This window comes from Gopherus flavomarginatus, chromosome 4, assembly GCF_025201925.1.
Source record: "Gopherus flavomarginatus isolate rGopFla2 chromosome 4, rGopFla2.mat.asm, whole genome shotgun sequence".
In the NCBI taxonomy this organism is placed as follows: domain Eukaryota; kingdom Metazoa; phylum Chordata; order Testudines; family Testudinidae; genus Gopherus; species Gopherus flavomarginatus.
The window spans coordinates 147314876-148135304 of NC_066620.1; the positions used below are offsets into that span (position 1 = coordinate 147314876).

At 42.5% G+C, this 820429-nt stretch overlaps 6 protein-coding genes across 28 annotated transcripts; 3 read left to right on the plus strand and 3 right to left on the minus strand.

The window, feature by feature from the left end:
* The first annotated feature begins 92312 nt into the window (after positions 1–92312).
* Positions 92313–350962, plus strand: BACH2 (BTB domain and CNC homolog 2). Of its 6 annotated transcripts, XM_050949246.1 has the most exons (8): positions 92313–92837; positions 216046–216168; positions 226679–226754; positions 244066–244215; positions 289288–289542; positions 328172–329716; positions 345639–345845; positions 349373–350962. In XM_050949246.1, exons 5-8 carry the CDS (start codon positions 289300–289302, stop codon positions 349850–349852), a joined length of 2475 nt encoding a protein of 824 aa, XP_050805203.1. In that variant the 5' UTR covers positions 92313–92837; positions 216046–216168; positions 226679–226754; positions 244066–244215; positions 289288–289299; the 3' UTR covers positions 349853–350962. The 6 variants fall into 6 exon arrangements, with proteins under 6 accessions (XP_050805203.1, XP_050805204.1, XP_050805205.1 ...); XM_050949247.1 differs by lacking the exon at positions 226679–226754; XM_050949248.1 differs by lacking the exon at positions 216046–216168.
* A 21152-nt stretch (positions 350963–372114) lies between these two features.
* GJA10 (gap junction protein alpha 10) lies at positions 372115–373653 on the minus strand. The gene has a single exon (XM_050951625.1). The coding sequence runs from the start codon at positions 373651–373653 to the stop codon at positions 372115–372117; it is 1539 nt and encodes a 512-aa protein (XP_050807582.1).
* Positions 373654–391121: 17468 nt separating this feature from the next.
* On the minus strand, positions 391122–422107 carry CASP8AP2 (caspase 8 associated protein 2). Of its 6 annotated transcripts, none has more exons than XM_050949228.1 (12): positions 421297–421866; positions 420920–421105; positions 419443–419541; positions 418650–418725; positions 416781–416855; positions 415551–415651; positions 414235–414309; positions 413121–413236; positions 404327–406542; positions 397964–400958; positions 394566–394665; positions 391122–394005 (listed from the first exon to the last, which is right to left on the minus strand). In XM_050949228.1, the coding sequence occupies exons 4-12, from the start codon at positions 418696–418698 to the stop codon at positions 393949–393951; spliced, it is 5784 nt and encodes a 1927-aa protein (XP_050805185.1). In that variant the 5' UTR covers positions 418699–418725; positions 419443–419541; positions 420920–421105; positions 421297–421866; the 3' UTR covers positions 391122–393948. The 6 variants fall into 6 exon arrangements, with proteins under 6 accessions (XP_050805185.1, XP_050805183.1, XP_050805184.1 ...); XM_050949226.1 differs by having other exon boundaries at positions 419433–419541; XM_050949227.1 differs by having other exon boundaries at positions 419433–419566.
* A 212-nt stretch (positions 422108–422319) lies between these two features.
* MDN1 (midasin AAA ATPase 1) lies at positions 422320–593872 on the plus strand. Its single transcript, XM_050949353.1, has 102 exons — positions 422320–422538; positions 434900–435126; positions 437547–437771; positions 440931–441038; positions 441137–441329; positions 443254–443466; positions 447192–447323; positions 450127–450230; positions 452471–452585; positions 455916–456109; positions 459788–459869; positions 461366–461461; positions 463220–463332; positions 464017–464165; positions 464248–464308; positions 464856–465067; positions 466650–466753; positions 468594–468738; positions 471293–471389; positions 473104–473217; positions 474999–475146; positions 475324–475434; positions 476490–476641; positions 477748–477926; positions 478319–478527; positions 480131–480277; positions 480825–480966; positions 484986–485120; positions 485198–485336; positions 489122–489260; positions 489369–489499; positions 491863–492007; positions 493153–493282; positions 495636–495851; positions 498845–499042; positions 505630–505838; positions 506662–506784; positions 507609–507806; positions 507919–508026; positions 510007–510195; positions 511682–511771; positions 511888–512148; positions 512274–512544; positions 513675–513834; positions 514102–514218; positions 516407–516615; positions 517894–518039; positions 518996–519198; positions 520758–520978; positions 522504–522617; positions 524145–524277; positions 525108–525217; positions 526631–526764; positions 527907–528067; positions 528479–528599; positions 531382–531592; positions 531801–532032; positions 534598–534724; positions 535807–535977; positions 537382–537596; positions 537702–538089; positions 538325–538434; positions 540530–541229; positions 542952–543113; positions 544151–544424; positions 545328–545563; positions 546323–546418; positions 546684–546778; positions 547292–547416; positions 550247–550396; positions 550662–550771; positions 551202–551275; positions 551508–551703; positions 554389–554543; positions 554687–554838; positions 557995–558121; positions 559755–559860; positions 560583–560698; positions 564014–564499; positions 565293–565522; positions 572518–572664; positions 572860–573032; positions 573717–573878; positions 574382–574519; positions 575061–575202; positions 576021–576199; positions 577394–577537; positions 578617–578752; positions 579421–579734; positions 580040–580201; positions 580740–580841; positions 581002–581203; positions 582144–582320; positions 583006–583166; positions 584686–584775; positions 586559–586674; positions 587359–587533; positions 588440–588513; positions 588620–588734; positions 589787–589850; positions 591044–591186; positions 592960–593872. Exons 1-102 carry the CDS (start codon positions 422440–422442, stop codon positions 593146–593148), a joined length of 16731 nt encoding a protein of 5576 aa, XP_050805310.1. The 5' UTR covers positions 422320–422439; the 3' UTR covers positions 593149–593872.
* A 2927-nt stretch (positions 593873–596799) lies between these two features.
* On the plus strand, positions 596800–630253 carry LYRM2 (LYR motif containing 2). Of its 5 annotated transcripts, XR_007773865.1 has the most exons (5): positions 596800–596891; positions 599975–600115; positions 601907–602079; positions 629159–629410; positions 629877–630253. XR_007773865.1 is itself a non-coding variant. In XM_050949352.1 (3 exons), the coding sequence occupies exons 1-3, from the start codon at positions 596847–596849 to the stop codon at positions 601985–601987; spliced, it is 267 nt and encodes an 88-aa protein (XP_050805309.1). In that variant the 5' UTR covers positions 596800–596846; the 3' UTR covers positions 601988–605278. The 5 variants fall into 5 exon arrangements, 1 of the variants encoding a protein (XP_050805309.1); XR_007773864.1 differs by lacking the exon at positions 629877–630253 and having other exon boundaries at positions 629159–629631; XR_007773863.1 differs by lacking the exons at positions 629159–629410; positions 629877–630253 and adding an exon at positions 605107–605278 and having other exon boundaries at positions 601907–602092.
* Positions 615137–791806, minus strand: ANKRD6 (ankyrin repeat domain 6). Of its 9 annotated transcripts, XM_050949260.1 has the most exons (17): positions 675525–675549; positions 674866–674922; positions 668981–669252; positions 649316–649414; positions 639481–639579; positions 635066–635164; positions 629662–629760; positions 628660–628758; positions 626803–626901; positions 626491–626568; positions 626092–626196; positions 625398–625535; positions 625001–625180; positions 622512–622664; positions 621867–621980; positions 619615–619942; positions 615137–616602 (listed from the first exon to the last, which is right to left on the minus strand). In XM_050949260.1, exons 3-17 carry the CDS (start codon positions 669098–669100, stop codon positions 616034–616036), a joined length of 2379 nt encoding a protein of 792 aa, XP_050805217.1. In that variant the 5' UTR covers positions 669101–669252; positions 674866–674922; positions 675525–675549; the 3' UTR covers positions 615137–616033. The 9 variants fall into 9 exon arrangements, with proteins under 9 accessions (XP_050805217.1, XP_050805215.1, XP_050805219.1 ...); XM_050949258.1 differs by lacking the exons at positions 674866–674922; positions 675525–675549 and adding an exon at positions 791625–791806; XM_050949262.1 differs by lacking the exons at positions 674866–674922; positions 675525–675549 and adding an exon at positions 775454–775515.
* Between the last annotated feature and the right edge of the window lie 28623 nt (positions 791807–820429).

An 820429-nucleotide genomic window follows, 5' to 3' on the forward strand; every position in this document is an offset into this window, starting at 1 on the left:
CTGCTCAGATAGGGTATATGTTCTTCACAAAGTTGTTATTGGGGTGATGAGGCTCTGTATGCAACAGCAAGGTACTGTAGGTCTAACAAAGAGAAGGTTTGTAATGGACTTCACAATGTGTTAGGAGCAAGAATGCCATAGACCTAACATTTCAAAATTGATTTTGGATGCCTCAGTTCTTAGATGTCTGTTATGGAGCCTCTTCCCCACACAGGTGAACAAAGATTTAACATGACTCTGACACCACTGGTAGCACACCTTGCCAATCAAAAGGGTGTGTCAGGCTTGATTTTTTTTTATTAGACTCAGCTAGGCAGGAGCTGGGTCTTTTTCAGTAAAGGAAGTGAAAGCTATAGGGGAGATCCACGAGATGGACAGATAAACACAGGAGGGAGGATGTGGTCAGTAGTAAGAAGGCCAAAGGGATGGAATTAATCTCTGTGGTGGCCCTGGAAAGGAAGCCAAGCATAGAGAGGAAGTCTTGCGGGGTTGACATTCCCGCAGAGAAAGATGCTGGGAGGACCTAGAAGCCAGATGCCTGAGAACCAGAGGACAGCCTGTGTTATGCACGTGGGAAACACCACAAGGAGGGAAAGTAGGAATTGGCACTGAAAAACAGCAGCACATCTGAAGGAGCAGATCTAGCTGCTTAATATAGGGTTCCTAGGCCAGAATGCAGACAAGAGGGTGAGACTGGGTTCCCCTACCAGCCCTGAGAAATGGGCATAGAAGCTCACCATAAGGACTACTGAACCCAGGATGGGGCTGAAGACAGAGCCTTAAGGACAGACTGAGGAATTGCTTAAGAGAGGGCAGGAGCATCTTTTGTGTTGGGAGGTTTTGGGATTTTTTGTTGTATTTTTGTTACACTGGAAGGTATGGAACTAAATTGTGACCTGGTCAGAAGGCACAGTCACGAGAAGAGACAAACCACCCCAGGGCCAAAACAGCTGTCAGCAGGGGATGATAGATGAAGAATGAGCCTGCTATGCCACTCCCAGCCATGAGGGGTACCCATGCAGTGAGCTGAGCCTTCTGAAGGTGGTGCTCATCAAAAATAAAGGCACCGAAAATCACTAGTCACTTCATAATTAAAAGAGAATTGTATAAGACTATTTGCTGTGTTATAGACTTTACTAATGGAGCTAGCTGTCAGATGGATATGTAGTGCAACTGTTAGCAATGGGTGAGTTCTAATGTCATTTATCATACTAAATTCATAAAATGTTAGTGGTTGAGGGCAATGGGACAGGTAAGAGCATTTGCTTTGTTCTATTTTCTTGCCCCTGTATTGCCTATCTCAGTAGCATCCAAGCTGGGGTCTATCCACTCTAAATTATGGCCTTCTCGGACGAGGGTATTAAGAAGAAAAATTGTATTTGATTGTGAATTGAAAATGCTTTCCCAGAGCCGTTCTCTTGGTGCATGGCTTTTTTGTCTTTTTTCTTTTTTAAAAAAAGGCTGAAGTGTTTTGAATCAACCCCATCACTAGAGGGAGGAATCGGAAGGCACAATCTATAGGCTGCCTCCTCTGAAGCCCCAGTGAGAGCTCTGGTGTGAGTTGGGAGTGCTCTCAAGTGCATTTTTCTCGCTGCAACTGCTCAGCAGCTCCCCTGCTGGCCACTAGGATCAGAGAAGAAATTGGCTCCGTGAGCTTATGGCATCCCTGGCAAGTGTGGCTCTATTCCACACAGCCACCCAAGGCAACCCAGGAGAGAGGAAAAAGATGAGAAAGTGAGAACCAACAACCAATTACTGCTTCCTGATTCTCTGTCACAACTCAGGGTAAAACATCCTGGAGGCTGCCCTAAACTTATACCTGCCAGCTGTGGTCCCGAAAGGACCGTATACCAGCTGGGGATAGCTGGAGTGCACCACCCTCCAGCCACCCCCATTCCTCAGTGTGCCCCCTTTGCCAGGGGTAGTAGGAAGAGAGGACTAGGAGCCTGGAACATCTGCCCTGTTGTTGATGGGAACACCCTCAAACTAGGGCAGTTCCCAGCAGGCGGACTTGTAGGTGTCTTCCACACCCTTTGTGCTACCTGCGTGACATAAAGGGAGTGGAATTAGGGAAAGAATTGTATTGATTGTGGCCTTTTGACCCTTTTGAAGTAATATGTTTGGCATTCTGGCTGAAAAGGTTGGACGCCCCTAGTCTCTGTGGGAACATTAGCTCCTTGTAACATGGGCCTCACAGGTTAAATTGGAGATGCTATTGGAATCTAAGGAAACTTACCCCTCAAATGAGACATGGCATGGCCTAAAATTCCTTGTTTTTTAAATGGGATCTTTACATGGAATATAGACAAAATATCTGGCCATATACTGTAATCTTTATTCTGGAAATGCTCCCCTTGAATTCAGAGAGAAACTTTATTGGCAGAACTCATTCACTTCATTAATCACAATAGCCATTTTGCCTGAGTAAAGACAGAGTAAGGATTTCAGAGTTGGCCCACATCCTAGAGAATATAAATAGATTTCTATGAATCAGTCACATTATGTAAGGCATAAAAATAACAAATGAGAGGGAAATAGGTTTAAGTTCAGAATCTTCACTGAGGCGTCAGCTGAATATTTTGGGCATGGATCCAAGACATACTTTTCTTTTTTTTAAGTTTGCCTGCTTTGCTTTAAAAGTAGCTCACTCACCCATTGTCTCCACTACCACTTTCCATGTTGCTTCAGACATGTTTGTTCATTTAACAAGCTAAATAGAACCATCAAAGCTTCCTGCTTATTTGCTGTTCATCTACTTATCTCTTCAGAATCAGAAGGGGAAAAAAATAAGCAAAAAGTGCACCAAACCTGTAGTAAGGTTCAAATAATTCTGGTAAGATGCTTGCTGCAGTTTGCAATGAATTGAAATGTGACAGCATGTGACAGCTTTCTATATTTAGCAGTGACTTTCCGTACACTGTCAAAAAAGCATCTATGTTTGTGCACGTTAGCAGAAGAATGAGACCCTGAAGGTGTAGGAAATCTCAAATAATGGCTTTGTATACATTCCAATTGTCATTCTGACATGTGTTTATACATGTTATAGACCAGCCTCACTCCTCACCTCTGGTACATTCTCATATATACTTTCTGGATTGACCACAGATTATTTTTAGCTGGTGTAGCACAGCCATCTAGCAGTTGGAGCTTATTGTCACACATCCTGCACCAAAGATGGGGAACAATATTTGAGATCAAATCACAAAATCCCTGGTAAAGAGGTGACATCTATTAACTCCTTAAGAGATTAGCTATGTATTATATTTTTAAAAAAAAATTATTTCTGCTAGACATGCATAGGGAAATAGAGTGAGAATCTTGTATTTTTGTGAAAGGATGTGAGATAAATTTATTTTGAGTATAACTTATTCATTTAAACTTTTTATTTGCTTAGGACAAACTATGCAGCTCCTGGTAAGAGCAAGATAGGAAAGAATTATTTGCAAAAAAGTCACTCTGGAGTTCTTTCATTTACACCTTGTCTCTGGTATTTACTAGATAATAAGTAACCTTCCTCTGTACACTTGTATTGCATATATTCTTTTACAGAAAATGATGTTTTCTCCCACAGTTCCCTTGATAGACAGTTAAAGCCACTGCTGGCTTCTTTTAAAGACAGTACATAGGCATTCGTGTTGATGTGTGCAGTATACAGATTTGAATAGAACAGAATAATAGAGATAGGATCAGAGTTAGAGCATTTTTAGAATTCCAGGTTTCTATGTGAGTGCCTGAAGTTTAAAATAACCACCAACTGTGCAGATGCTACATCAAATAAAATTGCTGGAATGAAGAAGTAACATTCTCCTTCCATTTTTATTCCTTTTCATTTCCCATTTGCAAAAATAAATAGTCTGTGTTCCTAGGATGACATCAGTTTTTACCTCAAGCTGCACAATTTAAGAACACAGATAAGCATACCGGACTTTACATTCATACTGCAACTATTTTGTTTCATCAGGTTAGGGCTGTTGGCAGTAAGATGTTTTACCAAACTACTTCTCATCTACCAAAGATTTCATTTACAGGTAGTTTTTTTTTAGATCTTATAGGACAGTGGTTTTCAATCTTTTTTCATTTGCAGATCCCTAAATAATTTTGAATGGAGATGCAGACCCCTTTGGAAATCTTAGACATAGTCTGCGGACCCCCAGGTAAAACCACTGTTCTCTGGTAAAGACAACCTTTCATGGACCCCTTAAACAGTCTGCGGACCCTCAGGGGTCCATGGACTACAGGTTGAAAACCGCTGTTATAGGGTCATATCATTCCCCCATCTTGTCTTCTGCAGCCATTGTAGGCCCTGATCAATCTGGTGCCATTCCACTGTGCAACGGGGAAGGTCAGGATTTGGAGAGTCACACAGGCGATCTGCATGTCTTGCACACTGTCATATTCTATTTCATGGGAGCCATCTGAGCTGCTCCATGGGGATTGTTAGGTAGAGCTAGTGGTTCTGCATCTATGCAGATGCACACATTGTTCTCCCAACAGAGAGATTTGTCTTGGGGTCTGTAGCCACTCTTCCATGGCCCAGAAAGGGGAAGAAATTATGCTCCCTTAGTCCCTGCATGGATCCCCAGTGCACAGCTCAGTGACTGGGCTTACATACCAGTGTTCCAAGGTTTAGTCACAGTATTTTGCATGCTAGTTACCACAGCAACCAACACTAATATATCTACTAGCAGATGGTAATCTCAGGAAGTCCTGAAAACTCTCTTGTAGTCAAGGAGGACAGCAATTTGTAGGACACCAGAAATACAGTACCTCCCAGGCTTAATTGGCTGTTACTAGTTCTACAGGGCCATTAATGTGAATCTTTCTTTGTAAATCAATAAAGACAGGAACTTGGACTTTGCCCTAAGGAGCCTACAATCTAATTTCTTGGATCAGTCTGTTCATGCCAGAGTGGTTCAGAACACTGAATGACAAAGGCAAAATTCTATTTAAAAATAATCTGTAAACCACATCTACATCTTCCTGCTTTTATTATGATCATTTTGGGCCAGATTATGCCCCTTTTTACTGATGTTAAGTATTCCCTTATGCCTCAAGTAAAAATGGGGCTACTCTCAGAATAAGGAACTACTCAACATAAGCAAGGAAGGCAGAATATGGGCCTAGGAGTCATAAAATCATAGAATATCAGGGTTGGAAGGGACTTCAGGAGGTCATCTAGTCCAACCCCCTGCTCCGAACAGGACCAATTCCCAACTAAATCATCCCAGCCAGGGCTTTGTCACACCTGACTTTAAAAACCTCTAAGGAAGGAGATTCCACCACCTCCCTAGGTAACCATTCCAGTGCTTCACCACCCTTCTAGTGAAAAAGTTTTTCCTAATATCCAACCTAAACCTTCCCGACTGCAACTTGAGACCATTACTCCTTGTTCTGTCATCTGGTACCACTGAGAATAGTCAGAATAGTGGAACTCATGTTTTTCATGAGCTCAGCTCTATTTAGTGCTATTTCTGCTTTTACACTCTTCTCTATCCTTACTTAAATAACCTTCAGCAGTTCTTCACTTACATGAGAAATGAATGTTCGCTGATATGACAATCGCCACAGTCCACCAGATATTCTGTGGTAAGAAATAACTGCCACCTGACTAACACTTTTTCATTGGAATAAGATTCTGATAACTTTACTCACCTTGAGTGTAGTACCTTACTCGACTAGTAGTCACATTGAAATCAGTGAGGCTGCTCATGGCATTAAAAGCTACTAGCATTAGTAAGAGGATCAAAATCTGATCCTAGTGCATCAGTCTCTTCAACAACAACAGAAAAGAGTCACACATTCTCTTCGCCTTACTCCAGCTACCATCCTACTGACGCCTTAAAGAGGGTGCGTAAATGTAAAAATATGCCCAAAAGTGTGGAACAAAATCCTGCCCTGCATAATTGCCAGGTATTCTAAGACCTTAGACTTCCTTCTCCCTAGCCTCAACAGCATTTCAAGGATCAAAGCATGAAGGTGTCATAACCTATTCCCAGATTTGGACCTTAGCGTCCAAAATATGGGGGTTAGCATGAAAATCTCCAAGCTTAGTTACCAGCTTGGACCTGGTAAAGCTGCCACCACCCAAAAAATTAGAGTGTTTTGGGGCACTCTGGTCCCCCCAAAAACCTTCCCTGGGGACCCCAAGACCCAAATTCCTTGAGTCTCACAACAAAGGGGAATAAACCATTTCCCTTCCCCCCTCCAGGTGTTCCCTCCCTGGGTTCCTGGAGAGATACACAGAAGCAAGCTCCGTGAATCTAAACAGAGGAATTCCACCCTCCCTATTTCCAGTCCTGGAAACAGAAGTACTTCCCTCTTCACCCAGAGGGAATGCAAAGTCAGGCTAGTAAATCTAACATACACAAATTTCCCCCTGACTTCTTCCTCCCACCAATTCCCTGGTGAGCACAGACTCAATTCCCTGGAGTTCCCCACTAAAGAAAAACTTCAACAGGTCTTAAAAAGAAAGCTTTATGTAAAAAGAAAGAAAAATACATAAAAATGGTCTCTCTGTATTAAGGTGACAAATACAGGGTCAATTGCTTAAAAGAAATATGAATAAACAGCCTTATTCAAAAGAATACAATTTAACACATTCCATCAACTACACACATGTAAATACAAAAGAAAACAATATAAACCTTACTGCCTTACTATATTTGTACTTACAACTTAGAAACAGAAGATTAGAAAGCAAGAGACAGAAATCCTCTCATAGCCGAGAGAGAGACAGGCACAAGACCAGAACAAAGGACTCACACACAAACTTCCCTCCACCCAGATTTGAAAAAGTCTTGTTTCCTGATTGGTCCTCTGGTCAGGTGTTTCAGGTTACTCCTTTCCAGGTGAAAGAGACATTAACCCTTAGCTATCTGTTTATGACAGAAAGTGATGACACACGCTTCATATTTAGGCTTGAAAGGGTTAGATGGCTATCAGTAAATGTCGAGTTCACCATACCCACACAAACTGATGGAAAAAAATTACATCAGTAACGATCAAAATTTACAGGTAGGCAAAAGTAAGAAATATGCTGCATAAGAACTGTTAGAGTTTGATTTAAGGATATTCACTTTGTATATTTTGACAATTTGTTTTAGCCATTTTAAAGCTTTAACTTTTTTGAATCTCAGTGTCTCCTGTCATTAAAAATGGCCAGACTGGCCCCACACCATCCCAATTTCCCACAACTGCTTAAATATAAATCAATAAACCCCCCCAAAAAATGTTCAAAAATAAGCACTGGTATTATACAACAAAATTTTAAAATTATCAAAATCAAATTCTGCCAAGCCTATATGTGTTGTGGGGGGGAGGGTGGTCAGAGAAAGAAGCCTGTTTGCAGTTAATACGTGGGGGGAATATGTCCAAAAAGGGCTTATCACTGTGGAAATAAAAATCTCTGTGCCTTTGCCAAGGTCAGTTAAACCTACTGTGACTTGCTGTGCAAGCGCCAGTCTCACAAGTTAAAGTTGCCTCAAGGCAACTTCCACTTCTGTACCCAAATACAAAAAGACACCATGTTTCTGAAATCTGAGCAAAATGTTCCTCTGACAGAGTTTAAGATTTTGTGGCCCAACACTTGTTTATGAGTATCTCTATATTCAAACAAGTCAGTCTACTTTATCCTTTCCAAATATTCAACATAAGAATGGCCATACTGGGTCACATCTATGGTCCATTTAGCCCAGCATCCTGTCTTCTGACAGTGGCTCATGCCAAATGCTTCAGAGGGAATGAACAGATCAGGTCAACTATTGAGTGATCAGTTCCCTGACATCCAATCTCAGCTCCTGGCAGTTGGAGATTTAGAGATATCCACAGCATGGGGTTGCGCCCCTTCCCTTTTTGGCCAGTAGACCACAGAACATCAACCCAAAAAGTCATTGCTGTAAATATAATATCAGGCAGTCACCTTAATATCAATATCCTAGCATGCTCTTTCCTAGGCTAGATATCTGCTTTCCCATTGGTCTCAGTGGGACTAGGTTTCTCATACCAGATAGGCCCGCTTGGGTGCCATTTGCTGAGAGAATCTGTTGTAGGCTTGGGTTTCATGCAGGAATTTGTTTTATGTTTCTGTGGTTAATACTGATGAGGAGAGGCGATGACTCTTGCATTCTGCCCTTAATGCCTTGATATGGCAACTCAGATGCAGCAGCTACATCTCTACAATAACCACTTTAAGAGACAAATAGTGGAGAGAAAAGTAGCGCTGATCATTAGGCCATTTCATCAAATATTCCTGATTCTCAGCTTCATAAAATAGAGCTCCCAGCTGAAGTTTAGTCAACACTCAGCACAGGTTCACTGCACTCACATTTACATGGGATTTCTTTATTGTATTAATAATATGGGAATTTCCATACAAGATCAAAACAGTGGTTCCTCTAGCCCAGTATCTCATCTGAAAAGAATATAAACATTTCTACATACTCCTGACAAAGATGCAAGACTCTGTGGTATGCAGTTATGGAATAACCTGCCCACAAAGAAAGTTTCTTCCTTACCTCCATCAGTGAAAAGGGTGGCTTATGCCTTTAAGCATAAAAGTTTATATTGCTTAGGATTATTTTTCTCCTGTATACCCTAACAGTAGATGTTCTCATCAGCATAAATGGATAATGCTTTCTGAATCCTACTAAGGTCTTGACCTCGCTTATATCTTGTGGCAATAAGTTCCACAGATTGTATAAAAAAAGTATTTCCCTTTATTGCTATTAAATTGTTAACTTTCAGTTTCATTGAATGTACCTGTTTTTTATTAAGAGAAAGGATAAACAGGAGGGCTGGATTTACCTTCTGTGTGCCATAAAACACTTTGTTATATCTTTATCATGTCCCCTCTCACATATCTCATTTCTAAACTAAGCAGTCCCAATCTTTTCTTTCTGTCTTCATATGAAAGTCTCTCCATGCCTCTAGTCATTTTTGTCACCAGATAGTTCTGTCATCTCTCTCCTGAAATAGTAGCCAGAACTGCACACTGTTGATATGCCCTCATCTGGAATACTATTTCTATAATGACATTAATTTTTCAGTAATATTTCCTGTTCTGTTTTTAATACACCTTCATATTTTCTTTGCTGTTTTTAAACTGACATGGACCATGGAGCATACGATGTTTGTAATGATGCTCAAGGGTTCAGTTCCTTCAGATAGGAGTACAAATCAGGGAGCTACACAGAGCCACCTGACTCCAGCACAAGTTAGAGTTTCACTGGATCTCAGGGAACCTTGTGCCAGTGGAGGATCAGGCATGGTGGGGTTCGGTTCTGCCATAACTCTGCTCTATTGTGTCTCAGAACGCCCTGACACACTCCTCCTCTCCCCTTTTACTGCAGGGCAGGGACACTGTTGGTGCATGGCGTGGCTATGCTGGCAGAGAGTTCCCCTACACAAGAGGAATTCTTTGCTGGCCCTCTCCAACCACTTTAGCATACAATGGGGCCTGAGTGGATTGGAGAATCTGGAGTTTTTCCTGAGTAGTTTCTCAATTAATTTAGAACCCAGCAATATGTATGAGTTGTTCAAATGATTGTGTCCAATACATATCATCTTATATTTGTCAGTGTATAAAACCATGCTGTTCTCTTTCTTAACTTTAAGTCTCTCTGGAGTGCCTCACAGTCCTCGCTTGACTCCACTAAACAATTTTGTGTCATCTACAGTTGTGAAGTCTTATTCTTCACCCTCGTTTCTAGATCATCGACTTATTAAAAACACCATTCCCACCACAAATGCTTGGACTCCTCCACTGTTAACATTTTGCCATGTTGAAAATTGCCCACTTATCCCAATTCTCTGTTTCTGACCCATGATATACTTTACCTCTCCACCCAAGACAGTTTAGTTTCTTTAGCAATCTTATGCGAGGGACTTTATCAAAGGCTTTTTGAAAATCCAAGTATTCCTAATTGTTTGGGTCTATTGATAGCAAAAGAATTTGATCATACCTCTGGCACTTCATGAAATCATTCTGTTTCTATTTCATTTTTAGACTCCAGCTTTTTCATTTGATTTTTCGGAACTCTCTGTACATTTAGATACAAAAACAATGACACTGCAGTAAAAGTACACTGTATAGAGATAAGATGTTGAATATTATGATATAGGAATCTTGTACAACTTGATTGTGGGAGAGGAAAGATATCTTGTCTCCAACTCCTGAACGTCTTGTGATGTTGGGTGTAACCCTTTCCCAGTCACTGTGAAAATCTTGCTAAAGAAAGTGATGAGGCTCTCGCTACAGCTATAATTCGAAGACTTGGGTTTGCCCTCCCACATACTTTGGGTGGGCAGACAAACCGCAGACTGTCATCTGTGAAGTCAGAAAGCACTGGGTACATCTAATTACTGTGCTAGCACTTGCTAACACTTTTTATGCCAAGTACTGGCTGTAGAGACTTTCTTGGTTGTTTTTCATGCTTTCCTTTTTGCTATGACATAACTAGATAAGCTTGCAAGAATATCCAGGAACAGGACTGTACAAATGAATGCGCACGTCAAGCCCCTGAAAGCCATTGACTGTAATAAATAGGTTATGAAATAACTGTGGCAGAGCAAAGGTCTGAATGGATTTTGTTTGCTCACATTTTTTTCTTGTTGCTTATTCCTTCTTTTCCACTCACAGGGATTCCTCTATGTGCAGGCTTGGAAGGATGAGATTTTTATCGGCAAATGTCAGTAAATGTCAATATCACTATACACACAGAAAATGATGAAAGTATTTCCATCAATGACAATCCAAATTTACAGCAATATAAAGAAAGGAAAGTGTTACTTAAGAACTTCTTAGAGTTCACTTTAAGCATATTTATTTTGTATACTCTGACAATTTCTGTTTTAACGTCTGTAAAGATTTCACATCTTGAATCTCAAAGTCTACTATCATTACATTATTTTCGGACCTCCCTCTAATTTTCTGCAATTTTGAACATTAAAACTGATAAAAATGCTTAAAAATGAACATTGATATTGTATGTCCAAATTATAAAAAAATAAAATTTGGATTCTGACAAGCATGTGTGGCAATTTTCTGTAGTCAAAGATCGTGCATATTCTAAAGTAAATGGAGTAAATAATGGATGCCAATAAGCTAACACCTCTGAGTGTTTATTAAATGTGGCTTGGGAATTCCTCAGTACACATCCGGTATATTACAAGGGGGTATTACAAATAGACTTGGAAGCCCCTACTTGATCAGAGGAACTGTACTGAGCAATCCCTGAGGGACATGTAATAAAACTGTCTGCCAGTAATTCTAGAGAGGAATGATGGGTGAGGTACTATCTTTTATTAAACCAACTTCTGTTGGTTAGAGAGACAAGCTTTCAAGCTTACACAGAGCTCTTCTTCAGGTGCGGGAAACATACTCAGAATGTCACAGCTAAATACAAGGTGGAACAGATTGTTTAACATAAGTTGTTAACACATATTTCATGGACCACTTCACTCTGAATGGTCCCTTGACACCCCGCCAGCCACATAGGAGGAAGAAAGAGTGAAGGAGAGGCAGTTGATGGGGGTTCTTAGTCGTGTCATACTGTTTGGAGTGGTTCACAACTGTGAGTGCAACCTCAAGACTATCAAGAAGTGGGGCAGACATCCCCAACTGGTTGTGTGTTCTATAACTGGATTTCACCAACCCAGTAACAAGTGTGAACATCTAAAGCACTATAGCAGTCTTACCATGGAATCACAGATAGTCCCCTTTGAGTATTCCAGTCTATCTTGCCATCCAGGCAAGCTGGACTTATAGATAAATGGCCGCTATATACAAAAGATCAAGAAAGATCAAGTCTCAAGAAACCAGTCACTTACTCCAAGTCAATTTGTACCTTAGACCTCTCACCAAAAACAACGCTTGTAGTTTGTAGCTTTAATTAGCTAACTAAAGATTTATTAACTAGGAAAAAGAAATGAGAGCATTATTACAAGGTTAAAGCAATCAGATATACACAAATGAGGATAAGTCTACACTATAAAATTGTCGACCTAAGTTACATTGGCATACAGCCACCACAGTAATTGAATCTGTTTTACACGACCACCACACTACACTCTTGTGCTGCTGGAGCACATCCATACCGGGAGCACTTACACCAATTTAGCCGCCAGTGTGGGGCACTGTGGGATGGTTTCTGAAAGAGCAAAAGTCGATGTAAGTAATGCAGTGTCAGTGTAGACTGACTGACACAGTGTAGTCTACACTGACTCTGCATTGACCTAACTACATCGACTTAAGCACTACTCCTCTTGCAGAGGTAGAGTCATTAAGTCAGTGTACTGAGCAAGTTATATCGGTGGGAGCTACATCTTAGTGTAGATGCTTACAGAGATAGGATGATGTAAGCTATTTCAGGTTCCCAAAAAGAGGACACTGCTGGAGTTGGGGGGAGCTAGAAAGGGGGAGGGAATATAGTTGTGGGTGCCGGAGGGGTTACCTGTGGGGGGGTGCAGTGTCACTCCTAGTCATGGTGGCAGGTCAGCTGACACAAGCCCAGATGCAGTGACCACCATCAGTCACCACCTCCCTGCAGAACCCCTTCCCCTGGGCTGGGAGTTGGGATTAGTGTGCAGGATCCAGCAGCTGTGACTGCAAGGGAATGGATAAATCAGCTGTGGTTGCAGGGGAGGAACCAGTTGGGGCTCTTTCTGAGCAGCAGTGTCTGCTCTGCAAAAATCCTGGACATTTACTGTTATTTGAAAAATCCACCCAGAAAAAGGATGAAGCCTCAAAAAAGAGGCAATGTCCGGGAAAACCAGGACGTATGGTAACTCTAATGTAAGCTGCCTTATGTCGACTAATTCTGTAATGTAAACCAGGCCTTAGTTACAGTCTATGATTTTAAAAGGTGACAGAGTTGTAGTAATCCATCAGCTCTGAATGTCTTTTAGGATTAATCTGGGTTGACCCTGGCGATCTCTGCTTCTCTTTGGTAGCTCTGCTCCTGTGAGAGTCCAAACAGCAAAAGAGATTAAAAGTTTTCTTGTCAGCTATTTTTCTTTCCTTCTTCCAGAATTCAGTCTGAGGGGATGAGCCTTTTGGAACATAGTCTCCTCATGAGGGGGCAATTAGCAAAGTCTTAGCATTCTGATGTTCCACAATGGCCCATTTAGTTTTGCAAAAAGAACAGGAGTACTTGTGGCACCTTAGAGACTAACAAATTTATTTGAGCATAAGCTTTTGTGGGCTACAGACTTCTTCAGATGCACAGAATGGAAAATATATTGAAGAGATATATATACACATTCAGAGAGCATGAAAAGGTGGGAGATGTCTTAACAACTCTGAGAAGCCAATTAAGTAAGAGAAAATAACTTTTGAAATGATAATCAAGATAGCCCAGTACAAACAGTTTGATAAGAAGTGTGAGAATACTTACAAGGGGAGATAGATTCAATGTTTGTAATGGCTCAGCCATTCCCAGTCCCTATTTAAGCCTAAACTGATTGTATCTAGTTTGCATATCAATTCCGGCTCAGCTGTTTCTCTTTGGAGTCTGTTTTTGAAGCTTTTCTGTTGCAAAATTGCCACCCGCAAGTCTGCCACTGAATGACCAGACAGGTTAAAGTGTTCTCCTACAGGTTTTTGAGTGTTATGATTCCTGATGTCAGATTTGTGTCCATTAATTCTTTCACGCAGAGACTGTCCAGTTTGGCCAACGTACATGGCAGAGGGGCATTGCTGGCACATGATGGCATATATCACATTGGTAGATGTGCAAGTGAATGAGCCCCTGATGGGCAGGAGACGATCTCTCCTGACTATGAGTTCACAGTTTCAGAGCAAACATTTTTATAGTTACAAACCAAAAACTTAAATATTACTTTACAACATATGATAAAGAAATTATGTGAGATTAATGCCTGCAACAACTTATAAGCATTTCATAAAATCTAAACACGAAATACATTGTTATAAATCCAATATCCATCTTAACCACACTAACACACAGGTGAAACAGACTGGTTTCCAGCAATTAATTTGTCAGTGCTCAGCTGAGGCCTAAAGTCAGTGGGGTTATAAATTGTTGTGAAAAGCCATAAGTCAGTGTCTCTATTAAGTCCGTGATTTTTAGTGTGTAACAAAGTTATGACTTTAAGCTCCCAGGCTTGTCTTTTGAAGATGTAGTGCTGGTTTCCTTTGAGAATGAGAACTGAGAGGTCAGATACAGAGTGATCATTTTGTGAAAAGTGTTCACCCACAGGTGACAAGGCGTTTTTGTCATTTATCATTCTCCTGTGTGAGTTCATTTGAGAGTGTAGTGATTGACTGTCTGGTTTCACCTACATAGTTGTTACTGGGGCATTTAGTGCACTGGATAAGGTATACCACATGTTGTGATAGGCACGTATAGGACCCATGGCTTTTGAAAAGTATGTTATGAGTGTGGGGAGTGTTGATCATCATAGCAATGGAGATATGACTACAGGTTTTAAATCTGTTGCTCTGGCAGCATCTGGTGCTACTTTGGGTTGGTGTGTCCTGGTCTGTGGGGAGCTTGCTTTTGATGATGAGCTTGGAGAAACTGGGTGGCTGTTTGGAGGGTTGTAAGTGTTTACTGATACTCTATATGGGTGCCTGTGTAGGGGTGGTAGGTGACAATTAGAAATGCTCAGTTGGAGGAGATTGTATTTCTGTTTTGAAGCAGATTCTCTCATGGTATTCAGGTGGTCTATTCCAAGACGCAATCTACTTCTGTGGTGGAGTATCCTTGGGCTGTTTTAAGTGTGTTAACATATATATCCCAGACTTTCTCCTTAGAGCATATTCTGTGGTTTCTGAGTACTTGGCTGTAGATAACAGATTTCTTGATATGTTTGGAGTGCTTACTGGATCTATGAAGGTAGGTGTGGTGATTTGTGGATTTCTTTTATATAGTTGTCTGTAGGTTTCCATTGTTGAAGCTGATCATAGTGTCCAGGAAGTTGATGCTAGCGTGGAGTGTTCTACAGAGAGTTTTATGGATAGGTGCTCCTGCTTGAAGTTGTGGTAGAAATCTGTGAGTGAGCTTAGGTCATCTGTCCAGAGGATGAAAATATCATTGATGTATATCTGGTATATTATTGATTTTGTAGTGCATTCATCCAGAAATTCTTCCTCAAGGTGGCCCATGAAGAGGTTGGCATAATGAGGTGTCATCCCCATACCTATAGCAGTTCCCATGGTTTGGACAAAGTGTTTGTTGTTGAATGTAAAATTGTTATGGATGAGGATTAAATGGATGAGTTTGGAAATGTGTTTGGAGTGGAAATCTGAATGTTGTCCAATGTCTTGTAGATATTTGAGGCAGGCACTTATGCTGTAATTGTGAGGGATGTTGGTATATAGGGAGGTGACATCCATGGTGGCAAGGATGATGTTCTGAGGTAAGTTGTTAATGTTGTGAAGTTTCTGGAGGAAGTCAGTTATGTCCTGGAGGAAGCTGGCCCTTAGTATGGTGAGTGGTTTGGCAATGGATTCTATGAGTCTTGTTATTCCTGCAGTAAAAGTGACATGGCCAGATATGATGGGTCTGCCTAGTTTCCTTCATTTGTGTATCTTGAGAAGCATGCAGAAGGTCTCTGGGGTGGGTTTATGGATCATGAGTTTGTAGAATTTCTCCTGGAGTTTTTTTGAGGAAGGATTTGCTGATATCCTTAAGTTCTTGGGTAAACTGTGGTGTAGAGTCTTCTTTGAGTTAGTTTTGGAGAGATATTGGTTGGGCCTCATTAAAATCATCATCACAACTGAGGACTACAGTGGCACCACTTTTGTCTGGTTTGATCACTATCTGGTTGGATTTCAGGAACTGTACAGCTGTCTTCTCAGCAGTGGAGAGATTGTAGTGCATATGATTTTAAGGATTTCATAGTCCATGTTTTTCCTGAAGCAATCAATGTAGTGATCAAGAGTGTGGTTTCATCCACTGGAGGGTATCCAGTCAGATGATTCTTTTTTCTTATGACTGTTGGTGGGGATGTGGTTATTGTGGGTGATATGGTAATTGTTATGAAAGAATTCTTTGAGGCAGAGTCAGCGAAAGAATTCTTCTATTTCTCCACATGGTTCTGTGGTAGGGAAGAAGTTCAGTCCCTTGGAGAGTAGAGATAATTCTGCCTTGGTCACGGATAGTCTTGAAAAATTGATGATGTTGGAGTGTTTTGTACTAGCCATGGTTTCTCCCAGAGACGATGTTCTATGGGTTGTGGAGTTGTAGTTGGGTCCACTTTTTGTTTTTCTGTTTTTTGAAATTTTGGCTGTAATTTTGCTCATTATTTGAGTAGGCAATATTATGCAGATCAATAACAAGCTTGACCTCAGATTTTTGGAAGCGTTTGTTGTTTCTGCTTTCCTTGGATATTTCAAATGTGCAAATGCAAGTCATTAGGACCTGACCTTAGGTCAGGATCAAAAATGCAGTTCAGAGGCACAGTTTAGTCAGCACTTCCTCTGTGACTGCTTTATAGGAGCATGTGTGTGTGTGAGAGAGAGAGAGCGAGAGAGCTCATACATATATTCAGGCCTATTTGCTTACTCTCTACCTTCCATTCACCAGAAAAATATAGAAAAGGATACATACATGGTATGGGTTGCATAGGCTGTACACTCACCATCATCTGCCCCTTGGCCGTGGAATTTGCATGCCACTATATATCTTCTCAGAACGAACTTAAGTTTTTCAGGGTATAAGTTGGCTTTTGTACTTCGGCTTTAAACTATATACTGTATAGATTTAGAGGCACAAGGACTAAGAACACCCCCAGTAGCAGGAGTCAAACATTAAATAGTTAACAAAGGGATGGTCCCTTCACTTTTCTCTTCAATTCTCTCCCCAAGCTGCATTTATTAAACTAATTGCTTTGTTCAAGAGCAATCTTTTCCCTTTCATTTCACCTTCAATCTTTGCCCATTAAACCATTCTCAGGCAGAATCATGACTGAATTAATACTATATAATACCATGTTTTGCTCCCTAGCCAAGTTCTTAGGTCTGATCTACACACAAAGTTGCACTGGGATAACTAAAGGTGTGATTTTTTTTAACTGATTTAGTTAAACAAGTGTTATGTTATATGTGTACGCTTCTGAATTGACTTAAACCTGATTTATTAAACATACAGCAAGCTAAACCAATGTAGCCTGTTTTAATCTGAAGGGGTTTGCACTGGTATAATTGAATTAGTGAAAGTTTGGGTATAGAGAGCAACAAAGAGTCCTGTGGCACCTAATAGACTAACAGATGTATTGGAGCATGAGCTTTCGTGGATGACCCATGTCATGCGTCTGACAAAATGGGAATTCACCCACAAAAGCTTATGCTCCAATATATCTGTTAGTCTGTAAGGTGTTACAGGACTCTTTGTCGCTTTTTACAGATCCCAGACTAACACAGCTACTCATCTGGTACTTAGGTATAGACAGACTCTTAGATGTCTAGCTCCACCAAAGGCAGTTGAAATGCCGATAAGCTTTTCCACATAGGATCAGGGCTCTATACTCCTAGATATCCAATGTTTTGATGTAAAAACATAGTAACTGGAGATAGAAAAGTCCTACCGTATTAGATGAAGTCCATCCCTGGACAGGATGTGGAACCCACCACTACTATGTCATGTAGTCTTAGCCTCTTAAGTGGAGTATAAGTGGTGTAAACTACACCTTTACCTAAAGTCTTATTTTGATATATAGTATTTCTACAACTACCTTTGGTTGTAAAGTCCAGTAATTTCCTTCTAACTCCCTCTCTCTTTCATTTTTTCCTTTTGCCTTCATTTCTCTGTGTTTAGGGCATTCAAAGAACACACTCGTCCTTGGAGAATGGAGCATCCTCAAGCCAAACTGTAGAATTGCTTCATCAGCTACCCAGCAGAGGTGTAGTACAATTACCATCATTCTGCCACAACCCTGTGAACACAGTGCACTAGTTTGCAGACTGGGTTTCAGCATCCCAAGAGGTTGCTCCAGAAATCACCTCTCCCTCCTGACAGCATAAGGGCTTTGGAACTGCTACTGCAGTTCACCACTGGAATAAGAGGAGCTTTCCTTTACAGTGTCATTGGGGATGGAACAGAGGAGGGAACACAAAAACAAACAAACAAACAAACCATGTACAATATCTTCAATTTGACCCCTTGGCCTCACCTAAAATAATATTACTGACCTAGTGTTTACCACTGTCCCTGTTGTTTTGATAGATAACTTTCGGTTGTAGGCATGTTCTCGTACTTTATCCACTAACCTATAACAAATACACAGTTCATCATTTGGTAGTGCTAGAAGGCGCTCTGACTTGGGATTTGAGGTCCTGGAGACACCATCAAATGCATTCATCTTTGAAGCATAAGGATTCGAACACCTGGGATATGAATCCAAGCTCCAGTACCTGGAAGGTGTACTCATATTGGTCAAAACCAAAATGCTTTAGGCTCCAAATTCTATGCACTTCATCCAAGGATGGTAAGAAAAAGTAGATGATCAATACAAAACTGCAAAATATTCACTGAAAACATTTTTCTTGTGTGTAGTGTTAAGGTATTCAAAAAGTGGATGAGCCCCTGACACTGTACAGTATTTATACGAATGCTGCTCTTGCTTACACCACCCTCATGTTGTATCAGGCTGTCAAAAGCAGTTCAATGAAATTATTCTATCAACAAGACAACAAGAGCAATCTAGACTGTTCCTCAATGTGTTGAAGCACCTCTGCTTTCTCTGCTTATTATAAACTCATTTCAGGACTACATCTCTTCTTTTTATATTTAACCTCCCTGTCTCTCACTTTAGTTTTACCATTACAGGTCTGAATTTCATTCATTCCTGAGCCAACCGCTGAATGGCTGTTGTGTAATGTTCCTCAATTCTGCTATTTAATCTTCTTTCCATCTCATCCATGGAGAGCATCTGAGGCTATATACATTCGGCATTGGTATAGAATATCAGAGCCCTCCCTTCCATTTGGGAGGGGGAAGAGATTTCATCTCTATCCCTTGGTATCATGCTCTGAATGTCAGTCACCATTCTAATAACTGTATCAGCATGATTATAAGCTGATGTGCTTTTAACTGTGTCTCTCACCCCCTCATACACATGGAGTAAGTACTCTAATGGGCTCTGTACCTTTCATCCTTTATTTTTATTACTAATGGTCTCTTCAGTAATATAAAATGACTGATGAGTGCAGTCTGCAAGAAGCAGAAAAATCAATATATGTCCAGACTCCATATTAGTTAAGAGCTGGCAAGAAACTGGGGTTGCCAGACAGCAGAATTCTTCCTGCGTTCCACACCATGTGGAAAATGAGAGGAAAGAAATAGCTAGAGAGGAAGGGAACACAGACAAAATGGTTCTACTTTCAAATGCAGGGGAGCATTGAGGGTGTGAGGCAGGTGGGATGTGTTAGTGCTTGTGCAGTCTTTAAACTCAAAGCCCCATTGGGCCCATATTCAGAGTTTTATTGTACTATAAAGAAGTTGACTCCACATGCCCACATATACAACCCATGGTTTCTATACATGTGGGTGTACCATGTTTCCACCCTGCTTATGAGCAGAGTTTTAACACAATAGTCAAGCCACAGTCAGGTTCAAACACCAATCTTGTATTGTATAGGTGGAGCCACCTATGCGCGGTGGGACCAGGTTAACCAGCTCCCCAGCCTTGCAGGCTTTTGTGGGAGAGGATATCCAAAAGGGAGTTGCACAGTGTGAGAAAAAAATACAGTCCTCTTCCACTGGCACCAGCAGCTGAGGGAGCATGGGAAACACAGGTGCCAAGATGTTCCCAGATTGTACTGATACAAACATGCTTGTGCAGAGGAGCAGCTCAATGACAGACAAATATGGTTGATACATAATTGTGCCAGAAGAATGACGTCTGGGGGGGAATCATGACCACAGAGGTGGCACAGAGGGAAGCCTCTCTTGCATGAATATCTCAGTCATCTGTACCAGTGCCTTATATCTGTGGATTCCCCTGGAGCTTTGGGATACCCCAACTATTGGACGACCACAGCCCCTGCAGCCACTATAGATGCAGAATCCCTGTACCCAAGACCACATTGGGCCATTATCAAGAAACTCACTTAGTGAAGTTGCGGTGGTTTCTAATTCACTTTTTCTTGCCCTCTAGGTGGTTCTATTTCTCTCTTTCCCCCACCCTTTTCCCACCCCCCTCCCCAAGATATGGTTTGAGCCTTGGATATACAAAATTTCAGTTGACAAAATAGGGCACTTTTTTTAAAGCACTAGATGCTCAAATATGTCAGAAAATGAAAACGTTTTTTAAACTCTTCTAATGAAAAGAGCCCATAGATAATTTAAAAAAAAAATTTCAGGCTTTAGCCTGGAGTAAATTTTTACTGCCAACTTATAGAAAGAGTCTGTATTGGAAATGCTGACAAAGAGGAGCACCACTATAGTTAGAATGTACTCTATAAATAGTCTTTTGCAAGTGTCTGGCATATGAGATTGTCAAGTAGCTACTTGAACCAAACTCTGGTAATTTAACTGGTGATAACTGCAGAAAATAATTATAGATAAAATGTGTGTCGGGGGATGAAGGGGCAGTGTTAAAGGAACCCTGCAAATCCTCAAGCACTAAATTTGAAGTACTGTACTGAGGGCACTGTTCTGGCAGGTATAATACTACTATCAGAACAAAGCTGTAAAATGATCTACTTTGCTCAATCTAGTGCTATTCAATAATAAGCAACCTCTGTAGGGTTTCTACATGTAGACAACATCAGGCACATTTCACTGACCCATTTGTATATTGATTTTACTCAGTCTGGGAATTTAAAAGGTTCTCTCCGTGTTGTGTTGGATACCATCCTCTTGGGCGAGTTGTCATAGATTCTCTGAGAATGTGCAATCATTGGAAACACGTGACACCTTCAGCTACTATTTGTTCCTAAATCAAGGGCAGTCTTCCCAGCCCTTCTTCTCCAATTACGATAACTTTTTGTGTTCTTGATCCTAGACTCTGATACTGTCTCCTTGGTTTCATTACTGTCTCCCAGCAGTGCCTACAAAAAATTTTTAAAATCCACTGTTGTAATGGAAGATGAAGTGTTGGTCCCACACAGTGGTACCAGAGTAATCAGGGGCTTTTTTAAAATTCGGTGACCCTATTTCTAAAATCAGTACATTTTTAAAAACAATTGTCACGACACATTTGTACACTGCTGCTCACATGCTAAGTCTCTGACTCAATCTGATGGCACTATGGAGATTATTTGTTTCCTACCTATCAGGGTTTTTTATTTTTTTCAATCAGAAAGAGATTAGAATCTACCAGAGAAATTCTGTTAAGAGAAAAGAAATCAGAGACTGAACAGGAAGTTAAATATGCTTTCAATATCAGGTTTTAACCTCTGAGACTGAGCCAGATTTCAATTGAGGTAATTATACTCTGCCTTCCTAGAATTCCCCCTGCAGTTTCAAATGGATGCAGTATTATTCACATCCTGTCATAATCAGTTGTGTAGTGTTTCTGTACGCTATGAAACTGTTGGCATACTTTACTTCTAAGTCAGCCGCATTTCAGTGTGGACAATGTGATTCGAGATTGCCAATTTTGAAATGTAGATGTCCAAAACCTGCATTTGGATACTGACATGCAGTAGAAAAGGTCCTTATTAACTTCAGTTGGAGCTGGATCAAATCCCTAGAAACATAGGCTTTTCCAGGCTTTAGACCACAATCCTGCAATGAGTTTTGTGCAAAGGGGACCCTGTGCACACACAGAATTCCACTGAAGTCAATGGACTCTGCTCAGGTGCAGGGCTCTGCCTGTGAGTAGCTCATTGAAGGATCAGTGCCTTAGTTGTCCAAATGCCTCTTACTTTTTACATGCCAGTTTAAATGCCAAAATATGGGATTTGAATGTCCTGTTCAGGCAGCCACCTTTTGAATCCATAGTATATAGTTGGTAAAATCTGTCAGAAGAGTTTTTATAAAGGCCTGTGGGATCCGTTTGGGTATAAACTAGGGTTGTTGATTAATCGCAGTTAACTCACGCGATTAACTCAAAAAAATTAATCATGATTAAAAACATTAATCGCAGTTTTACTCACACTGTTAAACAAGAGACTACCAATTGAAATGTATTCAATATTTTGGATGTTTTTCTACATTTTCATATATATCTTGTATTCTGTGTTGTAGTTGAAATCAAAGTGTATATTTTGATTACAAATATTTGCACTGTAAAAATCATAAACAGAAGAAATAGCATTTTTCAATTCATCTCATACAAGTACAGTAGTGCAATCTCTTTGTCCTGAAAGTGCAACTTACAAAAGCAGATTTTTTTTTGTTACATAACTGCAGTCAAAAACAAAACAGTGTAAAACTTCAGAGGCTACAAGTCCACTCAGTCCTACTTCTTGTGCTCAGACAAACAAGCCCTCTTCTTCTGTACAGTGTCACCAGAAAGTGAGAAAAGGCATTTGAATGGCACTTTTGTAGCCATCAATGCAAGGTATTTACATGCCAGAGATGTTAAACATTTGCATGCCCCTTCATGCTTTGGCTGCTATTCCAGAGGAAATGCTTCCATGCTGATAATGCTCATTAAAAAAATAATACATTAGTTAAATTTGTGACTGAACTCCTTGGGGGAAGAATTGTATGTCCCCACATTCTGCCATATATTTCACGTTATAGCAGTCTCGGATGATGACCCAGAACATGTTCATTTTAAGAACACATTCACTGCAGATTTCACAAAATGTAAAGAAGGCACCAGTATGAGATTTCTAAAGATAGCTACAGCACTTGACCCAAGATTTAAGAATCTGAAGTGCCTTCCAAAATCTGAGAGAGATGAAGTAGGGAGCATGCTTTCATAGAATGATAGATGATCAGGGCTGGAAGGGGGCTCAGGCAGTCATCTAGTCCAACCTGCTGCTCAAAACAGGACCAATCCTCAGATAGATTTTTGCCTCAGATGGCCCTGCTGCTCAAGGATTGAACTCACAACCCTGGGTTGAGCAGCCAATGCTTGAACCACTGGGCTAGCCTTCTCCCCCCTAGTCTTAAAAGAGCAACACTCTGAGTGGAAACTACAGAACCCAAACCACCATAAAAGAAAATCAACCTTCTGCTGGCGACATCTGACTCAGATAATGAAAATGAACATGCGTCGGTCCGCACTGCTTTGGATGGTTTTCGAGTAGAACCCGTCATCAATATGAATGCATGTTCCCTGGAATGGTGGTTGAAGCATGAACATCTGGCACATAAATATCTTGCAACGCCAGCTACAACAGTGCCATGAGAACACCTGTTTTCACTTTCAGGTGACATTTTAAACAAGAAGCGGGCAATATTACCTCTTGCAAATGTAAACAAACTTTTTTTGCCTGAGGGACTGGCTGAACAAGAATTAAGACTGACTAGACTTGCAATCTCTAAAATTTTACATTGTTTGATTTTTGATGCGGTATTTTTGTACATAATTCTATATCTGTAAGTTCAACTTTCATGATAATTCATGTGATTGCACTACAGTACTTGTATTAGGTGAATTGAAAAAATTATTTATTTTGTCTTTTTACAGTGCAATATATAAAGTGAGCATTGTACACTTTGTATTCTGTGTTGTAATTGAAATCAATATATTTTAAAATGTAGAAAATGTCCAAAAATATTTAAATAAATAGCATTCTATTATTGTTTAACTGTAATTAATTGCATGATTAATTTTTTTAATTGCTTGACAGCCCTAGTATAAACTGAAAGATCATCATTATTATTAGATAAGATAACATGAAGATATATCTATCTCATAGAACTGGAAGGGACCTTGAAAGATTATTGAATTCAGTCTCCTGCCTTCACTAGCAAGACCAAATACTATCTCTGACAGATTCGCCAACTGCAATCCCTAAATGACCCCCTCAAGGGCTGAACTCACAATGTGGGGTTTAAGCAGGTCAATGCTCAAACCACTGAACTATCCCTCCCTCTACTTATTAGGTTAGCACCATTATTTGTTGAATAGCAATTATTTTGGCATAGTAACCAAAAAACTAAAAAGTCTGAAATCAAGAAAGCAGCAAGCGGACGAACCATGACATCAAATGAGAGAGCATGCCTGAGTTGTAGAAAATGAGCTCTCTTTCAAAAGGAAGAATTTTTGCATTACCGTTTGCATAGCACATATTTTTGACCAAGTAGCCTTGCCTGATTGCTCAGGAATTTTTCCCTCCCTAAAATTTCAGGGCAAATAGTATATCACCAAAATTCATAGCAATTCTTTTTAAATACAGAGTACAAAACTGGATGCTATATTACCATGGTAGATGAAGATTTCCGAACAAAAAAGAATGAGCGAAACATTTAATTTTCTGAAGCATCATTTAGTCTTTTTATGGTAGTGACTACCGGTTTTTCAGTACTTGCAACTGGAGGACTCTTTGATCATGACCTTTTGAATGTCTGCCGAACACCAAGCATTGCATTAGTATTTTTGTAGTGCTTGTTTTTTAAATTCCTGTATTCTGGTAAAACTAAATCCAGTCTGTCTGGTCAGCACTGCGGGCCTCAGAATTCTTCACTAAGATTTTGAAGGATTTACTCCAGCAGATGTTTAATTATCAAATTTTATATTTATTGCCTTTGGCAAAATTATTGATTTAAGTAGACTTCTTAAGGTGATGTGGGATAAGAGCATAAAAACGGCCATACAGGGTCAGACCAAAGGTCCAACTAGCCCAGTATCCTGTTTTCCAACGATGGCCAATGCCAGGTGCTTCAGAAAGAATGAACAGAACAGGTAATCATCAAGTGATATTAAAACACTCAGAGTATATTGCCAAGAAACCTGGATTGTGGATAAATCAGCACAATTTGATCCTGTCAAAGTAAAATGTTTTAGCTATTACATTTCTTTATCCAGTTATCAAGTGCATATTTCTTTCAAGAAATCCTATTGGATCCTCTGTGACTAGAAGAAGAAAAAAGCAGCTATAATAAAGAATAATGATTAGATAGAAAATATCTATTTGGCACTGGAAAAATTTTTTCCTCTGGGTCAGATTAGCATGTCCAGTCCCAGCTTCTGGCAGTCAGAGGTTTAGGGACACCCAGAGAGTGGGGTTGCATCCCTGACCATATTGGCTAATAGCTATTGATGAACCTATCCTCCATGAACATCAGGGAAAAAACTTCAAATTGGGAAAAGCTTGACAGCAAAGAAATAAAGTGCCAAAAAGTGATCTATTCCAACAGAAAGCTCGACTTGTGCTTCAAAACACGATAATATTATTCTGTTGTTTTCCTTTGGCGTCCCTAATGAAGGGAAACTCCAGCACATGACAATGCAAAGAGAATTTTTGATGAAAAAAACAGAAGACAGTTAAGAAGGACTCAGTGGAACTTGAGACTTCCAGCTGGATGAGCAGTAAAAATAAAACAGAGAGCAAGGCCTTTCTTTTCTTTTACATCTTCCAGAAATTCTCTGGTTTTGTTTTTTATAGGCTGAGACGTTCATTTAATCACAAGCATGCTTTTAGGAAAAAAAATGTGTGGAAGACTTTTAAGGCCCAAATTTATAGCAATGGGTCCAATTTTTATTACCAGAAATAGCAAGAGGAAATGAAAAGCAGGTGTGGGAAGGTTTCTCTAAATGATGCCAGGGCTCTGTTTTAACCTTGGCTGGAGGGAATTAAGTGTCTGTGTATGCCAGGCTATTGCCTTGTTACATAGTTCCTTGCAGCTAGAGAAGTCTATCAGATAAAAGCAACCAAATATGCTCAAATTAATTAAAAAAAAAACCCTGCTTGATAACAGCCCTTGCCAGTGGCCTTTGATAAGGACAATGAATACAGTTTGTTAGCTACTGGATTCAGGACATCAGCAATGGTGATCTCAAAATGAATCAAAGAAATGGGTCACATGAAAACTTACTTTTGGTAGGCAGTGGGAACATAAAAGAAGCTCAGTATTTTCCCATTGATGGCACAACGTCCTTTCTGTGGTATATTAGTGACACCCAATTTGGGGAACAATGAAGGCAGTTTAGAGGCTACCTTTTCAAAAGGTCATTTGCAATAACTATGGGGCTGATCCTGTCAGGTGCTGAGTGATCTCCACTTTCAGAGAAGTGGAGGCGAGGGAACCCTACACCATGCAGAATAAGAGCCTCTAGTAGTTACACAGCACTCCAAGCAACAGTCTGTCTAGACTGAAAAAAGTCTGTAGTTTCTGCAGCAAAACTGCAAGATAGTAGAATTTGTTCTTCCTCCTCTATACCATACAATGAGTCCAAAATAAATGCCCCGCAGCTATCTGTACACTGCCAGCTCTAACCTTTAAAACATAAAATCACACATCCGAGCCCGAACAAGGAACTATAAGTCTGAACCTGGCCCCATTCAGTGTGGTGATTGGAAATGCCCCTTGAGGCTAGCAGAACACTGTAATAATCTATGTAAACAGGGAGGCTGTGGGGTTTTTTAGCCTTGCTTCAGTAAAAGAGGCAGAAAAATAATTCTCTTGCATACACACTAGTTTAGGCCCAGTCATGATTCCTTTAAAGCTTCTGCCAATAGATTTCAGTCTCTCTCTGGCAAGGGTTTCTCTTTTAACCACAAATGCTGAATAGTTATTGGATGAGTCACCCATCTTGAGTAATCTAATTCCTTGACCAGTATGTGCTTGCTTCCTGCACTTCAGAGTGCCTTTAGTTATTCAGATATTTTAGTTTATTCCATTCACTCTGTGGGTCATTTCCCCTCCCCCCCTGCTTGGAGCACCCAAGACAGTGAAGTTGAACCTTCCCACCATCCTCATTTAGGGATCCTGGCAACTACAGGGACTGGAATGGCGTTCTCTTTCATTAAGCTCTCTCGCCTTGAACTCAGCATGGGCTGTTCTTGGGAAAGCAGTGAATTCAGGGCCAGAGAGTAATTTTTCAGACAGCAAATCTTTACTCAGCAGATCAGGTGGTAACTCAGGGCAAATTACAGCCTTACCACACAACACATTGCAAAACCATCAAATTTGCAGCACTTGCCATGTCGCCGAGCAGCTCAGTGAATCCTTTGGATGTCAGCATCCACATCCCAACGTTGCCAAAGAGATTCTCTAACAGCCTTTGGAAAGGAAACATTAACAACCGCAAAAGCATTGGTTGTTATCAACACAAACCACACCAAAACCTGACTGTGCTTCACTATTAGAAGTGTTCACATGGCGGCTGTCTGAGGAAATGTATTTCTAAAAAGTTATGGGTTTAGAGTGTACTAGAGCCTTTGAATATGTAATTTTCAGGAGCCCTTCTGGCCGGAGGATTAAATCATCATGAGTGTTCTCAAGCCATGTTCTGAAGAATTTTATTAACGTCCTCCAAATCCCCCTCCTATGTGATTATGGCATTTCTGTTTCATTTCCTATTTATGAGGGACTTGCTTTCTGCAGGCATTGTAGGCAACTACATACAGCATGATCCTTTTCTTAAGGGGTGGAAGAGAACAGAGAGGCAGGGTGTGGGAGGATTCAACTATAGGTTAATTCTTTCAAGTCATCTCATATAAACATACAGTCTGAGCAAGGAAATTACTAGAGTAAGGTGTGTGCATTAACGTGTGGTATTTGAACACAGCTGACCGTAGGAGAAAAGCTCCAGTCTTAGGGTCGCTAGCAAGGCAACGGAAGAGGAATCACTTTCCTCTATATCTCTTGGGCTGTGCATGATGAGATCCCTGATTCTGAGGATCTACAGAGTTTCATAGCACTGGGACTGCTTTTTTTGCAGACCTTATTAGCACTGCAGTATCAGGATTTTCATGAGTGAAGTCTCTGATTAGCAAGAGACTTCATGAGCAGTAGTCCCAGGGACATTCTGCCCTAAAGACCCTTAGTATTCTAGTCTGTTGGAGTTTGCACAAACAGGGCTCCTCTCCAGTGGAACTTGGGACCTTTACAAAAATAAATAGTCTCTCAAGCAAAAAATGTTTAGGTGAAGTTAAGGTTGCAGGCATATGTCAGTGCTATGAATGCATATTACCTTTGAAGAACATCAGTGTAAAAAAAAATCATGTTAATTCAAAAGTTGTCCTTTCCACAACAAGCCACAGACTAATGCTTGGAAAGCCACAATGATCTTAACTCTGCCCCAGTAGAGACAACAAAAACCAGCATTCCATTACTTTAAACAGACATTAAGAAGAGCATATAAACCAGCTGCAGTACTACAGTAGAAATTGTGCTCCTTGCAAATTAGCTGCAATAAAGTTACTTCAAAATACACCCCTTTGCAGATTCACTTTCCATGCACCTATCCAAAATGCACATCAGGAAAACCACTTTCGAACTCAAAGCAGAGACCAGCTTTGCTGCTTTTTAAAAAGTCATTCAAATGAAAGAAGGCGTTTTCTTAATGACAAATGCATATTTGCTTGATGTCTTTATATTATCAGAGCCAATTTAGAAACACAGGGTTTGTCTTGCTGATCTGCTTAAGGCCACTTTGTGTGATATAGCAGCTGGAACTAGTTGAGGGGGGGTGAAATAGGTGTAGAATTGGCTTTGTGTAGGGGATCTTTCCACCAGCCACTCCCACGCCTGGCATAAAAGGTGTGAGAGCCAGGATGGGATGCCAGGGACATTTGGGGTTGGAGCAGAAACAAGAGAGAGTGGTAGAGCAGAGCTCCACTATGCCTGATCCTGCACTGGACCTTATGGTTACACATTCTCCTCTGTGCCCAACCCATAGAGGATGAGAGTCTGTTACCGCCCCAGCTAGGAAACCTTGGCTCTTTAGCTTAAACTTAGCAACTCATGCTTGTAGCGCTGAAGCTTTGGTGTTGTTGGCCAAGATGACAGCCATCATATTTATACTTGTGACATAAATTAGAGTAGGCCCCATGCTGCTCTAACTTCTTGCAGGAACAATCAGCCAAGGATTGAAGAGCTATAAGTTATTTGCCACCACCATTGTCTATGTCTAAGCACGGCATGGTGAATCATACAGAAACACATGGCGAAAACAGCAAGAGATGATGGTGCCATTGTTCTGACCATTAGATGTCAAAAAGTACAGATGTCCCCAGTGGTAGGCTGTAGACTTTATTGTGTTGGTATTTACCACCAAAAAGACACTGCAAATAACTTTCCTAACCTGACACTTGGGCTCAGCTCCTCACAGGCGATATGAGATATTTTGGAGAATCTAGGCCTTGGTCAACAATTTCATCGTCATTCTCTTTACTAACTTCTCTTCACTCCCAGCGTCCTCTTCCATCTCTGTCTCAGCAGCCAATTTATGAATGGAGACACTCCCAATAAATGGACCCTTATGAGCAGTTCTCCTGCTGGGCCCATAAAGGAACAATTCCCTGGCTTCTGGACTAGGAGGGCTTTGCTGGAGAAAGGGGCTCTTCTCTCTCCCACTCACTTCACTGTCTATTCATGGGTCCTCCTATTCTTGTCGCTCTGCTTCATTTCTTCCTTCTCCCACCTCAGCTAAGATAAAAATAATTATTGCATTTACAAATGAGCCCCTTCCCCTGAGCCTAGCTGCAGTGTCCATCTCACACTGCCTAATCTGCTCCTGATCAATATCACAGCACTAGCTGCTTCAGTAGAGTGCCAGTCAGAAGCAGCATTGCAGGAGGACATCAGGCTGTGAAATGGTAGCATATACAAAGTTCCCAGTGTCACAGGTAGGACCACTTAGAGGTCAGGAGTGGCAAAATCTACACTCTTAGAAAATAGGTTAATTGGAGATTTTGAAGGTGTTTGGTTTTTTAAACAAAATTTAATAATATTAATTGGATTTTTTTTTTTTTAACCAAAGATTCAGTTGTAACACACCGGGTTGCTGGGAACTGACTGATTTTTAGTTCATGGCTCCAGGCACCTGACACGAGATAGGGCTATAAAAAGTTCATGCTCTGTCATGTGATAGGTGTCAGCATCCTTGCATCCAGTATTCAGTGACTCCTATTACACAGACTAAGGCCTGGATCCTTCAATGAGCTGCATGTGGGTAGACTCCTCCATCTGCACAGACCTCCACTGAAATTAATGGATATGTCTTCACTGCAGAGGTGACTCTGACTTTTACCCAGGTGTTGCCCTAACCCACCTCCCATCCACATACAAAACCCTCTGACCCAGGTTTAAATCTGGGCTAGCTTGTCTTGCTTGGACTAGAGCCTAGAGTTCAGGTGCTGTATTCATGCAAGGGCTGGTAACCTGTCCACTTTGTAGTGAGGACGAAGGGGAATTCACCTGAGTGCTGATAGTCCTTCAGTGCCTTCGCACAATTCCCCCACATGCCCACAAGGATAGATAAGTTCTCCCACAGCTCACTGGGAAGGAATCAGAGACCAGCTCAGTTTACTGCAGCACAAGGAACCCGTGGATATACCCCTAGAAGTCCTAGTGACACACACAAAGGGATGCAGCATCAGTGAAGATGCAGTAAATTGGTTATGACTTTACAGTGGGTTGCTCACACCTGAGCTAGGCTAAGTGCTCAGACCCAAGTGCTAATCATCTGGACTAACTCCACAGTGAAGATATACCCAGTGGGCTACATGAGGGAAGAAGCATCTGCCTTAATGAAGCTTGCTCCAGGAACAGGGCTTAAATTCTCATTAGCTTGTATGAGAATCAAAATAGAAGTCCCTCTGTGCCATGTAAAACATCATGCCATTGTTATACGGAAGTGTATATCATTTTGTTTTCACTTTGTTAATGTTAAAGTCTTCTCAAATGCAAGCACTTCTTTAAAAAGAATTTCTTAATGGTAATGTAGATAATAAGTACATCCAGAGAGTTGATTTTTCTTGGGTCAAACTCCAAAAAAAAAAAAAAAGGATTAAGAGATAAATATGAGGATTATTGAAGAAGATAAAGTGACAGCTTTTCTTCTTCTTTTTTTGTAATTTTCAATTCTCTAGAAAAAAAATCAGACAAGGGGTATTCTTATATATAAGCTTAACTATGACAAATATGTGCATCATATTTTCTGGTACTTCTTTTGTTCTATGGCTTTCAGGTTATTTTCTTTTAAATCAGGGGCCTGAATTCCATTGTTGTTTAGATCACGGCAGATGAGGTTAAGATTGGAAATATACTTTATATTTAGTTAATTTCACAAACTCCAAAGTGGAAAAACATTAGAGACTTCTCAAAATTTGGATCTCTGACAAGAGTATTTTATTGTTCAATAATTAGAAACTGTTGTATGAGTTACAGAGTATTGTTCTGTTATTATAGTTTCCTCAGAGCAATAATAGAACTCAATCTTGTTCCCACTGAAGTGATGGGAATTTTGCCATTCACTTGGATGAGAACAGCAGCAGGATTGCATAGTATATTATATGAAATACAAGACAGTTTTTTTTAAAGAACTAATTCTATACACATACAAAACCTTGGTGCTGCCACAGATTAAAATACAAGATTGAGCTACTTCATCTTTTCAGGGGGTGCATTTTTCTGTTCTGACTTTAAGAGGGGATTGGAAAGGACCACTGAATGTGAATGGACATGCTCCGTACCCCTCTTGATTTCTGTGGATCTTTTGGTTCTCTGTAGAGTTAGATGACCCAGTTCTGGTTTCATTTACACTAGTGTATGGCAACAGCATTACACTGTGTGGGAGGGGAGCTGGGCATGTTGCGCATTGAGAATGAATAATAGATTTACAGCAAATGGCCAGGGCCCCGCATTGGTAATTGCATTATGCCCACCCATGCATAGAAGAAGCAGTATAGGAAGAGTGGAATTTGGATGTGCTGAAACTTAGGGCCAGATCCTCAGCTGGTGTAAATTGGCATTTCTCTATTGACTTCAATGGAGTTACCATCATTTACGCCAGGTGAGGATCTAGCCCTTAGCGGCATGCCGTCAGGAAGTATTATCATGAATGCATTACACTATGCAGCAAGAGTAAAAGGGAAACAACAAAGCACTAAGCCAGGAAAAATAGTGAGAGATCTATACCAAGTTCTTCAATCATTGTCCCTGCTGCCGGCCTCATCACCTGCCTGCTTCAGGCAGTCTCTTCTCTTGCCTGCCTCAACCACCTGGTAAGAGTATGAACAGAACAAAGCAGCAGAGGAAGAGGAGAGGGCCCGGGGGGAAAGCATAAACCTACCTGCCACCCCCCGGGTTCTGCAAATACTGGTTGTGGCCCTGCTCCCAGCAACTGTGTGTTTAGATGTAGCCAAGGCAGTTTGACTCAGATCTATTGGAAATCTGATTGCTAGTTGGCCTTACACAAAGGATTTTAATTAGGGCTGAGAGAGCTTAGAAAAAATCCGCTTGGCTAGCAAGCTCTCTCTCCCTCTCTTTTCTTAGAACTTGCCAAGATCACAAAAATAGAGTGAGCTTAATTACAGTCAATGGATAAATCTCCAAGAAAAAAAATTGTAATTAGTGCTTTTAAATGTGCCACTTATTTTTCTGGGCTCCCACAGTTTCTCTCTGTCTGACTGTCTGTCTCCCTGCTATTACAAATATAATTCTGCACAGCTTTTAGGCTTGCTTTTCATCCCAGGCCAGGTGGGCAAATGGCAGTGACTTCACAAGCATTTCAAAGTGATCTCAGCGAGCCTACCGTTTCCCAGATTTCTTTCTTGACTCCGCGTTGAATATTTCTTGCAGGACTCTCTTCTTGGGCTGCTGTCTTAGTGGTTACGAGGCTGAGGCTCTTGGGGTACTGCTGTGTCAGTTTAGGCTTGTACAAACAGCACTGCCCCACTTTAAAGAAAGGAGAAAGTAAAATTAATTTGCTTTCTTCCCAGCACCATGTGCCATTTAGAGGTGTGCATGTAATGGCATAATGGTTCTTCCCATACTTTGCGGGTAAGAGATCCACGCAGGGGAGGCATTCAAGTGCCACAGCTTGTCTAGAGCACATTCACATTCAAGTAGGGTCTGGGAAAGAAAGTCCAAAGTAGCAGCAAGACATTCAGGGAGGTCTAAGTGAACAGCCCATTTACCAATACAGGAATGAGGGACAATTTCAAGTCACCTACTTCAATAAGAATGTGCTCAGCAAAGGAGGATGATGGTGCTCCACTTAAAACTTTGATTTAGAACAACCACTGCATTCTATTGCACATACACAGCATCTATTGCCATTTATCTGGCAAAATCAGCTACTGAGCTTGTGTATGTCAGCTGATTTCCCAGAGATGTATGGTGATGCACACCACAGAGATCAGAGGGCAAGATCAAGCCCTGTATGTGTATGTACAGCAGCAGTGTGAATCAAGAAGAATAAAAGGAGGAAACAAGAGTCTGCAAGAGAGCGAGGGGGGAAACCTGCAAGATGTATACCCCTTACTCCTTTAGTATATCATCATTTCTCAGTACTGCAGTAATGCCAACCCCTCATTAAGTCTTGCAGCCCTGAGAAAGGTGACCCAAACTCCCCTTCCATCCATTTGAATCCTGCTCTGATAGCCAGCGACTTGTTAATTATTAATACGAAATATTTGATGGAACATAGAGCAGCTGAACCCAGTTTAATGTACGCTCAGGAAGACTGACTCTGTGAAGCTGAAATCAGCCATTCCAGTGCTTGAGATTTTTCTGCTGAAGTTTTCTCTTTTTGCTTCCTCTTCTTACTCTCTGCCTTTCTCTTTTAGTGCTTTGTGCCTCCATGCTGAGCTTTTTCCTTTCATCTCAATGCCTAAGCCTACAGGGCTGCATTTGGATTACATTCCTTCGCTTACTAGTCATGTTCTATTTAGAAAGAAAGAAAGATAGATAGATAGATCCTGGTTCTTTCTTTCCTTCTTTCTTTCTTTCTTCTGACTGGAACGTTTAGTCTGCCCTGTGTTACACACTTATTAAACATTGCCCGTCTATGCAGAGCCTTGGAGCTGGAGCTGTGGTATTAGCTTTAACTGTAAGTGAAATCACATCACCCAGAGTTAAACGTGTGTTGGACATGGTAAATACTGGCTTTGAAAGACTTATCTTCTGGCTTAGGGCACACTTTTAGGAAGCAAATCTCTGCTTAAAAATTATTCCCACCGTGTGAGATTATGATTGGCTACCTGTGTACTTTTTCGATACAAACATACATTATTGAGGTCAGCATCCCATAATCAGCTACACACAATCAATTGATTTATCATCTGACATAATTCCTTAATTCCTATGCAAGTGCTCTACCTCTGCCTTTAAGAGCAGGACAGCTAACTGAAACCAGGGAAGGCTCTGTTATACTTAACTTGCTTTTTCACTGCTTCATTCATATGGCCTATCCCATGTGCGGAAAAAAGAAAATTAGATGTTAGTTAATATGAAAACTTATGTTGGGGGGGGGGTTGTCCATCTTGTTCTCATTTTGTGCCTTTGAGACTAGTGAGCTATGATAATACACAAGAGCTGTGCCAACAAGGCTCCAGAATCCAAGCTTAGCCCTGGACAAAATCTGCCTTCTGATTGGCTGAAGAGGGCTCCAAAGAGCTCATGTAATTATTTCCCAGTGAACATAAGTATCAGCTTGGTAAAGCTTCTTTGAGAACTTGATCACCAGGCCATTCAGCAAAATATGTAACCCAACATGGCTATTTCATAATAGTGTCCCATCCATATCAAATGTGAGCCCTTTTTGCACTGCTTCTTTGGGCAAAACTCCCTTCTTCGAGAGCTATGTCTCGGAACAGAATGCAGGATTGGGCTCTACGATTCTAAATTAAAAACAAAAAATTAAAGAATTTAGCTGTTTTTCTGCTTCCTGATTGGCTGATCCCTCCACTTCATGTGAGGGTGGACTTTGGCAAGTCTTGATGATTTGGAGCTAGATTATGCCTGGAACTTGCGTAGGTGCATGGGGAGGGGGAGGGGAAGAGAGGGGGAAGAAAGGGAGGGTTGCAAGAAACTTCCCTGTTTTGTGACCGTCTCACAAAGGCCACACACACACTCAGAACTTAGGGGAGGGCAGCGACTGCTTCTCCTCCTCCAAAAGGAGAGGGGAAGGTGGGGGGAATATGCTGCATTCTTGTAAGGAGTCATGTCAGAAGTGCAGTCCCTTTGTGTGCATGGGAGCTTCCTGAGCAGCTCCAGTCCCTCCTAGAGTTTTCCCTTGGGTGGTGCAATTCAACTCTTATCCCAGTATGTGGATGCAAATTTTGGCCCTAAGTGTGGGAGCTATTGACCCAGAAAAAGCTCCCTTTCCATGTCTGATGCTCTTCTCTTCATCCTCCCTCCCCTGCTGACATTCATACAGAGACATCTTGTTTTCAGTGGCAATGTTAGCAGCTGCAGAGATATGTAACCTATGGGCTGGGGTTGTTTAAGAAATACAGCTGGGTAGAGACATGTGAGACGGAGAGGAGAAAAGCAGGCTAAGTGAGAAGATAAGGGAGACCAGAGGGAGGTTTGGGCAGCCATGGAAAAAGAAGGTAGGCCACAGGTATTAAAAACTATAATATTGATAAGCATTTTATAAGTTCACAGCTCTGTACAACATTAATTGATCCTCAACTGTGAGGTAGCTGGGTGAGTATTGTCAGCACCATTTTACAGATGAGAAGACTGAGGCAGGGTGAAGTGACTGGCCATGGCCACACATTGAGTCAGCAGCAGTGCCAGCATTAAAACTCAAGACCACCTTATTCTCCATCTTGTGCACATTCCTCCAGACCACATAGCTTTTACCTAGTCTCTGTTTCAAAAATATGTTAACCATTTTACAAACACAATAATATATGACATGGCAGTTCACTCCTCAGTTCATATATACACACACCCCTGAGGTGAGGTGAGGTGAGGTGAGGTGAGGTGAGGCATTCCACATGAGCAAATATTGACTGACGACCACATCTCTTGTGGTACATTATATTTCTTAGTAGCACACTGATTATAGGAACACAGAAAGCTGCAGACAACAGAAGCAACAAGCACAGCTAGCTGTCTCTCCTCTTAACAGTTCGTAGTTGTACTCCATACTGATTTCCTAAAGAATATAGCTAGGCAGCTCCATAAAACAGCGGCATTTACAGTGTAAATGCAGCCTTTGTTCCCGTACCACAAAGTAATGCTAAATATCTGTGTACACAAAGAATGACAGGTGATTTGAAAGTATTTTTAAAGCTTTTGGAAAAGCAGGACTTTTTGTCAAAATTTGAACATTTTCCATCACATTAGCTGACTTTATGCAATTTATTTTGTTGCTATGATAAAAAGGAGGTAATGAACCATGAAGTAGCTTCGGGAAATTGTCAGCCTCAGCCTGGAAATAACATTCAGCCACATGTGAGCCATGAAAAAAAACACAATAATGATTCAGGGGAAACTGTTTGTCTTCAGTCTAATGGAAAACCAGTCAGCTACATTTGTATTATCTGATGTTTTTCTGTTTTTAAGTGTGTGACAATGGGACATTTAAGTGCATGATAGTCATTGCACCGATAAAGTTAATTTTTCTCTTTAAGCAAGCATATGCATCCACGAACCAATAATGGTAGTGAAAGGATAATCAATTTAAAAAAGAAAGGAAATTCAACAACCTGTTTTTTATTCTCCTATGCAGATTGCACTTCTTAAACAACTCTGCTATCTCTGATACCTCCTTTGTGCCTCAAATCAGGCACTTAATACTAAATGAAAACTGAAACCCATATCTAATCAAAGATAATAAGCAGTGAAATGATTTTCTAATTGACTCCAAATACACACAGATTTAGAATCTGATAATAGTTATTTAGGATTAGTTAGTTTTCTGAAATGTTGATTGCATGTGTGTATTTCTGTGACAGCAGCTATAACAATCTACCCCACTTGAATAAATCCCGTCTGAAGCTTTGTTGACAAATAAGCTATGAAAGGATCAGTCAGCATCACTAAGTTGAACTATGGTGGAAAAATATATATGGATGGTTTCTCCAGTGTCTTGTTCCTTGTATATCATTTATCCCAGAGCAAAGTGAGGGTACTATGCAACCATTCTGATTTATATCTATTTTACACTCACTTTCCATGGATGTAATTGACTAATTAGGTACAAGGCAGTGGAAAATCAAGCTCAGACTCTACAAGCCTTCAAAACTGTTTCCTACTGCTGGAGAGGATTTATGTTTTTTTTAGCCACACCTTCACTATCTTCAGTTAGGATATCTATCATCCTTCTCTTGCATCTTCTCTTCCTTGTCCTAGCTGGCAAAATGGATTTTTTTTTCATTTTCTCTCTTGCTATTGGAAGTATCTCATGCCATTATGTGACTTAAAACACTCTGTAAACACCATTAGTCATTGAGTTTTCTTTCCCTGGAAGGAGACTAGCATTTTTCTTGATACTAAATTGGTCAACAAATGCTCACCATGCAAAACTCTGTACGAAGGAAGGGTTAGGCGGTATCTATTTTTTATTGGCTTTTCTACAGCACTTATCACTTTAATATCTGAGCAGCTCACAAACCCTTAATGGATATATCTTCACAACATCTTCGTCAGGTAGGGAAGTACTAATACTTCCATTTTCCAGATGAAGAACTGAGACACTGAGAGATAAGTGGTTAGTACAGGGTCACAAAGGAATCCTGTAGTAGAGCTAGGAATAAAACTCGGATCTCTTGAGTCCCAGTCCAATGCCTGAGCCACAAGAACATTCTTCTTCTCTGCTAATAGCTTTTAATTCATTTCCTATCTGTAGCCTATACCCTCCAGCAGCTTGTGTGTTTATTTGTGTCTTCTCTATGTTTACAATAATCCCAGCACAGACTCCATTCTTATGTTGCTGTTTTTACTTTATATTCTTCTCTCATATGAATACAAAGAAACAGATACAGTATTTTTAAACTAGCATCATAGCAAAGCAGACATGAAACAGATGGAACAAATAAGCTAGGTGATAATATGTCACCATAATAATAGTGAAAACACAATATAGTGTCAGCATCACACTCAATCTGCTTCCTCTCCCAAAACATAAGAAAAGCTTTGTTAACTATTTACCAGTATTATGATTAAAGTTTTATTTCTTGCAGCATTCAGTTGGGAAGCAGGCATGCAGCAATTAATTTCAGAATACGTATCTGCAATACTAAAATAGCAGAATTACATGTTGTTCCAATAGCTTTTCAGTTATGTAGTCTAGTAAGATTCTTCTGAAATGTAGATGAAGTATTGTGTGTTGTTGGATTTTTTTAAAGAGAAGAAATAAATGCTATTCATTATCAAATGTATTTGGATTTTTTCTTTGTGCTTATCCAATTCACTAGGCTCATTACAAAAATTAAAAGAGAACAGGGCTCGTTTCAGATGTGATAAGTAAGGCGGTCTAAATCAGACACCCTGGGCACAATTATATTCTCAGTTACTGCGATGTAACTTTCTTTGAAGTCAATGGACCTGATTCTCCATTGCTCTGCACCTAGCATAGTCACTGAGGTTTATACAAGTTGGGTGCAAATCTATACCATTCTGATTTAATAATGGTTTACACCCATTATCCACTAGTGTCAATGACTACACAAGGGGCAGGGTAATAAAAAGTCTGCCTCAAAGAAGGCTATACTTGTGTAACTAAGGGCAGAATTTTTCTCCATTGCACCAAATGTAGACTCCCTTATACACTGGTAGGTCTAAGGGCTTGGCTACACTTGTGAGTTAGTGTGCAATAAAGAAGCCCCATGCACACTAGCTCACTCCCCGTCCACACTGACAAGGCACATAGAGAGCTCTGACTCCGCACCTACAGTGCTCCTGGTACTCCACCTCGGCGAGAGGAATAACGTTTGCTGCGCATTGGCTACAACACACAGGAGTCAGTGTGAACAAGGTGTTGCATTACTGTGCTCTGATCGGCCTCCGGAAACATCCCATAATCCCCTTAAGTCAAGTGGCCACTCTTGTCATTGATTTGAACTCCTGTAGGAATGTGGAAATGCCCTTTCAAAGCTCTGTTTCTGAGAGCCAGCATGCAAGCCATTATTGTGGTATGCTGTGTGTGTGAGAGAGAGAGGCGGGGGGGAGAGGGAGGTCTGCTGCTGTCTGAACTTAGAAGACAGCATGCTGACATGCTCTCAGCCCACCCAAACACTCACTCTCTCTCCCCTCACATACACACAACACACTCCCTGTCATACTCCACCCCACCCAACCATTTGAAAAGCACATTGCAGCTGCTTGCATGCTGGGATACCTACCACAATGCACTGCTCTCTGTAGCCGTTGCAAGAGCTGCTAATGTGGCCATGCCAGTGCGCTGTCAGCTGTCAATGTGGACAGACTATAGTGCTTTCCCTACTGCACTCTACGAAGGCTGGTTTAACTCAAAACGCTCTACATCAGCAAATGTAGCCATGCCGTAAGAGAGTCTGATGGAATAAGGAGGTATTACTTATCTGACCTTAGATCTAAGAAATGTTTAGGGAGATTAGAGAGGCTACAAAAATAAAAACCTCAGTAATAATGGGAGATTTCAACTATTCCCAAATTGACTGTGTACATGTCGCCTCAGGACAGGATGCAGACAAAGTTTCTTGACATCTTAAATGACTGCTGCTTGGAGCAGCTAGTCCTGGAACCCACAAGAGGAGATGCGATTCTTGATTTAGTCCTAAGTGGAGCATAGATCTGATTCAAGAGGTGAATATAGCTGAACTGATTGGAAATAGTGACTATAACATAATAAAATGTAACATCATTGGTCGGGGGGAGGGAACACCAAAGCAGCCCACCACGGCAGCATTTAATTTCAGAAAGGGGAACTACACAAAAATTAAACAGAAATTGAAAAGTACAATGCCAACAGTGAAATCCTTGCAAGCTGCATGGAAACTTTTTAAAGACACCATAACAGAGGTTCGATTTAAATATATACCCCAAATTAAAAAACATAGTAAGAGGATCAAGAAAGTGCCACCGTGGCTTAACAATGAAGTAAAAGAAGCAGTAAAAGGCAGAAAGACATCCTTTAAAAAGTGGAAGTTAAATCCTAGTGAGGAAAATAGAAAGATGCATAAACTCTGGCAAGTGAAGTATAAAAATATAAGTAGGAAGGCCCAAAAAGAATTTGGAGAACTGGTAGCCAAAGGCTTAAAAAGTAATAGCAAAAAAAATTTTAAGTACATCAGAAACAGGAAGCCTGCTGAACAACCAGTGAGGGCACTGGATGATCAAGATGCTAAAGGAGCACTCAAGAAGATAAGGCCATTGTGGAGAAACTAAATCAATTCTTTGTATTGGTCTTCACAGCTGAGGATGTGAGAGAGATTCCAAAATCTGAGCCATTCTCTTTAGGTGACAAACCTGAGGAACTGTCCCACATTGAGGTGTCATTAGAGGAAGTTTGGGAACAAACTGATAAAATAAACAGTTATAAGTTATGAGGACCAGATGTTATTCACCCAAGAGTTCTGAAGGACCTCAAATGTGAAATTGCAGAACTACTAACTACGGTATGTAACCTATCATTTAAATCAGTTTCTGTACCAGATGACTGAAGGATAGCTAATGTGATGCCAATTTTTAAAAAGGCTCCAGAGGCAATCCCGTCAATTATAGGCTGGTAAACCTAACTTCAGTACAAGACAAATTGGTTGAAACTATAGTAAAGAACAGAATTGTCAGACACATAGATGAACACAATTTGTTGGGAAGAGTCAACATGGTTTTTGTAAAGGGAATCATCAATCTACTAGAATTCTTTGAGGGGGTTAAGAAGCATGTGGACAAGGGGGAATCCAGTGGATATAATGTACTTAGATTTTCAAAAAGCCTTTATAAAGGTACCTCACCAAAGGCTCTTAAGCTAAGTAAGCTGTCATGGGATAAGAGGGAAGGTCCTCTCAGGGATTAGTAACTGGTTAAAAGATAGGAAATGAAGGGTAGGTATATACGGTCAGTTTTCAGAATGGAGAGAGGTCAACAGTGGTGTCTCCCAGGGATCTTTATTGGGACCAGTACTGTTCAACATATTCATAAGTGGTCTGGAAAAAGGGGTAAACAGTGAGGTGGCAAAATTTGCAGATGATAAAAAACTACTCAGGATAATTAAGTCCAAAGCAGACTGTGAAGAGTTACAAAGGAATCTCACAAAACTAGGTGACTGGGCACTAAAATGGCAGATGAAATTCAGTGTTGATAGATGCAAAGAAATGCATATTGGAAAACATAATCCCAAACTGTACATACAAAATGATGGGGTCTAAATTAGCTGCTACCCATCAAGAAAGAGATCTTGGAGTCATTGTGGATAGTTCTCTGAAAACATCCACTCAGTGCACAGTGACAGTCAAAAAACCTAACAGAATGTTGGGAAACATTAGGAAAGGTATATATAACAAGACAGAAAATATCATATTGCCTCCATATAAATCCATGGTACTCCACATCTTGAATACTATGTGCAGATCTGGTCGCCTCATCTCAAAAAATATATATTGGAATTGGAAAAGGTTCAGAAAAGGGCAACAAAAATGATTACGGGTGTGGAACAGCTTCTATATGAAGAGAGGCTAATGAGACTGGGACTTTTCAGCTTGGAAAGGGATGACTAAGGAGAGATAGAGTAAATAACACTTCCTTATTTACTTTCTCCACACCAGTCATGATTTTATAGATCTTCATCTTTCTCATAACACAAGAACTACGGGTCACCAAATGAAATTAATAGGCAGCAGGTTTAAAACAAGCAAAAGGAAGTATTTCTTCATACAATGCACAGTCAACCAGTGGAACTCTTTTTCAGAATATGTTGTGAAGGACAAAACTATAACAGGGTTCAAAAAAGATAAGTTTATGGCGTATAGGTCCCTCAATGGCTATTACCCAGGATGGGGAGGGATGCAAAACTATAATCCGAAGTATCCCTAGCCCAGTGATTCTCAACCAGGACTACATATACCCCTGGGGGTACACAGAGGTCTTCCAGGGGGTACATCAATTCATCCAGATATTTGCCTTGTTTTACAACAGGCTACATAAAAAGCACTAGCAAAGTCAGTGCAAACTAAAATTTCATAAAGACTAAATGAGAAAGTTAGCAATTTTTCAGTAATAGTGTGCTATGATGCTTTTGTATTTTTGTGTGATTTTGTAAGCAAGTAGTTTTTAAGTGAGGTGAAACTTGGGGGTACGCAAGACAAGTCAGACTCCTAAAAGGGATACTGAATTCTGGAAAGGTTGAGACCTGCTGCCCTAGACTCTGTTTGCCAGAAGCTGGGAATGGGAGATGATTACTTGTTCTGTTCATTTCCTCTAAAGCGCTTAGCATTGGCCACTGTCAGAAGACAAGATATTCGGCTAGATGGGCCTTTGGTCTGACCCAGTATGGCTGTTCTTATGTCTATATACAAAATTGCGCCACTTTAACTAAAGGTGTGATATTAAACCAATTTAATTAAATCAGTCCAACTTTGTGCTGACATTATTAAACTAGTTTAAATCTGTTTTACACCAGTTGAGTTTGCACCTGTAATTTACAGCTCAGTGAAATACATTTTGGGATTCCCCCTAAAGAAACCTTTAGGACCAGATTCATTTCCCCATTCTGCTCCCTTTGCCTTGCTCAAGCAGTGGAAGGGGAGAGGAAGCAGGTCTTCCAATTTGAGAAATCAGCAGTAGAAGGGACCGGAGTCCCTGGTGGGTGGAGAGGTGATGTAGTTGGCATCCATGTCAACAACCCTCCTACACACCTGACATTCAGTGAGGGCCGGGGCGGTGAGTGGAAAGAAAAGAAGAATGGCTAGAACATACTGTACTCCAGCTATCCCCAGCTGGCAGAAAATGCCCCGGGGACCATCATCAGCTGATGGATTTTAGAGCATCCAAGTTGTTCTAAAATTCCCCAGGCTGGGGCTAGCATAAAACCAGCCAGAGAATCATGGAGCAGTAACTATTCGCTGACATCTACTATGTCCAGCAGAAATTTACAATAGAAAAACTGGGTCTTAGATTTTAATATAGGCATTCCTGGAAAATATGTATACCCTCATTTGTTAATCAAAGCAATGAGAAATGGACAAGAACTGCTAGGTCATCCTATTCCTCCTCCCAGTGCTCGATTGTCCATGACAATATATTTACAGTATGTCTCAGATTTTAAAAGGGTACAGTGAAGGCAAAACCCACCCACCCCCAAATCTCAATATTATAATAAAGGCAGTCTGAAAATCTTTTTCACTATGCTATAAAACAAGAAAACTTGCCTTTACAGGAATTCCCACAATTAAATCCTCTCTGTTTTTCTTATGCTTTTATTCATGCTGTCCTCATAATATTTTTATAGGATGTAGCAAAAGAGATTATTTCAATAAAGCTTTTCTTTCTTCATGTAGAGGAACCATAATTTTTCATTTAGTCTTTTAAGAAGTAACACATAATCTGACACCTGACTTTTGATACCAGGCAAATGCAACTTCTCTGTTTGTTGTTCTGGTTTTCCTCCTCTTTGTTGATCAATTTAGCTGTGTCCTGGTATGTTCAGAGAGCATTATTAATTCATTCATTTCTAGATACTTCAAAGATTTTGTTCTCAGTATTGCCAACCCCAGGTTTTCAAAAACCATGCGTCAGACCCCAAAAGTCAAGAGATTGGGCTAAAAATAATGAGATTCTTTTTAAAAATAAGAATCTGGGTGGGTTCTGCATATTTTTCCCTCTGGGTTTTGAGTGTTAGCTCATGTTCTCCTGCTTTTTTCCTGAAATCAAAGCACATGAAATATACTTTTTTTTTAATGAAAGCTGAGGTTCTCATGTAAACACATGACTTCATAAAAGAAACACCAAACTTGTTGAGAGTTGACAATGCTGCATTTGGTGATTTGAATTTACCTAAAATAGACAATATGTGATGCTCACGTTATTACACTCTATAACAAGAATACTATTTAGGACCTACCCATGCAAGCAAAACTCCTGTGCTGGACAAATTCTTCAACCTCTTCTGTATATGAAGAGCACAATGCATGCAGCTGTGCTAGTCTGCTTCTACTATGCATGGACTTGGCAGGGGGGTTGTGCATGTAGAAGAGAGGTTCTGAAACCATGGTCTACTAAGCCCTACCTGGTGGCCTACAGAATTACGTGTTGTGAGAAGCGATGCTGTGACAGACTTCAGGGACCGAACATCTATTGAGTTCCAGGGGGTGGGACTAGTAGGGCAGAAGCTACTGAATTCAGGGCTCAAACAAGGTCGAGGGACAACAAATGACAAAAAGGGAACAGATATGAGGGTTACAGGGACATAAGCAGGGAACCAGAAGAGGGCACTGAGCAGAGAACAGCATCCACTGCTCCTTGAAGGTGTCTAAGGAGCCAGTGGGCATGGCCCAGAGGTACTCTGTCCTGATATGTGAACCAAGAGAGGAACGGAAATAGGCCCCACAGTCGCAGAGCACCTTCCCATCCAGCATCCTCCTCTGCAGGGAGCGAACAGGTGAGCCTGCACTCTGATCACTCAGATGTTAATTACCAGTAGTTCCCCCTGGAGAAAGCTGATGGGGGAAATTAGACAATCAGGTTGGCCTCTGGGTGGGATAAGGAGCCAATTAACCCATTAATTGGAGGCAGGAAGGAAGTCCCAAGGGAGAAAGAGAGGCGACTAGGGCAAGCTGAGCTCAGCTACCCAGAGGCCTCAAGGAAGGAAAACCTCTGTTCCCTGCAGGCCCTGGGAAGAGGGCCAAAAAGCACTGTTGGTGCTGTAAATAGACTGTTGCACAGGGTTGTTGTGGAAATGGTGGAGAGAACTTAAAAGGGTATGATGAAGGCAAAACCATGGGAGTCCATGGAGTTTCTGTGGGGAAGAAGGCAGGACAGAGGCATGTTGGGAGGCGAGCTGGACCCATCTGTATCAGACAGAGTTGCCTACAGAATGGCAAGTTCAGGGAATCCCTAGTGTTGGGTACTGGTAACCCTCACCAAGGAACTTCAATCCACAAAGATTTGTTCTTTGGGATGGAATTGGAAGGGAGTTGGTGTATCCAGGACTACGCAGATCCTCTGGCCATTCCCCCACACAGAGGGAGTGCAGGCAGAGCTGAGGCTACCATAGCCCTGAAGCCTCAAGAGCAACTGCAGAGCAGCTCACCAAAGCCAGATCAGTGTACTCAGGCTCAAGACTAGGTTCTGTCTGCTCCCCCTTGTCCTCCCTCTGGCCACTCTACAAAGTTTCATCTTTTACCAGATACTGTTTCTTTCTCTCTAGCTAGCTAAGATTTTTCTACAGCCCCCATCACTGTACTGCCTAAACATTTCTCTGATAGTTTGGCCCACTGTACACAACTTTATTATTTATATTATGGTAGTGCCTATAGGCAGGGCCATATAAATAACTTTGGGGACCCCTGGGAACAGTGTAAATTTAGGGCCCCTACCACATTACGGTAACAAATAAATAGTAATTCTTTACAATATTATTGCAAACTAAAACATGACAGAGTGGTAATAGAAAAGTTGTACATATATTTGAAAACATTCAAAAACATCACTTCTTGGATTTGCAGGTGGTAAGTCACAGACGATACACCACTGCTGAGGTCCCCTTTCAGGAGGGGGCCCTGGGCATGTGCCCAGTTTGCCCAGGCCTTAAGCCATCTCTGCCTATGGGCCCCAACCACAATCAGGGTGCCCTTGTGCTAGTCACTGTGCAAACACACAGGCCCCACCCCAAAGAGCTTACTGTCTAAGCATATAAATATACATGTGTTGTTCCCTTCTTCCTTTGATGCTGATTCTCCAGTATCTCCTAGTGATATTTTTTAAACAATAAAACCCCAGATTTATATTTCTAATTTTCTTTGTCATTTGCTAACATATAATTCTGACCCTTAGAGGTGCTTGAAATTGAAAGGTTCATGTACAATCGACATCGTTTTCATCTAAATATGTTCATGTTACTTGCGGAGGTTAATAAGGAGTAGACTAGTCCATACACTCCGAATCCTAAGATTTATGTTCATACGAAGTAATCTAATTTATTTATGTGCGTATGCAATAATGCAGGTCATATTTTTTTGCAATGAAATTTGATTTTTGCCAGCTTCATTTTCCTTAATGTTAACAGTGAGACAACATTTTGCCTCGCCACACCCAAATTCATTTATGGAATTTAGCTGCAAGCCAATTCAGATATAATTATTATTTCTTCCTTCTCTACCATAGGCATATTTTGCTTTGAAGTGAGTTAAGCCAATTTTTTTCCCATGAAGTAGTACATAAAATAACCCACTACATTACAAACTTTATTTCTTGTTACTTTTAATTTTCATAGAGTACATTAGGTTCTTATGGAGAGAGACATGATTTCTTTTTCCTTTTTTAATTAATCCATTTTAAAATGAAGCAATAATACGAAGGCAAAGATAACCGAGTTGAAAGTGTTTTTTTTTTTCCATGACATTTTCTGTGACAAGTTAAAATGAAAATTACATGGAACTAGGTGGTCAGGTGAGTTAGTGCACTGGCCCTTTACCTCTGAGTATTTGTTCAAATCACAATTTAAAATTAAGTTAGGAGTTTTATCCTGATCCCCATTGATACAAATGACAAACTACCCTATAACGTGACATGTCACCACAGCTGGCAGATGAGATATGGTAGGGATTGAAGTAGTAGGGGTGTTGTAGGTCAGAATTAAAGTATCCTGCATGGAGTGTAGTTGGACCTGATTCAGTGAGGTACTTATGCATATGCTTAACTGTAAGCCTGTGAAAAGTCCCCTGTCCATATGCATTATTTACATGATCACATACTATTTTTGCCACAGGACCCCTGCCTCAGTCAGTGCACAGGATGGATGTTACTACCATCATTAGCAGTAGGTTGTCATCCTGTATGTGGACCAGTCACTAGAGGGCGGATGACATATAGTTTGCCCATGGTTTTCACAGATACTTGCTGACAACAAAGGAATGGTGAGACTGAGAAATCTTTGATTCTATTCCAGGTTTTGGAGGGGAGTGTGCTCAAGTGAATGCAGACGCTTCTGCCCCTGTTCCTGACAAGTCTAACCCCTTTGTCCTGTGTCCCCTCCAGCCTGTGGCAACTCCTGTCCCTACTTCTGCCCCAGATCCTCATCGCTGTCTCCCCTTTCCTCCAAGCTCCTTGTCCCAGTCCCAGTCTCCTCTCCTAACCAGTCCCAGAATCCTTCCAAAGGGCCCCTCATCCCAGTCCCAGTCTCCTTTCCAGGTTCTTAGTTGGAGTGACACTCTTTCTACCAGTCCCAGGCTCCATGCTCAACCAGTCAGTCTTTCCCATCCTCTCTCCCATATCTCTTCATCTGATCCCAGGCTCTTCCCACACCTCCTAGTCCCAGTCTTACCCACAACCCCATCTCTTGTCCTCTCTGCATGTCAGTCAGGAAGTTCTCCCTTCTTCGTACTGTCTGAGCCAGAGTGGACGGGACAATGAGAGCACAGGATAAACAGTTTCCTTACTCTCCATTCCTGTGCTCATCCCCGCAGAGTTGGGAAGCTCAGCTGGGATAAGCAATTACAGGGAAAGTCATATTCAACCTTTGCAACCTTGGGCTCAGCCACTCTTTGGTCAGCAAGTATGAGCTATGAGGAGCTGCAGCTTACTCAATGTAGATGAAATCTTTGGAGAATTTAGCTGCCAAACTCTAACAAGTCTTTACTGAGCATGTGCAAACTGTGATTTTTTCAATGGTCATGTTTTCTCAGAGACAGCAAAAAGTGTCCCTGACACCAGAATAATCCTCCCTGCCAAATTTCAAGTCTCCCATAATGAACACCAGACTGGAGAATTCAGGAAGCACAGGTGTCCTACAATCTGGATTGTAACCTGTGGGATGTCACAGGGTCTTATGGTGAGAAGTGCTGGGCACCTTAATTATGATTCATACTGCCCATTCTGCCTGTAATGAAGTGTGTTGCTGAACTGGAGCATATATGATTACCTTGAATTCAGGCAAATTAAATCACAGCAAGAAACTTGAGAGACGTAGGCGTTCTTTACGGTAGGTCCATACTGCACCCTAAACCCAGGCTCTCACTCAGGTTTGAGCCAAAGCCCACCTTCCATCCACATGCAAATCAGCCTGACTTGGTCAGCATGCACTCAGGACCCAGGTCCTATGACCCTGCTAGTGGGGTGGGTCAGAGCCAGAGTTCTGCTGTGACTAGGGTCTAAGCCTTGTCATTTTGCAGTGTGGATGCAGATCAAACCACAGACCCAAGTCAGAAGATTTGGGTCATGCAGTGTGGACATATTAGCGTGTTTATAAGACACAGACCCAGATTCACAATGCAATGTGGATGCTCAAGCATGGACATGGATTTGGAAACTCTGAGTCCATAATCCTGGGTCCCACAGACCCGGGCTTAGCATGCAATGTAGACATACCCTTAAAGGCTAGAATTTCTGAACTGATGGAATGGTGTAGTGAAGTAAACTTCAGAGACAATACTTCTGGGACAACACCAGAGGAGCTCTTGTGCAGAAAAAAGGAAAATCTGCCTAAATCAGCTCAACAGAATGGATCATAAATTTATATCAAGCAAATGGTAAATAAGGATGGCAAATCAGAGAGAGAAAGCAAAGATGCTAAGATAAAAAATGCATAATTATTCAAATAGACTAAACGTAAATAAAGCTACATGTGCGTATAAGGGCCCTCCAGGTCACTAAGAAATTAAGAAGGCAATTAAAAAGGATTAAGAAATTGTGGAATTTGCATCTGTCATCACAGCACAGGATGATGTGGAAATTCCTATCCTAATCACACTTCCTGTGGGAGAAAGAGTGTGATATTATGAAGATAAATATTTTAAAGACAAGATAGTTAAGAGAAAAACAAGTTAAGTAAGCCACAAGGTCCCAGTAGTATTGATCTGAGAGTCTGGAAGCAACTAAAATGCAGAGGAACAGAGCTGCTGATCAACATGCCCAATACAACTGAAAAAAGAGACTGTTCCTCAAGAGTGAAGTTATAAACAACTTCTCAGTTCCAAAATAGGAGACAAAAGTGAACCAGTGTATTTTCACCACAGTGTTGAGGATACTGCTTGAGTCTGCTGGAGGGCAAGGAAATAGAATAGCTGGCTATATATAACCAGATAGCAGGGCTAGATTCTAATCTCAATTATGATGATGTAAATCCAGATTAACTTCAAAGTAAATGTAACCAATTTGAAAGACCCACCAAAACATGGATTTTGTAGATATAATTTACTTGAGGTTTTAAAATACTTTTGATGAAGTCCCTCAGAAAAGACTGCTGGTGAAAATCATTAACCATGAGGTAAAATGATACACTACAAACTGGTTGAGCAATGGAAAACAAACTGTCATAATAAATGTCTGCATGACAGCATACTAGGGTGCTAACTGGTCCCAGGTGAACAAGAGGTTGTCCCAGACTCAGCTTCCCACACCCATTCACAAGTATTCAAGGGAAGCTTTTATGGAAGAGACCGTATGAGCAAAAAAAGGAACAGATAACTCCCCACCCAGGATTATAGAAGTGGGTCAAACCCTCTCATTGACAAGAGTTATTACTGCAAGGAACAACCTTGCCGATTGTGCCTGGTTTTCTGATGAATCACTCCACCATCTTACTAGACTGCTTGCTCAGAAGTATAGAAAGTTAATAGTGGAGTACTCCAGAATCAGTGTGACACTGTGGTATTTCATGATGATCTAGCTAAAGGGCTAATGAGCAGCTGATGTTTATGCATGATACTGAAGTTTTTAGGTTAGTATAAATTATGGAAAACTGAGAAACTCCATCCAGCCAGATAAAAATGTAACTCTGATGAACACCATTTAATGTGGGAATAATAGACTTGTTATATGAACAGGTATGCTCTTAATTAACTTGATTGTCTCAAAAAATATATAGGAATCATACATAGCTCAATGAAGACACCTGCTCAATGCACAGTTAATGTTATTCAAGCAAACAACATGCTTAAATTAATCTAAAAGTTACAAGATAATGTGAAGAACTCTATAGTGATAAGGTGTAAAAACAATCCCATATCAACAGACTAGTACTGAGTTCAGTTTTAGCTGCAGACCTGTGGTGTGTGTGGTGCTCTCTTTGTGAAGCTCATGGTAGGTTCTGGGGTTTGAGTTATTATTACACAGCGAGAGCAGCTGTTGAGGAGACCTTGAGTAAGGAAAGGGAAATAGTCAGAGGCATGGATGGCCTTATGTAGAGTGAGACCATGAACTCCTAGAGGCAGAGATTGTCCTTATTGTTACGTTCCGTATGCATCGCTGGTATGATATAAATAACAATTGTGGGGCAAAAAAACAAGCTGGCTTTTTTATTAAAAACTCTCGTAACATCACAAAGGGGCACTCAAAACTGAAATTGGAGCTAGTAAATTGACAATGAGGGTTTGAAAATGTCATTTTTCTGCTCACCTAGGGCAAATAATAACTTGGAGTGGGCTGCAGGAGGAGGAGAAATCTAAATGGAGCCCCACTGCTCTTTTCCTCAGAGGGAAATAGAGTAAGCTAGTTGGAGCAGAGAGCCCAGGTGCTGCTGTTTCATCTGGAGGTGATGTGAGAGCCAAGGAAGAACTGGGATCATTGCTGCTCCAAGTACACCTCCTCTCCACTGATTTCCCCTCTTCGTTTTCTGCCCATCACTGGCATCTATTTTACCAGTCGCTGGTGGTAGGCAGGGTGGTCAGGCAGGCTGCATAGGGGGCCTGCAGGTAGGGTGACCAGATGTCCTGATTTTATAGGAACAGTCCCGATTTTGGGGGCTTTTTCTTATATAGGCTCCTATTACTCCCCCACCTCTGTCCTGATTTTTCACACTTGCTGTCTGGTCACCCTACCTGCAGGCTGCACAGGGGGTTCACAGTTCCTCTCCTTCCTTCCCCTGTTTTCTACTCTGTTAAGGAGCTGGGTTTGCTTAAGAGGAACTTGGGCAGGCCCATTAGAAGGTGGGGAAGCAGCAAAAGCTGCTTCTCTGTGGCAGTGAAGGGAGCCTTGTAAGAGAGAATTGTTTGAGGGGAGGGTATTTATGTATGTATTTATTTCAGGAGGACTTGAGGAAAGGACATGGTAGGTCATGTTTCTTTCACCCATGCTAATAGGCTTAATCCTCAGGGCAGTAGTTTCTTAGGAAAACTTTTCAAGACCTGAGCTCTAAGTAACCAAAATGTAACAATTCCATTTAGAGTATGCTCAGCCCATTAATCTTCCTGATAACTGACATTATTGAGGCAGATTCTTGATTAGGATCCAACAAATAGATTAGAGAATCTTTTAAGCAGAAATAGCATTTCCAGCTACATGAGCAAAGGGATACATGGGAAATTAAGCCTCTTCATGTTTTGGGGCATAATCTGATCTCATATGAGAGTCAGGATCAACCTCCTCCCATCCTCCATACATAGCATCTCACAATTAGCTAGGTATCCTCCGGGGATTTGATCTTCCTCTGAATAATCAGTTACTGGATGCAACCAGAAACAGGATACTGGATTTTTGCTCCTGTATTGGCAGAGCCACTTGGAGAAGCTTGTATAGTTCTTGTCTTCAGCTATACGTGGTCCTAGCCAACGTTAGACTCATTTTCATACTCACTAAATTTTCTCTCAAATGCTAAAGAAATAAACTGAAAAAATTGCCGAAAAATGTACTTATCAAAAAGGTACAGATGGCATTTATTTGAAGTCAATGTACAGATGCTTTTAGGACCCATACAGGTCATTTATGTTGGTGAGAAGTGAATTAACTTTTATTTCATTTTCAGCTACAAAGAAATCACATGGCTTCCAGAAGGTTTTGTATTATGATATATATGTTGGTCCCAAGAAAAGTTTTGAATTACTAGCATTTCCTAACAAATTAAAGGCAAGCAAGGACCAGTAATGCAGGTGACAGAGCATGCACTAACAAAGCCTGCCTCTCCATACTGCCTCTTTGATGTAGCTCATCTTTGCCCTAAAGGAATTTGATTATCCTATGGTGAGCCAGTGATGAAATCTGTACTCAAAATCAAGCCTGCACAGAAAATGATATCTTGACTCTTTGTTCTGCATAGAGTAGCTGTGTGTGGTAGGAATGTGTTTCTATTTGTGTGTGATCTGAGGGTAGTTTGAAGAGTGATCCCAAGAGATAAAAAAGGTAATGCTTTAATTTGACAAAATGTTAAATTCCTCTATCTTGCCTTATCTAACAAAATTCTGATGCTTATTAGGATGATGAACATTTTGAGTAATACTTTGCGTTAACATCTTGTGAGGAAATCTCTCCATAAAAAGTTCAATAGAATGTCAAAGACCCTGATTTACAAAGAGTGCAGTGGGCTCTTAAGTATTATTTTTAGAACAATGCTTGATGAGATTTACACACAGGGAAAAAAAACCCCTAATCTACAGTTACTTTGGAGCAAAGTAGTATTTCACTGCATAATAATGAAGTGCTAATTGTTCTTTGTCATCACTTTTTATGCAAATTGCTGTGGAGCATTTGCCCAATGTGCATTTTACCTTTTAACAAAGAAAGTAGTATTGACAAACTAGACCAAAATTTGTAAGCTAAAAACAAAAAGAGACTATATTAAGTATAAATTACAGAGAGCAAGTCCATTCCTCAAAGGGACACTGTTAACTTAAAAATCATATGCTATAAATAAAAACAAGTTGCATGGCCTATGCCACAGGTTAAATTATTGGAGATGGAGAATTTTTGGAACAGAATTTTCTTTGTCTCTTTATATGTGTTACATATATATTTGTTTACATTTTTAATTTCTCTCAGGCTGATGAAAATCACTAAAATCAATTTCAATTCTCTTTATAATCTATTTTGCGTTCAGGCTCTCACTGCTGCAGTTCTTAGGTTTCAAACACTTCAGGTTTCTCACAATTTGTTTTAATATTGCTTTCGTGGATTTTTATTTAAATGTAGGAATATTTCTGTTGATCTTCGATTTCATAAATGTTTTTACAAAATTGAAGTTTAGACCAAACTAACAATCCCTGTAGAGATATCAGAACTTTATTAGCTATGGAGTATTGTTTTCCTGTTGCTGCAACTAGCCAAAAGCTTTAGTGTAAGGAAGAGAACTGAATAATACATTATCTTTATTCCACATGAGGCCTTAATGTTTTAGTAACTGACACTGAAAATTTGATGTGAAAATTACTTACTTGGCAGACCAGGTCAAAATGCAGACTTCTTAATGGATTGCATTGTGTTAAAACATTTTCCAAAAAGAAAAAAAACATCTCAACATGTCTTTTTCTGAGAAATCTGAGAATAATATCAATGTATCAGGAGTTTATATCCTGCATTTACAGTGAATAGATCAGATTATCTACTGGATCTTTTCCAGTTCTAGCTTCTATGAACCTAAAACGTAGATAGATAGTTCCAGCAAAGACCCATTTCTATTCATATGCAATTCATGGTAGCACTTTATCATTTGCAGCTTCAAGTTAACATAGCACAGATAGTTATTACTCCAGCAAACGGGAGTCACAATTATTTGCTGCAGCTGCAGAAGCATCAAACACCCACAAGTTTAAAGCCACTGCAGTCCAGCTCTACCTCTAACCCAAGAATATAGTAAAGGCTCTGACCTCTGTACTTAAGGACCAACACTTCAGCTACATCACATCTTGATACATTAATCAGAAAATGGATTTTCTTATAAAAATACAGTCCATTTCACACAACAGTTCACAAACACAGAAGGATGCTATGCTATATATAGTAAAAGGGGAACTGTGCTTTTTTGAAAGGAGCAAACCTGAGCCAAGACACTTGATTGTGAAATGTAATAAATTTTTTTAGAAAATGCTTAGTAAGGTTTATATTGAATTATTTGCATCAGGTAGTATATATTATATATCATACACTATGAAAGCATGGCACTTTGCATATAATAATACTTGGTGCTTGCCATTCGAGGACCTCATTGCACTTTACAAACTTTTATTAATATTGCCTCAAAATATCTACTAGCTATAGTTAAGCATTATCTCCATTTTACAGAAAAGGCATAGAGACTTAGTATCTAATTCTGCAAAGTACTGAATACCCTCACCTCCCATTGAAGTTAATGGAACCTCATCAGAAGCGGATTCTAGTTTTGTGAGGCCCTGGACCAGAGCAAGTAGGGGCCGCTCCCCACCCCTTCAGCCTGCAGTCCCCCCTTTCCCCAGTACCCCATTGGCCCAGCCCCAGTGGCCAATCTTGTAGGACTGGGCAATAACAACACAGTTTGGGGCTCAGGACTTCTGAAAATCAGGCCGTTATGGCCTTGCCCAGGGTTATGCAAGAAGATTAAGGCAGAGCCCAAAGGATCCAGCCTTCTGTCTTCTGCTTTAGTCACAAGAACATCCTGGTATATTCTGTTCTGGGAATTAATAGCAGAAGCAGCTAATGAGATAAGCAAGTTAATGTAATGCTCTTTATAATAAACTGAGTAAAAAACCACAAATATGTTGTGGTACCCTGTAATTGGCTTACTGTAAATGAATCTGAGACAAAAGGCAGCTCACCTGTATAAAGACAAATATAATATTTATGAATTTTAGGCATGGCTCTAAACTACAATAAAATACACTCAGACAGACACTGTTTGAACCACACTAAGACACATTCAGAATGATATTGTGTTTAAAAATTTAAATGATGCACAGTTCAGTCTGGAGGAATGACTCCAAATTAATAAAAAACCATCATTCATTAATTTCTAGAGGAAATGCAAATTATTATTCTATCGCAAATACATGTCATCTCTACTGAGTTAGTTCTTGTGTTTCTGTGTGATCTCTATTGTTTGCTGCCACTTCCTTTATGGCCTTCTCTGGCTTTTGTTTAAAGTGCAAAACCACTTGTGACTTCACTAAGCACAAGTATGTTTCAGCTGCATAAATCATATACTAACTTCCCTCAGTATTTAGCTTCATTGGCCTCTTTCCTCACAGCTTCCCGTGTGTGTGTGTGTGTGTGTGTATGTGCAACTGGAGAACCTTCTGTCTCCAATAATTTGCATTTCATTCTTCTCTGCTGGCCTCTATCAATTCTAATGGCTTTTCACGCAGCCCCCTCCTCTATGTTCTAATCTTCTATCTCAATCCCACTGGTCTCTGAATATTCTTGTGGCTTCACTTTTTCTACCATCTGTTACATCCTGCATGACTCATCACTGGAACACAACAGAAATTCCTCCTCATGCTGAAGCAACAGTGCACTCAGCAAAGTACTTGTTCCCTTTCATAATCAAAGGCAGCACACAGCTGTCACAAAAGCAGCGCTGCATTAAGGACGGAGGGGGAGATTTTTCAAAAACACAAATCGCAATTCTCTCAAATGCTAAAGAAATAAACTGAAAAAATTGCAGAAAAAATTTATCAAAAAGGTGCAGATGGCATTTATTTAGAGTCAATGTACAGACGCTTTTAGGACTCATACAGTTCGCCGCTCCAGGCCAATGGGGGCTGTGGGAAGCAGCATGGGCTGAGAGATGTGCTGGCTGTCCTTCCTGCAGCCCCCATTGGCGTGGAGCAGCGAACCGCAGCCAGTGGGAGCCGTGATCGGCCGAACCTGTGGACACAGCAGGTAAACAAACTGGCCCGGACCGCCAGAGGCTTTCCCTGAGTAAGCGGTGACCCAACTTTGAGAAGCACTGATCTAAGCTATCCAATGGGAGATGCTGCCCAACTAGGCTCCTCCCTCACTCCATCTCAAAGTTTGGGCCGCAAAGTCTGGACTGATGAGAGGCATCTGTCCCTGATTGTGATTCATGAACCGGGGAAGGGCGGGGAGCAGGAAGATAGGCATTTGGGACCTAGAACAAAACATTTGGGGTGAGTAGCTCCCTTATAACTTTTAGCCTAGTGGTTAGGGTACTTGCCTAGAATGTGCAAGACCCTTGCTTAAAGTTCCCCCTCCACCTGAGCAGGAGATGTGATTTGAACAGTGATCTACACCACAGGTGAGCACTCTGACTACTAGGCTATAGTAATTCTAACTCTTTCATTGCCCCAGTTAATATTTATTGAGTATTATTTAATTCAAGTAGAACAACTTCAACAGGAGAACCTGAGGGAGTTCTACATTGCACTATTCCATAGTCTAGTAGTTAGAGCACTCCTGAAAGTTTGCCAAGCACTGTTCAAATCCTTGCTCCCCTTCAGGAAGCGAGGGGATTTGGAGCAGGGGGTCTCCTACAGCCTAGATGAGTACCCTATCCACTAGGCTAGGCTATAATGGAAGTCTGTGTCCTTCTCCACCCTGGTTTTTGGTGGACTAGCCTGAGGTGGTCTGATCCAATAAGCAGCCTCTGAGCATGCCTAGCAGATCGGGCCCCTGCACATGAGACAGACTGTTAAATGCTTCTCTTCTCTGGTTTGTGAATAGCTCTAGGATTTAGGCAGAAGAAAGTCAGCCCAGGCACCTACAGTGATGCTGCAGTGCACATGCCCAGAGGAAGAAATTTAGATGCCCAGTGAGTGTAGGTACCTACAGGGATAGGTGGTAGCTGAGGAGTTTTATAGATCGCAGTGGTGCCTAAAAATGGCATGTAAGTACCTTAATGGGTGGTGCTCTTATTTTCCACTGACTTCCAATGGGAGTTGCACCTAAATTCCATTTGTGCCTTTGAAAATCAACCCCCCGAATCTCCTACAATGATAGCAACATGTCCTGTGCTTTTGCTGCAGCCTTAAATCTGGAGGAAAATACAAATGAATCTTTCCATAAAGCCTTCGATTTAGTGTTCTAAAGACAGAAGTATCATACCTGCTAAATATTCAGAGCTTTTTCCAATACAATACCTTTTTATGCTTAATAATTACCTCCAGGATTTTACTCTAATTAATCATTTGGGTCTAGTCATCCGCTGATGAATGTGCATAAACTCCCATTGATGCTAAAGACTATGTAAAGTAAAAGAGTCCTTAAAATAATAATTTTTTTGGTGATAAGTAGATTTTCCCCCACACCAAAAAACAAAGATTTGTTTTATTTTTACTTACAATCCAGAATTTAATCTTACTGGGTTAATAGTGTTTGTAGCAGGTCAGATTTGTTCAACAGTATGTCACTTAAGTATCAGACAGACGTATATAGCACAAGAAAGTTTCCTATCTGAATCTAAATCCTTCCCACACTGGAAGATGTCGCATAGGACACAAACAAGTTTCCAACACCCCTGTCTATTCTAGGCCACTCTTTCCATGTCCTCTATGTCAGTGGTTCTCAAACTAGGGCCGCTGCTTACTCAGGGAAAGACTCTGGCAGGCTAGGCCGGTTTGTTTACCTGCCGCGTCCACAGGTTCAGCCGATTGCGGCTCCCACTGGCCGCGGTTCGCCACTCCAAGCCAATGGGGGCTGCAGGAAGGGCAGCCAGCATGGCGGCTCTAGTTTGAGAACTACTGGTCTATGTTGTAAAATCCCATAAGTTTTCCTTCTCTGAATAGTATTCAAACACAGGGATTCTTTTGGTTGGCCCCTTTTGTGTTCCACCAGGAGCCCAATGACATGTTGGCCATGGCAAATACTCTGGCTTCCTTCTCAAACCCATGTCCCAGATATTTCTATTTTCTTTTCTGAATAACTTTAGAGATAAGCGGTTCTTGAACTCTCTGATGAATCTTGGTATTTGTTAGAAATAAGTCCCATTTAACAACTGGTATTTTAAGATGTTTTCTTTTGAGGGTATTTACACATCTCACTGTACTTTTCCTGAAAAGGAAAATAAAAAACTAAGAAAGATTCAAAAGCAAGCTATACTAAATACGTTTGTGATGTAGCAACAAAAGAAAATGGTTTCTAGTATCTTTGAGCCAGGTTTCCTGACACAATGCTGGAAATGGTTTAACCCAGTCCAAATAGCACTTATACCATTTTCAATGCTGGTTTATCTGCGCTGGTTTGTCAGCAACAGGAATGGATATATTGATGTTTGAATATGTATTTGTTCATGGCCCTATAGTTTGGATAGGCTCTAAATTTCCATCCTTAAATTTCAGAGTTGATACCCCTCTGAGTTGATGGGGACCAAAGACTATGTTTGCGGTCAAATAGCCTAAAGATGTAAATTTAAAAAGGAGAGATTCTACAGCAAGAAATAGAGTCTGCAGCTAATTCTGCAGTTGCAGAAACAGGGCCTGGCCTACAGGATACATCTTATTAAAACTTATTCCACTGAGGTGTCCATAGTTCTCTGTCATCTTATAAAATAAAAAACATATTAGTCAAAAAAGCCCACTCTAGACATTCTGAGACCTGGCTAAAACTACGAAAGAAAGCAGTAGGTCAAGGATGAAATGGAAGGGGTAAAATCTCAGACGTTCAGCACCTACAATCATCATTTGCATTCATAAGATTTAAAAGGTTCTCAGAACATCTCCAGAAGTTTTGACATTGTAAGTCATATCCTCCTTTTTATTCTAAATGCATTTGATATTACATTGCCACTCTCTTTTTTCAAAAAAGGTCAGTGATTAAATTTTTGTTTTTTCTGTTTCACTTCCTGACACCACCATTTTAATCCTTGCAGTGGTGCTTTTTGAACACTTCAAGATATTTGCCCAAATCCTGCAGTTCTTAACTAAGTAGAACTTCCCTGAAGTAAACAGGGGTTTTGCTCAATTGAGGACTGTCTTCTTCCATTATCACTTTGACGTCTCAGAATGTGACAATGGGGGATCTGTGTAAGATTTTTAACCCACTACTAATTTGCCTAATCCTATGATCTTTAAGTCAGTTTGGTTTCATACACAGAGGAGTTGCAACAGGAGTACCTCTGAACAATGTTTACCTCTGTTCTTGTAATCTGTTAAATTAGGAATTCTGGTTCATTTGCCAAGAGAATGCTTGCTACCCAAAATCTAGCACTGCATGGCACTTCAGATCAGCTGTATGTGCCAAACAATGGAAACGTCTTTAAAACCGTGGTGCTGTGTCATAGTATAATTCCCAAATCTGAACCTTAGCGTCCAAAATATGAGTACTAGCATGAATTCCCCTAAGCTTAATTACCAGCTTAGATCCTGTAGTGCTGCCACCAATCAGGACTTAGAGTAGAGCGCCTGATAGACTCTGGTCTCCCCCAAAACCTTCCCTGGGGATCCCAAGACCCAAATTCCTTGAGTCTCACAACAAAGGGGAATAAACCATTTCCCTTCCCTCTCCTTTCTTCCTCCCAGCTCCTACCCGCCCTGGATACACTAGGAGATCACCGTGATTCAACTACTTGAATCACCACACCGAGAGGAATGATACCTTCCCCCAGAGGCAATCCAGATTCAAGTTCCATGAATCTAAAACAAAGGGATTTCCCCTTCTCCCCTCCCTCCCTGTTAAGTACAGACTCAATTCCCTTGAGCCTCAACAAGGAGAAAAAATCAGACAGGTCTTAAAAACAAAACTTTTAATAAAAAGAAAGAAAAAAGTAAAAGGTCTATCTCTGCAATTTAGATGGTATAAAGTTACAGGGTCTGTCAGCTTATAGAAACTAAAAAGAAGCCTCCCCCCAGCAAATACAATTTAAAATACTTCCAGCAAACTACACAATTGCAAATAAAGGGAAAGAAATAAAAAGACTATACCGCCTTTCTACCTTTTTACTCAAACTGGGAATAGAAGATTAGAGAGCCTGTAGGTACGTGTGGTCATTCTCAGAGTCCAGAGAGAACAAAGCAAAACCCAAAAAACACAAACAAAAGCTTCCCTCCACCAAGATTTGAAAGTATCTTGTCTCCTGATTGGTCCTCTGGTCAGGTGTTGCAGGTCACTGTTTTTAACCCTTTACAGGTGAAAGAGACATTAACCCTTAGCTATCTGTTTATGACAAGCTGATGGCTGAGTTTGATGCTGTACTCCTGGAGCATCTAAGAAAAGTTACCACCCAAGAAATGTACACACACTACTACTTTGGAAAAACAATTCAAAATGAGATCATAGAGTTACTGGCAACAAAAGTCAAACAGAAGATTGTGGCAGTGTTACACTAATAAAATAATACCAACAGCACCTTATAAGAGGGATGAGGCAAAATTCCAGGTTTATTGGAAATACAGAGAAAGAACAAGAAATCAGGATATGCAATTCAATATTATTTCACTACCATTCCTTATTCATTCACACACTCATTCATACAAGTGCTGCAGTTGTTTTAGTTACCAGCCTAGAGGTTGCTCGTGGCAGAGTACTGGCCAAGTAGCCTGCACACAAGGGTAGAGCCGAGTCCTTGTCAGATGTGCATCTAATACTCCTGGAGGGCGCTGGCAGAACCAGACTCAAAGTTTTCAGTGTTTAGAGTCTGTTCGAATTGCTTCATCCTGCTGGTGTTTGTTTGAGGTGATTATTAATCAGCAGGTGGCGCATCCCTGATGTCTGAATGTTATCTTGTCCTTCGGAGTCTTCAGCCCTCCATGGGGGGGCGGGGCACTTGGGTGGATTCCAGCCTGCCCTCCAGGGATCATCCGGTTATCTCTAGTCTGCGCATTCTTCGGCCAATGGAGACTGAAGTTGTAATTCTTAGGCTTTATCTAAATCAAGCATCCATTCACAGACATCCTCTATTTTAACATACATTATCACTTATTACTTTACTATTTTTTACCTTTTAGCAACTCTCAGGATGTTGCAAATCTACTTAAACTTTAACACACATAGCAAACAAGTTAAAAGCTACTAAACTGTGTTCTGTTTGGAAGAACAATTACAGTTGTTCTTGAGAACAGACTTTCTGTCTTAGGATGTGTTAACACAATTAGCAGTTTGGCCTTGCATGTTTCTCACAGAGAGGGAGAGATACAGAAATGGGAAAAGCAAGAGGCCTAAGATGTGGGCAATTCAACTGAATTCAATCTTACCCCTTGTCTCTCTTGGCCTCAGACTTGTTATACACATACACTTTATGGTTCTACATATACTTTATGGTTATAATACAGAAATTCCCTGATATGGTCCAACAGCAGATCTGAAGTCAGTAAGATATTGCTCTAGTATTCTGGACTGCACACCTGACATCAGCCATATGGAACAAATGACTTTAATGGTGCATTTTGAAACAACAACAGAACCTAGTGAAAATGTCCCTGCAATGGTGGCTATCAGAGAGCATTTTCTAGAATGTATTGACTTTTATGATACTACAGGATCTGGTATGACAAATGTGCTTCTTAAAAAGCTGGGAATTGTGATAGCTGACATGAAAAGTCAGGGCTACGATAATGGTGCCAACATGAGAGTAAAGAACAGAGAAGTGCAGACACTGATTCGAGAGTTAAACCCTCGACCTTTTTTTGTCCCATGCAGTTCTCATTCATTGAACTTGGTGGTCAGTGATACAGCATCAGCTTCTAGTGAGGATACTGAATTTTTTAATGTAATTCAAAGCATCAATATATTTTTATCTGCATCAACTCACTGATGGCAAATTTTGACGCAACATCTGGGAACATCCTCTTTGACACTGAAACCACAGAGTGCCACATGATGGGAAAGTCAAGTGGAAGCGATAAAGCCTATCAAACACCAAATTGGAAAGATAGATGATGCCATAGTTGCCATTATGGAGGATAATGCTATGTGACAAAGTTCCTCCTCTACCTTGGTGGGTCCTGCACTTACTGGCAGATTTGCTCACATCAGTGATCTTCCCCACAGTCTGGATCAAGTCCTCCTGTGTCTGATCAGGAGTTGGGACGTTTGGGGGGAACCCAGACCTGCCCTCTACTCTGGGTTCCAGCCCAGGGCCCTGTGGATTGCAGCTTTCTATAGTGCCTCTTGTAACAGCTGCATGACAGCTACAACTCCCTGGGCTACTTCCCCATGGCCTCCTCCAAACACCTTCTTTATCCTCACCACAGGACCTTCCTCCTGGTGTCTGATAATGCTTGTACTCCTCAATCCTCCAGCAGCATACCCTCTCAGCTCCTTGTGCCTCTTGCTGCCAGCTCCTCACACACACTTCCTTTCCTCTGGCTTCTTTTCACCTGACTGGAGTGAGCTCCTTTTTAAACCCAGGTGCCCTGATTAGCCTGCCTTGATTGGCTGCAGGTGATCTAATCAGCTTGTCTGCCTGAATTGGTTCTAGCAGGTTCCTCATTACTCTAGTGCAGCCCCTGCTCTGGTCACTCAGGGAGCAGAAGCCTGCTTCTCCTGGGGCCAGTAACAGCTCTTCCCTCTACCACTCTGCTGTAGAGGAAGGAGGGAGAGGGCTGCTGCTGCTGCTGCTGTTCCTGTTCCTGTTCCTGCTCCTGCTGGGCACTGGGCCCTTGCTGCTGCTGTTCCTGCTGCTGTTCCTGCTCCTGCTGCTCCCCTGGCTGGGCTAGACCCCACCACTGGCCCCTCTCTCTGCTGTCTGTTTGCTGGCTGGCTAGTGGTTCCCCCCCACCTCAGTTACTGCTGTTATTCCACCTACAGCCCCTTGGAAGGGGGCTGCTGGCCTGCTTCCCAGAGAGGAGGGGAATGCGGGACCCCAGCTCTTGTTGCTGAGGACACCACCCTCTGAGCAGGGTCCCTCCTGCCTGGATGCCAGACCACCACCACCTGGAGCTGCTGGGGCTACTGTGGCTGTTGCTGGGGAGCTGTTGGTGCCCGGAGGAGGAGAGGAAGGAGAAGAGGACCACCCGCTGCTGGAGACAGTATGAAGACCACTGTGGAGGGGGCTTTTCAGGACTGAGTCTTTTTCAAACTGTGCTCTTGTGGTGGGGGTTTGGACTGTGTCTGCTGGGGCACCGGGGGTGTGGCGTGGAGCCTGCCCCCAGTCCATCCGTGTCCCCCTTCACCCCCACCACCATCGTTGCCCCCTCCACCACCCCTGCTGGCTGTCTTCCTTCTGCTTTGGACTCCTGCCTCTGGGTCTGAGCTGCTCGCCTGGCTCACCACGCCCACTTCCACCATTTGGGCCTGCAGCAGCAGCAGCCAACCATTGACTTTTTGGCACAAGTGCCTGTGGGTGCACCACTTCCCCCCTCCTCCTGGACTGACCCCCTCCCCTTTGCCACATTTGTCCACCCCACCTATTTCCCTCTGCTGCCTGATAGTTCTACCCCGGCCCTGTAGCAGTCCCCGTGGTCCCTCTACCCCAATCTCAGCTTGCCCTTTCCCCCCACCCTGTGCTCCCCCAGCCCTGATCGGTCCCCCCCATGCGCCCACGCCCCCTCTCAGGCGCTTGTGCCCTTCCCCATTTGGTTTCCCCTTGTTTACTGCACTCCCCCCTCTGCCGTTGCCCCCCCCGCTCCCCTAGTGCGACTGGCGGAGCCGGAACCCCCCTCTGCGTTGGTGCCCTGCAACAATCCCACCCTTAGTCCTTGGTTGCTCCCTATGCCCCTTTAGCCTTCCCCTTCTGGCACCCTCCTCCCCTGCCTGCAGCATAGCGGGGAAGGGTGGCCGCCTCCTCTCCTTCCCCTCCCCTCGCTGTTTGTCCCCCTCCCTGCTCTCGTTATGGCGGGGGATGCGGCGGGGGAGACCCCTTGCGATGCTCCCACTGCCCCTCCTCCACCTGCCCCCGTGTCCACTGCCCAAGCCTCTACCTCGACCGCCGCTGCTGATCCACCTACCACCGCCCCTGCTGGGGCACTGGCAGCAGCGAGTACTGGGGAGACCTCCATTGCTGCCACGTCTCTCGCCCCTTCTGATTCGGGGGGAGCCCCCCCAGCCGGTGGGAAGGGTCGGGGTGGGAAGAAGGGTAAGGGCCCCGCTAGAAAGGCCAGGCCCTCCATGGCGGAGACTGCCCCCGCTGCCGCAGCCCCGCTACCGGCTGCGGCGTCCCTCCCCGCTATTCCGTCCACCAGCTCTGCAGGTGTCCCTCCCCCGGCCCCCAGGGCGTACGCCCAGGTGGCGGCGGCCCCCCCGCCTGCCGCTGCTCCTCCGCCCACCGCTTCCGCCAACATCTACAGCGGCCGGGGCCCCTTTCCCACTTTGACCAGGAAGCACGGCGTCCGTTGCCTCCTGGTGCCCGCCTCGCCCCACGTAGAGACCTACGTGCGGGCGTTGGCCAGGGTAGTGGGGCCCACAGCCATCGTGGTGGCCTCCAAAATGTACGGGAAGGTGGTCTTCTTCCTGGCATCGGAGGCTGCCGCCCAGGAGGCGGTAGAGACGGGCCTGGCGGTGGGGGGCGTGTTCGTCCCCCTGGAGCCGTTAGAAGACCTGGGGGTCCGCTTGATCTTGACCTCCGTCCCTCCCTTCCTGCCCAATGCCGCCCTGCTGCCCACCCTTTCTGCCCTGGGACGTCCCATCTCTGTCATCAGCCCTCTCCCCTTGGGCTGCAAGGACCCCGCCCTCCGTCATGTTCTCTCGTTCCGCCGGCAAGTGCAGCTTCAACTGCCGCCGGCGGCGCGTTGCGGAGAGGCGCTCGAGGGGTCCTTTCTGGTCCCTTACCAGAGAGCCCACTACCGGGTGCATTACTCAACGGGGGAGGCCCGGTGCTACCTCTGCCGGGCGATGGGGCACGTCCGGAGGGACTGTCCCTTGGCCCAGCACGGAGGAGCGTCCGGGACCCCTGAGCCCCGGCAAGGCGCCGGCCCTGTCATCGCCGGTCCCCCTAGCTGCCCGGCACCTGAAGCTGCCCCTCCTCCTCCTTCTCGGTCCACCTCTGTGGAGGAGGGTGTGGCGGGGCTACCACCGGCCATGGGAGAGGGCTCGTCCCAGGGGGACTCCTCCCCGGTTTCTGCTGTCCCACCACTGCCTCCTCGAGTCCCTGAGCCATTGCCCTTGCCCCCCGAGCCGACCCCTGTTAGCCAGCCCCCGGATGATGCCATGGAGGGCTGGTCCTTAGTGCAGGGGAAGCGGGGCAAGCGGAAGGCTCGAGTTTCTTTACATCCTTCGGATTCGGAGGCCCCCCGGAAGAGCAGGAAGGGGGGCGCCGATGTCGAGTCTTCCGCCTTGTCCCCTGATGACTCCCAGTTTGTGGTGCCGGTTGGGGATGCCGTGGCAGCACCGGAAGGTGACACCACCCCTCCTCCGGGGTCCCTTCCCGTGGATGCCCCCGAGGGAGCCTCTCTCGCCCCCTTCCCACTTGGCGCCTCTGTGAGCGCCGCGGTGGGTATCACCTCGGGTGCTGGCGGGGAGGGCCCTGGGGTGGTGGACTGTGATCTCCCTCCCATCTACGCAGAAATCGAGGCCCTGGGTTTGACCCCGGTCACGCAGGGGGAGGACGACCCTCTGCCGGCGGGCCTCGATCTGGGCGCCCTCACTACATCCCCCCTGTCCCCAGGTTCCCTTCCCCTACCCGCTGTTTCTGCTCCCACCTCTGAGGGTCCCCTGGAATCTTCCCTCGACTCGGCTGCGGGTGGCACTCTGTTGGCAGCTGCCGAGCCCCTTGGGGCGACGGCCAGTGCCCCGCTGCCGAGACCCGCTTCCCAGGGGGTGTCCCTCTTGGGTGTGGAGGACCCGCCCTCCTTCCTCAGCGGGGACCCCATTGACCACCATCTCTCTCTGTATGCCGAGGCTGCCGCACGTGCCACAGTGGCTGCGCCCGGCATCGTTAGGGGTCCCCTGCCCACTTCCCAGATCCTTGAGCCTGGCCAGGAGGAGCCACCTTCTGGCGTCTCACCTATGGAGGCTCCGGATCCTGCCTCTACCTCCTTCCCGGATTCTCGCCCTACTCCTGTTGGCTCTGTCCTTGTGCCCCCCACTTCCTGTGATGCCAGTGCCGCCCCTGGCAATACCTCCCAGGGAGCGGGTTCACTAGTTCTTTCCTGTCCTGACCCCCCAGGGGCTGCTGTTCTCCTTCCACCGCCCCTTCTTGAATCTGAGAGCAGGGCGGGTCGTGTGGCGTCGGTCCATCTGCTGCCACGTTGGGGATCTGCCCCCTGCCTACCCGCCTTGGTGGGCCACGGGGCTGTGATGGGGGCCCCACTGGGGGCCAGTCATCGATCAGTGACCCCATCCCCCCATGCGCTGAGGGAGGAGCTGCGGGAGTTCCTTGAGGACGTCCGTGGCTCCCGGAACAAAGTCCATCTTGCGCTCCAGCGGTGGGGGGATTTCCATCAGGTCCTCCGGGCCGCGAGGGCCCTCATGGGGGAGGGTAAGAGGACTGGGAAGCAGGCTGCCACGGCCTACTGGTGGGTCCGTGTCTTCCGTGACTCCTTACTCACCTTCGGGGTTGGTCACGGATTGCTGCGCGTCCTGCCGGAGGCCGTGGGCATGTCTGCCAGCGAGGATCCCCCCCAGCCCTCCTCATGGCGCCGATCATCCTTGCCACCTTAAACACTCGAGGCTGTAGGATGGGTCTCCGCAGGAGCCAGGTGCTCTCCTTCCTCCGGGAGGGGGGGTACTCTGTGGTTTTCCTGCAGGAGACCCATACGGATCCGGCCGCTGAAGCTAGCTGGCGGCTGGAGTGGGGGGACGAGGCCTACTTTAGCCACTTCTCTGTCTGCGCGGCTGGAGTGGCGACCCTGTTCTCCCCCGACCTACAGCCCGAGGTGCTAGGGGTCGCCGAGGCTGTGCCGGGTCGCCTGCTGCACCTCCGGGTCCGCATGGAGGGGCTTGTAGTTAATCTCGTCAACGTTTACACCCCAACATCGGCCCCGGAGAGGCTACGTTTTTATCAGCAGGCATCCGCCTTCCTCGGCTCCCTGGATACTCGTGAGTGCCTGGTCCTGGGAGGGGATTTTAACACCACCCTCGAGGAACGGGACCGCTCAGGGACCGAGCAGTGCCCGGCAGCTGTGGACGTCCTCTGGGAGATTGTTGACCGCCACTCCCTGGTGGACGTCTGGCGCGACCACCACCCAGACGACGTCTCGACGTTCACCTTCGTCCGGGTGGAGGCCCATCGGTCGTGCCACTCCCGGCTGGACCGTATTTACCTGTCACGTTTCCACCTTTCACGGGCCCACTCCTCCAGCGTTCGGCCGGCCCCCTTTTCGGATCACCACCTTGCCACCGTGACGGCCTCTCTCTGCGCGGAGAGGCCGGGGCCGGCCTATTGGCACTTTAATAATAGTTTGCTGGAGGATGCGGGCTTCGTGGCGTCCTTCCGGGAGTTCTGGCTGGCCTGGCGAGGGCAGAGGCGCGCCTTTTCCTCGGCGCGGCGGTGGTGGGATCTGGGGAAGGTGCGCGCCCGGCTCTTCTGCCGTGACTACACTCGGGGTGCCAGCCGACGGAGGGATGCGGCGATAGGGCAGTTGGAGCGGGAGGTCTTGGAGCTGGAGAGGCGTCTGGCCGTCAACCCCGAGGATCCATCCCTCTGCGGAGCGTGCCGGGAGAAGCAGGAGGAGCTCCGGGCCCTCGAAGACCATCGGGCCCGGGGTGCTTTTGTTCGATCCCGCATCCACCTCCTTCGGGAGATGGATCGCGGCTCCCGCTTCTTCTACGCCCTGGAGAAAAGGAGGGGGGCCAAGAAGCACGTCACCTGCCTCCTGGCGGAGGACGGCACCCTCCTCACGGATCCGGCGGAGATGTGCCAGAGGGCCAGGGCCTTCTACGCCACTCTTTTCTCCCCGGATCCGACCGATCCTAACGCTTGCAGAGTGCTCTGGGACGGGCTCCCGACGGTCAGCACGGGCGACCGGGACTGGATAGAGCTGCCTCTCACTCTGGCCGAGTTCTCGGAGGCCCTCCGTCACATGCCCACCAATAAATCTCCGGGCTTGGACGGGCTGACCGTGGAGTTCTACCGCGTGCTCTGGGACGTCCTCGGCCCAGACCTGGTCACCGTCTGGGCCGAGGCTTTGCAGAGCGGGGTCCTCCCTCTCTCATGCAGGCGAGCCGTGCTGGCCTTATTGCCGAAGAGGGGGGACCTCCGCGACTTACGGAATTGGCGTCCCGTCTCGCTCCTCAGCACGGACTACAAACTTGTTGTGAAGGCCATCTCGATGCGGCTAGGGTCCGTGCTGGCGGACGTGGTCCATCCAGACCAGACCTACACCGTCCCGGGCCGCACCATCTTTGATAACTTGTATCTGGTCCGGGACCTTCTGGAATTGGGGGGTAGGGATGGTCTGTCGTTCGCCCTCCTGTCCCTGGATCAGGAGAAGGCGTTCGACCGGATGGATCACGGGTATCTCCTGGGCACTCTGCGAGCGTTCGGCTTCGGACCCCTGTTTGTGGGTTTTCTCCAGGTGCTGTACGCTTCTGCAGAGTGTCTGGTCAGGCTCAACTGGACCCTGACCGAGCCGGTCAGCTTCAGGCGGGGAGTGCGGCAGGGGTGCCCCCTCTCGGGCCAGCTGTACGCTCTGGCGATCGAGCCCTTCCTCTGTCTCCTCCGCAAGAGGTTGACGGGGTTGGTGCTTCGGGAGCTGGGGCTGCGGCTGGTCCTGTCGGCGTACGCTGACGATGTGCTCCTCGTGGTCCAGGACCCGGGCGACTTGGCGTGGGTGGAGGCTTGCCAGGCTGTGTACTCGGCGGCCTCCTCCGCCCGGGTCAACTGGGTCAAGAGCTCTGGCCTGGTGGTCGGGGATGGGTGGCAGGCGAGCTCCCTCCCACCTGCGCTTCAGGCCATCCGGTGGAGCGCGGGTCCGCTGCTCTATCTCGGCGTTTACCTTTCTGCCACGCATCCGTCTCCGCCGGAGAACTGGCAGGATTTGCAGGGCAGGGTGACGGAGCGGCTCCGGAAATGGACAGGACTACTCCGGTGCCTCTCCCTTCGGGGGAGGGCACTGGTGCTTAATCAACTGGTCCTGTCCATGCTCTGGTACCGACTCAACACCTTGGTCCCGGCCCCGGGTTTCCTGGCCAACCTCCGGACGGTGATTCTGGAGTTCTTTTCGCCAGGGACGCACTGGGTCTCTGCAGGGGTCCTCCACCTGCCCCTGGAGGAGGGGAGGCAGGGCCTTAAGTGCTTACGCGCTCAGGTCCATGTCTTCCGCCTCCAGGCCCTGCAGAGGCTCCTATTTGGTGCGGGTAGTCCGGCGTGGAGCGTATTGGCGCACGCCTTCCTCCGCCGCTTCCGAGGGCTCCGATACGACCGGCAGCTCTTTTACCTCCATCCGAGAGGTGTTCCGCGAGACCTCTCCGGGCTGCCGGTCTTCTACCAAGACCTCCTCCGGACCTGGAAGCTCTTTTCAATGACCAGGTCCGTGGCGGCCACCGTGGGGGTTGACCTCCTTGCGGAGCCCCTGCTACACAATCCCCAGCTTCGTGTGCAGGTGGCGGAGTCCCCCACGGTGTGCCAGAGGTTGGTCTCGGCGGGAGTCACCAGGGTCGGAGACCTCCTGGACTATGACCGAGGAGACTGGCTGGATCCCCTGACGCTCGCTCAGCGCATGGGGCTCTCCAGACCTCGTACTCCCCAGCGCGTACTTCAGGAGGTGAGGGCCGCTTTACTGCCCGCTGCTCGGGCTTACCTCGACCAGGTCCTGCGAGAGGGCACGCCCCGCCCACCCTCCACCCCAGGCCCCGTGGACATTTTTATCGGGCCCCTGCCCCGTGGACCCAATCGGCCCCCTCACCCTTTCACTGCCAGCCGGCTGCATGATCTGCAGCCGGTTTTGTTCCAGACCGCGCCACGGAAACATCTGTACTCGCTCGTGCTCCATACCCTTCAATACCTCACCCTCGCGTCCCGCCCCGATACCAAATGGCGGGACCTCCTGCCGCCTCTCGAGGGTGAGGAGCCCTGGTGGGCCAGCTTGTACTCTGCCCTGGTCCCGAGGCCCACCGGGGATATCAGTTGGCGGCTCCTTCACGGGGCTGTGAGCACGGGCATGTACTTGGCGCGGTTCACCTCTGTCCCTAGCACCTGCCCTTTCTGTGGTGAGAAGGAGACCTTGGCGCACGTTTATTTGGAGTGCGCCAGGTTGCAGCCCCTGTTCCGGCTCCTCCTGAATATTTTCTTGCGTTTTTGGTTGCACTTTTCCCCTCACCTTTTTATCTACACGCTCCCCATCTGTGGCTCCACAAAGTCGCGGGATCTCCTTCTCAACCTCCTTTTGGCCCTGGCCAAACTGGCCATCTACAACAGCAGGGAGAGGAGGTTGGCCGACGGGATTTCCTGCGACTGTAGGGCCTATTTCCGGTCCTCCGTCTGTTCACGCATCCGGGCAGAGTTCCTCTGGGCGGCGTCCACTGGCTCCCTTGACGCCTTTGAGGGGCAGTGGGCCTTGTCCAGGGTTCTCTGGTCAGTGTCCCCATCCGATTCCCCTTGTTTAGCCCTATGACCTCACTCCCGATTCTGTTTTTTCATTAGTTGTCCCCCGTAATTGCTTGGTGTCCCAGACCTGTGGGTCCTCCCCTTAGGCTGGGGGGAGGCCCTTTAGAAGTGGGCGGGCTTTGCCCGCCCACCCCCGCTGGATGCCAGTAGGACCGCTCTGCTGTAGAGAAAGCAGGGAGAGGGCTGCTGCTGCTGCTGTTTCCTGCTGGGCACTGTGCCCTCGCTGCTGCTGCTGCTCTTGTTGTTCCTGCTCCTGCTGCTCCCCTGGCTGGGCTAGACACCACCACCCACCCCTCTCTCTGCTGTCTGTTTGCTGGCTGGCTAGTGGTTCCCCCCGACCTCAGTTACTGATGTTCCTCCACCTACAGCCCCTTGGGTGGGGGGGCTGCTGGCCTGCTTCTCAGAGAGGAGGGGAATGCGGGACCCCAGCTCTTGTTGCTGAGGACATCATCTGAGCGGGGTCCCTCCTGCCTGGACACCAGACCAACACCACCTGGAGCTGCTGGGGCAACTGTGGCTGTTGCTGGGGAGCTGTTGGTGCCCAGAGGAGGAGAAGAGGACCACCCGCTGATGGAGACCGTGTGAAGACCACTGTGGAGGGGGCATTCCTGGACTGAGTGTTTTTCAAACTGTGCTCTTGTGGTGGGGGTTGGACTGTGTCTGCTGGGGCACCGGGGGTGTGGCGTGGAGCCTGCCCCCGCTCCATCTGTGTCCCCATTCGCCCCCACCACCATCCTTGCCCCCTCCACCACCCCCACTGGCTGTTTTCCTTCTGCTTTGGACTCCTGCCTCTGGGTCTGAGCTGCTCGCCTGGCTCACCACGCCCACTTCCACCATTTGGGCCTGCAGCAGCCAACCATTGACTTTTTGGCACAAGTGCCTGTGAGCGCACCCTCCCATCCCCTGGGCTGACCCCCTCCCCTTTGCCACATTTGTCTGCCCCACCCATTTCCCGCTGCAGCCCTGATAGTCCTGCCCCAGCCCTGTAGCTGTCCCCGTGGTCCCTCTACCGCATTCCCAGCTCGCCCTTCCCCCCCCATGCTCCCCCAGCCCTGATCGGTCCCCCCCCCTCGTGCACCCACACCCATTCCCAGGCATTTGTGCCCTTCCCCATTTGGTTTCCCCTTGTTCACTGCACCCCCCCCCCGCCGTTGTCCCCCTGATCCCCTAGTGCAACTAGAGGAGCCGGAACTCCCTCTGCATCGGTGCCCTGAAGCCCTCCCACCCTTAGGTCCTTGGTTGCTCCCCACGCCCCTTTAGCCTTCCCTTTCTGACGCCCTCCTCCCCTGCCTGCAGCCTAGCGAGGCGGGGTGGCTGCCTCCTCTCCTTCCCCTCCCCTCGCTGTTTGTCCCCCTCCCCGCTCTCGTTATGGCGGGGGATGCGGCGGAGGAGACCCCTCGCGATGCTCCCACCGCCCCTCCTCCACCTGACCCGTGTCCCCTGCCCAAGCCTCTACCTCGTCCGCCCCTGCCGATCCACCTACCACCGCCCCTGCTGGGGCACTGGTGGCGGCGAGTACTGGGGAGACCTCCGTTGCTGCCACGTCTTTCGCTCCTTCTGATTTGGGGGGAGCCCCTCCAGCCGGTGGGAAGGGTCGGGGTGGGAAGAAGGGTAAGGGCCCCGCTAAAAAGGCCAGGCCCTCCATGGCGGAGACTGCCCCCGCTGCCGCAGCCCCTCTACCGGCTGCGGCATCCCTTCCTGCTGTTCCCTCCACTAGCTCTGCAGGTGTCCCTCCCCCGCCCCCCAGGGCGTACGCCCAGGTGGCGGCGGCGCCCCCGCCTGCTGCTGCTCCTCCGACCGCCGCTTCCGCCAACGTCTACAGTGGCCGGGGCCCCTTTCCCACTTTGACCAGGAAGTACAGCCTCCGTTGCCTCCTGGTGCCCGCCTCGCCCAACGTGGAGACCTAAGTGCGGGTGTTGGCGAGGGTGGTGGGGCCCATGGTCATCGTGGCGGCCTCCAAAATGTCTTCTTCCTGGCATCGGAGGCCGCCGCCCAGGAGGCGGTAGAGACGGGCCTGGCAGTGCGGGGCGTGTTCGTCCCCCTGGAGCCGTTGGAAGACCTGGGGATCCGCTTAATCCTGACCTCCACCCCTCCCTTCCTGCCCAATGCCGCCCTGCTGCCCACCCTTTTTGCCCTGGGGCGCCCCATCTCCATCATCAGCCCTCTCCCCTTGGGCTGCAAGGACCCCGCCCTCCATCATGTTCTCTCGTTCTGCCGGCAAGTGCAGCTTCAACTGCTGCCGGCGGTGCGTGGCGGAGAGGTGCTCGAGGGGTCCTTTCTGGGAGCCCACTACCGGGTGCATTACTCAACAGGGGAGGCCTGGTGCTACCTCTGCCGGGCGATGGGGCACGTAAGGAGGGACTGCCCCTTGGCCCAGCACGGAAGAGCATCCGGGACCCCCGAGCCCCAGCAAGGCACTGGCCCTATCATCGCCGGTCCCCCTGGCTGCCCGGCCCCCGAAGCTGCCCGTCCTCCTCCTTCTCAGTCCACCTCTGTTGAGGAGGCTGTGGCGGAGATACCGCCGGACGTGGGAGAGGGCTCATCCCAAGGGGTATCCTCCCCGGTTTCTGCTGTTCCGCCACTGCCTCCCCGAGTCCCTGAGCCATTGCCCTTGCCCCCTGACCCGACCCCTGTTAGCCAGCCCCCGGATGATGCCATGGAGGGCTGGTCCTTAGTGCAGGGGAAGTGGGGCAAGCGGAAGGCTCGAGTTTCCTTACTTCCTTCGGATTCGGAGACCCCCCGGAAGAGCAGGAAGGGGGGCAACTATGACGAGTCTTCTGCCTTGCCCCGTGATGACTCCCGTTTTGTGGTGCTGGCTGGGGACGCCCTGGCAGCACCGGAAGGTGACACCGCCCCTCCTCTGGGGTCCCTTCCCATGGAAGCCCCCGAGGGAGCCTCTCTCACCCCCTTCCCACTCAACGCCTCTGTGAGAGCTGCGGTGGGTATTGCCTTGGGTGCTGGCGGGGAGGGCCCTGGGGTGGTAGAGGGTGATCTCCCTCCCATCTAAGAGGAGATCGAGGCCCTGGGTCTGACCCTGGTCACACAGGGGGAGGACGACCCTCTGCCGGCGGGCCTCGATCTGGGCGACCTCACCATGGCCCCCCTGTCCCCGGGTTCCCTTCCCATAACCGCTGCTTCTGCTCCCACCTCTAAGGGTCCCCTGGAATCTTCCATCGATCTGGCTGCGGGTGGCACTCTGTTGACGGTCGCCGAGCCCCTTGGGGCGACGGCCAGTGCCCCGCTACCGAGACCCGCTTCCCAGGGGGTGTCCCTCTTGGGTGTGGAGGACCCGCCCTCCTTCCTCCGCAGGGACCCCATTGACCAACATCTACCTCTGGATGCCGAGGCTGCCGCACGTGCCACAGTGGCTGAGCCCGGCATCGTTAGGGGTCCCCTTCTCACTTTCTGGATCCCTGAGCCTGGCTAGGAGGAGCCACCGTCCAGCGGCTCAACTATAGAGGCTCCGGATCCTGCCTCTACCTCCTTCCCGACTTCTCTCCCTGATCCCCGCCCTACTCCCGTTAGCCCTGTCCTTGTCCCTCCCACCTCCTGTGATGCCAGTGCCACCCCTGGCACTAACCCCCAGGGAGCGGCTTCACTAGTTTTTTCCTGTTCTGACCCCCCAGGGGCTGCTGTTCTCCTTCCGCCACCCCTTCTTGAATCTGGGAGCGGGGCGGGTCACGTGGCGTCGGCCCATCTGCTGCCACATTGGGGGTCTTCCCCCTGCCTGCCCACCTCGGTGGGCCACGGGGCTGTGACGGGGGACCCACTGGGGGACAGTCATCGATCAGTGGCCCCGCCCCCCCATGCGCTGAGGGGGGAGCTGCAGGAGTTCCCTGAGGACATCCGTGGCTCCTGGAACAAAGTCCATCTTGCGCTCCAGCAGTAGGGGGATTTCCACAGGTCCTCTGGGCCGCGAGGGCCCTCATGGGGGAGGGTAAGAGGACGGGAAGCAGGCCGCTGCGGCCTACCGGCGGGTCCATCTCTTCCGTGACTCTTTACTCACCTTAGGGGTTAGTCACGGATTGTTGCACGGCCTGCCGGAGGCCGTGGGCGTGTCTGCTGGCGAGGATACCCCCCAGCCCTCCTCATGGCTCCGATCGTCCTTGCCACCTTAAACACCTGGGGCTGTAGGATAGGTCTCCGCAGGAGCCAGGTGCTCTCCTTCCTCCGGGAGGGGCGTACTCTGGGGTTTTCTTGCAGGAGACCCATACGGATCCGGCCGCTGAAGCTAGCTGGCGGCTGGAGTGGGGGGACGGGGCCTACTTTAGCCACTTCTCGGTCTGCGCGGCTGGAGTGGCGATCCTGTTCTCCCCCAACCTACGGCCTGAGGTGCTGGGGGTCGCCGAGGCTGTGCCGGGTCGCCTGCTGCACCTCCGGGTCCGCATGGATGGGCTTGTGGTTAATCTCATCAACGTTTACGCCCCGACATTGCGCCCGGATAGGCTACGTTTTTATCAGCAGGCATCCGCCTTCCTCGGCTCCCTGGATCCTCGTGAGTGCCTGGTCCTGGGAGGGGATTTTAACACCACCCTCGAGGAATGGGACCGCTCGGAGACCAAGCAGTGCCCGGCCGCCCCGGACGTCCTCCGGGAGATCGTCGAACGCCACTCCCTGGTGGATGTCTGGCGCGACCACCACCCAGACGACGTCTCGACGTTCACCTTCGTCCGGGTGGAGGCCCATCGGTCGCACCACTCCCGGCTGGACCGCATTTACCTGTCACGTTTCCGCCTTTCATGGGCCCACTCCTCCAGCGTTCGGCCGGCCCCCTTTTCGGAACACCACCTTGCCACCGTGACGGCCTCTCTCTGCACGGAGAGGCCGGGGCCGGCCTATTGGCACTTTAATAATAGTTTGCTGGAGGATGCGGGCTTCGTGGCGTCCTTCCGGGAGCTCTCTCTGGCCTGGCGAGGGCAGAGGCGTGCCTTTTTCTCGGCGCGGCGGTGGTGGGATGTGGGGAAGGTGCGCGTCCGGCTCTTCTGCCGTGACTACACTCGGGGTGCCAGCCGACGGAGGGATGCGGCGATAGGGCAGTTGGAGCGGGAGGTCTTGGAGCTGGAGAGGCGTCTGGCCGCCAGCCCCGAGGATCCATCCCTCTGTGGAGCGTGCTGGGAGAAGCGGGAGGAGCTCCGGGCCCTCGAAGACCATCGGGCCCGGGGTGCTTTTCTTCAATCCCGCATCCACCTCCTTCGGGAGATGGATCGCGGCTCCCGCTTCTTCTACGCCCTGGAGAAAAGGAGGGGGGCCAAGAAGCACGTCACCTGCCTCCTGGAGGAGGACGGCACCCCCCTCACGGATCCGGCAGAGATGTGCCAGAAGGCCAGGGCCTTCTACGCCACTCTTTTCTCCCCGGATCCGACCGATCCTAACGCTTGCAGAGTGCTCTGGGACAGACTCCTGACGGTCAGCACGGGCGCCCGGGACCGGCTAGAGCTGCCTCTCACTCTGGCCGAGTTCTCGGAAGCCCTCCGTCGCATGCCCACCAATAAATCTGCGGGCATGGACGGGCTGACCGTGGAATTCTACCACATGTTCTGGGACATACTCGGCCCAGACCTGGTCACCGTCTGGGCCGAGTCTTTGCAGAGCGGAGTCCTCCCTCTCTTGTGCAGGCGAGCCATTCTTGCTTTATTGCCAAAGAGGGGGGACCTCCGCGACTTAAGGAGTTGGCGTCCCGTCTCGCTCCTCAGCACGGACTACAAAATCGTTGCGAAGGCCATTTCGATGCGGCTAGGGTCCGTGTTGGCGGACGTGGTCCATCCAGACCAGACCTACACTGTCCCAGGCTGCACCATCTTTGATAACTTGTATCAGGTCGGGAACTTCTGGAATTAGGGTATAGGGATTGTCTGTCATTCGCTCTCTTGTCCCTGGATCAGGAGAAGGCGTTCGACAGGGTGAATCACAGGTATCTCTTGAGCACTCTGCGAGCGTTCAGCTTCGGACTCCAGTTTGTGGGTTTTCTCCGGGTGCTGTACACTTCTGCGGAGTGTCTGGTCAGGCTCAACTGGACCCTGACCGAGCTGGTCAGCTTCAGGCAGGGAGTGTGGCAGGGGTGCCCCCTCTCGGGCCAGCTGTACGCTCTGGCGATTGAGCCCTTCCTCTGTCTCCTCCGCAAGAGATTGATGGGGTTGGTGCTTTGGGACCTGGAGCTGCGGCTGGTCCTGTTGGCATGCGCTGATGATGTACTCCTCGTGGTCCAGGACCCGGGCGACTTGGCGTGGGTGGAGGCTTGCCAGGCTGTGTACTCAGCGGCCTCCTCCGCACGGGTCAGCTGGGTCAAGAGCTCTGGCCTGGTAGTCGGGGACGGGTGGCAGGCGGGCTCCCTCCCACCCACACTTCAGGCCATCCGGTGGAGCGCGGATCCGCTGCTCTATCTCGGCGTTTACCTTTCTGCCACGTATCTGTCTCCGCTGGAGAACTGGCACAGTTGGGGGGAGCAGGGTGACAGAGCGGCTCCGGAAATGGACAGGACTACTCCGGTGCCTCTCCCTTCGAGGGAGGGCACTGGTGCTTAATCAACTGTCCATGCTCTGGTACCAGCTCAACACCCTGGTCACGGCCCCGGATTTCCTGGCCAACCTCCGGACGGCAATTCTGGAGTTCTTTTGGACAGGAATGCACCGGGTCCCTGCAGGGGTCCTCCACCTGCCCGTGGAGGAGGAGGGGCAGTGTCTGAAGTGCACTCAAGTTCATGTCTTCCGCCTCCAGGCCCTGCAGAGGCTCCTGTATGGTGCAGGTAGTCCAGCGTGGAGGGTATTGGCGCACGCCTTTCTCCGCCGCTTGCAAGGGCTCCAATACGACCGGCAGCTCTTTTACCTCCATCCGAGAGGTCTTCCGAGAGACCTCTCTGGGCTGCTGGTCTTCTACCAAGACCTCCTCCGGACCTGGAAGCTCTTTTCAATGACCAGGGGTTGCATCTCCTCGCAGAGGCCCTGCTACACAACCTCCAGCTTCATGTGCAGGTGGTGGAGTCCCCTGCGGTGCGCCAGAGGCTGGTCTTAGCGGGAGTCACCAGGGTCAAAGACCTCCTGTACTACGACCGGGGAGACTGGCTGGATCCCCTGACGCTCACTCAGCACCTGAGGCTGTCCAGCCCTCATACTCCCCAGCGCGTACTTCAGGAGGTGAAGGCCGCTTTACAGCCCGCTGCAAGGGCCTACCTCGACAGGGTCCTGCGAGAGGGCACGCCCTGCCCACCCTCCACCCCTGGCCCCGTGGACATTTTTATCGGGCCCCTGCACCGTGGACCCAATCAGCCCCCTCATCCTTTCACTGTGAGCCGGCTGCACGATCTGCAGCCAGTTCTGCTCCAGACCGCGCCAAGGAAACATCTGTACACGCTCGTACTCCACACTCTTCACTACCTCATCCTCGCGTCCTGCCCCGATACCAAATGGCGGGACCTCCTGCCACCTCTCGAGAGTGAGAAGCCCCGGTGGGCCAGCTTATACTCTGCCCTGGTCCCGAGGCCTGCCGGGGATATAAGTTGGCGGCTCCTTCACAGGGCCGTGAGCACGGGCGTGTATTTGGCGCGGTTGACCCGTCCCCAACACCTGCCCCTTTTGCGGCATGATGGAGACCCTGGCGCACATTTATTTAGAGTGCGCCAGATTGCAGCCCCTTTTCCGGCTCCTCTTGAATATCTTATTGCATTTTTGGTTGCACTTTTCCCCTCACCTTTTTATCTATGCACTCCCCATCCGTGGCCCCACAAAGTCGCGGGATCTCCTTATCAACCTCCTCTTGGCCCTGGCCAAACTAGCCATCTATAAAACCAGGGAGAGGAGGTTGGCCGACGGGATTTCCTGCGACTGTAGGGCCTATTTTTGCTCCTCCGTCTGTTCCTCTGGGCAGCATCCACTGGCTCCCTTGACGTCTTTGAGGAGCAGTGGGTGTTGTCCAGGGTTCTCTGCTCGGTGTCTCCATCAGGTTCCCTTCGTTTAGCCCTATGACCTCACTCCCGATCCTGTTTTTTCACTAGTTGTCCCACGAAATCATTTGGTGATCCAGACCTATGGCTCCTTTCCTTAGGGTGGGGGGAGGTCCTTTAGAAGTGAGTCGGCTTTGCCCGCCCACCTCCTGGATGTCAAGAGGACCTGACTCCTGTACCCTACTGGCCTGGGTCTGTCACAGCTATGACAGGAACTGTTCGTGGGAGAACACTGGCAGAGGGAAATGGAATCACCAGAAACATACATAACTTCAAATTTCTGTGTGGCTCAGTGTTGTGGCATGACATACTGTTTGAAATAAATGTAAGCAGGAGACTCCAAGGTGTTGATCTTAATATATCTAGAGCAATGGAACAACAGGACAAAGCAAAGTAATACCTACAATCTTACTGGTCAGATAAGGGATTTCAAAACGTTCTGAAGAGTGCACAGAAGTTGGAAGAGGAACTTCACACTGAAGCTATTTTCCCACCCATTCAAGAATACAAGAGTCACCAAAGAAGAAGACATTTTCATTACGAGGCACAGGATAATCTCATAAGCGACCCCAAACAACAATTCAAAGTTGAATTCTTTTTAACCAGGTTCTAGATTGTGCAGTAAAGTCAGTTGAAGAATGTTTCATGCAGCTCAAGGAACACAGCAGTATATTTGGGATGTTCTATGATATTCCAAAACTTCTCACTATACCTGAAGAAGACCTATACCAGCAGTGCAGGGCACTAGAGACAATGTTGACACATGATGATGTGCGCGATGTTGATGAGAGTGATTTAAGGTGCTGAACTGAAAGCCCTTTCAAGATACATTTCAGCAGGATCAACTCCAAAGGCTGTTCTGGAATATATGTGCACAAATAAGATGATCACCCTCTTTCCAAATGCTTTTGCTACTCTGTGCATACTTCTAACACTTCCTGTAACAGTTGCCAATGGAAAAATCACCACTTTGTTTATTCAAACAGACAAAAATGCCAGTGTTTACTCTGCAGACAAGAAAAGTTACATTTGAAACGGTGTTTGAAAGTTAAGTGTTACTTAAAATTTTTGAACAAGGCATTTTAAGTTGTTAGTTTTCCTTTATTGAGGTAGGTAGAAGAGCAGTACTATGAGAGGAGTAGAACAGAAAGAAGGCAGAATTGAGAACTTTCAAAGTTTTGGCCCAAGTGAGGGGGTATGGGTCAAAACCCCGCCTCAGGTGCCAAAATGTTGTGGGCCAGCCCTGCAGTCTCATTACTGGCATTATGTAGACTGAAAGCTAAATCACAAAATAATCAAAATACAATATAGGCATTGTGAGAAATAACATAGTATTTGTGCAAAAACTTATACCATGGTGGGCAACCTGCGGCCCGCAGGCTGCATGCAGCCCATCAGGGTAAGCTGATGGTAGGCCGCGAGACATTTTGCGGATGTTGACTGTCTGCAGGCACAGCCCCCTGCAGCCCGCAGTGGCCGCGGTGGCCAATGGCTGGGAATGGAGACCCACGTTCACAGGGAGCTGCAGGGGGCCGTGCCTGCGAACAGTCAACATCTGCAAAATGTCTGATGGTTTGCAATCAGCTTACCCTGATGGGCCACATGCAGCCTGTGGGCTGCAGGTTGCCCACCACTGAATTATACTTTCCTATTTACCTCACTGTTTCATAATCATCACTGGCAGATGACCCTGCCAGCAGGTAGGGGATCTTGGGGGACAACTACTGCACTGGTGGAGTGCAAAATAAACTTTATTAAGAAAATGCAAAAACAGGGAAAATTCAATAGTGAGGGGTATGGGGTTTGTTAAGGTAGACAATTGGGGAGGGGTTTCTTTTAGTAAATAGTATAGGAGGTTTCAATAGTGGGGTACAATACAGTGCGGTACAATACAGTTGATAACCAATTAACACTGAAGTATAAATGTAACAGGTAGCTAACAATTTCTATGTAAAGGGTGTGTCACAGCAGCATATAACCAACTAACAGTTATGGGTAAAATGTGTTAAATAACCAACAACTCTAGGTAAAAATGTGTCACAGTGGTGTAAATGTAAAATGTGAGGTGTGTCAGAGAGAAAAAAGGTAACCAATGGGGTTTTATGCTAGACTTCAGTAATACAATTGAGGTTTGGCAGCAGTAGGAGCGGGGTGAACACGTGGGGGAAGGGATTAAAAGAGAGAGAGAGAAAGGCAGTGGTAGAGGAATGAGGTTGGGGGATGGGGGAAGAGGAGCACGTGGTGGAGCAGAGACCAAAGGCAGAGGCGCTGCGGAGGGAGATTTAAACTCAGGGAGACACAGAGAGCAGACAGGCTGCAATTTGAAACAGCAGAGAGACTGCAACGAGTGACTGGGGAGCTCGGGGAGAGACACGGGCAAGCTTGGGGGGGGGTTAGGGCAGCGGGAAGATAGACTTAACCACAATTATACAGAACACAGCAAAATCTTATTTATGATCTAACTTAACCAAGACTACACAAATTAGCAAGTAACAGAACACGATGCAACAATTCTTTTTTAAACCTAACTTACAGAGCACAATACAAACAATTCTTTAAACCTAACTTAACCACAGCTATGCAAAATGAAATTATAACTTATCTTGGCTAAGAACCTGATTCTAATAGGTGCACCTTACACTATGCTGATTCTTTGATTGGGAGGGGGAGCAGTTCCAGAGGGCAGAGTGGTGTGTGCCCAGGGTACAGCCCCGGGGCGGGTGGCTGCAGCAGTGGGGTGGCTGCAAGCCAGCGGCCCAGGATACAGTCCAGGAAGGCACAGCTTAGCAGCGGCACAGGCTTATTTTTAGCAGCAAAGGTGCTGCGGAGCAAGAAACAGATTATAGATACAGACCAAGGAGTTAGCTTGGGTCTGTCTGCTGGGGAAACAAGGCCAGCAGCTAGGACAGGGGGAGTCTGCAAGAGGGAGTTCTTACCAATTCCCAGGACAGCAGCAAGCACAGAGGCAGGAACAGCAGTAGCATCGGAGGATGGAGAAAGGACTCGATTCGCTTACAATAATCAGGAGATCTCCAGGCACAAATTCGTTGTTCGTGGGAGGGGTGTTTAAAAATGGGGGTACGCTCAAAAACAAACGAGACCTCTAGCTGATCAGGCCAGGTGGCAAAGCAAGGACCTTCTCCGAGGTCTGATCAGAAAATGTCCGGCTTTAAAGGCAAACTCAGGCAGTTTGCCACCAGTACTTTTGATTGGCTCCTCTTGATACAGGGGAGGAGAGAAGGCAGGGAAAGGCTGCAGGTAAGCATAGGCATGCCTGGGCATGTTCTGAGCCACAGGTATGACTCATATGCTTAATTAGTTGGCCACTTCAGGTCTTGCATTTCTGGGCAGCGCCTCCCACACCGAGCCCGAGTCTGAACAAAGGAGCCAAACAAAGAAGCAAGAAGCCCCCTCCCTAGGCAGAGCAATGGCTCCAGTTAGTCTGTACAAGCCATTCCTATGAATAGGGCTGTGACTTTAGTTAGCACAATGGCCGGGAGGGGCGGCCACATAGGACAAACAGAAAGGAGAGGGGAAAAAGGAATGCAGCAGGGGGACAGCTGTAACAGACAGCAGACTGTCCAGATTTTTAAATGGTAGATTTTACTGTAAGACCTGAGTATTTTTTGGCTTTCAAATACAACTTGCCCTAATATAAACACTTCCTGAATGGTACACAAGGAATCCAAAACCCACCTTCCTTTAAAACTAGTTGTGTCTCATTTTTAAAGGTATTTAGGTGCCTAGTAGGATTTTTAAAAGCACTTAGGTGCCTAACTCCCATTGGGCTCCTAGTTCCCTTCATTTTGCACTGAATATTCACTCCAGTAGGCACAATCCTATTCTCACTGAAGTCAATGAAAGTTTTGCCAGAGACTAAAATGGAATGAAATATCAGGAACCCAAATTCCAAAAGTCACTTAATTGGAGCTGACAGCTTTCAGTTTTATGTTTACTTTAAGTTACATTAGTATAGTCATCTTAAAATACCAACTGGTAAGCTAAATAGCAAATATTGTTCCTTTCAGAAACTTAACATATGGGCATAACTTCACAGGACAGTATACCTCTACCCCGATATAATGCGACCCGATATAACATGAATTCGGATATAACGCGGTAAAGCAGTGCTCCAGGGAGGGGGGGCTGCGCACTCCGGTGGATCAAAGAAAATTCGATATAACGCGGTTTTACCTGTAACATGGTAAGATTTTTTTGGCTCCCAAGGACAGCGTTATATCGAGGTAGAGGTATATTACAGATGGCTTTAGTCTGGTGGTTTTAACCAGACCAGAAAGTGACTAAATTTCCCTTTTTCTAGATTTACTTTTCTTAAGTTACCACACTCAATTCAGCTTTGATTCACTCTGTGGCTGTATCTCTGAAAGTGCATGGTGTACTATGGAATATATCAAATTTCAAATTGGTGACACTGGAGACATGTTGAGCCCTGTCTGAAGCTCTCTGCAATGATGCTGAATGGCTAGTAACTTGGTAGCTTTATTTTTGTTTCTCATTCCTTTCAAATTATTTTTGTAGCTCTATGATAAATAAAACAATAAAGACAAACAAGGTCCCAATCTTGTAAACATTTAAACACAGGAATAGTCTCGCTGAATACAACAGGATTTGTCATGTGCTTAAAGCTAAGCATGTGCATGTTTATATGCTTAAATAACATTTATGAACAAGATTTTACTTGAATAACACTCAAAAAGGAAATTTACAGTTGTGTGGCTTGATTCTCCATTTTCTTGCAGCTGATGTAGTCACTTATACCGATGCAAAGTGGGTGTAAAATGCTACTAAATTAGAATGTTTGACACTCATTTTGCACAGCTGTTTATGATTATATAAAGTGCAAGTCAGTGGAGAATCAATCGCAAAGCGATGACACTTTGTACTCTATCCTGTGTAAAATGCTTGCAGTGGCAGTTACCTTGCATTAACTTGGTGTATTTGGAATGTATTTTGCGATTAATGAAGCATTGAAAATATAGCAGATATAATCATGGAAGGGAGCATCAGAAGTTCCTCTTCACTGAGAGCAGTTGGAAGAGGGTGAAACTGTTCTTTTGCATTTTTTTCCATTAAGTAAAAACTAGATACGTGAGACAATGAAAACATCCAACAATCTGACAGAAAACAAAACATTCACAAATACTGAAATATTAATAATTACTAACTGTAGTTTTGTCGACTGAGGGTATGTCTACATCTACAATTTTGCAGCGCTGGTTGTTACAGCTGTGTTAGTACAGCTGTATAGGCCCAGCGCTGCAGAGTGGCCACACTTACAGCAACCAGCGCGGCAAGTGGTGTTAAATGTGGCCACACTGCAGCGCTGTTGGGAGTGGTGCATTGTGGGCGGCTATCTCACAGAGCACCTCGTCCCATATCGGTGCTGTGGCTTGTGGGAAGGGGAAGGAAGTGTGATTGTCTTTCCGCTTCCTGTTCCTGTTCCAATGCCCCGTGGTGCTTTGGTACACATTCGGAGCAGTGTGGCAGCATTGTGATTGTATAGCGCTTTTTCTGCGATTTTTTTTATAAATGGATCCTGAGCAGCTGACGACCTTATTGATGAATGTTCCCAGCACATCGCGCTTGGCAGTGGAGCTATTCCTTCAGCTGCAAAATGAGAGCGACAGTGAGAGCGACAGTGAGAGTGAGGAGTCAGACGATGATATTGAATCGCCTCACTGTGAAGACAGTACATTGCTTGTGGCAGTAACAGACGTGCTCAGCTCCGTGGACCGGCGCGTTTGGGCTCGGGAAACCAGCACTCAGTGGTGGGATCAAATCGTCCTGCAATCCTGGGATGACGAGCAGTGGCTGCAGAACTTTTGGATGAGAAAAGCCACTTTCATGGCACTGTGTGCTGAGCTCGCCCCTACCCTGCGGCGCAGGGACATGAGATTTAGAGCTGCCCTGCCTGTGGAGAAGCGGGTGGCTATTGCAATCTGGAAGCTGGCAACTCCAGACTGCTTCAGATCGGTGGCGAACCAGTTTGGAGTGGGAAAGTCTACCGTTGGAATGGTGCTGATGCAAGTTTGCAGGGCCATTAATCGCACCCTGCTAAGAAGAACCGTGACTCTTGGGAACGTGCAGAACATTGTAGATGGCTTTGCAGAAATGGGGTTCCCTAACTGTGGAGGGGCAATAGATGGGACTCATATTCCTATTCTGTCACCACCCCACCTGGCATCAGAGTATGTTAATCGCAAGGGGTATTTCTCCGTGGTTCTGCAAGCGCTTGTGGATCACTGTGGGCATTTCACTGACATTTACTCAGGATGGCCTGGAAAGGTGTACGATGCACGCATATTTTGGAACAGTGCCCTGTTCAGGAGGCTGAGGGCTGGGACTTTTTTCCCAGACCGCAAGATCACAGTAGGGGACGTGGAAATGCCCACTGTGATCCTTGGAGACCCTGCTTACCCCTTAATGCCATGGCTCATGAAACCATATACAGGGAAGCTTGACAGGAGCAAGGACCGGTTCAACTACAGACTGAGCCGGTGCAGAATGACTGTGGAGTGTGCTTTTGGCCGTTTGAAAGCTCGCTGGCGCTGTCTTTATGGGAAGCTAGATTTGATGGAAAGCAGCATCACCGCAGTTATATCCGCGTGCTGCACCCTCCATAATATTTGTGAAGGGAAGGGTGAAAGATTCAGTGAGGAATGGACCTCCGAGGTTCAACGCCTGGAGGATGAGTTTGCTCAGCCAGAGAGCAGGGCTAATAGGGAGGCCCAGGAAAGGGCTTCAAGGATTAGGGATGCTTTAAGGGAGCAATTTGATGCTGAGAGCCAACAGTAATGTTTGATGCATTTGATGTGCTTTGCTTTACCTTGCTGTGTAATATTTCCCACTTCCAGCAACAATAAAACGTAGTGAAAGAAATAGAAAGAAAAACCTTTATTCAACAAACAGTACATAACAGGCAAGGAGGTAGGGGTGGTGGACTGTACATTTACAGGTTTTAATATGTCCTATTTTGATCAATATTCCCTGTCTGCTGCACTTCAGCATTACTATGCTGCAGAACAGTGGGGGTGGAGTGAACAGGGTAAGAATTATAGTTATCAGGGCTGGTAGGTGATCTTATAGGTGTTGGGGGCAGCTGGGGATAATATGGAAGTGGCTGCTGGAGAAAGCTGTTTTGTGGAAAGACTGGGGAACAAGGAAGAGGTCTTTGGGAGGGCTGTGGGTTACCACGGTACATATTTGTCTGCATGGTTACAAGAGACTCGAAAGACTCAGTTTGGCGAGACAGGAGGCTTATCATCTGCTTTGTGGTTTTTTTGGCAGACAATTCCTTTCTCCTGCTTTCTGTTTGCCTCCATTCATGTACACTCTTTCTCCAGTCCTGTGCACTGCTTCTCCATTCATACGTCTTCTCTCTCCATTCCTCTGTATTCCTACTTTCTCTGTTGTAGTGGCTCATAACAGACTTGATCAATTCCTCTTTTGATTTTCTAGGATTCCGTCTCAAGTTCTGCAACCTACGTGAGGCCGGTGATACAGCTGCAGTAGTCAAGGTCCCTAGAAAACAGAGATAGAACCATGTAATACACAGAGGCATCATTGTTTATTATCACAGTTTGAAGGACTTTTGAGACTTTTGGTAGCATCCTTCTCACATACCTCACATAACACAGAGAGGGCAGGCAAGCTAAGTCATGGCGAGAAATGGAGTGAGTGGTTTTGCCCCGATTTCCCCTTGGGAGTGGGAATTGACCACTGGGTCACTGGGGTTTATCAGCAATGGGTACAGGGGCTAGCTGGTGTCCTGAAGAAGGGACAGTAGTGAACAGGAAGGCGGTGAGCTAGCTGCTTGGGGGGGGGGGGTTCCTTTGGTCCGCGTTCACGCCGTCCTGACAGTGGGGGGGGTGGGGTGGAAACGTGGTGCTGGATGCCTGCTTGGATGGGGGTCGGGGAACACCAGAGCACACTGCGTGGCTGCCTACGTGCTGGGAGGGGGGGTGGGAAACACGGGAGCACACCGCGGGGCTGGATGCCTGCTTGGAGGGGGGTCGGGGAACACCAGAGCACAACGCGGGGACGGATACCTTCTTGGAGGGGGGGGGTCGGGGAACACCAGAGCACACCGCGGGGCTGGGTGCCTGCTTGGATGGGGGTCGGGGAACACCAGAGCACACCGCGTGGCTGGGTGCCTGCTTGGATGGGGGTTGGGGAACACCAGAGCACAACGCGGGGAAGGATAGCTGCTTGGAGGGGGGGTCGGGGAACACCAGAGCACAACGCGGGGAAGGATACCTGCTTGGAGGGGGGGTCGGGGAACACCGGAGCACACCGCGGGGCTGGGTGCCTGCTTGGATGAGGGTCGGGGAACACCAGAGCACACCGCATGGCTGCCTACGTGCTGGGAGGGGGGGTGTGAAACACGGAAGCACACCGCGGGGCTGCCTACGTGCGGGGCTGCCCACGTGCTACGTGGGGGAAAAACAGAGCGCCATGGGCTGAGGAACCGTGAATCTGGCGCCCTGCACTCAATTACCCCTAAACTCTCCACAGGGTTTCCTACTGCCAGACATATCACTGCTGCGTGTTACCTGGGAAGAGAGGGAGGGTCTTCTACAGGAATGTGGATACCGCCCTGGCCCCTATGCAGCTTGCCTGTGTGCAGCCATGGTCCCCCCAGTCCTCGCTGCACAGTGGATCGGACAAGTTAGCCTGACCGGGACAGGGACCACGGTGGCTCTCCCGATCAATTTGAGAAAGCAAATTGCAAACGCTCTTGCAGAAACATTTCAAGAGATTACCGAGGCAGATTACAGAGACGTGATAGATCAAATCAATGGGCTATTCCACGTTTAGGCATGCATGCAGGCAGCCATAACCAAAATCCTCCTCTCCCAAAACATAGAAATCTACTTACCCCGAGCACGATCCTCAGCTTCCTCCTCAACTTCAGCTTCCAGCTGCTGCGACTGGCTAGCCTCCTCCGGGCTTGAGAAGAGATCCTGGCTGCATGTGTCCTGGGACTCCAGAGTGTCTCCCTCTACGCCAGTAGCCTCACTGTCTCCGTCCTCTACAACATCCCCCACTGCTCCCTGCTCTGAACTCTCCATCGTGCTCCTAGGATTCGCAGTGGGGTCACACCCAAGTATGGCATCCAGCTCCTTGTAAAAGCGGCAGGTTGTGGGGGCAGCTCCTGAGCGGCGATTTCCCTCACGGGCTTTGCAGTACGCACTCCTCAGCTCTTTAATTTTTACCCTGCACTGCAAGGCGTCCCGTTCATGGCCCCTTCTCATCAAGGACTGCGATATCTGCCCATACGTATCATAATTTCTCCTTCTGGAGCGCAGCTGTGTTTGCACAGCCTCCTCTCCCCAAACACTAATGAGGTCCTGCAGCTCTGCATTGGTCCATGTTGGGGCTCATTTGGTGTGTGGAGGCATGGTCGCTGAGTGATTGATAGATTAATTGCACTCCACACCTGGTTGAGCAAACAGGAAGGGGATTTTTAAATTTCCGGGGCATTTAAAGGAGGGGTCAGGTGAGCACAGGGCAGTGGAGTTTGCTTGATTACCAGAGAGGCTTCTTCAGGTATGCTGGGATACCTGCTTATGCCACGGAGGTCAACAAAAACGCTGGTGAGTGTCTACACCTGATGACCCGCGCTGGTGATCCAGCGCTGGATCCTCTACACCCGAGGCTCGCTGCAACTCTGTAGTGTAGACAAGCCCTAAGTCAATATCACAATTCACTGCGAATTTTCTTAGGATCATCTTCTTTTCGAAGACCACTAATCCAATAAAACGTAAAAAACCATAGTTATTCAAATCCCTGTGTTTAGAAAGATCCCCTTATGTGGTCTCATTCTTAGCCTGTTGTGACACATTTACCAGGTCACCTTTCTCTCTCAGAATACCTTTTTCTCAGGCTCATATCCTAGGCGTACCAAAGTCTATTGACCTGTACTCATGATAGTGGTGCTAGCTCTCATGATTTTAGATCTCATGATATTTGGCATTTTCCTTAATGTTCCAGGTGCTGGAATTAAGGAAAGGCATAACAATCTTTTTTTTTTTTAAGGAAGGTGCAAGACTCATAGTTTCACTTAACTTGCAAAAATAAATCAAGTGCACCCCAAAGACTCTAAAACCAGAAAGCAAAGAGAACCCCCACCATGTACTGTTTGTTTTTTAATCTCAGGATGTGTTTGCTATTCTTATCATTTGGAGGGGCTGGTGCATGAACACAGCGCGCTGTTGCATTGGGGACATGGTTTTCTTGGGGGGGGTGGGGAGTTGTCGGTCAAGTGAAATATCGCTGGAATCAAAATTTAGGATGCTGTCATTGTAGTCATCGGGATGGCGGCGACGGCGATGGATTTCGTGCCAGGCCTACCAATTCTGAGGACAGTTTTTGCAAAGCTGATGTGCCCCTGGTCATTCCCATCGCTTAATGCAAAACTCCGGCAGCCTCGTGGGCCTGAATCACTGCTCTCATTGCGTTTCCCCCAGTAGTTTCCTCAGGAATTGAAATTGGGGGGGTGTTTGAATTTACAGGGGGGGTGTCAGGACCAATGAGATAAATAAAAGAGATATGAATAAAGTAAATGTTTTGTTAGGATTATGCGAATTTAACATAAGAATAATGCAAGTTACACCAAAACACATAACAGATCTAGATTTCTAAAAAATATATAATTAAAAAAATGTGTTTAATTTAAATTGACTTTTGAAAAGTAAGCCATCATGAGATAAGAGGGCAGTCCTCTCATGGATCAATAACTGGTTAAAAGATGTATAAAATGTATGGTTAAAAGATGGGAAACAAAGGGTAGGAATAAATTAGCAGTTTTCAGAATGGAGAGAGATAAATAGGGGTCAGTACTGGGACTAGTACTATTCAACATATTCATCTGGAAAAATGGGTAAACAGTGAGGTGGCAAAATTTGCAGGTGATACAAAACTATTCAAGATAGTTAAGTCCCAGGCAGACTGCAAAGAGTTACAAAGGGATCTCACAAAACTGGGTGACAAAATGGCAAATGAAATTCAATGTTGATAAATGCAAAGTAATGCACATTGGAAAACAATCTCAACTATACATACAAAACGATGGCATCTGAATTAGCTGTTAACATTCAAGAAAGAGATCTTGGAGTCGTTGTGGATAGTTCTCTGAAAACATCCACTCAGTTTGCAGCAGCAGTCACAAAAGCAAACAGAATGTTGGGAATCATTAAGAAAGGGATAGCTAATAAGACAGAAAATGTCATATTGTCTCTATATAAATCTATGGTACGTGCACACCTTGAATAGTGTGTGCAGATCTGGTCACGCATCCTAAAAAGATATATATTGGAATTGGAAAAGGTACAGAGATGGGCAACTAAAATGATACGGGGTATGAAACAGGAGGAGAGATTAAAATGACTGGGAATTTTCATCTTAGAAAAGAGATGACTATGGGGGATATGACAGAGGTCTATAAAATCTTGACTGGTGCGAAGAAAGTGAGTAAGGAAATGTTATCAAATCCTTCACATAACATAAGAACTAGCAGTCACTCAATGAAATTAATAGGCAGCAGGTTTTAAAAAAAGAAAAGGAAGTACTTCTTCACACAATATAAAGTCAGCCCAGGGAACTCTTTGCCAGGGGATGGTGTGAAGACCAAAACTATAACAGGATTATAAAAAGAACTAGATAAATTCCTGGAGAACAGGTCCATCTGTGGCTATTAGCCAGGATGGGGAGGGATGCAATACCATGCTCTGAGTGTCCCTAGCCTGTTTGCCAGAAGCTGGGAATGGGCAACAGGGGATGGTCACTTGATGATTACCTGTTCTGTTCATTCCCTCTGAAGCACCACTGTTGTAAGACAGGGTACTGGGCTATATGGACCATTGGTCTGACCCAGTGTGATGAATTGGGAATGTTCTTGATGTTTGCTCTGATACTGTGTTGGTGCCTCAGTGTCGCCTATGCAGTTCTTAAGTAGCTAGGTGGTGGAATAAGGGTGTGTGATTGCTGCAGAGCAAGGTGCCAGTGCACCTAAATGCCTGACACTCTGTCTCCAAGCAACTGATGGCCTGGGCCCCTTCTCTGCAAAGGTGCCAGCTGAAGGTGTTGGAGACAAAGAGATCAGGTGACCTCCTGGCCCAGGAAAGGAGCTGAGCAGAGAGGAGGGGCTGGAGGGGATTGTTAGGCTGCAGCTGGCTGAGGGCAGACGTGAGGGTCTGGCTCACTGCCCCCGGAATGGACCCGGCCGAGGGGTCCGGTTCGCTGTATCTACAAGCTCTGTTTTAGACCCTGTTCCTGTCATCGAATAAACCTCTGTTTTACTGGCTGGCTGAGAGTCACATCGGACTGCAAAGTGGGGGTGCCGGACCCTGTGGCTTCCCCGGGACCCCGCCTGTGTGGGCTCGCTGTGGGAAGCGCACAGAGGGGCAGAGGATGCTGAATGCTCCAAGGAGAGACCCAGGAGGTGAAGACGTGTGAGCTTCTTGCCCTGAACAAGTCTGCTCCAAAGGAGAGGAGGCTCCCCAAAGTCCTGACTGGCTTGGTGGGGAGCAGTTCCAGAGCATCGCCCGGTGACTCCGTGACACCCAGTATGACCATTCTTATGTAAAAATTAATTAGAATAATAAAAATGTTTAGTACAGAAACTCCCCAACATAAGGACCTCTCAAGATAGCAAAAATGTGAGATAACAACCTTGGCAAATAATGCATTTTTAAAATCTTGGCCTACTAGGAAACATATTTATATAAGTTTCCATTCCTAGTCACAAATCTAGCATTCTGGAGCAAAGTGACTAAAATATAGTCCAACAAACAAATGTTTATTTAACTTTTCCCTCCCCTGCACCCAACTCACCGATGTTGTCCTTGGTCAGTGGAGAGTACACTCAGAGTTCAGAGGTGCTTTCACGTGAGTACACCTTCCAGGTGGGGGATAAGAAGGCACCTTGCTCGTTCCTCCAGCTGCTCACTGTTTGCTCTGGCCACGGCTGTTCGTTGTGCCACCGTTCACTCCACCGCTCTGTTGCCAATGGCCCTGCACAGTCACCTTCTGCTGCCACCTGCCCCTGTGACCTCTGCAAGTTGGTCTCTTGAGGTTCCATCAGCTCTCACTGATTTCAGCTGAGCCCTCATTGGGGGAACCTCGCTGCTAGTGCAATCTGAGCTGTCTCTTACACAAAAACGCTGCCCCACAGGAACACCGTCCGCACAACAGGACTAAGCACTTAGACCTGATTGTCAGTGATTTCAGCTGCAGTGGTCACTTAACAGAACAAAAGACTATCCATGGAGCCTAATCAGCTCTGTCTTTAAACAGTGGAGAGGGACAGATCCCCACCCTCTCTCTTGATGCCTTCAAATCATCACAGGCTAAGTACAGTTCTGCTGCCCTTTACTCATACAATAAGAACAACATTTCATCCCCACCACCCCCACATTCAAGTGGTTTGTAACCCAACCCCAGCCAAAATCTATCACTTGGACAACACAGCTCTGTTTGTTGGATACCTAGGTAGATTAGGTGTGAATGTAAATATCTGGTCCCACAGCCCCAGCTCATCACTAGCTGTCAGGGAGAGCTCATTTAGACTTTGCTTACAAATCATCATTTGATATTATTAGGTTGGCCAACATCATGAATGCACTGACATAAAAAAAAACAACAGCTGTATAAGGAAGCAAGGAAGCTAGTCTATGTTCATACTTTTCAAATCTAGTATACTTTTTCAGATACACATTTTATCATACACTGTGTAAGCTTTTAAGTGTGTATTAATGTTTCAGTTTAAATTCAGATTTCCGAACAGTTACTAAATTAGTATGTAACTAGCTCACAAAACTGGGGGAGGGGTTTGGGGAAATTCGGGGAGATGTACACCCCCTCGGGGTGGGGTCTAGGGAAATTCCTGGCTCCCCCAGCCCCGGGATCCTGCAGCGCCTGGGTCGTGTGTGTGTGTGTGTGTGTGTGTGTGTGTTCCTTTAAGAGAGCAGAGCCCAGCCACACAACCGTGAGAGCAGCACCTCCCCGCCGCTGGACCGGCTGCCCTCGCCTCCTCCCCGCGGGGCTCTGCATCAGCAGCGAGCCCCCAACGCGGAGAGCGAGGACTACAACTCCCAGCCTGCCCCTCGGCCGGGCGCGAGCACAACAGGGAGGCCTCCGGGAGAAAAGGCTGGAGAGAGCGAGCGAGAAAGAGACACAGACTGGCTCGCTGAGAACGCTGGGGAGGGAGGTGCGCGTGCGCCTTGGCGCGCGGATGCCGGCGAAGTCGCTATTCGTGGAGCGGCGCTATGCCTGTTTCTGCGCGAAGCCGTCCCCGCCGCCGAGGGAGAGGGTACTACGCGGTTTACGTAGCGTTATTGTGAATGGGAAAGGCGGGCGGTGGAGGAGGAGGAGGAGGCGGGGGGGGGGGATGATGTCAGCCTGCGAATGTCAACAATGTAGCGATTGAGGGGAGTAGGCGGCGTTCCACTGGGGAGAGCGCGAGCCACGGGGAGAGTGTAACCAACAGAACGGGGCCAGCCGCCGCAGCAGCAGCAGCGACACGCCTCCGGGCTGCGAAGGCACCGAGCTGCCATCGCCTTGTGCAGCCGCCGCCGCCAGTCCCGAGTGCAGCAGCAGCAGCGTAGCGATTCCTGTGCGACTCCCCCTCCCCACGCCCCCCTCCCCTGCTGCAGCCTTCCCCCCTCCTCCTGCTGCTCCCCGTCCCCTCCCTCTATTTTTCTCTGCAAAGACTTTGGAGGCAGCTGGGTTTTAAGCCATCGCCATGTGAGGTGCGTCTCCGCGGGTGCACATTCCTAACCGCAGAAAATAACCCTCCCCCTCCATCATCAGCAAATCCAGACCCCACCCCCCTCCACGTCCCACTCTGCCCCCGAGCCCCAGCGGGCTGGGGAGGCTGCAGCGAGAGGGGAAGGATCGAAAGTTGCAGGCGAAGAAGGTGAGCCCCCATTTCGCGGCTCTTTTCCCCGGGGAATGATGGAGATGAAGTTTGGTGTGTGTGCAGCTGGTGGGGGGGAGGGCGGAGAAGGGGCGGATTTTCTCCGAGCCAGCTGCTGCGGGGGCATATTTAAAAACAAGGCCGGTTCGCAGGAGGGCGAACAGTAATTTCTAAAAGTGGGAACCAACCACAGAAACGTTGCGTAACTGAAAGTGTGTAAAAGGATCTGAAGTGTGTGTGTATGCGCGTGAGAGAGTAAGCGAGTGAGTCCAGCTCGGCTGTTTGTTGCTGGCCGATACTAGCTTAGCTTGACGTTTAGGGACCACCGCAAAGGGTGCCTTTTATGGGCGTTATGGTGGGATGAAGGAGGAGCAGAGATGATGGTCAGCCCGCAATTGCTTTAGTGTGCGCGCCAGAGGAAAGTGTAAATGGTATATTGCATGCATGGTGATGGGTGTTTTGAGTAAGCAGGAGGAGGAGCACAAGAGTAATAAGTCAGGCACGGGGGCTCTTGTTTTGTACGAGCGGAGGAAAGCAGCTGTCAGATTTCGAAGCCTTTTTAACGAGCAGTGAGAGGAGGAGGGGGGGTGAGGCGAAGACACCTTGTCTACCCGCTCCTCCTTATTTCCCCTTCGCATTGTTTATTTGGGCATTTTAGCTCTTTTGTGCTACGGCGACTGGCTCGATCTTTCTTAAAAAAGGCAAACCCACCCACAGGGTTTGCTATGCATTTGTTGGATCCAAGCCCCCCGGCGAGCAAAGAATGCCTAGGTTAACATAAAAGCGAGAAGGGTGCTGCTAAAAAGCAAAGCAATCGGGGTTGCATTGCCCTTTGGGTTCCTTGCACACTTCCCTCAAGCAGTGTGACAGAGTGTGAATTTTTGTCCTCGCTGGGTGGCTAAATACTTCCTGCCAGACCCCTCTTTACAGCCACTCTGTATGTGAAGCTCTTCTCATCAACTCGACTCCACCTCCCCCTGTCCTTTGATGGGGTTTTGTGTTCGGGATCTTATGTGTATCGTGACAGTGAAACTGTTCAGTTCCCGGATTTCTCCCACTTTCCCCTTCGGGTGAGTGGTCACGTTGCTGTGTTCTGCAGTGGAGGGATGTTGTGGGGTGGGTGCAGTTTCAAAGTCACTGCCCCATGAAAGAGGGTCCTTTCTGTAGCTTGCTTGCTTCTATGGCTTTTCTTTAAGAGTGGCTCAGCTGTTTCATTAGACACCTGCGTGGGGTTATTGGTCACACTCACTTGTAAAACGCCTGCCTTTGCTTGGGGTTCCAACCCGACTTCAGGCTAGTTTGTAACTTACTGCAAGTTGTTGCCAAACAGTTTAGTTGGTAAGTGTGTGTAACAGCCTGCAAAATAATTTTATTATTGGCAGTGTGCTTGTGGTAAAGGAGAACCAATTTTAATGGTTTCTGGCAAGCATCAGATCATTTCTTCATTTCTCAGATGACATCTTTTTGCTCCAGAGTGGTTTTTCTGTTAATTTCATCTGTTGAATGTATTAAACAAAAAGAGCTAATTTCTTTCCTGCCTAATGGGGTCTGCAAAGAAGATAGTGCTTATTGAGAGATGATGCTTCCCCCCTCCCCCTCTTTTTGGAGTAAAATTAGAGAGCAAGGGTAACTCTGATAACAGTTTTCTCAGATCATTAAAATATAACATGTAGGCAAGGCCATTAGCTGCAAAAGCTCTGGCTGTCATGAAAGAAGCTAAGTGTGAAATCATGCCTCTCCTTTTGTGGAACAGGCTATTTTTATAATACAGCGGGTGTCTTGCTTAAAATGCTTCAGTTATTGTGAGATCATCATACCCTTATTACTGAAGCCCTGGCCGCTCTGGAGTAAACTGCATTTTTCATTCTTTATGGTAATAATGAACGTGAGACAGAAATGGCACCCATCAGACTTTAGTATCTAAAAAGATTGCGAAATTATAGTGTTGCTGTTTGCTCTGCTATAGTTGAACATTTGTCAGTGTTTTAATGATAAAAATCCATTTTTGAGACTTCATCATTGTCATAAAATTTGTATGTGTTATAGTGTGGTATTTTAGGTCTTGAGTGGAGAGTATGTATTTTTATACCTTTTTTCTTCTTTGGAGTAGGTAGATTTGTATGAGATTTTTGTTTTAGCTACATGTAAGTGTGTAATTTCAAGGTGGTCGATTATTTGGTGTAGTTTACTTGTATTATTTGACAATTGTTTGGATAAGGGGAAAATGAAATTTTGGGTAGGAAATGGAATAATTGCTTTTCATACATTTGAATAGAATAAAATGGCTAAGGAAGTATGTTAAGTATTTAACTACAGGGCTTGTGTAGTAACATTTTATTAATAACATTTCGGAAGGCACTTCAGTGTGTAAGTGAAAAGCTAAATTCTGCTTCAGATGAGTGCATATTCTTCTGAAATTCAAGATTGACTTGCGTGGGCCCTTCACTGTAGTTAGTATCTCAGTACTCATGTAGCAGGTAGACTGGCATAGTACTTCATTGTAGTATCATGGATACGTGCTTTTAAATATTGGTGTTCTCTTCACACTTAACCATCGAACTCCAAAGATTGATTTGAAGGTGTTGGACATTATGCATCAAAATCAGCTGCACAAAGTGGAAGGAAATCTTGTCTAATAGTAAGAGCAGATGATAAAGAATCAGAATTTCAAGTTTCTATTTCTAGCTTTTTCACTTTCCAGCTTTGAGGTATTGGGCAAACCACTTACCCAAGGTGTGCCTCAGTTGACCAAATTGTAAAATGAGCAGGATAGCAACATTACTAATGAAAAGTCCTGTAGAAGCACAAGTAGTGTTAAGATGTAAAATTAGACAACATTGCATTTTTTATAATATGTACTAACATACGTTTTTAAATGGCAGACAGCAATGAGTACTAGGAGGAGGGTGTACACAACAGACTATTGGGTGATATATTCCAAAATATGCGTTTAATAAAATCCTGATTAGTCAATTGTTAACAATTATTTATATCTCATATAACTTTAAAAAGCAGGAAATTCAGTGGTAGGGCTAATGTTTCTGGTTGCATCCTAGCACAGAAGCACATGGGAGTTCCGTTAGAATTAATGGAATTTATATGTGTAAACGGAATAGACTCCAGATACCATGATGATAACCCTTTCTCCCCCCCACCCCTTTGCTTTCAGCCACAGTACCTTAGCACTGAGGAGAAAATTTGCGAACTATAGTGTGCGGTACACTAGGAATAACGTATATTGCTGACTGAGAGTAATGGCCCAAATCCAGATAAATAGGAGTATCATGTTGATGCCTAAATATTCTTAATATGAAAATGTTTTGACATTGTAGGCAGCCTTGGAGACTCATTGACATTAATGAGGTTTAGTACAATCTCCATGCTGCACAGGGGTCTGTGCATCTCTTCATGTACGCACATAATTAACGACAGTGGGAGAGATGAAACCGAACACCTGTGTATGTGATATGTAGTATGGAATGTGTAATAGTAATTGCCCATATTTAGTTATTTAAAAACCTCAATAGCTTGGCTGTTAAGTAAAATAGCTAGTCTTCTTTACAGGTTGCAGTATTTGTTGGACTAGCTTTTCATAAGAATAGACCATTGGTATGACCCAGTATGGCTATCTAGTCCAGTATCCTGTCTTCCAACATTGGCTGATGCATGATGCTTCTGAGGGAATGAACAGAGCTAGGTATTTTATCGAGTGATCTATCTCCTGTTGTCTAGTCTCAGCTTCTGGGAGTCAGAGGCTTGGGGACATCCAGGGCATGGGGTTACATCCTTGACCATCTTGGCTAATATCTGTTGAGGCTTACTCTACAAATATCTGAAACCATGAAAAACAGTCATAATGACCTCCTCATTATTTTTTAAATCCCATTCCCCAAAAGAATGAAGAGGAATACTTTCTCCTTACATGTCCATGATATTCATTCATTTCAACAGGACTTTACTCATGCACAGGGTGAGACAAGACCTCTAAAAGTGCATCTGGGATGAAAAATTGTCCAGTTTCAGCTTGATGGATGTTTAAAACATCTAAAAATGAGTTGTATAGTAGTATATGACAGGTCCTAACTAGGCTCTTCAGTAGTGATTACATTTTTTATGCAAGAGTGTGAATAGATGATTTCTTAGAACTGCATATACTACAGGTGTGTTTGTGAGGAATCTCTTTTTCTTTTCTAATTCAGATGGTCCAAATGTATTTTACACTGTCCTCTAATTGTATGCAAAGCCCTGCTCTCCTTGTAAGAGTGTCCACTCTTATTCAAAAATGCAGTCAAAAATAACTTTTCTTCATTTACAAGCCTGACTTCTGTATCTTTTGGATGTTGCACATGTGAATTGCATTCTAACAAGCACATTATCACATCCTCAAGTATAGATTTATGTTCACTTCGGGTGTGGTGTATAATGTAGGGCTTGTGTATAACTTATTTCTGAGTTGGAATCAGGGGCACATACAATACATTTTGTTGATGTAGTAAAGAAAAATTGGACTCATTTCTAATGAGAAATACCAGCTTTCTTTAAAAATCTAAGTGATTTTGTTTCTCCATTACAATCAGTTTAGGAGAATGTGGCAGATTCTTTGAAGATACTGCAATTCTCCACTAAGATTTGAATAGGTTTTTAATTGAATATATTATTGCAGTTGAGTGAACAATGACTCCCTACCTCTAAGTCTACCAGTGAATTGGCAGGATAGTGTTCAAAATGCTTACTCAGTTTTTTACAAAAAGTGGTCACCATTGCTTCAGCCAAAAGATATTAACCTTGGCAGGTGTCTGAATAGTAAATACACATTTGAAGCTTGCATCAGGAAATATGACTCTGAAGCCAGCTGAGTTGCAGTGTACTCATTCTGCTTTTTAGTTAGGCCGAAACATCTTTGTAGTGTGTTGAAAAGCGCGATACTTACTCTGCCATTATTGGACTTTAAATTATAAATTAAGCAAAATCAAGCAGTGAAATGCATGCAAATTTGTGTGACCAGTAATAAGCTTAAATTGAGCTACTGGTCTTAGTACAAAAACTACCAGCACTAACTGAAGATCTACTAATGTTCAAAATATGGTAACAAAAAAGAATGGCAGAATGGGTTTTGGAAACCCTACTAAATAGTTATAAATATCAAATCTTTGATCAGCCAAAAAAGGGATGCTGCTGGGGAATTTTCCTCTAGTTCCATTGAAGGTTGTATGCAAAGGCCGACCAAAACAGTTTGGAGATCATAAACTGTACTGGCATAGTAGCTAGAATATTACATATGGGCAGGGGAGTGGGGGCGGGAGAGTGACGGCTTTCCATATTACAATAAACAGAATGCCTGACTTATCCCAAGTTCCTCCCAAAGAGATTCTTTACAATAAATATACATAGCAAGCCAGTGTTTTATTTTACATTTAAACTAGAGCCTCATGGAGAAGTCACTACAGTCTACACTTTCTTGTCACTCTTGATATATGGAAGATGACCTGAAATTCTCTCATTCTCTGAGACTTACTTCTTAAAAACTTTTATTTCATGGAAGTTTGAATATCACTTTTACATGACTTCAGAATATATCATCAACAAAAAAGTGGTGTTTGAAGAATTCTTAGAATCAGGAAAACCTGGGAATTTCCAGTTGTTTAAATCTGATGGGTGTTGAAATTGAAGCTATTACTTATTTTTGGCATTCTGACTTCAAAATATTCACCCAAATTGTAATAGATATCTGTTCCATTTGATTTTAATGTATAGGTTCAAGAGGAGTCCCCCATTCATAAAACTAGGAGCTGTATGTAGGTGTCTGTTACCATGCAATTCTTGTCATCTGTAGAGCAACAATTTTGCTTTTTGCAGAGAGAAATGAGGTAAACCTATTTGAATAAAACAGAGTGACCCTTGAGACTTGAACACAGCTGCTTGTTATAGCTGACATTGAAAGTGTTTATTATTAGTGATTGTTTTATAATTTAGATTTGAACTAGGAAAACAAGAACTGTAAGTGTGTAGGTGTTCCTGTGCATTAATTTGCATACACCCTGTTTTTGTTTAGTGGGTAGGTGTGCACAGTGTATGCAGAGCAATTTAACATGTCAGCAGTTTCCTACAGGCAGCTCTTGCTGACTCACATGTCTGCTGCAGCTCAGAGCTATCCTCACTATAAACTGTCCACAGTAAGAGACAGACTTGGAGAATGTGAGTGTTGGTACGTATTTTCAGTTCTCTGGCCACTGCTTTGCTGTAGTTTCTTCCCCACTACTATCAAAATCTTTCATTTGTTTGGGCCAGCATTTTGGCATGCATGGCAAAAAGTTGCAGTTTGCTCCACCTCTGTTCAAACTATGGCTGAACTACATCTGAGTCCAGCAAATGTTTAACAGGACATGTGTGTGTTTGTGTTGGTTTTTGTGTGTGGTTTGTGTGTTGGTTGGCCTTTTTTTTTAATGGGGAGGGTGGCTTTATAAAAAAGGAACTATTGTTCCTGCATTAGATATGGAGTTTAACATTAGAATGGCATTTTTCCTTGGTAATTGTGGATTGTTCAGTTTTTTAAAAAGCAGAATTACTCATTCCGTTCAATGGAGAATTCCGCTTAAAACCCAAAAACTTGATGTAGTGTTCTATTATTTTCAAAGTTCTGTTACCTCTTGGATTCGGTTTATTTTTTGTTTGGTTTTGTTTTGTTTTTTAATCCTATGTACCGAAATAACTCCTGTTATTAACATGAGAGGGCTCCTTCATTTGTATGAGGATGAAGATTTATATTTGAGTGCAACTGGTCCTTTTTGTATTTACAGACTCTGTTCTGATGATTCAGAAGGTTCCTCAAGGTGACAGTTTCTGCTGATTCCATATATTTGTAATTGGTTTGTGTTTTGTTTGAATCTGTCACAGAGGTCATTGCAGAAATGGAGTATATTACCCATTTTCAGTGCTAGATTTAATCTTATTTTAAAGTTTAAAGGCACTCACGTTTTTTTCTGAAAGGGACTCCCCTTCTTTATGTAACCAAAAGCAGTCAATGTAAGCAATCTCTAGAAGGATGATAAACTAATCAGCTGGCATTAAACAGGCATCGAGAGCGAAGGTGAGTTCTTGTCTCTTGTTTTGTTTTCAGTCAACTACTTTGACCGGTAATGAATAGAAAACCACACTGAGTGCTGTGTAACCCGCGAAGAAGATGGATGTTCTTGGTTTCCGCCAATACAAATGACTCATCAGTATCAGTAGAGGTTCTACTTCTAATAATAAAACTGTGCAAGACCTTTAAAACGTGGTTTTCACCCCTACTCTTAGTGAAAGGTTGGAAAATATTACTTTGTGCTCTCTTTAAACTTATGGAAGGTTTCATGATTTGCTTTACAGTGGTGAAAGGTCTTCCCTCTCCTTCCGCCCACCCAATAAAAATTAGTTGCACCATTAGTTGTGATACTGCTGCTTTTATTTGCACTAAGTATAGTAGATATTTAGTTACACTGTTAGAGGAAATATAAGTGGAAAATCTAACCTCCTTTATCTCAGGAAGAAAAAAAGGGCACACACTGCCTCATACTACCAAGCTGTTGTTCTGCCATTTAATTCAATTCAATTAAACTGCTGTGGAGGATGGTAGTATTGTTGACCAACCTATATTGCTATTTGATTTGGTTTCAAAGGATCCCAAGAAGGTTAATAGAAAATAAGAGTTGGAGAGTACATGGCAATATGCAAAGCTGATTGCTCATTGCCTATGAGGACATTTGTCTTCTAGTAGTAAAAATGCAAAAAAGAAACTGATTTCTACTAAACGTTTGTCCTTCTTGGATGCTCCACCCCTCTCTTTATGTTGCATGGAGAAATTCAAACCTGATAAGAATTGTTAGAGGTGAAGAAGCTGTATACTCTGTGCTTTGGGTCCATTGGTTTGTGCAAGTTAATGCATTTTTTAAAATTAATATAGAACAGACTACTCTCCATTCTGTAATATAGGTCAAATATAATGATCATGCTAATATTACAGCTGAAATAACTAGTATATTGGCTTTGAAATACTAGGTATTTCAGCTGTAATACTAGCCATTATATTTTTTGCAAACGCTTCTGATTTGCTCCCTTAATTTATTTAGAGAGTGGTGCTGTTTTGCTTTCAGGATGTTATGCGTAAAGAAGAAGAAGACAAAACAAATCTTTGCTGTTGTATTACTTAGCATATCAACATTTGTACAACTAGCTTCCAGATATATACTGGTTCTACTGTTGCAGTGCTTGTGCCAACAAATCACTTTTTATAAGGATTTGGTGTTTCTGATCCTCTTATTGGGCCTCTTTAAAACTGTGGATTAAAAAAAAAATCATTTTGGGGTAGATCATCAGCTAGTGAAAATTTCTATAGGCTCTAGTGAATTCAATAGACAATTCACATCAGCTGAGCATCTGCCCTTTTATGTTTAGAAGTCGTGCGTGGAATAGTATTTTAAAATATCTATATTCTGTAAACTATTTTTGGTTTCTGATTTTACTGAATAACTTCAGATACAAGATATAGGCAGGTGTATAACCCAAACTAGGATTGAGGTTTTCTTTCTGGTACCTTTTACTGTGAAAAGCACACTGAATAATATAGTTGTACAAGTCTACGGAAACCTTACTGTGAGAAACATAAAACTTCTAGTTATTCAGTACATGCAAAAATATGATGATCCTGGTTTTATAAGAACAGGAGGGAATAGATGGCCAACTCCTGTAATCTTTATTTAAGGAGAACTCCTAGTGAAGTATATGGAGTAATTTTGTATGGGTAAGGACTAAAGATGGGCTGGATCAGATGTTGTCCAAAGTTGAAAGGTATCTAGATTCGTTTTTCTGATTTCAGCCTGTCTGTAGAAAAGACTCAGGACCACAGATGCAATGGTAGTAGGTGCATTATAAATATAAAGGATAAAACTTTCAAAAACATGTAAGTCGCATAGGTACGTAAATTCCATTTTCAAAAGCACCTCAGTCAAGTTGATGAAACTTAAGTTCCTAAGTACTTTTGACAATTTTACCCAGAATGTTTAACTTGCCAAACACTTCAGATTAAACCCAATAGCTTAGAGTTTATTTTCAAACTCTTTATGCATTCTTGTGTAAATACTTTAAAATGTGTGGTGAGAAAAAATGTGCAGAATTTTTGTGATAGAAGTCCAAATCAATCAAGAGTATTCAAGAAACTGCAGTATTTCATTGAACAAGTAAATAAAACTCATACACACAGTAGTTTTATATAATGATGTCTCCATTTGTCGTAGTTGGAAGTTCAAAGGCTATGCAACCATAAACACTTCTGCAAAGAATTCTTATGTTTATGCCCTTTTCCTTTTCCTTTGCTTTCCTTTCTTGATCTTTTTCTTTCTTTATTTTACTGTTAGACTAAAAGTGGAGTGAATGATTCATTCACTAGTCAGTTTCTTGGACAGTTACTTCTCTACCAATTTATGTTTACCTTCCGCTTAATTCATAATGTGAGTAATGCTTAATGTGGTAACCACTAAATTCCAAACTGAAAAGCTGTAAGCATTACTGAAACCAAGTATCCAGACTTTCCCTTAAAAATACTACCATTCTGTGTGTTTTGAAGCTAGTATGATTTGGCATGCTGAATGATAGTCACGGCATAATAGTTTTGTCTAGCCTTGATTGTTCATTCAGAATTCAAGGTTGCAAATTAAAACACAAGTTCATTTGGGCACTGACCTGTCTGTTTTGGTTTTAATCAGTATAACATTTCCTGTTCTTCCTTTCAGCTGCCCACCATCCAAAGCCACAGGCTCATATGCTCCACTAGTTGGTTTCCACTATTTTATTAAGCTTTGTCATTCTCTGTGTCACTAAATTGGGAGTACATTGAGGCACTCACTTAGTGAAAGCTGCCTGGTGTTGTCATGAAAGACAAGTTGATGTTAGCTAGCCGTTACATACAAATAGTTGCATTGCTTTTCAGCTTCCTTTTGGTGAAACAATCCTTGTGCTGCTGAAGTGTGTTATCTCTACAGAACTTGAAATTATAAAACTTTCCTATAAAGATTGTGTAGATATTTGGTTGAGGTGATGCCTATCATTTCTGAAGATGAGTACAGTAGTTAAAATACTAAAAGTGATTCAAATAACTTGTTCTTTCTCATGGGAACTAGAGTACTGTAAAGAGTAATAAGGTCAGAAATGTCCTCGCAGAGCTTTATAGAACCCAAAGCCTTTTCAGAGCGTTCTAAAATAACATCTGATTAAAACCGTCAAAAGCAAAGGAATTCAAAGTTAAGGAAAAACTTCAAAACTGTGTGTATGGGGGGGTGGGGGGAGAACAGTGATAACAAAAGTGATTCACTTGGCCAGCCACTTTCTTTATCACTTCATAAGTATTTCAGATATTTCTTTCCTTTCTCTTTCTCAACCCCACTTCTCCATCTGGTTGATCCTGCAGTGAGGTCATTACCTCCATGTTTGATGTTGGCGTGTTGCCATAGATATTCATGTTATCACCAATTCAGGATTATGATTTACTGTAAACTGAAGCAGCAAGAAAATGGTAGGTTGGGAAAGAAACATGTTCTTGTTAATATCCTCACTAATCAGAAAACAGCCTTAATCGGTTCCAAAATAATAATGCTGTGGTATAGATTTATCACTTGCTGGAGCAGTCACCTTAATGGGAAAAAAAAATCTCTGTGCAGGTTGATATTTTTGGGGAAAAGACTTGCAAAACTTTTACCCTCTTCAAAATCTGATCTTAAATCTCAAGTTTCTGAAGCCTTCAAATGCCTTTGTTCAGTTCTGGTTCTGAAATATGAGAAATCTTGCACTTAGGAAATTTTCAGCCCCACTTTGCAAACTGGAGGCACTTTGGATGGTTCATCTAAGCTTTGGGTAAATGTGTAGTTTGGATGCTTACCTGAACATGTAACCTTTGAGTTTTGCATATCCTGGTAACTTACAGACTTTGTAATATAAATGTTTTGTTTAAAATGCATTTACTTCTCAATACATTGTTTGTATTTATTTAGTTACAAAAGCAATGTGCTGTGGTTGGATTTTGGGTGAGGGGTTTTCAGTTATATTTTCAGGGTGGACATTAGCTGAAAACTCCATCAAGCACTTTACTTTTTTAAAAAAGAGTGATTTATAGATTATTTGTTGTTGTTAGATCTGCTCTTGAGCCGACAGCTATAAGCTGTGTTCTAACCTGGCACTGTTAGAAAGGAGCAAAGAATTAACCAGTACTACTGCTTTTACTGCCCCTGTCATGCCTCAATCAAAACAAAATTAATCCCTTAGGACCGCATTTCACCCTGGACTTTTTTCATAAATTCTCCTTTATTTCAGCAACAGCTCCTGATATGATACAAAATTGAAGTGAGCCAGAGATCATAATGAAACACCTGAGAAATCCCTGCGTCTTACTGTAGTGTTACCAAAATACCCTTTCACTTTCAACAAGCAAAATTTACATTTTAATAAATGATCTGGAATCTACCCAGTTAAGACATGTGGCTTCTCTCCCCATGCAATACTGCACAGCTGTGATCAGTGTAGACAGTTATATGGGTGGCTTCTCGGTATTGAAGAGAGGATGCTGCGGGCCAGGTGTTCTCTGAGAGGGGCCATCAATCAGCTTTTGAAGCTACTACTTCCGTCCTCTCGCCACCCAGCTACCCACATCTCTATGGCCCAGTACAACACAAATTTAAACTTTCAGGGCATGTTACAAGACCTGCATATTTTCCTGGGCCCGGGGGAGGAAGGAGCTCAGTAAGGGGCTGGTGTCTGCAGTAGTGTTGGACTTCTTGTCTTGATACTACGTTTGTGTGTGAGCATGGAGTAGCTGCTACTTTTAATGTGATAATAATAATTTAAAATTTTGATAGGCACCTAGAGATGAGGATTGGTGCTTTTTTTATATTTGTTATAAATCTAAGTAGATATGTTGCAAGGAATTTCTTGATTACTTCTAGCTGTTCGTCTTCAGTTCTTTTAACATTATAAGACCAATCTTCCAAGCTAATCTTTTACTATCAGAAATGGACAATTTGTATTTTGCGAGTGTTTTTTTCAATTCAATAATATGGCATAGTTACCACTCTTGGAATTTCATACATTGCATTTCCGTGTCAGAAGGTCAGACTAGATGATCACAGTGGTCCTTTCTGGTGTGATAATCGATGAATAATCTATACTTCTATAGGTAGGTGACTTACACTTCATTTTAGCACCTCATTTTTTATTGTGGGATGTTTAGGGATTTGGGTGATTTTTTGGTCAAAGAAAAATTGATCAAAAAGTCCAAGTATTGTAGATTAATCTGGAATGCAGTGTGGACCGTTTTGTTAATAATGTAATGCTAAAGTCATCTTGAATGCTTTTCCTTTTGTGAAAGTTTTTTTTTTTATTCCTTGTCTTCAGTTTGCTTTAAAATAAAATTTTGGGAGATTTAAGAAATTTCTTTAAGTATAATAGTGTCCTTCCACAAAATTGAAATAAAAAACGTAGTTGAGAATGTGTAAACATATAACCTGGAAAGGATTCTCTCTTCTATATTTATAGAGCAGTGATTCATTTTGCAGGTGCAGATTTATTCAGTTAAAGAAACCACTATTTTAAATAATTGTTCAAGTGAAACACAGAGTTTACACATGACTTTTAACTATTAGCTTTTATTTTTAACTCTTCCCCGCCCCCCCCGCCCCCCCCAAATATTAGCAAGTTTAAGACAACTCACGGAGGGAAAATCACTGTTGCAGTATATGCAAATTTTGTCAGTTTCCAGAAGACACTTCTTTAAAAAATAAAATTAAAAGTTGGCTGACATCCTGTAGGCATGAGGATTCTTGGGCTTTTTCTACCTAAGCTCCAGGTAATGGGAATCCCCTTTTTTATTTAGGGCTCATCTAAAAACCCCTTACACTGATGTATAAGGGATAAAAGACTTCTTAAAGGGTGCACATCTTCTTTTGCAGGGGTATTAAAACCAGCTGAAACCCAGCTGCCCTGTAGTTTCCACAAAGAAAGCCCCTTTAGATGGGTTTTGCTGTTGGGCTCAGGTTTCAGGTTCACAAGGCCCTGTCGTGCTATTAGTTGGTTTTTTGTTTTGTTTTTTAATGCAGTACACCTTAGTGATCTACCCGAGAAGTCTTGCTGCAGAACCGGTGGCATGATCTGTGCCATAATTCTAGTTTATCAAAGAAAAAATTGTCTGAACCACATTGGTTAATGGTACCTAAAGGCCAAAAGGAAATGAAGATACTTTTGTCCCCACTCCTACTCACCCCTTTTCTCCCCACTCCAACCCCATTCAATCATTAGTGGAAAATGCTGGTCAGAAGGGCAAACGTTTTCTGCTGAGTGCTAATCTCAACCACAGCTCCCAGTAGTCAACGGAGGTTATGTCCTGCTTACCATAATTTTCCAGTCTTGTGTGGGTTTGAGGGGGATCAGTTGCCCCTTGTGTTTTTTTTTTTTTGTGGTAGTTTTTTATGTAGAGTAGATTAATCATCACAAAGATTTCTGACACTGATGCTCCACGTATATATTTTTACACATGTGCTGATAGCTGCATGTGTACTTTGTCGTTGTTGCAGTGTAGCTGGAAAGTATGTGGGAGATTGTCTGCTTCCTCTGAGACTGTTACAGGTGGTCAGATGAGTTTGGGGGAAGGAGGAGAAGCAATGAGAGAGGTATTACACCCACTTCCTTTGGCGTACATTGTGATGAACTGTAACCCACTGGTTCAAACTATATTTGCACTGCATCAGGTTTTGCTTGCGGTAGTTTTTCTTTCACTGTTACTGATTTGCTTCTTGTAGGCTTATGACTAAGGCTGCGGTTTTAATTTGTCCATTTTAGGTACATGAAATCTTTAAAATTATCTAGGGTTGCGTTTCTTCCTTTTTTTGCCATGGCCTTTTCTGTCTTTAAAAGTTTCCACAAGTTTTAGAGACCCAGAAGCTTAAAAAAACACCCCAACCATGTCTAATAATCAAAGGTCAAAAAAGAAACTCTATCATACAAAAACTATACCTATTTTGGGGGCGTTGAAAACATTTTTTTAAATGCAAAATGATCCTTGAAGTAAAGTTAGCTTTTGATATTTGGAATATTACATGAGTATCATTCAGATTAGGTGTCTTTTCCCCTAACCCAAACCACCCACAGGGAGCTTAATGTTAGCATTTGCAAATATAGATTTATTTTAAAGTTCCAGTATATCTTCCCCTTATATTTTGCAGGGTCTGTAACTCGGTTACACTTGCCTGCTGTTTAATACTCTAGCTAGAATGTACCTGCAGTGCTGTTGAATATACTAAGTCTGTGTTCATATTCCATTATTTCTGATGGCATGTTAATTGAGTGTGACAATACAGTAAGTGTGGTGGCAGACTAGTAGTGAAAGAGTTAATATCAAAAGGCATTGCATATTCTCGCTGAGAAAAAAGTGGATGTGTAAGGAGATAAGAATAATACAGTGCCCTTCTTCCTTCAGTAAGAATGTGCAGCTCTCTTTATCATTAAGTCTCCTCATTGATATGGTCTGTCAACATGCCATTGAAATTTAGTGGAATGAGAGAATGTACCTACTACTGTTTTTAGCAGCAAAACAGGTATGTTCCACTTGGATGTGCCTGGAATGCCTGGTGTCAGTTAGTGGTTGATAGAAGTTACAAGTGTTCCATTTCAGGGAGATTTGTGCACACAACTGAAGAGAGTCATTGAGTTATTGAATTTAATTATTAAATTAATTACAGCTGAGCTATAAGATATACTGGCTGTCTAATAATAATTATGTCTCCTATCGTTGTTGATTCTGACTGAAAGAAATATGTCAATCTATTTGATAATATGGGAAAAGTTGAGACTTCAGATTATGGTTTGAAAATATTAATTTATGCGTGGTGTCACAGTTATGAATTAGCCATGGTTGATGCATGCTTTGAAAAAATGGAAAGTAAAATAAAATGGAAAAATTAAAAAGTAAAAGAAAACCAAACTCAAAGGCTCCCACACAAATGTAGACAGAGAGCTGAACAATTAGCAAAGTGGAACAACGTTTTAGTTAGCTTAATTTTGAGGATGCTGCTGCTCATTTCTTAGCACACTAGCCTAAGAGTTCATGTCTCATGGCAGGACTGTTCATTCTTCACTCTTTCTAGTTGTATACCGTGGTTCAGACGGTGCTTGGGAAAAGGTGTATTGAAAGGGGCTTTCAATTGAAAACTCCTGTAAGTGTGCTCAGCTGCCAGGCTGAAACTTTTTTTTGTACTGCAGTATTTATATATACAAAGTTTATATAGATCAATGGCTCTCAACCTATTTACCATTGTGGGTTGCTTATGCAGCTCTCTATATGTTATGTGGGCGGCATCCCCACCCACCCACACACACCACCCGTATGGCCCTGATGATGATACATGGGTTGTAGCTGTATACTGATTGGGCTGCGGGTTGAGAACCACTAGTATGGATGATGCAAAGCCACAAAGTTGCTGAACCCATAATTCAGAAATTACACAAGAAATGCAAAAATTAGACTAAAAAAGCTGGTAGGTACCTCTGTTATATGCCAGAAGTGAATGTATGATTACATGGCCCCTGTTCATTTGGGAACTAGAGTAGATGGTGACAATAAAAAAAAATGCATCTGGGCTAATTAAATCTTTTCCTTACTGCATCACTTCAAAAATACCAAATTAAAATGCAGCTTGTTTGCTTACAGGAAGCCATTTCTTTAAACTAGAACATACAGTAAAAGGCTGGGTGGGGCATGTTTGTCTCAGTGTGAAATCAAAAGAAGATGAGTGCACTATATGGAGAACCCCTTAAATGAATCCAAAGTACTTCTCTCTCTGCTTCTCAAAATCAGTTGGGCGTACGTAGCAGTCCTATTGTAAAACACTGATATAGTGAGTCAAATTACATGGGAAAGAAACTTTGCCACTGAAACAACTAAAAGGCCAGAAAGGGATGTGTGATAAGAGAACTTTGAAGCGTGAGTGTGAGAGAGAGATTCTTAGGCCTGGTCTACATGGCGGGGGGGGGGGGGGGGGGGGAGAGGATCGACCTAAGGTATGCAACTTAAGCTACGAGAATAGTGTAGCTGAAGTCAACGTATCTTAGTTCGATGTACCTCGCGTCCTCATGGCACGAAGTCAATTGCCGCAGCTCCCCTGTTGACTTTGCTTCCGCCTCTCGCCAAGCTGGAGTTCACCAGTCAACGGGAGAGCGATCGGGGATTGATTTAGCGTGTCTACACTATACGCGATAAATTGAACCCTGATAGATTAGTCGCTAACTGCCAATCTAGCGGGTAGTGTAGACGTACACAGACATACACAACGTATCTGTCTCTCTCTCACTCACACACACCTATTCAGTTCATGCAGAGATTTAACTAAAGACTTTACATTCTGCTCACAGACACATGGGGAGGGGGGGAATTTATTTCAAAGGACATAATAGGTAACACAAATAAAACATAAATATATTGTACAGTGATATCCATATAAATACAAGCTAGGACAGAAAAACTTGACCACAGTTCAGTGGAAGGAGAACAAAAGTTAAATTGAATTGGAAACAGCTCTTAATTTCCGCCTCTTTCCCCAAAGAACGAATGACTTACTCTTCTTGATGGAACATTGTGTAATGAATAGAGGTTTTATATGGATCAAGATAAAGATGTAGGTGAGGGAGATGTTGATAGGTGACACGCTATATATAATGTTCAAAAGAAGTATTCTAGAACACTGGCAGTCACTGAGTAAAACAGCACTCGCTCTAGATCTTACTAGTTTAAAACAATTGTAAACCTGGAATGTGACTCTTTGCTGCTTTTGTAAAGTATCTGTGTTAGCTTGATTTGTATCTGCTAAATAACAGTCCGGTCACCAATACACAAACATTTGACTACAATAAAACTATAGCAACCCTCCTCCCACACTGTATTAGTACAAAACACCGCAAACAAAATATATTCATATTTAGAAATTAGCAGAAGAGTATATCACCATTCCTGAGGTTGGAGCCTATGAAATGAGACGTTCTGTGACATGACTGTCACCAGTACAGGTATTAACCCACATGTCAGTCAGTCCAATCAGTCTTAGAATGCTAGTGCCCATGTTTTTTTTCTCCTTTGTCTCCCAGTAGGCTCTCCACTTGTTGTTTGCCTTGCTGGCAGTCAGAAGGAGCTGGGTCCTGTAAGCTGAGATGCTGTTTTTATTTATCCTGCCATGCTGGTTACCCCATTGGGGTGTGTGTGTGGCAGTGTTACCTCATTCTTGTACTACCAGAAGAAACAGATAATTAGGGAGAAGTGCAACGCTTATTAATTTGTGTTGTAAGGGCCCCTAGAAGCCTGAATAGGGCAGCACTCTCCAAGGCTCCAGCCAACGATTTGTTCTTGATTCTTCAACCATCTATGACCTGCTCCCTATTTCCATTTTCTCCCATAACTGACTGACTCCAGGGTCAAACTGGGTGCCTGCACCATATTTTCACACCCCAACCTAGTAGAGGCTTCAGTAAATATCTCTTATGTTGCTAGCATGATGGCAGATAATGTCTGTTACTAGCTCTAAGGGTCATTATGTAGCTTATCAACATTTAGGTTGCTTCCCTTTTTCTCTGCATTCATTTGCTCCCCGATAATGGAGTCTAGTGCTGGGTCTCTCTCAGATTCAAGCTTTGTATGTGTGTTTCTTTTCAGTACTCTCTAAGGGACACTTTGTTTCCTCTATGTAAAAGACACTCACTCACCCACACCATGGATACGTCTACACTACCCGCCGGATCGGTGGGTAGCAATCAATCTATTGGGGGTCGATTTATTGTGGGTAGTGTTGACAGGATAAATCGATCCCTGATTGCTCTCCTGTTGAACTCCAGCAGTGCGAGAGGGGGAAGCAAAGTCGACAGGGGACCTGCAGCCATCGATCCAGCCCTGCGAGGACGCAAAGTAAGTTATTTTAATTTGATCTAAGATGCGTCGACTTCAGTTAAGCTATTCTTGTAGCTGAAGTTGCATATTGGAGAAGAGGACACTGATTCTTGTGTGGAATTAGAAAAAGAAGCTGCTGCGCGGAGAGGAACCCAAACAACCCAGTCTCCTTAAAGAAAATGTCCTGAAGAAGTAGAATTATTTGGTAATACACGTGTCTCAGACTGTGCAGCATCATTCTCAGATACCAAGGAGGCCAGCTTTCCATTCTAAAGTTGGTGGCAACACTGAATTCTGTGTGAGAGACAAAAGTCTTGTTGGCTAGAAACTTGAATGTAACTAAATCAGGACTTCCATGTCCTCTGGTTTAATTCTCCCAAAATAGATTCAAATGTTGACTCCAGTTTTTCTGTGGGGTCCCCTAGTCAGGAGCTGGAGGGAGCAATGAGAAGGACTTTTGATCAATAAGCATCTCTATCTGTGTCACCTGTATGATCTGAGAAGTAATAGCATGGCTAGCAGAAATTTAAACTGACAAAAACATGCTAATAAACAGTCCTAACTGTTCTGTCATCATCTCTCCAAATGCTTCTTGATGTTTAATAGTATTAGCAACCTGGTGCTCTAATTTGCTTGCTTTTAACATATTGGATTTCTCATTAGTTGTCCACTGGAACTTAAGAATCCATCCTTGAATTGTGGATAACTCTTCCAAGTTAAGGATGTTGACTGTTGACAGACTCCAGTGTTAGACAGATTTGAGGAAAATAAGCTTTCCCTTCCGCTACTAGCTTCAAATCTCAGAGACACACAGAGTCATTTGCCATCTCTGGGCACACATTGTTTCAATTCCCAGCCTCCCCCCCGTCATAAATCAGAACTAACCCAAGTTCCAACAGACATAGCGGCAGTGTTAAATTTTCCTTTTTTGGGGGGGAGAAAAAGCCCAAGTTCATAACACATATCCCCAAAATTTACTGGAAACATTTAAGGCAGAGCATAAGTGCATGCCCCAATTCTGAAATTATCCTCTTTGCTTTCAAAAATGGTATAGGATCAGCCCAGGCAGTTGGGATCAATCTTTTTGGGGAGTCCACTTGAATTCTTCTGTAGTCTCAATAATTTTGTGCGTGGATAGGAGTTAAGTATAGGGCATAAGACCTGTCCTAGGTCTAAAACAGTCAGGGGACCATCTTGATACTGTAAGTATTTCTTCCTATAAGTAAAAAAAACAAAAAAAAAAATGGTGAGTCAACAAAGATATGGTGAGTCAACATATTTACCTCCCTTGAATTTCATCCACCACAGCTGCAAGCCATGAGTATATGGGGGGAGTCCCCACCAGCTGAAAATAATAATTTCCCCTGGACTTTCCACTGGGCAAAGAAACTCTGTAGTAGAACCGAGGACAAGCTCACCTGGATCTCTTGTCAATTTAAAGAGCACTGAAAAAACACATTCCTATCAGTTCAGATTACGCAGTGGTATCTTACTTGAATTGGAAGGGCGGGATAGCCTAATGCCAGACTTTGTTAAAGAAATCCAAGCTGCTTTGCAGTGGATTGTGTAAAATTTAAATCCTATAACACCCTTTTCTTCCCCTGCCATTTCAACACACATGGACTGGCTGAGCAAGACACCAGAGCATGTGAGTGGAGCGTAAACTAGATAATTTGTAATGCAAGAACAATATGCACTGAAAATAAGTAAGTCTCAGATACTGTAGCAGATATCCAGGAACTGGAGCATGAGTAGAGGGATGCTTTTGCTGTCATCTGGCAATAGACTCCATCCCTTCCATCCTTTCCTCTCTCATTTCCTTTCTCCTAACATGGAAAACAGTCAAAACTGTGGAGAAAAAGCAAAGCCATCTAATCATTCTGACCACAGGAGGCCCTGCTTCCAAGTTTGCATTCCAGAAGAGGCACCAGGAAAGTATTCTCTTTATCATTGCCTACTCTTCCCTTTTGGTTATTGAGAACGTAGTACACTTAAATCTACAATACTCCGTTTTTATGTAGGTAGAGTTCCCTCTATTGACTAAATGTATATTTGCCTTAGTCTAATTTGTGTACAGTGTATCTAGATATTAGTGATATTTAGTTAGGTATTTAAATAAGTGGATGGAGGGAGCAGCTATTCTGTTCTGTATAGGTTCTTATACTGCCCCATCACTGTAGTATCTGAGCACCTTCCAACAGTACATTAAGCAGTGTGATGAACATCTGTCACGTGTAATTCATTCTCTCTCTTCTCCTCTCCCCTGGGGCAGGCGAGTTCTCTGTATGTGTAGTATATGGTTTTTGGTTTGGTTTAAAAAAAATATATGCTGCTGTTTGTTTAGATCAGAGAAGGCAGATGGCAAGTTCCATTGTGCTTGAAGGGAGGAGTAGTTCTGACTCCTTATTGTGAGGTACTCAGGGCTGAGGCATCTTGGCTTCCTCATGCTAAAGGCAGGTAGTACCTTGTCTGTGTCTGCCAGGCATTGGCTCTCAGCTCCACTGGCCATGAGCAACACAAGCTCTCTCTTTAGGCCTGCAGAGGTTAGTGATAGGCACACTCCAGCTCTCTGATCATCCCCTTGGAGTGTCCAGCCCCTGCTCTGCTGGCCAGTCCCAGTACTCTCACATCCTCTGCTTCCAAACAACCAGTAGACCGTTCTCTCCCCCCCCACCCCCTGCCACCAGTTCCATCTCAGATCACCGTTTCAGTTAACACAACACTTAGGTTTATAGCAAAACAAAGAATAGGTTTATGTAACAAAGCATAGAGATTCCAAGTAATAACAATAGTTACATATGAAAGAAATGTATAACATGCATTCTAGAGCCTAGCCTTAATTAACAAAATACCTTGATGTGTAATGAAGTGTTGCTCACCTGCACTTTACAGCCAGGGTAGCTGTGACACTCTTTTCAGGAGACAAATCGCTTGCCTCCTCAATGAAGGATCCTGTGTGGGTTTTTTTTGTATGCCCTAATATACCAGACTAATCCTTTGATCCTAGACACAAACAAGACACACCCTGCTGATTTTTCCCCCCCTCCCTGTGGATTTTCTCTCTTGTAGATTTCCCAGTCTTTTAACTCTTTGACTCAGTATGCGATTAGGCATCCATTGTAAGACAAGCAATACTGTCCTGGCCGGACAGAGAGATAAGTGTCTGTTACCTCAGGCATGTTCCTTTCACATAGAAGTATGTTACCTCCTGGTGAACTGCCTTAACTCTCAGGATATGTCTACACTACGAAATTAGGTTGAATTTTTAGAAGTTGGTTTTTTAGAAATAATTTTTATATGGTTGATTGTGTGTGTCCCCACACAAAATGCTCTAAGGGCATTAAGTCAGTGAACTGCGTCCACAGTACCGAGGCTAGCGTCAACTTCTGGAGTGTTGCACTGTGGGTAGCTGTGAGTAGCTATCCCACAGTTCCCGCAGTCTCCGCTGCCCATTGGGATTCTGAGTTGAGATCCTAGTGCCTGATGGGGCAAAAACAGTGTCTTGGGTGGTTCTGGGTACATGTTGTCAGGCCCCCTTCTCCCTACCTCTGTGAAAGCAATGATAGACAATTGTTTCGTGCCTTTTTTCCTTGGTTACCTGAGCAAACGCCATACCATGGCAAGCATGGAGCCCGCTCAGCTCACCATCACCATATGTCTCCTGGGTGCTGGCAGACGTGGGACTACATTGCTACACAGCAGCAGCTCATTACCTTTTGGCAGCAGACAGTGCATTACAATTGGTAGTCATCGTCATCATATTCCTCGGTGCTCTTTTAGCCAACCTTGGTGAGATTGGTCAGTGCTTGGGCAGACATAGGAATGACCTGGCTGAGTCATTCCCATCTTCTGCCGAGCACTGAGGAGATGACAATGGCTAGCACTTGTACTGCACTGTCTTCTGGCAAGCAGCCAGGAGATGGTGATGGCTAGCATTTGTAATGCAGCATCTTCTGCTAAGCACCCAGGAGATGATGATAGCTTGCAGTCATAGTGCACTGTCTGCTGCCAGCCTAAGATGTAAAAGATAGATGGATCAGAACAAGAAATTGACCCGATTTTGTTTTGTGAAATCAATGGCCTGCTAAACCCAGGGTTTTTAGTACAATCCTTGAAGGGACCGTTCTGTATGCCAGTTGTTTGTGTTTCTCCTTGATGCAAAGCCACCTCTTTTGTTGATTTTTTTTAATTCCCTGTAAGCCACGTCGTCAGTCGCCTCTCCCTCCATCAGAGCAACGGCAGACAATTGTTTCGTGCAAAACCAGGCGAGGAAGCGACGGCAGCACAGTGATGAGAGGGACATGGTCATAGACTTCTCACAAAGTACGGGCTGGGCAATGTGCACATCATGCTGATGAGCTCTGCAAGCACGCTGGCCAAACAGGAAATGAAATTCAAAAGTTCGCAGGCCTTTTCCTGTCTAGCTGGCCAGTGCATCTTAGTTGAGAGCGCTGTCCAGAGCGGTCACAATGGAGCACTCTGGGATAGCTCCTGGAGGCCAATACCATCGAATTGCATCCACGCTATCCAGATTCGACCTGGCAAGTCCAATTTCAGCGATAATCCTCTTGGCAGAGGTGGAGTAAAGAAATTGATTTAAAGAGACCTTTAAGTTGGAAAAAAAGGGCTTTGTCGTGTGGACGGGTCCAGGCTTAAATCGAGGTAACGCTGCTAAATTCGACCGAAAGTCGTAGTGCAGACCAGGCCTCAGGCTTTAAGAATATAAATTTTTGTTTGATACATAATTCCTTAAACATTTTCCAAACATATATTTCACGATGATTATGATGACCAGTGGGCTCTTGGCTTTCGATAGAGACCTCCCATGCCACCCTTTCATGAACTATTATGCATATATCTGGCCTAGTGAATCCTTGTAAAAACCTATGCACTCTGCTTGTTGGCACAAAAGGGCCCGGAGTCACAGTAGTTAACCACAGTCTTCATCCTGGAGCTTCAGGCAATCTTCTAGATATCCTGCACCCAGGCCACTGAGCAAGCGCCTTGAAGATAAGGACCGAGACCCTGAACTTGAGTCATTATTCTGTGGGAAGCCAGTCTGCAGAGCAGAAAACTTGGCAACCTCATGCATTAGTGTGTAAGCCAGTTTTGAACTGTGAAGGATTAGGAGGACACTGAAGGTGAGGGAGCATATTATCCCTCATCTGCATAATGCAAAGCTTCTTGTATCTTCCTTTGAAGCATCTGGTGCTGGTTATTGTTGGAGGTAAGGACTAGCTTGACAACAGCTATGAACCAATATGGCAGTTTCTTGTGTACAGTATAAAGCACCACTATACACTAGCCATAGGTAATAGTAATGTTTATTTGATGGAAAGAATTGGGAGTTTTCTAAAAAAACATTTTAGTGACAAGTACTATGTGTAGGAAACAGCTTCAAAAGAAATTGAAATAAACAAAATAAGAGAAGTAATCTACATGGCCCTAGGCCAGGGATGGGTAAACATTTTGGCCTGACAGCCACATCTAGGAATAGAAATTGTATGGTGGGCCATGAATGGTCACAAAATTGGGGTTGGGGTGCGGGATGGGATGAGGGCTCTGGCTGGGGGTATGGGCTTTGGGGTGGGACCAGAAATGAGGAGTTCAGAGTGGGGGAGTAGGGTGCAGGGCACAGGGTCTGGGCTCTGGCCAGGGGTGCGGGCTCTGGGGTGAGGCTGGGGATGAGGAGTTTGGGATGTAGGAGGGTGCTCAGGCTGGGATTGAGGGGTTCGGAGGGGGATCAGGGCCAGGGCAGGGGGTTGGGGCATGGGGAGTGGCTCGGGTGCAGGATCCGGGTGGCTCTTAACTGAACTGGCTTCCGGAAGCAGCAGCATGTCCTTTCTCCGGCTCCTAAGCGGAAGCACGGCCAGGCGGCTCTGTACACCAACCCGTCTGCAGGCACTGCCCCATCTGCAGGCGCCACTCCTGCAGCTCCCATTGGAACGCCAGAGGGGGCCATTTGAGCGGTGTCATTGGAGTGCATAGGAGCCGGAGGGAGGCCATGCCATGGCTTCTGGGAGCTGTGTGGAGCAGTTCCCAGCTGGAGAGGGGTTATGCTGCTGCTTCCGGGAGCCGTGTGGAGTGGCCCTCGACCCTGCTCCCCGGTTGGAGCTCGAGGGCCAACTTAAAATGGCTGGCGGGCTGTACTCTGACCATGTCTGCCCTAAGCTATATCTCACAATGTGGGATAATGATCTCATTTATTTATTATAAAACCCATGGTCACAGAAACTTGTAATCTTTCATGAGATTACCAGTTTGGTTGATAAGCTAATAGAGTTGATATAATATACTTGACTTTTATAAGGCATTTGGCTTGATACCACACAGCATTTTGATTAAAAAAAAAACTTAGAACAGTATAAAGGTAGGGTGCCATACATTAAATGGGTTAAAAAAGCTCTGTGTAGGCTTGAAGCTTGTCTCTTTCTTCAACAGAAGTTGGTCCACTGAAAGATATTACCTCACCCACCTTGTCTCTCTAATATCCTGAGACTAATACGGCTGCCACAGCATTGCAAACAGGTCTCAAAATGTAATTATAGACTGGGAATCATCATGAAGCAGGTGTGTTTCCAGTGGGGTTCCATGGGGATTGGTTTTTGGTACTACACCATAACATTTTTTGTCAATGAAAACACAGAATTGTCACGGATAAAGTTTTCAGATAACCCCAAAATTGGGGGAGTGGTAAATAATGAAGAGGACAGGTCACTGATAAACTTGGGTGCAAGCAAACAATATGTGTTTTAATATAACTAAATGTATACATCTAGGAACAATTTAAACCATACTTACACAGTGGGGGACTCTTCCCTGGGAAGCCGCAATTCTGAAAAAGATTTGGGGGTTGTGGTGAATAATCAGTTGAACGTGAACTCCCAGTGTTGCATTGTGGCCAAAAGATAATGTGATCCTGGGCTCCATAAATGGGAATATCGAGTAAGTGTAGAGAGGTTAGTTTGCTTCTGAATTTTACACTGGTGCTGCTGAAATACTATGTCTGGTTCTGATGCCTACCATTAAGAAGGATGTTGATAAATTGGAGACGATTCAAAGAAGAGTCACAGGAATGATTACAGGATTCAAAATCATGTGTTATAACGATAGACTGAAGGAGCTCAATCTAATTAGCTTGCTAAAGAAATGGTTAAGGGGTGACTTGATTACCATCTGTAAGTACCTGCATAGGGAACAAATATTTGATGATATGCTCTTCAATCTAGCAGAAAAAGGGTACAACCCAATCCAATGGCTGGAAGCTGAATCTAGACAAATTCAGACTGGAAATAAGGCATAAGCCTTTCAAAGTGAGGATAATTAACCATTTAGAACAATTTACCAAAGGTCATGGTGGATTCTCCATCCCTAGCAATTTTTTTAATGTTTCTAAAAATTATGCTCTAGGAATTATTTTGAGAGAGTTCTATGGCCTGTCTTATATAAGAGTTCAAACTTAATGCTTATTATGGGGAGGGGAAGGCAAACAAATAACAAGGATGAATGTTAATACTTGATGAGGGTGTCCAAAAGATGTCAGATGTGGCAAGGCGGATTTCTAGCTTGTGTAAGTTGTCCTAGCTCCACGGGAGTTGTAACCCTTCACACTAGCTGAGGTTCTGCCTGGGGATTGTAAATGTATCTCCACCAGTCTGAGTATAGGTATTACCACATTCCCATGGAATGGACAATGTTTTAACTGCTTTAGAGGCAAGATCTATTTGTGGACAAATGGAAAGTGATTTTGAGCAGCATGAAAAAGAGCAAAATGAAGTATTACTTCTCATCTGGCTCTTTGACCCTGTAAAAACTGTAGTGACAAGATAGGTTGATATATTTCATATTTATCAGTTGGAGAACCATTTGTAATGTTTTGTTGTCTTACGTTCTAATACTCTAAACAAGTTACTTAAAAAAATCCATCATGCTCACAAAAAGAGCTTTCAGCTATTTTGTATGAGCCCCTGTTTTTCCAGCCAATTAATCCTGTTACTGAATAAAACACTTCAAATAACTTAACAAGATTAATGTCAGTAAATATTTGTAAAACCTGTGCATTACACAGACTCTTTAAATAAGATTATGTAATGTTTATAACACTTACTCATATTTTGTCGCAAGTATGGTCTAATGTTGAATCATTTTCATTAATTTCTCCTGTTTGTTTGATTTCATGCTTAAACCATTAAGTTACAAATTCGCATGACTGCCCACTTATCATTACTTTCAGAATAATTGCATTAAGTTACTGTTCATAGCTGCAGATAGCCATAGTGGGTTGACACTTGATATTTAAGAAAAAGCAGGCATAATTGTTATCTAAAATATGAATTGATAGAAGATATATAACACAATATTTACTATGTGAAGTTATGCTTAGGAAAAGTGACACTCAGTAATTTTGTCAATAGACCTTAACTGCCAAAATAATTTCTGATTTCTTTCCCATTGCATGCCATTTTCAGAGACTGCAGAGAAATTCCCTATTGGATTGATTTGTTATTAAAAACAAACGTACAGTGAAGAGCACGGTAGGACACAAATTGGTTCATAATACATTGAAAAACTATTGGCATTTTAAAAAACATTTCATATAAAAGACTCATATTCGTGGTGATTTAGCACTGGAGAAACATGGTGTGGTTTTTTCATGTGATCTTATAAAGAATTCTCCTTTTTCCAGTCTGTTTGTCCCAGCTAACATCGGTTTTCCATCTGTTCTATGTTGGATAGCTCATTGTAACCAATTGGAGGAAGAGGAGTTGACACCATTTTGTGTTGTACTCTGGAAGATTCAGTTTATCTAACTGTTTCAGCATCAACAAACACAAGGAAAAGTGGGGGGCTATATGGGGTGTATACCCCAAATGTTATATTTTTGCATATATTAAAGTTACTTTATGGCAAGTAAAAAAGATATGAGAGGATCCGGCATGTTGTATTACCACTGGTGCCTACTATGCAGATATGCTTTCATGCAGTTGGAATTGCTGGGCTACTGAGCAACATGGGAGGTAATATCACCAGCTGGAGTGAATTTTAGTTCTGGAAAGCAGTTAGTGACAAGGGAAGGTGTATGTTGGGTATATTTAAAACTTCTGGATGTATTAATGCGTATCACTCTCATGGAAGTGTTGCATGTGCCATAAATTCTCTGCAGTCAGATGAGAGAAAGGAACCTTTTTAATAAATAGATTTTTTTTTTGTGTGTGCTTACTATACCAATTTTGTTAAGAGAAGCTGATTCTAATAACTTTAAAAGTATACACTAGACAAAATCTGTCAATCTGTATGCAGTGTTGTAACTGTGTCGGTCCCAGGATATTAGAGAGGCATGATGGATTAGGTAATATCTTTTATTGGATCAATTTCTGTTGGTATGAGAGACAAATTTTCAAGCTTACATGGAGCTCTTCTCTAAAGTTATCCTAGTTTACAGAGAAACACCTTCGTTATAACTTTGCAATGTGAAAACTGATATTGCAGGAAACATTAACTTTCAAAACTTAAAAAGGGTGTTCAACTTTTGCTTTTGTGATTATTCTCAATTTTAATAGCAAGCTATATTTCACTTTTTCATAAGAGAAGTATATGTAGGGTTTTGTTTTGCAGATTGTACTTGGAGCTGTAGACTGGAAATCAGCTTAGTTTGTCAATCTGAGTAACTGGACTATTCATTGGTATTTCAGCAGTAAAAAAACAGTGTTTCTTTATAATCTCCCCAGGGGCCTTTGCACCTGTATTTTGTTTCCTTTGAGCATTGTTACTTTTTAATCAAGGTGATTGAGTGCTACTTATTTCCTGCATCTGTAGTGTGGCTGAGTGTGCCTGAAGAAGTTGCCACCATTAGAAATCATTGCTGTGTTTAGTAATTTATGGCTTATTATCCTGTATCTGCATATTAACTATACTTTAACTATTTTCTCTTTTTTGATGTGGCTGTACTCTCGTGTATGGGAAAAGAGTTTCATACCATGTTACCTCCTTACACAATATATTTATAAACTCTCATCGGTCTGCATTGTCATATTAGGTAATCTTTTGTTATCTGCCTAAAGAATATTAAGGTATGTTGAATATACAGGGATCCAATTCTGTATGTGTGTTGGAGAGGATGACGTATTATGTGTGTGTGTGCGCGTCAGAGCATCTGCATAAGGTATTTAGGTTTTTATTTTTAATGCTGAGTACTTAACAGGGATAATACACTGAGCATACTGAGATACATTGTGAGTGCCCATGTATGCACATACACTCACATATGTATCATTTGTTCTTGGGCCCCAGTATAGTGCGTGTGGGTGGTGACTGCATCTGACAATGGTTTTTAACCAATTTATGATAGTTTTGTTCTGAGGAAAAGCTTAAATATGCTAGAACTAAGATTACCACCCACCTTAAGTAGTATTATTATTATTATTATTGCTAGCAGATTGCATTTGTATTATAGTCATTTTAAGACATAACATTATTAAATGGTTTAAAGATTTTTTTTAAACAACTCTCATATCCCATCTGGATAAAGTGTCATAATTTCTAGCTACATTTAGTTCATTGTAGCGTATATTAATCTCTGAGGACATGTAGACACAAGTGCATAAACCTCCTTCTTTGAAAAGCATGAAATGACTATTGAATCAGCTAACAGGTATGACCTAAGTATTGTAAGCATTCAAACAGGATGGAGAGAGACCGCCAGAGAAACTGCTGTGTTCTGTGGAAACTTTTCTGGATTAAATTCAGAGAGCCCTTTAATTCTAGGAATACACCTGCTGGACCTTATGAACTTACATCATCATGCATGTTAAAAGTTCAAAGGACAATAACCCATGAGGAGCTCAGCAATAATGCCAGCAACAAACTGGAGACCTCGTGCAAAGCAGAGGCTTTAGTGAGTAGACTTCTTGTGACTGGCTGCCTGATGCTTTGCAAACAAATGAAAATGTCATCACTACTTCTCTTCCACCTCTTTGGATGATAGTATTGGATCCCTGTATATTCAACATATCTTCCAGTATTAGACTGGAAGAGGTTTGAATACCTGGATGATCCATACCAAAATTCAGGCTGTAGATTCAGCAACCCAATCTCAGTGATTCTTCCTGGATCTGGAATTACAGAGATTATCAGCCTAAATTGCAGCAGATCAGGCATTGCCATATCAAAATAAAACACAGGAAGAATCTGATGCGTTCTACTTTGGTCATATATTTCCCAAGGACACCAGAGAGGTAGCATTGTCTAGTGCAACAGTTATCAAACTGTGGGTTGCAACCCTATTTTAATGGGGTTGCCAGGGATGGCTTAGATTTGCTGAGGCCCAGGGCCGAAGCCTGAGCCCCAGGCTAAAGCCCAAGGACCTCTGCCCTGAGTGGTGGGGCTCAAGTTACAGGCCCCCTGCCTGGGGCTGAAGCCCTTGGGTTTTGGCTTTGGTCCCCTGCCCAGGCCAGTGGGGCTCAGGCTTTGGCTTTGATTTCCCCTCCCCATGTGGGCAGGCTCAGGCTTTGGTCCCCCCTTCTGGGTTCATGTTGTAATTTTTGTTGTCAGAAGGGGGTCACGGTGCAATGAAATTTGAGAACCTCTGGTCTAGTGGAAATGGACTTTCCTGGCTCCTGATGTTGAACTGCAGTGATCTTGGGCACTTAACCTCTCTGTTTCTCCTCCCATCCTTGTCTGTTTAGGCCATGCCTACACTTACAAGCTTACAGCAGCACAACTGTATAGGTGAAGCAGTGCCTCTGTAAGAGCGCTTATATGGCTGCGTTATGCTCTTGTGTCGACATAATAAAACCAACTCAACAAGCATCGGTAGCTATGTCGGCGGAAGAATGTCTCCCACTGATAGAGTGCTGTGCACATGAGTGTTTATGCCGGCAAAACTTATTTCTCTCAGGGTGGCTTTTTTTTTTTTTTATACCCTTGAGTGACAAAAGTTTTACTGACACAAGTGCTAATGTAGACATGGTCTTAGACTGTAAATTCTTCAGGATAAGAACTATCTCTTACTATGTGTTTGTAAAGCACCTAGTTCAATGGAGCCACAATCTCGCATGAGGTATTTTGGTGTTATATAGATATAGATATAGATAGATATACTTTTGTTAAGAACCTAAAATGCAGCATCTTCTGCCATACTCCTCTCCCTATTTTATACATTTATTTAATCTATCATACAACATCATCTTTCCTGACCCAAACAAAACAACAATAACAAAAGAAACACTTAGACCTGATCTACCTTTAAAATTTAGATTGACCTAGCTACGTTGCTCTGGGTTGTGAAAAAATTCTCACCTTTGAGCACTGTACTTCAACCAACCCATCCCCCAGTATAGAAGTGGGTAGATTGATGGCACAGTTCTTCAGTTGATCTAGCTGCTTGGGTAGGTGGATTAACTACATCAATGAAAACCCTCCTTCTGTTGATTTTGAAACTGCAGCACCCATAGTGTCGACATGGCCGCAGGAAATTCTCTTCCCTTACCCTCACATCCTATAATTCACCAAAATGAACTTGAAGAGAAGAGAATTCTCCCACCCACTCCAATGAGCTCAGAGAGGGAAATACTAATAAGATGCAAGGACTAATGTGTGGGAAACTGCGTGCAGTAAGTTCTTGCATCCCATAGACCAGTACTAAATTATTGCTGTGTATGGGTTTATTTGGTTTATTAATGTATTATATATCTGTATCACCCAGGTATCCGTGTGAAAGGATTACTAATGCTATACTTGATCTTCAGGACCTACTAATACAAATGTAAACAAGTTAGAAACCTGGTGTAATGAAGTACTGATGGAGAGACAGAAGTCTGACAGTACCGAGAGCCAGGAAGTCCTGAATTCTAGTCCCAGCTCGACATGTATTCCTTCTGTGGCCTTTGCAAAGTCCTTTCCTCTCCGCTTTCTCAATTTCCCCATTTACAAAATGGAGAATACTACTTTGGATTAATCACTGTTTGCAAATAGCTTTAGAGATGAAAAGTGTTAAATCAGATGGGTTTATGATGAGTGAAGTGCTTCTACCATTATGAAAGGGGACAGGGAAAGTAGTCGTAGTGCTTTCGGAGGTAGACCTACATTATGTAGTAAGAAAATTGTTGTAAGCGGTGAGGGGAAATAACATTTCAGCAGAGTATGATGAGAAGCAAAAGCTGAAGTCAGGCTAGACCATCTCTCCTTTTAATAAAATGCTTGCAGTTTTCTCTTTAAAGACAAATGGAACAGTAATGATACCATACAAACAGAGCTAAACTATCCAGGGCATTTCAAAAAATAGTACAGGCCTGTTGATTGTAACCAGCTTTGTTTAATTTCTTAAACACTTAGTAGAAATGAATTTGATTAATTATGCATAGGTGTCACGATGATAGGGCAAGATGTGGTTTGGTTCCCTTGGCATCCCTCTTAAGGGCACCTCTGGGGCAGGTTTCACTTCCTTCATCCCTTTCTTGGTGAAACCCTGCAATTCAACCAGTCTTGGACTTGATCCCTCAGCTTACCAAACATAACACGACAGGTCTGACTATGTGTGGCCTAGACCCACCAGCTGATTTAAAGAGATTCAAAAATAGCTTATGCAAAACGAAGTGCATTTATTCATCCAAAGGTATATAACATTTAGAGACAAGAACTCAAAACAATAAAGGCTTGTATATTATTAATAATAGTAATAACTAGTTGTTATGTATAGCTTTTTATCTGTAGCACCCAAAACACTTTGCAAAGGAGATCAGTGTCATTATCTCCATTTTTCACATGGCAAAACCTATATATTTTGTCTTTCTTAAACCTTAATTTTTCCTTGCAAGCTTTGGTAAGTACCACACAGCCCAGTTATCTGCATCTCTTTGGAGAGACGGGCAGCTCCTGCAGCATTCTCAGTCATTCTCACAGACTCCTCTCCAGCTGCTGCTGTTGCCAGTTCACCCTCAACTTTCTTCTCCGGGCCAGGGTTCTTAATAGTTTATGGTCCCTTTTGATCCTAGGCTTGGGCCGTGGGGGTGGGGGGGTGGGTGGGGCGGAAATCCTGCTAACCTGGTTGGAGCCAGGCAGGTGGGCATTTCCCAATTTATAGTTTCCTCCTTGGTATTCTGTGGCAGCACCCTGTATTTGTCATTGTTTCATTTCTTGTTTTCCTGTCCCTCCTAACCAGATGCCTTTGATTTAATTCTATGCAATCAGGCTAGATAATAGCAGGCAGGTAAACTGAGGTGTATATGATATTCTTAAAAAAGAACAAAGTTTACAGATAGACACCACAAAAGTGTACATTCAGTATTTTTGGTAAGCATTCTCATTTTCTTGCTTAAAAAGAAGCAGGTTCTTCATATTAACTCAGATTCTTGGCTTTTTCTGCCTTAACAGTTTTTTTTTCTTTTTAATGATACCTCTCCAGAGGAAGACAGGAAATGGTAACATTAAAAGACAATTCCATAAGGTCAGGGAGAACACTCGTAATTTCCTCAGACTAACTTAAATCACCAATTTTATAATAATTAATGTATGATATTCTTTTACTAATTCACCATTTTATGAGTCAATAACAAAGCTTTCCATGTTGTGTGCAATCTTCACTACTTCAGACAGGTAGTTAGGCCTGTGATAGAAACATACTTTAGCATGCAGGAATAATGAGCACGTTCCAACATTTTCAGTTTCAAACCATGAATGAACATCAAACATAAGAACAAAAATATTTCAAACTCATAAGCCATTCTCAGCTGAGTCTGATTCTACCAGACCCGTGCTGTAAGTGTTGAAGCACTTCAAAGCCCCTGCCAGTAATTTGGTTATATGTAATACACTCTGTGTGTAAATATTTTTTCTTTCTCCTGAAACTTTCATATGAAAATGCAAAAGAAAATGATCTTCTGGCATCTCTGTAGTTTTTGACAAGGATGGATGATTCCTTTGTTACTTTTTGACTGTAGGCAGTTGGGAAACACAAAAATGTTGGCATTTTGTTCAATAAAGCAGGGCTGTTTAGTGTCTTCTAGAGCAGTGGTTCTCAAAGCCGGTCCACTGCTTGTTCAGGGAAAGCCGGGCCAGCATATCCTTCGGCCCACGCCACTTCCCATGGCCCCCATTGGCCTCGAGCGGTGAACCGCGGCCAGTGGGAGCCGCAATCGGCTGAACCTGCGGATGCGGCAGGTAAACAAACTAGCCTGGCCCGCCAGGGGCTTTCCCTGAACAAGCAGCAGGCCTGCTTTGAGAACCACTGTGCTAGAGTATGGTTGGCAAAATTTTTATTATAATAAGGCTTCTCAAAGTCAAGGGAGCAAAAAAGTCAAGAGCTTCCCCTGATTATTGGGGAGGACTGGTCAGACTGCTGGGTTGTGAACTTGACAACATTTCAGTTCCAGAATACAGGATACATTTATTTAGGGCGGGATTTGATATCCTTACTCAAGTATGAAGAGAACTTTACACCAGAAGATGCTATTGGCTTATCTGATGTTCAGTTATTGCTTAGTGTAAAGATATTAGAACTTGTCACTTAGTGATGAAATGCCCTCCCCCATTATTATTTCCTTCCCTCTGGGGGCCAGGTTCCACAATGTGAACATTAGGTCCCTCTGTGTAGCTTTTGCTGTCTCTTAGGGTATACTGCAATAAAAGACCCACAGCATAGCCACAATTAGCCTAGGTCAGTGGCTTGCAGGGCTCGGGCTGCAGGGCTAAAAATGGTAGTGGTGCCATTCAGGCTTGGGTTGGAACCTAGGCTCTAAGACCCGCCCCTCTCTTGGGGTTTCAGAGCTTGGGCTCCAGCTGAGCCTGGACATCTACACTGCAGTTTTTAGCCCTGCCTCCTGAGCCCCGAAAGCCTGTGTTGTCTGTCCCGGGCTCTGAAACTCTGTGCTGCAGGTGTTTTATTGCAGTGTAGACAGGGCTGGCTTAAGGCACCAGCGTAGGAAACAGGTGCTTGGGACGGCAAATTTCAAAGGGGCGGCACTCCAGTATCGGGGTGGCACGTCTGGGTCTTCAGCGGCAATTCGGTGGCGGGTCCCTCATTCCCTCTCTTCGTTTTTGAGCTGCCGCCAAATTGCCACCAAAGAGGAAGAGAGGGAGGACCCACGCAGAAAAGCTGGAGCTGGCCCTGAGTGTAGATGTACCCTTAGAACCTTTCTTCTGGCTTCTACCTTCCCTGCCTTTCCCCATGAAGCCCCCTCCACTCTTCCTTTCTTTTTCTTTTCTTTTTTTTCCCGGGCAACCACCTTCATCTCTTACAATTCTCATGTATTGATTGCTCCTTTCTTCTTGGTTTTTCTTCTGAGACTGCCATAAGGCAAGGAGTAATAATAGTGGTTTATGATGGACATTTCCTCACTGGGAAGGAGACGGAACTCCAAACTTACTTCATTCAAATAATCAAATATCCATCAGATAGTCGCAACTTTTGGTCACTTCCAATCTAAGCTGAATTTAAGGTTCAGATCTGATTTGTTACTCTTCTGACATCCTAGGTAATGCATAGGCACTTGTCTGATCTTTTCCTCCTCTTGTGCTCCCAAAATGAACATTTTACAAGCAATTCAAAAAAAAAATGATGTAGCTGTCTCTTTTGTTATGATTTTGAAAGGCTATGGGTATGCAAAACTGACATAACCTTGTTATGGATTATGAGAGTATTTAGTTTTCTTAACCTGTGTTTCTGTGCATGAGTGCTGCGTAGAATCTTCAACATTGAATAAATCTTGATATTATCTGCTAATTGTCGATTTCAGTTTTCCATAGCTTCATAATTTTGCCACCTTCAACTTGATTTCCATTCCAGATGCCCTTTTCTAAAATCCATTATGCCATTTTTTAAATTAGTTTAATTTTAAAGCTTTTTGCTGTATAGGTAAACCTTATTATACAAAGATCTGTTCATATACTTTTTTCTTAAAATTAAAAAACTTCCATTGAACGAAATGTAAAAGCTTGAACAAGTTATTGTAATGGGTACAGTATATAGTAACGCACACACAATGAAAGTAAACTACACAATAGCGTGCAAAATTGCACAGTGCAAAGCTACTTTGTAAGTACGACTTCTGTAGTTTTAGGTGCTTCTTGTATGATCAGAGCTTTGTGTATGATTTTTGCTTGTTTTTAGCAGCTTTGTAAGGAGTCCTGTTGTTTTAATACAAAATTCCATTGCAGTGAATAGGTTGTTTGCACCATTGATCTCTCTCAACCTTAGCATTTGTAAATAATAATAATAGTCGAGTATATTAGGTGAAAGGTGTTGCTTTATAAGGCTAACAGGTAAAATCCATCCTCTTGCGAAGAGCCCACAAAAGTGTGGTTGCACCACTTAGTCCCTCAACCTGGGGTTTACGTGGAGCTTAAATGGTACAGGAGGAGCTTGTGTAGACCATCTGCAATGGAATGCCCAGGGTGCTGGTGTTCCAAATAACATCATTCTGGAGAACGGTGACAGAGGGAAGTCCCTATGCAAAACCTACAGAATTTGTATGGCACTTGGACACTGTGGTGACAAGCACAGGAAAAGGATATGGATATTGGTGGATTTCATTTGGCTGCAGTCTACGTGGAGAACTTGGACACCGCAACAGTGTGCATTAATGATACAGTGGCAGATTTTTTCTGATGGTGCATTCTTCTCCTGTCTGTCAGTATCATATCAGAAACTATTGCTCTGCCACAGTGGTTCTCAACCAGAAGTTCTCAGAGGTCTTCCAGGTTGTACATCAACTCATCTAGATATTTGCCTAGTTTTACAGCAGCTACATAAAGAGCACTAGGGAAGTCAGTACAAACTAAAATTTCATACAGACACTGACTTTGTTCATACTGCTCTATATAGTATACACTGAAATGTAAGTACAATATTTATATTCCAATCTATTTGTTTTATAGTGATATGGTAAAATGAGAAAGTAAGCAATTTCTCAGTAAGTGCTGTGACACTTTTTTGTATTTTTATGTCTGTTTTTCTTTTTTATGGAAGAATAGTGTCAGAACAGAAGTTACCACTGTGAATTTACTTAGCCTGTGTCCAGGCATTTCCTGGTGTGAATCTATTTGAATTCAGATTCTGATATGCTGCTTTTGTGGAGCAGGATTGTGCTGGAAGAAAGAATCATTCAGATCTAATTGGGATGAGCCCATAAATCAAAAGACTGATGTGTGAGAGGACTTAAAACCTGTCAAAGGTAGCAAAATATTTTCTTAAAATAAGTTTTATGTGATAGTGAAACTAATTGATATTTAGACAAGTGTTTCTCCTCAGCATCCTGATATTTTACTTTCAATTATTTATTTTTCTTAAACCTTAAGGTCTGTGGTGCAGGGAGTGTCTCTTTGGTACATATTTGTACAGTGCCTAGCAATGAGATGGAGTCTCTTTACTATACTATAGTACTATAACAAAAATAATCCCTTTTTACTGTGTATTAATATCTCATAAAAAGGTAGCTGGGGAATATTTTTGTACAGTACGATTTTGCCATTAAAACTTTTGTTAAGCTGATTCTAAGACTGTGCACATGCTGAGATTTGCCAATGCCTCTTTTGTAAGTTAAAGTTCTGAGGGGAAATTAACAGCTTCATTGGATGCCCATGAATTGATCCAGGTGCTAGTTTCTCAGTAAGGCAGACAAAGCTCAGTCAAGAGCATAACACGAAGAGGATGTAGTCAGTTAATTTTTTTTCTAAAACTGAAAAAAAAGTATTTTTATAAATGATTAGATATAACTTTGAATAAGAAAAATAAAGCCGCTGTTAATGTGGATACACAAAAATGTGAAGTGCTTCTAGAATACTGGATTGTAATTTTTTTTTATTGCTGCTTTATCATTCCTTGCCAAAGCAAATGGATTGAAGGCACTGAAGGGAGCACTGATTACAATGTTTTAGAAGATGCTGGCTTGTAACGTGAGATGTTGCGTTAAAAAAGCTGTTGGTAAGATGTTGTCATTGGAAGGCAGTTTGCCTGTGTTAATGAGCATAGGGCAAAGAATCAAAGAATAACTGGACCGAAAGGACAGATCACTGCTGAGATTTAGCACATCAAAAGAATAAAGGTAACCGAATGTACAAGCCTTGCACCTGCCTCCCCATGTTATCCCTCATAAAAGCCCACATGAATAAATGGATACTTGATCGTACTGTCTTTAGAAATTCAGATGAAGCCTGGGTATGCATGGATTTTGAGCTATATAAGCGCTCCCAGGCCAATAAATTTATACCTTCTCGATTTGTATCTTCTAAAATATGGCAACATCACAGGGAAACTGAGGACTGGAATTTTTTTTACAGTGTAATTTAAACAAACATTACAGCCTGCTCATTGTGTCCAGTCAGTTGATTTCACGTAACAATTTCTAACTGAGCAATCTATTGAGATGATAAACTCTTGGGGTCAAGGTCTTACTGTATGTACTTATATCCCTTCTTACATACTCTATCACATGCATTGTACAACTGTTTCTTATACATGCCAAATCATCCCGCTCCTTTGTTCAATAACCATTTATTCTCTCTTTCTTAGTTTCCCACCATTAATTAATTTTCTTCCCCACAATTCATTAACTTTCTTACCAATTAATAAATTTTCTTTATTTCTCCTCCCTTGACTCATGCCTGTTCATCAGCTCTTTCATATAATAATCCTCCAGTAACAATAGAAAAGGTATACATAGGAATTGCTGTATTCTCCAATATCCTGGACTATGTCAACGTTAGAAAGGCATACACAAAACATTTTTTTTTTAAACCACTTACTAAAAATCTGTTTCTTTAAAACATGCAGAAATAATTAATCTTACAGAGAATGTAGATGAGGAGATTGTGTTCCAACAGATGCTTCAGAGGACCTCTGACTGGGCAGAATATTCCACATCTGCCTACTCATGAAGATAGAGTTTGGTTTTCAGACTGAAGCATGACATTTTAAATCTTCTTTCGAAATATTTATCATTTAACTATTATAACCCTAGATAGTTTTGTTCATATAAATTTCCAGTCCCTCTTTAAATCTTGCTGAGTTCTCAGCCTCAAGGATAGAGTGTGGAATTCATTGCTACAGGATAATTACGCATGACGTGAAAAAGCATCTCCTTTTATATGTTTTTTTTTAATTTTCCACCTTTTAGTGTCATTGAATTTTGCCTCCTTCTGTTACGAAACAGGAGGAACGCAGTCTCCTCATCTACATTCTCTGTACCATTAATTATTACTGTATGCTTTAAAGAAACAGATTTTTATTAAGTGGTTTAAAAGCTGTTCTGCATATGCATTTCTAATTCTTTGACACAGCATCAGAGCTTCTCTGACACAAGATTTAACAATTTCATTGAATGGCAGTGGACTTTTTCTTTCAAGTTGTAAGAATATATTATATTATAATATTATATATTACAAAATACAATTAGATTTTTTGTGAAGTCTGCAGTATAGTGCAGAGAAGGGCAATGTTATGTTTAAAATAGATGAGGCTTTATTTGGAGCTTTATATGCATAATGATATTAATAAATAATATTCAGGATGCAAATTGTGGTAGCACCTTGAGACAGAGTTAGGACCCCATTGTGCTAGACACTGTACAAGCATAGTGCATGACAGTCCTTGGCCCAAAAGAGCACACAAGACTCATAGACTCATAGACTCTAGGACTGGAAGGGACCTCGAGAGGTCATCGAGTCCAGTCCCCTGCCCTCATGGCAGGACCAAATACTGTCTAGACCATCCCTAAAAGACATTTATCTAACCTACTGTTAAATATCTCCAGAGATGGAGATTCCACAACTTCCCTAGGCAATCTATTCCAGTGTTTAACTACCCTGACAGTTAGGACCTTTTTCCTAATGTCCAACCTAAATCTCCCTTGCTGCAGTTTAAGCCCATTGCTTCTTGTTCTATCATTGGAGGCTAAGGTGAACAAGTTTTCTCCCTCCTCCTGATGACACCCTTTTAGATACCTGAAAACTGCTATCATGTCCCCTCTCAGTCTTCTCTTTTCCAAACTAAACAAACCCAATTCCTTCAGCCTTCATAGGTCATGTTCTCAAGACCTTTAATCATTCTTGTTGCTCTTCTCTGGACCCTCTCCAATTTCTCCACATCTTTCTTGAAATGCGGTGCCCAGAACTGGACACAATACTCCAGTTGAGGCCTAACCAGCGCAGAGTAAAGCGGAAGAATGACTTCTCGTGTCTTGTTTACAACACACCTGTTAATGCATCCCAGAATCATGTTTGCTTTTTTTGCAACAGTATCACACTGTTGACTCATATTAAGCTTGTGGTCTACAAGTCATAGCAGGTGTGTTAAGACAAAAAAAAGTGCATGGAGGAGGAGAGGTAATATGTAAAACATCTTATTTTTGTTCTAAAGCTATATGGTGCCGTGCACTTATCCAATTAGTAATCTCAACTCGCCACCTTCCTAGTCCTGTATTCACTGGATGAGTGATTAAATATCACCCTGTCAATACTTGGCAGCTTTATCAGTTGTACATCTCTACCTCGATACAACGCTGTCCTTGGGAGCCAAAAAATCTTACCGCCTTATAGGTGAAACCACGTTATATCGAAATTGATTTGATCCACCGGAGTGCACCTCCCCCCCCCGAGTGCTGCTTTACTGCGTTATATCTGAATTTGTGTTATATCGGGTGGCGTTACATCGGGGTAGAGGTGTATTAGGTATCAGTGGGAAACTGCTAGTGCTCAGTCATGGAGACTGCCCTTCCCCACCCCAACCATTAATTGTTATCCTAGTTAAGTACATATGTGATTTGTCAAGTTTTTTGTAATGCTTTTTTGGCTTATGTGTGTATTAAATACCAGTGCAATACATTATATGCGTATGAACGCGTTATCTGCTCGCATAGCCGTTACTCTGGGACTTATCCAAATACCATAGTAACTTCAAACATTTTTGCTTCTTATGAGTAACAAAGCCCATCTCAAACTTAAGTTGATAAAATCTTTACAGCACACAACACTATTATATAGTCACACAGAATACACTTAGCTGCATGCTACTACTCAGTTTGTATAATAAGCCAACTAATTGTATTTCCTTGAATAGTCAGTGAAATTAAATTGTGTCTTCCTCTTCTGCATTGGAATTTATTTCTAACCTTATCTTCAAAAGCTTTATGGGGCATGATACTTCTAGATCTTTCTATTTCTTTACAGTGGAAAAACTCACTTTCTGTTGCTGTTCTTGTATTTAGAGTTATGTAGAACAGAAAGTTGCAGAGAGCATAAACAGTCAGTCAGAAATACATGTCACAGATATACATTCTAAAAAGATTCCACTGTTTAACCACACCAAAGAAAACAAAAATGCAAGTTTTTTTTTTCAAATCAATGTATTACACAGGAAATGGCATATAAAATCTTATTCTGTTTTAAATTAAAATTTAGACTGCTTACCATTTTCCTCTTTAAAGTATAAAATATTTTTTCCATTTGTTGTAATGTTGTCTTGGAACCCTTTTAAGAACAAGTTTTTGTTTTTAGAGGGTTTAAGTAGTTTTATTAAGATGGTAGTTGAGTTTGCAAATATTTGTACCACAAGATACTAGATTTATTTGCTTTTTGAGAGTCTGTGTCATAGGAGGTTTAGAAAAGCGGTAGAACTATCATTTTCTAACTATACCCACACTTGGTATATAAAAATGCTTTGTTTAATTCTTGAAAGAAGAGAGTGTTTCAGTTTTTTGCTTTGCTTTTGTGGCCAACTTTTTTAGTTCTCAACACATTGGGATCTTGAGGGGAAACATACCTCTTAGTTGCTTCAGCATTGTACCTTAAAGCTTTTACATTCAAGATTTCCATTTGTCCCTCATGTGGAAGCGTCATTATTTCGAGCTTCCAGTAAGTAATGATTTTTTTGTACCCCACTTACAAGTAAGAGCTGCAACACTAAACCACCTATGAAAACTTTATGCTCCAATACTTCTGTTAATCTGTAAGGTGCCACAGGACTCTGTCGCTTTTTACAGATCCAGACTAACACGGCTACCCCTCTGATACTTAACACTAAACCAGTTTTGGCTGAGAGATCAGGATCGATGCTGTTACTGACATCCAGCCCTAGGAGCTGTGAAATTCAGGTTGTACTAGCATTGGCTTGTCCCATATTCACAGCTGGATCAAAGTCCCTACCGCAAATCAAATCCAAGGGTATGTCTACAGTACAGAAGCTATGCCAGCATAACCCTGTAGTGTAGATGCAACCTATGCTGATGGAGGGGTGTGTGTGTGTGTGTGTGTGTGTGTGTGTGTGTGTGTGTGTGTGTGTGTGTCTGTCAGTGTAGGAAAACCACGTTCCCAAACGATGGTAGGTAGGTTGATGGAAGCATTCTTCCATTGACATATCTGCATTAATGCTGGGGGTTAGGTTGGCATAGCTACGTTGATGAGGGGAGGTGTGTGTGTGTGTGTGTGTGTGTGTGTGTGTGTATGTGTGTGGTTTTGTTTTTTTTTTTTGCACCCTGACTGACCTTTGTCAACCTAACATTTACTTGTAAACTGGGCCCAAGACACACTCTTGCTTGATGGCACATTGAGTCGCTAATCCACATCACTTTCCCAGTAATCTGAACAAGCCTTACTTTTCATCTTGGTTATTAAGGATGGTAGTGCAATAAATATATTTCCTCTCTTAGTTTGAATTGCTGAGCTTTTGCATGTTGATTACCACTGCAAATTTACAAAAGCTTTTGTTGCTTGTCTTGTTTGAAGGCTGAAAGTGCAACACATCTGTTTCTCAAATGCCTGCATGAAATATTAAAGAAAAGTGAGTGAGGAGTCAAGACATTACCTCACCCTGCTTAAGTTCAATACTTAGTCTATTACATTGCTATGGTTTACAAAAAACATCCTGAAAATAAGTCTTCTTTCAAAAGAAGTATAAAAATTGATACACTTTTAATTAGCAAATGATCAGAACTGTTAGTTGGTAACATTTTTATCATTACCATTGCATCTTTAAGTAATTTACAGTTGTTTTATCTTTGTTACATTTCTTCCTCATGGAGAGATTGTAGGTATCTTAATCACAAATCTCCCTTATCCCCTCTTTTCAACCAAAAGTGTCACTTTGGTATTTTGTAAGTACTAAATTTTAAGAAGTGATCTTTTAAAATAGATTTTTCTTCAAAAGACTTAGAAAAAAATTCAAATCCTGTTTCGTTAAACACAAGATTTTTTAGGCTTTATCTGGATTGACAGTGTTCTTGCTGCAATATACATATGCAGAGACTGTAAGAATTTAATATTGTATAGAAATGGATAACTCCAAAAACCTAAATCTACTGTCTTGTTTCTATGGTAACAAATATTGAAATATGTCTAGCCAACACTGATTTTCCTTTAATTTCTGTCTAAGGATTCTACAGTTTTAATGAATTCCTGGAATCCTTAGACAGAAATTAAACTGGTATGTTCTGTTGTAAAATTCCCCAGATTAATGTTAAACATAACTTCACATTTTAATATAACTATTTCTTTGTGTAACAGAGACTTTCTAGCAAGTAAGGAATTAGATGAGTTATCATATTTCCAGAAGATCTGGTATTTTCTGTTCCTCTCTGGCAGCTTGGCTTTTTTGCATGACTGACTAGAAAATGGGATTTCAGCATGTGGATTCTGCTGAAAATATTGAAGTCTTCTTCACTAGAAAGGCCTATTCAGCAAATGTGAGTGGCTTGTGTTCTTCCCATGGAAAATAAAAATCTGTTGATCAGAAGATGCTGTTTTCTGTCATGTTAGTTATGCATCCTTCAGACAACTACTGGCAATTAGGAATTCATTCTCTTTTTTTAAAGGAGTTTTCTACAGTTTAAAATAGTGACTTACTTGGACTTTATGCTTCAATTTCTGTTAACCTCAAGACTAATCAGGAATATTTTCAGCACCTGACTAAAGGAGTTTTGTACGTACCTTCACTCAACAAGGCAGTAGCCAAGTCAGCAGAAAGAAAAATCATCCCCTTACGTCATTACAGGACTGATAAGGAAGAAAATAAAAAATGTAATAAATGGAGATTGTAGGAATGACTGTTTCCTTTACAGGTCATGTTGACTTAGATTAGGTGGTCTACAACAGATCACTGTAAATGTCTGCTGCAACAAGAACTCAACAGGTAGTGATCAATGGCTCCATATCTAGCTGGCAGCCGGTATCAAGAGAAGTGCCCCAAGAATCGGTTCTGGGGCCAGTTTTGTTGAATATCTTCATTAATGAGCTGGAGGATGGCCTGGACTGCACCCTCAGCAAGTTCGCAGATTACACTCAACGGGAAGGAGTGGTAGATACGCTGGAGGGTAGGGCTAGGATACAGAGGGACCTAGACAAATTAAAGGATTGGACCAAAAGAAATCTGACAAGGTTCAACAAGGACAAGTGCAGAGTCCTGCACTTGGGACGGAAGAATCCCATGCACTGATGCAGACTAGGGACCAAATGGCTAGGCAGCAGTTCGGCAGAAAAGGACCTAGGGGTTAGAGTGGACGAGAAGCTGCACATGAGTCGACAGTGTGCCCTTGTTGCCAAGAAGGCTAACGGCATTTTGGGCTGTATAAGTAGGGGCATTGCCAGCAGATTGAAGGACGTGATCATTCCCCTCTATTTGGCATTGGTGAGGCCTCATCTGGAGTACAGTGTCCAGTTTTGGGCTCCACGCTATAAGAAAGATGTGGAAAAATTGGAAAGAGTCCAGCGGAGGGCAACAGAAATGAGTAGGGAGCTGGAGCACATGACTTATGAGGAGAGGCTGAGGGAACTGGGATTGTTTAGTCTGTAGAAGAGAAGAATGAGGGGGGATTTGGTAGCTGCTTTCAGCTACTTGAAAGGGAGTTCCAAAGAGGATAGATATAGACTGTTATCAGTGGTACCAGATGATGACAGAACAAGGAGTAATGGTCTCAAGTTGCAGTGGGGGAGGTGTAGGTTGGATATTAGGAAACACTTTTTCATTAGGAAAGTGGTGAAGCACAGGAATGGGTTACCCAGGGAGGTGGTAGAATCTCCTTCCTTAGAGATTTTTAAGGTCAGGCTCGACAAAGCCCTGGTTGGGATGATTTAGTGGAGGATTGATCCAGCTTTGAGCAGGGGGTTGGACTAGATGACCTCCTGAGGTCCCTTCCAACCCTGACATTCTATGATCTGGGATCCTTCCCTTCAGCCTCAGTCTCTGCAGGATTTGGGCAAGGTTGAAATTTGTTTCTGGAGGAAAAGAATAGTATATTGGACAAGTGGGTATATAAAATAAGGGCTATTAAAAATGTTTTGCACACCTTCCATCTGTATATGTCCAAGTGCTTTACAAACATTAGTTAACCCTCTGAAACGTCCTTGTGTGCAGGGTGATACTTTTATAGACATGTAGTTAGGACAAAGACCAGTGAAATAATTGCTCAAGGTTATGTGATTAAGTTGGTTGTAGAACCTAGGAGTGCTGACTCTCACTTGCCTGCACACTTGAGAATTTATCTTCAGTCCTTGCCTGAGATTTTCTCCATCATTTGCATATAACACATTCTAGTCAAACAAGTGTGGGAATGAAAAAGACAAGCAATAGAATCTGGTACAGCAGAACTGGCAGAACCTAAAGAATGTGAAGTTTCTGTCTGACCAATGTAGATACTTACATGGTCCTGTTACTTGCAAATGCCAATCATTACATCATGGTGAAATGAGAGAGCCTCAGGAAGTTCTTAAGCTTCTGCTACCAGCAAAGACATGACAAGTTTTAGGACTTTTCCATTCAAACTCTCCAGTGCATCAAGAATGTTGATGTAAATCCATTGGAATAGTGTTAGTTCTTAGGGCCCGATCCAGAGCCCATGGATGTCCATGGTAACACTCCCATTGTCTTTGATAGGCTTTGGTTCAGGCTGTTATGTAGGACATGTCCTGTGTTCCTATTCTTCAACAACATCCCTAGCTTGGGCGTTTTGTGGTTTGGGTGGTAATTTTTCTTATTTTAAAATTATTCTGATGTAGCGTAGCTACAAGCTAAAGCTGTAGGCTCTTCAGGACAGGGGCCATGTCTCCGTGTGTGTTTGTATAGCATGTAGCACCACTGTTAGGGCTCTGATCCTGATTTAGGGCTCTGCAAATTATGGTAATATATTTATATCAGTTTTTTCAATCTGCACATGGCTGCAGTCTTAAAACCTGAAAATGAAACTGAGTTGAGACTGACTATAAACAAAAGTGAAATAGTTTACTCTTTCATTTCTCATCTTGGGCAATAATTGTAGTCAGATTGCATGAATGCCCCTTCCTCCAATTTTTATATAATCTGTTTTTATAATAGAGGTAAAGGAATTTCTTTAAAACATGAATTTTTTAATCTGACAGTGTCTAATTTACTATAGTAATACAATTAACCTGTGGCACTTCTTGCCACAAGAACGCCGTAGGTTTAAAAATGTGATTAGATACTCCTGTAGATGATACAGCATCCACAGTTGCATAATAGAGGATAAAAGTCTGGGGATATAAACACTTACATTTCAGGACATAACTAACCAGAAGCTGCCTGGAAACTTCCATAGTGGGCAGATTTTTCATATTTGTCCACTACAAAGTTTCTTTTCTTTGCTTTTCGTTTCTAAAGCATCTAGTACTGGTGTGAGTCCTAAACGGTCATTTGACTTTGCTTCTCATTTCACAGCTCCAGTTGTTATTAGTAACATTGCATAATCAATTCTAGCATTTCCATTTGGTATGTGCAATCTGACATACCAAATCATACTGATACATTACAAAAATACTACACAGCTGGTTCTTAATGAATTACGAACTAAAATCCTAGAGAATGAGTAGGTCCAGAAAAGTGTACGTAAGAGTTATGAACACAGGGGTGTTTATATTAGAAGCTAAAACTAGAGTTAGAGCCGCAGTTGCTACACTTACCTTGATTTTATATTTCTTAACAGGAGCTACCCTTAAAAGAAAAAAACACAGTATGAACCCAGGACTGAATGTCTGGAAAAGCCACTTTTGATAAGGAAATGTATTTCAGTTTCCTAAAGGAGATACAAACTTTTTTTTGACGGGGGGCTGAGAGAGAGGAGCACCGGGTCTATGAAAAAAATCAGTATTGTTTCCAGCCTTGTGATTGCTTGGTGCTGCTTTTGAATTATATAACTGAAAAATGTTACTGATCTAATGACAAAAGAACAGCCATGCTGTGTTAGACCAGTGGTCCATGTAGTCTAGCATCCTGTCTTCTGGTAGTGGCCAGCACCAGATTCTTCAATGGGAACGAATAAAACAGGGCAGTTAGAGTGATCCATTACAGTATGAGTATGTTGTAAACTAGAGTTTGGAATGTGTTTTTGTATTACACCAGATCCTTGCTAGAACACGGGTTTTGGGATCCATGCATGGTACCGCGTTAATGCGGAGACTGCGTTAAAATGAATTGCAATTAAAGTCATTAAATTTGGGATCCACGTTATATGCCAATTCGTGCTATATAGATGCACGTTCTAGCTAGGGTCTGGTGTATAATGCAGTGACTCCCAACCATAATGTCAGTCAAAATGTCTTTTCCCACCCCCTCCACCAAATAAAAATGATCCTGCTTGGTATTTAGAACCCTGAGGGGTAGAGGTCAGAAAGATCGCTCCTTTCTCCTGCTGCTAACAACCTGCCCTGTTGCAGCTGCTTGCCTGCTCTCAGTACACTCAGCTGCATGTCAGGGAGCTGCTTAAGGATGATGTGGACTCAGAAGTTTGGACCTTAAAGTTACTCACAGCACTTAGCTGGCTTTATGTTATCTTCTCTCAATAGTAGCAGTGTGTGGGCGGGAATGAATGGAGAGGGAAGTGAATGATGTTAGCATCCACACTCATCCTGCAACACCCTTCCCCGGAACCCATTTGGTAGCACCCATAAGAATCCAGCAGCATTTTATTAGATTTCTTTTTTATAAATCTAAAGAAAACACAAAATATGTGAAATAGAAATAGAAATTTTCAGCCACAAAGGATTGTGAGGGAGGGGTTATGGCAAAAACCCGTAGTTGGTTTTTGGGTTGTGGGTGAAGAGTCATTGTGAAACTCTAGGTTAAGTATAAGTTTCAGAGACAATAGGCCACAGTGTATCTTCTGAGCTGCCCAGTGGATCTCAACTGTAATATTTTGCTCTCTTTCCATGCAAGAGTAATTGAGTCAGTTGGAGATCTGCACATGTAAGGAGAACAAAATGTCAGACTCGAGATCTGCTATGCAGCTCTTAGAGCTGAATGTGCCTTAAGCTTTCTATTTTAAGGGAGCCATTCCATCTCTTGAGCATTTTATTTTCTAATGCAACATCAACCTCTTTTTCATTTTGAACACTCAGGAAAAAGAAGCCTCTTTCTTTTGAAGTAGAAGGGCTAGCAACAAGGCTATTAGTTTCTCTTCTTCTGGGTTGTATTGAACATTTCCACTCTTCTTCTTGTGAACTGTTTTCTGCAGATATTTCCTAATTTTTCCCATGATGTTTTAGCCTATTTCTTCAGACGAATGTATGGACTGAAAGAGACTATTGTTTCTGCAAGAGTACAAGCATGTGCACATTTGCTAATCTGGCTGGTACAGGATTTCAAGAGTGGGTGTTGTTCAGTTGAGGAACAGAGTTTGGATGTGTGTAAAAATGGGTTCATGTTAACAGCATGCACTTTTATTTTGTAAACAATAGCATTTCACTCTTTCTAGACAGATTCTATACACATTTTTTGCACCAAACTTTGAACTGTATCATCATGAGACATAAACAAGGAAATGTAGTCAACCCGCTGACATATAAAAACTGCATATAGTGTAGCCTTGAGGTGTTTGAATCCCAGTTCTGGATAGATTTAAGCTACTTGTCTCATGTCTGGAGACTTATCCAGCTCTGTTCTTCACAAATAACTGCAAGGTTTTAAAACAGGCACGTCCATTTAGTAAGCACTTTTTTGCCTCTGCTAGATTGGTATTTAACTAGAAGATGAGCTAAACAAGTTAATATTTTGTACATCATTGAGGAGAAATACATTATATATTCAGAGGTACTTGCTAATTCCTGAGGAATTGGAATCTGAGTACTGTTTACAATACAGTTTTTTACGAAGTATTTACATACAAAGATCACACTACACTTTATAATCAGATAGTATTGTCAAGCAGCAGAGAAATCATCAACATCATTGGTAAAAGCCAGCAGAAAGGGGATTGGTCCTGTTGTAGGTAGGGATTTTTTAATGCCTCCTCCTGGCAGGGCAAGATGCCAACCACCCTCAAACAAATTGTGGTAAGTCATTGCTTTGGAAGCCGCTGTTTAATGTTAATGACCTTTCCAATTACAGCCTGCCTGAGATTTTTCCGTTTGAGGAACGTTACCTAGATCATCTCAGGGCACTTCCAGCTTCATCTACATTCCTCTGACTGCCTAGAGCCAATTGTTTTTGTTTTTTGGTGGAATGAAAAGTGTAATAGCATCATTGACATCTGCAAGCATGTGTCCGTAATGGCGCTTAAATATGTCAGCAGCCTTTTAATATGTTGCCCACCAATGGTTGCTGACATGTCTGTGGTATTTGGCAGGGTAAAGTAGGGGGCTGTTCAGTACCTTCTTTCTGTGTGATCTCATACAGTGGTGTACAGCAACTCTTCACCCAGCTTCAGGGGCCTCATTTATATGATGTTGCTGCTTCTCATCTATGTGAGACCTCTAAAGGAGACACAGGAATTTTAGGCTGCAGTGACATCAGTATGCTAATGACAGTCAGCTTGCTCATCTTTTTAATGCTGTTTCCTTGCTTGGTCAAGATAGGGACTTGGTTGAGAGTCATCTCCTGTAGCTGACAACATAGTTAAGGAAGATTGAGGGGATGCCTGTTGGCAGGGAGATGCCATTTAATTTAATGGGGATTCTGACAGTGCTTTTTATTGATCATTTATGTCCGCCCATTGCCAAAGAGGTTTGTATTCCAGGGATACTTCTGAGACCTTACCAGATAATAATAACTACACATTCAGTTGACTTTTATTTTTAATATATATGCCTGGCTAAGAATTTGCAGTCTTTGTGATGCAAAGCTGTGCCACATTAACTCGTGCCTCTGGCACGTCCAGGTTGGGCTCCAGAAGTAGCTCCGAGTACAGCAGATTACAGATGACCTTGAGGAAGCTTCAACTAGTGAAGAGCCGTGGTAGCATCCCTGATTCTTCAGATGGTTGAGCAAAACCGTGCTCCCTGAACTGCACTGGATTCCCATCTTCACCCAGATGCAATTCAGGGTGTTGGTACTAATTGTAAAGCCCTATTATATGATTTGGGACTTTTGTGCTCAGGGACAAAGATGGTCCCTGTCACAATACCATAGATTATCTGAGGAGCTTTTTGCTGACAGACGTTGGGTCTGCACTCTTGAGGACTGGAAATAGGGCACATAGAAAAACTACATTAAAATAACATTATTAAGGTTCCAAAGCCAAGCACTCAAAAGTTAGGAAATACTAGAATTGAGGTTGCCTCTGTAGCCTTAATTGGACCCCTTGTGTGTATGCATTATGATGCAGACTTTAATTTTGTTGATGGCAAACTATTTTTTTGCCTAATGCCTCGCCTCATTCGGTGCTCAAGGGCTCAATTTAATGAAAAGCTATTCAATGATTTTGTTTTATCCTTATTGTTCAGTGTATGACCATTCCTTATTTACTGCATGCTATTCAAATTATTCTCTAAAGACATTTCCTCATGGGCTTTTTATGGCATTCACCACTGTAGTATCTGAGTGCTTCATAAATATTAATTTACCTGTACAACAATTCTGTGAGGTGAAGTGGTGCCCTATTGGGGAGCTGAGGCAGAGAAATTAAGGCCAAAAGGACCCCCCACACACACAGTTTTGGGAGCCCAATTTGAGATGACTTGGACCTGATTGATTTTTTCAGAGTACTTTGCATAAGATATGACTTTATATTTTCAGAGCTCAGGTCCCATTGACTGCATTTGCAGCTGGGAGTGCTCAGCACTTCTGTAAATCACATCTCAGAGTTTCAAGTCAGGCACCGAGAAAATGAGGAACACATAGTGACCACATCTGAAAAGTTTCATACGAGACTTGCCCATCATCAGATATATGAGCTCTGTGGCAGAAGCCTGGATAGAATCCAGTTCTCCAGGTGTGGCACTCAACTGCCTTAACCATGAGATCCTGCTTACTGCCTCATTCACTACATCCAACTTCTGCAACAAATGAGGAAGAGATCATACAGACAGCGGCCTCCTTTAATATGCCTTCTGGATTCATCTCCAAAGCAGGTCCAATATGTGCACTGAATAAGACAAGGGACCTATGGAAAAAATAGCATGTGATCCTGTAATTAAAGACTGTATCATAATGCATCTGCACAGGGGACTGAATTAAGGCTATACAAGCAACCTTAATTCTGGAATTTCCTAACTTTTGAGTGCTTGCCTTTGCAACCTTAATGTTCTTTTAACCTACTTCTTTTAGTATGTAATTTCCTAGGCTTTTAAAAAGGCAAACAGGAAAATCGGAGATTCTATCATGTGACATCATGACCTCCACCAGGGTGATCTGTTCTTGGATTTCTTAGATTTCCCTCACAGACTTATGCCTCTTGAGCTAATGGAGTAACTGATAGCAGTAGTGGATGATTATCCGCTGTGAGCTAGCATTAGAGAAAGAGAGACACACCTAGCAAATGGGTTTCACTGGTATTTGCTGACAGCAGAGGGACAGTGAAACTTGGGTTCCATTATAGGCTCTGGAGGGGAGTGTTCTCTAGGGGACACAAGCCTTTTTCTCCTTTTTCCCCCCCCTGTGCTTGATCCCTTCTTTTCCCATTCCCTCCTCCATCCCTGTCCTGACTGTCTTGCCCCTGTCTCCTTGCTTATCTAGTACCAGTCTCCACTTCTCATCTCAGTCTCCTTGCTCAGCCAGTCCTAGTTCCTACCCTTCCCTCACCAATTCCTTGTCCCCGGTCTCCTTGTCTAGCTAGTCCCTGTTCTCTCCCTACACCCCAACTCCTTGTCAGATGTTAGTTAGGTTTAGTAAGGCTTTTGACACAATCCCACATGGCATTCTCCCAAACAAACTAGGGAAATGTGGCCTAGATGAAATTACTTTAAGATGGGTGCACAAGTGGTTGAAAGACTGTGGAGTGTGGAAAGACAACCTGATAAGTCTTCCAGTATGTTAAAGAAGACAGTGACCAGTTGTACCCCAGGCCCACTGAAGGTAGGACAATAAGTAATGGGCTTAATCTGCAGATAGGGAGATTTAGGTTAGATATTAGGAAAAACTTACCTACTATAAGGGTAATTATGTACTATAATAGGTTACCAAGGAAGGTTTTGGAATACCCATCATTGGAGGTTTTTAGCACAAATTGGATGAACACCTGCCAGGGATGGTCTAGGTTTACATGGTCCTGATTCAGTGCAGGGTCTAGACTTAATAACTTTTCGAGGTCCCTTCCAGCCCTACATTTTTGATTTTGTCTTCCCTCCCTCTTTCCCCCTCCTCCCATGCTTCTTCTTCTTCAGCTTGTCCCAGTTTCTTTCTGTCCCCACAGCTCCACATCTGATCTCAGTACCCCTCAACCAAATGGCTCCCAGTCTTTCTCTCCACTGCCATTTCCCTCATTGACTTCCAGTCCCAATCTCTCCTACCCTTTGCTAGCTCCCAGTCCAGTTTGTCTCCTAGCCTAGCCAATCACAGTTTCTCTCTCTGACCCTCTTCCTCCCCTCCAGTCTGGGTCTCAACATACTTCCTTATCTCAACACACTCTTTTGTTTCGTCTTCATTCAGATTGTATGGATTTCTCCTCCACGCTTCCTGAGCACTGGCAGAGGGGAATCAATGAGAGCACAGAGAGAGGTTCCTTGCACTCATTTCTAGTACTTGACCCCCAGTAGTGCTGGAACATGTTTTATAGTGGAAGTGCTGAAAGCCAGCAAAACTATCCCCAGACTTTTAACCTCACCCTTCCCTCCCCCCCCCCCCCCGGCGCGGAGCAGGGCTGTGTCTCCAGGAAGGGGAAAGGGGACAGGGATAAGGGGGCTGAGGCTGGGGGCAGGTGCGTGGCCAGTAGCGGAGCCTCGTGTGTGGGAGTAGCAGCTGGGACCCCGCATGTGCAGCCGGATGCAGGGCCAGCAGCTGGGACCCCCGGGTGTGGGGCTGTGATACGGGGCCCACGTGCATGGCCAGCAGCTGGGACCCCGCATGCGTGGCCGGCAGCTGGGACCCCACATAAAACCTGGGGTGCGGAAGCACCCCCCTCACCCCTATTTTCCATGACTATGCTTGACCCCCATCCCAGTCTGAGGCAGCTCGGGGCAGCCATTATGGGGAAAGGCCAGCTTTGCCTCTGCAGTCCAGGGCTGGAGTATGCACAGTTGCTCTGAGTATAGCACGTGTGCAGTCTGGTCAGCACTAAGAGCTATGAGAGGCTCATGCAGGCTCCAAGAGAAAAGAAACTTTGGAGACTTTAGCTGCTAAACTCTAGCTTTGTGTGTGTGTGAATTGTGATTCTCTCCCCTCCCCCTGCCCCGCATGCTTATAATTTGGCTAAATATGGACTGATTTTCATGGGCACAGCAAAAGGTACATCTGTAATAGAAAGGCAACCCTTGCCCATTTTTAAGTCTTCAAGTCCCCACATACTTTTGAGCACTGTTCAAACAAAAAGTCACTAAAATTTAACATGGACAAAATGCATTTTTCCCTAACCTTGTTCTCAGAAATAACTGAACCATTTTGTCTGAAATTTTCAACAAAATTCAGTGTGAAGCAGACACCCAGGATGGAAAATTTCACCCCAAATGATTAAAGTTTCAGTCATAGACAACTAAAAATACGGTCTTTTAATGAGAAGTGTTGGGCAATCTTAACTCCAGGTGGCATTATCATCTCCACTGTTAATGTCCTGATGTGTTTTAACTCATGTTCCCCAGTGGTATCATGACCATGGATTCACACAAATCATTGGGTAATATTGCTTGATTAAGGGTGTGTTTTGTGTCTTTTTTAGAAAGCAACCAGAATAGCGAGGCTAATGGCATTTCCAGGGTTTAAACCAGGCGTCTCAAACTCAAATGACTGCAAGGGCCACATGAGGACTAGTGCATTGACCCGAGGGCCGCATCACTGACACACACCCCTCGCTGCCTCTGGCCCTGCCCCCACTCCACCCCTTCCATTAGGCCCTGCCTCTTCCCACCCCCCCCCGCCCCATTCCAACCCCTTCCCCGAAGTCCCCACCCCAACGCTGCCCCAGGAGGTGTGCAGGGTACAGCAAGTGGCTCAGGGCAGGGAGTGCAGGAGAGGTGCGGGATGCGGTAGGGGGCTTAGGGCAGGGAGTTGGGGTGCAGGAGGGGTTCAGGGTGCGAGCTCCAGCCCAGCGCCGCTTACCTAGAGCAGCTCTGGGGTGGCAGCAGCGCACACCAGGGCCAGGAAAGGCTCCCTGCATGCCCTGGCCCGCGGCCCGTGTCGCTTTGCTCCAGGAAGCAGCTGGAACTGTGTCCCTGCAGCCCCTGGGGGAGGGGATCAGGGTTCCGTGCATCTGCTGCTCCTCCAAGGACCTCCCATGAAGCTCCCGTTGGCCACGGTTCCTGGCCAGTGGGAGCTACGGGGGGCGGTGCCTGGAAGGAGGCAATGCAGGAGCCCTCTGCCTCCTTCCTTCTCCCCGCCCGGACCGAAGAGGTGTGCTGCCAGCTGCTTCAGAGAGCGGCGTGGGGCTCGCAGCGCCACGGGGGCAATCCTGTGGGTAGGCGGGGGGGCGCGGGGAGCTTGGCGGGCCACACGCAAGAGCCCCATGGGCCGCGTGTTTGAGACCCCTGATTTAAACCATGAAATGGCTTTTTCTTCACTTATGATTCTTGCAGCCTGGCATGACTTTTATTTGATAATATAACATCTTCAGTTGGGTATTTATCCTACAGGTTGGCTTTCCCACAGAAATCAGGATGATTTATGTGGATTATATATTGTTGTTTTTTGGCCTATCGGTGGCAGAGTTTGATTCCTAAAGGTAGAGCTAATAAATTCTAGGATGGTGAGCAATCACAAGGGCTGTGAGCTGCTTTACTGAATTTCATGCCAAAACTCGCTGTTTAAACATTCTTTGAAATATGCTCATGATATTTTTAGTTGTAAGGACACAGTCAATTTAAAAATATCATCTGTGTAATTAAATAACAGCTATTGTGAAATTATTTATCTGTTATAGTTACAAGTAGCACCTATTTTTTCTGGTGAAACTGAAATGAATTGGAGAGAATTTTTCTTCCAGTTTTGCTTAGTGCTTTTGAGAGTATTTTGCATCTAGTTCAGTTTCACTCTTAATTGCGGGAAGAAAGGAGTGGTCTAGTGGAGAAGGGAGTAGTCTAGTGGAGAAGGGAGTAGGTTGGGACTTGCCAGACACAACTGACCTTGCACAAATCAGTGTCCCAAGTCACTTTTGTTTCTCCTTCCACCACTTCGGATCTTGTCTCTTTGGTTTGTAATCTGTTTATGGCAGGCCTTCACAACATGCGGCCCATGTGGGCTCACTGTGTGGCCCGCGGGCAAGCGGTGGGGCGGGGCTGTCAGGTTCGCCCAGGGCCAGTGCAACCAGCAGGGATTTTTCCTCCCTCTCCTCTCTTCCCCTCACTCAGAGTGCGGTGCGGCTGAGTGCGCACCTGGGCCTGATTTAGCTGCTCCCATCGGCCTCCAGCAGGCAGAATCCCTCCCCCGCTACTCCCTTCCCCCTGCCTCAGCATTGCGTTGCAGCACTCTGCGGGGGAGGGGTTGTGTGCTTGGCAGTTTGGTTGGCTCCACGTGGAGCCAGCCGCTGGAGCAGCGTGGTGGTAAGGGGAGTCCCGGGGGCAAGTCAGGGAACAGGAGGAGGGTTGGATGGGTCGGGAGTTCTGGGGGGGCTGTCAGGGGGCGGAGGGAGGGTTGGATGGGTCAGGAGTGCTGGGGGGGCTGTCAAGGGGTGGGGGAGTGGAGAGGAATCAGAGCCGTCGGGACAGGGAGCAGGGGGAGGGTTGGATGGGTCAGGAGTTCGGGGTGTGTGTGGAGAGGGATCAGAGCAGTCAGGGAGCAGGGGGAGGGTTGGATGGATCAGGAGTTCGGGGGGGTGGAGAGGGATTAGAGCAGTCAGGGAACAGGGAGCAGGGGGAGGGTTGCATGGGTCAGGAGTTCGGGGTGTGTGTGGAGAGGGATCAGAGCAGTCAGGGAGCAGGGGGAGGGTTGGATGGATCAGGAGTTCGGGGTGTGTGTGGAGAGGGATCAGAGCAGTCAGGGAGCAGGGGGAGGGTTGGATGGATCAGGAGTTCGGGGGGGTGTGGAGAGGGATCAGAGCAGTCAGGGAGCAGGGGGAGGGTTGCATGGGTCGGGAGTTCGGGGGGGTGGAGAGGGATTAGAGCAGTCAGGGAACAGGGAGCAGGGGGAGGGTTGCATGGGTCGGGAGTTCTGGGGGGAGGGCTTTTGTCAGGGGGCAGGGAGTGGTTGGATGGGGCGTGGGAGTTCCAGGGATCTGTCTGGGTGTGGGGGTGTGGATAAGGGTTGGGGCAACCAGAGGACAGGTAGGGAATAGGGTCCTAAGGGAGCGGTTAGGGTGTGGAGGGGGCCTCAGGACGGGCAGTCGGGGGGGTTTGGGGATTCTGAGGGGGCTGAGAAGTGGGAGGGAGTGGATGGGGCGGGGCTCGGATGGGGCTCTCCCCCATCCTCTTTTTTTGATTGTAGAAATATGATAACCCTAAAAAAGCGGTGTCCTGGCTCGGCAGGGAGGAGCCACCTTCCGGAGGCACCGGAGAGCCAAAGTGTCGGTTTGCAGGGGTGGTGAGCCCCAGCCATGGAGGAGCTGGCGTGGCACAGGGTGGGCAGCAGCCTTACGAAGGCAGCAGTACTGCTAGCAGGGAGCAGCTGCACCCCCCGGCCCCTCCTGCCCAGGGTGCAGCCTGGCGTGCCCCCCTCCCCCTCCCCATGGGGGTTCCTGCAGGCTGCAGCAGATGCATGCGGTTGGCTCCCCCCTCGTGCTCCCCGGCTCCCCCCTCATACTCCCCAGCTCCCCCCTGCCATGCTCGGCTTTGTGGCTCCCAGACATGCGAGCTGCCAGGGCGCGGGGCCCTAAGCCTGCTCCGGGAGGGGCAGCGGCGGTGGCGGCTCACACTCCAAGGAGCCGCAGAGCCTAAGTATGGCGAGGGGGCAGCCAGGGGCACATGGGGGCTCAGCGCCTGCATGCATCCCCTGCAGCTTGTAGGAGCCTTTGGGGGGAATGCCGGGCCACACCCTGGACAGGAGGGGCAGGGGGCATGGCTGCTCCCTGTTAGCAGTGCCGCTGCCTTTGCAATGCTGCTGCCCCCCTGCACGTGTTGGCTCCTCCCATGACTAGGGCTCACCACCGCCGAAAGCGAGACGCTGTGGCTCTCTGGTGCCTCCGAAAGGCAGCTCCTTCCTGCCGAGCTGCTGCAGCGGCCCAAGCCCAGCAAAACCAATGAGTGCACTCAGGGCGGGGGCTGCCAGGATGGGGTGGGGAGGGCTTGCAGGGGGGCTGTGCTCCCTCCAGGGGATTTTTGGTGGGGGGGTGGACCTGGTCTGGGGAGCAGCCCAGGGTACGGCTGGCCCCTGGGGTCTATAAAGGCTCATTGGGATTTGCCCCTCAATGTGTGGGGTGGGAGTGGTGCAAGGTGGAATTTTGTCTAGGGCACAAAATATCCTTGCACCGGCCTCACAGACCCGCATGCTTGTGCCACACTCCAACCGCCCTAATGGCCAGGGCTCTGTGCGGCCCCTGTGTTTGTGTGTTGGACAGTCACATCCAATTCCTTCACACTGCCCCCCCTTTCCCCTCCCCAGCGTAGTTCATAGCCCCAGAAAATCCCATCAAACTGTCCCCCTTTTCCCCTCCCCTTATTTCATGGGGGGATGACAAATGAAGCAGGCAGGCAGTGGTGGTGAGGCTTTATACTGGGGGGGTGAGGAGGCGAGCGTCGAGTCTGTGGCTGGAGGGAGGCATTCATTTTCAGTATTTTAATTTTTGGTACTGCTGTGTGCAGTAATATAGTGACCCTTGGGGGTTGAAGAGGGGTATGATGGTGGGGCCGAGCAGGGAGGGGGCGGGTCCTATTTTACTTCTGTGATCTGGTCACCCTGTGTGCGCCGTTTCTTTCCCCCTCTACAGGCTTCCACACACTGTCAGTGCCTTGCTAGTATGCCACACGCCGTGAGATGTCTCTTCTCTTTGTGTGTGACTCTGAGTGTTTCCCTTGTGTGTGAATTTATTCAACAAAATCTTGGGCTTCATAATGCCTACCATGAGTGAAAAGAGAGAGAGAAAAATAGAATCAAAGCACAGAGTTTTTCAACACTGAATGGACGAATAAATACTTATGTACTGTTTCCAGAGACAAAATACTGTGCCTCGTGTGTTGTGAAACGTTAGCTGTTCCGAAATAATACCTTTGGCAGTACTTCAAAACTAAACATCCCAATCTCGCGAAAATTGAATCCAAATGAAAAAATAATTAAAGCAGCCAGTTTAGCGAAAAACCTTAGTGGAGAAGAGCAAATTTTCAAGAAAGTGAGCACTGAGAATGATACGGTTACTAAAGTAAGCTTTCAAATTTCTAAGGAAATTTGCTGCTGCTGGGAAATACTTCACAGAAGGCGAGTTTTTAAAAAAGTGTATGTTGATTGCTGTATCTGAGTTATGTCCAGAAAAGAGGGGAATATTTGAGAATGTCAGTCTATTGTGCATGACTGTACAGAGGAGAATAGCTGAATTTCTACCAATCTAAGTGATTAGTTAAAGCAGAGAGTCAGTGAATTCTGCTTTTACTCCCTAGCTATGGATGAAAGCACCGATTTAAAAGACACCGCCCAACTTCTTTTTATTAGAGGTATTAATAAAAACTTTGAAATTACTGAAGAACTTGTTCGCATGTGCTCCATGATGAGTCACACAACTGGAAAAGAAATCTCCAATGAAATGATAAAGTGCATGAATGATAAGTCAGGATTAGATTTCACGAACTTGGTGGCCATTTGTAATGATGGTGCTCCAGCTATGTGCGGGAAAAAATGTTGGAGTAGTTACTCCTGCTGAAGAATTTATTGGGAGACAAATAACCAAACATCACTGCATTATGCATCAGCAGGTTTTGTGTAGCAAAGTCTTAAAATTTGAGCATGTGTCAGTAGTCGTTTCCATTGTAAACTACATCTGTTCTAGAGGACTAAAACATAGGCTCAAAATGCCCTTTCTTGAAGGGATAGACGCCGAGTGCAGCGACTTAATCTACCATACGGAAGTGAGGTGGTTGAGTCGAGGAAGAGTGTGCCAACGTTTCATTGCTTTGAAAGAGGAAGTAGCAAAATTCCTAGAAAATGGGTCAATAAAATTCCTAGAGCTTGAAAATGAGTCCTGGAATCAAGATCTCTTTTTTTTCTTTTGTGATATTACAGCACACCTGAATGATCTCAACATTCAACTTCAGGGAAAAAATCAACTTATATTTCAAAAGTGTGCAAACGTGAAAGCTTTCAAAATGAAATTGAATCTTTTCAGAAGTCACTGTCATGGTATATTTCCCCAATCTGAACCTTAGAGTCTGAAAGTTGGGGTACCAGCATGAATTCCCCTAAGCTTAGTTACCAGCTTAGATCTGATAAGCTGCCACCAACCAGGACTTGAAGTGCCTGGTAAACTCTGGGCCCCCCCCAAAACCTTGCCCGGGGACCTCCAAGACCCAGACCCTCTGGCTCTGAATACAAGGAAAGTAAACCCCTTCCCTCACTGTTGCCTCTCCCAGATTTCCCCTCCCTTGGTTACCCTGGAAGATTACTGTAATTCATACTCCTTGAATCACAACACAGAGAAATCAGGTTTGTTTCCCCCCCCCCCACACACACTTCTCTTCCCCTCCAGGTGTTCCCTCCCTGGGCTCCTGGAGAGAGAGACAGATTCAAGCTCCGTGAATCTAAAACAAAGGGATTCCACCCTTCTCCCCTCCCTTCTCCTTCCCTGTTAAGTACAGACTCAATTCCCTTGAGCCTCAACAAGGGGAAAAAATCAAACAGGTCTTAAAAAGCAAAACTTTTAATAAAAAGAAAAAAAGTAAGTTATCTCTGTAATTTAGATGGTAAAAGTTACAGGGTCTTACAGCTTATAGACACTAGAAAGAAGCCTCCCCCACAGCAAAAATACAATTTAAAATACTTCCAGCAAACTACACATTTGCAAATACAGAAAACAATCAAAAGACTATAACCGCCGTTTCTACTAAATACTCACTATTCTGAATATATGAGAGACTGTAGCAGGGAGATTGGCAAGAAACCTGGTTGCACATCTAGTCGCTTCCAGGACCCAGAGAGAACAAAGCCAAACCGAAAAACACAAACAAAGGCTTCCCTCCACTGAGATTTGAAAGTATCTTGTTTCCTGATTGGTCCTCTGGTCAGGTGTCCGGTTCACTGTTTGTTAACCCTTTACAGGTAAAAGAGACATTAACCCTTAACTATCTGTTTATAACAAGCTGTCAAAAGGTGAAATGTGTCACTTTCCCACTTGTGCACAGCGTATCCCTCAGCACAAACACAGCAAGGAAGGAGAAAAAAATGCACAAAGCACATCAATCTTTTGATTGGAGAATTTGACAGAAGACTTACTTTGTCTAAAGAAGAAGACATCCAGTTGAAGCTGATTGAAGATCCCTTTTCTATGGATTCAGAGGAAGTGCCACTAGATTTGCAATTGGAGGTTATTGAACTTTAATGTTCAGCAGTTTACCAAAATAAGCTCAGAGAAAGTAGCCTGCGGGACTTCTACAAAAGTCTGGATGATGAAAAATACAAAAATCTGATTGAAGTTGCACTGAAAACATTCAGCATTTTTGGAAGCACTTACATATGTGAACAAACATTTTCCATCATGAACATGAATAAAAAGAAGCAGCGTTCTTCTGGAATTGACGACCATTTGGAAGACATTATGAAAATATCCACTTCAAATATGACCCGCAAATGTGACAAGCTTGTTGCCAAAATGAGATGTAATATCTCTCAATAAATTTCTAAGGTAATTATGAAAAGTACAAATGTTTTCTTTCAACGGAACAGGTGTTTTTAATTTTTCCATGATTCATAAAAAACTAAAATAATTTTAAAAATTGTTTGCTTTAATTGAAAAATTCTTAATAAAGTATCCCCCCAACCTTCCTTTTTGGCCCACAGCTGTTGTTTTGGCGAGACAGCGCTGGGGAAGGAGGGTTTGTTTCCGCAGTGCAGGCGGTGCTGGAGTGTGTGCGTTGTGTTTTGGGGGAGATTGTGGGGTGGTGTTTCAGTGGCCTTCAGCTGTTTTCTTTGGAGTAATATGGCCCTCACCCCTTTACAAGTTGTGCAGGCTTGATTTATGGAAAAGACTGTCTTGGCTATTCGTTTGTGTCATACCTAGCAAAAAGGAGCCACAGTTTCATTTGGGGCTTCTGCACCCTACTGTAATTCAAATAATAAATAAACCTGTATAGGCAATCAGTTTTCTATTTTGTTTGTGTTTGGTTTTTACCCAGAGCAATAGGGGAAGAAAAATATATTTTTGAAAAATAGGAAAATGTGATTGCAGAACCAGCAATATTGGGAATGCAGTTCAGTGGATTTAAGTAATATCTGACATTATGTTTAATTCACATTTAAGTATTTGACTTGACATAAGTTGACAGGGTGTCCATTGTCAGGGATTGAACAGTAAATGAAGGTGACATGGAAAAACAAGATAGATAGATTCAGACTAGAAATAAGGTGCAAACTTTTACTAGTTAAGGTAATTAACCATTGGAACAGCTTACTAAGGGATGTGATGAGTTCTCCATCCCTGGGAATTTTTAAATCAAGACCAGTTGTTTTTCTGAAAGATATGCTCTACTTCTGCCACAGCTACTGTACTTAATTCTTTCGTCAGTTCAGGGAAGTACTGTGTTATGTGGGAGATCAGTCTAGACGAACACAGTGGGTTGTTCTGGCCTCAAAAATCTGTAACCTTACATTACATTACCATTACATCCTTCCTCCCTCCCTGCCAGTATTGGTGGTCAGGGAAGAAACTAGTCTTTTTTTTCCATTCCTCTTTATTATTTGACATTATTCATTTTGTAACTTCTGATATTATTATTAATTATTCTGGTTCAGATCAGAGGCAAGACTATCCTTCCTGGATATTTGTTGTTCATGAATGCTATATGAGGGTGGGGGTTTTGTTGATCTTATTCTGTGAGCATACAGTCTTGATTTTTTTGTGCTTAAATAATGTTAAGAACCTTAAAAGAAACTAAAAACATTTAAATATACCAGAAGAGTTTTTGTTACATTGTGTCCTAAATGATGTATGCTAACCAATTTAGATCCTCTTTTGTAAGAAGGGCTTTTCTACATGGTGCGGTAATGTGCAATATAGGGGTGTAATTTCTAAAGTGCACTAATGTGTTGCATATGAATTGGTCCATGTAGACTCCACTGGAGTGCACTTAATGTTCTCTGGCAGTGCACAGCCCTACATTAAAGTGCACTATGGAATATCTAGTGCGCAGAGGCAGGATCTGCAGAGACCAATTAATGTGCAACACGGTGTGCTTTAGCAGTCACATCCCCATAGTGTGCATTACCCTACTGTGTAGACAAGCCGGAATAGTTAGGCCTACAACTTGCATGTCTTGTGCTTTCACCCTACAAGTTTTAGAATGACTGAGGATATTATATTCCCACAGTAGGAGTTTGCAATGCTAATTGTGAAGGAGCTCATAACTAGGGCCCCGATTATGCAACTGGGTCTTCATGGGCAAACACTTATGCTTGCAGGCAGCCCCAGTGAAGTCGCTAGGGCTCCTCCTGGGTGTAAGGGTTTCCCATGAGAATCTCATTGCAGGATTGGGGCCTGCAGTAACCCTTTTGCAGTCTTTTAATTTTAGAGGACACTTTTTTGGAAAAGTTGTCTCTCTCTTTCACTACAGGCATTCAGTGCAAGTTGAAGATGATCAGTAATGCGTAGCAGTAAACTAATATGCAGAGCAAGGCAGTTTAAATCAAGCTGTTCTGAACTAGTTATTCCTATGCATTTCCTTTCTATTAGATTCTGTCCATTCTGTCTTGGGTGGTGAGGCGGGAGTGCAATCACAGCTTTGAACTTTCAGATTCACGATAGAGCATGTCATTTGAAAACACAAGAGTTGGTGTGAACTGTTTTACTATCTTGAGACTCCTGAGAGCATTGCCCTTCTTTAATATGAAACTGCTTATTCCAGCAATATAGTTGCTCAATCTACATTGGTAGAAAAGCTCATTATGTTAAAAATATCAGTGTCCAGACACAGAAATGGGAATGCGTGGTATGCTTATTGTCACTATTAATGCACATTTGTAGTGGTTCCCTGTCTTTTTTTTTTTTTTTTGTAGCACTGGTAACTTGAATAAACATTGTACATGTGATTCACTGCAGTGTGTAAACTTTCTTTTAAAGTAGCAAGGATGGCATTTACTGAATTTCCTGTTGCTTGCATCAGTGAATATTTTACATTAGGTCATGATTAATCCTAAACAAGCCAATCGGGGGGGGGGGGGGATTTATTGCTGATCTCCCATAGGCCACTTTAGAAACAAAGAGCAGGATACAAAAACTGCTTTAAAATGTAAATGCTTGTTAAAGTTCACAAGATCATAAAACAGACATATGGTACAAATCTTTTTTAAAAATGTAATGAAATACAGTAGAAGTTTTTTTTGTCGGTTTAAAAAGAAGCTTATTTAGTAATCACCAGAGGGGAGATGTTTCCATCTCCTTTTCCCAAAATCTTTCCCCTCCCCTAATTTTTTAAAAGTTTCTCTGTGTTCTGAAAAATAGATGGGCCTATGAAGCTGTCTTTGGGGACAGTGCATATATTATTTACCATATTTCTGCTGCTGAATTCGTTATTGAAAATTTACTGCCATGTAGTAATGAAGCTGATGTAATCTGGATTGAATGCAGATCGGCTGGAGGTATAGGCGGGGCAGTAAAGCACAGTTCCCAGAAAGTGGAACGGGTGTGAAGGGTGCCACAGCTACTTCTGGATCTGTGAAGAATGCTCCTATTTTTAACATGATATATCAAGTGATGCTATTGCCAGTTTTAGTGTGTGTGTGTGTGTGTGTGCGCGCGCACACACGTGAGCCATCATTGTATACAACTGGAATGCCACTCCTTGCCTTGTTTGCAGTATAGCAGTATGTTCCTGAGTAATTAAAGTAAAGGCCTTGGTGGCACAATATGAGGTAAAGTTTGCTTTGAAGGTGGTGAATGAGAAGGAATGCTTGCTGGGAGGAAGCTGAGAGAGACAGAGATAAACATGCAGCTCCAGAGGGAAATACTCTATCCTTTACAGTTGCTTGTGTGGATAGTAACCAGATGGTAAGCTGGAACACCCGGTTGGATAGCTGAGGAGCCAAACATATGGTTAATGGTTAGGAGAAATAGCTTTCAGAGCCAGGGCTTTGCTGACTGCTTCACATTACAGATTGTTACAGTGTGTCATTACATTGCCAAGCTAAGTGCTTAATACCCACTGCGGGCTCTGGGCATACATTTATACAAACGACTTTTAGCTATTTGTTGGCATAGACTGAGAAGTTGACATCATATGTAGCTTTAAAATGTCTCCCCCCGCCTCCTCCCGCAGTGGAAATGCAGTATCACATTTTACAAGCTAAGAACCTACATCAGTCAGCTTTCTTATTCTCGCTTGCTCTCTCTCTTTTAATCTGTTTTCAACAGCAATTTTTTTTTAACAACCAAGTTTGCTTGGACTGCAGCATTGCACTTACATGCCCAGCATTTGAAGTTTCTGTTGTGGGAGCTTTGGGCAACACCAGGCCTATGTTATCTAAGGAACTCTGAGCTCATTCATCTGCTTTTCATGGCCTGCTTCCTTTTATTTTTAGCCAAATCCGTCAGGCCTGACAGGCGGGTAATTTGATCCAGAGAAAGGGCAAAGCTCCAGGTCCTTTCCACAAAGCAATTCTTTTCCTCCCTCCTGGGAAGGCTCCAAACTTGGCCTGCTGCAGGCAGATGGATTTGTTGAGTCATGTGAGATCATTTACACAAAAACACAGTGAGGCAGTGAAAAAAAAAAGGGGGGGGAGAGAGAGAGAGAGAGAGAGAGAGGGAGGGAGGGAGAGAGGAGGAGGAGAAAGGGGTGGGAGAAAGTGTTGCTGTTGATTCTGATGGGGAGTGTAGGAAATCAGCTTTGAGGCAGCTAGACAGAGGAATGCGGCAGATTCATTCTTGTATAAGGTAACGTCTAGTTTACAGTACAGGGTGGAGTCACTGTAGCGAATCACTTGAAAACAGATTCATTAAAAAAAATCTTCTTAAAATAAAACACACACACACACACAAAATGAAGGGTGCACTGCAGCCTGTGGACAGCACAGGATTACAGTAGCAGTAAACTACTAACTGGAAGGTTTATAGAAAATGTGTTGGCTCTGTGATGCAAGATGAGTTTGCTTTGTCTTGATGCCAGCATGACCAGGGTTGCTGGGGATGAGGAACAGGGAGAATTGGAATATTACTCATGGTTAATTCTTTCCAGAGATTATTTAACAGGACAGTGGAGGGAGGAGGATATACACAATTCTAAGCATACTGTACTATAACTCTGTTAGCTATAGCAAAGTGTTTGTATCATTTTGAAATCAGTTACAGCATGATCTTCATTACATCAGAAAATAGACTGTACTCATTCAGTTGAGTTTTGTTTGCTACTCAGAGCAACCAAAATGCTCTCTAGTGCTATTTTTTAAAGGAGGATTTGGAAATATGTGAAATTTATGGCATTTTATGTCCTTAGTGATAAGTAATGGAAAATTAGTTGGATTAATATATATCGTTTTCTAGCATGAACAAACTTGTATAAGGTTTTAAATAATCTTGTAAAGGTAGTCTATTTATCTTGCACTTCCTAAAAAAACCCAAAGTAATAACTTTTGCCATTACTCCAGACTTTCTTAATATTCGGATAATGCAGGAATGATATTTTTGGTCAGATAATTGAAAATTCAAAGAGGAGTGGAAGCTGGAATTGGGACTTATTTGAATGCATATGCAAAAAAGCAAGTTCAATGAAAAACGAATCTTAAACTCTTAAAGCTCGTTAAGAAACTTACCCTGGGATTGTTAAACTTGCCTCTCTAACTGCTCCTATCCCTTTTTTCATGTAGAGTTGCCTGTTTTACAGAGAGTGCTAAGCTATAACTAAGGTGCTTTCAGGTTGGAACGAATATTTGGTTTGGCTCATTGGTGTTTCTCTTCTCCTTGCTGTATCTGAGCTTTTCCACTCATTTTTTCTGTTCTTTCCCTCCTTATGCTCATCCTAAAGTGCTTCAGAATTCCGGGGGGGGGGGGGGGCGGGGGAGCTGGCTATGGTATATGATGTAAATATTCGGTTGGAGCAGGGAGACTGGAGGTTTGGGTTCCTGAGTCCTATTCTCAGCCTTGACACAGAGAGAGTTTTTTGATGTACAAGAAGTGTTCTGTCTGCTCTAGGAGGCCTCTTTACCCCTTTGTAAAATAGAGATAATATGTCCCCTCCCATCAGACTTTGCTTTTGTTGTGGGGTTATTATATATTTGTATTATGTGTTGGATTCCTAGTTATGGAGCCGGGTGCCATTGTGCCATAACCAATTGAAATTTGAATAAGATTTTGCCACCTTCCTCCCTTAAGCTCTGTTGGAAATAGCATAATTCCTGGTATGGGAAGTTAACCATGTAAATCCACTATATATTGACAGGAGAAAAATCTCAGTAGAGTGATTCCTATCCCCCTAAAAAGTAACCCAGTTTTTTAAAAATAAAAATGGTCATTTCTCTGCTTTGAAAATGCGGAACTGATATTCTCTCACTATTTGCTCCTTTGCTTTGGACAACCAGCTAGCCTAGACATGTCTCAGGAACTGCTCATTCCTTTGTTGTTGGGAACTGCTCATTCCTTTGTTGTTGTTTCCTTTTGATCTGCTCTCCTTTTTTCTTCTCCCTTTCTTTCACTGCTGCTTGCCTTCCTCTGCCCCTTCTTGAAATTTCTCTGTGAGGTGTGCCCATGAGCAGGCTAATTCTCATCTCACATCAGTCTTTCAGACCCACTACATCTTATGGAATCGTAGGACTGGAAGGTATCTCAAGGGGTCATCTAGTCCAGTCCGTTGCACTTGTGGCAGGACGAAGTATTATCTAGACCATTCCTGACAGGTATTTGTCTACCCAGCTCTTAAAAATCTCCAGTGATGGAGATTCCACAACCACTCTGGGCAATTTATTCCAGTGCTTAATCACCTTGACAAGAAGTTTTTCCTCATGTCCCACCTAAACCTCCCTTGCTGCAATTTAAGCCTACTGCTTCTTGTCCTATCCTCAGAGGTTAAGAACAACAATTTTTCTCCCTCCTCCTTGTAACAACCTTTTATGTACTTGAAAACTGTTATCATGTCCCCTCTCAGTCTTCCCTTTCCCAGACTGAACAAACCCAGTTTTTTCAATCTTCCCTCATAGGTCATGTTTTCTAGACCTTTAATCATTTTTCTGGCTCTTCTCTGGACTTTCTCCAGTTTGTCCACATCTTTCCTGAAATGTGGTGCCCTGAACTGGGCACAATACTCCAGTGTGCCTAATGCATGCGGAATAGAGCGGAAGAATTACTTCTCATGTCTAATACATCCCAGAAAGATGTTTGCCCTGTTTGCAACAGTGTTACACTGTTGACTCATATTTAGCTTGTGGTCCACTATGACTCCCAGATCTGCATTTGCAGTAGTCCGTCCGAGGCAGTCATTTCCCATTTTGTGCGTGTGCAACTGATTGTTCCTTCCTAAATGGAGTACTTTGCATTTGTCCTTATTGAATTTCATCCTGTTTACTTCAGACCATTTTTCCAGTTTGTCCAGATTATTTTGAATTTTAATCCTATCCTCCAAAGCACTTAAACCTCTCTCAGCTTGGTATCCTCTGCAAACTTTATAAGTATACTCTCTATACCATTATCTTAATCATTGATGAAGATATTGAACCGAACTGGACCCAGAGCAGATCTCTGCAGGACTCCACTTGTTATGCCCTTCCAGCATGACTGTGAACCACTGATAACTACTCTCTGGGAATGGTTTTTCAACTAGTTATGCACCCACCTTCTAGTAGCTCCATCTAGGTTGCATTTCCCTTGTTCCATGGTCTTGTTCCATACTCTTGATTTAGACCAGCAATTTTTGACTTTGGCTTCTTCCATACTTGTATTCACACTGGTGCTGCCTCCTTCTGGAATTGAGGATCTGGAAGGAAAATATTCAAGTGCTTACATGTTTTGTGATGTCTCACTCTTCACTTCAGTCTATGCAACTTGCACAAGGTAGAAGCTGTCTTTTTTGAAGTAATTTTTCTTCCTTGCAGCCTTGAGCACTTTTATCTTCTGTCTGTTGGGTTACTAACAGACTGTAAAAGTATTTTCTTTGACAGATGTATTTCAGGTTTTAAAGAATGCCATGATATAGTGGCTGCCCTGCCTCTCTGTTTGCCACCAGTGCAGTGAGCAATATTTAATTCTTACCTGTGACATCAGCAGGCTGGTGGTTGCCAGTCACAGCATATATCACTTCCTTTCCTCATGTTGCTTCTACATAATGGTTCTATATTGTTTTCTTGCTTCTGTCTCTGGTGATCCAGCAGTTTGCTTCTTTTGTCACTCAGTTAGTTGACGAACTTTACCTCCAAGGCTAAGAACTGATTGTTAGAACTCTGTAGGCATACATGGGCATGCCACTGTACTACAAAAGGAGTCTGTACCATGTATAACTGGCAAACAAGATGTCATCCTCATGGCCAACAGCCAGGTCAAAAGAAGTAGCGTAGGATCCATGAGGCACTGCACCCAGATGTGGTTAATTTGGTCAATAAGGCTATGGAATTTAGGTTCAAGTTTTGATCCTGGCCTGTCTCTATCTCTTCATAACGGAGTGCAATCCTGAAAGGGATTTCTAGAGCTCACACTTCCTACATGCAATAAGGCTATTGTGTTCACTTTTACTGAGGCTTCAGAAGAGGAGGAACTTCCTTGTTGCTGTGCTTCAGGTTGAGAGGTCTTCAGTTCTTCCCAAAGATCTAGGAGACCTTTTCTGGTGCCTCAGTTGCAGATCCAGAGCATGTTCTCTTATGAACCAGATAATCTGGCTCATTTACTTGAAGCTCATCATTTGTGAAGTCATGTTGGAAGAGCCCAGATAGATGCCCAGTTCTCTCCAGCAGAAAACTTTAACAAATGTTATAAACTTCTCTTGGGGAGCTCAGAAGCTGGCAGGTAATTCCCAAAGTGGGCTTGGCAGCGACTCCATTTTACAATGCTCATTTATATTATTAACAAGCACACTTTCCCTTAGAAATTTCCAAGACAAAAAGACAGAGGGAGCCCTTATGAAGATATATGAACTGGCTGGAAGTGTGGGATGTGGCATTTTCCTCCGTGTATATATCTTCAGGGCAGCTAAGCAACGGATATTAGGGATTTACTCTGAGTGGAGGCTTTAATTTAAATTCTCTAGAAATATCTCTAGGGGGCTAAATACAAGCAAAGCCCTCCCCTCCAGGGGTCTAAAATGACACAGTGTCAAAATGCAAGATTATTTTTAAATGACAGTAAAATTATTCTGATTTTTCCTTCTAGTTAAGGGGGTTTGGTTATGTCTTCCCCCCTTCTCCCTCTTCATGTAGAGAGAGCCTCCTGGTTAGCCACCCTGTTAACCACTTGAAGTAGTTTGGAATCCACTCTGAAATAAATCCATGGACAGCACAATTCTCTTCTCTCGGAACAAGCAAAACTCTGGAACCAGCTTATCCTCCAGGAGTCAGCAAGCTTGATTGATCAGAAAGCAAGCAAGTTCAGAAGGAAACTTCTGTTAGAAAGTCCCTGTTCATCTGGAGACCAAACAAGCTTAGATTTCTTTCCCATCCTTTCCACAGAACATAGAGAATCCCTTTCAGAGATTAATCTTTGCTTATCGGTATAGCCAGGCATTGATCCAAATGAACAACACAGCACAAACAGGACTGTCTTTTTCTGAATTCCCACAAAAGACCTGGTAAAGGCTTTCTAAAGGAATGCTTGTGAGAGTTTTCTGATGATGATCAAGCATCTTCTGATACTGCTACAGTGGCAGATTTTTCAGTCCGTATGTTAGTAATGGACCAGGTTCTTCAAACTTTCCAATCATTTGTCTGAGCAGTCCATTAGCTTCTCGCTTGTGGTTTGCCTGTGGTGTTACCAACTGCTAAAATTATCACTTGGCTTTGGCTTGTGTTTTTTTTTTTTTTTTTTTTTCTTAAATGAAGTTAGCTCTAACCAAGACTCTTTTCTTCAACTGTGCACTAAAAAGGCCTGTTTTCAGCAGTGCTCGCTCATTTCCTACCTTTCTATTTAGTGGCACACTGTGTGCTGTTCCCCTCACATCATGGCTCATTCCTCAGTCTCCTGGTATCTAAATAAACTTCCTGTCTGCTTAAATTTTTTTATTTTAATTTTTTTTATCCAAATAGTGAATCTTTACCTTTAGAATGGTCCAGAAAGTGGGTCTTTCTTGCTTGCCAGTGAACAAAATAGCGTCTCTCAGGTTGCTTTTAGAGCCTTCATAACATAATCTTTCTCAAACTTTGGTACACAAAAAGCTTTCTGAACTCTCATAGCTGATATTCTGCAGATGGATTTTTAGCATTCTATACTGCAGACAGTTTTGAACTATTTTCACCTTTACACAGCAGATCAGTGTCACCACATAAAAGTCAAAACTGAAATCTGACTACTTCTGCCTTCTTTCAGTGACTTTCTTAACTATTTGTGGGACAAAGTGGGTGAGGTAATATCTTTTATTGGACTAACTTCTGTTGGTGAGACAGACAAACTGGTCCAATAAAAGATATTGTCCACCCACATTGTCTCTCTAATATCTTGAGACCAACGTTGGAACAACAAAGCTGCATTAACTATTTGTCTCATTCACAAAAAATGCTGAAAGAAATGATGAATGGATGGATTTGTTCTATGCATTAAATTTATTCTAGACAGTTATGAGCAAAAGTTGAACTGAATCTAAAATAACAATAATAATATATTAATATTTAAATAATTTAAAGCATAAAGTAAAGGTTAAACATAAACAAAACATCAAAATTAGAAAAGAATTGAAGACTACACATATCCAAATGGATACTTTTAATACTGAATCCTTAATCCATTCATTTCAGGTCTGAGAACACCTCATTTTGGCCTTTTATGACTTTTTTAAATTTATCTAGTGTTCTGATGCCACAACGACAGGTCAGAATTATTGCTACAAATTATTGCTATAAATCTTAAGAATTTCTTGCCTTTGCAGAAGACCTCAGCATGTCTTCGGTATCTCCTTTTTCCATTTGCATTCTTCAGAACATTGCCAGTAAAGGTTATTTTCACTCCTCTCTATCAACGAGAAATCCAGATTCAAAATGCACTGTGTGCCTTTTTAACTGGTGCTCAATTCCACATTTAATGGCTCTTGATTGTTGTGGTCGCATCATAAATAAATAAATCTGATAACTTATGTGCTCATGCAAATGTTGAAGATCTGTTTTCATCAGTGTTAGCAGCAGCCCTCATATAGCTCCAATCTGTTGCATGGTAGGTAAAAGGAAGTGCCATATATGAGAGAAATAAGCAGCTGAGTCTCATATGTGCTGGCTTAAACAAAAATCAAATGCTCAGAATATTTTAGAAAATTTCATGTTGTAGTTTTCAATTTGAATGTAATGCCAGTGTTTAAAAAGGGCTCTAGAGGTGATCCCAGCAATTACAGACTGGTAAGTCTAACATCAGTACCAGGCAAATTTGTTGAAACAATAGTAAATAATAAAATTGTTAGACGCATAGAAGAACATAAATTGTTGGGCAAAAGTCAACATGGTTTCCATAAAGGGAAGTCATGTCTTACTAATCTATTAGAGTTCTTTGAAGGGGTGAACAAACATATGGACAAGGGGGATCCAGTGGACATAGTGTACTTAGATTTCCAGAAAGCCTTTGGCAAGGTCCTTCACCAGAAATTAAGTTGTCATGGGATAAGAGGGAAGGTCCTTTCATGGATTGAGAACTGGTTAAAAGACAGGAAACAAAGGGTAGGAATAAATGGTAAATTCTCAGAATGGAGAGGGGTAACAAGTGGTGTCCCCCAATGGTCAGTCCTAGGACCAATCCTATTCAACTTATTCATAAATGATCTGGAGAAAGGGGTAAAAATTGAGGTGGCAAAGTTTGCAGACGATACTAAATTGCTCAAGATAGTTAAGACCAAAGCAGACTGTGAAGAACTTCAAAAAGATCTCCCAAAACTAAGTGATTGGGCAACAAAATGGCAAATGAAATTTAATGTGGATAAATGTAAAGTAATGCACATTGGAAGAAATAACCCCAACTCTATACATGCAATATGATGGAGGCTAATTTCGCTTCAACAAATGAGGGAAAAGATCTTGGAGTCATCGTGGATAGTTTGCTGAAGACGTCCATGCAGCGTGCAGTGGCGGTCAAAAAAGCAAACAGGATGTTAGGAATCATTAAAAAAGGGATAGAAAATAAGATGGAGAGTATCTTATTGCCCTTATATAAATCCATGGTACGCCCACATCTCGAATACTGCGTACAGGTGTGGTCTCCTCATCTCAAAGAAGATATATTGCCATTAGAAAAGGTTCAGAGAAGGGTAACTAAAATGATTAGAGGTTTGGAATGGGTCCTATATGAGGAGAGAGAGATTAAAGAGGCTAGGATTTTTCAGCCTGGAAAAGAGAAGACTAAGGGGAGATATGATAGAGGTAAATAAAATCATGAGTGATGTGGAGAAAGTAAATAAGGAAAAGTTATTTACTTGTTCCCATAATACAAGAACTCGGGGCCACCAAATGAAATTAATGGGCAGCAGGTTTAAAACAAATACAAGGAAGTTCTTTTTCATGCAGCGCGCAGTCAACTTGTGGAACTCCTTACCTGAGGAGGTTGTGAAGACTAGGACCATAACAGCGTTTAAAAGAGAACTGGATAAATTCATGGTGGTTAAGTCCATAGATGGCTATTAGCCAGGATGGGTTAGGAATAGTGTCCCTAGCCTCTGTTTGTCAGAGGGTGGAGATGGATGGCAGGAGAGAGATCACTTGATAATTGCCTGTTGGATTCACTCCCTCTGGGGCAACTGGCATTGGCCACTGTCGGTAGACAAGATACTGGGCTAGATGGACCTTTGGTATGACACTATACGGCAATTCTTATGTTCTTACGAATGTAATTAAAATTAAGAAACTACAGTTTGTCACGATAATAGAAAACATTCCATATCATGATACGCAAGGAGCTTGATTTATTTCGCTTAACAAAGAAAAGGTTAAGGAGTGACTTGGTCAGTCTGTAAATACTTACATGGGAAACAAATATATTTGATTTGCTCTTCAATTTAGCAGATAAAGGTACAATACTGTCCAATGGCTGGAAGTTGAAGCTAAACAAATTCAGACTGTAAATAAGGTAGTTTTTAACAATGAGGGTAATTAACCATTTACAAAGGTCATGATGGAGTTTCCATCACTGGCAGTGTTTAAATTCGAGATTGGACGGTTTTTTTCTAAAAGATATGCTGTGGGAATTATTGAGGGTGGGGGTGTTCTCTGGCCTGTGTTATAGAAGAGGTCAGATTGGGTGATCCAGTGGTCCCTTCTGGCCTTGGAATCTGTGAATGGTGTCACTTTATGACACCTTTGCTGTGTTACATGATTTTAGAGCTCTGAGTATATAAATGCCATCCCTTTGAAGAAAGTTTTGCTGGTCAGGCACTATGCACTAGGTGAACATGGCTCTTTCATTACTTGCTAAAATGTGTTTGAACATGAAAGGATAAGATGACAAAATTAAGCATGGCTTAAAGTTGTCTTCTACTGCTGCCAGGACTGCTGTTGCTTGACATTAGTTAACTTGCTTGGTTAGCTAGTTTTAAAAATAGTTAATGTCTCCCCTGCTCACAAATTGACCATATACCAGTTGTGGGCAACCTGTGACCTATTAGAGTAATCCGCTGGTGGGCCATGAGACACTGTTGACATTGACTATCAGCAGGCATGGCCGCCTGCAGCTCACAGTGCCTGCGGCTCACCATAGGATCACTCTGACGGGCAGTGTGCAGCCCGTGGGCGGCAGGTTACCCGCCACTGCCTTAGACGTACCTCAAATCTCTCTTCCTATTTCTTTTAATTTTAATCTCTGGAATTAACTGTAAACAAGGAAGTAGGTACTCGAATGCTCTGGTGAGGAGTACACTACTTACGACAAGTTGCGTTTGATGGAAGTAAGGGGATGCCAGTAAGTTAAAATTTCTTAGGAGAAATTTTAGTATTTAACCCTAATGTTAGCAGAGAATAAAATTAGTTAGCTAAGCATAGCTACAGAGATGCCACATTTAGCCTTGATCAGGAAATGTTTGGTGATGCAACTGGCATGACTGCAATATAGAAAAGTCCCTTGTTCCCAGCCGAGAACACTGATTCTACTAAAAGAAGTAGAGAATGGTATTTTCAGTAGATATGGAGACGCATTGCAGTTGGTGACACACTTGTGAATTTCAGAACTGTAGATAGTAGGACAGATGAAGTGACTGGCAGAAGTAGCTGCTTTCTCTGCCAATACTAAGGCTACATCACAACTTTCACACCAGGTAAATGTTAATACCATTTGTCAGGCTACAGCTGGATGCTGATATGTCTGTCATGTGCTATGACTAATGCCAGGACACTTTTGTGTAAGAGATGAGGAGAGGGATATTTTAGAGAGGCACATGATAATGCCTTCTTTAATATAGTACCACTGCACATTAGATTATGGATCTTTACACTGTACTTCTACCTAGTTAGAGTGTCTGTACTTCAGTTTCATGATAGTGACAAGACTCTAATTTAAAATTTTGTACCTTCTTCTAGTCCTGTGTGTGATATTCCTTGGGATTATACCTAAATGCTGGCTGAATTTTTGTTCTGCAGTGGGATGTTAAGATAAGTTGAAAAATCGTGATAAAACAATTAATCAAACCCTTTCCAAAAGTCTTATTGCCCTTTCTGAGCAGGGACTTTGGTATCATAATTTTCCTGGTCTACAGTGGAAACAAACAAATAGATAATAGATTTAACTTTTAAGTTATGATCCTACCCCCATCCTCTTATCAAGAAATATATCTGATTTCTGAAGGATGAAAGGAATGCTTCACTTGCTTTAGTTTAGCTAAACAAATTGGTTTCTTTACTGTAATTTATGGAAATGTTGGCCTTCTATAAATAACCAACTGAGGATAAATTCTGCTCTGTTATACATGTAAATCCTGTCAAGGTAATGTGGTTGCATTTGTGTAACTGATTACAATGGTTTATAATTTGAGAAAGGAGTGTGTTCTGGACATTGATTTATAGGGAATTAGTGTATAGCTCAAAAATATCCACTCAGTTGCGTTAGTTTTTTGAGGATCTCTCTGATCTATTACAGACTACCTCTGGTCTGTATATGAAAATATCATAACTGCACAGACCTGCCTGAGGGCTTGAACTTATCTCAGAACCTGTACAAGTGGGCAAAATTTGGTTCATTCTTGCCAGGGATGAACTCGCACTGTATATACAAGATAATTTTCAAGATTAAATTATGGCTTGATCCCTCCTTTTCATGAGTATTTTCACAATCATTTGGGTGCCAGAGTCGTTTTATATATTTTGTCTAAATTCTTCATATTCCTGTGTTTGAGGAAGGATAGATAAGCAACAGTACTGAGCAGCATCACATTCCTACTTACTGCTTTATGTGTTAGGATGGCTTACTGATACCTTATTTCCATGTGTATTTAGCTTCACACCTTTTTATCTTCTGCTTACTGGGTGTAGTAATTGTTCCTCTTTATAACTGTAGTTTAATTGAATTTTAAATTGGTGTTGAGATTATGCTGGTGGCTTGATGGGAAGTTAAGCTATCTATTCATCTGCTTAAGTACTTTCATAATCCTCCATCACTGTAGTGTCTGAGAGCCTCACTGGCGTAAATAAATTTACCCTGTCAGTATCTCTGTGAGGTAAGAAAGTAGTACCCCTCATTGTACTTGTGGGCGACTGAGGGGTAGAGAAAGGGCAGAATTTTCCAGTCTAACGGATCTGAACCCACATATCTTGAGTCCCAACCCAGTAACTTAACCAAACACAATTCTTCTCTTTTTATAATACAATTTTATTATTTCTGTTAAAAAACAAACAAACAAACAAAAAAAAACCCCCAAACCTTCCCAATAGGACTGGTGCTGCTCTTACACATTTAAATAGATCAAACTAACTGTAAAATTTAAAATGAATTGCAATGAAATCTAACACATTTCAGAAGAAGATTAATAACTATAAGTTGCAGTGTTTGGAAAGGGAATGGTAAAAGGGATTTTAAAATGTTTATCACACACTCCTTTTAATACTCTACAAATAACCTACATTTGTTCCCCAAGGGTACATCTACACAGTAAGCAGCAGCCTACGGCATCAAGGCTCTCTGCCCAGTTCTACAGACCAGGTCTTGTGCTATGGCAGTAAAAATAGCTGTTCAGACATTTGGTCTCAAGCTGGAGCTCAGGCTCTGAAGCTTAGGGAGGTGGCGCATTTGGTGGCTGGTTGTGGTCAGACCCTAATCAAATTCAGTGGACTCTGCGCAAGTTCATTGTTCTTCCCTCACTGAGTCATATGCAGTAATGGGGCCTAAAGTTAGTTAGAGCTCAGTGCTTCCCAGACATAACTGAAACAAGACTAGTTTTGATAGATACGGCTACTAGTGGTTACTTACTGCTGAATCTATCCCTAGCAACAAAGTACTGTGATATGTCCAGATAATCAGGGAGGGGTGTATAAACCTAGAACAGTAGCAACCTATAACTTTAATTATGAAAGACATGTTAGGTTAAAATACTAATTTTTACTTTGTTTAGCAACTAAATGACCATAAGCAATTCTTATTACAACAGTAGGAAAGGATACGGATGATGCCATTCTGGAAGTAGTTTGGCTTCATCTTAAAATAGATATCTGGATTGATTATTAGGAGAGCATATTAAATAACTGGAATTTAAATACTGGTGCTGCTTCATTGTAATAATTTCCCCATAGGCACATTAGTAATACTCCTAAATAGAGAATTTAATAGACTTTAATAATGTGTATTTAGAGACCCTATACACAAAGGAATTATGTATCAAACATTCATTATGGTAAATTGCTACCTTTTTATTTAACTAGAAATCTGTTGAAACAAAACCATTGCAGTGCACATGGCAACATGTTGCTTGGTGTTAACAAACTGAATAATTAATACTACTTTCTATTTTATTTTACCTATTCTGACAAAAGTTGCAACCATATAGTTATTTTGTGCAAAGATTAATTGTAATGTTGAGAAATTGCAAATTACATCTTTCTTTGTTTGAAAACTTCTCTAACTGGTGTTCAGCTGCTGCTCCCTCAAACTTAATTGATTACAAGCAAAATTTGTTTTTTCAGTGATACGCCCACCCAGTATCTAAACCAGAAGTACCATTTAAGAAAAGTAGAAAAACCTAATTAAAAAGAAGACTTAGTAAGCAATTCTGTAAGCAAGTTTTGCATTGGATTTCAATTTGATTTCAGTGTGCTTGCTGCTGAGAGCCCTGCTGGAGTGTGTGTGAGAAAAATAAGAAGCAGATGCTTTTGGTAGAACAGTAGGGCATTTATCTCTCTTAATGAGATAACATCATTAGTGCTGACAAAGTGCTGCAAATCAATACATGTAATGGACTGCTGCTATCTTTCAATAGTACACAGATTGTCATCCTACTTCAGAACATTAGAATCTGCTGAATCACAGGTTCAAGCTTTATCTGTAACTCCAGTCCTTGGCTTTAATCTCACAGAAATAGGAACATACCTCAGGGATATATGCGGTGGAGGCAGAGATGCATCGATTTTATGAATCTGGCAATATGGAGATTGCTTAGAAGCAGCACAAAGCTGCGGTGGTTTAAGAACCTTATTTTAATTGGGAAGTGGGGAGTTTTTACTCAGTTTGCTGATAGGTGTTTTAGCCTGATTCCTTCTTCCTAAAATGGCTGCAATCTTTTTTTCGGCCCTCTGCCTGCTTCCTTAGAACACTGGTGTAATGTCAGCAACACTAATCATGTCAGACTGTGACACTGATGACCCTGACATTCTGCAACAAAGAGCTGTAGAAGAAAGGAGAGTGAAGTGGCTGGTATGAGGGGCAAAGAAAAGCAGCAGGAGGAAAAAAAAAATCTGTGGGTCAAAGCATTTTTTGAATACAAAATCTATAGGTGTAGAGTCATAGATATTTCAGACACCAATGTATACAAGGTGAATTCTGATACAGATTTAAAGTGGGATGGACATATTTTCTTTTATTCCTCCCTTTTCAAATGGTAAATAGCAGGTGGAAAAATAATTAGTTTTTTTCTGAAGGCTTAAAAAAATCTCAGGTGCTCAGATACTATGATGATGAGCATGGTATAAGAACCTATACAGAATAGAGTAGTTAAAAAACCCTAACCTCTCCTGCCCCATCATGAAAATGCTCACCTAAAAAGTCTAAATCACCTAAATCTTGTGAGGTTTGTTCTCTACTTGTCAGAGAGCGCCATAGTCACATTTGAGCATCAGTATTCATTCCAGGAAAGAAATTGCCTTCAACAGCTTAATCTGAACTGGTCAAATAAAACCTTCCATGGTTCCTTCCCCTCCACCCCCCAATCCCAGGCCCTTTGTACCTTCCCAGCACATGTTTATGGTGACAGGATGTAAACAGTGTTGCAAGATTCCTCAGTGTTAACTATTGCTTGACAATTTAGCTAATTGGTTCAAGATCATGCAGTTTCTCCTCTCCTCTCCTCTCTTTCCCCTCCCTCCAACCCCCCATCATGTGCAGTCTTCACATTAGTTATTTCCATTGGTGAGTGACCTCCCAGATTTGCTATGTCATGACCTGGAAGCTCAACATTTGCTGTATTTCAGATGCTTTGAATTCAGATTCTCTCCTTTCAGACTGAATTTACTGCTCAAATTAATCATCCAAACACTTCTACAACACATGGTCTTGATTGCAGGCTCAGCTGTTTTATCTATCCTACTGTACCATGCCCATCATTGTGGTTTCTGTGCAGTTCCTCAATTAGAAATCTGTTACTCTAAAACATGAGTAATCAATAGGCAGACCGCAGGCCAAATCTGGACCGCCAGATACTTTTGAATGGACCACAAAATCTTTTTATTTACTTATTATCATCATTATTGTTGTTGTGGTGTGAAAAAAATGTTTCTTTGGAGTCTGAATCTTAACTGTCCCTTGACCAAGCAATTTGGACCTTGACAAAAAAAACCAAAACAATTTTACTATCCCTGCTCTGAGATATCCCTCCTCTCCCCTCCCACAAAGGATGGAAATGGAAGCAGGGATTAAGGGCCAAGGAATGGAATTTATTTTTTAACATTATATAATAAGGTTCCCTTGGTCTGATTTCCTATTTTTTTCCTGAGCGTGGTGTCAATATTTACGTATCTTTGAAGTTGTATCTGAGCTTTGAGTATCTTGCTGCTTCACTGTAAGTGTTAGAAAAAAATGCCTTATCTACTGTTGCTCATTAGTACCGTTACACAGTATATGCAGTTTAGCAGGTTTAGGGATGGTCCTTCAAATGCTACTGATTTTAGGGCTGGTGAAGTGTTATTGACTAGAGAATACGCACAGTAGTAAGTGTTAATGGGATAGGGCCTTTAGTATATGATCACTGCATTGGTGGGCCAAACTTGCTCATCTTATTTTCATGAGTAGTCCCACTGGCTTCATGCAGCACATGGTAATTGATCTTTCAGAGTGTGAAACCATGTTTTGTGAGATATATGTGCAAGTGTTTGTATTTTTGGCTGGCATGCATTAAGGAAATGGGGAGTAACAAGAGAAAAGATTACATAACTCTTCTGCTGTGCTTATTTCATATGGCTAGACTCTTGCATTTAATTAAAAAAAAAAAAAACAACCTCAGTCTCTTTATCACATTAGTCATCCTTTCTAAAATTGAACCACGGGTTTTTGGTAAGCGACTGAACGTGTCATCTCTCTGTAAATTCATCTTCAATTAAGATAGCAAAATAAGTCATGATTTTTCCACAATCAGAGAAGCTAAATTTATTATCTGTTGGATAATCTGATTCTCCAGCCTATAAAGCTCCCACATTCCACATTCCAGTCTGCAGCAGTGATAGTCATGAGAGTGGGTTTTTTTAATATTGGTATCGTAATCTTTTTAAACAGCTTTAGGACATAGTACCTATCATTCAAACATACAAATTGCATAATTTTCTGTCAGGTAAGGAAGGATTCATATAAGGGAGTCATGGCCAGGGGGCCTGTTAATCTTTCCTTTTTTCTGTTCCTGCTCCCCTGCACCCACTATCTCCACACCACCTCTATCCTCTGTTCTCTTCCACCATGCCTTGGCTGTTCTGCTTGGTACAAGGTATCAGCAGCAAACCTTGCTAGTGCATTGCATGCATTGAAAAGGCCGGCAGGGGAGAGGAGCAGGAAACGGTGTCAGTTGTTGCTGATGTAGCAGCCCTGGGAGGCTGCGGGAAGCAGTGCAGGTGCCACATCAGTATGATTCCTCCTCTTTCAGATTGAACCACAAAACTTGGAGACTTATGCGTTAAAAGAGGTAATCTCAGGTTAAAATGGGGAGTTCTTAATTCAAGAACATACCAATATTCTAAACACCATCAGAAGAGCTGTGGCCTCATGTTGTAGAACTTTTAAACAAGAAGAGGCCTGAGAAGAAACAGAATATTGGGAGATGCAGTTAAAGTGAAGGGGAATGTAAGTGTGTGAGAGAAGCTTGGTTTATTTTTTTTAGTGTGATATAGGGATGTGGTTGCAAGTCAGGAGATCTGGGTTCTAATCCAAGTTCCACAAGAGGGTTCTGCTGTACCTCTGCTCAAGTTAGTTAATTTTTATGCCTTAATTTCCCCAACTGCAAAGTCAGGAATAATACTTAATAAGTCACTAATGTTTGTAGAGTGCTTTGAGATCCTTTATGAAGAGCACCTTAAAGTGCAAGGTATTACTATCTCTGAAATGTCTTTCAAATTAAACATCTTTGTGTCTCAGTAGTTAATATACATCGCTACCTCAATATAATGCTATCTTCTGGAGCCAAAAAATATTACCGTGTTATAGGTCAAACCATGTTATATCAAAATTGCTTTGATCTGCCAGAATGCGCAGCCCCACCAACCCCGGAGCGCTGCTTTACCGCGTTATATCCGAATTCATGTTATATCCGGTCCCATTATATTGGGGTAGAGGTGTATTTACAAACGCTCCCTTGCCTGGCTTTTTAGCAACTCAATGAGATACTTCCTGATGGCTCACACTATTTGGTTTTATCTAAACATCTTGTGAAAGCATTTCATAATTCCAAAAGTGTATAGGTCGGGCAGTCCTACCTAAGCTGGTTAAAGACACCTTTCTCTTGATAGCTACAGAAAGTGAATATTTTATAAGATGTTTTTCATTGTTGTAACATTCAGATGAAAAATGCATTACATTTATCCTTTCAGTGAAATAAGATACTTCACCATTTCCTCCAAGAGACCAAGAGGTATACACTTAATTGCTCTGTGAATGATGTAAAGTCTTGGAATGCAATCTAGCCATTGCTCATTAACTAGCTGAAGCTATTAAACCTGGACAGCGAGCAGAACTGAGCCAGCAGCCCTTGATTGTAGGCAGCTGATGAAGCTCTGGGAACAAGCTGTGACTGTAAAGTGGAATTGGCAGTGGACTCCCATCAACTTCCTCTGTTTGAACTCCATTTAGACTTCTGGAGTTAAGAAATATGATATCAGGGTGGGGAGAAGGAGAAGAAAGGGAAGAAAATATGATAAGAAAGGCAACAGCTGAAAAGACAAAGTTTTAAAATGACACACAATTCTAGAGGTACTGGTAATTTGACATATAAACCACAAAAGGAGAGAAGTTCTGAGATTGTCATTCTGGCTATAGCTCACTCTGCTTATTGATTAGGTTTCATACAAATGATTCCAGGCTGCTTTTCTGAAACTAAGGAAAATGTCAAAATAATGGTACTTTACGTCTCCACAGTGGTTTTAACTCTGAGGAAACAAAAACCATTTTACAGATTGTGTGTAATGGGATTTACTTACCACTGAAAAATGGCTAATGTTGGGGAGGAACATAGCGATCGTTCTTCATTTCCTAGCATTACACTAATGGTGATAGAAAGGAAAAAATAATTCATTTAAACTACAGGGAGACTTTTTTGGTAGCTTGAGTGAAATTACTAAAGTTTGAATTTGTCAAGGAAACAAGGGTTAATACCCCTAATATTTCAAGAAGTGTCATAGGATCTTTATTCATCACAAATAGTGAAGGCCTTGGTTGTATGTAGGGTGACCAGGTGTCCTGTTTTGCACTGGAACACCCAGTTGAAAAGAGATCGTGGCAGCTCCAGTCAGCAGTGGGCTGTTAACTGTCTGGTTGGCAGTGCCAGCCATTGTGCTGTGTGGCTCCCGGTTGGGAAGCAGCCAGCATGTCTGGCTCCTAGGGGTGGCCAGGGCAGGGGAGTGTGCGTGCTGCTCTGCCCGCAGGCACAGCTCCCATTGACTGGGTCAGGGTAGGGGAGGAACTAGCCTGACTCGCACTCAGCAGGTGGCTGTTGAGCGGTTGCATGGCATGTGCCTCTCCCGCTGCTGCTGGCCCTCTTCTCCTCGCACTCCTTGTGTGGCGGGCTCCAGCTGCGGCGCCTACCTGGTGGCAAACTGAGGCCTATTGCCCCATCAGCAGCACCCAGGAGTTGGAGGTATGGGTATCCCTGTTTCTGAGTGCGGGGAATAGGGCTGCACCCCCATCCCCCTCACTGCATCCCTCTCTCTTCCAACCCCCCACGCATAATCCCTGTCACTGCATCCCTCCCCTATCCCATCCTGTCTTGCCCCTCATACTTACCCATCCCAGCCCTGTACCCCTTACAGTGCTTTCCCACTCATCCTCTCCACCTCCCAGAGCCAGCACCCTCATGTGTTTCATCCCCCACAGCCCACATCCCATTCACCTCCATACACTGCTGCAATCCCATTATGTCCCTATACACCCCTGTGCCCCCTACATCCTCATGCAACTGTAGCCTTCTGCCTCCCCCTGCATCCCCATCTACCCCACATACCCCCACACCCTCCTCTCTTCTTCACTGCCCCCCTCTCACCACCACCCTGCTCTCGTCCTTGGTCTCTTTCCTTCCCCATCCTCTCTCCTCCACCCACCGCCCCATCTTTTCCCCTCTAGGCCACCTTCCTCCCTTCCTGGCTGGGTGATTTAGGCAGTCGCTGAAAAGTGTATGAAAAAGCGTCTCTGTGTAGGCAAGTGTGTGCATGCATGCATTTTATGTGTGTAAGAGACTGTGTCTTTGTGTAGGGAGGTGCATGTATTGCCGCATGTGTGTATATCCTATGTGAATAAAACTTGCAGCCTAACTCATTGACTGATATCTGATTTTGAGCAGCCAGACACCAAGGTGATTAGAAGAGCACAGCACAGTTTCATGACTGGCCAGGCTTCAGTGTGACAGTTGTGTCTCTCCTTGATGCAAACCTGTCCCCTTTGTTGATTTTAATTCCCTGTACGCCAACCACTCTCCCCTCTTCGAAATAAAGTACAGTAACTCCTCATTTAACATTGTCCCACTTAACATTGTTTCAGTGTTACGTCCCTGCCAAATTAGGGAACATGCTCGTTTAAAGTTGTGCAGTTATCCCTTATAATGTCGTTTGGCTGCCTGCTTGTAAGATTCTGTGGAAGAGCAGCGACTTTACAAGGGAGCGTTGCACAAGTTCCGCTTCTCCGCCTCCTCCCCCTCCCTCCCAGCACTTAGGACTTTCTGGGAGGGAGGGGCAGGAGCGGGGAAGCTCTGCATCTCTGCGTCTCCCTCTCCCTCCCAGAAAGTCCTATGGTGGGCAGTGCTTAGGACTTTGGGGGTGGGGGGAGGATGTGGCATGCTCTGGAGAGGAGGTGGAGTGGGCTGGGAAGAGGTGGGCCTGGAGTGGACCGGTCACAGGCCTGGAGGTGGGCCTGGAGCATTACACGTCACCGGGACCAGATGGCATTCACCCAAGAGCCTGTTCTTCTCCGGGGAAACTGCCGCTACTGCAAAGATGCTTCCTATCGTCCTTGCCTGGAGTGGGCTGTTCCTGTGTGGGGTAAGCCGGGGCACTTCCCAACCACAGTACAGTATATAATGCCTTTTATCTGCCCCCCAAAAATTTCCTTGGAACCTAACCCCCCACTTTTATATTAAATCTTATGGGAAAACTGAATTCGTTTAACATTGTTTCACTTAAAGTTGCATTTTTCAGGAACATAATTACAATGTTAAGAGAGGAGTTACTGTAACTATTGTTTTGAAATCATGCATTCTTTCTTTATTAATTAAAAAAAAATGAGATAATGGACAAGGTAGCCTGGTGAGGTGGAGTAGGGGAGGAGGGAAGGACAAGGCCATATTGCTTTTTGTAGCCACACTAAAAATCAGACTGTCTGAATGACAGCCTTCTGTTGCTTGGGCCATCCTCTGGAGTGGAGTGTCTGGGTCCCCGGAGCCTCCCTGCCCCCCTCGCTCCCCCTGCATACTTGGGCATCTGGGTGAGGAGGCTATGGAACATGGGAAGGAGAGTAGGCAGTTATACAGGGGATGCAGCGGTGGTCTGTGCTCTCGTTGGCTTTCCTGGAGCCCCAACAGACGCTTCATCATGTCAGTTTGCTCTCCCATTAGCCTCAGCATCATGTCCTGCCTTTGCTCTTCGCGCTCACTTAATTCTTTCCTGGCCTCTGCCATTGAATGCCTCCATGCATTAAGCTGTGCCCTGTCAGTGTGGAAGGGCTGCCTGAGCTCAGAAAACATGTCATTGTGAGTGCATTTTTTTTGCCTTCTAATCTGCAATAACCTAAGGGATTGGGATGATAGTGGGACCGTAGAAACATTTTACGCTCTACGATTCTAGAGGGACTGCATGGTCACCTATGCTGCTGAGTTCACCACGCTGATCAAACAGGAAATTAAATTCAAAAGTTCCCGGGGCTTTCCCCATGTACCTGGCTAGTGCATCGGAATTCAAAGTGCTGTTCAGAGTGGTCACAGTGGAGCACTCTGGGATAGCTCCCGGAAGCCAATATCATCGATTTGCATCCGCACTACCCCAAATTCAACATAGCAGGGTCAATTTTAGTGCTACTCCCCTTGCCAGGGAGGAGTACAGAAACTGATTTTAAGAGCCCTTTAAGTTGACAGAATGGGGTTGGTTGTGTGGACACATTCATTTTAAAATCGACCTAACGCAGCTAAATTCGACTTTAACCTCGTAATGTAAACCAGGGCCTGGAAGATATACTTTAGCGAAACATAAGCTATTTAACAAGTTTTGGACTCGATACATGCATGATGGGGTGAAATTTAATGGCCTACAATTAACAGGAGATTACACTAGAATTAGTGCCTTTTGGTTTAATCTATTAATGTTATTGCTGGGATTGAAATGTAGCAGAGAGAGGACTATTGCTCTGATCCCACATGTGAATAACTCTACACATGTGACTAGTCCCATTCAATTCAATGGAACTACATACATTCTACATTCTGTAGCATTCACATCTTCCATCCAGTTACTCTGTGTGCCCAACCCTGCTTACCTTATGATGTCTGCCAGGATCACAGCCTCGAGGTGGTAAGGCTGCAGGCCTTGTTTTGATTGATGAGAAGGGGAACATTTTGGTCCTATCTCCTGATGAATGAAATGACAGAAATGCTATAAAGCTCATGCTCTATTTATTTGTGTAATTATTTAATCTGCTATTTTATCGTTTCTCCTGACTTAATTGTACTAACCTGTAGAGAGATCATTTTAAATCTGGATCCTTACATTTTGTATTTGTGCCTCTGGCAGATCCTTCTTTCCTGGGACAGTCAATCTTTTTGGGAGAAAAAGCTATTTGATGGAGTCATAGAACAGTGACTGGCTTGTAAAATGTTTCATATACAGAGGGTGCTATATAAAAAAATATTACCCAATATGTTGTAGGTCTCTGGTAATATGTTACATTTATATAGCATCTTTCCCTAGGAGGAGTCTCAAAATGCTTCATAAACTTGTGTGTGTGTATATATATGAGAGAGAAGGGTTCTTCCTCTGGGATTGAGGGTGATAGCCAGATGTGACAATCAGTATGAGCATACTATCCAACAAATGAGGAAGGGAGCAGGCAACTTTTTCCAAAGATGCCAGCGCAAACTGTATTATGACAGAAAACTGCTATAGAGATCTTTAATGTTCTTTCGAAGCAGCCAGAGCTTTGTTTAAGGTCTCATCTGGAATTGAGTAATGGTAACCCTCAAGACATTCATACCTGTTCAAGATCTCATGTAATTTCCAGTATGATAGCCTACATTAGCACAAATTACTGTAGTGGTGACTTTGTCAGAAAGTTTTCAAGTATCCGTGGGAATTTGTCAGTCTTCCACTGAAAGTGAAACAGAGAATCAGTTCTTATAAAGCTAAATGTGCTTTCTAACTGCCGCTTCTGTAACTTCCAGCCAAAGCAAATGAAAAACAACCAAATTATAAACTACTCAGAACCCAGCAATGCATCCAAGAATCATGACTGTAGTACTGCTGGTCACCACTCGCAGTCTAATGGGTCCGAATTTAAGGCATGCTGCAACAATTTTGTGCTGCACCACACTCAGAATCTGGCCATTTAGGTGGCATAGCCAGCCACACCATGATCATTTCATTCTAAGGGGATCCTCCAGTGGCACAAAACCAGTGTAACACACTCACACCAGCATTTTTCTTTAAAAGAGGTGTGGCTGGGACTTCCCTGCACCTCATTAAACCCTCATTGACTGCTGGGGCAATTGGCAGCAAGCAGAAGCTATAGCAGGCTAATGAGCACTTTAACTTAGGCCAGGAGCTGGCCCATCAGGTGAGCATTATGCCACCTTCACACATGCATCACTCCCTATTCAGCCTATGCTGTTTCTTTCACAGGTTTTCTGCAGTGCAAGCATGGGGGGTGATTGCTGCATGTGTAGACATACCCACGCTAACTTTAATCTAGCAAGCTCAGGTACGGGAGCAGTGAAGCCTCAGCAGCATGGGCTGTACAGGCCTGCCCAGAATCTTGGCTAATTCCTCATGTGGCTGATCTGCGCTGAAGTGCACTCTGCTGTAGCTTCAATACTACCAGTACCGACGGTAGCTAGCTAGAAGCTAGCTCAGATATGTCTACATAAACTGCAGTCACACCCCATGAGTTGAGTATAGACATACTGTCAGCCTTAGTCAAGGATCTGGATCAATACAAATAGAGAAGCCAGAATTATTTATTTTTACACAACAGAGTATTGTAAAATAAATATTTGTATGAACTGTATGATAATATCTTACTCCTCTTACAAACTAAAGCTTCACCATATAAAGAAGCCATCTATATTTATCAGTTGCTTAAAATGTATAAAGTAAATGTGCTTTGTGTGCCGAATAGAGATGCAAAATAAGTTTCTTCTTCATAGGCTCAGGTATCTGTGAGCAAACATAACCTTTATGCCTTTGAAAACCATTCATATTTGTGTTACTTTTAAAAATAACTTTGTATTTAGATTTCTGCTGTTGTGTGCATGGGGATGTGTGTCTCTCTGTTCAGCTTCTGTGTGAGTATCAAGGAAACAGTTTTAAAATTGACATGCTAGATGAAGTTCAAACTTATAGACTTTAATCTAAGGTAGAACTAAAATTTAGCCTTTTTATAACGTTTGACAAAGCTAGTGCTATTGAAAATATTTTCTGGTCATTATTTCAAAATGCCACTGAAAATTTTATTTAACTGTTCCCAGGCAATGTTAAAAACATCACAGAATTACGTTGGTGCAGAAGAACCTGCAAGCGCATTGCCCATGCTGAGTGTAAAATACAAAAAATATAAATTAAAGAGAATAATTCGTTAATTAAACTACATTTTTGATCTTCTTTCATTTTTGAAATCTGAAGTGGTGTTGGTAACATGGCTGGGGGAAATAGCTTTTTCAAAAGCTATAATTTTCAATCTGTCACTATCTCTTTAAGGCAGATATAATGTTTGTGTATGTTCGAACAAAAGATGTTATTAACTTTGAATATTCTTGGGATTGCAAAATGGGGCAAGATATTAACATAACCTTAACCATTATTTTAATAAACACAGACCAGTTTTGCCCTCAGTTACAGCCTTGAGACCCCATTGATTTAACAGCATTACATGGGTGTAAAATGAGGACAAGTTGATCCAGTTCTCAGTGTTTTATCTGTAAAAGAAGGTTGTAGAACAAATCTTATTTAATCTGGAATTGGGGATATTTTATATGCTATAACATCACTGATGATATCTGCACAATCTGTGAATAGTGTTTAGGTGCTGCTGTAGAGCCAACAGATGGATAACAAAACATTTTGATTTTTTGTAAGTCTGTGGAGTATGTGGCGCTGGTTTGTTTTAATTTCCTGTCAATGAAGTTGTAGATTCAAAAGCAAACAGAATGCAGTGTACCTTGGGTTATTTTAATCTAGAGGTTTCCCCTCATCACATTATACTAGTTTTTAAGGTGGATCAAATCTGGGGGCTTTTGAAGCTTTGTGCGGGATTTTGAAAAGTGCAAAGCATTGGCCTAACTCTGCTCCCATCCAAGTCAAAGGCAAAACTCCCATTGACTTGAATGAGAGCAGAGTGAGATCAATGATGAGCACTTTTCGGAATTGACCCTACATGTCCTTTTTAAGAATTTATTATTTTGATTTTTTAAAATTATAAACTAGATGGGGGGTGTATGGGGGAGAAGTACTTCCCCTCTGAGAGCATGTGTGTCAGGTTTCCGCTTGGAGTATATTTTTATGGAAGATAGGCTTATGGTAGAATTCAGATACCTTCTGTATATTGGCCACTGAAATAAAAGCAGGTACTATTGCATCCAGGTACTAACCCTTTGAATGATTTCCACACAGATATCTCTAAAATTAAAACATTAATTTTCAAAAAGCATTCAAGACGTTATTTAAACAACCATTTTAGAAAACACCGAAGCAATTTCTGACCATCTAGATTAGTACTGCTTTGTTGCTGTACCTCAATGCAGATTCAGAGTGGTAGTGTCAGATGAGCTTTATGATGCTGGTATTTTTGCATTTATCAAACCAGTGGGGCAGAGGAATTTTTCCTGACTATATGTAGTGGGGAATGTCAAAGCTATTGGAACTCTTGATGTGACTGACACATTCTTGATGCAAAGATACATTTTCTTAGATCCCAGCTTCTGAAGCTAGCACCAAAGATAACTAGCTTTTATGCAGTGTTCAAACTATGATTCCATGCAGGGTGAAGGAGCTATAATTTTTAATCAGAGCTGTATATTTAGACAATTTTCTATACAAAGTTCATCTTTATCAAATGCAATCTTTACATTCTCCTTGCATGCCAGCCTGATGGTGCAGCTGACCATGCAGGTCCCTTCTACTGTAAATAAAACCTGGAAAAAAAAAATTGAGATAATGTGGAATTAGGTTGGAATTTAGCCCTGTGCTAGCTAAAGCATATTTAAACAGTATCACACCAACTGAGTCTCAAACAAAATTGTAGCTCACACAGTTGTGATTCCAGTGTGAGCGTGGGTGTCACATCAGTGAGACTGAGTCTCCAGGGAGAATGAACATTGGCATTCTGTCTTTCATGAAACCCACGTATGCTCCCCCACATCAGTATGCGCTGCTGTCACCCATCCATTAGCGAAAGAGTAAAATCAAAAGATGTTCTAAGAACCAGTCTTTGTCTGCATTAATCTCCCAAGTGTTTTGCATTCTGTCTGCTTAGTTTGAGAGCTCTTTCGCTAGGGAGTGTATCTTTTGTGTCTGTCTTGTATAGGTATAGGCACACTGTCTGCTCTTAACAAATAATTAATAATTGCAACCATCCTGAAGGAAGCTTTCATTCCTCTGGGCTGCAGTGCAGGTGCTGAAATAAAGGATAGTAGAATTACACGAATGGCAAAACAAATTGAGAGGTAAATAATCCTGCAAGCCCACTGGACTTTCTGTGTATCCCAAGTCCGTTGCTTTTGGAGATGGCAAAGCATTTGGGAAAATCTGATCAGGGTGAGGGGGGAAGAACCTACAATGTGCTTTCCTGATTTCCCTCCTATGCTTCCACACCCTTTCACTGTAAGAAAATTAAACTTGTAAATGAACCTGATCTTTAATTTATGCAGCATCTCAGGAGCAAGCTTGCTTATCTGTAATTTTGTGTTCTCTGAGATTGCAGGTACAGGAAATATTAAAACATAGTATGCAAAACTAATTGTCTGGGTGCATGCATGAGTATGCACTCAGTGTCATGCATTTGTTGCCTGGCTATTGTTGATGATTCAGAACAAATGAAGATATTGCAGAATCCAAACATGTGAGGTAAATCAGTGATGTAGTGATTAAGACCGCAAGATCACTTTTTTGCAGCCCAAAGGCTAAATCTTTCAAATCTGAAATAATTGTTTTTTTCCTCCTCTTTATACATCATCCTACACATTTCTGCTCCTGCCTTTGGATTCTGTTAAGCTGCAGATATTTTAGAACCTGTATTTGCTTGGATGCCTGCTCTTGTCAAGAGGCGTTATGATACCATGGCCTCTTCACTAGAAAACTGCATTGGCAATCCTCCTCTGGGGACTGATATAGAATTAATACAGGCAGGCAACAGCTATGTTGGCTGTTTTTTCCTCTAGTCCCCTTTTCTCAAAGGAGAACAACTCCAAAAAGTAATGGCCTTGTCCCAGAGAACTGGGCTTTTTTTTATTTGCTACATTTTAAATTCTTGACCTGAGCAGTTGATCAAAGAGTCATGTTTCAGTTGCAGAAACAAAAGAGTACATTTGTGCTTCTTGTAAATTAAACTAAGCTCTAGTTTACTGGGGGAAAATTATATATTTCTAATGGCAACACACACACATGTAAACTGAGGTATGAGATCTGTTGACTCACTTGCCTCACCTTCTCTGATAATGTAATTTTCAACTGTAGATTGATTGAAGAGAGGTTATGGAAAATTATTTTATGGGAGGTTATACATTAGTTTGAATGCTATACTTTTGTGAGTTCCTGCATTTTTGTCTATAAAACTTCAGTGGTCACTGACAGAAGTTGTTTGGCATTCTTACACCATAATAACTTGATACACATTTAAACCATTGATTTTTAGTGGAGCGTTGATTCTGACAGCGAGGACAGCGGAAAACAATCTCTTAGCGTATCACCAGAAGTGAGCTATGTGAATACTCCTCTTTTGCTTTGGTGTATTTGACTTCAAGAGAAGACTTACATTGAACTCAGAACATTGGCTGTAGTATTTTTGCCACACTTAGTTTAATTACAATAAGATCGTCTTGACCACGAACTTTTTTTATCTTCCTGTCTTCAGATCTAGCTGTTGACAGGCATTGTCCATGTAACCACTGTCTCTGCTTGAAATCCTTGTTCCATCTCCTCTCACCCTGGCTATTGGGGAGGTGGAGAAGGGAGTAAATGTTCGGTTGCCCTCCAGCCCTTCTCCTCCCCTCCAGTCAGGAGTCCATAACCCAACAGAGGGGACAGGTGCTACTTCTGCTGGCTCAACAGACGCACTTCCAGCAGCAATCAGGTGGACTGGATAGGGCTGAAAGGGACTGGTCCATTTGTACACCCAGATTTTCACTTGGCCTATGTGAGTAGGTTTTTCAAGCACTGCCTTAATCTTATAGTGGTCCAGCAGACTTATGGAATTATTCTGGCCACTCTGTTCACATCTATTGACAATCTCAGGTGTGGCTCATATTTAGCTTTTTCTCTTTCATATTCTCTCTCTCAAAAAATAAATTCATCAGGCAAAGTCTAAGATGTAGATTGCTTCAGCATGTGGACATAATTTGGGCTGGATTTCCACGTTGTAGAGGCCAATGTCGTAGTGGTGATGAGCTACTGTTCTTTTCTGTTCAACCGTGCTAGCTTTATTTCCTTTTGTTTTGGTTGTGGATATGCTATCATCATTTGACTCTGGCAGTATTTGAGAAGCGTTTCTGAGCTGGTTCTTTAGATTTTAAGGTATTTAACTTAAGGCTATTGCTGACTTTCTTATGCTTTTAAACTGTGCCTTTGATGGTTAGTATAATGGTACTACCCCTTGGGCCCCTAGGATGTTAAAAATTTGTCTTTGTCGCCTAATAGTTTAACTACTGTTTAGCTCTGGAACAATTCCTATCTATTGCACAGGACCAAGTTGAGCGGAATCTCCTACCTTGCGTGATCTGGGATGAACTGTTCAAAAAGAAGTGGTAAAAGGGATTTTCCTCTTGCTTATCCTCAGCTCACCAAAGTCCCATTAGCCTTGGAGAATGTGAACTGGGCTGGTCCCCAGGAGGTCCTGAGTTTCCATCTCTTTCACTGGCAGTTCTTAATTTTCTGCACCCCATCTTTGGTGAATCCTCACTCCATGTCTTGCAAGAGTTAAGCCAATACAATTACTGGTATTTTAGAGGGATGGAATGGGATAAGTGATGCACAAATAAATTAAGTTTTATTTCCTCATGGCTACATAGGAAGTTTGTGGAAGAGCTGGGATTAAACCCAGCTCTTTGGTGTAATAGACCTGTGTCTCATACCATCAGTCTGTCTTAGGGCTGGTCTACAGTAGGGGGTGGAATCGATCTAAGATACGCAACTTCAGCTACGTGAATAACGTAGCTGAAGTCGAAGTATCTTAGATTGAGTTACCTACCATCCTCACGGCGCAGGATCGACGTCCATGGCTCCCCCTGTTGACTCCGCTACCGCCGTTTGCATTGGTGGAGTTCTGGAGTTGATGAGCGCTTTCAGAGATCGATATATCGCTCCCTGAGAAATCGATTGCTACCCACCGATACGGCCGGTAGTGAAGACATACCCCCAGGTACTTATCTGGTACTTAGGGTCATTGTAGTACTTGAAAGAAAAGAAATGCACCCTTTGGCCGATGCCTTGAGAGCTAGGGGTTACCAGGTTCAGACACGCTGATCGTCAGAGCCTTGGGCACATGGGACCCCAGTATAGAGCAAGTGCTGAGAGAATGCGGAAACGGTCAACTTTACACTCGGCTGATGTGGCAATTCATGGTGTCAGATGTCATCAGATGGTCGAGGGACATCTACATAGAACACGTCACTGGACATCGGCAATATCAGGAAGGATGAGGTGGAGTGCCAATGAGAAGCACAGTCAGGAAAGTATTTGAAATACTTCCCTGATAGGTTGTATTAGAAAATATAATCTACTCTAATTCTCAATTACTGAGAGATAATCTTCAATCATTGATATATTTTGCTTTCCACAACCAAATCTTTGTATAACTTTTCATGAGCGATGTACCCAAATATTTGGAAGCTAATATCTAAACTATATTCTTAAATTTATTCACCTAAATTTGGGTTATTGCTGATTATGTACAATATGTATCATGTGACTTTTAAAAACAAACTTCGTATTTGTGGATAATCTTTCTAGCCTATATCCAGATGTATAGACACTGTTTTCTCAACCTGTGTATTATATAATTTTAAAATTAGCTTTAATAAATGTTTAAAATCTCAGCACGTCACAATCTTAATGTATTTTATCCTTGCAACACTCCAGTAGTGTAAGGAATCATAGAATATCGGGTTTGGAAGGGACCTCAGGAGGTCATCTAATCCAACCCCTTGCTCAAAGCAGGACCAATCCCCAACTAAATCATCCCAGTTAGGGCTTTGTCAAGCCTGACCTTAAAAACCTCTAAGGAAGGAGATTCCACCACCTCACTAGGTAACCCATTCCAGTGCTTCATCACCCTCCTAGTGAAATTTTTTTTCCTAATAGCCAACCTAAACCTCTCCCACTGCAACTTGAGACCATTACTCATTGTTCTGTCATCCGCTACTACTGAGAACAGTCTAGATCCATCCTCTTTGGAACCCCCTTTCAGGTAGTTGAAAGCAGCTATCAAATCCCTCCTCACTCTTCTCTTCTGCAGACTAAACAATCCCAGTTCCCTCACCCTCTCCTCATAAGTCATGTGCTCCAGCCCCCTAATCATTTGTGTTGCCCTCTGCTGGATTCTTTCCAATTTTTCCAGATCTTTCTTGTAGTGTGGGGCCCAAAACTGGACACCCTCACCAATGCCGAATAGAGGGGAATCATCACATCCCTCGATCGCTGGCAATGCCCCTACTTACACAGCCCAAAATGTAACGTTGGCATTTACTGACACTTGCATATTTAACATTGTCTTGATAGATAAAATTCCATACAAAAAGCCATTATGGGTTGTTACAGCAGTTATCATTTTAAGAAGCTTTTGCAATCTTTGACGGTGTGCACATGGCTTTAGATAACAAAAAAATGTTAATAAATCTCTCACTGTTTTGTCAGTATTTTTATTACAAACTATACCTGGGTTTTCCTCACCCTGAATTGCACTTTGCTTTAGAATTCATGGCATCCTTTCTGTTGAGTGTTGCTACTTCCCTTTTATTCTCTGGTTTGTACTGTGTAGCCAGGAGGTGTTATGTCCCATTGATAATCACTCACCCCACCACTTCCTGAATGTATATGTAATCTAATTAAAATAGTTGAGTTCTCCTCTCCAGACCAATCATTCTAGCTCACCCATTTCAGTTTTTCTGCTTCTGGTATTGGTGTACAGACTGCCATAATGTTTATTTCTAGGGGCAGTGTCATTATTATTAGCCTGTTGGTTGGCAGATTATTTTTTCATAAGCATAGAAATTAAAGATGGAAAAGACCTATCATGTCATCTACTCCAGTGTTTCTCAACAACTGGTCCGTGAGCTGGGTCCCTGAGATCTCCCTGGCACAGTTTAGGAAGGGAGCAAGCCAGTCCCTGGTATCAAAAAGGTTGAAAAGCGCTGATCTACTCCATCTCCCTGCCGGTCTAGTAGTATATACTTTAGATGTACAGACACTCTTTTCTTAACCTATGTATTATATAATTTTAACATTAGCTTTAATAGTTTTTTTTTAATCTGTTGCTTGACTAGCCTAATTTTAAATGACTCAGGGGAGAAAGCTTCAGCCACTAGCTCTGGGAAGAGTATTCCACAGTGTAAGCAAACTTTCTGTCATGGAGTTAGTCCGAATAGTGATCATAACTTTCTCCTGCTCTGAATTCAGTTCTCTTCATCTTAATTATAGTCTCCACTTTCACATAGCTAAATGATGCTTGCCCCTTTGGTGTTTACTTGTTTTGTATTTGTGGACTGTTACCATGCCCTGCCCTTGTCCTTATTTAGCCAAGCTATACATACTTAGCCCTTTTAATCTTTCCCCCAGAATCAGTCTCCGTAGCCTTCTAATCATAATTATGGCTCCTCTTTGAGTAGCCCTCCATTTGTCACAGCATCTTTCTGATAATGAGATGCCCATGACTGAATGCTGTTTTTCCATGTGCTACATTCTGCCCTGATTTGCACTCTGTATAACTTTGGGGGGCAGGGCACATTATGGTGTTAGCTATATGGCTCTGACTGTATCTATGTGTACTTCAAGCTCAATCAGCCTTGCGTTTAAAGTTATTTGATGCTGAAGCTTGTTCTTTTATTTGCTTGCCAAGATCTACATTGAGGGTCATGTGTTTTCCCTGCAAGAGCTGATAACATCACAAGTGGCTAAAGTAGTGCATTTTGCTGCGTTGCCCTAGGTGTGAGTTACGTCATCCTCTCTTTCAGGGAAGCTCAGAATACCAAAGTCTTGGCCTGAGAGCAGAGTTTTTCAAATATAGTAAAACTAGTCTATCTGAAATGATTTTGATGTCCTTGAAATGTGTTGCTAAATGGGGCTTTGGGTAATTGGGGCAGTTACTGAGCACATAGGTCCCATGGCATGAATCATCTGACTTGTGTTTAAGAGGGAGTTTTGAATGAAGATAAATTAAATACAGCAAAACCACATTTATCTGAAACTTTGAGGTCTACATATAGATATTCTCTTGGCCCCAAATCCTGCATATAGGTACGCTGAGCGGCTGGGCCCCAAACTCACCAGGCCTATTGAACTTCCATTCTGAGCACTGGGGCCAAAGGAGAAGCGAGCTTGCCCAAGTGGGTGCTGCACCTGCTGCAAGTTGCAGAGCAGAACTCCCACGGCACGAATCTGTGCCAGAGGGCAGAAGAAAGCCAGTCTTGAAAGCGTACCCATTATGTCTGCTGTTCGTCTCCATATCTTCCACATATTCACAATACCCGTGCTCCAGAATCTGCCAGGGCTGCCTGTGAGGTTCTAGGGGGAGTTAACATATTGATCCTCCTCACCTATAAAGCCTTAAATAGCTTGGGACCTCTGGCCCACCTGAGAGATTGCTTCTCTCTCCATGCAGTGCTGCCATGGTTGCATTGTGCAGAGATGTTTAAGCCAACCTTGCTTAATGTTTAAGCTTTCCTTGCTCTAGCAGAAAGGGAGATTCTAGCCGAGTGTCTGCTAGAATGACACCTAGACTTGGGAATTCACTCCCATTCCCTTTTTGAAATATTCCAAATTTGTTTACCTTCTGGGCATACTGCAAGCCCCATCTGTTGGGAGAGTGGGAAGGAGTCAGTTGGAGGTGTGGATTTTTATTGGAGGTGTTGAGGTAGGGAATTTCAGTTCTGTGGCTTGGCAGTTTCTGTGGAGAGAAGCACAGAAGACTCTGGCATAGTGTCTGTGACATGACTGCAAAGAAACACGGGCCAGTTTAGGGCTGAGCTCCATCCTTCAGCTCTGTGACCTGCTTGTGTGCGGCAAAGGCTTTCTAGGTAAACTTTGTTTCATTGATAGAGTTGAGCTGTGCTGATACGGGATTTTAAAACACTTATGACAAGTATTTACAAAAATCCAGTCAGCACCTAAAAATGTGCATGTTGGATCCAATCCAGCAAACATACATGGGAGTAACTCTGCTCTCATAAGTAGCCCTATTAAAGTCAGTTGAGCTACTCTCAGATGTAAAGTTACACGTGTGTCTGTAGGACCAGGCCCTGGATTAGGTTAATTGTGGCAGCAGGGAGAGATCTTAGGAGGAGATGAAGTTAAACTTTAAAAAAATGCATAAATTGTGGGTATAGCAGAGTTAAGGGCAAACTCACAGTCCATGTTATGGAGTGATGCTAAGTGGCCATATCTCAGTCTGCAAATGCCTAGCAGAAAATTTCCCTATCAGATGGGAGCTCATCTGTATTAAGCCAGGGGCTGTGACACTGACTTCCAGGGCTTTGCTGTAGCAATGCTATGCAAGTTCAGGGTCCACTAAAGACCCCAACCAGTTGTGAGATTCAAGTTGCTGACATCAAGGCTGGGGTGAACCTGAGAATCAGGAAGCCTGGTCTGGCTCCCTGACTTACTCCTCCCACTCCTCAGTAGTTTTGTTTCCACTTAGCCAAGCCTCTAACTCCCACACATCTACGACAGTGAGAGGGCCTCTTAAGTACACAGATAAATAAGAGTTGGCTAAGTTGGATAAAAATCTGGTGTTTTTGATTAGCTCATATGCTATGCTCCATATGTGGGTATGTTTGTAAGTAGGAAGAGGAGATGTTGAAACAGTTGTAGATGAAATAAAGAGATCAGATCCTCAGCCAGTGTATATCTGCATAGCCTCATTAACTTCAGTGGAGCTACGTTGATTTACACCAGTGGCTCTCAAACTTCTGTACTGGTGACCCCTTTCACATAGCAAGCCTGAGTACAATCCCCTCCCTTATAAATTAAAAACACTTTTTAATATATTTAACACCAATATAAATGTTGGAGGCAAAGTGGGGTTTGGGGTGGATGTTGATAGTTCGCGGCCCCTCATGTAATAATCTTGTGACCCCCTGAGGGGTCCCGATCCCCAGTTTGAGAACCCCTGATTTACAGCATTGTTTAGTAACTGACAGATTAATATCTTGTAAGGTCCCTTTAAAGCGTCTGTAAAAAGATTTTTCTATGAAGAATATACTGTAAGTCATATAAAAATTGGCTAAAAATTACTTTCATATCAGCCTTGTCAGCATCTTTTTGTGGCCTGCACACTTTGTGTCTTGAGACTCCCAAAAGTTTGTAAAGGGATACTGTCAAGTCAAATGTGGCCCAAAATTTAGGCTATGTTAAACAAGCTGTTACAAAACCTAAGGCCAGTAAAAATGTTCCCATTTAAAAAATAGAAAGCAATATCCCACCTTCAGAGTTTGCTACATTAGTGTTCCAGTACTTGAGAATCTGAAATCAAAATGTACTGTAATTGATGAAATTCCATTAATTTCCATTGTCATAGCTAAGAGAAATGCAAGAAACAAGTAAGCCAAATTAAAAACATAATGCCAGCTTTTGCAGCTTTTACTTCTGTGGGTTTATATTTACTCCTCAAGTAGTCCCACTGATTTCAGTGTGTTTAGTCACTGAGTATGGTGTTAGGCCTCCTGCAGACACTGCCACATAGGCTTAACTTTACTGTTGTGAGGAGCACCATTGAGTAGTAAGGTTAAGCATGTGAGTAATTGTTTGTAGGATCAGTGACATACTTAGTGGATAAAGGGTAGCAAAATCTGGCCATAAGATCAGGATGGAATTGATTTAAATCACTAATCAGTAAGACTCAATTTAATCATGGTTTTCTACATAAAAATGCATTCTTGTTGGTTGTTATAACCTTAATACATATTCTTCACAACTCAGAGATAGATGTAGGTTTCATTTTTAGACGATACACACTATACATTTTTAAACAGTGATTTATTTAGAAAACTTTTCAGATTAGTTTTATAGCTGTATCAGAAAATGAATGGTGGTTTGGTTATTTCATTTACCAAAGGTAATTGAAGCAGATATTTATGAAGTCATTGAGAGGTGAACTATCTCCAGTTCGACAGGTTAATCATTAATATTTGGACAACTTTCTTGCCATGCTGTATTAGGAGGAGAACATCACCAGACAGACATTTAAATTGTTTTATTTAACTAAAACAACAATATTAAGTATTCAGGATTTTTTTTCAACAGCAAACATATAATATTTTAACAAAACAAGCATATGTCCCTCGCTTCTCACATTTATCTCCAGACTTCTCCTCCTTGTCCAGATCTGTTCCGCCCCCAATAATTTTCTATTAATTGAATTTATTGAAACTTTGTACTTTTAGAGAGAGGTAAGGGATTGACTCTGTGTATGCAAATTTTCAGAGAAACAATAGGGTTGAGGTCTGTTATTTCTCACCTCTCTCTATTATTTATTTATTTATTTATTTATTTATTTAAAAACATTTTTGCTGTTAACAAACATGTTACCTCTGGAGACACAAATCCACAGTTTGAGATCTGCAAAACTAAGCATCTCTGATGGTATCTTCTAGATTGAGATTGAGATAGAAAGATTAACCTAAATAATCTATATAGAAACCACTGGAACCCCATAAGATTGGGTCCCTAATCCATGAACTACTGGAACTCATTTACAAAACTTTTCTTAAACATTACATGAATATATTGTCTCATACTATAGAATTAAAATTTATAATTTTATTCCATGATGAGATATCTTTGAGCTATAATGTATCTTAATTAAAACTATCTTTAGATGGGTTTTTTGCTCAAAAAGCATTTTATGAAAAAAATCAGATTTAAATTAAAAAAAATCCAATTTTTAATATTTTATTTAAATCATTGATTTTTATCCACCTTGCCTCAGATACTAACAAATAAGGTCGATTTTTATTTTTCTAATTTTTAATAATCTATGACAGCGTTGGGCAACCTGATGCCCATCAGGGTAATCCGTTGGCGGGCCACGAGACAGTGTTTACATTAACCATCTGCAGGCACGGCCACCTGCAGCTCCCAGTAGCTGCGGTTCACCGTTCCATGCCAATAGGAGGTGTGGGAATCAGCGGCCAGCACGTCCCTGCATCCCGCACCTCTTCCCCCAGCTCCCATTGGCTGGGAACAGCTAACCGCAGCCGCTGAGAGCTGCGGGCGGCTGTGCCAGTGGACGGTCAATGTAAACACTGTCTTGTGACCCACCAGTGGATTGCCCTGACAGGCTGCAGGTTGCCCATCACTGATCTAAGATGACGTGAATGGTGTAGGTAAAGAAATGTTATCTTACTCTATATCAGGGGTTCTCAAACTGGGGGTTGGGATCCCTTGGGGGTCGCGAGGTTATTACATGGGGAGTCGCGAGTTGTCAGCCTCCTCCCCAAACCCCGCTTTGCATCCAGGATTTATTATGGTGTTAAAGATGTACAAACTTTTTTATATTTATGGGGGTGGGGAAACGCACTCAGAGACTTGTTGTGTGAAAGGGGTTACCAGTAGAAAAGTTTGAGAACCACTGCACTATATGATTCTTAAATTGACAGTGTTCCTTTAGGCATTTGTATAGATTAGATGCAAACTGAAAGGCTTAATTTAAAATGATAAAGAATTATGTGAATGTACTATGTCCAAAGGCTGACTTGCTTGCCAGAGTCTGAGGGTGGGGCAGAATAAAAACATGTCTTAATTATAGAGTGTCTCTGTCTATTTTCACAGCTGCACCATTTGTGAAATATGCAATAGACATCAAAATTCCACTGTGCATGGTTTGTATGTGCTGCACCTGCCATTCCCACAATCTTAGTGCTAATTGGGGATAGGTGCATGCATGGGGCCAGGGTGTGCACTCAGACACACAAGCAATGTAGGAGGACTACATGAGGTTTATCCTGTTGGAAATAAATTAGTATAGAGTACCAAGAAAATTTTGTGTCAGTGTATACAGAACACAGGATTACCTTCTGTCTCCTTTCTTTATCAAAGATAATTGTAGCAGCGTGGGGAAGAGATTTATACTGTGCTCATTTGAAGCTGACCAAGCAATTTATAAGAGATGAAATATGGATTTATTTCTGGAGAGAAGAATGTGCTCCTGCTAAAATGCCATTAATTGCTTTATTATTTAAGGCACAAATTATAGTCAGCAATTATTTAATCTTTTTAAAAAAAAATTTCCCAGCTGATGTAATTTACCATAGAAAGATTTTTCTGTCAGAAAGAGAATGATATACCTGCTAAGGAAATAAATTAACTGAAACCAGATGATCTTTTGATTCTGTCTATATTGACAAATATAAAAAAATTAAACAGGATTTGCTTAAATAAAAGAAAGCCAAAGGGACTAGGTTGGAGCATTGCTTAGAAACTATTGCTATGTTCTTCTGTGTTACTCAGTAAATAGCATCTGTCACTTTTATATTGCAGTAGCACCCAAATGCCCCAATCATGATCAGGGCCCCATTGTGTTGAGTCCTGTAAAACCCAAGTGAAGACAAGTCCTTAACTGGAAGAGCTTACAATTTAATGATGACAGACAGTTCCACTGGCTGGGGAGCCAGTAATTTCAGGATCCAGTTCAAAATTCTGCTTCTCAATCCTGCTTTTATTTTTAAAACCCTTTATAGGCTTGATGTAAGCTCCTTCTTGAGCATGGTCTCTGTCTTCTGGGCTCTTCTCCTTCCACTTGTCTTATATCAGTCTCTTTACTGTATCTTCTCAATCTCATCATCTTCTCTTCTGCAGTTTCCATTGTTCCATGTAACATTCCTGTATGTTTCTGCCCCAGGGGTTCTCTGTCACATTCAAATGTCATCTTAAACTATATCTTTTCTCTCTCACCTGGGAGTTTTTATTTTTCTGTGTTATTAGCCTAACAACTGCCTGCTTTAATTTGTTCACCTGAAAGGGCCAAACTTAAATTGATGCCTGAAAAATATGCCCTTGCACATACCACACTTGATAATGCAAGAATAATTATTCATTTTGTGTGTACCAAAACATCAGGTATGTGGGTGCAGCTTTGCTGTTAACTCAGAGCTGAATTAAGAAAATTTGGGGCCCCTTGTAGCCCAACCCCCCCTACTGATTGTCTTGCCCCTCCTTGAGGTGGTGGCACATTTCAGGGTTAAGATAAATAAGATATCACATGCCTCTTGGAATTATTTCTGACATTGATTATGTTCACCTCACATTTCCAAGAATTTTTTTGTCCACAAGGGCTAGAAAAATATATTTGTAAATGGAAGCTAAGATTCAGATCTCATCACGTTACTCCAAGAGCCTATGTTGCGTATGCTTTAATCCAGCCCTTTGAAATTGCCCTTACACTACTCTGACTATACCAGGGATCAGCAACCTTTGGCCAGGGTCGGCTCTAGCAATTTGCCACCCCAAGCACGGCGGCACGCCGCGGGGGGCGCTCTGCCGCTTGCCGTCCCGTGGCTCCGGTGGACCTCCCACAGGCGTTTCTGTGGACGGTCAGCTGGTCCCACAGCTCTGGTGGACCTGCCGCAGGCGTTTCTGTGGACGGTCAGCTGGTCCCGCGGCTCCGATATACCTGCCGCAGGCATTTCTGCGGGAGGTCCACCGGAGCCGCGGGACCAGCGGACCGTCCGCAGCCACACCTGTGGCAGCTCCACCGGAGCCGCCTGCCACCCTTCCAGCAACCGGCAGAGTGCCCCCCACGGCATGCCGCCCCAAGCACACGCTTGGTGCGCTGTGGCCTGGAGCCGGCCCTGCCTTTGGCACACGGTCTGTCAGCAGATTTTCCTTGACAGGCCACATGCCAAAGGTCCCTCGGACCGTGCTGCTTCCCGCAGCCCCCATTGGCCTGGAACGGTGAACCGCAGCCAGTGGGAGCTGTGATCAGCTGAACCTGCGGACGCTGCAGATAAACAAACTGTCCTGACCCACCAGCGGATTTCCCTGACGGGCCGTATGCCAAAGGTTGCCGATCCCAGGGCTATACTATAAACATATACAGATCATTAACTTGAATTCAATCCTGAAAAGCATTTTGGGCAATAGTTTGTATTAGGGACACTCCTTGTATGTTAGGTATATTACAATAGAGGCCTATATATGCATACTGTTTGGCCATCACCCATTTGTTGGTAACAGTGTATGAACTGAGGTAAACTAGTTGTTCTGGATTCTAGTTGCATTCCAAGGGATAGAGTTAAGAATGCAACATCTTACTTTATTTTTAGTTTTCTATAGGTGTATTTCATTCCGATTTGAAAGAGCTGTATTTCTTGTATTTTTCTGAATACACACAGATAGAAATGGTCTTGAGAATAGGAACTTGACAATTGGGCCATTGTTCCTTGCTCATTCTTAGGTCTGCATGATGATGATGTCAGTTGGTATCCATAGCCCTAGTAAGATTGTTGAATAACCGGTGACCTCGTGTCAGTTATGTTTCCATTGTTGGGGAAAAGAAGAGCTTTTAGTAGACTGTTTGTTGTATATTTATGTGGGTGGTTTCTGGTAGGGGTCAAGCTTTGAAGAGAAAATCTGTAAAAATGAGATTGTTCGGAAGCAGTGAGAGAGTAGATGGGGTAAGCTGCACATGAAATGAGGGAGATGTCTGTGAAGGAAACTGCATGAAAATGAGGAACATCTGAAAAAGACATGGGAGGCTGAAAGAAATAGTTTCAAAGATCATCAAACTTTTAAAAAGAAAATCCATGCAACACCATGGGTTTCTTGCGTGCCCTGTTTTACTTCATTCATTGTTGTCTGGGTTGTTTTTTCTCCTTCCCTCTCCTTATTTCAGAACATGACCTTCTAAAATGAGTCCTTGTAGCTTGAGAGTACTTTTCCAAAAATCTACTCTCTGTATGTGTCTTGCAACACACATGCACTCTTTCTTTTGGCTGAACTCCCAGTCCAAAAATACGCCCCCTCCATGCAGTTTTAGGCTGTGTTGGCAAGTGAAGAGTTTATTTTGATGTGGTATCATTTCTATCATTTTGTATATTTCAGTTATTGCAGTTTATCTATTTTTAACCTGTTAGGGATCTAACTTCCTCAGTCTCTTGTGATAACCTAAATCTTTGGAATCTAGTTTGCTGGCATTGCTCTGTTCCTGTGCACTGCACCCTTTCAGGAAGGATTATTATTCTTGTTTGATATGATAATTCAGTCAGCCTACCTAGGAATGACATGACCTCCTTTGACTTGTATTACTTCAGAAATACCATTTAAACAGCACCATATTTTTGATGCGACCACCACACTTACACACTGGTGTGGAGAGTTTACTGTGTTTGTGCAATAAAGCCCATATCTGTTTCCCTGCAGCACCTTCTCTATTTAAAAGAAATTCCTCATTTTATTCTGTTCTCCAAGTTCCATTATTTGCCTCTTTCTCCCCACAATATAGACTAAGATCTGTTCTAATCCTGTGTGATGATTATATACATCCCTGTGTTGTGTGTTGGAAAAGTGAAGCTTGGTTCTGGCAGACCTTTTATATTTTTGTCATGATGCACTCTAGACAGCAGCGCTCACGCCAGTATTGAAGTACATGCTATCTTGTCACTATTCTTGATTTCAGTCTCCTGTCTTGCATCTGTGTCTGGGAAAGCTGGGGCCCTGCTTGTCTGGGGCACCAAGAAAGGAAACCCTTCTAAATTGTAGATTGTGTGCTCCAATCTACAACTGTATACATAAAGAAAGAGAGTGTGCACATGTTGGGAGGGGGGATGGCTCAGAGGAAGAGAAAACAAAGGAACATGGGAATTGCTATACTGGGTCAGATGCATGGTCCATCTAGTCACAGTATACTAGTGGTCCCCAAACTATGGGGCAGGCCCCCCTAAGGGGGTGTATGGGAACATTCAGGAGAAGGGGGTACACAGTAGGGCCTGGGCCAGCCACCATGTGGGGCATAGACAGAATGCCACACTTCTAGCCCTTCTCTGGCACCAGACCAGCTCCTCTCCCATCCTGGTTCAGTCCTCAGTCCTGTTCTGCCTCCAGGCCCAGCTCCACTCTGCCTCCAGCTCCACCCCCAGACCAGCTCCACTGCCAGTCCCCATAGAGTGTAGGTAGGGAATGGAATGCTTCCAACTCCACTCCACCCTGTCCTCAGACCAGCTCCTCGCCCAGTCCCGTTCAACCCCCAGGCCAGCCCAGCTCCACTCTACCCGCTGCTCTACCCTCATTCCCTCGCCACCCACAGACCGGCTTTGCTTCTAGCCCCAATTTCTCCCCCATCCCAAGTTCTGCTCCAGCTCCACCTTCAGCCCAAGCGCCAATGCTGAGGAAGCCTTGGTTGTGCCGTAATGGAGGGTGGGGTATGGAAAGGTTCCAGCAATGGTAAGGGGTGGGTGACTGGAAAAGTTTGTGCACCACTGTAGTATGCTATCTATTCAAGGCCAGCTCTAGATGCTTCAGTGAAAGGTGCAAGAACCCCACAGTTGGCAAGTGTGGTATAGTCAAATCTAGCTAGTAACTGTTAGCTATTTCTAAAATTTACTTAAAATAGCTTTTCCACACACTGCAGTGTTGCAGATTTAAATTCAGTATATCTAGATCTTCCAGGGCTAGAAACTGATGCTGTTAGAAAGAAGACTTCCTGGCTTTCTACTATATAAAGCTCTACGGTAGTTAGTTTCCATAGTATAAAACTCCTTTTTTTCAAGCTTCAAAGGGCCATAAAACATTGAACCTAAAGCCTGTCATTGTCCCTGGACTGAATGTTGCCCCTCTTGAGTTTTAGAACACGTGTAGATTTTGGAGAAGAGAGGAACATATCTCTTAGTTAATTTATTATCATTAGGATCCTAGAAATTTGTTTCCCACAGAAAAATGCGGAATTTGTGTTTTTACAGAGAAACTTTAGTTTTTACATTTTGTGAAAAAATAATCATATTAACTACATTTTACTGGAAGTACCAGTGTCACTTACATAATGTGCGCAACCTCCCACTCTTGTGGTTGACTTTTGAATGTGCTTTACATTTATAGCTTATCTGATCTGGCTGGGGCCAGATTGGGTAATCAGGAGGATTGACAAAAAGCTTTCTATCCCTTTTTTTAGAATAGGAGTAGGGGGCTCGGGTGGACAGCCTCTCTGCTGTCAGCCCCGGGCAGCTGGTGGTTCAGTTAATATGGAGAGCTGGATAATGGAGGCTCGGTTAAATGGGGTTATACTGTACATCAATAAAACATTGTGTTCCACTGATACCTATATGTTTTGGGGCTAGGGAAACTAAAGTTCAGCGTTTCATTTTAATTGTGGAAAAACCTAATACAGGGGTCAGCAACCTCCGGCACGCAGCTTGCCAGGGTAAGCACTCTGGTGGGTTGGGCCAGTTTTTTTACCTGCCGCATCGTCAGGTTCAGCTGATCGCGGCTCCCACTAGCTGCGGTTTGCTGTTCCAGGCCAATGGGGGCGACGGGAAGCTGCGACCAGCACATCCCTCAGCCTGCGCTGCTTCCCACAGCCCCATTGACCTGGAGTGGCGAACCGCAGCCAGTGGGAGCCGCAATTGGCTGAACCTGCCGACGCAGCAGGTAAACAAACTGGCCCAGCCCACCAGGTACTTACCCTGGCAAGCCGCGTGCCAGAGGTTGCCGACCCCTGCTGTAGTGCATAGAAGCCAGCCAGGTTAAGTTCCCATTGTGCAGTGTTCGATATGAAACAATGATGACTGCCATAAGGAGCTTACAGGCCAATTTATGTGTTTCAAATGGCAATTGTCAGGAGCTACTCAGAATTTTAGGATGTTGGACTAAAGAGTGGGAGATGGACTGATGAGAAGAGTGCACGCAAGGCAGCAAAGTGTGCAGTTATATAAATACCACCACCACTGCTGCCGCCTGTGGGGGGTGAATCAGTAGATACAAATGCACACCTCCTATGATGTTGACATTCATCTACTATATTGCAAAGCTAAACAAAAAATTACATTTTTCAGGCATGACTGACCACCTCACCTGCACTCTGCTCACTAATCAGTCTCTGCCAATACTACTCCTGATAGCTATCATTCTGACAACAAATTAATTGAAAACCTTTTAGAGAAATGTCCTCTCTTCTCAAAATATGGAATCCCTCTGCTCCAACCTTCCCACAAGCCTGTGGACACACTCTCCTACCAGCATCTTATAGCTAAGGAAAGATAATATTCAGCCTTGGATCAGGATTTAAGCTCTGATAATTAAGTACTGCAATCAGGAGCCTTGTGCAATTAGAAGGGAAAGTATCTTAGCTTTTAAGTGAGACATAAGCAGAGTCAACACTTGGTCCTAGCCCTTGAGGGTATTAAGGAAGTGGACTTCGAAATTGAGATACGATTTACAGAAAAGCTGTTTTAAGTAACTTTTAGAGATTGTACCATTTTTACAACTTATCATTTTTATGTTGCTTTGAGGCATGTGTGCAGTTGGACCTCCTGCATTATAGATGGAAGGTCAGGAAAAGAGTAATAATTAAATTATGGAAAATGCTCTAAAATATTCTTTAAAAAAGAAGTCTGAAATGTTGCATATGCATAATATGTGTTGGTATGATATGGTGTCACGGTTTTATTGGCATTCTTTCAAATGACTTGCATACTTCATTTATGAATTTGCTGCTTATGAGTGATATGGTCACCTAAAACTCATACCATTAAAGTCTTTATATACCACAGTACATCATCAGATGATATCCGAGTAAGAATATGTACTATCTAAATCTGAATTCTTCCCATGTCATCAGATGTTGCTTAGGGCATGAACAAGGCTCTGCCATCCCTGTCTATCCTGCACTGCTTTTTCTATGTCTTTTAAATCCCATAAACTTTCCTTCTCTGAGTAGAGTTTCGCACAGGGACTCTTTCAGTTGGCCCTTTTTGAATATTCCTCTAGGTGCCCAATGGCACAACTGCCATGGCAGATGCTCTGGCATCATTCTGGACACATGTCCCAGATACTTATATTTTCTTTTCTGGGTAAGCGGAGGTAAAGGGTTGTTGAAGTCTGACAAATCACAGCATTTTTTATAAATCCAAAATTTGGGTGCAACATGCAGGGAAACTTGATTGGTGTTAGAGTGCCCCTTCAGCTGAAGAATACTGCTGGGATTTGTTGAGATTTCACAGTAGTGAATCCCAAAAATGTTTGGTTGTTGAGAGACTTAGAAATGATTAAGACAGGAATGAAGGTAAGAGGATTAAATGGCTTGTTCAATAGTTTTGAGCCTCTGATTTAAGTGCATAAATATTTTCCTTTTCCCCCTACATCTTTCTATTATTTTTTTGTTTGTGACATATGTTTTATGGGAAAAGTGTATAAAAATTGTTAAAGAAATTTACAGGAGGAAATTTTCCATCTGTGGCATAATGGGCTCTTCAGAAATAAGAAACTAATTATTACCAATAATTACAGGTTGTTTGGTCAACTTCTTCTGTATTATAGCAGTGGCATTTGCACACTTTTAATAAGTTTTTTCTCTTGAGGCAACCCTGAGGGTTTGACATGGACCTATGATAATCACACCCTTACCTCCTAATGTGGGGGTGCAGCAACCCTTTGGAATTGAAACTGCTGAATTTACATAGTATAGCTCCTTCAGGTCCAGGAACAAGCAAATGGCGTACACAGTGATAATGTGATCTTCTGCTTGGTTGTACTATACATTTGTTTTGGGGTAGTGCCTGGAGACCTCAAGTGTGACTGGGGCCTTGGAGTGCTAGGCACTGTACAAATACATAGAAACAGTCCCTGCCTCCAAGATCTTGCAATCAAAAGAGTGGAAGAAAAGGAATATGATCTCCATTTTAGAGATGGGGAACTGAGATACAGCGTTTAGGTGCTTTGCCCAAGGTCGCAGCGGGAGTCCCTAGCATGGCTAGGAATTGGACCCTGATCTCTTGAGTCCCAGGCCAGAGCCTTACCCACAGAATAGTTGTGCCTCACTCCATCATTAGGCTGACTTTGTCTGACATATTGTCTCTTTTCAGTTACACCTGAGAAGATTTGGGAGCTTTGTCCAACGAGCAGTAAAGCTTTGATTATATACTGCTTTTGATTTCCTTTTCAGTGTACCTGGAAGTGATGTCAAAAAGCTACATCTGACCCAGGTTTTATTTCAAGGGGAGAGGTATCTCAGTAATAGTAGTAGATTGTCAGTCTACCTATACATAGCCATTTAGTGAGTAGAGCAATATATGGAACTTTCTTTCAGTGAATAGAGCAATATGTGGAACTTTCTTCGATGTATATGTATGCAAGAAGAGTTCTGTTGTTCTTTAGTTTCATCTCTCTCCACTGCTGTCCTTTCTCAACATGTACAAGCTTTTGCTGTAAGCATTTCCCAACATGTGATCAGATCGGTAGTTACTTGAATGATTTAAGCAGGTGTATGTTTCACCTGCACGTTTTTGTTTTCTATTAATAGCTGTGTCTTGATCCCATAACACTCTCACTTTATATATCTGGCTATTTGGTGTTAAAGTTAGAATCAGGACTCACAATTTGTCAGACCACTCTGTTTTATTAGCGCAGCGCTCCGCCATTAACACCTAGATAATGTGAGTGGCCATGCAAGACCCAAACAGTCTTATACAGATAAAAGAGCAGGAATTAGACAAAGGGACAAAGAAAGCAAAACAGTAAAATTCACCAGGGGCATAGCATGCATATCCTATTTTCTTACTAACTCTTATTGATTTAAGGCTAATACTTCACCAATTGCCCTTAAATGGTGCAACTGTTCTATGTGAATGTCTGTATTCCTGACACCTGGATTGCAGCATTCCAACAGTTCTACTTAAAGGTACAGACAGCATTTCTTTAATCCTTTCTGTTTTCACAATATAATTCATTCTACTTTTACAATCCCTCCTTTTGGTTAAGCGCACGCCATGACCAACAATTACAGGGTTCCACAAATTAACCGTTCCTTATCTCTTTGTTCATCAGTGATATTCAAAATCATTATATTAACACTCTGTTTTGGGGCAGTCATTTGGGTGACACAATTCTGGATACAACAGGAGATTAACTGAAAGCATACAAAAATCACTAAGATTCTAAACAGGATAGTTAGGGCTCCCTGAAACAACCAGTTTTCTGTGCCAGAGAAATTGAACAGGTTACTTAGCCACTTCCAAAAAGAACTTGACTTTTTATGGGGAAGATATGCGATTTGTTCTAAGTGGCTAGCACGATCTCTTACCTCATTGGTATTGTCAGGTATAAACACACAACATTTTTTTCCAATGAGAGCACAGGTCCCTCCTTTGGCTGCCAGCACTATGTCCAATGCCTGACGGTTTTGGAGGGCCACCTGTCGGATCGCCCATGTTTCTTTGGCCAGGGTTTTTAAACTTTTTTTTGGTTTCATTTGCCATTATTTTAACTACTGCTTGTAACCTCAGGAGCCTTTTTGCATGGTGTATTACTCCCCCAAGTGGGATAAAGGAACTGCCAATAGCCTCTGCCCAGGTGTCATTACTGTTCCATATTGTGTTAAACGGACAAGGTCCTCCAGTGAGGTCTGGGGAATTGAATGGGTAGCCAGGACAGGAACACCAGTTTGAAAGTGGGCTGGGATGTGGCTGCAGACCTAGCATTTAGAAATAATAAGGGTCTCAGCTATCCACACTTGCTGCTGGATAAAAGAATTTGTCATTGTGGACTCCCCAGACCTTAAGACACCAACAGCCGAGGAACAGGCACCACCAGAGGTGCATGTTGGAGGCAGGGCCCTTCTGGTTTTGACAACCTCAGCTGAGGGAACTGCAGTCACAGTTTTATGTCCACCAGGCAGCAGGCGCTAGGCTCACTACTGCTTCTTCTTGGGCCTTGCTTTATGTAGTTGTCTGCTTCCGGCAACCCTTACAAGAGCGTAGATTGTAAGGTATTGCAGGCTGTTCCTCTACGTTTTCTTCTGGAGTCAAAACTGACTCTGCGTGGTCCTGAGGTGATGATTGGTTCACTGGGGGTGGTGCATTTTTACACTGTGAAGCATGTATCCACTCTGAGATGCCAGATAGTTTAACAGCAGTCGGGGTAGTAAGCACTGCCTGGTGATTCTTTGATGTTCAAGTCTTTTTACTACTTCTTCCTTGACTCTGGTTATAACAATGGCCTTCACACCTTATCTTTTCCTGATGCATGCATACATTTCTCATTCACACAAATAGACTGAGAATACAAACAGTAGTATTTTATATTGAGCAAAAAAAAAAAAGGCATTGCAAATTAAACCTTGCTAAGTTTTACAATTGATAATCAAGACAATTTACATTGAGACCCAGGCCTTCAATGTTTCTCTAATTTACTTAACATAGACACAATAGAGAATCCTGTCTTTTACTAACTAAATCTTAAAGAGTTAAGAGAGGGCCCAATTTGTAATGCATATGGGAAAACAGAATCTTATAGTCCCAGGAGGTCATTTCTTTCTGCTATTTAAAAAAGTAGCTAGCAGGATGAAATCATATTATACTTTAATTCTTATGGGACATTATAAAATCCTGTTCCTACAACATATCCCCCTTTTGACACTAAGATTATTAATCTCTAGTGTCACTTCTTATTTAGTCCGCGTAATAGAAAATACTGGGAGGTGATTTGGGCCTGTGGCTTTAGCTTTGCATACATTTGTTTTATCCAACAGCACATTTTAAACATTGCAATTAAACACATACAATTTAAAACCAAACACAATTAGGGGTAGTAACATTAGTATGCTAGTAGTTGTGAGAGACCATTCAGAAAATATGTTATACCAATGGTAAGCTATGTCATGTCTTTCTGCAGTGGCAATTCTTAACATGTCCCCATTTGCGTGTATAATGTGAATGGTCCAGTTTTCCACATTTTTTTTCTAGCAACTATGTTACCTTTTTAACTTTTAACAGATGATTGGTAACTGTTTGCCATTCAACGCCAAGATTGATAGAGAACTTAGTTAAATCAGTGCTTACAATAAGCTGAGACTTGTTGTTGTTATTGTGGCAAATAGTGAATGTGATTATTAGTAAACACAGTACTTATATTATATTTACATTTGTCTTTTGGTGGGTTACTAACACTTTTTAAACAATTTCCCCCAAGAATTAACACCTACACATAGCCTGTTATACAGTACTTTGGTCTTATTATTCATTTTATTTTACATACAGGATTTTAGTGAGATGTCTTTACTACAGGGCTTTGGAGCAACAGGCATGGATAAGCATACCCACTTTGTAGTGTTCAATAGTTTCCCTTTTTCCACAGCCCACTGGCTTGAGGTCCAGGACAGCCAGAAAGATCTCAGGTGCAATCTGGGAAGTGGGCTAACCTTCCATGTCTTTGCTTCCAGAGCCTGTTGGTGTGCAATTTTAACAACAATTTCTTCACTTAACAAATTTTGTCTCACCGTACTGGAGACATACTGCATTCATTTATATTGATAGGTATTAAACAATGATTTTTTTTCTTTGCTTTAACAAATGCATTAAAAACTTAATATTTTCTATTACCCAAAACATCTTATGTTCTAAATATCTGCATTTCAGTACATTCCATAGCTATTGCAGTATTTTTTTTTACTTACATTTGTTCTGTAGCGGGTGTTAGCGTTTTATGATTTTCTGAAAGACAAAAATAACATTTTTCTACCCTTTTGGGGTGGCATTGATTGTTGCTTAAAGATTCCATTCTTTTACAAATACCCTTCCTGATTGCAGGCAAAACAGAGGAATTACCCCATATTTTCCTGTGTTTTTTGTTCTATAGGCAGGCCAGGTTTTAATTGATTTTACTTTTTAAGGGTTATGGGGAAATTATTCCACTGTTTAGTTATTAAATTCATGAGGTGCTGTACCTCAAGTTTTTTCTTTTATATAGCAGACCAAGTTTGTAATGTTTTTCCTGCTGTGTTAAGCTTTAAGTTTATTTACAGGTAATAGCTGAGAAGCATTATTACCATATTACTTTAAAGGATTTTTTCAAAAATCATACACACTATAAGTTGTTACAGGGGTACTTACTAACATCAAATTTATTTTAATGTTTAATATTAACAATAACATTAGCATCAAATCTGTTAAAGGTATCTTGTTATACCATGCCTTTTATATAGGCAATTTGTTTGCTGACTAGGTATGTTTTTTATTTGCAGCTTCTTTTGTGCTGGCAGTTCTCACCTTTCTTTATCAGTTAGGTAATTTGCATTAACACAGGCTTGGCTTTTGGATTCAAAGCCATCAGCAGAACTCAGAGACTCTGTCTTAACAAACAGAGATCTGAAAAAGAAAACACAGCCTATTGCTGCTCTTTTTGGAGCCGTAATAGGATTTTAATTCAGTAGCTCGTTTCATTTGCATTTCTTTTACCCCCTTCTACAATATACACTGCACATGTCCTAGGGAAAATGCACATTCCTTCTATACTACAACTTTTTTAAAACATTAGCCATATTAATTTTTACATAAAGTGTAACTGTTTTGTTTTGTTCTTACAGAATTTTTATGTACCCTTATAAAAGTGACAGTCTGATTACACAGAGCCATTTTAAGGCTCAGTGTTTTTAACATTGCTTCTTTTTGTTTTGTGGACCTTACCTCTGCTGTTGCTTCAGAGGGTCACTGTTAATTTCTTATTTTTTCATTACAGCTTTTATCTGCTATTTTTACCAAAAAACAAACAAACAAACAAAAAGACTTCAGAATCTCTCCCTATTCTCCTGATTTTGACTGCGCTATTGCAGCCATGACTTGGTCTTTATTTAAAAATATTTTAATTTCTGTACAGAATCAAGATACCACTTAAGGGTTAAATGCTAAATCCCAAAGCCAAACAGCACTAATTACCTGGGTCTTGCAAAAAGGTCTATCAGTTTTGCAACCTTGAATTAGAGTCAAATGAATTTTTAGTGGCATTAAAAACAAAAACAAAACCAGTTTATCTCAGACCTAGAAAACAGGAGTTTTACAAACCAGATGTGTTGGTTTAGATTCTTAGAATGTTACATATTTTCACAGACAAGTAGATACATACACATTTTCTTTTCCTTAACATTTCTTTACACTGCTTTGTTTTTACATAGCTGTGTATATATATATATATGGATTATTTACAGGCATTCTTCTGGAAAAAGGGCCCATTTCCCCTTCAGAATGGCTGCAAAGAAACCAAGAATTCTTTCTCTTTAACATGGTCCTTTTTAACATTTTCCACAAAGTTTAACTGCTTAATTCTCTTCAGCCTCTGTAGAGTTAACTTTTCACTCTCTTTTCTTAAATCACTTGTTTATGTCCCAAAATGACACCTTTATCACCTCAGATTTCGCCATTTTAAGTATTGTTCCAGGGGTTCATGCCTGCACTTACTGCTTTTTTTACCCCGACACTATTCCCGTAGGATTTTCAACCTGTTTCTTTATCTGTTGCTTGCCTGCTTGTCTGGGCCCAATCCTCCTTCTTTTTTTTTCCAATGAACCGTTTGTGAGTGATATTGTGGTCATTTCACAATTTTGAAAGAAATGTTCAAGGAAAGGGACCAGGAAGGGTGGGGCTAGTTGAGGAGCCCACCTTCCTTGCTGAATTGGTAGTGGAACACTAAAGAATCAGTTTTTGAGGCAGACAACAAAGGGGAACAGAGCAAGGGGCTTTTTGTCCTTTTTACAATGAGATGGGAGTATGAAGGGGGTTGGATCGATCCGGGGTTTGGAGAATGGGGTAAAGGGGAGCGCTCAATCTGGTGGTGGGAGAGGAGGCTTTTAATAAAGCTTTTAACTTATTATTTGAATATTTGAGAGAGGCGAGTTTTGATTTTGTCCACCTGTGATTTGCCTCTTGCCACCACTGCATGAAACAATTAACCTCTCCTTTACCAAATTTAGTTTTAGGTTGGCTGAGTTTGTCCTTTAAGACGTCCACTCAGTCTTTGTCTCAAGATTTTAACAGCGGCCACTGAGTTTTGGGATCCCCCTGAGTTAGCCTAGACCATTATTCCAGAAATTTACAGGAGTCTGGACCCTTTTTACAGAAGTCCGGACCTATCCTAAATACATAAAATGAGCCGGCGTTCATTTAGGGAACAGTCCCGACTTAGACCTCTGGTTACCAATACAGGAGGACTTCACACACCAATCACACAAGAAGGAAATTGGGGTTCGTCAGAGCTATACCCAGTGCAACACACAAAAGGAGCCCACAGGCTACTGCCTCGATCGCCCTTGCTTTCACACCAGGGGTTTTACCCAAAGTGTGGTGCGGCTGCGATTGTGCAGATTCCACTCACTCAGTCCGCGGGGACAGGAACCCCTTGGTCGGCTTATCCCCAGACGGAGATTGCACCCAGACTCAAACACTCCACAAGAGGGCGGATAGACACAGAGACAGGACAGTCCTCAGTCCGGACAAAACACAGAAATAATTACCTGACCAGATTCCTGATGTCAGATCCCAGGATCCCTCCCAAAACAGAGTGGGAACCAACAGGTTCGATGGCGTAGACCTCACTGTGGCTGTGCGCCTTTCCGCTCTAGTGGAGGACCACTTGGCCAAATGCCCAGGTGCCGGCTACCACGATCATCCTACAAAAACGGTCAGGAATCACACAGCCCCAGTGAAGACGGTTGCCATCTCGGTGGAACCTCCAAATTGTCAAAGTTAGAATCAGGACTCACAGTTTATCAGACCACTCTGTTTTATTAGCACAGCGCTCCGCCAATAACACCCAGATAGTGTGAGTGGCCATGCAATACCCAAACAGTCTTATTTATACAGATAAAAGAGCAGGAATTAGACAAAGGGACAAAAAAAGCAAAACAGTAAAATTCACCAAGGGCATAGCATGAATATCCTATTTTCTTACTAACTCTTATTGATTTAAGGCTAATACTTCATCAATTGCCCTTAAATGGTGCAATTGTTCTATGTGAATGTCTGTATTCCTGACACCTGGATTGCAGCATTCCAGCAGTTCTACTTAAAGGTACAGACAGCATTTCTTTAATCCTTTCTGTTTTCACAATATAATTCATTCTACTTTTACATTGGTATTTCAAGAACAGTTTAAGAGAAGAGCTGTGTATCCATCTGTATGTCTGCCGCAGGTATAGGGCTAGTATTGGTATTGGTGCAATGCAAGAGTTCAGTGAAGAAAATGTAATGGCAGCATGACCTCATTTAAAAAAAAATCTAATATGGATTTTTCCAAAAGAATAAGCAGACTGAGGAAATGGGCCTTGAGCCAGGCTATGTAATATTTTATTCTAACACAGCATCAGTCAAACTTCCAAGCTGGTTTAAAAGGCTGTTTGAGGCTTTCTGTGGTTTGTTGAGAGTGGCTTTAAAAAAAAAAAAAGGTTTGTGTACAGAACTAGCAAATGAATTCCTCCATCAGAAAGTAGGTCAGTCAGTGACCTCCCAGTAGTATGAAGCAGCAGTTTATAGAGTAACTGACAGCTCAGCAACAGTAAACCTCACTGTCTCCAGGAAGCTTGTCATGACAAATGTAAACACATTATATCCTGTATTCCTCTTATTTATTTATTTTCATTGCCACATTAGAAACCACAAACTGTCGCTATGCATCCCCTTTCTTCACCCCTTGTAGTCTCCAGAGGGAAATGCCTTGTAACATACCTAATAATTTTTACAAGCTTATGTAATGAGCAAGGCATTCGAACAGGTTTTTTGACAACTGAAATTGAACACTTTGGGTCACACCTGAATAAAATCCAAACCAACATGTCCCTGGTAGGGAAGAAACTTATGAGTAAGGTAGGAACTGAATTATCTGGGGGACCAAGTATCCTTGCCTTGATTCCCTTCATGAGGCATGAGACCTTTGCTTACACCCATTCGATTGTCTATACTTGTGTTGCTAACATCAGTAACTATATTGCTAAGGAGATAAAACTTTTTAAATGTCACGATTCACATTTTTTCCCTAGGAATTTTTCCCCTAGTTTTCCTCATAGGTTTCCATTCAAATCTGGAGACAGTTTACTTTAAAATAGTGAGGGAATATATCTCCCTTAATGTTCTTTAAATTCATATTTGCATTTTCCGGGATGTGATAAGTCTCACAGTTTTAATTGTTTTGCTTGGCTTGCACCTATATTACTATGAAAATCAGAGTGCATTAGAGGGGTCAAGAATGGATCGGGCCAATACAATTTGCATGTTGGGATTTCTAGTTGCAGTACTGTGTTTCAGTAGTGCAGTGTGTGTGTGTGTGTGTGTGTGTGTGTGTGTGTGTGTGTGTGTAAAGTGAAACAGTTCTCTGAAAGCTATAGAGCTTGATTCTTTTCCTTGGTTTTGAGTCAGGTTTGAGGTGAGTCAGTCATGCTTGAAGTAGAAAATGATCTGGTTTAAATGTTCTCCCTCAAATCATCATAAAAGTTCTACGAGTCACCAAGTGGAGATGTTTAACCACAGAGATCACAACACCAGCAACAAATGGATGTTTATCTGGAGACAAGGTCAATGTATTAACTTTTCTTCTTAATAAACACTTTTAATATTTTTTTTCTTGCTCTTCTCCAAATTCTGTCTAGTTTATTGTTAACTTTCTTGTGCTGAGTGGCCCAGAAATGTACACAGAATTTTAGGTTCTTTTTCACCAGTATCCTACAGGGAGGGATTTTTCTGATGTGATACCTCCAAAGCTCTAGGTGATACCTTTTATATGAGAGAACATCACCTGCAAGACTGGACTGTTATTGAACTGAGTCTTTAAATCAGCTTTTGCAGTGGAACAAAAATACATAGCCATGTGTAGTGTCTGACAATAACTGGTGATGTTAAGGCTAATCATTCTTTTGTGCCTTCTCAGTGATTTTTATATTAGTTACCTCTGTTTTAACATGTCATGTTAAAATAAAATTGCCTGACATTGCTCATGCTAAGAGCAGGGCTTGGGTTTAAGAGCAATCTGAGGACTCCCTTGTTCATCCTTTTTAAAACCCAAACACTACCAAAGCTGGAGGATTTTAATTAGGTTTGAATACTGCAGGCGTAAATTCAACAGGAGGCTGGACAGATTTAATAGACCAAAAAGCAAAACTTTTTCTCTGGGTGCTTATGGCCAACTTCATCATTGATGTGACCTACATCATAGTTAATGCTACATATAAATATAATACTTCATGCACAGGGACCCAACCTTTCCCTCACTTAGCTTTTCCTCTGAAGCAGAAAGCCACTTCAGAATCATGGAGATGGAAGGGATGTTTTTTTTTTTTTTTCTTTTTTAAGCCCTTCCCAATGGTTTCCACATGTGAAGCAGTACAGGTTTTGGTTCAGCCCAGTTGAACATCTCACAGTCCCTTTAAAGGTTAAGAAATGAAAGAGGTTTTTGAAGCCTCCACTCGTCTGAAAACAAAGAATTTTTCCCCTCTCAATTGCCAGAGGACGGCTGTATCATAATGTCCAAATTAACTGCTTTCCTATTTGCTGGTGGGTGGAACGTCTCTCAGCAGTACTGCTGATGACAGTGGTGACCTTTAAATAACATGAAGACCATTGTACAGCATAAATAGGGAAATTACCCACTTTCTTTTTAGCCATTGATGTCGTTTGTCTTGGGAGTGAGGAAACTTTTTGATAAAAACCGATCAGCATCGCAGTGTTTGGGTTATAGTAGAAACTATAAGTTTGAAAAAATGATACATGGGGAGTAATAATGCTGAATCCTATTCACTTCTCTCAACTATAGGACTTTTGATTTTCAGTATAAATATCGAATCTAGGCAGTGCTTCACTTTGTTTCACAGTATATTATCTGGTATGTTATCACCTTAAATATGAGTGGCATGAGGAATACAGAATATGATCTAAATGTTCCCTTCTGATTCTGGGATCCAGGGCATGGGACTACAGAAATGAATGTTCTTCGGGGGGTGCTCCTGACCCCGTGGAAACTGCTCTGAACATTGGGAGGATGTGGGGCTATGGGGTCAACCAACTTTCTACTAGATTCCCTCCATCCCTCAACCTGCAGGCAGAGCAGCAAAGTTACTTCATACTTAGTCCCTAGTAATTTACTTGGTCTCCACTAACTATGCTGATGAACCGCCGTCCCCATCACAAGCTTCTGTGACAGGCATCCCCTCCTGCAAAAGTCGAGCTGTCAAAGGTGCAGGGTTGAGAAGAGCAAGCAATGGTACAAACAAGGGACCTATCCATGTAATCACCTGGCTTCCAGTGGATCTCTCAGTACTCACAGGTAGAGCTGGTTAAAAAACAAATTCAATTTCACACACACACACACACACACACACACACACACACACACACACACACACACACACACACACACACACACACACACACACACACACTCGCAATAAAGTGCACAGGAGAGAAGGGGCCCATTACTTGGATAATCCAGATAATTTTTGATGTAATAATAATTTAGATTTTCAGTTTTCCTGTAGTAGGAAGAAAATTAATGTTACCATCTGTGTAGAACAGAAGAAAGTCCCAGCAAACTGCTGAAGTAGTCTAGTTAATACTTGGGCTGTCTTCTGTTTCAGCCTCATGGCCTGATGGACTGTGACTAGTATATTCATGTGATGCATTCTAAGTATGTATAACTGTTTGGTAGTTGCTGTTTTTTTCACTTGATTGCTTTGTGTTTAGAAAGCAATCTAAGTTAATTGAGCATGGATTATATGATTTCACTCAGCAGTACAGATAATGTCCAGCTTGCCCGCATGACGTAAATGTATAATGCTTAGTAGTAGTCTCACTGTCTCTGTTTCCATTAGATTTAGAAGAGTAATCAATTTCACTTGTCAGAATAAGGTCTCAGGTGGTATAGAAATTCTTTACTGGAGTATATACAGGTTGTGTGCAAGTAGGAGTGGTGGTGTGTGTGCAAATCAACTTTATGCATGCATGCAATGCAATACTAGTGTTTTGTGCAGTGCCAACCTGAAATCAAGTCTCAAAAACCAGGAGTTAGGGCTTCTACTACATTACTAAAATAGTTTGGTATGTAAGATAATGTTAACTTAAATAAGGTTTACAATTTTCAAGAAAAATGGATGTAGGGTGCAGTGTGACCAAATTAACAGGTCATTAAAAATCTCATTCCACTTAACATTTTATTAGTATGTAGCAGCAGTAGTTTGGACTCAAGATTGCACAGGCATCAGCTTTTGAAGAAATCTTACACAGATCACTGATGCACCTGTTTAGCCATATGTTGAGCAAACCATTCCAGCAGTGGTGTCCAGTTACTTGCATTAACCACTTAAATATATTGTGAGCTGCCCATATGAATACCGGAAAGCAAAAATGAAACAGTGTACATACTGGCCTGATGTTGCAAATAGCACATCCAGATTGCTTCCAGAAAATGTGGAACATCTTGCATTTTGAAAATTCTATGTTGCATTTATGTATGAGTAGACTGGTGGAGATGATTTGGCTAATGAAGAGAATGATCACTTGCCTATGTTATACTCTGGGATTAACCTCTTTTGACACCATGATTTTTCGACACACAGTACCCACCCTAAGTTTTTGGTTTGTTCGCTGCTTTAGGCTCCCTTGCATTTATTTATGCATGTAGTGAGGAGCAGAGCAGTTCAATGCAAAAAGTACTTAATCCTCAACTAAAGAAATCCATGTATTTAGTTCTCCTGGCATTGTTTCTCCTATCTTCTTTTGATGGCTTATCTTATTCTTGTTTGGAGTAAGTAGGAACCGTTAGGGCTTGTCTCCACTACTGGTGGGATTGATGCTGCGGCGATCAATCCACCAGGGGTCGATTTAGCGTGAGGACCTGGTAAATCCACTGCCAATCGCTCTCCCATCGATTCTGGTACTCACCAGAAGGAGTTGATGGGAGAGTTTCTCACGTTGACCAGCGTGGTGTGGACCCCGCGGTAAATAGATCTAAACTATGTTGACTTGAGTTGCGCTACTAATGTAACTCAAACTGTGTAGTTTAGATCAATTTTTCCCCCCCGTGGTGTAGACTTGCCCGTAGTTAGCATTTCAGCAAGTTAATACTTCTCACATTTCAATGAGGAGCAGTGTCACCTCCTTATTGAACCAAATGTGTAAACAAGACAGATTTATCCAGACATAAATAAGGCAGATTATTTATAATCTGCTACAGTATGCTAGGTACTGATGAACAATAAACATCTTAAATACTGATGAATCAGTTTCAACCATAGTCTTTTTTTTCCATATGGATCCTTTCAGAAGTATTCTTAGTAAGAAATGTATTCACTTGTGATATCGCGTACAAGCTAGTCTGTGATTAGAAACAATAAAAGCCTTTGTGGTAAGCTTTATTTTTCAATTTAAAGTGGGTGGTTAGTTGGTTTCAATGGCCATGAACAGTTAATATAGAATATTTTTCACTGGTCAGGTCTAAATGTGCTGGGAGATAGGAGAGCATGAGCACTATGCAAGGTTTTTTTCATAGCTTTCTTCATTGCTTACATAGCACAGGCTTCTTGGAAGGTAGTAAAGAATTTTTAAAAAATTGAATCTTCATGAAAATAAGCACAGGTTTAACTGACAGGGTAGTAAGTTTCATAGGTCAGCATGCTTTGTGAACCCCAAATACTTGTGAAGCTGGCAAATCCTCAGACTTTGCATTCTGCACCCGTTCCTAATTTTAACTGTGAGGTGGCTGAAAAGAGAAAGTGTAACTTTTTTTAACTAACAATTTATGACTCTGTTAACACATGACACAGTTTGTCACAGCTTTCTGCAGCTGATCATGCTGCTGTGAATTAATTTTGAACATCAGTTGTGAGTGGCAAATATTTTCTGCAGTGTGAGCAACTTTTTGTACAGTGTGAGTTGTCAGAAGCTTGATGTCTATCTTTAAAAAAGGCTGAACAACTCATTGATCATTACAAAATGTATTATAGGTAGAATGGCAGAAAAATGAAGCGCTTTTATTTCTTCCAGACCAATCAGTTAAGCCCTGACACTGGGATTTGAATTTTCCTCACATAGTCAGCTAGTGTCTCATGTTAAGTAAGCAGGTGGGCTGGGCTAGTGTTGTGAAACCTTGACTTTCAGACCCATTGCCCTAAAAGTGTCTGATGTAAACTTTATTTCTACACACCCAAGGCAGCTAGATTAGACGGGGGTCAGCTTTATTCTTTTTGGAATCTGGAATTTGTTTATATTGATCACTGTTTTCAGTGCTATAGAAATGATGGCCTTTGTTTTTGATTCAGCTAAAGGAGTAAGGAATCTTAATAAAAGTTCCTAGATCATCAGATTCAGCTGCAAAAGTTAGAAAATACCTTTTGAACTAGGACATTACCTTCCCTCCCCTAAATAAGTATGGTAACTAAAGGTGGTAACTAAACCCCCTTTTTTAGAACTCTTACATAGGGATAAACTTCCAAAAATTCATCTGAAGTCATATGCCCTGAGACCAGTATCTGCATGTGCATTGGGATCCAGTAATTTAATTTTTAAAAAGGACTTAAAACATTTAAGGAGTTGCAGCCACAGACAAAATGGATGGGTGAAAAGCTAATATGGTAAAGGACTGCGTAGTATTGTCTCTTCTTTCCTGGGCTCATTGTGGCAGTAGTATTGTCAGGAGCAGTTCAGCAATAGGAGGTGATATGTTGCAGATGGCATAAGGGGCTTCAATACAGTCCAAGAAAGCCAGGGAACAAGAGGATGCCTGCCTGGCCTGGACTCAATGTATTACTGCCATGCTAGCCACATTAAGTCTGAGCAAGGAACAGTTTCACTTCTTGGCCATCAGGAAGGAGGAACTGCACAGAATATAGTGCTAGATACAGGCCACTCTGCAGAAAGAAAGAGAAATACAAGCATGCTGCGCATGGCTCAGTAGTTGAAATCGGAGCTGAGGAGCAGAGATTCCCTAGGCGGGACCATGTCATAGACAGCAGCAAAAGTCCCAGCATTGGGCAAATGTTTTATCCTGTATATAGTATTAAAAGTCTCAGACACATTTGAGCAAAATGTTGTTGTTGTTGTAACAATGTAGCAAAGCCTCTTTTAAATCGTGATGTGAGTAGAAGTTCAGTGTAAGTTCACATCTGCTGAATTTTGTTCAGGATTTTCAGTTTGAAATGCCTGATAAAATCATCCTTTGCTGCCTGCAACAGATTAGCACCCACTTTTAGCATTTTTCTGCTGAGTCATGGAGCATCTCGGTATTGCTTGAATTCAGAGTTTCTACGGAAACAGCTTCAAGGACTATGATGCACCTCATTAATGAATACTGTGTCAATTCATGTTATTAATCACTGTGACTACCAGAAATTTGGTCACTATCTGCTTTTCCAAAATTACAGGAAGAACGTCATGACTGAGCAATGGCCATGGTTCTTTTTATTTCTTATTCTTTTGGCTTCTCAGTTTGAAAGTGGATTTGTTTTTGTAAATGTCAGTTTGATTGGTAATTCCATAGCCAAGTCCCTTTTGTAAGAATTCACATTAATTTCAAAAATAAGACCGAAAGCGGTTTATTCAGACATAAACTGACAGATTCAAATAGATTTAAATAAACCAAGCAACAGTAGCCTCCCAACATGATGAGCATACGTTTGCATTAATTTGCCTAATCACTGAATTGCTAACACACCTAACAATTAAGAAACATACCTGTAAAAAAAAATCTGTCTGCCTTTTATCAACAATGGTACTTCTTTTTTCTCTTTGTTCAGTATATTTTAATCTAAACACGAGTCATGAAATCCTGGCCCCACTGAAGTCAGTAGGAGTTTTGCCATTGACTGTAATGGAGTTTGCATTTCACCTTACTATTGTTTCAGAACATTCTAGGCAGAGCTGGCTGAAGAACATTAAAAACGTCTTGCTAATTTTCAGCCTCATTTCTATTTAAATTCTTAATGTTGGAAAAAAATTCAACCTGCTCTACATGAAATGGTTAGAAAATCGCAAATATTTTTCACAAAAAATTCATCAAAGTTTTTGAAAGTCAAAGAATTTCAACTGTCTCCAATTCTGAGCAACCCTCCCTCACTCTCTCTATAAGCATTTATGTTCTTAACAACAGCAGATGTGAGGCTTAGTAGCTTGTTGGCTTCTTTGTTGCATTAAATCCTTTATTTTTTGTTCCTGGCGTAGTTGTTTTGTAGCTGTTCATTGTAAAAAGAGGCTTGAGAATTTTATAAATTTCCCCATCAAGCTGCTTTTGCCCCAATGTGGTGAACAAAAAGACTACTAAATTTGCATATTTCTTACAAAGGATTTTGGTTTTGTTTCTGTTTCTAGGTATAACTATAGGTGTTTCTTACGGCAAAAAAGTTGAGCCACACAACATCCAGTTGGAGATAGTCAACTGCCTAAAGCAGCAATTTGTTTGCCTGAAGAGAGTTGCCAGGGGCTGTATGTTGGGTAAGTAATTTTGCACAGGTAATGGAAAGAGGTTTGTTTTTTGGAATCTCTCCATACAGTTTTATAATTTAATATGCTGTCTATTTAACTGTAGCATCTAAGGCACTTATCTAAGACTCATCCCTTGGAAGCATTTCCAGAATTTTGCTGGCTAATTTTGAAGCTCCGGGATACAGTGGCAAAAAATTGTTCTAGGAACAAGTGCCTACATTTAAATCTAAAAAGAAATATAAAGAAAAATCCATGTGGATCTCTTTGCCCCTAGACAGTTCACGTTTTCACCTCAGTGTGTTTGTCAGATAAATGACGATTGTGGTGTTCTCAATGGGTTGATCTTTTTGTATTTGTTTGTTTTGCAGCAGTATAGTAGTGTTCTCCACTGCAAACCCCTAAAGCAGAGGTGCTCCACGGGTGTAAATGGTGATTTGCTTTTCCATACAGTTCCTTCACTGGTAGATTTTTAAGTCCAGAAGGGACCATTAGATCATCTAGTCCGACCTCCTGTATATTACAGACCAGAATATTTCACCCAGTTCTAAACGAGGGTTCTCCATTACTGATGCTGATGATGCATGAACCAAAAAGAACATAGTTCCCCTTTCAGGTTTCAGGCTGAGTATATGGGTGTGGCAGTTACAAGCATATTTTGTCTTATAAACTCAGCAAAATTTCTCTGGAAATCATTAAGGCACCAAAAAAAAAATAATTAAAAAATGGAACCACTTCCCAATGCGATCTTTAAAGTCACTTTCCAAAGTAGAACCAATTTTGGTGTGGCTATGGCTTTAATTAAAAATACTTTCTCCTTTCCTGTTTACATTGCCCTCCATTTTGTGATTGTTGTGCATACAACACATATTCATAACTCTTTTACTACCACTTAGACTGTAAGTTCCTCAAAATGGTCTTGTAACAACAATTGTCTCCTCTCTGCTGAAGGGCAGGGCCAGGGTAAAGTGACCTAAGACACGATCCTACCAAGTGTGACTCTCACATTTGAAGTTAAGCATGTGTTTTAAGGGCCCCCAGGCCAATGGGGGCTGCGGGAAGCGGTGCAGGCTCAGGGATGTGCTAGCCGCTGCTTCCCGCAACCCCCACTGACCTGGAGTGGCAAACTGCAGCCAGTGGGAGCCAGGATCGGCCGAACCTGTGGATGCAGCAGGTAAACAAACGGGCCCAGCCTGCCAGGGCGCTTACCCTGGCGTGCCATGTGCCAAAGGTTGCCAATCCCTGGTGTAGACAGTTGACACTTCATGTAAGAATAAAGCTTGTCCTGATGAGCTTGACTAGAATTTTCCCACTCCAGTTCTGCATTGGGCTGTGTCTGCCAGCTGTCCCTCAGGCAGCTGTTTCATTGGTGCTGTACATCTATAGAGCACTTTGGCAAAGCCATGCCAAGCCTGATTCTGTATCTGTGTAGAGGCAAGGTGGAAGAAGGACCCATTCATTGGTGTGATGGTGGAACATGTTGACTGAGGCACCTTGACAGAGGAATAGAGTAGGAAAATTGTTTGTGGGAAATTATATTTAAAATAAAAACCTATCGAGATATGTACCTTTGACATTTGCTTATAAATTTTCTCTTCTGTTTTAAGTGTAAGCTCTTCTGTCTTGTCCTGTGTCTTGCTACAGAACTTTGCAAAAGGATGCCTTGATCCTAAATGGCCCCAGTGGGTTTTACCGCAATACAAATACTAAATAACTGTTATGATTGATTTTAAATAGAAGTTGGTTTAATGCTATTTTATATTTTTATTCATATCATATTTTTGATCCATTTGTGTATATAACTCACCCTGAAGTAATCACAACTCGATCCTAAACCAGATTCAGACCAGGTATCCCAGAGGAAGTACTGCTGTAGCAATTGTAATGATTCTGTGAAATCTCAGCTTTTTAAAGACCTTGATTCTCAATTCCAATATAGCCTTAGATCTCATATCTTTGAGTAGGGCTATATGTCCTTTCAAGAATATGAAAAGGTTGCTTGTCCAGCCTCTTGAGTGGTCTGAACTGTTACGTACCTACAATATTTTTAAGCAGCTAAGTAAATGTTAATTGTTTCACAAGTAGCTTTTTCCAACTATTGAATAACTTTGAATGTCTTCTATAAGCGATTGTTTTTTCAGCTGCTGAGTGGTACTAAATATTAAATATTTTGCAGCTGTTCAGTTGCTTTATACATTTTAAGTTTCACGTTATTTTGTTATTGGATGGCTCGGACACACAAGCTAGTGAAAGGCTGTGGTAGCAGAAGAGCACGTGTTTTCCTGACGCATCTTTATATGTTGTGGATAGTTTTAGCTGCAGCCCAATAAGCAGTTATGTAGTACATGGAATTTGTGAAAGTTTGTGGTGTTATAGCATTTTTTTCCTCAAATGTTTAGAACTTTCTAACAGAGTTGTACGTTGCACACAGGCCAGGAGATTGCTTTGTTTCCCCTCAAGCTTCAGGACTCTCTATCACCATACATTCCTCATACAAACAATTCATAAGTTTTGTGGTAGGCAGGGACCACTACCAGTATCATGTCCTACCTTTTGACCGCTCCGCTGCCCCAAGGGTCTTTACCAAGGTCCTGTCAGCTACCGCAGTCAGTGTTCGCTAGATGGGGATAATTGCCTTTTCCCTACCTGGACAATTGGCTCTTGAAAAGTTGCCTATTTCAAGGCACAGCCAGCAGCCAGCAGAGCCCTAGCTCTGTTCCATTCACGAGGCCTCCGCTTCAATGTGGAATAGTCTACTCTCATGCCCACTCAACACACAGACTTCATCAGGATCACTCTTCCACTACCAAGATGTACTTGTTTAAGGACAGTTTTGCCACAATGTCTAACCTTGTTTCAACAGTACAGCAAAGCCTGTGAAATACAGCGAGGGTTTGCATACAACTTCTGGGCCATATGGGAGCCATTATATTTGTGACACCCTTAGCAAGACTGCGCACTTGATGTCAAGCCTGGCTGAGAACTGTCTACATCCCCAGCGAGCACAATCTATCCAAACAGCTGTCCGTACTTCAGAAAGTCCTTAATACTTTAGATTGGTGGAGGAATCCAAAAAAATGTGCATGGGAGTTCCATTCCTACAGCCTCTTCTTATGAGGCTCATCATCACCACAGATGCTTCCCTGATAGACTGGATCTCTCATTCCCAGAACCTCACAGCTTGGGGCTAATCGGCACCTCAGGTGGTGATCCTCTATATCAACGTGCTAGAGCTCAAAGCAATTCACTACACATGCCAGCACTTCCTACGCTATACCGGAGGTTGCCCAATCAGAGTAGTGCTGGATAACAGAGCAGCAATGTATTATATCAGTTGACAAGGAAGAGCAAGATCCTAGTCCTGTTGCACCAAATCTGTAAAACTATGGAACTGGTGCATATCGCACTGCATAGAGATCTCAGTGGCTTATCTACAGGATGACAGAACGTAGTGGCAGACTCTCTTAGCAGATGCTTCTGCACTGACCAAAAATGGAAGCTGGATAACAAGATATTCAGAAAGAAATGTCTGTCTTGGGTTCATCCAGAGAGAGATCTCTTTGCAACTCCATCCAGTCCAAAGTGCAGATGATTCTGCTTGAGGGAAAGAAGTGGCCACAAATCAGTGAGAGACGCCCTGATCATTCCTTAGCCTTGTGTATTGTTATATGCTTATTCCCTTCATGCGTCTCCTGCTCAAGATCCTGAACAAATTGAAACAGGAGATATTCATAGCCATCGTAGCACCAGCATGTCCAAGCCAGGTGTCATTTGCAGAGCTGTAGTTCATATGCCCCTGAAATCACCCCTCTGTCTTCCACTGATAGCAACTCTCCTCATCCAGGAGTCGGGATCCATCACCCACCCCAACCTCTCAGCGCTTCACCTCAAAGCGTGGCTCCTAGTTGGCTCTCTGGTGAGAGTGTTTTATCTCAAGCCTCACGCTTCAAAGGAAGAAACAAGCCTCCATACACTAGATGTTAAAAGAGCCTTTGCCTGTTGCCTCAACTGGACTTGGCCCTTTAGGACTTCTCCTAAACTCTTCATCTTGATTGTAGAACGAATGAAAGGGCATCTGATTTCCTCCCAAAGACTGTCTAAATGGGTTGCAGGATTCATCTTCTCCTGTTACAAAGTTTCAGGGGTTCATCCTCCTATGATAGTAGTTGCTCACTCCATCAGGGCTCAGTCTACCTCCGTTGCGCACCTGAAAAATACGCTTGTCTCAAATATCTGCAGGGCAACTACCTGGTCTTTGTTGCATACGTTTTCCCAGCATTATGCTCTTGACTGTTTCCAGAGCCAATGTGGCTTTGCTGATGCTGTTCTACAAATCATACTGAATCCAATACCTCAACACTTTCCTCTGTGATGGAGGTACTGCTCGGGAGTCTCCTGACATGGTAAGGACACTACTCGAAGAAGTAGAGGTTACTTACCTTGTACAGTAACTGGAGTTCTTCAAGGTGTTACAGTATGCATGCTCCATTGCCCGCCTTCCTTCTCCCCTGCCTCAGTCTCTCACTAGACTTTCATTGGTGAGAAGGAACTGGAGTGGCAGTAATCTGCTCCTCCCTACGTGCCTCATACCACAGCATGAGTGCGTGTGTAAGGCGTAGACCCATGGATAAATATCTTTTGATCAAGAGTGTACAGATGCATGCACATCCTCACATGGAGCACTCATAGGGGGACACATCTCGAAGAAATCCAGTTACTGTACAAGGTAAGTAACCTCTTCCTCCTGAATTTCAATATTTTAGAGGTGGAGGAGATGATTCCCCAAATAATTTGTACATAAATCTCACCATTTGACCAGATTTCTAGTAATACAGATTCTTTTTTAAAAAGAACTAGAATGCTACCGTGTAGTGACAGCCTTTTTAAGCAACAGCTGGCTCTCACCCCTCGTCCCATTGCCCTGCTTTGCTTCCTCTATCACCTTCTCTCCACAGTTTTCTGAGTCATCTGTATCTATTGGATACTCACATACTTGCATGTGCACACATCCCAAAAATATAGCCATTCACAGTATTTGGATTGTATGCGGATATCTCTGCATATTAAGATAGTAGTAAGTCTGGCAGAGCTGAAGACAGCCTTGAAACTGAATGATCTCTCAAAGATGAACTCCAGTAATTCAAGAAGGAAACAAAAAAGGAGACCAGGTTTTCTTCAAGACCTTCTGGTAGGCCATACATTTGCAGAAGTGACCTTTTAGTAGCAGTCATCAGAGCTTGAAACTTACCTGGAATAGAAATTAATTGGGTCAGCTGGCCTTTCAACCTCTCTGTTCCTCTTTTTAGCCTCTGCTAAGCAAATACTCATTTTGGAGATTTTGATATGAATGTAACACAGTTCTCATGCTAATTCTGATTAAGAAGTCAGAAATGATATGTAAAGTGGCCTTTTATATGCCATTTTACCTGTTATTGACAGTTCTCCCACAAGTGCTTGAGTCCTTTTTCTTTTAGAAGAGAGTATAGAATGTTTTGAGTGCTTCATTCTCCAAAGTACTAGGAAGGGCCCAAAGTCGCAGGCAGGCTCATGCTCAGCTGGGAGGGACATTTTTGTTTGACCTCTGATTCCAGCACAGCAACCCTTTCCCTTTTTACATGCTCTTTATCTTTTTTTTTTTTTTCAGCTCCTCTTCTCCTTCTGTTCTTTTCCAATCTCCATTTCTACATCTTTCCCCTCCGTCACCCAGTCACTGCTCTTATTAACTGTATTTCTTTCTGTTCTCCCACATTTCTCTTGCATTCCCCTCTTCACTTTCTCAAATCTTCTACTCACCTGCTCCTCTGAAACGTCCTTTTAGCTGCTGGTGACATCTGTCCTCCTAATCCTGGTTCCCGGCACAGAACCCACACTGCCCTCCCATCTCTGCCACACCTCCTTACTTTCTTACCATCAGTCTTTTTTTAATTCCTATCTCCTGCTACTCCTCCATCCCTCTTCCTGCTCCCTCATGAGCTCCTACTCTGCCTCTATTAAGTTGTCTACCATATGGTTTTTACATTTCCATCTTCTCATCCTCACTGAACTCCAGATGCCTCCTGTTAACTGTGTCTGTCGCTTCCCTTTTCTTCAGAGTTTTCTCCTTTCCCCATACATCGTGTTCTGTAGCCTCCAGGCATGGTAGCCTGGGACTCATCCCTTGTCTTTTGCCACTTCCAGCTCCTCCTTCCTCGTATTTATCCCCTGTCTCTGAACTGCATTCAATCTGGCGCTTTCTGCCTCGCTGTGTTACTATGATCCATGAACACTCTCTCATCAAGTCACTTTCCTGTCTTTTTTCTTTCAGCCTCCCAAAGCTCTGCCCCACCCAATAGCCCAGCACTCCTCTATAATTGCTCCCCACTTTGCTCCTAGCACCATGTTACTTTTTTGCTTTATTACTCAGTTGGGCCCCAGTTCAGTGGTGCAATTCCATTGACTTCAACTGGGCAACTCCTGATTTACACTAATAAAGAATCAGAATCAGACCCAGGGAGGGAGAGGTGGAGGTTTGAAGGAGGCAGCTGTATCTGATCCATTTGTTTTCTCCAAACCTTCAAGTTTGAAGAAAGAATTCTCAAATAAGAGAAAAGACATGTTTCTATTCAATAAATTCAGTTTGTAGCTAGCTTTAAGGATTCCCCACCACTTGAGTGTATATCTACCAGCACTGGCACTTTTGTCATTAGCTTTCTTCTGTTCCGTTTTATATAGAGTCTTAAAGCATGCTCACAACCTTATATCTGAGCACCTTCCAATAGCACATTAAGCAGTGTGACTACACTTCTTTCACGTGTTGTTTGTTCTCTCATCCTCCCTCTGCCTTAGTTATGAGTCACTTGTCTGGCCTCTGTGAATCAGTGCTGCTAGTCTTCACAGGAGTGGGGTTTTGGAGCAGCCTGTATTACAGTATGAACAACTGAGTGGGAAGCATTGGAGAGTTAGAGGGAAACTAGAGATCTTAGTCTAGTAAAGCTCAAAAAACGTGATGCTAGATTAGTTGTCCATTGCTGTTTTAGTACCATACACTTACTGGAAGTAACCAGTTAGTAGTCATTTAAGGCTTATCTACATGGAGCAGCAACGTGCACTATAAGGGTTTGATTTCTGAAGTGCACAGATGTGTTGTGCCCTTAATTGGTCCATGTAGGCCCCGATGGTATGCACTAGTGCGCTTTAATATGGTGCTGTTTGAGACAGTACTATGCTAAAGGGCACGTGAGACCTTTAGAGCACACCAGCAGGGTCTACACAGGCCAATTAATGTGCAGCATATTACCGTATATACTCAATCATAGGCCGGTTCGTTTATAAGCCGATCCTCTCAAGATGGGTAAGTAAAAATGGTAAATGTTTATAACTGGTTCATAAGCTGACCTTATAATTCAGGGGTCAGTAAACTTTGGCTCCCAGGTCATCAGGATAAGCCACTGGTGGGTCGAGATGGTTTGTTTACCTTAAGCATCCGCAGGCCTTGTAGGTAAACCTAAGTAAACAAAGTGTACCAAAGCGCCAGCTGCTTACCCTGACAGGCCAGGAAGGCAACTGGCAGGGAAATGATTTGTGGGGGAGAAGCTGGGGGTCAGGAGAGTAACTCCTGTGACCACCCCCCACATGACCCCACCGCTCGCCCGGAACCCCCACACTCTCCCCATCCCATCCCTTCCCACTTTATCTAGGGAGGGCCAGGGGAGGATGTCTCTGGCCTGACAGGAGCTGCTCCGGCAGGCTGGGCAGCCCGGCCACAGCCTGCTCCAGCGGGCCAGACTGGGTGGTACAGCCACAGCATGTTCCAGCGGGCTGGGCCAGATGGCACGGCTGGAGCATGCTCTGTCAGGCAGGGCCGGGCGGCGCAGCCACAGCCTGCCAGCCCCAGAGCTGCAGTTGCTTTGGAGGCTACGAGGAGAGCAGCGAGAGACTCTGGCCCCACCTCTTCCCTTCTGGCTGTGCTGCCTCTCCTTGCTCCCTCTGTTGGGGGGAGGGGCTGTGTCCCACCTCTCCCTCTCTATTCCCGTTCATAAGCCAACCCACTTCTCTGGGGCTTCCCTTTTTCACTAAAAAAAATTCGGCTTGTGAATGAGTATATACTATAATTCACTCAGAAATCACATCCCTGTAAGGCACATTACACCACTGTGTATACAAGCCCTTATCTACATATTGAAAAGGTAGTTTTCCTGTAAATCAGGAAGGGTACTCTTTAACACTGGGTAACTGATAGCCAAGTCTCAACATATTTATCCAATGATTGGAGATAAATAAAGTTTCATCTTGCTGGAGGGTAAAAAGAATAGAAGTGTCTGGGGAGAGGGACAGTTGTTTCCTGCTTTTTTCAGTAATGAGTTTACTGTATGTAATCTGATGCCTGCTAATTTTTGGTTAGATATCCACGACATGATCATCATGCCTCCAAGTGGGAGAGTTACTGTTTTCTTTTCAATTTAACCATTTTACATGGAGGTAGAGATTGGTGACGGAAGCATATTGCTTAATATTCTTAAGTCACCAATACATGACTAACTCTGCCATTACAGTTTGTCCTTCAGGTGGTTGTAAAATAAAAGAAGTGAACTTGTGTGGTTTCATTATAATGGCAATAGAATCCATAGTGCATCTCTGAGACCAGAAGGCCTGCTATGTTATGGGCCAAATTATATAGACTGGATAAATGCTGAAATCAGCTTACTCATTAAACATCCTCTTGTCTTACCTAAATCTGAGTAGAAAAAATAAATATGGGGGAACAAATATTTGTTCAGAACTTCCTCTATTTACCAAATAGGAAGCTGTCTTATGCCAGTTTCTTCATAGAAACATCTGTTGGCAGATTTACACTTGCTTTTATAACCATGTGTACAATAACGAAGGAGGGCTTCTTTACCTATGTTTTCATCAGTTTTCCATTAATGTACACAGATATCCAGCGGAGGATACGGTAGGATTTTGTTTATCTGAAAGTCAAAGAGAGCACTGAATAAGTGTTTGTTTGGCTTGCAGAACTTAAGGAGAAGTGATGGAATGTTCTGTTTGAAATACTATTATTTGGCAAAGAGAGAGAGACTTTTGCGCCTAGTGATGTGGTATTGTTGGGTCCTGCTCACCGATGAACATGAACAATAATACACCACAACATTGCATTGTACAACATCCACCATACAAATTCTACCCCAAACACCTTAATGTAATTAAAAAACACAGCTACAATGATAAGTAATAGTAAAATGAGAAGAAAATTAATGGGCAGGTTTTCAGATGAGATTTGAGAAGAGATTGAGAGTTGAAGAGGGAGAGAGAAACCCTCAGGCAACAGCATTTTGGGGTGAGGGGGAGTGGAAGCCTGACACTGTTTAGGTGCTAACACAGTAATAAACAAATATTTAAAATACAAAGAAAAGGGCTCTTTCACCAACAGTAGTGAGGTTGTGTGATTCTTGAGAATTTCAAGTGGAAAAAAAAATAAAAACTATTTCAGAATGTATTTTGATACTAGATCAGGGATCAGCAGCCTTTGCCCTGGCGGGCCAGGCTGGTTTGTTTACCTGCCGTGTCCACAGGTTCGGCCAATCGCAGCTCCCACTGGCCGCGGTTTGCCGCTCCAAGGCAAAGGGGGCTGCTGTAAGCAGCAACCAGCACACCCCTCGACCTACATTGCTTCCTGCAGCACCCATTGGCCTAGAGCGGCGAACCGTGGCCAGTGCGAGCCGCAATCAGCTGAACCTGTGGACGCAGCAGGTAAATGATTTAGCCTGCCAGGGTTCTTACCCTGGCCGGCTGCATGCCAAAGGTTGCCGATCCGTCTACTAGATTAATCTATATTGATACTTACTGAGTACCTTGAAAGTAATAAAAGACTTCACCACTGTGGCACAGTTGGTATGCATATATTTTTTAAAATCTTGAAATTTTCCTTTTGCATATAGGATGAAATGGAGGGCAGAGGGGGAATAAAATCTGTACTCATGTTTTCTGATTAAATTACATTGGTATGGAGAAGCAGAGAGAGATTACAAGGTAGCATTAATTATTTTTAACTGCCTTTATCTGTTCTCAACTTTATAAGGAATCTTTTATTTTGTTCTCCAGTGCCCTTACGTTTTTTTATCATGGGTATTTAGGAGTTGTTGCAAACTAAACTAAACAGGAACCACAACAGACAAAATTACTCACATCAAATTTTGCCTACCTATCCTACAGCACAGTTAACATTTACATATGTTTGTACACCACCCACTGATATGCAGTGCTAGACTGGAAAGGTTTTGTTAGTATTGGCAGTGCTTTCTTGAAGCCAGCTGCTAAGTCTATATTGCATAGCTGCTTGAATTCCAAAATCATTGTACCTCTCCCTTAATCCCTGTTTGTTTTTTTACTTTTGCCTTCTTTTTAGTTTACCTTGTATCTTGGAGCAGTAAACTTCAAACACTTTATGGAAGTCAGGGTCAAAAAGCCCTGTTGCTTTGTGTTTTGCTAAATCTGGTTGCCATACTGATACAGGAAACTAATTAGAATCACATGTCATTTTCAGATCTGGCCAGCATGATCTGTCTCCTACCTGCAGTATGGTTATGTCTCCATCCATTTCCTTCCAAATTTAGTTGAAAGTAAGTGAACCATTGTAATGTTCTCAGGTAACATATGAAAGATCCCTTTTAGGAATCCTTAAATGATAGTTTGAAGATTGAAGCTACCCACTGGATTTTAAGTTAGTCTAAATGTATGAGAAGCAATTTTATAATCTTGTAGCTTTCTTTCATTAACCAGCTTTACTCTCTAGTTACATGCTATGTTAAAGGGCTTGAATAAGAGTTGCATTAAGATGTTTTCCCATCATACACACTCATTACATATTGCTATTGAAATACCCTTGTGTTCCCATCCAAGCATTTTTCAAAAAGAAAAACTACAAAATTTTCAGACGCATTTTATTAGCTTCCAGCCAGTAAGTCACCTTTCTTTTTCCTCTTTGTTTTTTCATCTCTGCCTTCTCCTCTCCCCAGATCTACTCCTTCTGGATTTTGCGTATTTTCTCTACCTGCTTCAGCATCCTCCTTGTTCCTTCCTTGTTCCTGCCTTTGCTTCTCCTCTATTTCTATGCACCGTCCCTTCCTTTCCCCTCTTAATTTCAGTGTCACCCCTTTTTTATTTCATGCGCATTTTTCTTTTCAGAGGCTCTTAATATTCTTATGTTCTTCTCATCCCTCAAAGCCTTACTGTGAAGTGCTGGAAATGGCTCCCTGTACAGCCCGTCAATACTGATCCTTCCATCATCCATTTGAGGATATGTTACTATAGAGAATGTAAAGTGCAACCTCTTAAAGGCTCAGTCTACACTCTCATTAATACTCCTAGATCTTACTGGCCTAAGGAGTGGCGAAGACTGATTTAGTCCTGAGTTAACATATGGTGCCTGTAGGCATTGGTGCACCATTCAGTATCCTCTCCCTCTCCTCAGTGTTGGTGTCTCTTCACCATAGCATTGTGTTTTTTCTTCCTCCTCCCTGTCTGGTTCTGGCAAAACTGGGTGACTGGGCCACAAAATGGCAGATGGAATTCAGTATTGATAAGTGCAAAGCAGTGCTCATTGGAAAACATAATCCCAACGGCTCCTATGGTCACTTGCTAGAGGATTCTTTGCACCTTGAAGTCTTTAAACCCTAATTTGAGGACTTGAACAGCTCAGACATAGGTTAGGGGTTTGATACAGGAGTGGGTGGGTGAGATTCTGTGGCCTGCATTGTGCAGGAGGTCAGACTAGATGATCATAATGGTCCATTCTGACCTTAAACTCTGATTCTATACATGCAAAATCATGAGGTCTAAATTAGCTGTTACCACTCAAGAAAAAGATCTTGGAATCATTGTGGATAGTTTTCTGAAAACATCTGCCCAAGGTGCAATTGCAGTCAGAAAAGCTCACAGAATGGTAGGAACCACTAGAAAAGGGATAGATAATAAGACAGAAAATATGATGCTCCTATATAAGTCCATGGTGTGCCCACACCTGGAATACTGCCTGCAGTTCTGGTAGCCCCATCTCAAAAAGATATATTAGAATTGGAAAAAGTACAGAGAAGCAACAAAAAATAAGGGGTCTTGAACAGGTTCCATTTGTGGGCAAATTAAAATGAATGGGACTGTTCAATTTAGAAAAGAGACGACTAAAGAGGAATATGATAGAGGTCTATACAATCATGAATGGTGTGGAAAAAGTGACTAAAGTGTTATTTTCCCCTTCAAATAACACAAGAACCAGGGTTCTCTCAGTGAAATAGCAGGTTTAAAACAAACAAAAGGAAGTACTTCTTCACATAACACACAGTCAACCTCTGGTACTTGTTGCCAGAGGTGGTTGTGAAAGCCAAAAGTATAACTGGGTTAAAAAAAAAAAACTAGATAAGTTCATGGAGGATATGTCCATCAATGGCTATTAGCCAAGATGGTCAGGGATGCAATCTCATGCTCTGGGTATCCTTAAATCTCTGACTGCCAGAAGCTGGGACTGGATGACAGGGCATGGATCACTCGATAAATTGCCATATTCTGTTCATTCCGTCTGAAGCATCTGGCACTGGCCACTGTCAGAAGAAAGGATACTGGACTGGAAATACTATTGCTCTGACCCAAATATGACCATTCTTACATTCTTATGAACAGCTCCTACGACCCTATAGAGCTGCTCCTTATGTTAACAGGTGAGAGTCCAGTCCTTCCCTGCTCTAAAATGTGTTAAATAATTTTCTTTTTCTTTCCTTGTCTTTTGCTAGCAGAACTGGTTTCACTGTGGGGCTGAAGGGAACAGAGGTCCTTCCATACTCCCATGAGCTACTTTCCATAGGAGTTCCTTCATGGAGACTTTAAATTTAATCTTAATAGCACACTGGCCGAGGAAAGTATAGTAAGATCAAGCTGCTAACGCTTAGAAGTGATGGCATAATCTTGCTATGATAATGGACCTGTTTTGGGCTGCCTCTTTTGTACCACAATTAAAGTGATTCAGAATATGCTGGGTTGACTGAAGAGAGCGATATCTGTTTCTGACAGATGTTCCCCATGATTCCACGAATGTAACCCTGTCCGCAAGATGATAGCGTGCTTGTTTACATAGGGAAGCTCTTAAAAATACAAACACAAAGTAGCATTCAGATCAGTCATTCTGATCAAAGTGCCGACGATTATTAGGGTGTAAAGGGAACTGATGACTCAACTTAGACACAACACTGCGGCGGTCTCCGAATTTCAGTTTCGTAGCAGATTCTTTTCAGGAATGTTTTTTGTTCCTCCGTGATTCAGATATGTTTCTGAAGTGTACATATTGTTTTATATTCCTTAACCAGGAGAGTGGAAGCAGCTTTTGGGAAAAGACTACCAAACATTTCTGAATAATACTAGACGCTGCCCTATACTTTCAATGGAAAGCTCAACTTTTTGTGGAAGATGGTTTTGTATTTTATCCTGCTCTCTCTACGGCTGTATCTGCCCCAAAATGATTTCTCTGTCCAGTCACCACATAAAAAGTTCCTGTGTCGCAATTTAAAAGAACTTTCTGAATCAAATTGCAATATTTTGATCAGCTCCTATTCTTAGTAATTCCAGGCAGTGCACTTGCTGAAATTGGTGACTCAGAAACTGAAATGCAAAATATTTCTCTTAACGGAGGCCGGAAGTTAGCTTTGAAACCTGAAACAAAGTGCAGACCGCAATTTTATCTATTTATTATATGTGTAAATACGCTTTGTCTTCAGCAGTCATTTAGATTCCTTTTGGTAGAGCCCGTGTGATCCTCAAGCTGTACGATAAACCATGTCAGAACTATCTGGCACATCTAATTTTTGGATTAAAAAATGAATTCCTAGTGAATGATTTCATTGCCTGTAGTGCTGTCTGATTTTGTCATGGCATTTGACAGAACTTGTTAGAAGTATTAGGTAAGACAGGATGTTGGTACATTTGAAGTCATCTAATATTTAAAGAAGTAGAAGAATGTGTGTTCTACACCAGTGGAATTGAACTAAATGGTATAGTTGATTTATACAATACACTACCATATTTAGGATGCTCTGTGACATCAGTAGGTCACATTTTAAGTGTGGAGAGTCTCATCATTTTGTAACTGGGTGGTCATCTGCCAATGGAAAAAAGGACAAGTATTAACCCTTTTTTACTGCAGCTCCTAGAGGCATGGTGGGGTGGAAATAAACTGAGCAATACGGCTGTAAGTAGTTTCAGATAAGCATTTAAGCAAATGATACAAAAGGTACAGAAAACTCTTTAGAGGCTAACTTTTGAAAGGAGCAGCTGTACATGCTCTGGAGGTGCTGGAAGATAAGACTTGCGTTCTCTTACTGCTTTCACTCTTATGTATTTGTACTGCTCTCATCACCATGGTACCCGAGGGTCTTGTATTAGTCAAGTCAAGTCACTCTACTCTGTTTTCACTGCATGACCGTGGGCAAGTCTCTGTTGGTTTAACCTGTGTCTAAAATGGGGCTTGTATGGACTTCGTAAAGCACTTCAAGATCCATGTATGGAAATCACTATTTAAAGCAGGCTATTGATTGATTTATTTAAAAAGTATGCACTTCCCTTTGAAAGGCTGGTGCACCAATAGTAAACACTCTACAAAGAAAGTAATGGAGATCCAGAGCTTTTTATTAAATACAGTTTACAATAAAATTAAATAAAAGCAATGCATATTCTTAACTCTTGTTAAAAGTAATTCCTCTTGGAATGTTTAGCGCTCTGGAGAATATTTATTTTGGTGGTGTGGGAGTGGTATTAAGTATTACACGGTTAATAAAAGCAGATGCTATAGAACAGGAGTGGCCAAATGTACTGACCCTCCAAGCCGTATACAATAATCTTCAGAAGTTTGAGAGCTGCAAGACATGCGCAGCCTGCCCTGGGGCATTGTGCCTGCCAGGAGCAGTGCCCACCCGTGGGGCTAAAGTCCTTAGATCCTGCCTCCCCCTGCAAGGCTACCCCACCCCATCACAGGGTAGAGGCCCCAAGTCCTACCAGCCCACCACAGAGCAGAAGCCCCAAGCCCCCCCCAAAACTAGTTTTGTAGGTGGAGAATGGAGCAGTACATGTATGTGGGGGCTCCAGGAGCCAGACTTTAACTGTAAAGGAGCCACGAGCCACCATTGCGCCATGCCTGCTATAGAAGTAGTATATTGTTAAATAAAAAAATATTGTACAGAGAACCTGCTGAACTGAAGTGAAGTGTTTGGTAGAAAGTTTTTTTATTTTGTTACACAAAATAGATCCCTGAACCTGGATTTGGATGTGGATGTGGATTTTACATTTAGTGGGGTGGTCAATATCTCCCTGAGCTCAGGGTTGGAAATGCCTATGTTGGCACACTCAGATTTGTCTGGCAGTTGTAGAACCCATCACCACTGCTTACTCTACTGCATGTTGCTACTTAAGCCAAATGACAATTTGGAAGAATTTTTGTCCATTAAAATAGTAAAACAAAACCTTTGTTTGTATTGTAGCTTTTCATTTGGTCCAGTACTTTGAATGAGATTTCCCACTCTGTTCCACTCAGGTTAAATTTGGACCCATCTTCATGTCTTTTGGTCATTTATCCAGTTTATCAATTCAGTGGGAGCCAGTGATGTGTTTAAAGAGTTAAAGATTTAAAGATATCACTAGTCTGAATATTTAAAGAATCATAATTGCAGTTTAACACTGTAAATTGAGATTGGCCCTGGAGTCTAGCGATCCCAAGTAGGGCATCTGAGTTTTGGACTTGAGCATTGGCCCTAAACCCCGGAGCTGATAAACGTTGTGGAGTCAGCATGTTGTGTATTTCTCCAGTGATCCCTCAGGCCAACAGGGGAATGTGATTTGACTGAGCTGCCATGATAGTTGGCCCTGAATGGGGTTGAAGCAGAATGAGTGAAAAGTAGGGAGAAAGTAGTAAGTACAATCAGTATAGTGCATTGGGGCCATAGCTAGCAGAAAGCAGTCTCCATTTCTGCTAGCCTACAGCAGCTCCTCTGGACTTTGGAGCTGCATAGCAACAAAGCTGACTATATTTTAAGGAGTTGCCATGCCATTAGCCATGACTTTGCACTGCCTGAAGCAAAATTTTGCTACTGCTTATGACTGCTTCTTTCCCACTTGGAGAGTCTGTTACTTACCCAGATGCTCAGGGAACTGGGAATGACCTTGAGCCAAGTTCATTCTCAATATACAGGTGAGAGGGGTGGACTCTCTTTGGTTGACTAAACTTCTGTCAGCCAAGGAATAGTTTTAAAGGGAGCAAGTTGTTGCCTTGACAGTTCTGATCTTAACTTCAGCTGGGAGGGGGAGAGGCCTTTTGGGCTGAAGATTTCCAGATCTGCCATGCCTCAATATCAAAATTCCAGCGTTTCTCAAATGCAGCCACTGTGGCCGCATGCGGCCACCAGGTGCTTTTCTAGCCACCACAACCTCCTGGGCAGTGATGGAGGTGGAGGGCAAAGCAGTGGCCCCTACCCTTAGGCTGCCAGCAGGGGTTGGGTCCTGCCCCCCTCTGGAGTCACAAATGCTGGAGGAGCAGGCTGCTAGTGAGTTCCCCACCTTCCCTGGGGTGGAGGACAGCAGGCTCCAGGCCTGGGCTCATCCCCATCCATTCCCCCCTGGCACCCACTGCCTCCCCTGACCCCTCATACATTATCCCCATCACCTCTGGCCCCCACTGCCTCCCTACCCACCTTCCCATCCAGGGCTTAATTTGTCCCTGGGCTTGCCTGGACTGAGTAAATCTGCTGCTGTGAAAAGTGATATTAACAAACTTACACATATCACTTTTCACAGCAGCAGACTTACTAGCTAGCAGGTCTTTTAAAAAACAACCAAAAAAGAAAATAAACAACAACAAAAAAATACAAGAACGTGCAAAGCACCTAATTTGTGGTTCTGTTTAGGTAGGCCTGTAAAGAATAGAGACAAGTGTACGTTATTTTTATTAGAGTCGGCAAAATATCCATACAAATTTATTTGTCTTTCTTAAACTTAATTAGGAATTTTAGTTAAAACTGTAACAGTGGCCACCAGCGAGAGTTGGTGGCCGCACACTGAGGCCGCCAAAAATTTTGTTATGAGAACCCCTGCTAATCAACAGGTGCTGCCATATAATACTGCATGCAATGACCGGGAACAGATTTCTCAAACTATCACCCCTTTCTAGCTGTTCGGGTTAGTAGAGTCCCTCTCACATCTACCAATAACTGAGATATTTGTCATTTTAAAACAACATCACAGGGTATCCAAGCACAGGACCTGGCAGACTCCCTGCTTGAGACCATGTGGAAAGCTGTCGACATGATTTCTCATCCTTCTAGGCAGCACTGCAACTTGTAGCTGCCGAACTGTTTCTCATGTTCCTGTTTGGGCTTGTTCAGCAGGCCAACCTTTCCCCTGGATAAGCCAGGCTGCTACGCATCCAGCATCTTCATCCTTTGGTGGTTTGCACATCCAGTGAGGCATGACTATTTTCTTCTGGATTAGGCCTGTAAACCCATCTTCTGTTTTAGCCATTCCTCCCCATGGCAGAAATGGATTTATGAACACAGCGCTGCCAGGGCATTTTCTGCTTTGAAAATCTTGCTCAGTTCTTCTTGGAAGAATTTTATTATTGGCTTTATGTGGAGCAAATATATCCATCTGCACATGTGTCATTTTTATAGCAGTTTGTGGGAGTTTCAGCCACATCTCCCAGTCAAATCAGTGGCAATCAATGCTAAAACCTCACACAATACTTTGAATATTCGGGAAACTATATACAGGCAGTGCTACAGACACAAAATACACAGTACAGTAAACCTGATCTCAGCTCAGAACTAAATATCTGTTTATAAAAATTCCCCTGCTTGCCGTTTTGCTGTTAGAATCTGACCTGTAAGATTTATGACTTTGGCTGAAATGAAGTACCATTTCCTTTTTCTCAGCATTAGTGTGCACGGCCTTATTGGCTTTTCTTTTTAAGTTCACACAGAGAATTATTTTTTAGCCCCTTTCCTCTCATGATTCTACTTTTCATTGCAACAGAATGAAAAATAATCCACAAACTGACTTCTTAATTTTTTTAAACTTCCCCAGCTTAATTTGAGAGTAAAGATGGAGAAATGAAAAAGAAGTCCTTTCATACATGGAACGGCACTACTGTACCCAGTGACCCATGGTCTCCAGAGAGCATTCTGGAAAATGATTGAATGACGTTTGGTGTGATTCTGAATTTGCATCTATTTTTACACATGGATAATTCCATTGACTTCAGGTAGAGTTATTCTTGATTGGCACTGAACTGAATGAAATCAGAATCCAGCCCATTGGGCAAAATCTCCTCTTTAGTTACATCCATTGCAACCAATTGACATTACTGGCTTTGCATTAAAGAAGAGAGCAGCATTTGGATGATAACAGAAAAAATGACCTAAACTGGCATGATTAACAGATGAGTCAAGCAATATAAAAATATCTTTTGATCTCCTGTAGTAATCTAATTAAACTGCATTCATTACCGTAATTGTTCGGGACCTAGAGTATCTCTGTACTATAATTTGCTGCACATCTACTTCCTTAGGTGTATTCCTAAACTAAAACATAATTCCTTTACAATGTTATAGTCAGATGTGAGCAGGGGGGCAGATGTGAGCACGGTCGCGCATGATATCCTTATCGATAAACTAGGCAAATACAATTTAGATGGGGCTACTATAAGGTGGGTGCATAACTGGCTGGATAACCGTACTCAGAGAGTAGTTATTAATGGCTCCCAATCCTACTGGAAAGGTATAATAAGTGGGGTTCTGCAGGGATCTGTTTTGGGACCGGTTCTGTTCAATATCTTCATCAACGACTTAGATCTTGGCATAGAAAGTACGCTTATTAAGTTTGCAGACGATGCCAAACTGGGAGGGATTGCAACTGCTTTGGAGGACAGGGTCAAAATTCAAAATGATCTGGACAAATTGGAGAAATGGTCTGAGGTAAACCGGATGAAGTTTAATAAAGACAAATGCAAAGTGCTCCACTTAGGAAGGAACAATCAGTCTCACACATACGGAATAGGAAGAGACTGTCTAGGAAGGAGTATGGCAGAAAGAGATCTAGGTAGATCACAAGCTAAATTTGAGCCAACAGTGTGATACTGTTGCAAAAAAAGCAAACGTGATTCTGGGATGCATTAACAGGTGTATTGTAAACAAGACACGAGAAGTCATTCTTCCGCTCTACTCTGCGCTGGTTAGGCCTCAGCTAGAGTATTGTGTCCAGTTCTGGGCACTGCATTTCAAGACCAATGTGGAGAAATTGGAGAGAGTCCAGAGAAGAGCAACGAGAATGATTAAAGGTCTTGAGAACATGACCTATGAGGAAGGCTGAAAGAATTGGATTTGTTTAGTTTGGAAAAGAGAAGACTGAGAGGGGACATGATAGCAGTTTTCAGGTATCTAAAAGGGTGTCATCAGGAGGAGGGAGGAAACTTGTTCACCTTAGCCTCCAATGATAGAACAAGAAGCAATGGGTTTAAACTGCAGCAAGGGAGATTTAGGTTGGACATTAGGAAAAAGTTCCTAGCTGTCAGGGTAGTTAAACACTGGAATAAATTGCCTAGGGAGGTTGTGGAATCTCCATCTCTGGAGATATTTAAGAGTAGGTTAGATAAATGTCTATTAGGGATGGTCTAGACAGTATTTGGTCCTGCCATGAGGGCAGGGGACTGGACTCGATGACCTCTCGAGGTCCCTTCCAGTCCTAGAGTCTATGGGCTTGTCTACATCAGAAAGTTGCAGCGCTGGTGAGGGAGTTACAGCGCTGCAACTTTGAAGGTGTACACATCTGCAGGGCACCACCAGCGCTGCAACTCCCTGTTTGCAGCGCTGGCCGTACTCCCGTTTTGTCTCGGGTGTAGAGGATCCAGCGCTGGTGATCCAGCGCTGGTAATCCAATGTAGACACTTACCAGCGCTTTTCTTGACCTCCGTGGAAGGAGGAAGCCTCTGGTAATCAAGCTGGTCTCCTTTCCCGGTTTGCTCTCTCGTTCCCGGAGCCCAGAGCAAGCAGGTCTCCTTCCCTGCGGTTTGCTGGGTGGCTCCGGGAACGCGAGAGCAAACCGGGAAAGGAGACCCGCTTCGCCGCGGTTTGCTCTCTCGTTCCCGGAGCCACCCAGCAAACCGCAGGGAAGGAGTCCTGCTTGCTCTGGGCTCCGGGAACGAGAGAGCAAACCGGGAAAGGAGACCCGCTTCGCCGCGGTTTGCTCTCTCGTTCCCGGAGCCACCCAGCAAACCGCAGGGAAGGAGACCTGCTTGCTCGGGGCTCCGGGAACGAGAGAGCAAACCGCGGCGAAGCGGGTCTCCTTTCCCGGTTTGCTCTCTCGTTCCCAGAGCCCAGAGCAAGCAGGTCTCCTTCCCTGCGGTTTGCTGGGTGGCTCCGGGAACGAGAGAGCAAACCGCGGCGAAGCGGGTCTCCTTTCCCGGTTTGCTCTCTCGTTCCCGGAGCCCAGAGCAAGCAGGACTCCTTCCCTGCGGTTTGCTGGGTGGCTCCGGGAACGAGAGAGCAAACCGCGGCGAAGCTGGTCTCCTTTCCCGGTTTGCTCTCGCGTTCCCGGAACCCCCCTTGAAGCCGCCCAACAGCGCTGCAGTGTGGCCACATCTAACACCACTTGCAGCGCTGGTTGCTGTAAGTGTGGCCACTCTGCAGCGCTGGCCCTATACAGCTGTACTAATACAGCTGTAACAACCAGCGCTGCAAAACTTTAGATGTAGACATGGCCTATGAATCTATGAATAAGTTCACTTCAAGTAAAACATTGCAAAATTTTACAACTTTTTGTTTCAATCTGTTTTTCCCTTAAATTTACCTGCCCTAATTTTAAGTACATCTGTAGGCATTCAACTGATAAGTTAATGAAAGCTGTGTTCGGCCGATTGTGTAACTTTTTTGGATTCACAGATGTTTATCTGACTTGGAAACTATCAGATTTCAGCTAAATTTGAAATTATCTGAAATTCAGCTCTGCTTTAGTTATAAACTGCTGGGCCACAGCCGTATTTCTCACTTCTGTTTTAAACAGTTATTTTTGTAGTTGAATAAGGGCATAATAGAAGATTGTCAGAAATGTCCTAAGTATCAGGGAGTAGCCGTGTTAGTCTGTATCCATAAAAACAACGAGTCCGGTGGCACCTTAAAGACTAACAGATTTATTTGGGCATAAGCTTTCGTGGGTAAAAATTACCCACGAAAGCTTATGCCCAAATAAATCTGTTAGTCTTTAAGGTGCCACTGGACTCCTAGAAATGTTCTAGAAAAACTTTTTTTTTTTTTTTTTAAAAAGGGGTGATGGTGGACATGGTTAATACTTATACTTACCTTTTTAGGATTTTCATCTTCCATGGCATTTACAATGCCTCTTTCATGTGTTAAAGTTTATTGGGGAAAGTTTTATATTGGCTTCTTGAGTGGTCCATTCCTTTTTGGGATTGTTTATTTTTTGTAAAGGACTTTTAAAAGAAATAGTTGTAAATGATCAGTTAGATTATGACAAACATTGAAAATCTTCAGCCTGCAATAGGACTTCAAGTAAATCCGCGTGGTCTACATGTGTCATGGAATGAATCCCAATGCATAAGCCCAATGGGCTATCCTTTAACAATGGCATGAAAAGTGTAGAGTCCTAATTGAAGAAATTGAAAATGCTGTCAAATCCCACATCAGACCTGGGACTCCAGTTTTGGTAACAAGATTCTGTGGTAGTTTGTGATTTCAGTATAGTCTCCAATTCATCTTCCTTTGGCATGTTAGCATTTTCGTTAACTGAACTCTCTAGCTCTTCTGGAGAAATATATCACACAATGGAATCGTTTGTCAAATGTAACATGATTTTCTGTTTATCATTTGGAGGGGTTACTTATAGAATGTATTCATTCCCCTTTTCAATCTAGTAATTACTCCTCTCGTAGATCATGCTGCTGAGGGAATGTAATGTTACAACGGAACTGTTTGTTTTATTTCAAATATATTCCTACATTAAAATATTCCAGGTTTATATATAAGTCTTACAAGTTTTGAGCCATATTCACCAAAGGTAAATCCCACCTCTCTTGCTCTGTGAGGCTGGTGTATCCCAGGGGGAATTTACTCCAGAAGAAGACAGATGGTGGAAAAGCTGCTTCCCTGCCTTAGAATTTTCCACTTGGGACTGCTGTGTGCTGTTGAACACAGTTCTATCTGAAGAATCCAGTAAGCTGACACGATGCTAAATACAGTTTAGCAGTCAATATAGACAAGGACCAGTTGTGTTTTTCAGCATCAGGTCAGCTGACAACTGTTCTGAGCAGTTTAATCATGGTTAGCTGGACTGGTCCTAAAACACAGCTTGCCCTGGTCTGCACTGACAGCTAATCATGACTGGCATCATCTTTATTGACTTGATCGCTCGTAACAGTTGTCTAAATAGGGTAACATTCTGCAGTGTGGAACAGACCTGAGTGTGGGGAGCTTTAATCTGTGGTTAGTGCTCTCTGCCAGCTGAGGCTGTTGACGGGATGCACTGAATCAGTGCATCTCCTGGCTGACCTGCACATGCTGTCTGCCCAAGCCCCTTGCGTCTCATACCTGCTGGAGAGGAAGTTGCAGCCATTCTCTGATCTTGAAAGCTCCCACCATTCATACTTTCAGCCTGAGGTGCCCTCTTCCAGGTGCTGGTATACACAAAATGTAAGTTCTGGTTGAATTTGTCCTTTTGAATCTAAATATAATGTGAATCTAGTAGATTTTTATATATACATGAAAATTTTGTTAGCCAAAAAAAATAAAGTAAGATATTTTATCTCCTCTGAAATGGAAAACTATCTCAGATTTCCCTACAGGTTTCAGGGTGGGATATGAACTTGCTAGAAATGAGAGTAATTAATTTTTGGAACACTTTACCAAGGGTAATGCCAGATTTTCTTCCATCCTTGGATACTGTTAAATCAAGATTGGAAGTTTTTCTAAAACATATGCTCTAGGAATTATTTTGGGGAAGTCTTATGGCCTGCGTTATATAGGATGTCAAACCAGATGATCACAGTGGTCCCTTCTGGTCTTAGAATATGTGATTAAAAACCAACACTGTTACAAATGTCTTCTGAGCCCCAAATAATCCTTTCAGTAGTTAAAAACTTTTTAAAGAAAAGTTACAATAAAGCCATTTCAACCAAAAAGAAATATTCTACACTTTTCCACAAAAGGCGCATAAATTATGTTAACAATGTTTTCTTGTGTCTGTACAGCGCTTAACAGTTTGGGGCCTCAATCTCAATGGAGACAACTAGATGCTAGTGCTATAAGTATTAAATAATATCAATTGAAACACAGACCTTTAGAAACTTCTGCTTTTCTTCACACCTCTGTGATGATTGCTGCTCCTCCTGACCCAGCCTTTGGTCTCTTCCCTCTGCCAAGCCTTTCACCTAACTATGCCTATAAGAAACTTGTTGAAACTGTTGACATGGGTTTTCTTGTCTTGCTTAGATATTATATTTATATGTAAACACAATTGTATATTTATTGCTGTACTTTCCTCTGTACCTACTCACTGTATGGCTAGAAGCCACTCTAATTATGGGCAAACTAGGCAGCTGCTTAACCTGAGCAGCTACGCCACACCTGAACAGCGCTATGACCACATGTGGCACATTACAACACCATGATGGTACGGATATGGCCTTGTTGCCCGTATGTCTAGAATGAGTAGCGCTGCAATCTCCTGGCACTTGGCCCACCCCACCTTTACCATAACTACCAAACCATCAGAGGGCTTACCAGCCCCTCCCCCTTGAAAGTCCGATGTATCCCGCCTGAGGGGAGAGCACACTGAAGTTTTGCCTAGGGTGGCAGAACATCTTGAGCAGTCAGTCCTGTCTTCAGTCTGACTAGATTGGGACAAGGATCACACTGGCTCCTATGTTTGGAAAAGTGTCTAGCAAACTAGCTATGGCAAACTACACTACCAGAGTATAATGCAGGAGTGGGCAAACTGTGGTAGTATCCAGCCCATCAGACCTTTTAATCCAGCACTCGAGCTCCCACTGGGGAGCAGGGTCAGTTAGGGAGCGGGGTTGGGAGCTTGCCCTGCTCTGTGGCTACTGTGGCTCAGCGAGTCTCCTGGAAGCAGCGGCATGTCCCCCCTCTGGTTCCTATGCATAGAGACAGCCAGGGGGTTACATACACTGCCTCCACCCTAAGTGCCGCCCCCTGTAGCTCCCATTGGCCGTGGTTCAAGGGAGTTGGAGAGGCGGACAGAACAGCACACAGAGCCACCTGGCCATGCCTCTGTGTAGGAGCTGGAGCAGGGACATGCCACTGCTTCTGAGAGCTACTTGAGGTAAGCACTGGCCAGAGCCTGCACCCCTGACCCCAACCCCAGCCCTGATCCCCTTCCCACCCTCCAAATCCCACAATCCCAGCCCGGAGCACCCTCCTGCACCCAAACCCCTCATCCCCAGCCCCACCCCAGAGCCCACACCCCAGCCCCCAATTTCATGAGCATTCATGGCCCACCATACAATTTCCATACCCAGATATGGTCCTCAGGCGAAAACGTTTGCCCACCTCTGGTATAATACAATATATTGAAAGTCTACCCCAGAAATAAATCTTTTTAAAACACCATTTTAATCTGATGCTTTATCCTGCCAGCTGAGGTGTATGGTGTGTTATTTTACTGTAAGTTTCATGTGTTAAAAATGATTGAGTCAGGCTCCAAAACTCATGAGATTGTCTTAAAAAATATTTTTTTCAGTAATAAATTTTTCAGTGTCTTTTCATTTGCTTTCTGAGCCTGTAACTACACCCAGGTCATACGTTCAAGCTTTCCTCTGCACCTGTGAGAACCAGAAACTTTGTTTTTAGTGAAAGCTGAGATTCTCTTGCACACACATGACTCTAGGACCTAGGCCTTTAAGAAAAGCTCCAAATACTATCAGAGTTAGCAACACTGCCCAGTCTTATAATTGGATCCCCACAGGAATCAAGGACTGCCCATGCAGATCTGATTGCAGAATTGAAGCCACTTGGTAAGACCCCTGGAGGCCTGGACTGAATCCTCCTCTGTGTGAGCTGAGCACCCTGATTTAACTCAGGAAATAACCGAAAATGAGTGGAAACTTGTTCACTAATCATTTTTGGTCCTGGCTCTTCATTTCATGTATGCTCTGCTTTTTTCATATCATATGTTTGAGTTTTGTGTTTTTAAGGAAAACTTTGCTTTAATCATTCCCTACTTACACAAAGAAAACTCCTATATAAAATGGAAACATGCAACAGAGTATATATTGAACAAAGCGTAGTGTAGGGACTTAGGTTTCATTCTGCCCTGGTCTGACCCCTGAGCAGAGAGATTCCTGCTTTCATGTTGTAGATCACGTGTAAAACCTGATGCTTTCTGGCTCACGCCACGTAATGTAAGGCTATCATCAGAGAGAAACAGAGTGAGACATTTGCAGAAGGGAATGAAATGTTTAGGATGCGGTCTCATGCTTTTTACAGCAGTGAACATCAATCACACCTTCCAAGAACAGAGTAGCACTGAAAATCTACTCTTTTTTTCGTTTCCTCTTCCCTCCCTCCATCTCCCCTTCCTGCTTTCCCAGCATTCCCGTAGCAAGTGTAATTTTAGCTTGAAAGTGTCATTTGCCCTTGAAAAAGTTTTCTAGCTTTATAGCATCTTGCCCTGAGATAATGGCAGTTTCTTTTTTGTTTTACAAATGATTGATTTGTGATTTGATAGATATATTTGTATTATATTTCCATAGTTTGAGTCCGTTCGTGACCACAGAGATTTCCCCCTCTTTCCCTGCTTCCCTACTCTGTCAAGTTGTCCTCCCTATAATGAAATTACAGGAAATTTTTATAAATTAGAAATAAATTTTTTTTTTACCCTTTTCTAGAATATATGTGTTCAAAAATAGCAGGCAGGGCCAGCGCTTCCATTTAGGCAACCTAGGCGGTTGCCTAGGGCGCCAGGATTTGGGAGGGCGGCATTTTGCCACCCTCAGCGGCAATTGGGCGGCAGGGGGTCCTTCCGTGCTCCGGGTCTTCGGCGGCAATTCTGCAGCGGGTCCTTCACTCATTCCGGGACCTGCCACCAAAGTGCCCCGAAGACCAGGAGCCGTGGAAGGACCCCCCCCTTCGCAGAATTGCTGCCAATGACCGGCAGCACGGAAGGACCTCTGCCTAGGGCGCCAAAAACCCTGGCGCCACTCCTGATAGCAGGTCTGAGCATCAGCTGACAAATCATCCAGTAAGTCACTATCCAGAAGATATAACCTACTTCCCATGAGCACTTGAAGTGTGTACAAAGTTTGCGTTTGTGGTGTTCAATATTTTTCAAATTTTGAGTTTACAAAAATAATTACCCAATTTTTGTCCAACTCTGAAAAATTTTCATTGATTTTTGAGATCAGTTTAGAGAGCTGGTCAATGTTTTTCCAGATTCTGACACACAGATTAAAAAACCAAAAACCTTAATGTAAATTTTTTTTGCCTTTTTATTTCGATTTTTGTCGTTTTTAATAGTCTAGTTTGGGGTGAGTACCTCTGCTACCAATGGTGAATGATAGGAACATGCTCCCAAACCTCTTATCCTGTTGAGGTCCCCTTCAATCCAGTAGCAAGTCTTGTGGATTTTCACTTGTGGAGGGCATACAACTTTATTCATGCAGTTGTATTTATGGGCAGATGAGATGGAGACAGTTGAAGTCTCCAGTTGTAGAACACAAGATGAGGATTTGGAGAAAAGCTAGTTGCTTTTTCAAATTTCTAATTATGATGAGCTTTCTAAATTTGAAATTTCAAAGTTAGGTTTTTTTTTGCGCCCCCTCCCCTGTTTTTTCAGCCCCTTTCAGAGTCAATTCACGTGTCCTTTATGGGTAAATCCTGCTTACTCCACTGTGGAGCACAGTGTGGGGTGGGACTTGGGGAGGCAGTGCAAGCTATGTTCACTCTACCCCCCGTAGGACCCAGCTCCACGAGGATTCCCTGCACACAGCTGTGCATCTGCTTACATGTGGCAATTGATCAACCTTTACATGTATCTATCTGCCATTCTTACCCCCACTAGTGGAGGAGCCAGTGATATAGTGGCTACCCTAGCTATAAAGTTGGTGTAGTGGCCTATGGGAAGGATTCCTTCTTCCTCGCAGCTTATTTGTTTGGCTTGATCTCTAAGGCCAAGATATGGGCTGTAGTTCTTGTTCTTTCACTCGGTGTGTCTATCTGTGTTCTCAGAAAGCAATGCTGCATTGGTCTACATTCCATTCACATTCATAAAGATCAAAATCTGTAGAAAAGAGTAAGCCTCATGCTCATCAGTGAGGATTTGTCAAAGCCTCTACTGTAAAATCACTTTTTGTTGCATAGTACAGATAATTATTATTATTTTTGGCCATACTCCTTGATCAATCTTAACATTTAGTGTCTCAGATGAAAAGGAATACATTAATAATTTAACTCTCCCTCCCTGAAGCCTTCTAGAATAATGGTTAAACAAAGGAACAAACTTCAGACAGCAGTTTAAAAATCCCTAATGAAATCCAAGCTAAATTTTGGCAAATTCAATATTAAGTTATTTAAGTCCTCTATAATCTGCATATTATAAAGATTATTTTTAAAATGCCCCTGCATGTGTGATATGCACAGATCTCTCATTAGATATAAAACTGATCTCTCAGCAGAATCACAGAAGATGGCAATATAGGTCACTTTATACTTTGTAACTCTCCTTGTGCTTATAATGACAGAAGAAAAAATTATGTTGATTTTACAAATGGTCTTACTCCCGTCACCAAGATTACAGAAAACAAATTAATTATTTGCCAAAAGTAACATCTAATGTAAATTTGATATCTGAATTTCAATGATTGTCTTCATTTTGTTTTAGGTTTATATCAGCTGAGCTGCCAGAAATTTGCCTCATAAAGCTTCGGTGGTCCACATCTTAATGGATTGCTGTAGCCTTTTAATTTCTCCATTCATCCAGTTCCCAGCATCGTGAGAAGATTAGCCAGCACAGAACATAGAAAAATTACATGTAAGTCTTGATTTGAACTCCTCTTCTGTAAAAAAGTGTAAAAAGAATGAAATGTTTCAGACAAAAAAGCAAATAAGTTCCATCTTTTAAATGTCATAAAACATTAGGTTGTGAATAGATGGGTATGAAGTTCTATGACTGGCTTTGTAAACTGAACTGTGACTGTAATTTCTGCTTCCATCATTGACCTTTGCAAAAAGTTCTTTAAAAAAAAAGTGTGCCTAGGTTTTTGCCTCTTCAGGATAACTTCATTTGTATGTGTGTTTTAATTGTTCTTATCTCAGTGTTTCAATCCTGCATATACATGCTCTCCCAAAGCAACTTGAACTGCTCCTCAGAGGCTGGTTCAGATAGAGTCTTTGCATGGTAATATTGTGGGTGTTCCCTAGCTTCTGCATGGTGGAACCACAGTTCTCCCTCCCATGCTGTGCTCTCCCTCTTTCTTGCCTTCTGTTCTCATTGTTTTATGCTAACACAGTACCTTTATAGCTTACGCTGCCTCTTATCTCTATTCCAGCTACCACTTCTCCTCAGTTACTCTACCCCTTCCATGTGAGGATCTTACTGGGACACAGACTAGTTAAGTGGCTTTCCAAAGATTAGTTTTTCAGTAGTATCTAACACAGAAGATCTACAACAAGTCAGTCTCAGAATTGGGCAGGAATAGAACCCAGGACCCTTGAATCCCAGTCCCGCATCTAATTGCTGGACCATACTCCCTCCCCTGCTGCATGCTCGTGATGTAACAGTGGTAGAAGTTGTACATTAGCAATGAGCGTGCACACAGAGAATATAATCGTGTTATTTACTGTTGATTGCTGTAGATGGTGTAATGAGGCGGACAAACCCCCACTTGATCTGGTCAAGAAGGGATCAGTGTTCTGCCCTGGAGATAGGGGCTGAAACTCTACAAGGAATGCTCTCCAAATGGAGGAAGTGGGCTGTGGAGTGCTGCTGCCCTAACCCAGGAGGCAGCATATAAAGTGTGGGCAGAGTGGTCCCAAGGGTGGAGCCCCAGGAGCAGCCAGGCTTGGGAGAAGGCTGGAGTTGAACTTTATCCCGTTAATTTCTTTGTTGATCAAACCAAATGCCGGGTAGGGGTGTTTTTGGCTAGTACGTGGGCTGTGCTTTAGTGCAATTTGAGGAAAGGCACACACACCCACCCATAGAGACAAATTTGTACATCTGATCTTTGTATTTTTTACCAATGCCCCTCATCAGTTATGCATTAGAATCTTGTATCAATGAACAAAAAGGGGAAATGAAGACCTATAATGGCTAATAAAGTACATTGTCCACTTTAGTAATCAACTGAAGACATTTTGGGGTCTTTCGTACCTGTTAAGATGCTCCCTGCTTTTGCTCATCCTCATTTTTGGGAGCAACAATGCAGCTCCTTTTGATAAGGCTGGATCCTGCATTGCTTATGATCCACACTCCTCTCTATACAAACATGTGACAACTAGCAGCTGGTCAAATAACTCTACCAGAAAAACCTTAAGGGAATCCATGGAATGAAAACTCATACTGGCCTAAGGTCTGGGACTTGCTGTAGTCTGTATAAGGACATCTGCCATCCTCGCTACTCGTGTCCCCATCAGGAGACTTTAAATCTTACTCTGTTCTTGGCAGTATTCATGCTGTTATGGCATTGAATGTTTCAACATACTAGGTATAAAGTAAGCTAAAGACACAGGTACGAATTTTACCATAATCATGGGAGAGACGGGAGTGTCTGGAAAAAATCAAAGTAAAAGAAGGCACATTTATTTCTCTTACAGGGCCAAGAGTATAGTATAGTCTTAATAAAAACAGGCTATCATAGGAGTCATTGGAACCAGGAAAAACTGAAACCTAACCTGCTTATGTAGATGAAAAGCGTAAATACAGCTGAATACTTTCCTGTGGCTGCACTCTTAAAAAACTATCCATTGTCGAAAGAACATTTTCACATATGCAACTATTAGTGTAAAAAAAGAGAAGTGTGGGAAGTAAATTGGTGTGTAGAGAGACACATAATACGTGTTTGTCAGTATATCCCAAGATCTGGAAGGAGAGCGGTTGGTCAAAATAAGTGATTGTACAAAAAAAATCACAGAATTAGGAAAATGAAAGATGATGCTGGCTGGCTGAAAGAGATGGTAAATAGAGCTTTGGTAAGTCACAGAATTCTAGCCCAGGCTGGTAGTGAGTGAAAGTCGTCGTCATCATCAGAGAAGTGCTGAGTGGCCTGTGTGACATGAGGTGGTGACTTTTGTTCATTTTCTAGTGGATGCAAACTACTTACAGACTTTTGCAATTCTGTCATGAGTCTCGCAATATTTGGTGTTTTTCATACCATACCTGGAGTCATGTGACTGTGAGCGTCTCAGCTTTCTTTTCTTTTTTTTTCTTTTCTTTTTTTAAAAAAAGTACATTTCTAGTCCTTTTGGCTGCAGAAATAAAAGCTTGGAAACTTGCACACTGGAGGCTTAAAAGCCACAAGGCAAACAGAAAGAATACAGATATTGTTATTTCGAAATTTCTCATGACTTTTGGGGCCTTCCTCATGATTGTTGAATGCTCAATTCTGCAAATCCATGATGGAGGAACTAACTTAAAGATGACACCTTAAGTGACAGATTTAAAAGAGCAGTCAGGAGCTGAATGGACATGACTGAAAAACTTTTTCATCCCCTGGTCATAGCTGAGGTACACAGGAATGTTTATCACGCTGCTGCCTGTTCCATGGTTAATCAGTATTCTCCATTCTGACAGTGTAGCAGTGTTGGAGCACTAACTTAACTTGAAAAATGGGACATGGATTTGAAAAATGTTGTAAAATCCTTTTATATTTTTTTCTTGCCAACAATGTGCTCATGACCATGCAAAACTTGGAGAAAGACACAGGCCCTCTCCCAAGAAGTATGGCTAATTGCAATGTCATAAAGCAGCGGGTTATTGGCTTAGGGCAAACCTGCATCTGGATCCACACTAGTAGATTCTGATGCAGAGTCAAAGCTTTAGTTGATTCATTAATGTTACGCCATCGTTCACAAACCTACATACAGTGATGGAGTAGGGAGGTTGGGAAGGGCTGTTTTCATCCCTAAACAGCTCATACTATGTTGCATTGCGCTATCTGATGGCACAAAACAAATGTGTAACATAAAAGGGCTTTGATCAGATGCTACTGGAATTGCAATGTTAGGCTGTGGCTACACAGCTGTCCTGTTGACATCACCGTGGAACTATGCTGCATTCTGAACTGAAATTTAAGTGCTAAGTTTACATTTTTTTTGTTTTGATTTTTCATTATTTCTTTTTAAAAGAAGGAAAAATAAGATACCAATCAATGGCATTCTGAGGAATAATGGACTGCCTGAATTTATACTACTTATGCAAATTCTTGTCTTGACAGTTCAGTAAGCCTCTTAAAGGGTTTGAGCTAAACAAAATCAAATAGAAACTCATTTCTGTAATATATAGATGGTGATTGTTCTCTTAAATAAAGTATTTTTTAATCTAATTTTTAGGTTTCTAAAACCTGCCCATCAGCAATCTGTGGGCAGATGTAAATTAATTTTAAAATGTGAAGTGCGCCATTTGATGACTAAATGTCTGTCACACACCTACTGTCACCCAAATAATGAGAAAACAGATAGGCTTTATTGTCTGTCTACAGGTCAAAAAACACATGCCTTCGTTGGACGAACAGGGAAATCAAACTTCCAAAGGTGACAACTCAACCATTGGAACACCTAGGTGGTAGACATTCATATCCCCTCTGTACTGTTACCAAGAGCAGCCCAGCTGATCTCAACTGTCATGATAGTAGGTAAGAAGAGATGTAGTCTTTGTGCCACTGAACATTGGGGACCAGATTCTAATTTCAGATGTGCAACATATGCCATGAAATATTTCATGGGGAAAAAATCTTCTTGAGTGCTTGTATTTTACATGACTGTAGAACTATTATATTCACATCAGGCCAGGGCATTTAAAGTGTGTGGAGGAGAGATGAGGGGCAGGCATAGATCTGAAGCCCTTGTCCCCCATCTGATCATCCTCTTCCCCTCTCAGGCACCGTTCTCTTCCAGAAGCCCTTGCCTCCTCGCCCCCTCCTTACTTTACCTCTCCCTAGTGGTAAGTCTCACTTTTGAGTGACAGGTTTGGCTGTTTCCCAGTGCTAAGAGGAGCTGCTCCAGTTTTGGCAGCTGGCAGGTGAGGGGAACCCGGATGTTGGCCATAGTGCGCTCCTAGCCATAATGTGCGTGGACACTAGATACAAGATCACTGCTCATGAATGCAGCTAAAAAACCTGGGCAAATTGCATCTCTTGACCAGCAACCAGCAAGAGGGTAGAAAAACCATCCAAGCTGGTCAAAAATCAGCCAGGTGGCAACGCTGTTTTCCACCTACATGCTTAAAATGATCAGACCATGGAATGGGTGGGCCTCCCTCAGGAGCGGCTCCAGGCACCAGCACACCAAGTGTGTGCGGGTGGCAGCCTGCAGGTCACCGTGAGAGTGGCAGTCAGGCTGCCTTCGACGGCATGCCTGCAGGAGGTCTGCCAGTCCTGTGGTTTCGGTGGCAGTTTGGCGGCAGGTGCGCCGAAGGCACAGGACTGGCAGACCTCCCACAGGCATGCCGCCAAATCCACGTTACCAGCGGACCTCCCACTGGCGTGCAGCCGAAAGCCGCCTGACTGCCTTGTTTGGGGCGGCAAAATACATAGAGCCTCCTTCTCCAAATTCTCTCCCCCTCATCCTCCCGGCTCCGCAGCCTATGCATCAGGCTCACTTCTTCAAAAGTGCACATCTGACTTGCATGTAAGTAACACTCAGTGTATGAATGAGAACTAGGGGTTTGTGCACTTACATAGCTGTGCATACATGTAACCCCAGTTGGGGCACACATATCAGGTGTTGTCCATGCACAGATCAGGCACATATGCAGGCGTGCACTTCTGAAAATTTGGGCCTTAATATGTGGAGAAGATGGCCACGTATTCATGCACACTTACTTTCACATGACTGGGCAGTGTTGTCTGAAGGAGAGTACTGTACTCTCTCTCTGTCTTATCTGAACACCTTCCACATTAAAATCATTAGGAAAGTCCCTGGTGGATTCCATGGAGTCTCTGGTATTTCTGCCTTTTTGGGGTCAAAACTCTGCTGGGGGGTAACGTTTTTTATTTATTTATTTGTTTGTTTGTTTGTTAGATTTTATTAATTTTCTTTCCGGGGGTGGGGATGGTCTGGTAGAGGATTAAAGTTAGAAGCAATTGTCAGTGTTGAGAGCCTTTCTTAAGGTAGAAGGGCTTTTTCCACTGCTTTTCCCTACAGTTTGTCTGTTACACAGCAGTGATACAGGAACCAGCATGCCACTAACTGGCTAGTCTGATAAAGCTGGAAATATTGGCTATACATTTTGTTTTTGTTATTTTGAAAAATTAAATAAATTTGATGCAAATATGTCTTATTCCATAATATAATCTGGAAAATATGAAGTGTATACACACCAGGCAGCAATTATACATTAAAGTATAAAGTGGAGAGGGAGTGAACCAAAAGCCCCTGGTACAATGCTGATTGGAACAGCTTGAAAATATGGCAGGATAGTTGGAAGAAACAGCCATCTCCCTTTTCATTTGATGACTGTTAAAAGTAGTACTATGGAGCCATTACATTCAGGCAAATATCGTTTACACTCTTTCTAGAGGTAATTGCTAGGCTTGAGAAGAGCTGTGTTCTATATTATATGATACAACACGCCAAAATTGAATTATTCTGACACCTCTTCCCTGTCTGCCATTAATTAATGTTTGTGTCTTGCTTCCGAGGTGTGAAGTGCTGCATACATGTGAAGTGTTACTGATTTATTTACTTTCTATTCATGTGACAATGTTGTGACGAAGTTTTTCTTCTTAGTGTTGCAGGTGACAGTCTGTGTGTCAGCCTGCCTGAGTCAGAGCTCTCACTTCAGCCCTGATAAAGCTTCACTTTACCACAGGGACGCTGATAACTAGCATTTCCCCATAGGTGGGACAGTACCTTTGGCAGCTTTCCCGTGTGCCACAGAGTATCGTACCTGCCAGGGTTTGTCATTCATTTTAAGAAAATACTGAAAGACAGTGACAGTGAAATCAACTTTCTCTAACCTAAACCAGTAAAAACTAAAATACATCTCACCACATAAAAGTTTTGTTTTCACTGCTGCTAAAATCTATCCCTCCCTTTTTGCAGCACAGTGTACAGTCATCCAGTGCCCGACTTGGGGGTGGTGTGGTTGAGACTCAGTGGCGTATGACCCAATTTTCATAATACTTAGATACCTGTGCTTTTACAACACATATCAGAAGTTCCTGCGACATAAAAACACCAGAAAAGCATGTATCTGATTTCAACAGTATTGTGTAAACTGCGGTATGTTCAGAGCAGCTGTCTGTGCATTAGGTTCCATGTTAATTACTAGAAGATGACAGGCAGTTTTGTGCAGTGTGTTGTTAATGAGAAATCTTAGGTAATCACATTTTCTGGAGTTGATGCTTTGTGTCTTAATATTATTTTGTTGAAATAATGGTTGCTAGCCTACTTGCATGTGTTTCCTGTTATGATTTGCAGAGAGTTCGGGCAAGAATGTTGTAATTGATGCTTTAGTAGCCATAATACTTTGCATTTTCAAGCAGTGAGGTAGTTAATGAAAACAAACTGTCAGCTTTCATTCCCACATCCCCAGACCTTCTTTACTGATTCTCTTCTACATTCTGCTCTGAATGGGCTTTTATTTTATTTAATTTTATTTTTAAACTGATTGAATCAGTCAGTTTGGGTTAGTCCTGTGCAGGTATTCACGTGATAGTTATGCTCATACTTGTATCAGTTCAAAATGTGTGCAGGGTAAACAGAAAAATGTCAGGTACGGAGAAGAATGGTGAATGGAACCAGTATACTGCTAGGCTATGATTTGTGCCATATATGAAATTACAAAGTAATTTGCAAAGCAAGTTTAAGTAAAGTGGAATTTTTTAAGCATGATGAAATCATCCTTGACAGCAGGCTCTCTCATTCTTCTAATACTACTATTATGAGTATAAAGGGATTTTTTTTAAAAATTACCACTTTCTGAAGTAAAATAATCAGGATAATTTCCCACTGATAGGCCCATCAGTAACCCCTTTATAAATCACTAGTTTGAAAAAGCTAGTACAGGAAGTGTGCCTTTGTTATCAGATGGCATCCTTATTACTGACTTTAAAATTGGTCAGTGGTTAGCCATCCTAAATTTGAGACCTGTTTGCCAGACAGTGAATAAGACCAAAGAATGGAAGATGCGCTGAATGCATGAAAACCCCATTTATGTCCCATTGCAGTTTATCTAAATTATAATCGGTGTCCTCGCTGTTAAAATAGCACAATGAAACCATAAATATAAACTGGAAAAATATGCAATAGATTTTTAGCTACTTTGCATCCCTTGTTAAGATGAGCCATCAGTACTGGGTTTTTTGCATTTGTATACTTGTGCTGTAGGTGTTGGAAGTGTGGGTGGCCAAGAAAAAGCAGTGGTTACAATAAGATTTTCCATTTATTGCCCTTTGTGTACAACTAAAAATAAGACTCAGACGATTCAGAATCTGTAGAGCAAGCAGAATCATTCCGTTAGCTCTGATGACTGGCTTGCATGCAGCGTTGCCTCTGTCTGGTAAGTTCTACATTTGAGTACTTGTAAATGTGTCTTTGTTGAAATAAGAGAGAGACAGACAAGTTACTTACACTGTTAGTCTTCATGTAATAGTCTATCAGCATTTTCTCATTCTAAAAAGCAAAGTATGACTGATAAGAGATGGTGATGAAAGTGTTTTGGAAGCAGAATTGTCCCTGTATCTGAAAAAAGCAGCTGTGAAGCGCTCACGGATTTTTAAAATCAGCCATCCAAAGCCACAATTGTATAACTTGAACTGCTGATCTATAACTTAATCTTTTTTATATAAATGCTCTTTGCCAGCCTTCTGAACATCAAGTAAAGGAATGCTTAATGTTGACCATTGGCATGTAAAACTCTTTTGTTTCCACTATAAGGTGATAGCATTGGTAACTGCTGGCTTGGTAGCTTTTCCAGGTAGCCACAGCTGGTAAAGGGTCTGCTAAATTAATTAAAATGTACCTTTATTGAGCTGCTAAATCTACTGTGGCCACATTAATTAATAGCATGTCAGCTTGTGGCCAAGAAAAACACAAAAGAGAAATGTTGTCGGCATTTACAGGGAAATTCATAACTTTATGGGCTCTTATCTGGTGCTGTCCCTGTTTCACTCATTAAGTAGCTGTGGCATTTCCAAAGAATGAGTGTGTCTGTGCATTTTTAGCTTTTCAGTTTGATATGATTCTTGAAATGTGAGTAAAGATGCTCCTGAATGTTTGTCTCTTTATGAAGCCAGTTTCTCCTTCAGAGCCTTTTCTCACTTAAGAAGCTATGTAACTCCAAGAAGTATAGAGGATGTGGTATAGTGCAAGCACTTAAAGCCACACACAGTTGTTCCATGGATTATTGATGCTGTCTGGTGTGGGGGTGGGGGAGGGGGGAGTTATTACACAATATTAAATCAGCTCACCCTTCTCTTAGGAGCAGAACTGTGTTGTGTGTCATTATTACTCTACGCTTACCTCCTCATCTCTGCCTATTTATTTAAATGCATATTTCTGTTGTAGCATCTGTACACATCCATTGTAGTACCGGCTGATATACAGTACAAAAGGCAAGAAAGTTGATGCAATAATCAAGGTTTTAAGTACTTCAAGTGGGAATGGGCAAAATTTCAGGAGTAATTAGCTTCTGTGGTAGTAGTGTTTTCTGCAGGGAATTACATTACATCTGTTATAATTATCTATGTGTCTTAATCCTGTAGGTGACCAGAAGCTGACAAACAGGGGAACATTTGTTGTCATTTTTTTTATGGATTCTCCCTATTTGATACAGATGTAGAAATGTTTTCTTTCTGCTGCTAAGCCTGGTATAGATGAGGTCATATCTAATTGCTTTGAAGAAAATGCCAGGAAAGTCTGTATCATATGCTGAGATCTCTCTCACTTGATTCAGTGCTTTCCGATGAGCATGATACAATATTTACTTTTCTGTAGATATTGCTCAGATGATATTTTTAGTAATGGCAGGTAGGATGCATTGTACAAGAGTCAGTAAACACTGTAGTTGTCTTCATTTTTTTTTAAATGTGGTAATACCGTATTTTCTCCTGGAAGTAGGAAGGATCCTTTCTAGTGTTACCACTTCCCTGTTTAATCTGCCCACATTTTCTTGTATAGACTGTCCAAACTGAACAGTCGCAGGTGAAGGACTTGAATTGAAATTACTATCAGAGAATGTACTAGACTAGTTCTTCGGTTGAAGGTCGGTAACCTGTTAGGATGTACTGCAGGTCACTGACATCCGGAAATCAGCAAGACTCGCTATTAAATCTCCCTTTCCTTCCCATGGCAAACGCATCTGCAATCAGGAACTTTTACCAGCAGAATTTTTCATAAATTCATTAAATTTGTGCTTAAGTTCCTGGCCTACCAAGCCAAGCTGAAGTGCCCAAGAATGATCTTCTAGCACACAAAGATTTACTTACTATAACCACCCCTGCCTTGTTGCACCTTGTCGTGGACTGGAGCTGCTGTGAAAAGGTGCAAAAGGAGGTGGTGGCAGATCATACTGAGGCTGTGATGCCCCTCCCACACGCTCGTACAGAATGGCAAAGGCTTAGAAATGCTACCCAGTGATACAGTATGATCAGACTCTGACTTACCAGTTGATTATTAGCTCACACCTTTTATGTGCTGGAAGTATAGAATTGGCCGGTCATGTGCTCATTATTACATTACTTGAATAATAGAAAACATTAGCAATGGAGATGTACTATAATGATGTATCTCTGCTCTGTTGGTTTCGCGTTTAAAGCATTCAGTTAAGGAATGCTTTAGAGGTTATTGCTAATGGATGAATCTTCAGGAAAATTGGAATTTTCAAATAAGATTGACATTTGGAGTGAGAAATATAAATCTAATGAGAGTATTTCAGTAGAGGTTTGTAATTAGGGATGAATGGAGTAAATTTGTACATGCACTCTACAAAAGGACACAATGAAAGGTGAAATTGCACACTCTGCAGTGAATGAGGGATGAAAGCCAATGTATCAGTGTCATAGCATGACAGTGTAGAGAATAAATGATACTGTCACTGAGTGCTGCAGAAGGTATCAAGGGAATTCCACTCCAGTAAATTACATTACTTAGACAGATCTGAAGGCATTGTGTCTGAATGTGTGCAGGGAAAAAAGGTTGTCAGCACAAAGCAGAAGATATTACAGAACAACTGGCTGCAGGGTTGGAAATAAGTGGGTTTTTTGAGGTACTGTACAGGCTACTTTCCTGTTCTAATCTTTTTGCTGAACATAACCCCATGTCCGCACAAACATCTACTAGCTGCTGCTGTTTCATTGCCTTACCTTAGGCTGAGAAAATATACTTCCCAGCTTTCTCCAAAATTGTCTCTTAATGCCATTTCTTGAATAAGTTGACAGAGCTGCTTTAAGATAAGGCCAGCACTTCCCCCAAAGTTTACATGCATCATTTCTGTGGCGCAGAAGTCTGCTTGGGTCTTCTAGTAAAATGTTAACAACTTTGTATTGCTTAATTAGGTCTTTTCCACCTGCCTGCTCATTAAAACTCTCATTGAATGTATCTGCTGTAAACAGTAACTTGGGAGTACACTCAGTAACTCCTCTCCAGCATTCTGATGCGCATGTTACCTCTGATGTGAAGCTACCCTCCCAAATAGCAGAACAATGTCCACACAGCACAACTCAGCTAACAGTTTTCTATTTGTTACTGAAATATATTCATCATTCTTCACCTGTAATTATGGTTTTAAGCTGTGTAAATATTAGCCAAGTTATTTGGCAAAACTGAACTGCACTACCTGTAAGAACCGGGTCTGAGAGGGAATTACAGAGAAAGAAATAAGCATTTAAGTTTAATAATGTACTTTTTTAAATGGCATGAAAAAACCCAGAGTCATTTATAACATGGCACAATTAAGCAGAGGTAAATGCATTACTTAAAACAAATCAAACAACAAACAATTTGTATAATAAATGTGTCAAGCATTATTTGACCAGCTCTAATAATAAGGACCAAATTCATCATTTGCATTCATGTATCCCCCATTGGCTTCTGTGGAGGTTGTATGGCTATGACTGCAAAGCAGAATTCTGCCCTAAAAATTCATCCATAAAAGTACAACATAAAAACCACAGAACATGTCAAAGAAAAAGCAATGGAGCATCATTACAAAGAAGGTGCCCTACATGGGACATGACACTAGTTAAATTAGTAGGTGAAGCTAGTCAACACAGCATATTGTAGAGGTGAGAGGGAGGGGGCAAAGCATAAATACATCTAATCTGAATGTTTGTCTCGTTGGAATAACATTTTTTATTTTATACTAATATGTATTGCTTTGTATCTCTGTATCTGCATGGATAGATGTATACAGTTGTACATGCGGCAGAGGTGCTGGGACTAGATAACGTGGGGTGCTGCAGCAGCCCTGGGCTTGAAGTGGTTTCCATTATGTACAGTTTGGTTCAATGGCTCTCAGCACCCCCACTACACAAATTGTTCCAGCACCTCTCGTATGTGACCTCTGTGTTGTTCTGTATGTCTATAAAAATGTTGTACTTTAACATGCCTCACATACGGTATTTTAGCTCCAGAAAGCTGCCATTTTTGGATACTGTACATATTTATATTTTTGCAGAGGTCCATAAGAAGTAAGCTTCCAAATAAAACATTTTTCTATCACGCAATTTCAATCTCATGAAGTAATCCTTCCACATTTTAAAATGTGGCTTATACCCAATGTAGTCTTTGCATTCTGTTATGCAAAGCAATCCTCATCCTTCATTCTCTCTAAAATCCTTTGTTCCTGCCTCCATAGCTACATATGCTGTGGTGTTTTCCTCTTTCTGGAGCTGATCCTGAAGCCCTTACTCACATGAGCAGTCCTACAGAAGTCCTCAAGGTGAGTAAGGGCTGCGAGACTGGACCCTAAATACCACTGTTGTGGAGGGTGGGGTAGAGAGAGAACTAAAGTGAATGTGTGCCTTAAGAAGAAAGAAACTAACAAGTATTCCTCTGACTTAAGAAAATGTTCGCTTCCTGAGAGAAATTGAGCACGTTGAATCATCTTTGGATCTCACGCTAAATTATTTTGTTCTGTAAATGGTTCCATACCCTTCCTCCTGCTCTTAAAAAGGCTGCTGCTATTGTATCTTGTATAAAGGATTTATAAATAAATATGCCTTGTGGAAGAAACTGTCTGTAGTTAATTGAACTCAGCCCTCTAACAGTTCAGTATTGTAATCTTATTACTAACACTTTTGGTGATGCAGTACCATGAAATTTGCCTTAACAGAAACTTGTCTATAAGCTTTGATTTATTTTTTAAAAAGTCGACCCATAATATTAGTGTTACTCTTACATATATCATTATATGTTGTTAAACTGACGATTGATGTGTAAAAACTGACATTTGCATGAAGTTCCCAAAACTGCAGTAGAAGAAACTTTTGTTCTGACTTGGTAAGGAAAAAAATGCAAAATAACACTAGTCCTAACAGCAGAGATGTTCGTATAAAGACACGTTCTGAACAATAAGGTCATTTATTCATGTATGACATAAGTATGTAGGAATTTAAATTATGAGAAATCTTGTGAAATGCAGTAAAATGCACACCACTGGCATTGTGAAGTTCCCCATCTATAAAGCCCTATTCTCAGGAAAAGCAGCTTTACTTTTGCTTTGAGAAGCCATTATCATAAGTCACTCTTTTTAAAACACTTTTCTCACTGCAATATTAAAGTAATTTTATATCCTAAGAGCAGCTCTTTCGTAGGGCAAAATGGGTGGGAGGGCTGTATTTTAATGTGGTTTATAATGCTTCTCACAACCCCAGCTTCCCCAAAATCAGGAAAACCATCTCACTCTTAGGCTTTTCTCTTCTAAATTATTTTTACTTCCCCGCCCCACCGAGACCCTTTTTAGAATGTCCATGTGTTTAAATTCCTTATTCTTTCTCCAGACACCCTTTCTGGATTCCACAAAAAATAGTGTTGAAGGGAGAGGGGGGGATTATTAAAGGCTTAAGTTAATTTTTTTTCTTTTTCAGGTTGTAAGGGAGATGTTACTACTTCAGGGAGGCAGTGTTGTCTACTGATAAAACTGGAGATCTGGCCTTTACACTCAGTTCTACCACAGCCTTTCTGTATGACCTCACACAAGGTTCTTAACTACTCTCCGCATCTGTTTCCTCATCTGTAAAATGGGGATAATAATGCCCACCAACCTTAAAGGAGCATTTTGGGAGCCAAAAGGAAAATGTGCTATATGAGCCTAGTAGCACAATTATACAGGACAGGATGTTAACAAGGCATTAACAGTATGGCAAAATCCCTGGCCTGAGAAGTCCACAACCTATAGAGTCACAAGCAGGGAAAACAGAGTGTTGAGGCAATATGAAACAAACTCAGTGTCTCTCTAGTGGTCACTACAGCTGGATTGCTTAATGGGACAGATGGGTTTTCGGGAGGTTATTTGAAGGAAGAAGGCGAAGGTTCTTAGCACGTGGTAGTTGGCAGTCTGTTGAAGCATAAGGCATAGCACACAAGGACACACAAAGTCAAGAGTTACAGAAGAGGACAATGAGAACAGTGTGGAATAAGGGCAGGGGATAGGGAGTGCCAGGATAATGTAGAAGGCGGTAAGGCCATAGACATAATCACGGACAGGGCAATGTGTATATAGAAGGTACCTCGGTTCTTTGGAAATGGCGTGGCAGAGCACTGAAAAGATTTTTGATGTCTTGGACCATTTCTCAAGCACTGATTGCTGTGCTTGTGCTGCAAATGTAAGCCTTCATCATAGTAAGGCTGGGTACTGTAGTTGTCTGGAAGTGACAAAGATCTTTCTCAGAGATGACTGAGATTAATCTATAATGGTGCTAAAGTATTTGCAAATGCATATGCAACATCATTACAAAATCTTCATGACCAGAGAAATGTTTCATCCCTATCTCTGTTGACACAAAAGATTGCCTACTGATAATTGCTTTCCTTAAGAGTCTGATTATATGCCAGAAATGAGAGCATTCTATGTTAGGTCATCTTTAATTATGCATGTACCAGCTGTCAGCTCTAAATCAGGAGATTAGTTTTCTCTTTGGATTTAGTTTAGGGAAAAGAAGAGATCTTTCAGCTAGAGGAATATACTGTTGTAAACAATAGCTGTATACTAGAGTTTTAAAGGAATCCTCTTGATCCTCCCTGGTTGTTAATAAGCTATTGGTACATCAAATATTTTACATATTGGTAAAAATATTTGAAATGTTGCCTGAGCTAGATTGTGATCTTCAGGGAGAGAGGATTTGGGTCCGTCTTTTGCATTTCCTAATTTTTCCTTTTCACCATTTTATATGCACAGGGTGGGCAGAGATATGATGTGAGTAGGAAAAGTATTAGTGCACTGGTGATACTGGTTCCATTAATCATTCGATTGTAAGCCTCTTCCTTCCAGTTTTATTATTTATTTCACTCCAGCAATGTGGTGCTAAAATAATGCTATAAAGGCAGGCCCTGCCTAACAAAGTTTACAATCTAGAAGACCGAAAAATGAGGCGGGGATGCGGGGCTTCGCAGTAGAAGTCACAATTGAAGAAGAATTTCAGTGAAGAGACAGATGAGGCCTGGGAGACTGAGATTGGGAGGATATTTGATGTATAAATGGTATGGTGTTACAGTACCTCCTTATAACCTCCTCTTAAAAATACTTCGGGGCTGAAACTTTTTATAGTTTGTTTCAGGGAAACATGAATTCTCTGGGAAGTTTGAAGGCATTTTTGATTAGCAGGGAGTTTGGGTTAGTTAGTTTTGGTGGTTGGTTTTCTATGTTATAGAAATGTAAATAATGAATCTGCCATTTTATGTTCAGTACATACTGAGGTGGGTTCTGGGCAGAAATGGAGAGAAGGTTGCTCTCTGCTCTTAGTTTCAAATACCAAGGGTTTAGTTACATTATAAAGTTTTAAGCAGGTAGAGTTCTCACTCTTCTCAAACACAGTACATCAATGTATCTGTAGGATCATAGAGTCATGGGACTGGAAGAGGGACCTCAAGAGGTCTTCTAGTCCAGTCTCCTGCACTCAAGGCAGGACTAGGTATTATCTAGACCAGGAGTCGGCAACCCCTGGCACGCAGCTCGCCAAGGTAAGCACCATGGCGGGCCAGGCCAGTTTGTTTACCTGCTGCGTCGGCAGGTTCGGTCGATTGCGGCTCCCACTGGCTGTGGTTTGCCACTCCAGGCCAATGAGGGTGACGGGAAGCCATGGCCAGCACATCCCTGGGCTCACACCACCCACAGCCCCTGTTGGCCTGGAGTGGCAAACTGCAGCCAGTGGGAGCCGCGATCGGCCGAACTTGCCGATATGGCAGATAAACAAACTGGCCCGGCCCGCCAGGGTGCTGACCCTGGCGAGCCTCATGCCAGAGGTTGCCGACCCCTGTGCTATGCTATGTCCTTTGTCTCTCATCTGTTTTAAATTGTGTGTGTTTTTCAGATTGTCTTATACTATGAGTTTATACAGTACCTCACATCTTGGCTTGGGCTTCTAGGCTTTACTATATTACAAATAAATAATAAGCCCTCTATTATTCACAGTATGAGTCACCTCTTTTTTTGTCTATTAACAACATGGATACTGGACATGTCTTTTTTCAAAGAACAAAATTGTTTTCCATCATTTGTTCACATACTGCTTTATTGTAGGATTGTTCACATATCCTGGACTGTTAGCGATGACTTTTTTTAAAATTATGATCATTGACAAATTACATACCTTTAATTCTCTTGTAACTGTTTACAAAATGTATCTCAGATTTTGGGCCTTTCTAATCATAACATTATCTCTTTAAGAATTGTGGTACATTTTGTTTTTCTAATGTTGAAATTAGTATTACATTTTTAGATTGATTCCACTGTGAAAAGAAGGGCATAGCTTCTGGAACTAGGTGTGCTGCCACCCCACATCCTGCATTATATACAGCGTTTGCAGTTTAGTTCAGTGGCTCTCAGCATCCCCACTATACACATTGTTCCAGCACCCCTGGAGAGGGGTAGTCCAGACTACTGCTCTAAACAATGGGACTGGGGAAAACTGAGTTCAGTTCTTCATTATGCCGCAGACTTCCTGTGTGACCTTAGGAGAGTCATTCTTTATGCCTCAGTTCCCCATTTGTGAAATGGGGATTTAGTAATTCTCTGCCTCACAGACTGTTATGAGAATTAAGCCATTAAAGTGAGTGAGCTTCTCAGATATTGCAGTGATGGGAGCCATATGAGAACCTCAGATAGACTTTGCAATCTCTCCAGGACAGGACAGTTGTCAAAAGAGCACTGTTGAAGCAATGGTAAATAAATACAACCTTCTTGAAAAGTTCATGTGGGCAATCAGAGCAGGAAAAGTCATTTTCTTTTGCCCTATGGTTGCAGTGCATTTGTGGAGTGATTTCAAGGAAACCTCTCAGTAACAGGAAACTGTTACTGCAGGTATTCGATGAATAAGCTGTGTAGCTTTGCTTTGTTTCTTGTGCCTCATTCAAAAGTCTACTTAGTAAATACAAGAACATGTCCATAATTAGTCAGATTTAGTTTCTTTTCCCAATGGTAATGTGTTAGTAATTTGTATCTTAAAAAAATGGGACGGGAAAGCAGAAGTATACTTTTTTCACCTAAACAGGATGGATTGCCAGAGTTTAACTGTGTTAATAAAACAAGACATTTGACTTAGTAGTGACACACCCTGAAATGTTCAGTAGCAGATCCATTTGTTTTAAAAACAACCCCTCTTATTTTTAGGACAGTTGTTCTCATCACAAATACCACCAGCTGGCTCTAATTGGTAGCCGAAGAAAATAAATGCCTTTGGAAACATCACTACCTTCCTACCCTTGTTGGTCCATCTATGCAGGTTGAAGTACACCTGCAGCACAACGTGGGGAAGCTTGCAGTGATGCTGCTATTTCTGTGGATCCTAGAACTTCAGCCTCCAGGATTCTTGATCTCAGTGTAGTATCTTAGGGGAGCAGTGAACATTCTCATGCTTTTATATGCACGTGATTGCCAGTTCATACCACATCTTATTTGTCTGAGGCGGTGCATAGTTCTTTAAATGCAGTAGCTTAGTGAGGCAGTGGAAATTCTCCTGTGCAAGTGCTCATAGGTTTGAATTCTGTCTTATCGCTCACACGAGGTGAATGCTTCCTTACAACTTCCCTAAACGCTGCTTACACTTAAATGTATCATCAGCCAAACCCTCTGTTGCTACAGCATTATATTTTCCCCCTCAAAACTTTGTACAAATCAGTTAGTTTTTAATTTGTTTTCCCAGCTACTTAGTTTGTCACATTAGTTGAGTGGCATCCTGTTTCACATGATATATGAGATAATATATGAGTTATATTCCACTCTACTTAGCAAAATGTTAGAATGGCTGCTGGCAGCCTTAGTTTTCTGAAAGAGTAATTAGCAAGTTGAATTACTTGTATGGACCTACTAGCCTGAGTCCGCATTTTCTAGCTGTCTGTAAATTAGCAACTAGTACAGGCTTTTCAGAATTTAGCATATGATTAATTAGTTACTACACTAAAAAAAAAGAACATTCATAAAAATATGTCCAATGAAATTAGGGCTACAGTGTCTCATTTTTTAACTTAGATATCAATTCCTTTGTCAAATACCATAGTTCATGAAGAAGTTAAATATTAATTTTTGTGAGGAGGTGGACACTTTTAGTATGGAGGATGTCAAGCTGATACTCTAATAATAAACATCGTAGTAAGTTTCTCATGCCTCCATATCCATTAATCCTCATACTGCTGGATATAAGTCACCTTGCAGGAAAATAGAACCATGAAAACATTTTATGTTAGCTGTTCAAATTATGATCCAATACTTTATGCACCTCCTTGTATAGACCAATACATTGCAGTTTTCTTCATACCTTTCTGTATGCTGGAATTTCAGTCAGTCCCTTTAGTCTTCTGTAGCAGATCATTTAAAAGTGCTGTGCCCCCATGGATTTTGCAAACAAAGGCCTCATGCAATCAAAGAAGACTGAAGCGGCAGCGGATGAGCTGATCGCAGTCGTGGCTTTTTTTTTTTTTTTTTTTCTTTGCTGCTTGGGGCGGCAAAAACCCTGGATCCGGCCCTGGCCAGAGTTGTGAGGGCAGACGAGAGGCATGAAAAGAAACCAAGCTGGAGACATTGGTTGGTGCTGAGCAACGTCGGGCCTCGAAGGTGAGATCCTTTGGTTCTGGCTGGCCGTATATTTGGGCTGCTTGACCTTTTTATTTTGGAGCTTATTCTTTTGTGTTCTTCTGTTCCTTCACCTCTTCTCTCTCTGCCTCTGCCTCTGCCTCCCACTTGTCACCCACCATGCTTCCTTTTCTTGTTGGTTTTATCTGTTGCCATTGCCTCCTTAACCGCTTTGCACCTTTCTGCAAATGATCTCTATTGCATCTTAACTCTCCAGCATGATGCTTTTTTGACCTCCACAGCCTCCTTTCGCCCACCCATCTCATTTGATGCTACTCTTTCTCCCCCATCTACACCCCTTCTCTTCCTTTTCTTCCTCATTTCTGACAACATTTCTCTCAACGTTATCCCCTCACTGTCTGCCTCCCAAGCCCTCCATCACTGGCATCACTCTAAGCAACATTATTTTTCTCTGCTGCCTACCCTTTACCCCCTCTCTGCTCCCTCCTGCTCCACTCCTAATACACTGGCTGAAGTATGTAATTCATTATCTTCTGATCTTTTCTTTTCTTTCATTGGAAATAGGCTTTCTGTTCTGATTCATCTTCCATAGCTGCTCTCACCCTCAGCTCTGTCTCCTCTCGCACCTTACACCCCGGCCCTGGAGGCTACAATGGCAGAATTTGGCTCCTGCTCTCAATCTCCTGTCACATCCAACCTTCCTTTTTCCCTATACCCCTTCTCTTTTGAAATACACTCCAGGCATCTCTTTTCCCTTTCCCTTCACTGTGGCTGTCACCTGCTGTTTCCCAGATTCCTCATTTTGCTTCCTATGTCTGGCGTAGAGCTTGGTTCTCCTCCTACCTCTGGTCTCTGCTGACTTCAGACTCCATGCTGATGTCCTCTCTGGCTCTGTTCCCTTGCCTTTTCCCTTTTGACAGTCAGCCCTGGAGTAATGAGAATGTTAACATGTAAATCCCTAAGAAAAAAAGGGCCATATCCCCTGCTCGTGTAAATCTGTGTTGCTCTACTGATAGATATGGCCCTATTTCCAGAGACCATAGCTTTCTTCTATCTGAAAAACTTATGCCAGACACTGTGGGCAGCGCCGGAAACAAATAGTAATGCATATCTCCCACGTTATTAAAACAAAGGAAAAAGCACAGGTACGTTTCAAGTCAGTATTTCTAAAAAAATAGAATTCAGTATGTTATGATGATGGTGAAAAAGAATAACGTCATTCAGTACAAATTAGTGAATATCTCCCTTACTTTGCCATTCAGAAAATTTTGTAAAAAAGTTATGCCTAAAGGTATTTTTAAAAGCTATTTATTTCTACTATTAGAATTCTTGAAATAACCATACAGATATGTGGCTATGCTGACCTGATCTTGACTTCTGATAAATATGAATTAACTGACTCTGTATCTACAAAACGTGAATTGTGCTAATGGCAAAGTCTCTATATTGAATCTGACTGGAAAACTGTCTGTCTTTTCACAAAAATAATATGTTGCATATATAGTAAAGTTTATGGAAAGATATTGTATTTGTAACTTTTTTTTCACTTTTTTTGGGGGGGGTGTCTTATGCAACAGTACTATCTTTCTTGTTACAGTCCTAGCAACATAGTACATCAAAGATGTAGTCACAGGGAAACATTTGCATTACAGCCTTCCTTGTGTTTGTTTGGTATGCCATTTTTCATACAAGTGGAGGAAAAAAGCAGATTTTAAATCTTTACAGTCCGGACAGATCGCTCTCTCTCTTTAAATTTATACTGAGAGACAAAATTTTTGTTGATCACCTGAAGTTGCCATCTGGGTTGGTCCCAGTGGCAAGAGAAATACTTTGGAGCTTTACCATCTGTGGGATGTATTGATTGCCCCTTTATCTGCTGTTTGTATTATATTGTGTAATTAATAATACTTAGGAATATACTTCAATTAGCTTCATCTGAAATCCAAATCAGAGCGCTTCATACCTTCCTCACTTTGCACATAAACATGTAAATCACTAATGGAAAAACAGAGATCTATTTCACCCCAAATTACGTATACTGTAGAATTATGAATCCACTTGTCTCCATGATCGTAGGGATTGATCCTGGAGGATGTTGAGCTCCCTCAATTTCCACTGATGTCAGTGGGAGTTGAAGGCACTCAGCATCTTGCCAAATCAGGTCCATAATGTGCCAGTGTAAGTCAGCACACGGTATAAACGTCACGGCGCTTTTTACTGTACAGCCACTGTGTAATGTATTAGACTTTTGCATATCGTAACAGGAGATCAAAAACTATTTTTTATTTAGTACCAACCATGTGCTCTGTGTTGAACAATGCATGAAAAATACTATATTTTTAAACTGTAGGGACATGAATGAGAGTATTTTCCATGGTGTACACATGTGAATTCAGTTTTTAAATACAGTTACTATAAGTTGTAAGTAGGGCTGTCAAGCGATTAAAAAATGAATCATGAATTAATTGCACAGTTAATAATAGAATGCCATTTATTTAAATATTTTGGATGTTTTCTACATATTCAAATATATGGATTTCAATTATAACACAGGATACAAAGTGAACGGTACTCACTTTATATTTACTTTTTAATAAAAATATTTGCACTGTAAAAAACAAAAGAAATAGTATTTTTCAGTTCACCTAATACAAGTACTGTAGTGCAATCTCTTTATCATGAAAGTTGAACTTACAAATGTAGAATTATGTACAAAAAAAAACTATTCCAATGTAAAACTTTAGAGCCTACAAGTCCACTCAGTCCTACTTCTCGTTCAGCCAATCGCTAAGAGAAATAAGTTTGTTTACATTTATCGGAGATAATGCTGCCCGCTTCTTGTTTGCAATGTCACCTTAAAGTTCTCATGGCACTGTTGTAGCCAGCGTCGCAAAATATTTAAGTGCCAGATGTCCTAAAGATTCATATGTCCCTTTGTGCTTCAACCACCATTCCAGAGGACATATGTCCAGGCTGGTGATGGGTTCTGCTTGATAACAGGCCAAAACGCGTGTTCATTTTCATCATCTGAGTCAGATGACACCAGCAAAAGGTAGATTTTCTTTTTTGGTGGTTCAGGTTCTGTAGTTTCCACATCAGAGTGTTGCTTTTTTAAGACTTCTGAAAGCGTGCTCCACACATTGTCCCTCTCAGATTTTGGAAGGCACTTCAGATTCTTAAACCTTGGCTTGAGTGCTGTAGCTAGCTTTAGAAATCTCACATTGATACATTCTTTGTGTTTTGTCAAATCTGCAGTGAAAGTGTCCTTAAAATGAACATGTGCTGAGTCATCATCCGAGAGTGCTATAATATGAAGTATATGGCAGAATGCTGGTAAAATAGAGCAGGAGACATACAATTCTCCTTTAGGAAGGAGTTCAGTCCCAAATTTAATTAACCCATTTTTTTTTTTAACAAGCGTCCTCTGGAGCGATGGCCGAAGCATGACGAGGCATATGAACCTTTAGCGCATCTGACACGTATAGATCTCACAAAGCCAGCTACAACAGTGCCATGTGAATACCTGTTCTCACTTTTAGGTGACATCGTAATTAAGAAGTGGGCAGCATTATCTCCCTTAAATGTAAACAAATGTGTTTCTCTTAGTGATTGGCTGAACGAGAAGTAGGACTGAGTGGAGTTGTAGGCTCCAAAGTTATGAATTGTTTTGTTTTTGAGTGCACTTATGAAACAAAAAAATTCTACATTTCTAAGTTGCACTCTCACGATAAAGAGATTGCATTCTAGTACTTCTATGAGGTGAATTGAAGAATACTATTTCTTTCGTTTACCATTTTTACAGTGCAAATATTTCTAATAAAAATAATATAAAGTGAGCAGTATACACTTAGTATTCTGTTTTGGAATTGAAATCAATATATTTGAAAATGTAGAAAAACATCCAAAATATGTAATAAATTTCATTTGGTATTCTGTTTAACAATGCAATTAAAACTGCAATTAATTGTGATTAATTTTTTTTAGTTAATCGCATGAGTTAACTGCAATTAATCAACAGCCCTAGTTGTAACAAAAGGAAAACAAGGGTACTACAGTTAAATTTAATGAGGCTGGTGATAAGGTTACGCTTCGAAACAAAAGGCCCCAGCTATAGAATCCAATATCTCAAATGACTAGTCTCAGTTAATGTCAAATTCTTAACCTTTTAATACTCTTTTATAGACACTTCCTAAATAATCATAATGGGCAAAGGCACCTGTATTTGTACTTTACAGTGAAGAATGCTTTTAACAGTAGAATGAAAGTAAAAAATTTTATTACCCAGTAATCACATGGCTTCTCCATTCAAGAAAGAGTAGGCACATGGAACTTTCCCCATTTAGAAACCAGTGATTTTTCCTTATTAGAACTAGCACTGCTTAAACTCCTAGCTCTTTTCCGTTGCACAGAAGCTCACATGTGCCCCTCAGGATCTTTCCCATATTTTTTTCATCTCTGTCCATGCCTTGAGTTTTTTCCCCCACACAGTTCTCTACCACAGGTGTGGATACTAAACTGGCATATTTATCCTCAGGACAGGAACAAGCTGAGTTGGACCCTCCTAAATACACAATATTCACCCCTTTCTTTGCCTCTTGGCTTAATTTAAATTTCTATAGTTTATCTTTATTTATTATTTGTGTTACTATAGCACCTAGGAGCTCTAGCCATGTCCTTGCTACTAGCGATATTTACAGGCAAGGTGCACAAGGAGAATGAAAATCTGGCCATTTTGACAAATTCATGGCTGGTCTATACTACAAAGTTAGGTTGGTTCGAAGCTGTCAAAATGCCCAGATTTTCTTCCTCCTCCTGCACCTTAGAATGTAAGCATCTGCCGAGTCATGGAGAAAATGAAAAACTTGCAAAGCCTTCCAAAGCATGCTAACAAGGAAAGGTTTATTCTAAGTGATGCAGATCTTCTCATGAGTGGAAATCTAGTAGGAAAAAGCAAAGAATTCTGATTAACTTTATAGCCCTGGTTGCGTCATCTAAAGATTTACTCTCAAGGCCAGTATCCAAAACTTTTACCAGTTTAACAAAACCAGTTTTAACACTAGCTGGAGTCCTAGTAGACCAGGTTTAAGTGGACTGAATAATTTCTGTTGAACTAGTTACCACCTTAAGATTGTAAAGCCAGTTGGAATTTTTGGCAAAATCTACCTACTGTGGACTCAGTGAGACTCAGTCCCGAAATCTATGGCTACTGCCTTAATTATGAAAAAAAAAAATTTCAAGTGAGTAGAGAAAATCATCTTATCCATTGAGGCTCCCTGTGCAAAGGAAATGTCATCAGCACATGGACATTCGAAAGAGAATTTCAATCATGAAGCCTTCTATTTATGTTGGAAAGTGCTGAGCAAGCAAATAGTGGCCTTGTATCCATGGGGAACGAGACACCTCTATTTTCAGAAGGAGAAACCAGGAAGCCAGAGCTTTAGAAACTCTACCATATATATGACCCTGCAAACAACTGTGTGCCTTCCCTTTCTTCACATTAATCAAAACAGACAGGCGGGACCAAAGGGAATATGAACAATTTTCTAAATGCCTGCAGAGTTACAGTGAAGATAAAAAACTTGCAAAATAGTCTAGAAGACATTTATTCTGAGTGATGCAGATTCTTCTCATAAGAACTATATAATATGTCAAAAAGGAGCAAGACATGGTCATCCTCATAGCTCCCTAACAATAGAGATTGTTGTAACTAATGAGCATGTTCTTGGGGCCCTGTATGCTCCTACTGCAGGACCTCGTCAACCAGGGGTCCAGTTTTGTATACAGACCTGGAAAACAATATTTGATTAACTGTGTAGCGAAAAGTGAAAATTAACCTGGAAAAAGCAGTAACAGTCCACTCGTTTCCTTCAGAAAGCGTCTACCAACAAGAACTATTATAGAAATTGGTTCAGTTTTAAGCACTGATAATATCCAAAATATTCAAGTACAAATCCTCAAAATTGAACCCTACTGGAGTTGGTACAGGTTGGGCTTAATCTGGAGCTAAAACCCAAGGAAACAGTAATAGAGTTTATCTAGGTAATCTGTTGTCCTTAATTTGTCATGTGAAAGGGTTGCTGAAAGCAGCACAACAATCCTGCCTGTCACCTGCTCATAATTTCCAGCCTGGACCCTAAACTTAGTTTTGTCAGTTCTATACTTAGTATTGTCTGCTCTTTCAACCTCTTTGGTCTGTTTATATCTACAGTAACGCCTCACTTAAAGTCTCCCGGTTAGTGTTGTTTCGTTGTTATGTTGCTGATCAGTTAGAGAACATGCTCGTTTAAAGTTGCACAATGCCCCCTGATAACGTCGTTTGGCAGCCACCTGCTTTGTCCACTGCTTGCAGAAAGAGCAGCCCATTGCAGCCGGCTGGTGGGGGCTTGGAAACAAGGTGGACTGGCAGCCCCCTATTAGCTCCCTGCTCCCCTAAGTTCCCTGTGTGGCAGCCGCCCAGCAGGCTATCAGTTGCCAGCAGTTAAGCAGTCCCTCGCCCCACTGCCATGTGCTGCTTCTGCCTTGGAGCTGCTCCCGGGAGCATCCTGCTTGCTGTGCAGGGCAGGGGAAGAAAGGGGCTAATGTCAGGGTGTCCCCCTGCTCCTGCCCCCCGCTTTCCCCATCTCTCTAGAGCAGGGTGCAGGACACGACAGGGCTCAAGACAGAGGTTGCTTCCTGGCAGCAGCTGCCGTCTCAGCTTGCAGATCTACTTTAAAAGGCAATGTACTTAGAGTAGGTCAGTGTACCTAAAGAGGCAATATGCATCTCTCTCTGTCTCTCTCACATACATGGTGTGTGTCTCCGTCCAACATGCTGTCTCCTCTCCCTCCATTTGTGCTGGCTTGTAGAGCACGAGGCTAGATTAACAACAACGTGTTAACCCTTGAGGGCTCAGCCGAGTGCTAGTTCATCATTTAGCAGCCAGGCATTCCCTGGGAAATATCCCACACTCTTCGACCCTCTGACTTCACCACCTCAACCAAGCTCCCCCATTTACATTAATTCTTATGGGAAAATTGGATTCACTTAACATCATTTTGCTTAGTCGCATTTTTCAGGAACATAACTACAACGTTAAGCGAGGAGTTACTGTACTCGCTATCAAATTGGCCTTCCTCATCGTAATCATAATGTCAAGAAGAATTTTGAAACAGGGATCCCTCTCTATAGTACCCTAGAGTTGCACATTCCACAGAGCCCTGAAGACTGACGCAGCATTCACCCCGAGTATGGCTCACTTTTTCAGGATGTTGTGCTTTTTTCATTCTCCCAAAAATAGCCTTATGAGATAAGATGGCACAGAAACGGGATATCAGAAGAGAGGTGAGGATACATATGTCGAAAACTGAAAAGTTCCGAAAATCAAACTCATGCGCTCTCTACCACTCTGTAGTGAAAGGAGAATCTCCAAATCCTCAGTTGTAAGGTAGATCGATGCTTGATATCTGAAGCATACAAAGCAAAAGGCAAGACTTTTCCTGAAAAGCTCACATATCTTCCATAGATCACTGGCTGCCTCCTGAGTGGAAAGAGCTCAGGCCTCTGATAGGTTCTTACAAAGCTGTCACCTGGACCTCAGCACACTTTGTTTTTCAAAGCATAGTAAGACTTACAAGCCTTAGCCAATGGAGTCTTCAGGAAATGAGTACTGGGATCTGTAGTACCTCATTACAAATTATAGTCCATATGGAACTTTGAAATGCATATAGTTAGATTTGTATTCCCTCGTAGGCATCTGCATTGTTGTAAATACCACACTGTAAGACATGGCAGATATGAGAGTTCTGGAGAGAGAGAAGAAATTATTTACCCGATTATTTTTTTTCACCAATTTGCTATGTCTGCCCATCCAATCTACCCAGTAAAATAATTCAACAGAGTGCCATGTGATCTCTCCCCAGTGCACTGAAACTTTTGATCATTTAAAAATACATATTTATATTGTTTTGTCTAACAGTCATCCTGGCACTATTACTGCTTTGGGCATACCCCACTCCGGACAGCTTCTGAGGAGGCAATGCTTAGCAGTAGTGTGATGGATCTGGTTTAGCCCCCAGTTGTCATAATCAGTGCACTGTTAAGGAGTAGCAGAAATGGGAACCGAGAGAGGAGACATTATAATAACATTTTTCTTCCCAAGTTTGTCACTTTCTACGTATATATTGTAACACTCGCTTATAGAATCACAAGGATTTATTGAAAACTGCATGTACCAACTCCAATGCGCACTGGCAGGAATGAACTTCCCACTAAAACCCACAGATCAGATATAACAAAATATCAAAGGCAACAACTTCATAATAAGATTAAAAATACCGCACCATCTACTGCTAGAGGTGCTGTCTGCACTGATCGTTAAAACTTCTCCCCTCCAGTTAAATAATAACTTAAAACAGTAACTCCTAGGAATCCAGATAGTCTGCCACCCATGCAGTTACCATGTAGTTCTGCCTGCTCAAGTCCTATGTTCAGTCATGGAGACATCACTTAGAGCTGGATCTAGATTATCAATGCATACAGGTACATGTTCTCTAAGTCAGGCCTATCTGTTGTAGACCAATAGTTGCCAAATGCAGAGTGTTGAAGTCCCATGAACAGCCTGGCAATTTTCCACAACCAGTCTCCTATTAGAAGGCACAGGAACCTGCTGGAGTAACTCCAAATCCTCTTCTCCATCCCTCTGAGATGATGAGCATCCTCAATGTTTGCCCTCCCCTTTCTTTTACTGAATCTGTGCATGAGTTATTGATGCATTACAAGGGGCTTGCTTTTTGTGTCGGCACAGATACATTGTTTACTTTTTTTAATTACGTGTAATGTCCCCTCCTAAAAGGAGTAAGTTTGGGATTTTCTCCAGGCTGCTTTTTCCAGTTGCATAGCCACACCTTCTCTTCCTCCTGGATGGGACTGTAATTCTCTTTTTTTCCTAGCATCTTGTGCCTGGCATGCTTGTTTCCAGTTTGTTTGTTCCTCCCTTTCTGGAACATTGATATAAGACTTCGTTGTGTCTCCTATCTGTGTAAGTGCAGGGGGGTCTTGCCTATTCTTACTGCCTGAATATGAAGTGTGAGGGAAACATGGGTTTGCTGAGTCCAAAAATAATCTCAGAGGAGAGTAATGGGTAGTTGAATGCTGGCTGCAGTTACCTTTTGTATTTGCATGTATCTTCATATTGCAGTCTTGTTGGTGTTCACTGACTAAGATTATAGGCACAGAACTAGTGGTGTGGTTTAGTCATTCCACTCCTGCTTCTCCATTACTCAAAGGGTTGATGACACTGTTATTCACCTTGGTTATCTGGAGTTATCAACAAACCTTGTGTAATAACCACAATTCACATTTCTTCCTCCGATCACAGCAGATGCAGCTTGTTTCATACGTGTTTCATTAGTGCAGTCATAGCTGTTTGTCCTTTTATCCTTTAGTGGCTGCGTCACCAAATAGTTTGAGATGTCAGACACTACATGCAAATACTGATTTCCAGTTGGTATTTCTGCTAGTGGATCTTTCAAGTCAATCTGTATGAACTCCCACTGTTTACTAGATTGGGGCATTTTCCCTGAAAAGTACAGCCTCTCCTTGCCTTTGCTTTCCTTTCTGGATGGATAAGACAGGAAAGTAACCAGTTCTTAACATTTGCAGCCATGCCCAGTCAAAAAGTATGTCAATACCTGGCTCGATGTCTTTTCATACCTCAGCAGGCCTTCCACTTTGTTGTCATGAAAATACTTTAGTACTGTTTTCTGTAAATTTGCTGGCAAGATGATCCTGGTACCTTCATGCACCAGCATGAAGTGGTGGATCAATGGATTCCTGAATTGTGTTAAACCTCCCAATATGGGTCTCCTTCAGTAGATCTGCTGATGCACCAAACATAAGGCAGAGACTTAGGTTGTTCTTGTCAGATGTTCTCATAAGACCAGGCTCTCACTGCCCTCATGTGGCTGAGAGCATCTGCAACCGCTTAGCTTTCCAGGTTTATGGTGAACTGTGACTGTATAGTCAGTTTGTGAATCCATCTCCACAGGTATGCTGGATTGTACTTGATAAGGAGCCACTGCAGGACACTGTTGTCTGTGCAAACTGAATTCCAACTACTGTATATAGAGAAAATAGGCCTCCAGGGCCTCCACAATAACCAAACACTCCAGTTCCGCAGCCAAATACTTGGTTTACCTCTCATTTTATTTGCAGGTGAATTATAGAGTATCAGGGTTGGAAAGGACCTCAGAAGGTCATCTAGTCCAACCCCTGCTCAAAGCAGGCCCAATCCCCAGACAGATTTTTGCCCCAGATCCCTAAATGGCCCCCTCAAGGACTGAGCTCAAAACCCTGGGTTTAGTAGGCCAATGCTCAAACCACTGAGCTATCCCTTCCCACCCAGGTCATCAGTTTGTTCAAAGGCAAATCCAACAGCAACTGTTTGAGCATCACAGTTACCAGTAATGGATGGAGTGGATCCAGGAATTTAAGCACAGCATGGTTTAGAACTCCTTTCCATCACTGAAATGCTTTTTGATGTTGCTCTGTCCAGACAGAATTGCTTTTAGTTCGCAGAATGGGCAGCACCATTATACCAGCTAAATGTTGTACAAACTTCCCGTAGAATCCACAGAGGCCAACAAACCACTGTATTGCCTGTACATTTGTTGAAACCTTCTAGTCCATTATAACATTGCCATGTGGGCGGTGATGGGATGTTGAATAGGATGGGATCTGAGTTACTGCAGAGAATTCTTTCCTGCTGGCTGGTGAGTCTTGCCCACATGCTCAGGGTTTAGCTGATTGCTATTTGGGATCGGGAAGGAATTTTCCTCCAGGGCAGATTGGCAGAGGCCCTGGAGGTTTTTCGCCTTCCCCTGCAGCGTGGGGCATGGGTCGCTTGCTGGTGGATTCTCTGCAGCTTGAGGTCTTCAAACCAATTTTGAGGATTTCAGTAACTCAGTCCTGGGTTAGGGGTTGTTATAAAAGTGGATGGGTAGGGTTCTGTGGCTTGCCTTGTGCAGGAGGTCAGACTAGATGATCATATTGGTCCCTTCTGACCTATGAGTCTATGAGTCTTCAAACCACAATTTGAGGACTTCAATAACTCGGACATAGGTTAGGGGTTTGTTATAGAAGTGGATGGGTAGGGTTCTGTGGCCTGCTTTGTGCAGGAGGTCAGACTAGATGATCACATTGGTCCTTTCTGACCTTAAAGTCTATGAGTCTATGGGTCTGTAACATTCAGTTTCTGGGATTTGTGCTCCAACCCATCTTTGCTGTGTCCTGGGAAGGTGCTCCAGCTTCTCACATGCTGACATTTGTTTCCTGAAAGTTTAAACTCTGCCTCTTTAAAAAGCTTTAGAATCATTTTCACTCCTAGCAGATGTTTCTCCCATGTTTTGTGGAAACAAATGAGATCATCTAAGTATATGAGGGTGTTTTCAGTTAGTTTAGATCAGGGGTCGGTAACCTTTCAGAAGTAGTGTGCCGAGTCTTCATTTATTCACTCTAATTTAAGGTTGTGTGTGCCGTTAATATATTTTAATGGTTTTAGAAGGTCTCTTTCTATAAGTCTATAATATATAACTAAACTATTGTTGTATGTAAAGTAAATAAGGTTTTCAAAATGTTTAAGAAGCTTCATTTAAAATTAAATTAAAATGCAGATCTCCCTGGACCAGTGGCCAGGATCCAGGCAGTGTGAGTGCCGCTGAAAATCAGCTCATGTGCCACTTTCGGCACATATGCCGTAGGTTGCCTACCCCTGGTTTATAGACTCTCATAGACTCATAGACTCTAGGACTGGAAGGGACCTCGAGAGGTCATCGAGTCCAGTCCCCTGCCCTCATGGCAGGACCAAATACTGTCTAGACCATCCCTAATAGACATTTATCTAACCTACTCTTAAATATCTCCAGAGATGGAGATTCCACAACTTCCCTAGGCAATCTATTCCAGTGTTTAACTACCCTGACAGTTAGGACCTTTTTCCTAATGTCCAACCTAAATCTCCCTTGCTGCAGTTTAAGCCCATTGCTTCTTGTTCTATCATTGGAGGCTATGGTGAACAAGTTTTCTCCCTCCTCCTGATGACACCCTTTTAGATATCTGAAAACTGCTATCATGTCCCCTCTCAGTCTTCTCTTTTCCAAACTAAACAAACCCAATTCCTTCAGCCTTCCTTCATAGGTCATGTTCTCAAGACCTTTAATCATTCTTGTTGCTCTTCTCTGGACCCTCTCCAATTTCTCCACATCTTTCTTGAAATGCGGTGCCCAGAACTGGACACAATACTCCAGTTGAGGCCTAACCAGCGCAGAGTAAAGCGGAAGAATGACTTCTCGTGTCTTGTTTACAACACACCTGTTAATGCATCCCAGAATCACGTTTGCTTTTTTTGCAACAGTATCACACTGTTGACTCATATTAAGCTTGTGGTCTACTATGACCCCTAGATCTCTTTCTGCCGTACTCCTTCCTAGACAGTCTCTTCCCTTTCTGTATGTGTGAAACTGATTGTTCCTTCCTAGGTGGAGCACTTTGCATTTATCTTTATTGAACTTCATCCTGTTTACCTCAGACCATTTCTCCAATTTGTCCAGATCATTTTGAATTTTGACCCTGTCCTCCAAAGCAGTTGCAATCCCTCCCAGTTTGGTATCGTCCGCAAACTTAATAAGCGTACTTTCTATGCCAACATATAAATCGTTGATGAAGATATTGAACAGAACCGGTCCCAAAACAGACCCCTGCGGAACCCCACTTGTTATACCTTTCCAGCAGGATTGGGAGCCATTAACAACTACTCTCTGAGTACGGTGTTCCAGCCAGTTATGCACCCACCTTATAGTAGCCCCATCTAAATTGTACTTTCCTAGTTTATCTATAAGAATATCATGCGAAACTGTATCAAATGCCTTACTAAAGTCTAGGTATATCACATCCACCGCTTCTCCCTTATCCACAAGGCTCGTTATCCTATCAAAGAACGCTATCAGATTAGTTTGACACGATTTGTTCTTTACAAATCCATGCTGGCTATTCCCTATCACCTTACCACCTTCCAAGTGTTTGCAGATGATTTCTTTGATTACCTGCTCCATTATCTTCCCTGGCACAGAAGTTAAACTAACTGGTCTGTAGTTTCCTGGGTTGTTTTTATTTCCCTTTTTATAGATGGGCACTATATTTGCCCCCTTCCAGTCCTCTGGAATCTCCCCCGTCTCCCATGATTTCCCAGAGATAATAGCTAGAGGCTCAGATACCTCTTCCATTAACTCCTTGAGTATTCTAGGATGCATTTCATCAGGCCCTGGTGACTTGCAGGCATCTAACTTTTCTAAGTGATTTTTTACTTGCTCTTTCCTTATTTTCTCTTCTAAACCTACCCTCTTCCCGTAAGCATTCACTATACTAGACATTCCTTCAGACTTCTCAGTGAAGACTGAAACAAAGAAGTCATTAAGCATCTCTGCCATTTCCAAGTCTCCCGTTACTGTTTCCCCCTCCTCATTGAGCAGTGGGCCTACCCTGTCCTTAGTCTTCCTCTTGCTTCTAATGTATTGATAAAAAGTCTTCTTATTTCCCTTTATTCCCATAGCTAGTTTGAGTTCATTTTGTGCCTTTGCTTTTCTAATCTTGCCTCTGCATTCCTGTGTTATTTGCCTATATTCATCCTTCGTGATCTGACCTAGTTTCCATTTTTTATATGACGCCTTTTTATTTTGTAGGTCACGCAAGATCTCAAGGGTAAGCCAAGGTGGTCTTTTGCCACATTTTCTATCTTTCCTAACCATCGGAATAACTTGCTTTTGGGCTCTTAATAGTGTCCCTTTGAAAAACTGCCAACTTTCCTCAGTTGTTTTTCCCCTCAGTCTTAATTCCCATGGGACCTTACCTATCAGCTCTCTGAGCTTACCAAAATCCGCCTTCCTGAAATCCATTGTCTCTATTCTGCTGTACTCCCTTCTACCCTTCCTTAGAATTGCAAATTCTATGATTTCATGATCACTTTCACCAAAGCTTCCTTCTACTTTCAAATTCTCAACAAGTTCCTCCCTATTTGTTAAAATCAAGTCTAGAACAGCTTCCCCCCTAGTAGCTTTTTCAACTTTCTGAAATAAAAAGTTGTCTGCAATGCAGTCCAGGAACTTATTGGATAGTCTGTGCCCCACGGTGTTATTTTCCCAACATATATCTGGATAGTTGAAGTCACCCATCACCACCAAACCTTGGGCTTTGGATGATTTTGTTAGTTGTTTGAAAAAAGCCTCATCCACCTCTTCCACCTGATTAGGTGGCCTGTAGTAGACTCCCAGCACGACATCACCTGTGTTTTTTACCCCTTTTAGCCTAACCCAGAGACTCTCCACACTTCCGTCTCCTATGTCCATCTCCACCTCAGTCCAAGTGTGTACATTTTTAATATATAAGGCAACACCTCCTCCCTTTTTCCCCTGTCTATCCTTCCTGAGCAAACTATACCCATCCACACCAACATTCCAGTCGTGTGTATTATCCCACCAAGTTTCAGTAATGCCAATAATGTCATAGTTGTATTTATTTATTAGCACTTCCAGTTCTTCCTGCTTATTACCCATACTTCTTGCATTTGTATATAGGCATCTAAGATACTGGTTTGATGCCTCCCAGCTTTAGATCATTTACTACCTTAATACTGTCCTGCAAAGAGCTTGCAACCCTGCCCAGCTTGGTATTGTCTGCAAAGCATAAGTGTACTCTGTGTGCCATTATCCAAGTTATTTATTAAGATATTGAATAGAACTGAACCCAAGACACACCCCCTGCGGATCCCCACTCAATATGTCCTTCCAGCTTGAATGTGAACCATCGATTGCTACTCTTTGACTAGTTTTCCAACCAGTTATGAACCCACCTTATAGTAGGTTAATCTAGGCCAGGGGTGGGCAAAAGTTTTGGCCCAAGGGCCACATCTGGGAATAGAAATGGTATGGTGGTCCATGAATGCTCACAAAAGTGGGGTTGGGGTGCGGGCTATGGGGTGGGGCTGGGGATAAGGAGCTTGGGTGTAGGAGGATTCTCCGGGCTGGGATTGAGGTTTCAGAGGGCAAGAGGGGAATCAGGGCTGGGGAAAGGGGTTGGGACATGGGGAGAAGCTCAGAGATGCAGGCTCTGGGCAGCGCTTACCTCAAGTGGGTCCCCAAAGCAGTGACATGTCCCTTCTCCGGCTCCTATGCAGAGGTGCGGCCAGGCAGCTCTGCGCGCTGCCCCGTCCTCAGGCACTGCCCCGTCCTCAGGCACTGCCCCTGCAGCTTCCACTGGAACATCGGAGGGAGCCATTGGAGCAGGGCCATTGGAGTGCGTAGGAGACAGAGTGGGGCCATCCAATGACTTCGGAGAGCTGCGTGGAGCAGCCCCTCACCCTGCTCCCAGGCTGGAGCGACGGGGGGGGAGGGGGTGTGTGCCGCTGCTTCCAGGAGCCGTGTGAAGCAGCTCCTGACCCTGATCCCCGGCTGGAGTGCTGGAGCAGGGTCATACGACTGCTCTGGGAGCCACGTGGAGTGGCCCTCAATCCTGTGCCCTGGCTGGAGTGCCAGAGCAGGGCAAGCCCCAGACCCTGCTCCCCAGCTGGAGCTTGAAGGCTGGCTTAAAACAGCTGGTGGGCCAGATACAGCCCAGTGGCCATAGTTGGCCCACCTCTGATCTAGGCTATATTTCCCTACTTTGCTAATGAGACGGTCATGTGAGACAATATCAAGAGCCATACTAAAGTCAAGATATATCACAACTACTGCTTTCCCTTTATCCACAAAGCTCTTTATCCGCAAAGATGGATATTAGGTTGATTCCATGTGATTTGTTCTTGACAAATCCATGTTGATAGTTGTATGTCACCTTATTATTCTCTAGGTACTTACAAATTGATTGTTTATTTGCTCCATTATTTTTCTGGGTACCGAAGTTAAGCTGACTAATCTGTAATTCCCTGGGTTGTCCTTATGTCCCTCTTTATAGATATGTACTATATTTGCCCTGTTCTAGTTCTCTAGGATCTCTCCTGTCCCCCATAAGTTTTCAGAAAATGGTTCAGATCACTCCAGCCAGTTCCTTAAGTATTCTAGGATGCATTTTGTGAGGCACTACCAACTTGAAGACTCTGATTTGTCTAACTGCTTCTTAACTTGTTCTTTTCCTATTTTAGCCTCAGTTTCTGCTCCATTTACACTGATGTTCATTATGCTAGTCACCTGATCCCTGCTAACCTTTGTGGTGAAAACTGAAACAAAAAAAGTCTTTTAACACTTCGGCCATTGTTATGGTCTTTCCCTCCTCTTTGAGTAATGGGCCTACCGTGTCGTTGGTCTTCCTCTTGCTTCTACTGTATTTGTAATGTTTTCTTGTTAAACTAGCTAGAGACATAAAGTTTAATCTCCTTTCTTACCTTGGCCTTTCTAATTATGTCCCTATGGGCTTTTGTTGTTGGGTTTTTATATATACTTTTCATTTTTTGTATGGCTCTCTAGGGTGGTCCCTCCTATTTTCCTTCACATTGAGATAGTTTGTTCTTGTGCCCTTGTCATAAACAGATAGCTAAGGGTTAATGTCTCTTACACCTGGAAAGAAGTAACCTGAAACACCTGACCAGAGGACCAATCAGGAAACAAGATTTTTTCAAATCTGGTTGGAGGGAAGTTTGTGTGTGGGTCCTTTGTTCTTTGTCTTGAATCCGTCCCTCTCGGCTATGGGAAGGATTTTTCTGTTTCCTGCTTTCTAATCTTCTGTTTCCCAGTTGTAAGTACAAAAAAGATAAGACAGTGATTTATATGTTTTTTTTTATTTTGTATTTACATGTGTGTAGTTGCTGGAGTGCTTTGAATTGTATTCTTTTTGAATAAGGCTGTTTATTCAATATTTCTTTTAAGCAATTGACCCTGTATTTGTCACCTTGATATAGAGAGACCATTTTTATGTATTTTTTCTTTCTTTTTATATAAAGCTTTCTTTTTAAGACCTGTTGGAGTTTTTCTTTAGTGGGGAACTCCAGGGAATTGAGTCTGTACTCACCAGGGAATTGGTGGGAGGAAGAAGTCAGGGGGAAATCTGTGTGTGTTAGATTTACTAGCCTGACTTTGCATACCCTCTGGGTGAAGAGGGAAGTACTTCTGTTTCCAGGACTGGAAATAGAGAGGGTGGAATCCCTCTGTTTAGATTCACGGAGCTTGCTTCTGTGTATCTCTCCAGGAACACCTGGAGGAGGGAAGGGAAAAGGTTTATTTTCCTTCGTTGTGAGACTCAAGGGATTTGGGTCTTGGGGTCCCCAGGGAAGGTTTTTGGGGGGACCAGAGTGCCCCAAAACACTCTCTAATTTTTTGGGTGGTGGCAGCTTTACCAGGTCCAAGCTGGTAACTAAGCTTGGAGGTTTTCATGCTAACCCCCATATTTTGGACGCTAAGGTATAAATCTGGGACTAGGTTATGACATCCCTTAATAACCTGTCTTTAAAAACCTGCCAACTCTCCTGAACTCTCTTTTCCCTTAGATTTGCTTTCTATGGGATCTTACCTACCAGTTCTCTGAGTCTGCTGAAGTCTACCTTCTAGAAGTCCACTGTCTTTATTCTGCTGTTTTCCCTCCTACCACTCCTTGGATCATGAACTCTTAACATTTCATGATCACTTGCCAGGGCCGGATTAACCCTTGTGGGCCCCCATGGAGACAGTGGAACATGGCATGGGGAGGTCAGTCCCCAGAGCGAGTGGCCAGACAGAGGCAATGGGGCATGGCATGACAGGGGCGGCCCTGCTCCACCCAGTCTAGTATGAGTGTACTATTTACAAATCAGCAGTTGCCAAATGCACAGTGGCCCGCCTGGCCTTGTGCTGCCAGCATGCCCCTTCCCTTTAGGGGCGGGCCTATACCACACCACACAGTCCCCCGCCGCCCCCTACCCAACATGAGCACCCCTCTGAGAGCCCCCACAGACACACAGACCCCCTCCACAACTGCACAGCACCCTGCACAACACCTCCCTGTCCAGAGCCTCCCTGTCCACATCCCCACCACAACTGCCAAACACCTTACACAGAACCTCCGCTCCCCCCTAGCGCCCCAATACACACATCTTCCCCGCCGAGACCCACTCCCCCATGCCCTGCCTTCTGGCCACTTTCACCGGCCCTGCTGGGAGGTGACTATCTACCAGGCTGAGCTGGCAGCACAGCCAGGGCTGGTCCCAGGGCAGGGAATTGCTCCGGTGCTTCAGAAGTGGTGAGGTCAGCCAGGCCGGGTTGGTCCTGAGGACCCACTTGCCTGGAGTGGCCCAGCCAAGTCCCCCACACTGTCCTCCCTCCCAACTGGCTGAAACTGGCCAGGCTTCTGCACCAGTCCCAGGCATCTCAGCTCCAGGGAGACAGACACCCCACGAGTAGTGGGAAGCAGAGACTGCACGAAGCTGGAAGTGCACTGGGGTCCGGTCAGGAGAAAGAGAGGAGATGGCAGGTGGAGTCAGGGGGTGGGCCAGCCAAGCGGAGAAAGTGGGTTCTGGGAGAGGAACCAGTGGGTATCGGGGTTCAGTGCAAGCAGAACAGGCCGGGACCACTTCTGAGCATGGGCCCAGCTGCATGGCGCCACCAGCGCCATTGTAAACCAGGTACTGACTTTCATCCATGCTGACTTTCAAATTCTCAACCAGTTCCTCCTTATTTGTCAGAATCAAATCTAGAACAACCTTTCTACATTCTGTAATAAAAAGTTGTCTCCACTGTATTCCAAGAACCTGTTGGATGATCTGTTCCTTGTATTATTTTCCCAACAGATGTCTGGGTAGCTGATGTACCCCATCACTACTCAGGTCCTGTGGTTTGGATGATTTTGTTAGCTTCATCCACCTCTTCTTCCTGTTTAGGTTATCTATAGTAGGTGCCCTACCATTAATCACCCTTGTTTTTTACTCCTTTTATCCTTACCCAGAGACTTTCAGCAATTCTGCCTCCCACTTCTATCTCGACCTCAGTGTAAGGATATACATCTTTGGTATTGAGGGCAACACCTCTTCCTTTTTTTCCCTGCCTGTCCTTTCTGAACAAGCTGTATCCTTGTATACCAATATTCCATTCATGTGAATTATACCCCCAAATCTCCGATGGCAATTATTTTGTAATTGTGGTTATTCAGTAGTATTTCCTGTTCTTCCTGTTCGTTCTCCATACTTCTGGCATTAGTATACAGACATCTAAGTATGTATACATTTAGTTATAGTTTCATGGCATGAGGCCTACTGTGCCTACTCATTGGGTGCAAATAGCACAATCTCCCTCAATTTATATTGAACCAAGCATCCAGCTGAAATCAACTGTCTTGCAGTGTCATCCAGCCAAATTACAGTTACGCATGAAAAGTTGGGAGCCTTCTCCTTGTCAGATCATGGATGTTTACTCTCTTTATTTTGTGTTCAGCAGAATGAATCAAAGATAGGGATCTTTCCAAAACTGGAAGACATCCATAGTAATCACTTAGTTCTATACATTGTCACTATTCTGTTGGTGTGTTTAGTTTTATTTATGTTGCAGTCATACCTAAAGGCCCCTACCAAGTATCAGGGCCATACTGTGCTAGGCGCTACACAAATGTACAGTAAAATCTAATTCTGCCCTGAAGGAGCTTTACAATCTGTTTTTGCACTGGAACCTCTCTACTTTCTATAGCCAATATTCTGCTGTGTTTATGCACAACTGTACAATAAGTAAGCTTCCAAAATTCTGTGCCTATTAATAAGTCTCCATCTATTCTAAGGTTAGAAATGAATTTTCAGTATTCTCAACTAACTCTAAGCATGTGGAAGAGCACAAGGAGGAGTTTGACAGGTCACATTTTATAAATCGCCTTAGCAGTAGGGTTGGACAGCTTCCATATGTGTTATTCTATAGGGCCGGCCAGAAAACAAGAATTCTTTTTGTGTTTTGAAATTAGTTTTCATTCCACATTGTAGCCAAATCGTGACCTTTTCAATTTTTTGTGAAAAACAGACACTCCCCAAACCCAGAATAGCCAGCAGGCCAGTGAATGGCTTGACCTTCCTGTATCTCCCCAGAAATTCCCTCCCAGACCTGAGAAACTGTTTCAATGAATCAGCATTTACCCACCAACTAGCTCTACTATTCACCCTGCATAGGCAACAGTGATATTGGATGTAAAGACTTTGCGTCTATTCATTGTCCTCTAGTATAGTCCATGATTTCATTTCTAATTATTGAAGAATATTTTATTATTTTGGAGGTTTTTTCCACTTGGCAACTTACCTTGTGCTTTGCAGCACAGGTTATTTAAACAAAACAAGAAGCTGATCACTAAGGACTCAGTTACAAAGGATCTAAGGCTCAGATACAGTATGTTTGGCAGTAGGCAGGCCCATGCAGTCTTGACTGGTCCATTGTATTTTCAATTATCTTTGGTTCTGAAAGAAAGAGACATGAATGTATCTGAGGATGACATAGCAAATTACTCCTGCTCTCTAACCTTTTTAAATTGCTAACATGGTTGTAATCTGTAATTACCAAAATCAGTGTGAGAATTGTGGCACTGTATAATTATCTTTCCTGATACTTTATTGCTATATGAATTATTAATCCAAATCAGTCTTGTATAGTATTTGTGGCAACTAAGAATAATGTATAATTAAATTTCATTATTTCTATTTTTGTGCTGATGTTTTATGATGTCGTAATTGATAATTAATTGATTAAAAACACACTACTTGGGAGTTTCAGATGACTATGAACTGTTCAGTGTTCAACATTTATTAATTAAATAATGAGTTCACTGAAGAGACCTTTGTGTATAGTCTGCTGTTGTTAGTGAGCTCTCGAAACTACTGAATTAATCATTAAGCTTTTCAATAGTTTATTTTAAGGGAATGCAGCAAAGTTATAAATGGTTATATTGATTATAAATGATTCCTTTGTTGTTTATGGGAATGTAAATAATTAAGCGCTCACAATAATAGATTTTAATGCTGGTCACTTTCCACAGCTCTAAGGAACTTGCTAACTGATGGGTCAAACTTTAATCGGTTTCTTCTAATAACAAACTTCTGCTATTATTAAGCAAGTAATCATCATGGAACAAGATACTTAGGAGAAAGTGGGGAGATGGGACCTGTTAAACAGTTTTCCTTATTTCCACGTCAGAACTACATTGCATATTGTCTGAAGCACTGAACGGCTTCGCTCTACAAAGATATGTAGGATTTTTAATCCTGAAAGGAATATAAACTATTTCTAGACTAGCACTTCAAATAGCTGTTTTCACATGAATTCCCTGTGGCATCTTTTGCAGCCAGTGTAACAGCAGAAAAGCTCAGAATACTATCTGCATCCTATTGGACAAGAAACTTTGTCAGACAATTTCTGTGCACGTCTGCTATGTAGTCTAACTAAGTCTGACCTGGGATTCTTAACTTGTGCTCAAGCAGTTCTTTTTTACCATTATTCTTAAGACCTTTATTCTAAGTGATTAGTTTTTGAAAAAATGAATTAGAGAATGTAATTTATTAAATGGAGCTAAAAAATACAACATTTCATCAATCCTCTTAACTTGATCAAGAGAGAACTGAGAAAAGCCTTTTCTACAAGCCTTAATGCAGTCTCTATAGTATGTTTGCTTGCATTTCATGCCATTCATTTTGCACAGGATCTGGTGCTATGATTCTTAATGGTAAATTATACAGTTTTACTTGCTGGCTTTCATGCTAAAATTGAATGTTGTAGTCAAATTGAGGCAACACCTGATAAACCTTTTCTGGCATATTACAGCAGATGTGTTTAGAGCAGCAGTTCTCAAACTGTGGGTCGCTACCCCCTTTGAATGGGGTCGTCAGAGCTGGCTTAGACTTGCTGAGGCCCGGAGTTGAAGCCCGAGACCCACTACCCAAGGCCAAAGCCAAAGCCCAAGCCCGAGAGCTTCAGCCCTAGGCAGCACAACTCAGATTACAGGCTCACTGCATGGAGCTGAAGCCCTTGAGCTTCAGCTTTGGCCCGCCAGCCTGGAACTATAGGGCTCGGGCTTTGGCAGGGCTTAGTCGGGCTCAGGTTTTGGTCCCCTCTCCTGAGGTTATGAAGTAATTTTTGTTGTTTGTCAGAAAGGTCGCGGTACAATGAAGTTTGAGAACCACTAGTTTAGAGTATCTGTCTCTCACACTATCGTATCCCTGACCTAATGCTTGCACATCGTTGAGTAAATAGTCATCTTTGTCTTCTTATGGGCCAAATGATGTCCTCACACAATACTTGAATTAATAAGACCCTTTTCTGCCTCCCCTCTCCAACATGATGGTTTGCTATAGAAAGGCTGCCTGGACCCTCCACTTCTACAGCTATAGCATGTGGCAACAAATAACTGTCTGGGGTACAAGAAACTAGGCTTAGACCACCAATTCATTTCATATTGGGCACCCAGTAGCCACTGGCTGCAATGGAAATGGCTGTTAGTGACAATCAGTACAGATCACATTCAAATCAGGGACCTCTGTATGCCAACACTTTTCCTATCAGTTAAAAGCTTTTTGTGTAACCAGTGAGGAAACGCATGGTGATGTTCTCACCATTCCACTAGCTTTATAATAAATGTTTTAAAAAATTTTGATAAGAGCAATAGTTAAAGAAGGAAATTACTAACTAGTAACCAAAGAATTCAGTGTTTGATTCACACAAATATTTGCTTATTGTGCTATTACTGTACTAAATGGATTGCAACTTCAGGCAAAGTGTCTTTTCTTTTTTCTTTTTTTTTAAAATACTAAAAATATAGTTGATTCTTTTTATTATCTGCCAGGTTTCAGGTTCTTGTACAGTTTCAGAATCATCTCAGACATTATCAACATGAGATTTGCCTGAAAAAATATGCATTCTCCATTTAATTGTCATTTGCGACTTTCAGATTTTCCCACTAGATTTTTCTTGTAAAATCTTACATTTCACACTACTCAGGAGTGACCACTTAAAACATTATTTTACATTATCATTAGCATCTAAGATCAGTTATACAGAAAGCTGTGAGTGGGCTGAGCTGAGTATCATTTTCTCTTTTACATTACCATAATCCTAATAAAATGATTGCAGCCATTTCTGATCATTAATCTCACTTCAAGAGAAGATTTTTTGAGTGTAAATTTTCTCAATTTAAGAAAGCAAACCCATAACACACAGTAAAACTGCAGAAAACCAAAATGACGCTCCTCAACTGTAGATAGATAGTTGTATGTATACTTATAAAAAGACACAATCAAATGAGAGGGAGATGACTGGTATTTGGCACTTCTGAAAATCAAGCCACTTATTTAGGAGCTTAACCTTAGACACCTACTATTGAAAGTCTTGGCCTTTATCAGTAAATGTAAAATATTCATAAATCATAAGCATCTCGTTAGGAATTCTTACAGTAGTTCTGGAATGCCAGTGTCAGCAATCTTGATGTCTGTACTGAAGCAAGATCTCAGGGTATGTCTACATCTACAATTTTGCAGCGCTGGTTGTTACAGCTGTATTAGTACAGCTGTATAGGGCCAGCGCTGCAGAGTGGCCACACTTACAGCAACCAGCGCTGCAAGTGGTGTTAGATGTGGCCACACTGCAGCGCTGTTGGGCAGCTTCAAGGGGGGTTCGGGGAACGTGAGAGCAAACCAGGGGAGGAGACCAGCTTCCCCGCAGTTTGCTCTCGCGTTCCCCGAACCCCCCTGCAAACCGCAGAGAAGGAGACCTGCTTGCACGGGGGTTCGGGGAACGCGAGAGCAAACCGGGGAAGGAGACCAGCTTCCCCGCGGTTTGCTCTCGCGTTCCCCAAACCCCCCTGCAAACTGCAGGGAAGGAGACCTGCTTGCACGGGGGTTTCGGGGAACGCGAGAGCAAACCGGGGAAGGAGACCAGCTTCCCCGCGGTTTGCTCTCGCGTTCCCCGAACCCCCCTGCAAACCGCAGGGAAGGAGACCTGCTTGCACGGGGGTTCGGGGAAGGCGAGAGCAAACCGCAGGGAAGGAGACCTGCTTGCACGGGGGTTCGGGGAACGCGAGAGCAAACCGCAGGGAAGGAGACCTGCTTGCTCGGGGGTTCGGGGAACGCGAGAGCAAACCGGGGAAGGAGACCTGCTTGATTACCAGAGAGGCTTCCTCAGGTATGCTGGGATACCTGCTTATTCCACGGAGGTCAAGAAAAGCGCTGGTAAGTGTCTACACTTGATTACCAGCGCTGGATCACCAGCGCTGGATCCTCTACACCCGAGAAAACGGGAGTACGGCCAGCGCTGCAAACAGGGAGTTGCAGCGCTGGTGATGCCCTGCAGATGTGTACACCTCCTAAGTTGCAGCGCTGTAACCCCCTCACCAGCGCTGCAACTTTGTGATGTAGACAAGCCCTCAGTCGTGGTCTCTCTGCTTTACAGAAGTCTAAAACTTCATTTGTATTAATCCATTGCTACTGTCCCTAATCAGACAGAATATCATCTATGTATGTGCTCTAGGAATTACTTTGGAGAAGTTCTAGGACCTGTGTTATATTGTTGAGTTCAGGAATATTCTTGGATTGAAAAGGTGAGTATACATTTACATATAGAAAACAGGTCCATTCTGAAGCCTTTTTCTGCTATATTTGTGAATGCTAGGATCTTTTGCAGCATGATTGTTAGGAAAAATATCTAGGTTTCAATCTGGAGCAACAGAAATAGCACTGAATTGAGTTTACCAAGTACAAGTGCCCACAAACCTAAAATTATCAAGTAAAAATGGTCTAAAAGACCTGCTTTTAACAAATGAGGAATTTGGCATCAGTTTCCTACTGTAGATTCAGATATTTGTAATGTAAACTATATTGTATCAAAACAAATTGGTTTTTAACCATTACCTGTAAAGACTCTGAACCTTCCCTGATAGGTAGGCTTGGAAGGATTAGATTTTTAGCATTAAAAGTTGATTTCACTGATATATACACAAACCAACAACAAAATTTCCATCAATGATAATTGAAATGGACAGAGAGGCAAAGTAAAAAAAAATAAATAAAAAATTGCTTCTTGAGAACTTAGAGTTTGATTTAAGGATATATACTTTGTGTATTTTGATATGTGATGTTGACAATCTGTGTTGTACTGGTTATAAAGCTTTAACTTTTTGAATCTTTATGTCTAATGTCAGTAAATAATTATTGTCTGGACCCTTCCCCCCATAATTTCCTGCAGCTGTGGAAAGTGAATTTGATAATCTAAAAAAATGCTTAAAAATAAACATCAGTATTATCAATTGAAATTATCCAAAAATAAAAATTAAATTCTGCCTGCTGAGGCTAAATATAGCATAGAATACATTTCCATTGTTTTTCTTGCCCCAGAAATTAGGATGAGAAAGCAAAGCAAACAAGAAGATTGACTTTGGTGCTAAACAGAACTCTCCATAAAGATATGGGAGGGTGGGGAATAAATTGTTTTAATTATTCAGATACACATGGGGTCCCTCAAGTGATGATGTTGAAGGTAAGTGAAAAAATAATTTTGTTCAACGGTACAGGGAGTTGTATATCAGGAATAGATAAGGAATCTCCCTGTTCACACTCTTGCAGTGGATACTATGCATCATACAAATGCACAGTCAAAAATTTATTTAACTCATGGTTCTACAAATTTCTAGACAGGGACAAAGTCTTCTGCACCCACATGATACCTCTGTCTTGTCTTCACTACTGGGGAGATCGACACTGCTGCAGTTGCTGCAGCGAGTGTTGATTTAGTGGGTCTAATGAAGACCCACTAAATCCACGGCAGAGCGCTCTCTGGTGGACTCCAGCTCCCCCAGAAAAGTAAGGTAAGTCGATCAGAGAGCATCTCCCGTCGATGCAGCGCAGTAAGTCAACCTATGCTATGTCAACTCCAGCTACGATATTCAGAATTCCTTCCATACATGAGCTTGTAAGACTAGGACCTTGGATTCTTAATTTGGAAAGATAAGAAATAGAAACTACTTTTGCTTTCTCCGTAAATGTCTTAAACAGCCAATGAATTTGCATAGCTTCAGCCACACCTGGGAATAAATTAATTCTAAAAATTCTAAAAATCTTTCACTCCCCCCATTGATCTTTAAGAATAACTAGATCTGTTATTGAAACAATAGGAAATAAAATCATCATAGTTGGGTGAGTTCTTTCTGTCATGTACAACTGCCAGCTCCTTTGCAGCTAAGCCTGGGTTTTCAACATAAATTCTAAAAGCGCTTTCCGCTGGAATGTGTACATCTCAACTTAAATGTCAAGCTTCTTGCCATAACACAACAGAAGGACAAGGTCAAAACCTTCTCTTTCTGTGGGAGACTCAATATTCTCATATTTTTATTTTTACTATAATTTTCCAAAGTTTTATGTGTAATTACTTTAATTTTATAAGAATTAAATATTTATTGGTAGTTTTATTTGTAGGCATTTTGTGGACTAGTCTGAAGTCTAGTTTGATTTTATATTGTGGGGGGGGGGGCGCCTACAAAGTGACATAGAATAAAGACGTGTAATGTAAATGTCTTTCCAGGTAACTTTCCTGAGTTCTTTGTTCAGACTAAGAATTAATGTGCTGATCAGCAGTTCTTCAATTTTGCTGCCTAGATCTTGCAGGACGCAAATTATGATGTTATCTCGCTCTCGCTATTAAAATTGTGATTGCTGTAATAACTCTTCAGCAATATCTCTCCTTACTGTTGCTGTTTCTATTTTAGGGTGTGAACGGAATGTCTGTGGATGAGAAGACTGAATCCCCCATGTATGTGTATGAGTCAACAGTCCATTGTACCAATATCCTCCTGTGCCTAAATGACCAGCGGAAGCAGGATATTCTCTGTGATGTGACTTTGATTGTGGAGGGGAAAGAGTTTCGAGCCCACCGGGCTGTGCTGGCTGCTTGCAGTGAATACTTCTTGCAGGCGCTGGTTGGGCAGACGGAAAATGACCTGGTTGTCAGCCTGCCAGAGGAGGTACAGTATGTCATTATTCCTCTGTTGTAAAAACAAACCCCTCTTACATGGCAGTAATGGTGTACTTGCTATTAGCCAGCTAACCCTCAAGGTCTTAAAAGATAAATCCAAATGTAGCACAGATTCTAGGATCTGCCTCTGCATGACTGTTGCTGTGATTTTTTTCTGTTTTGGCTGGTTAAGAATTGTTGGATACCCTTTGAGAGTTAAAGAATGACCGTATTCACAGAATCATCTCTGCTGGAAAAAAGCAGCCAGCATTTAAAACCAGTTACTATAGCAAAGCTTTAAAATGTTTGAGCTTCCTTTTCTCACCACTGCTAAAAGAGTAGTACCCAAACAGAGGTCACTTCATGAATATAGTTCTGTTCAGTACATTATCTGGACCCTGATATTCTTCTGGTTTTCTAGACAGGAAATTTAAAAGGGCCATTTGTCTCTCAGAAAGTTGGTTATTGTTTAAAAATAATTTGAATTGTCACATTATTTTGGGTCTCATTGCCACCCTTCCCTTTTCAGCAGCGAGTATTTTGGTTCTTCTTGTCCCTTTACCTGTATTTCTCACTCAGCCTTGTTTCCTTTCCCTTCCACTCAACACTAGTATGATATTTAACTGCCTCAAGCCATGTGATTTATGCTGAAAAAAATATGCTGAACAAATTATTTCGGAAAATAATTTTGTAGATGTTAAAGATACAAAATGATCCAAATAGCAGTGGACAGGGAGCATTAAAGACAGAGCTCACTGAAAAGTTTACCTTTTGTTGTTGTTTCCCATGAAATCACACCTGCTGGCTCCCACTCCATTGCAATTCCCTAGCATGCATCAATCTGAATTAACTACACAGGGCTCACTTGTGGCTTTGCCACAAGGAGATGTTGTGTTGGACTGCAACCTCTGGACACATCAGAGTCACAAAATATTCGGCTTCCCACTGCTCTGTGGTGGAAGTACACTGTGCCAGGTAACTCACCTAGTGCACTGGGACTGCTCTTGCTCTCTTGTACAGGCATGCAGTGGTAGTAAAGATGTTATCTATGGCGTGTCAGAGGAGCATGAAGCTACCTGATCAGTAGGTAAATGGTGTTCTAGGGTCTGATATGAGACTAACAAATTGTTTCAACATTAATTATTTTATACCCATTGGTATTAAAATAACATTTTTAAAATTAGGCTATTTACATAAATTTCCACGTACCTGATTCCCTGTTGGCTGGCTCTACTGAAGCACAATTTATTGTTGATATTAAAACAGTTATTACAAAAGTAATACTGCAGCTTTGATGTTACATCATGGTCCAAATTAGTGAATACCAGTGGAAATCAGTCAATGTAACTTCATGAGTCCTGAATCTAAAACAGTAAACTTCAGCCAGTTATGTATTGAATGCCCCTTTGCCTCTGGCTCCTTCAGATAATTTTGTGTCTAACTTCTTAGGTCCTGTTTTTAAAATATATTTTTCAGGTTGTCTCTACATTTCTTGGCTTTTGAAGGTTTAAATTGACCTTAAAGTTACTTTAATGCATGTTTAGTTGTACATCACCTTTGTGTTTTAAGGCAGTCAAAAAGCTGCACCCTGAGCAGTACAGTTGTCATTTAAACCATGTCAGAGACTAGAATAGTCTTACTATTCATTATATTTCTACACCATATTATTGCTGGTTATGCTAATTTACACAGAGCCCAATTGAAATAAATGATGCAAGTACCCGATTAATTTCAACATGACTTTGCAAACTAAAAACAAAATGAGGTAAAAAATAATTTGTCATAAATAAACTGTAGTCTAGTACCGTTTCCTTGAAACTTCATTCATATCGTATAGGACACACTAGTACCTGCATTATGTTTCTACACAACGTTAGTTACTAATCTTACAGAAGAAAAGCCTATTTAACTTGGTGGTGTATGTAGTCTCTTTATTGCAAAGCAACTTTTGGTGATTTAAAAAAAAGAGAATATGAAACATACCTCATGACCAGGGCCGGCTCTAGCCATTTCACCGCCCCAAGTACAGCGGCACGCCGCGAGGGGCGCTCTGTCGCTCGCCAGTCCCGCGGCTCCGGTAGACCTTCCGCAGGGATGCCTGCGGGAGGTCCACCAGAGCCACCTGCCGCCCTCCCGGCAACCGGCAGAGCGCCCCCCCGCGGCATGCCGCCCCAAGCACGCACCTGGCGCGCTGGGACCTGGAACCGGCCCTGCTCATGACGTTGCTCTTAAAAGATAAAGACTGTTCCTACCTCAAAAGTAACATCATTCCAACCATACATGATTTCTATTATGTACAACCGCCATTAAAATAAATAGTATAGGCATTATTTTCAGTTTAATGTGAGACTCTTTTTAAAAAAAAAAAAAAAAAAAAAAAAAAAGCAAAATGCAAAGCAGCTGTAGAGATTTAGGGCTAAAGTCTCTGCTACCATACTCCACTGAAGTCAGTGGAACAATACCAGCAGAGAATCTGTCTTTTAATACTTTTCAGTGGTCTGAGAATATAAAGTACTATGTAAGAGATAGGCGTTGTTAGTTTTCCATTGACGTAGATTTATTACATGGCAACAAGGTTTTCCTTTTTTTAGGTTGACTGAGATAATTCTGTTTCAGTCAGAGCAGGGATAAGATAAAGGTACTGGTTTCTTACATACATAAATCTCTGTGCTGATAGGCTAAGAAGTCTGATTTGTTCAATCACTGTTTTTTTTTTTTTAATAAATATATGTATGTAAATTCTTTAACTTTAATCGTCTAACAACCATTTTTAACCAACTGAAGCACAGGGATATGCATAATCACAGTACAGTAATTTCTCAGTTACTATATGATGCATATGCAAATTTTTCTACTTTTGTTGGCTGTTCTAATTTGGCTGTTTTGATAGGCTTCTATACTTTGTATCAGTGGTTCCTAAACTTGTTCTGCTGCTTGTGCAGGGAAAGCCCCTGGCAGGCCGGGCCGGTTTGTTTACCTGCCGCGTCTGCAGATTCGGCCGATCGCGGCTCCCAGTGGCCGCGGTTCGCTGCTTCAAGCCAATGGGAGCTGCTGGTAGCGGTGCAGGCCAAGGGACATCCTGACTGCCGCTTCCAGCAGCTCCCATTGGCCTGGAGCTGCGAACTGCGGCCACTAGGAGCCGCGATCGGCCGAACCTGCAGACATGGCAGGTAAACAAACCTGCCTGGCCCGCCAGGGGCTTTCCCTGCACAAGTGGCGGAACATATTTGGGAACCACTGCTTTATACATTTGAAGCTGTATGCCAGCATCAAAGATGGCTGCCTGGGCTTCTTGCTTCCTTTAGCAGAATCAAAAAACCTTCAAATTTTGCAAGAGGGGTCAGGAAAATATGACAAAGCATTTAATTGCGCATTTATTATGATAATTTTGCAGTCCTTCTAGTTCACTAGGTAATACCTGTATCCTAGGCGAAGAACTTTTCAGACTCTGAGGTTTTCTGTATACACTTAATGCTGTGGTGGTTTTGGAAAAGGCTAATTTACCTTGAGATATAGCTGGTACTACAAGAACATAAGTACCCTTAAGTTATCCTTTTTAAATAACCCTGGTGGCTCAAAAACTCACTAAAGGGCTTGTAATATAACAAACATATTTCTAAGCTAGCCACATAGGCATCAGGTTTTAGGTTCTCTTTGTGCTTTGAAATGGCAGAAATGTGAAATCATAAAAATAGGAGTTAGTGTCCAGTGAAGGCTTAAATGTGGCGCTGGTGTACAGAAAGGCATAAAAGCAGTTACCAACATACTTGCCTAATGTCAATACTTAGCTCATCTGAGTTGGGTTGTTTGATTTTGTTTTTTCAAACAGAAGATATTTTTAACTATCCAAAATAATAAATCTTCTTTGAAGACTAAGTTGCAAATTTGTTTTCTGTTTAGAGGCTGGAATTAGGACATCTGGACCCTCATCAAATTTATAATAGTTGTCTAGTTTAAACAGTGGGTGAACTGATTTAAAATCATTTTTGTTTTTTAAAAAATCCATTAGTTTCTTCCATATTGAAATTAATGGAATATCATACCTTGCGTACCCACGGAAAGTGGAACTGGTTTAATTTAAATTGTTTTTTAAACCAGTGCAAACGGTTGTGTTAGATGCTCTTATGTTGGTTTAAGAGTAGCTTGTTTTGGTTTAGTTTAAACCTTTTCCTAATCAGCTTAAGCCGAATTAGTACAGGCTATTTTTATATCAGCTTAAGAGTGTCCACATAGCCTTTTACATTGGTCCAACTAAATTGATTTCAGATAACACTGTTAGTTAACTTGCATATAGACAACCCTTACAAAAATGAGCATGTAATAAATCCATAGATTATTGCAAAGGAGAATTATTAAGAACCACGTCTATGAATCTTAATTTTATAAAAGCTTTCCTCTCACTTGATTTTATTTGCTCTCCAAAAATTGTACATTTAATTTTTACTGTCCTGTTTTTCAGTAGTTTTCTGTTAGGCTGTTATCTGAGCAGCTCTTGTTAAAAGTGAGCCAAATTAATTCTTTTCTTGGAAAATTTCAAAAATTATTCATTTGATCCATATCCCTAACTGTTATGTTTTATTTAATCACAGAAACTGGTCTTCCTTCCTTTAACAAGGCACTTAATTAAGCTTTTATTTCATGATAAGTTAAATATCACTTGGGAGTGTTTTTTAATGGCTTCCACTTCCCATCCAGATTACAAAAAATGAGGTGTGATAAAGAGACGTACGTGGCTGTCAGCCAAGGATATTGTAGGTCATGCCAATATTAGCTGGCAGCAGGCCATTATCCAATTAACATTGCTTCATCGCTGCAAGTAATAGCTCTTGAGTAGATGATTGAGTCATTCATGCTGTAGTGGTACTTTACTCGAGAAAGACCCAGTACTTCTAAGAATAGGTTTCTTATTCACTGTTATTACCTGCCTTGCTTTGCCAATAAAAGTGCGGGGGCCTTTAGTCCCTGTCTAGAAGCCAAAAGCAGAACAGAAGAAAAGCATCAATTATATATCTCATTTTTCTTTGCTTCCTGAAAATTGAGACTTCACTTAAACTCAGAAAGCATTTGTCACAAGAAAATAAGAATCCCAAACTAACATAACCAAAGCCAGAATCCACAGGTCTGCTTTCAGTTTTGCCTTTTCTTTTAGAGTTTAGTGTTTGGAACAAATTTTAGGAACTCAAGAAGGCAAATCCATTAAGAGTATTAGGTAACTTTCCCAAACACTGTGAAATTCTCTCTGTCTGGCATTTTTTTGATTTGTAAGTGTTAGATGCAAGAACCTGAAATGGCAGGTTTGTGTCTCCACCAACTGACAAGCAGGTACCACTGGCATTATAAGAATGATTTGCTCCTTCTCAATTAACTTTTTTATCCGTATCCCTTTCCACCCTTGAATCTGTTTCATTTTATGGTTCCCAGTGCCTCTACTGTCTGAAGTGGACTTTAATGTCAGAAAAAATCCACAGGTGATGCTGTGTAGTTAAATAGACATTTCTAAGGCTAATAAGCGCTACTAGGAGAGAGAAAGAAATGTCATTTTATTTTTAGGTTTTTTTTCACTGTCTGGAGAATGATGTTTAGAAGTGAGATAGCTCACACTGTGTAAGAAATACCTTTGCCTTCTTAAAGCCTTTTGCCCTTAACCTGGGACTCATTGTAAAATTTGCCATTTTTCCATGATGACCAATCCCTAAAATCTGTCATCTATTTCTTAAATTTGCATGGACCCACTCCTGGGGTAGTTAATCTTTCCAAGGAGGAATGCAGGCTGAGAGAGAGATTAAGGCTGCCAAAGGCTGAGTATGCTGGAAAGTTAATGCATTCAGCACCTTGGATGGGATGGAACCAGGCATCTAACCTTAGTGTGTTTCTTAACCAACAGCAATCAGAAATACTGACACTGTTAGCTATCTGTGCCAGCCTGCCAGCCTGAGGGAAAAATGCTGGCAATTAGCCAACAAAAGATGAATAGATGAATTGAGTCCAGCAGAATATCAAAGGCAGGATGCAGGATGTGAACTGTTACAGTGCGCTGGTGGCTGAAGGAGATTACTATTCCTTTTTATCTTTATAGAAATAAACAGTATTCTCTTACTGTGCCTCCTTTCTCTCTGTGTGCACTGTGTGTACACATGAGTATAATATTTTTAAGGAATTCATTGCCTGGCCTTTGGAGGAAGCTCCTTGGGAGCTTGGAATAAAAGGGTTCTGTATAAAGTGGAAGGGGAAAAAGACAATGTGAGGATAAAATAATCTGCATGATGCCTTGTTCCTCAGTTGGGGAGATACTGTCAACTGATGGACAACTACGAAAGCTCTTCTTCCCTTGGTACTCCAAAGAGCAGCATTGGGACTATCTAATGTTAACTCTCAGAGAGTAGTAGGCTTTAAAGCGGTAGTCCCTTTTCATGTCTGCATCAGCTATTAATGTTCTTTGCAAATCACAGTCAATGGCTGGAATTATTTCTGTCATTGACTCAGCAGACTGTACTAATCTAACTTGCATCCGCTACCACCGACCCCTTTATTTGCAGAGCTGTCTGTGGAATGACAAGAGTTACATCCATCAAACCCTCAAAGCTACTAATATAGCCAAACCCTATATACATTTAAATTTCGTGAGCCTGAGACCACCAGTGCCATTCTCATTAATCCCCAAGCATAGCAATCACATCTCTTAAGGATTTTTACTTTGCATTCAGTTTATAGATTCATTGTGTGGAATGTGTACCATTGTTCAGCTTTCATTCATGGCACACACATCAGTGAATCCAGAAGAACTACTGCAGTGTGCACTGAAGAGGTATACTGGGAATAATGTTTAGTATACACATAAATCTAGATGGGTTTAGTGGCATGATTCTGGGTCAGGAGAAGCCACAAGGACATAGCAATATATATAATTTAATACAGAAAATTAAATCATAACACCCTCTCTACCTCCTCCCCTGAAAACTGCAAGAAAGTACATATTTAAATCTGAAATTCCAGCCATATCCCACCAATTTGTGGCTGGGCATTGAAGAGTACTTGAGCATTGATAGCTCAGTGGTTTGAGCATTGGCCTGCTAAACCCAGCGTTGTGAGTTCAATCCTCAAGGGGGCCATTTAGGGTTCTGGGGCAACAATCTGTCTGGGGATTGGGCTAGATGACCTCTTGAGGTTCTTTCTAACCCTGATATTGTGTGATTTCACATATCCTGCATGATGCTATATCTGTCCACAGTGCAATGGGACCTGAATGGTTTGGTATTGACTGATATATAGCCACTCTGTGGATGGCATGACTGCCTCTACTTTTGTATGTGCAACTTCACTGTCAGTAGTTAGCTTCTGATGTCTTCTGATGAAGAAAAATGAAACGTGTTCCTGTTCTGATCCACTGCATTGTGAAGAGAACTAGGTGAAAACACATACTTCCAAGCTTTGAAATGTTTTCCTTAGTAATTGCTTTCCCTCCCCCCCCTCCCCCCGCCCCGGTGGTGGTACGTGCTCCTTTTTTCCCCCAATCACATAAAAATGCACCACTGAAATGAAAATGGAAAATAAACACATAGAGCCAATTCACCACTAGTGTCAGTGGGCATAACCCTGTTGCCGTTGTTAGAGTTGCACCCCTCGTGCCAGTAGTGAATTTGGCTGATGGGATTTAACATACTGTTGGAAAGACACCATGTAAAGTGCAGGCTCCCTTGCTTGTAAATCACAAACACGATTTAAAATTTAAAAGGAGCCCTGCCAAATTGTTGCTACTTGAAGAGAGTGCTAAATGCATGGGTAGCCATAGGTATGTGTTCTTGTATAATAACAGTGAGGATGTCCTATTTTATTTACATTAAACATTTGGGAATGGATAGCATGCTTGAAAATAAGATGGCTTTAAAATGTTGTTGTTCTCCTTCTTAAGTACAGTATTGTTTAACTCACTTCCTTTGCAACTTTAAAGGTCGTCTTCATTTCCCCCCTTTATACACCTGCTTCTTCCCTTCCCTTTCTGAAAGGCATTGCCTTTATTTGTGATCATGCTGTGGTGCAGGAAGACTATCAGCTCTTCATAGAGCCCACAAAACACCCTTCTTTTTTTGTGCCAGAAGGGACTGATAGAGGGCTAATCAGGTTGAGGCCTAGTCTAAAGTTCATGAGAAGATTCCCATTGACTTCCACCGAGCTTATACTCAATCTCGTAGGGGGACCATCCCTTCCAGTGCTGAGCACACCACCTCCTCAGCATGCCTATGAACTCAGGATAAGAGTATCTTACCCTTATATAGCACCTTTTGTCACAAGGGATCCCTGAGTGCATTTCAAACTACATTGGCTAATCATCTCAGGTACCACTGAAATGCAGCCCCTTCTGGGGTTAAACATGACAGATGTTAAACACTGCGTAGCTGCGGTCCACAAAAGTTAAGAACGGGAAGTGAAGAACATCATATCCAATCTGAAACTGAAGTACAGTATTTAGGTGGGCAGAATACAACTTACCCGTATTGGAATTTGCAAAGGACACTGGGTTAAACACACCTCTTATGAATAATACCACAGAGTTTTTAATGCTTGCAAGTAGGCAGATGCTCAGTTTTTTGCATTGTGGCAGCTGGCACTTTGTGCTGCATAGTGCCCCATTCCACCATGCGGGGGCTTTGGGTCAGTACCAAATCATCACCATTGCTGCTTGCAATATCTATGGTTCTTTGGAAGTCTCCTATCCAAGTACTGACTCAACCTAACTCTGCTGAAAGCTGTGTTGGAAGACTTCAATTTGGGAGATACATTCTAGAGGTCTTATGCAACCAGTAGTAAAACATCCAATTTTCTAAAACTTAAAAATGATGATTTTCCAACACAAAAAGTATTGCACCCAACACAGGGTAACTAATCTGGAACTCATCATGATAAAGATGAATTACTCACTAGACTGGAAGTTGTCGGTTGTGTAGGGATCAATCATCGAGATAAACAGATAGTCCCAACCAGTAATTCATATATGCTTTGTGCTTCAAAAGGGTTTATTTCCCAAATCTGAGAAAACTTGTGAGTTACAACAATAGGGAGGACTAAGTTAGATAGAAAATGTGAATGAAAATTAGGAGCTCTTAAAGAAGAGTTTTTACGAGCTGTCCAAAAAGATACAATTCCACAATCAAGAAAGAGGACAACTGTGGGTAAAAGCCCCATCCTGGTTCAGTGGCAGTGTGAAGGCCACAGTTAGAATAAAAAAGCAACATATAACAAATGGAAAAAAGGCAAAATAGGTAGCAATCAATATCAATTGGAAGTTACAAAGTGTGGAAAATCGATAAGAGAAGTGAAGGTCATTAGAGAAAAGTGCATGGCTGGCCAGGCTAAGGACAATAATATCATGACTGCGGCTTGGGCAATCATACCTAGTGGCTGGAGCAAGAGACAGCATAGGAAGGGGGGAGGGATAGCTCAGTGGTTTGAGCCTTGGCCTGCTAAACCCAGAGTTGTGAGTTCAGTCCTTGAGGGGGCCACTTAGGGATCTGGGGCAAAAATTGGTCCTGCTAGTGAAGGCAGGGGGCTAGACTCAGTGACCTTTCAAGGTCCCTTCCAGTTCTAGGAGATTGGTATATCTCCAGTTATTATTTATTATTATTTTATTATTTGAAATTAGTAAGCCAAGAGTCAGAGCCTGAATCAGAGTCAGGAGTCATGCCAAGGATCAGAGTTGGAGTCAGGAGTCAAACCAGGGGTCAGAATCGGAGTTGGAAAGCAAACCAAGAGTCAGGCCAGAACCAGGAACAGGTCATGAAAGCAGGGCTGAGGAGTCAGATGAGAAAGCAGAGTCCAGTGTAGCAGCCAGCCTAGAATTCACCCAGTTGCACGGACAATTTCCTGTGCCTACTTCTGACTAAAATAGCACAGTTGGACTAGGCACTCCTCCACTCAGAACTTCTGTGCATGGTGCCTTTGGTGGGTCTGGAGTTCCATTAGCCACTCAACCCACCAGTTACTCATAGGCTCCTGTACGACACCCTGGGTGTGAAGGTTGCCTGGGGACCCATGGATCCTCACAAAGAAAAAGGATTTGTTTAAAAGTATATTGGGAACAAAACAAATCCTGGCGATGGTACAGGCTGATTATTAAATGGAAATATTAAAATTGTTAAGACTGATGCAGGAACGGCAGAAGTATGTCATAAGTATTTCTGCTGTGCATTGGATATACAGGATGACATACTCATATCACGAGAGGATTATGAAGTACCTCTAGTTCATTGGTAACTGAGGAGGATGTTGAAAAACATCTACTTGGGATAATCATTTTTAAGTCAGCAGGCCTAGTTAACTTGCACACAAGAGTCCTAAGGAGTTGACTGAGGAGATCTCTGGCCACTGATGTTAATTTTTAATAATGGAAGACCAGGGAAATTCCAGAAGACTGGAAAAGTGCTAATGTTGAGCCAGGATTCAAAAAGGGCAAGCAAAATGACCTGGCTGTGGGCTCATTAGCCTTACTTCAATCCATATAAAATTAAAAAAAAACCCTTTTTGCCATTCCCTGCCTAAATTTCCTCGCCATTCCTGAGTATTCTTTGGGATTTAGGTCTATGTCTTTTCTAGATTCCTGTTACCTTCTGCTGGGCTGCACCTCTCCAGCTCCTGGCTTCTCTTCTGAGGCTTCTGACTTCTGCAGTCAGCTTCCTTCTGCTTTGGCTGGTTCCACAGTTCATAGGTCCCCTGTCCCTCCTAAAGCCTGTCCCTTGTGTGCCTCTCTCTCTCTCTCTCTGAGTCCCTCTACATTTTTAAATGGAAGTTAGGAGCCTGGGTACCTTTGTGAACCTGGGCCTTTGTTCTCCTGCTGGAGAAATTCCATAGCTCCTCTCCCCCTCCCTGCAGACAAGCCGGGTCAAACTAGATCTCCTAGACATCAAACAGCCCATTGTTCTAGGGTGCTCTCATTTGAACAGGATCCATTCAGGTTTCCGATTCTCCATCATCCTTGGTCCAAGGACAACAGAACTGTGGGGGAGGAGGTGAGACAGTGGGGCCTGATCTGTTTCTGCCCCCTGCTACATATTCTGGGAACCAGTGTTCTCTGTAAAAAGGACATGGAGGTGAGAGCAAGTACCCACAGGTTTGGCCTGGGGAGTAGAAAGGAAAAAGGGTGATGGGTCCAGGAGCAACTTTCCCCTAGTGGCTGACGAGAGAGACACAAACCATTGGGACCACCCCTTCCCAGCTTGGAGTTGGCTGCCCACCCCCCACCAACTCCTAATAGCTTCCTCAGTCCAGTTGTTTTAATTTAGATGGAATATATGAGCTAAAGTTACCAACATAACCCCGTCACTGTCCAACATTAAACAGCATAAAACAAGGTATACGAACACTTCAACCTGCTTAGTACTATGGCAAACACACCATTAAAAATCCTTTTAACTTTTTATGAAAGATACAAAAAAGAAGTAAAAATAGATAACATTTTACATTTCAAATGCTTTATATAAGAGTTTCATTTTAACAGCATCCCTTGTTCCTTTTCCCTTCAACTGTAGATAATTTTTAAAAAGAAAACCCTCCTGTTGTTTGGCAGTCAAAGATGATAACTGTCCTTTAGGGGGGAAAAAAGAAGTAGTTAATTGAGATGGGCTGGACATATTGCTGCTGCTGTTAAAGTCCAGTGTTGTTTCATCTCAGGGGGTGTTTGGGAGCGGGTAGGGGTAGTGATGGCATCAAGATCCCTCTCTCTAGCCTGCTTTAGTCAGGATGCCTCTCAGGATCAGGATGATGAAGGCCCCAGGTCCCAAGAGACAGTGTTAGTGGTAGCCATGATAGTGAAGCTCTCCATAAGCCTTCATCTGTTCTTCCTATCTGCTCCTTTGTTTGTTTGCATACTTTCCCCACAAAATCTGACATCCCAATTTTAGCTCATCAATTTCAGGTTCACATCTACTCTTTTTAACAAGCATAATTTCAACACAGTCATTGAATCATATCAACTTGGATTTTTTGGTTTAGACTAATCTAGCTGCATTGTCTGGTTCTCTTGCACTTGTTACAATGTTCAACCTTTTAAGCAACTTGACCTATTTTTCAGGTTTATTGTAACATCTTATGAACTTTCACCTATTTTTTTTAACAGTTGAACTCACAATAAGGATAAATTTGTAGGCACAGTTTTCACAACACTCCTCATGCAGACGACCCACCGATATCACCCTCCTATCCCTGCATTCAAAGCAAGCTTCCATCACCCACACCGTGGTCTGGAAGAGATGTGACACTAGCCCTGATAGTAGATATGGAATCAGCCATCTGCTGAGGCATTCGATGGTACAATAATTTCAAAATCAACTAGAATTCATAAGTGGTCCATATAGAGGTTCCCCAAACTGTCACACCTGGATTGCCAAATTCTTCGTAGGATCCAGCCTCAGAAAGAAGCTAGATTTGTTTAAATCCAGCTGTATGCTTAGGAATACATTTCAGAATGCAGATGCTAAACTGTAAGCACCGAAGTTAATTTTTTTAATTGTTTTGTTATTTATTTGTATTGCGGCAGTGCCTGGGAGTCCCATGTATGGACAGGAGCCCCATTGTTCTAGGCACCGTACAAACACAGGACAAAAAGCCAAAGAGCTTAGCAATAGAAGTAAATGAAGGTTGTGGGTATTCAACATCTCTGCAAATCAGGCCAGTTTTATTAAGGGGCCTAACTGTAGGCATCTCAGTGTGATAAATCTGTGCCTTCAGGAAATACGCTCTTCTAGCTAGGATGACCACTATACTATTCTAATATTATCAAGGCTGAAGGTACAGTAGATGTCTATTCTGCTCGCCAATGAGCACTTTCAAATCCATGCTTTCTAGAAGTGCCCATAAGACCCTGCTTGGTGCTTAGTTGTTTTAGAATTACTACCAAATTTTCAAAATTGTCTCCCTAAGTAATGCACAAGTGGTTTGAGCATTGGCCTGCTAAACCCAGGGTTGTGAATTCAATCCTTGAGGGGGCTATTTAGGGATCTGGGGCAAAAATCTGTCTGGGGGTTGGACTAGATGACCTCCTGAGGTCCCTTCCAACCCTTATATTCTATGATTCTTTGTTCATGTTCAATTGTAAATATGGTACTCATACAAACTTTGTAAATGAAATGTCAACAATCAGTTTTGGAAATGTTGGCTCCTGATGACTTGATCCAGGATTTTCTCAGGCTGGCAGCTAGCAGTGTGGAGATTTTGGCCAGCAATGCATCTAGTAGTATATATGGGGAGGTGATTTTATTTTTAAAATTTAGACTTGTGGTCTACACTGCCAAGGAGCCGAGACTATTTGAGGACAGCTCTGAAACAAGACTGGAAACAGAACATCACTTTCATCTAAAGCACACATCAGCAGAACATCTTTCTGAGTGTTTGGACTATGTCACCTTCCCACCACCCACACACACGCTCTTCTGAGAAAATTTCCCAGTCAAGAGTTTCTTGGTCATGTAAAAACAGAATAAGCTTGAGTTATTTCCTGTTCTTTCAAAGGTCAGGTCTGAGGCCAAACACCTTTCATGAGAGGTCAGAATTTATCTTTTGACAGCTTTTTCAACTTCCCTTCCAGATCCAGGGAGGAGTAAAGCATACTTTCAGCTTCCAGAAGAACTGAGAGTGAGCCCCATTAGGTAAATGAATCCTTTAGACTGTTTAATCTGGCTATTTAATTAAATTAGGCCTTGGCTACACTGGCGCTTTACAGCACTGCAACTTTCTCGCTCGGGGTGTGAAAAAAACTTTCCCCCTAAGCACTGCAAGATACAGCACTGTAAAGCACCAGTGTAAACAGTGCCGCAGCCCTGGGAACGTGGCTCCCAGTGCTGCAAGGTAAACCCCATGAGGATGTGGAGTACGTGCAGCGCTGGGAGAGCTCTCTCCCAGGGCTGGCGCTGCGACCACACTCATACTTCAAAGTGCTGCTGTGGCAGCGCTCCCACGGCAGCACTTTGAAGTTTCAAGTGTAGCCATACCCTAAGTCTTTACCTTTCCTATCTCACTCAATGGCATCTAAATGAGGCCTTCTTCATTCACACATAAGGGATTACTGAATGAGCTGTTTAATCTTATGGAAATACAATCAAATCAACCAGTTCCTAATCCTGGAACATATCTGTTTGCAGAAGACTTTATGTTAAACCACTGCTAGATTTAAAATGTCTGAATAAGTCTGTAAGACCCAAGAAACTAGAAATGGAGATTCTGCAGTCCATTCTAGGTGCTCTCTATCAATTGTACTTTCTCATCTGCTAACACTGAAGATACATGCTTTCATTTGTCCAGTTTATGTAGTCACTGGCCAATGAGTAGAAACGACATTTAGATAAATGTACGAACAAGTGAAGAATAAAAGAGGAGCTGTCCCTGAAGAACAGGGGACAAGAGAAGGGGAATATTGGGCATGCTCCAAATGGACTTGTTCACACATACAAAGCCATCAGAACATTCAGTAGCAGGAAAAAGATTAGCTTGCAAAGGTTGCAGAAGTGTTTACCCTCAAGTATGGCTCCAATCTAACCTAGACTTTCTGCCTCATTCCCACTAAACCTGCTCCTGTGGGAGATTCTGAAGAAATAACTGAGTGACAGTTATTTTTGTTCCAGTTCTTCTTTTGCAGGGTTTTCTATACCCTGATCTAGGAACCCTCAAACTGAAGACCTAGCATGTGAGAGGATAGCTTAGTGGACTGTCAAAGACAAGAAGTTACAGTCACATTCTCATTTTCTTTTTGTCTTCATCTTGTTCACAGCCAAAGAGATTCTGGCTAGAACCTCTGATATTCTCGCTATCCTGGACTTCATCCAAGAAGATCTCTAGAACAGGCTGGCTCTGCACTTCTTAAGCAGCTATTAGTGCTCTTCACAACAGGCTTGCAAGGGCTTAGACTAGACCCCATCCTCTTATGGTCAGATGCTCTGAGATATGTGCTATTGGAGTAGCAATTTAGTTCTAAAGCAGATCTTTGTTTTCTTGAATATGGGGTGAGATCTCAGACCCTTGGAAACTGGTTTTCCTGGTAGCAGTTGCTTTGGCCAAGAAGATGGGAAAACTTTATAGTCATTTCTTATCATTGCACCTCGTCCCTCTTCTCAGAAAGATAAATCGTCTCAATCTCTTCACCTGTCTCAATCTCTTCCTTTAAGGAAGGTCTTCAGATCATTGTAACTAGAATTTGAGAGAAGAAAATACCTACCGGTACTCTCTCTTGCAGTTGGAGAAGAAGAAAGGGTGATGTGTCTTGGATGTCTGCAGAACACTTCCAGGATATAGACTCATAGACTTTAGGGTCAGAAGGGACCAATATGATCATCTAGTCTGACCTCCTGCACAAAGCAGGCCACAGAATCCTACCCATCCACTTCTATAACAAACCCCTAACCTATGTCTGAGTTATTGAAGTCTTCAAATTGTGGTTTGAAAACCTCAAGCTGCAGAGAATCCACCAGCAAGTGACCCATGCCCCACGCTGCAGAGGAAGGCGAAAAACCTCCAGGGCCTCTGCCAATCTGACCCCAAATATGGCGATCAGCTAAACCCTGGGCATGTGGGCAAGACTCACCAGCCAGCACTCAGGAAAGAATTCTCTGCTGTAACTCAGATCCCATCCCATCTAACATCCCTTCACAGACCACTATCTTCAAAGACCTAAAGAATTAAAGAAATCAAATGCCTCTACATTATTATTGTCTATACATTTACTTATTAAAATTTTTAAAAGGAAGAAATGGTTCCATATTCAAACCATAATCTAAGTATATTTTATGTGTGTATGTATATTTACTTGTAGTGTATACAGTTCTGTCTAGTTGGATTCTAATCTCTTCAGAGCAGGTTCTATTGTAGTCTGTTATTTATTGAGCTTCAACGGTGCTCAGCACATTACAAAAAAAAATCAGAATAATTAGATGAAATTTTCAGTCTTTGATATTTGCCCAGGTCACACCGATGAAATCTTCAGCAGTCCCCAAAGTGCTTTATTTGGGATTGCTTTAGAGAGCTCTCATGAGCTGGACTCCTCCTATGAAGGGTGTGTGCACCCTCTGGTCAACGCCCCTCCATCTCTGATGAAATAGAACTGCACCCATTCCACTGTGTGTGTGTGAGGGGGCTCCCCAGACCCAGAGCTGTGTGCAGGATTTGTACTTCACTGCTTCTATGGGAAGCAGCAAGTCTCTACCCACTGCATGGTCTCAACATTCTCACCCTGTTTATGCCCATAACACTGGTACTCAAAAACTTTTCAGCAACACTAGCATCAACAGTCACATAAAAATATGTTTTGGGGTGGGAAGCAGGGGTTGGGTTTGAAATTATGCAGCCCCAAATATATTAAAGTTGCTTTTTTATTAAGAGTTGGTTTATTTATTGCCTTAATTCCTTCACCTCAGGGTAGTGGTACGATATAGACCTATGGGTTATCAAGCAGGCATCCTCCTTCTTTTAGAAGCAGACCGCTGTCAACAATGCCTTGGCTGACCATGAAGTGAATTATCAGTCATTTGATGTTTATATGGATGATTAGCTCTACATGCTTGACTAGTGCTCGGTTTTGACAGTGATTTTTCAAGGTCTTTAAGAGGCCTCTATGACAGATGAAGTAACATAGGCGAGATCCTCTGCTAAAAACTGCCCTTCCCAGCATTTCTTTAGTTCTTGCCATTTCCTGCTTCTTACAACACATCTGTGGCTTTGGACAGCAAGTGGCTATGCAGTCCCCAAAAGAATGACTTTAAAATGCTTTTATTTGCATCTTTCTCATTGTGTGTTTTTTGGATTTGCTTTCCTATGTGGGGATTTTTGCTTTTTTAAGGGGGTACTACTACTATTTTTATTTCTGCTTTTATTCCTCCCCTTTATACGTTAAATTAAATGTAACAACAACATGGCAATAGATTTAGGCAAAGACTGCACTTGGCCAGGTTAATTCCCCAATGGCTTTAAACTGCTGGCTGCAATACTGCAAACAACTTTAGAATCTGACATGGCCAGCAATTCTCCTGGTTATCTGCATGTAAGCTTTCCAGGCTTTATTTTACCTACGGTATTTGAGACTGTGGAGTCACAACGTATGTCTAGTTGTCATGCATGAATGGGAAATATTCCTGTACTTATTTGCATTCATTAGCTGTTGGTAGTTCCTCTGTTGAGGTCTCTAGCCTTCTTTTTACAGTGCTTTTGGCTGTGTTTTTGTGCTCAGTGTGTGAATTTTTATGATCTGTTGCGTGTTTTTCATGCAATTTCCTGCCCTGTAATGGTATCAGTTTTCCAGACATAGAGGAATACACACTAAAACCCAGGAGCCTGCATTAGCATAAAACGTCCCAGTTCTGTCAGTTTGATTAATTTGTCTCTTTGTCTCCACTCTATATGATAAGTGCTATTAATGGTTGCAACACTTCATATGTCAAAGTCTTTCTTCCTAATGACTTGAAAATGTGGTTTATTTCCCCCCTTTTTGTTGTTTTTCTCATTTAGTATTCCACTCAAGTATAGATTTATGCCATGCTCTTTCATTATCTTACTGGTTGCAGCACTGGAGTGATTACATATGGTGTAGGATATGAGTAAAGATGTGATCCCAGGGGCAGCAGCTGCTGATGCAAGCTGAAAATAGACCCAGCGTATGCTCAGCACTTTTCCCAGAGGTCTTTTATTTATTAGTAACAGTCGTGGTACAGGACAGCTTGGATCCTCATATAGCAAGATGACTTTTTGCCTTTCAGAACAGTGCAATGACTTTGCTCTATTTACTGACTGCTGTGTAATTTTTTTTTTTTTTTTTTTGGCCTCCTTGTATCTAAGCAATGACTTAACCTAACATAAATTGTAATATAATCCTGATTTATAATGAAGCCAAGAAACGACAGGCTCCATTTGAAGTAATGGAACTTGACAGATCTAAGGTTTAAATTAAATAATCCTATTTGTAAGACAGTATTTGTACATGGTCCATTGATTTAAAATGAACTTCAGTTCTTCTCCAGTGACTCCTGTACCATTCTCTGTATTTTGCCTTCCGGAGGGGCTTTTTCAGTAATTCATTTGAAGAGAGTTAATTTGTCTTTGTAAATATGCAGAAGAAACAATGCATAGGAACTCTTTTTAATGAGGAAAAGTAAACACAGGTGGCTTGTCCAGGACAAGCAATGCCTATCCTGCTCAGACTGCCAAATGGGACCAACTGTTGAGACTGAAGGAGCGGAAAACAAAAAGTTTGAGAGGGATGCTGAAGACTTGACACAACTCTCCTCTAAGAAAACAGTGGTGCATTTTAGTAGCGGTATTTAGGAAAGGGGGTGGGGTCATGTCTCCTTTTAAGCACCCACTCCCCTTGAACCTACAAACCGGGATAGGCAAGTCTGCTCTAAAGCAGCTCTGTCTTTCCTACCCTACCTCCTGCTTTGTATCACATTTTTCTTGTCCTGCCCTGCTACAAACTGTGAAATTGGTAAGGGAAAGAAGAGCTATTGGTTTGTGGAGGGAAGGAGGCAAAGTGTGAAGGGAGATGCAGTCTGGCAATGAAGCCTACTTTGGAACTGAGGATGAAGGGGCCAGGGAGGAAAAAAGCGGGGACACATTCTCTCTAGGTGGGGTCAGAGAAACAAAAAGCAGATGGATACAGACAAGAGATCAAGAAACGCAGGAGAAAAGAGGAGGAGGGAGTGAAGGAACAAAGGTGAAGGGGAGAGAGAAGACAGACATACCGCTATAGAAGAAAAATGTGTAAAGAGGAGCTGATGTAGTGGGCATCTATTTATTTTGCTAGGGTTTTGTAGCACAGAAGGAAGGAGAACGTGTCTTAGACAATCCCTTCCTCCCTCTTCTCTCTCACCAGCTGCTGCTTTTTGCTCTGTTTCTTTGTCTCATCCAACTCCTGCTCTTCTCCCCTCCTCCCACCCTGCTATCTCCATCTGATCTTTCCTCCTTTCTTCAGAGCTGCCTGAGATGTGTCCCTTCCCTGAGTGCCTGGCAGACTTTTGCACCCTGGGGCCAATCTTGTCCTCTCATCCAGAAACTTACATAAAACAGCCAAGCTTGTACTTAAACTTACAACATGGCTACTGAAAATCAGATTGCACCGATACTATCTGAAATAGCCAATATTTCTGCAAAGACCTCTGGAGGCACATGTCAGTTTTACCACTTTCTTCTCAGATGTCACCTGCCTCTATTGAAACAAAGGGCTTGGTCTTGCAAATGCTATGGAGTAAAGTGTTTACTGCTCTGAGTAGTCCCCATTGACTTCAGAGGCGCTTCTACTCCGTCCCTCTCCTCACTGGTGGTCAGATACTACCATGGTAGGCACTGTCTGAGAACCTGAATAAACAGTGTTTTTATTCAGTCCTTTTGTGGAAAGACGTCCTTTAATTGAGAATATGTAGATGTTAATCTGTTTGGTTAGACTTGAAGGGGTGCAGTGTCTCTTTAATCAGGATAATGATAATGATGACTAGACTCAAGATTTAACATAATTACTGCTCTGTAATATATAGTCTCGGACCCAGATAGCTTATTTTCATAATTTTGACAGCTCCAATAATGAATGTGCTATTGCTTTCCAAATTAAACCCAAAAGGGTACCTTTAGGAAAAGAAAACAGCTTAGCACCTTTTTTGAGAGACAGTGTCATCAGAGCGCTGGGTAAGGAGTTATACAAGTTAACAGATTATAGACCAATATCAGAATAACAACACTGTGTGGCTGCTTGGCAACACTGTGTGTGTTAGTCCTTCAGTCACTCTCCTGCTCTCCCGCTAAATATTTTTAAAAAATCTTTGATATTTGTAGTGAAATGATAAATTATGTTAATATAACCCAAACTGAGATTCCTAACACTGTCAGGGAAAGACACTGCTTGAGTATATCATTCAGAAGCTAACAGTGCGGTGTGGAAGCGTCAAGAAAAATGAGCGTGCAAAGAGAACAGGCTTCAGCTGAAGGAAAAGGGTGAAGAAAGGACAATCATCTTAGAAGCAGTTTACTGGCTTTGCTCCATTTTGACCATTTCCCTTGCTTGGAGCCAGTGAGAAAATGGCAGATGGACAAAAGGTGATATCTAACTCCCCTTTGGTCTCTGAGAGCACAATAATATTCTATACATTCTGCTTTCCTATAGGTATCTTTAACTGATATTTCTCCACTGGTAGTGGTTAGTAGAGTAGAGTATAGAAATTAGATATAGAAAACTGTATGTTATGTGCATGATTTTCTGTTGAGTTCTGTTGGGAATTAATGGCATTTTATGTGATAGGAAAGGAAATGGAGCACATTGAATTCAGCAGATGAACGGTCTCATCTTATGAGTTGAAAGGTACTAACTCAAAATATCTTCTTTTTTTAAAAAAAAACAAATTTTAGGATGATTCAGTGTGCAAAGAAACTGTTTTTCATAATACACAGCAGTAAATGCACACTTGTAGATGAGACAGCAGAATGACACTTTTTACTGTTCATTATTTTATCAGACAGCGATAATTGTAGTGAATATTTTCTTACTAGTGTCTCTGAGTTTATTTATTCTGTTAATAAGCTGAGCAGTTGTAATGATGTTGGCTGCCAGAACTGTAGCCTTTTAGATGCACTCTAATTTAGCAATAATACGATGGTAATAGAAATCCAAGGAGAACACAATCCTTTCAGAACAGATGGGAGTTTCTCTCTCTCATGTTATTCTCTCTCTTTTTCATACACGCGTGCGCACATTTCTCAGATGTCATTCTGTGTGTGTGTGCGCGCATATATGTGTACTCTATCTCTCTCTCTCTCTCTCACGTACACTCACAGTCAAAATAGTATTAAACGTCTGTCTTGAACCCACACAAGACAAGAACGAATTACAACAGCATTACATGGGGTCATATTCCAGTTAGAATTTTCTATATATTTCACTTTCTCTATAGATCATTTCAGAACCTAAATGAAACAATGTACATCATTGCTTATTATTATACCATATGTCCGTTGCCGGTACTGAAGGCCTGGAGGAAAGATGGAAAGACTTAAAGAAACTTTCTCCTCGATTCTCCACTATTTTGCATCATATACTTTGTCATTTACACATGTGCACAGTGAGTATCAAATGCTTCTATTCTGATTTGGTAGCATCTTATACTTACTATGCACTAGAGTTGCCAACTTTGTAATATTTAGAAAACAGACACTTCAGCAGGAGTGCCAGAACTCCCCTACCCCACCTCTTCACTCCCAAGGCCCAGCCGACCCAACCTCACCTTTTTCCCCAAGGCCTTGCCCCTGAGGGCCATGCCTCTGACGCCCTGCTTCACCTCTCCCTCATGGCCCCACCACTGTTTGCTCCTCTTTCCCCCTGCCCCTGCCACTTGCTGCTTTTTCCCCTCTCTTCCCTCCTCCTGAGCCCCCCACCCCAACCAGGTTGGGAGGGACTTGCCTGCAGAGCCAGGACTGGGAGCTGCAGATGCCCAGCATAGGTAGGAGGTGACCCTGGCTTATTAGGGGCTGGCATGCATGATGACCCAAAGCCTCCCCCCTCCTCCATCCGCGGTAACTGGACTTTGGGTGTCCATCCGTAAATCTGACTGAACACTGTTAGGTCCCCTTTTCTACCAGACTTTCCTGTTGAAAACTGGCCACCCTATGTCTTTTGCCCCCACTACTTCGCTTGGAAGTCTGTTCCAGAACTTCACTCCTCTAATGGTTAGAAACCTTCATCTAATTTCAAGTCTAAACTTCCTAGTGTCCAGTTTATATCCATTTGTTCTTGTGTCCATATTGGTACTAAGCTTAAATAATTCCTCTCCCTCCCTAATATTTATCCCTCTGGTATATTTGTAAAGACCAATCATATCCCCCCTCAGCCTTCTTTTGGTTACACTAAACAAGCCAAGCTCTTTGAGTCTCCTTTCATAAGACAGGTTTTCCATTCCTTGGATCATCCTAGTAACCCATCTCTGAACCTGTTCCAGTTTGAATTCATCCTTCTTAAACATGGGAAACCAGAACTGCACACAGTATTCCAGATGAGGGCTCACCAGTGCCTTGTATAACGGAACTAACACCTCCTTATCTTTGCTGGAAATACCTCGCCTGATGCATCCTAAAACCGCATTAGCTTTTTTAACGTCCATATCACATTGGCGGCTCATAGTTATCCTGTGATCAACCAATACTCCGAGGTCCTTCTCCTCCTCTGTTACTTCCAGCTGATGTGTTCCCAATTTATAACTAAAATTCTTGTTATTAATCCCTAAATGCATGACCTTGCACTTTTCACTGTTAAATTTCATCCTATTACTATTATGTTGTAGATGTCCTGCTGGTGTTATAAGTATTTCTCACATAGAACACGAAGGTTGAAAATCTGTTCTGTGGTACTTCTTCCAGCATGAAAGCCAGCCTGTTCTTCAGCGATGATATTCTCTGCTTGTGGCTTCAATCTGTTCAATATGACTTTCAATATCACTTTGCTAGGATGGCTAATTAAACTTATGGTCTGGTAATTTTTACACAATTGCAGGTTGCCTTTTTTTGGCAGAGTGATAATTAGTGACTGTCCGTGTGGAGGGCCACTCACCGGTCTTGCAGATCTTGGTGAGTACATCTATTACTATTTCTCCTCCAAATTTCATCTGTTCGGCTGGGATGTTGTCAATACCTGTAGCCTTTCCGTTCTTGAGTGATTTCACAACTGTCTCCATTTTTCACACAGTATTGGAAAGTCATCCTCCTCTGCTGAATCTGGGCTGTCTAAGACACTAGGATCTCCATTGGTCTGGTGGTTGTATAGATCAGAGCAGTAGTTTGTCCACCTATTGAGGATGTCCCTTTCTTCTGTAAGACTGTTCCCTTCTTTGTCCTGAATTGCGTTATCTTTGGTCCATCTTTCCTTCATCAGATCTTTTACAACCTGGAAGGCTTGTTTGCTATTTTTATTATTGATACACTCTTCAGTTTTAGAGCATTGCTTTTCAATCCATATCTCCTTGGCCACCTTCATTCCTTTCTTGCCAATCACTGTATGTATTAGTTCCCTTGGTGCTGTTCTTGTCTACTTAAGTTCTCTTCTAGTGTCATATGTTCATAGTATTTCATTTGTGACCCATGATTTTGCCTTCTTACGATGTTTCCCAAGGATGTCCATTGCTGCCTCATTCATTACAGCATTGAAATTGTTGGTCATCGTTTCTCGTCCTCCTCTAGAGCAAGCAGCGGGGCAAGTTTTCCACCGATCATAGCTTGGAATGACTCTGCAATGTTTCAATCTCTGAGTCTTTCTAAGTCAAACTTGATTCTGGTGAACTTTGACCTGACGATTTTCCTTAGCCATAGCCAAAAATTTAGCATCACAAGGTTGTGATCACTTCCAATATTAGCACCAGGGAAACTCCTTGTTTTAGCTCTGTTAATCCCAGAATGAAATCAGTTTTGCACAATTATGTAGTCGATCTGGCTGTGATGTAGACCATTAGGTGCATGCCATGTTGATCATCTGGATGCTTTATGTGCTTCTAATGGATTTGCAAGAACCAGATTGTTATAGTTCGCAAACTCCAAAAGTCTCAATCCTCTCTCATTGGTTACCGCATTACAGAAAGGGCTGCAATAATCTCACCAATCTGCCTGTGCGTCAGTACCCACTTTAGCATTCCAATCTCCTTGTTCAATTAGGATATCTTTCTTGTGTACCTTATCAATGATGTATTGGAGCTGATTGTAAAAATCTTCAATTTGCTCATCATCATAGTCTGTTGTAGGGGCATAGATTTGTACCACTGTGATATTAAAGGGTACTGCCTTTAGACAGATGGAAATAAGCCTACTGGACATTGGGCGGCATCCTAATACTGAATTCTTGATATCTTTATGCACAAGAAATCCTACGTGTTGACATGTTTGTCCTCTCCACTGTAATAGAGTACATGGCCTTCTTCTGTTAGTACCTCTCCAAAGTTCTTCCATCTGACCTCAGAGATTCCTGGGAGGTGCCAGGTATATTGTTCCATTTTGTACGTGAATTCTGTCAACCTCCCTATTTTGTCTCAATGGCCTCACATTTCATGTGGCTATGGTGATGTTGTCTCTTCCACGGATCCTCTTTGTTGGGGTTACACCAGTAATATACTTGTCGCATCTGTCCTGGTGGGAGACGGATGGCGCGGTCATTATTAACCCGGGCTGTGATCAGTCCGGTATGGACATCGTTGACTTGCTCAGCCCCTTTTTAGTCACCTCTTACAACATGCAGGAGGAGCAGGGGACCTATTCTGTCCCCGGTCCCACACTGCCTGGAGAGGGATGAGCTCCGCCAGGTTAGAAATTTGCCCAAGACACACCATATGAAAGAATCCTTTAGCAACACCATTTTCATCTGTCCTTTTTTTTTTTTTTTTTTTTTTTTTTTTTTTTTGCAGTGTTATCCCTTAGTAGCCCTATTGTCTCTTTCCTTCTCAGTTTGCTTCTTATAGTATAACTTTGCTAATTAGCATTTCACTAAGGCACATGCAAAAATATACATGGCTTCCCTATGCCTGCACTCAGCAAAATGTAATAGCAGATGGTGTAGTGAGATTTCTTATGGTGAAAATTCTGTTATATTTACAAAATATATTAGTGTATTTATCAGGACACTATGAAGAATGCACATAAATAATTGAAGCTTAACTACACTTGCAAAAAGAGAGAGACAGAGAAAGTATCATTTGTGGTGCATTGTTAAGTTTTCCTTGTGTGTTTCCTTACTTGCTGCTTCCAAAAACTCAGTCCTCCAAATCAGCTCTCCTAGTAATCACTCAGAACTGCCAAATTTTTTCTGCGTCTCTTTACTTTTCCTGTTTTGATTCTGCTTGCTAGTGTAACCTGACAGCTTTTGCATGTTCCCTTTTCTTCCTAGATATTTTAAATGTCCAAAGCTGCTTTTGTTTTTCCTCCCAGGAGGCCTTTGAACATGTTGTGCTCGCAAACAAGTCTTTTACACACTTTCACCTATAATCTTTATTTTGTGACCACTTAATTTCCTCCCTCTTTAGGACTGTTCTCCTCCTATTTCTCATCCCATTTTATTTGATCTACTGTGTCCGACACATTGCTTAAGGTACCCCTTTCAAAATGTGGCTTGTTTGTCTTTAATCTGAATTTGAGTTTCTATTTTAGTCCTGACACTCTTGCATTAAACTCTTTCTCTTCATGGGTGCATGTGTGTCTCCCGCTGATTTCAATGTGAATTCGGTATGTGCATCCAAGGATGGAATGCTGCATGCGCCTGCTGACCAAGTTGTCCTTTGTCTTTTTGTATTGCTCCATTCCATGTCTGTTAAGGCAAATATTGTATTGAAAAATAAGTGTTTTGAATCAGATGGTCTGTAACATCCTTGTGACTAAATTTCTCTTTGCATCATCTCCACCCTTGATTTGTAAGGACTGTAACAATCCATACAACTTTACACTTCAATTTCTTCAGCCATTCTTCTACACAGGTATTCTCCTGATTCTTCTTTATGAACCCTCTCTATCTTTCGATTATTGTACCCTAGTCACCTAACATTAAGAGGGAAATACAATGAGTCAGATCCTCAACTGGTGCAAGTTGGTCTAGCTCAATGGAGCTGAGCCTAGTTTCTCTGAGTACAGAATGAATGTTTTCATCAGATCTCAGGCATCATTATTACACCTGTTATGCAGCATCCTTTAATTTTTATTAAACTAAGGTAAAGTTTATGGTTTTTCGTTTTCATCGTTCTGAGTGCACAGAAAAGCACCAGATTTTCCAATTCAGTAGTGTTCCCATATTTTTTTTAAAGATGAGATTTCCTAAACTGAAAATTGTAAGCAGCAAAGTATTCAGGACCAACATGTTTAAAAATACTTCAAAGGTACACATTGCTATGGCAGTAAACTTGATTTAGAGGGACCTAAGCATATGTATGTCTTAACTTTTGCACTCTAACATGTATGTCAGGCTATTGAAATCTGACATGACCAATAATGTAAGCATTGATTAATTTATTATTTATGCCATCTCAACACTTGGCAATCATTTCTGAGCCATGTGTCCTGCTGCCAGTAACGACACTGTTTTCACAAAGCAATGTACGTAGTTTACAAATTTTTTTTGTGCTTGGGGAAAGGTGTTTTAGGTGAGTCAGCCTTTCCTTCTTATCGTTCTAGTACTCTGTGCTAGTGAAGCACCTGCCATCTGGGGATCTCTGTGTTTTACAAACATTTAAAGAATTAAGTCTCCATCTCCCTGTAAGGTAGGGAAATATTATTATCTCTATTTTACATGCCATGAAATTGAGGTACAGAATGGCTGAGATTTAGGCAGTGTCTCATAAAGTTGCCCGGTGTCGAGTTTTCGGCTGAAATGCCTGGTTGAAAAGGGATCCTGGTAGCTCCGGTCAGCACCGCTGACTGGGCGGCTAAAGATCTAGTTGGCAGCACAGCAGGGCTAAGACAGGGTCCCTGCATGCAGTGGCTGCGCGCGGCTCCCAGAAGCAGCCAGCATGTTTGTGTGGCCCCTAGGCACAGGGGTGGGCAGGAAGGTTCCGTGCGCTGCTCCCACCCCCAAGCGTCAGCTCCACAGCTCCTATTGGCCAGGAACCATGGCCAATGGGAGCTGTGGGAGCGGCCCCTGCAGGCAGAAGCAGCGCACTGAGCCACCAGGCTGCCCCTGTGCCTAGGAGCTAGAGGGACATATCGCTGCTTACAGGAGCCGCCTGAGGAGCTCAAACCCCGTGCCACAGCTCAGAACCCCCTCCTGTACCCAAACTCTCTCCTGCAGCCCGTACCCCATGCCCGCTCCTACACCCTAACCGCCTGCCCCAGCCCTGAGCCCCCCTCCTGCACCCAAACTGCCTCCTGAAACCTGCACCTCCTCCCTGACCCCCTCCTGCACCCCAACCCCCTGCCCAGCCCTGAGCCCCCTTCCACACTCTGAACCTCTCAGCCACAGTCCGGAGTCCCCTCCTGCACCCCAAACCCCTCATTCCCAGCCCCACCCCAGAGCCCTCACATCCCAGCCCTGAGCCCCCCCCACACACACACAATCTGAACCCTTCAGTTCTGGCCCCACCCCAGAGCCCGCACCTCCAACCAGAGCCCTCACCCCCTCCAGCACCCCAATCACCAGACTGGGACAGGAGGGAGGTGGCGGGGCAGGGGTGTTCGGTTTTGTGCGATGAGAATGTTATCAACCCTAGTGTCGCACAGGGAGTCTGTCTCTGAGCCAGAACCTAAATCTCCTCACTTTTAGGCTTGGCTTCATCCCCATAACCATCATTCCACCTTTGGATATTAATTTCAGTCCTATTGCTGAAACCTTTCATTTGCTTTCATTTTTGGCAAGATCCTTATAAACCATAAATAAGGTGTTTGTTTCACTTGACAGGAATAAATCTTTAAAAACACTAAATGTTAGTTTTGACTCCTGAAAATTGCAATCCTCATTTGCATAAAACAAATACCCAGACTCCAGAGACCTCCATTATAACAAGTTTTCAGACCTTGACTGCTTAAAGCTGTGGCTCCAGTCCTGAAATCTCAACCCACAACTGGTCCAGTTGAATTCAGCTGACCAGCTGCCAGGTTCCATGGGTGAAGATCAAAATGCAGGATCAAAAAGCCTGTGTTCAGACTGGCCAATCAGGTTTTATTTTTAATGAGGTTTTTTAAATACCCCATTCTCAGTAAGCATGAGCAGCTGGAATTTGTGCTTGGGTACTAGATAACTTTGCAAACTAGCATTTGAACCGCCAGTGATCTGCTAATGAGTGTGTGCCTGTCTGAAATATTGGTCCACTACGTGTTCATTATGCCAAGGAGATGAAGAAAACAGAAATAGATTTTTTTTCCTTCTCCAATTTATAAATACTACTGCACAGGTAATCAAAGGCTGTAGTAGATCCCTCTCCTTCCTGATCAGAGGCTGGAGCTTGCAAGAGGGGCTGCTATACTTAAAACTTCTACAGTAAAAGCAAAATTGGATGCCATAAAAGTGCTCCCTTTTGGCCTCCTAAGTAAAAGTAAAACTACAAAGAGAGTTAAGGCACTTCTTGAAGCACTGTAGCCTGACCTTTTAAGAGGCATTTGAAGTGGATGTACTTCAAAGAGAAGCTGCTCTGTCACATCCCTTAGCCTGGCTGCAGTGCTGCTGTGCAGGTGGCTGGGCTGCTTTTTTAGTTTTTATTTTCACTAAAAAAGATAAATCAGCATTTTGGAGAAAAGAACTTCATGGTCTGGGTTCCTCCCTTTCATTAGAATGCGTGGATGCGGAGATGTTTTCTTTGCGATGCTGTCACTCACACTTTTGATTTAATTTCAAAAAGATGTCAGGGTATCAATTTGACATCAGATCAGTCTTGTATCGAAGTTTTGTGATCACCAGCCTGAGTGGGTAGAAAGTAAAACTCAAGCTAAAAATACGCTGAGCACAAAAGACATTTTTCAAGCAAAACTGCAGGCCTTGCTTAGAGCTTTCATTACTTCTGTACCAGCAGGGGAACTGCTTTTAATGTTATATTTAAAAGCCCAGATATAGATTCATGTAGCCTCCCTGCTTCTGGACCAAACTGGATTTTAAACAGTGATTGTTGATTCCTTATATGAAATGAAATTAGATTAATGGATCTAACCCAGTGGCCACTTGATAATGATCAGACAGGGGAAATGTGCACTGTTGTGATTGCAGAGCTACCATTTTTCAAGCTTTAGGGGTTGGAGGATACTTAAATCACAGAATTAAGCCAAAAAAGTCAATATAAGGTTGGCATATTTGTCTCTGACTTAAAAAATAAATATTGTATTTTCTCTGTATCCTATTCGTCTTCATCTTTGGATCTCTTTTCCTGCCTGCTGTGCATTGCTGTATTATCGTAAAAGATTGCAGTTTGAAAAGCAATGTCTAATCTTGCACATACCAATCTTATGCATGTTGATAGGCCTTTGTATATGCAAATCATGAAAAATCTGCATCTGTCTGTTTTGCACATGCAACTGAGTGTTTGCTTGTGCAAATATAGTAGGATATTTGACAAACTGTCTGAAAAGATTTAAAACCAAGCAAACAAAAAACTCCAGGTTGGGAAAAAAACAGAATCTGCCAGGAAACCCCATTCCAAGTAAAAATAACTAAGTAAATAATCAGAAAGTTTCTTAACTCTTAATGAAATAACATCCTGGTTACTGATCTTAGTTATTAAATTACACTCTGAAAATAATGCACATGCTGTACCCACACATTGCCTGCAAAAGAAAAAGAATAAAGTGCATGTTAATTATAGCAAATAAGATTGGAGGTGTTGTTTAATCCCTGAGACCTCCTTCGGGCTGTGGAAAAAAATAGGAACAGTGGAACTGTTACTAATCTGATCTTCTATTTTTAGGGTGTGCTTGATTATATAAGTTGTACTTTAGGAACTTATTGGCCTAGGAGACAGTTACTAATTTGACTAATAAGGCTGAGGATTTAGGAAACAGTCTTCAACCCTGAAGTTGATTAAAACATGCCTCTAAATCAGTGTGTGTATATTATCAACCACCACCATATAGCAATAAAGTAATGAATAGATGGTTTCTGATTTCACTTTAAAACAAACACACACACACACACCTCTTCCTATATGTTTATTACTCAGTATGTTTAATTAATAGTTAAGTTTGGAATTTGACATTCAAAGTGTCAGCCTTGATCTACATTTTCTTTTTCCCCTGCCTCGCAAAAAATGGTTTAAATTAGTTAAATCACTTTTTGGAGATAGAGATGATGGGAAACTAGTTGTCCTGTTTTTAGAGACTTTTGTGATACACTTAGATTACAAATTCTGAGTTTTATAAACTTAAACTGTGATCCTGCAAGCACTTTACGTGCATACTTAGCTTTCAACATGAGAGTGTAAAGTTAATTCTCTGCATAAGTGCTTTCAGAATGAAGCCCTTCAGCTGTTCTTATTCCTATCCCTGAGTTCTCAAAGCATTGCAAAGTTCTGACCAGTGAGAGTTATGTGGCTAACAATCCTCAGAACTTTTTGCATCCAGTGGAGCAAATTAATGCCTCTTGCCGGTTTTTAAAGAATTATTCTTTTAAACACCCAAGGTATTTTTACTAATGAATCAGCTGCTTTTGGTTATTCTCTGATAAGTTATGAATGATGTCACTCACACAGTTCTAGAAATTAGAACTGGAAAAGACTCACCAAATCATCTAGTCCGTCCCTGCCAGGACAAGATTTTTTTTTCTCTGCAATATATTCTTCACTGCTTTGTCAAGTTTCAAGCAAGAAGGCATTCATCACTTTGCTTGGGAACCCATTCCGCACTCTTAAAACAATTAATGACTAGGTTGAGTATAAAAATTGTGCCTAAGTTTCCCTTTTTCGGTTTTATCCCATTTGCGCCCAGCAGTACCTCCTTTTAATATCTTAAACAATTCCTCTCTCTCCTCAGCATTTACACCCTTCAGACTACTGTATATGGAATCTCATTCCACTTTAGCCAATTTTTACATATTTAGTTCTTTCACTATTTCCTCATAAGTCAGTCTCTCCCAGCCCCTTAATCACTTATCTCATTCTTCTTTGAATTCAGCTCCTATTTATTGACATTTTGCTAGTACTGAACTGGCCTGAACGCTATGGAGCATTTCCAGTGAAATGTCACGAATACATTTAGAGACTGGCTACAATCTTCCTACTCCTAGAATACTGCAAACAGTTCTGGACATTTCTATGCAAGAACGATACCTCCATCCCTTTGCGTTTGCGACCACAACGGGGTTGGTCTTTTTTGCTAACATTTTTGCATTGCCAGCTCAGGCCTAATCTGCTTCCCATTCTGGCCCCCAAATGTCCGAGAGTACCATTATTTTCCAAATATTTCCCCTAGATTATCTAATTTTGGGTTTATTGAGGATTTAATACCAAGTGGGAGGTAGGGAATATGGTAATTCTGCAAGTATTTGAAAAGTCTAAATGCCCAGGAGGGAGAGGAACTGTTTAGAGTATTCCAAGGAGATAAAACAAAAAATTGTGTGATTGAAAATAAGGGAAGCAAAATTTCCTAGCAGTGAAGTTTTAAATAGGTTCTAGTAACAGTCTCCCAAAGGAAGTAGTGGAAGTCCCGTCACTTAAGCCAATTAAAAGTAGATAGCACAAAACACTCATTGGTCTCTGGGTAACAAAGGGAGAGACAGAATAATCTAAATGGGTTTTGCATCCTTAGTTTCTGCAAGTCTATAAATTTATGGTCTTGTCAATAAATGTAGTATTTTCTAATGCTAATTTGCCAATCTATTTCTAAAAGATATGCTGTAGTTCAGACAGGAATTAATTTAGTGAAGGTCCTATGGCCTGTGTTATGCAGAAGGTAAGACTAGATGATCACAGTGGACCCTTACAGCTTTATAATCTCAGAATCTCTTAATAATCGTCTCCCCACTATACACAGTTTCAAGAGTGCTCCTGATGAGCAGCATCACATTCCTCCATTCCATCACTAGCCTCATGTTGCTCCATAAGACAAAATTGACTTAGAGTTCCATTTTCAATTTCAGTCATTGGGAGCAAGCATGACAGCTGCCATGATGGCCAACACGGGAGCTGAACTAGGGACCTCCTGAGCTAAAAACGGGAGTAACTTGAGCCAAAGAGCCAGTCTCTGTGGGTGGGGCTGTGACAGTCTGGTATCCAATGTGGCTGGGGCACAGAGTGAGATGTTTAATGCCCACAGACCAGGGGGTTACACAGGAAAAACAAAGTTCTTCATTACTTAGGTTGTGGTAGAGTCTACAGTGTGCTAGGCACATTTCAAATATATATGAGGACAAAGCCCAGCTTACAATCAAAAAGACAGCAAAGGGGTGAAGGGTAAAAGAAAGGGATGCAGCGTACAGTCAGGGAGTCGGCACACACACATTGTTTGTTTCCTAGGTTGGGGTTTTGTACACACAAACTTTTAACTACACTATCTAGCAATGGTTGTGGTTAATTTGGTAGAAGTGGGTAGTCAGAAGAGCTGTGTACGATGAGAGGCTAGTGGTGTAGTGGCCTGGCATATCAGTTTGGAGAGGATGCTCCATACATGTTCCCACAAACAGCTGTTTTGTTGAACACTTATTTTTATTGAAAACACCTCTTAAATTTGGCAGCAAATAGATCCTGGAATTGGATATCTTATTTGCAATATACAAAATAAAGTTTGGTTGTAGTGGTGGTCTGTGAGTAGCATTGTGTCCATCTACCCAATGTTTATCTAAAATATAAATGGGGAGCATTATTCTGGGTTAATAAACCCCAATTCCATTAGTAAAACGTGACCTTGGATTCACAAATTGTTGTACTGTGACTTATCTTTAGTGTGATCATTTAAAAGGACCATTCCTGCTGTAAAAACCCAATCCATAGATATGGAAGTACGTGGGTAGCTGTAATATATGCAGCTTTTAAATCATCCTTTTCAAAATGTGTAGTATGTATAACCATACTCCAGTGCCTGAATATCTGCTTTCTTGTCACAGTGAATTAAATGTAAGCAGTTCCAACAGCAGTAAAAGGGTGGACCCACAATAGTGGCCAAATCATTATTTGGACAGCTTCAGGCTACTGAGATTCTGCTAGTTTTAACACTTACTAGCAAGTGTTTGCATGCATTTATTATCAAAGTTATTGTTTTATATAGTTTAAAACATTTGCTCTGAATTGAAACATTTCAGAGACTCCTCCCTGAGGGTGTCTATTGGAGCTGAAAGTTTGATCATTCTGGTGCGTTAATGGTAACTTTACTTCTGTGTGTCTGTAAATGAATTAGGACAGTGATAGTTACAAAATTTTTGCCTGACCGTCTCATCTGCCCTTCATTCAAAGTTTTTTCTACACATCTTCATTTCATTTAAATGAAAGCCGAAGTTCTCATACAGCTAAGTGTCTTCCATATTTCCTCTTTAGTGTGGCAAGAACTCTGCTGCTGACATTCTGGCATAAAAACAGATGCTGGCATAAAACAGATGTCCTGAATACTGTATTTATCATCTAGGGTTTTTAGGAGTGAAAGACCAAGTCAGCCTGGAAGATAGCTTTCTTGTGCAATGTTTCAAGTCAGTTACAAGGTTCTTTAGACTATCTACAGTATAGCAAACAGCACAGGTGAAAACATAGTAGACAGAGCCATTGAGTGCTTCAGTTTGTTTTGCAGTCATTTCCCGCTAGTGGTTATGTTAGATAACTACCATGAGAACCTTTTTATTCCATGGAGTCTCTTCTGATCTCAAATACATTATAATCTACTGCTCTTACAGTCGCATGTTGTAGCTGATTTTTACAAGCTATGCAGTGATACAAAAACCCATGTATTGAAGATCTTATCAAGAAAAAATTGGCTTCCGAGTGGCACATTTAAATCATCTTCTGTACCAGATGACTGGAGGATAGCTAATGTCATGCCAATTTTTAAAAAAGGCTCCAGAGGTTATACCAGCAATTACAAGCCAGTAATGCTAACTTCAGTACAAGGCAAATTTGTGGAAACTATAGTAAAGAACATAACTGTCAGACACATAGATGAACATAATTTGTTGGGAAGAGTCAACATGTTTTTTGTAAAGGGAAGTCATGCCTCACCAATCTACTAGAATTCTTTGAGGGTGTCAACAAGCATATGGACAAGGGGGATCCAGTGGATATAGTGTACTTAGATTTTTTAGAAAACCTTTGACAAGGTCCCTCACCAAAGGCTCTTAAGCTAAGTAAGCTGTCATGGAATAAGAGGGAAGGTTCTCTCGTGGTTCGGTAACTGATTAAAAGATAGGAAACAAAGGGTGGGAATAAATGGTCAGTATTCAGAATAGAGAGAGGTAAATAGTGGTGTCCCCCACAGCTCAGTACTGGGACAGGTACTGTTTAACATATTCATAAATGATTTGGAAAAAGGGGTAAACAGTGAGGTGGCAAAATTTGCAGATGATGCAAAATTACTCAAGATAGTTAAGTCCAAAGCAGACTGCAAAGAGCTACAAAGGGATCTCATAAAACTGGGTGACTGGGCAACAAAATGGCAGATGAAATTCAATGTGGATAAATGCAAAGTAATGCACATAGGAAAACATAATCCCAACTGTGTATATAAAATGATGGGTTCTAAATTAGCTGCTACCCATCAAGAAAGAGATCTTGAAGCCATTGTGGATAGTTCTCTGAAAACGTCCACTAAATGTACAGCGGCAGTCAAAAAAGCAAACAGAATGTTGGGAATTATTAAGACAGGGATAGATAATAAAAGAATATATTACCTCTCTGTAAATCCATGGTACACCCACATCTTGAATATTGCATGCAGATGTGGTCACCCATCTCAAAAAAGATGTATTGGAATTGGAAAAGGAACAGAAAAGGGCAACAAAAATGATTAGGAGTATGGGACAGTTTCCTTAAGAGGAGAGAGTAATAAGACTGGGACTTTTCAGCTTGGAAAAGAGATGGCTAAGGGGGAATATGATTGAGGTCTATAAAATCATGACTGGTGTGGAGAAAGTAAATAAGGAAGTGTTATTTACTCCTTCTCATAACAAAAGAACTAGGGGTCCCCAAATGAAATTAATAGGCAGCAGGTTTAAAACAAACAAAGGAAATTATTTCTTCCCACAACACACAGTCAACTGGTGGAACTCTGTACCAGTTGTGAAGGCCAAGACTATAGCAGGGTTCAAAAAAGAACTAGATAAATTCATGGAGGATAGGTCCATCAATGGCTATTAGTCAGGATGGGCAGGGATGGCATCCCTAGCCTCTGTTTGCCGAGGGTGGGAGTGGGCAATGGGATGGTGATCACTTGGTGATTGCCTGTTCTGTTCGTTCTCTCTGGAGCACCTGCCATTGTCCACTGTTGGAAAACAGGATACTGGACTAGATGGACCTTTGGTCTGACCCTGTATATCTGTTCTTATGTTTAAAGTTTCCAAGCAATTTTGCTAATCAAACTGAGTGTAGATAAAATGCAGATACACTTTCAGTGAACTGACAGTCTAACAGAAAAAAAATGTAACACTGACAGAGCAAAGATCAGTTCAATAGCCAACTCCTAAATCTAGGCAATTTTCCACTAGAGGCTTATTGTAAAAGGGGAATGTATAGGCTTTGTTGCAAGAATTGTGTAAGATACAAGCAGTCAAGTTAGAAGTTTTCTAAAATAGCATTTATTGCAGTACTGTTGTGTATAGAAAATCTATTGAGGACGATTTTAAGAAGTGTCTGAAAAGATTGTTGTTTTCCTCTCCTTCCAAGGCTCCATGGTAGAGCTCTTGACAGCCTGGCTATACAATAGTTTCTTTTAAAAATTTTCTCTCTCATTTTTTCTCAAAAATATATGGCCCATACAAAGTACCTGATGGTGTTGTGTGGCAAAGGATTTATAAGCACTTCTTTGGAATGACCTGCATGACTCACTCATGGTTTTAGCATTATGAGTGAGTCTATTCCAAACATACATAATTATTCCCATGGGGGGAAGCAGTAGACATGATACATCTTGATTTTAGTAAGGCTTTTGACACAGCCACACATGACATTCTTATAAGCAAACTAGGGAAATGTGGTCTAGATGAATTAAAGTAAGTGCACAACTGGTTGAAAGATCTTACTCAAAAAGTAAAAGCAGCAAAGAATCCTGCTGCACCTTATAGACTAACAGAGGTTTTGGAGCATGAGCTTTCGTAGGTGAATACCTACTTCGTCAGATGCATGCATCTGACGAAGTAGGTATTCACCTACGAAAGCTCATGCTCCAAAACCTCTGTTAGTCTATAAGGTGCCACAGGATTCTTTGCTGCTTTTACAGATCTGGACTAACACGGCTACCCCTCTGATACATGACTCAAAAAGTAGTTATCAGTAGTTTGCAGTCAAATTGGGTTCCGCTGGGGTCTATCCTGGGTCCAGTACTAGTCAATATTTTATTTTATTAATGACTTCAGTAATGGAGAGTATTCTCATAACGTTTGTGGAAGCTGGGAAGGGTTGCAAGCGCTTTTGGAAGACAGGATTAGAATTCGAAAGGATCTTGACAAATTGGAGAATTGGTCTGAATTCAATAAGATTAATATAATAAAGACAAGTGCAAAGTACTTCACTTAGAAAGGCAAATTCAAATGTATAACTACAAAATGGAGAATAACTGGCTTTGTGGTAGTGCCATTGAAAAGGATCTGGGGGCTATAGTGGATCTGGGGGCATTAGGGGATCATATAAATTGAAACGAGTCAGCAATATGATGCAGTTGTGAAAAAGGCTAATAATATTCTGGGGTGTATTAACAGGCTTCAGCTGGAGTACTGTGTCCAATTTTGCGTGCCACACTTTAGGAAAGATGTGGACAAATTGGAGAGAGTCCAAAGGAGAACAACAGAAATGATGAAAGGTTTAGAAAACCTGACCTGTGAGGAAAAGTTTAAAAAAAAGCTGGTCATGTTTAGTCTTGAGAAAAGAAGACTGAGAGAGGACCCAGTAAGTCAGGGTTTCTCAAACAGGGGTTTCCGCTTGTGTAGGGAAAACCCCTGGTGGGCTGGGCTGGTGCGTTTACCTGCCCCATCGGCGGGTCCAGCCAATCGTGGCTCCCGCTGGCTGTGGATCGCTGCACCAGCAGCTCCCATTGGCCCGGAGCAGTGATCCACAGCCAGTGGGAGCTGCAATCAGCCGGACCCACGGACGGGGCGGGTAAACACACCAGCCCGGCCCGCCAGGGACTTTCTCTACACAAGCAGCGACCCTTGTGTGAGAACCCTGCAGTAAGTCTTCGGTTATATTAAGGGCTGTTACAAAGAAGATGGTGATCAACTGTTCTCCATGTCCGCTGAAGGTCGGACAAGAAGAAAGGGGCTTAATCTGCAGGAAGGGAGATTTAAGTTAGATGATAGGGAAAAACTTTCTAACATAAGGATAGTTACACACTGGAACAGGTTACTAAAGGAGGTTGTGGAATCCCTGTCATTGGAGGTTTTTAAGAAGAGGTTAGATAAACACCTGTCAGGGATGATCTAGGTTTACTTGGTTCTGCCTCAGCTCAGGTGACTAGATAATCTCTGAAAGTCCCTTCCAGCCCTACATATCTGTGATTACTATCCTAACTTTTCAGATTTAAAATCTGATTTATCAGAATGTTGCACGGGTAAAGCAGGTGCTGTGTAACTCATTGGAAAGCCATCTGCCTATCTTAGGGTACTTATCTGTCCCCTGCTATCATCATATTGGAGTGCCTCGTGATCTTTAATGTATTTATCTTCACAACACTCCTGTGTGATAGGAACCAGCTTTCCTATTTTACAAATGGGGACCTCAGGTACAGAGAGGCTAAGTGATCTGCCCAGTGTCATACAGAAAGACTTGGGTGCTGCAAGGAGTTTAACGCTGTTTTTTTGAATCCCATCTTAGTGCCTTAACCACTGGACAGTCCTTCCTGTCTTAGAAATCTTGTTCCTTGATTGTGAGCAACATCTTTGTACTGGTCTATCGGTGAAAATTTGACACGAATACAAAGGATGGGGACCAGAAAAGGCTAGAAATTTCCCTTTTCCATTAGAATGCTTCCATTTGTAGTCCTGGATTAGTCAGGACATATCACATCTTAAACCTCTTGCTGCTCTGGGAACGAGTAGTGCTTGTGCTGCGCTTCAGTCCAGAATAACTTGTGGGGGAGGACAGATGGGAAAAACCTTTAGTTGGAGTCGATTGCAATGGATTAATGGGCAGGATGCAGGTGGGATACAGTAGTCAAAAGTGCATGATATATGCAATTTATCACATGGCTCTGTGTATGGATATCACTACAACATATCTGGGGGCGGGGAGGAAGTGTGCATGTACACATGTGAGGGTATGTATTCCTTATATATAATATGTGTGTGATGTATATGCATAATATGATCCAGGAAATAACTATAATTCATTCACAAAGAAAAACAGAATAGAATTATGTGCCAGACTAGGGCTCTGTGTGACTTATAGCAGTTGAATATGAATGTGAACCTGTTCCCTGCATGCTGTAATTCATATTCACTGAAACCAGAAATAATGCAGTTCCTCTGATTGGGGAGAACCCATGTGCAGTACAAATTCAAAATCATCCATTATTTGTGAAATAGCAACTAGATAAATGGTGGCTAGCATAGATTTGAGGAAACATTAGCCTGGTTGCCTTGGGGGAAAAGTTCTTATCTGAATTTTCATATAACATTTAAATATAACACATAGCATACATGTTTGCCTCCCAAAACACTGTTCAAATTAAATGCACCAGGGTTAGAAGAATCATACTTTCATTTGTATCTTCTTGTTGCAATGCATCATGTTAACAGAGAACTATGAATTCATTCATTGACAGATTAACAATGTGTATGCTAATGTATATTTTTACATCTTTTAAATGCCCTGTTCATAGCTCTTTAAGTCACTCAGTCTAAGTAATGTTTAGTTCAGCCTGTAATACGAGCTATAAAAGCAGCACAGAGCAGACAGCATTAATTATTGGAAGTAGAATAATGGCTGACCTGATAAAAGATTAACTGGTACTTTACAGTATTTATTTATGGACATTAGAGCTGTCAGGTTATCTAACTACACTTGAAAAGCTTGGGACAGTAGCTGTACTGATGGTAATGATGTCAATTTCCCTGTTGTTGTTTTTTGCAGGTCACTGTCAGAGGATTTGGTCCATTGTTGCAGTTTGCCTACACTGCTAAGCTGTTACTCAGCAGAGAAAACATCCAGGAGGTCATCCACTGTGCTGAATTCCTGCGCATGCACAACCTGGAGGACTCCTGCTTCAGCTTCCTTCAGACTCAGCTGCTGAACAGTGAAGATGGCCTGTTCCTGTGCAAAAAGGATACCACCTGCCAGAGAATGCACGATGAAGAGAACTCTGATGGAGAAGAGGAGGAAACTATGGAATCAGAGACTTCAAAGATATCCTGCCCAAGGGAAAGAATGTATCAGGAACCCTTTAACTTTGAATCCACTAGTTCTGGAGCAGACAAGGAAGAAGGGATGCTGCCTGACTCTGACATGCTGAGAGATAGCAAGGACAGTTTGGACAAAGATGCAGTAACACGGTACCCAAGATACAAGAAATACCAGCTTGCTTGTACCAAGAATGTCCACAACACATCACACATCAGTACCTCAGGTTTTGCAAGCACATTCAGCGAAGAGAATTCTGGAAATGGCCTCAAATCAGGACTTGCTGTGGGGCAGATAAAAAGCGAGCCTCAGAATGAGGAAAACGATGAAGAAAGCATCACGCTTTGCCTGTCTGGAGATGAACCTGACATTAGGGATAAAGAAGGGGATGTCGAAATGGACAGGAAACAGCCAAGTCCCACCTGTATTGACAGGTCTAAAAGTGTGTCCTCTCCTTCCTGCTTAAGGTCTTTCTTCAACAGAACAAAAAGCGTAGATTTGGTTGGCTTCCCCAGTACTTCCCAACAGCACTTTGCCAGGAGTCCAGCATGCCCTTTTGACAAAGGGACAACTCAGGGTGACCAGAAAACTGACTACAGCCCTTTCACAGGGAATTATGGACAGTCCCATGCCATTCAGAAGGATACTTCCAACTTCACAATGGGATCGCCACTCAGAGGGCCTGGTTTTGAAGCACTCTGTAAACAGGAAGGTGAACTGGACAGGAGGAGTGTTATATTCTCTTCAAATGCTTGTGACCAAGTAAACACTTCAGTGCATTCATATTCTGGTGTGAGCAGCTTGGACAAAGACCTCACTGAGACTGTGCCAAAGGGTCTGTGGGCTGGAGGCAGCCAATCCCTTCCTAGTTCACAGACCTATTCCCACAGTGGACTGACAGCTGATCACTTGCCAGGAAGGATGCGACCTAACACCAGCTGCCCGGTGCCAATTAAAGTTTGCCCTCGCTCTCCTCCTCTGGAAACCAGAACCAGGACCTCTAGCTCATGTTCCTCCTACTCATATGCAGAGGATGGCAGTGTTGGTTCTCCCTGTAGCCTCCCTCTGTGTGAGTTTTCATCTTCCCCCTGTTCCCAAGGAGCTCGATTCCTGGCCTCTGAACATCAGGAGCCAGGCATGATGGGAGATGGAATGTACAACCAAGTCAGACCCCAGATTAAATGTGAGCCATCCTATGGAACAAACTCCAGTGATGAGTCTGGGTCGTTCTCAGAAGCAGACAGTGAATCATGTCCTGTGCAAGACAGAGGACATGAGGTAGGGAATTAAGATAAGTACACATATAACAGTCATTGTGACCCATTGAATTAGTCCTTTATTCTCTGAAATAACTTTTGGCATTTGCCCAGCACTTTCTAATTTACAGAGGCAAAGGGTATGTATTCATCTCCTCATCAGCTGAATCTGCATGGTTAACAGAGGAGAGATCATGAATAGCTGTGTTGAGCTCCTAGAGACTTGGCACGTACTGAAATTTTAATATTAAACAAGCAGCAGCAAGCAGCTGAATGATGAGAGTAAATTTATGTTCATAGAAATGCTGCCACCTCTCTTTTTCCTTCTCGCACCTAGCCAAAAATACATCTATGGTAAGGAATTAAAGTATATTTTCACTCTTAAACTGTACTGTTTCCTCCAGCTTGGTTTATAGAGTGTAATATTATGGTAGCACTTACAGGGCCCAAGATTATGGCCTTGTAAAGGTAAACACGGCACTGTATAAACAGAGTCCCTGCTCCAAATCACTTGCAATCTGTATGAGACAGACTAAGGGTGGGAGGGGAAACAGTGCAACAAAGAGGTGAAATAACTAACCTAAAGTCACACAGCTGATCAGTGACAGAGCTGGGAATAGAACCCATGTTTGCTTCCTCCCAGTCTCATGGCTTATCCTCTAAACCAGTGGTGGGCAACCTGCGGCTTGCGAGCTGCATGCAGCCCATCAGGGTTATCTAATTGTGGGCCACGAGACCTTTTGCTAACATTGACTGTCCGCAGGCATGGCCCTCTGCAGTTCCCTGTGGTCACAATTTGCTGCTGCCGGCCAATGGGAGCTGTCGGAAGCAGCGGGTCCACAGGGATGTCCTGGCCGCCCTTCCCGCAGCTCCCATTGGTTGGGAATGGCGAACTGCGGCCACTGGGAGTTGCAGGGGGCAGTGCCTGCAGATGGTCAATGTCAGCAAAATGTCTCATGCCCCGCAGGCCACAGTTGCCCACCACTGCTCTAACAGTGCAGCCTCCCTGTGTGTTGTCTTTATTTGCAACCAGTGGGCTTTGCCTCTCATCAAATTGATTATTTGGATTGTACTTCCTGCCTAGGACCACACTTTCCTCATTACTGAAGAACTCTAGCAGACAGTTGCATAAAACATCGAGGATTGTTATCCATGAATTTATAGGAACAATTGAGAGAAGCAAGGAAAGTGTATGGGACCGAGAAAGAAGCTGTGAGTTTCCATGCAGCACTGACAAATGTTCTTCCATCAGTGAGAGAGAAATAGGGTCATTTACAAAGGCAAAAAGGCCAGGTATAAATGCTGTGGTGGCACCTCACTAACTAGGAGTGAGTGTTTCAGTGTAAATGTATGAGCTTGGCAGAATGAAGGTGCAGTGCATAGCTTGAGAGCTGAAAAGAGAATGGGTGTTTGTACAGAATTCCAGTAGGGAATTGAGGTGAGTGTACTTGTGTAATTTCTGTAGGGAACTGCATATCTTGTGTCCTGGGTCAGAACAATAAAATGTTGCCTTGAGAGCTGCTGCTCTAGCGTGGAAAGCAAGTAAGTTCATTGCCTGTGTTAGCATATGTTGTGAGAGCCTAGGATAGAACTGACTGGAGTCAGGCCTATAAGGGTGAAAGGAGAAAGGGAGGGACACAAAAAAACCCGTTATTTTATTTTAAGCCCCACTTGTAGAAAGTCGTTTACTTTTTCAAAACTTCAACCAGTTGCTGCTATGTATTGTTATTCCTGCCTTCTTCCTGAGGTGTGGTTCATAGAATATCAGGGTTGGAAAGGACCTCAGTTAGTCATCTAGTCCAACCCCCTGCTCAAAGTAGGATGAACCCCAACTAAATCATCCCAGCCAGGGCTTTATCAAGCCGAACCTTAAAAACCTCTTAAGTATGGAGATTTCACCACCTGCCTAGGTAACCCGTTCCAGTGCTTCACCACCCTCCTAGTGAATAGTGTTTCCTAATATCCAACCTAGACCTCCCCCACTGCAACTTGAGACCATTGCTTCCTGTTCTGTCACCTGCCACCAATGAGAACAGCCGAGCTCCATCCTCTTTGAAACCCCTTTTCAGGTAGTTGAATGCTGCTATCAAATCTCCCCTCACTCTTCTCTTCTGCAAACTAAATAAGCCTATTTCCCTCAGCTTCTCCTCATAAGTCATGTGCCCCAGGCCCCTATTCATTTTTGTTGCCCTCCACTGGACTCTCTCCAATTTGTCCACATCCTTTTTGTAGTGGGGGACCCAAAACAAGACACAGTACTCCATGTGTGGCCTCACCAGTGCCGAATAGAGGGGAATAATCACTTCCCTCGATCTGCTGGCAGTGCTCCTACTAATGCAGCCCAATATGCTGTTAGCCTTCTTGGCAACAAGGGCACACTATTGACTCATATCCAGATTTTCATCCACTGTAATCCCCAGGTCCTTTTCTGCAGAACTACTGCGTAGCCAGTCGTCCCCAGCCTGTAGCAGTGCATGGGATTCTTCCATCCTTAAGTGTAGGACTCTGCACTTGTCCTTGTTGAACCTCATCAGATTTCTTTTGACCCATTCCTCCAATTTGTCTAGGTTACTCTGGACCCTATCCCTACCATCCAGTGTATCTACCTCTCCCCCCAGCTTAGTGTCATCCACAAATTTGATGAAGGTGCAATCCATCCTATCATCCAGATCATTAATGAAGATGTTGAACAAAACCGACCCCTGGGGCACTCTGCTTGATACCAGCTGCCAACTAGACATTGAGCCATTGATCACTGCCTGTTGAGCCCAACGATCTAGTCAGCTTTCTGTCCACCTTATTGTCCATTCATCCAATCCATACTTCTTTAACTTGCTGGCAAGAATACTGTGGGAGACCGGATCAAAAGTCTTTGCTAACGTCAAGGTATATCACGTCCACTGCTTTTCCCATATCCACTGAGCCAGTTATCTCATCATAGAAGGCAATCAGGTTGGTCAGGCATGTTGACTGTTCCTGATCACCTTCCTCTCCTCCAAGTGCTTCAGAATGGATTCCTTGATGACCTGCTCCATGATTTTCCCAGGGACTGAAGTGAAACTGACTGGTCTATAGTTCCCGGATTCTCCTCCTTCCCTTTTCAAAAGATGGGCACTATATTTACCTTTTTACAATCATCCGGGACCTCCCCCTGGTTGCCACAAGTTTTCAGAAATAATGGCCAATGGCTCTGCAATCACATCAGCCAACTCCCTCATCACCCTCGGATGCATTAGATCCAGCCCCATTGACTTGTGCATGTCCAGCTTTTCTAAATAGTCTTTAACCTGTTCTTTCAGCACTGAGTGCTGCTCACCTCCTCCCCATACCGTGCTGCCCAGTGCAGCAGTCTGGGAACTGACCTTGTCTGTGAAGACGGAGGCAAACAAAGGATTGAGTACCTCAGCTTTTTTCACATCATCTGTCACTAGGTTGCCTCCCCCATTCAGTAAGGGTCCCACACTTTCCCTGACCTTTTTTTGCTAACAAACCTGTAGAAACCCTTCTTGTTACCCTTCACATCCCTTGCTAGCTGCAACTCTAATTGTGCTTTGGCCTGCCTGATTTCACTCCTGCATACTCAAACAATATTTTTATATTCCTCCCTAGTCATCTGTCCAAGTTTCCACTTCTTGTAAACTTCTTTTTTGTGTTTAAGCCCACCAAAGATTTCTCAGTTAAACCAGCTGGTTGCCTGACATATTTACTATTCTTTCTGCACATTGGGGTGATTTGTTCCTGCACCCTCCATAAGGCTTCTTTAAAATAAAGACAGCTCTCCTGGACTCCTTTCCCCACTATAGTAGCCTCCCAGGGGATCCTGCCCATCGGTTCCCTGAGGGAGTCAGAGTCTGCTTTTCTGAAGTCCAGAGTCCATATTCTGCTAATCTCCTTTCTTCCTTTTGTCAGGATCCTCATCTCGACCATCTCATGGTCACTGCTGCCCAGGTTGCCACCCACTTCTACTTCCTCTATCAATTCTTCCCTGTTTGTGAGCAATAGGTCAAGAGGAACATGGCCCCTAGTTGAATCCTCCAGCACTTACTCCAGGAAGTTGTCCCCAACACTCTCCAAAAACTTGCTGGATTGTCTCTGCACTGCTGTATTGCTCTCCCAGCTGATGTCAGAGTGATTGAAATCCCTGATGAGAACCAGAGCCTGTGATCTAGAAACTTATGTCAATTGTCCAAAGAAAGCCTTGTCTACCTCATCCTGCTGGTCTGGTAATCTATAGCAGATGCCCACCATGACATAACCCTTGTTGCTCTCACCTCTAAACTTAACCCAAAGACTCTCAACAGGCTTTTCTCCAGTCCATACTGGAGTTCTGAGCAATCATACTTCTCTCTTACATACAGTGCAACTCCTCCAGCTTTCTCCCCCGCCTATCCTTCCTGAACAGTTTATACCCATCCATGGCAGTGCTCCAGTCATGTGAGTTACCGCACCAAATATCTGTTATTCCAATCACATAGTTCCTTGACTATGCCAGGACTTCCAATTTTTCCTGCTTGTTTTCCAGGCTTCTTGCGTTCATGTACAGGCATCTAAGATAAGTAGCCAATAGCCCTACTTTCTCAATATGAATCAGGAGGCCTCCTCTGTTGCATCTTCCTCTTTTGTGTTTCCTCCCAGTATCCCACTTCCCCACTTACCTCAGGGCTTAGGTCTCCATACGCTGATGAACCTTGTTTAGAACCCTCCTCACTATGTTAGCAAGCCTGCCTGCGAAGATGCTCTTCCCTCTCTTTGTTAGGTGGGTCCCATCTCTTCCCAGCAATCCTTCTTCCTAGAACAACATCCCATGGTCAAAGAATCCAAAGCCCTCTCTCTGACGCCACCTGCGCAACCACGCATTTGCTTCCACAATTCAATGGTACCTATCTGGGCCTTTTCCTTCAACAAGGAGGATGGATGAGAACACAACTTGCCCCTCAAACTCCTTTATCCTTCTTCCCAGATCCACGTAGTCTGCAGTGACCCACTCAAGGTCGTTCTTGGCAATATCGTTGATGCCTATGTGGAGATGTAGGAAGGGGTAGCAATCCGAGGACTTGATCAGTTTCAGCAGACTCTGTCACATCCTGAATTCTAGCTGCAGGCAAGCAGCACACTTCTCGAGTTTCCCAGTCTGGACAGCAGATGGATGACTCTGTTCCCCTTAGGAGGGAGTCCCTGACCAACACTACCTGTCTTCTCCTCTTCCAAGCCATTCTCCGCCGTTGTACCTGTGCAGAGAGCCTGAAAAGGGTTTCTTATCTTTATCTGCATTGGGGGTACATGGGTTCTCCTATTTCTTTTTCTGGAGGTCACATGCTGCCAATTTTCCTCCCTGTTCTGCACTGCCCTCTCTGATTCTTGAGCATGCTGTGCCTGCAGTACCAAACGCTGACTTCTATCCAGAAAGTCTTCATTTTCTCTGATACAATGCATGGTTGATACTTGGGTCTCTAGTCTTCTAACTTTCTCTTCCAATATGGAGACCAGCTTGCACTTCATACAGACAAATTCACTTCTGTCATCTGGGAGAAAGACAAACAAGGCATATCCTGTGCAGGTCACAACAGCTGATCACTCACTATCCATATTGTTTTCCTTCTAAGAGCCTCTTCAGATGTTGTATTTACTGCTCACAGAAACCTGAAAGGCAAAAAACTCTGTGGGAACTTCCCACAGACAAACTCCCAGGCAAACTCCCTCTGTTCACTTCTCTTCTGTTCGTCACTCACTCAGTTCGCGACTGGTGCCTCCCAAAACAGCAAGCCATAAGCATTACATGGAGGAGATTGGAAGGGGTTGTTGGCTCTAAATAAAGGGTGGTGTGAAGCTGATCAGGCCCGGGAGGCATCATGACTTGGAGTCACCTTTTGTGGCAGTGAAATAGTTTTGAAAGTGTGCATCTTCCTTCCTACGTCTGTGATGGGAGCAGGGGTGGGTTGCAGTGGAGGCAATGTTCCTCCTCCTCTTGCCCCTTTGCTTCCTGGGGGGTGGGATATCCAGAGCATTGGACTAGACCCAGATCCAAGGTCCAGGTCCTAAAGCAGTCACACAGGAGTAAGTGAGGTCTTATGCCCCTGCATGGCCACGTCACAATCTTGCCCTATATTAGATGTCACATTTACAAGGGGGAACAAGACAGCAGGGAGAGGGTGGAGGAGAGAAGACAGTGATAGCACAAAATCATTCTGTTACTCAGTGAGGACAAATGCATAGCATGGTGTAGTAAAGAGGATGTGAGGTTGGGATTTTTGTTATTGTTTTAAATGACTAACTAGCTGTCTTTGTTGGCTGTGTGTAGATACTGCAGCAGAAGTGGACCTGAAGGAGTTGAATGAGGAGGATGGGAAGGGCTCGGTGGATCATCTCAGAGAGAGCTCTGTATGCATACGGGGTAGTGAGGACAAAAGGAGAAAGACGTTAATGGGAGAAACAGACAAATTGGGGTATTGAAGCTGGTTTCAGAATGCCCCTGGCAGCAAGTTGTGGTCTCTAGTGGACTGAGCGCAGGGCTGGGTATTAAGATGCTTGGCTTCTATTTCTGATTCTGCCATTGACTTGGCAAGTCAATTCTCTGTGCCTCATGTACAAGACAGGAATTATGATAGTGCTTGTCCACTTTTCCAGAACACCTTGGGATGTATTGATGAAAAATATGGTTAGTGGGAGTAAATTAATACTCCATAAGGTGGTATTGATCTCTGAACCGAGATAAACAATCCAAGGGAATGGGAAATTAGATTGTGTGAGCAGTACGTCCCAGTTCAGATCTTTGATTGAAAAGAGAATTTGAGAAGGCTATTCCAATAGAACAGCTGATAGAAATACAATGCAATCTCATTTAAGAAGTGTCTTATCATATAGACATCTCAAGAAACTCTGTAATATCCATGTCCCTGGAAATTAGCTTCTGGTAAAGGCATCAAACAATGTAAAATACTGGAGGTGTAGGATGCATTTTCAAATCATTATGCCTAGTTTTAGCAACTCTGCTGCCAATCAGATCAGTGGGCAGCACATGTTATGTTCTGAAAATGTAACCACTGCTGTCAGCTACCTCTTTATAGACTTTTTTAATTGGAGCTTTCTCCAACCTTGAAAATGTGATTTTTGCCCCTTGCCATCTTTATTACTTTGCAGACTGGTCTCTAGTTCCTCAGTCTCCATGCAGCATAAGATGAAATTACTCATGGGTTGCTTGTTTGTATTTTAAAGTGTAGCTGATGAAATAGTTGAGTGAGTATAATCAATCCCTAGCATCTAAGGGGCCATATTCTGCCTCCCCACTCACACTGAGCAGTACCTTACTCCTTGAGTATTCCCATTGATCGTAATTTGTATGTCTGGCTGACGAACTCTGATTCTGAGTTATCAAATATCTAATGTCACTTGGATTTTAGACCTGTCATTCTTGATTTGGGTCCCAACGTGTCATCAGTGCCCAGACTTTGGTGACTTTGATCTCTTGGGGAATGTGGGCCACGCAGAAGCACGTGTACTCAAATCAGTTAATTCAGAAAATATTTGGTGGTGGTGGGAGGGGAATGCCTCTGTGTTGTATGTCTCTTCCTTTGGAAAGAGTCATGTGGATATGATGAGGTTACTGATCTTTTTGTCTTCAATTACCTTTGATAGATAAAATAGCAGGTGCAAGCAGAAATATCCCTGTTACAATACAGTACAGTTATAGGAGCAGAGAGGAGAGACTATCTGCACCAGAGTCCTTTGAGCAGCTGGGATTTTATGGAATTGGCATATTGTTTAATGTAATGGCCAATTTCATACAAATCTTTCTCTTCACTCATTCCTCTCAGCCTCTGGAGAGTACTTAAAGTCAATTATTGGAATGTAATACCACTGACAAGAATACAGCTGTTTTTGCTTCACAAAATTTCCAGCAGTCTTGCTTAAAACAGCAAAAAAAATAAGGCCATCCAGAACAGAAGCATTCTCCCCAATGATATTTTGCTTTCTTAAAATGTATATTCCTGAATATCCTTTTGCTGCTATAAAACAATCTGGGTGCAGCCTGCCTCTAAACATCATTTGTAATGAGATCTATGTATTTGTTGCATCAAATTCTTCTGTGTTAGTTAAAAATAAAATCTAAACTCAGGTCACTTAGATACAGTTTTCCTGGAAAGAATAAACCAGGGCAGAAGGAGTTAAGAGGCTGAGTTTTCCAACAACTATTAATATCTAAGGAATCACATTCAATATGTCTATCATTTATATTTAAGAATTTCCTACTTGGATTTAGAGATTCACTTTTCAAAGGAAATTTTCCCAAACGCCGTGCTGGTACAATTGAGGATGTTAAAGACAAATTATCTTCAATGAGAGTCTAGAAGCCTTCATGTCAAGTTACAGATGGAACAGTTCTCTGCTCATCTGGTGACCAAAAGCTAAATATTAAAGTTTTAAGGGGATCAGCAGTTTGAGAGGGGAGAAATATATTTGCTCCCTATGTTTGAGAGTGTTAATGAGTTCCAGTCTGCCATGTAAAGTCAGCCCAGACAACCCAGTACTGGGTCCCTATTAATAAATGCAATAGTAATCTATGATTTCCGGAGAGTTATCACCCTTGTATCCAGTCTGATGGTCACATGTCCTCAACTGCAGTGCTGACTAGGAGCTGATCAGCTTTATTGGCCCACTGAAGTAGTATCCACATAATGAATGGTGGAAAAACTGTGGCTGCAGAGGGAGGGAGGAGGGGCAGACCAGAGTGAAAACTCTTTTCTGTAGAAGACTGTGGATGGGTGATACAGTGACTGGCAGGATCCAGGTGGAAGAAGGACTGTGGCTGGTGGAGAAAAAAGAGAAAAGAGTATATTGAAGGGGCAAGACAGAGTGAGCAGTCTTTACACTTCCCCTTCCAAAACTCTGTTATGCATGGTTATCCCACACATCTTGGTTTTCATCTTGTTAGGTTTGTTCGCCATAGGCTAGAAGGCCCCTTGTAGAAAACGTTTTTATTCTTTGTTTGTTCTTTAGGCTTTGGCCTCTCATTGGTTTTCCACTGGACTAGGAGGGGAGACTGTGGTCAGAAAAAGCAGTTTCTGTTTCTGAAAGCTTTCACCACAGTGTACAGAAATATATATATCACAGTGTTTGTGCAGGGGGAGCAGGGTTTTCAAAAGCCCCATTGTTGGCCTGATGCAGCTCCTGTTGGGAGTCAACACTATGTAGGGTGACCAGATAGAAAGTGTGAAAAATCGGGACAGGAGGTGGGGGATAATAGGAGCCTATGTAAGAAAAAGGTCCAAACATTGGGACTGTCCCTATAAAATAGGGACATCTGGTCACCCTAACACTATGACTTCAGTGGCAGTCAAGTTTAGCCAATGTAGAGCGCTTTTGAAAATTCCCCTCTAAATGCATTTTAGGAAAACAGTATCAGAAATAACAGCTGTGATTGTATTCTCAGGATATAACAAACAATTCTCACCTCCCACAAAGTCACTCCTAGGATACAATCCATACTTTAGATGTACTCACCAGGAGCTGCAAGCTGTGTCAGGGCCAAGCTGTTTAAGTACCACAGGCTGTCACTAGGCTGCCACTTTCAGTTTAAAAAGAACGCACTAGCAGTTTTTACGTTGTTTGCAAACAAAGCAAACGCCAAAAGAGCAAGATTTTTTGAGTCTGTGTTTAAAGATGCTGTCCGTGTCTAGGGGTCCCTGCTTTATTACACACCCTTCCCTGTGGGCTCCTTCACTTGTTTTAATGTTGCTGCTAGGGTCAAGGCGGTTCAGCCACCTTGCTGGTATTTTGTTAGAGATGTGGCAGCCCAAGTAAGGTGCCGGGAAAATTCCATCAGAAATAAAAAGTGAAAAGCTAAAGATACTCACTAGATAGGAAAAATTCCAGTCACCTGATCACATCTCTCATGTGGATTGTACTGGGCCTGATTCTGTCCCTTAATTCAGAAGAAAAGCAGTGATTAGTACAGTACATGAGCAGTGCAGTAGTAAATAGCACACTATCCAAGCTGGCATTAGCTAGTGAAGCTTGAAAGAATTAATTGGTTCTGTATGCACCTTTCACTTGCTGAGTCAATGGCTGTCCCTGTCTATCTAGGTCACTACTGAATTGCTTAGCCGTATAATGTAATGACATTTACACTGGCATCTTCATGGTACTAATGAAGAAAAAGCCCCCAAAATCATAAGCAGATTTTAGTTTTCACAAGCGTTCTTTGGCCATCTTTCCTTTGACTTTATCGTCCATAATTTAGGGGAGATATTAATTGCAATGATAGCAGAATGGGTTGGCATGTATAGTGATGTAGGACGCAGTATTTTAGGTATCTTTGGTGAAGAACAGGGCCTCTGCTGTGATATAAAAATCCAACAGAAGTAACTGTATAGATAGTTAGATACTTAGGGTCCGTCTGCACTACGGGTTTATTCCGATTTTACGTAAACCGGTTTTGTAAAACAGATTGTATAAAGTTGAGTGCATGCGGCCACACTAAGCACATTAATTCAGTGGTGTGCGTCCATGGTCCGAGACTAGCATTGATTTCTGGAGCGTTGCACTGTGGGTAGCTATTCTGTAGCTATCCCATAGTTCCCGCAGTCTCCCCCGCCCCTTGGAATTCTGGGTTGAGATCCCAGTGCCTGATGGGGCAAAAATCATTGTCGCGGGTGGTTCTGAGTAAATGTCGTCACTCATTCCTTCCTCCGGGAAAACAACAGCAGACAATCATTTTGCACCCTTTTTCCCTGGATTGCCCTGGCAGACGCCATAGCACGGCAAGCATGGAGCCCATTCAGCTTTTTTTTTTACTGTCACCGTATATGTACTGGATGCCGCTAACAGAGGCGTTACTGCAGCTCTACACAGCAGCGTTCATTTGCTTTTGCATGATAGCAGAGACGGTTATCAGTCGTTCTGTACCGTCTGCTGCCATTGTAAATTGGCAGTAAGATGACGGTTATCTGTCGTTCTGTACTGTCTGCTGCTATCATGGGTGCCCCTGGCTGAGATCGGCCGGGGGCGCAAAGGCAAAACTGGGAATGACTCCCTAAGTCAATCCCTCCTTTATGGTTTCTAAAAATAGAGTCAGTCCTGCCTAGAATATGGGGCAAGTGTACTAGAGAACCAGTGTATCAGAGAGCACAGCTGCTCCATGTCAGATCCCGCAGAAATGATGAGCTACATGCCATTCTAGGGGGGTGCCCCTGCAACAACCCCACCCGTTGCTTCCCTCGTCTCCCCAACCTTCCTGGGCTACCGTGGCAGTGTCCCCCCCCCCATTTGTGTCATGAAGTTATAAACAATGCAGGAATAAGAAACAGTGACTTGTTAGTGAGATAAAATCAGGGGGAGGCAGCCTCCCAGTGCTATGACAGTCCAGGCAGGACATTAAGCGGTGCGGGGGAGAGGAGCCCAGCATGCCGCTGCTATGATAGTCCAGGCAGTACAGAATCTTTTCTTTACACAGGAAAGGGAGGGGGCTGATGGAGCTCAGCCACCAGTTGCTATGATGAGGACGGTTACCAGCCGTTCTGTACCATCTACTGGGAATGACCGGGAATCATTCCTATTTTTACCCAGGTGCCCCCGGCCAGCCTCACCTGAGGCCAGCCAGGATCACTCACGGGCTCATGACAAGGACAGCTAACAGTCCTACTGCACCATCTGCCACCAGGGAGGGGAGAGGAGTGGATACTGCTCTTCACTGCCGCAGCATCGCGTCTACCAGCAGCATTCAGTAGACATAGGGTGACATTGAAAGATGTCAAGAAACGATTTCTTTCCCTTTTCTTTCACGTGGGTGGGGAGGGAGTAAATTGTCGAGCTATACCCTGAACCATGCCAGTCAATGTGTTTGAACCTACAGGCATTGGGAGCTCAGCCAAGAATGTAAATATTTTTCGGAGGCTGCTGTGGACTGTGGGATAGCTGGAGTCCTCAGTACCCCCTCCCTCCCTCCATGAGCATCCATTTGATTCTTTGGCTTTCCATTACGCTTGTCACACAGCACTGTGTAGCCTGGAGACTTTTTTCAAACGCTTTGGCATTTCATCTTCTGTAACGGAGCTCTGATAGAACAGATTTGTCTCCCCATACAGCGATCTGATCCAGTATCTCCTGTACGGTCCATGCTGGAGCTCTTTTTGGATTTGGGACTGCATCGCCACCCGTGCTGATCAGAGCTCCACGCTGGGCAAACAGGAAATGAAATTCAAAAGTTTGCGGGGCTTTTCCTATCTACCTGGCCACTGCATCCGAGTTCAGATTGTTGTCCAGAGCGGTCACAGTGGTGCACTGTGGGATACTGCCCGGAGACCAATACTGTCAATTTGCGGCCACACTAACCCTAATCCGATATGGTAATACCGATTTTAGCGCTACTCCTCTCGTTGGGGAGGAGTACAGAAACTGATTTAAAGAGCCCTTTATATCGATATAAAGGGCCTCGTAGTGTGGACGGGTACAGCGTTAAATCGGTTTAACGCTGCTAAAATCGGTTTAAACGCGTAGTGTAGACCAGGCCTAAGATAGCTCCCCTCTTTAGGTATATAGCTTCTGCTGTAATAACTCACTGAAAGAATGTGGCTTCTGTGGATGTTTCTGCTTGAAATATCCTAAATTGGTTCTAGAAAATTCCTTAATCTCTGAAAGGCCAAGTTCAGAAAAGTTTCCTTTTTCTTTCAGAAGCAGCTCTTTGTTTGGTTTTATACAGCAGGCTACTCACCTTTGAGAGGTTTCAGAGTAGAAGCCGTGTTAGTCTGTATCTGCAAAAAGAACAGGAGTGGCCGTTTTCATTACCCCTAAACAATTCTTTTTCTCTCTTGCTGATAATAGCTCACCTTAACTGATCACTGTCCTTACAGTGTGTATGGTAACATCCATTGTTTCATGTTCTCTGTGTATATATATCTTCCTATTGTATTTTCCACTACATGCATCCGAAGAAGTGGGCTGTAGCCCACGAAAGCTTATGCTCAGGTAAATTTGTACCACAAGTACTCCTGTTCTTTTCACCTTTGAGAGATTGCTAGATCCTCAACTTGTGGGAATCTACGTAGCTCTATTGCAGTATATATCAGTCAAGAATCTGGCCCACAATCAACATAAATATCACTAGCTTCTTATAACTACACGATAGAATAGTTACTCACAGCGGCCACTCCACAGAAGCCTTTTTTTTAGCTGTGAAATAGTTTCACTATTTAAAGGTAAAGAAAGTGGCATTACATTAAAAATAATTTATAAAGTGAAAGAGGCTGAGATTGATGTTCTCACACTGTCTTCCTTTTACTTTTTTAATCTCATGTAACTCTGCCATTGAAGTCAGTGGAGTCACTCTACTTTTCCTGATGGAGAGCAGAATTAAGCCCAGTCCTCCAAGTTTGCACATTCAACCCATGTCATTTCTGAATCTGTTTCTATTTATTTTCCTATCTCCTTGCCCTGCTTTTCCCTGGCATTTACAAGTGGATTCCAACATATTGCCACATGAACTTTTCCCTGTGACATGAAATACAGGCAAATTTTCTGTCTGCACATAAACAACTTTTTGAGCAAAACAATTAAAATTTGCTTTCACTCTTGGTGTCAAAACCTGAATGTAAAAGCCTTATTTTTCTGGGTTAAACTGGGGCGTCTTCCAAAGGAATCCACAGACAATTTTTTTCAGGCACTGGCTGAGGCTTAAGAGCAAACCATATGACACTAGGTTTGTTTACTGTCCAAAGGGAATGAAAGGGAAATCAAACATTCTTCATATCAGTGGGTAGTAGTCTGCAAACAAGGTAGTCCACATCACCATGTCTAAGGTCAATCTCTGTGTATATAAGCTAAGTATTGTTTTCCCTGGCAGCTCCTGCTTGGTATTTCTTCTTCCATTAAACTGATCTGCAGTGTGATGTGTTATAATATTAGGCAGTCTCTGAGCCAGTTTCACAGGGATAGGGGGCAAAGTTCATTGCATGAAAACTGTGTGAAAGGATACAGTAGGTGCTTGTACCAAGTTTCACGTCGCTAGGGCTTGGAGAAAAATGGAGCAATGACATTAGAGGGCATGGAAATGCAAGGCAACAATAAAGAAGTGAGGAAATTGCTGGCATTTGCCAATCTGAAGAGATTAAATTATCATGAATGTCAGTGTGTTTTGTTGTGTGTGTGTGTGTCCTTAGCAAACTATTAGATGTAAACAAACTGAGAAAAGGTGTTTTCATTTTAGAGTTATCTGTGCACTTAATCACTTTTTCGCCACATACTTGAAGGCCACTGATTGACGGTGATAATTGCATGTTTGAATATCAGAGGAGCCTTTTCATCAGAATCTTTTGGTTGGCTAGAGGAACTAAATGTATTTTCTCTGGTAGCGAATTATTAAGTACTGTATAGTCCACTTTAAATAGGAGTTGAACTGCATAATCACAGTAAAACTTAAATGTTTGCTGCCATCTTTTGATCAATGTAGATATGACACTAAAAAGACAGCATAGCCATATAGATCCCAGGATATTAGAGAGAGAAGGTGGGTGAGGTAATATCTTGGACTGGACCAACTTCTGTTGGTGAGAGAAAGAAGCTTTTGAACTAACACAGAGCTCTTCTTCAGGTCCTGACATGTGTAGCTTGAAAGCTTGTCTTTCTCACCAACAGAAGTTGGTCCAATAAAAGATATTACCTCACCCACCTTGTCTCACTCAAAGGAAAGTAAGGCTCCAATTTACAGTAATTTGGCCTTTTTGCACACAACTCTCATTTGCTCACAAAATATGTGAAACACAGTTTTTATGCCAGAAATTGCTTTTGTTTCAATCCATCCAGCAACGTTTCCATGTGCACAGACATTGTCTGTCTCAAAGACTGTTTTTACAGCTTTAACTTCCATTAGAACATAAGAACGGCCTTACTGGGTCAGACCAAAGTCCATCTAGCCCAGTATCCTGTCTTCCGACAGTGGCCAATGCCAGGTGCCTGAGAGGGAATGAACAGAACAGGTAATCATCAAGTGATCCATCCCCTGTCCTGTTTTGTTTTGTTTTTTAAATGCATAATCAATGAGAACTGTGGGGGAAAGGGTTATAATTTCCGAAATCAAAAGAAATGACTGATGTGTTTGCATTCAGCTATGGCATCAGAGCAGGAGTACAAGAACTTAGAACAAATGTTTTTATTTCAGTAACTGAGGTTTTAGATTTTTTCTAGTAAATGTGACTTTGTTTTATAAATTTTTTTAAATGGAATTTTAGTAAATGTTTGGGTTTTTACATATTTTAGTAAAGAAAGAATAAGGATTGTTGTTTTCAGTTACTCTGACCTTCCAAATGAGATGGTGTGCTGTTAATTTGGACTGCTTGTAAAACCAATCCTAGCTGTTGTTATATATAACTGGTAATCACACTGATGTTTTCAGATTGCTTTTTTAACATAACAGCTAATCTGGGATTTAGTCCCACCGTTCATTTGCAGATAAAACTCCCACTGCAAAACTGGACCTAATCCTGTGAGGAGTTTGGCATCCTCTATCCCCATTGAAATCAGTAGCAATTAACTGCTCCCATAACACATTTGCCACTTGAGAGGATTAGGCTCCATGTTTGTGTAAGAGATTCTATGAGAATTCCTTTGAAGTACTAGTTTCATAGGGCCAGGTTTTTAGCAGGTATAAATCACAAAAGCATTGTTGATTTCAGTAGAACTACATGGGTTTACAACAGTTGAGAATCTGGCCCAAAGAATTTATTTCCTCCACAAAATCAATCACATGGCAGCAATAAGCTTTGGTGGATGGGTGGGTTGGTTGGTTGGTTTGTTGGCTTTGATGGGTGTTGTTTGTTACCAAAGAGATTATGAAAACTTTCGCTGCTCTATTTGTTTGGGGAAAAACAGTCAAGTGACTTTCACACCATTGTTCCTACTGCAATAACCAAGCAACTTGTAACTTTATTGGTTGTTATTTGTTCTTTTTGTTTTAGGTGAAGCTTCCTTTTCCTGTAGATCAAATCACAGATCTTCCACGGAATGATTTCCAGATGATGATAAAGATGCACAAGTTAACCTCAGAACAGTTAGAGTTCATCCATGATGTTCGCCGGCGCAGTAAGAACCGGATTGCAGCTCAGCGCTGCCGCAAAAGAAAACTGGACTGTATTCAGAATTTAGAATGTGAAATCCGCAAATTGGTGAGTTACTTGTTGTAGCCTCAATTAAATATGATAATGGGACTATCAGTTAAATGATGGACAAATATTCAAAACAATCCCAGTGCAGTTTTTAGTTAATTTAAGTTCAATGAGGTAAATCTCAATAACCAATTTACTTTTATTTCACAAAGGCAGATAGCTGAGTGGGGTTTTTTGTTGTTGTTTTGGTTTTGAATCAAAGCAGTTACACTTCACCCAGATTTATGCTTTCATGTGTATATCAGTAGTTATGTCAATCAAAAAATACCTTATGATAATCTCAAGGGAATGCAGTGCATAATGGGAGAGAGTATGTTCTTAATTTTATTTAATTTCAGTACACAAATTAATTTTTCAGTGATACTTGATTTAGAGTGTCAAGCACTGGAGTACCATCTGAAGTACCAGAGTCTCGCTGCCTCAAGCCAACCCTCTCTATGGCCTTGTACAAGTCACTTAATTTTTCTGCCTCAGTTTTCCTATTTGTGAAATTATAATTTTAACATCCTCACACAAGTGCTGTGGAGTGTAACAAGACAAGTGGGGAGGGATAGCTCAGTGGTTTGCACCTTGGCCTGCTGAACAGAGGGTTGTGAGTTCAGTTCTCAAGGGGGCCATTTGGGGATCAGGGGGAAAACATCTATCTGGGGATTGGTCCTGCTTTGAGGTAGGGGATTAGACTAGATGACCTCCTGAGGTCCCTTCCAACCCTGATATTCTATGAAACATGCAGTGTTTGTAGGCCATGATTATTATTACTATGATGGAGTGGAGCACTCAAGTGTATGGAATAATCTCCATGGTGAGATTATTTTCTTGCATTTAGTGCAGGGCTGTTCTTATTTTTTTCCTGAATATTTCAGCTCACCACAAATTATTTTCAACTTCTTAACTCTAGCAGGTAGCTTGAAAATATAGCAAAGAAAAGCCTTGAGACAAGGAATCTAAATATCCAAAGAAATGAGAGCTAGCCAGCAATAACCTTAGAAAATCTCTGAAACCAAAGTAATATAGTCCCAAACTCACTTCCAGAGTTCCATTTCATGGCTATTACCTGAGTAGAAAACCTCGTCTTTTGATCGCAATAGCACTGGTCTGAAAGATGACTTTAAAAAGCATCCTCTGTTCTAACACTGCTACCTTTTTCCATGATACATTCCATGATATTTTTTGCAATACAGAATACATTAAAAGAACTAAATGAAGCACAAAAGTTAGGAAATGCCAAAATTAAGGTAGCTCATGCAACCTTAACTCTGCCCTTTTGCATATACACATTGTAAGACAGCGTTCAATTTCAGGATCACATACTAATTTTTGCATAAGAAAACCAATAGCAAAACTCTCATTGACTTAAAGGCTTAAGGCCTTTATCTGAAATTCATTTGTCACACTGTGTACCCCCAGGTGACCAGTAAGTCCCCATTTCTTCATGTATTGCTTTATTTTTTATTAAGGATGGAATTTTTGTCATTGTCCTTTTTTCCCAGACCTCGGCAAGGATGGGCAATGTGTGAAATGCTATTCCCTGCTCACAGACCCATCCATCCACCCACTTGCATTCTCCCTTGTCTGTACACACATAATATACATTTTCTTACATAATTTATTCATCTCAAGATGCATTTGGGCATCTGTTTGTTTTTATGTTTTCTTGCTGGATTTATCAATATTTTGGCAGGTGGTGTTTTTTCATGTAAACTGTTCTTTGTCTCTCTCCCATTCTCATGGCTGCATGGAAACAATATGATTCCGATGATGGGTCTGAAGCTGACATAACAAATTGATGCCCATTGTCGTCTTGCAGCTAACTTTCATACATGCACTTTTTTAAACAATCAAGAGCATCTTCAATATATAGCATGAATTACTGGGTAAAATTCAATGCCCTGTTTAATGGAGGCAGTCAGATGATCATAATGGTCCTTTCTGGTCTGAAAAATCTGCTTTTTTTTATTTGTGTAATTTTAGGCCTTTTCTTTACATTTTTGCAGCTTTTTGCATTTTTGTCAGCATTTTTCATTAGCTAAATCCTCTGGTCTCCTTTAGGGCGTGTGTGTGCACATCTATGTGCCTGCACACTCAGTCTATCTACTCAGCCTTACCAATTGTCAAAAATGTATCACCCTGATTCACCACTCTCTCCACTGAACACAGAGTTCAGTCCCAAGCCTTTGTCCTGATTTTCATAGCTCTGCATGAAACTGGTCCTGGCTACTTGAGACTGTCTCTCTAGTCCTAGCTACAGCCACTCAGAAGAGCTTTGTTCCACTGGAATAATGAAACTGTTGTCTAATGAGAAGAGACTTGTGAAGACAGGAGACAGCCTCTAGAACTCGCGTCCAAACAAAAGAACAATGATCATTAACTTTGCTGCACTCAGAGCAAATTATGAAACCCAACCAGGGTGACCAGATGTCCCGAATTTGTAGGGACAGTCCCAATATTTGGGGCTTTTTCTCATGTAGGTGCCTATTACCCCCCATCCCTGTCCCAATTTTTCAGACTTTCTCTCTGGTCACCTTAAACCCAGCTATTCTTATTCTTGCTTACACCTCAATATTTTTCTCTGTTAATTAAAAAACAAAGCAAACCTGTAAGTCTGTCCTTGCCAGCAGCGAAAGGAGAGAGAGCTCACTGGTGTGTTTACTTGTGGGACACATTCTAGTATGATGGGTGCCAATATAAGACCCTAAGTGGAAGGATCTTAGGTAAATAATGCAGAGGTCAAGTGTGATCACAGTCCAGTAGTTCCTAATGGCTAATGTTGAATTGCTAATCTAGTTCACACATAATGAAATTCACTTGTGGTGCATGAGGGCAGCGTGAGACCTTCTGCATCACATGAGGCTCACTTAAAAGATTTGCCTGAGAGAGCACAGGGTACCCCCGTTTGCTACAATTTCCATGGGAGTCACACGTGCCAGCTGCACGCAGGTGGGAACAGAAGGCCACAAAAGGAGCAGGCTCTGGCAGGGATCACGGGATCACTTTTACATTCGAGCCTGTGGTCCCAACAACCCATCCAATTCGTGAAGAAGGGCTGTAGTTATTTGTAGGTTGGACTGTAAACCACAGAGTGGAATGCAGAGTTGTCCCATGGACTGATCTTGGGTTTTAGCGTGAATTTTATTTCCCCAACCCTTCCTCACTCTATCTGCTTAGAACCCAATTTCTCTGACTTTATGCAGATAGTGGATTTCTCTCAAAGAAAATAGTTCTGTTCCAAAAGTGTGTGTCACATGACCATAGTCTGATTGAGGAAAACAAAGGCCTTCCAAGAATTAGCGGTTTTATTCTCTTCAAACCAAACATCTTGCACATAGTAGCATGCAAGCAACAAGTCCATGCAGAGCAGGTGGAAGACGAAGTATTGCATGTGTCTGTGACTTATCCTATGCCATACAAAATCAGAATGTTGTCTGTAATTTTACTGAGTGGATAAAGCAACATATAAAACTGGAATAGAGGCTTAACTGCAGTAAGTGGCCTTTTATGAAGCTAAAGATGCCTTCTTTCTTTTTCAGGTGTGTGAGAAAGAGAAATTACTGTCTGAAAGGAACCAGCTGAAAGCATGCATGGGAGAATTGTTAGATAACTTCTCATGTCTTTCCCAAGAAGTGTGTAGGGATATACAGAGCCCTGAACAGATCCAAGCCCTGCACCGATATTGCCCTGTTCTCAGGCCTATGGATCTACCAACAGCCACTAATATCAACCCTTCACCAGCTGGAGTAGAGCAAAACCTAGTGACATCTCAGTGTGTTGGGGAAGGCATGCAGTGCTGCTCAGAGCAAGACTCTGTGCAACTAGGAGCTCACTGGCTACCTAACAATGTCTCAGAAAATTGTACAGACGGAAGAGGGCTTGATGGAGCTGCCCAAGGTACTTACTCAGAAAGAGAGCTCCCTCTAGAACAGAGTAGCCAAACAGTGACAGTAGACTTCTGTCAGGAAATGACTGATAAATGTACAACAGATGAGCAGCCTAGGAAAGATTACACCTAGTGACTTGTAACCTTACATTACACCTGGTCAGGTGTTCTTCAGTCAGCCAGTGGCAGTATTCATTTGTTGTCTAGAAGAACGTATTTGGTGCACACTACAGTGGTCTTAGCAGCAATACTGTTTTTAAGTATTCCCTCCTCTCTACAGGCAGGAGTTACCTTCACAATGGTGCTATCCCTTGCTCAGGCAGGGAATTAAACAGTGGCAACACTGTCTGTTTTTGTATGTTAGTTTCAATCTTAACAGGGATGGACATAACACCTCTGAGGACCCAACTGCAGCTTTTTTCTCAGTGACCCATGTCACAAAACCCTAACTCAGGAATTTCCTCTGAATGTTCAATTTTTCATTGAAGACAGCTTCTTTACACATCAAAGTTTTATAGCTAAACTGTACATATTATATATAATATATATAAAATATATATCTCCATATGCAAAAGTCCCTGCATGCCTCAGTTTTTCTCATCCTACAACTGGAAACTTTCATTTATATTGTATAAACAAGTTCCAACATTCCTTTTTTGTCTTTAATACTAGAACTAGTTTGGTAACTTGTTACATGATTTTTTTTCTTGGTTCACAGTTCAGCAATATCATTCAGTTTGTACTTATTTATAAAATGTTAATGTTGGAAGCTTATCTGAGATTTTTATTATAGCCAGGTTTTTGGTTTTGGCACAGCCATTTTGTGCCATTTGAGCAATGTGGATTTATTTTATTTTCTTGCAGATACTGTACAGTCATGGTCAACTTTGCCACTTGCACTGAGTTTCTGGTCAAACCTCTTTTCATAATGAAGTTGTGACTTCAGTATAACTTGAGTGTACTGTATTCCTTGCTTTATAGTTGAAAGAAAATTATAAAGTTTTAGCTAATAGAAAAAACACTCAGGAGATGATTATGTAGGAAGAACAATCTTGCCAAATACTGAATTCACCATATAATGTGTAAAAGAAAATCTGCTTGAATATTTTTATATTCTTTTTCTTTCCCAAACAAAGTTTAAATGTTGTTAATTATGCTTTTGGACTATATGGTAAGATGTATTTTGCTCTTTAATAAAATATAAAAAGTGGACCAGTCAAGCATATGTTCCTAAATTGGGGTCCAAGGTCCTCAAAGCCCATTGAAGTAAATGGAAACACACCCATCAACTTCAGTGGGTTTTGGATCAGACCCCTAATCTGCATCCTTTCCCAGGCAAGTAGTTGCTACTCAGACGTATAGTCCAGTGGTTCTCAACCTACTTACCATTGTGGGTCACATATGCAGCTCTCTGTGTTATGTGAGGCACATCCACACAATATATATACTACCTGTGTGGCCCTGAGGATGTTACATGGGCCTCAGCTGTATGCTGATTGGACCACAAGCAGGCCGCCGGTTGAGAACCACTGGTATAGTCCCATTGGTCCTGATTTTGATCTCCCACCAGTTTTACCTGGGTGTTAACTCCATTTACTTCAGTGGGCTTATTCTTGATTCTCACTGGTGTGAGATCAGAATCAGGCCTATTGAAATCTGACTAGTCATGTAGGAAAGAATTGCAAGATCAGGCCCATAACTGAGACTTGCAGATGTTTGCTTACAGAAGTCAAGTGAACGCTGTATCCCCTAAGGAGCAAAACATTACCTGATTTGGTTGCTTACCCTTTGAAGTGTTGTGTTATAGAATCCTCTTATTCTACAGCATTGCCATCAGCACAAGTCAACTTCTAAAAGAGTGCTATCTCACAGGAGACTGCTCAGAGAATTGGCTTAGTTGTAACTGTATTGAATTGATCTTAAGTGATCCGGTGAAACAGGTAATCAGTGAATTATGTTAGGATAGCATGGGACAGCAGCTTTCCAAGCATAACATCTATGTACAGCATAGATAGAAAAATGTCCTCCTAACATTTTTATTATGAATTAGTAGTAGTAGTATCAGTATTAGTATTATTATAAGTGTATTGAATTTTATTTTGTGAGTCTTTGCTCTATCTGCGCCAGGGTGTGTGGCTAGTACTGAGGCTTTATCCTGGACAACACCACCCATGCTCTACACAGATTGACATTGTTCACTCTTGCTGCAAAATTGACCAGCTGGGCACACCTGTTTGAAAAAGCAGCTTTTCACAAGCACTAAGTGACAATAGGTTCTGTTGTGCTAATGTTTACACTATGGGTGTGTCCTGGTGCTCTTTTGAGGCACTCAGTAAATCAGCATCTTTTACTGGAGGAGGAATCAGCTCCCTCTCTCCTCTATTTTTGTGTTTTGAGATTGTGCTCATGGGCCATCACGGACTTGCCAGTCTTGCTTCTGCTCTCTTCTCCCAAACGACGGTAGCCTAGCTACGGAGGAGGAAATGCATATAGCATGTGCCATGTTTGTTGAAAAATGTTTTTTCTGCATGTACAAAGAAATTAGTATATAATGTAGGATATGTGATTTTTTAAAAAAAAATCATAATTTATGTTTAAGTATTAATCGTTTCTGTGCAAATTCCTTATCTTTAAATGTTCAGAGATATCCAAATGCCACAAATTCCTAATTCACACAGTTGAAGAAGGAGGGGGGAAGTCATCCTTTCTTTTAAAAGATAGAGATCTAAATATATTGGAACACTTCCCACCCCCAGCCATTTTGTGCAGGAAACTGAGCTAGAAGCTCTTTCTGGAGAATTTGATTTTCCTTTGAATTCATTGACATTGCAGAAGAACTCTGTGTTTTGCAGAGATGTCTTGTTTCTGTGAGATTGTAGTGAAAACTAGAGTTTAAATGTGAATCACATTATAGCATCATAGCTATTTTTTGTCAACTGACAGTATTTTAAAGACTGTTGCCTTTTTTTTTAAGTGACCACCTCTATAAATAGATACAATGTTTTATGAGTATAAAACAAAGTTTGAACTAGCTTCCTGACATGAAGATTTACCCTGCTAACGACTCATGTGCAACTGGTACTCTTGACCTCATTCCAACGGTTAAAAACAAACAAACAAAAAAGCCACCCACAGAACATGTGCTGCAGCTCGTGGGATTGACCCAGCTCACTCTGATGCTGGGCCTCCTAATTTTCTTTTTCATGGGAACTGATATTTAAAACCACTGCTCAAATAAGTGTCTCTCTCACTCACTTTTCATGATGTTTGATTTCATTCTTCACCATTAGAAGTGTCATTGCTTCCTTGACGTATATTTACACGTATATGTTTTTGCTCTTCTGAACCATGTGTCTCTCAAAACTGTTATAGGGTTAACTTTAAAGGGAAACAACTAGGAGAATTAGCTCCAGAACTGGACACGAGTTGAAATAAACCATCTGAAGTGAGATATTAAAACAATTGACCAAAAATCCAATTTTAAAAAAAAGTTAACTACAATATTTAGCAAATTAAAAGGGTTGGCCAACCACAATGTTGGCCAAAATGTATCTTTTTAAATAAGGATCATGCAGTTATTCATGAAGAAAGCTGCAGTTTCTGGTCTCTAATGTATTGCTTTGAAATGTTGTGTTAGATAGGGCCGGGTTATCATATTGAATGCTGCACCAATATAGCATGGGTGTGAATTCTTGAGCATCTAGCTTCGTCCAGTCTTCATCTAGTTCTCCTTTTTATTTACCTTTGCTATACTTGTATTGCCAGAAAACCTCATTTCATTTAGGCTTATTATACTTGTGTCAAATGAGTACTACACTATATAATGTATTTGTTTCTCTGCATTATCTGGAGGTGCCTTGGAAGTCATTAAAGTTCATTAAAAGCTGATTCTGGAACAAAGAGGTAGCGGGGGGAAAAGTCAGCCATGTTATGAGGACATCTCAGTATTTATATCACCGACTTCCTAACATACGATGACTCAGGCGTCAGAATTTGATGCTGCAGTATAAAACTATTATTTTATATATTGTATGCGTAATTTATTATATGTCTTTCTAAGGATATATGCTGCTTTTAAGATGCACTATATTTTTGGATCTAATCCTTGTATTTTTCCCCCCCAAGGAAGTAAAAAATGTTGTGTTGCAAAGGCAAACCACAGTGATTAGTACACCAACAGCTACCTCTCTTTAAAAGGGAGAGTGGGAATTAGATAAAGGTAACTTTGTCAATAAAGAATAACTGGCTGCCAGAGAAATGATTAATGCTGATAGTATGGTTGTTAATCCTAACTTCAACACTTTGTCAAGTCTTTATTTTAAAAAACTTATAGAAATATGTATTTGTATAGTTAATTTTTAATATTTAACCTTATGATTGCCAATTAAAGAAAACAAACCTGTATGCTGGAGTTGGCATAATCCTATTAGAGAAAATGTGACCTTTTAAGGAAAACATGATGAAACACTGTAATTCCAGAAGTTAGATCACATCCTCACTGGTGTCATATATTCCATTGCTGTTTATGTTAAAATAGAAATAAATCTGGGATTAGAGAACAGAACTGTAGTGTATTTTAACATAAAACATAGGGAATATTAATCAAGCCTTCACAAGCTTGCATTCTAATCTACTTCAAATCCTCCACAGTTAAGCTGATTGCTCCTCATTTAAATCAAGGTAATCTCTTCATCTCCTTCCAGTTTGAAATATGTTTTGTGATGATTTGTTAGCAGGTTCCATAGTCTACATTTGCATCATTTTAAATGTATATCTTTTAGGTTCTATCTAGAAAAGGTTTAGCTTCAGTAAGAGCAATGGAGTTGATGATGTAGCCAAGAGGATCTGCTGAGTATGGCATGTCTTAATGTTTCTAGTTACACCTTACTTTAGATAAAAATAACACAAAGAATTTTTATTCTGTTGCCTCCTACAACATATGATGTGTATTTTCTCTACACATCAAGGTTGTATTGTAGTTTGGCTCTGCCAAGGCAATCCAAAACTTAGTTATATATGTTAGTGTGTGTGTGTTCACCTGTTTATAATGCATTTATGTAGATTTATAATACTGTTTGGAATATTTCATGACTCAGGCATCAGACTTGATGCTGCAGAATACAATATATGTGTATATACATGTGCATTCAAAAAGTGTGTCTCTATATAAAAAAAATCTATTGTTGGTGGATTGTAGAATAATAAATTATTCTCTTTAGTGTGAAAGATATAATGACATTACTTGCAATGACAAAGTGTACAGTATTTTCCTACACTCCACCAAGATAGGTAGTATTTATATCAATTTTTTTACTGTAATACACATATAATGCTGCCATTGGGCAAATAAAATCCTCTTTTTTGGCAGTGAGGAATCCTTAAAATGTTTTTTTAAGACTGTGACATAATAATTAGCCAAATCAAACAATAGGAAAAATAACAGTTGGGTAAATCCCATTCTTATTCCAGTTTTGTTAACTTTATATGAAATAGCCATTTATGTAGGTGTTATTCACCCACATGATTAAAACACGCACACACATGCAATGCAGAAATTTTCACTTTGGGCTGATTAAGGGCATACAGAAAATAACTGACTCTGAAAAAGTGGATAAGACAGAATTGTCAGTATTTGATTTTGTCCGCTTCTTAGAACTGGAGATGGCTCCAAAATCAAATGGGGATGCTTGGATCCACAGACTTTTGGGAGAGTCCAGAATCTGAACTCTGGGTTTCGCAGCTGGACCCATCTCTATAACAGGGGCAAGCCAACAACCCTAAAGTTTATGGTGTGATGGGGGAGTGATTTCATTATCTGGATTGTTCGCTCTTGGACCCATCATACTTGGAACACTGCATTTTCCTGAGACAATGTTACCCTGAATTTGTACTATAACTGAGAGAATTGTACATGTGTAGATACTGTACTCGCTACTCATGCTCTGACCGAAAGTATTTGGATCCTTCAGACTAGCAGAAATTATATTAAAGACTTTGGTGATCTTTGATGCTTGTTATTTGCTATTAATTTCAAGCATCACTTTTTGATTTCAAGAGTGGAATTGCCCTAAGAGTTTGTTCCAGAACCAGTTGGATACAAGTGCACCTCTAATGTATGCCTTACAGATTTCAGAGGCCATATTCAAAACAGGGTTTTATCCGTGTATGCAAGGAGGTGCAATCCCTTTTCTCTTCCTCCACAGGTCAAACAGTATATGGACAGTTTTCACACATATCTACCTGTATAATCCTCTGTACCTCTCATAACTGGTCAATGACTGTAACAGGTTACATCAGGTGTTTTTCTACATACTTTTTACACAGATTCTATGCGATTAATGTAACTTAATTCAATGCATCCTTTTATTGTACTAGTTCTTAAGCTTGTCTTTATTATTTTTTTCTAGGTGACTGTGGTTTTTGTGATTTTTATTGTATAAACGAGATGGCTGTTGATGCTTATTCTCTGTTACTAAGAATTTTTACCTTTTTGGAAAAAAAAAAGCATTGTTATGAACTAATGAATTTAAAACTTCATTTACTCATTGTAAATACAGTATTGTGCAAAAAAAAAAAAAAACAAACCTTTCCATTCATTTGAATTGCTAGTGTTAACTGAATTTTGTCTAGACACCATTTCTGTTGATGAAATAAAGACATATCATTATGTATTGTATATCAACTTTTCTTGTCTCTGAAATTAATGTCCTATTTATTAATGCCAGAGTAATGGTTAATTTCTGGAGGATATGTGAAATGTGGTTAATCTTTTACCACCACAAAACTTCCACCTATTTAGGCTGAGTCCAGCATGGCTGGTTATCTGTCCATTGCAGGACTACCAGAGGTGTGTTGATGTAGGACTTAGTGTACAGAGTAACTCTCATAACTATATCCCCATAATACTGATTCAAACTAGTTCTGCTCATCCTGCATTCTCAGCATCACGTAAGTAACCACTGTATTTTTTAACAAAACCTAAGAGAAAATAGAATTGTTTCTATGGAAATGCAAAAGAGAGCAAACATTCCAAACCAGAACAAACAAGCAAACAAAACTTTGGCCTGCTCTAAACCCAGGGCTGTGAGTTCAGTCCTTGAGGGGACCAAAAAAAACCCCTCCCCTTCAAGAAAAAAGAACGGTGATACTACACTCCAGAGTCTTGCTGGAAAAGCTGGAACATACATCAGCAAAGGCCCCTTTCCTCTCGTTTATCAGAAGATACTTCATCATTTATATCTCCGTTCAGCACATACTCTACTCCCAGTCTGCAGTCAAGCTTTGTTTATCCATCTGTAAGAAGTCACGGCTGCTTCTTTAATGGCTGGGGTTTTCGGTTCAATTTTTAACTTAAAAAAACAAAACAAAACCGAGCAATAGCTTAACCAAACAGTGTGTAACTGAGGCAATGATCCATCCTTGGAGTATGGATGGAAGTCCATTAAAACTAAGATAAAAGCACTATGCAAGCTCAGTGAGCAACCTAATAGCTTTTTACGCTTGGCACCTTTTTGGGGGAGCGGGTGCTTTTTGCTACTATTTCGGTGCAGCTGTCAGAACCATAAAGGCTTTGCATGATTAGGGGAGACTGACATATCAACGAACTAGCTTGCTTAAAAATGTGATTCTCCACTGGAACAAATGGAGCATTGATTACAAAGGCAAGAGATGAGAGTGTGTCGTTGAATAATGAATAGGAGGAGTTGATGAGCATGTGACCAGGGACAGTGATATGAATAGTCTGGGAGAGGGTGCCTATTTTTAAGATATATGGGTTGGAGATGTGATTGTCCTGGGTTGTGCACATATTAGAAATCTAATCATCCAAAGCAGCTATTTCCTATCAAATAGTGAGACCATGTGCAACGCAGTAGGGAGTGGGGCAGATTGACCTGGGAATGTCGTGTGGTTTTACTGGGACTGTCCCCATTGGGGATGGGATAGCGGGATGATTTTACTTGAGAGTTACCTGAGCTTGTAACCTGAGCCAAGAGGGGGTTGGTGCCAGGTGACACCTTTGCCCGGGAAACTGGACTAAGGGAGAGGAGGAGCTGGGGGAAGGGGGAGAGAGATGGCTGCGGGGGGGGGGGTTGCTTTCAGTTTTGGTCTGGGTGGTGAAACGCAGGGAACCCCAAAGCTGGGGTCTAAGCTCCCTAAACTCCCCACTCCAGAAGTCCAGAAGGACTTGACTGAGGGGTCCTGGTTGTACCTACAAGCTCTGCTTGGGACTGCATTCCTGTCGTCTAATAAACCTGTTTTACTGTCTGGCTGAGAATTACAGTGAATTGCAGGAAGACGGGTGCAGGGCCCTGACTTCCCCCACTCTGTTACAGCTGGTGGTAGAGGTGGGATCTACTGCACCCCGTGGATGGTGCTTCCTGCAGTAAGTGACTGGGGAGCAATAAAACAAAGGGGGATTGACAGGGACCAGGCATGCTAAAGAGTCAGCGAGGGACAGTTTCAGGGGGTGATTAACCCTTGGGAGTGTGTGACCAGTGAGAAGGACTTTTGCAGTAACAGGGTCCTCCTGGGGATTGCAGCGAGTGGTCCCGGGGGCAGGGGAGTCTGCAGCTCGACCCTACCAAAGAGGTGGTGACCTCGAGAAGGGTTGGCACACTAGGAGTGCTCCCTGGAAACTGGGGGGCAGCGAGCACGCAGGCCTGTGAGTGGCCAGTAGGAAGGTGTATGCTAAGCACCTTAAGAGCGACCTGGTCGAGCTGTGCAAGCAGAGGGGGCTGCACAGTGGGAGGCTCATCAAAGAACAGCTGATTGCCCAGCTGGAGGAGGGAGATCTCTCAAATGAACTGATCACTGCCTCTGAGGGCAGCAACCTGGCAGATGCAGCGCAGGCAGCAGTGTCTGTCCCAGCTGGGAGTGGTCAGCTGGCTGCTGAGGGCTTCCCAAGACCCCTTTTTCCTATGCCTTGGGGAAGCTTGGGGAAGGGTTGGGAGGAGCCTAGCAAATACCGAGGGCACCATGACATCCCCGGCCAGCAGGAGGCGGATCGTCCCAGTGGAGCTCTCCCCTGGCCAGCAGGGGATCGTCCCAGCGAAGCCCCTCGTTGCTGGAGTTGAGGCAGCTGCAACTGGAGAAGGAATTAAGGCTGAAAGAGCTGGAGTTGAGGCAGCAGGAACTGATGGAGGAGCAAGCAGTATGGGAAAAACAGACAGCATGAAGAGAGACAGAGGCAGCATGAGCTTGTGTTGACCAAGCTGAGGAGCAGTGAGCCCCTGGCTGCAGTGAGTGAGGGGGGACCCAGGACTGCACCGAGCTTTGATAAGTGCCTCCTGGCTCAGCATAAGGAGTGGGGGGGACATGGATGACTTCCTGGTTGCCTTTTGAGATGGCCTGTGAGCTGCACCAGGTTGATTCTGCGGAGAGGCTCCGGGTTCTCACCCCCTTGCTGGACCCTAAAGTCGTGGCATTGTACTGCCAACTGGAAGGATCGAAGAAAGGGGACTATGAACTATTCAAAAAGGCCCTGCTATGCAAGTTTGGGCTGACTCCTGAGATATACCAGGAAAGCATAAAACCCCTGAGGTCTCATGTCTGCAACTAGCCATCCACATGGAGGGATATGCCAACAAATGGGCAGATGGGGCCCAGACGAAGGCAGACCTGGTTAAACTGATCTTACTAGAGCAACTATATGAGCAGTGCCCATCCAACCTGAGGCTGTGGTTGGTGGACCAAAAGCCAGAGAACCCGTGACACACTGGGTGGCTGGCCAATGAGTTTGTGAAGAGCCAGTCGGGGTGGCAGGGAGGAGTCCCAAAAGAACAAGTCTGCCATGATGCAGAGAGTGAGTCACTCTGGGACCTCCCAAAGGGGAAACGTGGAGAACCCCCTCCCAAGGGGAACATCTGGCATCAGGACCAACCGACCAGCTCAAGGGGACCAAAAGGACATGAGCCGAGATTACTGTGGCCAAAGAGGCCACATTCGGACCCAGTGCCCCAAGCTCAAGGACAGACTGAGCAGACCGAACCCACATTGGGTTAACAGGGTAAAGACCCAGCCGGATGGGTGGCATGCTTCCCAGGCAAGGGGGGCTGACAGCTTATCAACTGCTCAGGAGAGAGGAGGGCCCCAGGCTGGGGGGCTGGATGCTCCGGACACCAGATTCTCCTTTTACAGGGTGGTCATGGGGCTGTCCCTGCAGAATGAATGCCTTGTTCCCCTGGAGGTGGATGGGAGGAAAGTCTATGGATACTGGGACACAGGTGCTGAGGTGATGCTGGCCCAGTCCAAGGTGGTAGCTTCAGATCAGGTGATGCCCAACACCTTCCTGATCCAATGGCGGTGGGCGAGACCCCATTCAAGGTGCCCATGGTGAGGGTACAACTGAAATGGGGGGCCAAGGAGGGCCCCAGGGATGTAACAATGCACCACCATTTGCCCACTGAGGTGTTGATGGGGGGCGGACCTGGAGGACTGGCCAAGCAACCCCCAGAACACCTTAGTCGTGACCCATAGCCAGAGCCAGTGAGGGGCACTATGCCCTGACCTCAGGAAGGATATCACACTGGAGGCACAGAACCCTACCCTAGTGGGGAGGGAGCACCCAAGGACAAGGCTCAGGGGGGCTGCGGCTTCCAACCCAGCCAGCAAGAGGGAGCAGGTCCCCATCCCTTCCCCAGCCACTGAGTTCCAGGCCAAGTTGCAGAAAGACGCCTCCTTGTGGAAGCCAAGGGACCTGGCTGACCTCAGTGCGGTACAGACCATGAGGAGAGGTTGTAAGGAGAGGTTCCTGTGGGAGAAGAGGTTCCTGTACTGAGAATGGGCTCCCCCAGGGGATACAGAGTCATGGGGGATCAGGAGGCAGCTGTACCCCAGAAGTATCGCCACAAGCTATTGTACCTGGCCCATGACATCCCTCTTGCAGGGCACCGAGGGATCTGGCGCACTAGGCAGAGGCTGCTACAGAAATTTTACTGGCCTGAAGTCTTTACTAATGTCCAACAGTACTGCAGATCTTGTGACTCCGGTTAGAGAGTGGGGAGGGCCCTGGACAAGGGGAAAGTGGCTTTGAGACCTTTGCCCATCATAGAGGAACTTTTCCAGAAGGTGGTCGTGGACATAGTGGGACCTCTCAGTAAGACGACCCAGTCAGGGAAGAAATACATTCTGGTAGTGGTAGATTTCGCCACCCGCTACCACAAGGCAGTGCCCTTACCGTGCATCGAAGCAGACACTGTGGCAGATGCGCTGCTGACCATTTTCAGCCGAGTGGGGTTCCCCAAGGAAGTCTTAACAGACCAAGGGTCCAAATTCATGTCGGCCCTACTCTGGTGCTTGTGGGAGAAATGTGGGGTCTGGCACAACTGGGCCTCAGCATATCACCCCCAATCCAACAGGCTGGTGGAGAGGTTCAACAGGATGATAAGATTATGCTAAAAATATTTATGAACCAGCACCCGCAGGACTGGGACAAGTACTTACCTCACCTGCTGTTCACATACAGGGAAGTACCCCAGGAGTGTACCAGGTTCTCACCTTTCAAACTGTTATACGGCAGGAGGGTAAGGGGGCCCCTAGACCTGATGAGACACAAATGGGAGGGGAAGGCCACTCCCGACGGAGAGTCAGTGGTGGAGTATGTCCTGACCTTCTGGGAAGGGAGAATCTGGCCAGATCCCAGAGAAAGCAGAAGGTCTGGTATGACTGCACGGCGTGGGCCCACACCTTCGCCACTGGGAGTCAGGTGATGGTTCTCATTCCTTTGCGAAAAAACAAACTACAGGCTGCCTGGGAAGGTCCCTTCAAGGTTGTCAAGAAACTAAATGAGATAAACTATGTGGTGGAGCTGTAAAACTGGGCACACCACCACCAGGTGTACTATATGAATATGATGAAACCATATTATGATAGAGGGAATGTGGTGTTGGCCGTGTGTGGATACTGGGAGAAGCAGGGAGCCGACCTTTTAGTAGATCTATTCCCTGGTACAAGAGCTGGTTCCCCCCGGAAGCAATTCCCCTCTCTGATTAGCTGACCCCTGCCCAGCAAGCTGAGATCGGGGAGTGCTGCATCTGTATAGACAGCTGTTTTCCAGCCAGCCTGGACACACTAATCTGATTGTCCACCGGGTGCAGACAGGATTGCACCTGCCTATAAAATGCTCCTCCTTCCGAGTCACAGGGAAAACTGCCCAGGACCTAAAAAGAGAGGTCAGGGACATGCTGGCTTTGGGGGTGATCCTGCCGTCTTCCAGCTCTTGGGCCTCGCCGGTGGTGCTGGTCCCCAAAAAGGATGGGTTGATCCAGTTCTGTGTGGAATATTGGAAGCCTAATGCCATTACTGTTTCTGATGCCTGTGCCATGCGCAGGCCTGACAAACTCTTAGACAAATTGGGAAGCACTCGGTACCTTACCACGATGAATCTTACAAAGGGCTACTGGCAGGTGCTGCTAGATGCAGATGCCAGGCTGTAATCAGCCTTTATCACCCCTCTGGGGCTCTGTTTTCCTGACCCTGCCTTTCAGCCTAAAAGGGGCACCTTCCAGCACCTGGTGGATCAGCTACTGAGGGGGATGGAGAGTTTTGCCATGGCGTGTATTGATGACATCTGTGTCTTTAGCCAGACCTGGGAGGACCACGTGTCCCAGGTTAAACAAGTGTTGGACCGACTCCAGGAGGCTGGGCTGATCGTAAAGGCTGAGAAGTGCAAGGTGGGGATGGCTGAAGTATCGTACCTGGGCCATCGGGTGGGGAGCTGCTGCCTAAAGCCGGAACCAGCCAAAGTGCAGGTGATCAGAGATTGACCCGCTCCACAAACCAAAAAGCAGGTCCAAGCCTTTATTGGGATGGTGGGGTACTATCGAAGATTTGTGCCCCACTTTAGCTCCATAGCCACCCCCATCACTGAGCTGTGCAAGAAGGGGAAGCCAGACAAGGTGGTCTGGACCAAGGAATGCCAGGGGGCTCTCTGTGCACTGAAGAACATCTAGTCAGTGACCCAGTTCTGGCAAACCCAGACTTTAACAAGCCCTTTATGGTGTTCACCAGTGCCTCAGACACGGGACTGGGGGCAGTGTTAATGCAAGATGATGAAAAGGGGGAGACACACCCCATCTTGTATCTGAGCAAGAAGTTGCTACCCCGGGAGCAAAACTATGCTGCCATCAAGAAGGAATGCCTGGCCATGGTGTGGGCCCTTAAGAAACTAGAGCATATCTCTTTGGGCGACACTTCACCATTTATACCAACCACATTTATACTAACCCTGACCTGACTACACCAGATGAAAGGAGCCAATGCCAAGCTCCTGAGGTGGAGCCTGCTCCTGCAAGATTTTGACTTAGATGTGGTCCATGTGAAGGGAAGTGCCAACATGATAGCGGATGCATTGTCCCGGAGGGGACCCTGAACTTCACCAGGCCACTGGTCAGAGTGACCCCGCTCGGCTCAGTCTGGAAGGGGAGAGAGATGTGATGCAGTAGGGAGTGGGGCTGATTGACTGGGAATATCTAGTTTTACTGAGACTGTCCCCGCTGGGGATGGGATAGCAGGGGATGATTTTACTTGAGAGTTACCTGAGCTTGTAACCTGAGCCAGGACAGGGGTGGTGCCAGGTGACACCTTTGCCCAAGAAACTGGACTAAGGGAGGGGAGGAGCCGGGCAAAGGGGGAGTGAGACAGCTAGAGAGTGTTTTGCTTTCAGTTTTGGGCTGGGTGGTAAACACAGGGGACCCTAAAGCTGGGGTCTAAACTCCCTAACCCTCCCCCCCTCCCCCGAAGGACTTGACTGAGGGGTCCAGGCTGTACCTACAAGCTCTGCTTGGGACTGCATTCCTGTCGTCTAATAAACCTTCTGTTTTACTGGCTGGCTGCGAGTCACGGTGAATTGCAGGAAGAGGGGTGCAGGGCCCTGACTTCCCCCACTCTGTGACATGTTTTTTTCTTTTTTACAGCCCATATAGGAACCAATGGAATGAACAAAGGAATGAGATCTTTATGATCCTGGGCAGATGTTTTAAGGATCTCTTATTTAGCAAACTGAAGAAGAATGCATAAGCTGCACATTAAAAAGCAATCAGCCAAAATGATTTTGTGTACTGTTTTTTTGGAGTGAAGGTGTTGGCAATGAGAGAGACAATGTCAGAGTGGCAATTAATCCCTAAAAGAAGGTGCGCTTCACTTTAGCCCAAGTTGCTGAGCAGCAGCGTGGATTCAGATCTCTTTGTTAAACCAGGAGGACTGTGCTACAAAGTCCTGGTGTGCTGCTTTCATCTTTTATTCACTTGCTGGTAGGCCCCAGGGAGTGAGCTGTAAAAGAATCCTTCAGAAAACCTTCATCTCTAAGTAACCCTTCCTTGCAAATGTCTTAGGTCTTACCACTCCTTTGAAAGTATAGATCTTGCATCTTATAGAGATAAACACTACAGGCCTAAACAACAGGTTGTGCCTCCCAAATGTTCTCTAAAGACACGAGGCTATTTCTGCAGTAACTGCACACACGAAGCAGCTGCTGCTTGGTATATGTGAGCAAAATCTTGAGGTTTGAAGCAGGTTGTCAGCCCATAATGGGAGTCAAGCTATGTTGCTACGTGTGCTGGCATAAAACTTGGCAGGATGTAAAGCAAGGGCTTTCTTCCATGAACTGTATCATGCTTTTTAGCTTCAGAATAAACGGAGAGGCTCCTCTTTTTCTTCCTGCTGAGGAATGGTTTGTACCCGATTCCATGGTTTATTTCTCGTCCCCAGACTGGCATTATTTTTTCATGATAGATGATAGTTCGAGGAGCATGCTCTGAAAGATAACAAGAGAAAGAGAGAATGAGACTGAATGGTCTTAAGGAAGACAGAGAGGTTTGGTTTTTTAAAACCACCATTACTAACCCAGCTTCCCTCAAAATATGGTTGGAATTTTTTAAAAACTGTTTGTTTTAATACATTTACATTATACTACCTTTTGCAATTGTAACAGAAAAATCCCTATTGTATTTATACATGAAAGACCAAGTTAATCACTGCTGTAACTCTACTAAAGGGCCCAATCCTGCAGTCCTGATCCTGCAAACGTACAAGCAAATGAATGTACAACTTTTTTGTAGGTTTGCTAGACATGCCTGGACAGAGCTACACTCAGCAGAGCTCCAGTTTCTAAAAATCAGCCTGATCTGTATTAACATACACATTCCTCAGACAAGAGATCCCTGAGTTCCGATTTCTTATCAGCCCACAAGTTTGTCATTTTGAGCCTGTATGGTCTGTGAGCCTGCCGGATGGCTATTTAATTGATCAAGTAAACTGTACAGGCCCTTGGTACTTCACCTGTCTTCATCACAAACTACACTGGAGTACTCCTGGGCAGAGTTCAGTTTGCAGCATATAAATAATCCAGAGCATTCAGGAATTAGGACAGTCACACAGAAACAAACTGCATGAAAAATAACAGCAAGAGCTGATGGAGGAACACAACCATAAAAAATTAATGTTTAAAGCTTTTCCAACATCTGAGTAGAACAGAACAACTTTGCTCAGTTTCTCATCCCATTGCTATGTCTTGAGGGGGGCTTAGCTGGCATATTCCATGCTGTTCTAAGTATCAAACAGACCCATAACATTTTAATATATAGTCGTTTCCATTGGGTGGGTGACCATTTGTGCGTATTGAAAAGACTGTAAGAGTCCAAGCTGAATAGCAAGCTCTGCAGCTGTCTGCATTATCTCCAGTCACTACTAGCCATTTGCCTAGTGGGGAAATAACCCAAAGCTAAATGGAAAGGTAAGCAGTGGGGGGGGGGGGGCAGGGTTGGGACAACTCCAACTGACTTCAGTAGGGCCAGGATTTCATGCACTGATACCTTCTCCCTGGCAAACGAAAATCAGAAATCCATTTGGGCCTGTGTTGTACTTAAAGTACTGCACAGGATCTTTTCAGGGGGAATAAGGCAAAATGCCACATTTATTAGTAATACATGTATTAATTAACACTGTATCACATGCAGGGTCGGCTCCAGGCCCCAGTGCGCCAAGCACGTGCTTGAGGCGGCATGCCGCGGGGAGCATTCTGCTGGTTGCCAGGAGGGTGGCAAGCGGCTCCAGTGGACCTCCTGCAGGCATGCCTGCGGAGAGTCCGCTGGTCCCGCGGCTCTGGTGGAGCATCTGCAGGCACACCTGCAGGAGGTCCACCGGAGCCGTGGGACCAGCGAGCGGCAGAGCACCCCCTGTGCCATGCCACCGTGCTTGGGGCGGCGAAATGGCTAGAGCCGACCCTGATCATATGCATATGATATATAATACACACATTACACTTATGCACACACACACAGAAGCACACTTTGTCTTGTTGTTGTTGCCAATTAGTTGCTCCCCCTAACTGCACTGGCAGTGAGTTAGATGGGGGAGGGGGTGGAGCAGGGCTCCTGCCGATCCGGATCGATGCTCCCATGTTGACAAGACAGGACCCAGGGTCCTTTGCAGGACACCTCACCTTTATAGCAGTTTCCCTCTTATGCAAATCTGTACCAGATTCAAAATCTGTGTCTGTGTCTGTTGGTCCTTTGTCCTGGGTGTTGCCCAATGCTGCAAAGAGGATGTTTCCAAAAGAAGATGCTTGCTTCTAACCCCCAAGACCTTCAATAAATCTGCTCTTCTTAACGAGCCTGCTTGAAAGGTTTTATTTTTCTTGGGTCTGGCTTCCATCCCCTCTCCAAGGATTGCAACTGTCTGGAAGTGCTGCCTTCCACACCTTGCTCATTCACACCTCGTTCATTCAACAGGGCAATTGATTAAGGGAGTGTGGCGGGGAGATCTTATTCTACTCCTAGCAAAAAGACATTTTTCTTCTACTTTAACTATCCTTAAGCGCTATAACATTATACCAAGGCTTAACACAAAGTTTTCTATATGTTTTTCTACATAGGGATCTGATACTAAGTTGTATGAAAATAGTTTAATATAGGGTTATACAAAATAGCTTAATACAGAGATTTGTCTACACCTGATCGTATGAGGTTCTGAGCACATGCACATGCAACTCAGTTGGGAGCACAGCAGCTGATCGGAGGAGCTCCTCGCCAGAAGCCTGTCTGCCCTTCCCTCTACTCCCGCCCCCGGCTCTCCACTCCCTGCCAGGAATGGGGCAGCTGCACCAGGCTTCTTAGTTCCCTCCTCCCCAGCGGGAATGGGGCAACTGACTGGACACCAGGAGCAGATCTCCCTGCCAGGAGCCTGGCTGCCCCGCCAGGCTCTCCGTTCCCCACTGGGTAATTACTGTGAGGGCTGTAAATCGACCAAACATAGTTTATAAACATAAATTTATAGTGTAGACATACCCTTAGCAACTGATGGGATCAAGCTCAAATAGAGCATGTCTACACTATAAACGCTATCCATGCATTAGCTCCTCTTTTCTTTATCTTCGTTCCTGCCACATCCCAGTCAGAAAGGGTAAGGGATCTTGCCCTTCCACTCATGACTGCTTGGAAAGTAAATTTCTCCTCTCTTCCCCTCTTCACTGTTTCAAGGGAGAATTCTGATACCTCATTTTCTGCTCCCCATTAAGAAGTTTCAGATAACTCCTATGCCATGAACCAAATAGCTCCCAGTTGCCTGGCATTCAGTGCAGACAAGTACATTGCACTTGCTTGTTCATGGACACAGGCATGGGAGAAGTTCTACTGAAATCAATAGGCCTCCTCATAAGAGTAAAGTTACAGGCATAAAGGTTTGCAGGATCAGGTCCTTCACTGGTCCACTTTGTGGCTGATCTAGTTAATATCACAGTGAACCTAAAGGTTAAAATATCACTAGTGTGGATAGTAAGGACTGAAGCCTCAGCAAACCATCACTCATGAACGTAATTGTATTGAAGTCAGTGGGTCACTTCGCAGTGACATCAGTGTGACTTCTTGTCCAAAGGAGGATTACTGATGAGAGGAGGACTTGCAGGATCTGGCCCTGAGGCAGGATTCCATTTTTTCCTCAGTTACATGGCTGTAATTCCCCTTGATTAAAATGGGAGGAGGGGGGAGTGATAGCTGTATAACTGCAGGCAGTTTGGGCCCAGAAAAGCTAGGTGTACATCTTCCATGTGAGTCCTGGGCAGGGGTTAAGATAGAGCCATATCCATGTCCCAATTGCCCTGCTGCACTGCAAATGTTCTGTGGGAGCTGATGAAATTCCTCACTACTGTGGTTTTGGAATCTCTGAGGCTGATGGTTCATGTTGACATCAGCATCCACATAGATGACAAACTCCCTGAGTCAGCTGAGGACTCCATGACAACAATGATAGCCATGAGACTATCTTAGCTTGTTGCAAGCTCACTCGTACAGCAAGTCATGCTGTAGTTGTTGTGTTTGGTGCAGGTAAAGGCAACTGAAAATTATACCTGTGTCATGGACTGAATATTCTCTCCCAACTTTGTGGCTGTAGCACTTCTCTCCTGTCAGAATGAAGGGACTGTTTTGGTGGTCTGGCCCTATAGGGTAATGGAACTAAAGAATTTTCAGAAAGCTCTGAGGGAAAATGTTGTTTCTCCAAAGGATCGCTCTGTCCAGAGGATATTTTAACAATCTTTTGGCCTTTCCTACCGGTGTCCCCTTGATGTTCTCTTCCCCAGGTTCACTCTTACAGTTTACATTGGTTTATGAATCACCTCTGACAAATGAAGTGATAGGGTGCTCATAGTAAAAGTCTTGGGTAAAAGCTGAGTAAAGACTTTTAAAATTCATATGCCATGGCTGTGCATGAAGCAAAGGAATGGCTCTTAGTCTCTACCAAATTTCAGACAGGGGTTCTTTAGACAGCTTGACTAATCTGGACTGTCTTTGCTCAATGGCTGGTCTGAGTCCCACATTTGGTGATGAAATTTATTATTTTGCAAATATAATTGAGCTGATCCAGAGCAATGCATTAGCATTCAGGAGCACAGAGCTGTATCCCAAGTGGCAAACTCAGTTTAGGACAATATTGCTTAGAGGTACTCCAGATGTTGAAGAACTTTGTGCTACATCTGTGCTTAAGGTCCAATTTTTTCCTGACTGGTGAGGGCCCGTAGAGAAGTACTAGGAAGATGCTCCTGGTCTTCTTGACACTTGTCAATCTGTGTAGAAACTTGTGTTTGGTCAGGAGACTGCACTTGTTATATTGTTCAGTTATCTCCTCCTGGTAATGGATAAAATCAAGCATCTATGATGATATTCCTAGTTCTGCCAGCTGCCTTCAGTATCATTAATCATGGAATGTTGTTGACTCACATGCAGGCCCTAGCAGCAATGGATGGCATTGATTCTTATGTAAATTCAAACTTTTTTATCTGAGAGAGAGCTCAGATAGCAGTTGTAGGCAATTGCTTTGCTTCTCCTAGGAATCTCAAATATGGGGTGCAGCAGGGTTCTATCTATAATGAGGGGCTCCTGGAAGGATTAATGGGGCAAAGACTGTGAGGTTTTCAGATGCAGATGATAACCAGCTTGGCTCTATCTCATCCAATTGAGGTGATGTTGCTGAGTGCCTTAATCAAAATCTGGTAGAGATTAGGACATAGATGAAAGAAAGAAAATCTACTGCGACCTATTCCAGCCAAGATAGAGATGGTGGTGGTAGTTTGGGGAAGTAATCATAAAAGACAGAAGAGATAATATCACCCCCTTTGTATGAGGGTGTTTTCCCTCCATTGGTTGTCCAAATTAGGAATTTTTTTGACCAATAGCAGTGCAGAGTGGAGTAGTATATTTTTGGCTGTTAAAATTGTTGTTTGAAAATGTATTTAGGATTTGTACTGTGTAGGTTTATCAGGTTTCAGGGGGGCAATTCTTTGTCTGGATTATTATTTTAAGTCATTATTAAACAGAAGTAGAAATAGACTTTTTTGTACTTCAGTTTAAATTTTTTAAATGTTTTCATTTTTGTTGTCTTATATTAAGATCAAATAATTAATCTTCCCAATGCTCCTGTTGGTGAACTAGGTAAATAATATCATTTTTTAAAAACTAAACCTTATTGTATGGTAAAACTCCCATTGATGTAAATGAGAACAAAGTTTGGCAAATGCTAAGTACTTTTGACAATTCCAGCCATAATGTATAGAAACCATAGGGATAGGGAGACATTAGACACATTATGGTATAGTGTTTTTGATTTCCTAGGGCAATATATATAATATATATATAGGTGCATTGGAAGATTTTGATTGTTCTTCATCAAGTCTCTTAGTAATATTTATACCAAATTGCATTTGCTGCAATAGTGATCAAATTGTATGTAACAGCATGTCTGCCTTGAGATGGCACGGATACATTGTGGGCAGAAAGTGACAGATTAGCTGATGTGTGCATACAAATTTCAAAATGCTGGTGACATTCATGCACACAGTGATCCATGAAGGGTGTTTACCACAAACACTGGCATGCTGAACAAGGTGTGCTGCTTTCAAGAACATTGAAATTGTTTGGTTTTGCCAGTTGAATGTATTTCTTTAGAAGACCTGGCCCAAAAGGCAAAATAGCAGATACTGTCATGTCCAGTATTTAAGAATGTCAGGCAAGGCTTTCATTAATTTTCATTAAGATGCTGCTTAAATTCTGTCCTGTTTGTTCTGGTTTTACTGTTTACCTTTTAAATAATCCAATTCTATTATATTCCAGTCCTTATGCTGCACTTATCATCATAGTATCTGAATGCCCACCAGTAGTGCATTAAGCAGCATGACTAACATCTGTCATGTGTTGTTTGTTCTTTCATCCTCTCTCCATGGGAGAAGAGTGTGCAGTGGAGTGTCTTGTTTTGGTAGGGGGTTTTGGTTATTTTTTAGAAATATGCCTGTTGCTATGGATTTATATAGCAAGGTCAAAGAAAATGCACTTTGTACTTGTAATGGGAGGTTTGTCGTTAGTTCCTGAGGGAGTTCATTCCCCAGACAGATAGGCCCCTGAAAAAGCTCTGACTCCTGCACAGATGAGCTTTACCCTTATCATAGAAAGTTCCACTGTGCCAGAGCATCATAGTTGTTATTGGAGCAGTATGCAGTTTTTCAGATATTCTGGGCCCAGGCCATAGATCTCCTTGAAGATAAGGACCCAGATCTTGAACTTGATTCAAAATTCTATGGCAAGTCTCTGTGGTGAGCAGAGGACAGATATGATTTGCTTGTGATAGTCTGTGTTGCTGAGGAGGAGAAAAGAGACCTCAGCCTCAAACAGACATAGAAAACCAGTGAAATGGACTCTGAGCCCTCTCTCCAGGCAATATTGGAAACAACAAAGGGAAAATGATGATACTATATTTAAGAGAATGAGAATTTTCTTCTGTATGATATTTGCTGATTGTCTATACATTATAGAGACTATGGCACAATTGAAACTGGCGGATACAAATGGTAATGTGCTGAATAATGTACAAATATACTTTCTGCTTGTTAGGCAGGGGTTCAGACATATTTTTAAAGTGTAAAAAGGGTAGTTATTAAAGAATAAGGGGGAATGGAATGACACGTATTAGAGGGCCCATAGTGATTTAAAATTAAGCTTGGTTTCTTTTAAAATCATTTTTGCCTCAGATGGTATAAGATAGTATCTGAAGGTCTGCAAATCCATACTTACTGGAGTATTCCCATTGAAATCTGTGCCCCTCTTCCCCAATGCCAGTGAGCCCGACTAAGGGTTTGCAACTGCTGAGCTTAAATTATTTTAAAATGCAACTTTGTTGGCATCTGGATCCAAATTACAATTGTTTATTAAAATTGAAAGTAAACAAGCTAGTTTCAGACAGCTTGTGTGGTTACGGAATATGAACAGTTGCTAAATATGAAATTACCCACTTGCTGTATTATGCAGTGTTTTATGGCCAAAAAAAATACCTAATCTAGTAGAAATTTTACATTTTTGATAAACATTTAACAATCTAATTTAGGCAATGATTTAACCCAAAGTTACAGTCCAAGAGAAATCCTGCCCCCTCAATCTGAGTGGAATTTTCTCATTGATTTCAGTGGGGACAGGATTTTAGTTTAATTTCTTGTACTGGAATGAACCTCTACTAGGATATGGTAAAATCCTTTAAAGATCAATTGGGGGATATATTTATATAGTTTAAATATATACAAAACCTCAGTGACCGAAGCCAATAAAGTGATGAATGATCTGTTACTGATAATATTCACTTTAGAGGCAAAAGACAATCCCAGTTAAGCAGAGAGATAATTTGATTTGAAACCTCCAGGGATTGTGAGGGATGTATAGGAAATAATGGCGTGTTTTTCTTTTCAATCCCTTTGTCATTTACCCATTAATGGCTCTGGCCCTCTACTTGCATGAGGCCAGGTATGTCATTTGTTACTGTATCCACACAACTCCACAGCCACAGCTTGGCTATCCCGAGGTCTGGCCTAAGGCTCAGACACCTTCCAAAAAGCAGTAACTCACACTAGAGGGCAGGACACTTGGCTCAACTTACCACGGACATTCTGCGTCCCATTGCAGAAGGAGGTGGTGGGGTGATGGGTGGGCTGCTTTCCTCTCTGCATTTGGCTTCAGAGCTGGAGCCATTTCTGGAGTCGGAGCTCTCCGAGTCACTGGCCAGCTGGCTCTCAGACAGCACCCTGGACAGGAAGCTGGCCTTACGATTGCCCTGATAGTGCCCGCTGTCCGGAGAGTCACCACGATCGTCCCCATAGTCTTTGCAGCTGCCTACCCGGCTGTGTTTGCGGAGTACATTGTGGAGGGCTTGGGGAATCTCCAGGGGACCGGAACTAGTGGGGGTCTTGGCCTGCTGCACGGGGTTCCTGGGCGGCTCTGGGATGTGCTGTTCACTCCCTGGGCATCTCTCTATGCCCTGCTGGGGCTGCTTGTGGGTCTCCTCACTGCTGGAGGAAGGGTGTCGGGATGGCTGTCCCAGGTGCTGGTTGGGGAGCTGTCTGTAGTGCTGCTCCTTCTCCCGGGGGTGCTCCGGGTGCTTGTAGAGGCGAGAGACCTGTCCATGGTGCTGCTCGCTTCTAGGCCTGTCTGTGCTGCACCGGCGCTGCTCAGCACCCATCCCTACTGCCCGCTGGCACTGATCAGCAGGTGCCTGGAGCACTTTGTATCCTTGTACTGGGGGCAGGTAAACAGGCAGCCCACCCTGCTGATTTGGCAAAAGTTTATAGCTGCTCTGGGGGGAGGAATTGCTCATGATGCAAACTTGCTGCACCACCGAGTTCTTCTTCAAGGTGCAAATGCTTGTCTCCTCTGCCATCGCTGCCTCTCTTCTCTGCCTCCCATGCAGGGTCTTCTTTATCTTCTTTATCCCCAGGTGGATAATCTCTAGGATGTTCAGGAACAGGGAGACAGCTGCGATGCTATGCATGAAAATCATAAAGATGGTCTTCTCTGTGGGTCTGGACACAAAACAATCCACCGTGTTAGGGCAGGGAGGACGAGTGCATTTGTAAAGGGGATACATTTGAAGCCCATATAAAAGATACTGACCTATCATAAAGCCCACTTCCACCGCTGAGCGGGTCAAGATATGCAGGAGGTAGGTGCGCAATAGGGACCCTCTCAAGGGCGCTTTGTTCACTTTCTTCTGTTCTTCTAACTTCCTCAGCTCCCTCTCCAGTCTCTTGTGCTCCTCTGGGGCTGGCTCCAGCTCTTCCAGCTGGGCTCTCAGATGGATTTTCTTCTTCTGCCTCTCTTTCTCAAGGGCCCTAAGTCTATAAAGTGCATGTCCCATGTACACTAGGGATGGGGAAGAGACAAAGATGATCTGAAGCACCCAGTATCGGATCAGAGAGATGGGGAAGGCTTTGTCATAACAGACATTGCTGCAGCCAGGTTGCTCAGTGTTACAAATGAATTCAGACTGCTCGTCATCCCAAACATCTTCAGCAGCCACTCCCAGCACCAGCATCCGGAATATGAACAGGATAGTGAGCCAGATTTTTCCCACAATGGTGGAGTGGATGTGCACTTCCTCGAGGATGCTTCCTAGCAAGTTCCAATCCCCCATCATCAGAGGCTCATGTCTGAAATGGAAAATCCCATGTCATTAAAGGATCCCACATTAAGCTGCATTTCATAGGAACTGGAGCTTTTCAGCTATGTTCAATTATGTTTTTTTCATATTTCCTTATGGTACACCCATAAAGGAAGAGATTTTAAAAGTTCATGAGTTTTCCAATCAATGGCTCATTAATACACACACAAAATTAACATCATATTAAGGAGGAGGGTGAGAGATGCAAAAGCAAGAGAAGTTCAGAGAAGGGCAACTAAAATGATTAGGGCTTTGGAACAGGTCCCATATGAGAAGAGATTAAAGAGGCTAGGACTTTTCAGCTTGGAAAAGAGGAGACTAAGGTGGGATAGATAGAATCATGAGTGATGTGGAGAAAGTAGATAAGGAAAAGTTATTTACTTATTCCCATAATACAAGAACTAGGGGTCACCAAATGAAATTAATAGACAGCAGGTTTAAAACAAATAAAAGGAAGTTCTTCTTCACACAGCGCACAGTCAACCTGTGGAAATCCTTACCTGAGGAGGTTGTGAAGGCTACGACTATAACAGCATTTAAAAGAGAACTGGATAAATTCATGGAGGTTAAGCCCATTAATGGCTGTTAGCCAAGATGGGGTAAGGAATGGTGTCCCTAGCCTCTGTTTGTCAGAGGGTGGAGATGGATGGCAGGAGAGAGATCACTTCTTAAGATCGTACAATGCTCTTAGAGGCTGATTTCAATGATAAACTTTTGAAGCTGTTTCCTCACTTATTGGTTTACATCACATCCTTACTATTATTGAAGCAATTGATTTTATTTTTCATTATCATTGTTCATATAATCGTGCTATAGCCGGCAGCAGCTTCACCCACTCAATTTCTGTAGCAGTGGCTCTATCTTTGAATATAGACAGCTATGGCAGTGTGGTGGGCAAACTAAGCTCATTGATGGTACTTTGACAAGTAGGCCTGACATGAGACTTTTATTGCTAGTACCTTACCTCCGTCATAGAGCCTCTCATCCCATGGCTTCCTACCAACTATGGGAACAAACATGAAGTTTTCATGTAGGCTCCAAACCTGCACCATCTGAGCAAATTTCTAACTATACACCTCTGGGTAGTCTCATTCAGTTCCACAGGAATACTCACATGCAAAGAATTTGCGGGTGGGGGGTGAGGCTTAGATTTTATTAGGGCAAAGTCTTACTGAAGTCAATGGGGCTTTGGCTTGATCACTAATTTTAGGATTTGTGAATATCTACAGATAGACTGAGGAACACAATATGAGTGATATCAAGATTTTTATCAGTGAGTGTGGGAAAATCCATTTAATTAGCTGAGGTCCAAAGGCCCTTGTGCACTTCACCAAATGGGACATAAATTCTGCAACAAGGGCCCTTGGTTTCTGAGGTGCAGCCGGTTATGGAAATTCTGTGGTAGCTTCATATAAGTTCCCAAATTGATATTTTAAAAAAATTTAATGTGAACATAGATGTTATATTCAATAGCACTTCTTTTATATTTCACTAACATGGTAAAATACTGGAAGCCACTGGAACCTCATCTACACTAGGGATCTCACTTGTGCTTATACCAGTTCAGCTGAACTGATCCTAGCACTGGTGGGAATTTTTTGCTAAAATTCTTTAGTGTAGGCAAAGTGGAAGATGTACAAGTGTGGCTTTTACTAGCCAGAGACTTTGAGATTATGTTCGAATGTTCTTCCTTTATATTTCTTCTCTCTCATACAAACATCGTTTAAATGAAGTTATAAATTGTTTTTCACTGCCAATGTTGAAGAACAAGTTCTGATAGAGCATCCTAGGAGTAGAGAACATCTCAACCTTTAGAGAAGGAAAAGTAGGTGGGTTTAGCTGTGTAGGGAACCTAAGCCATATTTGGATTTAGGCTTGAGTAACTTTAGTTGGCCAAATGTTTAATGAAAGTTCGATTACTAAGAGATGTTTGAAGCAGCTTTCTGGTTCGTAGGCAAAAGGTTATTAGAATAAGGTCATCCACTTGCCATAGACTTTGCACCACCTCTTAGAGTTCTTTTCCCAGTGTCTTAACTTACTGTCATGTGGATGTGTGGGAATGTGTGGGTGAGTAAACACTGACAAGTTATTAATTATATTTAAACAATGAAGACAGTGATGTCTTGGGCCTAAGTGAAAGTCTGTCTATCATTTCCTTAACACATAGTACTTTCTTGTATCCTGTTTTCAAGAGACATACATTTGTGGTTATTGTCAAAGACATTCACACTCTAACCTAGAATGTTTGATGTGACTTCAAAATCAAGATGCCAGGTCATTGGCTCACATCAAATTACAACTACCAGCCTTTAACATCTAATTGGCCTGCGAAGATATTGATATATCCCCTGCAGAGTAAGGACATTGATCACTACAAAAGACTAAACTATGTAGACAGAAAGGGAGGGAGGCGATCTCTTGCATCAACAAGGACACTCAGAGTTGTATATCCTGTTTTCTTCCCTGGACTGGCCGTCCAAAGAACAAGAGGTGAAAGACTCTGGCCATCTGCTAAACCAAGTCTGAAGTCTACAACTGAGAGAGAGGAGAGACCAAACTCTCCCTCCCCCACATGCAAATAATCTTCATTTCATCCTAATGATACCAGTAAATATTAATATAGTTCAAAACTAATACCAATCATGTGAACTGAAGACTTTAAGAACGTGTGAAAATCCTTCTGCAGAGCAATTCAAAAACACTAGAATAGTTCCAAGTCCCATTAGTACAAGTGTGTGTGTGTGTGTGTCTCTTTCTCTTTGTCACTAACTGTTCCCCAAAGTAGATACTAAACCCCTTAGTCTGTTACCTGCACAGCAAGAGATTTCTGGGTTAAATGAGTGTCGTTCTAAAGATGCAGAGTATGGGATTCTCCAAATAATTTTGTATTTGTGTCAGACCTCCAGAAAGATGTGGGCATTGTGTTCAGGTGGGGTCGGGAAACAGATTAAATAAACCACAGTTTGATGTAGTTTCTGTGAACAGTAAAACTCAACAAGAGAAAGCCAAAGGAGGAAGTTAATAGGAAATCATTCTAAGAGCTGTACTTCCTTAAAACCAAGGCAAGAACTGGCCTTTGCTTTTAACAGATGCCTAGCAAAATTGCTGAAATCAAAGGGAACAGTTTTATCCCCTTAACCTTCCTGTGACATACTAAGAGAATTGTTTTCCTTAATTTGTTTATTATCATTCGATTTAGTTACTTATTGTAGTAATTGGCGAGCCAGATAAATTAAACCAATGTATTGCTTATACTTTAATTATAATCTTGATTTGATGATTGCATTTTTATTGTAAACTTGATGATAACTTAAATTAGCTAGTGACATTTTGCTTAAACTCACATTTGTTTTCTGTGCTTGCTTAACCTTTTGATAAATGGATAAAAGATCAGCTGTAGTGGTTTACTTCCCAAAACTTCAACACAAACAAAATAATGTATGTAGAGATAAAAGGTGAAGCTATTAAAATCATTCTTGAACCATCACACATTTGAATTATTTATTTTTGATTGTTTTTTCTTAAATTATGAAAAGTACAATAGCTATTATATATCTTGGACGTGTCTAATTACACTTTTTGAAATACCAAAAAGGATCAGGTAACATTACAGACTGTCCAAATGTGATTTTTATTTTTATATTAAACCTTTAAAAGTCATGCACAAAAATTATTGGGGAAAATCAATTTGTCTGGGTGTGGGAAGTGAGTTTGTCTGGCATTTTTTATTGATTTCTTTTCTAATTAAATTTTAGTTTGATTCTTTTACGTAATTAAAAAAAAATCACTTCTCAGTTGAATGTGTGTCAGAGTTTTGTCCACTATGATTTGCAAAGGCTGAGTTACAAACCGGTTAAATTCTAATAGATATTTTAAAGATACAAGTATTGCCATGGACTGCTGTTGTAACCTATCACTAAAATATTTACAAGATCACTGCTGATTAAGTTACCAGCTTTTCCAAAGGATAATTTCTATGCAAAAAGTGAAATATTAATTTACATATTATTTTTCTGTATTATTTCTATATGTTTTACTTTAGATCTCTTCACTTCAAGCACATACACATATCTGTCTGCTCCACACTTTCCCCATACATGAGTTAAGATGTTTTTCTGGTGCTTACCTTATGAGAAATGTCTTGGTTATTAGTAGCTTAGAACATTACAGATGGATTCTGGACTGTTGCTGAATGTTATAACCCAGAGAGCTTCCTTTGAAATTGAGATTCTTTTCATTTGTTTGTTTGTTTTTGAAGACCAAAAACATAGATGTGAAACAGTTGGCACGCTGAACACAATTCATAGTTCTGTGAATGTGAATGTTAGGATCACTGAGCCAAACTATATATGCACAGTTTGATCAGCTGGTGATGGAATGGTGCCCCTAGCCAGAATTATCATGCAATTATTTTAGTCAGTGGCTTCTAACAAAACCACGTCCCAAGGCTCAGCATGTACTTCAGCGCTTTAGAACGTCCCTGATAATTATTTTATTCAAATCCACAAAGGCTATGCCTCCTTGCTGATACGATTCATAAATGAAAGTTTATTTTGTAAAATGAACAAATAACCTCCCTTTACTGTGCTAGAGATTCGTATGTTTTCTTTACATTCCATTAGTTTCCATGTGAATCAATGGTGAGTTGTCAATCGGTCATGTCCGATTTCACAGTCTGTTGCCTAGTGAGTTAAATTAGCATCTGTTAGAGGGATACTTTGAAACTATAGGCAGTTGAACATGGATATATATGAAAGTGGAAACCGGTAAAAGACTATTCAGAATCTTTTGTTAGCTGCTCAGTTTTCCTGACAGTTAACAAATTCTGATGCTATGCTTGTGATCCAAAGAGACACAGATTTTCAAATATGCAGTGTAAGGTACAAAGTTCACAATGGTTTTCTGCAGCATAGTATATTCTTTTTTTTTTTAACCCACCATAAAGTGGAATATTTCTTGAGAGAGATTCTTTTGTGGATCAATTCTCGCTTCAGTTTCACAATCTCAATGTCAGTAATATTTTCCATGTATTTTTTTCTAACTGTGCTCTCTGTCACAATGACTGACTGTAAATGTACAACTAAAAATTAAATTCCTCACTTTTGGTCTTTAACTCTGTTATCTCCTGTTTATTCCATTTCCTCTACCCTCTCCAGCAGATGTAATATGACAGCCTTTTCCTACAAGCACTCTGAACATAGATGCTGCATTTTTCAGCCATTCCTCATGAAGATACATTGGGCTTTCCTTGTTTTATTTAGTTGTACTACAGTAGTGCCTAGAGGCCCCAACTCAGATCTAGGCTCCATTTCACTAGACATTGTACAAACACATTATAAATCCCAAAGAGCCTGCAGTCTAAATAGCACTTCCTTTCCCCTCTCTTTTTGTGTGTGTGTGTGTGTGTGTGTCTGATATAGAGTTTACAGATGGAGAACTGAGCTACAGCATATGTTTTCATGGCAGAGTTAACTCGAGTGATTGGCACCCAGGTTAGCTTAGCCTGGGTGTGACCAGACACACTGCAAGGCCATACCTAGGTTACTACATCCTCACTGGTGCTGCCTTCCCCCATGGTTCCTTGTGCTGCAGTAAACTGAGCAGCAATATGATTTTTTCCCAGTGAATTGTGGGAGAACTTGGCAGTACTTCTGGGCAGATGGGGGAATAGAGGGTTTGGTTTTAAAAGGAACCAGAGAGAATTTTTTTTCCTGTTCTCTACTGGCAGTAGCTTGCATATTAAGCAAGGAACCATTAAGGAACTATTAAGGATCTTTTGTAAGACAATAGCACTCTCATTGAGAGTCAAGTACCCAGCACAATACACATGCAAATAAAGTGGTTTTTCTGGTTTACTTTACATTTAAAAGATTAGCTAGAGGAAGAAAGGGAAAAAGGCATTGTTGCTAGGCAGACACCAGGAGACAACAGAGCCAGCAGTTCAGACAATAAACACCGGAGGGCACCCCAACACAAGAAAACAGGAACCGTGCCTTCCAAGACAAAAATGGAGGCCGAGGCACAAATCAAAGACGCAGAGCACAAGCGAGATATGGAAAAAAAAATACAGGAACTAGAAATAAAACAAAAAGAGATGGAGCTAAGGGAAAGAGAAAAAGAGGCTACCCACAGGAGAGAGTTGGAACTCCTGAGGGAAACCCACTGGCAGGCCCTGGAATTAGAAAAGGCTAAGCAACAGAACACAGCCAATCCTAACAACCCTTCACCAATACTTTTTCCACAGCACAGGAAATTTCCCACCTACAAGGCAAGTGATGACACCGAGGCCTTCTTGGAAAATTTTGAAAGAGCCTGTCTTGGGTACAGCATCTCTGAAGACCAGTACATGGTAGAATTGAGGCCACAGCTCAGTGGACCTTTAGCAGAGGTGGCAGCTGAAATGCCTAAGGAGAAAATGAACGACTATAAACTTTTTCAAACCAAGGCCAGATACAGAATGGGGATAACCCCAGATCATGCCCGTTGGCGTTTCAGAATCCAAAAGTGGAAACCAGATGTGTCATTTCCCAAACACGCCTACTACGTTGGAAAGAATTATGAGGCCTGGATATCAGGAACCAATGTTAAATCCTTGGACGAACTGCACCTCCTCATACAAATGGAACAGTTCTTGGATGGTGTTCCTGAGGACATAACACAATACATACAAGATGGAAAATCCAAAAATCTCAAAGAGGCAGGGGAGATTGGAGCCAGATGGATGGAAGTGGCAGAAAGCAAGAAAGCTACTGTCAAGGGGAACGAATACCCCCGAGGGCACACCGACAATAAACCCTACAACCAAGGGCAGCCAAAGACCCCACCTACAACCCAAGGAAAGCCACAGACATCCTATTCTTCCACCTCACCAGTCTCCCGTAACTCACCTCAACCCAGTGACCAGTCAGCTGGAAGATGCTTTAAGTGTAATGAACTGGGACATATCAAGGCCAACTGCCCAAAGAACACCAACCGAGTGCAGTTCATTATACCACCATCACACCAAAGATCCCCAGGCCCAGATGCCTCTCAAATACCCTTGGAGTGAAGGGAAAATTTGAGAGTGGGTGGAAAAAAGGTTACTGCGTGGAGAGACACGGGGGCACAAGTGTCGGCTATCCACCAATCCTTCATCGACCCCAAATTCATCAACCCAGAGGCCCAAGTGACAATTTATCCCTTCATGTCACAAGCTGTAGACTTGCCTACAGCTGAACTGCCTGTCCAGTACAAAGGCTGGTCAGGAATGTGGACTTTTGCAGTCTATGACAATTATTCCATCCCCATGCTACTGGGGGAAGACTTGGCCAGCCAGGTGAAGCAGGCCAAGAGAGTGGGAATGGTTACACACAGCCAAACCAGGCAAGCTTCCAGACTCATTCCTGTTCCTGAGCCGTCCACAGACGCCCTGTCTGTGTTACCAGAGACCCAGACAGAGGTAGTGGACCTGGATTCCATGCCAACCACTGAAACAGCCACAGCACCTCCAGTCCCAGGCCTGGAACTGGAACAGCAACCAGCACCAGCAATTGCAACCACATCTTCAAACTCAACGCCAGAGGACGCCAGCTAGCTAGAACTGGCAGAAGCAACAGACAGCCATACCCAAAAGGCTCAGCCAGAGCCTGAAATACCCTCAGGTGCACCAGCGGAGAGCGGTTCACCAGCAACGGAAACAACCCTATCACCTACATCGCTTCCAGAGGGACCAAGCCCAAGTCCACAGTCTGAGGAAGAACTGGTGACCCCACCCTCAAGGGAACAGTTCCAGACTGAGCAGGAAGCAGATGACAGCCTTCAGAAAGCTTGGGCGGCGGCACGGAGCACCCCACCGCCTCTCAGCTCTTCTCACTGATCCCGGTTTGTTATAGACCAAGGACTTTTATACAAGGAGATTGTTTCTGGTGGACACCGGGAAGAATGGCAGCCGCAAAAACAGTTGGTGGTTCCAACTAAGTACCGGGGGAAGCTCTTAAGCTTAGCCCATGATCATCCCAGTGGCCATGCTGGGGTGAACAGAACCAAGGACCGGTTGGGGAAGTCCTTCCACTGGGAGGGGATGGGCAAGGACGTTGCCAAGTATGTCCGGTCTTGTGAGGTATGCCAAAGAGTGGGAAAGCCCCAAGACCAGGTCAAGGCCCCTCTCCAGCCACTCCCCATAATTGAGGTCCCATTTCAGCAAGTAGCTGTGGATATTCTGGGTCCTTTCCCAAAAAAGACACCCAGAGGAAAGCAGTACGTACTGACTTTCGTGGACTTTGCTACCCGATGGCCGGAAGCAGTAGCTCTAGGCAACACCAGGGCTAACGCTGTGTGTCAGGCCCTAACAGACATTTTTGCCAGGGTAGGTTGGCCCTCCGACATCCTTACAGATTCAGGATCTAATTTCCTGGCAAGGACCATGCAAAAACTGTGGGAAACTCATGGGGTGAACCACTTGGTTGCCACCCTGTACCACCATCAAACCAATGGCCTGGTGGAAAGGTTTAATGGAACTTTGAGGGCCATGATACGTAAATTCTCAACGAACACTCCAATAATTGGGACCTAGTGTTGCAGCAGTTGCTGTTTGCCTACAGGGCTGTACCACATCCCAGTTTAGGGTTTTCACCATTTGAACTTGTGTATGGCCACGAGGTTAAGGGGCCATTACAGTTGGTGAAGCAGCAATGGGAGGGGTTTACGCCTTCTCCAGGAACTAACATTCTGGACATTGTAAGCAACCTACAAAGCACCCTCCGACACTCTTTAGCCCTTGCTAAAGAAAACCTAAAGGATGCTCAGGAAGAGCAAAAGGCCTGGTATGACAAACATACCAGAGAACGTTCCTTCAAGGTAGGAGACCAGGTTATGGTCTTGAAGGCGCAACAGGCCCATAAGATGGAAGCATCATGGGAAGGGCCATTCACGGTCCAAGAGCGCCTGGGAACTGTGAACTACCTCATAGCATTTCCCAATTCCTCACTAAAGCCCAGAGTGTACCATGTTAATTCTCTCAAGCCTTTCTATTCCAGAGACTTACAGGTTTGTCAGTTTACAGTCCAGGGAGATGATGCTGAGTGGCCTGAAGGTGTCTACTATGACGGGAAAAAAGATGGTGGCGTGGAAGAGGTGAACCTCTCCACAACCCTGGAATGTCTGCAGCGGCAACAAATCAAGGAGCTGTGCACTAGCTTCGCCCCATTGTTCTCAGCCACCCCAGGACGGACTGAACGGGCATACCACTCCATTGACACAGGTAATGCTCACCCAATTAGAACCCCACCCTACCGTGTGTCTCCTCACGCCCAAGCTGCTATAGAACGGGAGATCCAGAACATGCTACAGATGGGTATAATCCGCTCATCTTCCAGTGCATGGGCCTCTCCAGTGGTTCTGGTACCCAAACCAGATGGGGAAATACGCTTTTGCGTGGACTACCGTAATCTAAATGAGGTAACTCATCCGGACAACTATCCAATGCCACGCACCGATGAGCTATTGGAGAAGTTGGGACGTGCCCAGTTCATCTCTACAATAGACTTAACCAAGGGGTACTGGCAAGTACCGCTAGATGAACCTACCAAGGAGAGGTCAGCATTCGTCACCCATGCGGGGGTGTATGAATTTAATGTCCTTCCTTTCGGGCTGCGAAATGCACCCGCCACCTTCCAGAGGCTGGTAGATGGTCTACTAGCAGGACTGGGAGAATATGCAGTTGCCTACCTCGATGATGTGGCCATTTTTTCAGACTCCTGGCCCAAACACCTACTACATCTGGAAAAGGTCTTTGAGCGCATCAGGCAGGCCGGACTAACTGTTAAGGCCAAAAAGTGTCAAATAGGCCAAAACAGAGTGACTTACCTGGGACACCAGGTGGGTCGAGGAAGCATAAACCCTCTACAGGCCAAGGTGGATGCTATCCAAAAGTGGCCTGTCCCAAAGTCAAAGAAACAGGTTCAATCCTTCTTAGGCTTGGCCAGGTATTACAGGCGATTTGTACTACACTACAGCCAAATCGCTGCCCCACTGACCGACCTGACCAAAAAGACCCAGCCAAATGCAGTTAAGTGGACTGATGAGTGTCAAAAGGCCTTTACCCAACTTAAGGTGACGCTCATGTCTGACCCTGTGCTCAGGGCCCCGGATTTTGACAAGCTATACCTAGTAAACACAGATGCATCTGTGCGTGGTATAGGAGCAGTTCTCATGCAGGAAGCAACGGATCACAACTTCCATCCTGTCGTATTTCTCAGCAAGAAACTGTCTGAGAGGGAAAGTCACTGGTCAGTCAGTGAAAAGGAATGCTACGCCATTGTGTACTCCCTGGAAAAGCTACGCCCATATATTTGGGGACGGCGGTTCCAGCTACAAACTTACCATGCTGCGCTAAAGTGGCTTCATACTGCCAAGGGGAACAACAAGAAACTTCTTCGTTGGAGTTTAGCTTTCCAAGATTTTGATTTTGAAATTCAGCACATTTCAGGAGCTTCTAACAAAGTAGCTGATGCACTCTCTCATGAGAGTTTCCCAGAATCCAGTAGTTAAAAAGTATTCTTAAAATGTAAAAGTCTGTTAGTTATATACTTAGTGGTATATGTAAAGGTGCATGTGTTGTATTAATCTGTTTATTTTAAAGTTCTAGGAGGAAATCGCCGCCAGTGAGGTTCCCCACTGTCTGCAATTTGGGGGGCGTGTCATAAACAGATAGCTAAGGGTTAATGTTCTTTTACCTGTAAAGGGGTAACAACAGTAACCTGAAACACCTGACCAGAGGACCAATCAGGAAACAAGACTTTTTCAAATCTGGGTGGAGGGAAGTTTTGGATGTGAGTCCTTTGTTCTTGGTCTGTTCCTTTTCTCGTCTCTGAGAGTGATTTTTCTATCTCCTGGCTTTCTAATCTTCTGTTTCCAAGTTGTAAGTACAAGGATAGTAAGACAACAGGTTTATATTGTTTTCTTTTGTATTTACATGTGTGTAGTTGCTGGAATGTGTTAAATTGTATTCTTTTTGGATAAGGCTGTTTATTAATTTTTTTTTCCTTTAAGCAATTGACCCTGTATATTGTCACCTTAATACAGAGATCTTTTTATGTCCTTTTTTCATTCTTTTTATATAAAGCTTTCTTTTAAAGACCTGTTGGAGTTTTTCTTTAGTGGGAACTCCAGGGAATTAAGTCTGCAGCTCACCAGGGAATTGGTGGCAGGAAGAAGGCAGTGGGAAAATCTCTTTGTGTTAGATTTACTAAGCCTGACTTTGCATACCCTCTGGGTGAGGGGGAAGAGAGATTAGCTCTCTCGGTACTTGTGTTTCCAGGACTTGAAACAGGGAGGGTAGAATCCCTTTGTTTAGATTCATGGAGCTTGCTTCTGTATATCTCTCAAGGAACCCAGGGAGGGAACACCTGGAGGGGAGGAAGGGGAAGGGAAATGGTTTATTCCCCTTTGTTGTGATACTCAAGGAATCTGAGTCTTGGGGTCCCCCAGGGAAGGTTTTGGGGAGACCACAGTGAGCTAGGCACTGTATAATTCCTGGCTGGTGGCAGCAATTACCAGGCCAAGCTGGTAACTAAGCTTGGAGGTTTTCATGCTAACACCTATATTTTGGACGCTAAGGTCCAGATCTGGGAAGGAAGCTGAGAGGTTCACTTGGCAAAAATAACTTCATCAAAGTCCCCAGATGCAGATCTTTTGTGACAACATAGTGATGTGCCTTTAATAAAATTAGGCTCCTAGAAAATGTAGCATTGTTTTGGTTCAGGACTTGGTATTTGTAGAGTACGTGGGGGAAAATGATAGAAAAGTCACTTCCACTTAGATTATGATAGAAAATCATAACCACTTAGATGATCATTTAATGTCAGGAATGGGTGATATGCAGGTGACGGCAGAGCTGGGCACTTCTACAGCCTCTTCACCTTCACCATCTCACTGAATGAGTCTGCTTGGGGGAATCTGTTCAAGGAAATAGGAGTCTCATTGTCTTTAGAACTTGTAGTGAGAGAGCAAAATAAAGGTTATATGCCCTTCACAGCTATAAAAAGTGAAGGATCTGTTGATGTTGGGAAATTATGGACCAGTTAGTCAGGCCTGATCTACACTAGGAAATTAGGTCGGTAAAACTATGTTGCTCAGGGATGTGAAAAATCCACATCCCTGAGTGACACAGTTAAACTGACTTAACCCCTGGTGTAGACAGTACTAGGTTGATGGGAGAATTCTCCCATCATCCTAACTGCCGCATCTCAGAAGATCGGAGTATGCTGGTTGGAGAAGCCCTCCTGTTCACATAGGTAGCAACAGCAATGAAGAACTACAGCGGCAAAGCTGCAGCACTTTTAGAGTAGACAAGCTCTCAATCGTTTCCTCCCTGTTCTGCAGTAGAGGCTGCTGCATTTTATACTAATACCAGGCAGCAAGTGATAAGGAAGTTGCTAATCACTCTTTCTTTTATATAGTATGTCCATGCTCTACCCACCTAATTAGAGTACTTTGGAGCCATTGATCACAAAAAAAAATAGATTGAAGGACTGATAAAACTATACTAAACCCAGCACTTGGAGAAGAAGAAGATCAGAACCATCGACATGGATTCACCAAGGGTAAGTCAGGCCGAACCAACCTGCTTGCCTTCTATGATGAGATAACTGGCTTTGTGGATATGGGAAAGGTGGTGGCTGTGATATACCTTGACTTTAGCAAAGTTTTTGGTACAGTATTCCACAGTATTCTTGCCAGCAAGTTAAAAAAGTGTAGATTGGATGAATGGACTATAAGGTGGATAGAAAGCTGGCTAAATCATCAGGTTCAATGGGTAGTGTTCAATGACTCAATGTCTAGTTGGCAGCCGGTATCAAGCGGAGTGCCCCATGGGTCAGTCCTGGGGCCGGTTTTGTTCAACATGTTCATTAATAAGCTGGATGATGGGATGGATTGCACCCTCAGCAAGTTTGTGGATGACACTAATCTGGGGGGAGACATTGATACACTGGATGGTAGGGATAGGGTCCAGAGTGACCTAGAAAAATTGGAGGATTGGGCCACAAGACATCTGATGAGGTTCAACAAGGACAAGTGCAGAGTTCTGCACTTAGGGTGGAAGAATCCCATGCACTGCTACAGGCTGAGGACTGACTGGCTAAACAGCAGTTCTGCAGAAAAGGACCTGGGGGTTACAGTGGATGAGAAGCTGCATATGAGCCAGCAGTGTGCCCTCGTTGCCAAGAAGGCCAATGACCTATTGGGTTGTATTAGTAGGAGCATTGCCAGCAGATTGAGGAAAGTGATTATTCCCCTCTATTTGGCACTGGTGAGGTCACACCTGGAGTATTGCATCCAGTTTTGGGCCCCCTCCCAACTACAGAAAGGATGTGGACAAATTGGAGAGTCCAGCAGAGGGCAATGAAAATGATTAGGGGGCGGTGGCACATGACTTATGATGAGAGGCTGAGGGAACTGGGTTTATTTAGTTTGCAGGAGAGAAGAATGAGGGGGGATTTGATAGCAGCCTTCAACTACCTGAAGTGGGGTTCCAAAGAGGATGGAGGTAGGTGTTCTCAGTGGTGGCAGATGACAGAACAAGGAGTAATGGTCTCAAGTTGCAGTGGGGGAGGTCTAGGTTGGATATTAAGAAAAACTATTTCACTAGGAAGGTGGTGAAGCACTGGAATGGCTTTCCTAGGGAGGTGGTAGAAGCTCCATCCTTAGAGGTTTTTAAGGCCTGGATTGACAAGCCCTGGCTGGGCTGATTTAGTTGGGGTTGGTCCAGCTTTGAGCAGGGGGTTGGACTAGATGACCTCCTGAGGTCTCTTCCAACCCATATCTTCTATGATTCAGTTTTCTAGTTAGTGATTTTTCCCTTGACTTTTTTGTTCCCAGCTTTCACCTGAAGCATCTTTACCTGGTGCTGTTGTAGCAAACTAAAACCAAGGCTGTGGGTGTAAATTAAATCACAGACTGGCGCAAACATCTACAGTAGTCTTCAGCAACAGCCAGAAGGTCCAACTGCTAGTGGATAAATGAATGTTAGACTACTTACATCCATTTGCTGCTGTTGTCTATAGATGCCAGCCCACTCTGTCCAAGATAAACACCCCTCTACCAAGACTGCCTCATAGGGGGCCTGTGTAAAATTTATGTCCATGCAAGGGTGCCAGTGGAGTAGGGTAAAGTATGGGGCTTTGTTGTGGGGGCCTGATAGTGTCTTGGCAGCTGGAAGATGGGGAAATAGAGAATCAGGGTTGCAAGATATAAGTTAGGAGGCTTGATTTTTATTTAGGGTGGAGGCTTGGGAGATGTTTTGGGAAATTTGTCATTGTGCCTCACTCACTCTTCCAAACCTATTTAACCACTTTCCTGATGCTTCTCTAGTGAGTGCTGCCTCAATACATCATCAGTGCCATAGCTGCCTCCAATCAAGATATAAGGTAATGTCGCAAAACAAGAGCTATGCTTTAAAACATCAGGTAGGAGATACACACTTTAATATCACAATGGGGGTTCTATAGTTTAGTCTTACAGCCACTATAAGCTTTAAATACACCCACTGAGGTAATGTATACTAAAATTCTGACTTGAAGCTGTTGTAACAGATTGGCCAGCCAATGACGACAAGGGCAAACTGTACAAAAACCTTTTTGTTTTTTCTTGAGCCCAATCTGACCTGGCTTGGTGGCTACTTCCCTCTGAGGGATGAGGCTTAGGTCATACCCATTTCCTTGGCATTTCTTCCTGGCTAACACAGCCAACTCCCCGCCTCAGCAGGCTGTCTTCTGTGAATCCCCTTCATAGGTGCCTAACTCTTTCCATGCAGTGTATGGCACCTACCACTTGGTGGCAGGGCATCTTAAAGTTAGGCATTGCAATTCTCAGCCTAAATTCCCTTTGCTCTTAACTTGCTGACCCTTCACTGAACCCAGCTTGACTCTGGTGGCCACTGCGAAATGAACAGAGAGAGATGGATTGGAAAGGAGATGCACCATGACTATACTCTTACAACAAAAAATAGATAAAGCATACTCAAGGGCTGTGCCTGAGGCTGACATGTTACTCCACAACTGCTCCACCTGAGCCTTTTTAAATAAGGACAACACAAATTACTGTGGACAGTCTTCACCTGCTAATAGTCCCTTCATTTGCATGCTGTGATAGTTTTGCAATAGCCTTTGCAAATAAATAGATCAGTACTAGCTCTTTATGATTATGAGCGCTGCCTTCTCCTGCAGACTGTTATCCGTTGGCCACATTTGTTTTCTGCTGAGATGTTGATACAGTCTGATTTCCTTGAATCACATCACTTATGGCTCTAGCCTGCATTAGACGGTGGTTGCTCACAGTAGTGACTTTATGGGCAGGAATACTCAATGCTATATTTAGAGAAGGAAGACTGCCAACTATTCATAAGCAGGTCGAGGGCTAATCTCAAGAAACCCACTTTTGTTGTTGAACTGCATGTTACTTGCTGTTCAATTTCATACCTTTCTAGGGAAGCTGAGAATTCCCTAAATTTAATTCCAGGTGCCTTGGACCGTACAGGAAACCTAAATAGGTTCCAAGTTTCCTTTATAAGGAAGGCTGCATTTTAATCATGACCCATCTCAAACTGGCTTTAGATTGTCAGCTGTCTAGAAGATTTTGATACAAATGACCATGGGTTGTTGGTTTGGTAACTAACTAGTAGCCGAAGAAGTGCCTTCTATGTCCAGTCATAACTTCCAAATGACACATTATTACATTCCATATCCACTGCTGATGCTATCCCTCAAGGTTCTGTCCTATCTCCGCTTATAATCAATAGGGAAGGTTTCTTAATGAGATCATTACTACACATTAAAGCATCACAATGATATACAACTAACTTTGCTACAGCACTTATGAGACATATTGGGGAAATGCCTGTATTTTTTATTTTCACTGTTCAAGTGTTTATTACTGCCTGCCTAAATGCAGAGTGTTAAATCAAGAGAGGCTGTAAAGCATTGGGTAAGGGGCCAAACAGGAAGTGTCGTGGCTGATTACCTATCAGGAACCTAGCTTCAAGGGCACCAAGACAACAATGGCTGGGCCATCAGCTGGTAGGCTAGGATGTTTTACCCTCACTATTTTTTGAAAAAAGCCCCTGGCAGAAAGGGAGAGAAGTAAATGGTCAGAATGGTGAGCCAGGCTGTATCAGTTAAAAAGCAGAACACTGACTGAGCTACTCTATAAACCATGTAGGCTGGGGAATAAGCCAACTCCACCTAAGATGTAGATAAAGAAGTTAAGCTTAGTTAAGTGCAGGGCCACCCAGAGGATTCGGGGGGGGGGGGGGCGGAGGGCTGAGGCAAAGCAATTTTGGGGGCCCCTTCCATAAAAAAAGTTCCAATACTATAGAATACTATATTCTCATGGGGACCCCTGCAGGGCCCAGGGCCAATTGCCCTACTTGTCCCCACCCCCTCTCCGGGTGGCCCTGGTTAAGTGAATATGGATGCAAGTGTTTTTTTTTTAAAACCACTTCTGAGCTGTGTGCACCTCTTGGGAAAAATAAATCATAGTTTGTTTGAAGAAGCTATTTCTATAACACTACAAATATGTTGTGTCTGACTTCCAAAGGCAAATCCTTGCAGAGGCCAACCTCAATTAAACCTGCTCTATCAGTCCTGGTTGGTACACAGGAGGCTGCAACCCAGAGACTTGATCAGTGTGGCTGGATTGTGCAATCTCACCCCAAAGAAAAGTGGAGGCACAGGCTTCCCATTTGAAAGGAAAGTAGTACACTTAGGGTATGTCGATACTGCAATTAAACACCTGCAGCTGGCCTGTGTTCACTGACTCAGACCCAAAGGGAGAAGGTCCCACAGCTTAAGGCTCCAGCCTAAGCATCTACACCACAATTAAACAGCTCCTTAGCCCAAACCCTGTGTAACTGAGTTGAGTAGGCTGACACAGGCATTTAATTGCAATGTGGACATCCCTCAGAGGACAAAAAAAGGGCCTCAGTATGGGCAATCTACCCAGTTACCATGGCTGCAAGTATAAATTTCTGCTTTGGAAACCCCCTTAATGCTATTGCCAACTGAATGCATTAGTTTCTTCCCAACAGAATGGTTCAGCTCTGTCTATATAGGTGGCCTGTGTCTCTGCTCCTACCTGATGGAAGAATTTACTCCTAAATAGCAAGTCAGATCAAAAAAAAATTTTTTTTTTTTTTAAAATAATGGTAGAGAGGAGGTAAGGAAGTTACTAGATTATCTACTTTCCATGGAAAACCGTCTTCCTCATGTGGTACTAAATTTAGATGTTAATTTCACAGAAGCACTATGTACACTTTGGAAAGAGGGAGGGAAAACTATCTAATTCTCAAATATTTTAAGGAACATTTGAGTTTGCTTTTAAGGAGGGTTCAGTTTCCCATCTAGTCATTTTGTAGACACAAACATTTAACACATTAATAGTTCACTTCAAAATAAGCCAATACATAATTCAAGTAATCAGAGTGCTGGCTAAGCACTTATGTTTATTGTTCATGTGGAGGAAAGAGAGAAGAACTTCCCCAACATCCTCATTATTTATAGAAGCAGCTTTAAGGCTGCTGCATAGCAGTTGCCACACTATTAGCCAACAGTAATTCAGACAAGTTGTTTTCATTTACCTGAGGTTTACAAGTTGTACTGTATGTAAATCTACAGTCTGTTTTGCATATATGGTATCAAAATTCTTATTGAAGAAATAAATTATAAACAATAGTACAAAACACTTCAAGCCAACATTTGATCAACAAGAATGTAAGTATGAACTTTACAAGGTTTTATTATTTTTTGTATTGCTCTTACAATAAGCAAACTAACAGTTTATACAAAATAAACTTGGAGTTTTACATAGTTAAAAATCTTTGGCTAAATAAAGCTATATATACACATATATACACAAGATATTTTACATAGCCATATGGGAACCTGTACACATACTTACAATAGGCAACATTTAAAAAAATAGTTTAACAATTTACAACAAAGGAATTCAAGTCAGAACTAAACCAATAACTTTTCTTAGTTATGAATGTAGAAAAACAGAAAGAGGGGCCAAGTGTGCTTTATAATAATATTTATTGCTTGCTTTTGTGAGGGGGAAGAAGAGGGTCACGCACTGAAAGCCATTAGCTTTTCTTTAGTGCCTTTGATACTTTTTGTTCTAAAAAGAGAATTTTTTTTGAACATGCCCAAGCAGCAACTTTAATTATTCCAAAAGAGCAAGCAAATGCAACTCTACAAACTGAATATACAGAGAACAGACTTGTTAATCAGTTTACTTATAGTTTTAACAATTGGCACAAATAATTTTTAGGGCCAAATACGGATATGCATACAAAAACTCCCACTGAAATCACTGGGAGCGGCCTTGTGTGCCTTAGGACAGAATTTGATCATTAAAAGCAATCCAGTTTTAGTAGCAAGTGTCTATAAGATGGAAAACTTCCAAATGCAACACCACAACCTATGTTTAAATAATTCACTACTTCTAACATTGTATAGGCTGCTATATAAAAAAGTTTTCACTCTTTCTGGCAATATAACAGTCATGACTCCATAGGTAATATTCGCAAAACAGAAAATATAACAGAATTGTCAAGGAATAATCTGGCAGTCAATTGGGCTTCTAGTTCTAATATGTTTGTTACAACATATGTATGTCTAATATGTTGTTCCTCTGAGGACATATGTGGCAGGGGAATAACATATGTCATGCTGATGGTATAATAAGGGTTTGTTGGCTTTTGGAAAAATATAAGCCAACCTAAATTGTAACACGAAACTGAAGTTAGTAAACCAGGGCGAGGTTCTTATTCAGGCAAAACTCCAGGTTATTTCAATTTATGTTTTGATGGAGTAAAGACCATAGAATCTGGTCCTGAACCCAGCCATCTATTTATTCAAATTACAAATTTGTCCAGTGCATAATTAGCAGACTGAATAAACAGGCATCTGTAAAGAAACTTTTATTAAAAACCTATAAAATGGTAACGTGTATTTTAAAGACAGTATACTAACATTTAAAGATAACAATTTCTAAGATTTTAAAGAGTTAAACACACACAGTTAGACATCTTATGCAAGGAAACTTTTGAAGATTGACATGATGGTGCTCAAGTATATTAAATGGACATAGGCTTTCAATGGCTGTTTATTGCCAGGGGAAAATCATTTTCTAAATATAAAATTGCCTTTTACAAGGCAATTACAAAAGTCCATGTTTCTAAACCATTTAAATTAAAGGTGATTAATTCATATTAAATTTTAGTGCCAAAACTTCCCACATATCGAAGGATGCTATTTAAATAAATGGCTATTTCTAAGATGCAAGTTAGAGAGGATAAACGTTTGGCAAAATGAAATGAACTTTTTGTAAATTTGTATTATCTATACATTCCTTCTGAAGGAAAAATTCAGCTGTTCAACATTTAACAGACAAGGATTTTTGAAACAGAGTCTGAACAGCCACTTTTTCACTTTCAAAATAGCCCTTAGTAAAGGAATACTCCACAGCAGTCAATCTCAGAATGTAAGCAGTCATCTGAAAAACTGGCCATTGAATTAATTACTAGTTTAACTGCTTGACTCAATGTCCGATTTTCCCCCAACATGAATTCCACTGTTAGCAATTCATGTAGTTGGAAAGGATCAACTATCTCATTATGTGATAATCCAGTTACTAGAACAACTGATTTCAGGATTATTCCTATTAGGAACTGTATTTTAAGGTCACATTTGAAAAAAACCAAAAGAAAAAACCCTAAAAGAATATTTTGATGTTTTGAAGATTTCCTAGCAATTGGACTCCAGGCAATTATTTAGGTTTATAAAACCCATGTTTCACAATGTCACACAAAGTCTGTTTACAGCACCTTTAATAAGTTTCACTAGCTTCGTTTGACTGAGCAGGTTTCCTCAGTTATGTAACAAGTTTAACCAACAACCGAGTTTCCGCAGTTTTGAATTTACACTGTTCCATTTGTAGAGGAATTTTCTCCTTCGTTCAGCCTGATGGTTTTGTTTGGTTTTTGTTTTCCCCACGTATGGCTGACATACTATTGAGAGGCTGAAAGAATGAATGCTTGTTGCTATTTGAGCCGAGATAAAGCATTTCAACTGTATGGGGAAGAGTGACCTAATAAATGACTGTGCACCAGCTTCCTGAACTAGGTGTTCTGACTTGGATACTTCCCATAGTATCCATAAGTGTGTACCTGGAGTAGTCAGTCGTTGCTGACAACAGCAAAACCCTGTACCACAACAGCAGCTTGCTTAATAGCTACTTGCACTTTGACTTTTTGAACAACTTCATTAACTGCTTGAATCTTTCTGAAACCTAAAGGGAGAACAAACAACACACACATTGTTAGTGTTCTGGATATCTGCCAGGTCAGATTAATCCTCCACTATTAGAATTTCTAGATGTAAACCTATCTAGATTTTTTTTGTTCTTTCGTCTCTCTCATTAGTTTGTTTTGTGAATTTTAGGGGGAGATTTTTCAAAAGTGCCCAAAGAATTTAGGAACATGACAGTAAATGAGTCTTCTGCTCCACTTTACACTTTCAATGATTGAAAACTTCATTCTCCATCATAATTACTGAGATTCAAAACTGGGAGTCCAGTACTACTTTATTTTCAACATAGTATTCCTGCCTAAGGACTTGAGACATACAAAAGACGAAGGCTTATGATTCAAAATAATAAAACCCAAGAGAATCTGAGAGATTTCCCCTTCTTCCAATCCCCAACTACATGTACAAGAACAAAATAATTCCAAATTTTTGAAACCTGACATCTCTGTCCTTAAGTGCTTTGAAGAAAAATATTGTTCCAGGACTATGCAATCAGAAATGTGGTAATATGGTAGCTAGTCCAACTAGAATAAATATGTATACCTGATTTGGGCTTTTGTTTAGCCTGGCAGCTACGGAAATAAATGTTTTTCCCGACGGTCCGTTTTTTTGACACTCCAATAGAATTTCTCGGTCATCATTTCTAAAGAAATAATTCCAAGATTAATTTAATTTCTAAACATTACTTTGACACACAAAACCCCACTGTTCCCAAACTATGAAACATTAATTAAAACAGTGCTATGAAACTGATGGCAGGCACTTCCTTTTACTGATGTAAAGCTAACAGCAGTGTTGTTGCATACAAGCACATGTTAATGTAGATATGCAGGCAGACTAAAATTTTGGAATAAAAGATTCTCATTCTTCCCCTGTATTTGTACAATCAAAAGGGCAATGAAGTATACTCAGTGTAGAGACTTAGAACCTAGGTCTATAGCATTCAAAACCATAGTCTTCTTGTTTCATAGGGTACTGAACTACTATGTTAACCTCTAGTTTTCTAACATTTGTGCAGAACTCAGATCCCACATTTTGAAGTTTTGAATGCTCCAGACCAGGGATCGGCAACCTTTGGCACATCCCTCAGCCCGCGCCACTTCCCGCAGCCCCCATTGGCCTGGAGTGGCAAATTACGGTCAGTGGGAGCCACGACAGCCGAACCTGCGGATGTGGCAGGTAAACATACCAGTCCGGCCTGCCAGGGTGCTTACCCTGGTGAGCCGTGGGCCAAAGATTGCCGATCCCTGGTTCAGACTCAAAAAGTCAACAAACAAACAAACTACTCTTTAAGAGCACCAGTTATTTCATTTCCCCACATGCCTATTATCTACATAGGAGTAGAGTGATCAAAGCAGAAAAAAGTTAGGATTCTATTCCCAAATTTGCCATTGATTCACTATGTGACCTCTGGATAGCTCATAACCTCTTTGTGCCTCAGTGTAGCCATCTGTAAAATGGGCATATATACCCCCTTCACAGAGTGGCTGTGAGGAATCAATTGTTTGGTTGTGAAATCTTTGGATGAAATGTGCTATATACCAATAAGTGCAAAGTATGTTATTTAGAAATTCCACAAAAGCTCAAAGTATATAAAATTAAACTTATGTGACGACTGGCTATTTAAAATGAACTCTTCATAATCTTTTAGAAGGTAGTTCAGCAGGAGGAGAAAGCTTCAGGTATTTGAATTAGAACAGATTTCATTAATCAGAAATTGTAGCGCACTCAACATTTTGACTCGGGGTGGCCAACCTGATCCTGAGAGGAGCCAGAATTTACCAATGTACATTGACAGAGAGCCACAGTATTATGTCAGCAGTCCCCCCATCAACTCCCCCACCCCGCTCCCAGTGCCTCTCACCCACCGGCATTCCCTCTGATCAGCACCTCCCCCTCCCTCCCCGATGAACTGTCTCGTGGCGTGCAGGAGGCTCTGGGGGAGAGGAGTGAGGGCATGGCCGGCTCAGGGGAGAGGCAGGAAGGGGTGGAGTGTGGGCAGGGCCTGTGGCAGAGCCAGAGGTTGAGCAGTGAGCATCCCCCGGCACATTGGAAAGTTGGCACCTGTAGCTTCAGCCCCAGAGTCGGTGCCTATAGAAGGAGCTGCATATTAACTTCTGAAGAGCCGCATGTGGCTCTGGAGCCACAGGTTGGCCACCCCGTCTTAACTGATTTGCTTGTTTCAAGCAACAGTTGTGATGTGTTCGATTTTAAAAATCACACACTTGTAGGAACAACTAGCTTTCTGAAGAAATCAATGAGAATTTCAGAATAAAACAAAATATGGTTATGTCAAAAGGTTTCATGTTAAAAATTTAGGAGTGTTATATAAGAACATAAAAAGGGCCACATTAGCCCAGTATCTTGTCTTCTGACAGTGGCCAATGTGAGATGCTTCAAAGTTGTATGCAGTGCAGTTGCATATGTGTTGATCCCCAGATATTAGAAAGGCAAGGTGGGTAATCTTTTTGGACCAACTTCTGTTGGAGAGAGAGAGGGAGAGAGAGAGAAAATTTCAAGCCACAAAAGCCCAGAACTGAATGGTAGCACTGTGTGGCTCAAAAGCTTGTCACTCTCACCAACAAAAGTTGGTCCAATTATAAAAGATATTACCTGACCTAGCTTCTCTCTCTAAAGATGCTTCAAAGGGAACAAACAGAACAGGACAATTATCAAGTGAGCCATCTCCTGCTGTCCAGTCCCAGCATCTGGCAGTCAGAGGTTCAGGGTCACTCAGGGCACCAGGTTGCATCCCTGACCATCCTGGTTAATAGCCATTGATGGACCTATCCTCCACGAATATATCTAATTCTACCTTGAATCGAGTTATACTTTTGGCCTCAACAGTATCCCCTGGCAATGAGTTTCAAAGATTGTGTGTGTTGTGTGAAGCAGTATTTTGTTTTGTTTTAAACTTGCTGCCTATTAAATTTCATTGGCTGACCTCTTATGTTACGAGTAGTAAATAACACTTCCTTATTCACTTTCCCCACACCATCTATGATTTTATAGACCTCAATCATATCGTTGTCTTCTTTCCAAGATGAACAATCCTGGTGTTTTCAGTCTCTCCTCATATGGAAGCTGTTCCACACCCTTAACCATTTTTGTTGCATTTCACTGTACCTTTTTTGAGATGAGGTGACCAGAACTGCACACAATATTCAAGGTGTGTGCATACCACGGATTTATATAGAGGCATTATCTTCCCCTTCCTAATGGTTCTTAACATTGTTAGCTTTTCTGACTGCTGCTACACACTGATAGGATGTTTTCAGAGAACTATCCATAATGGCTCCAAGATCTTTCTTGAGTGGTAACAGCCAATTTAGACCCCATTGTTTTGTATGTATAGTTGGGATTATAGTTTCTAATTTGCTTTACTTTGCATTTATCAACATTGAATTTCATCTGTAATTCCCAACATTAACAAAAAAAAAATCACTACTGGAAGGCTAGATAAATCAGAAATTATGAGATATGGAACCCATCTCCATTAGGACACCTTTCTGATTTCAACCCACATAAAGTGACTGAAAAACACTATCTTCCAACAGCTGTTCAGTGGATTGTGAAACGAGTTAGTGTCTCAGACCCATTTCCAGTGAACAGATGTCAATATGGTTTAAAACAAAAAAGTCTCCACAACCCACACAACCACTAGCACCATTAATTGGCACCCTCAGAAGAGAGAGCAAGAACTAAATTGATATGAAGACTAGATCACTCTCATAACCTAGGAGGTCCTTTCTGAATAAGGCTGAGGAAGGCTCAGTTTATAGCAGCACAGGGGGAGGCTTGCACTGCTGTGGCCATTACTGTGTTTATTTTGTAGAAATATGGAACTTCAGTCACCAGCTAAATTAATTTTTATCCCCATACTTCAAACATGTCCCCAGACTCTATCCCCCACCAAAATAGTATACAGTCAATCCTCTTACCTTGTCCAAGAAACAACCACTTCTCCTTTCTTTTTAATGATGTTTTTGGCATATAGACTACGTGGCGATGTGGAAGAAGTTGAAGGATCTTTATTCTCAGGCAATTCAGTCCTCTTACCGCAAGATCTTTTGGGACTTAAACCTTCCTCCTCAGACTTCTTACTACTTTTATTATTTCTTTCACTAGCTGATTCAGTTTCCTTTTTTGGTTTTTTTGACTTGGAATTGTCTGTTACAGACTCCTTTTTCCTCTTTTTACTAGTTTTATCAAGACTTGTCTGGCATCCCAAATCAACATTTGAAGTAGATTTTGTTTTAGAGTTGCACTCATCTGCTTTAATCTCACTGGAAAGCTCTTCTGTTAAATCGATATATGCATTAACACTGCACTCCAATGGTTCTTCCTTCGTATCACCCTTATCTAAGTTTCCTATATGAATTTCTTGTTCTGTAACTTTTAAAGTCGATTCCATTGCAAGATTACATAAATCTACTTCACTTTCATTGGCAATATCTTCTGTCAAATCTATATATGCATCAACACTGCATTCAGAAGGAAAAGCAACTTCAGCTTTAACAGGACTTTCTACTGAAGTGTTAGATATTTCTCTCTTGTTTTCAGGCACTTTCAGTTCATGCATATGAGACAGCTTAAAGTCTTCACTTGTGTTTTCACTACCATTGCTATTTTTGTCTGATGCTTCTGAAAAGGGATTATACAAGTTAGGAGCTTCATCTTTTCTAGTGGCACTATGTGGCTCCTTAAGGGGCTCAGGCAAATCATGAGCTTGTTCTTGTCTAGCACTGACATTATGTAGCTCATCAATGGAATCAATGACATTGATATCACCCTTACAATCTTTTTCTTCAACAGTTGTGCCTGTGGTATCCTGATTATCTTTTTTTATTCTGGCAGATATAATTTCTTCCTTTTCTTTCTTGGTTAAGGATACCAGTGACGACTCTGCCAGGGTAGTCTGATCAAGGGTTGGTGATATAGAAGGCACTGCACGTCTTATCTTAACAATGAAATGATCATTGGATTTCTCCATTATTACTGCTTGCATTGGTAGGCTGGGGTCACAAGGGAAACCAGGAACAATGGACCTACTTGTCCATGAAGAACAACTTGATCTACTACTTGAGTTATCAGATTCTAAAGCCAAATGAATGTCTTGTTCAGTGGCATCCTCTTCTTCAAGAAGAGCATCTTCACTGTAATGTGCACTAAGAACTCCCTCAGGAGTTGAACCGGATGTGTTTTCAGGTTTCAGAAAGCTAAGATGAGCGTCAGATTTCAAAGGTGATGGAATAGTTAAAGAAACTGCTAGATCTTCAAGGAGTATAGAAGAAACAAATGACTTATTCCTTTGTAAACTGCATTCATCATCTTTGCTGGAAACTGCACTTGGAGGAACTTCAAACATACAGCTTTCATCCAGAACATCTGGATCAACTGGCATTTGAAGTCTAGATGATAAAGATGAGGCTCTTTCAGGTGAAACCGCAGGCCAGTTAATACCCTCTACTGGTCTAGATTTCACACAGGCCTCTATTGGAACTGCCTCTTCTATAACAGAAGCAGGATTATTTCTGCATTTCTGACTTTCCAGGATCTGTTTTTCTGGTGTCCTGAACTCCCACTGATCCGTATCAATGCTGCTGATGCTTTTTTCTAGAAGATCAGAGCCTTGTAACAAACTCTTGAATATTTCACCCATTTGTGCATCACTCACTAGGTTAAATGTAAGACTAGAAGTTTGCTGTTCTGTAAGAAGTTCATAATTAAAATCAGACTTGTGAGCATCTCTGACCATGTGAAAGCCTTCCTTTTCATATCTTGGACTTTTCAGTGGAGTTAGGGTGGCTTGTAAATTATTCTCCTTAGAGGGAAGCACTTGGGTTTGGGAGTTCCTTGTATTATCAATGGAATTTAGACATTTTGTAATCACATTTTTTGGTGCATCTGTTTTATTTTTGTCATGGTGACACTTGTTAAATGGTTGATAACTTACCACTGGTTTAGGAAGGACATAGTCTTCAGACTTTTGAGATTTTACTTTTTGGGACTTTTTCCTGGATTTCTGTACATCATTTTTATGACCTGTTGTGCATTTCTGTTTTTGTGTATTTAGGATTTCAAGTTTCCCTTCATCACTCTCATTTCTGATGCTTACTAAATCACAGAGTTTTACCAGAATTCTCTTTATTTTTTCAAATAAGTAATCAAGCCGTTCATCCACAAATTTCCACAACTGTTTTTTCATATCTGTCAGCTGTTGTTCAAAAAGTTGTTCCACTGTTGCATTCTTTTTAACATGCCTTAGTTTAGACTCTATAGTTTCACAGAGAGTCAATTTTAAAGTCTCACCTAATCTAGACATCTTGGAAAAATCTAGGTACTTTATCAATGATGTAAAATTCAGAATTGCTGATTCTATAATTCTGTGAAAATGCTGAACTGGAAAATGCATCTTGAACTTCATATAATTTTTTCTTATCTGTTTTCGTATAGCTTTTAACATCTGCATAATTTCTTGTACTGTAGAAGGTTCAAGAATAATTTGAACAATTTTTTCAAGGCAAGCAATGCTCACAGTTTTCTTTTTCTTTCTTTCCTTTGACAATCTGGTAGTTCCAGTTTTATGTTTTTCTCTACTTTTGTTTCCTTTTCCTTTTTTGTAAGCTAATTTTCCACTATCTTCATTGCAAGATGAAGTTTTATTCATTTGGTTATGTGGACTGCTGCTCAGATTGTGTGTTTCAGGAGAAGCTCTTCCCCTTGGTATTTTACTAGTCTCAGAGTTTCTTTCTGATTTGGGTTTATCATCATCACTTACAATTTCTCCTTCTTCTAATTCATCTGAGGATATGTTCAGCTGGGACTCCATCTCTAAGTGTTTATCAGGTGAGCAAACTGGCTTTTGATTTTCTTTATTTACTTCATTTGATAGAGTCTTTGAGGGACAGGCAACTGTGCTTTCAGGAGTTAAATCTATAAAGAGAGAATAGTTTGTTAACCATCCATAAATACACACATTCCACACAAAGCAAACATTTTAGGAAAAACCCAGAAGACTCAGTGGTTTATTATTAGAACTGGGTGCTTAACTGTTTAGAATTGTCAGCTTCTACTTAGATATTTGATCTTAAACTCTGGTAGATATGAACAACATTGAGAAAGCAGATTGCAGATAAAAAATAAGTACCTCATTCTGCTCCCATTGATGTCAGTGGGATTTTTTCAGTCTTTAAGATTAAAAACAAGTATGGATTATGCAAGTTTTGTTTGGTGAAAGCATTATGGTCTGCACTGAAAATTTTTTGAAGAAAAATAAAAATGCGTGAAAATTTTCACTATTTTACACTTTATGCCAGTAAGTTATTTGTTATGCTAATATTGTGCAAGGCTGTGTCTTTAGAGTCCAACTATGAAACCATGAAGCGTAACAAGATTTACGCGTGAATTCTGGCTCTTTTTTACTGGTTTCATACTAAGGTCAAAATATGTAGCATTAATCACTTATTTACTTTGGCATTCATTTCTCTGCATCAGAGCTACCAAAAGGGATGTAATAGTTCCTTCTGTCCTTAAAATCTATGAATCTACTAAGTAACGATCAGGCCCCATCACACTAGCCACTACAGACACAATAAGTTCATTTCAGTTGCTGATAACTTTAAGATAAAGAAGTTAAACCAAATTCTACAGCATAAGAGATTCTTTCTCCTATTAATTTTTGATAAACAAGCGTTTAGTTCAGCTGTTTGAATTACAGAAATGTGGGAGACAAGGGGAAAGGTCAGGATTTAACTTTTTTAATACTCCTAACTCAAAAATCACTTATTTTTCCCTCACAATCAAGTTTACCAATTGTTTGATCTTTCAATTTTTAATACTTTATTTTAAAACCAATCCATTGGGAGGTTGTTTTTTTTTTTGTTTTGTTTTTTAAAATCATCTGGTTAGACTTAGTACAATATCAGGCTACAAGAGACAGATTTTGGCTCCCCCTTATAAAAAGAAAATATCTACATATGTGTAATTAAGTGGTAAATACTATTTGATTAAGATTTTTAGCTGTTTGGGTTTGTTTGTTGGTCATTAAATTCTTTTATATTTTTAATTACATAGGTATTAGATATTCTTTTGCTCACTGACATCTCATATTTAGTGTCAAAAACAAGAGAAAATATGAATTCAAAATAATTGCTTTCCCCAAACAAACACTCTTCTGTGGCCACCAATTTGAAGGCAGTGTTCTTGGACATTCATTTTCTATCACTTCCAGAGCAGTAAAACTGTTTTCCATTAACGATTTTTGGAAAGGAATGGAGACAAAGATCTCTTGACTATTACATAACATTTAATTACCTTCTACAAGTTTTGCAACTTTTACGCAGTAACTCTCCTGAACTTTCTACTTAACCAGATTTTTAATAAACTAAAACAAAAAGTAAAAGGTGTCAAAATAAAGTAGCAGCATATGCATAAAGTGTATCCTGGGAGAACTAAGCAGGAGTTAATAGAGAGGAGTACTGAATTTTTGGACTAAGGGAGACTATAACTTATTACATCTGTTTTTTACAGGCAAGATCTATTACTATTAGAGCAGAGGTGGGCAAACTACTGCCTGCAGGCCACATCCGGCCCGCAGGACCATCCTGCCTGGCCCTTGAGTTCCCGGCCGGAGCGGCTAGCTCCCAGCTCCTCTCCTGCCATCCCCCCTCCCCTGCAGCCTCAGCTTGCCGTGCCGCCAGTACCTGCTGGGCAGCACCGTTGCAAGAGCCACTGGCCTGCCCTGGTGCTCTAGACAGTGTGGCCGTGTGGCTGGCTCTGGCTGGATGGAGCAGCTGCCAGTCCTAGTGCTCTGAGCGGCATGGTAAGGGGGCAGAGGGATTGGATAAGGGGCAAGGGGAAGAATAGTCTGGTGGCTAACACACACCCCTGGAAGTTGGTAACTCCAATTCCCATCTTTCCCACAGGTAAGTCATTTGGGGCCAAATTTTTAGTTATTTAGGCACCTCGAGATTGACATCTAGTGGGGTTTTCAAAAGCATCTAGGCATTGATCTGCCTCTTTAGGCCCCTAAGTACCTTTAAAAATTTGCACCCTTTGATCCCAGTCTCCCATCTGTAACTAGGGATATCACTAGAGATGATCTGAAAGTGTGTGCATGTTCCCCCACCCCCCAATGGAAAATTTTAAATTTTAGGCAAGAATTTTAATATTTTGGTTTTCAGCTGAAATGCAATTCTGAAAATGTCACTGTGGTGCCTTGTGTTCCCATTCTCCTCTACAGGCTGACCTTTCTGGTAGGACATCTCCCATAATACACCAGTCTCCTTTCTTGGAGAGAAGTCAACATGTCTCACAGGAGATAAAGTCCAACTGCAGATCCTAGCTCATAAAAGAGAAAGGGAGCATGCGGCACCAGAACTGCAACTCCCATGAGACACTGCAGCAGCATTTCAAAATCACAATTTTTTATTAAATATTTTGGTTTGTGGTCATTGTGTATTTCAACAAAAATCTAAATTTTCCACAGAAAACCAAACACTTTTTGCAAAGCAATTTATTTAAACAAAACACCAATCTTCTGTTGAAAAATAATGTTGATGGAAAACTTTCAATCAGAATAAAGCTACTTCTACTTTCTACTCCACTAGGATGTTGGACAGCTTAATTCACTAATGTTTGTAGAGCAGTGAGATCCTTTGCCATAGAAGTGCAAATTATGATGGAGGTGTCAGTAACAATTCAATAGTTTGGGTTCCTATCATTTTTTCCATTTAAGGTAGGTTTTAATTCCTTTTGAAAAAACAGGTATATAGAAGCCAACAAATACAATTATTGCTGTATACGTTGGAAGAGTTTATGCATTCATCGTGGATCAAAGTTATGGTTGTCAATTAACTGTATAAAATTAATTTTCAAGAATCAACCCTAATTGAATGCATAAACTCTAAGGTAACTCTAAGATACTTACATGAGATGCCTTAGTTGGTCTGTCCATCTTTTTAATTACTAAGTTTTTAAAATGGCAATGTTGTGTGTTTATTTTCCATAAAGTTAATACAAATTCCTTCACTCCTTAACTCCAATGTAATGTGTGTGAATCACAAACATTGAAGTCCAATTGCCAACTGCAATCAGGCAATCATAGACATTCCTGCCCCTTCCCCATAAAGTGTACATACAAAGGGGAATATGGAAGAGTAAGCAATGGCATAGACAAAGCAAACTTGAATTCTCTGGGTTTAAAAATCTCTAAGAGAATCATCTGTACTTCCCACTAATTCATATTTTGGACAGATATCTAAAATCAAAAAACAAAACTAGCATAAAATATAACTGAATACCTTTGTTATAACTCTTCACAAGTCCTTTGCAAGGGCTCTCCATCCTGAGTGCTTTAGCCAGTGGTCGCATTGGACTATTCAGTGGGCTGATAACCTTTGGAATGTATCTCAAGTTATTGAGATCAATGCTTAATATTGAATTGTCATCGTCAGCAGGAACTGGGTTAGTTTCTCTTGCTTTAGTTCTAGAATCTATTTTATCACTATGGGAAGATGTTACTACACTGATTTCTGGTTCTGGCAAGTTTTGCTCCAAATTACAAGTGTTTTGATCGATTACTGGTACGCCCCCATCAGTTGGTATATCTATGTCAGTTGGTTCGGATGTAGTTATGCCATCCTTGTAAGGCACAGTTTTCAAAGCACTGTTCTCCTTTGCAGGATACTCAAAACTTTCTCCAGACACACCATCATTGGTATCTACCACGTGCATTAATGAGTCTGACTTCATTTGTCTAATATCATCTGCGACATTATGGGACTCAAAATCATCAGAACTAATGGTCTCCAAGTCATCATAATCAATGTTCCGAGCTTCATCATGATTCATAGGGCTTTCTAACTCAGGAGCTTTGCATGTTTTGTCTGCCTCGTCCATCTCTATTCCAGCCTCAGGAAGGGACACGGTGTTATTACTCAGTTCAAGTTGCAGTGCATCCACTGTTTCTGCCAAAGCTTCAGGCTGCACTAGGTCTAGAGTTTCTGCCAAAGATTCATTTTCAGTTTTCCTTTTGATCTCAGAAGCAGGTGTCTTTGGTTCCAAGTTTGTTTGAACTGGAACCTTGGTTTGCTCTACTGAAGCAATACTAATAGGTTGGGCAGGTGTTAACATTTTTGTATGCCCTGAGGTCTCTGTACTACCTTCACTACTGTCTTTTTTGGAATCTGTTTCAATTGCATTATTTTGACAGAGAGGCTGTGTTTTAGCAGGAGAAAGAGTTAAATTTAGCTTTTCCATAAAGCTTAGTTTTAGATCTTCCTTTTTTGTTCCATTTTTATCATCTTCAGCTTTTCTAGCTTTGTGCTCTTTTAAACCACCTGCCACTGTGGGTGTGTCTTCTGGTTTAGACGATTTGTTTCTCTCATTTTTTGTAGCATCTGTAACCTTCTTGGATTCTTTTGCAGTCTGGTGTGTAATTTCTTTTGTTAGTTTTCTTTCACTTCTAGGATGCCTACTTTCTTCCTGGTTTTCTTTATCTCTTTTCCTTTTTTCTTCAGTTCTGTGTCTCTCCGATTTTGAATATGTAGTTTCCCATTCATATCTACTGCTACTTTCTTTGGAGTACATATGTTTGTGCTCTCTGTTGCTGGAAGTAGAAGGTGAAGATCTTGCCTCTCGGGAACTATGATCACTTACTCCTCTATCCCTCTTGCAGTCTCCATCTGTTCCTCTTTTACAGTCTTCCCCGGGGCACTTATGTGATTTGTGTGGGTTCCTCGCAGTTTCATTCTTTGAATGTGGACTACTCATTCGGACAGACCTTCTTGGTTGTTCTTGTTGCTTTTCAGTTGATTTGTTTTTCTGTATAAAATTCTTCTCCTCTTTATCATGTGTTTCAAGGTCCTGTTTATTTATGTTTTGTGACCTTTCACCCTTTTCATCACCTTGAGATTCAACTGTTTGTGATCTCTCCTTAATGGTTGGTTGTTTCTCCCAGGCAGAAACGCACCTATCAGTTCTATTTTCCACAGGTGAGCTACATTTCAGCTTTTTGCTCTTACTTTCACCAGATTTTTCTGAATATATGTGTAACTTTTGATGAGAGTCTGTGTTTCCCTGTTCACTATCTGTACTGTTACCAGTGCTCTGGTATGTCTCTCTTTTGTACCTGTTATCATTAACCCTGCTATACTGCTCACCATTTTTCATTTCTCTTTCCCTCCTGTTACCCTTATTGGAGTAGTGGTCAAAGTTTTGGAAACAGGTATGAGAACTGTCATTACAAAGGTCTTCAGGAGGATATCTGAGTAAATATGGAGAGTTTCTTCTTTCTGAGTGTGATTTTCCATCCTCCATACTGTGAGATGAATAACTGTGATGTACATCTTTGGAACAGTCAGTTTTCACTCTATGATCTGTCTTTGTATTGTCTACTAAAGAAGAAGCTCTGAATTTAGGATCTTTTGTTTTATTTATCTCGGAGCACCGTGTATTAGTTGATCCTGAATGATACGTTCTAGCGTAGTTATTTCGATGACTGGGAAATTCTGATAGCCTATTTGTAAACAGATAGAAGAATCATATTAAGATTTGTTTTTTGTTTTGGTTATAAATTTAACTACAGCCAAAATTCTATGAACACTTTGGTTCTTTCTTACACCGTTATTCAGTAGTACTGGGTAAAGGACAGCAAAGCTTACAATACAAGGCATTTATCCTAAAATTTCTAAGTTTGCAGCTTTTGTAGGTGAAATTCTATAAAACAAAGATAGGCCAAAAGTTTGTCTGAGGGCCACATTGGGATTCTGAAACTGTATGGAAGGTTGGGTAGGGAAGGCTGTGCCTCCCCGAACAGCCTGGCCCCTGCCCCCATCCGCCCCCTGACTGCGCCCCTCAGAACCCCCAACCCATCCAACTGCCCCCTGCTCCCTGACCACCACCTGGGACCCCCCGCTCCCTTACCACGCTGCTCAGAGCACCAGGACTGGCAGCTGCATTGCCTGGCTGGAGCCAGCCATGCCACTGCACAGTTTAGAGCGCCAGGTCAGGCCAGCGGCTCTTGCAGCAGTGCTGCCCGGCAGGAGCTCACAGCTCTGCCGCCCAGGTGAGCTGAGGCTGTGGGGGTGGGGGGACAGGGAGTAGCCTCCCAGGCCATGAGCTCAAGGGCCAGGCAGGACCCCGTAGTTTGCCCACCTCTGCTACAGAGTAAGAATTGCAGCCTAAGGCTCTACGCAGCTTGATCTTTCACAATTTACACTAAATGTTTTTTGTATTTTTCTAATTGGGTAAAACTAGGACATTTTAAAAAAAAACCCTTTATTTTTAAAAGTACACCTAGAACTCTAAAAGCAGACAATCAATTCACCTGGCCTCAAAAAGCAACTCATTTGAAAAAAAAATTTTTTTTGTGGTGAAATATCCCAAAAACAAATGCATAAGGAACCACAGGGCAAGAAAGAGAGAATTGCATGTTCTACATATCAGTTTTATTATTTGAAATTACTGTTTCATTGCCAAGCAGTGAAAAAGCAATAACCATCAGCACAAGACTCAGAGGTGGCCTCAAATATAATCAGGACTTATGCCATTAGGAATCACAAAATTCAACCACGCTAACTCAGATGGCAAACCTTCCAGTATGTAGACAGGCAGTAAGAATAGGTGTAATATGATCAAACCAATAAGCAAATAAGCTATTGTGTTAAACTTGCTGCACGCAAAAGAAAACAAGAAAATTATGATAATCAAGTCTCATCAAGGCCATGTGCAACTGCTGCAAGGTCATCAAAGGGGGTGGGGGGAAGGAAAAAAAACCACGCAGCCTATGCAGATAGTGAGAGGCATGCAAAAAAATACCGAGCAAGACACTTTTGTGCCAGGTCCAGCATATGGCACTCCACATAAAGGGACTGGTTAAAAACAACGCCGTGTTTCTTACACTCTCGTGACTAACTCTAAACAAATGCCAGTCCATAATCCAGGAAACAAAATAAGAGCATAGTGATAACATATAGAAGTCATGCTTGTAGGTGTTTTTAGACCAGGGATGAGATTCCTCTGATACCCACAACTTCTAAACCGAATCCAAGTTTACCTTCAAAGCTAAGAACAAACCTGTAAGGAACTACAGGGCAAGAGAGACACAAACACATGTCAGTCCCAAGCAGAGAAAATGTTATTTGCTGACCAGTTAGCAGCCAAATATGGAATTTGCCTATGGATGAAAAAAGTGTGGTTGTCCCTATTTTTGGTCTTATGCTTTCCAATCAATAAAATATTGTTGCTGCTGTGATTGCCTAAAGCCATTTCCCTGCACTCTGCCTGTTTTGAACTTTGTCATTTTTATTCCTTTTTTAGTATGCCTGATTTTCATTTACTGCTAATGTTTAATTTTGCCCTCCAAAAAAAAAAAAACAAAAACAAAAATACCACTGTCCTTACTAGGCTGAGATTAAGTCACATTGGAGATTAAGAAATAACTAAATTTCAAAGTAAGTAAAAATCCTAACCCTTAGTATTATTTAGGTATTCTGTTAATTAGGTTTGAAATCTAGATCTGATTAGACAGAATAGCTCACCTTTACCAGTTCAGCTCGCTATCGTTAAGTGTTTGCTGTAACTGTGTCCACCAAGATGTTTTAATCCTGGTCCCCTTTCACACTAAGAGAGAGTAGCCTGATATGGCTAGAAAGTATCACTCTATCACCAGATGTTGGTGGTGGGGTCACTCACCAACATCTGCATCAAATCCTGTGGGCTTTGCTGAATACCTGTATGAGCTTGTTTTGATTATGCTAATTGTAGAAAACCTATGTTCTGGCATCACAGTACAACAATACAAGGAGAACAGTATTTCCATCAAGAGCAACAGACCCTGAAAGGCATGTAGCCTGACAGCTAAAAGTATATAGGTACTTACATTTGTTGTGAACTTGATGGTATCTAAGGGTATGTCTACACTACAAAATTAGGTCAAATTTACAGAAGTCGTTTTTTCAGAAATCATTTGCATACAGTCGATTGTGTGTGTCCCCACACAAAATGCTCTAAGTGCATTAAGTCGGCGGACTGTGTCCACAGTACCAAGGCTAGCATTGACTTACGGAGCGGTGCACTGTGGGTAGCTATCCCCCAGTCTCTGCTGCCCCCTGGAATTCTGGGTTGAGATCCCAATGCCTGATGGGGCAAAAACAGTGTCGTGGGTGGTACTGAGTACATGTCTTCAGGCCTCCCTCTCCCTCCTTCCCTCCGTGAAAGCAACAGCAGACAATTGTTTTGTGCCTTTTTTCCTGGGTTACCTGAGCAGATGCCATACCACGGCAAGCTTGGAGCCTGCTCAGATCACTGTCACCGTACATGTCCTGGGTGCTGACAGACGTGGGACTGCATTGCTACACAGCAGCAGCTCATTGCCTTTTGGCAGCAGACAGTGCATTACGATTGGTAGCCATCATCGTCATATTCCTGGGTGATCTTTTAGCCAACCTCGGTGAGGTCGGTCAGGGGCGCCTAGGCAAACATGGGAGTGACTCAGCTAGGTCATTCCCATCCTCTGCCAAGCACCCAGGAGATGACAATCACTAGCAGTCGTATTACACCATCTTCTGGCAAGCCTAAGATGTAAAAGATAGATGGAGTGGCTCAAAACAAGAAATTGACCTGAATTGTTTTGTGAAATCACAGGCCTGCTAAACCCAGGGTTTTGAGTTCAATCCTTGAGGGGGCCATTGTGTGTGACAGTTGTTTCTGTTCCTCCTTGATGCAAAGCCACCCCTTTTGTTGATTTTAATTCCCTGTAAGCCATGTCGTCAGTCGCCCCTCCCTCCATCAGAGCAACAGCAGACAATTGTTTCGCGCCTTTTTTCAAGCGCAGATGCCATAGCACTGGGATCATGGAGCCCGCTCAGATCACCGCAGCAAAAATGAGCACTGTAAACACCATGCGCATTATCTTGAAGTATATGCAGAACCAGAAGCTGCAAAACCAAAACCAGGCGAGGAGGCAACGGCAGCACTGTGATGAAAGTGATGAGGACATAGACTTCTCACAAACTATGGGCCAGGCAATGTGCACATCATGCTGATGAGCTCTGCATGGTCACCTGTGCTGATCAGCTCGCCACACTGGCCAAACAGGAAACGAAAGTCAAAAGTTCGCAGGCCTTTTCCTGTCTAGCTGGCCAGTGCAACCGAGTTGAGAGCGCTGTCCAGAGAAGTCACAATGGAGCACTCTGGGATAGCTCCCAGAGGCCAATACCGTCAAATTGTGTCCACATTACTCCAAATTCGACCTGGCAAGACCGATTTCAGCACTAATCTCCTCACTGGAAGTGGCGTAAAGAAATCGATTTAAAGAGCCCTTTAAGTTAAAAAAGAAAGAGAGGGGGGTTTTGGCGTGTGGACGGGTCCAGGGTTAAATCAAGGTAATGTTGCTAATTTTTTAAATAACCACTTTATTTCCCTCTCACTCAACATCTATGTAAAGTGGCTACAGCAGATTAACAATCTGTATATTGTCACAATGTGCCAATACTTCTTTATCACTAGGCCACTGTGTGGAATTAACGCATCAAAACTGAAATACATGGGTCTGATTTTTCTATAGATTTGTGTCTTAAGACCCAGAGATGTTTACTTTTTCACAGATTTACCATTGCTATAGATAAGTTTTTGGACATAAGGATCAAGACTCCGTTTCATTGTTTGAGTTCCAGTATATTGTATTCTATTCATGTTCTTGTACTGTACCCATCACCACAGTATCTAAGCATATAACACTTTGCAGCTTTTGCAAAGCCTCAAACACAAGGCATTTTTTCCTGAGAGAGAGAGAGAGAGAGATTTCAGTCACGATGATGATGATGAAGTCTACCATGAAATATGTGCCCAAAATTTGTCTGTCGGGAATTACCATAAGAATGCCAATAATGTTGACTAAATCAGCCCTTGACCAGGAATTTCCTACAACATGTTCTAAAGGGATTACAGATAAATGGGGATGACAGTGTGTTATGCCCTGACTAGAAGCCTACAGCGCATGATGGACACTTTTGAAGTAGATAATAATTGTCTCATCTTTTGGGGACTTACAGAAGTATAGTTTGAAAATGTTTTTCAAAATAAATTAAAATTTTGAAAGAAAACAATAGCATTGGGATATAGAATGCTGAACTCAAGGTTGTGAAAAAAACAGCTAACTTGTCACAGCCATCAGTTGAAAAAACTAATAGGACAAAGCAATGTTTGTTTATCAGACTATTCAAATATATTCATGTGGACAGTACCTTATGACAACTATGAATAAGGACAAATTAACATTTTTTGACCTCAGTCACAGCACTTCTGATAATCATCTCTAAAAGAACTTCATACAATGTAGGTATTAATGACCTCCAGCACTGCAACATCTGATTATCTCACAAATAATGGTTTTATCCTCACAATACTCTTTAAAAAGACTGGGAAATTTTCATTTTAATTTTACACATGGATAAACTGATGCACAAATAAACTAAGGGACTAGCCTGAGGTCACAGAGGGAGTGAGTGACAGAGCTAGGAATTTAACCTAGCTCTCCAGTCTCAGTTCTGTGCCTTAGCCTCAGAGTCCAGGAACCAGACAGCCAATGACTTTCTAGTCTACACACTTGTACTTTGAACTCCCTGGCCTAGGATAGCCAAAGTATGACAAATTGCTAATAGAGAGAGCCCCCTCACAACTAACAGTGGAGGTAGAGCTCTTCAATATCTGGCTAGAAAGGCCAGCAAGAAGTAGCCAAAAATATTTCCTGGGTTTAATCAATCTGAGACCATAGAGTAGACTAGCCCTGAAGTGGAAATATGGATGAGATAGTCTACATCAGTGGTCACCAACTGATCAGTCGTGACTGACTGGTTGATCCCGGAGCCTCTGCCAGTCGATCACGATCTCCGGGCAGCTAAAAGTCTGGCAGCAGAGCAGGGCTCCCCAACTGGGAACCAGTCAATGGGGGCTGCGGGGGCAGCACTTGCGGGCATGGGCAGTGCATGGAGATCCGCTGCTCTCCTCCCCTCAGGGACCACAGAAACATGCTATCAGCCAGCCACTTCTGGAAGCGGCGTGGGGCCACAGTAGGCAGGCAGCTTGCCTGAGCCCCACTGCACTGTTGGCTGGGAGCTGCCTGTGGTAAGCGCCTCCTGGCCGGAACCTACAGCTCACACTCTCTTCTGCACCCCACTCCTCCTGCCCCAGCCTGGAGCCCCCTCCTGCACCCAAATTCCCTCCCAGACCGCTCACTCTCTTCTGCGCCCCAACACTCTGCACCAGCCCGGAGCACCCTCCTGAACCCAAAATCCCTCCCAGAACTTGCACCCCTCACTCCTGCACCCCAACCTCTTGCCCACGCTCAGTCAATGCACACACCCCAGTTGAGAATGCTATACTGATTTCTGACAATCCCTGAAGGATTTTGGATCTATAAACCACAAATGATACTAATAAAAAGTAAAATTCATGAAATGTCCAGTGCATTCTGAGATTAGATATAATGTGACTGTATGATCCCTGCATCCAAATGCCCTCACAGAGCTTGCACCCCAACCCCCACCCCAGGCTCAGCCCGGAGCTCCCTCCCACACTCTAAACCCTTCAGCCCCAGCCCAGAGCCTGCACCCCCTCCTTCAACCCAACCCCCTGTCCCAGCCCTGTGAAAATGAGTGAGCAACAGTGGGAGGGGGCAAAATGGAGTGAGTGGGGTGGGGCCTCAGGGAAGGGTAGATGCTGGGTTGATCTTAAAATTCAGAAAATGATCTTGTGCATAAAAGGGTTGGAGACCACTGGTCTACACTGAAACACACATACAACGGGATGATTAAACTCCCCAGTTCAAACTTGACCCAAAGATAAGATTAAGCGTATGGTCAGTCCGTTAGAAATTCTCAATGATCCCTGGGTAGAACCCATTGAGTTCAGATCAGCACTTCTGACAAAAAAGAAAAGAAAAGAAAAATGTACTAAGATTAGCAACAGACAACGCATTTACTAAACAGCAATTTTGTGTGTTCATTTTGACTTTAAATGCATAAAAAGTTTTTAATAGAAAGCTATAAAACTATGTTCAAAAGTAAATAATAAATTAGACTTGTCTACTTGTACCTTTGGTGGAGGTTACTGATTTCCTCATCTTTGCGATTAATTTCCACTCTAGCAGTTTTTATAAGTGCTGAAATATTCTTTTTAAGTGCCTGATTTTCATTTTGTAGAATGGAGTTCTATTTTAAAAAATACATGGAGAATTAGCCTGAAATATTTACCCTCATACATGCATAAAAATATTAGACACATATGATAGCAATTAGAAAAACAGACATTCCTATTAAAACAGACTACAAAATGTATTGCAACAGTTATGTAAAAGGCGGCGAATGAATGATTTCTACACAAGTCAAAATTCTTCACTCTTACTTATGTTCCTTGTGTTTTTGATATTAAAAAAATATAATGACCAAGATATAACAATATTTTATACTGAGTTTCCATAGAATTGTACTGATGTAATCCACATCTTTCCTTGCTCCAGGCCCTCTACTATTTGTTGCTCTCACTGTCATTGTATCAAGTGTACAATTTAGCGTGCAAGCTCTAGAGGGCAGTGACTGTAATTCTCTCCTGGCAACATTAGTCTATGGCAGGTCCTATTGGGGTTGATAGTGGGCATCTGATTGTTCTCAGCAAAGCATGACAAAATAAACTTATGTAGGAACAAATTCTGAGGCGTTGAGCATCTTCAGCTCTCACTGCCATCAGTGGGAGTTGAAAGCAAAAAATGAAGACCTGATGCTGAACACCTTCAACTCCCTAATCTTCACGATTAACTACTCTGAATGGCTGCAGAGACCCTGACACTATACATTAAATAGACATTATCAAAAGAATTGGACATCTTTCCACAAGCAACCAGCTCGCTCTCTCTCTCTCTCTCCCCCCAACCCCTTTTTTTTTGGTGAAATGTATAGAGTTAGGGTTCCTAACAGACTATCTTACATTTTGTATGTAATTTTAGAAACACAAGTTTATTTATCTAGTAATCTACTAAAGGCACAAGTGACTATCTTTTGCTTTAAAGATTCCTGGGAAAGTTATTGCAGTAGATACCTAATTAGTTGTGTTATTCTCTCAAAGCAATATACATCAGATGCCATATCAGTGTACTTAAAGCAAACTGAATTCTCACTGATAAGTTTTAAAGATACCCTTTAGCACACAGTACCTGTGCCTGTATTTCCTTAAACTTCTTCATCAACTCTTTAATCTGCTGCTGACATTTTCCATACTCTGTCTTCAACTGTAAAATAAAGGAGATTTCACTTTATAGAGGTTGACTATTTATGTAAAAGTTAGTTAAGTAAATAGTTCTAAGATTTGTATCTGGAAACTGTTCTTCAGTTAAGGACATAGCTTATAAAATGACATTTCTTCCCAGTACCACTCATTTTAAAATATTAAAATGTCTAAAAAGCTGTCAGATTTAAAAAAAAAAATCATATTAGCCTTTTCATGTGAGTACATAAAATAACTTCCTCAGTTTGGGTGTTAAAAAAAAGTTACAAAAAAGCTCACTGAATTTCACATGAGCAGAGTAAACTTACATGTGCATGTACAATAGTGCTAAGCTAGGGAGTTACAGGGAGCCAAGCCACTAGGAGATGAAGATGAGCTTATCTGGAGGCACAAAACAAGCTTCTGCACAAGTGGAACTTCTGATGAGTTTAAAAACTGTGCTATGCAGCAGTTCTGCATGCATTCCTTCTCTTACAACCTTTAAGAGCTCTACGGGCAGAGCAAGTCCTGTAGCTTTCTCTGGTTTTGTAAAGTACAAGTCCCATCAGGGACCTTGTAGACTTTATGTAATGCAGAGGACTCATTGTTTAAAATAAATATAATGAAAAAAGCCAAAACCCAAACTTTCCAAAAACAGTCAAGGAACAAGTTCGTGTTGAGGTCAAAAGAATAAACAAAGTTTTAGAGTTTCTAATTTAAGATATTTTTTGAATCATCCAGAAGTTAGGAAACTTTTATAAAAATGAACATGCAATTTTCCAAACAGTCATACTTATATCACAGTTTAGCCAACTGCCTCCAAATTTCCAAAACATTTTTTTCCCTTTTTCTTCAGGAACTCCAATTAAGAGGTTTAAGGTAAAGTAGTTTAAGCTTTGCAGTTTCAAGATTACTTTTCTGATAAGCCCAATCACACCCTTAAGTATACTGACCGTTTCTCCATAATCAGTGCAAGAGTTTTTTCAGAATATAATTGGAAGGAAGACTGAAATGCCAAAGGGTATAATCTCACCATGATACTTCATGCATTAACATGAGATTAGATAGTGCCATAATTAGAACACGAATCCAATTCTTACATAACCTTTGAAATTAAGATAAAATTGCTTAGTACATAGTTTTGTTCTATTAAAGAATTCTTTTTTTCGTCTATGGTTTGACCAACAGTGTTGTTTTAAAACAATTTTTGCCGTCTACTAGCACATGACAATTTTTTCTATTAGCTGTAATCATATTAGTACATACATCATTGTAAGTAGCTTCCTTTGCAGTTCCTTCTTCAATCAAGATCTCATCAAATAAGTTTAAACAGTTTCTTGTCGGTGTAGAGTTTTGAGCAGGATTGTCTGAAATAAAAAATACTCATTAGGTAAAGGAAAACAAATATGATCAAAGTAGTTTGTATTATGCAGTGAGCAGATTTCTGTCACAGAGGAGAGGCCTTTTAAACAAGACAGCTCACACTCTTCAATGAGAAAGTCACAACAGTAAAAAGATTCTCTCCTTTCATCCCCTGCCACCACTTTAATATTTGTGCTGCCTATATTTTATTCGAAAATTTAAGTGCTGAATTTGCATTCTAACGTAAAAGTGAATGAAATTTAGTTTTAAAGTCTACTTGCAAATATTTTGCTTAAAATTTTTTTATCGTTGTTACTGATTCATAGGACAGCAAACCTCATTGAATGTGAGTGCATTTTACAGGATTGGTTAATACTAACTGTTTCCAATAAAAACAGAGAGCAAATGCATAGCAAGCCCTTTAATTTAAAAGTGCCAAGAAGGGGTAAATCTAGATGGTAGGCCAAGTTTCCAGGATTTTAAAGTCAGTAATTAATAGACAGCCAGAACAAAGTGCATCTTGCAATGCATTCTGCATCTGGCTAGATTCAGTCTTAGAAACATTTCCAGTGGGAGAAGATTCCTGAGGTAGAGGCCAGCTACCAAGAAAGCCCAGCCTCTGACTCCTGTGAGTTACATATACATGTAGCAGGCAGGTCAGTCAGAAAGAGAAGGGGCAGTCTCAGCACTCAACCCAGTAACCAAGAATGTTCCAAAATGAAGGGCATTTAGAATATAACTGACAAACTTTCCTCTGTGTTGTTTTATGTCCTCTTCCAAGTCTTGACTCACTTGCTTTAGCTCCACTGTAATGCAGAAGCATAGACCACAGAAGTCAAACACTCTCCCTCATCCTATCTGTATGTTTTGTTCATCAGTCATCTCCTATTCAGGCACCCAGACTTCAAGATCTCTATGACAGGGACTGTCTTCTTTGTTAGTTGGCTGCACAGTGCCTGCCACAATGGGACCCCAATCCTTGACTGAAATTCTTAGATGCTACCATAATACAAACAGATATTAACACAATGCATCCAGTCAGGCTGGTGATATTTTATTTGTGCCTAGCATCAAGAATCCTCACACAGTAGATCGAACTGAATAAGACAATGCAGCAGTTTACTATCAACATACCCGAAACAACTGAAGTGTTGTCCAACCCATCGTAAATATCCACTGAGCTCTCATCATCATCCCTAAAAGAGGAAGCTGCAAATAAAGCAAGATCAAAAGCAAAATTTTTAAACTTTTAGTAACTTTTTAAGCTTTACTCTTTCTATGCGAGTGTACATTTCACAGAAATGCAATTAACACTAATGTATTAATGAACAGTATTTTACATTTGTATAGCACCTATCATCGCCAACTATTTTGTAAGTAAGCATCTGTTCTGCTACACATTGGTGGGAAGATAGGGATATTTTGGCCAACGACACTAAGGTAAGTTTCCACTCCTAGGAAGAAAACCTCTTTAGTGTCAATGAGGAAAAGACATTTGTAAGCAGTAAGTCAGCCACACTGAAATTTGAAACCCTAGTCCAAGGGCACTTCACACCCAAAGCTTGGGCCACTCTGGAAATTAGATAAAAGCATCATAACACTAAATGATGGAAAACTACTGCTATATTTAAATCTCCTCATAGTACATTGATAAGAAATGTAATACAGCAATCTGTTTATGTAATCTGTGTTTCAATTCAAATAGCTTATTCATATGATTAAAGTTTACTGACATTTTAATAATATAACTAGGGCTCATTGGAAAAAGCTGCGAGGAGTCCTTGAGGCACCTTAGAGACTAACACATTTATTCGGGCATAAGCTTTTGTGGGCTAGAACCCATTTCATCAGGGGTTCTAGTCCACAAAAGCTTATGCTCAAATAAATGTGTTAGTCTCTAAGGTGCCACAAGACTCCTCGTTGTTGTTTCTGACACAGACTAACATGGCTACCACTCTGAAATTTGGAAAAAGCTGGTTCATCAAGACCGAAATTTCCCATGAAAGCAAGCCTGCTTCGAAGAACTTGCAGGAGTCCCTACCAGCTCCCTTGGCAGGCTTCAGGGGAGCCCCATCATGTGGGCTGCCTCTGGCCAGAGACTTCAGGGCTTCCAGGCTTCCTGCAGCAGAGCAGGGTGCCTGAAAGCCCTGGTTCTGCAGCAAGCCCTGAAAACTCTGGCTTGAGCTAGAAGCCAGGAAGCACTGGGAGCCATAGCTGTCAGGGCTTTCAGGTTCCCTGCCACACAGCTGGGAATCTGGCAGACTTGGTTCTCAGTGTTCAAGCTCCTAGCACTGCAGCAGAGATTCTGAAAGCCCAAAATGAATCTGGAGCTGTTAGGCTCCCTGCTGCTGAACCAGACTCCTTGGCCAGTTGGCTCCCTGGGCTGAGCCAGACTCTTGAAGCAGTTAGCTCCCCAGGCTGTAGGAGTTAGCCAGCTGGCCTAGGAGTTTGGAAGCCCTGAGATCTCAGCCTCGGGACAATCTGCATGGCAGGGCTGCCCCACAAGTCCAGAGCCCCGGATCTCTGGCAGCTGTTGACACAGTTCACACCAGTTTCACTGCAGCTATTCAATGATGGGCAGCAATGAAACTGATATGAATCATGTCTATTTCACTCAGCTGCTGCTGGGTATCAAGGAGCATATTTCATTTCAGAAACACCATGTTTCAGTGTTTCCAAAAGAAAACTTTTTCAAATCCCCCAGTTCACAAGAAATTCTGAATACTGAGATTTCTTGTGAACTTGAAATTCTGAATAACATCTCCTTTTATTTATCTTATTTTTCAGGTTAACAATCCCAGTCTTTTCATATCAGACTTCTCATGCCTCTACTCATTCTCACTAGTGTTCTTTTAGTACTTGCAGTACCAGATTAGATTACAATGATTTTTAAAAACATTCTATTATTTTCACTCATCATAGCATTACTATACATATGGTGTGGAGGATTTGTCTTCATCTTGCAAAGTAAAAAATTAACAACCTATTTAGTAAAGGTCTTACCACCATAAGGGATATCACATAATGTCAGTCCATCATCATCTGTTGCCATTATACTAATTCCCTACAGCTTCCCCATCTGCGTGTGTACAATAAAAAAAGCAGAATAGTTAGATTAACCAATAATTTGAAAACCATCTCATGAACTAAAAGCATCTTTAAGGATCGCTCACAATGGGTTCGAATTTGATACTCATTTTTTAATGAGATCCAACAACAAGCAAAGTAGATCCAGGTGGACTTTTGATGCCAGGTTACAGAATTTAGCTCTGTAGTCTGGCAAAATAAAATATAAATAAAGGACAACTTCATACACAATTAAAAGCGTTCTTAAGCACAACAAAATTATATTAATCTCTATATTACTTAGTATTGCTAAATAATCTTCATAGGAAAAAACTTTCCTATGCAGCCAGGTCAGTTTACACTGCATAAAGATAATAGGTCTACCAAATATATTTCTAAACCAATTAATGAAAATAATCCAATTCCACTTCTACCTACACTTTAAAAGTAAATTCCTGTTATACTTAAAAACCAAAGCAGCAACCCGTATAAACACTTCACCTTTAATTGACATTTTTCCTGCCAATGGGTCCAACAGCAGTTAACTCAAGACATTGTACACCAACTGGAAACTATCATTTCATCCTTCCCACCTTCACTGACATGCAGCCACCTGAACTGAAGGTTGCAGCCTGGTGAACATCAATTAATACAGTGCGGGAAGGGGAGGACTAACATATCTGGATAACAGCACAAGTAACTATGCTATGAAATCTTTACCAGGGCATACACATAGGGCAGCATCAAGATTCTCAGTGGGTGGAGGTGTTGTTCTCCTCTGGACTTTCTCCACTTTGTCCACAACTCTCCTGAAGTGTGGTGCTCAGAACTGGACACAATACTCCAGTTAAGGCCTTGTCAGTGTTGAACAGAGTGGCAGAATTACTTCTTGCTTACACTACTCCTGCTAATATATCCCAGAATGTCATTCACTTTTTTTTTTTTGATAACAGTATTGTACTGTTAGCTCATATTTAGTTTGTGATCCACTATAACCCCCAAATCCTTTTCTGCAGCAATCCTTCCTAGGTAGTCATTTCCCATTTAGTATATTATGCCATGCCAGGGATGGCAATGGGGAGAATAAGGGTTATGCTATGCTGGGAGGTGAGGGAAGAACAGGGATTGGGTTTATGCCTGGCCAGGGGTGACAGGCAGCTGTGGGCTATGCCAAGATAGGGATGACAACGACTGGGCAATGGGGCGAGGGCAGATGGGAGCTATGCCAGGCTGGGGGGAGCAGCTGGGAGAGGGCATGTCAGGCTAGGGATGGCAACAGCTGGGCAGAAGGATAGGGGCCATGCCAGTCCAGGGGACTAAGGCCAGGGCAGGGATGGCAGTCGAGCAGCTTATACTGGGTGGGGGTGGAGGCAGGTGAGGAGGTGTAGCTGTGCCAGGCAGGGGGGTGGTTCCTGGGTGGGGAAGGTGGTGGTGGGGGCTGTGTCAGGCAGGGAGTGGGTGGAGGGCTGTGCCAGGCTAGGGATGGTGGTGGTGGGGGGCTGTGCCAGGCTGGAAGCTGTGGGGGAGCTGTGCCAGGCTAGGGATGATGGTAGTGGCTGGCGGGGGGCTGTGCCAGGCTGGAAGCTGTGGGGGAGCTGTGCCAGGCTAGGGATGATGGTAGTGGCTGGCGGGGGGCCGAGCCAGGCTGGTAGCTATAGGGGAGCTGTGCCAGGCTAGGGATGATGGTAGTGGTTGGTGGGGGGCTGTTCCAGGCTGGTAGCTGTGGGGGAGCTGTGCCAGGCTAGGGATGATGGTAGTGGTTGGTGGGGGGCTGTGCCAGGCTGGTAGCTGTGGGGGAGCTGTGCCAGGCTAGGGATGATGGTAGTGGCTGGCGGGGGGCTGTGCCAGGCTGGTAGCTGTGGGGGAGCTGTGCCAGGCTAGGGATGATGGTAGTGGCTGGCGGGGGGCTGTGCCAGGCTGGTAGCTGTGGGGGAGCTGTGCCAGGCTAGGGATGATGGTAGTGGTTGGTGGGGGGCTGTGCCAGGCTGGTAGCTGTGGGGGAGCTGTGCCAGGCTAGGGATGATGGTAGTGGTTGGTGGGGGGCTGTGCCAGGCTGGTAGCTGTGGGGGAGCTGTGCCAGTCCCGAGGGGGCTATGCCAGGCAGGGGGCGGGGACTGGGTATCTCTCTCTCTCTTCCGACCCCTCCCCCTGGCTGCGCGCATCCGCCTGGCACCCGCCGCAGACCCTGTCCCGCCCCCTTCACCAACCAGTTGGCGTCTCTCCCTCGCCGTGCCAGCTTCCCAGAAACCCGGGATCTCCCCAGTGCCGCCGCTGTCGCCGCTGCAAGTCCCGCAGGCCGGGCCAAGGGCAGGCGGGGCGGGATTCGGGCAACTGCCAGCCACTCAGTAGAGACGCACAGCACGTAACCTCACAGACGTCACTAGTTTCCGCCTCTAGGAAAAAACAGTTGGCGCGAAAGTGAACCGTCTGCGGCGGCCCCGCCCCCAAGCGCCTGGCCCTGCCCCCCTCCACTCGAGCTCCGCCCCCTTCTCCTTGTGTCCCGAGCTCAGCTGCAAGACCCTCGCGCTCAACTCTCCCTCCTGAGCTCCTGACCCAGCGCCCCGCCTGCCCGGAGCAGATGTACCTGCCAGGAGGGAGGGGTAATGCCTCGCGTCCTGGGGCAATGGGCAGACGAGGAAGTTCATTTTTAAGTCTGTTTTCACGCCGCAGCTAAAAATACAGCCGCACAATCCTCGTGCTGCGCCCGTGGGCGATACTCCTGGCGGGCAAGGGGGAGAGAAACAAAGCCGCGAGTTGCCTTTGCCTGTTTGCGGCGCTCAAATGACATTATTCGTTTTTTTCACCACCGTCCCCTCCAGCGGCGTGTTGGATACGGTGAGGTGGACAAGGTCTCTGTCATGAAGCACCACTCTGGAACCATTTGCAGCTTGAGGCTCTTATTCAGTGAAATTAAATCGACTCGGTGAGGGCATAAATGGATCCCACCGTAGGATCAGAGTGTAAAATAGGAGGCCCCGGTCCAGCTGTCAGTGAATCAATGTCTAAACTCCTTGAAAACATTCTAAGGCTGCCACCTTCTCATCCAGATTCCCCCACAGTCTCTGTTGTGCCCTGGTGTTTACAGACCACTGCCAACAGGCGAGCAGACAGCAACAGTTCATGCGCAGCTAGTCAGTATCAAAACATGATCATGTTCTAGTTACCTCGTCGCCCTTCTGCTCGAGCCCGACCTGTTCGTCTCATGCACCTGCTGTCTCCTCGCTGCCCATGTAGCCCAGTATCATAGCAATAGTTCAGTGGGCACTGAGGAGCCTTGGCACCTGGCAGGACCGAGCTCTGAACGCTGAATCCGGCCAGAACAGAGCAGTCGCATCCCTGATCACAGGGACGGGACAGGGTAAGACTCGCCCCAGCTCCCGATGCCGTAAGTAGAACTGCTGCGGCTTTCGTGGAGCCCCTTGTAAAACTACAGATCCCAGCATGCAGCGCTCGATCTTCTGAGTGGCAGCTCGGCTCAAGGGGAAGTGTTGCATGCTGGTACACGTAGTTTTCCACCGGCCTCGCGGCTGGGGACGCGAGGCCACTTCCTTTCCGTCAACGGCGCAGGTTGGTGACGTTTTGCCAGAAACGGAAGCTTGTCCCGCGGGAGCTGCGCGTCTCTTCTTGTCCTCCACGTGTCGTGGTGTTTCGGAGCTTCCGAAGGGTCGCGCGCCCCTCCCCCCTCCACGAGAGACCCCGGAGCTCGAGGCGGCGGTGTCGGCGGGGGATGGAGGCCCTGCGGCTCCGCCTGGCCGGCCCGCTGCAGCTGGTGGCGCGGCGGAACGAGAAGAGCAGCGGCGAGCTGGGCAGGTTCCTGGCCAAGCAGGTGAGCGAGTGGCCGCGCAGCGCCAGTGCAGCTCCCAGGGGCATGGGGCAGCTCCCTGGGCAGCCCTCCCAGCCCGCGTCTGCCCCCGCTCCCGCCTGCTGCGTCACTCGGCTGTCGCTTTGGGGCTGGGGAGGAGAACAAGGGAGCCCCCCTCTTCTGAAACACCCCCACCCTCCGTCTGCTTTTCCAGAACTGCCCTCCCTAAAGACACGACTCAGCCCGCACCCCCGCCTGCCATCCATCTCTCTCCCTCATGCCCTAGCCCCAGCGTCTGCCACGGTGAGCAGAGGACAACTGCACCCTGTGCAGAGAACACCACGCACCCCCATCGCCCCTCCATCTTTGTTTCCTGCTAGCTCTCAACCTCCAGTGCTTGTCCCTCCCTCGTCTGCTCACCCAGGTGTATCCCTAATCGGGAAAGGTGAAAACACCTTTTCTACTGCTCTGCATAGTTAGAGCTTTTTATCTTCTGGCCTCTGAAGTCGGAGCCACGGGAGCTCCCCTTCTGACACGTCTGTACTATATCCTCATCGACAATAAACTGTTCCTTTTTGGTTTTAACCTCCACTGTCTTCCAGGCCTATGGAGATGAATCTGCCCTACAGTGAGAGCTAGAGGGAACTAGGTATTGAAATACCTTTGAGGATTTGGGCCTCAGTTTCTCCCCTTCAGTCCCCTACACTTCAGAATGTATTTTTCTCTCACCCTCTTCTCTGTAAATATTAGAGGGCGTATGGTCTAGTAAGTAAAGACAGGAAGTCCTGGGTTCTATTTTTAGCTTTACCACTTGCTGTGTGATCTGGAGAGGATTGCTGGCTTCTATGTGCTTTAGTTTCTTTAGTTAAAAAGTAGGGCTACTTATCTTCATCATGGGATGTTGAGGTCTAATTCGTTTATGTCTGTGTAACATTTGGAGATCTTCTGTTGGAAGAGGAGATAAAAGTGGGAAAAATTATCTTTCGTGACGGAAGTTTCAAAGTACTTAAACAGTGCACACACACACAAACTACCTCAAATTACATTTGAGTGCCTAAGTAGGAAATGATTTTTCTCTGCTACAGGAAAAACCTTCCTACTGTGAATCGATGATTTGCAGTCTTATTTATTTATAGACAGCGCTAGTCATTGGTAGTTACAGTTTTCTCAAGCACTAGTAGGAGGAAAGTGAAATTGATGTGCAGGGATTTAGCTAGCATTATAAGCGAGTATGTATGTGGGAGCTCAGATGGATATGAGAACTGCAAACATGATTCCATGTGACACTGAGTAATTGTCCGTGACTATTTTAGGCTGTTGTGTCCTTGCTTTTTGCTGTTTACTTTTTTCACATAAGGTGTTGATGCACATTGCTTCAAAATAGTTAATGGTAACATAACAAACCTGCCACCACCTTGCCCTTTCATGGGCTGCTGCTTCCCAGTTACTGGACTCGATCTCACATGTTTTCAGGTTTGACTTCAGTGTATCTTTATACCATTTGTACCAACCACCATGAGAGTGACTGCCTTGTTTTAACTGACCATAAATTATGTCTGTGGATGTTCCTGAGTCAGCCATACAAATAAGGTGCCCAGACCAATGCAGCTGAGCCATTATGAGCATGCCTTGAGTGCCGGACATCTGTCAACAATTAAGGATTTGGGTATTAGGAATCTTGATCCTCTATTTGACCCGGCAAACAGACAGAAGGCAAATGGGACTGATTGAGTTTCCTGGAATGGGGCAATATGTTGTTCATGTCTCACAACCATATAGAAGTGTCGTTAGCACAACTGCCCAATAGATATTTTAATTATCACTTATTTCGGTGTCCTTATCATTCTGTAGGTGTTGTGGCAACTTCCCAAATGCAGAGCTCACCTTAGACAGCATGCTGTCTAGGTAACAAAAGGAGCGTTGAGAGGAGTGTTGTTGATCTTAATAAATGGGTAGATATGCACATCTCCCTGCACAGGTTCGATACAGTATTTCAGGTTTTTTTTTGACTAATTGTGAAACCAAAGCAATTAACTGCATGAACAAAATGATCAGTTATACATTGAATATCATTAATCTAGTGAACAACTAGTGCACAGTCATCAGCGAATAAAAGTAAATAAGTAAATGCCACTTTTTTGTGAGCACAGAAGTGTTGCAGATTAAACAATTTCCCGTTGGTACAGAACTGAATAAATACTCCTCTGTTAGTGTTATGAAATGCATGCATAAGCATAGCCAACAAAAGGATGGAAAAGAGTATGGGAGCAAGCACAGAGCCTTGTTTGGGACCATTAGTGACAGGGGTCCAATATCTTGCCATTTTCCACCACTCTGACCAGTATCACATGATGGAAGGACCAAATGACAGAAATAAACTTTGCACGGCATCCAAAGATGAACAGAAGTTTCTGGAGTTTCTCATGATTTACAGAATCAAAAGCCTTAAGGGTGATAGGGCAAACTGGTAAAGGTGAACACTGTTGACATTCTTGAAATCCTGTGGTACTGACTCTTGCTCCCATATAATATGGAAGAGCCTTATAAGGTGCCTTGCAATATAGTAGCCAGCCTGCTTGTAAAGCTGTGCTGGAATGGTATCTAGTCCAGGTAATTTCCCTTGTGACATCTGCTTGACTGTAGCCTTGTATGAGGTAGGGGCTGATTCATGCCCTTCTTATAAAGGGTGTTGTGGAAGAGCATTCATTGCTTCCTCAGCGATGTCTGAAGGGTAATTGAGAAGTGAACTCAAATGTTCTGGCCATCAAACATTTCTTTTTTGTCAATTAAAAGTTGATTACCATCCTTGAGTGCATACAAGGGTTATCCTGTTTCACCTGGGGCCATACACAGCATTGAGACTGGGAAGAAAGCTGTTGGTAGTCTATCAGTTTGAATTCCACCACTTTGTTTTCCGCCACTTCTTTATCATATGCGGAAGTCTGGGCTGAACCATCTGATTTGCTCAATGATATGCAGCCATCCTAGCAGCTGAACTTTATCTGCTTTGTAGGTTTGGAGCAAAAGCATGCAGTGAGTTCAAGAGCTGACATAGTTCAGAGTCATTCTCATCAAACCAGTCCTGATATTTCCTCTTAATAAAGTCAAAAACTTCAGCTGCCAAGTTATATGTTGTAGGAAATTTACAAGACTGTCAGAATGATACATTTGGGAGCTGAATCTGACAGGTGAGAAGCTGTGAAATCAGGCATTGAAATTATTCATGAGGAAGAAAGACCTGAGAAATGGAAGTGGGGAAGGGTAGAGTAGCAGGAAGAGGCAGAGCAGTCCATCTCTCTCTGACTGCAGCCAGGAGACCAGTGAAATAGTATGAGACCTGGGAAAGAGAATGTCCTTCCCCTTTCCTGTAGCTTTAGGAGAAGGTGAGCTTCAATTTTATTACTCTTGCTTGCTGGAAACTGATAGAAAGATGGATTATAGGTCAGGGGCAAGTGGTAAAACCCTGGTGAATAGTAGTTAATTCTTTTGGTAAGATGAGAGACTATGGTGGTATTGCCAGGCTTTGAACCTTCAGTTTCCGAGAACTTAGTGCCTTATCATTAAGCTTAGGACACTCAACAGCAATCAACTCCAGCCATCCTTTCTGTTCATCATTTTAATTAGCTAAATATATTATATCTTTATCACTTTATATACAGGATACATGCTACTTATATCATTCTGCAACTTCAGTACTTTTGTTTGGCTCCCTTCTCCTTGTCCCTTTAGTATTTCACAAATCATTGTCAAAGGGACTTGTCCAAAACCTATTTGGTACTCCTGGGGCAGTTCTGTGCCACTGCACAACGCAGAAATTTGCAGAATTCCCCATTTCCCCTACAGAATTGGGGTGGCAGAGCTGCTGGCCACCACCAGGGGCTGCTGGACTCTGCAGAGCCCAGCTCTCAGTGAGCGGAGCACCCAGCCTGGCTGGGCTGGAGGCTGCATGGTCTGTTGATCTTCATTCTCCCAGGGATGGGAGAGGGCACAGGAGACCCAGCTCTGGCAAAAGGTGAGGAATGGCAGGGCTGCACCACACCATGTCCCCTGGCAGGACAGGGTGTGGTAGAGGGAATAAAGCCTCTGGAGGTGCTGGTATCTGGGCTGGGAGGTAGCCCGCAGCTGGGCTCTGGGGAAATGGGAGTGCCTGAGTCTGGGCTCTGGGGGCCCCACACAGCCTCTTCTAGTACCTCCCAACTGGAACTGGGTTGTCATAGGGGTTTCTTTAATTCTCTACCCCTGAGTGGGGAATCCTTTTTTGCTGTTGTCTATGTTGTTGACATACTTGTTGACAGTTATTTGGAAATAAATTACCAAAATAATTGAAACTGAAGTGATTATACTGTGTTGTTTTGACAACTAAAATATGCAGAATTTTAAAATACTGTGCACAGAATTCCCCCAAGAGTAATTTGGGGAAGAGAATCCTGCTTTTGGGATTCATTTTAAATAAGCGTTTAAAGCTTCTCCCTCTGGTTATAAGGGATTTGCTGTCCATGCTTAAATGAGTCGTACAAATAGTGTATCGGCTAAAGAAAAATAATCATGCCAAAATTTCAACCAATCTTAATTTCATGACCTTGTATTTCTGGGTAATGCAAGCAAACCCCATGTTTGTGAGAGGCAGCAATTAATTTGAGTCTGAAATGAGAGGTATTAGTGTGGTTACAGTCACGTGGTACAAACACTGAGAAGGAGGACACTAGTGGCTGAATGTTGTAGGTATTTATTTGGACTAGATGAAATGAGTTTGGCTTAGTACAATTATTGCTTGTGGGGGGATCCATATCATGCAGCACCCTCACAATTGGCAACCTTGTTGGCAACTCTGTGAGAAGCCAAGGATTGAATTGTCATGGCAACAGAATGACCCTTCTCACCATTAGAGGGATTTCTCTAGCTAGAGTAGGTTCTAGAAAGGCTGGTAAGGAAAGGTACAGGGAAGTTTTCACTGCTGCTAGTCATGCCATATTTACTCTGTGAATAGAGGATTTCAGTTTTCATTGGTGTCAAGGGGATACCTTTCACAAGCACTAGCCTTACCTATTAAGGCTATGTCTGCACTACAGAGTCTATGCTGGCATAGCCCCCTTGTCTAGATGCAGCCTACCACCAAATGAAGCATTTTTCTGTCTGCCTGTAGGAACACCACCTTCCCGAATGATATTAGATAGGTTGAGAGCAGCGCACTTCTGTCAATATAGCTGTATCTACATTTTTTTCCATACCTAATGATCAATATAGCTAAGCCGATATAACTTTTAAGTGTAGACACAGAGTTGTGCTTCATCCATGTAAAAATGTATCTTCAATTTCTAAGTTTAAAAAAAATCAAACTTAATTGTTCTAGTAATGTTTACGTACAGCCTGGTCCAGTAGCAATGTAAAAGTGAATTAGCATAATAGGCATTATCACCAGTATTTGAGCACCTGCCACAATAAAATACTCAGCCTGAATGTTCATACCATATAGGAAAAGTTATTGTCACAACTAACATACATTTTCTGTTGTCCTTAATGTGCAGTAAATATTTGGACTTCAGACTCTCTTGAATCAGAACGTTGCATTTTCGTGGGTGTAGTCTCAAGTGCTGGTTTTATTAGAGGAAATAGTTTTGGTGCCTTGTGGCAGTGTGGTTTCTGTGGCTACAGTTCAGAAATGTGAAGGTTGAACTACAAGCAGGAGGGTAACACAACATCTTTCCCTTTTTCTCCAAGTCTTTCATCAGCCTGTGAACTGAGCAACTTGAATTGAAATTTCTGAGTCTTTGGGCAGTTTCTCTATTTAGTTATGTCTTAAGCAGCAAGTAGGAGAACATTTGAGAGAGTCTTAAGGGGGACACTAGATTCTGGTTCTCAAATTGATTGATTCTTTTGGATTACTTTAAGATTATGCTAGCTTGTTATCTTGCATTATGACTTTCACTTCTCAGATGTATGTGAATTGAGGGATCTTTTAGTAAAATAATAATTTGCAGCTCTCATTCATTTTACCGAGGAGTTATTGTAATTACTCCCTTCACAGATGAGGAAACTGAAGAACAGAGAGGTGAACTGATTCCCCCAAGGTCACCCAGCGAGCCAAAGCGAGCAAGAATAGACCCTATGCTTCTGCAGACCCTAACAACTGGGGCAAACTGCCTCTTAAAATATTAAGCTTTAAAACAAACGAAAGAAGATTTAGCTACCAGATGTGCAATCACATAACACGTAGCAAAGGTTTATGCTCAGTGCTGAGCTTTCTGCCTCTCTGGCTCTGAAGAGCTGTGGCTTCTGTGAGTGATTCTATTAATAAAGAAGCTGCCCCTGCAGAGGAGGAATAAACCTCCATCCCTGAGATGGGTAGTTTACAACAGTCTCTTTAAACACTAGCAATCTGAGGATATTTGGTCTTTACTGGGCTTTGACAAGCTTTGTGTTTACACATACCACTCGGTATTTCCTGGTTGTAGTTGTGCATATTGTTTTATCTCACTCTTTTTGCCCATTTCTTGGTAGTATTTAGCTTTTTCCCATGTACCATGCAAGAGGGAGGTGTGTATGTGAGACAGGGGTGGTTCTATCTGACTTTGCAGATGGCTGTAACTACTACCTGTAAAGCCACTAAAACTTTAGTCATAAAAAAATTAATGTTCCTTTTTTTAAAAGGCTCAAATATGATGAGCTACTATGACATGCATGTGCTAACCTTCAGTACAGAAATAAAAATAACTTGCTAGATATATCTTCAGAATTGGGAGAGAAATATCTCTAACAATTTATTATATGTATTATCATACCATCAGATTGTCTTGTGATTGCCACTCTCTAGTGTTATGAACCTAGTCTGCTGATGTTTTCCAAATCAAACTCTACATTGGAAATAAACTTCTGATACTTAACTTGCCCACCATTCACCTTAATGCCCTTCACCTCAGGACAATATGGGATCTGTACGCAAACAGTGAGCAGTGTACATGTTCTCTTTTCATGTGGGACAACACAAACCTGGAATTGAATCTGCAGGTCAAATGGAAGTCTAGCATTCAGATTAAATGAGACAACTTCACACTGCACAAAACGTTTAGAACAAGGAAATAGTGTTTTACATAAAACTGCTAGAAGCGCAATTTGACTGTCAATCCTTTCTCATATGAAGGCAACTGAAGATTATTTTCATCTGCCCTTGGTGCAGTTATGCTTCTTCATCCCCTGACCCTCTCCTTTCCAGTAGACTTGTGATTCGTTTAAATTAGGCACAAGCCTTTACAGCTGGAAAACAGCAGTTGTTGCGTTTGTATCTAGCCCACAGAAGTGACCATGTTATCTATTATCCTTGATATTAGTTTAGGTGGGACTGTTATCCTCCCCAGTCTTTGTCCTCATATTAAATAGTTTATTGCCTATCAGGAAGTTGCCTGTTCCAAGGCAGTGGAATGTATTCTTTGTTCTCTATAGGTTTGTCTTGATTAGGAAATGTGGTTGAGTCTCGGCCAGGCTTAGGCTGTTGAGTCTAGGCCAGGCTTAGGCTATGTCTACATTACTGACCTTACTGCTGTACCGCTGCAGCTGCACCATTGTAAGGTCTCCGGGGTAGCCACTGTATGCTAGTAGGAGAGAACTCTCTTGCCAGCATAATTAAACCACCCCCAATGAGTGACGGTAGCTATGTTGTCAAGAGAGCACCTCCCGCCAACATAGAGTTATCCACACTGACACTTTTGTTGGTGAAACTTATGTTGGTCTGGAGGGTGTTTTTTTTCACACCCCTGACTGACCAAAGTGCTAGTGGAGACAAAGCCTTAGTTGACACATGCTAGCTAAGCCTGACCTGAACTTTGCCTCTTCCATAGATATGCAGGTTAACACCTCAGTTTATTTAATCTGTCTTGAGTTTAGAATGTGACTAGCTAAAGATGTTACCCTATATCTACATTAGGAAAAAGGTCAATTTCAGGTCCAGCTTAGTGTAGGTTGGCTAACTTAACTTAAACTCCACCTCTTCCTACTGTAACCCTAAAGGAAAGTCTAGACTATAGTTGTGCTTCCGTTTTAATTTGAGTTAAATGATCATCAGTTAATTTAAAATAACGTATTTTTAAATGCTAACCTAGACACTCCACAAATGTTTGTTTCGGAACACAAATGTTTAAACCAAACGAGACACATTTGTGGAATATCTAGGTTAGCGTTTAAAAAGGTGGGTGTGAACTCAAATGAACTGATGATCAATTAACAGGACCAAGACCTCCATGTGCCCTGAGATCATACTTAAGTTATCTTTTTATAGAACAAGAACATTCCCAGGGTCAGTGTGAGCTATGAGAAACAGTTTTGTGTGTCCTATAGGCAGCGATGAGCTGCCAAAATATTAACAACTGGTTCCCTCCTCCTCACCCCACGAGGGACTCGTGCTCCCCAGGACCCCTGCCCCATCCACCCCCCTTCCCTGTCCCCTGCCTGCCCCCTGCCGCCCCATCCAACCCCTCCTCTCATTCTTGATGGCCCCTCGGGACCCTGCCTCTCTGTCCCCTTACTGCCCCTGGAATCCCTACCCCTGAATGCCCCCCACCGTCCCATCCAACCCCTACTCCTTCCTGACTCTCCCTCCCTTCCCCCGCCAGGACCCTTGCCCCCATTCAGTCCCCCTGTTCCCTGCCCTCTGACCGCCCCGACACTAATCCTCCCCCCCAACTCCCCTGCCCTCTATCCAACACCCGCTCCCTGCCCCCTTACCGCGCTGCCTGGAGGTGGGGGCTGGACTGGAGCCACTCAGCCAGAGCCAAGGTGCTCGACCAGGGTCGGAGCCAGGGCACCCAGCTGGCCAGGCCCGGGGCCAGGCCGAAGCCGCGCTGCCCAGCTGGCCGTGGTCAGGCCCGGGTCCAGGGGCCGGGCCGGACCAATGCCAGCCGGTCGGGGCTGGGCCAGAATCGCGCCTCCTGGCCGGCCGAGATCAGGGCCAGAAACACGCCAGCCGGGGTCGGGGTCAGGCCTGGGCCGAAGCCGCGCTGCCCGGGAACGGGCTCAGGGTCCAGGCCGGAGCTGTGCGGCGCTTGAAGCCCTCCTCCTGTCCCCACCTCCCTACCCCAGCTTACCTGCAGGAAGCCGCTGCTTCCTTCTCAGCTCTCCCAGGCTTCCCGCGTGAACAGCTGATTCGCAGGAAGCTGGGGAGGGGGAGGACAAGCTGAGGTAGCATTCAGGGGAGGAGGCAGAGGCGGAGTGAGGTGAGCTGGGGCCGGGGGAAGGGCAGGGAGCTGCTGGAGCTTTTGTTAAATTTAAAAGCCCTTTTTGAACCAATTCTAAACCAACCTGGTTCAAAAAGGGCTTCTAAATTTAACAACTGGTTCCCGTGAACCGGTGAGAACCGGCTCCAGCTCACCACTGCCTCTAGTAGTATGCATTGATTAAAACATTGCTTGTTCTCGTGAAATTGCTTACACTACAGATACTGATGTACAATAGCTGGGTAACTAGAGACTATTTTACTGTGTGTATCATATTCTTGTTTCTCTTATGTTTAAGCATCTGTATATCTGACATTTAAAGAACATAAGAACGGCCATACTGGGTCAGACCAGTGGTCCATCTTGCCTAGTATCCTGTCTTTGACAATGGCCAGTACCATATGCAGTTCTGGCATTTGGTACTTTAGGGACACAAGCATGAGTTTGCTTCTCTGATCATCTTGGCAAATATCAAATGGTGGACCTATCCTCCATGAATGTATCTAATTCTTTTTTGAACTCATTATAATTTTGACCTTCAGGCCATCCCTTGGCAATGAGCTCCACAAGTTGACTACATTGAGTGAAGAAGTACTTGCTTATGTTTGTTTTTAAACCTGCTGCCTATTTCAGCAGGTGACCCCTATTTCTTTTGTTATGTGAAAGGGTAAATAACAGTTCCCTATTCACTTTCTGTGTACCATTCATGATTTTGCAAATCTCTTAACATATCCTCTCTTAGTCGTCTCTTCTCTAAGATGAACAATCTTTTTAATCTCTACTTGCATGGAATCTGTTGCATACCCCTAATCATATGTGCTTATCTTTTCTGTACCTTCTCCAATTCTACTATATATATACTTTTTGAAATGGAGCCATCAGAACTGCATGCAGTATTCAGTGTGTGGGTGCACCATAGATTTATGTAAAGGCATTATGATATTTTCTGTCGTCTTATCAGTCTCTTTTCTGTTAGCCTTTATGACGGCAGCTGCCCATTAAGCAGGTGTTTTCAGAGAACTACCCAGAATGACTCCAAAATCTCTTTGTTGAGTGGTAACAGCTAGTTTAGACCCTGTGGTTCTGTATGTGTAGCTGGGATTATGCTTTCCAATATGAATTGCTTTGCACTTATCGACAATGAATTTCATCTGTCATTTTGTCATTGATTTTTATCCACCCTGCTAAAAAGTATGGATCTCACCAATATCCTCTGCAGTAGAGACCGATACAAAAAATTAATTTAGCTTCTCTGCAATGGCCTTGTCTTTCTTGAGTGTGCCTTAGCACCTCAGTTGTCTGCTGGCCCTATTGACTGGCAGACTTCCTGCTTCTGATGTTATTACATTTTTGCTGTTTTTGTGTCCTTAGTTAGTTGCTCTTCAATTCTCTCTTAGCCTGCCTTATACTTTTACATTTGACATGGAGGTCCTAGATTTTACTCAGCCTAAATTTTACCTTGTTGCCTGCAGAACCAAAGGATTGTCTAAGAAACAAAATAAGCACCCCTGGTAGCTGTCTTATTGGAGTAGCTAAGGATTGAGTAGTCAGATTTTATGCGCCTTTCTATTTTCCTTCTTAGGATTTGACTTCCGATTTTTAAAGGATGACTTTTTGCCTCTGTCTTTTTTACTCCGCTGTTTAACTGTGATGGCTTTATTTATTTTTTTTAAGTCCTCTTACTCCTTTTTTTGGGGTGTGTGTGTGTAGCAGATATACATTTAGTTTGAGCCTCTATTATGGTGTTTTTAAATAGTCTCTATGCAGTTTTCAGGCATTTCATCCTTAACGGTTTCTTTTAATTTCCATTTAGCTATTTAATAGAATAGTTTAGCTACTCAAAATCGGACACCTGTTTTAAATTCTGTAATGAATTCTTCATGTCCCTGATAAACAAAAATCAATTGGTTCAACCCACCTGTAAAATAAAAATTGTTAGCTGGTATCAGAGAAAAGTATGTTGTCTCTAAGTTTATTCTGTTGTGAGAGCTGAGAGGAAGTGAGGGAGACTCAGTGTTGGGTTTCACAAAAATAAAACTAATGGTATATGAGGAGCTGGTCAGGACAAATTGTGTTGTTTGGAGTGAGCAATAAGAGTGGTGTATGAAGGTATTTATACTGCTTTATGTTTGGCTACGCAGAGGCACAGAGAACCTTGAACAAGAAAGGAGATAAGTTTCCACAAGAACTGTTTTATGACTGGGAGATATAGCAGTAGGCTGCAGAACAAAGACTGGAGAACAGACTAGTTGTTTATTTACATAAAGCGAATGGGAATGAACTGGTGTTGAGAGTGAAACTGAGTCTTATTTGTTCTCTTTTGCAGAATTTGTGACACATTTTCTCGTATAGATGGTCCCTTGGATGTGAAAGTTGAAAATTATTTTTCAAAACTGCAAATAAAAAATTCTTTTTCTCAGAAGTGTTGTGTACCTTAAACACTATCAGAAATGTGGAAATAACATCATTTATAGCATGACTGATTCAAGATTTGGTGTCTTAAAAAGAAATAATAAACTGGCATGTAACCTGAGATTGTAGTGGTGTTTCTTCATAACTGCTATAAATGCTTTTCAGGCTGCGTAGTGGAATAGGCTCCTTATTGATTTCCAGTAACATTGGTGTGATTGCAGAGGGTTCCCTGAAGTACAAGTATTTATGTATATATAGCTTATCAGTGGTGGAGGCCAGCTTCTGGAACGGGGTTTGGAGGGAGTAAACGACACATGTTTGGCTATTGGTGGGCAGCCCTGCACTCACCCAGCAGTGGCGGCTCCTGTCCCGCAGGATCTGGCTCCCCACTCTCAGTGTTGCAAGCTGGCACATAGGGTCTTAAAGCCATTTAGTTTTGTCCCTGGCTCTCTGTTCTGTTATGATGCTCTCCAACCCAGTGTGAAAATTTGTCTTTATACCTCGTTTTGCCAGTTGATTGAAAAGGCACCACACACACCTCTAAAGGCTGCTGTGGGGAGTACGGGAAGTTGCCTTCCTATCGTTCCCCACATCGTATTACCTCCGCCATTGCTACTTATCTGTTTTGCTGCCTGATTTCTGTTTAAAATTCCTGGTTGAGTCTCAAACTGACTGGTGACATAGGTAGCTGAAATGTGATTTGAAATAACAACTCATTTTTTATGTGATTGTGACCGTTAATTGTCCTTTTCCTCTTTCTTCTCCTCCAGATCTGGACTCGGCAGGATCGCCAGTGTATTCTCAATGCCTTAGCACAGTTATTAGTGGATAAAGAATGTACTCTACTGATTGGTCGTCAGTTTCGACCAATCCTGCTGGATTTACTGGAAAGAAATGCAGAAGCCATTAATGCTGGTGGTCAAATCAACCATGATCTGCATGAAAGGCTTTGTGTAGCAATGAGCAAGCTCATTGGCGACCACCCTGATGTGCTTCCGTAAGTAATGTGATGTCTGCTTGTGTGATGTTGGAGCTTGAATTGAATTTGAATTTCTTGAATTGAAACTCTGACTGAGAAAACCGAAAGTTTTAAATTAAAGGAAATGTTTAAATGAATGTCTAGCAATGTCTAACACAGGGGTCGGCAACCTACGGCACACTTGCCAAACACGGCTTGCAAGCCGATTTTGAGTGGCATGCAGCTGCCTGCCATGGTCCCGGCCCTCAGTACCCGCCTCCCCCCGCTCTCCCCTAGGGGGCCAGGAGACAGAAGCTTGGTCCTGTGGTAGCCAAGCTTCCCACCGGCCCTGCTTCTTCCCCCAGTGTGGTGCTTTCCTGCCCCTCCCCCTCTCCTTCCCTGCGCCAATCAACTGATGCCCTAGCGAGGGGGAGGGGGAGGGAGAAGAGCGGCAGCCTGCACACAGCTCCGTAGAGGATGCAGAGAGGTAGGGACGGAGCCTGGGGAAGGGGGTGGAACAGGGCATATCCCTTCCAGCCTCCTACCTTGAGCCGCTCAGGACAGTGGGCTGGGAGCACCCCTATGAGCCGAGCACCCCAGCATTCTGCCCTGACCCCCCCCAACAATCAGCCTTCTGCCCTGCACCTCTCATATCCCCCAGCCCTCTGCCCTGACCCTTGAACCCCCCCACACCCAGCCTTCTGCCTTGAACCCCCGCACACCTAGCCTTCTCCCTGCACCCCCCACACGCCCCAGCCCTCTGTCCTGACCCCCCACACTCAGCTGTGTGCCCTGCACCCCTCACAGCGCCAGCCTTCTGCCCTGAGCCCTCCCACACCCATCCTTCTGCCCTGCAACCCCCTAATACCCAGCCTTCTGCCCTGCAACCCCCACACACTCCAGCCCTCTGCCTTGATCCCTGAAACCCCCCCTCCCACACCTCAGCCTTCTGCCCTGAACCCCCCAGCCCTCTGCTCTGAGCCCTAAATCCCCCCAGGTCTGGGATCCCAGCCGCAGGCCCCACTCTGTCCGCTGCCGGTCTCGGTGAACAGAACCCCAGGCTGGCAGTGAGCTTAGCAGGCCGGCGGCGTAAGATCAGCATTTTAATTTAATTTTAAATGATGTTCCTTAAACATTTTGAAAACCTTGTTTACTTTTACATACAACAATAATTTAGTTATATAAAATAGATTTATAGAAAGAGACCTTCTAAAAACATTAAAATGTATTACTGGCACACAAAACCTTAAATTGGAGTGAATAAATGAAGACTCGGCACACCACTTCTGAAAGGTTGCCGACCCCTGATCTAACATGATACGCATCTTTTCCAGTGATTGAAATGAAATAGAAAAATGTCTAATGTGCATGATAGAGAGTTATGTGAAAATTATTCATTGGCTAAAATTTTCAAAATTATGCATCTAAAATTAGGTTCCTAAATCCAAATTAAGACCTAAATAAAAGTGGTCAATATTGGTTCAGCAAATTGGAATTAACCTTCTCTTGACCAGAGCTTAACACTGATTAGTGGAACTGGTGCTGACCACTGTTTGTCCTTGTAATCTGAATAATCAGCACTAGTCAGTTAAACTAACTACTGACAAATAACTGCTAACATGGTTGTGTGCAATGTGATGGTGGTGGTGGTAGTAGTAGTGTTGTTCCCAGGATACAGTAGAATCTCAGAGTTACGAACACTTTGGGAATGTAGGTGGGTGAGGTAATATCTTTTATTGAACTAACTTCTGTTGGTGAGAAAAAGCAAACTTTTGAGCTACAAGAATTCTTCTTCAGCTCTGGAAAGGAGAGTCAGGGCTGATCTACACTGGAAACTTACACCAGCTTAGCTACAGCTCTCAGGTGTGTGAAAAATCCACCCCCCTGAGAGATGTAGCTATGTTGACCCAATCCCTGTGCAGACAGTGATAGGTGGATGGAAGAATTCTTCCTTTAACCTAGGTGCTGTGTCTTGGGGAGGTGGATTAACTACAGCAATGGGAGAATCCCTCCTGTTGCTGTAGTAAGTGTCTACTCTGAAGTGCGATAGCAGAACAGCTGTGTCTATGTAGCATTTTAAGTGTAGCTATAGGCTTCAGAGTGTCATAGATAAATACAAGGTGCAATATGTTAAGTACTTATGCTAAGCAGTCTATTCCACCTTGTATTTAGCTGTAATGCTTTCCCAGACCTGAAGAAGAGCTCTGTGTAATTCGAAAATTTGTTTCACCAACAGAAGTTGGTCCAGTAAAGGATATTGCATCATCCACCTTGCTCAGATAAAATGGTACTATTTCCAATTGTAGAAAAGGCTTCAATTTACCTTTGGTTTTCATTGTACCAACAATTACTGTTTCACGACTTCTGTGGATTAGAATTCTTTTGTAGATTGTTTTCTGTGCTATTACTTGGATATACATATTTGCCTAGTTTAAGGTCTCCGCTTATCTCTCTCTAAGGTTTGCTCTGAGGTATTTTAAGGATACTTCACCAGTGTTCCAAAGACTCTTCCTGGAAAGTTCTGATACAAACACAGTCCGATATGGGCGCAGACGGATGAAGTTACGGGATCTCATGGAGGCTGCTTACCTATTCCTCCAACAAGAGCAGTCTGTATTCCGGGAGTTGTGGGACTGGAGTGTGTGTGTTCCACTGCTAAGGAGTCATGATACTTTGGTCCGCTGGTAAGTTTAAATCCAAAAATCTTTTCCGTTCAAGGACAAGTGTTCTGAATTTCTCCTAGCAGCCTTCACTTTAAGGGGAAAGATGAGAGTAATCTTCAGCAATACCAGACAAAGAATGCGCCACTCCTGGAGGAATTCTGCACCACTGTGCAATGCAGAATTTGCCCAGAAATCCATGTTTCCCCTGCAGAATTGGGACTGCTGGTGGTCACTAGGTGCCGCTGGACTCTGCAGAGCCCAGCTCACAGTGAGCAGAACACCCAGCCTGCACATTCTGACTGCCTAGCTTGGTCCTTATTCTCCTCAGAACAGGAGAGGTCCTGGGATACCCAGCTCTGGCCAATGGTGAGGAAGGGCAGGGTCGCACCACACTATGTGCCCCAGTGGGACAGTAAAGTAGCTAGGGGGAGTAAAGGCACTGAGGGTGGAGGTTTGTGGGCTGGGGAGCATGCTGTAATTGGGCTCTGGGGAAAAGGGTGCGGGTGTGTGGGTTGGGGGGGGGTGTCCAAGGTGTTGGGCTCTGAGGAGAGTAGGGTACAAGTGTCTGGGCTGGGGGGTGCCATGCAGCTGAGCACTGGGTGGAGGGGAATGCAGGTGTCTTGGTTCTGGGGGCTCCACCCATCCCTGCACTACCCCCCAACTGGAACTGGTTGTCGTAGGGCCGTGGTAGTCAATAGGTGGACCATGGGCTAAATCCAGGCCACCAGATGCTTTTGAATAGACCTCAAAATGTTTTTATTTGCTTATTATAATGATTGTTGTTGTTATTTTTGTATTTATTTTCTCTGATGTCTGGAACTTGACTAGACCTTGACCAAGAAATTTGGGCCTTGACAAAAAATAATTGACTACCCCTATCGTAGGGCTTTCTTTCACTCTCTTCTCCTGGGGGAATCTTTTTTTGTGTATATTGTCTGTATTGTTGACATTTGTTGATGGGTATTTTTAAATAAATTACCAAAATATTTCAAACTGGAGTGATTATACTGTGTTATTTTGACAACTAAAATATGTAGAATTTTTAAAAATTGCAGAATTTAAGTTTTTTGGCCCAGAATTCCCCTACGAGTAATGTGTTAAACTGGAGTTCAGATTTCATACGTCTACCAACATCTCTTAAGAAAAAAGTCTTAAGTTTCAGTTAAAATAAAAACCATTAACTTTTTAAAACATTAACGTTTCTACTGTAAAATGGAGGAAAAAGCCCCACCCCCCCACCTAAGTTTGTAAATTATGATAAAGCACACAAAGGACGGCTCCTCTAAGCCTGGTGCATCACTGAGAATAGAAAGTGCAGTTGGTGGGTGATGAACCAAGCTTAGAGAGCTGTCCTTTCTGTGCTTATACTCTTGCCTCAGTTCCTTTTCCTTCTGATGGCACTGCTGTTCAGTAGCCCAGAGCTGCCACTTCTTCCAGCGAGTGCTTGTAGATCAGGGGTCTCAAACTCAAATCACCATGAGGGCCACATAAGGACTAGTACGTTGGCCTGAGAGCCGCATCACTGACACCTTTTCATATAAAGATACAAAAGCCCGTGCCCCGCCCTCACTCCACCTCTTCCATGAGGCCCTGCCCTGCCCCGCCCCCATTCCAACCCCTTTCCCAAAATCTCCTCCCAAACTCCACACCCCCGCCCCTATTCCAACCTCTTCCCCAAATCCCAGCCCCTGCCCCCCTCTTCACCTATTCTCTTGAGCGCGTGGCTCCTCGCCCCTCCCTCCTGGAAAGTGGCAAGGGCCTGAAGGTGGGCAGAGAAGCAGGGACATGGCGCACTGGCAGGGAGGGGAGGTGGCAGGTGAGGGGAGCTTGGCAGGCCGCAGCAAATAATGCCACAGGCTGCATGTGGCCCGCGGACTGCGTGTTTGAGAACTCTGTTGTAGATCATCTTGTTCTGCCTTGAATTTCCGAGCTGTGCCTGCACATGTTCCTCACACCAGAGCCCAAGGAAGTCAGTGAGCTCTCTTTGGGTCCAGGAAGATACACAAAACATTCATAGCACCTTTTGATAAGATCCAAAATGATCTGAAAGGTTGGGAGCTTGCTTACTGTGGTGATAGTTCACAGATCAGTTTCAATAGCTCTTCATCATGACTTCTGGTCAAAGTGACCCCTGGATAATGGAGTGAAGAAAGGTTAACTGTCCCAATTTTGAAAAAATACACTATTACACTAAATTCTCTTGACAGTAAGGCATGAGATAAGGTTATCGTTGTAGAATTATGGTTGATTTTCCGGAGCAGGTTTACATGGCTTTTTTACAGTAATTTTGGAAGGGAGAAACTATCTTATTTTAAATTGAGTGCTAAGCCACTCTTCCTCTGGGAGCTTTCCTCTTTCAGCCTCACTGAACATTGATGGTGGTCAGAAAACGAGAACTGACTAAACCTGATGAAAAATGTATTTGCCTGTAAGATTTTGTACTTAACGCTTTTTAAGTTATATATTCATTATTTGAACAGGCAGCTGCATCTAGTTGTAAAGTCAAAAGATTTGAAGTGGTTTTAGGATTCTGTTAACACTGAGCCTTGAGCTAATGTCTTGATCTCTTGATACTGTGGTCAATCTAGCTGCTGAATTAGATGAAAGACAGATCTTATAGAAAGCCACATCCTCTATTTAAGGTCAAGATACCCAAGAGATGTTTCTGTTTAAAAAGTGCACCCAATTATTGTCTGCTGTAATATACCCTACTTATAGAAAGGTTTGTTACACTGTGAGGCACATTGTTTCAATATACCATGACTTGAGTCAGTTTTCTCTAGAGGAATATTTCAGATTATTATACTGTAAATAAAGACACTTAAAGAACATTCAGTGAAGTGAGGCAATAAAATATGAAACCGGACACAGTAAATGGTACTACATATTTGCCCTGGGTAACAAACTTTCATAGCTTATGATACAAAATTCATTGTCTCTATCAGTTATATGCCAACAGGCGAGTCTTTTTTCTACTACGAGTCAGACAACACATTCTTGATCTATAGCTGAATTGTAGTTGGGGAGGCCAGTTCTTTTTCTCTGCCAACTCCTCTGTGGGAAAAAGATGTACAAGATTCTTCTTCTGTAATTTTGTGTCTTTATTTATGAATCAGAATCACAAAAATAGGTTTCTGAAGAATCTTTTGAAACCTATTTTGTTCAAAATGTTCTTTGCAGGTACACTTCAAATTGCCTTGCTTTGGTTACATGCATGAGCGACGAGCACAAATTATCTTTCCTTAAGAAGATCTTCAATCCGGATGAATTAATACGTTTCAGACTAAAGTAAGATGAATTTTTACATTGAATTCATTGCATGATTAAGTATATTTGGTGTAAATGGCATCCAACTGCAATAACGAATGTGGGTACTAATTTGACAGGCTACTGGAAGAATCACAGATGTGGAATGTAGAGAGAGCCCTTGTTTTGGCCAATCCAGATACATCTCTTTGGCAGAGAGAGAAAGGGCTGCAGTACACACAAGGAGACATTGTATCAGGTGACCTCTCTGCAAATGTAATAGCAGTATGTGGAGTTGTGCTACCCAGGCAACAACTTGTGCCCAAAGAACAGGTAGGTACATCCTTTATAGAATCATAGATTATTAGGACCTCAGGAGATTATCTAGTCTGACCCCCTGCTCAAAGTAGGGCTAATCACCAAATCACCCCCTCAAGGATTGAACTCACAACCCTGGGTTTAGCAGGCCAATGCTCAAACCACTGAGCTGTCCCTCCCTGCCTCCCTCCTTGATTGTGGCCTAATTATTAAAATGTGAATGTTAAGAATTGACCTACCTTTGTTAATTTCTTAAATGAAGTTGAATGTATGTAGTTCTTGTGGCAAATTTTATTTCAAGCTGTGCCATGCACTAAGTCACTATAAAGTGGAATGTTGGTACTTCAGAGGAGCTGTGTACTCGAATGAAGTAGTTTAGAGGTTAACATGGTGATTGTTCTATTTTTATGTATCAGTTCTTGTAAGCTGGCTCTGAGAGAATGTTCAGCAGCTGCTTTTCAACTCTACATAGTATCTCCTTTCTAGGATCCAGAGGCTTTCTTAAGAACATGGAGTCATGGCCTAGCCAACAAGGGGGTTCAAAACAGTCATTTTTACCTTCACGGAAATGATTTTTATACCATCTGAGTTTATACCTTCTCTTTGCCAGCAGTTGCTCCTCAAAATAACACACATTTTTAAACATTTATTTTTTAAATAAATTAAAACTTACTCTATGGAGACTGCCACTTTCCTGCTAATAGACAGGAAAAGAGAACAAATTGGAAAATATTTCTACACTTAAATTGATAGGAAAAGCATGTCCATGTTCTGCAGAAAGAGTCTGCCTCCAACCTGTTCTCCCCATTCCCACCCTCTGTACTTCTTGTAGCTTCAGCCAGCACTCTAGACCACTCCCCAGACCACCTTTCTTGCTTTCGCTCTAACCTGAGTTCAACTCCTGACTCTGTTCAGCTTTAGCACAAGTTGTTTAATCTAAAAGCACTGTTCTGGAGAAGTGTGTGGAGAGCATCAGTTTTTCAGCACTTCTCAAGCAGTGTGGGAATCAAGGAGACAGAATTTTCAATTTCTGAATTTCCTGGGCTCTGTCTAGTAATAAAATTACAAGCAAAATAAAACTGTATTGATCGTCTTATCAATTTTTGTAAGTAATTGAAACTTATTTAAAATAGGAGTTCAAAATACAACGTTCTTCACATTTTCAATGAAGGATAAGTTCTATTTTCTGTTCTAACTCCTCTCTCCTTGCTTGCCAGGAAAATGGCAACTTCTGTGGAATAAACTGTAGAAAAGTTAAGAATGAGTTGATGATTCATTTTATACCCTGATTGGAAAATATAACTTCCCTTTAAAAAGTCTAAATGCACTAAAATAATCTGAGTAAAAGATGGTGTATAATATTTGGTATATTGTTTTAATGGTCATACACCAGTGAGTTTAGTGGCTCCACGAAGTTGTCTATGCAAATATGAATAGATTCAGCACTTTAATCTCATGAATAAGGTTATCAGTAAACAACTGCTGTTGGATTATGGCAAGGCTTTGTCCTGTAATAGGGAGCTGCTCAAATGACTTCATCTGCTATGTACATCAAATGATTTTTTTTAATAGGTAAGTCTGATATATATTGGTGGAACATTATCACTCTACCATTGTTGCATCTGTAGTCTGACTGGTTTTTTAGAGCAAATTAGCTCATGCATACACTTTTATAAATTGTATATTTTTATTGTAGGTTTTTGATGGGTTGAATCTGTATTTTAATACTAACCATTAAATATTGTTTGTTCAATCTGCATTCTCAATGACCCATTATATCATTTGGGATAAGCTCCTAGTTAGAGCTATACAGCCGGCATTTTCTAGTATTCAGACTAATTTTTATGGATGCAGCATTGGAGCATTCCAGTAATATTGTACACAACTCATCTATGAATAAACACTTCAGTATGGTAACTCAAGTTCTCTACCCTAACAGGAAAGTACCATTAACCATTTTGTGCTGGTTGAATCTACCTGCATGAATCTGCAAAACCTTGCGATGGCAGTAGCTTTCCAGAATCCTGTATTATTAGAGGGACCAATAGGATGTGGCAAAACTTCTTTAATTGAGTATTTAGCAGTCATTACAGGAAGAATGAAGCCCCCTCATATTCTGAAAGTTCAACTTGGAGATCAGACAGACAGTAAGGTAATGGAAGAATATTCCTGCTGTTTGGGAAAGGGTAAACTCATTTATGCTCAACAGTCAAAACCCCATCCTTATACATGGACTTACATTACTTAAGTTTTGAAATGTGAAGTATTGATCTGCAGCAAGTCCAAATCCTTAATGGGAATTGAAGAATTTGAAAATGAGAAACTTCAAGATACGGGCTTAGTAAGCTTTAAATTCTTCACAAAAACTGCATCACATCAATTCTTTTTTTTTTTTTTTTTTTTTCCAAAGTTACTACATTTTTTTAGGACTTGTGTACATGAAAGAGCCGCTCTGATTAATTAAAGGGGTGATTTTAAAATGGTTTAGTACAGGGGTCGGCAACCTATGGCACACATGCCAAAGCCACGAGGCACGCGAGCAGATTTTTAATGGCATGCTGCTGCCTGCTGGGACTCCTGCACAGCCCAGCCTGGCCCGTCCCGTTCTTCTCCTCCCTCCCCACCGGCCCCCTTCCTGTAATGTGCTGGGTTCTTGCCCCTCCTTCTCCTCCTCCTCTCTGTCCCTCCCTCCCTGCCAGCCAATCAGCTGATGGCCCTTGTGAGGGAGGGGATCGGGGAGGAGTGGAGTCAGCATGCTCACTGCTCCCAGCAGAGGCAGAGAAGAAGCGGGGACAGGGCCTTGGGGAAGGGGAAAGGGGGTAGAATAGGGGCATATCCCCTCCAGCTCCCTGCTATGAGCACCCCATGACCACAGCCCTCTGCCCTGACCCCCCCTCGCACACACCCAGCCCTCTGCCCTGAGCCCTGCAGCCCCACATACCCAGCCCTCTGCTTGACTCTTTTTCCCCTACACAACCTCAGCCCTGACTCTGGCACCCCCACACATACCTAGGCCCCCCACATCCCATGCCCTGACACTTGAACCCCCCTCACATGCCCCCAGCCCTCTGCCCTGACTCTTGCACCCTCCCCACATACCCAGCCCCCCACACCCCATGCATCCCCCACATCCTGACTTTTACACCACCCACATCCCCACCCCCACCCTGAGTACCAAATGGGAGCTCTTGCCCCCCCCCTGTCCACGTTCCCACCTGCACCCCTTGCACCAAATGGGTGCTACCCAGGTAAGTACTCCACACCCAAACCTCCTGCCCCAACCCTGAGCCCCCTCCCTCATTCTAGCTCCTGGCCAGACCCTACACCCCAACTCGCAGCCTGCTTCTTCACCCCCAGCCCTGTGCTCAGTGCACTCCCACCCTCAGCTCAGTGCAGAGAGAGAGAGGAAGAGAATGGACCAGAACCAGGGAGAAGGTAGGTACCCATTGTATGTGGGCAGGGCTGGGACCCCAGACTGACAGCAGGCTGAGCGGGTCTGGCAGCTGGGATCCCGGCTGGCAGGAGCAGTGGATGGAACCCCTGAGTGGCAGCGGGTCTGGGGTCCCAACTGCCGGCCCCACACAGCCTGCTGCTGTTGAGCTTAGTTGTAAGATCACCATCTCAGGAAAGTGTGATGGGATTGGAAATAAGTAGCAAAGTATAAAGGTTAAAATTTTTTTTAATATATAACTGAACTATCCAAGAAATGCTTAGAAGAGGAGTGTATCTGTATGGCACAGAATTTCTAGTGTGTCTATTGAAAGAGCTCTTTATTTTAAAATGCATCTTATTTTTGCTTTATATATTTGACTATTCCAGTTTAATTGTTTCTCCTATATAGTTTGGTATCCTCTTTGTTGTGGGTTTTTTACACAGGGATAGGGAGGTAGAAAACATTTTTAGAAGTAGGAAAATGTGGATGTGAAACTGCAGTCTATTAGGGTATCTAGGGACAGATGGAATACCTGCATCTATTTTATCATTTTTAAAATTGGCTGCATTTCAAGTTGGTAATCTCCCTTTTAAAGATAAAACTTGTGTTTTAATAAAGGTACGGAAGACTCTAACTGTGAGTGGATGCATTAGGTGTTGTAAAGTATTTGTAAAACTTATTTTTTTCCTATTTTATAAGTACCTTGAATAGTAACTCCATGTTTCATCTTGATGTAAAAGGCGCAATGAGTTGGGATGTGCTATGTTAGCTGGATGTCAGATCAAGCCATGGGAAGTAATTGGTTTAATAAAAATTGTGTATATACTCTTGACATTTCCAGTGTTAACTGCTTTTCCTGAGAAGCTGGGTCTAGCTGTAGATCAGTGTTTCTCAAACTTGGGACGCTGCTTGTGTAGGGAAAGCCCTTGGTGGGCCAGGCTGGTTTGTTTACCTGCCCTGTCCGCAGGTCTGGCCGATCGCGGCTCTCACTGGCTGCGGTTCACTGATCCGGGCCAATCAATGGGAGCTGCTGAAAGCGGCGCAGGCCGAGGGACATACTGGCTGCTGCTTCCAGCAGCTCCCATTGACCTGCAGTGGCGAACCGCGGCCAGTGGGAGCTGCGATTGGCCGGACCTGCGGACGGGGTAGGTAAACAAACTGGCCCGGCCTGCCAAGGGCTCCCTACACAAGCGGCGAGCCCAGTTTGAGAAACACTGCTGTAGATCACTTTGGATTGTAGTTGATAGCTGTTAAGGGAACAATAGGAGTGTTTCAAGAATGCTGTTGCTTACATTTTTCTTTGAACACTAAAATTTAGTCTAATACTGAAAAAAACTAGCTGAGGATGTTGTTGATTATTTACAGTACAGACCCATTTACACACGAATCCGCTTAACGCACGATAGCACCATGCCTCCCAGTGCTACCTATTTAACACACGAGACTTGTTAACACACGGTGCAGGAACTTGCTATGTAGAGCTACAGATTTGTTCACTAACTCACTGACATAGAAATCGACAGCAAGTGCGGAATGGAAATGTGTTGTACGTCTTTACTGACCCGGGGCGGGGAGGGAGAAGGGGCAGCAATGTTAAAGGATCCTCAAAGCGCTGCCGCGGCAAAGGACCATCCTTAAAGTGCTTAAAGTTACCCCTCCCCCCCGTCGGTGGCCCTTCCGATAGGGACCCTAAAAGGGCAGGAACATTAAAGCGCTGCTGCAGCAAAGGACCCTGCAGCACTTTAAGGTCCTTGCCCCTTTTGTTTCCCCCTCCCCCTTCCACCCTCCTCCTCCCTGCTGCCCCAGGGCAGTGTCCAGAGCCCCAGGCCCTTTAAATCGCCACGGGAACCCCGGGCCGCGTGGACCAGGTGGCCTGGAAGGACTGGCTGGGGGATGCTGACCCCCCCTAGCCCCGCCTCTTCTGCCTGAGGTTCCGCTCCTTCCAGGGGCGGGGCTGCCCCGCCCCATACCGGTAAGTGTCCTGAGTTACTTTCACCCCTGTGTAGTAGTAGTAATGTTTTTATTAGATTACACATTTGAATTTATATTCTTGCAAAGTGCCATTAACAGATAGGCCTGCAGTATTTGGGATGCTGTGTAATCCTAGATAATTATACGTGTATATATAGATATCTTAAGATACTTCATCATGACCCTCTTAACTCACGGTCTGTTAACACGCACTCGTGATGGCTTGACTCTCAACACCTGCGCGTAAACGGGTCTGTCGTGTATAGAGCTGTGCAAATCCGCGGATTATCTGCGGACCATTTTTGTGGATCAGCTGCGCATACAAATTGGTTTCTGCGCAGCACTCTAGAGACGTATCCACACACTGCTCTAGGCAGGTTATGTATATGACTTGCATACTGGTGTCAGATATATTATGTAAGTTATTTATCTGAGTTTATTTATTGCTACCTTTTTTTTTTTTTTTTTTGCAGATGTTACTGGGTATGTATCGTTGTACAGATGTGCCAGGGGAGTTTGTGTGGCAGCCTGGAACCTTGACACAAGCTGTCACCAAAGGGCACTGGATTCTGCTGGAGGATATTGACTATGCTCCTCTGGATGTGGTATACAATTTACCTTCTCCTATAGTCAACATTGTGAAATAAGTGGGTGATGGTTTGAGGCAAACTGTGAGTTGGTTTTGAAGGCTAATGCCCAATCAGCTGTAGTGTGTTGACACCCTGGAACTGGTGAGTTGTGGAGGAGGCGGGGGGAGGGGAGAGGAAGGGAAGAAAATGATCATTAATTAGGTAACTGAATTAACCAATTGGTACATTCATTCTTTTCCACCAACCTATCCTTCCCCCAGCTGAGACAGTATAAAAGATTATATCATATTGTGCTCTGGAACAAGTACTGTGACATATATCTTAATTGATTCCTAATAGTCAGTTATAGAACTAGTAGTATTCATTAGAGAGATCTTTTCCTTATATCGGTGACTGGAATTCTACACTGCCTATTTATTGACATTCTGCAAAAATTCAAATTATTACTTGTATCCAGTCATTTTTTCATAGCTCTGTAAAGCATCCTTTATGGGACTAACTCTGCTGCCAGTTTTAGTTTTATTGGGATGCAGACTTTCAAACCATAGGGACCCTATAACAAAGCCAATATGTAGCCTATTTATGAATTTAGGTCTTAAGCAATTTTATGGGCTACTTGAAATATTCTGAAGTGTCTTATTTTAAAAGGTAAACTACAGGTTAATGTATTCTGGATTTTTTATGATATCTGTACTTTTACTTTATAATCTCATGCTTTCCTAGAAACACCTTCTCTATATTTGAGTATTTTACCACTCAAGTGTACACAGAGGATTGTACACATCCTCACTTCTGTAGGCTGGGCTTATTATATGCATCAGACTCCTTGCATCTTGCCATCCTCTCTCCCCCACCAATGAGCTCCTTGTATGGCAACTTCCTCTCATCTCCAGCCCTTCCTCTAACCTTTTATTTCTTGTCTTTTTATTTGGGATGTAAGTCATCCAGGATGTCAACATTTTATACTCTATTAGGGTGATGGGCAGCCCTGGAATGTGGGGATATTGTTATGATGGAAGGTGTTGATGGCTGCCATAAACAGGGTCTTTGATTTAGAGCAGAGGTGGGCAAACTACGGACTGCGGGACCATCCTGCCCAGCCCCTGAGCTCCTGACCAGGGAGGCTAGCCCTCAGCCCCTCCCCTGTTGTCCCCTCTCCCCTGCAGCCTCACCTCACCATGCCACCAGCACTCTGGTCCGCAGCTCCTGCCGGGTAGTGTGGCGGTGTGGCTGGCTCCAGCAGGACTGTGAGCTCCTGCTGCTCTGAGTGACATGGTAAGGGAGCGAGGGAGTTGGATAAGGGGTAAGGAGTCCTGGGTGGCAGTCAGGGGACAGGGAGCAGAGGGGCTGTTGGATGGAGTGGAGGTTCTGAGGGGGGAAGGTCAGGGTGTTACCTGAGGTTCTTTCAACTCAAAGCTCTTGGTAACTTTTACTCTGTGTGAGGTGGTGTCAGGAAATAAATCAGGGGAGACACGGCTGTCTGACCGATAGATGGCTGGCACAAACAGGACAACACGAGTGCTTTCACTTAAGGCTAAACTCTACTTAGTCTCAAGCACTTACACACGTCCACAACAAGTTAGTAAAACATCCCTAACCCTTGATAATTACCAAAGCTGAGTGTGGCTCTTGAGCGATGCAGCGGCAGGCTTCCGGTGGTCAAATCTTCCGTCTGCCGGTGGGGACTGCAAGATGTATCCAGAAGGAAAGTCCAAAAAGAGTCCCAAATGAGTCCAACTACCTCAAACTTTTTCCACTATTTATACATTAGTAATAGAATGACATGTCCTTGAAAGAAAACTTGTTAAGTAAGCAATTTCAATGGTCAAGCAAGAGGTTCCTTCTGATCATTGATTAACCAGGTGTGGGTTTTTTCAGAATTTGCAGCATTGAGGCCCCAATAGATATTCCTGGGGCACATACATGCATTTTAAAAGAGCAGGATCAGCAACTTCAACACAACTCTTACCAGGAAGGTCACGGGGTCAAGCTGCCCTTTCTGTGGCCCCCAAACCCCCCCTCTCCCATCCTCCCTTGGTCAAGCTGAGACTGCTGAATAGGCTACTTTTAACAATAAGCCATAGTGGTTTCAGGCACTTCACTGTTTTGCCAAAATCTCCCCGTACAAAGGGTGGGGGTCCCAGAAGGGACGGTCAGGGGACAAGGAGCTGGTGGGGTTCGATGGGTCCGGGGTTCTGAGGGGGCGGATAGAGGGCGAGGGGCAGGCTGTTTGGGGAGGCACAGCCTTCCCTATCTGGTCCTCCATACAGTTTTGCAACCCCGATGTGGCCCTCGGGCCAGAAAGTTTGCCCACCCCTGATTTAGAGAGACACTTTGCTTGGCCAATTGAAAAGACAAGGCTTCAAACATGCAAGGGTGAAACTACCCTTTAATCCATTGGGCTATCAAAAGGCAAGATTTCTGATTTGTGTAATGCAGTGGAAAAATTGGAATACCACAGTGGTCTGGGTGAAGAAAGATGAAAAGGAAAATGCTGATGGTCATTTTTCTATCCATTCTGTATTAAAATGTGAATGCCAGCAGAAAGAGCGTAGTAATGTACTCACACTATGGAAGTTGCTGCTGAGTGATGTTAACTGCGACTGTTCAGTCCTTATCAGTGTCACTTAGAAAGAAGTACAGTTGGGTAAAGTACCTATGAGAGGAACTGCTGTTCCTGGCGAACTGGCATATTAAGGTAGCTCAGTGTAAGTGGACTGGTGACTCATGAAACAAATGCAGTCTGGGTAGTTGAGCTTCTCCCAAAAGCAGGAGTATTGCTTTGTTTCCGAGGTAGGAGTTCTTTCTCTTTTTTCAGATCTCTGTCCTGATTCCTCTTCTGGAAAATGGAGAATTACTGATTCCTGGTCGTGGAGACTTTTTAAAAGTGGCTCCTGGATTCCAGTTCTTTGCAACCAGAAGGTAGGCATGTAAGGTAAAATGAACATGGCGTTATTTGGCTGCTTTTAAGCTGAAGGCAACAAGAATAAGGAATTCAGACTGACATTAAGTTCAGACAGCTAGAATGCGATACATAGACTTTATTAATAAAATATGTAAAAGGAATGCATTAAATATCAAACGGCCTTACAGTAGGACTGGATCTAGACTTGTAGCATCTTATGCAACTTTTACTTCAGCAAGATTGAAGGCTTTGTAGGTTAAAAATAAGAAAGTCAACAAATACTCAGATTGGATGGTCCTTCATTTTCCTTTATGGAGAATGTTTTTGCTCAGAATGATAATATGCTCTGATTTTCATGTTGTTAAAACTAATATGTAAAATATTTGATTAGCACGTTTTTGTAGTGCTTATGAAAGTTGGAAGTATACTGAAGTATATATAGTGCACCATTTAAAGGGATATTATTGAGCAGCATTTTTGCAACACTTTTCAAATCTTAAACAACTTTTTCCTGCTGCTTATGTTTTTACTCCTTTGAGAAAACATTTTCTTCCTGTTGATCATTATTCAGGCTACAATTTAGTCATGGGTATTTTTAGTAAAAGCCATACGGGTCACAGGCAATAAAGAAAAATTCACGGCCCCTGACCTGTCCATGATTTATAATATAAATACCCCTAATTAAATCTTGGGGGCTCTGGCTGCTCAGTGACTGCTGCTCGGGCAGTCCCTGGGGCTAGCTGTCCTCGGGGCCACTCCAGCAGCAGCTGATGTGACTATCCCCAGGGCCACCAGAGCAGCTGGCCTCTGAGCCCGCTTCTTGGGCATCCCTGGGATCAGCCACACTGGCCACTGCAGAAGTCATGGAGCCCTAGTCATTGTTTGTTATTTGGGAGCTTAACCCAGTATGCATGTGTCTTGATATAGTAGAATTATTAGCTCTGTTGACGCTACTCTGGTGCTGCACACCTCTTTGGCAGAGCTATGTCAGTGTTATTGGGACAGTCTCTAAATAGTCATGAGTGGGTTTGGTTTTCTTTAAATTGAAGGAGTGAATTTGAAAAAACAAGGATAGAATTTCAAGATGTGTAAGTAAAAGGCTGATAATCAGTTGCATGCACAGGACTGCTGCCATGGGGGGCATGGCATAAGCTTTGAGAGTGTGGGAGGGAGTAGCTGTGTGCAGGGTGTCTTAATGTGCAACAGTAGACTTTGCTGGTGCGACCTCCAGCTGCTGAGGGGAGCCAGTAGATGGTGAGTTCAGAGAAAACTCTGTCAGGGAATTGAGTCAGGTGAGAAGATCACTGGACAGCTCCTTGGTCATCCTTACACTGCTGCAAAGGAAAGGGGGAAAAAGGGGCAAAAACGAGGGTTGTCTGGCAAGGAAGAAGGAGCAAAACAGGAGGAGGTAAAGATGGGGAGCAGTGAAAACTGGAGTAACAAGGGCGGAGAGAGTGACAAGAAAAGTGAGACCAAGGCCGGGTGCGAAACAACTGGCGACAGCAATACAGTGGCAAACAAGGGCAGTGTCCTTTCCCGTATACGTGAAGTGTGATCTCTACAACAGGAAATACCCTTCCTCATCTGCTGAAACTCTCACTGATGCTATGTCTGAAGGAGCTCTGTGGATATTGAGATATGGAGCCATGGGGAAGAGCAATGTGCTCCTGGGCACTGTCCTGTCCAGACTTGACAGACTTTGCAGCTCAGCTATAATTTCCCCTGGTCCACCTCTGTAGCTGCCTTAAGCCCTACCGTGAAAGCATGGATCCTGAAGGAGCAATGGGAGTCAGCTCAGAACTCAGAGTTAGGACAGATGCAGCAACTATTCGTGTGGAGTTGAGAACTGGAGAGAATCTGCGAAGTGAGGAGACATAACTCCCCTCCTCATTCCAAGCCCCTCCCCTAGATAGGGCAACAAACTTGGTAAGGGAAATCTCCAGAATAATTTGCTGCTGCTCAGACTCTCTCCCTTCTGCATGTTTCTCTGTGGGAATAGGCAGTTTGGGGCAAGAGGAGAACTATACACCAATAAGGGGTGGGTAATATGGAAAAGAGACAGGATGACATGCAGCTTCTGCTATGGACCCTGGGAGCCCTGTGCGTTCAGATTAGCCCAAGACAATTGTGCTAAATGTACTAGTTCTTTGAGACATTGGAATAGTCCTATGGTAGAATATAATGGAATTTTAAATTCTTCAGTTAAACAGTATGTAATATGCTATATGACTCCATTGGGTGCGTTTGTTTAATTTAGAGTCTTCAGCTGTGGTGGTGGTTGGTACCGACAGCAAAACAGCCATGCTACTCTTCTGGACAAGTATTGGACCAGAATTCGGATGGATAACATGAATAAAGCAGAACTCAAAGAGGTAGGTGGAGTAATGTCATTATAGAGCACCAGGCGTTGTTCCATAGTTAAGGTTTACAACAGAGATTCCATAATAAGCCTGATTCTTGTTTCTGCTGTTCAAAATCCACAAAATAGTCATATTGGCTTCAAAATGGATAGGTTAGGTCTGGGGCAAAGGAATACTTATTCTACAAAGCTTGGAAGTGAATCAGAGAGATTTTGGGCAACCTCAAAATAGAACAGTCCAACGCAGTTCTTTAACATCTCTAGGGAATGTCTGCTTCGGTTGAACTTGGTATATACATCAAATGGCAGCTGGAGAAGAAAGCTTCCATCTGAAAAGTAATTCTCTAGCCCTATTTCTTTGCAGGTATGGAGCTCAAAGTCCAATCTGAGTGTGAAGAAGGCTTGTCAAGGGGGTATGGGGCGGAGAGACTTTTTTGGTTCTTTTTGTGCCCCCTGTGCCTCCCCCAATCAAAAGACTTGAGGGGAATGTTCACCCTCTAATTCTCATGAAGGTGTGGAAGTGGTCCACAAGCCTCTTAGGGTAAGTCTGTGCTGCAGTTAAACACCCGTGGCTGGCCCGTGTCCACTGACTCAGGCTTGCAGGTCTGTAAAATTGCCATGCAGGCATTCGGGTTCGGCTGGAGACCAGACTCTGGGACCCTCCCCCATTGCGTTTCACAACATAACCTGGGGTTATGCCCTAATTTATCTCTAACTTGCCTCTGAATTATCTCATTTCACTTTATCCATCTTCTACCAGGCCTCGCTTGACTATTGTCAAGCCTGTTTTTAGGAAATAGATTTTTGGGCCTACAGCAGATTCTGTTTGCTAGCAACCCCTTGGTTGCCAGCAAAAAGTTGCTATTGTCCAACAATTGCTAATAATCAGAAAGTAGGTTTCTGAGGCAGCAGCCAGGGAAGGAAATGTGGGATGTGCCTTCCCTGGGTGCAGTCCTCAAACTGGATTGTGAGCAGACAGCAAAAAGGAGAGGGGGGCTGCAGCCCAAATGCCAGGGTTTTCTAGGGAATAGGAGTACTGGGGACCCATGGAGCTGCACAGTACTTCTCTCTGCACCCTTTGGCTCAGCATGTCCCAGCACTTTCTTTCCTATATTGAGTGACCTGACATGGTGCAGTCGAGAGAGTGCAGGCACTGGGAGAGGTACCATGCAGCTCTGGCACTGGGCTGCAACTGCTCCCCCTACCCTGAAGCCTCCCACTCTGCCTCCAGCCTTCTCTCCCAGCCCACAGCCTGTTATCTCCTGTGTGGTCCCTGTGTGCAGGTTTGCAAGCTGCCCTCCCAGAAGGAAGCGCTGGGACGGTTGAGCACTATCCACAGGCACATTTGCACCACTGCAGCCAGGGAAGGCAGGTCTCAGCACTTGCTTCCCTACCTGCAGCTCTGCAGACCTGCATGCAGAGGGTGCTTGGCCCATCCCAGTGCTTCATTCTGGGGCTGCATCCCCACAAACTTGCCTGAAGGTAGATCCTTTTTTCTCAATAACATGACTAAAAAGCGGCATGCTGTTGTCAATATCCAAACCCCATTTACATTAAAATCAATGGGACGGGATTGCTTCCTGGCAGAACATTGCTATTAACTGGAAGTTGTTAATATCCAGGTTGCTATTAAGCAGAATCTACTGTTCTTACATTTCAGCACAGTTCTATATAACATAAGCAAGCATCATAGAACTGGAAGGGACCTCGAGAGGTTATCTATCCAGTCCCCTGTGCTCAAATCTTCTCTTCTCCAGACTAAACAAACCCAATTTTTTCAATCTTCCCTCATAGGTCATGTTTTCTAGACCTTTAATCATTTTTGTTGCTCTCCTCTGGACTTTCTCCAATTTGTCTACATCTTTTCTGAAATGTGGCGCCCAGAACTGGGCACAACTGGACTCTAGTTGAGGCCTAATCAGCATGGAGTAAAAAGGAAGAATTATTTCTTGTGTCTTACTTATAAAACTCCTGCTAATACATCCCAGAATGATGTTTGCTCTTTTTTGCAACAGCATGACACTGTTGACTCATATTTAGCTTGTGATCCACTATGACCCCCAGATTCCTTTCCGCAGTAATCCTTCCTAGGTAGTCATTTCCCATTTTGTATGCATGCAACTGATTTTTCCTTCCTAAGTGGAGTACTTTGCATTTGTTCTTATTGAATTTCATCCTATTTACTTCAGACCATTTCTCCAGTTTGTCCAGATCATTTTGAATTTTTACCTTATTCTCCAAAGCACTTGCAACCTCTTCCAGCTTGGTATCGTCCGGAAACTTTATAAGTGTACTCTCTATGCCATTATCTGAATCACTGACAAAGATATTGAACAGAACCGGACCCAGAACCCATCCTGCAGGACCCCACTCATTATGCCCTTCTAGCATGACTGTGAACCACTGATAACTACTCTCTGGGAATGATTTTCGGACCAGTTATGCACTCATATTATAGTAGCTCCATCTAGGCTGTTTTTCCCTAGTTTTGTTTATGACAAGGTCATGCGAGACAGTATCGAAAGCTTTACTAAAGTCAAGATGTACCACATCTCCACTTTCACCCCCTATCTACAAGGCTAGTTACCCTGTCAAAGAAAGCTATCAGGTTGGTTTGACATGATTTGTTCTGGACAAATCCATGCTGACTATTATTTATTTCCTTCTTAACTTCTAGGTGTTTGCAAACTGATTGCTTTAATTATTTGCTCCATTATCTTTCCAGATACAGAAGTTAAGCTGTCTGGTCTGTAATTTCCCGGGTAGTCCTTATTTCCCTTTTTATAGATGGGCACAATATATGCCCTTTTCCAGTCTTCTGGAATGTCTCCTGTCTTCCATGACTTTTCAAAGATAATTGCTAATGACTCAGATATCTCCTCAGTCAGCTCCTGGAGTATTCTAGGATGCATTTCATCAGGCCCTGGTGATTTGAAGACATCTAACTTGTCTAAGTAATTTTGACTTGTTCTTTCCCTATTTTAGACTCTGATCCTACCTCATTTTCATTGACATTCACTATGTTAGACATCCAATCGCCACCAACCTTCTTGGTGAAAACCGAAACAAAGATGTCATTAAGCACTTCTGCCATTTCCACGTTTTCTGTTATTGTCTTTCCCACCTCATTGAGTAATGGGCCTACTCTGTCCTTGGACTACCTTTTGCTTCATCATCTTTGTAGGCTACAAAAGAACTTAGCTTCTTTTTAAGACCGGATCCCCCCTTACTAGTCTTTGTAACTTACCCTCTTGGGGAGTGATTATCCGAGTATATCATAATAAAACTTGCATGACCAGTAGTTAGCTGCTGAGTGATACAGATTGCCATTTCTGTTTCTTAGATTCTTCAGGGTAGATGCCCCAACCTTGCTGCTGTTACTGATCGTCTACTAGACATTTATCTTCAGCTCACTGGAGACAAGCATCAAACATCAGAAATCAGTTTTCCTGCCTGTGAGCAGGAACTGGAAGATGCATCAGAACTGAAAAAAGAAAACAAAAGGCCAAGTCTGGAGGGAAGAGAATTGTCTCTGAGGTAGGTTTTTCCCTTACACATTTATTCAAAGAATTTAGCCAGCGAGTGAAAGTTTACAGTAAATCTTGGCTTGGTTTGTGTTTTTTTTCTTTGAGGAAAAATAGTTAACATTATGAAACATTAGTTAAAAAAATTAATGGTCTTGGAGAATTCTGTCATTCTTTGTTTGTTTTTAAAGTAATTTTTAATGCTTCTTAGCCCTCTGGAACTCTGAATCCAAATGATGTAGAACTTCACTTTCTTGTGTAGTATGGAATATAACTACTATGCAAGACTGACTGCATAATTTTGATTACATGTAAAATGTCCTGAATTATTTGAACTTCTTTGGGGTCAGAAATAAGAATTTAATATAAAGCCACAGGGATATTTCTCTATGCCTTTTTTTAGCAAAATGTATAAGGTCTAGTAGATAAGATTTGCTAATTACTACTAAAACTTCTTGTTGAAAAGGGACACAAATGAGATTAAGGGGTAACTAATAAATATTTTTTCAGCTATCATATTCTTTATTTGCGCATCAGATTAGTGCATTTTGGTGTTAAACAATTGTTTATGGCATTCTAATCTATAGTTTACTCAAAGTATCATACAATTATTTTATGGCTTTTTGTGACATAAGAACACAAGTCCATAGTGAGTCAGACCAATGGTCCATCTGGCTCAGTATCCTGTCTATTGACAATGTTGAATGCCAGGTGCTTCAGAGGGAATGAATAGAACAGTCAGTCATCAAGTAATCCATCTCTTGTTGTCCACTCCTAGTTTCTGGCAAACAGAGGGTAGGGACACTCGGAGCATAGGATTGCATCCCTGACCATCCTGGCTAACAGCCATTGATGGACCTATCTTCCATGAACTTATCTAATTCTTTTTTGAACCCTGCTGTAATTTTAGCTTTCACAGCATCCCCTGGAAATGAGTTGACTTTGTGTTGTGTGAAAAAGTACTTCCCTTTGTTTTAAACCTGCTGCCTATTAATTTCATTTAGCGACCCCCTGGTTCTTATATTATGTGAAGGGGTAAATAACACTTCCTTATTCACTTTCTCCACACCAGTCATAATTTTATAGACCACTATTATATCCCCTCTTAGTTGTTTCTTTTGCAGATTAGAAAATTCCAGTCTTTTTAATCTGTTCTTATCTGTTCCATTTCTAATAGTTCCTCACATTCTGTTAGCTTTTTTGACTGCCACTGTGCATTGAGCAAATGTTTTCGGAGAGCTATCCAAAATGACTCTAAGATCTCTTTCTTGAGTGGCAGCAGTTAATTTAGACCTCCTGATTTTGTTTGCATAGTTGGAATTTCCAAAATGCATTACTTTGCATATATCAACATTGAATTTTATCTGCCATTTTATTGTCCAGTTATCCAGTTTTGTGAGATCCCTTTGTAATTCTTTGCAGTCTGCTTTGGACTTAACTGTCTTGAGTAATTTTATATCATCTGCAAATTTTGTTAGTTTACTGTTTACCACTTTTTCCAGATCATTGATGAATATGTTGAACAGCACTGGGTCCCAGTACAGATCCTTAGGGACACTACTATTTACCTTTCTCCATTGCGAAAACTAACCATTTATTCATACGCTTTGTTTCCTGTCTTTTAACCAATTACTGATCCACGAGTGGGCCTTCCCTCTTCCATGACTGCTTAGTTTGCTTAAGAGCATTTGATGAGGGATCTTGTCAAAGGCTTTCTGAAAGTATTAAAATACATTAAATCCACTCAATCCTCTTTGTCCGCATGTTTGTTGACACTCTCAAAGAATTCTAGTAGATTGCTGAGGCATAATTTCACTTTACAGAAGTCATGTTGACTCTTCCCCAACAAATTGTGTTCATCTGTGTGTCTGATAATTCTGTTCTTTAATATAGTTTCAACTAATTTGCCTCTTACTGAAATTAGTTTTACTGGCCTGTAATAGCTAGAATTGCCTCAGGAGCCTTTTTTAAAAATTAGCATCAGATTAGTTGTCCTCCAGTCATCTGGTGCAGAAGCTGATTTAAATGATAGATTACAAACCACAGTTAGTATTTCTGCAATTTCATATTTGAGTTCCTTCAGAACTCTTGTGTGAATACCATCTGGTCTAGGTGATTTATTACTGTTTATCAATTTGCTTCAAAATCTCCTCTAATGACACCTCAATCTGGGACAGTTCCTCTGATTTGTTATCTAAAAAGAATGGCTCAGGTTTGGGAATCTCTCTATCATCCTCTGTAGTGAAGACTAGGGTGAAGAACTCCGTTTTTCTCCAATGGTCTTATCTTCCTAGAGTGCTCCTTTAGCATCTTGATCATCCAGTGGCCCCACTGATTGTTTAGAAGTCTTCCTGCTTCTGATGTACTTATATTTTATGTTAGTATTTGAGTCTTTGGCTAGTTGCTCTTCAATTTTTTTTTTTAGCCTGTCTAATGATGACAAAATGCAGAGTAGATTGTTGGATTTTCTCTTTCTTCTCACATGAAGCACCAAAGATAGTTGTATTGAGTTATATAATCAGTACTATTTCATGAAACAATATGCAAATACTAGATACATGGTAGTGCAGAATAGCCTTTGGGTGTGATAGAAATGGCATGTATTAAAAACATAGCCAGTTGCATGGTTAATATTAATCATGAACTTTGTCATCAAAAAGTTCAGAAGGAATGAGGTTTTGGCAAGCAACTTGAGCTTTGAAATGATTTTCCTTATAAATTACTCAATAACAAAAGCATACTTTTTGTAATAACTTTGTGTATTTAGAATTGTTAATATGGTATGTACGTCTGGCTGTTTCTGATACTTTGCTAGTACTTTGCCAAAATAGACATTGTGGCTCTTTAAGTACAGTAGAACCTCACAGCTACAAATTCCAAAGTTATGAACTGACCAGTAAACCACATGCCTCATTTGAAACTGAAAATACGCAATCAGACAGCAGCAGAGACCACCCCCATCCCTCCAAAAACGCAAATACGGTACAGTATTGTGTTAAAGGTAAACTGCTAAAAAAAGGGAAAGCATCATTTTTCTTCTGCATAATAAAGTTTCAAAGCTGTATTAAGTCAGTGTTCGGTAATAAACTTTTGAAAGAACAACCATAACATTTTGTTCAGAGTTACGAACATTTCAGAGGCCTTGTCTACACTATTGGGGTAAGTTGACCTAAATTATGCTACTCCAGCTTATTGCGGTGTCTACACCATGCTGCATCAATGGGAGATGCTCTCCCATCAACTTAACTTACTCCCCTCGTTCCATTGGAGTACCAGAGTCAACCGGAAAGCACTCTGCAGTCGATTTTAGCGGGTCTTCGCTAGACCCTCTAAATCAGTGGTGGGCTGCATGCAGCCCGCGGGCCACAGGTTGCCCACCTCTGCGCTAAATCGGCCCCCGCTGCATCAATCACAGCAGTGTCAATCCCTGGGAAATGTAGACATGGCCAGCTTCCATTCCCCAGGTGTTATAACTCTGAGGTTCTACTATAGTCATTTGCACTTTGGAATACACATCCCACTTATGTGGTACCTTCATGTGTACATTTAAAAAGTAAAATAAAATCTGAATAAAAATAAAACCTAGTTACCAGCAGGGAGAATAATTAGACTGAATTGAGGAAAGAAGAGCTGTGTATTACTGTTCAGCTATACCCAACGTATGGCTTCCTCTCTCTCTCTCTTGTCTTAGAGATTTATTGAATTGGTGCAGCAGGATTGCCTACAACTTTGACAGCTCTTCCTCAACTACTGCAGTGAATATTTTTCAAGAGGTACAGTAAGACTGAATCTATTTTACAGTTGATCACTGAGGATTTTGACGTTGGCTCTTAAGGCATAAAACAAGACTCAATTAAAAAAAAATAGTGCTGCCTTGAACAGATTCTAGTTGGAGTGATTGATGCAATAACAGAGATCATGCTAGCGGCATCCCTATGGTCTTAGACGTCTTGGATCAGGAAAAGGTATTTGTGTAGTAACATACTGAATGTATCTCTGACTAACTTACTGAAATATACAATACATGATGGCATGGTGTGACGTAAGTTTTTTTTTTTTTATTGGCGTGAGTTTGGGATGGCAGTTTACTAGTGAGTGGCAAAGTTATATGTTATGCATGTCATCCCAAATGTGTGCCATTAGTGCATCCTATGTGCTACAAAAAACACAACTTGAGGAATATTTTAATATCTTTTTTTTTTAAATGGTAATATTATATCCCCACGTAAGACCAGGAGGCCTTTAGCTACTGTGCAGGACTCAAAGGAAGGGAGAAATTAAAACAAATAAATGTAAAACACCTCTCAAAGCAGCTTTTTTTTTTTGTTTGTTTTTAAACAAGTGGTGTTGTTTTAAAGTCTGATAGCCTGGGGCACCTCCAGGGCTAGATGCAAACACTGAGTTCATCAGGAAGAGGCTGACCTTCCCTCTCCCATGATGACAAGATTCTGTTTTTGATATTGCTGAGACTTTAAAGCGGTGATGCTTATATTTAGAATAGCTTACTGGGCAGCCCAGGACTAGTTTTCTATCCTGTAGGCCCTCGGCCTGGGGTGGTGATGGATTATATGTTTTGGTATAGTAAAGATGTATTTTCTGGGTCATTTATAAAATTAAATATTGGTTGCTCTTTGAAGTTGCCAAGAGATTTGCAAGGTTAGAATAAGTCCTTGGGAGATGAATTTGTGGGCAAGTGATACAGTGGTAGTCTGTTGTAACTTTATTTCACATGTCTATTAAATGTATCACATGCTTCTGTGTGTATGTGTGTATCCACAGAAGCAGAGGTGATGCCATGTGTTGCACACCTTTGAACCTCACCTGTGCTTTTCCATTACAAGACTTATTCTAACATTCTAAATCCCTCAGCCATTTCAAATGTCATTTATTTTTGTTTTTTGGCAAGTGATTAAAAGTGATTTCCTTTCTCCAAATATGGAATTTCCCCTACGTATTAGCCCAGTTTGTAATTTAGAACTGATATTGTCCAGTTGTGTCTCAGAGGTAGCTTTAAGGTGTGGTATCTTGTGACCCATGAGGAGATGCTTATCATCCAAGAAGATTCTAAAACTATGACACTCCCAGATATAGAAATGTTATTTTAAGTAGTCACAGGGATTTTAGGGTTCTTTCTGAACTTTGTACTGTTGGACTCATAGGGTCAGATCCAAAGTGCTCTGGATCAGGTCCAGGGTACCTGAAGTGTAGTGGTTTCTGTCAAGTTACAACATATTAATTGAAAATGTGGTGGTGTTTTTTCTTTTGACAGGCATTAGACTGTTTCACAGCTATGCTGTCCAAGCAAGGGAGCAGGCAGAAAATGGCAGAAATTATTGGAAGCAAACTAAACATTTCCAAGAAAAAGGTATATTGAGAAATGATTAGCATGGCCTTTATTTAAAATATTCTAAATTGTTCAGTAAATGAATGGTAAAAGATGACTTTTTGCCTGGATGGAACCATTTAATTTCACAATTACAGGCATAAGTAAAACTGGTTATTCATGTGCAACAAAATGCTGACACTGATGCTGTTTTAGCTTTTTAGGATAGATACAGTTTGAAAAAGCAGGTGTATAAGAATGCTTCTGAATCTAGGTATTAAAGTAATATTAGTCTTACACTACCTGTCCTTTTAAGGAGGGTTTCTATTAGAATTTTTTGGAAACGACTAATTTAAGAATAGCCAGGCCTGACACTTCTTAGACTAAATTTTTAAAACAATTATTTTTTTCCTGCTGTTCAGCTGATGTTTAGAATCGTCTTTGAGCAGGGCCCAAGAGCAGCAGCACATACTTGGGCTCCCTCCTCCCCTTCCTGTCTGTGCTCATCACTGCTTTCTGACTCCCCAATTGTAGTTTCAGCATTGCTGCTAATGTTTCTGATAAACAGCCTCTTTTAAAGGGCCTGGGGACAGTGGCGCTGAAACGTTTTTTATAGTAGGAGTGTTGAAAGCCGGCATAACTATCCCCAAACTTTTTACCTCGTGCCGGCCCACTTTCCCCTTCATGTCCCCTCCCCCCTACCCCGAGCTGAGGCGAGAAGTAGCGTCGTGTCTCTAGGAGTGGGGGACAAAGACTGGGATGAGGGGGCCAAGGCTGGGGGCAGGCGCAGGGCCAGTAGCGGAGCCCCATGTGTGGCACTCGCAAGCGGGACCCCACATCTGTGGCCGGCAGTGGGGCACAGGGCCAGCAGCCATGATGCAGGACCCCGCGTGCATGGCCCGGACCCTGCATAAAGCCTGGGGGTGCTGCAGCACCCCTCACAACTCTACTTCCCATGCCTATACCTGGGGAGGAGTATAAATGTGAACTCCCTCCAGATCAGTGTGCAGGTGTTATCATCATGCTAATGAATGAGAAACAAAGGCAAACTAACCAGCTATAAAACAATGACATTAACTAGCACTGTCAGATGCACAAAGCAAAAGGAAAGTCTTTTTCTCTAGTCTTTCACTGATAATTTACTTGGATAACTTACAAAATTTTCAGATAAAAATGTGACCTTTCTCTCTCATCTCCATCCCTTATCCCCAAGTTGACAGTATCCCTCCTTTGCAGCCTTCTTTAATGAAGGAAAACTTCAGAAGATCTTTGAGAAAAATTCAAAGTGTCAACTATATCAACAGATTTTTCTGTTCACTTCCCTCCTTCCCCATTGTTTAAGTATAGAAACAGAAGAATCTGTACCTGCCATGAATATCCTGTTGAGACAGACATCCCACTCACTGCCCCTATACACAAATAATATTATGCCTTACCGAACAAGCTGTTTGCTTTCCTGCTTCAGCAGAGCACAGGTTAAACTAAGTAAATTCTGATATAGGTTTAAGTAATTGATTAGCAAGGAGATTGACAAAGTAGAACCATAATGACATAGGTTCCATAAGAAGTACAGAGAGAAATCAATAGTTGTTCAATGCAAAACAGCCATTGGGGTGAAGGGATGGAACTTGGAAGAATCTTAAGTCTGTTAAGTTATGAGGATTCAAAATGTGTTCATGAGCAAATGAGCTTGTTACACAATGATACTAGATGAACAGAAAATGTACAGGGTATGTTCTTTGCATAAAGTATCAGGGAGAATTATGATATACAGTGGAAGTAATGATGCTTTCTATATAGGCAGAGTTCTATTGTCAGCTTCATAAACCAGAAATTCTAATACGGGAACATGAAGTTGCTGTGGGAAGAGTGCGGCTCTTGCGGAAACAAACTCAGGCACTTCTTATACAAAGGTAAAGATGATTGTACCTCACCCTTCCTGTACCTTTTTCCCTGGGAGCTACACATTTTATGTTGGAGTCGAATGAATTGAAAGCTAAAGTGTAGAAGTTGCATGTTCAGGGAGTCTGGCAACATCATTTTAAGCAAAAGAATAAGGCTGTTTGTTTTGATATCAGGATTGTATATCAGGACTGAGATGTCAGCATGGCATCTCTAACAAACCAAGGATGGAGATTCTCTGTATCTTTTAAGTTAGAATATCGTGAAGTCAGGCTAGAGCTGGAAATGCTGTCAGACCTATGGGAAGGTATTGGATGGTAACAACAACTCTGACTTGCTGAAGGGAGCATTTGCAGGATGCAGCACTGAAAGCCGTTTTGGTGGCAATAACTCAGGTGGTAGGGAAAAGGGAAGTGTAAAAACCAAAGATTCTTGTGAGAAGCTCAAATTTCTTTAATATAATCAATAAAAGATTGGTAACAAAAAAGCCTTAATTTCTGAGTTGTAAATAGAGAAAATGAACATGTGTCTAATCTGGTACTTAAACACATATCTTGGAATTGTTTCTGTTAGACATATTTTCTTATTTAAAAGTCAAAACTTTAGTTGCAACCCTAAGGGGGAAAAAATTAAAATTGAAGTGAGAGTTTCTTGAGGTACCTTGTCCTTAACAGCTGCTTTCTCTGGCTTGGCAGGGAGAAGCAAACCTTCGCTGCCACACGCCCATCTTCGGTACTGATTGAACAGCTTGCGATGTGTGTTGACAAAGGAGAGCCTGTGCTGTTGGTGGGTGAAACAGGAACTGGCAAAACCTCAACTGTCCAATACCTTGCTCATATTACAGGTATAATACAGTAAAATATTCCACTTTGTACAGAGGCAATAGAAAATACTTGAATGATGACTTTGTTTTGTTTCGTTTCAAGGACACCATTTGAGGGTTATCAATATGAACCAACAGAGTGACACTGCAGATCTGCTTGGGGGGTGAGTCGTTGAATAAGTTGCTATAGAATGGACTGAGAATGTATTAAAGCAGGCTTTCATTCAAGCATATTTGACTGTAAACAAAACTGAACTATAATATAACTTATAAAAATGGGTAACCAGGTAGATGTAACTTCTAAAAATGGGGAACCCTGCTATCACCGTTAGCATTCAAGAGCTTTTGCTCTTAAATGGCTTATCTAAGTTCTGTGTACAAGTGTGCAAGCCACGACTGCTAAAATAAAAAGCCAAAGTTACCCAGTATATATAGTTATCGAAATATCTACTAGGTATTTTGGCTGATAGTAGCAAGGATGGATTAGAGTATTACGGTTCGTGTAAAATCGCTTTCTAAGGAGCATGTATGCATATGCCATTTCAGTAAGCAAATAAAACCTTAGTTTATAATTGTTTGTTCTGGATTTCTACGTGACCTCATAACATCTTCAGGTCAGGGACACAAATTTTGTCAAATTTCACAGAAGCAGATGAAAGCTGGTATTTGGCCATGTAACAAGTAACTAATTTCTCTCTTGGTCCTGCACAGCTATAAGCCAGTGGATAACAAATTGATTTGGCTGCCCTTACGAGAGTCTTTTGAGGAACTCTTCTCCCAGACGTTTTCCAGGAAGCAAAATCAAACTTTCTTGGGTCATATCCAGACGTGTTACAGACAGAAACGTTGGCATAATCTACTCAAATTAATGCAGCATGTTCACAGATCGGCCGTTAATAAGGAAGCAAAAGAAAACACATCAGGTAAGAATTCAACCTAAGTAAGCACTCATCATCAACAGTTAACTGTTGCAGAAGGCAAAAGTTGTGGTGGTCAGTTTCTTGTTTACTGATTTCCACAACTTCATCTTCTCTGGCCTTGCAAATGCAATCTTGCCCCTCTCTTATTTATTCAAAATGCTACTGTAATGATCGTTTTCCAGGCCTGTCGCTTTGATCAGGTCACCCCCCTCTTTTCATCCCTCCACTGGCTTCCCTTTCTCTAATGCATCAGACATAAACTGCTTTTCTTCATTTTCAAGGCCTGTCACAGCCTCTTACCACCTTACCTATCGTCTCTCACTAGCTATTAAGATAGAGACGTCCACTACTCATCAGGCCGTGATGCCAGCCTCAATCACCCACTTGTTCAATTTTCAAACAAGCTCTTCCATGTGTCTTCCTGTGCTGTCCCTCATACTTGGGAGGAGCTCCTCATAAACATCTGCAAGGGCACTTCATTGTCCTCCAACAAATCCTTCCTTAAAACTTTCCTGTGCTGTCATGCCTACGAAAAACTTGACAACGGATTGGCCACTGGTGTGCTGAGACCTCTGCCTATCATGCTGAAAAATGTCTTAGTCTTCCCTTGCTCTGCCCCGTCTTGTCAGTTTATGTGTCCATCTATTGGCTTTTGTCTTATGCTTAGATTGTAAGCTTTCTGGGATATGGACTATGGGATATGGACCACTTTTTGTTCTGTTTTTGTACAGTGCCTGGCACCACGGGGTCCTGGTTCATGACTGGGGCTCCTATGCTCCTAGGAACTACAGTAATACATATAATTAACAATAATAATAATTGTAACTTTCATTCGATATGGGCCAAACTGAATTCATGATGTACATGTTTTTTGCTCTTCCATTATCTGGTTGTCCTCAGCTTTTCAGGTTCTACAAAAAGCACTAGTCTAAACAGGGGTGAGCATTCTTCAGGGGAGTGTTAGACTGTTTTTAATAATCCTCAAAGATGGAAAAACAAGAAGTGATTGAAGTCCCAATGCAAATGAAAAGTAATGCCCAGTAGAAAATAAACTTACAAAGCTAAGTACGTCAGACTTTGTGATATTATATGGAACACTCTTACCTCAGACAGTGACTTGATCAAAAACCAAAACATTATGACAGATGAGTAACAGTAACAATTTCCTCCATCCCCAAGTAGGTTTTGTAGATTTCATCATTTCCTGCAGCACTACTTACTGTCTCACTGGATTGGAAAGTACATTATTTCTGATACTTTTGAATGTGTCAGCAAATGGCCGCTCCTAAGCTGGGAGACTTTTTTGCGTGAACAGCAGGTTGATTATATTCATGATATACAATTTTTAAGCTCTTAGAACATTTTAAAAATACATTAGAACAAAACTATAACAGTTCCTTTTTTTAATTCATGAGATCTAAACTGCAAAACTTGAATATTTTCTTCTCCTTATGAGTTCAGCCAAGCTCCATCTTATTGCATTATATTCCATGACTGCAGTGGCTTCACAAAATTCAGTGTTACTGCAATGTGTTTTAATGCCATCATTCTGATGTTACAAAAATCGAATTTGTTTTTCTTGTAGGCTCACCACTGAAAGAAAAGTGGGAAGCATTTGGTCTTAGACTGAACCATGCCCATCAACAGATGAAAATGACAGAAAATTTTCTGGTGTTTGCATTTGTAGAGGTATTCAGATATTTCAATTGTGACATTGGGCTAGGAAAGTGGAGGGAGTATTTACAATTAACCAATATTATAAGGTTTGGGTGTACTGACAAGACTTTTTATGAAGGAAAACTTTACAAACAGTTGTGGTGTGGACTTGGATACATTATTTTTTCTTGAGGCTGGGATGGCTGGAGAGAATTATTTGGTTGTGAAGAAACATTGATAGTCTGATGAAAGCTGTACTTGGTTTGACACAAGAATATAAATAATGCTCATAGCATCAATTCTGGTGCACAGTGTTAGAAAAGCAACTTTGGGAAAACTTGAGCTGAAAATCGGGTTCAGCAGGATAAATGACTGCACTAAATTCTCCAACAGAATACACCTCTACCCCAATATAACGTGACCCGATATAACACTAATTCTGCTATCACGCGGTAAAGCAGCACTCTCGAGGGGCAGGGCTACGTGCTCCGGCGAATCAAAACAAGTTTGATATAACACGTTTTCACCCATAACACAAAGATTTTTTGGCTCCAGAGGACAGCGTTATATCTGGGTGGAGGTGTACCTAGATAATCATGTAAAAGCAGCAAAGAATCCTGTGGCACCTTATAGACTAACAGACGTTTTGGAGCATGAGCTTTCGTGGGTGAATACCCACTTCCTCAGATGCATGTAGTGGAAATTTCCAGGGGCAGGTATATATATGCTAGCAAGCAAGCTAGAGATAACGAGGTCAGTTCAATCAGGGAGGATGAGGCCCTGTTCTAGCAGTTGAGGTGTGAAAACCAAGAGAGGAGAAACTGGTTCTGTAGTTGGCAAGCCATTCACAGTCTTTGTTCAAATTTGACACCATCAGCTCAGGATTGAACAAAGACTGTGAATGGCTTGCCAACTACAGAACCAGTTTCTCCTCTCTTGGTTTTCACACCTCAACTGCTAGAACAGGGCCTCATCCTCCCTGATTGAACTGACCTCGTTATCTCTAGCTTGCTTGCTAGCATATATATACCTGCCCCTGGAAATTTCCACTACATGCATCTGAGGAAGTGGGTATTGACCCACGAAAGCTCATGCTCCAAAACATCTGTTAGTCTATAAGGTGCCACAGGAGTCTTTGCTGCTTTTACAGATCCAGACTAACACGGCTACCCCTCTGATACTAGATAATCATAATTTTGTATTTTGAGCTTCAAGTATCTACAAAGACTTTTACAGATGGTTCAAGTGAATTGTATTAGATTTTTAATTGTTATAATTTCCCAAATTCCTGTTGATATTTTAAATGATTGTTCCTTGTAATTTTATTAACTTTATTAACAGTGTATGTTCAAAGTATATTTGAGTTGTCTAAACTCTTGACAAGTCATTTAACTGAAAAAAAAAAAATCTTGCTGAGAAACATTTCACTTGGTCTAAAGTTTTCAATTAACATTGCATAATTTTGGCTGAGAAACAAATGACCATCGTTTTCACAGAGTTGGCATCACAGTAAAACAGCAAATTGATTTGTTCCTATAGCAGTGCTGACACTGGTGCTTAGGCAGCACAGTAATGAGTACACTGAAAAATAATGCTAGCGCACAAACCAGGAAATTTAACTCTGCTAGGAATGAGTGTACAAGAGCAAATGAGGTAACTTTTTGAAAGCATGAGGATAAAGTGATCTCTAATAGTGGAGAGTGAATAAACAGTTGTCTGATTTCCCCCCCACACACCCCCCCGCTTGCATACGAACTGCTGGCCAAGAGAGAGGGAGGTACAGATAGGATATAGTTTGTGTTTACAGCTTCACTAGATGTTTCATATATCCTCAATGGTAAAATAGCTAACATTGAATTGGTCCCACTCTTAGGGTACTCTGGCGCAAGCGGTGAAGAAAGGAGACTGGATTTTACTGGATGAGATTAATTTGGCTGCAGCAGAGACTTTAGAATGCTTGAGTGGCTTACTAGAAGGATCATCTGGCTCACTGGTGTTACTAGACAGAGGAGACACAGGTACTGTTTGTTTGTGCTGGTACAGGTACTGTTTACTTTGGTATCTGGCAACAGTGTATTTTATAAGTGTGTATGTAAGGCAAATTGGGGACATACGAGACGGTTTGGATTGCAGTGACACCAGAATGCTGATAACACTCAGCTCTGTCATATTTGGTTGGTAGTGAAGCAATCCTGAAGTAATGGAGGTAAATCTGTAGGGCAATGCCCATGTGTTTTGTTACTTTGATTTGCAATGTTGGGATTCTGTTGCTTTATTGGCTAGTTCAGAATATCCACCTGGTAGATGAGGCCACAAATGCTTTTTTCCATCTGTTTTACTGGAAGGCTGAGACTGGCTGTTTAAGACAAAAGTATGTATCATCTTGCCACAGTTACACATATTAATAGAATCATAAAATGTAGGATTGGAAGGGACGTCATCAAATCCAGCCCCTGCTCTGAGGCAGGACCAAGTAAACCTAGACCATCTCTGATAGGTGTTTGTCCAACCTGTTCTTAAAAACCTCCAATGATGGGGATTCCATTACCTCCCTTAGAAATCTATTCTAGAGCTTAAGTTCCCTTATAAGTGGAAAGCTTTTCCCAATATCTAACCTAAATCTCTCTTGCTGAGGATTAATCCCATTACTTCTTGTCCTACTGTGGTATGCAACCTCTCTCTATCAGTTTCTGTACCAGGTGGCTGGAGAATAGCTAGTGTGATGCCATTTTTCTAGGGCAATAAGCCTAACTTCAGCACCAGACAAATTTGTTGAAACTATAGTAAAGAATAGAACTTTCAGACACATAGATGAAAGTGGGGGAAGAGTCAACATAGCTTTTGTAAAGGGAATCATGCCTCACCAATCTATTAGAATTATTTGGGGGGCTCAACAAAGATGTGAACAAGGGTGATCCAGTGGATATAGTATACCTGGACTTTCAGAAAGCCTTTAACAAGGTCTCTCACCTAAGGTTCTTAAGCAAAGTAAGCAGTCGTGGGATAACAGAGAAGGTCTTCTCATGGAACAGTAACTGGTTAAAAGGCAGGAAAAAAGGGGTAGGAATAAATGGTCCATTTTCAGAACGGAGAGAGGTAAATACTAGTATTCCTCAAGGATCTGTACTGGGACCAGTGCTGTTTGACTATTCATAAATGATCTGGAAAAAGGGGTGAATAGTGAGGTGACAAATTTGCAGATGATACAAAACTACTCGATAGTTAAGTCCAAAGCAGACTGCAAAGAGTTACAAAGGGTTCTCACAAAACTGGGTGACTGAGCAACAAAATGGCAGATGAAACTCAGTGTTGATAAATGCAAAGTAATGCATTTTGGAAAACATAATCCCAACTGTATGTATAAAATGATGGGGTCTAAATTAACTGTTACTATTCAAGAAAGAGATTTTGGCGTCACTGTGCATAGTTCTCTGAAAACATCGGCTCAATGTGCAGTGGCATTCAAAAAGACTAACAGAATGTTAGGAACCATTAGGAAAGGGATAGATAATAAATCAGAAAATATCGTAATACCCCTATATAAATCCATGATACGCCCACATCTCGAACACTGCTTGCAGATCTGGTTGCCAAAATCCTCCATAAATTTTATCATTTTTGTTGCTCTTTTCTGAACTCTTTGCAGTTTGTCCACATCTTTCCTAGTGCGGTGCCTGGTCAAAGTTATTTCACCTCTAGATTAGATTACAGCTGTGTGCTGTTCTTGTGGTTTAACTTCAAGACCATGCAAACATCAACTCATGCAGAATGTTCTGTAGCAACAAAGTCATCTGAAATGGCCAACTCCTCCTCCCATATAGCTTAAAATAATCACTGCAGAATTTTCCCCCCGTAAAGAGTGAAAGAAAAATGCACTGGCAGTATGACTTTACCTCTTTATGTGAGAGGGGAAGAAGTACTTACATGAAGGCCCCAATGTCTTCAGTCTGCAGAAATTGCTGTTGCTCTTGTCTGTTAGCCCCTCTTTTGAACAGGTGTCTGGAGCACCCCTGAATTGGTATTTCATGTCTCTAGAGGTGATGCAGAAGGAACTCTGTACGTTGGGCAGCCAGTATCGTGTGCTTCTGTGCTCCCTGGAGCTAAGATCAAAGTGTACTGGACTGAGACTGTGATGACCTGGCTACAGTTCCCGGCTCTGCCTCTGGCTTGCTAGGTGACCCTTCCCTAACTATGTGGACCCTGCTAGTGGAGCACTAAAAGTACTAGGTTGAAGTGCTAGTATTAGGGAACTTTTAGTGTACACATCCAGGGTCTACATGGACTAATTAATTCACAACATGCCAATGCGCTTTAGAAATCCCATCCCCCTGTAGTGCTCAATACCCTGATGTTTAGATATGCCCTAACTCACCAGACCAGGTGAATCACTAAAGGCTTTAACAGTGTCATTGTAGTTAAGAGGATACAGGATAGCAATGGCTGAGTGGTCCAGAGGAAGGACTTAAACTGTCTTGGATTAACCAAAAAATGTCTTTGGTTTACATTATAGTGTTTTGGTTTGCATTTTTGTGTTTGTGAATAGGCGTGAAACATCTTTATTTTTCTTTTCAGAACCTCTGGTGCGTCACCCTGGTTTTCGTTTGTTTGCCTGTATGAATCCAGCTACGGATGTTGGAAAGAGAAATCTACCTCCAGGAATAAGAAACAGGTAAAAAAAAATGAATGGATTGTAAAATAAAGTTGCTGTCTGTTTTGGAATTTGACTAGCTTCATGAGTCAACATGAATGGTACAACACCCTTGTTTAAAGCCCCAGGAGACAGACATTCTGAGAGGTGTTTGTTATAAGAGAATTAAGGAGTGTTGATTGAATAGCAGGAGGAAACTACTGTTCTGCTGATGCAGAGTCTAAAGAACTGCTCTGGTAATAGTGTAGAATATTATGGTTTAGGAGTCATTCCTTAAGTGTAAGTTGTCAGAGGCTGGGAATGCTGCTGTAGCAGCATGCTCTGTGCCTCTTGGGAATAATAAAGCAAGCGCTTCAAAGTCCTCTAGAAATCATTCTTGTTAACTTAGCAGTGTTGATGGGCTGTACAAAGAGCTCTATATTTAGCCTTGTATAGTTAGAGGAAGGCTAGTTGGACATGAGAGTGGATGTGTGATACCTGGAATATTTGGGATTCAGAGGACCACTATGACTGGGGAAAAGTGGGTCTGAGAGAATTCTTTCTCCAGTGTAACCCTGCTGACACCACCTGTGAGTGCTATGTTCTGGGCCTGCTGTCTATCTCTCATGCAATTTCCCTGCTGATTGTCAGGAAACCTTATACAAAATTTATATCACTCTGAAAAGTGATCACGTGAAAATCTTCACTGCTTACTCAGGAGATCTATTCACTGAGTGTACTTAATCATCTGCCATCACTAGTGACAAAAATAAAGTTTTGTTGATATTCGCTTTGCAGAGCTAATAGCAATAAGAGAGAGAGATGGAGTAAATTTCTCCTTTTGCATTATAATCAAAATTACTTATTTTAAGTTCCAGAGAACTTAACATTTGTCCAAAATTCATTGAAGGCAATGGAATTTTACAAGTGTAGCAGGTCTAATTTGGCCTGCAGAACCATTGTGACCAGTGGTGATGTATGAGATCCAAAGAACCCAACTAGATTCTCAGATCCCCAGATGATTTTCCAGGACTAACAGTTAGAAATGCAATTTTCATACTTGGTAAGCACAATTAATGCACAGTCAGTGAGACAAGGAACATGAAATCCCATTACTGCTATTTTTGGAGTGTCTTAGAACTCCACTTCAGTAGCTAAATTTAAAGTAGATACTTTTGCTGCTAATGTAGCTGCTTAGTTTCCTTTTTATCTTGATGAGTTGTTTTTCTCTGTTTAAATGGTTGCTCCATTAGAAATTTTATTAAAAGAGGGAATACGTGAGGCAAGCTTGACAGTTCAAAAATTGGATGTGTGATATGTTTCACTATAGTTGAGTGATTAATATAGAGAATCAGTTTTCAAAAGCCTTCTTGCTGTGCCATTACTTTAATATTCAGTAACTGCTGTCTGGAGCTCTGTACCACAAACTCCTTTTAAAAGCATGTTTCTTGTAGAGTGAGTTGAACTAATGTAAACTGTATAAAACAATACAGATATTGATACTTTGTACTTAACTAATGTAATACTTAGCTTGTAGTTACATATTATTCTCTGCTTCAGTTCAGTCCGTATTTGTATATCAAGTCAATAAATCTTTATGTTGGCAAACAAATCAATATTTGATTTGCTGCTTATGCCATATTTTGAGCATTATGTACTCTGTGAGAGATTAACTGGGCCCTAATGAAATTTCAGAGTGTCTGTTTTATCATCAGCAGGCAGATGTCTAAGTGTTATAGCTTAATTTTTCTTGTAGGTTTACTGAACTTTATGTAGAAGAACTGCAGAATGAAGGAGACTTGCTAATTCTTATCATGGACTATCTGAAAGGCTTGAATGTGAGCAAAAACACAGTACAAGGAATCATGAAGTAAGTTATATTTACGTTTTTATGAAGCCTCAATTGAGTAAGTTGTAAATGAAAATACATAATTGCAACCGACAATGTTTTACATTAGTTTCTCCCATGTGAAGTTCTTGAAGAATGACCCCCAGCGTCCTTATTCTAGGGCTACTTGTATGGTACCTTTTGTTACTGTTGCCTTCCTTTCTTCCATCCCCACCTCAAAAAGTAGTTTTTTGACATTACCAGTTAAAGAGCACTATTGCTTTCATCTTTTCCTTCATCTGGGAGGTTAGAAGGGGTGGCTACTTCAGAATATCTCTGTGCGTCAGTTGTGGGGATGGTTTACTTGCTTGCCACGGAACCTCTTTCCTTTAGAGCAGGCATATTGCCTCCAATGTGCTAAATTTCTGCAGTTCAGTTTTTTGGGCAATCTAAAGTATCTCTGTTCAAAGGACTTTGTGAGTAACTAGTGATACATGGCATACCAGGTTATCTCCCTGGAATACAAAATATTGTCATTTAAAACATGAATAGTTCTTCCTTGACTTTTTGAGCTTCATTGCCTGCCAGAGTAGGCCCTATTGCAACACTGCGTGATGACTTCAATTTAGACCAGAGGAAAGTGGTGAATGAAGATGCTATTTTGAATGTTCCTATACAGGGATTAAATCCCTTAGAGAGATGTTTTGATGCTAGAAAGTATTAACTCTTTGGTAGCGATGAAATACAAACAGGCCCGCCGACAAGGGTGAGGAGGAAAAGGGTCAATTGCCCAGGGGCCCAGTGATTTAAAAGGGTCTGGGCGGACGGGATAGATATATATTTTTTTAATAAAAATTAAGATGTAGAAAAAGAGAGAAATCCTGCTGCTCTGTACAGAGCGCCGTCCCTCATTGTGACAGTAACATTTTGCCAGAGCACTGCCGCACCCTGCTAGTCTGGCAGAGCCTCAGCGGCAGCAGCCTGGGAACCGTGGGGCTTGCTGCCTCCTCTGGCTGCTGTGTCTGCCACACTGTCTCTATGGCTGCGGGGCTGAGGACAAGGAGACTTTAAAGAGGAACAAGCTCCCTCTGTGCTACCAGATTTCCTTCCCTGGGGCTGCAGCTCCTCGCCAGACACAAGCCAGGAAGTTCAGCCACCCAATCGAGCATCTCCAAGTTTGCTGAGAGGCAGCTAGCACTGGCTGACTAGCCACTATCATGAGCACAGCACGAGGGGCCACCTCCAATGCTCTGCTAGGGAATGAGGCGCAGGTTTTCTCTCTCCTTGGAGATCTCCCAGTAGATGTGGCGCACCAGGCCTGCTGTCTCCTCATTGCTCTGGGTGTTGATGTCTCACAGCACCAGCAGCACAAGTATTGTATTGTATTATTTATTTTAACTTTGTTAGTCATATTCAGTTACATCTTGTAGGGCTGTTTTTTTCCTTGTTTTTAGATTACACATGAATCGTGATTAGGTGTTTAATTAGCCTACTTGATACTTTAGGTGCTTTCTTATTTTGTGTTTCTTTAAATGTTTTAGATATTGTATTTATGTAATTTATATATATAATCCAAAATAAATTCTACAGCTTATATTTAGACTCACAATTTGTTTAATACTGGTGCTGTAACTGGAAAAAAAAAAAAAGTTAACTAGATCAAGCAACACCACAATTTACGCGTAGTGGATTCTAATGTGTTATCAGTAGGATAAAACATAGTGTCACAAATCTCAGCCATTCCTTTCTAGGCGAGCCATTGACTGTTCTGCCCTGGGGCCCAGAATACAAATAAGTAACTGGTTAAACTCTTTATTTTGTAGCTTCTATTTATCTGTGAGAAGAGAGTCGGAAACAAAATTGGTGGATGGGATTGGCCATAGACCTCACTACAGCCTTCGTACACTTTGCAGGGCTTTGAGATTTGCAGCATCTAATCCATGTAAAAACATACAGCGCTCACTGTATGAGGTAATGATCTTTCTGTGTAATTTTCTCCCTAAGTGTGTGTTCAATACAAAATCTACCTGGGTAAAGGAATACAAAGAAAATCATATTTTCTAAGGGCATCAGATATCAAACAAATGCCTAAAAAATAAAGCTTAAATAATTTTCACTTCACAATAGAAAATAACTTTATTCTTGTAGGGCTTTTGCTTGGGCTTCCTGACACAGCTTGACAGAGTTTCTCACCCGATAGTTCAGAAGCTAATTTGCCAGCATATTGTCTCTGGCAACATCAAAAGCCTCCTTAAGCAGGTAAGAACTTCTGAATGTTTTGGGATGTTTAATGTTATCAGGAAGATTGGTTTTATATGAATTTTCCCTTGTTGATCATGCTTTAGTAATTTTAAAAGTTCTCAAATACTAAAATTTTAAACTTTATACTATTAATTGTTTCTGATCTAACGTTTTTTCATTTAACTTGAACGATATGGTTAAGCATGATGCTGTCTTATCTGACTTGTTCTTTCATCTGAAAACATTGAAAGGATGTGGAGAACTTGCCTATGACCGAATCTTGCCGAATTTCAGAGAATGACCAGACCAACCTTAGTGGTGGTGACTCTAATTCTGAAGTAGAGATTGGGGAGGAACTTGCTGTTGGGTTTTTTTTGTTTTTGTTTTTGACATAAGGGGCAGTACACATTGGTATGGAAAAGGCTTGTGCTCTGATGAAGCAAAAATCTGAGCTGCATCTTGAAGAGGGAGAACCCAGGCTGAATCTTGGAGCACAGAGTGAACTTGCAGGGCTGAAACACAAAATATTGTCATTTAAAACATTAATAGTTCTTCCTTGACTTTTTGGGCTTCATTGCTTGCCAGAATAGGCCCTATTGCAACTCTGCTTGGTAACTTCAATTTAGACCTTCAGAGGAAAGTGGTGAATGAATAGGCTATTTTGAATGTTCCTATACAGGGATTAAATTCCTTAGAGAGATGTTTTGATGCTAGAAATTATTAACTCTCCAATAACGATGAAATAAAAATAAGTAACCCCCTTAGTTCAATAAATTCCTACAAGTCATTTTTCAGAATAGCATGTCACATTAAAGCCCAGAACTGAGAGGAATTGGGGTTATGTTCACAGCTCTGCACAGATTCTTGACTTCAGACTAATTCCCTTCTCTTCCTTGGATTCAACATCTATAAAATTGGGATAATACATACCTCACAGGAGTGTTGAAGGTTAAGCTAATGTCTGTACATTGTTTTTTATGGAAGATGCTATAGTAGTGAAAAAATAGCTGCTGCTATTAGAAAACAATATGAAACACATTTGTACAATCTGTTATTTCTATACTGTTTTTCAGCCACTGCCAGAGCCCCAAGGAGGAAGAGCTGTACAAATAGAAGGTTACTGGATTTCAGTAGGGGATAAGGAACCTGTGATAGATGAGACTTACGTACTAACTTCTTCTGTTAAACTTAATCTGAAAGACATTGTCAGAGTTGTGTCTGCAGGGTATGTTTGTTTAAATTTTTGTGTCAGAATACAAAATTAAAAAGACAACATACAATTCTATAATGGAGGTAGCCATATAATGAGATTGTCTACCTCTATTATATTTCTACCTCTACTATATTTCTATACTTCTGTTGCATTTCTGTCACCTACTCAACTTTAATGTTGCCCATGAAATCTTAATAGATTAAAATATGCATCAAAATTTAAAAAAAATGATGAGACACTTCTGAGAGGAATAATTCTGCTTCATGACTGATCTGCAGAAAGCCCACTGTAGGAATTGCATGCCGAGCTACAAGAATGACTTTTGACCAGTAGCTAGCAGTTATGGGGAGCGTGTGCACGTCACTTGTTCCCAGCATTCTAAGACAGGAGCATAAGTACAATAGAACCTCAGAGTTACGAACTGACCAGTCAACCACACACCTCATTTGGAACAAGAAGTACGCAATCAGGCAGCAGCAGAGACCAAAAAAAAAAGCAAATACGGTACAGTACTGTGTTAAACATAAACTACTAAAAATAAAGGGAAAGCATTTTTCTTCTGCATAGTAAAGTTTCAAAGCTGTATTAAGTCATTGTTCAGTTGTAAACTTTTGAAATAACCACTATAACGTTTTGTTCAGAGTTATGAACAGTGTTTGTAACTCTGAGGTTCTATTGTAGTCCAGTTATCTGCATGCTTGAGAGGATATGAAACCAACTTTTCTTTTGTTCTTAAACAGCCTAAAAATTGTCATGTAGAGTTCCCACCTAAGCCCTTTAAAGCTTGGTATAAAAATGGTTTCATAAAAATGATTTGGACCAGCCTCTGATTTCACAAGTGATGACGGAGGCAGCATGATATAGTAGTTAGCATATGGGAATAAAGATATTTTAGATTGTGTCCTGGCTTTGACACTGACTGGCTATGTTATTTGGGTGAGTAACGTAAATGAGACATTGAAAGACTAAATTATAGTCTCTTGATAATCTGTTACACAAGGCTCTGAAAATTTCAGACAGTACAGATGTGTTACTTCCTTTTCATATACATATAAGAGATTTTGCTAAGCCAACCTAAAATACTGCTTTTAAAATATTGTCTTTGCTAATCCTTGAAGGACTCATCCGGTGCTGATTCAGGGAGAGACATCAGTTGGTAAAACTAGTTTAATTCGCTGGTTAGCTGCAGCTAGTGGGAACCACTGTGTGCGGATTAACAATCATGAACATACTGACATCCAGGAGTACATTGGCTGTTATACATCAGACACTTCTGGGAAGCTGATGTTTAAGGAAGGTGAGGTTATCACTTATCACATTTATCTCTAATTCCCTTCCATTTTACATGTTACGCAGAGATGAAAAAAGCTTTTCCTTTTTTCTGGTCATGGTTGCATCAGTGCATATATGAGCTTTCATGCCATGTTAGTTCAGTTGTGCAGGTCTCTGGTTATGTTAAAGGGTTTCCTTTGTTCTTCCATCTCTTGTTCTTTGGTCCATTGCACTGACAGAGGGGAGAGCTAAAGGGTTTAGCAGCTTCAGTGCTGTTGCACATCTTGCTGTGGGTTAACTTATTTTATTCTGAAGTAAAACTGGCTGCAAAGATTACTTGCATTTGAAGTTTTTTTTGTACGTTTTCATGCAGATTACCTTAAAGGTTTAATCAGAACCTTTTGTATTCCATCACAGGTGTCCTTATTGATGCTATGAGAAAGGGCTACTGGATTATCCTCGATGAACTGAATTTGGCTCCTACGGATGTTCTGGAGGCACTCAACAGACTGCTAGATGATAACAGAGAGCTGTTCATAACAGAGACACAAGAAGTTGTCAGGGCACACCCTCGATTTATGCTGTTTGCTACACAGAATCCACCAGGACTCTATGGGGGCAGGAAGGTTTGTCGATCTCTCCTCTTGCTTTCGGTTATTATTACATTAGGAAGAAAGCTTCACCATACTATTCTTTTAGGGATGCAGGGAGCTGTGGCACAGAAACTTTCTCAAACATATCAGAGAACAATATGAAAGTGTCAGGAGTAGCGGAAGGGAAGATGGCCTTGTAGCCAAGGCACTGGACTGCTTGACTATCTGAGATTGGGGAATTCACTCAGGCTATATCTACACTGCATCTGGGGGTGTGATTCCCGGCACCCATAGACAGACGCACACTAGCTCAACTTGAACGAGCATGCAGCATGGGCAGTGGCTTGGGATAGCCACCTGAATGCAAGCCCTCCTGACCCCCTGGGTCCAAGCTGGGGCAGCTAGCTCAAGATGAGCTGGTGAGTCTGTCTGCCTGCCTGCACTGGGAATCACACCTTCCAGCTGCAGTGTAGACATATTCTTAATCTCTCAATGCCTAAATTGCCATCTGTAAAATGTTGTGAAGATACATTAATGTTTATAAGGTGCTCAAATACTAGGGCTATGAATGCGATAGAAAAGCCGGCGTGTAAATAAAACAGATACGTATTCTAGAGCAGTGGTTCTCAAACTTATTTGATCACGGCCCCCCTTCTCTGTGTCTGCAGTAGTAAGCCCCCCACCTCCCCTGGGTGCCCAGCCAGCAGCCACTGCTTTCTGGCCACCCAGATCTGAATGTGCGCAGTAAGTATTTTTTTTCCTCTAAAGTTTCTCCCGCCCTCCCCCCCTCAGTTTGAGAACTCCTGTTCTAGAAAGAGATCTAGCCTGCCAGCCTAGGCTGAAGGAACTTTTCTGAGTTTTTTGAAGTTGTTTCCTCAACAAGAATATATAGTAGTTCCAATAGTTTTTAATTTAAAAATAATCTGGCATGTCTGTTGCAGGGACCAAATGCTGATATGATCTACACCTAAAAATTCTGTGTGCCTTGACTAACTAGCGCATCACACTTGTGTATGAATATGAGAAAACTGGCTTCCTTTCTCTTCCTTGTAAATATAGCTTAAGAACTATTGCATTTCATGAACAGCACACACATGTGCACTTTTTCTGAAGTTCAGTATTGGGTGCAACTGGCTGAGAGATGCCAGAGAAGAATTTGGCAGAGTGGGTAGGCAAATAATATAATTCTTCTGCTATTTGGTGGCCTTTACAAGAGAAGTGAAGTTGGAGAGCAGTGTTCAGTTTCAGCCTTTATTCAGACTTGCCAGTCAGAGAACACACCAAGAATTTTTAAGAAGTCAGTAGCGTCTCTGGTGGATGCTAAAGCTCCAGTTCAGCAAAGATATTAAACACACTTTTAAGCACTTTGTTGAATCGGAGCCTAAGTAATTACATGTAATTTGGCCTGTCTGGTTATTTGGTTGTCCCAGACTGCTGGAGAATAGATCCTTTGCATCTTTAATGTCCATTTTGGAAGTTTAAGCACAATCCCAGTTATTCCTTCTCCCACTGGATTTTAACCACTAACCCATCAGGGTAGCTCAGCTTCCTTTGGCTGTACATGCAGGATGTAGTTTACAAGGATTAAAGGGGTAAAGCAAAGTTCAGAAATACCATTCCCAAACGTACATTTTAGGTGTTGTCCAGAGCCTTCAGGAACCGTTTTGTGGAGCTGCATTTTGATGAACTGCCAAGTGCTGAGCTAGAAACAATCCTTCACAAGCGATGCAGTCTGCCACCTTCTTACTGCAGTAAACTCATCAAAGTCATGCTGAATCTGCAGGTATTGATGTCTTGTTTTCCCCTTTTTAATATAGAAGTAAAATTAAGGTCTTTTAAAAAAATATTCTATGACTTAACAATGGAGAAATTAATTTAAAATATCCAAGTTTGCTGGCTTAAGTGACTCTTTCAGTTTGAGTTTTTGTTTAAGAGCAAAAACAAGTCCAGTGGCTACCAGTGCCTCATTTGGGGATTTTTGTTTAAATACTTTAAAAATATTATGCTCCCTCATTTTTCTAGATCTTAGGTGCTTAAACAGATTGTTGTGAACAGCCATTTAGCGCTGGCTACTTACCAAAATATATTTCTTCTTTAAAAACAAATGCAATAATAAAAACTGGAGGTACTTCTTTCTTCCTTATGTCTAGACTTGAATGTGCTTAGACCTTTTTACTGTATTGGAATAAAGTGAAAACTGTATTCCAGTTATTAAATGAGAGGAAATGTGAGACTGGGATTAGGAATTTATTAGGTTTTCATTTCACTGAAGTTTGTTTGAATGAGGAATATATATTAAATTTTAACCATCCTCTTTGCTCACTTGGTAGTCTTATCGCAGAGGTTCAACAGTGTTTGCTGGGAAGCATGGTTTCATTACTCTTCGAGATCTGTTTCGTTGGGCTGAAAGATACAGATTGGCAGAACAGACAGAAAAGGATTATGACTGGCTTCAGCATTTAGCAAACGATGGTAGGTCTTTGTGCTTGTTCTTCATGATACTTCATTTTTTAAAAGAACTAATGTAAACATTTTTCCAACCCCACTTTTCAAATACAAACCTTTGTCCCTCGTTACTGAGCAGTAATATTCTGTGGTGGAGTACACCCCTGTATTCACACGCTACACGCTATTATAATAATCTCTGTACAAAGTATACCTTATAAGATGTCATTTGAAAACTCATGATTTGCTGGTCAGTATTGTCCTGGCAAAATATGTGTGGAAACATTGTATGTGTCATTATAAGATTCCGTCCAAACCCCACAGCCCTGCCCAGGCAGAAGTCAGGTCTGTCCTTAACAAAGGAAAGAATGTGCACTTGACTTAATTTGCATTTAAGCAGTAAACAGAATCATCACTTACGGAGAGAAAACAAAGGAAGTACGGAGAGAAAACAAAGGAAGTTCGGATAGGAGGACGTATAATCTTGGCATGATGGCAAAACTTGGACAAATCCCAGAGTTGCCAATCTTTTCCTCCATTCAGGGAGCCCTCAGCTGTAACAAATTATGTCCTGCGTAAGAGCAGCCATACTGGGTCAGACCAAAGGTCCATCTAGCCCAGTATCCTGTCTTCTGACAGTGGCCGGTGCCAACTGCCCCAGAGGGAATGAGCAGAACAGGCAATCATCAAGTGATGATCCATCCCTGTCACTCATTCCAGCTTCTGGCAAACAGAGGCTAGGGACACCATCCCTGCCCATCCTGGCTGATAGCCATTGATGGACCTATCCTTCATGCATACAAGGCAACAGACTTCATTGAAAAGTATCTACCACTTTTGAAAGGCTATCTGAGGTTCATAATATTCCTGAGGACAAAAAAGTACCCACACTGATTGCACAGCTGTAAATGTATTTAATAGTCTGAATTTAAAAAAGCTGCTTTTCAAAGTTTTCAAATTATTCTTGGAGTGTATAGGTTCAAATTTAGAAATCTCAAGAAAAGTGATAGTATGAGTCATAGCGAATATGTGTGACCTAATGAGAAAACGGGAAAAGGGGAAGGGAGATAAGGATTTTAGCCATTGTTTGATCTCTTTGGTCAAGAACATTTCCTCAGTATATGCACTGATGAGATTTGGAATAGTTTATGGGATAAATCTTTAAAATCTGTAAGAAATGGCCACCCTGGCTAATTCCTTTGTGCAAACCCTGATGTCCAGTGAGCACAGGCCAGAGGAGGGATGCAAACCCAGTGTAAACGGTGATCCCGTTTTACCCCTCGGAAAAAAGGAAAGTGTTTGGGAGCCCAGGCAGTCTGCTCCCCGCTCCCAAATCGTTCCCCTCCTGGAAACTCCCATCACAAATCTCCTGAGCAGGAGGAGAGTCCAAGAAGATGTTTCTAGTGTAACTCCACTGAGCACCTGAGAAATCAGTGCCCCAAGATAAAAGAAACTAAGCCCTATCCAATCTATTTTAAGCTCACCTGATGAGTTTTGTGAGGACTGACCCTGAGGGGGTTGATGTGGAATTTATTAAGGTTGCCAGAGTAAATAACAAGGAGTACCTGGCTGGTTGGAGGCGGGGGGAGGGAAAGACACTGGAGCCCAGATATCTCTGGTCAAGGGACGCACGGTCCAAAAAACTGAAATGTTACCTAGTGGAAAAGTGGAGCTTCTAGTAGTGGGAGGACATATAATTCCTATACCTTTAGCCAAGATGCATATGGAATAGAAAGATTTAGAAAGTGTCTTTACAATAGTGGTGCTGGGTAGTATCTTGAAATACTTGTTGGGAATGCAATTTTGTGTATGGTTAAGGCTATTAATTTGGTAACAGAATGATGTCAAAGGGAATATTGTGCTGGATCCTAGAGGGAAGTGGTAATGTCCCTGTCATAAACAGATAGCTAAGGGTTAATGTTCTTTTACCTGTAAAGGGTTAACAAAGGGAACCAAACGCCTGACCAGAGGACCAATCAGGAAACAAGACTTTTTCAAATCTGGGTGGAGGGAAGTTTTGGGTGTGAGTTCTTTGTTCTTTGTCTTGGTTCGGTGACCCTCTCGGCTCTGAGAGTGATCTTTCTATCTCCAGGCTTTCTAATCTTCTGTTTCCAAGTTGTAAGTACAAGGATAGTAAGACAATAGATTTATATTGTTTTTTTGTATTTACATGTGTGTAGTTGCTGGAATGTGTTAAATTGTATTCTTTTTGGATAAGACTGTTTATTCATTTTTTCTGTTAAGCAATTGACCCTGTATATTGTCACCTTGATACAGAGACCATTTTATGTCTTTTTCTTTCTTTTTATATAAAGCTTTCTTTTTAAACACTGTTTAAGTGTTTTTCACTGGTTAAGGCTAAGAGACGAAGGGAGGGGGAAAATCTCTTTGTGTTAGATTTACTAAGCCTGACTTTGCATACCCTCTGGGTGAGGGGGGAGAGAGATTAGATCTCTCGGTACTTGTGTTTCAAGGACTTGAAGCAGGTAATCTCCCAGAGTACCCAGGGCGGGGAAATCTGGGAGGAGGTAAAGAGGGTGGAATCCCTTTGTTTAGATTCACAGAGCTTGAATCTGTATATCTCTCCAGGAACCCAGGGAGGGAACACCTGGAGGGGAAGAGGGAGAAGGGAAGTGGGTTATTTCCCTTTGTGGTGAGACTCAGGGCATCTGAGTCTTGGGGGTTCCCCAGGGAAGGTTTTGGGGAGACCAGAGTGAGCCAGACACTGGAATTTTTCTGGCTGGTGGCAGCGATATCAGATCCAAGCTGGTAATTAAGTTTGGAGGTTTCATGCTATCTTCTCATGTTCTGAACTGTAAGGTTCAGATCTGAGTAGGACAGATATGACAGTCCCAGAAACTGCTGGGAGGGGAGGTCTCTCTAACTTAGTGGTTTTCAAACTTTCTGTATTGGTGACCCCTTTCACACTGCAGCCTCTGAGTGTGACCCTTGTTATAAATTAAAAACTGGGAGGAGGAGTTTTACAGCTTGCGACCCCCGAGGGGTGATGACCCCCAGATTGAGAACCCCTGCTCTAACTCTTCTGCAGCAGAAGGAAACTGTTTCCAGGTGTGGGAGGGGCTGAGGCTGGCTCCTGCATGGCAGAGAAAAGCAGCATGCCCTCGGGGTCAGCTGGGGAGGAGATAATTCCTGTGACTGAAGAAATGGTCCCAGATATCAGTTGCCAGCATTTTGCAGTTGAATAAGGGATAGATCCCACTCTAGAGAATGTCAGATGTGTCCAAGAGGAGCCCCAGGAAATGAAAATGAGGAGATTGTAGAGGGAGGCTCTTATGGGGAAAAACCAAAGCCCTGGACAACCCTATAAGCAGTTGATTGAGCCTACATAGCACCATGCTATGTGCTAGCACATGATTGTCCTTTTGCTGGTCACTTGGGGGCACAGAGAACCCTATGACAGGTTAAAGAAAAATGTATATGGGCCAGGAATACAGAATGATGTGAGGAATTATTGCAGGTCTTGTGAATTAAGTCAAAAGTACCCCAGAAAGTTCCCCTGTGCTCCTTGCTTGTAATACAAGAGGCATTTCTGAGGGTAACAATGGACATCGTGGGTCCTACCCGAAGCGGAAAGAAATGTGTCTTGGTGGTAGTGGATTAGCTCTGACTAAGGATTGAGGCAAAATCTGTGGCAAGAGCCATTTTCACTATCTTTGGCAGAGTGTGTTTCCCTAAAGAGATTTTTATCTGACTGTGCGTCAAATTTTATGTCTCGGCTCTTCAGTGAGCTATGGAAGTTGTGGAGTAACACAACTAAAGGCTACCTCATATCACCCAGAAACAAATGGTTTGGTGGAAAGATTCAGTGGGACCCTAAAATCTATGTTGGGAGTGACTTACACGCTGGAGGCTGTTTGTGAGCAGTCCAGGCCGGAGGCAACAGCAGCAAGGAATTATAAAGGGCATCCCAAGTTACAGGGCAGGGGTCACAGATACTCATTGGTCTGTATTGTACCCCTGGTATGTCACACATTCCACTTGAAAAATCAAAGAAAACACTCTGATTTATCTTGCCTTATTTACAGGTTTCATGCTTCTGGCAGGCAGAGTCAGGAAACAAGAGGAGGTTGATGTTATTCAAAGTGTCCTTGAAAAGCATTTTAAGAAGAAATTGTATCCCCACTCTCTCTTCTCAGAGGAAAGTGTTAGAAAGTTATTGGGTGAGTTTGCAAAAAGGACTAAATCAGAAGCTTGATGCTTGTGATTAAAGCTAATCAACTTGTTCTTTGTTGGACAGTAAAATCATCCACACAGATGTCGGTGATGGATGGTGAGTTTAGTCATGTTGTCTGGACTCAAGGGATGAGGAGGCTTGCAGTTCTGGTAGGACGAGCCCTGGAGTTTGGCGAACCAGTTCTGCTGGTGGGAGACACTGGGTAACTTGTTTTTCTATTACAGTAATGAATTGTTCTGTTTGGCCCTGTTCAGCAAGGTCCTTAACTGCATACCTACATTGAAACACGAGCGACTTCAGTGAAGTCTACTTATGCTTAAAGAAGGGCCTTGCGTTAATGCCTTGCTGTTTGATGGCCTTTGTGAATCTAAAACTTTTCTCAAATGTCAAGTCAGGTTTGTACCTGCTGTAATACAGAGTTCACTTTTTAGAGTGCTGTGTTGGAGTACACCTGTTTTAGCAAAAGACATTAAAACTATCTCTTGTGATTTTGCTTTATTTTATCTAATTTATACAACAGTGTTATATAAACCTGTTAGAGATGTATTGAAACTGAACTGAAGAGGAGTGGGGCTGAATTTCATTCATGAACTGTCTGTTAGAATCCCAGTATAAGAATTACATACCTTTGTTGTGAAACCTGGAAAAGTTAGTAATAAATTTGGTGGAGAGTGGTGAATACATTTACATATGTTCCAGGATCTGACTGTATAAGGCCCAGCCCATCCTCTTTATTTTGTTCCTGACTGCAAAAAAGAGAATGTGGGAGCAGATCTCTCATGCTGCTTATAAATTTAGTATTAAGTAGTTCTATTGGGCTTTGTCTACACTGACATGTCATCGACACAACTTTTGTCATTTGGGGTGTTAAAAAAACACCCCCCTGAACGACAAAGATTTTACCAATAAAAAGCGCTGGCATGAACAATGCTTTGTCAGTAGGAGTGCTCTCTTGCCAACAACGCTGCTGCTGCTTGTGGGGAGTGGAAATGTTTTGTCGCTAAAAGCCTCGTAGTGTAGTCATAGCCTTAGAGAGTAAAAAGAAGCTGAAGCTGAGAAAGAAGAAACACAGTCTATTAGATGCTAAAAGGGAACTTGGATGCTACTTGGAAAAGAATAAATCTTCTGTAAGTCTTTCAGTTTAACAGTCAAGACCTTTCATTTCATAGTCTTTCAAAATGGATGATCACTTGTGTTCAAGCCTGTAAGGAGAACTTGTTCTACAGCAGGCATGGATACATTGGCTTCTGGTCAAAGGTTTATTGTCTTGGTATTTAAGCTGCCAGTTGAAGTTCAGTTACTTCATTCATAAAATGTTAATCTGTTAATGGGGCTAGGTGTAGTCTTCTGTGTGGGTGGGCAATGTTGCTTCAATCTTGGCATTCTCCTCAGTCCTCCTCCTGGTTTATATTTAGGGTATGGCTACACTTGCAGCTGTACAGCGCTGGGAGTTAAACTTGTCTTCATACAGCTGAGTAGGGAAAGCGCTGCAGTCTGGCCACACTGACAGCTGTCAGTGCACTGTCGTGGCCACATTGGCAGTATCTGCAGCGGCATTGGGAGCGGTGCATTATAGGCAGCTATCCCAGCGTTCAAGTGGCTGCAACGTGCTTTTCAAAAGAGGGGAGTGTGTTGGAGTGTGACAGAGCGTGAGGGAGAGAGAGAGTGGATTTTTGCAGCCGACACTCTGTCAGCAGCTGCCTTGGAAGTTCCTACCCCCTCCCCACCCCCTCTCACTCCCTGAAAGCAAAAAATGTTTGTTTGTTTTCTTCCTCACAGACCAGATAAGCAGCCTCCCCAAAACGGAACCCGCCATGCTGCTTCTCTCCTCAAGCCCCCTCCCTTCCCCTCTCCTCAAGCAAACACTAGTTATGGGCATTCCAAAGGGAGCTCCCTGCCTCTGCTCATTCACAGCAAACAGTAGCTGTGTTTGGTTTTTTTGATAAGCAGTTTCAGGAGCCCCGAGTTCACAACAAAATAAAGAGAGACATCACAACAAAACAAAGAGTTATCTTTACTTAAAAGGATTATGGGAAGCTTCTGGAGGTCAGTTACAACATACTAAGATTATTCTCTGTTTACACTGATACCCCAGCGCTGCAGCAGCACTATACTCTTTAGTCTCCTGCAGTGGAACTCTGTAGAGACAATTCATGAAAGGACAAAGAGAAGTCAAAATCTGTCAGTCTCCACTTACTGAATACTGCCTCTGAATGTATTTGGCCAGTACGATCTAGATTGGATCACCACTAGGGTGACCAGATAGCAACTGTGAAAAAACAGGACAGAGGATGGGAGGTTAATTGGTGCCTACATAAGAGAAAGTCCCCCAAAATGGGACTGTCCCTGTAAAAACAGGACATCTGGTCACCCTAATCATCACCTCCTTCCTAGGAGTCCTTTCTGGGACAACTGGATGTGGGATGGAAGGATGGATTGACAAAGCATTGTATAGCCGTAGTCCTGATCCAAAGACATAGGCTATATCTACACTTGAAGAGTTTTTTGTGCTGTCAGTTTCAACGGTGATAGTGAACCAGTGAAAGAAAAGCACTGGTTTGTGTCCTTACTTCCACAGGCATCAGAGAGTGTTTACATTTGCAGCACTTCCAGCACCATGAGAGCAGCGCACAGAGGGCAGCTATCCACGGTGCAATTCTCTCCATTTGATGATAGGTCATGTTGGAAGGGCGGGAAGGAATCACGAGGCATCCTGGGTCCCTGCATAGCCTCCTCTCCCCAACACTGATCAGCTCCAGTAGCTCAGCATTGCTCCAAGCAGGGGATCGTTTGCTCCGTGGAGCAGCCATTGTCACCTGCCCAGATGATAAGTGAGCACTTGCCAAGAAAACAGGAAGGGGAGTTTCAAAGTTCCCAGGGCTTTACAGGGGCAGGGGTGGATGTCTGTTTACCTGGCGTCAGAGCAGCAGAGCTGCTGGCTAGAGTGGTCACCTAAGCACTGTGGGGTATCCTGTGGAGTCTAAAAGCTCTGTAAACAGTAAGAACGTGTCTTCACTTGCACATCAGCGCAAAAGCATCACTGGTAAGAGCTGTAAGCCTCTTGTGGAGGTGGTTTTCTTTTTGCAGTGAAACTTCTGAATATCACTGCAAAAAGTCATTGGCAAGTGTAGATTTTCCCATGGGTTTTGTGGAAAAAAGGGACTTTTTCCGCTTTAAATGGCAAGTGTAGACATGTCCTTAGTTGCACCAGTTTAACTGTGATGTTAAACCAGTGAAACATCTGTGTGGATAGGTGCAAACTACACTGATATAAGCTTGCTCTAAACTCAGATAGGTGTATCAATGCACAGATGTTGCACCAGTTTAGCAAAAGGTGTGATGTTAACTAAATTAGTTAAACCCATGCAGTTTTGTGCGGGCAAGCTTTTAGGGGCTTATCTCTGGAACATTCAGATCTCTAGAGCTGTGAATCAAGACATGCAACTTTTTACTAATGATTTTGCGACTTGTAAGCATATCTCATGACTCCTATAGTATTGATCTTCAGAAGGCAATACGTTTGGAGAATTTAATTTACTGATAAGTATTTTTTTTAATAGTGAATGAGAAGCTAACATTTTTCTCCTTGGCGCTTCTGATATTTTATGGTACCTTAATCTTTGATGCATTATGCATCATTCAGAGGGAGGTTTGAGGATGTGAAATTTGTTATCTTTCTAAAGTCCAAGTGAAATCTGAGGTGGTAAGTCCCTCATCCATGTTTTAATGAATAATGGTGGCAATTCAGCAATGGTTTGCATGCCAGAAGTGGGTGCAATTCATTTAACTTTTGTAAGGTGGGTCAGCATTCAGAGAAGGGAATACATGGGAGTAAGAGGAACAGCATGTTGGGGCCATTGCCCTGCAGGGTTTTGAGGAAATCCAACTGGAACTGCTTTGTTGCTGAAGTGGACCATTAAGTGGTTGTGGACCCCTTCTGGTTTTGTTCTAAGTTTACTTCCTTGGTTTTCTTTGTTCATGTTATAGGTGTGGCAAAACTACTATTTGTCAGATATTTGCAGCCTTGGCAAATCAGAAATTGCATTCTGTGAACTGCCACTTGCATATGGAGACATCAGACTTCCTGGGAGGATTACGGCCAGTCAGACAGAGATCAAAGGACAAGGTATGTCTCATGACAATGGGTGACTGATATCACTGAGCTTTAGTGTGGTGAAGAGAGCAGAGAGTGACACATCCCTGATGAGTCTTCTTTTTCTTCCCCATTACCTAGGAGGAATTTGACAGTTCTAGGCTGTTTGAATGGCACGATGGACCCCTTGTTTTAGCAATGAAGGAGGGCGCCTTTTTTCTCCTGGATGAGATTTCATTAGCTGATGATTCTGTTTTGGAAAGACTTAATAGGTATGCATTCTAAAAGTGTGTAATGTTAAGCAGCCATCCACAAGGCTACACTTATCGCAAAAATGAGTTAGATAATCTAGTTTCTAATTGTTAATCTTAGCCAGTATCCCTTTTTCTTAGTTGCTCAATTCTTGTTCAAACAAAAAAGATCCAAAGTAACTCAGTGACGCATTCACTGTTAAGCTGCTGTACCAGATCACTTAGTTTGTGAATTGATGTGTCTCCAGCAGAAAGATGCTGACTACATCCGTATTAGTCCTGTATTTTTAGACAATTGCTTGCTATTGGAGAGGCTGCTGGCGAAGGAGAAGGGATGGTAAGGTAGGCCCATGAAAAGTACAGGATGAAACTATACTCCCATCTAAATCACTATTGAGGTGCTAAACTTATTAGAAGAACTTAGAAGTATCCTGATCCCAAAGCAAAGGAGTGCAGATTTGTTCAAGATTATTGACAATGTTTTGTGTCCTTGGGTTGTTTATATCCTTAGCTGTGTGCCAAGTGTTACAATGAGGTTTGTTCTATGTCAGTGGTTCTCAACCAGGAGTCCGGAGGCTGCGAGCAGGTTTCAGGACATCCGCCACAATAAATCAGAGAGCAGGGCTGGCGTTAGAGTCACGGGGGCCCAGGGAAGAAAGCCGAACCCCGAACCCCACTGCCTGGGACTGAAGCTGAAGCCTGAACTCTGCTGCATGGAGATGAATCCAACTTAGCTTTGCGGAGCCCCTGTGGCGTGGGGCTGCTTACTGTCACCTGACGCTGGCCCTGGCTTTTAATTTACTAATTTTTTATGCAGGAAAAAACTTTTTTTTATAGCATAGATGAGCCACGGAGTTTTTATAGCATGTTTGAGGGGAATGGACTTAGAAAGAAAAAGGTTGAGAACCCCGTTCCTTGGCACTGCTCTACACTGATGACCACCTTCATGCGCTTAACCTCTGCTCAAAATGTTATAGTCACCTTTCTTTGCTTATACTGACAGGACAAGAGAGTAACAGCTGGTTAATTTCCCCAGATAAAGCAGTTAAAACACAATTCTTCTTAAAGAATAACATGTAGTGACAGTTAACACTATAGAGCGAAAACTAAATAAATTTACACAATTAAGATGGAATCTACAATGAGACCTAGAGCAAGCCCTATAATCTTTCCTTATATAGAAAGATAGATGAAAGCCATATTTCCTACCAGTTCCTGTAAAAAAACATTTCTCAGTCTGTCATTACGTTCGTGGGAAGTAACATGCCTTGTCCGAGAATAGGAAAGGTGCCTAGTAGCAAATTCGTGTCTTTCGATACCTTCCCAATTTTTTTTATATAAAGGTGTTACAACTGACACTGTATACTACTGTTAGATTACAGCACCCCTCATTTTAAAGTCTGCCTTTCTTTTCTGTTACCAAATATATTGAGATGACCAGCAATTACTTTCATTGTTTCTCTATTTCAAGTAGGTTTTTCATAGCTCATGTGCACCTTTGCAAACTAATCTTTTTCAGTTAATTTTATTGTTTTATTAGTGATTCTAGGCAACATCTTCCTGAACACTTCTGCTAACATGCTCAGTAATGGGTCACACTTTTAGCTCAGTCACACAGTTCACTAGTGAGAGTATATTATGGGGCAGGGCTATGCAACTAAAAATATTAAATAGATATTTTAAGTTGCACTGATAATGAATTTGTTGTAACTTGTAGTTTTGTATTCCATAAACTTAAAAACTAATTCAGTGTGCTCTTCATTAGGCTTCAGCTGTTACTTTAGTTACTTTTGGCATTGTATTTATAACAGAGAGCTTTTGTAAAATTCATGCTACACTGTAAATCTTTTGACCAGCCACTTTGCACAGACTTTCAGGTCAAGGTGAAGATGAGCTTTCCACACTTGCGTATTCAGAAATACTGTCAGTTGGGAAGGATAAGCAACATTTATCATTTACTTTTGCTGGAGCCCATTATACTGAGCTTTGTGACTTAGGCTATGTCTACACTGGCAATTGAACCACCCCCTTACCCCTCCCCCCCCAAAAAAAAAAGAAAAAGAAAAAAGTTTTGCTGCGACAAGCACCAGGTTGAACAACACATTGTCAGCAGGAGACACTGCTCATTGGGGGTGGAAGTTTTTTGTCTGCAGGAGAGGCTACAAACAGTGGCTATGTTGCCCGACTTTTAGCGGCATGGCTGTAGCGACACAGCCATGTTGCTAAAAGCTGTGTAGTGTAGACATAGCCTTAGAAATCAAACTAAGCAAAGCTACCTCACGTTTATATTTTTAAAAAAAGACTGGTGACTTTCTAAAGTGCAAGCTATGGGATTTAAATAAAACAATTTTTTTAACACAATTTTTTTAAAACCTGTTTTTTAGTGTTCTTGAAGTTGAGAAGACACTGGTGCTTGCTGAAAAAGGTAGTCAAGAAGATGAGGATAATGAAGTAGAACTTCTGGTTGCTGGAAAAAAATTTCGCATCCTAGCAACCATGAACCCAGGAGGTGACTTTGGAAAAAAAGAGGTAAATTCTGAGAGGTCACTGGAATTATGACCAGAATGTGCAGCATGCACATGGTAGAGATCCCAGCATGCAGTGTTGCATATTGGAGTCTGTCTCCTGGCTCTAAAGGAGGACTAAGGTGTGTCTTTCTTCCACCACCCGTGTACTGTTATTTTGACAATGTAAACGAGCACTCAACAAAGTATCAACAAAGAAAAATCTGGACACTAAATCATATAAATAGACTTAATATGGAGAACACTTTAAGTAAATGAAGTGTAACTCGCAAAGGAAACTACGTACAAATCCAGTTCTTGCAGTGGAGTCTTTATGGTGGTGTGGGGATGCAATGACAGATTGTGCTCCTGGCGCAGACAAAAACTGACAACTAGAAGTTGTCACGTAGGGTCTCCAAAAAATGGACAAATCCCAGTAGGGCAAGTCTTCCCACAAAATAAGACTACAGTTCTCAGGTAACCCCTTATGTTGTTTTAAAAGTATCTTCATAACCACCTAAGGAATGACAGACGTTTGAACTCAAAGCTTCATCTCTTCTACTCCTAGAAAGGGGGCTGTCCATTTAAAAAAAAAAAAAAATCAGTCATTTTTAGCATGCTAACAAATCTACCAGAAAGCCCCGGGTTCAGTAATCAAAGGGAAATTGCCTCTTTATTGCATATGCACTGGTTGATGATTGCTCTTTATAATTCATCGCAAAGGAGCAATTATGGAAAGGCATTCCAATTCAGCCCTTTACCTATATGGTGGTCTTTCTTTCAAAGGCCAGGAGGACAGATGAGATTATACAGCCCTTGTTTGATAGACTGTATCTCTGAAGTTCCATCTCACTCTGATTCTTGCAAGCTATCTCATTTTCTCCCCTGTTCTCTTTCAGTATTTCAAATGAACAGTTGGTGTGTTCTCTTGGTTTTGCACTAAAAGAGCCACATTTTCTCCTGTTAATGATAGCTATAAACACCCTGTCATTATTAGAAGGAATACTACATTATTTTGAAAAGGAGTCCGTTTATTTACTGTCTTAATAATTCACATGTACTAGAACTACTAGCCTATGAAAGTTTAAATGCAAGCTTAAATAATGCGGGTCTGTGGTAGTTGTGATATATGCTGGTAGGGGCTATATTGTTATATTTTATTGCCTGCAGCTTTCTCCTGCACTGCGCAACAGATTTACAGAGATATGGTGTCCACAGAGTAACAGTCGTGACGATTTAATACAGATCGTAAAGCACAACCTTCATCCAGGACTGTCTCTGGGCAGGATAAACTACCAAGGTAAGTATAATTTAGTTTTTTATTGAATTTAAACTCTACATGGGAGAGAGAACTGAATTTGAAGATAGAGATGGTTTTAGCAGGGATTCACACTAATGTTTCGTCCATCCATAAATACAACTATATCTGCAAACAGACTCTGATGCACTGGCCTCTGTTTCTCCCTTCCTAGCATCCCATTGCCATATGACTGACCAAAAGTTGATAGCAAAGCAATGCAAAGGTCCTCTCCCCACCAGCTGAACTCTGCCCTCCTCTTCAATATCTTATCCTATTTCCCAGGTATTGGCAAGGAACAAAAGACCAGGACCAGAACTCTCATTTCCTTTGCTACCGACAGCTTGGTTATTGGTTTGATTTACTGAGCTCTCTCTCGTGTTCCCTTATATTTTGTCTTTGACAGTACAGACTCTGGGTTCCTCCTCCTCTGTTGGTCTGGCAGATAGGAGGATTATCAGTTGCCATCCATAATTTTCCCACTGAAGTGCTCCTTCCTCTGCTGCAGTTAGATACCTGCTTTACTCAAAGCAGCATGCAGAAAGGTGACTTCCATGGGCATATCTGGTATCATTTGTGGTTTTACCAGAGAAGGCTAAAGAAAAGGATTTTGAGGGCGGCGGGGAGCAATGATCACATCATCTGTGCCTCCGTCAGTAGTGATGTGCAGTGGGGAGCCATAAGAGTCCTTCTGCTCTTGTTGAGAGAGAAACCTTTGCGACTGGCTCAGAGGCTGGATCTATTTCTGGAAATCAGATGAAACTAGCCCCTCAGCTTCTGTTAAGGGTGAGAGAAGTCCCCATGTTGGGAGTCGAGGCTCTACCAGAGGCATCAATGGAAGCAGTTTTCTGGAGCTTTGAAAGGCCTGTAAAATAGGGCGAGGAGCTCCCTTGTGGGGAACAGCAACCTTTTCCATGATAGCCTCTGAAGAGGTTTCTTTGAGATTTCCACAAGCTAAAGGGCTTTCATTGTCAAACACCATCCCACTCCTTTTGCTAGCCTGTGGATTACGTGAGTGGCTCAATGACTTATTTCTGCCTGCTAAACCTTTCCAGGAGCCTTTAGCCTTCACTCCTAGGGGGTACTCTCAGGATTCTTCCATGATTCCAAATTCTCTGCTAAGCTGCTGGTGCTTGCCCTTCCCTTGCTCTAGTAGATCACAGTTCAGAAGAGGGAGAGGTGTCGTTAGAGCTGAGCCCCAGGCTCCATTACAAGGAGCTCAAGCAGCTTGATAACTCTTGCTGTGGCACATTTTTTCCAGAATTCCTTCCCAGTCCCATCTCTCTCTGCAACAGATCCTGTAGACAGCCTGCACCTCTCTGGACATCAGTCAGTGTTTTTGCCATATCTTTCTGGGCTGGGGTTGGGGGTTCGGGATTTGCTCATTTGTCAGGAATTTCCCTCTGAAGCATTAGACTAATTTCATTTTAGGAATACCTGGAAGTGAACCCAAACCTTCCTCCTCAGTCCCTAAGCAGAGGCACAGAGATTTGGTACTATCAACCTTTTTCCTCCATGCTTTCCTTGTGGGGGAGGATCTTTTTCTCTTTATCCCAGTGGATGATAACTCCTGAATCTTCTTCCTTCATCTTCCAAGTTGCTTTTTTTCTTTCTTTGCTTTTTCCAAGATCAGAGAGGCCTTTTTTTTCTGAAAATTATCTGGGGGTTGGGAACAAGTTTTGAAGGTTACTCTATATTCTTTGTAGCCCCAAGAAAGAAGGAATCAGAGTTATTTTGGGTCCTGTAGTGCGTTGAACCATTTCCTAGCCTCAGATTCAAAGTGGAATCTTCCACATCTACCTTGTTTCAATGGATGAGGACATTTTCAAGCAAGCTTTTAAGCTACTGTAAACTGTTGCTTCTGCTGGAATGCTTATAGCAAATGCGCTTTTTTTTTTAAAATAAATTAGTACCCAATAACCAGTTCATCTTTTGCTCACAATTCTATATCTGTGAACCATTCTCAAAGGAGTTTCTGTGTTTTACTAAAGAAACTTTGATTTCAGGAATTAAATCTTGTTAGTTCCTGATATCAGTATGACTTTTTTTTTTTTTGCCCTGTGCTGTATATAAAATGCATGTGATTAATTTTGTGGATGTATTAGTTTTTAAAGTTTGTTGTAGAGGATTATAAATCTGTTCTTTGCTCTTCTGCTCTCCCCCTTTCATTGAGCACTTTTTGAAGATTGAAAGCATCATACCTGAATGCAAATATTTGTTTTAAAAACAAATCTGAAGAACTTGATTTCTTTTCTGTATTTCAGGGTTCTAGTTGTACAGCTTTGTACTAGAAGTGGCCTATATAATTCAGTTTATAATTGCAACATCTTTTATTTATTTATTTATTGTATTTTAGGGATAGACATAGCTGAGCTGATAATGGACTTTATTGAATGGCTAATCAACCAAGAATTTGGGCGTCACTGTATTCTCAGTGTCCGAGATGTCTTATCCTGGGTTAACTTTATGAATGTCATGGTAGAAGAAGAGGAGTACAGCCTATTTTACGTTCCTCCTGTGACGTCTTTTGTCCATGCTGCATGCCTGGTGTACATTGATGGAATAGGTTCAGGTAGGTCATCAGTGCTTATCAGAGAAGAGGTGAATATATTTAACTCTTAACATTTTTTTTCTTATTTTGCTCATATTTTTAGACTCTCAGACTTCAATCTCAGAAGGGACCATTATGATCATCTAGTCTGACCTCCTGCACAATGCAGGCCACAGAACCTCACCCACCCAGTCCTGTATCAAACCCCTAACCTATGCCTGAGCTATTGAAGTCCTCAAATCGTGGTTTAAAGACCTCAAGGTGCAGAGAATCCTCCAGCAAGTGACCCATGTCCCATGCTGCAGAGGAAGGTGAAAAACCTCCAGGGCCTCTGCCAGTCTGCCCTGGAGGAAAATTCACCAGTCAGACACCAGGAAAGAATTCTCTGTAGTAACTCAGATCCCACCTCATCTAACATCCCATCACAGGCCATTGGGCATATTTACCGCTAATAATCAAAGATAATTAATTGCCAAAATTTAGGCTATCCCATCGTACCATCCCCTCCCCCTATTTGATTGATATCCCAGTGTTTAGTTTGGTTAAAATGAAGGCATCATGCTTTAGGGTAGGGCATAATTCCTGTGACACAAATATTTGCTTCTACTTGACAATACCTTTAACTTCATATGTTTTTCTTGCCATTTTTAACAGCAAGGGCTTCTTGAATGGTTCAGCAAGCTAAAGTGCTACACACTGCACATATACAAAACTACATTAAAATAACAGTAAGGTTGCAAAGTCAAGCACCATCCCCTTATGTATATTTTTGGTGTTATAGTTTTTAATTACATGTTCACATAGTATATTTCCATTGGATCCCTGCAGCCTCATTCAGTGCACAGTATGGACAGGGCTCAATAAAGTAGTAGCTAAATTGATATTATTTTATCCATCTCATTCATTGTGTGGCCTGAGGCCTTATTTACTGCAGACTATTCAAGCCCTGCTCTGAAGACAGAGTTATTAATTTCCTCTTGGGGCTTTTCTCTGGGAGTCCTCATTGTAGTACTTCAGCGTTTCAGAAATATTAACTTACCTTCACAACACTCCTATGAGATGAGTGGGTATTAGCCCCATTTTACAGATGGAGTGCCGAGGCAGAGAGAATATGGACAAAATATCCAAAAATGTTGGGTGCCAAATTTGAGGCCCTTAGGACCTGGTTTTTCAGTGTACAAAGCACAGCTCCCATTAACCCCAGCTGCAGTTGTGGATGCTCAGGTCTTCTGGAAATTAGACCTCAGGGTTTCAAGTCAGAAAATGAGAAACAAACAATGACCACATCTGACAAGTTTAGTTAAGTGATTTGCCTAGCATCACACAGGAGCTCCTTTGGCAGAGGCAGGGATAGATTTCAACTGCTTTAATCAAGAGAGCGTCCCTTCTCTTTGCAATCCCCTCCCTGCTTCCCTATGTACTTCCCAACTTCTGCAAAAAATGAGACAGGGGTCCTACAGACAGTAGCTTCCTCCTTCCCTGCACAACCCTGATTCACCCCCAGAGCAGGTGTGTCCCGTGCACTGATTATGTCCAGTGGAAAAGACTGTGTATGATCATGTAAATAAAGACTGTCATAATGCATACACATAAGGGAGCTGAATTAAGGTTGCACAGGCAAACTTAATTCTGGCATTTCCTAACTTTTGAGTGCTTGAGTTTGCAACCTTAATGTTCTTTTGTTGTAGTGTTTTTTGAGTGTAAGTTCCTAGGCTTTTAAAGAAGCAAATTGAAAAAAACAGAAATTCTGTCATGGGCTCATATTGACATCCACATGTATCATCAGCAGAGTTGGAACCTTTAGATTCATGGCAGCGACCTTTGCCACTTGCACTCACAGAAGAACTGATAGCAGTTAAGAGGTGCTCATCCTCTGTTGAACACCTCTAAAAGGGTTGAGACTCTCATTTTCCAGTGGGTTTCCACAGATATTTGCTGACCGCAGAGGAGTTGTAAGAGTCAGCAATCATGAGTTCTGTTCCAGGCTCTCGAGGGAAGTGTACTCTAATGGGTACAGACTCTTCTGCCTATATCCACCCTCCACCAAGCTTGATCCCTTTTTGCCCTGCTCCCTCCAACCTGTCTGGTCCAGTCCTCTCTCTTCCTCACCCATTGCCCCACCCACTCTGTTTCCATTTCTCAGGATTCTCATTCCAGTCCCAGTCTCCTTACCCAGCCTGTCCTAGTCTCCCACAATTCTTTGTCTCAGGTCTCCTTGCCCAGCAAGTCCCAGTTCCCACCCTCCCATCTCCTTATCCAATCTGTGTCTCTTTCCTTCCCTCCACCCCCATGCTCCTGGGCTTCTCATCCAATTTGTATCCCCATCCCAGTTGCTTTGCCTAATCAGTCCCAGTTCTGACAAGGAACTAGGTACACAGGAAAATCTTTCTTCTCCCTCTGCTTCCCCACCTCTGGTTCCTACTCCCAGTCTTCTTGTCCAGTCAGTACCCCCTTCTCCCATCTCCTTGTCCATTGTAGGGTGTTTCCCTCCTCCCCCCAGACTTGAAAACTGACGAACATAAGCATGTGAATTTTTCCAATAAATCTGCCTTAAGCAGACATCTGGCATAGAAAATTTCAGTCCAAACTGTTGAAGTTTTGCATAGGTATAAGCAGCTATAAACAGAATCTTATAATGGGAAGTGTCAGGCAACTTTAATAATAGGAAGTGTTACCCAACCCCCACTTAAAATACAGTAGGTTGAGATTAACCTTCACATTTTTGATTTTTAATTGAAGGCAGCAATACAGTTGTGATTGATATTAAGCACCTTGTGCCTTCTGGAAAACCATGCGACTGTATCTGTAGATCTATATTTCATACATGTATATCTCTTTGTTGAATTCACTAACAGTATTTGGTTGAGCTCAGCACAGTGCATTCACTGTAGCTTACTGCACTGCATTTTCTATACTGTTGGCTGGCCGTGTGTTTCTGAATTTTGAAATGAAAACAACTGGCTGTAGTTGGGAATCTTTTTTTATTTTTACTTCCTTTTGTTTTCTTAATATAGGTACAACATCTTGCTCAGCTGATACTGCTTTATCTGCTCGTGAGAAATGTCTGAAATTCTTATGTGAGAAACTTTGCACTATTGTTGAGCTTACAGAATATCAGAAGGATGAACTGAGGATTTATGACAGAACAAAGGAGAGAGAATTTATATGGATGGAAAACTTCATGGGAATCCATCCATTTTTTATACCGAGAGGCAAGTATTGTTTTTTGTGGGGTGGTGGAAATTCATCCCATGTTTTGTTTTTAATGACTTATCAAGGACTAGCGTTAGCCCCAAGATATGTGGGGAACTACACTGTAATTCATAATGTCTTCTAAAAATAAAGACAGCCTCTTTTCTTTTTATAAAAGCGCTGCAGAGTATTTCCAAGCATATCTAATATAATTGTTTCACTCTTTTTAGAAAGCCACAACTGGCTGACCCACTGCAGCAATAGAATTCCAAGGGAGAGTATGTGGGTACCACAGGGCTGAGTATGATATAAGAACCTAGATCTGGGGTCGGCAACCTCTCAGAAGTGGTGTGCTGAGTCATCTTTACTCACTCTAATTTAAGGTTTCGCATGCCAGTAATACATTTTAACGTTTTTTAGAAGGTCTCTCTATAAGTCTATATATTGTATAACTAAACTATTGTCGTATGTAAAGTAAACAAGGTTTTCAAAATGTTTAAGAAGCTTCATTTAAAATTAAATTAAAATGCTGATCTTACGCCGCTGGCCCGCTCAGCCCACTGCCAGCCTGGAGTTCCATTTACCTAGGCTGGCAGTGGGCTAAGCGGGGCCTGCGGCCGGGACCCCGGCTGTCAAGGAGCCGGCAGCCAGAACCCCAGACTGGCAGCAGGCTGAGCAGGACCAGTGGCCAGGACCCCATACTGGCAGTAGGCTGAGTGGCTCAGCCCGCTGCCTATCTGGGGTTCCGTACGCTGGCTCCTGCCAGCCAGGGTCCCGACTACCAGCCCTGCTCAGCCCGCTGACGGTCTGGGGTCCCAGCCCTGCCCACATAGAGTGAGTGCCTACCATCTTTCCGGTTTTAGCCCATTCTCTTCCTCTCTCTCTACACTGAGCTGAGGGTGGGAGTGCAGAAGGGTGAAGGGTCTGGCCAGGAGCTAGAATGAGAGAGGGGGCTCAGAGTTGGGGCAGGAGGTTTGGGTATGGAGCGCTTACCTCCCATTTAGTGTGAGGGGTGCAGATGGGGATGTGCGGGGTGCAAGAGTCAGGGCAAGGGGATGGGGATGTGTGAGGAGGGTGCAGGAGTCAGGGCTGGGGGCGTGTAAGGGGGATGCAAGAGTCAGAGCATGGAGGGTTGGGGGAGCTGAGTATGTGTGGGGGGGTGCCAGAGTCAGGGCTGGGGTTGTGGGGAGGTGCAGGGGTCAGGGCAGGGGGCTGGGTGTGTGAGAGGGGGATGCAGGGGTCAGGGCAGAGGGGCATGGGGGGTTCAGGAGTCAGGGCTGGGGGTGTGGGCTGGAGTCCAGCTCACAACAGGGGGTGGAGGGCATATTGCCCTGATTCCACCCTCATTCCCCAAGGCCCTGTCCCTGCTTCTTTGGAGCAGCGACCACGTTCTGGCTCCGTTTCTCCCCCTCCCTCTCCAGGGCCATGAGGTGTTCAACCGCAGGGAGGGAGAGGAGGAGGGGCAGGGAGGCAGGGGAGGAGAGAGCTTGGCTGTCAGTGGAGGCTGCCCTGCAGCAGCAGCCAGCAGGACCAAGCTTCTGCCTCCTGCCCCTGCAGGAGAGAGCCGTGGGCGGAGATGAGCAGGCTGGGCTGAGCCGGATTTTTAATGGTGCACTGCTGCCTGCCGGGGTCCCGGCTGCTGGCCCCGCCCAGCCCGCTGCTGGCCTGGGTTTGGCAGCGGGCTGAGTGGGGGAGGCGGCCGGGACCCCAGCAGGCAGCTGCGTACCATTAAAAATCAGCTCGCATGCCGACCCCTGACCTAGATATTCTTATTGTGCAATATTTGGACCATTCTGTTCATGGCCTGGCTAGGACAATAAGATCTCTTTTCCTCCTAAACACTGATACAGGGCATTCAAACTTCCCTTCCCCTCCCATTGTTGTCATTGTGCCCATTAGTATACAGGTGACTTGCAGGGACACTACAGTACTGGTGACATTCATGCCTCTCAGTTTGATTGTGGCATAGTTTCTGCAATCCTGTGCTGCAGCTATAATGAAGTCTAAAAGCTTTATTTTTAACTGACGCTGCTTCTCCCTCCATAGCATCTAGAGAATCTAGACCAACAGAACTGGTTTTTTTAGCATTGGACAACCTTGTGTATTGTATTTTACTTTGTTTGGCTACAGGAAGCTGATATTTAAGATTCCATCCACAAAGTAGATGGAAAATGTACTGTATTGGAGATCATTAGTGTCTGCTTATAGAGGAACTAGGTGAGTTATGGCCTGTAGCCTATGAGATACCAAGACCACACAAATTCACCAGGTATCTTGTTGCTGCTGCAAGCTATTCGGTCAGTTGTTGAGTGAAACTGTTTTCTCTAGGCAGCTTCTGTCAGAAAAGCGGTCATCGGGCCCTTGTGTAAGAAACTATTTCTTGACACTGGTAGTCCTACAAATTACCGTTGGGTTTTGAGCCTTTTTTGTAGGTAAACGTGATTGAGAAGGTTTTGAGGAAGTGGCTCTCGTGTTATTTTGAAACTTCTGATTTCCTGGATCCCTAGGGTTTTATTTCAGTGAATGATAGTGTCTGTCTGCATGGGTTTTCTTGGCCATAGATCTCTTTGTGACCGACTAAGTTCTGCTGTCTGTTCAATGACTGTATTAGACCTACTAGATGCTTTTCCTGCTATTTACTGCAGGGTGATACTGAGCTGTCTGTGAATGGTGGAATGAGTGAATGGGGTTATTTAGCATCTCTTTCCTCCTTTCTGAGAAGTCCAACAATAATGGTGTTGGGGAAATTGCATGTCATCCTGCAAAGTTTTCATAAGAGATCAGGTTTCATCTTATTGTCTTCTCTTCTCCCTCTTGTCTCTTCAAACTTACTTAGGGAATAGGGCTGGGTTCCATGTTTAATTCTGCAGGACATGATATGAATTCGAGATTTCATAATCCCATCAGTCCACAGCATTGGGGGATGCCATTAAGATTAGTGGGATCAAGTGAGAAACACAGCCATTATGTAGTAAATTGAACTTCTATTTATTCAGCACATCATTGGCATATTCTATATCACTTACAAATTAAAATCTGCTCCTGTTTAGGCCACAACTACTTCTGTTCTGTTCTTTTTTTTTCTCTACTTTTCATTATCTTCTTTTCTCTTTTTCACTCTCCTTCCCTCTGTGTATCTCCTCTGTTCTCTCTGCATTTTCTTCCTTGAAGCAACTCCTAATTCCCTTTCCCCGTAGGGCTTTACACCCATCCTTTTGCTGTTCCATTTGCTAAAGTAATCAGCAATGGAATAATTAATATTGACATTGAAGTGTGGTCATTGTGCATTAAAGTTGACAACTCTAGTCTGCTTAATAGTGGACAATAAAGTTCATACCCCTGAGTTATTATTTGAGGATATTTTTTTCTGACTTGGCAGATATCATGGCATCAGTTACACTCAGTTCATGTTTGGAAGATTGTCTCTGTTGCCATGAGGACTAGAAACCCTTCTAAAAAAATAAAAGCTAAGATTTTGCACAATCTGAATGCGTCGTGCAGGCCACATACATCATGTGGGTTGTGCATTTTGATGCCTCTGATAAAAACCACATTAATGGATTGGTACTATAGTACCAATTGTGCTGATAGCTAAAATCCAGGTCTTTCATCAAATCCAGGCAGTACAGTCTCTCTGCTTATCCAGTGTCTGCCTGAGAGGCATGAGTCAAAGTGAAATGCCCGAAGTTCAACCCAGAAAAAAGAGAGGTGATGCTGGTGGGTAACGGGAGAACTGATCTGTGGTTGTGAGGAGTTGTTTGCTATGAAGCGCTGTGCCTTCCCTTAATCAAAGGTCTGCAGCGTAGGGATTATTTTGGACCCTTATTTGCTACAATCTCTGATCCAAGTGTCAATATTTTTTTCTGTCTGCACCTGGTTAGGAGGTTGTGACCTGTGTTCCCCCATGCAATCCTTGTCACTTTCTAGATTGGGTGACTCTAATGCACCTCTAAAGACCACCAGAAATATTTGGGTAGTGCAGGACACAGTAGCCTAGCTGTTTAGCTATGCTGAGCATGCTGCTCCTGTGCTCTTTATGCTGCAGGGGCTTATTTATGTCCAGATGAACGGGAGATTGTTGTCTTTTCTGAAGCTCTGTATATGGTTTGGGTTCTGACTATGTAAGAGCTCACTTTCCCTTCATACTTTCATTACTGATGAGGTTAAAGGTGGTGTTTCTGTAACTAGATTTGCAGACCAGGGGAATAAGGAAGGGTGTTTCACTCAGCGCCATTTGACTAGAAGTTGCTGCCAGCTCTTTGGGGAAAGCCTCTATCTGAGGCTTTGAATGACTGGAAAGAGAAGTGGATAGAGGTGTTACCTAGACGTGTGCTCTTTAGTGTGCCATCATGGGGGGTTGCAAATTTGGAGATTATCCTTTTGGTGGAGCCAGTTATTGGCAGGATAATATATTTTGATTGTGATTTTACTGATGTAAAGTCTCTCTTTTAGGCAGCAGGCATGTCAATTTTATTTAAACAAAAATACATGTGTGAGCAAATGGAGAGATCTAATGTAAAGAGAAATGAAAAAGTTCGAAATAGGAAGTTTGTCATGTAATGCACACTCTTTTGGAAGGATGGAATGTTCTCAAATGTTTATAAGTAAGGAGAAATGTGCTGGATAGAAAAGAGTGGTAGGAGTAAGGGTGTTGACTCGCAATTCATTTGGCTAACTTTTATTCTATAACACTGCGCAATTCAGAGCAGTGGTATCCAGTCTTATTATGCAGGAAGGCCACATAAACCTAAACCTAACCCTAAATCTGTGTGGGCTGAACAGATTCTACATATTTGACATGCCTCCGATGAAGTGGGTATTCACCCACGAAAGCTCATGCTTCAATACATCTGTTGGTGTATAAGGTGCCACAGGACTCTTTGCTGCTTTTAGGGATCCAGACTAACACGGCTACCCCTCTGATACATATTTGAATGAGTTTAAAGTCACGTGTATTGATTTATATTTTAAGTTCGGCTTGTTTCATATGTATTTAGATAGGATGTTTCTCAATTGTACAGTATTATCTATTTGCACACTTGTGCAAACTAAAATGATGTAATCATGATGACAAAATACTAATGAATTGGCTGTTAGTAGATTCTGTTTAAGCAGGCTACAGGCCTTACGAAATGCCCTGGTGGGCCTTAGATTGAGCACCCCTGGTTTAAAGCATGTCTCTGTTGTATAACCAGTGCCTAACTTGGAACATTCAAAAACACCGTGACAGGCATTGTTCCCTCTAATTTTTCCCATGCATGTGCAGGATGAATTTTGTTATGTGCACCAATATGGAGGTGATGTGTGGTGGGGGTGGGGCCAGAGGTTCAGTGTGTGGGAGGGTGCTCTGGGCTGGGGCGGAGGAGATCAGGGTGCAGGAGGGGGTACAGGGCTGGGACAGGGGTGAGGCTCCAGCTGAGGGTGAAGGTTCTGGGGTGGGGCTGGGGATGAGAGGCTTGGGGTGCAGGCTGCCCCCGATCACAGTGGGGAAAGCACCTGGGCTGGGGCTGGGAGAGAAGCGCCTCTCCCCGGCCACAGCAGCACCTGGGCTGGGGGAGAGAGTCTCTCCCCAGCCCTGGAGTGCATCTCTCCCTAGCTGCAGGAGCTCTGGGGTTGTGGGAGAGCTGCCTCTCCCAGGCCGTGGCAGCTTTGGGGCTGGGGGAGAGCGTCTCTTCGCACCACTCCCTGGTCTCAGCAGCTCTGGGGCTGGGGGCCATGGGGGAGGCACCTCACCCCACTGCAGCCCTGAGCTCCTGTGTGGCCCTTGATAGGCAGCTGTGCAGCCACGCAGCTTAGAGGGAATTTAGGTGACAGGCTCTTATAAATACATCTAATCACCTAATCTTATACAAACTTATACATGGTTTACTTTCTAGGATAACTGGCACCCAAAAGGGGAGAATACCTCTTTCCTAGGAAACAAATATCAAAATCTTTAAAGAAGGATAGTGACTAACACCTTGCATACGTGAGAAATGATGTTTTACTATTGAAATTACAGTGAGCTCTAAAGGTGGAGGTTTCTGATGGGCAAGAAGACTAATGCTTTCTCCAGGTTGTGTTCTATAACCAGAGTAAAGAAAATGCTTGCATGAGAGGACGCTTTGTCTCACAAAACTGGCAATGTGTGAACAGATTCATAAACTTTCCCATAACACATAGGGCCAAATTTTTAAAAAGCTGCCTCTAATTTTATACTTGCAGCCAGTTACAAGCCAAACAGAGCATTTTATAGACTTGATTTTAAGACCCCAGCCACCAGTTTGGTACATGAACACCTACAGGTTTTAAAATTCCATATTCAAAACGCATTGCAAAGTGCATGTGCAGGTATTTGTGTGTATGCGCAAAATTATGCATGAACAAATGGAGACTGTGCTGAGATCGAACCGAATATCAAACACTAAATATGTCTGCCCTATTTATGAGGATAGATGTTTGATACATAATTTAGTTACTGGTCTATCTTCCATCGCAAGCTGAAGTAGTGTGAAAAAGCAGTAGGCAAGTTAATAGATCGTTAGAAAATGTGATCTAAAATATTCTAAATGTTTTTGTAATTTTTAGTTTGTGGTTTAATTTTTGTTTTGCTTTCTCTTCATCTTAGGCCCTGTTTTTCAGAGGAATAGTGTTTCAGATTATGCTTTAAATGCAGGAACTACAGCAATGAATGCACAAAGGCTGTTAAGAGCCTTACAGCTTAACAAACCCATTCTCTTGGAGGGGTCTCCAGGCGTGGGCAAGACCAGTCTAGTAGCAGCACTGGCAAAGGCTTCAGGAAATTGCCTTGTTCGAATCAACCTGTCTGAGCAAACGGTAAGGTAAAATGTTACCCTGATGATTGATTTTTTTAAAGTATATATAGATACATATGTGAAATATTATTTTGGTTTTTAATTTTATGAAGCCTGAGTGGTTACACGTGTAAACTCAGATGGTGAGCCATAAGTATCTGGCTTCCCTCATCAGTCTTGAGATTAAACTAAGGAGAAGTGAAGTGTCATGAAAGAGCAGATTGCTGCTGTTATTTCCAGAAACTCTGTATTGTGCTGATTACAATGTGGAGATCATAACGTAAACGCATATAGCTTGATTGCTACAAACTTGTTTGAAAGACTTAAGTTGTAGTGTAGCCATAGCCTAAGGCAATATAAATTGTATTGTTCGGGTATGAATTAGCCTGCCCCCCGCCCGGAGCAACATAATTTATGCCAATTTAAAGGCCGGCATGAATAGTGCTATGTTGGCGGGAGAGCTTTTCCTGCTGACATAGTTACTGCCGCTTGTTGGGGGTGAATTAATTAAGTTGATGGGAGATCTCTCTCCCATTGACTTAGAGTGGCTACACAGAGATCTTACAGCAGTGCAGCTGCATCGGTGCAGCTGTGCTGCTCTAAGCTCTCTAGGGTAGTCATAGCCTTTGTTAGAGGCTGACGTTCATGTTCTTGCATTGTTTTGCTTACTGTATTTGGTGACTGAAGTCCCAAAGATGTAGAATATCTTCTTGTAACTCTCATTGATTTTAAATGCATACATAGATCTTAGCTTTTAAAAAATAAGAAAAATCAAAGCAAGCTTGAAATCTGGTAACCTGTTATGTAGTTTGTAAATCTTTGCTTTCTTCCTCTACTTCCCCAAGGATGTGACAGATTTATTTGGGACAGACTTGCCTGTGGAAGGTGGAAAGGGAGGAGAATTTGCCTGGCGTGATGGACCCCTGCTTGCAGCATTAAAGGATGGACACTGGATTGTGTTAGATGAGGTGATTTGCAAGACTGGCACACCAATAAAATGGGAATATTAAGGAAAAGAGAAGTGGTGATTTATGGGTGTTTAGGGTAAAATTTTCACAACCAGCTAAAGTACATGCTTGGAAGTGCGTGAATCATCTTTGAAAATGAGACTTAGGCTCCTAATTCCCCTGACTTTCAGTGAGAGTTAAGCTCCTAAAAGTCTGCAGTCACTTTTAAAAATGGATTTAGGCTCTTAAGTCGCTTAAGCACTCCTGCAAATGTTACCCTTAAACTCTGAATGCAAGTTATTTCTTTAAAAAAATGTTTAGTATGCAGCAATGTATACATTTCTCATGGAGACCTGGACTACAGTTATACTAAGTATGAAGTTTTGAAAAGAAATTGTCTTTTTAGCTATTTTATATTTAACAAAAACACAAAGCACCCTAATTTCCTCTGTTGTGCGAAAAACACAATTTTTAAGCATTTGTGTAACATAAATATCTCAACTGGCTTTATTAACCTGATAAAACATTTAATCTGTGGATTTACGAGTAGCATGAAAATAGTTCAAAAGTAAAAATGAATGCTTGAAAATAGACATTTATAATACAATGATGCTCAGATACCTTGGTGAGGGCATGGTAGAAGAATTTAAATAGAACAGAAAAACCTTATCTTACCACTAGTGCAGTGCCATAATGTGGGATTTGTTAGCTGTGTATAGTCATGTATGACGGTGTTTTGGACAGGCAAGGAAAGTTGAATCACATTTGTGTTTAAATTACAGCTTGCTAAAGTGGAGTGCTACTTTTGAACAGCATTATTTTATCTTATTTCTTTTTTCAAATAGTTGAACCTGGCTTCCCAGTCTGTATTAGAAGGACTAAATGCCTGCTTTGACCACCGTGCGGAGATTTACATCCCAGAATTAGGGATGAGTTTTCATGTGCAACATAAGAAGACGAAGATCTTTGGATGCCAGAATCCCTACAGACAAGGAGGTGGAAGAAAGGGGCTGCCCAAGTCCTTTCTTAATAGATTTACACAGGCAAGTCATGCATTCATTTCAGGCTATGCCTATGATTCATTTTTGTGTCCTTCTTGTGATGAAACCCACATCCACACTGCATAAATTCCTCCATGTGTTCTTGGTCCTGCAGGTATATGTTGATCCACTTTCAGCTGCAGATATGGAGTTCATTGGGAATACCTTGTTTCCTGCCATCGACAAAAATATTATTGCTAAAATGGTTGCTTTCAATAACAAGGTAAAATATGTTTACTATTCGGATTTGTACTGATGAAATCTGTTGTCTGAGGTAGGCAGAATGTGTGAGAGACATTTTAAAAAAAGGTATACAGACTAGTTTTGGGGTGACAATGTTGACAGGTGAATTTGAAAAAAAAATTGTTTTCACTGAATGTGGGCTATTCTAGAAACATTAGGGAAAACCAAAGCTTTGTTTTTACAAAACTGAGTTACGTTCCTGTTTCTGGACTTGACTAAGTTATTTATCATAAGTAATATATGGAGATATACCTATCTCACAGAACTGGAAGAGACCCTGAAAGGTCAATGAGTCCAGCCCCCTGCCTTCACTAGGAGGACCAAGTACTGATTTTGCCCCAGATCCCTAAGTGGCTCCCTCAAGAACTGAACTCACAACCCTGGCCAATGCTCAAACCACTGAGCTCTCACTCCCCCGCAGGCTAGTAAAGGCAGGGGGCTGGACTTGACCTTTCAGTTCTATAAGAGATGTCTGTCTGTCTGTCTGTCTGTCTATCTATCATAGGATGCTGTGAAAGGGGCTGTAATCTAGGAAAAAAGTATTTTGAGCAGTAGAGGCTTTTGTGGGAATACAGAGTATTTTTAGTATATTTGGGGGATGATCAGTTGCAATCAAAAGAGGAGACCATAATGGATAAATTCTTTCTAGCAATAGATACAGAGATAACCAAAATTTAGTATACTTTAACAGGCAATCAATAGCTTCTAATTTATGGTGCCTCTAGACATAGAAGTGCTCTGCTTAGGGCTTAAGGCCTGTGTCCTAAACCTTTTCAAACTTACTTTTTCTAAATCCACAGTACATTTTAAAAGTTTAATTCAAATAAGTCTAATTTCAAAGACTTTTATTGCAGAAAAATCCCCTCTAGTGAGTCATTGTGGTTGGGCTGGTCTACAGACAAAGATCAGATTTTTGGCATGCTTATAGAGTTGCTTCTAAAACAGATAGTTATCCTGGTTTGGCCATATCTGAGGAGACTAGGGGGAAGGAGCACATCTACTCTTCAAGCTATCAGTTCTACTAAACTTGGCATTGTGTTAAAGGCCACTGAAAGAATTTTATCTGAAATGGCTTTTCTTTTGTAACTGTGTGTGTGTGGTGGGAAGATAAAATAGCTGACCTTTAAAACCAAGAAAAGTATGAAGCTATAAAAGAATACGTATTATATGTGGGCTTCGCTGAATTCAATTTTTTTTATAATTTCAACAGACAATATTGATGTTTATTTTAAGCACTTTTTCCATTTTTATCAATTTAAATGTTCCGTTGCACAGAATTACACGTTTTAACCATGTTTATTTTTATCAGTTTTTCACAGTTGAAAGAATTTATTGGGAGGTTGATTGGTTACACAATAATTAGTAAATGTCAATAAATGTTGTGATTCAGAAAGTTAAACCTTTATAACCATTAAAACACAAATTGTCAACATCACATATCAAAATATACAGAGTAAATATCCTTAAATCAAACTCATAAATTCTCAAGCTGCATTTTTCCTTCTTTGCCTAGCTGTAAATTTTGTATTATTGATGGAAATACTTTTTCGTCAGTTTGTGTGTGTACAGTGAAATCAGTGTTTACTGACATTACCGATTCAAATTTTATCCTTCTATGCCTAATTATACGCCTTATCGAATTATTATGTGGTAGAATCTCACTGAAAGGATATTGGCAGATTGCAAAAGAAGTGTGAGTTCATGCAATGACTAAGATTTTAGGGCATTAGGAGATGAGACCACCTTCATTTTGGGTGGTTTGAATCTGGGGACAAGAGACCCCAGATGGCTCCTGACAGCAACAGTGAAGTGAGCAGGGCTCCTAACTCGTATTGGCAATGTTCTCTACGTCAGGGGAGCAGAGCCTAATGGCACAGGTCCACTTGGCTTTTAAAAATATTTTTAAGATGACTGCATATGTGAGTGAAGTAAAAAGATTTTGAACTGCTGCTTTCTCCAGATTGATCAAGAGGTTATGGCTCTAAAGAAGTGGGGACAGAAAGGAGGACCGTGGGAATTTAACCTGCGTGATCTTTTCCGCTGGTGTCAGCTGATACTTGTTGACCAGTCACCAGGATGCTATGATCCAGGCCAACATGTATTTTTGGTCTATGGTGAAAGAATGAGAACCAGAGAAGACAAAGAGAAGGTGAGCTGTACATCCTCGCTCCCTGTCCCTTGATTGTTACAACATGTTCCCAGTAATGCCTATGTAAATACAATGATATTTGACAGTTTTCATATAGAAATTTCTGTTGCACACAAAAGAAAATCTTCAGAAATCCTTCGTGTACCTTTTCCTAATTTCCTTTTGAAATACATTTGTTTCTAAAGCTATTCATGTAAGACAATGGTTCTCAAATGTATCTCACACACCCTCCTTTGTGTCTGTCGTTGTTTATGCCCCTCACTCCAACCATACAAGTGCATATATGGACACCCAGCTCTGAAGGCAGCGCTACTGCCAGCAACAGCACAGAAGTAAGAGTGGCATGGTATGGCATTGCCACCCTTAATTCTCTGCTACTGACAGCAGCAAAATACTTTTACAAGGGCAAAACAATATAAAACATTTCTCAGGTCATCTATTAAATATCAATATTTCAGCAAAAAATACCTTAAATGTTTTTATGAAATGACCTGAACTTCATGAGTGGATGGGGACCGAGGGTTGTGAGCTGGGGAAGAGAATTAGTAATGGTGTGTGGAAGGATCCAGGAATTGAGTATCAATTGGTTGACAGCTGTGGGAGAGAGGGTGAGTAGTGTGATCTGCATTGTTAATGTTGTAAGGTGGTTGTTTTTTCCCCCACTGGCTTTCTGTTTTGTTTCTGCATCCTTCAAGCCCATTATCTGTAATGTGAATGTGTTGTACAGTGTCACCCATATTTACATTTTGTCACCACCTACCACCACCCTTCTGTGCTATATTCTGCCAGCTTCTTTGGCTTTATTGACCCCTATATCTTCTCCCACTCGACAATGCCTTTCTTCATGCCACTCCCCAGGCTTGAAACAGTCTCCCTTGTTTGGTATGCCAAGCAAACTCACTTTCTTACTTTAAGTCTCCCCTAAAACTCATTTATTTTGGTTAGCTTTACACCACTCAGACGCCTCCTGCTCTCATGCATCACCTAATACTCCTTTCATTTTCCTCATTACAGTTTAAACAAAAATAACCGAACAACCTAGACTGAAAATGTATCAAATCATAAGACTAAACTTTTGTGCCAAATGGCTGCTTAGTTATTTTTCCCTTGTGTTTCATTCTTTCCCCTTTCCTTGATCTGCATTGTCTCTTTCTATATGCTATATCAGAAGCTTTACTGACTGGCTTTTTTGCCTGTACTCAGTTAAAGAAAAGAGGTACTGGTAGTATAATATTGTGTTCCATGTTCTGTGATAGGAAGCCATGATTTGCTAAGTCTGAAGGACTTGTGGAATTGTTGTGTGCTGCTAAACAGTTACAGCATTTCATTGTTGGATGAAATGATCCCTTTAGATAATCCGTGAATAAGTTGGTAAAGTGCTTTGGGGTAGCTCACAGTGAAAATTTCTATGGAAATAAAACATAATTCCCACACTGTAGAAATCTAGGCTGATTCATCTTTTTACCCTTTCTTTTGGCTATTTTAGGTCATTTCCATATTCAAGGACATTTTTGGTCAGAATTCTAATCCATATAGGGGATCCAGACAGTTTCTCATCACTCCTTATAATGTTCAGGTAAGAGAAATTAAATTTTTTTTTTAATCACCCTAAACTTGAGCTCCCATTTTCCCTTCCCTTGCCTCCATACCTCCCCATCAACATATTTGCATGTTTTTATTCATTCTTTTTAGATCGGCTATTCAGTTCTCGCTCGTGGCAGCTATATTCCTCCCCCGTGCAGATGTCTGTCTCTTTTACATCATTCCCTGCAGTCCCTTGAGTCCATAATGAAATGTGTGCATATGGGCTGGATGATCATATTGGTGGGTCCTGCAGCTGTTGGGAAGACCAGCCTTATTGAACTTCTGGCCCATCTGACAGGTCATCGATTAAAGGTTATGGCAATGAACAGTGCTATGGATACAACTGAACTCTTAGGTGGATTTGAACAGGTAAATGTTGGGGGTTGTAGGTAGTTTATCCAACTATATATAGTAGTTGTGACATTAGAGTTAAAGCACTGAATAGAATCTATGTACTATGGCTGCCTGGATATCCTAACTGCTTAATGTTGCAGGTTGATGTCATTCGGCCATGGCAATGCCTACTAGAGAAAGTGGAGAGTGCTGTGAGGACACTAATAAGGGACAGTCTCCTTCTGACTGAAATCTGTCCAGATGATGCTGAAGTTGTGTTGCGTGCTTGGAGCAGTTTCATCCTTAACTTTAAACCCAAATCTCTGGGTGAAGGAAGTAGAAATGTCACAACTGAACTGGTGAACAAATTAGAGGGAATACTTGTACTTATCCAGCGACTAAACAGCAAAATAAACTCTTACTCAAAAGCAGGTATGTACAGAGCTTATTTGAAATCAAAGCACTGAAAATTAAATATTCCAGGTACAGACACCTCTGTGGCTAGGTATAGAGCTAATGAAATATTGAGAATGATTCCTGGTTTTTCATTGATTATTTCTGAAGCTACTATGAAACTCTGCATTTGGAACACTCAGTTCATCTTTTTCAATGGTTCTTTATTGGTGGTTTCGTCAAATTTATTGTATTATACAAATGTACTATGGTACTGCGCAGCAGCCAAAATCAGGGTTGTCTTGTACTGGATATTTTACAAATACGTAATGAGGGACCCTCATGCCTCGAAGAGTTTATAATCGAGAACCCCAGAACTTCAGTGAGTTTGATGTGGGTGGACTCCTGTGCCTGTGCAGAGTTCATGGAATGCAAAATATACGCATGTAACAAACAAAAGGAAGGAAAGGGAACTGCTGGATTAAATTGAGAATAGTAGATCATCCCAGTTCAACTTTATAACCAATTACAAGGCCAATTTGAGAGATGTTTGATAACAGCTGTATTTATATCAGCATTTTGATTTTAATAGTAGAATATTGTTGCATATAAGATTATTTTATTGCATATTCCTCTCCACAGATTTTTACCACTGTCTTTTCCAATTCCAGTGGCTCAATTTCCAAAGCTAAAGGAAGTGGCTATGGATATAGTTGGCATTCTTGTCTTGCCCCTCTGAAGAGGGGAACTTGGGTTTGTTTGTTCTTAAAGTTAATGTCTAGAATATAAAGTGAACACATTTTCATCAATTTCAGGAGGGTGATGCATTTCTGATTAAATCCTGTCAACTGCCTTTTTCAGCATTTAGTAAAAATGCACCATTAGTATCTATCAACCCCGACTCCTGTGTTAGATGTAGTAGACTCTAAGTTCCAAATCTTGAAATTGTATCCATCCTAGCAAGACCCTGTGTCCATATAGATCTTGGGCATATGGATCCCGTTGCATAAGGACCTAAATTGCATAGTCCTCTAATGTGGAGGAAATGTGAACTCCAGCAGTGACTCGTTTAGTTTACTCAGTAAACTACTAGCTTGTCACTCCACTGGAAATGAAGGCTGTCTCGGCCAGTAATAGAAGCAATGATTACAAGATGTGTTCTGTTTCAGAGTTTTCGAGACTGATGGAAGAATTTCGACATTTCAGGCTGCAGCTTGTTCAGTCTGTGGATGGTAACAGTCATGGCACTTTTGAATGGGTTGATGGAATGTTGATTCAGGCGTTGCAGTTTGGGGACTGGCTTTTAATGGACAATGTCAACTTCTGCAAGTAAGAGCATCCAGTAATTTAATTTCTTCAATTAATAAGCCTCTGTCTGCCTCCCTTGTTCACTTGGCCCTTCAGTCTTTCATTAACTTTTTCAGCTTTAGAAAATTTTTAACTGATAACTTTTAGTAACCAGATACTGTGTCCTTTTCCAACTGCTTTGATTTATCACTTCAGCTCTTCATTTTTGAATTTATTGTATTTTGATTAACGGTGGGATTGATGATGAAAGATGACTTGAAACTCATGTAAACTTTCTTTTGAATGTAGTCCATCAGTGCTGGACCGCTTAAATGCTCTACTCGAACCTGGGGGAGTCCTTACCATGAGTGAGAGAGGTGTGATAGATGGCACTACTCCTACTATTGCCCCTCATCCGAATTTCAGGTGCTCCATTTCTTTGCTTTATATGTTTGTTGGGATTTGATTGAGAAACAAATTACACTGGTGGTGGCAATTTAAATGCTCTAAAGGCACAAAGCACCCCCAGCATTGTTACAATTGAATGGTTTTCTACTGTCCTCCAAAATCTCTTCACTTCTAAATAGCCTTCTGCAGCAAAAAAGTCTGGTTAGAGGGTGGGGGTGGGAAACCTTTAGTCATTTTAAAAGGATAAAACTTGAGTTATTTTAGTAAATCTAAATTACATATGACCACAGGAGGATTTGCCTGTGTTTTGGGGTCTTTGCTGAATGGGTTTAACACCTCTTTTTGTCCAAATAGAAAGGCAGAATAGAGGCAGAGGGTGCTTTATATAATTGATCCAAATAACTTTAAAGGGAAGTTAACATAAATTTGTGTCCTAATGCTAAGGTGAACTTACATAAACTGAACTCACACTGAGTTCAATGGGAATCTGCTCAAGTAAGTTCTTTGAGTGCTGGCCCACTGTGGGTATACATGCGCCTGAGACCGGAAGATTCTTGTTAGTAATGTCTGTTTGGTCCACACCTAAGTACTGTGTCTCCTCATATTCTGAACCAAAGCTATAAGGTACAGTACAGACTGGCCACTTCTCCAATTCCTTCTTACCGCTGCATGGTGTGAGATGGAACACTCCAGTGTCCTCAAAACTCTTCTTTCAACTTTACTTGTAAATAGTTCAAAAGCATATCTTATTAGATAGTTTTAGTATAGTTAGGGTCTGGGGAGTCTGTTTTTCCCCTTTGGGGGTTTTCCACTCCACCTCACTGCTTCCCCTTCTTCCTGGCAGGGAAATCTCATCAGGAGGTAATGTCATTGACTTCATCCTTGCTTACAATCCTAACAGCATTAGAAATCTGCGTAATTGTAGAAAAGTCCACTTTGGCACCAAAGTGAGTGAGGTAATATCTTTTTCTGGACCAGCTTCTGTTGGTGAGAGAGAGAATTTCAAACCACACAGAGCTTGAAGGCAGCTGGTCCAATAAAAGATATTACCTCACCCCACCCTAGTCATGAGGAAACATTACGTCGTATTCCATAAAGATACGGTTTCCTCATGACTCCACCCTAAATTTGTCCCCAAAGTAGTCTCCAACCTGCATGTAAATCAGTACATAACCTTATGTATATTTTCCTAAGCCTCACACTACTAAGGAGGAACAGAGAGTCCATTCCATCTTCAAAGAGAAAAAAAAAACAACCTTTAGGAATTTGCTCAGATTCTTGGTTGCCTTGGCAGAATGCCTGAGAGAGCAAGCTCATCGCAAAGACTAAGTGGATTTTGGGTTGTGTCTTTCTCTGTTATTAGTTGTCTGAGATTCCTCCGCCACATCATGTGTGCTCCCACTCCGTCAACTTCACTTTGGGGAGTACCTCTTGTTTACATATGCCAAGCAGCCACGTGGAGTTCCATTCATACCTTCACTATGCCCTTGTCCATGCCTGCTCAACTGATGCATCCTTTACCCTCCTCCTTTGTGAGTCCTGTTTTGACAGTCCTCCAAAATGAAATACCCATAGGGACCAGCACTCGAAGAAGAAAGAGAGGTTGCCTACTTTCCATAACCAGAGTTTCTCGAGATGAGACATCCCTGTCTATATTCTACTACCAGCCCTTCTTCCCCTATGCTTTGGATCATAGTAGAGAAGAAACTTGAAAGATAGGTGATCTGCGCACTTCCTCTTATACCCTCAGTCTTAAATAATGATTTGAGGACTTCCGTAAAACAGACAAAGGTTATGGGTCTATTACAGGCGTGCTGTAAGGGTGGGTGAGGTTCTGTGGCCTGCAATGTGCAGGAGGTCAGACTAGATGATCTTGATGATCCTTTCTGGCCTTAAAGTCTATGACTCTTTGACTTCATAGTAGAAAGAGAGAGCGCACGGGTACTGACCAATGGATACTACTAGCAAGAATCTTCCAGTTTCAGGCATGTGGAATGCATGCATAGCCACTGTGGAATACAGATAGGGATCACATATCTCTGAGAACTCTGGAAGGGAGGTGTCCTCTCTTTCCTCAGTATTTAACCTTTTATTAGCATGATTTAATTGGTTATTGTATTTGCTGTGGCATTCTCTGCAGAGCAAACTTAGTGGTTCTAAAGTGAGATCTTAATTATTTTATTAATCTGTTATGCATATTTAATAGGCTTTTCCTTTCAATGGATCCTTTTCATGGGGAAATATCCAGAGCCATGAGGAACCGTGGGATTGAGATTTACATTCCTGGGGAAAGTGATGGGAATTTATTGGACAATCTGGACATGAAAGTGTTGCTGCATGGACTGGGCTTACTGGGAGATAGTGTATGTGATGCACTCATGGCTGTACATTCAGAAACTAAAGAAACTATAGCAGGTGAGACAAGCCCTCTTAACAGTTTGGTAAATACTCCCTATCTGGGCATTATATATCTTGTGCGGCTCTAGGTTTGGCACTGAATGTTAAGACTGGAGTATTTTGGTCCCTCCAATGTGCGTTATGTCCAGTTAAAGTAGAGAGGCAGATGCTTTTAGTATAATTAAGTTTTTTCTTTCATTTCTACTCTTCAAGGACTAGGTGTGAATTATAAAGCTCAAGAGAACCCAACACACACTTATGATTTCTCTTTACATTAATATGAATTGTGCAAGAGTCTGCCGATTGGGATGGAGGGTTAGCTGGGAGGGAAGGTAGATTGTGAATGACAATAAACTTATTCTGGTTGAAAGTCAATACAGTAGAAAAGACTTGCACAAGGCTCTTGTATCACTCAAGCCTGATGGTAAAGGCTAAAGTGGTGTGTTGGTCCTTTGTACTCCTTTAAATTTTCTTCTGCATGAGCAGTATGTCATGTCTGCAACACATCTATCTCCTTTGTCAGTGAAGTCTTTTATAAGAACTATAAGTATAATTTAATAAAGAATGAGTTATATTTACATTCTGTCCAGGCTGGGATTAATTCAGTTAGCATGGAAAAATTCCTCTCACTGGGTAGCTCTGTGGAAAGAGATCATCTGAAAGAAAAGAACTGGGAATCTGGAAATTTGGTTTCTGTTCCCAGCTCTGCCACTTGATGTTTGACCCTTGCCGAGTCACTTAAAATGACACAACCATCTTAACTTTTAAAAAAAATTGTCTAGATTTTAAGTTTAGGCCTGGTATTTAAAGCAGGTGTGCTTTTGTAGTTTTACAATAACATTCTAAAGAATCTTTTCCCATGTGGCTGCATGATAGACCCATGGGAAACTTGAGTGTGACCATATAGCCGAGGCAGGGAGACTGAGTGACTGTACAGAGTGCTACTGAATAGCTAGGAAAAAATAGACATTTCTCTACTTTTTCAGATACTGTAATTTTAGGTCTTTCTGTAATCATTTACAGGAAAAAAGTGATTTTTAAGTTAGTGGTGCTCTCTTTAACTTTAACTTGATCTCATTTTCTCCGCTTGTAAAATGGGGATATTTGCTTCCTTGCCTGGGGGTGATGCAAGGCATAATTAGTTAATATTGGGTGCTCTGCTGCAAGGCACTATATAATGATAGTGTGTGCCCCCAGCAGGTGAGCATGGTCAGAAGGGAAGGTGTTGGCAAATTAAAGCATCTGGAATGTTCTACAAAAATGGCTGGCTGATATTAATATTCAGTGCCTTTTCAGGATTTGTGTTGTCATTGTCATCTTTGATTCATGCTGCTACGCTAATTGTACAACAGTTGCGTCGAGGCCTTGGTTTAGCGAAGAGTTTTTACAGAGCTTGCTGGGAAGTATATGTCCGCTCACAGCAGTCCCAGATGAACCAAAAGGTAAATATTTCATTCTCCTTAAAACTGTATTGTGTTTTTTCACAAATGGACAACAATATCGAAATGCCTAGAAAGGAATGCTGCCAGGAGGAGGGTTGGTGATTCTGAAAGCAGTGCTCTGTCCTGTGAAGGGCCCTCACATGCTGTTGGAGACCATTGTGCTCTTGGGAGTTTCAGGCCCCAATTTTGAGCTGTTCCTGTCAAGAGTCGCAGCCTGATGGAAAGCAGAGAAAAGGTAGTTTTAAACTGCTTTCACACTTCCTGGATTCTGTGGGTGCTAAGGGGTTCTTTGGCCCAGTGTAATCTAAACCCCGGGAAGACTGATTTAACCCATACTGCAGTGGTTTCCCAAGAGGCCTTTCTGTGCCACACAATGGCTGAAGTGTACAGTGCACTTCAGCTACCTCTGCCTTCCATGACACAGTCTTCCTGCCCACTGGCATTCCCCTTAAAACTGGGGTTGCAGTAGAGGTCGTGTGAACATGCAGTAGGTATGGGCATTTAATCTGAACCTGTGTGCTAGGTAATTCCCCAGCAGGGAAATCCAGCTTGTTCTAGCCTCCTTACTCCACTTCTTCAGTGTGAACCATTGTCTCTTAAGATGAGGCTTAAAGGTGAGGTCTGTTAATTTATTATGTACATTCTGTGTCTCCTCAAGCAAAAGTTAGAAGTAGTAGCTCTGGCCAAATTACAGCCTGGAGGAATTGTTCTGTCAGCCTGATGTTCTACCTGAATATGGTGGTATTTGCTTTCTATCTTACTGTTCACTATTATGTGCTGTTAAGAGCAGCTGAGTGTCATATGTCTCAGTTGATTGAAGTGCTTTGGGATCTTTTGGTATGAAATCTATAACAAAGTAAGATTATGTATATTCTTAGTTAAAACCCTGCCTAAGTAGTAGTATCTGATGCATGTTTGAATACATAATCTGAATTGCTCTATGTCTTCTGTTTTAGCTTGTGCTGGAGTTGGTAATGAAGCATGTTTCAGTGCTGACTTCCCATGAAACTTGGGGTGACTCCCTGCTAGCAATGGGATTGTGGCCAGACTCTCTACCTACAAGTCTGTTTCTAGCTGAAGACTCACTTCTTTCTACAGTCCAGAGTGACGGACAGGTCCTAGCATATTGTCTGAACAGACTGAGCCTGAAAAACAGCAGGTGGGCAAGAGACACTTTTTGGTTAAAGAATGAGCAACAAATAATACAGGTTTGACACTCTGCTACTGTTTCCACTATCAGTAAATGGTGTCACGACAATGCTCTTCTGTCAGGGATGTGTGGCTAACTTTTTACATTTACTCTGAACCCTCAATATCTGTTTTGTTTTGTTTTTGTTCTGATTTATCTGGATTCAGATATTCAGAATTATACATTTTATATAGAAATGGGCAAGGCTAGTCATCCTAGATTTTAAGTCTTTTCATTCTCTTCCCCACCCCTGCCCCAGTTTTCCTACAAATTAATTTAATTAAGGTCCAATAATGTACACAGTTTTTTCTGCCCTGACCGAGTGATCTACCTTCCAGTTTAAGTAGTCTAATAAATACATTTGAATATCCTGACACTAGGAAGGTGAGTGCCCACATTCTTACTCTGAAAGGTTAGTTGCTGGGCATAGTGGAAAAGAGAGCCTATAAGAAAGGGTTTGAATGAAGAGTAGAAATGTCCTGTGTCAGAATGGAGGAGACCATTGCAGGTCTAAAGAATAGAGTAAACGTTAACATTGGAGATGCACAAATAAGTCCAATCAAGAACTGGCCCAACACATTCTGGATCAAACCCTTTGAAGTTCAAAACTGTGTGGCTGATACTTTAGGTTAGAATGTACTAGCACTGCTCTATACTCTGTGGTTTCATCCAGAAACAGAATAACCACAAAAGGTTCTTACGTTCCTTTTGAACTGGCAGAACGAGGATTGCTTGATATTTGAGAACATTTCCTTATGAGATTTTGGTCCAGTAGCTTCAAATTTTGAGCTCCTTATCCAAATGGAGCTGCCAGATCTGAGTCCTGCATGTGGTGGGCAGATGAAAGAGCTCCTCTAGTCAGTTTCATGCCCAATTTTTCAAACTTTCACAAAGTTGAAGCAAAACCTCAGTTATTGTTCATTTGTTTTGTAAACTCCCGGAGGAAGGGACGGTGCCTTCCTGTGCAAATCTTTAGGTGCACTGAGGCACAATGTCATGTGACAAGTCAGTGGCAGAGCAGGGCATAGAAGTTCATACTGAAATTAAATATTAATCTGAAAATCAGAAAGGAACATTGTTTTTCTCTTGTGTCCTCTCTTCCTTCTCCCCCCTGCCCTCACCCCCACCCCCCATCCTTACCTGTATTCTTACGTTGTGGACTCTTTTTGGTGCAGGGACTCAGTCGTCATTTGTCCTGCAAAGCTCCATGCTTTGTCGTGTGTGTGTATAAAGTAACCTTAATACTGAGTTGCTGGTAGTAGACATCTTAAACTAGGTTGGAAATGAGAAAGCGGATTTAAAAATCCAAATAAGCTTCTTCTAAAAACAAAAGCTACATGAATTTGGAAAATAGGGATATTTTCGAATAGTTACCCACTTGGGTTCACATAAATTGTGCAGCTTATTTGGTGATACTTTACATATTAATTATCAGTAATTTGACTTTGAGAATTGACTCATTTTAGAACTACAAAGGGTTTTTTCTAGTCTTCACGTATTTTATCCTTAATTATTTTCATTCATTTCAGAACACTACCACTTACGCTGCAAGATTTGCAGAAAGTTATGCAATCCACTAATTCAGAGACCCTCCGATTCAGTACTGTTCAGATGGATGCCTATTGGACAGATGAAATTGAAGTCCTATCTACTTCTGTTGAATTGTTCATAGAAAAGGCATCCAATCAGGATTGGTTGTTGAGAGTTAGATGGCTTAATCATTTAATCAAGAATCTACCGCAAGTGCTTGGTAGGTATTATTCTTAATGATTATACTTACCACAGACTGATTTAATTCTCTCTCTTGTTTTTCCTTCACAGCAGCAGTAAAAACTCTACAATGATGCAATTATGTTTACAGATTGCCTAGTTTTAAATAAATTAGCAGGACAGCTGGAAAAACTCTGCGAAACTGGGGTTTTCCTGAGATTGTGTGATGTGTAACCACTCAAAATAGTGAGTGTTAGATGGGAAGGAGGCATGCACTGCAGACCAAAAAGTAATAAATATTTGATAGACCAGTTTAATTACCTAGGCTTGGAAATACTTTTTGTAAATTAATTTGTTACATTTGCTTAATTGAAACAGATAATTTAGAGTGTTTCTAGCAACAAGCAAGCTGTGTCACTTGCCTGCAGGAGCCACTTGAGACTGAAAATGCTAGTATGTGGCCAAGCCCTCCTAGATTTAAACAAATTATTCTAGAGTATTTGGATATTTAAACCTTGCAGCTTTATTTGTTTGGGACATCCTTTCACATGAATGGAACATACAACCACAGGGGAAAGCCGCATAACTATGCATACTTGGAAAGACTATCACCAGTGTAATAGTTCACAATGCTGGCATTTAAATGATCATCATAAATAAAGACTTAGGGTCCTTCGAAAATCCCAGTTGAAGGGAATTAAATGCTTAATAGGATTTGGGTATCTAACTCCCTTAAGATCCTTTGAAAATCCCAGTATTTATTAATATCACATTGCAATGGATAGGATTCACACTCTCAATGCTATTATTTTTCTCCAGACAACCAAGTGTGTGTTAGAGGTCAATCCATCCTCCTCCTCATATCCACTCATTATACTCCACACTCGAACATAGCCACTTTATGAACTTCATACCCTCATATCTCAATGTCTGTAGTTTGAGCCATCAACCTTTTACCCCCAATTGGGGATGTTACAGATTATGTATTCCTTATGCCACCCGATCTTAACCGAACTTTGCACCCTTGATAATCTGTATGTTATTCCCTGATAACCAGAAACTTCTGTGCTTAAACTCTGTACCGTTCACTTTTTTTAAGATCTTAATAAAATTTTTATAATCTGAAATTGTAACCAGAAAACATTGCAAATGTCTAGAAAATTATTTGACTGAAAGTTAGATTCTGTAGAAAACATCAGTGATAGATAATAAATAAATCCATGGGAGTTAGATACATAACTTGCAGTGACTTTTGAAAACCAGACTCTAAAAATTGTAGAAGTAAATGGAAATTCCCATGTGTCAATTTGTTGTGTCGTACACTGCTTTATCTGTTGGACAATCAAGACTAGGCAATCTGAAGCTGATTGAGATCTGATTGCTGCAGTGCACGCTGTTACGGGCCTTCTGAAAGACTGATATGCTATCTGCAGTTAGTGTAGAAAGAGGGCAACCCTTAACTGGGCAGAGGAGATTTTGGCTGGCACATCTTGAGTGTTTTTGTTGACTGACTATGCTTTGTACCTTCAAAGCTAAACACTCCTAACTAGTATTCTCACCTACAGATTCAGTGCGCACTCAACTAGAAGCTGGTGCTGCATCGCTGAATAGTTTCTACTCCAGTCCTCACTCTGCTGCAATCAGTAATGTGATCAAGTTGCTACAGCCAAACATAACAGGTACCTTTGCTTCCTCCTCCTCCTTTTCCCACCCATCCCCCCAGTCATTTGTGCTTCCTGTTTTTCTTTAAAGAAGTGAAGACTGCAGGAAGATTGTGTTCTGAATGTGTCACAGCTTAAATGCTTAACAAAAATAGTTATGCATTATGATTCTGAAAGTGGAACTTGCAAGTTGGGTGGATTGGTGATATGCAAAATATTGTGAAGTTCACTGGAATTAGCCTTAAATTGGAGTGTGGTTCCTTCTGAAATATTTTGAAAGTGGTTATACAGTACACGTCTGGCACCATGGAGAGTGCTACTCTTGTACCATTCTCTTGGTTGGAAGTAGGTAATGTTGAAAAACATGGTTAGTATGTTAGGGTAACAGGCCACTCCACCTTGAATGGTCCTCTAGAATATGTGCTACTTACCTATACTAAACAGTCTGCTCACCTTGTGTTTAGCTGTGACGCTCCGAGTACCTTTCCCATACCTGAAGAAGAGCTCTGTGTGGCTCGAAAGCTTGTCTCTCTCACCAACAGAAGTTGGTCCAATAAAAGATATTCCCTCACCCACCTTGTGTCTCAGGTTAACATTTGGCATTTACAGGAATTCATGGACAAAGGAATGGATAGATTTCAAAAGAATGATAAGGAAATGGCTTTAATCTAGAGCTGTGCAGGACGAGGCCGGGATGTGCACCTCCTTAGGAGTATTATGCCTTAGTAAGGCATGCCTGTTGGGATGGCAGAAACTTTCTGGAGTTTTGGAAATTGCTGTTATCCCTAGTGTGTAGATGGGGACTGGGGCACAGACACTAAGGATATGGCTACATTTGGAATTTCAAAGCGCTGCCCCGGCAGCGCTGCGAAGTGTGAGTGTAATCAGAGCGGCAGCGCTGGGAGAGAGCTCTCCCAGCGCTGCATGTAAACCACATCCCTTACGGGTGTAGCGTGCAGCCCTGGGAGCCGCGCTCCCAGCGCTGCTGCCCTGATTACACTGACGCTTTACAGCACTGTATCTTGCAGCGCTCAGGGGAGTGTTTTTTCACACCCCAGTTGCAGCGCTGTAAAGTGTGAGTGTAGCCAAGGCCTCAGTGACTTGCCCAAGGTCACACAGGAAGTTTGTGGTGAATTAGGGAACTGAACCTATATCTGAAGTGCCCGCCTGGTGCCCTAACCAATAACCATCTCATGCTTATCACTGTGCTTCCACAGCCTACAGTCAAATTACTGCTGCCTTCCACGTGGGTACTCTGTGGGAAGGGGCTTTCCTGCTGTACCTCTCTTCCTCTCACATGGCTGCACTGGAGCATTATCCCATCCCCAAAATTAATACATAGTTGCAAGAATAGCTGACCTCAGGAGTCTTATTTGCATGCTGAAATTGTCCATTGCAGTTGGTGATACCCCAGTTCTGCTAGTGGTCTCTCTCATTACATTTATGGAAATCCCTAATTATTTCTTGGAGGGGTGGAGAAAGAAAAGCAATACTATTTTTATTTGGCAAAACACTGTCTTTCTCTGTAACTGCTTGCCTTACCAGATGAACAAGTGATGCCACTGGATCCAAGATGGAATATGCAGTTTTTGAATATCATTAGAAATTCAATGAACTTTGACACAGAAGTGGAACACACAGATCAGCTTTTTGTCCTTCTGATGTCTGTAGCAAACCGGTGGGTTAAGAAAAATGCAAAGTGAAAGCCTGGTGGCTTGTGAAGTTAACATTGTGATTCTAGCCAATGCTGTTGTGATTATTGCCAACGTTCCTCCTGAGCATTTTGCTTAAATTTTGACAGATAAGGTCTAAAATGCTAGGCTTGGGTTTTTTGGCTGTAACATTTGAAAATCTAAATCTTCAGCTCCTGCTTTTGCTCTTGGGTTACAGACAGGCTGGAGACTGCCCCTCTGCTGATGGGATAGGGGAAGAGCACATGGTAGTTTAGCAGCAGTTGTTCTGGAACACTCCTCCCCCAAAAAATAGAACCAGGAGAAGAAGCAGAAAGCATAGAAGTGGTTCTGTAATGCTACTGACTTCAGACTCAAAACACCTTTTGGTAGGGAAGGAAGGAACTAGGCTCCCTTTTCCCTATTGCTCTTCATTTAAATAAAAAGGGGGTGAATGGGCAAGTTATAAAGTAAAACTGAGTTCAGAGTAAAAAGATGGTTCTTGCCACCTGGCAAATGCTAACTTCCCACATAATCACCTATAGTTGCATGGATTCTGCAGCATAATTGCAGAGTACCTTTTCCTTTGTGAATAGACAGAAAATTTTTTTTGTGTTCCAGGATAGTCTAAAAATTGAAATTTCAATTTATCATCCTTTGCAGTCCAGATTTAAGCTATCTGACATGTCACTGTTCAGATCTTTGATTCTCGCTTCAGATAATTAGTACTGAGATATCAAATCTCCTAATATGCTCTACCCTCCCTAATATGGTATAGAGGCTTTTCAGCTGGTTATGTCTGACTTCTCCTAACACCTTTATGTTGTTTTTAATTCAGGGCAATATTATTTCTTGATCGGGAAAAAAGGAGCTATACTGAGAAGAACTTGATTTCTAGCAAAAAGTTGAGAACTAGTGCCTTAAGAATGTCTCTAGAGTTCCATAAAGGTAGGACTGATGATCTCATTGTTTCTTTTACTGCATAATATGTTTAATGAATAAGAAAAGATTCTGTTTCAAAAGGTCAGTTACCCCAAGCATGATTTTATACTGCCCATTGTATGTGTGAAGGTTGTATACTTTTATGTAACACATGCAGACTAGAGCTATAGCAAGATAAAATATTACTCTAGTAGAGTAGGTTCACCCTTCTAGTAGAGTAGAATATGTGTGGATAATTTCCCTCTCCTAAACAAATATGTATATGTGTAGAGAGAGTGACATTGCATGCCCTCATTGGTAACTGCTATAAAAAGGGTGTTTAGTGGAAATTGGAGAGGAGTAAAGCTTCTTCAGACTTTCCACTTCCTTTTGGTTTGCAACAGGAGAAATGTGCATTTGTAGTTTAAGTGGGAAGACGTGATGACAAACACCAATCAGTGTCTCATATAGCAACTTTTTGGCACTAGTATTGTTGCTATTAAGTTAATATTAAAATTATTTTATTAAATACAGCATCATTTTGTAAACTTGGGTTAGTAAAGATTGGCATTTACTCTGCCAGCTGGATTTTTAATTATGTATTCTGTATTTTTGCTGAGCCAACTGCATTGAGCAGGTTTAGTTTTGTTTGTGCTTTTCCGGAGAATGCATGGGCAAAAACTGACTAAATATCAAAGCCTACATTTGTTCTGTGATCTAAAGATCATTGTCCTTCTGGATCACTGAGAAACTGCAATAAGTTGACTTGATGGCCAGATGAGAAGTAGAATGACAAATGAAAAGAGAGGAGGGTCTGTGTAGCTAATCTGCTAGGTCTTACCTTTTTGATCTGTGATGCTGTCACTTCCCCAATTGACAATTTATTTCTTGCCATGGTGTCATTGATTATATATGAAGAATTCCTCTTTCTGAACTTTCCCAGTGTAACATACACACAAACTGTTTCACTGCTAGTGGCACATGATCTCACTGGCCATATTTAACTCCCCGAGCAGAGAAGAAATTAAACTGCATGTAATAAAGGGAAAGAGAGGGGATCTGTGGCTAGTGGATTTATTTTATATCAGGAAAAACTTAGTGTCAGTCCTGCAATTTTATCAGTTTACAGTTTGAATTCCACCTCAGAAGAAAGTCGGTCACAACATGACTTTCACTTCACAATTGCCTTTAGTTGACTGACCTGTGTTGCCTCCATATTTGCAGTATTCCCTGTCCTACCTACTTAGAAGTAATAGGGAATGCTGCAGATACTGAGGAAATATGTAGCTACACAAGTAAAAACTGAAGTTTTCAAGCAGCGACGGCAGTAATCGAGAGATATGGTGGCCAGAGATTAACTCTTCTGTGTTACTTTGTGTAGATGGAATATTATAACTTCCCCCCCCCCCTTTTTTTTTCTGTTCTAATGTTTAAATCAAGATCCAGGGAGTTATGACTCTCTTCCACATGCTGTTGTGGCCAATCTTGCCGCTTTCTTTGAACTTTGGGATGCCTTTATGTTACACTGGGTGAAGTCTTCTCAAGTAACCTTAACAGATGACAGTGTGCATGAGGTGAGTCAAGTTTTTAAATTGCTCTTACTACAGTTATTTAGGATCCAGAATTCTGGAGGAGCTTCTCCATTTTTAGTCCCATGGACTCTGAAATAAACGGCAGGGTTGTGGTTAGAATGTTGAATGTGATCATTTGTGTGGTGTCAGGTATAAGAGGTTATGCCGATCTGCAAATTTATAGTATACTGTTGTGTCCATTATCCACCACTCTTTATTCTAAAACAGTGGTTTTCAACCTTTTTTCATTTGCGGACCCCTAAAAATTTTCAAATGGATATTCAGACACCTTTGGAATTCGTAAGCATAGTCTACGGACTCCTAGGGATCTCCAGACCACAGGTTAAACACTACTGTTCTAAGATAACATGTAGGTTTTCAACATACTTTCATTACTTCCTTTTATATCAACTCTTCCCTTCACCTCAAACAATTCACAATGCTTTTGTTAAAATTTCCCACCACATAGATCATGCCACTCGTCAAATCCCTTCACTGGCTTCTTCTCACTTTCTACATCAAGTTCAGTTTTCTCATCCTCTCATACCTGAACAAGTCTTTTTCTTCTTACATCTCTGCTCTCATTTCTACTTACTTAACACCCCCAAACTCCCTTTTAACATAGCCTTTTAACATAGCCTTTGTGTCTTTCACTCTCTCTTGCCCTCTCCTTTTTGCATGCCACTTTGTATACTTAGAATTCCTTCTCCCATAATGTACCAAACAGTTTCCCACTCCATCTAGATTCTGTTTTAAAGCCTCTTGCAACAAAGCCTTTTAAAGGTAATCTCCAGCAATAACTTTGTTGCTTTAAAGCTATACCTTCTTCATTTGGTGTGTTGTCTGAATTGTATTGTCCATATCTAAATTAGATTGTAAAATCCTTGAAGGAGGTCCATCTTGCTTTGTGCTCTGTTTCATACACTGATGGGGATTAGTTAACAATGGAGTCTACAGTTGCTAATATTTTTAGAACACGTAGGTAAACCAGTGGAGGACAAATCTCTTGATTTAAAACATAATACTGTCTAATTATGAGAACAGCAGAGTTAGGAACATCAGTGCCCCAACTACAGTGCAAGATGTACTGTAATATGCCAGGCTTCAGAGATGGGAAGGCTATAACCTTCCTGATTTGCCTATAGATCCTCTACTGCTTGCTGTGGCGTGACCGGTTTTGGGCAGCATCTGACACTCTGACGGTGGATTCTCCAGGCTTGGCACTCCTATCGCTTCACTGGCACTGGGTTGTGAAGCATTTAATCAACAGAATTCCTCAGATGCTGACTGGACATGAGCAGCACAAGTAGGTTGTTTAGCTCATGCATAATGCAACTAATTGGAAGGGTGCCTCCTCCTCCCCCCCAGGGCCCCTTTGCTACATATGTGGCCATATTAAACAGTTACTTTTGCGTTCTTTTTAAAATACACCAGCCAAAACTGATAAGATTCATTTACTCTGTAAGAACAGGTATTGATGTTTGTTCTGTTCCACTCTCACTGCAAGCACAAGTGTATTAGCTGAATGAGTTTGTTTTAGAACTTCTGACGTCTCTTAGCATTGGCCCCATCCTCAGTGAAGATGTGCCTATATGTAATTTTCTCCAGCACACTTTTTTCTCCTATACTCCACCAAAAAATGGAAGTTTCTTGTTGCATGTCCTTTTGCCTTTACCCTCTTGAACTTTTTGAAAACTTATTTCCTTTCTGCTTGAAGGGTTTCCAAGGAAATTCAGTCTGTTTCACAGCAGATTCAGAGCTGTTTGGCCAGTCCTGCTGGTATTTCTATTGGTGTAAAGAAACTGCAGAAGTCTCTTGGGAGACCTCTTCCTTTCAAGGTACATTATTCCATTTGTAACAGAATGTTTTGGACAACTATAGCGCCTTGCTTTCAAGGATGTCGAAGTACATCACAAACATTCCTTAAGGCTCGCAGCAAATCTCTTTAGGGGTCATGTACTATTATACTCATTTCCTACGCCAATAAACAGGCACGCTGATTTCTGTGGATTCATAAGAATGACTAATGCTAATTTTAACATTTTTTTAATACGAATTTCTTTCTGAAATGTATCAGCTGTCTAAATTAGTAACAACATATTTGATGGGTTGTCCAGAGAAGCAGTTCTTCAACAAACAGCTTAGGGTGTTGCATGAGTATGGAGATATTTCTGCTGTAAAGTAGTCCTGGATATTTGTGAATTTCAGACTAGGCAGAACAAGGGAGGTACACCCCCAGTGTGAACTGCACCATGCCTTTTCAAATCAAACCATTGTTGGTAGATTTTAGTGTTCGGCCTAGTTGACAGTTTTACCTCCAGGCCTTCTATAAAAGGATAAACTGCTGAAAGAATTAACTTAAAAAGTAAACCTAAATCCCCTTTTCAGAAGTGATATAGGCACTTAGGAGCCTAACTTTACTGAAAGTCCGTAGGTCTTAGCTTTCGAAAGGCAAGAAGGTATTTAGGCACGAAGGCACCTAAAGATTCAAGTAGGTGCTTGGTGGAATTTCCAGAAGTATCTAGTGTGTCTAACTCCCATTGATTTCAATCCCAGTAGTCATCTATCTATATCTTTAGGTTTACAATCTGGCCCTTAGGCCCAGATTTTTAAAGGTAGTTAGGCACTGCTGTGCTCCTCTGTGCCACGTGTAACTGAATTAGGCACCTAAATTCCTTTTGAAAATGAGACTTAGGCTTTCAAATAAGTTATACATTACAACATAATGCCTAAATACGTCTAAAAATTTGGGCCTTGGGGCCAACATCATGTTTGAAAGTGGGATTTGAAAGTTGGGTACTTTTAAAAAAATTAAAAAATTTACCCCTGATTCCTACTTGGCTGCCTTCATTGAATCTAACTTCTGCCTCACCCTCCCTTCCCTTGAATGGGTCATATACCCAAACTATTCACACTGATAGTACTCAATGATCAGGATTCCTGCAGTTGCTCTCAATCTTTTTTGGTTCAGGCCTTGTAAACTTTGATGGTCTGTTGCGACCCTGTAACTATGTTTAGTACAAAAAATGTGGTTTACCAAATATTTCTTAATCACAATACATAATATACACAGTAATGTAATAAGAAGTAAATAAGTATTAAATAAATAGTCTCTGCATACCAGATTGGTGGCTTCTGCTGCGCCTATCACCTGGGGCTGGCTGGGCTTGGCTCCCTGCTGCGAGTGTTGTGACTTCCAGGATCACAGCACTGCTCAGGTTGGCCCAGCCCTTGTGACGGGGGCTGGGCCAAATTTGTGCAAGTGACATTGCAACTTGGCGTATAGGGTTGCAGCACCACTGCCCAAATTTGGGCTGTCTGGCCCCTTGTCAGAATGATGAAGGGGCAACTGGGCCAATCCTGAGCAGCACTGGGATCCCATGGACCAGATTATAGTGCCTGGAGCAGAAAGCTGAGTCCAGCCAGACCCAGGGTACTGGAGCTGCAGGAGCTGACCCTGCGCAGGGTGATTCCTAACCATTTGGGTGCCCTACGCAGCCCCCCGGCTTCCCTCCCAACCACCACCCCTCCTGCATCTAGGAGGCAGGAGCTGTGGGGGGCCACTTTTGGGGGCCCCACAAGCCCAGAGTGGCCTGGGGGATTAGTGGGGGGCTGGGAGCAGCCTGCTCTGCTTTCCTCGCCCCGGCTGTGTCACTTGGGGGAGGGAGCTTGGGGGAAGGGATTCTCCTCCCCACTACTCACCAGCAGCGGCAGGAAGTAGAGCAGCCCAGTCCCAGCCCGCTCTACTCCACCAGCTCCCAGCTGTGGTGCTCTGCTTCTCGCCACTGGTGAGAGCTTTTCCCGCCCTGCCCTCCTTCCCCCTCACTGAGCCTCCTTTGACACTTTCTGACAACCCAATTTAAGAAACCCTGATTTAGAGAACTGCCATTTAAAATTGCCTTCAGCCTTCTGCAGTATTCCCCACCTCGCTTCTTTAGAGAGAGATGACAGCACTAACCACTGAACAAGTGATGCTACCTCTTCAGTTGTTAGATTACGAGGCATATTCTGCATTCGATTGACTAGTATTCAATTGCTTGGGGAAGGAGCGTCCATCCTTCCAAACTTCCATAAGCAGCTAATGCGTTATTGGAATGAGCTAATATGAAAAGCACCATGGTACATTTTCAAAGCAGGGTGTAGAAAGACTTAACAGTATAAACTAGTTAATGTCAGTGCAGCATAGACAGTTCCAGGCATGTCTTTGTAAACACACTGTCATACAATTGTTAACACGTAGTACATGCCTGATGATCAGCGAGAGATGAACGTGTTAATTTTCACAACATTTTAATAATGTTATTTGTCTTTTCCAATTTACACAAACCGAATCTTAAATACTAATCCATTGGCCAATTACCTCAACATATACCCATCTTTGTAATATTGGATTGAAAACATAAGGGAGATGAAGCATTAAGAATTGGTGTTAAGTTGTGCATAAAGTTGCACATTATTTGCATGTGTAAGTACTCTGATTTAGAAAGCATGAGCACAATGTTAGTGGGCCATTGATCATGTTCATTATGTCATTATAACCTTTGAAACAAAACTATTGATTGTTTAAATATTTTTCCTTGGGTTTTTTTTTTTGTTTTTGTTTTTTTTTTACATTTGCAGGATAAACTGGTGGTGGAGTCTGTTGCTCAGTTGAAAGAACTCTGCAAAGCACTCAACATCCTGGAGATGAGATCTGCCTTTGGAGAAGCCAGGTGGCAGGACGAAGTCTGTTGTCTGAAAACTGCTGCCACTGGATGGGAAATAAAGAAAGCACTGCTGCGAGCCAAGGGTCTGGTTCTCAGAGCTAATCATTTAGAAGATGTTAATCCAGGTAAATAATTTGCCTTATATGTGACAGTCAAGTACAGTCAGAAGCACAGTTTCAGAACATCTATCTTATGTTTATTTCATCCAGAAATTTTTCTTTCTCATTTGTATCTGTGAAAATGAGCAGTTCCTTTCAGATTTGCTGCTTGGAGTGTTAATTGATAAATATGTGTTTATGTGCATTCATGTGCTTTTTATTCCCCATTTTACAGGTGAATTAAGGACGTTTGTGAATTTACAGTGTTCACACCTGAAAGCAGGAGGAGTTAAGCTTGGGCATCGAGAAGAGATTCATACTGAAGACACTGTCTCCAGTCAGTTGGACTCTGCTTCATTAATCCAGCTCTGTAGCAGGATTCAGCTGTGGCCTGCAATGGAGTATTTGGCAGTGCTCTGGCAGTACAAATTGACAGCAGATTGTGTAGCTAAGGCTTGTCTAAGAAGGTGAGGGAAGTGCAAGTTTTTTTTTTTAATTAAATTTAGAATCTGTTGTGCAAGGTTACGAGGATCAGTGTGCTACTTATCTTTGCTTACAAGTGAACATACATCATTCTTATCTATATGCAAAACCACATTTCTTGGGACCAGGGCCGGTGCAAGGAAGTTTCGCACCCTAGGCGAAACTTCCACCTTGCGCCTCTCCCTCCCTGCCCTGTGGCAGCTCTCCCCCTGCCCTGAGCCGCTCCCCCCATGGCAGCTCCTCCCCTGTGCCCCCCCGGGAAGACGTGCAGCACCTCCCCATTCCAGCTCACCTCTGCTCCGCATCCTCTCCAAGCACGCCGCACCCACTCTAATTCTCCTCCCCTCCCAGGCTTGCGGCACCAAACAGCTGATTGGTGCAGCAAGCCTGGGAGGCGGGAGAAGTAGAGCAGCATCCGCGCGCTCAGGGAGGAACCACTGTTTAAATAAATAAATAAATAAAATTGGAGGCACCGCTTTTTGGTGCCCCCAAATCTTGGAGCCCTAGGTAACTGCCTAGTTCGCCTTAATGGTAGCATCGGCCCTGCTTGGGACATAAAACCAAAGTGAAATGTCTAAGAAATTGTTTAAACTTGAGTATTTTCTAGCTTTCGTCCCATCAGCTCTTGGGCAAACATGGGATTTTTATTGAAGTGATTATACTAAAGCTACGGCTACATTATCAGCTGGGGCAGGGTTGGGGGGTGATTCTCTGCTCCTGTGCACATATTCATGCTCACTGTCATTGAGCTAGCACCAGTATAAATAGCAGCATAGCTGTGGTAGCAGCAACAGAGGCATGGCTGAGCAGTGCCAAGTACATACCCACTGGTTTCAGGCAGGTTAGTACTAGGCACGGTTCAGCTGTGCCTCCACTACAGCTACACTGCTATTTATTTTTGCACTAGCTTGATGAGAGCTGGCGAAAGTATGTGTTTGCGAGCAGGGGAATCACCCCCTCAGTTGCAATGTAGGCATAGCATAACTCTGCTATTCAAGCCACCTGCTATAATATATTTAGACTATAAAAAGAAATATCTTCATTAACAGTAGAATGGATTGTGATAGCACCAGAAGAAAGCCCATGGTTTTATACAGAGTCTTACTAGGAAGTAATTTTTTTCTAAGCCTGTTTATTAGTCCATTAATTCTCAATCCTCTGTCAAGCCTTCATGGTCGTATTCTTGAGCTCCAGCAAAAAGTTCAATAAGAGCTTGAGAAGCAAGAGATCTACACACCACAATGAGCATCATCGAAAGGGACGTATTTACAAGTGCAATTTGTGCAAACAGAATGTAGGAAAAAAAAGAAGTAAAATGTACACACACAGTTGTCCATTTGAATTAAATTACCATATATACTTGATCATAAGCCAGTTCATTTATAAGCTGACCCCCCACAAGATGGATAAGTAAAAATGGAAAATTTTTATAACCTGTTCATAAGCTGACCCTATAATTCGGGGGTCAGCAAACTTTGGCTCCCGGGCCATCAGGATAAGCCGCTGGTCGACTGAGATGGTTTGTTTATCTCAAGCTCCACAGGCACAGATGTAATCCTAAGTAAACAAAGTGTCCCGGCGTGCCAGCTGCTTACCCTGATGGGCCGGGACAGCAACTGATCGGGAAATTTTTTGGGGGGGAGAAGCTGGGAGTCAGGAAAGTAACCCCTCAGACCACCCTCCACATGACTTCACCCCTAGCCCGGGACCCCCACACTCTCCCCATCCCATCCCTTCCCACCTTATCTGGGGAGGGCCAGGAATGGATGTCACTGGCCTGACTGGAGCTGCTCCGGCAGACCGGACAGCGCAGCCGCAGAGTGTTCCAGCAGGCTGGGCCGGGCGACCACAGCCTGCTCTGGGGGGCGTGGCCGAGTGGCACAGCTGCAGCCTACCTGCCCGGGAGCTGCAGCTGCTTCAGAGGCTGGGGGGAGAGCAGGTGGCCAGATGCAGAGAGACTCTGGCCCCGCCTCTTCCCTTCTGGCTCTGCTGGCTGTGCTGCCTCTCCTTGCTCCCTCTGTTGGGGCGAGGGGCTGTCCCACCTCTCCCTCTCTATGCCTGTTCATAAGCTGACTCCCTTCTCTGGTGCTACCCTTTTTTACTAAAAAAAATTCAGCTTATGAACGAGTATATACAGTAAATATTTTAATTGTTTCAAGTGGCTAAATGTAGGTGTGTTTTATGACTAATTACCAGTTTTTGGAAGAAAGCAACTCTGCATTATTGCATTGCCGAGAAAATGAGGTTTATAGTGTAGCTTCCCTAATGGAGCTTTAAAAAAATCTGGTGCACTCAATACAGTGTCAGGATTTCAGTGAAGGTCATGTTTTTATAAAAGAACAGTAAAATGAGATGGGTGAAATTGCCTCTAAATGACTTGTTTATGGTCTCATTGAAAAAGTGTCACATAATTGATTTTGATCCCAGGAATATCCTGTTTCACACCTCTTTGCTTCAGTCAAGACTCTACTTTTTCTCATTCAGTTGTGCATTCAAGTTGCATACTATGTAGCATAGTTTTTTGCTGATAGTTTTTTCTTCAGCTACAGGGAGAACAGCAATCAACAGGTGCGCATGTGTTCGGAGCTAAGTCAGTATGTAGCTTTTTGCCTTAAACTGACGCCAGCTGCCTGTCAACATCTGTATGGACTGTGGCACTTGTTACATCACAATAAGGTAAGAACAAGTTTTAGTTTAATTTAGGCTTGCAGAAGTTTGCATTCAAAATTCCATGAATGAGTGTTAATATCTGTAACATGCTAGTATGCTTTCTGGGTCTAGTTCACAGGTTTACAACAGTAATAGTTCCAACACCTTTTATTACTTGGGAGAAATGGTAGGCCAAATAAAAGTTGTGAGCACAAAAGCAATATAATGGCAGACCTATAAAGCAATCTCAGGTCTAGCATTAAAATCTGTACATCTGTATGATACTGTTCCCATTAATTGGTACGATACACCGTTCAAGGAAACCAGTCAACCAGTTGACTTATTGTAGCCCACTTAAATTAAGACAATATGTAATGGTTTTGCTTTGTAGATAGATCAGTCTAAAATTCTTGTCTTCATTTCTATGACTAATGTGTATATATATAATATAAAACATTTTTTGCCAAATCCTGCAGTCTGGAATAACATTGTGTGGCCTAGTTTTGTGTGTGTCATATTGCCTACATAGTAGGTAAATAGATTATAGCACTTCTGGCCGGTTAGAATTTAACAGTGACATGAGCATGTAGCTCCCATGGGCTTCAATACACCAACAAGTTCTTAACAAGTACTTTTGGCCAGATTGTCAGAGGGTTTTATCTGTTCTCTGGGCTTGTGGAACTCTGCGCACCATTGTGCAAAGTTGCACAGTCACAGAACAGAGGTTATATTTGAAAAACTTGGCCTGTGAAGTTGTGCCTCACAACAGTGTGTGTGTGTGTGTGTGTGTGTGTGTGTGTGTGTGTGTGTGTGTGTGTGTGTGTGTGTGTGTGTGTCCGTCCATGCAGGGAAGGGAGAGAATGGAAGCTGCTGCTGGGCACAGACACCTGGTGGGAAGCTATTGTGTAGGAGTATAGTTTTTTTCAAGGGCGATGTAAACCATACTCTGTGATGCTAAAGAAGACTAAAGGTGATAATGTCTCCATCAGAAAAGTATTTCTCACACACATTCTGTTCAGTGTTTTTTCTCATTTCAAGCATAATAATTTTCTTGCGCTGCCAGTAAATTATTTTAGGAGACTTGAGTTTTTGTTCTCTCTCACTTTTAGGTATCCCATGAAGAAATGTCTCTTCTGTGGTCAGAACTGGTCAGTAGCATATTAGAGTTCTTCTGGCACAGTACTGTAACCACAGATCCGGAGTACTGGTTAACCTGGAAGCCGCTACCTGGTGCAGAGGAAAAGAAAATACCTAAATCTCCTGTGTACCGTTTTATGAAGGTTTGTGTTTTGTGACATAATTGGATAGCTAGACTACGATAAAGTGTCTATTTTTAAAATAGTTTTGCTAAGAAATTTTAGAAATGAACATCTTGTTTTCCAGTTCTGTACCTGAAGTCCTCTAAGATTAGTGAAATAATGTGATTTTTCCTTTTCCTGCAGCATTATGAAAAGAATAGTGATTGAGCAGCTTTAGTTAAGGAAACTGGGGAGGCTTTCAAATTTCATCTTAGTCCTCTTGATACATAAAGTAAAAGTTTTTCCCAACTAGGGGCCCGTGGTCTCACTCCTTACTAGGATTGTGAGATGATTGGGCTTTGGTCTACATGTTGGCATTGGATGACCTTTGAGTCATCTAATTTTTCATATTCTTTGCAAGCTAACAGCTCCATAATGAGCTGTATAGATCTACTCAGCAACAGGTTGTATTCTTCTTTGAGTGTTTGCTCACATCCATTCCATGCTAGGTTTGTGTGCACCATGTACATAGTTTTTTTTGGCAGTATATTGTGTAGTTATTGTAGTTAGTATATATAGTTCTTCGTGTATATAGTTGTGTGTGAATAGTTGCCCCTTTCATCAAGAGATTTTCACCCTGGTCATGGGCTTCAAGCAAAAACTCTGCAAGAGCTATAAAATAGAGAACAGGCTATGTTAAAGTGTTATCAGCTGGGGGAAAGGCCCTATATCCCCAAACTGAGATGCACCATTGGACTTTGAGCACCTAGACAATAAACCAGGGTAATTCCCAGGCTAAAAGGAGCTGTGTTAAAGCCCTGTTACCCAGAATTCAGCTGGTAGCCGGTCGAGAGCACGATGTGCAGGACTCTCTCATCTGTGCCTTGCCAAGGAGCTTGCCCCTGGCATGCAGCGCCAGCTCTGGCACCCTCCGACATCTTCACAAGGGGGGCCATGGGTCAGTGTGGCCAGGCCATCTGTTCAGAAGGGTAGCTGTGGTGGGAGAGGGATAGCTTAGTGGTTTGAGCATTGGCCTGCTAATCCCAGGGTTGTGAGTTCAATCCTTGAGGTGGCCATTTAGGGATCTAGGGTAAAAATCTACCTGGGGATTGGTCCTGCTTTGAGCAGGGAGTTGGACTAGATGACTTCCTGAGGTCCCTTCCAACCCTGGTATTCTATGATTCTATGTTTTAAAACTCTAGTATAGACTTTTCTTGTTCCACTCCCAACATATGTTAGCTGGCAGAAGTGTACGTGAGCATCTGCTGTGTGTGTGTGAAAATCTGGAGATGCTCCACCATTTTATTTTTTTCTAATAGTTTTGCTGAAGTGAGCAATTATCTTGTAGTTTTGGTTAAAAGCCTTTCATAAAGCTTAGCTTTGTGTAACTTAAAATAAGTGAGGAAATGCTATTAACACTACATATCTCTTAATCTTTTAATTTAGGGCCCAGGTCTTTTGAACCGAGCAGTTTTCTCAAAGTGCCTCTTTGAAATTCTAACTAGCAGCAGCAAGACAAGCCAGTGGGATGCGAGTGGCCTTCCTGTTCTGTCGTCATCCCATGTGATACTGGGAGAGTGGATGGAGAGGGCACAACAGCTTCAAGAAGTCAACTCAGTTTTGTGGACCAACATGTCTGTTTCTTCCATGGCAGAATTTAGGTACTATTGAGGTCCTTCCTCTACACATCTTTTACCTAAACCAGCAATATTACAGAACCTTGTACTCACCAAGATGCCAATATCTTTTTATTCTTACTCCTTCAGGTGTACAGATTCCAGAATGCAGGATGTAATGTTATGTCGACAGCTCTTGGCTCTGATGGATCTGGTTCCAGTAGACCTACAAGAGGAATATTCACAGTGCTGTGATAAACTCTCCTCCAAGGACCCTGTGGCTTTTCAGTATATTCTCAAAGTACTTAAGGATGTTGCTGGTCAGGAGATACTGCCAAAAGAAGTCCTCTGTCTCTTGCTGACCTGCTTGCAACAGTTCTTTGGGGAAGGAGAAGGAATTCAGGACCTATCAGAGACAGCTCGTCGAGGTAGCCTCTGGGTGAACATGGGTTTGGTGCAGATCCAGGTTTGGCTTCCACAGACTAGGTTTGATCCTGCAGTGAAAAGAGAATACAAACTCAAGTATGCCAAGGAGGAGGTAAGTGTGGCGTTTCTATCCCTTTTTTTTAAGCTCACTCCTACTTTGGAATACATAGCATTTGTGGCTAAAATTAATTTTAATTATACACAGATGAATGCTGCAAAAGCATGAGCTCCATATTATAGTATCATTATTAGATAATTCAGTCATGTTTTCTTAAATCTCCTGGAAGGTGTCCTTTGTGTGCTACCTAAAAGAAAACCATAAAATTGTTTAATTTGTTCTTTACTAGTTACACCACCTGCAGTGTAAATGGAAGACCCTGAATCTGTCAGCGCAGTTACATACAGGAAAAGATCTTGAAGATGAAGCAATTATCAGTTTCACTCATCCTCATATCAGGTAATGGGAGAAGCACTTAACTATTTTGTTGATGATTGGGAGAGGCCAGCGATATTCTTTGGGAGTCTCACCTGCTTATATGGTTTGGATTTCTTCCATTGCATTGTAATGTTGTTTGCATTGCTTTTTTAGAAATAATTTTTTGTTTGTATAGTTGAGTGGTCCCAAACTTTCGAGGGTCGCATCCCCTCTCACCCCATCTGTGCCTCCTTTTCCCCCTTCCCCTCCCCCGAGCTGGGGCCAGGAGTGGGGCTGTTGCTCCCAGGGATGGGATGTGGACAGGGGTAAGGGGCTTGAGGCGGGGGCCATAGCTGGGGGTGGTTCTGGGGCCGGGAGCAAGGCTGGGAACAAAGCCACGGCCAGGGAGCGAGACTAGGGGCAAGATCGGAGCCACAGCTGGACCGTGGTGGGGACTGACAGATGGCCCCTGTCCGGGTGTGGGGTGGGGGCTGAGGCCATGGCTGGGGGGCAGGGCTGGAGCAGAGCTGCAGGTAGGATGGGGCTGGATGGTGCTCCCTCCCCGCCCCCCTTGGGTGCTGGCCCAGGCTCATTGCTCCTTCCCACCCCCCGAACGTTCCTCCGTGCCCCCCTAGGGAGGCGTGCCCCACAGTTTGGAGATCTCTGGTATAGTTGATTCTGGGACAAAGACTTGCATATCAGGATAGTTAAGGCACATAGAGAAACTATTTAGCGGAGCACAAATGCCTGACTTACGCTGATGATCACTCATGGTGGGTCACTGTGTCTGGGAGTTAGGATTTCCAGCAGACTTGCACTAGCTCAGTTCAAACTAGCATGCTAAAAATAAGTGTCTGAGCCCATCCATCCCCCCGGGGGCCAAGCTCAGATGGCTGGCCCAAGCTTCCACCCATATTGCAACATCCACACTGCAAGCTAGCACAAGTCTGTCTACCCACACTAGGAATTACACTTCCCAGCTGCAGTGTAGACATACAACTTATGTCTAGGCAAGCCCTTAAGGTATTGCTTTAACTACACTGGTATAATTTAAGTAGTACAACCCCCGAGTGTGGATGTAGTTATACCAATATAAAGATGCCATATATCTCTATATGGGAAGAGGAATAAGCTATGCCAGTGTGAGGAACCTTTATACTGGTGTGAAGCACTCTGATACTCCTAGAATTTGTTTCTCTTAAGCTGAGGAACTGGGGAAGAAATTTTAATGGACAAGAGGCAACTCTTCTTTTGTACTGTTTTGAAGCCTTCTGTACGCAAGAGATTGGATCAAACTCCAGCATGAAGTCATTGTTCACAATTTTCCTCTGTTAACGAAAGTTCCTGATCTCATTTCAGGAAACACAAATTGCTTTGACAATTCGTTATTAGAAGTTACAGAGAATTAGAGCCAGTTCTTAATAGCTGAGCTTCATAAGGCATTTTCAATAGTGCTATCTCTTAGGAAATACTGCATTGCATAGGTGATACATATACTGTAGTCTTATTGTACACTCTAATGGGATACTTATTGTGATACAGCATGGCCAGAGGGCAGCAGGAGAGTGTTAGCAGGGAGCCTTATTCCCTGCAAGGAGAGGAAGGTTTGCAATAGATTAACTAGAGCACCTGAAGCCAATTAGATCACCAGCAGTCAGTCATGTGATTAAAAACCCCTGCTTCAGTCAGACAGTGTGGGAGTTGGAGCAGAGAACAGTTTGAAGAGAAGTAGAGGAAAGTTTGGAGGAGTGCTGTGGTGGGCTAAGAAGTCCAAGACCCTAGGTAAGGGGCACCTGGCTTGTGCAGAGGGAGGGCAGGAAGCCCCCCACAAGCTGAAGGGCAGGAGAGGGAAGTAGCCCAGGGGACGGAACTGCTAGTTCAAGTGGTTCACCACAGACCTAAGGGCCCCTGGGTTGGGACCTGGAGAAGAGGCCAGGCCCAGGTCACTCCCTCTCCACTCCCCTCCTCAAGGACAATAGTGGGGTAATTTAAAATACCGATTCAGAGGCAAGCAATGGCACCCTGAACCTTCCCAAAAGAAGACAAAGCGTAAGACCCAGCATAACAGTACCGGCAATTTGCCACATTATGTTTATACTATGCTTCTAAAATGGTCAATATTTTTATTTCCTAATAGATTTCTACCCCAAAGAATGCAACAGCTGAAGGAACAAATAGGCAATCTTTCCAGAAAACAGGCCTTCAGACCCCAAGTCCCCCCATATGACTGCTTATACCAGGAGGTTCACCAATATGTCACCAGCATTGCACAAATTTCCACAGTCCAGGATCTCTTAGCCCGCCTTCTACAGTTCCTTCATGGAAATAGGCCGAAGTCACTCCAGGCAGTACAGAACCTGCTAAACGAAGAAGCATCCTGGCAGCAATCTCACCATCAATTTAGAAAACACTTGGCAGAAGAATATGCTTTGTACCCTGATGCTGTCACCCCACTGCAAGCTGCCATTTTACAGCTGCAGCATGGCATGAGACTAGTGGCCTCTGAAGTTTATACAACACTCAATAGTATTGTCTGTCCAGCCAAACTTGACACCCTTGTTACTTCTTTGTTGGCATTTCCTTCTGTTGGCCCCACCTTCCCCACTTACCTTGCACATGCGGATACTTTATGCTCAGTGCAATCTACGAACATCCTCTATGGCCTTAAAAAGTTATCTCTGAAACGCTCTGAAGGAGAGTTTGATGAAAGGGTTCAGAGTTCATGCCCGACTCAGGAACAGCTGCTAGTGAATGCCTTATTATATCTTCGATGCCATGTATTGTCAAAGGGAGAGCTGGACCAGAAATCTCTGCAACTTTTCAGGCATCTGTGTCAGGTAAAGTCTCCTGAGAAAATGGAATAAATATTTCTAAAAGCCAAATGCCAGAGGTACAGTCTAGCTTTGCTTTCAACAGTGATGACTAGATATGAGTCTCTCCTGCTGAACCAGAGTAACACAACATTCCATACTCTGTCAAAAGCAACAGTAGCAATTTTTTCAGAGAATTAAAAATAGTAATTATGTTTAATTCACTATGGTTCAGATATATTCAGACATAAAACCAAATCCTACCATACTTACTCCATGAAAAACTACCTTTCATTTCAGTGTGTGTGTGTGTGTGGGGGGGGTTCCTCTGAAAAGGGATTCAGTACTATAGGTAGGGTGCTACCAAATTCATGGTCCATTCTGGTCAATTTCATAGCCACAGGATTTGAAAATAAGTCAATTTCACATTTTCAGATGTTGGCATTTGAAATTTCACTGTGTTGTAATTGTGGGAGTCCTGACCCCAAACGAGATTGGAGTGGGGGGGGCTTGCAAAACTGTTGTAGGAGGGTCGTGGGATTGCCACCCTCACTGCTGTGCTGCCTTCAGAGCCGCAGAGCTTCCTGCAGCCAGAGGAGGCTCATGGAGGTGGGTCCGATCTCCCCCGTGCTGCTGGGAGCGCTCTAGCTGGAGGCTCCTAGCTGCTATTCCTGGCCAGCGGAGGATTAACACATGGGCCCTGTCCAATTTGAGGACCCCCTGGAAAGATGGACACCCCAAGCCCTGGCAGAAGCTGTAGGTTGGGCGCCCTGGCAGGAGTTGCTGGAGTTTAAGCACAGAGCCTGGGTCCTTGAGCCCCAATAGGAGCCGTGGGGCGAAAGCCACAAGCCCGACTCCCGGCCGGGATGGGGAGGAACACAACTTGCTTTTCTCCTGCACAGCTGCTCTCCTGGGGAGATCAGACCCACCTCCAGATACCTCCCCCAGCTGCAGGAAGCTGGGGCTGCTTCAGAGCAGAAGTGAGGGTGGTACACCCTCACTTCTGTACTGCTTCGGGAGGTGGCTCTGATCTCCCCACCAAGAGTGGTGGAGCAGGCGAAAAGTAAGTCCTATCCCTGCCCAGCCCAGCCATGACTAGCAGCTGAGTCTGGGGCAGGGTAGGAACCCCCGGCTGGGGCGCCCCCAGCCCTGCCCTTCCCCTCCAATAGCTAGATTTTATGGGGGAGGTTTGATTTTTTTTTATGGCCCGTGACATGTTTTTCATGCTGTGAATTTGGTAGGGTGCTAACTATAGGATTTGGCCCATGTTTGCATGATCTTTTTCATACAGTTATCATAGGTGTGGTGTTCCAGGAATTTACAAGTGAAATGTTACTGCAGTGTTCACTCAGCATGGTTTGGACATGCAGGGCCGGCTCCAGCTTTTTTGCCACCCCAAGCAGTGAAGCAAAAAAAAAAAAGAAAAACCCAATTGAGCTGCCACCGAACTGCTGCCGAAGAGGAAGAGAGTGAGTGAAGGACCCACCGCTGAATTGCCACCGAAGACTGAAGCGGAGCGATTGAGTTGCAGCTGCCGAATTGCCGCTGCAGACTGGGTTGTGCCGCCCCTTTCTATTGGCCACCCCAGGCACCTGCTTCCTTTGCTGGTTCCTGGAGCCAGCCCTGGACACACGTAATAATATTGCATACTGTGAAAAACAAAGACATTGCCTCAGTGCTGAGGCAAGTGGGGTTTGTGCATGTGTATTATAATTTCTGAAGAATTCTCACAGTTTTCTGGTTTCTCAGGCAATTATAAATGAATGGGATGAACAGGAGCGCTGCACCCAGGAGCAGGAGGAGCAAGAAAGCCGTCTGTACAGATACAGGAGTAAGAGCCATGGAACGGGGCGCAGTGAGGAAGAGGAGGAAGAGAGAGAATTTAGGAGGAGATTCCCTCTCTATGAGAAGGTAGAAGAATAATAGTTTATAGAAAGATGCTTTGTACAGTTTTAAAAAACTAAGTTCTTTCATAGGGAGAAATGAATCAGTTTCTCTCTTCTCCAGGGGAAGAAAGTGGGAAGGATTTTGAGATAATGGTGCACTGTGTGTGTCCTGTTAAAATATTTTGTTCTTTTTAGTTTGTGGACAGTCATCTTTGAATTTAAAGGCCATGTCTACACGTTCAGCGCTGCAGTGGCTGATTCAGCTGCGCTGCTGCAGTGCGTCTGGTGAAGATGCTCTGTGCTGGTGAAGAGCTCTCCTGTCAACATAATAAAACCACCTCCATGAACAGCAGAAGCTCTGTTGGCTGGAGAAGCTTATGTCAGTGTAACTTATGTTGCTCTGGGGTCTGGTTTATTCACATAACACTTAATTCTGAGCGACATAAGTTATGCTGACATAGTGTAGACTTAGCCAATGTTGTTCAGATGAATAAACTTTATAGGCAGTTCCTAAATGTAGTAAGCACACTTATTATGCAATAGTAAGATGCTAGAACTTGATGGTGATCTGGTAAAACCTGCTGAACCTGAAAAGTCTGCCAAAGAGAATACTTCTGCCTCCTATTTCCCCTCTTAAAAGAAGTTGTTTGAAGCCACCAGATTATGCATGTAGCTAGCCTGTGTAACTATGTTCTCACTGTTTCTCTCTTCCCCTTCTCTCTCTCATTGGACTTGTCTTCACACTGGCGTTGACATAGTTTAGGTCGACTTCCCCCGGTGTCTTCACTGTGCTGTGTCAACGGGAGACGCTCTCCAGTCGACTTCCCTTACTCTTCTCGGGGAGCAGGAGTACTAGGGTCAACCGGAGAGCGCTCTTCCATCAATTAGGCGGGTCTTGACTAGACCTGCTGCCCCTGTGAAGACAAGCCTATTGTTATGGTCACCTGTCTCTTTTTTCAGATTGGACAGTAAACATTGCTACCTGTGCCGAGCACAGGGGGCCTTTGGTCACTAGTACAATACAAATAATAAATTTAACTATTATTTTAATATGACTTACAGGACTTTGAAGATATCACAGCTCAGGCAAGTCTAGAGGAAAAAGTGGAAAATGAAGATGACTCAGAGGATTTAGTAGCCACTGAAATAACTCTCTTATCCCAGAATTCAATGCAAACAGTGATGATGATTCATCAGCAGTTGTGCCTAAAATTTGCACGGTCCCTGTGGTATCAACAGAGCCTGCCCCCACATCAAGCTAAACATTATTTCAGTGCATTTCTTTCCAGCTATCAGACTGGTGCTTCTCTAGTGGCACACTTCTATCCCTTGATAGGTAAGGCATACCATTTTAATTCTTAAGGTTGTTGTTAATGCTTAAGCTTTACCTGCAGTTGTTCAGATTAAATATATTTTGTTGTAGACCAATGTGTTTCTGGCATTGTCTAAGATACTAACTATGGCTCTGCCCTGAAAAGTGATCACTTAAAAATGGCACCTTCTAATAGACCTGTTCCCTGTGTGTATTCAGAATCATATCTTCTGAATTCTTTGTCAGACTTGTACAACCTTTTTTCACTCCACATTTCAGCAACGTGGAGCCAACCAGAAAGAGTGAGCTGGTTCCTATTCCTTCTGTGATTCATCAGCTGAACTGTTGACATTCCAGTCTCTTGCATCTGTGCAGCCCTGTTAAAGACAATGGGGTTTCACAGATTTCCCTGTGGGTTTAATTGGGATTGGAAAGCCTTTAATTACCAGAGGAAGGAAGGAAGAAAACCTAGCTTGATTTTTCCTTTCCTAAACCAAGTTTGCGGGGCTAGAAATAAAGGGGAGGGGGGGATAACATGGTCTTTACTTGTAAATTGAACATGTTTGATATGGCAATAATTATAACAATAATAATGGCTCTCCAGGATATGATCTTAATCACTTCTCAAAGTAGAACTGCTTACTTACCTGCCACTCTGTCCATTCAACCACAAACCATTTTATGCTGTAGATCAGGCTAACTTAGTGCTGTTGAGAGATCTGGTAAAACAACTGACCTGAATTTTTAAGCCTTTTCCTTCTGCATTCACGCTTCATTGCTTCATACTTTAAATATTCTCATACTTGAAAAATATGCTATGTCTTAAGGTTTTGGATAATGCTCTAGGCATACAAAGAAACATGTAGGTTTCTGGTGAATGAAAAAGTGATCACAGAATGTATGAGTCCTTCCTTTTCGGCTTCTTAGGTGCTGAAATGAATGATTATCTTCTTGGCAGCCAACTTTTAGTTGGCACACTTCTCCACAATACACTTTTTGAGGAAGTGACTTCAGATCTCATCATACAACAAGATGGCCCATATGACTTTTACCAGCACCCTAATATTCACCAAGTTCGACAATGCCAGCCTGTACTCGATAACTTTACTAAAGAAGTAAACAGGTTACTGCAAGAATGGCCTGAACACCCTGCACTCATGCAGGTGAGAGCATTACAGTAAACTTTTAAGATAAACGGGTGTGGGTGGGGGTGTCTGTGTAATGCACCCTAGTGTGTGTGGTTGTATATACACATCAGAATCTAACTATCTAGTTACTATGAAATAATTAATTTTTTACAGTAAGACTATAGTGATATCCTTGTAAATTAGGATAATTTTGTAGCTTCTTAGCTACCTTTCAGCAACATGATCCAGTTGCATAACATTGATAAGTTTGCTCATGTAAACACATGTGCTATCTTCAATTCAAATGTAAAAGTAATATGCTGTGTTTTATAGATCCCAAAGTCTCAGAGTTCATTCTAATGACTTGTAAGACAATGTTTTTTCATTATAAGTTCATTTAAGGCTCCAGGTTTTCCAGAGTAACTTCTGTTCAACAGTGAGGGTCTTCTCCTTTCTCTAATGCTTCACTTTGGTAGGATTTGATGCGATTCCCTCTGAAGCTAGTCCATTCTGTTCACTGAAGAGTGATGCAAAGTGCCATAAGCATTAATGTTGGCTGAAGTTCTTATATTTGGCCAATGTGTGATGCTTTAATATGTTGTGTAATATTGGCTTTCACTGGTCTAAATCCTAAAATGGAGAGGCCATTTTAAAATGACAAGGTTTTCTCTTTTCTAAAGGGGAGCACTGATGTTGTTTGCATGTAGATTAGCTCAAACTCAAATGTTGCATGTGGGTTGACCAGCTACTCTGAGTTGGAAACTCCATCTGTCACTTACGTACTTCTTGTTGTAGCTATTGGTTGTGATGGACAGAATCCATAGCTTCCCACTCTCCAGTCCTCTCTCAAAGTTCCTGAACGGCTTAGAGATTCTGCTTGCAAAGTCACAGGTAAGAGGGGAAAGGAAACCATTTTAATTTCTCAAGTTAATAGCTCACCTGCAGGTAAAATCATTGGCTGTGGCAAGATACAGTGACCTAAGTGTTGGTACTATAATAAAACCAACATAGAGCTTTTTGTGAAATCCAGTGCTGGTCACAGATACATGGGACACGAGCCTGTGTGGTAATGGAGGGGGAATGTTCTGTCATGCTTAATGCCTCTTTCTCTCGTGCGAGTTCTTGTCTTCCATAAAGAGGAATTTCTCTCGTTCAGGACTGGGAGGAGAATGCAAGTCGAGCTTTGTCTTTGCGGAGACATCTTGATTTGGTCACTCAGTTGATCATCCAGTGGCGTAGACTGGAGTTAAAGTAAGAACCGTCAGTTCCCTACTGTTCGTCTTTTCTTTCTTGAGTGTAATGCTCCATTGTCTCCATATCTTAAGTTCTTAGTTTTAATGCAGACTCTTCAGAAGCACATGTCACCTTGAATGTGAATCATGTTTTCCTATTGTCTGCCACCATGCTAGTCAGGGTTGTTGCCTTGAGTGCCACATTGCTGTCGGTTGGGGGTTGTTTGGTGTTTGTTTGCTCAGCCATTCTGGGGGACAGGGCGGTCAAAAAATATTTTCAGCCCTGACTGGCAAAATACCTAAACCCTGATGCCAGTGGTGGCATTGGTGGTTCTTCTTCAAGTGGTAGTGACAAAGTTGTGAACTTACGTGGTTAGTTTTGCCTGTTATGTAATCTTTCTTACACACTCAGTTTTCTGCTTGAAAATAATCCTAATTTTGACAGAAATAAGGAATAACAAATGTTCACCCTACTTTAGAGTCTTCAGTATATAAATAATTACCTTGGTTTCTCTCCCCCACCTGTTTCCAGCTGCTGGTCGGTTAGTCTGGACAATATTATGAAGCGGCACACAGAAAAATCCACAAAGCACTGGTTCTCAATCCATCAGATGATTGAAAAGTACATGCAAGAGCAAACTGAGAGGAGCACAGGAGGTAACTATTATCCTACTAAGAATGTATAATACAGCTCCATCATTTAAGGGTGCACAGTTAGGCACTTAGAAAATACTACACAACCTTAATTCCTGCCCCTTTAGTGAATGTGCTATAATAATGTACATGTTCACGTACTATTATTCAAAATCAATGTGTATTGCATATTTATTTCTGCCACTTAAGTATACATCTCATAGGAACGTGTACTCTCTCTAGTACAGGCACCTTCCCAGTTCTGCTGCTCTAAAATGCCTGTGATAAATGACCAGTTAGAAATAGAACTTCAGCAATTATGTATCACACTAAGTGGTATTTTTAAGCTGGGGGGTCTGCGGGAGGGAGTCTTTCTCTGCAGCCACAGAAGGCACGTTGAGCTCATAACCTGTGTTCTCGTCTGCACACCATACAAAGTGCCTGCTAGCTCTGCACACTTTACAGTTATTTCGTCACATAGCATGCACAGCAACTGTCCTCAGATGTCTACTTTACAGGCTTAGTGTAAAACAGCTGCACATGCTCAGCATGCAATTTTCTAGAGCTGCAAAAGCAAAAGTAACTTCCTCTGCAGCAGGGAAGGACTCCCCTCCTTAAAGAGGGATATTTTCATGCCGAATTTACCATTCAAGCTCAGCTATATTGATTCTAGGACTGTTCAAAACAAGCCCTTGATTTTTTTTTAATCAGAAAAGTGGTTTTGCTTCTCCCTACCACCCCCTCACATACTCTCCTGATACTGGTTCCATTAAGCCACCATCCTTAGCACTTTCAAATTTGTCTAAGACCAGCCTCTGCTATGATGCCCACAAGGAACTGAACAACTGATGATCTCTAGATTGTGAGGTAGTCTGGGATGGTTGAGAATTATTTTATTCATAGAGATTGAAAATAAAAAATGATTTGGAACCATCAAGTTGTGCATGTACCTGGCCTCTGCAATCATATGATCTTATTACCACTCATCTTCCTCTTTCCCTTCTATTGTTGTGGCTTGTTTCAAATTAGAATGCAAGTGTTTTCAGGACAGTGAATATCTCTCCCTGGGTTCATACAAAAACCAGGGCTGTCAAGCGATTTAAAAGATTAATCACGATTAATTGCATTGTTAAACAATAATAGAGTACTATTTATTTAAATATTGTTGGCTGTTTTCTACATTTTGAAATATATTAATTTCAATTATATAACACAAAATATAAAATGTACAGTGCTCACTTTGTTTATTTTTTATTACAAATATTTGCACTGTAAAAAAACCAAAAGAAATAGTATTTTTAATTTCACCAGTACAAATACTATAGGGCAATATCTTTATAATCAAAGTTGAAGTTATAAATGTAGAATTATGTTTAAAAAAACCAAAACTGCATTCAGAAATAAAATAATGTAAAATTTTAGAGCCTGCAAGTCCACTCAGTCCTACTTCTTGTTGAGCCAATCGCTCAGACAAACAAGTTTGTTTACATTTACAGAAAATAATGCTGCCCGCTTCTTATTTACGATGTCACCTGAAAGTGAGGACATGCATTCACATGGCACTGTTGTAGTCGGTGCCACAATGTATTTATGTGCCAGATGTACTAAAGATTCATATGTCCCTTCATGCTTCAACCACCATTCCATGGGGCATGTGTCCTTGCTGATGATGGGTTCTGCTCAATAACAATCCAAAGCAGTGCAGACCGATGCATGTTCATTTTCATCATCTGAGTTAGATGCCACCAACAGAAGGTTGATTTTCTTTTTTGGTGTTTCGGGTTTTGTAGTTTCTGCATTGGATTGCTGCTCTTTTAAGACTTCTGAAAGCATGCTCCACAAGCATTGTCCCTCTCAGATTTTGAAAGGCGCTTCAGATGCTTAAACCTTGGATCGAGTGCTGTAGCTATCTTTAGAAATCTCATATTGGTACCTTCTTTGTTTTGTCAAATCTGCAGTGAAAGTGTTCTTAAAATGAACATGTGCTGGGTCATAATCCTTGACTGCTATAGCATGAAATATATGCAGAATGCGGGTAAAACAGCAGGGGACATACAATTGTCTCTCAAGGAGTTCAGTCACAAATGTAATTAATGCATATTCTTTTAAAGAGTGCCATCAGCATGGAAGCACGTCCTCTGGAATGGTGGCCGAAGCACGAAGGGGCATACAAATGGTTATAATATGTGGCACATGAATACCTTGTAATATCGGCTACAAAAATGTCATGCAACTGCCTGTTCTCACTTTCTGGTGACATTGTAAATAAGAGGGCAGCATATCTCCCATAAATATAAACAGACTTGTTTGTCTTAGCGATTGGCTGAACAAGAAATAGGACTGAGTGGACTTGTAGGCTCTAAAGTTTTACATTGTTTCGTTTTTGAGTGCAGCTATATAACAAAATCTACATTTGTAAATTGTTCTTTCATGACAGAGATTATACTACAGTACTTATGTGAGGTTAATTGAAAAATACTATTTATTTTTACAGTGCAAATATTTATAATAAAAATAATATACACTTTGGCTTCAATTGCAACACAGAATACAATATATATGAAAATGTAGAAGAACATCCAAAATATTTAATACATTTCAACTAGTATACTATTGTTTAAAAGTGCAATTAAAACTGCAAGTAATTGCGATTAATTTTTTTTAATCGTGATTCCCTTTTTTGAGTTAATCATGTGAGTTAACTGCAGTTAATCAACAGCCCTAACAGAAGCTAACCTGAGGGAGCCAGATCCTGATTTGGATTCTCTCACAATACGGATTATAGCAGCCAAATGAAAATGTTCAATTGGAATTTTTTTTTCTTCCTTAAAATCCCACCCTGATGAAATCACAGAAACCAATGAGCAGCTGAGCTTAACAGTGCTGGTCCACACACTGCAAACTTTTATTGAAGGATCTACCTTGGGGGAATTTCATACACGACTTCAAGCACTGTTGGTTTTCCACTGTCATGTCCTGCTAATGCCTCAAGTAGAAGGAAAGGGTAAGTACTTTTTTATCATTTGTAAATGGGGCTATAACTTGTTCTTTAGAGCAATAAACTATCCATGATTCCAGACACTGGAAACTGATTACAAGAGCCCGCAGGTGCAACATACAGTTCACTTACTGTAGTGCCTGCTGCCCTGCTGTTCATAGTATTTCTATCAGTATTGCTGGGTTTCATGAATCCAAAGAGATGGATGTTGATATTGAAGAAAATGCTATCTTTGAAAGAAGCTTGTTGTTACAGCTCTGTTCTCTTCCAGATGTGCTGTGCAGCATTCTTTGGAACCTATATAATTATTACAAGCAGTTTTCAGAATGTGTACAGGCCAGGATCACTGAACTTCGTCAGCCTATAGAAAAAGAACTTAAGGTAAGAATAGAAGCTTTCCTCAGACAATGTGCTGAATTGTCCGAAGGAACAGTGAAGCAGGTGTCATTGTTTGAACTGTACTGAATAGTTCTACTGGTTACTGAAATTCCTATGGAAGCCTTCCTCACACTTCACTTTGTGTGAAAATTAGCTGAGTGGGAGGGTTGGTTGTAGTTTTTGTCTGGAGTTAGTCAGTTCCACTTAACCAGAGAGATTACAGCAGAGTGAGGCCCATATGGATCTAACCATGTTGTCTGTGCAGCACTTCCAGCACAAATGTGTACACTAGCAGAAGGTGAATATGAATGCCTTGCTATTTGGGGCTGTCAGCGCAGCTTAACACATCCTTTTTTTTGTGATTGCAGTATTTGCATTTAAAAGCATTGTGTTTTTAAGCAATATTTCATTAGCAGTTCCTCTTCTGTTGTAGGAATTTGTGAAAATTTCTAAGTGGAATGATGTCAGCTTCTGGGCTATAAAACAATCTGTGGAGAAGACACACAGGTAACATGGAAATTTTGGAAGAAAGGGACCATTTTGGGATCCAGTGTGATAGACTGTGTATGCACATACTGTATTTCTAACTTCCTACTGGTTGGATTCTGTGCAGCACTGAGCTTGTTATATCACTGGGGTTTCATTTGTACCATAGAACCATATCTGCTTTCAGAAGATAAGAAAACTTCAAGAAAAGAACATTTGATAATCTTGTGGGGTTTTTTTTTTTGTTGATTAGGACCCTCTTTAAATTCATGAAGAAGTTTGAATCTGTTCTGAAGGAGCCCTGTCAACCTGCCCTGGTTGAGAGTGATAAAGAAGAAGCGCTAGACTGCTTGGAGAGGCAGGAAGAGTCTGAGAATGAAGAGACTAAAGTTCAAAGGTTGAACAGCATACTAAGAAAAACTTTGTCTGCTAGAACAGACGCTGCCCAGGTATGTGCACTTCTTATTCTAATTACAAGCAGGATATGTTTTGCATTCTGATTTGAATGTTGATTTGGTTTTTATATGACAAAAGCCAAGTCAGTGACAAAAGCCAAGTCAGTGACAAAAGCCTCCTCTTTGAGTATTGTCAAAGTTTTTTAAAGTATGTCTTATGTCTTTCAGTTGTGATTTGTGTGATAAAATGTGGGTCAAGAGGGAGGGAATGCAATGAATATGCTTAGCGTCAGTATTGCACAGTAAGCTTTGCCCTGCAGAGTAATCTATATTCCAGTTAAGATCTGAGGGGTAACCGTGTTAGTCTGGATCTGTAAAAGCAGCAAAGAACCCTGTGGCACCTTATAGGCTAAGTGACGTTTTGGAGCATGAGCTTTCGTGGGTGAATACCCACTTCGTCAGATGCATGTCGACATGCATCTGACGAAGTGGGTATTCACCCACGAAAGCTCATGCTCCAAAACATCTGTTAGCCTATAAGGTGCCACAGGGTTCTTTGCTGCTTTTACAGTTAAGATCTGTCAGTGGATGTGTACATTGTCTCCAGGTACTCAGGCATTGGCTGTGGTGATCTTTTAACTACCTAGTCAATACAATAACAGTGACAGGGAAGACGGCTTATTTTGCCTTTCTGTCTGAAAGGACTGTGGTATTAGGTGAGGAGGAGGATTTCTGATTCAAATACATTGATAACTCTTAGCCCTCCTGGATTCAGCTCTAAATTCTATTAGCATGTAATCCAGCCAAGAGGGGAAGTTATCCTGTTTACATTCTGAAACAGATTCATGTTCCCATTGAAGTTATTAGTGTTTTAAGGGTTAATAATCTTATATAATAAATAAATACATATAATTAATAAATAAAATCTAACTGAAATTCCTGAGAATATTAGCTTGGATGAAATTGGCTCAGATATTTCCATCTGGCAGTTTCCTGGATTCTGTTCGATTTCTTCATACTGGGAAAGTGTTTGATTTTTTTTTCTTCTCTCTCTGTCCTTGCATTGTTACTTCAGTATGGCAATCTGGGAGGGGATCTGATACAATTCTAACGTGGTCACTTTTACGTTATTGTATTCCTTGCAATAGAAGCATATACTGTTGCTGATTATCAACTGTTAGCTCGTTTTACGATTTTAATGATGCAGATAATTCTGTCCTGGAGAGAATGAAACAACCACAGCAAGCGATAAACGAGTTGAGAGAGCCCTGAGAAATAACTGTTAAACAGCCCAGGGGATTACTCCGGACACTCTGTGGTTTATAATTATGCTACTTTGCAGTTAACTATTAGCCTCCATCTGAATATCTTTAAAGCTGTTTGCAGATACCAATTAAACCTCTCAGTCTTTCAGTGTGGGGGTAATAAGTAGGTTATCCTTGGCTTGTGGATTGAGAAACTGAGATTTATATTGCAACTTACCCCAGTGTTGGTGTGGACAAAATGTGGCTTAATCAAAATACTGAATTCAATTACACAAGACTTTTGAATTATGTGCCGATTAGATATAAAATGTTTTGGGTTTCAGCTGTATGTGGAGCTTTAGTAATGATTTACAGTAAGTTGCTATGATTAAGGCTAAGATTTTGTCATGGATATTTTTAGTAAAAATCACAGATGGAGTGGGCAGCAAGGGGCCATGGCCCTCCCAGTTTTGAAAGTGGATGGGTGTGGCTGCCTGCCCCTACCCCCCATCCAGGCTGGTATCTGGAGCCCAGTCCAGGTAGGAGAAGCCCAGGAAGCATGGACAGCTGTGGGGAGCCACATGCTCCACCTGCCCATGGTGGGAGAGCCCAAGAGCAGCCTCCGTCCTGTGTCCTGGTCCCCCTTCCAGGGCAGGTGGAGGGTCTGTGGCTCCTCACAGCTGCCTGGGCGGCTCTTATCATGACCCAGCTGTTTGGCCCCTGAGGCCCTTGCCCCACCCAAGCCAGAGTCAGGTCAGGTTAAGAGCTGCGTGGGCAGCTGTGAGGAGGTGTGGACCCTGTATCTGCCCTGGGCTGGGGACACGGGGGTCGGGGATATGGGCCAAGGGCTGCTCTCGGGCCCCTCACCCAGGGCACATGGAGGAGTCCAGACTCCTCAGCTCAGCTCTAGCCTGGGTGGGGCCTTGGAGGGAAAGGGGTGGGGCTATGGAGGGGGTGAACCTAGTGACCCCCCCACACTTTTAGGAAGAATCCATTGCTCCTGGAACCCTGGGGAAGGAAGGGGAGTCCAGCACGCACCCACCCACCCACCCACAGCTTCGGCATCCCCTCAGCACCCACAGTGGCTGGGAGCTGCGAGGGCCCCCACCCGCTATGGTGGCTCAGAGCTCCAGGTCCAGTGGCTCAGAATCAGGGTCCCCCCTGCGACAACTGAGAGTTCTGGAGCCAGCAACTTGGAGCTCTGGGTCTCCAGCCTCATGCGGTGGCTGAAAGCTTCAAGTTTCCCCATTGTCCACAATGGCTCGGAGCTCTGGGGTCCCCACCGCCTATGGTGGCTGGGAGCTGAGGGGCCCCCATCACCTGCAGGGCTTAGAGCTCCAGGTGCTCGCTTGCTGCCAGCTCCAACCCCACCGCCCTGGGGCTGAAGTGGAAAATGTTATGGAAGTCACAGACTCTGTGACATAATCTTAGCCTTAGCTATGATCCATGTGGAGCTGTACGTTGGTATGGATGCTGATTTCTTCCATTTTCACAGACTGTGCTGTCAGAAAAATGCTATGATGGAGTTATGTTTGATACAGAATCTCTTCAGTGTCGTTTGCCCAAGCTCACGAAGCGAATGAAGGTGTTGTGTGCAACTCTTATGAAGAAGAACTCATTTCTAGACCGGGTGGAGAGTCTTGAGCAGTTTACAGGGGAGTATTGGAAACACATGACTGCGTGACCAAAAAAATCTTAAGAGCATTTTCTTAATCAGCTATGTATGTAGATCCTTTCCATAATTAGTTTATGCATGTTGAGGTTCCAAGTCTCTCTCCTTTTACTGTCTCCCATACAGGTGATATTATTGTCTCTGTGCTTGAACTGCGGAATTTAACAGTTAATCAGGCTGCGGATAAGGAAAAGCAGAAGTCAGAGGTCAAGCATATTCTTATGCAGAAACAACGGGCCTTATCAGATCTCTTTAAAAGCCTTACTAAAACAGGTGAGATTTACTTTAAATGTGGTTGGGTTAAAAATTCGGAAGGTGTAGGATAGAATACTTTTGCTAATAAACACACACACAGTGATATCAGTATCATTCTCCAGATTGAGGCATCGTGCATAATGTTTTCACGAGCATGTAAACTTGTATTGAACTGTTTTGGATTTGTGTATCAAAGCTTCAATATTTTGGTGTCAGTCAGGATTATTAGAACAGTCTTTCCATTCAATTGTGTTGCATTACGTTATATGCAATATGATCTCTATTTCAAAGCATTTATTCAGAACATTTAGTTAGGGGTCACTGTCCTACTTTAGAAGTGGGAGGGGACTCGGTACCCATTCACTGATTCAAAGCTAACGTGAAATGAGTTGGTGATTCCAGTCTCATCCCTAGTGAAAAAGGGCCTACATTTCAGTGGCTAGTATTGGTAGAGAAGCTAAGGAATGAATGGACATGAAGGCTAAACTGCTTGCCTGGGGAAGTGGTCCCTTAAGAACAAGCTAAGGCATGTTAGAAAGGCAGTGCAGGAAGTTTTAAAGATAAATGGAGAGCTCCAAAGCTACTGGTCCAGCACTGTTTCCATTCTTGTCATATTGACTCCTTTTCATAAGCTGTCCTGGATCACTGAAATTACCAAAATGTGTAACCTCCACACAAGCAAATACTTCTCAGTGCTTCTCTGTGGCCTCTCTTAGCTTGGTCATTGTTTTACTGTCCCTCAGATCCCAGCAGCCTTCTCAACAGCTTCCTGAAGCTTTTTTAAACCTCAGCCTTTTCCCAGCCTTATATCCTACCCAAGTCTTTCTTGCCCATCTCTTGGCTGAGTAACTGTGTTTACAGTAAGTGACTTTATAGATCGACTGACTGATTGCCCAGTTTAATGCCCTGACACTTTACAGTTTAATGCCCTGACACTTTACCTGTTTTTTACCTTACATGTGACTATGAGTGGTAAACTTTAAATACTGTGTAATAGGCCACAATGGATGGCTGTTGTCAACATTTTCTTTTTCCCTTGTCCCTATTCTACCAATCTCTAGTCAGAAACATAGGGCTTGGCTACACTAGAGAGTTGCAGCACTGGTGAGGGGGTTACAGCGCTGCAACTTAGGATGTGGCCACACTTGCAAAGCACGGCCAGCGCTGCAACTCCCTGGTTCCAGCGCTGGCTGTACACCCGGTCGAGCCTCGGGTGTAGGGATTCCAGCGCTGGTGATCCAGCGCTGGTCAGCAAGTGTGGACGCCCACCAGCGCTTTTATTGACCTCCGGGGTGTAAGGAGGTATCCCAGAATTCCTGTCCACAACAAACTGGAAGAAAGGGAGAGCTCGGAGTTCAGCCAAACTGCTTATTTAAAAAACAAACACAACTCCTGTTTGCTGAGCGAGCTGAGGCAGGCAGGGGAATTACTTTGGAATGTTCACAGCTGTTTGCTTGAAGAGAGAAACAGCACTCTCACACGGCAGAGGGGGAGGGCGAAGTCCGTGTTCAGCAGTTGCTGATCTGGTCTGACGGATATTTAGCAGTACATAATTTGCATTTAGTGAATGAGAGAGGAGTGGGGGAAGGGAGTTAGAACTTTTAAAATGATTGAAGATAGGCACAGTCCTTAGAACTTGCAAGGCAGGGAGCTGAGAACAGTGTCAACTCCAAAAATCCATTCTCTCTGTCTCCCCCACGCTCCCTGTCACATTCCACCCCACCCCCCTCTTTTGAAAAGCACGTTGCAGCCACTTGAATGCTGGGATAGCTGACCACAATGCACCACTCCCAACAGTGCTGCAAGTGCTGCAAATGTGGCCACACTGCAGCGCTGGTAGCTGTCAGTGTGGCCACACTGCAGCGCTGGCCCTACACAGCTGTACGAACACAGCTGTAACTACCAGCGCTGCAAAACTGTAAGTGTAGCCATACCCATAGGTTTGCAAGTCACAGTGTGTGTGTATTTTAACTCTTGTGTATTTTATCATGAGTCTTATATTATGTGGTGTCTCTTTTTAAAGCCTCAGCTTCTAGAGGCATGTGGTTAGGTGAGATTCTCAACTTTCATTTAAAAAAATTTAAGTTCATAGGCCTGATAGTTGCAGAGAGAACCTTGAAAGTGTGACATTATTGAGTCACTAAAGTGCGCCCTAAAGGCTCAGGCCAGAAGGCAAGTGAAAAGCATTAAATGTATTATTTTTAAAATCTCATGATTACTTCTGAGGGGCTTGACTCATGATTTTTATGTGTTGGCAATACTTGAGAGAGCATTTCTCAGGGCATGTTGTGTAAGTAGTTCCCAGAATACCAGGATCAGTTTTATTTAGATAGCCATACACATAAATGGCTCTAAGTGGAATGTGTCCCCATAGATGGACTTTCTGCTTTTGATAGTGGTCTGTGATAACTCTAATGAAATAGATACTTTGCAAGAAGGTTGCTGGTCAATGGATGTAATGTTGTAGGCAGGTGGTAGTGTCTGGTAGGTAGGGCACTGGCCTGGCCATTACACATGGGTTCTATTTCTGCCTCTACCACTGCAACACCATGGGAATTTAACCTTTCTGTGCTTTAGTTTCCTCACGTAAGATGGGGAAAGTGCTGCGTGCTTGCTGCCGTGGTTATTCTCAGTTTTGTTTGAAAACTTGGTATATGTGACTTGCTGTTGTGACTTGAATTTATTTGATGCTATTATATAATACTTATGTGATTATAAAAATTAAATTCACAAGTGCTTTGAAAGTACTATTTAAGTTGGCTTGTGTGAAAGCAACATTATACTTCACCCTGTTATTCAGCAGATGTTTTGAACTGGGTTAAGACTGATTGTCTTTGTCCCTGGTTTTATTTGACACTTCAGTTTTTGCCTTTCAGACGCATGTTTTTTGGTTTGCTGCTTCTTTGTTTTACTACTCTTCCCATTTTCAAATCACCCCTAAGGTTAATGTCTACTCGTCTTCATTTAGTACTTTTCTGTGTGTTTCTCTATCATGATCTTGAATTAGCTTCTAATGTATGGTTGCCTAAAGGGCTGTTGGCCTCAGAAAAAAACCTTTTGTATGTGTTAGCAAAATTGGTACTGACTAGGTCTCATACTGTATAACAAAGTACCAGAGCATGAAGACATGGTATAAGTGAGTTGTTGTTTGTTTTTTTTTAAATGCCTTTCTAGGTTTGTCATATCGAAAAGGCCTTGCTTGGTCTCGTTCAAAAGACCCTCAGGATATGCTTTGCCTGCACCCCTTGGATTTACACAGTGCACTAGCCCTAGTCAACTGCACACATGAATTGGATGCCAAGTACGTACTTAGCATTTTATACTTTTGGATTGTAATATTAACCATCAACATAACTTACAAAATGAAGTGCATCTGGAATGACTTGTTCTGCCTAGTCTTTCTGGATTATTTATAGGTTTGGTTTTTTTTTCTTACATGTATGAATTACTTTTACTTTAACTATATGGTCAGTAAACCACTGAAAATATTATTCCTATTGTAGTACCACCTACAATTTTACTATAACTAAAAACACTTGAGGGGAAAATATTTTTCAATCAAAATGGAAGCAGAAACACACTTAACTTTTTTTAACGAATGTTTAGGAATTTAGAACCATAGGAATTGATTTGAGCATTGGCCTGCTAAACCCAGGGTTGTGAGTTCAATCCTTGAGGGGTCACTTGGAGATTGGTCCTGCTTTGAGCAGGAGGTTGGACTTAGATGATCTCTTGAGGTCCCTTCCAACCCTAATGATCTATGACTCTTGGCTGAATTCCTTTTCCAGATCAAACCAGTGGTCCATCTAGGCTAGTTTCCTGTCTCCAACAAATGTTTGAGAGGAAGATGAAAGGTCTCCAAAGCAGGGAGTTATGGATAAACCTGCCCATAGGGAAGCATTTTTCATAAACCCCTCGGTCAGACATTTTATGTCCTGAAGCATGAGGGTTTATATCCCTTCCAAATGTAGGAGTTTGTTTATAATTTTACTTTCTCAACAACAAAATAAGGACAAAGAGTTCTTTACTGGAATCTAGACTACAGGTATGTCTACACAAGGGGTCCCCAGCGCAGTGCCCACGTCCTGGCCAGTGGTGAAGCATCCGCCGAAATGCCGCCGAATTTCTGTGGCATTTCAGCAGCAACGCCTCTCGACGATGATGCTTGCCACCGACAAGCAAAGTCATCAAGAGGCGTCGCCGCCAAAATGCCGTGGAAATTCGGCGGCATTTCGGCGGATGCTCCACCACTGCCATGGTCCTTCGTCTGGCGCCCACGAGACAAAAAGGTTGGGGACCACTCGTCTACACTGACACTTAGTCGGCAAAACTTTTGTCGTTTAGAGGTGTTTAAAACCCCTCCCCCATCCCACTGAACATCAGAAATTTTACTGACAAAAAGAACCGGTGTGAACAGGGCTTTGTTGGCAGGAGCACTCTCCTGCTGCTGATAAAGCTGCTGATGGGGGGTGGATGTTTTTTGTCCGCAGGAGAGCCCTCTCCTGCCAACAAACAGCAGCTACACTGTGTGGCTTTTAGCGGCACGGCTGTAACAGCACAACTGTGTGTAGTGTAGCTATAGCCTTAGTCATTTTGAAAAATTCCAACTTAGTGTCCCTTTAAATTGTGGAGTGATTTTGGAATGTGACATAGGGATGAGTTGGATCACCCCAAGTCTCAATTATAATTGCTACTCAGATTCTTCAGTAGCTTCAATTTTTTAGTATTTTTTTCCTGTAGAACAGCCATGGAGGAACTGAAAAACTTTGTTTACTTATATGATCATTTATTTAATAAAGTTGCAAAAAAATTGCTGGATAAATGCACAGATAAATCCAGCTTCTTTAAGCTTGGTGATACCAGGCCTGCTGTTAAGCCTTCCAGGATCCTGACGTTGTGTATCTTTAAAGTCAGACTTATTCATATTCTTTCAGGTTGCTGACAGAGATTTCTTCTGTCTGGGATGGATGCCAAAAGTACTTCTATCGATCTCTTGCACGCCACTCTAGGCTTCAGACAGCATTATTAGCACCTGCCAAGGTAAAGGAGTAACAGCAAGCAAAAATGGAGAATGGTTTTTATCTGAATTACCGCTTTGAACTTGGAGTTTGGATTTTCTGATACTGAGTTGAGTCACAGTCATAGAAGATCTATGTTTATTTAAAATCTGGTTTGGGGACAGCATTCCAACTTAGTGATTTCAAACTATTGAGAATCTCTGGCTTTGTGAATATATAACTTAAAAAATAACTAGAGATGTTATTTAATAATCTATATTGTATGTACAGCATCTTTCATCCCAAATTGCTTATTGCATTGTACATATACAGGAATCCCATTAGCCTTTCTTGTACTGTGGAAAATATTTAGGTAGACAAAATCCAAATTATCCTGTGTGGAATTTGGTCAGTACAATAGCATTGATATTTCTACTTTCATGAAAAGTGCTCTGGGATATATAATGATCAGACTTGGTCAGAGCCTCCATTCTGTGTCTCATGCAAAAGATAGCACCTTCAACAGCAAAGTGCCTATACCTTGTGTGGGTTTTAGTTTAGTATTGAAAGGGGAAAGAATGGTTCCTGTTAAATCAGCACCACCTTCTGCAGTACCTGAGGCTTTCCAGGTATTCCCTCATCCAAGCACTGACTAAGCCTGATGCTGTTTTGTATGTGATCTTGTTAGATCTCACAGTCCAAGGCAGTGTGATGTAATTGAACACAGTTTTAGTCACCTTTGCTTGCTCTGCCGCCTCTCTTCAGGAAATTGGACTAGGTAGCATTGATAGATGTAAAGGATTCACTGCACACCTTATGAAGATGCTTGTTAAGCAGAAGAGCTCACTCACTGCCTTGACAGAACAATGGATAATACTGAGGTATCTCACATTTTATTAGTATAGCCTTATTTTAAAATGTTGAAGAGGAAGTTGACTCTAAATATTTAAGTTTATAAAAGAATGGAAAATTGCATGATAAAAGGAATAGATTTCTCTTCCGTTTTTTATTTTTTGCCTATGTGTCTGATGTCTCAAATAAAAGGAAAAGAATTGTGGTTAGACCACATTTGTCCCCTCTCTCAGTGCACAGATCAATTTCAGACCAACATAATATTAATGTGTTTAATTCAGTAGACTAATAGCTCCACCTTCTGGAATTAAAATGTGGAGCAAGAGTCACAACTGAGCTCAAATCTGGGCAAGCAGATTGAAAATTTAGTAAATGAGTAGCCTACCAAGAATCAAAATGTTTAAGAGAAATGAGAGACCTACCCAACTGAAGACCAGAAAAGAATCACACTACAAAACTATACCAAAATCCTTTGATTTGTCAAACATAAGCCATTTGATAGTGATAGTGCCTTGTGATTGGACTTAAGTTTGTTTAACTTGTATCTTAGCTTGTCAAGTTTTTGGGAAAATTAATTGGCCAGCAAGTGGCTGACAAACATTACTCCTGGGGAAATTCTGCACCAAAAAATTAAATTCTGCATATTTTGTCAAAATAACACAATACAATCATACCAGTTTCAATTATTGTGGTAATTTATTTCAAAATATCTGTCAGCAAGTATGTCTGTAACAATACAGACCAAAAAAAAAAATTCTAATTTTTTTTGACAAACAGGCATATTAATATTGAACTTTGAGTAATTCATTTAAATTACAATACAAAACTATATTTCCTGCACTTGTCAGAAGCAGTGCAAACACTTAGGGGAGTCAGGGGTAATGGAGGAGCTGAGGGAGAGGGAAAGAGCCTGGGAGTGAACCTGGAGGGTGTTGGGTGTGGGTGGGAGAAGGTTTGGTGGGGAGGAGGATTGTTAGGGAGTTAGGAAGCATTCCCCATGCAAACCCTGACCCCAAGCCTCTCCCATTCAGTCAGGCACAACCGCCCCTCTCCCCAAACCCCTGATCCCCATGTTTCCCTGCAGCCCCCCTACCCAGGCTCAACGCCGTCACACCACTAGCTCCTGAGCAATGTTCCCTCTAATTTTTTCCATCCATGGGCAGGATTAATTTTGTTATGTGCACCGAGGTAACATGAGAATATGCACCACCAGTAGAAACAAAAAACCTAGATATAATATATATATTTTTTAAAAGTTACCAATAGGGATAATTACTCCAGCCAGGACAGGCTAGGCATTTTAGAGCTCACTACTCAAAGAATTTAAATTTAAGTGTAAGAGAGAAATAAAAATTATGAAATGCATGGACCAGTCAAAAAACTAAAATAACACACTTTGAAAGAATAAAATTACAGAGAATATATGTGCATTGCAGGAAGTGCTCCTTCTCATAACACACGAACTAGGGGTCACCAAATAAAATTAATAGGCAGCAGGTTTAAAACGAACAAAAGGAAGTATTTTTTCACACAATGCATAGTTAACCTGTGGAACTCCTTGCCAGAGAATGTTGTGAAGGCCAGGAGTATAACAGGATTCAAAAAAGAACTAGATAAATTCATGGAGGATAGGTCCATCAATGGCTATTAGCCAGGATGGGGAGGGATGGTGTCCCTAGCCCCTGTTTGCCAGAACCTGGGAATGAGCGACAGGGGATGGATCACTTGATGATTACGTGTTCTGTTCATTCCCTCTGGGGCCACTGGCATTGGCTACTGTCAGAAGACAGGATATTGGGCTAGATGAACCTTTGGTCTTACCCAGTAATGCCTTCTTATAAAGTACCAAGGAGTAACAACAATAATAATATAAGTATGTGTTGGGAAGTGAGTGTGAGAGTGAGACAGAGACTGTGTGCGTGTGCGTGCTGGGGAAGTTTCTGATAGACGCAGTGCGCTGTCTCTTTTTAAGGCACTCACTGAAAGCTCTCCTGCTCTGTCCTGAGCCTTGTCTCCCCCTCCCACTCTGCAGAGATGGGGTAGGGGAGAGGGAGAGACAGAATGTGTGTGAGGGATGAGTGTGACAGAGACAGAGATTGTGTGAGCTAGCTGCTGAGGAAGTCTCAGAGCGTGTCTATACTTACCAGTAGATCGGCACTGTTGATTTACGGGTCTGATGAAGACACAGTAAATCGATCGGCAAGCATTCTATGCATGCCCAGTGCTGCAGAATTCCCCTACAGGTTTTTTTTCCCCCACAGAAAATACATTCTGCCCCTAAAGTGCTGTGCAGCTGGCTGTTCTGGGGCAACAGTGGCCTATGGTGGGCAAAAGGTGGAACTGCAGTACTCGGCAGAACGCTTTTTATGCAGGGGCGAGGTGGGAATTATGTGGGACAGATTAATTCTGTGCATCTGCAGATGTGCAGAATTCCCCCAGGAGTAACACATGACTCTCTAAGTGAAAATACAGAAACCTCAGCAGAGTTTAAAAGAAAAATCTTGTACAGTTGGATAGTTAGTTTGTAGGGGTTTGCATCTCTTGGGCTGAAAAAAATGATCACCAGTGCACAATAAATACCTTGTCTTTAGCCATTTTATTCCACTCTCAGTCACTTCTGGATGACTTACTGATATCCCTGCCAATTCCACTGTCTTGCTCATGCACCCACAAATTCTTTCTGTAACACTATAGAACTGTCTATGATGTTGCGTTAGGGACTGTTCTCTTAGGTTTTTGTATGACTCCCAATCTGAATTAGAGCCTTTTGGTGCTACTGCAATGTAAATATTTATTGATATTTTTCTGTACTTCACATAATTCATTGCAATAGTCTGACTATATAAAGTATGCAGAGATATTTAGCTGCATTGCTGTCACTTGAAATTTATGGCAGGTTCATGTGATCATTTTTCATGAGCTTTCTCTCTGGAAAATGCTGGCTTGGTAGGATTTATCCACGTTAAATAGTGGAAGAAAGTGAAGAATAATTGAATGTAGGCCAGGGAGTTTGTTAATCTTATTTGTTTTTAATAAACCTGGAGTATTTTGATAAGGAGGACCTCAAGAAACTCATGTGTACAAAATGGGGAGGAGGAGCTTCATTTTCTAGCTTTAAAGAGATTATTGCAAATCAATCAGAAAATATATTGAAATAATTAAAAATATCCTAAATGTTCTTTAATAAAAGTTATTTGTATCTGGATGGGAAGAGTGATGATATTATAACAATATTTTACATACTTCTGATTTTATATTCTAAGATTCTACTTTAAGGAAATGCGATTCCATATTTTAATAAAAAGTCTTTTTAACCTTTCTTCTTGTATGACTCTTCTAAACAGGAATCTCCTGAGTTGTGTACAGGAGATTGATTCAAGGATGAATGTTACTAGAGACTATAATGTAGCCTTTCCTCCTCAAGATAGTATTCAGCAGTGGACTGAGAGACTGCAACATCTTGCCATGCAATGTGTGATGGTCATTGAGCAGCTATCTTGGTTTATACAGTGCTGCCCAAGAGAACAGTCTTTAATCTGTAGTCATGGTGTAAGGACGGATATGAAAACAAACATTCCCCAGTGTAAAGGAACTGAACAGAATCTGGAAAATGCCCAGATGGGAATACCTGATCTAATCCAATCAGAGCTAAAATACCTATCTCCAGTGGCTGCAGAACAACTACCCTCTGGATGCAGGATGCGAAAACAGGATCAGTTGTGGCAGCAGTTGTCTGCAAGAGTGACTGAGATGCTCACGGAGATTAAGGCTGTGAAAGCAGATATAGACAGAATAAGACAACAGTCTTGTGAGACCTTATTTTATTCCTGGTGAGTTGTGTGCATGCATAGAATTGAAACACTTCCTGTGCATTTGGAAATTCATAAGATTTAACAATATACCCGGGAAGTAAATTAAAAAGCTTGCTAATATTGCTGCAATTTGAAATACTTTTTAAGAATCTGAAAGATATACTTCTTTCCTGCTTACTTTTAACCTTAGAAATATTTAGGATGTCAAATCTGTACTTTCCTGACTTTTCTGGAGTACTTGTTGGTAATCTCAAATTGAAATTGGGACGTCCCACATCCTTAAGTGAAAGAGGCAGGCTTGTTGAATCTTTAATAAAGATTTCTTCTCCTGCTGAGTGTTTCTCTGTTGTTTGAGTTAAATAGTTAACAAAACCAAACAAATTCTTTTAAATAATCCAAGCAAAAATTCCTTGCACTCTGTTGCTCAGCGTTTGTCTCTGGTCTCCAGTGATATCATCCCACTGGTTCTCCTGTTGTGCCTATAGTTCCAATTTAGACAAGGCATGAATTTCTAATGTAAAAATACAAGTAGATTATTTTTTATAGTTTAAAAAAAAACAAAACAACACCTCAAACCACCACCACCACTTCAAGCTTTTTTATACATCACAGAAAAGCAAAGCAGTACATACTCCATCTGTCCTTTTCAGGTCCTCTTTAAGCAATATTATACTTCATATGGGTGGCATCAGTGCTTGTTTCCATGACTTTTATTCCATTAGGAAATAAAGTAATCTCCATCTTAAAGAGTAAAGGCATAATTTTAAATGTATGTTTCTTTCAGTATTATGCCATTTCTTTCTTCTTATAGGAAAGATTTTGAAGTTTGCAGTTCAGGGCTGAGCTGTTTGTTGAAAGTCTCAACTCAGTTGCAGAGCATAGAGTCCATATATGTTCTTCAAGGGATGGAAGGTAGGAAGTCCACAAAGCAGATGGCATTAATCAAGAGCCTAGAATACATCCAAGCGGAAGTTAATAAAACTGCTGCAGACTTCACTACCTGGAAAACCCAGCTTCTCGGTTTGACTTCAGACTGTGGTGGTAAGGACTGCTCCTCTAAGTCTTGAAATTTAAATGAGAATTCAGGACATCTGAGCTGAAATGTGCCTAGGGCGCAGTAAAACTAGTTTGGTCTAGTCTGAACTTTTTGTCCATTGCAAAGTCATCACACAACTTGTGTAGTCTGTAGTGTCTGCTTAATTTTGTAGTTGTAGGATTAACAAAAGTACTTTGGGAAGGATGTATGAGGAAACTTGCATAGTGCCAGTCTGCACTATGCACACCATAATTCCATGAGTGCAAATATTCACTCACAAAGTGTGGGAGAAAATTAACGCACTATTTTGTTAGCTGTTGTCTTCCATAAGCTTGCTTTGAGCAAGTATTTTTCAAGCCAAAGAATTGTCAATATCTTGTGTCATCTTTCAGAGTCTCTCTTTTAATGATGGGCAAACCTCCCTGAAAAGTTTGAATGCTTTGCTAAAACTTCTGAGGTTCACTGCTACAGAATCCCCCACTACCTTTTTAGAGATCTCTCCGGTTGGTCCCAGATGCACCTATCCTTTTAAACTTTCCATGCTTTTGGACTCTACTGGTCAATGTGCATTGGACACTGAAATCTTAACCCAGATGCTGGGGCTGGAACCGCTGGACAACTGCAGGGTTGATTAAATGCCTCCTTGCCCAAATTTTTAAGTCTGAGTGCTCTGCTTCTCTTTGTTTAATGAAGCTTTCAGCACATCCCTAATAACATCTGTTCTTCTTCGAGTGATTGCTCATATCCATTCCAGTTAGGTGTGCACGCCATGCGTGCACGTTCATCGGAAACTTTTTACCCTAGCAACTCCAGTGGGCCGGCAGGTCGCCCCCTAGAGTGGCGCCGCCGTGGCGCCTGATATATACCCCTGCCTGCCCACCCGCTCCTCAGTTCCTTCTTACCGCCGTGTCGGTCGTTGGAACTGTGGAGCGTGGCATAGCTGTCCTCCACGTCCCTAGCTCTCCTTGTTCTACTGTTTATAGTTGTAGTTAGTAGTTAAGTGTAGTTAGTTAAGTAGTAATATAGTAAATAGTGTAAATAATATTTGTAAATATTTGTTAGCCGGTTTGGGCCGTAGCCCTTCCCGGCACCCGGCACCGGGCTCATGCCTGGTTCGCCGGGCTTCAAGCAATGTGCGGCCTGTAAGAAGCCGATGCCGACCAGCGACCCCCACGACGCGTGCCTAAAGTGCCTGGGGGAATCGCACATATCGGACAAGTGCCGCATTTGTAAGGCTTTTAAGCCTAGAACAAAGAAGGAGAGAGACCAGAGACTTAGGACTCTCCTCATGGAAGCGGCACTCGACCCGGCAGCTTCGCAGACCGTCACCTCGACACCGGCACCGGATCGCGCCGGCACCGGAAAGACTCCCCGGCACCGACCTTCCCCGGCACCGGGTACAGAAGCAAGGCCCTCGAAGTCTGCAACTCCATCCAGGCAGACTCGAGTGGAGCGCCCGGCACCTACATCTGCTGCGGCGCTACCGACAGGGATCCCGTCGACTCCGGGCCCGGAGGGTCCGTCGAGTCCGGTCCCGCCGAGCTCCCCCATAAGATCTGGGGTTGAGCTATTGGTCCCATCGACGCCGGAGACCTTCGCCTCGGCACGGGACCTCATTGCCCTGACTGAGCCAACTCAGCCTCCACCCCCGGTACCTCCGGTGCGGGTGGCGTCCAGAGGCAAACCAATGATGAGAGCGCCGTCTCGGGACTCACGCTCGCTGTCGAGGTCCCGGCACCGTGGTCACTCAAGATCCCGGCACCGCTCCCCTCGGCAGTACCGGTCGTACTCGCGGCACCGATCGGCCTCCAGACGGTCCCGGTCTGGTTCCAGCCACCGATACTGGCACCGGGACTCTAGGAGCCATTCCCGCCGTCGATCAGCGCCCCGGTCGACCTCCCGGCACCGCGTCGGTGGCAGGTCCCGGTCCCGATCCCGGCACCGAGTCAGCAGCCGGTACCAGTCCTGATCCCGGCACCGAGTCAGCAGCCAGTACCGGTCCTGATCCAGGCACCGAGTCCAAGACAGACCCCGGTCCCGATCCCGGCACCGGTATGACTCCCGGTACCAGTCCCCGGCACCGAGAACATCTTCGGCGCCAGGATGCGGAGACACTTACCAGCCGCGGTCGGCCCCTCCATGGCCTTCCAGACAGCCGTCGGTGTCGTCGCAGGCTGACAGTGTATATGCGCTGGGCACTGACAGACAAGCGGCCCTTTTCCAAGACCCTCTGCAACAGGACCAGGGACCGCAGAAGTGGGGGTTCTGGACACCCTGGGCGTATCACCAAGCCCAGGGCCCCCAACAGCTTCCTCCTAGGCCTGCGACGACAGAGCACAGGGTGCCGGAGGCGTCGTTGTCTCGCCCCCCCCCCCCCCGGACGGGGAGGACGGGTCAAAACAACAAGACCCTGAGCTCCCTCCGGAGTCAGAGGAGAGGGCTGAGGCAGACCCCCCGCTGGACACTCTCTTGCCGGGGGTCTCCTCATTGTCTTCTCCCGATGAGGCGGTGGCAGGCACTTCTTCCAATAGCCCTCCTCCGCTAGATCTCAGGGCACATCAGGACCTTCTCAGGCGCGTAGCACAGAACTTGAGCCTGCAAGCTGAGGAGGTCTCTGAGATCGAGGATCCCGTCGTCAGCATCCTCTCCTCCGATGCTCCCACTAGGGTCGCCCTGCCCTTTATTCGGACGATCCAGGCCAACGCCAATACGATCTGGCAATCGCCGGCCTCCATCCCCCCTACTGCACGGGGCGTCGAAAGGAAGTACATGGCCCCCTCCAAGGGCTATGAGTACCTCCATGTTCACCCGACACCATGCTCCCTCGTGATACAGTCGGTGAACGAGAGGGAGCGTCATGGGCAGGAAGCCCCAGCCCCCAAATCCAAGGAGGCCAGGCGTATGGACCTCCTCGGCCGCAAGGTCTATTCGGCGGGGGCCCTTCAGCTCAGGGTTTCCAACCAGCAAGCCCTTCTTAGCTGCTATGCCTTTAACTCTTGGGTGGCAGCGGATAAGTTCAAAGAGCTGTTGCCACAGGAGGCGCGTCAAGAATTCGTGGCGATTCTTGACGAGGGCAAGAAGGTCGCAAGAACCTCATTGCAGGCCTCCTTGGACACTGCGGACTCGGCTGCCCGTACCCTCGCCTTGGGGGTGACGATGCGCCGCATCTCCTGGCTTCAGGTTTCTGGCCTTCCACCGGAGCTCCAATACACCATCCAGGACCTCCCGTTCGAAGGCCAGGGCCTGTTCTCGGAGAAAACAGACCCCAGACTGAAAAGTCTCAAGGACAATCGGGTCATTATGCGCTCCCACGCCTGGGACGCAACGCAGACCCTTCCGGCCGCAACAACAGCAGCAGCGCCGGCCGTACCCCCAGTTCCGCCAGCGGCAGGACCTTAATAGGCGCCGCGGCAGAAATGGCAGGCGCAGGCAGTCGGGGAATCAAGGGGGGCAAAACCAAAGCTCCTCTAAAGCCCCACCTGGACCCAAACTTTCGTTTTGAAGGTGCGCCCGAAGGCGTAGTACCAGTGTCCCCCATGGATCCTTCCCCCCCCCCGCCCGTTTTCCAGCCGCCTTTCGTTTTTCCTCCAGGCGTGGACCCAAATAACATCCGACCGCTGGGTCTTACGCACGGTGCAGACGGGATACCGTCTGCAGTTTATATCTTTTCCTCCCTCCCGCCCCCCACCCTCGTCCCTCTTCAGGGACCCCTCTCACGAGCAATTCTTCCGCCAGGAGGTGCAGACACTCCTCGACAAAGGAGCTATAGAGGCGGTTCCGGAGAACGAGAGGGGCAAGGGGTTTTATTCCCGCTACTTTCTGATCCCCAAGGCCAAGGGAGGCCTCAGACCTATCCTCGACCTGCAAGAGCTCAACAAATATCTAGTGAAGCTGAAGTTCCGCATGGTATCCCTGGGGACCATTATCCCATCCCTGGATCCGGGAGACTGGTATGCCGCCCTCGACATGCAGGACGCTTATTTTCATATTGCCATATGGCTACACCACAGATGTTTCCTTCGGTTCATGGTCGACCGCCATCACTACCAATTCGCGGTCCTCCCGTTTGGCCTCTCTACGGCTCCGAGGGTATTCACAAAATGTATGGCTGTCGTTGTGGCACCTCTTCGGCGCAGTCGCATTCACATGTTCCCTTACCTCGACGATTGGCTAATTCGGGGCACGTCAGAGCTGCAGGTCCGCAGCCACATCCGCAGGATCACTGGCCTGTTTGCTACCTTGGGCCTCATGATCAACGTGGACAAGTCCACTCTGCTCCCCTCGCAGAGGGTGGAGTTCATTGGGGCCTGGACTCCACCTTGGCCAGGGCCCTTCTACCGTTGCCCAGGTTCCAGTCGTTGTCGGCGATCGTTCAGCGCTTGCTGGCAGCCCCCCTGACATCGATACGGACATGCCTAACCCTGTTAGGCCATTTGACGGCCTGCACGTTTGTGACAGGGTATGCACGGCTCCGCATGAGGCCCCTCCAGTCTTGGCTCATCGCACATTACCAGCCGGAAAGGCAGTCACTAGACACGCTTATCACAATCCCCCAGGGGGTGTTGGATTCCCTCAGTTGGTGGCTAGACCAGTCCGTCGTGTGTGCGGGGCTCCCATTCCACCCCCCCCCACCCCTCGGTGTCCCTAACGACGGACACCTCAGATCTCGGCTGGGGGGCCCACCTGGGAACCCTGAGGACACAGGGCCTGTGGTCCCCGCAGGAGGTGGAGCTACACATCAACATGCGGGAGTTGAGAGCGGTCCGCCTTGCTTGTCAAACGTTCTGTCACCAGCTTCGAGGTCGTTGTGTCGCGGTATTCACCGACAACACGACGACCATGTACTATATCAACAAGCAGGGCGGCACCAGATCCTCTCCCCTATGTCACGAGGCGATGCGACTCTGGGACTTTTGTATAGCCCACTCCATTCACCTCACGGCTTCCTTCCTCCCCGGAGTACGGAACACGCTGGCGGACCGCCTGAGCAGATCCTTCCTCGCGCACGAGTGGTCCCTCCGCCCGGACGTCGCCCTCTCGATCTTCCAGAGGTGGGGTTGTCCCCGCGTGGACCTCTTCGCGTCCAGGGGGAACAGGAAATGCCAGGCGTTCTGCTCCTTTCAGGGCCGGGAACCCGGGTCTATAGCAGACGCCTTCCTTATTCCGTGGACGACCCACTTGTTCTACGCGTTCCCCCCGTTCCCGCTGGTCCACAAGGTCCTTCTGAAGGTGCGCAGGGACAGGACCCACGTGATCATGGTAGCCCCAGCGTGGCCCAGGCAACATTGGTACCCCATGTTGCTGGACCTGGCCATAGCCAACCCAGTTCCCCTGCCCCTTCACCCGGACCTGATCACCCAGGACCACGGTACTCTCTGTCACCCGGACCTCCAGTTGCTGCACCTCGCAGCGTGGCTCCTGCGTGGCTGACCAGATCCGAGTTACGCTGCTCCACCCCGGTACGTGAGGTACTCTTGGGCAGCAGGAAGCCTTCCACTAGAGCGACGTACTCGGCCAAGTGGAAGCGTTTCTCCTGTTGGTGCACGGAGAGGGGTTTCCTCCTGATGGAAGTTTCGGTGGCCAATATTTTGGACTATATTTGGTCCCTCAAGCAACAGGGCCTGGCGATATCGTCCCTTCGGGTCCACCTGGCAGCTATCTCCACCTTTCACCCGGGTGGGGATGGCCGCTCTGTTTTCTCTCACCCGACGGTGACTGGATTCCTTAAGGGTCTGGAACGTCTATACCCTAACGTCCGACCCCCTGCCCCTACCTGGGATCTTAACCTGGTTTTGTCTCGGCTCATGGGGCCCCCCTTTGAGCCGTTAGCGACTTGCTCCCTGCTCTATCTTTCTTGGAAGACTGCCTTTTTAGTAGCCATTACCTCAGCTAGACGGGTGTCGGAACTCCTGGCCCTCACGGTAGATCCCCCGTATACGGTCTTCCATAAAGATAAGGTGCAGCTGAGACCGCACCCTGCCTTTCTCCCCAAGGTGGTCTCAGCCTTTCACGTCAACAGGAGATCTTCCTCCCAGTTTTTTTCCCGAAGCCTCATTCTTCACGCAGGGAGCAACAACTCCACTCGCTTGATGTCTGTCGGGCTCTCGCGTTTTATGTGGAGAGGACCAAACCATTGCGCAAATCCCCCCAGCTTTTCGTGGCAGTAGCGGACCGCATTAAGGGGCTTCCCATTTCCTCGCAGAGGTTATCCTCGTGGGTAATGTCCTGTATCAGGACCTGCTATGGCTTGGCTCACGTTCCTACAGGCCGTGTGACTGCGCACTCTACCAGGATGCAGGCGTCGTCGCTGGCTTTCCTCGCCCGTGTGCCCATCCAGGAAATCTTGTCGGGCAGCGACCTGGTCATCGGTCCACACCTTTGCTTCCCACTACGCCCTGGTCCAGCAGTCCAGAGAGGACGCGGCCTTCGGATCTGCAGTGCTCCATGCCACTACTTCTCACTCCGACCCCACCGCCTAGGTATGGCTTGGAATTCACCTAACTGGAATGGATATGAGCAATCACTCGAAGAAGAAAAGACGGTTACTCACCTTTGTAACTGTTGTTCTTCGAGATGTGTTGCTCATATCCATTCCACACCCGCCCTCCTTCCCCACTGTCGGAGTAGCCGGCAAGAAGGAACTGAGGAGCGGGTGGGCCGGCAGGGGTATATATCAGGCGCCATGGCGGCGCCACTCTAGGGGGCGACCTGCCGGCCCACTGGAGTTGCTAGGGTAAAAAGTTTCCGACGAACGTGCACGCGCGGCGCGCACACCTAACTGGAATGGATATGAGCAACACATCTCAAAGAACAACAGTTACGAAGGTGAGTAACCGTCTTTTGTCTATCCCTGGAAAAGTGTAACTCTCCAAATTTAAATAGGTGCCCGTCAATGTATCATGTAGAGCAATGTGTGCTGTATATGAGGAAAACATGATGACTAATAATGCATTTAAATTCAATGCATTCCCATGTTAAGCTGGCAATTTTGTTTCAAAAGGGAACCAAGAATCAGAGGATGGGTTTGTAGAACATTTCTCTGTGCAAGTAGAAACTGCCATTCATGTTGTCCTGTATGCCATCCAGTGTTTAACGGAGAGAAAACAGGAAAAAGGAAAGGAGAAAGAAAAATGGTCAGAGGAAGATGGTAAGTCTGTGAGTGTAAGTTATGCACACCTAGATTACCCCTGTATTTAAGTAGCATCTGTTACTGAATATCACAGATTTCATGTTAATTGGAACTACCTATGAAACTTGATAAGGTTAGGAATTGGTGGATTTCTTTCTTTGAGAGTCTAGAGACTATTTTTAGTAACTGTGCGTTTCTGTATTTCTGTCAAAGAGGAGGAGGCCTCAGCTGACAGACTCAAGGCAGGGCTTTTAACTAAGCTCTTGGATGAAGACCTCTTTGCTGATGTGAGTTCTCTGCATGTGCAGAAAATAATTTCTGCCATTTCAGAACTCCTGGAAGGACTGAAATCTTATGGAGAGGATTGCACAGCAGACAAACACAAGGTAAATTCATTCTTCCCCTTCTCTTTGTATTGTGGTCCCAAGGGAGGAAGATTTGAACATGGGTTCACAGATATTTACTGTCTCTGCCTCACCACCTACCCCATCTGCATTTATCCTCAGAATTGGAAAGATGTGTGAAAACAGGGCAGATCAAAGTGCACTGCAGAACTTCCTTTGCATGGTAGCAGAGTCCACATGGACAGTCAATGCCTAGCATACTAGTGCGAGGTAGATTTACATGCCAGCTTGCTGCCAAATAACTGTTCTTATAGACAAGCCTCTGCTTTTTGTAGAGAAAGAAAGGTTTAGCTTTTGTGAAATGCGAAAGATAGAAAAAACGCTAGGAACAGAAGGAATTTAAGTAAAATATCTCCACTGGCTGTGTATCTGGAAAAAAATTTCATGTATTTTGTTAGGCTTAAAATTAAGTTATTTAATACAAAATAAGTCACTTCACTCCACACAATTATTTCTTGAGACTAGATAGATAGAATACATTTTTCAGGATGGAGAATTTCTAAAAGGCATGTTTTAAACTAAATGGTGCAGACATATTAGTTAGTCAAGGCAGAACATGATTTAAGGATTGATGTTTTCAGTATTGTTACCCTTTCTGAGGACTCATTTTAATGTAGATGGAGTTATATGACTGGAAGCTCTTTTTCCCTTGTCTTTAATTTGCAGTTCTTCAATCAGTCCTGCTACTTACTTGTGCGCCTAATGCCCATGCTTTCCAAGTATTCAGATCTTATCTTGTTCTATCTCATTGTTTCCTTGGCATCTCACAGAAGTACTGGGAAATTGCTTTCTGTTCTAACCAGTATATTTACAGAGCTCACGCAAAAGGTAAGAACCTTTAGAGAAATTATTAGATTGATATTAATCGTACATAATGTAGACAAAAGTCTGCAATGGCTTAAATGTAAATGTACACATTGTGTAAGTACAGTTTGAATTGACCTACATATGTCTAAAATTTGCTTTTTCTGTTGATTTTCAAGAGATTTCAGGGATTTTCTGGTTCATTTCTTGGTTGCATGTAGCAGCAGCATGGTAGATTTACAGTATGCAGGATGAGATGCAAACAAAAAATGTGACTGCTTAGAGATTTTGAGTCTTTTTTTAAGCTTTTCATTGCTAATGAAACAATTGATTTCTACTCAGGTTTATTCAAATTAGCATACATCTATATTTCTAGGAAGAAATACTGGAGGAGTAGGGACAATATAAGGAAATGGGTCTCAAAGTATAACACTTCTTGTTCTTATTGTTTAAAATACTCACTTATACTATCTTTACTGTCAGTACTAATTTTTGACTATTTATCAGTAAATGTTTCCCTTTTTTAGGGATTTTGTCTGCCAAAAGAATTAATGGAGGATGCAGCAGGAGAGGGAGCAACAGAGTTCCATGATTATGAGGGAGGTGGTATTGGAGATGGGGAAGGCAAGAAGGATGTGAGTGACAAAATAGAAAACGAAGACCAGGTATGTGTGTGGTTTGGTTCAAGGATAACTAGAAATGAACCGCTGGTCAGTTATTTGAAATCAAGATTTATTTTGAAGATTAGCATGAGCTGCAGCAAACCAAATTTGTAGTATACCCTAACTTTGGTTACTGTGAGTGGAATTTGTTGTAAATTTGGTCTTTCAGAGTAAATTGCTTTTTCCTTCTAAATTCCACCAGGGTTAGATTCAATGTTTAAGTAGCAGTCTTGGCTCCTGTAAATTGCTGAACACTGCAAAATAGTTTCTGTTCAAGTTCTTTTTTTGGGCCATTTTTACCAATAAAAAGGACTGTAGAAAGTAGAAATGTTCAGACCTTCAATCCTGAAAAATAAAACACACACAGATTGTGTTTAGGTGAAAGAAACAAATGGAGATGTTACTGACTGCTTTACTGTCCGACTAAGAAGTTAGGTTTATAACAAGGTAAAAATTATTACAATGAGTTAGTTATCAAGGTAATGTTAAACCAAGCATTAATCTTGAAAACAAACCCGTTGTAACTGTTGATTTAATAATCCAGGTGGAAGACACTTATCAAAAAGGTCAAGAAAAGGAGAAAGAGGATCCAGACTCCAAACCAGACATTGAAGGAGAGGACAATGCAATTGAAATGTCAGAGGACTTTGAAGGGAAAATGCATGATGGGGAACAAGACAAGAAAGGTTTGTTTCTTTCATTAAGGCAATCTGGTGAGATTTCACTCTTGTAGTTTCTAGAAATGCAATTGACTAGTTCAGTAACAGTTCTTACTTTCACATAGCAAAGCATATAGCACTCTTAAACCAACTCTAAGAATAGAATAGAAAAAGGCAAGTATAAATAGTAACAAGTCAGAGTTACAAAACACAAACCACAGCCAACTTCACAATCCTTAGCTGTAACAAATGCGTGGAACTGGAACAAATGAATTGGCTGTCCTTCCTATTGTCAAATGACCTATCACAGTGCTATAAATGGGTTAATGACTTCAGATGTCTTTCAGAGCAATGAGTGTTTCAGTAAATGCCAATATTCAGCAAAGCTGTAATACATTGGTACAAAAGAAATAGGCTGTTATTGACTTCTGAGTGTCACTTAGGAAAACAGAGCTAACTTTTTAGGGGGATATTTTGATTTTTCCAGTGCTTTATAATAATACATAACAAATGTCACTTAACTAAAAATCCTGCAGCAAAACAAAAATGCTTGCTGTGCAGCAGCATATTGTAATAGAACTTGTAAAGGATAGACTTGGCAAAATTATTTCTTGCCTTAATACATTGTGTGTACATAGAATCACCAGCTGCTTCTAAACAGGCTTCTGTTTGAATTGCAAGAGGCTATCTTTTAGTGCTTTTCAGTGTAAAGTTCCATTTTGGAGAAGTCCTTAGTCAATGCATTTTCTCATTAGTGTACTTTAAATTAAAAAAAAAAAAAAAAAAAAGCAGTTGACAGAATCCGTGTTGCGGCATGTTCCATTGAGTTGTGGTGCTGTACACAGAAGACAGTGACAAATCAGATGAAGATGAAGAGCTGGATAAACAGATGGGAAATCTTGGTGATGCTGAAGCTGATAAACTGGATGAGAGGCTCTGGGGTGATGACGACGACGATGATGATGAAGAGGACAATGACAATGATGCGAGTAAAACAGAAGAATCTGGACCAGGAATGGATGAGGTAAAAAAACAAAAGGAGAGCAAAAGAGATTTTAAAAAAAAGTGCAACGTTATTACCATGTGTACAACAGTTTACTCCTGGGTGAATACTGCTCTACTTTGCATGCGCAGAATTCATGTCCCCTGCAGATTTCTTTGCTTCCCCACAGAAAAATGACTTTCTGACAGGGAAGCAAAGGGAAGCCACAAGAGCAGTCATGTGACCCTCCCCAGCAGTATGTTTTGGGTGCCCAGGACAGCCGGCAGAGAGGTAAATCACTGTGGGGCAGAGGGCGGGACTGTGGAAGACCCAGCAGGTGGCTTCTACCCTGTGCTGGGCTCAGCTCCTAGTCCTGGCTGGGCTGGGGTGGATGGGACTTCCTCTTCCCCTGTACGGCATCCAGGGCCAGTCAGACCCACTCTCAGATTTCTCCACAGGCTGCAGGGAGCTCTGCAAACTCACAATGATCTCTTACCTCTGTGCAGCTAGTGACCTGTGCTCCCCATGTCATGTTGGAGCTTCCACATTTATTTGACAAATAAAATTTGCAGAATTTTAAAATATTGTGCACAGAATTTTGAATTTTTTGGCACAGAATTTTGAATTTTTTGGTGCAGAATGCCCTCAGGCATAATAACCTCACTAACTCAGTGTGACCTAGAGTATGAGACATAAAGGGGGAGAGTAGTTAAATTCTCCCTTCAAATGATGGGGTGTGTAAAATGGAAGTAGTAAATGGAAGTTTGGCTCTTGTCCCTAATTCAGCAAACCCAGATTTCTCCGTGTTCTTCAGAGTTGATCTTCAAGAGTTTGGACTTTCCTGACCAGCCTTAAGAAAGCAGGTGATCCTCATAGTTATAGTATGATATGGTGAGTTTCAAACTCACAATGCAATCACATGCCCAACTGAATTAAATCAACCTGAACCGAACGTGTCCCATGTGAACCTTTTGCCTAGCCCTGATGTAAGGTTGTCCATGCTTGCTGAGTATGGGCAAGTCCGTCATGACTGTAGTAATTGCACATTAATTGAAGAAAGTAACCACTTGTGTAGTAGCCTCTGGCCTCAGAAGGGGGCAATTTGAATATATCCTAAATGTGTTTGGTTTGTTTCCTTTGGGAGCTGCGGCCCTGTAATTACACAGACTTCTTAGCATTTTGCATAATCACTTTCTGGATTTTTTTTTTTTTTTTTTTTTTTTTGTCCATACTCAGGGTGATTCTGAGCTTGTTGCAAAAGATGACAACTTGGATGCAGGTAATAAAAATGATAAAAAGAAGCCATCTAAGGGTGAAGAAAAAGAGGAGCAAGCAGAGGATGGTGAAAATAAAGAGAAAATTCATGAACAAATAGATGAGGTAAAAAGGTTTTAAAACAGAACTAAGAATACTGTACTTTAAAGGGTCTTCAGAAGCCTGTAATGTTGTACTAGTTGTGCTAAGGGCCTTAATGGCATATTACTGTTTGATTAAAATATATATATATTTAAAATAAATTTAAAATGGCTAGCCTAGTTTAAAAAAACATCAAGATTGTTACAAGCCTGCTGTTAAAACACTTCTAGTCCATTATGCATTGCTGAGAACTTGAAGTGTTTTTATCTAGTAACTGAAGAACCTTGCCAAAAGTCAGAAATTCCCTATATTTGTTTTACTTAAAAATACTAATTGATGGTCAACACAATCACTACTTTGCAATCAATTTTTGATGATCGGCAGAGTGCGTCTCCATTCTGTGCTAATCAGAAGTTTTGCTCTCACAATTCAGTGATATTTATTCAAACTGCTGCTTATTTTGTCCTTGGAGATTCTGCACAGGAGCCAGAGTGCATTTGCCATAAGGTTTTAAAAATAAAGAATTAAGTACACATACTTAGTTTCTTCCTAAACTGTGTAGTCTTTAGTTTTTGTGAATTTCTGTGTCTGTAAATTGTTACTTCTCAAAAACCCATCTATGCCAGCCCAAACAATGGATATTAATCCTAGTGATGTGAAATAGAGCTGGGTGGCTTATCCTGCTCTAAGACTTTGAACAATAAAAATTATATTCCAAACACAGCAGCATCGTGTTTTGGGACAGAAAGGATTGATTGGCACAGCAGGGCTTAAAGAAAAAGCCAGAGTAGTGGGTAAGAAATACTTTTCTTTAGCATCCTATCTGCTATTCAGGCAGCTCTAGAACAGATGTCAGGGTGCGTACTTTAGAGCAAGGTGTCTTCACCAAAAAGAATATGCTACTTTAAAGCAATTTCAAACCCGCTCTTTAGGCTGGCCTAGGGACTTAGAAAAACTAATTAGTAGAAATTACTATTCACCATATTTGAATGCAAAATTTAATTTGCCATATATGTATCTCCATTTCCCAGAGAAATTGCTTCTTAACCCTTTTCCCCATCCCATCTACTTACAATATGTTGCTTTCTTCTCCTGCTTATCAGCGTGAATATGATGATAATGAGGTGGATCCCTATCATGGTAAGCAAGAGAAGCAGCCTGAAGCTGAAGCTTTGGACCTTCCTGATGACCTGAACTTAGAGAATGAAGAGAGGAGCGATGAGGACAACGAAGACGAAGGTACCAACTAAGAAATTGTCTCTCCAACTGCCCAGTGGAGAACTATTTGAGAACCTCAAATAGTGAGGAACTTGAGGCAAGAATCAGATAAGATCCCTTGTAAGAAAATCTGCTGCACAACAACCCAAATGTACCATTAAGACTAGAAGATAAAAATTGCTAGTTTTACATACTGGTTAGTTCACAGTATGTTTTGGAATCAGGAATTGGACAGTAGGGCTGGATGAGAGTCTATCCGTTACAGTTGCCTGTATGGAATACATTTTCTCTCATAATTAGTGTTTCATTGAACTTTATTCCAGGAGCTCATCTAGTAGTGATGATTCAACAACCTCCTTAGGCAGACTGTTTTATTGCCCAGTTGCTGCATTCTCTGTACTTTCTATAGTACCTCCAAGTATCTGCACTTAACAAAGTCTACTTAAAGCTGAGAAAATTTAGATTAGGACTAGTTAGTAGGAATAGACTCTGATGGGCCCTTACATACATAACTGTTGTATTTCTTAGAGAGGAGGCAAATGGTTATTATGAGAAATGATAGATTCTGCACATAAGGGACTGCTGTATTTTTTTCCTTTTATGATTTTGAAGCACTAGGCTTTTTTCTTCCAGTTAGGCTTTCTCTGTTTGCTGAAAGTTTTATATCACTTCCTTATCCTTTAATTCAGAGGAAGAAAATCCTTTTGAGATAGAAGAGAAGCCAGTGGATTTAGATGAGGCTGAAAATGGGGAAGATAAGGATGGAGAAGATACTCAAGATACAGACAGAGATCCAGAGCCAACTGAAGGAGGCACCTCTGAAGATAAAGCAGAGGGTGAAGGTGAAGTGGGGGAAGAAGCTGATGACCAAGAAGAAGGAAATACAGAAAACTCTGAGGAAAATGAAGAGGAGGAAACACAACCACTGACAGAAGATAAAGAATTGTCTGAAGAGGAGAGAGAGAAAGGGATCCCAGCTGCTGACCAAGGCCTTCAACCTCAGGTTAAAAAACATGTTTTTACTTTATATGGATAATCAAATTTCTTTTAATAAAATTTAGCAGAGGAATTTCCCTTTATTTGAAGACTAACAACTTTAACTTCTCCATTAAGAGGCTTGTGATTTTTTTTCCTGTGGCAGAAGTGGCAGAAACACTTGAACAAAATTCCAGTGATATTGTGGGAAAAATATTGATTTCTCCACTGAGATAAAATAGACACTGCTTATTTCTAAATTAGCTTATGTCACCACGATGACCATCCCCCTACATTTTTAGAGTGCTAGACCTGTATTTCATATTACTTCAGGAAGGAGAGGATGAAGATACTCTGGAGAAGGATGAGCAGTTACCTGAATCTGTAGAGAGAATGGAACATGAAGCTCATGGGCAGACAGGAGAAGAAAATCTGCAGAGTGACAGTGCTGTTGAGCTGGCTGGAGCAGCTTCAGAGAAGGACCAGGCTAAAGAGGTGAAATAAATGGAAATATCTTAAATGGGAATCTAACTTCAAATGTGTCTGTGTGCTTCTTTTTGTATGTCTAGAACAGAGCAAATACTCTTTAAACTGTTATCTGAATGTGTATGTGCATGTACTAAATTTAAATACAGTTAGGAACAAATTACAAGCAAGAAACAATATTAGGTTTCTCAAATTTGAATCTGAGTTTATCTATATGAATTTATCTGCAGTTTCTTCAGATAACTCCTAGGCAGTCGGAGGTGTTTGTTTATGCTCATTCTTCAGCCATGGAGTTGTGTATTATCTGCACACTACAAAAATAGCACATATATGCAAGCTCTTACTTTTATTCTCCAGAACTCAGTTCAGCTCAGCAATAGCTCAGTTGTGTAAGATGAAAAGCTATCTCTGTAGTCCCAGTTAGTGTCTAGTATTTTTGTACAGTAAGTGCTAAAGCATTTATGCCTAGTCTTGCAACGACTGTTTTCTTAAAAGCCAGCAGAACAGCAGGTGAATATTTTTTTCCTCTTGGCCTTTTGTCTTTTAGGAACATGGGAGTGGAGCTGCAGATGCAAATCAAACAGAAGGCCATGAATCCAACTTAATGGCACGATTGCCTTCTCAGAAACAAAGCAGAAAAAATACACAGGTTGATTTTTCTTGTAAATTATAGTAGTAAAAATTAATTTCTAACATGCAATTCCAAATAGCCTAGACTAAATTTCTTGTTGTTTACTCTGGTTCATAATCTTTTGGTCGGATTTCAACTTCCTTATCAGAAATGCCTGGTGTTTGTTTGCCATTTTCAGAGTTTTAAGAGGAAACCTGGTCAGGCTGACAATGAGCGTTCAATGGGGGATCACAGTGAACATGTCCACAAGCGACTGAGAACCATAGAATCCAGCAGTGAAGCCAAACAGAATACAACCCAGTCTGAACAAAATGTGGAAGAAGCTGATGCGTTTGAACACATTAAACAAGGCACTGAATCCTACGATGCACAAACTTATGGTATGGTAGTGTTCACAAATCTTCAGAGATTAACTTCAGATTTAAACAGTGAACATTGCAGAATTGAAGTCAAGGCTCCTATTATCTGAAGTGTTTCTTACTAATTACACCATTTTGGCTTAGTGTATAGGACCAAAATAGTTTAAAGATTTTTAGCAAACTTTCATTTTTAATAAATTTCTTGGGTTTTTTAAATTTTTCAGATTTTTAAGTAATTGCTTTTTGCTTCTCTTTCATAATAAAATCACTGTTTCATTGGTACTGGTAAAGTTGGACACAATAGATAAAGCTCAAAGTTTTGAAAAGTGGCTAAATTCCATTTTCAAAAGTGACTTAGGTACTTAGGACCCTAACTGCCATTTATTTTAAGTGAAACTTAGGCTTCTAAGTGCCAGTCACTTTTAAAAATGGGACTTTGGCACCTGCATAAGTTTGAAACTTTTAAAAACTTTACCTTAAATCTCACTTTGTTTGCCTTGCAGTCTTAATGGTTCACACAACGGTGAAATATTCAGGTTTACCCAGCACGTGTTTTGTGTTTACTCCATATGAAATAAGTTGCTGGCTCTTTTAATGCATTGGGGTATTTTTTTTTTAATTTTGTTTTTTTTTGTGGGGAGGAGAGGTTGAGGGGTTTGAAAAAGCAAGAACTTAAAATCATCATCAGTTTAAGTAGATTAACACCATTAGTTCCCTAGCATAGCACAGCTCATATTATGCAATAATTGAGACAATAGCTCAGACTGATTTTTCCACCCATTCAACGGCTTCACAGATTTAAGTTTTACGTACGTAAAACCTTGAGAGAAAACAAAATAGAGGCTTCAGGTATCTGAAATATGATTTGTGTTTTTCTGTTAGAGTGCTGATATGGAAGAACCTCAGAGAGCAGAGGAGTTGTTCTTTTTCCTTTAATGTTTGTCCTGTTCCCTTTGTACAGATGTAGCTAGCAAGGAGCAGCAGAAACCTACTATGCCTCTTGGTGAAGAGAAGGAAGAGATGGTTTCTGAAGATACAGCCATGGAGACAGAAATGCAGAACAATGAAGATCTCAATGCTGTAGACACAGAGGAGCTGAAGCCAGAAGTAAAGAAGTCTAGTGCCACTAAAACCCTTGGTAAACTTTTCTTAAATAGCCCTCTCACTTCTCTTAAAGAAGTTCTATATAGATATTTCTGAAATGCCTGCTTTTAATGGGCTTTTCTGAAGCTGCGTCTGTAATCCAAGTCAGCAACCAGCATTAACTATTAAATTGGTTGAGTGGCAGAGTACCTTGCTACTCCCTTTCAAGACAATGGTCTCCAATCTTTTTTCACTTCCATAAAGAAGGCAAATGGTTTCCATTCAGGTGGGCAGACTGTCAATTCTTTTCATTCTTAACTGGCTTATAGATGCATTCCAATCTATGACAGGACCACACAGGTGCATGCAAAAAACCCCAATTTTAACAAGACAATTGGGCTTGAGGGGTGGGCTGAGTGGTCTCCTCAGATGCAGCAGCATAAAAGTGCCATTTGGAGAAGAAAATGGTTCGATGGGCTGAGTGGGAATGGAATAAAAAGAAGTGCACTGTCTCAGAGGAAACGGAGGAAGGACAATAGAACTGAGCTGCTGCTCAGCTGGCAGGAAGATGGGCGTGACTGTTGTCAGGCATAACTGCCCAAAACAGGAAAAGCTCCAAAGCACATTATAGACTTGGAAATTCTCTGCCCGGTGGAAGCCAAGATATAGTAGCCATAATTTAAGAACCTGTATATTTTAGTGGACAAGATGTTTAGTAACTCTGCCCTATGTAACTAAAGGGTCTGATGAAGTGGATTTGGAAATCCAGGCTTTCAACTCTGAGGAGGTCAAAGACGCTACAGCAGACAAACCGCCAAAGGAGCCAGAGGAGGAACCAGAAAGAAATCAAGACTCTACTGTACATACAGCCCATGAATTTTTGATGGACACCACGGTCCTGGTACTGTACCAAAAGCATCCCACTGCTGTTTTACAAAAGGATATGAAATAGTGAGAGAGAGAGAGAGAGAGAGAGAGAGAGAGAAGCTATGTAATGTGTCTTACAGCTGAGAAGTGTTCATTTAGAATGTAAATTCTTATTTCCTCCACTACTTGGTTACATCTGGGGTGTTCCCCAGTGGTTAAACACTCATGCAGAGGAGAAAAGGTGGGCAGGAGTGTGTGGCCTGCACTGATGGGTTGTGGGAGTTGTGCATAAGTGCCATTGGAATACCCTTAGTGGTAGGGAAGATTTCGAGGAGAATTGTGGTATAGGCTGTGGTCGTGCAATTTTTAATTAGCAATTCTCGTATGCTATGTGCAGGGCCAGTTTATGAAGGAGGAACCGTTTCAGTGTGATATTGCCGAAACCCTTTCATTTTCATTTGTTGTCTTACTATATCACAATTTCAGTTATTTTGGAGATAGGAAGAAGTGTATTTTGAAGTTCCTGTACATACTGGTAGTGTCAAATGACCTGCCAGTAAGAATGAAACAACATGATGAGAAGTGCTACTGACTGCAATGATGCCACATTATTGTGGTCAGAATAGTCTAGCTCTTTCATGTACAGGTGAAATGAGGAAACATACAGGTAGATCAAGTGATTAAAATAGACTAAAACAGGAAGCATCACTTATCTAAGCCCTGGGGAAAAGAGTTGAGGTCTCTCCTTGTTTTTAGCAAGGGAGAGGGAGCTGGGTCCTATACATACACATTCCCATTCCCCTCACACTTAACTTGCAGGAGATTACAAGAGAGATTTACAGTTCCTTGTGGGATCAGAAATTATCAGCACATTTCCAGTTCTCCAGTGATGTGCTGAATATTTTGTTTAAACAAAACTCAATAAAGAAAAATATATTTTAAACTTTCTAATATGAAAGTTTTAGAGATTATTTTAATTCCAACTATATAGCCCATATACTGTAGTCCTCTCTAAGGTTAGATGTCTGAGGTCCTGTTACTATCAGTGAAGACTGAAGAAATATAATTTAAGTTGTTATTTTAACAAAGCATGCATAAGCTATCAAACAGTGATATATTAGCCTGATAGGTGAGTTGCCATATTCTGTTAATACATTAAATAGAAAAAATTATTTGAGTCTACCACTAGCTGCTGAGTAAACTTTTTCTTTGGGAAATTTAAATAAATTGAAATAGACTGATTTTTCTTTTTACTGTCATTATTCAAATCGACGGCTTGACACAAGGCAACTTAAATTAATCATTTTGAAATTCAGTACTTCTAATACATATTCAAAACGTATGTAACAACCAATATTATGTTGTCTGTACAGAAGAACAAGAAGAGATAATAGCAATCGTGGAAATTTAAAATGAAAGCTAAACTTGATTTTCTAGGTATCTTAGCCATTATTATAACCCTCTCTGGCACTTACTAATTTTTTTATGATGCTGTAAGGATTGGAGGTTACTGATATGTGGACTATCTCCATTTCTCTTACATGTACCTTTAGCACATAATTAAAGATCCCGAAGAGTTGAGACAGGAACTGGAAAAGCAACTGGAAGCTTGGCAAACTCAGCAATCTGAAAACCCAGATGAGGTTAGTGATCTTAACCTGCCATAGGAATCCTTAATATGCATTCTTTCATATTGTAATCCTATTGAAGTCATGGATGAAGACTTACAGTCAGAATCTAATTTTCAGACAAAGCAATTTGAATCTCCCTCTGTCTTGGGTGGTTAGCTTGTCCTTTAAACTTCTTAACACAAACCTTACAGCTGGGCAATGATTCAAATCATGTTTCCAAAGCATTATCTGTAGTTTAGAGAAAGCTGCTTTGAACTTGCTCTGGTAATGACCTCTAAAACTCATAGTGAGAAACTTTTCTCTCAAACCTGTCAAGTCCTTACACATTGAATAGGTGACACCTGCAATTTACCAGGGTTACACACCACTTTACCTATACCAGTCTATAGACATTACTGCTGGAAGCTGCCTCCTTCATCTATGGTGTTACAGTGTCTGCTTTTAGGTTGTCTGATGCCAGAACTTCTTCAACTTGGCTGCGATTACCGCAGCCATAAACTAAATTGTATTGAAAATTACTCTTGATTAAAATTGTCATTATGGAGACTCCTCTTAATGGCAGTCACCCTGCTAAAAAGTGATGTCATTTTTCGCACGCAGTCTCAGAGACTGTGGGCCAGCAGCCATTTTGTTGTGGTTCTAGTTTAACTGTCAAAACATAATACTGTTTATACAGTGGCAATCGTAGTGGAAATGTTAAAACCATTTGGTGTAGGCTTGGAGGCAAGAACGGCCATTGGGCATTAGAATACTCTGACATTTAAAGAGAGGTTTTTAAAATCTAATGCTAATAAAGTCTTTTCTTTACAGCTGAGTTGACTAAAATAAGAGGTATCTGTGCACCATTTTCTGCTGTCTTGTGATGTAAGGACCCTGTCAGCAAAGGAAACTGCACAGGCAGATTCTCATGCCTAGGCAGATCCATTTGCAGGAGAGGTAGACAAATCTCTTCCTTACTAATCAAAGAGAAGCTAGTATTCTATCCCTTAGACATTTTTCCATACACATTACAAGTTTAGTAAGATTAATTTTAAAGGAAATGACACTTTTCTGTTTGTTAAGATTGTAAAAACTGCTCTTGAAAACAATGTATTTTGCAAAGTCATAGTGAGAGATTAGATACTGCTTGGTTCTCTAGCTCAAACCAGTTCAGAGTAACATGTTTCAGTAACACTTTCCTTGGTATGGTAGGAGTCATCAGAAAAAATAAATACATCTGCTGCCTCTTTCTAGATAGCAATGATGCCTAATGGTATGGGCCTTTTTCCAGGAGATCTGTTTAAAATTTCTTTTCCTTCTTTCAGGTCAGTAGCAAGTCAGCTGCATGGAAAAGCCACTTAGCTCCATTCCATATAAATTATGTCTTTATCAAGTGTAATATATTGGTTATTTATCCATCCACCAGTACTACTTCTTACCTCTGCCAAGGACTTTTCCAACTCCCAGATAGACTTCTCCAGTAGTGCCAGTATACTGCAAAGCACCAGTTATATCTCCAGTAACAGTATTATCAGCTGCTCAGCCTGCTGCATTGATTTGATTATTTTTTTAGTCTTTAAAATTTCAGCTGCACATAAGTACACTGTTCTGCCTTTAGAAGGCTTTCTCTTGAACATTCCACTGGAGCCCAGAAATGAGTCCTCCAACAAGCATTTCCCACTAACTTCACCTGAAGGACTTATTTTGTCCTATTAATGTTGTCCTCAGACTTGTGCTCTCTCCTTCAAGCTTTTCACAGGTTTTCCTTTGTCCGTAATGAATGTAATGAGTTTTGTCTCGTCTGGTACTGTTACAGGAAAAGACGGCAGCTGAGATGTGGCAGAGATATTTAGCACTGACCACTCCTCTTTCACAACAGCTTTGTGAGCAGCTGCGACTCATACTTGAACCGACTCAGGCAGCGAAGTTGAAGTAAGTCTTTTCTCTGTAAGGCTTTTAACCTCTTAACCTCTCATTTTTTGGGCCATGCACCTTTACAGCCACAGCTTGTTGCATTTGGGCCTCAGCAGTATCCTCTAATATTTGTAGTAACTGTTTCCCATATGCATGCACATTCATTTTATTTTTTAATTAGTACTCTTAGGTGATCTGATGACTTGCAAATGTGATGTGGTAGTGAAGAATTATAAGACTTCACTATCTTGAGTCTGTAGCTTTTTGAGATTTTTTTTTTCTTTTATACAATGCTCAAACTGATTTCAATGGAAGCTCTAGCAAGTCAAAATGATGTTAGAAGTCAAAATCTTCTCCACATTGTTCATGTTTTAGCTCCAAGTGATTCTGAACAAGTTTTAAGTCAAATAATCTTTTACCAACATTTTCAATACTGGGTACCAAAAGTCAGGCTCCTAATTCCATATTTAGGCACCTACATTAAAAATCTGTTTTCAAAAGTGCTGAGCAGCCAACTCCTAATGGACCTGAAAATCAGACCAATTTGTAGGGCCCTAAATATGGACATAAGAGCCTAATTTTAGACATCCAGTTCTGAAAAATCTTGGCCTGTGTTGCTGTGCATAATTACCAAATTATATAAACTATCATCAATAAAATGACTCTCCCCACTAATATTTTTGTTGGCTTCTTAACTATCAGAGGTGATTACAGAACAGGAAAAAGACTGAATATGCGCAAAGTGATTCCATATATTGCCAGTCAGTTCCGAAAGGATAAGATCTGGTTGCGAAGAACCAAACCCAGCAAACGTCAGTACCAGATTTGCTTGGCCATTGATGATTCATCTAGTATGATAGACAACCACTCAAAACAGGTAAGGCAAATAAAACCTTGGAAGGAATCTATTCCACAGAGTAATGATGAAGCAGTACAGTAGACAAGGTCTTTTTTATGATTGTATATCAGAAGAGTAGCTGATTTATTTCAAGAATTGTACTGCATGGAAGGTGCTGTTATTGAATAGACATAATTTAATATGTCACACGTAAAATATGAAGATAGTTTAAGCAGTTTCTAATCCTTAGTCAAACTCTACTATTAAAATATTTTGAATTGCAGCGTAGAATGCATATTTTGTGCTTCACTGGTAAATTAGTGACGTATTTATATATGTATAAAGTACAGAATTTGTAGTGAGTAAAAATGTGCACTCCCCTCAGTCTGATTATTGCAACATTTTTAATTTCTATTCATCAGCCTAAACTGTTAGTGTATAACATCCGATTTCAGGATTTCAGCTGACTGCAAATAGCACCAACATAATCTTTCTGTAATTCATGAATATCTCAAATCAGATTTTTTTGAATTTTTTGCTTTTGATATCGCTAGGTTTGTATGTGATATACACACACAAACAATTATATAAGGAAACAAATACTTAATGGGCAGTATTTAAATTTGATTTTACTAGATTATGAAAATGGCCACTTCATCTCAAATGGTCCCTTAGAATATGTGCCAACTGCTTATGCTAAACTATCTGTTCCACCTTCTATTAAGCTGTAACACTGAGTACCTTTCCCAGTCCTGTGGAAGAGCTCTGTGTACCTCCATAGCTTGAATCTCTCACCAACAGAAGTTGGTCCAATAAAAGATATGACCTTACCGATCTTATATTTCTCCTCTCTTACATCCTGGGACTGACGCGACTACAACAAACCTGTATACAGCAATACTTTTGATCATGTTGCTTAATCTTGATTAACTTCATTTTTCCTAGCTTGCATATGAATCCCTGGCAGTGATTGGAAATGCATTGTCTCTTCTAGAAGTGGGGCAGATTGCTGTATGTAGGTGAGAATATTTTAAGCATGGATTTATTTTAAGATTTTTAGAGCAAATTAGCAATATAGAATTCTTATTAAACATATTTTTAAAACACACACATACTTTATTTCAGCTTTGGTGAGACAGTTCAACTTCTGCACCCATTCCATGAACCATTCAGTGACCAGTCAGGAACACGGATATTACGCCTCTGCAAATTTCAACAAAAGAAAACTAAGATAGCTCAGGTATGCAAAAGTACCTCTTGGACTGCAGGGTTGCAGAATTTTTGTTCCAGACAAGACATTAACTGTATCATGGCATTAGGCACTGTTTGTGATTACATAAAAACAAAATACATGAATGGCAATTCATGAATGGCATGGCTGTTTCACTAGAGAACAATTTAAGTAGATAAGAGATAGGAGAGCTAAGCATCTTGTTGCAATAGTTAATACTCAGCAGTATCGCTTTCATTTGTGCTCTTCTCCCCTGATAGTCCCCCAGCTCAGACTGTATTGTAACCTGCATTTTTGGTACATGTGTTAATCCTACATTTGGATTTACTAGCATAACTTCTGCACTAATGCAGAATCCCATTTAAGAGCATGGGGGAAGAGTCCTAATTAAGTCCAGCAGGAATTTATTTTAGTGGATCCCAATTCAGTCTAAGATTTTGTCACAGGTATTTTTAGTAGAAGTCACAGATGGGATGTGGCAATAAACAATAAATCACAGAAGCCTGAGTGGGCTGGAGCTGGAGCACCACCACCCAGGGCTGACAGCTGGAGTCCTGCTGCTCAGGCTGAAATTGTGGAGGTCATGTGAAATCACAGAGTCCATGACCTCTCTGACCAACTCATAGCCTTAATCCCAATGGTGTATTAAGGCCAGAGGGAAGAAGAGAACTCCAGACGTGATTACTTGTTTATTTTAATTGACCAAGCACCGGGACTTGCTCTGCAGAGGATCAATTTACCAAAATCATTCTTTTGCTTTTGGCTGGTTCATGAAAAAGATCGTGTAGTGGTACCTTTTGGACCTTGCCTGGGTTTTCTCCTTGGTTGGACTGTCTTTCAGTTCTGGCATCCCTAATATGCCCTTACTGCCATCAAGAACAGCAGCCGTTGTATTGCACCCAGACAGCTCCTGCGATCTTCCACATTCAGTAGTAACTTCTATGAAATGTGGAAAAGTCTGATAAACTCTTTTAACCTGTTCATTTGTTTTAAAAATCTTTCCAGCATTAATGCATCTGCTTATAATTAGCTTGCTGTTCTCTTGTTTGTCTTCTCTGCAGTTTCTAGAATCATCAGCAAATATGTTTGCTGCAGCACAGCAGTTGTCTCAAAATATCAATCCAGGTAAGCACTTTTAAAATGCTAATTATGCTTGTTACCATGGGAATATAGCTCACTAAGGTCTTAATACAATATCTTAACTATGCTGTCATAGAGAAAAACTGCAAAGACTTGCAGCATTGAGATGACACTTTTCAGCACCATAGTCTTGAATGTTCAAATGGAATGTTTGGTTAAGAGGCTCTTTCAGCAATTCCATTTTTAAAAGCTGAAACTTTGCATAGCGTGTGCAGGACTAAGTAGCAAATTAAGCAAAACAAAGAAGATCCATTTGATAATCTTTCAAATAAAGCAAAAAAAAGATGTTTGAGACCATGTTTTGTGCTTCATTATCTCAAAAAAAAATTTATAGGCATTCTGTATAGACTTTTTGGGTATTTAGCCAAAAAAAAAAAAAAAGTTGTGTTTAGAAGCCGTTTATTGCACTCAAATTGTAACATATTTTATACAAACACACTGATTTAGGGCCTGACCCACCTCCCTTTGAAATCATTGACCTTCAGAAAGGCTCCCATTGATTTTCAGTGGAAATTGGATAAACCCCTTAGCAGATATGTGCAGTAGTCAAGTCTGCAGAGCTGGTACCTAATCTTTGAATTCCTTGTGCACCCTAAATTCCTGTCTCACTGACGACTGTGGTGAGCAAGGAATGCAAAACCAGACCTTTATTCACTAGTTTAGTTTTCCTGCCTGTTATCATTAATTATAGAGATAATGGCCATTTAAAAATTGTCTAAGGCTATGTCTACACTACAGACCTTACAGTGGCACAGCTGTACCCCTGCACCTGCACTGCTGTGAGATCTCCAATGTAGCCACTCTGTGCTGGTGGGAAAGTGTTTCCTGACGACATAGCGCTGTCCACACTGGCATTTTTGTCGGTGAAACTTATGTCAGTGAGGGCGGTATTTTTTTCACATCCCGACTGAGAAAAGTGCTAGTGTAGACAAAGCCTAATTCATGTCTCCAGGAGAGAAATTCTCTTTCCTGATCTGCTTGGGGTTGTAATTTAATTTTAAAAGTCAGAGAATAATAATTGACCACAACTTTGTTTTCTTGTGGAGGTTATTAGGGTTTTCCATTGTGCAGACGTCAAAAATAAATTGTGATAAAATGCAGTGGGTTTTTTTTTCAATTTAAATGAGTTGAAAGTTCTTATTTTTTGGCACTGAAAATATTGTTTTCCCTGTGCTTAGAAACCGCTCAGCTGCTCTTGATAGTATCTGATGGAAGAGGCCTTTTCCTAGAAGGCAAGGAACGAGTCACAGCAGCAGTTCAGGCTGCTCAAAATGCCAATATCTTTGTCATTTTTGTCGTATTAGACAATCCTAATTCCCGGGTGAGTGAGAGAATAATAAAACAGCATTCTAGTGCAGTGAATGGAAAGCTACACACAGTATTTTTAACTGTTGCCTTTGTAACTCCTTATAAAATTGGCTGGGAATTTATACCAAGATCCTTTTTTTTTTAGCTGTTGAACATTTGCAACTACAGCTGGGGTTATGCCTTTTGTAGGAGTCAACAAAGATATTTTGTTTAATATAAAATAATTCTTTGCTTCACTTTGCTGTTCACTATCCTTTACTGAAATAATTAAAATTTCATTCATGTGCAACATCTGTCAGTGCTCCCTCAACCTCTCTCTACTGTGACTCCTTATGTCATATTTGAAATTAGATTTTAAACTCTTTGGGCCTGGAATTGTCATCTTATTTGTACCGGGAGGCATCCAGCACAATACTATATGCTGTAAAGCAGGGGTCCCCATCTAAATGCGCCCGCGTCCTGGCCGGTGGTCGAGCATCCGCCGAAATGCCGCTGAATTTCTGCGGCATTTTGGCGGCGACGCCTCTCAATGACGCTGCTTGCCGCCAACAAGCGACGTCATCGAGAAGTGTTGCCGCAGAAATTCGGCAGCATTTCGGTGGATGCTCGACCGCCACCACGGTCCTTCGTCTAGCACCCGCCAGACGAAAAGGTTGGGGACCACTGCTGTAAAGTATTTTCTGTCGACTGTGCTGTTGAATTGCCTAAATCTACCATAAATTGGTTTATAGAAAAAATCTGCTGTAGTTCACTAGTAGATACTTAGTGAAAATGTATTTGTATTCTGATCGTACGCAAGGGCCCTGATTAGAATCAGGTCCCGTTGTTCTGGGTGCTGTACACAAATATAGTAACATACTATTGCATCATGAACAGTGTGCCCCAACTATTCACAAAGGTTCTGTCTGACAGAAAAGCGCCCAGTTTTCAACCCACAAAAGCCTACACAAGGACTCTTCCTTGTCCTGGGCTAGTCTCTCACTTCCTGGCAGAGAAGGTGTTGGGAGCACCTCTTGTTGTTGTTAAATAACTCCAACCAATTCACTGTTGACTGACCCTAAAAAAGTAATTCCAGGGTGTTTCTAACTCCATAGATAAAATTGTGAGCATGATTTGTGCCTCAAGAAGTGGGCAGGAGAGGGCAGAACTGGGACTTTCCAATACAGTTGGTACTCACGTACTTTACAAGAAATTATTTCCTTAATTTGCACTTCTTGCATCCCCAGTGATGGATGCACTAAAGACTCTGAGATGATTTATTATTATTTAGGGACTGTCATCATAAATTTTGGCTAGAACAAAAATAGCTACTAGATTTCTAAATTAAAAAGTTGAAAGCAAAAGGAATTTGAAAGAGCTGATTTATTCCCCCTCAGTTGTGAATTTCTACCCAAAGAGCTTTACAGTTTTAAAAGTCAGATGAAGGACATGTTCAGGGAATGACACAACATAAAAGCAAATTGATCCAGGTGGTGGTAGGTTCATGTCATGTTAGTCTTTTCTCTTTCCTTAGCATTTATTTATATGTTTGTTTAATACTACAAAAGCTTAAAGTTTAGTCTACTTCATTCTGTAATTCTATGCTCAGTACAGTTTTAGGACTATAATCATATTTTTTTACCCCCAGCTTGTCATACCTGTCCCTGTTTGACTTCTTTGAGGGGGTGGCATTTAGGGTTTTATTTTAAAATATTTTTGCCTTTAATTGCCCAATGTTGGGGAAATGTGTTTGAAAAATTGGATAAATGGTACCTACAGTCCAGTCATCCCTTCATCTCTTTTACAGGATTCCATCTTGGACATTAAAGTACCTGTATTTAAAGAGCCCGGAGAAATGCCTGAAATCAGATCCTACATGGAAGAGTTCCCATTCCCATTCTACATAATCCTCAGAGATGTGAATGCCCTCCCAGAGACTCTCAGTGATGCGCTGCGACAGTGGTTTGAACTGGTGACTGCCTCGGAGAGTCTATAGAATTTACAAAGCAAGTAAACCTCTGATTGCTGCTAAATTACTTAAGTGTAACTGCATTTCATCAGTGATTTTATGAGATCTCTCTATCCAGGATTTACGTGCAGGAACTGCCTTCTGATATTCAGACAGCCTAGAAAAGAAATGCTTTAGGTGTGCTCTCTCCTATTTGCTAGTGCAGGAGACTATGCAATGGTGAAAGACTGTACTCACTTATTTGCCTATCCCTATAACAATGCAAACCTTCTGCCACCACTGTTGTAATTTATTATTTTTAAACTTTATTTGGAATGTTCTTATCATTGAAGGGGGGAAGTAGTCTTGTTTCTGGGAAGGAACTTCTTGTATTGGAAGAACTTGAACAGTGTTGGAACTGATTTAGCTGAACCCGTGGTGGTGGTACATGTGGGTGGGGAAAGGATGGGTTTACACAACCAAAATATAAGTACTTGAATACTTAAAAATTTGTGTTTTGTGGTTAAACACATCCTATTTAATATATGTTGCTGGTTGTTGGATAATGCCTGCAGGGTGTTTTTATGAAACATGCCATGATATGATCTTCCCTGTATTATCACTTTACACTGTGAAGTTTGCCCCTCTGTCCAAGGCAGACATTAAAGACACATTTAGTCAGGTGTCTTAAAGATTGTACATGACTTTTTTCATTGCAAAAGCTATGCATCTTATTGTCTGTACTAATAAAAAGATGTACCTCTGTTTGTAATTATGGTGTCCATTCTTTGTCATTTGATGAAGCAAAAATAGCTATGCCACAGAAGTAGTACTTGGTGCACATATAATGCTTTACATTTTCAGAACATCATACAAACAGTCCTCAAATCATAGAAGTTCCTAGCTTGCATAACTTCACAGGTTTCACTTGTTCTGGACTGTGAGGGGTTGCCAGATATGTGAGTTCTTATTGGTGGCCTCATCATCCTAAACATTCTAGCAGATTTAAGCTACTTGACTAATGCAAATCTGCTGGGAAGCTAGTTTAACTGGCCCCATCAGGATTTTTCATGCATAAGTGGAAACTCTGAATACTGAAGTGCTGGCTCTTCTTCACAGCCAGGTGTAGCTGGGAGGGTGTGATGATTTGGGGAATCTGAGTACAACTTAGGAATTCTGGTTGATTTTATGAAATTGTATTATTGAATGCCTCAGTGAATATGCAGTCAGCCATATGTTATCAGGGCCTGTAGGAATAGTTATGAAATTAAAGTTAGCTTAAGTTTAAGAAAATAATATATTTGTTTTATGGTTTGTGGCTAATAAAAGATGGTCACGAGAATAATTAGTGGTATTATTTTTACTTGTAGTGTGGGAATGATGTATGGTTCAAAAAGTAACTAATAAAATAAAAAGCTGCAGTAACAAGATAAACTGTCTTAAGAGAAACAAGCACAAACCTTCCGACTGTTCTGCTGGTAAGCAAGGAGTGGGGAAGAGAGAAGAAAGGAAGACCTTGCTGGAAGGAAAGTAGCAAGAATAAACTTCTTCAAACTGGGTTTTTGCTAAAGCTAGCAAGTTTAACTGAAGGGTATAAAGAGAGCCATAAAACTGAAGGCTATCAGATCCTACTTGATCATGCCAGGATGAGAGAGTTTTCACTCGATCTGGCCTATATGTAAGTATACTGATCACACGCTTATGGATACTTTATTACTGTATTGGGTGTTTTTAGGCTTAGGAATGTTTAGGGAAACTGATTAAAATACCAGTTAGCCTTTGGGCTTAATAAAATAATTTATATTAAATTAGAGTCTAGTGGTCTCCTATTTTAATAATTTAAATTAATTCCAGCAGGGCTGGTGTCACATCCCTACCTGACCAGAGATACTGGAGAGTCATCATACAGCTCCCATTCAAATGGGAGCATCTCAGAGCAATGGGAGGGCCACCTCCCAGGTGAAACCAATTTTCTCCATCTTCTATGCAGGGGACAGGATTTGAAGCAATGAAAATTCTCCAGAAAGGGGGAAACAGAGAAAGTAGGAGTTAGTGCTAGCTATTAAAACCACAGAGATGGAGAGGAATGAAGGGGCATGCTTTTGTAGCAGAGAGGACCTTTTTGTACTACAGGACCAGCCAACATCAAAAGAAGCTGGCTGTAGAGAAGAGACAGTCAATTCATAGAAGCAGCTACATGCAGGAGAGGGGATTCTGTACATCCTAAGAATTCTGACCAAACACCAAAAATCCTTGAGTGGTGAGGAAAATCAGGCAGGGAAGAGCACATAGGCATTTCACTGTTTTGTCTAGATATGTGTGTCTCTTGTGCTATGGTGAAGGTATTGTGTCAAACTCAGAAACCTTTACTAAGCCTGTTTGTTATGTGCTTGAAATCTCACCTGTCCCTGAAGAGGTAAACTAAACCAGAGAATGGCTGCAAGGTTGGAGCTTTGGGAAAGAGTATGCTTAAGCTACTGGGGTCTTTAGACAGCTCTTGGAGGGGGGTTCATATTTAGCTTGGGGACTGGGGCCAGCTCAATTTCAGGTCCCAACTCTGAAAGGGTAACAGAATCTGTGCCTACAAAATGTGCTAAAGAGGCCAAAGAGACACTGCTTGTGCCTGGAGCTTATTTAGACCAAGGAGAGCTTAACAGTGTTGTGGGATTCAAATGCATCAGCTTTGTGTGCATTCAGTGGGGGGGGGGGGGAGCTTTAATAGGTCTGTGGTGGTGTGGTTAAGGGGGAAAAGGGCATGGCTGCAGCTTTGCTGCATTGCTGCAATTCCCAGCTATCTGATCAGACTCTTGGGGTTGAGGATAGCCAGGCCTAATTTAAAGCAGCCTGAGGACTGCGGGGGAGGATCTGAGAGACATACAGAGGATGGTGGAAGCCTAAGTAGGGGAGGAAAGTCCTTGTTGGGATTCCCTCTAGGATCAGGTTCCATGATGCTTCCCAAGAACTGAGTTGGACTCCAGCCTTTATCACTGAGATCTCTTTATTTGGCATACAGCAATGCTATAATGAGTTGATTACACTCAAATGCAGGTGGGATGGATGCAGGGTACATCATAGCTCCAAAATTGCATGCAACTCTTTCCCTTTATATACATTACACATCTCATTGCATTTACTATACATTGCATTACAGATTTTCAGATTGGCTTGGTTAGTTTGCATTTACATTCCTAATTCATCTTGTTCACAGGAACTAGTGCTCTGGGTGCTCTGCCTTTTAGCTTGGCTGGCTCAGACAGCGTCTTTCCAATCTACTGACTTCTTGATTTATTAATTTAATACACACATCCTGTTTGCAGCCGGCTGAGTCATTTACCTCCCTAATCCCATCTTCCACGCAGAGAAGCCTCCCCCGTGTGTTAATTTCAAATATCAGGCCCAGCCTCTGAGCCACCCTCCCACCTTGGCAGGTGCCAGCCATGGGGCGCATTAGAACAGCCTGTGTGGGTGCCCGCGGGGCGGCTCTGGGTCCCTACGAGCACAACCCCGGAGCCGCTGCGCTGGGGCAGGCGGCTGGCGGGAGGAACCCGCAGTTTCCCGCCCACGCCGAGGCTGCCGCTCTCCGGGGCCAGGCCTCAAATCCCCCCCGGCTGAGCCCGAGCCCCGCAGGGTGCCCGCCCCCGCCTGAGCAGCGGCCCCCGGCTCTACCCGCCGCTCCCCGCGCGAGCCCAGGGACCCCGCGAGGGCGGGCGGCAGCGGCGGCGCGCACGCAGGGCCTGGTCGGTGTCATGGCCGCGTCCCGGCTGCCTCCAGCAGCACTGACGCTGAAGCAGGTACCGGCCGGGGGGTCCCGTGTCGCCGCCGGTCAGAGCCCTCCCGCCCGGGGGCCGCGCTGTTTGGGGGCCGGGCGATGGCGCCCTGCCTGGCCCAGAGCCCGCCCTGGAGCCGCTGCCCGGTTCCCGTGTGCGGGGATCCCGGGGCTCAGTGGCTGCGGCCGGAGGCGGGGGAGATGCTGCCCTGTTACCTGACCCCTGGGTCAGAGCCCCACGGCCCGGCCGGGTGGCTGGCCCAAGCCCCGGGGGTTTCAGAGCGGAGCGACGGGGGCAGTCTGCCGCGCCAGAGACTCTGCGAGCCGCTTGGGGGCACCCTGGGTGAGCGGCTTGGGCCAATGTTCAGTCGGGCTAAGCCCCACCAACTCCAGCTGGACATCAGTGACCTCCCTGCTGGTCCGTCCTAGACCCGTGCAGAGCCTGCTGCCCTCCACTGAAACAGCTCTTGCCAAAGGCTTGTCTCCAGTCTAGCCTATGTCAGCAAAACGTATGTCCTCAGACGTGTGAAAAAACCACCCCCAAGAAACATAAATTACACCAACATAAGCACTCGTGTGCACAGCGTTGTGTTGGCAGGAGAGCATCTACCACCAGCATAGCTGCTCCTGCTCATGGAGGTGGTTTTACTATACGGACAGGAGACTTCTCTGTACCTGTAGACATGGCCAAAGTCTCTAATGCCCCCTCCTTGGACAGAGCTCAGAAACAGTGCTTCGTCCCCTCCTGCACCTCACAACAGTTTTTGACACTGTCAACTGTGCTCTTCCTCTGGAAATCTGACCTGGCTTGGCTTTCATGACTGAGTCCTGTCCTGATTCTTTCATCTCTCTAATTGCTCCTTCAGCATGTTGTTTGACAAATCCTTTTAATCCCCCCCAGGGACAATTTTCTGTTTGGGTTTCACAGAGCTTCCCTCCTCCTTTGTCTTCTCCCATTCAGCTATAATTTCTATGCCAACAACTCTGATATCTGCATCTTCACTCCAGACCCATCTGTTTCTGTCCAAACTAAAATCTCAGACTCTGTCTCTGACATCTCATGGACATCCAGTTGGCAGCTTAAACTCAGTGTGGTCAAAACAGAGCTCATAATCTCTCATCCCCCTACCCCCTTTCCCTGTTTCTCAAGCACTGTGTATTCCACCACTGTTCCTTGTCAGAACCTGAGTGTGATCTTTGTATCTGCCTTCTTTCTGGAGTCTCACATTCAAGCTGTGTCTAAATCTTCCAAATTATTTTTGCAGAATATCTTTTAACATACAACCTTTCCTAAGCATCCACACAGTTAAAACTTGTAATCCAATCACTGCAAAGTCCTCTTCTCTGGCCTTGAGAAAGGCAACATTGCCCTGCCTGTATCCATTCAGAATGCTGCTGCAAGGATCATTTTCCTAGCATATCATTTTGACCATGCCCCCTCCCACTTCTCCCTCTTCTCCATTTTCAGTCCTCACATTACCTATGAACTCTCATAGGCTATAGCAAAGTTGACTTCTGCTTCCATTGTCAGTGATGCCAACCTTAATCATCCACTTGTTAAATTCTCAAAGAAGCTTCTTTGTGCTTTCTCCCATGCTGCCTCATGCATGGGAGGAGCGCTCCATAAGCATTCACAATTGCACCTCTCTTTTGCTGTAATGCTTACAAAAAACTTGACAATAGTCATGCAGCTGGTTGCTGAGACCAGTCATACTGACCATTATTGTCTTAATTTTTTGAGCTCCCCCTTCTGTCTGTATCTGTTCGTTGTCGCTTGTCTTGTATTTAGAGCTTGTGTGTGCAACTGTTATATTGGTATAGTTAAAGTAATATAACCCTCCTGTGGACACTGTAATACTGATATAAAGGAGCTTATACTGGTATACCTACTCCGCATGTGATGGGGAATAAGATGTACCAGTGTAATGTACTTTTATACTGGTAAAACTGCATCCACACTAGGGTTGTACCAGTATAACTAGGCTTGGCAGAATTTGATTTTTTTTAAAAATAATTTTGATGGATAATGTCGATGTTAATTTTTAAGCACTTTTTTTAAATTTTAGGCTATTTCATTTTTCACAGTTGTGGGTAATGAGTGCTTCAGACAATCATTTAAAGACATTAGACATTGATATTCAAAAAGTTAACACTTTATAATCTTTAAAACATAAATTGTCAAAATATACAAAGTAAATATCTTTAAATCAACCTCTGATAAATTTTCAAGCAGACTATCCGTACATTTTGATTATCAGTGAAAATATTTTGTATTGACTTGTGCATGTATAGTGCAATTGACATTTACCAATACAAATCTGATCCTCCCAAGCCTAAATACAGTGATGTCAGTAAAAAAAATCACACCTCTAACTGAAATAGTTATATTGGTGCAAAAGCTGTATGTAAACCAGGCCATAGACTGTAAGATGTGTGGGGTAGGGACCATCTTTCTGTTGTATTTATAGAGGGCACAGTGGCGCCCTGGTGTATGACTAGGCACTTTGCAATATAGCTAATCATGGGAGTTTCTACTCCTTTTTATAGATTTCCCTCTATTCCAGCAATTCTCAAACTGTAGATTGGGACCCCAGAGTGGGTCAGGACCCCATTTTAATGGGGTCATCAGGATGACTTAGACTTGCTTGGACCCAGGGCCAAAGCCAAAGCCCCAGGGCTTCAGCCCTGAGCGGCAGGGTTCAGGTTACAGGCCCCCTGCCTGGGACTGAAGCCCTGGGATTTCGGCTTTGGCCCCCCTTCCCAGGGTGGTGGAGCTTGGGCAGATTCAAACTTCAGTACTCCCTCCTGGGGTTGTGTAGTAATTTTTGTTGTCAGAAAGGGGTCCCAGTGCAATGAAGCTTGAGAACCCTGCTCTATTCCAATAGCCCAGCTCAGATTAGATCATTCAAATTTAAAATTTACTCTGTTTTTCTTCTAAATTTTAAGCTTATTATAGACTAAACTTGCACAGCAGGTACTTTCTCTTGATTTATTTAATTTCCAGATGGTATTTGGCTTAAAACTCTATAAAGGTTTTTCAAAAATCTTTCTTTGACTGGAGACCACTGTTGCAGCAGATATAACAGGCATTTCCCCTCTTCTTTGCAGTTCTTGAGAAGGCAGCAGGTTCTTCAGTTATACAGAAGAATTCTGCAGGCTATTCGTCAGGTACCTGCTGAAACTGATCGGCAATATCTAAAGGAGTGGGCAAGGGAAGAATTCAAAAGAAATAAAGATGCAACAGATGAGGTGAGGAATCAGAGGCAGCAGTCTCATAACAATGCCTTTTATACACTTGGCAGCACTCTTAGTGCTACAGATTATGGTTTGTCATATGCTTTGTTTTTTTTAAGAACTGCACCAAGCCTTCTATAACACCTGTTTTTGGAATCTATTTTGTTGATTTTTCTAAAACAGGTAATGTTTATACAAAGCAATACAATACATTGGGGAAGGTTCAGAGAAGAACCATGAGAATGATTAAAAGATTAGAAAACAGTGATAGACTCAGTCTATTTAGTTTAACAAAGAGAAGGTTAGGGTGACTTGGTTACAGTCTATAAGTATATACACAGGAAACAAATATTTAATAATGGGCTCTTCAACCTAGCAAAGAAAGTTATAACACAATCTAATGGCTGAAAGTTCAAGCTAGACAAATTCAGACTGGAACTGAAGTGTAAATTTTTGACAGGGAGGGTAATTAACTATTGGAATAATTTATGAAGGATCATCGTGGATTCTCCCATCACCAACAGTTTTTAAATCAAGATTGAATTTTTTTTCTAAAAGATATGCTCTAGGAATTATTTTGGGGAAGTTTTATGGCCTGTGTTGTACAGAAGGTCGGACTAGATGAACACAATGGTTCCTTCTGGCCTAGGAATCTTTGAAAACTATCAATACTATCCCTTTCTTGCTTGTGAATAATTTTTTTTCTGATTCCTTAAATTGAGTAAATTGGAATTAAAAAACAAAACAAAAACTGCTTGCTTGAAATAAGAATCAGACAAAGCTATTAATTTTACAATTTTGTATTGAATAATGGAGAGCAATAATAAGTTTACTAATGCTGGGCCTGCCTTTTGATGATATCTGTTGGGGTTATATTTAAATTAATATTTATTAATTTAGACTGAACAAAACAAATTTGACTTGATATCTGTATAGGAAGCGGCAATGGGTGGGGAAACCTTCACCTTTTCTCAAACATTTCTATGCCTCTGCTTGCCAGCTGTGTACCTTTCCTAATCAGTATTAAGGAATTACTGGCTGGAATTATTTAAACTAAGTGATATAAAGAATTCCAGAAGAATGTCCACACCATTTATCTCTTAAAAATCCCTCTCTACAATGCACATCTGTGGTTCTTATCTTTATCCACAGAAACATTGGAAAGTACATGGATGTATAAAGAAAACACTAATTTAATTAGATTTTGAATCAAATAAACTTTTCCACTGACTTTTAAGCCACTGGAATAACCCCCAATGGCACAATTATGAACTTATGTGAATAACGTAGCTGAAGTCGAATATCTAAGATCGGATTACTCACCCGTCCTCACTGCGCGAGATCGATGTTTGCGGCTCTCCCTGTCGATTCCGCAACTCCGTTGGGGTTGATGGAGTTCCGGAATCGATATAAGCGCGCTCAGGGATCGATATATCGCGTCTAGATGAGACGTGATATATCGATCCCCGAGCAATCGATTTTAACCTGCCGATACGGCGGGTAGTCTGGACGTAGCCATAGTCAGTGTTGTAGCCGTGTTGGTCCCAGGATGTTAGAGAGAGAAGGTGAGTGAGGTAATGTCTTTTATTGGACCAATTTCTGTTGGTGAAAGACAGTTGCTTCACTTATCACAATGATGAACATATTGTGTAGTCTTCGTTGTTTTAGAGACTGAATGCTTTATTGTGTGCCATTGACTCAGACAAAGAAATTGAGTGAAAAATGCATCAACTCTGGCAAAAGGTGTATACTGTAGTGTGTTATAATATAGGTGTTCAGCCCAACAGATTCCATTTCATTTTACAGGATGCAATTAGGATGATGATTACTCAGGGTAACATGCAGCTTCGGGAGCTTGAGAGAATACTTCAGCTGGCAAACTCCTAGTCTTAATTCTGAGAGCCAATGGACTTTCATCCACTGTGGGAAGTACAGTACTTTCTCCAGGATGCAGCACCTCATCTTATGCTAAAATACCGGTAATGTTTCAAGGTGGAATACAGTACAATACCATTATTTCCTTTTCTTCTTGAGTCTGTTACCCTGAATATTTGGCAATCATAGACAAATTAGTTGCGCCATATTTGTTCAAATAACCAAAAGTGTGGCATAATACTTGCTGAGAGAGAAGCAGGAAGTACTGAATAACAGCAGCAGTGCAAAAGAAAAACAAAAATCTGATTTGAATGTATTTTCTGTTTGTTTGTTTTCTACATTAGTTCTAAATATTACAATCTTATGGGAGTTGTCTCTAGAGTTCCAAAGTCCCAAACTCTTGAACTTTCAGTTTCATAATAAATGTGTTCAAAATACTAAGAAAATTCCTCATATGTAGGTGATAACTTGATCCTGTTTATTGTTTGAGGTAGTGTCTTTAACCATGATTATGACTGAATAAACCTTAACGGTGTGAGAGAATATAACCTAGGATATGGTTATTGCCAAATTAAGAAATACCTCTTATGATTATACTGACAAGTGTTCACATGTTACATAAAAAGAACAAACAGAAAAGGTATATTAATGTTGTGGCCCTTCCTTTCATGTTGTATTTCCCACATGAATGGCAACATACTTTGTTTATTTCAGTTTCAAAAGTAAGGGAGGTTGAGTTTCTCTGAATGTAAATAAATAGCTATGTACCCGAACAGCAGATGTACACAGCTGCCAGCTAATATGTCTTGGTTCATTTCTAACAAGCAGCAGACCAAGTTTCTTCAAAGCTGTACCTGCAGACTTGGTTGAAAGACTTCACATGGCTGGTTAGCCAACCACTGATGGGCTGTTAAAAAGAAATTTCTCCTGTAGTTAGGCTATATTCCAGAATTGTTGTCTATGGGGTTTCTTGAGCCTCTCTCTGAAGCATCTGGTTCTGGCTATTACCAAAGACAGGACACTGGATTAGACAGCTCTCTGGTTTGTGTCGGAAGAGGTTGCTCTTGTGGATTTTTTAAAGCAGGGGCGGGCAAACTTTTTGGCCTGAGGGTCACATTGGGGTTGTGCAACTGTATGGAGGGCCAGGTAGGGAAGGCTGTGCCTCCCCAAACAGCCTGACTCCTGCCCTCTATCCTCCCCCTCCCACTTTGCACCTTCTGACTGTCCCCCTCAGAACTCCCAACCCATCCAAACGCCCCTGCTCCTTGTCCGCTGACTTCCCCCTCCAGGGACCCCACCCCATCCAACCCCCCTGCTCCGTCTGCCCTGACCCTTATGCATACCCCTGCCCCCTGACAGCCCCCACCCCCAGACTCCCTCCCCCATCCAACCGCCCTCTGCTCTCTGTCCCCTGACTGCCCTCCTGCCCCCATCCACATCCCGGCCCCCTGGGACTCCCACTCCCAATTCTCCCATTCCGCATCCCCACCGCCCCCGCAGAACCTCTGCCCCATCCAACTGCCCCCCAGGACTCCCCACCCCCTTATCAGCAGCAGGAGCTCGCAACCACGACACCCGGCCAGAGCCAGCTACGCTGCCCAGTGGGAGTGTGGCTGCGGGGGAGGGGGCAGGGACTAGGCTCCCCAGCCGAGAGCTCAGAGGCTGGGCAGGACGGTCCCATGGACCGGATGTGGCCTGTGGGCCGTAGTTTGCCCACATCTGTTTTAAAAGGACACTGACAATGATTTTAAAAAAATTCAAAAGAAAATCAGTATTCTGGTAGTAGGCTCTTAATTAGTAGGTCCTGATTTTTTCTTCAGTTCTTTAAAACACAAACAATCTGCTTCCTTGATGATTAGAAGGGCCTTTTCGAGCAGAGCCCATCAAAGGCCACATTTCCCCTCCCCCTTCTCTACCTGCACACTACTGCAGGATTACACTTTCTTGCAGATCATGCTGACCAATATTGTCTAATTGTTTCCTTGTCTTTTTCTGTCTGTATCACCTATTGTTTTCGCATTGTACATAACACTGTAGGCCCTTTGGGGCTGGGATTGTCCTTGTTAAGGCCATGAGGTCCCAGTCTGTAAGTGGTGCTTCGAGGAGCTACCACCACTACAAAAAATAAACATACAACATGCACTCTCAACACTATAGTGAGAGTGAGTAAGATAAGATTTTTTTCTTCATTTTAACTTGTCTTCTTCAGTTACAGTAACCTTAAGGGTTGAGGAAGTGTGAATTTTTTTTTTTCAAGTTCGTGTCCCTTTACTTTCTGCCAACTAGTTCAGCTTGTCATTAATACTCTGTCCCTTTTACAGTTTGGAGCTCAGGATTTAAAATGTACTAGAACCCTTCTATTATAACACTAAATTAATTGTGCTTTACATAAATTTATGCTGGCCTACTCCTATAGTAACAATTATCACACAAACCTTTAAACCATTAATTAAGTTAACTGATTTTCCTTTTTTGGTTAAAACATTTTGTTTTGAAAACTTCCCTTTTTCTATCTAGAGAAAAACTTTGCTTGATAGTCTTAGGATTATAGTAGAAGCCTTTGCTGGAAAAGTCAGATTTAGCTGGCAACTTCTGAGGCGTTGTGGGTGAAGTCCAACCAACACACTTAAAAAGTGCCATGAAGATTATAAATTGCAGCTTCAGTTTGCTCCTTGCTTGCACTTTAGCTGCTAGAAAATCATTGGCATAGCCCAAAAATTTATTAGCCATTCTGGTACTTAGTAATCTCAGTCAATCTTGTTTTTAGCTTGCCTCTTTGGTTACAGGTTTACAGCAGTATTGCAAGAGTAGATTTCTCCTTGCTGGCTAAGCTGGTCTCTTAGGAGATAAAAGGCAAAAAAGAGGTAGAAGAAATAAGGAGGCACTGACTCAAGAGGAAGGAAGTAATATTAGGAACATCAGGGTCATATCCCAGCTGTTGCTCAGAATTTACCTGACCCTCTGAAGGTGATGTCATCTGGCTCCCTCTACTTGTCCAATCAGATCAGGACATCATTCAGATTTAGGAAAATGATGTGGCAGTCCCAACAGGTGATGAGAGTAGTGACGACCATGATTAGAGAAGCTCTCTGACTCACAGTAAAGCCTTTCTCCTCCTTCCTCCCCAATAGGCTGCCAGCTGCCCCCAGAAAAACAGTACAGAAAGAGAGGACACCCTTAATCAAAACCAACATCTAGCAATCCTAAGTGCGGGCATTTCCTTTCACTTGTTTTATTATAGCAATACTGTGATCTTACCAGAGTCTTGAAACTGTGTAAATAAAGTTTTTAGTTCAAACATTCTGTTGGTGTCACTAAGCATAACCCTACGTAACTCGGGAGGGTGGAAGGCCACAAGAGTATGGAGCCTTCCTGGTTTTAGGCCTCAGCAGACAAGAGTCCCTCCATGTTTGAACTTTAATCGACCTAAAAGGCCAGGTGTAACAGCCGTTATCAGTTGCAACAGTTCTAACTGGTCTAAAGCAGAAATAATGAGGCCTGTGCACCTTTAGCAGAAGGACAAGATAACTTGCAGAAGGAAAACTTACTAACGAGCTGCCGCGGCCAAGATTACTTAATGCACCTGCGCTTACGTAATTGCTACAGGGGGAGGAAGGAGGAGGAGGGAGGGGAAACGGGGGATTGCTAGTCAGTGAGAAAAGTTCTCATGGATATAAAGGAACAGACTGCTTGTTTTAGGTGTGCTTGATCTGAGTCAATCTCCCTGCACCGCTTTGAGATCTCAAATAAACTTGGTTTGCTTCTCCACCCTGGTGTGTTTATTGGCGCGGCACACCAGGCGACGGACCCCCCCGCTGTTGCTTGGCCTCAGGCAGTTATCTGCCGGCAACAGTTCTTGGCGCCCAACGTGGGGCATTGAGGCTAAAATTAGCCTTGCCTGGATCCCTTCTGGTGGTCGACGGATCGCGGCGATGACCGACGCCCAGCGCGCACCAGTGACTTCACCAGGGGCCTCGGCGGAGACGCAGTTCGACTGACCCCAGAGGGCACAACGGTGCAACGCGCTCGAGTAGTGGAGAAGCAGTTGAGGGCGACGGTGAGGAACCGGTCCCTTGGATAAGGTAGGAACAGTCCAGTGGTCTGGATTTTTGCCTGTTATGACCTGAGGACGCCCAGTGTCACCCTAGGATATGGGGCAGGGACAGAGTACAGGCAGGGCACGGTGTACACCCTTAGAATGCATTCTAGCGAATTGGGAAGTGCTTGGATCAGATCCACTAACTAAAAGCAAACTAAAAAGTTCTGTATAGTAGACTGGCCTCAATATCAACTAGAGGACCAGAAAGGTGGCCACCGGAAGGATCACTTAATTATAACACGATCCTCCAATTACTCCTGTTTTGTCAGTAAATGGGTAGCTTCTGAAGCTGTTTGTATGGAGAGCTCTTGTAAAAATACCCCACTGTAGCTCCAGTTCTTCCCTCTGTCTGGCAGAGTGCAAGGATCCAAAAAGCAGGTTAGGGATAGTGCAGGGACAAAGGAGGGACCTGTTTAGAAAGGGGAGACCCTATGTCCTAGTGCACTCTCTCCCTGTTGTAGCTAAAAAGCAAGATCAGATGCAGAATGGTACTGGGGGCCAGTGTGAATGACTGTTACCGGAAGACGCCCAGAGTACCCTGTGAAGCAAAAGCTCGTGACCAGGACTACTCTAACGCAAGCCCGGTAACTAGTGGATCTTTAGGAGGTCTGACCCATGGTGGGCTGACTTGGCCTGGCATCGTCCGGTGAGGAAGCTGCCTGGGTCTAGGAGTGTGTGTACCCATCTTCCCTCCCCCTTTCCTTTCCGTGTGGGCTACTGACAGTCTGATCATCTCACTGGATGCAATCAGAGTAAGCGGCGCCGTCTCCCAGAGACTAGCTGACGCTCTTTGCTGAAGGGAGGTGTAGGAGGGTCGTGGCCATCCTCGTTAGCCTCTCCTGTGTGAGTACCCTGTAGGGAAAAATCCTTAGTTTATGAGCCGCTAGCGCGGACAGGGCACCCTCCCTGTGTGTGTGAGTGGAAAATGGGGGGGGGGGCAGTCTAAACATTCCACCTTACCCCCTAGGGTACCCCAGCATATTACATGTACGTACATTATAGTTCAACAACCTGCAGGTATTTGGAGAAATGGAATATTTACACGCGTGAAAATCCATCTAAACAATGCCCACTAGAAGGTACTTCAATCTAGATAAGATCATACATCGAAGAGGAGCGTTTAATCACCAAAAAGCCCTGACACAGCGTGAGCAAATTTGTCTATTGAGGAAAGGAACGGGTTAATTTAAAAATCATCTTGGCCTAGGGATGGAAGCGGGGGGGGGGGGGGGTTGCTCTGTGTTCAGGGTCAGGAATCGGCGCAGACTGTGCTTGGTGCAGGAAGGGGCTGCTTTCGGCCCCAGCTGGCTGTGAAGGAAAAAATATAGACAGAGGCGAAGCAAAGGAAATACAAGTTACAGAATTGAGATTACATTTGCAAAGCTTAACTGTCCAGTAAGATCCAACAGTGTGCCTTTGTGACCCTGGAGTCGGTGTGGCTTGGTGACACCAAAGAAGCCACAGGCAGCTGACCTGGACTGGAATCTCTGAAAGAGACGCTGCAGAAGATTCCAGGGTGCAAGAGAACAGCCCTCCAAAGAGCGGAAGCATGTTAGAAATTCTGGACAAGCTGTATACAGGATAATCTCCTGTCCACCTCTCCCCCTTCTCTGAACATTATACACAGAAGTGGCCAGTCTGGACGTACGTGTGTGGGTATGAAAGGGGCTTGGTGCATTAATATTTTCCTGAGTGATGTGGGAGCGTTCAACACTCTCTGTTGTTGTTTTATTAATGAAGCTTTAAAATTCAGTTATATGGTGTGTTTTCTTTATCTTCCCCCAACGATCCTGTAGTGTCAGCCTGATCACCTGACACGAGGGATAGATTGGTAACAGAAATTTGTCACAGTTTGGTGAGCAATTAAGAAGGGGGGAGCCCTGCAGAATTTACACCATCTATTTGTTTTACCCTTGTTATTTTGTGTTTGCTTTGCTTGGTACTGTTGGTGTTATATGTTGAGAACTGCATGAGTAAAAGTGAGTCCTAATAGGATAAGAAAACGCTATCTGGTTCTGGTTCTGTTCTGTTTAACCGGTTACTGTTGTTTTCCTGCTCTGTTCATTTGGGCGTTAGGAGTAGGGGCAGAACTGAACCTCTTGTTCGTAATTCCTCGGAGTGGAAGCCATGTGTGCGAGAAAGTTCTGAGGTTGAATTGAGATCCTTCTGTCCCGTCCCCTGTAGCGGTCAGTGTATAGAAGTGGGAAAGTCTGGCTTAGACTGTAATTCCCTCTGCTCTCTGTGTAATTCTCTTTTCTGTTTAAGTGTCAAACAGATGAATGAGTCTCTGGGTAAACCCTCTAAGAATAGTCCTTTAAATTATATGTTAAGTAAATGGCCTTTGCCCAATGGGCCATGTGTTTTTGTCCAGGTGGCAAGCCTCATGAAGGAGGACTTGGGTAGTCTTGTGAGTAAGAATGTTTAAGGGAAGAGACCAGGATGGGTGGGGGCTAGTTGAGAAGCCCACCCTCCTAGCTAAACTGGTAGTGGAACAAGTTGGTGCCCATGGAAGGGATGGTTCAGCAAGAAAAGCAGGATTGGGCCCAGGCGGGCAGGCAACAGACAGAGAGATTGGAAAACAGGTTGGAAAACTTTAAGGGTGTAGTGGAAGGAAGGAGTCAGTAAGTGTAAGCATGGAGATTTCAAATACCTAGGACTGACTTGGAATGGTGATTTAAGTTGATAAAAGTGGCTGTTGGGAGACAAGCAAGTGATTTAAGGGAGAGTGAGAAGTTAACTCTGTAGTTGCTGAACGAAACAGCAGTTGAACTTTGTAAAAATGCTAAAGAAGAAAGTTCTTGGTGTCTGTGAAATCTTTGTAAATAAATTCAGGCAAAGAAATTATTGGAATGCAATCATTTGATTTGGCTATGAACAATTTAGTTGAATTAGCTGAAGAATGTATACAGTGTTATGTAATTCAAAACCTGGGCTGCCTATGAAACAAATACAAGAAACTATGGGGTAATTCCTCTGTTTTGCCTGAAGCCAACAAGAGTATTTGTATATTTCAAGCGATGATTGTCTGCCCAGAAGGGGTGGGTAGACCTCTCTTTTTTTGTCTTTCAGATAATCAGAGAAAACTGATGCCAGCTGAACAGCATTCAACGTACCATGCATTTACTGGCACAATAGGAATCATGTTTTGTGTTCTATGTTCTGTCCTGTGGTGTTTGTCTTGTGGCCGGAATTTTTGTGTTTAATATTTTTATAAAATAGTCTAGTTTAAAATCAAACAAAAAGGTTAAATTAAAATGCAGATATTTGTTTTGTTCAACTTGGAATACAAAGTGTTTGGATAAATCAGGAGAATGTAATATACTAAAGTCTAATGCATTTCCTTAAGTAAGGAAAAGAAATTTCATTGGCCAAACTGTTAATTGCAAAAATTGTTGTTAAAATTTGCATACCAACAGTCTTTGAAAGCAAAGACATGAAAAGTTAACCCACTCCCCATATTGTACATGGGATCTTTCTGGCTACCTCAGATTTCTAGCCAGAGGGCTAGGGATGGTGAAAGGCTATTGGACTAGAGGTTGTATTGAGTGAACTCCTCAAAGTGGGTGTGCTTGTCCTGGCTTGTTGCTCCAAAGCTCTGTAATAAGGTTATTTTAGTAAAAGGGTGTGTGTGGCATATATTAAATAATAAGACTAATGTACTGTATAATGACAATGTTTATGTCTTCATTGTTGAGAAGAAGGTGTATAAGTAAAAAGTGGAAGTTTCCTTTGCAGGTTAAAAGAAGCCAAGAAGGGAAGAAGGACAAAGAACAGAATGAATTAACTGAAAAAAATAAAATAAAATAAAATAGCAAGCTCAGGCTATAGATAAGACACTGACTCCATTCAAGAACACTGCTCACAGTTAAGACTTGACTAACAACCAGGAAAAGGAGGGCTTGAATTTGCCCACGCAGCTATGAGATTTGCAAAACATTGCCAGGCACTAATGAAATGTGTTAAGTTTCTTTTCTCACAGGTAAAGAAGCGCTACCCAAAGACCCTAGCAGCCCTGCCACTCTTTGGAACCAGGAGACGGGATTGATGTAAAGGTCCACCGACTAAAGTCTGCTCTGGCTCCACCCTAGAAAGGCCGTTAAGTCCCGGTGACTACCAACATCGCTGTAAAATGTCAAAGACTGACTGCATGGACCCAAGATTCTCACTGCAAAAAAACCCCTCCACATCGGGAGAATTCTCCTACTGATGATTAGCCTATTTCGCCTTCTAGCTCCACTGTGCCTTTTGGACAGCAGGGAAAAAGTACAAGGTAACGTGCTAGTAACCTCTCCCTTATCCACTGACAGATCTACTGTGCCTTTGAATTTTTTTAGAAGAATCAAAACCATTACAGGGTTATGTGCTAGTAACCTCTGCCCTGTAGGATGCTGCACTACGACTGTTTTGGGAAAGAAGGAACACTCACTCCACTGAAATTGCCGAAGTCCAGGAATTCCTGACTAGAAAGGACATTAAGAACTGACCCTGGTGAAGAAACAAAGAATTATACACTGGCGGGAGGACATTTGTGGGACCCATGCTTGAAAATGTGGTATTGATTGGAGCTTGGGGTTTATTCTACAGGCTGCGCCCTGTGTCCTGGAGAGTGACTAATAATGTAACCCCCCTCCTATGCTATTAATGTCGATGCCTTTTGAAAGTACCTGAAAATAGTTAAACAACAGGTGTATTATAGTACTACACCAAGGAAAGATGGTATTAAATATCACTGAGGCTGGGAAGGCATTGCAGTGGGATCTAGTATGTTTAGGAATTCGGGATTTCCTGAATTACCAGCTGATGGCCATTTGGAGTGATCTTGAGTACCAGACTTGGCCCACTGCCCTTACAGACGCATCAGGAATACCATCTGATCTGTGATCATGGAGACATACTTGGACACTTCCTGGGTGGAAGTGTGGCTTCACAGGGCGGGGTGTGCGCCCTTATAGGGGATGAATGCTGTACTTATGTCCCAGAAGATGCACAGGATATTAACAAGTACATCCTGTCAGCCAAACAGGCTTTTGAACAGTGGAAGGCCCAGGAAAGGAAACCCACTATTTCTGATTCCCTCTGGGGCTGGTTACTCAACCTGGGAGAAATAGGGGAAGGCATTGTTCACCTCCTGCTCACTGGTGTGGTGTTGTGTATTGTTACTCTTCTCTTGCTTGCTGCTGTAAAGCACTTCAGCTCCCTAGAGCTTAATCACATGTTATCCTTTAAATGTGAGAATACTCAGCCAAAAGTTTGTTGAGTATTCTCAAAGGAGGGAGTTGTTGGTGTCACTAAGCATAACCCTACGTAACTCGGGAGGGTGGAAGGCCACAAGAGTATGGAGCCTTCCTGGTTTTAGGCCTCAGCAGACAAGAGTCCCTCCATGTTTGAACTTTAATCGACCTAAAAGGCCAGGTGTAACAGCCGTTATCAGTTGCAACAGTTCTAACTGGTCTAAAGCAGAAATAATGAGGCCTGTGCACCTTTAGCAGAAGGACAAGATAACTTGCAGAAGGAAAACTTACTAACGAGCTGCCGCGGCCAAGATTACTTAATGCACCTGCGCTTACGTAATTGCTACAGGGGGAGGAAGGAGGAGGAGGGAGGGGAAACGGGGGATTGCTAGTCAGTGAGAAAAGTTCTCATGGATATAAAGGAACAGACTGCTTGTTTTAGGTGTGCTTGATCTGAGTCAATCTCCCTGCACCGCTTTGAGATCTCAAATAAACTTGGTTTGCTTCTCCACCCTGGTGTGTTTATTGGCGCGGCACACCAGGCGACGGACCCCCTCTCCCCCCCCCCCCCCCCCGCTGTTGCTTGGCCTCAGGCAGTTATCTGCCGGGAACAATTCAGTTTGTAAATTTCTTTAACTCAGCTTGTGCTTAGTTTTTATAAGCAATTTTATGTAACAAACTTTACAGGAGTCCATATAGGAATTAGAAACTCTCCTGGAATAATGGGATTAATGTTGGGTGTACATGTAAAAGGACAGGGTGGATTATGTGGTTAATAGCCAAGAATCCCTTCAATTTTGCCTTATGTGTAGAGCAGTGGTCCCCAACCTTTTCATCTGGGAGGCGCCAGACAAAAGATCATGGCAGCGGTCGAGCATCCGCCAAAATACCGCGAAATTTCGGCGGTGATGCCTCTCGCTGACAAGGCTTGGCGGCGGCAAGCGGGCATCATCAAGAGGCGTTGCCACCGAAATGCCACCGAAATTTGGCGGCGACACTGCTTGATGACGCCACTTGTCAGCGGCAAGCGGCGTCATCAAGAGGCATCACTGCCGAAATGCCACTGAAATTCGGTGGCATTTCGGCAGATGCTCGACCACCGGCCAGGACGCGGGCACATTTAGATGCCCTTGCAGGTGCCGTGGTGCCGTGTGGGGGACCCTTGGTGTAGAGCATGGGGGGTAGAGGAGAATGCTAGAAAAGGCTCCCTTTCCTTGTGTCCCATGATAAACATTGTATTGGATGAATAATACCTGTCACTAAATTAGTTAATCCTTACAGCCCCTTTGCAAGATAATTTTTATACCAAAGTACTATCCACATTTTATAGATTGGAAAACAGATAGTAAATTAATGGAGAAACTGGTATTAGAATTCAGGGATTTAGTTCCAACTAGGGCTGTCAAATAATCGCAGTTAAAAAAATTAATCACAGTTTTAATCGTACTGTCCAACAATAGAATACGAATTGAAATTTATTAAATAGGATGTTTTTCTACATTTTCAAATATATTGTATTTTATGATGTAATTGAAATCAAAGTATATTTTTATTACAAATATTTGCACTGTAAAAATGATAAACAAGAAAGTGTTTTTTTAATTCACCTCATACAAATACTGTAGTGCAATCTCTGTCATGAAAGTGCAACTTGCAAATGTAGATTTTTTTTTTTTGTTACGTAACTTTACTCAAAAACAAAACAGTGTAAAACGTCAGGGCCTACAAGTCCACTCAGTCCTACATCTTGATCAGCCAATCGCTAAGACAAACAACTTTGTTTACATTCGCAGGAGATAATGCTGTCCTCTTCTTCTTTACAATGTCACCAGAAAGTGAGAACAAGCATTTGCATGGCACTTCTGTAGCCCAGCACTGCAAGGTATTCACATGCCAGATATGCTAAACATTTGTATGTCCCTTCTTGCTTCGGCCACCATTCCAGAGGACTTGCTGATGACACTTGTTAAAAAAATAAAAATATTAATTAAATTTGTGACTGTACTCCTTAGGTCAAGAATTGTATGTCTCCTGCCGTTTTACCTGCACTCTGCCATATATTTCATGTTATAGCAGTCTTGGATGATGACCCAGCACATGTTGTTCATTTTAAGAACACTTTCACTGCAGCTTTGACAATAAGTAAAGAAGGTACCAATGTGAGATTTCTAAAGATATCTACAGAACTTGACCCAAGATTTAAGACTCTGAAGTGCCTTCCAAAATCTGCGAGGGACGAGGTGTGGAGCATGCTTTCGGAAGTCTTAAAAGAGCAACACTCTGATGCGGAACTACAGAACCTGAACCACCAAAAGAGAAAATCAACCTTCTGGTGGTGGCTTCTGACTCAGTTAACGAAAATGAACATGCGTCGGTCTACACTGCTTTGGATTGTTATTGAGCCGAACCTGCCATCAGCATCGATGCCTGGAATGGTGGTTGAAGCATGAAGGGGCATATGAATATTTAGCATATCTGGCACATAAATACCTTACAGTGCTGGCTACTGGCTACAAAAGTGCCATGCAAATGCCTGTTCTCACTTTCTGGTGACATTGTAAATAAGAAGAGGGCAACATGATCTCCTGCAAATGTAAACAAAGTTGTTTGTCTGAGCGATTGGCTGAACAAGAAGTAGGATTGAGTGGACTTGCAGGCTCTAAAATTTTAAATTGTTTTATTTTTTGTACATAACACTATATTTGTAAGTTCACCTTTCATGATAAAGAGATTGCACTAAAGTACTTGTGTTAGGTGAATTTCTTGTTTTTTTTACAGTGCAAATACTTGTAATCAAAAATAAATATGAAGTGAACACTGTACTCTTTGCATTCTGTGTTTTAATTGAAATCAATATATTTGAAAATGTAGTAAACATCCAAAAATATTTAAATAAATGGTATTCTGTTATTAACGGTGTGATTAATTTTTTTAATCGCTTGACAGCCCTGGTTCCTGGTTCCTCTGTATTTATTATTTTAAACTGCTGCATTTCCCACTCTCTAGCTACAGTTTTCAATGTGATCAACTCTGTAAAGCTAGAAAACACAGGAAAAATAGCTTTCTGAGCAACATTATGTTTAATTACTATGCAAAAACATTCACTTTTTATCATGATACAAAAATTAAATAGACAACATGCCTCTGCATTCCTACAGTAGCTTAAAAAGTTGTAAACATGAAAATATCTAATTATTTTTGACTACTGAAGTCAAAGTATTAGCACTAACACATCCCCATTACTACAGCTATACTGTACTTGTCTTAATAGTGCATTAATAGGAATTAAAAATACTGTAATATAATACAATTTTCTTTGCTTTATACATTTACTAAAAAGATACAAGCTCAGTTTCTAAAGAGTTAACATTATGTTTACAATACTGTAAAGTATGTTTTGTTCATCTGCATTTCCAGTGTCAAGAGATTGCTTGCTTGTTTTTTTCCTTGGCATAATATTGCAGTTTTTTAAATGGAATGATTTAGGATAGTTGTCCCTGGGCTATCATGATCTCTGTTAAATAACCTTGTCCTTATTATCAGTATCTTCTGGAGTCTCCTATTAGATTAAAGCACGAAGCCCTAGAAGGATAGAGCTGCAACTATCTATGGTAACTTGTTTGTACATTACTGAGCAGAATTGGGGCCCAACACGGTTGAGGCCTTTAGATACTACTGCAATATAAACGCTAAATAATAAGCTGAAAAATTCTCAATATCAGTTCACAGTAGGGAATTTTCTGTCCATCGAAGTTTTCATTTTATGACAAAAGATGTGGTGGTCTGGAATGGATTTTCCTTTAGAAACCAATGGACATACAAGGTCCCTAATTCTTTTTTTCTCCACTTAAAGGGAAGTGGATATGGGAAAGCAAAAGAAAGAGGGGATCACTTAAGAGTTGCTAGAGACAACATTCTAGGCAAGTCATTTGGAGTGAAATCCTGGCCTTACTGAAGACAATGGAAGTTTTGCCATTTACTTCAGTGGAGCCAGGAATTCACACTGGGTCTGTGTGTTTCATGCTCCTATAGAAAATTGGAATTTAGGCATTTCAGAGGAAGAGTCTTGCCTATCTATGAATGTACTACTGCTCCTAAACATAGTGAGGACTTGGTAAAATATTGGCCACTCATCTGCTATTGTAAAGTTGTAATTTCTTATAAGGTTACTTGAATAGATACCTTCACTAATCATGTAACCTGTAATAACTATTCAAACAATAATTAAAGAAGTCAAAGTTATAATATGCTTGAACAATGCAAACCCAAGGCAAAGGAACGTATCAGTGGGAAGCTTCTGTAAACAAGTAACTTACTTCTAACAAAACAATTTCCATTGGGTGGTTTTTGTGATCTACAAGGAAATGGGAAAACTCTCTCTTTGGAATGTGATTTGGATTATTGGTACCTGATGATGAAGTACCTGGCAATTCTTATCTCTGACTGTAAAATTTTATAGGATCATGGTAAAATGTATCTCATGAGAGTGTCCCATCTGCAGAGACTTACTGTTATGACTACATGGACAGTGTCTTTTTGGATATTTGATCCCAGTATTTTTGGGAACTTCTAAATTCTAATATTACATCTCATTAAAAGGGGCAGTTTTTATATTTGTATGTATTGGGTGCAATAGTCTACATACTAATAGATCCCAAAATCAGCCACACTGCAGTTCACATAAAAACTAATTCCTCAGTTTCCATGCCTGCACGTGTTACCTTCGTGCTAGCTTTCTTTTTGCACCTTAGTCCTTAATTTATTGAGCTCCTCTTCTAAACTTTTAATATGCTCCTTGAGTGCAGCTTTGTCTTGCTGTGCTTTTTGATTAGCTTGGCACTGGGCTTCTTCAATCTTCCGCTCATACCACTTTTCCATTTGAGTGGAAACTGCCTCAAAAAAGTACTGAGTAATCTCCAAAGCTTGTGAAGTGTCTTTGATCTGAGGGGCTGGTTGATCTCCAGGCAGAGCGGATGGTTGCTGGGACTGGGTATGATGTGTTACTGTGTGTTGCTGGGGCCTGTGTCTTGACTGCCCACTTTTGCCAGACTTCTTTGTTTGAGTTCCTTTGTCTATGAAGTAGCCACTCTGTTGTTCAGTCTTTGTAAATTCAGTCAAGGGCTGTAAAGCAGTTTGTACCTTAACATGTCTTAATTTGGAACCTGAATGCTCTGACAATGGTCCTTCCTGCTGGAACCTGTCGAAAGCAGTGGAGCTAAAAGCTTTGTCTTTAGGCCTAACAACTTGAGGGACTGCAGAAGGAGCTGGACCAGCAGCTGTCATTTGTTGCTCTGCACCTATAAAATTAAAAAAAGCAGAGTTCTGAGCAGACTTTTATGCAAATATTAAGAGAGAAACTCCCATTGTTCTGAGGATTGGGGAAGGCCAAAATTTCCTATATACCATGCTATACATTTTGTAGATGTTTATAATATATCTAGGGCTGTCAATTAATCGCATTTAATTCATGCAATTAACTCAAAAAGATTGTGATTAATCGCACTTAAAATACCAATTCAAATATGTTAAATATTTGTGATGTTCTTCTACATTTTCAATATTGATTTCAGTTATAACATAGAATATAAATTGCACAGTGCTCACTTTATATGACATTGTGACAAAGTTCCTCCTCTACCTTGGTGGGTCCTGAGCTTATTGATAGATTTGCTCGCCTCACAGATTCACCCTGTGGGTTGGGAAACAGCCCAGAGACCTTCCCCTCTGGTAGAAGCCACAGTCCAGGTCAGTACCTCCTGTGTTTGATCAGGAGTTGGGAGGGAAGCCAGTCCCAGACTCTACTCCAGGTTCCAGCCCATGGCCCTGTGGACTGCAGCTGTCTAGAGTGCTTCCTGATAACAGTTGTGCGACAGCTACGACTCCCTGGGCTACTTCCCCATGGCGTCCTCCCAACACCTTCTTTGTCCTCACCACCAGACCTTCCTCCTGATGTCTGATAACACTTGTACTTCTCAGTCCTCTAGCAGTATGCCTGTTCACTCTCAGCTTCTTGCACGCCTCTTGCTCCCAGTTCCTCGCACGCACTTCCTCTCCTCTGGCTCCCTGGCTTCCTTTGGCTTGACTGGAGTGAGCCCTTTTATAGCATCAGAGGGGCCTTAATTTGAGTCAGGTGCTTAACAGCCTCACTCTTAGCAGGTTAACTCATTAGCCTGGAGCAGCCCCTGCTCTGGTCACTCAGGGAACAGAAAACTGCTTATCCAGTGGTCAGTATATCTCCCTTCTACTACTCTGCTGTTCCCAGCTGGCCTGGAACTATCACAAAATATATGACTGTAAAAATGATAAACAAAAGAAATAGTATTTTTCAATTCACCTCATAAAAGTACTGAAGTGCAATCTCTTTATTGTGAAAGTGTAACTTACAAATGCAGATTTTTGTTGGTTACATAACTGTACTCAAAAACAAAACAATGTAAAACTTGAGAGCCTACAAGTCCACTCAGTCCTACTTCTTATTCTGCCAATCGCTAACACAAACAAGTTTGTTTACATTGATGGAAGATTGCCTGCTGCTTATTTACAATGTCACCTGAAAGTGAGAACAGACATTTGCATGGCAATTGCAAGGTATTTTCATGCCAGATATGTTAAACATGCATATGCCCCTTCATGCTTCGGCCATCATTCCAGAGAACATGCTTCCATGCTGATGATGCTCGTTAAAAAAAACAACCACCTGTCAATTAACTTTTGTGACTGTACTCCTTAGGGGGAGAACTGTATATCTCCTGCTCTGTTTTACGTGCATTCTGCATATATTTCATGTTATAGCACTCTTGGATGATGTCCCAGTATATGTTCTTTTTAAAAACACTTTCACAGCAGATTTGACAAAACGCAAAGAAGGCACCAATGTGAGATTGCTGAAAAGAGCTACAGCACTCGACCCAAGGTTTAAGGATCTGAAGTGCCGTCCAAAATCTGAGAGGAATGAGGTGTGGAGCATGCTTTTAGAAATCTTAAAAGAGCAACACTCTGATGTGGAAACTACAGAATCCAAACCATCAAAAAAGAAAATCAACCTTCTGCTGGTGGCATCTGACTCAGATGATGAAAATGAACATGTCAGTCCACACTGCTTTGGATCGTTATCAAGAAGAACCCATCATCTCCAGCAAATTGTAACCAACCATGTTCGTCCGAGTGATTGGCTCATCAAGAAGTAGGACTGAGTGGACTTGTAGGCTCTAAAGTTTTACACTGTTTTATTTTTGAATGCAGTTTTTTTGTACATAATTCTACATTTTTAAGTACAACTTTCATGATAGAGATTGCACTACAGTAGTTGTATGAGACAAAGTGAAAAATACTATTTCTTTTGTTTTTAACAGTGCAAATATTTGTAATAAAAATAAATACAAAGTGAGCGCTATACACTTCGTATTCTGTGTTGTAACTGAAATTAATATATTTGAAAATGTAGTAAACATCCAAAAATATTTAAAATAAATGTTATTCTATTGTTCAACAGCGTGTTAAGTGCAGTTAATTTTTTTAAATCCCTTGACAGCCCTACTTATGTCACTTACTTCTTCCTGTGGATAAATTCATAGGCTTGTGACTTAACACACACATTTGTTCAGAACAAAATGCAGCCTACTTGCCCGAAAATGAAAATTGAGACATGATCACAGGATGCCTTTTCTGTAGGCCAGCAAGATCAGACATCACAGAGATCAGGCTTTTGGTCTTTACGTTAGTGTGTGCTAGTAGGACTACACTTAGCAAGCTGTTCAGTAATATTAGAATCAGAAAACCATATGTTCTTCAAGAATGGAATGTACTCCTATGGTGATCATCAAGGGGGAAAAAAGGAAGGATGAACAAAAAAGTGTGTGGGATAGATAAACCATAAAAGAATAGCTTATACGTATGGGAATAGGATCCATGCACCAATACAATATAGTTGATTCAATGGAAATTTGACAATTCAGTGCACTCTTAAATGTAAGACCCTGGGTTGGGAGCAAACTCAGCCCTCCACTGTCCCTGAAAGTGGTAGTAGAAACTACATCTATTTTCACCAGCTGAGGATTTGCCAAGAAAGATAAAAGATGGCAGTGTCAAGAAAAGATAATGAGGTAAATCCCTGCCAACTAAGCCCTGAAACTTTGGTGGTTGCCTTGAAGGAGGCAATATGTTTTAACCAGAATGTACAGAGATGGGGGAAGAGAGGAAAGCATACCACTGAAGTTAAGTCATCTTGGCATTTTTATTCTCTGAAAGCTTCCTCTGTTGATCAGCACATGCCTTTGAATACTACAGCTAAATGTCTAACAAGATTATACCTGATGCAGTGTCTTGTTCCACAGCAAAATAATGCTTTCCAGCACTTTGTTCTGATGTCTGGACTCTACTCCTTCCCATGTCTTCTGAGAGACTGTTCTGAAGTGTGATATAGGAATGCTGCTGTGAGTCCTCTGACTGTAGTGGGCTCTGGTTAGTTTTACAATCCTTGGCACTATGGAGGTTCTCTGTATCCAGGGTCTCTGTGAGGGACTCACAAGTGGACAGAGTTGATTTTGGTCTTGAAGATCTAGAATCTCCAGAAAGCTTCATCTCCAGATTCTGAATCTTTAACATGCACCAGGTTTTCAATTCATCCACCAAGGAGATCTGTGAAAGAAAAAGAATTTTAGTTCCAAGCTGCCAAATTTTAAGTCCATATGTGTTACTCCAGCTACAATCTTCAGTCTATCTATGATGAAGCTCACTGTAATATGCCTGTGCCATAGTAAAGTTACTGTTTCAACAGCAGCCCTCACTGACAATCACTGCACATCACGGTAAATAGTCATTTTCTAGTGGCATAAACAATATTTATACACAGATGTTACAGTTTCACAAGACAGTGGTTAGAGCTAACAGATTTTAGGAGAAAAAAGTCTAGATCAAACACTATTGGGTTTTTGGGACAATGGTGCCACCTCTGATCTCTGTGTTTCTCTTGTTTTTGTGCTAAAAGAACAGATAACACACTAATTTATAATCAACCACTGGTTTTCAGGTTACAAAAATGCTTAGTATTAGAAGGCATTTGCTGATAAACATTTTAAAAATTTAGTAAGAACTGAATTATATAGAAAGAAGAACACTCCCCATATACATCTGTTTGCCTGTTATTTATGTGGCACTGTGACTTTGTGCCATGCAAGTAACATGTCCTTGGCCAAACAGTTTACTAAGGGCCTAATCCAAAATCTATTGAATTCAATGGGAGTCTTTCCACTGATTGAATCAGGCCCTAATAGAACAAGAATATATATTATGATTGTTAAGTATAATTCAGATTGCCTATTATGGTTCACTCAATCTCCTTTCTTTTGGAGTGTTAGAAGATTGTTTCTTCAGTCTCCATGGAGAAGGCTCAGAGACCAGAAAGTAGAGAAGACAATTTGATACACATGCCTTTTGCTATAAAGGTTAGGGCAGCTCTAATTGTTATTTCTGCCTCAGAAGTACTTTCTCTGGATAAAGTGGTTTTGGGGATGAGAGACAGATCAACACGTTAAATTGAGATCATCCCTGTCTCCATCTGGGGAGTAGTTATTTTAATATTACACCCCTATTCTTGTTTATGGCAGCTTTGCAAAGTTGTGTCATGAAAATCTACCAGTACAGGTATGAAATGTATTTCTCTATTCTAATTTAGATTTTCATAATGAAAATACCTAGTTGTTTTTACTTCCCTATCAAAAGAGAGTTACTAGCCCTGAGTTTGCAAGTAGAACTTTACTAGCATGTTTGTGGGGAGTTTGTACCCAAGAGATGGATTCAAAACAGCAGATGGGTATCTGCTAGAGGACACAATATCTGTTCCAGTATTCTATTAAAGAAATAAACTTAAGTAATACTGGCTTATTTGCAGCAATGTTCAATTTGGGGAAAGTGTGGTATTGCCATAATGCTACAGGGAAGAGACTGCAGTCTTCTGCCTCTCTCCATGAAAGTGTTTTTCAGAGGAAGAGGGCAGAGACAGCTCAAGAAAGAGAGTGTCTGAGGAAAGGAGGAGGGGGATCATCTCAGCATAGGGTGAAAAGATCACCTAAGGAGCAAAAAGTAGAGTGTCTTTTTTAGGTTGTAGAAAGAAGGCTTAAAATTCCTTTAAAAAAATTTTACATTAAAAAAATCAGGCTTGGTCTATCCAAAAGCCACCCTGGTGACAGAAGAACTAATAAAATGACCACCAGGATCAAGAGAGTAAAAGTTGAAAAGGATGTTCTTGAGTCAAATTGTTCAAAATGTTGTTTTGTTAAAACTTCCAGTGATTATTTTAAGGAAAAGAAGTCTTTGTTAAAAGTTCTCATACACCTAACCCTAAGTTGTTGGAGCTCAGACCAGATTTTACCTTCCTGACTTCTGGAAACTCTGCACTCCACCCCCGACCAAAATATCCTTTTAAAGTTCACTTTAAATATTTCAGAGGGCCAGATAAACATCCAGACATTTCATTGCTTACTGGAATCAAACTCTTGAACTAATCCATCCCTGAGTGCTACTTATTTATGTTAATTGTATGGAACAGTTGTTCCTCCCATACCTGCCGTTTCTCTCCCTCATTTTTTTCGAGCTCAGCATGCTGTTGAAGGCGATGAAGGCACTCTGTTCTCTCTGCAGACAGCCTCTCAGCCATTAACTTATCTAAAACACGGAGCTGTGGTAGAACACAAAGCTCAGTTCAAATGACCACATTAGGAAAAAATCAATGTACGTCTGATAAATTATCATGAATCTTTTGACTCTCACCCTTTATTTCTAGGAACAGTGTCCAGTAGTATTAGAACTTGCCTGCAAAGGGGGGGGCGGGCATTCACAAAGCTATATAATTAAAAGTAATTAAAAACTTGTTTTCACTGAAATATGAAGCATGATAATTTAAACATTCCCTTCATTGAATCCCAATAGCTGCAGCATTGTCTTTAGTCTATCAGACCCCAAAAGTGAAGCTAAACAGTTCAGATTCACTATGCAAAGTGAACACAGAAGGTCACCTGTACAGTTTATTTTAACTATTATTCTTCTCAGGAGTCTGGCTTGTAACAATAGATCTCCCTGTGGAACATCACAGTTTAAAGATCACAGGTGTGGATTAGATTTACACACACACACACACACACACAAAATATTTACTGGGACTTAACTATGTTTCTAACATTAATGGCATATCTCTGGACCATATTCTTACTTGATGTTGAGTTTTGTTTTCCATCTGGCCCAGCTTTATATTCATCTTATCCTGTACTGTCCCAAACTCAGCTTTTATCTCCTCCACAGTTGCCTCCAGCTGATTCTCCAGTTTATTAATCAGTGGCTCACAACGACATCCATTTATTGGGGCCTGAGAGCATAAGGAACAGCAAAATAGCTTGATTTATCCCTGTCCTATTAACACTCAGAAACAGTCAGTAAATTTTCACCATTTCTTCTCTAATTGAACTTCCTGCCCCCCTAGCTAATCTGCTTTGGAACTGTATTACTGTCCTGATAACCTCTCATGGCCTGCATGAAGAAGGAAATAGGTATATGAAGCATATTTTGTTTGGGAGTGATTTAGGCTGTGGTTCTGCAATCTGATCTGCATGGAGCACTGTTGACTTTCCTGATGGGCAACAAAGGATCCATCTTGCAAATCCAATTGCAGGATTAGGGCATGAGACTTGACGTTATGATTCTTAACAATGCTGTAAAATTGGGGAGGGGATTTGCTGGTTTTTGGGTGTTGTTTTGCTTTTGATGCTATAAAACTGATTTGTTTTGGCATCTGACTTTTCTTTAACCTGAACATTTTGCTCAGTTTCCTTCAATTGCAATTTAAAATCCCATATATATCATTGCATAGCCCCCTTTACTGCACTAGCATTCCTCTCATCCTCACCCATTTGCTGGCAGCATCTCACACACTCCTCTCCTTGCCTTCTTCCTTGCAGCCTCCCTGAGCTCATCGGCAAGAACCCTGCTCATCCAAATTTAAGTCTCTCAAAGCCCCACTTGTGCCAGGCTGCCTATAAGTAAATGTAATTGACATGTATGCAGATCCTTATTTCTTGTTCCTTTCCCGCTTAACCTTTGCCTGCCTCTGTCCTTAGACTGAGAGATTCTTGGGGCAGCAGGAACCATCCCTTATTGAATGTACGGAAATTGCCCAGCTCTTCCTGGGCACTACCACAAAAATAATTAAATAAATAATAAAACAACAACTCTGCCTCGGGTTTCTTTCTTGAATCCCACATCTAACATTAGACTAGTCCTCTGGAATTTTCCAATCCTTCCTCCAAAGTTTCTACTTCTTGAGGCCTCCGCCATCACGGCAACAGAGTATCTGATGTCTGCAATAGATGCTCTTCAGTTTGTTAAATTCCATTCCTACCTTCTGATAAGTATGATTCCCCAAGTGCAGCAAGGGAGGATAAAGGGTTATGTTCAGATTCAGAGATAGGAAGCACTGCTTTCCTGGATGTGTCTTGGTACAGTATGCATAAAAGCAGCAATAGTTAGATGGAATAGACCCATCAGATCAAAGTTGCTTACATCTCAATAAGGGAATCACTTGATAATTTACTGCATGCTTTTGTACTGTTCTAAAAATGGCTTTAGGTGAATATTTGCAGATTCACATTTAGGGGAACTATACTAAGTCCAGCAAATGGGTGAATTATCCATTGCATATTCACGAGGTTAGCAAATTACAGTGTCTGAAGTGCAGTGAGTTTGTGATTTGGTGTGCTCTATTCACTAACCAATCTGCTCTATTTCATATGGCTTGGGTTAAATCTCAGTGAAATTGAGGAGGGGCATAACCACCACCCTTCCTTTAAGGCAGTTGTAAAGAAGCTATTAAAGCATCTTTATGGATCAAGTAGCTGAAACAATAGGAGCTTCTACTCAACACAAAAGGACATAGGAGGCTGTTCAGGAATTAGAACTAGATGGGTGCAGGGGCTTTGCTGCATATTGTTTTAGTTGAGGGATATGTCTGAGAAAAAGTAGGAGAAACACCACAGAAGGAGACACGGAAGCAAGCAGCAAGCCTGTAATGCTTCCTGTGTTCATGGAGAAAGGTCTTTGTTCATTATTTGTAAGTAAGCAGGACTGTAGCAAAGAAATATCTGACTTATCAATTTCTCCTTAGGGAAACAGCCTGCAAGACCCTGAATTTTGGGTAACTGTACAGGTCAAAAAGGGGCAATCGTGTGTTAAACCCCTGCCTCTTGTAATTCTTGAACTCCAAGAGACCCAATTTAGTAAAGAGAAGAAACTGAAACATAAAGGTATTGCACATAGTCTTTCTGTTTGGACTGTAAACTTCAGGGCAGAGATTGTGCATTTCTTTTAATTTATAAAGCTTCTAGCTTTTTCTACTGGAAATAGGTAATAATATTCCAAAGTGGAAACTAGCAAAGTTCTAGTGTCATTTTCAATCATTGTCTGCACCTTGTCTACAAATAGGAAATGCTTCATTTATCAAAACATGCACCACTTGGTATGCATAAAACCAACTTACTGTGCCTGACCTCATTCTAAAATATTGGTAAATCCCATACAACAAACAAGAATTAATAACATAATACCTTTGAAAACATAGTCAAAGGCCATCTCTGTTTCTTTGCCTAACTGTGTTCAAATCCCACTAGGCACTTGTACTTCCTTGATTTTTGATGGTGATAGCTTGTTTACCTGCATGACTTTACCGTCCTTTCCACGATACAGCGTGTAAAGCTGGTAGGCTCTGAACTCATGTGGGGGTGGTGGAGATGAGCAACGATGTTTACTTCTACGATGCTTAGGTAAGCTCTGCTGGGGACCAGGGAGTGTCTGCTGGTCAGCTGGTGAAGCAGGGTCTGAAAGTGCTGAAATCTGAAAAACACACAACAGTCCCCAATTTACCAAAAAAACCAAAACAAAACTATAAATTACTGCTGCTTGGAATCTGAGACAATCAGCTGACTCCTGTCTCAGACCAGGGGGCATTGGGAAGGCTGGGGAGATGTGTACTTACCCCTTAGCTAGGAGACGGGAACTCTGTATTGTTTAACAGTAGTCCCTCTCTCTGTTACTTAAAATTTATTGGTACCTTTTCTCGTGGCTTTTTCTTTTTGTTGTTCTTTCCTTTGGGCTCTGGTGAAGTTGACCGTGGTTCATCTTTCAGATCTCCTTGCCTCTGAGGCACCTGATCACTGCTATGAGTATCTTCAGCAGCTGAGACACTGCCCTATTGGAAACAGGAGTTGTAAGGGCTTGTCTTTGCTACATCCCTAATTTTATGTTGTTTTGCACAGTAGTCACAGAATCACCACCAGAGGGTCTTCAACAGCAATGCAAGATGCACTGCGCTGACCAGGGTTGACAGTATACCTTGCTCTGAGCATCCCTAAAAAGTATAAAGCTGGGAACTTGTATAGGATTGGTTGCAGTCAGGGACCTGTGTAAGCAGCAAAGAGTCCTATGGCACCTTATAGACTAACAGACGTATAGGAGCATGAGCTTTCGTGGGTGAATACCTACTTCGTCGGATGCATCCAATGAAGTGGGTATTCACCCACGAAAGCTCATGCTCCAATACGTCTGTTAGTCTATAAGGTGCCACAGGACTCTTGGTTGCTTTTACAGATCCAGACTAACACGGCTACCCCTCTGATACTAGGGACCTGTGTGTTTCTCCAGGTGCCACGCAAAGGGTGAATCCAGTACTGGAGGATTTGATTGTAATCACTAGGTCAGACTTCCCTGCCTCTTAACACATTTAAGCTAGTAATGCTTGGCTGTACCTTGCTCTGCACCACCTCATCTCTTGGCACAGACTGAGCTCGTCTTTCCTCCTTTAGTTTTTCTCTCTTCTTTCTAAGGCTTCTTCCACGGTTAAAGCGCAAGACCTGAAGCAAGGTAGCATTTCCAATCAATATCATCATCACATTTTCCACTGATGTCCTGTTACAGAAACTGGATAATAAGACAAGCTTATTTATTTGTTATCCCACAGAGCCTTTTTAGGGGGACACATTCTTCTAGTTTGCCCTGCACATCAGTACCCAAGTGGGCATTTAAGATGGTAGCAACACTGTTTGGAACCCAACTGCAGCTCTGTGTGCACTCCAGGAGCTATCCCAGAACATTCCTGCCAAAGGGTGCTCTCAGGTTTGTTAGTAATAAAGGCATTTATAAGGTACCTGTGGTGCCTTAGCAAGGAGAAGAGCAACATCAGGATTATTATGCTGTCTGGCAACCTCTAGCGGAGTCTGACCTGCCTGAAAAGAAAAAAAAATACATTATTTCCTTCAACTAGCATCAAAAAAATCAATTGCTGAAATAGCTACCCTAAAGTCAAAGAGTTGTGTGTGTGTGTTTGTATAAAATAATCAAGCATTTTAATTTACTTAATAGGTAATGTCTAAATATTATCAGCCAACATTTGAAAAATCTGCAGAAAATATCTATGAAACATTAAGATAAACAATCAAAGTAATTCTTCCTGTACTTACATTGTTGACAATTGACTCATCAGCCCCTGCTTCCAGTAAGAGTTTGACCACCTTTTTATGATTTAATGCAGCAGCTACATGAAGTGCAGTATCTCCAGCCTGAAATTTACAAAGTAGAATACAACATGCTACCGGACATCTTTGATTTGTATGTACAGCATTTCCAGTTTCCTTGTGCCCCTTTATGGTTCATAGGTCCAAATGTAATTACATGGTAACTGAACTTTAATAAGGGCTGATCAACAGAGAGGCAGACTAAGATTTGGGCTAAATCACATCATTTTGAGGAAGGCAGTGAGGGTTGGGATTAGCCACATTCCTATTAAATTAACTGATCCATGAGAATGTGCTCAAAGGAAAATTATGCTGGAGACCCAAAAGCGCTTGGCCCAAATATGTACACAAATGCAGGGGTGCAACATTGCTGAGGGCAGAATGTTACAGTGTATCCTCATCTCTGTGACAGTTTTATAGGTTTGATTATCTGGACTTTGATAAACTGGTGGTTATGAACATACGAGCCACTTCTTGAGCTTGACAAGCTGGAAAATGATCTTGGATAAACTGCAACAAGACAATTTGGTTTTTACTTGATATGTTGCTGTTCCTTAAAACAACTCTTGGAACAAAGCTACCTAAGTGGCTACACAGATGGTCAGAGTACTAGAGCATTCACTTCACCTCTGGACATATACTGCAAGTATAAATGAAAAATAACTTGGGTGCCACCAAACACATGCAACCACAGATAAGACATGCTTGCCAGCAACAATTTAGGAGAATCTGGGATTGAAGACAAACATGTTACAGGTCATCTTTAGGCTGTCTGGGTAATATTGTGGTGTACAGGCAGAATGGTTTCTGCTTGTACCATGCTAATCCTAGTCAATATCATCACTCAGTAGCTCACAAGCAACTAAACTCATCCCCCAAAACAAAATTGCATATTAGTGTATGAAATTGCATAGCCAATTTAATGTGGCTGAAACCCATTCAATTTGCTGTAATATTTTCCATTTGAAAAACAACATTGTACATACAAATCAGAAAACATAAGTACAATCCTGTACCATGCCATATATGGAAAGTGTCTCAGTAACATTAGATTGTTTGGTAAAGTACCATATAATTTATTTTCCTTAGCAGATTTAGTACATTTTTTTTTAAATGCACTAATCCATTCTGTTGTACCATCCAGCTAAGCTGTTCAGTAGGCGCATCATTCAATTGTTTCCCCTGTAAAATAAACCTGGATGGTTAGTCCTCATGTAGCTTAATCATTCCTTTGTACTTAACACAAGTTTTCCTTGAATTTTGCACATTTTTGCTTCCCACTAAAGCAATAAGGATCAGACAAATAGAGAATTTACCACAAAATGTTAATAAAAAATGTCATTTATGTAGCTCCTAAAGCACCTTACAAACAATCAGTTCTGCCTCACTACGCCTCTGTAAGGCAGGTAATATGATCCCTATTATACCGAGGAGTAAACTGAGGCACAAAGGTGAAGTGTCTTGCCCAGTGTCATCACTTCTAGTGACTCCTGCTCTAACCACTAGTTCACTTCTCTTTCCCATTTAAAAAAAAACCAGAAATATATTTCTATACAGCATAATAAATAGAAAATGTTATAAATTAGAAATGTAAATGCAGCAACATATTCTGAAATGATAAACCACGGGCACACCATTTCTTTAAGGCTATTCTTAGAAGCTCAGGCATCTTTAGATTACAGTGAAATGCACATTAAAAGGGAGTATTTACAGTGGGCCCCATATGTGATCAATGGTCCCCCATTTCAATTGTTAGCCTTATAAAAAGGGTGCCTGGCTGCAGTGAATAGTTCATGCACTGACCTGGTTCTTTTCATGGACAGAACCGAAAGCACTGAGGAGTACCCTAATGATGGGCAAGTGATTATAACGAGCAGCAACGTGCAGACAGGTGTCTCCTGCCTGGAAACAGAAACAAAGCTCTAAGCGTGTGGTCGCAATAGAAAAGCTAATGCTTGTCAGGGTGTTTGGAGATGAAATAAGCTGTTTAACACTGAACTGGATATGTGAATGATATAGAAGCATCTTTACTTCATTGTTTTTGGGGATCAAACTGCTTTATACTAATTTTACCTCTGAATCTGTATGGGAAGCCAGTGAAACCAAATAACTGTTTCTGTAGTTGTACAATGGTGAAGTGCAGAGGATGTATCTCAAGGAAGCTATGGAAATTCTATGATGGATGCATAACGCAAAGCCTCAAGCATTTAGAATACTGTACTCTTTTGCAGGCTTTGCTATGTTTAAACTTAGGTATATCTGGCTCCAATTTTTGTTTTGTTTTGTTCCTGTTTTATGCCAGATCCCCAATAAAGAGAGGAAAGCAGTTTGAAAATTCAAAACTATATGAAGTTCTTTGGTTTGATAGACCCCCATGCAATGCGTAGCCTGGAGGAGTGTCTCTGAAGAATTTCCGTGGACTCTTATGGAACTCTCTAAAGACTTCCACTTTTCAAACACAGGGGAGGACTCCACCTGCAGACCTCTATTACAGTATTCGAGTGGGTCCATCCTATGTCTTCAAAATGAGCAACCAAGAATAGCTTGCATTCAGGTGCATGTAACAGAAGAAAACAATGTATATGTCTTTAAGTTTTCTGTCACCCTCCCCCTTCAAAACGGTTGTAAGTAACACCTTTATGAGTCGTATCACAAAAGATTTTTAAAACCCACTGTTTAGGTATTTTGTTATTTTTCTCCCAATCCTCATAACAAACAGAAAGGCAAAGTCTGATATTTTGAAAGCTGTATTTCCAGAAGCTGAAACAGAATAATCATTTTTTTAAAAGTATTTTTTAAGCTTACATTATTTTTGAGATCTGGCCGAGACCCTCCAAGTAACAAAACACGAGTACTTTGGGAATGGCTATTTTGGCAGGCCAAGTGCAGCGGTGTGTTACCTGCCTTAGGAAAGAGACAGAAAAATACAAAAGCCATCTTTAGAAATTGACATAAGTCAAAAAACAAAGCAAGCAAACACTACCACCCCATCTCAATAAACAATGTGTGTCTCATTGCAGGATTTTAAACTTACAACGCTGTAAATCACTTCTGATCAGTCACCTATGAGAAGTGAATTTGTAGCCTTGTTCCAGGCCACATCACAAAACCTACCCAAAAATATTGTTGGTGTTCTCACTGAAAAACTAGCTATGGCCTGAATGGGCATGGAAACAGAGCTACCCTCTCTGCCACAGAGATGTTTCCTCCAGCACACAGCAGAGGCAGGTATTGGGAGTTTGGGGAAGTTTGCATTGTCACTGCCAGTGTTCAGAGAGCAAATGGGAGACTTCCATTTCCAAAATTATCAATCCAGCAACTACTGCGGAGCATCAAATTCAATTAATATTTTAAAAGCACCTAATTTAAATAAATAAAACTCCCCATGACTTGTTAATCCTCAGTACATAGCCCCTCTTTCATATCTGGTAATTACATTGCCTAAATGACACTTGATTGTCCTAGAATTTTTCCCAAACCAATGCACTTAATTTGTTGCAATCACCTAAAATTTAACATTTTGAATTTAAAACATGCAACTATGAAAGAAAAGATCTCTTGAAAGAAAAATTCTCTTCTCAGACTCAAAGCAGATTCGCTTCCTATCAGCTTCCCAGTCCTAACTAGGGAAAGCAGGGTCATCTTACAGCACCATGTCCTGGAGGTCTCCACATTTATACTCTGACAAAACAAAGGTGGAAGTGAATTCTAGACCCCAGATCCATCATGGAATGTCCTGCTCTCCTGTTTACACCAGGAGGGGGCTGTCAGCTCACATATACATATATGTGCATGTTTGTGAGTACAGTGTGAGTAAATTTGCACATAGTTCCATCTGTCTTATAAATGTAATTCCTGTTTCTTTGCACAAAGAAACGTGCTGCTCCACGGCTTTGTACTTTAATTCCTGAACAAAAGTATGTTTGAAATCCTGTGGCCTGTTAGGTAATCAAGGGTCAAAGCTATTTCCAGTCTATTAGGGTAGTTATGGAAATCAACATGTGTATATATAATGGGGGCAGAGTGGTGGTTTTAGGCTATAGAGAGCTTGTATGTTTACAATGCATGAAAGTCTTCAGACAGAAACAGGAAAAGAACTTGGTGAGTTACTGAGGGTCCAGAGAAAAGCAAAGATGAGTTTTGTTACAGGTGGAAGTTCCCATGTGGAAAAGTTCGTGCGTTTATTCTTGTGAAGGGCCAAGGGGCCTGAGAGTTTAGGGCTTGTCTACACCAGTGAGGCAGGGTTATTTCATACTAACCACAATTTTTTGTTTGTTTTTTTCAATAAAATGGGCTGTGTCCACATGATACAATTCTTCTTCCAAATTAACTGGCTAGTTAGTGCAAATTGGACAATCCACTTTGAAAGTGGCTTGAGTTCATTTTGGAGTAAGTTAGTGCAGAAGAAGGTTTGTGTGGACACATCTGCACAGGGCCGGCTCCAGGCACCAGCATTCCAAGCTGGTGCTTGGGGCGGCAATCTGCAAGGGGCGGCCGTCCCTGTTGCTTTGCTCCCAAGCAGCGTGCCAAATTGCTGCCGCAGACAGCAAGGGCAGTCTGTGTGCCGTTAGGACAGCAGGTGCATTTCCGCAGTGGCTGCAATTCGGCTGCAGCTTCTAAGTTTAGCTGTCCGCGGTGGCTTCAGCTAAACATAGAAACTGCCGCCGAATTGCCGCCGCTGCAGAAACGAGCCTGCTGCCCTAAGGGTACACAGACTGTCCCCGCCGCCCGCGGCGGCAATTCGGTGCGCTGCTTGGGGCGGCGAAAATGTAGAGCCGGCCCTGCATCTGCATTCTAGATTAACTTTTTCAGTCCCTCCAGTGGTATCCCTGACTGCATTGCTTCATTCCGTGCTGGCTGACAGCAGTTTGAAAATGGGTTGACTTGCAAAAGACATATGAACCCTGGGATACAAAGAAAGGAATCCTGGAAATTTGCTGCTGTGAACCCCAAGTCACAGAATTCTAGTGGCTTCAGGTAGGTATCCTGTAATGCATCATCAGAAAAATCCCAGAATACATAGAGCCCAGCAGCAGGACAAAACACCATGGGATACCTGCCTGATATGCTGAGAGTTTATTTCAAAAGAAGTCAGTGCTGCGTGTGCACACTGATTAAGAGGGAAGTGTGTAGTAAAAGCTAACCATATGGATGCAGCTGTTAATATGCACAAACTTAATCCAAAAGCACACACCCACGCACACATGTAGACAACTCCTTAGAATATTTGTTTTGCTGGTCTTTGTCGTTGAGCCTGCAATAGGTTTGCTTGGATCTGAAAATGTGATCATCTCAAGTAAAAGGGTTTTAGGCATTATCAGGCTCCCTGCTTCTTGTTCATTCTCCCAATTATTCTCCTTTTCATGTCTCACCTACTGCTCAAACACCAGTCACCGTCCGCACATTTTGAATTGGAAGAACTCTTACAGGAGTCTTAAGTCTTTGATTTGACATTACTGTGTACTGCAGTTCTGAATACAAGTCTCTGAACTGTAGCAAGTATTACAGGTTTTTTTTCTCTGAAAAAAGTTAAATATAGAGATTTTTTTCCCCTTGGGTTATTCTTTGAAGAGCCTGTACAGTTCTTTCATTATTAGCTGTTAGAAGTGTAAATTCGAGCAGCGAGGCAGAGAAATGAGGCTGCAGCACTTTGGTAGAAATTCACAAAAATTACAGAGGGAGCACAGGGAGCTTAGAGCTCATACAGTGGAACTGGCTCCTGCTCCTACTGAATGGCAAAACTCCCATTGACTTCAGTGACAGGGACTGGACTCAAGTTCTATTTCCCAGTCTCCTAAATATGAACTGAAAGGTGCAGATTGTTCACGGATGTAAAAACGCTAGTACTGATCTCACAGAATAATGTTTATCAGACTAACGATTTTTTCTTAAACCAACTTGTTTGAAGACAGCAACCTGACTCTCAAATTTGGTTGCCAGACAAGAAAATGTCTGTCCTAACATTTTGGATCAAGAAAGGAGTATTTTCAGAAATCACTTGTGTTGTATGGATATTATTGTCCCTCTCCTCAAATGCAAGCTTAAAATCTTGGGTGGACTGACTGGCGCATCCCACTTAAGGCTGGAAATGAAAGCTAGCCTCTAATCATTGTCTCTTTATAAATATCAGTGGATGGCAGTTGTGTTCAATCCTATACCATAGGGAGAGCGCATATAGAATTAGCCACATGCTCTTATCCTGAAATACAGCATGAACTGAAACTAACAATGAGAAGGAATTAAATAAAGTAGCAGTCTGGGTAGGCAAATAATCCATTTCTTCTGCTGTTTGGTGGCTTGTATAAATTAACTGAGCCTAGAGGCCAAATCCATTCTCCTCCACAGGGTAATGTGTCATTCAGTCAAGACACCCTGGATTCTGAGGTGTAGGTCAGCAGCTTGTAGACTGGCAATAAGTAATTATCACTTGTCAAGTTGTCCTGGCTGCCAGGCAATCTGATTTTTCCTAGTATGAATGTTTATAACAGGACCCTGTCAGCGCCTAAACCTTGACTCCTGCTATGCTTTATATTTTGTCATGCTGTTAGAACCACTGTGTTGAATCTTCAGGAGTATAAGAAGTTGAGAAGCGTCCAAAGAAGCCAGCTTTGATGAACTGAAAATAGGATTGAGTTATTAAGTAAAGTTAGGAAAATTCTTCATTGCCATTGGAAGCAAAAGCAGGGCATGTGCGTGTTTGAACACTTTGGGTTCTAACAGAGCGCCTTTGCCAATCTACTGTATTCATACACTTTTTAAGAGAGGTCTGTCTCAGAATGTCTTACAGTTTATGCATCATTCATAGCTTTTATGCAGCATTCACCCTTTTAGTTAAAATCTTCTAATGCACATAGCGCCCAAGTAAACAGAGAGCAATTCTTATATTAACACACACACACACACACACACACACACTCACTCTCACTTTCATGGTTCTGAATGTTGGAAAAAGTTCTATTGCCTGATATTTGTAACTATGTGAGTTATCTAAAGAATGTCTAATATACATAAAGATGAGCATCTGGAAATCAAACTCAAAGCCATATATATTATATAATTGATGCTATAAATCAAGTGAAACAGCATCATAAGATTATTTTGTTTACAAATTACAAAGTAACCATAAACAGTCTGATTGCATATGGGGGCTGTTCCTGTCCTATGTCAATACAGTATATAGTTTTACTCATACTCATTTTTATACCCATGTGTCCTTTCTTCTCTTTTCTCTGTTAGTATTCATTGGATAGTTTAGTTTTACAGACTGTAGTTCTTTTGAACTGTTGCTCATTTAAGAGTTTTATAGACATGTTTACTGAAATTGTATGGAGCATTTTTTAAAGGAAAATTACAAGATACAATAAGTATAGTAGCTCTAAATTCCTGTTGCCTGTAACAACACATAGTGATGTCCATACAATCTGACTGCTCAACTGGATGAACATTCCAAACCCTAATTTAACGTATATTGCCCCGTGCTGTTTTTCAGATTATTCCATTAACCTTTTGACTAGTGGGTGGGAAAAAAAAAATCTCCCAAGGGTATTTCATTTTGATCTTAGTAAAATTGTTTATGCCATGGCATACTGCACCAATTTAGAACATAATTTTACAGTCCTCACTTGGTACTCTATGTTTGTGTTATAAAATAGCTTGTTTGCAATTCTGGTGGGTCATATATTCAGTTCTCCTGAATTGCGCATATGATATTATAATACAAAGAGTATTAAGAGTTCCTCACAAATTTTTAACAAGACTAAATCCTGGTACATTAATGGAAACAAAAGATATACTGTTTTCCTTCTTTTGTGGTTTATGCGCTCATTTGACTGTAATTTCTGATAAATTGGGTTTTAATGCTATTTCCCTATTAGTTCAATTAATGTTTATTTTAATCATGGCCATTACAATGAATCCACTCAATATAAATTAGGACACTGTAGAGGTTTCCGTAAGAATTCCAGTGTTCTTCAGCCATAATTAATGTATCATTCGAAGTATTACTGAGCTCCTCCTGTGTCAGTTGTCAAAAAACAAAATTTCATAATGTTTCTGGTGGAATCATCCAGGCATAATTAATTCAAAGAGAATGAGAAATCCCACTAGGAACTGGACCACCACCTGTTAAGAAATGCCATTACCAGAAATCACCACCAATGAGAAACAGCCATTTTACATCGGAACTGAAAGCTTTCTACATGCATCTCACCTTGTTTCTGGCAAGAACATTAGCTCCTGCTTTAACAAGCAGTTTGGCAGACTGACTGAATCCATGCCAACATGCTTCATGAAGCGCTGTATTCCCATCCTGAAGAGCACACACACAAGAGCAGCAGTTTAGGGTGTTGTGTCCACACATACAGGAATGTTAAATTCAGAATTTAGGTGTTTAAACCCTGTTTGGGCATTAAAAATCATTTCCCTTTTCTTGCTATCTAATTCTGTTTGGGGATAGGCATATGTATGCTAGACCTAGGCTTAAACAACTTCCATGGGCATCCTCCTCCTTTCAACCCTCCCTGCCTCTACTTCACTAACCCCCGAGTTTCTAACCAAGCATAACATTATACTGACGTGTGTGCAGTATGGGCTCCATTGCTTTTCTTTGTTGGCATCCTTTCGTCTGTGAGAGATGGTGGGAATTGCAGCCTATGATGTAGATGGTTTGCTTTTCAGTGGTTAGAATTAGACCTGTTCATGTGTTTGTGATTGACTTGTCTTCCAGTTGCTGTCGCAGAAAGACTATAAGCCCTAAAGATAGTGACAGCTAATCAAGAATTGTCCTTTAGTGACCTGTATTTGGAACAAAAGGTGATGGGGATTATCTATGAAGTTCCATACGGTACGGTTTAACTGATGACTGTGGTGGTGTTTATATAGAATCATAGAAATGGAGGGCTGGAAGGGACGTTGAGAGGTTATCTAGTGCAACCCACTGCACTGAGACAGGACCAAGTAAACCTAGATCATCCCTGACAGGTTGTGCAATATGTTCTTAAAAGCCTCCAATGATGGAAATTACGCAACCTCCTTTGGAAGCTTGTTAGAAAGTTTTTCCTAATATCTAACCTAAATCTCCCTTGCTGCATATTAAGTCCATTACTTCTTGTCCTCCCTTCAGCACAGACTGAGAACAACTGATCACCATCATTTCTATACCAGCTCTCAAAATATCTGAAGACTTATTAGGTCCCCACCCTCAGTCTTTTCTCAAGACTAAACATGCCAATTTTTTTTAACCTTTCCTCATAGGTCAGATTTTCTAAACCTTTTATAATTTTTCTTGTTCACTAGATTCTCTCCAGTTTGTCCACATCTTTCTTAAAGTATGGCACACAGTACTACACGTGAGGCCTCACGACTGCTGAGTAGAGTAGAACTATTATCTCCCATGTCTTACATACGACACTCCTGTTAATACACCCCAGAATGATTTTAGCCTTTTTTTTCGCAACTGCATCACACTGTTGACTTATACTGAATTTGTCATCCACTATAACCCGTAGGTCCTTTTCAGGCAGTACTGCTGCCTACCCATTATTCCCCATTTTATAGTTGTTTTTCATTCCTACATGTAGTCCTTCGAACTTGTCTTTATTTAATTTCATCTTGTTGAATTCAGACCAATTCTCCAATTTGTCAAGGTTGTTTTCAGTTCTAATCCTCTGCTTCAGAATGCTTTCTACCCCTCCCAGCCTGGTGTCATCTGCAAATTTTATAAGCACACTGTCTACTTCATTATCCAAGTCATTAATGAAAATATTGATTAGTACCAAACCCAGAACTGGCCCCTGTGGGACCCCAATAGATATGCTCTCCCAGTTTGACAGCAAACCATTGACAACTGTTCCTTAAACCCTATTATCCTCTAAGCGCTTTCAAACTGATTCACGATTTTTTCCAGTATCTTTCCAGGTATCAAAGTTAGTCTGACTGGTCTATAATTCCTTGGGTCCTCTTTGTTCATCTTTTTAATGCTAGGGCAGGGGTGGGCAAACTTTTTGGCCTGAGGGCCGCATCGGGTTTTGTAAATTGTATGGAGGTCCAGTTAGAGGAGGGGGTCGTGGCCCGGCCCCCACCTCCTATCTGCCCCACCCTCACCCCCCATGTTCCCTGACAGCCCCTCTGGGACCCCTGCCCCATCAACACACCCTCGCTCCCTGTCCCCTGACTGTCCCTGGATCCCCGCCGCCCCATCCAACCCCTCCTCTTATTCCTGATGGCCCCCCCGGGACCCCTGCCCCATCCAACTACCTCTTCTCCCTGTCCCCTGACCACCCTCGGAACCCCTGCCCCAACTGCCCCCTGCCGCCTCATCCAACCCCCCTTCCTTCCTGACTGCCCCCCAGGACCCTTGCCCCCATTCAACCCCGTTTCCCCCTGACCACCATCCACACCCCCACCCCCTGACCACCACGCCAAACTCCTCTGCCCTCTATCAAACCCCCGCTGCTCCCTGCCCCCTTACCATGCTGCCTGGAGCACCAGTGGTTGGCGGCACTACAGCCGGGCCACGCCACCGCCACTATGCAGCACAGAGACTGGGTCGGGCCGGGCTCTGCAGCTGCACTGCCCCAGGAGCTCACAGCCCCGCCGCCCAAAGCATCGCACCTGCGGTGGAGCGAACAAGCTGAGGCTGCGGGGGAAGAGGGACAGCAGGAGAGGGGCCAGGGGCTAGCCTCCTGGGCCAGGAGCTCAGGGCTGAGCAGGATGGTCCAGCGGGCCGGATGTGTCCTCCGGGCCGTAGTTTGCTCACCCCTGTGCTAGGAGAACATAGGTACTATGTTTCCTCTTCTCCAGTCCTCTGGCGACCTCAGATGTCCTCCATGAGTTCTCAAAGATAATCGCTAATGGAGCTGAGATTGCCTCAGCTATTTCGCTAAGTACCTGAGGATGAATTTCACCAGGCCTGCTGACTTCAATACATAGAATTCATCTAAATATTCTTTGACACATTCATTCCCTATTTTGGCTTGCTTTCCTTCCCCATATATACATGGCAATGGGTTTTTACACCGCATAGCTGAGAAATGCAGTGAATTCTCATCAGGGCACATACATTTGTGCTACAGGACTAAGGCAAAAAATAAGATATGGGGGTGAAAAGGGTATCCAAATACCATCCCGGAGAGGGGTAAGGGTCCTATCAGACTTCTTGCTTTCATTTTGGTGCTGAGTCTGCAGACACCAAGGAAGTTCAAGGGCTGGGGAAAAGACTCTCCTGAAACTTCATACAAGTGGCTAGTAAAGAAAACCCCATGGAAGGCGTTTGCTTTGTAGTTTTGGGTGTCTCCCTCTAAAATGTACAACCTGGAACTCAGCTTCTGACCTAAGCAGAGACAGGGTGTGAGTGTGTACGTAGTAGATATTTGCTTTTATTAGCAGCCTTATCTCAAACGTGGATTAAATAAAATCTTAAATAGAATATGAGCTTTCACGTATAGACCTACTTAGCTCATGTTTTCTCTACAGTCCAAAGCACTTCCTAGAGAATCAATATTGCAGCACTACCCTATGTATTGTTGCACCCAGAGTACTATTTAACTCGATGCTCTAGCTGATCAGTCCAGAAATATATTGGGAGTCAACTTGACTGGGTAGTGGTACGTTATGTTACCAAGCAACAAGCCCATCACTTTTTATTGCCCTATCTGGACACATCTATATTACTTAGTTGGGAAGCAGCATCTCTGACTATATCAGCTAAATCAATTCCAGTTGCAAATGAAAAAGAAATGATTTCCTGCCTAATGAGCCAACGAGTAATGATACCTCTGAGGAGGGATCAACACGGTTCCTTCACAGACATTCAGTTCATCCAGAGAAAAGCAACAAGAATGATTAAAGGTCTTGAGAACATGACCTACGAAGGAAGGCTGAAAGAATTGGGTTTGTTTAGTTTGGAAAAGAGAAGACTGAGAGGGGACATGATAGCAGTTTTCAGGTATCTAAAAGGGTGTCATCAGGAGGAGGGAGAAAACTTGTTCACCTTAGCCTCTAATGCTAGAACAAGAAGCAATGGGCTTAAACTGCAGCAAGGGAGATTTAGGTTGGACATTAGGAAAAAGTTCCTAACTGTCAGAGTAGTTAAACACTGGAATAAATTGCCTAGGGAAGTTGTGGAATCTCCATCTCTGGAGATATTTAAGAGTAGGTTAGATAAATGTCTATCAGGGATGGTCTAGACAGTATTTGGTCCTGCCATGAGGGCAGGGGACTGGACTCGATGACCTCTCGAGGTCTCTTCCAGTCCTAGAGTCTATGAGTCTATATCTTTACTTACTGCTCAGCTTCCACTGAACTAAGTTTTCTTAGTAGCTCTACATGCTGCTTCACTAGCTGGCTGATTCCCAATGTGTCCTTTGAAGCCTGTGGTCTTTATCATATTGCCATCACGAGGAGAAAGTCAGACTCCTGGCTCAGAGAAGATCAATTTACCAGTATGTCCAATGTAAGTAAAACAGGAGAGTATTTCCAAAGGGAAGTGGGGTTTCTTATCTGCATAATTGCTATTAAATTCAGATTAAATCGTTTACTCCAGAGTATAAATTCTAAACAGCATATTCCAACGAATGCTAATATTATAGTCCAGTGCAGTTATTATCCAACAGGTCTTCTCATTACCTTGTCTTGTCTGTCCAAAGCGCACCCCTCCTGAATGAGAGTTGCTATTACATCTGTATTTCCTACAACAGTGGCCCGGTGCAAGGCTGTCTGATCACCCTGTAAAAAGAAGCAATTTATTTTAATCAGTGCCTGTCCCACCTAATTTTGAATCCATATAAATACACACACACACACACACACACACACACACACACACACACACACACACACACACACACACACACACACTTACTTTATACAGATATCATATACACGTCCCATATAGTGTAACTATATTTACATCACACATACCATTCAAATACTGGTTATTGTTGAAAGCAATACCAATAAACTACAATCATTAAGGTTTCCAAGAGTAATGGAACCATTATATGGTTTACTATTGCAGACCACCAGTTTACTACCTTTAATTCCTGAAAATACCCACAGCTCATTGTTATAACTTCTCACTGGAAGACTATCCCAGATGCAATATAGGGGATACTTAGCACCTAGTTTTAAAATTACTACAGCACTAATAGATAGCCAGCTTCACATACTAATTTTGGCTCCATACTTCCAAGTACCCACAATATCTGTAGGGAAGAAAAGGGCATAGAATTAAGGTCTCTTAGTTGTATCTCATCACATTGGTCTTCCACGATCTTATCTTTATGTTTGTTTGTTCATTCTCTGCAGCTATTTTGAGTCTGTGGTGCTAAAACAAATCCCATGATCTCAGCTAGGCAGTGAGACAGAGATGACTTCCACGTACCATACAGGAGACCTGGTTCTGATTACCAATCAGAGCCTTTCGCTTCCCAGACTGGGAATCCTGTACAGTCCAGCTCACCTACATGGTGTTTGCCAAAACACATGAATAGGAGAAATGTGAAATGTATACAGAAGGGGAAAGTCTGGAAATAGCGAGAAGTAATAATCACAAAAATGACTTGTCTGATACTATCGATAACCAGATAATGACAGACTTCAATAAAACACTAAAAACTGAAGATTGCCATGTTTTTGTCATTCTTGACTGCAAGAATTTAGATCCAGATAACTGAATATAATTGGGGTAGCTGAATAATTGAATAGTTTGCCAGGTGCTAAACAACTGTCAAGTGAGTTATAAATTGCTCTTAAGGGGGCTGGTTTTTTCTACTGAGACTGAAGACATTATTAATTTCTACAGCAGTATTACCAACCCCAAGCATTCAAAAATGCCCCCAATAAAAGATGAAATTGGTTTAAAATCATGAGGCTGATTTTTAAAATAATACATTTTGGGTTAATTGTATTTCTTTTCTGTGTTTTGTGTCTTCAGGGCTCATGTTTTAAACTTTTCTTCACTACCATGAAAGCTAGAATTTTTTTTAAACAAAAGCTAAGAGTCTCATATATTTACATGGCTCCAAGATCTGAGGCCTTAAGAAAAACACCAAGCATCGCAAGAGCTGGCAACACTGAGTATTTTAAATATGTCTGAACTCTTCCACATTTTCCTTAAATTAAAGCCAAAATAAAAAAAGTAATCAAAAACCCCTAAACTGAAATAACTCTAAAAGACTATATCTCATTACAATTGTATGGGTCATATGTTTATTGACAACTATTATTATGCAGCAATCACATGCTCAGGGTCTGACTGCCATATTTCTGATGGGAAAGGAATTTTCTCCAGGTCAGATTGGCAAAGACCCTGCGGGTTTCGTCTTCCTCTGCAGTATGGAGCACGGGTCACTTGCTGGTTTAAACTAGAGTAAATGGTGAATTCTCTCTAACTTGAAGTCTTTAAATCATGATTTGAGGACTTCAGTAACTCAGCCAGAAGTTATGGGTCTATTTCACAAGTGGGTGGATGAGGTTCTGTGGCCTGCAATGTGAAGATGGTCAGGCTAGATGATCATGATGTCTTGCAATCCGTGAGAGGATTCAACAATGTCACAGCATTCTAGGCTACCACTGATATTGCTAATGCAGCATATTATTAATTTGAGTAGTATGAATTATGCACAGACCAGTTTATCTTAGCATTAAAATAGAAATCCACCATTTACTATTGCTATGACATGTTTAGAAGGGCAAAACTGTGAAAGACATGATAATAAAGTATACAGTGAAACAGCATTTGCCTGTGGTGTAGGAAGCTGTGAGAACTGTGGTTTCTACGTATGGTTACTCCACCTTAAAGGTCTGAAACATTCTTTGTGACAGAGTTCAAATGGAAGACAAGAATGGAATTGACCCAGTGTAGCTTTAAATAAGGATTTTCTCATAGTGCTAACTCAATTCATTTTTGTTGTTACATTATTTTTTCTTATTTCTATCCTGACCCAATTAAAGTAATTGCAGTTAATTAAACTTACATTTAACTTACTGGCTTCTGGGAGATAACAGTTACTCCTGTGAACATTTCACTTTAATTAAAAATAAACCAATAGCTGAAAAGCAGATAACCTCGCTTTTCACAGCTGCAGCAGGTGAGCCTGCTTGGGAGCAAGCCATTCTCCAAGCACCCCACTCTGCCACCAGGCAACATGGGCCAGCTTGCTTAGGTTGTCTCCAGGTACTGTAGTGAGAGAATTCTCCAAACACAGAGTACTCACTGAGCAAGGCATTGAAGGTTGGATCACAGAAATGTAAGTGCCACGTCTGCTCAGATTTGAATTAAATTCTGTTAGCGCTTTGACCCCAATCATATTCTGCTCAAAGGCACAAAGAAACTAATTTTACTCAAAGGTTCTCAGTCATTCACAGGACCCTTGATATTGTAGGAGACTTCTTCGAGAGTTATTGAGCACCTCAGAGATATATGTTATACTGACTACATATATTGTTTTAACCTGCCTCTCCCCCCATTTGTAAAATTCTAGTGAAAATATTTTGTCTTTTAGGACAGAGCTAATATCAGGATGCCTTTATGTGGTCAACTGCAAATTTTGGCTTGGTTATTTTATTTTGTGCATCAGCTTTTCTCTGCAAGTGCAGAGTCTGAGCTTTCAAAGCAGTGTAATCACTGTCTCACATTTCTCTTTCTGCATTTACATTTTTCACACTGCCTATCTCTTCCTTTTATTAAAAAATAGCTCTGGCTCCAAACAGCACTTGCCCGAGCCCTGCCTTTAACAGTGTGTATTGTAGAATGCATCACAGGATACTGTTCTGGAGACTGTGAGAAATACAATACCTATAGTGCATATTGATTTTGCAGACAATCAAGTGTATAAATCTGAAGCAAACACTTTATGATCTTGTTTGTAAGTGACTTGCTTACAAGGGAGTTTGCAGACAACAGGATCAGTAAAAATGAAAAAAAGAACAACAGTGCTGTTATACAGATGTGACCTTTACCACTATGATGGAGAGGAGATTTGCCTGAACTGAAACACTTAGGAGCTAGATTCACCAGGGGACTGAGCATTGCACCACCTGAGGCCTGGTCTACACCTAAAAATTAGATTGACCTATCTACATCGCTGAGGGCTGTGAAAAATTTCACACTCTGTGTGACAGAGGTCAACCTACACCCATATGTGCAGGTTGGTCAGAGGAAAAATTCTTCTGTTAACCTAGCTACTGCCTCTCAGAGAGGTGAATTAACTACAGCGATGGAGAAACCCCTTCCGTCAATGTAGAAAGCATCTACATTACAGTGCTTCAGTAGCACAGCTGCAGCACCATATCTGTGCTGCTGTAGTGTAGACATGGCCTAACATTTAGACACCTTGTCAAAGTGGAGGGATCTGGCCTGTCCACTTTTCACCACGGGCCCGTCCCCCTGCCCCTCTTCTTCCTCCTGAGGTCCTACCCCCGGCCAGGCCAGAAGCTGGAGCCTGGCTTGGGTCAGAGGCCTGGAGAGCCTGGGCAGCTGTGGAGCCTCCACCTGCCCGGGGTGTGGCCTGAGAGCAGCCCCCGGCCCATGTTCCCATTCCTTGGGCCCCCACCTAGGGCAGGTGGAGGTGTCCGTGGCTCCCCAAAGCTGCCCAGGTGACTCTTACCATGGCTCTTCAGCCCAAGGCCTTGCCCCCAAGCCAGGCCAGAAGCCGAAGCCAGGTTATGCTAAGAGCCAAGCGGGCAACTGTGGGGAGCTGCGGACCCTCCATGTGCCCTGGATGGGGGCGGGAACATGGGCTGGGGGCTGCTCTCAGGTCCTTCACCCAGGGCAGGGGGAGGGGCCTGGGCTCCATAGCTGGACTCCAGCTTAGCTGGTTGGCGAGACTGCGGGGACAGGGGCAGGGCCATGGAGGTGATTGAGCCTCATCGCCCCCTCCTGCTTTTAGGAAGAATCCATCACCCCTGCCTTGTCTCCTAGTGGAATTCCTAACCTTGAGTTTGGGACCCAGGCTCCCTATACAATGCAAGAAGAGAGTTAGGCACCTAAGAATGGGATTCAGAACAGCCAGCATGCTGAAAGGGAGCTACATAAGCCAGCCACCAGGAAATGCCAGGGAAAGGGGTGTGGCCTAAGCCCCATTCCTCAAAGGGAGTTAAACCAGGGGAGGTACCTATTTCCACTCAGGATCCCCAGCCATGAACCCTCTGGTGTTCCCAAGCTAGGTTAGTGTTTTTTCATGAAAAAGTGAGGAGGAGGTGGTGCACTCCTTGCAACCTTTAATCCACTGGCTAAAACTCACAGCCAGGATGTTGAAGAACCACGTTCAAATCCCTACTCTTGAACCTGAGTCTCCCCTCTACAAGGAGAATGCCCTAATCACTGGGATACGGGTTATCCTGGGGCAAGTGTCTCTCAGCCTTTCCTGTTGAAGCTGTTCCACTTTGTATAAATAATTAAATGTTCACTGGAGAAGGGGACTTTCACGTGCACCTCCCAGGGGAGAGCCCAAACCACTGGTCAATTTTCTCTCTTCCTCCCCCTCCCTAGTCCCAAGGAATATTTAAAGTATTTATATACAATGGAACATTTCCAAAAGGAGAAACTGAGCGAGCCCTGGGAGGTGGGAAACCCAAGACACAAGTTCAAGACCCTGCTCCAGTCAGGCAAAGGGGGGATTTAAACCAGAATCTCCCACATCCTGGATGAGTGCCGTAACCACTGGGCTAAAGGTGGCCACCCTTGCTCAGAGCACAGCTACCAGACTGGACCCTGAAGGCAAAATAGGCAAGGGAGCACCCAGTTTGTAAATCCCACTGTTGCTTCTGCATGATCTAATCAAGGAACTTCACTTCTTCCTTTATCTACCAGCACCCCAACAGTAACATTCTCTTCTTTACTGCCTCCATCAATGCTATCATCTCCTTTAAGGAGGAAAGGTTGGATACTCCTTCCAATCTCACTTGTTGCCTCCTCCCACCACTCTATCTTGCTGTTTACAGCATTCACTGCCCAAGTGGGTCAAACTATTTGTTGTGAACAAATTGTCCTGCCATGGGAGTGCTGAATTAAAAAAAAAAAAAAAATCAACAGCAAGATAATCATCTTCAGTCCTGAGAAAAACTACTAAGTTTGGAAAGTTTTAACCTTTGAAATCAAAGAGTGAAAAGTAATGTTTCTTTAGCTTATTACTAATTAAAATCATACTTTTTAAAATACGGAAAATGATATCAGTAAGAGCACAGGACTCCTAATAACATATGAGTATTTCAATATTCTAAAGTAGTTGAATCAGCCATTCAGGGCTTCCAAGCACTGATGTGAACTTTCTATTCTCTTCTCCCTTGCTAAACAGAGAGAACCATCATGAAATCTCAATAATAAACATTTTACTCTTGGACAATAGTGATAAAAGGCCAGCAGAAATGATCAAGGCAAGAAAGTATAAACATAACTAAAGGACATTAAAAAGTCAGTTATTGGAACTGAAAGCACTTTGCATATTTACATTTTGGTTGAAATAATTTTAAACTTTGGGTTATAGCCCATTTGTGTTAGTTTCTTCAACTTAGATTTTCACATGAGGCTCCCAGAAATAAAGGTTCATTTTTTTAATGACATACTTTCCATTGAGATAGTCAGAAAGTTTTCAGTGGGATGCCAAATGAGGGGTAGATAATTTTTATGCAAAGCATCAAGAATGAAACCCAGCCATGCAACCATGCACCATTTTAGGAACTCTAACATGCCAAACTGCCAATCCAAGATTTTACATGCAGCCATGTCAGAGGGAAGCCCAAGACAAGATTGATGCACAAGATTTCTAACCTCCTTCTCTCTTTCTGATCTTCTAGGTTCCTTTCTAGCCTTTCTCCTCTGGTTTTTCTCATCTTTTTCTTCCTTGACTCCTTTCACCAGGGCAACTTTCTCCTTGACTATTTCTGAAGTATGTGCTGTATGAATACTCATTGACCAATCAGAGATTGTATTAGCATTCCAATAAGAGTTTGCAGGATTGGCGGGGAGAAGGAAAGAATTAGTTCCCAGAGTTGCATACTCTACAGAGCTGGTTTCCACAGGTTGAAATTCATAATAATCCCACTCCAGGCCACTGGAGGTCATTCTTCAACTAATTCTCATGTTTCTTAGTGTTTAAAGTACTTCATCTGCAGAACATGAAGTTAGTATTTTAATCTCTCCACAACATTTAGAATTATCCACTTCTATTCGCCATGCGGCAGATGAAAAGTTAGTTCTTGCATTTATGAAGATATAGATATTCAGCTCAAAGTTAAAATTTTGTTATTGGATTCCCCCTGTCTTTTTAAAAACTGAAATAGAACATGGATCAGATTTTTAAAGTTGCAAGAGAATAATTTGCACGTGTTATTGCAATAATTCTGCATAAAAATATTTTTTAATAAATTATCTGATTATTTTCCCCAGGCATAATTTAAAAATCTAACTGTATATTTATGAATAATATTAATTAAATCGATGTTGATTGACAATATTAGATGCTGAAATCTATCAGTGCCAACAGGACAAAGGGTTTCTTCCTCAGTTTCTGACACATAGTAACAGTGACTAAAAAGCAACAGAAACATCTCTGTGTGATGCAAGTAAAAAGTGTGCAAAAATGGATTGTACTAGGGGGAATTTACAGGTAGGAGGCTTTTTTACCATCTGAAAACAAAGCAGAAATATTTCAGCCCCTAACACATTTCATCTCAGGCAGTCCCGTGACAATCCCCAAGTTAGGAGTTTTATTCTCTTTCCCTCTTTTCCCTAAGAAACAAACTCAAACAGCACCACTCAGAATGCAAAGAAATTCTTGGAGCTCTCATTATATCCAGAGGAGATATCCAGTATAATACAAGGGGACCCAAAAATGGAATTCAATTCTATGAACATAGGCTTTACAACATAACCACATTTCTAGTTTGTTCTTAAAATTAGTTACTGTACTTGGTACAGCATCACACTGTGGTGAGCCAGGACTTGGTGAAAGTTACAGGAAAAATGAATGAACTGAATATATCTGCAAAGGAGTAAGATTCACGCTTTGGCTGATGTAATGATAAATTCAGATTTACAATTTTCCCAGCATGCCTACTTTTATCAGTTTCTTCAGAATGCAATGTTAGATGTACAAATAGCACAGATTTTGTGATAACAGCATTCAAAAAATAGTTCATTTCCACCCACCCACCCACCTACCCATAAAATCACAACTGGTAAATAATTGGCATAACTTGGATTCTCAGAGTAGTTACCTTACTTACAGAAAAGCTGACCGTACTTATATATTTTCTGTAATTTCTTTAAAACAACAATACTCTGCACTAATTGTGCACATCACCATTCATGGAGAGGATCTGAAAACACTTGACAAATATGAATTAATCAAGCCCCCCGATACCTCTGTATATCAGGTCTTAGCCCTATTTTACAGAGACGCAAACTGTAGCAATGAGGGGTTAGGAAATGGAATTACTGACTCAAGAGCAACTCCCTTAGTACAACAGTGGTTGCAGAAAAATCAAGGTTACAAGCCTACCAGAGACTACCCTAAATTTCAGTGTCAGTGACAGCTAGAAATAGAACCCAGCTGTCTAATGGTGAGATTTTTCAAGATATTTAGGCACCTAAAGATTCAGACAGGTGTGTGGTGGAAGTTTCAAAAGCACCCAATGGAAGTTAGGCACCTAGGTGCTTTTGAAAAAAATCACACTAGGTGCCTATCTGCATATTCAGGCACCTAACACATTTAAAAATCTGGCCCCTAATGCCTAGTCCTGCATTCTAAGCACCATAGCACATGGCCTTGCTGACCACTCCCTGTGAGAGAACCTAAATAGTGCAACTATGCGGACACCACTCAGGTCAGGTCTACACTACACACTTACTTCAGTATAACCACCAGGGCTGGCTCTACTATTTTTGCCGCGCCAAGCAGTGCGCCGAATTGCCACCCCTGACAGCGGTGTGCCGTTAGTGTTGCATGCGCGTTTCCGGCAATTCGGCAGCAGCTTCTGTCTTCAGCCGGAAGACAGAAGCTGCGCTGCCGCGGACAGCTGAACATAGAAGCTGCCGCCGAATTGCCGTCACAGCGGAAACGCACATGCCGCCCTAACAGCACACGGACTGCCCCCGCCATCCGCATTGGCAATTCGGCGTGCTGCTTGGGGGCAAAAACACACGGACTGCCGCCCCTTGCAGACTGCCACTCCAAGCACCTGCTTGGGATGCTGGTGCCTGGAGCCGGCCCTGATAATCACATTGATCAGGGGTATGAAAAATCCACACCCCTGAGCAATGTAGTTATACTGATGTTAAATTCCGCCCCCCTCTCCCTCTCCCTGCCATGTAGACAGCGCTACGTCAGTGGGAGAGATTCCCCCACCAATGTAGCTACTGCCTCTTATGGAGCGGGAGTAACTAATCTGATAGGAGAGCTCTCTTCTGTTGGTTTACAGCATCTTCATCAAAGCGCTGCAGCATTTGTAGAACAGACCTCTTGGGTCAGAGACACAAATAACAATGTTAAGACTCCTGGGAGCAGGGTCATTACTCCTATCCCAAGTTGGAGCACCACAGAAAAAATTAGAGGCAAAATTACAGTCTGTTAACAGGAGTCAGCAATGAATCTGGACAAGTTTATTTCAATCTGTTAAAAACAATACAGCCTAACTCCTTGTTTGTCAGAGTGAGAGACCTAAATTGATAATACAAATAATTCCAATGTCTCATCATCTAAGCAACGTTTTCCCTAGCATTCAGTTCTAGCATTATCATTGTTCTCATAGAAAAACTGAGAAATACCAATGATTTACTTTTTGAAAACTATCATTTGCTAATTGTAAGGATGATCACAAATAGCTTACACTATTCATTTATCATCCCAGGTTATGAGAGACAGGGAATAACTCATACTGCAGGCATTACACTGGTAGCCAATTTGCTGTGGTACTGTACAGTACTTCAGGCCAATTGCTCATTTTTCTATGCTCTCTGGAGAAGAGCTTCTGCATTTTGAAGTCCTCTCTGTTGCAAACATTCCTGGCAGATTATATCATGTAAAGTGTTTCAATGGGGCTCCTGTATGGCACAAATGAGCTCGTATTTCCATGTATGTATCAAATGGCAGGCAACATCCTCTATTACTACTCACTCAGGCCTGGAGTAGAAAGGCATCTTTTAATGCTCTGCTACAGCTTGAAAATAAGGACCAAGCTACTCATCTAAAACATGCATCTGAGGAAGTGGGTATTCACCCACGAAAGCTCATGCTCCAAAACGTCTGTTAGTCTATAAGGTGCCACAGGATCCTTTGCTGCTTTTACATTTTACTATGACTCTGATACACTTTTACTTGTCAAGCTTCAAAGGTGGGAGACTGATTCTGTTCTAATTTCACCCCCACCTTTAAGAAGCAAAATGCTAGCTCTGTTCAGAAACTGAGTCATTGATTGGAAGAGCAGGCCCCTTGGTATAAGAATGGTTGAATCTACTTACATCATCCTGAATGTCCAGGTCACAGCCTGCCTTCAGCAAAATCTGCACAACACGGAGATGCCCTTTGTAGGCAGCAAGATGTAGAGGGGTACGGCCATGCTGTGAATGAAGAGAAAATACTGATTTTTGTAGATCACTGGTTAATACATAGTATTCATCAAAACTTACCCTAGGCATTTCTTTTCTTCATATTGGTGTGTTCACACCTCTGTCTGGGAAGCCTACTGTTTAAAGCTGCAAACTGCTACACAAACTTTTACATGTTCATTTTATAACAGGACTTCCCTTATTTTGCTTGTGTGTTGCAACTGCCTCTTTCTCCTGCTGCTTTCTGCTGCATTTGGATTTATTGGCACCATCCTTGAGACAACACCTTGTCGCAATAATACCATAAAATAATACAGTAAAAACAAAATTCAAGAAGCTCTGCTTCTTGCAAACTCTGATCCAGCTCTGCATTACAATTCTACAGTGGAGATTAATCAGTTTTTTGCTTCTGTCTTTTCCACGGGCAACGATGGAGGACTTTCAATTCCAGTACGAACTCATCCCTTTAAACACCCTTCCAAAAACACACTATATTGCAAATGTACTATAAATCATTACAAAGACAGTGGTAAAGTCCTGCAATAGAAATAAGCATTAGAATACTGATGATTATGTCAACAGCTCTCCTTTGAAAGAATGACAGATATGTCACCTCTAGCATTGCCACCTTTCTAATGGCTGTAACTGGAACCCTGAAGCCCCATCCCTGCCCAACCTCTTCCCTTGAGACCTCACCCCTTCTCCATCTCTTCCCCCAAGGTCCCACCCCTGCATGCCACGTGCTGTCGCAAGTCATACAAGCAGCCTAGCACCGGAGGCAGGGACTGCCTCCTTCCTTCTGCTTAGGGTTGCCACAGATTTAAAAAAAGACATTGTGGCTTGTCCAATTGCACCCAGACACACAAGCAGAAACCTGGACTGCCCGGGTTTAAACCAGATGGGTGGCAATCCTAGTCACGAAAAGTGACTCGAGTTAACATATGTGATAGCCAATCCCTTACTGCCTATAAACTGGGAACAAATGTCTCCGTCTTTCAGATATCGCTTATTTTACTACATTCCTAATCCCTAACCCATACAAACAGTGTTTAAACAGTATACATCAGAAGCAAATCTACAGTTCAACTGAGGACAGGTCCCCTGATGGCTACAGGGAACAGGAAAGTTTTAATTAGTAAGATACAGAAATGATGTACAGTTTTGGGGGATAGGAGAGAAGGAAAGTAAGAGCTGACTTTAAAATAAGATTGTTTTTTAATTAGGAAAATAGCTTTTCCCAGCAAGTGGGTTATAAAAGTCTACATTAAAATGACAAGAGAGGAACATTGTTCAGTTTTAATTGCACTCAACTGGATTATCATTTGACTGACTTTAAAATGTCAAATGATTGCTCCTAAGGAAGACACTGGGATATGTGTTTAAGAAGAAGGTTCAAAGTACAATCATATATTAATAGGTTCATCAGTACAATAAAGAAGAACGAAAATAAAGAAGTTTGCTAAGATTGTAACCCTAATAAACTAAATTAGAAAATATGAGCATAAAAGAAATTGAGTGGGTAAGTAAAATAATTAGTTTCAGGAATGTGAGGAGTAAGTGAAAGACCTTAAAGAACTGTAAAACAAGTATATTGGAAAACTGTTCAACATAAATTTTATTTCATCACAGTTCCTTAAGATAAGTAATTAACAATCCAGTCATATACTAGACCACCCACTCTTCCATCGAGAATCACAATTTCTCCACCCAAAAGCCACCTGTAGTTAATAAGTACGAACTGATGTTTTAACCTGGTCTAGATATTCTTTGTTTCAGGAATCCATCAGGTTTGTTTTACTGTGATTGAGCAGATTAAACTGCACTAGTAAATCGAGCAACAGAATAAGTGAACACCTCTAGCGCTGAGTGACTACTGGTGGCCTTCAGTAACTGGAAAGGAATAAACCAACCATTAATCATTATTTATTATTTGTATTGCCGTAACGCCTACGAGCCCTAGTCATGGACCACAGTCCCATTGTGCTAGGTCCTGTACAAACACAGAACAAAAAAAGAGTCCCTACCTCCAGGAGCTTACAATCTAAGTAAATTCTTGGGGTTAGTAAGAAACTTTCCCAGTGGGAAGGTTACTCCAGGATACTTTACTAGATGAACCACTGTTCTGGTCTGGTATGACAATTCCTGTGTTCCTAAGTAGGTGGTTAAGGCCTTGGACACAGCTTCCATGTAATGAAAAAATGTTGAAACCTTCTTCTCTCACAGAACTGCTAGAGGGAGAACCCAATAGCAAATTAATTAGTTAATTATTACATAGCACTTCAAAGATGTGGAGAGTGCTAGTTAATTGTTATTTCCCTTTTTAAAACTCAAATGAAGGAAAAGTTCATACCCACTCTGGAACTCAAATATTTCAAAGTGCAAATAATTTCTCTGATATTTTCCCCTAAATAAAAGTGAATGGCTCATCCCCATCAAGTACATTTTTGTTTCACAGCTCTGAGGCTTTGAACACAGCTTGATTTCTTCTTTCACAGTCTGCCTTTGAAAACACCTGAGGAAGAAGTAAAGCTGCATCGGCAAACTCACTAAACAAAACAGCCAAAACAAAAAGCCAGCGAGAAGACTGCCACAAATTAAAAAACGTCACAAACAAAAAGTTGTAGCTTTGTTTAAACAATGAATAACCTGCTGCTTTTACAAGTCCAACCTGATCTAAAGATGGCCTTTATTAAGACTGTAGGTAAAGTAATGGCTGGCCCAACTGCATGGAGTATATTTCCTTTTATTTTATTACAGCTTGGAGGAGATCCAGGGCTTAGTGTCAGTTTCAGGTAACTTAATAGCAAAAGGACACAGAGAGTCTCTAGGCAACATTAAAAAAAAAAAAAAGGCCAGACTGACAAATGATTCTGGGGCATGAATTGAATGCTTAGATTATGAATATGGATTCAAACAAGTTTAGGCTTATAGGTTCTTTCTACATTACTTAATTACAATAAATAAATCACATAATCAGTTGTCTCACTTCCCAGTAAGCTACGGATACATCACCATAACGTTTGATTGCAGTCTGTGCATGGAGCGGAAAAAAAGCCTGCTTGAAGCCAGCTCACAAGGGAGAGCAGAGTTAACTATGTGAATATGTTCAGTGGGGAAACTTTCTGATAAGATAACCATCTCCAACTAGTGAAAAAATGCTGCGGTGCAGCCAAAGATCTTTTGTTAAAAATAAACTCTGAAAGGGAGATGAAGAATTTATTTTAATATGAGAAGATGTTTACCCCTTGGATCATTTTCCTCACTCAGCACACCTCCCTACGCACGTACACAACACACACATACCCCTATGAGTTATATGAAGATCTGTGAAACATACAAATACAGCTCAGGATATTCATATTATGGGGGGCACACCATTGTTAAACTGTCCATTGTGCATACGTACTGTGACTATTATGGTACGTGCTGCATCATTCAATGACCTGAGGCACATAAAATATAGTGGCTCCAACGATTTACTAATCTTTAGAATACTAGCTAATCTCTAGGGACCAAATTCCTCCCTGGTGTAACTCCATGACTTTACTGGGGATGTATTTAGTCTCAGGTTTTTAACTCTTTGGACTAGCCAGTTTCTTACTGTTTGGAAGTGGACAATGCAGGAAAGGGAGAGGAGATTTCAGGATGCTGGGAGATGGAACAAATCACAATTTTGGGGGTAGTAAATCTGTCTGCCCAGCGCTTTCCTGAAGCATGCAGAATATTCAGTCCTGATTTACCCTGTCTCCCCTACCAGTTACCTCTCCCATCGTTTTCTCCCTGTCTGTATTCCTGTCTCACTTCCCCCCTTGCCTACCTCTTCTTGACTCCTTCGTCAGGCTGCAACTAAGGGGTTAGGGGTCCATATCAGGAGTGAGGCTACACACATGGGAAAACTGGAATGGAGCCAACTAGCAGTGTGACACCAGGCAGGCAGGGCTGGCAAATGAGAAGAAGCAAATGGATGGCTTATAGTTGGTTGTAGGCCTGCAGGGCCTGGTACGGAAGGCTAGTTCCAGTGCTAGGAGATACTCATGTCCTTCATGCCCTAAGGCTAAGGAATTAACTTCAGGGCAACTTAAAATGTCCTTGCTTTGGCTCATCTGTGTCACTACTGTACAATATATACCACATAACTTTGTGCATTTCATTTCTAGTATTGGCAACCCCTAATATTTGAATATCATGAGCAAGGCCCCCAAAACTCCTGAGACTGGCTTAAAATTCGTAAGGTTTACAAATAATAAATTTGGGGTTCTTTTTATTTGCATGATGGCTTTTCAACTTTCAGGGTTCATGTTTCCAACCTTATCTCTGCAACTATGAGGGCTAGAAACATTTCTTTTAATGAAAGCAGAAATTCTAGTGTTTCCATATGACTTCAGTGCTCAAAGCTTTAAGAAAAATACCAGAGATCATGTGTCTCATCTCCTTTTTATACCCAATGGCATTAAAACTGGAGATGCAGAAGGGATGTCTAGCAATGATATAATCTGGAGAACCAAGAAAACTGAGTTTAGGTCCAGAGATCAAGCTCATGCTCCTTAGGCCAGCAGAGTCTGGGACTATGTGGAAAAAAAAAAAACCCCACAGCAAACTCATTGTAGGAGAGAGCTTAGGAGTCACTCTCTGGCTAACACAAGTAGCAGTGCTGACAGACCTTGGAGAGAGAAGTGTCCCGCTCTGTTCACCTGATAAAAGGTCAATGCCATGTCCGCAGACCTTGGCAGCAACAGAGCTGTGCTTGCATGATTCTGTTCTTATCTTCAACGATTCCATGTCAGAATGGTGGCACTAGAGTTGCAGCTGTAATGGGGGGGTACTGACAACACAACCTCACTTGGCTCAAATTTGTATTTATTTCTTTTTAAAAGGGAGCACCCTACCCACAATGCTTGGGGAGAAAGGGGGAAGAAAATAAGTCTCCCATTTGACAGTAGCGTGTCTTTCCTCCCTCAGCATCATTTGCCATCCTCCACCATAACACCAGAGAAGATCTTGTGTGAAGGCATATATGCAGCAGCGGCTCCAGGCACCAGCGCTCCAATCGTGTGCCTGGGGTGGCAAGCCGCAGCGGGCGGCCTGTTGGTCCCTGTGAGGGTGGCAGTAGGGCAGCCTTTGACGGCTTGCCTGCGGGAGGTCCACCAGTCCTGCGGATTCGGCAGCCATTCGGCAGCGGGTACGCCAAAGCCGCAGGACCGGCGGACCTCCCGTAGGCAAGCTGCCGAAGACAGCCCACCTGCCATGCTTGGGGCAGCAAAAAAGCTAGAGCTGCCACTGCATATATGGTTGCTCACTGCAAGGAAGGCTGTTGTCATAGAGGTGATTGTGAAAACAGACACAGGCTTTTTAATAGGCAGATCACTGACCTAATAGTTTTTAAACAGTTCACAAATATTTTGAGAGAGAGGGGTATTTCAAATCCAATTACTAATGCTGGCTTGATAAACTTTGGAGCTGTCATGGTCTATGATTAGGGTGACCAGATAGCAAGTGTGAAAAATCAGGACAGGGGATGGGGGGTAACAGACACCTATATAAGAAAAAGCCCCGAATATCAGGACTGTCCCTATAAAATTGGATCATCTGGTCACCCTATCTATGACGCAGATATGAACTGGGGACTTTAACAACTTAGATGAATGAGCCAATAAAATGGTTAGTTATATAAATGTGTGTGTAGAAACTTTTATTCAAATGTAAATTGTTGCCTCAGGGGGCCACAAGTCATGTAAATCCTCCTCAGCTGCTAGTTTATTGACAAAATAGATTGGAACTCTTACACTGAGACTCATGTCAGTGCAGCAATTGCAAGTGCAGGGCCAGATTAAGACCTAGGCAAATGCCTAGAGCCCACATTCGTATGGGGGAAGAGGGAGAGGATTTTTATTTTATTTTATTTTAAACCAACGTGGATTTGCACACAAACTGAAAAAACTTCCCTCACATGAGTGGTGGTGTGATCTGGCGCACGGGGTCACAAAGCCACTTGCTCAGGTGAGGGAAGTTCTTTCTGTTTGCACACAAATCTGCACCAGTGGATGACTGGGTAAAGATAATACACACAGCTGAGACTCACTTTGCCATTGCTAACAGAGTCAAGGAGAGAGGAAGGCACCAAATAAAGAAACTGCTTCTTTATTCAACAAAGTGAGGTCCCAGAAATTTCATTTGGTATTCCATTGTTTAACAGTGTGATTAAAACTGCGATTAATCATGATTAATTTTTTTTAATCAAGATTAATTTTTTTAGTTAATCATGTGCGTTAACTGTGATTAATTGACAGCTCTAATAATAAGTAAATGAAAAGACTTTGGGGTCTGTTCAAAAGCATCTGGCGGTCCGGATTTGGCCCATGGTCTGCCTATTGACTACCTCTGATGTAAAGTATGTATGATTTTCTGCTGCAAAATGTTGTTCCATGTGAGCAGCACATGCTTTGGTATTTTTAATTTTTTTTTCCTTAAACATTCAAAGGCAATAATCGCCATTTGTCATCTAATGATCTAAGAACAGAGTTTCATAAGAATAGCTGTCAAAAAACAGGTTTATATTTAGGTTTACAACCTGTAATCAGTTCCATGAGACCTTTGTGCCCATGCAGAGGTCGGCTACAACAGTGCCATGAGAATGCCTATTCTCACTTTTGGTGAGATTGTAAACAAGAAGTGGGCAGCATTATCTCCTGCAAGTGTAAACAAACTTGTTTGTCTGAGAAATTGGCTGAACAAGAAGTAAGACCGAGTGGACTTGCGGGTGCTAAAATTTCACATTGTTTTATTTTTAAATGCAGGGGTTTTTTTACACATAATTCTACATTTGTAACTTCAACTTTCATGATAAAGAGACTGCACTAAGTACTTGTGTTAGGTGAACTGAAAATTATTATTTCTTTTGGTTTTTTACAGTGCAAATACTGGTAATCAAAAATAAATATAAAGTAAGCACTGCACACTCTGTATTGTGTAGTAACTGAATGTAGAAAACATCCAAAAATATTTAAATAAATGGTATTCTATTATTGTTTAACGGTGTGATTAATCATGATTTCTTTCTCTAATTGCATGGTTAATCATGATTAATTTTTTAATTGCTTGACAGCCCTACTTATTATCATTATTGTTGCTTTTTTAATATTATTATTTTCTCTGGAGGCTGGACCTTGACTATACCTTTGACCAAGAAATTTGAACCTTGACAAAAAAAATTGACTGTCCCTGCTTTACATGACTGCACTCGTATCTTCATTTCTTTCAGCTGTTATGCTATGCTGACACTGTAATTTATTCTCAGTTCTGTTTTTAGATGTACCTTTTTATCCAAATTTTAATGAAGTTTGAACACAAAATCCAAAAATCTTTATCAGATTATTTCAGACAGTAGTTGAACTGAATAAGCTTTTAGACTGTTAGCAATAAATGATCCACTCAGTATTGGCAACAAGGGACTCCATCCAAAGCCACTAAAGGCAACAGAAAGTTTCTCAATGAGTTCAGTGGGCTTTGCATCAGGCCCTAAATGTTTGTGTTCTCATTTTTAACTTAGTTTTCTTTTGATTGTATTGTCTTGAGTATCTCTTATTTTTAAAGAAAAAAATGTTTTCAAACTGGAGAAATATAAAAATAATTACTAAAAGTACTGATTTTTATTTTATTTCGGTACCTTTTTAATTTAATAATGAAGGATTATTTTCAAGATCTGTTAATAGTGTGTGCTCAAGCTGAAACCTTATTGACAGCTCTATGACTATCATACTATATGAAGTGGCACCAATGACAGACTAGTTATAATGTAACGAGTTGAAAGATTTAAAAAATAAATAAATCAGTGAGTTAGCTACAAAGCAAAGTGATTATAACCATTCCATTGTGCAATTCAATTTTATAGATATGATTTTAACTGTAAGATCTGCAGAAAAGCTATGCTCTGTTTTACCGTGAAAAACATACTTTATCAACCCATGATACTGCAGTGACTATGTCAAAACAGCCAGCACTATGCTAGCACTGCATCTAGCAAATCTGGTTTGTGTATAACAGATAAATTACACACTCATGTGTTTAATACTACACAGATTTTTCCTTGTCACATTTATTCTCACCATTAAGTTCAATGAGCCCACCTGGAACATGTTATGCAGTCCCAGCGAATCCCAGTATCAAACTACACACATTACATTGTGATAAGCGCCAAAGCAAACTTAGGTCAACTCACCCCAAACCTTCTTACTTAGGTCAACTCACCCCAGCAGTGAAGATAAGCCCTTGGAGAGGTGGAATACCGGAGTCGAACAGAGAGCACTCTGCGGTCGATTTAGTGGATCTTCACTAGACCCGCTAAATCGACCTCCGCTGCAGCGCTGATCTCCTCGTAGTGAAGACAAGCCCTCACTGTGCTTACCTCCTAGGATTGCTGGTTGGGTGAGTCTTCCTCGTTTTAACAGAATGATTGTTAGGTTTAGCAGATTTCTCCTGTGTTCTGTCAAACAGAGAATAGCAATAACAAAAAAGCATGTGTGACCGGAATCCTAGTGGGGAGCCAGCTGTGGTCACTCAGTTAGGGTGAACTGCAAAGAATGGGGAAGACAATCCCCCAAAAGCTTAGATTTACCAAACCAGCATAAAACAGCTTATTTATTACTTCACTGGTTACTCAGAAGTCCTAACAACACAGTTCCCTTAAAAAGTGATCCAGCCTCATGCCTCCATCCAGGTACCCACGCCCAATAGGATGATTTCTGAAAATCTTATTTCATAATATAAAAGAAAAGGTTCTACCAATCCCAAAGGACCGGACACCTTACTGCCCAGGTTAGTGAATGTTTCAGATCTTACCCAAATACACGCTACAGCCAATTCTTATTAACTAAACTAAAATTTATTAAAAAACAAGAGAGAGAGAGTATGGTTAAAAGAGCAATATACATACAGACATCAGTTCAATTCTTAAGATGCAGATTCATGGCAGAGATGGTGAGCTCTGTAGTTACAAAGAGTGCTTTTAGTAATAGTTCACAGGTTATAATCCAATGTCCAAATATCGTATTTGGGGTATACCAGCATAACTGGGACCTCAGTCTTGCAACAAACTTCCCCTGATGAAGCCTAAGCAGATCTGAGATGACAGAATCAGGACCCAAGGATCTTTTATACAATGTCATGTCTTTTGACAAGTTGAGAGTTCAAAAGGTAATTAACATGACTTTGACGGCGGTCCATCACTGGTACTTAGCTACAGAATTAACATAAGGCAATTTGCTTATTCTTCTACCACTCACAGTTTATTTGCTATCAGGGTGGATTTGATTTAAATCAAATATATTTAAATCATAATTTAAATCATGATTTAAATCACTAGTCAGGAAGACTTGATTTAATCATGGATTTCTACATGAAAGTGCATTCTTGTTGGTTGTTATCTTAATACATATTCTTCACAACTCAGAGATAGATGTAGGTTTTGTTTTTAAAAGGTACACACTATACGTTTTTTAAGTGATTTATTTAAAAAACTTTTCAGATTAGTTTTACAGCTATATCAGAAAATGAATGATTGTTTGGTTATTTCATTTACCCAAGGTAATTGAAGCAGATATTTATTAAATCATTGGGAAGAGAACTATCTCCAATTCAACAGGTTACTCATTAATATTTGGAGGATCTTCTTGCCATGCTGTATTAGGAGGAGAACATCACCAGACAGATATTTAAATTCTATTTAACTAAAACAACAACATTATGTATTCTGGATTTTTTTCTTCAGTAGCAAACATATAATATTTTAACAAAACAAGCATATGAATTTTTGAATGTAGTTAAACATTCAAGGTTTTTTAAAATCAGGTTTGTTTTTGTTAAAATTGTTTTTAACTAAAATAGTTAAATGAAATATTTTTTTAAAAACAAAACAAAAATTTAATTGACTCTGTCAGCCAGGTCAACATGAGAAACTTAAAATATTGGCTTCTGCAGCTAACTCAGTCGTCTTCACCTTCATTTTCCCGTTTGTTCATAATCTGGAAAAGAAAAACAAGCTTTCCTGCTTTTCCAAGTCCCAAACGATGTCTCAGTTTGAAATGAATTAGTCCAAAGGAAGAAAATATTCTTTCTATACCGGCAGAAGAAGCCACTGCTGTTAAAAGTGAGATTATCACTTCAACACTTTCTGAATCAAAGTGTTTTAAGTGACTTCTACCAGTTCACTGGTGTGACTTTCTTTAAAACACCATCAGCAAATATATATTTCTTGAATGGTTCGCTCTTAGCTCTAAAGTTTATTATAGTTAGCACTATGGAAGGATGATTGCTGGATGTCCATGTCATAGCCAATTCCTCTTCTTCAGCAGTTAAGATTTGACCCTGACTATTCTCAGTAGTATTGAGAATATTTGCAAGAAAATGAGCAGGCGATAGTGCTTTTCCCCTTCATTTTTTAAATGCCTATAATTTAACAATGTCATTGAATATTTCTTTTTAAGATCTCACTCAGTTCCTTCCAAATTTCAACAGCATCACAATAAAACAGCTATTTCCCTGCATTTTGTTCAAGGCTACAGAAATAGGCTTCAGGGTACTCAGCATGTGTTCAACATTTCTCTTAAGCCCAATGTTGAGAACTTTGGCTGTGACGGTGCCATCTATTTTTTCACAATTTTGTTCACAAACTGTCATCAGATAGGCCAGTTCTTGATATAGTGCTCAAAACAGTCAACAGCTGAGTTCCAGCGCATGTCTGTTGGGAGAGTTAGCTTGGTTTCTCCCACTTCTTTCAGAGCAGCTGCTGCAAAGTGGTTTTTATGGAAGTATTTTGCAATTTCAACGTTACCTTTTATTTCTGGAACACTGAAGTCTTTGGCTAGGAGGTGCATCAAATGAGTACTGCAACCATGTGTTATTAACTTGGGACTCTCTTCACTCTCTTCTAAATGTCTTCTCATCTTGGAAACATTTGCAGCATTGTCTGACCAAGCTGCATACTAGACATTTGAATTTTTGTTCACAGTCTGTTATAGCTTTTACTGCTACTTCTTGTAAGTATTCTGCTGTGTGCGTATTTCCTGATGCATCATTTCTGTAAGAAAGACATTCCCTTCCTCTGTTGTCACACAAGCACGTACAACAGAACCATTGTGGACATTGCTCCACCCATCAAGACTCAGGTTAACAATTTCACCCTCTAAACCTTTTGCACACTACTCAATGTCTCTTTCATACACTTTATCCAGCAATTTCCCTGCCACATCTGCTCTGCTGGGTGGACTGTATTCTGCTCTTAATGACTGAACCATGTTAATGAAGTGTGGGTTCTCAATCATATGGAAAGGAGAGTTTGTTGCATAAACAAACCGGGCAATTTTTTCATCAATTACCTCTTTCTGTAATCTGCTGGTTCTTATCACAAACTTATCGATGGATCTTTGTGGATGATGGAGATTTTTTTCTTTTGCTACAGGTTATATACTGTGGCTATGTGACATACACGGTGTGACTGAAACACTATCATTGGCAGATTAATCTGAAACTATAGAAAATGATGGTGATCTTGAAGGTGGGTAGTCTTCAGAATCCCATATGTTGAGGATGGATGATTCTAGAAAAAAATAAGTCAATGCAGTTATTTAATTATTATTATCATACTGCTCATTTAGTATTACTCATTGCATTCACTGACACTCAGTACTACTTTAAAAGTGAAATTGTAAAAGGAAGATCTGCCTATTTCAGCTATTTATTTTTTATCACAGCTGCATCTAAAATGATAGTACCATAGTACCATAGAGTAACAAGTATATTTTTTGCTCAAGCATGAGAATTCAAGAATAGTCCAGAAGGAAGACAGGCAGTCCTTCAGGAAGAAGTATGAAATAAAAAAGTTTACCAACCTGAAGATCCTGTAGTTCAGACATGTTCCTTTCATCATCTTCAGTGCAGCTTCCTCCTGAGAAGGAACACTTCTCATGATGTTGTTTCATTCAGGAAACCAGGCCTTGCATTTCTTTGTTGCACTCTTTGCATTTTGCACGCATTCCTGTCTTATCCACAAGTAGAGGAACTTCATTGAAATATTCCCAAACTGGGTCTCTTTTACAGCTTGCTGCCATTATTGGTTTTCCCTTCTAGTGAGAGAATGGTATGATAGATCTCCAATCAATGAAGGCTTCACTTAGAAAGACCTCCTCGCTTCTGGAATATGCTGCTCAAACAGTTTCACTTTTGTTTCTACTGCCAGTCCCTCTCTTCTCACATTTATCTCCAGGCTTCTCCTCATCCACATCTATTCCACCCACAAACATCTTCTATTCATTGAACTTTTTGAAACTTTTCACTTTTAGAGAGAGGTAAGGGATTGACTCTGTGTATACAAATTTGCAGACGGACAATAGGATTGAGGTCTGTTATTTCTCACCTCTATATATTATATATTATGTTGTATTATATTATATTAAAACATTTATGCTGTTAACAAGCATGTTATCTCTAGAGACACAAATCCACAGTTTGAGAACTGCAAAACTAAGCATCTCTGATGGTATCTTCTAGATTGAGCACTGAGTCCCATTGGGTAGATAGAAAGATTAACCTAAATAATCTATACAGAAACCACTGGAACCGCATAAGATTGGGTCCCTAATCCATGAACTGTTGGAACTCATTTACAAAACTTTTCTTAAAAATTACATGAATATATTGTCTCATACTATAGAATTAGAATTTATAATCTTATTCCATGATGAGATATCTTTGATCTTTAATGTATCTTAATTAAAATGATCTTTAGATAGGTTTTCTCCTAAAAAGCATTTTATCAAAAAAATTGGATTTAAATAAAAAAATTGATTTTTATTCACGCTGTTTGTTATACATTTCAAAGAGCAACCAGTGAAAACAAGCCACCTCAAAACTTAAGAGTAAACCTCTCTGATGTCACGTCTCAGATAACCTTGGGCCTCATCCTCCAAACACTTAATACACAGCATAGTCCCAACTACTGTGATTAGTCACAGCGGTGTCAAAAAATAATTCTGTGACTTCAATGGACTCGCAGTAGTAGGAACTACACTCAATAGTTAGAATGTGCAGAATTAGGTTTGTAAACTGTAAGCTCTCAGAGTTAGCCGTATGTCTCTCCTCTTTCTGAGGAGCATCTAGGATACCCATGACACCAGCTACAAATGCAAAACACAAATCACATGAGTTAAAAAAATGTTAGAACGGGATTAAGGGTTGCTATGGAAAGCACTCAAGTCAGAAAATGCCAAAGTTTGGGTTGACTGCATATCCTTCACACATGCAGTATGACACATTCTTTAATTACAAGACCATATATTATTATTTCTGCCAGTTCGCTGTCTCATTCAGTGAGTAGGTCACATGGTGCCAAATAGAGGGGAGAGCTGTTCAATATTTATTTGTACCCTCACTGTTCAATAAGGAAAGGTCATCTCATGCACTGTGCACTCTGCAAGACAGGCTGTCTCCAGACACCTACACAGCCAAGCATCCTTCACTACACAATGTCCATCCAAAGCTGGACATACTTACAAACAAAAAAGGCCTTCTAAAATGAAACTTCAGCTGTTGCTCCATGTGGCAGCTATAACAGCAGTAATCAGAAGTGGACATAGAACACTAACACTTACAGAATTCACTCATGCCAAATCAAAGAGAAATAAAACGTCAATTTAAAACATTCATCCATTAGTAACTTTCCTGAAAGTTAGTTGTGTCACAAACTGACAAAAAGGCAAGAAATTTAAAATGAAGGTGAATACTACTCCCTAACTCTGGGGAGAAAAGGCAGAGTATAGTATCATTTGAAGAGTTTGACTGAGCAGGGTTTTTTAATTTTGGCAGCATACATGTCAAATTATTTTTAAATGACCCAGTCTATTGGATCAAACAGCCCATATTTTCAGATTGATTGATTTATTTTTTAAACTCAAAAAGTAGCTCATGAAAAGACTTAAGGTCCTAGAGGCTGAAGTCTTGTATTTATTCCCAGAGCAGGTAACGCACACTAAATGGGAGTGCAAGCTTCCCCATGGTGTCACACAAATATACCTAAACTGTGTCCTACAGTAGCAATCAACTTGGATTTCTGAGCAAGGAAATTGCCTGCTGCTTTTTGGTTCTATTGTGTTCAAGGAAACAGGGCTCTGTGTACATTTTTATAGATACACAGGACTGAATTACAGAAGTACCTGACTTGCATCATCAATTTCTCCTCCTAACAGAAACAACCCATCACAATCCAAAATACTGGCTAGCCACTCAGGCCAAAAGGGACAACAGTACAAATAGAATCTTATGAGGTTCAAGGGGAGAGAATTGTCAAGAAGTGTTGGCTGGGACCAAGGGTGGGGCTATTGATGTGTACCTGTAAAAGAGGGGTATTTTTGTTCCTACCCTGTTCCAGCAGGTACTCTGATTTTTGCTCTGTGGTAGCACCTCACTGTTTGTGGTGACTGCCACTTTGCAGCATTAGCCTCATTGGTATTATGTGCATTTCCACAGCAGCACAATAATAATTGTAATGTAAAATGGGAATGGTAGTGTGACATTTTACACCATATTCTTTATGAAAAGATGCTTATGATCTAAATACGACATAACTGAGATATACTTTATGCAAGATGGCTCACATTGGAAAGGTTATAATTTACTGAATGTGATTATCCAATTTGTATTCCATTATCATTTCTGTATCTTGAAGTTAGGAATATTGATAATATATCTGTATTTCAACTATGCTACTTTGGGTGATGCCCGCTGCTAACACTTCACGTACAACAATGGAAAAGCCAGACAGGGTGGATGGCCCATCAGCGAGGACAATGTACTATGAAAAGGCTTGGGTCTTCCTGCCGACACTCCATACTGCCACTGACTCATGGATGCTGTGACACTATTAGGTCAGGTGGTCTTGTCACCTGCTACTAAATATTACCTGGAACTTCTTGTAACTTTCCACTGGAAGGGAAAGGTCAAGTTTGGGAAACAAACGATTCCTACCTTATACAAATCCTATATAAGGGGGGAAGGGGAAGAAGGCAAAGGGGGCTCCTCTTCATGGCCTGTCTGCTCAAGGAAAACTGCTAAAGCCACCTGAAGGGAAGGCGGTGGGAAGTCCAGACTGAGACAGGGGTCCAGTCTCAAAAGAAATATAACTGGAACTCTGAAACCTGCCTAAAATAACATTCAAGGTAAGAAATTACATTTTGTAACCTGTTTCTTAAGTATATTGAGCCTAGCTTGCGTATTTTGCTTTATTTGGTCAATAATCTGCTTTGCTCTGTCTGTTATCTCTTATATCACTTTTGTAGTTAAAAAAATTGTTTTATTATTAAACCCAGTTTCTGTAATTTCTAATTGGGGGGGGGAGAAGTTGTGCATATCTCCTTCCACATTGAGGGAGGGGGCAAATTTCATAAACCCTTTGGGTTTGTACCCCTTAAAAGCAATGGCATCAGAGTGTTGGGGTGAGCCCCTAAGGCTAAATCTTTCCAGAGCAGATCTCTTTCTCTCTCTACAGGTGGGCGTGGCCCTGCCTGTGTGTTTGGCTGGAAGAGGCTTGTGAGTCTGACCCAGCAAGGCCAGGTAAAAGGGGACCTAGGCTGGCAGAATAGGCTGACTCAGTTAAACCCCAGCACATCAGGTGACACCCCAAAGGGCCCAAACCCATCACAGGCAGGTTTTACAGTTTATTTTAACTGAATTTTTTGAAAAAGCACAGCACAATAATTACTTCTGCATAGCTGCAGAAATATCCAAACCATGGCACTTGGAAAGCACCATTTACAGTACTTCAGTGTAGAGCCACAGTAACAGGTAACAAAGCCCAGGGAAGTAGAAAAAGGGGAGGAACATATGGCTCAGGCTGTCCCTATTATATTTTAAATATAAAACTTGAAAAGAGTCCGACTGCCCTCAACTCTTATTGACTTCAGTGGAGGTGCTGTATGCATGCAACTCCTATGGACTTCAATGGAAATTGACAGTCTCAGCTGAACACACTCAATTACTAATCTGACTAAAACAAAAGATAAATAAACCTTTGAGCAAACACTGAAGTGGGCATTTCAGCATTAACAAAAATTATATTGAATTTTCTTTCTTTAGTTTTATTCATACTATGCAAACATCTAGCCAGTGCAAACAGCACTTTACATATAGAGGGGAGCGCTAAACGAAAACAGCATTTTGCAATAAAACTTTTGTTTATTGAAGCAGCAATCATGTGACCTTTCATTTTTAGGATAAGAGAATTGGATTGGTATCCCAGCTAGCCAGCATTTTTAATGACTTGGTTTTGAAAGGTAAACAAGTCTCACTTTTACTTGACTAGTGCCCAATAAATCAAGTGAGGATAAAGAACTATAAAGAATTTCTAGACAAAGAGCTTGCTCTAGAGCGCAGCTACTTCAGGCAGGCATAATTCCGCACAGTGTTTTGTGAAGTCAGCCACACTTGCCAGCACACATTTGCAATCTGTTTTGTGTCCTGAAGTGCTACAGAACTTTTCCTTTTCCTCCAAACTCACGGTCTGCTTCTGCACTTCTTACTCCAAGAAAACTCTTGTTGACTTCAACAGGAATTTTTTCTGGGTAAGAGGACAAGATCAGGGCCCCGATTGTGATTTCCTTTAAGGGTAAATCTTATAGAATGTAATGTCAACTCTGACAGCAAAAATTGATGAATGTAAATAAGAGTATAGAGTATAGATCAGGCATAAAATACAGATGTGAATAAACAGATCTTTATTTATGGTTAATTTTGTAAAGACTTTTGTGTTAGGGAGGAAGAAGAGAGAGAGAGAGAGAGAATCTGCGTTTCAGTCTTACTAGAACAATCAGCTATTTCATTATTATTATTATTATTATTATTACGCAAGTTTGAAAAATGTAAATCAGTAATAGTTATGGAGTGATGTGCCACTTGGGATAAACACTAAGCACCAACTAAAGTTCACACAGTAACTCATGCCATGCGAAACTCACCATGCTTCATAATTGGTTATGAACTCCAAACTCATACTAAGTTCACAGATCTTTCCTGTGAACCTGGGCTGATATAGGAATTTGCACCTTGGTTTTGTTGCAAAATCAACACTTTATGGTTGACTGAATTTTGCTTTGAGATTCTAGGCCCATTCAAACATGGAAAACAAAATGGGGAGGATATGAAGCCACATGGATCTAAAACATATATGATCCCCTACAAATGAAATTTGCTGAGTTTTACATAGCTCTAGAATTCACTTGAACTTGTACTCCAAAACAAATTGAATTTCTTTGGTGGACTGAGACATCCAACAGATTTTAGGAACATTATGAAAAGTCAGTAATAAATCAAACCTATATTCAGGGTCAGGTCATAATTTGCACTTCTGCTGCACTCATTGTCACACATGGAAATTGTCAATAATTCAAAGTTAAACTATATTTGTAACAAGTCATTATCCACTGATCTCACATTAGAACCATAGTTTACATTAACTAGTTTCATAGAGTAGTTAAATCAGCTCCATGGTTACGCTGGAAACCATAATGCAGAGCACTGGATTTTGCAGTTGACACTATGTGGAACCAGCATTCAAAATTATAGTAGGGATAAGAGTGTGTAGTGTGCCTGCTGTTCCTTTAACCCTTTCCTTACTGTCAGAGCCTCTTACAGACCTAAAGTTGAGTCCTCTTATTAAAAATCCCACCATCATTCAAATATCTTTCTTTAGCCAGATCATGCCAAGCAAAGATGCTTGGACAACAGTCAAAAGTGAGAATTTTAATACAGCTTTTCACATTCACTGTGACTTTGGCCTATGCATTGAATGTCATCATACCAACAAGAGGCCATCTGGTTATGGTAGATAAACAGGAAAAACCCTGTAAAGTTGATTTTCCCACAGGGCATTCTGGCTTTAAAAATAAATAACTATGATCTAAACATGGCAAAGGGAGCTTCTCAGAAATCAGGTGTCATTGATCGATTAATTTTAATCTATTTTTGTACCATATTTAATATATTCACATTTTCTGTTTAAAACCTACAGACAGCCCTTAGAGCTGTGTTGTGGAGGCTAATATTCACAGTCAAATTGTGTGTTCTCAATTGATACATGAACGTAATTAAAACTAAATATGCCTCAAGGCAGCATTTTGCCAAACAATAAGTCTGTCCCAGATCTGACAGACCTTGCAGGTTTAACCCCACCCACTTCCACCTCCCCAACTAATTTTTTTAGTTTTAAAATTCTGTAGTGGACCACAGACCACTACAGATCTCTCACTCTATCACATTCCCTCTCTCTCATGGCTCCTGCCTTGCACTCAGTCCTGCAACATCCTAACTAGCCTTGTGACTAGGCAGTAGAAAGCTGGCTGCAAGCCTTATTAGCAAGCAAAGCAGGTTCCAGTAACAACCAACTATATACAAAATTACTTGCTGGGGTGAGAGATGCAGTCAGCTCCCTCCCAGGCAGCCACTATTCAGATAAAACATTCCCTCACACATCACTAGGTGTGAGGTAAAAACCCTTGAAGGGTTGGTTGTACGACTTCTCTTCAGCTCCTAGAAGTGTTTTTCCTTTAAATATTAATGACACATTTTCACAGAGAATTTTGGCTTGTGATTTATATGGTGACCACTAGGAAACTTCAGAGGAGGACGGGAGCATTCCAAGTTTTTGTGGTTAAATTTTTTTTAAATAAAATTTAAAAAAAGGGAGTGAGGGGGAAACACCATTTTTCATTAGTATTCCTCTCACATTCAGATTTGATTAACAGAATATTGAGAAAAATCATTTCAGGCTTATTTGTGTTCAGATTCAAACTCTTCCATCTTTAGCTCTGAGACTGAGCAATTTTTCATAGGTCCCTTGCATTATTTGCAATTATTATTTATAACATGGCTAGAGCTGGCAGTAGGTTAGTTTCAATTGCATTTTTAAAATCTTATTATAAGTGTTGTTATAAATCCTTTGATACAGTAGGCCAAATCCTGACTTTCCAACCCTGGAATAGAAAATGAAGTTTATAATCCTCAGCCTTGGAATTGCACTGAGATTGCACATTAAGTGCAGCCAGAATTTAGCCCATTATATCAAAGGACCTTTCTCTTAAGAAACAGTACATGATTACAGCTCACGTACCTTTATCTTACAAGAACAGGTAGCTTTTATTCCTTCCCCTCTGAAGGATACCCTGAGCTTTTTGCACAGCCTCAAGATCTCCCTTCCCCACCAATTTTTCTCTATAGTGATGAATTTTAAAAGCATGTTCATTCCTCAAAGCACATTTTTAAAGTGTCATTTCACAGGCATCCAGCACAGCAAATTTTTAAAGGTCCAGTATGCAGTGATGCTCTGTATTTTCCCCTTCTTGGAAGCAGAGAAGGAAAATAAATGTATTATTTCACGTTAATGCTGGCTAATAAATGCAGATTTAAAGAAAAATCAAAACACTTAATTCCGCCCTCCCCAATATGTTTAAATTTGTAGAGTTACAAAAACATTATCACAGACAATGGTTTAGGATTTACACTAGTTCCCATGGAATTTGTAAAGAGTTTTTCTCTTGTTACCTTGGTAACTGCTACCTTGGCACCCTTGTTGATAAGCTGCACCACATTATCCACTTGGCCTTTGTACGCAGCTATGAGAAGGCGTTCTGAAAGCACGGTGACCGCATCCTGCTGGCTCATGAATTAGGAGAGAAAGGTTTCCAGGGCAAGCAGTGGACAAGTCCCTTCAGTCCAAAACGAAAGCTTCAGATCAGTCCAAACATTGCATGCAGAGGCGAAAAAGGACCCCAGCGCGCTGGAAGGTCAATTTATTACTATGCCATCTTCTGAACCTAGTGATTGGAAAACAAAACTGCCATCAGCAACATTTTGCAAACTGAAACACTGCAGTCACTCATCACTGAACCTCTGAAATGCTCTTGAATTTTCTTCAGATCAGAGGAGGGCTGTGGAAAAAATGATTGAGCATCCTACAGGTGTAACTATTGCATTTCTACATGCAACATACAGGATTTGGATACAACACAGTTTTATTATATCCTCCCACCTTCTCTCTTGTTTCTGCCTCAACCACATTGGCATCAAGGATACAGATAGAATTATGGTCTCGTATAGGTGCCAGCTTCATACCACAGTGATGCTGGAAATAATCCAGAGATAATGCACTGTAGAGAATGCATCGTTTTGTAAAGTACTCCAGGGAGATTATTTGTGAGTCAGATCTTCCCCAGCATTCCCACTCATTCACAAAAGTACTCTCTCTACTGCCTCCTTTATTGATGCACTCACTTTGTTTCTCATAATTTAACCACAAAGTATATTTAAATAAATTTGCCCCTGAAAATTTCTTCCATCTTCAATTTCATCAGGTGTTACACATATTGTAAATTTGCCTTTGCACGGAATTGCATTCATTTATCTGTCCACACTTGCAGCCATTGCTAACACAGAGTACAGCACTGTGCAGATCCTAAGGCAGACAAAGAGCACTGGCACAGCAGTTAGACAGCCAAAAATGAAGTATATTCAGGACCCCTAATTCAAATTCAAAACTCACAAAATCCATACAGCTATTTAGAGTCAATACTAGGTGTAGTGCAGATTTCAAATCATTTTGGTTTTAGGTTACAAGGGAGGATGATAATGATTCAGTTAACTGGAAAACATGTCTCTTATAGTGAACCACATGCTATTCATCAGGAGCAAAGATAGAGTAGTAATAATGCAGGCTACAGAAATAGAATCAACCAGTCTCTAAGTGTATGGCTAACACATCCACGTAAACATAATTCACACGCCTTATAAATCAACAGTCTTAATGCTCAGACCAGATTCCACTGCATTTCCCTAATGCTGGGGAGAGTCTGCAGCCAAATGGGTAACCTAGGGCCCTATTGCAAGACAAAATATGCCAGTGTTCATTCATACAACAAACTAATATCTAGGGTCAAAGTACTGTAAATTTTATTATTCATAAGCCAGAAACTGCTCCTTAGGTAGAACACCTTTTACAAAATTATTGTTTATAGAAGTCCAATGGGGGATGGGGGTAGTGGTGCACATAGCACTTCACAAAACATAGGTAAGACAGCTCCACACCTCAAGGAAATTATAGTCTATCTTGGACAGACACAATACAAACCAGGAAGGGATTGGGCATTTAGCTGGTCAGCCGAGATTGGGAAAAGGTGACAATTGGGAGGGGAAAAAAATATTGGGGACAGCAAAGGGACCTTGATGGGGCATAGGAAGGGGCTGTGTTCGGAAATTACTTACAGCTGAAGACAAAGAACACTGGATGCAGAAAGAAAGAGCAAGATAGTGAAGTGATGAGAGGCGTGGGAATAAAGTTGGGGGCAGTAGAGGAAGATTATAGCTGCAGCATTTTTTGGATAGACTGGAGAGGTAAAAGGCAAAAAGGCCAGAAAGTGGGAGGCTACAGCAGTCAAGACAAGAGAGAACTTAGGTGTGGTTTAGGGTTTTAGGTTGTGGAAATGAAGGAGGGATTGATTTTAGCAATATCAAGAAGTGAGATGGTGGAGGGGCATCCACAGTGAATCAATTGAAAGGCAGGTAGACATGCAAGATTAGACAGAGTTTGACAGGTCAGAAGTGAAGCGGTACAATAGATTTGCAAGATGTCATCATAAAGGTGGTAGCACAAACTGTGGGAGCAGCTGAGATTAGCAAGGGGCTGAGCATGCAGAGAAGTGCAGTGAGGAAACCTACCTATCCCTGTGGAGTCTGGGTAACTAAAGATGGAACCCTGCAAGTCACTTAGAGAAAGAGGAAGATGTTGAGCCACCAGAGAAGACACTAAAATAGGGGTGGGCAAACTTTTTGGCCCAAGGGCCATATCTGGGTGGGGAAATTGCATGCAGGGCTGGGGTGGGGTGTGAGAGGGAGCGCAGTGTGCAGGAAGGGGCTCAGGACAAGGGGTTCGGGCAGAGAAGGGGTGCGGAGTGTATGAGGGGGCTCAGGGAAGGGGGTTGCAGTGAAGGAAGGGTGCGAAGTACAGCAGGGGGCTCAGGGCAGGGGTTTGGGGTGCAGGAGGGCTGCAGCAGGGTGCTCAGGGCAGAAGGTTGGGATGCAGAAGGGGTGCAGGGTGCGGCAGGGTGCTCAGGGCAGAAGGTTGGGATGCAGAAAGGATGCAGGGTGCGGCAGGGGGCTCAGGGCAGGCGGTTGGGGTGCAGGAGGGAGCTCAGGGCAGTGAGTTGGGGTGCAGGGTGTGAGAGGGGTTTGGGCTCGGGCCCAGCGCCGCTTACCAGGAGCAGCTCCAGGGTGGCAGCAGCACGCACTGGGGCCAGGGCAGGCCACTGCTGGAGCAGCCCCAGGGACAGATGCTTGGATGGCCCCGGGGCCAGCTGCAGCGGCCACTGCTGCTGACCACAAGGGCTGCCAGAGCAGCAGCCAGTTGGGGGCAGCCAGCCTCCACGCGGGAGCAGGGGCCAGCCGTTGGCCCCAATGGCCTCTCACCCTGGTATCCCCAGGGCAGAAGCACCCCAGGGTCTAAGCAGTAGCTAAAGTTTAGCCAGGGATATTTATAGTAAAAGTCATGGACAGGTCATGGGCAGTAGATTTTTGTTTATTGCTCGTTACCTGTCTATGACTTTTACTAAAAATACCCATGACTAAATCTTAGCCTTACATAAGCCATATTAAAAAGGCCATGAAATGCAAATGGTTGTAATAAATAGGTCGGTCTATAAGTTCTATCAAGGGAGGATTTTCAAAGCTTAAATAAGATGAACCAGCCAGAGCTGTAGCTGTATCGTTAATAACACATCATTGATGCTTCCACGTTCCTTCATTACTGTTTCTCCTCATTCACTGTTCTTCATTACCACCTATTTGCTTGCTTGTTAGAGCATGTTAGATTCCCCCTCAGTTTTACAGTCACTTATTTGTTCCTATCCTTACTTCTAATTTGGCTGCTCATGCATTTGAGAAAGTTGCACATTTACAACTGTAACAGGTTTTGATCATCTTAAAATGTCTATGGCCAGAGAATTTATTTTTGCTCCTTTCACAAAAATCAGTGACATCAGTGAGATTTTGAGAGCTTCACGGTGAATCTCTGAGGAAGGCACAATGTGAACATTTTCCCAACCAATGTTTCTAAGGAGATTTACAAAGAAATTCCATGTAGCTATTATGCAAGCTTTAACCACATAATTAGAAGCCATAAAAATGTTTACAAATTCTCAAATTATTTGTGGCTCAGCAGACGCTTAGCACCATCACTAAATGCAAAGGATCTCAGGTAAGTTACCCTACTAGCAAGTAAAACACTAGAGATTGTACTCACTTTTGGTCTTAGCTTTTTTCCCCCCATCTTGCTCTTTTTTCTGATTACTGCAATGAATTCTTTCTTGAGACACCATGAGCCTTCTCAGCTTGTCATGCTCTGTGATTCTGAAGTGATTTACAGTAATAGCACTGCTGCTATAATGCATTTTCATTCTTGCCTCTTCCACTGATTGAATCACATATAAAAGCATATTAAGGAATGGATCCAGCCATCAATTTTTATGTCTTTCTACTGTGCTATTTACATTTCCTAAGTCATCCTCTCATCTACCTCCTTTTCAGAAATGTATTGACTGACCTATGAGCTGCATTCCCATGTTTGGACCCTTTATATTTCCTTAGCTGCTATGGACTGGATTACTCACAATTCAGAAAAGCATGTTTCATGTAAATAGAGCTTGGATGATCAAGAGACCAACTTTTCCTCTCTCCTGAGGAGAGGCAAAAGAAGCAGATGGTGAGAAAGGGAAGAGGAACAACCCTCTTATACTTACTCTGACAAATGACCCTTTCCCAGGGCAACAGATAGGTGGAAACTCCACCTCAACATAGCCCCCCGCCCCCCCGCCCAGCTGGGAGTTACTGCACTAGGGCAGGGAGACATCAGTATATGCCCCTCCCAGTAATATTTAACTCTGTCCACCTTGCACATCTAGAGTCTCCTCTTTAAAACGTTCACATATGCTGTAAATAGAAAGACAACAGCTGCCTAAGTGCTACAGTAAAACCCATTATATGCTGTGTTCTCACTCTCAAATTGCGCACAAAGAATTCTGCAATGCGATTTGTGCTTCATACCAATTCCCTGGTGCCAGTGAGCAGGCTCCAAACAGTGCTTCCTCATTAAAGCACCAGAACCCAGCAGTCCTGACTTCCAGTAACATGCTCTTATCACTAGACTCAGGATCAATATCCACCCTCCCCTCTTGCTCTCCTTAGACCTCTGGTAAATGCTGAAGCATGAGACAATTCAAACTTATTCCATCACAAACTAAAGAAAGTATATGAGAATTCATTTTGGTTTTACATATTTTACATTCAGATTTGTCCTCACTGTGTCACTGTACCTACCTTGGGCAGGTCAGCAAAGCAATACTCACTTCTTGCATCCCTCTAAGAAAGCCTGCCAGATGTGATGACCACAGATCCAGTAATAACATGGCTCCACAGAGCACTCAGTTCTGAAAACAGTCCTCCTCCACCCCCGCCAACCCTCTCGTCACCGAAGCATCAAAGATGACAGTCCTACTTCATGAATTAGTAATTCAGACCCATAGCAATGATTCAGTGCTATGAATCTTGACAAGGTCCGATACTGATGTCCAGAAAGATGTCCACAGATTTTAGCAAATGCATGACTCAGTCAGTGAGGAATATGCCTTAGGACATTTTTGTATCTGGAAGTGAACAAAACAAGGTGTATGGTTGCTCGGTGACAAAGTCAGAAAGCTCTTTGGATTCAGTTTCTACCATACTAAGCCCAAAGAACTGTCAAAAATGTAGCTTTCTGTACAGGCCCTCCTCTGTGATCATTACTAGACTAGTTGCTCAGTCACATTACTACACAAAGACTCAAGTAGGAAAAGGCATAAGAATGATTATTTTAAGAAAACAGGCCAAATAAGTTTGAAAATTTGGGGAAACATCAAATCTCAGGGATGTTCAAAGACCTGAAGGGAGCTGGTGATGACATCATTCCATACAGACAGCTCACTGTCGTGGCACTTCCAGGACATATTGCAAAAGTAAACCATTGCTTGATTAATGTTCTTCTCATGTCACACTGGGGAAGAAGCATCTTTTAGTGGCAATACTATTCATAAGAAAATGACAAAAATCACAGAATTTCTTTGTTTTATATTCAGTAGATTATTGAAATGCTTCCAAAGGAATCAACATATATAAACCCATCAACTATATAAAGCCCACAAACATTAAATAAAACAACAAAATAGAAAGGATATAACATCTGACAACAGGTCATTAATAACAGCGATCAAGTTAAGTTACTGTCTAGATAAAAGAAAAATTGCATCTCTAACAAGGAATTTCCATCACCATGATAACAAGGCACATATACTATAAATAAAGAATCACCATTTTTTTTTCTACAACTGACAAACTCCATTCCTCACCTGCCCACGAAAAATGTTGCCAAGTCTTTCAAGAAAAACACCCATCACAACTTCTTACTACACAGTATAATGTAAAAAAGGGGAGGATTTTAATGCTGCTTTATGTGGAAATCACTACATAACCCAAATTATGGACTCACTACTGACACTTCCATAATAAAGACCATGCATTTTGCAGAAATATTTTACACTATTAATATTTAATAACCATAATTAGCTCTTAAATGGCACTTTACATGCTCATATTGCAATTCTCTTCTTTTAATCCAATCACTTTCAGTGCAGCATGTTTCCTTTCCTACTAATATGCACATCAGTACATTAAAATCTGTACAAAGTTCTCTCTACTCCTTCTCTCACTGTAAATCATTTGATCGTATTTTGAACAAAGGATGCAACATAAATAATAGTTTTGCATTCCGCATATTTATCTGCTATGAAGAAGATGTTTTCCCAGCAGCTGACTCATGGGCTGTTTGTTCACTCCCCTGTCTCCTGGATGCAGATATATCTTTTCAGAGGCGCCAACTTTCTAATTTCCCCAGGGGGTATTCCACCCCTGCCCTGCCCCAACCACCACCCCACAACACTCTTTCCCCCAATGCCCCACCTCTGCCCTGCCTGTTCCAACCCTGTTCTGTCCCCTCCCCTAAGCATACCCTGCACTTGCTCTGCCCCCTCTCTCTGAGCACAGCCGATCCTTGCAAGCAGGAGGAGCTGGGAGGGAAGTGAGGAACTGATTGGCCGGGCCCACTGGCTGGCCAGAGGTACTGGGGGAAGGAGGAGGAGCTGATCAGTGCAGCCACTGGTGGGTGCTGAGCACCCACTGTTTTTTTTTCCAGTGTGTGCTCCAGTCCCAGAGCACTCATGGAGTTGGTGCCTATGTAGCTTTTATTTCTTTCTAACAACCATTAAACTCTTGATATTTTAAGGATTCTCCTGGATGTCACATCTTTTCTTCCTTTAGCTGCTCTTTTCAGATTCTCAAATGTCTCCAATACAATGAATGTGTTTTGCAAAAAAAGACAACACTCTTTCCAAAGGAGGACTTGGTCAACAAAAAGTACTATAATGGAAAAATCAAAAGTGTAGCAATGCTATCTAGAAAAAGGCAAAATGATATGAATTATGGGGCAATATACCCTTGATTCATATGTTTCTTCACAAATAGATACATTAATATAGTTTATTTGCAGCACACTTTTTACATGAGAGAACATTTTTAAACTAAAAAAGATAGTGACTAATAAAAATGAATACTCTGGAAAACTAAAGTATTGATCTTATAGCTATTTTCCTCTATTGTATAAAGTCCACATTTTGAAATGTTACTGTATTGAACAGGATTCCTGTTTTTTATATATACACTGGATTTGGGATTCGTCTTCTTAAGAGTCTAGGATAATCTGGAACACCTTGAGATTATTTTTGTTTTTATTAATTCTTATTACTTACCCCGATTGCCAGTCAGTCAGTCTCCCAAAGAGAATCTGCATGACTAGTGCTCACAACTCGTTAGGTAAAGTAAATTAGACTGATTTGTGCTACCCTTCTCTTACATCTGACAATTGCTTGCTTCTGTGTCAACAGCCATGCCAGCCACAAACATGAGGAGCCAGGTAGGGCAGCTTCAAACTGCTGCAGACTGAACTCTTCATCAAATAAGGTGCTGTCATCCTAGCACTACTGTCAGCTTGGTTAAATTTAAACTCATCTGACTGACAGTTCTCAAATCACACCTTGTTACCACCCTCCGAAAAACTGTGAAGTGATGTCAGCCAAGTGTAAACTTTTAAACAGAGGCGGAGACGCATTCAGATGGCATTATATGGGGATCAAGAGTGCAATTTAAACTCATCACTGAAATGCCACTGATCTTCTTGTACAGACAGCTGCTTCCTACACACACAGATACCCTCACACACTTTATGTATTTTTTTTTCTTACCAACCTGAAGCCCTGACTTTCATTACCCTTGGGAAAAATCTATGTAAGGGTAACATACTACTCATTGATTCAAGAGCATATTTATTTATAAATGCTCTGATTGCTGTGCTGCACATTCCATAATATTCAACATTATTATTATTTTATATGTAGCATTCGTCAGGTTATCGTCTTACTATAATTAAGTTTCAAAACTTTATTGTTCCCCCTCAGCTCCTTCAAAACACACACACCAGCACAAACACACCCACGCTCTTCAAAGACTGTCTATAAAAGCAAGCTTACCTCTCAGTGAGCATTTTCCAGCCAAACAATGCTGATATAACAAAACAAAATCTGTTGTTTAATATGAAACAGTACATGTGTGTAAACACACGTCTGAGACGCTTGGGTGTTCATCTGCATATTAACAGCCAGAATGTCTTTCCGGCTCACTGATATTTCACAGAAGTGCTGGGGTCTGAGTCCTGGGAACTGACCCAGACATTTGGTCATGCTTGAGTGAGAACAGACTATATGTTGCATTCTATGCATCTGAAGAAGTGAAGTGTAGCCCACAAAACTTTATGCTCAAATAAATTTGTTAGTCTCTAAGGTGCCACAAGTACTCCTGTTCTTTTTGCAGCATTCTTTGTGCTTTGCATGCATGCAGAAATTCAAGCACAGTGGGATTACTAGATGTTGAGAAATCTCCCTTACTACCATCATCTTCTGCATTAGATTCAGCTATTGCAAAATTACGACCTTATCCAACTGCCACTGAAGTCAATGGCAAAACTCCCACAGAATTTAATGGGACCCAGGTTTAGGCCTCCATTTTAAAATCCTTTCCAAAATTCATTTCTCTTCCTCTTGCACCTGCTATTTTGCCCTTGCTTTGTTATTCACAGATTCTTCTCCATAGCAAATTCTCTCATTTGAGTTCTTTACTTTGCTTTCATTCAGATGACAAAAATGGTTCTGAAATGAACAAGTTTTATTTCTGGATAAAGTCTGGTTTGGGGAGTGGATAGTGTGTTGGATTAAGGCAATGCTGGTATCAGCCTTTCATCTTCAGGAGTCTGTGTTCCAATGTCAAAGTGAAAATGAGCAAGGTGGTCTTAGTCTCTTCCCACTTACTAGTGGACAATTACTCCCATTGAAAAGCTACCTTACAAGTTGGTGCAACTCTCCACCTTCTGCAGCCTGCACTTAAGAGAGGCCCAGGACAGAAACAGAGGAATGCTGCAGGTCAGGACTGAGGAGCACTGAAAGAGATATGTGGGGAAGCTTGCAAAGCAGTGGTCTGCACCAGCACTATCAATCTTTCACTTTCAAAAGGCCTATGTTTAGCCAATGGTAAAGAAAAAAATAGTAAATTTTGTGAAAATTTTAAAAAGGAATGCTATACTGGAAAAGATCAAGAGAGAAATATGATCATAGATGTGTAGATTTTAAGGTCAGAAGGGACCATTATGATAATCTAGTCTAACTTCCTATATAATACATGCCATATAAACTCAACCAGTAAACCCAACATTAAGACCATAATTTCTGGTTGAATGAGAACATATGTGCATCAGTGCAGTGTCAGGAGACAACTGACTGTCAGAAGAGGAAGAAAGGCTGTATCTGCATTTACCAACTTTGAAAGAACTTCCCAATGCCAAAATAGCACTGATTACAGTCTCCCTGCCACTGATCTTCTCCACATGCTATCAGTACCTTGTAAATGGTGGTGGGAGAGTCCCAAGAATCCAGCCACAATTAACATCCTTCGATTTCACATAGAGATGCAATGAATGGGCTAGGCCAGCTTAGCGATTCAGTAGTAATTCACTGGACAAACGTGAACCTCCGAGCTGGTGAGTCTAGCCTGGTTCTTTGATGCTAGATCAGGTGGAGATGGAAGTATTGCTGAGACAATGCTCACAAGTCCTAGGAATTGGGCAGATGATTTGCTTTACTGTATCAGCAATTCCTGCCAATATTTTCTCAGGGAAATAGGGGTGTTAATATTTATATTAGTACAGTGTCCAAAATGTGCTAGGCACTGTATAAAGATAGCAGCAAGAATCTAAGAGTTCTGAAGAGAGCTCTGCCTGTATCCTCAGAACTGCAATAGGTTACATAGGCTCTGAGTTGTATATGTAAACAAGGTGGCAAGAAACATACTAGAAGGACACAACTGCATCTCATCAGAGAAAAGTAGAGAGAGAAAATTTGTGATGTTTTTCATTGGTACTCTTTCCTGGGACTAAAGACATTTCCTGCTTGTTCAATGACCCAGACTGCTCTCAGGATTGGTCACATCTGTCAGGCGAACAGCTTTAGATGAGAATACCCCTAACTGGTTGCAAACTAGTGGCTGAAATTCAGAGGGGCAGTGTCTCTAGTATATTTTAGAAGTGAACAGTTTTGCATTAGGTGTGGCTCATGGTATTATATTAAAAAAAAAAGTGCTGAAATGCACTTCTAGTACTTCCAGAAGTGATAGTACCAGAACACTGTTACAGTTCCCAAAAGAGTGCCGGAATGGTGTTCTGGAGCATTCCGGCACAACTCAAGCCCTGATCATATCCAACACAACGCAACATTTCCAGTGGTGTCACACTGTATGATGTCATGATCAAGATAAGAGAAAGCACAAACATTCAGCGAGCTGCCACGCCTTGGGAAATTCTGAAATGAGAGAGCAAAAAACCGAATGTGTGTCAGAGTGTGGAAACTGTAAATACACTTTTCTGTCCAAAGCAGCAATTATAACATTATATTAGAAGTCAGTGTAATAATAATTCTCACTGATGGAACTGGATGTGCTGATTCTCCCTCACCTTCATTTTTCACTGAGCAGTTGTCTGTCACCCCGGAATAGAAAAATTGTGTAGATAATTCAAATGATCTGCTGTTTTAGGGCCCCATTAGATGTTCATTTATTTCAATGGATTTTGGATTAGGCCCCTAAGCAGTACGTGACCTACTGGCAAGTAAACTAAAACCTTCTCTGAATTGATCCTAATATACCAACACTTAACCCTCATTTCTGGAAACAGAGCCTAGCCATTACATTATACAGGTCATGTGATGTGCAGTGTCTTGGATTATACTGTAAGGATTATACATGGATTATACAGTAGGAATACTGGATGGCTCAGGGGGTTTGCTCATCTGTTACAGACTCATTTGCTCCAGGTCACAGGTTCAAGTCCAGGTCCAGGTCAGGTTAATAGCAATCCAAAATTATCATCTCACTGCTGTATAGGGTCCTATTGAAGGTCTCCATTCAGCTCCTAATAAAGAAGTGCCCGTGCCCGTAAGTCAAAATACAGCATAACATACATTGATACCCTTGTAAGTAGTTTCAGCAGACAATCAAAGAAGCCAGCGTTGACGCTAGATTAGTTTATCACCGTTGCCTTGTGGGTCAGGGCTGAGGTACATTGGCATGGAAATGAGGTTGATAAAGGACCTGAAGGTTGCAATGTTCTATCATAGACAATCACTACATTTACTTAATTCTTTCCTCTAAAATAACACATAATATCATGACTACCTTTAATGTGTTTATGCTGTGTACTATACACAGTCAATACATTAACACAAAGCATTAAGAGGTGATGTAAACAACAGGATGCCCATGCCATTGCAGTCTATCTGTACCAAAATTACATGTTAGTAACACCTCTGTTATAAATGTTAACTGGAAACCATTACGATCTGTAGTCCTCTCATTAATTTTTCCAAAGAAATTCTAAATCCTTAGGTCTTAATCAATCTTTTATAAAAGCAGCATGATAAATTCTTCTTATTTTTTTTTTCCTGGACTTATATCTTTGATCTGTAAATTCATGTATCCCTTTTACCTTGTGATGTTCACCTCAGATCATGCAGAGCCTGAGGCAAAATTCACAATGCTTGAGAAGTACTATCTTAACACTGCGTTTCCTGGATTTCTAACTTTTTATATTTTTTGACTAGATTGTCTGAGAGGTAATATTCCTGCAAATCACTGATACATGCCTGCAACTTTAACTTCAACTTTATTACGTTTGTGTGTGGGAATACAGGTATACATTAAGTGAGGTGACATTAACAGTAACTACTGCCAAAAATAAAATTTCTGCTCTTCTGCGATTTGACTTTCATTGTCACTGTGGCAAGTTATCTGTAATGTCTTTGTGACAAGCTATAATATGATCCTTTTGGCTTGTCATTCACTGCTACTACACTATTACTGACCAAACAGAAGATTTCCTAAAAGTGATATTTCAGAATTGTGGATGGGTTATTCTATAATTATCTAACGTCTTAGAAGGGTTTACTCATGGTAAAAGGTGTTTACAGTCATTAATAATCCTTGTGATGTTTTCTCCCTCTGACTGCCAGTCATTTTATTATCGCTTTCTAATTTAGGCCTTTCCAGTGGAATGTTAGTAGTTACTGAATCTATGGACAATGGAAAACACTGGGAGCTGTCTTGACAGATTATATTCATGTCTTACCTTAGGCAGATGCTCATTATTCATTAGTACATATTGGAAGCTCAGAATCAGGGATGTATCAGTGTAAACTGGATTGGGAGCTTATTTCGCTGACAGACACTCCTGTTGCCGGGAGTTACACTCTAAGCACATTCTTCTAATTTGCACCATAGAGCAAATTACATTTTCCATCTAATTTTTTTATTTTCAAAGCAATTCTCTACTCTGCTAACCTCAGGATGAGGTATCTCAAGCACTACTTCTTTTGGTGTTGCTGCTCTTTAATCTAACACATGCAACTGTCCAGCCAGTACTAAAGAAATCTGCATTTATCACTAGCGTCCCAGTACTGTCAATCTGAAGCTTTCAAAAATCATAAGTCAGGCCCTAAAAGCATGAGACTGGCTTAAAAATCAAGAAATATTGGAAAAAAGAAATTTGGCGTTATTTCTATTTGCCCTCTGGTTTGAGCCTTCAAGTTGCACTTGCTTAATGTTTTCAAGTTTTTCTCCACCACCAGGAGGACTTGAAACTTACTTTCTTTTTTAAATGAAAGCTGAAATTATCATACAATGACTTTCATTCCAGGAGCTGAGGCATTCAGAATAAACATCAAACACTGTGATGCTTACAATACATTCACAAGAGCTGGCAACACTGAATTCTTGCAAATTACCACCCAGTTTCTAATGTTCCTTTCCTCAACAACCTAACTTACACAAGATACACAAGATACACAAGAACTGTCTGCCATTGCTATCTCCCCGACTGCCAACATCCTGAATGCCTCCCAGTCATTCCATTGCACATACCCAGCACTTGCTGTTATACTGGATGGACTCCTCCTGTCTTTCAACAACATTACACCCATCCTCATCTTACAGGACTCAGTCTCAGCATTTGATACTATAGACACTCCTGCCCTACTTCCAAGAGGCTGCAGGAGTGAATGGCAATGTGTTGCAATAGCTTCGTCTTTCCTTGATGACTAAAATGAAAAAATTCTTATAGGCAGTTGTTCATCCACGACTAGGGTGACCAGACAGCAAATGCAAAAAATTGGGAGAGGGGTGGGGGGTAATAGGAGCCTATATAAGAAAAAGACCCAAAAAATTGGGATTGTCCCTATAAAATCAGGACAGCTGGTCATTCTATCCACGACCAGACCCTCTTCTGCATCCTGCATGGTTCAAATCTCTCTCCCTTCTCATTCAGTATTTACATGAAGCCACTGGGAGAAATTAGGGAGACATGACGGGCTAATATGCCAGCCAGAAGCATGTGACTGATACTCAGCTCTACACTCCCCTTTTATCCAACATTAACAGCAGCCTCCCCCAGCTTTCCAAATGCCTGGCTCAGGCCAGCACCTAGTTGAAGTGCAGCTGAAGCTGAACTCTGACAAAACTGAGGTAATGCTGGTAAGAAAAGAAAGTGTTTTGAAAAGCTCCCCTTCACTACTACAGGTCCCACCAGAAGGCATCTGCCCTCAGACTGTTAGACCAGTTCAGAGCCATGGGGGTCATTTTAGATTTCGCACTGCACTTAGACACTCAAATAGCAATGGTGGCAATGAACACCAGTTTCCACTTGTGGCTGGCTAGAAGACTAACCCTGATTCTTTCAGGCACAGATTGCCCATAGTGGTCCAGTAGCTCGTTACCTCCAGGCTCAACTACTGTTCCTTAGAACAGTATGAGGAATGAAACTCAATGTCCTGAGGAAACTACAGCTAGTCCATAATGCAGTGGCTCATCCACTCACTAATACAGGCTACTGGGAACACATCATCAAAATCCACTGCTCCCTACACTAGCTACCCATTGCATTGAACACAGAATCCAGTTCAAGGCTACAGTATTGATTTTCAAAGTCCTGAATGGTATTGACCTTGGTTATCCAAGAGACTGCATCTCTTTCTGTTTTGACCACCTCATATGACAGCTTCACTCCACTAAGCTTTCAACAAAAGAGGGGAAGACTCGTATCCTCAGGAGACAGTACTTTTAGATTAGCCAGGCCAAGACTCTTGAACTCGCTTCCAGATGAAATATTACAATCTGGTCTGCATACAGAATTACATGAACTCTCTCAAACACATCAGCATTTCTCAGACTATGCACATTGTGTGTGTATATATAGGCATGCATGCACACATATACACCCTACCAATAACCTTTAAAACTTGTTACTGTCAGTTGTGCTGGAAAAAGGAGATCTTTCTGTATCCAGGTTCGTTTTTCACAGAAGGCACTCAGAAACCAGCATGATGGGACACCTTATAAAAATGAAGAAAACGAAATATAGATAACAAATGCTTAATATTAAAATCTTGTCAAATATTTTGACTGTTATATGTATTTTAGTCTGCCATCATTCCTGGTGGCCTATTTTTTTGTATTAAGTTCCTAAATTAAGAGTCACCCTACAGAAGAGTCTTTTAAGTACAGTCATTTTTTGCATATTTAAATTAGTAAGGCAAAATAATATCATGGCAAAAGAATAATGATTGCCAGGTCATCTATCAGCCATGTAACAGGGACCATGTCCTAGTTTTCTTTTCCACACTAATAAAAACACAAGTACATTTATTTTACATTTAACAGACATCATCCTTCCAAAACAGAGTGAGATTTATTAACTCTTTTCTGTCCTGGGTATATGAAGAATGCCCATGCCCATCAATGGCTCTGGTAAAGACTTTTTCCTTTACCTCACTGGATATTTCATACTCTTCAAGAAAAAGGCTTTATAGGTTGGTCCAAATCTAACCACCACAAAATGTGTTCTCTTTTTTTTCTCCAATGTCCATGAAATGATCAGATACAACTGTTATTTGGAGAATCAAATCTAACTATGAAGAAAAGCTGCCATTCCACACAGAACTAAAGAGCATGGCTCTCCCAGAATTTTAAATGTCCTAGACTTCTACAGAAAGGAGTTTTCTCAGCGGAGTGATATTATGTATGGAATCACACTGAACTTCACAGGATTTCAGACTGTGGACATCTCACAGTCCAAAATAACAATTTTAAAAATATGTTTTGCGGGAGGAGGGATACTTTTTAATTCCTCATCACTATATAACAGCAGCATCTGGAAACACTATTGCAATGTCATTTTTAGAAACATCACCTCTCAGAACCATATGTACATAAAGTCAGAAATATGACATTCTTCCACACTCCTGAGTGCAAATATGTAATACTACTACTACTTTACAGTTATAATATATAGTGTGTTTAGCTCAAAAACCTCAAAATTTGAAAGGTATGGGTAACCTTGCTGTCATGGCATCTTGCAAGGATCATAGCTGAGACATATGCCTCATGTAGAAGTCCTGTCCAACCTAAGCATGGACATCTCCATTAGAAAGTGGTACTATAACCCATTCAGTAGAAGTATAGTTTCATTTTTAGCAAGAGTGAGTGGGGGTTAGGAAATTTTACTGGTGAATAGCACACTTTTTTTTTTTTTTGAAGCTAGAAAGTTCTGCATAGACGAGACTATAGACTAAAGCTCTTGATCAACTTTTAGACAATTTGAAGAAAGGGTCACAACACTTAATAATAAGCCACAGACAGCAAGGGAGAAGTTGGCATGCGTGCCACCCCTTCTCCCCTCCTTATCTCTCTGCAATAAACTATAAATTATGAGGACACATCTTTCTTAAATCAAACTTGTACCTGACTTGCTCCCATTACCATTTCCCAGCCACAGCCTTCATTGATCATATCTCCCCCTCCATTTTGTACCCCAATTTAAGTACACAAGCCTGTTTCAAATGCAAAACAGGTGTAGCTAGAAGGCCTATCCACTGCAATGCACTCACCATCTGAGTAGTCAGGATTCTTAGTGGGGGCTGTGACGCTCTGTACCTCGGGGGAACACCCAGCACCCCCATGTTCATCCTTGTAAAATGATTGTGTGGTATCCAGTGCAAAGGTTTGTCATGTTGGGTGTCTTCGGATGGCTCATGATGCATCGAGCATTGTTTTTACAGTAATGTTATAGTAACTGTTGTTACAGTAATGTTATAGGTTATAATTTAATGTATATAGTTATGAAGCTGAAAAAGTATCCTCATGGCTTAAAGCAAGCCCAGGCAAAAACTCTCCAAGAGCAGAGCGGCAGTTCACACCTCATCAGGGCATGTATGGGACAAACCCAGCCCATCCTCACAGGAACAAAGGGTTCTGGCCTAGGCAACAAGAGAGGATCTGTTGGACTCTTGAGTGAGTCACTCCCCTCCCTTGGTCAGTTGGGGCTGCGATGAGGTAATGCTTACCTGACTCTGAAGGAAGGGGCAAAACCAAGAGGGAAGGAAGGACATGATAAAGGAGAGACATTTGCCATGCTCTCTCTCTCTTCCATCTCCATCTACAGACATCACCACCAAGTGACTGAAGCACTGATCAAAGGGGAGAGCCTGGCTGAAGGGCAACCAGCCAGCCTGTGGTAAGAAGCATCTAAGTTTGTAAGGACATGGAAAGTGTTAAGATCATCTTAGAATGTATTTTGCTTTTATTTTATTTGACTAAATCTGACTTGTTATGCTTTGACTTATAATCACTTAAAATTTATCTTTTCAGTTAATAAATCTGTTTGTTAATTCAGTGCATTTGATTTGAAGTGTGTCAGAGACTCTCCTTGGCATAACAAGCCTGGTACATATCAATTTCTTTGTTAAACTGATGAACTCATATAAGCTTGCAGTGTCCAGTGGGCACAACTGGACACTGTAAGATGGAGGCTCCCAGGGTTGTGTCTGAGACCGGAGATATTGGGTAGTGTTATTCAGTTGCATAATCGAAGGAGCAGCTTACATGCCAGAGACTGTATGCGAACAGCCCAGGAATGGGGGTTCTCACAGCAGAGCAGGGTAAAGGTGGCTCCTAGAGTCAAGGATTGGAGTGACCTAGCAGATCAGGTGTCAGAGAGATAGCCGTGTTAGTCTGGATCTCTAAAAGCAGCAAAGAGTCCTGTGGCACCTTATAGACTAACAGACATATTGGAGCATGAGCTTTCGTGGGTGAATACCCACTTCGTCAGATGCATGGACTAGCAGATCACTGGTCCAGATAACACCAGAGGGGAACGTCACAGGGGCATATCTAGGACTGCAAACTTTCTAATTCCAGAAAATTGAACATCCCTGCCCTGCCTACTGTCCTGCCCCTTCCCCGAGGCCCCACCCCAGCCTGAGGCCTAGCTCCATTCACTCCATCTCCCCTCCCTCCATTGCTTGCTATCCCCAACCCTCTCTCACATGCTGATTTTCACTGCAAGGCCCAAACAGGCATGTTTATTGTTTTGACAGATGTATTATGTAGACTTCAGGTTTTATTTATTACAGGACTCTAGAGCTGGAAGCAAAATAGTCAAAAAGAGTAATTTAAAGAACTTCAAAAAGGTTTTCATGATTCTTTCCCTCCCTTCTTCCCATTTTTCATAACCAGCTTCATGTTTTTTGTTCACTAAAGTTATTGTAATTGTGTGTGTGGAATTAGGAACACACATTATCACAGCTGCAATGGATCCATTAAAGGCTCACTCCTAAAGCCCAAATCCATAGAGCACAACCACAGAAAGGCACACCTGTTCAGATACCTATAAAAATAAATCTGTAGACACTGACTCCCACAGCTACATGCAGATACACACATGTATTCGTGTGTACACATCTAGCATGTACTAACACATATACTTCCACATTATTTATTATTACAATTGTTGTTTAGTGCTTAGACACCCCAACTAAGATCAGGGCTCCAGGGTAGCAGATGCTGGACATACACATAAAAAAGAGTCTGCAAGAAAGAGTTTATAATGTAGCTAGACATTGGCTCTTCTGCAGTTACACAACATTCACTTTTTAAGAAACAATACATTTCTTTTAGAGTTCCCTTCTCTTTTAAAATCTTGTGATGAAATAAATACACACATATTTTATGTTATCAATGTTTTTGTGCGCAAGCCAGCAAAAGGAATAAAAGTCAAAGAATTAGACTGCAAATTTTATTCACACAGGTACATACACACGTGGCAATACATGCACCTCCTTACACAAAGACACACAGTCTCTTACACACATACAACGCATGCATGCACACACTTGCCTACACAGAGGCACTTTTTCATACACTTTTCCAGGGGCTGCCTAAATCACCCAGCTGGGAGTGGGGAGAGTGGGCTGGAGGGGAAAAGATAGGGCGGGGATGGAGGAGAGAGGATGGGGAGGGAAAGAGACCAAGGACAAGAGCAGGATGGGGGCGAGAGGGGGAAGTGAAGGAGAGAGAGGAGGGAGCATGGGGGGGTATATGGGGTGGATGGGAATGCAGGGGGAGGCAGAAGGCTACAGGTGCATGAGGATGTGGGGGGCACCGGGGTGTATAGGGAGTGTAGCAGTGTACGGAGGTGAATGGGGTGCAGGGCTGGGGGGGGGGTGACGGACATGGGGCTGGCAGCTCTGGGAGGTGGAGAGGATGAGTCGGAGAGTGCTCTAAGGGGTACAGGGCTGGGATGGGTAGGTGTGGGGGGCAGGATGCGATGGGGGTGCAGGGGGGTTGGGACGGGGAGGGATGCAATGCCAGGGGATGGGGGCAGGACAGGGAGGGATGCAATGACGGGGGGATGTGGTCCATGATGGGGAGGGATGCGGTGATGGTGGCATGGGGTATGTGGGGGTTGGGACGGGGAGGGATGCAGTGATGAGGACATGGGGGGGTTGGGACGGGGAAGGAGGCAATGACAGGGGGATGGGGAGGGATGAAGTGTTGGGGGGAGTGGGGGGGGTTGGGACGAGGAGGGATGCAGTGATGGGGACACGGGGGGGTTGGGATGGGGAAGGAGGCAATGACAGGGGCCATGGGGAGGGATGCAGTGACGGGGGATTGTGGTGCTTTGGGGGTTGAGACGGGGAGGGATGAAGTGATGGGGGGATGGGGCCCAATTCTCAGCACTTGGAGACTGGGATACACATACCTCCAATTCCTGGGTGCCAGCGATGGGGCGACAGACCACGGTTTGCTGCAGGGCAGGCACCACAGCTGGAGCCCAGCCACACGAACAGTGTGAGGAGAAGAGGACCAGGCAACAGCAGGAAAAGCACGTCACTCAACCTCCAGAAATTTGTTGTGCAACTTAGGTAATAAAATACTGATCTCAGCTTCCAAGACCCACACATACTCCTCAGCAGAGGCTTCACTAAGGTTTCTAGTCTCAACCTTACTCATTATATTTGCATTCCCCTTGCCCCATATTCCTCAAAAAGTTTACAGTGAAGATGGCATTTACCTTTCCCTAAACACCCTTCAAACAATAAATAGCTGGCTGAAAAAAAAAACAAAAGAAAATACAGATAAAACAAAACTAGGAGGTATTCCACGGCTCATTCTGTAGCTAATGCCCAGTACTATCAACAATAAATCAATTTCTAGCCGGACAAGTCTTCTAGATGTTTAAAAAAAAAAATCCTATTCCTCCAAGTCTTTAAATGAAATGAAGCGTGCAGCTTTACACACTGCTTTAAAAGAAAAACAGTTTCCAAGGAAATACAGGCCAACAGTGGCTTTTATATGCCAGGACTTAGCAAATTAAGTAGTACAGCATTAGCAAACTTTGGACTCAAAGTAGTTTACAGCTTCTTGTAACATATACATACATACACACACACACATATATACACATACACACTGAATATATCACAACTGATAGGAACCTTCTCCAGGCTTTGATTGTTCTCAGTAAATATACTCTACTTCTACCCATAGGAGTGCAGCATCTATTAGGGAAACCATGATGACAGAAAGTGATAATATAGATTTGTTACTTTTGCATATTGCTGTGACTGTTTTCAGTGGTCCAAAACCTCCCATTTCCTTTACCATGAATGTTGGTACACCCATCAAAACTTAATATTCAGCTAGACTCCTAACTGGATCAGCATAAATAATATGTTATTTAAAGAGTTCCTTTTCTAGGAACAGTACTTCTTTTTGGCAGGGTGGATAAAAATCAGTGATTTTTAAAAAAAAAAGAATTGGATTTTTTTATTTAAATCAGATTTTTTGGATAAAATGCTTTTTGAGGAGAAAATCTAACTAAAGATAGTTTTAATTAAGATACATTATAGCCCAAAGATATCTCATCATGAAATAGGGATTGTAAATTCTTATTCTATAGCAGGGGTAGGTAACCTCTGGCACGTGTGCCGAAGGCAGCACACAAGCTGATTTTCAGTGCCACTCACACTGCCCGGGTCCTGGCCACCGATCCAGGGGGCTCTGCATTTTAATTTAATTTTGAATGAAGCTTCTTAAACATTTTAAAAACATTATTTACTTTACATATAATAATAGTTTAGTTATATATTATAGACTTATAGAAAGAGACCTTCTAAAAACATTACAATGTATTACTGACACGCAAAACCTTAAATCAGAGTGAATAAACGAAAACTTGGGACGCCACTTCTGAAAGGTTGCCGACCCCTGTTCTATAGTATGAGACATATATTCATGTAATGTTTAAGAAAAGTTATGTAAATTACGTCCAATAGTTCATGGATTAGGGACCCAATCTTATGGGGTGCCGGGGGCTTCTGTACAGGTTATTTAAGTTTAATTTTTCTATCTACCCAATGGGACTCAGTGCTCATTCTAGAACAGTGGCTCCCAAACTGGGGTTCGTGAACCTCTGGGGGTTTGTGAAATGTTACAGGGGGTTCTCAGGAAATAATTCCCTAATGGCAGACAGAGCTGTCCCTAGGGACCCAGGGCAGCACACGGCCAGCAGCCTGGAGCCCCTGGACTTCCAAAAACTAAGCAAATCAAAGCAAGCATATCTATCACACTGAGGAGATTTAAACTTCAAGACTCTTTATAAGAAATGGAAAGGGAAGTGGATATTCTTTGATGTTTTTAAAATTAAATAGGCAGCTAGTCTTGTTTTTAAAGTTATTATGAAGAACAAGTTTAGGCTTTGTTGTAACGTGCATTGTTTGTTTGCCTGGACTGCTCAAGACCCGAATGCTTGTGTAGGAGGAACTCTGAGTTGGCTTCTTAAATACCTTCATGCTGTTTCACATCGGAGTCTTGTCTTATAACAGGCTTATTCAAAATAATACAAGCTACGAAAGTGAGCTCATGGAAGAGTGTTGCCATTTTCATAATGTAATAAAAATAGCGTAATGATTAATAATTAATAATAAATAGTGTGTAATAAGCATGTCATAAAAACAAATTTTATATTTCCAAGATCACTGCTTTTATAATTTATACTCAGGTAAAGGAGAAAATCCCTGGAAATATTCATTTATGCGGGGTGGGGCGGTTGTGAGACCTGACATTTTAGTGAAAGGGGTTCACAGGTTGTTAAAGTTTGGGAACCACTGGTTTAGAAGATACCATCAGAGATGCTTAGTTTTGTAGTTCTCGGACTGTGGATTTGTGTCTCCAGAAATAACCGCAAAAATGTTTTAAAATAAATAAATAATATATAGAGGTGAGAAATAACAGACCTCAACCCTATTGTCCCTCTGCAAATTTGTGTACACAGAGTCAATCCCTTACCTCTCTCTAAAAGTGAAAAGTTTCAAAAAGTTCAATGAATAGAAGATTGTTGGGGGTGGAATAGATCTGGACAAGAAGAAAAGCTGAAATAAATGTGAGAAGGGAGGGACTGGCAGTAGAAACAAAAAAGTAAAACTATTTGAGCAGCATATTCCAGAAGTCTTGAGGCCTTTCTGAGTGTAGCCTTCATTGATTTGAGATCTACCATACCATTCTCTCACTAGAAGGGAAAACCTATAACGGCAGCAGGATGTAAAAGAGACCCAGTTTGGGAATATTTCAGTGAAGTTCCTCTACCTGTGGGTAAGACAGGCAAACTGCAAACAGTGCAACAAAGAAATGCAAGGTCTGGTTTCCTGACTTGAACATCATCATATATGTCACATAGCCACAGTATATAACCTGTAGCAAAAAGAAAAAAATCTCCATCATCCAGAAAGATCCATGGATAAGTTTGTGATAAGAACCAGCAGATTACAGAAAGAGGTAATTAATGAAAAAATTGTCCGGTTTGTTTATGCAACAAACTCTCCTTTCCATATGATTGAGAACCCACACTTCATTAACATGGTTCTGTCATTAAGACCAGGATACAGTCCGCTCAACAGAACAGATGTTTCAGGCAAATTGCTGGATAAAGTGTCTGAAGGAGAAATTGAGCAGCAGGCAAGAGGTCTAGAGGGTAAAATTGTTAATTTGAGTCTTGATGGGTGGAGGAATGTCCACAGTGATCTTGTAGTATGTGCTTGTGTGACAACAGAGGAAGGGAATGTCTTCCTTACAGAAACAACTGATACATCAGGAAATACACACACAGCAGAATACTTACAAGAAGTAGCAGTAAAAGCTATAACAGACTGTGAACAAAAATTCAAATATCTAGTACGCAGCTTGGTCACAGACAATGCTGTAAATGGATCCAAGATGAGAAGAAATTATTTAGAAAAAAGTCCAAAGCTAATAACACATGGTTGCAGTGCTCATTTGATGCACCTCCTAGCCAAAGACTTCAGTGTTCCAGAAATAAGGTTAATGTTGTTGAAATTGCAAAATACTTCCATAACAACCACTTTGCAGCAGCTGCTCTGAAAAAAGTGGGAGAAACCAAGCTAACTCTCCCAACAGACTTTAGATGGAACTCAGTAGTGGACTGGTTTGAGCACTATATCAAGAACTGGCCTAATCTGATGATAGTTTGTGAAGAAAATTGTTAAAAAATAGATGGCACTGTCACAGCCAAAGTTCTCAACATTGGGTTAAGAGAAATGTTGAACACATGCTAAGTACCCTGAAGCCTATTTCTGTAGCCTTGAACAAAATGCAGGGAAATAGCTGTTTTATTGCTGATGCTGTTGAAATGTGGAAGAAACTGAGTGAGATCTTAAAAAAGAGAAATATGCAATGACAGAGTTAAATTACAAGCATTTTAAACATGAATGGGACAAGCACTACCTCCAGTTCATTTTCTTGCAAATATTCTCAATATTCGGTATCAGGGTCAAATCTTAACTACTGAAGAAGAGGAGTTGGCTATGACATGAACATCCAACAATATTTTCTTCCTTTGGACTAATTCATTCCAAATTGAGAAGTCATTTGGGAGCTGAAAAAGCAGGAAAGCTTGTTTTTCTTTTCCAGATTATGAACAAACAGGAAAATGAAGATGATCGGGTTAACTGCAGAAGCCAACATTTTAAGTGTCTCATGTTGACCTGGCTGACCCAGTCAATTTAATTTTTTTTTAAATAGTTCATTTAACTATTTGTTAAAAACAATTTTAACAAAAACAGATCAGATTTTGAAAAACGTGAGTGTTTAACTAAATTCAAAAATTCACATGCTTGTTTTGTTAAACTATATGTTTGCTGTTGAAGGGAAAAAAATCCAGAATACAGGATATTGTTGTTTTAGTTAAATAAAACAATTTAAATGTCTGTCTGGTGAAAATCATCCAAATATTAATGATTAACATGTTAAACTGGAGATAGTTCACCTCCCAATGACTTCATAAATAACTGCTTCAATTACCTTTGGTAAATTAAATAACCAAACACTCATTCATTGTCTGATATATCTGTAAAACTAATCTGAAAAGTTTTCAAAATAGATCACTGTAAAAATGTATACTGTGTACCTTCTAAAAATGAAACCTACTTCTATCTCTGAGTTGTGAAGAATATGTATTAAGGTTATAACAACCAACAAGAATGCATTTTTATGTCGAGTCTTCCTGACTAGTGGGTTTGATTTGATTTAAACCAAATCCACCCTGCTTTTTGGAATTTGTTTCAGTGTTTGTTCATTGAATTTTTTTGAGAAGGAAAATCACAAAGCAAAAGATTCTAGTAACTGATTTCATCCTCTTCCACTCTCATGTAATAAGCTAGGACAGGGTTTTGCAAACTTTCAGAAATGGTGTGCTGAGTCTTCATTTATCCACTCTTATTTAAGGTTTTGCATGCCAGTAATACATTTTAACGTTTTTAGAAGGTCTCTTTCTATAAGTCTATAACATATAACTAAACTATTGTTGTATGTAAAGTAAATAAGGTTTTTAAATTTTTAAGAAGCTTCATTTAATATTAAATTAAAACGCAGAGTCCCCCAGACCGGTGGCCAGGACTCGGGCAGCGTGAGTGCCACTGAAAATCAGCTTGTGTGCTGCCTTCGGCACATGTTCATTGTTGATATGGATTCATTTGAGGGAACTGAGACATTCATTTGTATTAATATTAGTTAGAGGCAATTTTGTGACCACAATTTGCTGGGTCGTACTGCCCTGTCCTATTAGATTTAAATCCCTGTTTTACAAAAAAAATAATAGAATATTTTAAATATTTTATTAGAAGAAACATGTACAAAATTGGTCCACCATATTAATTTATAGAAAGATCTGCAAACACTATACCAACTGTAGTGATAATTACCATGAGTAGTACACTAATTTCAGTGCCCACAGTGGTTAATATCATACTTGGGATTAAGTGTCTGGAGGATTTGGCCCCCAGTTTGTAAGTATAGTACAGTACGTATCCATCAATATACACAAAACAAATGACCAAGAACTCATACACATCATTTGTTTCATCAATCTTTTATGTAAAATCTGTCACTATGGGCTTAATATGGTCTGCTACCAACAAGATCACAAATTAATGGCAAAATCTTTCTACTTATGCCTCATTTTTTGAGTAGCTGTTACCCTAAAAGGGTTCAATTGGACAAGTTCTGTGGTATTGTTTTTAATGGCCAGGCATGCTCTAGAAGAGCTCCTGGCCAACCGAATAATTAGCTCTTGTCCTTTAAAAACACCACCACATGTATGTTCAATTCATCCCTTCACCTCTTCTTAGCTACACAATATTTTTCAAAAATCTTTCAAAATCCTGTTACTTAAATAATTAACACAGAATGTTACGCAACGTGCCTGAATAAATGACATTTTATTACTAAACAGATTAAGATTTTGACCAAGAAGAAATACCTTTCAAAATAATTTAATTGCACAATTGATTTTTCATATAAAATCTTTGCTTCTGGAACTACTGTATCATCATATCAGCACTGGTCTACTAGCAATTATCACAAGTACCACAATAATGAATTTATGGCTATGATGCCCTGCCCACGTGCAGGATTTTTCCACAGCAATGTTAATTTGTCTCCAACATTTGACACAATGTGACAAGGGTCTCCCAGATAATATTTAGTAGGAAGGACCCACCCACATTTTCAAAGTTTCCTGGGGCTGCGCCACCATTCAAATGTTCAGCTTTCTCGAACCCCTCTGTTGGAAAAATAGGTATTTAAGCTTAGGTGCAAAGTTTTCTTTGCTTGCACCAATAAGCAAGGGAGAGATAGTATCAGTCTTATTCCATACAGCCTTGTGGTCATTACTGAGAAGGGTGAGAAGGATTAACAAGGGACAAACTTTAATTTCTATCCTGATTAATCCATGGTCACAAGGAAATGTGTGTGGCCCATTTACTGAGACCCTGACTTTTTTCATGTTTAACAAGATCATGTCTATAGAGTATACAGTCTTGGACACATCAACTTTCACCAGTGTTGTGAACCTAGGAATGGATTCTGATCCCTCACAATTTGAGGCGAGTGTGACTCCATCAATCTCTGTAGTCAAGGAGGACGAATTTGCCCTTGGATGCCTGTGGGAGAGGAAGGTATAGCAAGCCAACCCCCCTCCTTCCAAACTACACAGGTTGGTTAATCTGTTCTAAGAGCCTGACCCAGTAACGTCCTTGAGCACATGTGTAATTTTAAATATGTGAATAGTTCCACTGAAGCTAGTGAAACAAATCACATGCTTAACATTACATGCATGGTTATCGGGCCCTAACTAAGGTCTAAGCCAAAAGAAAATATGCTGATTTCTTCCTCCATAGAATAGTACTGTATATGAAATACTGCAATAACTGCAGGTGTAGTAGTCTGTACAGGAGACACACTACTAAATTCTGTATCTACTTTAAGACTTTCTCTTGGGAGTAAAGCATTATAAGCATTGCCCCTTTTGACCTGAGTGGTTACCAAAAATTCAGGGTCTTGCAGGTTGTTTCCATTAGAAGGAGAAACTGATGCTGGAATCAGGTTTATTTACAAAGTATGTACAAAGTCCTGTTTCCCTGAACACAGGAGGACTCAAACAACAGAGGACAGTTTCTTTGTTCACAGTTCCAAGCCTCTTTTCCATCAGTATAAAGCCACAAAAGATCCTTTCTTCGCTTTTTCTCATGGCCACACTACCAGCACTTCTGTAACTGATGCTTCATCTCTGTCTCCATCTGCAGTGCTTCTCTCTCTCTCTCTCTCTCTCTCACACACACACACACACACACACACACACACGTCTGCCTCCAAAAAAAAATACCCTGTGATATCCCTCCACACACACAGCTCAGTTTCTGATCAGCCCAGCATGGCCTCTAGTTCCTGTAGTGTCTCTTATTGTTTCGGCTATCTATTCCGTAAAGGAATTTGGCTGATTCTTACATTAACCCTAAATCAAGTGTGGCTCACCAGTTTCAATTAGGTTTCAACAAATCTCTAGGATAACAGACTATTAAAATCCAGGAAGCTCCTGTCTCCTCTGAGCATAAGCCCTCATTTAGAATAGTTTTAACAACAGGTGTGGTTTGGAGGAGGGGACTTGGACTGGCTGGTACTCCACCCGCCCCTCTCAGTTTAGGCATCTAAATGCAAGTCTCTTCACTCTACACTTGACTATAAAGATTAGCCCAGGCTGGGTTCTGAAAATTACTCCCATTTCTAGAGTCCATCATTTTCTTCAGAGTAGCTATATCACCTGTCTCTAGACAATCATGACTCCATTTTTGAGTTGGGAAAAAGGTGGAGAAGTGGCATCCTTGGAACCGAATACCAAATATCCACTCCAGGGATCAACTGGCTGGAACTGCTAGTTTATTAAGCATAGTGAGTAAGCAGCCAGCACATTCACTTACTCTGTGGCACACGTGAGCTTCAACAGTCAGAAGGCAAAAGATCAAAGGCCATTCCCAAACCTGGATCACCAGCGCTTCTCCATACCATGTTCATCTAAGCCACCAGGGTTCTCACTCGACAGTTTTCTTTACAAATTACAGTAATTCTCTCAACATCAAAACCACAATTCTTCAAATTCTACATTTACATGGAAATTATTCCTTCTGAGAACCAAAAAAAAAAAAAAAATTATATAAGAATTTTACACATCTGAAAACAAAATAAACATTTGACTTCATTTTTATGAATTAGACAAAAATGACCATGTACTAAGTCCCTCTTTACTTATCTCCATTGAGACAACACACAAATCTTCAGGATCTCTCAGTTTCTGTTTCTGAATATTTTACAAAACATACCATGCAGCGCACCCCATGATCAGAGATGAGTGGGATACACACTGCTGAAATGTATAGGCTACAAGCTGATTCCTGACTTTAATCTATTCTTTGCCAACAGCAATCATAAGTCACTGTACTATAGCATGACAAATTGCATAAGTATGATCAGGAGCACATTACAAACGGAGTGTCACAGCAAACAAAGGAGTAACAGGAAATTTAACACCTGGGCTTTTTGCAGTGTATGACTGGCTGATTATGCACATGTAAAAAACAATCAATCATTTCCTCCTGAGGTTTTCACAACCCCCACCCCCTAAAAAATACAAGTTTGAGTCAAGATTTTCCAAAATATGAGAGCCAACAATTAGGTGCCTAAATAAGTAACCTGGTTTTTGAAAGGTTTCAGAGGGGTAGCCGTGTTAGCCTGTATCAGCAAAAACAACGAGGAGGCCTTGTGGCACCTTAGAGACTAATAAATGTATCTGGGCATAAGCTTTTGTGGGCTACAACACACTTCATCAGATGCATGGAGTGAAAAATACAGTGGGCAGGTATAAATATACAGCACATGAGAAGATGGGAGTTGCCTTACCAAGTGGGGGAGTCAGTGCAAACAAGGCCAATTCAATCTGGGTGGATGTGGCCCATTCCCAACAACTGACAAGCAGAGGTGAATATCAAGAGGGAAAATTACTGAGCCACGTTCACCCAGATTGAATTGGCCTGGTTAGCTCTAAAAAAAGTAATTTTCCCTCTGTTGATATTCACCCCTTCTTGTCAACTGTTGGGAATGGGCCACATCTTTCATGCCGGGAGTCGGACACCACGTTCTAGTTTTCCAAAGGATCCAGCACATCTTTGTGAGAGGTACAAAGAATAAATACAAAGAGTAATGAGGTTTTTCATTCATTCTTTTCAGAGTTATCTCTAGTTCCTAGATGCAATTCTTTTTTTTGATTCTGGCATATGTATGTCACTTTTAATGACCCAACAAAATATGGGTAAATCAACAAACACGTTCAGACTTGAAAAGCTGTTCACCTATTTCATTAATACAAAGCTGAAAAAAATCAATTCACATATTTAAATACATCATAAAAATATGTAATTTCTTAATACTTAGCCCAAAAGTAGTGGTTTTCATTCCCGGTCATGAAATAAAGCTGCAAACCTCTGGTAAATACATATGTAATACATATTATCCTACTGACAGTTATAGTTAATGCTGCCTCACTGTTCCCACTATACTCCCTTCTTTCAAGCTGTTTGTAACATTATGAAACTTTCACCTCTTGGGCTGTAGTTTTGCAAGCCTAGTCTTCATTCAAGGATGATTTTTAAAAAAAGTTTGTACAAAAACATTTTTGCATTTGAGGAAGGCAGGAAAAAATACTCTTTCCCAATAATAAAAAACCCCACCTCAAACAGCTCTAGTGCCAAACAACTAGGCCTCAATAGCTGAAATTTGGCAAATGGGCAGTCCTTTTTAAAAAATGTCTTTGACTGTTCTAATGAAAATTGTTTTAGGTTTGGCCAAGAATTCCCGGCTCTGAGACTCATGTTCAATTCCTAGACTACAATGGCTCTTAGCACACACTCCATATCTCTATCAGCAGGTTTCATTGTTTTACTTGTTTTGTACAAAATGTTCTTGGCATCCTGATTGATGTTACTTCTACAGCTACTCTTTTTCTCATAGACAAGTGATGAAGTATGACTTCACACCACAGCAATGTCTGTCAAATGTCCATAACAATACCAGAAACATTGCAGTTCCTACTGGAAGCCTATTCATCCAACACACATCACAATTATCTTGTTCGATAATGTTTTCCAGTCCCTTCTTATGTGCCCCAATTCAGTCATCAAAGAAGTTATAGATGCAAGGGAAAATGAATCTTCTAGGATATATGCACATTTCTCTCAATTTTCTGACACCCTGAATTGAAGAAAACACTCAAAGTACTGGCACAGATCTGTAAATCAGTGCAGCTGCATGTCTTGCTGATTAACACCAGCCGAGGGTCAGGCCCATTGTCTGTGAGTTTGTACAATGACAAGAACAATGTTGGTACTAAACAAATACAAAACATGATGGGTAAAAGTCAGTTAAGGTGTGGTAGAACACCATGAAATCAGAATTATTATTGTTTAATGGTTGCCATCAAAATTGTTCCAACTGCCACTTGCAAGTAAGTTGAATCCCCAGGGCGTGCCGTCTCCTAACTATAGGCAACACCATGGTGACGCTAATTAGCTAAAATTGTAAAGCTATTTAAAGTGGACCAGTGTACAGCATTGTAATATACAGAACACTTTATAACTAGGAAGCTAAATTATGGCTCTTAAAGCCCGCAGAGCGCTTGTAGCAGGGTGGTCACTACCCAAGCACCTCCTCATGGCCAGGGTCACTTTACAGGCACTCTGCCCCTGTTAGCCTCCTCTTGCAGGCCCCTTACGCACCCCACTCAAGGCATGTCTACACAGCAATGTAAGGCCAACCCCCACTGCGATCACATACAAAGTATGCTAACCTAGGGTCCCAGACCTGAGGGCTCGAGGGTCTGAGCTCATGTTAAGCTGGGACTTGAGGCGTGAGCCCTATGGCTTTCCTGTGAGCACATGGCCCTGGCTTGACTTGGGTACCAGAAGTCCTCCAGATGTATCCCAGAGTTCCTGGCAAGAAAGCAGCAGCACTGCAGGCAGCCAGTGCAGCTGCCGGAAGTACCATTATCACCTGTTTCTGCTTCTCTTGCTGTGGCAGCAGCTCCTGCTCCAGCACCTCCTCACTACTGCATGGAGCTTGCCCAGAGGAGGGAGCAAAGGTGATATGTGGCCGCCAGAATGTTGGGGGTCATCACTCCCCCCGCCATGCTGAGCCAGGAGCTCAGCCACTGCCCGTCCTTTCAGGGCAACTGCTTGGTCCCCACTCCACTTTCCGGCCCTTGCGTGTGCCTCTCCCCACCCCCTGGGGCTGCATGTGCAGAGGTGCCCAGGCTGCAGGCACCGAGGATGGTGAGTGGGATCCACCCCCAAAACTTCACCACAGTCTCCTGGGGATCCCTTACCCCTGCTTCCCAAGGAGTAGCAGGGGCAGCGATAAGGGATCTCAGGAGGGGGTGCTATAGCACATTGCACCCGATGTCCTGAGGATGCACTTCACCTCTGCAACCAGCAGCACCACGCTGGGGAGGGGGGAAGAGGAAAAGGGTGTCTTTCCTCTAAACCTACATTTTATGTCAAACTTCAAAACAGACAAAAATAAAAACAAACAAACAAAAACACCTTCACTGAACACCCCATTTTAAAAATTAAGGATTGCAAAGTTTTATTTTAATAGTTTGACAGCCCTGGAGACTGATGTCCTAATTATCCTCAGAACAGGAGCACATGGGCATTTTCTTGCCAACGTGACTCAGTCTAGAGATAGAGAGCCGGATTCTCAGATTATATGCTAGTTCTGTATAAAGCCTTCTCCAACTGCCGTCATTCTACTGAGACAACCACCAAAGGGGCTGAGAATGGGACTGGGGAAGATCTGGCTGGTGGCTCCTACCCTGTGCTAGGTTCAGCTGATAGTCCCGGCTGGGCTGGGGAGGATGGGACTTCCTCTTCCCTTGCATGGCAGCTGGGTCTGAGTCAGATCCACCCCAGATTTCTTCCCCAGCTGCAGGATATGTTTCAAACTCCCCCTCCACACACATCCCGCTTCCTGTGCCCATCACTCATCAGCTGCAGGGGGAGGGATCCCTGAACAGGGATCCCTGCTCCCCCATCCGCCCAACCCCCATGCATCCAGACCCTCTCATACTCAAACCCTCCCACTGAACGTCACCCCCACCGCACCCAGAATGCCCTCAGGAGTAAACTCCAAAGGAAATCCTAAATTTGTTTTATTGTATAATAAATTACAGTAAGTCTATGGCAGCTCAGTATGAAACAGGATCAGCTATAAAGCTGGCTATAATGAGATTAAGAATGGATAGATCATTCCCCCAGTCTATGCCTGTTTACAATTTGGATGACCTCAATTCTAAAGGCAATCTGTATTGTTCTGTAATGTGTTTGAAATCCCAGTTCTCATATACCAGCTATAAAATCTCTTTTCATTGTCTGCATCAAGCTCAGACAAATAAACAAAGGGTTCCACTGGAAGCAGCAACAGGTCCTGCAGAGCTGCAAAAATATCAATATGGTAGCAATATTTAAATAAAATGCTTGGTTGAGGTCCAGCTAAATAGCATATTCTGTAAATGTACTGCACTCTCAAGGATAGTTTTACATTGAAATAAAAGACAGGCAGAGCTGATTCAATTGACGCAGCTTGCAGGGCTCAGCCTATGTGGTTAAGATAGCAATGTAGAGATTCTAGCTTAGCCTGGAACCCAAGTTCTGAAACCTGCAAAGGAGATAGGGTCTCAGAGCCCAGGCTCCAGCCTGAGCCCAAACATCTACACTGCTATTTTAGCCCTGCAGTCAAAGCCCAAATCAATTGACACAGGCTCTGAGACTCAGTTCTTTGCAGTATAGACATGCCCTCTGTTTCCATATACCATAGAGAAAGCTCTCTAAAATAAGAAGGACGGTATAGATAGAGGCCATAGTGGACCATAAGCTAAATATGAGTCAACAGTGTAACACTGTTGCAAAAAAAGCAAACATCATTCTGGGATGTATTAGCAGGAGTGTTATAAGTAAGACACGAGAAGTAATTCTTCCGCTCTACTCTTGGCTGATTAGGCCTCATCTGGAGTATTGTATCCAGTTCTGGGTGCCACATTTCAGGAAAGATGTGGACAAATTGGAGAAAGTCCACAGAAAAGCAACAAAAATGATTACAAGTCTAGAAAACATGACCTATGAGAGAAGATTGAAAAAATTCGGTTTGTTTAGTCTGCAAAAGAGAAGACTGAGGGGGGACATGATAACAATTTTCAAGTACATAAAAGGTTGTTACAAGGACGAGGGAGAAAAATTGTTCTTCTTAACCTCTGAGGATAAGGCAAGAAGCAATGGGCTTAAATTGCAGCAAGGGAGGTTTAGGTTGGATATTAGGAAAAACTTCCTAACTATCAGGGTGGTTAAGCAATGGAATAAATTGCCTGCGGAGGTTGTGGAGTCTCCATCTTTGGAAATTTTTAAGAGCAGATTGGAAAAACACCTGTCAGGGATGGTTTAGATAATACCTAGTCCTGCCATGAGTGGACTAGATGACCTCTTGAAGTCCCTTCTAGTCCTGTGATTCTATGATTTTATTATCAATGCTCTTTGTTTTCCAGTAGATGGAAAGAAGCTATTCATGCAATCCTGACAGGCAGTGTCCCTCTTGTGTATCTTCTCAACAGCAGAGGTACCTTGAAGCCTTTCTGAAATGACGATAAAAGCAGCTGCCCATGGTAATAACTAGTACAACTGCAAATTAAAGCCTGTAGCAGCACCACTGTGCTTCTTTTATTTCCACTGCTTAAAATTTCAGTCTCAGCTGAGGTTACTGTGATCATCTGTTTATCAATCACATACAATGCTTGGAACACAAACAGAATACTTTATAAACATGTCCTCCATTATCTCATAGACTCTCAAACCTTAAGGCTAGAAGGGTCAATCATGATCACTTCGTCTGACCTCCTGTACATTGCAGGCCACAGAACCTCACCCACCCCACACCAATAATAGACCCAAAACCTCTGGTTGAGTTATTCAAGTCCTCAAATCATGATTTAAAGACTTCAACTTACAGAAAACCCACCATTTACTCTAGTTCAAATTGGCAAGTGACCCCATCCCACAAAACCTTCGGGGTCTCTGCCAGTCTGAGCTGGGGAAAAATTCCTTCCTGACCCCAAATATGTTGAACAGTGAGGCCCTGATCATGTTAGCAAGACCCACCAGCTAGATACCTGGGAAAGAATTCACTATAGTGACGCAGAGCCCTCTCCATCTAGTGTCCCATCTCCAGCTATTGGAGACATTTCCTACTAGCAGCTGCCAGTAGGCCACAAGCCACTGTAAGCAATCTCATCACATCATCCTCTCCATAAATTTATCAAGCTCAGTCTTAAAACCAGTTAGGTTTCTTGCCCCCACTACTCCCCTCAGAAGGCTGTTTCAGAACTTCACTCCTCTGTTTGTTAGAAACCTTCCTCTAATTTTAAGCCTAAACTTGTTGATGGCCAGTTAATATCATTTATATCTGAAGACATATTCCCTGTTGCTTATTAGGAGATCCTTATACAAAAAGATCCATGTTGGAATTCCAAGACATCACTGAAAAACTTGGAAGATGGTTTGGGGGAGAGACTTGGCAACTCTTAATAGTGAAAAGAGAGTAATTTTACATATTCAAGTCATGGATAAGGTGTGTGACTTATACTGCTTTTTATTATCTGAACAATAAGACAACATATTCTGATTTGTAAGAGTACTGCAGCACCTAATTAAAAAGAAGCTACGGATTTTAAAAGTAAATGAATTCATTATGCAGGTTCATTAAATACAAAGCTTTCCATTATTAAAAATTCTTGTGACCTTTTTAGAAGAGCTCTAACACCTCTCTGTTTTGCAGCAAGGCACTGTAATTTGGTAGTGCTATGGCCAGTTTTATTGGCCTTGTTCAGATTTGGCCAAGTCATAAGCTGTTGACCATCACTACTGCCCATCTGCATAGTGTGTGCACAAAATGGTTTTTGGAAGAACTATGCATTGAGTTTTAAGAATGTGTATTGTTTATGAAAATGGATCAGTGGTTACCTCTCTCATTAGAGTCCAGGTAGAAAAAAGAGGCCTCATTTGGATGGCAGGGGCTAAAGAGTCCATCTGCAAGTTCTTTTCTTGGCTCTTCAAGTTAGAAATGAACCCTGAGGTCTCCAAGTAATTTCACTGCCTGTCTCAATAATGTTCATAGATGATGAAAGTCACTTGGCCTGCTTGAACTTTTGAGTCCTGTGGACAGAAAATTGCTTAGAACTGTGAATTCTCTTGATCTCTGAACCAGAAATGATTGTCAAAGTGCCAGCTCAGAACTTCAATTAGAAAATACGGTTTTGCGCAGGCACTTACTGACCCCTCCTGCTTTCAGCACTGCCTAAGTCTGCTCTTCTTCTAACCTTACTTCTGATGTAATTTAGATCAATGGACATGTTTTCAGTATTATAAATATAAGCATACAAATCCCCACAGCACAGAAAAACATTGTATTTTAGGCATTAGAAGGCTGATTATTGAACTTTTTAAAATTGTTTTTCAGCTTCTTTATTTTATTTACTGGTTCATTTATCTAGCAGCAATAACCGGCTGGCAGCTAGGAGCAGGTAAACACAATCCCAAGTAAGAATAAATAATTTTTAAAGCTATTTTAAAATTCAAATTCAAATAGAAAGACAATTAAGTCCAAAATGAGCATACGTGTTCTCCACTGAAGAACACTATTTGTTTGAGTTTAAAAAGAACATTTTACAAGTTCTCGGATTAGGATTTTGCACACAGGCATAGGAAAAGTTAATAACAGGAAAAACAATTCTGAATGAGGTATAGATTTGAAATGCTATAATTCAAAATATGCTCAAATGCCAATAAGTGAAACATGGTAGGTTTGTCAGCAGTACAGCACTTTGGTAATTGGGACTATAGAAATCCCTTAGATACTCAGCTATCTAAAGTAAAGAAGTAGATAATAATTAGAGATGGTCCCAGACCAAAACCCAGGACACATACGCCTACAAACTTTTGGGAAGCTCAGGTTCTGGTTTTAACTTGCAGCTGGGACCTACCTCTGCAACACTGCATTTATTACTAATGATTTTCCTCACATTAGATCTTTTCCCTTGATACCTTATAAGTTTTGTTCTCAAAATTTTCTTCAGGCTTCTTAGTTCACTTTGTTTCACCTGTTCTTTTTGTTTAGTGCTCCCAACTTCATGTCCCAGGATACTATATTATTAAAGTTTTATATGGTTTCTCTTTTTATACTTTGCTGAGCAAAACTGGACATTGTGTGGGGGGAGGGAGTGTATAAGCAAAACATTGATAAAATGTATGTTAGTTTAAAAATGGAATAAAGTATAGAGGAATAGCCACTTCCCCTGGGAATCCAAACATGTGCGACATTATTACATGCTGTGTAGTGTTAGGATATAGATATTCAGGCCTGTTTGCAGAGGCCTATACTTTAAGAATTTAGGTGTATTCTTATTACTTAGCTAGTTATAGAGGTATAAAAGAAAGAATCAAAATCATTGTCTGTCTGTGTAATGTCCTTCTCTTACTGTGACAGTTTGAGGCCTGGTTCTTCAGCTAAGCAGCAGAGGCCAGCCATAAACTGGGAAATGTATGGTCACATCCTCACATTCCAAACTAGTCACATTGAAATAAGGTGCTATTGGGTTGTTAGGAATACAATCCTGTCCTGATATTCCTATCACCACCAGAGAAAGAGAAGAGTCTAGAACATGTAAAAGGAAACTTAGTTTAATAGTTTTCTGTCTGGTAAGAACTCACTTATCAATAGACACAGATGGAAAACCCTTATGTCTGTATAGATGTAGTTGTGAAATCCTCACTTCTGTATTGTTTTGTATGTTTATTTGCATGGTCTCTGTCTGGTTCTGTGATTGTTTCGGTCTGCTGTATAATTAATTTCACTGAGTGTAAACTAATCAAGGTGGTGGGATATAATTGGTTAAACAACCATGTTACAGTATGTTAGGATTGGTTAGTTAAATTTCAGTAAAATGATTGGTTAAGGTATAGCTAAACAGAACTCAAGTTTTACTATATAGCCTGCAGTTAATCAAGAAGTAAGGGCGGGGGAAATGAGAACAGGGACTGGGGATGGGGGAACTGGGATCATGTTTTGCTAAAGGAGGGAACAGGAACAGGAACAGGGACACAGGCAAGGCTCTGTGGTGTCAGAGCTGGGAAGGGGGACACTAAGGAAGGAAACTGGAATCATGCTTGCTGGAAGTTCACCCCAATAAACATCGAATTGTTTGCGCCTTTGGACTTCGGGTATTGTTGCTCTCTGTTCATGTGAGAAGGACCAGGGAAGTGAGAGGGTGAAGGAATAAGCCCCCTAACATGTAGTTTTATAATACAGACTGTAAAAAAACTTCAAACAGATTCATCGCAGCAGCAGCCTAGTGGTGAATATTTAAGAAAGACCTTTTTTATTTTAGCTTTTAGAGGCTGCAAGGGATTATTTCATTTTAACCATATCTTGTAAATGTATATTTCTGTTTTAATTTTAGATTGATATTCTATTTAGTTAGATATGTCTATTGATATTTCTACTAAGTATAGAACCACCTGCATTAGTCAGTCAGTTACAATGATGTTTTACCTTCTTGGTGCACTTTAAGATTTGCCAAAGTGAGAGCTAAAAATTAGTCTCCTAAAGAATAGCCTGATTTTTAAAATCATCAAGAACTGCTAGTTCCTCACTGTGGTCAACATGGATTTAGGAGCCTAACTTTTAGTTCCTTTTTTTTGTTTGTTTGTTTTTAATCTTGGCCCAAGTTTATCACCAAGTTACACACATGCGATCAATTCACTATACAAGAGCAGAATTTGAGATCCAAATTTGACTCCTTAATCTATAATAACTACTTCAAAAATATATACAACCCTAACTATTAATAGCAAGTGGAAGGAAACGAACAACAAAAGTTTCTCAGCAGTTACATAAGCAATCATAAAATATATGTAAACTGTCCTGTAAGATAGCATTTTCGAACAGGTAGTTGTGACCTCACAGTACGCTATGAAACAATCTTCATGGAGCTGCAGTTCATTTCCTAAAGGCCTAAGATAAGGTGAAGGGAGTTTGTATTAGCATATAAATCAATCCTAACTACAGCAAAAACAGTGACAAATGTGCTTGCTAGAATTACATGTACATAAAAATTGATTATTTTAAATCTTTCCCATTCTTTTCCCACCCCAAATAAAAGACATGATTGCTAGATGGACAGACCCATATTAAATTAGGTGCTTTCTGCGTGCATATTTCTCAGTATTTTGTGGAAAAATATAACTAGTGTAGAACTAAAGAATAACCACGGAGGGTCTGTTTTTGTTGTTTAGTTTAGGTTTTTAGTCAGGCTATCACAACTTCTGTCCTTCAGTTTAGAATTTAATAAAAATTTTCCCTACTGACTTTATGTATATCTTCACCGTGTGAATTTGGTTTTTCTTTTATTACATGCTCCAGCTAAGCACAAACTGTTAATAGTACAGAAAGGAGTAATAGTGAATCTGGACTGTACCTTCTTCACAGGCTGCATAAGGAGATTACTTTAAGAAACCTTTAGTTCAACTTCTTTTATCCTTTGTTGTTTAACTTAAGTCATTATTAATTAGTCATAGTTTTAAAAACTTCTTGCAACTAATTTGAATATTGGCCGGTTCAGGTGCCTGGAATGGTCATGCTAGGAATTCCTGTTCATATGATGTTGGAGGTTTTAAATTAAGTTTGTGACCCTCTACCATAAAAAATCGCATATTCCAGCTTCATATTACCCATTAAGTAAGTTATGGAGAACAATATTTACGAATGGGTTTTCTGAATTTCGATTTGTTTATTTCATCTACTTTTTGGTGCAACATATATTCCTCATCCTACTATTATACACTGAGGCCAATGCCAACCAGTGGATGTTCAGAACTACTGAAAAATCAAGCCACTTATTTAGGAACCTAAATATAAACTCACACACCTAACTTCAGTCACTCAATTTTGAAAATCATGACCTATACTTTTGTTTTTTTTTTTTAAATAGAATATCAGGGTTGGAAGGGACCTCAGGAGGTCATCTAGTCCAACCTCCTGCTCAAAGCAGGACCAATCCCCAGACAGATTTTTGCTGCAGATGGCCCCCTCAAGGATTGAACTAACAACCCTGGGTTTAGCAGGCCAATGCTCAAACCACTGAACTATCCCCAGTATGCTTTCATGAGTGGCTGCCAGAGTACAGCCCTTCCTAAACCTTCACTTTCCCAAAAATGGCAGTACTGTGGCTTAAAAATCATACTACTCTTATGAAACTAATGCAATATTTTGGATCATATAAACACATAGAAATGTAGTTGATAGCATACAAAAAGTAATAGAAATATTTGGGGAAAGGAGGTAGAGCTTGGTTTTCCATTTAAAAAAAGTACAAAATATAATTAGCATATCCTGGATATGACCTACATTTCTTTTGACATTTATTTCCCACAGCTTCATCTTCCCCTGCTAAGAACTAGGCAATTCTTTGTTTAATTGTCTGTCCTGGGAAACACCTAATACTATGAGCCCTTGTATGTAACTGATCAGTTTAGTCTCCTGTTGTTATTAACAGAAGTAATACAATGCAATGTTTTTCTTCCCCCCTCCTTTCCTTCACTTATTTCTACGTGAGAGCACATTATGCATGTTCTGCTTCAGTAAAAATGATTAGAATACCATTATACAATAGTTATTTCCCCCCCAATAATCTGACTCTATATACCAGTAGTCATTTTCTACAATCAGAAAAGAAGCAGATTTACCCTTTCAGCAGCCTCCATGCTTTTTGAACACTACTAGGAAGCGTTTAAATACAGTTTCTTTCTGGTTTTGTTTTTCAGTTGAATATCTGCACTACTTCTACTCACTTACATACTACTGGTATGCTGTGAAAACAAAATCCATGTTAACACTGATTTCATGGATACTGTAGAGAACAAGGAATTATGCTTACTGGTTGATATAACATGACAATCTATAACGAGTCTGTAAAACAAGAAAATGCCTTTTTTAAAACAAACAAAAAAAAAAAAACAACAATCCAATTACAGGGAAGTCTTGCAATGTAATAATATACCGTAATTGGAACTGCATTTTATTTTTGCTTGTTTCTTGATTATGTCACTCCACCCCACACTAGGATTATAATTAGTATAATTTCCACTATAGCATATTGATTTTCATATCTACCTATTAGAAATCACATATTTTACCTCCCAAATGAACAGAAGTAAGTTTGTGCACATATAAAATTGTTCAAATGATAATAGCTAGAATACTAACTTCAATAAATTGAGGGAATTATAACTGTACATTGGGAGATATACATTACAGACTATATATTAAAAAAGTGCGATTATACTCTGAAATATAACTGTGAAAATGTCACAGAGAAGTAATATTTAGAATACCTCAATTAGTCCATCTCAAATTCACTCAATTTAAGAGTAAAATGATGGCTTTTCTAAGGAATTTCTTAACTGCAATTATGACCAAGCTAGAACCTGAAAGTCAGCCTGTGTTATTTTGGCTCATATATAACCACTAGTAGCAAATATTCTGTAGGTCAAATCCTTCCCTCAGTTCTACTTCAGCAGCTCCACTGCTTTTTTATTGGGAGTTGAATTTGGCCCTGCAGTTGGAACTTAGCTAACAATTCTGTTGCTGATTCACAAGCCAGAGCAGAACCCAGTTTATTTTTTCACAGCTGTGCTGGCTCTGCAATGGTAATAGGAGTGATGCAAGATAAGACACTGAATACATAGAGGCAACAAGCAAGGTCTACGGAAAAAGAAGGCTGGTATTTTTACCTTACCACTTCCCAGAACAGAAGTGCACTTTAAATTATTCTTGATCTTAATCTCATTTAAAATGAAAACATCCATTTTCTGCAGTACAGTTTAATTAAAGTTAATCTTTTTAATTCTTCAATTATAATTACTGAACAGTGCTGGAAGCAGTCATCTTGCTTAAAAGTGAAGTCATTTATGATATGAACAAAATGAGAGCCTGTGGGTGGGTACAGGCCTTTAGTATTCATGGTCTTTCTGAGCTGACAAGCTGGGCCTTGGGAAAAAAACCCTATTTCTACTACAGGGCTTAACCAGGACCAAAAGGAATTAAGTGGGTGGATTCTTCATTAACAAGGCCAACTTGCCAAACAAATCCATTTGCTTAACCCATGCTGGTCCTAGATAAACCCCTGTTGGCGGAGGGAGGAGTATTAGGGTCTCTTTCCCTGTACCAAACTGAAGGGGCATCTGTCAGCTCAAAAAGTTCTTCTTATGAACCATAAAGAATGAGCACATCCACTCAATCAGCCCAACAGAAGAGAGAGCAAACAACTTTCCAGTTTGTTTGATATCCACATTTGGGAGCTCATATAATTACTTAGATGCTCAAAGCAAATATATGATGTCCAAGCACTATTTTGAGTCTCTCTCACAATAACAATTTTTCTCTCTGTTACTTTGCACACCAGACTAATAGATTCAGACCTGATAGACTGTTTCCATGGACAATTCTGTGTAGGGTGGACAAATATAATGTCTTCTCTTCTTGAGTTTCAGCAGTTTTGCTCACTTAAATTCTGGGAGAACTTGAGGAACGTCAAGTCACCATGCTGATTTGGATCCATGCCCTCCTTCACAAGCTAAATCTAGCATAGAAATAAAGGTCTAATAATGCAAGAGACTGTTAATGCCTCTCTTGGGAGAGGAAAGTGTCAGCAACTCTCAATCAAGCAACTGCTGGGCCCCTGATCCAAAAAGTCATCCCTTCATGTTGATAATCTTGCCAACTATATCCTTGTCTCCAACCTTCCTGTTCTAGAATTGAGAAGGTAGTGTCCAAGCAGCTCTGGTATTATCTAAAATCTTCAGATTTTCTGAAACCTTTGCAATTTGTTTCCAGACTTGGCGATGTGACAGAGCAGGCTCTAGTCCTGTTAATCAGTTACCTTCTTTAGCAATGGCCAAAGGTGAACAGCAACTGTGTTGAATTTTCTTTATTTTTTTGATGACCTAGGTGGCACTGTTGGGTAATTGGTCTTTTGTTCAAAAGTCACTCATGTGTATGAAAGACTGATGAAGGACAGGAACTATTCGTATGTTGATGGCTGGGGTTCCATAAACTTCACTTTCTTGATTGGGCATTGCCTAGAAAGTGAAGATTTCTGACATTCAGATATTCTTTCCCTTGGTCAGGGCAATGTTTTCCAACCTCTTCAGGTCTATGCCCCCCTAACACATATATAACCATTGCATGAGTGATTACATGACCAACTATACACAAATCTCTCCAAAATTATGAATACCGACAAAATAGTTGTGGCGTGTATATTAGCATATGACAGGTTATTGCTGTATAATGAATAAAAAATGCAACATTTAGCATTCCAGAAATAAAAATAAATTGTAAGAAAACTTGATTTTCTTTACATAATTGATCTCCTTTCTCTCTGCAATTATTCATTTGAATTCTTTAGCATCACCATGATTATTTTCTATTTTTTCCTCATTAACCAAAACATCTCCACAAAGAACAAACTTAGGGAACACATCCAGTCTTTCATGAATGTAAATTTCATATTTCAGATATGTGGGCTCATGATTATGAAGTGAATTTGTTTTTCTTTTCCTAATTGCTTCACCTTCCTTTGTTTCACATTTTGGAGCAGCAGCAGTAACACTCACTTCGTCTCGGAGAGGTAATTCCATTATATTTATGTAAAAGCTAATTGACCATTACGTATAAATTTGTTTTCATTTTAAATTTTATGTATCAGGATCACCTTATCATGACAGCTGATGCAAGGGAGGCAGACACACTTTGCCCTGTTTTCTCTACAATATTATAGGCTTAATGCACACATAAGTAAGAATAAAAAGAAAAAATATAGCATCTCCCTGCCTTCCCATGTTGCCTTAACTAAAACTTCCTGTTATTCTTTTTTAATTTTCTTGCCTCTGCATTATCGTCTACCTACCATACGCCACAGGGTATCTCCTTTCATTATGGAGATTTTGCCAGTTCTATTATTGGTCTTCAGATAACTCTAAGCTCAGTTAATGGCCTGAATGAGATACTTTATTCTTGTACCATTTTATCTATATATTTTAAAAAATTTATAAAATGCACACAGTCTGCTTACAACACACCTGGAATCAATTGGTGACCCAGAAATGGGTCCTCACCCAATGGCTGGAAACCACTGGTGTCATAGCATTCCTTCTCAGATCTGAACCTTAGAGTTCAGAAAATGATACACTAGCACCTGAATCCTCTAAGCTTAATTACCAGCTTAGATCTGATAGCACTGTCACCACCCAAAAATATACTGTTTTGGGGCACTCTGACCTCCCCAGCCTTCCCTGGGGACCCCAAGAACCCAGATCCCTTGGGTTCTTAAAACAAGGAGAAATAAACCATTCCCCCCACCTTTCCCCCTCTCAGAATTTCCCTCCCTGGGCTATCCTGAGAGATACTGATCTAACCTCTAAATCACCATACAGAGAAGCATCTCCCTTCCCTTCCACAAAGAGGCAAACAGATTCAAGGAAAACAAAGAGAGATTCTATCTCTCCCCCTCCCGTCTCTCCTCCACTGGTCCTGGTGAGTTATCCCAATCCCCTGGAATAACACAAGGGAAACAAGGAAAAAAAAATCAATCAGGTTCTCTAAAAAAAGAAATCTTTTAATAAAAGAAAGGAAAAAGTAAAGAATTATCTCTGTAACTTTAAGATGTAAATATACAGGGTCCTATAGCTTACAGACACCAGAAAGAGACTTTCCCCCCAGTACCAATACAAATCAAAATATTCCCAGCAACTACACATATAAAAGTTAACCAGCCAGATCCACAATTGCAAATAGAGTAAAAACAATCAAAAAGCCTAAACCGCCTGTTTTTACTTACTATATGAAAAGAAACTTAGAGAGCCTGTAGTAATGTCTGGTCTCTCTCAGACCCTCCGAGAGAAGAACACACAACAAACAAAGAACGCACACAAAAACTTCTCTCCACCCAAATTTAAAAGTATCTTGTCTTCTGATTGGTCTTCTGGTCAGGTGACCAGTTCCCTGCTTGGTACAAGAGACATTAACCCTTAACAATCTGTTTATGACAACTGGTCCAACATTTTCTGCTCTGGTTTCATCCAAGGAAATATAAATGATACTTTTCAGAGTAGCAGCCGTATCAGTCTGTAACCGCAAAAAGAACAGGAGTACTTAGAGACTAACAAATGTATTTGAGCATAAGCTTTTGTGGGCTATAGTCCACTTCATCAGATGTATACAATGGAACGTATAGTAAGAAATACATTTTCATACAGAGAACATGAAAAGGTGGAAGTAGCCATACCAACTGTAAGAGGCTAATTAATTAAGATGAGGTATTATCAGCAGGAGAAAAAAAACTTTTGTAGTGATAATCAAGATGGTCCATTTTAGACAGTTGACAAAAAGGTGTGAGGATACTCAACATGGGGAAATAGATTCAATATGTGTAATGACCCAGCCACTCCCAGTCTCTATTCAAACCCAGGTTAATGGTATCTAGTTTGCACATTAATTCAAGCTCAACAGTTTCTCATTGGAGTCTGTTTTTGAAGCTTTTCTGTTGCAAAATTGCCACCTTTAAATCTGTTACTGAGTGACCAGAGAGGTTGAAGTGCTCTCCTACTGGTTTTTGAATGTCATCATTCCTGATCTCAGATTTGTGTCCATTTATTCTTTTGCATTGACTGTCCATTTTGGCCAATGTACATGGCAGAGGGGCATTGCTGGCACATGATGGCATATATCACATTGGTAGATGTGCAGGTGAATGAGCCTCTGATTGCGTGGCTAATGTGATTAGGTCCTATGATGGTGTCATTTGAATAAATATGTGGACAGAGTTGGCATCGGGCTTTGCTGCAAGGATAAGTTACTGGGTTAGTGCTTTTGTTGTGTGGTGTGTGGTTGCTGGTGAGTATTTGCTTCAGCTTCGGGGGCTGTCTGTAAGCGAGGACTGGTCTGTCTTGGGATACATAGATACACAAACAAAGAAACAATGTAAAGTAATTAAATTAAACTCAGAGCATTCTTGGCTTAATTAAAAACGTACGTGCCTGAGAACACAAATCTCTTCTTTCAAGTGCAGCTGCATTTCATCCTTTAAAAACTCTATTGACTTGAATCTCGGCATCATGATATTTCTCCTTTTGTGGTTCCATCAAAGCAGTCCCCACTATTGTTACCCTTATTAATCCTTTCCATGCTTCTTTTTTACCTGTATATGCCAATATATTATCCTGTATTGAGCTGTCATTTAACACTTTGCAAACCATCCTGAAGTCCAAATAGCACAAGCTACCAATATGAATGGAGGATTTCAAAGTCTAACAGCCTAGTATTTATTCTAGAAATTAAATTGTAAACTTCCTTTGTCTCACAGACCTATAAAAATGAAAAATATTTAAGCTAGTTTTAAACTAGTGATTTCTGGCCCACTTTGAGCTTTTTTCATCCCAATATTTTTAGATGCTTCAGTCTAATTTCTCCTCTAAAATCTTTGGATTCCTTACCCGTTTGCACTGCCCTATTGACTCCTCCATTGTTCTCTGCTTTGACACCAACTCCAAATCTACAGCAGTGAACAGAATTTATGCAACACTATGAATAAATCCAAGGCCAAATTCCCACCACAAAATATAAACAATTTTGTCTGCTTCACTTTATATAGGGACTGTGAGGTCACTAACATTAGGGAAACCTAAAGAACATAAGGATCAGGAAGGTATATAATTGCAAGCCATAGCGCAAATTACAAGACTCCCAAATAAGTAAAGACATCATTATTATTGATACAGAGACTGCCTAATTCATCCAGAGTAAAAAAAAATAATAATAAGGCATTTGAAAGATAAGTTATCTCCAGCCTGATTCTTGCTTGCATATTTATACCTGCCTCTGGAAATTTCCACTATATGCATCTGACGAAGTGGGTATTCACCCACGAAAGCTCATGCTCCAATACATCTGTTAGTCTACATGGTGCCACAGGACTCTTTGCTGCTTTTTAAAAAATTGCACATTCACACAATTTAAACTAATTATGTTGTCATTACCAAAACACCTTGACTTTATTAATGTATTTATTATTATTATTATTATTTATATTGTGGTAGTGCTTAGGATTCCCTAGTCGATAATCAGAATTCCACTGTGTTAGGCACTGGACAAACAGAACAAAAAGATGGTCCTGGCCATAAAAAGTTTATAGTTGAAGTACAAAGCAAGAAACAACAGAGGGCTAGAGACCGATAGATAGATGGAAGAGTACAAGGAAACAATAAGGCAACGTTGCCCAGTAGGACAGGCAGTGGGCTCAATATACCAGTGGCCTAAGTGTTGTCCAGTTTTTGTAGGCATCATGGAAAAGGAGAGTTTTAAGGAGGATAATGCATCAGTTCTGTGGATGTTTACAAGGAGCTCCTCCCAAGTTTGAGGGGTAGCATGGGAGAAAGCATGAAGGTGCTTGTTTGAAAATTTAACAATGATGATGGATGATGGAGGCTGGGCTGATAGAAGGCAGCAGTCAACATCTTAATAGTGAATGAGAGATGACAGGTAGGTGGGAACAGGCTGTGAAGGGCCTTGAAAGTGAAGACAAATAGCTTACGTTTGATGAAGGCAGAGCCAGTGGGGGAATGCAAAGGGACATATGATACATGGTCAAAGTGACAAGCTAGGAAATTATTTTTGCAGCAGCATTCTGAATAGATGTGAGTGGGGCTAGATTGCCAAGATTTGTCAGGGCCAAAGGAAAGGATATTGCAGTAATCCAGATGTTTAATAAGAGCTTGGACAAGAGTTTTAACTATGTGGACAGCTAGGAAAGGTGTTATCTTAGAGATATTATGCAAAAGAGAATTGGCATGATATAGACATAACCTGGATGTGAGGACCTAGAGAGGTCTGAGACAAAGACGATGCCCATGTTACAGGCAGAGTGACAGGCAAGACAGTGGTTTTATCCACAGTGACCACAAAAGGGGAAAGCTTAGGGGGCAAAGATTAAGACCACTGTTTTAGTTATGACAAACTTGAACTGATGGCTACATATGAGTGAGGAGATACCATAGAGACAGACTGAGATTTTAGTTTGGACAGAAGGAGACAGGTCTGGAGTACAGGGGTAGAGCTGTGAGTCATCAACATAGAGATACTTGTTGAATTTGTGTCTGTAGATGAGATAACCTAAGGTGCAGAAGGAAAAGAGAGGGGACAAATGACGGAGCCCTGGGGAACCCCCTCACAAAGCTGAAAGGGGAAGATGGGGAGGAGGAGTCTCTGAAGGACATGCTGAAGGGGTGATTAGAGGGGTACGAGGAGAACCAGGAGAGGAGAGTCACAGAAGCCAAAGGAAGACATTATTTCAGGAAGATAATCATGGTCAGTGGTTTTGAAGGTAGCTGACAGGTGAAGAATGAGGAGGATGGGGTACTGGTTCTGAGCTTTGGCCAGGAAGAGGTCATTAGAGACTTTGGCAAGAGCAGTTTCAGTGGCAGAAGCCAGACTGGAGGAGAGGAGTTCCAGACAGCAATTGTAAACAGCACATTCAATGAGCTTAGAGAGGGAAGGGAGGTGGTGAAGTAGTTGGAGAGGCAAGAGGGATCCAGCGTGGGTTTTTTTCAAATGGGAGACAGCAAAGCATAACTGTATTGTGAGGGGAAAGAGCCAAAGGAGAGTGATCGGTTAAGGACAAGAGTAAGGGAGGGGATGTGAGTGAGTGCAAGAAAGATCAGGAAATGGGATGGGGTCACTGAGGCAAGTGGAGGTGTTTGAGGAGGAGGGCAGATGAGAAACTTCTGTTTCTGTGATGGAGGAGAGAGTTGTCAGTGGGGAAGGGGAAGGGAGAAAGGAAGATGAGCCCAGGGGAGAGGAAGGTCATGTATTCTGTTGGTTTTCTCTTGGAAGAAATTGGCACAATCATGTGTGGAGAGAGAACTAGAGGCAGAAGGTGGGGAGGGTTTGAGGAGTGAGGAGTCAAAGGTGGCAAAAAGGCAGCTGGGATTGAGGTCATGTGATACAATTAAGTTGGAGAAGTAGAGTTGTTCAGCTAGGAAGATGGCAGAACTGAAGGAAGAGAGAACAAATTTGTAATGGAGGAAGTCGGCCTGGTCATGGGATTTCTGCCAGACACACTACAGAACTAGAGCAGGAGTGGAGGACGCAAATGTTGGGGGTGAGCCACGGCTGGGGATAGCAGGACAGACCTCAAGCTGGTCTATCCAATGTATTAAAAACTGACCTGAAATACGAAACACTCAAAAATGCTGGAATCATATTTGATATGATGCAAGAAAGAAGACAGAAGAAATGTTTTATCACTGTCTTTTTAAAGGTATAAGTGAAACAATTTTGATATGGACATCATGTAGCATTCACTGCTGGCAGGACTTTATGAGATTTCAGTTGTGAGTCAAACACTGTTTGGCTTGCCAGGGCCTTCTGAGAAATCTTAACATTTCATTTCACAAAGATTTATGCCACATAATGACATCTAAAAGATACATTAATTATTTGGCAGACGTGATTAACATGATTAACATACACAGAAACAGTTTAGTCCACAAAAAGAAGTATTTCAAGTCAAAATCATGTTCTTCTGTCATGGAAGAATGAAGAAAACAATCCCTCCTACGCAGTGTTACCAAATATATGTTTTGATTCACTAAGGTATTTGGGGGATTTTTGTTTGTTTTTGTTTTTTAATAGTTATACAAAATAACATTTAGTCAGACAATGTGTTGGTACAGTGAAATAATTTCTGAAATATTTGCTAAAATCAGACAACATTTCAGTCTACTATGCGTCAGGAAATGCACGTGAAAGATCCCCAAATTTGATAGGTGCAAATGAGCTGAGTTATAGTTAGGTATTTTATATTGGAATGTTGCTTTAATTTTCTCCAGGGGGATAGGCGACTGCACTTTCCTGTGTTTATTCTTAGTCAAGCAGTACATTTTTGGGGCGGTTTGCTAAAATTCTGTCAGGCTCTTTTTGAGATATCAGAACATGAAAATTCAGTGTTCTTCAGAAGTTAAGCAAATTTTCAAGCATTTGTGTTCAAATAACAAAAAAATAGCTGCCAAGTAAAAACTTGCCTTGGATTTAGCACTTAACGATAAGTGCCCTTGCTATGCTTTGAAAATATGATTTACTAGACCACAACAGTGATCTAAATGGAGGGCCACACAGTACAATGGCTAGGCATGAGATAATGGTGCTGTGCTGGTTTTAACTTTGATTGCCTCCCTTCTTTCTGCCTCCTTTGACATGTCTGAATTTTAAGATATTTTAATTTAATAAAACTAGAGCAACATCTGCGCAATGCTATGCATGTGAGATGGGATTTATGGACCTCCTAATGACCTAACGCACAGGGCTGTTTACTTTTGTTCTGTTCCTTCCACGTTACCCTAGTTTTCCTTTTTTATGCATGTATCTGAGCTCATTACAGAGATAACCCCTGCTGATTGGTAGTAGCAGGAGCAGGTGCAGGCCACTAGTCAGACGTCGGCATTGGGTGCTTGCCAACAGTAGCTCTAGACCACTTAGCATAAAATGGTGAAAAGAGATTTTTTTTCCCAGGGGAAAAAAGGGCTGCACATGAGTATTAGAAACTTGCCTTTGTCAACCCATGTAAGTTCACATTTCTGCCTTTATTGCAGGGACTGTAATTCATGCCTATGTAAATAACAATGCTCAACATTGAGCCAGTGCCCTAGCCTACAGGGCATTTCAAATACAGGAAATATCTGATGTGTACCAAACTCCCAGCTAATGGAACAAGATAGACCTTTCCACTAAAAATAACTTTCCATTACATATTAAGAGAAAAACTATGGATACAAATATGCAAAATGATTTCAAAGGAATAAACACTTTTTGCTGCTATCACACTGAGGTTTGAGTGACTCTGACTCAATTAATAAATAGCCATATCTGTAGGATGGCTAAACACACAATTACTGTTCTGAGTACACTCCACAGAACACATTGCACAGTTCAGTACCTGCTTTCTTTCTGTTCTGTGATTCAGAAAATAAAATTATAAGGATGTAAGCTGGCAATGAATATAAATATTTTAATGTCAAACCTATCTTCTTGGTGTCCATAAATACTGTTTAAATACTCAAGTTGTAATGCACATACAAATCAATTTAAAAGTGCTTCATTACTTACTAAAATAGGAGTAGGATTTGGCCCAATTAATTTAATTTTAAGACAATGTGATCCTAAAAGAGTAATAAAAAGCTTGATCTTCGTAGTGCTGCCACAGCACTAGGCAATGCGTTTCATTTTAGGTTTTACATATTTATAAAATTATACATACACTATAGACACAGAATACATCTATAAAATGTTAAATAATTCATGTTTTTAACATTCAGCTCTAGCTAACATCACTCTTTACTGTACATAGAACAAAACATTTGTTTTAATAGGATGATTATGCTATGTGGGACTAGAATCATTCATTTGTAAAGCAGTGGGTGATATATATTCATGTCATCACTTCCATGTAATTGAATGCAAAATATTTGTGTATTTCACTTTATTTGTAATATAAATAAAGCTCTGCCCCTCAATCTCAAAATATAACTAATGGCAATCAATATTATGTGCATATAAAATAAAAAGACTGATAAGCCTGGAAAATGTTGATATGGTTCTGCAACTCATGTGGTTTTTAATTTCCTAACTCCTTAAGTGCTGGAACTAGGGGTGCTGCAGCACCTCCTGTCTTCAAGTGGTTTCCATCATATAGAAGGTTTACAATTTGGTTCAATAGCTCTCAGCACCCCTGCCTAACTCCACAATATTAATGTTTATTGCATCTTTAACATCCAATTTGCCAACATAAACACAGCTTAGAAAACCACTTCCCAGAGGAAAGTTGATCTGTATGCTCCCAATAACGAAAAAGCACAATGCAATGTGGAGGCTGCATATTTTCTGAACTTTTCATAAGACACAGCATTGTTAGTGAAGACAATCTATTCGCAGAGCCATGAAAATCCTTATCCTGGGTTTCTACTTGGTAGTTTTTAAATGGTCAGAGTTTGTGGTTTGCTATAGAATCACATTATCACTTCTTCTAACAAAGAAAGTGATCATAACACACAAAAAGTCCAAACATTCTTAATAAGATGGAGTCCAAATATCTGCAGTGCAACCTGATGGGAAAGCATCAAAATACCTGCAAGCAAACTGATCCCCATCCCATTGCACCAAAAAAAAAAAAAAAAAAAAAAAAAGTGCACTCCCTGTAGCGGTTGTGTGTGTCCAAAACTGAAGCAGTGACATGCATTATAGGGAGATAGCATAGCTGCTTTCCCTCAGGTGGATGGGGCAGGTCTTACCAGTTACTACTGTTTTGTTTATACATTTTTGAAGTGAAAGTCTATCTCCATTCATGAGCACGACTGATTACAATGAAAAGTAAAGTGAACTCCTCCAGGGTGGATTGATTTAAATCAAAGCTCTTTAAATCATTGATTTTAAATCATGATTTAAATCAGCAAGCTTTTGATTTAAATCTAATTTAATTGTGTTTTTTAGTAGCTTTCCTAAAGAGAAGTTGATTTGCTGGTAACCATTAAAACATGTTGATTTGCAATAAACATAGGCTTTACACTAAATTTGGTGCTTCTTTTTGCTAAACAGGGCAATACTCTGTATCTATACACAGTTATTTAATCAAATATGTAGCTTAACATTTTATGGGATTATGATTAATTTTTGCTTGACTTGTGTGAAGCTATATTTGGATGGAAATTCAAATTCAATAAAATGTATAAAAACACCATAATTATTATTATTTAAAAACTACCTTAAAGGTGCTGGATCCATGAGAAAAAAGTTAATTAAAACATGCTTTGCATTTAAAATTGATTGATTAAACAAAGGAAATAGTATCTGTAGTTAGTCAATTGAACTGATTGTTTTTCATCACCACATCCTTGAAGATTTTAAAACTAGTGTCTGTTACAGCTATCCCCTATTCCATTTTGTTTCTTACCGCTGTCCCCAGACTCCATTTTGTTTTCTGTTCTCCTGTGGCCGCCCTTCCCTGGCTGTTAAGTTGTTTACCAGGGCCACCGCCCTTCTCAAAGGGAGGGCCCCTTAAGTTGTTTAACAAGAGCCATTGCCCTTCTCAAAGGGATGGCCACTTATGCTGCGTGCTAAGTGGGACCACTGCCCTGTTCAAAGGGTTAGTCCTGTTATCACCTCGTTGAGCCTGGGCTTGGTGTAGGGTAGGCAATGTCCAGAGCTGCAAGACCTAATGTGTTTTTAAGATCCTGGGCATGAGTCATAGGCCTCATGTGCTCTTGAGTCACCTATTGCACAGGCCTATGTCCAGGCATGTCTCTGGGCTTACCTTCAGTTTTTTTCCCTGTGCCCCCTCCCCTGTGACAGAGGGAGCCTATCAGGATTACTGGCGGGAAACTGCCCAAGTTTGCCTTTAAAACCAGACATTTTTGAAACACACCTCAGAAAGGTTCCTGCATTGCTGCCTGGTCTGATCAGCCAGGGGTTCTGGGGGGTCCTTTCTCTGCTCTCGTTTTATTTTTGAGCATACCCCCGTTTTTTGAACGCCCCCCCCCCCCCACGAAGAACGAATTGCTACCTGAGAGATCTCCTGATTATTGAGACTGTACCGAGCCCTCCTTGCCTCTTCTGATGTTGCTGCTGCCTCTGCCTTTGCTGCTGCCTTGGGGACTCGTAAGAATCCCTCTGTAAAACTTTCTATACTTTTATTTTATTATTTTAGCTGCTGGCTCTGTTTCCTCAGCACACAGACTCAAGCTAAACCTTGGTCTGTGTCTTAAAACCTCTCAAACTCCACGGCTCTTTGCCGCTAAAAATAAGTTTGTGCCGCTGCTAAGCTCTGCTCCTGTGGGCTTTGCCTTGGGGCTCTCTGCTTTCAGCTGTATCCACCGCTGTAGCCACCATCCCTTGGCTTCCTTGGGAGCTGGGTCCTGGACACATACCACTCTGCCCTCTGTAACCTCCCCATAGCATAAGGTGCACCATAGGTCTTGTGTTTTTTTTAGTTTAATAAGTCATAGTTTGTTAAGATTGTAGAGCTTGTAAGTTTCAACTGCCTTGTTATAGTTTACTGTTTTGTTGCTCCGTATAGTTGCTTGTTATAGCTTTGCTTAGAATTGTGATATTTGTTGTTTTGCCTAGTCATTGGTTAAGATAGATAAGGTTTTTTGCTGCTTAAATTCGCCTTCCTGCTGTCCCGATCTCTCTCCCTGAACTTTCCCGTGTCTGTTTTTCCCCCGCTCCAATCTCCCCCTCTGTGTGCTCCTCCGCGTCTCCCTGTTATAACCCTTTGCTGCTTTTCCCCCGCATCTGCATTCCCTCCAAACTTCCCAACTCCTTGCTGCTTCCCCCCCCCGCGTCTGCATCACCCTCCGAACTTCCCAAACCCCTTGCTGCTTCTCCCCCTGTATAACTTCCCTAACCCTTTGCTGCTTTTTCCCCCGCATCTGCACTCTCTCCGAACTTCCCAACTCCTTGCTGCTTCCCCCCCGCCGCCTCTGCATCACCCTCCGAACTTCCCAAACCCCTTGCTGCTTCTCCCCCTGTGAAACTTCCCAAACCCTTTGCTGTTTTTTTTTACCTTTGTTTTTGGTGTCCGCTTGTTGCTTAAACCTCTCTCTAGCCCTTCTTTACACTTCTCCGCTGCCCCTCCCCTACCGAAGATCACCATCACACTGCTCCGTTGTCCTTGCCCTGCAGGGCTTCAGAGTCTCTCGCTGCTTCCAGCCGCTCGTCTGCATACCACTAATCACTCACTCCCCCCCCTCCTGTTTCTTGACCCAGCCTTTATATTGATATTGTATTGTGGTACTATAACTCACATTTTACTTGTAATTATAACACCCCATTGGTTGCCTCCACTTTTCTGATATACTTTGTATTTACATTGATGCCACTGTGTTACATTGTGTATCTAGCTGTTAACTCATATAGAAGCTACCATTTTATTTTGCATTTCTTTTGGGTACGCTTTGCATTTCCACACTGTATCTAGAGTTGCTTATTGACTGTACTGTATCCCATTGTGCTGAACCCCACTTGCTGTAGCACACTATTAGAATTCCCTACACTGTTCAATAAGAAGAACCCCCCCCCATCGCTGTCTATTGTAAACACCCTATACACCCCATCCCATCGTATTTCATTATTAAATTCCCACCACTTCCTTTTTTTTTTCCTTTAATAAAGAAATTAATTGGAACCTCAGCTGTGTGGTAATTGCTCCCCAAGATCCCATATACCTGCAGGCAGGGACAACTAGTAGGTCTCCTCCTCTAACACCTAGTTTTTTTTCACAAATTGGAAAAGGAAAGACAGCTTTCCTGCTTTTACAAATTCCAACTGGTTTCTTAACTTTGAATGAACTAGTCATTGAACTGATCTAGTTCAGCAGTTCTCAAACTGTGGGTCAGGACCCCAAAGTGGGTCGCAAGTCCGTTTTAATGGGGTCACCAAGGCTGCCGTTAGACTTGCTGGGGCCCAGTGCTGAAGCCAAAGGTCCAGCTCCACCACCTGTGGCCAAAACTCGAGCCTACCATCTGGGGCCAAAGCCTGAGGGCTTTAGACCTGGGTGGCAGGGCTCAGGTTACAAGCCCCCCCACCTGGGGCTGAAGCCCTTGGGCCCTTCCCCTGACCTGGGACAGTGGACCTCAGGCTTTGGCCCCAGCCCAAGGTGGTGGGGCTTGGGTGGGCTCAGGCTTCGGTCCCACCTCCTAGGGTTGTGTAGTAATTTTTGTTGTCAAAAGGAGGTCATGATTCAAGGAAGAAGTTTAAGAACCTCTGATCTAGTTGAATAACCTGTAACAAAGAAAATATTCTCTCTGCACCTGCAGAAGGCTATTGCTGTCAAACACTGGTTTAGTACTTCAAGAAACTCAGGTTTCAGGAGCTTAGCCAGTGACTTCAAGCAGTTCAATGGCTTGACTGTTTTTAAAACTTGGCAGCAAGCATATACTGTTTAATATTTTTTGTGTTAAATTAAATGATTTTAATAGATTACAAGAAGTTTAGGTCTCAACAGTTGTCAATTTCAATTAATTTTGAATGGGTATATTTAAAAAAATAAATCTGTAATTTAAATAAAAATCCAATTTAAATTTAAACAATCTGAGGTTTTTTTAATTAAAAAAAAACAGCAATTTTTGTGAGCCCTGAGATCCTCCATCTAGCCACAAAATATTCTACACATTACCCTGCTGATGTGCCTAAACTTTGCTCTTCTGATGGAACATATAGTGGGGCAAGATGGTAGCTTAGGCTTGGTCTACACTTGAAAGTTATATTAGAGTAGCTACATCAAGGCTGTGGATGTGAAAAAACACACTGCTGATCAACACAGCTGTGCCGACATAACCCGCAGTGTAGACACAGCTATTTTGACAGAAGAGTGCTTCCGTTGACATAGTTACATTGTTTGGAGAGGTGGTGTTCCTACACCAATGGAAAAAACTCTTGTCAGCATAGGCTTTGTCTACATTAGGGGGCTATGCCACCATAGCTATCCAGTATAGTCTCCAAAGCGAGACATACATTAAGGGTATGTCTACATTGCATGCTTTTTTGGCAGCATATAGTGTACGCAGCCATGTAGCCCTCCCCAGAACAGGTATCAGTAGCAGTGTAGACCAGGGATTCTCAACCTCTCTCCTTCTGACGCCACCCCAAAACATGCTATAAAAACTCCACGGCCCACTTGTGCCACAATAACTGGTTTTCTCCATAGAAAAGCCAGGGCCAGCGTTAAGGGGCAATTGCCCAGTGCCCCATGCGGCACCATGAAGCTAAGTTGCTCAGGCTTCTGCTTCAGCCCCAGTGGCAGGGTTCAGGGCCCTGGGCTTCAGCCCCACGCAGTGGGACTCCAACTTTCTGCCATGGGCCTCAGCAAGTCTAACGCTGGTCCTGCTTGGCGGACCACCTGAAACTTGTTTGCAGTCCCTCAGGAGGCCCCAAACTCCTGGTTAAGAACCACTGGTGCAGACCATGAGGCATGGCTTATGGGAGTGAAGACACATCTGATGGGTGAGAGTGTGTATGGGAGTACAGTATCTGCAAATAGTTATTAATCCCTATGATCCTACTTGGATCACCTCAGTACAATTCTTCAGGAACCTCCCCCATCACTGCCTATCTATAATATGGCATCTAGAGGAGCCCAGCTAAACTTGTGTCCTTTTCTGATGGACCCAAAAGCCCACAGCTTCACAAAAACACATGTGTGCTCTTCAGGATGTAAGGGTTCTCTTGCCCTGGATATAACTCTCAAATGCACAAACTTTAAAAAAAAAAAAAGAGTGACTGTTCCCTTGATTCATGTGTTTATAAGAGCTCTAGCAAGCCTCCTTATCTTCATTTCCTTAATCCTTTTAAAAAAAAAAAAAGAACAAAAAAAAACCTACATGAGAAGTTTTAAACACATAAAAGTTAGGGCATTCAAAGTTAGAGTTTCCAGAGGAACATCCATACTGCACATATACTATAAAGCATAGGAGTTAAACCCATATATGACACGAGAAAAGTAGTACATACACAATAGGGTTCCAAGTTATGATTGTTGTAGAAAACTTCACTGGATTTATTTGGTTGTTTTTTTCCCCCTAACTATGTAATTAAAATCTTAATGATAACAGTGTTGACACAGCTAGCTACCTTTACATTTTAGGTAGAGGTTTCAGAGAGGCATATGTATCTCTACCATAAAAAGACCCCCCAAAAAGGGCAGGGGAGACAAAGGATTATATGTTAGTATAAGGAGAGCAGTAAAGTGCTCTCCATATCGGTTAAAAGGGAAAAACTCTTTAGATAACAAAATTGATAGCCTTTGAAATTCACTTCCTTATGTCACTCTCAAAATTATGGGGAGTTTTGTGGGCAACAGGTTCAGAAAGTCATTCAAACAACTCAGCAACAAGTAGCCAAGTATATTCCCTATCTGACCCCACAAGGTTATGGGGTATTAACAATTTAGTGACTCAGTTTGACTGCTCTCTCTCTTCCCAGCACACTGGAATCAAATGGAATTAAGGAGAAATGTTGTTTCTTTGGTTATTATGCCAGCCCATGTTTCCAAACATGACTTGACCTGTCTACACTAGGTGCAAAGTCCTATTTAAAATCATGTTAGTTAAATGTATTAGCTAACATTTTATAACATAACCTATTTTCCTAATCTAGACATGGCTTAAAACAATAAGGTTAATGCAGTTAAATGTCCCTTTCTAATATCAGGTTCAAATATTGACTTTAGGTGTCTTGTGAAAATGAGTTTGTTGGTTTCCTCCTAATCACAATTGGTTCACATCACAAAACCATTACTGACATAATTTGCAGCCTCTGTTTGAGACCCTCAAGCCTGCAATGGATGCATGTGTTTTTCTGTCTCTGCAGACCAATATGAAAGTGCATTGGCAGAGCCTGTGCGTGGAAACTTGCACAGCACACTGCCTGCCTCAGACCAGTAGTTCTAGAAAATAGAAGGGAAGAAAGGCTCACAACTCTGCCATGTGACTTTTTTTTTTTTTTAAATTGCCACTTTCTTGGGAGGATTCACAAAATAAGGATATTTTCTGTTCCTGTCCCTCTCCTGTAGCAATAACCAGCAAGTACTATTCCCAGACTTTGTCATTATCAGTGACGGTTAAGAAATCAGACTAATTTGGTATATAGACTGCTACATATATTGAAATTATTGTGAAACAAACAAACAAAAAATATTAGCATCAACTCCAGGAGAAATACTAGCAGGAGGAAAGGAAAAATTGACAAAAGTTAAAGGCAAAATTCAGTAGCAAAAGCAAATCTTCAAGCTTCTCTGTGGGTTTTCATAAAAAAATGGAACAAAACTAAAGCAAATCCAAAAACATTATTTGACAATGTCCTTTTAAACTACCCATGTTCTGAATATATATTTCCATGGTCCACAATAATGGATGCTAATTTTTAAAAATGTGTATGTGTGAGCGAAAAATAGAGGCTCTTATACAACTCATGCAGTTTTCTGGTTTGGAGGTCTTTAGCTACAGCAATCTTCAAAAGAGATTTATTTCTAAAGAATGTTTAAGCAAGCTTAAGTGGTTCAAAGAGTGTGACTGATTCCTGAACACTATCTGCAAAACAGGGGTTTCCCTTTAGCATGCAAATGAGGGATCAAGTCTCTATTGATTTAGCTTTCCAGTTGGATTTGTGTGTTTTCAGAGAGTAGGAGGGGAAAAAATGTGGCCATTTAGAAGACTTCAGTCAGAACAAATCTTCTGCTTGTTTTAAAAATATACACTGTTATACAGTACAGGGAATAAAGCTATCCTGATTAAATGTGCCATTCTCCACTAAGCACACTGATACACCAAAGCCAATCAGTGTTTTGCTGATTCATGGCTGTATAGATATGTAGTGCTCAGTTAAGAAACCAGGTCCTTTATTCAGAACTAGAATGTACAACAAAATGTAGGTTTCCAGCCATAACTAACCTTGCTCTTGACAAAAAATGATGTTAGAGGTTTTCTGAAAGTGAGTCTGTCAAAAAAATACTTTAATAATGCATAAATATGCACCATGAATAATTTAATGGCCTTTTTTACACCATTAAGGATAAAACAGAGCTATTAGCCTTGGTTGCACTTGGAATTGAATTAAAGAAATTAATTTAGCCCTACAACTGGGTATGTTAATTTTCTTTTTAAAAATAGTATGAGGTTCTAACACATCTACACTATCATCTCAATAAAAGGAACGTGACTCAGCACCCATGGACCTGTGCTGGGTTTAGCGTTTCAAACAAGGTACAGAAGATGAACATGCATGTGGCAAAGAAGCATGTTCTCAGAGAACCCAACTAAAGATCAAGTAACTTTGAGCTGAGTCAGTCCAGAGCCAATTGACATTAATTGACCAATTTCATGTTGTGTTTATGCATTTTTATTATCTGTGCCCAGTGACAAATGTAATGAGTCCATTTTCAAAAATACAATTAAGAAATACAGTATTTAACTAGATCCGGAAAGGTCCCTGAATGAGAATAAGTCTTTGTATGCTTAAGATTATTATAAGGAGGTAAGGAAGCCCAAAAAGAATCAAAGTCTGCAGCATAGTCTTAAGAATGCTAACAGGTTTTTCCAAGTTGGATGAGCAGTGAAGTAACCCAATGTCAACTCAGGGGAAGGTATTTTTACTTCAATAATATTGAACTTCAGTAACATGTTTCGCCATCAAAAAGGATATAGGAATAAATTTACACTTGAGACAATCTTCTAGTATACCAGAGATATTTTGGAAAAAACATTTCAGGGGAGGGGAAATTTGTCATGTTAGGGACTGCTGAAATTGAAGAGGCAATCTCCTTTCGATGGTTGATTGTGTCTGGAAAAGCCAGCTTTTAGAAGAAAATTACTGAACGACTGTAGCACAATAGGGCAGATGCATCCTTAACAAACAGAAGCCATTTTAACAATTTTGAACATACACTTGAGAAATATGAATTTTATCTAATATCTAAATGATATTAAGTAAAACTGAGGACAATTGCTAAAAGAAACCATCAGTTTTCTTCAGTATACTGAAGAGTCAATGTTTTTAACCAGGGGTCTTACAATATGCAAAAATGTGACTTTTTAAAGAGGGTAGCTACAATTAATTAGAGTGTCAAAATATTTATAGATGTTAGAAATAGGATTAAATTTTGTCTAGGTCCACTGATAGTTACCAATAGGCCTATCTGACACAAAAATTCTGCATTTAAATGGGCAACAGGTCTAATATGATACATGCATAAGAGCTTTCTAGTTTTGAGGAGGGCAACTGCTAAATTTAAATATTTGGCAAATTACCTAAATAGAGATATAGCTTGACTATATATGTCTAAGAAGAGCTCACATATTAAATAATATGGAGGGTACAGTACAACATATAGTCTTGGAAGGGTTTGATTTTTAAATCAGTAAATGTTGATTTCACCAAACGGATGACAAAATTTCCATTGATATTAATCAAAGTAACAGATAGGCAAAGTAAGAAAAATACTGCTTGAGAATTTTAATGAGAGTTTGATTTAAGGATCTTCACATTGTATATTTTGACATGATGTTGACAATTTGTGTTTTTGCATCTCACCGTATACTGTCATTAAATAAATTATTGTCTAACACACACACCCATTGTCTGATCCCTCCACCACAATTGTGAACATTTAAAATTGATAAAAACAGACATAAGCTTAAAATACAATTCAGGGTTGTTATCCATCAAAATTATAAAAAATAAAGTCAAATTTTGCGAGTATCCACTTGGTAAACAGTCTAGGCCAAATACCTTGTCAGGCTTCAGCAAAATGATTTAGCAATATTTCCTTCGTGATATTCCATTCCATAGCTAGATAATCCTGAACAAAGAGCTCATACACGTTGCTGCCTCTCAGAAAGAATGCCCTTTCACAACTGGTAAGTCTCCAGACCTGGAACAATATAACTGCTCATGAAGGTCACCAAATCTGGCCTTAGTTTTTAATGGGTCAGCCACAATCACTCCACCACTAAGTTCTGCGTGGGAGCTGTTACAGAAAGATTCATCGTTACAAAAAAGGCTAAGCCAAAAGTGTTAGTCTTCTGTCACAATGTAAATAAATACCCTTGCATTCTAGCCCAGAGAATAAAGTAATTAAGAGATTCTGAATTCCATTCAGCTTTAGAAATTCCTGAGTGGGGCCCTGACAGATACTGAACCTTCAAATCTAAAAATGGTATCTGTTAATTCTTTAATAGTAGATTCACTATCCTTCTTTAAATGCATACAGAATAATTAAACTACCAATGGTGACTTCACTGCCTGCAAAGGCTAAAGCATCAAACTCCTATGGAGCACTTCAGATGAAGTTTAAAACCACTGTGTGATAAAAGTGAGCGATACATCCCTCTTTTCCTATTTCTACTACTACTGTCTAATATTATGGTAGAACCCAGTGTCAAAGTTAGAATCAGGACTCACAATTTGTCAGACCACTCTGTTTAATTAGCGCAGCGCTCCGCCAGTAACACCCAGATAATGTGAGCACCATGCAAGACTGTCATAAACAGATAGCTAAGGGTTAACGTCTCTTTCACCTGGAAAGAAGTATCTGAACCACCTGACCAGAGGACCAATCAGGAAACAGGATTTTTTTCAACTCTGGGTGGAGGGAATTGTGTGTCTGAGTCTTTTGTCTGTCTCCCTGCTTTCTCTGAGCTTTGGAGAAGTAGTTTCTGCTTTCTAATCTTCTGTTTCCAAGTTGTGAGTACCAAAAAGTTTGTTTCTTTTGTATTTACATGAATATAGTGGCTGGAGTGCTTTGATTTGTATTCTTTTTGAATAAGGCTGTTTATTCAATATTCTTTTAAGCAATTGACCCTGTATTTGTCACCTTAATACAGAGAGACCATTTGTATGTATTTTTCTTTCTTTTAAGACCTGTTGAAGTTTTCTTTACTGGGAAAATTCAGGGAAATTGAGTCTGTACTCACCAGGGAATTGGTGGGAGGAAGAAGTCAGAGGGAAGTGTTTTTTTTGTTCCAGGACTGGAAGTAGAGGGGGTGGAATCCCTCTGTTTAGATTCACCGAGGTTGCTTCTGTGTATCTCTCCAGGAGCACCTGGAGGGGGGAAGGGAAAAAGGATTATTTCCCTTTGTTGTGAGACTTAAGGGATTTGGGTCTTGGGGTCCCCAGAGAAGGTTTTTCAGGGGGACCAGAGTGCCCCAAAACACTCTAATTTTTTGGGTGGTGGCAGCAGTACCAACTCCAAGCTGGTAACTAAGCTTGGAGGTTTTCATGCTAACCCCCATATTTTGGACGCTAAGGTCCAAATCTGGGACTAAAGTTATGACAAAGACACAAACTATCTTATTTATACAGATAAAAGGGCGAGCACTTAACAAGATAACAAAGGAAGCAGAATCTGATAAGTTTACCTGGGCTAGGCATTCATATCTTATTTCCTTACTAACTATTACCGATCCTCTGTTAATGTTTCGCCATTAGCACGCTTGTTTATGCCTAATGTTTCTTTTCCTGGCACCTGTATTTCAGCATTTCTTATTTCTGCTTAAAGGTACATACAACATTTCTTTAATCCATTCTTATTTTTACAATTTAATTCATTCTACTTTCACACCAGGAACCCAGTCAAGATCAGGGCCCAAGTGTCCTGGACGCTGTATAAACAGAGCCACCTTGGAAGGGGTTGCAAGCACTTTGGAGGACGGGATTAGAATTCAAAATCATCTTGATAAATTGGAGAATTGGTCTGAAATCAACAAGATGAAACTCATAAAGACAATATCATTCCAGGCAGTATTAACAGGAGTGTCATGTGCTAGCTATGGGAGATAATTGTTCTGATCAACCCAGCACTGGTGTTCTGTGTACAGTTTTGGGCACTACTCTTTAAGAAAGATGTGGATAAATCAGAGAGAGCCCACAAGAGAGCAACAAAAATGATAAAAGGGTTAGAAAACCTAGCCTATGAGGAAAAGTTAAACTAGGCATGTTTAGTGTTGAGAGAAAAGAAGACAGAGCGGGGAATCTGGTAACAGTCTTCTTCAATTATATTAAAGGCTGCTATAAAAAGGATGGTGATCAATTATTCTCCATGTTCACTGAAGGTAGGACAAGAAGTAATGGGCTTAATGTACAGCAAGGAAGATTTAGGTTAGATATTAGGGAAAACTTTCTTGCAATAAGGATAGTTAAGCTCTGGAATAGGCTTCCAAGGAGAGTTCTGGAATCTAAATCACTGGATGTTTTTAAGAAGAGGTTAGACAAACACCTGTCAGTGACGGTCTATGTATACCATGTGGCTACATGTGCCAGCTAATGCATCCGTGTAAGTGCAGATAATCTATTGGCCATATCAATACATGTACCCTGCCCCTCTCCAGAATTCCTCCCTGCAAGCATGTGAGTGGATTCCCTGTGGAGGTGAGTTGTGAGACATACTGGGGCTTCATATCCTGCTGTGCAATATCCTGGCATCCTACACTCCCTTTCCACTACCCTCTGGGTGGTACATGCCTGCGGAAGGGAGCAGGATTTGGGCCACAGGCTGTCCCAAAGTAAAGGAAGAAATTTTGATCAATTGATTAAATCAATCCCTCCTCAGGGTTTTGTTGGTGATAAGGAGACTCATACTTGACATCTGAAAAGAATTTAAAAATGGACAAGATCTCCTAAAATTTCAAAATCTTAACCTGGGATATAACTGCATGCACGCTATATGATTATCAGTAAACACTCAGAATTATATGAAAATGTTGGATAAATTATAAAGATATAGAAAACACTCCCTTGAGAAAGGTCACGCTTCAAATTTATGGCCAACTAAGTCCCCAGAAATTATAAGACATATGCTGTTAAATCTGTAAGACACTCAACATGTCACTACACTTCTAGACTTCTAAAAGATAGAGACAAGAGTCTGAAATTCCACCCACAACATGCATTTAAAAGGAATCACAGAAACAGGAGATGGAAGCCAACATTTCCTAGTACTTTCTTTAGTCTAGTTTCTCAATGATCCAGGTTACTCCGAGATCTCTTGCATAACCAACATACAGTGGAGTAGCTTAAAGACAAACTTCAAATCTCAACTTCTGTCATTTTAACTCCAATCCTTTCATATTATACAACGTTCTCAAAAAGAAAAAATAATCTACTTGTCTAAAACCCGCCTAATTAGCTGAAATATGTTTGTTTTATATATTTTTAACTCTCTTCTTTTTGCAAGATAAGTGATTAAGGGCTTTGAATGAGCACTCAAGCAGAATAAAGAGAACCAATATAAAGTGAAAGCTGTCAATTAATCCACATAACAGGAAGTCTAGAGGGCTTTGTTCATACAGAAGACTTTGTTGGCTACAAACCAGGAGAAACAAAAACAACTTGAAATATTCCTTCACATCCTCATGCATTTAATTAAACAATAGCAGCAAATTATTTATCTCATCAGACACTGTGATAAAGTACAACAGTCTCAATGAGATAAGAAAGTTATTATTATGTCACCTGAACAATAAACAATAGGTTTAAAAATGTGTGTGTGTGTGTGTGTGTGTGTGTGTGTGTGTGTGTGTGTGTGTGTGTGTGTGTGTGTGTGTGTGTGTGTGTGTGTGTGTGTGTGTGTGTGTGTGTGTGTATATACACACACACCAGGGACAAAGTAGAATCAAATTCTTGTATAGCTACTAATATATGAAAGCTAGAAATTGAAGGAAATTTGTTTTAATTTGTGATTTCATCTGAGCCTGTTATACATAGGTTAAAATCTAATATTATATTCCAAATTTCTCATGTACCTATGTTCCAAATGTGCTTTAATAGGCGATATGGCTGTAACAAAAGCAGAATGTCCTTTCTGGTATTAGCTCAACTATTTCAAGATAGGGTTTATGAAAGAGAGCTAAAACAGAACTCAGTTGCAGGTTCACATGATTGTAAGTATATTGCTAATATGGTACGACGTTTAGTGATTGCATGTGTTTTTGTCAAATTTCTTTTTATGTAATTGCCAGTAAAAATAAAGCAGAACACTAGGAGAGCATGTTCATAATTTATGTCCTTCTTATGTAAGCAGAACAAAAATATAGCTGTTCTATAACAAAAGATATAGTGCTGCACTTTTAAGGGTTTTTGTTGTCAAAACCATCACTGATACAAAGTTATGTAGTCTCGTCTTTTAATCACTCTGAAACAAATGACCAAAACAAATGACCAAAACAAAAATGTTTATCAAAAACCGTGGCAAATAGGCAAATAAATTAATCTTTGGGTATGGCTACATCTGGAATTTCAAAGCGCTGCCCCGGCAGCGCTGCGGGACCGCTGCCGCAGCAGCGCTTTGAAGTGTGTAAGTGTAGTCAGAGCAGCAGCGCTGGGAGAGAGCTCTCCCAGCGCTGCATGTAAACCACATCCCTAACGGGTGTAGCGTGCAGCGCTGGGAGCCGGGCTCCCAGCGCTGCTGCCCTGATTACACTGACACTTTACAGCGCTGTATCTTGCAGCGCCCAGGGGGGTGTTTTTTCACACCCCAGTTGCAGCGCTGTAAAGTGTGAGTGTAGCCAAGGCCTTTGTCTATCTGGCCTTTCTTAAGCAATGGGGTGCAGATCAGGACAAAAAAACAGACATGACTGTTTAAAAATGTTTCCTGTATTCAGTATCAGAGGGTAGCCGTGTTAGTCTGGATCTGTAAAAGCAGCAAAGAATCCTGTGGCACCTTATAGACTAACAGAGGTTTTGGAGCATGAGCTTTCGTGGGTGAATACCCACTTCCTCAGATGCATGTAATGGAAATATCCAGGGGCAGGTATATATATGTGTGCTAGCAAGCAAGCTAGAGATAACGAGGTCAGTTCAATCAGGGAGGATGAGGCCCTGTTCTAGCAGTTGAGGTGTGAAAACCAAGAGAGGAGAAACTGGTTCTGTAATTGGCAAGCCATTCACAGTCTTTGTTCAATCCTGAGCTGATGGTGTCAAATTTGCAGATGAACTGAAGCTCAGCAGTTTCTCTTTGAAGTCTGGTCCTGAAGTTTTTTTGCTGCAGGATGGCCACCTTAAGGTCTGCTATAGTGTGGCCAGGGAGGTTGAAGTGCTCTCCTACAGGTTTTTGTATATTGCCATTCCTAATGTCTGATTTGTGTCCATTTATCCTTTTCCGTAGAGACTGTCCAGTTTGGCCGATGTACATAGCAGAGGGGCATTGCTGGCATATGATGGCGTATATTACATTGGTGGATGTGCAGGTGAATGAACCAGTGATGGTGTGGCTGATCTGGTTAGGTCCTGTGATGGTGTCGCTGGTGTAGATATGTGGGCAGAGCTGGCATCGAGGTTTGTTGCATGGATTGGTTCCTGAGCTAGAGTTATTATGGTGTGGTGTGCAGTTACTGGTGAGAATATGTTTCAGGTTGGCAGGTTGTCTGTGGGCAAGGATTGGCCTGCCACCCAAGGCCTGTGAAAGTGTGGGATCATTGTCCAGGATGGGTTGTAGATCCTTGATGATGCGTTGGAGGGGTTTTAGCTGGGGGCTGTATGTGATGGCCAGTGGAGTCCTGTTGGTTTCTCTCTTGGGTTTGTCTTGCAGTAGGAGGCTTCTGGGTACACGTCTGGCTCTGTTGATCTGTGTCCTTATTTCCTCGTGTGGGTATTGTAGTTTTGAGAATGCTTGGTGGAGATTTTGTAGGTGTTGGTCTCTGTCTGAGGGGTCAGAGCAGATGCGGTTGTACCTCAGTGCTTGGCTGTAGACAATGGATCGTGTGATGTGCCCGGGATGGAAGCTGGAGGCATGAAGGTAGGCATAGCGGTCGGTGGGTTTTCGATATAGGGTGGTGTTAATGTGACCATCACTTATTTGCACCGTGGTGTCAAGAAAGTGGACCTCCCGTGTAGATTGATCCAGGCTGAGGTTGATGGTGGGGTGGAAGCTGTTGAAATCATGGTGGAATTTTTCCAGAGTCTCCTTCCCATGGGTCCAGATGATGAAGATGTCATCAATGTAGCGTAGATAGAGAAGGGGTGTGAGTGGACGAGAGCTGAGGAAGCGTTGTTCCAGGTCGGCCATGAAGATATTGGCATATTGTGGGGCCATGCGGGTGCCCATAGCAGTGCCACTGATCTGGAGATATATATTGTCATCAAATTTGAAATAGTTGTGTGTAAGTATAAAGGCACAGAGCTCAGCAGCCAGTTGTGCTGTGGCATCATCAGGGATAGTGTTCCTGACAGCTTGTATTCCATCTGTGTGTGGGATGTTTGTGTAGAGAGCCTCTACATCCATGGTGGCTAGGATGGTGTTTTCTGGGAGGTCACCAATGCATTGTAGTTTCCTCAGGAAATCAGTGGTGTCGTGGAGATAGCTGGGAGTGCTGGTGGCATAGGGTCTGAGTAGAGAGTCCATATATCCAGACAGTCCTTCAGTGAGAGTGCCAATGCCCGAGATGATGGGGCGTCCAGGATTGCCGGGTTTGTGGATCTTGGGTAGTAGATAGAATAACCCTGGTCGGGGCTCTAGGGGTATGTTGATTTCTTCTGGTGTTAGTGTAGGGAGTGTCCTGAGTAGATGCTGTAGTTTCTTAGTGTATTCCTCAGTGGGATCTGAGGGAAGTGGCCTGTAGAATTTGGTATTGGAGAGTTGTCTGGCTGCCTCCTTTTGATAGTCAGACCTGTTCATGATGACAACGGCACCTCCTTTATCAGCCTCTTTGATGATAATGTCAGGGTGGTTTCTGAGGCTGTGGATGGCATTGCGTTCTGCACGACTTAGGTTGTGAGGCAAGCGATGTTGTTGTTCCACGATTTCTGCCTGTGCACGCCGGCGGAAGCATTCAATGTATAGGTCCAGGCTGTCATTTCGACCCTCAGGAGGAGTCCATGTGGAGTTCCTGTATTCAGATGATGATAACTCCGAAGCAGACACATTACCCTTTCATTCTACCATGGAAGGTAAATGGAGTTAAATCTAAGCTCCACCTAGACAATTCTGAGTAGCAGGTCATATCACTGGGACAGTAGTTTTCCCTAGATCTGATTTTAGAGCTCAAATTGGGTTTCACTGTTGATTTATGATGCTGCAGACACAAGTACTCATAAATTATTATTATTAATAAGCATTTCTAGGGTGCTTCTCATCATAGGGCCCCAATGTCTCTAACCAAATTTAGAAGAATGTAAAATCTTTTTTGAAAAGAACCAAAAACTTTCTTCTCCTCCTCTTTGGATTAAAGCTAGTTTAAAAAGTTACATCTAACTGCTCACTAACATGGCCACGGGCATTATAGAGTTCATTTGCCAAGGCTGCAAGAATCAAGGCGCAGCATGGTATGTGATGGCAGTGAGTTCCTTAGCAGAGGAATATCTGGCAAACACTAGGACCCAATACCCATGAGTTCAAATTTGGGCTCCTTTATCTATAGTAATGGTTCTCAACCAAGGGCACACATATCTCTGGAGGTATGGAGAGATCTTCCAGGAGGCACATCAACTCATCTAGATACTTGCCTAGTTTTACAACAGGCTACATGAAAAACACTAGCAAAGTCAGTACAAACTAAAATTTCATACAATCAGTTGTTTATACTGCTCTCTATATACTATGGACTGAAATGTAAGTACAATATTTATAATCCAACTGATTTATTTTATTCTGTGGTAAAAATGAGAAAGTAAGCAATTTTTCAGTAATAATGTGCTGACACATTTTTGTATTTTTATGTCTGATTTTGTAAGCAAGTAGTTTTTAAGTGAGTGAGGTGAAACTTTGGGGTATGTAAGACAAATCACACTCCTAAAAGGGGTACAGTAGTCCAGAAAGGTTGAGAGCCACTGATGTATAGCACCACCACTGACTGAAGCTTTCAGAGAGGGGTGGAGGAAAATGATGGTTTCTGCAGTAGCCATTTACGGACTTTTAGATAACAAACACAATTTTGAAATGGACATGGAATTGGATTATTAACCAAAATAGCACGTGGAGGAATAGTGTAACACACTTTCATCTGTCCATTCTAAAAAGCTAGATGTTGGATCATGTGTAGTTCCTACGGGCCTTTCTGTGTTCATTTTAAATGCTAAAAATGCCTTACAATGGACAGAATAGCTCTTCCTCTTAGGATAATAGTAAAAGGTGTTGAAATATTTATCTGAGTTTTGTCAGACTGGCACAATTCCCTTAAATACTCCCTCCAGGGCAGTTCATAAGAGATGGGGCTGGTATAGGTGCTACTACTTCCTGTTTCTTTAAAAGATTTTTCTTTTCACTTTTATAGAGACTTAGACTCATGCTGATATGTAGAAATGGGGCCTGGAATGCTGTGCCATGAGTTGTTACACATGCAGTTATGCCATTTTAAAAACATATACCATGAATATTAAACACGCACCTGAGGTTCCTGGTATCACTTCCTAGAAGCTACACCACATTCATAGGCAGTGACTTTTAAAAACAGAGACTTTGAAACACTGACAGAAAACAAGAGTCCGTGCAGGTAAAATGAATGAGAGCCTATCAATGAGGCTAAGTCATCTTAATCTAAACAGAGCACTGGTTGCATTAGTCTGGGTTTGTGTCCTAAAGCAAGATTATATATGGTCTGATTACTGCAGAAGATTCTTGTGGCTGTATTAGTAAGGATGCTTTACATTTATATAACATTTTTCACCTAAAGATTTCAAAGCACTTATAAGGGTAAGTATTATCCCAATCTGTAAAATGGTGATAATAAAGCTAAGAGTGTCAAAAGAGAGAGTTTAATTAACTTGTCCAAGGTTACACTGAAAGACATGAATAAAATTTGAGTTGCCTGGCTCCAGGTACTGTTCTCTAACCTCTAGGCAATGATGCCTCCCAACAATTGATATTTTTGGCTAAATTCACTACTGCAACACAGAGGCCCATTTGTGGCTCTTTACTGTGTCTCAGCAGGCCTGACATACTCACTACACCTCACACACATGATATTTATAAAAAATGGGGCAGGAGAGAAAATAAGCCTGTAATCATCACTAAACAGTTCAACCAGTGCAGCTTGCCTTATCTGTCTGTTACTTAACTTAGTTTATAAACTCCCAGGAGCAGGATCTATATTAGTGTCTTTTACAGTGGCAAGCACATCATCAGTACTTGACAAAATTAATAGTATTAACAGTAGCATAAATTGTTTCTGTTGGGCTAGTTTCTACTGATGCCATATTGACAACCATCACAACACACTTCAGGTTATTATTGAAACTGACCTCACTACAAAGTGTCGCTGTGAGTGCCGTGGTACAACAGATTCTTCTTGATGCTTGGTAGCGTGTTCTGTGTACCAGAAACTTGGAAGCAAGCACTGCAGGCATCCCACGCACTACGCTCTTCAAGCTCTAGCCCTTGGAGGGTTCCCATAAACACTCGTACGCTCTGAGTAAGGGAGGACTGTTTTACTGGGGCTGCCAGAAACCAAAAGGTGCTCTAAGGTATACAATAGAAGATTAAAACTCTAGTTCCTAATTCAATAAATTATGTGGCTCATTTAAGGGATTAAGTAAAATGGCAGGGATTAAGAGTGTCATTAAAATGGCTATTTTAAAGACATAGCCCCATTGCCAAAACACACACACACACACACACACACACACTTTTGCCTCTTTAATTCATAACTGTACAAGCCACAGCACACAAAATAATAATCTCCCTGCAAAAGTACTGCCAACCAACTACAGAAAACCTTTGGGAGGTCGGAAAAGGAAAACCACTATAATTAAATCTGATGAGAAAAAACATTCCAAACACCTAAGACACTTCCAAAAAAATGTGAAAGCAAAACAAAACTATAAATTAAAAATAATGTTCACTTGTCAAAGAAAATCAGTGAGGTGCATTAGAGGTTTCCCTTAGCAATGTCAGAAAGTGAATGTGCAGCTCACTTAATCTCTTTCCCGTCTACTGGGAAAATTGCTTGCTTTTTCTAGCCGTGTGCATTTGTCATTTCTAGCACGTTCAACTATACTGTTAAGCATTCTTTTCTCAATATTGTGAATTAATCCTCCCAATAACTGATGAAAATTCTGATTTCTAAAAAGAAGGGGGGGGGGAGTTGCAGTAAAGGAGTAAAGAACAATCAAACATCCACCAATGTCTATTTTACCAAGGACTTCATCTGAGACTGGAAGAAGCATCTGTTAAAGCTTTCCACTCAAAAGAAAAACAGATCACCATTTTACATGGCAGATGTTCCATTTGTTGTCAAAGTGGAAAAACTCCTCATTATGTCAGACATTTGAGGATTGTAAAAAATAGGAAACAATACAGAAAGCATTCTGCAGAATAGAAAGGGCAGATGGAGGAAATATGTTTTTGCTAAACTCTCTTATTATGAATAAACAAAACTAATAGGGCTAGGTAGTTTGATGAGATAATGCATTTACTCTTCAATTTGGAATATCTGGGTTGAAATCAGATTAGATTAAATATTAGTTTGTCAATCTCATCCTAATCCTCACAGGACATTTGCCTCAAATTATGTATGTTGGCACAATTCTGTATGATTGGGGGTTTCTCAAGAGACACTCAGTGCTGAGCTAACATTAAAATATTGGGCCAGGAATGGGTCTGTGACAAAGCTTTCACGGTACTTGCCCAACTATTACTAGCTCTAACTAAAGCTATGAGCACATCAGCCCATCAACTACATCCTTAAACTCCTCAATTGAATCCCTATACTTCAGGTTCAAGTTCAATATTTGCTTTCTCTGTGCCTAATATGCACCATGGATTTGCTCCCGTTTGCTTCACAGACCATGTCATCGAGTGCTGTCCTCTTCTCTATCCTTCTACATAATCTCATCACTGTTAGCATGAAAGCCTTCTCATTTGCTGCTCCTGTCATCTAGAACAGTCTTGTGTCACTTCCCTGCCTCATCAACTTTCCAACTCATTTCAAATCCTAGATGAAAATGTATCTTCTCCCCCTTTCTTATACCACTTAATTTCTCTCTGTTATTAATTATTTCTGTAATAGTATTATTTAAGTCAGTAAAATGCTCTGGATTAAAGTTTGTGTGAAAGACTGTTAAGGTGACCTGCAGAAGAAAAACAACTATTCTGTACCTTTTTCTACTTTTTTTTTTAAATATAGCATATACGAAAAGCCTGAGAAGTTTTCTGTTTGTTTGTTTTGTTTTGTGTGAGGTTCTGCTTGTTTTTTTAAATTAGAAACTCAGATCAGGTTTTGTCTTCCCTTCTTTTCCTGGAAGACTAAATAACTGACTAAAGAATTGGAAAGATTATCCTATCACAGAAGTACCAAGGTAGAGAAACTTGAGCAGTTATGGGGAACTGTTTAGTCAGACATATCCTGTTTGGTTTGTTGGTGAAATACCTAATCACTGGGAAGAAGGATCAGCTTGCTAAAGTTTCCAAATTCCTCCTTTCACCTGCCAAACCCTCCATTGAGAGCTGAATAAGGCCAGGTCTACACTACAGACCTATATCTGCATAACCACATCACTTAGGAGTGTGAAAAAAAATCCCACACCCCTGAGCAAAGTAGTTATAATGACGTAACCCCCCCCACACACACACACATAGACAGCACTGTGTCAATGGAAGAGCTTCTCCTGTCGACACAGTTAACACCTCTCGGGGAGGTGGACTAGCTACACTGACAGGAGAAGCGTAATAGCATCTTCACTGAAGCACGACAGCTGCGCTGCTATACGTGAAGACAAGGCCTAAATTTCCATTCCAGTCATGCTGGTTCCTCCAAGGAGACCTCTAGCAAAATCAGGAAACACAAGCCCTGATACTTCAGCCATTTCTAAAGTGAAAATCAAGCAGAAATTAACACTCTTTCAGGATTACTTCATGCATTATAAAGAAATACAAAGAATACTCGCCTCCCTCTTATTCCTCCTTTTCAGGTAACCTTTAACCAAATAAAGTTGTACACTATTATGTTGTATCCATTCCTAATTTTCATGAGCACCAATTTCACCCATTATATACAATGTGTACTAAAAAACAGATGAAACATTTATATTTAACTTTCACAGACAACAGCTGAGACATGCACACATTTAGGCTATGATTTTAGGACAGCAATAAATCAGTACATGCATGGAAATGGCTTGTGTGTATTCATTATATATATATTGCCTTTCTTTTCCTTCCCCCCAAACCACAATATTTTATCCTTTTTTATACTCCTCCTCCTCCTAAAAAACAAGATATTTACTAACTACTGATTATTTTAAAATACCAGCACTGGTTCTGAGTCTCTTTATCAAAAAGGTTTTGAATAATCTTTGTTTTATAGAAATAATTTTGCGTTTGGTTCATGTAAGAGTACATACTCCTGTTTCAGTTCTCTTTGTCTGACAGCCCTCCGCAACTAATGCCAAATTTAGCTATAACAGAGACAAGGTGAGGTAATATATTTTATTGGACCAACCAGCTTTTGAGATTCACAGAGCTCTTTCTCAAGTCTGTGAAGCTCAGAAGCTTGTTGGACCAGCTTCTGTTGATGCAGGGGACAATAAAAGATATTACCTCACCCACCTTGTCTCTCTCATATCTTGGGATGAATACTGCAAACAAGGATAACAGATAGACAAAGGACATGCTCTGATAAAAATGTATAAAATTATAATACAAATTATTTTCTGTCAGAAGATTTGCAGCAACAACAACATTGGGATGAAAGAACAATTTCACCTTAACTGCATCTATAGTCAAAACCTTTTTTTTTTAATGAAAAAAATATATTTGTTTACAAAATTCAGCAAATAAATACTGAGCCATATTCAGCTGTCAGTTATCCCAATTTAAATCCAAAAAAACCTCTAACTAAGAAGAGAATATGACCCATTGTTTGAAGAACAAAAATACATTCAATTTCTTCTTAATTCTTTTAATGGTTCCTCCTGAAGGGTAAACAACAAAGTATTCCAGATATCCAAATAAAAGAACTGTTGTCTTGTCTGTGGTTGGCAGGAGCTGTACCTGTATTATTACACTATACAAACAAAATCCTAGTAGTTTGCAGCATACTACTCACAGGGATGTATTGTGACACTGAACGACGCCAGAGGAGCAGCAGTAAATCCTCACAAAGACAAGTGTTTGCAAAACATCCTCTGGTGTTGGACACTGAGCATGAAATGAATGACCCGCACAACACAGGGGCAGCTGAGACACACACACCCCCTCCCTGTGCCACTCTCACTCAGGAAGACCAATTTACATGTCAATAGCTGAATCTCCAGGGCCCATTAGGTTAAAGAATTAGGGACTCTCCAGTCATCTGGTCAAGCAAGACTGGCTGAGTTGCTCCTGCAGCACGTCATTCTCTCATGGTTCGGGGAAAGGGGCTAGAACCAAGTTGTTTCTACAGCATATCTAACAACCACTTAGAAATATTTACAGTCTGCTTTATCACATCCAAATTTGTAAATAATTTCTTAATTTGGTGTACCTAATCTTCAGCATGTACCATATAAAACATGAGTATCTGCTTCAAAAGTAACAAAATGTCAATACACTGAGAAAGAGAGGTGTACAGGTTAAAAAGGTGATGTTTCCTTCTTTCACCACAATTTTTGTACACTGGAGCAGCATCAAGAGTAGGATGACCAAATTTTCAAAGTGAAAAACTAAGACAGTTACAGAAAGGTGGAAGGAACGTGGGCAGCCAGACAGGAGACTATTTTGGTGAAGGGCCAGGGAGGTGTGAACAGGAAGGCTTTGGCTGTTGGAGGTGCTTGTGTACACCAGAGTGAGGGTGAAGAAGCCGGGGGCATCATCTAGACACTTTGTGGAGAAGACCGAATGGCAGCACACAACAATGAAAAGCTTAATGAGGAGTAGTCCTTGAGGAACACAGGTGTTTAACCAGCCTATCAAATTTTAACTGCCAATTGACTCTTCTAGGTGTCCACAGCTTGCAGATGGATGATTTACAATAACAAGGTAGAACACCTTTGCCATAAAACTAATACACACTACAAGATAGGCCCTGAAAACAGGGACATTCCCGTTTTCTCAGACACTAGCTCACCCAACTCATGAAATAAATTATACATTATAGGTGCTAGAACTAGGGGAGCTGCACCCACTGGCTTGAAGTTGATTCCATCACATACAGGGTTTACAGTTTGGTTCAATGGTTTTCAGCACCCCCATATACAAATTGTTCCAGCACCCCTGCTATACATCCCATTGATTAAAACATTAGTCCACACCAGGACTCTGAGCTGGATTTCAATACTGTACTTCTAAGGTGTAGCTGAGCTAGCAAATCATCACAGGAATGGGCAAGGTTTTTTTTGTTTTGTTTTTGTTTTTGGAAATGGAAAGTGGGATTTCAACAGATCATTATTCATCTGTGAATGAACACAAATAGTTGCAGGGGTTGGGGCTAGTTGGAGAGCTAAAGTAAGCACGATTTCTTATTGTTGCAGCAGCTCTATCATCCTATCTCTAATCTCTCTTTCCTTGGCAAAATCATCGGAAAGGTAGAGAAAAAAAAAATCCAACACCTGGCATCTGCCAATATTCTGTGCCATTTGTAACTAGGCTTCAGACGCATTGCAAGTCTCCTTTCTATCCTTTGCTGCTTCCATGTTTCTCTATATTAGGGTAAAATAATTAAGGGGGAAAAAAAAGGTAGAAAAGAGAAGGTTCTCACTGCTATCAGGAAAGACACAATTGCATCAAACAGTAAAAGCTAGTGATTGTAGAGGATAGAGAATTGTGGATTTTAATGAGCAGGTGAAACAAACATAGGGGGTTTATCTCCATGAGAGAGATGCACTGTTGTAAGTTAAGGTGTGACTTTAAACTGATTTAGTTAAACTGATGCAAAAGGCTGCATGGACACTCTTGCGGTTAAACCAGGGTTATTCTGGTTTAACTTAAATTGATTAAGAATAGGTTTAAGATAAACTATAAAAAAGACATTTTGAAAATGAAATAAGAGTGTCAGCATATGGGTTTGCATCAGTTTAATTAAACCCTGGGTTAAATTACTATTTAAGCTAATTCAATGAAGCTTTCTTACACAGACAAAGCCAATATAACAAAGCTTTCTCATTTCCAGGAAAAAAATATCTGTGTACCCAAATAGGATCTCATACTTGTGTTTCCCGTGCTTCACCATGGATCTTTGACATGTGATGACAGCAAGCACTCATTTGCTGCTCTCTCTGTATGATAATGCAGGGTCCCAGGGCTGCCACTGTCTCTCTTTGTGAATTTTGGGGCTTTTCTACCCCTCCTCCTCCTTTGTTTTCCTCTTAGCAAGGAGCAAATTAAAGTTTTGGGACATTATTATTTCCATAGTCATTTTGCACATGCTCATGGGTTGGAGCCCTACCAAATTCATGGTCCAGTTTTGTCAATTTTAAGGTCATAAGATTTAAAAAATTGTAAGTTTCATGATTTCGGTATTTAAATGTGAAATTTCACAGTGTTGTAATTGTAGGGGTCCTGACCCAAAAAAAAAGGAGTTGTAGGCAGTTGTAAAATTATTGTAGGAGGGTTGTGGTACTGCTACCGTTACTTCTGTGCTGCTGCTGGTGGCAGCGCTGCCTTCATAGCTGGGCTGTTGGAGAGCGGCAGCTGCTGTCTGGGAGCCTAGCTTTGAAGGCAGAGCCACTGCCAGCAGCAGTGCAGAAGTAAGGATGCCATGGTATGATAATGCCACCCTTACTTCTTCACTTCTGCCTGCAGACCTGGGCCCTCAGTCAGCAGCCACCATTCTCTGGCTGCCCAGCTCCGGAGGCAGCAGCGCAGAAGTTAGGGAGGCATGGTACGGTATTGCCATCCTTACTTCTGTGGTGGTGCTGCTGCTGGCAGGGCACTACCTTCAGAGCTGGGCACCCAGGCAACAGCCACTGCTCTCCAGCCACCCAGGTCTGAAGGCAGCGCAGAAGTAAGGGAATACCATGACTCCCCAAAATAACCTTGTGACCCCCCCACCCCTCTTTTGGGTCAGGACCACTCAAGTTGAGAAATGCTAGTCTCCCCCATGAAATCTATATAGTATGTGATAAAAACACACAAAGGACCAGATTTCATGGGAAGAGACCAGATTTCAGTCCATGACATGTTTTTCATGGCCATGAATTTGGTGGGCCCCTACTCCTGGGACAAAAGAATTAATTGTGATTAGCGCTCTCAATTAATCGCAGTTAACTCACGTAATTAACTCAAAAAAATTAATCACAATGAATCACAGTTTTAATCGCACTGTTGAACAACAGAATATCAATTGAAATTTATTAAACAGTTTGGATGTTTTTCCTTATTTTCAAATATATTGTATTCTGTGTTGTAATTGAAATCGAAGTGTACAGTACTCACTTTATATTATTTTTATTACAAATATTTGCACTGTAAAAATGAACAAAAGAAATAGTACTTTTCAATTCAGTACACAAGTACTGTAGTGCAATCTCTTTATTGTGAAAGTGAAACTTACAAATGTAGATGCTTTTTGTTACATAATTGCACTCAAAAACAAAACAATTTAAAACTTTAGAGCCTACAAGTCCACTCAGTCCTACTTCTTGTTCAGCCAATCACTAAGAGAAATAAGTTTGTTTACATTTACGGGAAATAATACTGCCCGCTTCCTATTTACAATGTCACCTGAAAGTGAGAACAGATGTTTGCATGGCACTTTTGTAGCTGGCACTGCAAGGTATTTATGTGCCAGATATGCGAAACATTCATATGCACCTTCAAGATTTGGTCACCATTCCAGAGGATGTGCTTCCATGCTAATAACGCTCATTAAAAAAATAATGTGTTAATTAAATTTGTGTCTGAACTCCTTGGGAGAGAACTGTATGTCTCTTGCTCTGTGTCTTACCCACATTCTGCCATATTTTTCATGTTATTGAAGTCCAGGATCATGACCCAGCATATGTTGTTCATTTTAAGAACATTTTCACTGCAGATGTGACAAAACATAAAGAAGGTACCAATGTGAGATTTCTAAAGATAGCTATAGCATTTGACCCAAGATTTAACAATCTGAAGTGCCTTCCAAAATCTAAGAGGGACCGGGTGTGAAGTATTTTTTCAGAAGTCTTAAAGAGCAATACTCCAATGAGGAAACTACAGAACCCGAATCATCAAAAAAAGAAAATCAACCTTCTCTTGGTGGCATCTGACTCAGATGATGAAAATGAACATGTGTTGGTCTGCAATGCTTTGATTTGTTACCGAGCAGAACCCACCATCAGCACGGACACATGTCCTCTGGAATGATGGGTGAAGCATGAAGGGACATATAAATCTTTAGCGCATCTGGCACGTAAATATCTTTCAATGCCCGCTACAAAAGTGCCATGTGAATGCCTGTTCTCACTTTCAGGTGACATTGTAAACAAGAAGTGGGCAGCATTATCTCCCATAAATGTAAACAAACTTGTCTCTCTGAGCGATTGGCTGAACAAGAAGTATGACTGAGTGGACTTGTAGGCTCTAAAGTTTTACATTGTTTTACTTCTGAATGCAGTTATTTTTCTACACAATTCTACATTTGTAAGTTCAACTTTCAAGATAAATAGATTGCACTACAGTACTTGTATTAAATGAACTGAAAAATACTGTTTCTTTTATTTTTACAGTGCAAATATTTATAATAAAAAATAAATATAAAGTGAGCATTGTACACTTTGTAATCTGTGTTGTAACTGAAATCAATATATGTGAATATGTGGGAAAACATCCAAAAATATTTCTATAAATAGTATTCTATTATTGTTTAATAAAACAATAAGACAATTCTCAAGTGTTTAAGGGGATGCTGTCAGAGGGGAAGGTGCCTGGGACTGAGAGGGAGGTGAGAAGATTAATTGAAAGAACAGGGAGGGAGCAGGAGCCAAGAGATCTACCAGCTCCAGCTAGCTGAAGGACAAGAGAGGACTCTAGTCCCTCAGTAAAAACCACTGGAGATGAGTTTTTGATGTGGTAAGAGTTCAACTACTTACTTCTAGTGGATTATAAGAGTGTAACTCTATTTCCCAACGGACAGACTGTTTTTTTAAAGTATAAAAAAGCTATTTTCTCTAGTAGCTGAGACCCTGTGCCATATTTCCAATCAGATAATATTACAGATGAGTTAAATCCTTCTATACACAAGGATTTGTAACAGAAAGGCTGTCAGACTCAAGTGTAGCAACAAGCAAAGCAGTATAAACTGATTTTAGATAACAGAATGTTCAGTGTTAAAATGTGTTTGCTTTACTGTTAATAACGATTTGAACTAGGAAGGAACCTTTCATTTACACTTTAAAAGGCCTAACAAGGGAAACACTTTGTATACAATCTTGCAGTGCAACTACACTGATTTCAGTACTTTGGCCGATTAGAGTATATTTCCTTCCGCAAGAGACAAATCCACTGTTCTAATGATCCTTAGTCAAGGACACAAGACAAACTACCAGCAGGTGTTATAAACACTAGAAAAAAATCACATCAATGACGGGTGCAGATGAGAGGTCTAGCAACATGCATCGACCTTCCTTCCTTCCTCCCATACTTTCCATTGTTCATCAGAATGGTGCACATTATGTGGCAAAGTACCTGCTTCTCCTCAGCTGGCTCAGTCTCTTTTTGCCTTGGAGACACAGGCTTGGGCAAAGCAAAGTCCTTCCCGGTCGCACAGGGTCTGGCTGATCCTTTTCTCAGTCAGTCCCTTGCTCTGTTTCTCTCCCCTTCTGGGGACAGAGTGCAGTCTTCCTTGCTGGAAGAGTTCAGAGTCTTGCTGCACCTATGCGCTGGCAGCTTCTCTGCTTCTCTCACTCCCCCTGCTGCTTCCCTGCCAGGGAAGGTTTAAAAAGGTCTCCAGCAATTGGGGCCAGCTGAACCTAATTAGTTCCCTGGTAACCCCTGTTCCAGCTGAACCTTATTTCTCCATGGCTATCTCCCTTCAATGGATAGGGAGAGGCCTTTTAACCCCTCTGGGACTAATTACTACCCTCCCTTGGTAGCTATTTGTCCTGGGATTGCCACATAGTTCCCCCCACCCCCACTCAACACTACGGGGTTGGGTTACTTGGGTCAGAAAGCAGTGCACCCTCGACAGGCCATCCGCATTGCCATGTTGGGTTCCAGACCTATGTCGTACTGTGAAGTGGAAGGGTTGAAGCAACGGAAACCATCTGGTTACTCTCGCATTTTTGTCCTTGTTTTGGTGCATCCACTGCAAAGGGGCACGGTCCGTGACCAGGGTAAACCTCCGTCCAAGTAGATAGCAGCAGAGGCTTTCTATGGTTCATTTTACTGCCAGGCATTCCTTCTCCACTATGGCGTATTTCCGTTCTCTAGGTAGGAGCTTCCTACTGAGGAAGAGGATGAGGTGTTCGTCGTCACCGACCATTTGTGAAAGCACCGCCCCCAGCCCTACTTGCAAGGCATCCGTTTGTAGGATAAACTCCTTCCCCCAGTGTCATGGTACAATTCCCCACTCTGAACCTTAGCGTCCAAAAGACGGGGTACCGGCATGAATTCCTCTAAGCTCAATTACCAGCTTAGAACCTGTAGCGTTGCCACCAACCAGGAATTCCAGTGCCTGGTGCACTCTGGTCCCCCCAAAACCTTGCCCGGGGACCCCAAGACCCAGACCCTCTGGATCTTAACACAAGGAAAGTAAACCCTTTCCCTCACCGTTGCCTCTCCCAGGCTTCCCCTCCCTGGGTTACCCTAGAAGATCCTGTGATTCAAACTCCTTGAATCTTAAAACAGAGAGGAAAATGCACCTTCCCCCCCTCCTTCTCTCTTCCCCTCCCAGATTCTCCCTGAGAGAGACAGTAATCCTAACACAGAGAGAAATTAGCCTCTCTCTCCCCCTTCCCTCCTTTCTCTCCACCAATTCCCTAGTGAATCCAGACCCAGTCCCCTGGGGTCTCACCAAAATAAAAAAACAATTAGGTTCTTAAACAAGAAAAGCTTTTAATTAAAGAAAGAAAAAAACAGTAAAAATTATCTTTGTAGATTTAAGATGGAATATGTTACAGGGTCTTTCAGCTATAGACACTGGGAATACCCTCCCAGCCTAAGTATTCAAGTACAAATTAAAAATCCTTTCAGCAAAATACAAATTTGCAAATAAAGAAAAGAAACATAAGCCTAACTCACTTTATCTACCTAGTACTCTCTATTCTGAACTTATAAGAGCCTATATCGGAGAGATTGGAGAGAAACCTGGTTGCACATCTGGTCCCTCTGAGCCCCCAGACTGAACAACAACAAAAACTAACAGCACACACACAAAAACTTCCCTCCCTCAAGATTTGAAAGTATCCTGTCCCCTGACTGGTCCTCTGGTCAGGTGACAGCCAGGCTCACTGATTTTGTTAACCCTTTACAAGCAAAAGAGATATAAAGTATTTCTGTTCTATTAACTCCTACTATCTGTTTATGACACCCAGTCTGGGGCTACTAGTACGGGGTCTGTGCAGAAGGCCATCCTCAGATCTGCAAAAGCGGCTTCGGCTGTGGCAGACCATTTTACTATGTCTGGGCCCCGAGCTTTGGTTAGGTCTGTTAATGGGCATGCCCTGGTGGCGAAGTGGGGAATGAACTGTCTATAATACCCCACTAGTCCCAGGAATGCTCTAACTTGTTTTTTCCGGAGTGGTCAGGGCCACTTCTGTATAGCTTCTAACTTGTTGAGCTGGGGCTTCACCACAACCCTCCCCACTATATACCCAAGGTACTTGGCCTCACCTAACCTGATTGAACATTTGGCGGGATTTGCAGTCAGTCCTGCCTTCCTCAAGGTGTCTAGGACTGCTTCTATCTTCTCCAGGTGCGTCTCCCAGTCGGGGCTATATTTGATGACATCATCGAGATAGGCAGCCACGTACTTTCCATGGGATCGTAACATTTTGTCCATTAGCCATTGGAAAGTAGCAGGGGCCCCATGCAACCCAAAGGGGAGAACAGTGTACTGATATAGTCCTTCTGGAGTTGCAAAGGCCATCTTCTCCTTGTCGGCCTTAGCCAGGGGGATCTGCCAGTAGCCCTTATTAAGGTCAAGGATAGACATAAACTGTGCCTTTCCCAGTCTGTCAATCAGTTCATCTATCCTGGGTATAGGGTATGCATCAAATTGGGACACGTCATTCAGCTTGCGGAATTCATTGCAGAACCTCATACTGCCGTCTGTCTTAGACACTAAAACCACGGGACTGGACCATTGACTATGAGATTCTTCAATAACTCCTAAGGCCAGCATCTTCCTGACCTCTTTCCTAATCTCCTTCCTCTTGGCCTCCGGGATCCAGTATGGCTTGACGTTCACCTTCACTCCAGGCTCTGTGAAGATGTGATGGTGAACCTCGGTAGTCCTGCCTGGCTTTTCCGAGAACACATCATGGTTGCGTTTGATCAGGCTGATCACTTCTGATCTTGGTTCCGGAGTCAACTCCGGGGATATTCCCACTAGGTTGGGCTGATTGCCTTTAGGGGCTGGTGCTCCCAGCGCAACCACCGGAGCTTCTCTATCCTGCCAAGGTTTCAGCAGATTTATATGGCAGATCTGCTCCAGCTTCCGGCGACCTGGCTGCCGGACCTTATAGTCGACTACTCCTATAGCTTCTATCACCTCATATGGCCCCTGCCACCTGGCCAGGAGCTTGCTCTCCGTTGTGGGTCTGAGCACCATCACCCGGTCCCCTACCTGGAACTTCCGGGTCATTGCTTGGCGATTGTAGTACGTCCGTTGTGCCCCTTGGGCCTTCTCCATGTGTTCGCGCACAAGGGGGGTGACTCGGGCTATTCGGTCTTTCATCTGCAGCACATATTCCACAACGTTTCTCCCCAGGTTCGACGGTTCTTCCCACTCTTCTTTAGCCAGGTCCAGTATGCCCCTGGGTTGTCGACTATATAACAGCTTGAAGGGGGAGAATCCAGTGGAAGCCTGAGGAACTTCCTGTATGGCAAACAGTACATAAGGCAGCAGGGCGTCCCAGTCTTTCCCATCAAGACTAATCACCTTCCGTAACATGTTTTTCAATGTCCTATTAAAACGTTCAACGAGGCCATTGGTCTGGGGATGGTAGATCGATGTTCTAAGGGTCCGTATGTGGAGCATGGTACATAAGTCCTTCATCAGTCTAGACACAAAGGGGGTCGGTCAGGATCTCCTTAGGTATTCCTACTCTGGAAAAGTGGACTAATTCTTTGGCTATGGTCTTGGACATGGTATTCCATAGGGGAATGGCCTCGGGGTATCGGGTGGCATAATCTAATACTACCAAGATGTACTGATGGCCCCGGGCTGACTTCTCCAATGGCCCTACTATGTCCATAGCTATTTGCTCAAATGGAACCTCAATAATTGGCAGAGGTACCAGAGGGGCCCTTAAGTATGGTCAGGGCCCATGTATTTGGCATTCCGGAGAGGAGGTACAATATCGCCGGACGGCCGCATAAATGACAGGCCAAAAAAACCTCTGTAGAATCTGATCAAGGGTCTTATCAACCCCTAGATGGGCCCCGAACAGATGACCGTGGGCCAGATCCATTACCACTCTCTGATGTTTCCGGGGGACCAGGAGTTGTTCTATGACTTGCTCTTGGACGTGGACTACTCTATATAGCAGACCCTTATTAATCATATAATATGGCCCTGGGCCCTTAACTCTCCCCTCCACTGGGACCCCATTTACCTCGACCACTTCCTTATGAATATTGTGGTATATGGGATAATTGGCCTGATCCTGACCAAAATTCCCGCGTGCGGTCCCTATTTGTCCAAATTTGTGGGGGGGTCTACCTCTGTCTCCCCCTTGGGGAAAGCCCCTGGGGAACCAGGCCCAGCAATAGGGTTGTTCATGGCCGACCCAGTCCCGCTGTCAGCTGAGCCCCTTCTTTCCCCTGCCAGCATAGACTTCAGGTACTGGGTCAAGATCCTCATCCCCCTCTTTTTATCCGCCTTCCGTTCCCTCTGAGTCTTTCTGGACTTCCCCGGCAGGGAGAACAAATTCTGGCTAAACTCATGGAAGGCGGGGGGCGGGTCACCTATCTGGGCCACACCTTGCGTTCCAGGGTCATTATTTTCTTCTACCTCATCCCCGGGGCGTATGCCATCAAACCCCGGGAAGTCTCGTCCTATAAGGACAGAGTAGGGGAGTTTCGGAACTACTCCCACCATCAACTTAGTGGGGCTTCCGAGAACTTCTGTGCTTACGGGGATGGTCGGATAATAGTTGACATCCCCAGGCACACAGCGTTTGGCCTGGGATAGTTGGCCCAGCCTGACCAGCTTCCCTGAGACTAATGTGATTGCACTTCCCGAGTCTATTAATGCTGTGGTCTCTAAACCGTTCATCTTAACGGGCCTAGTGTATCTATGAGGGACCATCGCAACCCCAGCTAGACTTATTAGCCCACGTGGTCCCCCTATATCTCCCAGTTCACATTGCATAGGCTCTCCTAGATTTGGGCATTGGGCAGCAATATGCCCCAGTTCGCCACAGGCATAACATCGGTACCCCGCTCGGGGCAGCCCCCTATTTTTCAGGCTGCTGGGATTTATCGTAAAGGAGAGATCATTTTGGCGGACCCACCCTCATACGTCCAGCGGCAACCCCCTCATGTACCTGTCCAATACCAGGATTTCCACTACCTTCTCTGGCCCATGGATTTCGCGGCGGAGCCACTTCTGCGCAAGGTGTATCAGGTCAAATAGCTGGGACCCTGGTGCTTTGTCATCCCAGTACTTCCACTCGTGGAAGCGCTGGGCCCTTATGGCCGGCATCACGCCTGTCCTCGCCAGGATTTCCGCCTTCAGCTGGGGGTAATCCATAGCTGCTTCTGCGGTCATGTCAGAGTAGGCTTTCTGGGCCTCCCCACACAGGAATGGAGCCAGGCGGCCTGTCCACTGGTCTTGGGGCCAGGCCTCCCACAGTGCCGTCCTCTTGAATGCAAGGAGATATGCCTCTATATCATCATCTGTTGTCATCTTCTGTAAATAGTTGAGTATCAGAGGGGTAGCCGTGTTAGTCTGGATCTGCAAAAGCAGCAAAGAATCCTGTGTCACCTTATAGACTAACAGACGTTTTGGAGCATGAGCTTTCGTGGGTGAATACCCACTTCGTCAGATGCATGTAAATAGTTGCTTGCCCGTAGCAGCTGGGTCCCCTGGGCCCCGTGTGTCAGCATGGTCAGGGCTTTCAACTGGTTCACTACTTCATTCAGAGTGGCTCGATCTTGGGCCACTTGGCTCATCAGCAGCTGGTTTGTCTCCTGTTGGACACATACTTGCTGGGCTGCCATCTGTGCTCTGGTAGCCTCTTGTTGAACCGCAGTGGCCTGTATCAACGCCTTCACTACATCCTCCATTTTTCTTTTTTCTTTTTTTTTTTTTTGTGATTTTACGTTGCCCTGAGATGGCTTGCCACAGAGCCTCACTCACTATGACATCCCACGCCTGACACCACGTGTGGTAAAGTACCTCCTTCTCCTCAGCTGGCTCAGTCTCTTTTTGCCTTGGAGACACAGGCTTGGGCAAAGCAAAGTCCTTCCTGGTCGCGCAGGGTCTGGCTGATCCTTAACCTTAGTCCCAGATTTGGACCTTAGCGTCCAAAATATGGGGGTTAGCATGAAAACCTCCAAGCTTAGCTACCAGCTTGGACCTGGTACTTGCTGCCACCACCCAAAAAATTAGAGTGTTTTGGGGCACTCTGGTCCCCCTGAAAAGCCTTCCCTGGGGACCCCAAGACCCAAATCCCTTGAGTCTCACAACAAAGGGAAATAATCCTTTTTCCCTTCCCCCCTCCAGGTGCTCCTGGAGAGATACACAGACACAAGCTCTGTGAATCCAAACAGAGTGACTCCCCCTCTCCGTTCCCAGTCCTGGAAACAAAAAGCACTTTCCTCTTCACCCAGAGGAAATGCAAAATCAGGCTAGCAAATTCAGCACACACAGATCTCCCCCTGATTTCTTCCTCCCACCAATTCCCTGGTGAGTATAGACTCAATTTCCCTGAAGTAAGGAAAAACTCCAACAGGTCTTAAAAGAAAGCTTTATATAAAAAAAGAAAGAAAAATACATACAAATGGTCTCTCTGTATTAAGGTGACGAAATACAGGGTCAATTGCTTAAAAGAATATTGAATAAACAGCCTTATTCAAAAAGAATACAAATCAAAGCACTCCAGCACTTATATTCATGCAAATACCAAAGAAAAGAAACCATATAACTTACTATCTGATCTCTTTGTCCTTACACTTAGAAACAGAAGACTAGAAAGCAGAAACTACTTCTCCAAAGCTCAGAGAAAGCAGGCAGACAGAAAATAAAGACTCAGACACAAACTTCCCTCCACCCAGAGTTGAAAAAATCCGGTTTCCTGATTGGTCCTCTGGTCAGGTGCTTCAGGTGAAAGAGACATTAACCCTTAGCTATCTGTTTATGACACGCCCCCCAAATTGCAGACAGTGGGGAAGCTCACTGGTGGCGATTTCCTTCTAGAACTTGAAAATAAACAGATTAATACAACACATGCACCTTTACATATACCCCTAAGTATATAACTAACAGACTTCTACATTTTAAGAACACTTTTTAACTACTGAATTCTGGGAAACTCTCACGGGAGAGTGCATCATCTACTTTGTTAGAAGCTCCTGTGATGTGCTGAATTTCAAAATCAAAATCTTGGAGAGCTAAACTCCAACGAAGAAGTTTCTTGTTGTTCCCCTTGGCAGTATGAAGCCACTTTAGTGCAGCATGGTCAGTTTGTAGTTGGAACCGCCGTCCCCAAACATATGGGCGTAGCTTTTCCAGGGCGTACACAATGGCATAGCATTCCTTTTCACTGACTGACCAGTGACTTTCCCTCTCAGACAGTTTCTTGCTGAGAAACACGACAGGATGGAAGTTGTGATCTGTTGCTGCCTGCATGAGCACTGCTCCTATACCACGCTCAGATGCATCCGTGGTTACTAGGAATGGTTTGTCAAAGTCCGGGGCCCTGAGCACAGGGTCAGACATGAGCGTTGCCTTAAGTTGGGTAAAGGCCTTTTGACACTCATCAGTCCACTTAACTGCATTTGGCTGGGTCTTTTTGGTCAGGTCGGTCAGTGGGGCAGCGATTTGGCTGTAGTGTGGTACAAATCGCCTGTAGTATCCGGCCAAGCCTAAGAAGGATTGGACCTGCTTCTTGGACCGTGGGACAGGCCACTTTTGGATAGCATCCACCTTGGCCTGTAGGGGGTTTATGCTTCCTCGACCCACCTGGTGCCCCAGGTAAGTCACTCTGTTTTGGCCTATTTGACACTTTTTGGCCTTAACAGTTAGTCCGGCCTGCCTGATGCGCTCAAAGACCTTTTCCAAGTGTAGTAGGTGTTCGGGCCAGGAGTCTGAAAAAATGGCCACATCATCGAGGTAGGCAACTGCAAATTCTCCCAGTCCAGCTAGTAGACCATCTACCAGCCTCTGGAAGGTGGCGGGTGCATTTCGAAGGCCGAAAGGAAGGACATTGAATTCATACACCCCCGCATGGGTGACGAATGCTGACCTCTCCTTGGCAGGTTCATCTAGCGGTACTTGCCAGTACCCCTTGGTTAAGTCTATTGTAGAGATGAACTGGGCATGTCCCAACTTCTCCAATAGCTCATCGGTGCGTGGCATTGGATAGTTGTCCGGACGAGTTACCGCATTTAGCTTACGGTAGTCCACGCAAAAGCGTATTTCCCCATCTGGTTTGGGTACCAGAACCACTGGAGATGCCCATGCACTGGTAGATGAGCGGATTATACCCATCTGTAGCATGTTCTGGATCTCCCGTTCTATAGCAGCTTGGGCATGAGGAGACACCCGGTAGGGTGGGGTTCTGATTGGGTGAGCATTACCTGTATCAATGGAGTGGTATGCCCGTGCAGTCCGTCCTGGGGTGGCTGAGAACAATGGGGCGAAGCTAGTGCACAGCTCCTTGATTTGTCGCCGCTGCAGACGTTCCAGGGTGGTTGAGAGGTTCACCTCTTCCACGCCACCGTCTTTTTTCCCGTCGTAGTAGACACCGTCAGGCCACTCAGCATCATCTCCCTGGACTGTAAACTGACAAACCTGTAAATCTCTGGAATAGAAAGGCTTGAGAGAATTAACATGGTACACTTTAGGCTTTAGTGAGGAATTGGGAAATGCTATGAGGCAGTTTACAGTTCCCAGGCGCTCTTGGACCGTGAATGGCCCTTCCCATGATGCTTCCATCTTATGGGCCTGTTGCGCCTTCAAGACCATAACCTAGTCTCCTACCTTGAAAGAACGTTCTCTGGCATGTCTGTCATACCAGGCCTTTTGCTCTTCCTGAGCATCCTTTAGGTTCTCTCTAGCAAGGGCTAAAGAGTGTTGGAGGGTGCTTTGTAGGTTGCTTACAAAGTCCAGAATGTTAGTTCCTGGAGAAGGCGTAAACCCCTCCCATTGCTGCTTCACCAACTGTAATGGCCCCTTAACCTCGTGACCATACACAAGTTCAAATGGTGAAAACCCTAAACTGGGATGTGGTACAGCCCTGTAGGCAAACAGCAACTGCTGCAACACTAGGTCCCAATTACTGGAGAATTCGTTGATGAATTTTCGTATCATGGCCCCCAAAGTTCCATTGAACCTTTCCACCAGGCCATTGGTTTGATGGTGGTACGGGGTGGCAACCAAGTGATTCACCCCATGAGTTTCCCACAGTTTTTCCATGGTCCCTGCCAGGAAATTAGACCCTGAATCTGTAAGGATGTCAGAGGGCCAACCTACCCTGGCAAAGATGTCTGTTAGGGCCAGGCACACAGTGTTAGCCCTGGTGTTGCCTAGAGCTACTGCTTCTGGCCATCGGGTAGCAAAGTCCACTAAAGTCAGTACGTACTGCTTTCCTCTGGGCGTCTTTTTTGGGAAAGGACCCAGAATATCCACAGCTACTCGCTGAAATGGGACCTCAATTATGGGGAGTGGCTGGAGAGGGGCCTTGACCTGGTCTTGAGGCTTTCCCACTCTTTGGCATACCTCACAAGACCGGACATACTTGGCAACGTCCTTGCCCATCCCCTCCCAGTGGAAGGACTTCCCCAACCGGTCCTTGGTTCTGTTCACCCCAGCATGGCCACTGGGATGATCATGGGCTAAGCTTAAGAGCTTCCCCCGGTACTTAGTTGGAACCACCAACTGTTTTTGCGGCTGCCATTCTTCCCGGTGTCCACCAGAAAGAATTTCCTTGTATAAAAGTCCTTGGTCTATAACAAACCAGGATCGATTAGAAGAGCTGAGAGGCGGTGGGGTGCTCCGTGCCGCCGCCCAAGCTTTCTGAAGGCTGTCATCCGCTTCCTGCTCAGCCTGGAACTGTTCCCTTGAGGCTGGGGTCACCAGTTCTTCCTCAGACTGTGGACTTGGGCTTGGTCCCTCTGGAAGCAATGTAGATAATGGGGTTGTTTCCGTTGCTGGTGAACCGCTCTCCGCTGGTGCACCTGAGGTTATTTCAGGCTCTGGCTGAGCCTTTTGGGTATGGCTGTCTGTTGCTTCTGCCAGTTTTGGCTCGCTGGCGCCCTCTGGCGTTGAGTTTGAAGATGTGGTTGCAATTGCTGGTGCTGGTTGCTGTTCCAGTTCCGGGCCTGGGACTGGAGGTGTTGTGGCTGTTTCAGTGGTTGGCATGGAATCCGGGTCCACTACCTCTGTCTGGGTCTCTGGTAACACAGACGGGGCCTCTGTGGACGGTTCAGGAACAGGAATGGGTCTGGAAGCTTGCCTGGTTTGGCTACGTGTAACCATTCCCACTCTCTTGGCCCGCCTCACCTGGTTGGCCAAGTCTTCCCCCAGTAGCATGGGGATAGGATAATTGTCATAGACTGCAAAAGTCCACATTCCTGACCAGCCTTTGTACTGGACAGGCAGTTGAGCTGTAGGCAAGTCTACAGCTTGTGACATGAAGGGGTAAATTGTAACTTTGGCCTTTGGGTTGATGAATTTGGGGTCAACGAAGGATTGGTCGATAGCTGACACTTGTGCCCCTGTGTCTCTCCACGCAGTAACCTTCTTTCCGCCCACTCTCAAATTTTCCCTTCGCTCCAAGGGTATTTGAGAGGCATCCGGGCCTGGGGATCTTTGGTGTGATGGTGGTGTAATGAATTGCACTCGCATGGTGTTCTTTGGACAGTTGGCCTTGATATGTCCCAGTTCATTACACTTAAAGCATCTTCCATCTGATGGGTCACTGGGCCGAGGTGAGTTACTGGAGACTGGTGAGGTGGAAGAGTAGGGTGTCTGTGGCTTTACTTGGGTGGTATGTGGGGTCTTTGGCTGTCCTCGGTTGTAGGGTTTATGGTCTGTGTGCCCCCTGGGGTAATCGTTCCCCTTGACAGTAGCTTTCTTGCTTTCTGCCAGTTCCATCCATTTGGCTCCAATCTCCCCCGCCTCAGCGAGATCTTTGGGTTTTCCATCTTGTATGTACCGTGTGATGTCTTCAGGAACACCATCCAAGAACTGCTCCATTTGTATGAGGAGGTGCAGTTCTTCCAAGGTTTGAACATTGTTTCCTGTTATCCAGGCCTCATAGTTTTTTGCAATGTAGTAGGCGTGTTTGGGAAATGACACCTCTGGTTTCCACTTTTGGGTTCTGAAGCGCCGACGGGCATGATCTGGGGTTATCCCCATTCTGTATCTGGCCTTGGTTTGAAAAAGTTTATAGTCATTCATTTGCTGCTTAGGCATTTCAGCTGCCACTTCTGCTAAAGGTCCACTGAGCTGTGACCTTAATTCTACCATGTACTGGTCTTCGGGGATGCTGTACCCAAGACAGGCTCTTTCAAAATTTTCCAAGAAGGCCTCGGTGTCATCACCTGCCTTGTAGGTGGGAAATTTCCTGTGCTGTGGAGCAATAATTGGCGCCGGGTTGTTAGGGTTGGCTGGCACATGCAGCCCAGCTTTTGCCAAGTCCAGTTCATGTTTTCTCTGTTTTTCCTTCTCTTCATTCTCTTTTTGTTGTTTTTCCATTTCTTTTTGTTGTTTTTCCATTTCTTTTTGTTGTTTTTCCATGTCTCGGCGGTGGGCCGCCTCTTCTTCTTCTTGCTTCCTTCTGTGGGCCAACTCTTCTTCTGCTTGTTTCCTTCGGTAGGCCACCTCTTCTTCTTCTAGTTTTCGTTTGTGTGCTGCCTCTTTGGCTGCCTGTTCTCTTTGGTAGGCTGCCTGTTCTCTTTGGTAGGCTGCCTGTTCTCTTTGGTAGGCTGCCTCTCTGATCTGTTCTTCTCTTTCTTTCATCTCCATCTCTTTTTGTTTTATTTCCAGTTGTCGCCTGTGTTCAGCGTCTCTGAATTGTTCTTCGGCCTCAATTTTTGCCTTAGAAGTCATGGTTCCTGTTTTCTTGAGTTGGGGTGCCCTCCGGTGTTTATCTTCTGCACTGCAAGCTCTGTTGCCTCCTGAAGTCTGCCTAGCAACAGTGCTTTTTTCCTTTTCTTCCTCTAGCGTAAACTAGAAAAACCACTTTATTTGCATATATATAGTGCTGGTAATGACTCTCAATGGGAGTGCTATTGCATGACAAAAGACCTGTAACAGCTCCTTAATGGCTTCTTGCTTAACATGCAAGCTACAAACTGCCAGAGAGAGCAGAAAAAAAAATTCTCTCTGGTTCCCTTTTAAAACCAAACTGTTTCTCTCTGCTAAAAAGCCCTTAGCAGAGAAGAGAAAAATATAATATTCCTACTGGCTTCTGGATTCTGTCTATATCCCAACCGCTGCTACTCATATCATAACCTTAGTCCCAGATTTGGACCTTAGCGTCCAAAATATGGGGGTTAGCATGAAAACCTCCAAGCTTAGCTACCAGCTTGGACCTGGTACTTGCTGCCACCACCCAAAAAAATTAGAGTGTTTTGGGGCACTCTGGTCCCCCTGAAAAGCCTTCCCTGGGGACCCCAAGACCCAAATCCCTTGAGTCTCACAACAAAGGGAAATAATCCTTTTTCCCTTCCCCCCTCCAGGTGCTCCTGGAGAGATACACAGACACAAGCTCTGTGAATCCAAGCAGAGTGACTCCCCCTCTCCGTTCCCAGTCCTGGAAACAAAAAGCACTTTCCTCTTCACCCAGAGGAAATGCAAAATCAGGCTAGCAAATTCAACACACACAGATCTCCCCCTGATTTCTTCCTCCCACCAATTCCCTGGTGAGTATAGACTCAATTTCCCTGAAGTAAGGAAAAACTCCAACAGGTCTTGAAAGAAAGCTTTATATAAAAAAAGAAAGAAAAATACATACAAATGGTCTCTCTGTATTAAGGTGACGAAATACAGGGTCAATTGCTTAAAAGAATATTGAATAAACAGCCTTATTCAAAAAGAATACAAATCAAAGCACTCCAGCACTTATATTCATGCAAATACCAAAGAAAAGAAACCATATAACTTACTATCTGATCTCTTTGTCCTTACACTTAGAAACAGAAGACTAGAAAGCAGAAACTACTTCTCCAAAGCTCAGAGAAAGCAGGCAGACAGAAAACAAAGACTCAGACACAAACTTCCCTCCACCCAGAGTTGAAAAAATCCGGTTTCCTGATTGGTCCTCTGGTCAGGTGCTTCAGGTGAAAGAGACATTAACCCTTAGCTATCTGTTTATGACAGTCCCTTGCTCTGTTTCTCTCCCCTTCTGGGGACAGAGTGCAGTCTTCCTTGCTGGAAGAGTTCAGAGTCTTGCTGCACCTACTCGCTGGCAGCTTCTCTGCTTCTCTCACACCCCCCCTGCTTCCCTGCCACAGAGGGTTTAAAAAGGTCTCCAGCAATTGGGGCCAGCTGAACCTAACTAGTTCCCTGGTAACCCCTGTTCCAGCTGAACCTTATTTCTCCATAGCTATCTCCCCTCAATGAATAGGGAGAGGCCTTTTAACCACTCTGGGACTAATTACTACCCCTCCCTTGGTAGCCATTTGTCCTGGATTTGCCACAATTAGCATGAGAAACAATTTGTCATATACTGAGGCAGAAAGTTTTAAAAGACAGCAATATCCTTCAAATTTGTCTACTGACGTGACTCTTCATTTCTAAGAAAAATCTATTTTGAAAACAGTACAATAGTTCTGTAGAATCAAGAAGAACGTTAACTCCTTAGCACAGGGACCACATTTGTATTTGTTCGTAGAGTGCTAGTACAATGTGACCCAATCCTCATTTATACGTTGTGATTATTGTTATAAATATTTATAAAGTAAACAACCACAAGTTTTCAAGGATCTTAGGAGGAAATCGGACTATCAAAAATACTTATTTCAATTTTCACATCCACTGAGTGTAGATGAATATGTAATCAAACAACTCTCTCAACACTGTAAAACTGATTCAATGTATTTATCTCTGGATGCTCAGTAGTACCATTATACCCATATGCACACAGCTAACAAAATACCTTTTTAGCATATGAACATCTGGATCCACATGATCTTAGAATACAGCTTAGAATGAGTTTAGTAGATAAAGAATTACATATTACAGGCTGTAAAAATCATTGGGAAGTAACAACAACTTGCATGCATAATTACTGGTGTAAGCAGAGTCAGGATAAGCTCTACCCTGACATCTGGTGGAAAGAATTTCAGAGAGTGTATTTGCATAGGCACGCCTACCCTATCCCAGACTGCCGAGCTGTGGGACTGCTTGGTGACAAATGACTCACCCTTAGTTGGGCGGTACTTGCTAGACAAGGGACATGGGTTCCAAAACCCAGTGAATTGAGAGAGGCTGGGGACAGGTATTTGTGCCTGGTGGTGCAGTCTCCTTGTGGAGCCAGAAGCACCAGTTCCACCCCCTCCTCTCTCCACTGTGGAATGTCAGAGTTGATTTTTTTTATTCCCTCAAGAATCTAAATACAGGTTACTGAGCTGAACTCACTTTGGGCTAATGGTGCACTAGCACTGGGGCTCCCCCACTAAGAGCTGAGATCATTAAGAGTTGAAATCACTAAAGAGCTGAAATTACTGAGCTGAGAGCACTGAGTACTGTGCTAACTAGTGGGGGAGCCTGAAGCTATACTGTGGAACAGAGCAGCTGGCGGAGTGGAGCAGTTGTGGGGACCGCTGGAGCGGATCACGGGACAGCTGGTGGCAGCGGAGCGGATGGCAGAGCGGAGTAGCTGTGGGACGGGTGGAGCAGCCCACAGAGCGAGCGGAGCCGAGCAGTTTGCAGAGAGAACTGGAGCAGCTCATGAAGCAGAGCAGCTGGTGGAGCGGAGCAGTTTCTGAGGACAGCTGGAGGAGCAGCATGGAGCAGCTGGTAAAGCGGAGCAGTTCGTGGAGAAGGCGGAAGCAGAACCCACGGAGAGGCAGGGCAGTTGCCCCAGAACACGCAAGGTGCCCCTTTCTACCCAGGCTGGGGGGAGGGACCTCTACAGATAAACTCTTGAACTCTGGGGTGGCATTGACCAGAGACTTTTGGGTTGTTGGACTTGGGGGTGATTGGACTTGAAACCCTAAGGGGAAAAAGGACAGTGCCAAACGTACTTGGGAGGTGGGTTTTTGTTTATGGTTTGTGTTATAACCCTGTTTGTGGTGTTTCTCCAATGGGATGCCGCATTGATTCCTTCCTTTATTAAAAAGATTTTGCTACACTCAGACTCCGTGCTTGCGAGAGGGGAAGTATTGCCTCCTAGAGGCGCCCAGGGGGGTGTGGTATGTGAGTGTCCCAGGTCACTGGGTGGGGGCTCGAGCCGGTTATGCATTGTGTTACTGAAACGGAATCCCTGGATACTGAACCCGGCCCTTGTTGCTGCCAACTCAGAGGGGCAGAAGGGTTACATTGGAAAGGAACTGCCTCTCACAGGTGTGAAATCACTTGCATAGTATCTGTGCAAGGAGGATGGGAGACTGAGCTCAGCCTTTGATAAGCTGGGGTTGGTGGGGAGGCAGGGAGATTCCTCCCCAACAACCAAGGAATTTGGACTTCCCCAGGGGGAAACCTCGCCCTGCTATGCCTAATGCTTAGCTGGTTCAGTGTGGAGCTAGTTGAGTCCAGAGGGGAAAGGGCAGGGGTCTTTGAAGAGAAGCCTCCCCGTATGGACTGGGGGGGGGCAGTAGCTTCTTTTGAGTGCCCCTCATCCACAAACACAAAAGATGGGGGAGTGGAGCAGCCGGTTACCTCCAGAAGCCTGGGATAATAGGAAGGGAATCAAGGTCACCAGGCCACCCAACATCATGGGATGTTCAGCAGGTCCAATCTTGTTCTCAAAATTTGCACTGTGTACTAGTGTAATAAAAATCTTTAGAACATATAATGTTATTGCAGTATTCAAACCAAACAATATGGAATAAGAAAGTATAATTTTGTCCTTGCATCATTGGAACTCCTGAAACCGAATTCTTCGAGAATCAAGGAAGTATTTTATGGAGATGTGCCAAAGTGTGGTGTTACCCGTGCACAAGGCACTCTTGAATCAAACCAGCTTCATCAAGGAAAGCTGTTCAGAAAGATAAGGAGGAGCAATGAAAATAATTAAGAAACACAAAGACAATTTTACGGGGATGCCTCTTTTATCTACTAGGTGATGAACTAAGCATTCCAAGAAAGCCAAGCTCTCTACTAAATCTTTTGGCCTTTACACTTACCTCTAATCTGAGGGAAAAAATGAATACGAGCAATCTTAAAAATGTTCCCTGACAAGTAAAATAGAATGTAACTGTAATAGAACGTATGAAGAAAGTCCAGAATCTTTAAAACTTTAGCTAAGGTTAAGGAAGAAAGGAGAGAGTAGCAAAATATGGATCCTGAACTTCAGAAAAGCAGACTGACTCCCTTAGGGAACTGATGGGCAGGATCCCCTGGGAGGCTAATATGAGGGGGAAAGGAGTCCAGGAAAGCTGGCTGTATTTTAAAGAAGCCTTATTGAGGGTGCAGAACAAACCATCCCGATGTGGAAAAAGAATAGCAAACATGGCAGGCGACCAGGTTAGCTTAACAGTGAAATCTTTGGTGAGCTTAAACTCAAAAAGGAAGCTTACAAGAAGCGGAAACTTGGTCACATGACTAGGGAGGGGTATAAAAATACTGCTGGAGCATGCAGAGGTGTAATCAGGAAGGCCAAAACACAACTGGAGTTGCAGCTAGCAAGGGATGTGAAAGGTAACAAGAAGGGTTTCTACAGGTATGTTAGCAACAAGGAGGAGGTCAGGGCAAGTATGGGACCCTTAATGAATGGGGGAGGCAACCTAGTGATAGATGATGTGGAAAAAGCTGAAGTACTCAATGCTTTTTTTGCCTCGGTCTTCGCAGGCAAGGTCAGCTCCCATACTGCTGTCCTGGGCCACACAGTATGAGGAGGAGGTGAGCAGCCTCAGTGCTGAAAGAACAGGTTAAGGACTATTTAGAAGAGATGGACATGCACAAGTCCATGAGTCCAGATCTAATGCATCTGACGGTGCTGAGGGAATTGGCTGATGTGATTGCAGAGCCATTGGCCATTATCTCTGAAAACTCATGGTGATCGGGGGAGGTCCCAGATGATTGGAAAATGGCAAATATAGTGCCCATCTTTAAAAAAGGGAAGAGTGAAAACCCGGGGAACTAGAGACCTGTCAGGCTTACCTCAGTCCCTGGAAAAATCATACAGCAGGTCCTCAAGGAATCCATTTTGAAGCACTTGAAGGAAAGGAAGGTGATCAGAAACAGTCAACATGGATTCACCAAAGGCAAGTCATGCCTGACCAACCTGATTGCCTTCTATGATGAGATAACTGGCTCTGTGGATAGGGGGAAAGCAGTGGACGTGATATATCTTGAGTTTAGCAAAGCTTTTGATAAAGTCTCCCGCAGTATTCTTGCCAGCAAGTATAGACTGGATTAATGGACTATAAGGTGGATAGAAAGCTGGCTAGATTGTCAGGCTCAATAGGTAGCAATCAATGGCTTGATGTGTAGCTGGCAGCCAGTATCAAGTGGAGTGCCCTAGGGGTTGGTCCTGGGGCCAGTTTTGTTCAACATCTTTATTAATTATCTGGATGATGGGATGGATTGCACGCTCAGCAAGTTTGCAGATGACACTAATCTGGGGGAAGAGGTAGATATGCTGGAGGGTAGGGATAGGGTCCAGAGTAACCTAGACAAATTGGAGGATTGAGCTAAAAGAAATCTGATGAGGTTCAACAAGGACAAGTGCAGAGTCCTGCACTTAAGACAGAAGAATCCCATGCACCTCTACAGGTTGGGGACCAACTGGCTCAGCAGCAGTTCTGCAGAAAAGGACCCGGGGATTACTGTGGATGAGAAGCTGGATATGAGTCAGCAGTGTGCCCTTGTTGCCAAGAAGGCTAACAGACTATTGGGCTGTATTAGTAGGAGCACTGCCAACAGATCGAGGAAAGTGATTATTCCCCTCTATTCGGCACTGGTGAGGCCACATCTGGAGTATTGCGTCCAGTTTTGGGCCCCCACTACAGAAAGGATGTGGACAAATTGGAGAGAGTCCAGCAGAGAGCAATGAAAATGATCAGGGGGCTGGGGCACATGATTTATGAGGAGAGGCTGAGGGAACTGGGCTTGTTTAGTCTACAGAAGAAAAGAGTGAGGGGGGATTTTATAGCTGCCTTCAACTACCTGAAGGGGGATGGAAGCAAAGAGGATGGAGCTCGGCTGTTCTCAGTAGTGGCACATGACAGATAAATGAGCAAGCTGCAGTGGGGGAGGTCTGGGTTGGATATTAAGAACCACTATTTCACTAGGAGGGTGGTACTCAAATGTGTTACCTAGGGAGGTGGTGGAATCTCTATCCTTAGAGATTTTTAAGACCTGGCTTGACAAAGCCCTGGCTGGGATAATTTAGTTGGTGTTGGTCTCGCTTTGAGCATGGGGTTGGACTAGATGACCTCATGAGGTCTCTTTCAACCCTAATCTTCTATGATTCAAATAAAAAAAAGTAAATATAGCATTCGTTTAAAAGGAAGAATACCTTCCTTGCCTGTTCAGTTATAAATAAATGATTCCAATTCCAGTTATACAATGGCTGAAATTATAATTTTTTCATTCCAGCACTGGGTATTACGTATCTGTCTGGGTCAGCGGCTGCATTTTTAGCATAAAGCAGTATCAATATCATATATTCCTCACTTTAGATACCATAAAACATAGTGGCAAAAAAGCCCCTCAAGTAAAAGAATATTCTCATTATGCAGAAAGTCAAGTACTTTGCCTACTGACTACGTACACTTAATAAAAGCAGTCCAGCACATCACTACAGGAAATAGTGAAAGCATTATTTTTGTAGCTATGCTAAGATTTTGTTGCACAACTGGCACATTAATTTTGTGTTCTAGATATACTACACATTATGAATCAAAATGTTTGAAGACTATACATAACTCCTATATTATTTCAGAGTTTAAATACATACTCAAAATAATTGCCAAATTACACGTTTTTCATATGTTATGGACAAAAATCGCATGTAATTACTTTGACAGAACTCCATTTACACTTCAAAAGATTTGTTTACAGCAAAAAAAATTATTTAAATAGCAGTAGCTTACGTATTTATTCTGGAATCTAACACGGAATATATGGCATAGTACTATACTTTCCAATTTGCAAAGTTGTATTTTCTAGATAAAAAAATACAGTAAAAGCTGTGTTATCTGGCACTTTACCAACCAGAGAGCTCTATAATCCGGCATTGCTAATCTTTATAGAAAGTCTGGTTTATAGTCTGGTTGGTGCAGGGCCAGCAGGCTTCCTACCTGGCTCCATGTAGCCCCCCACAAGTGGCGACACGTCCCTGCTGCTCCTAGGCAGAGGCCTGGCTAGGTGGCTGTGCACGCTGCCTCCGCCCACAGGTGCTGCCCCTGCAGCTCACATTAGCTGTGGTTCCCAACTAATGAGAGCTGTGGAGCCAGCGCTCAGGGCAGGGAGGCAGCAAGCAGAACCGCCTGTCACACCTCCATCTAGGAGCAGCAGGGAGAGGTCGACGCTTGCGGGGAGCTGCCCAAGGTGAGCGCCCCCCAGTCCAGCACCTCAAAACCACTCCTTTGCCCCAACCCTCTTCCGAGACCCCTCCTGCACCCAAACTCCCTCCCAGAGCGCTCGCCCCATACCCCCTCCTGCACCCCAACCTCACAACCAAACTCCGTCCTCTTAGTTAACTAGAATTTTTCCCTTACCAGCACCCCCCATCCTCCCAACATGGCAGATAAAAAAACTGCTCATTTTTGATATCTTAAGTCGTATATAGAAGGCTTGAAATGTTGGTTTCATTTCAATTTAAAATACAAAGTTTTCCTTTTTATGTTTTCCTAGAAATATTAGGAAAGTGAAATCTTGTCTTCCTTTCTCATTACTGAGAGTGCGAGAAAGGGAGGGAAATTAGGAAAATGTATCTGTACTTATCTGAAAATTTCCTCTTTGAATAAGGTCCACATATCTATTACAATGAGTACTTCAGCATGTTTACAAGCCTGGGGGTAGAACCAGACCTGTCAGTCACTGGCAGCAGGAGACTATTCTGCCTCCTGTTCCCTCCAGCTGAGATAATTTCCACAGCAGGTATAATTCAAATCTACTTTCCAAATTTAGATTGTGTTAAACATACTTTGAGGAAAAAGAGAACAATTTATTTTACTGCAGAACATGGTAACTAATGGTGAACTAATGGCCATGTAGCTGACATGACTAAGCTGTGCTGCAATTATCAGTGCTCCTGAAGACTGGACTTTGATGCTTTAGTGAAGGAAGAATATTTCTTGAATTAATTTAAGGAACAAATGTCATGACAGTTGTGAGAACTACCTGTCTGAATTAAAAATACAATTACCCCTTTTGACCAGAATCATTAGGCACAAATTCTCTTGTAAGTTGTTGCTCCAATTAAGGAGGAGAAATTGGTGATGATGGAGTCAGGTGTTTCTTTGATGCAATCCTGTTTATTTACAAAGAATATACATAAAGTCCTGTTTCCATGAACACTGCAGGAAATGAACAAGAAGAGACAGTTTCTTTGCTCACAGTTCCAATCCCCTTTTCCAGTTAGCCCAAAATCACTCTCAGATTTTCTCAGGGCCACATTCCCAGTGCTCATTCTGAATGCGTCCTTAGCTTTAGTCTGCCTCTTCTCTGCCAACTTGTCTGGTGTTTTTCCTGCTTCTCTCTTCACAAAACAATAGTCAGAGGAACTCTTCTGCTCACATGTGCCAGGCAGGTGCCTTTGTCTTTGGCAGTGATGTGTGCCTGTGTTTGGGGTACAGGCCACTATTATTTCAGATCTCTGGTTCCATAAAGGACGCACGTGTTTCTTACAACAATCTTAAATGAAGGGCGGCAGTTACACTCAACCTACATGATCACAGACACACCCTCTCCCGCATCTCAGCTTTGCCCACTGTCCTGGTTGAGCTTACAGTGGTGACACCCTAAACATCCATCTCAGGCAAAGGCCAAAGCACATCAACAGCAATGCACCCCTGTAAGGATAAGGCCTTTTCCCGTAGCCATATTGTAAGGCCTGAGGTCCTTTGTCTGCAGCCATATTAGGAGAGCAGAAACCAGAAAGTCACATCCTCACATTCCATCTAAATCACATTACAACAATGTAATATCAAGCTGTTAAAAGGCGATCCTGTCCTAATAGTACACACCATCACCAGATGAAGAAACAGATCTTAAGATGGTTAAAGAAAACTTTGTTTGATGGCATCCTTTTTGGCAGGAAATCACTTAGCAACAAGTTGTGGTTGTGAAATCCCTACTTCTTTATTGTTTTGTCTTTATGGTCTCCATTTCTCTATTGTTTACTTGTATGGTCTCTGTCTGGTTCTTTGATTGTTTCTGTTACATAACTAATTTTGCTAGGTGTAAATCAATTAAGATGGTGGGGTATGATTGGTTAAAGAATTATTTTACAATATGTTAGGATTGGTGAGTAATATTTTAGTAAAATGATTGGTTAAGTATAGCTAAGCAGGACTTAAATTCACTATATAAATTCAAGTATCAGAGGGGTAACCATGTTAGCCTGAATCCACAAAAACAACGAGGAGTTCGGTGGCACCTTAAAGACTAACAGATTTATTTGGGCATAAGCTTTCGTGGGTAAAAAACCCACTTCTTCAGATGCATGGCATATAAACTAGAGTCCAAAAAGGAGAAGGAGACCAGCAGAAGAACAACAAGAAGGAAAGAAAGACCTGAAAGAAGAACTCACAAGATCAAAACTGCTAAGAATCCTGCATGACCGTGACATGCAGCAACCAGAATCCAAACAAGACTGACCTTGCCTGGCCAACAGGTAAAGTCCACCTGCATGAGGAGGATTGGTGAGCATACACATACTAAACATACAGTGCTATTCTGCTTGGTAATTGTTAATAAATAGAGGATAAGGATATTACTGTGTAAGGCTTTTTCACTGGTAAAAGGTCTTGCAAACCCACAGAAGAGTATACCCTGAGCCCTAAGAATTGGGCAAGGGTGGGTATTTAAATTAACCAGATTACACCTTGGGAAAAGTTAGGTGCCTTTCGCCTGGAGCCCTAGGAACTGGGAAAAGGTGGTGGTGCCTAAATTAGCAAGATTACACCTTGAGCCCACAGAAGGGTAAAGGTGGATACCCTAGTGTGTGTGTAACAGAGAATTTTGTGCGGGTAACAACCCATTGGTGTCCCCACAAGATACTGCTGTCTTAAACACATCTCCTTTGCAATGTAAGCATCACATTTTCCCCAACAGAATTTTTCTCTAATCTTGAACAAGGTTTTTACAACTTCAAAATGTCCAGCGGTTTTAAAATCATGACATAATCAAAGGACCTTTTTCAATGAATCTGATACAACCAACTGATACTTGAACTCATCACCCACCGGTTTTTCCACATCTCCTACAAGAAGCTCCAGAGAAGGAAGATCTGATTGAGCAGTTGGCCACTGTGGAGGCAGAAAAAACTGGTGGGAACTTCAGGAGGTTGGACATTTCCCTCTGCCAGTGACAGACAAGTCAGGGCTTGCTCCCAAGTGGCCCATTGTAACAAATCTGTGGACCTTAGCATGAAGAAGAAACTTTTTGGATGAGTCAAAAATACATAGCAGCAGCTTTTTCAGTCATTAATTAGAGAGGCAATGATGGTGAGTTCTTAACAAAATGAGTTTTTCTCCAAATGTTTCTGTTAAATAGGAGCTAACAAACAAAAAAATAGAGAGAGTTTTTAAATAATGGAATAAAAATCACATCTCTTTTTAAGGTTTCTTTTCTTTGACCCTTACAATGTCACATAATCCTAATAGTTCTCCAGTTTTCTATAGTCTTCCAGGATACTGTTACACCTTCAAGAATGGAGTTTGAAAGATAAGTTTATTAAATTTAGTTCTGACCTCTGAGGAACTTACTTCCAAAGTGTGGTAGAACTTGCCAATGTAACAGGCACTCACTTCTCTCAGCTGCCTGAAAACACTCGACACTCAAGTGCCCCAACCTGTTTTTAAAACAACTCCCATTTCTATGCTTACATAATACTTCACACATCTATGAACAAAAACAAATACATTTACTACAGATATTATATTTTTCCATTTGCACTTCACATCCATTGCACCATTTGCCTTTCTCCCTGGGCTAAATCCATTAATCCTTCTGATTTATCCAGACCAGAGCATAAGGAGGTGTCACAAGACAATAATTAACAACTTCTCCCCCCTACACAAAAGAAGGCAACAAAAGACCTAGTAACAAAGATTTAGTGCCTCAGTGAAAAGCTCTGATTTTACAAGATTCATCACAAACAAAGTCCTTTATTCAGTATCAGTCTTGGCATTTTTGTCTCTCTCTCACACACAGACACTCTCTGGAATGTGTTGCAGACTACTGAGCGAGAAAGAGGATAATTAGTGACACAGCAGAAAAAAAGTGAAAAAAGCAGTTCTGAACTCAATCCTGCACCTACTGTAGTGAATGGGATTTCTGCTATCGATACCAGCGTGGACAATGGTGATATAGTCTACTTAGATTTTCAGAAAGCCTTTGACAAGGTCCTTCACCAAAGGCTCTTAAGCAAAGTAAACTGTCATGGGATAAGAGGGAAGGTCCTCTCATGGATTGGTAACTGGTTAAAAGATAGGAAACAAAGGGTAGGAATAAATGGTCAGTTTTCAGAAATGGAAAGAGGTACATAGCGGTGTCCCCAGGAGTCTGTACAGGGACCAGTACTATTCAACATATTCATAAATGATCTGGAAATGGGTTAATAATGAGGTGGCAAAATTTGAGATGATACAAAACTACTCAAGATAGTTAAGTCCCAGGCAGACTGCAAAGAGTTACAAAGGGATCTCACAAAACTGGGTGACTGGGTGACAAATGGCAGGTGAAATTCAATGTTGATAATGCAAAGTAATGCACATTGGAAAACATAATCCCAACTGTACATATAAAATGAATGGAACTAAATTAACTGTTACCACTCAAGAAAGAGATCTTGGATTCATTGTGGATAGTTCTCTGAAAACATCCACTCACTGTGCAGCAGCAGTCAAAAAAAAACTAACAGAATATGAAGAAAGGGATAGATAATAAGATAGAAAATATCATATTGTCATTATATAAATCCATGGTACACCCACATCTTGAATACTGAGTGCAGATGTGATCACTCCATCTCAGAAAAGATATATTGGAACTGGAAAAGGTACAGAAAATAGCAACAAAAATGATTAGGGGTATGGAACAGCTTAATAAGACGGGGACTTTTCAGCTTGGAAAAGAAACAACTAAGGGGGGGATATGATAGAGGTCTATAAAATCAGACTGGTGTGAAGAAAGTAAATAAGGAAGTGTTATTTACTCCCTATAATTCAAGAAATAGGGGTCACCAAATGAAGTTAATAGACAGTTAAAAAACAAACAAAAGGAAGTATTTCTTCACACAATGCACAGTCAACCTGTGGAGCTCTTTGCTAGAGGATGTTGTGAAGACCAAGACTATAACAGAGTTCAAAAAAGAACTAGATAAATTCATGGAGGATAGTCCATCAATGGCTATTAGCCAGGATGGGCAGGGTTGGTGTCCCTAGCCTGTTTCAATGGGCAACAGAGGATGGATCACTTGATGATTACCTGTTCTGTTCATTCCCTCTGAAGCACCTGGCATTGGCCACTGTTGGAAGACAGGATACTAGGCTAGATGGATCTTTGATCTGACCCAGTATGGCCGTTCTTATATTCTTATGTTACAGAATTGCTAAAAGGTCTATTTCTGCAAACATCCGATAATACTGATCTAGAAATTATCTAGTGAAGTGACTGAACGGTGGGCTCTACTATTATAATTTCAGGGAGACTAGAACTTGGACTCAATAGATTTAAGGAGTTGGACCGGGGTGAAAGAAGAAATAAGGCTTACCAGTACGGGGCTAGGTTGGGGCCGGCTCTGGCCCCCAGAAAGCAGGGCCTTGGGCGGAACGGGCGCGGATGGGAGGGTCAGAGCCAGCCCTGGTCCGCCCTGTACCGGTAAGTGCCCTCCCCCTCCCTCTCCCCCACTGGGGTAGCAGCAGCAACCGGGGGCTCCAGCAGCAGTTTAAAGGGCCCTGGGCTCGGCCGCGGTTACCGCCCTGCTGGAGTCGCTGCCGCTGCTACCCCAGGGCTCTGGTAGCAAGTCTCCAGGGGCTATTTAAAGGGCCCAGGACTCCCCTGCTTCTACCGCCCCAGGCCTTTAAATAGCCCGTGGAGCCCTGGGGTAGTGGCGGCGGGGCTCCGGCGGCTATTTAAAGGGCCTGGGGCATAAAGGCAGCGGGAGCCCCGGGTCTTTATATAACCCTTAGAGCCCCGTCACTACTCCAGAGCTCCAGCAGCAGGGCTCTGGCAGCAATTTAAAGGGCCTGGGGCTCGAGCCGCTGCTGGGAACCCAAGGCCCTTTAAATTGCCACCTGGGGAAGCCGGGCCACCCCAGTATGGCACATCAGCTCTTGCCAATATGCTGTACTGGGGCATACCGGCTTACTTTCACCTCTGAGTGGGACCTAAAAAACTTCTCTCAATTTCCTTAGGAAAATACTCTCCTTGAGGAGGTCTGTCCTCTTTTCCAGGACTGTATGTTGATTTAAAAAACAAAAACAAAAACCCTCTACTTCTGAAAGCCATGGGAATATGTATCTTTCTCGTCTCCCAGCAACCTCAAGCTATCATCATTCAGAGCTGTACTTTTTAAGAAAGCCTGATCAAAAGCCCATTGAGGTCGATGGAAAAAACTCCCACTGATTTCAATAGGCTTAGGACCGGGGCCACAGAACCAAAAGGAACAAGATGTTTCTACCAGGTCAAATATGATGGCTGAATTTTAAAGAGAAATGGATAACTGTGTAACCCTTCTGCCTGTCTGAGCTGGCAGCAACAAGGGCTGGGTTCAGTATCTAGGGGTTCCATTTCAATAACGCAATGCAAAATTGGCTCGAGCTCTCACCCAGTGATCTGGGACAATTACATACCATCCCCCGGGCGCCTCTAAGAGGCAATACTTCCCCTCCTGCAAGCATGGAGTCTGAGTCTAGCAAAATCCTTTTAATCAAGGAGGAAAACAATGCAGCATTATGTTGGGGAAACACCACAAATAGGATTCATAACACAAACCATGAGCAAAAGACCCATCCCCGAGTAAGTTTAGCAGTGTCTTTTTCCCCTCAGGGTCTTAAGTCCAGCAATCCAAAAATCACCCAGAAGTTCAACAACACAAAAGTCTCTGTCCCTGGTCAGTGCAGCCCCAGAGTTCAAAAGTTTATCTGCAGAGTTTTACCTCCCAGCCTGGGTGGCAATGGGGGAGGGGGCATGGGATGTTAAGGGGCATCTTACGTGGTCCAAGGCCGACTGCCCCACCCCTCTGGGGGGTTCTGCTGCAGCCTTCACCGTGAACCACTCCGCCAGCCGCTCCACTCCACACAGCTGTCCCATGAGCCACTTCTGCTGTGCCGCGAACTGCTTTGCCAGTCACTCTGCAATATATCTTCAGGCCCCCTCACCACTTAACACAACACTCAGTAATATCAGCTCTTCAGTGATTTCAGCCTATAGTAGGGGAGCCTCAGTGCTGGTGCACCATTGGCTCAAAGTGAATTCAGCTCAGTAGCCTGTGACTAGACTCCTAATGGAATCAAAATTAGCTCTGATATTCTACAGTGGAGAGAGAAGTGGGTGCAGTTGGTGTTTCAGTGCCTTAAAAGAGGCCCATACTATTAGGTACAAATACCTGTCCCAGCATCTCTGAATTCACTGGGTTGTGGAACCCATATCCCTCATCTAGCAAGTGCTACTTAGTTGATGGCAAGTCCCTCTGTCATAAAACAGTTCCATTGTGCTTGATTCACATAATCAGGGTAACAACACTTTATTCTTCCTGCCCAATAACAGAGGATCCGACAGGAGCCAAAGTGACCATTTGGGCTGCTGTGGACTCATGCTAGGTGGGGTGGGTGTGCCTATGCAAACAAGATCAGCCTCTGAAGTTCTTTTCCACAATTGGCCACCAGATGTCAGGGTACAGGTCATTCTGACCCTGCTTACAATTGCATAATCATTAACATTTACAGCTGTGCATGCTACTGGACAGATTCTGACAGATGTTTACATTCAGCAGTACCTTCCTCTATAAGCCTCCATTTGTGGAGTAAGATTCTAGTCAGTATGAGAAAGGGTGACAGAATTTGATCCTCATATAATATGAGTAATTTGAATCTTATGCTTAGGAATGCGAATTGATCATTTTCATATATCAGGAAGGATTTCCCATAAAGATCCTGCCTCCATGTACAGTGCTATAGTTAAGGTATTAAAATGGAAAATATGGAGAGGGCCAGCTTTATATATAGCTTTATGTGTACGGCGAAGTCATGCAACAGAGAACATTAAAAGAAAACAAAAGTACACAGAAACGGATATACAAGAAAACACCCTATTTTGCTTTATGAATTAGTTGGTTATAATTACAAATGAGAAAGCTAAAAAAAATATAGCTGTCAAAGTTCACTCTTGAAAAAGTCAACGCTAACTTTGAAAAGTCAATCACACAAAAGTTAGAAATTGCTAGAATTAAGTGATGCAACTTTGGTTCTAGCAATCTTTCTCTTGGGTTTAAATTCAATGCCTCTGCATCATTCACTGTCCACCCTAGACAGTGAGACAGGGGTCCTGTGGAGCAAAGACTAACCAGCTATTAAAAAACTGATCTTTAATATATTTTTAATATGATTTCTTAGGATTTGTACAAAGAAACCTCCCAAAATGGCATCATGTGGAACCACAGTGACCCACCTCTAGAGTCATCAGCAGGGTTTAAACCCAGATCTCTGCCACTTGAGCTAAGGAGTAACTGATAGCTACTGTGGGCCATTACCCTTTAATATAGACCATGCACTCCACAGGAATGAGACAAACATTTTGCCTGTACTTTACACAAGTATTTGCTAGACAGGCGAATTTCGGAAATCAAATTCTTGGGTTCTTTTCTGGACTCTGGAGGAGAATGGAGTGTAGTAGTTACATGAAGCATAGCCAAGCACGTAAGTTTAGCACTTTCATCCTGAAAGGCAGTGTAGATGTAGACAAGACTTGGATCTTCCACTTTAGAGATAGAGTTCTAATTCTCAACTCTGCCTGGGGTGACATTTTGCCTCTCAATTACTCCATCTGCAAAATGGGGAAAAATATATTTGCCTGACTTCTAAAGTAGAAGTATAAAGCCTGGTTCAATAATAAAGGGTGGCAAATTATATAGATTTATTAACACTAATCAGGTGAAGAGCTGGCCTACGTTGCTACTGTGTCTCATCTGGAACTCAAGTTCTGTGGAGCTTGGAGCATGCTCAATAGAAACAGAATTTTTCAGAGCTTTTAGCAGCAAGCCTCTAAAAAGTTCTATTGAGCATGTGCAAATGGAGATCATAAGAAAGAGATACCTTGGCCAAATCTATGGGGATTTTTGTGGGGCAGCTAAAGGCGCTACTCTAACCCCTGCAGTATCCCTTTGCCAAATTTCAAGTTCCTGCTCCAAGATACTAAAGTCCTTCAAATAAACTATACAGGAAACTTTTAACATTAACCATTATCTATGTTCACCAACCCATATTCTCTGAGACAGCTGAGCCACTTTTGGTTAAAACTTTCAAAAAAATTAGCCTGAGGTAGAAAGCAAATATGGGAAAATTCAGCCCAAACTATTAAAGTTTGGCAAAGTTATAAACAACTGAAAACAGAGGCTTACAATGAAAAGTGTTAGGCAACCTCAACTACAGGTGTTGCTGCTATTTCCATCTGTAGTGATCTCTTCAAGTCTCCTCTTCCAGGATGTTTTGCACCCTAGGTGAAACTTCCACCTTGCGCCACTCCCCTCTGCGCCCCTGCCCTGAGGTGCCCCCCCTCCGCGGCAGCTCCCCCATCCGCCCTGAGGAGCCCCCTCCCCCATGGCAGCTCCCCACCCTCCACCCTGAGGTACCCACTCCGCCCCAGCTCACCCCTGCTCCGTGCATGAGCACCCCGAGCATGCCCTCGCTGCTTCACTTCTCCTGCCTCCCAGGCTTGCGGCGCAAATCAGCAAGCCTGGGAGGTGGGAGAAGTGAAGCAGCCATGGCGTGCTGGGGAGGAGGCGGGGCAGGGGTGAGCTGGGGCAGGGAGTTCCCCTGGTGCCACTTCCCTCCCTTACTTGCTGCAGGTGGCCCTCCCCATGCTCCTCTGCCCCAGTTCCCTCTGCCTAAATGCTGGCGGTGACAGGAGCGGCTGAATATCTGGCCGCCGTGGTTGCTGCCAAAGAAAATGGCGCCTCCCAAATCCCAGGGCCCTAGGAGACCGCCTACTTTGCCTAAATGGTTGCACCAGCCCTGGCTGACAGGCATAAATGAAGTGAATGAATGAGAGACCATGCATTTCACATTGTTTTTCTTTAACTCTTCAAGTTTTATCCAACTCCCTTTCCTGCAGGGCTCAAATAAAGCTCAGTTAATTTCAGCCTACATCTTGGGCTCATTTCACCTCCATTTAACAAACCTTCCCTAGACTAGGCAAGAGGGCTTATTGACATAGCTGTTCACATGTTCATGGGATTGCATAACAGTTATGTTCTCAAGTGAGCAACTCTTCATACTTCTCAAAAGTACTTAAAATCCATTACATATAATGGTTTTCCCAAAGCAGTTTTCAATAGATTTGAGGTCTGGGCAGAAATGCACATGCCTTGTTCAGCCTATTGTTGTGAAACCTATTAAAACCACTTAAACATAGTGGTTATGCAAAAATCTCTACTTTTAGCAAAGTAGGCGGAACAGCTAAAATAAACGGATTTACAATTTTAGTTCTCACACAACAATTAAAGTAAAGATTGCAAGGAGTACCATATACCAAAGTCCTCGATATTTTTTTACTTCCTCTAAAATTTGGAATTAAAATCTCTGCTGGTGCATCTCTCTCTCTACATATATATATATATATATATATATATATATATATATATATATATATATATATATATATATATATATATATATATATATATATATATATATATATATATATATATATATATGCATTTATAGTGCACTCATCCGAACATTTGCAAAAGTCTATATACATGTAACTCAAGCAAGATCTAATAATATAATTTGTGTGCATGCACATGCACTAAAAAAATTAAACATACTATCCTGAAGTAGAATAAAAATATTTTTACAGTCAGATATCACAATTATTTTTTTCTTTTCTTCATAAATTAAACCAGTTATTTTAATGCATTTTTACATTCAAAATGCCCCTTAGGTTCTATGAAGACATACTGACAGGTGAGCTAGATCTGCATAAATGCAAATTTCTGTTTTGTTGTCTGGGTTTGGGAAAGTTTGGGGCTGGGCTGGGCTGGATTATGCAACAGTGTCCTAGGAATTTAGTTCATTACAATATTTTTGCTTCATCAAGATGTACTAGAATGATTACATTATATAGATAACATTTGCTGATTCTGAAACTATGCCCTAATGAGCCCAGAATCGAGGTTCCACAGTATATGCAATGCACTTATTTCAGAAGACAATCTTGATGCATGGGTGAATAACCTTGCTAACAGAAAAAGTTTTGAAGAATTATATCTACTAAAGGCCTTAAGTTGCATTGATCTGCCCCACATTGTGTTCGCTCTTGTATCTTTCAAATGGAATTAGTGAAGCTTAAATCATTTGCAACAGTCTCTTCAAACTCTGTACCTTTCAAATGCCTTGGATGCCAGGCATTATGGGAGGTTCCTAACCACACACAAGACACTTTGTGATATTACTGACCTGTCTTTTGACCTCTCAACAAACATTTTAAATATCCTTAGCACAACTATAAGGGAACAATGTATCATTAAACTGTTAAAAGAACCTGACTCTGTTTCTGCATTGCAGTGAACAATTAAAGGTCTTAGGAGGCTTACTTTGGAAAAACCTAGTTTCAGTTTAAAAAACAACAACAAATAATCAGCTTTAAATGTAAACTGCAAAGCCTAAATGAAAACTCAAGCACAGATTTTTGTGCTAAATAATTACACTTTGTACTTACATGGCACTCCAAAGATCTCAAAGTTCTTTATACAAGTTGGTATTATTATCCTCAACAGATGAAAAAATTGGAGAGAGATTAAGTGACGCCTTGTGACTGGTCACAAAGAAAGTCTGGAGTACAGCCTGGAGTACAAATCAAATCTCGGCTGCCAGTTCCATGTTCTAACCACTGCCCCCTAGCACTCAGCAGGACACAGAGGGCATTCAACATTTTTAACTTTAATTCCTAAAATATTATTTCTCCTCCATACTAATTCTCTAGTATAGCCTGATTTGCTACATGGAGGTCTTAGTACCAGAAGATTTTGAAGTGATGACAATTAAGTTTTAACTTTTAAAACTTCTTTTTCTGTAGAACTCCCCCAGTTTAGGGAGCATTAAGTGCATAAGTCAGTGCTGAATTCATTTTTCATCTTGGTTTTGTAGTTCACATTTAAGAGATCACGCTGGGATAAAACATACATGGTCTTAGCCTAGGACCAACAACTATTTTGAAAGCTCTGTTTCTACACAAGCAAAAATCAATTTAACTGAGTTGCCCTCTTGCAAATAGCTCTATGACTCTCTGATGAGAAACTACCATAAATTCCCCCATTCCTTTTATCTTTTTGACACTATTTATTAAACCAATCTTTCCCCCATTAAGAGTGGCCATCTGTGGACCTAGTATCTGCGGTTTTCTAGGACTGCACGTCAGTGAAGCTCACACATAATTTTGCCTAATGGAACTCTGCTTAGTTCAAAAAACAAAAACATAACACCAACACACACTCACACACACACACACAAAATACTCTCATGTTAAGCATTCAGAACCTTCAGACACAGGCACCTGAATACATTTCAAAATGATTACTTGTGATATACAACATATTCAAAAGCTCCCTCCAAAAAAATAGGTTATGGATAAAAAGCCATCAGCACAAATCTAAAATTCATTTATATTGGATCACTCCATATAAACTTATGATTACTTGACCACATACATGCATGTCAGACTTACTACAAGAGATGGCTGTTGATATAAAAATCATAAAATTCAGAGATGGAAAAAAACGATTAAATCTAGTCTATTCTTCTGATAATGTTGGATATACTCCTCAGACAGACACATAGCAAACTTAAGAGCTTTGGATTGGAAATCTGAACTACCCCAAATTTATGACTAGGTGGCAAATTTAATTTGTAATGGGACAGTAAAACCCCAGTATGATGCTGTTTTAATTTTATTTTATTTCACAGAAAAACATAAAAACAGCAAAGAATCCTGTGGCACCTTATAAACTAACAGACGTTTTGGAGCATGAGTTTTTGAGGGTGAATACCCACTTCGTCAGATGCATGCAGATGAAGTGGGTATTCACCCAGGAAAGCTCATGCTCCAAAATGTCTGTTAGTCTATAAGGTGCCACAGGATTCTTTGCTGCTATCACAGATCCAGACTAACACGGCTACCCCTCTGATGATTATAAAAACAAAAAGACTACATTAAAACAAATTTAAGTGTGCCAGAAAATTAATTTTAACACAAATGGCATACATCTTACTTCCTAAGCACACATCCTAAGCAATTATCTGATTATTGTATGTAAAAGCTAGCAGATTCACAATTAAGAGTGAGAAATTGATCATATTTCTTTCAATCTGTGTGTCAGTACTGTATATACTCTTGTCTACCTCCTTAATTCATCCTGGTGCCTTTAGACATTGGAAAAGTGGGAACATTCACTGAATTGTAAATTTTGTTTTCGTTTTTTTTCCCCTTGGTCCATTGTAAATAATGTTACAATCTCTCATAGTGACAGGGCCTAGATACAACTCTGATAGGCACACTATAAATACCTAAGTTAGATACACCTTAAACACCATGTGCTCTGCATGTATCATGTGACAATCCTGCCAGCTGTACAAACAAACAAAAGAAAAGTTAGGTAGATGTTACAAAAGGTCAAATCTTACTTCAAATTACTTATAATGAGTGTTGCATAGGAATTACCTGCAGGTAATGTTACAGAGACCCAAAGAAAATACTCTTGGACTTAACTTCTGTTACTAATGTGAATCTACAAAAGCATGCCATCTGCTATGCTGCAATATGACACCTAATCAGGTAGAATGAAAATCTGCTGTGCTAACAGGAACTCAGCATAAATAAAACATCATCACTAATGGGCAAGTCATTTTAGGAGATAATGGATAAACTTTTTCCTCAGAGACTGAGATTCTTTTCCAAACTGATGTCCCCCAAAAGGAGTAATCTCATGTCTCATAGACTTTAAGGTCAGACGGGACCATTATGATCATCTAGTCTGACCTCCTGCACAATGCAGGCCACAGAATCTCACCCATCCACTTCAATAACAAATCCCTAACCTACATCTGAGTTATTGAAGTCCTCAAATTGTGGTTTGAAGACCTCAAGCTACAGAGAATCCTCCAGCAAATGACCCGTGCCCCATGCTGCAGAGGAAGGCAAAAAACCTCCAGGGTCAGTCCTGGTTTGAGAATATGTCCTAATAGTAACATACACAGGGCCCCATGCTAAGACACACGTGGAAGTGGAAACTCAGCAAATTTATACTCATGAATTTTCCTTCTAATTCTTCCATTGTGGAAGGAGAGGGTTGTGGAAGTGGCAAGAAATTCAGCGCCCAACATGTGCAGTTCTGAGGGATATGCCAAAAGCAAGGGGTATCTGTGTTGGTCCCCGTGCCTCACATTACCACCCAACTCCTCCACCTCCTTTATCAACCCTTGAAGATACCTTGGCTCCAACAGAATCCAAGCTGTCAGGGGCTCCACAGACTGTCATTACCCTGAAACCCCCAACGTTGGGGACTGGGGTCCCCTCCAGAGCTCAGGACGAATCTGTACCAAATTTGCTGATCAAGTCTGCTATAACATGATGCTTTGCCACACACGTGAGAGAAAGAAGAATCTGGAGGAAAATTGCTCTGATATGCAGGCCACATTATCACAGTTCTTGTAAAGTCAGCAACACTGACTGTAAACACTGCATAGAGCAGACAATTTTAAGATATGCAGTTCGTGCTCCAGGACCATTGCACCCTAACGTATCTCCATGTAGTCCATCTCCCAGTCGCACTACACGAGGAAGGAGTGTTACAACTGGTCATGAGCACCTGTGCTGCAGCTAACACATAAATGCCCTGAGATTTCAGCATTCCTTGACCCAGGGGTCCCCAACGCGGTGCCCACGGGTGCCATGGCACCCGCGGGGGCATCTTAATGCGCCCGCGTCCTGGCCCCCAGGAGAGCACCTGCCGAAATGCCGCAGCAGCATTTTGGCGTGGACGCCTCTCAATGACGACGCTTGTCACTGACAAGTGACGTCATCAAGAGGCATCACCTCGAATTTCAGCAATGACACCTCTCTATGACGTCGCTTGTCGACGGCAAGCGACGTCATCGAGAGGCGTCCCCGCCGAAATGCTGCCAAAATTGGGTGGCATTTCGGCGGGTGCTCCACCGTAGCAGTGGTCCTTCGGCTGGCGCCCGCCAGCCAAAAAGGTTGGGGACCATTGCCTTGACCCTTTATCTCTACTATTGAAAGGAACCAGATCGAGAAGAGAGCTCATCTACACTGTAAACATCTAGAATGGTGTTACAACACAGCAGTATTCCAATATGGCTAAAATACAGTTTGGTGATGTGGTATTAAGAAGATTAAATCATATACCTGGACTGTGCCTCGGCTTCGGACCTTTTCAACTGTAACATGATTCAGGAACATTTTGGTTTTGACCTATCAGTCACAGAAGACTGAACTATATTTTACCTGTATTGGTACAGTACTGCTTTATCACCAGTTCCCACCAAAATAGTAGATTTCATAATACATAGATGGGACATTGGGGAGAGGAAGTATGGAGAAAGGGACTTCTAGGTTCTCCTTTACTTTGTTTTGCTTCCAACTGTCTCATTTCTGCTTGGCTGGCTATAGGCCTGATATGGGGAGGATAGCAGGTTAAAAAAAGAAAAGAATAAATAAATAATTCCTTTGTGTTACTCTTGTTTTACATCCCTACATATGTCAGAATCAGTAATCAAATGAGATCTTAGATTTTACTTTTATCCTGTTAACTAATCCAGTTATTGTAATGTATTGTGCACAGTTTACAGGTATGTCTCTATTCAACATTTCCATTAAGAAAGCACATTAAGATTGTTTACCATGCAAAGTTATTTCAGTCAGGCTCTCCTAGGGTGACCAGCTGTCCCAATTTTAGAGGGACAGTGCCAATTTATACGTCTTTTTCTTATATAGGCTTATATATATATATATTACCCCCCACCCTCTGTCCCGATTTTTCACACTTGCTGTCTGGCCACCCTGGGCTCTCCTGATCAGGCCTTGAATAACATTACCATTAAAACCAAAGTACTCTCTCCTGCTGATTAATGAACTTCTGGAACAGGTCAGCTCAGCTAAATTTTTCACCAAGCGCAACCTGTGAGAAGCATACAACCTGGTTCACAGCCAGGAGGTAAGACAATGTTCCACACCCAATACAGCCACTATGAATATCTTTGACCTTTCCATTGCCCTGGCTACATTCCAACACTTTGTGAATGGCATTTTTAAGGACATTCTAGACCAGTTTGTTGTAATCTACTTGGATGATATTCTCAGCTTCTCCAAGAACCCAACACTGGACAACCACACATCCAATAGGTACTAGAGTGTCTCAGGGCAAATGGCTTATGTGCAAAACCTGAAAAGTATGAGTTTGACCACACCACCAACTTCCTGGGTTATGTCATCTTGCCTGATGAGATTAGTATGGAGCCCCAGAAGGTCTCCATCATCATAAGTTAGTGGCCACATATGAAAAGTTTGGTTTAATTAACTTGACCAGTATCCCTTCCACTGAGTCCCCCTGGGATGCAATCCACTTCTCCAAAGCACCATTCTATGCCTTCACTACAAGAGCATCCTCTCTCTTCCTGCAAACCACTGCCCCACTCACTTTACCCCTTTCAACTTCTGCAACAAATGAGGCAGTGGTCCTACAAGCTTAATTCTGGCACATCTTTACCTTTGAGTGCTTCACTTTGCAACCTTAATATTCTCTTAATGTAGTTGTTTTGGATGCAATAACTAGACAGACTGGAGGGGACAAGAAAAGAAAAGGAGGAAGCTAGAAAAGAGTTTGTTACAGTAATCAAGTGAGAGATTATGCCCCTAAGAGCTCCCCAGTGTCAACTGGCAGAGGGTCCACTATACAGTAACTTGGATGCACTCGCTATCCCACGTTGTCATAGTATGTATCTAAAGGGTGTCATGTAAGGTACCATATGTAAAGTGGTGACATGCTAGTCCCAAAAAATCATTGTGTGATATATGTATGGATTATGTATAAAGAATTAGGTATGTGTACTGGAAATATGTTCTTAAAATACACCTTGGAGGCAGTGCATAAATGCAGTCATCCCTAGACAAAGGAATGTGGATTTACCTGTCTGACTGGCTTGAGGACAAGTTGAGGACAATTGAAGTACAATTACATATAAGGTAAACAAAACAATCAAGCTAAGAAGCAACAGAGGAAACAATTTAGTGAGCATAGCAGGTGTCCAAGTCTGCACTCTTGGGAAGTCTTCCTGGCTCTTGAGACAAGATAATGGATGTGGGAAAATATGAAGGGGAGGAAAAGGACATTCCTAGTTATCCATCACACAGGTGACAAAGGGAACAGCCCCCTCTGAGTATAGGAAGGATGGCCCCATCAGCCTGAAGGGCAGGAACTGCTGATAACTTGCTGTAAGTGACAAATGGCTTTAGATTATAAAACTATAAACTTGTTATAATTAAGTTTTAGGCACTAGAAAGCATTTTTGCATATAAACAAACCTGTCTCTTTTCCTCTTTTAGTATCACTTAAATCCCTGTTCTTTGTTAATAAAAACTTATTCTTAGTTTTACTATAAAGCATCTCAGTGTTATATTGACCAAGTGTGAGCTTCAGTTAACGGACAGGCTGGTGTGTGCTGTGTCTTCCTCGAGGCAGGCACTTAATTTCTGTGAGTGTCCCATGACTGACTGGACACTAGAGAGAAAGCTACACCTCTGAGGAACTCAGGAACTGGGGTTCACTGATTACCTTGCCTTGCAGGTAACAAACATGGGCAGACTCTTGAAGAAGTTATGAGTGAGGCAAAGAGGAAGGGAGCTGGCACAGAGTCTAATCTCCAGTAAAACTCACATTTGCTAAAGCAGAGGGGTAACAGTGGCTTAGAGTTTTGAATGTCCAATGCAGATCATCACAGAGAACAGCAAGATGAGAATAGTTTTATTATGAGGAACAGCAAAAAAAAAAATAATAATAATAAAAAAAAGTCCCAAATTTCAAATGGTTTCAAGCATTAATCTCTAACTTCAAATGTTTATGAACTAAATCCACCATGTTGCAATTCAGCAACCATCAAAAAAGATGGTAACAACACCACTTTCACAATTCACAAAACCCGGATGGTTGAAGTAACTTGTGCAAGGGCAATACTAAGTCAGTGACAGAGTTGGGAACAGAATTTGTCTCTGAGTATCACCATAATTAGAACCAGTTTGAAGAACTATAAAAACACTTTCAGGAAAAATAACATTTTCTAAGCAGAGGTTCATTAGTTTAAGACAAAAAGTTAATCTGTATTTGTATTCTTTTTATCCAACTGTGCTGGGCACCAATAATTAGAGAATATCAATTTTATATGGATAACATTTTTTTTAAATTATATTACACAAAATTATGAAGCTAGAGCCAAAATTCCTGGTCATGCGTATTTTCACTGCATAGTACCTAAAGTTCCAGTTAATAAATGCATTACATATGAACTTGAATAAAAGTTCTAAGTAATTCTTTAATTACTGCAAAATTGATAGCAACTGGCTCATATAAGGAATAATACGGATTTCAACAGGCAGAAAGTAAAGTACTTCTTTTCATAATAACATCAAGATAGCTTGGCCTAATCCCAATAAAATATCCAGATTTAATTCCTCCAGAAAATGTCAAAGTCATTAGTTGCTTTAACAAGTTTTATTTTTAACTTAACTTGGTGGCTGAAAAAGTATTAATTTTAGGGAGGCAAACCAAACTTCAACTAAGTATTTTGCTACAATGTGCAAACCATCTTAGATGTCAAGGGCTTTCACTATTATTCATTTCTGTCTCAGCCACTCCTTAATTTATTAAGCCTTTAAACACTAAAGAAGTGAAAACAAAGACTTCAGTGTTTTGTTCTGTATCAACTCCGAATAGATTCTGAAGATTAAGAACATTTTGAAGAATTAAACAGATTTGAGCAATAAATGCAGTTGTTTCAGAATTTCTCCTCTATCTCATGTCATGACTCATCCTTGGCTTTAAGTTTTAGCTTGAGTTTCACTGGAGCCAAACACAAGAGAGGCACAAAACTAATTTTAAAACCATGTGAATTCCAGCAAATTCTGGCATGCAATGTAAATTAGCTTCACATACAACTTATGCATGTCAGTCCTGTTTTATTTATTTCACCTTGGCACTAAAGCAGTAGAAGTGTTCAGTAGCTAACCCCAGGCAGCTGAGTATGATATACATTTTTTGTAATTATTCAAATAGTTCTACACACAGCTTACACAGTATATCTTGTATGAACAAATCCACACTATTTAGGACTTGGTTGTAAAATGTCTTCAAATAACTCTTGGAGCCAGAGAACATGTATACTTTTACCTCCTTTAAGGAGAGTTGGCTCACACCAGCTTCCTCCCAGCTGATGCCAGTGACATGTTTGATATATTGAACTTGTGTTATTTAGAAAAAATAAAACTGAAGCCCTGAAGAAAGAGGGACTTGAATCCTGTGGAGAATGTTCTTTGGTGCACATAGTGCACAGTTAGTTCGCCAGCATACACCTACTTTGCTACTACCCACTCTCTTCCAGCTGCAATTATATTTCTTCTCTTCAGGGCTGGATGATTTTGGACAAGCCACACATATGCCTTCTCCTTCCCCTTCCGCAAATATAGAGAACTAAAATTACTTATTTCCATTTTTATTTGCCCAGAGAAATTACAACTCATTTATCCTTACAAAGGAAATATCACTAGGCTCATTCCACAAGTGAAATAAGGCATCTCATTTGTGGTTTTAAATAAAGTATTGCCTCTGATTAGATGTTAATCTGATATACCTCTAAGGAAAGATATAGCTATAGGCTCTCTGGAAGTTCATCTGAAGTCCTCACTGTTGATGGAAAAATAAGGAATTGAAGATTTGAATAGAACAGAAATAAATAAAAGTTTAGCACTCACTTATTTTGCATTCAAGTATTTCAAAGTTGTTCAATTAAGTGTCACAAAATCCTTACAAAGTCGAGAAACATTATTGTTTCTGTTTTACTGAATTAGGCTATGTCCACACACCAACCTATACCAGCAACACTTACGTCACTCAGGGTGTGAATATTCCACCCCCAAGCAACATAAAAGTTACATCAACGTAAGTGCTCATGTTATAGTGCTGTCAGCGGGAGAGCTTCTCTGCCTAACATCGCTACTGCCACTCATTTAGGTGGTTTTATGTCGTCAATGAGAGAGCTCTCTCCCATTGGCATAGAGCAGCTACACAAGTGATCTTAGAGCAGCACAGCTGCACTGGTACAGGTGTGCCACTGTAAATTCGCTAGTGTAGACGTGGCCTAACTTTGAATTAGGCATAGTAGGTTCAGACCTTCAGTGTTGCCTGTGTATAGTCTGAAGGATCTAAGGCATTATCATGTACAGAGAAGTATCTAGTAAAGTTTTGTTTGTTTTTAGAACGACCATAATTAGTCTTATGCAGTGTTGTTGTAGCAGTGTCAGTGCCAGGTTTTTAGGCAAGATGGGTGAGATAATGTATTCTATTGGACCAACTTCTGTTGGTGAGAGACAAGCTTACACATAGATCTTCTTCAGGTCTGGGAAATGTAGTGTCACAGCTAAACAGAAGATGGAATAGATTGTTTAGCATACGTAGTTTACCTTGAATGGTCCTTCGAAACATGCTCAGGGCCCTTCATTTTCAGTTTTTATTTTATTTTTCCAAGGATTTATCAGAGTTTATTACCTCAAAAACAGGTGAAAATCAGTGCAAAATATTAATATTTTATGGGTAAATATTGGGGTTTATTTCGGTGGACAGGAAGAAAGGAGAAAAGAGTACTCAGGACAGGAAGAAAGGGGAAAAGATTAATGCTTTTAACTCCGTTCAGTGTGGTTTGCTGCAGAACTAAAACAGAACTCAAAACATAATGCTACCTCTGACTTTAAGAAAACAATCTCTCTCTCTAATCCCCAAATAAAACTTTTCATTTGACTAACAGTTTGCTGTTGTAGACTTAGAACTATTAACCTATAAATATTTATATTTAATTGGGACATCATTTGCAACGCATACACTCAACTTCATCCTTTTTTCCTGTTTTTTTTTTAAATCTTTCAAATACTTCTTGTGTTCTGAAATGTATTCTGATACTGCTTTTCATTTTCTTCTCATTTTAGTGTGTCAAATCTTTAAATCATTATCTGCTAACAGCTTGAAATCTGTATGTGGTGGGCATAAGATTCATCAATATGTTCAGATGCACACGCACTTCAGAGCTAGTGTGCATGCCTGTTAGTTTAGGGTGAGTATCTTCTAGACTAACACATAGTGTGATGGGGCAAAGCCAGATGGCTACAGTAAAGTAATGAGGAAGAGGTATGTTAGCCCCAGGCTAAACAAATCCCTGGTACCATGGTAACCAAATGGAAGTTGCTCCAGGTTAATCAAGACACTTGGGGCCAATTAAGATCTTTCTAGAAGGCAGTGGAGATAGCTACATTGATTGGGACACCTGAAGCCAATCAAGGGCTGGCTGGAACTAGTTAAAAGCCTCCCAGTTAGTCAGTGAGAGAGAGGAGCTGAGAGGGTGTGCTGCTGGAGGATTGAGGAGTACAAGCATTATCAGACACCAGGAGGAAGATCCTGTGGTGAGGATAAAGAAGGTGTTTGGAGGAGGCCATGGGGAAGTAGCCCAGGGAGTTGTAGCTGTCATGCAGCTGTTACAGGAGGCACTATAGACAGCTGTGATCCACAGGGCCCTGGGCTGGAACCTGGAGTAGAAAGTGCGCCCAGGTTCCTCCCAACTCCTGATCAGACACAGGAGGAACTGACCCAGACTGTGGGTTCCACCAGAAAGGAAGATCACTGAGGTGAGCAAATCCTCCAATAAGTGCAGGACCCACCAAGGTAGAGGAGGAACTTTGTCACAGTAGCTTTACTTCAACAGACAGCTTTGCATATACACACAGACAAATGTATCATCATAATACATATCTCATGCAATGTATTGTATTTTCCTAATAAAACAAGTTATTTTTATATATATTTGAATACTAGAAAAGTAGGCTAAAGTTCAGAAAAAAAATGAACAACTTGTTTTGGGAAATAACATGGGCAGAGTCTTCAAGTTGTGAGTGAGGCAAAGAGGAAGGAAGCTGGCACAGAGTCTAAACTCCAGTAAAACTCATTTGCTAAAGCAGAGTGGTAACAGTGGCTTACAGTTCTGGGTGTCCAGTGCAGATCATCACAGAGAACAGCAAGATTAAGAACAGCAAAAAAAAAAAGTTTTGAATCCCAAATTTCAAATGGTTTAAAGCATTAATCTCAGACTTCAGTGAGAAACAGCAGAGCTGGAATTAATTTGTAAACTTGACACCATCAAATTAGGCCTGAATAAAGACTGGGAGTGACTGGGTCACTACAAAACATAGTTTTCCCTTTGTTGATACTCACACCTTCCTGTCAACTGTTGGGAATGGGCCACATCCACCCTGATTGAATTGGCCTTGTCAGCGCTTCTCCCCTCCCCCCCAATAAGACAACTTCCATCTTTTCATGTGCTGTATATTTATAACTGCCCACTGTATTTTTCACTCCATGCATCTGTTGAATTGGGTTATAGCCCACAAAAGCTTATGCCCAAATAAATTTATTAGTCTCTAAGGTGCCACAAGCAATGTATAGTAAGTAAATGGCACTCCACCCAGATGCAACCTTCTTAGGATCAGGGCCTAAAACAGACCACCCTCGTGTATGTGTTAAGTCTGCTCTTCTGTGGAATATATCACAGCCATTGGCACATTCTTCTCTCTTTGAAGATGAATTACAGTAAATCAGTTTAAGGGGCTTCTGCCTATTAAAGACCAATATATACATTTATCAACATCTGAATAGCTCTACAGGTAACTGGAGTGAAACACACTGATCTTCCTTTCTACAAGATACTTATTGAAAATTGCTTCTTATCTGCCCCCCCCATCACTTTCCTTCAGAAGGAAGCAAATTCAGCACCAACCTACATGCACTTGTCAAGTGTTGTCTGTGAATGATTATAAGCCATTTTATATAAATCTAAATAATCCATTCACAAATAACTTGAAATACAGATACTCTTTAAGACAGAACTCAGCCAATGCTTCCTGCTCTGATGTCTGCACTAAATCACAGTATGCTAAATGTTTACTATGTTAGTGTTTGCAATAAATGAATGCTGCAAGACAATGGCACTCCAGATCATCCATTGATGGAAACCACATATATCCAGTTATAGCTGAACATATTGTAATCACAAGGTGTTAAACCCATGGGAGCAGTTACTACATGTAATAAACAAATGGAAACATTTGTCAGTTTTTATTAGATGTCAAGAAAAGGATAGATGACTTTGGGCCAGATTTCCATTTCTGGATAGAAGCCACTATAAAAGCTTGAAATACTGACATTAAAGCTACTTAAGTCCTGGTCCTGCAACCAGACCCTCTATCTCTGTGGAGCTGCAATGACTTCATGAGGACTTTGCACAGGCATCATGGTCACTCACCTTCAGAGATCCAGTTGCAGGATCAGAATTCAGTAAGGAAATGCATCCAAATTATGTTACTATTTAAACATTGCAGATAGTAAAGCCTCACTCTGTCATATCCCTGACATAATATTATAAAACTGTTTAAGTTAAGCATCAACTGGCTCCAACTTACTTATAACATTCAGTAGGAAAACCTCCCTCACAGTTCATATCAACCTTTGATTTTGTTCCATGCCTCCAGGCAGCGTAAATCGCATCCCAAACCAAACACCGCTATGACTCATAGACTCTAGGACTGGAAGGGACCTTGTGAGGTCATCGAGTCCAGTCCTCTGCCCTCATGGCAGGACCAAATACTGTCTAGGCAAATACTGACTGAGGCAAATAAGGGCTTTCATAATGAGTGGGGCTGATAAAACATGGTAACAAATACTACATCTAGAGCACAGAGTATTTATCAGAGACACCGTGCCAGAGAAATCACCCAACTATCTTCCTGCGGGGCTGGATGCGTGTCCAGCTACCGTGAAGAGACACCTTTCTGTCCTGACTGCCTGTTTACAAGGAGCACCTCCCATCGCTGCTGTCTCAGAGGAAGGAGCGCGCAGCCAGCTAGGGCCCCATCCTGCAGTCCTCCTAACTCAAATCCAACTCCTACTAGAGGCGAGCCACTGCGAGCGGGGCTCGAGTCCCCACTGCGGAACTTCGCCCCCGGGGGAGTCGAGACCGGGTTCTCCCCACGACACGGAAACTAACTCCCGCCTTCCCCAAGGAAAGGACGCGGCTTGGCCGCTCTCCCGGGGAGGGGACGGAGCCAGTCTAGCGGCCCCTCGCTCTCCAGGTCGTGCTGAGGGAAAAGCAGCCCTGGAGGGAGGGGCCGAGCCGCTGCTGCATTAACGCCCAGCGCCCCACGCCCTCCGCTTGTTTACAAGCGAGGACCAAGTCCCGTGCAAGGCGCTCGGGCAGGGCGGATCAGGCTGCAGTCCAGCTCCGTTAGCAGAGGGGTAATGCAGACACCTGCCGAGCTAGCAGGGCCACCACACGCCGCTCTCTCAGCCCAGCCCTGCTGGGGAAAGGCCCCCCCGCAGGGAGAGTCACGCTTAGCTAGTAAAGGGGGGGGGGGCGCACACAAAAAAACATTCCTACCTTCTCCTCTGGCTCCCGGGAGCGGGCGGCGCCCTAGCCCCGCCTGCGAGTCCAGTGCGGGCAGGCTGTGCACGGGGGATTTCCTGCTTTCTCCCCTCCCCACGCCCTCCTCGGGGACCTCTCCGCTTGCTCCTCGCAGCTCCCTCGGGACGGCGTGAAGTTCCTGCGAGCTCTTGCTCAGATTCCCTCCGCAGGTAACTGGCCCCCCCTCCTCCCGTTGCTTTCTGCAGCAGCGACACCCAGCGGCCGTTGTGAGCAAGGGCAAAGGCCGCCGCCTAGGGTGGGTTGGAGCGAGGTGGCTCTCATAGACTTGAGGGGGGAAGGGAGGGGACCCACTGACCACAACCTTGGCGGGGGGGATGACATTTCAACAGGGAAAAAAAATGTTAAGAAACCCTCCAACCCAGACAGACTTATAATAGACAATCTGCAGCTACGTCTACACTGGCACCCATGAACACAGTTACCAGACCACTTACGTGCTCAGGCATGCTCCCCATACACACACGTTGTGCTGGTGTACTGGAGTGCATTAGTCACTCCTGACTGTGTCTGGGGATTAGCTCTGCCAGACCAACACCGCTTTCTGCAATTGCACTCAGTCACTCTTTCTGGGACTCCACTGCTCCCTCTTCATGGCTTCACTGTAGTTTCTCCTTTTGGGGGTGGGGGCAATGCTTTCTCCATCTCTCAGGAACAATGTTTCAGGCAGTCTTCTCATTCACTGCCCCTTAAGGGTGCCACTTCTCCAGAGGCTGGCAAGGGAACCCAGTCCAGGGACCTTACAACAAGCAGTCAAGGTCTGCAGAAATCCTGAACCTTACTAGCGTACCCCTAGACTGCTTCCCACCTTGCCCTTTCTTTCCCCCTGAGAACAATTGCTGCAGCCTTGCACTGCGCTGTTCACTGCTACTGGGCTTTAACAGGCCCCTCCTATTCCTGTCCAGCTGAACCTTGTCCCTAATTCGTAGAATATCAGGGATGGAAGGGACCTCAGGAGGTCATCTCGTCCAACCTCCTGCTCAAAGCAGAACCAATCCCCAGATAGATTTTTCCCCCAGAACCCTAAATGGCCCCCTCAAAGATTGAACTCACAATGCTGGATTTGGCAGGCCAATTCTCAAACTACTGCTATCCCTTGGTTAGTCCCCCACTCTCTGGCTCCTCCCCTCAGGTGCAGTATAGCTGGTTAATTGACCCACCTGTCCACCTTAACCCTTTAGGCTTGTGTGGGGTGGACACCCCATCACAGCTGGACACAGGCATGATGCTGTATACACACATATACCTTCATCCACACTGGACTGTTGTTACACAATGTTAGCGCTACCATTTCAGGAGTGATATGCCAGGTTTTATGCCTCACAGGGAGACACTTAGGAACTAGTTTGTTGTGCATTGTTAGTACTGTCCCCCACCTTCACAATTAGTCAATGGTAGTTCCTGATCACATCGCCCTTCACTGTTATTCCCTGCCAAACTGGGTGGAAGACATGGAGCAATGGGATGATGATGTGGTTCTGCTCCTGCTCCTTATCATAGGACAAATGGTTATGCAATGGAGTAGGTAATCAGTGAGATGCTGGATAGAATTTGGACAGATTGTTATGACATGTTGAAGATGGCTGACCTGGAGGGTCAATGACAATTCATTCAGCTCATATGGTTCAGCTGTAGTAAATGCTGGTTTTGTCACAATCTGCTCTTGGATGAATCGTCTCTTTGGATATGATGAGCAACAAACGTGATGTCATGGCAGGAGTCTATTAAGAGCACCAGACCAGGGGGATGAGGTGGACGAGGCTTTCTTCCGGCAACTAGCAGAAGTTACTAGGTCACAGGCCCTGGTTCTCATGGGAGACTTTAATCACCCTGATATCTGCTGGGAGAGCAATACAGCGGTGCACAGACAATCCAGGAAGTTTTTGGAAAGTGTAGGGGACAATTTCCTGGTGCAAGTGCTAGAGGAACCAACTAGGGGCAGAGCTTTTCTAGACCTGCTGCTCATAAATGGGGAAGAATTAGTAGGGGAAGCAAAAGTGGATGGAAACCTGGGAGGCAGTGACCATGAGATGGTTGAGTTCAGGATCCTGACACAAGGAAGAAAGGAGAGCAGCAGAATACAGACCCTGGACTTCAGAAAAGCAGACTTTGATTCCCTCAGGGAACTGATGGGCAGGATCCCCTGGAAGAATAACATGAGGGGGAAAGGAGTCCAGGAGAGCAAGCTGTATTTTAAAGAATCCTTATTGAGGTTGTAGGAAAAAAAAATCCCCATGTGTAGAAAGAATAGTAAATATGGCAGGCGACCAGCTAGGCTTAACAGTGAAGTCCTTGCTGATCTTAAACGCAAAATAGAAGCTTACAAGAAGTGGAAGCTTGGACAAATGACCAAGGAGGAGTATAAAAATATTGCTCAGGCATGCAGGAGTGAAATCAGGAAGGCCAAATCACACTTGGAGTTGCAGCTAGCAAGAGCTGTTAAGAGTAACAAGACGGATTTCTTCAGGTATGTTAGCAACAAGAAGAAAGTCAAGGAAAGTGTGGGCCCCTTACTGAATGAGGGAGGCAACCTAGTGACAGAGGACATGGAAAAAGCCAACGTACTCAATGCTTTTTTTGCCTCTGTCTTCACAGACAAGGTCAGCTCCCAGACTGCTGCACTGGGCAGCACAGTATGGGGAGGAGTTGACCAGCCCTCTGTGGAGAAAGAAGTGGTTTGGGACTATTTAGAAAAACGACAAGCACAAGTCCATGGGACCGGATGCACTGCATCCGAGGGTGCTAAAGGAGTTGGCAGATGTGATTGCAGAGCCATTGGCCATTATCTTTGAAAACTGATGACGATCGGGGGAGGTCCTGAATGACATCTGTAGTATGAAAAATCTTGGAAAACTTTTTAAAGGAGAAAGTAGTTAAGGACATTGAGGTCAATGGTAACTGGGACAAAATACAACATGGTTTTACAAAAGGTAGATCGTGCCAAACCAACCTGATCTCCTTCTTTGAGAAGGTGACAGATTTTTTAGACAAAGGAAACGCAGTGGATCTAATTTACCTCAGTTTCAGTAAGGCATTTGATATGGTTCCACATGGGGAATTATTAGTTAAATTGGAAAAGATGAGGATCAATATGAAAATTGAAAGGTGGGTGAGGAACTGGTTAAAGGGGAGACTACAACGGGTCGTACTGAAAGGTGAACTGTCAGGCTGGAAGGAGGTTACTAGTGGTGTTCCTCAGGGATCAGTTTTGGGGCCAATCTTATTTAATCTTTTTATTACTGACCTTGGCACAAAAAATGGGAATGTCCTAATAAAGTTTGCGGACAACAGAAAACTGGGAGGTATTGCTAACACAGAGAAGGACCAGAATATCATACAGGAAGATCTGGATGACCTTGTAAACTGGAGTAATAGTGATAGGATGAAATTTAATAGTGAAAAGTGCAAGGTCATGCATTTAGGGATTAATAACAAGAATTTTAGTGATAAATTGGGGACACATCAGATGCAAGTATCAGAGGAGGAGAAGGACCACAGTGTATTGATTGATCACAGGATGACTATGAGCTGCCAATGTGATACGGCCATTAAAAAAGCTAATGCGGTTTTAGGATGCATCAAGTGAGGTATTTCTGGCAAAGATAAGGAGGTGTTAGTACCATTATAAAAGGCACTGGTGAGACCTCATCTGGAATACTGTGTGCAGTTCTCGTCTCCCATGTTTAAGAAGGATGAATTCAAACTGGAACAGGTGCAGAGAAAGGCTACTAGGATGATCCAAGGAATGGAAAACCTGTCTTATGAAAGGAGACTCAAAGATCTTGGCTTGTTTAGCCTAACCAAAAGAAGGTTGAGGGGAGATATGATTGCTTATTATAAATATATCAGAGGGATAAATATTAGGGAGGGAGAGGAATTATTTAAGCTTAGTACCAATGTGGACACAAGAACAAACGGATATAAACTGGACACTGGGAAGTTTAGACTTGAAATAAGACAAAGGTTTCTAACCATCAGAGGAATGAAGTTCTGGAACGGCCTTCCAAGGGGAGTAGTGGGGGCAAAAGACATATCTGGCTTCAAGACTAAGCTTAATAAGTTTATGGAGGGGATGGTATGATGGGATAGCCTAATTTTGGCAATTAATTTGGCAATTGATCTTTAATTATCAGCAGGTAAGTATTCCCAGTGGTCTGTGATGGAATAGGATCTGAGTTACTACAGAGAATTCTTTCCTGTGTGCTGGCTCGTGAGTCTTGCCCACATGTTCAGGGTTTAACTGATCACCATTTGGGGTTGGGAAGGAATCTTCCTCCAGGGCAGATTGACAGAGGCCTTCCTCTGCAGCATAGGGCATGGGTCACTTGCTGGAGGATTCTCTGCAGCTTGAGGTCTTCAAACCACAATTTGAGGACTTCAATAACTCAGACATAGGTTAGGGGTTTGTTACAGGAGTGGGTGGATGAGATTCTGTGGCCTGCATTGTGCAGGTGGTCAGACTAGATGATCATAATAGTCCCTTCTGACCTTAGTCTATGACTGGAAAAATGCTAATGTAGTGCCCATCTTTAAAAAAGGGAAGAAGGAGGATCCAGGGAACTACAAGCCAATCAGCCTCACCTCAGTCCCTGGAAAAATCATGGAGCAGGTCCTCAAGGAATCAATTCTGAAGCACTTAGAGGAGAGGAAAGTGATCAGGAACAGTCAGCATGGATTCACCAAGGGCAAGTCATGCCTGACTAACCTAATTGCCTTATATGAGGAGATAACTGGGTCTGTGGATGAGGGGAAAGCAGTGGATGTGTTATTCCTTGACTTTAGCAAAGCTTTTGCTTCAGTCTCCCACAGTATTCCTGCCAGCAAATTAAAGAAGTATGGGCTGGATGAATGGACTATAGGATGGATAGAAAGCTGTCTAGATCATCGGGCTCAAGGGGTAGTGATCAATGGCTCTATGTCTAGTTGGCAGCCAGTATCAAGCAGAGTGCCCCAAGGGTCAGTCATGAGGCCAGTTTTATTCAATATCTTCATTAATGATCTGGAGGATGGCGTGGACTGCACTTTCAGCAAGTTTGCAGATGACACTAAACTGGGAGGAGTGGTAAATATGCTGGAGGGTAGGGATAGGATACAGAGGGACCTAGACAAATTAGAGGATTGGGCCAAAAGAAACCTGATGAGGTTCAACAAGGACAAGTGCAGAGTCCTGCACTTAGGATGGAAGAATCCCATGCACTGTTACAGACTAGGGACTGAATGGCTAGGAAGCAGTTCTGCAGAAAAGGACCTAGGGGTTACAGTGGACAAGAAGCTGGATATGAGTCCACAGTGTGCCCTTGTTGCCAAGAAGGCTAACAGCATTTTGGGCTGTATAAGTAGGGGCATTGCCAGCAGATCAAGGGACGTGATCGTTCCTCTCTATTCAATATTGGTGAGGCCTCATCTGGAGTAGTGTGTCCAGTTTTGGGCCCCACAGTACAAGAAGGATGTGAAAAAATTGGAAAGAGTCCAGCGGAGGGCAACAAAAATGATTAGGGGGCTGGAGAATATGACTTATGAGGAGAGGCTGAGAGAACTGGGATTATTTAGTCTGCAGAAGAGAAGAATGGGGGGGGGGATTTGATAGCTGCTTTCAGCTACCTGAAAGGGAGTTCTAAAGAGGATGGATCTAGACTGTTCTCAGTGCTACCAGATAACACAACAAAGAGTAATGGTCTCAACTTGCAGTGGGGGAGGTTTAGGCTGGATATTAGGAAAAACCTTTTCACTAGGAGGGTGGTGAAGCACTGGAATGGGTTACCTAGAGAGCTGGTAGAATCTCCTTCCTTGACAAAGCCCTGGATGGGATGATTTAGTTGGGAATTGGTCCTGCTTTGAGCAGGGAGTTGGACTAGATGACCTCCTGAGGTCCCTTCCAACCCTAATATTCTATGACTCTGTGATTCTATGATATAAGAGAACCAGTATGGGGTCATGGGATCACAGAGTTTTGGAAACCTGGGGTGATCAGCAGAGGCTTCAGAACTTCCAAATGAGGAAAGAGATCATCCTGGAGCTGTGTGCGGAGCTTATGCCAAACTCCCAGTGACAGAACGTTTGATTCAGGGAAGACATAACTGTGCAGGAGTGGGTTGCTACTGCCCTTTGGAAGCTGGCAATACCAGACAGGTAAATGTCAATTGCAAACCACTTGGGGATTGGAAAATCCACGGTCAGCACTGTGGTGCAGGTTTGTGAAGTAGTTAGCACTGTGATCTACTTATGGGTGTTGCAATAATCAAAGTTGTAGAAATAATAGCTGGATTTGAGAAGATGAGGTTTCTGAACTTTTCTGGGGCCATCAAATGGCACACACATACCAATACTTTGTTCACAAAAAAGGGCAAGTGAGTATGTGAACCGAAAAGGTTACTATTTGCTTGTTCTGCAAGGTTTAGTGGACAGATTTAGAGGCAGATTCATGAATATTAATTGGAAAGGTTCATGATGCCAAGATGTTGAAGACGTCAGGATTGTACTTGAAGAAGGGACTTTATTCCACAGAAAGGATATAGTTCTCTACAGTGTGTCTGTACCAATTGTTATTTTTTGGGACAGTGCATACCCATTCCTGCCTTGGCTCATTAAATTATACCCAACATCATTTACCCTGGAAAAAGAGACTACAAACACAGTAGCTGCAAAATAGTCGTGGAGCATGCTGAAATCTTTTTGGTGCTTCCTATTCCATCTGGATGCCGATGTAGACAGTGCTGGTTTGTATAATCATTGCATGCTCCACATTCCATAACATTTGTGAGAGTAAAGAGAAGTGCTTCTGTCTTGAGTGGGCTCAGAACAAGTCTGGTTTACAAACTGTGCACGCTGGTCTTGGTCCCCAGCAGGCAAGGGAAATAGGGGATGCCAGACTTGCCATCTTGGCACAGCAGGAAGACAGAAGATGATACATGACCGTGCTGAGGGACATCTTTACACCCTGTACAGCTGCTGGAAAAGCATATGATGGAACATTGGCACGTACATGTAGGGCTACATACTTTATGCTCAGCAGCAGGAGAAGGAAGATGGGGTGATAGTTTACAAACAGATGCAGTGGCCTCAGAAACAGACAGACCCTGAATTCATTTGGCTACCAGTTCTATGAGCCCCTTCATTAGGGAATGTTTCTGTTCCTTGTGGGCATCGTCCTGTTCCTTATGGTGTGGCTCCTATGCTGTTAATTGGTTCTTCAGTGTCTCTTCCTGCTGAAGAGCCCAACGCTCCCATGCCTTGAGGAACTAAGACTGCTACTACACCTCTACCCCAATATAATGCTGTCCTCGGGAGCCAAAAAATCATAGCGCGTTACAGGTGAAACTGCGTTATGTTGAACTTGCTTCGATCTGCCAGAGTGCGCAGCCCTGCCCCCCTGGAGCGCTGCTTTACCACGTTATATCCGAATTCATGTTCTATCAGGTTGCCTTATATCGGATATAGGTGTAGTTCCTCTTCTCTATCCCTATGAGCAGGTCTTCCAGCATCCTTCTCCATCTGCCTCCACTGTGTGTGGGGTGCTGCTCCTGCCCTCCTGGCAGAAAGGTTTCCCTCTCGGGAGCCAAAGGACCTGCTGATTCAAAGAGAAGCATAGCATATTTTCTTTTCCTTTAGAAGTAACTGAATAATCCCCCGACATAACATAACTATGATGTAGAAGGTTACAATTGTGTTACTTGTCAGCATTCCAGGAATGTGACTGTTAGACTTTCCTTGGTTCTCAGACAACTTTTGCAGCCCATGAGGAAGGAGCAGAGGAAAATAATGGTGAGATAAATGTACTTATGTTTTTCAAATGTAAAGTTTTCAAAGTGTCTCAAGGGGGTTGGGGTGGGGGAGTTGGCAGTTGCTTCCAGAGGCTATATTTCCAGTTTGCAATCTCTTCTTTAAAGGCTGGGCAACATCTGGAGAACATACCTGTTTTCAAGGTACCAGAATGGAAAAGAGAGGTAGCTTTCCAGTCCTGTGAAGGAGATCTGGCAATCTATGCCAGAGAGATGTTTCTGCTAATGATCACCCCTATATATTGCTGAATGGAAGGATTTGGTCAGCTGTGTATGTGAACCAAGCAGATTTGCACTGCCATTGAACCTCAAGACTCGGAATTCCTACTACTTCCGAAATTTGCTGAAATATGCTTACAGGATTGGGAAGTCATTCAGCTGGAAATTAACTATATTCTCAGCTAGCATACAGAGTTCCCATGCAAAGGGAGATGCAAACCACAGAAACTCCACCCTCCTCTCCCCAGCATCACCAGAAAATCCTTCCCTTGTGCCTGCCTGACAATGGTGAAATGGACGGAGAAAGAAAGACTCCCCACAACTTTATTTGGTTCTCTGAAGTTTCAGATTAGCACCACAAGACTCTTGCCTCTCTATTGCAAAGGGACACTACACTGAGCTTATCCAACTGCCAGATCAGATAATTCTCCTACCACCTCCATTTTCCCCAGCTTGTGCAGCATGACTTGGTGTGGGGAGAAGCCAGGCACTAGAGATGGCAAACATTTTGTAATCTTCCAAGGAAGAAAGGATTGTTGTGACTAACTTTTCCTCAGACAACCACACTGTTCCCTTCCAAGACCTAACAACCACACCACCTCCACCTCTATCTCCACCCTATCCCACCCCTGTTCTGTGCAGCTCCCATATAGGTGCCAATGACATGGGTGCTCCAGGGCTGGGGAAAAAACCCCAGCACCCACTGGCAGCCCTGCAGATCAGCACCTCCTCCTCCCTGCTCAGTGCCTCCTGGCCACCAGCAGCCCTGCCAATCAGCTGTTCCCCTTCCCACCCGCTGCAGATCAGCTGTTCCGCAGTGTGCAGGAGGTGCTGGGAAGGAGAGAGAGGAGCAGAGCAGAAGAGGTGGGCAGGAGGAGGCAGAAAAAGGTGAGGCAGGAGCGGAAAGAGGCGGAGTGGGGGTAGGGGCTTGGAGGAAGGGGTGCAGTGGGCGCAGGGCCTGGGGTGGAGCTGGGGTGGGAAGAGGCAGGATGGGGGTAGTGGTAGGAAGGGGTGGAGTGGGGGCAGAGTCTGGAGCGGAGCAGGAGTCGAGTACCCTCCCAACAACTCAGTAAGTCAGCTCCTATGAGCTACCATATATAAGGTGACTGTAAGATAAAGGGTGATGGGGTAGAAGCATTGAAACTGTAATCTTCCAAGGGACAAAAGATAACTGTTACTAACTTTAGAGAGACAACTATTTTTCTACTGCTGTCCCATCCCCAACTAGGACCTTTCTAAACCTGATCCCTCCCTTCCCCCAGTCCATGCGGCCCTAGGACCAACACACATTGACTACTGGCCAAGAAATACACCAGCCCGGGCACAATGATTGTTCATTAATAATCTGTTTTTCAGACATAGCTTCTACCAAATGCATATTCTAATCCTGTCCTCCAAAGTGCTTGAAACCCCTCCCAGCTTGGTGTCACTCTGAAAATTTTATAAGCATACTCTCCACTTCATTATCCAAGTCATTAATGAAAATATTGATCAGTACCCCCACTAGATACACCCTTCCAGTTTGACAGCAAACCATTGAGACCTACTCTTTTAATATGGTCTTTCAACCAGTTGTGCACCCATCTTATAGTAATTTTATCTAGACCACATTTCCCTAGTTTGCTTATGAGACTGTCATGTGGGATGGTGTCAAAAGCCCTTACTAAAAGGAAGATATGCTATGTCTCCTGCTTCCTCGCATCCATTAGACCAGTAACCAGAGCAAAAGGGAATCTTGGTGGGGAGTGTGGGAGTCCATTGTAACATGCCAGACTTGGGTTCTGATTCCTGCCACAGCTCAGGGTCCTCCTTGGGTTCGTCAGAAGGGGCATCCTCAAATGACTTCTCCAGGTAAAGGTGCCAAATCATGTGCTCCTTGTCATCTGGGTCTTCTGGGACATCCTCTGCAGTCCCTGCTGCCTCCTTGGCCTGGCTATCCTCAGCAGCCTGTTGGACGATGAACCCAGCGGTGGGATTGAAAGAGGGGTCATGACACGTTTCATGCTCTGTACTGGGAGCCCTTGACAGTCACCAGTCCAGCTAGTTGTGGAAGCGGCATGTATGATGAGCCCTCCGAAACTGACAACTGAAAACTGAGTCTTTTGCCCTTCTGTACAGGAGCTTTAGGTGCTTGATCTTTTCCCAGCACTGGGCCAGCATTGGCTCAATGCCCACCTGCTCCAACCTCCATGAAAATTTCCAGTACAGGTATATGTTCCTGTTGCTCTGGCTGAACTAATGGAGGATGTCATGTACACTGATCACACACTGATCAGCACCCCAGTGTGGTCAGTGAGCTAGACAGCCACTCTCAGAGCAGGATCACCTGCATGTTCACCTGTACCGATCAAAAGAGTGCAGTGGAAATCTGTTCTGAGGTGGTCAGCACAGCTCATGACTACTGATGGAAATGGGGGCACAGGCACCTTTCTAGATTGGTTAATGGTCAGGAAGAAAAGGATTCGTTGCATTGTGGGACTGAAGAACTACTGAAATTCAAGATCTGGAATATGTCTTTTACCCCTATCCACACTGCAGACTGGCATGGGTATGGGGCCGTGCCACACCTGAGGCATGTATTTACCCACATCCTTCAGGTGTTCTAGCTTACTTGCCCTTTACTTGGCTTCAAACAAGTGCTTCTGGGATTATGGTGTGGACAACAATGTGGTTATGGCACAACCATGCACATGAACACATGTATAATCACTGATGTAGATGTATCTTACCCAGGGCCTGCGCTACCATTTAGGCAGCCTAGGCAATCGCCTAGGGTGCCAGGATTATTGAGGGGGTGGCATTTTGCCGGGGGGCGGCAGGCGGCTCCGGTGGAACTGCCACAGTCATGCCTGCTGACGGTCGGCTGCTCCTGCGGCTCCTATGGACCTCCCGCAGGCATGACTGTGGCAGCTCCACCGGAGCTGCGGAGCACTGGACCCTCCGCAGGAATGCCTGTGGCAGCTCCATCGGAGCCGCAGGATCAATGCGGGGCGGCGAAATGGCCGTGCGCCTAGGGCGCGAGAAACCCTGGCGCCGGCCCTGATCTTACCTTTACTTCACTTCTGTTCTATAATAATACTGCGAGTCACATGGCACCTTCTGATAATTATTTATTGGATGTGTTTGGTATCTTTGTCTCCAATCCTGCAAACAGTTATACACATTCTTAACTTATGTATGTGAGTAGTCCCATTAAAATCAATAGAACTACTCACATGTGCAATGTTAAGCTCAAGTCTTTGCAGGATCCGGGCCTTAGCTATTACTATATCATCCATTGCCATAGTATATGGATACAATAAATGGAAAATGATGTAGTCATCATGTCGCTGGAACTTCCAGTCTAAATCAGGCACAAACAGCCCAATTCAAATATATGATATGCAATTTGAAGTTGCATACTTAACCCTACCCTTTAATATATACAATAATAATATATATTATAATCTATAAATACAATCAGGCCTTGATTAGCCAAATTCTGATTAACCTAAATTCTGTTATCTAAGGGTTGGATATGACCCCTGAGGTTTGGCTGGAGTTCTAATCCCGCAGTTCAAGAGATTCTTCTGAACTGAATCTGTTTTGAAACTTAGTTCTAGAAGCTCCTAAAAGATATGAAGGAGCAAAGCTATAGATTCAGAGGCCTGGTCTACACTACGATTTTAGGTTGAATTTAGCAGCGTTACTTCAATTTAAGCCTGGACCCCACACATTGAAGCCCTTTTTTTCAGCTTAAAGGGCTCTTTAAATTGATTTCTTTACTCCACCTCCGACAAGGGGATTAGCACTGAAATCGGCTTTGCCGGGTTGAATTTGGGGTAGTGTGGACACAATTCAATGGTATTGGTCTCCAGGAGCTATGCCAGAGTGCTCCATTGTGACGCTCTGGGCAGCGCTCTCAACTCAGATGCACTGGCTAGGTAGACAAGAAAAGGCCTGCGAGCTTTTGAATTTCATTTCCTGTTTGGCCAGTGTGGCAAGGTGCAGGTGAGTGCAGATCTCATCAGCACAGGTAATCATGATTGAGTCCCAGGATCGCAAAAGAGCTCTAACATGGACCGAACGGGAGGTATAGGATCTGCTCACCATATGGGGAGACAAATCCAAGCTAGCTGAACTCCATTGCAGTAAACGAAATGCCAAAACATTAGAAATGCCAAAACAAAAGAAAAAGGGCATGAAGGACAGAGGCCATAACAGCAGTTCCGTGTGAACATTAAGGAGCTAAGGCAAGCCTACCACAAAACCAGAGAGGCAAATGAAAAGTCTGTGGCAGATCCGCAGACATGTCCGTTTCTACACTGAGCTGCATGCCATGCTAGGGGGTGCAGCCACCACTACGCCAGCCCTATGCTTTGACTCTGTCAATTGAGAACCACACAAGAAGGGAGTGGGTTTTGGAGACGTGGAAGATGATGACAAAGAGATTGAAGATAGCTCACAGCAAGGAAGCAGAGAAACTGGTTTCCCCAACAGCCAAGATATGTTTCTCACCCTGGACCTGGAGCCAGTACCCCCCGAACCAACCAAGGCATGCTCACGGACTCTGTAGGCAGAGAAGGGACCTCTGGTGAGTGTAGTTTTGTAAATATTACACATGGTTTAAAAGCAAGCGTGTTTAATGATTAATCTGCCCTGGCATTTGCAGCCAGTACAGCTACTGCAGAAGTCTGTTAACGTGTGGGGATGGAGCAGAAATCCCGGAGTTTGCTGGCATTCAGACAACATCTGTTCCTTATCTCTCTCTAGTGTTATCCTCAGGAGAGTGATATCATTCATGGTCACTTGGTTGAAATAGAGTGCTTTTATTAAGGGGACATTCAGAGGTGCCCATTCCTGCTCTGCTGTTTGGCTGTGACTGAACAGAAATGTTCCCCACTGTTATCCCTCCCCACACCACATGACTGAAGTGATCATCCCAGAGAATAGCATGGAGTGGGGGGAGTTATTTGGGTTTGTGCTGCACACTAACCGGCAAACCGCAGCTCCTCCTTTTAAATTGCAAACACATTTTAAATGGCCAACCCAACGGCCGCTTGGTGTGGGAAATGAGGGTGCTGCTGTTTGAAACCATTCCCACATGTTATGAAGGTTAAAAAAGCCTAAAGACTGTGGCTTACCATGGTGGCCTGCAAGCCAAATTCTGTTGCCTGGCACTACGTGAGTGATCTCACACCACACCTGCAGGCCCTCAATATAAGAGGCAAAATGCTACCTTGGACGAAAGCACATGTGCTGTGTAATGTGAACAGCAACATATAATGGGAAAGAGAGATCCTATTGTTCTCTAAAATGTGTCTTTTTCACCACCAATCTCCCTTTTCACCCAGCAGCTGCAAATGTTTCTCCTTCGCAGAGGCTAGTGAATATTAGAAGGCGAAAAAAACGCACTCGGGATGAGATGTTCTCAGAGCTACTCCTGTCCTCCCAGACTGACAGAGCACACCAGAATGCGTGGAGGCAGATGATGTCAGAGTGCAGGAAAGCACAACAGGAACGCTAGAGGAGGTGGAGGGCTGAAGAGGATAAGTGGCGTCAGCTTGCTGACAGAAGGCAAGAGTCGATGCTCCGACTGCTGGAGCATCAAATTGATATGCTCCAGCGTATGGTTGAACTGCAGGAAAGGAAGCAGGAGCACAGAGAGCCACTACAGCCCCTTTGTAACCAACCGCCCTCCTCCCCAAGTTCCATAGCCTCCTCACCCAGACACACAAGAACGCAGTGGGAGGGAGGCAGCCTCCGGCCACCCAGCCACTCTACCCCAGAGGATTGCCCAAGCAACATAAGGCTGGCCTTCAATAAGTTTTAATGTTTTTAAGTTTTAGTTTTAAAGTGCGGTGTGGCCTTGTCTTTCCCTCCTCCCCCATCTCTTCTGGGGTACCTTGGCAGTTATCCCCCTACTTGTGTGATGAATTAATAAAGAATGCATGAATGTGAAGCAACAATGACTTTATTGCCTCTGCAAGTGGTGATTGAAGGGGAAAGGGGAGGGTGTTTAGCTTACAGGAAAGTAGAGTGAACCAAGCGGGGGGTGTTCATCAAGGAGAAACTTTCACACCATAGCCTGGCCAGTCATGAAACTGGTTTTCAAAGCTTCCCTGATGCACAGTGCATTCTGCTGTGCTCTTCTAAATGCCCTGGTGTCTGGCTGCGTGTAATCAGCAGCCAGGCAATTTGCCTCAGCCTCCCACCCCACCATAAATGTTTCCCCCTTACTCTCACAGATATTGTGGAGCACACAGCAAGCAGTAATAACAATGGGAATATGGGTTTCGCTGAGGTCTATCCGAGTCAGTAAACTGCGCCAGCGCGCTTTTAAATGTCCAAATGCACATTCTACGACCATTCTGCACTTGCTCAGCCTATAGTTGAACAGCTTCTGCCTACTGTCCAGGCTGCCTGTGTATGGCTTCATAAGCCATGGCATTAAGGGGTAGGCTGGGTTCCCAAGGATAACTATAGGCATTTGAACATCCCCAATGGTTATTTTCTAGTCTGGGAAGAAAGTCCCTTCCTGCAGCTTTTGAAACAGACCAGAGTTCCTGAAGACGCGAATGTCATGTACCTTTCCTGGTCATCCCATGTTGATGTTGGTGAAATATCCCTTGTGATCCGCCAGTGCTTGCAGCAGCATTGAAAAGTACCCCTTACGGTTTATGTACTCGCTGGCTTGGTGTTCCGGTGCCAAGATAGGGATATGGGTTCCTTCTGTCGCCCCACCACAGTTAGGGAATCCCATTGCAGCAAAGCCATTGACTATTACCTGCACATTTCCCAGAGTCACTACCCTTGATATCAGCAGATCTTTTATTGTATGGGCTACTTGGATCACAGGTACTTGGACCACAGTAGATTTGCCCACTCCAAATTGATGCCTGACTGACCGGTAGCTGTCTGGTGTTGCAAATTTCCACAGGGCTATCGCCACTTGCTTCTCAACTGTGAGGGCTGCTCTCATCTTGGTATTCTGGTGCTTCAGGGCAGGGGAAAGCAAGTCACAGAGTTCCATGAAAGTGCCCTTATGCATATGAAAGTTTCATAGCCACTGGGAATCATCCCACACCTGCAACACTATGCAGTCCCACCAGTCTGTGCTTGTTTCCCAGGCCCAGAATTGATGTTACACAGCATTAACCTGCCCCATTAACACCATAATGTGCACATTGCCGGGACCCATACTTTGCGAGAAGTCTATGTCCATGTCTATGTCCTCATCAGTCTTGTCTATGCGCTGCCGTCACCTCCTTGCCTGGTTTTGCTTTGGCAGATTCTGGTTCTGCATATACTCCAGAATACTGCGTGTAGTGTTTACAGTGCTCATAATTGCCGCGGTGATCTCAGCGGGCTCCATGATCCCAGTGCTATGGAATCTGGGCTGAAAAAAGGCAAGAAAAAAAGACTGCTCTGACGGAGGGAGGGGCGACTGATGACATGACTTACAGGGAATTACAGTCCACAAAGGGGGTGGCTTTGCATCAAGGAGAAACAAGAACAACTGTCACACATAGAATGGACCCCTCAAGGATCGAACTCAAAACCCTGGGTTTAGCAGGCGGTTGATTTTACAGAGGGCGGGAGGAAGCAAATGAATACAAAACAAATTGAGTCTATTTCTTGTTTTGATCCACTCCATCTATCTTTTACATCTTTAGGGAGGCAGCAGTTAGTGCAGTTTGACTGCTAGCCATCGTCAGCTCCTGGGTGCTCGGTAGAAGATACTGCATTATGACTGCTAGCATATGGAATCTGCAGAAGGAATCTAGCCCAGGCGCCCATGACTGACCTCACCAAGGTCTGTTAAAAGAGCACCCAGGAATATGACCATGATGGCTACCAATTGTAACGCACCATCTGATGCCAAAAGGCAAGGAGCCGCTGCTATGTAGCAATGCAGTTCCAGGTCTGCTAGTTGCTGAGGCACCCCTCCCGAGGTCGGTTAAAAGAGTACCCAGGAATATGATGACAATGGCTACCAGTCATAATGCACCATCTGCTGCCAAAAGGCAATGAGCTGCTGCTGTGTGGCAATACAGTCCCACATCTGCCAGCACCCATGAGACTTACGGTGACGGTCAGCTGTGTGGGCTCCATGCTTGCTGTGGTATGGTGTCTGCACAGGTAACCCAGGAAAAAAGGCGCAAAATGGTTGTCTGCCGTTGCTTTAATGGAGGAAGGGAGGGAGGGAGAGGGGGGCCTGATGAAATTTACCCAGAACCACCCATGACACTGTTTTTCCCCATCAGGCATTGGGATCTCAACCCAGAATCCCAATGGGCAGTGCAGACTGCGGGAACTGTGGGATAGCTACTTACAGCTACCTACAGTGCAACACTCCGGAAGTTGACGCTGGCCTCGGTACTGTGGACGCAGTCCGCTGACTTAATACACGTAGAGCATTCTGTGTGGGGACACACACAGTTGACAGTATAAAAACAATTTCTAAAGAACTGACTTCTATACATTCAACCTAATTTCATAGTGTAGCCATAGCCAGAGAGACCAGGTTTTCTTTCTTTAATAAAGTGAGCTAGCACAGCTGTTTTTGACTCTGAGGGTCAGAGATAGCAGACTTCAAAGCTTACTAAGCCTGCTCCCTCAATTATCCAAACTCCAGTTATTCAAATGTTTCAGGTGTCCCTTTGACTCAGGCCTGGTCTACACTACGTGTTTAAACTGATTTTAGTAGCATTAAACCGATTTAACCCTGCACCCGTCCACACAACGAGGCCCTTTATATCAGTATAAAGGGGTCTTAAAACCAGTTTCTGTACTCCTCCCCGATGAGAGGAGTAGCGCCGATATCGGTATTGCCATGTCGGATTAGGGTTAGTGTGGCTGCAAATCGACGGTATTGGCCTCTGGGTGGTAGCCCACAGTGCACCACTGTGACCGTTCTGGAAATCAGTCTAAACTCGGATACACTGGCCAGGTGGACAGGAAAAGCCCCGCGAACTTTTGAATTTCATTTCCTGTTTGGCCAGCGTGGAGAGCTCACCAGCACAGGTGACCACGCAGAGCTCATCAGCACAGGTAACAATGCAATCTCCTGAGAATCGAAAAAGAGCTCCAGCATGGACTGCACGGGAGCTACTGGGTCTGATCGCTATATGGGGAGAGGATTCCGTGCTAACAGAACTCTGTTCCAAAAGGTGAAATGAAAAAACATTTGAAAAAATTTCCAAGGCCATGATGGAGAAAGGCCACACCAGGGACTCAGTGCAGTGCCGTGTGAAAGTTAAGAAGCTCAGACAAGCCTACCAGAAAACCAAAGAAGCAAACAGAAGGTCCGGGGCAGGGCCAAAAACATGCCACTTCTATGCTAAGCTGCATGCAATTCTAGGGGGGTCCGCCACCACGACCCCACCCCAGTCCGTGGATTCCGAGGTGGAGGTGGTAATCTCAGCCATGCCTAAGGATTCTGCGGACGGGGAAGATGAGGAGGAGGAAGAGGAGGATGAGCTTGCAGAGAGCACACAGCACTCCGTTCTCCTCAACAGCCAGGAGCTTTTTCTCACCCAGACGGATTTACCCTTCTAGCCCTCCCAATCCACTAGCCCAGACAATGAAGCCATGGAAGCGACCTCTGGTGAGTGTACCTTTGTAAATATAAAACATGGTTTAAAAGCAAGCGTTTTTTAATGATTAATTTGCCCTGAGGACTTGGGATGCAGTCGCGGCCAGTACAATTGTTGGAAAAGTCTGTTAACATGTCTGGGGATGGAGAGGAAATCCTCTAGGAACATCTCCATGAAGCTCTCCTGGAGGTACTCCAAAAGCCTTTGCAGAAGGTTTCTGGGCAGGGCAGCCTTATTCCTTCCTCCATAGTAGGACACTTGACCACGCCATGCATGTAGCAAGTAATCTGGTATCATTGCATGACAAAGCCTAGCTGCGTATAGTCCCAGTGATTGCTGGCATTCAAGCAACATCCGTTCTTTATCTTGCTGTGTTATCCTCAGGAGAGTGATTTCATTCATGGTAACCTGGTTGAAATTCAGGAATTTAATTAAGGGGACAGAGATGGCCATTCCTACTGGGCTGTTTGCCTGTTGCTTAAAAGAAAACCTTCCTTGCAGGTAGCCAAGCGGGAGGGAGGGGGGAATGGTGCTGAGCTTTTTCGCGTTTGGCTAGCAGAGATCTTCCCTGCTACTAGCCACGCGTTGGGGGGAAAGGGGGTGTTTAGCAGTGATCTTCCATGATACCTGCCACGCGGTGGGGGGAGGGGTAAAGCGATCATCTCAGAGAATTGGATTGGTGGGGGGGTGGTTTCTGCTGCTGCGTGTTAACGGGAAAGAAGCAGCACTGAACGGGATTTGCTTGGTATTTGGGAAAGGAGGGCACTGTGTATATGAAGGCTGCAGAAGCCGAAAGACAATGGCTTACCATGGCGGCATGCAAGCTGAATTCTGCTGCCTGGACCTGCATCTGTGAGATCTCTAACACCAGAGCCTCAGGCACTCAATATTAAGATGCAAAATGCGACCTCGTAGTGAAATCACATGTGCTATGTAAGGTGAATAGTGTTGTTCACCGTGAAAGAGTATAAGCATTGTTCTGTAAAATGTATCTTTTTAAATACTTCTCTCCCTTTTTTCCCTCCCTCATACAGCTACAAAATTTTCAAGCCTCTCTACTCCATCCTGAAGACTATCTCAGATAAGGCGGCGGAAAAAAAAGACGCGAGACAAAATGTTCTCAGAAATCATTGAAGTGACCCGCAATGAAAGAGCTCATCTGAATGAGTGGAAGGACGTGGTATCAAATTACAGGAAAAATGCCAGTGAACGTGAGGACAGGATGGATGCTCGAGATGAGAGGTGGCGGCAGGAAGATCAGAGGTGTAGGCAGGAAGATCAGCTGTGGCGGGATGCAACGCTGGGGCTGCTGCGTGATCAAACTGACATCCTCTGACATCTGGTGGATCTTCAGGAACAGCAGCAGGGTCACAGAGTGCCGCTGCAGCCCCTGTGTAACCACCCTCACCCCTCACCATGTTCCATGCCCTCCTCACCCAGACGTGTAAGAATACGTGGGGGAAGGCTCCATGCACCTGCCCACTCCACCCCCATGGACAGCCTAGCCAAAAGGCTGTCATTACTTTGTAAATTTTTAGTGGCTTTTTCCTTCCCTCCTATGCTCCTCTCAAACCACACCCAGGCTACCTTGTCAGTTCTCTCCCTCTTTTTATAATGACTTAATAAAGAATACATGATTTTTAAACGATAGTGAATTTATTTGCTTAAGCAAGCTGTAATTGAAGGGGGAGGGTGGATTGCTTACAGGGAATGAGTCAATCGGGGGTGGTGATTCATCAAGGGGAAACAAACACAGCAGTCACACCATACCCTGGCCTGTGATGAAACTCATTTTCAAAGTTTCTCTGATGCGCACTGCTTCTTGGTGTGTTCTTCTAATCGCCCTGGTGTCTGGCTGTGCGAAATCAGCTGCCAGGTGATTTGCCTCAGCCTCCCACCCTGCCATAAAGGTCTCCCCCTTACTCTCACAGAGATTGTGGAGCACACAGCAAGCAGCAATAACAATGGGGACATTGGTTTGGCTGAGGTCTGAGTGAGTCAGTAATGTGCGCCAGCACACCTGTAAATGGCCAAATGCACATTCTACCACCATCCTGCACTTGCTCAGCCTGTAGTTGAACAACTCCTGCCTACTGTCCAGGCTGCCTGTGTATGGCTTCATGAACCATGGCATTAAGGGGTAGGCTGGGTACCCCAGGATAACTACAGGCATTTCAACATCCTCAACTGTTATTTTCTGGTCTGAGAAGTAATTCCCTTGCTGCAGCCGTTTAAACAGAGTAGTGTTCCTGAAGACGCGAGCATCATGAACCTTTCCTGGCCATCCCACATGGATGTTGGTGAGACGTCCCTTGTGATCCACCAGTGCTTGCGGCACCATTGAAAAGTACCCCTTGCAGTTTACGTACTGGGTGCCCTAGTGCTCCGGTGCCAAGATAGGGATATAGGTTCCATCTATCGCCCCCCGACAGTTAGGGAATCCCATTGCAGCAAAGCCATCCACTATGACCTGCACGTTTTCCAGAGTCACAACCTTTCGTAGCAGCAGCTTAATAATTGCTTTGGCTACTTGCATCACAGCAGCCCCTACAGTAGATTTTCCCACTCCAAATTGATTCCCGACTAACCGATAGCTGTCTGGTGTCGCAAGCTTCCAGAAGGCTATTGCGACTCACTTCTTAACTGTGAAGGCTGCTCTTATCTTGGTATTCTGGCGTATCAGGGCAGGGGAAAGCAAGTCACAAAGTTCCATGAAAGTGACCTTATGCATGCGAAAGTTTCGCAGCCACTGCGAATCATCCCAAACCTGCAAAACTATGCGGTCCCACCAGTCTGTGCTTGTTTCCTGGGCCCAAAATCAGCGTTCAATGGCTTGAACCTGCCCCATTACCAGCATGATCTCCAAAGTGCAGAGGCCCGCGGTTTGAGAGAATTCTGTGTCCATGTCCTCATCACTCTCATCGCTGCGCTGCTGTAGCCACCTCCTCCTCGCCTGGCTTTGCAGGTCCTGGTTCAGCACAGACTGCATGAGAATGCATGAGGTGTTTACAACGTCCACGATTGCGGTCTTGATCTGAGCAGGGTCCATGCTTGCTGTGCTATGGAGTTTGCACAGTTCACCCAGGAAAAAAAGCGCGAAACGGTTGTCTGCTGCTTTCACGGAGGGAGGGGTGAGGCTATACCCAGAACCACCCGCGACAATGTTTTTTGTGCCATCAGGCACTGGGATCTCAACCCAGAATTCCAAAGGGCCGGGGAGACTGCGGGAACTATGGGATAGCTACAGGATGGCTACCCACAGTGCAACGCTCCGGAAATCGTTAGCCTCGGTACATGGACGCACACCTCCGAATTAATGTGCTTAGTGTGGCTGTGTGCACTCGACTTTATACAATCTGTTTTACAAAACCGATTTATGTAAAATTGGAATAATCCCATAGTATAGACGTACCCTCACTGAAGTAGTGTTAAAGCAGCAAAGAGTCCTGTGGCACCTTATAGACTAACAGATGTATTGGAGCATGAGCTTTCGTGGGTGAATACCTACTTCGTCGGATGCAAGTAGTGTTGTACATGTATTCTATATTTATACATATAAATATTACTTTACAAACAGGTAAGAAGACAAGGTCTCTACCCCATTTTAATTAGACATAAGCAACATAAACAAATAAGTTTCAGCCACAAGTTTCAGAAGGGATCGGCATTAGAAGGCTGAATAAAATAAATGGATATGTAAAGAAGCTTTTACCTTCTCAGCTGGAATCAATGGGAGTTTTGTCACTGAGTTCAACATAAGCAGAATTAGGCTTGTCTCACTCTTGCAAATTTACATATGTGCATAACATTAAGCATGAGAGCTCTCTTAAACTCCATTGACTTGAATGGGACTGTTTGTGTGTTAAAAGTTATTGTTACCTCTTTTGGCCTAAGCAGTCAGCTAATTTTGGGGGTGGGTTGCATGTTTTTTTAATTAGGGAGAGAAATCAATATTGGAATCAGGTATTTCTTTGATGCAATGCTGTTTATATACCAAGAATGTCTGTTTCCTTGAACAAAGAATAAATCAAACATCAGGAGACAGTTTCTTTATTCACAGTTCCAAGTCTCTTTCAAGTTCGCTCTCTCAGCTTTTTCTCAGGGTCACGCTACAACTCCTTTGGATATCAGTTGGGCTTCCTTTCTGCTTTCTCTGTCTGCATTTGTGTATTTTTTTTGCTGTCTCTCTCTCTCTCTCACTCACACACACCAGATTAAGAGTCTTTCTCTGTTTGTATTTAGAGACCCACGTCCAAATTTCCCCATGCCTCTGTTCCAAGTGGTGTAGTCATCTCCAATGCAAGCATTGAAGTCACTCAGTAATTAAATTTTGTCATTATTGGGTATGTTTCTCACAGTGTCACTCAACTGGCTGTACAACTGAGTCTTCATTTCTTCAGGAGCAAGTAGTGTTGGGGCGTAGGTGCTTGTTATTGTCAGAAAGTTGTTGTGGGACTATAGTATCTGCAATGTCATTAGGAGCTCAGATATTGACATAGGTTGCTGTGGTAATTTATTAGCAATGGAGTTTGCTATTGCAAAACCTACCCTGTGTAGGCTGATGTTTTGATCTGCTTTGTAGCCTGACCAACAGAAAGTGTATTCTTTTTCTCTAAGTGTACCACTGTCATTTGTGTCTAGTTTCAGATAAGGCAGCAATATCTATTTGATACCTGTAGACCTCTTTTTATACTATTGCAGTTCTTCTACAGGCTCAATTTTCCATTGAGCCAAATAGTGTGAGAACGATCCAGCATCCAATTGTCAGTTTCTGTCCATTTTTAATTTTTTTTCTCTCACTTAAAATGGAGATCCTGATGATTGTGGGAAACCAGCCAGGAGTCGGTGAGAGGCAAGCCTTTTTTACCCCCAACTTTTATAGGGGCCTCCTTGGATTGAGGCAGGCCGGGTCCAGTTGCCTAAGTAGGACCTCTGTTTCCATCACCGAGCAAGAATGATGCAATCATCACATCTAGACTGCTCATGTGGAGATTGTTGACTATCAGCTTTTGGCTTCTCAGGCCTAGCGGAAAATTCACGTCATGAGTCCTTTTGTAAGGGTTTGATGAATGATGATGGGAGGGTGGAAACTATTGGCACCAGTAGATTGTCCACACAGAACATTTTGCAACTTGTGGTATATAGTAGCAGGATGCATGCTCTGGGATACCGCAAACTTTACTCAGAGGAGAGCCAAGGCTCGAAGGCTGAAGGGTGCTGCATCTGCCCCGCAGTGCCTGCTAATTTGGCTATGTGGCTCTTGCTATTGTCTGAAGAGGGTCCTCTGCCAGCAGGGCCAGCTCCATGTTTTTTGCCGCCTCAAGCAAAAAAATTTTCCTGTGCCCCCTGGCCCCGCCCCAACTCCGCCCCTTCCCCGCCCCATTCCAACCCCTTCCCCAAATCCCCAGCCCCGCCTCCTCTCCCGGGCGTGCTGGAGAAGTGGAGCTGCTGTGCGCTTGGGGGAGGAGGTGGAGGTGAGCTGGAGGGGAGCAATTCCTCTGTCCTCCCAGGTTACTTCCTGCGACCCACCCCATGCCCCCCACTGCTGCTCTGCCTGCTCCCCTGAGCGCGCCGCTGCTGCTCCGCTTCTCACCCCTCTCTCCCAGGCTTGCCACAAAACAGCTGATTCACGGGGCAAGCCTTGGAGGGAGGAGGGAGAAGCGGAGCTGCAGTGTGCTCGGGGGAGCAGGCGGCAGTGGAGCAGAGGTAGCGGGGGGGGAGCTGTTCCTCTTCTCCCCCCCCCCCCCAGGGTTACTTCCTGTGGCCCTCCCTGCGCCTCCCAGTGCCACAGCTCACCTCTGCTCAGGGCCGGCTTCCAGCTTTTTGTGCCCCAAGCAAAAAAAACCAAAAAACAAAAAAAGGAACTGGAGTGCCGCCCCTTGGAGAGTGCTGACCCAAGCACATGCTTGGAGCGATGGTGCCTAGAGCCAGCCCTGTCTGCCAGGCATCTGGGGTTTGATGGCCATTAATCCTTATTAGGATTCTTCTGCCCATTTGAGCCCTCACTGTTCACCCTGCTGCTGATGAAAGGTGTACACCTAGATTCACCAGTCCTAGATCTAGATACTGGACGTTTAGCCCAGATGAGGACCTATAGGAAAGGCAGGAGCGGTCCTGAGGTGAAGCTCTAGGTGGGAGATTTTCCCCTATGCTGCTATGGCACTATGGTACCACTAATTATGTCTGTGCCTTCATGTTTGAGTGCCCATGTGTATAAATGGGTGAACCTCTGAATATGCATTGGTGTGCATGTGTGAATTAGTAGATGTAGATTTTCTAAAATATGTGAAAACTAGCTTCCACTAGTGCGTACATCAATAATTTTGTGTGTGTGTTGTGTATCTGTTACAATAGATATCTTTCTCTGTCAGTACAGTCTATAACTGTGTGAGTATACAATATGCCAGTGCCTATATGTATTCCTGCATAAGTGTGAATGCCAAAGTGTATGGGTCTAAGAGCCCATCTGTAAATGACATAGTGCATGACAGTGTGCACAGTATGGCAATGAGTATGTGGGAATAATGTGGGGTATGCTGGGTGGGTGGCTGGCCTGGGGCACGGCTCCGCATGCACAGTGTGGCAGTGCCTGTCTGTAAATGACAGGATAAGGTGTGGGTGTGACTGGCCTGTGGAACAGCATGCTGTGTACAGTATGGCAGTGCCCGTCAGGGCTGTCCTTACCCATATGCAAACTACACAGCTGCGTAGGGCACCAGGAAATTTTGGGCACCAAATTGCCACAAATTTCCTAGTGCCCTACGCAGCTGCATGCTGCTCCAGCAGCCAGCCCAATCCCCTGGCCGGCTGAGCCAGCCAGGAAAGCCACCTCCGCCCCTGCTCTGCCTCTTCTCCAGGGCCAGCTCCAGGCACCAGTGTAGGAAGCAGGTGCTTGGGGTGGCCAATTCAAAGGGGCGGCACGTCCGTCAAATTGTCGCCGAAGGGGAAGAGAGGGAGGACCTGCCCCCGAAGTGCCGCTGCTCGTCTTCTATTTCTTTTTTTTTTTCTGCTTGGGGTGGCAGAAAAACTGGAGCCAGTCCTGGTCTTCCCCAAAGTGCCCGCCCCTGCTCTATCCCTGCCCCTTCCCACCCCTGCTCTGCCCCCACTCCACCCCTTCCCAAGCTACATCCCGGGGGACTGCATCAGGGGTCAGGCACGCCCTGCACTCACCAGGCGGCGGGAAGTGGAGTGACCAGGACCCAGCTCGTCCGCTCTGCCAGCTCCCAGGCGCACCGCCGGTGAGTGCTGGGGGGTGGTTCCCCCCCTGCCCACCAAATCCCGAGGCTGGGAGCCAGGGGACCAGAGCGGAGTGGGTTGGGCCCGGGTCACTCCACTTCCCACCGCTCCGTGAGTGCGGGTGGGCCTGCTCTGCAATCACTGGCGGCAGAAAGTAGAGCGACTTGGACTCAACCCGTTCCACTCTGCTGGCTTGTGGTGAGGACAGTTCCCCTGCCCTCCAAGCCTGCTCTTGCCCCTCCACCCCGCAGAGGCCTGGGGCCACACACCCTGCTGCAGAGGCCTGGGGAAGCCCTCCCTGTGTGGGGGCTGCATAGGGCACCAAAATGTCTAGGGACAGCCCTGGTGCCCGTGTCTGAATGAAGGGGGTAGGCTATGTGAATGGGTGGTCTGGGTCGTGATTTGGTGTGCACAGTGTGGCAGTGCCTTTCTGTGAATGACGGGGCTAGGCTCTGGGCTGGGTGTGACCGGTCTGGGGCACAGCTCAGTGTGCAGGGTGTGGCAGTGTCTGTCTGTGAGAGATGGGGCGATAGGGTGGGAGAGTCCGCAGTGGGTGTGACTGGTCTGTGGCACAGCTCAGTGACACCTGCACACTGTGGCAGTGCCTGTCTGTGAGTGACAGGGGCTATGGGTGTGACTGGCTGCCAGCTGGGGCAGAGCTCAGTGTGGCAGTGTGTGTCTGTGAGTGACCGGGGGAGGTGGTGGCTGTGACTGTCTGGGGCACAGCTCGGTGTGGCAGTGCCTGTCTGTGAGTGATGGGGGGGGAGGCAGTGGATGTGACTGCCTGGTAGGGCCGGTGGTTCCACTTAGGCGACCTAGGCGGTCGCCTAGGGCACCAGGATTTGGGAGGGTGGCAATTCAGCGACGGGGGGTCCTTCCGCGCTCTGGGTCGTCCTCGACAATTCTGCGGCGGGTCCTTCACTCACTGTGGGACCCGCCACCGAAGTGCCCCGAAGACCTGGAGCGCGGAAGGACCCCCCTCAACCGCATAATTGGCACCAACGACTGGGAGCGTGGAAGGACCCCCGCCTAGGGCGCCAAAAACCCTGGCGCCACTGCTGCTGCCTGGGGCACAGCTCGGTGTGGCAGTGCCTGTCTGTAAGTGACAGGGGGGTGGTGGATGTGACTACTTGGGGCACAGTGTGGCAGTGCCTGTCTGTGAGTGACAGGGGAGGCGGTGGGTGTGACTGCCTGGGGCACAGCTCGGTGTGGCAGTGCCTGTCTGTGAGTGACGGGGGGAGGCTGTGGGTGTGACTGCCTGGGGGACAGCTCCGTGTGGCAGTGCCTGTCTGTGAGTGATGGGGGGAGGCTGTGGGTATGACTGCCTGGGGCACAGCTCGGTGTGGCAGTGCCTGTCTGTGAGTGACAGGGGAGGCGGTGGGTGTGACTGCCTGGGGCACAGCTCGGTGTGGCAGTGCCTGTCTGTGAGTGATGGGGGAGGCTGTGGGTATGATTGCCTGGGGCACAGCTCGGTGTGGCAGTGTCTGTCTGTGAGGGACGGGCGGAGGCTGTGGGTATGACTGCCTGGGGCACAGCTCGGTGTGGCAGTGCCTGTCTGTGAGTGACGGGCGGAGGCTGTGGGTATGACTGCCTGGGGCACAGCTCGGTGTGGCAGTGCCTGTCTGTGAGTGACGGGGGAGGCTGTGGGTATGACTGGCTGGGGCACAGCTCGGTGTGGCAGTGCCTGTCTGTGAGTGACGGGGGGAGGCTGTGGGTGTGATTGCCTGGGGCACAGCTCGGTGTGGCAGTGCCTGTCTGTGAATGACGGGGGAGGCTGTGGGTGTGACTGCCTGGGGCACAGCTCGGTGTGGCAGTGTCTGTCTGTGAGTGACGGGGGAAGCTGTGGGTGTGACTGCCTGGGGCACAGCTCGGTGTGGCAGTGTCTGACTGTGAGTGACGGGCGGAGGCTGTGGGTATGACTGCCTGGGGCACAGCTCGGTGTGGCAGTGTCTGTGAGTGACGGGGGAGGCTGTGGGTATGACTGCCTGGGGCACAGCTCGGTGTGGCAGTGCCTGTCTGTGAGTGACGGGGGGAGGCGGTGGGTGTGACTGCCTGGGGCACAGCTCGGTGTGGCAGTGCCTGTCTGTGAGTGACGGGGGAGGCTGTGGGTATTACTGCCTGGGGCACAGCTCGGTGTGGCAGTGCCTGTCTGTGAGTGACGGCGGAGGCTGTGGGTATGACTTCCTGGGGCACAGCTCGGTGTCGCAGTGCCTGTCTGTGAGTGACGGGGGGAGGCTGTGGGTGTGATTGCCTGGGGCAGAGCTCCGTGTGGCAGTGCCTGTCTGTGAGTGACGGGGGGAGGCTGTGGGTGTGATTGCTTGGGGCACAGCTCGGTGTGGCAGTGCCTGTCTGTGAATGATGGGGGAGGCTGTGGGTGTGACTGCCTGGGGCACAGCTCGGTGTGGCAGTGTCTGTCTGTGAGTGACGGGGGAGGCTGTGGGTATGACTGCCTGGGGCACAGCTCGGTGTGGCAGTGCCTGTCTGTGAGTGATGGGGGAGGCTGTGGATGTGACTGCCTGGGGCACAGCTCGGTGTGGCAGTGCCTGTCTGTGAGTGATGGGGGGAGGCTGTGGGTGTGACTGCCTGGGGCACAGCTCGGTGCGGCAGTGCTCGTCTGTGAGTGACAGGCGGAGGCTGTGGGTATGACTGCCTGGGGCAGAGCTCGGTGTGGCAGTGCCTGTCTGTGAGTGACGGGGGAGGCGGTGGCTGTGACTGCCTGGGGCACAGTGTGGCAGTGCCTGTCTGTGAGTGACGGGGGAGGCTGTGGGTGTGATTGCCTGGGGCACAGCTCGGTGTGGCAGTGCCTGTCTCTGAGTGACGGGGGGAGGCTGTGGGTGTGACTGCCTGGGGCACAGGTCGGCGTGGCAGTGCCTGTCTGTGAGTGACGGGGGAGGCTGTGGGTATGACTGCCTGGGGCACAGCTCGGCGTGGCAGTGCCTGTCTGTGAGTGACGGGGGAGGCTGTGGGTATGACTGCCTGGGGCACAGCCCGGTGTGGCAGTGCCTGTCTGTGAGTGACGGGGGCGGCTGTGGGTGTGACTGCCTGGGGCACAGCCCGGCGTGGCAGTGTCTGTCTGTGAGTGACGGGGGAGGCTGTGGGTATGACTGGCTGGGGCACAGCTCGGTGTGGCAGTGCCTGTCTGTGAGTGACGGGGGAGGCTGTGGGTATGACTGGCTGGGGCACAGCTCGGTGTGGCAGTGCCTGTCTGTGAGTGACGGGGGAGGCGGTGGGTGTGACTGCCTGGGGCACAGCTCGGTGTGGCAGTGCCTGTCTGTGAGTGATGGGGGAGGCTGTGGGTGTGACTGCCTGGGGCACAGCTCGGTGTGGCAGTGCCTGTCTGTGAGTGATGGGGGAGGCTGTGGGTATGACTGCCTGGGGCACAGCTCGGTGTGGCAGTGTCTGTGAGTGACAGGGGAGGCGGTGGGTATGAATGCCTGGGGCACAGCTCTGTGTGTTAGTGCCTGTCTGTGAGTGACGGGGGAGGCTGTAGGTATGACTGCCTGGGGCACAGCTCGGTGTGGCAGTGCCTGTCTGTGAGTGACGGGGGAGGCTGTGGGTATGACTGCCTGGGGCACAGCTCGGTGTGGCAGTGCTTGTCTGTGAGTGACGGGGGAGGCTGTGGGTGTGACTGCCTGGGGCACAGCTCGGTGTGGCAGTGCCTGTCTGTGAGTGACGGGGGAGGCGGTGGCTGTGACTGCCTGGGGCACAGTGTGGCAGTGCCTGTCTGTGAGTGACGGGGGAGGCTGTGGGTGTGATTGCCTGGGGCACAGCTCGGTGTGGCAGTGCCTGTCTCTGAGTGATGGGGGGAGGCTGTGGGTGTGACTGCCTGGGGCACAGCTCGGTGTGGCAGTGCCTGTCTGTGAGTGATGGGGGAGGCTGTGGATGTGACTGCCTGGGGCACAGCTCGGTGTGGCAGTGCCTGTCTGTGAGTGATGGGGGGAGGCTGTGGGTG

Coding starts and splice junctions, on each gene's coding strand:
- BACH2 (XM_050949246.1), top strand. CDS start 289,300: ATGTCTGTGGATGAGAAGACTGAATCCCCCATGTATGTGTATGAGTCA. Junction 289,543..328,171: donor TTGTCAGCCTGCCAGAGGAG/GTACAGTATGTC, acceptor TGTTTTTTGCAG/GTCACTGTCAGAGGATTTGG. Junction 329,717..345,638: donor TGCAAGACAGAGGACATGAG/GTAGGGAATTAA, acceptor TTTTTGTTTTAG/GTGAAGCTTCCTTTTCCTGT.
- GJA10 (XM_050951625.1), bottom strand. CDS start 373,653: ATGGGGGATTGGAACTTGCTAGGAAGCATCCTCGAGGAAGTGCACATC.
- CASP8AP2 (XM_050949229.1), bottom strand. CDS start 418,698: ATGGCAACAGATGATGATGGACTGACATTATGTGATATCCCTTATGGT. Junction 394,666..397,963: donor GTGGTTGTTTCTTGGACAAG/GTAAGAGGATTG, acceptor TTATTTCTTTAG/AAATGATGACCGAGAAATTC. Junction 394,006..394,565: donor TAAACAAAAGCCCAAATCAG/GTATACATATTT, acceptor TTCTCCCTTTAG/GTTTCAGAAAGATTCAAGCA.
- MDN1 (XM_050949353.1), top strand. CDS start 422,440: ATGGAGGCCCTGCGGCTCCGCCTGGCCGGCCCGCTGCAGCTGGTGGCG. Junction 528,068..528,478: donor ACTGGACATGAGCAGCACAA/GTAGGTTGTTTA, acceptor TTCTGCTTGAAG/GGTTTCCAAGGAAATTCAGT. Junction 546,419..546,683: donor TTCTGCTTGCAAAGTCACAG/GTAAGAGGGGAA, acceptor TCTCTCGTTCAG/GACTGGGAGGAGAATGCAAG.
- LYRM2 (XM_050949352.1), top strand. CDS start 596,847: ATGGCCGCGTCCCGGCTGCCTCCAGCAGCACTGACGCTGAAGCAG. Junction 596,892..599,974: donor CAGCACTGACGCTGAAGCAG/GTACCGGCCGGG, acceptor TCTTCTTTGCAG/TTCTTGAGAAGGCAGCAGGT. Junction 600,116..601,906: donor ATAAAGATGCAACAGATGAG/GTGAGGAATCAG, acceptor TTCATTTTACAG/GATGCAATTAGGATGATGAT.
- ANKRD6 (XM_050949258.1), bottom strand. CDS start 669,100: ATGAGCCAGCAGGATGCGGTCACCGTGCTTTCAGAACGCCTTCTCATA. Junction 628,759..629,661: donor GGCCAGATCTCAAAAATAAT/GTAAGCTTAAAA, acceptor TTCTGTTTCCAG/GCAGGAGACACCTGTCTGCA. Junction 621,981..622,511: donor AAAACAAAACTCAACATCAA/GTAAGAATATGG, acceptor GTTCTACCACAG/CTCCGTGTTTTAGATAAGTT.